The 1109571-nt window shown below is 38.6% G+C and overlaps 4 protein-coding genes and 3 pseudogenes across 8 annotated transcripts; 1 reads left to right on the top strand and 6 right to left on the bottom strand.

Annotated features, from left to right (window-relative positions):
• Window positions 1–6841: 6841 nt before the first annotated feature.
• DYNLT5 (dynein light chain Tctex-type family member 5) lies at window positions 6842–39110 on the bottom strand. The gene is made up of 5 exons (XM_043575203.1): window positions 37755–39110; window positions 35659–35780; window positions 16517–16608; window positions 8819–8943; window positions 6842–7943 (listed from the first exon to the last, which is right to left on the bottom strand). Exons 2-5 carry the CDS (start codon window positions 35775–35777, stop codon window positions 7740–7742), a joined length of 540 nt encoding a protein of 179 aa, XP_043431138.1. The 5' UTR covers window positions 35778–35780; window positions 37755–39110; the 3' UTR covers window positions 6842–7739.
• A 2893-nt stretch (window positions 39111–42003) lies between these two features.
• Window positions 42004–246513, bottom strand: SGIP1 (SH3GL interacting endocytic adaptor 1). Its single transcript, XM_043575202.1, is given in 27 exon segments — window positions 42004–47118; window positions 48232–48396; window positions 48974–49038; window positions 50222–50424; window positions 54633–54724; window positions 54727–54764; window positions 59074–59229; window positions 67568–67679; window positions 95149–95208; window positions 101715–101841; window positions 102815–102942; window positions 109552–110052; window positions 112111–112185; window positions 115431–115523; window positions 118829–118914; window positions 120220–120271; window positions 121213–121237; window positions 124405–124416; window positions 129528–129539; window positions 143511–143686; window positions 144419–144473; window positions 148839–148895; window positions 152783–152854; window positions 154678–154761; window positions 155764–155788; window positions 160559–160622; window positions 246271–246513. Coding segments are annotated over 27 exon segments (2568 nt in total). The 5' UTR covers window positions 246281–246513; the 3' UTR covers window positions 42004–47095.
• On the top strand, window positions 66668–66794 carry LOC122482177 (annotated as a pseudogene).
• Window positions 246514–336959: 90446 nt separating the features above from the next.
• On the bottom strand, window positions 336960–337064 carry LOC122482408 (annotated as a pseudogene).
• A 49439-nt stretch (window positions 337065–386503) lies between these two features.
• PDE4B (phosphodiesterase 4B) lies at window positions 386504–914583 on the bottom strand. Of its 4 annotated transcripts, none has more exons than XM_043575198.1 (17): window positions 914460–914583; window positions 817229–817341; window positions 810273–810511; window positions 512154–512348; window positions 503295–503331; window positions 503102–503172; window positions 492724–492776; window positions 428264–428376; window positions 405015–405108; window positions 398783–398961; window positions 397421–397519; window positions 397121–397285; window positions 395193–395292; window positions 392913–393067; window positions 392679–392801; window positions 391792–391974; window positions 386504–388823 (listed from the first exon to the last, which is right to left on the bottom strand). In XM_043575198.1, exons 2-17 carry the CDS (start codon window positions 817268–817270, stop codon window positions 388458–388460), a joined length of 2214 nt encoding a protein of 737 aa, XP_043431133.1. In that variant the 5' UTR covers window positions 817271–817341; window positions 914460–914583; the 3' UTR covers window positions 386504–388457. The 4 variants fall into 4 exon arrangements, with proteins under 4 accessions (XP_043431133.1, XP_043431132.1, XP_043431134.1 ...); XM_043575197.1 differs by lacking the exon at window positions 914460–914583 and adding an exon at window positions 913879–913992; XM_043575199.1 differs by lacking the exons at window positions 810273–810511; window positions 817229–817341; window positions 914460–914583 and adding an exon at window positions 747967–748428.
• A 106105-nt stretch (window positions 914584–1020688) lies between these two features.
• LEPR (leptin receptor) lies at window positions 1020689–1108128 on the bottom strand. 2 transcript variants are annotated; one of them, XM_043575195.1, is made up of 20 exons: window positions 1107344–1108128; window positions 1106961–1107005; window positions 1091207–1091265; window positions 1086493–1086822; window positions 1083594–1083717; window positions 1066238–1066446; window positions 1061494–1061639; window positions 1059337–1059481; window positions 1052380–1052670; window positions 1052105–1052222; window positions 1049236–1049435; window positions 1047278–1047426; window positions 1045871–1046030; window positions 1045669–1045751; window positions 1044281–1044497; window positions 1041947–1042129; window positions 1040437–1040532; window positions 1038736–1038841; window positions 1037489–1037564; window positions 1020689–1023174 (listed from the first exon to the last, which is right to left on the bottom strand). In XM_043575195.1, the coding sequence occupies exons 3-20, from the start codon at window positions 1091244–1091246 to the stop codon at window positions 1022347–1022349; spliced, it is 3501 nt and encodes a 1166-aa protein (XP_043431130.1). In that variant the 5' UTR covers window positions 1091247–1091265; window positions 1106961–1107005; window positions 1107344–1108128; the 3' UTR covers window positions 1020689–1022346. The 2 variants fall into 2 exon arrangements, with proteins under 2 accessions (XP_043431130.1, XP_043431131.1); XM_043575196.1 differs by lacking the exon at window positions 1020689–1023174 and adding an exon at window positions 1023938–1026438 and having other exon boundaries at window positions 1107344–1108118.
• On the bottom strand, window positions 1065875–1066005 carry LOC122482180 (annotated as a pseudogene).
• Window positions 1108129–1109571: the final 1443 nt, after the last annotated feature.

The raw sequence follows: 1109571 nt of genomic DNA, 5'->3' as shown, positions 1-1109571 counted from the left end.
TGCCACTTTTATTTGCCACTGTGAATGAGAAATTTCCCCCATGTTCGTTTCTAAATCTTACTGTGGTACAAAGAAAAATCTTGATTTTTGTACATTCATCTTTTCTCCAGAGCCTTGTCCAGTTATTTTATTAAATTTAATGGCTGCTTTGCTAGTTTATCTTGGGCTTTCTAGGTATACAATATTATCATCTGGTAATAAAAAGGTAATATTATCTCTTCCAATATTTATTGCTTCATATTCTTCATGCAGCAATGCTTTATTGAGATTAATGCCAGGCATTGTTGTGGATTCTATGGATACAACTGTGAATAAAACAGATGAATAAAGTGTATATTCTAGTGGAAGGCAGACATAAACAATAGAAATATTAAATAATGACTGATGCTGAGGAGAAAAGAAAGTATGGGAGGGGGATAGGAAGGTTTGGTGGTGGAGTGGATTTGAGACAAGGTGGCTAGGGAGAGCCTTACAGGGAGGGGAACCACTCAAGAATTCTCAACAACAGTGATGATAGTAAGCATCTCTTTCATGTTCCTAATTTTAATGGAAATGGCTTTAACATTTCAGTACTCAGTATGATGTTTGCTGTTTAAAATATTTTTAAAAATAAATAGTGAAGCAATAGTCTTTACATTATATATGTATATATATTATTGGCCATCTTAAGAGTGTTATTCTATTATATATTGCTTAAGAATTTATTTTGTTATAAGCAGCTTCTCGATTTTATCAAATACCTATTTAACTTCATCATATATTTTTCTCTTTTGTTAAAATGAAGAATTACTTTGATAGTCTTCCTTATGTTGAGATTTCTCTGCATCCTCAGAATAAATCTGATTATGGTGTAATATTCTTTACTTTGATATGTTGTATATCAGAAGAACTGAATGTGTTTTTTTTATTTATTTGTGGCTTTTATTTGTTAATTCAATCTGATAAGAAAATGAAGCAAATTCATGTTTAATGAGTGACATGATATACTTGATTATATTCCATATAATCTAGTATTTATTTTAATATTTTTGTTTGCATTTCTCACTTATTAATTTAGAAATGTTATTGTCTTTTTCTATGTCATTGCTGGTTACTTTCCACTTTCTGCTAGATATATTAAAATCTCAACTTCCTTATTATGATTCTAATTCTCTTCCTCCACTAAGATGAACCCTTTAGAACATAGGTGGTCAAACTATGGCCCATGGGCCAAATATCCCCTATCATCTGATTTTGTATGGCTTACGTACTAGAAGGGTTTTTACTTTGAAAATAGTTGGAAAAAAGTCAAAAGAAGAGTAACTTCATGATATATGAGAAATATAGAAAATTAAACTTTCAGTTACACAAATAAAGTTTTATTGGAACACAGCACACTTACATGGTTATTTACTGTCCATGGCTGCGTTTGTGTTTCCATGGCAGAGTTAAGTAGTCAAGAGAGAGACCATATGGTCTACAAAGCTGAAAATATTTACTATCTGGCCCCTTATTGTTTTCTGACCTATGCTTAAGGACATTTCCTAAGTGTCTAATTTTCTCAGGTTGACCCAACTCTCTAGAGTGAGTCCTTAGAAGACTTTTATTTATGTTTTTGAACAAGGATGCAAGTAAGCAACTTAGCTGTATTTTTAATTTTTTAGCTCTCCTACCAAAGTAAAGTTCTTGTTATAGAATAAATTTTCTTTAAAAAATATAAAGATAATGTATTTTTATAATTAACTACCAACATACAGTTTATTTTTCTCTGAAATGAAATAACGGCTAAGCTTAATATTTCTCATATGAACTTTAAAAATGATTTCCAGCACCCCCTGCACAAATCAGGCTGGATATTCTGTTCTTTTGGTATTTAGATGATCCACCCTCATGGTTTGTGGGAAGCAACAATTTTCCTTTTATGACTACAAATGTAAAGTGAAACTTAGTGTTTCCCATACTGGTTATACTGGTTCCTTGCCTTGCTAAGTAGGGAAATAGCCTAGTGGGTGGGTGGAGAACCACAAGTTTCAAGTTGTGTCCTGCACTAGGGGGAAGAAAAAGTTGTGTACTGTAGTTAAACTGTGATGAAAGCTACCGAGGAGAAATTACAGGAAACTTTAATCAGATACTTAACATATTTAAGCCTCAATAAACCTTATAGTCATGTTCTAGTATGTGTTCACGCATGTGTAGAATAGAAGAGAACATATGAGATCAAATGGACACTAAGACAGGAAAAAACAAGTAGCAATAAGCAAAAACATTAAAAGAAACCAAGTAAGTACTGAAGTGGAGGCAAGACATCTGATTGGAAGCAGTATAAAAATAGGCAGAGATTAGCAAAAAGAGGTTAATTTGGAGATAAATAGGGTTTCATAATAAATGTGGACTTGAGGAAAAATTACTTGTCAAAGATCTAGCAGTAGATGATTAAAACTTTGAACAGAAAGAAAAAACATCAGGTAATCTACGGTATGACATTATGGGGTGAGCCGAAATTGCTAAAACATATGCGCAATTCTTTAGGAAAACAGGATCTGTAGGAAGAAATTGGATGTCCACAATAAAGGTCTATGATAGGCCAGACATGTTATGGATACTTTTCTTCTAAGTCTTCAAGGCAAGAACACGAGCAGTGGTCATTGGCCACAGATCAATAATAAGTAGTGATCATTATTATAATCATTTCTACCTTTGAAAAAACTGAGGCCCAGGTCACTGGCCACTTTGCCCAAAGTCACACAAGCTAAAAAAGGCTGGAAGCAAAAATGACTATTTGTCAAGTCTGTGCTTAAAAAACAAAATAACAAAAAAAAACCCGAGCCTCCAAACAAAAACAACTATACCACATTGCTGCTGAAAAGAAATGAATTCAGAACAGAGCTGAGGTGGAATGTGGCCAGAGTAATGTGTGGCCAATTTGGCCTGGAGAACCAATTCCGCTGTTAGTGAAAGCATCATGGCGGTGAGGATGGGAACAGACTGCAGGAGGGAAAAGCAGAGTAGCAGAGAAAATCAGAAGTGGTGGGTGTATACCACTTCCTTAAGAACTGAGAGAGCAAAAAAGCATAGTAAATTATCCGTAACTATTTAATATTTAGTTTTCTTAATGTGTTTTTTGATAATATCTAGAAAGACAGGGCAAGCAATGGTCCCAAGGCAAGTGTTCATTTTCTAAAATGCTAGATTTAAAAGTTCTAATTTCTCAACTGTTGGTTTTTTTTTTAATTTAATGTTTATTTATTTTTGAGACAGAGAGAGACACAGCATGAGCAGGGAAGGGGCAGAGAGAGAGAGGGAGACACAGAATGTGAAGCAGGCTCCAGGCTCTGAGCTGTTAGCACAGAGCCCGACACAGGGCTTGAACTCACGAACTGTGAGATCATGACCTGAGCCGAAGTCGGACGCTTAACCGACTGAGCCACCCAGGCACCCCTCAACTGTTGTGTTTTAAATAACCCTCTATACTGGATAATTCCCAACAGTTTTAAAAAATCAGTGAGCTGGGTAGCGCTTAATTTCCCAGCGCGTAATCTATTGGACTCTGTTGCAAGGGCCTCCTATTATATTTTCTTTAAAGTCATCCTATTAACAATGACAACAGACAACAGCACTGACACTTCCATTCAATATGCTGATGTGTTTTTGAGAGAACCTTTTATTTTTTATGATGTCTGACAACAGAGATGGATCATTTAGATTTAAAAGTAGAAAAAGAAAGGCATCATTTAATTTTGGTGTTGGGGGAAATTTTCCCTGCTGATTCTGGGGGGAGGGTTTCCTGCTGACATTCCCAGAGTTAACTGAATTTTCAGTAATTTGCTATTAGTACTCACTATACTTGCTGCTGCTAATGAATATTTCATAAAGCAGGAGGAAGATGTTAGGTTTCAATCTGGATGACTGCCAAGTCTAAACCTCTCACCTTGATGTAGCTCAGCCCCAGTCCCACTTTTTCAGCTGCCTCAGGCTTTTTCCATCCTAACGTCCCATTATTAACTTAAATTCAACAAGTACAAAATCAAGGTTAGCATTTTAGTTCTCAAATTCTTCCTTGCTGACTTCTTTATTTTTGCTCACAGGACCATCGGTTTAGTTGCCAGATTCAAACTTTCAACTCCAATCATCGGACTTACTATTGATTGAGGACTTCCCATCTGTTAAGCACTTAGCAAACATGTATTTTCGCTCGTTTTTAGCAAGCTAAAACAAGCTCGTTTTAGGCTGCACCTCCAAGCTTTTCCCTTAGAGTCAGTGTTCAGCCTCCTGGGGCCGGCTCTTAGGCTGTCAGCTCCCCACCGCCTGCCTCACTCCAAACTCTGTGAGGCAGATACTGACTGGTGTTATTGCTTTGCTTTAAGGTGGGGAAGTTTCGGCTTAAGTCAGGTTAGTCATTTATTCAAGGTCACTTAACTAGTGACTAGAACAGCAGGACTCAGACCTGAGACTGCAAACGGCTAGAGCTGTTTTATTGTGTTGCCTGAGAGCCACTTCTGACTCCTCTTTCCAACCTTTGCCTGGTCATGAAGACTTTGCCCTCTGCCCCTCTGCCCTTTGTTCTTAAAAGGTTCCGGACAACTGTCCTCTCCTTTCCATTTCACACTGTTCAGCCTCTCACTACCTCTCCCTTCTTCTAAGTAGTCTTCCTGCTCTTTACTGACACATTCGTCTTCCTAAAGAATCACTCCATATATACCATGAGCTGAATGAAAAGACTTCGATGACTACCCATGGCCTGAGTGTGGCTTTCTTGCCCAGACATTAATGTTACTATCCATGGACCCTTCCAGTGTTAGTTATAACCACTTATCTTCATCAATACTGTGGGGTTTTGTTTTGTTTTGTTTTGATCCAGTCTAGACTTCTTCCTGTAGTCTGAACTCCTCTGTCTATTGAACTTCTACTTAGCAACTTCATAATCTAGGTAAGTGCTACTTCCTTTATGAAGCCTTCCCTGATACCCTTAAACAGATAAAGATATTCTGGACTTTTCTTATGAAAACATATTCTAGCCTGTTCTGTGGTCACTTCCCAGTTCCTCTAGAGTCGAATTGTGTGTTACTATTATCTCTGTTGTTGGTGGTTAGGTGGCACAGTGCAATCAGTGCATGTGATTCCTGCTTGAAAAGTTAAGATGTGTTCAATTTTATTGATAGGTGCTGTCAGGATATGTGGTCCATAGACTCAAGATGTTTTCAGTCTAGTAAGGAAAACAAAACTATTATTCACAAATTAGCTAGAGAATAATCAGGAGTCCAACTATGAGAGATAAAAGAAGAGAGAGAACAGGAAGGAAGGAATGGATGGAGAAGGATTTAGAGAAAAGCCAAGACCCAAGTCTGATGCTGAAAAGTAAAGAGAGTTGCTTTAAGTGGGGGACGGGGCATTCTGGGTAGGGAAAAGCAGGAGTGAAGACTCCACGGTAGGGGTACAGATCTGGGAAGAAGGATGTCACTTTTAGAACACCTATAGGAAAGGCAAAATACTAGGAAAGTTCAGGGTGTTTCAAAGTGAAACAATTCCCTCAAATTTACAGTGTCATTTCTTTAAAATAAAGTTTTAGGGGTGCCTGGGTGGTTCAGTCGGCTGAACATCCCATTCTTGATTCAGCTCAGGCCATGATCCCAGGGTTCTGGGATGGAGCCCCATGTCAGGCTCCATTTTGAGCATGGTGCCTGCTTAAGATTCTCTCTCTCTGCCCCTCTCCCTGGCTCGTGCTGTCTCTCTCTCTAAAAAAAAAAAAAAAAAAAAGGGTAAGGTATACAATGTGTTGACCTGATACGTTTATATTTCACAATATGATTACCACCACGGTGTTAGCTAATACCTCCCTCAAAACTTTCTATCATAAAGCTTTCTATGATAACCAGTATTCCTCCAAGTTAGTTGCAATTAGCGAGTTTTTACTGTATATTCTTATGCTACCATATAATTGCTAGAATTCATCACTGACTGTCTGAATTACAGTACATGGCAGTATGTGGGTAAACTGCTTCCTTTTTTGCTTTTTAACTACCATCATGTTTTAAGGTTTTGATTTCTAACACAGCCTAGGACAGATGGTAAGAAATTATCTCATGGATGAGACTTCAGAACTCTAAAAAAAATAAAGCCATTTTTGTAATGGACTTTCTATGTCCTAAAGAATTTTCTTCATTCCAATTTACTCATGCAAAATTGCAGTATGATTGCCCCTGCTATCATTCCAAGAGGGGAGATGTTCACAAATGTGTAATGAAAATATTCAGTCCATTTACTTACTGTACTTATGATCTGATCCATATTCAAAACTGGCCTAGGGAGGTTGGCAAATATTGGTTGTAGTGAATTATTACATAGTCCTATTCCCACTAAGGCCCTAACAGAAAAAATAATGAAAATTCACCAATTCATAATGAAAAGTTACCTTAAAAGCCAGAACAAGCAGAAGGAAAGGGATTTCAAAAGTTACATTTTTTTCTTTTTTTTAGTACAGGTTGTTTTTGAGAAAAATAAGACATCAATACATTTTAAAAGTATAAAGCATTAACTGTTTTCTCATCTGTTAAATTCTTTTTGATATGAATTACACATCATTTTTTCCTTAGAACTATAGCGTTGCTAATTTTCTCCACATGTGTACAATTTTTCTTTGACCTTTAACAAATGTCCTCCGGGCAGTTCACTTACCATCCAGGAACAACGCCTCAGCATCATTTCATATGCACACAAAGGGTTGAAAGCTCCGTAAAAATAAATGATCCATGATACAAGCCACATTAACCAGCAGAATAATAAGCTATTTCAGCCCTGTAAATTTTAATACCATCCATTCAAACCTGCACTGGGTCACTTTAGCATTAAATTCATAGGAACAAAATAGTAAATATACATGTTTTATTTGTTAAGCTACCAGCTATATATTTTGTGTAAAAGTTTGTTAGCCCAGGAAAATCAATTCAAAGGCACATCAGGCAGTGTATATTTAAAAGCAGTGTCTCTTTCCAATACATGATTTTAAGTGTTACAGATACATTTACTATTAAACATCATGTATATTTAATACGACGAGGTCTACTTCAGTGCCCTAAAAAGCCTTTGTTCACTTTACAGTTTCCATTATTGAAGAGCCAACATTCAGCTCTCCCACAATTTTGTAAAGTGCAGGCAACCCACAAGAGCTTCCAATTTTAGCGAGCAGCCCTGTGGGACAACAGTAATTGTTATGAAATCATTAATTCTACCTCAGCAGTTTCAACTGTCAGGTACATGTAACAATAATTGCAGTTAATGAATGCTGCTCAATTTATTAAGTACAAAATGAAAACCAGTATTCTTTTACATGCAGCATTGAGACACATTAACATTTATCATTTGTGTATACCATGTTGAATATTCTTCTGTCGTTTATTGGTCAGGGTATACAGCCATATTTTTTAGACTTGTCTTCATTAAAAAACAATGCAGGAAATTTTAACTGTCTATTTAAAGAGTAATTAAAGTAATTAGTACCAAAGTAATATTAAAAAAGAATCCATGTCTATGAAAAATGATCCAGTGGAACCAAAACTTAGTTCTTCTTTTGGATAAACAAGAGTTTTTCTTGCACCACACTTCCCTCCCTCAGTTCTTAGCAGAGCATGAAAAAGTCCAAAAATGCCAGTTGTTTGAAATATTACTGTTGTTTTCTCAAAATTTTGAGCAGGGAAGCTTTTGTGTACAAAGATACAGCTTATTTTGTAATTTAAAAAAGTAAGAACTACATTTCTTATTCTCAATCACTCAAAGTAAACAGCATAGACACTTGCAAGTGCAAAGAGAGAAGAATTTCTGAAAACATAAGATGAAAAGGTATCACTTTTAGGATCCCAGAGGCATCTGCTTCCAATAAAAATGTTCTGACTATTCAGTTGTCCAATGTGAACAATCACAATTAGCTTATACCGTGGAATCATCAGGTCCTTGACCTGGGCTTTAATAACCTAGAAATTAAAAGAACAAAAAAAAAGGTCCTCCCTTAGCCACATTGAAACTTAGAAGTCTTAATCTTTGTCAAAAATCTGGTGGATTTAAGAAAGTCACATGATGTATTGTAGATATTTTCAGTAATTGTTGTGGAAACTTAACTATGATTTTCTTCAAGCACTGTTCTCATGAGATAGGACATTTAGAGACAAAATTATAGCACCAGCAATATATCTACATTTTCTAAGTCTCATGGAAAAATTGTAATTCAGAGAACAGGATTTAAAGGATTTATTACATTCTTTGAAAATCTATGTTAAGATGGCTTCCTTTCAAAGAATATTGGCATTAGAGTTCTACCACCGTGTTTATGTCCAATTAAGGGATCATACATCTGGAGTCTCCTGTAATATGACTATTCATGGATGTTTATTAAAGAGTTTGTTTTAAAGAAGAAATTAAAGAAAACCTAATGGAGGGCAACCACTTTAGTTGATAAAAACAGAAATGTATTTAAAGGTTGCAGCATCTGTATTTGACGGCACTCAAAACAATTATCTTGAAGAAGAGAAAATGATCATTAAAATATTGTATCTTTGAAAAAAATGGTATCTTTGACAATAAAAATTTTAATAAATGGGACAGTTGTATCCATTTTTTAAACAAAATACATGCAAAAATGATACACATAATGGTTGTTTTAAGGCAAAGGCTTTTTACACACACATACACACACACATACATGGAATATAACCTAAGAAATATTTTCATAAGATATACATAAGCATTTTTACTGCTACTGCAAATTAATTGCCTTCATCAAAAAGTAGGGTGTTGTCCTTTTAGCAATATTCTAATTAAAGTTAACACTTCAGGCAAATCACATATATACCTCAGAAATTGTTTTAGTCATCTGTCTACAGAGCTCTGGCTCATACTGTTCTTCTTGTAGATACTTAGTTAACACATCTTTCAAAATGTGATTGACAATGACCACAGGAAAATGTTTGGTAGGACCTGAAAATACAGATGAAATTTCTTGAGTAATTTCAAATGACATCGTCCCCCCCCCCCCACCCCAGTAGGCTAATCAAAAGAGTACTGGATCATGGGGAAACCTTTAATCTTCTGAGTGGCCTCTATTTAAGGAAAAAAGTGGTCCTAATTAGGTTTCCAGTCAGGGTCTCTGGCAGAGGACCAGAAGACAACACACTCTTACCAAAGTGTGTGCCACGCATTTACCAGACTACCTGAAGAGTGTACTCAATACCACCGAGGTTTGATATTGAAACGATCCTCCTCGCCAGTGCCAGCTCCCACAATTAATGACTTATTTTAAAGTCTCAACATCTTTCTAACTGACCCCCACCCCCCAGCTCTTATATCTCCCCCTCCAATCTATGTATACCACACTACAACTGGAGGGGTCACTCTAAAACCCAGATCTGGCCATGATATTTCCCTTAGCAAAGTCTAAGGTCTAGCACCTACAGCCCCTTCATTCTCCATCACAGCTCTCTATGTCGATGCCTCCAGCCTCATGGACTTCATCTGTCTTGTACGGGATGCTTGTGTACATTCTTAAAAAGAAGAGCATCTTCCTCATCTTGTTCATCTGAGAAATATCCACTCATGCTTCAAGGCCAGCTCAAGTGGTTTTCTTCTCCAGAAAGCCTTCCTCCCCTCCTCAGGTAAAAAAAAATCATCCCTTTCTTCTCTGTACTCCCAATGCTCTGGGTCCCCACTGATCCTAATCTACCTGATAATAGCTCAAACATTTCTGCCTTTCTCGCCAGTGAAACGGTAAGCTAGATTATATGTTATCCTCCTCAGAGTCTAATACAATGCTAAAGGCATACAAAATGTTTAATGTATGATTTCTGAATTTAACTACAAGTAAACATTGTATAGGTAATAATCATAGTACAGATAATAACTACTTTTATTGAACTTTTTCTACATGTCATGTACTGTAATAGGTCTATATTTATTACCTTATATAATCTTCCAATAAATCATTGAGGTGACCCCTACTGTTATCTCCATTTCACAGATGGTAATGCAGAGGTTTAAATACAATGAGTAACTTGCCCAGAATCACACAGTGGCAGAGCTGGGATGTACTTACTTTATCTGACTTGAGAGCTTATATTCTTTTGTTTAAGTTTCTTTTATTCATTTTGAGAGAGAGAGGGAATGGAGGAAGGGGAGAGAGAGAGGGAGAGAGAGGGAGAGAGAGAGAATCCCAAGCAAGCTCTGCACTGTCAGAGCAGAGCCTGATGCAGAGCTCAGACTCAGAAACTGCAAGATGGTGACCTGAGCCGAAATAAAGAGTCAGACGCTTAACCGACTGCGCCACCCAGGCGCCCCAAGAGCTTATATTCTTAATGACATTTAGTCCACATTCACAGCAAAAGCCTCAGACAGACTTTCTTTATCCTGTATCCCAGGAATCTTCCCTGTACGTCCTGGGAATATTAACCTCATCATCCCTCTGTCATTGTACAACATGTACATGTGCCCAGAGCCTGGTGTAGAGTGGCTCAATCACTATCTGCTGTACTGATATGGATAAAGGAATGAGGTCAATAATTAAATTCAGTTGTATTTTAATAGTCATCAATATGTCTTAAGTGTATTTATTTATTTATTTGGCTCCCACTTGGGGCCTGAACTCATGACCCTGAGATCAAGACCTGAGCTGAAATCAAGCATTGGATGCTTAACCGACTGACCCACCGAAGTGCCCTGTAAGTGTTTATTTTTAATGACGGTATCAGGGTCTAAAGAAATATATAGCACACTAAAATAAGGACAATTCCAGGAGTATTTAATGAAGAGACTCCTTGGGAAATTCTGAGCAGGATGTCAGAACAAAGGACAGTGCAGTATCCCTTGCTAGTGAAACTGAGGGTACTATCCTCAACCCACCCCAGTCTTAGGAATCTGAGAAGGGAACTCTTGATCCCAGAAGAGGCACATGGAGAGGGCTCCCTGGAGAGCAGCTATGCCCTTCCATTGGTGGATACAAACAGCCTGAGATGAACTCACAGTAGGCCATGGGGAATTAAACATTCTAGCTCACACTCCTCCCTCCCTCCTACTTCCTGCTGAAGTTTCCCATTGGCCAAACCTAACTGGAAGGTTACAGCCCATGCCTATTGTTGAGTTAGGTCAGCCTCCTGAGGCTCAATAAGTTGTATCTTTATTTTGATGATTATATAGGAATTGTTCAATTAAATCAGCATGGAGAATGGATCTGGATAGGTAAAAGGGAGACACATCTGATACAATGAGTATAATTAACCCCAATATTTAGTCAACAGGAATCTATCTTCTACAGGACAGAGACAAGCAGTTGTAAACACAGAGGCATATAGGTTTGTAACTTCAGGTTGGTCCTGAGTGTTCCTACTTCATGGGGTCAGAGATAGGGCACCAACCCCGGTGGGCAAGTTCCTAAATACCTACAAGCCTCCGGGTTGTCTTCCTGTGGATCTCTTATTTTATTTTTTTTAATTAAAAAAATTTTTAATGTTTATTTACTTTTGAGAGACAGAGAGAGAGAGAGAGAGAGAGAGAGAGAACATGAGCAGGGGAGGGGCAGAGAGAGAGGGAGACAGAATCTGAAGCAGGCTCCAGGCTCTGAGCTGTCAGCACAGAGCCGGATGCAGGTCTTGAACTCACGAACGGCAAGATCATGATCTGAGCCGAAGTCAGAGGCTTAACAACTGAACCATCCAGGTGCCCCCTTCCTGTGGATCTTTTAGATTTCCACTTGCATTCTATAGAGAAATGAGTCTAAATTTGAGGGTGATTTCCCCTTTCTATTTAAGAAATTTTAAAAAATGATACTACTGGCTTGGACTAAATTAAATAGATTATGTACATTCGAGATATACCTTTCTGTTTTTCACTCCCTCCTACCAAGCACACATATTGTATGTACCTTAACCTACATAATTCACACAGAACTTAATTTGGCTGCATATTACAGTAACTTGTACACATTGTTCCCTTCAGCAAATAAATTCCCTCAATGCAGATATTTGTCTGTCTAGTACTCCTCCCTGTCATTTGGGAACAGCATCTCCCCTCCTGGGAAGATGAGAGCTTTCCAATTCTAACCAAGATGTTTCTTTAGGATCTACCATGACCTCCTTTGAGCTGAAGTTCAGGTTATGGTTGATTGGCTCAGGAGTGGCACTTGTCCTAAGCCAGGCCAATTAGAATCCTTTCTCAGAATTTTGATTTTAAACTTGAAATAGGGGGTAAAAAGTCAGCCTCTTTCTGGTGATAAAAGTTATGACATGTGATCCTTAGGTACTGTGGAAGGCCATGATTCTCATCATGGAGAGGAAGCCAGGCCATAGTGAGAGGAGGAGGCCCACACCTAGTTAGTTCTGGGAAGACAGAATCCTGGTGGCACTTGAGTCTCTGTTTCCGGCTCTTACTGTCCAACTGTACCAATGTCCCTTCTGCATTTGGCTTTGTTTTCCTTGTTTTAAAATCTCATTAACCAGATTCTATTTTGAAAATATTTGCAGATATCATCATGTACTTTTTTTCTCACTTGTTCTGTGACCTCTTCCTTCCTGTGCAGCCAGAATCATCTTTTGCCTTGCTTAGGCTGGGATGCTGAGATGCAAAGAGAGAGAAAGAGTGGATGTTTAATTTTTGACTTCCCAAATAAGCTCCTGAATCTACTTTCAGAGTCAACTAATGGGAATGGCAAAGCTTTTATTCTTTTTCTTTACTTTACTTTATTTTTCTTTCTTTTTTTTTGAGTGATTATTTTTTTAGGGGGAAAAAGCAAATGTTTTAATGTTTTTAAAAATAAAAAAGCAAAGACCTGAAGAAGGGTTGGGATGAAAAAAAAGAAAGGAAAGGAAAAGGAAAAGGAAAAAGAAAAGGACGAAAGGAAAGGAAGGAAGGAAAGAAAGAAAGAAAGAAAAAGAAAGAAAGAAAAAGAAAAAGACTTGTCACAAAAATAGAATTAAGATAGAATAGATACAAATTTGGTTATTTAATATGTGTGTCAGCTTCTCCAAGTTGAGATAATAATAAGAATCACCACATACTGTTTTTTGTTATGATTAAATGAAGTAAAATATTTTAAATGCTTAGAAAAGTGCCTGCCATGCACAACCCCCCCTCCCCACTATGTATTTATTATTGTTAGTGTGGTTGTTATGGTTGCTACCTCATTTTGAGGGAGGAGATGGGGATTGTTCTTGCTGAGAAGGCACCAAGATCAGCGAGGGTGCAAGTAGGGAGGCAGTAAGACCTCCACAGTTAGGAAGGACCCTAAGGGGTGGAGTGAAGTCAGGGTGAAGAGCTTGACAGTTTCTGTCCATGAGAGCATCTGATGACAGGGCCTGATTATCCCATGGATGCTCGGCTCCAGTGATGTCTCCCTCTCTCTCCATCTTCAGGTTCTACTTTTCATTATGTTGACTACCTTCTCAGGCAGGCTGTCTCAGTGTGGCAGCAAAGATAGCCACCCATAGGTCTTGTCTGACCTGCTTACAGTCATTGTTTTTAATTTCTTTTTTAATGTTTATTTATTTTTGAGAGAGAGAGGGAGACACAGAATCCAAAGCAAGGTCCAGGCTCTGAGCTGTCAACACAGAGCCCAAATGCGGGGCTCGAATCCATGAGCTGTGAGATCGTGACCTGAGCCGAAGTTGGATGCTCAACTGACTGAGCCACCCAGGCACCCCTACAGTCAGTGTTTTTAAAGAATCAGATACTTCTTTTTTTTTTTTTTTTCAACGTTTATTTATTTTTGGGACAGAGAGAGACAGAGCATGAACGGGGGAGGGGCAGAGAGAGGGAGACACAGAATCGGAAACAGGCTCCAGGCTCCCAGCCATCAGCCCAGAGCCCGACGCGGGGCTTGAACTCACGGACCGCGAGATCGTGACCTGGCTGAAGTCGGACGCTTAACCGACTGCGCCACCCAGGCGCCCCATGAATCTGATACTTCTTTAACCATTGCTCCAGAAAAAAGTCCTGTGAAGAACTCATTCCATAATTAATATGCAATTAGATTACAGGTCACAGAAGGCCTTTCTTCTTAGTGATTTAAGTAAAGCCCTAGGCTCAGTTGCTTTGAGAAACAAGAACGCAATGAATAAAGAAGCAATTTAAATGCGTTCCTCCACTTAATTCTCACAACATCCCCATAAGGTGTGGACTATTATCCTTTTTTGCAGGTAAAGAAACTAAGATTTTGAGGATGGTGAATTCCTTGCTCAAACATCATTTAGGAATTGGCAAGATTAGTATTCAAATTCAGACACAGTGGATCCACATCTTGTATTTTTTTTTCTATACTCATGTTTTATCAATTAATTAATGAGAAAATGTAAATGGTGTTTTATTACAAGAAATATATTTTGATTTTTCCATTCCCTTTTTGCTTTCATTAATTATACTTATGTTTCATCTCATTCTGGCTATAATTACTCCCTCAAGGGAAGATAAACACACTAAACATTTAAAATATGTTTAGATGAGGGGCGCCTGGGTGGCTCAGTCGGTTAAGCCTCTGACTTTACCTCAGGTCATGATCTCACAGTTTGTGAGTTCAAGCCCTACATTGGGCTCTGTGCTGACAGCTCAGAGCTTGGAGTCTGCTTTGGATTCTGTTTCTGTCTCTCTGCCTCTCCCCCACTCACGTGTGTGTGCTCTTTCTTTCTCTCTCAAATATAAATAAATATTTTTTAAAACTTATAAAAAAAATAAAATAGATGATACAAATATTGTTGGATCGAATGAGAAAAATTAGACACAACAATGCTGGTGATTGACAGTTCCCCCCCTCCCCCCACTCTTTTGGGAAGTATTGCATTGTAGATATGAGGAAATCTTTACCAGAGGTCCAAAGAGTACCTTTCAGATGCAAAATAAACCCAGAAACAAGTAGAAGTGGAAATACATTTTTGTTTGAATATGAACAAGATGGTTAGTTGAATGCTTAAGAAATAGATTGTCAAACATAAAAGACTTTAATCACAAAGGAATAATTCACATGACTTTTTGTAAGAAAATATGGGAAATACTTTATACTAAGATATTTCTTTTCTTTTTCTTTTTTTAAATATACTAAGGTGTTTCTAATATTACTTTTCTAACTTGGTTCAACACTCAGTACATCTAAAATACGTAAGATTATTTACTCTGTTTATTTGAGGATATAAGTTATGAAAACATATCCTTATGAAGAAGAAACAAAGGGCTTCATATTTTAACTCCTTTATCTTGTCAAAATCTGATTCAAAACCCTTTCAACATGCAGAACCCAAAGTGCTAGGCATCGAACAGTTAAGATCTCTTAGTTATAAGTGGAGGAAAGCCTGACCCAAACATAGTTCATTTAATGAAAAGTCTAAAAGCAGATAGCTGGATTTAGGACTCTAGTAATGACATTGGGATTTGATTCTCTCACGCTCTCAGGAGTCATATGTTGGGGACAAGATGGCAAAAGCCCTACCTCTTTCAGGTTTCAGAATCTAATCTGCTTCTTCAACAGCCCAAATAACACTTTCTGAGCTGAATCCCAAAGGCTTAGATTGGCTTGACCAAGCAAAGGGTCATATGCTATCTCAGAATCAGTCACTACTGTATCTCTAAAGCTAGTGTCAGCTTCAGCAGAATGTTACGGACCCAAAGTGTAATGATGGCAGTGGTGAGGCTTCCCCAAAGGAAACTGGGTAAGGTTACCAGAAGGGATGGCAGGAATATTAGTTGTCTACCCCAGGCACTGTGAAAATACCAGTAGGCTGACTAATTATGGAGCCTTGTAATCCACGTAGTCTTGGGGATTACCCTAGAAAACTGGCTACAAGGCCTAATGAAATGCACTGATGGTCTGTAATTTTCCTGAAGTTAACTGGCTGCAGATAGAACCACTGTGGCCCAGAGAGTCCTTCTTTTGGTCATTGGTAAGTCTCTATGGAATCTCTATATAGCAGTAATTATATAAAGTGGGCAGATAATAGTGGGCAGGTACACATTTAGAGAAAACAAGCTGGTCTATGAGAAAACATGAATGGGAAAATGTATTCACTGTGGACTGCGTCTGGGAGTATGGGGGCAGGTGCAAAGATCTTTGTTTTCAAAGACCCAAAACCTCAGTGGAAAGGGATAAACACCTCTGTCAATGGGGGACCAGGAATCATTTGCTTCTGCTTTGAAGGCTTTTTTCTCCACTTATCAACAACATTGGTTGGGTTGCTGGATAAAACTTGAATGCATACCTCTTTCACTTAACTCAAGTATATATAAAATAACTCCACAGGATAACCCAGAAATGCCCAGAAATGAACTTCTTAATTCAGTAATACACAAGACACATCAGCGCTGCCCAGTGAATTGCTTGGTATTTAGGAAACACTGATAAAGAAAATTAAGCAATGGGTGTTGGTCCCATTTTGCAGAGGAAGAAATTACAACACATCAAATCACTTAATTAAGACCCCTTATATTGTGCTAATAATGAAGATGATGCCATGTTATCAGATATTATTTTAAGTAAATAATGAGATTATAAGTTTAAAATAGGAATGAGTGTAAAATAACACACCTAGTTGATAGGTGTTTTCCATCTGAACTGTAAGGCGAGAAGCATCATCCCGCTGGCTAGGTTCATCCATATAAGACACAGTACTCATGGAGCTAAAAGCAAGGAAGAAAACAAATTTCAATAGTTAATAATAATAATAATAATAATAATAATAACAAGAAAACACATTGTTGCTTTCAGCAAAAATGTTACCAAGGTAAAGCTTCCCTAAGAACATTTCAAGCAAGTCACAGGTAAATATCCCAGTGACACATTTAAAGTCAAAAACATTTCAGAGATGGAAACATTAACGCATAGAGAAGTTACTTGGAGCAGGTCTCAATATAGCGGTTAAAGCCCAGTGCAGTCCAGTGAAACCCAAGGCATCGGACTACTCACAAAGTATTCATGGATTGGTCTGTGTGGTAATGGAGTACCTGTTTCAAAAGCCATTTCAATGGCATGTCTACCACAATGCAGAGACTCTCTCCTCAAAGTGGCCAAAATTAACAAAAGGGACTGAGGAATACAGGAGGAAGCTTAAAATGTTGGGAAACAACTATATATATACATGGGATAATATACTTTATAAAAGTTTAGTAATACGTACCACACAAAATCCCTTTAGTAGAAAAAAGAAAAACAAGAAACTCACCCACATGGTGAGAGAAACCACAATTCACCCAAACTATTGTAAATCATAAGCATCAACCACCCTTTTCAACATTAAGAAAGGGTTTTGGCTTGGTTACCAAGGCAATATAAGCTTATCCAGGTGCTGAACTGGAGATCCAAGCAAAGAGGAGTCCCTAATGTCCCTCTAGCACCACTTAATTTAGCTTAGTTCAGAGAAAATCCAGTTGTCACTAATGGCAGTCTCAGATCTACCCCCAATTCTCTCCACCTGTGAAAATGGAAGTTAAAACAGATGTCTCTTCAAAGGAGATACTACAATAGTGTGTGTGTGTGTGTGTGTGTGTGTGCGTGCGCGCGCATGCGCGTGCGGTTATGTGTGTTTTCAGACTGACCAGTTTTCTTTTTTTTTTTTTTTTTTTTTTTAATTTTTTTTTTCCAACGTTTATTTATTTTTGGGACAGAGAGAGACAGAGCATGAACGGGGGAGGGGCAGAGAGAGAGGGAGACACAGAATCGGAAACAGGCTCCAGGCTCTGAGCCAGCAGCCCAGAGCCCGACGCGGGGCTCGAACTCACGGACCGCGAGATCGTGACCTGGCTGAAGTCGGACGCTTAACCGACTGCGCCACCCAGGCGCCCCATAGACTGACCAGTTTTCTAAGCAGACTATGTTTTTGCCTTAATTAAATGACAGATATTTGTTTTTAATCTTTTGGGTTTTTTTTTTCTCTGCAAGAAGACTAAAATACTTAGTTCTCGGCTATTTGGAATTAGTAAACTTTTTGCAAATGATATTTAAAAAATGTTTTTTATGTTTTTATTAATTATTTTTGAGACACAGAGAGACAGAGCATGAGCACGGGAGGAGCAGAGAGAGAGGGAGACACAGAATCCAAAGTAGGCTCCAGGCTCTGAGCCGTGAGCACAGAGTCCGACCCAGGACTCAAACTCACCGACTGTGAGATCATGACCTGAGCTGAAGTCGGACACTCAACCGACTGACCCACCCAGGCGCCCCCTTTTTAAAAAAAATTTTTTTAATGTTTTTGTTATTTATTTTTGAGCCAAAGTACAAATGATATTTTAAGAAAATCACAGATAATCTACTTAAAAATCCTTTAATACGATTTATGCAATAAATTAAGGTTTACTCACCCATCACGAGAAAACAATGCAAGTAATTATGGCTGTGTTTTCATGATAGATTTCTGGATTAGCGATTTAGTTCTCATTCTTGTAACACCTGCTTTCCTCAGTTTTCTGCTGCCCTTTGAAGTAGCAACCAACCTGCTTGGCCACATTGTCTGCAGGTGTTGTGGGCAGTACCCACAGAAGCTGATTGCTTCTGCTCAGAAAACCCCATGTTGCAAAAGCCCCCTGATTCTAAGATAAAGCAGCCTGTCCCATTATTATATGTGCTAGTTTTCACTTTGCAAATCATTTTCCATCAATTATCTTGTTTTACCTTCACAACTGCCTTTAAGTTAGTCAAAGAGTTCTTATTCTACCCATTTCAGAGATAAAGGGAACAAGGCAAAGGGCTTAATGCCATAGATATAGAAAAGGCAGACTTAGGTTTCAAATATCCTATTTGAGTCCCAGTGACAAAGTCTCACATATGATCATATCAGACAGAATGAAAATAGGGGGAGGGACTACTTGAAATAATTAATGACTGCATTTGAAACTTGCATAAATATACAGCAAGTGTTAATAAAAACCCAATTTCTTTTCTACTAACACCATATTGAAAACTCATAGAAAGAGAGGTAGTGTTGGTTCAAAATTTAAATTCACGTGTTAGAAGTCTCAGACAAAAAAAAGCAAATAAGGATTTTTACAAAGAGTCTTCACTATTGCTTTGTTCCTAGTTATGGAAAAATTGACAATCAGTGCAATACTATTTATCAGTATGAAATTGGAAAGTGTCGTAAGGGCAGTTTAAAAAACCCACTGGCTGAAGATAGGTATGCAAGCAGAAGGTTTTGGAGACTGGCTTTTTAAATCTTACCAAAGGTGATTTCATTTCGTGCCTTCTTCATTTCCACAGTAATCATGTAAATGGTAAAAAGTTCAAAACATAAAAAAGTGTAAAGATTAAAGTAAAATTACACAAAAAATTACTAACCCCAGTGGTTCTCTAACAACTGTTAACATTACAAAAATCTCTTCCGACACGACTTTGCATATGGGAGCATATGATAGATGCTTGGCTTTTTTTTTTCCCGCTCAAAATGTATCATGGATAAATTTCTATGCTGACAAATAGTAATATACATCAATATTTTAAATATCATGACAGTACTTAATATATGAACATGCTGCATTTTATTTACCCATTTGTTCTCCTGGCCATCTAGGCTGTTTCTACAAACATATTTGTTTTCTTTAAACCACTATTCTTTTGAAAAATTATTATTATAAGAAGCATTAGATATACTGATACAAATTGTTAAATTTTTTTTAATGTTTATTCATTTTTGAGAGAGAGAGAGAGAGAGAGGCAGAGCATAAGTGGGGGAGAGGCAGAGAGAGAGGGAAACACAGAATCTGAAGCAGGCTCCAGGCTCTGAGCTGTCAGCACAGAGCCCAACACACAGCTCGAACCCATGAACCGTGAGATCATGGCCAGAGCCGAAGTCTGATGCTTAATCAACTGAGCCACCCAGGAGCCCCTATACTGATATAAATTCTAACTGATATAGAGTTTGCTCCTTAAAAGTAGGATGTTGCAAGTACTGGAGGACCAAACTTGGAGTTAGTTTTGGGGAGGAGATAGGACTTTGGGGAGGGAGGTTTCAAATATTTTATTGTAACCTGGCATTCTTTCTCATGCAGAAGGAAAATATTTGGTTTGTTGGTTGCTTTTTGTACCTTAGAAGGTTGACCATGTATCCACTAAAATTGTAACTCATGGAAAATTACAGAAAAATTTTACTTGTTACTTAAAAAAAGCCTCTGTATATGGTATTTTTTGAAACTGAGATCTGCTTGTTCCTACATTAAAATGAGATGAGTTGGAAAAAGGAAGAGAGAAAAGAAAAGAATGAGCTGAACAGAAAAAAAAAAACATTTATTCCTTGAAAAAAGACAGAAGGAAGAGATAAAACATATAAAATTCTTGCAATAGGGGTAACTAACACTAAACCAGAATGTGGGTTTAGTAAGTTTTTGGAAATAAAAGAGATTCTATATTTGAGAATGGCAAATGACCAGTATCAGTTCAGAATACTGACTTGGAAAATATGTAGTACATATTTTCTATTGATAAACAGCTTTACTCAAGCCCTTTGAAATTTTTAAAGACAAAAATGTGAGGTGCTAAAAAATTTTTTTATAATTTTAATTGCCAATGCTGTATACACAGCACAAGACATTTATTGGGTGGGTATATGTCACAATATTACAATCAGATGTGTTTCTGTTGTCCATGACCAGACTTTCCCTACTTTGTAATAATAATCCTTCCAGATAGATACATGATCTCATTGCAAAGGGAAGACTATAGTTGATTTCATTTTGTGAATGTGAAAAATGCTTTTGCTGTCTATGTGTTTCATCAGTTTGTTGCCATTTATGAAGGAAAAGGACTCAATTGGCAAAATGTATCCAATAGAGTTGTCAAGCTATAGGAAGGAAGGTAGATTAAAAGTAAATGCAGGAAAACTGAAAGTCTGGCAGAAACTACTGGTGAAAACATGGAACAAATCAAGTAATGTTATTCTAGGAGAAGAGTAACAATTTGTAAAGTTTCAGTAATACTTGGAATCATATATACTACTGCTGAGGACAGATGTGGCATTAACCTGGATGCAGAAATAGCTGCATGAAATTGGTCCACAAAAACAAAAGGAACCCTCCTATATTGTACTTGATTGACACTGGAAACATCCATGCCAAGCCAACAGTCTGTGTTCTGATTATGCAGAAAAGAGGCAAAAAGAAAATTAGCTAAGACGTTGGAATATATTTACTGTTTCATGAAATTCAGTTTTCCTGAAAACATCTTACAAAGGTACTTGCTACTCACTCCTTGAATTACACAGAATAAATACAAAGCGTGTATTGAAGAGACTGAAGTAATTTCAATTAAGTCTCATCAAAATCAATACTATGTAATTATTATTAAGAATTCATTTCCAGACATTTTCACTGCCATTATTACTTAGATGTTTTGAAGCTACAGGAAGAGATAATATGTGAATGTATAACTGGTCTTGGAGCCATTAATTTAGTAGATTAAAAATGTCAGAATATCATCTCTCTCTTCTATTTGTAACCGTGAAATAGCTGGAACTACCATATTTTGAACGGTATTGTTTAGGCGTGATTTTGTTTTTGTTGTTTTTCTCCCCCTAAACCTGTTATTAAAGTTATGTGCTGCCTCCCAGTGGAGATATTTCAGAACACACAGAGAAAAAGAAGGCTTCCTGTATACATTATTTCAGGGTATACAATTTGGACATTTGTTCTTTTGTTTGTTTTTTTTTTCCTCATTCTTTCAACAAATATTTATTGCTCACAGTGGGCAGGCTGGCAACACAAAGAAAAATCCTATTCCCTGTGCTCAAGAAACAAGATATTGAAAACAAGATGAAATATGCATAAAGGCTCACTTGGTTGGGAACTTTCTGCCTCAAAATGTCTAAAGGATGTTTTTATGAATGTCATGTGTAAGAGAAAAAGCATACCAACTCTTCCCCTATCAGTAGAAGGTGGAAGTTGTCTGGTAAGGTAATTTAATTTTGTGGTCAGTTTATAGCAAGTTTGCTGGATTTTTATGTACCTTTGAGATATTTTATTCACATTATTGGCCCCATCTTACTAGCCAAAGGAAGGTTATAATAGAAAGGTCAAGATTTTCATAATTTTGAAATTTTGAAATTTCATAATTTTCATACATTTTAATAAGTGAAAGAGGAGAGAAATGGTATGTGTTCTTGTAGGATACATTTTTTTAAGAGTAGGAATGATCCTGAAGGACAAAAAATAAACCACACAACCTGCGAAACGTCAAGCTCTGATGTGATTGAAGATAATCCGGAAAAGGTGTCTGACAAAATAGAATAATTTTGAGTGTGTGGACAGAAAATCAGAGTGTCTGAGGCCCACTAAACTAATGCTTACTCAAGAGAAGGTGAGGTTAAAGTCAAAGACAGCTGATGAAAATTCTGTTGCAGCTCCTGGATGAATGGATAGATTCAAAGTCACATTACCCTTGGCAATCATCACTCAGGTGAGGCTGAGGGTTTGGGTGCCATGGTTACTGCTACAGTACTATGGAGATCATGAAGGAGGACTGTGGTCTATCTCAACAGATTTTCAACACAAATTAAAGTATTATTTCTTTATTTTTCTCTTAAGGTTTGTTTGATTATTTATTTAGAGAGCATGAGTGGGAGTGGCAGAGAGCGAGGCAGACAGAGGATCTGAAGCGGGCTCCACACTGACAGCGGTGAGCACCGTGTGGGGCTTGAACTCATGAACCTGTGAAATCATGACCTGAGCCGAAGTCAGCTGATCAATCGACTAAGCCAACTAGGCACCCCTTTTCTTTTCTTTCTTTCTTTCTTTCTTTCTTTCTTTCTTTCTTTCTTTCTTTCTTTTTTTCTACAAATGCACAATGGAATGTTTCAGTAAGGAGGTAAACGCATGACTTGTTTTAAAAATTTGAAAATTTAAGAATTTTTATTTGCTGTAAATGTATCTTATGTCTACAAGATGAAAGTCCTTAGTCACCTAAACACGTATGTGGATCTGTGAGCCTAACCTATCTGTGAGCAAAAGAACCTGCGTTCAGGAATTAGTATACTGCAACAATTGTTCATTCAAATGTTAAAAAAAATATTTATTGAGTTGGTGTTATGTTCCAGGCACTATTCTAGGTTCTTAGGATACAAAAATGAAACACATGAACAAGATCTCTGCCCTCATGGAACTTAGTGAGAAGGGACAGAGAGTAGACAATAAAATACAAAACTAGTAAATGATGTACTATGTTAGAAAGTGATAAAAGCTACAGGGGAACGAAAAAAAATGCTTAGTTAAGGGGCCTTGAAAGTAGACGGAAGAGAGGGTGCTGTTTGCAATTTTAAATAGAACAGTCAAGATAGGCTTCCATTAGCAAAGGATTGAAGGAGGTGAGGAAAGGAGCCGGGTGGATATCTGGGGGAAGTGTGTCAGGGAGAGAGAAAAGTATATGCACAGGGTTTGAGACAGGAGGCTGCCTGGTATTTCTGAAGAAGTGCATAAAGGTCAGAGTAGCTGAAGTGGAGGGAGCAAGCAGGAGGGTGGAAAACGAGGTTACAAAGGTTTAGGCAGCTAGATCATGTAGAGCTTTGTGCACCATTGTAAAACCATGGCTTTTACTCTGATCAAGCAGGAGCCTATAGAGAGTTTTGAGCAGAGGAACAGCAAGATCCACTTTATATTTTACAATGATCACTCCAACTGCTATTTTGAGAATAGGCTGTAGGCTGGCATGTGTAAAAACAGGGAGGCCAGTCAGGAAGCTTGTATAGTAATCCAAGTGAGAGATGACTGTAACTTCTATGGACTAAACTGTGTCTCTCCAAAATTCATATGTGGAAGACTTAATAGCCCCCCGCCTCCCCACATGCCTGTATTGGAGATACTGCCTTTAAGGAGGTTATTAAGGTTAAGTGAGGTCATAAGGGCTCTGGGTCAAAAATATTGGAGTTCTTACATAAGAGGAAGAGACACCAGGGTTCTCTCTCCACCATGTGAAGAAGCAGAGAAAAGGTATCTCTCTACAAGCCAGGAAGAGGTCAGTCACAAGAACCTGACCATGCTAGCATCCCAAGTTCAGACTTGCAGGCTCCAGAACTGTGAAAAAAAATCCTGTTGTTTAAGCTGCCTGATCCATGGTATTTTGTTATGGCAGCTTGAGTCGACTAACACAGTGACTCAGACTGAGATGGTAGTGGTGGGGGGTAGTGGTCAGTAGTTGGGTTCTGTATATATCTTCAAAGTTGATTCAACAGAATTTCCTGTGAATGGGAAGGGGGACATTTAGATAAAGAATTAAGTTGTGAGGATGCTGAGTTTGAGGCGGTTACCATGTACTAACGTGAAAGGTCAATAGGCAGTTAGATATATGAGCCTGGGGTTTGGGAGACACGTTTAGGGCTGGAGATATAAATTTGGGCATATAGCACCATGTCTCAGTGACTATCCTGGAGGAGATTCCTGGGGGGATAACTGCAGAATAAGAGAAGAGGGCAAAGGACTGCTCTCTGAGGCATCCAACATTAAGAAACTTAGAAGTGCAGGGAGCAGGAAGACTGACAAGGTGGCCCCATCAGGTAGAAAGAAAACAGGAGAGTGTGTGTTCTGAAGCCAAGTGAAGAAATTTTTCCAGGGGAAAGGTATGATCACTGGACAGCCTCAAATATTGAGAGGTCAAGTAAGATGAGGACTGACCACTGACTGGATCAGTAACGTGAGAGTCATTATGATCTTGACAAAAGCACTACCACAAGCCCAGGGACAGCCTGTTTTGTTCACCGTGGTATCTTTAGCACCTAGCACAATGCCATGACCCAGGTACCAAGAATGTGTTTAATGAATACACAAAATGACTCTTTGGTCATTATTATTCTCATTTTATAGGTGATATATTAAGACTCAAAGAATATTAAATAGTAGCTGGTTAAGCAGATCTGGGACTCAAACACAGGCCTCATTTGATTCCAAAGTTCTATGTGATAACAATAGTTAATACTCGTTCTGTTTTTAGATGTGCCAAGAACCATTCTAGGTGTTTCCATATATTGTTTTAAATTCTCACCACACCCCAAAGCAACAATTACCATTTTTAACCCATTTTATAGAAGAAGAAGCTGAGGAAAAGAGGGTTTAATAACTTATGCAAGACCAGCACCTTAAGTGTTCAAGCTGGAACTTGACCCCAGCCAGTCTGTGTAGAACAGATCTCTGAGCCACTCCATTTTCCTCTGTGGTTATGCTGCTACTATTCCATTCACTCCTTTAGAAATACTGCACTAGTTAGCCAGGGATGCCATGACAAAGCCTCACAGACTAGGTGCTTGAACCACAGGAATTTATCATCTCAGTTCTGAGAACAAGGCGTTAGCTGGACTGGTTCCTTCTAAAGGCCATGGAAGGAAGGGTCTATTCCAGGATTCTGTCCTTGGCTTGTAGATAGCCATCTTCACATCCTCTCCCCCTACATGTATCTGTGTCCAAATTTTCTTTTCGTAGAAGGATACCAGTCATATTGGATTACAACATATCCTAATGAACACATTTAAATTTAACTACCTCTTTTGGGGCGTCTGGGTGGCTCAGTCAGTTAAGCGTCCAACTTTGGTTCAGGTCATGATCTTGTGATTCATGAGTTTGAGCCCTGCATCGGGTTCTGTGCTGACAGCTCGGAGCCTGGAGCCTGCTTCAGATTCTGTGTCTCCCTCTCTCTCTGCCCCTCCCCTGTTTGTGCTCCATCTCTCTCACTCTCTCTCTCTCTCTCTCAAAAATAAACATTAAAAAAATAAATTTAACTACTTCTTTAAAGACACAGTTGCCAAATAAGGTCACATTTGAAGCACTGGAGATGAGGACTTCAACATATGTGTTCGGCAGGGATCGGGCAGTTGGTGTGGGGAGCACACAATTCAGCCCATATAACAAATACAAACACTGTCATGTTGTCTCTAAATTCTAAGGTCACAGAACTACAGATTCTTTGCCCTGTCATCTGGGAGTTGTGATAATTTGGCAAGTCACTTTACCATGCCAAGTGTTGGTCTCCTCAAAGCATGGGAGAATAAGGTATGCACATACTTATTTTTTCTCAATACTGTTAGTTTTATTTGCTGAACGGATATTTGCTTTTATTCTTATTTGCCCAGCAAATACCAACATTTGGTTATCAGTCTCCCTCCTTATATTTTGCGATTCAGATGGATGCAAATGGTATCTTGTTTTAATTTGCATTTTTCTCATGCTAAGGGAGTTCAAGCATCTCTTTATATTCTGTTTTTTGAGTGTCTCTTCATATTCTGCTTAGCCATTTGGGCTTAGCTTCTGCAAACTGCTATTTATCTCCTCTATTTTTTTATTGTCAATGTGCATGATTTAAAAAAAACACGTATCTTCTGCTGGCCTATTAACTATGTCTATTATATTTTTTATTGAACAGATATACTAAGTTTTATTGTAGTTATGTTTATCAAGTTTTTTTTATAGTTTTGTTTTTCATTTTGGAATCTTATTTAAGAAATCTTTTCCTACCCACAGAACACAAAGATATTCTCCTATACTTTCTTCTTTTCACTTTCTAGATTTCCACATTTCAGTCTTCCATGTAGAATCCACTATGTAAATGGTATAAGGGAAGAATCCACCTCATTTTCCTTCCTCTACTGAGCCAGTTTTCTCCCAACACAATCTATCAAAAAATCCATAATTTCCTCACTGCTCATACATGATGCTTCCATATATTCATGGGTCTATTTCTGAATTCTCTATGTGTTCCACTGGTCTGTTTCTCTGTCTATGCACCTATCTCTCTATTCCTGCATTTATTATCATTTTTACTTACTACAACTTTGTGGTGTATCTTAATACTGGATCACATTCCCAGGGCAGTTTTGACAAAGGTGCCAGTGAAGGATGTACAAAGATGTTCCACATGGCATGTGAAAGCCAACCTGGACGCTCATCCATAGAGGAATGGGTACAAACATATGTGATGGATACATATTAAGAACTACTATGCTGCAGTAAGAAGCAAAGAGCTACCACAGTTACATGTGTAAATTTAAAAAATAAAATGTTGAATGACATATATGAAATTTAGAAAACAAAATGAGGTTTATAGCGCAACACCATTTATGTAAGTCAAAATCTTTGGTAAGTGTTTGTTTTGTATTCTTTTATAAGGTGGTCAGTCAGGTGTGGCACAAAAGGAGACAGAGGAAAACACAGTTTACTATACTCACAGGTCCTAGAGACCAGAGACATGCCGTGCCGTGCCACCAGAGTGTCAAGATGCAGAGGACAGAAGCAGGGAAGAGACAGGGCTAGACCCTTTATTGGGGTTTCAGAGGGAAAGGCAAAACTGGGCATGGAAAGCAGTTCAAGACTGGCTAGTCTGAATAATTTCGATGGGCTCTAAGCTATAGAAGGATCCCTAGTTGCCTGGTACTTGGCTCTAGGCTGATTAAGGCAGAGGAATACTGAATGCTGGATGTCAGGGGTCAGATAGCGGGGAGCTGGCTCTGGGTTGAATAGTTCGCATGTATGTCTAAGGCATGTTCCCTGCTGAGACCTTGGCTATCTTTAAGAATTGGTTAGACCTGAGAAGGGCAGTGTCTCCCCAGTCAGAAAGGTTTTTTTTTTTTTTTTTCAACATTTATTTTTGGGACAGAGAGAGACAGAGCATGAACGGGGGAGGGGCAGAGAGAGAGGGAGACACAGAATCGGAAACAGGCTCCAGGCTCCCAGCCATCAGCCCAGAGCCTGACGCGGGGCTCGAACTCCCGGACCGCGAGATCGTGACCTGGCTGAAGTCGGACGCTTAACCGACTGCGCCACTCAGGCGCCCCCAGAAAGGTTTTTTAAAATGTCAAACTATCATGGGGTGCCTGGGTGGCTCAGTCTGTTAAGCGTCCAACTCTTGATTTCTGCTCAGGTCATGATCTCACGGTTCATGGGTTCAAGCCACTTGTTGGGCTCTAAACTGACAGTGCAAGCCTTCTTGGAATTCTGTCTCTTTTCTCTCTCTCTCTGCCCTTTCCCTGCTCTCTCTTTCTCTCAAAATAAATATTTAAATGTCAAAACATCATAATACACAGAAATTAAATACATATATATATATATATATATAATACAATACTTAGATATGTATATTTTTGTAGCATATGTAGTGATGTGTGTACTATGGGTGCCTTTTTAGAGTTGAGAATGAAGTGTGGATGGGGAAGAAGGGGGACAATCAGGTAAACACCAGGGGTCTCGCCCACATTGGTGATGACAATGTGCTATGGAATGAGGAATATTTTCAACTCAACTCTGCTCCTGAGAGAAATAAGATAATAAATGAGATAACTGGAGATCATAAAAGTATCTTCTCTAGTTAACCCACAGGATTTTCATGAGAATCATATGGGTATTGTATGTGAAGCAGTTTAATAATCTATCAAGTACAATGTAATATTAGTTTTTATTGTAGTTTAATTTAGGAATATGAACACTTCTGTTTTCTCAAGCTTCTCTCTCTTTGGAGGGGGAGAGCTATATCTCATTCAGGTCTTTTGGGGGGCTTTAACTTTATTTAGATGGCAACAGCACTTACCAAAATCAGGAAACCGGTCGGGCAACATCATTTTTAACTGCACATAAGCAACTCATAGTAGTACAGGTGGAAATTGTAGAATAAATTCATCACACTTAAAATTACTTGTTCACCACCTATCCCACCAGATTGTAAACTCCATGAGAGCCAGGATTATTGCTGGCTCCAGGATTATTGGGCTCACTATGCTGGGTTCACCACCCAGCATAGTGCCTAGAATGTACTCATTTGTCAATAAATATTCATTTCCAGTGAAGTAATCAATGCAGCATTTTCCATTTTTTCAGAAAAACAAATTACCTGGTGGCCTTTCAGTTTACTTGAAAAATGACCTTCTCCAGAGTAGAACCCTACAGTTGGTTACCGTTATATGCCTAACATGTGGCACAATAATTGGCACGGAGTAGAAGCCCAGTAAACCTTGAATAAATGAATAAGTGGAAGGACATAGTGTGGCCTAATGGGTGTTAGATGCCACCAGTGGGTTTAAGCAGAGAGCTGTGAGAGCCATACTCAAAGTCCTTGTAACATGACATCACTGTAATTTTGGTTTGAGACAAAAGAAAGACTTTTTAGTCCCCAGCTTTAGGCTGACCTACTAGTCCAACTACCGGCCTCAGAGAAAATAATCCTGGCTATCATGTCACATTATCCTGGGAAAGTAACTTAACCTCAGGCTTCTGTTTCCATTTTAAAAACACGAGAGTTGCCCATCTGTTCAAATACTGTTTGAAGACTGCCAAAGGCTGAACTTCTAACAAGAAAGATGTCATTGTCAATACCTGCTCTTAACCACGGATGGGAAACAGAAGGTTCAGGTGAATGAATAGAAGAGTTTCATTAATGTAAGTTACACATAGATAGCCAATTTTCAGAGAATGAGAATACCTGCCTGTACACAAAAGCCCATTTTGCCACTTGCTAATTCCGTAGCTTTGGAACCTCAACATTTCTAAGCACCTGTTGCTTCATTTGTAAAATGGGGATGATAATAATATTTATCTTATGAAGCAGGGTTGGCTAACAGTCCTGTAAAATGCCATTTAACAAATATTTTGGCTCCGTGGTTCTGATGGTATCTATCACAACTACTCCACTCTATAGTGTGAAAGCAGCCAGAGACAACACCTACATGGAGAGGCGTGGCTGTGTTCCAATAAAAGTTTATTTGTGGATACTGAAATTTGTACTTTTAATAATTTTCACATGATAAAAAATATTATTAATTTTTTTTCAATCATGTATAAACCATACTTCGCTGGGGAACCATACAAAACCAAGTGGTAGGTTGGACCTGGTGCTTGGGCCATAGTTTGTCACCTACTGCTGCAGAGATTCTGTGAGACTTAAACGTTAGCTATTTATCAGCCTCATTACTATTTATTATTTAAATGAAAAAACAAACAAGATTCAAAATTACAGGTGCAGTATGATGTCAACTATATAGGTATACAAAGAAGTTGTGCCAACATGCTAGCAGTTATGATGTTGGGAGAGTAAGAGTCAGCCTAAGATGTTTCTTCTTTTAAAAATAAAACAGGGATGTTTGTGTGGCTCAGTTAGCTAAGCATCTGACTATTGATTTAGGCTCAGGTCATGGTCTCGTGGTTCATGGGATTGAGGCCTGCACTGGGCTCTGTGCTGACAGTGCGAGGCCTGCTTGGAATTCTCTCCCTCTCTCTCTCTCTTTGCCCCTCCCCTGCTCTCTCTCTCTCTCTCTCTCTCAAAAATAAATAAATATTAGAAGAATAAAAATAAAACATAAAAATTGCATTACAAAGAAACATAATTTAAGTAAAAAGATCCAGCCCTAAAAACAGTTAACAATCCCCAAAGGCAAGGGAATTAAAAGCAAAAATGAACTACTGGGACCTTATGAAGATAAAAAGCTTCTGCACAGCAAAGGAAACAGCCATCAAAACTAAAAGGCAACCAACGGAATGGGAAAAGATATTTGTAAATGACGTGTCAGACAAAGGGCTAGTATCCAAAATCTATAAAGAGCTCACCAAACTCCACACCCGAAAAACAAATAACCCAGTGAAGAAATGGGCAGAAAACATGAATAGACACTTCTCTAAAGAAGACATCCGGATGGCCAACGGGCACATGAAAAGATGCTCAACGTCGCTCCTCATCAGGGATATACAAATCAAAACCGCACTCAGATATCACCTCACGCCGGTCAGAGTGGCCAAAATCAACAAATCAGGAGACTATAGATGCTGCAGAGGATGTGGAGAAACGGGAACCCTCTTGCACTGTTGGTGGGAATGCAAATTGGTGCAGCCACTCTGGAAAACAGTGTGGAGAGTCTAAAAATAGACCTACCCTATGACCCAGCAATAGCACTGCTAGGAATTTACCCAAGGGATACAGGAGTACTGATGCATAGGGGCACTTGTACCCCAATGTTTATAGCAGCACTTTCAACAATAGCCAAATTATGGAAAGAGCCTAAATGTCCATCAACCGATGAATGGATAAAGAAATTGTGGTTTATATACACAATGGAGTACTACGTGGTGATGAGAAAGAACGAAATATGGCCCTTTGTAGCAATGTGGATGGAACTGGAGAGTGTGATGCTAAGTGAAATAAGCCATACAGAGAAAGACAGATACCATATGTTTTCACTCTTATGTGGATTCTGAGAAACTTAACAGAAACCCATGGGGGAGGGGAAGGAAAAAAAAAAGAGGTTAGAGTGGGAGAGAGCCAAAACATAAGAGACTCTTAAAGCTGAGAACAAACTGAAGGTTGATGGGGGGGGTGGGAGGGAGGGGAGGGTGGGGGATGGGTATTGAGGAGGGCACCTTTTGGGATGAGCACTGGGTGTTGTATGGAAACCAATTTGACAATAAATTTCATATATTGAAAAAAAAATAAAATAAATGGATTAAAAAAAACAAAAAACAATAATTATAGTGAACATAAATTCAATCTTCCTTTCACAATTCAGAAGGCACTTCAGATATCCATTATGCCCAAAGATCAATGGTAAGAATTAGTTACTACTGTAAAAGACTGTAGACAGAGAAACCAAGAATGGGAGGCTGAATCTATACTGATCTTACATCACACCCAAGAAGCAGCTTTCCAAGTAGGTCTACTTCCTACTCTTCTTTGCCCTCCTTATCAGTGTGTTTACTGCTATAAAGGCAAATAAGCCCATAATCTAACAAGAGCAAGAGACAAGAAAACAGCCAAATCCAGTAGCATGTAGAAGAGAAAAGCAACAGGAGCAGAAAGGAAGAACATCCAACTCAACCCAATCACTGGAAGTGGAAGTGGTTGTAGTTGAGTCGTTAGAGAGAGCTTCCTGGAAAGATGAAGGTGGAGCTAACTCCTCGAGGAGGAGGAGAAGGAAGCCAGAGTGTAAGAAGAGCATTTCAGACAAGGGCACCCCATGGGAAAGCAACATGTGACAATGGCTGGAAGCAAGACAGAGCACTGAAGGATTATAAATGTGGAAGTTGAGTATGACTGGAGAGTAGGATGCAAGCAGGATAGTGGAGAACACAGTGCTAGACAAGCAGGCAGGGTCTGTGGATCCTATATACCTTACTCATGATTTAGGACTGTACCCTAGTCATTAAATCATTTCTTGACCTGTAAGCCTCAGTTATTTGATGGTAAAATGGTGAGAATAAGATCTACCTGGTGGGATTAATGCTGGGGAGATTAAATGAGGTAATGTACATAAAAAATGAGCATATTTCAGGGTAGGCTTTATACTACTGAAATCAGTTTAATCAAAAATTGTTTTTAAATAACTTTCAAATGAAAGGTATGTGCTTTCCCATAAAACTGCAAATTCAGGGGCGCCTGGGTGGCGCAGTCGGTTAAGCGTCCGACTTCAACCAGGTCACGATCTTGCGGTCCATGAGTTCGAGCCCCGCGTCAGGCTCTGGGCTGATGGCTCAGAGCCTGGAGCCTGTTTCCGATTCTGTGTCTCCCTCTCTCTCTGCCCCTCCCCCGTTCATGCTCTGTCTCTCTCTGTCCCAAAAATAAATAAACGTTGAAAAAAAAATTTAAAAAAAACTGCAAATTCAAAACAATGTCTTCATTTGATAGCCACTGAGCTTTCGAATTTTTCTAGTACGTGAAGACGCATTTTGTAAAGGAAAATCACTTGCAGTCTGGCCTCAGTGAGTAAATAGGAGTTAGAGCACAGGATGCAGCCTCCCAAATGGCCTCTGCATTTGCAAAGGTATTTGGAAGCTGGTCATTTGACTTTTAAGGAAAAAGTATTAAAGTAGAGGATCCTTCCTGAATGTTTTGAGAGTTCAAATTTCTAACTTTGAAATACATCAATAAAGTTATCAATTAAATGATAGCTAGTGAAAAATCTACCCTAATGTGTTGGTAATATGATTTCTGTATTTTTGTTACTTTTGATTTGTATTTATATTTCATCAATTAAAAAAGAATGCTCTCTCTCTAGGGGCACCTGGGTGGCTTGGTCAGTTAAGCAACGGGCTCTTGATTTTGACTCAGGTCATGATCTCAGTGTTTGTGAGCTCCAGCCCTTTGTGGGGCTCTGTGCTGACAGCTCGGAGTCTGGAGCCTGCTTGGAATTCTCTCACCTTCTCTCTCTCCTCCTCCCCCACTCATGTGCAGGTTCCCCCCCCCCCCTAAATAAATAAATAAATAAACTTAGAAAAGAGCGCTCCCTAATTATTTAAATTTGGCCATGTTCTGATTCTATATGACTTTCTAATTTTCCTTGAAAGGGAAGATGTAAATGAAAAAGATGCAAATAGGAATGACAGTTTCGTCTTCAGATAAGAGCAGGTTTTTTTTTTTAATTGCAGAAACATGATTTATGTTAGACTATTATAAATATTTTCTTTTTGTTAAAGGCTTATTTATTTTTGAGAGTGAGAGAGTAGGGTTGGAGCAGAGAGAGAGGGAGACACAGAATCCGAAGCAGGCTCCAGACTCTGAGCTGTCAGCACAGAGCCCGACGCAGGGCTTGAACTCACAAGCCGCGAGATCATGACCTGGGCCAAAGTTGAATGTTCAACTGACTGAGCCACCCAGGTGCCCTATATTATAAATATTTTCTTGAAAAAAGTTGAATTTAAGCTAACTTATTTTAAAATAATTTTATAAAGAACTCTTACACTAACCATAGGAGATTCTTTTTTTTTCTTCAATATATGAAATTTATTGTCAAATTGGTTTCCATACAACACCCAGTGCTCATCCCAAAAAGTGCCCTCCTCAATACCCATCACCCACCCTCCCCTCCCTCCCACCCCCCATCAACCCTCAGTTTGTTCTCAGTTTTTAACAGTCTCTTATGCTTTGGCTCTCTCCCACTCTAACCTCTTTTTTTTTTTCCCCTTCCCCTCCCCCATGGGTTTCTGTTAAGTTTCTCAGGATCCACATAAGAGTGAAACCATATGGTATCTGTCTTTCTCTGTATGGCTTATTTCACTTAGCATCACACTCTCCAGTTCCATCCACGTTGCTACAAAAGGCCATATTTCATTTTTTCTCATTGCCATGTAATATTCCATTGTGTATATAAACCACAATTTCTTTATCCATTCATCAGTTGATGGACATTTAGGCTCTTTCCATAATTTGGCTATTGTTGAGAGTGCTGCTATAAACATTGGGGTAAAAGTGCCCCTATGCATCAGTACTCCTGTATCCCTTGGGTAAATTCCCAGCAGTGCTATTGGTGGGTCATAGGGTAGGTCTATTTTTAATTTTCTGAGGAACCTCCACACTGCTTTCCAGAGCGGCTGCACCAGTTTGCATTCCCACCAACAGTGCAAGAGGGTTCCCGTTTCTCCATATCCTCTCCAGCATCTATAGTCTCTAACCATAGGAGATTCTTAAAGATAGAGAACAAACTGAGGGCTATGAAGGGAAGCGGGTGGGGGATGGGCTAGATGGGTGATGGCTAGATGGCATTAAGGAGGGCACTTGTTTATGATGAGCACTGGGTGTTGTATGTAAGTGATGAATCACTGAATTCTATTTCTCAAACCAATATTGCACTCTATAGTAACTAACTAGAACATAAATACAAATTTGAAAAGAACAAAAACCTCTTACACTTAAATTGGGACTAGCAGCCAAAAGGGCTTAGGGTCAGAAGCAAAAGTTGTTGAAGTTAATTTTTCCCCCAGCTTTACTTCTGACATTAGGTGAGATTGCTACTCCATTACATCTCCTATCTGTGAAAAAGGCTGTATTTGTAATCCACAAACATCAGGGTTGGAAAGCAGACTTTTAAATAAGTACATTAATACACTCTGAAAGTGGAAAGATTTGATTTCAGAATTATAATGCAAATCTATTCCAGGTTTTCTGGTTTCTGCTCCACAGAACACACCAGCTCTTGCTGCCCAAACCATGGTGATTTCTATACCACATCCTCCAATCCCACAGAAATCGTTAAGAAAGAAAGTCTATTATATAAATTCATTGACCTCTGCGTCAGATAACTTGCTTTGTTTTCTTCCGAATGGCAGTCAAAAAGAAATGCCATGCAAGTATTAAAAATTAATTAATCTTTTTAAGAGAGCAAATGCAATATGCATCAAGAGCCAAAAAAATGTACTTATTACCCTTTGACCCACTAATCATACTTCTGGAAAGAAAACAAGCAGAAACTTATTATATAGTGAAAAAGAAAAAAAAGTGGAAACAGACTTAAAATGCCCAAGAATTGGGGCATGGCTAACTAGCCCAGAATTATAAACAGACAAAGTATTATGCAGCCATTTAAAGGGAAACTATTGAAAATACATCATGAAATTTGTATAAAACAATGATAAATGCATTATATATATGTATATATACCCTATATAGAGAGAGATTGTAAAATGCAAAATCTATTCATTGATATGATATTGAGGAGAAGAATTTAAGAGACATGTAAGATGCAGCTTATCCACATCGCATATGGCATTTCTTTTGAGTAGATGATTTTTTGGGGGTGCTCCTTGAAATAATAAAAAGATGCTGCCGGAATCAACATATCACTTAGATTTTCTCACTCTCGTTTTCTTTCTTTTGTAAAATATAGCCCCAAAAGGTGACCCGAATGTTGTACTTGCCCATTTTCTCCCTTTTTATGTCCCAGAGTAATTTGTTTCTTCTGATAAGCATTATAAATCGGTTTACTCAATAATCAAACTTAGGTTATTAGACATTCAGTTACTCACTTTTTGGTGCACCTGTGAAGTTCTTTCTGCCAGAATTCTCGACCACTTAGAGAAGACATACTTCCCCTTTTCTTCACAGAATGAGCCATTCTGTCTTTAGCAATGTCTGACATCATCATAGCCTATGGAAAGCAACCTTTGTAAAATAGCAGATGGAAGATCCGAAAACATTTTAGTTAGTATAACACAGAAACTCATTCTAGATTAAAAAACACAGAATAGGGGCACCTTGGTGGCTCAGTCGGTTAAGCATCCGACTTTGGCTCAGGTCATGATCTCGTGGTCCGTGAGTTCGAGCCCCGCATCAGGCTCTGTGCTGACAGCTCAGAGCCTGGAACCTGTTTCAGATTCTGTGTCTCCCTCTCTCTCTGACCCTCCCCCATTCATGCTGTCTCTCCCTGTCTCAAAAATAAATAAACATTAAAAAAAATTTGAAAAACTACAAAAAACACAAAATAGTCTTCTACAATTTTTGAATGGCGACGTGCACTTTCCTTGAGAGTAATGAGTACATGTTGTTATTCTGATCAGTATAGTTGGAAATATGATAACTCCTCTAACTTTTATCTATGCAATAGTATAATTCACATAAGCAGATATTAAGCTTCAGCTAAATGCTTAATAGCAGAAGAGGTTAAGTCACTGAGAAATGATAGCCTTGTGTGGAAGAAAGATATTATTCCACGTCAGGAAGCAATATTTTTTATTGCCTCCCCCCAAATTAATCCTGATAAAAGTTGGCTAATTAGTATGTGTTGCTGTTGCTAGTACTTTAAAAATTAAAATTGTCTTCCCCAAAGGGTATTTTTTTTTCAAGCCAAAGAGATTTACTTTGTAAACAGCACACAGAACTTAACCTTAAGCAAAGTATTTTATTAGAAAACCTACTTCCTTTTCTCAAATGCTTGTCAAAAAGCTGCCAGTAGGAATGGATTCCCAGAATTTAGACTGTAGGTCTACTGCTCTATTGCCTACATAGAAATTTATAGTCATTTTAAATTATTTTATAATCTGTAAATCTGAGAGCCCGAATAAGGAGACACTGTCCTAGACACTAGAAAGATCTAAAACAGAGTCCCTGCTTTCAAGGAGCTGGCAGTTGAACGGGTAGGGCAGACAAGTATACAATCTAAAAACCTCAGCGTGATCAGTGGCAGAGTAGAGAGGCAAAGGGCACACAGATTTGGCAGAGGTATTGTGTGCTGGAAGGGAGGCAGTGAGGGGTGTGTGTGTGATTGTGTGCCTGTGTGAGTGTGTGCATGAGCATGAGCATCCCTCTGTGAGTGTGTGCCTGTGCATGTATCTGTGGGTGTGTGCCTGTGTGGGCATGAGTGTGTGAGGCTGTGTGTATGAGTATCGGTGTACATGGGTGTAAGTGTGTGCCTGTGTGTACCCGTGTGTGCCCCTGTGTGTATGAGCTATTGATTATCTGTGCACCCAAGTGAGTGTGTGCCTGTGTGTCTGTGTGTGAGCCTTTGTGTGCTCTGTGTCTGTGTACTGACTGTGGGTGTGAGTCTTGTGTGTGTGTGGTGTGTGAGTGTGGGCATCTGTGTATGCTTGTGTGTATAAGTGTCTGTGTGTATGTCTGTGTATATGAGTATGAGTGCCTACATGTGCCTATGCGTGTGGTAGGGCACACTGAACCTCATTAAGCGGGTCATTCAGGTTCTGATCCAAAGTGACACAGATAGACCTTGGTCTGCTCACTCGTTTCCAGAGTTGGAATCTAGAGGTCCCCAGGGGTGTGGCCGCCCAGTGTTGCGGGGCCTCAGGAAGACTGCAGAGGTCTCATCGCTCTCACGGAGCAGACCAAGCTGGCCAGCTCTGTACTAGGCATCACCCTAAAGCTCAGACATGCAGGAGGTCCGAAGGGGGAGAGGGGTGGATGGGGTGGGGACGAAAGGCCAAGACTTACTTCCAGTGATTTGGGGCCACTTTCTCCCATTTGTCGTGGGGAGGAGGAGTGGGCTTCAGGGAGGCCAAGGCCAGCGCAGACAGGCCATTTCTTACCACAGGGCCCTCCCTCCTCGGCAACCCTCCCACCTGCTGTATCTTCTCCGCTCCCACCCCCAGGCGCGCGGAGAGTGAGCGCTTACCCACAGCAGCGCTGGAGCCGCGGCTCCGCCAGGGGCCTCCTGGACCTCCCTCTCCTCCACTGCGGGAGCCTGCGGCGCACGGCGAGGCTGCCGCCGCCCGCGTCTCCCTCCGCCCGCGGCCGCCCGCGGCCGCCCGCGCACTCCCCGTGTGCTCCGCGCCCGGTCTCCAGGGTGACTTCCTCAAACAGACTCCTCTGCACGCCCGGGGAGGGCCATAGTAGCTGCGTGGTCCTCTGAGCTGCCCTAAGGATTAAGGATCTCATCGTCTCTGCCCAGCGGAGGACGCCCTGAGCCCGTTTGTGCCCCGGGGTGGCTGTGAGCTGGAGGGAACCGGTTCATCCTACGGCGAGGTCCTCTGGGACCCAAGCAGCAGCCCACGGAGCCCTCATCCAGGTCCCTTTTCCCTGAACGCCAGGGGCAGGAGTGCGGTTTCCTGGGGCAGGAAATCTGAGGCACAAAGAGAAAGTAGAGCCCCCCTTCGCTTTCCCAGATCCCTGAGGCTCCAAGGTACAGATACGCCATCAGAGGGATAATTTGTTGAGAGCTAATATTTACCAGATACTTGGAAGACGACTTCCGTTTTATTTAGTTGTCCCAACAACTCTGTCAAGGGAAGGTTGTTAACCTTTTACAGATAGAGAAAATTGAGATTCTGAGATCTTAAATAACATGTTCAGGGCCGTGCAGCGTATGGATTTATCTCCTGTGCCTTGCAAATACGGCTCCTTCACTTTCCTTAACAATTCTCTTCCCAACCTCTTAAAGTTTAAGAAGCTTTGAAATGGAGGCTGTTTGGGCTTGAGGACCCACCTGCTGTATCTAATAGGCCCTTCGTCCTTAATTTCCTTAATAAGTAACTCCAGGCTCCTTCCCTCAACCCAAAGCAAACAAACCAAACCCTTGAAAGAACCTTACATAGTGCAGAATCACTGGAGATAGAAATAAAATAATGCCTCTAAGTCACTAGCTTGGCACATGTCCCTTGATTGAGTGCTCAGTGCAGTCAGCATTAGCTTACAATAGCAATACACTGGGATAACCGTAGAGCCAGAGAAAGATCAGTAAAGTGTTCTGGTTCCATCCCAATCCCTATTCATAGACAAATAAGAACAGGAAAGGATTGTTTATTGAGTGTCTACTATATAGTAGGCAGGAACTATTAGGTGACTGATAAAGATTATCTCATTTAAACTGTTCGTTAGCCCCATGATAAAGGGACATTAACTCCTTTTTTTTTTTTTTTTTTTTTTTTTTTTTAAGATAAGAATGAAGAATCATTGAGTAGCATGCTCAAGCCTGTAGTTAAATCACGGAGCTGGATTTGTCCAACTCTAAAGCTTTTGCACTGTGCCAAAACTTTCGCCCGCTTTGCCCACCCTAAACATGCGACAGCACTTTCCAGAAATATGATAAAATTTTAAGCAGCTGCTGATAAAAGAGGTTCACAACTCAATTTATTTTTAGAGTTTTCATTTATTTTTCAGAAAAAAAAAATCACATGTAAATAACAACTTACTCAGATATTTCATCTTGATCTCATGTATAATTAAACTTTGTTCTGAAACGGGAACCCTTGTTGCAGTAATGTGTCATGATAAATAATTGCATATTCAGGATTTGTGAAATGGGTGATCGGGAAAATTATGACAGAAAAAACATTTGTAAAAATCATTATTTACAAAAAAAATGATATCCACACCTTTTCTAACTCATAAGGCAAGTAACGTTAAAATGTTCTCATGATTATCTTCAATAAATCAGTACTACACATTCACGTCACCATTGCTCAACAGCGAGCTTTGCTGCAGCCAGCCCTTGCTTCTTTTGCTGTTGCTCTTCTTGAGCACAGCGCAGAAGCAGTAAAGCTTTCATCATAGACAAAGCAGTAACGGCTATGGGAATAAAAGTACTCTCTGTTGAATTACAACACGTAGGAAAAAGAGCCAGGCATCAACTTTTTAACAAGATTTAAAAAATATACTTGAGTATTTTAATCCACAATGTCTTTTATAAATATTTTATGCTCAAGGAATTTTGTGAAATTATATACTCCGTACAGGTCATAAAGAAATTCAGCTTACTGTTGCTATGAAGATCATGGGGGGAATTCTAAATAAAGGCTACCACCAACTGAAATTCAAGTATATATGAACAGCATTTTCCTTAAGAAAGACAAATGACTGAATTTTATTACATTTAGAAACACAGGAAAATTTATCTGACATTCTTTTCCTAATCTCTCTTATTGTTAAAGTAAAAAAAAATGGATGACACTTAGTAGGCATGAACATTAAAATCTGATCATTTCATTCATAGATTTTTTTCCTACGGAAAGTGAAAAATTAAAAAAAAATTGTATATTGAAACCCAACAATATTCAAACAGTTAAAAAAAAGCCAGCTCTATAAATGACTGCTTAGCCTGTAGTGAAGCTCTACTCATAGATAAGATTAGCATATCATCATACCAACACTTGGCTTTTTCCAGAAAATGTATTCAACAGCAATTTTCCAACTCTCTTAAATTGAGAGAGAAACAGTTCAGACAGGAGCCAATCTCTTTCATGCACATCCATTTAACAAAGCAAGAATTCAATACTGACCTGCAAAACCAATACAGCTATAAGAATTATCATCCTATCACCTCTCACAAGGAAAAGAAAACAATCTGGCTTTGGACCTTGGGACAGTGATCCCAGCGATAGTTATTTGGTGTATTATTTAAAATAGTTTAAAGTAATCATGTATGTATGAATAACACTAAGCATTAGTTTTGCCAAAAAAAGACAAAAGGTGGAGAAAATGTCACTGAAGTAATATACAGCTGAACAAATGAGATGGAATTAACATTCACATGATACACTCATTCGATGGAATATTTTAAAATGATAAATGGCTTGTCATCTATCAAGCTAATTCACAAACTCTGAATGAATTAAAAATTGAGCTATATTTAGAGAGGTGTAAAGTGATTTCAGCTTTATTCTGAATCGGTTTGTCCAGGAATTTTTTTAAAGGAATTTTGCTGATTTTGAGTAAAAACAATTGATTTGCAAAATAAAGCATAGCAAAAAAAGAACTGTAAAATGCTTATTAATAGAGTGCCCAGTTCTGCAAAATCCTTGCTAAATAATGTATCCCTCTCATTTAAAAAAATGTTTTTACATAGTTTCTAACAAGATTATGTAAAAATGCTGTCAGTGTTTGAGATACCATGATTCAATTTCTTAAAGCTGTTTAATAAAATATTATCAAAGGTTGTCCATTAGCAGTAATTCCACTCTGTAAAGAATTTGGATTGTTTTCAACAGATGGCAGCCTGATGTGCTGGTCATTAGTACAGACCTTAAACATGATACTTAAAAAATTAATATACTAAAACAACTTCATTGTTTTATTTTGAATATTTTAGGGGATAAAGTTAAATTCACTAAGATATACTAATGAAACTTAAAATAAATACTAATTGATTTGAAATGGTAGGGATTTTTCAAAGACCCAGAAGCATCCTTTCAAAACATTCCTGGTTGTATTATTTGCAGTCCTTGAAGGATATGTTAGCTGGTGTTAAAAAGAAAACTTTTCTCAAGTTTCTTCAAGGTGTGTTTGGGAAAAAAAAAGTGTTTTTGTGATTTAATAACTTTCTTAAGCTTCATTAAAACACTGACCTTTATTATCAATGTCCGAGGGGTGGGGACTATGGCATAGGATCATGTATTCGCAGGCCACTGTGAACATTTGTCAGAACCAGTAGACCGGGACACAATTTGGAAAATACTGGAATATAGGTGAATGCAGTAGAAGTTTCCATTACTTATTTTTCTTTCAGTTTCAAGTGACACATAAAAATATATTTGCTTCTCATTGAAACATCTGTTCTTATAAGCTTAAAGATGTACTTAGAACAAGCAATCTACTATCCTAGGGATAGAAGGAGACAATCAAAAATACTATAAGTCAAAGGAAAAATAACTTTAGAAGTTATACGTGGAGAATAAATTATACTTATGGTGAATGTCAATAAGGAGGTGCCTTTCTCTCACAAGAACACTCGTTGAAGATAGAAATCAGATATTAAACATGAGGGATAATGAAGAGGTATGACCATGATCACCTTAATAGACCCGAAAATTTGACATTCCTTCCAGAAGAATATTTCAGTTTGAATTAGATATTAAAATTGCAACTCTAGCCTACAGAAGACGACAGAACATCAAAGCAATGACATAAAGAAAAGCTAGTGGGTTTTCGTTTGTTGTTGTTTGTTTTTTGATATTTGGAGATTTAAATATAGGACTCCTACCTCATTTTTCCTCCATACACTCCATGCACAAAATATAATGTAATGGCGTCCATGTTTAATTCATGAGTGAGAGAATGGCATTTAGATGCTGTTTGCTAAATGGGAAAAAAAAAAACCCACAAAAGAAGCAGGAAAATCCAATAAAGCCTCAAGACAGAAGTGCACATAGTAAAAGGTAGTGGGGAGGGGGGGGATCATCGGAACACTCTTTAATCAATGTAACATAGATTAATTTGTCCATTTGTATCAACAATTTAATTTGACTTATTTCAAGGAAACATCATTTTTACTTATATTAACTTTTGAAGCAATATTTAGCGATCACCCACCTTTTGATATCATAACAAAATTATACTTGCATTGAAAAAAATTGCTGGTCAAAAAACCATGTAGCAAAATGAATATATTTAAACTGAATGGGATTTTGCTGAATGCACAATCTAAGGAAAAAGAAGGCTTAAAAAAATAGCAAACTCCACAACTCATCTTCTTAGTAGATATCTGCACATTTTACTGTGTCATTCAAATTTAATTGACAGCGTGGTTATTTCGGAAAAAAAAAATAAAGGAAAAATAAAAATGATTGGTGCAACTCCTATAGAATGACACCAGTCCATGCTTATACAGCATCTAGTTCAAAGACCTACAAAATAAATAGGGTCAACTCACAAGTTACATATCTGTCTGTCACTTGCAAGGAGGAAGACATTTATTAGGACTTTGTATTTGCAATGAGTGAGAACTTGCGGTCTCCCTACAGTTTCTCTTAGTCTTTTAAGACATTGATGAAAAGGACAGAAATATGAAAATGAGAGAATGAATTTCAAGCCACTTTGACACAGAGATAGCATAACAGGAGAACTCTAAGCAACGCTAGAAAAAGCCCTGAATCTTTTTTTTTTTTTTTTTTAAGATTGGAGAAAGTTAAATGGACTGAGTGAAAAAATAAGCTCACTAGAAAAGTGGTATTTGACTTACAGTTAATGCCTAAAATCTGATAAAATGTCATAACTAAGAAGGACCTCAGAGACCTATTAGGGCAGTGATTCTCAAAATTTGGGTGCTTGTCAAAATACATATTACTAAATAGTATCCCTAGAGATTTATTCATTCAATGTAAACTTATTGATGTGCTACTATCTTCTAAGCTCTGGGGATGTGGTGGTGACTGAGCCAAAATCATTGTCCTTTAAATGAATGTTAACGCAAACAGTCCAAAAGTCATAATTTGAGAAACATACTCTTTTCCAACAATTTTGCTATTAGAATTACCCATATTTTGATACTAATTTTTCATAGCACCTTTTAACCTTGGGATTCAAATGGAATATGTAGAATTTATTTCCCAGAATGAACAAGCAAAACTGGCCAGCGGCTCCCTCTGCAGTCAAGATAACTGGGTTACTTCCAGCTTCTGTGTCACTTTGGGCAAATTAATTAATCTAAGCCTCAATGTCATCATTTGTAAAATAGGAATTAAAAAGAGTACCTACAACATTTGTGTTGATATAAGGATTAAATGAGCTAATATCTATATTGACTGGTATATGGTAAGCACTCCAGTAAGTATAAATTTTTATTATACATCAGTCAATCACTGTGATTGTACAAGTTTTCTTATGAACCCCCCCCCCCCCCAAGTGGATCCATCTGAGTCTAGTAGAATCATGGAACTTCAGAGGTGGGAAAAATTTTATAGATTGTTGATACGTTATGATGGTGTTGAAATAGTGTTGGTTGGGGGGGGGCACAGATTTAAACTGCTGAAGGAACTCATTCATGGCTTTGAACTGTTTTGTCTAACAGAATTCCATGTGCAACTTTAGTAGAAAAAAGTCCTGCTGTTAAGAAAAGCTTGAAAATCACTGGCAATCCCAATCCTTCATTCTAAGGATGAAAAACTGAGAAGGGTAGTGATTTGTCCAACATCACACAGCAGGAGTTAGTGGTAGAGTTAATGTAGTTACCAGGCTTCTTTAAAGAAGATTTAGAAATGACAATGTGTAAAATTATTGCCTCAAACACTTTGCAGATTAAGATTGAGTAAAAATACATAAAAACAAAAATAAAGCATCTCTATTTACTGAAAACCATTTGAAATGTCGACATTCTTTCTCTATAGGTTAAATATGTTCCCAAATACCATACAGTGACTTTTCAGTTTGGCTGTAAGTGTAGAGAAGAACAGAGCTCTAAAAATAATTAAAAATTTAATTCTTAGGAATTATAAATTCCAACTATGGTAAAATTCAGACTAATTCTTAATAAGAATTTATTTTAAAAATATCAAGAAAATATGGAATTTATTTTAAAAAGAAAAACATACTTTCCATGTTGTCAAAATAAAGCAATATCATTCATACTTTCTATCTTGTTAGAACAGAAACTTTTAAAATCATAAATCTCAGGAAATGGTGTTCTGGTTAATGAGAACTCTTGCTTTTTATTTTAACCCCTGGTATTGAAAATATTACTATATACTTGCCCATTTTGTTTAATTTTAGGAATTGATAATGAACCTGACTTAATGTTGTTGTTGTTTTTTTTCAATAGCAGAGACTCTTGCATTGTCTAGGATTATTTTTCGTAATGTGAATTCCGATTGTACAGTACTATAGATACAGGTATAACAGGTATAAACTATAAGTTTGAAAAAAAGCCCACCAGAATCTAAATCCCTGATATGAGTTTATTGTGTTATTCTTTGACCTATTTTCTGAAAGGAGAAGGGATGTATTCTCTAATGAGGTTCTGGTTATTGAAAGTTTAATGATTATGAAGCCAATGACTTCCATTCTGTTTCACAAAGCCTAATTAAGGGATCATAAGAGATCTCCATAGTTTCAAATTTAGTTCCTGGAAACATTTGAATAATGTTAGAAATTATTGTAATCTATGTTTTAAATTATATTTTTTACAATATCAACAAAATTACTCTGAAAAAAAACCCTTGTGCTTAATTACTAATTCACGCTAGAACTATATAAAATAAAATATAAAGAGCAAGACATAAGAACCAGTAATATTTACACATTTTTAATATGCTTTGTACTAATAATATTCAATATGTTTTCTCATGAATTACTTAAAAACGCATTTTTATATTTGTATGTTGGATAATTCTCAATTATCTTACCTACAACTATCTGCTTATTCTCCATTGGTTTCAGTGTTTGAAGTTTTCCCTATGTTTTATGGGAGTGAAAAGTTTGCATTTTCTATTTTGGTTTCAAAATCAAATTGAGTATCTTTACTTAAAATGAGTATATTAATAATTTGTTAAAAAAACTTCGATACCAGACTATTTGGGGAGCCAACTGAGAGTGTTTGGATAGTAGGAATTCTTCTGAGGTGAAACAGACCTTCTTGAACATTCTCTTGGTAGCAAGCATTGATTGAGAAGTACAAATATTAATTTAAAAAGTTCCACTATAAACAATTGCCAGTCACAATCTCTTTTTAAAAGTAAGACTTACAAAATTTAATTTGATTCTAAAATTTAAAGGGCTAACGATTCTTTGTCAAATATAAGTGAATGTAAAACTTAACAACTAATGGTAAATATAACAGCTTAATAATTACAGTTATTTAACAGTATAACTTAGAATAAGAATTGGTTCATGTTTAAAGAAAGCTCTATGACTTAAAGGGAGTTTTATATTTTCAGATGGTAGAGGAGGGAGGTTTTACAACTGTGACCCACCCCTGAAGAAGTGCTTCTCCATTCTGAATCCCCCCAGTGTGAGGCCAGACTGAGTAATTACAGTTTTAATCACACCTTGCAACAATGAAATCATGACATAAATTTTTGATAACTCTCTTCCTGGTTCCCTAAGAGTGGCAACGATTTATAGTTAGTTACATATGATGAATCTTAGCCAAAAGGAAATTTATTGTACAATAATGTGGATAGAATCTCATAATCTCATTTATAAAGCTTTTTTTTTTTCCCTTCCCAAATGATATAAATGATGATGATTAAAATTTTCCTTCTGGACTTAAATAGGGAACTAAATTTTTTTTTTCTGAGATTTCAATCTTAGTGTTTTGATTCCTGTAGGTAAAGAGAAAGATATGTGACCATTCTCCATGCTAGATGGGAGCGACTCTGTTCAGAGTAATTGTGCAAAAGCTGTTAACCAGTTCACCTATGGAAAGTTTTGAAATTTTAAAATCACAATTTTGGCTTTAGTCTGATATTATTCAGCAAATCTCCACATTTGCTAAACTGTAGAGAGAGGGGGGCAAGGTCAAGACTTGAACATCTTCTCTACTCTTGGTTAGAATTTCATATACTTAAACTTTAAATATGAATTGCTTTCCCTTTTTACACAAGTTATAAAAATAAGAGGTCCTGTTTACACAGTTTGCATTTTTATGAAATTTGCAGTTTGAAAAAAAAGCTTTTTAAAAAGTGGTAATTAATGCTTTTCTTGAATATGCTGTAACTTTAGAATTTTTTTTTCTGAAATAGTTTCTGAATTTAACCCACTAAATATTTGAAGATAGAATTTTTATTTAGCACTAGAGTAAAACATACTAAGGATTGAAGAAAAGGAAGTTTTTTTTTTCCTGGTTCCACTTAATTTTCTTTGTATGTGGCACCCCCTTTATGACAGCTATCAATATTATATTTAAATTTTATATATTGACAAAATGCAATCTACCTCTGTAAGCATTGTGCCATTCAACAGTACTACTATTAAATTTACATACCACAGTTGAAATTACATCCATTTCAGGAATGGTAAAATGCTAAAACTCAAGTGTCTAACGGCCTTACTGGAATGAGTACAATTTACAAATACAATAATTACATTTTAAAACCATTAACAATATTACACCTAGAAGTAAATACTGTAAGACTGGTCACCATGGTATTGTGTGAGGGAAATCATTGCTGAAAATCACTGACATTTCCAGCAGATATATCCCGAGTGCAGATTTTGGTTTGTTTTCATCAAACCAAAATTAAAACCTGTTTCTCATACAACAGTTCTCCATTATATGAATCCTCCAAATCCTTGCATATGATTTTATTAGTTATCTGCCAAGTATTTTCCTGCAAAACAAAACAACATATCAACAGGTTACCTTCCATAACGTGATTATTATATGGGGGCAACATTTTTATTCTTCCTGCCCTACCACTAGAAGCTAATCGCTGCATCTTGAGGAGAGCAATACTAGTATCAAATATGTGCAATTTTTTAAGTTTTCAATTTCCCAACCCAGCAAGTTGTCTTTTCACATTTCCGTGAATGAATCCTTTGCAGAGGTTTAGGTTTTAGGATAGGGTGGAGGATTTGTTCCCGGATGTGGGAACCCAACTTGTTACAGGAATAGTAACCATATAACCTGGGTCATTTTTGACAGTGAAAGGGCTATAACTGATAATTACACGAGTATAGCAGGCATAAAAACCAGCAAGTCATTGATATCTTGTTATCCCAGCAAGTCATGGATAAGTATAATCATCCTAGTACTGGGGACTCCTTTGCCAACCAACTATTATATATGCCAAAAACCTGTCTCACGGCCATTGCAGCTCATGGGCAACCATTGCTGATACCTGGCCTAGATTCTTTAAGGGTACTTATATTAAAGTGAAAGATAGATCTTCTCAGATCTCAGCTATGCCTAAAAAGTCTAAAACCTATGAAGTCCTGTTAGAGAAAAAGTTTTCAGTTAAGAGGTAAATTCAAAGGCAAATAGCATTTATTTTGTTTGCCCATATATATACATTTTTTTGTTTGCCCATATATATATATTTTTTGTTTGCCCATATATATATATATATGTATATGTATATACATATATATATACATATACATATATATATATATATATATATATATGTAAAAGTAGGATTTACTCCATTAACCGTAGTGTATACATGTATATAATGGGAATGACTGGTCATCCCTGCATAAGAAACAGAACCAGAGGCATGATAAATAGTCAGGGCCTTTCTAATTTCTGATTTCCAGTTTATTATCCCATTTTTACCTCATTCTATAATTGGTTTGCTTTCTAACTGGGATGAGAAATGGGGATTGGGAGTGGGGAAGAGGAAAAGAAAGAAGATGAGCAAATCAGACACCATTCCTTCTTAAGAAAGAGTAGCTACGGCAACACTATATTTGCAAATGAAACTCACGGGATACCCACTTACCTGCAGCAAATCTTTTCTTGATAAGTGAAAACCGATACCCTGCTCCAACAAGTTCAATGTCACAACCAGAAAGGGTGCTTCCTTCACTTGTGAACTGCACAACCAATGGGGAAGGTTTGCTTGGGCCTTCAGATAACTGAAATCTTGCCAATAAAGAACCCACCCCTAAGAAAAGAGTATCATTACAAGATAACAGTCAACACAACATGATGGATATAGTTTGGGAAATTGTATTCAAAAGTTAACATACACAATCTAACTTCCTAGACAATAGTATATGTTTCAGTGACAAAATGGTAATGAATGAAATTAATCATGAAATATTATAAGGAACTCCTTTTTGCACACTGATGAAAGTGTAACTCAGCCAAATGGTACTCCAAAATTTGGGAGCATGATACTTGGAAGGCAATGTATTTTCCAAGCTATGATTAGTATCACAAGAAAGTAAGAAATACCTAAACTAGCAGAGAGTTGAGATCTGATACAAAATGAAAACATGTCTCATGAAAAGCTCTTCTCTGAAGAATAGTCTGTTTGATGTGGGGGTGGGCAGAAAAGGGGAAGTAGAGGATTCATGCAGGAATTATTTGCTTTTATTGGTTGAAATAAGTATATACCAAAGTGAAGTGAAATATTTTGCTTGTTTTCAATCTAAGTGTATTTTTGCTAATAGTTTTCTAATACCTGAAAGTTATTTCAGCCTTAAATATTAATTAAAATAAGCCTACAATGACATTACCTCCATTTTCTGACTTCTGAGAAATATCAGGAATCTTCCACAATATTCTCTGTTGTTCAGCATTCCTAAAAATAAAATAGGTAAAAGGCTTTTGCATAGGCAAAGGTTTTTGTCTAATGGATGCCATATTTTTTCTAGATAGTGCTAACTTAAAAAAATGAATCTTGAAAATGTTAACTACAATTTATGCTTTATCTATCTACCTACGTACCTATCTATGCATCCATCCATCCATCCATGCATCCATCTATCCATCCATCTATAATTCTCTCTTTTTTCTGTTCCTTATTGTAACTAGCCACAACACTGTCAGATAGGAAAACATGTAGAAGACAGGCAGTTATTTGACACAGCTACTGAAAACACAGATGAGAAATGTTAACCAATTAATCCAGATAACTTAAGTTGGAGCTATCATATGGCTGACTTTCTTTTTAATGTTCTCCTTTTTGCTTCTAAGAATCACATGGAAAAACTAGAGTAATTTTTTCTAAGAGAACAAGTTCTTTTTAACAACTGTTATCGGTACGCAGTGTCTATTCAGTATCTGTTCCCATACCTTCTCTAGTGGTGTCTTTTTATAGCTCAGAAGGCTATAAAACAAAACCCTACATTTCTTAGACACCCTTGTAGTTAGGGTCCTAGATGCATGTTAGGGTCTACCAATTACATGCACTGCTTGAGATTTGGAGGATAGAAGGGAGGCAGAGGCCATTCTCCTGCCACTTTCGTGGCTGTTTTCTGCTGGCCAGTAACCCAGCTGAGATGTGGGGGTCTTCTAACAAAGTGCTCCATACAGCCCAGGCTCCAGTTCTGTGAGTGTTGAGAAGTAGTTAAGGCAGTGCCGGTAGGAACTTTCTTATCCTTGGATCCACATGGCAGCAGTGAGTTCTTGAATTCAATGGCTCCATGAGCAGCTTCCTGGTATCTATGCTTCTTGGTTGTGGCTGAGGTAGCAGCTTCCCTGGCAGGCCAGTTCTGCAGTGTTCTGGGAAACATTCTTGGAGATCCAGCCTAAAGCTTATTCCTCTAGCACTTCCACCATCGTGTGAGCATCTGAATCCCTGTGTTAAATCATTTTCTGCTTAAAATAACAGAACAGAATGGTTGCTGTTTCCTGCTCTGAACCCTGACACATAGGCCTGCTGTGATCTCCTCCTGTAGGAAACACAAATGCTAAGAAGTCTGTGATCCCTTTGCCCAGAAAGAGCCCATTGATAAAGAGGAAGGGGACTGGGGTCTCCTTACCAGACTGCTGGTGGGAGAACGGCTTGGAGCTTGGTTACCCCTCCATCTATGGGGACCAGGAACTGCACGTTGTTGAGGGCCACCGCAGTTGTCATTGCATCCGTATTGTATTTGTAATCTATGCGCAGGTCAGTGCTTGCCGGCTCACACCGCCAGTTCACTGCCAGGTTCAGGGGTGTGGACTGAATGCCCTGGGCAGACACCTTGCCAAACGATAGCAAAGAGAATATTTAAGACTCGACCACTAATCTGAGACAAAGCTAGAAGCTCTGACTATCTCCCATGGGAATACTCTTAGCTATAAAATGTCACAATGTTGTCAGTGCTGTTTACAAATGAGCCCTCAATAAATTATCACTGTGAAGGGTGCCCTGTGAAAGAGAGATGGGTGCTACAGGTAAATTGTTATAGGTTAAAAACATAAAATCTCCATAGCACTTTAGAGTTTACAATGCACTTTAGGTCAGTTAGGGAGGTGTTTAGGAGCTGGTTAGGAGCTGAGGCCAAGGAGTTAGTCTTGGATCTGAGTTCTGACTGTTACTTACAAGCGGATCTTGGACCAGTCACTAAACCTCTCTGAGCCTTAGTTATTTCTTCATCTGCCAAAGGGGAATTATAATAATAATATCCACCCCTAGAGTTGTCAGGAAAATCGAAGATATTTTATGTGAAACAGTCAGCATAGTGCCTAGCACTTAGTAAAAGCATTAGTGTTTTCACACAGATTACCTGCTGATACTCTCGTACTTTCTCTTCACAACATACCAGCCAGTTAGACAAAGCAGATTATTATTATTCCTTTGGGATCTGCCAGAGTGAGGACTTGAACCCAGGTCCTCTAATTAGAATGGGTACATTCTACCGTCTCCTGCCAATTCTAGCTAGAATCAACGATGAATTTGACCAAGGAAAAGCCACATTTGCAGAATCAACAATATTGTCTTATCTGAAGACAAAAATACCAACTTGATTTCTGGGTCCACAGTGAGTTCACAATGTTATTATGTCTCGATTGTTCACTGTGATGGTACTCTAGGAGACTTCTTTAACCAGCACACATACATATACTGCAGGGTCTGTGTGGGTGACGTCTATGCCCTTGCAGTCGTTTTTGTTTTTAAGTTTATTTAGAGAGAGAGAGAGTGTGCGTGTGTGAGCTGGTGTGGGGCAGAGAGAGGGAGGCAGAGAATCCCAAGCAGAGCCCAACATGGGGCTGTCTCACTAACAGTGAGATCATGACCTGAACCTAAATCAAAAATTGGACGCTAAACCAACTGAGCCACCCAGGCGTTCCATGCCCTTCCAGTTTTTTTGTGTGGAGTATGAGTTTTGCCAATTTTAAAGACTATAAACAGCTGGCTATTGGCCTAGCGTTGCTCACACATAGGGACACCATGGGGAAGGGGCCTGAGGGCAGGTTGAGCTCAGAAGGCAGCAGTGGTTGCTACAGAAACAAGCCCAGATATGGGTTCTTTTATAAAATGACAGACATGGCTTTCAATGACAACTTTAGTTAGATAACTATTATAAGTTTTTATACTTGAAATATTTTTAGCAGCACAAGCCTCTGCAAATGAACTATGCTTTGAAAATGTGTTATATAAGGTAAATCAAAAGCACAGCAGACTGACCCTTCCCTGCCTGTTTCTGCCCTCTAACTCAGTGGTAGTTCTTGACTTCACAGTGGCTCCTCTACCCAGTGACAAGTGCTTTTTGAATTTGTACAGGTGTGTTTTTGATTGGATGCTCCTGGTGGCCAAAAAATAAACATGCTGAGATTTTAAGGCAATCCCACAACATGCTTGCTGTGATTCCCACCCAATTCCTTGGATGGTTGGAAAACAGTATGACCACAACTAAACAACAAATGGGATTCCTCAGAGCTCACTTTAAAACAAAACAGCAGGCCTAGGGCTACTTATATTTTACAAATACTTTGAAATATATTAGGCTATTAATCCCTCACAACAACCTATAAAACATCTAGGTACGACTGTTATTCAGCATAGTGTTGGAAGTCCTCAGAAATCAGACAACACAAAGAAATAAAAAGCATCCAAATCAGCAAGGAGGAAGTCAAACTCTCACTCTTCACAGATGACATGATACTCTATGTGGAAAACTCAAAGACTCCATGAATAGCCTGCTAGAACTGATCCATGAATTCAGCAAAATCGCAGAATATAAAATCAACATACAGAAACTGCATTTCTATATGCCAGTAATGAAGCAGCAGAAAGAAATCAATTTACAATTGCACCAAAAACAATAAGATACCTAGGAATACACCTAACCAAAGAGGTGAAAAATCTATACACTGAAAACTATAGAAAGCTTATGAAAGAAAATGAAGAAGATGCACAAAAAAAGTGGAAAAACATTCCATGCTCATGGATCGGAAGAACAAATATTGTTAAAATGTCTACACCACCCAAAGCAATCTACATATTCAGTGCAATTCCTATCAAAATAACACCAGCATTCTTCACAGAATGCTTCACCAGCATTCTTCACAGAAAAAAAAATTGTATGGCACCAGAAAAGACCCCAAATAGCCAAAGCAATCCTGAAAAAGAAAACCAAAGTTGGAAGCATCACAGTTCTGGACCTCAAGCTGTATTACAAAGCTGTAATCATCAAGACAGTATGGTACTGGCACAAAAAACAGACACTCAGATCAATGGATCAGAATAGAGGGCCCAGAAATGGACCCACAAACATATGGCCAACTAATCTTTGACAAATCAGGAAAGAATATCCAATGGAATAAAGACAGTCCTCAGACTGGGACCTCATCAAAATAAAAAGCTTCTGCACAGCAAAGGAAACAATCAGCAAAACTAAAAAACAACCGAGAGAATGGGAGAAGATATTTGCAAATGACATATCAGATAAAGGGTTAGTATCCAAAATCTTTAAAGAACTTACCAAACTCAACACCCAAAAAACAAATAATCCAGTGAAGAAATAGGCAAAAGACATGAATAGACACTTTTCCAAAGAAGACATCCAGATGACTAACCAACACATGAAAAGATGCTCAACATCACTCATCAGGGAAATACAAATCAAAACCACAATGAGATACCCCCTCACACCTGTCAAAATGACTAAAAGTAACAACTCAGGCAACAACAGATGTTGGCAAGGATGCAGAGAAAGAGGAACCCTTTTGCATTGCTGGTGGGAATGCAAACTGGTACAGCCACTCTGGAAAACAGTATGGAGGTTCCTCAAAAAATTAAAAATAGAACTACCCTATGACCCAGCAATTGCACTACTAGTTATTACCCAAAAGATATAAGAGTGCTGTTTCAAAGGGGCACATGCACCCAGTGTTTATAACAGCGCTATCGACAATAGCCAAATTATGGAAAGAGCCCAAATGTCCATCGATGGATGAATGGGTAAAGAAGATGTGGTGTATATATATATATATATATACACACACACACACACACACACACACACACACATATATATATATATATATACATAAAATGGAATATTACTTGGTGATCAAAAAGAATGAAATCTTACCATTTGCAACAACGTGGATGGAACTAGAGGGTATTATGCTAAGCGAAATTAGTCAGTCAGAGAAAGACAAATACCATATAACTTCATTCATACGTGAAATTTAAGATACGAAACAGAGGAACATAAGGGAAGGGAAGGAAAAAGAATATAAAAACAGAAGGGAGATTAACCATAAGAGACTCTTAAATACAGAGAACAAACTGAGGTTTGCTGGAGGGGTTTTGGGTGGGGGGGATGGGCTAAATGGGTAAAGGGCATTAAGGACGACACTTGTTGGGATGAGCACTGGGTGGTAAGTGTAAGTGACGAATCACTAAATTCTCCTCTTGAAATCATTATTGCACCATATTTTAGCTAACTTAGATGTAAATAAAAATAAATAAATTAATTAATAAATAAATAAATTAATTAAAAAAAATCTAGGTAGGAATCACTATTATCCTTATTTGCAGATGAGGAAACAGGGGTTCAGGGAAATTAAGTGTCTAAAGTCAGTGGCCAGTAGGAAGCTGACTTAATTCCAGAATTCAGTTTCTTGCCTACACTTTAATACTTTATACCCACCTCATGTTGCAGTAGGTGAGTTCTGTCTGCTTTCTAGGTTCACTTAATGACAAATAGGATGGAGACTTAAAAGAAAAATCCCTCAGGCTTTAAAATTCATAGGATTCAATCTCAATTATTGAAATTTCTTGCAACTTCATTTTTATAATCTCCAAGTAGCCTTTTAAGCTTCTATTTTCTTATAAATTATAGCTTTTAAGTTAGATTAAAAGGAATGTTATTTTCTTTTCTTTTATTTAATGTTAGGCACATTAGACTACACAATTATAATGTGGAAGAGACACCCTGACTGTATGAATAGGCTTACCTGATACTTGAGCATGTCCACGTTATAATATGTAGCCTGGGGTTTTTGTTCCGACACTTTCTTTAAGTGAGTCATCAAATTTGGCATGTTTACCAGAATTCCTTGGTATTGGCATCATTTTGAGTGTTATCGCTATTCAGTTGGGAAAAAAAATTGTTGAGTCGCATCTTGTGACAAATATTATCCATTCAAAGAAGCATCTTAGCAAAGTGTCATCTGATTTCTATATCCATCTATGACAATCTATAGAGATCATACTACTAACAGTACTATAGCTTTAGTACAACTGCAGTTCTGAATGGTATTATGTTAAGAGATTAATACACATAAGGAAGTATGATTGTATTGCTACGAATTTCAGTGAGTGCCCAAAAATATCAACCAATCCTGATGATAACTGGTTGCTTTAAAGAGTGAATTATTTATTAACCCAAACTTAATAGCTCTTTCTACATAACCACAGTTTCCTCTGAATTAGTCAGTTAATGCAACCAAGGAGCTGGGTACATTGATTTTTTTTTTTAATTGACGTGAACAGTAGTTTCTCAGAAATTACTGAGTTAAATATTTGCCCAAATGTAAACACAGTCTTTATCTCCAACTGAGGAGAAAAATGTGATCCTAAAACTACCATGGTATTTTATCTGAGAGCATTCAGATCAGAAAATAGTCACTGCACTTACAAGATGGTCTTGGAATTTAAATGATAATAATCATGGTAGTTACAATAAAGAAATGTAGTCGTGATGAATTCAGGAATTTGGTATTCTTTTTTTTTTTTTTAATGTTTATTCAGTTTTGAGAGACAGAGAGCAAGAAAGGGTGGGGCAGAGAGAGAGGGAGACACAGAATCCGAAGCAGGCTCCAGGCTCCGAGTTGTCAGCACAGAGCCCGACGCGGGGCCCGAACTCACAAGCTGTGAGATCATGACCTGAGCCAAAGTCAGTTGCCCAACTGACTGAGCCACCCAGGTGCCCCAGGAATTTGGTATTCTTAAAGATTTGTTAGCTTTGCTCAGGTGTCTCTCTATTCGTCAGTCACCCAATGTATCTTGAAAATGCTTGTCTCAATGACAAATGGAATCAGTCAAGAGTGTAAGCAGCCTCTGTTCACTTTCACATAATAAGGAAACTGAGGGCCCAAGTAATTCAGTAACCTGACATACAACTCACTTACTGAATGGAAATTAGAGGTTAAGAAGACAGAAGGATGACAGTAATAAAGTGATGAAGGCAGGCCAGAAGTAAGTTGGTATGATCCAGCCTCCAAAAGTCAAACAAATTAAGAGAATGAGTCAAAAAAACATCAGGGCTTTAAAACTGCTACTGATCTGTTAGGAGGGAGTGGCTGTGGGGGGCTCAGTCTCAGCATGACCCATGTGAATTCTGCTGGGCCCTGGTATAGGTTGTTGAGGACAAAACAAAGCTCTACAACTGTGGGCATGTAGGATGTGGATGGAAAAGATTCCCGGCCCCTGAGACATTGCCCCTGGGTAAGCTGAGCTAAGGATGCTGATGAGGGCTGTCTAAACTTGTATTACCTAAGAGCATCCAAGTTACCCAGAGGCTGGAGATAAGAGTGATAGAGAGTCAGTGAAATTAAGTGATTTGCTTATGGGTAACAGCTAATAAGAACAGTCAGGATTCCAGCCCAGGTCAGTATACTGTAGGTCATACTTTCCCACTGTACCAAAATAGAGGTACAGAATGAATATCCAGTAACATGTCATTAATTTGTACTAAGCAGATCTGAATAGTTGGGAAAATTTCAATGACACTATTTTTTTACAGAAATGTATTTTCTAAGTTTAATAACAAATTAAGCTAAGTCATATATCTACGATAATTCCTCAGAGAACTTGCTTTAATAAATATTCAAGAAAGCTTTGTCAATCAGATAGAGATGCCAGTTACTTGGAGAGGCGATTCTTGAATGCTCAAGAAGTCTTGAGAATTCTTTAGTCTTATGATTGGCTTCACGGTTGTTCCCGAATATTCTTTACAAGCAAACCCCTTTCATAATGGGAAAGTAGAAGTAAACTTCAATTTGGTCCCTGTCAATCAATGGGTTGCAAACCCAAAGGTGTTCAGGTGCCGAGCTGCGAACCTAAATGAAGTCTTTCAGAACACATAAATGAGAGAATTGGCTGGTCTAAGGCAATAGATGTTAAAAGGCTTGTACTGTGATCGAGAAAAATACTCGCGTATGTTGCCTTTTAAAAACTAGGGCTGGTAGTAGTGATGTTAGAGCAGTCCCGTATAACAAACCCACATAAGCTACATGGCCATGAGTTACCAATCATAGCCCTGACACAATAATCAAATATTTAGAATTTATAAGGTCCAAATGAGTATTTTTTATTCTTGTTTTAGCAGATAATAATAGTAAGGTAAGGGTCTATATAATATTGTGTCAGGCAAAAACATACTCAGGGTGTTATTTAATTCAATTCCTAGGACTGATATATTAATATAAGTATAAAACTCTTGCATATATGATTAAAAACCTGGCCACATAATGGCCTAAAAATGCAACAAAAACTGTAACACCCACACTCGTCTTATTAACAAACAAACCAGTGAGATGATGGCACCTAACTCCTAATTTCAGACGGAGGAACCTTGACAAATAAAATTAACTGGCTCAATGTGAACGTCAAAAACAGAGAGGGAGAGTGAAATAACAAGCTTCTGATTTCCAGTCTTGATTGCTTTACGTTTATTTTTCATTTAATGCGTGACCATATATTTCCACACTTTTAAACCTGGAATCAAGTTTGCCAGTTAAACCATCACAAGGACCAAAGAGGAGGAGGTGATCTTGGTAGTCACCTGACAGATCTGTGACTGTTTTGTCACCACTGAGTGAACAAGTCTCAGTGAAGAAAGCAACGATGTTGGTCCTTAAATTCCAAATACCGACAACCTTTAGCTATTTCTACATAAATACCCAGCTTGACTAAATTCTTTAAATGATAGTTGAGTTGTTCATTCATTGAACGAATGTTAGTTAAGTCCTTACTAGATGCCAGGTGTAGTGGAAGGTACAGACGATGTGGTGGTGGTGAACTAAGAGATGTGTTCCGTTCTCTCATGGATTTTACAGTCTAGTGGGGGAGATGGATGAATGAAGAAACACAAACAGATAGATATATAATTATTAATTCTAGCAAGAGCAACAAGGGAAAGAAAAGGATACCTTGAGAGGGAATAACAAGAGGGCATATTTGGTTCAAGAATGGGGGTTGGGGGTGGAAGAGGAGTGGAATGGTCCAGGGAGACAAGGCAGAGCTGAAATCTGAAGAGTGAGTCAGGGTCAGGTGAAGAGGGACAGAAATAGTATCAGAGGCGGAGGAAACAAGCACACAAATCCCAGTCTGTTCTTAAGCCTGGCAAGCCTGGCTGGAGCTACCAGCATTCTGAGGCAGGACGGTGGGAAATGGTAACAGAGAGGCAGGCAAGGGTAGACGACTCTAGGTCTCAAAGGCAGTGGTAACAAGTTTGCATTCAGGTACAGACGCAATGCAAAGCCACTTGAGGATTATACGTGAGGATGGCCTGATTCACCTCACAGAAAGTGACTCAGCTGTTGTGTAAAAAATGCAGTAAGGGGGCAAGCTTGGATGCAGGAAGAGAAGAAGGAAAGCATTTTCAGTGGTCCAGGAAAATGACAGTGGTCACTTGGACAGGGAGGTCACAGTAAAGAGAAAAAAATGGCCACTTTAGAGAGAGATTTTTGAGTAAAATATCAGGACTCAATGATAAGAAGCTGTCAAGAATGACAGTTTTTTGTCTCATTCATTGCTGGTAATTAACTTGTATAGTTGATCATTTTTAATAGCTCCATACACGTGTATGTTTGTGTGAACCCACATGCATGTAGGTATGATAGGTCCATGTTCAGATTTAACAGTTAGAAAATGTGAATAGAATATTTATATAAACAAATTCACATTAGCTTCTTTGAATACATGTACAGTTCCATTAAAACAATCACCATTACTGAAAAATTATGTATTTCACGAAAAAGACTTTCAAGCTCATGTGAAGACGAGCTCACAGTTCAAATATCATTTGACTTTAAAAGATGCTAAGACAACAAATGGATTTTAGTCCTTTTATTGGGCTCATTTCCCACTCTCCTCATCCATTGTTTACTGATGGCAATGAATAAACAAACTGTCACTGATACAGCTTTTATTACTCTAAATGTCTCTTCAGCCCCTTGAGATGGTTGGCCGTTAGAATACATATAAGCATCTACACACGATTATACACAAAAGATTTTTACAGGTAGAAAACTTCTGGGTTGAATCTACAAACATATCTGAGTAGTGGTAATTTCTCTACCATGCTATTTTCTTGCTAAGGTATATCCTTCATCTAAGTATCCAGTGCTAAGCGACACACATCTCTAAAAAATTTGTGCAAAATATATTTACCAGCAGAGAAGTTGGGGATTTGGCAGGACGTGTTCTAACCTGCTGAAATTTATCACCCGAAAAGTCAGAGCAGCTGGCGATGGATTGTTGGCAAAGTGTCTGGTGATGCCGGCAGGAAAAGACAACACCATCTCTCCAGTAATCTTCACGATACATCTGGCATATCAAAACACATGAGAGGAAAGAGAGAGAGGAAGCCCAGGTCAATAAGCTGTGAATCAAAACAGTTGGGAAAAAGAAATGATTTATGTAACAATAGTACAATAGCAGGAGAGACACAAGGTAAGCTCTTAAACAATTCTGCTGTCAACTACTAAATCATTTCCAAGACCTGAGAATGCAAGGTTTGTGTTAACACTTATCCCAAAAAGTCGCCATCTGTTGAATGTGCTTTTGAACTGTAAGAAAAATGCAGCCTTTCTCTTTCTGTAGAAATGTCTATCTGTTCACCTCACAATAGAACCACCTATTTTGGTGGTTATTTTGGTCTCTGATTTCTGAATCTTTGGCAACATATTTGAAGATAATAAAATCAAACGCACAACATTATCACACTATTGACTGGGTCTTATTTTAGTTCTCAGTAACATGATTGATGTCTTGAATATGTTCTTTTCTGTACTGAAGAGGTAAACTCCTTGCTTCCATTTAACTATATATTTATCCCATGTCTATTCGGTTGAAACTGTAAAAATCAGTCATACAAGTTAGCACCATAAGATAATAATTTGAAAGGAAGATTAACTGTTTTTTTTTAAAGTGCTTTGCTGAGGCACAACTGACATACAATAAATGGCACTCGTTTATAGTGTAACCTTCCATAATTTTTTATATATTTTATCCCTGTGAAGCCCTCATGCAATCAAGTTAAGGAAAATACCCAGGACCCCTAAGAGTTGCCTCACACATTTCTGTGATCCCTCTCTGCTGCTTTTCTCCTTATCCCTAAGCAATTGCTAACATAGCTTTCTGACACTGCTATTAGTTTGCACATTCTAGAATTTCATGTAAACAGAATCATAAAGTATGTAATTTTTTCATCTGGCTTCTTCCACTCTGTAATTAGAGATTCATCTATGTAGTGTATGCATCAATAGTTCATGACTTTTTATTGCTGTGTAGCATATGGCTAGCCCACAGGGGTTTTGTTTTGTTTTTTTTTTTTTTAATCCATTAATTTGTTGAAAAACATTTGGACTCTTTCCAGTTTATAAGTATTACAAATAAAGCTGTGGTGAATATGTTTGTACAAGTCTTTGTATGGACATATGCTCTCATATCTCTTGGCAAATAAATGTAGGAAGAGAATCACTGGATCACACTGAAATCAAGTAGCATTAATCCACCAACTTTGTTCTTTTTCAAAATTGTTTTTGCTTCTGTAGCCCCTTTGCACTTCAGTATGAAATTTAAAATCATGGTGTCGATTTCCATATAAAATCAATGTAGTTCCAATTCACCCTTTATTGCCTGCACTGAGAAAATTATTGAGCCCTTTGTATATACTTTTTCTTTGCCCGCAGGCACTATGTTAAATTTTGTCAGTAGAGGGCGCTAAAAAGACATTGCAGGGAAAAGAGATTTTTCCTTCCCCGTTCCCGGGTACTTGCTAGGCTGGCTTCCACAGTACTTAGGGCATACCCGGTGCCAGGCTCTTGCAGTGCCAGAAGCTTGTGTGTGGGACCTCTGCAGAGCATGTGGCATCCCCAGTGTGTGGGTACTGCAGCCCATGTGGCTTTGATAGTGCCTGGTGGTACAGGCAGCTTCCCCAGCATCTGGCCCCTGTAGTGCATGTGTCTGGGCTGCCCCAGTGCCCAGATCCTGCAATGTAGGTGGGTTCTCTGGCTCCAGTCTCCTGTCACGTGCACACCTTCCTTCTCCACAGCCAGCTTCTGCAGTGCATGGTGACCTGCAGTACCCACCACGTGGCCATTAGCTTCCTCTGCCACCCCCAAGTCAGTTTGCTGTGGAGTATGCCTCGGTGAGACACCTCCTCGTAAACAGCTGGGAGTGTGCTGGGCTTCCCCCGTATCATGTCTGAAAACACTTAAGGAAGAAAGCTAGGCATTCATATGGCACACCTCACCTCTCAGGGGTCACTGTCCTTTACCTGAGATCCAGGGTCTGGCAAATCATTGTTCACATGTTTTGTCCACTTTCAAGGCATTTTCAGGTAAAGAGATAAATCGGTCCCTGTTACGACACTTTGGCCAGAAGCAGAAACCTCAAAAGGATTATTCTTCTTTAGGAAACAGTAAATATTTAAACTGAGTGAACTTCTTTACGACTTCCCTTTACATCTGGATAACTTACCCTTGTACTAGTTCTATAACTTTAAGTTCAGGACTGTACTTTCTAGGGAAAATGAGATTAATAGATGGAAACTCTGCTCAACATCTGAGCACAGGGAGCGCCATTTGCCCTGTAGTCATTTTGTATGTTGTGTAACTGTGATTGTTGAGACACACGTGTCTCAGGGGAGATGGCCTTTGGTGCATAGTTAAAATAGCTTATGGGAAGAATTGCTACAGCCTCTTATGTATAAGGCCAGGTTGAGGTGAAGGGTGGAGGCAGGCAGGAAAGCTTCCTAAGGTAGCCATGTTCCCCCTCTCTCCCCTCATTCAGATATGGTCATCCATAACCCTGCATTGCTCTGGATGAAAATTTTGGTTTCTGGCAGTTTGCACGTCCATCTCTTCTGGAGAGTACTGTCGATTCCCCACTTTGGATATCAGGTCTGCTGTCTTCCCTTTCTGCATTTCAGCTACATAAACCTTGCATTAATTACTGGGGCTGAGCCCAGACTTCCCCTTAAGCTGAGTCTATTCTCAATGCTTTTCAACATGTGGATGTGCAGAATACTATTTCACGACTTCAGAAGAAAACAATAATTAGTCAGAGCATTTGTTAAATCAGAGTTCAGTACCTACTGTCCCTCAGTACATTGTTGTCAGCAGCAGTGGCTGAAATGTTTTTCAATTGGTAAGGGATCTGCTCAGTGACTTTTCCAGGTTGCTCAAAATGAGGTGTAAGTGGTGTCTTGGTGAGGGATAAAGTTTCTCTTTTGAAAGCCAGTCAGCGAGGGGAGGCAGTGGCATTATTTAGTCAATAAACATTTATTGACTCCTAATCATGTAATGTTTGTTTGTTTGTTTGTTTGTTTTGAGTGGGGAGGCCATTTAAAAATCAGCAAAACAGCCCCGTCTTCAAAGGGCTCATGGTGTCGCGTGGCTGATGAAAGAAGTAGTGAATATAAACCAGTGTAAGAAGCACCAAGCTTCAAGGGGCGCCTGGGTGGCTCAGTCGGTTGAGACCGACTTTGGCTCTTGTCATCATCTCGCAGTTCCTGAGCTTGAGCCCAGTGTTGGGTTCTGTGCTGACAGCTCGGAGCCTGGAGCCTGCTTGGGATTCTGTGTCTCCCTCTCTCTCTGACCCTTCCCCACTCATGCTCTGTCTCTCTCTCTCTGTCAAAAATAAATAAACATTAAAAAAAATTAAAAAAAAAAGAAGCACCAAGCTTCTTCATGTATATTACATTTCTGTACTGCATGTCAACTGTCACAGATTTATAATTTATTTGCTGATTTAGTGATTCATCCATTCAGAACTTTACTGACTTATTAATTCATCCAGTATCTATTTCCAGATCTGAAATTTTCTACACAAAATGAATATTTTCAACCCATACTCACTAAAGGAAAATATTTGTTTAACTTTAACGACTCTTCTTATCAGTATGCAATGTGGCGACATTACACATGAGCTTGAATTATGGAAATCGAAAATACTGCAATATGGAAATATTAACAAACTCATGTTATGAACAAAATTCGAAATCATGAGAATCCCCACAAATGAAACATTTGTCAAGAATGGCAAAATTTCAAGGTCACCTGGCTAAGTGACTTCTAAACTGGGTTCTCCCTATTGCCACAGGCAGTACCAAGTTAGCCATCCAACAGAAATGCTGGCCAATTTTGGTTAGGAAGTGTGTGAGTTTGACATATGTGAGGTCATAAGAAGTACAAGGCTCACATAAACATGACTTTCATGCACTGCTTTGATAACCAAGCCCACAGTCTCCTCTGTGCATGTGCAGCTGTCTGCCCTTTCATTGGTTTGGGTACTAGGCAAACTCCTTTCCATGTTTCAAGACTCGGTTCAAAGGCAGACCTTTCTGAAGCCTTCCTTCATAGTTTGTTTATTCGGCCTTCCTTAGTTTTTCCTGTATAGGTTCCTTGGATAGATGTACGGATTTTTTTAAAACAGTTTTGTAGGTTTTTTTACACATATCTTACTCATGATTATAAAGCGAGCGCTATGTCTTGGGGGCAAATTACACAGAATCTAGTGCAGAGTAGGAACTCAATAAAATGTTAAAATAAATTCATACCTTAACATTATCCATATAGAGAGTGTCTATGCAGTGTACCAGCTATTATGTAGTGCCCTAGAATGGGCAGGGAGAAACAGGACAGACGTGGTCTTCACCCAAACTTCCAGTTTAAGTGGGGAGGCAGACACTTAGATAAATAATTGAAATATGATGATAAGAGAAGGAGAGCACATAACACAGAAACATGTTTATTTCCAGGGGAATAAAGACTTAACCCCTTGTGCCTGGGTTGTTCAAATAGGAGTAGATAATGGGAGATGTATTTCCCCGGCCAACAGCAGAAGTCAAGGAGTTCTCTGCCTATGAGCGACCGAGAAAGACCCGGGTATCAAAATGCCTATTACAGGTGTTCTGAATACTCCAAGAAAGAGTATAACTATACTCAAATGGATCATATATCATACTATATAATAATTAAAGTGGTAGATTTCTGTTTCCAATATATGGTCTGAAAGCAAATGGGGAAGGCTTTGGGTCCAGGATGAGAAGGAACCACAGGCAAAAGCAAGTCCACATGCCTTTTCTGTAGCATTTCTCTATGTGGTGCTGTGTTTGACTTCCTCCTCCTCCTCCCCTGCTCACCCCAGGATAGAAGTTTTGAACTTGGGTTGTTTCTTTGAAAGTGAATAACAAAGGAGCAGCAATTAAAATGATTCACTGCCTGGAGCTAAAATTAAATTTAGAAGGATGTCATTTCATGATCTGTTCATAAATTTCGGATCTCATAATTTCAATGAAATTATTGAATCTCCCATCTATCAATAATGCAATATATACAGCAACTACTTATGGCAATATAATTGAAAACAGACTCAGTATATGCAATTGTTGAAGAGTCAAAGACTCAGTTAATTTGGAAGGACATAAGAAAAACACTAATATTGCTTTGGCTCAAGCGCCACATCACTGGAATGCCAAGGTCATGGATACCAGCATCACAGGTGCACACCTGCCCACATACGTGCTCTAGCGTGCTGGGCAAATTGAAACAGGATGAAGAATCCAGCTGGTATAGGCACAGACCTACAAAGTGACTGGTAGGTTACTACACCACTCCTTAGGATTTAAGGAAGATTATTAAAAGCTTCTTAGCCCCCCTTGCACCATAACTACACTTCCTCTACAATGGACTTTGTATTATATGTATGCACAAGTCTTATTTTCCAAATCAACTGTCTTCATCACCAATATAACCCCTGTCTAGTACAATGGCAGGCACATAGCAGCCATTCTGTAAGTACTAGGGGAGCCATTCAACTCAACTTATTCAACAATTGTGCCAGATCCTGCTTTAGGTGTTGAGGATATAAGAATGAAGAAAATGCTCAAAGTCCCGTTTCTCATTCTGGTGGGGGAAGAGACAGACAGTGGACACTGAAAACATGCAGCACGTTAATTAGAGAGAAGGACAATGGGGGACGGGGGGAAGAAAGTGAGGTTGGTTGGGAGAAAGAGCTGACAGTGGGTAGGAAGAAATGTTGCTATTTGCATAGGGTGGACAGAGAAGGGCTCTGATAAATCTGCTGAAGAATTCTGAAAGAGGTGTGGGGGCAATCACCCAGGAAGCTGGAGAAGATTTTACCCAGGCTGAAAGGGCAACAAATGCTGAGACCCTTAGATGCAGACGAGGTTGGCCAAATGGCAGAGAACAGCCATAAACCCAGTGTGGGTAGAGTGGAGTGAGTAAGAATGCCAGTGATGGAGACAAGATCAAAGAGGTGGTAGCTGAAATGGGGGAAGGGTCCCAAAGGACAGATAATGTAGAGCCTCATAGACTATTCTAAAGCATTAGGGTTTTGCTTTGAACAAGACAGGAGGGGTTTGAGCAGAGGAGTGATATTTTGACAACAGATTTTAGGGGGCAAAAATGGAAGTTCTCCCACCACCAATTAGGTCTCTCTGAATAAATTAATGAATGAAAGCCAATGAGTAAGCAGACAAAAGAGAATTCATTCTTGGGTGATTCCCAGTGTTTTTCATGCTGGTATAGACATCTCTCCTGACTACTTTTTAGTCTTTCTTATTCTTTTAAAGGTATGTTTTTCCCACTTTTCTCAAGTCTGATGAGCCTGAGCTTTCTAAGGTATAGGTAGGTCAGTCAATAATAAGTATAATCCTTAGAACTGGTATTACAGAAAGTTATACAAACCGTTCAAAGAAGAGTCTACAGAAATACAAGTATGTGTATATGAAGTATGTATACAACTTAAGCACATGGTGCTTAAGTGCTCTAACAGTTCAAATGCATACTCTGTAAGAGTAGTTTTTAATTCCTATTGATATATGGATGTGGCAAATTACCATCCTGCTTTGAAGATGAAGGAGAGAAGACATGGGGGAAACCAGAGTGCTACAGGCTGAATATTTGTGTTCTTCCAAAATGTATATACTGAAATCTGATCTCCAATATGACGGTGCTTGTTGGGAGGTGATTAGGTCACGAGGGTAGAGCCCTCATAAATGAGATCAGTGCCTTTATAAAAGCGACCCCGAAGAGCTCCCTAGCTTCCCTCCCCCACCCCCATTTAAGGTTACTATGAATCAGGACGCCGCTGGCTCTGGTCAGATACTGAATCTGTTAGAGCCTTGATCTTGGGAAGTCTTGGGGACTTCCCAGCCCCAAGAACTATGAGAAATAGGCTTCTGTGGTTCAGAAGCCGCTCAGTCCATGGTATTCTGTTATAGCATCCCAAATGGACTAAAACACCAGAGTCCATAGTGTTTGTTTTTCTACAATAGTCTGGGCCTAGAAGAAAATCTAAATGTTGTTGAAAAGGACATAACATTTAGGGAAGTTGATAGATCCCGCTGGCTAGATAGAACACCTAAGGTAGAGTTACTAATCATGTTGCCCAGCATAATATTGTTAGATTTAGACTTAAAAAAAAAAAAACTAGTGTTTCTGAAGTGTAAAGAGGAATCACAATTACTCATATAAATTCCCACTTAAAATATATGTGGAGATCCAAGTTTTCATTATACTTAATTATCGCTGTTTCAAAATTTTTCATAAATAGTCTAGGGTCATGTGTTAACATTTATTATTTTTCTAATTCTTATTTCCATGGATACTAAGGTTTTGTAAGTCCTGGTCCTTATAAGTAAAAAATAAAAAGCAATTCTTTCCTCACTTAGATTTATTTGTCCTTTGTTTACCCATCACATTCAGACCTGGAATTGTGTTAGTGATACACTTGAATCGCTTCTCGGCCTTTTGGCTAAGATCAAGTGTAGTGATACACTTGAAAGCCAGTTTGACTTTGGTCTTTTGTTTTCAGTATAGACTAATAATCACTCTTAATTTTTTTTTGGATCATAAACCTTTTTGTGAAATTGATGGATGCTGTAGATCCTCTCTATGAACAAACGCACTATGCACACACATAAGATAAATGGTATAATTTTCAGGGAATCCATAAACTTCCTGAACTCTATCTATGGAACTCCTTATAGAAAGGCAAAATATTTAACCATATTATATATGCATTCGGGTCAAGTCCACCTTCAATATGTACTGAAATAAGTGAAATCAGGCTCATGGAATTACAGGGTAGAGTGCTGCATTTTTCTCAAGAGTTTACTTTGCCGTGATTATAATTTTTTTGGCCAATTTCTCCTTACTTCGTATAGATAACATATAACCTGTCTTCTTACTAATCTCTGTGTTATGAACACACCCATGTGTTTTGTTCCAGGTTCTCATTCCAATGCACCACGTTTCAGCTTATATGTGAATGATTCAGATCCATTACAAACTAAGACAATAAAGACATGATCTAGACATTTACTTTTGTGTGATAATAAGTGTTTTCACTGTCTACGTGGTTGGGTTAGGATTGTCTATAACTTGCATTCAAAACTGAACCAGAGATTTCTGGATAGTAAGATAATAGATTATTGGTCCTTTGGCACATTTTTTAAAAAGCAATGAATTAATATTTCTAATTAAATTTTCTCCTCCATTCTAGGTATGCTGTTATTGTTAACCAATTTCTTTTTCTTGGTTTTAGGATAAGGAATGAAATAGTTATAACTAGGGTGTCCCCCACTGAATGGGATAGAGTTTGGAGAATCCAGTGGACCAAGCCCCAGGCTTACTTGCTTGGATCTGCTCCTTTGAAGTAGGCATTGACTGTTTCTGTAAATGCCGCTGCAACGGGGAGGGTGTCCTGGGCTCCCATGGTCAGGGGGCTGGGTCCCCTGGAAGAACCTGCATGAAATGGAAAACTTTCATTTATTATGGACATAGGAGACATATTAATATGTGTGGAACTAAAAGTCCATTGAAGGATAAAAGGATGAAATCTATTACTGAAAACACATAATGTGCTAGGAACCATGTGTGTATATTTAACATAGAGCTCAAGTATTTAAAAGGAAATATTTGGCTGGTTTACAAACAAACACACTTGAAATTAATTCAATTGTGTATTTTTCTACAGAAAAAAATCCAAGCAGAAAATAAAGTCAGAGGGGATTTTCAGTGTTTTAAATAAAGCGTAAGGCAGTATTTGAATGACAGTTTGTACAGCAGGTTAGTTACTAAAGAAAACTTACTAGCTTCTTATTTGAGCATTTACCCTACACAAATGCCCACACACTCAAAACTTCTTGCGTTTCTTTATTTTAAAGAGACAAATGGCCATGGAGTATCATGTTACACATTGTCCTTTCCTGGGTTATTTCTGTTTTGAAATGCCCAATTAACTTCAGATCAAGTAGGCTCAAGTTTACATGTCCAAAAACATACATGCCATAAGGTACACCTTGACTTAACACAGACACACAAATGCATCAATTTGCACTATAAACAGTCACAGTGCTACTCATGTTTATTGAGGACCTGCTATATACCATGTGCTGTGCTAGATACCTTACAAGAATCCCACAAAAGCCCTTTAGGATAGCCATTATGATTTCCATTGTATAGAAGAGAAAATTAAAGCTCAAAGCGATAAGGGACTTGCCCAAAGTAACAGTTAAGTGGCAAACCTAAAATTCAAACCTAGATTTGCTGTCCTATAAAGCTCATGTTTTCCCCCATTATACCATATAGTTTGTCTAAAGGAAGCATTTTCTTTTATGGTTTTGATAGAACTTGAGGTTTCTGAAAGGAGCAAAATTTAACATTGTTGTTTTTGCTGTTTGCTGTCTAGGCATGGTACTGAACAGTAAAGTTTTCGTAATGACAAAGTATTTAATTGTGTTGGCGATCATTGCTTCTCCTTCTTATCAAACAAAACACATTTATTCTTCCCCACCCTAAAGCAGATTACATATTATGCTTTTTTTCTTTTACCTTCAGTAACTTCTGTAATCTTCTCTGGCTATTAAAAAATCTACCCTTTGGGGCGCCTGGTTGAGCATCGGACTTCAGCTCAGGTCATGATCTCACAGTTCTTGAGTTCAAGCTCCACATTGGGCTGGCTGCTGTCCGTGCAGAGGCCACCTTGGATCCTCTGTCCCCCCCCGTCTCTCTCTCCCCACCCCCTCTCATGCTGTCTCTAAAAAATTAATAAACGTTAAAAAAAACCCTACCCTTTGTGTATCTTCCTCCTCAATAAAGTTTTCTCTGGCAATTCTCATTCATGCAAGTCTCTTCTTGTGCTATCTTCCCTTGGCTTTCTGTATCTTGGACTTGGTAATTGATCAACAAACATGTGCTTACTATTTACTATGTATATGACATTATGGTAGGTTCTGGGGATTCAAAGTCAAATTACATATAATCTTTGTCCTCAAGGAGTTACAGTTCAGTGGGCTAATATTATCATCAACAATATTCACTACCAGCATTACCTCCATCACCGTTATTTGTTGCATACTTACTATGTGTTTTACATATATTCTCTAGGTAAATGTACAAAGCAAGTGGAAAGGTCAGGGAGGGTTTCATTGAAAAAGTGATGTTGGAACTGAAGTTTGACAGTGAATACGATCTCACGAAGGTGAGAAAGAAGAAGGCCCAGCATATACATATGTGTGGAACTGAGCAAACATATAGCATTTTGAGAAACCACAGGAAGTATGGCACTGTTTGCATGTGAGTGGGTGTGAATGCAGTGGGTATTGAAAGGGGAGACAAGGGAGGAAATGAGGTTTGGGCAGAGGTTAGAAATTAGGTCATGAAAAGCTTTGTTTATTTAGGAAAATTTGTTGATTTTATAGGTGATTTATAGGCATTGAAATCATAATCACTTTTTGAGAATTTAATACAAAACTATGGATGCTTCTCAAAGCAGAGTGCACCCATATACAGCGTTTATATAATTTGAAATAGCCCTTGGGAGTCCTGAAACAGACGTTAAGAACACTGTCTCTAAAAGATGGGAGGCCTCTGAAGTATTTGAACTAGGAAAAAAAAAAGAAATAGGGGGGCTATGATGGGGATTGAGTGTCCATTGCTCCAGTGATAGAGAGGCAGATAATTCAGGGACAGAAGCAAAAATGTAGGTGAAGAGACTTCTTAGAAAGAAAACGATAACATTGGCAAGCAATGCAGATGTTAGCAGATAAAGGGAATGTCGTAGACATAATGTTTTTCAGTTTTGCAAGGCATTTAATAGTTTTCCATGCTATTCTTGTGAATAAAATTGTGAAAGTTGGGTGGATAATACTCTTGCCAAGTGAACTGGTTAGTAGATGAGTCACAATATTCAGTGAGCATGAATCAGTGGTTTTATACCTGTTGCAAAGGAAATCTCTAGTGGAATATCCCAGAGTTCTCTCCTTAGTCTGGGCTCTTCAGTGCCTCTGATAAAACTGGGAGATGCTCAGAAATGACACAGTATAGTGCCTAAGAGCATGAGATTTGGCAATAGACATACTTGGGATTGAATCTTATTTCTCATACTTGTTATTTATATGACCTTTGACAGGGATAATATAATGACACCCACTTTGTAAGCCCATCAGAGGATAAAATGAAGTAAAACATTTAACACAGTGCTTGATACATAGTAAGCCCTCAATAATGATTAGCAATTTTTATGATTATTAAAATTTAAGATAATACAGAGGTTGTCTTGAATAATGACAGTCATTGAAGGTGCTAAAAATGATCTTTTGGAATATTGGGCTGAAACTGAGAAGAAAACTATCAGCAAAAACAAATGTGGAATTCTTATATATCAAGGTTAAAATTAATCAAACAATTATGGTTTGTGGAAAGACGACGTGAAAAAAATATTTGGGGGATGGAGTTGATCATCAATTGTCTATTGCTGGCTGGGCTTTAAACAGGTCACCGACTGGACTACATCAGTGGGTGGGTTACAGATGGATCCCTAGAAAGGATGGCTTTACTGCTTTTTGTTTGAGTGCCTAGTTTTAAAGCTCACCAGATGGTAATCAGGTCACTTATCCACAAGCTGAAGACCAAGCTCTTCAGCATAATGGTGTACAATGCCATCTGGGGTACTATGGTCTGAATGTTTGTGTCCCGCCCCCCCCCCCAAATTCATAAGTTGAAAATCTAATGCCCAACGTGATGATATTAGGAGGTGGGGCCTTCGGCAGGTGCTACAGTCATGAGGGCGGAGCACTAGTGATTGGGATTCAGGCCCTTATAAAAGAGGCCCCAGAGTGCTAGCTTCTCCCTTCCACCACATGAGGACACAGCGAGACTGGAAATCTGCAACCCGGAAGAGGGCTCTCTAGAGGACCCAGCCACTGACATCCTGATCTTGAACTTATAAACTTCCAGAACGCTGTGAAATAAATATATATTGTTTATAAGCCACCTGGTCTGTGATAATTTGTTACAGCAGTCAAAATATACTAAGACATGCAGTCTGACCCATGCCTATCCTTCATGACCCACCTACCCCCATTCCCTCCGGAAATCCTATATTCAAGCTATGTTTCCTATGGGCACTATAGCCCCTATTTATATTTAATCTATAAGGACAGAAGAAAACATCAAAACTTTACAAAGAACCCTTTTACCTCAAAGGATCCAAAGTTTACAATTCTAGGTTTTTCGCATCCTGATACATTGCAGTTAATGCCATTTTTGTTACTTTTTCCATTTATTTCATAATTTTCCTTATTTCTATCTGTTCTCCACACCATTTTTGACAAGTTTGTATTATTCTATGGTCTCCAAATGTTGGGCCATTTCTAGGTAGCAGTTATTCTAAATCCATCTTTGTATAAATTGGTCTTCTTTTCCTTTTTAATTATTTCCATAAGATATATAAGTTTTATTACCGCAAGGTGGATGACCAAAACATAAGGCAGATAATTTTTTTATTCCTAACAATGTCAGATTATTGCACATAAAGTTTATACTCAATGAAAATGCTATTAATAAAGAACAAAAGCTTCTGTTCCCCTTCAGTAACTGTGACAGTACCTGTTAACATGATTATTGGAAAACTGGACTAAAACAAGGAGAGTCTAAGATGGTGAGAAATTTAAGCCTCATGGCTTAAGAGGACTAAGACAGGCCTAGAAACTATTTTCAAAGATCTCACATAATATAATCAGACAGTGACTCAAGGGACCAGCATTCATGGCCATGGTTCTACAATTTAGCAGCTTTGTGGTCTTGGGAAAATCAATTTACTTTTGGTTTTCTCAATCATAAAATGAAGGCAATAGACCAAAGAGTCTCTGTTTCAGGATTCTGTGATTTTAGGTTGTTTATAGGCACTTAATTTTCTTTAACTGTAGGAACAATTTTCTAACACAAAGATAAGCTTCTTTGAAAACAGTATACCTTCACTGAAGGTTTGAGCGGATCTGTGAAACATTTACCGACCCTCCACTACGTGCAAAATAGTGGTGGGAATGCAAATACGGAAACTTTCAGGAAATAAGATAAACATTTGGAAAATCGAATAACAGTAACATATGCAAGTGAGAGCTTAATAGTTCAGGTGATGGTACTATGAGATTACTTCACTGTGAAATTAATTGCTAAGTGAGCAGTACAGGGAGGCTGTTCTGCGATTTAACAAGAGGAAACTTCAGCTCTGGAGTCATGTACACTTGGGTGTGAATTCTGGCTGCTTCACTTACAATCTGTATGACTAGGGGCAAGCTATTTAATCTGTAACTCTGTTTCTCCTCTTTAAAATAGAACAGATAATGGTAGTATCTATGTTGAAGGCTCATGGTGAACATCAAATGGAATAATATTTGTGGAGTCCTTAGCATAGTGTGCACTTGAAAAACATGCTATTGTTGTTATTGTTGTTGTTATTTTTTTCTGGGTGAACTTTCCAAGGTTGTTGAATTAGAGTTGGTTCTTTGAAGCTGAGTAGTTATTTAGGCAGAAAACAGAGAAAGATGATATCACAAATGGTATTCTTCACTGAGCACGGAGATAGACTAGTAATTTTAGGTTTCTTCTATCACTAAGATTCTGTTATCATAAGAACAATGAATTCTGTGCATGCATACTTAGTTTTCTTGCAGATCACACAGGTGGCTATTATATATGTGAAAGTTGCTTGATATGATGCTTGGACCATTAGGACATAAAAGCTGGTTGAATGCATGTTTTCTTTCATTCGTTCAAATGTGAATCCCTGTAATAATTAAGCACCCTGCTAAGTGCTGAGTGTTATGACCCTCCCTTCATGGAGCTTGTAGTATGGACATAAGTGAAAGATAAAAGGCACTATATGAAGTTAGAGAACAGTTTAATATTATAATTATTATGCTACTGTTAATGATTATTTTTAAAGAATTCAAGGTAAAGACAGTATTTATTATGTATATCTTTCAACATAATAAAATGTCAAACACTAAGATGGCTTTTTTTCTTTATACACTGAAGAGATGAACAAGTTCCATATAATTATCTCTGTTTCACTAGCTCAAGTCACCCTGCTAGAAAGCAGTACAGCTAAAATTCGATTCTAGGTCCTGACTCTAACAAAACCAGTCGTAGTAACAAAGAAAACATCTGTACTTCTTATTGCATACCAAGAACTATTCAAGGAGCTTTACTTATATTAACTCTTTATTTTGATAACATCCCCATAAGGCAACCATCATTATTGTCCTCGTTTTATAGATGAGAATTTTGAGATTCTGAGCCACGCAGTAGCCTTGTCCACAGTTACCCAGTTAGTAAGCAGTATGAACAAAAGAGATGCAAACCTAGGATTGACTGACTCTGGATCCCACATTCTTACCTACTCTGTTCTGACAGCCAGAAGTCAGAACAAAATTATGTTAGGCACTTGATGGCGAATCTGTGGTGTCCCCACTAGCTGTCCCACTAGCTGTGGATTTCTGACAAAATAGAAATTCTAGAGTCTCGGAAAGCAATTGGCATGCACACTTGGGGAGTTATGAGAACTGGAAAAAGGCACATAAGGGTCAGTATGTGGTAATATTTTCTCAAAGACAGTCTTCTATGACTCTCATTACCAAGCAACATCACACACACACACACACACACACACAAACACACACACAAAACCTAAGGCTAAAAAAGAATTAAATCCTCACAACGATATGATATCTTTAAAAGGTCATTAATTTGGTGAAGCATTTCCTGAACAGTCAATTGCAATATGAGTGTAAGTGTGGAGTATAGATTGTATATGTAAACATATGAAAGGAGGAAGGGGGAGAGAGAGAGACAGATTTTTAAGAAAGATACAAAAAAAAAAAAAGCAAGGAAAAGAGGAAGCAAACTACTCGGGTATAGAAATTGAGCACAAGAAGGCAAACTTTACAAATAAATGAATGCTTGCGTGCCGGGTTGACAGCTGTCTGGTCCCACACTGCTACCAGTCAGTCGTTGGTGTGGAGGTGAAGCATGTAATCAAGGTATGCCCAAAGCAAACCTGAGCAGGGGCTCACTTCCCTTTTCTGTACCCTCTTCTTCATTTTGTGTACAGTGTTTTCCACTTTGCAATATTGAAAGAAGTTTTTTTCACATCAAAACCTGCTCATGAAGAGGACTTTATTTTCAGTTGTTTTAAATGTAATATGAATTTATGTCAAAGTAGTGCTTCCCGAGTGGTGTTTGTAGCATTTGTCTCTATGTGCTCAATAAATGGTAGTAACTACTGTTTACTGTGTCCTCACTTTGTGCCAAAATCGTGTGATGCTTCACTTGGACTATCTCCTTTCATTCACACAACTGCCTCAGCAGATAGGGGCTATCTTTAACAACCCTTTCTTACCAAGGAAGAGTTGGGAACTTAAGTAACTAGCTCAAATTCAGAGAGCAGGTAACCTATATTTTCAGTCCTGCTGCTTTGCTGTTACAGTGAACAATCTAGGACTGTCAGAGGGTGTGGCATTCAGTCCTGACTGTGCTGCTTAGTTCATATCTGACCTTGGGCAGGTCAGTTATTCCAGCTGAATCTCCATTAAACCAGAACACTGATATTGGTGCTAGCAACCTCATCCGACTGTAGAGAGGGCTTGCACTCGTAAAAGCCCAGGCGTCAGAAGAACAACAAGCTTTACCTTCTGTTCATCTGGGGTAGGAAACAGTCGCTCTGAAGGCACAACTTGAAGCATCAACAGCAGGAGAGGGCGGTCTTGTTTGTTTGAAGACCCTTCTACCCTTGCAGTCTAGCAACCCAAATAACTGCTCATTCCTCCAGGCCTGCTGTAGGCAGGAGGGAAATGAGCCTTATGTATGTCCACAAGCAGGAATGCTGGAGATGGAACCAACAGATGGAAGGAACAGAAAGTCTCAGAACACATAAATGAAGATGGAAGAAATTCCAAGAGTTCTATAAAGTAGTGGGAGCTGGGTTAGCTTTTTTTTTTTTAAGTGGTTCATATTAGTTAGCATTAATAAAAAGATAATTATATTTAATTCTATGATAATTTAATAAAAAGACAATTATATTCAATTCTATGATAATTTGCAGATGATATCCAATGTGGTGTAGTCATAGAGACAAAGAATGTTGGAATCAGATTGAAATACATTTGAATCCTGACCTTACTGTGTGACCTTGAGCAAATTCCTTAACCTTTCTGACATCCAGCTTCATCATTTTGTGAAATGGAGATGGTACCTCCTACAGATGTTGCGATAATTTAATATGATGATGTAGAATGTCCTTGTTATCTAAGGATAGTCAGTATCAGAAAAAAAATCACTTAAACATGAATGTATTTATGCGGTTCCTAAAATTTCATAGTGTGTAGTGATAAAAGGCTTGACTGGGACTCAAACTGTCATAGACTAAATTTGTGAAAAAAAATCTCTTAACACAGTAATTACTGAGTTCTTAAAATTACTTGTGTAATTACTTAACACAAATAATTACTGAGTTCTTAAAATGAACAAAAATTATTTGTGTTGGTATTTTAAGAAAACGGTTCACTTTTCTGATAAAATTGCATGAGAGATTTACATACCAATCTAGGTTCAGATTCAGCTTTGATTCATGATCATAACGTGAGCTGTTATTGCAGAGGTAATTGAGAGTTTTATAAAATTTCTAAGGGCCTCTCCATGTCTTGATTTTTTTTGAAGTGCGTATGATGTAAGCTTTCTTTTCTTCTTTACTTATTAATAGTTTTATTTTTGCTAAACCCTCAACTGACAATGACTTTGAGTATAACCTAAAGATCTTTACACCATTGCTTTCATTGACTTTATAGAATCCTGTATTTATCCTACGATCGTCAATCCCACTTTTCAACAAATGTGCACTGTATTTGCACTGGATGTCTATTGTTTGTAAGATCAGACATTTATGGAGAAACTGATTGACTGCATTTATATAGTGAATAGGGATGCATGCTATAGATGCCAGTGTTCATTTATGAAAATTGATGTTAGAATTTGGACTAATGTTATAAATAAATACTTTCATGTCATATTGGTCTTCACTTTCCTACAAAATCCAATAACTGCAAAGATGCCAATAATCAGACTTTGGTGAAGAGTTTTCTGCACATAATGAATGCTCAGTAAATGATAGCCATTACATGAACAACAAGGAAAAATCTGCCTGGCAGTCACAATATATAATACATTGTTTCAGGCTCTCCTCAACACTGCATGCATGTAACACACCAGAGATGATAAAGAGATTACAACTTCTTAGTCAGTAGAAAGAATTGTATCCAGAGAGCTTAACTTGAGAAGGTAACTTGTGCTCTTGTGACCTTGTGAATCTTAGCTGAAGTGATGATTAACAAAGCAATGTTACTTTTTCAAAAAAATTTAGGATGGGTTTGTAAGAAAAGGAGTCAAAAGAAAGTTATTACATAAAAAATGTTCTATTTTTTTCTTCTGTACATCTTTGAGTGTTACAATTTTACATAAAGTAGTTGGTTTAAATTATATGAAATAAATATGTGTATATTGTACATATGCATATATACATATACAAATATGCAAGTATATGCAAATAAATATTTGTATGTTGGTTTAAATTATATGAACTATATGTATGTTGTATATATGTTTGTGTGTATGCTGCACTCTATACATTAATTATTTTGTATATTTTTGGTATATTTGTATGTTTTTGTCTATTTTAGAATTTTTGGTAGCCTAATAAACGCTCTAGCCTAATCTAATAAATAATAATGCTGGCATGAGAGCTAAATTGAGCATACACTTTTGTTCTAGGGACTTTGCTAAATGTTTTACATGTATTACCTTACGTGAACCCTCACACCTTTAAGGGAAAAAAACACAGATTATTATCACTATTTTATAGATGATAAAACCAGAGGCTTCTAAAAGTTGTTTCCCCAGTTGCTACTTGGGTTTCTCATATCCCGAGATAAATAGCATCAACTTACTTGCTGTGTGCCAATAAAAAGGAAAAAGGGCAAACCTTATAAAAAAAAGGCATCAGTATTACTGAGTACCTGCCCTGAGCTAAACACTGTCTTTTATGCTTTACACATAGCACATCATTTAATTACCACCAGAATCCTGTGCCAAATAGACATTACCACCTATTACATATCAAGAAAGCGAGTCTGAAAAAAGAGTCATTTGCCCATATTCTCAGACAGTAGATGGGGGAGTCAGGATACAAGTGTAAGTCCACTTAACTTCATGCTTCTTCCATAGAAGGAGCCTCAGAGGCCTAGTCTTGCCTCACAGTGGCATTGTGTGAATTGTATCTGTTACATGCTTTTCAGTGTGCAAGACATTTCCTTTATGAAAATGAGGAACACACTTAAGAAAGTCAGCTTGCACAGAGAAGTATTAAGGATACTGAATTCTGGGTGTGTAAATGGGATTAGAATTATTTTCAGTCTTTCCCCTTGTAAGTCCCTGTTCACCTGCCCAGATATATAAATCAATGCTGAGGTGTATTTCCTACTTTTCAAATTCCACTCAGTCCAGAAACATGATCAGTTGACATTTTTGTCATGTTTTATAGAGAATGTTCTTCAAATTGGGTCTTTGCTTACAGTTCCCAAACCATCATCCAACATTAATGCCATCTTTCACTAACTTCCTAAAATGATATTTTTTACTCAGAAAATAAAAATATTATACTTTGTATTCATCATCAAAGTTACATCAACCATATCCAACACAAGGACTATAGTTAAATATGGACACAAGGTGGGAGACAAAGCCATAATGAAAATGTTTTCAGTATGAGGACTCGCCTGACCAAATCTTAGACAATTTCATACAGACATTACTAAGATTTTGTTTGACCCCACAAGGCTGAGCCAGCTACAGCATGGTATACAAAGAACATGAATAATGATATCAAGAGCTAATTTATATAGAGCACTTAAGTGTGATGGCCACTGTGCTGGATACTTTATATGCATTTTGTCTTCTAGTCTCAAACAGTTTTTTGAGGTACAATCCAACATTATGTACATTTTACCATTGAAGGAATCGAATCTTAGAAAATTACATAATCTGCTCAAGGAACTTGCTCTACAGTAAGTAGAAGTGCTGGGACTGAAAATCAGATCTAACTTCAACTGCATTCTTTTTTTCCCTAATTTTATTTTAGAGAGAGAGAGAGAGAGCAGGGGAGAGGGGCAGAGGGAAAGAAAGAGAGAGAGAATCCAAAGCAGACTCTACGCTCAGCATGGTGCCTGACGTGGAGCTCAATACCGCAATCTTGAGATCATGACCTGAGCCAAAATCAAGAGTCCGAAGCTTAACCGATTGAGCCACCCAGATGCCCCCAATTGCATTCTTAAACCCTACCTTATATTATCAATGTTTGCCCATTCATGTTAGTGAACTTTGCTCCAAGATCCAGCTGGGTGCACAGCATGCATCCTCAGTGGGGTAGTACCACCCCAAAGGGTATGGAAATTGGCTTTTAGGGGAAGGCAAAAAAATCTTACCTTTTTATGTATAAAGCACATGGATACACATAGAGTACACATCCAGATGTATAGTACATCTGTGATATTAAAATTCTACTGAGGAGCAATTAGGGGAAAACAAAAATCTAACATGACTCCCTGGGTAAGAGGAGGGGATAATGAAAAGAAGCTTGAGCTCCACTGGTTTCCAGTTTTAAAAGAGCCATGGACGTGAATGTCCTTGTACACCTCATCATCTCTCTTGGGAAAAACTTAAAGCACCAGTTTTGCTAAACGATAATAGTTTCTTTCTTCAAACTTATGCTGAGTAAATAATATCTGCAGTGCCAGAATGATCGTGATTTAGTCAAGATACTTGGAAAAATATCTAGAAAGAACCTTACATACAAAGGAAGAATATACAGGAAAGAAAGGCTGGAGCACTCGGTCAAGCCCGGAGAGGTATTCTTCCATGAACAACATGAGCAGTCCCTGAGCTGAGGCAGGGAGGAGGTGAATATAGTCGGCGGATTTGATATAGTCAGAGAAGGTGGAGCGAGCCTGGCTCAGGCTTCAAACCAAACAGGAGCAAGGCGAGAATACGATGGTAGGGGATGGCGACACAGGTCCAAGACACCAAGAGAATGAGCAAGGAGTCTATTAAGGAATGGGAAGAGTTAGAGGTTCCAAAAAAGACATTCGAGCACGTTTGGGTAGAGGGAGTACATTTTCCTGTGCAAAGTCCGGTGTGTCTTTTTAGAGAAGTGGTGGCTAGTGTATGGCCTGGGAGTTGACAACATGAGCGTTTAGCCTGCGAGAGTCTTTCTCAAGTACAAGCAGGAAACATGACGATTTTTAAACAGGAACAGGACATTCATCAAAAAACCATAAGTGGCTAAAAAAAATACGAAAAGCTCAGCCTCACTAGTTACCAAAGAAATGCAACAGGAAGAGATAAATTTTTACCCTTTCAGATTAGAAAAGATCTAAACCAACACTTGGTGAGATAGGCACTGCAAAATCATGTTAATGGAAGTAAAAATTGGCATAACCTTTCTAGAAGGCCACTTGACAATGTGTACCACGAGCTTTTAAAAGCTGCACAATTTTGGGGTGCCTGGGTGGCTCAGTCAGTTAAGTGTCCAACTTCAGCTCAGGTCACGATCTCATGGCTCATGAGTTTGGGCCCTGCGTCGGGCTCTGTGCTGACAGCTCAAAGCCTGGAGCCTGCTCCGGATTCTGCATTGTGTGTCTCTCTCTCTGCCCTTTCCCTGCTCATGCTCTGTCTCTCTCTGTGTCTCAAAAATAAATAAACATTAAAAAAAAAGTTTAAAAGCTGAACAATTTTAGCCCATAATTCCAATTTTAAGAATCTATTCTAGAGGCGCCTGGGTAGCTCAGTTAGTTGGGCATCTGACTTCAGCTCAGGTCATGATCTCACAGTTGGTGAGTTTGAGCCCCGTGTCGGGCTCTGTGCTGACAGCTCGGAGCCTGGAGCCTGCTTCGGATTCTGTGTCTCCTCTCTCTGCCCCTCTCCTGTTCATGCTCTGTATCTCTCTGTCTCTCAATAATATATAAACGTTACAAAAAAAAAAGAATCTATTCTTTTTTCTCTCTGAAAATATCTTCAGGCCAAAGAATTATATGCAAAGATGTCATTGCATATGGGAAAACATGGAGCAATTTAAACGCCTAATAATTGAAGTGTAATAAATCGTGATTCATGACAATGAAATGTTACGCAGATGTTAACAAGTTTTCAGTAATTAAAATGGAGCAGAAAACAGTCACATATCACATTTTCCCAATTAGGCTGGAAAAAGGGAAAATATTGATATAACTGTGTTGATAAGGGCATGGAAAAATTGTTAATCATAATGGTGGTATGAATTTTTGGAGACACATTTGGCAGTAATGTAGTAAATATGTTTAAAATGTGCATACCCTTTAACATTGCAATTCCATTTTTAGCAATTTATCTTTAGGATAAATTAAGACAAGTAATGAGGATATAGGTTTAAGGCTGCTCATTGCACCATTTTACATAATAGCAATAAAAAGGTAAAAACCTAAATATCCCTTCACAGAAGATAAGTACATGTATATAATACTATGGAACAATTAGCATGGTTATACAGATGTATATGTACATATACATGTATATATATGCGCACATACATGTATATACACACACACACATTCTGCATATGGTAAAATGCAACTGAAATGGCTACCATTGGGGCGCCTGGGTGGCTCGGTCGGTTAAGTGTCTTGACTTTGGCTCAGGTCACCATCTTGCGGTTCATGATTTTTATAGTTCTAGGCTCTTTTTTCCCCTTCAGCTTTATTGAAGTATAATTGAGAAATAAAATTATAATAAATTTAAAGTGTACATCATGATGATTTGATACACATATATATTGTGAAGGGATTCCTTCCATCTGGTTAATTAACACATCCATTGCCTTACATTTTTGTGTGTGTGAGAACATTTAAGTTCTTTTATAAAAAGTTTTTTTTAAATATTTATTTTTGAGAGAGAGAGAGAGAGAGAGAGAGAGAGAGAGAGAACAAGCAGGGGAGGGGCAGAGAGAGAGGGAGACACAGAATCCGAAGCAGGCTCCAGGCTCTGAGCTGTCAGCACGGAACCTAATGCAGGGCTCAAACCCACCTGCTGCGAGATCAGGACCCGAGCCAAAGTCAGACACGTAACTGAGTGGCCCAGCTGCCCCACTATGAGCTGTTTTAAAATACATATTAAGAGGAGCTCCTGGGTGGGTCAGTCAGTTAAATGTCTGACTTTGGCTCTCTCGGGTCATGATCTCATGGTTCGTGAGTTCAAACTCCACATCAGATTCTTTGCTGTCAGAGCAGAGTCTGCTTTGGATCCTCTGCTTGCTCTCTCGCAAAAATAAACATTAAAATAGTAAAATACATTTTAATAGCATGGTGGACATTATCATATACTAAAATAAAAGGATGCATAATTATGAAAATATACACTATACATGCAGACACACACACACACACAGTCACATCACATGAAAAACTTTGGAAATGAAATACACCAATGGTAACAAGGGTTACCTATGATTATTAGACTTATTTTCTTTATATTTTTCCAATTTTCTAAATTTTCTAAAAAGAGGCTGCATTACTTTGATATTGTGGCAAAAAATATGAACAGAAATTGGAAGTTAGATCTCAAATATCACTGGGGTTTCTACATTTCTCCGTTATTTATTTCTTGAATAGTTCTTGTTCTTACACTCTGAAAATGGATGCTGGTAATTTTGAACACTACTAAAAGTTATTCCCCTAGAAGGCTGATATTTATGAATGGAGAGGCATGAAAAATATTATTGTAATCTGACTGTCTGAAAGCCTGTAATTTGAACTGCCAGTATCATGGGGAATGGCCGTGAGCAGAGTCCAAAAAAGGCAAAATCTAAGGAAAGGAGTAATCAACATTAAATAACTCATGATTCCTCTTCCCAGGCTCATGCTTAACAATGACAATGGCAGCTCTTGAAAGTCACCAACACATCCTTGAAAAATTAATGTCACCCTTGCTCCTTTGTGACACTTCTCCAGAATAACCTTTTGTGTTCTCAGAGGCGTATTTCAAGCCTCTAAATCAGATTGTACGAGAAGGCATGCAGTAATTATTTTGAATATGAAACCAAGAAACACAATTGTAAATAGCACACACTGTGTGAATGTGTGCCAGCAGGAAAAGAAACCCAAGGCCAAATTTACTCATGTCCTGGTGACTGAATACAGCATAGCCAGAAGAAGTGGAACAAGTCCATGAAAACTCCTGTCTGCTAACAGTCCATGCTCTAGCAGAAATTATTACCACATGCATGTTGCAAAATAGCTGAAGACAAAAAAGGGTGGGAATCTTAAGGGCAACAGCTTCTCTTAAAGCTTTGCCTTAAATGCCTTATCTTGATGAGTCCAAATCAATCTCTGAGTTAATAAATGCAGTAATGAGTGCAAAATTCTTAGCACATATTAAATATTCATTAATGCCAATTATTATTTTAGGAAATGATTACATATGTATAGTACTTTATAGTTTACAAAGGCCTTTCACAAATAACTAAAATCTCTTATGGCTATTTGTGGTGCTTATTAAATATATTCATTCCACACACATGAAATAGCTTAGAAATAGGAGATTCTCTTGGGGCACCTGGGTGACTCATTTAGTTGGGTGTCCGACTCTTGATCTGGGCTCAGGTCATGATCCCAGGAATGTGGGATTGAGCCCCACGTTGGGCTCCATGCTAAGCATGGGGCCTGCTTGAGATTCTTTCTCTCTCTCTCTCTCTCTCTCTCTCTCCACCCCCCTCCCCGCTTTTTGCCCCTCTCCCCGCTTGTACTTGCTCTCTCATGCTCTCCTAAAAAAAAAAAAAAGAAAAAGAAGAAATGGGAGATTCTCTGGAGTCTTGACATGACCTCTTTGAACCACTTCTTCATTCAATATGCCAGCTTTCCTCTCTGAAGGGGTGGTCAGGGGTTATCCTCTGTCTGGGGTAGCCAGAGTCCAGAGTACAATGGTATGGGCAGCCTTAATTTATGGATAGCTCTTCTTATAGGACACATAATAATAACGAAAAGAAAGCTCTGCAACTCTGCAAAGGTAAAGCAGTCCCCCTGGCGATTCTCAGCTTCTCCATTCTCTTCTCAGGGAATTTGAAATTCCTTGTCAAATATGCTGAAATGCCATGATTTACAAATCCTTTCATAAAAGAGACGGTAACAGATTTTCTTCCCACATCTCCCATCAGCATTAACACAGCACCCTGAGGAGTGTATCACCAGGCAGATCATTAGTCTCAACAAGTCAGGTTTAATGATAGGCTCTGGAGGAAGCAGGGGGTGTATAGCAGGGAGGATGATGCATTCTGCTTCCAAATCATTCTCTTCTTCCATAAGCAGTGGGGGAAAGATTGCTCCTTGTCCCTGCTGACAAGGAGGGAGGCCATGTCAAGTTGCCACATGTTTTGTGTGGAAGGAGACTAGAGTGCTACAATCCAATCTTCTCCAAAGCAGACAAAAACTAAACAAAACACAGCCATGTTACAAGCAAGGGAAGTATGAAGTTGGAGAATAGTGCTAATAGCTAATGGTTATTGAGTGCTTCGCATGCACTGACCTCAGTACTTGACAATTTAATCTTGACAACAATCTTATGCACTAGATGCCATTGTTACTCCAATTTCCATAGGAGGAAACTTGAGACTTAGAGGGGTTGAGTAAGTTACCTATAACTGAGGCTAATGCCAGAGCCAATGTGGGGATGTGCATATGTGCACACACACATTTGCCTCTCTCTCCATATATATGTGTATATACATTCTCTCTCTCTCTTTATATATATATACATACATATATATGTATGTATATGTATATACATATGTATGTATATGTATGTATATATACATATACATATATATGTATATATACATATACATGTATATGTATATATGTATATATACACATATACATGTATATATATGTATATATACACATATACATGTATATGTATATATATGTATATGTATATATACACATATACATGTATATGTGTATATATACACATATATATAACATATATTTTCTTTATTTGTGTGCGTGTGTGTGTGCGTGTGCGTGTGTACATGTGTATGTGCTGAAAGCAAATGGATATAAGTCAATTGGAGACTTTTTTACTATTCTCAATATCTAGAATAATACCCAATATACCTTTAGGTTAACATTTCTACATTACATAAGATTTTATATCAGAACTCTAACTCAGCAACATTTTATATCTCTTCAAAGCAGACTCTATGTAGACTTTCATCTTTTCTTTTGGAAGCTCTCCCTAACTTCTAGGCCAGGCTAGGTCTCCATCAGGTGCCTCCAAAATACCTATCTCCCAGATATAACAATCTCTGCACATTATTGTAGCTACTTGTTTAATGTCTGACTTCCATGCTCCATGAAGATATAAACCTGTCTTTCTTGTTCACTACTGTAAACTTAATGCCTTTCATGGTACCATGTACATAGTAGGGACTCAGTAAACACTTGCTGATTGAATAAACATAGTCATAACAATATCTGTTCCTCTAGCAATATTATCAAGGCCTTATTCCACAAATCTGTTCACTCTTTTCCCTATCACATACCTACCTATTGCAGAATTAGTACATAGAGAAAACCATAGCATTTTGCTATCCATCCATCATGATCAATTTTGTATATATATGTGTATATAAACATCTGAAGACAGTCCTGACTCCTGCTAAAGAGTATTAACTATGAGCACATCTAGGCATGTACATATTGGAGCTACCATGAAGAGTATTTCAAGTCAAACTCACATGACAGATATGTCTATATGTGTATTATGGGCATAGGTAGGGAACATTACACTATTTTGCAAGAGTTCCTACTATAGAGTTCCTACTATATGGAAGAAGAAAAATGAAGTATCCTACAAAAAAATTCTCTTTCTATTCAAAAACAAAGAAATTCAAAATTTATTATTCAATTATTTTAAAGGCTTATACAAGTCATTACATTGTTTTTGATGTATACAACAAATACTGAAAGTATCCTTCATCTCATATTATGTTCACTTTTGAGTGTTCACATCTGTGTGTCAGAAGGAAGAAAAAGGATGTAAAGATAAAAGATTGTAAGACAGATGAGAAGGACACATACCCAAAGAGGACAAAGGCTTTGAAGGGAAGCAGTTAGGGAAAGGAGGCAGTGCATCAGCTCTATGTTGACTTGTATTTGCAACAACAGCTATCTGAAAGTTGGTAGTTTCCCTCTAGGCTTGATGTCTTCAATTTTCCTGATATTTAGGTTAACAGTCATGTGCAACTGGGTCAGCCAGTTAGGCATTCTCTTGAGTGTGAACAACTGAGAGACAAAAGATAAGCAAAAGATCTAGGCATGTAATATATTCTACAAAAACATATCCACTGAATACCATGCATTAAAAATTAATGGAGCACCTGGGTGGCTCAGTCATCTAACCATATAACTTCAGCTCAGGTCATGATCTCACAGTCTGTGAGTTCGAGCCCCATGTTGGGCTCTGTGCTGACAGCTTGGAGCCTGGAGCCTGCTTTGGATTCTGTGTCTCCCTCTCTCTCTGCCCCTCCCTCGCTCACACTCCTTCTCTCTCTCTCTCTCTCAAAAATAGATATTAAAAAAATTAAAATATAGTGTTTGTGTGGCTATTTAAAGAAAGGATACAACAGAGAAAGTTCTAAATCACTATGCATTCTTTTTCCAATATGGCTTCTGAATGCAGGTGTACCCCAAGGTTAAACCCTTGCCTCCATGGATTCAGCCCTTATCTCTAAGCAAATGACTCCCAAAGTTCCACAGTCTGTTTACTCCTTAACTCATCTACATGGAACGTGTGGGCCTTAAAGTTGAGAAGTCCCAAAAGCAACTCATTTTTTTCTAACCAAATCCTAGTACTCTTGGAGACCCCTTTCTCCTGGCTTACAATAGCACCCCTCTCTCCATGTCTCAGGATGGAAGTTTTCACTCCTTTCCACAACCTAGTAGATTTCAAATGATTTACTTTAATTGAAGTAATTCAATTGACAGACAATTCTGTCTGTCCCTACTACTCTTGAACTACTTCAGTAAATCCCCAAATTTCTCCTTGCCTCTAATCCTAAAAGTCAACGATGATCATACCACCGTCCTCTCCCATAAAATTCTCAAAAGTTTCACCTTGCATAGGGATTGTATTCAAATTTTTCTCAGTATATAAAGTCTTTTAGAATATGATCTCTACCTATTTTTCAAGATATTTAAAAAAAATTTTTTTTTCAACGTTTTTATTTATTTTTGGGACAGAGAGAGACAGAGCATGAACGGGGGAGGGGCAGAGAGAGAGGGAGACACAGAATCAGAAGCAGGCTCCAGGCTCTGAGCCATCAGCCCAGAGCCTGACGCGGGGCTCGAACTCCCGGACCGCGAGATCGTGACCTGGCTGAAGTCGGACGCTTAACCGACTGTGCCACCCAGGCGCCCCTTTTCAAGATATTTTTAAAAACATTCCTCTCCTCTCCCAGCATTTACCAGTTCTGAATATAATCTAGACATCGCTCACCCAAATGTCTTTGCTCAAATCACTTCTTCAAGTTGGGATACTCTTAGCTGTCTGAAGCTCTTTCCCTTAACATCAGCCAGCTCAAGTCTCTCTGCTTCCAGAAGTTATTCCAGATTCTTCCTGATTAGAAGTCTATCCATTATTCATACATTTCCAGCACTTTTTTATATACTATTACAGCATTTGCTGTAGTATGCCTTTTATAAGGAAGTGCCTTGTTCCTCTATTTCTTGTGAATTTCTAGAAGGCAGAAACCATATAGCTTTACCTCCATCACTCCTGCATAGGGGCTTGGAGTTACGAGGAACTCATGGAAAGCTCATTAACCACTGAAGGAGGAATGCATGAGTGAATATTCTTTACCTTTTCTATTCTATTCATCGTTGACCTTAGTTCCTTTTTGTTGCTCAAGGGAACAATTTAACTTATGCTTTAGGTTTGAAAATTGTCTACATAGGGCAACTCTTCTTTCTGCAGCTTTGTGCTGACCTCATTAGTTCTCTATTTGGTAACCCCAGTCAGATGGGAAATGCCATCATACAATCTACTTCTGTGCCCAGGCATGTGTAATTCAAACTCTGGGTTCATCTCCTTTGCTGGGGAGTAAAAAATCTTCAGTCTTGAGCAAATCAAGGCAATCTAACATTTACACATTTTAAAGTTATTGAATTATCCATTTTCTTTTGGGTGAGGGACATTTTCAGAAACATCTATGTATTTAGGACTGTTATGGCCATAAGAGAAGAAAATACACCATCAGTGAGTCTGATGGAGATACAAGAGAAACCTCCCAGACTTGGTCACACCACACACCCACAGGGTTACTTTGGAGACCGGGAGAATAGTAGACACAAGAAACAAAGTTATCTTGGGTACAGAACTTTTTTGGCCCCTTTCCTTAACTCTCCTCATTCAGTTTGAATGCAAACTCAAAGTATGAATAATAAGAACTTTTCAGAGCTATCAAACCATAAGAAGATATGGAGGAACCTTACATACATACTACTAAGTGAAAGAAGTCAATCTGAAAAGGCTACATATCATATAATTCCAATTATATAACATTCTGGAAAAGCAAAAACTGTAGAGACAGCAAAAAGATCAGTGGTTGCCAGGGGTTGAGGGCCAGGGGAGAGATGAACAGAGGGTTTTTAGGGTAGTGAAAATACTCTGAATATTATAATGGTGGATATACATCATTATACAATTGTCCAAATCCATAGGATATAAAATACCAAGAATGAATCCTAATCTAAACTATGGTCTTTGAATGATTATGATGTATGATGTATGGAGTGTAGGTTCATCAGGTGTAAAAAATGAACCACTTTGGTGGAGGATGTTGATAACGGGAAGCTGTGCATGATGGGGGCAGGGTGCATATGGAAAACTTCTATACTTTCCTCTAAATTTTACTGTGAATATAAAACTGCTCTAAAACATAAAGTCTTAATAAAAACAAAATAAAACCAAAAACCTTTCACGTTATATAGTACATTCAAACAACAAAAAAAATCTATCTTACTTGATTTTCCTGTCTTGCAAAGTGGTTATTATAAAACAGAGGCTCAGAGGCATTAAATTCTCAAGGTTACATGGTTATTGGTCAGTCAAGATTTGAAAATTATAGTAGTTGGGAACATTGGTTTTGTAACTCAACACTTAACTCGCTCTGAACCAATTCACTCACTTACTAGCTGTGTTATCTTGTGAAAGTGACCTAAAATCTTAGGGACTCTGTTTACTCATCTGTAAAGTGTAACAATGGTGCCCACATCATACAGTTACTGTGTGGGTTTACATGAGCGTATGGATACTGAGTAATTAGCCCAAGATGTGGTCCATGATAAGGCCTTATCAGCGATACAGCATCAGAAGTATTGGCATCAGCAACAGCACCCTGGATATGCCGAATCCAAATAAAATGATCTTTTCACTAGCTAGGTACCCCTTGCTTGGTGACTCAAAATAGAAGATACCACCTACTCTTATGCTGTCTCACAACTATTTAAATGGATAGAATTCTGATATAATTCTGTACATTCATGTCCTCTCTAACAACCTGTTCAATTTGGCCTGGACATCAGGGCAAAAACAGGGAACATTTCGCTGACCACGATATTAAGAAATATATATTTGGTCTTTTGTTCCAGTTCCTGGCAATAGAGCTCCTAAACTCCCCGTAATTTCTTGAGTAATAAGGGTGAGAGGGGGAGTCTTTTGTTATTCCAAATAAGCCTCCTTCAGCCATACTTGAGTTTATACTAATGAGGAGACTCTTGGAGGATGGGGCTCCTTGCCAGAGAGAAACAATCATGTAATTAGATGATTGGAACTTTCTGTCCCATCCCCCAACCTCTGGAGAGAGGAGAGAGCCTGGAGATAGACTTACTCACCAATGATCAATCATGCCTATGCAAACAGCCTCCATCAAACTCCTGAACAATGAGGTTTGGAGATCTTCCAGTTGGATAAACACATCAAGGTACTAGAAGGGTGGCATACTCAGAGAGGGCCTGGAAGCTCCATGCCCCTTCCCAGACCTTGCCCTATCTATGTCTTTCATCTGGCTGTTCCTGAGTCATATCCTTTATAATCAACTGGTAATAGAATGTAAAGCTCAGCTCTGTGAGCTGTTCTGACAAATTACTAAACCCAGGTTGGGGGTTTGTAAGAACCTTCAATTTATAGCTGGGCAGTCAGAAGCACAGGTGACAACCTGGGACTTGAGATTGGCATCTGAAGTCAGAAGCGGGAAACTCATTTTTTATGAAGAAGCAACGTGAATTCTGAAACCCTCAGCAGATCTGCCGGGTGGAATATTTTTATGGTTCAGCTTTACTTGGATGTTAACAAGTTAGGCTATTTAAAAAAGCTCTCTGTGTCCTTCAGTTATTAACTGAAAGGATTTCACATTTTTTATTTACCACAGAGTTTACATACAGACATTAAGAATAGCTAGGGAGTGTGATTGTAATATTTTTCAGGAAGATGGTCTTGCATCACTGCTTCTCATGTTTCTATGTATTTTCTCTTTAAAAAAAACATTTTTTTTAACATTTATTTATTTTTGAGACAGAGAGAAAGCATGAACAAGGAAGGGTCAGAGAAAGAGGGAGACACAGAATCTGAAACAGGCTCCAGGCTCTGAGCTGTCAGCACAGAGCCCGACTCGGGGCTCGAACCCACGGACCGCGAGATCATGACCTGAGCCGAAGTCGGATGCTTAACCGACTGAGCCACCAAGCGCCCCTCTATGTATTTTCTCTTAACCTGGTTGTACTTAACACTGTACTTAACACTGTGGTTTGCAGAGTTGGGTGCTCAATAACTTCACCACGTTGTTGACTGAAAAGGGCCTACACTGAGGTAGGGACAATTAGTGGCCACTTCCCACTTGGCGAATATTGTAAATTTAGCAAAACAGTTGCTTCCCAGAAAACTGGTCACACCTTCCAATTTTTCTTTCCCTAGTGACTCTCAGATGAATAAATTAATATCCTTCCGGCCACACGTGAAACATGTGGCATGTTTGCTTCTTGCAGGATGTTATTTCCTTACCTATGTCAGGGTAAGGAAAGTTGAGTGGTCCATCTCTATGACTGCATCATAGCAATGATCAAGTAGGGATATTTAAGACCCTACTGAAGGAAGTCAGAAGTTTAAAATGTCCAAAAGTTTATTCTTTTCACATAGACAACATAATTCCAAAGAGGCAGGTGTAGCTGCTGTTGGATTATTGGAACCATTCCAGAAACTTATTTTTCCTCCATGGGGTCTAGAAAAGAACTTGAATGTAGGCTAGTGCTAGTGCACTATGAATGGGGTGGACACGAGACCAGGAGTCTCAGTGAAGTCAAAGATAAGGTATAATCAGGAGACTGGAGAGCTGGAAGGTTAGGAGATTTGGGGAAACCCACCAGAACCACTGACCTCAAGAGACTGTTGTTTATAAGACTGAATGAAGTCATGTGTGCAGAGCATCATCTTAGGTCTCCAGCTAGGCCACCTGGGTTTAAATTCCTACTGTGCCTCTTTCTGGCTGAGTGATCCTGTGAAAGTTATTTATATTCTCTGAATCTCAATTTCTTCATCAGTGAAGGGTCCAGATGAAGTCACATAATAGTGGGACATACTTTGCACGTGGTGAGCACTGAGATATTATTTATTATTACTCATTACTTTTATTACTTCAGGTTCCCCTATTTTATTTTTCTCTGTAGAACTTACTACCATCTCCGTGGTGCATATTTTCCTTGTTTATCTTTTTATTTTGGACTGTCCACATCAGAATGTAAGCTTCATGGTGACAGGGATATTTTTCTGTTTTGCTTCCTACTGGGGAGTGCTTACACAGTACTAGCACATAGCACTACTCGATACATATTTGTCAAATGAAAAAAAAATCACTGCCTCAATGCAGCACTTGGTGTACAGAAAGGGTGACTAACTGTTGGTAATTATGAGGTATACAACGTGATACTTGCCAGTGGGGACCATTGACAAGATGTAGCCAGAGGTGTGGATTACTGAGTGGTGTGAAGAGAAAGTCTGTTGGAGCTGCAGAAGTCAAAGAGACCCTAAAGCCAGGGTCTTGGATGGGTCACACACATCAATCTTTGTCACAGGATAAAGTTAGTGAGCAAGGTGAAGAAGAGGGTGAAAAGGAGCTCCAGCATCTCTAAGCCTGCAGTTAAGGAATATTCTGCAGCTAGTGGACAGCAGTAAGGAGCAGTAGGAGGTAGAATTATCAGGTGGCTCTGGAAGTGGCAAGAAGGTATTGGGAGAATTGAAACACCGCCTCTAGTCCCATGACATATGGCCCACAGAGGACTGGAGCACTTTCTGTGAAGAGTGCTACAGAAGTGATGGTCCCTGGAGAGAGCTGGGATTCAGTTAAGGAAACAGGTGGGCGAAGTTGGCAGACAGCCTGCGAATGTAGAGGAGGGTGTTGCTAAGGATGTGACATTCCCGGAGGCGTGATAGGGGTAAGAGCAATAATGGGAGCACAGAACTTTCTAGAGATGAGTGTGCAAGAGCCTCCATGCACAGAGGATGGAGATGATATTCAGACACAAGGACACTTGAGAATGGTTGCAAGGGTTTTTCTTGTTTCTTTTTTTTTCATGACCAGATACAAGATGATTTTGTAGTTAAGTAAGCTAATCAAGGAAAGGGACAGCACATTTCTGGAAACATCTTGATGTTAAAATGCTCTACGGAATTGTTCAAATACCTAATAGTCACATCTTCTACTTGTCATGGAAATATCTTTCCCTTCCTTCCGTCTCAGAAGAATACTTGAAAACTTCAATAGGATATACTCTTGGATGAATTAATTTAAAAAGTCACTACCTTTTGTACACTTTACTTTTTTTTTTTAAAGCCCAACTTTAATAGGTTAAGATTTTAGTGAAATTGTTTGTAAAAGTGAAACACTAAGAAAAGCTTTGGAACTCTTGTGAGTTAGAACCATTGTTTTAACACTTTTCTATATTTCTTGTTAAATCAAATTTGGAAGTATGAAGCATAGCATGTTTACCTCCAAATAAATTCATAAGCCAATGCTCATTAGTTGGTTGGTTGGTCAGTGGCTCAAACACTTACTAAGTACAATGCCTAGAGCACTATAAGAACAAATTAATGAATGAGACCAGCTAAGGTTTTGAACACTATTTAGATGCCAATAAATAATAATTTGAAAGCTATTTAGAACAGATGGATATTTTGAGCTGGGAATCTTTTTTCTTCTTCTGTATTCCCTGAATGAAGAATTGAAGAAAATGATAATATGAATAAACAAATATGGGTAAAAATCAGGGTGCCCTAGAAGAATATGCTAGAAGTGCTACTCAATAAAACATGTTGAATGACAGTCCGTTGGGGTAGGGGCACTATTCTCAATGCAATTTAACATGTCATCATTTCTGTGTTATTTATCATCAGAGTGGAAAATTAAAAAAATCCTTCCACGTTGCACTAGCTAAAAATACCTGAGACTACTATGCATGAATGGTGAAAACAAACCTTTTCCATTCTTAAGACATGGCCATTCTTGCTCAGGTGGTCAAGTGTCATGTTTAGTTTCTCCTAAGTCCCGAAGTTCATTTTAATGTACTTTGTCTGCATAAACATTTCTTAATGAGATAAGCAGGGACATATATTTGTGATAAGGCTGCTCCTATAGTCCCTTGGGAAGCCTTTTCTATACTTCCTTGACTTGAGCAAAGTCCAGCATGAAGGTAACACAGCACTAGAGATTCTGATTTATTTCTATTTAAACTCCTTGTGGGGCACCTGGGTGGCTCAGTTGGTTAAGTGTCTGACTTTGATTCAGGTCATGAGCTCACTGTTCATGGGTTCAAACCCTGCATCAGGCTCTGTGCTGACACACAGAGTCTGGAGCCTGCTTTGGATTATCTCCCACTCTTTCTGTCCCCCCAATCATGCTGTTCTCCCTTTGTCTCTGAAAAATGAATAAACGTTTAAGAAAAAAAAAACTTCTTGCATGACTCTCTTGGTCCAAATTAAGATGCTTAAGAAATTCAGATCTTACTAATTAGAATGGCAATGTTACCAACTTTAGATACCTAATATTATATTTTATCTTATACTACATATTATTATTATATTTTCCTGAAATGGAAAAAAGATGTAGTTCACATTATGTTATTCTACACAGTTATTAATACTTATATTTATTTGATAATACATATTTTAAAAAGAAACCAACAGCCTAAAATTGTCTTTAGATGGGTATCTCCAAAGAAGTCTCTTTCTCTTTCTATTTAAAGAAACCCAAACTTAAACACAAACAAATGAGCCAATAGATACTTTAAAACCAAAATAAATGGAAACAACAAACACGTCCACATTGTTTTTTACTGAGCCCCAAATACTTGAGGGTAGGCAGTAGTGTATTGTTTAGTTTCTTGGTTAAAACAGGGTAAACTACAGTTTCTGCTGTGGCCAAACTGAACCAGAGATAGGCCTTTTACATATGCAGGTATTTGCTGTACTTTGGGATTACCAATTTATTCAACTGTAGCTTTTCCTTTTGAGATGTGCTGATCAGTAAAAAGACACCTGGGCACGTTTTAGTTCCATCTAACCCAAAGAGAAAGTTTAGAAGGTCCTAAGTTGTGGATTTTGCATTATTACAAAAGTAATACCTGCGGAGATGAAGGCTTCTGACATCATGTGGGAAACATGAATCATCCCCGAAAACAACCTTGGCTTGACAATAGCTAGGCCTCTGGTATCTTCTGAGTCCTCTTTAGCATATGAAAGTCCTTTGGGAAGCCTCCATTTTGTCTTTACCTCCCTTAACTCACTCATCACAGCCCCAGTACAGCTCTTTCCGGCCACAGGTCCTGTCCCTGTGCTTTAATAAAATCACCTTTTGCAATCAATCAATCAATCAATCAACCAAATGGTAGAAAGTAGGGGTTTAAGTGATAAATATTTATGGGTAAGAGGGCCCACAAATTAAATTACTTAAACTTTCCCCACAATTAGCTTAAGTAGGACTTTTTATCAAATGCTTGGCCTGTTAAAATGATTCAGAATTTAAATATAAAACAGAAGATTGCTCATCTTTAATTCAGAATAAAAAAGTATCCAACACAGAGGTTAAATATCTGACATTATATTTATATATATTCTCCTTAAACTTCTAAAATGGCGGGTCCAGTGACAGTTATCCACCTTACTGCAGCCATGTCCGGTGCAATTTCAGAAGATGCAAACAGAACTTACGAAGACACCCCTTTTTGTTCTTTTCCTCATTTTTCTGATCTCCCATGCAGCATTCCTTGTCATAAGAACATGTATACGTACTTATGTTTTACATTAATGGATATTGCATCAGAAACGTGAATTGTCCAAAACAAAATTAAAAGCCAGTTCCAACCCAAAATATCCTTACATTTGTTGTATTGCATTTGCAAAAGAGTAAGGAAAGGGCCCTGGTTGACAGAGTTAAGTTCCTTGTCCAAAAAAGGTGTTGTTTTTTGTTTTGTTTTGTTTTGTTTTTTAATTTAACACAAGTAACCAATATTAACTGCAAATCAGCTTGTTTTTTTTAATGTGTTTTTTTTTAGTATGAAAAATGGAAGATCCCATACAAACCAAATTCATGTTGTATTTTCTTTAGTGTTTAATAGTTTCCAAGTAGCCATAGCATTTGTACACAGAAAGTGGGACCAGGTCTTTTGAAGAGAACTGGGATTTGGAAATGCAGGTGGGAAAAAAGGATGAGGGGTATAAATTAGAATCTGGTATGCTATGTACTACTTACCTTCAAAAGTCAAATAAAACTTTCCTCTGTCAAACCAAACGAGGGAAGGCTGTTCATTCTCTGTATGGCCAGGAGTTGAAGCGGGATGGGAAAGGTTAAGGAGAGGGAGAGAGAAGGACACAGTATGAGTTACAGGTCATTAATCTCACTATGGGGGAGGGCAGAGGCACTGCATGCCATTAGCGTGCAGGAAAAAGGGAAGGCTGGCAATCTATGTTTCGTTTTGTTTTTAGTTCAGGAAACAGAAAGCAAAAGCAAAGCTATGGAGGCCTAAAGGGATGGGCATGTGTTGTTGGTAGCTTGATACTTGGTGCTTGAGCGCATGGAGCAGAAGTCTTCCTGGCCATGCAGGGGCGTCAGCATATTTTAACTGCACTAGTTTGGGCAAACTGTCATTCAGCAATTGCTGTATCCATTTCATCTTCAATGTCATCCCCTTCTATATTTGCAAAAAGATAAACTCGGAGTTATGGGTTATATCAAACTTAGCTTAGGTTTTAAATGACAACAGCATTGCATATCAATTTAAAGTTCATGGAAGAAGTCACATATCTTCCGTCCCCTCCCCTGGAATCACCTTAGGCATCCAGACACAAAACACCCTTTACCTATGTACCAAAGAGAAAACAGGATTACTAACGGTGCTCTATTATATTTTAAATTAAAAAGCAGTCACTGGACATGTAATTCTGAGCAGTTAAATTATTCCTTCCTTTGTAAATTCACAAAGCAATAGCATCTCACCTTTTTCAAACCTTTTGAGAAACTGTCATGCAACCTGCTGCTTTTTAATATGTTCACTCAAAAAAAAATTTCAGTGGCATGATTTCCATGATGAACAATAAATAGGGTGCATCTGAGAGGCACCAGACACTCATGAGATGAGTAGCATGTCCATGAAGTTTATAGCAGTCAGATGGTATAATGGCTTGGATTTTTAAAGTCTAGATATCTAGAGATCACTTGGCTAGCACCATACCTGCCAGCGTTTCACAGCGCCTTTCAAACGAGGGCAGTTTGTCATAAAAAACATCATCTTCTGACACTACGAACCAAAGAAATATAAAGGAATGGAAAACAAAAACACAAATAAAAATCCCAAATGAAATCAAGCAGTACACTTCACGGATTGAAACAAGAATGATATTAATGGAAAAAGGAAACAAAACCTAATATACTGGGATAATGATAGGGTATAAAAAGGTGATGTGTTTATTTCATGATGGCTCTATGAGAAAAAATTAAAATTTTGAAAATGCCAGATTTCAGCATCTGTGAGTTTGGCTGAAGTCAGCTCTGTGGAAGAAATCACGTCCCCACCTTTTCAGGGAGTTGTTAAAGGCACTATCATTAATAATTGACTCGTGTAAGTGTATTTCACTCAGGCACAGTTCTCAAGTGGCCAGACATATGTCCATCAACAGAACCGCTTGGCAGAGTGCGGACAGCTCAACAAGATCACTCGGGATATGCCTTCCCCCTGCCCCAGTGGGAAAGAGTAAGCTTTCAATGAGACCATAAAAAAGGCAACATTATAAATCTGAGGTTGCTGAATGAAGTATCCCATTTCAAACTCATTGGTATCCAAATTCAGTTTGCCTTGCACCTGTCTTTAGTAGTTATGGCCTGTTAATTTTGGACAACATTACTGTAATTCCGTCTTTGGCTATGGTATCCAGTTATGGCCAAATGTCTTTGTGAATTGATCACAACAGTTGCTCTGAACCCCAAATCGTTCCAGATCTTTGCACATAATCTCCTTTCTCCCCAACTAACAAATGTAGGTAATTGGAGTTCTATGCTATGTGATCAAAAAAAGAACTCAGTTCCATAGTTCTTAAGAGTATTATTACAATTTCAATAAAAAAATGAATAAAATCTGTACAAAGACCAATAAGGGAGAATCCCCCCTATAATGTAGGGAAGATAAGGTCTATAAACAATGTTTCTTGGAAAAATATTCTACTGGCTTGCCTTCCAGACTTAGGAAGTAAAGTGGGGAAAATACTTCTTTGGCATTTTTTAAGGTTCTAGGATATCACCTGCCAATCAGTTTTTAATTATAGAGGTGGCTTCCTTGGTGGGTAGAACAAGTTAATGCAATGTCTGTAACATCTGTAGGAGAGGAGGAGAGGAACAGGACAAATGGAACTGGCACTAAGAAGGACCCTCCATAATCTGTCCAGAAACTAGGAAGCAAAACAGTTATGCTGGCAGTAACTGAACGTTACAATACTCTTTCATACCTGTTAGTGCGAAATGATGGAGGATATTGCTTTCTTTTGAAGAACTAATTTCGTATTTACAATCTCCTCAAAATGAGGAGCCTGCATCATGATGAGCACGGAGTAATGTATAGAATTGTTGAATCAGTATATTATACACCTGCCACTAAGGTAACACTGTATGTTAACTAGACTAGAATTAAAATTAAAAACTTAAAAAAAAATAGAAGGCAAACTTCACACACTAGAACAAACAAACAAGCAAACAAACAAAAAACCAAAAAACACCACTGCAAACACCAAAATGAGGAGCCTCAAATACTGCCATTTGTTTTTTCAGCTGAAGTTACGAAACAGCGTTGAATAACACGCTCACAATTTTTTTTTATGGCGGTTGGACATTGAGGGCTTAGAAGAAAACTTCATAACTAAATTGGGGAACTTAAAAGATGGGTTATTGGATAGTTCTGTGCTTGCCTTAAATACTTCAAGTGAAGTATAGAAGGAAAAATTTCCTTAAGAACTAGCCATGGAAATTGCCTCAAATTGATCTGGGATGGGGAAGCCAGATGTACAGGTTTTTCCAAAACAAATAGTAGAAAGAAAAAAAAAGACTAAAATTAAATGTGGAAATTTTTAATTGAGATCGGGAATATCCATCTCCAAAGGATTTTCTGTGCAATACAAGCATTTTTAGACGAATGTTTATCCAATTCAGAATTGCCACCCAGCTTGGAGACAAAGGCTTACAGGAAATACTGTATGATTTAGATGCTATGACTAATATTTCAGTACTGAATACAAATCACTTTTGCTCAAAGTTCTTCACCAAATGAGATATCAAAATCTACCTGATACTTCCTTTGGTGCCTGTAAATGGTTACTTTTCATTCATTCAGATGTGGGAGGTGGGGTTAGAGATGCAATTGAAAATGCATAATTAACAGCGAAGGAATATAATTAAGAGTGAATTTAACAATGAAAAATTTGTCTTTATGGTAGTCTTATTGTACTGGGGTACCAAAGAAATATTTTGCAAACATATAAACAAACAAACAAACAAACAAACCCTTATCACCCATAGAAAAAAGAAAAAAGTAATAAAAATGGATATTTAAATTAGAGATAGCTCTGTTTATCTTTAAATGTCTAGGAGTTTGTTTCTTAGAACAATTTTAAACATTTTCCCTATTCCCATAATATTAGCAGGATTTTTCCCCAAACTCAAATAGTGAGTGAAGGGGTATGAGTTTTCCTTGTGCAAAAGGGGTTTCTTATATATTTCATTGATTCTGATATGTGCACTTTTCACATTTTAACATTTCTGAAATTGGGATGGGTCTTAAAATTAACGTGGTAAGAAGGCATTGCATCTTAGCTCACTTGACAGTTTTCCCTTCCTTTTTAGTCATATATAAAATAACAGTGCATCTTCTGATAGAAAGTGTCTTAAAGTCAGTGATATACAGTTCCAGAGGGGTTCTTCGTTATTTGAGTGTGGCAGTGCACACAAAGTCCTATTTTCAGGTGTGGCATCAGATTTACGACTTTGTAATCACAGCTTTCATGAAAGATTTTATGTCTAAAGTCTTTGGGGGCTGCATTTGTACAGGAATTGTGTGGGAAAATTAGGTTGGTCTTAAAAATTTAGTCCTTGAATTACGTTAAACTTTGCCATAAGCAACTACAAATAAATATGCACAAAGTTTCCACCACACTTGCCCCAGTTTGGGCTCAAATGTCATAGGAAATGTCAAAAAAGTATTATGTGGTAGGAGGGAAATGTTGAGCCACCAATCTCAAAAATTTGCTGCTGAAATTCTTTATTCCCCCCAATGCCATTTGACTACCTAAAGTTGACATTCCAAGTCAGTCATGAATAGTTGGCCCTTTTGTGCTGAACGACCAAAGCACATTCTCTCCAGAAAGAGATAAACAGCAATACACAGAAGCTGTCGGTTAGTCATTTGACAACGTATTTACTTCAGAGAGAAGTGGCTGTCAGGTGACCCACAGCAACAGGAAGTAAAGAATAGGAGAGTGAGGAAGACGAAAACCAAATAAAAATAACAGAACCAAATGAATTAAGTCAGAATGCTCCTCAGCAATGAAGCAATATGAGTATCCTCTCAGGTGGCTTAATTTTTTTTTTTTAACCCCTGTGTCATTCATCTTGAAAGAATGCATACTAGATGTGCTAAGAATCAAAGTCACTGGCCAGGATTTGAGATTTCCACAGCAGGGTGTATAAAAACACATGGTGTAAAACATGGGCACAGTTCAAATTCTCTGTGTGTAATTTTCTCTATGAATCTCAGTGAGTTTAAAGAGTATGTTAATCAGCCATCTGAGGTCACTTCAGGTCAGCTTTCTGAGTGACGGTTTCTTCTTCTTACTTTCTTCTCTGACCAACCAGGAAAATCACATGGGGTAGGTGGAAGAAATGATCTTGAGAAAAAACCAAAACAATGCCCCAAATAAAACAAAAACAAAAACAAAAACAAAAACAAAAACCAGAGGAGTGGTGAAATGGCTGTAGCAATCAAGAATATTAGAGAGTGTTCAAAAACACGGGGTGTGGGGCGCCTGGGTGGCGCAGTCGGTTAAGCGTCCGACTTCAGCCAGGTCACGATCTCACGGTCCGTGAGTTCGAGCCCCGCGTCAGGCTCTGGGCTGATGATGGCTCAGAGCCTGGAGCCTGTTTCCGATTCTGTGTCTCCCTCTCTCTCTGCCCCTCCCCCGTTCATGCTCTGTCTCTCTCTGTCCCAAAAATAAATAAACGTTGAAAAAAAAAAAATTAAAAAAAAAAAAAAACACGGGGTGTGCCTGGGTGGCTCAGTCGATTAAACGTTGGGCTCTTGATTTCTGCTCAGGTCATGATCTCAGGGTTTGTGAGACTGAGCCTCATGTCAGGCTCCTCACTGACAGGGTGGAGCCTGCTTGGGATTCTCTCTCTCTCTCTCTCTCTCTCTCTGCCCCTCCCTCTCTAGTGCTCATGCTCTCTCTCTCTCTCTCTCTCTCTCAAAATAAGTAAATAAACGTTAAAAAAAAATAAGATTGAGACATTACAGAAAAAACAAACAAAAGCCCTAGAGAGAACTGACCTACTGGGCATCTTAAAATAGGAAGCCCCAAATTACCTCATTTGATGATGCAGAGAAAGAATAGACTAGGCTATGTAAATAATGTTAAATATCGGTCTATTAATGAATCTTACAAAATTGGATAGCTGGCTATATTTTTATCAAATTTGAAGGCTTCTTTTGGGGTGGCATGATTGAAAATATAGAACAAATGATACAGTTGAAATTCTCTTTGGAGACCCTATGAGGCACACCCTGCGAAAACAGGTTCTCCAGAAGAGCTTCAGGCTTTGATTCAACTACTTCTCACATGGGCAGCTCTGTAGTGTGTTCCTCTTTGGTAAATAATAGCAGGAATTCATTTAGCTTTGGATTAATGATTCTCCCAAGCAATGCAGGATGGGCTGGCTGGTTTATGATATGGAAGGCTTGGAGGGGAGTTCAGACAATAAAGGAAGACAATGGGAAAAAATGGAACGGGAGAGCCCCAGGTCGAGACACCATGCGAACATGAGACAGCAGCAGCTTATGGAAGATGGGTAATGAGGTATAGAAAGAGATCAGCATTGGGATGAGGGAAGATGCTCCAGGCAAAATGAAGCATTTAAACCTGGGAAAACCATCCAGCTGAGAAGCCATTCTCAACTCTTGACTTTCATCACACCATAAGGAAAGAGGCACAAAGGCATTTACTGAAAATGCCAGCAATGACTTATTTCTCGGGGAAAATTGACCACACATCACTGAAAAGCACTAGAAAAAAATGTCAAAAAGTCTGTTCAAGTCCCACAATGCCAACACTTAAACCATCTGTCAACAAAAGGACAACCAAAAATGATCAAGAAATGAAAGTTTCAAGAAAATAGAAGATCTAAATTTTTGTGATTTCTGATGTGGTACACGATTGGCACTTAAATATTCCTCCTCAAAGGAGAATGTTTTCATTATAAGAAATAATATATCAATTACAGGACCTTATTTGACGATTTCTTCTTTATTTTTATGAATAACTCTGTATGGAATAGCATAAGAGAATTCCTGCAAAATATAGGTGTTAATGTTCTTTTATTTGTTTATCTGCTTAAAGCATTTTGCCTCCTTTGCTGAGAAGGTGCTTTTAAAAGAAGAGTCAGCTGATAGTAGCGGAACACAGAGCAAAATAATTTCAACCAGAAATATAGGGCCTTGAGGTTTTCAGATCATAAAAAAGAGCCAGTCAAAACAACAAACGGATTAAAAGAGAGGAGATAATTTTTACCAACTGTGGGAGTGGTGGCTGCACTCAGGGAATTGGTGGACGATATTGAAGAAGTACTTTCAGCTCGGGCAAGGGGTGCTATCGGAGGAGGACTGGAAGAATGTATGGGAGGGCTAAAAGGTCTGGGCTGCAGGAAAAAGAAAAGAGATGGAAAATTAGACACACAGGTGGTAGCACTTTTGTTCCATGTTTTTGACATCTCCCGGCACCAGATACGACAACTCAGGTTCTTACAAGAGTACAGGTGACACCATTTTTGTCTTGAAATTGATTATATCCATACAAGAGCTTATGGATGGAGCTGGAGGAACCATGAGACATGGTGTGCTACACTCAGCAGGTATATCAGGCTTAGAGAAGCTGCAAACTGTGATGTGGTCAGTGATGTTTCAGGACTGTGAACATACATGCCCTCAGGGACTAAGCAGGTAACCTCATGTGAGAGCTTATACCCATTTAAGGATATTTACATACAATGTACTAAACTATGCTAGCTAAACCAAATATTGTGGACATCACCAGTTTGTGACTCCTGTGTGTGTGGATATCAAAGAAATTGACCTCTTCCAGAAATCTCTTAATCATTCACACAGAATGTTTTCTACCTCTTCAGCCTTAAAACACAATGCAAGAAACACCTGGAACAAATTTATCAGGCTACCGCCCTCGTATGTATTCACATGGTGTGCCTAACACGAATAAGTTCTCTTAGTCTAGGGATGGAAACCAGGACCTACCTACCCTCTTTTAGAGTCTTCTGAAAACAGATAAGTAGGGTGAAAAGAAACACCTCCCTTTTTAAAGGATTTAGCACAATTGAGCATTCCTATCTTAATTTGCATCAAACCCACTGTAGAAGAACTGACAGCCCCAGCTTCCAATTCCTACCGTTTTAGACCTTGACGTGAAAGATGGTAGTGATTTGGGGAGGGTTGAAATGTACACCCATCCTACAGTGACTGCCTTTCAGACGCCATCTGTCAGGGCCATTTGTACCAGTGATCTGCGGCCGTTGAGATGGCCTGTGTTAAGGTATTTTGGCTTCTGTTTGTCATTCTCACCCTGAGTCTCTGAGCAAGCCAGGGCAGAAGGGAACATACCACATCTCCAACTCCAGGTTTTCCTGGAGGTAGCTTTGGCCGAGATGGAGGCCGGGGAGGAGGCGGTGGAGGGGTGGTGCTACTGCAAGGAACCAAGGGAGTGGCTGGTCGAGCAGGGGATGATGCACCTGAAAGACAAGCGGGTATTACAAATGGCTGGAAACACACATGGCCAAGAGCTGTCATCATGTGACTCCCCTTCCCCATCCCCACAATGCCAGTCCCAGATACTTTTCTTCACCTTACCAGTTAGTACACCCAACACTCTAGCATCTAGCGGTGTTTTTTTTTTTTAACAAAGAAAAAAAAAATCACTCAGAACTATAATTGATGGTAGAAGCTGAAGCTTATTGCCTTTTGTTGTCATGTGACACCCAGTGAAAGGTAAATCCTTTTATTACTCTCTGTGATGGAAAATATGCTTGAAGACCCTTTTAGCTGGGTGGTGAGTACCTTTTATTTTGACCACATGCACACTGAACTTAGAATAAATTCTCTTGTTTTTGCATATTCAGGATTTATGTCCAAGGTGAAAATGGAGGTTAGACCTTGAAGGAAGGTGAACGATTTTTCTACATTATATATATATGCATATATATTTTTTAAAAACATGTATAGGAGAATTCTCCTTTTTACTGTGCATCAAAATATGAGTGTGAGCTTTAATAAATGTAAGTAAACCCTTGATGGCGAGCAAAGGACAGCATAGAAGAAAGTAAATGAGATGTGGCACAAGTATGTTGCATTTAGCATCTTAATAACAGAAACACATTGAATTTAGAGGATTGCGTTTTTTGAAGGAGGCTATTTTGGAATCTGTTCTATGTAGAGTTTGCCCGTGATGATTTTTGTGGTGATTTTTAAAAGGGCCTCTTGGATTTACTTTTCTGGCTGTCAATGACAAGCAGGAGAAATGCAGAAGACACACAGAGGCATGCACACTAATCAGCACACCGGTAGGGTCTCTAGATTCAGGGCTCTGTCTATCTTTAGCCAGATGTCTGGGATATGTGGATAGACTATTTGGCTAAACACCTTAAGAAATTCAGATCAATATTCCAAATAGTTCTTGTTCAGAAAAGTTCCAACTACTCTAGAGGGTTGTCACTTTGGTTGCAAGCACAGATATCAGCTGGTTCCAATAAACTTCTAAGAAACCCTGCCTCGGGAAAATAACCGCACAGGGGTGCCTGGGTGGCTCAATCAGTTAAGCATCAGACCGGCTCAGATCATGATTTCGTGAGTTCGAGCCCCACGTCGTGCTCTGCGCTGACAGCTCGGAGGCTGAAGCCTGCTTCCAATTCTGTGTCTCCATCTCTCTCTGCTCCTCCTCTGCTCACACACACACACACACACACACTCTCTCTCTCAAAAATAAGTAAACATTTTTTTAAAAAGGAAAATAGCTGCTTACTCCTGTCCTCCCGTCCTACATGCCACAAAACGATGCTCTCTGGAGAATCCTAGATCAGCAAGATGCTGATCTCCATCTACAGATTTTGAGATTGTCAGAGAACTTTGACACTGAACAGCAGAGTGTGTTGTGTTTCTTTCTATTTTATAACATTCTTATTCTTAGTGTGAAACCCTACTAAAATTATTGCCACCTCTATGCCTACTTCTACTGACTCTCCACCTTTACCACTTTTTACTGTATTCTTACTTCTTATTTTATGAGGCCAAGATCTATGCTAGATACTTTACATGCATTGTCTTATCCCCATACTAAGTTTGGCAGGAAGGTATTGTAGTTATCCTAATCAGAGCTAAAGCTCAGAGATATTCAGTAACTTGCTCAGTCACACAGCTCAGATGGTCTACTTAACTCCAAAGCCCAAGCTCTTAAATGCAATGTCTTGCAGCTTGAGGTGGATTGTGGAATCCCATATTTTGCATAAAGCCCGCTCTTATGTTTGCATCGACAGATTGCACACATCTCTCTCAACATAAATATTTTTAGTCTTTGGCTAATCTGTTTTTGAATAAAAAAAATAAGATGTGCTCTGACAGGTTCCACTACAAACTTTTCTTTTAACTTAATAGATTCACACCCAGGATGTTTTCAGGAAACAGAAGTGACAGCAAAGAGATGAAAAGTAAACCATTAAACAACAAAGTCTTTGTGAGGAAGTTTCATGGGGCTTTTTCTAGGTTCTGTTTCACTGGAAAACCATGCCATAGGAATGGTTGAAAATATCTATCCATGGTCTATCTATTCTGTTTCCAAGTAATAGTCTTCTGAATCCAGCTCAGGAAAAAGTCAGCTGCTTATCCTTCTTCTACATGTTCCAGGAGGGAAAGTTTTAAAAACCACTATCACTACTGCTTGGGAGAGTAATATGGGCGCTGTCATCAAGGCAGTGTGGCATAATGAAAAAAAAAAAAAAAAAAAAAAAACAACTGGACAAACTCAGTTGCTCCAAGTTCTGACCCCTGTCTGCCTCTTATCAGCTGTGGGATATTAACTTCTCTGACCCTCAGCTTCCTATTTAAAAAAAATTATATGCCTCTACCTTACGAGGTAATTGTAACAAACAAAATGGAAAACGCATGTAAGTGTTTAGTAAACTGTAAAATGCTACACAAATAAATGGGACTAGATCATACAGATACAACTAAAAGCCAAGAAAAAAGTGGCTAGTAGTTGACTGGTCTCCTTTTCCTTTCACTTTTTCCTAACTGAATTGACTTGATTGGCTTGTTATGCAGTTGGATAGACACTGAGGCAGTGTTTATGAAGCAAAATCCTCTGGACAGAACCCTGAGGTTCAGCACAGGGTCTTCAGCACTTGAGGGGTATTTCATAAGTGAACTAAGGTTTCCCATGCTTTTGTGAGGTTGCACAACTGTTCGTATTCTAAGAATGTAGAAGGCTGTACATCTCTATCCTTATCCTATGATCTGGAATTATATTTTCATTCATTCTTCAAGCATTTATTCATTCCCAACAGTAGCACTGGAAAAAACTGGGTATCACGATTTTAAGTTTAACTTTAAAAATCACGTGTATGTTATTTGAGTTTTGTGAGTTCAAAAAAGTTAGCAACCAATGACTTGCTCTGAATCCATTGCTGCTTCAACTTGAAGTTCTAGCATAGTGTCTTTGGTAGCCCCTTGGAAACCACATAACTATTGATTCAACTTTCATCTCTCTTTGTTGGCTAGCGGCTTCCCTATTTAGACTCTGCCACTCTAAAAAGACTTGTAGTTAGGAAATATATTTGTTCAATTCAACCCCAGGTAGCTCACACTCATTTGTGTGTGTGTGTGTGTGTGTGTGTGTGTGTGTAACATCTTTTAATATTGTCTTCGTTTCTCAAGTTGGAGAATGTTGCACTGAACATTCTATCTTTACTAACATCTCTCCTTCCCTAGTCTTTAAACTTGCTGCAGGCCAGTAAAACTCTTTCTCCCTCCTATCTCCTGGCATATAACCCACAAGAAACCAGAAATGGCCTTTGCCAAGAGAATCATCATCTCCATTCCAATAAAGCAAAGATCTGGCCAAACTAGGTATTTATAACTTTGCCATAAGGAAATTGGACTTCTTAAAGCAAATTCTTAACTTCGAACAGTTTTTCAACATCAGGTAAAGCAACTGATTGACAAGGCTGTGAGTACTGTCTAACTTGGTCAGTGACCAAGTGAATAAAATTTCAAAAGTGAGCATAATGACACCCAGTTAAATATAGTTTGAGACATACAAGAAAAGCTAGTCTCATCAGGCTAAGAATTATAAAAAGGAGGTCTTGAGAAGCATTGCTAATCTTTAAAACATGTGTCCCTCTCTCATTGTGTTCATCTCTCATTGTGTTCGTCGTAAAATTACATTTCTGCTAGTCTGTGTATATTCCATCAATAAAACATTACATGGCAAATAAACTAGGAATTAATTATGGAGATAATGGTGCAAAGTTTTATTTATTCATGAGCTTCATTGATCGAGTTCAATCTTCCACTTAAAAATTCAATCTTTTAATACCAGCAAAGTATAGTTTTTTTTCCAGTTCAATCATTAAGAATCAATAGTCTTTGGGGCACCTGGGTGGCTCAGTCAGTTAAGGGTCTGACTCTTGATTTTGGCTCAGGTCATGAACTCATGGTTTGTGAATCTGAGCCTCATGTCGGGCTCTACATTAACAGCACAGAGCCTGCTTGGGATTCTCTCCCCCTCTCCCCTGCCATGGGCTCTCTCTCTCTCTCTCTCTCTCTCTCTCTGTCTCAAAATAAATGAATAAACATTTAAAAAAAGAATCAATAGTCTTTACTGGTAACACCTGAAAATAATTTCAAATAAGGGTATGGCAGCTAAACATAAAGATGACAACCAAATTCTCAAAGATTTCAGAAAGAAAGCTAAGGCTCCCTTCTGCAGTCATTAGGTCAGTGGTCAATTCAATTAAACATCTTCCAGAGTCTTGTGGAAGGGGATGGAAGAAGCGGATGAACAACAAAACTGCCTTGACCTCCCTTTCCCCAACTAAACATGACCATTCTGAGGACACTACAGTGGCCTACCACTGGAATGAGGGGGTTATTCCTCTAGAAGTCTTTTCAGAAGACTGAGAGCCTCACCCTGGAAACAGAGTACCATAGAAGACCCTGGAAACACACCCCTCTTTGACATTAGGCAGCCAGCTTCTTTGGGTTTGAAATCTGAACTGAAGGCTTTACCTAGGGTCTCTTTATTACCTTTACAGATAAGCAAGGAGGCTTATATCCCAAAAATGGTCTAAAAAAGCATCAGAGGATGGAAGTGGGTACTCTAACAATCTAGAAAGGTAGAGGGGAGAACAGAGAAGTGGGTTTTGGAAGAAAACTTTTGGTAATCTTGTTGATGACACAGTGCAGTATAGGTGGGTGTCAGTGGTCAAGTAAGTTTGGGATATTTTGTAACTAAACCCTAAAAGAGTGCCCGGAGAGCACAGTGATTAAGAACACAGGTTCAGAATCAGACAGACCTGAGCATGACTGAATATCCCAAGTCTATCACCTGTAGCTGTGTAAACCTGGGAAAACTACTTGACATCTCTGAGCCTCAGTTTTCCCATCTGTAAAATAGGGGAAATAAGAGCATTTATCACATGGGGTTGTATGGATGAAATGATGTGCATAAAGCATTAAGATGATACCCAGGAGAAGAAACTATAGCTGTCATTATTGGCAAAATAAAGGCTATCAGAAGTCCTATAGTAAATAAAACTCTGCTGATTTTGTTTTAACATAATGTTCCTGAAACTTGTTTGTGTGCCGGATCGTTTTCCTTTTTTATTGGAGGAAGGCACATGGGCACACGTAATGATACAAAACATCGATATAAAACCTGTACCACCTGTGTGTGGTACAGGTGAATCTCCAGCCCTCTCCTTGATCAGCTTGGATGCTTAAAGCACAGGAATTTTCACACATAAAGCAAGCACTGAACTACTCCATTAAAAGAGGCAGCAGTGACTACTGATTTTTAGAATAGAGACAAATGCCTCTCCTTCCTGTCTCTTACTAGATCTAAATAGCATACACTTGGTCACCTCTTCCAGAGCAAACGTAAAACAAAAAGCACACGGCACCCCCGAGAAGGTGCCCAAATTGAACCCACAGGCACAGAAGGGAAGCGCCAAAGGGTCTTGCCAGACAAATGTGAGCACCAGTAGAATAAAAACTATGGAAAAAGATACGTTAGAAAATCTTGATCTTTCTTCGGTTTGCATGGCAGGTGTTCCCATCCTATGAAGCTTCAAATAAAGAAATCCAAAATACCAGATTCAATATCAACATTCGCATATAGAGTCCCAAGTGTACATTTCTGATAGACTTTTCCATCACCTGTCATGATACTTAAAGTTGACTTCATAGGCTGATGAGCTTCTCAAAATCAAATCAGAGAATAATTTGTCTTCAGTGGCAGCTTGATTAACTTGTGGATGCAGTAAGGTATATTCTTTTTGCTGTCCCCTAAAATCTCCTTTTCAAACCCTACTTCTTTTTTTCTGAAGTAATTAGAAGGATTACTCTAATTGCTAATGGCTCTCCCCTACAAAAAAAGAAAGAAAGGAAAAAGAAAAAAAGTAGAAGAAGAAAGAATACATTCACCTACCAAAATTAGGACCCTTGGGGGAAAAAGTATAAATTTTCAGTTATAAGATGAATAAAGTCTGAGGATCTAATGTATACCCACCTAACCCCTAAAAAGGTAAATATGTGACATGTGATGTGTTAGTTAACTTGATGGGAGGAAGCCTTTCAATATATATATATATATATATATATAGTCACACTGTACACTTTAAGTATCTTACAATTTTGTCAATTATACTCAATAAAGCTGAAAACAAAGCAAAACAAACTAAAAAATGAAACCCTTCATACAGGCATCTGACAGGGAAATTATACACTTAACATGAAACACACTGGCTATGAAATCTGTCTTTCTAGAACTTTCCCGAATCCCAAATGATGGCACAGCAGCTTCCCTTACAAAACATACACTTTCTATCTGCAGGGTGGAAAGCAGGACACTCCTAAGGGCTAGGAGCGCAGGGCAGAACACATCCACAGACTCGTACTATGACAGCATTCAGTGCACTAGGACATGCCATGGGGCCACAGAACACCCACACCAAAGGAGGGATGGCTGAAGCTCTAAAGCCAACTGCCAGGCAGGAGGAGGGTGTTGCTCACACTGCAGCAGGCATGGCCATTCCCGGTCACATGAAGCACACTCAAACAGTAAGACATACCACTGGTGGTCCCCGTACCACTGCCCGAGCCAGGTCCAGGGGATGAAACCACAGTCCTGTAGGTGGGTGGTGGTGGGGGAGGTGGGGTTGCTCTCTGTCCCAACCCAAAATCTTTGGGAGATGAGATTGTTTCTAAGTAATCATCTTTAATGAAGGTCTGCTCAGCGATTTTCTTCTGGACTTCTTCTAAATTGAGCGGCGATGGTACATTGCGAGGAGGACCAGGGGGTCCTGAGGGGCCTGGGGGGCCCGGAGGGCCCGGGGGGCCTGGAGCTGGGGAGTCAGATGGGTTGTCTGATGCAGCTGGTGGGGACACCACCTTTTCCCTTGGAGTCAACTCTGGAGTAACATGTTCCGGGGACGTATCAGAAAAATGGACCCACTTTTCTTCAGCATTAACAGCAACAGACTTGGGGGACAACACTGGGCCAAAAATGCTGTCCAAGTCATTGATTGATGGTAGTTTTTCAATTTTGACCTCTGTGGCTGACTGGTCATTTCCTGTGGTTAAAGTAGTTGATTTTTAACTTTAATTAACTTTGTGAATATTATTTGTATGGGGTGGGGGTGGGAGGGGTGAGGCAAAGAATAGTAAATAGATTGCCTTGTGAGGTTAAAAATAACTAGACCAGAGCTGAAGGGGAGGAGAGAGTTCCCTGTCTCCATAATGTGAGAATTATCATTTTATGTTGTTATTTTACCCTTTTTGCTGGGTGACCCCAGTTAGCTATTTTTACCACCATTGAAAGCGTTGAGCATGCTCCCGCTCTCAAAGGCTGCTCACAAGAGTGCAAAGTGTGATCATTTTGAAAAGGCTGCACTTTGAGAAGGTTCACAGAGTACAGCCTCTGAAACTGCATTCCAAAAGGGAGGTCCCTTCTGAAAGTCTGGCCTACTGAAATATAGACAACACAGTAGAAAAATAATTGATAGCTGAAAATCACCTTCATATTTGACAAAGACTGTCTACTTGAGCATATTAAAATGTTTAGTGAAACTAATAATATGTTAGTTTAAAAAATATCATAATTAGCTAAATACACCAGAAACAGTACTACGATTATTTAAAGGACTATCCCCACATATATATTTACAAACACACACATATACACCCCACATACAACACACACAGGTTATTGAGAAGACATTTACTACTTATTAGAACTATCACATATATACTTATTTAATAGGGAGGAAAATTGCAAAAACTTCTTTATAATTTCTTTTCTCATCAAGTTCAACCTGTTAACTTCGTAGGCATAACTGTGAAGTACATGAACCAGAAAAGTCTCTGGCCTAAACATTAGCATCAGCTATTCTTTTTAATTCTTACCAGTAATAAAAGGAAAAAAAAATGAAAACTATCTTCTGCAGCCTGACAAGGAATGCTTGGTCAAAACAGCAATGTGAGGAAGTGCACTTTTTAAAAACTATTGAAATTAGAAACTGTTCCCTGAATAATTGTGGGGCATGAGCAGAAGCAACTTAACCTTTAAAGAACACTTTGGCTCTACGAACTGGCTTAGTACTTCCATATTTCGTGTTTGAAAAGAATTAACCTTCAAGGTTCCCAGGCCACAGATAAATGGGGTAGCAGTTTGCATATCCCACAATATTTATAATTTTGTCGCTGGTAGAGTTATTTGCCTCTAATATATTTATGGTAATACAAGGAATCAAAATGATTTGAACTTGGAAACACCCTTACCTATGATACTCTGGATGACTTTTTGTTGGATTTTAATCAGTATAAATTTCAAAAATGACTATGCCTTGCACTTGGTCTTATTGATGAATACCTACTCTGTAGCTCTCAAGCTCACCAGGCTGCATATATAGCGAAGGATGAAACTTCAATAGAATTCCAAAGGTGATAAAAACCATATTCTAAGGGTCCAGACACATAAAATAGCAATGACTGCTTTGGACTTGCTAGTCCAATAATAGATTATAAGTAGTATTGATTTTAATAGAAGGTAAAATGTGCCTTAGAAATATCTGTCTAAAGGCATGTGGCAATTCCTTGCCATATTTCATTATCCTTACACATCTCTTTGCCATGGGATAATATGGATTACTGGGAAAAAAAATTCCCCACCTCCCAAGCTTACCCATATGCTGCACATCCTGGGAGCCATCCTATGTCTTTGTAGACTAGACATAGTTTTAATTTGTAGTTTTAATTCTAGGAAAAAAAATGATCAGTTCTTGGGACAATGCGAATTGTGCCTTGAGATTCTGAATCTGTAAATCATTAAAATGAGATCCAATGAAGTGAAATGCCAATTAAACAAGGACGTTTGCTATTGAGATTGTTTTCTTTCACTTCACATGTAAACGTGGCTCTCATTCAACAAAATGACACAGAGGGAAAATCAGTTGAGAAAGAGAACCATTTTGTGAAACCTGAGAGTGATACTTTAAGTAAGTGGGAATGGAAGGAACACTGAATGTGACATTTTCACACTTTGTGTCTATAGCTTCTGACACATCCATGTTGAGGTCCGGGGCCACGGCTGGTGGCCGTATCACCCCAGAACAGGAAAAACAGAAGCTTACCTGGTGCAACTGTTAGCGGGGAACCTGTTCGGGGCGGGGTGGCCGGTACATTTTTGGGAGGCAGTGGTGGAGGTGCTGCAAAGACACAGGAAGTCAGGCGTTATTGATGATTTTCTCCCTAAATTACACAGTATTCTGCAGGTCAGCAGGATGTGCGCTTTCATTCACATTCCTGCTGTTGGAAATGTTACCACCATTAATGGTCTACAGATTTCTAAGTTCAGAGCTAAGAAACTGAAGCAGGACCCCTTCAGATTCTTCCATTTTATGCTAATAAGAATTTGTCAAAAGAATGTCAGATAATGACAATGTCTTCATTTTATTTATTCATTCCTTTCTTGGACGAACTTCACGCACTAACAAAGTTCTGTATCCTGTACTAGGAACTAGGGGCAAAGGGCTAAATAAAAGAAGCCTCTGTCCTCAAGGAATTTATGAATGAATGGATGAATATCATGTTAACAGATGATTACAATCCAGGGGTGGTCGAGGAAATGAGAATTATCTTGGTGGAAGCTCAGATGAGGGGTTTTTTAATGTAGTCAAGATAGTATTGCCTAAGTTGAGTCTGGAAAGATTTCTCAAAGTCATATATCTTAGGGGCGCCTCGGTGGCTCAGTTGGTTAAGTGCCCAACTCTTGATTTTGGCTCAGGTCATGATCTCACAGTTGTGAGATCAGACTCTACTGTTTAACATTCTCTCTCTTCTCCCTCTTCCTCTGCCCCTCTCTCCCCTCCAAAAAAAGTCACACATCTTAAATTTTAATATATTTTTGAATGTCTGAAGCAATATGATTTGGAGCAAGGAAGAATACATAGATTCCCTTGGTAAAAATTATGGCTAAACAAAACCCTTCAGATAGAAAAAGTATTGTATTACTGCCCCAACGCAGAGATTCAACCTTCTGAACTAGACTTGTCATTTTGCGGGCAAAGTTAGGGATTACTATTTCAACAGGTACTTTTTTTGTCTTATTCTTTCTTTCTTTTTAAAAAATGTTTATTTTTGGAAGAAAGAGAATGCAAGCAGGGGAGGGGCAAAGATCGGGGGTGGGGGGTGGGGGATGGGTTACAGAGAATCGCTGACAGCTTCGACGCTGAAAAAGCATACCCGAACTCACAGGTCCTGAGATCACGACCTGAGTCAAGGTCTGACGCTCAACCGACTGAGCCACCCAGGAGCTCCTTACTCTTTCTTTAAATGTATGGTTTCCTGTCACCTGCTACATTTAGTAGATTCAAAGAGTTCACACTAATCTCATAAACCAGTGAATCTGAATGTGGCCCAATCTTTCATAACCTAAAAGCAGAGTGGGTCAGCTGGGCCCTGGCTGGAGAGCTCTTACAGTATCCTCTCCCTGCCTGCATTAAAAAGAGCCCCTCTGTGTCACTCCACCCTCACTTGACTTCATTTAATTTCAGAAAGCATCCCATCTTTCTATACACCAGGCATGGCTGACAGCTACCATCCTAAAGCCCAGAAATACCTGGTTCCTAATCTTAGTTATGAGCTTCTGAAAACTACACCTCAAATGGATCGTGTTTTTCTACAGAAGCTGAGAGTCCATCAGGGGCTCTGTTTTTGATTAAGGTTCTCCGCAAAAATTGAGATCATCATCAATAAAAATACACAAAATACCATAAGAGCCTAATAATGTAAAATAGCAAATTTATGCTGCAACCATGAAATGAGCAAACTTATGCAATACATCTCGATTATACAATAGCCTTTGCTGTGCTAAGTGTAACCACAGCACATAAAACTCATAAAACTCTAAAATGTCAATAGTTGGTCTTAAAATCAATACATTATCTACATAAACATTTCATTTATGGACCTTCTTGGCATCTAGGAAAGGTTTTCTAGGAATAATCTGGATGGCTCAGTTTCTAAAGAAAGCTTTTCAAGGAAGTTAGAGCTTTTTCACTGGCTTTGTTTCCCAGTAGCAGAGAGAAACATTCAAAATCACACCACTGGGGTTCAAATTCTCTCAAAAACACATCTTTGAAAGTTTAGACGTTTAAAATAGTTATTGGTGATGCTGTTTTTCCTATCCTGTTTTATGAGGGAAATACCTTTGGAAGGACTGGATCACCTGGTTTCATAGCACTAGTCCCAGTAAACAACCTCTGGGACTTTGATCAGGAATCTCCTCGGTTAATTCCTACGATTATTTTTAAGACCCATAATGCAGAGCCCTGGGAAGGCTGAACTGGTAAAGTATTAATTGGTGTATATATAGTATTAATTTCCCACAAAGGAAAAATATTCTCTGCATCCCATCTCACCACCAAACATCTTTTTCTGAGACCCAATTTTCTTCCTAGAGTCATTTAAAAATTTTTTTTTTTTAACGTTTATTTTATTTTATTTTTGGGACAGAGAGAGACAGAGCATCTTCCTAGAGTCATTTTAAGGAGTACTTTCCACAAGCACATATGCTATGGGAAGTTTACTGAAATGAGAACTCAAGAAATCCATCAAGTGGGTGGCTTGACCGAATGAACAATCCATTCAGGCCAAATAGCTCAACCCACCACAGGTGAAGGGCTATCAGCATCTTCAGGAGAGGGTGGGGGGTAGGGGGCATGCTGAGATAGCATCGCTGATGGCCCTGCTTTAAGACAAGTTTGCCCTGACCTCCTATCTCAGCTTCCCACCAAATAGCATCATTTCTCTTGCTCTCCATTATCCCTCTTTCTTCTCAATGTGTCCTTTCTGTTCTATGTATCCTCCTTGTCCTGTAGGACTAGCAGAGACTATCTGACTTGTTCACTTCTGTGTTGTGTGATAGTCCAGTACCTGGAGCATGGTAGATTCTCTAGCTTACTTGCTTCTCTCTCTTCTGTATGCATGGTGAATGAATGAATGAACAAGCCTATAGGATGTCAGAAGAGGCTGTGATTCAAAGTTAATAATTTTATTATATTATTCCTGCCTTGACAAACTGCCCTAGACCCCTTTACCTCTAAAGCCTATTAGAATAACCTCTTTTCTAGGGCGCCTGGGTGGCTCAGTTAAGCATCTGACTCTTGATATTGGCTCAGGTCATGATCTCAGAGTTGTGGAATTGAGCCCCATGTCAGTTTGCACTGAGCATGGAGCCTGCTTGGGATTCTTCCCCACTCCCCCCCTCCCCAACTCATTCTTTCTCTCTCTCTCTCTCTCTCTCAAAATAAACTTAAAAAAAGAATAACATCTTTTCTTAATATTATACAATCCAAGTGTTGCTTATGTACTTTCTAAGAGTTGCTTAATTTCACTATGCAGACAGTAAAATGAGTCACTTATTTTTCCAGACAGAGCAGACACAACTTACTTCCAGTGGGAAAAGGCCTTGTTAACTTTGGCGACTCGATGCTTGGATTAATTGGTTGGCCTGAACCCCATATCTCAGGCTGATCTAAAAGAACTGGAAACATAAAAAGAAAATTTCCCAGGGTGAGTCCAAAAAAGAAACATTCCTGGATTTTAGAACTTAAAATGTCAGTTTAAAGATGAGCTTCACAAAATTATCTCCCTCTTGTCTTAGTCCTAGCAAAGTAATTTAGAAGTGTGCTGGTTCTCATTCTTTTCAAGCAAAGAATGGAAATGGCAGTGGTGTGTGTGTGTGTGTGTGTGTGTGTGTGTGTGTCTGTGTGTCTGTGCGTCTGTGTGTGTGTGTGTGTGTCTGTGTCTGTGTGTGGTGATGGTGAGGGTGTCTGTGTGTGCACACATAGCTAAATAAAATCTTTCAAAATACAGTATCTGCATTTTCTTCCTGGTTGGTCACTTAAGGACATTCTGAATGTTAGTACATGTACTGGCTCTGTTTTGGGCACCCATTTGAAGATCCAGGCATTAATCCCATCCATGCATGTTCATTTCAAGTTGGTTTATTTAAAGTTTGGTATGAATATGCTTCAAAAATGAAAATGCCTGGGTTCTGTAGAGTGGTTCATATCTTTAAAGGATAGTACAGGGTCTTTAAATAAACCTTTTACGGCATCCTAAAGAGAAATGAAATTACCCTAAAAATGTTTGGTAAATATCTTGAGAGAACCAACAAAATAAAGAGGGGCTTCAACACCTAAAGTAAACCAGGGAAATTAGGTATTGGGCCTAACGACACTGAACCTAACGTAGCTTCCATTTCTTCTATCTTCTTGTTTCGATTTTTTTTATTGCTATGGTAACAATGTAAACAAGTAGGTTTTCTCCATACATATCATTTGCCAGGATCTATGGAAGTACTGCTTGTAATTCATTATGTGGTAAAACACAGGCTGGGCGGTTAGTGGGCTATGAATTTGAATCCAGCCTCTAAGACTGTAGGAACATGGGCCAGTCATTTCACCTCTGAGCTTCCCTTCCTTCTGTGTAGAGATAGTAAGAGCAATCCAAGAGTTACTAAAAGGATCACAAGAGATAATACATACAAATAAAACGTACACAAAATGCATGTAGCACACTTATCCCAAGGCCAGAATATTATTAAATATTCTAATCCTTACAACACCAGCCTGTGGTTGATTAGTGCCATTTTCAGTAGAAGAAGTAAAGACTAAAGGGATTAAATAACGTGCCCAAGAGCTACCTATTGGTAGCTGAGAGGGGCTGAGATCTGATCCTGGGCATGCATACATGACTCCAAAATACAAATTTTGCCCCCAGGCCTTATAAGTTAGTGACGGAAGAATCAATGAAATGCAGTGAGAGTGCGTAGATATGAAAGGTTAAGTGCAGATATTGGAAGAGCAAGTGTGCGTGGGCAAATGCTGGAATTTTATAGAACTTTGGGGGATGAAACCACCTCAAGAAAAAGCAAGCCAGGCTCATGGACAAGGTCAGGTGTCTCTCCTCTCCACCACAAACACAAAGATGGTCTTGGTTATATTTTGCTTTAATATGAAAGCAAACATTCCCCAAAGATGTGGAGTAGCATTTTTTCCCCATGGATGTGATGGGGGACACCACCTCAGTTTTCAAAGAACTGTTTTCTAGGGGCGCCTGGGAGGCTCAGTCAGTTCAGCATCAGACTCTTGATTTCAGCTCGGGTCATGATCTCACGGTTCATGAGATCAAGCTCCATGCTGGGCTCTGCACTGACAGCACAGAGTCTGCTTGGGATTTTCTCTTTCCCTCTCTCTCTACTCCTTCCCCACACTCTCTCTCTCTCAAAATAAATAAACTTTTTTAAAAAAAGAACTGCTTTCTATTTTGTAAATCAGGTTTCCATACAGTTAGGGGATTCCTTTAATAGGTAGATTCAGATGCAACAAATCAAATCCCACCTTTAGTCACTATACAATTATGTCATTAAAAGGAAAAGTGATCATAGCTGAGTTAATAAGACAACTGATAACCCATCGCAAGGCCACCTTTATTTAGGGATTTTAAGTTGTAGACATTTAAATCCCTAAAGGCGTATTTAGGGATGTTCCTTATACATTTTCCTAACTGTATCATTGAAAAATATTTTGATGTGGTTGACTGCTAGCGGTCTTCCAGTATCTATTCTCCATTTCTTCTATAGTTAAGAAGTTCTAGCTGGCCGTATGGCACTAAATTCTTTCTGATTGGCTCTAGTTAAAGTGATGCCTGTCTCTTCCAGATTTTGCTCACGAGAATTGGCAGCGAATTCCACTGGTCCTCCCTGTCCCCCGCCCCCTCTCCACTTTACTCTCACTGGGGGATGATGAGAGCTGGAGCAGCTCCCGTGGACCCAGACATGAAGACCATGTACTGAGAACAGCAGACCCACCCTACCATCCCTGTACTGTTTACTTTGAGATTGTTAACATAAGACAGAAATAAAATTCTATATTGTTTAGCTCCCTGCAATTTGGAGTCTCTTTGTTACTATAGTTTAGTTTACTCATTATGCTTTCAAGTCCTGTTGTCCTCAACAGTTAAATTTTATTTCTTTGCCCAACGGTATAAAAAATAACATTTTATTATACATATACAACAGTGCTTTTAAATCAAATGATGTTTTTTAATAAAAACATCCCATATTACCAAACACAGACACTGGAGATGCATGCATTGTATGTAAATACATTTCAGGAATAGATTAGATCCCTTTAATAAAGAGTTTCATTTATGTCAGCAAGGTATACATTATTTACAACCATCCAAAAAAGATGGTTAATTTTAAAAAGTTAAATATCTAATTCTAGGAATAAATGTTTAATGGGTAAACCCAATAAAAATGGATGAGTTGATAATTTTTTCCACAACATTTTGCTTGTAAGTTGCTCAATGAATCAAGGTCATTCCTGGGTCTTGAGCCTGCAAACAAGTCTGGTGAGCAGTCCAACTGACACCTCCAGTGACAAGGTGGAGAAGAGAGTAAATGTGGTCAGAGAGGCTAGATCACAGTGACAGTGACTGTGACAGGGAGTTTAAGGTCTTGGTCCACAACGATAACTGTTTGGACCCCAGGGCACTTATTCCCTGACTTATTCCCAGTGATTTGTATAGATTTGCAGTAATTCTTACTGACCACTTTTGAGGAGTGAACTTGTTAACTATTTGATATTTCTGGAAGCAAGGTTTCAAATCCTAAAATACTAGAGGTTTGCAAATGAAACTCTTATCCTCATAGCACACCTGGATCAGAACTTCTCTTTCACATGAGGATCTGATGGTACATGGATCAAGACACATGCCTTTCCTCTAGGTAAGTTATACTTCAATGAAAAGAAAAATCTAAGAGACACACGTTTTGCCTACCTTCTGTCTTCTGTTCATCAAAAGCTGATTCTAATGGAGGACCAAAGAGGGGAGCAAGGGCCGTAGTGTCATCTGGAGGCTTTTTGCTAAATTATACCCATTAAAACAAAACATAGAGAAAGGGGATATTAATGCTAAAAATATATACAAGCTTTCAAATATTTTTCATGGTAAGGCAGATATATGTGTGCGTATTTGGGTACATACATATGCATGTACGCAAGCTCCCATGGGGCCAGAAAGTATATGTAAGAATGTCAGATGTACTATGGATGAGAGGATTGGTAGGAGATAAGATCCCTAGTTCTCATTGAGGGACCAACATAATGGTCCATTAGAAATAAGTTGAGAAACTCTTTCAAGTCATCAAGACTCTCTATACTTAGAAGAGATAGTATGAGAGATAACAGTTTATTGCAAAGCATTTAGTTTCTTCAGATCTCAAATACCATTTATATTTGTCTGCATCACATCCCTGTATTGTAGCTAATGCAGTTTGTGATTAGTGAAAGTCAGTCATAGGTAGGTTAAGTGAAAGGCACCCAGGAAGTTTGTGTTTGAAGAAGAAACTAGGTCTACTATTTTCTAATTTCCATACTCTCTCTCCAATCAACACTCACAAAGACTAGTTATAACCTCCTAATACCTTAAATAGAGCACATCTCAGAAAAAGAAGGACATTGAGAACTCAAGGGGAAGGGTGGAAATACGTTAAATTGTTATCCTTTCTCCTAATTATTACTTAAAATGATTATTAACAAAAGGCTGCAAAATCTTCATTTCTTCCCAGACTCTATTTCCCTCACTGATCCTGATGAGTTCTGTGTGTGCAATGGGAGTGAGAGGGGACGGGGTAGGGGGTCAGGAGGAGGGAAAATGAAAAGAATCCAGCTTTTAAATAGAAATAGTAGTCTTTTTGGAAAACAGTGCCCATTTGTACAATACTTAACTCAAAGAATAGACAATACAAAATACAGCATTTTGCCAAAACCAAAAAGGCAGAACAGATTCTTTTGGTATATGACAGGTGGAATGTATCATGAAATTGAAGCCAACTAAACACGCTATTCTTCATAGGGAGATATAATCATATGTCAGATCAGCATTCCAAACATCAAAAGATCTGTTCATACAGACTTCCACTTTTGCATTAGTGAGGGGTCTGCACATTCTGATAGTCACTTTGGATGACTATACAGTTCTTCTGTAAGTGTCTGCCTCAGGCTGCACTTGTGAGAAACGATAATACCCTTGAATCATGCTATGGACTCACACATAAAAGCAGGCCCTTTATTAATACAAGTTGAAAGCTGAGCCTAAAGGAGATCTGCTTGATTGTTAACAATGTGTGATACCTTATATAAAACACAACTAATGTCTTCCATGCTCACCTCGTAAGTTCTGGAGTTGGTGTGGAACGCCTGGGTCTTGCCACTTCTTCACCTGATGTACAGGACAAAGAAACTTGGTAGGCATATTTTTACTATTCCTTTCTTATACATCTTATGAGCTATGTTTGGAAACACTTAGAGATTTACGTCCCACCAATAAGCAACTCAATATGAAAATTTTGCAAAACAAACCCTCTACCCAGGCAATGCAACAGCCACATATCAGACATATGTAGTAGCATTTTATCTGGCATTTGCAAAACCTAATTAACCAAGGAATTACCATGATAAGCTGTCAAACAGAAGAGCTGTATACTGCAGAGTTTAGCTGAGTAGCCTACCATTCTTCAAATGTCTGCCACCTTGAGCAGTCCTGCTTCCCAATTACTGTAAGAGAATACTAAGCCAGGCCATATGTACATAGTACAGGAATCCAGCATTCTTTGCCTGTTCTTTTCTTGAAATGCCAAGAAAATGTTGTATCTTTAACTAGCAGCCCTGAATTTAGAATTCCCTAGAATATGCTATATGCCGCAGAGGAAAATCATGCCCTGCATATATTATAACCTGTATCATATCACTTTGGGTGACTAAAATTTTTATATCAGATAACATTATGAATGGGTAAGTTGCATCTGCCTTCGATTCCTTCCGTCCCTCTCCTCTCCCCACCCCCACCAACAAACACACACTTAATTAAATCCATTTCTAAAGTCAGATGATACAGCAAGAGTTGACAAATATCGGAAGAAGGTAGCAATGCTTTTCCCAAACCATATTCATTTTCAGAATTTAAATATTAATTATTCAGGACCCACCAGGCCCCTTTATCATTACAAGATTTCTTTGCTGCAAAAGTAAAACATTTGTACACCTTAAAAATCAAGCCCAAGAGTGTATAATTGAAATGTATACATATTTATGCTCCAAGATCCAAGGAACTATTTCTTCTTTTAAATTTTACTCTATTTCTGGTAGCTAGGATATACTTACTGGATAAGTTCCTTTTAATTGCACCCTAGAATTAGAAATAGACACTATAAGGTTTAAGACCACATATATGTTATGTACAATATGTATATTTCTGTCATTGCAATTAAACTGAATTCAGAAATGCAGATGGGGAAAAATGAAATTTTTCTCAGAATTGCATTCAAGTTGGAAATTGTAGACACACACATATAAATCAGTTTTTAATTTTACTCAAGGTTTATAGAGAGAAAGGAAGGGTAAATCATAAGTCTTCTGAACCAGAAAAACCCCTTACCTGGGTAGACTTGGTAAATTAAGCAAATATTGAATAGCTCAATTAAAAAAACAACCTTGAAGCCTATCAGACAAATAAATCCAAGTTTCGCATATGTTTGGTGTTTGAAAATTATAGAATGTATTGGGAGTATTGTCTGCTTTTATTAAGGTGGGGGAGGTCCATAAGTTGTTGGTAAAAAGTCATTAGTTTACTAATGTAATTTTTAAAGATATAAGTGGCAAATGTTACAGGGAAGGAAAACTTGGAGGCATTGCCACTGAATGGGCTGTTTTCATCAGGGAGCCAAGGAATTTCATTCTCCTCAACCGCCCTTCCCACCTCAATTTCTTTCACTTGTCTGCCATAGGGCCCACCAATTCACCAACTGAAAGTCATTCCTTCAGCTCCAGGCATTGTGGTACAATAGGAATGCAAACAGCCCTGGTAAGAATTATTGGAGAAGGTATGGTCTAGTTTTTAGAATACCCTCGCAGAAACTTATAACAGAAACATTGATTACATAAAAAGTTTGATTCAAAACTGCTGTGAAAGATTCTTAGCCTGGGGTGCTACCAGAAAAGTAGAGCCCTGGAAAGGTGGTATCATGGGCTTGGAAGGGCCTGCCTTAGGAGAATGAGGGGGACAGAGTGGGGGTGGGAAAGTGCAAGTATAGGAAAGTATTCCAAAGGGTATGACCATGTGTTTGGTGGCTGGTCACAGATACGTTCTCTTCTCTCAAATGGTAACATGAACAACTCAGGATCAGATGTAGGGCCTTTATAACAGATCCAGCAGAAACTTCTTACCTTCTTTCCTAAGGATTTCTCAGAATTTTCTGTCTCATTTTGAACTCATTTATGATACAGGAGCAGTTTCAATCTGAGCAAGATTTTACTAGATGTTTTCTAACGAATGGCTCAATCTTTCACTCTGCATTTCCTGGCTTGTCTTGCCTAATAATACAATCTGTGTGTATGTGCCATTACGGAGAATTATTCCATTGTTAGTAAAGATTTTTGAAATAGAGATTAACTTTATTTACTTTAGTAAATGAGCATTTTAAGTTAATATGTCTGATTAAGTTAATGTTTTTTTTTAATTAATAAACATTTAAATTAAATACGGTCATTTAAATCAGCTACAATCATTATGGGAGTTTGGATACAAATTGGTTTTCGGAAAATAAGACTCTGTAGACAAAAACAATAAGAGAACAAATTGTTTAAATGGAATTAAAATGTTGTTCTAGGTTTTGGAGCCTCAGAGAGTCAGGTTTTTATGGGTCTGAAGTAAAGATGCCCAGGGTCTACTTCCTAGTAGTCGATCACGAGGTTGGCATTGAAGGAACAGAATTCTCCTAGAATTCTGAGACCTGAAACCCAAGAGACAGGGGACTCCTGAGGCTGTATCGAGGACCTTTTGGTCTCTCTATCCTACCTCTTCCATTAAAAATGTAATACTCATGAAACCAAACAAGGTACAAAGCTTCTTTTGTATTCGTTGGTTCTCGGTGTATCAATTCGTTACTAGACGTTCATTGTTGAGAGGCAGTAAACAAGAAGCCCCTTTAACATTTTTATTAAATACTCCTCATAAGTGAACCATCACCAGTTAAGTGCAAGCAAGATACGGCAGAGATGGGCAAGAAGACTCGGTTGTATAGAAATTAGGAAGAATAATATCAATTTAGAAAGGAACAGATATTCGAATGATCAGCAGCAACAGAAAAGAAAGTCCCATTGTCAGCTGGATCCCGCATACAGCTCTTTGATGGCCTTGAAGTTGCAGCATGGCAATCTAGAGCAAGGTTAAGGCTATGTCGATCACACAAACCACATTCAGGAGAAAGCCCATTGAGTTAAAAACTCTTCTCCTTCCCAAGTGACCACATTTTCCTCTTTTTAATGATTGTCCTTACATGTAGGCTGTGAATAAATCGCCTTCATTTTTAATTAGTTAATTCCCTCTTTTTCCTTAAAAAAAAAAAAGAGTAACTTGTCATAATCTCAGATGTCACCTAACTGCTGGGTAGGAATCAGCCACACCTGAATAGCAGTCCCTGGAGGTGTTATCTTTGATCATCAGCTATGTGATTTAAACAGAGAACTACCAGCTTGTCAGCTGGGCCAGAGGATTGGCCCCAAATAATAACCAATTGATCAAATTGGCATGTGCTCACAGAGGGGATTTCAGAGGGCACTGTTTTCAGTTCCATTTCCTCTCTCAAGGCAGATGGGGGTCATTTCAAACAAAACAAGGACCCTACTTTTTGTTACTTTAAATTCATCGTACATTTCAATCTGAGAAAAATGACTGATTTTTCACTTTGAACAACGCAAACTAATACTGATTTGTCTTCAGTGATGAAATACAGACTTATGTGATAACCTAGGAGTATTGACCTGAAAACATGTCTCTTCCTCCCACGATGGAAATTATGATTATATATTATTAGGTATCAGTGTATACTGACCAACATAGATTATAGACCAGGACTTACTTCAAATTCAGGGTTAAAAACAATGTGGCTTAAAAATTGTTTCCTTACTTTCTTCATAGCTTTCTTATTCTTTATTATCACTTTGCTGTAAACTTCTATGGTGCTTTTTGGCCAGTCTCCAGGCCTTGCATACACACACATCCATACCCACGCCTGCACACACACACACACACACGCACGTACACACACATTTTTCAAATTTAGCACTAGGGTTGGGATACTTATGTATTAATTTAGTTTGTTATGGAAAAGTGCTCTGATAATCTTAAAATATCTTGACACTTATATGATCAGTGGCTTCCAACCAATAAATATGATTCATCTGCTTCATTCATTTTGGGTCATCATAAATTTAATGGAAGCCAAACCTGGCCACCTCGCCTTGGCAACAATTTTCTCTATACATGTTTAAGGTAAAAATGTTGAGAGTTCTTACCGGGCTGCGCCTCTGTGATCAGCAAAAAGGAAGAGAGAACAGATACCTAGTCAGAGAATGATGGATCAGTCAACAGGCTTGGGTAACAGAAGATTTCATAAACAGCCAACCAAACATACACTCCAAGTAATCAGGCCAAAGAAAGACAGGCAGTCATCATGCCTGTGGCTTATTTAAACCATGAAGAGGTTTTGGAGAACCTTACAGAGAAGCTATCTGTGATATATAATAGCTTTGTTAATGGGGTGTACTATTTCAGTGAAGTGTACGAAAGAAAAAAGACAGAAACATACAAGACAATTTCACTGACAGCTTTTAATGTTTTGTCATAAGGAGTTTCTCTCCAGATTATTTGGGGAGGAGGTTTTAGAGACTAGGTACTACAGAGAAAAGTGTTTCCCACACAACAGGGTGTTAGCAAACACCATAGATGTAATGTATTTCCCATGTGATTTGCACTAAATTGGAGCCTCCCCACATCAGACAGTAGGATTAGAAAGACCTCTTGTTTGCCTGGCTCTTCTCTTTGATATCCTATGGAATGAGTGTTGGTGAGGACTTTTTTTTTTTAAGTGTCCGTTCTTGGCCTGGTGATTTGGGCAGTCTCTACCAACGGGTAGGAATGTGACGGAAAAGATGAGGAGCCCCTCACAAGCACAGATGGCAGTAAGGAAAACTGTCCAGCATCAGTAGAACAACGGTGGACCAGATGTTGTCTGTAAGAACACAACCAGCAGACATACGTCTTCTCTCCTTCACTTCTCAAACCTGGTTTATGGCTGCTATCAATTTACCCCAACAAACTCTGATTACTCTCCCTCTTTAGGGTTTTTCCACAGGAACAATAGTGACTGTGATGTGAGTAGGGAAAGAGGTTTTTCTCAGAGTTTTGGTTTCAAAATATGGGCTACCCCATGAAGTTACTGGAGGTTATCTGTGACCTAGTATTGCCCAAATCCCCAAATCCAGGCCAGAAGTGCAGACACGTAAGTATCCAGAAGGTTGCTCAGATGAAGAGGATGGTTCTACTCTCTGGAGGGTGGACAGGAAACAAGCCTCTAGCGTTTGATACCTGGGAGGCCTCCATGGATATCTGGTTCAACTGCCTTTTTGAAAAAGAGGGGAAAGTGAGGCTCTGAGACACACAGCTAGTAAATGGGTAGAGCCGGAGACAGAGTTTAGGTCTCTGGTCTCATTCTTACTTTACATCGTCGGAGGGCTCCTAAAACAGAGGACCATGAATGCTTACTTCCTGTCTTGAATGTTTTGTGACAAAACTCATCACTTTGAACATGGTTACTCTAGTCATTTTTACTTATAATATTTGAGACTTTCTCATATGCCTTACGTTCCAGGTTCTGCTCCATATTTTTCTCACCTTTCTTATAAATTTGTCTATATGCGTGTACATAATTTACATAAAATCAAAAAGTCCCCTTATGAATATGTATTTCTAGGCTTAAATTCTTTTAGTGACTAATTCATACTGTGTTTTGAGAGGAATTCACTAATGAAAATTTAGATTTTATAATTCTTTTAATGACCAGACTAAAATTCTTCTCTAAGAAAAAATGTGGGAATATATGATTTTAGCTTCAATTTCATGGCAAGCAATTCACTTTTAAAGGTAGCATAAACTACAGCAAGAGGAGATTAAAAGTGACACAAATTTCCCTAAGATGAAATTATGAAAAGAAATGTAAAAATAAAATGCAGATTGTACCCATACAGAGGCAGAGCCTTACATACAAAGAAACTTTATTCATTTAAGATTATAGAGAACACTTTTCAAAATAATTTCAATTACATTAATCTCCCCAAATTAAGTCATATCTTAATTTCCAATGAGTGAAAAACCTGTATTTTTAATCAACAGTTCCTGCTCGTATTTTTTTTTTCTAACAAAAGACATCATAAGATAGCATTTCAGAAGGTCTGCTTGCAAAATGCCTTCATCTGGGAAAAGCTGTTCAAGTTCATGCAGTCACAAGCTTATCATCCAGAATCGAGAAGACCCAGCTAGAAGCTGTGGACAGGTCAGACCCAGAAAGCCTCACAGTCCATACTTAAGAGCTATTTGAAACCTTCAAAAGAAAAATATTCTACACGTCAGATTGAAGGGCTTCATATATGTTAATTGTCACCATTAAGGTGCATAACGCAGCTGTATACTGGTTCTGCTGAACAACAATTCTGACAGCAAAATGTGTATGAGCCAGGAGAGAAGGGCCTCTGTTAAAAGTTTTATTTTACTCTTCCTCATTTCCCAAGAACGTTGAAGCCTTTAGCCTTCTACCATTGCTCTACCAATATATGGAATTAGCTTCAAAGGTGGAAGGAAACTCATTCGTGTCTGGTCTCGATAGATTCTATAAGCTGAACACTATGCGTTGAGCAGCCAACTCAGATGGGTGCAGGGCAAGGAGCGGGGTGCTGTCTGTAAGGGCACGTGTCTTTTACAAAGCTTTGGTGAACTCGCCACTAATCGGGTGCACCCACGCCTGCCCTGCAAAAATGTGGGCCTACTGCTGCCAGATCTTCAGAGAAGCGGCACATCCGGATTTTTTTTTTTTAATTTCAAACATCCTGGCTTTTAAATGTGAGCTAAAGTTGTTTTTAACTACACAAGCAAACAAAACACTTATTCCGTTGTTCAGAACCTGCAGGTGGCCAATTTGTCACTGATTGCAGGCTTCGGGGTCTCAAAAAATAAGCTCTCAGTAGATTTTATCTACTGTTCTTATTACTTCACCTGATAACTCAAACAGGGACTTTGCAATTGGTCTATTCATTTTCTGAACAGTTTTCCTTTGTTCCTATTTAAATATTAATTACTCAATTCCTAGATTTCTCTTGATCTTCTGACACATTCTGGAGAAGGTTTTGGAAACATTTTATTATTCCCTCTACTTTTCTGAAAAGAGATAGTTCTGACTTTGTACTTGAGGCTATTTTCAAAGTGGGCATACACTAATAATTTGTGATTTGGTCACTAGAATGAAGACTTTGGTTAGAACATGTTGTATTTCTAAAATGCATATAGTTTGCAACATGAATATGCTTTCCTAAAATAATGTTTCAGCCTGTGTCCTCACAGTTTCCACAGTGTCCTTATTCCACACTAGCTTTGCTTTGTTATTTTTTGCACAAAAGGATTAATTTAAATTCAGCCTACTAGGATACCTTAGTCGTAGCCAATGCGAGTGTTTTAAGATATTTATAAAAAGAAGTAACCAAACACAATATGTCTTGCTCATCAAAATCACTAAATCAGCCTCAGTTTTTGAAGCTTTACAACGTCCTCATTTGCTAAATTCAGTGCTCTGTGGAACCAGAGGAAAATGCGTGAAAAGCTACAAAGCACCAAACAAATATTTTTATACAGGCTAGTCACAGCAAATTCAGTGATTCATGTTAGAGCATTTTCTAGGAAAGAATTAGAATATGTGATCATTATGCTTATTATTTTGATTCCAGCCAATATTCTTACTTGCTTTTAAATGCTTATGGTGAAGGCCAGCTATCGGGCAAACACTTCTCCCCCACCCCCACCCCTTGTAGGTGTTTGTGTATATTTAAATTTATTCCACTGAATACCTATCATATCCAATAGGACTTGGTTGAGATGATCTTCTGAATCTCCATTTGGGAAGAGAAACAAACAGCCTGCTGGATGTCATTAAGACTGGACCAGATTGAGCAATCCATAAGATGGGCATTTCCAAAGGAAAATGAGGCAAGGAAATGGGAGGGGGATTCACCCTTAGAAACAAACAGCTCACAATGAAAAGGGTTACTTGGCTATGAGGGTTAATGGCTATGAGGACAATAGGATGGAACTCAATGAGGAACAGGGCATTTTTAAGGCACCCCAGGTCAACTTCAGGCCACATGATTCAGTAACATTTGAAGTGGCCAAATTTAGACAATTCAGAGAAAGACTCAAGGTCAAGAATAAGCACAACCGGCAAAATGTAAAGAAAGGCTACTAAAGCATACCAACAAAATTGTATGCCACAAAGGATGTGATACATACTTGACTCTCAATTACTCAGAGGTGGGCCATTCATCTTAGTATGAGCCATAGTGATAATAACAAGTGCTTATTTTATTTTTAGAAACGAGAAGACATTGGGTGCGTATTTTGATAAATTGTAATATTTTGATCTCCTTTTTTGTTCTTCCGTGTCTTCCACTTCTCCTCCCTCCTATCACCCGGACTTCCCACAAGTGTGGTACCCTGCAGATGGTATGGAGACTGCCAGGATGGGGGCAAAGGACAGGATGACATGTTACAGCACTTATTGCAGTGTCCACTTAGGTGAGGTAAGTACAACCAACCACCAGCCCCTTCTCGGTGCTCATTAACATGGAAACAGCATTTCCATATTTTCTAGTCAGCCATGTATCAGCATCCTGAGAACGTGTTCCCAATACACCAGGCAACTGAGAAGAGAACGGTGAATTTTTTTTTTTTTTTTAGTGGCTCTGTTTCATTGTTGTCCTAAAATAAACAATGATGTAGGTACATCATAGCAGATTTTTGCTGCCACTAAAAATCACCCACTGATACTAAAAAGGACTGTGGAAGAGTTGTTTTGCACTTTATAAAGATCCTCTTTTTTCGTTTCTGACAACTCCAGAAGGGGACATTTTTCTGATTAGATGAAAAATAAAATAAAAAAGACCCTTTCCTAGGCCAGCTTCAGAAGCCTTCATTCACGGATGCTATCATGTTGTGCATTAAACAAGAAATTAACTTAACAAAGTGTTTGCCTAGCTTATGGTATGTATGTGTAGCCTGACTAATCCAAGCAGAAGCTGCAATAAATAACACTTAATACCTAAAATATTTGATCACATGCCTGGTTTTGAGGCAGACACAGATCTTTACAAAATTACCCTGTGGCCCTTAATAACAGGCTTGTAAAATCACTTAGCAACCAACTTCCTTTACTCTGCACGGGGCATAATTAAGCCTTGTCCTCGTTCACAAAGGTTTGTTTTTAAAATTCAAAATCTTGTTTAGGTGTTAAACACAGTCAATCATTGGATATGCAGATGATGAAAGTGAACAGAATAAATAACGTTCGGCCAAAATGTGGAAAGGACTTATTCCTTACCGGACTTTTCCTCTAAAAAGCGTAGCATGAGGAGGAAAAAGAAGAGAAAAATGAGAGAAGTGAAAAGTATTTTCAAGAAGAAGCAGGTCAAGCCTCAGAACAACCTCACTTAAAGCAGCTCTCAAGGAATTGCTCTTCTAATGGTTTCCCCTGGGTGTGTGACACAGTCATTCCTATGCCACTGGCTCTGGCTTGAAGAACGGAAGAATGTGGCACCCCAAAATATGCTACTTTGGTATATTGATCACTGTGAACTGCAAGCATTTGAAAACGGTAAATGCAGGGAGATGCTTTCTCTGAACAACCCTCATCTGTCTAAAGATAAAGCCTCCAAAAGAATTGTCATCAATCCCCTTCCCAGGGGTGTTATCAATCAGGAAGGATTGACTCATACCATGGAGAGGAAACCAGAGGTGGATCCCACAACCTGACAACTTTGTCACAAACTATTCTTTCCGTCTATTCTTGTAAGAGCTCTTTTACCTTTCCTAAAGATCAGACACTCTCCCTTCAGAGGCCTACATCCCCTCCCCTAATTCAGAATTCTAAAGCCACCTCTTTGACTTACTTATTTTTCCTGGGTGTCTCCCATGGATACAGGAAGTCTCCCATGTATACACTTGTTAATAGACTTTGTTTTTCTCTTATTAACCTGTCTTTTTGTTAGAGTCCCAGCTGAAAGCCTATGTGGGTAGAGATAAAGTTTTGTCTTCCCTGTAAGTTCCAGCTGTAGAGGGCATTGGTGTGGCCTTCATTTGAGCACATTGTAACCTCTCTTTTGAATGCTTTTATCAAATAGCTTTTATCAAATAGATGTGTGCCTTGAAGATAGAAAATTATGCTTTGTGATTTGGAAGATGACATAATTGCAATGCAGCTGAGCATGGTCATAAAACTAATACATGAGATTATCCAGAAACTCCAGTTTTGTCAGGGAACCCAGTACCCATCATCTTCTCTCAAGATACCCTGGCTAGAATCACCAGTTCTTTCATCCCATATTTTATGTCTCCCCACTCCCCACGGACATTAGCAAATTACTTTCCTGGTGAGTGGTTGCTGGCCCCTCAGAATGCTCTTTTATTTCCTGGGCAACTGTCTTGGTGAGGGCCTCATGTCTGGCTGACGGTAGAGCTCCACTGGCCTTGTATACGCACTTCCTGGCTGATGGTCCTATTTCCAGTTTTATCTCCTAAATTCATCCTCTGCTCTACCTCCAGAATTATTTTTCAAAATAGTGAATATATTACTCTGCCCTTCAAAAACCTCCCAATCATGCAAAAATTAGAACGCATGCTCCATTCTACGTCAGTTAGGCCTTTACGATGGGCTCCAATTTACCCTCACATCTTCACCTTCCACCGCTGTTCTGCATGAAGCTCACACTTAATCTTGGAGGCTCCTGGTCATCTGAATGTTCGCTCCACTCACACACTTCCCTGCCTTCTGCTCAGGCTGCCTCTGTAGACTTCAAGGCCTTCTCCTTCTCCCTCAATTACAATTTTACTTATTCTTTAAGGTCAGGACCTTTTCTTCCATTGAGGCTTTCTCCAATGTTCCCTGTCAAAATCAGTTGTTCCCTTCTCTGGTTTGATCACAACACATTCCTTTTGTTCAAAAGAACAAACTCATGTTGAAGGTTTTTCTGCTTGCCTGGCATTTATTAGCCTCAGAAAAACCAAGGTACGCATTGCTAGCATATTTTTTGCAGTTTTTATTTTGTCCTGTTTTATTTAGGTGTCTCCACTCGATTATTAACTCACAGTAATGGTCATGAGTGGACTCTCTCTGGTCCCAAACATAGTGCTAGGCACACAGGAGGCATTCACACATGTTTAGGAATTCCCTTTCTACGGGCCATTAAAACACTATAAAATGCATAGTATCTTTTAAAATACAGAAAGATGAACTGGTCTCTGAAATAAAGCTGAATTGTATATGCCCCAAGGGATGTGACCCTCTTTGTAATGGTTCCTTCACCAGCTCCTATAAATGTTTCACTTAGCTCCTACTTAACTCTTGGTCTCTCTGCTATTAGTGACCCCAGGGTCGAATACATATTACAAAGGCTCCCAGGAAGTAGCACAGCTTTGTACAAACATTAGTATAGAGCTGTGTGATCAGATCTTGGGGCAGGGGTGGAGAATGTTCTCTCATAGCCAAAAACTAATGCTGCAGAATAACTGAGGGTCAAGATAGGTGCTGACATTCTTGGTGCTTTTGGTCCCAGACCCTTGGTAAGTAGCACAAAGAAATGAAAGTTATTAAGGTCCATGTTCTCAACCTACAAATAAAAAGAAATTCTTGGGTTAAAATCAAATAGCTTTAAAGGAGTTGTCATGGAAGGAGGAGCAGGAGCTTTTGTATATTTAAATCAGCTTAACCCCTTATTCTCTGGATGCTTTTGAGCAGGCTGTACTGCATCTCAATTCCGTAAGGCAGGGATGTAGATTTGTTGCGGAATTGTAGGAATTTGTTGTGGAATAGTTGTAGGAATGTTATGAGAATTAAAAGATGTGGATGATATTGAGCTAATGTTTACTGAGAACCTTTACCTTTACCTTGGTGTCCTTGTTATTTCTAATTTAGCAGTGAGGACAAGGAGGCTTAGATAAATTCCAAGGCCACACAGTTACTAAGGAGCAGAGCTGGGTCTGGTTCCCAGCTTACCTACCTCCCCAGACCCTGGTTGGGGTGGGTCTATGGCACAGACCAAGTCCCCTAAACTGATTAACCCATTCTCAGGGCCTTATCAGCATTGGGATCTAGAAACAATACAGGTAAAGGCTCACAGATCGAACATCCTGGAAAATAATCTTGGGTCTTTCCAAGACCCAAAGAAAACTTTCCAAAGAAAACAGTTAAATAATACACCGGGGCTATCTATCAGAGCAGGTCTCAGGGAATGAGCTTTTCAGAACGTGAACTTGTGTTTCTAGGTATGGTTTCAGATCTTGGAATTAAACTGATTGTAAGGTAAATTTCTCGGCCTTTTCCTAGAATTAAATGTATTGAATTAGAATCACAAATGATAAGGACTCTCCCCCACCCCCGCCCCACCACCGCACACCTTCCCAATCCAGACTTCATGATGATTAAACCATTTTTATTCAATATGTTGTTTGTTTTAATTGTTAGCAGTTCCAACACCTAGGCTATGAGCTCTGGCTTAAGGACTTCTTCAGAATGTCACACGAATAAACAAAGGGAAAAAAACCCTATAAGACAATTCTCCTTTGGGGAAAACAAAGATATTAATGAGCTCATAGCATCAGAGTTGATTTTTCATTGTAGAAACGCTACTAAGAGAACTGGAAAAGAGATGTATACCCCTGGGTGCACTTGTACAGAGAAACTGAGTGAATTTTTGGACTGGTCAAAACATATACCTAAAATACAATCAATGAATCATCTCTCATGCAGGGATTGTCCTGTGCTGTGGCTTGAGAAAGAATAATTCTCTGATTTGCAAGCCTTGTTGAAAGGCAGCTCACCCTTACCCTAAACCACTTTCTAGTGCAAGGAGTCATTCAAGTTAGGTCTTGTTGAGGCCTACATTTCTGTGCAAGGGGCTCAAAAGCAACAACATTTGCAACTGAACTTAGTTTAAGACCCAGAGCTGAAGCAAACAGAGGTGAATGAAGAAAGTACACAGCAGAGTTTAGTGATCCTCACACAGAGGTTTTGTGCTCTAAATACATCCTTGCACACTTAACAAGGAACCAGCTGCCATGGGAATTTGGGGCACCAAGTTTCATAAGAGTGGAACCAAGACACGAAAAAACCAAGTCTAACCTGTAAGCTTCTTCAGTCTGCAGCCGTTTAACCTTAAAAATAAGATGGCTGTATTTTGGATCTTTATATTTAACAAATGAGATTTCATTATAAATATAACCAGTTCTTATCAGTTATGTATGACAGAAATTGAAAAAAGATAGTTCATTTAGATATTTATTGGGTTCCTAATAAAGACAAGACACTACTCTAGGTATATTGCTGAACAAAACAATAGGAACAATGGACAAAATGCTCCAATAAGCTTATTCTGGGGGCCAGAGGAAGGAGATAGGCAATAAATAATAAACATAATAAAGAAGCAAACTATCTTGGACTTCAGGAGATGCCAAATGCAATTTTTAAAAGTAGAGCAAATAAAGAGGTTTGGGAATGCCAGTGTAGAGAGTTTTATAATTTTTCAATAAGGTAGTCAGGGTAGGCCATTGAGAATGTGACTCTAACAAACTCCTGAGCCTGAGAGGGACGTCACACTGTGGCCATTTGGAGGAAGGAGGCTCAGCCAGGGAGCCAGGTTAGAGTGGAATGAAAAGGAAGAGTGGCAGGTGGTACCCTGCAGGTTGGGGGTGTCCCCACCATGATGGTCTTGAAGGCCACTGCAGAGATTTTGGATTTGTTCTGTTCCAATGCAGCGTATGGCCGTTACTTAGCAGGAATTCTCTGGTGTGGGGGTTTAGTAACTGTTGGTTGCCGAGAAGAGCCATAGCTGAGACAGATGAAGCAATCTCAGAAAATGCCTGGATGTGACATATGCTGTCATTTTCATTACTCTTTGGAAGCTGATTTTGATTCCCTAAGTATCAAGTTAAAAAAATAAAACAGAGATGGGTTTCCAATAGGTTAGGAAGTGGAAAGGAGTTTGTACTGGGCAAAACAGAGTGAGGCCAGTGCATCTTGCCTTCCGTGTCTGTTGGCTGCTTCAGGATAAGAGTTCAGATGGGCTCACTGGCCCTGTACCACTGCTGTGCTGGTAGCCGATTCCAGTGATGGTTCCTACCTTCCATGGGCAGTGAGGGGCTGTGTGTTAGACAGAAAGAAATCTCACCTATACTATATTCTGTTCATTATGAAATTTCCCCCAGTCGCCGAAGAAACATTTTCTGACATAATGAATTTGAGTGATTCATACTCTAAGAGTTTTTTTTTTTCCTAAAACAATTAAAAAGTACATCTATTGCTGTAGATTATTTCAGGCACTAAAAAAAAATTCTCCTTCAAGGGACTTTTTTCTTATATTGTTATACTTATTTTTATACTGTGATTTGTACACTTACAGAAACTTCTTAGTACAAAAATAAATATAATAGTATAAAAAAGAGAAGACAGTATGTACCACTAGGTGACTGAAACCTGAGGCTTTAGTTTGGAGAACAGGGGTGCCTGGGTGGCTCAGTTGGTTAAGGGTCCAACTTCGGCTCAGGTCCCGATTTCACAGTTCATGAGTTCGAGCCCTGTGTCAGGTTCTGTGCTGACGGCTCCAAGTCTAGAGCCTTCTCAGAATCTGTGTCTCCCTCTCTTTCCCTGCCCCTCCCCCCTCACACTCTGTCCCTGTCTCAAAAATAAATAAACATAAAAAAAAAATAGGTAAGAGACAGACATCTCACTGGATATGCGGGTTCAGGGGAAGAGAATTATGACAAAATACTGGCACTCAGAAAAGAAGAACATGTTAAGTTAAACTTTAAAAAAAGAACTTGCACACTGTAAGAGAAGAAAGAGAGTTATTGTTCGTATTATTCATCCATCCAATATTGCAGGAAAATGGGTGAATTGCAAGGGGAAAGATCAAAGAAATGGAGAGCCATAAATCTGCTCTCCTTCTAAAATGTGAGGGATGTACATTGCATTTTGTCATAGCAAAATACCAAGCTCCATTTCATTTCCCACAGTGAAGAACATCCATCCATCCACCCAAGTATTTTCTAAGTACCTCCTACGTATCACTCAATGTTGTAGGTCTTGAGGGAAAATGTTGTAGGTCTTGAGGGAAGGCTCCACCCATGGGCTAAAAACCTGAGGGTCTGGGTTCTTACTGAATCAATCATAAAATATACTGTTACAAACTTATTTTCCAAATCGATTGCTTCATTACAGAGCCTGATCTACTCCCTTTAGGTCCATCAGGTAATAAAAATAGTTTTACATTCAAACTGTATACCAGAAGGACGAACACAACCAAGGCAGAAGAACATAATGATATAAAAATTAGCCTTTTATGGGGCACCTGGGTGGCTCAGTCGGTTAAGCGTCCAACTTCAGCTCAGGTCATGATCTCACGGTCCGTGAGTTCGAGCCCCGTGTCGGGCTCTGTGCTGACAACTCAGAGCCCCTGGAGCCTGCTTCTGATTCTGTGTCTCCCTCTCTCCCTGACCCTCCCCCGTTCATGCTCTGTCTCTCTCTGTCTCAAAAATAAATAAACATTAAAAAAAAATTAGCCTATTTGATGATAATTAGCACTGTAATTAAGAGCATGCAATTCAGGAATTTCCTGCCTCTGGTTGAGGACATATTCATATTTTTATGTGTCAAAATTGTGGCTATATTGTTTCACTTAGATTTTAAGCTGGTAGCAGAAATTGAGGATGTTAGGCCTCTAATCCTGGTGATCATGTTTCTGAAACCGCCCTCCCCAATCAGATCTAGTTGTCTGAGATACAACAAGATGGAAGAATCTGGAGTTATGCAAGGAAATTCTAATTCTTACCCTCACAACATGGAGCAAAAGACCATGTGGTCAGAGGGCCCAACCAACATTAATTGGCAAAATAATGACGAAGGCAATCCAGATTGAATTCATATTCTGCCCATTTTCTAGAAGATAAAAATATCCAACACACAGATTTCTTCTTCCCAGCACAGGATGGGCACGAAAAGTATGGAAAAATGATATTTTTATTTTAACGGTCGGAAAATGGAAGCAACAGAGAATTCCCTAAAAAAAATCAGTAATAAAGAACAATAAATCTCAGGTATGAAACTAATTCTTCTGCAGTCCATGGCTTATTAGAGTGTAGGAAAGAGAACAATATGTTTTGAAAAAGGAAGGTCCTACCCATTTCATCATCTATCCTTCTCGGTAAGGCCAAAAAAAAAAAAAAAAGAGTGACATCCTATGTGTCAACTGGATGATTTTGGTCAGGGTGCCTGCAGCTCTGTCTGGGATCTGGTCACAGTGTTTGCTCAGTATTTGCAATGGGGTGTGGTAGCTTATATATCTGGTCTAGATCCAACTGATTCCCCTGTGAAGCTCTCCTTAAAGAGTAGAACCCAAGCTCACCCTCTTCCCTTCTACCAGCTGCACTTGAGGTCTGTGCTGAGCACTTAGCATCAGAATGCACTCCTTAGCCTCCCCTTGCACCCTGCAGCAATCTTACTGGGAGCGAATGGCAGTGTGTAGGAGACTGGAGCTCTCCTCCCCCACTGATGACTCTTTGTTTTTACTGACTCGATGGGGTGCTGAACCTTCTGCCAAAGTGAGGACAGGAAAGGGGGTGGTGTTACCAAGCAGCGGCAAATTCATGGATTTCACTCACTGGCAGGCTAATTTGGGGGTGGCAGGGTGGGTGGGCCACCTGGAATAGGCAAACAGCACCAGACTTTCTCCAGTTCAAAGCTATCACCCTCTCCCCATATTTTTTGATTAAATAACTCTGTTATGGATTGCAAAGCACCAGGAATCAGCTTAAACTAATAACTCCTTCTGAATGCCATGCCATATTCTTTAGTTCCTTATAGCACTGAATCTTATAGGGGAAGGGGAGAAGGCACCAACATATATGCCAGGTGAGGTCAACACCTGCTCCTACATCATTTTGCATGCCTGTGCTGGGTTAACAATTGGTTTGATATTTGGATATCAGCCCTCTTCTCCTTGACTTTGCTCAAGTCCTCCCTCTCTATTTTTATATTCTTTCTCACTCTTGCAAATGTCTTAAAGAAAAGTGGAGATGAAAAGGGAACTGATACTTATAGACCCCCCTCCTGGGAGACAGGCACCTAAATGGGCATAATCTCTTGTTCTCTTCACATTAGTCCTGCAAGAGGATGGATATTCTTGTTCCCATCTTATAGATTTGGGGTCTGAAGCTCCATGTTAAGCAACTTGCCCATGGACACTGATAATAAGATACAGACTCAAAAGCCTGTGTTCTTCCTACTCAACCAATGTGCTTTAAGGAAATGTTCTCTTTCTTGGTCTCCTTGCTATAACCCCAAACTGCCCCTAAAACAGAAAGCTTTCCACAGAAGCTCTTGAGTCAGAATACACAGTAGAGTATTCACCCTTAGAGGGATTTAAAGATAATGGAATTATAGACTCTTACTCTGTATATGAAAATAACCTACTGTGTTTTTAACTTGGCAGAAAGGAGGCAGACGCTGAAGGTCAAGTTCTGGTCCTCAGACTTTCAGCAGCGTCTCTATCTTTCTGAGTTAATTTCTTCGGTAAAATGTGATGATCACCACCTCTCTGCCTGCTTAGTAGTGTGGCTGCTCATTCCATCTTTCTGATTATGACAGCATATATAAACTGTAAACTATTATTATAAAACTTCAACATAAAAAATGCTGACTGATTAGGAGAACTGAAAAATGTGAGCCATATAAAAACGAGGTGTCATTCCTTAACATTTAAAACAAAGGTGCCTGAAGTCTTCATATAAAATGAGAGACTTTTAATAAACTAGAAATCACACATGACACAGCAGTACGGCTGCCTGAATTGTCAGCTCAGCCTTGCTCTCTTGTCACACGGAATGGCCAGGAGGTACTGTAGAAGGTATGTCCGTGGATCGAGGGGGAAGAAAGCTTGGGAGGTGGGCTTCTGAGTTGGGATCAAGAGCCCTGAAGGGCTCATCAAAGTGATAGCCTTCAGAGTGATGGTTTGTGGGTACTCAGAAGTTGTATGCAAAATGTTTTTGATGAGCTAATGAACTTTGAATTTTTCCCCTGGAAAGAGAGCCAATAGCTTTCATCAAAAGTAGTATAACATAGTGGGTAAGAGTTCTGAATCAGAATCAGATCTTCTGGGTTTAAATCCTAGGAACTTTGCTTATTAGCTGTGACATCGTGGGTGAACTTAATTAATACTTCCATGCCTCAATTTTCTCATCTGTAAAATGTGGGTAGCAATAGTACTTAGTTCATAGAGTTGCTATGAGGATAAATGAATTAATATGTGTGAAGCATCTGACACACAGCACTCAAATTTTCACAGCTGCCACCACCACCACCATCAGCATCATGACTTTTCAAAGTGGTCTTAGAGGATGTTGACAGGTATTCGCCATGAATACTCTTGTTGTTCTGATTAATAATAGGTATGATTTACTAAGGTTCTTAGCTTGCCCCTATCACAGAACTGACTGATGTAGCAGTATGAAGATTATTCACCTCAGTCAAACTCAGGACAACTCTGAAGGGACAGCCTAACACTGTAGAGTTCCCATAGGGTCAGCTCAGGGTGCTGTTGGGCATGCAATACAGCTTAACTTCCCCTTCTACCCACCTTACCCCATAGGAGTTGAGCCCAAGGTCACTCCTTAATAAATAAGTTGCACAGTAAACTTGGAGTTGGAAAAGGAGATGGTTTGTCCTTTGTTAATCCTCTAAACAGCACAGCTACAATCAAGGACAAAAGTTACACAGAGATAGCATTCGGGCTTACTAATTTCTTTCAATAATGAAACAGCCTGCCTCAAAAAAGCAGTGTACTTTGCAAGACAGAAGAAGCACTATTACTATTGAAAGGGTCAGTATCAACCAAACAAGTTGGTATTTTAGTGAAATTTCTTTCTGTTTATCTGCTCCTGGCTAGCATGTTGCATAGCATCACTCATATTTAGAATTTAGTGATTAGAAATTTTTACAAGGAAACTTCCTGGGTTCAGTAGAATCTGGGAATAATTTGAAGGTAAATGGGGAAAAAAATCCATTTCCTAATGAACTCTCAGAAGTAATCTGAGATTATTTAAGATACAGTGGCAGAAATTGTCAATGCCCACCACTGTCCATTTACTCCTTTGTCTTTACCTAACAGAACCCTGCCAAAGACTACATTTCCCAGACTCCCTTTTAGCTAATGTGGCCATGGGACTAAATTATGGCTAGTGGTAGTGATGTTTGCAGACTCTGAGTGAAATCTTTAAAGGAAACCACGTGCCTTTTACTTTCTCTTTCCTTCATCCCAAGGTGGGAACATGGAGACGATTGATGGTGGGTGGTAAGGCAGCAGTAGCCTCAGAAAGGTGAACAACAGTTTCTGGGTTCTTGAATAACCTCTGGACTCGGACTCAATTACCCATCTGAGGTGCCTACCAGTTTTGACTTTTACATGGGAGAAAAGTAAACCACTTATTTTGTTTAAGCCATTACTATTTTGGTCTGTGTTAAAGCAGCTGTACCAATAACTTGTACAGATACCAAATCAACAACTAAAATCTAAGTGCTGTTCATTCTTTACCCAATCAGCATAGTATCAGGAGACTACACTATGAAAAGAATAGAAATGAACATACTTGCCTGTGAGTTAACACTTACATCACCCCCTCCTTTTTTGGTGCTCTGCCTTATCCTGGCCCACATTATATTTTACTTCTGTACAAAAATCAAGGGCCAAGGCAAGATCCGGACTGAAATTATGTTTATTTGTCTATATGGTAGGATTTTTGCCAGCAATTAATACCCCAATTTTCTATGCTGCTGATGCTTTGTTTTGGGGATGAGTAATTTTCAGATAGGTTTATATTATATATATACATAGATGTATGCATTCATTCATTCAACCATCCATCCATCCATCCATTCATTCATTTATTGAGTAATTTGACCATGTAGTGTGTACAGGGAGCTATTCAAATAAAATGAGAAGCAATTCATGATAAGAGATATCAAATGGGTTAAAATTCATTGATACATATTCACAGATGGCTGAGCAGAACAAGTGAAACATAACTTAATCTTAAAATTCTTTAAAAGAAATAGAAATGAGAAATCCAACATAAGGCATTGTTAGGAATCACTTGCCATTTAGAATTTCCTCTATTTCTATTAGAGTAATGATTGACGCTTTTGTAGCATAAGAACCATAACCAATGTGAAATATACTGATATATTATTAACTAGTGTAGACTCTATTTCTCTTTTTGCACCTGAATTAAGTGTAGACATATAAATGTCTGATTGCTTGGTTGGAAACATCTAAAGTTGCAAAAGGATCTGCCATTTTTATCATGGCACTAACTGGATTTCAGAAGTTTTTTCTAGTTATCTTGTACCGGAGATAACATACTGCATATGCCATTTATGAAATAAATGGGGTACACGTGGGTTATCTAGAAGAGGTTACAGATTCTAAAACCAAGAATATATTCTCAGTTACAATCTCTCTTTTCACTTATGTATATCCAGAAACACCCTTACCTTTCCCTAAAGTAGCAACAACAGCTCATTCCCCTACATTAAATATCAAAAATCACAAATATTGGGGAATCTTCATAATGGGCAGAGCCAAGTTCCCACATCAGAAGGACCCTGGGGGTCCAGGGGATGGTGGTGGTAGGGGGATCTGAGAGTCCCTTAATTCATGGTGTTGCTGGTATGCAGAAACAGCCTAACCTTGTAATTACTTTCTCTGAGTGCTCCCATCTACATTTCCCACTACCTTCCCTAACCAGAGTTTTAACCACATCATGTCAAGATATTACCATGAAAATAGGTGCTGAGAAGAGCTCAGAATAAACCACTCTTCTTGCTGCACCATCAGTAACACAGCTAGTTGGAGGAATATCTGCTAGATGACCCGGCAAACATATTCTTTTTGATAGAGGGGATTTCATCTTTCCTGAATGCAACTAGCTTTTGGCCAAATATATGCTGTATGTCTGCAACAGTTTTAGTAAGTTCTCTTTTCTTTCTTTTTCCTTTTTTTTTTTTTTAAGTTTCTTTCACATAAATCTGTTCATTTAATCCCATGACCTTGTCTTCTTACACTTACCCCTAGGTAGCTTCCAAATGCCCACTAAGTGTGTTAGACCCTATGGAAAGGTGGATATAAACTGGTTTCAGGAGCTTAGGTAAATTTTAAGTTCATTTAAAACAACAGTTCAGTAAGTGAAAAATGATTTGAAAGATGTCAACTGAAAAGTCAAAATGTATGCATTTAAAATGCCCCTCTTACTAGAAATCACTGGTATTGCAGCCCTAATTGTGGGTTTTAAATCTGTACTTTCCATTGCAGAGGGAAAGAAAGCACATATATTTCATGGCTCCTGTTTTCAGGGAGACATCTTAAAATAGCAAGTGCGTATATGATTAAAAATCACCTGAAATATCATTTCCTGTGGTTGATTATTATTAACAATCATTTTATTCATCACTAACAGCAGTGATAAAGGCCATTATAAGCACTAAGCACTAAGGAAGGCATCATTATAGATTTTATTCATCCCAGGCAGGCAAATACTTATTCTCAGAAGATAGATGATTACAACTTCTCTAGAAAGTTTTGTTGGGGCGCCTGGGTGGCGCAGTCGGTTAAGCGTCCAACTTCAGCCAGGTCATGATCTCGCGGTCCGTGAGTTCGAGCCCCGCATCAGGCTCTGGGCTGATGGCTCAGAGCCTGGAGCCTGTTTTCGATTCTATGTCTCCCTCTCTCTCTGCCCCTCCCCCGTTCATGCTCTGTCTCTCTCTGTCCCAAAAATAAATAAACGTTGGAAAAAAAAAATTAAAAAAAAAAAAGAAAGTTTTGTTGAGTTTTTTAAAAGCACCTCAAAAATGGTTCAGAATTTATTAACTACCTCTGTCAGGGGGTTGCTGTAGGAAGATCAGATCTTTCTGAAGAAGATGCCAAGAACATATTAGCTGCTAGTTTGAGAACCTTCATCTGTTCCTTACATCTATTTTTAGAAAACAGTTGTAGCATTTAGCAAACACCACTGAGAAAATACTGTACATGTTGGAACCCAGAATTCAGCAACTATAGAAATCTAGTAGGTGGGAACTGGGGGAAAGGAGAACAAATTGTAGAAAAATACCAATTTGAATAACGTAAGTAAGGTCTGCCTATATTTTAGGTGCCTGAAAGATGAGAGTATTTAAAACATTTTGATAATAAGATATAAGGAAGATTATGGGCTTTAATATCTTTATTTTTTTATGTTATTTTTTTTTTCAATATATGAAATTTATTGTCAAATTGGATTCCATACAACACCCAGTGCTCATCCCAAAAGGGGTTTTAATATCTTTAGATTATGATCTGTGACATTAGATTAATGTTTCTTTTGGGAGCAGAGCAATGGAAATGTTGTTGTTGTTGTTTTTAAAGAAAAATAATTTCCTTAGTTTTCTTCCCATGAGTTTCTAGGTGTTATATCATAAAAAAAAGACACTATGATGTATTTTTAAAAATCACTGTTAGGGGGCGCCTGGGTGGCTCAGTCGGTTAAGCGTCCGACTTCGGCTCAGGTCATGATCTCACGGTCCGTGAGTTTGAGCCCCGTGTCGGGCTCTGTGCTGACAGCTCAGAGCCTGGAGCCTGCTTCGGATTCTGTGTCTCCCTCTCTCCCTGACCCTCCCCCGTTCATGCTCTGTTTCTCTCTGTCTCAAAAATAAATAAACATTAAAAAAAATTAAAAAAAAATCACTGTTAGTAGGGGCACCTGGGTGGCTCAGTCGTTTAAGCGTCTGACTCTAGATTTCCGTTCAGGTCATGATCTCACAGTTTGTGAGTTTGAGTCCTGCATCTGGCTCCAAACTGGCAGTGTGGAGGCTGCTTGGGATTCTCTCTCTCTTCCTCTTTCTGCCCCTCCCCAGCTCTCTAAGTAAATAAACTTAAAAAAAAATCACTGTTAGTAAATATGTAAACCTCATATTATTCTTAATTGCTTCAGAAGTAACTCTGAATAATCTTTTTGTTATTTTTCCTTCTTTTTCAAATGCTTGCAGGAATGTAAGCCAAAAAGAAATGTGGTCCCATGTATTTTTGCCATTTTGCAAAGCACAAAAACAATTATAAAATGAGCATAGCTTTCTAAAACAGAAGGAGCTGTTTAAGGTTTACATAAAATTCATAAAAGGGTGACCACATGCCAGCGTCCGGTTTAAGGGGTTTCTGATCTATTTAGCACGTATGGGCGGAACACAGCTCTCTGTCCAACCTCATCAAAACTTGGCATAAACACCACTCACCACTGGTGATGGGGAAAGTGCAATGTTGCCGATCGATGCCTTCAGCTCATCCACGGTCACAGCACTCTTAAGAATGTCTTTAGATTGTAATGGCTTAATCTTGATATTAAATTTCTTGTGTGATTCTTCTTCCTCTTCCGATTCACTCGAAGAATAAAAGTGCTTTCCTTTGGTAGGTAGAACACAGTTAAAGATACAGAACTCTTTTTTCTACTGGGAAGCAATGATAAGTATAAGACAAGAGTGACTGCATATAGAGGCAGCAAAGGTATCCTTAGATGGCAGGAAATCAAAGCAAAATACACGGATAAATAAAAGAGCAGATTAGGAAAGGGTTCAAATTTATTTACCTTTCCTTGGAACATGATTAAGAATGGTGAATTTCTAGGAGCAGTAGTATAAGGTCCTACATTTTTGCTGCAGGTGGCCATTTGTTATGTCCCACTCAGTACAAACACAGACAGGCCCACGGGAGCTTTCCTGTCTAAGGAGAAAGGAAGGCCACTCTTGGGATGATTTGTGATGAGTTTCCAGTACTTTAGGGACGCTCTGCCCAGAGATGGTTTGTGGGGAGAGCACAGGTAAGAGCTATTTTCTAGTCACGATAAATGACATGGTCATATCAGGTTTTAGCAGACAACCCGGTACCCAGAATTTACACAATCTTTCCTCAGCACATTTTTCTCTTTCTCCTCTCTCTCTTTTCTATGAATAGATCAAGGCAAAATGCCTGCTTGTTAGTGATCAGGCTGTTCTCTGCTGTTTATTCATTTCTGATATTAGGGATAACAGGACTCAGGAAGTTTGGACTATTTCTTATTTCATCACCTTTTCAAAAATCTGAATTTATATACAGTCTTCTTACAGAAAATAAAGATTAAAATAAAAATAAAATAAAGAAAGGATATAGCCGGGTTCCTCGGGTCTGATGCTATAGCCTTCTTCATCCAGCTCAGGGGAGTTCTATAAAATAGAAGCACACATTAAGCATTTATTATCCTGACAAAAATCAAGGAATTATTAATTTTCCTTCTAGAGCTTTCTACTTAAAGATATAGACAGATCTTTTATTTTAACCTTTGGAAGTGAATGCCAAGCAGTGTATGCTTAGATATTTATTCAAGGTTACTCGGAGAGTCTTTCTATCAGAAAAATAAACTAGGAATCAACTGTCAATGAAAGGAAACATTCAAAGAGCATTTATCATGCATTTCTTATAGGCCAAGGACTGTGCTAAGCAATATAGGGGAATACAAAATGCAAATTATTTTTCCTCTGGAAAATTGAAAAGTATTTTGGTAGGCAAAACATTTTAAAAAGATATAAAATACAAAACATCAGGCGCCTGGGAGGCTCAGTTGGTTGAGTGTCCGACTTTAGCTCAGGTCATGATCTCACGGTTCGTGGGTTCAAGCCCCACATTGCGCTCTGTGCTGATAGTCTGGAGCCTTCTTTGGATTCTGTGTCTCCCTCTCTTTCTGCCCCTCCCCCACTCATGCTCTGTCTCTCTCTCTCTCTCTCTTAAAAATTTTTAAAAAATTAAAAAAAAATCATTGATAGGGGTTTGAAGGAAAAGGAAATTAGTGAAGTCCTGCCTTTCAGGAGAGATGGAGAGGGTGAAGGGGGGCGGGGTGGCGGTGGTAAGGGAGAGGCTGTAAGGAAGAGACACCAAGGCAGGAATGGATAGTATGGTTCAGATGGGGAAAGAGAGAGGCAACAACAAAGATGACTGACTGCAAAGGAAGCTGCACAGTGGGAGAACATAGGAAATAAGACCATGGATGGCAACGTTCTGGAGGAAGAGTTCAAACTTCATATGGTTGCTGCAGCTTCTCAGGGTAGAAAGTAGCATCTTAAGGTGTTTTGGAAGCATGCTTCAGGAATAGACTGTGGGCAGAAGAGACTGGAGAAAGGAAAGTTCATTCAAAAACTTGTATCAATCAGGGAAGATGTGCTAAGAATATGGACCAAGTTGTTGTTGGTGGGAAGTGATTAATCTTAGTTCTTTGTAACATCTGGCATAGGAAAAAAAAGGAGAGGGAAGGTTCAAGGAGACTCCAAGATTTCTACTGTCAAATCCTCAGGGACTGCTGGTATTTCTGACTGAACTAATTGTAACAGCAGGCAACTAACATTTTTAAAGAAAGGAAAGGTAAAAGAGAATTTGCATGACTGGAATTAGTATTATTATCTTTGGGTTCCTATTATATGGTAAGTACTGTGACTCCCATTTTATTTCATTAAACCTTCATTAACAATCCGATGTGGAAAGAATTATCCCATTCACTGAGGAGGAAACCAAGAGAAATGAGATGCCATTTTGCAAGAAAACACACCCCAGCGAATGGCAGACCTTTGCCTGGACTCCAGATATGTGAGACTACACCCTTATGCCCTAGAGATGAGGGTGAAGCCATTCAAGGGTGGCTCTTTTAAAGTTGTGGTTAGAGGCCTGGATGTGAGAAAGGACAGAGTTGGAGAGAGAGATTTTGGAGTCACTGAAGTGATAAAAGTGCCATGACCATAGAGAGAAAGAAAGCCTGAATGCTATGGAAAAAAGCCACCATTTAAAAAAAAAAATTTTTTTTAACATTTATTTATTTTTGAGACAGAGAGAGACAGAGCATGAACGGGGGAGGGTCAGAGAAGGGAGACACAGAATCCGAAACAGGCTCCAGGCTCTGAGCTGTCAGCACAGAGGCCGACGCGGGGCTCGAACTCACGGACCGCGAGATCATAACCTGAGCCGAAGTCAGCCGCTTAACTGACTGAGCCAGCCAGGCGCCCCAAAAAGCCACCATTTATTGAGCATTTATTGTTTCTCTCTTGCCCTTCTTCAGTACCTGAGGTTATTTATTTTTTTTTAATTCAAGTGTACTGAGGTCACTTCCCTGATAAAAACCTGACCCTGGCTTCTCACTGCACTTGGAATGAAAGCCCAGGGCCACTGTGCAGCTCACAGCCCTGTCTGACCTGGCTCCAGGTCTGAGATTCCCTTCCCAGATCCTCCTCAGCTGCAAGGCCTTCATTCTATTGTTAACTTTTATGGTTTGAATACGTAAGCTCTTTCCCATTTCAGGGTCCTCATAAATGCCATTCTCTCTGCTTGGAATTCTCTTCAATGTTCAGTCAGTTAACCCCTACTATACTTAAGGGCTCTGCTTAAGGGTCACATCCTCCATGGGGCCTTCCTTACTCTCCCCTCTCTCTGCCCAAAGCAAGATGACCTAATCTCTTAAGAATAAAACCTTTCTTATTACTTCGAGAAAGTGATGTCTAATGTATAATCACAACGACAATTCCTATGTGACCTGATTAGTTTTCAGGACTAAACAAATTTGAGGGAAATTATGCTCCATTTAAGCATTCACAATGTTGACCAGGGATAGCGCTAGAGTGTAAGGCTTAGAGGGGGTAATATTACTTTGATGAGTAATTTGGTATTTTTACTGTCATACTTCTTGTTTGCTTACAACATCCTATTTTTGTGTATTAAAGAATCCTACAAAATATAGTAGAGGTCTTTCTCGGTAAAGAAGAATTAACTCTGGGGAAAAGAAAGCATATTTTCTTAATATTTAGTAGCTTCCTTTATAACATTATTTGTGAACAATTTGGATTTAGGGTAACAGAGGGATCGGCATAGATTTTAGGGACTTGAACTGCTAAAAATATCTAAAAGATCCCAATCCCGGGAAACAGATATGAGAGAACCAGGTGATGAGGTTGGCAGAGTGACACGTTTTAGACTGGAGGAGTGGGAAACATCAAGAATGTAACCTGCTGGGGCAGCTGGGTGGCTCAGTCAGTTGGGCATCTGAATCTTGATTTCGGCTCAGGTCATGATCTCACAGTTCCTGAGATTGAGCCCTGATTCGATTCTCTCTCTCCCCCTTTCTCTTTGCCCCTGTCCCACTCACTCTCTCTCTCTTTCTCTCTCTCTCAAGATAAAGTAATAAACCTGAAAAAATAATTTAACCTGCTCAGCTTTAGTTTTCTTTTCTATAAAAGGCAAATAATAAAATGCAAAAAGCATTTGCTTTTTAAGGCTGTGAGGATTCCACGGCATTTAATATTATGACTGACAAATAGGGAATATTCAATAAGTGGTGGTATTATTTACTGTACAAATAAAGTTATTATCAACAAATATGCAAAAGCTTTAACATTAAAATTAGCTTTTATGCAAGGGGAGGTTCGGTCAAGACAGTCATCTAAAGGACATACATGCAAAAGCATTTTGTAGGGATTGTGAATTTAGGTACCTACTGTATAATAGAAATGATCTTTGATGTGCATATGATTTACATGTTTTATATGATTAGAAATCCAAGAATCACTGTGGCTGTCCTGTTGTGGTTGGTGAAGTGGGTGTTGATGTAAATCAGTTTCCAGGGGAATCAGGTGGAGAGTTTAGGTGTCAGCTGAGAGTCACCCTCACTCATTGAAAAGCAACAAGTGATTGTCACTTGACCTGGGAAAAGTCTGTACCACGAGGTTCCGGGAATTGTTTTGTGCTGTGGTCTGAATGTTTGTGCTCCCCTCAAATTTATACGTTGAAATCTTAACCCCAAAATGATGGTGTTAGGAAGCGGGGCTTTTTAGAGGTGACTGGGTCCTGAGGGAGGAGCCATCATCATTGGGATTAGTGCCCTTACAAAGGAGATCCCAGGAGGTTACAGCTACAAGGTGCCATGTACAAACCAGAAAATGGGCCCTCGACCAGACACACCAGAAACCGAATCTGCCAGCACTATGACCGTGAACTTCTCAGCCTACACAACTGTTAGAAATAAATTTTTGTTGTTTAGAAGTCACTAAGTTTATGGTATTTTTGTTATAGCAGCCTGAATGGACTAAGACACTATGAGACCAAACCCCAGAGGTTAACTGATTGACTTGATTCTCAAAGCTGCTTAGAAATAGAACCAGGACTGCAACATTTGGACTTAATATTTAAAAAGGCATTTTTTTTTAAACACATATCATAGGCTAGGCAGGAACTAAAATAATCTGCAAATAATGAGCTCATTGAATCCTTTCAACGATGTTATAACGTAACTACTGACTTCATTTCTGTTGGTCAGGAAATAACTATCCCAAAGCCACACACAGAGGATCAATCTGTGGAGGGGCTAGGTCATGAACCCAGTCTAACAGACCCTAGGGCTCTGAAACTCTGTAACCACCCGAAGCATGCCAGGCACTGCCTAATGAGATGGAGAATGTTTCACTTATTTCTATGTCTTATTATAAACATAAGAACGCCTCAACTCATTTTCAAATTGTGAAATACTTAATAAAGAAAAACAATGTTCTGATACTCACGTATCTTTCCCAATCAATTTCTGCATAAAAGCCATTTGGTGCCCCGTTACTTTTCTTCTGCAATAAATTTGAAAATAAATTTAGAAGAGAAACATTTGAATAAGAGACAAGGAACAAAGAACACTTAACTCTTATCTGTATTTAGCAAGAGCTATCAAAATCCAGCACTGGAAAGACAAATTAGAGCAGCCTATTAAGCAACCACACTGGTGTAACTGAATGGTAAATTGAGCTGCCATGACACTGCATAAAAGAGCTTACATACTTATTTCACAAAAGACTGTAAGATACCTAAGCATAGGAATGGTAACAGTTAGCTGTTCAAATTTTATTGGTTACTAAAAAATTAGAAGCACCTACAGTATAATTTAATCCTCTATACCTTCAGGGGATATAATCAGATATATATATGGAAACATTTTGACTGCCATGTTGTTCTCATATACAATTAGTTCCAACATACCTAAAGAGTATCTCTCCAAGTCATTAACTAATCTTCCTTTAGCTTTTCTAACACTGACTCAACTTTTCCCTAACCACCCCCTTGATAGAATGTAAGGGGAATCAACTCCAAGTTAATTCAGTTCCTAGGTATTAAAAATAGTTTTGTTATTCTTTCCAAGTGGCTTTTCTTATCAAATTATTAAAATAGAATCCAAGGATTGATCGTGGATGTCTGTCATCCGTGTGTTCTACGGCTTCATGAGCATACGTCATTGCAAGATGACTGGATATCAGCCATTACTCTTTGGATTCTTTTCAAGTTCTATTTTAGCACCTAAACAATCATGATATATGGCCACAAGCATTTGAGTAAGGCTGTGGCATCATACAAACAGAAATTTCTACGATTCCCTACTTTCTGGGAGCAAAGGACAAAAACACAAATCAGGTTGGTAAGGGAGGGTCCATTCAACAACATTCCTGTGTTTAGCACATAAAACAATGGTATGTCACCAAGAATTAGCAGAACTCAGAACAGCACATATCAAATAGTGAAGCATGCGGCTTGAGGACAGGACTTCTAATTTTACAATCACAGATAAAATCCACTTGAACTACAACATTGAACAGCTAACATCTAATTTGACAAATAGGTAGGAGAAGGAAGTTTTCATGTATGCATATCACTAGAAAAGCAAATTAGAGGTAACCTAGTAACCATTGTCATTGATTACTGAATGCTGGACTGGGCATTCTAAGAACTAGCCTAGTTTATAGCTAGAGTGAATAGTGGGTAAGGCATAATAGATAGTGTCCATGCCCTCTTTCTTCCTCTTCTTATACACCACCACTGCACTAGAATGCACAAATACAAGAACTCTGCCATGCTTCCAGCACCCAGGAACATTGATTCCGTGACCCTCTTTTTCTTTGTTTTGCTCCTGACAAAGATTATATACTTTGTCAGACTACACCATTTTAACCTTTTCACAGAATTGCCTTCATTGAATTAGTGCTTCAGCAATACTCTCCCTACTTTGAACAAAGGGCATTTTTAAAACCTGCCACATCATCCTTGTACCTGTATGAGTTATGGAGTTAAGGACAAGGTCCATTGCATAATGTGCCATCTAATAATAATAAAAAAAAAAAACCTCTCCCATGGAGAATGGATATGGTTCCTATTTTCTTTTTGTCATATTTACTCTCTTTTGTAATTCATACTTTACCAATCTATTTCCATATGAATTCTTTGCAAAATTCTCCAAATTCCTTTTAACAAACATCGTAATAAATTCAATATACAGATTTAGTTTATAATAATGAGAAATCAAATGAACTATGTTGTTCCAAAGAATTAAACTCATGAATTTTGTGATCACTATAGTATTACTATTAACATAAAGTTTGCTTCTGAAACAATTCTTTTTTTTTTTTTTTTTTTTTAATTTTTTTTTTCAACGTTTATTTATTTTTGGGACAGAGAGAGACAGAGCATGAACGAGGGAGGGGCAGAGAGAGAGGGAGACACAGAATCGGAAACAGGCTCCAGGCTCTGAGCCATCAGCCCAGAGCCCGACGCGGGGCTCGAACTCACGGACCGCGAGATCGTGACCTGGCTGAAGTCGGACGCTTAACCGACTGCGCCACCCAGGCGCCCCTGAAACAATTCTTAAATACAAAAGATTGTTATCTAAAAATCAAAAAGGTTAGGTAAATTACTGAGTTCAAACTTCTAGCTTGCTTCCATAGTAGTCTCATCTCCATACTCAAAGCCCTTTACAACCAAGATAGCTTATGTGTTCAGCTAAATAAATAAATGTGTGTGTGTGTGTGTGTGTGTGTGTGTGTGTCTTTCTTGAGAACATATATTCAACATTATGGATAAAAAGTTCCTGATTTTTCGGGATCTGGGCTGAGTGAAAAAATTCCCAGTTTCCATGGAAACCAATATAGAAGACTAAAAGGAGAGAAAGCAAAATCTATAAAAAGAAATGTCTTTTAAACTAGGAATCTTTTTAACACAAATACCAAACACAAACAACAAATCATAAACAATACACTTAGAGGCAGCTTTTCAGCACACAAGCACACACAAACATGGCTTTATCAGAGGAATTGGCAATTTGGCCTCACTCATGCTAGCGGATTATTATGAACATATTTGGCTTCACAAGTGGAAATGATCGAGTTTAAGTTTGGCTGGAGCCTGGCTGAATTGTTTTTGGCCAAACCCCAAGAAAAAAGCAATTCTCCTGGTTATACCACCAAAGCAAGGTACAGCTTATAGTAGTAATAGGGAAGGTAATGGCTCTTTTGATTTTTGATCGGAAAACATTGAAGAAGCAAGAAAGAATATAAGTAGGAAGATATCATTTAAAAACTAGGCCTCATAGTAAAAGCAATATCAGATATTGGCTAACATATAAATAGTGATTTTTCTCTTGGAGTTGGAGTTATGTATTCTTTTACTTCTTTCTTTTCTAAAATTCTACAATTAGCATAAGTCAACTTTTCTCACTTGAATATATGACTGTTACTTAAAGATAATTGAGGCTCATATTAATATTAGTCATGCTTTAATAGGTATTTTACTTTGGTCAGGCTTATTATCTGCTCTCAGATACTATGATGGGCTAAATCAATAAATGCAGTAACAGTTGTGTTCAATTATACATTCATCAAATTTCTCAATTTCTACTGTGAATGCTTCTCTTTTCCAAGGTCAGCTCATGGCCATGTAGTGTTCCTTAGACATGAAGTATTAAAGACACCTGGTATTCTACTTAAAAATTATCTTCTTGCCACCGAGGCAAGACTTGACTCACTTTGTAAATAATCCCATAGAACAGTACTGTTCAATAGAATTATCGGTGAAGATGAAAATATTCTATATGTGGACTGTCCAATATGGTAGCCACCAGCCACAATTAGCTATGGAGTACCTGAAATGTGGCAGGTGCTACTGAGGAACTGAATTTTGAATAAGCATATGTACCTACTGTACTGGACAAGACGGTAATAGTTGCTGTATAGTCTGGGCCTGGATCAGCATCCCTGACTCACCATCGTTTGGCCAAGTATATTCGTTGCCACAAGCCAAGGCCCTGCTGACTTCATGATGTTACTAAGATAGTGTTTATCCTAACAAATGACTACTCAAGTTGTATGGTGATGTTTATATTATAGCCAAAGCTTTCTTATAGACAGCATATTATTTTACAAGTTTGAATCCCTGTCCTTTGTCTAAGACAAAGGAAACACATGTCCTTTAAACCCGATTACTCTTTAAAAAGTATATTCAGACATCAGTATATCAGGTCTATGTGGTTGATTTAAAAATTGGCCTTGGATATTCAAGAATAATTTAGAAATAGCTAAGAAAGTTTTTCTTAGATTGGTTAAATAAATGCCACTGTTTTTTCCAAATTTCAAATTGGGATTTTACTCACTGTTTCTACAACCCCTTGGAAATTTTAAACTAAAATCTGTTTCCTTACCGAAACTTTTTTTCCTCCTTCACGCGCACACTCTGCTTTGTTATTGTAGGGTGGTTCATGTGGGCTGGGCTGCTGGAATTGATTGTTTTCATGTAGAAAAAAGTTGTTAAAGGATCTGTTTGTTCTTTAAGACACATATAAAGAATCACATGGAGTCAGCAAACATACCATAGAAGAAACAATTTCTAGGCCAAATCGTAGGGCCTACCAATCTCGGCAGGGTTCCTTAAGCAAGGAGTGGACTTTGGGGCCCATAATGAGGCTCTATTCAGCAGGCCAGTGTAGCTAGGCCAGGAGAAGAAGGGGGAAGGAGGAAGACGCATCCCAGGCACTAGGGATTACGTGGATCTGGGCCTCATTCAGCCAGAACTTAATTTACAGGTAGAGAACAGACACTGGGACACACCAAAGAGACTAAATAAAAATGGTTATATTTCCAATAGGAGTCCAGTAAGTCGAGCTCTACCGTATATCCCTCCTTTTCAAAGCTTTCCTGAAGGTTGTCGATACATACAGCATGAACTGCTGACAGCTTCAAATCTGGGCCCTTTCCTGCACACGCGTTCAGGATGAGCAGAGATCTCACAGCAATGGCTGTGATTCCCTGTGCCCCTGGCCTGTGTGGATGGAAATCTAAACTGCTCAGGAAAATGTTTTGAGCACACCCTGCACAAAGGTGAGTTGGTCTCTGGGTTAGAATGCATTGTCACTCGCAGCTGCCTGAAGTCTCAGACATCATGCCAGACAGCTCTGCTGGAGGGACATTCACCAGTGGGGAGCGAGGCAAGCCCACCTTCACACCTGCAGCCTTGCCATGAAGCCTCTGTAGACTAACCCTCAAAAGTGCGGTCACCAGAGATGGGCCTCATTAAGTTTTGAGAAACTGAAATTAAATAGGCATCAGTACATTGAACTTATCGCATAGCCATTTATAAGCATTAAGGGGGTGCACCACTACCTGTGGTTTGCAGAACCACATTAGTGAAACCATGGAGTTCAACTTCAGATACCCAGGAGACAATAATTTGGAAGCTAAATCAGCCAGGTAAAAGATAAAAGTGTGCCTGGGTCCACAGACACAAGGGATTAAAGAAATCAGCCTGGGTTTGAAAGAAAATTGAGATCGCTAAGGACTGAATGCAGGCAGAAACTTGACTTCCTATAGCATTGATATGATAAGGAGTTCTCAAAATTTGGTGACCACAGTGAGTGAGGAATATCTGGGGAGTCCTTCCAAACGGTAAAACTAGCAGCTGGCTAATAAATGCCAATTACCTAGGAAGCTGCATTTACTTAGAATGTGGCCTTTTTCAAACAGGTCTGCCTTACTTCCTGAGAAGTCAAAATTAAACAATTCCTCTTTCCTAAAATCACGACCAGTGATATTTATGGCATTTCCAATTAGGGAACAAGGAGGGTGCCACTGCCGATAGATAAATATATGACTTGGATTGGTGGCAGAGAGAGAGATCTCAGGGAGCTCAGCTATGAAGCCCTGACTTAGGGTACACGAATCCACAGAATCACGGCTGGGCTCTTTAATGCAGCACATGCTCATCATTGCCAGCTGCATGCCAGGGCTGCACCGACATGCCAGGGCTGCGGTTCTACCAGAGATTTAAACTGGTGGTCCCTAGAAGAGCAGAGAACACTGAGGTAGCAATGGGGTAGGGAGTGAGGAGGTGGTGGAGGGCAGGAGGAGCAGGGCGTTAGAGAAAAAGGGACAAGACTGAGGTAGAGGGAGAGAAGCAGGAAACAGCAGTCTAGCCTAAGAGCAGCAGGAACAGAAAGCAGAGAATAGCTAACAGAGCCTTGCCGAGGTCAGAATGGAGACAAGAGAACCCAGGGAGGGGACCAAGACAGAAGCAGAGAGAAGACACAGAAGCAGAGAGTACCTGAGACAGAGTTAACGAGAGGGCTCTGAGCCAGAAGCAAGAGGTGAGGAGAAGCTGAGTCTTCTGGGTCTTTTTTTTCCCCTGCTGAATAGAGCCTTGATTATAGTGTTACCCAATGTCTGGTCAATTTATGTCTATTTTCTTAACATTTCATGGCGAGAACTACATGAATGCAAAAGGGACCCCAAAGCTAAGAACCTTGAGTCAAGTATGGAAGAAAAAACTTCTGCTATAGCTGCAATTAACACCTCAATTTGAGTATAATATTATGAAGGGTGATTTTTTAAAAAATATTTTTAACCACCAGATTTATTTTAGTTCCCACTCCAGCCCAATGAGCCTAATGTGAGTCCATTTTTTTTTCAGTAACAGCTGTTCTTTTGAACCTTCTGAATAGGCGTCTGATTTAGATTCAAAGGAAGTCATTTTAGAAGTTGGTACAGACTCCCGTAAGCTCAACTCAGATAAATCCAAGCCCATGTGCCATAGACTTCTTTAAAAAAGCAAGAAATCTGGTGGCCAGCAAGAAGTCAGAGTTACTGTTAAACCTAAACCCAGTGGACACATTTTCCTCCTTCAGGCTGTAAATTCAGGCGTAAGTGGTTTCAAGACCATTCCCTACTTAGGAATTTAATATAGAAAATGTATCTGCAACTCAACTAAAGGGGAAAACCTTCTTTCAATTTTATTGGATCTGAGCTCCATTATGACTTTGTGGCCTCTGTTGGAGAAAAACATTCTCACATAATGAGCTATTATATCATTAAATTGGAAATGAAATAACAGTTAATGGTAGCAGCCCCTGCAGGAACTGTCTGGCTTTTGACCCACCATATTGTTGAGGTTTGCTCGCCTACTCTGGGGCAGGATTTTAGGTGAATGCAATAAATAAGTTTAACTTGACCAAGACTGCATTTATATGTCCCATGCAATTACTACAGAAAATTACAACAGTGAGAGGTCTGAAAAGTCATTTAAGCTATTTTTTCCCTACAGGAAAAAAAAAGAAATGGGGCTTTAAGAAATTCAAACATTGTATATATATTGAAATGCAAACCTACTGAAAATGGTCATTTAAATACTTACAATTCCATCTCTATCTGGTGAACCTCTGTAACAAAAAGAAATGGGTAGCTATTAGGAAAATGAATCATTCTTGCTACATAGACTAACATACAACAATAAGAATTGCAGACCACCTCTCTCCCCCTTTCCTGTGTTCCCACCCCAGTGAACCTGGCTAATGAAAATGAAATCAAAACAAATTAGTCGAATGATATTTGAGCGTGGGATGTGTGCCTGTGTGTGGGGGAGGAGGCAGATTCTCATTAAAAGCTGTTGTCCAAAAGGTACATGTTGCTATTGCGGTGTCTTGGTTCACTTTTGAGAGGGGAGTTTATTAAGAGTCTGTCCCACTCAGCTGGCTCCATTTAAACTACCACAAGGAATGTAAACTGACTTGCCCTCTCTCATCTTCTCCCCTGTGACTGGTCTTGAATCTCTCCCTATAGAAAGGAACTCCTATGGTATTTCTCTCTTTACTTTGAGAATCTGTATTTTCTTCTATATTTATATTCCTACTTCTCCTTTGATTTCAGGAGAGCAGGAAATGGAGGACAATGTTTGCTAAATGGCCCCCTTGATGACCTAAGGCCAAGAGAGTTCATCATCCAGGGTGACACTGTGTTGCAGTGCCTAGCAGTGAAGGTTCCAGAGTAGGATGAACCTGGGTGTCCAGACTCCACCACTCATTAGTTCTGTGACCTTGAATACATTACTTAATCTCTCAAAGTCTGTTTAAATAAAATAAAGTATATAAAGAACTTGTAATTAGTTCCTGGCCCATACTAACTAGTCAAAACTGTTCATTTGTTATGTTTTTTTTTTTTCTCTTTCATGGTGTCTCATCACTGAGAACACAAAACTGACCATTTGCAGCCATGTTAGACTTCAAAGCAAGTACTATTATTGTTCCTTTGGGAAACTGAACTGGAGGAGCCAGAGGAAGGGAGAAATAAAAGGGTAGTCACTGTGACTTTATAACTTCCTATTTTAGTTCACTCTGTAAAGAGCTAGAAAAATGTTATTCTATTAACACGGAGGCCAGAGTTATGCTTAGATGAGGACCTGCATTGTTTGGAAGGTAAACTTAATAAGTGCTTGAGGTGGACTCTGAAGTCTTTCGGAGTTTGGTGTGTTTGGAACTGTTCTTTAGGAGGTGGGACCAAGTAACAACATTCCTTATTGATTCATGGGGTGGGGAGGAGGAGAGAGGAGAGGAAGGGAGGGAGAGAGGGGGAGAGAAATGCAGAGAGTTAGGAGCACATCTTCTGGGCTCCATGATGGGATTTCCTTTTCCTGCTAACACCCCCTTCAAATTCAGCAAGATATTCCATTTAGATTATAAAACACTTGATGGGAGCACATCATTTTTCGTAAGCAGTTCTGTGTCTGTGGGGATGCAGAGGTAAATCAGCGATACATGGACTAGATGCAGAAAGGACCCAGATATTGAAAGACCCATGGGAGTTGACAGAAATCTTGGGGTCTTTGAACCTGGCTATGGGAATTAGTTGGTTCAAAGAAATTTTATGTAAAACAAAGTACAGGAAGATAAAAGCTGATAAAAGTTATAATTCACTGAATGAATACTGAGTGTTTATAGCCAGGCACTAGGCTAGAATCAGAGGATAGAAATAATGAAGAAGTCATGCTCATGGTAAAAAGAATGAGACACAAGAGTAAATCCAGGGGGTTACCAAGGTTAACAATAAGCCAAGGTTGGACAGAAAGCATAGAGGAAAGGTAGTGCCCTACATTCATCAAAGCAAACTTCCTTTTTCAGATTTATATACCACAAAAAATAAGCATTTCTTACCAGGATAGCAAACCTGTACTGAAGGAACTGAGAGAGAGATGATTGTGTCACCTTTAGGGTAGGATATATCCAAAGGTACTGATCCTCACGGGGATGTCTTTGGGGGCAGCACATTACAGATATGAAGACAAGGCTCTGCAGATAGGCCTGGCTGTGGTGTTGCCCACTATTGGTCCAGGTACAAGGGTATATCAATAGGCGATCTAAACGAGAGGCTGCTTGATCTCATGCATATTGCAGCTATAGGGGTGGCATTTCCCTGTAATTGGACATAGCGGCATAGTGTCCTATCCTGCCTCTGTCTTAACCATTGACGGAATGGAGGCTGTGTCTCCTAGTCTGGTGGCTGTAAGCATGGCAGTGAAGACCACTGGCTGTAGTGCCAGACTGCCTGGATTCAGTCAACATAGATTCCTAACTGCATAACCTTGGGCAAGTTCTTTGAGCCTTTTGTGTCTCAGTTTCCTCATTTACTAAATAGCTATGAAAATGGCATATACCTCATAGGCCTATTAAAGGATTCAATGAAGTGAAGAAAGTGAAGAGCCTGGAATAGTGTCTCGAATATAGTAAACACTCATGAAATGTTATCTAGAATAAAGTTTTTATACAATCTGACCTAGGATGGTGAGTGGAGAGATGTTTGCTAACATCTCAGTCTCAGATGTTAGAGCATGTGTTATCAATATCAATGCATTTTCTAACCCCCTCTTATGAAGTTTTATACATATATTTTTAGTAATTTTATTTTCTTTTTAGCAGAGAACCCATTATATTTACTGACTTCTATTTGAAAACTAATCATCTACCATGGGCCTTTGTCGCTATTTTAAGAAGTGTCAGTTCCCTTTTGCAGCTACTGCCTTTTCTCTTACTCCGCTACAGGTCTTGATTAAAATTTTGCCCACCTAGTCTTTTTCTTCTGGGTGACAGATGATGGGCATTTGATTTGGACTAGAATTCTGGCTCCAACTCTTATTTCCAGATAGCCTTCAGAGAGTTACTTAATCCCTTTTGGCACTGATTTCTCATTTCTAAAATTGAGATATTATTTCTAACCTTATTGAATCGCCGTGAGGATTAAAAAGGATATCAGTGCATACAAAAATACCCTGCACAGGGCCTGCCACTTAGCACAGGCTCTCTCTTTTCCTCTATCAGCCACTGTAATGATGATCAAATCAGGAAGCTCTGGTCCCGACCCCACTCTCTGTCTAAGGAGGTTCAATCAGCTATAGTTGGAGCTGGTCGGCTACTGGAGCAGGTTGCTTGGCAACACTCATGGAGTTGTGACAGTCCTGAAAACAGTTTGCATCAACAAGGTTTCAATGATTGCAGACGAACATAAGCATTACCTAACACTGAAGGGACAGTAAATTGCCAGAACAACTTCCCAGCCTTTTGCAAGAATGATGCATGACCCAATTCGAGAGCAGGGGTTCGTGAAAAGCAAAGGTTTATACTAAACAGCATGTCCTTCAACTATCACTGCTGGTAGAATAAGTTTATGGCTGGGGTGCCTGGGTGGCTCAGTCAGTTAAGCCTCCGACTTTGGCTCAGGTCATGATCTCACGGTTCGTGGGTTCAAGCCCTGTGTCGGGTTCTGTGCAACAGCTCAGAGCCTGGAGCCTGCTTCGGATTCTGTGTCTCCCTCTCTGTCTCTGCCCCTCCCCTACTCATGCTCTGTCTCTCTCTCTCTCAAAAATAAATAAAACATTAAAAAAATTTAAAAAAAGAAAAACTTGCAAGACTCGAGTGAATGTCATTTCCCTGAAATAATTATTTACCAAAAGAAAAAGCATACAGAAAAGGTAACAACCAGAGATTTTAACAAGCGATATCTACACACACACACGCAAATTGCTTCCTCCCCTTAGAAAACTTTTTACACTATCTGGTTTAAAAGGCTTCAAGGCTTCAAGGTTGCCCATTCCTAAGGAAGGAAGCCCAGACACCTCACCCTAGCCCTTAAAGCCCTTCCTATCTGGGCCTGGTCTCCTTTCCAGCCTTGCCTCCCATTACCACCTTTACCTGCAGCCGTCACATAGACAAACTGTCCTAGCTATCTTGTCCTGAATGCCTACCGGACTTTTCCATCTCTCTCCCTTGGCTGTCATTGTTCCCTTGGCATGAGATGCATGTCCTCACCTACTTGAAGTCCAAACTCAAGGTTTCTGCCTCTCTGAGGCTTCACTGATCATCTGTCCAAACATGAGTTTTCCCACCCTCAAATTTCCATGAAATTTCATTTTTAACTGCTCATAAGGAACTGATCACATATTAATTTGTATTAGTAAGAGTAAGAGTAGCATCCACTGCCATTTACTGAGCATTTACTAAGCACTAGCTACCATAGGAGGCATTTCTTTTTTTTTTTCAACGTTTTTTTTTTTATTTTTTTTTATTTTTGGGACAGAGAGAGACAGAGCATGAACGGGGGAGGGGCAGAGAGAGAGGGAGACACAGAATCGGAAACAGGCTCCAGGCTCCAAGCCATCAGCCCAGAGCCTGACGCAGGGCTCGAACTCACGGACCGCGAGATCGTGACCTGGCTGAAGTCGGACGCTTAATCGACTGCGCCACCCAGGCGCCCCTAAAATTTTTTTTTTCAACTTTTTTTTTTTATTCGTATAGGAGGCATTTCAACTATGTTATCTCATTTTGTTATATGGAAGATATTTCTTTGGTATGGTAGATATTTTATCCCATGATTTATACATTCTTGGAGGACAAGGACACAGTGCAGCGCTCATACTGTGCTAAAATTTATGCATGATAAAAATATATGGGATGAAAAGCTAAAGGTGAGCAGTAAATGTAGCCCTCTTTGGTTTCACCTGTATCCAAACAACTGTTGATTTTCCCATTTTGTAACTTTCAGGGATTCTAGCCAAATAAAGGGTTTAACGGGTGCTTCATTCTGCCGTGCAGCTGACCACACCACATGGCCACATGTGGTCCCTCAGCTGCAGCTGAGCCGCTGTGCTGTCCCAAAGTACATACGTCGAATCAGTGTCCTTTTCTTTCTTCCGTATTCCAAAGGCCTTCCTTGTACGTTTTTTCAATCCTGTGGAAAAAACAACAAAGGGTCAAGGAGATCGAATTCCTCTTTGAACACTCCTAGCAACATTCAAGTACACGGTATCAGGGCTCCAACTCATGAACTGTGAGATCATTACCTGAGCCAAAGTCAGAAGCTTAACCGACTGAGCTACCTGGGTGCCCCCAAGTGAACGAAATTTTTGAAGTTGCAACACACCAGTTAACTTCGAACATTTAAAAAGCAGTGAAAGTTTATGTAAGTATCTGTGTGTGCACGTGGACATGATTCATTATTATTTTCAACAGATGTTTATCAAAGACCCAGCACTGTAAGTTCTTAGCTCTCTGAACAATCTAAGAATATAAAGAATGCAAAGGAGATCCGGGCTAGATATAGAAAAGATTGCAAGCTTCTCTTAGATTATTGTTATTCATCACTAAATAGGTCCTTGGTCAAGAAACCATATCACAGATTTATATAAACAGCAATTTTTGGGTGAGACATATCCTGAGAGTAGGACCATTCCAAGGCACAGATTACATGAACAAGAGAGCTACACTGACAGAACACATCTTTGTCTCCCATAGTCCCATCTCATCTTTTTCTAATTCTTCAATTCTGTGGATTATTAACCATTCTCTGAACATACCCCAACATCTGTACTCCAGTATCTCTTTCTTCTATAAGTGGTTCTTATCTCTGGTTGAGGTGCTTTTCCTATTCGGATATTTAGAATTTCAACCACCTATCAAGGCCCAGACAAATGCCACCTTCTCTGTGAGGGCTTCTCAGCCCTAGAGGTATAAGAAACTGACTATTCTGTGCCCCTCCCCCCACCCCCAACCCCTAATGTTGCTCTTAGATATATTTTTATTTATCAAATTGTTTCACTTAGTTCCTATGTCAGTTTCCCTCACAGGCTGTGAGCTTTTCTACGACACAGACCAAGGATTCCTTCTGTATGTTGCCTACACCTGGTATAGGTACCAGATAAGATTTGTTGATTTAAAATATCTTCCAGGAAGCATCATTCAGGAAGTATTGGGGTAAGAAGGCTCCTTTCTTCCATCCTGGAGAAACCAAGCCCAATCTTGGTTCTTCCATTCCTATCCTGTCAAGGCTCTGTCTGGGATTCTTATCTCCTACATGGTCCATAGTTACATATATGGCTCATGTTTCTTAGTGAGTATTATTCAGATATACTAGATGCCTATATATTTCAAAGTCTTAGACTTGTTATTGGTGGTTTGGAAAGTCTTCTTGACAAATTGGAGCTGGAAAAGTCACTGAATTTCAGGATTTGTTTGGCACTAACAGGTGGAACAAAGGGAAAAACATTGACAGAATCAGAGATTTGATGACACCTTCTTCCAAAACATGTGAGTCAGCCCAAACCGCTCAGCTTACGTGAGTCATTCATTATCTGGCTCTTAGGATTCTACTCATATGTGATCCCCAAAATGTCTCTGTTCAGTCTAATTTTGCATTTTAATAGTCATTCCATTTAAGGTGTTTAGGTCTTTAAAATGTCAATGTTTGTTTAAAAAAAAATGTCTTCCCACATTAAGCTCTTCATTACTCTTCACATGAGTTTATAGGAAAGCTCACTGACATTTAAAACTACCCACCCATAATATTTAGGAACACCTTCCCCCATTAATTTTTATTTATTAATTTTTTTAATTTTAAAGAGAGAGAGAGAGTGCGTGTCAGTGGGGAGAGGGGAAGAGGGTGAGAGAGATTCTCCGCACTTTGTATGGAGCCTGACATGGGGCTCCATCCCATGATGCTGAAATCATGACCCGAGCTGAAATCAACAGTGGGATGCTCAACTGACTGAGCCACCCAGGCACCCTCATTTTTAATTTTAATCGTTAAAAACTTTCTTGCTTCTTACCTCTAATTGCCTTATCCTCTTATAGGGAAAAAATATCATAATAACAATCATCATTTTCTTCTTGGGTCCAGGCCTCTTAATTGGCTTTTCCATGCTTCTAATTCAGGTTTGGGGTCACAGTAAATGCTGTATTTTACCAATCACTGCTGGTTTTTATAGGACTTTAAAATAAATGCTATTATTATTTTATGTTTTCAAATCATTTTATTTTTTATAAATTGACTATAAGAGACAGCATGTTCCACCAAACAGAACAGAAAATACACATAAATTCCAATAATTCTTGTATTAAATTGGTAAGAGAACAGGCAATAGTAGTTTTCCATAGATTCTGTCCTGTTATGACCACCAAATTTGGACAATAGCCAATATGAACTAAGTCACAAACACCATGAATTGTCCATCTTCCAGTGAAAAGTGCAAAGGATCAGGATTCAGGGGACAGAGTTCATTTCCAGCATCATTTTAAATTGTGTAGCTTAATACAAGTTCTATCTCTTTGTGTTTCAATCTCTGTCTATAACAAATAAGCCAATAATAAGGGAAGAAAGAATTTGCACACATTCACAAAATGCTATGCCAATCTGTAATTTTCATTTCACTGAAAGTTGCATTTCCCACATCTAGAATACTTTTCTATATACGGAATACATACGGGAATACACCAAATATGTGACATTCCAGAAAAACAGAACTAACCAAATTGTCAAATAAGAGAAAGCATTGGAAACATTTTTCCCCCTCGAGAAGTGGAAAGGTTGGAGAAATTTAGGAAAGTAGGAAGGCAACTCTGAAAGACTAAAGCAAACAGTTATGAAACGTAGAAGTTATTTGTATCTTAACAGCTCTTTGAGAAGACCCAGGAAGAAACAATCATACCAACTGTGTTAAAAGCGAATGTACAGGTGTGGTCACACGTTTCAGAGTTCATTAAAAAAATATTCAAATAAATTTTTTAAAAGGGAGTAATGATTTTCCACTTCTGACTCCAGAACTTCATGACAATTTTAAAGTCAATTTCTGTAATTGTTTTTAGGTTGGGTCATGAATATTTGTCAATTATTCTTTACCAGAAATGGGAGGGAAAAACATCACTTGTTTTTTTTTTTTTAAATTTTTTTAATTTTTAATTTTTTTTAATTTATTATTTTTTTTTTCAACATTTATTTATTTTTGGGACAGAGAGAGACAGAGCATGAACGGGGGAGGGGCAGAGAGAGAGGGAGACACAGAATCGGAAACAGGCTCCAGGCTCCGAGCCATCAGCCCAGAGCCTGACGCGGGGCTCGAACTCACGGACCGCGAGATCGTGACCTGGCTGAAGTCGGATGCTTAACCGACTGCGCCACCCAGGCGCCCCCATCACTTGTTTTTTAAGAAATGAAGTAACTATTCCTTTGTCAATATCAAAACAAAGAGATATTAAGGGAAAGAATTTTGTTGTCTTGATGATCTTGGGCTAGAACGATTCTCCTCCAAGCTGTGGAGGTGAGAACATCCTCCAGTGTGCATCCAGAACTGCAGCCTTGGGTCAGCCACACAGGAAGTCTGGCCTGTGCCTCTAGCTCCTCTCCACTTAATTTAGATTCTTTTAGTTTCCTTTGGTACTACCAGAGGAGCTAGTCAAGTCTGGGAATAACAATGAAATTAAAAATAGACTGATTTTTTAACAGGGTGGGAAAGCTCATTTCAAAATAGGTGATCCTGGATATGATGTTACAAGGTAATAACATAAAGCAAAGAGTACAGAAATTGACAACAGTGATAACATAAGAAAAATATAGAATAAGAAGTTTCATCAGTGTAATATTATTAGTTATCGTTACTGAGGCCTTACCTATAAGCCAGGCACCAGTTGCTTTACATCTGTTGTCTCATGTAGGTGCAAAAGTAGGAGGTGTTTTCTTCTCAAATAACTGCCTAAGTTAGGTTTCATTATCATCATTTCCAGGGAGGAAATTCGAGGCTCCCTTACCTCTATTGCTCCCCAAATGTTGAAGTTCTTCAGGATTTTGTCCTAGGGTCCTCTATACCCTCTCCCTGGGGCAAACCCACATGGTTTCACTTGCCATCTGTACATAGATGAACCCTGAATCTATAGGTCAGGCCCAGTAATATCTCATGAGCTTCTAAATATACAGTACTTCTCATAGTCAGGCTTTTCTAAATTGACAAGAGATTTCTTCAAAAGCCTTTAATCTCCACTTATTTTTTCTTTAATTTTTTTTAACGTTTATTTATTTTTGAGACAGAGAGAGAGCATGAATGGGGGAGGGTCAGAGAGAGAGGGAGACACAGAATCTGAAACAGGCCCCAGGCTCTGAGCGGTCAGCACAGAGCCCGACGCGGGGCTCGAACTCACAGACCGCGAGATCATGACCTGAGCCGAAGTCGGACACTTAACCGACTGAGCCACCCAGGCGCCCTTAAGCTCCACTTATTATATATATGCAATTAAACCTATAAAGGTACACCTGATCATTTAGTTACAATTATTTTCTGAATAAAATTCTCCTCGAAATGGTTCTCACGGTGACAGATGGTACCTATACTTATTGAGGTAAACATTGCACAATATATAGAATTGTCAAATCATTATGTTTGTACCTGAAACTAACATAACACTTTATATCAACTATACTTCAATAATAAAAATTTTTATAATGAAATTGTTCTCTATCAATAGATAAATGGATAAACAACATTTAGTATACTCATATGTAAAATATATTTCTTGTGAAAGGTCCAAAAAGTTGGAGAGTCTTTTTTTTTTAACTTAAGAAAATATCTTTTAAGTTTAAAACGCAAATTGTGTTTACTAGTGTTGTTCTCTGAAACTTCCCTGAGATAATTTTTAAAAAAAGTCAAATTACCTTGGAACTTCCTGGTTTTAAGAGTATACAACTCTGCAGGTGAAGAAGAAATAGTAGAGCAGAACATAATGACCTTTACCCATTTTTTTTCTCCTGAGTACAACTGTTCTATAAAAACTCATTAAGCAAATGCTAAATTCTGAATATGAGCCTTTAAATGTTACACTGAAAACAGAATTGTTCAGAGGGAAATTCCAAAAAGAAACATTTGGACTCTATATTAATTTTAGATCAAACATCAAAATCTGATAGTCAAAAGAACCTACAGGGTTTTTGCTTGGTTTTATGTCTTCTGTTTTATTTTTAAAAATCCCATTTGAAATTTTGTTCTCCTTAGAAATGAAGACTGATTCTGTAGATGGACAAGTTGAGGTAATCATCCTGGAATTGAGTCCAGAAAGAGAAACTGAGGTGTGAACATCCTCTAGGCAGGAGCTGAGACCCAGACACGCAGAAGACACTGTTGGCCTTAACCAGAGATGCCGTCCTCCCATAGAGGAGTCTAAGTGGAGAGTCCTGCCAGTTACATCCTCCTTTCTATCCTTGTCCAGAATTCCTGCCATTCCACTGCTAGCTGTAGGACAACAAGGAGAATCCACATGTAAAATGGTCACTGTCCTATTAGCACATTGGCAGGAACTGGTTTATCACAGGAGCTAATGTAAAGGGGCTGAGATGGGGAGAGATGTAGGGATGCAGTAGAGAGGAGAAGAGCCAAAGACAAAGCCAGGTTCTACTGCTGGGGGAGAGAGGGCCCTGCTGGGGTTGGGGGGGGGGCATATTCTGTGTATTTGATTGTTGAGAGACAGAGCTCCTTTGAAGGTATTGTTTTTTGATTACTTTCTTTACTCATTTCACCATCTTGCTTACACATTGCTTTCACTAATAGCTCTTCATTGTGGTGTTAAAGCCTTCATATAAGCGTATTGCCTATGAAATTGTTGAAAAGGCAGTACTTTTGGAGATCATCTTCCTGGGGTATATTTGGTTCTTCCACTTCCTATCTTTCCCAAAACAGTGCTTTGGAGCAGAGCTTGGACAATGCAAGGCCAGGGCACAAAGCTGGGTCTAGAGAGACCTACTGGTGTGGAAAAAAAAAAAAAGGAGCATGAGGAGGAGAGATGGCAGTGAACTGTTTAGGGTCAGTCAGTATGCAAAATACAGTTCTTAGAGGGACACAAATCATTCCCTCATGTATCTCGCCCAAAGCATGAAGATACCAGTTCCCAGAAACACAAGCAGGAGACCTGGTGGGAAGGAGCAGAATGCATGGCCCTCTTTGGAATCCAAAGATTTGGGATCAAATCCCAATTTGACCCATTGGTCGCTGTCATTTGCAGCAAAGAGAATCTAAGAGGCATTATGTTACTTTTAATATAAGATTAATGTCCTCACAGGGCATGAGGTTTGGAGGGATAATCCCAGTTTTTCTCTTTGCAATCACTAAGAGCAAAGGGAGGTACCTCTTATTCACTGAGCACCTCGTATGTGCCAGGCACTGTGCTAAGCACTTCACACAGACTAACCCTTTCAATGAGCTCAGAAGGTATCACCAACCCCCTATCTTATGAATTAAGAAACAGACTCCAAGGGATTAAGTTCTTCTAAGATCACTAAACAAACAAGCGATAAAACCAAGATTTGAAACAGTTCTGTCTGACTCCAAAACCAAGCAACTTTTTACGGGGTGGTCATGATGCTTCTTGTAGTACCCAGAGCAATGCATGGGACATGGTGGACACACCATCCATATCTGTTTAACAAGTAAAAAAAAAAAATGGCCAAAGTTTTTATAATGGTTAAAACAAAAACTAACGACTTTTTCTGATCTTTGCAATCTACAATTCCATGGATGTTCAGGTTTTTGATACGCATTTGTGCAAACGAAAGTATTAGGGAAGAAGGAGCCCCGAACAGCACAGGATGGAACTATCTGAATGAATGCATAAGCGTTAGAGCAGAGAATGGAAATGCAGGGTGAGTGGCGTGCTAAGGCCTCACCACATTTTTAGGTGAATAATGTGTATAAGAGCACATCAAAAAGCTCAAGTTAGCCCAAAACACATATCATAGTGAAAAACGAACGGAAGTAAATTATTAAGTACTTACGATGGTTTAGGGAATGTATCAGGAAGTTCTTTATCTTACCCCAGTACAACCTCATATGATGGGAGCTATTATCTTATTGATTCTACACCGTGGAATATGAGGAGTAACTGGTACCAGAACACACAGCTAGTAGCTGACAGACCACATTTCAGAGTCCCTTCTGCCTGACTCCAGAGTCCATGTTCCTCACGTGTCTGGATATCTCTTTGTCAGTCATCACAATTCATTTTGCTCTCTTATTAAAAAACAAACAAACAAAAACCAACTAGATTTTTTTTTAATTGAAAGACCTTTTTAGGAAAATTAAGATGCACATTTCTTACATATGAAGACTGTATTTTGCATGTTTAAATCTTTGTATGCTGCCCAGGGAACATAAGGACACCTAATAAATGTTTGCAAAATCTATTCTTTGTGTAATAATGTAAATTTTCAGCTTGAGCCTTCAGCTTGGAGGGTTACTCAGAGGTGAATCACATGTAATGGAATTATTTATTTTCTGCAGGAACCCAGGCCAAGCACTTGGTCTCAGTAATATAAAACAGACAAATTTAATTGTCCTGGGCATAATGCCGCATATTGACAGTAACTCTAGACTGTCAATACCTATTCATTATGATGGTCGCTGTATTTCTGTCAGGAAAGATTAAGATTCTTTGCATATCAGCTCTTCCTCTAAGTTTTAAATATAGGTACTATAATCCAATTCAGATTCTTTGTCAGAGGGTCTTACAGAACAATGTAAGATAGGTGAAGACAGAGTTCAGCCCTTCCCATGGTTTTTTATGTTTATGATTTTCAGTACTTAGACTACTGCATAAGATACGGGAACTGCTTAATAAAGGAAAGTTCAGTGTCAGGCAGTACTTGGTACATGGTAGTCACTCAGCAAATGTTTGCTGGTTGCTCTATATATTTGCAATTCTCATCAAAATTGTCCAAAATTGATGGGCATGTGCCCTTTGGTCTGAATGTTTTACCTTCATTCTTATGTGACTCAAAGGAAATTCAGTTGTTCTTTGTACTTAATAGGCACAAAGATGGTACCCGATCATTCTGAGGGGAGCCTACGGGGAGAAATGTGCATCCTGATGATGTCCTCCATTAGTATTGGACTGCGAAAGGATGTGAGATGGATGGCACCTTGACATTCAGATTTGATACGTGAGAGTTCATGTTCATGCACTAAAATGGAGATTGCTAGAAGGCAATTCAGAACTTCAAGGAGTTAAAAACAGTGATGACTTTTTTTTTAAAAAGAAATATTTGACATTTGGTGACACGGAAGAAAATGTTAAAGAGAAGATGGTCATGGAACGGATTTGCCACAAAAGGACTTAGTGTCTGCTATGCTATTATTAATGTAATGAAGGAGCTGAGTAGAATTAGGAGGAATTTTAAGCAGATGAACAACTTCTGTTAAGATTTAAGCAGAAAGATCCATGGGAAGAGTATGCAGTTGTAATGAAAGTAAGGAGGGTTGAGCTCTGAAAGACTTGGATTCGAATGTCGTGTATTCTATGTCCTGGGGCAAGTAACTTAACCTCTGAGTCTCAGTTTTCTCAGCTGTTCATCATAAAAGCTTTGGGTAAAGTTTAAATAGGTATAAAAGTCCTGTATAACACCTACATTATATTGTGCACCACTATATGCAGATTTCTCTTGCTTTTCTTGCAGTTTTGATAGTTACAAAGCATTTGGGAATCAGTTATTTCAGCTGATTACATAAAAGCAACTAAATGCCTGATTTGTAGATCTATTCTTCTAGAAATAAAAATACATCAAAAATTGGTAATAATCAAATTTTCAAAATCTTGAGCTTTCTTGGATTACAGTTTTAATAGAGAAACCAAACTTGGTCTCAATAAATTTAATCTGGTAACATCTATCACAACAGGTAAGTGGGGATTAGAAGATTCACAGTCTTTTCAGGAAATAGTAGCATAAAAATACAGCATTGATGAAGACTTTACTATGTGCAAGTCTATTACGAACTTAATCAGCTGGTCTTCCCAGTGTGATTTGAGAATAAGCCAATGTCACCTCTACTTGGATTAGTGGTATATTGAATTTGGAGTTTCTTGCTTCCATTGTGATGAGGAGACACACATGCTTTGCTTGGAAAACAACACTTCAAACACAAAATTAATTTGACCTGTTCAATGAGAACCTTGTTCTATAAAATGGCTTCCCTCTTATTCCCCCTTCCTCTCTCTCATTCTCTCTTCCCACATACACTGACTCTCTTCTCTCCCCCCCATCTCCAGTCCCTCCCCTGCCTGACACTGACATGTAAGATTAAATTAAAGTTAATGATCCTGTTCAGATGGACTCTGGTCTTGAGGCATAAACAGAAAAATTCACTGAATCACAATTCACCAAATTTCATTTCCAAAACACTCCATTTTCAACAAGGGAATACATCCCAAAGAAAGCAAACTGGACAGTAACAAAAATCCTTTTCATGTGCCCTTGTCTTTTTATATTTCATCCAGAGAGGAAAGAGCAAGAATTTTGGTAAAACCTCTAACTTGTTACTACATGTGCCATTTAGTGCTCTGAGTTAAATTTGTCAAAGGTGAATTGAAAAAGAAAGCTGGAACACATTCTGCATAGAATTCTCGTGGTTTAATTCTAACCTACTAGGGAGAGGCACAGAGGTGGACAAGGGGAAAGGAGATTTACATGGCACTGCAGAGCCAACCCACCACAGGCCATTAACCAACTTCACTTACTAAGAGCCCATGAAGCCTACTTCCAAAATAGAATAGAAATGGTCTGAAAACTTAAAAATATATAAAGAAGGAGATATTTTTAAAAAATAAGATCAGTCATCAGATAAACATGCACAAAAAATACAAGTCTCAAAAGGGAACTAAATAGAGAATTTAGCTCTACGTTCTTTTGAGAGGTCTCAAAGGCCTCTGGGATGTATGTAGATGGATCCCACTTACAAGGGTCATAAAGATCATGATTATCCATGTATTTATTCACCTGCCCTCCATCCATCCATCCTTCTGTAGCCATGCTTTGGCTATAAATCCTAACAGATAACAAAATTCATTGACATGAAATTATTCCTGTGGGATAATATAAATCTATCAAATTGCAATGAAAATTTGATCCCCTTTTGTCTATTCTCATTGGAGGCAGAAAATATCAAGTTAATGCTCTTGGGAAATTAACCCTTGGTAGGCTTGCAGAATTATCAAGCAATCCCCTCCGCATGGCTAAATGGTCATACTTATAAATCTTATATGCTACGGGGCGCCTGGGTGGCGCAGTCGGTTAAGCATCCAACTTCAGCCAGGTCACGATCTTGCGGTCCGTGAGTTCGAGCCCCGCGTCAGGCTCTGGGCTGATGGCTCGGAGCCTGGAGCCTGTTTCCGATTCTGTGTCTCCCTCTCTCTCTGCCCCTCCCCCGTTCATGCTCTGTCTCTCTGTGTCCCCCCCAAAAAATAAATAAACGTTGAAAAAAAAATTAAAAAAAATAATAAATCTTATATGCTAAACATTCAAATTGATGTTTGTTATTCTACTAATGATTCTTTGGTTCTAGATCCTCATTCTTACCTACCAAGGTCAGAATGGCAATTTTTCCATATTGGTCAGTATTCTCTTTACCAATATTCCAGTAATGGCCAGGGATACAACCCTAGCCTTTTATTCAGTGCTTAGAGTCGTGCAAGTTCCAGACTATTTGTGATCACTATCAGAAGACCTCCTCATCTTCTCACTCAGTGGTTGATAGAATAGGAACCTGCTGAATATCTGTCATGTGCCAGAGATTCTTCTGGTCTAGGGATACTGTATCTAATATTACCCTTGAATAATGTGAGATCACAGATCAGTTACTAAGTAACCCTAAAACACCTACCTTCAATTAAGTAGCTGCCACCCACTTTAACTGTTTATTTTTTCATCAGTATGACATGTATGCATAATTTTGTGGTGTTTGGAGTGAAGAGTGACATAAGATGAGGAAGTGCAAGGCCATATCATTCAAGTTCTTGAAGGTCAAGTTAGAGACTTTAGATTTTAAGAGCAACAGGCAGACATTCAAAGTGTTTGAGGGGCGACTGGGTGGCTCAGTCGGTGAAGCGTCTGACTTTGGCTCAGGTCATGATCTCACAGCTCATGAGCTTGAGCCCTGCGTCTGACTCTGTGCTGATGGCTCCGAGTCTGGAGCCTGTTTTGAATTCTGTGCCCCCCTCTCTCTCTGCCCGTCCCCACTCTCACTCTATCTCGCTCTCAAAAATAATATTTAAAAAATTTAAAAAAAGAAGGTATTCAAGAAGGAAAGTAACATCATCTATTACCTTGTTCCAGAAAGCTCCAAAAGTAATTAAATTGTTTAATGTCACTATGATATGCTAAATAAATGACATGAGTCTCTTCTACATCATCAAGAGATAAAATTACACTGTTCTTTTGCCAAAAGTACTATGCTACACTAGTTATTTGAAAACTAACATTTGAGTTAGGTTCTGTATAGAAACTCTGACCAAAGTATTTAAATTTCCTGAATTCCTGAACATTTCTTACCACTTCAGAGTTTACCATTTGTGACAGTATATAAATATATCACTTTTGATAATCCTAATTGAGATTCAGCCTAATTAAGAGCCTTCTGTTGAAACCTCCATACTTCCTGAACTCAAACCCCTCACAGAGTTGTGCTACATTTGCAGTCAGTCCCGAAACCAGACTGTAGATTTACCACTAACCAGATATGTGATGTTGAAAAAAAAGATCAATCTCTCCAGAACTCAGCTTCCTGACCTGTAAACTACCTGCTTCCCATGATTATTGTCTTCAACGAGAAAATGACTTAGATATGTAAATTAAATGCTACCCAAGCAGAAAGCACTATCATTATTTATTTGTGTGATTATTTTTATCATCTTAATTGGGGGTTGAAAAACAGTAAACTGTGGTAGTATATATCATCTAAAAGTAAAGTATCCAATCCAGTGAAAATAGTAAGGTTCTTCTCTTTCCTTGTTAATATGAAAAGGGAAGGAGGGGCGCCTGGGTGGCGCAGTCGGTTAAGCGTCCGACTTCAGCCAGGTCACGATCTCGCGGTCCGTGAGTTCGAGCCCCGCGTCGGGCTCTGGGCTGATGGCTCGGAGCCTGGAGCCTGTTTCCGATTCTGTGTCTCCCTCTCTCTCTGCCCCTCCCCCGTTCATGCTCTGTCTCTCTCTGTCCCAAAATAAATAAACATTGAAAAAAAAAATTTAAAAAAAAAAAAAAAAAAGAAAAGGGAAGGAAAATGCATTTCCCTTCACAAACCTTCTAGTATATTTTCTGGTTTCTTCTGTTGGATATGTTAACTGTAAGATTCTATAAAATCTTGCCTACTTTTCACCAGTCTTACAAGATAATGACAAATGTTCACATGAAGCATGGGTAATCGAAAGATGATCTTCCTCCCAAGCCAGTTTCTTTTTCAGGGGGTTTCTCTCCAAGTAAAATGGTACCATCATCCCCCAAGATGCTTCATCTAGAAACCTAAGAAGCACCTTGCACTCCTCCTTTCCCTTGTTCTCCATAGCCAATCCATCAGGGAGTGCTATTAGCTCAATTTCATATATATGAATCCTTCTTGATATATATCAAATGTGTCTATCTATATCTATATCTATATCTATACCTATATCTGTATCTGTATCTGTATCTGTATCTGTATCTATATCTATATATCTCCAATCTGTTCACCTAGGCTCCTTCCATCTCATAAAGCTGTCACCTTTAAGACATGGTCTTTAAGATTGCTGTGGAAGAGTATGAGAAAGGTATCTCAGATACTTTACCACCTCAGCCAGGAAAGAGATAGTCCTGCTTCTATGCCACTGGCCAGAATAGCATGGCTTGTATACCAAATAGTCTCACCTAGATGTAAGAGATGCTGAAAAACAGTCCACGTCTGTGAAGCCACGCCCCAGCAAAAGCTTTGCACTCTGGCAAGGGAACTTGGTTCTTTGGAAGTCAGCTGTCTCTTTCAATCCCTGCATGGATGTAAGATGCTATCACTTCTCTGCAGCTCTAGTCCCGCATAACTAACCGGTTCTGCCACTAGCTACTTGTGCTAATTTGAATAAATTTACACCTCTCTTAACCTCAATATGCTCATCCATAAAATGGATCTTATGTCATAGGATTGCTATGAAACCTAAATAAATCATGCTTAACAAATAATGTTCTTAGCAAAATCAATGGCTTGTCACATCATTATTTTCTAAAAATTGAGTCTGAATATAAAACCGATCCCAGGTTAAATTCTTAAAATTTTTTGGATGAATAAAAATCTATGGTATGGTTTGCTGAATTACTTTTTCCCCCCTAAAGGTAATGGTTGAAGAAGGCTTTGAGGTTTTTAATCAACTTCCAAATCATAATTTAAGCCAATTTTTATTTTTGTTTGTTCTTGGAAGGGGGTTTTAATCAGTTTCCATTAAAGGACAAAAAAGAGGAAATAACACAGCACAACTGACAGGTAATTAAGTCACAGAATAGCAGAGTGGACATCAATATTTGGTTTGGTACTGGATCAGCAAAACTAAAGCCCTGAGAGTTTAAAGCAATAGGCCCACAGCCACACAGAGAATTATAGAGGGGACTGGACTCCAACTTTCATGCTTTACTTCAGCTCAAATATGTGTGTATGATATATAGACCAATATAAAAATATAAATATGTGTACTTATATATGTAGAGAGAGAGAGAACACAAAACTACATAACCATCTTCTCTAGTACTCTAAATTACCACGTAGCTTTATGTTTGAATATGTTTTTGTTTCCACTTCTATGATAAATATAACTCATTACTTTCTAAATGTCTAGAATAGTGTCATGAACCCCTATTTGGCTGAACGGCACTGCCCTAGCAATCTGAATCACATTTCCAATGACGCCAATACTTTTTTAGCTGAGATCTGGCTTAGCATTTTGATTAAATTTTCTGTTAAGTACTCTAAAAAGACTTTTCACTTTATGAGACTATAACCTCAAAGACAAGGAAAGTAAAAGGTGACTTTAATAATAGAAAACAAAACAAAACAGAAAAAAAAGTCATTAGAAATGGTATCTGTAGAAATGCCAAGATACAAATGCTGAATCTGAATTAAGCTAATTATGTGGTACCTTTCACAAATGTATTTTGTTCTTCCTGGAACAGTCACATTTATAACAGAATCTACACACTTAATTTAAAATTTTGCCAGCACCCTAGTCAGGCTGCCCCAGATATTTCTCCTTTGAAACTCCCTTGAAAACCAAGGCTAGGGGCGCCTGGGTGGCTCAGTCGGTTAAGCGTCTGACTTCAGCTCAGGTCATGATCTCACGGTCCGTGAGTTCAAGCCCCGCATTGGGCTCTGTGCTGACCGCTCAGAGCCTGGAGCCTGTTTCCGATTCTGTGTCTCCCTCTCTCTCTGCCCCTCCCCCGTTCATGCTCTGTCTCTCTCTGTCTCAAAAATAAATAAATGTTAAAAAAATTTTTTTTTAAAAAAAGAAAACCAAGGCTAGCTCTCGTTTTTTTTCTTTCTTTTTTATGGCCACGTAAACACATGCACACACCTTCTCGCCTCAGCCACTTGGTCTAAGTACAGCCCACCTCAGTGATTTCAGTGGAATTCAATCTGCTCTGAAGTCATCAGAAGACAGAACTCCCTACTTCGTGTGGCATTTAGGACCAGGTCTTTCATAGTTCTCCAGTTTTATCTGTCATCATTACTCTTTGAACACTGTGCTCTGCAACCAAACATTCTCCTCATTCGCTAAACAAGTATATTCATGACCTACGTGTTAGCCTCTGTTTGGAGGTCTATCTCTTTGGACGACCGTTTCTTCAAACTATACCCACAGAAACCCACCCATCCTCAGGCTGGCTCAGAAGTGCCCACCTATGTCTGTACCAAGTTTTCCTACAGAACTGAATTTTTCCCCCTTGGGTTCTTCCAAACTTCACTTACGACTTCATTATAGAACTTACCAAATTTTTGCCTCCTATTACAGTTTACATTATCTTTGTTCTCTTAGACTTTAAACTGCTTGAGAACGGGACCCACTTCTTATTCATCTTGTGCCCCATCTGTGGACCTAATTCAGTGCCACATACACAGCAGATAGTCAGTGAACATTCACTGAATTGAAAAAAAAGCTTCCAAGCCAGGCAAAGACTTGAGTGCTAAAAATGACCTTCTCCATCATTATTTGGTATAAGCAACTGAACAAGGAGTTTTCAGGTTAAGACTTTTTCCATCACTGAGAAAAGAACCTCCACTAAATACTCACTTGCAAATCTTTACTTATCTGAGGGCATGAATCATAGATACAGCCAAAGTCCTAAAAAATACAGCAAAGTAAATGAAGAAGTAGAAGCAAAGGTGAAAGAAGGTGTCACACTTGGATATGTATGCACAAATAAAGTGTACTCGCACTTGTGTATATAACACAGAAGAGACCCTCAGACTCTCCCTCAGTGCCTGTTCCCTCTTGTTTTAAGGACAGATAGAACATCCTTCTTGATCTCCTTTTCCAGACCAGAAGAGCAGCAGCCAAATAGATGAGTCAAAGAGGCAAAGTTAAAGATAGGTAGTTAGGGCAACTGCCAAAGACGAAAAGATGCATCACACTGTCTGGAGAAGGAAAGGGCTTTTATCTTGGGGCCACCGGCCCAATGAACAGTGCCTGATGGCTTTGTTGAAGTAGAGCATGGGGCATTAATTGGAATTCTAAAAATGATACATAGAAAAAGCACTTTTTTAAAAAAAATTTTTTTTTTAACGTTTATTTATTTTTGAGACAGAGAGAGATAGAGCATGAGCAGGGGAGGGTCAGAGAGAGAGGGAGACACAGAATCTGAAACGGGCTCCAGGCTCTGAGCCGTCAGCACAGAGCCCGACGCGGGGCTCGAACTCACGGACCGTGAGATCATGACCTGAGCCGAAGTCGGCCGCTTAACCGACTGAGCCACCCAGGCGCCCCTAGAAAAAGCACTTTTAAAGTTGTCTCAAGTCGATGCAAGAATGTTACCTTCACCATCAAAAAATAGATTCAGTTATGTTTGGTCTTTGCGTAAGAAACAGAAGCAATGAAAGAATATTGATTTTTAAGAATATATTTTACATATATATTAAAGACATATATTAAATATATTAATATATGTCTATAATCTACATTAACAGAATAGATTAAAACCTAACTTTTTATATTTCCAAAATGTAATATACATTACATTTTACATATATTATACATAGAAATACATTATTTTTTTAGAAAATTAAATTCTGTGGAAGAAGGCTAGCTAGAATTTGTTAAATGCCATCATGTAATTTTCATGGATTATCTCATTAGAACTCACAGCCCCACACTGTTATGTGGGTATAACCATCCCCGCTTTGCAGATGAGGCACACCTCTCAGAGAAGCACCACAGATTTCCAACATGGTAGAGATAGTAAATGATGGGTCAGGGGTCAAATTCAGGCTTGTCGGAACCCAAGGCCCAGGCTCTCGACCCATGTATACATGTCTGCTGGGAGGCTGAGTGGAGAGCAGTTGGTGCACACTGTGCCCCGACCATGCACTTGCTAAACTAGCTCATGAGACCCAGTGATCTTGTGCTTCCCTAGTCTCCTCTCCCAGCGCTCCTGGGAGTGTCTGTTCTATATGGTCTGCTCCATTCTATCACTATCAGTATTACAGAAAAATAAGTTTGTAGTCAGGAAAGCAAAGAGCAATATACAACTAAGTCAGTGGTTTGCATGTGGGATGAAATACTCCCTTTGCCAAACAAGTCCTAACCTTTTGAGTTGGCCTCATCTCTGAAGAAATTAAAGAGGTGGATCAGGCATCTTTATGACAGAGTGTCCCCTGGTTAGGAGGGGGTGGGGTGCTGGGGGCTTCACTCTAGGCCTTTTAGGGCTCCCCTGTGATAGAATAGAGTCAGCCACACAATCAAAAGGCAAGAGGGGAATGAATACCATTTCTATCTCTGAATTACTGGTTTTCATTTTAGCACTAGAGACAGTGACTTCAGCTTCTTTGCTTCAAATACTCTCAACCATCAATCGCTAGCAAACTCCTTCCCTCCCACCACTACCACTATGGTGCATTGTCTATCACTCAGCTATGCCCAATGGTAGGTCATGCCTGAAACAGCTTGCTGCTTCACAGCTGCCTAAGGGTGCTCTCCAGTATAGAGCAGGTTTTATTTATAAGTAATGCATTGAGATTGCTGGGCTACCTGGCCTTTGGGTGTGATAAAACTCCAAGCCTTGGTTCCTTATCCTCAAGGAACTCATTGTTTGAAATGACCAGTTGATATTTTGTCTTTTGAAATACGAGAGAATGATGGAGAAAGTTCGTGGTTAGGAGAAGAGTGTTATAAATTCAAGCATGTTTTATCATCAATTAAAACTCTGGAATATGTTTGAGTTCTGTTGAGAAACTGATGTAGTAAAAGTCCCATTACAAGATAGTATAGGTCATAGAAATAATGCATAGAAACAATGCGTGAAAAACAATCTTGTTTTCATCAGGGTGAATGTTTTAGGATTCCAGGAAAAACATACTCATGAAAATGTCCTAACTATAACAAGAAATGTCTGTTAGTATGTAGCAGTAGCTCTTAACTTCTTTTTGATCACAGACTTCATTGAGAATCTAATCAAAGCTATAGATCCTCTCCCCATAAAATACTGGCATGCACATATATCTACCAACCTGTGTGTAGGGAATTTATAGACTGCCTAAATGTATCACAGACCCAAGTTAAGTCCCTTACTATGTAGGAACTCAATTATTTTCTTGCATTAATGTGTAACGATAGTGTATAATAAATGATCTTGGCTGAGGCAACCCAGCTATGCCAAGCATTGTGGTGAATCTTTGTCAGATGTTAAATGAGTTATTTAACACTTTAGAAGGAATCAGAGCCTGAGTCAGGCTTAGAATTCATAGTGTTTGTCCTTGGACCCGTGATGATGGATGTCCTAAATTACAGTCAATCAGCCGAGCCCTCTGTTATGTCTCCCTGATGGAGCCTCCCTATTTTTCTTCTGGCTGCTCTAGTCATCCATCTGTTTCTGTTACGAACAGCTCCAGTGCTTTTTTAGACCCACAGCTTTTAAAACTGGGTAGAGGAGGAAAATAAAAACCCATTTACTTTAGGAGCAGAAATAGAAACTAAAGAACTTGGTCATTAGCAGTAATAAGCAAAGAAAAAATAGAGTCCTACTGTGTGCTAATTACAATGGTAAGCCCTCTCACATGTCTCATGTCACTGAATCCATAAATTCATCCTGCTGGGTAGATGTCATTCATCCATTATTTTACAGGTAGCCAGAGGCTCAAAGAGATTATATGACTTGTGTAAGACCCCCTGGTTAATCAATTACACTAATATTTAAATATATTTGTGTCTGGGGCGCCTGGGTGGCTCAGTTGGTTAAGCATCCGACTTCAGCTCAGGTCATGATCTCACGGCTCGTGAGTTCGAGCCCCGCGTAGGGCTCTGTGCTGACAGCTCAGAGCCTGGAGCCTGTTTCAGATTCTGTATCTCCCTCTCTCTCTGACCCTCCCCTGTTCATGCTCTGTCTCTCTCTGTCTCAAAAGTAAATAAACGTTAGGGGCGCCTGGGTGGCGCAGTCGGTTAAGCCTCCGACTTCAGCCAGGTCACGATCTCGCAGTCCGTGAGTTCGAGCCCCGCGTCGGGCTCTGGGCTGATGGCTCAGAGCCTGGAGCCTGTTTCCGATTCTGTGTCTCCCTCTCTCTCTGCCCCTCCCCCGTTCATGCTCTGTCTCTCTCTGTCCCAAAAATAAATAAACGTTGAAAAAAAATTTTTTTTAAAAAGTAAATAAACGTTAAAAAACTTTTTTTTAATTAAAATAAATAAATAAATAAATAAATATATTTGTGTCTGACTCCAAGTCTAGTATTTTTTTCCTACTGTATAATGCTTTTAAAATACTTATTTAAAAATGAGATCTAACTCCACGCTTCCAGTCTCTTAAAATTCCCTATGTCTGAGAGACTTCAAAGCTTCCCCAGATGAAAAGATATGCATGGAGGAGAAAAGACGCCCTGCACCTCCTAGAATACTCAGGTGGATTCCAACACTAAGGTCACATGGTCTTGGCTGAGCCACAAAGCAATTGAAACCTTACCTGGAGAACTGGGCTTCCTTCCAGGAGCATTCAGACTCATGCTGCCTTTTCTTTCAAGATGTGGCTAATTGAGCCACAGAGACAATCAGTGGTATCAGGCAGTAACGAGGAAACTTTGTATCCTGTTTCCATTCACCCTTAGACACCAAATTAGCTTTCACCTATATTTTCTTCTAGATCAAAAATAAAAGCCCTAATGAACTATCATGGCAAGAATATCAGCTTGTGTTGGCCCATACAGGGGTCATGAGTTATTGCTTGGCTGTATTTGTTAAGAGCTCCGCGACACACTGACATAGTAGTTTTGTGGTCTCTAGACTGATTGCCTCCCCACGCATCTCAATAAGACACAGTCTGTTATAACGACCACGGTACCAGTCTCCTGAAATGAATTTCAAGCATCCAGGTTGAAAACACAGCCACATGACAGTCCGTTAGGGACATTTTTAGAAGCGTCACATCTCTTCAGCCTTCTTTGACTTTCCATTTCCCTTCTTTGCGTCTTCAGCTTCCCATTTCTGTGTCTTCTTTCATTTCTCTACCTCTTGGGCAAGGTAACTGAGCAGCCAGTCCAAGGACCTGTGTATCCAGAAAACCCTGCCCACGGGGCTCTCTCCACCTGGGGAGCCACTGCCATAGAGCAATTGCCTAGTCAGGTAAGAAAGCCTTTAATATCTGCCCACATGACGAATTCCAAAGTCATGCTCAGAACTGACCCTGGCTTCTCCCTTAGTAACTGCCTCCAGCAACCTGAAAACTTTTGGCAGATGTTTACTGGTCACCCGCTACATGCTGTAAATTTTTCTACGTATTGGGGTACAGAATTAATAAGATAGAGCTTCTGCCTTTGAGGAGCACTGCTGAGTGGTATGAGAGATTCACAAATATATGATTGCAGCATAGCATGATATTAGGGTCCACTTATGTGCAGCAGTTAGAGTCCACTAGAGCACAGAGGAAAGGCACCCACCCTAACCTGGGGATTCGGAGAGGAGTCTCATCTGACATGCATAATCTGAGTCCCAAAAGATAAGTAAGAGTCTGGTGAGAGCAAAAAAAGTGAGATTAACATTCCAGACCAAGGAAACCACACAAACATGGTCACAAAAGCATGAAATGGATGATATGTATGGAGAAATAAAAGCTACTTGCTATTTGTTAGTCACACTAAGTAAGAAGGAGACGATGATAGGAGATGGGGCTAAAAAGATAGGTAAGGATCAGGTCATAGGATGCCCACATGTTACACTAAGTGACTTGGAATTTGTTCTGTAGGTTATTAGGAAGCAAATGTAGGCTTCTAGCAAAGTATTTACATGGTTAGATTTGCACGCAGTGGGGAAGATGGGTTAAGTGGCAAAGACTAGAAGCAGGAGACCAGTTTAGAGACCATCATAACAATCTAGCCCAGACAGATAATGGGGGCCTAAAACTGGCAATAGAAACAGAGAGTGGACCAAAAGTTATTTAGGAGACAGAGTAGGGAAAGTGTAGTGAATGATAGATGTTGGATTGAGGAGTGGGAAGAACTCAAGATGACTCATCGTTAGAAGTAAGGGGCTACAGGTTGACCAGGGAAGACTCGACTGTCTCAGATTACACAAACCAGCTAACCCTTTGCTAATCCAATGCAATAATTCACATCTTTTATAGTTACAGAGTAGTGACAGTTTTATGAATTAGATATTCATCACAATACATATTTTGCCAAGTGTCCTATGAAGAAAATATTTTGCCACAGCTGAGGAGATGGGTCTAGGGAAAGTTAAATGGACTTGGTCAGAATCACATAACAAAGCAGACTCAGGTTTACGTCAAAAACCTAGAAAATGATCTTTCTTTTTAAGGCATACTGTATAAAATTATCCATATTTCACGCTTTTGACTGTTTTGGAAATTTCACATGGTTCTTCCGTGGAGAAATCTCGTTGTCTGAGACCTCCATGACAGAAATGCAGCCTTCCACTTGACTCTTCATGTCAGAATCTTTGTTTCTGTATTCTAGTGGTTTTCCTACACGGACCTTTCTGCCATATTATGAGCTAAAATTCAGATCTGGCTAATTAATTCAAGGAGTAAGCTTTATAGTCTTGGTAACTTTGATGTGTGGAAAAGCGGCTTCTTTTTTTTCCTAGAACTTTTTCTTCTCAGACATTTCATTGTACTTAGCTAACCTTAGAGATATTTTCCCAGGGACAGATTCTAGCTATCTCACTAGGTTCCTATGAAGGTCAGATAAGATAATACATGTAAAGGGGACTCATAAACTATAGACTGCTGTCTGACACATATTACTGCATTGTTATTTTCTGGTCAGTAATGTAATAAAAAGGAGGAGGATGAAAAACTTTAATTTCCTTCAGACTCTGTCTGATTCTTAGTATGTTCCCCACATCAGCACATTCCAGCATTCATCTGTGGTTCACGCAGCTCGGTGTTAATTATATCTAGTTACAGAAAAGTTTTAAAAAATACTCCAGAACCACTTTTCTTATCAGCTATTGGGGGACAGCTGGGAAGCAACGGCTCAGATATAGGTCTATCAGAAGTAATGTCAGCCATCCTGAGTACTGTTCTCTATTTCATTTTTCTGTCCTTCCTCGATCGTACCTTAAATATTTCACCTAAAAAGATTAGGCTTTCCTACCCTGAAAATCTGTATCAAGCATTTAATAAAGGGTCTCTCAATGTGTTCTGCAGCCCAGTTGGTGTGGCCTGTGTGATTAGTTCTTCTCATTCTTTTTCCAGCACAGCTTTACACTTCAGATGCTCTAACAGAAGCCAGACAAGCAAATATTCTAATTCTAGTCCTTTAGTTTCAGTTCTAAAGTTGTCCTAATGGTATCTCAAACCACTGAGAAAGCATTGATTGCTTATTTTTAAAATGGAAATTTAACTCTTCTGGGCCTCTAACCAAGACAGTCTCCGAATTCACTGACCCATAAAAGTGTGGGGTTTGATATATAAATGCTACACGAATGCAATTTAAAAGAATTTTCTTAATGTTTATTTATTTTTGAGACAGAGAGAGACAGAGCATGAGGGGGGAGGGGCAGAGAGAGAGGGAGACACAGAATCCGAAGCAGGTTCCAGGCTCTCAGCTGGCAGCACAGAGCCCGACGCGGGGCTCAAACTCATGGACCGTGAGATCATGACCTGAGCTGAAGTCAGACGCTTAACCGACTGAGCCACCCAGGCACCCCTCGAATGCAATTTTATATATAAATCCCACTATATGTCCTATATTAGGAAATAAAGATCTACACTTGAGAAACGCCATGAAAGAACTAAAAGAAAGCAGTTTGTTGTTGTTGTTGTTCACAAATAGACTGCATAACCTTTAATATCCTCTTCTCAAAGACTGAACACTTCCAGTCCCTTCTCTTTTTCCAAGACTAACCACTGTCAAATAGCATTAGCTTGATATTTTTCATGTATTTTAAGACTGATTCATTTAGGCTTCACTTATAAAATAGAAGATGAGGGGTGCCTGGGTCGCTTAGTCGTTTGAGCATCTGACTTCAGCTCAGGTCATGATCTCACTGTTGGTAAGTTTGAGCCCCGCATCAGGCTCTGTGCTGACAGCTCAGCACACTTCTAAATTTTTAACACTTCTAAAATATTAGGTGAAACATTTTTTTTAAGTTCTAGAAAATTTCTGCTGTTATCACAAACAAAATATTTAAAGTTAGTTTTTTAATGTTTATTTATTTTTGAAAGAGAGAGAGAGACAGAGTGTGAGTGGGAGAGAGTTAGAGAGAGAGAGAAAGACACAGAATCCAAAGCAGGCTCCAGGCTCCGAGCTGTCAGCACAGAGCCTCATGCAGGACTCGAACTCACAAACCATGAGATTGTGACCTGAGACGAAGTCAGACCCTTCAGTAACTGAGCTTCCCAGGCGCCCCTAAAATTATTTTAAAAATAAGAATCTTTTTACATACTCAGTTATAATTAATAATTTTCAAGGTAAGCATAGAAAAACATGCAATTAGGAAAATAACTTTAAGCTACTTGCTTTCTGTTGTTCTACGCTTGGAAATTTGGGTATATCTATTATTCTCAGCCTAAACATTGCAATTGAATCTGGAATTTCAAAATTCATAAAAGCATTGCTAATTTGCCCAGACTGGTAGGAAAAGCTAGAAGACCTTCATATTGGTACCCTGCACCTGTAAGGCTTTGACTGTTTTGGGGGCTTTTACACACACTATTTCATTTATTCCCCATAACAACCATTGCAGAAAGACAGACTATGTGATTGTTCTCTGGAGGAAGAATCCAGGGTTCATAAAGCCCAAATCAGAGGTTTCCTGTCATGGTCACACATGTGGATCATGCAGGGAGCTTTTAAAATGTTCACATTCCCACGTTTCACTCATGACAGTGTTCATAACTCTGGGGTTGAGACCCAAGAATTTATACAAACGTTTCCTAGGTGGTTCTGATGTAGCCAGTATCTTACTTGGGCACTGAGTAGCTTGGGTCACATGAACAAAATCTAGGGGTGCTGAAATCCTACGGCAAGTTTCTTTCTACTACCCCAATCTTACACCCTTCCTATTTATTTGGACTCATAAGTGTACCCTCTAGTAGAAAATCCATGCAGTCTAGGATGCTAAGAGTCTGGCTTCTCCAGACCATGGGTTCTCAGCTCAATCATCTCCTCTCTGTTCCCCTGACACCAGGAGTGTCTGTGCGTAGTAAAGGAATTATACAGAGGCGCTTGAGACACTGCATTTCTACAGAGAAAGGAAGGGTCTATGCACTGATTAAATACAATGCTTTATTATCTGACTATTATAAAGAAAGGATTTCTACCTCAGAATGGAAGCTGAACTAGATCAGGATTTTTCAAACTGCACACAATCACTCATTAGTGGGTCAGGAAATCAATTTATTGGGTTTTGACAAGCATTTTAAAAATGAAATGGAATAGAAAATAGGGTGCTACTCCTATAGGAAGGATAGGTTATTATGTTTTTTGTAAAATACTTTCCTTTAAACTGTGTATGTATATGTGTATGCCCAGATCCAATGTAACATTTTTTGCTAACTAGGGGGTCAGTATAAAAAAATTTTTTGGGGCGCCTGGGTGGCGCAGTCGGTTAAGCGTCCGACTTCAGCCAGGTCACGATCTCGCGGTCCGGGAGTTCGAGCCCCGCGTCGGGCTCTGGGCTGATGGCTCGGAGCCTGGAGCCTGTTTCCGATTCTGTGTCTCCCTCTCTCTCTGCCCCTCCCCCGTTCATGCTCTGTCTCTCTCTATCCCAAAAATAAATAAACGTTGAAAAAAAAAATTTAAAAAAAAAAAAAATAAAAAAAAAAAATAAAAAAAAAAAAATAAAAAAAAAAAATTTTTTAAAACACTGGATTAGATCATTTAGTTTCCTTTCAATTATAGACTTTAGAAGTCTGTTTTCATACATACATACATGATCAAAAAATAATCCCCGCCAAAAACTGGCAAAAGCAGTGGAAAGAAAAATACATATGAGTTTTATTAAAGAAGTACAAAGTTGCTTTTAGTAGAATCTTTATATTTCTTTTGAGCAGGGCCAACATTTGTATTTGTGAAAGTCAAGCATTCCCTTTATGTTCATACTGAGGAGACTTGCACTGGTAGGCAAAGGTTGGAGCCCTAAATCATCACAAATTGTCAATGATGAGAGTCTAAGTGAATAAGCTTTTACCATACAAATAGTGTTTGCTATATTCTCTCCCAGGAGGTCAGGTACTATAGAGGAGGTTTAGAAAGTCATACCATGTAAATAATTCCTGCTTAGAAGAAGAAGGAGGAAGAGGAGGAGGAGGAGAGGAAGGAGAAGAGGAAGAGGGAGGTGAGTTGAGGAGGAGAAGGAGAAAGAGAAGAAAGAGAAGAAGGAGGAGGAGGAAGGGGGAGGAGGAGGAGGAGAAGAAGAAGAAAGAAAAGAAATGGAAAAGGAAAAGAAATGAAAACAACAAATACCAGAAAATGTCAGTGGTATTAACAATTAATATGACAGTTCAGTTCAGTTCAGTTCAGGAAGCATTTAGTGAGGACCAGTCCTTATTTCCTGGGCTTGGCAAGGCAAAGAGAGACGTGCAAGGACATACTGACATTTCTCCCACTGAACTGTATTTAGAGGTGTCCCTCCAGCATCCCCCCGTACCCAGGTTTTCCAGGGTAGGGGTGGTGGTAGTGGTAGATTCAGTACAAGTTACTGAGGGGAAAAACAGGCGGGAAGGGGGGTACACACAGGCAGAGTTGGACAGCGTGAAGACGGCAGTGAGAAATGGCATGGTGCATGTGGGAGCCTAAAAGCAATGCGGAGCAACTGGAATACCAAATAAATCAGGAAAATGAGGCTGAAAGAAATGGCTAAGGTTATGACAAGTTTTATATCATTTATTAAATAGTTCAGACTTCATACAGGAGACAATGGGAAACCACCAAAGGGTTTTAAGCAGGTATTGACATCATCAGATGTGTTGCTTGGTAGAAAACTCTAGTGACCATGTAGGCAAGACTAAAGGCCTGACAACTAAATGGAAAGGACTTTGCAGTGATCCAAGCGAGAGAGGATGATGCCCATGATAGTTGAAATGGAGAAGAAGGGATAAAATAAAAATGAAAAATTAAAAGCTAAAATTAGCAAGATCTTACCATTGAACAGAGGCAGAGGATGGACTTATAATCTATTTTAACTAATTAGGATACATAATGATGCCATGTATTGTGCTGTGGATACAGATAAACAGGAGAATAAGTAAGCGTAATGGGGAGTTCATAAACATGTTAACTTTAAGATGCCAGAGACAGATGCAAATGGGAACATCCAGTTGGCATTTGGGTAAACTGCTCTGAAATTCAGGGATACGAAGTACTCCAACCCTCAGGGTGGATCAGAGCTCATCCTTAAATGAGTAGCTGTTAGTCCTGTTAGTAGCTGTTAGTCCTGAGCTGTTAGTCTCATAACAACCCTATGAGATAAACAATACAGCCCTTATTTAAGAAGGGGAAAAGCTGAGACCCAGAGAGGTTAAAAAAACCTGTCCAAGTTCTCACAGTAAGTGGCAGAGCAGAGTTCCAACCAAAGTCTGACTTCCAAACCTATACTCTTTCCTCTATGCTATGATGCTTCTTGAGAATGGAGTCAATGTAAAATCTGAACCCTGGGGGAAATTGATATTTGGAATGTTGGAAATGTGGCAGTGGCCAGCTGGATTTCTTAATATAACACGTGAAACATTTTCTGCAATAAGGTGCAAGAAGGGAGCTAGCTCTTAGAGACCACATACTCTATGTCGGGTATTGTACTCTATATAAGATTAAATAATCTCAGATAATCCTGACCACTACCAAATAGTTAATTATTATCAGCCTTTTACAGACGAGAAAATTTAGAGGAATTAAAAAGCTCAATGAAAGAAGAAAGACATGGATAGGTGATACTTGCACTTTCCACTTTCTGCCTTACCTTGTGGCCTTCTAGCAGAGACATCAGTGAAGGTACCAGAACCAGTCATGTAGAGTGGTCACTATGTCTAACAAGACATAGCCTTGAGCAAGTTCACAGTGAATTTGATTCATATGGCTTAAAAAAAAATACTTTCAATAACATTTAAATTTTCTCACAGATTTACTCTAAAATGCAACTTCCGGTAAGACCCTGGTATAAATCCAGTCCAGTTATTCCTGTTCTTTTCAGTGACAGGAGGACTTCATAGTTATCTCCACAAGGGGCAGCAGGATCCTGGAGTAGGTCTTCCTGTTTTGGGTTTCTTACCTATTCCAAGCTATTCTCCACACTTTTGGCAGAGTGGTTCTTCATATCTGCGAATCTCATCATGCCATGCCCCTGCCTACACCCTGTCAGTTCTTTTCCTCATAAACCCATATTCCTGAATGTCATGACTATTCATCATGACAATCTCCTCTACTCACTAGCTCTACCTCCTGATGCCCTCCTGTGACATTCCACAGCCCACTTATACTCAAATACTCACATCTCCTAATGACATGCCATTTCAGCCTCTGGTTGCTGAGCACACTCTTCTTTCTGCTTTGACTTCCTTTTCTCAACATGCTCATCCAGCAAAACGCCTCCTCCAGCTTCTGCATAAAACTCAGCCATCGCCTTCTCTGTAAAGGTTGCCTTGCAAGCATCACCTAGACAGAACTGGTTGCTCTTCTCCTTGCCACAGCCATCAGAACTTGTGAATGCCTTATTATTACAACTGTCTTATCAATAAAGCTTTATCATTACAACTACTTCATGACTATGACTTCATTTTCATGACTTCCATTTATAAGGGGGGGGGTGCTCTATGCTTGCTCCCCCTTTGCATCTCCAGTTTCTAGCAGAATGATTGGCAAATAATATACATTCAAGAAATATCTGAACAAATGAAGACGATTCAAATCAAAAAAAGATGAAGTCTTAGATGCAAAGTTTTGTCTGGATGTGAGTCATAATCACACATCTTTGTAATAAATCTTTTTAGACAATTAAATTTCTAAAAGTTTATTGAAATAAACCCAAAGTAGAAAGAACTGAATGTTTATCATGCTGTTCATAAAGCTGCATGTTAAATGCCACTGAACAAAAACAAAGCAAAAGCTCACCAAAGCTCTGGGAAGCTGTGTTTTAAAATACCCATTACATGGGCGCCTGGGTGTTTCAGTTGGTTAAGCGTCTGACTCGATTTTGACTCAGATCATGATCTCATGGTTTGTGGGATCAGCTCCATGTGGGTTGAGATTCTCTCTCTCCCCTTCTCTCTGCCTCTCCCCTGCACATGCACATGTGCTCCCTCTCTCTCTCAAAATAAATAAATAAATAAATAAATAAATAAATAAATAAATAGTAAAATACCCACAATAATAGAGGCCAATGTGTCACGTCTTATAAAGGTTCTATCAGCATTCATTGGGGCTTGGATTTTAATATTGGCTGCCCCTCTGGCTTAACAAGATGGTATCAGGATTGTTTCTGTGAGGACTGATGGGAAAATCCAGACTCTCTTCAGTGTTAAATTGGAGCTCACCAGGCTGAAAATAGATCCCAAGTGTCCGATTCCCTGAAACACAGGATCAGCCATTTAGCTACAGGAAACCCGAGGAGAGGACAATGCCTTCTGAAAAGCCTCAAGGTCTCCTTGGTTACAGGAGCCGAAAGTTGTTTTAATATTATTTTAGCATTTATTCAAACTGAACAAAAATCCTCACCCCACAAGACGTACATTTTGCTCACAAACTCAAAAACCAAGAGGGGGTAGCAATTAAAACAGCACAAATACTCTTGTAATTAAATAAGATACGTAGAATGGAAGCCCACCTCTTTATATAGTAAATTTAAACGTGAAAGAAAGAAGACAAACGAGGATTTGGAAAGAAAGCATGGCTTTGTAAAAAATGTCCCAGGAGGGGAATCAGGACACCAGGATTTTTTTTCAGGTCTGCCTCCAATTTGCTACGCATTTTTAGGCAGGTCATTAAGACCCTGTAGCCCCAGTCACTTACCAGCGGTTTAGACTCGGACAGATCACCAAAACTCTGTACGTCTCAATTTCTTCTGGCTTAAAATTAAGCTGACTATACCTACCTTATGGGATTTCATGAGGAATAAATGAGGTAGCATGGATGAAACATGGTCCTCAGTGTCCCAAAGCAGAGGTTCCCAAACTTAACTTGATGTCTAAGTAATATTTGCACACAATGGAAATATCTAACAGCTCCATTCATTAAGTTGTTAGGTACAAATAACTTAATGAGTATTTTCTCGTCCTTAACAATTGAGTAATTTTATGAAAAAAAACACACATAAATTGAAATTAAAAAATAACAATTTTATTGTACTTGTGAATAACTACAATTACTTCCTAATGAGATGCGTGTGTTGGGATCTGCACAGAATACTGCCTCCTTCATTTCGTCTTCCACAATGATTTACATGCTATACTTGCTTACCATCTAAAACCAGGTCTGCAAAGATAGTCATCCGAAGGAACATAGCATGGTATAAGGTTAAAAGTGTGAGATACGTTAAGTTCGTTCAGTGTCTGACATATATTACTGTCTTTCCCATGAAAATTTAAAGTGTATCTAGTACCCTGGGGCATCTTGGCACACAGTTTGGAAACTACGCCCCTAGCGCATAGTAGGTGCTCAAGAGGGATCTCAACTAGATAAATTATCTCTTTCTAAACAGTTCTACAAATAGGTTTTTTTTTTTTATTGCTTTTCTTATACTAGTCTGGACATAGTTTATGTAAAGAAAATAAATTTAAATCACCTGTTTTCTCCTTTCTTCTGAATTGAAAGGCATCTTTATTACCAAAAGTCACTGGTGTCAGTATCTAGATACTAATAATCTTTGGCACTGAAGGTTGCCAATATGTATTAATCATTGCAAAAAGGGGCAAATGTATTTAAAAATATGTACATGTCCAAGAGAATTTACTTTCCCCTCCACTGGCCAGTTGTGATCTTTTTCTGCTTGAACTGTAAAGGAATTAAAATCTGTTCACAATTTGCCAGCTGCATATGGCACTACTTTTTAAGGAATGTTGTATTTAAATACAAAAACACTCAATTGGGGGAATTTTTATTTATGAAAGATAAAAGGCATTTGAGCAAGTATGTGAATCACATTGAGAGGAGGTGACGCTAGGGGAGGAAAAAATGTTAATGTGTGTATATATACATATATATATACATATATACATATACATATGTATACATATGTATATACATACATATATATACATACATATATACATATACATATATTTGGCATGGACAGGGAATAGAGTACACTAGAAAAATCCCATATGCCAGAAAAATCCCATATTCTGGGAAGGAGAATTAGGACCTAAATGTTGACTCTGGGGCTCCATCTTGTGTCACTGGCAACTTACTGTTAATGGCTGTCTGAAGTGTTGTGTTAAGAAGGATTCTGAGGAAAAATTCAAGCTCTTCAAAAAGCAAAGTGCCACGATCCACTAGTGACGTATGCCATCGACTTAGGAGCAGAGACTGTCAGTCTACATGATGCATGTTTGTCACTTGTGGCCAAAATATACAGAACTCCAGAACATTCTCCCTCTCCCATTTTTATGGAAAAAGAGCCAGATTGCATTTTTGCTTATTTATTTTACTGTTTTGTATTAAAAATAGAAAATAAAATAAATAACTATAAACTAATATCCTCTCAAGTTTTAAATAAAGTTCTCAGGCTAACAGAATGTTAGACTAACAACTTTCTGCTATAGTATCAGTGATTCAGGTCAAGTAAGGGAACAAATACATCTTTGAGAATAGTTCCCAAAGTAGCAATATTAGGAAATAGTAAGAACACAGACACGTTAGGTGGCTGAAACACCTGAACATCATTCTCTCCTACTATTTTAAAGAAACAATTCTTGGCGCACCTGGGTGGCTCAGTTAGTTGAGCATCCGACTCTTGATTTCTGCTCAGGTCATGATCCTGGAGTTGTGGGATCAAGTCCTGTGTCTGCTTCTGGGCTGAGCATGGAGCCTGCTTAAGATTCTCTCTCTCTCTCCCTCTCCCCTGCCCGATCTCTCTCTCTCTCTCTCTCTCTCTCTCTCTCTCTCTCTCTCTGTCTCTCAAATAAAAAAAGAAAAGAAACAATTCTCTTTACCTGATACCTAATCCCTATAAGATGCAGTTGCAATTCCCAAAATCTCGTTCCAGATCTTTAAAAAATCTTTTGAGATAATTGAAGATTCACATGTAGTTGTAAGAAATAATAAAGAACCATTTCTCATTTCAATGGCAAATCTTGTATGACTATAGTCCAAGATCACAACCAGGAAATTGGCATGGATATAATTCACCCAACCATTCAGATGTCACCAGACTTACATGCATTGTGTGTGTGTGTGTGTGTGTGTGTGTGTGTTGTGTATGTACGTATTTTTAAATACAGTTTTATAACGTATGTAGCTTCTTGTGACTGCCAAAACAGTTAAACTACAGAACAGTTCTATTACAAGGACTCCTTGTACTACTTTTTTTTTTTTTTTGGCTTAAATAACAGAAATTTATTTTCTCACAGTTCTGGAAGCTAGAAGTCCAAGATTAAGGCTTAGGCAGGGTTGATTTCTTCTGAAACCTCCCTTCTTGTACTATTCTTTAACAGACACAACCACCTCCTTCTCTGTCCTCTTCCTAACTTCTGACAACCATCGATCTCTTTTCCACTCTATAATTTTTTCATTTTAAAAATGTGATATAAATGCAACTATACAGTACGCAACCTTTTGAGACTGGCTTTTGCAATGTAATATAATTCCTCTGAGACCCATCCTGTTTGTTGTATGTATCACTAGTTCATTCTTTTTTTTTAATGTTTATTTATTTTGAGAGAGAGAGGGAGGGATAGAAAGAGAAAGAGAGAGGGAGAGAGAGAATCCCAAGCAGGTTTCACACTGCCATCACAGAGCCCGACGTGGGGCTTGAACTCATGAAACCATGAGATCATGACCTGAGCCGAAACCGAGAGTTCACACTTAACCGACCAGGTCACCCAGGTGCCCCTCTAGTTCATTCTTTTTTTATTGAGTCATAATATGGATTCCATGGAGTGGTTTAACCATTCACCCCTATAGTAAATTTCATGACTAGTTCAAGAAATCCAATGACTGAAAATGCCAACGTACAAACCCTGATATGCATAATACCTGACAGTGGAACTCAGGAGCCCACCAAACTTCTATCTTTATCCTCTCATGTTTTTTGAGATTATGGAAGGTATCTGGGAGGCACCATAAGATGTCTTAGCAAGGTGAAGATCTGATTAATGGAAACAGCACACAGTGATGAGAAATAATGTGTTTTAAGCTAAAAGTGGGGTCAGGTGACTTCATTGTGGCTTATTCCCAGGATGGCATTTCACTTCCAGTAAAAATTATGAGCTATCAGAAGTGGCTGCCTGGAGGGCTGTGATGATGATTCAGAGGATGAGTCCAGGCTCAGCAGAAGCAGAAACCCGCTGGTTCCTGCCATCTGCCCCAGATATTGGTGGTGGTATTGCCACACCTGTGCCAGTTGTTTGTCTGTAGTGGTGTTAGAGTTTAAAGAAAGATCAAAAACCCACATGAAATAAGTAAAAACAATGTTTAGAAAATCAAATCTGGTTAGTATGTCTCTGGCATTGTTCAGGGAAGAAGCTCCCAGCAAACAGGGCGTCACTGGAAAATTTATCTCTGTAGTTGGAAAGGATGGCTCAAGCCAGGAATCCCTTCATTACAGTCCCCTGCCTCCTTTTTATTCCAACTCTACCCACATCAATAAAGTAGTTCATTCTGAGAGAGAAAACAGTGACCAAAGGAGCTAAAAGTTCTCTGTTCCCCTACTATTTGAGTGTTTGGTAAGTGACAAGCAGGGTGCTAATACATTTTATATACACTATGTCATTAATTCGCACCCAATCTTATGAAGTTGGGTCCTATTATTATCTCCATTCACAGATGAGACCTGAGGTTAAAGGCTAGGAAAAGGAAGCCCTTGGTGTCTGCCTCCACTGCCTTTCCTTCCCTTTAGCCTTTCTTTCTCATTATAAATTAATAAACTGGAGTTACGTTTAATACATAAATCTCTTGTGAGTCTGGGCTGCATGATCATTCCCACATTCCTGGGGCTTGCTCACCTGTGGGCACTGGCAAAATCAAGTGCCTATATCCCCAAATGTTAAAGACTAGATCTGGGAAATGGAGACAGACTTGTGTTTTTTGAAGCCACTTTGTTTAGTCTTGAGAAAGCCTTCCTAAGCCACATCCTTCTTTATCATGCTAACAAACCACAACACAGCTCTCATCATAAATGATAGGAATCTGAGAAAAAAATGGCTGTGATTATATTTCAGCACCTGCAAGGTGAGAAATGATGTTAATAATAACAGGTCTGGGGCGCCTGGCTGACTCAATTAATTAAGCGTCTGACTCTTGGTTTTGGCTCAGGTTTTGACCTCACACGGTTCGTGAGTTCAAGCCCCATATCGGGCTCCACATTGATAGTGGGGAGCCTACTTGGGATTCTCTCTCCCTATGTCTCTGCCCCTTCCCCACTCGCACTCTCTCTCAAAATAAATAAATAAACTTAAAAAATAATAATAATAACAGATCTAATAGATTGGGACACATTTCCCCATGAAACCTACAAGGAAGTAGAAGGAAATAATTTTTAGGACTAAATAAGTATTAGGAATTTAACGGGTAAAACCGTTACATTTAAAAAAACAAAAAGTATTTCTATTTTTTTCTTTCACATATGTTATTTATTCCCACTAGAGCATCCCATGAATACCCTTCATTCTCACTTCTACATTTGGTAGATATAGCAGTATTTTAAATTTCTAAATTTATACTCACATTGCACTTTATAATGTTAAGTTGTGAAGAAGAAAAACACATTCTTGTTATTAGGTAATCATGAATGCAATTCTTTTATTTCCCCTCCCATGATATCATTCATGAGGAAACTTATAAAGCTTATCAGAATATTTGTTTTATTCTCTAATTTTAGAATATTATTAGTGGGACACCTGGGTGGCTCAGTCAGTTGAGCGTCCGACTTTGGCTCAGGTCATGATCTCACGACTTGTGAATTCAAGCCCCACATCGGGCTCTGTGCTGACAGCTCAGAGCCTGGAGCTTGCTTCGGATTCTGTGTCTCCCTCTCTCTCTGCCCCTCCCCTCACTCATGCACTGTCTCTCGGAAATAAATAAACACTAAAAAAACTTTAAGAATATTATTAGATACTCTTTAAATTATGTGGGTATCTCTTAACTTTATTTAGAAGACAAGGAAACAAAAGCATATGAGATTTAAAAAATAATTGGCAAGTTATATGGCAAATGAGGAGCAGAACTGAGTCCTATTTGTGATCTCAAGTGAAATTAACTGAGTCTTATAACTCACACCAATATTCTGCTTTCCTAAATAACTAGAAGACAATCTTATAAGGGAACCATGGACCTAACCAGTCACACATAGTAGTAAGTGCTGTGAGCCAACAGATTCCTCCAACCCATGTTAAAATGAACAGGACTGTGGAACAAGAGAAACTCTCATCCAGTGCTGGTGGCAATGCAAAATGGTACAGCCAATAGAGCAGTTTCCTACAAAGACATTCTTACCTAGCAATTGAGCTCGTTGGTATTTGCCCAAAGGAGGTGAAAACTTAATGTTCACACAAAAACCTATACGTGGATGTTTATAGCAGCTTTACTCATAATTGCCAAAACCTGGAGACAACCAAGATGTCTTCAGTAGGTGAGTGGAAAAATAAACCAGGACACCTCCAGATAATGGAATATTACTCAGTGCTAAAAATAAATGAGCTATCCAACTATGAAGATATGGAGGAAATTCAAATGCATATTACTAAATGAAAGAAGCCAACCTGAAAAGGCTGCACACTGTACGATCCCAAATACATGACATTTTGGAAAAGGCAAAACTATGGAGACAGTACAAAGATCAGTGGTTGTCAGGGTTAAGCAGAAAGGGACAGATGAATAGGTGGAACACAAAAGATTTGTAGGGCTATGGAACTATTCTGTATGATACCACAATGGTGGATACATGTCATTAAATATTTGTCCAAACCCATAGAATGCACAACACAAAGAGTGAACCCCAGTGTCAAGTATGGAATTTGGCTGATAATGATGTGTCAATGTAGGTTCATCAATTGTAACAAATGTACCACTAGATAATGGAGGCGGTTGATAGTGGAAGAGGCTATCTGTGTAGGGGGGCAGGGAGGATACAAGACTCTCTGTGCTTTCCACTCAATTTTGGGGCAAACCTAAAATATGCCCTATTAAGAGAAAAAAAAGTAAACAGACTGGCAAAAGAGGCTTTATCAAAATGGGGGTCAAGAAGAATGTGTCCATCACCTAGACGTGATCATTCTTACAGACTTATGCTGAGCCTAAGAATCATATTCTTGGCCAAAATGAGGTACAATTATCGAGACAATTGTATTGTTTAGCAATTGGGTGAAGATTTCTGGTAAGGAGGAATCTGGCATTGTTTGGAAATGGCTTGATAATATGCCCTAGGATTTTGGTACCAAATCCAAACGGTAGAGAGGGACTGTAGGATAGACAGAAGTGTCAAAGACTCCTTTCCCCTGCCTCTGAAATGGTATGGTCCATGCTCAACTTTAGACAAAAACCAAAGAACACAGAAGACTTCAAGTTTATTGTGAGTGCATCATATTAAAATATCTCCATCTCCCCTAAAAAATATTTAGGGGAGGGAAATGCTTCACTAACGCAGAAGCATTGATGAGAGTGGACTTTCTGTTGGGGCAGACCAAAAAGGAGGACAAGGGGGGGGGGGCACTGACAGAAATAGAATGTCTTTCTTATTTTAAAAAACTCAGATATACAGAAAACATACTTAAAACCCAGTAATTCAGAAGAAAATTACTTTCTAATGTGTCTTCCCACTTTACAGAGATTTACTCCAGGACACTGTTAATCCAACAGATGTTGATAGAGTCCAATTATTCCTGGGAACACACAAGGAGGATAATATTTGTTTTTTATCTTCAGACAGATCAGGATTACCCAAAAGTCCACCTATATATTTGCTTAGGGCACCAAAATGAGAAAAAAAATTTAAAGAATGACATTTCCCAGAATGAGTACAGAGATTTTTGAAATTTTCTAGACTTTCCTATGCTTATTTGACTAATAAGGTCATTTTTATTTTGAGTTAGACGTGCTTGTGGAGAGGATGCCAAAATCTTTTAGTACCTAGGGTCTCTTGAAACTTAATCTAATTTCTGTTCTCAAGGAATTAAAAAACTTGATGGGGAGGTAAAAACACACCCATAATAAAAGGAGAATACACAACATTCTATCATCATGTGGCAAACTGTGTGTTTCTGTCTACAAACAGAATCCAAATTTTATGAGACCTTAGACAATAATTTTATAGAAGAGACAAGACTTAATCAAGGCCAATAGAACTGGGTAGGACCTTGATATTCAGAAGGAGGTGTGCAATTTTATAGCCATGGCAAGTTTAAACATCCAGCCATTCCCATGACTTCTGAAGATGATTCCTTTTAAAAGTCTTCACTAAAAGATAATGTTTTCAAAATATGTGGCCAAACACCTCACTTGTTGAGTCTTCAGGGCTTAGGATCATTAGACATAAAGGGATGGAGCATTGGGAGTGTGTTTTTTGGGTTTTCACCACAGGTACCCTTTGGAAGCTCAATGATGGGGAGGCAAAAGGTCCCATCATAAGCTCAGAGGTCCTGGGAAAACCCGTCTTCATGGAATTCATGGACTGGAAAGGCTGACAGTTTGAATTTGCTTTTAGGACGCATGACCTTCTAGTCCAGTGTTTAGGGAATTTGTTTTGTTTTGTTTTAAAAAAAGAAGAGACATGGGGGTTGATGACTGGGGAAATTTTTGTGCCCAGATGATTTAAGGAAACAAAGTCTAAAATAGGCAGGTCTTAGCTCCTTCAGCAAACATTAAATTAATTCATTCCATTTCCTTCCAGTCATGAGAAATCCCTGAGCCTTTCACCTTTTCTTTATTCTTACTCCCATTAAAAAAAAAAAAAAGTTACGGTGTACATATTAGGAAACTAAGTGAAGAAAATTAATGATGACATATTTAGATGCTAAACAGAACATAAGGTGTGATTTCATATTGATCAAAGCAGACCTGTGTATTATTGTTGGGGAAAAAATTAATAAGGTAAGGGTTCTGCTGCTGTTTCTTGTGTTAGGTAGAAGGATTTTTCTTTTCTTACCACATTTTTATCAAATTTTACTCTTTTAAGGGCCAGAATCACAGAGGGAGTATATTCCTCTTATTTTAAAAACTCAGAGGACACTTAATAATAAAGGTGTTTTGGTTAGTTTTAAGAAAATGTTCAACTCAGAATCTATTGCTAATGGTCTACAAAGACTAAAACACAAAATAAATGTGAAATCAAAAGGGAGGTAAGAATGCAAAATGAGAATGGGACATTGTGAATGTTAACTGCACCGTCAACGTCATGCAGAGCTTTCTAGAGATCATAGGCTTAAAATGAAATGTGAAATACAGGAAGGAAGATCCACTAGAAACGGTGAAAAATTAACTCTCTTCAATTAATTCTTATTTCTTTTCTTTTACAGTAAAAATCAAATTACCATATATTATTAGGCTGAATATATCTCTGCCTCGGATCCTTTGGCCTCAGATATTGAGAAACCCTGCATATTAATGAATCTGTCCTTCACAGTACATCAAAACACCATTGCCTCACTTCCTCTCCAACAGTTCAGTGAAGGAGGGGAGGTTCTAAAATTTTCACCTTTTACAGTTGAAGACATTGAGGGTGAGAGAAGGCAAGTATCTTCTAAGAGACCGACAGTGAGTCAGGGGCAACTTGGGGTATAAATAAACAACAGTCTTTGCCTATTATTTATTTATTTTTATTTATTTTGAGAGAGCAAGCGAGCGAGCACAGGGGAGGGGTAGTGAGAGGAAGAGAGAGAATCCCAAGCAGACTCCATGCTGACAGTGCAGAGCCTGATGTGGGGCTTGAACCCACAAACTGCAAGATCATGACTGGAGCTGATACCAAGAGTCAGACGCTTAACCAACTGAGCCACCCAAGTGTGCCTCCTTGCCTATTATTTTAATATTGCTCTCTAATGCTTCAAGGGGAAGACACCACTAATCTCTGCTTGGTGGGAAATAAAAGGCCTTAACCAAGATGTAAACAAAATGCAGTGAGACAGTATAAGGGTGCACCTAATGAGTGGGTAGTTAGGCTCAGAGAATTATGATTATATGTGTTTTTTTTAATTTGTATTTACATTGAGAGAGATATAGAGAGCAAGTGGGGAGAGGTAGAGAGAGAGACGGAATACCAAGCAGACTCCGTGCTATCAGAGTAGAGCTTGATGTGGAGCTCGAACTCATGAACTGTGAGGTCATGATCTGAGCCAAAATCAAGAGTCGGATGCTTAACTGACTGAGCCACCCTGGCACCCTGCTTCACAAACTCAGGAACTTGGATTTTTATTTATTAAAATAGAAGCACCATCAACTTTTGCAAAGGTGAAACTCAGCCTCTAGGCAAATAGACAGTCCTAAGGGTTGACAAACTGTAGGATGCATATGAACAAACAAAGGAGCTTACTTACTCAATACGGTTACTGGGACCCATTCCACGACATGCAGCAGAAGGGGTTTAATCAGAATTTATAATTCCCACTTCAGAGGATTCCAGTGCAAGTAATTCAGGGACCACACTTTGAGAATATTCCCAACTTTTCTACTGCTGTCTGGAGCTGGTGGCTCATTTCCTGTTCAAATCCAGCTTTGTCAGAACTGCTCGGACTTTTCTGACATACGATTATAGCTGGGTGTCTTATTTGAGAAGTCATATATAATTTGAGGTGCTTATAGGCATATCTGTGTCACCTTCTTCTTGACACATAATTTTAAGGCAAAATGTAAAAAGCCATGTGTAATTCACATATTTACAACTCAATTGATATGAAACACATAACAGACTTAATGTGTTATTTTATAAATATGTATAAGATAAAATCATTCCTTAATCTATATATTTTTCACAAATCTGAATTTAAATTTCCTTTGGTTTAAAGTAACATGTACTCATAGGTTAATAGTCTTTCTAGCATAGTACAACTGATTGTCACTTTGTTAAAGTAAACAAAGTCCCAAGGATTTAAGAATGAAATGTGGGGGTTAACTTATCTTACCATAATCTTAGATTATTCAAGGTCGGTCATCTTTTTGGCTTATTTTATGCATGGATAGCTCTATTGCTTCCTATGTCTTTGGCTAGAAAGAGTTAACTGCTTTTCCACTGACATAAATTAGCAAAGCCCTTTACAAAAAAGAAAAAAATCATGTTCAGTCTGTGAAGTGTGTTTTCTCCTCGTTTAATCAAAACCAGAGGTAAATGTCTTTCCCCAGATCTTCCAGAGAACAATGACTCTCCATTCATATTTGTAGTCATGGGACCTGACCCGTTTTCATACAGAGTATCCCTGGAAGGGATGCTGAACAGTAAAGTCCTTCTATCTTCACTTGCCAGTTCATTTGACCACTTCCCCTGAGAAAAAATACCTCAGAGCAAAGCCATTCGTTTTCAAAGGCAACATTACACAATAAGTGATGTTTTATATTATCCATCCTGTTACTATTTTAGTCCATTTATTCTCATTCAGAATTTATGAGCCTTTTTAAAATCAAGATGACTTTCCCCAGATTTCTAGATGACCCACGACCTCCTTTACCAGCCCCATGAACAGGCAGTGTGGAAGGAGAGCTGAGCAGACTTGGGGAGACACAGATTCCAATCCTGTCTTCACTGCTAACATGACAGGCTCTTTCCTTTCTGGGAAGTGAGAGATTCAGAAGTCATCATTTTCCTCTCTGAACCATGGTTCAATGTTTCTCCTTTTCTTTTTGTACAATTCTGATGCTATAGTAGTTAGTGACCTAATCTTATTCCTAATAAGATACCCATTAGTGGAAATTAGTGGAAATGCTGTAGCTCTTTAAGGTACACATTGGTCACCAGGTCCCACATCAACTGTTACAAGTATGCCACACACAGAATGAGAAGTTGTCCCTTGTGAGCTCATGCAGACCCTCAAGTGGGATGTGGGCAGCTGACACTTTGTAAGGTAAATTAGATGACAGTACAGAAGCATTGGCCGGATTATAATCTACCTGCTTATTTCTAATTAATATCCTGTGCCTCTCTTCATTTGCTGAAGTAAGATTTGATAAAAGTCTCCAGTCTTCTTTTTTAAATAATAAAATGTTAATTGTGTCAGTACCAAACTTATATTTGATGCCATGTATTATTCTTTCGTTTTCAGCAGGGAACACAAAACTCCACTATTATACATTTTAAATTTAAAAGAATTCATGGACCCTAACACATGAATTATTTTTATAGAAATCAATGTTAATCATAGTTTTTAATCTATTCTTTGAATCAAGAACAGCGGGACCTACTGGAAAATACCTTGTTGAAAGCTATTATGTGCAACTAAAAAGCAATAAAAACTATACATATATATTTTAATGTTTATTTATTTTTGAGCTCGAGAGAGAGAGAGAGAGAGAGACAGAGTGTGAGGGAAAGAGGGGTAGAGAGAGACGGAGACACAGAATCCGAAGCAGGCTCCAGGCTCTGAGCTGTCAGCACAGGGCCTGACGTGGGACTCAAACCCAGGAACTGCGAGATCATGACCTGAGCCAAAGTCCTACACTTAACCAACTGAGCCACCCAGGCTCCCCTAAAAACTGTATTTTATAATAATAACCATAACAATAGCTAACATTAAGCTTTTACTATTTATAAGGCAGTATTTTAAGTGTTTTATGGATATATATAATTAAATCCTCTCATTGACATGAGGAAATAACATATTATCATCCTCATTTATAAACAAGAAATAGAAATGTTAAGAACTTTTCCAAGGACGCACAACTAGTGACTGTTGAAGCTAGAAATGAAAAATACACAGTCTGATTCTAGAGTCTTGACTACTATATTACCTTGCCTTAAATGAATGAATTGGTAATTTAAACAGAGTGGGCTTTATTAGTCTAAAATAGTGAGCCTTTGTCATTTACTCTCATATCTCAGAGTATTTCAGTACAGTGAGAAGGTCTCAAGTTTTGCCATCAATAGAACAAGTAACTATGGCAAGAAAACCTTAAAGAATAAAATTCCTCCATTTTTCATATTTATATAATATTTCATATATATAATATAAAATATAATATATACTTTATATATTTTTCATATATATATATTTTAAGACTTAGGTATCTAGGCTAGCTTTTTTATAGGTCACAGCCTTAAGATCACAAAAAATGTACCAAGTACTATACTGGTATTGAAGACATAGTAAAAAAAAAAATTCTTGCTGTATATGGAGAGATAGATGATGGACAAATAAATAATACATCTTGTGCCCAGTGGAGAGAAGTATTCTTGATAGGAAAAAGCAGATTCAGGTGGTAGGTATTTGAGACAGTGTTTGTAACCTCAAATGTGGTATGTTCAAATTATGCGGTATGCTCAAGAAAGGCATCTCTGGTTAGGCGATATCTGAGCAGAGACCTAAAGGAAGTAAGGGAATGTACCATGTGGTTATCAGAGAAGGAGAGTTCCAGACTGGAGAAAAGCAAGGGCAAAGATCCAGGGGCAGCTAAAGACTTGAAGGTACAGGAAACAGTAAGGATCTTAATGTGGAAGAGAAGGGCAGAAGAGGAAGTGAGAGAGATAGTGGGACTCTAGGTTACATAGGGGCTCAGGAACAATTGTTCAAGTTTGGGTCTTTTGTTGAGAGAGATGGAGAGCCATTTAATTGTCCTAAAGAACTGTGGCATGATCTGCTTTACATTGTAAAGAGATTGCCCTCACTGTCATGTAGATAATAGATAGAAATGGGGCTAAGATGAAAATGGAGAAGATAATTAAGAGGCTATTAAAATAAGCCATCTGAGAGTAGACCAGGGGTTATACCAGGGTAAAAGGTTTGGAAATGGTAAGAAGTGATTGTATTGGGGATATATTCTGACAGGAGAAACAGGATAGTTGGTTGATTGGATGCGGTATGTGAGAAACAAAGAAGAATCAGGAGGACTCAAACTTTTTGGTTAAAGCAACTTCAAGAACAAGATTGGTATTTATTTACTAAGATTGGTATTGGAAAGAAGGGAGAATGGTGGGTTGTATTTTGGTGGGGCTGTCACCAAGAAAGAAAAAAAAAAGGTTTTGAAGGAAAACATAACACTTGAACAGAATCTTGAGTAGATCTTATAAAATTAGGGGAGGTCCTCCAGGGATCATAGGCAAGGATGATTCTTATTTTCATCAAAATGGATAACATGAGGGGCGCCTGGGTGGCTCAGTTGGTTGAGTGTCCGACTTCGGCTCAGGTCATGTTCTCGCAGTGTGTGAGTTCGAGCCCCGCGTCGGGCTCTGTGCTGACAGCTCAGAGCCTGGAGCCTGATTCAGATTCTGTGTCTCCCTCTCTCTCTGCCCCTTCTCTGTTCATGCTCTGTCTCTCTCTGTCTCAAAAATAAATAAAAACATTTAAAAAAAAATGGATAACATGAGCCAAGGCAAAAGTAGATAAGAAAGTTAGAATGTTGTGAGAACCACAAGTGATCTGTTTGGACCAGAACGGGGAGCGTAAGACTAGGGAAGCCGGCAGGGCCCAAATAATAAAGAGCCTTCCACATGTGCTCTTTGTTCTACAGCTACTTTGCTACATGGGCAGAATCGAAAACCATGGTCTCAGTGGATATCTTTAAATTTCTTGTCCTGTGAAGTCAGCCTTCTTCCATAATTCCAAATAGAATTCATTTTCTAATCCTATATAGCTGCCCTAATCCCATATATGTCTTTCTCTATTCTGTGAAATGTCTACATCTGTCCCTATCATTTTACAGAACCTTACACAGACGTCTGATATTGGGCACCCCTATGTCCACCATCTTATGCCAATTATCTTCCTGGTGTCTTCAGAGACACTAACATAAAGGGCTGGGCTAAGTGAAAAATGGCTAAAGCTGAGTACATGTAGCCTTGACAAAGAGGATGTTGGGTACTGACATAGTGGGAAAACAGGACAGAAATGGTTTCTCCTCACTTTAATTTCTTGAAAGAGAGTCAAAACAAATGACAAAAATTAAACTCGGTTCATCCTGACAGTAAGGATGGAACCCCAAGATGGACAAAAGTGAGACCACACTCTGGAATACTTAAACAGGAAGGGAAAAAAGTTTTGCTCTTTTTCTTTCAGCAGATTTTTATCCAGATAACCTGAAAAACAAATGGTTACCGATGTGTCTTTGGAATATCAGTGGTATTTTACTTGTAGATGACCTTAAAATCCTCTCCTCTTGTTCTTCTAGATATTTGTTTCACCATGATCAGATTCCTCGGGCCACTGAGTAAGTTTGTGGAGTAAAGGGAAGGGGAAATTTGAATCTGGGCTTGGTCAGGACTTTGGGTTTCTAGGCAGTTGAGTTAATGTCTTTGCCTCAGTATCCATTAAAAAATAGAATAAAAATAATGGCTTTACCTACTTTATAGAAAGAATAGGGTATATGAAAGCACTTTATAAAATGCTTCACCAATGGTAAAGTACTTTAAACATGTAAATTACATATTTCATAACATAATTAAAGTTTCTGAGTTATTTTTTCCTATGTCTAATCTTCCTGAGCAGCTTACAAACTCACAATGGGCAGGACCCAATCTTTTCACCTCAGTGGTTCCCATGTCAGTTGTTCATTAGTCCCATTTGGGAAACTTTTTTTTTCTTTTTTAGAGAGAGAATGAGAGAGAGAGAGAGAGAGAGAGAGAGAGAGAGAGAGCATGTGAAAGTGGGGAGAGGGCCAGAGGGAGGGATGGAGAGAATCCCAAGTAGTCTTCAAGCTCAGCATGGAGAACAACACAGGATTCAATCCTACAACTCTGGGATCATGACCTGAGCTGAAATCAAGAGTTGAACGCTCAACTGACTGAGTCACTCACACAGGTGCCTTTTGAGAGCTTTTTAAAGGTATACATTTCCAGCACCTGACCCACCCCAGATATCCTGACTCAGAATCTCCAGGGTTGAGTTCAGGCATAAAAGCTCCCATGTGACTCAGGCTAGGTGCCAGACTGGGGAACTATTCTTACATGGCACTGGATATTCCCCATCCCCAGTAATGCCAAGTTTCAAGACATAGTAGGAACTTATATTTGATAATAGAGAAAGATTAAAATAAAATGTCTCTGCAAGAGGTAAGGTTTTGAAAATGTCACACTAATTTATAAATGACAATGTGGTATTTTGATTAGAACATGTGTTAATAGGAGAATGATTCCAAGAAACCAATCTTGAAGCTAAAAATGATCATCTGGTTTTGAATCTTGACTTCACATAAGAAGGAAAAATGCAAAAGTTATAAAGAAAATAAAAATGTAACCTAGGATCGAGCCTCCTGCCATGGTGTCCTTCTTATTCCTCTTTTTCTCTCTGGGTATACAACATGAATACACACACACACACACACACACACACACACACACACACACGGCTGGATTAGTATCACTTTTCTAGGCTGCTAAGTAAATTAGCTCATCAGATTCAAATTATTCATCATTTGAGTACTTGCTATGTTCAAAGCCTCATTTTATGTAGAAAAACAAGTCTCTGGAATCTTGCTTTGAGACAGAAATAAGACAAGTACACCTGTCACTGTAATACAAATAAATGAAGGTAACACCTCCAGTTAAGATAGCCCCATGACCTCTCTCTGTATACTTCACTTGTGACCATTGTCCCATGTAGTCAGAATCAGAAGCCAGGAGGGATAAAGTTAATTAATTGATTTAAGCATCAGAGTTAGAATGGATTAAAAGTAGAGAATGGTTATCAAATCAAAAAACAAGTATATTAAAAGAAATTGTTCAGGGTTAGTCTATGAATAGCAAACGTTCTTCAGGGGGTCCCTTTACATGAAGAGGCCCTTCAATACTTCACCAGATTACTCAAGGAGACTCATAGGTATGATTCTCTGCTATAAGCACATGCTATGCGCTGAGAGGAGAAGGAAGTCCAGAAGAGAGACCAAGAAGGGCCTTCATGGAGGAATTCATATTTGGAATGGACTTTGAAAAATGGCAAAACACATTTGATTAGCAGAGATGGGAGAAGGGCAGTTCCAGTGACAGCTTGGGCTTTCTGTGGGAGAAAACCCCTACAGTATAGCAGTTCGGTAGTTATTTAAGACACTCGAGTGTGACCCAAGTAACTGGCAGTTGCCCTTCTCAAAAAAGAAAATGGAGCTCTCTCAGCTCTGACGGCTGCAGCTGCACTCCAAGCACCAGGCAGAACCCAGCTGATGCTGCAGCCTGAGCAGGCAGTAGCTCGGCCTGGGGAGGAGGTGGGAGGGAAAATAAAACAATCACTCTTTCTGTCTAGTTTGCAATCGCTGAAGAATAATTCCCAGATCCTGAACTTCAGATGACACAAGGCTAATGTGAAGGCATATTCTTTCAAGAACAGTTTGGCATATGGCCACTACCCATTCCTACCTACTCTGAGAAGAGGGCTGAGAAAAAAGGAAAGGACAGGAAGAGGGGAAGAAAAGAAAACCACAAATAGTTTCAAAAAATTTGAATAGATGGATTTTTTGGAGCAAAACTGGTGAAGATAGAAGAGGCTACTCCAGGAGATCTCAGGGTGTACAATAGAGGTTGGTGTGGAAATAGAAATAGCTCTCAATTCCTGAGTGCTTACCATTCTATTGGGTTCACGATCCCTTCAGATCCTTTCCACTACCTATACTCTCATCTCCATCTTGTAGATGAAGACACAGACTTGCAAAAGTAAATAACTTGCACAGATTCATAAAGCTTTTTAGTGGCTGAATCTAAAAAAGCAGGAACCCAGGTTACTGACTCCAGAAACCCAGGCTCCGAACCCCACATTGTAATGAGATTAACCACCTCGGTTCAGCAACGGGAAGCTACTTGGTTACAATTATTTCAGTTTGCCTAATTTACACAGGTTTTCTCATTCTTCCTCATCTTTAGTGATTTGAAAATTGATACATACTTCATCAGCACCTTCTTTTCAAGAAAATGCTAATGCTAACACAGTAACTCTTTCCTTGTTAACAATAACTTAAAATGTATTCATCTTTTATGACTCCAGAAGGACCCAATCCCCGGTCCTATTCTCCATATTGTTACTATCAATTCTCTTATTATTTATTTATTTATTTATTTATTTATTTTTAATTTTTTTTTTCAACGTTTATTTATTTTTTTGGGGACAGAGAGAGACAGAACATGAACGGGGGAGGGGCAGACAGAGAGGGAGACACAGAATCGGAAACAGGCTCCAGGCTCTGAGCTATCAGCCCAGAGCCTGACGCGGGGCTCGAACTCACGGACCGCGAGATCGTGACCTGGCTGAAGTCGGACGCTTAACCGACTGCGCCACCCAGGCGCCCTATTTATTTATTTCCAGTATAATTAATGCACAGTGTTATATTAGTTTCAAGTGTATGTCAGTTCTCATTTTTTGACCACTTGCAGTAATATAAAAATAAATATTGGCCTACTTTGGATCTCTGCACCTTCATTTCGGCTCCAGTGCCCACATGTTCCTAGGAAGAAAAGTCCTAGAAACAAAATGAATTGCACATTGCTCCTGGTGTGATGCTAAAACTGTCACTGGCAAGGGAAGCGTGGATCTGTTTGGAGCATGAGTAACCGATAACAAAGGCAAACTCTGTCTCTAGTTGTCTTTCCAAGACGCCCAGCTGACGAGTGGTTTCTATTTAAGCTTTAAATATACAAAATGTTTTATTTACTTTGAAGTTTATCCGAATCTAACCATGGATAGAACATAAAGCCCCTGATGCAATTGTATCATGGAGTACATATGCACGGGCATGAAGAATCCCATTTATACAGTGTCAGAAATGAAGAGACACTGGCCCAGTCTTCCATTTTTAATTGCTGAAAACTGAAGCCTGAAGTGTTGGCATGACTTACGTAACGACCCACATTGAGACAAGTGCAGGATGTCGACACACATGGGTTTGATAGAATAGACATTTACTAAATTTGTGCTATTGCTACTTGGGTCCAGTTTTGAGGCTTTTTGACTGTTATTTTTAAGTGGCTCTATTCTAAAACCACAGCAAGTAGAGAAAATTTTGAGGCGTGTCTACAAATAAATGTAAGACCAACTTGAATACAGGAATGAGAAAGTTGGCCAAATGACATAGGATGTTTTTTTTTAATTCTTAAAAAATAACTTTGTTTTTTTCATTTTACTTATTTATTTTCTTAAGCAGGCTCTATGCCCAATGTGGGGCTTGAACTCATGACCCTGAGATCAAGAGTCACATGCTCTACTGACTGAGCCTGCCAGGTGCCCGAAAGAACATGCCACCCCAAAAATATTTGGCATATTGATTGGGTTAAGCTGAAGGTACTTGAGGAACAGTAGATGCAAGAAGGGCTCTCTGAACTCTCCCTTTCTACCTAAAAGTAAGTCATAAAATTTCCCACGAGAAAGGGGCCCTCCCTTTACTAGAAAGAGAAGAATGTTCTTATCACCAGAGAATGACAGTCAATGCCAAAATGGACCTATGCAAACAAACCTACTCAGATAACCCTGATCCTCCATTAGTTGCCCCCATATATTTCCTAGTCACTGTCCCACAATTTACTGCCCCAGCTCAAGCTGCTTTGTCTGGTCACATGCCCACAGTCTATTCACCTTTTTGTGTAAAAAGATATATAAGCTATTGGGCCTAACAGCTTCTTTGGGTCTTCATTTTCCTTCTGAAGACTCCTGTGTGCAGATAAAAATACTAAACAAATTTGCTTGCTGTTTTCCTATTAATCTCTCTGATGTCAGTTTAATTCTTAGGCCAACCATAGAACCTAGGGGATAGAAAGAAGTTTTTCCTCCTCTACAGACTATAGTTAGGACCGTAGGCTGTTGTATCACTATCAATCTTATGGGAAACTCACACATGAACTAGTATAAGCCCTCCCATCTTCTTTACAAGATTACCTAAATTTCTGGAATATCCTTCAATTTTATCACCATGAATCCCAGATAGACACAAGCTTTCTAAGCCGAAGGTGAAAAAATCACATCATGTGGTCAGTGTGTCTCATCCATATTTTGACAAAGTATAAGGTTAAATGTATTTTAGAATGGAAGGGCATTTAAAAATAATCAAGTAGCACCATAGCTTCATGAAAGAAAATAATATTTTAATACCCAAAAGATCAGAATGACATAATCTTCAGCTAAACTTATTGAACAAGAAGGTTGGCAACCTTAAATAAAACACACACACAACATTGCTTAATTTTTTTTTAGTTTTTTTAATGTTTATTTATTTTTGAGACAGAGAGAGAGAGAGAGAGAGAGAGAGAGAGAGAGAGAGACAGACAGATCATGAGTGGGGGAGGGGCAGAGATAGAGAAGGAAACACAGAATCTGAAACAGGCCCAGGCTCTGAGCTGTGAGCACAGAGCCTGATGCAGGGCTCAAACTTGGGAACCAGGAATGGTGAGAACATGACTTGAGCTGAAGTCAGACACTTAACTGACTGAGCTACCCAGGCGCCCCACCACATTGCTTAATTTTGATCACTCCATTACGGACCAAGAGCAATCAACATACTGGCATTTGAAAACCATAGCTATATGCAATGGAGAGTCACTTCATGTTCTAAAAAGGGGAGTAACAAGAATAGATTTGATAAAGACTATGGATTAAGGAGCAACGGGACAGATTGAAAACTCTCCATGTGCTGCATATAGAGCAAACCACACTCTCCTTCGCTTTAAGGGATTAAAAACAATCTAATTATTCTCATAGATATATACTATATGTGCCTAGTTAAGGATTGACAATGTATAGGATAGCAAATTATATTAGGTGATGAGTAAAACGTGATGAACAAGGAGAAAGAAGAGGATGGATAGGACTGTGAACAGTGGGGAAACCAGAGCAGAAACTGGATAGACTTTTGCCAAACCAGTTTCCTCTTCTTCCTGGACATATAACTATGGTACATTTTCAAGAATACATTTACAGTTAGGTGTGCCATTCAATACAATGGAACTTAAGTGCAAGTGATACTGGCACTCACAAGCTGAGAGAGCAAAGAAATGGATGTACTTCTTTCCATTCCCTTTCCCTATTGAATGCAGAGGACTCTGAGGCATAGCGATGGGCAGAGATAGAAGGTGGAAAAAAACCTGGGTCTCTGAGTGAATGCATGGGAGGCTCCTCACCTATCAGGAATACTTGAATTGGACTGTTACGTAAATGAGAAGGCAAACAAATTTGCTGGTGTGAAACCACAATAATGCTTGAGTTTATTTGTTACATTAGTCAGCATTACCCTAAACATATGACACCCAATTCTCATGCCTAAGCTTTAAAGAAAAATAACAGCTTTATTGAGATTCATTTTATATACCCTACCTTTACAAGTCAGTGGTTTTTAGTATGTTCACTGAGTTGCAGCCATCACTGGCATTGAATTCTGGAACATTCTGATCATTCCACAAAGAAACCCATTTGCAGCCTCTCCCCATTTCTTAACACCCCCCCCCCACCCTGTCCCGGCCACCAGCCATAGACAACTACTCATCCTTTTTTACATTTTTATAGATTTTCCTATTCTGGATATTTCCTATTAATGGAATAACATAATATATGATCTTTTGTGACTAGCTCCTTTCACATGGTACATCATTTTTAAGGTTCATTCATGTAGTATGTACCAGTACTCCATTCTTTTTTGTCACCGAATAGCATTCTATTGTATGGATATACCATATTGTACTTGTCAATGACTCATGACCAATCTTTTATTATCTCTGCTGTAGGCTCTTTAAACCCTATCACACCATAATAAGGAGGAGATTCAGGGGTGCCTGGGTGGCTAAGTTGATTGAGCATCCTTTGACTCTTGACTTTTGGCTCAGGTCATGATCCCTGGGTTGTAGGATTGAGCCACGTGTAGGGCTTTGTGGTGAGTGTGGAGCCTGCTTGGAATTCTCTCTCTCTCTCTCTCTCTCTCTCTCTCTTTTCTCTCTCTCTCTCTCTCTCTCTCTCTCTCTCTCTCTGTGCCTCATTCCCTTGCTCATGCTCTCTCTCTCTCTTTCTAAAATAAAAAAATTAATTTTAAAAAAGTGGAGATTCATTTATCTAGAGAATGCACACACACATTCAAACTCTGGTAGGTAGATTACAACTATCAACATTTTACCAAAAAAATGATTATTTGATTTTAAATCACTCAGAAAATTGGAAACTCCTTTCAGAGTAATAATATACCAAGTCCTCAAGAGTAAGAAAAAGAAAAAGAAAGAAAAGAAAAACAAGAGGAAAGCATAGTTTCTCAAGAGTTTTAAGGAAACTCTTTTTAACTCAAGAGTTTTAAGAAAAAAATAATGCACTGTAACCAAACAGCCTGGCAGCAGCCTCCATCAGGATATATCTTGAGGAGGAACCCAAAGAACTAAACCTAATGTCAACACAAAGCAATTAAGTAGAAATGAAGTATTGCTGGGTCAGGGGAAAAAGTTCATTAAAGGAATCAAGTCTCAGTGTTTTTCTAAAGATAAATCCCAGCTAGTCTAAAAATCATTAAATCTTAATGACAGAATCAATTTGTTGGTGGTGTTTACAAATGAAATATTAACATATTTCTGTAGCCTGGAAATTGAGAACTGTGATTGCCTTTCCATATTAGAGAAGTTAAATTTCTGAGGAGATTTACAAGGCTGCAAGAAAGAAAAGTGCTCTTTCTATATTTGCTCTCTTCAGGCCATCAGGAGGACATTCACAAAGAAAGGACTGACTTTGTGTGAGTTGCATTTGTTTGATAGACACTTGTCAAGCATCCCTTGTTTCCTGGACACAGTGGTGGAACCAAGGATATAGAGATACAGAGACACTGGTTTGGTGATTACAACAGAACATAGTAAGACCTGTAAGAGAGCCATGGGTAAAGGGGAAGCTTGGAGAGAATGGCTAATTCTAACTAAACTCCTTGTCTCAATGGAAAATATATTGTGATGGGTCTTGAGGGATGAGCACATTTGCTCCGTGAGGAGAGCAAGGAAATTCTGGACAGTGGTAATGGGAGGCACAAAGATTTGGGAGTCATGAAAGGGCGTGGCAGATTTAGGAAAAAGGGATTTATTCAAGGTAGAATTATGGAGAATGGAAAAGTAGCTTAGAAACTAGTTTAGGGTCAGTCTATAAAGGGACATATATGGCAAGCTCACGTGTTTAGGTTTTGTTCTTTAGCCAGCAGGGGATTAGCTTTTTTTTTTTAATAAAGAGGTACATGGTTGGGCTAGTTTAAAATTTTTACTGTAAAAACAAATATACACAAAAGAATAATATAAAAATAACCATATATATATATATATATATATATATATATATATATATCAGCCGCTCAACAATTATCAACATTTTACCACTTTTTCCTCATTTTATTTAAATGAAGGATTTTAGAGCAAACCTCTCACCTGATTTCATTCTACCCCTGAAACTCTACATATGGGTATGTTCTTATCTAACCATGATGCATTTCACATCTAACTAAATTAATAACATTGTATTGACATCACTTAACCACTCGTGGACTGAAATGTCCTCAATTATTTCATAAATACCTTTTTTACTGTAGGTTTGCTCAAATGAAGATCCCAATTAATTTCCCATGTTGCACTGAGTTGTAATGATTCTTAAAAATCTTAACTTACAGCTCTTCCTATTCATCCCACCCTCTTATTATTCCTATCCCATTGACTTACTAAAGAAACTTGGTATAATGTCCTCGAGTCCAATCCACATATTTCATTTATTATTTGTTTCTTTGTTGGTATAATTTAACTTTTATTTTTTACTTTTTTTAATGTTTATTTTATTTTGGAGAAGGACAGAGTATGAGCAGGGGAGGGGCAGAGAGAGAGGGAGGCACAGAAGCAGGCTCCAGGCCCTGAGCTGTCAGCACAGAGCCCGACATGGGGGCTCGAACTCACGAACTGTGAGATCACGCATGACCTGAGCTGAAGTTGGATGCTCCACCAGCTGAGCCACCTGGCTGCCCCTAATTTAACTTTTTCTTATATTTTTCCCACTTCATACAACTGGTAGTTTAAAAAGCCTAAAGATTCAGCTTCAATTTTTCTAAGGCAAGACTACTTCACAGGTTGTATTGTACACTTTACATTGCATCCCATTGAGAGGCACTTAATATCTGGTTGCTGCACTCACAGGGATGCTAGGAAAATCAGGCATTACAGCACTACAGGAACAATGAAGTGGGTGTGACCTAAGTCAGGAACAATAGATAAACAGAGACAATATCACATTCAAGAAATAATTCTGGAGTGGAATTATTGGAAGATTGGAAATTTACTCCAAGTTTAAATGGGGGTAAGAGATGGAGCAGGTGAGCAAATGGTGGGGACAAAAGAACATAAGTTCCATGACAGCAAACAATTACGTATGTTGCCTAATTCTTAGCACCATGCTTGAATAGTTATTTGAAAAATATTTGTTAAATACAAGTATGAATGGATGGGTGGATAGATGGGTGGAGAGATAGTGTGGAAACTTCTAAAATAGAAGCTAATTAGATGTTCACACTATTACTGATAGCTGGGGAGAAAATTTGAAATATCCTTCAAATTTGACTTTACTTTAAGATATTTCTCTATTGATCATTAATACCTCTGGAAAATGCTTAACGTTGTAAAGTATATTTCAAATTATATAGCCCAGGGATGTAAAGAAATACCTAAATAAATATAAATATATTTCTCAGAATATATATAGGGATTATAGAAATATAGGGACGAATTTTGGGTTTTTTTAGCCTCAAATTACATAGAAGTTTCAGAAAGTTTCTAGGATGCTGGTAATGTAAGAATTCAGCCATATCCACTGAGCAGCATTTCACATGGTAAAGTCAGGAGCATTAAAAGTAATAACAAATTATCAAAGCCAAAATCTTTTTTTTTTAAAGATCAATAAAATCAATAAGCCTCTAGCCAGGCTAACTAAGAAAAAAAAAAGAGATGATACAAAATTACATACATCAAAAATGAAAGAGGGGATGTTATCACAGATCCCATTGACATTAAAAGGGTAATAAAGAAACATTAGGCCAACAAATTTGATAATATATATGAAATGTACCAATTCTTTAAAAGGCATAATCTACCTAACTTCATACCAAAATGAATAGGAAATCTGAAAAGACCTATATCTATTAAAGAACTTGAATAAATAATTAGTAACCTGTCAAAACAACATCAGGCTCAGACGTGTATACGGGCAAATTCCACTAAACCTTCAAGGAAGAAATTATACCAATTCTGTAAAATTCTTCCAGAAGAAAGATGTAGAGGGAATACTTCCTAACTCAGTCTATAAGGCCAGCATTACCCTACTGCCAAAACCAGACAAAGATATTACATGGAAAGAAAACTAAAGATCAGTATCTCTTATGAACACAGACACAACAATCCTTAACAAAATACTAACAAACTGAGCCGCACACTATATACAAAGGATTAAACACCACAACCAAGTAGTGTTTAATGCCAGGATTTATCCCAGGAATGCGAGGCTGGTTCAACGTTCAAAAACCAATTAACGTAATCACACCAACGGCTAAAGAAGAAATATCCCATGATCATATAAGCGGATGAAGAAAAATATTTGACAAAAGTCAATAGACATTGATGATAAAACTTAGCAAACTAAGACTAGAGGGGAAATTCCTCAACTTAATAAGGCACATCACGAAAACCCTACAACTCATTTTACATTTACTGATGAGAAACTCAAAGCTTTCCCACTAAGATCAGGAACAAGACAAGAGTGCCTTCTGCCACTACTGCTTTTGCATCCTGATTCGGCCAGTTTGGATAATTTGTCCATCCCTGATGCAATCGCTGTAGTTATTTTATCTTCTGATTGGCTAGGTCTGTGCCACATGCACTCATCCATATAGAGGGGTGGCTGGATCCCAAAGGAAATTTTGGATACCACTACCATAAAAAGAGGAAATGCATTCCAGGAAGGTAAAAACAATAAAATATTCTCTGGTTTGTACTACGCTTTCATAGTCATCCTGATTTCATTACTATCCCCGCTTCATAGATAAAAAAAACTAAAACCCACTGAGGGGCACCTGTGTGGCTCAGTTGGTTGAGCGTCCACTTTGGCTCAGGTCGTGATCTCACGGTTTGTGGGTTCGAGTCCCGCATGTGGCTCTGTGTTGACAGCTCAGAGCCTGGAGGTATTTTGGATTCTGTGTGTCCCTATCTCTCTGCCCCTCTCCAGCTCTCTCTCTCTCTCTCTCTCTCTCTCTCAATCTCTCTCTCAAAAATATAAAAACATTAAAAAAAATTTTTTTTAAGCCCACTGAGTAGTGGTCAGGACTAAAACTTGGTTCTCTTCTTTCTCAGCCTGGTGTTATTCCACTGGACTAGACTGCTCTGCATAGTAGGAAATCCATTATTCCAAAAATGAATAAAAGAACACTTCCCCAGAAACTGTTTTTTTTTTCTTGCTGGCTAAAATAAAAGATTTTGGAATAAAATATAAAAGTTACTCTTTGCAAATTATCAGTTGTTAGTCCAAATGTCTCTGAAATCAAAGTGATGAATGGAATAAGAGTCAGCTCCTAGGAAAGTTGATGGCCCAAAAGGACAAAACTTGCTTATTAGTCACATTGATCTTAAAAAGATTCCACAATTCAAATAGCAAAGTAGCTGGCAGAGTGTGCTGAGGTGCGTTGCTTACCATAAGGAAAATCACCCTAGTGCCCTTTCCATTATAAGATTTACATAGTTACTGGTTTAAATTTCAATATATTCTAGCTGAATGGTTAATTTCCCCCAATAAAAGGAAGACATTAAAATGAATACATCTTTCACTCGGTGTAATGAGTGGTCTGTGTTGAACTTAACTGAAACCATAACAACCTAGAAAAATTTACTTGAATAAAATTTGCTTTTTAAGAAAATCAGCTGGCAAATGGGAATGAGATGAATATTTAAAATTCAGACTAGACGGTTCCATTTTGCTACCTCTTGCTCTTTGCCTTCTCTTAGAAGCACCACACGGTCTAACTAACAACGTTTTTCTTAATGGACTAGATTTTATAATCCACAGCGGGGAAGACCATTCCTGTTGTGCTCATGGGCTGGCATGCACACAAAGGTTAGCAGAGGGGAGGTAAATAAAGTGTGTTGAATAAATGAGTAAGCAAATGATTTATGTAGCTTTCTTAGAGCAATGAGTCTTCCAGTTTTGGGATTCCACCATGACATACTTTGTTTTGTAGAACTCTAAACCCAAATTTCAGAGAGTCCTTTCTACTGTAACCCCCATTTCAGAAAGATCTCCCTTTCTTCAGAGCTGTCGTATATTTTCTGCTCATGCCCCCTCACTTGGAATTTATTTACTGCCTTGTCATTTTCATGTATATATTTTATTTTCCTCAGACTGCAAGTTTCTTAATGTCAGAAACCTAGGTTTATCCTCTTTAAATCCCTCACAACCTAATACAGCCCTTAAATTCCTAAGTTTGAATTTCCACTTGTTTCTGATAACCTAAACAGTTTTTGGAAAGATATACCCAAGGGAAATATAGTCCAATGTTTAAACATAAATAAAAACCAGGCCACTGAAAATAAGTCCATGTAAATAGAAGGAAAGGATAAATTCTTTTGGAGTTAATGAGATAATTACATTTGGGCAAGAAATTTGGTTCCAGTGTTCTAGCACAAAAGAAAAAGGGAAACACTCTAATTACATGCCAATGGCTATGCAGTGGCAGAAAGCTTTCCCCCTTGAAATTAAATGACTATAGAAATTTGTCAGGGGCCATTGCAAAAGAAAGCAAATGTGCATTGGAGTCAGGTGGTCCTGGTTTTATACCTCATTTTCTGCCCTTTCCTAATTGTGTGGCTTGGGGCAAGGCGTTTCACCTCTCCAGCTCTGTTTCTTCATTTTGGAAAATGAGGACTTTGGTAACTACAACCCCCACAGAACTATTGTAAAGAGTATTGCAATTAAGCCAGTTTCTTCTTCTCCTTCTCCTTCTCCCTCCCCCTCCCCCCCTCCCTCTTTCTTCTTCCTCCTCCCCTTCTTCTCCTTGTTCTTGTTCTCGTCCCTCTCCCCTCCTCCTCCCCCTCCTCCTCTTCCTTCTTCTTCTTCTTCTTCTTCTTCTTCTTCTTCTTCTTCTTCTTCTTCCTCTCTTTCTCCTCCTCCTCCTCATCATCGTAGCAGTAGTAGTAATAGTCAATACTATTGCATGCTTACTGTACCAGGCCCTATGCCAAGGGCTCCATGTGTCACATCTCATTTCCCTTTCATCCTCTCCTTCTGAGGGAGGTGACTAAAGTATCAGGATGAAGTAACTGACCCAAGGTCCCATAGCTATCAGACTGTGTGACTCTCCTGTGGGCCTTCAATCAAAGTTAATCCCCTTTTCCTTGCCTGGCCTGGTGAATATCTCCCACCATCAACACTTTTACAAAAAGAATAACTGGTGGCATGATTTCTTACATATATCATTTCCTCAAGACTACAGGGCATCTTTGGACCATGTTTGGACCAATATAAAGAGGAAATGGCGGATGACATAGAAATCTCAAATCTCTCAAGAATTCCACTGAATAATCTTTTGTGTGTTTCTGTGCATCATTTCAGATCAGTCAAGTCAAACCACAGCTTCCTCTGTCTCACTGAATTTTCCCTGGTTATTGCACACAGTGACATATTGCCCATCCAGCCTCATCCCTTTACTCTCCAGCAGAAGTCGAGAGCATTTACCATGCAAGTGAGATACAGGGAGTCAATGAACTGAGATTGAAGAGGCCTGAGTTCAAGTTCAGACATATCACTCACTAGCCACAGGACCTTGGGAGGGTTACTCTAACACCTAACTTGTCACTGGACAAGCTTAGTACTTACCTAATTGCTTCTTTGGAGACCTGTCTCAGGGACTGTGACTCCAGGGTAAGGAGGAGATTAGAATGTTCTCAGCCCCTAACTTAAATCTGGGTGGTTCCAGTTTTGTTGAGTTTTATTTACTGGGTGTTGACTTTAATTTGGTTTTAAAAAGAGCTCTGACCAATTGAAGTAGATGATTGTTAATGGTCCTGGCTTAACAATCTGTGAATGCACGTCCATCCCAGGATGTACTGACTGCCTTAGGTGGGAGCTTTGTTTTACAGTTTATTTCTAGTCAGAGGTACAGCAGGTTTACTAAGAGAAGTTAATGGAGAGACTTTCCTCCTTCTCTTGGCTAACTTCTGAGAAGTAAAATATTTCAAATGATATTCATTCTCTGAAACCAGCCAATAAATGGCCACAGGAAGGCCCTGGTTGCAAGTGAGACCAGATGAACTGGGAAATTATTTACTGTTTCCAGCAAATTAGCTGGAGGAAAAAAAAGAACCCTTTTTCCCCTTTAGCACTGTGGGGAGGAAGTAAACAAAACATTCCATCCGATGTGATTCAGAATTTCCCAGATGCTAAGCCAGTCAGCCCACTGGAGAGTTCTAAATCACTAGGACTTTCCCAAAGCATCCTCAAAGTACAGAATCATCTCGTGTGAAAGAGACAGGGACAGAGTGAACTGCCCTCCAGGCTTGCAGTCAGAGGATCTGGTTGTGGTCTTTTCTATGCCCCTCTTTGTTTAGAACTGAGCACGTCACTTTCCTAGCTGGACTTGGGGTTCCAAATCTGTTAAAGGAAGATTCTAGACTAGATATGTGTTACTAAAGTCCATTCTTGCTACATCATACCGTGTTCCTTCAAATAACCTAGGAGTCAGCAAAATGAACAACCGTGAGTCCTCTGGCCTATGCAACACCTCTCAGGATTGAACAGAAATGCCTCAAGCCCTAACTCCGTAGACCGTGATATAACCACTTACCCCCTATCAGTACCTCCAAGGTTTACTGAGTGGGTCACATTCCTCTCAGGCATATCTTGTTCTGGATGGTCTTTTTACACTGAATTCTTGATGTTGTATTTTTCCTTTCATGGCTGATTTTTATATTTCTCTGTACTTTATACTGATATCTCAGGACAATGCCTCCCCCCCAACTTTTTTTTTTCCAATTTCCTCTAAGTATCACATATTAGAGAGGAGTGGGTAATAGACTTTAACAACAACAACAATGAATAGGGAATAACAAAGAAAGGGTTACAGAAAGCAGGTCACTTAAAACTGAATTTTAAATATTTCTATTCTTAAAAGTCACACGTCATGACTGTCACAGAGAACCCTACACCTGCCAAATCTCCTTATCTCCCTCAGCCCCTCACTCCTTGTTCCTTTCCATGTCCCCTCCAGGGAAATTCCTAGATACTTCAGATTTGTCCAGCTTCATTTTGTAGAGCAGTTCAGTTCTCTCTCTTTTCTATTGATGCTCCTCTGCCATGCCCTGGGACTAGTCTTGCACATCTACAAAGAGGAAACATATATTTTTCTAATTGATCTCTGTACTTCAAGTTTCCTCATCTGGAAAATGAGAAAAATCATATTTCTGTGGGTTACTGTGAGGCTTTAATGAGATGATGCCTACTTGGTACCCAAAATAGTGCCTGGTGCATGGTAGGTCCTCAATTAATGTTAACTATTATTAGTTATTGGTGTTTACAGTACTACATAATCTTGTAGGTCTGTTTTGAGGATTAGAGACAAAGCGTGTAATACAGGGCCTGTCTCATGGAAGGCATGTAAAAACATCAAAATGTGTTAATACTTACAGAGTGCTTACTCTATGCCAAGCACTCTTCTATTTATGCACATTTAATAATCACAACCAAGAGAGAGAGCTGTTTTTCTTATCCTCACTTCACAGATGAGGAACCTAACGCATAAAGAGGTTAAGTAACTTGTCTCAGGCCACACAGTTACTTAGTGACTCAAGCAACTGGGTTTCAGAGTCTGTGTTTTTACCCAGCACGTTGCTCTGCCTTTTTTTTTTATTAGCAGCATTCATTAATAAATGAGGACCCAAGGTTCACTCAATGCATTCTCTAACCATAGCAATTCATATCAAGAAACAAATTCTTCTAACATACTTTTAAAAGTAGTTTCTGAGGGTGCCTGGGTGGCTCAGTCATTAAACGTCTGACACTTGGTTTTGGCTCAGGTCATGATCTCACAATTTGTGAGATTGAGTCCCACGTCAGGCTCTGTGCTGACAGTTCAGAGCCTGCTTGGGATTCTCTCTCACCCTCTCTCTCTGCCCCTCCCCAGCTCCTGTTCTCTCTCTCAAAATAAATAAGCTTTTTAAAAAAGTAGTTTTTGGTAGTTCATTACATCTTCCAGGAATGTTTTCAAGAAGTGTGGTTGCTTTTTAATTGCTCACTGTAAAATTTATAGTGTCTGCACAGAGTAACTATGCTGCACAATGCTGGTAAAACCATGAGCTTATTTGAAATGCAGAATCTCAAGCCCCCACCCTGACCTACTGCATCAGAACATGCATTTTTGACAAGATTGGTAGGTGTTTCCTGTCCACATTAAAGTTGGAGAAGCATTATCCCATGATACTTGAGTTCTGGAAGAGAAGCAGGACAAAAGGGCCCATAAATATGGTTCCCCAGGCATTTCTTGAGGAGCTTTCCAGGGTCAGCTTGCCTCCCCTTTCCCTTGTTTCTAGCTGGAGGGAAGGGTCCGAAAGTCATTTACATGTGCCAGCCCCTCTCCCAGTTGCCTTCTCTAAAGATTCTTCTCTTTGACTCTTTGAAACTAAACTGCGACGCTTACATTGAGGATTCTAGGACTATTCCCCTGAAGCCCAGGTGACACGGGATGCTTCTCCCTGATACTGTCTGCCCTAGAGGGCTTTGTATTAAACAACTGGAGGCACACTTCACTAACAACCATTGCTTGTGATTTCCACTTGGGGCAAGGAAAGCTGAATTGGGAGGGTAGACCAACCTGTAGCTGCCACGATAACATACTGTGTATACTAGGTATTCAGGCAGAACCTGGGACTCGATGTGTGGGGCCTGGTGCAAAATGAGAATGCAAGGTCCCTAACTCAAGAATTATTAAGAATTATAAGAATTACATTGAGAATGTTTTTCATTTGTGAGAGAGAGAGAGAGAGAAAGAGAGGCACAGAGAGAGGGAGACAGAGGATCCAAAGCTTGCTCTGAGCTGATGGTAGCAAGCCTGATGCGGGGCTCGAACTCACGAACCGTGCGATCATGACCTAAGCCATGATTCAGGTGCCCCAAGAATTTTTTTTTAAATGTTTAATGTTTATTTACTTTTGAGAGAGACACAGATCATGAGCAGGGGAGGGGCAGAGAGAGAAGGGGAGACACAGAATCTGAAACAGGCTCTAGGCTCTGAGCTGACAGCAGAGAGCCCAATGTGGGGCTCGAACTCATGAGCTGTGAGTTCATGACCTGAGCCAAAGTCAGATGCTCAACCGACTGAGCCACCCAGGCACCCCAATGGCATCCCAAGAATTATTCAGAATTTTAGGAAAGTAATAGTAGAGCGCTACACCAAGGGCAGGGCCCTTTTAAGCCTTATGCAACCGTACACATTAAGCCAGCCCTGCTCTCAGGATAAAAATGAACAGAAGAGAAATGGATGCAATTGTCTCTACTTTCAGAAAACTTTTTCCATTGAAGAGAAATTGTCATTGCAACAGGTCCAAGATTCGTTCATGGTGAATAAGACTTGAGAAAACCATTCCTACTAAATATCATTTATTCATTTCTTAATTCAAATCAAGACACGTTGCTAGTTTCCTTGGATACAAATTTAAAAAAGAAAAGACATTCTCCCTTCCTAATGGGTCTCACACTTTAGTGGGAAAACTAACATGAAAATGGGCCTATAATCTGGTTGTTAGAATAGAATACTCCAAAAAATATTAAGTATTTGAAACTGAATGACAAATCCATAAAATCTGGTTTTTACAGACTAGTAAAGTTCTCCTCTTAGCAAAAGTTATTTTTGTGTGTGGCAAACTTTTTACATGAAGCCAAGAAGAAGCAGGTTGTTCTAAGGTATAACAAGTAGAGGTCCCTTCTGGTTGAGGGATGAGGCACATCATTGTGCCTACATGGGAATGTTGTCTATTGTGTACGTACCTATTTTCCTCATGCATGAAATCTGGCCCCGATTCATTTTTTCTTCTCTATATCCTCCCAAAATATCTGTTCCAGTCTCACTGCCAGAAGTGGGGAGACCAAATAAAGTGACCCATTTTCCTGATGTGTTTGGAGAATGCTTGGCAATGTCTAAGAGACTCAAACTTGTGCAGAGCAGGGAATGGAGAAATCTGTATTTAAAATCAAGCTCAAATGAAAGACAGAAAAAAGACAGAGGCAACTTATTTCAGACCTTTCAAATCCCAGTAAGTGAGCAATTTTCGCATCTTTGAATACCAAATCCAATTAACCTTTTGTAGATGATTCTCATGCAGGCTGAACTTGGCCAGGGCAGTTGATTGATTAGCAATGTTGGCCACGAGTTTTGAGTGGGAAAATTCCAAAATCCTTATGTTACAACCATTTTTACAAAAAATTAAAGCTATTTCACTGACTCAGATGTAGAGTTTACCCTTGACACTTGGAAGAGAATTGCCAAATTATAATTCTTACCTGAGAGAATAACAAATCACACTGAGATGTCAATGTTGGACCCACAATTAGGTCTACTCTCTAATTGACCCCCACCTAAACCCCTGTATCTCTAAGTGGGTGATTCATATTCACACCTTAGGAAACCTACAAATTACTCCTTATTATGAACCGAAAATGTTTTATATGAATAATGGAAACCTGAATGTTAAACTTGTAAATATCAAGATACTACTCTAATATTTTGTCAAGCATGGACCCAGAAAACGTAATTTAACCAAGTTGACATTCTCTTAAATAACTGGAATTCACATGATCAAGATTAGGCTTTTCTGAGAAAAGGCTTTCAAGTATAGCACAAATACTAAGCTTGAAAGACGAATGGGGAACAGTTTGAGACATCTTGTGTTGCAGATCATTTTATCCATGATGGATGCACTCACCCTCTAAAAACATTTTCTGATCTGCACGCTCATTTGAACAGGGTCCAGTTGGCATCAGAAGTAGGGCATCTTGAACAAATCATCCCATGACTTCTGGGTGGGTGAGGGGGAGCTCTGGAGCCTTGGTTTCAAAGGGTACCAGTGACACATATCCAATGCCATGCTTTGCAAGGAAGCTGGGCACACAGCCTGCCTTCCTCCATCTCCATTGCAAGCCTGGAAGCAAGCCTGTCTATGCTTTTGTGAATTTGAACCTACATCAGGTTGAGCCAACTCAATCAGTGGGGAAATACAAATGCCCACTTCATTTTTATTCAGCTGATTAGAGGCTTGCAGCGCAGAGCTTCCTAGGACAGCATGCCAGAGAAGCTCCAGGAAGTAGAGCTTCCTTAAAGAAGGCATATTCTGTCGTTAGCCATGTGGCATTTCAGAGGGCCCAAGAAGACCCCTCAGAGGAAAAAGAGGACCTCCAGCTAGGACAAGGTTGTTATCATTTATATTTAATGCCAAAATACTAGAATATATCTATTTATAAACAGCTAGGAGAGCATCTTACTGGGGATTATGAATAAATGAGAGCTAAATCTAAAGGGCTACCCATTCCTAGTAAAGTAACACCCACTGTGTTCCATTGACTATAAAGTCTGATTTAAGAGGTTTTTTTTTTTTCATTCTTGAGGTTAGCCTAATAATATGTTCAATATTTTCCTATGATTTGCAATGGTGTGAGAGGTAGCACATGGTATAATGCTGACAATTATACACCCTGTAGCCAGAATCCTTGAATCTGAAACCTGATTTAACCATGTTCTAGCTTTATCTTAGGTAAGTTACTTAACCTCTCTGGACGTCAGTTTTCTTATCAGTAAAATAGGGATAATGTAGCACCTACCTCACAATGCTGTTGTAATGGTTCAGTGAGTAAAGCACCGACAGATAGATAGATTGATAGACAGATAGACAGGACAGGGCCTGACAGTGACACATAGGAAGGACTTCCTGCTCCTCCAGTCCATAAGAGAAATGGCTAAGGCCAGGATTTGGTCAATTCAAAAATCTCCTTTGATTTCTTCATTTTATTCTTCCTTTAGTATGAAACAATGCAACCCTGAAACTATAACACTCCAGAGATGCTAAATTAGTATCACTGGGTCTTTAAAAATCCTGACATAAATGTAAGAAGAAGCAATCAAGGATACCTTTATGAGAGGGAATCATACATTAATTCAGCAAATATTTACTATTTGCTCATTATGTGCCTGGCATCAAGCTTATGCTCAGAATATGTTCTTGATGAACAAGAGTGACAGGGCCCTTTTTTTGTACTTGGGCTGGACCTTGAAGGACTTCAAAGAATTCACTGAAGAGAGTTGCAGAAAACAGCCTTGGCAAAGGTTCAGAGATAAGATAAAGATGGTGGACACGGAAGAACAGAAAGTTGATTTTGTGCAGTTTCTGCTTACGGAGGCCTAGAGAACCTGATGCTGCAAACAACAGAGGAGGAACAATTGAGGTTTTGGACAAGAGCAAACAGTGAACAAGCATATATACATAAGGAGGACATATATGAAGGACTGGGAGAGAAATTGGGTACAGCCTGGGAATGTGGACAACTTGAAATCTATTTCAGGATTCCAGAAGTGAAATAAGTTCCAGATTCACCATAGCGGATGGTGGAAATAGAAAGACGAACACAGAGAGTCATTTTAGAATCAGAACTGACACTGGGGTGCCTGGATGGCTCAGTTGGCTAAGCATCCAACTTCAGCTCAGGTCACAATCTCACAGTTAGTGGGTTTGAGTCCCACATCAGGCTCTGGGCTGACAGTGCAGAGCCTGCTTTGGATCCTCTCTCTCCCAATCTCTCTGCCCCTCCTGCACTCGCTCACTCTCTCTCTCTCCAAAAATAAATAAACATTAAAAAATAAAATCAGAACTGATAGGACTTGATGACTGAAAGTAGGAGATAAAGCACAAAAAGGAATAAAGAGTGATCTCATGTCCTCCCAAGCAGCTGAGATAATTAAACCATTAACACAGCTCAAGACATAGAGTCCCTAAGATTACTTGGTTTAAAGATAATCAATTTTATAGACTGATTTGATCGATGAAGAGTATCTTAATCAAAATAGCACATTAAAAATTAGTAGCAAAACTGGAATGAAATTTCTAACCTAGTGCCTCTTTCTACCATACACCAAGGTAAAGGTCACAGCCTCGTATATGAAATATAGGCAGACTCAAATTTGAATTCTCTGCACAAGTTATAGGGCCTTCTTCTGTATGAGCGCTGAAGAAAGTATCTAATCTCACAAGATTGTAAAAAGCAAAGCAAAAGATATTTAACTCAGTGGAGCTCAATTGCTGTTGGGTTCCCTCTCCTCTCCCCTCAACTCCAACCTGTTAAGATTCTGCAGAGCATTTTTCCTTCTGAAATTGCATAAACTTATGGATCAAGGCAACACCCATTCAACAACCACCAGAAGGGAATTCCTGAAGCTCTCGGATTCTGTAGAGGATTTGCTCAGGAGTAATAGAACAAAGTGTGTTTGGTCAATACGGGAGACACGGTAATGGGAGCTGGAATGCAGTAATAGACAGAGTCTCAGACAGTCGCAGCCTAAACCAAGCAGCAGTGAGCAAATGAGGCCAGTTCACACACCTCTGGATGGACACTCAGAGGGTGTCTAAGCTCAGAGGTTGATCCAGAGTGTCAAAATGTCAGAGCTGAAAGGGAACTCCAAATCATCCTGCAGAATCCTCTTGGTTTACAGATAAGGACACTGAGGTCAGAAGAAGGTAGTACAGGAAAGAAGGTCTACAACAAAGTGAAGGGAGCAGGATGGCGGGTGGTGAAAAGCACGTACAGTAGAACCAGGTAGATCTCAGTCAAATTACTTAACTTCTCTCAGCCTCATTGTTGATGACCTTATTTTTAAAATGGAAAAAATAATACCATCTAAGAGGAGCCAGTGATTATCAAATGAAACGCTTTACGAAAAGCACTGGGCACAGCTGGCTCTGAGGGTCATTTGGAATTCATCTTTACAGGCACTCCTCCCCACCTGCACACGAAGTTGTCATATGTGCTCTGGTGCACATCTGTTGTGGGGCAAGTGATCAGAAAGCCATTATCCCCCAGCTTTCTGCCCAACCCCTAAGACCACAAGGCCAGGTCAACCACGCCCCAAACCCCAAATGTGAAGCTATTGCCCACACCCTCCTGCGTTGTAAATACGGGTGGCAGGGACCTGGAGAGACAGGAATTGCAAGAGTTAAAAGTAAAACAAAACTTGGCTGATGTTTTGGTCTCTGAGGCCCCAGTGGCAGTTGGCCAACTTGTGTTGTGGCCAAAGAGAACTTGAAAATGAAGGAATGGGAAGCATCTTAAAGGGAGAACTCATTTTGTTTTCTTCCTGGGGGAAGGGTTTTCCTTGTGTGGTTGAAGGCACTTCTCCCTCAAACAAATGGTGGGATTTCCTCACATAAAGTACCTGTCAGCATGCAAATGTAAAAACAACCCCCACCCCCCAAAAAAAGGTTAGATGAGCAATTGCTATGTGCCAGGCACTAAGCTAAGCACTTCATATGTGACCGCTTATTCATTCTTCATAATAAATCTGAGATAGGTATTATTATTAGAATATTGATTTTAAAACTGAGAAGGACCTGAGCCAAGACTGTACAGCTAGTAAGTGAGGGGGTCAGGACTTGACCCAAGTGGTCTGGGGCTCAAGAGGCTGCCTGCCACCTCATTGATGGCTACTCTACTGCTACCTAATCTGACTGAATGAGGGGAGCATGAGGAGCAGAGACCACAGAACAGGAACACAGAAAGCGGCGGCACAGCGCAAACCACACGAGAGAACACAAGGAGAAACGAGGAAAGAGAGAAGAGGAGGCAGTGTCACGGTGCAAAATCGCACGCCGCGCAGAAAAGGACACAGCGGAGGCTCCCAGAGTAGGACAGCACTGAAGGCTATGTTGCTAAGTGAGTTCACCGAAGTCAGTAAAGGCTCTTAACAAGACAGAGCCAGTCAAAAAGGCGTACTCGAGAGCTCAGACGGGGTGAGGAGTGGTGATAAAGAGGTCCCATGTGAAGTCTCTGGCTTCTCCTGACAATGGACAAGAGCCTCACCAGCCCAGCTGCCCCGGACAGGCCCACAGTGGTGACTGGCAGTCACTAAACACAGTGGTTCAGAGATTATAGGATCGGGGCTCGGTGGTTCCACCCTGTTCTGTCACTTCCTCCTTGTGCACGTAACCTTGGGCCTCATTTTCCTTATTTATCAAATGGGACTAAGAATAACCTTCACAGGGTTATAGTGAGACATAAGTGGTATGCCATTCTATACAGCCCCTCACTCAGAGCCTGGCATACTCTTCTGTTATACATAGTAATAATAATGACTACGATTACTACCCCCTCAGGTGACCGTGGCCCACTTTTCTATGAGCCCGTTTTGCCCTCAGAGAATCTACAGAGTCGTGGACTTTTGTACACTTTAGATACATATGCCTCATATAGAGAGTTCATCTGTACTGTTGGTTTGCCTGCTTTGACGAAAGAACTTGGGATGAAAACAAGAAACACAAGGTGCAGGTAAAAAGGCAATACCTAAGGGCTGTACTTGTATTTACTGCAAAATAAATAGTATAAAGGCTCTATTTCGAGTTTATAAATAAACTTGGAGAGGATCTGCATATTTTCACACGTTTCTAAAATATGCATTTTCTTATAGTTATTGAGGCCTGAGCAGCTGTTAGTAATATTACAATCAAAAGCAGTGTTATGTCTGAACTACAACGAAGCCATTAATATGGAACCACACAGTCAAAATGACTTTATTTCTCATATGAAACAAAGGTCAGCTGATGACTGAATTGCCTCTGAAATGCTATAAAATAAAAATTCTGTGATAACTGAAACTAGGAGGTGTGCTCAATAGATTGTTAAGCAAGAAGAGGAAATAGATTTCTCAGTCTAGCATGGGAGAAGTGCATTAAGTGCTGAAGAGAGCATTGCAAGTTTCTCTGAAATATACGACACAGTTTATTAAAGTTTGCTTTAACATACAACGCCATAGAAACCTATAAAGAGTGAGAAACTATAAGCCAATTGGATTACAAAATAATCCAAACAAAGGCATTCTGGATAATAGTTTTGTTACTTCTATAATTATCTACTCATGTTCTTTATTAGCTGGAACTTTGTATGTGAGGTATTACAGATGTTTGATAGTATTACAAGAACTGGACAGGCATCTCCTCAAATTTAGTATTTGTGTGGTGAGAAGAGATAGATGAGCATGCCATCACAGTATTACTTATTGCAAACTTTCAATTGTTGTGGTGCAGGTGACGTCACTGTTTTGCCCCTACCTGGGAATATCTTCAATCTAATTTCTCAAAGGTAAAATTTGAGACAGTATTATTTAGTGGTTCACGACATAAGTTTGAGAGTCAGAGAGATCAGTGCACAAGTCCTAAATATTTGGGCAAGTCATAAACTCTCCGATTCTCCGTTCTCTCATTGACATAATGGAGATAATGACCATGCTAGTAACCTCATAGAATTATTGCAAATGAGACAAACGCCTACGGAGAATTTAAGAACAGTTTCCAGCACATAGCAGGATTTCAAGAAATGGTAGCTGTTTTTACGTTAATAAATCTGAGCCCTCCTTGAACACTTCTTCCTCCTGGGGAGGGAAGTAGTTACACCTACTTGTTAAGTGAAATTATTTTGGCGTGGGGCACCTGACTTGCTCAGTCAGTTGAGTGTCTGACTTCCGCTCAGGTGATGATCTCATGGTTCGTGAATTCAAACCCCGCACTGGGCTCACTGCTGTCAGCGCAGAGGCTGCTTTAGATTCTCTAGCCCCCCCTCCTTCTGTCCCTCCCCCACTCATGCTCTCTCTCTCTCTCTCAAAAATAAATAAACCTTTAAAAAATAAATAAATAAACCTTTAAAAAAAGAGAGAAATTATGGCACATTTCAGGGAGAATGTTATTCTCAGAATTTCTTATTATACAACATCCAGAGACCTAGGGTTGATCTGGGGCAGCCATCTTTTGGTAAGTTCTAGGGCAGCTACCTGGAGAACAGGAAGAACTAAACTCAGTTATGAGAAACTCCAGTTGAAGAGGCGATTTAGAGGTAATGACCCTGAAGAGCTATTCACCTCACCAATCAGCTGGGAAAGTCAAGAGTTTACCACGAACAGATGTTTGTATCACATATGCACCCGCAACATCAAAATTTAAAAAGCATATTTTCACAAGCTTTGGTATGGAGAAATGGAAAAGTCTGAAGATTATTATGGTCTTGCCTCTAGGTTAATGATGAATTAAAAAAACTGGAAAACTGGGGTGTCTGGGTGGCTCAGTCAGTTAAGCGTCTGACTTCGGCTCAGGTCATGATCTTGCAGTTTGTGGGTTCGAGCCCCACTTTGGGCTCTGTGCTGACAGCCTCCCTCTCTCTGCCCCTCCCCACTCATGCACACTTTCTCTCTCTCTCTCAAAAATAAACATTAAAAATTAAAAAAAAAAAGACTGTAGGGGTGGCTGGGTGGCTCGGTTGCTTACACGTCCGACTTCCATTCAGGTCACAATCTCATGGTTCGTGGGTTCGAGCCCCACGTCGGGATCTGTGCTGACAGCTCACAGCCTGGAGCCTGCTTTGAATTCTGCGTATGTGTGTCTCTCTCTCTGCCCCTCTCTCTCTCTCAAAAATAAATAAGCATTAAAAAAAATTTTTTTTAAAAGACTGTAAAACTAACAGGAAGAAAAATCCTTCAGGGTCATAATTCAACCAGAACAGGTGCTTATACTGCAGAGTGGTTGTAGCAATGGGCTCTTTAAAGGGCTTCAAGAGAAAGGGAGGCACTCTCTTTTCTTTCAGAAAGTTTTCTTAAAGAGTCCTCCTTCAGAAGCATAACATAACAACATAGCAGTTGCCACATTGGGATTTGGTTGGTATTCATGTAGGAGATAGAGCATCAAGATTAGGAGCTTTCTAAGGAATGTGGGGGACTCAAGGATGGATGGTATCCAAGATATGAGTGGCCAGCCCCAGAAACTACTCAGATACCAGGTCAAAAACGAAGTAAGCTGGCAAGAGTCAGGGAGCACAGATGTAGAACAGTTCTAGGCAACTAACCAAGAACACAGTCAACAGACCTTTTTGGAGCACCATGTAACAAATAATGGGAAAGCTCACTGCATCCAATATATACAAGCATGGGGTGTGTGTAATATCAACAGTGGCCACAGTGACGATAACGATAACGATAACAATAGCTATGATCAACTGAACACAAAGGACATACAGTAGTCCCCTCTCATCCATGGGGCATACCTCCCCAAATCCCCAAGTGGATGCCTGAAACTACAGATAGTACCGAAGAAACCTGTAATTACTGTTTTCCATACATATACATACCTATGATAAATTTTAATTTATAAAGTAGGCACAGTAAGAGATTGGCAACAATAAAAATAGAGCAAATGTAAGAACATGCTATAATAAAAGCCACGTGAATGTGGTCTCTCTCTCAAAATATCTTACTGCACAATACTCACTCTTCTTGTGATGATGTGAGATGATAAAACGTCTACGTGACGACGAAGCGAGGTGAGTGATGTAAGCTCTGTAGGCTCTGTAACGTAGCGTTAGGCTACTACTGACATTCTGAAGGTCAGAAGGCAGATCATCTGTTGACTGTTTGACCGTGGGTAACTAAAACCACCAAAAGCAAACCCACAGCAAAGGGGGAACTGCCATATGTTAAAAGCAAAGTGTCGTATGATGCTTGCAACAATTCTAACTTACCCTTACCTTATCAGGTTAGGTCCCATATTTAAAAAGCTCTTTGAGGGGCGCCTGAGTGGTGCAGTCGGTTAAGCATCCGACTTCAGCCAGGTCACGATCTCGCGGTCCGTGAGTTCGAGCCCCGCGTCAGGCTCTGGGCTGATGGCTCAGAGCCTGGAGCCTGTTTCCGATTCTGTGTCTCCCTCTCTCTCTGCCCCTCCCCCGTTCATGCTCTGTCTCTCTCTGTCCCAAAAATAAATAAACGTTGAAAAAAAAATTTTTTAAAAAGCTCTTTGAGAGTCTGATTCAGTGCTTCCTTTATAGCATTTTGCTCATTTATAGTCATTTATTTATCTGTATTAATTTAATGTCTTTGTCACTATTCTGTAGGGTCCACAAGACCTGTGTTCATGTTTACTTACCATATGCACTGAACACCTAACACCTAGCACAATGTTTGGAGCCTTAATAAATACTTGCTGAAAATCTTGTAAATTCATGATAGATTAAAAAGCTAAGAAAGAAAGAAACAATCAACAAACACAACCTGAAACTCAGGTTTGCCCAAATGCAAACAGCCAGTAAGTTGCAGAGGCAGGACTTAAACCCAGGTCTGTTTTGATTTCTAAGCCTGAACACTTATCTCCTATATTGTAGAGGTAATTTGAAAAGAAAAACAGAGTCTTTAGTATAAAGAAGAATGGAACAGGAACAAGTCCCACCTACAGGAATCTTCATATATTTTCCTCTGGGTTACGAATACATTTCAGAGAATAGATTAAGCCCCTGGAGGTAGGAGGAGGGGAGCTTCGTTATGAGAGACAGTAGGGGTCTCTTTCAATGGAATTTAGCGAGGACACAGGTTTTAATCGAAAAATTTGTGGAGAAAAATGGAACACGGAGAGGTCAACCTCTGTCAACAGCAAGATCTCTTACGTACTTCTATCTTTTCCATCTGGCTTAGAGGGAAAGAGCTTCAGTGATGAAAGTCAGCCTAATAAACTGGCTGATTCAGTATCAAAATGACTATCGAATAATTGAAGTGCTTCAAAGCCATTTAAAAACAAGTACATGAGAAAAAAAGCACATGATATATTCTAAGATTTTCATCGTTTTTACCTGTCATCATGCCTCTGAAAAAATCTAACATCAGAACCATTTGGGTTAGAAACAGAGTTCATTCAATAGCTCAATTAAACCATCCCCTGAGCCCTCAGACCTCAGCAGTGACAGTGCTGAGTGGCTTAGGGGAAGGGCACCACAATCCCTTTCAATCTCTCTTAGCTTTCCAGAAAATTAACATAACAATTAAATAAAGTCAGAGTAGTTATTACTCAAACACAGATTCAAGACAACCTCCTCTCAAAACAACATTAAAAAAAAAAAAAAAAAAAAACCAGAAGGCCATCTGTAGCTATTCAAGTCCATCCAACATCCAAAGTAATTGTTTAAAGATGCAAATGGAAATATGACTTCTCCTTAAACCCCTCCAGTGGCTTTCCATTGCTTCCCAACCAATTCCAGATCCATCTCCATTGCCCACACAGCCCTGCTTGATCTGAATCTTGCCTTCCTTCTCTCCTGCTTCCCTCCCCTCCCTTCACTGGTCTCCAGCCACATTAGCTTTTCTTTTGTTCCTTGAGCTTTACCAAGTTCCAGGCAGTTTTTTGGCCCCAGCAGTTCTCACTCCTGAAATACTCTGCTCCCAGATCTTCTCACGTCACCTTGTGAAGAAGGGTTAGCTTACATGCCTTCCTTGACCACCTAAAACAGCTTTCACCACGACTCCCACTCTTTTCATGATTCTGTCTTTTTTTTTTTCATTGATTTTACCACCATCTGAAATTATCTTGTTTATTCATTTGGTTTGTGAGTCTTGTTTCCTCAGAGTCGGATGCAATCTCCAGGAGAGCAAGGGTTCTAGGTGTTTTGCTCACTTGTATCTCACATCTAGAACCATGGCTAGCTCACAGCATTTCACTGCCACTGAAAAACTTCCTCTGTATCTTAGCCAAAATTCATCAAGGCAGCAAAAATCTCTACTCTTCAATCTGCCAGCGTGAAGTGGGTTGCCACAAAGATAGAAGATGGCGGAAAACACAAGAAATCCAGATTACATAATTTGATCTGGCAATTAGATTGCACGGATTAGACCTTGCTGAGATTATATACAGAACTATATTTGGTTTTGCAACTAGGCCAAGATAGATTTCATTCGAACACACTTTAAAATGCATTTTAAATTGTTCCACTGCATATTCATTATTAGAAACATTATTTTTACCCGGTTTCACAAAATTCTATGTAGCTTTACCCATTCAAATAAATAATTCATCAAATGAGGAAAGGTGTGCATTCCTAGTATCCAGGAATGAAGAAAATCATTTGTATGCGTGAAGGGTGGAAGTTACTGAGAGAACAGTTAACTGTAGTGGGGATACATCCAGAAAGCCTTGTAATAAGAGCTGGGCATTTGAAAACTGGTTAGCACCTTCAAACTTATTTAACCTAATGTGAATTTGAAAACAGTTTCCAAGATACTCAACATAACAACAGCCCTAATATTACTTTATATTTACATGTAAATTTACTGCTTTTAAAAGTACTTTCACATATATTTTGTGCTTTGATATTTACAACCAAGTGAGAAAGGCAGGGAAACTCACTTGCGATCCCACAGATGGGAAAATAGAAGAGATGGGGACTTGCCTGAAATATACAGCCAGGACTTTCAAAGAGGACATAAAAAAATCAATTCCTACCCACCTGGTAAATTTTTGGCCTCATCCTCATAGCTAATAAAGAACGGTGCCAGGAGATGTTAGAATTTTTTGAATTAAAATCAATTTCTCTTTCTACTACTTTGCTTTCTCTCCCCAGTGTTAAATGACTTGTCCAAAGTCACTCAGTTGGCTGGAGCAGTGTCAGGACTAGAACCTAATGCAGAACTCCTACCACCTCACAGGGCTATCTTATTAAATGAAAATGAAGAATTCACGACACACCACATGACTCATGAATATGAGCCATTCTAGCTCAATATACACATCAAGCTCCAGCTAACAGTCTAAATGTCTGACAACAGGGAAATCATAACATAAATTGTGATGCAATGGCATATTCCACAACCGGTAAAAATAATGCTTTTGGAGACTACTTCAGGGGGATGATAATGATAGCTAACGTTTCTTGACTGAGCGTTTACTCCGTGCCAAATACTGTTCTTTATGTATATTATATACCACATATATATTATATGTTATAAAAATAATAATAACTATGTACAATATATTAAGTTCATCTAATCTTATCATAGCCTTTCCAGATAGGGATTATCTCATACAGGAGAAGAAACTGAAGCACAAAGCGCGTAAATGAGATGCCTAAACTGACACAGTTGGCAAGCGTACAGAGGTCAAGGGTTGCAGCCAGGAAGTTTGCTTCCAGATCCTACACTCTTTTTTTTTAAAAATTTTTTTTTCAACTTTTTTTTTTAATTTATTTTTGGGACAGAGAGAGACAGAGCATGAACGGGGGAGGGGCAGAGAGAGAGGGAGACACAGAATCGGAAACAGGCTCCAGGCTCCGAGCCATCAGCCCAGAGCCTGACTGCGGGGCTCGAACTCACGGACCGTGAGATCGTGACCTGGCTGAAGTCGGACACTTAACCGACTGCGCCACCCAGGCGCCCCTAGATCCTACACTCTTAACAAATATACACACTGCCTAGGACAGTGGTTATAATCTAATGTCAATTGTGAAAGCTGTGTCTGTCTGTGTGTATATATATACACATGTATGTGTATACATGTACAGGTCAAATTGGGTTCTATGACATAAATATTGGTTTTGCATGTAAAGCTATTAAGAGCTAGCATTCATTGAGTGCTTACTTAATAAGCCAGGTAAATGCCAAGTGAAGTCCATATGTTATCTTATTTAATTTCCCCACGTCTTATGAGGAAGGTGTTATTTCACCCTCTTGACCGCTAATATCGCTGAGGCTTTAAGAGCCTCAGATTGTCCCCAAAGTCCATGTTCTACACTCGCCAAACTGCGGTTCATTATTCGATAATAATGCGATAATCGGTCATTTCAATTTCTTCTTTGTTATCTTCCTATTTTCTGAGTTTTCTACAATGAAACCTGGTCTCTCTCAAAATGAAAGCAAAACAATTAAAGCAGTCATGCAGATTGTGTGAGATACTAGATCAACTGCTTGCTCCTGAACCAGAATGTGGCTCTCCACCAGAGTGACCCTACACAGCAGATGGGTGCCCTGGGGAGAGGTGGGGGCTCACAGTCCTGGGGACTGCCTGGCATCCAGGAACCATACTGGTGCCTTCAATGTTCCCAACCGAGTAACATTTCATACATCTTTACTATGGGCCAAATATTGCATATTTCCCCCCAAAATGTGATCCCTCAATAGCATTTATGCATTCACTGGATTTTTATTGAGCACTTACACATGCCACACATTAAGAATACAAAATTGAGGGGCGCCTGGGTGGCGCAGTCGGTTAAGCGTCCGACTTCAGCCAGGACTGTGGCTGATCTCACGGTCCGTGAGTTTGAGCCCCGCGTCGGGCTCTGGGCCGATGGCTCAGAGCCTGGAGCCTGTTTCGATTCTGTGTCTCCCTCTCTCTCTGCCCCTCCCCCGTTCATGCTCTGTCTCTCTCTGTCCCCAAAATAAATAAACGTTGAAAAAAAAATTAAAAAAAAAAAGAATACAAAATTGAATGAGACACAGTCCTTGCTCTGGAGGAGTCCTTGGTTCTTGGGGGAGGAACAAACAAGGTAGGTATATAACAGAAAATAGCAGCTAAGATTTATTGAGAGCTTAACACTTTACCTCAAGACTGCAGCATCAACCCCTACCTGCCAGTCTGATCTATGGATTCTAGACTTGCAATGCCAGTCCCCAAAATCAAGTGTACCAGTCCCTTAAAAATATCTTTCTCCCTCTGTCTCTGTCTCTCTCTTTCCTTCTCCCTCTCCCTCTCCCTCACCCTTTCCGTTTCTCCTTCTGACTCTCTCTTTCTTGCTTTCCCTCTCCCTCTTAACCTATTGGTCCTGTATCTCTGGAGAACTCACTGGCTATAAATGCCCTTTCTGGTTTAATCCTTATGACCTCATGTGCTCAAATTACCCATCAGAAAGTTAATTGTTATTATCACTTCCATTTTCTAGATGAGGAAGCAGGTGCATTAGCTTCCCAAGGTCACATACATGAGGTTTCACCTAGGTCATTCTTACTCCAAAGCCAGTGCTCTTAAACCTTCTGATATGTGGCTTTGAGGGGCAAGAACCAAGAGCTAACTGAGCTCAGGGAGCACCTCACTCTCAATGTGGGGGAATGTGTGAGGCTTCATTGAAGAGGGGCACTTCTGTCTGACCTTGAGTGATCAGAACAGACTGCGACCTTGCAGAAAAGGGAAAGAAGAGCATATACAAGGGAAAGAGAAGGACAAGGAGCTCCCCGTCTGGCTGGCACAGTGGGATATGAGCAGATAAAGCAGCCTGTGTATGAAAGTGTTATGCCGCACACCAGGGCATTTGCACTTCGTCTTAGAAGCATGGGAATAATCAAAGGCAAGTGGGGGAAAGTGATGTCTTTGATGGCTGTGAGAAGCATGGATTGGAAGCACCAAAGTCTGATCAGGGGTGGTAGCAGAGGATGAAAGGGAGAGAGCCAAGATCTTTTAGGAATGATAATCCACAGCTCTAAAGGGCCTACTGTTGTGAGGCAAGCAGGAAGGAGAAATCAGGAGTGAATCCAAACACTGACTGTGGCTTAGCAACCTGGTAGTCACAGTTCTTTGAATTGGAGGAACAAAGAGGCTAAGAAAAACTTGCTGATTAGAGTCTATAGAACAGGAGTAGCGTCCTACCTGTTATAGGGCTTGCAGACCATTTTCTACCACTGCTACCATACCTAGTGCTATGAGCAATTTATCACATGTCATTTTTCAGTGATACACTAAGGGCATCTGTAAAGGCTGACTGCACAGCGAGACCACCTACATTCCTGTTTTAGTCATTGTTTTTCGACTTTGGGAAACTGCCCATGGTAGGGAAAGCAGTGTGATATCATCTCATGTGCCAATTCCAAACAACTGGCAGGGGCAGCCCAGTATATGATGTTGAGATAGACACTGAGATAGATGTTGAGATAGAAAAAAATGGATGAGGGGTGCCTGGGTGGCTCAGCTGGTTAAGCGTCCGACTTCGGCTCAGGTCATGATCTCGAGGTTTGTGAGTTCAAGCCCCGCGTCAGGCTCTGTGCTGATGGCTCAGAGCCTGGAGCCTATTTCAGATTCTGTGTCTCCCTCTCTCTCTGACCCTCCCCTGTTCATGCTCTGTCTCTCTCTGTCTCAAAAATAAATAAACGTTAAAAAAAATTTTTTTAGAAAGAAAAAAATGGATGAGATTGGTTGTGATGTCTTCCACGGTCAAGAAAGGGGTAGCGTAGCCCGTGGACATCGAGAATCGAGGATGATATAGAATATGCTAGTAATTAACAGTATGGTGAAGAGAGGAGAGAAATCTGTAGGCCTATCTGCAAAAGAGGATGCAGCGATAATCTACTTGAGAAGTAAAACAGCAAGCAGGAATACCTAGCCCCTGAATGCTAAGAAACCACATGTAATAATGAATCTGAGAGAGAATGATCTGAGAAAATAACTGGCATATGCACCACACTTCTGCAGATGTTTTCGTATTTATTATCTCATTTGATCTTCACAATGACCCTACGAGGTAGGGAGCCGGCATTATTCCCACCTTACAAATGGGGATGCAGAGGCCAAAGCAGTTCCAGAACTCACTCAAGGTCATAGAACTAGTCAGGAGATCCAGCCCCTTCAAGTCCTGGTTCTTCCCTCGACACAGCGCTGACTCATTGACATCAGATGCGTGAGACATGGAAGCACAGGAGAGAGCTATAAATGGCCACATTGTGTGTGTACTCAGGAGAGCGGTGGACCCTGGGGACACATTCATTTGTGTGTCTTTGGGCAGTCACCCAACCAGTCTCAGCACCTTTGAATGTGAAAGACACCATGGGTTCCAAGTCTTTGTCTATTCACATTTTTGGAATCATTACTAAAAAAAAAAAAAAAAAAAAAAAAAAATCAACTTTGACGTGTCCTCTTACGGAGAGAATAAAAATCCTTGGGTAAGTTATTTCATTTGGTTTTGGTTTCCTCAGCTGTAAAATGAGGTTGGACTAGATTGGTTAATCTTCAATGGCAGCACACACCATCATGTTTTCCTGATAACGGTCAAGGCTTTCACAGAGTGTCAGTGAACACCGAACTGTCCTTCTCAGGGAGAAAGGGCTTTTGTTCATAGCGGGAGCCAAGCTTTTTGATAAAACGTTGTGTAGAAGGTAAGCTGTGAAAGTTTAGAGTCTGCTGGCTGGTTGATATCACATTTCCCTCCTCATCATAAAATTCTGGAAAACCAGTGAGGGTCACTGAAAGGAGCCCACTGGGATGAAACACTTCTGTGTTAGGTGACCTTCTTCAAGCTGATGGCTGATCTGAATGATCATAACCTGCTGATAAAATTACTCTGCTTAGTACTGAAGAAGGCTTTTGAAATACTGTGTCCAATCTAGTCAATCTGTTGTTTGCTTGTCAGCCAGAGACCCAGGCCAAACAATTTCAGGTGTGAGCAGGTAAGAGTCAAGCATAGTAAATAAATGCTGGTTCTGCCACTTGGTAAGATGGTCACCTTAAGCAAGTCACTTAATATCATTGGGCTCTACTTTCTTCCTATTTGAAATAAGGGTGGTAATACCTATTCTTCCTACCACACAGGGATGATGTGAGAATAAAAAGCATATGTACAACAGTGTGTGACAACATTGTACTGGACCCTAAGCTTCTGAGGACAGAGACGACAGCTGCCTTTTTTTCACCTGTCATATTCATAGTGCCTAGAATACCTGAAACTAAGAAAAAAGCTCCTGATTTATCTGCTGAATAAATGAAGCATTTTGGAAAGTTTGAAGTGTATGCAAATGTCATATAATCTTATGACAATGTCCTAAGTGAGCACAATATTTTACTCATTATACTGTTTGTTAAAGATATGTACCATGAGTCACTCTGCATGGTTCTTTTTAAAAATCCTAAAATACTAGTCTCGATTAAAAGAAGGAGTTGATATGAACAAAAAATACAAATGATGGTCTTTTGTATATAGTGAACTGATTTGTGATTTCTGAACTGATATGTGATTTTGATTCCGGGGTCACCCTTGTCATGGGACCATTTCTCTTGCGTGGAAACGTTCAAGCCTGAAGTTGGAGCTGAACACTCAGCTCTAACTCTGGGCTTGGAACCATGAGCTAAGGTAAGAGCATGATATTCACCCATTTACTTTAATATGTGGAAAGAATGAGTCCAAGAAGCACCACAAAACCAGTGTCAGAATGCCAGGCTTCTGAATTCCTACCTGTCACTAGACACATGGATAACACAGGCTCATGGTGACTAACGCAGAAGGAAGCAGGCCTTACTACCACTGAAGATTCACGAGTGTCTACTTACATATATTTCCCCTAAGTCCCTCTCTTGAACATCTCCCTCCCTATCCTTGCTGGTCTGCCCATATTCTGAGGCCTTTGCACATGCTCTTCCTCCTTCCACATTGGATTGCTCCTCCAAGTAATTAAATGGCTGCTCACTGCCTCTGCTCCTTCAAGTCTGTGCTTATATGGCTTCTCCGTGAGGCCATCCATTACCACCTTATTTACGATAGCAACCCTCTCCACCCCACTCCTTCCACTACTTCCTCCATCCCCTTCCTCCACTCCATTCTTCTCCAAAGTTCTTATCCCCATCAAATGTACTCTGTGTTTCATTTTATTTCCTATCTCTCCCGCACTAAAAGGAAGGTCCACATAGGCAGGACTTTGTATCTATTGTTCACTATTGAACCTCTAGCATGTGGAACAGGGCCGAACACCTAGTATGCATTCATTAATTCATGCGATTTCTGATGAGCACACGGCAAGTAGTTCTACGCTAGGGGCTATAGAAAAGGGTTGCATAACTGCACTTTTCTCTTCCAGTACCTTAAAGGTGCAAGACCAACTTGTGGCATACGTGCGAGGAGCAGCATCCAACAAAGGAGGAGGAGTATCCAACAAAAGGAAGATAGTAATACATTTCAATTATTTTGTGTTAGGGACAAGTATATTTTGAGATGGGAGGAAAAGGGGTCGATCATTCAGTGTAAACCTTGGAGACAGTAAGAATGGAGACTCCAAACCATTCAATGAATGCCAGAAACTCTTAGAGCTAGAAGTTCTAGAGGTAGGCAGATCAATTCTCTTATTTTGTTTGCAAGCAAACAGAACCCCAGGAAGTTACAGTAACCTTTTCAAGGCACACAGCCAAGCAGTCACAACACTTAAGACTCAAACCCATGTGTGACTTCTGGGTCCATGTTCTTTCTACAAAAAAAATCCACTGCACAAATTCAACGACCACATTGAGTTTCCAAGAGTAATGAATTCTCTGATCAGGGATAATTTGGCATTTGAAAAACCTCATATACCATAAGACAGTGCCACTGCTTGCACAAATATATCATACAACATTACACTCATTTATATTCATTTATTTATTTAAAAATACTTTGCCAAATTCCAAGTCAAACTCTAGCTCCAGGAGCCAGGATTTTCAGATTTGGTCATAAACCAGAGAAAAGCAAAGACTGCCCAGGAAGAGAAAGATGGGGTGGAAGAATGAAAGAGGAGAACGAAAAGGCAGAAATAAAGGAGAGCAGAAGGGAGAGAGAGAAGGAAAAACATGTACAGCATATTGACAACAGTGATCCTGGGAACTTCTTTGAATGGCTGTGCTATAACTTGCCTCTTTGTATTATAAAATCATTTCTTTGGAGCTAATCGCCAAAATAATTCAAGCTCATGCATATATTGTCAAATGGACTATTTCTTTTCTTTTGCTTCTCAAAATGTATTATCTGTATCTCACAATATCCTACTTCATAATACATTGCTTTTTCTCATTTCATGTTGCTTCTCCAGCAAGAAAACAAGTTTGAGCATTTATTTTTCTTATATCCACTATAATGTACCAAATAATACCTTACAATGTACCATATGAAGTCACTGGAGTCATTTATATCTGGTTTTACTCATTTATCCAATAAATAAACACACCAAGTGTCCACTGTGTGTCAAGAACCAAAGATAAGGAGGTGAATATGATAGACCAGATTCCTGCCCTTGCGGAGCTTAGCTCTGAGAAATTCAGCCCATACACCATTAAATAATGATGAATCATAAATACATCTCTGAGGGGAGAGGGTAGACTGGGATGTACTCAGTGGCCCAGGTTGTGTGTTTGAGAGCTTGGGATGACAAGATGGTAGGGAAGCCCTCCTGAGAAGGTGGCAGTTTTGCTAGGACCACAAGAAAATCTGTCACTCCATGAACTGGCAAAATAGTGTCCTAGGCAGAGCAAAAGCCCTGAGGCAGGAAAGCATTTTTTCTAAACACTCCGAGAGTGGCAGTAAGGCATGCAATGAGCTTGGAGAGGCACAGTGGGCCAGAGTGTGCAGTCTCCAGTATGCAATGAATTTTAACAGAAATGAGAAGATAGAGGAGTTTTTCTCAACAAGGAAGTGACATGATATATGATATTTAAATAAAGATTCTAAGTATCTTTGTGACATTCTGTGGATCACTTAAATGGCATATATGTTCCGAGAAAGGTGACTGACCCCTCTCCAAGTCTAAAGCTCCATCCCCAGGAGCCCTGTCCCTCTAAGCAAACCATTCTGTGCCCACAGAAATATTTGGTAGTCAGCAGAGAAATCGGTTAGACCCAGCCCCTCTGCCACACACCCACTTTCTCCTTAAGGGGATCCTGCCCCCAGTTCCTGTCTACCTCCTTATTCAGTTCATTATCCTCAGGGACTTTTTCAGACACGTGAGCCCAAATCCGTTATAATCCCTTAAGCATTTTCTCCCTTTCAACTCCTGTACCATCATCTCTCCCTTTATTAACTCCATTTGTGAGTTTCCATAATGAAATTAATCACAGTTCAACAGCAGTATATATGATAAAGTTGAATTGAGAAAAAGTAAACCACAAGTATGGAAGTAAAATTGAAGATCATTGAAAATCCAGTTTCATAAGTCTCTAAAACTTCTGAAAATATACCTAAAAACTACCTTCAAATTCTCTCTCCATCTCATTGTCCTCTAATTAGACCTTCCTTTTTACAAATAGCAACATTTAAAATTGAAAACACGTTTAATTCCATGGTTCTCTTCTGGCTACTTACTGCAGTATCAGTACTCTTCTTCACACATTTCATTGCAAATATTTAGTATTTCAACTAGCTAATGGGTCAATAGCCTTTGAAGGACCAGTGTGGGAATCTCATCATCATATATATCATTATCCCTATGGGAAAATTTGTTTCAAGTGAGCAATTCATAAACAAACTTTCAGGAACATAAAAGCTGTGAGCTGGTGACTTCCTGCAATTTGTTTATTTGAAACATGGATAACGTATGGGTCAAATCCAACAGAAAGATTTACCCAGTCTTCTAGAATGGTTTAGCTAAGATAATTGTTTTAAAGCTGCATATTCTTTGTAGAGATTTAAAGTTGATCCCTGGAGTTGTATGGGAACTTATGCATACAAGAAGGCTGTTTCTAACACCGAACCTTGAGGAAGAGAGAAATTACATGAACGATAGTCCATGTATTAGAATCTCATATGCATGCTTAAGATTTTCCAAAATAACTTCACTATTTCTGGGAAATTAAGAGAATTCCCTTTAAAACTTCTTAGCTAACTAGAAAATGAATAGTTCCAGCTTGAAAATGTTTTGTTCCTTTTTGATCACATCAAAGAATTTTCCAAATAAATAAAACTCTATTTCTAGACGGAGAAAAAAAAAAATCTTTACTATTATAAGGTTCATTGCAACAACAGAAGCTCAATTAATCTACAATTGTTCAAAATTGTCTAAACAATAATTTTGGAGATAAAAGGCAATAATGAGGAATTAAAAGGCATGGTCCTGTGAGTATTCATATTTAAAAAAAAGAGAGACAGAATATGCCACAAAAGAAATCAAGTCCTAGTTTTCAATTAGGTTACGATGCCCATCTTGATACAAATTTTAAAATGGTTCCTATTGAAATGTTATGAGGGGTCAAAAATATGAGCTTTGTTGTTAAATGAACTTGGGTCCAGAAAACTCTCATCTCTATTTATGAGAATTCAGGAAAAATGTGTATTATGTTTTCTGAGGTAAACACGCTGGGGGCAAAACAGCCAGGTGATGATGCTGGTTCATTGTTTTTCCTCTACAATTCAAGGAGGCAAAATATATATTAGATATAGATATAGATCTAAATATAGATATAGATATAGATAGATAGATATAGATAGATATAGATATAGATATGACATAATAAAGGAATCTCATTCATTTTATACCATCTATTAGGCCTTGAATTGATTTAAAAAACACAAACTTGGGTTCAAATTCCATTCTGCCATTTTTCTGCCTCAAAATATTATTTTTTATTTTTCCAATTTAGAAAAAGAATACCAAAACTACTGCATGCAGAATACACTTATTCACAGGTTATTGTGAATAGTAAATATAATAAAATTTATTAAATCAATTATATCCAGTAAGCCATTAACAATATGCTTGTTAATCTCAAAAATTGTTATACAGGATGAAACCACTGGTGCCCAAACATTTATCCTTCCAGTACAGTACCTAAGAACCTGACCATGGAACTAAAAACAAGTACTTTTGGTGCAGTTCTTCAAGACAAGGGACAACTTCCCAGGCTGCCCTACAAGTAAACAGACTTCCTAAGAAACCCTGACTTAGCTTCACTTATCTTGGAAGGGGTAGCTAAAATGGCATTTTCAAACTTTAATAATAATATGTGAAAACAACAGAATCCTTGATGAGCTGCCCAAACCACATAGACCGCATTGTAAGCTTAACCCATGCATGTGCCTTTAAGCAAATAACTCCCTTTGCTCACCCTCCTTCCCTTCACATTCATACCATGGAAGGCTCCATATCACGTGGCATACTTTAGGAAAGACACAACTCAATACCAACCACTGCCGAAAAATAAAGACTGCAGGAATCAATGAATCAAATATAAAATTAAAATGCATGTTTTTAAATAAAAATATTTGAAAGGAATCATGGGGCCACAAACTACTGGTAACATGTTGGAGGCCCCTGCAGAATTATTTCACTACCTTATATGACATTAGTATCACTGTGGAGGTAGTAATGTTCCTCATCTATGACCAGAATTTCTAATAGGCATTGGATGAATGGAGCTCATATCTTGTTCCATCAAAACAAGAACACAAACCTAAACTATGAGCCATTCTGAAGACTATTTGTTTACTCCTGTTTTACACAAAGTAGAGAAGTGGCTTTGAAAAGTTGCCATGGCCATGCTTTCCTGAGCAGCAGACTAACAGACTCTGGTGAATATAGAAATATATATACATACACAATGTAAATGTAGGGTCTCTCCCTTTCTTAATAATTAGTGTTGATAATGTAGTGTTAATAATGTAGTGTTGACGACTACATGTGTGTAACTCTGTGTGTGTGTGTGTGTGTGTGTGTGTGTATGACATGTACTAGTCGAGGAGAGACACAATTTTAACTATCTTAATGTTGGGTGACACATTCTCAGAGCCCACTGATGTTTCAGCAGAGGGCTTCCATGACAGGATTTAGGGTGACTTTAGGGGGTTCCTTATCTTTCCAAGGTTATCGTGATAGATGGAACAACCTAACTTCCTCTAGGGGTGAATTAATGGATATGGTAACTGCTATGCCACGTCTTCAGAATAAGAGCTATTTGGAGGTGAAATTCTGGGATGCAGTATCAGAAACATGCATATATTGCCAAAAAGACTGGCAACTAAGTGGAAATGCTATTGCCGGGCAAATTGATTTCTGGTTAAGATTCCTACCTGCCTTTCTAAGGTCAGGAACCATTAAGATAATAAGTCTTGAAAAGCATTTAAGTAGGAACCGTGGGTAGATACAAATTATTAGTTTCATGTAAATTTTGAAGCCAATGGGAACACTTGTCCATTTCCTTTTGCAGGGATCTGATGGAAGGGATCCATAGTGTCACCTCTAATTCACAACAGTGCTAAGATAACATCCTTCATTAGATCAATCTGGCAAACCCAGAGCAATAGTGCTAATTCAGCTCCTACACATGTCTTTGTTACAGTTCTCATTTCAGTTTCAGCAGCTCAGATAAGCTTATCATAGGGCTTTGAACTGACATTCTGGGATGGCAAAATAGACAATATTTCCAGGAGAGTCATTAACGAGCATCAATAAATACGACTTCCTTCAAAAAGGACGCTTGAACTCCATAGTTTGCAAAGCAAGAAGTAAAAATGAATGATCTTCCACTCTCATGTGTAAGATTCAAACCTAATCAGAATGTATGCAGATTTCTTTTTAAGAGATACTGCAACTGAAATTTAGCTGGAGAAATACAGTACCTCTGTAGACAAGATTTGTTTTTGTTTTTGTTTTTTTTTCTGAAGAGGGTAATCCACCTGAGTTTAAATTGAAAAGTGTATCAGTAATACACTTTCTGTTCGTCTTGTCTTGTTATTCAAAGATTAAATTCATTTTGAATTAATGAAAATGATTTAATCTTAGAGCATTAGTAATCTCAGTTTATTTAGACCAGTATTTTAAAGAACTAGCTTGAGACCAGGCTCCATAATAAAACGATACCCAATCTCTCTTTTAAAGCTATTTTCTAAAATTTGTGGGCCATGACTGTAGAATTCTTCACTCCCCAAAATTACATTAACAATTTTTGACGTGATAACAGAGGGAGCAAAAAGAATTCATTTCTGCCAAATTAGTGCAGGCTACACGACTGCTTTTTGAAACCATCCTCCTCTTATTCCATTTTGGTAAATTTCTAAGGAATGTTTAAAATCTGTAGGACAGACCTTGGCTTTAAGAGGTGGCCTCTCTGCCATTTTCATGGCTGATTTGAGACCCATTATGCACTCGATTCTGCATTGTGAAATCCAGGCTGGGGACAAATTTCTGCCTGTCATCTTAGGAAAGGCCAGGAGTTTTGCACCATCCTGTAGTGTGAAAACAAAATCAAAGCCGGGGTAGGGCTGCCTGCTTCTTTCTTAATCAGCTTGGTGCTTTTTTGAGGCAATCTTGGCTGTCACTATCTCAGGCTTGGAAGGGTAATTTATCAGAACAAAATATAGTTTAAACAACATCTCCCCAGGGAAAGTTCCTTCTTATACTCAGTATTGAATGCAGAAAGGTAATCAGTAAGTAATCATTTGGAGCTTGGCTAAGAATCATTGCATGGAATGCATTTAGGAAGCACAAAATTCTTTTTTTTAACCTGATAACACCCTGGACCCAGGGCTAAGAGGCGCAGATACTTTCCTCATATTGCTCATTCTGTTGCAATGGCATCCCCATATAACTATAGTTTATGGACCAAATTTGCTGCACCTCTCACCCCAACAATAAGATGTAAATTGCAGAGATAAAAATATCTTACAAAAATTAAGAAAAAAATTTTTAAACAGTTCACTGAAAATGACAGCATGGATAACTCAGTCAATGACCTCTCCTATCTAATGTCAATTTCAGAAAACAAGTTTCCATTGTAAATGTTTAATCAGTGTAGTCCCAGGAACCCAGAGCAGAAAACCTTATCTTCTCTCCCAACTTATTTGCTCTGCAAGCTCTTTCTTAGCTCTATCTCAGCTCCCTGGATGCACGTTAGTTTTTTTTGTTTTGTTTTGTTTTGTTTTGTTTTGTTTTGTTTCCTCTCAAAAGAGCTGGGAGCTCTGTAGGTTCTGAGCTAAACAGAAGCCTTGTGGTTTGATTCCATTAGTCTGAGCCCTGGTCCGCTGCAAGCAAACTGCAGCATTTCTGCTTGCAAATCCTGGCAACCAGGTTCTAGACCAGCCACCGACACAGGCTGCACGCATTCCTCAACGCTGTTCTGCCCAAACCTTGCCTGAAGCCAGTCAACCACAGCAGAAAGCATCCTACCTTCCATCATGGTGGCAGAATTGCATTCCTTAATTTCCAAGGAGTCTGAAAAACACAGGAGGATACGATTCCAGGTCCCAGCTAAGTCCTCACGACGCTGCTGCCGAGAGGTCTGCTCCGTCCACTGCTGAAGCCAAATGAGACAAATGTTAACCCCAGAGATAGGCCATGGATGCTGCTGGTGCTGCTTCACCTACAGGCTCCCAGGAAGATGCTGCGAGAGAAAGGGAGAGGAACAGCAAGCCGGCCGAGCTGCACCGCCTGCGCTGCCTCGGCCAATCCCTTCAGCTCTGGACCGCGTCACATGGTAGCCAGCCTGCATCTCCTGACACAATACCCCGGGAGAGCACACAGAACCTATTTTCCGTCCCTATTCCCCTCCACCCCCACCCCTCCCGCTTGGCACCCAACGCACAGCCCCTTCCCCACCTGGTGACGCACTTCCCCGCCCCTCTTCTTCGTCTTCTTAAGCCTATTGCAGCGGCTGGGTACCCGAGATTAATTATCAGACGCTGCCACCTTAACGGGGACTCGGGCATGAAAGGAGCACCTAAGTGGCTCTCTGCGGAGGGGATTTTTTTTTTTTAAGAAAAACTTAATTCCCTGCAGTCTGATGTCTTAGCTGCACACTTTTAAGCTTCCATCCCCGTCTCCTTTTGCCCTGAAGGAATTCCACATTTTCAAATGTTAATGTCTGTGGCCTCCGCACACGTCCGTGAGTCAGTCTCTCTCTCTCTCTCTCTCTCTCTCTCTCTCTCTCTCCAACCCCCCGCCTCTCTCTGTCTCTTTCAAGAGAGAAAAATCAATCCGGCTGACGTCACATTATAAGCAATTATCCCCAAAAGGATGATGCAGAAGAAATTTCATCCCAGCTGCCTTCAACAGAGCCAGGGAATTAATCGCGCATGACATGCCCAAGGGCTGGAAACTGTCATTAAAACAAAGAAACAAAAGAACCCACCCGAGTGGGGCTCTGGAATCAAACTGGCAACGCTTGAGATAATTTCTGGGGCGGGAGGCGGGAGAGAGGGCAGCAGGCCGGGCGGCCGGGCCCGCGCCCGACGGAAGACAGCTGTGCACGCCGCTTGTTCCAGAGGCAACCGGGGCGCGCCGCCGGCCGGGACCCGACCCCGCGGCGCCGCCGCTCGGCTTTCCAGTCCCCGCTCCGGGCCCGCCGCGCGCCTCCCCGAGGCCCCGCGCGCGGGCGCCGCCTCCTTCCCCAGGTGGAGCGGGGCCGTGCCGCCAACTGCAGGCCCAGTAATAAGCCAACTTTCTTCTAAAGGACACCGTTTTTCGCCCCGCGCCTCCGGCATCTGTAACCGCCTTCAAGCCCATTCGTTCGCCCCGGTGGAAATCCGGAGGGAAGCAGCGGTTGCCGGCTTCTGGCCGGATGGGTGGGTGGAGCCCAGGGTTTTGCAGCTTCCAGGGATGGGATCTGGGTGCCTGCGGGCTGCTGCCTAAGTGGGAAGGGTTATGGCACCCGGGCTGCTTTGGCTGAGAATCTGTCACCTGACTAGTCCCCAGGGACCCCGGGAGCCTTTCCGAAGGCCTCGGGCCCTGGGGGCCGGCGATCTTCGGTTCCCTTCTAGTAGGCTCTGACAGCTAAGGAAGAAGCAGGCGGCGGCACGTGGGAGGGAGGAGTAGGAGGAGGGGAGTTCAGAAGAAAGGGAAGAGCGTCTGTAGAACTCTAGGGGACAACAGCAGAAGTGGTTATTTCTCCAATCTAGCACCAGGATTGGGAGAAAAGCCATAACATCACAGAGCAATGTGCATCAGATGAAATAACTTTAAGAAGTAAGATCACCACATGATCAATGTTGAGTCTCTGATGCTACTGTTAATCATTTATGTCATAAACATACCCACGAACTTTTAATATTCCTTAGCCCTTGACATAGTCTAGTTCTTTCTACCAGAGCAAATACGAGGTATTGCTGGCTAAGAACTACAAAAAGAAATATAACTCAAAAAGCTGAGTGGAAGGCATATGAACAGTTAAAACAAACAAACAAAAAACCAAAAACTCAATTCCATAGCAACTTAGAAGTTTTTAAAAACTCATTATTCTCCCTAAGAACAGATATTTCAATGGCCTTGAAATTTCAGAATGACACTCTCCAGGGAGGTACAAATACTTGTACCCTTTTCATTATATCTATGCGGCCATCGAATTTTGAAAGGGAAAAGAATTATGCAGTAAAACCTGTATTGAGGAAAACTTACACTGTTCTGAAAACTACAGGAAAAAGATTCATTGGTGTATGTGCATTTAGCCAACTTTTTTGTGGTGGTTAAGAACATGATAAATACTGCCATCAAACAGACTAGGATCAAGTTCTGTCTCAGCCACTCAATGAGCTCTGTGACCCTGTACAAGTTATGTAACTCTCTGTGCCTCACAGTTTCCTTATCTGTGAAGTGGAGATAAAAATAACACCAAGTTCTTAGGGTTATAAATAGCAGTAATAACAAACCTTTATTAATTGCTTACTATGTGCAAACACTATTCTAAATACCTTGCCAGTAAATTACTTAGCATTGTGTCTGGAGTATAATAAACCCCTCATGTTAGCGTTTTGATATTTAGTGTTACTACCACCAAAGGGCTGCCAGAGTCATCAGAGAAGTTTGTAGCTGAGAGTTACACTACATGCACAGAGAACAACTTAGTGGTAGACTGGGTGCTGCATCCAGGGGTGTAACATGTTGGAGCGTTCTGAGGTTCCGAGGGACAGGTGAGTAGAAGAGAGATTTAAATCAAAGGAGGTTAGGGAAGGTCCACTTACAGAGGTGGAAGTTTAGAGTTCAGAAAAAAAATGGACTGGACTTGGCATGGCAATTCTAAATAAAATAGGGAGTTTTAAATAAGAAAAATGGCTCAGATAAAATCTGGAGGTAAGTGCAAGCACTGAGGTGTGCGGATTATTGTCAGAGAAATAGGGGACCAAGAGAACCAGAGAAACCCAGGCTGCCTGCTTCCTCTCATCCAGTGTACATTTTGCCGTGTATTAGAGCAAACTTCTCAGCTACACTTGGTATGGACACATATCAGTTTTGTTTTAGGCATAGAACACAGCTAGGTAGAGACAGAAAGACAGTTCAAAGATTTTTTCAGTCAGTGGGGTGTGTACAGGAAAAAGAAGTGTCCAGATAGGATTGTCAGAGAAGGACCAAGAAGGGGATGTGAAGTTAAAGGTGGTAAGACTAGTCACAATCTTGGTTAAACTTTGTGTGAGTTTATTACCAACTTTAAGTACCAACTGCTAATTACCAACTATAAGAACACCTGATGAACAAAGTTCTGCTTCAAATAAATAATTGCTCAAGTATGTTATATTATATTAAACACACATCTTTACAGCCTGATGATTCAAGACCTACTTCAAAAAACTTCTGGAGAAGGGCTCTAATTGACCTGACTTGGCTCATTGTTTACCCTTTGGACCAATCAATGGGACCAGGTTGGTGACTTATGCTGGACCCATTCAAACCAAAATGGGTTTACATTGAAATTCATCACATGTCCACCACACCGTGACTAAACATGGGGAGGTGGTAGACAAATTTCTATGACAAACAACCCTTAATAGTATGAACCCTTTATATAATTGGAGGGGTAGAAAAGACATTGTCAGAGAAAGAAGGAGCACCATTACCAGAATCACTGTGGGGAGAGCAACTGAAACAAAAGCTGTCCACAATAGGCTTACTCAGTTCACCTAAGATAAAACTTACAAAAGGATTCATGATCCAGAGGGACTCAGAATGCCACACTAATCCCATCCAGCATACTTGAGAGGTTCTTCGTATATCCTCACTCACTGCATCCTGAGAAAACCTGCAGACCCCATAGTCATTCTCCTCTCTGTGGGAGAGACGGGGAAGGGGGAAGCGGACCTTACTTCTTGGCCCTCCAAATACGAGACATGCCCTGGTATGCTAGCCACTCACCGGTCTATCCCTGCCCAGACCTCCTGGAGTACAGAAGGAATGTGCATCAGCTAGGAGTGTTGCTTAATTTGGACCTACATGGATAAAGACAAGCGATAAAGGCTGAGTGCATGAGAAGTCAGCGGCTTCAAAAGAGAAAGAAAGTAAACAATTACAACACACTAAAGCAGCGGAAGCACCCCGAGGAAATGTAGAAAACGGGAAAAAGCATTTAAAAACCCTATTTTTTTTTGCTTTTGCTATAATTTTCAGGATGTAGTAACAATAAATAAGATCAGAGTGCTATGGTAAAAGAGCAGACTGAGGGCCAGAACGAGTGCATGAACGTAGTAAAAACATTCTCATTAAAAATGTTTGGATGCTACAGCTATAATCAGTGATATAATGGACACTGCCCAGCAACAATATGCTTGAAGCACAGACCCACGGCAACAAAAACTGGCCCAGGCCAGAGGAATTCTTTTCCTCTTTGAAGAATCAGTTAACCCACATGCAACTTGAACAGCACAAGAAACTAGAGAAAGAGAAAACGCTCCAAAATTCACTTTATGAATTATAAAACCTGGTAAGACTATAGTCCAATCTGATTCCTGAATATCATGCAAAGATTTTAAATAAAATAGCAGCACACAACATCCAGCTTGTCAAAAAAAATTATATATATATATATACATATATATATACACACACACACGTATATGTATATCATAAGTTAGACTATTCTAGGAGTAAAAAAAATAGTTCAACATTTAAAAAATCTATAAATAACATTCACAATATTAAGTTACTAAAAAGAAAATTATATCATCTCCACAGTTGCTGAAGAGATAGCTGATAAATTTTAATTTATATCATTCATTAAATAAATAAAAACCTTGGGACACCTGGGTGACTAAGTTGGTTAAGCATCTGGCTCTTGATTTCAGCTCAGGTCATGATCTCATGGTTTGTGGATTTGAGCCCCCTGTCTAGCTCTGTACTGCCAGTGCAGAAACTGCTTAGATGCCTGTCTCCCTCTCTCTCTGCCCCTCCCCTGCTCATTCTCTCTCTCTCTCTCCCTTTCTTTCTCTCTCTCTCCTTCTCTCTCAAAATAAACATTTTAAAAATAAATAAAATAAGACAAAATAAAAACCTTATTAACAACAAAAGAAATAAAAACTTCTTTAGGATGATAAAATACACAAATGTCTTCCCCAGATCTTTCCTCTTGTTAAATGGAGACACAATGAAAAAAAAACTATTAAAACTAGGAATAAGACTTAAGTGTTTTTTACCATCGTTATGTAATATTGAGTCCTGTTATTTGGATGCTAGCTAAAAAAATTAGGAAGAAAAATATATAAAATTGTGTCAGAAACAGTGATAATGCATTTATCATACCATTTTCTCTATCTGGATACAGATATCTTCTATCTGAAGACTGTATCTGTTGGCTTTTCTTGCACCTGGGTGAAGGTATATGACTAAATTAAGGCAATGGAATTTTCCAGCCCTAGTCTTTGCAAACATCCTACACATACTCCTTACCTCTTTATGCCTTCCAAATGATAGACAGCTACTTGATCTATATTGGACTTTGAATGTACAAGAAATAAACCTTCATTTTGTCAATCTTTATAAAATTTATATACAATGTGTACATTAATATTTGCATATGTTTACATGTTGCATCTATAGCCTTAATGAATGATATAATAAAAATGCATATTGTTTAGAAGAGCTAGAGGAAGAGTAATCTAAACAGAGGAAAGTGTAGAGGCCATCCAAAGGGAAAGCACTATGTATGTTCTAGAATCTAGAATTGCATTATCTAGTCACTAGCCACATGTGGTTATTTAGCACTTAAAATCTGCCTAGTCTGAATTGAGATGTGATGTAAGTGTCAAAATGCACACCAGACTTCAAAGAGAGTACAAAACAAAGAGAATATAAAATATCTCATTAATAATTTTTATATTGATTTTATGTTGAAATAATATTTTATATGTATATTTGATTAAATAAAATGTGCTCTTGAAAAGTTTAAATTATATATGTGGTTCACATTTAGAGCTCACATATTTCCATTGGACAGTGCTGTTCTAGAGACTGACAGGAAACCAACCAAATAAACACCGTGGGCAAGGGGCATGGGTTACCATTGAGGGTTATGTGCTAATGGTATTTATCACCACCACATTCACATTCATTCATTTCTTCATCCAACAAACATATGTTAAGAATTGTCTCTGCTCAGGGACTTTTAGGCTTTGGGACATAAAGATGAAAAAGTCACAATCCTTTCAAGAAGCTTATTGCACAGGGGAGGAAGCAGATGAGAAAACCAAGAATTAAACACAGATTTATAAATGTTCTGAGGTAAGACAACACAAAAGAGGAACAGCTAGGGTAGAGAGGAGGCAAAGCTTGTGAGAAGAGATATTGCTTGAGTTGCTCTTTCAAGGGAAAGTAAGATGCTCTGACAGACCCATCCTTATCCAGCCCTACCTCCATCCTTATCTCTCCCCAACCTCAATTCCCCCCCCACTCAGTAGCCCTTTCAGCATTCTGGATTTCCTCTTGTATGGTCAATAAAAATGCCTATAGTCAAACTTTACCATCTGCTTGCCTAACCCCAATCCTGGTTTTCCTTTAATGGCTTATTTTGGCTTTCCTCTGCATCTACTCTACAGGAGGCCATCTCCCTCTCCCATATCCTACCCTTCATCCCCAACTCACTAGGTGAAGAGCATTTTCTTAGTTCCCCATTTCAGCCTCTGTGTCAATCATTTGCTGCCATTACCACAATATCTTTTAGAATCCATCCTGCTTACTTTTTTCCATTTTAGTTGTTTCTCTTTTGACCAACCCTAAACCAACTCCAGGTTACACTTTTCTCTATGACTTCAGCAACTGTATCATAGTCCTCTTTACCTCACCACCTGTCCTCATTATCCATGACTTCAGCATCCCTGCCATGATCCAACATACCTACTTCACAGTTACTTGACTTTCTTAATGCCAATGACCTTCATTTCCATTAAGTCTTAGGCACTAAAAGTATAGCCACATTTTGGACTTCATCTTTGTTTATCTCCAATGTTTCACACTGTATATTTCTTTGGCTTCTGAACTATTTATCCGCCCTTCACCATCCTCCCCATATCATACATATGCCTTATCACATCCTGAATCTACATTTGCTTCTTATTGTGATTCCTAGGGCTGAGACCTTCCTTATTCATTTCTCATAGCCTTGGGAGTAAAATCTGTGTTTATGTGTGGTAAAGTGGGTGGGGGGATCCTTGAAAGCAATCCCTCCTTCACAACATAATACTGCCTCATTTTGCTCTAGCCATTCTCTTCTTGCACTTACCTAATCTGAAATGCCTACTTTTATTTCTATAAATGCCATGCTTTTTTCAAGGTCAAACTCAAATCCTCTCCAGGAAATCAAGCACATGGATCTTTCATTCTCTTAACTCCTACTGCATGTGGCATATCAGCTTCTGACTATATAGCTTACCATCTCCTAATTATTTTGTGTCTATTAATTATTACCGAAAGAAAGTCTATGAGAAAGTATACCTTCTATTTCTTTGATTTTTCCTGCAACGGATAACACAATGCTGGATGCATATTTGGTGTTCAAAAATTATTTGATAAACAAATATATCATTTTTTATGAGAGAGGTCTGGGAATATCCCAGTAGGACCATAAACCCAGAAAATTACCTCTCAGATGAGGTCCAAAAGCCAAACCTGGTTAGTGGGGTTGTTATTAGAGCAACCAGAAACAAAAACCACAGGGCACTGTGATAATAGCTGAGTTTATTAGGCATTTCATAGTATTCTATATTTGATTGAGCATTCTATAGGTAGTCCATTAGGTAATTGTGGCCATTATTTCAAGTAATTTCCCCAAACCTGATTTAGGTATTCTAGTCCTAATTTACAGATGAGAAAATAGAGCTCAGAAGTAGTCAATAACTTGTGCAAGAAAACAGGAAGTATCAGAACTGGGATTTGAACTCACCTCTGTCTGACTCTAAAGCTCATGACTTAACCTTGGAATTACAGGATTGTAAATTTGCTTGAGAACATTAATTGTTATTTTGGGGATTCAATATTCCTCCTTTGTTATGGTAACACCACTCCCCTTTTTGGGGGAGAAAGTCCCTTCCTCTCCCTACTACACTCTGCCATGAAGAAGAAATGGTTTCTGTCATCTCCTGGCATGGCTATACCTCCTCATACACAATGTTTGGTCAAGGGAGACATACCTGGCCAAAGCCGAGCAAATAATGCCTTAGAATTAGGCATTATTACCCAATTAGAATTCTTTCCTTAGGGTCAAGAGACCCAACGTGTCAGTGAGGAGACTTTTCCTGTTAGGTACACAAGCTGTAAGAATGTAAACCTGGAGCCATGGTAGCCATGTCCTTCACCTGGACAAAGCATGTGTGTAGGAGGGAATGCAACTGACAAGGAGAGAGAGGGAGAAAGAGCCAGCCCTCTGGGCTTGGGAGCACCTCCACCTTTTTTTTTCTGTCTGCTGTTGCTTCTGACCTTCCTACAGTTGGATAACTTCCCCATTTTGCTCAAGCAAACTCAGGTTGGCTATTTGTCACTTGCAAAGAAGTCTAAATGAAGCTTTTTTCTAAGATCATTGGCCAAAATAAGAATCAGTATGTCAACTTTGTTCAAAGACATGGATGGAATAAAACCAATGAACCTTTTAAGAATCAAGCCCAAATGAAGCCTCTGCATCTTATGGAGTTTTTCACTGGTATTCATCACCTCCTACAAACTAAATAAATCATGTGCTAGACCAAAGGAAGGAATCAAAAGGAAATAAATACATTTGAATATGTAATATGTCATATTAGCCAAGGACCTAAAGTCATATAGAATCTATTCACAGAACACCCAAAACCATAAAATATCTATGAATAAATCTAACCAAAGATGTGAAAAATCTATACACTGAAAACTACAGAAAGCTTATGAAAGAAATTGAAGAAGACACAAAAAAAATGGAAAAAGACTCCACGCTCCTGGATAGGAAGAACAAATATTGTTAAAATGTTGAGACTACCCAAAGCAATCTATATATTCAATGCAGTCCCTATCAAAATAATACCAGCATTCTTCACACAGTTAGAACAAATAATCCTAAAATTGGTATGGAACCAGAAAAGACCCCAAATACCCATAGCAATCTTGAAAAAGAAAACCAAAGCAGGAGGCATCACAATCCCAAACTTCAAGCTATACTACAAAGCAGTAATCATCAAGGCAATATGGTTGCACAAAAACAGAAACTCAGATCAATGGAACAGAATAGAGAACCCAGAAATGGACCACAACCATATGGCCAACTAATCTTTGACAAAGCAGGAAAGAATATCAATGGAATAAAGACAGTCTCTTCAGCAAGCAGTGCTGGGAAAACTGGACAGTGACATGCAGAATGAACCTGGACCACTTTCTTACACCATACACAAAAATAAACTCAAAATGGATAAAAGACCTAAACATAAGACAGGAAGCCACAAAAATCCTAGAGGAGAAAACAGGCAACAACCTCTTTGACCTCAGCCACAGCAACTTCTTACGTGACATGTCTCTGGAGGCAAGGGAAACAAAAGCAAAAATGAACTACTGGGACCTCATCAAAATAAAAATCTTCTGCACAGCGAAGGAAACAATCAACAAAACTAAAAGGCAACTGGCAGAACGGGAGAAGATATTTGCAAACGACATATCAGGTAAAGGGTTAGTATCCAAAATCTATAAAGAACTTATCAAACTCAACACCCAAAAACCAAATAATCCAGTGAAGAATTGGGCAAAAGACATGAATAGACACTTTTCCAAAGAAGACATCCAGATGGCCAACTGACACATGAAAGAAATGCTCAACATCACTCATCAGAGAAATACAAATCAAAACCACAATGAGATACCACCTTACACCTGTCAGAATGGCTAACATTAACAACTCAGGCAACAAAAGATGTTGGCAAGAATGCGGAAAAAGAGGATCTCTTTTGTATTGCTGGTGGGAATTCAAGCTGGTGCAACTGCTCTGGAAAACAGTATGGAGTTTCCTCAAAAAACTAAAAATAGAACTACCCTACGACCCAGCAATTGCACTACCCGGTATTTATCCACGGGATACAGGTATGCTGTTTCGAAGGGACACATGCACCCTCATATTTATAGCAGCACTATCAACAATAGCCAAAGTATGGAAAGAGCCCAAATGTCCATCGATGGATGAATGGATAAAGAAGATGTGGTATATATATATATATATATATATATATATATATACACACACACACACACACACACACACACACACAATGGAGTATTACTCTGCAATAAAAAAGAATGAAATCTTGTCATTTGAAACTACATGGATGGAACTAGAGGGCATTATGCTAAGCAAAATTAGTCAGTCAGAGGAAGACAAATATCATATGAATTCACTCATATGAAGACTTTAAGACAGAGAACAGATGAATATAAGGGAAGGGAAGCAAAACTAATATAAAAACAGGGAGGGGGACGAAACATAAGAGACTCTTAAATATGTAGAACAAACAAAGGGTTACTGGAGGGGTGGTGGGAGGAGGGATGGACTAAATGGGTAAGGGGCATTAAAGAAACTACTCCTGAAAAAAAAAAAAGGAATCTATTCACAGAAGAAGAGCCTTGACTCTTGGTAGACTTAATTTCACCAGGATGATGTGTTGAGGTTTAGATTAGGCCAGAATTGGTCTTTAACAGTAAATCAGAGAGGCACACCCCCCACTAATTATTTGACTATAAAAAAAAAGAAGCTTTCTCACTCTGCATTTTCCTTTCGAAAATATAATTGCATGAGCTTAACTTCCTAACTGGGTTTAACTGGGGATCAATGTCAAGCAGCAAGCTCTAAAATGTAAATAATTCATTGGTTCACCTTGTGATTTCCATAGCTACCAAGGACTTTAGCACCCTGACCTCTAGGAGAGAGGGGTGAAGGCTTCGACTGAAGCTTTATTTAGCAAATCCTTTTCACTTAAAACCCATAAGCTACTTGTCCCTGTCAGCAAGTGTCCAGAAGGTGCCTTGTCAACAGAAGCCATCCGAGGGGAGCACAGCTAGGAGCCAGCAGAAGTGGGAGGATCCTGGGGAACTTCTGCTGCAATTAAGCCTATCCCGTGAAGTGAATTGAAAACTGCTCTTATTTTCCAGCTGGAAGTAAATAACATGTGTATGACTCACCTTCTATTTTATGATGTGCATGTATGAGTGTGTGGTATGCATCATATATATATATATATATATATACACACACACACACGTGCATGCATACATGCACGTGTGTTTATCAGTTGAAATTGGGCAGTGTTTTCACACAGTCCATAATCCAATAAAAAGTGTTGCATTTCCAATTGCTTCCTGTGGGTTCTGTGATTATTGTCCAATCCAATTCATCACAGAATCTACCATCAGTATACTCAAGTAGTACGACCAAATATTTTTGAAGGCTGCTAATTTAAATGGATCAATGTGTGCCCAAGCTGTAATATTAACCATTCATATTTAAAGTTTGGGAGTTGCTTATGCAATTTTTTTTTTAAATCATTGTTCCCCTGTTCAGTCACTTCACCGGAAATAGGTCATGGTGTAATGTTTTTACCATTAAAAAGGACAAGTTACAAAGTTCTCTAAATCTTAATTGCTTTTATAGTTGACAGTTTAGCCAAATTATTATACCCATAAAATGGAATAAGAAAAGGGTCTTGCAAAATAAATCATTTCAGTTTCAGTGTTGCTTGATAAATAGTAATAGGAATATAAATTCTATTAAATGAGAAACTCTGCACTATAAATTAGATACACAGGGTGGACCTGACCAATGGATTTGAGATGGGGAATATATTTGCTTTGTGAAAGACAAGTAATATAGTGGTTATTAATTTCATTATGGTATTAGCTGGTTATAATCTAGCACATTAATTAAATATTGTGGATTATACGCTTTGCCCTAGTTTTAGTTCTGATCTATAACAACCTAGGTTCATTTATATCCCTATTTTAGGCCACGCCTTTTTCAATTCCTCTGAAACAGCATCATTGATACCTTTTGTCTGCACCTGCAACTGCACTTCTTGTGAATCTTCTCTGACAAAAGCTCAAGAGAATGTTATTAATTGCACTCATTCCTACCAGCAGGGGAAGCCTACAATTACTTATATTTTCAGCGTGGTTATCAGTGTGCTTTGGATGAGTTCTGGATGCCTGAATGCTCTCTACCATTTTATTGTGGTCCATATCCCTGATTTTCCTTTACATTTCCTGCTTATTCTTCACAAGACCTGCTTGTCAGGGATTCTGATGCTTTTTCTAGTTTTACCAAACAGAATTGGTATCCAATTTCCACTTGCCATTTTACATCACTGAACATCACTGTTACAGAGGCCACAAGCTGAATATAAAACAGCAATAGATGATCACTCCCTGCATGTCTGAGTTTGTTCAAGACAGTTGTGATACTTCGAATGTTAATGGGTATAATTGGGTTTAAAAATGAAGACAGTGTTTACACAAATGTAGAAAGAGCTGGGGAAGCATCAGTCTTGATGATCAAGGCTGGAGAATCAAGAAATAGGCACAAATGTCAGACTGAAGCAAAGGAGCAGGGAAGGGAAGTTTTCACACTTCTGCGATTGCTGGCTGAGGAAGACACCTGGAAGCGCACCACAAGGGATTGCAAGGACTTTCCCAAAACTCATTTGCTTTGCATCTACCTTCTAAATCGCAAGAAAGTTGTTCTCACTGGAAAGTTATAATCCAGAACCATATAGGGAAGGAGATTTTAGGAAACATGTTTTCCAGGCTCAAAAGGGGGGATGTCAAGATGCTACTACATTGACAACAACCTAGCAGTGTCAACTCCTTCGGAAATTTGACATCTAGGCCCATGTCTTTTTATCACATTTAACCCCCAATTATAGAATAAAATAACATCATGCTTATAATTAGAACTATGCAAACATCGGGGCACTTGGGTGGCTCAGTCAGTCGAGCGTCCGACTTCGGCTCATGTCATGATCTCGGGTCTGTGGGTTCAAACCCCACATCAAGCTGTGTGCGGAGAGCTCAGAGCCTGGAGCCTGCTTCCGATTCTGTGTCTCCCTCTCTTTCTGCCCCTCCCCGCTCATGCTCTGTCTCTCTCTCTGTCTCTGAAAAATGAATAAACCTTAAAAAAAATTAAAAAAACAAACTATGCAACCATCTTTTAACAACCAAAGACCAACTAGCAATCTTCCCCAAAAGGAGACTTAAGTCCCATATGTCATTTTGACTATCCCGAGATTATGTCTAATCATCTTAAACCGAGTTACATTTATCTCTTTGAAATCCTATAATTTAATATTGAAATAGACAGGTAACTATGATTAAAATAACTAATATGACAATGAAGAAAGGAAAAAGAAACAAATCATTCATTCACTTATGTAAATATAAATAAGTCAAGGCAATAAAGAAAATGAGTATAATCACTACAATTATTATTTCTACAAGTAGTAATTTGGCCATAATTGCTATTTATATGTTTCTTATCCTACTAAACTTCCCTTAGTCTGTTTGTCTACACTAAGTGACTCAGTTCATTGTGGTTCTTTGCCCAGTGGAGCAAATCCTCTTGGAGGATCTCTGTCATTAGCACTCCTATCTGCGTTGGCTTTCTATAGATCCCCATTATCTTTTGCTGCAGAACATAGGAGGACTAAGAGATACCCTGTAGGATATTCTGGGTTCCAGTCATACCAGCTTTACTCCCATTTTGTAGCGGCAGCCCAATTTCCCCTTTTTAACTGGAATGAATTACCCCAACAATTATAGTAACACCCTACTTTGTTGTTGGTTCAGCGGTATAAGGTGCTTATAATGGCCAGATGGCAGTTACAGCTTCTAATTAATAATAATTATTGTGTGTCCCCTGATTCTAAGAATTAAGATCTTAAAAGCAGCAAGCCCAAGTGGTAATAATGGAAATGGAAACTTGCTAGTGGATCATTAAAAGTAGTGATGAGAGGAGCCAGTTCCTTCTTGTGGTTCTTAAGTCCATGCATTCTGGCTATGGGTGAAATAACATTATATACTGGTTGCTGATTCAGAGCATATACAGTATCCCGAGGACATTTCCCCAGCCTTGCAAAGTTGGTCAAGCAGCTACAGGCCTATATCTTAAAATGGCAATGCCACTGTTACATTAGATCAGCTGCTTCAGGGTAACGGGAGACATGATGAGACAAGTGGATTCTGAATTCTGAGGGCATGAGCCTATAGCCATATTGCATTCACTGCAAAATTGTTTCCTTGGCTAAGAGCAATGCCTGTGTGGAATTACCTGATGGTGAATGAAGCATTCTGTAAGTCCACAGATAGTGGGGCTAGTAGAAGCATTGCAGACAGGGAAGGCAAATCTACATACAGAATAAATGTTTGTGTTGGTAAGAACAAATCGCTGCCACTAGGCAGCTGGGTGGCCCTCCCAGGAAATGGCTCTATAGGGAGGGAATCAGTACTGATCTTTGCTTTGGCAGATTGGTCACTCAGTAGAAGCAATAGCCAACAGCCTTGAAGAGTGCACACGGTCTTCATCCCTGTTGCTATAGACATTTTGATCATAAGCAAATTGGGCAAGAAAAGATGTGGCTGGAGAGAGACTGACTGACATTCACACGTGGAGTTATATTGTCCATCTGATTATTGAAAGTCCCCTCTACTATGGTAGCCCTCCAGTGGCCATTTACTTAAGGGTACAAATATCCTTATATTCAATGTCAATTTGGAGAATTCAAACCACTTACCTCTTCTCCAGACCTCCTTGTAAACAATTTTGCAATTTTATGTTTTTCAATTCTATCACCATCTAACAAAACCGTTAGCCACTGCCCATAAAACAGTAAAGATCTATGTCTCTGCCTATAGTTCTAAGAAAAAATTGAAAGTAAAGCACAGTGCTCAACATTCTTTGTACTGGGAAGATTTCTCTTCACTATCATTCTTTAGGGTCACTCCTGAGTGATGAGCAATGTTGCAGCTACCCACTTAATATCCACCAGGCTCTAATGTAGATCATTTGTGAACAAGCTTTGTTTTTGTCAATGAACTGGTCATAGGGGACTCACCATGAAGCTAAAGGTGCTGACTGAGGACAAGAAGTCTGGCAATAGGAGTGGGACTGGTAGAAGTCTCAGTAATTACTATCCAAATTGCTTCTGCTTTCAAGACCTGCTTGAGCTCTATCTTGTTTATGCCACTTCTGCTTGATGATGAAGCACTGTTGGACTTACCCAGATTTATAACTTGGTGAGCCAGGCGACACACATTTTATGAGAAAAGCTTCTCTCTTTATGAGAGTGTATTTTGTTTGGTGGCCCGTATCAAACAATCACTCTCAAAGATTTCTCTCAATATATCTGTGTCTTTCACTTACATCTCTTCCCCTTCTCTATTAACTGGATGAAATGTACAAATATCTGAATAACTACGGGATATAGCTTATTAGGAAAGAACTTGCAATTGTCCAATACATGGATGTTGTTGATCATTTTTTTGTGTGTGTGAGTTCCCCGCCTGGCTTGCCCCTGCTTGCTGGGCACAGGTCCTTCTGGAGAAGGCAGGTGTGGATGCCAGACACACATCCCTCGCTCAGGAATAGCCCGAGGGCCTGGTCTTATCATCAGACTTCTCAGACAGCTGCTTCTGAAAGGTGGGACTCAATGGGGCTGGGACTCTGTGGATTCTGTGAATCCAGAGCCAGTGGGTCCAGTCTAATTCCCTATGGAAAAAAAAAAGTCTCTTCCAGGACCCAGGAGCAAGCCAAAAGCTATTTCTCAAAAGGAAAATAGTGATCTTCAGAAGACAACATAACTTTACTCCAAAATTCAAAAGGCCTGTACTGTTATTTATCTCTAGGGAACTGCCAATGAGTCTATATAGCATTCATATCTGTTACAGACACCTCCCCGCCATTGAACTTGCAGGGTTATGTGGCCCAAATGGAAGAGCAGCTTGAACAGCAAGCAGCGTGGACTTGTCGCATAGCTTTCGCTTGCTCTGTTTCCTACTCAAAACTGTCATTATTAAGAGATTACTCAGTAAATTCATGGATCAAAGCAGAATTCCTAAATGAAGTACCGATTGCCTCAAAATCCAAAGAGGCACCCTAGGTGTTGTATCTTGTTCTTAGTGATTGGAGCCACTTACTTTTCACTTTATATAGGTACTATCTCAATATATCCCAGATAACAGAATTCCTAGAAATTTCACTGAGGTTTCAGGCTCTGAATTTTGTGGACCCACCTTCTGACACGTATAGATTTTATTAAGGTGTTCAAGGATATTAGCTACTTCCTGCTTAGCAGTTCCAGTGAGCCTTATATCATCAGAGCAGTAGACCAGAATAGTGTTCTACAGAATAGCTAGACAATCAAGGTCCTTGAGGCCTGAAGTATTACAGAGGCGTGAGGTAAGGCAACCTAGTGAAAGTGTATCGCTACTCGCTCTATAGGAAAGAAAACTTCTGGTTGTGTTTACCTACAAGTGTAGAAAAAAAAGCATCTATCAGATCAATGGCTGTATACCAGGTATCAGGAGCTGTGTCGATTTGTTCCAGTAAAAACTCACATGTGGTCAATAGCTTCAACTAAAGTCACACTCTTAAGTTTTTTCATCTGCACCAGCCAAGTAGTAAGTAGAATGGGTAGATTGGTAGGAACCAATATGCTTCCATGCTTCAAGTCTTGAATGCAACATTACTTTGGATTTATTATTTTTGTAGAGAGAGGCCTTTCCTACCATAATAGCCATCAGTCCACAGATCAAGGAACTAATATGAGAAGTCTGTATGTGCCTAGTTGAGCTATGCATTCGGAATTAGGTAAACAGTGAGAGGCTTGGAGACCTAATGGCCTTATAAAAACACATGAGCTGAAACTCCATTAACCAACCACCCAGGCTCCATAAGTCGTATTTAGACCATTGGAGCACAGTGACATATGAGTCTACAGGAATGAACGTCAGTTCAAAGTAATTTCTATTAATTCCTGGAAAGTGTGTCTATTTCCATTTCTTTCAGTATGTAGTCACTCTGATAAATGGACACAAGTTCCTTTGGGAAAGGTTGGGAGGCAGATTTATAGACAATATTCATAAGCATAGCAGATCCTTTACTTAAAGTGACCTAATGTATTACTAGTTTCCTATGGCTGCTGTAATAAATTACCACAAATGTAGTGGTTTAAAACAACAGAAATACAGGGGCGCCTGGGTGGCGCAGTCGGTTGAGCGTCCGACTTCAGCCAGGTCACGATCTCGCGGTCCGTGAGTTCGAGCCCCGCGTCGGGCTCTGGGCTGATGGCTCAGAGCCTGGAGCCTGTTTCCGATTCTGTGTCTCCCTCTCTCTCTGCCCCTCCCCCGTTCATGCTCTGTCTCTCTCTGTCCCAAAAATAAATAAACGTTGAAAAAAAAATTTTTAAAAAAAACCAAAAAAAAACAACAACAGATATACAAATTTATTACCTTAACAGTTTTGGAGATTAGAAGTCCAAATGTGGGTCTCACTGGACTAACATTAAGGTTTTTGTAGGGTTGTATTCCTTTTGAGAGGTTCTAGGGGACAATATATTTTCTTATCTTTTCCAGATTCGACTTGCTTTTTCCAGAGGCTACCGGCACTGCTCATTATCCCCTCATATCTTCAAAATCAGCAGTGATCAGTAGACTCTTCCTCACAATGCCATCTCTTCAGTTCTGACTCTTCTGCTTCAAGTCTGGGAATTTTCTGAAGACACATGACCATCTATTGTATTGATTCATGTCAGGTCTCTGTCACCAATGAGGTTTGTTTTTTTTCACTTCGCTTATATGAATGAAGAAGGTGGTTCATTGTGGTGCAAGGGACCCCATGATAAATTAGCCACCACCGAAGATTTCTACAGGCCAAATGATTCTGGTTACTTCTTGGATCCCATAACTCAGGGATTTCAATACCCATTGAATTCAGATCCTATTTCCATGGCAGCCTTTCATACTTCATTTGCAGACAATTGCCACTACAGAGCCTTTTAAGGATGCTGATAGTGCCTTAATCAATGTATTTCTCAAAGCCTTGTTGAAGATGTGTACTCTAAACCCTCCAGGTGATATAGCTAGCAGGTTGGTAAGCAGGCCATTCATAATAAATCTACTCCAGCATTCTTATCTCTATAAACCTTTGGATACCTTCCTCTGTAGCAATGGCTCTCAACTGGAGCCAATTTTGCTCCCTCAGGGTACATTTGACAGTATCTAGAGATGTTTTTAATTGACATAAATTGGGAGAGGTACTAACAAGCATCTAGTAGGTAATGTCTAGAGATACTGCTAAGCATTCTATAATCTGCAGGCTCCTTCAACCCCCAACAAAGAATTACCTGACTCCAAATGTCAATAGGGCCAAAATTGAAAAACCCTGCTCTAGAGTATACCGAGGGAGTTCTGATATCTTAGCTTCATTATAATTATAGACCACTAACGGGTCTAGATTTCAGACAATCCATCTAGAAACTGTTAGAGTCATTCTCAGCTGGTTGAACTAGTACATTGAATTCAAAATCTCTAGTTGACGCAACCATATTAATAAATTCAGTCCAATTCAATATTATATTCTTTCCCACCCTGGTATAATGACCTTGAAATTCCTTCTTTAAAAAATCATTATTTGTATCCTTTTACCAACCTCTCCCCATTCCCCCCACCTCCTAGTCCTTGAAACCACTTTTCTACGCTGTGTTTCTATGAGTTTGACTTGAAAAAAAATTAGATTCTACATATAAATGATACAAGTTGGTATTTGTCTTTGTCTGGCTTATTTCACTTAGCATAATGCTCTCAAGATCCAGCCATTTTGTAGCAAATGGCAAGATTTTTTATTTTCTCATGGCTTAATAATATTCCAGTGTACATACACCACATCTTCTTTATCTGTTCATCTGTTGATGGACACTTAGATTGTACTCACGTCTTGGCTATCGTTAATGATGTTGTAATGACATGGGCATACAGATAACCTATGATATCTCTGTTTTCATTTCCTTTGGATATATACCCAGAAGTGAGAATATTGGATCATACGGTAGTTCTATTTTTAATTTTTTGAGGAAACTCCATATTGTTTTCCATAGGTGCCGCACAATTTACATTCTCACCAACAGTGCACAAGGGTTTCCTTCTTCCACATCCTCAATAACGCTTGCTATTTTTTGTATTTTTGATAATAGCTATTCTAAGGTGTGAAGTGATAGCTCACTGTGACTTTGAATTTTCCTGACGATTAGTGACATTGAGCATCTTTTTATGTGCCTGTTGGCCATAATTTGTATGGCTTTTTAGGAAGAGCGTATTTTTATTTATTTAAAAAAAATTTTTTTAATGTTTATTTATTTTTGAGACAGAGAGAGACAGAGCATGAGCAGGGAACAGAATCTGGAACAGGCTCCAGGCTCTGAGCAGTCAGCACAGAGCCCGACGCGGGGCTCGAACTCACGGACAGCAAGATCATGACCTGAGCCGAAGTCAGACGCTTAACCGACTGAGCCACCCAGGCGCCCTGGAAAAGTGTATTTTTAAATTGGATTTGTTTTTGTTTGTTTGTTTGTTTGTTTGTTTGTTTTGTCCTTGAGCTGTATGAGTTCTTTATATTTTTTGGATATTAACCCTTTATCAGATATATAATTTGAAAATATTTTCTCCCATTCCATAGGTTATATTTTCTTTTTGTTGATGCCTTCCTTTGCTGTGTAGAAACTTTTTAGTTTGATGTGGTCCCACTTATTTTTACTTTTGTTGCCTCTCTTAAGATCTCTTCTCATCCATATTTTTCAAGTTTCTGCTGATATAATTGGTAGGAGTTTATACTCAATGCCTGTCCATCTGGATTATACTGTGTATTGAGTCATGTAACAGGTCTAGTATCAATAAAGGTGATGGGGGTTGCTCTTAAGGATCAGCATTTACCTACAAGAAATCTGTCTCTGGAGTGGTCCTTACAGGTTCCGTAGGCAAGAAGAGTCTAACCCTCTTACACAGGGAAGGAAAGTCTGCTTTTATTGGCAAGAGAGGCTCAGGGGAATTTGGAAGTTCTAGGTCCTTAGCTTGATTAAAATCTACCAGATATTCTCAGCCCAATTTTTAGGGTCCTGTTCTTTCCCAATCAATGCCTTAAATTTAACATGAGAAAGAAAAAAGAAAAAACTCTTGGATTTTGTTGTCAGAAACTTCAACTGTGAGGCTACAGGAGATGAGTTCCCTTCGGGGTAGTCATAGAAGTTTTCTTATTATTTATCTAGCCTTAAGCAGTCATTTTAGAGGCCTAAATATATCTCTCCCATCCTAAATTCTCCGTTATATTTAGAAGCAACCAGCCCATCTAACAGTTACAATGCACTTATTTCCATTATAATGTTGTACTGCAGAAGCTCATAGCCTTGACTTCTATCAGTATTTGACTCCAGGTAACTACAGTGATAATTTAAGTAACTTGTTTTGCTACTGCTTGCCATTAACTGCCATTGACTCACTACCACTAAAAATGAAGGTTATTAATATGTTTTAATCTAATCAGGTTAGAGAATCAATGCAACACTCCCATTCACAAGTTTCTGTGACCCTAAGACTACATTTAATAACAAAAGTTGCATTCGTTTTGGCTTGGTCAGGAAAACAGAGCTTTAACAAGTATAATGAAATGAATTACTTGAATATAGAAATTAGAGCTTACAAATAAGAAGGATCTGGGGGAGCTGGGATATCTGCTAGTCTGAGGCTGGATGATGGGAGAAAGTTTCACTGTGACATCAACAAAAGCCCTAGACTAGAGAACAGAAACTGCCAGTTTGGAGAAGTCTGCAACCACTGCAACTTAAAAGTAAGAGCTTTGGAAGATGGTTTGGAAGGCTGCCACTTATGACTGCCATGATATTGCAATTATAATAGCTTATCCTTCACTTCTGCTTTTCAAATCTCATGCAAGTTCTTCCATTGGCAAATCCTAACCCAGAAATTTACAGATGAGGGAATTCTGGGTAATGTAGTCCTTAGCCTTAAAAGGGACTAGAGGTGATGCTAACAAGTGGACAACAAACAGCATACTCGCCAGTTTTACAACTACTCGTGAATCTCCCACTTTGCCACCTATAATAAGCCCAGTGTTTCAGTTCTTGTTTGTTTTACCTCAATCTGCTTTTGAATACCCTCCCTAGCATTGATGAATCAACTTCCAAAAGTAACAGCTCAGAATTCGATTCAAAGATCCGTTTTAACTTTGCTTTTCAGAACATTACACTGGGTTGGGGGAATCATGTTTCTGGACTGAACCAGGTGGTTTATGTGTTCGAACTTGAGTTTGGCTTTGTTAATCCTTTGGGATTTTGGAAACCAAGCCTCTATGGCAGCTGTAGGTAGAAGCCATTCTAAGCCTCCTGAGGTCTGTGATTCCATCACCTTAATTTTAGCTCAAACATCATATCCTTAGCAAAATTTAGCCTGACTTCCCATCCACCTAAACCACCCTGTCAGATCAGATCGACTTCATTCGCATAGCAGCACTTTGTACTTCTCTATAGCACTTACCATAGAATGTACTTACACATTTGTGCAATTATTTAATAATTCTAACTCCCCCTAAGCTGTAAGTCTCAGGAGGACAGAGACTATGACTGTTTTGTTTACCACTACACCCCTTTGCTTACCATTATATCACAGTGCCTGATACATAATAGGTGCTCAGTAAATATTTGATGAATGTATCAACTGATAGCACCATGCCATCCTTTGCAAAGGTGACAACAAGATGTAAAGAAAAGAGTGCTAATAGACCATCAAGAGAGCTCCGTTCTAGCTCTTCCTCACTTGCTGCCTTGTCAGATGACGTTGGGCAGGTGAATTAAACTTGCTGAATTTCAGTTGACTCATCTGAGGAGTGAAGCACTTGATCTGGAGGGGAAGTCCACTTCAGTTCTGAGTCTATAACTTACCTGTATGAACAAACTTCATACACAGAATTTTCTTAAAATAGGAACTGCTGTCACCCACCTACAATGAATATGGGGGGTGTGGAAGATGGGGGATACTGAGATGACTCCCAAATTTTTAGCTTGGGTGACCAGTATTATTTCTATAAACAATAACAATCAAAGTCTATAACATGAGACAGGGATCTTTCTTTGGAGTCAGGATTCACAATATCTTCCTTATTTTTATGCATTTTCATTAATTTTGGTCATTCTTATTGGACTGTACTCAAACTACCATTTTTCTTGGAAGGTAGCAGCATGTCTTAGTGGCAAATGCATGGGCTTCATAATGCATCATATAGATCTAATTTTTAATCCTCATTTATTTGCTTGTCATTTGATCTTAATGAAATAACTTCACCTCTGTGAGCCACAGATTTCTCTTCTATAAAATGAACCTAAGAAGAACCACCCTATAAAATTCTTTTAAGGATGAAATCAGATAATCTTTGTGAACATCCAAGCCCAGTTACTAGAATAAAGGAGGCATTCAAGAAACTGAATTGAGATTAAAAATGAGGAAATTGAGGCACCAGGGAAATTTTGTGTGCATGTATGTTGCCTAAGCTCCCACAACTGAATCACCTATTTCTCATATCTGCCTGGACTTCGTATATGTCACCATCCTGTGAAATAGTAAGATAATAAATGATGAAGGAGGCTAATTCAGAAATGAATCCATGTGAATAAAAAGAGTAGGCACAGGCTTGGCATAAACAGTTCTCAGTATCTGAAAGGACATTGAGCTCTTTGATTTTTATTCCTTTAATCTTTAATGTTAATTTTGGAACTGCACTGAGCACAATAAACACAGGTTTCTACTATCAGACTTCCAAAAGTTAATTCAAAATACAATACAATTTTTAATTAACCGAAATGCTCAGAGAAGAGAAGAATTTTAGTTAACTGAGAAAGAAGTTCAAAACAATTTTTCCACCCACCCTTGTACTTGAACACTTTTCAAGGAGAAAGTTTTAAAATTTTCTAGCCATAGTCTATAAAATATGTACATTCTTGGGAATTTTTTTTTGTTGTCTTAGAATCTAATGATACCTGTGTTATCATTGATTATCAATGATTCATTTAACCTACATACGTTTTTCTAAGTGCTCACTTTAACAGAAATTGCTAGATGCTAGGAATACAAACACAAAAGATATAATTTCTTTCCTCAACATTCTTAGTCTAGTGTCATAAAGACTTGTAACTAAACATAACTCAGAAGTGAATGTTTCTGTCATTATTGTAGTTATTTAATTATAAAATCTTTCCTTTTAAAAATATAAAGCAAGTTAGGTTTCAAGGGTTATTTCTGATTCTGTTTGTTCATAATTGTAAAATGTTGAAAGAGGTTTTCACCTGTATTTCCTTGATGCAGTTCTAACCAAATTGAAATGTGATTTGTTCATTCACAGATGAAAACCAAGTTCAAATTTTTCCAGGTTTGAATTGGTGGATGTTGTCTCAGAGAACTTTTTCCAAAAAAGGTCAGTTTCATTAACATTAAAAATTAGCACGGGTTGTTGAGCACCACCCCACCCCAAAGCCCACGTGCACATGCGGAGGTGCACACACACACACACACACACACACACACACACTGATGGTCTTCAGGGCAGCCATAGAACATCCCAGTGCTTGCTTGTTTCCTCATCACTGCTTTGATGGTTATAGAGTCCAATAAGCATTGAACCATTGCATGTTCAAGAGCTGCGCTAAGACTTTCAACAGCATTTTCACCTTGCTTAGTCTTTAGTCATTTAACCAATCTTGAACCTCTTCCTGAGTAAATATTAGACTAGTGGGTTTCCAGCATGAATGCTAATTCCCTAGCCATGCCCTCAGAAGGTTATCCATTTTCCTCATAACCTTTCATTGTATCTTATCACATACTGCCTGTGACAACTACGGGAAGATAGGACAATGATTTGGTAGCATTAAGGACATATTTGAGGTTCCTGGTCAGCATTTTAAGATGACCTCTGTCAACATGGTTGAATGTTTTCCCTTAGGCACCTCCAGCTGAGATGCAGATGTGAAATAGTGGAGAAATACTGGATTGCCAGCACTGTGGTTTTGCCTGCAGGTAAGATGAAGTGAGCAATGGGCAAGGGACTTGACAGATGCAAGCGACTATAAATATTCACCCTGGAACTTTAAGCCACAAAGAAAGAAAAGAAGAGAATGAAGTATAAGGTATAGTGGAAAGGTAGAATGATCAATTGATTAGAGAAGTGAAGCAATTGATCTGGGGGGGAAGTCCACTTCAGTTCTGAGTCTATAACTTATTTGTATGAACAAACCTTGTATGTTAGAGGTGCCTTGAAGAGCCAAAAGATCGTTGGAACCAGTAGTCAGGTAAAGAGAATAAGCTGGAAAGAAGAGAGGTGATGATCAGAGGAGATTAAGGCTTGGTTGCAGATAACAATCTTGATAAGGTCTACAGTTTGACTTGGGGAGTGTGGAGGCAGAGGTAGGGTGGATGTAAGATCACTGAGAGAAAGACATTAAGCATATGACCAGCCCTGCTGTGAAAGCATCATACATGCATAATATGGAAATTACTAAGAGTTAAGATTTAAGTGTATGGACAGCATGAGAGTGAGCCAGGAACTGAAATCACCAAAAAATGTAAAGGTGGGCGATAACGTGGGAGCCAATAGATAACAGCCCCAATTCCACTTGCTCGAGTAGTATTACAAAAAAACCTCAAAACTGAGCACAGAGACCAATAAACACACTTCAGTTCTGAAGTCTTAGGCCAGTGAAGCATTAGAACCATGTATTAAATCAAGTCCTTTGATATTTTTTACCTGATATACAATTCACTTTTTAATTTTTTTATTTTATTATTATTTTTTGATGTTTTTATTTATTTTTGAGACAGAGGGAAACAGAGCATGAGCAGGGGAGGGGCAGAGAGAGAGGGAGACACAGAATCTGAAACAGACTCCAGGCTCTGAGCTGTCAGCACAGAGCCCGACGTGGGGCTCGAACTCACAGACTATGAGATCATGACCTGAGCCAATGTCGGACGCTTAACCGACTGAGTCACCCAGGCGCCCCAACAATTCACTTTTTTAAAAAAGATTTGGATTAGCTATAAAAACCAGAATTCATCTCATAAAAGTCCAGGTTTCCATTTTCTCCTGATGAATGGAAAGTTTTATCAATATTGGGCTCACTGACACACAGTAATAATAAACTGGAGCTGACTGATGACTGCCTAGTTAGACAGGACACACCTTCTCCAATTTGCCATGGTCCCCACCACTCCCTTGTGCCACACCTGACATCTTTTATCTATCTGTCTATCTACCTATCTATCTATCTATCTATCTATCTATGCAGCATCTATCTAGAGAGAAAGAATGCTTGTGAATGGGGGAGGGGTGGAGAGAGGGGGAGAGAGAGAATCCCAAGCAGTCTTTGTGCTGTCAGTGCAGAGCATGACGCAGGGCTCTATCCCACAAACTGCAAGATCATAACCTGAACTGAAATCAAGAGTCAGATGCTCAACCTACTGAGCCACTCAGGCACCCGTCCTGTTATTTATATGTCTCACCTACTGGCATTTGGGTTTTCAGCTCTGTGTTAAATTACTAGACAATATTTTGACCAAATGACTGCACAAGATTGCTAAAGCTACTTTGAAAAGTGAAGATAGATATATTTCCTTCCAAGATCTGAGAGATCTTGACATTAAGTCAGTTTGACATTAAGTCAGTTTGACATTAAGATATTTTATCATGTTGCCCCATCAGTTAATACTCAATCAATTATACTTATTGAACATAAAATAGAATTCATTTCCTAAAGCATAAGTCATTTCAAATTATATTCTAAATATATTTTTTGTTTCATAGAAATAAAAATTAATAGCTCAAAAATTGCATTGAGGCTTATACATTCAACCTTCTTGATTCATCAGAAGGGAAAGGAAGCACAAGGTGTTAACACATTCAAGGTTAAGCAACCATACTGAGTGACATAACTGGAATTTAAATTGTTGTCTTTACTCCCCAAAATTAAATTTAAAGATTATAATTTCTTCGGTTTGGGTTCTTTGGAAATACTTTTATTGTAAAATATGGCAAACACAGAAGCTTACAGAGTTTAATATATTAGTATATATGTACTTATTACCCACCTATATTGAAATGCAAATGTCTTTATATCTGGTAGTGAAATATAGAGTTGAAGCTCTTCCCTCACATTCTCCAAAATTCTCATCACTTCCCTCCTTCCTCAGAGATAACCATTATAACAAATTTGGTATTTTTCATTTAGGATCGTCTTCAAAAGTAGTTACATTAAGGGTGTCTGGGTGGCTCAGTTGGTTAAGAGTCCAACTTCAGCTCAGGTCATGATCTCATGGTTCATGAGTTTGAGCCCCGCGTCAGGCTCTGTGCTGACAGCTCGGAGCCTGGAGCCTGCTTCGGATTCTGTGTCTCCTTCTCTCTGCCCATCTCCCACTTGTGCTCTGTCTCTCTCTGTCTCTCAAAAATAAACAAATAAATGTAAGAAAATGTTTTTTAGGTAATTACATTTATGGAGAGTTTTATTCTTATTAAGATGTGTGAACCTACAATGGCTAAACGGAGAGTGCAAATAGATTGATTTACACACCAAAATCACCTTAGGAAAGGAAACAGAGCTATCTTACATCCTCTCAGGGAATTCTGAATTGAAACTCAAGGTCATCCATAAGAGACTCAATGGTTTCATATTAAGAACTAAATCCTGTTTTTCCAAGAGTAAAACTAGAGAGAGCTGTTTCTAGGCAGAGCCAGCTTCATGGACAGGCAACATGTGCAATCACACAGAGCCTCCATAGCTCAAAGGGTCCCATGCTTGGTTTACTGTTCTACTATTGCTGTCTTGAAATTCTGGTTAATTTTAAACAAGAGGTCCCACATTTTCATTCTGCACTAGGTTCTGCCAATTATGTAGCTGGAGTTAGTTCCAAGACCAAGTGGCAGCTGAACTGAACGTTCCATCCCAGCAAATGCAGTGATCTTGGAGAGACTGGGGGACAACGACTGCCAAATTCACTTTGACCTCAGGGGGGCGCTGTTCCACCTTTAATATTCAGTCTTAGTCTTGGATGTAGACTACTTACCTTCATTCTCTAATGGGCAGCAAAATATAAAACCAGGGATATTTAAGTAGGATTTTAAAGGATGAGTTACTTCAAAAGGGAAATGGACATGGAAATACAAAGATAAGAATTACAACCATTTGTTGAGCTTACCTTGAGCCAAATGCTATGCTAAGCACAGGAAATGCCGTATTTCTTTTATCCGTATGCTATGATATAGATGTTATTATCTCCACTTTACAGGTGAAAAAATGAAGACCAGACAGTTTACGTACCTTCTCAAGGGCAAATAGCTAGTAAGAAGAAGAATTCGAATCGGAACCCTGTTCTGTCTGCCTCTAGAGAGCTCTTGTTTGTTATAATCTAGGAGTAAAAATTCCAGAAAAAACAAAAACAAAAATAAGTAACACAGTTGTTTTTAAAGGATTTTTTAAAGGACTCCCCATGCTTTAAATCATGTCATTCTAATAACTCAAGAAGGATTTGCCATAGTGCATTATGTACTTTCTGAGTTCATTCCACTAATCAGATGCAAAACTCTGTATTATTGTCCAATTCCAATAATTACACATTTCAAAATTTGTAGAATGCAGTCCTGTGAATATTTGTGCCCCCCATTCATATGTTAAAATATAACCCCCAAATTGATGGTATTAGGAGGTGGGATCTTCGAGGGGCTCCACTTCATGAATGGGATTTGTGCCCCTCATAGAGCTGCACAGGAAACTTCTCTTGTACCTTCTGTTATGGGAGGACACTGTGAGAAGATAGCTGTCAGTGAGGAAGCACTCTCCCCAGACATGGAAACACCTAGTGCTGTTTGATCTTGGGCATTTGTCCCAGACTCCAGAACTGTGAGAAAGAAGTTTGCTGTTTATAAGCTACCCAGTTTCAGGCATTTTTGTTATAGCAGCCTGAACGGACTAAGCCACAGAAGAGTCCAGATTTCAAATATACTGTTCCATTTTCTTCTGAAGTTTTCTTATGCTTCCCAGGCAATGAGTTTTGATTTGGGGCTCTGAAAACACTGTCACTGAAATTGAGACATAGTTATAGGCTAGTACCTTTTAACCCAAATCACCACCAACTCACTTTTATAAACAGAACTTTGGGGTACTGCAAGCCATATATTCCTCTTGGCTACCTATAAATACCTAACTGTAGGGTGGGGAAATTACTTATGGTAATTAAAAAATGCAACTCAATAAAACTAACACCTGTATAGAAGACACATACACATTTCCTAGCAGCGGGTTATATATTTTTTTTTAATTTTTTTTTTAACATTTATTTATTTTTGAGACAGAGAGAGACACAGCATGAACGGGGGAGGGTCAGAGAGAGGGAGACACAGAATCTGAAACAGGCTCCAGGCTCTGAGCTGTCAGCACAGAGCCCGACGCGGGGCTCGAACTCACGGACCGCAAGATCATGACCTGAGACAAGATTGGATGCTTAATCAACTGAGCCACCCAGATGCCCCTATTAATTGGTTTTCTAACATTTTAAACTCTGAATAGCTGGGATAAATATAATACAGATATTACATATTCATTTTGTTATATATTACTGGATGTGGTTTGTTGAATCTGTCTATTGTATCCTCGTTTATTTAATCTGTTGCTCTCTTGCTTTAGAATCTCTTTGATTCTACTTTCTCAGGGCTTATTCTCTTCTAGTAATTCTAATTTCTTAAGTACAATGCTTGGCTTAGGGAATGTTAAGCCTTCCCTCTTTTTCTTTTCTTTTTTTTTTTTAAATGTTCTTTTAATGTTTATTTTTGAGAAAGACAGAACAGGAATGGTGGCGGGGGTTGGAGGGCAGAGAGAGAGGGAGACACAGAATCCAAAGCAGGCTCCATGCTCTGAGCTGTCAGCACAGAACCTGATTCAGAGCTTGAACTCACCAACCACAAGATCATGACCTAAGCTGTAGTCAGATGCTTAGCCAACTGAGCCACCCAGGGGCCCCTGTCTTTTTATTTTCTAATATTACCATTTATGGTATAAAATTCCTTCAAATACTGCTTTAGCTAGACATCTCAAGTTTCATTATCTTTTATTTTTTACATGCAGTTTTATATATTTTCTATTTTCCATAATAAACTCTCTTTTGATCCATGAGTTATTTACAGACAAATGTTCAAAATCAATAGCAAAAAGATGACTAAAAATGAACTCATCTGCTGTGATGCAATCTATGAAATTTCTTCTAAATCTTCTAAATTTCTTCTAAAATCTCTAAATATCTTTAGCTCTGTCTTAATCTTCTATTCAGCCAATGTATTGAGTTCTCATTTCAATTATTATATTTTTCACTTCTAAAAGTTTTGTTTTCTTTTCCACATCTTTCTGGTCTAACTTTGATACTCTTATTGGTTCTTTAAGCATATTAAGCCTGCTTTTAAAATATCTATTTGTTAATTTTTATATGTAAATCTTACTGGGTCTAGGATGCCTAAGTGGTTCAGCCAGTTAAGTGTCCCACTCTTGGTCTCAGCTCAGGTCTTGAGTTCAAGCCCCGCATTGGGCTCCACACTGGGCATTTTTTTTTAAAAGAATCATTTAATTTTCTATTTTTTTTTAAATCTTGGGGGACTCAGTCGGTTAAGCTTCTGACTTCGGCTCAGGTCATGATCTCAGTCTGTGAGTTTGAGCCCTGCGTCGGGTTCTGTGCTGACAGCTTGGAGCCTGGAGCCTGCTTCAGATTCTGTGTCTCCCTCTCTCTGCTCCTCCCCTGTTGCTCTCTCTCTCTCTCTCTCTCAAAAATAAATAAACATTTAAAAAAATTAAAAAAAAATCTTACTGGTTCTAATTCTACCGGTTGTTTCTGTTGCATTTTGCTTCACACGTTTTTGGTTTCTGACTGTGAACTCATGTGACTGAAAATATAATATATATATGTATATGTATTATTTATATATATATTTTTTAATTTTTTTATGTTTATTTATTTCTGAGACAGAGAGAGACAGAGCACGAGAGGGGGAGGGGCAGAGAGAGAGGGAGACACAGAATCGGAAGCAGGCTCCAGGCTCTGAGCTGTCAGCACAGAGCCCGACGTGGGGCTAGAACTCACAAACCATGAGATCATGACCTGAGCCAAAATCTGTCACTCAACCGACTGAGCCATCCAGGTGCCCCTATTTTTTTTTTTTTAAGACTGAATTTAATGTGATCTCTCCTAAAAGAAGATCCACTTATGCTCTGTCAGGTATCTGTCAGACATTACCAACATAGGATTACTTTCAACTAAATTTTAAATCGAGTTTAAATTTTATTTCAAGTTGTCAGGCTTTGTCAAGTTGTCACTTCACAAAGAAGTGTGAGTTTCGTGCCCAAAGTTACAGCGACTGTGGGCCTGTGTTGAGAATTCTCTGGGGAGATTTATTTTCTTTTTACCTTTTCACTCACAGTCAATGCTGAGAAGGCAAGTATTTTCACTGTCTCCCTTTACGGGGTATTTCACCCTCCTCACCTAATCATCCCGGAAGGATATCAGTTTCTAGGCCCCTGCTTGAAAACATGATTCTGGACCACCTTCCAATTTACTCAGCTCCCGGGAATGGTCTTTGTGGCCCAGTTGAAGCATTAATGCCCAAACTCTTGGCCACCAGAATCAAATACTTTCAAGACACTGCTACTCCAGAGGTACCTGACCTTGCTGATTTCCCTCTTCCTTATCATTTCTGGGCTGCAGTTTCTAGACCTTATTTTGTTCTAGCGCAACGACACCTGTAAAATACTTCCATCAAGTGCTTTTTTGATGTGATATACCAGAAACTTTTCTCCAGCTTAACAATTTGTCAGAAGTGGAAATCTGGGAATCAGCTTTAATAGGGAGGAAACTCTGGCAAGGACACAAACTACTTCATTTATGCATGTACCTTTGTGGTGTTAATAAAGAAACCTCAGTGTAATAATTGGCGAAGGAAACAAAGAGCATTGGTCAGTGAAGTCAACAACTGAGGATAGATTGTCCAGGACAGTCCCTCTTTATACTTCATGGTCCAGGTTTATTATTTCTCCATTTACTTTAATTGAATACGTCTCCATTTCACTGTCAAAAGAGTTCCTGTTTGGATGACAAGCTGTGGTCATCCTTACTAAGGAAAAGTTTTTTTGTGGTCTTTCATGTGAGAGATTTATCTGTTGCATTTTCTTGTCATTCAGTGTAAAGAGAGACAAACAGTCTTTCAGTCAAATTTTTCTACAACATAGTCAACCTTTACCATTTGAAATGTAAGCGTCTATATTTTTATGGAAGTTGTCCCTCTGAGAAAAAAATAAAAGTAATTATGGGAAATGATATATTATAGCTAGAGAAGGAGATAATTATTGCTAATAAAGTGACTTGTTTTTTTAATAATTTGGATGTAACAGAAATTACAGTGAAATTGCTGTTTTATTTACTGTATTATAAAGTATTTAAGATATATAGAAAGTATAAATTTAAGATATATAAAAGATATAAATCTAGTACAAAAAGCTTAATTTTATTTATATATTATTACTCAAAGCGTTGGGATTTCTGTGTTACCTATCCGCCAAGCCATACTCAGAAATACTGTTTCAAATTTCATCTTGATAATTCTGATTTCTTTAAAAAAAAATTTTTTTTTTAACCTCACATGTGTGTTACCATTAGCAATCGTTTTCATTTTAATTTGATATCAGGGGCATCTCATTACATTTTTTTTTGCAACTTAATTTTTTAATCTAATTTTTGTGGTTGTAAGAAGAATCATGTTTACTTGTAGTGCTTTAATTCATTTATTGTCACTAGTAAATAGAATCCACTGTGGTTAAATCATGTAATCATTTTCCTGGAGGTGGATATTTGGGCTTTTTTCAGTTATTTATTATTACAAAAAAGTGCTTCTCTGAACATTCTTCTACATGTTTCTGTGTGCCCATTAAAATGCATTCAAGGTATATACAACAAAGAGTTGAAATACTGGATTATGGGGTATGCTTCTTTTCTTCTTCTTCTTTTTTTTAACTTTTAAGTTTATGTATTTATTTTGAGAGAGAGAGGGAGAATCCCAGCACAGAGCCTGATGCGGGTTCGATCTCACGAACCGTGAGATCATGACCTGAGCCAAATCAAAAGTCAAATGCCTAACAGACGGAGCCACCCAGGCACCCCGGGGTATGCTTACTTTCAACTTTACCCTAATAACCTCAATTTTTACTTAATTACCCTTTAAAAGCCCTGTCTTCACATACAGTCACAATCTGAGGTACTGGGGGTTAAGACTTCACTACATGAATTCTAAGGAGACATGAGCCTGTAACATCAAATTCCGTGGAAAACCTTTTAGGATTTTATGTTTTATTTCTTCATAGAACAATTTGTATATGTGCTGCCGAAGCGAGCACTTCATAGAACAATTTGGAGGAGAATTGACATCTTAAAAGTTTTCCAATTCAGGAGCATTTATTTCTGTCTTTAGAGTCTTTCAATAAAATTTTATAATTTTCTGCATAAAAATCTTACATGTATTTGTTAAATTCATGTAGTGTTCTCATATTTTTACTGGCTATTATGAAATATGCCTTTTAAAAATGTTTATTTCCTGCATTTTTTCTGGTCTTCAAATTGTGTGTGCGTGTGTGTGTGTGTGTGTGTGTGTGTATGTGTGTTTATATTCTTTCCCCACCTAGATCTAAGCTCCTTCTGAAAGGGCGGGCCTACGCCGGCCAACTCCATCTTGTTCTGTGTCCTTCACCTAGACCACGCCTCCTCCCCTTGAGTAACCTCCCTGCTCACCCGTTCCAACTTCCTGATCAAAACAAGCCCAGCGACCTGCGTAACAGGACTCCGACCCTTCCCCAGCCAATCAGCTGAGGCCACAGCCATTACCTCACCAACTGCCCCTAGACCCCTATAAAACCTTTGTGCTTTTGAAACTCGCTCTCTCTCTCCAACGTATCTCAACCGCTGCGTCGGTGCAGGTAGGGGATTGAGCTCGAGCTAGCTCGAATAAAGGCTCTTTTGCTTTTGCATCGGACTCGGCTCCCTGGTGGTCTTTGGGGATCACGAATTCTGGGCATAACATTTGGGGGCTCGGCCCGGGATCCCCAAGACCCTCGAGGGACCCCCGACCCGGAGAGCCTGACTGGCCACGGTTAGTGTCTGTCTGTTTGTTCTGTCTTTTCTGTGTGAGCTCATTTCTGGAATTCTGGTAGTGCCCGACGCGGTCTAAGTGGACGCACTGGAGGACCACGGGCCGGGAGTTTCGGAAGACGTTCCGATTCTCCCTTCTGGAGGGATGTGGAATCCCCTCATCGGTTTTGGAGGGACGTGGAATCCCCTCAAATGTCTAAGCTAGCTCTCAGTTTTGCTTCCATGGAGTTGGAAGACTTTCTAGGGGCCCTCTGTTTGTCTGTTTTTGTGTTTCTCTGTTTTGTTCTGTGGACTTACTGGACAGACGTTTATGGGACAGACTCAAGACTACTCCTCTAAGTATTATGATTGATCACTTTAAGGATGTGAGGGGAAGAGCTAACAACCTCAGTGTGGAAGTCCGAAAGGGTTGGTGGCAGTTTTTTTGTTCTAGCGAGTGGCCAACTTTCAATGTTGAATGGCCACCAGAGGGGACCTTCGACCTCCCTACCATCCACTGAGTCAGGAGTATCATCTCTCGGCCTAAGACGGGCCATCTCGATCGGCTCCCTTACATCATCACTTGGCTGGACCTTGTAGAAGACCCACCCTCTTGGCTTAAGCCCTTCCTAGCCCCGCTCCCTCCAGAGCCAAAACCCATTCTTGCTTTGCAGGGGACAAAGAAGAAGAAAAGTCTTACCCAGCCTTCAGCACCCCTCTACCCTTACAGGGGGGTACTGAAGAAGAATTAATTTTTCCTCCCCTGTATAACCCCTCTAGGATGCCGGAAGAACACCACCCACCTCCCCCTCCAGGGGAGGCAGATGCTGTTCCAAGAGCAGGAGGCAGAAACGCTCCAGTGGGAAGCCCGCCCTTTACCAGACAAAGGGCTCAGAGGGAGCAATCCGCCTCCGCCGCCGACTCCACTATTCTGCCCCTGCGAGCCACCAGACCCCCAGACGCGGAGGGGAATCAGCCCCATCACTATTGGCCTTTCGCCACTAGTGACCTCTACAATTGGAAAGTTCAGAATCCTAAGTTTTCCGAGAAACCAGCAGGGCTTATTGATTTATTAGACTCTGTTCTTTTTATCCATCAGCCCACGTGGGACGATTGCCAGCAGCTTTTGCAGGTCCTGTTCACGACTGAAGAAAGAGAAAGAATCCTCAATGGGGGCCAAAAACTAGTTCCGGGCGCAGACGGGAATCCCACCACCAACCAGGCTCAGATAGATGCCTTCAACACGGCAGAAGGTAAGGAGAGGCTCCAGGTCTACCGCCAGACTCTAATGGGGGGTCTCTGAATGGCTGCTAGAAAGCCAACCAATTTGGTCAAGGTAGGAAATGTACAACAGGGAAAAGATGAATCTCCGGCTGCCTTTTTAGAACGGATCATGGAGGCATTCCATACCGATACCCCCATGGATCCAGAGGCTCCGGAAAGCAAGGCAGCTGTTATCATGGCCTTTGTAAACCAATCAGCCATACACATTAGGAGAAAATTACAGAAAATAGATAGACTAGGAGAAAAAAGTCTGCAGGACTTACTGGTGGTAGCCGAAAAGGTATATAATAACTGGGAGCCTCCTGAGGACAAGCAGACTCACGCCATGGCAGCTGCCAGCAGTAAGCAGACTCGAGACCTGGCCAGAATACTACTAGCTATCACTGCTGACTTCCCCGAGGAACGAGGGAAAACATTTAAACGGGATGAAAAAGAAGAAACTGCCTTTAATCAGTTAAAAAAGGCCCTCCTAAGTGCCCCAGCCCTGGGCCTACCAGACATTACGAAGCCCTTCCACCTCTTTGTAGATGAACATAAGGGAATAGCAAAGGGGTTCTAACTCAAGCCTTAGGCCCCTGGAACCGCCCAGTGGCTTACCTGTCTAAGAAACTAGACCCAGTGGCTGCTGGCTGGCCGCCATGCCTAAGAATTATTGCAGCGACAGCACTCCTAGTCAAGGATGCAGACAAACTGACCCTAGGACAGGAGATCTGGATCACGACCCCACACGCCATTGAAGGGGTCCTGAAACAGCCTCCGGATAGATGGATGAGCAATACACATATGACTTATTGCCAGAACCTCCTACTCAACCCTCCACGAGTGCGGTTCCACCCCAGTGCAGCCCTCAATCCTGCAACCCTGCTGCCCATCCCTGACCTAGGTGCTCCACTACATGACTGTGCAGGAATCCTGGAACAAGTACGTGGATTCCGGACGGACCTGACTGACCGGCCCCTCCCTGATGCCAAGGCTACTTGGTTCACTGATGGCAGCAGCTTTGTGCGAGACGGACACAGGTATGCGGGTGCAGTGGTGGTCACTGAAACGGACACCGTATGGGCGGAGGCTCTACCCTCCGGAACGTCAGCCCAGCGAGCAGAGCTCATAACCCTCACCAAGGTGCTGATGCTGGGAGCTGGAAAACGGCTTAATATCTAGACAGACAGCCGTTATGCATTTGCCACAGCTCATATTCATGGGGCAATTTATCAGGAGAGGGGGTTACTGATGGCAGAAGGACGGACTATAAAAAATAAGCAGGAGATACTTAACCTGCCTACGGCCTTATGGCTTCCTGCCAAGCTAGCCATCATCCACTGCCAAGGGCACCAAAAAGCTGATAACCCAGTAGCTAGAGGTAATCGAAAGGCTGACCAGGCAGACAAGGCAGTAGCCCTTACTTCAGTCCCTACCATGACCATACAACTACCGGACCCGGGAGACCCAGTTTTACCAGCCCAGCCCAAATACTCCCAGGAGGAGTTACAGCGGATCAAGAAACTCCCCATGGCCCAGGAGATAAAGGGATGGTGGTATACACCTAACAAGGAGCTCGTGCTGCCAGACTGGCTCGGAGTCTCAACATTAGAGCACATGCATCGGTCTACTCACATGGGGGCCCGAAAATTAAAAGACTTAAACCGACATGCCGGAATCAAGATTCACCAACAGGACACCAAAATAGAGCAAGTTGTATCTGCCTGCAAGACCTGCCAACTCACCAACGCGAGAGCCACATCAAATAAAAAAGGAACCAGGCTCAGAGGCACCAGACTGGGAGCCCAATGGGAAGTCGACTTCACTGAAGTCAAACCAGGAAAGTATGGTTATAAATATCTTTTAGTATTTACAGACACCTTCTCTGGCTGGGTGGAGGCATATCCAACCAAGCATGAAACGGCTCAGACGGTGGCTAAGAAGCTACTAGAAGACATCTTACCCAGGTATGGTTTTCCTGCCATGGTAGGATCAGACAATGGACCAGCTTTTATCTCGCAGGTAACACAGGCAGTAGCCAAGGCAGTGGGGGCAAACTGGAAATTACATTGTGCTTATAGGCCCCAGAGCTCAGGACAGGTAGAAAGAATGAATAGAACCCTAAAAGAGACCCTTACCAAATTAACCATGGAGACTGGCGGGGACTGGGTGACTCTCCTACTGTACGCCCTTTACCGGGTTAGAAACACTCCTTACACTCTGGGTTTTACTCCCTAGGAGATCATGTTTGGCAGGCCACCCCGTTATTCCCAGCCTTCGAGCTGAACTTATTGCTGAGTTTAAAGATCAAGAACTTTTTCTTTCCTTGAGAGGGCTCCAGAGGGCGCACGAGGACATTTGGCCGCACCTCCGTGCCATCTACGAGGCTGGCCCGACCCCGACACCTCATCACTACAGGCCAGGAGACTGGGTCTACGTCAAGAGGCACCACCGAGAGACCCTCGAGCCGCGCTGGAAGGGACCCTACATCGTGGTGTTGACAACCCCCACCGCTCTCAAAGTAGACGACATCGCGACCTGGGTCCATCACACCCACGTTCGGCCAGCGGACCCCTCCTCGATCCAGAAGGACTTCTTCATGCGATGGGCCATCAGTCGGGACCAACACAACCCGCTGAAGCTCAAGCTACAGCGCATTTGACCCACCTAATATTGGTAACTCTGTTAACTCTGCTTGTCATTGCTCATGCTGCCGGGAGTCCCCACGCCCCCCAAAACATCACCTGGCAGATCATAGACACCAGCTCGGGGACAATACTTAATCAGACCTCCCAGAGCCACCCCAGGGACACTTGCTTCCCAGAACTTTGCGAAACCTCCAAACTCTGTTCCCTTGTCGCTATAAATGCAGCCGGTCCCATGATTGGGTCCCTAAGCTACATGACAAGGGGGGAATGAAAGGGCGGGCCTACGCCGGCCAACTCCATCTTGTTCTGTGTCCTTCACCTAGACCACGCCTCCTCCCCTTGAGTAACCTCCCCGCTCACCCGTTCCAACTTCCTGATCAAAACAAGCCCAGCGACCTGCGTAACAGGACTCCGACCCTTCCCCAGCCAATCAGCTGAGGCCACAGCCATTACCTCACCAACTGCCCCTAGACCCCTATAAAACCTTTGTGCTTTTGAAACTCGCTCTCTCTCTCCGACGTATCTCAACCGCTGCGTCGGTGCAGGTAGGGGATTGAGCTCGAGCTAGCTCAAATAAAGGCTCTTTGCTTTTGCATCGGACTCAGCTCCCTGGTGGTCTTTGGGGATCACGAATTCTGGGCATAACACTTCTGTGAAATTATAAAAATCTCACACTGATTTCTGGTAGTTGATCCAATGATCAAATGATCTAAGTCATGAATAATCTGTGAGTGCTATGGCACTATTTTGATAATAAATGTTGATATTTAGTGAGTGTTTAATATATTCTAGATATTGTTTTAAGTATTTGCACACATTATTTCTAATACCCGCAAACAGTCCTATGAAAGAGGTACAATTACTATTTATCCCCATTTTGCAGATGAAGAAACTGAGGCCTACAAAGATTTTTTTTATATATATAAGATATATATATGTATATCTTAGGAAAAAGGTGAAGGTTGCATTAATAAGTTAATTTGTCCTGAATTGCCTAATATTTCCTCTATTCTCACTTTACCCCATTATATAATGGGTGTGATTTTATAAGAAGGAACTGAAATGTGAAGACTGTGTTATTCTGTGCTGTGAACAGGATGTTCGGTAAAATCTGATTAAAAGAATATTTTTCTTGACTAGGCTTGGGCTGCTGTATTGCTCTTTCTTTGGTGATCAACCAGATTAGTCTTTTGCATATTTTTAATTATTCCTGCATCTTAAAAGATTATAAACTCTACAAGAGCAAAGGGCTGTTAATGAAGTACCACACAAAGAGCAATGTTTGCTTGCTACAAAGTAGCTACCCCTATAGCTCATAGGCACAGACCCGAATCCAGGCTCTCTCTTCAGGTTTCCTCCTGGTTCCAGGCCTGCTTCCTTCTGGCGGGAGGCACTTTCCTCTGCAAACTTGACTGCTACTGGGAAACCCCTAATTATCCTCAACATTTACATGTCTCAGAGTACACACAGTTACCAACCAGAGATAAGATCTCCACCAGAAAGAGAAAGATGTTTTTCAAACAATTTAAAAGGTGACCATTTGAACGCTACTGAAATTGACATCTTTCTGAGATAGTTAACCAGGGGAATAATTGTTCCATTTGTGTGAAACTCTACTCTTCTACATAAATGTGGTTCTGTTCAGAATTCTATCTTAATTACTTTTATTCATGAAAACAGTTCATTGATCACTTCATGTTTCCTTAAAAGAAAAATATTTTAACACTTCAAAAATTTTCCGTAACCATAGATCTTTATTATATTTTTTCTTGATCAAGTTATCATTATACTTGTTAGCATAAGAACAATTTGTTAACCCCTTACCTCAAATCCTAAAATTCAAAAAATAATTTGAAACTTGGAAAAGTGAAAACACTTTTCTAAATTAGTAACAAACTGGGGCGCCTGGGTGGCTCAGTCGGTTAAGTGTCCAACTCCGGCTCAGGTCATGATCTGGCGGTTTGTGAGTTCAAGCCCCACGTCGGGCTCTGTGTTGACAGCTCAGAGCCTAGAGCCTGTTTCAGATTCTGTGTCTCCCTCTCTCTCTCTGACCCTCCCCCATTCATGCTCTGTCTCTCTCTGTCTCAAAAATAAATAAACGTTAAAAAAAATTTAAAAAAAATAAATTAGTAACAAACATTTGGCTAGTAAAACTGTCTAAAATTGATATAGTACAGGGATAGTCTGACAAACATCCAAAAATGTATTACACGTTTTGATAAGTATGAAACATTAGAATTCCATTGGCACTGAATTTCTTAGTAAGAAGGATAGTGACTTTTTAAAAAGTTAGCTTTAAAAATCCATGAGTAAATATTAATTTTTGCTAGAATGAGTCAAGGGTAAGCATCAACTCTATTGCTTTTGCGGTTGTTTTTAAACACTCAGGTTCTAAGTCTTTCATATAAATTTAAGTAGATGGAAGTGGAAGATGTTTTGTTACAGAAATGTTACCAAGTTCATGGAATTTTTTATGTGTCTATGTTAGTAGTCAGCTTACAATTTAAGTTCTCTTTCAATGTCTTTTACTAGCTGTGCAAACAAGGAATATGGGACCCATCGAACTTGCAGTAGAGTTTTTCTACCCACTCATGAGAGATATTCACATTCTGCATATCAACACTAATGTTTCAAATTGTTCCCTTTTGTGGTACCTTGAAGTTGTTTACAACCTAAGGAATTTCCCATAGCAATTTAGAATGAGTGTGATGTTTGGCTATTTTCTGGAAAGTAGAGAAAGGGATTTTCTAGCCAAAGGTGCTTTTTCAGGGACATCAACTTTAGGAGAGAGTATGAATGGAAGTTAGGTATCTGGAAATGGATTCTCTAAAAACTATGCTTGGCATGTTTTGATTATCCACAGGAGTACATAAACCCTGCAGAACATTGCTACAAGCAACAAGGAACCACCGATTACACTGATCAGAGTAGTATTATGTTCAGGTTTGAGTTTTCGAAAGATCACTCTGGCTTTGGAGAAGAGAGATCAATAGGCAGGTGGTGAAATGCAGTGGCTAAAGGAGTAAAGCTGAGGCCACTCAGACCATGCCAGCCACAGAAGGAAATGGGAGTTAGGGAACGTGCTGTCAAATTCTACAAGGGGTGGCTCAGAACTACAGACTGGTATTATTGACTCATGATTTCCTTGATGTGTTATATTTACCCACACCCTGGGAACTGTGTAAGAACTCCAGGGAACAATGGAACAAATTTCATATATATTTGAAATTACCTTGAGAGTTTGGTTTTTTTAGAGTAGAGTTTTCAGTAATCTCAATTTAAAAACAAAATACCAAGAAATGATGAATCATTTCCTGGAGTTGTGTATGTTTTAGAAACTAGTAAACCAGATCAACTACTACTCCTGTAAAGAAATTATTTTGGATAAACTGGCCTGGGCAATATGCTTTGAACTTATTCTACCGAAATACTTTGCATTCTTTAAAGATGATCTCATATCTGATCTGATTTCTGAAAATTTCTCAAATGGAGCCAACTTAAAGCCATTTCCATTTTGTACTGAATTGTTTACAATTAATTTCTAATACCCTATGTTTGCCCATTTTTCCCCATATTGTCTTGAGACCTCTGTTCGGAGGTTATAATAAATTATTGTTAATTATAGACACTAAGTAGTCAGTTCTACCAAGTTTATATCTTGTAAAACCCATGAGATTTTAAGTTAGAAGTAATATGAGCTTCTGGAGATGGGACCTGAGTCTAAAGCTTCTCTGAGCCTTCCAGAGGGTCCAATGCAATGTTATACAGAGCAGGCTCAGTAAATACTTGTCACCTGATGAAATTATTCCTCTTGGGTAGTAGCATCCTTCTCTTCGTGACCATTTAGAGAGGCTATCTTCTTACTCCAAGTTTTTTTTTTTTTAATCATTAGTTTCGTGTTTTAGTAAAATAGTTGAGCGATCAAGTAAACAAGAAGAGAAATGAAGGTGACAGCAAGGTCATCTTTACTTATAAGGCTCATTTTTTAGGCACTTTCCTTCAATCCCATTATTACAGGGTTTCAGTACCATGTCAACTTTACTCTTTGGTTTAAGATTGATCTGAGACTTAAATGTCCAGGGATGAAAAGAGATACAGGAAGAGAGTATGTATTTAACTCCTATTATGCAAGAGATGACTTATATGTGCTGTCCTATCACACCAGTAATCTCTCGGGCAAGGTTGGAGGGACAAAAAGCTAAGAATAAGGTATCTGCTCTCAGCAATCCTTGAAGGTCCTTCCTCCTCCTCAGGGATTTTCAAATCCCAGATACCTTCAAGAAACCCAGGCCATGGACACTCATCTAAGCTTCCATATGGAGATGTTTTATAAAAACATCCAGAATCAGATCGAGGGAGTGAACAACTTGCCCTGCTTTCCTGTAGATCACTCAAACTATCAAATTCTTTCCAGTATCAGAGAGAAGGAAACAGCAATAATAGGAGCACTGAAAACATCCAGCTCACGTCGTCAGTTAGTTGAGATCTCAGGCCTGCTTCACAGAAAAAAAACTACAGTAACATCCCAGTCTCTGGGGCCAGGGGGAATGGCTTCCCATATAGGTAGACTCCAATAATGAATTGCAAAATAAGTGTGGGCCTGTATCTAGAGAAAGATTGTGTAAGGCCAAGGCACTCTAGCTTTGGGAACTGATGATCTCTGTGCGTCCACTTGAGTCATGGCTTCTTGAAATCTAGGTGAGCATAGTTTTAGACCAAGATCTATACTGCTAGAGAAGCATGAGGAAGGGGGAAGAATACTACTAGACATTTTTGAAAGGTCAAATTTGAATCTTGATTTTGTGACATTGACTTTGAGCTAGGCACTTAAGCTCTCTGGAGCTAAACATCCTTTTCTGCAAAAAAAAAAAAAAAAAAAAAAAAAAAAGGAATAATGATACCCACCCTGATTACACCACAGAACCATCATGAGGATCAAATTTATTCCATCAATTTTAAGCAAATATTTACCACATACTTTCTATGTGTCAGGCACTCTGCTACATGCTGGGATAAACTGGTGAGCACAGATGTGTTTCGTGGCCTTGTGTAGCTTCAGGCTAACACAAGGTTCTTCAACCTCAACACCATTGATCTTTTGTACTAAATAATGTTTTGTTTTGGGAGGCTATCCTGCACATATCCTGTAGCAGCATCTCTACCCTCTAGATGATGGTAATGTCACTGCTCCCTCTCATGACAACCAAAAAATGTTTCCAGACATTGCCAAATCTCCCTGGGGAGGCATAATTATCCTCAGTTGAGGACCACTGATCTGATGGAAAACAGGTGGCTTCTGAGAAAGGGAAAACAGTTTTATTTTCCTTCTCCTACTGGATGTTAATTGGGAAGCATCTCCTGGTGGCAGCCATCTTATGACCAAAAGGAGAACCGACTGATGCTTTAAGTGGCAGAATGGAAGGATGGGAATAGCTTGGCACCCTGGAAACATAGTATAGACTTAATCCCTGGAGTTGGCCCTAGCTCTGATCCTCTGGACTTGCTGTTAAGTGAGACAGTGCATTTCCAAATCATTTAAGCAACGGTTTCTGTTGCTTATAGCTAAAAGAATCCTAGCTCATATGACCTTACTTTATCTCTTCTCATGTATCATATATAAAATCAGTATCCTTATTCATCCTTTGTTTTGTAATAAGGATAAAAAATTCATATAATATCTTGCCCATTGTTGGACATACTGAGTGTATTTAATCAAGTCACCAGTATCATTACAATGCTTATCACTTATCACTTAGCCACCTAAGACACTCAGCTTCATTTATGCATGTTTCTGTTTCATGCTGCTCCTTAATATGTGCTTCAAATGCTAATTTTTATCAGATATTTCCTTGGAGAATGTTCCTTTAAACATACTTTGCAACTTGCCAGTCACTATTATATGTTAACCCAATAACCATTTAAACCTATAGCATTTTTGGTAACCTCGCTATTCTCACCTCTCTCCATGTCTCACTTCTCTTCAGATTGCATGCCTCGCCTATAGCGGAAGGGAGGATTATTGTGCTCCTCTCCCTTTGGTGCAAAGAGTTACATGCTAGGAGAGACATGAGATTAAAACTGGATCTCCAGTTAGGAAGGAACATGAACATTATGACCCTCCCAGTGATGCAGTGTTAAATGTCCTTCTTACCTACACTGTAGTAGCCAGTCAGGAGGTTTGTGGTCCCTACACAAACGAACTGGTGCCCACCTCATCCAGCTTTCCTTTCCTTCCTGATCACAAAGGAACACACTCTGTGCCCTTCCAGTCAGGGGGAGCTGTGTGACTAATCTGGGCAGTTGTCTGAACAAAAGTGACATGGGTTATTCCTGCACAGCAACATCTGAGAGTGGGCATGAGCTCTGCAAGTTCTCTCTTTTGTAACTTCGGAAGCTATTTTTTCCAGATGGTGTAGCCACAAAATGGAAGGAGTCTGGACCCTGTTCGAAAGGGAACAGCCACAGAGAGCTGTCTGATCTGAAGGAGACTTTGTGAGTGACAATAAACTAGTATGTGTAAGACCACTAGGGTCTGGGCTTATTTGTTACCAAAACATAGCCAATCCTATTCAAATACGAGGTATTCCTAATTGTCTGTTTCTTGTCACATGTCCTGTGGTTATACTAAATCACTTTTTATTTCAGATAAAAATCTCTTTTATCTTGAATCATCTGGGAAGGAGGTGTTCCACATTAGTAAATTTTCCAAATACCCAAGTGGAACCAGTATGTTGAACAAACTACTTGTGATCATCTTCCCCCCTTGCCTGAATAAAAATTGGGAAGGTCTCACACATATTTTTTGTTCAATCTTAGAAAACACACAGTGTTACAGTTATGTTAAGTTTCAAGCACATTTTCAATTCAGTATTTGGGATACTTTGTGTATGATTTTAATCAAAAATTTAAACCCACATTTTGTTCTCTCCCCCAGTTGGGTCTGCTTTGAACTGGAGCTCACAGCAGGAATGGGACATTTGGATTTCTCCTTCTCCTGTCCCTTCCCATCTGGTCTTCACATGCTACCTTCCCATATGGCAAAGGGTGGTGAGGTGAGATAAAGTGATGGGAAAGTTTTTACTTGGCTATAGAGCTTTATGTGCTAATGACCCTGGAAGATGATTAAATTGGTAGCTCTGGATGGGCATAAAAGATAATTAAGGGTGACTTTCTCTTAAAGTGCTTTTGTGAGCTCTATGAAGGTGCTATGCTAATTCTACTCTTTTCCATTACTTTTGACTTAGGCAGATGCATCATTATTCTCAAAGGCAAGACTTGTGATTACTTTCTCGGTTCCCAGGTATCTTCTTGCTCATCTGGGTCACTCTATTGAATAGGACCCAAGAAGCCTCCACACTGATATGGTCTGTGTGACTCACACATGGTCCACAGGAAACATGCCTATATTGTTTGCCCTGTCAGACTCTGGAATAAAGGCTGATCTCCCTGTGACCGTGACCCCGGCTCTGGGTCCCTAAACTAATCAGTCAACCTCTTCCTCGCTTTCTACATAGCCTACAGTCTGCTTCTGCTTTCTTAGACACCAGTCTTCTCCCTGGTACCTCCCAACTGCAGACGACACACAGAATCTCTCCAAGTGGTCCTCTTGAAGCTCACTTCACTAGGACAGGAGTTGAGAAGATTTTAACTTCACTTCTCCAAAGCGGGTCAAGTAGACACAGCAAAGCAAATGCACTCCTCAAAGACATCTCCTTTCCCTTTTTTTTTTTTTCTTAATCCAGCCCCACTTTTATTTTTGATCTGACTGAGGAGTTTAAGAGACGTGGACTATTTTCTCAGGGTTATTTTCTTTATAAATCTGATTTCTGAGAATATGAACAAGGGGAAGAGTTATGTCTCCGGCTCATTTTGATATCCCAACAGGTACAGTATGAGTGCCTCAACTGATACTAAGACAACACCTTGTCACATGAAACTTAACTTTTTAAAACAATGGATTCCTTTTTATTCTAATGATTTCTCAGTGACATATATTTTAAATGTGCTACATACTTTGCCTGTAGGCTTAATTATTTGTAGATAACTGAAGAGTTGTATTATGTATATTAGTTATTATATTCATGCCTAAAAATCCATGCTTTTGGGGTGTACTGCTGTATATAAATGTGCTTATTTCTATATCAAATGGTCCCAAATGACTATGCTTTAATAGTAATGTCACATGAAGAAGTTAAAGAAATTGGAGTATTTAGATTGAAGAAAATAAGACATATGAGATATATGAAATTATTCTTTTTTTTTTTTTTTTTTTTTTTAAATTTTTTTCAACGTTTATTTATTTTTGGGACAGAGAGAGACAGAGCATGAACGGGGGAGGGGCAGAGAGAGAGGGAGACACAGAATCGGAAACAGGCTCCAGGCTCTGAGCCATCAGCCCAGAGCCCGACGCGGGGCTCGAACTCACGGACCGCGAGATCGTGACCTGGCTGAAGTCGGACGCTTAACCGACTGCGCCACCCAGGCGCCCCTGAAATTATTCTTTAAACATGTGAAGGGCTATCTTGTGAATGAGGGATTTTAATTATTTTATATTGTCGGGGGAAGAACTAGAAACAATCTATGTGGAATTTTGGCTCAAGATGAGAATGAACTTTCTGATGAATAAAACTGTGGCTTCCAAGGGCTAGTCATTTACAAAACCCTATTTCTCCTTGTCCTGGGCAGAAAGTTAGATGCATTTCCCAAGCTTGTTTGCAGTTAGTATGTCCATGTGATTGAATTCTGACCAATGGAATGTGACATTTGCTGCTTTCAGGTCTGCTCCATAAATAACTTCCTTGCACAACCCTCCATGCTCTTTCTCCTTCCACTGGTTTTATGTGGATGATACTGGAAGCCTCAGAAGCTACATGCCAGAGATGAAAGGAGATGGTGCCCTGAATCAGTGCCTGGAGGGAGCCTGCTACCAATCAGGTAACCTGTTTTGGACTTGACTTGGCTAGATTTATTTGACTTGATTATCTGTTACAGATACTAGCCCTGCCCTAACTAGTATAAGAACCATTCTGGAAATGGAAAGGACTCCATTGGGAAGCACCTCATTCTCTGTAACTAAGGTATTTCCTTCTGCAAAGATGCCTTAGAAGGAATTAACATTTGCACAATAGTTGAATTACATATTCTCCCGAGTTTCTCTCTAATCCTGAGCTTTTCATTATTTCATTCGCTCAAAGATTTTTCTAACTTACTACGCTCTCAGACATTCATTTGAGAGTTGAAAGCATATTTTCCTTTAACAGTCCCTGAATGTCTCTTCTAATTTGCTGTTTTGAAAATGCTCTGAATATTTTAGACAACCAAACTTGGTAGCTCTGGGCTTAAAATAATGATCACTATGAGAAAAACAGGGTATGAATTGTATAGAGAGAATGATTTTCATTTTTCAATATATTCCTATTCATATGCAAGGAAAAAAAGATTAGAATGAAATACACAAAATAGCAAAAGTGGTTATTTTGTGTGTTGGCATTGCTGTTGGTGTTTAATTTTCTTCTTTAAATTTTTCTGTATTCTATTTTATTTAAGCCAGAGAGAGAGAGAGAGAGAGAGAGAAGAAAAAAGAGAAAGAAAGACAAAGAGAACAATTTTCCCTTGAGTAATCTAAAAAAACCAAATAACTATTAAGGTTACTTTAAAAATTAAAAATAAGCACATCTTAAACTAGGACCTGTGAGGTTGATGTATGCCATAGGAATGGGACTTTGATTTGCACATTTTGTCATACCCATGATCTCCAGACAATCAGACTCTGTCATCAGCAGTTCAGGTGACTGACCACATGCCCTCCAGCTAAGTGATGCTGCTTTACTGTGCACACATTTCAATTTTATTTATACCCATCATCCAGCCTCCATTTCTCATTGCTCTATAAAAAGGAAAAGCAAGAAAGAAACTGCATTTATAGTTAATATTAGAGATGTTTACCTCATTCTTTATGGCTCATTTCATTAACTGATTATTTATACAGTTTATATACCACTATTGTGACTCTGTGGAAATCTTTGATTGGAGAAATTATTCACAATTTCAGGCCTTAAATGAATGCCTTTTGTGATAAAGAACTGGATAGGGTATTATTTCATATTCCCCATAGAATTATAATTGGATAACTCTCATTATAGCTGTCCTGCGTTTTATTACTCTCTGAGTCCCAGTTTACCTTTCAATTACTCTTCAATTTGTTTTCCCCCTGAAATCTTCAACTATCATTTCACAAAGTTATAAGAGAAGGATGTTTCTCTGATGTATTTTATTTCTTGCCTTAAGAAATTTTTTCTTGCCTTAAGAAATTTCTTGCCTCAGAAACTACCTTGTTTTCTCGTAATTGGAGTTGACCACTATGAGATAATAGAAAATATATATATATTGGTCTCTGCCCCCGGTTCCTGCACAGGGCTCCCAAAACCCTTATAAATTCCTAAGTGATAAGAGCACAAGGAACAACTTTTGTTCTAATGAGGCGGCTCTGGGTGGGCTCCTGGATGGCCCCCAGGTGGGGACTGGTCACCAGAAAGACCAAGCCAGGATTGGAAGCTTAGAACTTTCAGTCCCACATCTTCTCCTCCAGAGAAGGGAGAGGGGTTGGGGATGGAATTAATAATTGATCCTGCCTTCGTAATTGAGCCTCCATAAAATCCCCATAGTATGGGGTTTGGAGAGCTTCCAGGCTGGTGAAAATATCCACACTGGGAGGGTGATGGCCCCCAGTTCCACGGGACAAACATTCCTGTGCTCAGGACACTCCCAGACTTCATGCCATGTATCTCTTCATCTGGCTGTTCATCTGTGTCCTTTATCATGCCCTTTGATCAACCGGTTAAAGGTAAGTAAGTGTTGCCCTGAGTTCTGTGAGCCACTCTGGCAAATTAATCAAAAATGAGGATGGGGTTGAAGGAACCTCTGATTCATAGCTAGTGGGTGATAATGTGGGCTTGGAACTGGCATCTGAAGTGTATGTGGAGAGAGGGGCAATCTTAGTCTTATGAGACGGAACCCTTAACTTGTGTGATTTGACATTCTCCCCAGAAGATAGTGTCAGAATTAGGTTAAATTGTAAGATACCGAGCTGGTGTCACAGAGAATTGCTTGGTGTGGGGGAAAAGCCTCTACGCATTTCATGTCAGAAGGGACGTGTCCTGGGTGAGAAGTAAAGGAGACACAGGGATACAGACCCACAGGAGGATGGGACTGGGTTTTTCCCTCTACAGAAGGTAGAAAAGTGAGGTTTTTCCTTTTCAACCTCTGATCTAGGTGGAGATGATAAGTGACTTGATTGTATGACTCAGATCTTCCAAGCTGCTTTGAGAAATAGTTTTTAAAAATGGCTTTTATGTGAGAGGAAGGGCAGAACCGTACAGCCAGAATCAAGAGGCTAGAAGGGGAACAGAGTAAAACCTAGAAACTGGTCTTAAAGGGTTGATGTAAGAATAAAGCAATAGAGAAGCATAGCAGAAGGAAAAGGGTTTAAAAATGTATTCTGCTCTTGAAGTATAAACTTGCATTTTTTGTCCTTTAATAGAAATTATTTTATTGACATTTGGGTTTTAATGTCAATATTAAAACAGTAATGTGAATTTTACATTCTACCACAGGAAACTATTGATAATCTCTGGAAAAATCTTTAACCTTTCATTTCAGATATTAATTTTGGTCACTTCTATTTACCTCTTATCAAGCCATTTATGAAATGCTCTAATTATCTTTGTCCCCTTTCATTTCTTTATTGTTTCCTGTCTGGTTGAATTTTACTTTCTACTCTAACCCTCTGGTTAACTTAAGTTAAGTAAGTAACTTAAAAAACCCACATAGTTGTTTCTACTTTAAAATATTTAATTTTTACATAGCATTTCTCTTACTTATATTTTTAAAAATTGTAAGTATTTTCTTATTTGGTCCTCATATTTTCTATAAAATGGAATTGCTATTACCATTCTCATTACAAAAAGAAAAGAACTGAGTTCAGAGAAGTTAAGTTAACTTGACCATGGTCACATAGGTAGTAGGTGGCATACTAGGGCTATGACAAGGACTGTGGGACCCTAGCTCTCATTGAGAGAGGAATCCCAGAAAAGATTGTGTTCAGGGATAGATACACATGCAAGACAGATATTTTTTTTTCTCATTCTTTCTAAAGACTTTATAAATGTCAGATTGAAGTGGAGAGAACCAGGGAAGTGGAATGTAATGAATCAGCCCTAGCTTTTGCCTTCAAAGGACTACCCATAGTTTAGTTGAAAGACAATCTACTTTAATAGTTGGGTTTTAGGTTGGATGTGTTATGAGGAGGGAGAAGGTAAGAATGCCCATCTTCCTGGAGGAAGTGATGTCTGATCTCTGATATGAAAAATGAGCAGAAGTGGTAATGGGACAGCTGGGGAGAGGAAGCCACCAGCCCCAAAGGCAGAGTCATGGGAAGGCTGGATCTAATAGAAGAAGAGCTCTCCAGGGAGAGAAACTGGGATTGTGAAGGCAATAATTTGGAGCCAGTTCAGGAAGGGTCCTGGAGATAAGGGACGGGGAGTTTGGGTTTTGCCCTGGGGACAATTAGAAGTCCTCAGAAGTTTTAAAGCTGCTGCCTTCAAGTGACTAACTGAGCTACTGCATATCTAGGAAAGACACAGCTTTATCATAATTGATACACTTTGTTAAGAAACAGTTATGATTGTTGTGTCTTTATTCATGTATTTTTTTTGGATTATTCTCTTCTGGTTAGTCTACCAGAAGATAGTTATCAATCCTGGCAGGTGCTTTCAAGTTGATTCATCCATCTGACAGCCAAAGTTTCCCCAGAGTACCTCCAACTTATCTGAGTTCTGGGTCCTTCTCAGATTTTGGCCCACTTAGAAATTTGGGCATCCTTATCTCTGATCTTGAGCTCTTCTGAGACTGTTGGTCTCTAAATGTGGGAGGGGAATTGGAGAGAAAAGCTGAGCAGCAAGGTCCACAAATGCCACCTGAACCAAAGTCACCAAGTGAGTGAATCCTGGCCTCAGCTGCATTCACGTGGCCATTAGAGTGTCCATGTTTAGAAATCAGAAAAGACTTGAGACGTGATGTTTTTTATTGCAATTGTTACCTCATTTTGTCTTCATATTATCTGTGAAATATAATTGTTACTATTCTCACAATAAAAATGAAAAAACTGAGATTCAGAGAAGGCCCCTGGTGACCAGCTCAGCTCATATATGGCCAAGTTGGCTCTGTTAGCTTGTTTCCTTGTTGTGCCTGCTCCAGATTCCTGAGAATCCTGAAGAACAAACATAGTCTGAATGACATTTCACTGCTCTGATCTTTCTCTTCCTCTTCTCACTGTGGTGCAGTAGTTAATGGGATTCAGGCCAAAAGGAAGTGGGAGGAAAGGAAGGAGTCACAATGGGATCCACGCCTAAGCGTTAACTGTGGTATTCTGAGAGCAAAACAGAGGGTATGTTGAAAACCTTAGACTACGAGCCTGATTCTTATGGGAATTTTGATGTCTCCAAATATATTAGTGATTCATCACTGAAATATTACAAAAGAGAACAGAAATGTCCCTTGTGACTACGAAGTTTGAGATGCCCTCATCTCTGCTTCCCTAAAGTCAAGTATTTCATAAGCACGATCTAAGTCAAATAGCACAATTTTATTCATTCTACCTTGAAGAGGAAAAAAAAAATCAAAAACTCAAAAAGGCTGCAAAATCAGGTCAAGTTCATATTAGAGCAAGACTAAGGTGGAGGCAGACATAATTTAGTTAAGTTTCAATTCACCTGGGCATAAACTCTTATACAATAGTATTCCCTGTGTTCTGTTTCCCCCTCCCACCCATCCTTCCTAACTCCCTGCAGCATAAACCTCTATGTCTAAAGAATTTTTTTTTTTAATTTTTTTTTTCAACGTTTATTTATTTTTTGGGGGACAGAGAGAGACAGAGCATGAACGGGGGAGGGGCAGAGAGAGAGGGAGACACAGAATCGGAAACAGGCTCCAGGCTCTGAGCCATCAGCCCAGAGCCTGACGCGGGGCTCGAACTCACAGACCGCGAGATCGTGACCTGGCTGAAGTCGGACGCTTAACCGACTGCGCCACCCAGGCGCCCCTAAAGAATTTTTAAAAATGCATTTTAGCCAGGTATTCCATGTTTTGCCCCTAATTTAGCTTTTCAACTCTTATTAAATACTCACTTTTATTCCACACTGCACCAGTCAAACTGATTACTTTCTGAGCCCTGGACATCATGGACATCATCTCCACACCTTTCCAAGCAATGTTCCTTCCCCCCTTGAAGCCCTTTCCAGGCTCCTCCAGTTTCCAAAGGCCCTTTGATTCAACAACTCACCTCTATGCCCAGCCACTTGAGAAGCATTCCCCCATCTCTGCTTCTCCCACTCCATAACATTTTTTTTCTGTTTTAGGTCCTTTGCTACCATTATGGAGGCTATCTTTTGTTTTGTCCATCCAGGATGCCTATCCTGAGACTGGCTGCACCCACTTCTTGGTTCCTTCTCCAACACCTACTCTGTTTCTTTTTCTGTGGCAATTCCTATGTTCCTGGTCATAGTTGGCTGGTTCTAGATGGAGCTCCTATTTCCAGCTGCAAGTTTAAAATTAGAGTCTTGCTTAAGAATTTTTCAACTATAATTGAGAAAAAAAACTAAGCTTTCTCTTTCAGTGGCCAAAATTGTAAGGTATCACTGTTGGTGGGCTATGGCTTATGTCCATAGAGAACAGGACTACCTAAGTTGATGAGTGAGAAACACAGGTTTGAGAAGAGAGAGTAGGTCCAGACAGCATCCATGTCCTGGTTCCTGTGGTTTCTGAGTTAAACATTCCTTGCATTCCATGACCAATTTGCCAGTTATTTACCTGTTGTCTCTCAGCTCCATCCTGCCTTTCTGTATTCTGCAAACTGCATTTCCCATAACCCTTTCCCAGCTGGCTTCTTTTTCACTTATAGACAACAATAGAGGGAGAGAAGGAGACCCAAAGAGAAGGGCAGGGGGTTCCTTTCTGTTTTCTGGCTGTTATTATCAGTGTCTTCCCAGCAGTGGCAGTTGGCTATCAGTTGCTGACTCATCCCCACCGCTCAGAGGAACCAATAGTAGCTGGGGTGCAAACAGCTCCTTCCTCAAAAGTCTGAGCATTAGGTTCACAGAGCCACTTCTCTGAGATCCACAGTTCTGGAAGCTTACCCCTTTTGTTTTGTGCCCCAGCCAAGGGAGGTCTCCTTCCTGCAGTTACCATCTATGTGTTAGCTCAGGGTTCCTTTTTTGTCCTTTCAGCCTTCCAGCATCCATGAAACTATTTCCTATAGATGATTCTCTCTGATAACTCATTGGGATTTCTGTTTTTTTCTGGCTGATACATTAAAAAACTCCTTTTTTGTCTAAGGTAGTTTAATTGTTTATTTATTTTGAGATAGAGAGAGAGAAAGCAGGGGGGTGGCAATAAGAGAGGGGTATGGAGGATCTGAAGCAAAAGATCATGACCTGAGCCAAAGTCACACACTTGACTGACTGAGCCACCTAGGCGCCGCTGTCTAAGGTAGTTCAACCTGGGGTTCTGTTTCTTGCTATCAGGTTACTCCTGACCAATGCAAGCATGCTTCATGGTTATTAATTAGAAGAGCAGCCACCATGTACTGAATGTTTACTGTATGCAAGGTGCTGTGTCACTACTTTATATGGATACTTTTATTTAATACATTCATCATTATTAAATAAGCATATTGACAAGAAGCATGTTTCAGTGTTCATCTCTTACCCCTAACTACTCCCTGAACACACACACACACACACACACACACACACACACGCCTACATGCTGTGTCCCCAAGGCCCCTGCAGGCATATAAGCCCTTTTTTCTCTTCCTGTATCAGCACCAGATAGGCAGACTTCATGCCGGTTGTCAAGGAGCTAGTTTATTCCTGATACCGAAGGGAAAAGGGCCTCTGCATGCCTGCCAGAATGAAGTCCATCTGATACATGAGTGATGTTGCCAAAAGTGCAGGACCAGCCATGCAAGTACTCTCTGTGGTCCCTCCAATAGCCTGGGAACTGTGGAAGGCAAATTTGGCACAAGGGGCATTGGACTTTGAATATATTGAGTTCATTGTTTTCCAGAAACTTATTTTTAAAGCCAAGCCTTACAAAGAAACTTAAGTCAGGGACAGCAGCCTTGACCTCATCTAACATGTTAAAAGCCCAACTCTCTCATCTGGAGAACTTCTTAGAGACAGGAGACAACTAGAGTCCAGGAATGACAACAGAATAGGTCCAGTATGGGGTCATCCTCTGGGCACCAGAACGTTCTGCCTTCATTCCTGATTCTAATAAAGTGAACTCACTGTGCTATTTCCTTATTTTTCAATTAAGTGAAGCTTAGCTAGGGAAAGGGTGTGATTTAACGATAAGTTTGGAGATAATCTGGCAGGGACCAATAATAATATGATGAAGGACCAAGTCGATAGGTTTCGTTGCACATCTGGGGAAATTGTAGCAGAGTTAAGATTGGTTAACTTATTTAAGACTACACAATTAAGAACTGAGCTTTGAAATTATTTCACTCAAACCTCATACTTTTAACCATAATATCTTACTGTCTTGTCTCTTTCAGAATATGAACAATACAGAGAGAGAGAGAGAGAGATAGAATCCCAAGAAACCTCCACACTGTCTGTGTAGAGCCTGATGCAGGGTTCAAACCCATGAACCATGATATGACATGAGCTGAAACCACTGATTGAGCCACCCAAGTGCCCCTCTATACTCCATTTTTGGCAGGAAACTTTAAAAGAAATTAACTAAATAGATGCATTCAAAGATGGTCCCATTGGAGCACCTGGGTAGCTCAGTAAGTTGAGCATCTGACTCTTGATTTTGGCTTGGGTCATGATCCCAAAGTCATGGGTTCAAGCCCTGTGTTGGGGTGCATGCTAAGTGTGGAGCCTGCTTAAGATTCTCTCTCTCTCTCTCTCTCTCTCTCTCTCTCTCTCTGTCTCTCTCTGTCTGCCTCTCACCCTTGCTCACATGTTTTCTCTCTCTAAAAAATAAATAAAAAATAAAATAAAGAAACAAAGATAGACCCCTTGACAGTTGAGATGCAGTTTGCACCTCTGAATTCCTCAGTTTCCTTGACTTGCTCAACTAGATCTCATGCCACCACTGTTAGGCAAGTTTGCCTAGTTCCTGTCAGTCCTGGTTAGGGCCACAGTCATGTTAACAATTTTTGCTTCCATCCATAAAAATTAATTAAAATACTATATTGACCATTTGTTGACTACATGCCACATATTGAACTATGAACTAAAATAGTATTTCCTGTAATCTTCTTGATAAGGTCCACGAGTTAGGCATTATCTCATTATACAAATGGGGAAACTGAGGTTCAAATAGGTGAATTAATTTATGTCCCAAAGCCCCATAGCTGGGCAGCTGCAAAGCCAGGATTTAGAGATAATGCTTTTAATCTCCAAATCACTGTCCTTATCTAGTGCACCAAAGGTAGATGGACTTTGGTGCCACAGACTCAGCCTTGGTGCACTGAATTAACCCTGAGTGCCTAATATATTCCAAGTATTTCCCTTCAACACTCCCGTGGCTGCCCCAGTCCATAGAACTCCAAGGTTCGTTGCCTTGCTTCTCTGCGTAGCCCTCTCGTTATATCCAGGGACAGCTTACTAGCTAGGTCCAATATGCAACTCCGATTTGGCATGTTCCCCTATAGCAACTCCCAGGGACATACTCAATCCCTCTGATGAGAATTCTGATTCTCGTACTTGTCAAAATCACATCCAAACTTGCTCAGTCTGTTAACATTGCGCATGATAACCTTCTCTAGGCTCCATAGATGACCTGGTTTTCCCTCGTCCTGTCCTAATGACCATGCCTGCCATCTTTTCTACAAAGGTTTTATCATGTGGTGTGGTCTAATTCCCTTGAAAATTGATAACATTTTTCCAGAGTTTAGCTCAAAAGCTGCTTTGGCAGAAGTTGCCTACATCATTATTTTCATTTCTCTCTTCCAGCGTTATGATTGAACTTTTGTATTAACAATTGTTCATGTAAGAACTTAGCAAAGTAGCCATTTCTGACTGCAGTGCACTTGGAGATATAGCTTTGTGTGATGGTGCAATATCTGATTCCAGGTGGATAATCTAATAGAGGTCAGTTGGCTACCTGAAAGAATTGGAAAGCTTGTAGGCAGACATTCTAGGTAAATAAACTACCTCACTTCCCTTATCTCCGTTTCTTCTGCACATTCTCATGCTCCACTCAGGCAAATTTACTCAACATTCCCTTTGTATCATCATCTTAATCAGCCTTGAAGACTTCTTCCATCACACTCTTGGCCCAGAACAATTCAATTCATTCATTTCTTATGTGATAATCTCCTGAATGTGATTGTCTCCTGAATTATCCACAAAACTCCATCAGACAAATTGAAAGCGAAGTTACAATTATCTCTGAACTCTATCATTTTCTAAACCAGCAACTACCTTTTCTCTCTCCTGTCTTACTACCTTACAAACACTTTTATCAGCAAACAGCAGCTATCAAGATTTCTTTAATGCATCAGGTTACATCTTCAGTTACAAACTAATAAGAAGTTAAAAAAGATAATGTGCATTTTAATAAAAATATCACAAGCAGAATTAATTTGATTTATAATCTATTTTAGATTTCAGTGATTACGGCCCACAGGGACCTTAAGAATTAAGTAGTTGGTAATTAACATTAAGCTGAGTGACCAAAGAACTGGATTGGATATCAAAAGGACAGAGTTTCAGTTCTGTCTCTTCCACTAGTCCTCTATAATGGCTGACAATTCTTTTCATATTTTTGGATTCCCTGAAAATACAGAAATTTGGACCACATGGTATTCTAGGTTCTGAAATCTTTCATGGTTACAGCATTTACAAACCCACTTTAATATTTTATTAAGAAACAAATGTTAACTTATTTAGGTTAGATGAATCACTGGGACAGATTTGGGCTGATTTACCAGCCACCCTTCACCACTGAAAGATTCTCCTTCTGGTTCCAAACTGGAAGACTCTGGGTTTTATTTTTACTAAGAAAGGAAACTTTTCATTTATGTATTTGACCTTCATTCATTTAAATAGAGTACTACATGCTAGGCATCAGGGTAGGAACCAGAGATGCAAGAGGGAGTAGCACAGAGGAGCTCAGAATATAGAAACAAGCATTAGCCAAATAGTCAAACAATAAATACAATTACACAATGCAGTAAGTGCTATTGTAGCTCTGGTGTAACAGGTTCCCTCACCCACCTACTTTATCTGCTGTGATGCTCCTTACTCTACTATGTGGTAGAGGACAAATGTGTCTGTGTGTGTGTGTGTGTGTGTGTGTGTGTGTGTGTGTGTGTGTGAAGGGGCCCCAGTCTTTATCTTAGCTAATATCTTTGCCTGGACATGAAAGGGTTTTCGTAGCCCGGGTTTTGATATCTTACATAAAATGGCAAGGTACAAGTTGTCACTCTGAGTGAGATGGATTGCATTTTCTGCTTTCAAATTACTCTCTATATCAATACATTACAAATTACCTAAGAGCAAGCACTCCTCATCAAAGTAAATATTTTCTTCTAAGATAACTGATATCCTTATGGGTTATGGGAATAACACATTTATCCCATTAACATAACTTTTTACCTTACTCCTTACAAAATAATAATTCTGTCAGGATACTGTCAAAATGTCTGACCTCTTCCTAAACCAATTTATACGATAAGGCCGATTTTATTAGCTTGGAAAGTCTGTGTCTGGACCAGATGGGCCTGATATAAAATATTCTTTTTGATCATATCATCTCTCCCAAGCTAGAAGAATAAAACCAGATGTGTGGAGAAGTTCAGTTCAGTCATTCATTCAATTAAACTATGAAAGAATATAAAACTGAGGTATCCAACTTTATCCAGAGGCCTTGATTATGGGCATTACTAATAAGGAATGACATCAAAAATCTAAAGACCATCTCACTGAAAGAGGATCTAAAGGCCCCACCAGGAAACACTCAAACCTAATGATTCAAGTCAATGTCGACCATTAGTTGGTTTGATTCTATTGGTTCATTCAGTTATTCATGCAAATGTACACAGCTTTATTTACCATGTATACAATACGATGCCAAAGACAGAAATGCTCTTTATCTAATTTATAATCTAGTTGAGCCTTTTATCTACCACAAGCATACAAACAATATTTATTAGCTACGATAGCCAAAAGGTATATTTTTCTTCTTATAACCTAATGCTTCTGCACTAACAGTGTAAAAGATTTGTGTTATTCGGTGTTGGTTGAACATTTCTTTGACTACCGCTTTTCTTTCTTGATTATTGAGAACATAGAGAAAAATGATTTTCTAGGTTGTTGCTGTCTCTCTCTTGTGTGGGAGAAAAGGATTCAATATGTACCCTGGGAACCCATTAAAGTAAAAAGCATTCTTGAAAAGTGCAGTCAGAGGAATAAACTAAATATCTTAGCATATGATGACCCATTCTGGAATTTGTGGTTCTATTATTCTTATGGCCTGGTTTCAATAACTGGGGTGTTCATGGAAATGGCATCAGATGAAGGCCACTGTACATCTCAGCACAGATGCTGGCAAAATTTCTACCAAGCATAACTCAGCTCTATAACTAATTGAACAAAAGTAACACAGGGTTGAGTAGCTTGTAATTTCCTGTAGAAGTCTGTAATGTTGGGACTTGAGATCTAACTCAGTGGCATTTGACTTCGTGTTAATAGTGTTTCCTTTTAATGGGATAAATCTTAAGTGTTGTTGGCTTAGTTTTTGAGGGTTTCTTGAGTGTTCTCAAGCCTTGCAGAGTGGTGCTCAGAAAATCTGTCCTTAGTGTCGGGGGATCCTGATGAAAAGCTAATAAACTTCGACTACATTCATTGAAACTTAATACCTTCTGTATCAAGTTGAAAACAGACTACAAGTGGAGTATTGTGTCCTGCTCTGAGTGCTGCACTACAACAGTGACACTGGCAACTATAAAATATAAGGTGCAAGAAGTGCCACCTGGGAAGTAGCCCAGGAGGAAAGTTTTACAAGGACTAGTTAAAAAGAATACTGGATGTTTTCTCTGAAGAAATGAAGACTCACGGTTGGGGAAGATAGGGAAAAGTTAAGGAATTAGCTTGTTTAGGTTTGTTCCAAAAGACTCCATAAAGACTCGGTGGAAATTTCTGGTAGGCAAATTGGCAGGTCAAAAATTAGGAAGAAAATACAGAGCTACTCACATATAGAAAGAGCTATGTCTCAAAACAGAATCCACCCCAGACGATGGTATTCCAGATGACTATAGGGACCTGACTCCCTGGAGTGTGTAAGGGAGAATCCTGTGATTGAAGGAAGTAAATCTGATTTAGATACAAAAGGCTAAGTTCTTGGAGTTGGGCACACCTGTGTTTGTAGATCAGCTCCATAATTTCTTGACTATAAATTTGAGTAAAGAATTACCTTATCTGAACCCAAATCCTGCCATCTTAAAAACAGAGGTTAACACCTTCCTCAACATTATTTGTTTTGTTTTGAATAAATAAGACTCTGTTTGTCAATGGCCTATTGAAATGCTTGACACATAGGAGGCAGTTCTCTGAGTAACTTGTAGGGGTTCCTTCTAGTTTTCAGAATCCCAAATTCTAAGAATGATTCTGGGAGTGTATCACATTTTTTGCTAGTTACCTTGTCCTGTGCTAACTCTATCTTTTCTGACACATATTGTGATCCTGCCTAAATATGTTATTTATTGGCTTGGGGTAAGTACCCTGTGGTCAAACCTGTGACCAGAGGTTCTGAAATGAATGTGAGATTACTCAGGTGATAGTATTTTAATCATAAAATCATGAGTTAAGTGAATTTGAGATGGTATGTTTTACACTGCCTTTAGAACTTGGGGAAAAAATTCACCACACTTTACTGTGTATTGGGATATCAATCAGGGTTTGTGCTTTGGCTTTAGTATACAGTAGCTCTATAAACTCTGTTGACCTCAGACTCCTACTCATTGAAACAAGGATATTGGTTAGATAATCTTTAAAGAACCCCCTTATCTATAGAAATCACAGGATTTTACTATCTAGGCAGCTCTGTCAATATTTTTCTAGAATGGGAAGTGAGGATAACACCTTAGAGAATGCAATTTGAATTCCAAACAACTCTATTATGGCAAAGAAGTAGGAAGAAAGCAGTGGGAAAATGTTCATTGCAAACTAATATGGAGGAAAGTAAACGGTACTAATTCAAGGTAAGAAAAATACCAAATTTAGATTATACAAGAGGCCTCAAGTATACATGAGTCAGGAAGTTAATAAAGATTAATGAAAAGAGATACACAAGGTATCATGGAAGATCCAAATCTTGTAAGAGACAGTCAAGAAAGCTTTTCAAGATCTCTTCTTAATAGAGGAGGAGTTTGTCAGGCTGGGAGAGAAGGAGTTAGGGCTCAGGCCCAAGTGAGTGTGGGGGGACACTTGGTACTTGGGGAGCAGCAAGTGGGTCCAGTATACCAAGAGTTCCAGGTGTGTATTAAAGAGTAGCAAGCTGGGGCGCCTTGGGTGGCTCAGTCGGTTGAGCGTCTGACTTCGGGTCAGGTCATGATCTTGCGGTCCATGAGTTCGAGCCCCACATGGGGCTCTGTGCTGACAGCTCAGAGCCTGGAGCCTGTTTCGGATTCTGTGTCTCCCTCTCTCTGCCCCTCCCCCACTCATGCTCTGTCTTTCTCTCTCTCTGTCAAAAATAAATAAACTTTAAAAAAAAAGAGTAGTAAGATATGAAGACATGAAGTCAAAGAAAGTGAGCATTTCTGAGCTAGTGTTGTGAATAGGAGCTTGGGCATATCACCTTTATCACCCTCATTTTTCTCAAAAAAAAAATGTTCATGGGTGTGTAATTATGTAGGCGGCATACTACGGCACAAGAAGAACTAACCAGCTCCCGTATTTCTTTCCTACCATACTTCCACGAACATTTATTGTGCATTCGCACCAGGGTAGCCCTTGCAGGACATGCGGCAGATGTTCAGGTCCTCGCTCTAGACAGCAGAACATCTCTTGTCTATGCAACTCCATGATTTGAGAAACCCAAACTTTGTTCCATTCCCCATTCTCCCAGGCCTCCCCCTGCTCGGGCTCCCTGATTCAGCAGGCAGCCCAGGTTACGTCCAAAAACCTTTGTTGGTGCCATCCACAGGGATCTCGGGTATCTGCAGGGCAGGCTGCTTCACTCTGGTACCTTTCTCAGCCCTGCTATGTTCCAGTTCTCCATTCCTCTGTGTTCATGGTGATAAAGGGACAGATTCATAAACTGCCAGCCAAGCAGATTTCTAAATGGGGATTAAATTCAGGTCTCTCCTCATTGCAGGCACCCCTAATCTTTAGGAACTAGTTTACCAGGGTCTCCTGAGCTCTGAAGCAACTGGCCACTCCTCCTGCACAGGCGACAGTGAGGAAGGAAACAGGCACTCTTTGCAAACTGTACTTTCCAAAAGGTTCACTCCCTCCTCCCCTTCTTGGTTCTTCTTGTAACAACTAGAGTTTGGGCAGTTTTGGTGCCTCCCACTGAGTCCCTCACATAAACTTCTGAAGGCTCATTGTTTTTAAAATGTGTCATACTTTATAGTGTCTTGTCCTAAAGTTTGGACCTTAAGTGCCCACTTCTTACATTGTTTAAAAAATGACCTAGTGCCCAGAACTGACCTTTTAGGCACTGAAGTTTAGAAAATTAGGACACAGGTCAGAAGATTCCTATCTAATTGTTTAATGAAAGACCTGAGTACCAAAGACATGAATGAAGGGGTTGGTCCAGGATCACATATTTGCTACTAGATACTAAAACTGTATGAGTTAAGATGCTTCTGGTTACAAGAGGGGCGCCTAGTTGAGCGTCCAGCTTTGTCTCAGGTCATGATCTCGCAGTTTGTGGGTTGGAGCCCCGCGTCGGGCTCTGTGCTGACAGCTCAGAGCCTGGAGCCTGCTTTGGATTCTGTGTCTCCTTCTCTCTGTTCCTCTCCTGCTCATGCTCTGTCTGTCTGTCTCTCTCAAAAATAAATAAAGATTTTAAAAACTAATTTAAAAAAAAGAGATGCTTCTGGTTACAAGAAACTCTGACTCTGAGTTGTGTTAAACAATAACAGGATGCGTTATATTATATATTATATAACAAAAAGTCCAGAAGTGGAACAGCCTGAAAGCAGAGCAGAGTCAAGAGCTCTTGACTCTTACTCTGCTCCTCGCTCTGCTTTGCCCTTGTCCCAGGTGTCAGCCTTGGGTTGGGCTTGCATCCCATGTGCTCCCAACATGTAACTGTGGCAAAAAGAATTCTTTGTTCTTGTCTAACCAGCAAAAGAGATTCTTTCCTCCAAATGTAAAATGGACATTCTTCTCTGTAATCTGACTGAGCCAAATTGATCATATGCTCAATCCTGTACCAATATAGTCACAAAGAAATGCCTGTGCACTGATTTGCTTAAACCTGGGTCCCTGAATAAACCACTGGTTCAGGGTAGAATTACTATGCTTGGTTTAATTATTAGGATCCATTTATGGAGTGCGGTAAGTTAAGCTATTTCTCTCTCTTTCTCTCTCTCTTTCTCTCGGGGCTGGATCCCACAACCTTGGAATCATGACCTGAACTGAAATCAAGAGTTGGATGCTCAACCCACTGAGCCACCCAGGTGCCCCAAGTTAAACTATTTTAAAGTCACAAATATGACTGTCAGGGAGTGGTGAGGGGTGGTTATCTAAACAAAATTAGGAAGGAGGAAGGAAGGAATGGATACTGCCTAAGCAGCAAACAGTATAAACTGCAGGAACCTAGGGACCCCCTTATGTTCCAGTCCTGCTTTGATTGACTGACATAGAGGAAGAAAGATAAAGAACTCTAGAACAATCTAATACTTAAAAGAGTACCACATTCAGAATAGACATTGTGTGATCCTTCCTATGAATAATGATGCTGAGATAGTCCAAACAGAAAAAATAGCTAAGGAGAGGGCAACAATTTTATTCTGCCAAGACAAGGCCATCTGCTATGACATCACAGGTAGACACAGCAGCACATTTTATCTTGTGAGGTTGCCAAGGCAACATAGTCTGACTGTGACAGCAGGTTAAGGTGGCAGCACAGAAACTGACATTTTCTAAGATTTATTTTTTATTGTGAAAAACAATTTAGACTAAAACACAACATACTGTTGGAGAATATTTTAGATTCCTGGGGGTAGGTTAGCCAGACAAAAGGTAATTAATTGCTGTTGATCGATATATTTTGGATATTCTTTGATGACTTACAATGATCAATAAATCCCAATGGTTGGAGTCTGAGAAGGCTCATAGATGATGGGTCTCATTGCTTTGTTTAACTGCTTCTTTTTCTAATTCTTTTTGAATTTTTAAGTATTTTTATCAATAAGGTATGTTTGTGCAGATAAGGCTTTTTTCCCTCTTAATTTATTTCTCAACCAACTTTTGTTCTATTGCAGCTATCTGATGAGACTCTTTTCAATACTTTTTTGCACCTGCATTCCACAGTGTCTATCACAAAGCTAAACAAATAGATGGCATTGAATCATACCTATTGGTGAACTACTCTTTCTTCATGCTTAGTTTCCTTTAAAATTTGTATTCCACCACCAATTTTCTAAGTTAGTTTCCCTTATTTGCTTCTTTTTGGTTGAGATTTGTCCAAAATGAATAATGCGTTGAAAATGAAGTTTATAGGGGCGCCTGGGTGGCTCAGTCAGTTAAGCATCCAACTTCGGCTCAGGTTATGATCTCACGGTTCACAGGTTCAAACCCTGCACCGAGCTCTGTGCTGACCGCTCAGAGCCTGGAACCTGCTCTGGATTCTGTGTCGCCCTCTCTCTCTGCCCCTCCTCAGCTCATACTCTGTCTCTCTCTCTTTAGACATTTTAATGTCTAAATAAGACATTAAAAAAATAAAATGAAGTTTACAAAACAGCATGAATCTCATTAAAGAAATACAACTACATTATCTGTTTACCAGCCTGAGATATAATTTGTATACCTCTTTTGTCTTTTCAATTAATGACTGAAACTCTCAAATACTCTTACAAGTGGCAGAGTCCAGTGTCTCCTTAAGGCTTCAAAATTGATGGTGCAAGAAACACAGGACTTTCTCATTCATTAATTAATTCATAGAAAAAAATGTTATGGAGTGACCATTATATGCCAGGTACAGGTGCTAGAGACACAACAGTGGACGAATTCTATTTTCAGATACTCTTAGAGAGAACTAGGAAACTTACGTCCACAAGAATTGATGCTCTGATCATTTCCATATGGTTTACTGCTGAACATTCATTCCATACCATTGGATTGAAACTTGTCCACCATGAAGTGATACTTTCTCATGTCCAGATTCTTACTCAGTGTTGAATTAGCACCTTACCCTGAAGTTCAGAGTTATTATACCTTAGTTCAAATTTATAGCCATTTTCTCCAAAGCTTATAATTGAGGCAGGAGAAAATAAGTCTTGAATGAGTTGTTTTTGTGTGAAATGATTTCTTTATTTTTTTTAAGTGGTCAAACTTTTTATACGTTGCTCTTACACCGCACAACAGAAGATTCCAGGAAACCCAACAAAATACTAACTTTTCTTGCCTTTTCTTTTTTTTTTTTAAGTTTATTTTTTATTTTGAGAAGAGAGCACAAGTGGGGTAGGGATGGAGAGAGAGAATCCCAAATGGGCTCTGTGCTGTCACCGCAGAGCCTGATGTGGGGCTAGAACCCACAAACCATGAGCTCATGACCGAAGCTGAGATCAAGAGTTGGACGTTTAACCAACTGAGCCACCCAGGTGCCCCAATCCTAACTTTCCTTGAGAGCCTGAACAGGGGAGAAGGCGCTACTATGGAAAAAAGCACAAAATTCCTTCCTGACCCTTCTCCTTTATCCTTAAAGCATTTAAGCTGTCAGTGGAAGTGCAGCAAACCCTCTTGCCCCTCCCCACCCCAGGGCATAGGTTAAGTTTCATTTCAGCTGGGAAAAAGGAAAAAGGAAAAAGAAAAAGCCATATGACTAGACGAGGGTCAGAAAACTGTATGAGACCATTTGAGGTCTCCTACTTTGGTGGAAGGGCAAGATCACCAAGCAAGCTCCAACTGAGACCCTTGGATGTAGGGCCTGCCTAAGAATGAAGCAAAAGAAGGGTAAAAAAGAGTATCCTTATTACCCCACTACCACTACCATGCCAGCAACCAACAAGGAACAAGCAATGGCAGTCTACTGCTGAGTGAAAGGCACGAGTATTAGAGAGACAACTTCTCTGATACGTAGGTACACAGCGAAGGCCTAAAGCTGAGGGTAGAGCAGCAGCGTTGATAAAACTATCTGGTAAGCCAACTCTTACCATAAGCACAAGGTAATATCAGAAGGATTAAACTGGTGAGGCCCTGAAGCAAGAACAAAACTGAAACCAGCTGGATTTCTGACCTTATTTACTTAAACACCAGCAGAAGATGCAGTATTCCTGTTTGCAGGCATAAAAAATATTGACCTCACTCTCTACTATTCTACATACCACATCGAGCATGCAAAAAAAATACAACTACTGTCAGGAGAGAAAGCAATTAATAGAACCAGACCCAGAGACTGCTCAGTTATTGAAATTATTAGACATCAATTTAACAATTAATCTATGAAAAAAGAAAAGATGGACAACATACACAAACAGTTGAGGAATATCACCAACCCAGAGAATTGAAACTGAAAAGGGATGCCAAATAGAAATGCTTGAAAAAAAAAATGGGTAACAGAGATGAAAAACAGCTTTAGTGGACCCATCAAGAGAATCAGGACAGCTGAGGAAAGAATCAGTAAACAAAAGCCAAGAGAATTCTTTTTAGCAGACTTGTACCATAAGAAATGCTAAAGACAACTCTTCAGGCAAAAGGAAGATGCTATCCGGGAGAAAGTTTGATGCACACAGAAATGAAGAACTTTGGGAATGGTGAAAATAAACACAAATATAAAAGTTTTTTTTTTTTTTTAATTTTTTTTTTTCAACGTTTATTTATTTTTGGGACAGAGAGAGACAGAGCATGAACGGGGGAGGGGCAGAGAGAGAGGGAGACACAGAATCGGAAACAGGCTCCAGGCTCCGAGCCATCAGCCCAGAGCCCGACGCGGGGCTCGAACTCACGGACCGCGAGATCGTGACCTGGCTGAAGTCGGACGCCCAACCGACTGTGCCACCCAGGCGCCCCTAAAAGTTTTCTTTTTATTTCTAATCACTCTAAAAAATAATTGGCTGCCCAAAGTAAAATTAATAGTGATGCCTCACGGCACATGTAAAAGGAAAATGTATGGCAGCAACAATATCAAATATGGGAGGGAAGAATAGAGCATGTGCCATGAGGTTCTTAAATAATATTGAAGTAGTATAATATTCTTTTAGGGAAACATGCCTTATTAATGATAAATATTGTAAATCTTGGAACAACCACCAAAAATAAAATTGTTTAAAAAGATTTGTGAATAATGGGCCACATGTGGAGATAATATTCAGTATTGAAATATACTCAATCCAAAACAAGTGGGAAAAATAGGAGCAAAGAATGCATGGAACAAGTTGAAATCAGTAAATAAAATCGTAGGTTTTAACCAAACACATATCAATAGTCTAAGCATATCAGCTAAAATTGATGATCAGATTGGATAAGAGAGCAACTCGACTGTATGCTATCTATAAAAAACTAATTTTAAATACAGGTTAAAAGTAAAAAAAAATGAAAAATAGATTTATTATAAAAACACTAATCAAAAGAAAGCGAGAGAAGATAAATAGCAGATAAAGTGAACTTTAGAACAAGAAATATTACCAGGGATGATGACAGACATTATTACATAATGATAAAGAGGTCAATTTATCAAGAAGACATAGCAATCCTAAATGCATACGAACATAACAATGGGGCTTTCAAAACGCCTGAAGCAAAAACTCATAACAAATGAAGAAATTGACGAATCCACAATTGCAGTTGGTGACTTCAATATTTCTATCCCAGTAATTGATGAAACAAATAGACTTTAAATATCAGTGAGGATAGAGAAGATACAAACAACACTATCAACAAGCCTGACCTAACTGACATTAACAGAACTCTCCTTCCAACAAGAGTAGAATGCACATTATTTTCAAGTGCATTTGGAAGTGTACCACAGTAGAGCACTTTCTATAAAATTGTGTATCCTTAAAAGAAACTTGAATTTTAATGAATTTAAAATAATTTAAATCATGCAAAACATGTTATCATTCAGAAATTGAACTAGTAATGAACAGAAAAATACCTAGAAAATCTTGAAAAATTTGGAAATTAAACAACACAGTTCTAAGTAACCCATGGCTCAAAGATCAAGACCCAGTGGAAATTAGAAAATATTTTTAGGGGCGCCTGGGAGGCTCAGGTGGTTAAGCATCTGACACATGAGTTGGCTCAGGTCATGATCTCAAGGTTCATGAGTTCGAGCCCCACATCAGGCTCTGCGCTGACAGTGTGGAGCCTGCTTGGGATGCTCTCTCTCTTTGCCCCTCCCCTGCTCTCTCTCTCTCAAGATAAATAAATAAGCTTTAAAAAATGTTTTTAAAAAAGAAAATATTTTTAAACAAATGAAAATAAAACACAATGTATACAATGTGTTCAATGTAGCTAAGCAGTAATTGAAAGGAAACTGCTAGAAATAAATGTTTTGTAGACAAGAATTATCTCTAATCAACAAGCTAAGTTCTATCTTAAGAAACTAGAAAAAGAGCATATTAAACCAAAAAGGAAAGAAGGAATTAATCATGATCTGTATAAATGGAATATAAAATAGAATAACAGCAGAGAAAAATTAATAAAATCAAAAGCTGTTTGTCTAAAAATCAGTAAAACTGATGCATATCCAGTAAATCTGATCAGAAAGGGAAGTCATAAGTTACCAGTATTGGAAGTGAGAACAGTGATGTCACTACACATCCTACAGATTGTGTAGATATTGAAAATTATCAATTTTACATACAGATACTGAAAATTATTAAGGGAATATGTGAGTAACTTTATGTCAATAAAGTAGTTGCCATGGGCTGAGTATTTTAGGGGAGAGTTTGGCTGGGTGTTTTCAGGGCCTGACTATGAAATGGTGGGATGAAGAAATTCTTGTGATCGATGGAGCCCTTCTATACCTTGGTTGCTGTGGTTGAGCAACTGGATGTGTTTGTCAAAACTCACAGGGCTGTACATTACAAGAGTTCGCTTTTATTCAGTGTAAAGTCATTAGTTTCTTCAGTTTAAATTACTTCATCATCATGAGGCGCCTGGGTGACTCAACTGATTAAGCATCCAACTCTTGATCCCAGTTCAGGTCTTGATCTCAGGGTCGTGAGTTCAAGCCCTGCACTGGACTCTATACTGACCTCTGTGCTGGACATGAAGTCTACTTAAAAAAAAAAAAAAAAGACAGATTCATCATCATTTTTTCTCAATCATTCTCTACATGTGTAATAGCTGTATCTAACTTTTGGGCTTCTTATCCTCTTGTTTTTAATTTGCGTAGATTAGAAAACTTATTAGATGTCAAAACTTTTAGTTATTAAAAATTCTTGCCATGGAGATTGGAGAGGACTACATAGAAATGACAACTATGTGCAGTGTATAACCTTGAATTAGATCTGGAACAGAAAAGGACATTATTGGGAACTGGTAAAAATTACAAAATGGAAAAATAGTCTCAAACATAGGATTTTTCATTTAAATATGTTTCTTAAACTAACAAATATATGTAATCCAAATGAGAACAAGATGAAAAATAAAAAAATAAAACGACTTTGCGTCGATGCAGCTGAAGAAAATCCCACCAACACCCACCATTGGCCATCTCCCAAGTGGACTTGTTTGTTGAAGCAAAGGACGTAAGACAGGAGTGATGTGCTGCTCGTGAGTGTTTGCAGCTGCCCTTGTCTCTCCCAGCTTTTGACTCTGGGGTGTGTGAAATTTACTGTTCAATAAGAGGGGAAGCTCAGATCTACTCCACGCAATGATAGAAGATGACAGGCCCATGCCTCATCTAAACCTTGTCACAGACATCTTTTTTTAAATGTTTATTGGTTTTGAGAGAGAGAGAGAGGAAGCATGAGCTGGGCAGAGAGGGAGAGAGAGTATCCTAAGCAGGCCCCACGCTGTCATCACAGAGCCCAACAGGGGACTCAATCCCTGAAATATGACCTAAGCTGAAATCGAGAGTCAGACACCTAACCGACAGAGCCACCCAGGCACCCCCAACTTTGTCACAGACATCTTAATGAAGCCTTTTGTGCGCCAATGGCAAAGAATCCAAAATTAAGAAATCCATGATTTATAATATTTTACTTTTAAGTTTTGTTTATGATAACTCTTTATTGTGAATGAAATGTTTTCTCTCTTTCTTTTATTAATTTATTTATTGTTTAATTTACATCCAAGCTAGTTAGCGTATGGTGCAACAATGATTTCAGGTGAAATGTTTTCTCGTGACATAACTGTCGGTGACTTCCTGGGCATGTCCAGACTTGCTCATGAATTTCTAGGATTAACTCCCACATTCCATTTGCAATCCTCTTGTGTTCATCACACAATTTGGCATTCACCTCCTTTTTTACATACAACATTTGAGACTTCTTTTTGGAGATTATCCCACAAAATTTTCTCGAATCTCTTTGTCTCTGTGTTCTTGGTGTCCCTCAATCTTCTGCTGGAATTTCTATATAGTTAGGAGGAGTTCGTACTTTTTTGTTGTTGTTGTTTTTAAGGAAAACAAGCTTCCCTGAGTGTTTCTTTAGTATGTCAATCAATCCACGGTGGAAAGAAGTCGCTGGCATCCCCTCCCCTCCTAATGAATACAATAAAAAGTACGTGTATCCCTGAATTGCAAAAATTTAATCTAGAATTCTTCATTTGGAAACAAAGTGAACGTTCAAAAGAACCTAATATTGTTCTTTTATGATTTTGATAAATTCTTTGTCTATATTCCTGTAAGAAAGTGACTACAAAATAAGGGAAACTCGTTGGTAGTTGAAGAAATTTTTCTTCACATTGTGGGTTTAGAGGACACTACTCCCCACTCATAGTTCACCCAAATTAATGGCTTTTCTAAGGCTATGTGCATATATCAGGTAAGAATTTTCAAGTCATATCCTTAGAACTGTCCTTTTTCCCCTTAGAACTAAACATGGTTTCTTTCTTCAGAACAACTACTCCATCGGTAATGAAATACAATGTTGCCAATTCAGAGTAAAATTTGACATCTTGGATGTTCTTAGGGGAAATGCTATCCCTTTAAAATTTTTCCTCAATCTTTTTTACTCTAACATGGCATCTAGGTTTCCAGGGGCCCTCAGAGCCTGTTGACCGTACATAATAGGGGAATTGTCCTGGTCCCCAGGTATTCCGAGCTTGTCTATCTTCCAGTGTCACATCCACAATCCTCTTGGCTATACCAGAAACATCTTTTGCTCTCAGTGCTCCATTGGTGAGTGAAGGAGCTGAGTTCACCTCTGGCCCATCAGCCTGGGTGCCTCACACACCATGACCATGGTGTTGTGACAACTCCACATGTGTGTGCTCCCTATCTCCCAGGGCAGAGGGGAAATAGAGCACACACTTCCCCTCGTCAAAAACCTTCTGATTTCTCTGAGTGCACTATCATCCCCTACATCCGTCATCTTGAAGTTAAAGGGAGAAGGGCTATCAGTGCTACTTTTCAAATCTCCTCACCGGTTTGTCTCTTCAATTCCTTAGAACACTCTCTTCTCAACTTGGAGGTATTTGGTATCTCCTCAGGCTCTGTGCTTACTTATTTTGTGTATGAGACAGGAGATGGGGAACACAATAAGACAGAGAAAAATGACTAGAAAAATATTTGCAGAAATCTGTAGTTTCTTCCAGGACCTCAGCTTTTCTTAAAAAATAAAAAATCTTAATTTTTAGAAGAGTTTTAGGTTCACAGGTGAATTAAGCAAAAGGTACGCGGGTTACCCACAGACAGCACGGGTATGCCTCCCCATTATCATCATGCAACAGAGGGCACATTTTTTATGATTGATGAACCTCCATTGACTATAAGTATTCAAATAAATTGAACTGAAGTCCATACCTCACCGTAGGGCTCATTCTTGGTGTACTTTCTATGGGTTGACCTAATGCACATGTATCCAGTATTATAGCACCACACAGAGTGGTTTCACTGTCCTAAAGGTCCTTTGTGCTCCTCCTTTTTATCTCTTTTTTTTCCCAACCGCTGGCAACCCCTGGTCTTTTTACCATCTCCATAGTCTCACCTTGTAGTTGGAATCATACAGCATATAACCTTTTATGACTTTTTTACTTAGTAACAAACACTATTCTAAAAGATTCACCTACGTTTCACTGATGCTAAGATGCTTTGTTTATAAAACACATTATTATTTTATGAGCCACTATGAAAAAGTATGCTAATTAAATATGAACATGGCTTTCTTTCACTTTGAGTTTTCATTTTATACTTAGCAAAGATGGCACTTATGTTAATGCATTTAAAAAATCAGAGATCACAAACATTCACATATAAAAAGGAAACTATAAGAAAAAGAAGTTATTTAACATATTTCTAAAACTTATTTACATTTGGAGACTGTCTATTCTCAATAAGTTTTGGGAGTGCTTGACTTTAGGATTCTAGTTCCAAGCTTTTCTTTCAAGCCACTGACACCCATTCTCCAGTTTTGATACTGGAGTTTCTTGGAATCTGACTATAAAGTGCCACCTGGAACGTTTTCCAATAGGTAGGATTCAGGTTGCATCCTAAAATGGTCCTTAATGGGGGTGCCTGGGTGGCTCGGTCGGTTAGGCATCCGACTTCAGCTCTGCTCATGATCCCATCATGGTACTTGTGTTCAAGACCCATGTCAGGCTCTGTGCTGACAGTTCAGAGCCTGGAGCCTGCTTTGAATTCTGTGTATCCCTCTCTTTCTGCCTTCCCCTGCTCACACTTTGTCTCTCTCTCTCAAAAATTAACATTAAAAAAAATTTTTTTAAATCGTCTTTAATGACTTGTGTCCTGAAACATGGAGCAATTGCAAGTATCCTGTTGTGTCACCTGGAACAGTGATAGTCCTAACTGGGGAGCAATTACCTTATCAGGACTGCTGCGTGGACATCGGCAGGGGGAAGCCCCATTCTTCGTAAGAACATCCTGATTCTGAGATGCTTAACTGCGAAAAAGAAGGTCTTAGAATCAGTGACATACAGGTAAACCACTTAATCCTCACAACACTCTGAGGCAACTACTGTTAGTATCTCTGTTTCATGGATAAAGGAACCTATCTCAGTCAGCTCAGGATGCTATGACAGATTACTAAAGACTGGGTGGCCAATGAACAAGTTGACTCCTTATAGTTCTGGAGGCTGAAAATCTGAGTTTGGGGGTCAGCAGGGTAAGGTTCTTATGAGAACCCTCCTCCAAGTTGCAGACTGCCAACATTTCCTTGTGTCATCACATAGTGGTAAAATAGCTAGAAAGCTGCCTGTGATCTCCTTTTTTTTTCCTAATGTTTATTTATTTTTGAGAGAGGGAGAGACAGTATGTGAGCGGAGAGGGGCAGAGAGAGAGAGGGAGACACAGAATCCATAGCAGGCTCCAGGCTCTGAGCTGTCAGCACAGAGCCCAATGCGGGTGGAACTCACAAACCCTGAGATCACAACCTGAGCTGAAGTCAAAGCTCAACTGACTGAGCCACCCAAGCACCTCCCTGTGGTCTCCTTTATAAGAACACTAATCCCATGTAGGAGGCCTTCACCCTTATGACCTAATTACCTCTCAAAGCTTTTATCTCCTAATACCATCATACTGATGGTAAGGATTCCAACATAGGAATTTTGGATGGACACAAACATTCAGTCCATATGAAAATCCAAGATACAAAAATTTCCAGAAACGTTTTCAAGGTCACACAGTACCAAGCAGTCTGGCTCTGTTGTGCCTCACTACATGGTTCCCCTCCTTACTTCCTCATGTCTGTGATCCAGGGTCTCCTCCCCAGAGAGGTCTTTCCTGACCACCTGAACTAAAGTAAAGTAGCCTTCCTCATCATCTTGTGTGTTCTCAGTCTACTTTCTCCACAGCACATACCGTGACCAGACATTACAGTAGATGGTCCTCAGCTTGTTTATTGTCAACCTTCCTGTCGAGATTGTAAATTCCATCTGAGCAGGAAACCTGATTGTTGTATCCCAATCGTCTATAACAGTGCCTGGCACATAGTAGACATTTAGTAATTATGTGTTGAATAAATTGAAAATGTAGATGCAAAGATGTCAACCATGCATCTTTCTTTTCTATGAGACACAGTGGGACCTTTTCAACGTTGGAATATGTGTCATTGTAAATAGGACTTCGTTTCATGATCGGTGGTGTCCCCTCTGATGACTCATCATGTAGAGGTAGTGTAAATGAAGTGGCAAAGACTAGAGATTGTAACAGCCTCCTGCCTGGACTTGAATCCTGGCTCTAGTCCTTACTAGCTATGTGATCTTGAGCAAGTTCCTGAATGCCTTTATACTTCAATTTCATAGCCTTTAACTTGGCAATAGAAACAGTAAGGATTAAGTGAGTTAACACATTTAAAATACATTTAAGAAAAAAATAAATAAAAATTAAAACACAAATAAAACGCTTTTAACAGTGTCTAGCACATGTTAAATGTGATGTAGATGTTACCTATTATTACTATTACCACTTAGCCACGCAGTGCTCTTATAAGAGAACATTAGACTAGGTTTTTTAAGTTCTTTTAAAATATTTTAGTGTCGGGGCGCCTGGGTGGCGCAGTCGGTTAAGCGTCCGACTTCAGCCAGGTCACGATCTCGCGGCCCGTGAGTTCGAGCCCCGCGTCGGGCTCTGGGCTGATGGCTCAGAGCCTGGAGCCTGTTCCCGATACTGTGTCTCCCTCTCTCTCTGCCCCTCCCCCGTTCATGCTCTGTCTCTCTCTGTCCCAAAAATAAATAAATGTTGAAAAAAAAATTAAAAAAAAATATTTTAGTGTCGGTAATTATTTATTCATATATTTATTTTGGGAGTGATTTGTCCTCTAAGAGCCAGAGTATCCCATTGTCTATTTCTACATATTTTAGAGGAAGGACAGGACTGGTAACAGTGCCCAGGGCAGATATAGACTCAGATGACCGGCACATGGGGATTTACATTATTTGTTGTTATCATTATGCTAATGATTCACTTTGTAAAAACAAAAAGAAAAACAATAGCCTAGCCCTTCTAGGGAAAATCAGGCCATTCAAAATGCACTTAATTTTACAATGGATTTGAGACAGAGTTCTTGGATATGACTCCAAAAGCACAGGCCATAAAAAAGAATAGATAAATTGCTCTCTGTTAAAATTCAAAACTATTGTGTGTTAAAAGATACCATTAACAGTGAAGGCAACATACAGAATTGTGAGAAAGCACTTGTAAGTCATATATTTGATAAAGGGTTACTGTCCAGAATATAGAAGGAACTCCTACAGCTCGGTGACAACAAAAACAAACAGCCCAATTAAAAAATGGGCAAAAGACTTGAACAGACATCTCTCCAAAGAAGATATGCAAATAGCCAATAGACACATAAAAAAGATGCCTAGCATCGTTAATCACTAGGGAAATGCAAATTATAACTGCAATGAAACACCACTTCACACCCCTTAGGATGGCTATTCTGAAAACAAAACAATAATAAACAAAAAACAGAACATAACCAAGGTTGGAAAGAATGTGGAGAAATTGAATTGAAACCTTCTGCGCATTGGCATTGATGGTGGGAACGTAAAATGGTGCAGCTGCTACAGAAGATGGTGTGGTGGTTCCTCAAAAAAATCAAACCTAGGGGCGCCTGGGTGGCGCAGTCGGTTAAGCGTCCGACTTCAGCCAGGTCACGATCTCGCGGTCCGTGAGTTCGAGCCCCGCGTCAGGCTCTGGGCTGATGGCTCGGAGCCTGGAGCCTGTTTCTGATTCTGTGTCTCCCTCTCTCTCTGCCCCTCCCCCGTTCATGCTCTGTCTCTCTCTGTCCCCAAAATAAATAAACATTGAAAAAAAAAATTAAAAAAAAAAAAATCAAACCTAGAATCATGGTATGATCCAGCAATGCCACTTATAGGTTTATGCTCAAAAGGACTGAAAGCAGGGCCTCAAGCAGATATTTGCACAGTAATATTCAGAGCAACATGATTCACAGTAGCCAAAACATAGAAATAACCTTTAGAGGAAAACTATTTTTCTTCTCTACTTTAAAAACCTCTGACACCAGATGGATGGGAGGATGGACAGATTTTCCCACATCAAACATTTCTCCAATACTCAGAAGACACTGACTGGGTGTCCTACAAATGTGATGAGGGAGCATAAGGCAAGTTTAGGGCAAAGCACCAGCTAACAACAGTTCCCCACCCACAGGTGGGATATGTGTGACCTTCCTTAGACACTCCTAGCTGCCCAAGAACAAAGGAAAGGGAAAAACAAATGGTTAACTGATAGAGATCACAGCCATGCAGGACCTGAGTCTCCATCAGGTTACAAATGTCTAAGTAAATTACAAGAAAGAGGCAATCTTATCAACAGCTTAATCTCCAGAAACCTATAGACTCAGTTTCCTGGAGCCCCAACATTACCCTCCCTTCCATAGTGATGTGGGAAACAAAGACAAGAAGGAAATGGTAGGTATAGTTAAATTTCTTTATAATCTGCAGCCCATTTATGATAGGAAACGATAGGATTCAGTAGGCAGAGAGGGAAATATTAGGACCTGAGTTCCCTGGGTGGGGAAAAACACATATTTTGGAACAATGCTGGGAGTGTCTGACCACAGCAAACCCCCTCAGGCGTAAGGTCCCTCTTAAGCATGTAATAGACACCACCTACTCCCCTTCAGGTCTCCCTCAGGAATTTGACAAAAGATCTAACTGAAAATAAGTAGACCATAAAACGTATGACCCACAAGGATGATATGGCCATAGATCCCCCCTCATATGATGGAATCTAGCCAATCAGGAATGAACAACCCAGCACCTAGAGTATCCAGCCAGTAAGGGTAGAGCCTGAGAAGGAAGGAGGGGGAAAGGAAGGGAGGGCTGACCAGAACCTTATAAAACAAGGACCCTTGCCTACTGTTGCTGTCATTCACTTTTGAATGCTCCCACTCTGTAAAGAGAGCTTTCCTACTATTCTTCCTTTCTAATCTTTAAAAAAAAATTTTTTAAACATTTATTTATTTTTGAGAGACAGAGAGAGAGAGAGCACAAGCAGGGGAGGAGCAGAGAGAGAGGGAGACACAGAAGCCAAAGCAGGCTCCAGACTGCGCTGTGAGCACAGAGCTCGACGCGGGGCCCAAACTCACGGACCACGAGAGCATGACCTGAGCCAAAGTCAGCCGCTTAAACAACTGCGCCAGCCCGGCCCCCCCCCCCCCTTCTAATCTTATACTCTAATAAACTTCTGCCTGCTGCTCATTTTGTGCCCACCTCTTCATTCTTCGAAGCGGTGAGATAATGAATCCCGGTTTTTGAGGTAAAAAAAAATCCTGCAACGTTGACAAATACTTGTGGCAAATACAAAGTATAACAGTTCTCCAGGAACTCCTTCCCTAGAGGGAAGACAACCTTAGCTTGACTACAATAAGGCCTCCAGTGTCTGATGCGTCCTCTATAGCATATGAAAGTCCTTTTGGAGGACTCCCTTTTGCCTTTACCTTCCCCAACTCCAACTCCAACTCTGTGGCATAGAATCAGTCAGTGCAGCTCTTTCTGCCCACAGGTCCTATCCCCTGCTTTAATAAAATAACCTTTTTGCACCAAAGACGTCTCAAGGATTCTTTCTTGTCTGTCAGTTCTGTCCCCTTCCCACCCCCCCCCACGCCCAAACCCCAACAAATGCAACTTAGCTCTGACACTATCTACCTGAAGACAGCATCAGATCCCACAGTTTAAGGGCTCAGTCCCATAAGACAACCCTTACTTCAGACATCAGTCACAAGCCTAGGCTGTCATCTGCATATCTGACCTACCAGCTCTAAATTGGGGTTCCCATCACGCCCTCCTTGGGTTCAGTAATTTGGTAGAATGGCTCATGGAACTTAGGGGAACATTTACTTACGTTTGCTGACCTACTAAAAAGGCGTACAACCCAGAAACGGCCAGATGGAGGAGATGCATAGGACAAATATAGAGCGAGGGGTGCAGGGCTTCTATGCCCTCTCTGGGCTCACCCCTCAACCCAGCACCTTGATGTATTCACTAACCTAGCAGCTCTTCAAATCTCAATGTTCAAGAGTTACTCTAGGTTTTTAACCTCCACGCCGCTTTACCTGCGGTGGACAGGTGGGGCTGAAAGTTTCAATCTTCTAATCACCTGTTTTTCTGGTCACCGGGCCCATCCTGATGCTCTCTAGGGTCTCCACCTGAAATCATCTTATTAGCATCAACTTGCTGGGACTTTGGAGTGGTGGTGGTTTGGAGCTGACAGCTTGAGACATCTTTGGTGCAAAAAGCTGATTTTATTAAAGCACAGATGGGGGGCAGGGACCTGTGGGCTGAAAGAGCTGTAGTGGGGTTGGGAAGACTGATTATATACTATGGAGTTGGGGGAGGTAAAGGAAAAAAGAAAGCCTCCAAAAGGACTTTGAGTCTCTGCTAAAGAGAACTCATAAGATGCCTGGGGCCTTGCTATTGTCAAGCTAAGGTTGTTTTCCTCTAGTAAGGTATTAACATTGAGACAGTGGGGAGTTCCCTGAGAAATGTTATACTTTGTATTTGCCTCAAGTATTTGTCAATGGTCTGCAGGGTATAAAGAAATTTAACTATACCTAACATTTCCTTTTTGTCTTTGTTCCCCACATCACTATGGATGGACGGTGATGTTGGAGCTCCAGGTAACTGAATCTGTAGGTTTCTGGAGATTAAGCTGTTGATAAGATTGCCTTTTTCTTGTAATTTACTAAGACATTTGTAACCTGATGGAGACTCAGGTCCTGCAAGGCTGTGATCTCTATCAGTTAACCATTTGTTTTCTTTCCTTTCCTTTGTTCTTGGGCAGCTAGGAGTGCCTGAGGAATATCACACTTACCCCACCTGGAGGGGTGGGGGTTGTTAGCTGGTGCTTTGCCCTAAACTTGCCTTATGCTCCCTCATCAGTATCTTCAGTTCTGTTCCACTTAGCCACTGAGATGTGTGTGTGTACTTGAAATCTACAAATTTTATTTAGTTCTTTCTAAAACTTGCCTTATTATTTTTTTATATCCTTGTTTTCTTTTCCTATTTTTATTTCCTCTGTTATTTCCTTTAACCTTTACATGTGACTATCATATATTTCAATCAGCTCATGCCAATATATGAAGTCTTTGGGGAGGGAGTCTAAGTCTTTCATTATTGTTTCTGCTGTCTGTTGCTTTTTCCTTGTGCGTTTTGTGGACTTTTTAAACTTGTGGACTATATTTCCTTCAATGACATCTGGGAGAATCCCAGACACCTATGATGGGCACGTTGATTGCAACAACATGAATATTGACTTCCAGGCAACCTCATTTATAGCTCCTTCCTCTGCTCATTTACTTAGTTGTTACTATTACTATTTAATTCTTAGACCCTCAGAAAATTCCTCACTCTAGTAAGTGCAATAATGCAATAAAACTGTGTCTACTGTGTTGGTCTGACTCACCATCTAATTATATTTTATACGGAGGGCCCTTTAGAGTAACTAGTGGGCCCTATTGGCAGAAATTAAAATCCAAGTCTTTCTTTGGTTAGTGAACTTTTCAGGTTTTTAAGAGTTTGGGTTGTCTGAAGCTCTAAAATATTTTTCATACATCCTCCAGCAGGATAACACAACTGATTACCCATGTCCAATCATTCCAGACTTTATTTTTCTACTGAAAGAAATGGAGGTCAGAGGAAGCAAATGCCTTGTCCAAGCTACTTCTGCAACTGAGAGACAAACAAACAAAAAGGTTTAATACTGATCACTGGAACCAAAAAACTTTTCAGCTTTACCCAATGGTCTGTGGATGAGACTCAGAAAAAACCGAAAATGGCAAAGTAAGAGCTCAGCTAGCAACAGACTGCTTGGCCTGTATACAAGTAATCCAGGATGTCCAGCAAAGACGCCTTCCCTCATTGGAAGTATAAACCGTAGTTATTTCCAACTGGGGTCTGATCAGCACTCAGAAGGTGGAGTCATGAGAAACCAGAAGGAAGAAAATTTTGCCGATTGATCAGATCCTTTTTGAGTCCTAGTCATATTATAGTCTGTGGGGAGGAAGTCATGGAGATTTTTCAAGATATCATGGGAATGACCCAAATCTAAATGCCTTACTCAAGACTCAAGAAAGTATATACATTTGCATTCCCGGATTAACAACAACTGGGTAGTAGTATTCTAGGGGAGACTTTGCAAAAGTCTTGCTTCCCCCAAAATGCCCACATCAGGACTTTGGAGTTCAAAAGATCTGTGTTTTCTAGGCTCTGAGCCAGCTGACATCACTTTGGCCCCTAGACTAAGAAGTAAGGAAGATCTATCCTAAACTCCTGTCCTAGAGGCCTGACTCACCTTTTTGGTGGTGAAGACAGCAAATTAGGGATACCTATAAGAGCAACATGTACAAATCTTTCTGAAATCAGTGTATAGATTTTTGTGAATAACAGTTGCTATGTTCCCAGTGTCTAGTATAAAGCTTGACATATCAGAGGCTCTCAAATTAAAACTTGTTGACTTTTTTTTTTTTAAATGATTGGACCCTGTTTTTGAGTTTTAGTGGCAATATTGCTTTGTGCCACTGGATGGTGCTATTAAACCACTCTCACATGCACACTCTCAACCCGATTTTGATGTTTTCCAGCCTTCAAGCAGAAAGTATCTTTCATTTCTCCGCTTTCAAACCATCTCAGTTTGGACATCACGTGGACTTTTTCCCCCTTGAAAAGAGCTGGAAACATTTCTGACTCATTCTTTTTTTTTAAAGACTTTATTTTTTAGAGCAGCTTTAGCTTCACAGCAAAATTAAGAGGAAGATACAGATTTCCCATACACTGCCTGCTGTCATACATGCGCATCCTCCCACCCCGTTATCAACATCACCCACCAGAATGGCATGTTTGCTATAATAGATGAATCTGCACATCCTTCTCATGCAAAGGCCACAGTTTACACGAGGATTCATTCTTGGTATTGTGCATTCTATGGGTTTGGTCAAAGGTACAGTGATATGTATCCATTCTTAGAGTATCATACACAGTATTTTCACTGCCCCCAAATCCTCTGCATTCTGCCTATTCATCTCTCCCTCTGATTCTTTCTTGAAAACAGTGATTATTCCAGTAGCACTTCTAAAATTGGATCCCACAGCTCAGACATCCAGGAGACAGACACATCTGTGGAACATTTTGTTGTTTTTGTCAGGAGTGGCATTGTCGACTAGTTAATAGAAAGAAAGGAAACCAGGAATTCAAGTACCCACTGTCCTCTTGTTTATCAATGACCTAAGGATTCTTCAGAGATGCCTCCAGCTGCAAAGAAGGGGTGTGTGTGTGTGTGTGTGTGTGTGCGCGCGCGTGCACCTATGCGCTTGTGCACACAGTTGGTGGTTGGGGGATGTGCAAAAGAGGTATGAGAGCAGGACTATCTCTTCCCACATTATTGACCAGACTAGCTCCATGTCGGGGATAGAGGTAGGAAATATATGCTTTTGTTTTGTTTTGTTTTGTTTTGTTTGTTTGCTTGTTTCTAAGAATATTACCCTCTGTTAAAAGAAGGCTCAATTATCTCAATGGCCCTTCTAGTCCTAATATGCTATGTTCTAAGTTCTTCAGTTTTCTTGGTTGAATATTTCACCTTGGTCTATCCAAGAAGACCAAGAGGATGTGGAGGATTAGCTTGAAGCGGTGCCATGCAGGTCTGAATTTATCCTTAGAGACCTCCTTTCATTGCTACCTCCTTACTGTCACCTGAGCTCTGGCTGCCTGGCTCAAACAAGCCACAACCAGGACGTGTTTGGAAAAGGTGTGGAGAGGCACAGAGCTTTTCCCAACTTCTTATAGTGAGCTTGAGGAAGTACATAGGTAGAAACTGAAGGCCAACGCTCTCAAACAAGAACACATCAACCCATGGCAGACTGAGCAAGAGGTGGGAACAAAGTGTGCAGAAAGAAGAGGGTCACAGAGGTGGGCAGGTGAGATGGCAATGTGAACCAGTTCCACAAGTGAGTTTTGAGTGTCTACTCTGTGCTGGGCTCTAAGGATACAGAAATGAATGCAAGGAGATGTCAGGAGATTGGAGGCAGATACATAAATGTAGAGCTATCAGGCCATATTTAAGTGCTTTGAGAGTGGATGGAACAGGGGACTAGGGCAATTCAGAGAAAGAGCAAATCTAGAGGAGTTGATGCCCAAACTGAATCTCCATTGCCCCAGGCATCATTGCTACAATTATTCTTGATTAAAAGGTTTTCATTGGAGGTTGTTTTTTTAATCAGACTTCTTTATATCTTTGATGGTTGACTTCATACAAGTATATAGTATTAATAGCTACTCTTCATTAAGTTCTAAGCATAGTTCTAAAGCCCTTTACGTATAATTCCACATTTAATCTTCACAGCAATCCTGTAAGATAGGCAGGTATTAAGACCCTTATGGTGAAAAGTTTTTGTGGAAAATTTCAAGCCCATAGAAAAGTTTTCTGACATCAGGAGTACACTGAAGCAAATTTCAGATATCATGTCGTTTCTGAACATAGCTCAGTATGTTAATCTAGAAGATAAGGATACTTCAAAAAACATAACCACAAGTCTGCTTCTAGTTAAGATGGAGGAACAGGAACTCGATTTACCCTCCTGCCTGACATAACATGAAGGAAGGAAGGAAGGAAGGGAGAGAGGAAGAGAGAAAAAGACAAAATATACGAAATGATGTTTTTCAAGACATGGACATCAGGCAGTGAAGGACAATCAGATCATTTGCCCCTTCCTCTCCCCTCCTCTCCCCTTCCCTCAGCATATTGCCTCCAGAGAGAGTTCAGGTGAAGCGCAGAGAAGGAGGAACACAAAGAAACACTGAGCAGGCTTTTTGCAGAAGTAATTTGACTGTAAAGTTCAAATGGAAATGCAAATGACTTAGAACAGTCAAAACAACTTTGAAAAAGAAGAGCTAGTTTGAAGGAGCAGTACCATGTGATTTCAACACTTATGACAAAGTAACAATAATGAAAAAAGTATCATATTGGCATCAGGATATGCAAATAGATCATTGGATTGGATTGGAGGGTCCAGAAACAGACCACATGTTTATGACAACTGTTTTTTTTTTTAATTTTTTTTCAACGTTTTTAATTTATTTTTGGGACAGAGAGAGACAGAGCATGAACGGGGGAGGGGCAGAGAGAGAGGGAGACACAGAATCGAAAATAGGCTCCAGGCTCTGAGCCATCAGCCCAGAGCCTGAAGCGGGGCTTGAACTCCCGGACCGCGAGATCTTGACCTGGCTGAAGTCGGACGCTTAACCGACTGCACCACCCAGGCGCCCCTATGACAACTGTTTTCTGATGAAGGTACAAATGAAATCAACAGAGACAGGACAAACTTTTCAACAAATAGCACTGGAACAATTAAATATCTATATGCAAAAAAATGAAGTTGTACAATATACAAAAAATAACTCAAAATGGATCGCAGATCTAAATTTAAAATCTAAAACTACACTACTCCTAAACCTCTAAAATGTAGGAAACTTATAAGACCTCGAATTAGCCAAAAATTTCATAGACGTGACATCAAAAACACAATCCACAAAATTAAAAATGGACAATTTGGACTTCATCAAATTTTAAAACGTGCACTCTTTTAAAATTTCTGTTAAGAGGGAGTTGCGGCAAGATGGCGGCTTAGGAGGACGCTGGGCTCACCGCACGTCCTGCTGATCACTTAGATTCCATCTACACCTGCCTAAATAACCCAGAAAACCGCCAGAGGATTAGCAGAACAGAGTCGCCGGAGCCAAACGCAGACGAGAGGCCCACAGAAGAGGGTAGGAAGGGCGGCGAGGCGGTGCGCGCTCCACGGACTGGCGGGAGGGAGCCGGGGCGGAGGGGCGGCTCGCCGGCCAAGCAGAGCCCCCGAGTCGGGCTTGCAAAAGCGGAGGGGCCGGGCGGACTGTGTTCCAACAGCAAGCGCGACTTAGCGTCTGGGAGGTCAGAAATTAACAGCTCTGCTCGGAAAGCGGGAAGGCTGGAGGACAAAGGGAGGGAGAGCTGCTGAGCCCCCTGACAACAGAGCTCAGTTTGGTGGGGAACAAAGGCGCTCGCCAGCGCCATTTCCCCCGCCCATCCCCCAGCCGAAATCCCAAAGGGAACCGGTTCCTGCCAGGGAACTTGCTCGCTCCGCGCAAACACCCAACTCTGCGCTTCTGCGGAGCCAAACCTCCGGCAGCGGATCTGACTCCCTCCCGCTGCCACAGGGCCCCTCCTGAAGTGGATCACCTAAGGAGAAGCGATCTAAGCCTGCCCCTCCTGCCCCCGAGCACCTTGCCTACCCACCCCAGCTAATACGCCAGATCCCCAGCATCACAAGCCTGGCAGGGTGCAAGTAGCCCAGACGAGCCACACCACCCCACAGTGAATCCCGCCCCTAGGAGAGGGGAAGAGAAGGCACACACCAGTCTGACTGTGGCCCCAGCGGTGGGCTGGGGGCAGACATCAGGTCTGACTGCGGCCCCGCCCACCAACTCCAGGTATACACCACAGCACAGGGGAAGTGCCCTGCAGGTCCTCACCACGCCAGGGACTATCCAAAATGACCAAGCGGAAGAACTCCCCTCAGAAGAATCTCCAGGAAATAACAACAGCTAATGAGCTGATCAAAAAGGATTTAAATAATATAACAGAAAGTGAATTTAGAATAATAGTCATAAAATTAATCGCTGGGCTTGAAAACAGTATACAGGACAGCAGAGAATCTCTTGCTACAGAGATCAAGGGACTAAGGAACAGTCACGAGGAGCTGAAAAACGCTTTAAACGAAATGCATAACAAAATGGAAACCACCACAGCTCGGCTTGAAGAGGCAGAGGAGAGAATAGGTGAACTAGAAGATAAAGTTATGGAAAAAGAGGAAGCTGAGAAAAAGAGAGATAAAAAAATCCAGGAGTATGAGGGGAAAATTAGAGAATTAAGTGATACACTAAAAAGAAATAATATACGCATAATTGGTATCCCAGAGGAGGAAGAGAGAGGGAAAGGTGCTGAAGGGGTACTTGAAGAAATAATAGCTGAGAACTTCCCTGAACTGGGGAAGGAAAAAGGCATTGAAATCCAAGAGGCACAGAGAACTCCCTTCAGACGTAACTTGAATCGATCTTCTGCACGACATATCATAGTGAAACTGGCAAAATACAAGGATAAAGAGAAAATTCTGAAAGCAGCAAGGGGTAAACGTGCCCTCACATATAAAGGGAGACCTATAAGACTCGTGACTGATCTCTCTTTTGAAACTTGGCAGGCCAGAAAGAATTGGCAAGAGATTTTCAGGGTGCTAGACAGAAAAAATATGCAGCCAAGAATCCTTTATCCAGCAAGTCTGTCATTTAGAATAGAAGGAGAGATAAAGGTCTTCCCAAACAAACAAAAACTGAAGGAATTTGTCACCACTAAACCAGCCCTACAAGAGATCCTAAGGGGGACCCTGTGAGACAAAGTCCCAGAGACATCACTATAAGCATAAAACATACAGACATCACAATGACTCTAAACCCGTATCTTTCTATAATAACACTGAATGTAAATGGATTAAATGCGCCAACCAAAAGACATAGGGTATCAGAATGGATAAAAAAACAAGACCCATCTATTTGCTGTCTACAAGAGACTCATTTTAGACCTGAGGACACCTTTAGATTGAGAGTGAGGGGATGGAGAACTATTTATCATGCGACTGGAAGCCAAAAGAAAGCTGGAGTAGCCATACTTATATCAGACAAACTAGACTTTAAATTAAAGGCTGTAACAAGAGATGAAGAAGGACATTATATAATAGTTACAGGGTCTATCCATCAGGAAGAGCTAACAATTATCAATGTCTATGCACCGAATACCGGAGCCCCCAAATATATAAAACAATTACTCATAAACATAAGCAACCTTATTGATAAGAATGTGGTAATTGCAGGGGACTTTAATACACCACTTACAGAAATGGATAGATCATCTAGACACACGGTCAATAAAGAAACAAGGGCCCTGAATGAGACATTGGATGAGATGGACTTGACAGATATATTTAGAACTCTGCATCCCAAAGCAACAGAATATACTTTCTTCTCGAGTGCACATGGAACATTCTCCAAGATAGATCATATACTGGGTCACAAAACAGCCCTTCATAAGTTTACAAGAATTGAAATTATACCATGCTTACTTTCAGACCACAATGCTATGAAGCTTGAAATCAACCACAGGAAAAAGTCTGGAAAACCTCCAAAAGCATGGAGGTTAAAGAACACCCTACTAACGAATGAGTGGGTCAACCAGGCAATTAGAGAAGAAATTAAAAAATATATGGAAACAAACGAAAATGAAAATACAACAATCCAAACGCTTTGGGACGCAGCAAAGGCAGTCCTGAGAGGAAAATACATTGCAATCCAGGCCTATCTCAAGAAACAAGAAAAATCCCAAATACAAAATCTAACAGCACACCTAAAGGAACTAGAAGCAGAACAGCAAAGGCAGCCTAAGCCCAGCAGAAGAAGAGAAATAATAAAGATCAGAGCAGAAATAAACAATATAGAAACTAAAAAAACTGTAGAGCAGATCAACGAAACCAAGAGTTGGTTTTTTGAAAAAATAAACAAAATTGACAAACCTCTAGCCAGGCTTCTCAAAAAGAAAAGGGAGATGACCCAAATAGATAAAATCATGAATGAAAATGGAATTATTACAACCAATCCCTCAGAGATACAAACAATTATCAGGGAATACTATGAAAACTTATATGCCAACAAATTGGACAACCTGGAAGAAATGGACGAATTCCTGAACACCCACACGCTTCCAAAACTCAATCAGGAGGAAATAGAAAGCTTGAACAGACCCATAACCAGCGAAGAAATTGAATCGGTTATCAAAAATCTCCCAACAAATAAGAGTCCAGGACCAGATGGCTTCCCAGGGGAGTTCTACCAGACGTTTAAAGCAGAGATAATACCTATCCTTCTCAAGCTATTCCAAGAAATAGAAAGGGAAGGAAAACTTCCAGACTCATTCTATGAAGCCAGTATTACTTTGATTCCTAAACCAGACAGAGACCCAGTAAAAAAAGAGAACTACAGGCCAATATCCCTGATGAATATGGATGCAAAAATTCTCAATAAGATACTAGCAAATCGAATTCAACGGCATATAAAAAGAATTATTCACCATGATCAAGTGGGATTCATTCCTGGGATGCAGGGCTGGTTCAACATTCGCAAATCAATCAACGTGATACATCACATTAACAAAAAAAGAGAGAAGAACCATATGATCCTGTCAATCGATGCAGAAAAGGCCTTCGACAAAATCCAGCACCCTTTCTTAATAAAAACCCTTGAGAAAGTCGGGATAGAAGGAACATACTTAAAGATCATAAAAGCCATTTATGAAAAGCCCACAGCTAACATCATCCTCAACGGGGAAAAACTGAGAGCTTTTTCCCTGAGATCAGGAACACGACAAGGATGCCCACTCTCACCGCTGCTGTTTAACATAGTGCTGGAAGTTCTAGCATCAGCAATCAGACAACAAAAGGAAATCAAAGGCATCAAAATTGGCAAAGATGAAGTCAAGCTTTCGCTTTTTGCAGATGACATGATATTATACATGGAAAATCCGATAGACTCCACCAAAAGTCTGCTAGAACTGATACAGGAATTCAGCAAAGTTGCAGGATACAAAATCAATGTACAGAAATCAGTTGCATTCTTATACACTAACAATGAAGCAACAGAAAGACAAATAAAGAAACTGATCCCATTCACAATTGCACCAAGAAGCATAAAATACCTAGGAATAAATCTAACCAAAGATGTAAAGGATCTGTATGCTGAAAACTATAGAAAGCTTCTGAAGGAAATTGAAGAAGATTTAAAGAAATGGAAAGACATTCCCTGCTCATGGATTGGAAAAATAAATATTGTCAAAATGTCAATACTACCCAAAGCTATCTACACATTCAATGCAATCCCAATCAAAATTGCACCAGCATTCTTCTCGAAACTAGAACAAGCAATCCTAAAATTCATATGGAACCACAAAAGGCCCCGAATAGCCAAAGGAATTTTGAAGAAGAAGACCAAAGCAGGAGGCATCACAATCCCAGACTTTAGCCTCTACTACAAAGCTGTCATCATCAAGACAGCATGGTATTGGCACCAAAACAGACACATAGACCAATGGAATAGAATAGAAACCCCAGAACTAGACCCACAAACGTATGGCCAACTCATCTTTGACAAAGCAGGAAAGAACATCCAATGGAAAAAAGACAGCCTCTTTAACAAATGGTGCTGGGAGAACTGGACAGCAACATGCAGAAGGTTGAAACTAGACCACTTTCTCACACCATTCACAAAAATAAACTCAAAATGGATAAAGGACCTAAATGTGAGACAGGAAACCATCAAAACCTTAGAGGAGAAAGCAGGAAAAGACCTCTCTGACCTCAGCCGTAGCAATCTCTTACTCGACACATCCCCAAAGGCAAGGGAATTAAAAGCAAAAGTGAATTACTGGGACCTTATGAAGATAAAAAGCTTCTGCACAGCAAAGGAAACAACCAACAAAACTAAAAGGCAACCAACGGAATGGGAAAAGATATTCGCAAATGACATATCGGACAAAGGGCTAGTATCCAAAATCTATAAAGAGCTCACCAAACTCCACACCCGAAAAACAAATAACCCAGTGAAGAAATGGGCAGAAAACATGAATAGACACTTCTCTAAAGAAGACATCCGGATGGCCAACAGGCACATGAAAAGATGTTCAGCGTCGCTCCTTATCAGGGAAATACAAATCAAAACCACACTCAGGTATCACCTCACGCCAGTCAGAGTGGCCAAAATGAACAAATCAGGAGACTATAGATGCTGGAGAGGATGTGGAGAAACGGGAACCCTCTTGCACTGTTGGTGGGAATGCAAATTGGTGCAGCCGCTCTGGAAAGCAGTGTGGAGGTTCCTCAGAAAATTAAAAATAGACCTACCCTATGACCCAGCAATAGCACTGCTAGGAATTTATCCAAGGGATACAGGAGCACTGATGCATAGGGCCACTTGTACCCCAATGTTCATAGCAGCACTCTCAACAATAGCCAAATTATGGAAAGAGCCTAAATGTCCATCAACTGATGAATGGATAAAGAAATTGTGGTTTATATACACAATGGAATATTACATGGCAATGAGAAAAAATGAAATATGGCCTTTTGTAGCAACGTGGATGGAACTGGAGAGTGTGATGCTAAGTGAAATAAGCCATACAGAGAAAGACAGATACCATATGGTCTCACTCTTATGTGGATCCTGAGAAACTTAACAGGAACCCATGGGGGAGGGGAAGGAAAAAAAAAAAAAAAGAGGTTAGAATGGGAGAGAGCCAAAGCCTAAGAGACTGTTACAAACTGAGAACAAACTGAGGGTTGATGGGGGGTGGGAGGGAGGAGAGGGTGGGTGATGGGTATTGAGGAGGGCACCTTTTGGGATGAGCACTGGGTGTTGTATGGAAACCAATTTGTCAATAAATTTCAGAAAAAAAAAAAAAAAAAAAATAAATAAAATAAAATTTCTGTTAAGAAAGTGAAAAGACAAACTGCAGCCTAACAGAAAATGTTCGCAGATCATATATCTGATAGATGTGAGTTTATTTATACGTAACGATTGATTATATATATACACACACTTATATGTATTTGAGACACTTGACTGTATGTATGTATGTATGTATGGAAGATAATAACCATTAGGTAATGCAAATTAAAACCACAGTGTGTTTGGGCGGCTGGGTGTCTCAGTTGGCTGAGTGGCCGACTCTTGATCTTGACTCAGGTTATGGTCTCCTGCTTTGTGAGTTTGAATCTTGCATGGGACTTTGCACTGATGGTGTGGAGCCTGCTTGAGATTCTCTCCCTCTCTGCCCCTCCTGCATGTATTATCTCTCTCTCTTTCAAAGTAAATAAACAAACTTAAGAAAGAAATAAAACCACAGTGTGATATCACTTCCAATATTTATGTATTTATTTAGAGAGTGAGAAAGAGAATCTTAAGTAGGCTCCACACCCAGCACAGAGCCTGACATGGGGCTCCATCACTCGACCTGACTATGAGATCGTGACCTGAGCCGAAATCAAGAGTTGGAGGCTTATGCTTAACCAACTGAGCCACCCAGGTGCCCCTACCGCTTCCAATCCATTATACTGGCTAAAAGTAGAAAAACTAGACAACACTAAATGTTGGTAATGATATATAGCTTTAACTAGTGTGAAACCAGGAGGCAGTTCTCTAAACACATTTCCAATTGCCTTGCTTTGCCAATACTACCCAAGCATTTTGGCTAAAGACACATACTTAATTAAGGAAACAAAATCTGAGGCAAATGCAATAAAATGAGGCTTAAGAATGTAGTCATTTGCCTTCTGAGTTGAGGACATTGAACACTTAGGGACCTTAAAAGATTTGAGAGCCTTGAGGGTCATAATGCACACTGAGGTCCAGTGGTCTCCAAAATATGGACAACGAATTAGGGGTTTACTAATTAAGTCACCCTGAGATGCCTCATGAAAGAAGGTAGAAAAGGAGGTCTCTAAACTGGAATATGCATCAGTAGGACACATTTTCTTTGCTGGACTGACAGTCTCCCATCATGAGTTGAAGTATGTTGTTGCAACTCAACTATCTACTGAGAATAGGAGGGAAATTACAGTAGGAGTGATAGTTGTTGCATTGTGGTGAAATATGTTGTCCATCTAGTGAGCATGACCTAGCAGTGTGAGAAAAAAACTCAAGCAGTTTTTCTAAACAAGCAGGACAATAAGTGAAGTATTAAAAAAAATAACCAAAAAACACATTAAATTATGCTCCTGCTTTTGATCGATAACATAACACTACAAACTAGGGTGGTAAACAATGAGTATTTTAAGCTGCAATTTTAAGTCAGAGAAACAAATATTTGAGATTCAAATTATGGAACAGAGAATGGGAAATTTTTAATCATTTTGGACCTAGCCCCTGTGCCCTGGTGCCCTTCCGCTTCCTCCTTGGTCAAAACTGTGGGGTTGTCTTTAACAGTCTCTTTAGCCACCTGGTGCCTTAATTTTCTCATCTGCAAAATAAAGACAAATATTATTGTCTCAAAGAGCATAATAGAGGCCTAACATATGTTCCTTAAGTGAATGAAAGGATTGGTTTCTCCAACTCTTGAGTGCTATCATGGGTCACACCAGTGACCTTAATCTTCCAGGGACTCTAAACCCTAGAGAAGGATGTAAACTATTTCCTGACTCCAACTGTAAAAACCAACTTCCTCATTTCAGTAGAAATGACACCCTTAGCAACAAGCCAATACCATAAAGTGTGCATGTCCTAATACCAATATATTTTTCAAAATTTCAGTGCTTTTTCTTTTGTTTTAAGTTGGAAAGAATCTCAGCAGCCTTTGGGCTGCTACCGCTCTTTTACATATAAGCTCAGTGAAGCCCCAGAGAACGGAATGACTTACTTACATTTACCTAGCAGAGACAGTGGGCCTGTTGAGCTTTCTTCCAGCCAAGAGCAAGAATTAATACGATTGTCCACATTCAATGAAATCCCAGTATAAATAAAAGAATCTAATGCTACACTAAATCTACTCTTGGTACCAGGTGGCAGATGTGAATGTGTTGTAAATATTGACTGAACGGGTGGCAGGGGCCGTTTTGATCAAGAAGTATGACTGTCCCGACAGTTTTAATCCTTCATCTCTTGAATCACCCTAAAGTGCTAAAAATTCAACAGGGAGGGTGCATCAAAGAGGGAAGACGTGGAAGGTTTTAGTCCTGGAGGTAGGGTATTCGTAATAAAACACAGGATGACTTCAACTTCCAAAGAAATTACAAGTGGGAGCAATGAGGATTGGGGTGGCTTAAAAAACTGCTCAGTGCAAACCTCTGCCTATCAGATGACCCATCCCAACAGAGCCAGTCCCAGGGAGGCCTAGAGTAGGGAGGGGAGAGTTGCTGACAAATAAGATAGGTCATAGTCCAGTGGAACAAAAAAGTTGATTTCAGAATATGGAACTTGAAAACAAGTAAAGAGGGAAAGAAAGGAAGATACTCACCTAGGGGTGCTGATGTTGTCATAGAAGTAATACACCTACTGCTTGGAAATATATACCATCTCAAGCAACTATCCGGAGCTTGATTTCCTGTAAGCATACAGGAAGTCTTGCCCCACGTTTTACCTGCCTACTGGGTCTACCATTATATTAAACTGATAAGAACAGATACTACACTTGATCTTAGCCAAAAGGCCGAGAAGCGATGGGTCTACTATTATAAATGTGCTTAGGAGGTTAGAGCTGGCCATTCCTAGCCATACCCACTACTGCCACATACTATCCTCAAGAACAGTCATAATTCAGACTCACAGAACTTTAGAGTGAGAGGGACCCTAGAATAGGACTTCTATCCTTGGCACTATTGACATGTTGGGTCCAATAACGCTATGGGGGACTATCCTGTGCGCTAGAGGATGTTTTTAGCGGCTTCCTCAGCCGCTGTTCACTAGTTGCCGGTAAGCAGCTCCCCACTGGCGAGAAACAAATATGTTTGCCAGACATTGTCAGATGTTCCCTGGGTGGCAGAATCACCTCAGCTGAGAACTACTACCCTAGACAACTGTATCCAGCTTTCTCACATCTCACACCCATAGAAAATGAAAATATTTGAGTAGGACAATGAGTAAATGAGATGGGATCTGGAAATAGCTAAATAAACCTTGGTGAAAAAAATGTATTATGCTTTATAAATTTACAGGAAACATAAAATACAAAATATTTAGGGAATGTTAAATATTAAATGTATAGAAGATTCTGAATAAAATTCAAAAATTTAAATGAGAAATTTGAACATACTTTTACTGACATAGCTTTTTACCAACAAATTATGCTCAATGTGGCTATTATATGCAGCTCTGTTCAAGCCATTTTAATGATGACCACTTCAAATCCTTGGCAATCTCTATCGGTAAGAAACTTCATTTGTGCAAGTAGATGATAAAAATGTTAAAACCATTGTTTATCGTCACTTGAAGATTTGTAGTTTCTGGAATTAAAGACACCTACTAGCCTTTTTTCTTTTCTTATGCTGACAAATCAGCGTTTAAATCTCTTTATGAGAAAGCAAAAATATTTCAGATTCACACTTCTACATATCTTGTGTTGCAAAATAGTAATGAGAGGCTAATTAAATGCATTGCACATGTACTGGAAGAGTGGTTGTCCTGCAACTAACACGGAAACCCCTAAATGGGCTTCTTGTCTGTCAGCAACAGAAGGACAAGAGAATCTGATGAATGTAAAGACAGAGATTCTGGGCTATCATTTATTGCTGGGCAGACCAGAAAGCCCCACCGTATACTCCCCACCAATCCGTCCCCAACTGGCTGCATCTTGGGCTGGGCGGGCTCCAATCCCTGGGCACTTGGCAATAAGCTCCTTAGTGGTCCTCAGATTCTATCTAGGATGGTTAGTGGTTTGCTCTGAAGCTGGCTGCTGAGATGCCCAGGCCATCCAACACTTTTTTGGCTGCACACAGGGCATCATAGAACAACACATGGTACATTTGGCTCACCGTGTCTCCTCTGGGAACCATGGGGGTGGCCTTTGAAATCTTGCTCAGATGACTCCCCCAAGGAACCTGTGATAGACTTCTCTTGGTTAGAGGCACCTGGTCCCAGAACCTCAGTGACTCCAAATCCCACAGAGCATTCCGAGTGTTGAGAGACTCCATAATTTAGAGCATACTTAGAACCCATTGGTGGCACGCTGTTGTAATATGGCACATAGGTTGGAAAACTCTGCCTTAGAGAATTCTTCCTTGTCCTAGTTTGAGGACGTGGTGGCCCAGAGAGCGGTATGACTCGTCCCACATCCCACACTAAGTTAATAACAGAGCTGGAACCGGAACTTAATTCTACTGGCTCCTGGCACCACAACCACGCAGATCCTTCATTGCTTTTCCTTATTTTTTCTCCCCCTCTCTTCCTTCCTCCCACTGACTCATTCACCACAAATGCTTCATGTGCCTAGCCTACCAGTCACAAACATTGGCTTGTACCGTAGGGAAGGCAGCATTTCTTAAACTTTGGTCTAAGGATTTAAGAGTTTCTTAAACTTTGCTGTGCGTAAGAATAAAATTGTAACAATAAGTGTATTTTACTACTGTATCTTTGTGAAGAAAGTTGAAGCGAGGAGAGGAAAGGGTGAAGATTTGCAGTAGGAAGCATGAGGCAGTATTTCCACTATACTTCATCTAATTGCTTTGGCTGAGTCTAATGCTGAACACTAGAGCTTTGTGACTTCTAAGAAGACACAGTGACCCAAAGGCTACAAATATTTATGAGTTAAAAGTAACAGATTAGTTTATCTGATGCAAGTCCAAATATCTGCTGAGGCTTCCCTTGTTTTGGGCAACCTGATTAGACATACTTGTGTTAGATCCCCTACCCTCTGTCCCCAGAAAAAATGAGGTGGGTAGTGGACGAACAAGACAGAGAGAATGTGGTAATGGCTGCCTTTCTGAATGTAGGGTGTGGAGGGGTTGGAGCACCTCTTAACAGTTATGGCCCTAGGAAGCCAATGAGAGAGTACATAATGTCAGCCCAGAAATGGGCTCATAAACATATTTTCACCCTGAATTAATCCTTTTCTTCTCAAAATCCTTTTACATAATTCTTATGCATGTATGTGTGTGTCATTTTACATTGTTATACACCTGTTGTATGTACGGTGGATGGGAATGATGGCTACCATTTTACTACATGAAAAGAGTAGATGAAGAATCCCTGGCACCCACAACAAATACTGTGATATAAATATAAATACTTAATTATTTAATAAATATTTAATTAATTATTTGTAATAATTTATATAAATATAAATACATATATACACACATATATATTTGAGCTTCATAAAAGCATTAATAGAAAGGTACAGTTGATATTTTTTTAATATTTATTTGTTTCTTTGATTTGAGTACAGCTGGTACACAATGTTACATTAATTTTAGGTGTGCCATGTAGTGATGTAACAAGTTTATGCTGTATGCTATTTTTGCCACAAATGTAGCTGCCGTCTGTCTTGATACATCATTATTACAATATCATTTGACCATATTTCCTATGCTATGCGTTTTATTCTGTGACTTATTCAATCCATAACTGGAAACCTGTATCTCCCACTCCTGTTCATCTGTTTTGCCCATCCCTGCAAGCACCCCTCTCCTCTTTGGAAACCATTAGTTTGTTCTCTGTCTTTATGGGTCTAATTCTGCTTTTTGTTTGTTCTTGTTTTTATATTCCACTTCGGAGTGGAATAATACAGTATTTGTCTTTCTCAGTCTTACTTATTTCACTTAGCATAATATTCTCTAAATCCATCCATGTTGTCTCAAATGGCGGGAGTCCATCCTTTTTTATGGCTGCATAATATTCCTGTGTGTGTGGGTGTGTGTGTGTGTGTGTGTGTGTGCATACATACCACATCTTCTTTATCCATTCATCTTTTGATGGACATTTTGAGGAAATGAATATGCTGTGTAGCTTTGAACAGATTATTTTTCTCTCCGAGTTTCTGGGTTTAACAATTTTTTTTAATGTTTATTTATTTACTTTTGAGAGAGAACCAGTTGGGGAGAGACACAGAGAGAGAGGGAGACACAGAATCTGAAGCAGGCTCCAGGCTCTGGGCTGTCAGCACCAAGCCTGGCACAGGGATTGAACTCATCAACCGTGAGATCTAACCTGAGCCGAAGACACATGCCTAACCGACTGAGCCACCCAGGTGACCCTCTGGGTTTTTTTTTTTTTTTAACCTATAAAATAGGGGGATTGGCATAGTCAATCTCATGATAACAATATATCATAATTAGCCCAAATTCTACAGCTAGAAAAGGACTTTAACCCAGATCCTCTTTCTCCAAATTCAGTGTAAGTCTTCCAAATCACATGTCTTATCAAAGAAGCTGACACTCAGAACAGCTAAGCAAAGTCCTCCCAGTCTTGCTCTATCTAGGGTAATAAGTCAAGAAACACTGCACTGCTGTCCCTCCGAGAGCCAGGATCAGCTGTGTGGATGAACATCCCCCATCTGTGTGTTAGGGCTGCTCTGAGGAGGTCATCTGGCCCTGGCTATTCCCATGAACCTGCATGCTCAGAGTCTGAGAGTCAGGCCCTGGTGAGAGCACGGACAGCAGCAGTAGCCTGCCTGCAGGATGGCCCTCCGGGCCACAGCAGGCAGACATCAGTTTGCTGGAACTTTAAGCCAATCACATCTGCATCCATTAGATTTTAGTTCCAGTTTTTTCTGCCTCGCTGCTTTGAAAGTGAGGAAGCAGTGCCTTCCTTGCAACACCCAGCCGTCAGATACCAATCTTGGGTGGCATGGCGGAACAAGTCAAGCCTGTGCGTTAGGAGCCCTCATCCTAGTTCCAGATAGCTATGTAGCCTTAGGGAAGTTATGTGACCTCTTTGAACCCCAGTTTCCCCCTCTCGAAAGCAAATACAGTTGGTCAAATAATCTCTAAGGCAGGTATTCTCAAACTTGTAACAGGCATGAAGAATCACTTGGGAAGCTTATTGAAATGCATAATGGTAGGGTTCCTGATCCCAGTGATTCTGATCCAGCAAGTTGAAATAGGACCCAGGGATCTGAATTATGTCTTAGAGAGAGAGAGAGAGGGAGAGAGAGAGAGCTTGAGTGGGGGAGAGAGGCAGAGGAAGAGAGAGAGAAAGAGAGAGAGAATCTCAAGCAGGCTCCGTGCTCAGGGCAGAGCCCAGTGTAGGGCTCCATCCCACAACCTTGGCATCATGACCTGAGCTGAAATCAAGAGTGGGACACTCAACCAACTGAGCCACCCAAGTGCCCCAGGAATCCAAATTTTTAATAACCTAAGTGATTCTGCTAGAGGTAGTCTGTCAGCACTTTCAGAAATAATGCAGGGCTGAGGGAACTTCCGACTCATGCTGTGTGGATTATCCGTCTCCCACCATAGTTAGCGAATAACTAAGTGCTGGTAATTACTCAGGCAAAATGTATGCTTCATTCACCTCTTCCTTTCAATCCCACCACAATGCCAATTTTATGTCAGGATGATGGCAATGGCTTCTGATTTGACTTCTTGCCTCCATTATTCTACCCTTTATGCTCTCCCATTACAGTCTGCTTATATGCCTAAAATCTTCTCCTCAGAGCCCTGCAGTAGCTGCTAGGTGTCTATAGAATGAAAAATCCAAACTCCTTGATCTAGCAATGATGTCCAAATTCTTATCTTCTATGCATCCTTCATAAGAACTTCCTGCAGGCAGAGTTTGGCTGTTTGAGGTCTCCTGAATGAGCATGTGTCTTTACCACCATGCCCTTTGTTCATATCTGGTCTGCTTTATGACACTCTCCCTGTGACATGTCTGTACCCACTGCCTAAATTCGATTCATATTTTGAAGCTGAGCTTTAATTATTTTTTAACGTTTATTTATTATTGAGAGACAGAGAGAGACAGAGCATGAGCATGGGAGGGGCAGAGAGAGAGGGAGACACAGAATCCGAAGCAGGATCCAGGTTCTGAGCCATCAGCACAGGGCTTGACACAGGGCTTGAACCCACAAACCGCAAGATCATGACCTGTGCGGAAATCAGGCACTCAACCGACTGAGCCACCCAGGCGCCCTGAAGCCGAGCTTTAAAGTTTACCTTCTTTATGATGTCTTTTCTGACCAGCCCTCTTTGACTGTGAGCTCTTCTTTATTCTTGTAACTCTAGCCCAATACCACAAAATGACCACTTAACTTTTCTGTCTACACTGTGTGTTTATCTCCGTATCTTCACCTCGAGCACAGTGGTGTCTGTTAGTGGTTATGCATTTCTGTGTTCTCCGAAAGCTTCGCACAGAGAAGTATCAGATTTACTGCACAATCTTTTCTCACAGAAAGCCTTAACTAGTTAAGCAACAAAACTAGTATGTACTTGAATGAGGTAATCAGCTCCTGACATTTTTCTCTGTTTGCAAAATAGAAGAACCAAAACAGGATACTCCTCATCCCAGGATGTTACAAGAAACCGTTTTTAAAAATGAAAAATTGTTGACTAAAAAGCTGAATGAATAGGTGCACCTGCCTGCTTAGATTAAGAATACTTCCTCTAAGTAATAAGCCTTTTTCCCTCTGTGAAGGATTTCCTGACATCCCCAGACATGCTTGCTGTTGTTGATAATAATGGCACGTATTGAAGGTTGCAAAGAATCAGACACTCTTAAATACTTCTTATGTGATTTTATGTGAATTTCACAACCACTCTATTAGTGATTATTGACTATTTTATAGGCGAGGCAATTGAAGCATAAGAGATTAAATAATTTAGCAAAATTCACCAGCTATGTCAGAACCGGAACTTGCACCTAGGTCAGTCTCATCCCCAAGCTTAGGCATGTAGTCATTACATTATCCTGCCAACCTAACATCCCACTGACCTCACATCACAAAGCCTGTCAGTTGTTGCTTACAGGCTAGTCATCTGGGGAGACTGTAAATTCCTTGAAGGGAGCTGCGTCCTTAATATCTGACACATAATAGGTGCTCAGTGAAAGCTGAATGAATGCAGACTTGAAGAGAATTTAAGAATGAGACAGAGCCTACAATATGTCCCAGGCAAGGTGATCATGGCAAGTGTTAATAAGCAGCATCGACAGCGTGAGAGGCAGAAGAGACCCTCTAGCTGCTGTCGGGAAAGGCTGTGTGGAGAGGGTTACCTTTGAGATAATAATGGTCCCTTACCTGAGGGCCGCTTCCTTGATACCTTTGACCCGGACAAGACCTTGATCAATAATATGGTATACACAACATAGGGTCCTAAGCCACTTAATAATTTAGATGATCTGTGTGTCACTTGGGTCCTTCGTTGCAAACACAGAGCTTACCTTAGCCAGTTTAAGCAGAAAAGAAATTTACTAAGGACATTAAGGAACTCAGAGAATCTCCAGGAGAGCCAGAGACTCAGGGTTAGGGGCTATTCAACTAGAAACAGCACCTCAAACCTCTTGTGGACAAAGTGTTCACACCACTGCCACTAATGGAAGCAACTACCTTGGCTTACAGTACCCCAGACTGAGAATGTCTGAATCTCAGCCAGTGCTGTAGCCCAGAGTTGGAGACTCCAGCCACTCTTTTTGTTAATAAGACGGTGTTCATCGGATGCCTGAATCAGCACATTGGTCTCTTCCCAATCAAAGAGAATGAAGTTGCTGGGGAAGCACAGTTCTAAGGACTGACATCTGGGCTTCGTGAAAGGCTGGGAAAGAAGGCTTCGGGCTTCTAACTTGGCACAGTGGAATTCAAAACGTAAGCCATTCTAAATGTAGTAAGCTAGTTCAAAAGATGCTGAGGGGTTCCATGAAGTAGAACAGGTGTTAATATATTATAACAGCAATGGTAGCGGAAACTTACTGAGCATTTACTAGGTGCCAGACATTTTACGTACATCCTGTTTCTTCCCTGCAAAAGTTGCACAGCTGATGATACTCAGACTGAGGATACTTTTCCACACAGGTGGCTACTTGGCCCAGGAGAGGTTACCTTTTAAGGCCATACACGAAAGGTGTTGAATTCTATACCAGATTAGATTAGTGGCACCTGCTACTCCTCTGAACTTCCTCTATCATAAAACTCTTTTTGTTTTATTGTTCTTAAATATTCAATGCCTGCCTTTCTGGCTAAGTGCCATGAGTGTAACAGGCCTGCCTGTCTTGTTCACTGTTGTATCCCCAGCATCTGTTATATTTATTCATTCAGTTAGCAGGCATTCAAGGCCCACTGTGTGTCGGGCACATTCAAATGTTCACTCAACAAAAATGTTTTGAAAAAAAGAATTAATGTTTATTGTTTTTTTGAGAGACAGAGAGACAGAATGAGAGCAGGGGAGGAGAAGAGACAGAGGGAGATGCAGAATCTGAAGCAGGCTCCAGGCTCTGAGCTGTGAGCACAAAGCCTGAGATGGGGCTTGAACCCATGAACCGTGAGATCATGACCTCAGCCAAAGTTGGACGCTTAACCGACTGAACTACCCAGGCAACCCTCAACAACAATGTTTTGAATTTGTCTAATGTGCCAAGCACTGTTCACTAGGTGCTGGGAGTGTTGTGAGAACAAGGCAGGCAAGACCCTGTCTCAGGGAATTTATATTCTGCCTGAGGGAGATAGACAATCAAAAAATAAACAAGTATATAAAACAACTCAACATAATAAATGCTATGAGGGAAAATAAAGCAAAAGAGGGGATAAAGAGTAATGGGACGGGATGATAAGGAAGGCCTCTTTGAGGAAAAGGCATTTGATACTCCAGAATGAAGGAGAGAATGACCCTCGTGAAGATCTGGAGAACCATGCTCAGGTGGTGGGAATAGAGAGTGCAGAGGCCCTAGGAGGTAATGAACTTGGCCTGTTCTGGGAACAAGGTTCTATATAGTAAGGCTCTACAGAGCACAATGAATAAAGGGGAGAGTCAATGATGAGTTTGGATAGTCAGGGCCAGGTCACATACAGCCTTGCAGGCACTTCCTGATAGGAAATTTTGGTTTTATTCAATACAAGAGCAGCACTAGAGGGTTACGAGCAAGAAAGTACCATGATCTGACTTGGTTTTAACTAGATTACTGCAGAGAATGTGTGGGAATCAGCCTGGGAGTGGGGCTAGATTCAAAACAGGGAGATTGGGAGAAAAACCCAGACTTCGTGGTACTTTGGATTTGGACACTGAAAGGCTTATCAGACATCTGAGTGGGAATGGATATTCAGAGGCATTGGATATATAAGTTGGGATTCCGGGGCAGAGGTCAGAAAAAGATGCACAAGCTTGGAAGATGTGAGTCTACAGGCGACGTTTCTTTTCTTTTTTTTTTTCTTTAATTTTTTTTTAATGTTTATTTATTTTTGAGAGAGAGAGAGAGAGAGAGGGAGAGAGAGAGAATGAGTAGGGCAGGGGCAGAGAGAGAGGGAGACACAGAATCCAAAGCAGGCTCCAGGCTCTGAGCTGTCAGCACACAGCCCGATGCGTTGCTCAAACCTGCAAACTCAAAACCCTCATGACCTGAGCCTAAGTTGGAAGCTTAACCCACTGAGTCACCCAGGAGCCCCACAGATGATGTTTCAAGTCTTGAGACTAGATAGGATTCCCTAAATTAAAGCTCAAGAAACACTTGCTAAGTATTAAATCGATATTTAGGGATAGAGATCAGGCAGAAACATAGGTCTAACTCAAAGCCCTTGGGCAATGCTTTTTCTGAAATTCAGGACAGGGGAGGGGAAACAACTTTACTGAAGGAGAGAGAGAGAGAGAGAGGGAGAGGGAGGGAGACGGATAGAGGGATAGAGACACTGAGGGAAAAGGAGTAGAAAGAGCAGTGCCAGATGGAGCAAAACACGTAGAAGGGAGAGGACGGCAGGGGAGTGGGGAAAAGAGGGCAAGAGCCTACAGTTCTGCCTGGGACTCCTTTAATCTTCCATTTCTGCACTTACAATCACCCTCTCTGCTCATTGAATGCTTTCTTTAGTCTTGTTGACTACATTTTCTAAAATTATTCATGGCACTCACTTTATAAATACTCTTGGGAGCAATTTATTTTTATTTGGTATCAGAAATAGCTATCTTTTCTTGAGAAATTTAAAACAAATCCTGAGAAATCTAGGAACCCCATAACTAACTGGGCTTCTTTTCATGTGTTGATACTGGGAAGCTCAGAGCCTCGTGAGTGGTATTTTTGTATGACCCTCATTCCAGCTCTATTTTGTGCCCCAATCATGTCTGTCTTTTTTTATTTATATGTTCTTCTTGTCTAAATTTCTTTGCTGTCTTTAAATATCCCTGACAGCTATACGAACTGCTATATGGAGCAAGGCAAGAAATAACGGACACATTCGGCATCTTAAAGAACCTTCGTTTCAAATCGTCTGTTCCATTGCCATGATAGTGAGTTCACCTGTCAGACATGTGTCTCAACTTCTGGTAGAGAAATTATGTCGCTCAGATCCATCAAGAGACTGTGCCCCAAGTTTCTGCTTTGTTTTCCTTCTTCCAGAGGAGGGAGAAAATGAACTCGTTTTTCCCTCCAAGCACCCTATGAATGAGGAGTAGTAACTATTTATACCTGAAACAAAAGAAACCCAGATGTTGCCAACACACTTATCACCTCCTCAGCCAGATCTAGGCTAATTCAACTTTATCTGGAAAAAAGCCAATGCAGTTGTTTGCTTTTAGCTTTGCAACAGGGATCCCAGCTTGATAGTTTAAGCTGTACTTGTCCTAGGATACAGTTCCAAACACACATGGAGGGCAGGTGTTTGGGGCCTCCAGTGGTCTGTTCACATGAAGGAACACTGCCTGAGCCAGAGTCGGCTCCAATCTGGAATGGAGAGGTCATCATGCTCCAGAAGCAAAGTGATACCATGGAGTCTTTGGCACCGGTCATGACAGAAGACATCACTGCTACAAGGATGGAAAACAGGACAATGGGGACGCCTGAGTGGCACAGTCGGTTAAGCATCAGACTCTTCATTTCGGCTCAGGTCATGATCTCATGGTTTGTGAGATTGAGCCCTGCTTTGGGCCCTGTGCTGAGTGTGGAGCCTGCGTGGGATTCTCTCTCCCTCTCTCTCTCTCTCTCCCCAACTCACTCTCTTTCTCTCGCTCTCAAAATAAATGTAAAAACATTTTAAAAAATCTTTTTTTTTTTTTTTAAGGAGGACAATGGCAGCCAAGAGTGCTACATAAGAGCGCCACTTCCTGGGGTCTCCCAGAATGAGCAGAGAGGAGTACGAGATGGCCAGAATTACTGCAACAGCAGGTAGGAGAAGAGCCCAAGAAATACTGTTTTGATACAGGATTACTGAGCCCCAAGCTGATTTGGCCCAGAGAAATTCTAGTTAAAGGCTATTTTTAGAAAGGGCTGAACTATTAATGGCTTAGAGAATGTTTATCTAAATCTACTTGTGTTAGCTTCCATAAACACTAAAGTAAATTTCCTTATAATGCAAAGGAAGACTTTATGAACTCATTGTTGGGAACGATTAAGTGTATATGGGAGAAGGGAGATGTATTTCCAGTCATTGGTCAATCATCTGTGAACACTTATCAAGAACTGATTACCAACTTCCTCTGTGCTTGGGGTAGATTTACTTAGAAAAAGGCCGTTGTCACAGAAACTGCAGGCAGCTACAATCCCCTTTGAACACAAATGAAGAGTGAAAGCCCTGTGACCAAACTGCTGTCCCTAGACAAGAAGCCTAGAGGCTTCAAGACTATTCTAATACTAGGATTTGGTTTTGTGCATGACTCTCCCACTCTAGTTCTGAAATGTGTTGTGAAATCAGGGCCCTTCTGATAAAGGAGAAGATAATGGCTCAGGCAGGTGACACATCCTTCAAGGTCTACTGCCTTTTTGGAGCATACAAATCTGCTCTTGTCTTACATTTGCCTTGGCCTGGTGTCTATAATAGAGAGAGCAAAGGCATAAGGGGAGAGGACATCTGATACATCAGAGGGACCAGGGTGAGTTGATTGCATAGTACTTCTCTGTTTGGTTTGCACTCATAATATAAACAGGTCCAGAATCTTAAAGATGGGTGGCAGAGACTAAGGACAACAGGCTTGCCTTTCCCTTAAAGTACCTGCCCTCTCAAATTCCAGGGCCACTATTTACTGATTCTTTGACATTAGACAAATCCCTCAAGACTTCAGAGCCTCAGACGCCTCCTGTGTTAAATGGGGATATTAGTTATTAGATCACACAGTTATTTGAAGAACAAATGAGAAACTACATGTGAAAAGTTTTTGTTTTTGTTTTCTTTCAAATATTAGGAATTCATTGTACCTTTATGTAGTTTCATGGCAAGAGGTTAGTGTCCAATTCAGGGCTATACTGCATTTATTGAGCTCCGTGGGCTCAGATTCTGGCATAGCGCCTGGTTTACTGTAGGGTTTAGTAAATGTTTGTTGTTGAAGAAATGAGACAAGGTTGCAATTGCTTTGCCTGGAATCTCTTTGATATTTGATTCCAAGAATTGGAAAGGAAGTCTTGAGGTCACCTGGTCTACGCCTCTGTCTCTGGTCATACAAGAGAGGCAGTTTGGTATAGAATGAAAGCTGTTCCAAGGACATGAGTGTCCGTGCACCATACAGATGTTTAATAGGGTTTGTGGTAGAAGCTCCAATAGGATACAAATTTGGCCCACCTATAGATAAAGCGGCTTTAAAAATTTTTTTTTAATGTTTATTTAGTTTTGAGAGAGAGAGACAGAGCATGAGTGGGGGAGGGGCAGGGAGCGAGGGAGACACAGAATCCGAAGCAAGTTCCAGGCTCTGAGCGGTCAGCCCACGAACCACGAGATCATGACCTCAATGAAACTGGACGCTTAACCGACTGAGCCACCCAGGCACCCCCAAAGCAGGCTTTTTAAAATTGCGCAAACACCGTAATGTCCATCTTGATGGAGTTTGAAGTCGGGTTTGTGAGCGAACGGTTAAGAAATAATTCTTGGCTGTGGTGCAAAAAAAGGTGATTTTATGAAAGCACGGGGACAGGACCCCGGGGGCAGAAAGAGCTACACTGGGGTTGTGTGGAGCAACTGATTATATACTTTTAAGTTTGTGGAGGTATAGATGGTGCAGGTCTCCAAGGAATTTCTGGATGCTGAAAGCAGGGTCTCACACGACCCTGAAGATTTAGCTATTGTCAAGAGAAGGTTGCTTTTAGTTTTTAAGGAAGTGTAAACATTAAGGCATTAAGGGAGCCATAAACGTCTTGGGGAGTGTTATACACTGCAGGTCCCTGACATCTGTCATTGGGCTACAGGCTGTAAGGGAATTGAATTTAAATTACATTTTTCTTGCCTTTGTTTCCCTCACCGCACGTCCTCTAAAATAATTCCACTATCCTTATCTTACTGTTGGTTTATGGGACAATGTCTCTAGAAGACTTCTACTGAAAATACAAATATACTTTCAAAGAATGGTAGCTTACAAAATCATGCATAAATTCTTAAACAGCAGACAGCAGAGCCTTTCAGGACAGGAGTCTTTCGGGTGGGAGGGAGTGGGATTGAGGGTGGAGTAGATTTGGGGTTATTTCTCTTGGAGCATGAATCAGCTGGCATGCTTTGGTGAGTCCCACACAAACTGAGGGCAGTGCAAAAGCACTGGGGAGAGGAGGACTCAGAAAGTGAAGGGTGGGGAAAGGGCAAAACAGATAAAGGGAATTAAGAGATCCAAGTTTCCAGTTATAAAATGAATAAAGTCATGGAGATGAAAAGTACAGCATAAAGAATATGGTCAATGATATTGTAAGAACATTGTATGGTGACAGATGGTGACTATACTTATCATAGTGAGCACTGAATAATGCATAGAATTGTCAAAACTAAACGTTGTAAACCGAAAGCTAATATAATATCATATGTTAACTGTACTTCAATTTAAAAAAAAGATCAAAAGGAGGTGTGGGATGGGCACCTGTAAGGCACATGTGGCAAATACCTCCATTCTGACTGATTTTTAAGGTAATTAAAAATTTCAAAGCACGGTTACCTTACATTTCTTATGTAGCTCTCATGACAACTGAAGTGGTCAGAGAGCATCATCACCATCATTTCACAGTTTCAGGTGAGGACAGTGAGGCCCAGGGAGGTCAGCTGGTCCCTTTAACATCACTCAGATACTACGTACAAAGAGCGGTGCTGGAGTTTATTTCCTTTCACTCCTGATTGGGTATTCTTTATTAAATTCCGCTGCCTCTGAAATGAAGATAAGACTAGCAGTCCTCTCACATGACGGTGTCACTGTGTAGTAACAGAATTGTTACTAAATAACGCTGTGGCAGCGTGCTAAATAACAGAAATATTTTGTCCTTTATTACTGCTGGTACCTTACAGATGTGGGACCGGGGAGGTGGCGGTGGAGGGCGCAAGTAATGTGCCGGCCCTCCTGCAGCCTCATGGGAGATGGAACATGGACTCCATCAGTCTGGGTGCGCTCAGAACTCTTGCACTAAAGACTCTCTGGGTTGGAAGGATCTTAAAGGTAGTTTGGCATAACCATCCATTTAATCCTTCTCCACTGTCCCCCTAAATGGTTCTCTGTGGGTTTGCCTTACAGAAAAATCAGTCTCCGCATCTCTATGGGCAGTCTCCTCCATATTAGGGCAGTTCTCATGGTTGTAGTACCAAAGGGAGAGATTTTATTCTTTCAGCAGCAGCAGATATAAGAACATTTCATAGGAAAACACTTTGCTAGCCTCAACTGAGGCCACGCTAAGCCTCTCAAGTTGTGGGAGTTGGCTGGTGCCACTTTAGTGAAAAGGACCGGGGGATTGCATAAGAGAGGATGAGTTGTTACTCTCTGCTTGGCGAATGAGTGATCATAGGGGGGAAAGGAGGGAGGAAAATTGAGTAAAATGGTGGCATGCTGTGTGCTTCTTTGGGTATCTCCTCCTTATCCCCCCCCCCCCCCCACACACACACAAATTCTGCAAAGTCGATAAAACCCTAAAATATGTGTTTGGATTTTTATGGAAATCGTTAAAAAAGGTTGCCCTGGGGATACTCCCAAAGGAATAGAGACAGTTCTCCTATTCAGGGGAGCTGCCCATATGACCCCAATGCCCAGAGAACTGGTAAATGACTCTGGGAGTAAGGCTCTCCTAGATGACCAATGGGAGGTTGTGCAAGCTCTCGTTAGCTCTCAAAATCCAGGAAGGCCTCAGCTGATGCTGGTGTCACAGTTAGAAGGAGACTTTCTCCAAATCCTTGCACCCATGATTTTCCTTTCAGCTGGATTGTTCCAAGTAGAGAAGAGGCAAATTAGTTCAGTTGACTCCTGACATGCAAAGGAGATACTTGTTGAGACTTTCTCAAGTCCTCACTTTCACGAATATTACCACAGCTCAAGATCTCCTATACAATGATCTGTAAAATGAGCATAATAATATCTCAACAGGGCTCTTTATGAGGATTATGTGAAATCATGTATTAAATGGAGATAAAACTCCATAGAGAATCTGATGTCTTGCTTTTCACAGTGTTATCCAAATTTGTGACCAGTGAAATTTAAATATGGTGGCATAACATGGTCTTTGGAGGGTAGCTTCAAAATAACTGAACCGTCACGTATAAACATCTCCAGTGCCAAGATTCATGTATGTCAAGCAACGTATTCAAAGTATCTTCCATATTCCCTGGGTTTTAAACCCTCAGGTCTTGGCATGTCAGCCATCAGTTTCACACTTAAAAAGATGAATGATCCAGGGGCATCTGCGTGGCTCAGTTGGTTCAGCATCCAACTTCAGCTCAGGTTATGATCTCACGGTTCATGAGTTCGAGCCCCACATCGGGCTATGTGCTGACAGTGTGGAGACTGGAGCCTGCTTCAGATTCTGTGTCTACCTCTCTCTCTGCCCCTCCCCAGTCGAGTTCTGTCTCTGTCTCTGTCTGTGTCTCTGTCTCTCTCTCTCAAATAAACATTAAAAAAATTTAAAAACAACAGGAGGAATGATTCAGAATAATGGTGCCACTTTTTTTTTTCTGCCAGCTTTTTCTTCCAGCTAATAATGACCTCATCTCTGAAGTCTAATTCCCTCTTCCTACTAATTACTATTCAGGAGCAGGTGGTAACCACAATTACATCCCCACACCTTGCGTCTGATGTCATCTGCAGAGCTAAAATGGAATGTCTAATGGTAGCTGCAGTCATGTTGAGGAGCAAGGGAAGGGCTGGGATAAGAGATCAGAGCTTGGCTGGATGCCAGGTGTGTGAGCAAAGATCATCTTGTTTTTGTCTTCTGGGAGATTTGTGAGAGGTAAGAACTTCTTTGAATAGAGAACATGAATTTTAACAGTAGAGAGAATGAGTGAGATTGGGATCACAAATGATTTGGGGACTGACAGGATGGTCACAATCACATTGTAAGCATCCATGGGTGAGCCAGAACTTTGTGTCTGCACGTTTATACCATCTACGTGAGCCCCTGACCTCCCAGCAAGGGATGATTGACTCTCCTTGGAAAGTGACCAGCTTGGGACCCCCAGCCTGTGAAGATAAGACAGGGGAAGTGGTGACAAGAGGGGAGAGGCTGACAAATTGCATTCCCAGGATGATCAGAGAGGATTACGGCTCAGGAATGTTATTTCTTGCAGGAAAGACGTGGCATTATCTCAGAACCATCTGGTGGCAGCGGGAACAAGAAGGGGGAAGGAGGCTATGAGCAGTCGTCACGTAGCCATGTCTTACTGTTTGCAGACGCCCACGATCAAGCTACTTCCTGACAGAAGTGGGTCAACTAACAGCCTTGGCTCAGGAAAGAATAGAGCTTCAAGGAATAAGAAAGCGGCCCTGCAGAGGCTGTGGGATTCCTCCAGCAGGACAACTTAGAGACACTACCCAAAGCTTCCTGTAGTGTGGGCAAAGTCTCCAGGCCCAGGGAGAGAGGGCAGGGTGCCCTTGGTCTTCCAGGGTGAGACTGATCTGAACTCAGGTGGGCTGATCCTCTAGGAACCTCAGTGTAAGGTGACATTTGTGGTCACCCAGGTGACTCAGGTTGTGGTCAACAAGGTTTCAGTCCGGCCTGCATATGCCTTTTGTTTGCCCCACATCCGTGATTACAAAATGGTTGGATTAGTTCCCAACTCTAAAGTAACAAGGTATTTCATATAAAATGCAGGTTTCTGGCTGCTCTTGGAGAATGAGAAATCTGGCAGCCCAGGCCCCAAGTTTTCACATAGCAACATTTGGCTGGAGTTGAGTAGCCGCTGGCCACAGAAGCGAGGGAGTAACTCTCCACTCCGGCATGTTCCCCACCCATTCACTTCATTCCAAACCCCTGTAGGCATTTGTATTTGTGACTCCTGCTCTAAAATGCAACATCAGTGAAGGCAAGGGATGGGAGCATTCGTCCCTAATGGAGCTTTGTCCCCAGCACGCGTCTGCACAGTGCTGGGCAATGCACAGGTATTTGATGTGTATTTATGTAATAACAGATAGTGAATTAAGACATCCCTGTTAAAATAAGCAGATCTGCATTTAAATCCAGGCCATGTGGTCTTGGGTGAGAAACTGAACTTTCTAAGCCTCTGTTTTCCTCATTTATAAATTAGGGACATAAATACCGACCTCCTTGGCCAGTCCAAGAAAAAATGTGAAATGCTTAGCATGAGGCTATCACATGGTCAGCACCCAATAAATATTTGCTAAATGGCTGAAACAATGTTTAGTCACATGACTTGACCCATGGGCCTCCTTCGTTGGATAACGTAGAAATTCGTTTCATTAAGAATGCATGGGAATTTCAATGGGCAAGAATCTCAAATGATGACCAAAATAGCAGTTCCTGTGAGGGTGAGGGATTGCTGGGCAGAAAAGATAACTTGTCCCTCAATTTCATTGTTGATGATTACAGCAGCAACACGATTTGCAGCAAAAGGGGGGAAGCTGCTGGGTGAATTATAGGGGTGGGGTGGGGGTTGCAAACACAGGCTTCGAATATCGACAGGTCTGTCATACGCGCCAGGAGCTTTGTTAAGCAACTATATACGTGCGAGACCTTGGTTTCCTCCATTAGAAAACGAAAGCAATAATACCCATTATATAGGGTTTCACCTGATTAGCTCACGTAAGAATCCATGTAACATGCTAAACACATCGGCTGGCACATGGGAGATGCTCAGCAAATGATTTATTTATTGGTATGAAAGAGAGACACTGTGACATTTACAGTCCTGAGCGCTGTATTTATTCCACCACCTTGCTGTGTGACCCAGGGTCATCTACCTCCCTTCCCCTGGACTCTGTTTCCTGTAGTGTGAGAGAGTTAGCTTGTGTGGTGGATGCTGTGGAGTGCCACCCAAACCCCCCTCCAGAACAAAGGCACTCAGTAACCCCAGTGGCTGGGAGTATTGGCCACAGACAGCTCATGGCTGACTTCCTTTTGGAGAATTACTCTCAGCCAAAGGTAACTGCCTTATCCAAGGTTACACACTCTTTCCCGGGGGCGGGCAGGGTTGCTCAAAGGTACAAAATACAGAGAGGCTAATTTAGGACATCTCTGAAAGGCTTTCCAGCTTCAGAGTGCCCACGTGGGATCAGCTGAAGCCTCTGTTCCACTGTGAATCCACCTCTCCCTCTGTCCAGTCCTGTTTCTCTCATTCCCTTAAAGAGGCTGTTCCCAGAACACTCTCCAAGAAACATCTGGGTACAAATCTGCCTCACAGAGCCTGTTTCCAGGTAACCTGACCAATGGCCGTTTGAGTGATTTCACTTAGTTTCTCTGAGCTCAACATTTTTTGGCTTGCTCTGTCTGAATTAGGTTACAAGAGACTGGGATATGTTGCAGAAGAAGATCAAGGTTATATCTGCCTGTGAAACCCTCAACATAGAGTCTAGAGAATTCCTTATGAGGTTCTTAAGAATAATGTGGGAGTAAGGCAAATATTTCCCGGAAGGGCATGAGGTTTCAAGTAAGTGGCTGACCTCATCTTGTGCAGCCCATGTGGGGTTTTGGAACTGAAGGCACACCTAGTGCATCTCTGTCAGAGAGATCAGATAGACCTCTCAAGGGTCTACAGAGAAACATGAAAGGAAATTCCTGCTTCAAGCCTAGAGGATTGATCATGGTTTCTTCCACAAAATGCCACGTGTAGGTTCTTCTAGAACTGCACCAGACGGGTCTTGCTGGCAGGAGGTACAGATTTTGGTGGATGCCGCCTCCCTTCCAGAGAGAGGAGGTTGTGAAAATCAGCTGGGGTGGGAGAGCCAGGACAGTCCAGCAGGACTACCAGTCGCTGTCAGTTGTCTCCCTAATGGCAGGCATTTCTATGCCAGGAGTGGTGAAGGGAGCCTGTTATTTTTTCTGCAGAAGAGCAGGCACCTTGGCCAATGCAGGATGACCCCAGCTGTCCTTTCAGTACCCAAAACAGGAGAGTGTGCTCAGCCCCTCCAAGAAAAGTGTATGCAAAAGGAGCCCCAGCTGCATCTGGTGTTTGCACATAGTGTCCCTAGAGACCCAGTGCTCAGCGTCACATGAGTCCTCTGTGTGCTTCGGAAGCAAAGGTGCGGAGCCAGGATGCTAAATTTGTCCTTCGCAAAGTCTCCCACAAGAAGGAAAACTCCCTGAGTCAAGTCCTGGGAGGCCAGGGGATGGGGATGGTTTTAGGGTCAGAGCAAATGAGTGGAGGAGAAGGAGGCTGTTCCTGTAAGGCCGGATACAGAATATCTGCCAGAGATTCCTGGGGTGTCGAAAGGAGTTAAGGACATGTCATTGCATCAGAAAACGGACTCTTCCTTGGGCATGCTCTGTAACTCCTTGGAACGTTTATTTCCCCTTCTGTAAAACAGGGAAGATAGTAAGAGTTTTGGCTTCATGGGTTGCTGTGTAGTCTCAGCAAGGTCACATATCTAGAGGACTTAGCTCGGGCCCTGACCCTCAGCATGCACTCACTCCCTAAGCAACTGCAGTCTTTAACCCCTATTCTCCAAGGTGGCTAGAGCTCAGAGGGGCAGGTAGAGGAGTCTGGGCTCTGAGTACTTATATGTCAAGTGTCCACCAGGAGTCAGCTAAGGAGACCCTGTAACTCAGACGTGGGATTGCTTTGGCATCCTGACTGGGTCATCCTCTTGCATTTAAAATCTGAATTACTATCACCAATAGAAATGTGTTATCTTTCCCTTTCAATATTCCAATTTCTACTGGCTCCTCTTGATTCCTGTGGGCATCTAGTTTAAGTGGGCAGAAGGAACCAGAAGCATTGTTTTTCTCCATTGTTGATACTATTATTACAACTAACTTGATTTGTTGAGTGCCTACTATGTATCATCTCATTTTTTGTGTCTTTTTAAAAAAAAAAATGTTTTTAGCATTTATCTTTGAGAGAGAGAGAGACAGAGTGTGAGTGGAGGAGGGGAAGGGAGAGAGGGAGACACACAGTCCAAAGCAGATTCCAGGCTCTGAGCTGTCAGCACAGAGCTCAACGTGGGGCTCGAACCCACACACTGTGAGATCATGACCTGAGCCCAAGTCAGATGTTTAACTGACTGAGCCACCCAGGTGTCCCTGTGTGCCTTTTTTAAAAAGTGAGCTCTATGCCCAATGTGGGGCTTGACTCATGACCCTGAGATCAAGAGTCATGCTCTACTGACCAAGCCAGCCAGATGCTCCTCATCTCACTTTTTAATTACAATCTTGATATATTCCTAACATGCTATAACATATACTTCTTATCACAATACACTCATTTTATGGGTAAGAAGTGAAGGGGGAAAAGAGAAACAACACCACAAACTCTTAGGTCATTACTGTGTGAGGTGGTGTTCCATCTCATTTGATCCCCAGGCTCACTAGTGAGTGAGGCAACTTCCTCACACGGATTGAAATTCCCATGGAAAGGGGATGCTGGAACAGAAGAAGAAAAATGGGGTAGAAACAATGTGGGAGCAAATAAAACTTGTTCATGAGTACACATGGGACCCTATCTGGGGATTCCCAATCACTGGAGCACACTCTCCAGGACCTAGAGGTACTTTATTGACAAGTGGAGGCAAGAGCTAGTCATGACATATATTAGAGAGTCCTTCTGAATTGTCTTCTTGTCAAAGGTTTTGTGTTTTGTTATAAAACACCTTCAATGTCCTTCTCCATATCTCTGGGCCAGGATTTTCCTATGCCAATCCAAACAAACTTCCATTCCTGTCACTTAACGATCTCCTTGACGTAGGAGCTCACCTCTTTAATTAAATCTTTCGGTCCACGTACAGGGCTGTGAAAGGAAATCTGATCCTTAGTGTGATCTCAGGGATGACAGCAGGTAATCTGGCATTGCCTGTGAGAATCCAGAAGGACCTCTTTGTGAACATTTCTTAGTTGCATCCTTGGGGCTTTCCAGAGCCAGAACTCCCTACTAATGTGTTCCATTTCTGTGGGATAAGCCAGGACCTTCTTAGATTTCTCTTGCTCTGGAGAGGGCCCTACATACAGGAATTACCTGCCTGCCTGTCATTTCCATTTTTCCTTTCTCCCTCCCTCTCCTCCCCTTCCTCTTCCTCCCCCTCCCTTTCTCCTTCTCCTTCTTATTCCCCTCCTTCTCCCCCTCCCCCCTCCTCCTCCTCTCCTCCTCCTCCTTCTCCTCTTCCTTCTTCTCCTTCTCCTTCTCCTTCTAACAAACTTATCTCCAAGTCCTGCCTTTACCACTTTCTAAGTGCCCTTGGGCAAATTAACCTCTCTTAACCTCAGTTTCTAAAATGCGTGGAGTGATTTCTAGCACCACTTTAAATTTAACACTAATACCTAGGGTAGTAACTAAGAGCTTGAGCACTGGAGTTAGTAAGACTGGGTTTGAATCTCCTTTGCCACTTACTTCATGGCCTTGACCTAGAAAGGTGCACTTTCCTTGGGGCTCAGTTTTTCCAACATGGAGATAGTATTGAACTCATAGGGGAAGAGGATTGCATGTGCTAACTCACTGAGCACACATACCTTGCGCTGATTCTGCTCCAAGCTCTTCATGTCTGTGAACTCACTGAACTCACATAATATCTCCGTAACAAGACTTTTTTTTTTGGTCTGCTCATTTTTCTGACTTACTGAAGGTTTTGATTTGCTTATTTTAAACTTAATTCTGTCACTTCCTATTTTTGATTTATCAGCAACTGCCATGCAGGCAGTTTCTCTATGTTCATTCAATATAGGCCTCAAAAATATATTGTAAAGGCTATGATCAAAAACAGAACAGTAAGAAAATAGTGCTAAATCTTTGTACATTAGAACACGTGGAGGCCTCTGAAATATACAAATGACTGATGTCCACACCAGACAAATGAAATCTGAATCTCTGAGGGTAGGGCCAGATACTCATGTGTTTTAAAAGTTCCCCTGTTTATTCTAACAGTTGGCCAACACTGAGAACCACAGCCCTACGTCAGGAGTTTAAGGATACTTGTATAGACTGATAAGCCCTGAATGACTGTGGGTAAGGAGGTTATCAACCACGACTCTGTCTTATCATTGTACCCACCCTTCTGCAATTAACCTAGATGTCAAATTTCCCTCTGAATTTGGAAAACATTTTTAGCATGTTCCTGATCAGGCTGCTCCAATAACCCTATCAGACAAGTGCTGGTTGCCATTGAGAACTATTTTCATGCCTAAATGTTTAGAAAAAAGTGCTCTGGGGCTTTCCCCAAATTATCAGCATGGGTTTATCTTTTCTGAAATTCAGCTTTTTGAAAATGAGGAAGTTTTGCCTGCTGTCAGTTTCCTCGAACTTTACTCCATCCTTGTCAGAGATTATTTTTAAAAAAGCAGCTCCCTCGTCATACCTGTGAGCTTTCTCAACCCTGTGGGTTATAGTTAACACTGTATTTGGAGACTCGAGGTTCACTAAAAAATCTTTATGCTCCTTTTCTAGTCCTCATCTATTTTAGGTTCTATTCATGTGTCAGAAGTTATTCATCCCATAGATGCTTGTTGAATATCAATTCTGTGCCTGGCACTGTGCCAGAAGCACTATCACATGTACGAACCCCGAGAGGTTCACGAAGCTGGCACCCGAGAGGTGCTAGAAGCTCGCTCAGACCCTCTCTTCATGTTCAACATCCCAACCCTCTGACCCTCTCAGTGTATTTGAGTCACCCCATGAGTTCCATCCTGCCTTTTTGCAGGCCTCCTGGGGGGACAGTCTCAAAATTCACTGCAGTGTCTAATGTCTGGTCCATCTTGGTGCCTCAGCTTACGTCCTCTTACACTATTGAGGTGAACGGGCTGGGAGCCCTTGTATCAAACCTGGTGAATGAATGCTGAACACAAACCAGCCCGCTTGGCCATTTCCATAAACGTCTACTGCACAGTTTTCATTCCGGAAGCCATTGTGTCTTCTCCAGAACCTTGTTCTGTGCCCTGGAAGCATGATTCAACATAGCCTGCATCTGGGCCACCACGTAGGGCCCACGTGGGGGCCTCCCTGCGCTAAGTTTTAACAGTATACAAAAAACAGGTCACAAATCTGTTGTGAAAAGGTGAAGGAAATTGGCCTATTTTTTCCTTTGTATTCACTCTAAGGTCTTTGCAGTTTTTATTATTCCACGACTATACTTCCAAATTCCCTTTACATACAAAGACAGTTTATTATCATGGAGTCCATACTGTGCTGGATTCTTTACCATTTTAATTCCTAGAATGCTCACAAACCCCTTGAAGGCAGATACTGTTAGGTCTGTTGTACAACCTAGGAAGCTGAGATTCTGAGTTATTAAATAAACTAAGTTCCAACAGAAAGCAAGCTGTGATCCAAACCCGGGTGAATCTGGTGCCTGAGCCAGTGTGTTTCATGCGGTCTCAGTGAGAACAGCCAGCTCCAGCCCATCCCAGGCCTACATCACTAATGGATAATGGTACTTATTCCCACTGGATCTAGATACACCCACAAAGTCCTCAGCACATTATTCCCATGGCCACTAATTACCCTTCAGAATTGGCAGGCAAGTCGCAGACTATTTGTCATCCCCTCATGATATGATGGATACTGTTGTAGTAAGCCATATCTTAATTTTTACAGCATTTATCAAAAATCTTACTTTTTCAACTAAATCCCTTTCCGTTCTCTTAGAACAAAGACAGATTCTCTATACTCACCAGTGTTCTATAGACTCTGGTTCCTTCCTATTTTAAAACTTCAGTTTGAATCTCGTTCTCCCCTCTTTCTCTGTCCCCTAGACACAGTGGGAGCCTTTTTGTTCCTTAGATAGTTGATGCTCTCTTCTCCCTGAGGGCCTTGGCACATGATGTTTCTTCTCTCTGTAATATTTATCCTCTCCTTCCTTACCTGGGTAACTTCTCTTCTTCCTTTATACCTTTGCATGTTGTGTCTTGAGCTCCAGTTAGATCACATCAGACGCCCATCATTACCTTTTGATATTATAGAACTTTCTTTCATGGAACTTATCATGGTTTGTGAATGTGCATTCTTGTGTCAACTTTGAATCAATTCTATCAGTTCTCCCTTTATCTTCATAGCCCTAGTGACTGGCACAAAGTGGACAGACAAAAACCAACCAAATAAATACAGACCAATGTCTTGAAATTTCAAACCAGTACAGAAGTCCCCTGCATTGCCAGTTTCCTTTGTGCTTTGTGTATTTAAAATAAGCAATCCTAATAAATGTGCAGAGGACCTATCAGGAAATACTTCGTTTGTAAAATGAGGCAACACCAGTCTGGTGGCAACTCCCGTTCCCTGACTGGCCCCAGGTCTCATGCATGCACCCACATGCTCCTCACTGGGTTGCTCTGTCTCCACCCTGAGGCACTGGGCAGAGTGATCAAGGAGAAAGTGGAATTGTTGGAGTCAGGCCGGGATTGAGTGCCAGCTCCAATAATCTGTAGCTGTGCAAGCTCTGTCATGTGGCTTAACTTCTCTATTCCTCAATGGTCACATCTGTAAAATCCCTCACTCACAGGATTGCTGTGTAGTTATAAGTGGATAAATGAATCGGAAGCACCTACCTAGCAAGGAGACTGGCTTATTGTAGAGGAATTCTTCTTTCCCCCAGGGTACAGTACATACCTGGTAAAAAAACAACAGTGTGTTTCTTCGATTAAATTATGTGATTAGTGTAGCTGACATTATGTCATGGCACATGGTTCTAAACATCCTGCCCCCTGACTTAACCCATTTAAACTCACAAGAGCCCTTAAAAGCAAGTACTGGTGTTATTAACCTCATTTTTCATATGAGGAAACTGAGGTTCCAAGAGATCAAGTAACTTTCCAAGGTCACACAGCTAATCATTAATAGGCTGGGATTTAAACCCAAACAGTTGGTTCAGGATACCAACTCTTGGCTGGAGAATTAATGAGAAATCATAGGCAGTGGAAAGATCTTTGGCTTTGGAAAGAAAAAATTGCCCAGTTTCACTATTTGCTGGACAAGTCAGTTCTTTCTTTTCTGAAATGGGGATAACTCCCCCTGCCTCCAGGGTGAGAGCCAAAGCAGATAACAAATGTAAAACCCCTGTACATTCTGAGCATAAGACAAATGTTGGCTCTTTCCTCTCATGAAAGTCAGGCTGGGCAACTTCTCTTTCTTTTATAAAAGTGAAACCTTTGAGTTATCTTGCCAATAACCTGGGCACAGTCAAGAGAACTTTGGCACTGGAGTTCTAGAGTTTCTCGGATAAAACTTGTTGACAATGAACCCACACAAAGCTGGAAACTCCCAGAGGGATAACTGCACAGGTTCTGACCAGGCACAGATTTCCCCTGAATTCTACAGTGTTTCAACACAGCTGAGGCTGTTCGAGAGCAAAGCTCAAGGTTCCGGAAAAGCAGAGCCCAGCATGGGGGAGGAGAACTCTTTCTTTGAATGGGAAGGAGTCTTGGTGATTGAGTTAGCAAATTGGGCTCCAGCCACGCTACCCCTGCCCTTCCAAAGAACATCATGAATGTCTCTCTAGGAACCTCCTCTATACAGCATCAGCCAGAATGGTGGTTTTCAAAAGAAAAAAAAATTTCTGACATTGGTCCTTTGATTGTCAGAGATGCCTTGCTCTGTAAAGGCGAAGGATCTGCCCAAGGTGGCCTCAGGACAGACGCTGAGCACTCTGAGCCCTACTGAAGGGGTTTGAGTCTGCAGAGTGCCTCAGTCTCATCCATGAAAGAAAGAAAATAATGGCTTGATCTCCCGTGGTATATTGCAGTGGAATAATAAATGTTCAGAGCTTAGGAAGGGGCCCAGTCCTTTGTAAGCACTTAGTAAATGTGAGTTGTCGTTGTGATATTACAGCAGTTAAAGCATTTCCCCTAGATCATTCAGCAAAAAAAGTAAATAAACTGGAATTGGAACTAAAATCTCAGAGAATCAATCGCAAGCCCAGCCCTTTCTATCATATCTGGCTTGTCTGAGTCTCAGTTTCCTACTTTGTATAGGAAAAAGGTTGAGGGGCGCCTGGGTGGCTCAGTCGGTTAAGCATCTGACTTCGGCTCAGGTCATATCTCACGGTTCTGGAGTTCGAGCCCTGCCTCAGGCTCTGTGCTGACAGTTCCGAGCCTGGAGCCTCCTTCAGATTCTGTGTCTCCTTCTTGTTCTGCCCCTCCCCTTCTCATGCTCTCTCTCTCTTTCTCTCTCTCTCTCTCTCTCTCTCTTTCGCAGAAATAAATAAACATCAAAACAATTTTAATAATAATAAAAAAAGGTTGAGCCATTTCAGAGTGTTGTAGGATTGTAGTCTGAAAAAGACTCCCCCAACTCCACCCCACCACCCACTCTGTGATCTGACCTCATTAAAATTGTCCCCAGGCCTTCATCCCCTTGGGCTCTTTGTACCCTGACAAGCTTCCTCCAGCCCCAGAAAATCCCCATGGGATAGACACACACACACACACACACACACACACACGCGCGCGCGTGTGCTTTTCTAAAAATCAGTGTTTTCCCCTGAGTTCCCATGTCTTGCCGGGCAGCGGGCAGTGGACTCTGGGAGAGGTGTCTGTCTAAAGGGTGCCCGTGACCTGCAGCAGCCCTGATTCCAGGGATGGCACATCTGGCTGTGTGTGTCCTGGCCTGGGTCAGCACGGCCAGTCAAATGAGGGCCGTGTTCCAGGTCTGTGTGACTGAGGGGAGAAGAGCCCCGTTTCCATGGCAGCAGGTGTGTAGGGGCGGGCCGCATGAGGCTTGCCCCGATTTGGGTTGGGGAAGACAGCACAGGCTGGTGGGACAGACAGGAATTCTGGAGGTAAACAGAATTCTTTTTCTGCAAGTCAGTTTAGCATCTTACACAAGCGGCATAACTTCTCTGAGTTACAACTTATCTACCGGTGAGAGATCTTAATGCCCTCCTGGGGGCCCTGGGGAAGACTAAGAGGGTGATTAGAGTAAAGCATGAAGCAGAGACTCAATAAGTAGCTGTTTACTTACCCTTTTCCTCACTCTTTTAATATAAATGCAAATAATGGATTTGGGTTCCAGGTAGATGAAAAGAGGAAGAAAAGTTAACAGTGATACTTCAGTGGTATTTATGCTGTATGCAATATATCAGTTTTTCTTCTTGTAATCCTGTGAGGTAGGGACTGCTATTATCCCCATTTTACAGGTGAGAAAACAGAGTCTTGGCAAGGCTAAGGACCTTGCCCATCACCACTAGGAAGTGGTGGAGTGGGACGTGGATGAGTGGGCTCATCTCCTAAACTCAGCTACCGCCACCCACAAACTGAGCTGGTGGTTCTCGGTCCAGCAGCTGGGGACCAGGCCTCCTTTCATCGTTTCTGGGAGCTTTTTGGTCACAACCGAAGTCTCATCTCAGCAACGTTCTGCCACTTCCTTTCTGGGGTTAGCTTCAGTTCAGCCTCAGCGTCACCCTTTCTTCTGAAACAGTAGATCTCCTGTCAGCAGTCCACTCTCAGTCACATGAGAGGAAATGTGCAGTGAGGGCAGGAAGTGTGGTCCCGGCGATCCAGATGCTCCTACTGAGGTCTGGGCCTGGGCCTGGGGACATCTGAGGAATCTGGCTATCGTTCCATTGAGGGCACGCTTCCAATTCTCTGCTGGGCCGGTTTGCCCCCATCTTGTCAGTCATTGCTCATCCTCTGTCAGGGTCTGGGCCTTGCTTTGCTCATTTCCTACTCCTTCTTTTCCATGGCCCACCCTGCTCTTGATTTCCCACAACCCTCCTCCACACAGCCTTCAAGGCTTTTCGCAGTCCAGCCACATTGGATGCCATCGCTTCCGGCCCCCAGGCATCCCATGCTGCTGAACTTCTCGTCATGCACGTCAAAACTTTAGGCCTTCCTCCATGCACTTCTCTGTTTGTTAAGCCTTCACATTTCTGCCCTCTGTAGGCAAACTCCACGTCCATCAAGACCACAGCCACCACACGGTATGACTCTGCCATGCACATTGTAGTTTACGGAAATGACACCACCACCTCTGCTCACAACATAAACTTTTGTATGAAAGGCACCTATATTAGGGCAGGAGTGGAGGGCCGTGGTATATTTGGATGTGAGATGGGTAGAATTCCCAGGTTCCCTTAGTCCCTTCAATCCTTAAATATGTATGGAGCCTTCCAGGTTCTGGGCAGAGGAATTCAGAATCTGCTCAAGGACCTGGGCAGCTGAGGGTTGCTGACTTGGGCAGCACATCCTCCATTCTCTGGTCTTAAGCAGAAATGGCCAGAGCTTAAGACGAGTGGGAGAGTTGCCACTGGCTCTCCATGTCCCCAAGAGTACCGCGGGCTGGTAGCTCCTTTTGCATGACAGCAGAGGGATCCTCTGAAATAGTCCGGGGTTTGGAGACACATCTATTGTGTGTCTAATTTACTACTTACAAATTAACACTTGGCCTTTCTAATCAGCTAGCTTTCCGGGTCCTTGGTTTCTTTTTCTGAAACACAAAGGAATTGGCTCAGTTTCTTGCTAGTGCTCTTTCAAAGGTTGACATCCTATGAGCTGGGGATCACATCTCTTAAGCATATTCTTTTTTTTTCTTTTTACTGATTAAAAAATCATGTATTCTAATGGTGGAATACATGGGAAAGTGTAATACAGAAGCCAGTCAAAAGTGTTTATGCCTCAGAAAAACCTCATATTAATGTTTTGGTGTTATTCTTTTTTTTTTTTTATAGTGTGCGTTTGTGTGTTTATGTGTTTGTTTGTTTTTAGATATTTATTACATAGTTTTCAATAAATGTAAATATACAAAATATAGTAGCATACATAATTAAATATTATTTAAAAACATTATTTTAATGGCATCATAAAATCCCACCATTTGTTTTTATGTTATTGGACGTTGAGACTGTTTTAAGCTTTTTTGCCAATCTAAATAGTATTATAATGAATATCCTATCTATAAATCTGTGCGAATAGTTAAATCATTTCCTTCCTCAATTTCACTTAACTATAAGGTTACTAAATTAAAGAATTATGGGCACCTGGGTGGCTCAGTTGCTTGAGCGTCTGACTCTTGATTTCCGCTCAGGTCATGATCTCACAGTCTTGGGATGGAGGGTTGCATCAGGCTCTGCACTGAGTGTAGAACCTGCTTGGGATTCTCTTTTCCTCTCTCTCTCTCTCTTTCTCTCTCTCTGCCCCTCCCCTGATCATGCTCTCTCTTTTTCTCAAAATAAGAAAAATAAAATGAAAAGAATTGGAATTATGGTTAGGCTGTTGCTACATAGTACCCAAATCCCTTTCAGAAGCGCTGTATTCGCTGGTGCTTCTCCCAGAAGGGAGTATGAGACAATGTGACTATGAATTTCACTGGAGACTCGGTATTAGGTCGGATCATTTATTTATTTATTTATTTAAAGTTTATTTATTTTGAGAGAGACAGAGAGAGTGAGCAGGGAGGGCAGAGAAAGAGAGGGAGAGAATCTCAAGGAGGCTCCCCACTGCTAGTGGGAACTCAATCCCATGAACCATGAGACGATGACCTGAGCCAAAATCGAGAGTCAGGTGCTTAACCAACTGAGCCACCCAGGAGTCCCTAGGTTTGACCTTTGAAAATAATTTTCTCAACTTAAGAAATGGTGTCTCTATGTTAATTCTATCTGCACATCTTTCATTACTTGTAAGGCTAATATTTTTCACATAATGAGTGGCCATTTTGATTTCTTTTCAGAATAAGCTCTCTATTACGAGCTTCACTCATTGTTTGTTTTGGAGTATCTGTCTCCTCTTTCTCATACTGATTTTTGAGGATGCTTTATTTGTAGAATCAAAATCAACCCTTATTGATCTTTGGGAAGCCTATCATTATCTTCTTTGCTTTTCATATATGTGGCATATATTTTCTACATTTATTGTTTCCTTTACCTTGGTTTATGGTGAGCTTTAACACGTGTTTTAATATTTACAAAGAAAAACGGATCAATCTTTTCTTTGAAGTTTTTCTTTGTTTTATGCTTAGAAAACTTATCTCCACCTAGAGATAAGATAGTTTCCCATAATTTTTTATAATTCATTTCTACCTTTAACTCTATAACCAAGTTACATTTAATTCATATATAATAAAAATGGGAATCTATTTTTGTCTAATAACAAATACCTCTAGGTTTGAACACTATTAGTTAAGACTGCTTTTTAATAACTATTTGATATGATATATATGATACATACATTAAAGATCTTTATATAAGGAGTTCAGTTTCTAGGCTTTCTGTTATATCTGTCCATCTTCCTAACCTGTAACACTGTCCTGTGTCTTATTACAGTTTTACAATAATTTTAATTACCTGGAAGTTCACATTATCCATAATTTGTTCTTTAGCTTTCACTGTTTTTAGATGAATTTTACAGTCAGTTTGTTAAATTCCCCCACAAAACTACCATTAATTCATTTTTGAAATTACATTAAGTTCATATGTGAATTCAAGGTTAATTTATATTATTACGATACTGAGTCTTTCCACCCAGGAATACAGCGTGTATTGCCACCTCATAAAGTCTACCTCTATGCCCTTGACTCCTTTTTTCTTACAGTTCTTGCCTGTTTTTGCTTGTTTGTTTCTATGTAATTAAAATATTTTTGCTATGTATTTTAAATTATTTTGTAATGTGATCATATTTCTCATTACACTTTCTCACCAGTTATTATTTCATGCTGACTATTTAGCATTAAATAATCAGTTAATACTATTGATTTAGTGTTTGGTGATAGCATACAAATCAAATGTATGTAGCATTTCTTTCTTTAGTGGTGCTAGCAGGAAGGAAATACGCTTTCATTCTTGTTCCGAAGCTCCATCCACCCACCATGCAGGACATCTTCATTCCTACACTTACTGAGTACCTCCACTCGCTCTGTGCTGTGCTTGGCAGTGGGGCCCAGCAACTTTCACCTCATACTCACCTTCCAGAGTTTGTCCTTCCCAGTCCTCTGCCCCCCTTCAGCCACAGTGAGAGGTTGGTGCGTGTATTAATAACACTTTCTGGCAGCCTCATGATGCTTACTTGGAGGCTTCCCAGAACTGGCAGCATGGGCTTCCATTTTAATTAGCTTCTCAGGAGGTGTTTGCACAATTCATAAGACAAATAAACCTGCTTTGGAAGCGGGAAGCCCAGTGCATAGAAGGCCTGGTCTCCTGAGTAAAGCTCCCTGGAGCAATGTTTCTGGGAAGGGTGATTGAAATTGTGACAGGGAATATGGTTGATTTGGCTCAATTCATCCTTACTATGGATCAGAGGCTAGGGCTATTGCTGGAAATGAGTGGCATGCTAAGTCATATTGGAGACCTAAAAGGAAACAAAATTAAGAGTACTGATCTTGCTTTTATTTAAAAAGTATTTTTAAAGTATTCGCTTCCTGCATTAATTTTGACTTTTTGAAATATTTCATTAAAATATTACTTACTTTTATTATTTAGTATCATTAATTCATTATTTATTTACATGACTGGGGTTTTTTTTGACATCCCCTTAAACTTTGCACCTGAGCCGATTGCCTATTTCTCCTCACCCTAGTCCTGACCCTGTTGCAAATGCCTCTGTCATGAGTTGAATTGTGGCCCCCAAAAGATAGGCCTACCTTCTAGCACTCAGAATCTGTGAGTGTGACCTTACATGAATAAAGCGTTCTTGCAGATATAATTAAGGATCTCGAGATGAGAGTTTATCAGGGTGGGCTCGAAATCAACTGACAGATGTCCTTGGAAAAGGAGACCACACAGACACACAGAAGAGACGTCCGTGTGAAAACGGAGGCAGAGACACAACCAGCAGCCAAGTAATGACCAGAAGCTGGAAGAACCACCAGAAAGCAAGGAGGAGTCTTCCTTAGAGCCTTTGGGAGGAGCACAGTTTTGCCCAACACTTGACTTCAGAACTGACATCCAGAAGGTGAAAGAATCAGTTTCTGTTGTTACAAGCCACTCGTTTGTGATCCTTGCTCTGGCAGCCCTTGGACACTGTTAAACCTCAAAGGCACGTGTGTTGGTAAGAAGTTTGTAAGCCAGACTGAAGACAGACCTCAACCCCCAGGTCCCAGCTGGAGAAGCTGCAGGTGTTCCAAAGTGTGTAGAGAGAAATACAGGCACAACATAAAAAGCTAAAGACAGCTGCTGGTGGGTTAAATGTACACCTGTGTGTGTGTGTGTGTGTGTGTAAATTTTTATTGATTTATCAAATATTTGAGAACTTTCTATTTGCCAACCCCAGTGTGTGGTTCGCAAACACACGGGCCCATGCTTGCCAAGCACAGACGTGATGATTTAAATTAAATCTTAAAAGACAGAACTACATTGTGAAGCAACTGTAGAATTCGAATCAGCTTTTCCCAGAATACTTGCCATGTTTCTCCCATCTCTCAAGGAAACCCAGCAAGAGCTCTCTGTGATTTCATAACACCCTCTGTTTTCTGCTAGTGTGGGACTTTCCACACTGTGCAGTAATGGTGCATTCTTACCTGCCTCCCCCGCCATTAACTGTGGGCTCCATAAAGTCAAAGATTGTCTTTTCAAATCTCTATTTATCTCTCTCTCTCTTTCTATATACCTGCTTTTTAGAATAGACCATGAATGAGATTTTGAGGAAAACAATCAAGGCACCCATTATTGGATATGTCCAGTAAGACCACAAAAATTTTAACTTAGAAGATTTTTTAAAAAGTTGATACAATATCAACTTAATTTTTTTTTATTTTGGCGAGAAGGGGCAGAGAGAGAGAGAAAGAGAGAGAATTTCAAGCAGGTTTGCACGCTCAGCACAGAGCCTGACATGGGGCTAGATTCCATGACCCTGGGATCACGACCTGAGCAGAAATCAAGAGTCAGATGTTCAACCAACTGAGCCACCCAGGCACCCCACTTAGAAGACTGTAACAATCAGAAGTACCCAGAAAACAACAACAACAAAACCAAATAAACAAAAAAGGGAGGGTAGTGCGTGTAGTGGCTAAATTTGCAGACACTAGGTTGAACTCCTGGGTGTGTTTCCCATCTCTATTCTGTATTAGCTTGTCCACTAGTTCTTCTAGAATATCAGACTCATAAAAGTATCTGCCTCAATGGGCTATAGTATGGCTTCATGGATTATTTTATGTAAAGCTTCAATACATTTTAGTTATTATTACTATTAATTGAATATAAAACTTTAAGCAGGGTAGTATCTTTATGCATCCTCCGAAATACATTGGTAACAAAATGTACTTCTGAAGAAAGGAAGGAGTTGTTGATATAAAAGGAATTGTTACTTTTAAGCTGAATAAGTGTTAAAGGTTTGCTGCCCAAAATGATGACATTGGTTTTATACTGATTCATCTGAAGATGTTCTTTTTTATACACATGTATGACAAAAGGTCTTCTAATAACATGCTTCTATTTCTTCACTTTCAATATTCAACAATTTCTATAGTTGTCATTCATTTTACTTTCTCATGTCCTATAAGCTCCATGCTACATTATTTTCATTTTTGCTTAAAGAGTCAGTTATCTTTTAAAAAGATTTTTTTTTTCAACGTTTATTTATTTTTGGGACAGAGAGAGACAGAGCATGAATGGGGGAGGGGCAGAGAGAGAGGGAGACACAGAATCGGAAACAGGCTCCAGGCTCCGAGCCTCGGCACAGAGCCCGACGCGGGGCTCGAACTCACGGACCGCGAGATCGTGACCTGGCTGAAGTCGGACGCTTAACCGACTGCGCCACCCAGGCGCCCCTAAAAAGATTTTTTAATAAGAAAAAAGTGTACATTTAATGGTATAGTTACCATTTCTTGGGTTCTTTATTTCTTGGAATAGATCCAAGTTTCCTTTTGGTTTCCTTTCTCTTTTGCTGGAGGGTTTCCTTTTACATTTCTTGTAATGGGAGGCCATTGGCCATGCATTCTGTCACTTTTTGTATGTTCAGAAAAACCCTTGTTTCTCCATTTTTGAAAGGTATTTTCATTTGGTATACAATTCTTGGTTAACAGTTTTTTCTTTTAGTATTTTAAAGATGTTGTTCCATTGCCTTCTTGCTTCCATTATTTCTGACAAGAAATCTGTTGCCATATTTAATCTTTATTCTTCTGTACATTACCTGATTCCCTGCTTCACCCTCACCACTCCCTTGGCTGCTTTTAAGATTATTTATTTATTTATTTATTTTATTTGAGAGAGAGTGAGGAGGGAGAGGGGCAGAGGGAGAGAGAGAGAATCTCGAGCAGGCTCCATGCTCAGCTTGGAGCCCAACATGGGGCTCAATACCACAACCCTGGTATCATGACCCGAGCTAAAATCAAGAGTCAGCCACTCAACTGGCTGAACCACCCAGGAGCCTCTTAAGATTTTTTTTTTATCACTGGCTTTAAGCAATTTGATTATGATGTCCTTTGTATAGTTTTCTTCAAGTTTCTTGTTCTTGGACTTCATTGAGCTTCTTAAAATTTAGAAGGTTTTTTGGAGAGTTTACAGCTATCATCAAATTTGAAAATTTCCCAGCATTTATTTTTAAAAATATTTTAATAAACCCCTCTCCCTCCCTCAAGGGCTCTAATTACACATTATTAGCTCCCTTGAGTTTGCTCCAAAAGACAACGATGACTGGTTCATTTTTTCTTGTTTTTTTAAATTGTTCGTTTTTTCCTGTTTTTTTTTTTAATTCTTCTTTCTTTATGTTTCATTTTGAATACTTTCCATCACTATATCTTTAAGTTCACTAATATTTTGTTTTGTAATGTCTAATCTGTTATTAATCCCATGTACTGTATTTTTATATCTTTCTTATCTTTATTTAACAGTTCAAACATTTAGGATACAGCTCCAACTGTATTCCTATCTCCTAATTCCAACATTTCTATCAGTTTGGGGTCAGTTTTATTTGACTGATTTTTCTTTTAATTATGGGTCATATTCTCTTATTTCCATGCCTGGTAAATTAGATGTCATACATTTTGAATCTTGCCTTGTTCGGTGCTAAATGAAATGTACTCCTAGAAATATTCCCAAGATTTATTCTGTGATGTACTTGAGTTACTTGGAAACAGTTCAATCCTTTTGGTCTTGCTTTTAAGATTTATTAGGTGAGGCTATAGCAGTGCTTAGTCTGGGCTAATGATTCCTTACCTAAGGCAGTGTTTCCTGAGTTCTCTAATACCCCATGAATCATAAGGGTGGTAGATACAGTCACTTTTTCTAGATCTATAAGAGCACAAGACACTGTTATCTCATCTGTTCTAGTAATTATTACCCTTGTCTTGGGTTGTTTTCTCATTGGTATGGGCTGATCAGTACTCTACCACATCCTTGAAGGGTGCTTTCTGCACCCTCTGGAGTTTTCTCTCTGTGCTGCTCTCTGTTTTCTGGAGCTCCATCCTGAGGACTTTGGCCACCTTGTTCCCCTCTGACACTCAGGTCTTTCTCTTCAACTCAGGGAGTCAGTCGAGCTCTGCTTGGGTTACTGTTCTCTATGCCATAGCTTGGAAATTCTCTCAAGAAAGTATGTTCGGTTCACCTTATTTATTTCCTGCTTCTCAGAGATCACTTTCCTTTGTTGACTAATGTTTAGTGTCTTGAAAACCATCATATCCTATTTTGTCAGGTTTTATTGTTTCTTTTGGTTATTTTAGACAGGATGGTAAACCCAGTTCCTATTACTTCTTATTAACTGGAAGTCTGAGACTGTCTTTTCAATTTTCATATGTCCCAGCCCCTGCTAAAATCTGATTCAGAATCTGTATTTTAGAAAAGCAAGGTATTCTGATGGATACTCCCAGTTATAAATCAGAGGACTACATCTTTGTTACTCAAAGTATAGTCCATATACTAGCAGCATCAACACCAACTGCTTGATAAAACTGCAGAATTTCAGGTTTCAGTTAAGACTAATTCAGAAGCTACATTTTAATAAACTCACCTATTGATTTGCATGTACATTAAAGTTTGAGAAGTGCCCAACTGGCTAATTTTATTTATTTATTTATTTTCATGTTTATTTATTTTTGAGAGAGAGAGAGAGAGGCAGAGAGAGAGGGAGGTAGAGGATCCCAAGTGAATAGAGGATCTTGCTGTGCTGACAGCAGTGAGCCCAATGAGGGGCTTGAACTCATGAACCACGAGATCTGATTATTTATGATCTCTCTATATGGTTTATATATATATATATATATTTTTTTTTTTTTTACCAATCTATACTAAGAGGCTAGACAGTGCTTGGCATATGTCAAGCACTCAGTAAATAGCTTTTGATTGACTAACAGACTGAAAAGTTAGATGCACTGTCAAAGCAGGTATTTATATGTCTCCGAGAAGGACAATTTAGACACAGAGAGCTCAAAAGGGGAAGAATAATTTGACTCAGATGAGATGGCTCAGACTACCTAAGAAACATTAGTATTCACAAGAATTTGATAAAGGAGGGGTCTCAGAGAGTTGTCTCAAGTGAACATTATTTATAATTGAGGAAGCCACTAAGGGAACTGCAATTCCATGTAATTACAACCAAAGAGGAAGAACATGTTGAGGAAACAACAGGTGATTTTGGAGAAAGTGATCATGCCAAACCCAAATTTAAAACTGCTGAGGAAACAAGTCTTAGGGCAGAGGCTTTACATATAAAAAGCATTTAACAGGGGTGTGCAGACCTCAGTTTGAGTCTCTGGTTCTCTGCTGTGGAATGACTCAAGGCAATTTTCTAGTCTTCTCCGGACCTCTATATTTAATTTTTTAATGTTTATTTATTTTGAGGAAGAGAGAGAAAGAGAGGAGAGGGAAGAGAGAGAGGGAGAGAGAGAGAGAATCCCAAGCAGGCTCCATGATCAGCATGGAGCCTGACATGGGGTTCAATCTCACGACCACGAGATCATGACCTAAGCTGAAATCAAGAGCTGGATGCTTAACCCACTGAGCCACCCAGGCGCCCCTAGAACTCTATCTTTAACCTAGAATTGGTGGAGATGATTATGATGGTGATTATGGGCAGTGGTGTTGCTGTTGGAGCTGGTGGCATCTAATTTGCATCCCGAGGAGTCTTTGTGGTAATCAAATGCAGTGATGCCTTTGAATGGATACATAATGTCTATAAAGTCCTACACAAATGACCGTTAGTCCTGGATCTTAGGGAGGAAATGAGAAAAACTTGTGTGGCTGCACAAAGATATGCTCTGAAGAGCTCAGGTTGTAAAATAATAGGTGTAAAAACAGTAGGAAGAGGAATGACTTTCCCAGAAAGAATACAAAAGTTTGTGACCATAAGAAAAGAGTCAGGAAGGCCACTTGATGCATGTGAGTATATGCTTAGTAAAAAAAAACAATGAAAATAAGCTAGGTGAAAAATTGCTGAGGATAATTGAGTATTCAAAGCTCTGATGAAAATCAAGCCAAACAAAACACACACACACACATACACACACGAAGAAAAAAAGAAAAAAAAAATCAAGGAAGTACAGGACAGTCTTCTGGCCGATAGTGTAGAGCCAATAGTGTAGAAATAACAATTTACAGGGAAAGTGTAGCCTGATAATTGTCACTTCCTATAATCTCTTTCTTTCCTATCTTCCCATCTTTCTATCTTCTCAGGGAGAATAAATTTCAGGCCAAGGAGAAGAGAGGGAGGACAAATAGCTTTCACATTATAAAAGGGAGAAAAACAGTCAAATAGAAACTCCCAACAGCCAGCCTCCCATCTCATGCTTGAATTTCGCCCTTGGCATCAAGCCCCAACAAGTAAAAGTTTTAAGCAACCAACTCTACTATCTGAGGATTTACTGTATCTTTAATCAGATTATTTAATCTTTGCACAAGAACAGTTAGGAAATCTAGTTTGTCTAAATGCTGAATCCAAGCAAATCTTCCCATACCTTTCATTTCCTTGGGTCCCACCCTTAGTTTAATTAAGAACAAACTAATTTTCTTTTCACATAAAAATTATTTACACATTCAAAGATTGCTACCATTTCCCTTCTCCACGTTGAGTTCTCACTTCTTCAGGCTTAGCACTCTTATTTTCCTATAACAGTTGAATGGTTGAATTTCTTTAGTATCATCTGAAAGTGTTTTAATTTAATTTTAACCAAATGTTCTTTTTGGTTAAAAGAAATGGCGAGCGAGAAAGGGCCAGTGTTGTTTTGTTAAAAGAAAATCAGAGAGATCAGGAGAAATTCTTTGAACTTTGAAATTTACTGAACTCACAAATCCACTTAGACCTGTTCCTCCCCTTTTCTGGTATATTGGAGAATGTGACCTTCCTTAACACTAATTCCCCTGTCGGTTCTGTGGACCACACTTCTGCCTTCCCAGGAAGACATTATCAGTGATTGCCCAATCTTGCTTCCCTCACTTTCTCTCAACTTTCCTCTTCATAACTGAGCTTCTTTTCTGCTCTTACTGCCTCCATTTTTCACCTCCCCTTTACTCTATTCATTGAGAATAGGCTATTGGGCCATCACTTCACTGGAAATGATCTCAGTTCACCAGTAATATCCATATTTCTAACTAAAATAAATATTTTTCACTTTTAATTTTACTTCTCTCAGCAGGATTCAATGTCATGGAACACTTCTTTCTTAAAACATTTTCCTCCTTTAGCCCTCTTAGACACCAGATTCTCTTGGTACACTCCTAGTTCCTTCAGTTGTCTTTCTCAATCTCCTTTATAGGCCTATCCTTTCTATATTCTTTCATTAGATAACAGAGACCCTCAAGGGTTAATCCTACCCCCAACCCTCTTTTCTCACTACATAGTGTCTGCATAGGACATCCCTTGGCTTTAAGTACCATGCATATGATCTATGGATACCTCCCAGTCCAGGTTTCTTTGCCTTCGAGACTGTCATATTCAACCATCTCCTTCACATCTGCTTGAATGTCACAAAGACATCTAAAAATCAATGTACTCCAAATTGGAATCGTGTTCCCTCCCCCCCCCCCCCCCCGACCAGATAGTACTTCCCTGGTGTCCCTTTTTTTTTTCTCCAAAAATTGACTTCACTACTTTCCACTTATATAAGCCAAACACTTGGGATTTATTCTTTAGTCTTTTTTCCTTCTCTAAATCATCCATCACCAAGATCTATAAATGTAACACCTAAATAACTCCACGTTCCATGCATTTCTCTCCATCTTCACAGTCCCATCTTAGTTCTTATCATTTTGGCCAGACTACTGCAACCACCTGCTAACCTGTCTTCCACATTTTTATCATCCTCTCGAGATCTGCCCTCCACACCATAATTAGAATCATCTTTCCAAATTCCAAGTCTGAACATATCACTTTCCTGCTTAAAATGTTTTGTGGATTCTCATTGTGTAAGAGCAAAATCCTTAAAATTCCCGGTGAGATATGGCCTGTGCCTGCCTCAGCAGCTTTGTTTCTTATTACTTCACTATATCTAGCCAAACCGGCCTCCTTTCAGAAGCCCCCTAGACTCTCTGCCCCCTCCTGCTGCAGGACTTGGGCACAAGTTGTTTTTGTAGTCATAAAATGCTTCCCTCTCTCTATCCTCATAAATTGTCGGAAGCAATTTATTCTAATTATTCTCATGTAACTCTATTTACATCCTTTGGAAAACTTCTATCAGTTCCTAAGAAAACATTCGCTTTTTAAAAGTTGAATTAACATCTGTCTCTAGCTGCAATTTTATTTAAAGAGTAGGGCTTTTCTCTGTTTGCCTATCTCTGTATCCCCAATGTCTAGTAGAGTACCTGGCCCACAGTATGTACTCAGTAAATGCTTGTGGAATACATGAATAAATGGATGGGCTTCAATAATGCCCTTTCATAGCTCTATGTGTTCTTTTTGCGTGTTCTTCCTTCCTCCTGGAATATAGCCGTCCCTACTTTTCCTCCCCTGATCCTTTTGGTCTGTTGACTGCTCTTATATCCTTGAAGACTCAACCTTGAATACTCATCCTTGTCTCTCTAAGAGAAATGGCCCCTATTATTCTCCTCCAAAAAAGAGTTGGCTGCTCCCATTTTTGTGTTCTTCATGCATATCTCTACTTTAGCACTTCTTACAATGTTTGAATATTTTATTGCACATCTGTTTTCCTATATCCTCCAGTACATAAGGAGCAAGAACAGTGTCTGAAAAATATTAGGGAATCAATGCATGTTTGCTGAATTAATCAGTGGTAGGTGCTGATGAACCATTATTTGAAATAGTAGATAATTTCCCCTGTCCTCCTTAACTGTTCTATTGACTTCCTTTCTGAAACTGTAAATTTGGTAGAAGAGGACAGTTTTCTTCAGCTAGAATGAGATGAGCCCTTACCCAAGAGTACACAAGTACCATGTTCTTCTGCCAGACTTGCCAAACAAAGCAAAGAGGTGTTAGGAGAGCATCTCTGTTCTTTAAGTGGCTTCATGTTTCCAGGTGCATTGTATTGAAAGGACATACCAGTGTGTTTTTGACTCATAATTGGTGATCTTTGGGAAATCAGAGAGAACATAAAATATGTTATAAATCTGGGGGTGTGTGATAGACAAATATCCCAATCATTAGAAATAATGATAGAATCCAGTAGTACAGATGGTCAAGCATGACATCAATTGCACAAGAAATTCTAGAACAGATTATTAAGGTATGGTTTATAGGTCATTTGAAAGAGAAATTCTCCAAGATCTAGTCATGCTATATAGTTTCTGTCAGTTAGGGTTAGTAGATCCTACCAAAGAAGCAAGTGCTGTATACTTGAAATGTCTCAATTTCAGAAAAGCTTTTGATCACATTTTCTTAATATGTTTGTGCATGTAGGTGAATTTATAGTTTATGAGCAAAGGTGAATTTTTACCTGACTCACTGCCATTGCCCATGGAAAACTGACAATTGAATTAATGCTGATCTGGAAGGCTGCTGGTGACTGAATGCATTTCTATTTCTTGTCCTGTCCTATTTAATATTTTGCTGACAATGTAAGTGAAAATATAGAATACATGATAAAGATTTTGATCACAAATCCTGAGAGTGTCAAAGCTAATGAATTATCAGAATCGTAATTTAAAATTGTTTTTCGGCTAAAAACAATGTTAGTTTTAGAATTGAAATGAACAGTATAAAGATTTTTTCTCACACATATATTATCTCATTTTATCATTATATATAGTAGGATATTAATATTACTCTCTTATTGCATGCCTGAATGTACCAGACTCTTTGCATAAGTTATGTCACTTAGTCTTTCTAAATAATCAGTTGATATGGGTATCATTCCTCCATTTTACAGAAGAGAAAACTAAAAAGCCGACAAGTATCTTCTCTAAGGTCTTAAAGGTAGTGTTGCAGCTGAGATTTACACACAGATCAGTCTGACACCCAAACTAAAAATGTTCTTCCCTATACTCCACTGTTTTTTCAGATGAAATGTATTAGTAAAGTGTAAATGCTGCACTTAGTTGAAGAAACTCAATTCTATAAGCACAGAATGGGGGAGAAGTGGTTTCACAGTGGCTTGTGTGAAAAGGTGTGAAGCGTTTGTTTGCCTGTAAGCACCTTATGAATCATCAGGGTGAGTCACTGACTTCTCCCCAAATGAACACAATCTTGGGCTATGGAACAGTGCTCAGAACAAAGAAAGGCCAGAGTCATACTGTGCTCTACCATGACTGAAATATGGTTCTTGCTTCTGGAACACTCATCCTAAGAAAACACTGTCAATGTGAGTGAGCTCAGAATAATTTGACAAGAATGATAAATTTAAGTCATATGAAATATGGTCGAAGGAACTACAATGTAGAAAGCATGCTACCTCTAGCTGTATAGAGTTAATATCTGTTCATAAGTACTGCAGGCCAGGCACTAATCTGAAAGTTTTCAGCCACAATTCATTTAATCCTCACAAGAAGTGTTGACATAGGTATTGTTATTATCACTTCTGTTTTATAGATAAGGAAATGGAGGCACAGAGGTTATGTTATCTTTCCCAGGGTGATGTAGTCACAAACTCTGAGTGTTTGGCTCTTATTTTCAATTGAAACAAGAAATTAGAAGAGGAATTATATACAAAAGCACACCAGAAAGACTGCTCTAGAAGACACAATTGGATACCGTCTCACAAACCTAACAGTTTACAACATCTCAAAAGAATATGCTGAGCTCTCTATCAGTAGAAGCTTTCAGTCACACATATTTTTGAAGAATCTGCTGCATTGAAGGAGGATGGGCTATTATGACTTAACATGTTTCCTTCCATTTCCGTGAGCACATCAGTGTCAGCATGACCCCATATTGGTGGGGTGGAGTGAGAGCCCTTATCCCCTGAAATCTTGAGGTGTATGTAAAAAATCTAGATTAATTGGAACTTAATTTACAGAACCCTAAATTAATCAAAAGGCATTGCTGCATTATGCTTTTCAAAGACAGAAGGTGACTTTTAAAATATATTTATTTATTTATTTATTTTGAGAGAGAGAAAGCTAGGGAGAAAGAGTGTGCATGTGAGCTGGGGAGGGAGAGAGAGAGAGAAAAGAATCCCAAGCAGGCTTTGTGCTCTCAGCACAGAGCCCAGTGTGGGACTGGATCTCAAGAACCATGAGATCATGACCTGAACCAATATCAAGATCCAGGTGCTTAACTGAGCCACCCAGGCACCCCAGAAGGGACTTTATAAAAGTATTTTAACTTTCAATTATTCTTCCGTCCATAAGAACATACGTGCTGACAATAAAGATTTATAGAGTACCTACTATATGTAATGCTATATCTGATTCCAACTTTAGCTGTCTATTGCTCATTCCATCTAATTATGACAAAATTTAGACTCAAAAAATTTAAGCGACTTGCCCAAATTCCCACAATTAGGCAGGGGCAGAACAAGGTCTATAATACAAAATTATCAAATCTTGCTTTCCCCAGCATGTGACAGGCACACATCCCCAAATATTCCTTTCCCAAGAGAATAAAGTAGACAGATACAGTTCACAAGTAATTTCAATAACAAGGTTTTCTTTCTTGTTTCTTAGGTCATTTCATCACTGGACACTCCTTTCACGTAGGGCAAGAAGAGCGCTGTTGGTGTTGAGGAACACGAAGATTAAAAAAGAAACAAAATGGGGTGCCTGGATGCCTCAGTCAGTTAAGCTTCCGACTTAGGCTCGGGTCACGACCTCACAGCTTGTGAGTTTGAGCCTCGGGTTGGGCTCTGTGCTGACAGCTCAGAGCCTGGAGCCTCCTTCAGATTCTGTGTCTCCCTCTCTCTCTGCTCCTTCCCCACTTACACTCTGTCTGTGTCTCTCTTGAAATAAATAAGCATTAAAAAAAAGAAGAAGAAGAAAAGAAAAGAAACAAAATGAAAAACAGTGTCCTAGCTTGGAGGGGCTCAGTGTTGAGTAGGGAGACAGATCTGGAAACAGTGAGAATGGATCTGGAATCCAGTGAGAGAAACTAAGAGTCAGCTTTCCTGGAATGTACATTTTTCTCATCTTCTTATTATTAACTGGGGTCTTGGTGTAATCAATATCTAGATTTATTCAACAGATCTTTGAGTGTCAACTCTTGTGCCAGGCCTGGTGCTAGGCACTGTGGAAACAGAGAACAAAGCACTGACATGGTCCCTGCCCTCACATCGGTTACTGTTGCTTAGTCTTGGGCACTCTGGCCTGGTTCTTCTTGAGATCTACATGTAAGAAGCTAGAGACATGTGGAACCACATCTTACTTGGGAGTTAGGTTAAAAGTCGATGGAAAAGATAAAAATGGAATATACACAAAATTACTATTGAAAATAGCTATACCGGACATGACATACTGTATCTCAAAGCATCCAGAAAGGACACTTTTGTTCTTCCCCCTGTGTTGTAGTAGACCACTTTTTATTTGCTTTTATTTGTGGTTTCCACTCATACTCATTCCAGAGCCTGCATTCAGGACACTGAACTACAAAGACGTGTGAGAGCTGCTTAGGGTAAAGCAGGAGATGCAAAGAGCGTTCTGAGGCAACAAAAGGGCCTGGTAGAATTGTCCTACCAAAGACATGAGAGGAGTTCATAAAGAGATGGGGTAAAATTTGAGGGAAGGAAAGAAAACAGGACTTAAGATCACTACCCAAGAGCCCAAGTCCTAGCCACTCACTTGAGCCAGAGAGCAATGCTCAAGCATCAGTGCAAATTAGGCGCAAGGACAAGGTTGGGGCCATAAGGAAACACCTGAGCTTTGCCTTATCCTCACTTACTCTCAGAAAGTTTGTGAGACCTACCATTTTGGGGGGTGAAGAGATATGAGATGGAGAAAGATTCTCACATCTGAATTTCTCTTGGGAGAGCAATGTATATAATGCCCAAAGAACATATTGAGAAGCTCTTTGGTTTTGAAGGGAGATTCCTCCAAATCATGCCCCATCAACAAAAGATGAATGCTAACAGTGGTGCAACAGCCAGGAAAAATAACTGCTTTTGCTCCTGAGAGGGAGTTTCAGTGGGTTAAAGGACAGAGTGGAAGGAGAAGAGGGAATGAGGCAGCTGGACAGTCCAGAAAGCAGTGTGTTGTTGAGCGTGCCCTTCCCAGACCCAACTGCTGTTTCTATAAAATTCTGTAAAATCACAAAATTCTTGGTATGGGCATACTTCTCGAGGAAACTTGTGAAGTGGCCATATTTTGGGTCAGGATTGATTTGGGGTGAAACAGTCCACATGGATAAGTTAAATAGGGAGCCTATTCACTGATAACTTTAGGACTTTAATGACCTCTTCCCTGAACTTCAGACTCATACACCTAATTGCCTCCACAGCATCTCCACGTGGATAACCAAAAAGCACCTCCAACCCACCAAAATCTGTTCCCCTTCTAATGTTCCTCATTGCAGGAAATGTTCCCACCATTAACTGGATTGCCCAGGCTACAGCTTTGGGATCTTTCTCACTCCTTTTCCTGGACTTCCATTTTCAAATCCATCAGCAAGTCCTGTTGGCTCTGCCTTGAAAATATATCCCGTCTTCCAAGTCTCAACCACTCCTACCATGGCTAATCTTATCAAGTTCCTGACACTTCAGAGGATGATAGCAGTAGCCCTCTAATGGGTCTCAGTAAGTTTTTAGAAATACAGATCTGATCCTATCAATCCCATGCTCAAAACCTTCCGAGGACTTTGAGAGGTCCTTATAAGAGCCTAACACTTCTCTGTGACCTGGCTGCCAATTTTATTTCCTACTCTTCTCCCTTTCCTGGCCTTCTTGCTGTTCTTTGAAGTTGACAGGCACACTTTGTATTTGCTGTACCCTGGTCTGTGCCATTAACAAGGCGTGAGGCTGGGATTCCAACCTGGGCTGTGGAACTCCAGAGCCATTGTTCTCAAACCACTGTCACTTACCCACCCTGTGGCAACATATCACACAACCTGATACTGTAGTATTTCTCTTCTTGTTTCTTTGGGTTTTCCTGCCTCACTAAAAAATACAAACTTTCTAAGGGCAGGAATTTTGTGTATTTTGCTCATCACACAGTATCTGGCACATAATTTGCACTTTATCAATATTTGTGGAAAGAATGAAGCCTTAGCTGATATCTGAGTATAATGGCTGACACTGCTTTATGCATCGTTCACTAGTCTTTACAGAAACCTCACAAAAGGGTTATTATTATTTTCCTCATTTTAATGAGGAAGGAACTATGGCTTAAAGAGGTTAAGTGTTTGTCCCAGGTTACACAGCTAGGAAGGGGAAGAGCAGGGATTTGAACTGGGATCTGTTCACCTTCAGAGCCTAAGCTTTTAACCCCTGGGCTACGTTTTTCCTACTACCCCAAGGTCCTGTTTTCTCTTCTCCATGTGCATCTAACTACACCAAGGAAATAATTAATAATTAAGTAATTAATACGTTTGAAGAACTCAAAAAGACCTTAAGAAAACAAAAATGCCTTGGTATAAACCATTAAACAGTTTTTTTAGCATTAAACTTTTTATAGCTAGGTAGTACCTGTTCAGACATGTAGTCTCTTCCTCTGATTTTAGAGAGAAGTTTGAGGTGCAGAGAAGTTGAATGGGTGTCTAAGGCTCCCAAACCCCATGATGTTGCCAAAAGACAAGTAAGAAATTAGGAAAACTTCTGGTGAGTGACTGTGTGTTATGGGCTGAATTATATCCCCCCCTCAGATTTACATGTTGGAGTCCTAACCCCCAGTACCTCAGAATGTGACTTTATTTGGAAACAGGGTCGTTCTAGATATAATGAGTTAAAATGAAGTCATATCAGAGTAGGGCGGGCCCTTAACCCATTATGACTGGTGTCCTTATAAAAAGGGGGAATTTGGGTGCAGGCACATAAACACAGAGAACGCCATGTAAACATGAAGGCCGAGATTAGGGTGCAGCATCTACAAGCCAAGAATGTCAGATTCCCCCAGTTACTAGAAGTGAGGGAAGAGGCATACACAGATTGTCTTTCATAGCTCTCAGAATGAATTGACCCTGACACCACCATAACCTTGGACTTCTAGCCTGCAGAACTGTGAGACAACAAATTTCCATTGTTTAAGACCCCTGGTTTGCAGTACTTGTTTACTGAGGCTCTACAACATTAATACACTGATCTCAGGCGGGTCACTGGCCATCTCTAAGCCTCAGTTTCTTTATTTATAAAAGTAAAGGGGTAGACCAGATGATCTCTGAGGAAATTATATGGCTTTATCATTCCAGGACTCAGAAACCAACACCTTATTTTTTGGTTTGAAAAGCATGAGGTTGCATTTTACCCTTGCATAAAACCATTTGATTCAGTACAGTTTGACAAAAGCATATTTGTTTCAGATATTGGATTGGATGCTGGAAATTTAACAGGGAATAAGCTCCAGCTTTTGACTTCATTGAGTTACAGTCTTTTGGAAAAGAGAAAAACTTGACTTTAGTAGCATTAGGTTTTCATGATTATAACATTTCAGATTTTTATGTATATCAACTCATGTAATTCTTGCATAACCCACTATAATCTAGGTATTATTCTTTATTTTATAGACGATAAAGCTAAGGCATGGGAGGGTTAAGTGACTTGCTCAAGGTTACACAGCTAATTACACAGGTAAAGCACAGGATGTTCTAGGAGCTTCTGCATTCCAAGAGTCCTTATTCCAACCTTAGGGATCAAAGAAGCTTCCTGTAGGAGGGCACCTGATGTGAATCTTGAAGAATGTGGGAGATAACCAGCTTGATGAATCCTTTTTAAGGGGTACAGGATGCATTAATGTTGGGTTTATAAAGGGAATTTGCTAGCCTTCCTGCCTTACCTTGATTTCACGGGTTTTAAGGCTCATGATCATTGATTTGATCAATAACTAAGACATGCACTCAGAGAAGTAGCAATGGAATGGTGGGAAAGTCCTGGAATTATTACCCCCCACCTGACAAATGAATAATCCCCATTTTACTGAAACCCAGAGAATAGGTGACTTGTCTAAGATTGTGTGGCTAGTAAATGGAGGAGTTAGGATTTAAACCCAGGCCACTTGCCTCCAGAATCCATGAAATAAACCACCCTTTTTCACTTGAACTCCATTAGGCTTCCTTCAGTGGACTGAGAATTTCCATGACTTCCAACACATGTCACAATAAGCCTGTGGGAGAATACCAAGGGAAGGCCACGCTGTGGAACTCTGACAGTTTCTGACTCTATATATTGGCCTACACATTTTGGTAAGTACTAAGGTATCACCCTCAGCCTTGGCAAAGATGCCATAGTAATTTCTGCTTCGCAGTTGCTCCCTGCAATCAGGAACACTGATATGCCATCATAGATAAGAGAATGGTTACATTTATTATCTATGTTCTAGAACCAGATGATTAACTTTCTTTTAGATTTATCTTCATTGTGGTTTTCCTGAGAACATAATTATGATTTTGTGTTCCGCACGGCAGATGGTGAGCAACATAGCCGACTGCAAGCTCCTGGAACGTAAAGCTCTGTGTTACTCATCTCTGATGCCTGGTCTCATCTATGTACCTGACCTGGCATCTGGCCATGGTGGATGCACAGTATCTGAAGATAGTTGCAGTCAAAGAAAGTTGCTATGGCCTGGATGTTTGTGTCTGCCCCTCCCCCCAAATTTATCTGTTGAAATCCTAACTCCCAAAGATGATGGTATTAGGAGGTGAGGACTTTGGGAGGTGCTTAAGTCATGAGGGTGGGGCCCATGGATGGGATTAGTGCCCTTATGATAATAAAAGGGTCCAGAGAGATCTGTAGCCCTCTCTATCAAGTGAGGACACAGCAAGAAGGTAGCGGCTATGATGCAGGAAGGGGGCCCTTCCCAGAACCTAACTATGCTGGCACCTTGATCTTGGACCAGCCTCCAGAACTGTGAGAAATAAACTTCTGTTGTTCATCCACCCAGTCTGTGGTGCTTTATTATAGCACCTTGAACAGACTCACAAAAAGCTTTAGCCACAAGCATGGCCCTCTCTTCAGGAGCAGTGGCTCTCTACTTAGATTGCATATTATGATTACCTGGGAGAATCAGAAAAATCTGGTGCCCAAGCTGTACTCAAGACCAGTTCAAACAGAATCTGGGAGTGTGGGTGAGGCCCAAACATTAATAGTAAAAAAAAAAAAAAAAAAAAAAAAAGTATTCCCCAAGTAATTCTCATTTACAGCAAGGATTAAAACCCATTTCTCTGTAGAAAACATGCCTGTGCATATTTATAAATATTTATAGCTATAAACATTATAAAAGTCACACCTGTGACTATGCTAACCTATTCACTTTGTCACTTAATCTGTAAGAGCTCAGAGATGATGGCGATGGAATCAGAAATCAGGGATGGTAGCTAAATGCTATGCACATTAGCTCTGCAACCTGGCAGACTGGTTCTGCAATGTTGCGTGTCTTGTCTTTGTAAATAAATTCACTAATTTCAGGTTATTGAGTGGAATGCTTCTAGACAGATCCATTTACTTGTTCACAAGCCAGTTCCCTGTGGTTAAAATATTATGCGTTATCCACTGATTCCTATTTGTGGCCTTCCTTACCATACACACACACACACACACACACACTTCTTAGGATAAATTTTTTTAATGTTTATTTATTTTTGAAAGATGGGTGGGGGCATGACAAGGGGAGGGGCAGAGAGAGAAGGAGACACAGAATCCGAAGCAGGCTCCAGGCTCTGAGCTGTTAGCACAGAGCTGGACACAGGGCTTAACCCACAAGCCATGAGATCATGACCTAAGCCGAAGTCAGACGCTTAACCAACTGAGCCACCCAGGCATCCCAGGGTAAAATTTTTTTAAAGCTGATTTTAAAATTTCAACAAAGTGTTTACGTATTTTTGCCTATGCTATTTATATAGCTCTTTCCATAAAGAAAAACATAACCATATGACCAATAGGAGACTCCATGAATGGTCAAAAAGACCACTGAGAGTCAACCAGTACTCTGTCAATGGTGCTTGAAGATGACTCTTTGGACCTCAGATTCTTCGTCAAATGAATCAGTGGGACCATCTGATGACATGAAGCTAATGTTCTCTGGTTCCATGATTCATTTTTCTGGAGGACCCAGCCAAGCTGGAGAGTCCCTTTATTCATCTAGTGGATTAAACTCTTCAGATTCTTAAAGTGGTTTTGTTTGTTTTCTTTACCACCTCCCTTCCCGCATCATTGAGCTGCATGGATATTTGCTAAGAAAACGTGAAACGTTCCAAGCTAGGGGACTTTTTGGACACAGATTCTGAAACTTCAGTTGCGGGGTTGGCCAGGCAAAGTAGTTGGTTTTCTTCGTGGGGTATGGTGGGAGAGAAGAGAAAAAAAGATCTGCTTTTAATAGGTCAGAACTAACCACAAAATAATTGGGCCTATAGTCTAATCTAATCATGCTTTTGTTTATTCACTTTCATATAAAAGTCTCTTACGAATGCATTTGAGCACAATATATAATAATAATAATACTATTATAACATACATTGTGAGAAACTTTTGAAAACAATAAAATGTCCACCTGAAATAATGCAGTGTTCATAGACATACAAACCCATCGGTCATGCACGTTTGTGCCATTTCTTTAACTAGTGAGTTACAATGCTGAACTGAAAGCATGAAATATATTTTACACACGGAGACTGAAGTCAGTATGAGGCCGAACAAGTGTTATCGGAAGCTTCACATTTGCATAATTTACTACATCAGTTCACATTTTATTATAAAATTCACATTGTTTTATTGTGTTTTTTTTGTAATTAATGGGAACATGACATTCCTGCTTAATGGCAGGCAAGAGGCTTTCAAAGTCAGTAGTTTGGGAACACTCAGAAGAACCACCTGCGAGCAAATGTAGTGTTACTGTTTAAACCAAAGCCACAATTATAGTAGAACCCAGTTATAACCCAATTCATGCATACACAGATTTGGATAGAACATGGGTGAAAACTACATCCCATTGCCCCCTACCCCTATCAAACTATACAAAAGTAAAAGCTCAGTATAAACCATTTAGTATCTAATGTGAGAATCCTGTTTCCAAAACTGGTTCACAAAGGGGTTGTGCAGTATTAGCAACTCAGATGGGGAAGAGGGCAGACCTTCTGAATAAAAGCCCACGAATGTCCTCACTGGGGAAGGGGTCGTATGTCTCTCTTAAGCGATGTCCAGGTTATATAATACACAATACAAAAACGTGACAAGAAAAGTCGCAACTCTTAGGCAGAGTTTTCTACACAAATGTAACACCACCATTGGCAGGCAATGTTAGATATATAAATTAATAACTTACAAAACATTACATTATATACATTAAGTAATAAATATACTGTTATAAACAGAAATGGAGGTGTTAGCGCAGAAGGCAGTGCAAGAGAAAGACGGCAGCATCCAATTGAAAACAGGGTAACTGGGTGGAGACTAATGGGGGGAGGGGATAGGATGGGGACCGTGCAGCACCCAGCGGCCCAGGGGTTCAGGACACAACATGGTGCGCTGCCTAATGGAGCTGAATTTTACACAGACTGTTACTGTGAACAACACAATTACCCTTTCCTACCTCTTAGTTTGCTCACTTTATTCTGTTTGCAGCACAAGAAGTGAAGTTCTAAGAGGAGAAAAAATACTGCTGTAAGCAGGCAAACAGAGATAAGTTATACGGGCAACCGTCAAGCTGGATGGGACAATAAGGGAAGGAAGTAGAATGTGGTTAGAAGCGTGTCCTTTCTATTTGCAAAAGTAACTGTAGGAAAGTGAAAGATATTGCCCAAGAAAGAAGGAAGACCATTTGCTTTCCTTTTTTTTTTTTTTTTCCCAGAAAGAGTCAAAAAAGTTTATGTCCACTTTGAACGCTTATCTGTGTAGAAGTTGATACTAAACCCTAGGTATTCAACAGGCATTTTAAAGACGTGAAAATGTTTTACAAAAAAGGCACACAGGTTGGCAGACAAGGGGACAGGTGAGCAGATTTATAAATGAAGTTATTAATCAGTCAGTTCAGTCACTAGAGGGGACAGATTCCCAAAACTTAGTGCAGAAAAATCTCTCAGTTTTGTGTCTTCTATTTTCAAGCCATTTACTCAGGATCTGATCTTGGCCTCCAGTACCAGATAAAGCTTCAGCTCTCCACTAAGCTTGCAGGCAAGGCAAGTCAGCCGTGGAATTTTCTGAACTGCTATCTGCTTCATGGTCTCGCATTCTGGCTCCAAACTCAAGTAACTGGGAAGGCCACATGGCCCTTGTCCCGTGCAGGCCCAGGCCCCCGTGATGGGCTGGCCCTACCATACAGCTGGCATGCTTGTCAAAGGTGGAATGTTCATCTCCACACGGAGAAGGCAATTATGTGTCGATAGGGGACTTGTCTTCTGTCACAATGTCTACATCAGTCCCTCCTAGTGAATCCCTATGTTCAGGATCAATCACGCAAAGTGTCTTTGTGCTGCTGAAATAGTCGTGACCCTCTCCCTCTTTTTCAGGGCCTTCGGAATCCTCCTCTTCAAGGGTCAGTTCAAATTGAAACTTCTCCATCAGACCCTGACAGTCTCTGTTCTGCTCGTCCAGTGGTGGGGAGGGACTCTGCGGTATCATGCTCTGATACCAGTTTCTATTATCTTCTAACGTGTCCAGAATGTCCTGGGCATCAGGCTGCACCAGATCTGCCCAGGTCTCCCAGAGTGGATGGACAATGTAGTCAATGAAACCAACCTGGAAGAAAATAAAGTTACACCCCAGTTATTGTGATGGACTCTTGAAAACCTAACAAACTATCCTGGTTTCTAGGTAAAGAAAGAGCCACAACAACCCAAGGGGGATCAATAATAATGGATTCTGTATTTCAGTATATACTACATGATACACCCTCCCCTGGATCTAATATCCAAGTTATCGCTCTTAAGTCCACAGAGGAAGTACTGTTACCCGCAGTTTACAAAGGAGGAAACTAACACTCATTGAGATGAAATATCTTGTCAGAGATCACAGAGCCTGGAGGAGCTGGAACTTAGCTTAAGCAGTGGAGCTGGAACTTAGGCCCAGTTTTGTCTGATCCCAGAGCCTGTGTTCGTCTCACTATAACTGACTACTTTTCCTTTCACGTGTGCCAGATAAGAAGTCTGGATGTAACCCTGACTGGGAATGACTTTGTCACTACTTGGATTCTGTGAGTCATTCCACAAAGAAGGAAGCTCCAGGTCTAATGAGTTCTGACTCGACATTCTTTTCCTGATAAATTTAAAATATGCCGCTATTCCAAAAGGAAGGGGAGACAGCCCCTGACTACTCTGAAATTTCTCAGAGTGGAAGGCTCTTGTTTGTAGACGAGTATGGTAAAACATCTGAAGATACTTCAAGACCCTAAACAAACAAAGATCCCCTCTGTGGACAAGTCTGCAATTGTCTTAGATCCCACAGGGTATAGTCACTTCCATCAGGAGAAAGGAGGGAAAATAAAAACAATTAAGCAGTTCCTTTGCTAGTGTTCCTGTGAATAAATATGAGGCTATGGCTCTGTTATGGTTTACACAGGGGCTATGCATCCTGCATGAGCTGGCTCAGTGGCCTTATGCTGACCTCTCCATTGTCGGACAAACAGGAAACACTGGGGGTGGGGGCAGGTTGTGAGAAAGAATAGGCACAAGTTGAATGAGGGAATGGAATTCCCCTGTCCTGGTCTGGGGAACTGGAGAGATGTTGGGTCCAGATTCCGAGGTAAATGAGCAAGAGCAACTTCTACGTGCCCATGGGACATGATATAGCTATCTTTCCACACTACTGGAAACCTTTCCTTTAACAGCATTCTGTTTTTTGGTAAATCATCTCATAGATCAAAGTTCCTATGTGACTCTTTTGTATCTATATGTACCTATTATTTATATCTATCAACTTTTATCTATCTATCTATCTATCTATCTACCTATCTATCATTATCTATCATCTATCTATCGACCTATCTCCTCCTTCTCCCTGGTGCTTCCCTAATCTTAACACAACTCACACCAAAGTTGGGATATCTCTGATCTGCATTAGTTACGTGAACTTGTGTGCAGATGATTCAGTTATTTCTCTTGCTTCCACTCACTCCCTTTTCCTCCCTTTTACTTCATTATTTGTATTTAATGAATTTTAGAGACTATTTTCAAGGTGTTTTCCAGGGACCTGAAAAAATAAGCTCAAGGCAATGGAGAAAATGGAATCAGCTAAATGCAGTGCGGTCATTTCCTTTCTTCATTTGTTTTGCTTCTGCTAAATGATTGGCACTTTTTTTGAAAGCTAGCTTCTAGCCACTTATTTCCTAGGCCCTGGGTCAGAGAGAGCTCTACAAATCCTAAGAGCACCTAGTCAAGGGCTTTATTGCCAGACTACTCAGACAATGCTTGCTAGAGCTCATCTGCGGGAAACACCAGAGTGGGCCTTGATGTCATGGCAACAGGGAGACTTGTCTACAGTGATGGAGAGTAAAGAGCTCTGGGTGGAGGGTAGCTGGGTCACTAAAGAGCTGGTGAAATGAGCCAGGGGACAGCTTCTCCACCTGATACACTGGGAAAATAGCTGCTCTATCTCACAAAGCTGTTTGGAGGTTCAAATAGGGCCACGTAGGGGGAAATGTGTAGAAAATCACATAGAACACCATAAAAATATAAAACACCACTGTTGATAATAAACAGGCATTATTTTAGTTAATTAATTCATTATTCTAATTAAGGCTTTAGGGGATTTGAATTGGCCCTGATAAGTTAATATTACCGTGCATTTTTAGAGTATATTAGCCTTTTAGAGCACGTTCACAGATATTAAACTCATTTGATTGGGTTTCTTTAAGAAACAGCAAAATAATAATTACAAGGGAACTCTGCATCGATATTACAAGTATGTGTAAATTGGGGGGTGGCAGGTAGTGGAGAAAGAGGATACACACTAACAAAAAGCCCTCCTAATGTTTTTGTGATAAAGACCTTGAATAGCCTATAGACCTATTCTCAATCATGACTACCTTGCTCAGGTCATTTGTTGCTCTGTAAAACACAACATTTCAGCAGGTCCTGAAGCCTTTGTGGGGATATCGATACTTCTAGTGCTATATACTCTGCAGCTAGAGGTATCTGAGGTATTTCTGCATCCTCTAGACTCCAGCATATTGTCCCTATTCCTCAGCACATAGGGAATCTGTAGCTCTAGACATGATCAGAAGATGTCAACATGTTCTCAGATGTGGAGAAGCAACCTTGGAAGGGGACACAGGACAGGGCGTCGACTGTGAGGTGGAGGAGGTGTGTGGAATGAAATCCACACTTGGCAGTGCACTTGATTATGGAGGGGCAGCAGATCCAGGGTGGGGGAAGCAAGGATGAAGGGTAGAGCTCTTGGATAAGGATAGGGGTAAGAGAAATCTGGAGAGATGGGTGTGGGGAGGTAGTAGCTCTGAGTAGCTCTGAGTTCAGGTCATAGACAACTCCCTAAACTGCTTGAGGATACACAGACCACACTTTGACGGGTTTCTGAGGACTGCTTTGTATCCACCCTGTGAAACTGAGTATAATGGAGAAGGCAAATGAGTCACGAGTAAAATGGAACTAAATGGGTAGTTGCTTCCTTATAGCTTCAGGAATTTGATAGAACCTTCCAGTTCTACAATCTGCAGAGCTCACAGAAACTTCGAAAATTGCATATTAGATACCTGGGATTTTTCCACAGAAGCTGTGTGCTTATCACACATTGGGCTAATCTCCATTCCCCTCTCCCGCTCTTTGTCTCCCTGCTGGAAGAACTCCTCCATGATGCGGTCTGTCCACTGCCGATATAATTCCAAGGACTTGGTGGGGTTGCTTAGGTCTGCACAGTGTACCATGTTGCGAAGGACCTGAAATCATCAAGTTTTAGAAATCCTGGAAAATCAGGTGTAAATACTACCAGAACATCTCGTTCCTCTTGTACTAGTACACTTGGTACCCAACCCAAGAACACTGTAGTTGCCTTATAATTGTGGTGAGTACACCAAAAAAGCAGTCCTACAATGGTGCTGGCCAGACTTGGTTATTTACCATCACAGGAGTCCCGAAAGGGAAAATGTGTGTCTTCTCAGACTGATAGTCATTGAATGTAAAAACTGGAAGGGACATTAGAGGTCAAATGCTGCCATCATTTCCCTTCCCCAGTTTGGAAAAAATGCGAAGAATTACTCAAAAGTAGATGTCTTCATATTTTCCACTTGTGGAAAGAGACCAGCTGATGGCAGTTTGTATAATCAAAACAGACCTAACAATCTTCAAGTCAATGGGATTTATATCCAAACACGAGCTTTTGGGCCCAGCAGTCACGTATCCCCTATTACAAATGAATTTTGCCATTTATTTTTAGAACTAAGAAATTCAATAAATAGCGTTATGTTTTTCTTCATAATTAGAGGATACGCTTGAATGTCCATTTTCCTTGTTCTTAAAGTAAGTCCAAGTTGCAATAATAACCAGATATGCGACTAACTGAACTGACGTTTGGTTTCATTTTTTAATTGTTTAATTTAGTTTGGTTTGGCTTTGTGTTAAATCAAAGGCTTTCATCAAATACCTGTATACGATCCGTGTAGTTGTCCAGGAGAAGAACACCTGAACTTGTAACTTTCTTTGTTTCCACCATTGTTTTCAGGTCTGCCAGCAGGCTCATATGTTTGGACATATCAGTTGCTAACACCTAGGGTAGAAATAAAATGAAACTCTCAATAAATTCAGTTCATTGAAGAGAATGGAGTTTCTTGTCCTTGGCAGGGAAAAGTAAGTGAGGGATGTAGAAAGGAAGTCTTACCATGTCGATAACCATTTTCCTGAGTGTCTGGCGTTGCTTCTTGGTGAGATTCTGGAAGATATCACAGTGTTCTTCTTGCAGCAGTTTGAAACCCACGGCAAGGTGATGGTTTTCCAACACAGATTCATCATTATACATCAAAGCAAGTTCTGAATCTAATAAACAAGGAAAAAGGATGACTTAAGAACAAAGGGGTATAATTCCAATGTTGGCATTACTTCAGTGTGAAATCAGATTTAGTTTTCTCCAAATGTTAGGAACCAAGATTCACATGTCATTTCTCATCAGAGACACAGTTTCCTCCTCCAAAAGGTAGTAGCCCGTTCCCAAGCAAATCATGCTTGTCATAGATACTGGTGCGTAAGCTTTCTCTTTGACTAAAATTCATGGTATTTTAAAATTCTTTTTCTCCTTCTTCACTCCAGATGAAGAATTCAACATTAGGTAAGGGCATGTTTTATCTCAGTTTGTAGTTTCCTTTATGTCTTCACACACTTTTTTGCTTTGGAAAAGAATAAACTGAAAATGCTACTAAACTTTATCAAATGCATTAGGATTTTCAAACTATCTCACTTTCTTATAGGTTCCCCAGTTCTGTCAATTGTGAGTTTTTGATTTTCAAAGATGTTAATAGTGTGAGTGTGGAATTTTGTTTTATCCAAATAATTTAGCTTTTTTGGAACTTTCTACAAACATGGTAACAAAACATTAATAATTTTTAAGAACAATTTTGATGTCAGATTTTCTGTCCTCTGGCCCTATATCTCAGAAATGGCAAGATCTGCATACCTAAACTACAGCTTCCAGCCTGCCTTTCATGCAGAAGAGTCATAGACATCTTTCATTAGGCAGAGACCTGGTCTGCACTGGAGAATATGGTCAACAAATTCTGAAAGGAACATTTTCTCTTAATAAAGAATAATAGCCAAGTGATGGCAATAGGTTCCTAATTGCAGATGTGGTCACTCATATACCATTGCTTTAACTGTGTGCTTTGCCTTACAGTCTCAGAATGGACGGTAGGATATATGAGGTCATTTTAGCATTTCTGCCCTGTTCACCCTGTGATCAATCCCAGATCTGCAAACTGGCTTTGTGGGCTCTAGTGTTGTAGGTGGCTGTAACAGAAAGACCACTTTTCTGTGTGAAGCTAACTGGCCCGTATATGGTTTGATTTGTGACACCACATTATGCCAGCTGATACAATCCAGCAGCCAAGTAGTTGCCCAAAGTTTATATTCTTTCAGTAGAAGAACAAGGTTAAATAAGGAATCTACCCTACACCTAGATTATCCAGATATTCTGATAAAGTAGGACAGAAACTCTTACATGGTAAGTAGCTCAAACATTCCTATAAAACCATCAACACTTGATGTTAATTATGACCACAACTAGATAACCAATATTCTCAGAAGAAAAAGTACTTGCATTTTTAGCATTTAGAAACAGTGCGCTAGCTGAGAAAATTCATGGATTTTATTTTATTTTTTAAGATTTATTTATTTTGAGAGAGGGTTCAAGCATGAGCAGGGGAGGGGCAGAGACAGAGGGAGAGAGAATCCCAAGCATGCACTGCACTGTCAGCACAGAGCCCTACGTGGGGCTCGATCTCATGAACCATGAGATCATGACCTGAGCTGAAATCAAGAGTTGGACACTTAACCGACCAATCCACCCAAGTGCCCCAAATTTCATGGATTTTCACTGCCATGGATACTAAGTATTTGCAGCATGACAAAAGCACTGAGTACAGCTTGAGGTCCTAAGGCTGGACCAGCCTTAAATGTCACTGGGGTCATCTTCACTACTACAAACCAAGCATTCCAGTGCTTCCTTTTAGTTTTATTTCTGTTTAGAGGTTCCCATGCTCAGACACAATATTTGGGCCTGCTTCCTCAGTAGAGAGGGACGCTAGTGGGTCACCATATTCTATGTGAGAGCCCTGCATAACACTGAAAATCATTATCACATTATCCCCAAGCCTTTCCTTGTCCTTACTGAATAATTCCACATCTGTTACTCTTTCCTCACGTATTGTATTTTCCAAATGTTGAGTACTTTTTATGGCTCCCCTCTGACCCTTTCCAAGTTCTCCACACAGCTCAAAAATTGTGTTGCCGGACTGGACACAGTACCCAGGAAAGGTCTGACTGGCTTGAGTGGAATGGAGGATTACCTCATTATTACCCTTATTGTCATCCATAATGAAAACATTAGGGGGAAAAATGAAGCAATGAATCATACAATCATCTCAAGTGACTATTCTAGTAGTGAACTCACTTGTGTTGATGAGAAACTGGTTGGAGACTCCAGGGTGATCAACATCATGGATAGCAGCTGCAAAAATGGCGGCCAGAATTTCCAAATCTGTGAAGACAGCCTGCAGAGCGAAACGAGCACATTTAACTCCGTATCCCATTGGCCTGTATCCTGCTTATTCAGCTTCATATTAAAGTATGCATTTCACTCTTGCTGGGAGAAGGACTCTCTGCTGATTTATGTAAGGTCTCAATACATTAAATAAATGTAGATTCTATCCATCATCATGTGAAAGGAAAAATGGCTGAAGCCCATACCCACATCAAGCCTGTAGGAAGGCCTTAGCACCATGCTTCAGATGGGGTCTGATGTTTGTTTCTTGGATAAGTGGTAGGGCAGAATGGTGCTTATGTAACACAAGCACACAGAAGTCAAAGAAGCAAGTCAGACTGGCTCTGCTCTGACATATAACAACCTTCATGTTTTCAGGCTCAGTAACTTACAGAAGAAAGGCTAAATTCTAAACTCATAAGATTGGCAATAAGTTATTTCCCAAAGCTAAATTTGTAGTGAGATCAGATGCTTTCATATGTTCACTCATTCTTCCATCCGTTCCTTCGATTCTTATCCAGTAATTGTTTACTACGGGCAAGATCTGAGAACATTTTAAGAAGTAAAACTGAATGCCCCACTGCTCTACTCCTTCATGCCATGTTTTGAAGCCTCCTCCGCCCTGACTTGTACACAATAATTTAAACCTACTATTTGTGCAGGTATATATTCCTTCTGACTAAATGGTCTTGCTCTGGCTGAAATATCTTTCCTCATCCTCTGTGATTACTTAAATCTTCTGATCCTGCAAATGCCAGCTCAGCTTCCACCTCTTCCATGAAGACTAATTGCTCAAAGACCCACTGAGCTCTTCCTTCTCTAAACATGTGTGGTCCCTGTGGTCAATTTCTGGCTACACAATAGGTATCCTATCAATAACAGTGGGTAGTTGATAAACCGTGTTGGCCCACTCTATAATCTTATAATTTATATAGAACATAAAAATAATACTGGTTCTCTCCTTTAGGGGATAAAACAATCTTAGCTCTATGTCACTTCCCCAAGTTTTCTTGGATTTCTTTTCTCAGGAAATATGGAACCCAAGCAATAGACTTGTAGTCAGTTTAATCTTTCTTGACCTTCCAAACCGAATCTGTCAAGGTAGGTAGGGCTGGACAGGGGTTGGCAAGTCCCCTCCTGCATTGAGCCTGCACAGTTTAGAGGTATCTGACTACCATTGCTGTTTGTCAAGGAAGATCATGGCCTGCTAGGCACATTGCTGCTAATGTTGGGGTATGAAAATGCATTAATCTACGAAGAAAGGAGCCACAGCCACTGTCTAGCAAGATGTCTAGCAAAAGGGAACACTGGTTCAGCATTATTAAATCCTTACTTCTAGATATTCAGTTACTTTTTCTTCAAAAAGCTCATAGAATTGCCTTTATGAATTCTTAGGAGGATAAGTCTGTGGATGCTTATACCTAACAGGAACAAGGTAGGACATTTTATATTATGTTTCTGTGTTATCTCTCACAGTGCTTGGGCTGGTGTGGGCAATTCAGATCAGTACATGCATATTGGGGATATACTACATACTAGATGATGAACTGGACACTTATCAGATACTGGAGATACAATAAAAAATAAAGCACCCTGTTAATTGCTTAACAATTAAATAATTTTTCAGTTGTGAGAGATGTAAAGAGAGGGTTATGCTGATATTGGGAAGCAGAGTAGAAATGCCTTTCGTTGTTATTAGTAACCCAATTAATAGATGTTATACATAATAAAGAACCAGTTCAAGCAGGTGCAATTATTTCTGTAAATATATTACATGTTGGATAGCTTGTATTTTAAAGAGGATGGACAGTTATGCAAAACAGATCACAACTACTCACATCTAATGCTGGCGTAGAAAGAAGAACATGGGTTGACTGGGCTACATCAGCAGCATGTAGGCTGTTATGATACGCCACATCAGAATGGTAATGGTCTTCTAAAGTCATCATGTAGGTTACAAATGTATCAGATGAGATTTTGAATGTCTTTAGGAGGTCTCTTTCCTATGTAGTAAAATGGATTAGAAAATAAATAAGTGGATGTCCAAAAATGAAGAAAAGTCAAAGTAAACTGGGATGGAAAAAAAATTATTAAGAGCCATCTAATTGAATAAGCAATACTCTCTCCTTTTTACTCACCTGGAATATGGCATACATGATGCATGTGAGGGGCCTATTGTGTGAATATCCAGCCACATTGAAGATGTTAAGGCCCCATTTGTTCAGATCTTCCAGCTCCTATAATCAAAATTAGAGGAATTTAGGAATAAGTACCGTTTTATCAGCATATGTCATTATTTTTATTTAGTTTTTGAACAATGGTTGGCTAAGTCTTTAGAGTGTCTATTTAGAGTATTCTAGTTGCATGAAGATTTGAAGATGGAATGGCCTAGGAGGTTGGGTGCCCTCTACATTTTAGTTACATGTTTCTGTATATTTTTTCAGAAAAAGGACAGTGTGTGTCTAATTTACAGATTTAGTTGTTGACCTGTTTTTGCCACATCAGTCCTCAACCAAGCTGTATTCAGAGGTAGCTGCAAGTGGCTAGAAGTCCCTCTGGCTCCATTTCCCTGTCTCTCCTCTTCACTGATCATTGGCCCATTGTGTAACAGCTAAAAAACGATCTCAGGGGAACTGCTTTGCCCTTTGGTTATTATCACAAAGGGCCAGGTACAGGAGAGTCAGCGGCTAGAATGTGCAGAAGTTAACCCGGCTTTAATGTAAAAGGTCATGAAAAACGCCAACCATGGATTATTCCATTTTAGAGCTCTTGGGCTACACATAGACCTGGGAGAAACATTATTCAGTCCTGTGTTGTGGGATTATTCCAAGATTATGATTAAAGGAGTAATTTATTCCATTCTGAATTCTTGCCCGGAATAAGGGATCCAGGCTCTCCCTAGGGGCTTGCCCCAATGTGAGATCAACCTTGCTGTAATGGTATCTCTCAGAAAGTCTCACTGAATGTCTGTTTGCTCACAGCAAGGTCATCACCTAGTGTCACAAGGCCAAGATGAGCTTGGGGTCACCTTAGGCGCCCCACTGGGGGACGGGTGAATTCTTTCTGTGCCTTCCTCCACAGTGGGGTTTGGGCTCTGAGTCAGTGCTATCAATCTTTCTCATTTCTTCTCTGGCTCTACCAATCAGTGCAGATTCTTCAACTAGTCCTTGGCATATAGTCCTGGATCGGTCCTCTGGGACGATTCAATCCTGTCTGCGGCCTCCCTACAGATTCTCCCTGTGTGTCTTAGGTAGGATTCTCATTCATGAGGAACTTCCATTTACAAATCCAGCTCAGAATTAAAAAAATAAAAGGTCCTTTGTTGTAGAAAAAGGGTCTTGAATTAGGTGCCCAGTAATGGACAAAGAGGCCACACCAGCCTTCTTATCACCCAATTTAATAACAAAGCCAACATGATCACTGCTATTTTCTAGTAGATAGTTTTGGGCAGCCGCCTGCTGGAGAGCAGAGAACTACATACACCCCCAGCTCATGCATACCTTGGCCAGATGATCTTCATTTTCTGTGTTGACTCCAAAGCGTGAGATGCTTGTATTGTTTAAGCTTGAACTGTGCATCAGTTTTTTCACTCCGCTTATCTGCGTCATGAGCTGTTGCTTTTTCTTTTTCTCTCTGTCCTTCTGGGTGGGTGATGGAATCTCCACATCATTCTGCTTGTCTGCAACAAAGGGAAACAGTTTTCAGCCCACGTGTGCCAATGAGAACCCACTGCAATATGCGAAATAACTTCTAATGTCCTGTAATGGATTTTACATCTTATAAAGGACTGCCATACATTATCTCACTTGATCTCCAGGACAATCCGTCCGGTGGATGGGGAAAATAGGAGAATTTTTTCCTCCATTTTATTGCTAAGAAATAAATTGAGCAGTGGCGGAGGCAGGACTCAATCCCATACCTTCTATTTGTAGTGTAATTTAGAATTATACTTCTATATTTTCAAGGGAGGTCATCAATATTTATATGTCAATTTTTTAAGTAAATAACTTACATGTTTGTATAATAGAAAAGGTTCATGCAGCCAAACTCAGGTGCCTAAAAACTTTATGTTCTGCTCATTTGATCATATTTGTATTAATTTTTTTAATTTAAAAAACCCACACAACTTTAACTGGATATGACATCATTTCAGTGTAGATGAGCAGTATATAAGTGAGGTAAACAAATGGTTTATAATCTTCAAATAAATACGTTAAACATTGGCTTATTACACCACCATTTGAGGTTTAGAGGAAAACTATATCAGTTTTATTTCATGCTTTATTTGTATTCGTTCTACTAATTAATAATAAACAATGCCTCTCGTTTATAACAGACATTAGATTTATTAAAATATTGATGCTTGTTAAATATTTATGCTGACCTCATTTAATCATTAAAAAAAAATTCTGCTACAACAAGGTAATAGCAGAGGAAGGATTAGCGACGAAAACATCTACCTTCCTATAGAGGTTCTTTCCTCTATTTCATGCTATTAAAAGTATCAGCAACCGAATATTCCATTGCACTTCACAGGGGCGTTTGTCCTGAGTACTCCCAAAAAATGCACAAATTCTTTCAGGCCACAGGGATGCTCGTGTGTGCACTGAGGCAGTAATTTATTAAATTGCTTCAACAGCTACTTCATTGAACTAAATGACACCCTGTGGCTGAAAGAGTTAATGCAGCTTTCCCAAGGTCCTGCATCCATCTCTGCTTGTTACAGTAAAAATGAGGACAAAGACAACTTCTCTATTTGAAAATGACATGGTTCCAGATGGCATGCTGGGACCCAGACTATTTGCTTTCAACTCTTGCAAGATGATGGCATAGTCACATGTTTTCCCCAGAGTCCTCTGCCTGCTTCCAGGGCCCCGTGGACAACTCATCAAAGCAAAGCAAGCACAGGGAGGCAGAAGCAGTGCCATGGACACATCAACACCGGGAGCAGAGGTATTCTCTGTCCCTAGTGTCCCCTTATTATCTTCAGGTGCCAGAAGCTCCTAGACTCATCTGTCTATGACTTTGGCCTAGGCAAGAATTTTAGTGGTCATTTCAGTTGGTTTAGGGGTTTCCAACCTGGTTCAGCATCAGAAGCACCCAGGGAACTTTAGAAAAATATGAGCCCCACCCAGTCCTACTGAATTAGTATTTTTAAAAAGGCTTCCTAAGTGACACTGACGATCAGAGCCAGGTTTGGGAACCAATAATAATCCCACACCCTCACTTTTCAGATGAAGTCAGCAATCTGCCCAAGCTCAAAGGGCAATTTATTCAACAGATATTTATTTTGCAATTACTCAGTTCCAGACACAGTGACTTAATAGCATACATGGAACCCAGGCCCTGAGGTTCCTGTTACAAATTTCTTTCTGGTCTCACAATCTCTGGCAAAAAACCCACTATATATCATATTATTCTTTAAAAAAAATTTTTTTTCAACGTTTATTTATTTTGGGCACAGAGAGAGACAGAGCATGAACGGGGGAAGGGCAGAGAGAGAGGGAGACACAGAATCAGAAACAGGCTCTGAGCCATCAGCCCAGAGCCCGACGCGGGGCGTGAACTCACGGACCGCGAGACCGTGACCTGGCTGAAGTCGGACGCTTAACCGACTGCGCCACCCAGGCGCCCCTATATCATATTATTCTTGACATTACTTTTCTCTCTGTCACTTCACTCCTAATAATTACTACTTCTTGTAGAACGAAAAGCCACAATAGCCCGTGCCTTTCCCGACGACAGTGCTTTGCCATTCCTCATGTCTGATTAAAGAGACTGTTAGATTCCCCTATGCTGCTGTAGATGTAAAAAGCTCTAGTGGGACCAGCAGCTTTCCCCTGTGTTAACTAAAGATTCCTTGCAGCAGCCAGTAATTGAGCTGAACCACTACTGTGTCTGGACCATTAAAATAAAGAAGAAAGTCATTATTCACAGATAGCACCAAGTTGACACTAATGGGTATTTCCCTGTACAGGCACTGGGACAACTGACAGGCTTCCCTATTCCTATTCTGAATTCCTCTGTTAAAAGCTTAGCCGGTGTAATGTAGAAATAACCTGAAACACAGACTTAAAGAATCGCCATAAACACAGTGAATTTACACTTACAGAACAGTTAAAATACAGTGGAGAAATAGCAGATAAGCATAAAACAAATAAAAAAAAAACAACAGATGCAAAAAATGGTCATGTCAAAACTCTGCTAATGGCATAACTGGAGGTGTTTTTCTTATTAGAGCACAGCATTTAATCATGCAAAATTTCTAAATTCTTTTCCTTGCATTGTTGAAATTCCATGTTCTACTCTTTGAGACACAGTAGGGGATTTAAAAGAATGACTTTTCTCTGTTTGTAAAAATATTTACTAAATTATAATATCATATCTAGATATCTTGCTTTACCTATGCTTCCTCCCTGTAGGTCCTGCTTCACTTCCTCTCACTTCTCCAAGCAACCTGGAGCTCATGATCCTATAAGCATCAGTAAGTGCCTGGTTGGTAAATGGACTTTTGCTGCCTTCCAACTCCTCCATCTAGACACCATCCTTTAGATGGAAACAGCACAAGTTTCACAGACCACTGGAGTAAGGGATCCCCTCCTTCCCAGATGATGCATTTTAACATTCAAGGACTCTTACTGTAATAATGCTCTTTAATTTTAAAGCGCTAAGGTCTTCTCATATTTTCCTAAGATGGTTGCCGTGCTCTGATAAGACCCGCTTATATTACTTGGAACTGTTAATAAACATATTTTATTTTTTAGGTCCAACAATCTTGATTCCTACAGACTTTTCTCCAAAAGAATATACCTATTATGTAAATGCCCTTAAATGTGATGGTCTGAGTTCCTAACAGCCTTCTTTCCTAGTTAAAGCAGTGACAGGGTATTTAGGTCTGGGAGTCAAGAGGGCAAAGCCTTAGCTCTGGCTCAGGAACAGAATAGCCAGGTAATCTTGACTAGGTTCCTTTGCCCTTCTGAGCCCGCTTTCTCTCTAGTAAAATGGGGGAATTGGACGACAAGGCCATGAGGGTCTTTTGCGGATCTGACAGTTTACAAAGAAAGATGCATTCATGCTTCTTCTCCAGGGACATTCACCCACAAGACAGGATTCAGAGTTCCATGTCTTGCATTTGCAGTTTGGAAGCAAGTCTGGTTTGTTTGTTTGCTTTTCGGGATTGTCAAATTGCAAGCCTACAGTCTATTACAGAGAATCCAGACTGCCAGGTATGTCTTAACAAAACTGAAAGACTCAGTCTGTAGCACAGTCCTGGAATGGTAGAGTTGGAAGGGATCTGGATGCCATCTATTCCAGTGCTCCCATTGTAAGATGAGGCAAATAATGTATCTTTGTTTATATAACTGATTTTTTTTCTACCTATATTTTCCCAAGAATATTTAAAATTTTAATCTGTCTGGTCTGTTTGATCAGGTCTACTTTGAGCGCACGCACACACACACACACACACACACACCTTCCTAAGGCTGAGTCTATAAGAATTGAGATTCTAACACCTTCCCCAACAACTTGTTCTTGATAATTTAATTTTTTGGACTAATGAGAAGCCAAAAATTGGTTTTCCTCAACAGATGTGCCAAATGGCAAATGAAATATTCAAGAGAGAGTTGACCTTTGCCTGTTCTTGAGACACACAATGTTGATCCTGAGAGCTCATCTTTAATATCTTATCAGCTTTCTCACTTAATAGCCTACGATGATAAGAAAGATTAGTATGCTAAACAATTCTTGCCTTCCTTGGCAAGCTGATGGTGAAAGGGACTACAAGTGTAAGACAGCTGCCTCTGCACAGTCTCGGATGACAAAGGGCTCATGCCGCCTTACTCCAGTCCTGAGAGTCTCTTCTGGGAAGACAGATAAGCCCTGGCATTCTATTTTTTTTTTGAAGTTTTTTAATGTTTATTTATTTTTGGGAGAGAGGGAGACAGAGACAGAGCGTGAGCGGGGGAGGGACAGAGAGAGAGGGAGACACAGACACAGAATCCGAAGCAGGCTGCAGCCTCTGAGCTGTCAGCACAGAGACAGACCGACACAGGGCTCGAACTCACAAACCATGAGATCATGACTTGAGCCGAAGTCGGATGCTTAACCAACTGAGCCACCCAGGCACCCCAGCTTTGGCATTTTAAAATGCAATGTTTATGAGCACAAAAATGAGTTCTTGCACTAATCAAGATTTTCTTCTTCTCTCCCATAGTCATTAACCTGGAGAATTGGTTTTCCTCAACGTACAGTCCCTGTACGACTGTAATTGGGTGTTGCACAGAGCAGAGCACATTTGAAATGGACAGTGGAGGATGACTGTCTTCAAAGGAATGAAGGGGGTTAATGCATAAGAAAAGGATCAGTATATATAACTGAACTTTGTGTTCAGTTAGATGCTAGGTCTCCTTGGAGCTGGGATATATGAAAATTCTTCTCCTTTGTTCCTTGACCAAAGTGCTGTAACTGCAGCTGGAGAGAACCAGGTGCCGAAGGCACCCACATACTGGAAACAGTTGGAAAAGCACTTGTTAATTGTGCCTCTGCCTGTCCGCTGCAGAGCACTGCCTTGAGCTCTGCACTGGGCTGATCAGAGATTGATTGGCTGACAGCAGAAACTGCTCTGGCATTAGAGAAACAGGACTGGGTTTTTTTGTTTCTGTTTTTTTTTTTTTTTTTTTAAAATAAAACCAGAAGAGGTGTGTGTTTCCATGAGGCCCCAAAGCAAATGTTCATGGATTTAATGATGTGTAGCTATGCCAAAAAGAAGTGAGGTGTGATGTTCAGCTGTAAGAATGGGTCATTTCCCTGCATAGTGGAGTTCGGTAAAGGAGCATAATTCAGCAGTATTTGAAAGTCAACAGAATCAGAATCTAGATGCTACCCATTTACCTTGAAGGACAGATTCGCCTATCCCACATATCTTTATTAAAGAAAAAAATAATCCAAATACGGTCACTATATCACTATACAATAGAATGGCTTTAAACATGAGCTCAGAAATCCCTAGTATCACACAGGATGCCTGACAGTAGTTGAGGATCTTTGATGCAAATCTTTTCTGTCAGTGTCATGAGTTAAATACCAGCAATGTGACAACAGAGCACAATAGATCAAACATCAGATTGGGAAGATAAGGATGCAGCTTGCAGAAAGCCAAATCTTTCAGAGATGTGAACATTCTTTTCTTCCCATTTATCTTTATGAAATAACTCAGCAAAGCAACAGTCAAATTATTTCCAAAGCTTATTCCTCTGGGCCAAATCACCACACAGTTATTCTCCAACCACATCTCTTACAAACCACCTAAGAGGAAGTCTTTTGCTCAAAGCCCACTTATAGGCAGAATTTAAAGAATACCATGTCAAAAGAGCCAATAGGGTGGCCCCTCAGATTTAGATGACTGAACACCCGCCCCCACCCTACCTTTCAGATGTCTTGGCCATGATGGAAGGGGGTGGGTGGATAAGGGGTGACCTGAGGTTCACAGAAATACAATTAGCCTATAATAACCTTCTGTCTTTGATGGGTATTTTCAATCTTTTCTTCTCTTTGTAACATCTTTCTGCTAGTTTTTTTTAACCTTAAATGTTGTCCTTAGTTCTTACTGAAAATGGCTTTTTCTGTAACTTCACCCCATTCCAGACTCACACAGGGATGTCACTGATGGGTTGCAGAGATTAATACTGAAAAATCTCAATTATGAAACAGGTTTCCCAGTTAATATCTTACCTAAGAAAGTATTTGAAATGTATTCAGAAACCTGGTTCCCTGATCGGCTCATCTCTGAGAGGTGTGTCAGCTCCCGGTTCAGCATTCTCTTGAACTGTATGTGAAGAAGAAAAATGTGTTAACCACCTAAAAAAATAGCAAATGATCACTTCAGATATTTTCAACTTTACTAAGAACCAAGAGATTGGAGGAGCAGGTATTATTAAATAAATGATACTGTTTCTGCAAAGTACAAAGCCTCCTTAATGTGAAATTATTCCAACGTCACCTTAGGGAAAAGAGGTTTTCTTAAGATTTGTTAGAATTAACATCTGATTTCTTTTGAAGACGCAAATGTAGGAAAAGGGATTTTAATAGAAGTCATGATAATTTCACTTGAAAATGTAACAACTTTTAAAATATATTTATTGGAAATTAACTCGAAAATACCATGTGAGAGGAGATATATGTAAAAAGTTTAGGAGAAAACTGAGGAAAAAAAGATGCATCCTTTACAAACAGAGCTGCATAAAGAGAATAGAATTAAAATACAGCACAGTCTATTTACATACAATGTAATATAACATGCTGTTATTTTACACTAAGCAGCCTCAGTGGGCTCAGTGACAACACAAATGAAATCATTACAGATGTTTGCTACTTCACAGAAAGCGTACAGATGTAAATGTTTCACATTCTATCAAAGACACATAACAGAATCAAATTAACCCACCTTGATGTAACCCCAAGATACAGATAACAAATAGTTTGCCTCAGGCATTTTGGAAAGCTCTCCTCGCCACAATCCACAAATCCCTTGGAAAGAATTCACTGTTCTGAGAGAGCAGTCCCGAGAAAGGATGGGGAAAGCCTTGCAGGTTCAGTGGTAAAATAATCAAAGCTTATAAAAGACAAAGTCTCCAAAATTTAGGGCATTTCCTAATCCAAACAAAGCCCATCTTCACACTCCATTCTTACAAGAAGCCTACGCTCGCTGCTTCTTTCCTGGCAGAGAGAGTAATGAAATCAGGAATTGCACGAAGGAGCAAGAGCCTGTCTAAATGTATTCAGCTGGCTGGTTTGCAGCCCTTATGAATTATGAATAGTCCTGGTGGCCGAAGGGGTTTCCACTCTAGATTAGTCCTGCTCAGCTGAACTCTGCAAGGAAGGAGCAATTCTTCTTTCCTGTGGGGTTGCCAGACTGGGAAACACAGCCATCTTTTAAAAAGGAGAAGATTAAAATGGAGGAAGCCCCATGAATATTTAAGTAAATCCGAAGTCCCTACCCTCCCCCATTTCAACTAGGTGTTCTTAACCCTCTCTCCACTGCAGAGACCGCCCTCTCTGCACTCAGCCACTCTAACGTTTTCAAAGTGATCGTGCATTGGATTCATTTACTTCCTAAACATTTTTTTAAAACTGAGAACAGGTTAGAACTGTGGCTGTCTTCAGACTAGGCTTTCAGAACACAAGTACTTTTTTAAAAGCTAGCTTTTTGGAGGATTTTTTGCACACCAACAGTGTGTGCCGATGTATTTAGCCTTCTTTCACAATCAAACAAATAGGAATAGAATTAACGCACTTCATTTAAAAAATCATTTGCAGAATGCCATTTTCTCCACTGCATCAGCTCACTAATATGCATATTAGATTGCATTCGACAAATGAATTAAACACATTTCACCTTTTCAATCTAGGATCTGGAATGTGTTAGGAAACGTAAGCTATCATTTGCTGCAGGCATGGTGAATTTTTTTGGGTTATGAATGACTATGCTGTTTTGGTATTTTAGTGCTAAACATCTTTTAATTCATGTTAGAAATATCTAGGAGTTAAATTAATTTTCATTTCATTCTAGCAATCTAGGACATGTTGAGAAAGTCATTCCCTTCCTGTAGACTCTCTCAATCTCTCTCTCTCCTTCCCTCCCTCCCTCCTCCTCCCCCTTTCCCGTGTCAGCATTAGACAGCACAGGCTAGAGGAAAGTCTAAGACCAGAGCCTTAATGCAGTGAGCTTCCCAGGCCCATCCCACCCCCCTTCTTCTCCCTCCTCTCTGTTACCCCACCCTTGGACTCCCAGAAGTTCAAGTACAGCATGTTAAAGCAATAGCAAAGCACCATGGCAACAGCCCCCACACGCAATTGGCTCTCTTTCCTGTGAGGCATTCTCCTTTCAAATGAGCATCCTGCACCAACAATGGCTTCACTTCAAGCATCCAAGCCCCTGTCATGCCACTGCCTGTGCCCAGGAGACCCAGCCTTTCTAGCTGAAGGCAACGCAGCTTAGCATTGTTGCCTCCCGGCCCACCGCACTCCGCTTTGTCCTCAAAGAGGTTCTGGGGAGCCCTGCTTGCGAATGTGTGTTTTCCCACGATACAATATGTTAGTAACAATAACCAGGGATCCCTGGGTCAATGGTCTCAGCCAGTGTATTTTAGCTACTGAACCTCTATGCAATTTTGAACGCCAGGTGAATTGTGTAAGTTCTAAGCTATTTATTTTTTTAAGACATACCTGCTTGGTCATCATGGCCTCTCATTTTTACTTCTCAAAAGTCAGGCACTTACACTAAAGACTTAGAAGCTGGAAAAGGCTGGATTCTATGCTCTGATAAAGCAGCTAAGTTCTGGCAAAGGAGGAAACTTAACTTGAAGCACTGTAAAAATATCTTGAAAAAAAAGCACATAGACAGATGATTCCTTTAACTATATCTCTGCATAAGACTTAGCCAAATGTAACATTCAAACACCCCATCCTCAGTTTGGTTCCTTTGGCCTGTGAAATACTTAGGAAGATTTTAGAGTCAATCACATTTGTACTAGATCAAACAAAACCATTTTATCATGTATTAGATAAATATTTATTGAACATCTAAAACATACCAGGCAAAGCATTAAAGATAGAGCAGTAAAAAAAAAAAAAAAAAGGGAGGGGGAAACCCCTTTTAATGCTTTTAATGAACTTCTATCCTAGTAGAAATAGTCAGATGAAGTAAGGCATGTGAGTTAACCACAACAGTTAACAGTCTGGACAGAGAGGGGCTGGTTCTTTATTAGTCATATTGGCTCCTTAGCTCAGAATATAGAAGCAGGTAGAAATTCAATAATAAAAGTCTCAGAAGGGAAAAACTTTTCTCCTTCCTCTCTTTCTTTGACCTTCCATTGCCACAAAATCCTGTTGGGATATACTGTCATTCAGGCTCAGTGTGGGGGCAGGGAAGTGCCTCTCAGCTACAGGGCTGAGAATAAGCCAAACTCTTCACCTTTCCTGTATTGCTTAGGGAAGGAATAAGCTACAGAAGAAGTGAGAGATGAATATCACCTCCCTCCTTCTCATGCTTACAGATGGCCAACGCCACCAAAAACAAAGTCGTCCTGAGGTAACCATAAAACACATTAACCCGATGAAGTACGCAAATGGAGGTCATGCCGGGTCAGAAGCTGACCCAGTCCTAAAATGTTGCTTAGCAACAACCTGTGGTTTTCCTCCTCCATAAGGGAGGGCCCAACCACACTGACTAAGGCGATCATCGCTCTCATCAAAAAGCATTTATGACGAGCCCACTTATGTTGAGCTCTGTATAAACTAAGAAAGGCAGACCTGGCCTTCAAGGAGCAGACAGGGCTATCTTTTACATTCTAATAAGGTAGAGGACAATTAGAATGGTTTGTGCTGGCCTGTGTGATGAAACACACCGAGGAGTGGAGCGGGATATGAACTGTGCTTGAGATACGCAGGCCGAGGAGACAGTTGGAGAATTTGGCTTAGTTGGGTTTTCAGGGTCAGACTCCCATATGAAGGCTATTTCTGTTGAGCCAGAGACAGCCACAATGTAGTACACAAATCTTTTCATTCTTAGCTCTCTTAACACTCCTGTGAAGTCACTTCACCTCTCATACATAAAATGAAAATGATGCATGGTTTTCGGCCCTCAGCCTTTCAATCTGAACCTGTCATGATTCTACGATAAGTTCTGTGGCAGCCTCCCACAGTCTGGACACGATACTTACCAGCAACTGATATTTCCCAGAAAATAAAACTCTCTCAACACTACTGAGAAAAACAACCCAAATTGGAAATGCTTCAGTCTGTAAGAATAAGTCACCAGCAACAGAAAAGAAGCGTTTCTCATGCCTCCAGAGTTTGATACTCTAAGACTCTTGGAATCTCCCTGTCTACTTAGCAAGTTGTGTGTTCCGCCCAGAGAGGAAGGTAAAACAGCTCTACTGAGTGAAACTGTGTCCCAAGCAGTTACAGGATTGAAAGGGAATGGACATTATTTACTTTGTCAAATGCAGTAGAGAAATCCACAAACAGGAGTGCACTATGTCAAAGATAAATGTGTCTTTACTACCTAATGTACACAGATCCTATTTTTCTGTTAAGAATCTGCCTTCACAAGAAAACCCTGTTAAAGCCTACCTAGAAATAATGTCCCCAGAGGAAATGGCCAGAGCCCCTTTTGAGCACAAGCAGTTTGTGAATGGACCCTTAGTAACACAAATTCCTCCAAGGCCTCCTAAAGCTTACGCCCAACACTAGATTTGCGAACACCGCTAGAAATTGCAATTATTTTTTGAAAATGGAAAAAGATATTATTCTCTGTAAGTGATTTAATCTTGCTTGCCTAGGATATATCTTCTTTATAAAATCATAGGTGAATGTTTTCAAATAGGCTACCTTTCAGAGTGGGAAGTTATTTAAAATACATAATAGCAAAAGCTGAAATTCAATTACACTTGATAGGAACATTTTGTTTTATGAGTTTAATTTTTGATTTCACTTCAATGCTACATACGGAGGTTATTTTCCTATGAGCCATTTTTTTTGTGGAATGATGGAACACTTGATCACTTTTCTATATTTTTCACGAGTGTTCTGGTTTGAGCTTTGTGCAGAGATCCACAGGCAACCTAGGAGCTCTCTTGGTAAAGAGTTTTTAGTTACACTAATTGCACAGGAGGCTTAATGTAGAAGGATCTCAGAGACTCACCCCAGTTCTAAAACTTGGTGGTTTTATGTTTGTAAGACATAAATTTGGAAGAGTAAGAACACCAGGGGCTAGTATCAAGCACATGGAGGAGCTACTTTTAAGACTAATCTGGGCTTGTGAGGGGGGGTGGGGGTGACCTGAGTTTCACTGAGGAGTGAATCTTTAGTGATCCAATCTATCTTCAGCCTATCAAAAACTAGGTAAACAAGCACCTTCCTCTTATTGATAACCTCACGCTGAAGTCTGAAGGTGAAAACTGTGTGGATTAAAAAAAAAAAAGAAGAAAAAAAGAAAAAAAAAGAGCCAAAGAGAGGAAGACTGCTCCAGCAGTTCCCCTGTGGGTGGCCGTCTACGCAGGAGCCCATCTGTGAGACAGGCGCCTTATTGTGTGGGACCTTCCTGTTTTTGCAGTATGAAACAACTACCAAAGTCATTAAAGTCACAATGACTTTATTAGGGACTAAATTTTGACTCACATTTTACACTCTGTTAGTCACAACTTAATCAGAATTCCCGGGCATCAGGAAAGCAAGGGGGCTGAAAATTCCTCCTCAGAATGCTAGCGGTGGTAGAGGAAGTTGCAACCGCAGCACACAGTTCAGTGAAATGTGCAAGTAAGGAGGGCTCCGGTCTCTGTGCAAGATAAACTGAGTTTTGGTGGGGGGGCTCAGGTTGTTTTCAGTGATGGACACAGTTTCTTTAGTTATAAAATGGCTACCTTCTAGGAGCCATTTTATTTCAACATTGCTTTTTTCATACCCCTAATTTTATATGCAAAGAAGACCCAAAGAAGTGAAGAAATCTAATTTCTAAGCACCTATACTGTCCTTTACCAAATCTGATGTAAACAAAAGGCAGGGATATAGCGTACTTTCTGTGGAACCCTTTATCAAACTCACAATTTCCACAGTTCTTAACATTTCAGATTATCTGACAGTAAGCATCTCATCTCCTGTCTCCTTTTTTATCTTTCCCTCTCTATCATCCGTTTGAAACGTGATGTCACAGTTTCTTTAATGACCTGTCTGTCTTATTTGAGAGGCAAATGGAATTGAACTGAGTGAATAGGTAATAGGGTTCAGGATGGAAGAACATGCCATTCATTGTCCACTAACATCTACTAAAATAGAAACTACAGTTCCATGGTGGGCCATCCCAGAAGACAAGCGCTGCCGTGCCAATATTCTGGAGCAAACCCTCAGTCCACCAGGGGATAACGTTAGGTCATTCTAACTGTCCCTGTGCCACATCAGAAAGAAATTCATCTAAACATACTAGAATTGAGTGATTCTCTTCTTCACTGCCCAGGGGTGTAGTAAACCATACAAATATGTAATGAAAAACAAGCATGAACATCTCTAGGATATTCTGCAACAAAACATTGGCATTTATCATGAAGCTAAAATTGAATAAATTCTACTTGCTGGTTAAAGGACAAGTATCTGCTCCAGTGACATTTAAAATAAAAAAAAATTTTTTTTAAGTTTCTTTATTTTTGACAGAGACAGAGTGTGAGCATGAGCTGGGGAGGGGCAGAGAGAGAGAGAGGGAGACAGAGAATCTGAAGCAGGCTCCAGGCTCCAAGCTGTCAGCACAGAGGCCAACGTGGCGGGGCTCAAACTCACGAACTGTGAGATCATGACCTGGGCCGAAGTCGGACGCTTAACCGACTGAGCCACCCAGGCGCCCCTGCTCCAGTGACATTTTAAAAGAAGGACAAACCATTAGTGCTTTCATACATTGAATTGACAAAAACTCAATGAGAATTTAAATACAACACTTTACAACTTGACAGCAGGTCTTGAACGGCCCTCAAAATTATTAAGTGTTTCTTCCTATTTATTCTTTTTGCTGCTGTCCGTTTTTCCTGGAATTTCTGAAAACATTTTAAGAGGAGATATGGTATACACTATTGCGACACTAAAAAATGGACCTCTTCTATACCCAAAGTAATTCCCATAAGAATGTTTACAGAAATTTCTCATGACTTAACATTCTCTTAATTCTTAAAGCTGCTGCAGTGACACAATTAAATAGACAAAAGACACTATTAAAGACATATTTAAATTTTAGGTAAACATTTTTTTTTTTTAGTATAAGTGTGTTCTAGATATCGCAGGTCCCAAATATCCCATAAAGAGACTGGATTTCAAAATCATATACCCTGTCAGGTGTAGAGGTATTGTATATTTTTAGATAATTTAAAATGTTCAAACTTGTTCTTTTTGACAGAGGTCTTTCCTTCTGGTAAGAAACACAGCAACACTGCATCTGTTATTGGAGCTTCACAATTGCCTTTTATATATTTGACCCTTACCTTTTAATCTGGCTAATAATGGAAACAGACCAAAAAAAAAGAGGTACTTTGGCAAATTTGGGCGTTGGCCTGACAAAAGATAGCAAAGGCCTTTCTTTAACAGATGACAAAAATCCTTGCAGCAACTAAGAAAAATCAAGGAATCAAAGTACACTATTTAGTTACCCTTTTGTTTTTGCATTTAAGCTGTCTACAATTTTTTTTCTCTGCCTAATGGCTAATATTTAACCTCAAGCTTCTAAAGCAAGTTCTAAGGCCATGGGAGCGTTAATGTGATTCCAAAGCAGATGACTAAGGTTTCTGTTGAACCATTTCACAGCAAGAAGTTCTATAACTTACTATACTTTTAAAATTAGAAAACTTACCATAGGTCACCATCCAGTCTAGTGTCCTCTACTGACTAGCAGAAAACAGGACCTTCATATCTGACTTGAAAGCCAGTGACACAGAACAGGAAAATTACCCCCCAAACATCTGCTTTCTTTTTATAACTCCGTAAGTATTGGTCATGATTCTCTTTAAGAATTGATACCCAATTTTACTGGACCATCTCCTGGCTTGTTTAAAATTCTGCACTATGTATAATCTTATTAGAATTCCCAATATTTTTGCAGCTACAAAAATCTACCCTAGCTGGTTTTTGAGATTACTCCTCTAATCCTTTAAATACATCATGTGGCATATATTGTGTTTTAAATTAATTATATTGATTTCAGCTAACTATGGTCACATACCCTTTGAGATAAAAGACAATGTGATGCTTCAAAGTCTGCTGTGGAAGTCATTACTTCTGGGTTAACAACTTCCCAGGGCTGGTATAGGCCTCCAGTCTGGAAATTTCCAGGATCACCTCTAGGGACCATTGAATAAATAAAAGAAATCCATGGGCTACACAGACACATCATTTTATTCCCTGAATAAATTATCAGGTTTGGCATTTTGGTAATCCCTACGATAGACTCTGCATTTGCAAACTGAGAAGAATGTGCCACAGGTGGGAGACTTGAACATAGTTTTGAACTATATAAAGGATAAAAACGGTGGTCATAAACTAATTTTATTCTATAAAAATTTTTATCACACATTTCATTTTCTTATTATTAGCTACCACAATTTAAAAGCGATGGATGAGTGCTTTGCACAACAGTGCACCCCCAAAGATATAGTTTGCCGCTTCATGGAAGGCTTATAAAAGTAGTCTCAGAGTTGGATGTGTAGGTCATACACACGATGTAGAGGGGGTTCTGATTATAGCTGGCCTTACCAGGGGGTCTAACAGCATAAACAGGCCTCTAACAGCAAACTCAACATCTTACTAGCATGCCATACAATCAGCTGAGCATCCAGCTGAGTCTGGAAATAAAATCCCAGTCTGAGAAACGTGGCAAGTCACTGAGTCAGAGGCTAAGTTTTTCCAACTTAAAAATGGAAGGTTAGAAATTAAACATAAAGCGATTGGCAAAGTGTCTGCAGCACTTGTACTTGATTCCACAGGGTTTATACTTGAAGTTGATGTTTTGTTTCTCAGTTTTGTCTCTGAATTTTAAAAGAATCTGAGCTTATGGGACGTTCTTCGCATGGGTTTGCACTTGGGCGGAGCTTTCAGCCGGCTCTGCGGCATCTCAACCCTTCTCTTGTTGTTGACAGAGGCTGGTGTAATTAACTACACAATTCCCACAACACGCTACTGCAGGTGTGATGCAGTGCTATGTCATATTGATTACATGACACACGAGTTACTCATAGAAGTTCTGGCTCTCTGGGTGACACTTCGATTATTCACCAGTCTAAGGAGTGTAAACCAGAATTGCCAGAAAGATAGATGAAGCCTGTCAAATGAAACTAACTCAAAATGGCCTTGTGTTAAAACTGTAGCTTTAAAAAATACATATATATATTCTGAGATGTCCTGCTGTGGCCAACTCTATCCATTCATGATTCCATGACGTAGCCAATTTCCTCAAATTAAGTTTGGAACTGTTCAAATACTGACAAAAACCACGAATGGCCACAAGTTGCCTCGCGTAATGATAACGGCACCAAATATTCATTTTGCTCAGATTGCCACAGTGGAGGTCAGTCTAGTAACATATCTGAATTAATTGAATATGTGGCTGGGATAGCAGTGAGAGCAGTATCAGCAATATGTCAGAAAACACAACCAGACGATGACAGAATGACTAAGCTGCTATACTCCAGACACAACAGATATGTGGAGAGGCTGAGTTTCAGACACAACACGTGTTCATAGATATGTTCAGAGCTGCACATGCATTGCCTGTCTCCGAAGGGCTTAGATTCTTGGCCACAGGATGTAGCCTTTTCAAGAGAAAGGTAGACCAAATACCCCAACACCGAGCCAAATAACAGCCAAGGTGTGCGTCATATTTCTGTTCACAAAGAAATAGCATTTGGCCCTGATGACTTTGTTCTCTGTTGTCTGACTTTGAGTTTGGGAGAAGGCTTGGGGGCAAGAGTTTGCTGCATCTGAGGGTACTTTGAAGAGTCACTGTAAACCAGATTGGGTGTGGGGGGGTTCTCATTCAGCTGAACAATTAGCAAAATGAATTGGGCATGGCAAGCAACACCGTGTTTGTGCAACAGGAAACAGGATGGCTGGGTTCTAATGGATTTGCCGCTAACAACATACGTGCTTCTGGACAAATTAGATTAAGTTTCTGAGCCTCATGCAAATGATATTTGTTTGAATGCCTACCATGTGCCTAGAGCCATTTTAAATCCTGGAACTACAATAGTGAACAAGGTAGACACAATTCATGTCACCAAAAACCTTATAGTCTAAGGGAGGAGAGGAGTAAAAGCTAAGTTCCACAACAAAAACTAAAAATCATAAACTGTGATAACAAATTGTAAAACCAACAAGGTACTGAGTTCAGATAATTAGAGAAGTTCTCTCCAAAGAAATAACATCTACATCTATGCTGAGGTCTAAAAAACAAGAAGGGACCTTGACTGAGTTCTAGCTTTAAAAGTCTATGATTACATAGACTTGGTTTTGTTACCAAGCCATATAAGAATATAATAAATTACCCTGTGGATTTCCCTTTAATTTTTATTTTGTAATTTATTTTTTTTAATGTTTATTTATTTTTGAAAAAGAGAGAGACAGAGTATGAGTATGGGAGGAGCAGAGAGAGAGGGAGACACAGAATCTGAAGCAGGCTCCAGGCTCTGAGCTGTCAGCACAGAGCCCGATGCGGGGCTCTAACCCATGATCCATGAGATCATGACCTGACCCGAAGTTGGACGCTTAACTGACGGAGCCACCCAGGCGCCCCTCCTTTAATTTGTATTTTTAAATCATCTGGCTTTGGAGCAAAAAGAAAAAGATTTGATTCTAGGCATCACCGGTTAGTAGCTGAAGGGCTTGGACAAATCAGTGACAAATCAGTCTTGCACCCTGCTTTCACACCGAAGTGAGGATATATGAATGCTTTCCTCCTGGTGAGCATCAGAATACGATAACATGGAGAGCTCTGTGTAAGCGGGAAAGCACTCTTCAGGTATGTCTCCTTACCTTGCTACCTTGGATCTGGCAACACAAAAATAACAAAGAGCTATACACTTGGAGAAAGTGGCCCTTTATTTAATGCTCTATCCTGGTACCATAGGGAACTTTGAGAGCAAATATGCTTTTAAGTGAAGGAATGGACCTAAAAAATCCCCACAAAATGCCCCTTAACTAATGTTTCCTCAGGCAGAATCAGAGTTCTCTGGGCAAGCAGTCCTGGATCTCAGGGCTAGATCTGAAAAGCAGTGATCAAAACAGAAAAATCTTTCCTGACTTCTTCTTGACTAACATCTCCTCTTCCTTTTTTTTTTTTTTTTCTTTTTTTTATGAGGAAGGTAGTCAGTCCCCTATCCCCATCGGACAGATGAGGAAAGGAAGGCTGGGGCAGAATGAGCAGTGGCCCAGGTCACGCATCTAGCTGAGGTTGGAATGGAACTCTAAGAGTGGGAGGTATGCAGGCAGTAGGGAGCAGGATGGAGATCTTCCAGAGAGGGGCAGGGGTCTGTGCTGCCCTTTTTTTTCTGGGCACTGGAGATCAAACCATTCTCCCAAACCCTGCCTTTCAACAGTCTGCCAGAGTTCAGCATCAGATGACTTTCTTGTTTGCTTGACTTTGGCTAACATTGAAATCAACCTCCATCCTCGTGAGTGGGGTGGGGGGATGGGAGCACTGGGAATATGCCGGGGTGGGGGGCAGGGAGGGAAGAGTTGGCCAGAGAGCCAACAGTGTGCTTGGTACAATCTAGTGCTGTTGAACCTCAAAGGCATCTCCTGCTGTGAGTGTCCCTGGGCAGCCCCTCTTCTCTCCAGCCCTGGTCCTCACCCGCCATCCACAATCTCATCCAGCACCAGGAAGGCTCCGTCCACGTTCTCCAGCATGTATGAGAAAGAGTTCCTATTTTACTTATTTTAACCCAATATATTATCTTACTTTAAAGAAAAAGAACCCATTCCTACCCAGGGGCTCATGTTTTTATTTATTTTTGGCAAGACTCTCTTATTTTAGGATTTACTAAAGGCTCTAAAAGCTCTTTCTTGAAAAGCAATATATGGTTTTCTAAGTTTGAAAATTTTTCTATGCCCCACCGACAATGCAGCATTAGACAATGACCTTATTTTAATACCTTAAACATATAGGAGAGAGAATTAACAAAACAGTGTTTTTAATTATTGTAATCAAAATTAGATAAATTTTTGAAATTAAATCATACTGATTTAGAAATATTTAAAAAGTGTTACAATACAGCAAGGAAAAATTCAACGGCACCTCACCCTGTCGCAAACATAAATAGTGTACTGGACCTGTCCAAGAAAAACACACCTATCAGTAAATGCAGATATATTTAAGTCATTCTGACTCAATTACAGAAGGTAACCGGCAGTAGCAGTCAAATGATTAGGGGCTGTGGCAGGACAGGCACTATGCCCTTTCACCTGGGTACATGGGTAGGTTCTGGCTGATTCAACTGACCTGTCTGGGCGGTGAGTAGGACATCTAGAGTAGGAGCTGGAGGACAATCATTCGTGATTTAGCTGCGTCCCTAGCTTCTCACAATCAATTGGGCTTGTAGGAGTATACTGGAAATTCATATTACCAATAGATAGTCTAAGTATGTTCCATTAATTTAAATTTTTTGAAAATATGAAAAAAAATTTCATTTTGAATATACTGTGCCGACTAGTGATGTCATTACCTGTCCTCATATCTATTTTTTTTATTTTTTTTAACGTTTTTTATTTATTTTTGAGACAGAGACAGAGCATGAAGGGGGGAGGGGCAGAGAGAGAAGGAGACACAGAATCGGAAGCAGGCTCCAGGCTCTGAGCCATCAGCCCAGAGCCTGACGCGGGGCTCGAACTCACAGACCGCAAGGTCGTGACCTGAGCTGAAGTCGGACGCTTAACCGACTGCGCCACCCGGGCGCCCCCCTCATATCTATTAAAAGTCCTCATGTCAACAAGTTTCTTAAATGACCAAATCAAGAAGAATTTTGGGGAGAGCTTTTTAAAACAAGATAAACCCTAAATCGACTACCACCAATGAACAAAAGTCTTCATTAGTTTTTCCTCTTTTCTCCTAACCATTAAACAGAAATAGAGCTATGTCTCTTTGATACGTTTTAGTCCTACTACCATAAGCATAGATGGAGTCTCAAAAAATTCAAAACATGATTGTAGGCCTCAAGAGCCTGCAATCTGGGTAAACATAAATAAAGCCTCAGAGAACTAAAATATTAACTACGATATTAACCAATAAGTTAGTAAGAGAATGATTTAAAAAACTCTGATCAAACCGATTTGGGCCAGGTTTCAAAAATGAAAGCCGCAAAGTGTGGCATGTCAGGAGTAGGCTCTTAGTATAGGCCTGATGATGTATTTGAGCCAAAGGGAAGTCTTCAAAGCAATAGAATACCAAGAGAAGGATAAAGGTGCGTATCTCTTCATTCTCAAGTTCTCATAAAACTCTTATTTGTATTCTTTTTTTTTCTAATTTTTTTTAACGTTTATTTATTTTTGAGACAGAGAGAGACAGAGCATGAACAGGGGAAGGTCAGAGAGAGGGAGACACAGAATCCGAAACAGGCTCCAGGCTCTGAGCGGTCAGCACAGAGCCTGACATGGGGCTCGAACTCACGGACCGCAAGATCATGGCCTGAGCTGAAGTTGGACACTTAGCCGACTGAGCCACCTAGGCGCCCCCCTTTTTTTAAATTTTTTTTTAACGTTTATTTTTATTTGTATTCTTAAGCCAGGTTTTCAATAGATGTTCTGATATCAAGTGTAGAGAGGAAGTTGGAAGTCCAGTTTCGATCAATAGGACCTACTTAAAACTTGAGTATCATTTCAATTATGTGAGGATAAAAATGGTAATCCTGTCCGCCTTTGTAAAATGAGATATTTTTCTGATAGTAAATAAATACATACATATACATATACACACACATATATACACACAAACATATATAGGTATATACATTGATAATATATACATACAATTTTTAAAGTTTAGTTATTTATTTTGAGAGAGAAGGAGACAGAGAACAAAAGGGGGAGGGGCAGAGAGAAAGACAGAGAGAGAGAGAAAAAATCCCAAGCAGGTTCTTCATTGTCAGCGCAGAGCCTGATGCGGGGCTCGAACTCACAAACTGAGATCGTGACCAGAGCCGAAGTCAGACACGTAACCTACAGAGCCACCCAGGCACCCCACATATATATATATATATATATATATATATTTTTTTTTTTTTTTTAATTCAGAAATTAAAACAGCAAAAAGTGAAAAAAAATGCCAAGGGCACTTAAAGTAACTCATTTCAAATACTTCCTGCTAGACTTTGAGCACACAATTTTCAGGAATACTAATTTAGTTCTCTTTACTTGAAGTGATTAAGACATGTATAGCTTTTACTCAAGAAAGGTAATGAGAAGGGCAATGAGAAGGTTAAAGATCAGTGGAAATGATAGAGGGAATGTCCCCCGTCTTAACTGCAATCAGCCTTTTGCTGAAGATGAACAGCAAACTGGATTTGTAATCAGACCTGTATTTTACTACCTTAATCTTCCATTAATTAACCTTACGACTCTGGAGAAGTCATGTCATAATGAAATTACCTTTCATTTAGATTGTGTTTTATATTTGCAAAGATCTGGAGTATATTAGATTATTTAGTCCTCATCTCTAAAATGAAGTCTTCAAAATCAATGATACCTTAGGTTCTCTTTTAGGCTTAAAGTTCTGGGATTTTGTTTAATGCAACCATGTGTGACTATAACTGGAAAGAATATATTTCAATGTTTTTTTGGCTTGATTTATCAACTTTCATACTGATCAAAGTCATTAAATAGTTGCCAAATTACCACTTCACCTTGCCCTGTCTAATCAGCTTTGGCACACAGCCTATTTGGTTGAGTTGGAAAGATATTTTTATTCGATGATGACTTCTCTTCTACTGTTTTCTTTCCAAAACAACTCATTAAAATTTACCTCTTCAGATAGCAAATGACAAAACTCTCATCCTAAATCTAAATTTTTTAAATTCATTTAATCACTTTTACGACCTGGTATCTGTACTCAAAGTTCATCTTTACAACTGCTGAAGGTTATAGCATTATGCACTATGCTGTTAGCAAAGAGTGAAGGAAACTTGGCCATTTAAAGTTTTAAAGGTATACTTTCAAGGTTGCCATACATTGAACCACTAAAAAATATAAAACGGTAAAATTGAGCCATGAAGATGAAATTTATTTTCAATACGTTCACTAAACTTCAGTCTCTGAAGGCTTTAGGTTTCAGAAGTGGTATATTTTTTAAGTTGCAAGTAATTAGCAGAAGGAAACACAGGACTGATGAGCAGAAATGCATGATTTATAGACTTTAAACTCTGCTCCATAAAAAGAAAAAGACTATCGGGTATTTCTTAAAGAGAAAAAGATTATCAGGCACTTCCCAAAACAGAAACAAAAGAAACAGAAGTTTTACTGTCTTCTTCATTTCTAAATAACTTAACAGTCCTTTCTTTGTGGAAACACTTGGCTACTTTAAAGTAAATCAAACAAAGGAAGTTACAGTAAAATTTCCAGGAGACTAAACAGTTTGGCACCAGTTGAGGGAAACATCACGTACAAATGGGCAAGTCAGAGAGGGGCTGACAGGTTCCTGAAAAATGCTAAGTGGAGAGATGTGCTGGGATGCACATCCACTATTGGCATAGTGCCTTCAAGAGCGTGAAATCTATTGACTGTGGCACAAGTCTGCCCGAGTATCTTTGGTTTGGCAAGTCCTGGCTTCCAGAATGCTGATGGATCTCCATTTGCTGAGCACACTCTTACTTAGACGTAAAGTGTTTTGGAAAAATAGCACAAGAGTAAGCTCCACCCCTGGCTTTTCTTTCATAGATAATAATGGCACTGATTTTGGAAGTTTTTCAGATTGGAACACATTCTATCTAAAAGAAGAAAAAAAAAGACATGGAAGAAGTATAAAAAGTGTGAAATAGACATTTATTCCGTTAATATATGTAATTCCATTTTTCAAAACTAGTGTTCTGGATTTATATGTGATACTCTAAATATAGTTATCTGATTTGTTTTTCATATGGAATGAAAGGCTCCCCTAAAATGATGTATTTATCAGATATTGATAATATAGTGCTGTCTTATCAGCTAGCCTGAGGTGCAACAGGCAAAGGTAATGTGCCCTCACTTCATTTCTGCTTTATTTTTAAGGATTTGATCATGTGGGGACTTTCAAATGAATTAGCAGAAAGACTGGGGTACATGGATTGGAACTCAATGAAGGAAATGGTTCTGTAAATATCAGTGCAGAAATATTTAAGTTAAGCAAAATAGATTAAAAATCAAACTTATTTCAAAGCACTACACTTTCAAAATCTTTCATTTGTTAAGTTTTCAAAGAGTAAAACTTAGAACACGCAATACACTCTCAATAATGATATGGTTGATAATGGTGTTTGGAGCTGACAGCCAAGAAAGAATTCTTGAGATGTCTTCAGCGCAGAAAGGTGGTTTTATTAAAGCATGGGGACAGGACCCATGGGCAGAAAGAGCTGCACTGGGGTTGTGAAGAGTGACGGATTGTATACTTTTAGGCTGGGAGGCGGGTAGCGATAGTTAAGTCTCTTAAGGTATTTTGGAAGCAAGGTTTCCAGGACCTTGAGGGGCTAGCTGCTGTTAGGGAAAGGTCACTTATCACTACTGAGTAAAAACTCAGTCATGAGACCCTTCAGATGTATATCAATGGGCCATAAGCTTGGAGTATGATAGCCAACATATATTCTGGGGGATAGAGATAAAGGAAGTTTCCAAAGGAATTTTTATATGTTTAAGTAGACTTACAGGATATTGGGGATTGGGCTAAGACTGCCTTTGCCCTTAGCAAAGTGTCATCATTGAGGCAGCTGAACTCCTCCTAGAGGATGCCATCTGCCTGTCTCAAGGACTTGTCAACGGGCTGTAAGTTGTAAGGAAACTTAATTTTTTTTCCTTCTGCCTTAGTTTCACACATCAAATAATACGGCTTAGAAATGTCCCTATATTAATTATTGCTACTGAAGCAATGCTCTTCTGTTTCATGGTCTTAGGGCATATGCTAGAAAAGATGTAATATATGATGAAATTGCCCCAATTAAATTTGAATGATGTTTTTTTAAAAAAAGAATAGCCTCTCTCCATTTTCTTTTTATGTTGTGGGGTGAATAAAAAGGGAATTTGGGGGTAGGTTGTCTTTTAAACAAAATTTCACTGTCTTCTCTTAGGCCATGATGGAGAATTTTGGAAACAAATAGATCCTGAATTTAGTAAACTGGTCCACAATAGGCATCAGATTAGTTTAATACGGTTATTCACATTTTTGATGAGTGCTTTACAACCATTTTCTATAACTATGGTTATTCTCCTCCCTCTTCTATGTTAAAAGACACTATTTCCCAGCCAGGAAGATTGAGTTTAAGATTATTAAGGGCTGGTCTGGAGGCCTAGAGGATGGAATCTGCAGACTAGGATTTTGACCTAGACCTAAACAAGCAATGATGTCCAGAGTTAGAAGAATAAGACATCCCAGAAATGACAAAATTTCCTTGTGAGGGTTATTAAATACTTCTATATGTCTATATTTATCTGTCCCATTGGGATCAATGACGGTGAGTCAGATGGCCCCGAGTGTGAATCCTGCTCTCTTCTTTACCCTAGGCAATTTAATTCAACTCTTTAAATCTCACTTTACTGTAAAATCAAGATGATAATATATCTATTCCAAAGGGCTGCTGAGAGTATTAATGACAGAATGTCAGTAAGGAGCGTAGCACATGTCTGCACACATACACTTGTAAAAGGAGTTTGGTTGTCTATTACTGCCCCAACAACAAACACAAAAGCTGCAGGAGACCATGGAAATAGCCTTCTCCAACTGTTTTGTTTTGTAGATAAAGAAAAGCAAGGTTTCAAAATGATTTGACTGTTTGAGATAATGTCCCTCAATGGAGGCATAGCTAGAACTCAAACTCATGGCTTGTACCTGTAAGCTCTCTTCCCTTTGCTGCCTCCAGTTCTATATACATCTGGGAGGAAAGTGAGAAAAGTTGGATGGAAAATATTCGAGTGCCCCACTTGGCCGTCAGAACTGATTTTCATTCTAGTCTGCCCTCTAATCCGGGTCAACTCTGGCATTCATGAGGCCACATACGTAAGTTTAAATAGATAAAGATACAATTCGAGCTACCTCCAATACTCCCACCTCGACAGACACCCCTTCCTAGCAGCATGGAAGGCCAGCATGTAATGTGCATTCCTGGTTATAGCAGTGCAGGGGGCACCTAGCTCCTGGCCCACGCCCTGTCCCATTTCTTCTCCACGGAACCCATGTGCAAGCTTTTGTGCACCCTCTGCCACAGCCTGCATGTTCAAGTTCCTCCCACATACCTCTTCCAAGCCGGACTGCTGCCTCTTGGCTACTCCTTGGGCAGGATATGTTTCCTGCAACATATCCAGGAAAGAGGCCTGTACAGGCCCTGGAAGTGGGTTCAGAGCCATTGGGTAGAGAACATACGGGGCCCATTGGATGCAGTGTAGTCTGGATCAGGAAGCACAGCTGCCCGTTAGCCCGCCTGCCTTCTCACCTCCTGGAGCAGAGCGTAGCGGGAGGAAGACCAGGCTAGGGCCCTCTTAAAGCAAAGGGTCCTGGGAAAGGACCCCTCTTGCCCTAAGCGTGGCAATGCTGTAGTCCTATCATTTAACTTTGGGCAAAAGTGGAATTAATCCCCTTCAGTAATTGGTCACCTGCCTATCACCTTCCTGACCGAGCTCTAAGGTGAACCTGTTGACCAACACAATCTATTTCCTTTATGGTTCTTCTGGATCCAACATGTCTCATATTTATCAATTTTTCAGTTAAATAGAAAAAAGGACTCACCCAATTACAGGGCAACCAGCCTATCATGATCACATTCCAGTAGCATGCAGCTTGGATCCCAGGTGGCTCCAAGCTGGTGGAATCAATATGAGTTTATTCTCTCCCACCCAAGAGCACAGGCAATTATTTGCCTTTACAAAGGTTCAGTAGTTCAGTACTCTGGTATGGACACACCTGAAGAACCGGAAAAATAAACCTGCACAGCCAGAAGGACTCACTTCCCCTGTGATGCTATCTGCAGTTGTCTCCATGAGGCCTTCAGAGAAAAAAGACCTTCTATCTCCCATTCCTATCTTACAGATTTCCTTAGCAAACACTGACTGAAGTGCTGGGTCCTGCTCCTTCATTCTAAAGAGACTACTAGTATTAAGGAGCACGGCTCTTTTCAACAATGAAACATCTATTTTCACCTTTGACCTACACATAAAACAGCCCTGGGGGGCCAAGCTAGCCAAGAAAGAAAAGGATAATGGAGATGTTTGTGGGGAAGTTAGGAGAGCAATAAGTTGTTTGAATATAGCTCCTTGCTAAATACCACAGCATGTTCATCTTTTGAAAAACATTCAACATGCTGGGTATAAATGACCCGTCTGAAAACTTTCACCCGAAAAGTTTAGGCGAGAGACTCCACTTCTCAGTCAAAGCTCCCTTTCCTTGTCATTCACAGCTACGCCTGACTGGGATTGTTTTGTGCAGGTCCTTCCTCAGCTACTGTTGTTGCAACTCTGTACTTTTCTGACTGAGTCTGTCAGGAAGGAGACAGGAAATTCTAGTCACCCGCACAGCAGCTGTGCCATTCCTCCTATCCTCCTCCAATGACGTCGGTTGGCTTTGGTGACACGAGGTCAGGAACTGAGCCACAGTGAAGGTCAGGAAGATAGGTCAGTGTTTATGCCGTTGTTGGGCTGGGGATCCTGCTGAGGCTATTTGCTTTCTTCCTTGCTATACTGTTTCTCTTTCCGTTCCTCTTTTTACACGGCACAGCCAAAGCATCCTGTTTTCAAAACATCTGACTGTTTTGCCACTGAGGAACTCATGCTCTGATGCATTTCGCTGAAGTGTATGACAATTCTTCTAATTCAAGAGGTGATAAGAGTTGAAACAAAAATTAATGAACAAGTCTAAGAAGCCAATCTGTTGTTAGAGACAACAGCTCTAACATGTCTAACTGAACCTGGGCTGCTGGCAGAAGGTTTCCTTGACATTCTTTTCATCTTGAAAAACAATGTCATTGCCTCATAAAACTGCTTCATTTATTTCATCTTGTCATTTTTGGGAAAAATAACCTACCGTATTATCCCACCTGGCTGCGTCTTTCTCTGTAATTCTGGAATTCCATTTGACCTGGGGCCAGTATTAAAGGATGAGGGAAATTGGGGCCAAGGAGAAGTCTATGTTTCTAGAAGTCACAGAAACAGTTCCTTGTCTAACAGGCTCTGAAGCACACTTGGGAAAGCCAGTTATAATCTTTGATGTCACAATTTTCTTCAAAATATAAAAGGGTGAAGAAAAAAACAATAAACACACAACCCTACCCAGATGGGTAAATATGAAAGACTGCTTCCTTTTTCTCTACTAGACACAGTCAATGCTCAACCATTTGCGTGTTCCCAGACACCCCCAACATAAAACACTGGTTTTCCCATCACCACTGTTGAGTCGGTAAAAACTCAGTAATCGCTTAGCTGATCAGAACTAAGGACCCATAATTTTTGCAAAGATGTAGTAAATGCTATCAACAAGTTATCGTTTATTAATTATTACTACACATCAGGTGCCTTGCTGAAGGTTTCAGATGCATTATCTCATTAAATCTTTACAGTAACCCAGTAAGGTAGGGTACCACTTTTACACTTTGTACCTGTTTTACAGATGAGAAAATTCAGTCTTAGAACAGTTAAGTAAGTTAGCCAAGGTCAAGTAGCTAGTCAATGATAGAGACAGGATTTGAACTATGATCTTTTGACTCCAAAGCCTATGCTTTTCACATACTTCCCTGTATAGAACATCTTCAGACTCACTTCCAAGTCTATCAACTCAGAGATTTGCCAAGACTGCCAAAAATGACCAGATACAACTACAGAGGCGTGATAATGATAACGATGATGATGACTGTATTTTTAAACAGTGACTTGGATGGAATGTTCAAATAATTTCAACCACATTTAAAAATAAATGTGGAATTTTATTTTTACCACAAATAATTCAATTCCCAGAAAATGGATACAGATCAATTTCTTTTTGGTGGCCACAAAATATTATTATTATATTATATTATATTATATTATATTATATTATATGTGCCACAGATTAAGCCTTACCTGAAACAATTATCTGGCTAATCAAGATTCTGGGGGGAAAAAGGTCACTGAGTGAATAGAAAGAGAAGGAGATCTTTTTACAAATGAAATTGACTTTGGCTGTCAGCTGAGCATTATTCATCTACTGGATAATTGCTTTGCCTTACAACCTCTCCACTGCACATATCAAAAATAGGTGAAACTGCATGCCTTGTCCTTAAGCTAACTGTGTCAGCATTAAGGTTTAGCCCTTTCTTTAGGGTTAGCTCTATTCAGCTTTCATTGCTTCCTGCACAGGATACCATAAAGGAGGAGCGGAAGCCTTAAACGATTGGAATTCTCACTGGGACCCACACAGTCTTTGGTCTTAGAGCCTTATTGACCATTACACTGATTAGGAACAATTTGTAAATACATTTGTAAAATAATGTGTCATTTCAGGACTCCAGACACAGACCTGGTTAGAATTTATAAGGCATCAACACTCCAAATGAAAAATAAGGACAATTTGCAGTTTCTCAATGTATACTCTTTCTGTTCCCTGGAGTTAGTTGTCTACTTTATCTTAGTAACTCAAGAAGAAAGTTCAGCATGTTTTTTATGGTGAAAGCTGCTAAAAAACTACCCCTAAATATTGGACCTACATCTTGTATGGGCATCAATGCTCACAACATGCAGTGAACAAAGGATCTGTTAATGCTCCGAAGCAGGCTAAAGCATGTGTGAAAATCTTCCTACTTGGAGTCCAGTGTGCTTTAGAGAAGTTACGCAGTTAAGCCCTCCTCGTGGGGAAGCAGTTGGTCAAGTTTACAACAGCCTGGAAAATACCGGAATTTAGTTTTCAGTTGAGAACTTCAGAAAAAAGTCAGTAAATAGTTAAATCTCAAAAGTTTTCTTTTGTTTTTCCAACTTGAATCTGAACTACAATTTGACAAAGAGACTTATTTTATTTTTTGCCCTTTCATTAACCAAGAAACAAGAGTTAAGAAGAATCTATCCCCACACTCCCAGGCCCCTTCAAGACCTCCTAAGGACACAGGGCTCCAAGCACTCAGATCCCTCGAGCAGGAGTCAGTAAGCCTTGATAGGAAGGTGATACTTATAACGTCAGAAAGAGGGAGGAGGGACACACATTCACCAGGGAACCTCAGGGCTGGAAAGGGCATGTTGGCAGGTGTGGAGCAAAATCTCTTCCCAGTACCAGAACCGTAAGATAGTAAGACAATTCTTCAGGCTAAGATGATTGGGGATTCTTAAGATATACACTTATAAACGTATAGTGTTAAAGCTTTCCACAAAAACCAATGACAATAAATATATACATACATACACACACATCATATATATTTATAAAGTTAACATTCTCCAAGGGGGGGGGGAACAAACAAACAAACAGCAACAACTCTCACTACATAAATTAGCACTCTAAATCCAGGTGTTAATTAAACAAATGATACAATGACAGATAATTAAAACTCTTCAACACTAAATTTTGTCTGGGGATTGTAAGTAAAACTATTTCTTCGTAGTATGGGTGGAACTTAATCTCAAATAAGTCCACTTTGAAAAGCAGCAAACTTTTAAAAAAGAACTTTCTTTTTTGGGAGACAGAGTATTTTCTTTCTTTCTTTCTTTCTTTCTTTCTTTCTTTCTCTCTTCTTGTTAATCTTAGGTCATGCCAGCATCACAAAAGAAATGTTAGGGAATCCCAGAATGTCCTTCTGAGAAGAATTTCAGAATTAATAGAACTTCAGGGAGAACCATTCTCTCCATTGATACATGGAGATCGCATTATTTTCTTGTTCAAAAAAAATATGTCTAACACCTGGTTGCAATGCAGCGTGTTACCATTTTACCCTATGAATTCATTCAGATTTTATCTTCCTGACAGCGGTTTTTCTTTTTTAAAGGATTTTCATTTGTACAGTTAATAAGCACCTCTCCCCTTAAACAAATTCCAAACTACATCACTAACAAAGAAGTTTGGTTTCTGGGCATGAAAGCGGATGGAGGATTTTTAACTTTTGCTGCAGCATCAAGGCACCAGAAAAGTGTGGCACTTGGGGACAGAACCCTCCGAGGCAGGCTCGGCAAACCCGTTCTCACGCCGCGTCCTCGGATGCACCCCAGGCTGCAGGCAGAGGCCGGGGGGAGCCCAGGGGACGCCGGGGAGCTTGAGTGAATAAACGGTCACCCCTTACCTTGTTAGAAGCCATCTCACTGACAGAGCGGTAGGTCTGGATGGTCTCTAGCTGGTCTAAGCACCAGTCCAATTCCTCCAGCGTTTCCATTGCTAATTTTTGATAAGATTCTTCTGCAAACAAACACACAGGCATGTAGTTAGGCTGGAGCGGCTGCAGGCTGTCCATAGCCGAGTCCCCGCCGCCGCCGCTGATTCCGGAGCTACTGAAGGTGGCCCCGTGCTCCTTCATTATTTGCGCGCTGACTCCTTCCTTCCAGCTCTCTCCACCAGGAGAACAAATCACCGCGGTGCTCTGCCTGGGGTGGCTGGTGCCAAGTTTTCACCACCATCCCCCCCCCTCACCCCCCGCTTGGATGAGGTGTCCCTGGTCTACCAAGAAACTTCCTCCGAGGAAGAAGGCGGGGAAACATCTCTTAGAGACTCATCTGCATACATGTGTCCTAAAACTAAAGGCAGAAGCAGTGAGTTTTCTCAGGCTCTCTCTGCCTTAGTCATCCCGGGGCTCTTCACGGTGCGTGATGTCATTTCTGAGGGTTTGCAGTCTGGAGGAGAAATGAGGAAAGCATTTTCTCATTTGCTTTTCTTCTAAATGAAACATTTGGGCGCGGGGCTGGGGGAGGGGGTGCCGCTGACAGTGACTTTGGAAGTCTAGGCAGTCATTCATTCAGGGGGATATGCACATGTTGGAGACTTGTAATTCAGCACACATTGACCCGCACTAGCAAGAGGTGTAGGCTACTCTCCCCTCTTCTGAATCTCTCCTTTAAGATGAGGTTTCTCTGATAAGACTTCTGTCTAAGAGAAACTGGAGTTTTACGGGAACACGTTTATTGGCCTGGAGTCTCAGCTCTTGTTATACTAAACAAAGCTAAAACTCTCTTCTGCCACTGCCAGGGTCACAGGGAAATTCTGAACCGGACTTTCAGGTGGAGCCAGATGTGAACACTGCAGATTTTCACTTTGATTAAAGCCAGGGGCTGTGCTTTGTGGTGGTGGGACTCTAGACATTCTGGAAATATTTCTCAGTAGTCCATTAAAAAATGTTGTCTTCAAGATCATACTTTTGCTGGATAATAAAGATCTTTCTGAATGTTCAAAACATGTTCTTCCATACCCAAGAGTCTAATATTCAACATTATTGACTTAAGCACTCTATGTTAATAAACACGGAATTGACTTTATAAATGCTAGATGAATTAATGATGCAACAGTTCTAAAAGTCAGCCAGACTCTCCTGCATACATGACTGGTTTTGAGGGGAACAGCATTCGTTAATTCTATCAAGCTTTCTGGAAAGTGGGCACACAACAGGTGCTAATAAAATTTAAAAATCTTGTGTGGACTTCTATTACAGAAAAGATTACACACATTCCTGTCAAATTTAGAATATATTTTTCATATGTTCATACAGAAATCCAAGGGAGACCACATAGCCTCTTACTGTTACTTGAATAATTCTGTGTGTGTGAGACATTCACACTAAGTAGGAAGCAGAAAAGAGAATGAGTAAAAGAGTGATTCCAATGGACTAGAATCGCTTGACCACAGACGCACATTTCAAAGAATAGATCTTTCATTTATTCCTCAAATACACAGACGCTAGGATAACGAGGGGTTAAAATTCAATATCCTGTATGTCATACTTAAAAAGCCACAAAACCATTGGAGGTGACTTCCTCTATTTTTTTCACACTCCGCAAAAATGTGCAGACAAGAACTGAGGCGTTTTTAGTAAAACTCATTTCAAGCCAGACTTACACATCCCTTCCCTCCTTTCCCCTTCAATTTTGTTATGCTGCTTCCACAGGCAGAAGCTCCTCACTTACTGTCTAGGGTGTCCAACACACCCCTTGTCTCCTCTATTTCCTTCCAGAGGATCACTTCTTCCAACGAAGCTTTCCCTGAAGTGCCAGAACCCCCCCCATCCTCTTTCCCAGCCTCTTATCAGAGACAAGGTCCAACCATTTCCCAGTTACTTGGGCCTTACTACCATCATGTCTTCCATATCGCAACTTGTGGTTCAGAGCCTTTGGAATTGGCCAATATGCCACATGACCATGAGATGATCTATCACATTTCTCCTTCATGAAGAGGGAAAAAAGGGATCCAATTTCCACTCTGGGCTGACAAAGGAAATACAATAATCGTAACAGCAGAAGGACTAGGAAGAAGGAGGACTCTTCAAAGACCCAGCAGTAAAGGGTTACCTCCACAGCTCATTCACTATTACCCAGAACAAGCACATCTGAGCTCCTAGACTTAGTACAGTCGTGAGATCCCAGTGACTGGCCAATGGATATGATAGGCCCTTACTCTACTGCCCTTTCTTATTCTGGTCAGCTACAATATTTTTAAGTGAGAACTTTTGTGAAGTTAGTGTTGTAGTTAGTGAGAATTTGCTCCTTTCCAGACTGTTAATCTATAGTTAAAACTTGGTTTGTGTCTCATTCTGGACCCTTTTTATCACAGTAACTAACGCAGGCTGCACAGATGTCAGAGTGGGCTAAGTATATGGGCATCAACCCCCTGCTACTTCTGGGGAAAGCCAAAGGAAAGGACCAGTGATGCTCAGGACTGGCTTCCACACTATAACTTCTGATTCTAGCACTGGATCCAGTGCGTGGTACCTACCGGATACTCAGTAAGTACTCAGAGGAATGCCCAAGCAGCCTGCAACTGTCTAGAGATTTGGATATCTAGAGACTGAATGGTGCATCTGCAGTCCTGTGGGAAGAGCAACAGCTTTGGAGTGAGACTCACACATTTAGAGTTTCTCTTCTGCTGTTTCCTATGTGATCCTGGACCTCAATTTCCTACATCTTAAAATAAAGATGAGAATATTTACCTCTTAGTTCTTAGCAGATTATCAATGCATCGGAACACAACTATTAATGGTAATCAAAGTAACCCAAAGGCCTGGCATTTGGGAATAGGGAAGAATAGGAAGGGAGAGAGAGGAATTGCAAACTCCACAAAGGGTTTTACGGTCAGGATCAGCGACATAATTTTCAGGGTCCAGTGCAAAATGAAATTGCAGACCCTCTTATTCAAACAGCAGGAAAAGTGCTGTTGAAGGTAATAAAAGCATGAAGTTTTTTTTTTTTCTTCTGGAGTCTCTCTCTCTGAGCTGTCATGGTAGTACTTTGTTTTTTGTCTTCTGTTTAAAAAAACCTTTTATTTTAAAATAACCCTAGATTTAGGGAAAAGTTGCAAAGCTAATGTAGAGAGTTTCCACATACCACACATTTATATTTCTCTATTGTTAGCATCTTACGTTATTATGGCACATTTATCACAATTAATGAATGGCATGGTGTTTTTTATTTACTCTGTAATATTGTGTTTCCTTGGGCATGAGGATACTATGAGGAGAGTGCAGACCCTCACAGGATTCCAGGCCCTACATCCTGTGACTTAGGGCAAGACAGAGCTCACAAGTCGCTGGGGTACCCCTATCTGCCAGCTGCCAAACTGATGTGCTGTGCCCCAGACAGGGGCAGGCTCTGGGGAAGTCAGACACTTCCTTTCCCCACAGTACCAATGCCCCACTCCACAGCAGACAGGTGGCCCCTAAGGGCATTACAAGGTCTGCACTGGGGCATACTAGATACCCAGGGCAGGGGTGGGCAAGAGGCTCGCCCCACCAAGACATGGCGTCTGTCTACCATGGTATAGCCATGCCAGCCCAGGCCAGGGATGGCTGCTACCATGTCCCATCTGAGACTTTGCAAGGCACACGTGCCCAACTCAGACCCTCTCTGCACATGCACCTAGGCCCCCTCTGGGAATGGGTGTCAAGGGGAGGGATGCTGGATGAGTCCTGGGGTGCCAGGGGTCAGGGAAATAGTGGGCTGAGAATAAGTCTAGGGGAGGCAAACAAGTGACAGAAAGAAGGTGGGACAGCACATGAGCCAAGGCTCTAAGTCACTGGAGTATACTCCATTTCCCCATCAGACTTCATTTACAAAACACAAGATCAAAAATAAAATTATCATGAGTTTCCAGGCAGCAACTATGGGGCCCTGCTGGATGTGGGGCTCTATGCCTCTTGCCCAGGTTGCATGCCCACGAAGTTGGTCATTTCCTGTCTTGCAAAAATGGCTCGGAGAAGGAACAATGCTTAATACCACAGAAGCAAGTCTCAAGGGGATAAGAGCAGGTGATGGGACCATGTATGATCATGGGGTTGACCTTATTTATCAAAAATTTCCAAAGGGAAGAGGAGCAGGGAGAACCAACCTCCTGTTCTTCCCTTCTTTCCCTCTTTCCCTCTAATAAGAGAGGCAAAGGGAGATTCACTTTCTCTTACAGGTCTGGTAGGTATTACATTCGACCCTGAGAAACAGGAAGAGAGAATGAGTAAATAATTATAGCCAATATTAATCTGGTAATAATATGTGGCATTCATAAAGCCCTCTTCTCAAAAGAGTTCCAGGCACAGTACTCATTTATCCTTGCAACATGTCAGTGATAGCCACTGGAGAGGTATGATTATCTCTAAATTACCTTAAGGCACAAGCCAAGAAGTCAGAGGTTAAATTACTAGAGCAAGATTCCTGGCAAGACCATTTCTTGGTCTGTGAAATAGATTCAGCTCCACGCTGAAAATGCGTGGATTCCTGGAAATGCTGATTTAAAGTGGAATCTTACCGTTGGATATTTTCTATTTAAAATTGTGTAATTGCCTTCTTAAATGTGGTCACTTCTTGAGTCTCCTCTTCCCTTTTCTGATGTACCTAACGCAGTCATTAGCTCACAGAGGCTGTGCAATATTTACTCAGGAGACCTGGTATGGTTCTGGTCCTTTATCTTGCTTCAGTGGCTGACATGAGGCAAGTTACGCAAGATTGCTGAGACTAAATTTCTTTATCCGGAGAATGAGGGTAAAGATACTTACCCTATTCTCACAGGGGAGGTAGAATAGGAGGATACAGACAAACCAGACTGTAAACCTTTAAGTATGATGCATATTTGATAAATATCACATTTATTATTACAGATGGGATATAGGTGCACTAGAGAAAATTAGAAAATTATGGAGAAACAAAAATTTGAAATGATAAAAATGTCACATTTTTACTAAGCTCACTCTTATTAATCCTTTTGTGCATATATGTTCATGCATGTTTGTGGTGATCACACTATACAAACCGTTAACATTCATTTTTTTCAGTAATGATCTTCCCTTTTCTGTTTTAGTAATTTCCCAATTCAGCTAATATCTAGCCTACACTCTAATTTCCCCAGTTTTTTTTTCACACAAATCTAGTAGAAATGTGTGTGTGTGTGTGTGTGTGTGGAGAGAGAGAGAGAGAGAGAGAGAGAGATGGGTGTTGGAAAAGACAGACCCAGAAGTCTGAGAAATCTCAGCGTGGCCACAAAGAGCTGGCTCCTCATAGCTGGAAAATATGGAAATAGATTTTAACAGTAATGAAGTAATGAAGTCAGTGGCCCAGCTGGTAACAAACCTCAGGTACGCTAAAGGTTAGCTCCACACTCAGTGCAGTAAAGTATTATTACCTCACTGGTCTCTGGAAAAAGTAGACAGGGGCCATTTACACAACTATATCATTTAAACTTTGAAACCCTAAGTCCTATCACTCTTAACAGAGATGAGAAGTTGGCAAGTGAAAACATCACATTCCAGCCCAAATATAAATTTTCTATAAACAGCATCTCAATGCAATTTTTTATTGAGGTACGAATGACATACAAAAGAGCTGTGCATATGTAATGTGTACATCTTGATGAGTTTGAAGATAAGCATACACCTGTGAAACTGTCACCATAAACAACATCATTAATTTAACCATCACCTCTCAAAGTTTCCTCCCTCTGTGTGTGTGTGTGACGAGAATATTTAACAGAAGGCCTACCTTCTTAACAAATGTTTAAGTATATGATACATTATTAACTATATGCACCATGCTATCCAGTCGTCTTTAGGACTTACTTACTTTGCATATCTTAAACTATGCACCTTTCTACGAACATCTTCCCAATCCCCTTTTCCTCAGCCCATGGTAACTACCATTCTACTCTCAGCTTTTAAGTTTTTTACTATGTTAGATTCCTGATATAAGGGATCATTCTAAATGCAATTTTAAGATAGCTCCGTATGTATCAGAAACATATCCATCAAGGGGCACCTGGGTGGCACAGTGGGTTAAGTGTCCGACTTCGGCTCAGGTCATGATCTCACGGTTCGTGAATCTGAACCCTGCGTTGGGCTCTCTGCTGTCAGTATAGAGCCCGCTTTGGATCCTCTAGGCCCACCTCTCTTTCTCTCTGCCCCTCCCCCACTCGTTCTCTCTCTCTCTCTCTCTCTCTCTGTACCTCAAAATAAATAAATAAACTTAAAAAAATGCAACATATCCATCAAGTCATTCCACTTTCCACTCAAAGAAAGCACATAGAAAAGAAATGTAAATAATCTTTTATTTAGCAGTGTCACACAATCAAACTCTTCCCAGTAGAGAAGGTGGTAGTTATTCATAAGGTTATGTAGTGGTTAAACCAATTAGAACAACCGCCACATGTAACAACAGGGATGGACCTAATAAACATAAATGTCAACCAAAAGAAACCAGATATTGCAAAGCACATAAAAATGGGATTCAATCTAAATAATGTTCAAAAGCGGCAAAAGTGAATCTATGATATTAGAAGTCCAGATATTACTTACTGTGGAGGGCTAGTGACTGGAAGGGACTTAAGGACAGGCTCCTATGGGGCTGGTAATGGCCCATTTCTTGCTTTGACTACTCATTACCTGAGTGTGTCCACTTCATGACAATTCACTGACTCCTATTCTTTTTATTTGTACACTGTTCTCCATCTTTCTGATTTCCTTATGCATGCTTTCTACAGATAATCCCCATCTAGGGAAGCCCATTTACAAAAACAAAGAACAGGATTTCTAAAAAAACAAAAGCAAAAACAAAAAACAAAAACCCACCACATTTCCTTTCCTTTTGTTCAACATAACTTGAATATATCTGAAAAACAGCCCCCCAAATAGGTTAGTTTTATATTGCATAGACCAGGATGCTCCTACTACCTCAAAACCCAGTGGAACCCATTGGAGTCTGACTCAGATGTTTATAAATCTTGACTTTGCCACTCATTCACTAGGCGTGTAACCTTAGACAAGGTGAGCAGCCTGTGCCTCTGTTTCTTTACCTGTGAAACAGGAAGACGGCATAAACTAGCTGTGAGAATGAATGGAAACGACATATGCCAAGTGTTCGGTATAGTGCTTGGCACATGTCAGGAAATTTCTTTTGCCTCCCCACCCCCTCCCAGAGTGTCGCTCCCACTGTATGACCTCAGACAGGAGCTGCCTCTTGGCTAGGTTAGAGTTTAGTGGTGTTCACTTCTAAATGTAGACCTGGCCTGATATATCATTCTGCTTTCACCAAATCTGACACACCAGGTCAGTGGACTTTCAGAAGTAGAGAATTGTACAAGAAAACTGTTTGTTCCTTTATTCATTCCACAAAATTCCATCGAGAGTCTAGTACATGCCCAGCATGATGCTAGGTGCTGGGGTTTACAACAATGAACAAGACATGGTCCACTGCATTGAATAACTGTATAAGAAACACCTTTCCCATTCTCCAAAATGTTAGTCTGTGCAACCGGGTGCCTTAGCAGCTTCCTCCCCTCCCCTGCCCCCGCCCCAAATTTATACAGTGCCTTGGTGAAAATTAGAAAAATGTGCCCTCTCTTGGCAGACGTAGCCCTAGGACAGAAAGGTTGGGAAGTGACGCATGGGATGAATTGATGAGCTCTCTTCATCACTTGGCTGAGTACCTTTGATCAGTACCCAAACTACACAATGACCTTATGCAATGGCCGGGTGGCACATGGATGTGGGGGCAAGCTAGCATGAAGCTTTCTCCTGTATTACTGGGCGTGCTCTGTAAAAGCAGAGCACAGAACTGAGTCACAGCAAAAATCCACACTTCACCTCAAAACAAAGCAAACCCTTGACATTGAAAGGAAAGTATCCTCAGACCTTCCCTAGCTCTTAATTTGTGAATACCATAATAACTTAAATAGCATTAAATAGGCCTCTACAAAATAACTTAAAATTTTAACTTGATAGACTAATTATTACCTTTAAATACAGTTTTTGTTTTTGTAGACAAAACTTCTAAAGCAAGGGCTCCACAGGGAAAAAAATATGAAAGAAGTCGTTCATCAGGAAAACTAAGAGACCACTCTTCTGATCCTTGGAAGTGAGAAGTGTGTATTAATTGGATTCTCTGTATTCAGCTTATGACTCTAGCTTTATCCACAAGCTTCTAGCCCTGTAGATGTCCTCTCTAGGTTCTTTGTGCCTTGATGTTAGCAGGCTTATTTCATTCCTCTGTTGCTCCTCACAGTGTAATAAGTGTTTGTTAAAATGCAAAATAGTTTCATACATATGGAAATCAGCCTCTCTTTATTTCAAGGTAGCAGGCTGGGGCTATTGGCCTGTTTATTTAGTGGCCTTGGTTATGATTTTTTTCCTCCTTACATTAGCAATACTTTTCATTGTATGTTTTTATGTCCGAAGGTATTTATTTTCTTTTGATGAATACTTGTAAATGAAATGTACCTGTTAGAGTGCAAGATTTCAAGAAGGCATGTTGCTTTAACCTGGAGTAAAGCATTCTTAGGACAAATCACCAAAACTGGAGGACATTTCTACATTCTGTAACAGAGTGCTTCCAAAGGCAGTTTGTAAGCCCTATGTGGCCTTTCTCTAGGCAGGATTCTGTTAATGTGTCTTTATAAATATGGAACTTTGCAATTGCACATGACAGGGATTTCACTGTGGGTGGATTCATGAAGAAGAGGTTCACTGCCCTCAAGAGAAATAACAGTGAAAAGTAGGTCATTTTGATGCTGATTTCTTTAGCAAACTCCTCTAAGACTGCAAGTTAAAAAAAAAAACCTCCTATCACAACTAGATTTTATACATATACCTTGATAGTTTACCAAGTGCTTTCATCCCTTGCAAATCATAGTTTTCCTTGAAAAATAAATCCCATGAGATAGAAATTATTCTGTATTATAATTATTAAACTTTTTCCATTATGCATGTGAGGATATAGAGGCTTGGAGGCGTCCAATGATTTGCTTAAAGCCATCCTATGACAGAGAGAGAGAGAGATAGAGATTGAGAGGAAGGAAGGAGGGAGAGGGAAGAGGGGCAGCCAGCAGGGAAGGAGAAAACCTAAGTTCTCTGATTCTAAATTCCATGGTATTTTTTTGCTAAGCTATGGGGCCTGTTATAAACAAATGATCCAACTTTTGCTTTCACCCAGGTGGGCTTAGACAAAACTATGTTTCTGAGATGCCAGCCTCAAGCTCCATTCCCTTCTGCCCTACCTCTCACTCTTCCAATGTCCTTCCCCTCCCAGAAACCTGTTCTTCAGAAGAACTCTGAGTTTGGCGTTTACTTACTAATGAGAATCTGTACTCGTGTAGACAATAGCACCTACCAGCAATGTGAGAGTGCTCAAGGAACTCCATTACCCATCTGTGTAAGTGTTAAAGAACAGTGACACAAGGCAGTGATTAGAGACGGAGGTAAGTTGCTATCCTAATAGCAACACTATTTAGTTGCTATTTAGTTGCTACACTAAATATATGCAAGAGATATTTATGAAGGATATACAGTAGTGGTTAAAAGCTTGGTATCTGGAACCAGACCACCTGGGTTCATACAGTAAAGTTAAAGTCTCTTAGCTTCTCCATGCCTTAGTTTCCTCACCATGTAATGAGAATAATATGTATTTGTATAATGGATTATAGTCTTTAATTAGTAAAATAAATGTAAAATGCTTAGGATAGTATGTGGTGTATTATAAGGACAGATAAATATTTAATTAGCAGGTTTTTAAAAAATGTCTTATTTGAGTATAGTTGACAAACAGGGTTACATTAGTTTCAGGTGTACAACATAATGATTCTACTTCTCTATAGGCTATGTTACATTCATCACAAGGATAGCTACTGGCTATCACCATACCATGCTTTTATAGTATCATTGACAACATTCCCTATGCTGTGCCTTTTATTCTTGTGACTTATTCATTGTATAACTGGAAGCCTGTATCTCTCACTCCCCTTCACCCATTGTGGCCATTCTCCTCCTGCCCCACCCCACCCCCCACCTCCTACAACCATCAGTTTGTTCTCTATATTTACAGGTCTGATTCTGCTTTTTGTTCGTTTGTGTATTCATTTGGTCTTTTAGATCCCACATATGAGTGACATCATACAGTATTTATCTTTCTCAGTCTGACTTATTTCATTTAGCACAATACCTTCTAGATCCATTTATGTTGTTGCAAATGCATGACTGCATCAATTTTTATGGCTACATTTTAAATATATACACACACATACATACACACACACTGATATATATATATATATATATACACACACCATATTGATATGTACACATACACATATACTATATGCATACATTATCATATATGTATACCTATATACATACAAGTATATATATATATACATACATACATACATACATATACACACATACCTATACACACACCATATTAATGAGTAGATTTTCTGCATGCCTATTCTTTCATAGACTCAGCTTGAAACTCTAAGGATATAGTGGTAAATTTTATAGACACTGCTTTCGCTTATTTGAAGACTATATTCTGGCAGAAATAGACAATTATGCAAGAACTTATTTAATTACAATTGGGAGAGAAGCTAGTAAGAAGTGTAGAGTGTCCTAAGAATTTAGTGCAGGGATAACAGGAGACCAGAAAGTCTGAGAAGCAGAGATGTGACAGAGGGAGTTCAGGGAAGGTGTACCTCAAAAAGTTATGAGATTCAAAGGAATAAGAATTAGGTACAAAGGAAAGAGAACATTCTAGGCAGGAGGAACATCAGGTTGTGCTCAAAGAACCAAGAGCAGTACATGTGGCAGGCACACACAGAGAGAAAAAGACTAGTATGTAGTTTAGATTAGGTCAAACAGAACCAAGGAAGGCCACGGAGGGGACTTTGGACTTTGTTCTGGAAGCAGTGGGAAATCTTTCTGGAGCCTTATCAAAGGAGTGGCTTTGCCAAATCTGCATTTTAAAAAGATCACTGTACCTACAATTTGAAGAATAAACCTAAAGGCAGGAAGGAGGTCAGTTAAATTGTATTTAAAAGCCCAGGATCTGCAGGAAGACAAATACAGGTTTGACTTCTGGCTCTGCCATTTATTTCATTAGCAATGTGAACCTGGACAAGCTACTTCACTTCTCTGTAAGACTTAATTTCCTCATCTTTCCCACAGGGATGTATATTTTCCCCACCAGATTGTATGGGGATTAAACAAAATATCCATATCAAAGCACTTACTGCAGTACCCAGCACCTAGTAAAGTATTCATTTGCCAGCAGCACTTTTATTGATTTTCTTGCAGTAACCTATGCAGGAGGTGGTGGTGGTTAGAATGACATGGCAGTGAAGATGGGGCCAGGTAAATGGGTTTGAGATGCTCATGAGTTGAAATCAGATAGCCTTTAGGAGGGTGGTATTTGGTTGGTGACCAAAACTCCCGGTCACTTTGGCTTTTCAGGTCCAGAATGTAATTTTTTGTCAGTGTGATTTGACTTCATTCTACTTATACTAGTCCAATGCCCAAGAACACGTTGAGAAGTCAGGGACCAATCAATTTATAGAGAGTAATAACTTATGGGAAGTTTCTCATGTCTTATGGTCATTCCACATTGCTCTACATGGGAGACCAATTTCATAATCATAAGATTCATAATCATAGGAATCATAATCATAAGATTGCTTGGTAAGCATGAAATCAGAGCAGGGGAGTTAGCTGGATGATTAGGCTGCTTCCTCAAGCCTGATATACTCAGTTCCACTACTATGGGAGACTGTAGTTGTTTCTCAAGTATTTCCATTGGTCGGAAGTGCCCTTCTCAACTTTGTTCACCTGGCTAATTTTTACTTATCTTTTAGGATTCAGCCTAGAGTCATCTCCCCTACAAAGCTTTCTAAATATTTTAACATTGGATTAAGGTCCCTTCCCATTATTTCCAACTGACCATATTTCATTTAAATTATTTCTCTTGGTTTATCTCACCCATCGGATAACCTTCTTGAGAGAAGGGAGCCTATCTTCTTGCCTGGTCTCTTATGCTGCACAGCATTTATTATCTAGTAGAAGCCCAAGAAATATTATTTGCACTGCTGACTTGCCCAATATATCAGTAGATGGGATATCAATTAACCAAAAGGAATGGGGTCTTTGCTACTAGACAGTATTGGAGAAACTATGTCAGGAATTCTTGTTCTTGGTTCTTTTTTTACTAGTCATCAAACAAACCACCTTATTTTTGCTGATTTATTCAATGTTACCACAATTAATGGGCTCTCCATTTCTTTTGCATTCATATCTTGATTAGATTTCTAGGCTGGCTAGGTTTTTGTTTGTTTTTGTTGTTTGTTTGTTTGTTTGTTTTAAGTAGGCCCCAAGCCCAAAATGGTGCTTGAACTCATGACCCTGAGATCAAGAGTCACATGCTGTATGGGCTGAACCAACCAGGTGCCCCTAGATGGCTAGTTTTAATATTGGGGACATTCAGTCTGTCAAGGGGACTTCTGCAAAAAATCACATGTAGAATTTGTTATTCGACTCTCATTCAAGAACTGTATTTAGGCACCTTACTGCAGGCCTCTGTGCACCAAGCAATACTAGAATCCCAAATATTTTGACAACTGTCATAAGAAAGATACAAGTAAAGTTCAGAGACAGTACAGATAGATCTTAAAGACATGGGAGAAAGGGAGATCAAGAGAGATTTGGAGGCCAGGTAAAGAAGAATGGATGGAATTTTGGGAGATGAAGAAAACAAACAAGGTAAGGCAATAAACAGCATGGACAAAGGTATAAAATTAGATGCATGCCACACCATTTAGTTCTATTTGAGGATATCCAATCTACCAGTCCTATTTGGTTAGAATGCTGGGTTTTAGTAAGGGAGTAGAGTGGAATAAATTTGCAAAAGTAGGGTGGTCAGGGCAATCTTGAAGAAGTTTTTATGCTAGACTAAGGTATCTGATTTTACTCGATAGGCAATGAAGAGTTATTGAAAATTGTTCAACAGAAGAATGGCATACACGAAGTGGTTTTTAAATATCTTAACACTGTTTTACAGTTTTGCAATGCTTTGCAGTTATAAATTTCTTTCATATATATAATAAGTTATGAGAGAGGTATTATTGTCTCTGTCTTATAGAGGAAGAGACTGATGTCCAGGAAGTTTTAGTATCTCACTCCAGATCCCATAAGTGGTAAATGCAGAACCTATAGACTTGAATCTAGGCTTTCTGACTCCAAGTTCAGTGTTCTTGCCATGAAAATGATGCTTATAAGAAAATTAATTATTGATCTGATAGCAGTAAATCATAAGAATTATAAGATGAGGTAAAGAATAAGTTCTTGATAAATTATTAGTATTGGGATTATTATTTGCAGGAAAAGTTAGGAGTTAAGAAGAAACGGGGCCCCAAATTCAGGTGTTATCGGAGGGAGTGGAAGGGTTATTTATACCTAAACTTTACCTTTACTTGTAGAATGGAAGTTGTCAAAGGAATTTCAAGAGTCAATGGAGAGTAGAAGCAAAGGGTCTTGCCATTAGGAGTAAACATGGTAGGTGGATTAGAAATTTCCCTGCCTCTGAAAACATTATTAGCCCAAATCTCTTTCAACTAACTGTTGGAAAGCCCCGTTCACCTGGTGTTCTCTTGGGTGATGTTTCAGATCACATGGGACCTTGGGAACTTTACCATGGGAGAATGGCACTGCATTTGACAGTCAAGTTTTACAGAGAGCAGAAAGCTTACTCCATATAGCCTTTTCCAGCTGACAAAGTACTTTCGAGTTTGCTCATTTTCTGCAAACAAAGCCATGAAAGTAATCTCCATATTTACAAATGAAAAAATTGAAGCTCATCAAGGTAAGGGGCCTTGCTTTAGGATCTGGAATTTCTGCATTGTCTAATATGGTAGTTACTAGCCATTAAGTTACTGAGCATTAAGATTGTGGCTAGTCTGATGTGATACGTTGTGGCTAGTTAGTGTGTATGTGTAACATACAAACTGGATTTTACAGACTTGTCTGGAAAAAAATGATGTAAATAAATTTTCATATTTGGTTACATGTTGAAATTATAATATTTTAGATATTATGTAAAGTACATTATTAAAACTAATTGCATCTTTCTTTTTGTGTGTTTGGTAGAAAATTTAAAACTACCTATGGGGCTTGCATTCTATTTCTATTGGACAGCTCTGTTATAGATCATAACCTATAGACAGGGCTTGAACACCCCAACATTCATAATTCCACAGATGCTTGTCTTAAAAGAGATAGTAATAATGATAATGATTGTAGTTAATATTCATTGAGTACCAGTCACACTTTCTGAGCACTTTACATTCATGAACTAATTTTATCTTCATCAAAATTTCATGACCTGAGAATTATTTTATATATAATAGATCATTTTATTTTACAGATGAGAAACACAGAAATTCAGTAACTTTTCCAGGGTCACAGATTTAGTAGAGCCAGAATTCAGACTTAGGCAGTTTACCTCTGGTGCCATTAGGAATGCCTCAGTGGCTGCCTTTGTTTGCTAAGTCCCAAAGGAGACATTTGGATGGTCTTCATTTTAATCTACCGTAAATCAGGCAGTGTATGAGAGACTTTGTATATTATCTCACTTAATTTTTGCAACAATCCCATTCAGTAGTTATTATTTCTATTTTACAGGTGGGTAAACTGAGGCTCCAGAGGTTACACAGTTTGCCCAAAGTCACACTAGATACATACTAGAAATCAGTTTCTAATCCAGCCTGAATTTAAAGCTGATACTTGATCACTATGCCAGTTTCCTGAAGGTGATTCCCAGGCTAAACCTTGAAATACTGACATAGTCTGTCTCCAGAGCGGGCTTTGGGAAATTGTGTTCTTTTTAGAATTGGTCCAGATGACTGGCATCCTCAGCCAGGTTTGGTGCTAACCACTCTATCTGAGTCTTCCATTTTCAATATATTTTTTTTTCCTATAAGTCGTTCCAGCTCAGACTCTCCTGGGATCTGATGGGAAAATTTTTTTTAAAAATTTTTTAGTGTATTTTTTAAAATGTTTTTAAATATTTATTTTTGAGAGAGAGAGAGCATGCACGAGAGAGAGCACAAATGGGGGAGGGGCAGGCTCCAGGCTCTGAGCTGTCAGCACAGAGGCTAACGTGGGGCTCAAACTCACAGTGAGATCATGACCTGAGCTGAAGTTGGACGCTTAAAAAGTTTTAGAGAGAAAGAAAGAGAAAAAAGAAAAGAAAAGGGAAGGGAAGGGAAGGAAAAAGAAAAGAAAAGAAAAAAGAAAAGAAAAGAAAAGGAGAGGAAAGGAAAGGGGAGAAAGAAAGGGGAGAGGGGAAGGGAGGACAGGAGAGGGGAGGAGACAAGTGAAAACAGTATTTCCCTAAGGCAACCTTCAGTAGGGCTGACCATTCATTTCAGCAGGTCCCTGCTTCTTTCAAATCTGATTATCATCTACCCCCAAATGCGGGCTGCAATGATTTAATTAAGCGGAGATAATCATAGATTTCAGAGATAAAACAGCTGGTCCTCCTGAAGACATTCTTAGAAATATCTAAGCAGCCCAGGGCTATGTCTGAAATGAGATGAACAGGAATGTGAGGAGTGCAAGGGTGGGGGGAGGGGCGGTGGGAGGAAGGACTACAGCCAGAGAGGAGCTCTCCAGGTGATTTATGGAGTTCTGGAAGTGAATGAAGGCACACAACGAATAAAGTCAAGCAGCTCTTTTTGGGATGGATTTTGTGTGTGTGTGTGTGTGTGTGTGTGGTAGGAAAGGTTAACAGTATGCTTTTTGCAGGTAGACAAGCTGTTGTTTTATGTGACAGATTCAGAACTTCTAACTAGCATGCATCAAAATATAAAATTAGGTCCCAGGTCTCATGGCAACACAAACTGACACAGTAGTGAACCAGAGTTGGAAGAGAATATAGAAGAAAGAAGTCAATGCTGTATGTCACAGATAGCTTGGCTTCCTTTGGCCAACTTCTCCTGATTTAGCAGTATTTCCGTTCCTCCCCTAATTTCCTCTGGTTTGTGAACTACGTCACTTCACTGAACTCAACTCCAGACTTTAGAAAAACAAAATTTTGTATTTCAGCAATGGTTGTCTTGGCATTTCTACCTCCGAAGAATTTCACTTAATTCTAACTTTTCCTTTCTACCTTTGAAAGATGGTAGCTAAATGCTCTGCTTACTCTTTCTCTGCTTCTCCTTTTCTAATGCAGTATAATGCAGTGTCTGTTTAACTGTGATTAAAGATGTCAGTGTTTGGTTTAAACCAATATTTACTAGTGAAATCCCGCCAATATAAATGTGCAGGCAAGGTAGAAAATATTGGCTTGAACCAATATCCCCCTGAACACACACATACAGACAAGGACTAGAAATGTTTTGTGTGTTGCTTCTGACATTCTGGCCTTTTCTCTAGCTTCACACGTATATCAACCTAACACTGGTTCAGAGCGATCTTAACACTAGAATAATCTGGATGATAGATTCCAATTGTGATTTTGTTTAAAGTTGTTTCTTACTAGCCAAGGTTTGTTGTTTGATTTATTTCTTTTTTTGTGTTTGTATGGTAGTTCTTCTGCACTTATCACACAATGCCATGACATCTAGCTTAAAAAGTTTCCTTGAATTATGAGAATTTGTATTATTTGAAATAGTAGTAGAGCATAGAATAATGATCTTTTAAAAAGTAGATTACACAACAAAGCTTATTGTGGCATCATACAGTAGGTGCTTTGAGATTAAGTCAGTCTTGTTGAGTGATGGCTTTAATTTAGCAAATATTTACTGAATTGAATTTATTCACTGACTGAATTTATTGAATGAATGAATTACTGCTACACTTTGAATGAATTTCAAATAGTTGTAGTTTGGATTAGAAATTATTTTTCTGAAACTGAATCACCCAGGCAGCCAGCAGACAGAAGGCCCCAGCTGGCACCTGGCAGCCTCAGGAGAACTGGAGAGGGTGGAGAGTGAGTGAGTTTTACATGGCCCAGGCTCAGGACCAAGCCCTCAGTGAAAACTTTGAATTGCAGTTCCCATACCGCATTTCCTCTTACGAAGGGAGGGCTGGGTCTGAGATGAGGAAGGCGGAATGACTCATTTACAAAAAAGGCCACTGAAATTTGCTAATGGCAAGCCCTGAACACTGCCTGGCAAACAGTGGGATCTTAATAAATACTTGCCTTATATACAGGCAAAATAAATACAATAGCCTACATAATATATGGGGTTGAGGGTGGAATGTTCCAATTAGGAGTTGGAAGCAAGAGCAATTCTATGTCTAATAGTGACAAAATCTCTTTTGCTACTTTCTCTAACTCCAAATGCTCAAGAGCCTGTGCACCAAAAACTGAAGGACCATGGGAAGGACAGACAAGAAGGATAATGTTAATTACAGCAACAACGAATTGAGAATTACATGAATAAACTGTCTCTAATCTTCAAAACAACCTTATGAGGTAGATTGCATTATCATTAATGTATAGAAGACAGAACAGGTAGGAAAGGAAATGGGAAATGAGGCTAGAAAGGTGGCCTGGACATCTGGACTTAGTGGTGGGCCTGAGTGGGGAGTACAAAGAAGTAAAAGACACAGTCATTGGCATCCTCAAGGAATGTGTAGTCTGGGAGGGGAGCAGGGAGGCACAGATGAAGAATGAAAACAGCAAGGGGACACTGTGGGCTGTGCTTCGGATCACTGGAAAAGAACTAGGAGCCGTAAAGATGTGCTATGCTATGAACAAAATAGGTGCTTTAATAAATGTTTGTGGAAGTGCACTGAACTTAACTGAATTAAGAGCCAGGTAAAGGTAATCATAGAAGGAAAGACATGGAATCCATAACGAAATACAAAGCAGGGGGAGGTAAGTTTTACTGAGCAGACGGTGTTGAAGAAAAACGGTTCGTCAGAGTGAGACCAATGATGAAGCGAAGCGGAGACGTCTGAACTGCTGGAGATGCTTGAACAGGGGAGTGGCATGAGAAAAGATGGGATTTAAGACAATTAGGCAAGCAGGAGTATGTCAGATGGTTCTCAATGGAAAGTAGCTAGAGTTAGGGACCCCAGGAAGACCCTAGGGTAGTGATTTAAGTTGAGAACAAAGCAGGCTAGAATAGATGATGACAACAGAATGGAAGAAAAGAGTTAAATTCCAAGTAATTCCTGGAAGAAAAAAAGATGTATCTTCATAAGAGATGGTTTATAGAGGACTAGGGAGAGGAAGGTGTCCAAAATCGTCACCAAGGTTTCTAGCCCTACAGGGGTACATAACATTCAACCACTGACAGATGTGAGGGATTTGGAGGAGGGAGAGGGAGAAACATGTTAATTTGGGCCACATTGAGTTTGGTGTGATTCCCATACGGTTACAAGGATTTGGGGTAAACCTCCAGTAAATGGTCAGAGCTCTAGGCATGGATTGTTGCAAGGATTATAGGCTAGGGATTGTGAGCACATACTACTTGGACATGACTCTTGAGGGCATGTGTCTGCCTTCTAATTAGTTCCTGGAGGAAGGTCAATGACAAATTCATAATCCCCCCAGATTATCTCACCAACTCCTTATTGTCCTCTACTCCCTCCACCCCCACTTCCTTAGTCCTCAGTTGCCATACAGTCAAAGCAAAGCTATGAGTGATATATGTCTTGGATGATTTCCAGCTCTGCAGGGCACAAACCTAATGCAGGAGATATCTCTATCTGCAGCATAGCCAAGGAACTAGGCCAAATTCTCTATGGTGGAGAGAACCATTAGGGCTGGAGGGGTCTTAGAGAACCAACTGCTTGGTTCCTAAGCAATGAGACTGAGACCAGAAGAAGAGAAGTGACATCTCCAAGATAATACAGCCTCCATATATAACAGTAGAGGCCAATTCTGAAGTTTTATAGAACCTGTTGTTATTGCCACTGTACCTCATCTCTGGCTGGCATAATTAAAAGTACTATTGAATCAGAGTAATATTTATTGGATACATAATACATGCCAGTCCCTATGCTAGGCACAGGGGATACCAAGAAAGGTAGATATTGCAGTTATTGCCACCAAGGCACTTATAATCCAGAAAGACTGTTTTGAGAATAGGAGTAATTACTTCTCCTTGGGTAGGGGTGTTGGGAAAGGCTTCCTGGAGAAAGTTATGCCTTGGGAGGGTTTTAAAGGATGAATAGGAGCTTGCCTGACAGGAGACATAAAAAGAAGGTAAATGTATTCTAAGCAAAAGGACCAGCACGTATCAAAGTAAGAAGATAACACACCATAGTGCTTGGAGTTACTACAAGGGTTCAGTAGTTTTATGGCATTGAAGGTAGAGGAGAAGTGGGCAGAGCACTGCTAGGAATTTAAAAAGCATGTGTATGGAGGGTAGGGGAGTAGAAAACATGAATAAAATATCCAGAAGTTCCCTGAGTGATGTTCTGTAGAGGTATAGGCACAATCAGAGATAGATGGAGTGCTACAGAGAAAGGTCGGTAAACTTTTTTTTTTAATGTTTATTTATTCTGAGAGAGAGAGAGAAAGAGAGCATGAGTGGGGGGAGGGGAGAGACGAGAGAGAGAGAGAGAGAGAGAGAGAGAGAGAGAGAGAGAAGAGAGAATACCAACAGGTTCCGAGCTGGCAGCATGTGAGGTTGGGGGGGGGGGTGTGGTGCTTGATCCCACGAAATGCAAGAACATGACCTGAGCCAAAATCAGGAGTCAGATTCTTAGACGATTGAGCCCCCAAGGTGTCCCTCAATAAACTTTCTAAAAAGGCCAGACAGTAACGCTTTTAGGTTTTTCGGCCATATGGTCTCTGTGACAAATAGTCAACTCTGCTGTTTAAGCATGAAAGCAGCCACAGTCAACACATAAACAAATGCACGTGGCTGGGTTCCAATAAAACTTTATTTGCCAAAACAAGTGGCTGGCCGTGGGCCGTATTTGTCAAACATTGCTATAGAGATGTCCTGACATCTTAAGTCACCCTCAATACTTGTGGTAAACAGAGCGATGGCCTCTCAACGATGTGTCCATGCTAATCCTTGCAACCTATGAATATATTATGTCACATGACAAAGGAGAATTAATGTAGCAGATGAGAATAAGGTTGCTTATGAGCTAACCTTAAAATAAACAGTGTTTTGGATTATTTCCATAGACCCAGTGTATAAAGGTCTTTGTGGAAGACATGTGTCCACGTCAGAGTGATGGAATGTAAAAAAGATTCAACCAGCCATTGCTGGCTTTGAGTATGAAATAGGGCCAAGGGCCAAGGAATCCAGGCAGCCTCTAGAAGCTGGAAAAGGCAAGAAAATGGATTTTCCTCTCGAAACTCCAGAAAGGAACTGGCCTTGCCAAAACCTTGATTTGTGTCGTTTTAAGCCACAAAGTTTTTGCCATTTGTTACAACAGCAATAGGAAACTAATACAATACGCACATGAGCTAAACCTTCTAAACGCTGTGGAGACAGTCGAGCCCCCAGAGTTGAGAATGTAGGTTTAATATCCATTTAAACACCTCATTTAGATGAAAAGGGTAGGTTAAGGAAATCTGGGTTTGGATGTGGGGAAATGAGGCAATGCTTTCAGGGAGTGTCTATCATAAGAAGCTGCTTTTATACTGGTTCCCCGATGGAGTATAAGAGGCGTTGAAACAACATTTCTCCTTATTTGTGTGTCTCTAGGGGCTCCCAGACCTTCACACTCGGGGATTTATACCAAAGGAAAGAGAACTCTGTGCGTGAGGGTGAAGATGAAAGTCCCGGAGCGGGTCCCCATCTGAGGTGCTCAGAGTGGGGAAGTGGCCTGCCAGACATCAGCCCCTGACTTTCTATTCCGCTGGCATCCAGCCACCCTCTGCCCTGCTGCTGTGCCACTGTACCATTTACGTCATGGGGAATACAGCTTGCTGCTTTAAAATGTGTGTTATGAGGGAAATGAGAACATGACGCTGGTGACATTTCACAAAGGGGGCAGCATTCCACAGGCGAGCTTGGGCAAGCCTGGCATGCATGTGCTGCCAGGGGTCACTTCAGAGACCACAGCCGCTGGGCACTCACTGAGCTAGGTGGATTGAGGTCAAGGGCCCCTGCCCAAAAGCTCTCTCCAAATGCTTGCCATGGTTGGGGGCGGAAGCCACGGGTCTAACCTCCCTTCCATGCTGTAAACATCTTGAAGGCAGAGACCTCCTCACAGCCGCTGACACAGTGCCTGCTACACCACAGACAGGCACCCCTGCACGGTGGCTAATTATTAAGTGACACCAAGAAGACAGAGAAGGCAGATCTGTCATAACAAGGATGGGATTCTTATAACACATTCAGAAAGTCCGTTTTAATTTACAAAATATTCTGACATACATTGTCTCCAATTATCCTCCTAAGGATGCTATGAAGTGAGTATTAGGCAACCCATTTTGCTGATAAAGAGAATGTGTTTTACACTCATTAAGTGACTCGTTTAACAGTCCACAGCTAGCAACCGGGAAAGCTGGGCCTGAACCCAGGTCTTTGGTTTCTTCGGTTGGAGCTCAGCCACATCCCACAAGGGTTCCTCCCTCCTTCCTTCCCTTCTCTTTCTCCTTCCCTTCTGGAAACACTGAGTATCTATCATGTAGCAGACAACACCGTCCAAGGTCCCACAGAAACAAAACTAACCAAGACAAGGTTCTGTACCTGAAGAGGATTGTAGTTTAGCGGGGGGCGGGGGGGGCAGACACGTCAATGTGCAAATTGAGATACAATCTAAGACATTTATTGAGGGCTCTATGTGCTAGACACTATCCAAAGGACCTCACACAGCTAATGTTTAACATCCTATGAGGCAGGTATCACCTTCCCCATTTTATGCAGACGGAGAGTCACTGAGTGTCTTGTCAAGTTGCAGCCAGGATCTTCACACTCTGTTGATTCCAGATCTCACTCTTAGCCATTATTCTGTGCTATGCCAACAGAAGCACTGGCACAGAGCTCTGCACTGGGGTAGTGAGAGAGCCTAGGAAAGATGGATTGGCTGCCTGGCAGAATTAGAGAAGGAAGCTTTCCACAGGAAGTGGGCATTCACATATATTGTAGCATACAGAAATGAACCAGGTCATTTAAAGATGATCTTTAAGCTGATCCCCAGTTCCAAAAACTGAATATGAGAAATAAGTCCCCCAGAAATGTGGTTGTATTTAAAAATATTTTTCAGGGGCGCCTGGGTGGCTCAGTTGGTTAAGTGGCTGTCTTCGGCTCAGGTCATGATCTCGCGGTCCGTGAGTTCGAGCCCCGCGTCGGGCTCTGTGCTGACCGCTCAGAGCCTGGAGCCTGTTTCGGATTCTGTGTCTCCCTCTCTCTGACCCTCCCCCATTCATGCTCTGTCTCTCTCTGTCTCAAAAATAAATAAACGTTAAAAAAAATTAAAAAAAAATATTTTTCAGGGTGACTCTTAGCTACAAAGCATTGTCCAGGGGATTCCAAATGGAATCAGATTCAAGCTCAACTCTTAAAGAGATAATCCTGCATTTGCACTGAAAGGGTGAGGTGAAGCCACCTCCCAAGGGCAGTGTGGGACAGAAGCAAGTGTTCTGAACCGAGAGTGGGAGATCTGAGTTCTTGCTCCAGGTTTATCACTCATTCCACCCCCACCCAAGACAAGCCCCTCAGCCTCTCTGAGCTCCATTTCTTCAACTGTGAAATGCAAGTGTTGGAAGAGGTGATGTCTAGGGGTCTCTTTTAGCTCTGATGTACTATTATTTAAAGACTCATCAAGGAAGTACAGGGAAAGGGCTTATCTGGGAGAGTGGACTGGGAAGGGAAAGAATAGTTCACCACATTGGAAGCCCTCCTGCCCAAGGTGCCTTTGATACCTGAATCCCACGGGTGCCCAGCAGTCACATGATTCGAGCTGCCAGGATCCCAGGCCTGCTCTCTGCTCTCAGCTTGGCAAGGGTTCTCCTAAACAAAGAAACCATGAAATAGGTACCCAAGAGGTCAATGTTTGTTAGATCTCTTGCACGTCAACAGCACTAAGTGGCTGCTTGAATTTTTGGGATACTATTGTTATTGTTGTTGTTACAGAATTATAGTAACAAACACGCTTTACTGGGAGCATTCTATACAGAAGGGGCCAAGAGGAGTGCTTTCTTACAATGATCTATTCCTCTTGGCAAATGTAAGGTGTGTTCTTATTGCTACTCTACGAATGAATCTGTGGCTCAAGAAGGTTAAATAATTTGCCTGTATTCTCATCCAGGACTGTCTAACTTCAAAGGCACAGTTCTTCATCCTCCTGCTAAATTTTTACAACCTGTGATGCCTCAAATCTGGGTACTCTACTTCACTTTCACCAGCAACGAGCAACTGAAAAGGATATACACCCACTAAGCATCATATCATACTTACCTTACAATCTGCAAAGTACTTTCTCATATGTCACCTCATCTGATTCTCATAGCAGGTGGAGAGTTAGAGCATTATCTCTATTTTATAGAAGAAGAAACTGGGTCTCAAGGGAGACTGAGTAATTTGGAGCTTTCTTAAACCCACTTGCCATACCAATCACATACTTGTCGAAATTTCTGATGACTCTGGTATGTTATTTTTCAGAACATTATGTCTTGTGTTTTCAAGTTTTCAAATAGTTATTTATATTTGCCTCACTGAGTGGTTAACATAGGGCCTTCCCAGAGAGATATTATTAAATGGCAGTTAGTATTTCCTTAAATCTTCTTCCAGAACTAGGTGTACATAATTTCCAAATAACTAAGAATAGTTCAGGGAATCCTAAAGTTTCAAACCCTCATAATGATATAATTTCATTCTTTCAAAATACCAGCACATTCATTAAATCTCATCCTCTTCACTGAGTTGACAATGTATACGTAAATCACATAGACCATCTTGAAGTCTCTTTTCTGATTATAAGAATGTATATAGTGGTATAGAGTAGCTCATGGGGAACGTCCTTAACAAATCTTCTATAAACTAGATCTAAATGCAATTTTAACACCGTTTTGTATATATCAGAAACAAATCGATCAAGTCTCCCCCACTTCCTACCCAAGGAAAGCATATTGAAAAGAAATGTAAATAATCTCTTGTTTATGCACTTCCCATAATGAGACTCTCTTCCCACTAGAGAAGGGGGTAGCTATGTATTTGCAAGGTTGCGTGCTGGTTAAATCAATCAAAACAATTGCCATAGACAACAACAGGAATGTATCTCATAAATGTAAATATTGAGCAAAAGATACCAGGTATTAAAAAATATATAATAGGATCCAATTTATGTAAAATGCAAAAGAGGCAAAACCAAATCAATATGAGAAATCAAGACAGTGGTTACCTTGGGGGGTGTGGCTGGAAAAGGACTTGAGGGGACCCTCTACCGGGTTGTCAGCGATCTATTTCTTGGTCTCGGTACTGGTTATATGGGTGTGTTCATTTTATGAAAACTCACTGACTGCTACACTTAGGATTTGTGCACTTTCATCTCTGCATGTTGTCCTTCAATAAAACTTTCTGGAAAAATATCAATGAGCTCTAACTTTTCGGGCCTCGATATGTATAACTAGCATCATGATTCTTCTGTCCCTTCTGTTTCGCTTTGTTGCTTATCGTTGGGAAGTGTTCCACCTCTAATTCTGAAATTCCTCGACTAACTTCAACTGTCCTATTTTCTTCATGGCTCCTGGAGGCAATGGCCAGCATGGTTTGAAGAAGAAAATGTTCTGCCATTTACAATTGTGTGTCTTTGAGCAAGTTGCTTGTCCAGTGTGACTTTGAGAATCTCTTCCTGTAAGACTGTGGTAATAATGGGTACTTCATAAGGTTATGATTACCGCCATGAGAATTTAATGAAATAATGTGTGCAAATGCCAGCAGAAAGCCTGGCATAAAGGTACTCTAGGAAACATGACTTTTGCCCTTAATTCCTCCCCACATTGCCCAGTCTGCTTGGCTCTTTATCTAACATGAATTCCATCAACAGCGATATATAAAACAGGGACTCTCACCACTACCTGGGAACTCCTGGGAAATCCCCATTGTCCATATTTCCTCTTCTGCTGCCATAGATGAAAGCATCAGGTTAAGTTAATTACATCCACCCTGTACACAGGACTCTAACCCCAGCAAGGCCCTACGTGCAGTTTTATCATCACAATACTGATACCCCACAGTTGTTACACTGAAAACATTCCCACTTCCGTCCTCTCACTTTTACCCTGCCTGACCGAGACGATAAAGGTCAATTTGAACTCCATCACCCCTCATGCCTCTGAAGGCCTTTCTGTCTATCTTTCGGTCTACCTGTCTGCCTCTCCTTGTTTTATGCTCCCCCCATTTCCTCTAGTACTTTTCAGGACCATGCTAACCTCCATTATACCCGCACTCGTTTATACCTTTAACTTCTTGTTCTCCAGGACCTTTACCGCTTCTATCTACATGCATTCATGTTTCACCCAGCCAACAATGTAAAAGATATTCTGTGGGCCCTGTTTCAGCAATGTCCCATTTTTCTCATACTATCACCATCCAGAGAAACAGTTTTAAATTGTTTTCACTTTCACCACTCCTGCACTCCTTCAGGGTTTATAATCTTGATTCTGCTCCCTCCATGGCAACTGCTTTTTCTCTCTCTTTCTCTCAAATTCCAAGGGCCTCCTAAATGTAAAATTTAGTGGACACTTCACAGTATCCATTGCCATCTACCACATTTGACTTAGCAACTCTAATTTGGCAATCTTGTTTGTTTTCACATCCTTAAAATCTTTCAATATTAATTTTCATTTTGATGGTTCCCATATTGTTGGCCCTCATCTCTTACTGAAGTGCCCCATCTATATTTCCAACTGACCACTGTGTCTTATCACATGATTGTTCTGCTTCTATAAACCCAGACACATCATAAGATAGATCATCTAATGGAAGAAACACTGTTCAGGGAAAATAAGGCATCTGATTTCCGAAACTAGCTCTTCTACTAACTTGCTGAGTGATCGTGGGCAAGTCATTTATTTACTGTCAGTACTTTTTATTCTATGTGAAGTAAAGGGATTGGGCATAGTTACGACTCTTATAGCTATGAAATTCCATAATGCTGTATTTAAAAAGATAAAGCCACTGTCTTCGTCTTTTCACCTACAATCCACCTTTTTCCCTGACCTCCATATTTTTATTGGTGGTACCACCATTCCCCCAGTCATCTAAACTTCAAATCTCAGCTTTATCTTTATGCCTCTACCTTTTCTCCATTTCTACAACCCACCAGTTAGCAGGCTTGGTGGGTTCTTTCTCAGAAATACCTCTAGCATCCAGTCCATCTTTCTGTCACTATACATTATAGTCCAGCCCTCATTTAACCGACCAGGACATTTGCAGTCACTTTCTTATGGATCTCCATGTGTTGTACCACCAAAAGACTGATTTTCTTCACATGTGCCTCTTATTACATTGAGTGCCAACTAAAAAATCTTTAATGAGCCCCATGACTTATCAAATACATCTGAATACTTGGATTTAACGTTCAGGGTTCTACATAGCCCAGGTCTAACATCACATACTCTTCTCCTTTACTTATTCTTTGCTGCAAACGCAGAGATGGATTTGCTCCCCAAACAAGTCTTGTTATTATCACCACCTTCTCCTCGTGTGTCTGTTTTCTCTGCCTGGACGATGATCCTTATCCCCTTTATTGAAGTCTTTACTATCCATCAAAACCCAAGTCAGATGTTAACTTCCACTTGAAGTCTTCCTCGATTCTCCCACTGTAGGCCATCTCTCCCTACTCAAAATACCAGTGCCACTGCATTCCTCTGCAGTGACCCTTTGTATTCTAAGCTGATTTAAAATGACTTAAATATGCTCATTTTCCCTATTATCTGGATGGCAGAGGCCATGTCCTCTTTGTACCCAGAATACTACTTCTATTACAGGCTTGCAATAGTAACGAATTACAAGAATGAATTAAGTATTAATGGACTTAGTGTATAATTACATAAATAAATAGATAAATAAATAAATTAATAAACAAAATTCACATAGAACATACCTTTAATGAGTTGTTGAGGAGACAAAGTGCTACCCACCAAGACAATTAAAAAGCAATAAATATAAGATTTTCTAAAATATCAACACCAAATTAAATTGCTTCTGCTTTAGATTCAGATTTTATTCTAGTTCAGCTCCAAGTAACTGGATGACATTAGACACAAATCACTCTGGGTCACTTTTTCCTATGAGTAAAATATAGAGTTGTCAGATTTAGCAAAAAATAAAGAATCCAGTTAAATTTAAATTTCAGATAAATTATATATATATAGTTAGTTCTTATACTATGATTAGTCCTTATACTATTTGGTTCTTATGCTATATTTAGTTCTTATACTATATTCTTATTGTATAGTCTTATACTGTAATTAGTCCTTATATTAAAAAATTATTTACCTGAAATTCAAATTTAATTGAGTATCTTATATTTTATCTGGCAATCCTGAATGAGGGAACTGCTCTTAATCATGCCCTAGGTTTTCTACTACAACTTTCTATGTTCAGTGGCATTATCAGAGAAAAGAAAGATGAATGTGCTGTTCCCTTGGCTCATAATTATTTTCCCCTAGATTTCTACAGATTTTAGATCAACTATAGGTTCCCTAAACCCTTCCTGACTCTCTTAAGTAAGTAGCACCTTTTAATCCTTCCATCTGCCTTCTCCAGTCACTCCTTTTCCCATTAGCTTGTTTCGTTTTCATTATTTGAAAACATCTTCACTCTTGTGGGCATGTGTTCATTGTCTGTCTCTCTTGTCACTAGAACAAAATCTTCAGAGGGAAGGACCTTTACTGTCTTGTTCATTGCTGTATCCCCAGCACCTACAGCAATGCCTGGCACATGAAACACTTAAATAACCAAAAATACTGTAAGTGTTAAAAATGAATTTTTGACCAATAAGGGCTAAGGGAATCCAAAGAAACAGAGCTGGGTATGGGAAGCTTCTTGGAGGAAATGATATGTTAGTAGTGTCATAAAGCAGTAGTTTGGGAGGAGGATGGGAATTGCCTGAATAAGCTTAGGACCATTTTCAGGTTATACATGTCCCTACTTCCACCTCCCAACCCCCACTATTGGAATTTAGGGTGGGAGATGAATACCGTTAATATCAAATTCTTCCCAGATGATTCTGACATGACCCCTGTATCCACATTTCAGAATATCTGCCATAAAGAATGGGTAGGATTTGGTTAAGCAGAAAGCATTAAGAATGGCGTTATTGGTACAGAAAATGTGAGTTGAGCACAGAGAAGAAAAAGTATCAGGGGGTAGGAAAGCACTGCCCAGATTAGAACAGAATTGAGGAGTCTGTGCTCCAGACTGCAGGCAATAGAGAACAAAGGAGGGATTTTTCAGAAGGAAACAAAATCATAAAAATGAGAATTCGTAGCTATAATGTACACCTGGGTCAGGAAACTATGGAGTGCCAAACACAACTCACTGCCTATTTTTGTAAATAATGTTTTATTGGGACACAGCCATGCCCATCTGTTTACTATTGCCGATGACCACTTTTGCTAAAAGTTCAGTACAGTACCTGTAATCCTCACCCCTTGTCAAGTTCTGCATGCCCTTTAAGATTTTGCCATTGCAGAAATGGTCTCACTGCCAAGATTCGACTAATTCATTTTTTATGCTGATGGCATTCATTACATTCATTAATTCCTAAATACTTCAGAGGGTTTTGTATATATAGGCACTAGGTTAAGCACTGGGTTTCATATTTAGATGACATGTGAGTCCTAAGCCTTGCTTTTCATCTATCATATTTATCATATTCTACCTATATGCTGTTCTGATAACATATATCAGTGGTATTGTAGGGACTTGTAAGCTGGCACAAAATAGGAAGATTGTTATAAGTGACCACATAGCAAGCTCAAGTCTCTTTCCAGAAACTGCTATCTGACAGTTAGAGGGCTGGCACGAAGCTTGGTTCCCAGCAATAGTACGGGACACATACGCAGGCTGGGTGTCATGAGTAAATCTTCCAGTAACTCCAAAAATATCAGCTCTTACCTCTTTGCCCATATAGCTACACAAACACTAATCTCCAACCTTATCACACTGCTTGTCCTCTTTCAACTCTAAGTCTTCTGGGAATGACCTAACATTTTAGGCAAATGGCTAGAGTTTCATTTCCTAAGAGCCTCCTTCTGGGAACAGCACTATATCCTAGATGGTTTTAAAAGAGCTTCCAATCTTCTCCAAATAGTGTTCAGGGTAATGTGGAAGCAAAATTCCCTTTTGGCTGCAGTAGATCATGCAACATTTATTCAAGAAATATTTATCCAGACAGTTTATCATGCTAAGAGTTGGGGAAGAAATAGCCGAAACAGCCACTGAATGACTTGTAAATAACTAGTCTCAGTGCCCAGGCAGAATCATATTTCAATATAGGCAATTTAATTACGGTGGTAAGGACTGAGGGGTCATAATTACTGGGAGCCAAGAAAACCTATTGGATGGTCACCTAACAAAGTCTTGGGGACTTCTTGAAGCATGTAGTAAAGCAGTGATAAAAACGGGGGAGGGGAGGCAGAGGCAGAGAAGTTTTAAAGGCCCTGAAGGAGAATAATATTGGAGTCCTGTGTTACCAGTATGTTATAATCCGTTGCTGATTATCTGAGTATAGCTAAAACGCTTTAAGGTAGATTCTAATCGCTCTCTGGTGTGTTGCAAAAGGAAGCAAGGGCTTGGATTTTATTCTACTTTTTATATTACCATTAACCTTTTTTTGTGAATTCTGGCCATCACTTCACCTTTTAGCATATCAATTTTCTGATTTGTCAAATGGGGCTAAAAATACCACCTGCCCTCCTAGGGCTTTGCAGGGATCCAATGACACAATATGTGGGAAAGTGCTCTGCAATCTCTAAAATGCAAGGGATTATTATTCTAATTCCTGCCACCACCCAGGCCACTCCCTGTTTCCACCTTCCACTGCCCATCCAGATTTGCTCAGCAAGTGGAAGCTCATTTTAATGCCATCTTCCTGACAATAAATCAAATAAGATGATCAAGAGCCAGAAGCTAGTTTTTAGATTCTCCTACACTACACAATATGATAGCCCATGTCGTGGTCACAGATCACAGTAGGATGACCATTAGGGAAACTTTCCAAACTGAGCAACCTGTAATGCTTTTTGTTTTCCTTGCTCATTTGATAAATGTGGAAACTGGTGCAGGGAAATGTCTCATGCATGCCACCTGACTAGGGAGTGGTACTGAGAAGGTCTGGTTTGTTTGTTTCACCTCCCTTCTGCGAAGCCATTGGGTCCCTTTTTTCCACCTGGGTCAGGCCTTTCTCAAATCCTCCAGAAACCAGTGCAGAAACAACGCAGTACAATCTGCAAACGGTTTAGCTTTCCCCATTTTCATTCAGTGAGGCTGTGTTCTAATCCCTCTCTGCTTCTAGGCTGACTGTAAGTGACTAGTACAATCCTCTGCAGTTTAGGAAGCTAATGGCCACTTTCCAGCAAAGTTAATCAGCTGGATGAGCAAGCTTCAGAAAGAGCTTTCTCTACAGTTGTAAAAGCCCAGTGAACATGTTACTTGTATTTCTACCATCACAAAGTCATTCCTTAGGAGAAGTTCAGCAGTAATCCCTGCAAGGAAAAGGTCCTAGGAACTTACATGGATAGAAAAACCAAACCTGTCATTTGGGAAAGGAATTTACGCCAGGGGGAAGAAAGGGTTATAGAATAGATTTGTGACCTAGTTTCAGGTAGTATTTAAAACGAACTTTAATGTTTTTATTTCATGGTTTTATTCTATCAAGAGGTCACACTTCATGAGTTTGCAAAAATTTCTTTCTCTAATCTCTGCTTTGTTTTTATAAACTATGGGCAGGCAATCTGTTATAGATAAAAATGAAACAAAACAAAACAAAAACCAAAAGAGCACTGTCCTAATAGCAAGAAGAATGGGATTCAGTCATGGTTTTATCAGTCACTAGTGTTGAGGGTCTTGGCACGTCACTAAACCTCTCTGGGACTGAGGCTCAGCTTCCTCCTCTGTGACACAGAGATAATATTATGAGTTCTTTTACCTCAGGATCAACTGAGGCAAAGAATGACAGCCCCAAGAAGAATGTGAAAGTGACTGACTCAGTCCCCCATAGGCCAAAGGTCTTATGGGGCTGGGAATGCAGCAGGCCCTCAGGAAATACTTGCCAGTCAATAGCAGAAGCTGTAGGATGGGTTCTCAAAACAATGGCAAAAGAGTGTTCTTAAATCATTAAAAATTACCAATTGACAAAACTCTGCTTATTCACTACTGGTATTCTGGAGTGTGGCAGTCATGTGAGGCCTAGAATATATTTGTACCTTCTACTGTGGTCCATTCATGAGCAAACACACACTTTTCTGTGTTTCAGAGAATCACACCCCAAGCACACCTATGCACACATAGACACACAAGCATATGTGTCCATATGGACTCCCTTTCACTGAGGTGAAAATGGAGCCTATTAGTAGTATTACTAGATTGATCTTCAGAGCTCACCCATTAAATACTGTTTATCAATAACACCATATTTGGTTGAGGCACCCCTGTCAGAAAGCTAGAAGACCAAAGAATAGGCTGTTTATGAAGAATATATTTGGATACTAGAAATGGAGCTGTACATGACCAATTGTGATTGTCCAATCCATCCAGGGTGGAGAGATTGTCCTGGCATAAAGTCACCTTCCAGACAGAACCCAGACCTGGGAAATCAAAAACACAAAGCAGGGTAAAGTGCAGGGTCTGTGTCCTAATTCACCTTTGTAGTCACAGCTACTCACACACGGTAGGCATCCAGTAAATGTTTGATGAATGTATTAATAAGTGAGTGAGGAATGGAAGGGGTTCTGGACTCAAGTTGGGGGATGTGGATTCCATTCCAGCCCACACGCTATCATCAGCTCTGTGAGCATAAGGAAGTCATTCCAAATCTGCCCCTCACCTGTGAAATGAGAGGGTGAGATAAATACGGCTCATGATCAATAAAGAGCAATGAATTAGCTGATTTATTAACTAAGAGATGGTGCTACATACTATAGGCTCCTGCTGGGCAAGGAGAAGTGAGTCCAACTGGAAGTGATGTTCCAGGCTGCAGCAAGGAACACAATCTGAGTGCTGACCGGGCCCCAGAACTAAATGGATAATATTCCTTTCTATGGTCAGTATTTCAGGAAGTCTCATGAAGAGAAGGACTCAAATTACCAGGACATAAATTTATCTAAGAAAAATATTGGCTTTAATCAGCCACTTTACTTATTGAAGGATAAACCTATCAACTCTGAGAATGAAACAGGACCCTTGAAAGTCTTCTCACGTGGAGATAGAAGCAAGAACACTGGAGAGAAACAATCTTTCTGGATGCCTGAGTTTGTGCAATAGAACAAATGTCTCCAATATGCATTTAGTTTTAATATTCACGCCTTTATGAGTTTATATCATAGCATGTTATTTTTCTTGTAATATTATCATTCTGTAATCAAATTTATTATTATTAAAAATATTATAGGAATGGCTACCATGAACATATTACTTTCTTCTTCACTAAATGTTTTCAGATCCATATAAAAGACATTTCAGGCTTTAGTGATGCCCCCACAGGAACCATTTAGGGTAGAAGATGGAGAAGATGATGTCTCAGATACCACTGTGTGGAACCTCTCCTCAATTTGTCAGGGGATTCTTGGAAGGTGGAAATCTATATGATGTCAAGTGCAACATTCACCTGAACAGCCACATACAGGTTTAACTGGGAGTATTCTTGGATTGTATGGTCAGTGGAGACAGCATGAGTTTTAAAGGCATGGGTTCACATCTAAACTCTGCCTCCTAGAGTTGAGTGACTTTGGACAGGTGACTAAAAAAAAAATTTTTTTTTTATGGGCAGGAGTTTACTTATGTTTAAAATGTATTTAATAACCTTCCCCAAGGTTTCAGTGTGAGGATGTAAAAGATTGTGAAGGACCTAGCACATAGTGGGTGTTCTATAAATATTCATCCTTGTTTCTCCAGAAAGCTCTGCTCTTCTGTGGTCTCCTCTGTCCCTCATCGCTGAATCAACTAAGTGAGACATATTAGTCAGCCAGACAAGGTTCTCCTTTTAATTCCACTTACCAAAACATCTTCTCTTTCCCCCAAAGTATATTCCTCCTCTTATTTTCCAAACTGTTAGTGAAGAGCCTCACCAGCCTGATATGACTATAGTGACTCAGGGGTAATCCTCAGTTTGAGAACAATAGTCTTTTAATATATTGTTCTGTTGAAGAATTTAATAAGAAATTAAATTAGTATAGGATCATAGGATGTACATTCTTTTTAATATATGCTCTCTTAGTATATATCTGAGGAATTTATAAGGACTACACTTTGAAATGATACCGTAATTCATTCACAAATGAGTAAGCGCTTCTGGCAGACTTTTACATATAAGAGAGTAGGTAATAATACGACAACACTGTTCCTACCATGTGAAATATAAAGCAAGCAACCATAATGGCTAATAATCTTGATCATTTAATACTACTATCTAAAAGATTCTGCAGCAAATATTATAATAAAGTGGATTTTGAATAAATGCATAAGGAAGTGAAGGCTAGGTGAGTACGTTCTTAATAAGAATTCTCTTGATTTGGACGAATTATAATAAGGAAGCAATGTGATCGTTTTATGTGTCCCGGTTTGTGGAAAAGTTTGAGAATTGCTTTTTAAAATTTGTTTCTTTGTTCTGCTTCCTGGTAGAAATGAGAGAAGCCTGTAAGCTGATGAAATTCGGAAAACCTTAAAACAATACCTTTATTATGTGGCACAAGAAGTTGCTTACAAAAGTACTGAAAATGGGAAAGGCCTACGATGAAACCTTGGAATACAAACATCCATTCATGAAATGGGAAGCAGCGAAGGACATTAGGTAATAATGAATTTTCCATCCTTATGGATCTTACACAAGATCTTTGTAGAGGAAGGGAGAGAAACAACTCTAGGAACACTGAGAAATGCAGTCATTTTCCCCAAGCCCTTGAATCAGAATCTGTGTGAGTCTATCTAATGTGTAGTGAGTGATGATATGGCTCACGGATGTATAACAAGAGAACGAGAAAAGGGAAGAAGCAAGAGTCAAATACCCATATGTGACAACTCAAAAACAGAACTGAGGAACCTCCACAAAATCAACTGGGAAATGGTTAAACTTAATTCTAACCTAACAGCATGAAATACAACATTCTTTAGGAAGAACAATGTTTCAACATGCACTTTGAGTCCTTGAATGTCAGGGTCTGGAAGTATCACCTCACAGTATCACCTAACTTCTGATTAAAGATGTTATAAGAAATTATTATGTAGATCATGCATATTCTAAGAAATCTTATATTAAACTTGATAAGAATTCACATGAAGAGCTGCTATAAATTATTGAGGGCCTATTAGGACAAAATATTCATTGATACAAGTATGTGTCAGCCACTCTTCTAAATCCATGAAAATGAATCAAAGTGACAAATATTCCTGCCCTCCTGGAGCTTATTCCATTATTTAATATCTACACAATCCTAACAACAGCCATAGATGTCAGTACTCCTATTTTATAGTTGAAGAAATTGAGATTTTAAAAAATCAAAGAACTTACCTAAAGTCACAGAGCTAGTAACTCATGTGCCAGCATTCAAATCCAGCTCTGTGAAACTCCAAAGCCCAATTTTTTAACCTACTTTGCTATATTATCTTCGATAAGCAACAGAAAATGGGTTCTAATGCGGATCAACACATCTACTGCAACCCAGATGCGTATTCTCCGTAAAGATATACTTTCTTTTTTTTTCAATATATGAAATTTATTGTCAAATTGGTTTCCATACAACACCCAGTGCTCATCCCAAAAGGTGCCCTCCTCAATACCTATCACCCACCCTCCCCTCCCTCCCACCCCCCATCAACCCTCAGTTTGTTCTCAGTTTTTAAGAGTCTCTTATGCTTTGGCTCTCTCCCACTCAAACCTCTTTTTTTTTTCTTCCCCTCCCCCATGGGTTTCTGTTAAGTTTCTCAGGATCCACATAAGAGTGAAACCATATGGTATCTGTCTTTCTCTGTATGGCTTATTTCACTTAGCATCACACTCTCCAGTTCCATCCATGTTGCTACAAAGGGCCATATTTCATTCTTTCTCATTGCCACGTAGTACTCCATTGTGTATATAAACCACAATTTCTTTATCCATTCATCAGTTGATAGAAATTTAGGCTCTTTACATAATTTGGCTATTGTTGAGAGTGCTGCTATAAACATTGGGGTACAAGTAAAGATATACTTTCTTATTTTCAGTAACCACACTACAACTTACCAAGGAGGCAGCTACTTGGTACCAAGTGCCTACCAACAGGCAGGCTCTCATTCATCCAAAAAGTATTAATCAGATATGTGTCAAACCTTAGAACACTTCCTACAGATATAAATAAGAGAAAACTTTGCTTTCAAAGAGTCCAGAGGGGAAGAAGAATGTATAAATGGATCCTCATAACAGAGCATGAAAAGGCAGAGAAAAAGATAAGCCCAGGATGCTCAGGAGAGTACAGAAAAACAGGTCAACGTAGACTGAGGGGAAGGAATGTTGACCTCTTCAGCTGAGTCTTGGGCAGCAGGAGTGAACTTGATGAAGAAAGGGGAGGTGGAGTGAGAAAATGGTAAAGTGCTTGGAGTAGAGAGGGAGAATGACATGTGCAGGGATGTGAAAAACAGCATGGTTTTCGAGAAAATGCAAGCATTTCAGCATAAGGTGAAGTGAAAATTGGCTGTACTGTATTTGAGCAATGTATGTGTTTAGGGATGGTTGCACACAGGAACATACCTAGATTTCCAATAGTGAGTTATAAAATCTATTTTATGGATCTTGGCCAGTATTTACTTAAAACAACAACAGAATAGAATAGAATAGAATAGAATAGAATAGAAAATATCAGGTATAACATATGTAGTAAGGTGTTGTTTTATAAAACACACACACATGTTGTGGTGTATAATGTATGTCTTACTATGAGTCATGAACCAAAAAGCTTGAAAAGCACTGATCTAGTCTGTACCTTCCAATGGGCAGACTGTCCCCTTTGGACTTTCTCAATAGGGCTCCCTTGGGGGACCTACTATCTATCTATTCCTGTCAGGAGACAAAGAGAGGTCGCTTGGAACAAACCTGTCCCAGTTTCTTAAAGATTTTTCCATATTCCAAAGTCCATGATCTAATTCTAAATCTCAAGTGGCTATACAGATAAACTCCAATGACCAGGGCTATTTCTGAAAAGCAATTAAGATTTCCATTTTGCAGAAGTGAGACAAAATATGCACACAAAACGAAGCTTCAAATGACTCCAGGAAAGTTTGGGACCAGTAAAAAGTTCTCTGACCCAGCTATGTTTTCCACCAAATGAATCATACAGGTACAGAGCCAATGCATGTGAGTCACAAAACACACCCTGTGTCGTATCTCTGCCTTCTTTTCCTTGACACAGGGATTTTCCCTAAAAATTCTTTTTGAATTTTTTTTCTAAGTCAGTCTATTTCTTGCCAATTTCTCTGCTCTTTGATTTTTTCCTTTATGGTGTTTAATCTTGGTTCTCATCTCTTTTGTCTGATCATTCCAAATCCATAAAAAAGTTTATATACAAAGAAAATCCATATAAAACATGACTTTAAAATAAAATAACTTAAGTTACTGTGTCTTTTAAATTTATTACTCATCTGATTGCAAAGCACAAGACTCAAAGAGAAAGTTAACAGAAGTAGTTTAATAAATACCTCCTAACTAAATTATCTGGTTAATTTAGGCTATTAAGATGGTGGAGTTGATACAAACAAGTCAAAAATTCACGTGGGCCTAAGTTAATTAGATTATTGGTCAATATCAGGAGACTTAACCAGAAATTGTGTTTTGTGTGTCAGCATACATATTTGTCTATGAATCAACAATCAGAAGTCAATGTTGGATATGACTGATCACCTCTCAAGCCTAATGATTTATCCTTTTTAAAAAATATATCTCTCTTCTCTCAGCTATAAAAACACTAATTTTTATTGGGAGGAGTGGTTGTAGAATCATAGACTTCTTGAACTTGAAAACAAGCTTAGAGATGATCTGGTCCAGAGTTTCTCAATCAATTTTGTAAGTTTGCGAACATAAAAATATCACATGCTTGGTCCTCATGCAGATTCAAATGGCCCCTTGGTTTTTATATCTCTACTGGCTAAAAAGAATTTTTCAAGCTTTATTTTCTGTGGTTCCTGAAGATATTTTTCTTATATTTTTAAGTGAAAAATATAATGTTGAATATGCTTTATTAAACTATGTATAAGATTTGGGACTTACTGATATAGTCCAACTCTCCATTTTACAGACCAGGAGAATGAACCCCAAAGATGGTAAATAATTTCACTCCAGGCTCAGTCTTCCATAGACCTGGTGCAGTACATACAAAGCACAAAGCAAGGTCTGGTAAATATCCAATTCAACCATCTTTAAAATGACCATGCAGGAAAAGAGTGAGCAAGGAAGTGAATGACAAGAAATAATTCACTGAGTTATAATCTCATGGCTAACATTTCCTGGGGAGTGTGATTTTCCAGGAGACTTCAGATTTTGTCCTTAATTTCTGTCACATTCTAGTCACTCTGCCAACAGCCTCATAGCAAATAGCTGCTGCACGTGAGGGGACACTTGTCTAAGCAAGTGGTGTAAAAACAAATGCTGCTTTGTTTAGAGCAACTCAATGCTCTTCCCTCCCTCCCTGCTTAACCTCAAGGACCTCAAAAAAGGTCATTTTGTGAAGTTCTGGTGTGTATATGAGTAAACTTGAATCATCATATGTCACAATCAGAACCACTAAGCGAAATGCCATGAACCAGCTTACCATGTCATCCCCAAATAGGTTATTATGGCAGGCGTGCTGGGTCACCAGGATACTCTGACTGGGCTTGTTTTTCATCTTACCCCCAGGGAGCTCTGGACCATTGCAAACATTTATAGCTAAAGCCATTGGAAAAATATCTTCAATTCATTAGAAAGGACAAAATGACAACTGAAGTATTTATTTCACTTTTTAAATTATGTAGAATTAAAGTATCTGTGAGAGTCTCAGGCACAGATCAGCTCTAAGAAAGCAGAATGAAGGGGGATGTAGAGTTGGTTAGCTGAGTAATTTAGACACTTAATAAGGAGAGAAAAGAGTATTTTATATAGGGGAGATATTTGAATTATAAATGTTCCCTGATTAGAGTGATCAAGATGATGGGATACTTGTTAACTTCCCAGCTCATTCCATTTAGTAACCACAGCTACCATTTAATGAGCATCCAATACCTGGCAGGCATGCACTTGGTGCTTAATGTGCATTTTTCTGTCATTCTTGCAATAACCATACAAAGTCAGGTTTATTAACTTCATCTTTCAAACTGGTAAGGAGGGAGGCTATGATTCGTATCCACTGTTATCTGTCTCCAGATGATGATTTGGCTTTCAAAGCCTCTAGTGTCACTCTAAATCCCCATTTTGCCTTTTGGTAGCTATGTGACCTTGGGCTAGTTACTTAACCTCTTTCCATCTCATTTTCTTTACTCAAAATAGGGTTCATGATAGTCTCTGCCTAAGAATTTATTATATGTGAAATAGGCACATAAAGCACTTAGGTGGCACAGATTAAGCATTCAACCTGCTTCTGGCTTTTGTCATTATTGTACCGATAGCTTATTATCAGTAGATTCACAAATAACCTGGACAGTTGAGATGTCCAGATACTGAGACTAAACTTTTCTTACTGACCTCAATGATCTGAGAATTTGTGTGAATTTTTAATTGAGAAATCTCAATTCGTAATTACATGGTGGGAAAAGACCAGGTCATTGCCAGGGCTTAGGTCCAAGAAGCTCAGTTTATGCTGTGTCACATGTGGTTCCACGTTTGACTTCAGGGTAAATTGCTTTAACATAGGTCAATGGGCTTCCAAAAACTAACAGCCCTAAACTCTTCTCTTTAACAGGCTGGTTGCTCTGAAGAGAGGGAAATATGAATAAAATCCATAAATTCTGCAGTTACTCCCAGTGGATTCGTCCTTCATTTTGAGAACGTGGGGGAATAGAAACCAGTCTCAATTTAGTTCAAAATTTGTGTTTTCTGAGTAAAACTTTATAGAATGGTAGCAACATACGATAGCATACTGAGATGCACAACAGTTTGATCTGGCATGGATGCTCACTGATTTGTCACTATAATGTACTTGTAAAAAGAGCCTGGATTCCGTGAGTTAGAAATCTGGAATCAACTTTTGGTTTCTCTACTTGTTAGCTTCCTGATCTTAGAAAAATTATTGAATCTCCTTAAAGTTCAGTTTTCCTATCTGTAATATGTACCTTATAAGGCTATCTACCTCACTGTGTTGTTTTAAAGATTAAGGGAGATATTGCATAAGAAAGGCACTTAGCCCAGAGCCTGATCAAAGAATAAGTACTTAATAAATGTTAGCTACTGCTACTTGTCAACCTAAAGCTTTCTGTGTCAAGTAAAGATTTTGCACCCCCTCTCTATTCATGAGATCTTGGCAATGGGGAGAGCATTGGTGATCTCTCAGACAGAGGAGATGCCCTTGTCTTTGACAGAAACCTGGCAAGCTGTCAGGTATTAGCAAGACAAGAGAATTGAGCTTAGACCTCTTTTAGGTATAAAGCTCAAACTTGGCTAGTCAATTTCTATCATCATCCTTCTTTCATGGAGGCCATGATTTCTCCTTCTGAGCTGGGGCATGAAGGGTAGCAGGGTAGGAGGAGGGCTCCTTGTGGCCACATCTCCAAAGAAGCTTCAAAAACATTTACAAAATGCTAGGATGTTAGTAGGGGATGCTAGTATACTTTATTACTCCTGGCATTGGAAATTACTCCTGCTTCCAAACTAAGTATCAAGTGAGGCTACTAAAGCATGATCACGGAATGCTGTAGAAGACCCATTTGGATTTTGCATTAGATTTACTTTTTATTCATGGTTTCAAATCTCAAATAAACTCTCAATACTGCCTGGAAGTTGCACTGAGAACTTTCTGTGACACTATGTTCTATATTCTCTCTTTTCAAATATCCCATTTGCCTCCCCCTCCACAATTTAAACTATCAGATGAGAAAGAACTCTCAGTTCTTTTAAATGTTTATTTTGAGAGAGAGAGAGAGAGACAGAGAGAGAAAGAGAGAGCAGGGGCAGGGGTGGGGAGGACAAGTGAGGAAGGGGTAGAGAGAGAGGGAGAGAAAGAATCCCAAGCAGGCTCCACAGGCTCAGCACAGAGCCCAATGCAGGGGACGATTTCATGACCATGAGATCATGACCTGAGCCGAAATCAAGAGTCAGATTCATGGGGCATCTGGGTGACTTAGTTGGTTGAGCATCTGATTCTTGATTTTGGCTCAGGTCATGATCTCACAGTTCATGAGTTTGAGCCCCACATCAGGTTCTGTGCTGGTGGATTCTCTCTCTCTTCTCTCTCTCTCTCTCTGTGCCCCTCCCCTGCTCTCCCTCTCTCTATCAAAACAAATTAATTAAAAAATTTTAAAAAGTCAGATGCTTAACCTACTGAGCCACCCAGGTGCCCCAGAACTCTCAGTTTTGACTGTGTGTACAAACTGATCTCATGAGATTATTATGAGGATGAAATGAGTGAATAAATGAAAATTACTTAGAGCATTATCTCGTACATAGTAAACTCTCAGTAAATATTAGGTGTCTTGATAATTATTATTACCTGTGCCTAAAGTCATCCTCTTGTACCTGAAAAGGTGTCTCTGCTCCTGCCAGAGGCCAAGTCCTCAAACTGATTTCTGAATCCCACTGTCCTTTACTTCCTCTCGGATTATTTCTTTGATTATTTCCCTTCTCCCTCCATCAGTAACTTCTCCTTCTCTCTGGATTTTTTTTCATCAACATAAAAATATGCTTTACTATCCTTCAGTGTTCATCCCACTCTGAATCTGGCTGTTATCCTTAAAAGTCCTATAAATCTGTTCTCAAGATCATGAGTGAATTCTGTTCTCAACTTTTTTTACCCTCAACTTACTTTCACACAGCTGATGGCCATCCTTCTCAAAACAGTGCCCTCTCCAAGGTTTTGTAAGACCACACTCCAGGGTTTCCTCTTACCTCTCTGATCATTCCATCTCAGTCTTTTTCCCAATTCCATCCTTCTCTACTCAGTATTTAAATGCTGTCTCTTTCCATGGACATGGTCCTGGACTTTCATTCTCCCTCTACTTGCTCACTCATACCCATGGATTTATTCACAAAGCATATGCTCAAACTCCAAGTTTAGATCCCTAGCCTAACCTGTTTTATGTTCTATATCATATCTTCTCTAGGATTCAGTGCTTAAAACAATGTTAAACATTAATAGCTCAAACCAAATGCTTGATTTCTTTCCCATCCCACCTTCCAAAATTTCCTCTTTTAATCTTATCCATTTTAATCAGTGGCACCAAGATGCATGCAGTGGCTCAAGTCAGAAGCCTGGGTTTCATTCTTGACTCTTTTCTTTCTCTGAATGTTTCTACCTTCACCCCTCCCCATCTAGCCCATTAGCAAGTCCTGTCTATTCCATATCTGAAATATATATCCAATGCCCACTTCTCTCCATCCCTGCTTCTCTACCATCTAAACAAAGCAAGCATCACCTTTTACTTGGTCTGCTTCAATGTTCTCCTTGATTCCACTTTCCAATCCAATTTGTCATCCACATTGATGTCTAAGTGAGCCTTAAAATGTTTCATAACATTTTCCCCTCCATTTTCCCATTTTTCAGAGGCTTCCTAATTTGCTTTAATATAGTCCTAACTCTTCACTAGAGCCTACAAGGCCCTGCAGGATCTGGTCCCTGCCCCTTACTAACCCCATTTTGTACTGTTCTCCCCTAGCTCACTTCACTCTATAGCCACACCGCCTTCCTCAACTACATCAAATTCAATACATTCTCCCTTCTTTAAACATTCTGCTTCTCTGTCTGGACTAGCCCCCCTTTTCCTTCTCAGCTTTCTGGCTTCAGGTGAAATGTCACCTCCCTAGAGGGACATTCTCTCATTTTCCCATGTCAACAACTGCCTTTCTCTCCCATTATGCCTTTCCCTCTGTGCCCTCTAAATATCCTTCGAAGCACTTATCAACATTTGATTATTTTGTTTTTGTTTTTTTTCTCCCTCCTGGTCCAAAAGAGAAGAAAGGTCCATTTTTAGTTTATTCACCACTACCTAACAAAATGCCTGATACATAGTGTAATCTATGTAAAACTTCTCAATAAATGGGTGAATAAATAAGAGGTCATTCAAGTATTAATTGAAGCAGTTGAAACCATAGCACTGAAACAGAACTTTGGCCACCTCCGTTAAAGAGCTGGACCATGACAAATTATTCCCTCAGAGAGTGGTGCCAAGTCCTGTTGATAATGGAGCATCTCGTGACTATAACTGGATCTTTCCTTCCCCCAGCTTATGCAAATTATATGCTTCCTCTGTGAACTCCTTACCCTTATTTAATCCCTAACCAAGACCCAACTTTAACTTTCTATCCTTGATGAAACCTCTCCCTATATATCTAGCCCATAGGTCTTCATGATCTTCAGAAAAACCTATAGTTCTCATTAATATTTATATTCCATGTTGTGCATTTTTTATGAGCCAAGCACTGGCTTAGGAAATGAGGATCAAACATAAAGTTCTTTGAACTGACATGGATTCAGCATCTTTTATAGGGTTATGTTAGGCATTTTATAAGATTAGTTAGCACTCATTATAATTATATAATTATTCTTGGCACTCACTAGTTCTCACTGCAAACCCATTTTCTATTTATCCTCTATGTATTTTTATTTAACAAATATTTTTAGAGCACACACTGTGTACCAGGCCTCAGTTTAGGGACCATACAAATAAAAATTCATTTAATCCTCATAATAAACCAAACCTAAAGGATAGGTAGTATTATTATCCTTATATGATACTTTGGGAAACTGAGGCAATGACACGTTATTTGCCTGAAACCACAGAACAAATAAGTGGCAGGCCAGAGTTTGGGCCCTGGCGGGAAGCTCCAGGGTCTGCACTCTCCATCATCATTTGAGGCCACCTCTCAACTCCTATCAGTAGGTATGATTACTCCTTTTTCCAGGGGGAACTCTGGACTCTCAGGTTAACTTTGCTAGGGTTACATGGGTAATTCATGTATTCAACATGGAATACTTATAGAGATCCTACTAAGCGTTAGGCACTATGCAAAGTCCTGCAATACACCATGTTTAAATAGACTTGTTCCTTAGGGAGTTTACAATTCAGTTGATACGCAGCCAACGCGGGATCTAGATTTAAGGGTTTCTGCCTCCAAGACCTGTGACCTTTCCATGATCCTATTCTCCTAGTGTTTGATCAAATTGTTTGGGTTCTGAGAGGAACTCTCAAAGAACACGTGTTGGACTTGGGGCAGCTCTGAAAGGCTTACGTGAGGAGGAAACCACCACTCATCACTTACTGCTATTTAAATGGTGAAATGTTTCATGTTTAAATATCATCCCCATCCTCACTCACTGCAATCTCCTTGATGATCGGGACTCTGACTTAACATTGCTCACAGTGTTTGGGACAGTGCTACACACGTAGTACTCAATCAAGGGATCTTGAATGAGCTGTGACTGGTTGAGTTCTTACAACAATGAACAAAGCTGGCAGTCTTACTTTTGCTATGTGTAAGATTTCTTCAAGTTTATTCAAACTTGAACACTTAATTACCATGGCAGACATACACTCGCTTTTCCTGGCTCTCTGGGGACTGTGACTCAAAGAATGAATGCCATAAAACCAGGAGGTGTTCTGAATATCCTCCTTCCCACATGCCCTAAGTCCTATGCGCTTCCAGATTCAATATTGTCCTCCCCAGGGAACCTCACAGCCCCATCCACTGCCACCAGGCCCTCTGGAACGGGGAGTCCTGCCTTTGTGACCACAAATTGTCTCATGTTTATGTTGCCAAAATAGGCGAACTGAATTCCCACATTTCTTTCACTACTGCAATGGGAAGTACCAGGACCCCAGTCCTAGGAAATGATGAAAAACCAACCCAGATGTATACAGAGCAAACACTGCTGTTTGCCACGCTGTCTTGTTTGTTTTGGAGGAAAGTGGATTTATTAAAAATAAAATTTCGCCATGTAGCAGGCACATCTGGGTTACAACGTATCAGTCATTGAAAGTAACTCAGGAAAAACCCCATTAAGTCACCTAGTCCTGCCTCTGCCAAGGCTGTAGGCTATGTTTCTGTCTGTTGAGTCTTCCCAGCTTTTCAAAATAAAAGATGAGAGATGTGAAGAGCGATGTCTCACCTGTGATTCTGAATTACCATTAACAATGGTGCTCATGACGGCAAAATGGAAAATAAAACATACAAAAAAATCTCAACTCCTCAAAGTTTCAATTCATAAACCTGAGTAGGCTGTTGCCCCAAATTTACACAGTAAGAAAACGGACTAGTCAACTTTGATTCGCAGGAGCACGTGGCATCTTCTGTGGAGACTCATGGGCAGAGGGGGAAAAAATAAAACCCTACACTTATTTATTTAACACTTATTTATTTAACCTTCTGGCTGGGCTGGGTTGTTGGATTTGGTTTTACATCCTGAATTACAAAATTTATGATGGGAACGTGTGTCAGCTGTTTACTGAAGGAAAGAAAGACTTTTGTTCTTTGTCTTCTCTCATAATAGAGCCAAGCGTCCCACTTGGTTGTTTAGAAAAGCTAAGATATGTGAAAAGTAAGAGGACATCCCTAGCTGGGCTTCCTTTTCTACATCATCTGGTCTTTCCTCCTGAGAGTACCCTGCCTGGACAAGATGCTGGAGCCTCCTGCCTGGACCACTGGAATAGCCTTTACTCTGTCTCTCAGACCATCAGACCAACAGCTGCCAAAATCAGAATCAGTTAAGATTTTCTGAGAGCCAATCACATGCATGCTCTGTTAATGATGTGATCAAATATGTATCCCTTGCTTAATTTATTTGTCACAACCACTTTGTAACATAAGGAAGGGGATGGTATGGACCGTAGCCAATGGCATGGGCTCAAAAGCAGGCAGAAAGGGTTTCCAATCCTAGCTCTACTACATCCCCCTACCCACCTTTATTGAGATATAATTGACATATAACATTATGCAAGTTTAAGGTATACAATGTGACGAGTGACACACGTGTATATTGTGAAAGGCTTACCACAGTAAGGTTAGTTAATACATCCATTGCTCTACTACTCTTCCCTGGAGGCTTTGGGAATGTTTTATCTTTGTCTGCAATGTGCTAATAAGAACAGAACCTCCTTTATAGTGTTCTTTCTGTTTTTCAAATAACTTTAGTGAGGCTTATTTTGCATAAATATACTTCACCTTTTCAAGTGTAAAATTAAATGATTTTTTGCAGATTTACTAACTCAGGCAACTGTCACCATAAATCAGCTTAAAAACATTTTCATCACTCCAGTATGATCCTTCATGTACCTTTACTATTAAGCCTGTCTCCAGCCTCTACCCCACTTTTTGTCTTTATATCTTGCTTTTCCTGGATATTTCATGTAAATAAAATACAAATGATGGTATCATACTCTACATGGTATCTCATGTCTGGCTCCTCTCACTGAGAAGAATAGTTTGACATTCATCCATATCATACATAGCATGTCTTCTTAGTTTGTTCCTTTTCACTGTTGAATAATATTGCATTGCATGGATATAGCATCTTTTGTCTATCCATTCACCAGGCAATGGAGAGCTAGGTTGTTTCCACTTCTTGGCCATTATATGTTGCCAAGAAGACTTCGGTTCAAGACTTGGTGCCAATATACATCTTCAGTTTTCTTGTGTTGACACCTAAGAGTGGAGGTGGTGGTAGACCATATGGTAAACTTATGTTTAGTGTCTTAAGAACTCACAGAATTGTCTGAAGCTTAAACGTTACACAGAAATGGCCTTGCCCAATGCCCTTGGGAAGGATGATCAATGAAAATTGCTGTTGTGGTTGTTGCCGCTACTCTCCTGGGGAAGCTTCTATGTGCTTACTGTGTGGATGAAGAGGCTAAAATAAAGCTCAGAAAGGGTTACCAACTCACTCAAGACCACACAGCGAATTGATGGGCAAACTGGAGTTCTCTTTCATGTTTTCTGACTGCGAGCCTGGAACTGTCTCCTGCCACCATAGCTGATACTATACCAAGTGTATCTTGAGGAGCACAGCTCTACTGATGCACTCCCCTGCGGAACAAATACCGGTGAGTCCTCACTGCACATGAAATAAAATCTTGATTTGTGTATTAGGTATACACAGCCTCCTATTTTCCCACTGATCTTTCCTGCCTAATTTCCCACTACACACCCACTCTATCCTCCCTTCACGAATCCCCCAGGATGACGTTCAATCCAAAAACTCAGCCCACACGTGTTAGGCCCCTCCACCTTTGTTGGAGCATGATGCAAGTTCCTGAATAGTATTTCTCACTTTTGTCTTATGAACTCTTACCTATCCTTCATGACAGAGTTCAAGCCATCCCTCCTATACCTTCCTACTTCCTCAACCTACTGACTTTGGTTAAAATTAACCTGTATTTTCCTAGTACACTTAGTTATAATAGGTACTCAACGAACACACTGACTTAAGCTGAAATGACTGAAAAAGAGAGGAAAAAACCCCCCAAAACCTCAGCTGTGTAATGAATGACCTAGCTATGAGAAGTACTAATTTTTTAAGAATTCAACAAAAGCTCATTTGTAAAATTCCCATGTATAGCAACACAGTGTTGTTACCTAGGGTGGAATCCTGTTCCTCACCACCTGCCCTCCTCTGTGTATCTAGAGCACTGTATCTGTGCTTTAGCACGAACTTCTTATCACACTGTATTGTATATTCACTTATATCTGTCTACCCCAAGACTGTGAGCTCCTCCAGAGAGGAAACTGTGTCTTATCCATTTCTGTATACCCATTGCCCAGCACAGTGCCTGATTCATGCAATGGTGAGTACGCACTCGGTGCTGAATGAATGAATGAGAGGGTTAGTGAATGAGAGAATAAGCTGCCATCTCTGTCTGACACAGATAACCCATTAAAAGTAGGTAATACTCTTTTGTCTGACATCAGAGTTCTAAAAGAGGCTTCTTCTTTAAAAAAGATTCTAATCGTCCCATTGGCCTACTATTAATTCCACTTCCTCCAGATGGCTCACCTGAATAAGTCAATTAAGTATATATGTAGAACATTTTCTTCCCAGTTCCTTCCTTTAACTCTTTCTAAGCAAAGGCCACCCACAAAAAAAGAGGAATGAAGAGAAATATTTTGCAAATTATCTAAGCTCTAAAACCTGGTGACTTTTCCTAAGTAAGTTGTCAGACTCTAACAAGGATCCAAAAGAGGGCTTTGCACATAGTACAGGTACTGTAACTAGTTGAATAATTGGATCCAATAAACATTTATCACATGTCAGTAAACAAGACCCTGTTGGAACCTTCTAAGACTCCTGGCATAAAGGAGCTAATAAACCTATACAGTTGTAACAATAACAACTATGTATTTAGTCATTCCTCTATGACTGGCACTATTTCAAGTGTTCCATATGAAACAACTCATTTAATTTTCATAATAACTCTAAGAGCAAGGTATTCAAGATGAGACAATGAGGATGAAGAACCTGAGGTTTAGAGAAGGGTTAAAAAATAATTAGCCTAATAAGTAGTAGAACTGGGACCCAGGCAGTCTGGCCCCAGAAAGTCGCCATGAGAATGCTTCTAAGCTGAGATGAGGGGTTATGTCCCCTTTATTTCTGTTTCCCCAGCACTCATAACCACTCAATGACTATGTGCTACTGCACTGTGCCAACCACAATGCTGACAGGGATTAGGACAAACATAAAGGTACGCAGTGTTATGCAAGAATAATATGGCTTAATGTCAGGGCAGGGAGAGGTGGAAGAGGCACAGGTTTGGGTGCCAGACCAGAGAACTGGACTTGAACTCCAGATTCCCCAGTAACTAGCTTAGGGGCTATTTCTTCTCTGACAAAAAATTATCCACCCCAACACCCACACACTACCATTTCTGGGCCAAGGGCCATTTTAGAAATTTGAAGGGTCTGTAAGACTTGACTCTAGACTCAAAGATTCAAAGTAATTCAAAATAAAGATGACTAAGACTGAGGTTAAAAGATTTACCCCAGGTCACACATCTGGTTGGTACTGGTACTAAAATTTAGTTTCCTGAGTTCCAGTCCAGTGCTCTTTCGTTTAAGTCACAGAGTTTCATTTGAGGTAAGGAAGTTGAACAAAACACCATCAGAAGCAAATTATTCAAAACGGGACTTTCCAGAGCCAGTCTGGAATTGGACAGCTGCCTCCTTGTGTTCAAGAGAGGCACACCCCAGTTTCACCACAGACCTGAAATCTAACTCTCTCTCCTTGTGACGTCAGAGACTAGGGTATCTTTTAAGCAGTGAGTAATGCTCTGGAGATAAGTCTCCCACTGCTCTATGTCCTAAAAATTCTCCCTTGCCTTCTTTCGCTGACTGGATGTCCTACTCAATACCCAAAAGAAATACCTTTCGGTGAAGAGGTCTTATTCCCAGAAGACAAAAATATACTATATCACCTCCCTGTTGGCTCAGTTATTTCCCTGAAGGGAAATAAGGGCTTGAAGCCCCTTTTTTTCTAAATTCTCTATAGTTCTAGGACCTGGAGAAAAAGTAGATTAAATGTAGCACAGGAAAAGGAAGGCGTCATCCAGAGAATGCAGAGTATGATTGGAGAAGCAGGTGTAAACATCATCTCCAGGGGGTATGTACCTTGAAGACAGGTACCTGTGTGGGCCTCCCCTATAGCACTAGGACTCACTTGATCCCACAGAGGACTAGTGCCAAGTCTCTTTGGAGCCAAACAAGCCAGGGTTCAAATTCTAGCTCTTTCACTTACCACCTGGTGTCTTTATATTAGTAGCTACCCTCATTGGGGATGGTTTCATTGATTTAAAAAGTGAGATAATAATGGCTTCATTAAGGGTTGCTGATGAAGAAAAGATCTCATACTTAGCAGGGGTTTACTATTACATTAACACTTCTCCCCCATGCTTTGGAGATAAAACAAGTGTTTTAGAGTGAATTCTTTGGAAACAAAGAAAAGACTTTGGGGACAGTATAGTGTTGCAACTGATTTGTCAAAGCACTGTTCTATTGTATACACTCATAAAGCAGGGGAAAGCTCAGAATTGTCTGAGTCTGCCCTTCTTCTGAATAAGAGACTCCCATGCTAAACTTTCTACACCTATCTAGATGTGCTCTTCCAGAAGGGCACGCAGAATAAACCAATTCCTAGGGAAACACATTCCATTTTCTGCCAATTTTCTATTGGGCTAAATGGTTTGCTGAGGCAAAAACTGTCTCTCCTATAAATTCTACCCACTGTAACCTACCTTCGCCCTTTGCCCTAGCAACACAGAATGGTGAAAAGGGAATGTTTCTCCAACAGTGTTCCCTCTAAAAATTGGAGTGACTCCTCTCCACAGAAACTTGAGGAGTAGGAGGTAATAAGCAATCACACCAACAAAATTAGAAAATGAAATAGGAGAGCACATTCCATCGCTGCAGAGAAAAGAGGAGGGAGAGATAAGTGTTTCTACAACTTGAGTAAACCAGTGACTCAAGATCAGGAGAAAGGCAAGACTTGCGGGAAAAGAACCAGCTGAGGTGCCAGTTCCTTAAATGCCAGAAAGTATCCACAGTCAGTTCAGGTTAGTTATTTGCTGAGAGCAATTCTTTATCAAAAGGTAAATGGGAGCGAAGAGGAAACTGCACCCTGAAGGCAGGATCACAGGTCTGAGATGTTCCAGACCAGAGGTGGTTACAGGAGCTACGTGGCTTACGGTTGAAGTACCTGGGGATCCCACCAAGATGCAGAAATACAGAGGTGAGAGCAGAAGCTTGGAACTGTGGCAAACACAGGGCTATGTGGTCTGCACAGGGGCTGGAAGCCTCATGCCTGAAGGTGTGCCTTCTCAGTGACAGGGGCACAAGATGCAGAGACAGCAAGGGCAGAAGGAGATTTTGGAATTCATGTTTGAGAGAGCAGGAGTCTCAAGGATGACCTGGAGACTAGGGCTGACATTCCAATTTCTTAATTGTGGAAGAGGCTATGAATGTTTCAGGCCCCCTTCTGTGGAAACAAGTACTCTACACAAAGAGGACTCCCACTTCACTCTGAGATATTTCCGGCCAAATTAACCTCTTTTTGAGATATTTCTCCCAATTGGGTTTACCATAACAGGTTGTGGTCTCCAGACATGGGGCACAGAATGACTGGCATTCTTGTGGAGCTGAAGTCCAAGATTTTCTTTTCTCTCACAGCTGCTTAGTAGAGCGAATGGCGAGACATTATGTGGAGCCTCTGCGGTGGCACCAACATTTAGTAGGTGTGTCGTCACTGCTGGGGGCTGTTGGGGGGTTCAAAATACAAACACTGTGCACTTGTGGTCTTTCAAACTGTCACATGGTTTTCGAAACAATTCTGTGAACTGGGAGGAATGGTTACCTTACTGTGTTTTGAAGTGAAGTATCAACTAGTCAGAAGGAATATAAAGATTTTTAGTTTCCTGAATCTTATTTTTTTTTATTTGCATAGAGTTGGGCATGATTCTGGTCTGATACCCAGGATAGGCTTCTTTATTTGCTGGTTGCTCCTTTTTGAGGATTTATGTGTCAACTTGGCTAGCCAATAGTACCTAGTATTAACACAATACTGATCTAGGTGTTGTGAAGATATTTGGTAGATGTGGGTCTGATATACAATCAGTGGATTTTAAGTAAAAATGGTTACCTTTGGGGCGCCTGGGTGGCTTGGTCAGTTAAGCATCCGACTTTGGCTCAGGTCATGATCTCATGGTCCGTGAGTTTGAGCCCCGCGTCAGGCTCTGTGCTGACCACTCAGAGCCTGGAGCCTGTTTCAGATTCTGTGTCTCCCTCTCTCTCTCCCCCTCCCCTGTTCATGCTCTGTCTCAAAAATAAATAAACGTTAAAAAAAATTTAAAAAAAAAGAGAAAAAAAAAGTGGTTACCTTTGATAATGTTGGTGGGACTCACCCAATCACTTGAAGTTCTAAGAGCAAAACAGGTTTCTCAGAAAAGAACAGATTCTGCCTCAAGACTGCAGAATTAACTCCTGCTTGGGTTTCCATTCTGCTCTATGGAATTCAAATTAGCCAGCCCCCACAATCACAAGAGCCAAATCCTTGTGTGTGTGTGTGTGTGTGTGTGTGTGTGTGTGTTTGTGTGTGTGTGTGTATATTCTCATACCGGTTCTATTTCTTTGGAGAATCATGAGTGATATGGTCAATATCCTTAGGTAGCTTTTTCTCTATAATCTTATTTCCATATGGTGCAAACTCAGGATCAGATTCTGAGTTTTAGTCAAGTTAGTACTTCCCTTCCCTTCCTACTTGGTAGCAGGCCACAACACAAATGTTTTCACTTAAGGAATACAAAAAAGCCTAAACAAATGGATGAACATATGCCGATGGCATAAAGAACTATGACGCCTTTAAAAATCAATGCAGGACATGCATATTCCAATACAATACATAGAGAGTGGGCAATTACTACAAAAAGGCAAGACTAATTGTAGGAGGCTTTCCATAAGTAAGTTTTTGAGTCAGATTAAGAGGCCTACAGAGAAGGTGGTTTGGAAGTGTGAGGGGCATGGAGCAAACAGCAAATCAGAGGGAACCCTAGAAATGATCTGCAGGTAAAGAGAGATAGACTGCTTAAATTTGCAATAAGAGATGAAGAAATAATGGAAAACACTACATAATGGATAATGGCACACTACAGATCTGAAGGATCACTGTTTGTCAGGACAGGTACTCTCCTTGGAGATGTAGAGCAGTTTTCGCCACTGAATGTCCAAGACTTCCCAGCTGTACAAACCCACAAGAAGTCTCTCCCAAGGCTATGCATCACACTGAAGGTATAGGTTTGCTTCAAGGAACTGAGCCTCTGTTAACAGTGCAGGGACGAAAAGGAAGTCACAGGGTTGTGCTCTTGGTCAGAGGGACTGTCCTCCAAAGCCCACAAATGGAGAACTCTGGAGGTTTCACCTTTGCTTTCCAGAGAGATAGTCATGTAGCCTAAGAGAATGCAACCCAATTTTCTTTGTGTGCAGATGGCAATCCAGATAGGCAGCAGAGATCTTGAAACATAGTTTTGTCCCATGGACGTTGATTCAAGTTCCCCAAAGCTGGACAACCGGGCAGCTGCAGTCATTCAGTTTCTCTAACCCCATAAGCAAATTCCTCCTTATCAGATCTACCCCTGACTCAAGGAAGTCCATTTTTCCATGATTAGGTCAGCAATATTTCTCTTCTTCTTCTTTTTTTTTATCCACACATTGCTAATATATATTTTTATTCAGCATTTGTTTAACAAAGTTATTGAAATGAACATCAACCTGTACATTTCATATACCACAGAGGTGTTTCTTTGGGAAATTGCTATAGATATAGTAGTATGATTACTACATTACTGGAGGTTGAATATTATTTTTTTTCTTTTTTTAAGTTTAATTTAATTTAATTTTTTTTTTAATTTACATCCAAATTAGTTAGCATATAGTGCAACAATGATTTCAGGAGTAGATTCCTTAATGCCCCTTACCCATTTAGCCCATCCCCCCTCCCACAACCCCTCCCATAACCCTCAGTTTGTTCTCCATATTTATGAGTCTCTTCTGTTTTGTCCCCCTCCCTGTCCCCATATTATTTTTGTTTCCCTTCCTGTATGTTCATCTGTTTTGTCTCTTAAACTATTCATATAAGTGAAGTCATATGATTTGTGTCTTTCTCTGACTAATTTCACTTAGCATAATACCCTCCAGTTCCATCCACATAGTTGCAAATGGCAAGATTTCATTCTTTTGGATTGCTGAGTAATACTCCATTGTATATATATATATATATATATATATATATACCACATCTTCTTTATCCATTCATCCATTGGTGGACATTTGGGCTCTTTCCATACTTTGGCTATTGTTGATAGTGCTGCTAAAAGCATGGGGGTGCATGTGTCCCTTAGAAACAGCACACCTGTATCCCTTGGATAAATGCCTAGTAGTGCAATTTCTGGGTCGTAGGGTAGTTCTATTTCTAGTTTTTTGAGGAACCTCCATACTGTTTTCCAGAGTGGCTGCACCAGCTTGCATTCCCATCTCTTCTTTTACTTACAGTTCATTGTACTACCTCTCTTTCATTGTTCACTCTTTTCAATGTTTTTCAATAAATATTTTTTCAGCACCTGCCCTGTGCCAGGCACTGAGTACAAAATCTAAAGGTATAAGTAATCAAGAAAATAGGCAGTTACAATACATTAAAAATATCAATATTTATTTAATACCTTCTGTGTGCCGCATTGTGCTAAATCCTTTACATATGTTAATTTAGCTCCCACAGTAATTTTTGCTGAAGGTCCTATTGTTGCCCTCATTGTACATAGGAGGAAATAAAGGCTCAGAGATGTTGAATTACTTGTCTATACTCGTACAGAAAGAAAGGAACAGAACCACAATTAAACTCAGCCAATCTGGATCCGGAGCTTGCCTGCCTAGCCATGAAGGTAGATGGAAGGGGCAGGTGCTGAGGAAGGCACCAGAGAAAGCACACGTACCGGGGTGGGGGGGGGGCACACAGGGGGTACCAGCAACCCAGATTTGCATCTCAGGGAAAAGTGCTGTGTTTGAAATTCAAATCAGATCATGTCAATCTTTTCAAAATTCCTTAACGGCACCCCATGTAATTTAGTATAAGATCTACACGTTTCACCGTGGCCTACAAATGCTCTGCTCGACTGGCCTCTCTCAGCTTCTTTGGTCTTGACCCTCACTGCCACCCTGTCGATCCAGATCTCAGTCTGTGGCACCTTTGAGGTATTAGTTACTGTCTCTGCCCACCCAGCTCCCGCTCAATGTGTAGGTCTCAAGTTCAAGATTATTCACAAAGGCCTTCCCTGTTTCCTAATTTACATTAATCCCAATAACTAGTGATAATAATAATTAGAGCAAACATTAACTAATACTGGATGCCAGACAGTATTCTAAATGCTTTACACATAATAGCTTATTTAGATATTACAACAATCCTAATGGTAGGTAGTAGTATTATTCCCATTTTTACAGGTGAGACAATATTATAGTATTCTGTACTTTTCTTCACTATAGTGATCAAACATGTAATCATGTGTTTATTTAATTAATATTTCCTGGGCTGTAAGGTCCACAAGGTCAGGCTCTAAATTCATTCTCTTCCCCATTACTATATCTCCAGGGTCTAACACGATGTTTCTTATACGGTAGGCATCAGATAAACATTTACAAAATAAATTAATAAATGAATAATGGACATGTATGAGACATTTCTCTCAAGACTTGCACATTTTTATTACAATAAAACAGATAGATAACAAAGGAATTAAAGGAGATTATTTCATAGTAATTATTAAAGCTGTAGATAGTTCAGTATATTTGTTTGCTCTCTTGTTGTGAAATCCTCACCATCCCCCTTTCCGTCAGTTACAACTTCCGAGGTTGACAATGGGGTGGGGGCAGGGACAGCGTGGTCTAGACTAGAGGAAAGAGCATGTGTTTTCAAGAAATACAGATCTAGGTTTCAGTTCCGATTTTGTCACTGACTAACTATGTGGTCTTGAGTAGACCCCATGTATTCCCTGAGCCTCCTTTTCTAAACCTGTAAAATCAGACAATAATCTGCAGAACACTTCACTTCTGAGAATTAGGTAAGATAATGTACGCAGAGGGCCTAGCCCAGTGCCTGGCACATAAGAGGAGTTGAATAACTGCTACCTCCTTTCCTCTCCTGCCATCAGAGGCAGGCAGGTGGGATTTGCAAATTACACAGTTTGCTAGGCAGGTAGTATTAACCAGACTACACTCTGGAAATTTGAAGTCACAGCATAGCTGAGGGCATAGGGGCAACACTGCATTATCTGACCTGGCTGCCTCCATGGATAATTGCGATGGCCCCAACTCACACCATGGACACAGCCAAAGAAGAGGTAGAAAAAGTATACAAAACTCCGAGGGGTGACTTTTGGTACTTGTCAACAGCTCCGGTTGGGAGCAAGTCAAGACAATAAACTAAGAAAAAAGATCCAGTGAGTTCTCTCGCCTGTTCTCTGTTTCAGGGGGACAGTCCCTGCTTTGTTTCTCTTCTCTTGGGTGAAAGACTTCACTGAAATGCTCCTGGATTCCGAGAATAGCGCTAAAGGCAACTCCATAAAGTGCTGGCCAGCGGATGATCAGAAGCAAGCAAGCAGAATTCACCCTGCCCCCAGGATCATGTGGTCTTGAGGATGCAGGCCGGAGAAAACAGAGAAGTTAGAAGATCCTCTTCCTGCCTCCTTTGTTTCCCAACATCCATGTTCATTCTGCTCTAGGCCAACCCTGACCTCCTTCTTACCTACCTCCTCCCACCCCCGGTAAAGAGAAGAGAAAGGGGTATAGGGGGTACGAGGGGTCTTCCCATTCTCAGAAGTAACTGAGACAGGGCAGAAGAGTCTTTCCAAAAAGAGTCAAAGCCCTCCCCTAGCTGGACTCTGCCAGGAGGTTTAGTTTTCTCGCCAAAGGGAAGCTCCTGTTGGTGTTCTCTGCTGAACGCCCTGGGCTGAAAAGCCTGTGCCTGTCCAGGTGTGCACCAAGCCCTGAATATTGTATTTAAATACAACTGTAATGAGTGTACAGCTGCAATTAATCGATCTTACAAAGTGAAGTCCTCCCCGGCTTCATTATAGCAAGAGAAAAGTCTCAGTTAGCTAAGATCCAGTTTATCAGAATCCCAGCTGACCATTCTCTGCAATCTGTTAAGAGAAAGAGCCACTCTCATATAGTGGCTACCATCGGCTCCAAATCTATTTCCAGATTAGCAGGTTTTTATGGTTTTAAGGGAAACAAATCTTAAACTTCAAAGAAAGCTTGCTTCTAGACTGTATTCCTATAGGAAGGAAGTAGATCGGAACCTTTGAGACAGATCTGAACAAGGCTTTCTGTTTTGGTTCCCTACTTAGGCCAGCAGGCCTGGGCTCTTAGCTGTGACATGCTGACGGCCTGCTATGTGCCCAGTGCTATGGGAAACATGTTGCATAACATATTTCATAAAATGATACTACTATTGACACTTGTCAGGAGCTATGCTAAGTGCTTTTTGTATGTTTACACGTTTAATCCTTACAACCAACATACAAGGTATGTAAAATTTCCATCCCAACTTTGGAGACGGGGCGATTGGGACATGGAGAGGTTAAGTAATTGGTCCCAAGGTCACACACTAATGCAGCTGGGATTCGCAAGGGGCAGCTTGGTTCTGGAGTCTTCACTTTTAACCACTACACACATAGCTTTTGTCATTTAGCCCTCATAGCAATCTTACAAGATAGAATATTAATATACCCACTTTCCAGACAAGAATGCTGAGTCTTAGAGAAATAACTTGTCTAAAGTATTGACCCAGGGATTCCCAGCCCAATTCAATTCAATATACTAATTGAATACCTGCTTTGTGCCAGGCACTGTGCTAGGCACCAAGTGTATACAACACAGAGTCACAGGCCAGTCACATTTAGTTGTTTTTTTAAATTGTATTTAACCCTGCCACTTCTTCCTGAAGTAATGGATAATAAAGAGCTTACTTTAAGGGGAGAAAAGTCACACGTAGTCAAGATTAGTCAGGAATGTCAGCATTGTGTAAATGCCCAAGAGCTAGAAGATATTTAGACAAGCCAAATATGAGATTTCTAGTCCTTTCTGATTCAGGCATGAGCATATACTCATTCGTATTTGTTTATTCCATAAATATTTATTGAGCATTTACTATGCTCTGGGTCACATTTTATAAGTTGGGGATATATAAAAAAAAGGTTAGTACTTGAACTTGGGACAGTCTTAGTTTAAAAAGGAATCAAATCAAATAAATAAATACAGCAGAATATGACATGAACAGCAAATGAGATTTTGAGATAATAATTAAGATAATAACTGGCAGTAATTTTGGATGAGTTTCAGGGAGCACATACAGAAGATGGTACATATGCTGAATCTTGAAGGAAAGAGGATGTACTTTCCAGATGGAAATGGGTAAAAGAATTAGTATTTACTAAGCATGTACTATACATCAGGGTCTGGTTTGAGACTATGTATTTAGTTTAATTCTGACTCCAGAATCCAAGAATCAGCGAGTGGGAAGAAGTTGTTCACCTGACAATGTAAGAGTATCCCTGAGCTGAATATGTGAGTAATATTTTTGGGAAAAGGCAGCCCAGACAGAAGGAGTGTATGTACAAAGGTAGAAAGGCAAGAAAAGCCTGGCATATTTGAGGGATAGTATGTTCAGGGCACCTCAGCCATCAGCTGTGCATGAGGGCAGGGGTTAAAGTAAAAGATGAGGACAGAGAAGGAATTAGCAGCAAATTATGGAGGAATTGGTAAGAAGTGGGGATCCACTTGAAGGCAAAGCATAGCCAACTAAGGAAATAATTTAAGACTGGTTTTAGAAGAATAGTTCTAGTACCAGAATGGAGGGTGGGTTGCAGTGAGGGGAAAGAGTGAGGGGAAGGACTGAGGACAATAAACTAAGTGGGAGGACCGCCATCGCGGTTTAGGTATGGGAGGATGAAGCACTGAACTAAGGAAGAGGGGGGTGGGGAAGATAGGAGGGGGCATGATTACAGAAAAGGCTGCAAGCAGTGGCTGTCAGAGGTGAAGACAGAGATAAAGGATAGATGGTGAAGCCATTATTCAAAGCCAGGAATAGAGAATAAGGAGCAATGGTGGAGGGGGGATGGAGCTGGGCCTCCCGATTTACCTCCCAAGTTACCAGGAGTGGTCAGATGTCTGGCATTTAGATGCATACTAACTGATAAGCAAGTAGGGCAGTGCTAGAGTAAGGAAGCATGGGTGGGGGGGGGTTGGGTTGTGAGGGAGACAGGTGCTAAAGCCAACATGGTGGATTCGGAGGACCAGACCTGAAGAAAGCTGTCTGCTCTAGGTGGCTCCCTGACTCTGAGCCTATGAGGCAGAAGAGTCCAGGTGTGAGGTGAATCTTTGGCTCTGACAACCGGGACTGTCCAGGTAAATAGAGCTGTCAAAAATACCCAGAAGGAGACAGATGTTTCCTGAAGGGCTCTCTCCCACACGCCTGGGAGCTGCATGACCAGGGTTGAGGTAGGCAGCAGCTGGGGTTTGGGAGGACACAGGCACGTGGGCAGCCTCCTGTCTCCTGCGGCGGCTCTGCAGATGAGGCAGCTGAGAGAAGTGAATCTTTCTTCCTAGCCTCCTCCTCCACCCTTTGCTTAGGAGCCCCAGCCCGCAGCACAGTGCAGGCTGCATAAAGGTTGATTCATAAATGGACGGCTGTAGCTAGAAGCCGCAAAGAAGTGGCAGAGAGGACAAAACTGAGCGTGCGTGTATATGTGTGTGTGTTCAGAAGAAACTGTTTATTCAGGGAACTATATATCAGACCCAGCCTTACTGGCGGACAATAGTGGTTTGCCCGGACAATTTATGCCACCAAATAAACACCAAGATGGGCTGTGTACAGCTAAAGGTGAGACATGTTTGCAAAAGTTGCGTGCCACCCTTTATTTATGGTCTAAATTACAGGAGATGCTTTCGCACACAAAACACGGAGGCCACAATATCTGGGCATCGCCTGAGCCTACTGTAACCAAAGAGAAAGAAAGGCCGGAACTAAAATGGAAAAGAAAAAAATAAACTGTGTTTGGAGATAGGTCTGCTACAGTATAAACTTCTCCCTTTCTCTGGCTTACTGCTATAGCAAAACCTGATGGTTGTCTTTGTAAAAAACGTGTCTGTATCTAGGTCCCTGGCAGTGATTTGCCTCTGGGAGGGCCAGCAATCTATTTAATGACTCCATTGACGTCAATAGCATAACTGAAATACTTACTAACATGCATGATTCCAACTTTCAGGGGTGGGTGGGTGGATGGTGTTTCTCAGCAGTACAAAAACATGAAGTGGAGTCATCCCGGAACGAACTCAAGTCTTTAGGCCGCAAGTGAGAGATTAGATGTTGCAGGTTTCATTGGTTCCATTTAATACGAAGAAATGGTCACACTAAATTTAGAAATTAATTTTGAACTGGTGAAATAGCCATTAATGGGCAGGGCTTTATTTTTGGCAATGTTTGCTCAAGGGTAACATTTTAACTCTTCACACTTTAGTTGACTTGTCAATGTTTTTGCAACTACCCACACTTAATTTTAGACATATATGAAATAATTGCAGATCAATATAAATAGCTCAATGTTGATGCTCTGGGGGTAAATGTTCAGAAGAGGACTATTTTAGACAAAAGCAGTTCTTATAAAACAACCATCTGGGGAATTATTCCCAGAATTACTGGGGTTTTTCTAGTGCATTTGCCCTATCACTTTGTATGCAGGCTGCTTAAACACTCCAGGTGAGTCATTAAGGCAATTATCCCAATAATTCAGGCCACAGGAGAATCAGAACACTAATGAAAAAATTATCTGACATTTCTATTTTTTCTCTTTTTATTTTCCTTTCTTTTTTCCTCTTCTCCTTCTTCTTTTCTCTCTCCCTCTCCCTCTCTCTCTCTCTCTCTCTCTCTCTCTTCCTCTCTCTCTCTCTCTCTCTTTTTTTTTTTTTTGTTATCCGCCCGCCTCCCCCAATCTCTCCTTTATCTTGGGTGGCCACAGCCTTTGGTAACACAATTGATTTTATTCGTATTTGTCCCTAAGTGTTGTAATCCTGTTCCAGAGTTCTTGCTTAATGTAGAAACCAAGCAAATGTCCTGCTTATGCCAGGCTTCATTTCCAGTCATCTGACACAGGCCGGCTCTCAGGCCACTGCTGTGGTTCTCAGAGAGAGAGAGCCCTTTACTCGAGCACACACAGTTGGTCTCTCATCCTAAGCCCTGGCAGCCCTGGCAAAGAATGAGAACTCAATCAATGTCATGACTTTTTGAAATTCTTAGAATCCAAGACAACTCTCTGAGCCCCTTGTCCACTCCTCAAGCAGACCCTGCATCTGGCACACCCCCATGAACCTTCCGGGGGATATTTACAATCAAGCACAGATATGGGAGGAACTCATACTGAGAAAAGGCTTCTTAGCAGAAATACCCTTCTTCTGTTTTATCAACTAGTAAAGACTCATTTCCTGCCCCAGAATGGCCTGGACACATAATAGAAGAAAGGGATCCCCATGAGCACTGAAAAAAATTAATTAAGTCTGTTTTTCACTTAGGCCAACCTATTTCAGACATACCAGAAAGTCCTGTAATATCACATCTTATTTCTCCACATACAGGCATTTCTTGAAAAACATCTAATTGGCTGGTGTTGAAAACCACCATCAACCAAGGCTATGGAGACCCAGGCTGGGAAAGGCTCTGGGTCTGCAGCAGTCTGGCTTGAAGTCCTCAGGCAATTTTCTAGTCATGCTGTCATTTCCAAAGACCCATGGGTCTGGGGGGGAAGTTGTTCTTCATATCATCCAATCTATTATATTGGCAATGCTCTTGCTCAACATGTTTGTTGCTAAATTTTAGAAGATTAATATAGAATATCCCACCTTACACATCAATTTGACTGCTAAAATGTTGTATATATGATATATATTAAAGGTCAGTCACATTTATATGAATCGGAGGTGCTGGCCATTAAAAGGAATACTTGTCTAATCCTTTTATAAAGCAAAGAGTCATTTGGTAAAGGCAGTGAACACTTGATGATTTATCCTTTCAGGGAATTCTTTCCACGACATATCTGTACTCACTATTGAAATGCATGCAAAACCAAGGGATAGGATGGTTGGAAAAAGTGAGACAATTATCCTACACACACATGCACACACACAGTCACCCACCCACCCACTCATGCACATGCATACACACACACACACACACACACGCATTGATTTTCCTCAATTATCTGATTTTTTTCAGTTGAAATAGTTTTGAGGCCTGAAATCCTGAAAATTACTTCCAGTTTCCATGTTGAATGTATACAGATGATAGAACCCTGCTTTGTTTTGGAGTGCTCTTTCTTCTAATTTTTCTCCCTTTCTGTTCCAATCCTCATGCATCATGTAGAAAAAGCCTAGAATTCCTGCTTGTGAAAAAGTAAAACATGATCAAAATTAAGATGTTTGCCTGACTTTATAGCATTAGCATTTTCAACACCCCCAGCAGGATTTAGTGCATCTTTCTCCTTAAATCGGGAGTATATCATTTCTATGCTGCTATACTTTCTGGATTTTAAATTCTCAATACTTTACCAAATGCCAACTTTTTGTATTTAACTCTTTTTGTCAAAACCCGTATGACCACACAAATATATATGTACATATATATACTGTTACAAAGTGTGTTTCAAAACCTTTTTAATTCCAGTGGAATAACTGATGTTTTTTAATAGTAAAAAAAAAACCACAGTTCAATATTTTTCATACTCATAGAGATAAAAATATTGATTCATAACTAAAATTTAATTTATGAACATTTTTCTTAAAGTAAACCCCACATACTTATGCAATACTGACCACATCAAGATTTACTGTCTTCCTAGTAGGTGAAAATAGCTATGTTAATGAGTTTTGAACAATCAGGGGATGAATAAGGCACAGCACCTGACTTCAAAGCGCTCCATTGCAGGAGATCCATAAGCCATGAATTAGAACACAATCTAGAATGGAATTGTTGCCATAGTGCAAAAAAAAAAAAAAAAAAAAAAAAAGGAGCAATTACGCTGATTTAAAAAAAAATATTGGGATGTCTTTGCAGAGGAGGGAAATTCGTGTTGCATCATGAGAACTGAAAAGAATGACCTTGTTTTGACAGTGAAAATAAAGGTACAGAAGACTAAGTGATTTGCTTTTATGTCCTCCATGAATTATTTCAGTCAGTGATCAATTTGTAAGACCCAATGCACCAATTTAGCCACGAGTTCTGACAATTATCTTTTTGAAATGAATTGCATTTCCTTCATTTAGATGTATGGAAAAAAAAAACCTCTTAAAAGTATTTGGTTTTTTCTCTTTCTCTCTCTGTCTCTCTCTCTTATACCTTGCTCTTTGTACAAGAATAGTCAGGCTTTCCTAACAAATTAGATTGCTGCTAAATCTGTTTAAATGATCGTGGGTTTCTTGTATCTTTTATCTTAGATCTCAATTGAAATACATGAGCCCAACTTGAGTTGATGATAAATGAAAACCTGATCTTATTATCATGAAAAATCATCTTTGAAAGCACTGCTTCAGCCTTCAATTCGGTTTGCTCGGAGCCACTTACTTTTCATTCCCTTTTAAACTTTCTATTTAAACACACCTCTTTGTCACACGCTGATAAATATTAAAATACCAGGAAAAATCTGCCTGACTTATTTAAGCTGATAATAAGAACAAAACACAGGATGTGTGTATCCTCCTTCCTCTTCTGACTGGGCTTAAGCGTTAAGGAGATTTTGAAACCTGTAATTACGTAATAATTGGTATCGCTACATTCTCTTCCCGATGAAAAGCCAGAATTTTTGTAGTTTGCCACAAAGACAGACAAAAACAAATTGCCTAAGTGGTATTGTTATTTCTTTGCTCCATTGTTTTAAAGAATTTAGCCAAAGAATCTCTAGCTGCCGAGCTGTAGTCACTGTGCCAAAAATCACAAAATGATCTTTCCAGCAACATCTCTAGCTAATGAGCTAATTTATAGAGCCATAAATATCACAGATTCTCTGAATGTGTGTCAGTATTTATTACAAAAAAAAAAAAAAGAAAACAGTTTAAATATTCGAATTGCTGTCAAAGACTTTGGAGCGAATTTGGCGAACAGAAATATGAGCAAAGGTGTCTCACTGGTAGGCTAATATGATGAAATGATAAAGGAGTTTCAAAACCACCTCCTTTGATCACTGACTACGTAACACCAGTTATATGGTAAAACCCTCTATGGAGTTTCCTTTTATCAAACTTCTAAAGGAAATGGTACATCAGCACAGCAGGTTTTTGAAGCCCCTGGACAGAGCACTATTTTCTTCTCTCCATTTCATACCATGGGGCTCTAGAGGCAAATTTACCTTTACTTAATATCTTCCTTTCACTTTTATTCTTGTTCTCAGTCTTTTTCTAATAAAAATAGGTTTAAAGGTGTGTAATATAAATACTTCAGAAGCCAAGGAGTCAATGGAACCTATGCTTTTGTTCCTTTCTTTAGAAGGTGGGCTTCTGTATTATGTCCGTTATTCACGTGGCTGTGATGCCAGCCAGAGACACTACATGCAAGGAAGGAAGATGGTTAAGTATAAAGCAAAGGGAATACCGAAGCTGGAAACAGAGAAGTGTACCAGGCAGTGCTGTTTGGTGTCAGGCAATCTCAATAGAGCTCAACTTACTCGTTTCTCCTGTGGTTTTACTCAGGCCTACCGCTATGCTAGTGGGGGTAGATTCAAGGGGGAAACTCCATTTTGGACTTGGAAACAATGCCACATAACTGGTTGCATCTTTTGTCACATACAGTTTATGTTCAATCCATCTCCCTGGTGTTCCTTCAGGGTAGCCCCTCCCCTACACAGTTTTCAACTCTGCATGGAAAGCATATGCACAGCACTGAAAGATGAGAGGTTAGGTTTCTTAAACACACACACACACACACACACACACACACATCTGAGGAACAAAGTTGGATGACATCCAAGGGAAATGATTTGTGACCTGGAACAGCCTTTGGTTTCACACCTGGAAAGGATGTAGACTCAAGTGGGACCTATAGTTGACGCTAAGAGGAAAACCACTAATATGCTCTGTGGGGCCAACCAGGGGGCCCCTGACGGTCTTTGAAGTTAGCTCTCCTGAGCACACCGGGGCCAGCAAGCTGAGGTCGCTTTGCAGTGTCAATGCAGCTCTGCCTTCTGTCTCTCTCCTGGGGTGCAGCAATACCACACATCCATCGCACCCTGAAAGCCTAGGCCTGCACATGATGGGACAATTGTTTAATACTGCTTTTCATTTGGTTTTACAGGGAAAGAAGTAAAACTCTACTATGTCTTTGAAAAAAGTCACCGAGAGACTTTGGAGGACCCTGATATGCAAGTAAGTGCCATCATTCTAAAACAGCTGCTGAACAAATGACACATGTTATGATTCTGAAACACGGACTTAGGCCTCATGATGGTGCTTACCTTGCAGGTTTACTCTGGAGACAGGTGGCTGACTAGCAGCAGCTGGGGACCTCCTGTGGAGACAGAAAAGAAGGCCTGAGTCTTTGTGTCACTATCACCCCCATGTTCCCCTCCCCCCCACACCCCCGTACCTCACCCCAGCCCATGATCACTGAGGAGTTTCCCAGGTCATAATGAGCTATCAAATGACATCATGCTGTCTCCGGAAGGCAGGCTCCTGTAACACTGGTGGATGACTGCAATTCTCTGACATCCAGATGGCCCGGAATTTCCCCACGCACAGCCTCCTGGATGCTCCAACTCTTCGGGAAGGAAGTCGTTTACTCCAGGTCCCTAACCAGCCCCTCTGTTTTAAGTTTAACAGTTCCAAAAGGCCCTCAGACAATAGGCTTGCTCAGGAATAACACCAAATGTCAGAGTGGATCCCAATTCCTTTGGTAGTGTGGTAGAAAGTTATGCCAGACAAAGGGGTCCTGAGAGACCAATCAGTCTGGGCCTCCCTTTTGCACTTCAGGAAACTGAGACCCAGAGATGTGAAGTCAGTCGCCAAAAGACACAGAACAGGAATCCAGGTTGCTTAACATAAGGAGTGGTCTTTCACAGAGGAACAGGGCATTATTCTACATTGTAACAAGCCTGCTGATGTTAAGAGTCCAATGAAAGGAGCAAACAAACTTGTGCTCCAGGAGTACTGGGGCTCCTCCTTTTCTTTTTTGTTTTTCTTCCTTGTTTATTTCTCAACCCTACCGCCCAATTTTGCTGGTCTTACCAACCTTTTCATGCTTTGCAGAACTTCTACCCAGTGCATTACAGAAGAGCCTGCCCAAATAGTATAGAGCAGTAGCCCTCACACTTTAGGTCATCAGAAATCACCTAGAGGGCTTACCAAGACCCCCACTGAACCCAACCCCCAGGATCTTTGAGCAAATTGGCCTGGGATGAGCTGGAGAGTGTGCATTTCTAAAAGATCACTCATGGCACTGATGCTGCCAGTCCGGGGGGCCCATTTTCAGAACTGTTAGAATAGAGGGATGTCTGGCCCACTAAAGAGCAATAGCATATTAGCAACAAGCAAGGGAGTGGGACTCTAGGCCAGTCAGTGGTTCTCAAGCATAGATGAGCAATGTTCTCACTTGGGGAGCTATTAAAAATATGATTCCCTTTCCCATCCCTGGAGAGTCTATTTCAGCATATCTGGGATGAGGCCTGAGAATCTGTATTTTTTACATAAATCTAGGAATTCTGATCTACAACCAAGTTTGGGGAGGAAGCCAAATTATAAATGACAGAGAATAGCCCGCAAAGATATTGTTAAGAAAGGGTCTCCCCACCGGTATGGCCACAAGTTTTCTTTCTAGCTTCTTAAGAGCACCAGATCCATCCGTGATCTATTAGGGGTCATCTAGCTTCCAGGTAGCATACGTGACGTGACAGCTGCAGAGTCTAATGGGAAGGATTCATGTTTACCAAACATTTACTGGCTAGGTCATCCTAGGCAAGGTACTTTTAAACCCTCTGTGTCATTGCCATCCAATGATTACTTTTTTTCTGCTAGACATCATGCTAGGTACTTCTTAGCTTCCACTGAGAATATAATCATCTCATTTTAAGGATAAGAAAACTGAAGCAGAGTAGTTAAGAGGTTAAGAAACATGCTGGAGCATACATGGTTTGTAATTGACATGGTTGAGATTCAAAGCTGTCTTTCTGAATCCAAAGTGCATTCTCTTTCCACTATTTCATCTGCTGATAACACCTGCAGTAATACTGAGGGCTGTTTTTCAGGAAAAGTAAGAGATAAAATTCCAAACTCCTTAGCTGAGCATTCAAAGTCCTCTGCTCTTTGGCCTCAACATACTTTCCCCAGCTTATCTGTCAGAATTCCTCCCTGACATTTCATCTCAAACCATTGACTGGCTGTTGGATCTCACGTATCTTGTACTTCTCCTTAGCAGCACTTTAAAATTGTAATTAAAACAGGCAGTAATTAGTGTTCAGTATAGAGCTCCTTAGTTTAAATATAAAATTTATGCAGGCAGGGAACAACTTGTTTACTACAGGATCCCTGGAACCCAGGATGGCCCTTCATATGCTAAGCCCTCAGCAAATACTTATTGAAACAAAGAATGAAAAAAGGAAGGAAGGAAGGAAGGGAGGAAGGAAGGAAGGAAGGAAGGAAGAAAAGAAGGAAGGAAGGAAGGAAGGAAGGAAGGAAGGAAGGAAGGAAGGGAGGGAGGAAGGGAGGCAGGGAGGGAAGAAGGAAGGAAGGGAGGCAGGGGGAGAGGGAGGGAGGGAAGAAGGAAGGAAGGAAGGAGGGAAGGAAGGAAGGAAGGAAAGAAGGAAGGAAGGAAAGAAGGAACTTGTACTTTGACAAGGCCAGACTTGATCGCTTATTTTTCCTTGAACAGGTCCTATTCCTTTCTTGATATTGCTCAGGCTATTCCTCTGAAAAGGAAACTCTCCCACACAAATTCACACATGTAAATATCACCTACCTTTCTATGATATTGTAATTTATGATAAGAAATACATATCTATGCTTGCTTATTTATTTATTTATTTATTTATTTTAGAGAGAGAGTGTGCGTGCAAGTGGGAGAGGAGCAGAGGGAGAATGAGAATCTTAATCAGGCTCCACACTGAGGAGAGAGAATCTTTTTTTTTTTTTTTTTTTTTTTTTTGAGGAGAGAGAATCTTAAGCTTTTTAAGCAGGCTCCACACTCAGCATGGAGCGTGCCTCAGGGCTCAATCCCAGAACTGTGAGATCATGCCCTGAGCTGAAATCAAGAGTCGAACACTCAACCAACTGAGCTACCTAGGCGCTGCTGCAAGAAATCTGTATTTGATCTTTGTCTTCATTCCTATTACAAGATCCTAAAACTCTAAGAATTTTGTAAGTGAAGAGAGATATAAAAAGTGTCCTGTGTTATGTTAATGAGGAGACTTATGGAAAGTCTCTAGGTAACCTAAGGATGGGGGCTAATTGCCAGGGGAACCAACCACATGATTAGAGGGTTGACACTTTCAGCCCTCCTCAGACCTCTGGGGAGACGAGAGGAGCTGGAGACTGAGTTCAGTCACCAGCAGCCAATGATTTAATCAATCGTGGCTATGTAATGAAGCCTCCATAAAAACCCAAAAGGACTAGGTTTGGAGTGTTTCCTTGCATTCCAGGTTGGTGAATGCAAGGAGACTGGGGAAAGGGGCACCTTCCAAGAAATGGAAGACTTGCTGCCCTTTCCCACATACCTTGCCCTATGCCTCTCTTCCATTTGGCTCTTACTGAATTATATATCCTTTTATAATAAACCAGTATTCTAGTAAGTAAAATATCTCTCTGAGTTCTGTGAGCCAGTCTAGCAAACTGGCTAGAGGGGTCATGGGAACCTCTGATCCGTAGTCGGCGGGTCAGAGGTACAGGTAGCAAACTGGACTTGCAACCCGTGTCTGAAGTGGCGAGTCGTCTTACAGGACTGAGCCCTCAGCCTGTGGGATCTGATGCTATCTCCAAGTAGACAGGTCAGAATTGAATTGAACTGTAAGGCACTCAGCTGATGTTAAGGAAAACTTGCTTGGATGTGGGGGGGGGGAAATCCACACATTGGAATCGGTGTCAGAATCAAAACTTCAAAGGTCAAATGCCATCTTCTGTGAAGGATGTCATCATGTTAGCTAAAATTGACTCCTCTTCTAATATCCCGTGGTGCCTTGTTTGTACCTTTAAGGTTATTTCCTCATGTTACGACTCATATGGGCGCATATTATCCCCACCACAAATCTGTGACCCATTGAGGGGAGGATTCAGTGCCGACTCCTTTCCATATAGCCTCTGTAGGACCCACCAACCTGCCACACAAATAGTGGGAACTCCATAAATATTGGTGAACTGTCAATTGAATGAACCATTGATGTAAAAATCATCTGAGGAGCCAAATACCATGAGAATGTTTTATCTGGTTTCCTTTTCCTCTACAGTTTTGGTTCTACCTACTACCCACAGTTGCACAAACACAGCATACACTTGTGTCACTGGGCCTCTGCATATGTTTTGCTCAGCTTTATATGCTTTTCCTTCTTTTTCAGTGGCAAACTCCTTCCCCTGTACTAGGAATCCCCTCAGGTATCACTTCCTCAGCTAAGCCTTCCCCAGTGGGAGTAGTCACTGTCTATGCTACCTACGGTTTGCTACATTTGCCCCATCATGACGCTGTTCAGACTGTATCTCACTTCCTATTTTCTTGTCTATCTCACCTGCAAGAGATTTAAGCAAAGACTGAATCTCATTCATCTTTGTCACCTTGGAATTGGCAAAATATTTGCTATGATATAGGTATTCAATATGTATTCATTGGATTAATAACATGTCTTTAATGATTTCACTTTGCCTGTCTTCCTGAGTTCCAAGGGTGGCTGTTGTGAAAGGAGACATTGAACTAGGAGACCCTAAATGTTTGGGGATCTCTTTCTTTTTTAGTTTTTCTAATGCTTATTCATTTTTGAGAGACAGAGAGAGATAGAGTGTGAGTGGGGGAGAGGCAGAGAGAGGGGGAGACACAGAATCCGAAGCAGGCTCTAGGCTCTGAGCTGTCAGCACAGAGCCCGACGCGGGGCTCAAACCCACAGACCATGAGATCATGACCTGAGCTGAAGTCAGATGCTCAACCAACTGAGCCACCCAGTCACCCCAGGAGTCTTTGCTTTCTTAACAGGCTACTCACAGCACCCAATTCTCCCAATGTCTTCTTGAAAATGACATAAATTATATAAATTCCCTTGTCCCAGGAGTTCATTTTGAAAATAAGGCTCTTATTTAGAGTTGTTAATCCAGATAAGCATCTGTGTGTGCAAGCTTTGCAAAGGCAAGAACCACGTTTATTTGGTTTACCACTTATTCCCAAGATCCGGTATAATGAAGAGGCTCAACACAAACTAAACGAGTGAATGACTTCTGGAAGCTGCATTATTACTTACAGGGCATGAGAGTGCCAATTAGAAAACTGTCATGAGTGCCAGAAGAAAATGCCATTGGTTGCCCAGTTTCCAGTGGTTCCTAACTTATAGAAGAATCCTAAGTTATGTGCCTGGATTAAAGATGGTGATATTAATAGGGAGGATAATTTGGCCACAGCAGTTAATAATATTTTACAGCCCTGAATAGTACAGTGGAGAAAGAACTGGACTATGAATCAGAAGACAGGAATCCTAATCCTGGCTCTGGCACCTTCTAAATATATAGCCCTCGGCAACTCACTGAACCTCTCAGTTTCTTCCTCACTTGGGGAAGGCAGGAGGCAAATAACATTTACTGCTAATTTACAGTGTGCCAGCTCCTGTGTGAGGGTTTTACATATATTTCCTCACTTACTCTGAGGAAATTTGGCTGGGTTCTTTCCCCTCTGAATGCTCGAGATTTTATTATTCTCAGCTAATTTAAATCCCATGCCAAAGGACATAAAGCAATGAAAGATATACAATGAAAACAAAATTAAATGGCTATTAATTCTTTCTCAAAGATTACATACATGTCGATTGAATTATGCCTTGGAAGAATGTTGATACAGAGATGTTACATGATTTCCTGATAGCCACTGGTGATTTCTGTGATGTTAGTGACACAGTTGAATGATGGGGAACACCGTTTTGCTTCTAGCTGCGATATTCCCTGGTTATCAGACTGACGAATGGTGGGCGTTCTCATTCATGTGATTTCTCCATCAGCTGAAGCCAGTAAATGCTTTAGGGATGCTTATCTGAATTAACAGGTCTAAATGAAAGCCATATTTGCAAAATTAACTCCTGGGACTAAAGAAATAATAGCTTTTAATTTGAAGCCAAGAAATACAGGCCCAATCAAGCATCTCTCAATGGAACATTTCACGGAAGTGCAAGGAAATCACCTCAACAGAAACTGAGATTTTCACCCTTTGGGTGGTAAAGCTCAGGCAGACAATGAACTATTTTTCAGTAGAGCAAAGAGCCAAAAGATAAAGGAAATCTTGACTTAAGAGAAGTATAGTTCTATGTGGGAGTTCCTTTTTATATAATAAACCACACTATCCAGATGTCTCAAGAAAACCATTCCAAGGACAGAATTCTTGCTTAAATGTTACATTTAAGCCAAGGAGTGGCACCCTGGAACCCAAGGCAAATGTCCCAGAAAGCCACTTATGAGTTCCATGCATCTTGTAGTTTCAGTTGTTAAGATAAGTGACTATGTGGGGAAAATGCTGTCAGTTTGTTGGATCCATTCCTGGCAGGTACTGTTGTCCTCAGTTTTCTTTATTTGAGTGTACTGACTATCTAGGAATACAATGGGTTCATTAAGTGAACCCCCTAAGCGGCTTCATTTGTAGTTAAAACCCATCATTGAGTTCTCAGCCTCCCAGGGAAGCTCTAATAGAACATATGCCCTGCCTTGAACTTCTGTTACGTGGTGTTGGTTTCAAGAAAATGCTTGGGTGGGGTGCCTGGGTGGCTCAGTCGGTTAAACATCTGACTCTAGATCTCAGCTCAGGTCTTGATCTCAGGGTTGTGAGCTGGAGCCCTGTGTTGGGCTCTGTGCTGGGTGTGGAGCCTACTTAAAAGAGGAAAGGAAAGGAAAGGAAAGGAAAGGAAAGGAAAGGAAAGGAAAGGAAGGGAGGGGAGGGGAGGGGAGGGGAGGGGAGGGGAGGGGAGGGGAGAGGAGAGGAGAGGAGAGGAGGGGAGGGGAGGGGAGAGGAGAGGAGAGGAGAGGAGAGGAGAGGAGAGAAGAGAAGAGAAGAGAAGAGAAGAGAAGAGAAGAGAAAACAAAAGAAAATGCTTGGAATCAATGAGGATCAACTCTACAAATGTGGGTGGGGATGGATCTGAGAAAGATCATCAGATACAACTATCCTACTGACGGAGATTTATTCTGTTTGGTGAGTGTGGTTTGGTTTGGACGATGCAAAGGGCCATGATTTGGAGAGTGGTCCTCAGCCACAGTGTGAGAATGGACTCTGGGTCAGCTCTGTATATAGCAGTTATGGTCTTAGGGTCCTCTAGTTCTTGAAGGTTTATGTGGCTCAAAACCCTCAAGGCTGTGGAAAGACCTGATTCCCAAGGAAGTAGCTTCAGCTGACATAGCCTATTAATCAGCACAGTTAGGCTGAATGTTCCCATACTTACAGAAAAAGAATATCCAAGTTTCTTGCTAACAAATGGTAACTGAAAACAACCCCCACTCTCGCCCTGGAGCTATGCAGTGCAGTGACCTTGAGTCCCGCTAAACCACAGAAGCCTTTGAAATGTATCCTTATTAATCTTTCCTCTCCAGTTCCCACCTCCATCATCTCTGTCCAGGGCTTCACTCCTAATATCTTAATTCCTGAAAACACTCCTAGCTCATGTCTCTGCCTTCGGGCTCTCTGACCTTCATCTATTCCCTAAGTTCTGCCTAAATGACTGTTAAAAATATTCAGCAATTTCTTCCCATAACCAAGAAAATGTATTTAGTGTAGTGAATGCAAAAATGTGAGGTAACAGAAATAGAATATATTGGTCTCTGCCTCTAATTCCTGGCACAGAGCTGCTAAAACTCTTATAATTTCCTAAGTGATTAGAGCAACAGGAACATCTTGTGTTCCAATGACGCGACTCTAGGTAAGCTCCTGGGAGGGGATGGTCACCAGAAAGACCAAGCCGGGATTAGGGGCTTGAAATTTTCAGCCCTACCTCTCACCCTCCAGAGAGGGGAAAAGGGCTAAAACCAGAGTTATCATTGACCATGTGTATGTGATGAAGACTGCATAAAATGTCAGTAGCACAGGGTTCAGAGAGCTTCCAGGCTGGCAAACATATTCACCCTGAGAGGGTGATGCCCCCCATTTCCACAGGAACAGAAGCTCCTGTGTTTGGGACCCTCTCAGACCTCATGCTATGTTTTTCTTATCTGGCTGTTCATCTGTGTCCTTTATCATGTCTCTTAATCAACTGGTAAAGGTAAGTATTTCTCTGAGTTCTGTGAGCCACCCTGGCAAATTCTTTGAACCTGAGGAGGGACTCCTTGGAACCTCTGATCTGTAGGAAGTAAGTCAGAAGCACCTGAGCTGTGACTGACATCTGAAGTGGGAAGCAGCCTTGTGGGACTGAGCCTTTAATCTGGGATCTGACGGGATCTCCAGGTAGATAGTGTCAGAATGGAGTTAAATTGTAGGACACCCAGCTGGTGTTGGAGACTTGCTTGTTGTTGGGGGGGGGGTGGGGGGGCGGGGGTGGAACCTCCACATATTTGGTGACCAAAGTATCAGAAATAAAGTGATTTCTCAGTAGTAAAGAAGACTCACAGGGAAGAAAAACACAGGAAGAACTGGGTTTTTCCCTACACAGGAAAGACAACAACTGTTTTTCCTTATAAAGAATGCTGCAGTGAGAGTTAGGATGCCAGGTTTCAAGTCTGACTCTGTTCTTCACCAGAACTGGTGTCTTCTTGTGCAAGTCATTTAATCTCCCTAAGCTTTGTCTCCTTGTCTACAGAGTCAGAGGCAACAATACCTGTCATAAACAGCATTTATGATGATTATCACTGAGATAATGGATGCGAAAACTCCGAAGTGTTACACTGCCTGGATTCAGCAAGAGAAATGTAGCTATCAATTATAATAGCTCACATTTATGGAGCACCTATGATGTGCTAGGTGCCATTATAAATGTTCTACAAATGTCAACTCATTTAATTCTCAGAGCAACCTTATTTTATAGATTGGGAAACTGAGATACAGAGAAATTGTGCCCAAGTCACATAGTTGTCAAGTGGTAGGATTGGGTATGAGGCCAATATGTATGGCCCCAGAGGTCATATTCTGCAAAGAAAAAAAAATGTGGGGAAAAGGGAGGGATCCCTTCTGAAAATATAATTTTCCAAATAATCTATGGTCTTTTTCCAACAATTATTTATTTGGAAATTTATACATGGGATGCATATTTATGGAGCAAATACTATGTGTCAGGCATTTTGCTAAATCTTAGAAATTCAAGGAAAAGTAAGTGTAATTCTGGAAGGACCTCAAGGGACACACAATCTAGTGGTGGGCAGAGACCCATGAACAGTGTGATAAGGTTGGGAGAGTGCTCTGGGACCACTGAGGGGCACTCAGCCAGGCTTGGTGGGGTCAGGGGAAGCATACTGGTGACAGTGATAGTAGAGATGAGCTATAAAAGACAAGTAGGATTTAGCTAGGCAATCACTGGCCGGTAGAGAGAGACTTTTGAGGAAGAGAGAATAGTAAATCCACAATTAGGATGGAAAATAGAACATGCGGGGAGCAACCAGACCATAGTCGTTGGAATGTGATTCCATGTGGCCAGAGACTTGGTCTGATTGTTCACCACCAGATGCTCTGGCACTTCCTATTTAAATGGCAGCCCTGAAAGGGCAGAAAACTTGTCTGTTTGGGTCACTATTATATCACCAGTTCCTGGTAAAAGGTAGTGCTCAAATAAATATTTGTCAAAAACATACATGTATGCATGGAGGCATAGCACGTGCCAAAAAATACTTCTTGGGTGAGTTATTTAATAAGTGAACAAACAGGGATACACCTGCAAAAGAGGCTGGGCAAGTCTCTAGCTTTCATGTCTACTGCATCAAATATAAACCCAATCAACTATCAATCAAACTAACTTGAGTTGGATCATGAGGTACCTTGGGTGTCATTCCACAATTGTTGATTCTGGGACCTTCTGAGCCCTGTGATGATCTTTTAAAACACTGGATAGGACCTGCATAATACTTAGATTCATAGATTGAAATGGTTTTGGAGGAGAAAGTTATGCAGGAATATCAAGTTCAAACCCTTCATTATAAAGATGAGGAGACCAAGGTTCAGCAATAAACTGACCAAGGTCATATAGCTATTTGGGGGCAGAGGAGAAGACAATCCCACTCTTATTCATCAAGTTGCATGAACCTATTTATATATTATCAAAAACAAAAGGCAACTTGGACTTGAATATTTTGGTACCTTTAATCTTGAATCTGAATTTCTGAATTCATTAATAGATATTCCAAAAGAAATTTAATAGAATTTACATCTGTTATGAATAAGTATTCATACTTCCCAAAGCAGTAAGTATAAATGTCAAAAAAAATCCTCATCTCCACCTTTCATTTGTTGAACTCTTACTGTCTACTAAGTGTGAAGGGCACAAAGATTAAGAAGATCCAGACTAATTCTCACATCTTACCAGTTCTAAAATACTATGATGTTCCATCCTATTTTCAAATTTCATCATGTATCCTAACTTAGTTTGGAGGGCTAATTTCCATGCAATGTTTTTTTTTTTTTCCTTTTTGTTTTTAGTGCTGTTCAATGTTTTTGCCTTTATGGAAGGCATAACTCCACAAAAAGTCCATGCTTACTTGTTGGATGCTCCATGAAGGTTTGTCAGTACAGTAAAATTGTTTCTCACACTTCGCAAGCTGGCAAGGACCTATAAGGACAATGATCAGGATGGTTAGGAACAAAAGGAGATGAATGGGCAGGTTCAGAGGCCACACATAGAAACTACCCAGAGAGACACGGAGAGCAAGCCAGGGCCAGCACGATACATACCTGGGCAAAAGGTGTTACAATCAAGTCATCGCCGTGTCTGGTGAAAAGAGAGAAAAGAAACATTTAAAAGTGCATTTGAATTATAACACATAAGCTGTAATATTAAACTTGATCAGTGTTAGCAACACAAGTGTTACGTAAGTCCATCTACCTGGGTATAAGGCAGGACTTATCTAGGCATAAATGGGGACCTTAGGTACTTGAAAGAAAAAAAAATACCTAGGTTCATGGCTCCTGGGCTTACAGGGACACATGAAAGCACTTGCAAATAAGCATATATCCTCAGGGTACATTCCCATTTAATAGCAGACCCACAGTACTGTAATTCAAAGCGACTTGGTTGCCAGAGGTAGGAAATTCAAAGGGAAGGCTGCTAACCAGCACACACAGAGTTGGAAAAAATGGCACAACAGTCTGGATAAAGGTTAACTTTGGATTTCCTGGCTTTTGCTGATTTGAGCCACAGCCTTAATGCCATTTAAACACAGATTTCTGTCTGGGAATCCCATTACTTTTTGTTTCTAATATAACTTTTTTTCTTAAAGTACCCAAGGAAAATCTTTTAATGGGAGTGTACAGGATGAACCTACCATATCATATTATCATATTATCATTATCAAAGTTGCTCACTTTGTCCCAAAGATCTGATTAAGCTCTACCTAGTTATGTAAATCTGTACTTAGGAAGAGTCTAAAGCATGTTTTCACAAATGCACTCTCTCTTTAGCACAAGCTTTGATTAATTTGCTTAAGTCCACATTCAGCAAGTTCTCCATAAAATCATTAGAAGACACATTGTTGTTAGTTGTAGACACAGAATCAGGCCAATCTGTTATCACAGTGTGAATCCTAACAGCTGCGCAGAAGTTGGTTGACAATGAGCTTCCTTCAATGTCTGATCTCTGTCCTCATAATCCTCATACAAACATGGCACCTTATTTGTTAATAACGTGAATGCAACCAATGACTATTAAGCACCAGCCACATATCAGGAATTCTATGAGGCCTAAAGATGCAGAGTTGAACAACACATACATCCACGTGGGCCTCTTCTCCAACACAGGCTTTTACTTTGGGGTCTTATTTAACATAATACTTTGCTTTCTACTGTTGTCTTTAGTTAGAAGTCCCCCTTCAAGTCATTCTAGTCAAGTTCTTATGCATCTACTTTGTACAGTGACTACTAAAAGAATACTGACAAGAGAGAACATTCTTTGCATGGTTACCATATGTTACACCCTGTGCTAAGCACTTTATGTACATAATCTCATTTAATTCTTGTAACAAGGCTTGAGGCAGGTACTCTTTGTTTAATTTAATTTTTTATTTTAGAGAGAGAGAGCTAGTGCATGAGCAGGTGAGTGGGGTAGGGGAAGAGAGACAGAGAAAGAGATTGAGAATCTTAAGCAGGCTCCATGATTAGTGCAGAGCTGTCGTGGGACTCAATCCCATGACCCTGGGATCATGATATCCTAAATCAAGGTTCAGATGCTCAACTAACTATGCCACCCAGGTGCCCTGAGGCAGGTACTCTCAATGTTCCCATTTTGAAGATGATATCAAGGCTTGGAGAGGTTAAGCCACTGCTTAACTAACACATAGTAATTGGAGTAGCTAAGAAAGTTTGATTCCAAAAGATCTGTGCTTTTAACTATTATGTTACCTATTTTATGATGATCCTACATAGTTGACAGATTGAATTAAACAGAATCCATGACCTCTTCAAATTAAAACATAGCAGGGGAGACAGAAATAGATAAATACAGAATGAGAACTATAAACATTTAATGGGGAAACTTAATGGGGTGCAAAGGAGAGGTAATAATTACAGTTCAGAGGAAGTAGGACAGGCTTGATCAAATGAGTGGTTTTGAGACACACTTTGAAGGGCAGGCTTCAAAAAGCATGGATGGTAGATGTCACCAAGGAGGGAAATATCAGGAACAACGGTATTAAAATGGGAAAGTACTGAACACATTGACTGAGATTCTTGGTGACTGTTTGAGCAGTGTTGAGAACGTTTACTACAGACATATTTGGAGGATAAGGTTAGAAGGTCCCCACCCATCTTATGGATGGTATGGACCATAGTTGTGGAGGCGGTGCTTGACTCAGAAGGAAGAAAGGAGCTAGTGAAGGTTTTTAGTGAGATAGGCAAACAGAAAAGTGCTTTAGAAAGTAAAAATGCTGTAGACACCAAGAGATGGATTGGTGAGAGGACCAAGTCAGGAAGAATAGCTAGGGGGATATTGCAGTCATTCAAATGAGAAGAAATGGGTGAGGCAGAGGAAGAAACAGGGAAAGACAATCTGAAGAGACCCTAAGTGTCTTGCCAAGGACTCAGCATTTAATTGGATAAGGGTCATAAAGAAATACTATTTTCCATTTAAAAAATGGGTACGTGGGAAAATAGTGAAGTCATGAGCAGAAATGGGAAAGTAAGGAGAAGCTGGGGGAAGAGATATGTCACTTTCTCCCATGCTGAATTGTAAGATCCTCATTGATATCCCAAGGGAGACATCAAGCAGGAGGATTAAAAAACGGGAATTAGAGCTATACATTTCAGAGTTACCTACAACTGTGGGGAAAGTTACAATGGCAGAGCGGCTTCTGGAGTGGGGAAATATAGAAAGAGGGAGCCCACGGAAGAACTTCAGAGTTCTTGCAGAGAAGCCAAAGGAAACAGAAGAAAGAGTTAAAAGAGGATCAGTTGTGATAAATGCAGGGTGGTGAACTGTAACAAGAACTGCCCCTTCCCAAGCCATTTTCTTGAGATGAACTTTACGTGGGTGAAATATCTTGCTATTTGTTCAGATTTCTGCTGTGAAGTTTATATTGTTCATAAGGCATTGGGGTGAGTTGGGCATAAGGTAATGGAGTTAAGAGTTAAGTAGGTCATCCAAAGCTCCTGGATTTCTGGAGTCTAAATACCCAATACAAGCTAAATATATAAACAAATCTCATACATATGAAGCACCTAAAGCTGATGAATTATTGCATGAATGGAAAGTTACTACAATGGTACAAAGTAATGATTAAAGGGAGGTAAGCATTATGAAACTTTTGTAGTTCAGGAAAGCAGAAAATTCGGAAGCAAGAGATGGACTTCCAGATCCATAGCATTGGTTCTCTGAAAGGATTTGAACAGTAAAAGCTAATGATATACGTCAGATAATAGCTGCTAGAGGAAAGGATCAGACAATTTACAGATCATTTATAGCCAGTATAGGAAAGAAACAAAACAAAATTCCTATCTGAGTACAGCCAGATTATTTATGAAATGATTCCAAAATTTTAAATCATAATCTTACATATTAACAATTAGAATAAGACGGCATGGAGAAAATAAAACATTTGATTAATTATGAAAACTGATGCACTTAGTTTTCCAAACTGCTAGAGAGGGCAATGCCAGATATTCAGAACCATGGCATGAGCAACATCTAGTGACAAACCCAGCACATTACAGTTTTGTAGAATAATCAGTGATGAGAGCTCTGTGGGTCTTTGAATGAGGGTAGGTCTGCATTGAACAATGAAATGGTTTTCTAAAAAGCAAAAATGCTACTTTCTTCTGCTATAGCCTCTGGACTCTATTAATTTTGTCTTTCTCAGTTTCATACCTACATATAGTATTTTACTTATACTTTTCTTGTAACACTGATTTTAGTCTGTCTTATAGACAGACCTATACTATTGTAGTCAAGAGCACAGATTTGGAAGCAAGACAACATTGGTTTGTTTCTGAGTTTCACAATTACTAACTATGAGGCATTAGGCAACCTCTCTAAGCCCCAGTTTCTTTATCTGTAAAGTGGGGTGTTGTAAGAATTAAGTGAGTTATTATTCATGTACAACTCTTACAACAATGCTTGGCACATAAAAGCATTTACTCATTTATAGTTATTCTTATTAGTAGTAGGTATCATTATTATTTTAAGTAAAGAATTGCATGTCTATCCTCCCAGCTGGTGAGAACGTTTCTGGAAGACTCATCTCTACCCCTACTGCAGTCAAGAGAACTAATATCATGCTTTACAGTTTACAAAGCATTTTCACATACATCATTTCATGTGATAAGAGAATGTTCTTGACTGTAAAAAAAATGGTGCAACCACCTATCTTGGTGGTCAAGCCTGAAACCTCCCTCCACAGTCAACCACCAACCCCTGTTGATGCTAACTTACAAATATTTATTATTGCCCACTGGATCCACTCTAATGTAGATCCTCACCCTCTATTATGTGGATTACCGAAGCAGTCTTCCATTTGGCTCTTGGACACTAGTCTTTAGGTTTGTCTACTGTCCAAACCACTCTTCGCTGTAATCAGAGCTATCTTTCAAAAACATTCGTTGGATTATGTATTTTCTTGCTTAAAAGCCTTTATTAGTAGCTCCCCACTGATTGTCTTCAGCTTTATAAAGACCAACTCCTTAACACAGGCCGTTCATGATGAGGTTCCTGCTTACTTTTCTAGCCTTGCCTTTCACCACTTCCTCATCTACTCACATTCTCTGCTTCAGCTGTGCTGAGCTGTGCTTCTCCACAATGTTCCTGACAACTAGACAGTAGTTAGTGCGTGGACCTTCTTCCTGCATACCCTTCTGCCTGGCTAACTCTTCTAGCTTCTTTGTAACCACTCAAAGTGGGCTACTCGCCTGCCCAGCCAGATCTTTCAAAGTCCTGTGCATACCTTTTCTATGATTGCTTTATTCAAAGATATTAAACTGCTTTATACACTTACAAATCTTTCAGTTCCCTTGAAAACATAGAAAATGTCTTATTGGTTAGCAAAGTGCCTAAATTGAAAAGTTTTTGTTAAAAGAAAGATTGAACATGATCCTCATAACAGCGGGAAAGGTAGGCAGAGTAGAGTTTAATATCATTATTTTAATTTTGCATCCTCATTTTGAGTCTATGTACTAAATATCCATATGGTTTAATCATCTACACTCCCTGTATTTAAACCTTGGTTCCCCATTTATTAGGTAGGTTACTTAACCTCTCTAAGCATCAATGTCTTCATCTTTAAGACAAGAAAATTAGAGTTCCCATAAGTTAAGGTTATGGGAATTCAATGAGTTGAAGTATGTAAAGTACTGTAAATAGTGCATAGCACATAGGAAATGCACTTTAATTTCATGTGCACTTTTATTTACAGATAATTTGGACACCGTAAAAGAGATTCAATGCCAAAGCCATGGTACTAGTAGGTGTGATGGCGGTATATCTAACTCAAGTCTCAAAGACCACTTACATTGCAACTTTTTTTGGTAGTTCATCAATAAATTGGTCTTAAATTTAAGAGATCTGTTATTAATGCTTTTCTTCTTCAGTCTTAGGTCTCATTTCCCTTGAGAGCTCTCTCTAGAGAACACTTAGTTCTCGCACAAATGGCGGCTTTAAAAAGCTCTTTGCCAATATACGGCTTTGCAAATGGGGTAACCAAATGAAGGAAATAAGGATCTTCCTTCCCTGTGAATTTGCAGGTGGATTATCAAAACTCCGGCCTGTCCAGGGTGGTTCCTGCCATAGTTCTGGATAACATAACTGGCCTCACCAGTTTCCAGTACTTTATGTTCCCATTGGGAAATCAGTACCTTGGCGTACAAAGGCATTGCGTTAGAGATGACTACAACACAGGAGCAAAAGAGAAGCCAGTAGATTATTGCCACATCTAGGGAAACATCTGAAATTTCCTCTTGGGACCCAATGATGGTCTTGTTTTCTTTACTAGAAAGGCTTATTTCAATCTGTCTTTTGTTGCTAAAAGTTAAAGCCACTTGTAATTTTCCACTTACATTTTTACTTTTAATCCTTATCTTCTCACTCACTCTCCCTGCCTATATTTCCTCTTACTCTTCCGAAAGCATTCAGAAGAGAAATTAAAAACAAAACAAAAACAAAAACAGTGTTGCCTCTACTATTAGGGTTTAATCCAGAGGAATTATGCAGGTTTTCCAACTCTTACATAAAACCATGACTGCTGTGTGCTGAATATGAGGAGCTCCTGAGCAGGGGACATTCCAGAGCCCCCACCTAATGGCCTTCACATTAAGACTCTAGACCTGTCTTTGCCCTTCTTTTCCTCGGCTCTACGGGTAGAAGGCAGGAAAAGCAGCGAGAGGCTTGGGGGTTGCTATTCTCTATTTGTTTCAATTCACTCTGAAGAGTAATAATCAGGTAAAATACCTTTGAAGGCATGACTTCAATTTATCTCAAGCTACATGTGTGAAACTGGATTTTCCAACATGGTCCCAGTAAACTGAAATCCCAGAAAAACCGGGGCATTATTCAAGCTCCACTTCTTGTAATGAGAAATATAAATTCTTAAACTGACAAATATATAAAAGTGTTACTGTAATGTTGAAATATCTCCAAAAAAAAAAATTGTGCCATTTTATTCACTCAAGACTTTCCTATATTCTATAATCAGTATCTTCGATAGGGTGATATTATGTTGCCAACAGTGTTTTCTTGGGAAGAGCTGTTCTTTATTATGAAAGTGTGTCCTTCCTCCATTTTTTTCTTTTAATTTTAAGAAGTCCTTTTCTTTAAAAAAATGAGAATGATGGGGCGCCTGGGTGGCTCAGTAGGTTGAGCGACGGACTTCAGCTCAGGTCATGATCTCACGGTTTGTGAGTTCGAGCCCAGCATCCGACTCTGTGCTGACAGCTCAGAGACTGGAGCCTGCTTCAGATTCTGTGTCTCCCTCTCTCCCTGCCCCTCCCCACTCATGCTCTGTTTCTCTCTGTCTCAGAAATAAATAAACATTAAAAAAAAATTTTAAAAATGAGAATGATACTAGGTAACTTACACATATAATTCTTATTTTTCTGAATTTAAAGTTGGCAACATTGTGTAGGTTTTGAGTTAGGGGGAAAATTTTGCTGGTTGGTAAAACTGAAAAGAAGGTACACCATGAATATTAGGGACCCTGAATACAGAATCATTCGAAATTAGATCTCTCTTTTTACAGCTGAAGACTGAGTTGGATGGTAATCTTTCAGGTCTCTTCAAGTTCAAAATTTTCATAACCTGTGACTCTTAAAACATCATCAGAGTTTAATCTGAAATTTGGTTGGAACCTTCTGAAAAGCCTCTGAATGACCCTGAGACTCATCATGCTGTTTGGCAAGAGTTTGGGGAACTGTTAGCTGCCTTCCAAAGCTAGTCTTTCACCTGTGAAACATCATGTGAATGAAGCTCTATTTAGTTTCAGCTCCCCCCATTTCCTATGTTCTCCCCCTAGGAAGTCTAGATAGGTGTTTCTCTTGGTAAAAGAGACAATGCCAGGTATATTCACCGTCAAGCTCCCATGCAAATCTTGGTCAGAAACACCCTCGGTTCTACATGACTTGCAACAAAGTGGTTACCTCTCCTCTGGCCTCAGGCACCTTGACTCTGCACTCCTCTGTTTTCTACCTGATAGTTGAGATTCTGCTTTGCAGTTTGAAGAACATAGGCAAATAAGTCTAAGAGGTTTGAATATGGTCAGTCTTAGCTACATTGCAGGATAGAGCATGGCATATGGTTAGTCAGGGATGGGCACACTTTTCTGTCTCTCTGAGTCTCAGTTTCATTATCTATAGAGTGGAGATAATAGTGGTACCTACCTGACAGAATTGTTGTGAAGATTAAAAGGAGTCACACATGCCAATGCAGCTGGTCCCACGCTAAGTGCTCATTAAATGTTTCCTTCCACTCTGTAGCACAGTTATGTGGGTGTTCCTCTTATCTTTCTTATTAAACGTAACCTCCCTGGGAGCATGCAACCTTTCTGAGAATATCTGTTTTTAATTCATCTGTGATTATTCCACTGTTTTGTTAACCTTGTATCCCCAGAGCCTGGCACACTGCATGGCACATAGGAAAAATTCAGGAAGTATTTGTCAAATGAATGAAGAAATGAATTTTGGCCTGCCCACTGATTAAGACATTTTAGGGAAGGGGTGCTTATATTAGAATTTACCGGCAGAAATGCCCTGGGGAATCCGTTCTTACTGGTAGCTTTAAGATGTCCCCTGCCCCTTTCATAAGAGAGTGACCCTTTTTAGTTTCTTTTTCAAAAGCAGAAGAGAGCCCAGTGGAAATTTCCAGGCTGGAGACTTTAGGGAGCTACCAATATTTTTATAACATACAATGTTAAAAACAATTGTACGTGTGCCCAGAAACCTTTTAAAGCATGAATACCAGCATCCAACCTTATTTGGTTTCAGAAATTTAATAAACGAGTAATACAACCCAGTCATTGTTCCTTAAAAATTAGAGATCTACAATTAATAGCAGCAAAACAAAAACATCAGCTGTGTCTAATAGGGTGGTGGAGTGTGTCATGTCTCACCGAGGAGCCAGGCAACAAGTGGGCATTGAGTTAAGGTTCCAGAGAAGGGACAAAGACATGTGGCTGGATGACAGCTCATTAAATGTCACCAAGCAGAGACTACTGAGAGAGGAGGCATGTCACCAACTACCGTTTTTCTTTTTGCCGTAGCCTCATGCAACCATGTTGCGGAAAGTTCTAGTATGATTTGCAAAAAAAGTGTTAAGGTTCTCAACTCATAAATGATTCAGCGGTTCAGGAAATGAACGCTGAATGACAATTAAAAAAGTATCAATAACAGATGAAATCTGCACACTGTGTCTGAGATTTTTAATACCCTTGGAGACCCCAGATACGTATTTCTCATGCTGTAGAGCACTAATGTCTTTAAGGGTCATTACCATCACCTCGGCTCACATTCATTTTTCTCCTCCCTCCTTCCCACGGGTTAAAGGGGAACAGTTGTTGTTGCTGCTGTGACAGGTTAGAGATGAGGTAAGTGTGAGATTAGAAGCCACATAGAGCTCGTACTTACTGCTCGCTTGGAAGTGAAGAGTTTCTTGACATCGCCTTCGGTGACAAATCATAGTCGCTATCTGATCGGTAGAGAAAGGACTCTCTCCGCTGGCTGTGCCCGGGAAAGGTGGCATGGAGCACCAACCCAGAGGAAGAGCTGGCCTGGGGGTCCAGTGGGCTCCGACCTGGGGAAGGGCCATTTTCCACATCAAAGCTTAAGAGAAAACAAAAAACTCTGGTCACATAACCATGGAGGAGGGCATCTGACATACACAGACATGAAGAACTAGTGTGTGCCAGGCACTTGACATAAAATTCCACACTTTATGCACAATTTTAATCTTCCAAACAGCTCTGAGTTGCAGTCATTATTATTCTCATTTTGTATGAGGGAAACAGTCCCACAGAAGCCCAGTCATCAGTAAATAATAAAGGCAGGATTTGAAGCCTAATGCAAAGCCCCATGGCCTTTCAGCGGCAAGAACAACTTTGACAAATTCAGAATAGGAGCCAACCATGAAATAACTTGGTGATAATAAGCAACTTCAGAGACCTCATCTAACACAGCTCTAGGTGTCAGACACGAAACTATCACTTAAATGAGTCTTCCTAGCTGGGAGACTTCTTTGTGCCATAAATAAACATCATGGTCTATTAAGGATACAATATGCATATTTCTCAATGTTTCAGGAACAAAGTGCTATCCTGAAAATATTCACTGGCTGATTAGACGGGAGGCCCAGTCTGAGACTTAATAGTCACATGCAAGTTTAACCACAGAAAATGATTTAATTAATCTGATAATGCCAATTACCCTCTGGGGCTGCAGAGCTTTATGTCTTGAGGAGGATATGGCCAGTGGCTCCAGTATAGGAGAGCCCTTAAGGTTTCTGATCAGTCTGCTCCCCCTACCTTCAGGAAGGTACCCTGAAGCCCAGAATTAGTTGAACAAGCTCTGATCAATGAACATACAGACGGGAGCAGTAGAGATTACGTCTCTTGTTTTCTCTCCCCCTCTCTTGGTATTACCATAGGTACTGTGTCCTTCCCATGCTCTCCATCATCCCCTATTCATTTTCCCTGGAAGCACTACCTTTAGCCTCAAAGTGACAGTAACGCTCTCGCCTACCATTTCTCTAGACCACTCACTGGTCTCCAGTTAAAGCTCTGCAGAGAGGTATTGAAGAAGGTGTGAGGCTGAGAATGTTCTTTCTTCCGAGTTAGACTACAGTAGTGGGCTTCCTTTATATTCATCCAGCTGCCATAATTTATTTCTACACTCATGGTCCTTTTTTTTTCCTTTTTTACTAGTTCTTACAATCTGCTCTCTTGGGGTGAGGTTTATATTTCTTTAGTTTATAAATTGCTTTCTGATCTATTATCCCACTTACCTCTCATAACAACTCTGGGAAGGATATAGTATGACCGCATCCTACATTTGAGGAAAATGAGGCTTAGAGAGATTTTAAATATTTGCTCAAGGTCACATGCTAGTACCTTGTAGAGCAAGTTACCGGAAGACCAAGTCTTCCAACTCTTTCTCTACAACCCCAGACCTCTCTTATCACAGAGTATCAGAATGGCTTGCTGGCTGGCTGAGTGCAATTTTTCTTCTGGATTCAAACAAAATTTGTGTTTGGTATGTAGACAGTCAGATGATGAGCAACCTTAGCTGTTATCTTGAATGGAGACAGGAGAGCAGCAAATTACCCTGAAGCTATAGGTTTCCTTGAAACTGGAAAGAAGAAATAACAGAATGCAGGGTTATAATGCTTCCCTGGAGACCATTCTGAGAAGCTGCTTTTAGCCAACCTACAAACTCCAGGTGTCTGATAAGAAGCAGCAGGTGAGAATCTCTGGTTAAAAGGACAAGAAAGGGCCATAACAACCCAATATGTATTTGGACTTTCAAGGCACCTGTGCGTGGATTTTCACAGCAGGATGATGGTCTGGGATGGGGCTGCCTTTCAAAGACTGCAGGCAAGCAGGCAGGTGGGCAATCACTCACACACGCCAGCTTGTTTCTCTGTCTGCCTATAAGTAGAGCTGTGTTGTAAGCCAACTACATCACAGCGAGTGAAAATCTAATGAAAGCTGACTTGCAAACTTTCCTTGGGTGAGATCTATACTAGTTGTTGGGCAGAATAACAACAACAACAACAAACCCAAAAAAACCAAAACCAAAACCAAAACAAACAAAAAAACACTCCTTTGTGGATAAGGGCTCCTTTGTGCCACCCAGATCCTGTGGAATGGGCAGGTCCTGATGATTCCTCTGAACTGTTCTTAAGGACAAAGAGGGGAGTTATAGACGGGACTACATAAAGCTTAAGAGTGGGCATGAGCTTTGAAGTTTCATGTATATTCACGTTATTCATTTGGGATGTATCTGTTCAGCCTTGATGCATATGAAAACATTAAAATGCTTTTGAAACACTTGGCAGCCAGCCATTGCCCCAGGCCCTCCAGAATTTGTTGGTCTCCCCGGTGATCCAGTAACTAAAAGGTTGGTGTCTGGAACAGCTCTGAGGTCTCTAGCTTTTAGCACTATGGCCTGTACCCATTTAATTGGTCAGTGTCCATGCAGTACCAGTCATTAAACATTATGACTGTGTGTTCCTGTGCTAAAACATTAGACAGGCACCATGTACATGTGACTACCAAACTCTTAGAACTTTTTCCATTGAGGGTTTCTGCCAGGGCTCACTCTGCCCTATTTTCTTCTGGAGGCATTCCTAGTGGGCAGAAAGTTTAAGTCAAGGCATTACCCTTACAGTGTATGTCACAAGGCATTCTGTCCCCAGTTAGTATCCAAGAAGACTGGTCTTACTAGGTAAGCAGGGACTAGACGCAGATACCCAAACTCTCTCCATGATGCTCTCTTTTGGTTTTGTTTTGTTTCTGTCTTTATTCTTTACCCTGCCCAAACTCTATAAACTCATAGAAGAGCCTGCTGGAATTCAGAAGAAGCCAGGGAAGAATTCTCTGGTGCAAAGAAGCAGTCTCAGGGAGACAAACGGCCTTTCATATTCCCTGAGGCACTGTTTCAAAGCAACCAACACAGATGTACAACTTAGGAACAAACATGAATCACCAACCAGACACCAGTCCCAGTCACAGCAAAATTAGCGGGCAGACATCACAATACATCCCGCAGATCCAGGGTGGGAGGAGGGGTGTGGGCAAGGAGAAGACTGAGGACAGACTTAACAAGCAAAATGAATAGACCACACAAACTGAAACACAATTAGGGAGAAAATAGAATCTAAAATATCAGAAACAAACACATAAATGGAAGAATTAATTTAGGATGAATTATTTAGGATAATTTTTTTTTGTCTTAAGCCTTAAGCAGGACACACATTTCACCTTTAGGCTTCTTAATATTAAAAAATCATTATAACAGTAGTGTAAGCATATTATATAAAGCATAGACACTAGAGGGAAAAATACGACTTTTATTAGTAGTTTAGTATGTTTCCTTCTGAATATTATTCCTGTAGGCTTGGATGATTTTTTTTACAAGTATTTTTCATGTACTGCACAGTTTCTGGAATTATCATTTTCCATGCCCTGGAACTTGATGGTTCACCCAGAAGCTGTGCCATACTCTCCTATGCATTTTCCCTACTGTTGGCCATTGTACTTAAGATCTCAAATAACATTGTAGTTGATATCTTTGACCTTATAGCTACTTTAGTATTCACACGAGGTCACTCAGAAGTTTCAGACAGATTAAGTGAGTTTCTGAATATTTCACTGAACCTCCCTTGAAGGGACTGCCCATATCCAGGACACGGACTGAAAGAGTATTGCCTTTTTTCTAGGACCAGAGACGATCCCAGAACTGCTCTCTCATGTCCAGGATTCTCTGTGTTTCCTCCCTCATGACCTGCTTGTTTCTCCCTGACTTGGCTGATCACCCTGGACTGAATCAATTGCTTGTTGTCTAAGTCTGAATATTTTAACAACTTTCTCCTCCTTGGTAGTTAGACTTCTCGGCTTCTTGAGCCGGACTGATGGTAGCAGATGACACTGTGGGTATAAAGTGGTGCTCCCTGAAACTGGGGGGCCCTTCTCACCACTGTCTCCGATAAGTCGCTATCTCCCAAATTCAGCTCATGGCACCTCCTCCGGCAAGTTTTCTCTGACAGTGAGGCCCCAGTTTGATGTAAACACCTGTTCCTCCTCTGTGCTCTCCTAGACTCCTTTACTGCAGTACTTGATCACAGCACTTGTAGATCTCTACTTAATTCTTTCGTTATTTAGCTGATTCCCAATAGATTCTTATTTCCCAGAAAGAAGGGACCCAATATTACTCACTTTTGTATCCCAGGCTCTGCATCAGAGCCTTGTAAATAATAGATCCTCAAAAGATGTCGGCTGAACCAATTAAAGAACACTGCAATTTAGTGTGAAATGTTTCTCCCTTCCCTTCCCGCTTCCTGCCTCCTCACTCTCATCTCCATTCCCACCAACATGGGTTTTTGATGTTTCTTTCCAAAGAGTCTATACAGATGTGTATAGACTTAATTGATAAGTCTTGTAAGGCAATGATATAAGAATAAAATTAAATAAAAGGAAGTAATAAAATAAAGTAAAATGAAATGAAATGAAATGAAATGAAATAAAATAAAATAAAATAAAATAAAATAAAATAAAACACACTTCTATGTTCTCCCGGAACAAAACAATCTTACATAGAAAAATACCTGCCTTAGATATTTGAGATGATGACATCTTCACACAAACCCTATAATAGGAAAAGCTCTCCCATGCCAGTTTCTGTTTGCCATCTTCTCATCTCCTTCTTTTTAATAAAAGCAAGACTCTTTTCTCTGCCCTGCACTTTCTCTGATGGCGGTTTCATTCCCTGGGAATGCATGCAAAACCAGGCCCAAGCTGGTGCAGAAAGGGAGCCAGCAGATGGCAGAAGACAGCTGCAGCTTCCTCAGGCTGCACCTCCCAGCCTCCAACAGCAGCAGGTGGGGCTGCTTGCCAGTCTCCGAGGGAGAATGTGACTGAGGCCTTACTCATAAGCCTGGGAGGAAAAATCAGGGATAAAGAACAGAACCGCAAGGTCTACATGAAACCTTTTATTAAACTAAGAGAAGCTCTACTTCCAAGAATTCAAGCTAAGCCAGGTGATTGCAGAATTGCCTGCAATTGTTCCCAGGGTGGTTGTTTCCTGTCCCCCCAATTACTGCGCATACCCCAATTTCTGTTACAGAAATTCACGAAACAACATCCAACAAATAATTCATTTCGGAATCAGAGGAGACTTTTCTCTTTCCGCTCAGTCCTTCTCGAGTTGAGTCTCTGGCTTATTGTGATAAATAGCCCCACTGTAAAGATGGCGAGCTCTCTAAAAAAGGTTTAAATTTACAGGTCAGCACAGTAGCTCACCACCATTTGGGGAGAGTGCCCCACTGTCTCAATTTTGTGTTCCTTCCTTCCTTCTTTCCTTCCTTCCCTCCCACCTTCCTTCCTTTCAAGTTTATTTATTTTGAGAGAGAGAGAGGCAGAGAGAGAGAGAGAGAGAGAGAGAGAGAGAGTATCCCAAGCAGGCTCTGTGCTGTAAGTGAGGAGCCCAATGTGGGGCTTGAACTTCCAATACACGAGATCATGACTTGAGCTGAAATCAAGAGCCAGACACTTAACCGACGGAGCCACCCGGGCGACCCTTTGCATTTCTTTCTTAAAAATTTACTCACTGAATATCTCATACATCACTGAATTTTTATAACTCCAGAAGGCGAATTCTCTTCTTCTCATTTCAAAGAGGAGAAAATGGAGGCTCCAAAACGTGAAACTTCTTTTGAAAAATTCTAAAATGTGATCTCCTTTAATTACACTGTACAGTTTGTGCCCAGGGGTCTCTCTTCCTATGTCCCCATGACCCTTCTTGATCCCAGAATCTACCACACTGGATTGTATTCCTCCGTTTACTTATTTCTTCCACATCACCAGACTGTGACCTTGAAGCAGGGACTAAGCCTCATTTCTTTTGTATTCCTGTTGCCTATAACTGAGTTTCACACCAGAAGGCATATAACCAGTGAATGAATGGGAGGATCTCACCGTTTATGTTTCTCCTCTGACAAAAAGCTTGTTCTATCTGGATTAAAACCTCTGGCAGGTGAAGACTTCTGAGAAATCCCTCAGTGGAGTTAATTGGTTCCTCTTTACCCATATTCGCACCCCCCCTCCCCCCACCTCCCGACATGATCCCTGGAACTCCATCCCAGGAGTTTTGTCTTTTGAAAACTTTTGTGTCTAGGTTTGTGTATGTATAGATGGTGGTAGTTTATCTTTGAGAAAATGCCATGTTTCTTCAAAGTTCTGTTGGAAAATATTTCCATCAATTGTACTCAGAAATTAGCATCTTCAAATGCTTGCTTATAGTTTCAATAAAAATAAACATACTTAGGTTAGCCATCACCTCAGTGTGATATCTGGTCCCTGTAGATGGGCAAGGTGCATGGGGGCATCCATTTTTACCCACAGTGACAGTGACCCACCTTTATACAATTAATGGTGGCAGGATGCCAGTCCTAGATTTTTAAAAAAATTTTAAAGTTTATTTATTTATTTGGAGAGAGAGAGGCACATGTAGGGGAGAGACAGAGAGAGAGGGAGAGAGAGAGAATCCCAAACAGGTTTCACACTGTCAGTGCAGAGCCCAATATGGGGCTCAAACTCACGAACCGTGAAATTATGACCTGAGCCAAAATTAAGAGTCAGAGGCATAACCAACTGAGTTATCCAGTTGCCCCTGCCATCCTAATTAAAAAAAAATTTTTTTTAATGTTATTCATTTTTGGAGAGAGAGAGAGAGAGAGAGAGAGAGAGAGAACGCGTGCGCAAGTCGGGGAGGGGCAGAGAGAGAAGGAGACACAGAATCTGAAGCAGGTTCTAGGTTCCGAGTTGTCAGCACAGAGCCCGATGTGGGACTCAAACTCACGAACTGTCAGATCATGACCTGAACTGAATTTGGACACTTAACCAACTGAGCCACCCAGGTGCCCCATGCAGTCCTAATTTTTAATGAAGGACTTAACTGTGCAAAATCACAGCCAGCGTGATGCAGAGCCCATGTCCTAGCTGCAGGTAGGCAGACCTCCTCTGGCCATAGTTACAGGAGAATATTGCAGCTCTTCCCTGAGAAGCCAGTGCCAAAGTCTGTGACTTCCCTCCCATAGAGTAGGAAGGAGAACTATGATATTCAGCTCATCTGAATTCTAGAAGCGGCTTCCCACTGCCTTCTTTTCTTCCTAGGGGCTTTGAAAATTACATTCATGGCAATAATCCAAAATTGCTTTCCCCACAGAGAGGTTTAACCAGAGGTAGCAGTAATGCTGAAGAGCTCTGGGATTCTGGAGATCTGGCTTCCAGTTCCGGCTCTGTGAGGAAACAACTGGAATTAAACGGAGACTCCCCATGTCCTGACCTCCACACCATAGTCTTTCTCCCCTGAGGTGAATGAAGACAAGAATGAGTAGAAGATCTCTGAGGCACGTCTGAGATTAGACATCTTACAGACATTTTGGAGATGGAAGAAAGACTGGTTCTCAAGTGAAGCTTGATGTGATTTTATATTGTTAATGACCATTCATTCATTCATTCAATGCCTACTATAAAATAAGGTACTGTTCTAGGCCTGAGAATGCTGCAATGTACAGGACAGACAAGGTCCTTGTGGGGAGGTAGCGACAATAAATAAATCAAGTAAGGTAATATCAGATAGTGATAACTGCTATGATGAAAATAAAACATAACAGTGTGGGAGACAAAGATATGGAGAAGAGTGTTTCTTTAGTTTGGGTGGTCAGCAGACCCACTCTACAAGCCACAAAGGTGGTCTCCTGCTCTACACCAGGGCACGACCCCATCTTTCCCACATGGTGTCACTTGAGTTGAGATCTTATGGAGGTATTGGGAAAGTCTATCCTTGGATTCTTTCTGATCTCCATTTCTGTCCCCTTTTTAGCCAGAGAATTCAGCCAGATGATACTTGTGTTTGAATTTGGTGCCATTTATTAAGCTAGTGAATTAATTTTCTTCATCCCTGTGCCATTTCTGAGCTGAGTTAGTTGCTCCATTATCTCATAGGGCTATACTTGTCTTAATATCTATGTATCTTCACCATAGCACTTGTCTGGCCTAATTGTTAGAGTCTGCCTCCAAACTGCTGTGTTCCTCAAGAACACAGAACATATTTTTCTACTTTTTCACCTCATTGCTAACGGCCATGTCTGTCAGAGTAGGGGTACTTAATAAATTTCTGATGGATATGCCAATGAAGGAATGAATGATTTGGGACCAAGGAGATTTTACCAGCTCTCCTTGATACCCATCATAGATAGCACAGATATACTTCTCCATCAAGAAGTGATGTGCATGGTGTGGGGACACCAAACTGTCTTCTGCTCTCTTCTGACCCCTAAAGCTAGCTGACCCCTAAAAAGTCAGTCTAACTGACCCCTAAAAGCTAGCTCCATAAAGAAGAAATGGGTTTGCTACCAAATGTCACCTGCAGAGAGGGCTGAAATACCTTACATAGGGTACTGAGCCCAAGAAGAAGGCAAAGGGTCCTATTTGGTAGCAGTCACCCCTATCACTTGGTGTTGACAGTGTCAGAAATAGCAGTGCCAAGAATATTCCTCTTAATGTTTTTTGTTTGTTTGTTTTTGTTTTGTTTTGTTTTGTTTTTTGTAGAAAGCTTTAATATTGCTGAGGAAAGTTGCAACTTCTTTCTTTTAGTTGTTGTTTGAGATCCTTTCTTGGGTCATAAATGTTTCGCCAAAGAAATGCATAAACAAAAAAAGTAATACCAATGCTTCATTTTTTAAATGAGATTATAAGATGGGGTCACTTAAAAAAAAGCCTTTCTTTTCAAAAGCTAGGGAGAGTATTGTAATGTGACCCTTTAATAACTTCACATTGGGTTTTTTCTGTGTTATATGATTCAATGCACAAGGAAAACAAGATCACTCCTATCTCATAATTATAAGAACATGATTTCTAACAAGTTTGCAAAGTGTTCTGTCAATATATTTCCAGGTAAAAAAATGATTTTCAGAAACGTTAATGTTATAAGGTAAGTATGTGTTTCTTTCTGTGTCCTAATCATGGCTGAAATTTCACAAACCTACTCTCAGATTTTCATCCACTTAAATCTCATAAGGGTTAGGACAACTCTTAGCAGTAATGGTCACTTTCTATAGGGCAGTGATTCTCAGGAAAGGTAGGGGTCTCCCAAATGAGAACAATTTTGTGCGGGAATGTATTTTGTATGTGGACTGTATAAAGGGGGTTGAGGGGTACCAAGATTGAGAACTTACTACTCTGTATTGCTGCTGCTTTAAGTTGCATTTGGGGTATACAAATTTCCTAATAGCTCAGTATTTTCCAGCCTCCATTTTCCATCTTTTCTAAAAGATTATCATAAAAGATATTCACATAGTCTCTTAACTGGATATAAATACTCCCATTTATACATTTGGTAGCCCTACCCAAAATAAAATCTGTTAATTAAATTATTTATTTAAAAATATTATGTCAGCTTCCAGTGGCTCGAAGGCAACTGAAATTCCCTTCAAGAGAAATGATCCTGATCTGGAAAAACCAGTTCTTACCCAACCAGTGATGGCTTCCAGAAATTGTTGCTTTCTTTAATAAGTTCTCAGATACCATCTGGAAATCAGTTCTAGAATTCTGCTTGATATCTATAGCTAAGATAGTGTAGATAAATGGTCACTTAGCTCATTGATATATACTCCAGTGATGGGGGACATGTTAATCCCATGAAATAGTGAATTTCACTTTTGGAATGATTCAATCATTTACGGCTTAGGCCAGAAAACTTGAATTAATTTTAATCTTTAGCCCAAACCTCCCCCACCCCCATCCACTTACTCAACCAATCTCCCTCACTGTGCTAAATGGACCTGCCATCTACTCAGTTGAATCATCCACAATTTACCTCCTTCTTCAAATCCCCTTCATCTTTTTCAGTTGGCCAAGGAGGTCTACCCATCCTATATCAAAACTATACACTTTAGTTTTGCTGGTACCATGGTTTAAGTGCATTAAAATCTCACTTAAACTAGAATAGCCACCCTATGAATATCCGTGCTTCCACTTTTGCCCAATCCTCCAAATTCTGCTCCATATAACAGGAAGGGCAATCTCTTAACATAAAAATCAAATCATGTCATTGCCTTTAGAATAAAATCCAACCTCCTTACGATGGATTCCAAGTCCCTATATAATCTAGTCCTTGCCACCATGCATGTGTGTGTGTTTTGTTCACTGGCATATTTTCTTTGCTTTGAACACTCCCTGGCTCACAGAAAGTACTGAATAAATATTTGTTAAATTGATAAATAAATGCTGGTCTCTCTGCTTGTTCTCTCCTCTCTTCTTTGCATGGTTGTCTTCTCATTCTTTAAGCCTTGGATTAAGTTAGCTACTAAAAAATTTTCCTTCCCCAGCCCATTATTTGTTAGGGCCCCTTTTCTTCATAGCACCTATCACAACTTTTTGCTCTACCTATTTGTATGCTCATTATTTTTAAATTGTCTTCCTCTCTCATAAAACTTTAAGGTCTAGGAGGGTTGTCTGTTGTATTTACCAATGCATTAACTAGTACCTGGCACTGGGCCTGAGACATATTGCTAGTTCAGAACTAATGTCTGTTCCATAGATTAATGAATGAATAACTGAGTGTATAGTATATTAAACACTAACAATCATCTCAGTGATTCATAGCAGACTCATCATTTTGTTATTTAAAAATATATATTTCTTTATAAGAAGAAGAGCCCATTTGTTGACTTCCTATCATAGGGACAGCTCCCACACTACTCCTAAGGAAGCTCAAATTTTAAATTTCGATAAAGGTAAAAACTTGTTATGGCATTTCTTGCAATTATTACTCTGGGCTTATTTCAGAAAATTAGACTAGTTTTCAGATCAAGTTTGACCTTTCAGGAAGTCATTGACCTTTCAGGAAGAACTACAAGGAGTTGTTGAGGTCTGCATGGAGGCTGCATGCCCAGTTCTAGGCATGTGAAATGCCATTACTTAATTCTTTAAGAACTGCATATTTTTAAAAATAATTTATATTCTCTTGAGAACAAGTAGGCTATATATCTCCTTTCTGGTGGAGGTATGGGGGTGGAAGGAATGGCAGATTGGTTTGCTGTATACTCAAATAATAATCACAAAATTGGAAATCACTGCCTCAGCCTCCAGTCTACTGAGCACTTAATAACATTTACATCAGTTAACATCTGGCCTCTAAATGTTATCAGTCTTAAACACTGCATCTGCAGACAGCCTGGCATTTGAATTTTAAAAATGTTCTTTTAGGAAGGAAGGAGGGGTGAGAGAAGGGGGGATAAGAGAAAGGAAAATCAGAAAAATGTGATCCCAGAATGGTTTCTTTTTGACTCGGGCGGTAAAGCTAAGAAAAGTTACACGTTCTTTCCTCATAGGTATTGAGCACTTACAATGTGCCAGGCCACATACTCAGTGTTGGGTATATACTAACTCATTTCATTGCTAGGGTCACTCTGTGGGGAAGTTGTTCCTCTGATTCTACGGATGTGACAACTGAAGTTCAAAGGGTTTAAATAATTTGCTGAGGATCACTGAGCTATTAAATAGTGGATCTTGGATTTAAACTTGGAAACCCAGTTTGATTGTATCCATTAACAGATCAATCGACTCACCCACATCAGTAAACATCTGCTCGGTCTTTCCTCTTGTTAACATAGATAAATTTTCATGATTTCATCTGAAGCCAAACCTTCTGTTGTGAGCCCTATTCACAGACTGTGCTACTGCATCATCATTTTCCATTTTGCATATCAGCAAACAATGAAAATGTAAAAAATTTCATATAAAACAAACCAATCCACAAACAAAAAATAACAACCAAAAAGACTTCCACCAGACATATGAAAACAGAAAGAATTCATCAGCAGCATACCTGAAGGATAAGAAATGTTAAAGGAAATCCTTCGGGCAGAAGGAAAATGATACCAGATAGAAATCAGTATTTCACAAAGGAATAAAGCGTGTTTTTTTTTGCTTCCTTTAAAAATCTTTTCCAAATACAATTGACTGAAGATAAGAAATAAGAAATAATAACCATGTATTGTGAGGCTTATAATGTACATAGAAGTAAACCATATGACAATGACAAGAGTACAAAGGCAAAGAAGGAAGAATGAAAGTATATTGTGGGAAGGTTCTTATACTATATGTGAAGTGGTATAATATTGCTTGAAGGTAGACTGGGATAAACTAAAGATTTATACTAGAAACACTAACGTAGCCATTAAAATAAAAAAAAAAACATGAAGAACTTTACCTAAGGAAATACAAAAGGAAGCATAAAACACTTATCCAAAACAGCAGAAAAAGAGAAAAAAGCATATAATGAACAGATAGGATAAATAGAAAACAAATAGCAACATGGTAAATATAAACCTAACCATGTTAATAATCTCTTTAAATGTAAATAGTCTAAACATCGCAATTAAAAGGCAGATGACCTAACGGTATGCTGCCTGTAACAAACCACTGTAAATATAAAAACACAAGTTAAAGAACAGGGAGTGGAAATATGCATACCATATAACACTAATCAAAAGAAATCTAGAATGGCTATGTTAATATAAGAACAAGTAGATTTCAGAACAAAGATTATTATTAGGAATAGAGGGTAATTTCATAATGATAAAGGAGACAATTATAAAGAAGACATAACAATTCTAACAATTTATGAAGCAGAATTTTAAAATACATGAACCAAAAAACAAAAAGAAAAGCAAAAGAGGACAAATAGAATAATCAAGAAGTATAGTCTTGTTAACTGATTGAACCAATAGAAACCCAATAAGGATATAGAAAACTTGAACAACACTATCAATTTGACATAACTGACATTGATACAACACCACACAGAACAACAGCTGACTACACATTGTTTTCAAGTGTACATAGAACACTTACCAAAACAGACAATATTCTAGGCCATAAAACAAGTGTCAGTAAGTTTAAAAAAAATCCAAGCCATAAAAAGTATGTTCTCTGATCAGAGTGGAGTTAAATTAGGAATCAATAACAGAGAGATCTCTAGTAAAGCTCTAAGTATTTGAAACTAAACATTCTAAATAAATCATGGGTCAAAGGAAAAAATCAAAGGAGAAATTCGAATTTTGACTAACTGAAAATATTACATATCAGAATCTGTGGGATATAAGCTAAAGCAGTACTTAGAGGTAAATCTGTAGCACTAAATGCCTTTATTAGAAAAGAATAAAATAAATAACCTCACTTTCTAGATTCAATTAGAGAAATAAAAGCAAATAAAACCCAAAGTAAGCATAAGGGGAAAAAGGATAAGAATGGAAATATTATAGAGGAAGAGAGAGAGAATCAATGAAGACAAAACAGGTTCTTTGTGTAAATATGACAAACTTCTAGTCAAATTTACCAGGAAAAAAAAGAGAAGATGCAAGTTAAGAATATCAGGCATGAAAAAGGAGACATCAGTACAGATTGTAAAGATATAATAAAGATAATAAGGAACTATTATGAGCAACTTTATGCCAATAAATTCTACAACTTAGATGAAATGGATAAATTCCTTGAAAAACAAAAACTACTAAAACTCACTGAAGAAGAAAGAAATAACATGAAGAGGCCTATACCTATTACAGAAGTTGAATGTTTTTAAAATTTAAACCATTTCACACACACACACACACACACACACACACACACACAAAACCCTGCAAGCCCAGATGGCTTTTCTGGTGAATACTGCCAAAAATTTAAAGAAGAAATAATACTAATTCTACACACCCCTTCAGAAAGTTGAAAAGGAAGGAATACTTCCCAACTAATTGTTTCAAGTGGGCATATTTCTGATATCAAAATCAAAGACAACTCAAGAAAAGAAAACATACAGATCACTTCCCCCATAAATACACATGAAAAAGCTCTTAACAGAATTATAGTAAATCTAATCCAATAATATATAAAGTGGTTGACACATGATGATTGAGTGGGGGTTATTCGAGGAATATAAGGCCGTTATAACACTCAAAAGACAATCAAGGTAATTTCCCATATTAATAATAATAATAACCAAGATCATCTCAGTGGGTGCAGAGAAAAACATTTGACAAAATCCAATATCCATTCCTGGTAAAAAGTTCTAGAAAACTAGCAATAGTGGGGACATCTCTCAACCAGGTAAAGGGCATCTATGAAAAAGCTAACATCTAACATCACACTTAAGAGTGAAACACTGAGTTATTTCCCCTTAAAAGTAGGAAAAAAGTAAGAATGTCTGTTCTCACCACTCCAAGTGAACGTTTTACTGGAAGTTCTTAGTGCAGTAGGCAATACATATATCTATATCTATATCCATATCTATATCTATATCTATATCTATCTATATCTACACTAAAAAGGAAAAAGTAAAATTATCTCTATTCATAGGTGATATGCCTGTCTACGTAGATTCACTGCAGCTTTGTTATCCTAAAAAATGGAAACAACCCAAATGTAACAGGTGAATAGGAACACAAGTTGTAGCCCATTCCTGCAATGGAATACCATTTAGCAATAAAAAAGAACAAACTATCAATACCTGCAACAATATGGATTAATCTCAAACTAATTATTCTGGGTAAAAGGAGGTAGATCAAAAGAGTACTTATTGTATGGCTCCGTTTATCTAAAATACTAGAAAATAAAACTATAGTGACAGCTCATCAGTGATTTTGTGGGGATGAAGGGCAGTACCAGGAGGGTTGGGAGGAACTGCAAAAAGAAACTTTTGGGTTTGATGGATATGAATTATCTTAGAGGTAGCAATGATTTCATGGGTGTATATGTGTCCAATTTTACACTTTAAAAAGTAAACTTTTTGCATGCTATTTGTACCTAAATAAAGATTTTTTTAAAAATGGACTTGTGATTACTCCATGCTGTCCTCCACTTATTGCTTAATTTTTCTTTTTCTTTTTCTTTTTTTTTTTCTTTTGCAGTCTTTTAAAAGCAAAATTCTTCAAGAAGTTGTCTTCACTTGCTGTCTCCACTTCCTTAACATCTATGTTCTTCTCAGCACGGTATAATTAGGATTTGGTTTACAGTACTTCATAGGAAATCCCTTTTGTTGAGATCATTAGGATCCTACGTCTTGCCCAAACTAACAATCAATTCTTACTCACCATCTTTCTCAAAATGTCATGAGCATTTGACATGTTTATCCTTCTCTTATTCTGACTTTTAAAAAAAATTTTCATTCATTTTATTTTTTGTATCATTTCCAGCACATAATTATAAAATAACGAGGTTAACACATGCCCATGTGCGAACAAGTGAGAATGTGGCCCCACCATATTTCAGGCACTGAGCATCGCCACAGTTGTCCACTTTGATCAGTGTTTAATATATGTGGGATGTACAGGCATCCAGAAGTTCAGAGTGTAAACATGGTTTCATGTTAGCAATAGGCATAAGATACTCTGGTCCTAAGTGCTTTCTGTAAGTTGTTTCATCCTGAAGGTTAGCACACATGCAGTGTCATCACTGAAAAGCAGATCCTTGTTTGAGGATTCAAACAACTGGAATATCTTGTATTCAAACCCATTTCTTCCAAAGAGCTCCTGTTGGTTGAAGAGAATTCTGTGAACAAAATCTGCCTTACGTTTCCTTGAGATCACAGCATGATTTACAGGAGTGCTGATGCATAGGGGCACATGTACCCCAATGTTTACAGCGGCACTTTCAACAATAGCCAAATTCTGGAAAGAGCCTAAATGTCCATCAACTATTGAATGGATAAAGAAGATGTGGTTTATATATACAACAGAATACTACTTGGTAATGAGAAAGATGAAATCTGGCCATTTGCAGCAACATGGATGGAACTGGAGGATATTATGCTATGTGAAATAAGCCAGGCAGAGAAAGACAGACACCATATGTTTTCACTCATATATGGATCTTGAGAAGCTCAACAGAAGATCATGGGGGAGGGGAAGGGGAAAAAAAAAGTTACAGAGAGGGAGGGAGGCAAACCATAAGAGACTCTTGAGGACTGAGAACAAACGAAGGATAGATGGGGGCTGAGGGAGAGGGGAAAGTGGGTGATGGGCAGGGAGGAGGGCATTTGTTGGGATCAGCACTGGGTGTTGTATGGAAACCAATTTGACAATAAATTATATTTAAAAAAGAAAGCTGACTAGATCTCTGGATGTGAAAAGACTCCTTCAAAATCATATCTTCCATGCTGACTATTTTGACTTTCAGGATATTACCTTCCCTGGTTTTCTTCCTATTTCATTGGCCCGCCTAGGTCCTTCATCTGTCTCCAAATTCTACATGTTGGAGAATCCTGGGACTCAGCTCTCAACCTTGTTTTCTTTATATTATTCAGGTGATTCTAGGTGATTTTATCATTGCATTTATCATGGTATAAAATACTATCTCTTCACCAATGACTCCCTTGACTCCCTAATGTGTTTAAAATGATGACAACTACAGGAAGAATATGATGAGTGGTTAAGAGGCTCATAATCTAGACAAAACTGGAAATCTCAAGAACAGCAAAGGCAGTTTAAAGGGCAAAGGCCTGAAAATGTGGGAGAGATGCCAGGTGCTGCCGGAGAGGCTCTCAGACTGTGTTTTCCAGTGCATTCAAAACACTGTCTGCACTGCTTTTGTACATCACTGCCCTCAGCTCTGGTGGTAATTTTATGTAAAATGCATCCAATTTCTATAAAACTACTTAGCATTGATTTTGCATCTGAAGAGTTTCAGAAACGTCACCATTCCAAAAATAAATGGTATCATGATTCTATTAGAGCTCAAGGAAAGTCTCCAGGCTTTACTATTCTTTGCCATTATTTTTAGAAATTAAATCTTCCTTTAATCTAAGCCCAATGTCTCTGAGCAGGTCACAGCTTGCTCTTCATCAGAGTAGACAGCCCTCCTTTGCATTCCCTAAAGGTGGGGCCAGTCAATCTTGGGGGATGGACTCACCATTACAGAATCCTTAGGGACCTATGAGGTTCTTTTACCTCACACTTGGCCTTCACATGGAGGATGAAAACCCTAAATCACTATGACAGGCTTTAGCTTTTCTTTCCAGAGCAATCTTTACAGAAGAGGTATATATATATATATATATATATATATATATATATATATATAGCATGGGCGTTTTGAAGTGAACAGAGAAGTCCTTTTTAACCAATGTGAATTCTTTATCTTCTTCAGATATCAATTCTTATTCATGATCTTGTTATTTTGGAAAGAGCATTGTTCCTTTACAAATTCATCTTTTCAATAACAGAAACAATGACTGCCTCCAAATATAAGTAGTCGAGGAAACCCAATTGCAAAGTAGTGTCTTCCTTTCAATTGCTTTTCCTACAACCCTGTCTTTTGACTGACTCACTCACAGTGAAACAAGTCACTGGAAGGGCCGATTTATTTGCTAGAGGTGTCCCGTGAAGATTTCATCTCAGTTCTGTCAATAATCCCATTTCCTCATTTTATCTTTTCACAACCAATTCTTTCAACATGGATTTCCTCTTTAATAATCCAATTATCTTAACTTACTGGTAAATTACCCAGTCTAACCAAAACATCAGATTCAGTAATCAAAAGGACAGAGGGCTCTTCAAACGGTGTTTCTGACTCACATATTTCTGACTCACAGATGGATGTACTATGTTCTGTGCCACCTCAATAATATGGCATTACTTGGACAAATAAAAAACACAACCTTATGCAGCCTGTTCTTACATATTTTCCTCTCAATTTTATAAATGAGTCACTTAACTTCAATATTCTTCAAATATTTTTCTTTATTTTATTTTATTCTGAAATGTGACCGTTCTACTCTAAACAAGGAAGCCACAAAACTCATTCCATTTTTCATACAGGTTTTACAATTTTACAAATATACAATTTCCATGCCACTTTGACTATTTTAATGGAAATAACAGATGCTTAAGGTCATTTTTTATTGAATATAAACGGGAGCAACTCTTATTCTATTGGGAAAATTGAGTTTGGGGATAGTTGATATTTTGTTTTGTCTATTTATAGGCTAACAGTTCTGATGTACCAACTACAAATCTCATTGCTATTTTGAAAAAATATATATAACAGAAAAGGACACAAAACCCTCAAATCTCCCTGAACAACTCCTGCAGTAGGATTATTGTGTCTTCTTGGAACTCAAGCACTTTTCAAACTTCTCTCTCTCTCTCTTTTTAATTTGCAGCATAAAACACAAAGTGTAATTTTACTCTCGTGTGGCAAAACCTCTAATGCATCACTACTACAGACAGAAAAAAAGTTCATTCTCCTCTGTCTGATAGTCAAGGTCCTAATGGTATGATTTGAGCTTGACTTTCTAAGCATATGCGCTAAGATCTCTGATTTATGCTCTAACCAAGCTAAAATATACACTATCCCAGAGCTAAACTTCCTTCACTTTTGCTTATGGTCGTCCTATTTCCTATATTATCTTTCCATCTTGAATATCCTTTCTAACATTTCCACCAATATAAATCCATGTGTGAGCAAGGGATAGGTGGGGGGTGGAAAGCACCAGAATTAGGGAGAACTTGGCAACTCTACTGGGAGAGCGACTGTCCAGATATTGTTAAGCTGCCCTATGTGGTCAGCCCCATTAAGAAATACTTAGAGTGACTCAAGGGTTCCTATAGAGAGAGGGAAAAGATTGCCCTGGAAAACATCTAGTTAGAAGCAGTTTAATGTAATGGATCAGGCAGAGGCTTTGGAATGAGGCAGACCTGGGTCTGAAGAGAAACTCTGTCATTTGCCAACTAAAGGGCCTTGGATTTAACCACCCGAAGCCTTAGTTTCCTCGTGTGTAAAATAGTGATAGAGGAGAAAGGTAAAAGCTTGCTATAAGGATGAAATTAAATAATATGTGTAAAGATTTAGTGCAGCCCTACAATTCACTAGTCATGTCAGCACAGGACAAGGGCAATAGAACAGAAATGGCCGTATGGTTTATCCAGACAGAGGGCCAGAGATTTCACCTGCCCTCATTCCTTAAATGTAATTCTCCAAGATCTGTAGATCTCATAGCTGACCCAAAAGTTCTTGTGTGGCCTGGGAAGTTGCTCAAGTATGGAGTAGGAATTCCCCTAGGTCTGTGTAGGAGTGGTGGCCAACCTGTAAGAGAGGCTCTGGGCCCTCTCCTAGGCCCAAAGCCAGGAGGCTGAATGGAGTCTTGGAAGAAAAGCAACTCAGGAAGAGCCAAATTGTGTGTGGCAGGCAGCACTGGCTGCCCCAGAGGCTCACACAACTTTTGCCTCCTACTCTGTTTTGAAGATAAGAGTGTCCAACTGACACAGTTTGGGCCGGCCAATAACATGTAGATGGAAGTCTCTAGAGAAGGTGTTCCTTCCCAAATCTTAGGTCAGACACATGAAATTTCCATTTTTGTAGGTTAAAAATAGTTGAAAGTCAGGTATTTCAACCCATAGAAGACAAGCCTTACTCTCTAAGAGAACTCTTTATCCTTTGCTCCTTTACTGTTTCCTCTTTATTTTTCCGCCTGGAGCTGGGGACTCAATGCACAATGAGTAGCAATCTTATGGCTTTGAGGAGAAGGACCACAGTGGCAGAAGAAGAAGATAAAAGGATCCTGAATGTCAGGACACCAGTGAGTGACATGAAGCCCTGGACTACCTGCCCTCGAAATTCTTGTTGTACAAGATAAACACAGCCCTAAGGGTTTAGCCACTGTGGTAGGGTATCTCATTTGCAGCTAGAAAAATGCTAAATGATGCCATGTTGCTGAGTTAGCAAGCAGAGGATGGGTGGACCTTTGCTGAGTGAAAGAACTAACTCCAGAGAAATTGGCTTCAGGCTGTATAGCTCCTTTGAGGATGACCAGCACATCTGGAGTAGAAACAAACCTTATGCTGCCTTGGAGGCCACATAGTAGGAAGCCTTTCCAGGAAAAGACAAGAAGGAAAAAGACAGGAAGGGGAGCACAGGGAAGGAAGGGAAAGTTAAAGGGGAAAAAGAACATAGTACTAGGGAAGCTGCAATTCTAAACAGCTGGTCAGGTTAGCAAAGTAACTTTCTGAGGGAATTTCTGAGACATTTGAGCGTCACGCTAAGGAAACAGGAAGCAAAAAGTTCCTATAGCAATAGGCTAGTATGACTGGACCAAAGTGAGTGAGGGACAGAGGAGGAGAGATGAGGCAGGGGGCCATTTGGTAGGAGGCTTCTGTAAAGCATGTGTGACAAAGACCTGAACCAATGAGGGCTGTGAGGCTTTCTACATGTGCAGTTAGGATGCCTAAGATGCAATCATCTGAGGTGATGAAGCCAGTGGAAAGATCGGGTTCTGGGTCTGGGGGTGAAGATTAAATCATGCTAAGTTTGAGATGATAGACATCAAAGAAGGGATGTAATGTGGCAGGCTGGATATAAGAATCTGGATTTCCGGAGAGAGAGACACATTTCACTTCATATGAATGCTTCCTAGATTGATAAGTCAGAGGTGATCTGTGCAGATGTGCACATTTTTAAAAAAGTGAAAAATAAATTTGTTTTCATCCATCTGTTCTCAGTCTTCTTCCTGTACATTGATACTTAGCCGATAGGGTTGATGTGGGGCGTTTGGTGAAGGTTAGGTGAAATAATGTATACAATGGGCATATCTCAGTACAGATACTCAATAAATAATGCCAAATCTATATTGTGTACTTATATTTTTCTAGAGATTTCATTAAGCACTATGCATAAATCAACTTATTTAATTTTTACAATTAATTGATAGAGTATATAATATTGTAACCTCATTTTGTACCCATGATACTATGGTTTAGACAACTTTAGGAATCTTGCTCAAGGTCACAGAGCTGGTAAGCAGAAAAACCTAGCTTCATACAAAGATCTTTTTGCTCGTGAACCACATTCTTAATCTACATACTATAGCAGAGTTGCAAATTCAGAAGGCCTCAGGGGTAATGTAAATTTATGCAGTGACTCCTATATCCAATACCTACTCATAATTTACACATGGAGTCTAATAAACATCTTAGACTCAATGTGACCAAAACAGAATTTTTATTTTTCTATGTTCCTCCTTTAGCCCTTCAGTTTTCCATATCAATTAATGGCATTGTTCATCTGCCTAGTTGCTTAAGCCAAAAACCCAGAAACTGTCCTTTATTTCTCTCTTCTCCTCATCTGATGCATCCAACGTCAGCAAAGCCTGATGGCTCTATTTCCAAAATTTGTCCCATATTTGTATATTCTGTTTATATTTACAGTTCCCACCATCATTTCAAACTACCATTATCTGTTATCTGTATTTTTTCAGTAGTCACTGATCTTCTTGTTTCCAATCTCAGCTCCTACAATATTTTACCCACAGTAACCAGAATAAACTTAAAAAAAAAAAACAAAGACAAAAACCAACAGATCATGCTTTAAAATCTTCTATAGCTGTTCATCACGTTTAGATAAAATCCAACATCCTTCCTACAGCCTATAAGATTCTCCCCAATCTGCTCTCTGCTACCTCATTTTAAACCAATCTCCCTCTTGCTCATTACATTTTATTTTTTTAATGTTTACTTATTTTGAGGGAGGCAGTGCATGCATGCCTGCTGGGGCAGAGAGAGAGGGGAACAGAGGATCCAAGGCTCGAACTCATAAACTGTGAGATCATGACCTGAGCCAAAGTCAGATGCTTAACTGACTGCGCCACCCAGGTGCCCCTTGCTCATTATATTTTAGTGGCACTGACCTTCTTTTTCCTTTAATGAAGCAACTCTTCCTGCCACAGGGTCTTGCACTTGGTGCTGACTCTGCTTACCATCCTCTGTCCCTGGTCTTCCTGGTCTATTCAACCTATATTATCACCTCCTACCTCAAACACCACATACCACATCATTTTATTCTATTACTTCATTATTTCCTTATCATTATTTGAAATTTCCTTACTAATTTACTTGTTTGCTCATGTTTATGAGTCTCTCTCCACTAGAAGGCAGGCTTCATGAGGTCTGAGCTCTTGCCATATCTTGTTCCCTGCTGTATCTCCACGGCCTATGGCAGTGTCTGACACGCAGACAAATGTCAGCAAAGATTTGTTAAATAAAATTGGTTGAATATAAGGTAATGGGGAGTAATTGGTGAGGTCTTGGTGAACTAGATGCATCCTCAATTTAAAGAAATTTAAATTTAAAATCCTTTAAAATACCTTGATGGCCAAACCAAAAGGTCTGTTAGAACTTACAATCCCTGCTCTCTACCACTTTACCTGCTGACCCACCCCCACTAATTCCATAAGGTTGAAGATCTGAAAACCCACAAAGAGAATGACACTGAATTTCAGTATGCAAATGGGCAACTTCTTCCCAGGAAAATATTTTTTCCCTAGATCTGTAGCAATTTCCCCAACAGAAGAAATCATCCAGCCACATAGTTTTTCTTTAAATACGACAATGAATGAGTTACTTTCCCTTAGTGGGGAATTTATTGATGGGAAATGTTACAAATCTATGAAAAAAAATTGTTTTCAAACAAAAATAAGGGACTGAAACCTCTAATCACCGGGAAAATGAAATAAAACTGGAGACTCTTGAGTATGAATTTATGTAAGCTAAACAGAGGGTGATTTTTTAAGAGATTTCCTAGCTAGGCTAAGCATCAAATAGACCTTTTCTGGTCGCCAGACCCAAATATTCAGGTTTATAGTTTTTAAAACCTGTGTCAAGATGAATCCTGTCTGGAGCTGTACATTTCACTCAAGGTCTCCCATTATTAAAAAAAATTGTTTTTACACTTATTTATTTTTCAGAGACAGAGAGAGACAGAGCATGAGCAGGGGAGGGTCAGAGAGAGAGGGAGACACAGAATCCGAAGCAGGCTCCAGGCTCTGAGCTGTCAGCACAGAGCCCCACGTGGGGCTCGAACTCACAGACTGTGACATCATGACCTGAGCTGAAGTCAGACACCCTACTGACTGAGCCACCCAGGCGCCCCTTTAAATTTTTGTTGTTGTTTTTTTAAATCCTTATTTATTTTTGAGAGAGAGACAGAGTGGGAGCAGGGGAGGAGCAGAGAGAGAGGGAGACACAGAATCAGAAGCAGGCTCCAGGCTCCGAGGTGTCAGCACAGAGCCCGATGCGGGGCTTGGACCCACAAACCGCGAGATCATGACCTGAGCCAAAGTCGGACGCTTAACCGACTGAGCCACCCAGGTGCCCCAAGGTCTGCCATTATTAAATGTGAGAGTGGAAAAATATTTAAACTAACGTTAAGAATGCAGTAGTTCTTATGCTATGTACTGAGTAGAGTAAGATGAGGATTGATGATGCACCATAGGTTTGGAAAAAGGGAGAATACCAATGATGTGGTTTCTGTCTGAGGGCAATTGACAAAGCTTGATTGAAGTGGGGTGAGGTAAGAATGAAGTGAGAAAATAAAGGCAAATTCTAAAGAATTTTGCTGTGAAGGGGAGAACAGATATGAAACAGTAATTGGAGGGGGCATGTGGAGTCCATTTGGCTTCTTTACTATCATTCTTGAGTGCTTGAGAAAGGGAGAAAATGGTGACCAAGGTGAAGAAGGAATGATACAGGCACAAAGTCCTGGAGGAAGCAAAACAGGATGGGGCTCAGGGTACAGTGGAGAGGCCAGAGTTTGAGAAGTTAGAGGAATTAGTTCTCCTGTGATTTCTTCCATTTTCTCAGTAAGAGTGAGATACATGAACATGTGTTTGTAGGTTTCAGGAGAGATGACCTGGCATGAAATAGTTGTTTTAAGAGAACAGGAGAGTGAACCGACCTGAAACATGCAGTAAAAATTGTGGAGTAATACTGACAACTCATATGAGATTTGCAGTCATTAACTTAGAATGAGCTCAAGGAGCATGGTTGAGTATTTTTCTCCGATCATGTCCAGCTGCTCTTGTGCTGAGGCTGAGCAGATGAAGAGTTGGTCTAACTGGTTCCAAAATACTGCCACTGAGTAGGGCGGACACCTAAGTGTATTTATAAGGGAGTGGTTTGAGTGTAAACCCTGAAATCTAAGTTGGGTAAGGAAAGAAAGGGGGAACATGTGGGAAAGGGGTCAAGGTAGGGAAAGGACAGTGAAAAGGTGGTAGAATCAGTGAATTGGAAGACATACGGGGTACAAATGTAAGCAGCAAGAAACAGAAAAAAGAGCTCAAAAGATGGGTAGCAAGAGTCTGACAGTAGGATACTTAACATCAAGATTTCAGAAATGATTCCATCATTGGTAACTGAAAGGTCTAGGATAAACATGGGAGAGAAGATGCTTAGTAGTTGGCATGGAACAAAAGATCATTCAAAGTGATAGCAAGTAACCATGAGATGGAGTACTGAATGGATCATCTACATGGATGTGGAAGTGATCCCAAATGATGACACAGTTTTGTAGTGGAGAGAAAGGGTGAGTCAGATGCTGCAGTATTCAGTGAATTAAAGAAAGTGACCCAGAAGTGGGTGGATGACTACACCCAGGGGAGGTAGTGGGTGGTATAGTTTGATTGCACGTACTTCAAAGGAGCCAGGTTTTTGCAAGGAAGGGTAATCAAAATGGTCCCTAAGCAGCAATGAAAAGTAAGGATGACATCTCCTCTATCTCGAGGTCCTACAGTGCATAGATTATGAGAGGGGAAAAAAAGGTTGTTCTCTCTTGAGGCCAATGCAAGGGTAGCTCAGTGAGCCAGGGGCCAGCTACAGCAATGAAAGGGAACAATCAGTTGAGAGACTGGGAATGCAGGAAATCTTGACGATACCTAGCCCAGGAGTTCCAGCAGCATCATGAAAAGGTTAGGGGAGATTAGTTTATATTAAGGCTATATCGGGCCATTTGGATATAAATGTCAGGGTGATTATAGGAGGCTTGGACTTCTAGGGGTAACTGAGGGAAACAGGAATGTAAGAAAGATGACAGAAATGGGGATGGAGGGTGGAACGGTCAGAGAGAGGAAAGGAGAAAATATTTTGGACCTTAAGTTCCTGAAGGATCTTATCTGTTTGAATATCAAATCACATAATAGGAGAGACAAGGAGGAAAGAACATAATATATATAATAAGGAGACTTGGGCTTGCATTTGATTCTGTCACTTAATTGCCACATGACTTGAGAGAATTTATATAATACATTTAATCCTAAATTATCTAATCTATAAAAGTTATATTACTGCATATCTCAGAGTGTTGAGGCAAAGATTAATTGGATAATATGTTTTATATTTTTTAAATCTTTTTTTTTAATGTTTATTTATTTTAGAGACGGAGAGATACAGCACAAGCTGGGGAGGGGCAGAGAGAGCAGGAGACAGAATCTGAAGCAGGCTGCAGGCTCTGAGCTGTCAGCACAGGGCCTGACGTGGGGCTCAAATCCATGAACCATGAGATTATGACCTGGGCCAAGGTCGGACACTTAACTGACTGAGCCACCCAGGCGCCCCTACATTTATACATATATAAATCCACACAATGGATTTATTTTTGTTTGTTTGCCAAATACGCATTTCCCACTTTTAAAAATATGTCAGTATGCCCTAACATGATTTTGTCTTCTCCATTAGATAAAGTCAGGTCACATAACAAGCAATAAGAGGTCCTGCATAACCCAAAGAGGAGCCTCATGCAAACCTGGCTGAGCATGCCCCATCCTCGGTTGGAACTTAAATTTCCCTTACAGGGACAAAGAAGTTAAGAATGGCTAGAGTTCCTTTCCTTCCTAGTGGAGTGGTCTTAATCAGATGGTTCTGGTTGGGAGGCCTTTCTGGAGGATCCGGCTCCTTCTCCAAGGCTGTCTTGATTCTTGTCTATTCCGGGGGTGAGGCTTCCAACAATTTAGGGGCTCCTGATATCCTTTTCAATAAATTCCCATTTGCTTACATTGGTCAAAATCAATATCTGTGGTAAGCAACCAAAGACTCTTAATTGATATATAAATGCAGGTTATATAAATGTCGTTATTGCTACTGCTACTACTAATAGTGGTGAAAACGTGTATCTGTTTTCCACTCCAGACAGAAATAGCCAAGGCTTAACTGGAAAAATAAATGAAGGTACCGACTTCATGTCATTCCCTGGAGCCCTGGCAACATTTTCAACCTATGCTCCTTCAAGGGACTATCAATTCCAATCGATGTTATTACCCATCTCCAGAAAGCTCACGGCAGAAATTTTAAGACACCTTTCTAAAGCTCTAAATTTGCCAAACCAGTCACAGTAAATCCAAGACTATGCCATTAAATAACTGTAGCACAGGGAAAGGCAGTTTAAGAATGTGAGTGGGGAAAAATAAATCACAGATAAAAAGATAAATTAGCAACCTGAAAGAGCAATGACTCAAAAAAAAGAGCATGCATTCTAATTTATAATGTAAAAGGCTCTGCTGTCATCATCCATCGTAGCCTGCACTCAGCGTACAAGGCTATTTTGCAATTTCAATAATCAGTTTTGATAACTAATATCCACATTAAAAGCTCCTCAACTTCATATTGCATTAAGGGGATGCTAATGTGTCAGGCTCCTGAATGTCTCCCACTTTATCCCTTGGAATTTACGAAGAGACAATTTGGAAACTTTAAATGTTTTTTTCTCTCTAATGGAAGTGAGACGAGGCTAAGAGAAAAGTACCTGAACAAAGATGTACTGAATATTAATCTAGAGCTATAATGCTTTGAAGTAGAAGGGGATCAAAGAACATTCTTATTATCTGCTACTCTGCTCTTTTCTTCCTATGGTAACTAAAACATCCAATCTTGTGAGATTTTTAGCTGCTTAGCCTGAGATCACCTCCAAGTTTCCAGACATTTCCTGATCTACCCACTTTATTCCTTTTAGTCAAATGGAAATATGACCATTAAGGAGAAGAAACAGCAGTAATCATTGAGTGAGAAGTGTGGCTAGTGAGTTAACTCTGCCTCCTTCCTTTGCGCTTTCCAGACACTTGAGAAAGAGATAAAGACTTTCACAATGGAAGTCCTGGGACAACTCCCAAATTCCATCCATGGAAGCCAGTAAATTCCTGCCCTAATGGCTATGTGGTTGGACTTCGTGAGGATACTTTCTCTCTCATGGCAGTTGAGATCTCAGCTGACCCTGACTGGGAGTACCCTAGTCCCCTCCTTGTCTTCCATCTGGTAGTTAGGAGCTACTGGTTTAGGTGCACACCTACACTTCCCATGCACTAGATAGAATATCACTATCTATTTGCACCCAATAGCCTTACAAAGTGTTTGGAGGTTGTTACCCTTAGTGTTTTCCCTGCCATTAATTTCTCCCCTATCAATCCATCTGATATAATAATGTTGTCAGCGTAATCTTTCTATAATCTATTTCTAAGTCACTCCCTTCCTCAACATCCTTCCCATTGCCGATGTCTTCTCATTGCTGATGTCTTCCCATTGCCTATCGGAATCCTCATTATCCAATAAAAGTTCTCAGTGATCTAGTCTCAAACAACTTTTCCAACAGTAGGTTTTTTGTGCGTGTTTTTTCTTTTTCAACCTTAACCAGCAACTACACAGAACTTCTCCAATCCCATGTGTACAATTCAGTTTCCTGCCTCTGCATTTTGCCAGTTATTCCATTGCTTGGAAAGCACTTTTTCTACCATCCCTCAATCCCAGTCATTATGCAAGGTTTTTTTCAGGTGCTGCCTCCAGAAAGTTTTCTCATAACACTCAAATATATTCTGTGATTTTTATGCATAATACCCTCTGAATTAGTTTAAGACACATTCAATAAACAACCACTAATGTATACAGTATTATTCATAACACTTAGGGTTTAGATAGTTACCATTAAGAAATCCACTGTATAATTGGAGAAGGGAGTATAAAGAGTTAACAATCTAATTTTACTCAGCAAATATGATTGCTGTTCTTATTTGATTTCAGGCACACACAAAGCTGTATTTTCTAGAAGTTCAAATGCAATTTCTCTCTTAATTTTTTTTCTTATCTGGGTCACAGTAGAAGCAATACAATCCATTTTCTGTCTAGAGTTGGAAACACACTTTCAATTTTATAGCCTCATCATTGGTTGCATTTTGGGAAAAAATGTTCCACTAAAATTTGAGAATGAGGGTATAATTTAGAAATAGAAGACCAATAAAATAGAATCATACAGAATAGACTCTCATAAAAAATCCAGTGATTTCACAAATTACCTAAAACCCCATAACTTGAGTAATTATAAACATCCTTTTTTTGTTATCTTCTGGAAATTATACCTAGTATGTTTCCATTAATTGCTATTGAAAACATGGCCAGAACCCCTCATTCTTTTCTTGTGTTTACATTGTGCAAGGAGATCCAATTGGATTGGATCTTAGAAATCAGGAGTGACCCAGTAGTTGTCCACCTGTACTCCTTGGAATCTCTGAGGGTGAACCTAAGTGGGGTTGGGATCCAGAAATATACTTAACAGCACTCCAGGGGTCTTCTCTCGAGGCTTCATCCAGAGAATTGCAATTTTACTAACTTTAAGTTTCTAAGTAGACTCTTACTTTTCTAAGGCTGCTATGGTTAAAAACAATAAGTTTGAAACCACTAAACTAACCCATTTCTTTTATTGTCCAATGAAAAAAACTGAAGCTCAGGTATTTAATGGGTCTTGCTCAAGATCATGCAAAGAGTGAGTCAGAAATGTACTCAACAACTTAATGTCCATTCCCTCATTTCAAAATACTTTCCAAAGATGTCTACAGAAACAATTAATGGATGGATAGGTGGCTGGATGCATGGATACAGGGATGGATGGATAAATGACTGAGTGAACTGTGTAAATGCATGCATGTTATGACCATTTGGTCCAGTTGCATCCATGCTGAAGCACATCTATGGCGCATGGTAAGGAAATGGATTGGTCATCAGAGGCTTTAGGTGCAAATCTCAGCTCTGCCATTTATTGGTTATGAAAACGTGGGAACGTGGGAAAATTTAGCCTCTTTCAGCTGTAGTTTTTTAATCTGCAAAATGGAGTTAATAATATATTTCCATTATGGTTATAGTAAGAAGTCAATGATATAGTGTTCAGAAGATCCCAGGTGCAGTTTCAGTACCAGAAATGTTAGTAGATAATAAGTAATAATTGCATGACAAAACCCAGGCCTTGACAGAGAAACAATTTTTTTTAACTAAATAGTATTTTAATAAGAAATGCAAAACTAAAAAAAACAATAAATCAAACCATATAAACACCCCAAATAGCAAATAGATTATTCTCCATTTCCTTCCTCTAGTCCATTTGCTAGCCTGTGATCTCTGAGGCTGACCCCTAGTTTCCTTTTTCTTCTGACTTTGGTTGAATTCAGCCAATAGGAGACACCAAAAGGAGACAGGTAGGCAGGAGGAGAAAGATGTCAGTGCATTTCTTCTCTTGCACCTTCCTGTGTGGTACTGCAGTTCTGCTGGTGGCTGCAGATTACACTGGGCCAATCTTGTTTCTTTCTCTTGCTCCTTCAGGGGTCTTAGGTTACTACCACCAGCAACCACTTCCCCCTGTTGCCTGTCCTTGGGCATCTCAACATCCTGTATGTTGGTTCCGTTAACTCTGCCTACACTTCTGTAAATAAACTTTTATCAAATTTCATTCATAGTCCCAGCTGGATGTGCCTTGTATTCCCTACCAAGACCATGACTGCTACACTGTTGGGGCAAGCATTTAATGATGAAATTAAATAGCCTCACAAGGCTGTCAAAAATGAATAAGGTTGAACTGATACAGTGGATTAAATGTGGGCACCAGTGACACTCATGGGCAAGCCCCTGGAGAGGGTAAACTGAGATGTTTGCAAACCGTTGCATTCCTCCTGCTCTATGTAATGACCTACCTTATTTTTCATGTGGAAAGCATAAATTTGGAGCAAATGAAGCAGGTGGGATGGTATGGAAAAAAAAACAATTTAAGTTCAAGGCCTTATTCAGTCTCAAAAGCAAAGGAATTTGTAGCTGGGGCTGGATCTAAGGCCATGACTTTTCCTCACTTCATCTTTCTGTACAGAGGTAATGAGGCTGAGGTTAAGAACATGCTGTCCAGAGAGTTATACTCAAATCCAGAAAGAACCAGGCAAATTAATGACTTTGCTACCTCTAAGACTTAACTTCTCCTCCACATAGCCTCCTCTTTCCTGTGGCTGAAATGAATTGTTTCAGTATCCCTTTTCCTTTCTTCTCTTGAACACCAAGAACTAACTAGTTGGGAAATGAGCATGTCCCAACTACATAGTTAGTAGTTGACTATGCTTTGAGACAATTTCACAGATATCGTAAGAAAGTAGGTTCATAGCCAAATTGCATTGCTCTCCTTAATAATCCAATACATGCTCTTGTTAAAAATAACATATTGTATTTAAAGACTAATTTGTGAGATGTATGAGAACCGAATCCATGAAATAATGCTGGAGATTCGGCCATTTAGTTGAATATTCACAGACAAATACTGTGGTACCATTTATAGCACTAGTGTAATGAATTTATTGCAAAATGTCAACTTTATTGAGGATAAACTAAGAATTTTTTTTCTAATTAGTTTCTTCAAATATACTTTTTGAATTTACCTTTGCTGTGACACTTTAATAACATCCTAGGTAAACCCGATAGCTTTGCAGTTTTAGAAGTATAATCCATGCCACTTTAAAACTCTACTCTCATATCAAATGTCATGTTTTCTACTTGCTCATCACTGGCTTAGACATTTGCCATTTGCTCTTTCACCCCTCCTCTCAGCCCACACCTTATGAGATGGGGTGCAGAGCCTGGTTCTGTGTCTTCACCTCTCTTTTCAAGGCCTAGCTCCTCTGGGGTTAAGGGAGATGCCAGAAAGAATAGGAGAAGCAGAGAGATCCTTAGGTAACTGGTCACTTATTGGGTCAGAGGAGCTCTTCCTGGTCTCCCTGTGGCTCATGCTGATAAGCTGGTCCCCATTTGGATGCACTGCCTGGTTTTCCTGGGATATGTTCAGCTGCAATCCAATCCCCTGTCTCTGAAGACTAATGCAGAGAAAAGCCATTATGTTGCTCTTAGGCCTCAAAGGAATCTATGCCGTTGTGCAGCTTTAGGTAGAACATTTTGTCACCAGCAGTAACCTGGCCAGCTTATTGCTCCTACCACTCTTGGAGCTCCCATGTTAGCCTTCTTCATGTGCTGTCACAGAGCTACTGGGGCATTCTTTTTCCTCTTTCTAGTAGAGCTGGATAGAAACAAGGCATTCTAACACTCAGCCCAGGGTTCTTTGCAGTGTGTCATTGCTAGCATTCTCATCTCCTTCTTGGCATTTCCCAGTCTCAGAACTTTGTCCCATGTACCATCCTAGAAAAATCATGTTCGTCACTGACTGTCAAAACTGTTGCCTCTAGAGTGAAACTATTTGCTGCTACTTGCTCAAACTATAACCTTTCCATGGACAAGGTTTCTATGACTGAAATCTGTTGAGAGAGATCTCTGAGGCCTTTTGTCTGCATCTTTATATACTGACTGTGCTGAGCCTTCTACCTCCTGGGCTCTGTCTGCCTATCAAAACACCCCATCATCTCTTACTAAACTTCCTTCACCTGCCATAGCAGGTTTCTGTTGCCTGTCACTGGAGTCTAGACTTCCTGCTTTTATCCTTATCCACTACTGTTCACTTTTTAACCTCTACCCATGACAGTACTGGTTTTATTCTAGTAGGTGTGCCTATTGTCTCCTCCTGACCTTCCCATAGTTGAGATTATTTTGGATCCTGAATTTGTCATAATGAATCATAGGTATTTATCAAAACTTGAAATAATATCTTCTAATTTGTTAATGGGTTTTGGAACTATCCAGACCTGAGCTAGAATCTTGGTTCTACTTGTAACTTGGAGTGAATAACCTTTCTGATTATAGATTCTGGATCTGCAAAACTTAATGAACATGATGCTCAGATTAAGCAAGGCATATTTCTTTGGATCTAAAACACTGTTGGTTTTAAGACACATTTACGAAATATTAAAATTTAAGAGAAATGAACAAATTAGAATTGATCCAATAACGTATGTTCAATGCATCAGCCCAATACCTGCACAAGAATAAGTGCCCAGTAGATAGGTATTCATTTCCCCTCCCTGTCTCTGTGACCTCCCTTCACTCTACTGTCCCTTTTCTCTTCGAAAATCACTCTGAGTTACAAAACAACACCAGAAGGGAAAGTAGGGAATGAATAAAAAGATCTCAGGATTATTTTGATTTTTCTTTTTGCCAAAACAGAGGCTTTTTTTTCCACTTAAAGTCTAAATATAGTAGTGATCCCAGAAGTACAGTTTTCTGGAGAAAATGGTTATTCTGCTTTTGGAGCTAGGGAACATTTCATAGACCAGGAATAAAAGAAAGTTTTTCACTTAAGACAAAAGGGATGTTGCTTAACTTTCATCATATTATGCCCAAGATCATAGTATGTCTCTTGCCACAGGTATTTTTAGGGTGACATTTCGATTCTTAATACAGAAATACTATTTTTGAATAGTAGGCATCTGTATGGCTGGCAGAAAGGCCTGTGAAAATAATAAGGACTAGATGACAGGGAAACCTTTGGTCATGATAATTAGTTCAAACTTTTCTCTTGAAATTGATGGGGGGGGCATGGAACAATTTTAATAGATATGAATGAGATAATCATATTTGCATTTCCAAAGAAATCATTCAAGGCAATGTGATGAAGAACTGAATGAATGAATGAATGAATGAAAGTAGAGGTACTCTAAATCTGCACTGGAGCCAAAACTACAAAGGATCTTGGGTTTCCAAGTCACATGGTGGAGGAGCAATGCAGCAGAAGCAAATTAACACAGGGAAGTCCCGCATACATGTTTGCCCCATCAAGCAGGAAGAAGGAAAAAAAATTGGTTTTGCTATGTAAAGTTATTTATTGCTTACAAACTCAAGTTCAAAGAATAGACTCTAAAAGGAAAAAAGCATAATCTATGCTAAGTCAGACTGAGATACTCAGTAAACCATATGATCTTGCAATAATAATGTTTACAGTACTTAGTTAAAATTCCTACTAAAACATAAATGCCACAGGTATGTAGCAAGGACCTAGGGATTAAGATAGCCCATGGAACACCTGGATTTCAGGCCCAGGTACCAAGAATCTTATCTGCAGACTCAATAGGCATCTTTGGGTAAATATCAAAAGAGATTTTAGGACTCATGATTTCTCTGGAAGAAAATACCTGGGAAGACGTTCCCTGGAAGGGAACTCTCTGAATCACTCTGAATAAGAAAAAAAGTCAGGGTATCTTCATCTTCTCTTGGGTTACTTATGTTTGGTGGATAAGATTGTGCCACTGAATATCATATAGTTCAGCCTCCAAGAGCTTTCTACAGCTTCCTCAGAAAGGAGATTTCCTTTAGAAAGTTAGTGATGTACACTGAAAGAGTGTCCATTGAATAGAGGCTAATTAATTGCAGAGTCTCTAGGGCTGAAATAAAGGGGAAGAGCCAATTAAGAACCGTGCTGATTTAATTAAACATCCATGTCTGGAAACCAAAGCTTGACTGATATATCATTGAGAAAGAAGAACAAAGCTTCAGATCCCTCCATAGACTTTGGAGGCAATATACACCATATTATTGTGTTTTCTCTAGACTCACTGACTAGTTAACTTGAAAGCATCTAGCATTAAGTAGGGTCCAGAACAAGAGAAAGCCTTTCTGCTGTGCTGTGCCACATGCATACCGCTCTGGTAGTTGCTCCTTATTGAGCTTACCCAATCATGCTCTAAGTGTTGGTGTAGGTTAGGAAGCTATATGGAACCTACAGCATCTCTCAGAAAGCATATCATGATGGAGGTCTCCAGGATTTGGGTCAACTCAACAAACACTGGGAGCCTAATATGGGCCAGGAACTGTTTTAGATGCTTGTAGTACATCAGTGAACACAAAAGGATTGACATCAAAGGGTTTACATTCCAATGGGGAGAGGAGATAATCAAAATAGAAAATAATAAATAAGTAAATTTTATAGTATGTTACAAAGTGGTAAGTGCTAAATAAAGTACTAGCACTAGGAGTAAATCAAGTACTAGTACTAGGAGTAAATAAAATAGAGCAAGATGATGAGGATTAGGAGGTGGGGTGGGGTTTGCTGAGAATTTGAGATTAATGCAAAGGCTTGAGGGAGGTAAGGTAGTTAGCCATGTGGATATGGAGATGGGGAGATTTCAGACAAAGGCAACAGCCAGAAGAGGTTTTGAGACAGGAGTGCGCATAGATGGTATGTTTGAGAACAGCATGAAAACCTATTTGGCTGAGAGAATAGAGTGAGAAGGAAAGTAGAAATTAGAGAAGAAGAATTCAGAGAAGTAATAGAGGGCCAGATCAAATAGGGCTTTTACTTGGGTTATGAGAGAAAGAAGATTCAGTGATGGCTCCATACAAAGGTTTGGGACCAACTTTAAGCAGATTCTATGACATTAATATTGAGGGAATCCAAGGAATTTTCTGGAATACTTTCTGATACCCATGTCTAGTGGTAGAAGGCAAGAAAATTTCTGTCAGCACTATGCATTCAGTACTTCAAGGATTAGATCAATCAAGAGTAAAGGTTTGAGTCCCCCACTTTGGGTAAAAATACCAACTATCTGAGGTAAAGGCTGAAGGCTTATCAGGTAACTTTGTATGGCCTGTGGAACAATATTATCTTTTGCCATGCACTAAGGAACATCATAAAATTGTGATGACATCTTCTGAAGCTGTCTTTTATTTTTTTTAATTTTTAATGTTTATTTATTTTTGAGACAGAGAGAGACAGAGCATGAACCGGAGGGGGGGGGCAGGCGGGTGGGCAGAGAGAGAGGGAGACACAGAATCCGAAGCAGGCTCCAGGCCCTGACCTTTAGCAAAGAGCCTAATGCGGGGCTTGAACTCACTAGCTGTGAGATCATCACCTGAGCCAAAGTTGGACGCTCAACCGACTGAGCCACCCAGGTGCCCCTGAAGCTGTCTTTTAAGGATAAACAAACCTGGTCTGCTGCTTTGTACTAGTTGTGAAACCTTGGACAAGTTACTTAGCTCTCCTAAACTGTAGTTTATTTCTTTATAAATCAGGGCTCCTTAAAGTACCTACTTGAAAAGGTTGCTGAAAGTATTAACTGAGATGCTGCATGGCATAGCACTTAGTAGAATCTTATTTTATTATTAATAAACCAGACTCATTTACTCCAAGGTACAGCATTACTATTTCATTGGCCTCAGAGCATGGATAATTCATCTATGGGCAGGATGGGAGGAGGAATTGAGTACAGATGCTAGTAACAGGGAGTCTTTGGAAGCCTTTTCCTATTGCTTCAGTTCACTTAGTGAATTGAAAGGATCATCAGCTGAGAGCGGGGATGGCTGAAAATGTAATGAGGGTTTGAGGAGAGGTGAAGGTGTGAAATACTCTCCTGCAATTTTTGGAGAGTGAATGGACTTGGAATGTATAGTATGGTTGCCTGGAGAAAAGTTATGCCTTTTATACAAGTAAGAAGTTGCACCTGGCTAGTGTCTGACTATGAGAGGAAACTAAATCTATTAACCATGTAATATCATGTTTACACCACATGGGATTCAGGTGACTATGTGGCCCAGAATGTCCATCATGAATGGTGTATCTCATCTTCCTAGTCTTAACATCAGGGATGCCCTGTCCTGTTGTGCTCTGCCACGAGAAGAAAGTGCTCAAGCAAGTCGTGATGTCTCAATTAGAAGGCAAGAGCTTTTGGCCCAACACTTGTAGGATGCCTGCTTCTACTTTCTACTTCTCCGGAACCCATATCAAGGGCCTCACTGAACATTTCTTAGGAGCAGCCTTCTGATAGCCACCAGGAAATGGAGTAACTAAATACAGTCATATATCAGGAATGGAAACAAAGGGTCTAGGTCAGGAGCTGTGACCTATAGACTGGTTTTGTATGTGACCTTGGTTGTGGTCCTGGCAACTGCCTAGCTTTCCCTGGTCTTCCTATTTGCCAAACTTTGTTCTGTAGGTTCCTGGCGATTGCATGAATTGCCTTATATCCTTTCCATAAATTCATCTACCTTTTAAGGGATCTTTTTAAGGGTTTCAGAAGCTTAGAATTAAGAAGCCTGATTAATAGATACAGTGATGAATATTGTGTGAAGTGAAATGATCACTGACCCTAAAAGCAACATAATCAATCAGAAAGACGTACTGCAATACAAATGGGAGTTAGTGTAAATGCATCATCAAATACCTCAGAGAAAAATGCTTACACTAAGCATGAGTTTCAGAAATTGGCTGGAGTCCATGTTATGCTCATGAGATCAGGTTTGTATGAAGAACAATTAGAATATCCTTTAGGACAAATGCAAAGTTCAGGAAACGTTTGGGGATAATGTTGCCCCTGAGCCAAAAAAAAACAAAAACAAAAAAACTGGATGTGAATGTTCTTAGCAGCCTGATTCATAATAGCCTCAAACTAGAAACAACCACATATCCATCAGCAGACAAATGGAAAAACAAACACATATAACAATATAATAGAGTACTATTCAGTAATACAAAAGAATGAACTACTGATATTAGCAACCACGTGTGAATCTCAAAAATCATTATGCCAAGTGAAAAAAGCAGATTCAAAAGAGTATATATACCACACAATTCCTTTTACATGAGGTTTTATTTTTTTTATTTTTTTCAATATGTGAAATTTATTGTCCAATTGGTTTCCATACAACACCCAGTGCTCATCCCAAAAGGTGCCCTCCTCAGTACCCATCACCCACCCCCCCCTCCCTCCCACACCCCATCAACCCTCAGTTTGTTCTCAGTTTTTAAGAGTCTCTTATGCTTTGGCTCTCTTCCACTCTAACCTCTTTTTTTTTTCTTCCCCTCCTCCATGGGTTTCTGTTAAGTTTCTCAGGATCCACATAAGAGTGAAACCATATGGTATCTGTCTTTCTCTGTATGGCTTATTTCACTTAGCATAACACTCTCCAGTTCCATCCACGTTGCTACAAAGGGCCATATTTCATTCTTTCTCATTGCCACGTGGTATACATGAGGTTTTAGACTTGGCAAAACTAATCTGTACTGACAGCAATCACATCAATGGTAGCCTAGGCAAAGGTGGTGGGGAAGACTACAAAAGGGCACAAAGCAATTTACTAGATGGAAATGTTGTACAGCTTGAGACTGGTGGTGGTCATTTCAAATACCATCCAAAACGTCACACTTAAGAATGTGCATGTCATTGTATGTAAATTATATCTCAATAAAGTTGATTTTAAAGTTACACGTGGCCAGATACAAATGTATGGTAACATGAGCTCTGACTTAATAATCAGAGTAATTAGGAATCAAACACTTTGGAATCAAACAGCTGAATCTGAATCTAAGACATCCCATTCATCTATTACCTAGGTAATCTTGAATAAATGACTACAGATATTAGAAAATTTGTACCCTCATGTATTTTATAGTGAGGACTAAAGGAGAAACTGCCTAATATATAGTCAAAACTCAAGAAACAATGGCCTCAATAAGCAACTGATAAGGATTCATGGTGCTTGGAGTAATCTTACACAAAAATTTCTGAGCAGAACAGATGTTAGCAACTCTTTTCATGTAGATTACTATGGGACATCATAGATTGCATTTCCATGCCCATAAAACATACATGAAAAGAGGTCTAAAGCTTATGAGATGGTCTGACCTAAGACTAAGGATTCATATCTGACATACCTATTGAGTATAATTCTAATAGTAGACTCTGAAGGTATATAGGGTTGGGGCATTTCGTTTGGAATCAATACAGTCCTGGTCTGCTGTTATTTACTAGTTAAGGACTTTGGGCATACAAGTTCCTTTCCAAAGCTTCAGATTTTCATCTGTAAATGGGAGTATATAAAATACCCCAGGGGTCCCTGGGTAGCTCAGTTTGTTAAGCGTCCAACTTCGGCTCAGGTCATGATCTCACGATCTGTGAGTTTGAGTCCTGCATCAGGCTCTGTGCTCACAGATGAGTCTGGATCCTGCTTCAGATTCTGTGTCTCCCTCTCTCTCTCTATTCCTCCCCAAATCATGCTCTGTCTCTCGCTTTCAAAAACAAAATAAACATAAACAATTTAAAAAAATACCTCAAAGCATTGCTATGAGAATTAAATGAAACAATACAAAGAATTTACACAGTATTATTTCTTAATTACTATATCAATATGTTTCCTACATTTATTTAACTGACTCATCCATTATGGTACATTACTTACTTGTAATAGCTTTCCTCTAAACAAAATATAGAGTAAGTCTTGCTTTGTAATGTTTTAATGACTTTGGAGGCACCAGAAAGTATGTTGTAGGAAATTAATAGTTTCATTGTATGGCTCCAGTTATAACAATAAGCTTACTATGTTAAAGCATATTGTGGGTTCACCATACCTACAACCACAAAGAAATGGGAATCCTCTGAAGAGGAAGATTATCAGAGTTTCTCTTTTTAAAAATCTCCTTTAATGTTTATTTATTTTTGACACACACACACACACACACACACACACACACACAGAAGACAAGCAGGGGAGGGGCAGAGAGAGAGGGAGACACAGAATCCAAAGCAGGCTTCAGGCTCTGAGCTATCAGCACAGAGTCCAATGTGGGGCTCAAACTCATGAACTGTGAGATCATGACCTGAGCCAAAGTCAGACACTTACTGACTGAGCCACCCAGGTGCCCCTATCAGAGCTCCTCCTTACAATTATCTTAGGAATCATCCTAGAAGAATCTTTAAGAGGTTAAGCACTTATTAACAACTTGCATAGATACTTCTATCTCTGGAACTGGCAGGTGCTAGCTAGAATAGCTTGCTAGAAGTAGGTGCTACCTAACCATAAATTCTTTCAGGATTAATTCATCTTTCTATCCCTAGCACCTGGCACATGTATACACCCAACAGTTGTTAGTTGGGTGGGATGGGGAGGGGAGAGTAAAAGCAAGCAGTATCAACAACAGCTTATATAAGAGAACGTGTGCTTGTCCTCAAGGCTCCTTTCAGAGAAAATTATGGGAATGATTAGTAACGATTTATGAACAATGGCCCAAAAATGACAGGAAATATTGAAAAAGGCACACCTAGAGAGCAAGGAACCTTAGCAACATAGGCTACTTCATTTATAGAGGAAGCAGTTATAAACAGTGGAAAAACACACCATGTGATTGTGAAAATAAGAGGTTTCCCTTAGGATATAGTTAAAATTAGTCTAGGTAATTGAACCATACAAAAGGTAAAGAAGTCACATTTTAACACCCAAGAAGCTACACTACTAATTGGTAAAATCAAATATGAAGAGGATAAATAAACTGAGATCAAACTTTATCGTTCTTTATGCAATTCTGAAGACTTAATTTCAGGATACAAAAGTACTCAAAGAGTATTTTGTAATTACAAACCAATAAGAAAATCCATCCAGGAGGAATAATTATATAATTTCTGCATGGCTTCATTGTGCTAGGCCTAGAGAACGGGAATAAATAGATTCCTCTATCATTATGACTGCTGTAGGCAGTGACTCACCATTACAAGTGGGACCGCATCCTAGAATAGTTTTTTGTCCCTTTGTGTATCATATAAGAAATTAAGCAGACTATCTTTCCCAGTAACTTAAAAAAAAATTTAGAAACCCCAAAATCTGATTTAGTTTTGGAGACTTTTGCCAGTTAACAAGATCAGCAATAGAGTTAAGCCATTATTAAAAATATAAGAATTTTCTGTTTTGAAATGCTTTTTGTTTGCCTTAAATTGTTTATCTTCACTGGTGGAAAATTAATTTATATCTTCAGTGACCTGTAGTTTCATAAATATTTATAGTATCAAAATGCCATGTGTGTAAATAATTGGGATTCAGTTTCTAAATTCTTGAGACTAACACTATAAATTGCATTAAGAAACATTTCACTTTCTCTAATCCTGCTGAGTTTTAACCAATGAATATTATAACAACCTCATTATCATCTGCATATTATTAGCAATAAGTGATGGCACTCAAAGGCAAAAAAATCAACAGATAACAAGGAAGCAACATGACTATAAAAAAGTTACTCTAAAAACAAAAATAAAAATCCTTAATCTTTTAACCCTCCATCTATCTCAATGTGAATTGAGAATTGGTAAATTTTTGCCTGATAAGTTATGTTTATTTACTCAGTTCCATTACATTTTCCGCCCAGGTTTGTAGCTGGAAAAAGAAAAATGTAGGATTTCCTTTCAGTACAAACCTTGGTAACCTTTCACCAAAAAACAGGCTCAGTCTTGAATGTCTTGCCTGAGGAAGACAAATAAGAAAAGAGTGAAGGGCAGCGGGAAAGGGGTGAGTGGCGATATAACGAGTCCATCTTAAGATGCAAAATCTTGCTTGTGTTTTTACCCTACAACCCACCTTCAGCTTAACTTACATGTTCTAAACTCATATGCTAGGCATTCAAAGACAAATGTAACCAGATCCTAGGTTGGAGGACCACATTGTCTCTGCAATTCCACACATGATTATATAAGGTCCATACTCTGCCATGTGGGAAAATGGTGACCTGGGTAGACTCTAGCTATACTTGGGTCTACCTGGGTCAGATCTCACTTCTGTCACTTTACGAGTGTCTTTACCTGTGGCAGACTCCTAACAAGCATACTCCTGAATCAAGATAACTCCTGGCAAAATGAATGAAGGCTGTTATAATAAGTGATCCACATATCCTAGTATCATTCATTATTATCCCACCTAAAGGACTTTTTTTAATAGAAAGGATTATAGAATGCTTGGTACACCTACGATGCCAATGCCTATCTCCTCCTTCCTGCTGCTCCCTCCGTCTTCCTTTTCAGGGTTACCAGATCACCTCCATTCTTTCATTACTGGATTCTATCTGGGATAGGATGCTGGAGGGTGGAGCTGGGCTGCATCGTCTCCAGAGTTTCTGCCTGTGCTGCAGGCCAAACTGCCTCCTGGTGTTGACCACTCAGGGACATGGAAATAGAAGTCCTCTGAGAAATCAATGGAACCTATCCCTTGGATTTCACACCTTGGATTTCATGCCTATAGAGTCTATTACAAGTTTCCTTGAAGGAAACTGGATTGGAAAGAGAAAGAAAAAGAGGCCACTGACAGAACATACCCATGTGTGAGGATGCCTGGTAGTACAGGCCATGGTGAGGAACAGGAGAGGTTCTAGGGGGAAAATGTGCCTAACCATTTGGAAGCCATACTATTGTCCCCACCCCTGACCCCACTAGTGTCCTGGATGAGTTTACAAACTCCTGATTCCTGCCATGTTGCTTCCACTCTCTTCCTCACCTTCTCCCTTTACCCCTATAATCACTGTGAGTGTCTAGAAGGGCCTGGAGCAGGAGGACAGATATTACTGTGTAAAGGACTGCCTTGATGAACAATTGAACAGAATCTGAATGCAGAAAAATACCAGCAAAGGCAGCGGGGTATGGACTCAAAGGAATATGGTAAGCAATCTGACGAGAAAGGACCATTTACTAGTCTTATGACTTTTCTGTTTCTTTTTTTTATATGTAAAATAGGGAAATTCATAATAATACCATGTTTCAAAGCAGCTGTGATGATCAAATGGAATTTCTATCAAAGTATATTGTAACCAGTGGCACTCTGTAAACAGATTACTAAATATTATTCCACAGCAAGAGTGAACAAGATTATATAAAGATCTTAACAATAACATAGCAGGGGCACCTGGGTGGCTTGTCGGCTAAGCATCTGACTCTTGATTTCAGCTCAAGTCACGATCTCAATGGTTTATAAGTTCAAGCCCCGCATGGGGATCTGCGCTGATAGCGTGGAGCCTGCTTGGGATTCTCCCTCTCTCTACCCTTCTCCCTCTTGCGCTCTGTCTCTCTCTAAATAAATAAATTAAACACACACACAAAAGCCCACAATAATATAGAAGTTGATACATGCTACCTATTGTATTTGTTATTATTAATAAAATCAAACCATGAGTGAGTGCTAATGATGAAATATTAATTGGAAAAACCAAGATTAAAAATCTAATAAACAGAACGATCTTAACGTTAAAACAGTATATAAGCTTAAGGGGGAAACCGCAAGAAAGTATATCAAGATGTTATCAGTAATTACCTCTAAGTGGAGGAATTATAGGTTTAAAAGGGAGAGTTATTGGAATGTTTGCTCAGTATCCTTTATTTGAGGGTTCGCCCCTGCTTCCCAGTCCATTTAGGTGCAGTGAAAGCAACTATGTTCTGTCATCAGACTACCTAAACCTCACCTGGGCTGTATGTGATTGGGCCAAGGATGGGCTATGTAAGTTGGGCCCATGAGTCTCCTTCTAAAGAGTCTGAGTATGAAAGGGAGAGGGAGTATGATGAGGAAGCTCTCTATGAACTGAAGCATTAAATTCTAAAACTTGGGAGCTTTGTGCCCATGTTTTCTGTCACATGGGCTGGAAAAGACTGGATTACCAAGGACTGTTAAGAACACAGCAGAAGTTCAGAGAGGAGCAGAGAGGGGACACAGTAAATCCCAATGATCTTTGAAATTTTGGAAACACCTACATTCCTATCACAGTTTTTCTAAGATACCTGCCTCATTATCTCTCCAATACATGCCCCTTTTGGCTTTACCTAGCTTGACTATAGTTTCTGAGTGTTTTACCAAATACAAAGAGATTTTTAAAATGCTGTTATTACCAGAAAAAACATATTTAAAAAATAGCTGTGGGTGTGCCTAGGTGGCTCAGTTGGTTAAGCAACTGACTCTTGATTTTGGCTCAGGTCATGATCTCACCGTTTGTGGGTTTGAGCCCCCTGTCAGGCTCTGTGCTGACGGTGAAGGACCTGCTTGGGATTCTCTCTTTGCCTCTAAATAAATAAATAAATAAATAAATAAATATTTAAAAAATAGCTGTGTACAGGGGGCACCTGGGTGGCTCAGTTGGTTGAGTGTCTGACTTAGGCTCAGGTCATGATTTCATGGCTCGTGAGTTCGAGCCCCACGTTGGGCTCTATGTTGACAGCTCAGAGCCTGAAGTCTGCTTCGGATTCTGTGTGTGTGTCTCTCTCTGCCCCTCCCTCGCTCATGCTCTCTCTCTCTCTCTCAAGAATAAATAAAATAAAAAAAAATAGCTGTGTACACGATGAATAAACATAAAGGTGAGATGTAGAACTATAACACCAGGTATTTTGCAATCACTCAGAAGAATGGATTTTTATTTGAAAAAAAAATTTTTTTAATGTTTATTTATTTTTGACAGAGAGAGAGAGAGAGAGAGAGAGCATGAGCAGGGGAGGGGCAGACAGGGAGGGAAACAGAATCAGAAGTAGGCTCCAGGCTCCGAGCTTCTAGCACAGAGCCCGACACAGGGCTTGAACTCACAGACCTGATCATGACCTGAGCCGAAGTCGGACGCTCAACCAACTGGGCCACCCAGGGGCCCCAGAAGAATGGATTTTTAAATCAGGCTTAATAAATGATCTCCACATCCAGGACTCAATAGGAAGGGGATGTGGAACTCACTGGAGAGTATTAGTCACTTGGTTTGCTCTTAACTCTCCAGATTCAAATTAACATTAGTAACATTAATAGCTTATTAATACAAAGCCTCAGCCTACTTGGTCTCCACTGGCATTCTTCTTGCAACTGAGTACTTACTTGTAGCAGTCATGAACTCTGTCCAAAAAAGCTCTTTGCAAAGAAAGTACTAAAAGCAGTGTGATTTCTTTGGCCTGATCTCTTTATTCCATTCAGGCATACTAACTTGCCAACTCAACAGAAATCTGTTCCTTCCTATTGCAGTGAAACAGCTGTAAATTTTGAACAGAAATATATAGCGGTAGGGGCTTCCTTTTCTTTCTCAAATTATAACAAATGCACTTTAAATGCTCTCAGAATAAATCCCATGTTGTTAGGGACTCTACATTTTATAATGTATTTCTTGTTCACCTGACCCTTAAGTTTAAAATTAATTTATTTTTTATTTTGATCTTTTGAGAGAAAAAAATGAATTTATACAAAATATAGATTCTGAGTCCCAGATAGGGGATTTTGAAGAAACCACTGCTCTTTGGGTTTTGTATTTGCCCTCATCAGAAGAGGAAAACATCAAAGGTGGTTCTTTGTTTTAGTTTCAATGGCATATCTGTAGACTACCTCATTTCAGTTTTAACTGAGAAATACCATTCCTGAATATTCTGCTTAATAAAGCAATAACTATGATGTGTGTCTCTGGATGATTTTTTTCTTACTTTCTCTAACAATAGAAAAGACTGCCACTAGCTATGAGATATTAACATCTATAAGTTATTTTGGGTTTTTTTTGGTTGGGAGAGTTACTTGATTTATCATCTGTTATGGCCAAGATTACACCTCTAGGCCAGGCACACAATCAGACACAGTCCCTTTCCAAGTGCAGAGCATGCAGAAAAAAATAAAAATACAAGCTTCTCTAATATATTTATTCCAAATAAAGAGATCTAATTTAGGCCATAAGTGGGAGAATCACAAATATCTATGCTTTTCCAGCTCCATAATAATTAGATTACTAAGAGTGATATTCCTATTTGGTAAATTCAACAGATGCTGCAGTGCCACAAAGAGGTCCAGATGTCACCCTCTGAAATCTGACTTAGCAAAGTAAATTATGTGTATGATTTCAGATTTCTATGGTTTGTATTCGCTTTTTGTTGTTCTCTTTATCTTGAACTCTTGCTTAGTGTTCTTTTGTTGTTGTTCTTTCTACTTTTCCATTTAGCGATGAACTTTGTCAACAATCAAGACAACATGATTTTCATCTAAAAAAGGAATGTAGATGGGGCACCTGGGTGGCTGCGTTGATTAAGCGTCGAACTCTTGATTTTGGCTCAGGTCATGATCTCAGTCTGTGTGTTCAAGCCCTGTGTCAGGCTCTTTGCTGGAAGCATGGAGCCTGCTTGGGACTCTGTCTCCCTCTCTCTCTGCCCCTCCCCTGCTTGCTCTCTGTCTCTCAAAATAAATAAAAATAAACTTTTACAAAATAAAAAATAAATGTATAGATAAAAACTTAAGAAAAAATTTAAAAATTAAGCACCTGGGTGGCTCAGGTGGTTAAGCGTCCAACTCTTGGGTTTAGCTCAGGTCATGATCTCATGGTTTGTGAGTTCGAGCCCAAAGTCAGGCTCTGTGCTGACAGTGCAGAGCCTGCTTGGGATTCTTTCTCTCTGTCTCTCTCTCTCTCTTTCTCTCTGTCTCTCTCTCTCACACACATACATACAAAATAAATAAACATTTAAAGAAAACCATTGCCTGTATTATTTAGAATTAGTCCATGTCATATGTTACAAAATTAATTATTTCTTTAAAATATTCTAGAGTCAAGGCATCTGGGTGGCTCAGTCGGTTGAGTGTCCAACTCTTGATTTCAGCTCAGGTCATAATCTCATGGTTTATAAATTCAAGCCCCGTGTGGGGCTCTGCGCTGGCAGCACAAAGCCTGCTTTGGATTCTCTCTCTCCCTGTCTCTCTGCCATTCCTGCTCTCTCTCTTTCACTCTCTCAAAAACAAATAAATAAACTTAAAAAAAAATTAAAAAGGAATGTGAGGGGGCAAAGTGCCTCCAGAATCTTCTTGTGTTCATAATGGGGCAGTGGACATTCTCCCTTCAGAGATATGCTGTCCTGAGGTCCATAGCACCATGCAGAAATCCTTCACATCTGAAGTTCTGAGGGCAAAACAGAACAGGGCCCTCAACTCTTTAAGACTCTAGGCAGTATCTCTTTGAGTAACAATGTAACAATGCCTGAATCTCAATACTGTAGACTTGTTGATGCAGGAAGGCTTTGGATATCATTCTCTCATTTTAAAGATGGAGCAATTAAGGTCCAGAAAAGAAAAGTAACTTACCTGAGGTCACCTAATTTGTAAAAGGGTTGGCTCTAAACCTAGGACTCCTGATTCTTGTTCCAGATTTTTTCCCCAAGCTATTTGGCCTTGGCAGGCTGTCATCAGTTTTCACTTTTAAAGATACAATTTTTTTTAATGCAGTTCCTCAAAGAGAAACACACTCTCAGAGTTTTACAGTTTTGTGTCATTATCAAGTGGTCAATATCACTCTTGGAAAGAAATTCAACAAAATGTTTTATCAAAGAGTTTCGATCACTTCTTGTAAGGGTCTCTTAAGTCCATTGGACATACTAGTTTTGTAAACCATTTTAACTAGCCTATTCTTACTGAAGGTGGAGGAGGTAAGAAGCCAACAGTGCCAGGAGTCTTAGGAGCTGGGTAACATATTTTTCATTTTACAGAAAAGAAAATTAAAGTTAGAGGGGCTGAATGACTTGCCGAAGTATCTACTTGTATGGCAAACCTAAGATCTTTGAATTACTTTGATTTCAAAGCTCATGTTCCTTGAGTCAAATATTTGTAAATCAAGTACAAAGCCAGGGAAGGGTGCTCTTTGGGAAGATCAACTATTACTTACAAACACTCCTTTTTACGTCTCTGACATAAAAATTTTCCCTGTATTACTCCTCTGGCCCTTTGACAATGTTCCCCATGGAAGAAGGTCAAGTACTTAAAAAGACTCCTTTTAGTCATGTTGTTAATAAATAAAGCAATGTTATCTAAACCTTTGGGTGCTTTTATCAGTCAAGGTATCACTGATTTTCTCTCCCACATGGGGAAATGCCCACAAGGTCATGGAAGCTCCGGAAAAATGTAAATTTTTCAGAGTAGATCTGCTCTCCTGGTGCCAGGGTGACTTTTGATGGGCTCTGGGAGGTCACCTTAGTCATATTTGAGTTCATTTCTCTTTCTCAGATTGCTCACCAGAAAAGATTAAGCATTAACTCCAAGCAGTTAAGCTCTGTGTTATTGATTATTCATTTTAGGAACCTCAAACTTCCAGAAAAATTTTTTACGATATATTCAACAAAAGGATAACAAAAATGTTGCTGTAAAGATGACTGCAAATCAAAATTTGGTTTTTTTTTTTTAATCCAGTATTAGTACTGACTCTTTAAAAATTAACAGTAGTGACTCATAGTTACATAGAGTTCAGTAGTTGACCAAATATTTTCATATATATAATATCATTTAATTCTTACAAGTAACCCTTCAGTAAAATTCAAACATTAAGTGACTATTAATCTTTGTTATTAATTGGGCTTGACTCTAGAGATACAAAAATAAACAAAAATGGTTCTTTCTCATCCTCAAGGAATCTGTCATTTTTACTATTATCATACGTAACATAGTAGGTAAGTAAAGCTCATATATTAGAATATAGTTGTTCATTGAGTCCAGTTATATCCAGGGTTGAAACTGAAATTGTTTTGATACCAAAACTTATTCTTGTCTTACTACACGGAGCTTCTGTTCAGCCTGAAAGTAGAAATTTAAAGGAAAGTGATCACTTTTTAAAAATTATCTCCCCTAATTTATTAGCTTTTAGTTTATGATTTTTGTTCATTTACGATTTTAAAGGCAATGTGCACCCTTATAATCACTCATACTGTTAATATAATGCTTTCCATTTATACTTTTCAAAAGAAAAATTTTCACCACATGTTCGCTTAAAGAGAAACAGAATCCAAGTTGTCATGTTCATGTAAGACATTCAACTTTGCGATTCACAAGGTACAATAGCTAACTAACTACGTATGCTATATTTATGAACCTGGGACTCATAACTGAGAAGATGAAGACTTGAGGAGAGTTCTGACATGCAAAAGCAAGGTGATTAAAGGGTTAAGCAAAAAGAAATTATGAAGAAAGATTCGAAGAATTTGGCTTTAGGATGCGAGCTGACTCACGTCTTGATAACAATCTTCATGTACATGAGGGGTTATTATACCAGCTGTTTTTTACCGCTGAGGATGGAAGAAAAGGAATTGAAACTGCAGCCCTAGGGATTTAGGATAGGTATGAAAAATGATTTGCCGACAGGTGAGATTGTCAGTTACTAGAATAAGATACCAAGGGAAGTTGTGGAATCTCCCTTAAAAAAAAAACAAACCGGGGCGCCTGGGTGGCGCAGTCGGTTAAGCGTCCGACTTCAGCCAGGTCACGATCTCGCGGTCCGTGAGTTCGAGCCCCGCGTGGGGCTCTGGGCTGATGGCTCAGAGCCTGGAGCTTGTTTCCTATTCTGTGTCTCCCTCTCTCTCTGCTCCTCCCCCGTTCATGCTCTGTCTCTCTCTGTCCCCAAAATAAATAAACGTTGAAAAAAAAAATTAAAAAAAAAAACAAAACAAACAAACAAAAAATATTTCTAATCTCTAGAGTTCAAATATGACATGGCTCCAGGCAGAAAGATGGACTAGATAACTTCCTAAGGTTCCCTTCAGCTCAACAATTCTATCACTGTGATGATCTCAGCTACCAAAAGTATCCTGTCATGGTGAAAGCCAGATTGATGCTAAAATTCATAGTTGTCTTTTAGAAATCATAACCTCAATTTATGGTTTTCCTCCAAATGTCAGCTAGAATCAACTTAAAGGTGACCTGATCAATATCCCTAAAGGTTAAAAGGCCAAATGTAGGATATTGCTAATATTTCAAAAACTGTTGTCCCTCTTACTCATTAAGTTTCATTTTAAAAGTTTATTTACTTATTTTGAGAGAAAGAGTGTGTGTGTGAGAGAAAGAGAGAGAGAGAGAGAGAGAGAGAGAGAGAGAGAGAGAGAGAAGGCAGGGGAGGGGCAGAGAGAGGGAAAGACAGAATCATGAACTGTGAGATCATGACCTGAGCTGAGATTAAGAGTCATACATTTAACTGAGCCACTCAGGCACTCCTCATTAAGTTTCGTTTTAATCCCAAACCAAGAGAACCCAGTAAAGATTGTCAATATAAAGCTCTGAGATGGTAATATCTCCCTACAATTACCCTGACACGCTTTCTCTCACCAAATTAAGTTGCTTTAGGATTTCAGAGGTTGATCAGAAGCAAATCAAGATAGCAGAGGGATAGGAAGGTATGTGATACAATGAACTCAAGATATCATTCCATCCAGCTCATTTACTTGACAACCAAGAAATACGTTCATGATACTTAAGGAATTATGCAAGATCATACAGCTTAGTAAAATACAAAGCTGAGATAAAAATTTGGCTCCCTACACAATAGTGACTATTTTTCATGTCAAAGAACCAAACCAAAGGCAAGTTAAAAAAATGTTTCAAAATATATCCAGATGCTTAGAAGACTAGACAAACAACCTGAAATTCCTTGCTTGTGGCAATATCTGACTCTTCTGTCCATACTATAATAAAATCAAGTATTTTATTACATGGACAGACATGTATAATAGTCATTTCATTAATATGTGGTTACCATATGTGGTGAGGTTACCGTAAACAAATAAAATGCATACCTTTTCTAATGGGTTTGTTACATACTAATTGCCAATTTCCTATAATAGTTAAAAGTAGGTTTTAGAGGCAAAAAATTTGTTAACTTGATTTTACCCACTTTTATTTTATTTTTTTTCAACTTTTTTTTTTGGGGGGGGGGACAGAGAGAGACAGAGCATGAACGGGGGAGGGGCAGAGTGAGAGGGAGACACAGAATCGGAAACAGGCTCCAGGCTCTGAGCCATCAGCCCAGAGCCTGACGCGGGGCTCGAACTCCCGGACCGCGAGATCGTGACCTGGCTGAAGTCGGACGCTTAACCGACTGTGCCACCCAGGCGCCCCAATTTTACCCACTTTTATATCTATGTGACTTTGGGAAAGTTACTTAACCTTTTCATTTCCCCACCTGCAAAATGAAAGTAATATTATTTACCTAGATTGACTGAGATATTATTATATGTTAAATACTTCACATAGGCCTGCCAAACATAAGTGCTCAGTAAACTATAAATGCTGCTATTATTATTATTATTATTATTATTATTATTTATTCCCATAAAGTTACCCTAAAAGATGATGAGAAGTAAAACCTTTCTATTGGGCCTAAAAAATAAAAAAAGCTCTTTCTTAGGAAAATAAAACTTTCTCTCCAAAGCCATGAAATCCTCATTTCCATTGTCAAAAGAAAGTTCAGTTGAACTGACACTTTCTGCATTTCCTGGGGACCTAATATATGCCAGAAGCTCTACTAAGTGTTGTGGGTACAAAGATGGAAGAAAGATTCATGGCTTCAAGGATTTCAGGGTCCAGAATTGAAAGAAACATATAAACAAATAAATATAATGTGATGTGACACAAAAAGCAGTAAAGACAGTACAATGAGAGGAGGGAGGAGAATGAGAAGGGGTGGTAGGTGGAATTTAGAATCGCCGTCAGGAAATCCGATCAGATAAACAGAAGGGGTTTGAAGACGGCAGTGTAGGAAGACAATGAGCTCACCTTCTTCCATGAGCACAACAGATTTACAGCTATACACGGGACAATTTTCTTCTGAAAAGGCCCTAGAACTAGATAAATTACACAACAAAAGACAAAAGAGATGCAGTGAGAAGGGATAGGAGAAGCAGAGATGTGGCCTTGCCCAGAACCCTGCCCCAAATGTAGTGACTGTATAATTGGGAGGGATCCCCCCAAATGTGGAATTCCCCTTAAGAAGTAAAGGCATTGTGTCCCACATCAGGCACCCCAGCCCTTCAGGCAGGCACTGGAAAGATGAGCCACCTAAATGTCTTGTTTTGGAAACCAATGGGGATTAAGAGAAGAAGAATCATAGAACTACAAGGAAAGGAGGCCCTACTCTTAAAAAACTCATGTGCGAACCCAATTACCCTGAGATCCAGTATAGAAGGAACAGATTGAAAGCATCTAGACCTTAAGTGAGGGAGACACACTAATTTTAAAGCAGTTACCAGAAAGACAGGAACTTGAGGAACTTTATCTGAAAACAGAAGTGCTGGCAGACACCATCTTTGCAATCTCATCAAACTTACTGGTAATGAAATTGATGGATACTGTTTTTGGTACCCTCCCTCTATCTTGCTAGCACCAGAGGTTGCTCTGCCTACTCCCCTTAGTGACCCCCCAAACTGGGCTAGGCAAGTGCCCTACACCCTGCCTACCCCACATAGCACTCACACTGCAAAGGGCCAGATGAGTGCCCTGAGCCTTGCCCAACCTATGCAATGACTGAACTGCAACTGGCCAGACATGTGCCTTAAATCCCACCCATGGCACTCAGAGACAAAGCTGCAACTGGGAGGGACACACAGCTTGAACTCTGCTCTCCCTGTGCAAGCCAGCCAGGGGAGTGCCCCAAGCTACCCCTCTCCAGTAGTATGCTCAGCCCTACCACACCCTGCAGGCACATGCAGCCTACACAAGGGATGCCTAGAGAGTGCCTGGCCCTGGTACCAGAGGAGATTGTACTTCTGGGCCACACAAAACAGTTCATACATAAGACTACTTTTTCAAGACTGAGGGGGGTAGCGTTTTGCGTGTTACAATAGACAAAATGAGAAGATAGAGGAATATGTTCCAAGCCATGGACAAGGCAAATCCTCAGAAAAAGACCTTAATGAAATGGAACTAAGCAACCTACCTGATAAAGAGTTACAAGTAATGGTCCTAAAGATGCTCACCAATCTTGGAAAAAAATGGATGAACACAGCAAGAACTTCAACAAAGAGACAGAAAATAAAAAGTACCAAACAGAAGTCATAACTGAAGTGAAAAATACAGTAGAGGGGTTCAACAGCAGAATGGAGAAATAGAAGCACAAATCAGTGAGTTGGAAGACAAAGCAATGGAAAACACCCAAACATAAAGCAAAATGAAAAAAAAAAACAATTAAAAGAAGTGAGGATACCTTGAGTGACCTCTGAGACAGTATCAAGTGGAATAACCTTTTTATGATAGGGGTCCCAGAAGGAGGAAAAAGAGAGAGAACGGGCCAGAAAAATTATTTGAAGAAATAATAGCTGACAACTTCCCTAATCTGGAAAAGGAAACAGGCATCCAGGCCCAGGAAGCACAGTGACAATAAAGTGAACTCAAAGAGAAACACACCTAGACACATTATAATTTAAAGTATAAATATTAAGGTTAAAGAAATAATCTTAAAAGGTACCGTGAGAAGAGCCTCATGTTATGTATAAGGGAAACCCCAAGAGGCTATAATCAGACTTGTTAGCAGATAGGCCAGAAGGGAGTGGCAAGACACACACAAAGTGCTGAAGGGGAAAAAGTGCCAACCAAGAATCCTCTACCCAGCAAGGTTATCATTCAGAATTGAAGGAGAGATTAAGAATTTTTCAGGTAAACAGGAGCTAAAGGAATTTATCACCACAAACCAGCATTACAAGAAATGTTAAAGGGACTTTTCTAAGCTAAAAAGAAAAGGTACCAATTAATGATAGGAAAATATACATATGTAAATATCTCACCAGAAAAGGTAGATAAATCATAAAGGTAGCAGATAAACCACTTACAAAGTAAGTACAAAGAACAAAAGACCAAAGGAGTAAAATCAATTTAAAATACTATAATTAGTTAAGGGATACATAAAGTAAAAAGATGTAAAATGTGTCATAAAAATACAAAATATGTATGGGGGTTGAATATAAAGCTTTGGAATGTGTTCAAAATTAAGTGGCTATCAAATTAGGGAGGCTGTTATATACATAAGATGTTATATGTGAACCTCATAGTAATCACAAAGTAAAAAACTTACAGCAAATACACAAAACAAAAAGAGAAAGAAATCTAAATATAACAATAAAGAAAACAATCAAACCACAAGAGAAGAGCAAAACAGAATAAAGGAGCAAAGAGGAACTACAAAAAAAGCTAGAAAAGAATAAACAAAATGGCAATAGGTACACACCTATCAAAAATTACTTTAAACGTAGGGGCGCCTGGGTGGCGCAGTCGGTTAAGCGTCCGACTTCAGCCAGGTCACGATCTCGCACTCCGTGAGTTCGAGCCCCGCGTCAGGCTCTGGGCTGATGGCTCAGAGCCTGGAGCCTGTTTCCGATTCTGTGTCTCCCTCTCTCTCTGCCCCTCCCCCGTTCATGCTCTGTCTCTCTCTATCCCAAAAATAAATAAAAAACGTTGAAAAAAAAAATTAAAAAAAAATTACTTTAAATGTAAACAGACTACATGCTCCAATCAAAAGATATAGGGTGGCTGAATGGATTAAAAAATAACAAGACCCTTCTATATGCTGCCCACAAACTTCAAACTTAAATACACCCACAGAATGAAAGTGAAAGGATGAAAAAAGACGTACCATACAAATGGAAATGAAAAGACAGCTGGGTTGGCAATACTTAGACAAAATAGACTTTAAAACAAAGACTGAAACAAAAAACAAAGAAAGGCATTTATATAATAATAAAGGGATCAATCCAACAGATGTCACAAATAACATTTGTAAGCATCAATACATTCAGCATAGAAGCACCTAAATATAAAAGGAAATATTATCACAAATAAAGGGGAAAATAGACAGCAATACAATGATAGTAGGGAACTTCAATACCCCACTAACTTGAATCTACCTATCTACCTATCTATCCATCTATATTTCTATATCTTAATAGAAATATTCTATTTCTATATATTAATAGATATATTCTATCCCAAGACAGCAGAATAAACATTCTTTCCAAGTGCACATAGAACACTCTTCAGGATAGATCACGTGTTAGGCCACAAAACAAGTCTCCATAAATTTAAGAAGCCTGAAATCACATGAAACATCCTTTCTGACCACAATGGTATGAAAGTAGAAATTAATTATAAATGGAAAAAAATAAAAAACACAAACATGTGGAGACTAAACAATACGTTATTAAATAACCAATGAGTTGATAAAGAAATCAAAGAGGAAATAAAGAAATACCTTTAGACAAATGAAAATGTAAACACAATGAACCGAAATCTCTGAATACAGCAAAAGCAATTTTAAGAGGGTAGTTCACAGCTGTACAGGTTTACTTCAAAAAATAAGAAAAATCTCAAATACAATCTAACTTTACATTTGAAGGACCTAGAAAAGAAGAACAAATTCCAAAGTTAGCAGAAGGAAGGAAACAGAGATCACAGAGGAAATAAATGAAATAAAAACTAAAAAAAAAGAATGTAATCCTCAATGTGAAAAAAAAGCAGGGTAAATCATGGATTTTGTTCACATTTGCAAAGACTATATATAAAATTATATATTATAGATTTATTATACAAATATTATATATGTTATAAGTAATAATTGCCTTGGAACATCTGCTCTAACTGAAGGAGAGCTAGAAATAGAAGAATTGTTCCAAGATATTTCAATACATGGATGAAATTACAGTACAAAAGAAAAAAAAACAAAATAAAAGAAAATAATCAATGAAACTAAAAGCTGGCTCCTTGAAAATATAAACAAAGTCAGCAAAATCTTTAACTAGACTCATCTGAAAGAAGAGAGAGACCAAATAAATAAAATCAGAAATGAAAGAGGAGAACTTCCAACTGATACCACAGAAATACAAAGGATCATACAATACATGAACAATTATATGCCATAAAATTAGACAACCTAGAAAAAAAGGATAAATTCCTTGAAACACAATCTTTCAGGACTGAATAAAGAAGACGTAGAGGATCTGAATAGGCTGACTACTAATAATTAAAATGAATTAAGAAACAAACAAACAAACACTAGCAAACAAAAGTCCAGGTCCAGATGGCTTCACAGGTGAATTCTACCTAACATTTAAAAAGAATGGTTATCCTTCTCCAATTGTTCTAAAAACTTGAGGAAGAAGAAGTATTTCCAAACTCATTTTATGAGGCCAACATTACTCTGATACCAAAACCAGATGACACTACAAACAATAAAATTATATACCAATATCCCAGATGAACACAGATGCAAAAACCCTCAACAAAATATTAGGAAACCAAGTTCAACAATACATTAAAAGTATCAAATGGACTTGATAGATATACAAAACATAACCAAGTGTGATTCATTCCAGGGATGCAAGGATATTTTATCATCCACAAATCAATCAATGTGATACGCCATTAACAAAATGAAAGATAAAAATCATATGATGATCTCAATACATGCAGAAAAAGCATTTAACAAAATTCAACATATACTAATGATAAAAACTGGGGCGCCTGGGTGGCTCGGTTGGTTGGGTGTCCGACTTTGGCTCAGATCATGATCTACGGCTTGTGAGTTTGAGCCCCACGTCGGGCTCTGTGCTGACAGCTCAGAGCCCGGAGCCTGCTTCAGATTCTGTGTCTCCCTCTCTGTCTCTGACCCTCCCCTGCTCGTGCTCTGTCTCTCTCTGTCTCAAAAATAAATAAACATTTAAAAAGAAAAAAACTTTAAACAAAAGGGTATGGAGGGAATATACCTCAATATAATAAAAGCCACCTATGACAAATCCACAACTGACATCATACTCAATGGTAAAAAGCTGAAAAATGTTTCTCTAAGATCAGAAACCAGATGAGGATGCCCACTCTCACTACTTTACAAATGAAATAGTATCGGAAGTACTAGCCATATAGCAGTTAGGCAAGAAAGAATAAAAGACATCCAGCTTGGAAAGGAAGAAGTAAAACTGTCACTATTGGGGATGACATAATACTATAAATAGAAAAACTCCACCAAAAAACTACTAAGTTAATAAAAAAATTCAGGAAAGTTACAGGATACAAAATTACTATACAAAAATCTGTTGCACTTCTGAACACTAATAACGAACTATCAGAAAGAAAAATTAAGAAAACAATCACATAAAAAAGTATGATATACCTAGGAATAAATTTCACGAAGCGGGTGAAAGATGTGTACTCTGTAAACTATACAACATTTATTAAGAAACTGAAGAAGACACAACTGAATGAAAAGATATACAGTGCTCATGGATTGGAAGAATTAATTTTTTTTTTTGAGAGAAAGAGGGAGTGAGAGAAACTAAATAAGCACGAGTGGGGGAGGGGCAGAGAGAGAGGGAGAGAGAGAATCCAAAGCAGGCTCTGCACTGTCAGCACAGAGCCTGATGTGGGACTCAATCTCATCATGAACCATGAGATCATGACGTAGGCTGAAACTAAGAGTCAGACACTTAACCAACTGGGCCACCCAGGTGCCGTGGAAGAATTAATATTATTAAAATGCCCATACTACCCAAAGCAATCTACAGATTGAAGGCAACCCCTATCAAAATACCAATCGCATTTTTCACATAAATAAAACAAATAATCCTAAAGTCTGTATGGAAGACAAAAGACTCTGCCCAGCCAAAGCAATTTTGAGAAAGCAGAATAGTGCTGAATATATCACTCTCCCTGATTTCAAACTATACTACAAAGCCACAGTAATTAAAACAGTATGGCATTGGCACAAAAATGGACACATAGATCAATGGAACAGAACAGAGAACCCCAAAATAAACTCACATTTATATGGTCAATTAATCTATGACAAAGAAAGCAAGAACACAAAATGGAGAGAAGATAGTCTCTTCAATAAATGTCTCTGGGACAATTGGACAGCTACATGCAAAAGAATGAAACTGGATCACTTTCTTATACCATACACAAAAATAAGCTCAAAAAAGGACTTAAATTTGAGACTTGAAACCATAAAACTCCTAGAAGAAAATAGGCAGTAAGCTCTTTGACATAAGTCTTTGCAATACTGTTTTAGATATGTTTCCTCAGGCAAGGACAACAAAAGCAAAATATACAAATGAAACTGTATAGAACTATAGAACTTTTCTACCATGAAGGAAAGTATCAACAAAACAAAAAGGCAACCCATTGAATGGAAAAAGATACTTGCAAATGACATATCCACTAAGGAGTTGATTTCCAAGATATACAAAAACCTGTACAACTCAATAACGAACAAAATAAAAAACTTTAAACAAATAAACAACCGGAGTAAAAAACAGGCAGAAAACATGAATAGACATTTTTCCTAAGAAGACATACAGATGGCCAACAGACACATGAAAAGATGCTCAACATCACACATCATTAGGGAAATGCAAATCAAAACCACAATAAGATACCATTTCACAAATGTTAGAATGACTTATTAAAAAAGGTAAGAAATGACAAGCGTTAGTGACCATGTGGAGCAAAGTGAATCTTCATGCACTGTTGGTGAGAGGGTAAATTGGTGCAGCCACTATGGAAAACAGTATGGAGGTTCCTCAAAAAATTAAAAACAGAACTACTATATGATACAGCAATTCCACTTTTGAATATTTATTCAAAGAAGACAAAAACACTAATTTAAAAAGATGTATGTACCACTATGTTCACTGTAGCATTACTTACAGTAGCCAAGATGTAGAAGCAGCCTAAGTGTCCATCAATAGATGAATGGATAAAGAAGATGAGGGGTGTGTGTGTGTGTGTGTGTGTGTGTGTGTGTAATATCACTCAGCCATAAAAAAAAATGAAGTCTTGACATTTGTGACAACATAGATGGACCTAGGGGCTATTGGATTAAGTGACATAAGTCAGACAGAGAAAGACAAATAGTGTATGATTTCATTTATATGTAGAATCCAAAAAATAAAACAAATGATCAAACAAAACAAAATAGAAACAGACTTACAGTTCCAGAGAATAAATTGGTTGTTGCCAAAAGGGAGGGGGTTAGAGGGATGGAAAAAATAGGTAAAGGGGATTAAGAGGTACAAACTTCCAGTTATAAAATAAATAAGTCACAGGGATGTAATGTACAGCATAGGGAATATAGTCAATAATATTGTAATAACTTCATATGGTGACAGATAGTAATTAGACCTATTGTGGTGAACATTTTTGTAATGTATAAAAATATTGATCACTATGTTGTATACCTGAAACTAAGATAACATTGTGTTCAAATGTAATTCAATAAATATTTAAAAACATAAAACACTTGATAAACAAATTAATAAAAGGAAGGAAAATTTGATTACCTCAGCTGAGTCTAAATTCTAAGGAACTAGATGATGGAGGTTCATGATCACTAAACAGTTTTTTTTAACTGAAATTTTATAGGTAAAAAGAGGTTACTGATCAAATTCGTCACTTAACTATCTAACCCTCATTCAGTTACACAGAAAGGATCACAAAAGAAAAGAAATAGTCCTTGATAGAGAGAGAACCATTTTAGCCACCATACCTGGCACACGCACACACACATCGATAACCATTTGCTGAATAAGCCTTTTTCAGTAAATCTGTATTTTGTTGGGGGTAATTATCAAGGTAAGAAGGAAATTTTAGTACCATCTTATTTTTATTAACACAACTCCTCAAAGGTAAATTATCCAGGTGGACGTTCTCAGTTCTCCACTTCAGCTTTCACATGGATTCTCATTCTTTTTTTTTTTTTTTTAATTTTTTTTTTCAACGTTTATTTATTTTTGGGACAGAGAGAGACAGAGCATGAACGGGCGAGGGGCAGAGAGAGAGGGAGACACAGAATCGGAAACAGGCTCCAGGCTCTGAGCCATCAGCCCAGAGCCTGACGCGGGGCTCGAACTCACGGACCGCGAGATCGTGACCTGGCTGAAGTCGGATGCTTAACCGACTGCGCCACCCAGGCGCCCCTGGATTCTCATTCTTAACTTGACAAAAGGCAGACCATTAAAGGGTCGTTATCGTTATCAATATCCTCAGGGTTTCTAATGACTTGATAATAATCTATGTGGCTAACACTGTTTGAATGGGTCATAAGATTCTTAACGTCTGCTAATTTTTAAATATACACGGGAACTTAATAATGCTCATTAGCATTATAAATAAGTTCTGAGACTTTTGGAGATATAGGAAAACCTACCTATACTCTGTGTAATAAATCACATATAAATAACCTCAGGGAAGATGATTCGATGTTTAAACTGTTAAATACTTAAGATGACATATGTTCCAAAATGTATTGATACATAAGCCTGCGTTGAATCCTTCCCCAGGAAGAACTGGCACCCTAGACATTAGTTTTAGTAGCTCCTCACACAATACCTAATACCATTTCTTGTAATGTGTACTACATTTGAATATTAGCAGAAATCACAGAAGCAAGAAGATGAAAAGATTACATGGTAAAGTAAGTTCCAAACAACATTCTTTTGAAGTAACTTTCCTGAGATTATTTGAAAACACATAATGAATACAAACATATTTTGACTCTTTGCTTTAAAATAAAATAAGGGGCGCCTGGGTGGCTCAGTCGGTTAAGGCGTCCGACTTCGGCTCAGGTCACCATCTCGCGGTTCCTGGGTTTGGGCCCCATGTCGGGCTCTGTGCTGACAACTCAGAGCCTGGAGCCTGTTTTGGATTCTGTCTGCCCTTCCCCTGCGCGCGCGCGCGCGCTCGCGCTCTCTCTCAAAAAAAAAAAAAAAATTAAAAAAAATTTTTTAAATAAAATAAAAATACACTAAAAAAGCCATTCACAACCACAAATGGTAATACATATGTAGCACTTGATGCTTTGCCAAACATATTTCCATACCTCATTGTATCTGAGCTAGATGGTATCCCTGTGAAGTGTTATCATAATGCCTGAAGAAGTCTAACTTTGTAGACTAAGTGCACTTTTAGCTGTCAAGCAGAGAAATTTCCAAGTCAGCACCAGCTCTTCTTCTTCCATTCATTCAGCACGACCTGTTACTAAGTGCTGTTAGTTCTGACCCCATAGTACTTGGTGAATTTGTTCCCTCCTTTCCGTTTCCTCCTCTACAGAACGAAAGACCAAAGAAGCAGGGAGTTTATCAATCTGCTATTGGTATATTCGAATACCTAGAATAGTACCTGACAAGGTAGAGTGTGCTCAGCAAATACTTTCAAACAAATGAATGAATTCCCATAGTCCCACATTATCCTATTTCTTCAAATCTCCTTCCCCCTCAATTTTTAGGGAACCTCCTACTTGGCATTATGAGCCAGATTTTCTATTCTCTCGTGTACCCTACACGTGGCTGCTTAACTGATTACACACTAAAGCACAGATTTAAAGGTTTTACTCCCTAGATTAAAGCATTTACACTTCTTTTTATTATTACAAACTCCTCACCCTGGCATTTAAAGTCTTCCATGGTGGCCTTCACTGACCTGTCACCAGATCCCAGCCTTCAGTTTCAAAATAAGATTTTGTATCATTCCTGTCACCCCTCAGACGATTCTTGGCTATTTGGCTCTGTTCGTGCAGGTCCCTTGGCCCACAATGGCCCTAGCTACCATAGTTACCTATTGAAATACCACCCGTCCTTTAGTGTTTATGCGAAATGCTACTTCATTCAAGATGCACTAGTCAGATGCCATCACTTTGTCTGATGCAACTCTCTTACTCTGTTTTGTAATACAGTTACATGGAGACCCACGTCTTCTCAGTACGGCAAGCTCCCTAAGGCCAACAACTATGTTTTACATAGCTTTTACTCTAAAGCACCTACCACATGTAATAAATGGTCAATACAAATCTGCTAAGTTGAAATTATTCCAAAAGGTAAGTCATAGGATCAAAAAGTCCTTGAGCATATGGTGAAGAAAACAGAGGATGGCTGCAGAGTTCCAGAATTGGGGTTCGAATCTGACTGAGCTCTGCTTTTGACAAGATGAGTAACTCAGGCAAGATTTTTATTTTTCCTTTCAGCCTGCCTGAAGCTTGATTTCTTCTTTTATAAAATGATGCCACTTGTATTATCTACTGTCCAGGGTTACCGGTCAGTCTTAAATGGAACAATGGAAGCGATGATGTTTGTAAACTTTAAAGTGTTATTCCGTTATTTTCTAATTGTATGCCATGGAACTTGCTGGTTAAATAAGAAATGAAAGCCATCTGGTAACCGTGAGTCCTTTCCTGCCATAACTAGTTGGAGAATGAGGAAGGGGTATGATTAAGAAGGGAAAAGGAGAGCATTCTCCTTCTGCCAGTGGTCCAGTCGCCTAGTATGTGGAAAATCAGCATTTGAACATCTTTTAACATTAATACTCAGCCAAGTCACTAAACTTCTCTGACAGCATTTAGAAAAAAAATTCCTTATGATAAATTATGTTGAGGTTTACAGTTTATCGTATATTTAATGTATTAAGCTGACAAAGCAGCTTTTAAAAAATCGCAGAGGTTTGGTATTCCTCCTCTGCTTCCTCCTGGGTATTTTCTCTTTGCTAAATTCATTAAAAAACAAAAAACAAAAAACAGAAAACATGAGAAATTACTTCCTTGGAAAAAACTGTAATTCTACCGTGTGATCATATCATTGTCTATGGATGCCTCTCATTTGAAACTCAACACAAAAGGCTGTCTATGAAGAGAGAAGAGGAGGAAATGGTGTCTGGAACTGGCTGGGTGGTTAGAGTAGTCCTGCCTCCAGAGAAAGCCAATCCCCACACCACTTTCTGCTTCAGACATCCCTGATCTTAGCGACAAGCTGGATGCAGGTTACGCTATGCGAGAACCCTGGACAAATGTGGTTCATTGTGATAGAATCTGATTTTAGAAGGGCTTGCGCAATTCACATTCCTTGTCAGAGGCTTTCCCACATTTCTGGATAGCTGATGCCATTTAAAAAAAATTTTTAAGTGCAGGGAAGGAGAAAACATCTGCCCATTATCAGGGAAAATATAACAGCTACCTCTTCAGAGTGAGGGCTGGGTTATGAATCAGTGTTTTTCTGTTTCTTCATTTCATTTATGTGCAGGTTTACTAGACACTCTGGACTGGTTTGAAACCTCCCAATGACGTCAATGGGGCAGAGAAATCCGAGCAGCGGAGACAGCTGCATTGCACCATGTCTACTGAGGTTTTATTCTTTTCTCCCAGGGTGACATCGGAGACAGATATTATCAATCAAGCCCTCCTGGCTCAGCACCAAATCAAAAGCACTTTATCATTCAAAGCAGTAAAAGCTGCAATTAGACGATCTGCTCAGCTTTTTTCCCTAGGAATATCTTGTTCATGGCAATTAATAATGCAATTAAAACTTAACTAAAATACTGCTTACTAAAATATTTAATTTAAATATGGGTGTTATATCCTTTATTGTTGCAATTGCCAAATTATTAAAGTTCACTTTCTATATATATTTTATATTAAAAATTCAAAACAATCAAATTACTGAAACACTAATAAAAACCAAGTGATAAAATTCAACCAGTTTCCAAGAAATGTCCAAATGTCCAGGAAAAAATATATAGGTACATATGTAGCAAAGCTGTACTATCATTTGGAAAACAACAAACAACAACAATAACAAAACTCCTGTGACAACTGACAGGCAGGAAAACAGTTCTCTGTGAATTAACATTTCTTCTAACAACACTGAAAATAAAACCAAAAAGAAGAAAGCAGAGCCGACTGCTTTTTTTTGTTTGTTAAGCACAACATATTATTTACTGACTTTTCAAGCATCTCTTCTTAGGAATAGTCTTACTTGCCTGAGTATATAATAGCATATTGAAATCTGAAAAAAATACAGCACTTAATCTAATTATACAGTTTTAAAGAAAAGGTCTCTGCTCTGTCTCTTCTCTTCTCTCTTTCTCTCTCTCTCTTAAGGGGGAGACTTTAAACTTCTAAAAATTCCCAGGGCTAATCATAACAAATCTAATAAACATCCTTGAAACAGGTTTTGTTTTCAAAGTTACCTAGGAGAGCTAGGCATAGAACAATCTCACCAGAGGAGAGAATATGAAGAATACTATCTTCCCTCTCCTTGCCTTCTAGAGTGTTTGTTGGCAAACAATCCCAGTGATAAAATTAGCGTAAAGTGGCATAGAGAGAAACTGGGGGTAAAAATAAAGGAGAAAATACCAACATCAATCGCAAGGTTATGTAGCCAAACTGGACAGGATCCAAAGCCATTTAGTCTAGAAAATCAAACTGGCCAAGAACAAGACATGGAGAAAACAATACTCTTTAGCAATTGTCGATTATACAGAAAGCATCACCGTCCACTCTATGTTATTACATCAGGTAATATTATATATGATGCATATTGCTGTAACTTGATAACAGCGCCAAAAATAGGAAAAGCCATGATGCAGGAGACTTACTGTTTCAATGAGGAATAAACAAAAGAACCAGAAGTTTAGGTTAGCTAGAATAACAAACATCTTGCCAATCAGCCATGTTTACCCAAGCTTGGATATTGAACATGCTCTTTATTACTTGAACTTAAACAATAAGCTTTTCTTTTTCCTACCCTCTTCCATTCATTTAGCTGTGAAACAGACAATAAATCATAGCTAAAGCTACCAAATATCTTATACCATTATATGCAAAGCTGCACTTCCTAACTGATCCAGCCCTAAAGTTTCTCCAACCACTGGATCCTTCTTCCCTTTATCCATTCCCTTTGTTCAGCATAATGGTAATAATATGTTGATTTGTATTCCAGCTCCCAGCAAAAACAGGTACATGTCCTTGCATGACTCCAAATCTGCAAAGTGATAATGAAATAAAATGACACGTGAACAAACACCTTATAGACTTATAGATACTCTAAATGTCATAGATATTATTTTAGATGCTTGCTTAAAAATACTTTGGTGCCAAGTACTATGCTAGGCAGTGGGAACACGCATACATATGCACACACACATAAATAATATGAAACCCACAGAGTAAACCAAGCCAGCAACTTGAGAATCATTCCTCCCTCCCACATCTAATCATCACTACCAGTACCAGCAAAGTAAGGCCCTTTCAAAGCTGTGGGAAATCTGTCTTACCCTGCCACTCATCTGCCAAACCTTGCCATAAATGTCATAAGCAAGAAAATAACAGCTCAGATAGTTACCCAGCCCAGAGGATGCTACCTCTTTTACTTTTCTTGAGTTGTTTTCCTCTTTATCTGACCAGAGATGACCTAATTCATGTCATCATCACTTCTTTCCTAGATTATTCCAAAAACCTAACCAGTTCCCTTGCTTTGAGCTTTACCTATAAGATCACACTTTTAAATGATAAGTCTGGCCATGCCATTCTCTACTTAAAAGCCTTCATGACTTCTCAAAGCTTTTATGAAAAAAGTCTGTTCCTCAGCAATGTCACAACAGATCCTATACGATAGGTGGTTTGACTACCTTTCTAACTTTATCTTCTTTTTTTTTTTTTCAACGTTTATTTTATTTTTGGGACAGAGAGAGACAGAGCATGAATGGGGGAGGGGCAGAGAGAGAGGGAGACACAGAATCAGAAACAGGCTCTAGGCTCTGAGCCATCAGCCCAGAGCCTGACGCGGGGCTCGAACTCACAGACCGCGAGATCGTGACCTGGCTGAAGTCGGCCGCTTAACCGACTGCGCCACCCAGGCGCCCCGAATTTATTTTTTTTTAACATTTATTTATTTTTGAGACAGAGAGCGACAGAGCATGAACGGGGTAGGGGCAGAGAGAGAGGGAGACACAGAATCGGAAGCAGGATCCAGGCTCTGAGCCGTCAGCCCAGAGCCCGACGCGGGGCTCGAACTCACGGACCGCGAGATCGTGACCTGAGCTGAAGTCGGACGCTTAACCGACTGAGCCACCCAGGCGCCCCACTAACTTTATCTTCTTGATGTGACCGTAAGTACCCACTCAAATCATTTTCCCAAACTTTCTCTACTGTCTACATTTTCATAGGTTTTCTGCCCTTTTCCCCCACCTTTACCTTACAATTCCCACTAACCCATGCTTTTATTATTATAGGCAATTGTAGTATATGTATCACACTCATGTCTGTCTGCTTCATCCCTACTTGAGTGTGACCTCCTGAAGAGTAATGGCTACGTGTGGTTCACTTCTATTTCAGAATGGCATGCTGTTTTTGAAAATGACAAAGGAATCAGTGAACTGAGTATCTATGATTTCAGTTGATCTACCAAAGAGATTTTAGAATCCTTTCTGTGGGACAAGGATACATCTTCAGAGGCCCTCTTAGGCAGTTAGGCCCCATTTTCTTCTCCCCTAGACTTGTTTCAATGAGGAAATAGGCGCTGGATTCTGGAGACATGAGAAAGGATACTACAAGTTCCAGAATCGGGGTTAAATAGAGATATTTAAAATCCACCCATTATGAGGGTTCTCAGTTCTTCTAAGGAGTGTACAGCAGACCATTTCAATCCAAAAACTGTAGTGAAGCCAGAGGTAAGAGCTTACATCAACCCATGCGGGAAGTTAATTAATCATTTATTGACAACTACACTTGTCCAAATGACCTGAGCATCCTGGACTGTTTATTCATTCATTCAACAAATATCGATTGACAACTGTGTCATCCTAGACATTGCAAATGTAATGGTGAACAAACAGGTTAGCTTGCACTTAGATTTTTTTTTTTCTTCTAATACATGTTTGGTAGGGAGCAGCCCTTTTTGTCAAAGGGTAGATCTCATTCTCCATGCCATACCACTGGATCTTTTTCATGGAATTCCTGTTCCTGTGTGTCATCAATTGTATTCTATGTTCCAACTCATCTCATGTAGTCCCATTATCTGATGTAACACAGAGGATCAAAGAATCACTGCTCTCTAAGCATGCACAGCATCTAGATAGTGTAGCATTGGCCATTCACAATGTGATGGTGCCGTGATGTTAACAAAGAAGTATCTGAGTGAGTTTCCTGGTAACATTGGCAAACACTAATGAATCAGTGGCTCTGAATTAATCAAGGCAGTGAAAGGTGAAGGTGGATTTTTTCTGACAGATGATTGTTATGCAGAGACCAGATATTCAGCATATATGCTTCATTATCCAAATGTGATTTTAAGGTCTTTAGGAGGTCTTTCCCTTATTTACATCGGTTAAAGCACACAGTACACCTTACATGGTGTCTTCTTGTTCACAGTATGAGTGCCATAAACAATTTGTGGACTATTGCTATTGTAAGCAATCAAAATACTTTTAGTCAAGAGCACCAAATATTTCTAAGTAAGCTAAAAAATTAGTATCATTTTTCCATTTATAAGGCCACAAAAGAATTTCAACATATTCATTAAATAAAATTTAAGTATTTTAAAACTTTATTAGTCATTAGCAGTCAAGAAATCAGTATTTACACAATTGGCTTTGTCATGTGGTATGAAGAGCAAGAGTTTAGAATCCTAAAGACCCCAATTTGTATGCAGAAATCTGCTCTGTATTTGTTCCATAAAAATGGGGAAAATGATAGCACTTAAGCCTCAGTTTCTAGTCCATAATATAGGGATTATAGTACTTATCTGACAGGTTGTTATGAAGAATAAATTAGTGTGTACAAAGTACTTAAACTGGCACAGAGTAGATACTTAATATTTTTACATGATATATTTTTATCTATTTTGAGTTTTTTTGATGGGAAGAGGAAAATTGTTGCATGGTAATTTCAGAATATGTCAACAGTCATGAGCTTTTTCAAGTAATATATAAGGGAATAAGAGGTACGTATATAATCTCTTCCTTTTCACTGTGTTTTTCTATTTATATATATATATATATATATATATATATATATATATATTTAGCAATAGTAGGCATTGTGATGAGACTTCACAGAATTTTTAAGTGTAAACTATAGTTCCAATTCCAGGACTTGTCCTTTTTTTCTTAGAAAGTGATTTTTCACTATGTGACTGAATGTTTTGTATTTTGCAGCAACCTATTACCTTACCAAAGCCTGTGATAAATCTTCCAAATCTTTGTTTATTGAGCCATTATGCACTCCACCTTTAAGAACACCCTTAGGGTATTCCTGTTGCTTACTTGAAATCAACCCCCCCCCCCCCCCCCGCCAGGGTCTATACTAAATGTCCTTGAATGGAGTTTCTTAAAACATCATAACCTAAATATTTATTATCTTGTTTCAACATGCAATGGAACACAAGCCTAACTTTGATTTATTCCTGCCTGCAGCTTATGACATTTATGCCATTTCTCGATGGCAAAAGACCTTTCAAGGCTTTGAAACTTTGCTGCTGTCAGTATAAAGGCTACAGATAGACTCTTAGTTTTAAAATAAAATTTCTCCTTTAGGTCAGGTATTCTCAAGGGGGTAAGAGGATCAAAGGCCAATGCTTGTTCAATGTCATTTTTCCAAAATCACTTGAACTAGTGGAGATGCTTAAGTCCCAAGTTACACAACACAAGATTTCAGGCACGCATGTGTGCTTGCACACACATACACACAGACAAACACACATATTCTTTTAATAAATATTTATTGAACTTTTACTATGTGCCAAACACTCTTCTAACCATTTTGAATTTAACCATTAACCAAACAGACAAAATGTCCAGCCCTCATGAAGTTCACATTCCAGCTTGGGGAAGGGATGATATGGAAGGAGTGGGGTCAGCAAATAAACAATACACACAAGCCATAGGATAGAGTTTATCTTTCCCTCGACCAGCGATGGCCATTTCTGTCTCTATTCCTTTGCATTTGCTTTTGTCTCTATCTGGAATGTTTCCTTTGTTATCCTGACAGATCAAAGTCAAATGTCACCTTCCTCTGTGAAGCCTATGCTAGCTCTTCTTGGGGACTTAAGGAGTTTTTTGCATAGCTCTTTCATGGTATTTCTCAAATTGTCTTCCAATTGACATGTGTCTGTCTCTCTCACTGGAGGACAAGTTCCTCTTAGGCAGGAACATAGTAAGGACTAATTCTTAGTAAGTATTGTATCACCAGGGCCATCAAATACAGAGCATACTAGAGTAGTACCCTCAATGAATATTCAGTTAAAAATGAAAACAGTTTTTGTCTTTCTCAGTATGACTTATTTCATTTAATGTAATACCCTCGAGATAGATTCATGTACCTCAAATGGCACAGTCGTATCCTTTTTATGGTTGTATAATATTCTATTATATATATCTCTATATAGATATAGATATAGATATAGATATAGATATAGATATAGATATATATACCACTTCTTGTTTATCCATTCATCTGTTGATAGACACATAGGTTGCTTTTATATCTTGGCTATTATAAATAAATGCTGCAATAAACATAGGAATGTATACATCTTTACAAATTCATGTTTTTGTTTTCTTTGGGTAAATAATCAATAGTGGAATTATTGGATCATATAGTATTTTTACTTTTTTTTTTTTTTTTGAGAAACTTCCATACTATTTTCCACAATGGCTACACCAATTTACATCCCCATTAACAGTGCATGAGGGTTCTTTTTTTTCTTTTTTCTTTTTTTTTATTATTTTTGGGACAGAGAGAGACAGAGCATGAACGGGGGAGGGGCAGAGAGAGAGGGAGACACAGAATCGGAAACAGGCTCCAGGCTCCGAGCCATCCGCCCAGAGCCCGACGCGGGGCTCGAACTCACAGACCGCGAGATCGTGACCTGGCTGAAGTCGGACGCTTAACCGATTGCGCCACCCAGGCGCCCCAAGGGTTCTTTATTCTCCATATCCCCACCAAAACTTGTTATTTTTTATCCTTTTGATTTTAACAGGTATAAGGTGATATCTCACTGTGGTTTTGATTTGCATTTCCCTGATAATGAGTGATGTTAAGCATCTTTTCGTGTATCTATTTGGCCACCTGTATGTCTTCTTTGGAAAACATGTCTATTTGGGTGTCCACTATATTCAAAAAGAAGAATGAATGCAGTTTATTTTATCAGAAAGAAAAGAAAGATTAATTGTGAGGTTAGCTATGATTAGGATGTTTCTTTGCATACCATCCATACCAAAGTTTGGAGAATATATAAATTTAAGAAAAATATTCCTAGAAATAGAACTATTTTATGTAAAATACAATAATAACATTGTTTTAGTAAAAGCTAATTTAGTAGGCCTGGTAACTCAAAAGCTAACTTTTAATTAATTGATGCAAATATTCTCAGTAAAAATATTAATTTATGACTTGATTATCTTTTAAAATGCTTAAATTAATCTGTGCTATAATCATTTCGATAATTTGATGAGTATAGTTACGATGTTTATTTTCTTCAATCTTCTAATTAATAGAAGAAAATTAAATTGCTGTGTTACTTTAAGAAGGAAGCCTTAGCCATCAGACTAACTTACTGTGATTGGCACAATAAAGCTTATTTACTACAGGGAGCTGACATTTAAAGGAAGTAATATTCCAAGAATGGAAGTTCCTGCAGCTTTTAGACAGTGTCTACACCCCATTGCAGGCTGACACCCGTGGTTCTGTCTCTGGGGCACTGTCAGGTCATTATCCATCAGATTAGCTGTCTGCTTCTTTGCCAGTGACCTCCAATCTTCAAATTTTTCTTCCGTCTTCAGATTGGTAAACGTTGCCTTTGTTCATTCAACTATGCAAGGAAAGATAAAGCTGCCTTTTTACAGAGAGGAAAGTCTTAGGAGCAAGCTAACATCCCTCCCTGTGATCAACTCTCGGTAATTTTAGGTCTTCTACCGATCTGATAACTGCACCTGCGTTTAAGAAACTTATACTACTAAGTACTACGTAGCTTTTAATATTGAATAAGAATATGTGTTCCTTCTTGGTCTTTTCTTTCCTGGAAACAAAAAACACAAACAAACTAACTGCCTGATTTTTCAAGAAAATAATTTCATGAGAAAAGTTTTATTTTTCTGCTCTAAATTTGGGGCAAGTGCAATCAGACTTTTTTTTGCACACCCCAGACACCTAGCTTCATGCTGAGCACCGCAAATACATGATGATTGATAGATTACTCTGACTTAGAAGTGTGTGTTGTGCTTGAACAGGCTGTATGCAGTTTCTTCAAATAGCATAGGAAGGAAGAAGTAATACAATTTTTCAAATATTACATACAATTTTCTTCATCAAAGTAGGCTCACAGGCATTCACTCATACTGCTTGTTCCACAGCTAAAGTCTCAAGGGAAGGATAATGTTTACAGCACAGAAAAAACACAAATGCATTTTTGAAAGTTTGAGAGTTTATATTCCAGCTAAATAAAATAGTCATTAAACGAAATGAGGGTGTTTTTTGGGTTTTTTTGTTTTGTTTTGTTTTCTGTACCTATCAGTGACTATCAACAAAAGATGATGTATTTGAATTTTTGTGATATTCAAATTTTACTGGTTTTTATCTTCATCACAGGGACCTGATCTGGGGCATACTTTTTTCTCATGTTGGCTTTGGTAATTAATACAAAAGACCTTCTTTGAGCTAAAAAATTATCCTTTACAACATAATTACACACAGGATTGGAACTTAATGGTTGTCAAAATTAGCTCTTGAACAGTTTGAACATTAGCTTCTATGCAGTGTTTAACAGTGACAAATACTCTCTACAAGTCTCTGTAGATTGTAAATTATTATTTCGAAGAACAAGCAAGTATTTGCTGATTTCTGGAAATACTTACAAATCTGTAATATAGCTTCTAATATGATTGCCATGGAGGCCAACATGGTTTTAGGTTAAGCCCATAATCCCACCTACTAAACACACTAACTATAGGTATGTCCTGCTTTAGGGAATCGTGTTGCATAAATATATATAAAACAAATACACTGGGAAGTAATTTTAAAAATAATTCTTCTCGGGATGTCTGGGTGGCTCAGTCAGTTAAGCGTCAGACTTCAGCTCAGGCCATGATCTTGCGGTTCATGAGTTTGAGCCCTGCATCAGGATCTGTGCTGACAGCTCAGAGCCTAGAGCCTGCTTCAGATTCTGTCTCTCTCTCTCTCTGCCCCTTCGCTACTCTTGCTCTGTGTATCTCTCTCTCTTTCTCTCAAAAATAAATAATCATTAAAAAAATTTTTTAAGTAAAAATAACAATTCTTCTTATGGCTAAAGATTTCTCCCAGGGTTCCTTAAAAGTTAGTTTCCCTAATGCACTTAAGGGATTGTTTACATATAATTAATTGACATTGATGTAATTGAAAATGTAGAGCACAATTTTATTTTCTCACCTGAATTTACTGTTAGCTGTAGTTCAATAAGAAAAAAAGATATAGATAAGGTAATTTAAAAAAAATGTGTAACTCAGGGGTGCCTCTGTGGCTCAGTTGGTTAAACATTGGACTGCTGATATTGGCTCAGGTCATTATCTCGAAGTTGTGGGATTGAACCCCATGTCTAGCTTGGAGCTCAGTGTGGAGCCTGCTTGGGGTTTCTTTCTCTCTCTCTCTGCCCCTTCCCCACTCATTCTCTCTTTCTCTCTCTCTCTCTCTCTCTCTCTCTCTCTCTCTCTCAAAATAAATAAATAAACTTAAAGTATGTAAGTCAAGAGGTCAATTGGAAAAAAGATAAGTTTGCACTTAACTCTTAAGAAGTTATATAAAAAGAGATAAATCTTTATCATGTAGAGGGCTTATAAAGATACTCTAGGCATGTTTCTAAGATTTTAGCCTGTTGAACCTTGAAAATATTTTACCACTTAAAATTCAACAGTCTAGTTATGAAGTTCCATCTTAATCATTGCAAATTCCCATTGAAGAGTTGACTGAGCCACAGGAACACCTCAAAGATTAGAGATAAACACAAATAGACTCTTCTAGGTTTAGTAGCACTTGCCTGAATTTTTCCCTCTAAAAATAGTATACAACTCTACCTTTTGGGAAGCCTCCAGTTTCTGCCTCCAGACTGGCGCAACCACACAATGGCTTTTATCTTCCCTATTTTTCAGACTCTTAATGGTCTCTCAATAGTTTTCAGGATAAAGTTATTGCTACTATGAGGCCTTATCCAGCCCTGTCTGTCTTCACTGCTGGTCTCAAGCAATCACTTCCCTTATGATTTGAAACAGCCAGTTTTCCTCAAAGTGAGTCATGTTAAGCTGTGTCATGCCTGGAAGGTCTTTCTTCTGATTCTCTATCTAGTTATGGCCTACTAATCCATCAGAATTATAGCTATGGGTCTCCTCATTTATGCCCCAGTCTGGTAAAGATGTATCCAAAGCAGGCTGTGTACACATACATTATTGTTTTAACACGGTGATTTTTATAATCCTTGATTTATTTGTGGGTTTACTCTGATGGTTACACAACTTTGGATCCCAGAAGTCTAGCACAGTACCTAGTACTAGTAAGTGCTGAATAAATGTATGTTGAATTTCAACAGTTCAGTGGGATTTTTTTAAAGAGTTGATTTGAACAGCATATCATTATTTTTTTAAAAAATCTGGATTTTCAACAAAATAGTAACTGACGTATAAATAACCTAAAGGTGATGAGATGAGGAGTTAAAGAGGCTAATTTTGTTAATTCTTTGGACCAGACATTGTGCTAAGTACTTTTACATCTCATTTAAATATCACCATCAGACACCTCACATCTATTACTTTTCATATTTCATACTTAATATGAACTTAGTATTTATGGAGTGATTCATATGGGCTAGAAACTATGTAGGGTGATTCACATCACATTAATTTTCATAGTATTTCAAGGGAGGCATTATAACTTCATTTACAAACAAGAAAATTAGCACTCAGACCTGATAAGGCCAGACAGTTGGTAAACAATGAAGCTGGGGTTTTCACCCACACTGATCTGGTCCTCTAGGCAGTGTTTGCTTCATTGAAACATCACATCGCCCAAACTGTTTTCTAGAGGTCCATGAAGATATTAATAGGTATTTCACTCCCCCAAAGGTTTAATGGTTAGATAAGTTTAAATTACTTTTTCCCTTTTAAAATATATCCTCTTTGTAGAAATTCACAATGACATCAGTTGTACATCACAGCTCTGAAACAATCAGGAAATCTGCTAAACTAACCAAGTGTTTTCCAGCTTTAAGAAACCGTCTGCTTTTTATTTCTTCACGAGCCACTAAAGTTCTACCCCATGACTGCCTTCAATTAAAGTTACATTAAAATGTGATAAAAAGGGGTTCTTTTTTTGACCCAATTCTCTCTTGAATTTCATTTTTGATGGAAGAATAAAAATTCTAAGTTCCTTTTCTTTTCATGTCCTTCATATTGTCAACTAATCCTAGAAAAAATGTAATCAGGAAAAACTGTAGTCTGATTATTGAGAACTGATTATGCTCAAAATTAAGAGTAAGAGTACTTTGCTTTTCTGATTTTACTCATCAACATCAAGTGTTTGTTGAATGAACTGTCAGAAGCTTGTGTTAGGCAAAAACAATTATGCCAGCCATAATTTCTGCCTTCTAAAAGCGCTGGCATTCAGAGCAATTATAAAGTTAATTAATCCTCAAACAAGCAATGCTTATGTTTAAAATGTATGCTCATATTCCTGTTTTGATGCATATATAAATCTGGGACTATGAGGTGACACATGGGAAATCAGTGTAAAATCATACAAATCATTGTTTGGCTTTAGTTTATGTCACCCACTGTCTCTCACCTACCCATAATTCCATGTTCCTTACTGTCCTAACTCTCAAAATGAAGACACAGTTCATAGACAATAGAAATATATAAAAAAGTATTTACATGTCTCTCAGAGATCTGAAAAACAAGATTTGAAAAGATACTCAACTATTCACTAAGCACATAAAATATATATTCAAGGGTGGTTAAAAAAATCTTTACAATTTATAGTAACAGCTCATTACCTTATATTCCTTTTTTGTAAATGTCTAATAATAGAAAAGCTTTTCAAAAATAGTCTTATATGAGTTGAAGAAAAACTTCAAATCAAGGAAAATAAATATTATTCATAAATTTTATCCTGGCCTGAGGAAACAATTTATTCTTACAGAAAGCTCCACTCAATTTATTATTTACTCTTATAATTTAAAAAAAGATAATATAAAGAACTTTTAATATATGGATATATTCAAGTATTTTTCCTAAAATCATATAATTTTACAAAGCATAACATTTTCCCCTTGTCTTTTTACATATTTTTAATTTCTCATTCTTCAGTAATTTAAAATACGAAACCATGTCCCAGCCTTATCCCTGAACCATCAGGTAAAGTTTGTTTTTCAAGGTATTAACAAGACCTACCATATCCACGAATGTCGCCGGGGAAGAAGCAAATCACTAACATGCAACATCCTGGAGAGCTGGTGCACTATCAATATCCCACCACTTGGGAACTTAGTTTATTTTCATTAATTTCCCTGTGTTCTTGCTGCCACATAGTTATTGCTTAGCTCTTTGTCCTTTTATTTTTCTTTCCAAAGGCATGCCACTTCCCATTGCAGAGTAGATATCATTTTCAGTACGAATACAAATGACTTAGCAATCAACATGTAAGCATCCAACTGGAACATCATCAGTAGTTTCCTTTAGCTATCAAATGAGAAAATCGATTTGCAGTCAAATCTGAATGATAGCTCCCATGAGGTGTGTAGCATTTCTTCCAATTTACCTCAGAAAAGGAAAGAATTTGAGTTTAAAATTATTGAAAAATCTCCCTTTAAACAGTATCCTCTGTTTTCTCTTTCATTTTGCATTTTCTTCTCCATGCCTGGTGATATGACAACATGTTTTCAGGTTTTCTTGTAACTGAAATACTGATAAGATTAATCAAATAAAATTCTCTCTCTTTCTACCTTTTGCATTGCATTTGGAGCTATCAAGCCTCCGGTCTGACTTGTTCTGCATTGTTTAGTCCATTCAGAGCATGATGAAAGAACACCTAACACTCAGGGTCAGATTTCCTGAATGACATATGTTAGACCACAACAAAGGAGAAAACCCTGGAGAGATTATAAGTCCTTTTCATCGCATGAGATTACAGAGTACAGAAAATGTCTATGTTACACAAAGAAATAACAGTGTGACTGGAATAATGAATTCAACTTTGCCCAGGTTTGGGACCAACATCCTTGCCTGCTCTAAGCTTGCTGGTTGTGTATTAAACTTCTACCTCTGGCCCAGGAAGACTGGCCTCTAAGCAGATACAATAGCCCCTGAAGGCCACTGGGATCATCATTAACACAGCACAGCAGTAACAGGTTCAAAGATCCTCAGATCCCTGAAGAACTAAAGGCATCTCCCAGCGTGACAAATTATACTCCAAAGACATTCAACAGCGAGGACAAGGGTCTCAGCGTTCTGAATCTCTGAGTAGAATGTGATCATTGCTACAGCTCTCACTGACAAACACTGGTTTGCATCAAATGAGAAGACATGTCTGAATGGCTTCCCTTTATCTCTTGTTTGAGAACTTAGTCTTATTTATCACCCTTTTATAATGATGTATTTTAATTGAATCTGTACTCCTAGAAGGGATACCTGGTTTCTTTATTTCAGATTTGCCTTCACATTTCAACCTCCAAAACCTCACCATGTTTCAGAGAAGCTGACCTTAGGACAGGACTCATTTTATGCAATGGTAGCAACAGGTATAAACAAATATACAGGTACGTAGACAATCAAAACTTAGATATGAAAACCAGTTTTTTAATTGCAATTCCTCTTGTGTCTTTGTCCTTCTACAGTCTATTTTAAAAACAGCAGCCAGAGTAATTCTTTAAAAACCTAACTCAAGCTACCTCATTCATTGGGTGAACATCTAATTGGTCCCCATTTCATTCATAGTAAGAGCCAAAGTCCTTACAATACCCTATGAGGCCTTAGATATAATCTCCATCATCTCCCTGACCCCACTGCTCATTAGGCACCCCCTTCCCCACTATTTAAGTTGTACTGGCCCTTTGCTCTTTCTAGAACATTCCAGGCATGCTTTTGCCTCTGGAATTTCTCAGTGGGTATTCTCTTTGCTTAAAATGCTCTTCCCTAGTTTGCTCCATGGCTTGCTCCCACATGTAAGTCACAACTCAAATGTCACCTTGTTATTGAAGCCTGCCAGGTTCACCCAGACCCTACCCTAGCACTCACTTTTCCTTGCTTGATTATTTTTCTGTACAGCATTTATCTCCTTTTAGCATATATAATTTATTTATTGTGTGTATGAACTATGTCCTCCCACTAGCATGTAACTCCAGGAGAAAAAAGATTCCTGTATTTTTCCCACTGCTTTATTATGGCTGTCTACTCTAATGCCAAGCATGAAGTAGGTGTTCAATAAATCTTTATTGAAAAATTAATTAATTAATAAAAACACATGCCAGTCCATATGCTTATAGCTAACAAGAAAGAAGATAGTTGCCCTGGTTTATAATTCGATAAGAGTACTTTTCATAAGAATAATATTTTGTGCCAGGGGGAATGTTTAAGTAAGTCTCCTGTAGGAAAAGGCTTTATTTCCTCTTGTGGTTTATAGAGCAATATAATCACTGACAAGGACTAAACTTCTCAGAGAAGAGAGAGGCATTAGTGAATATGGTTCATTTAATCCAAGCAGGCAACATGATGACTTTTGGGAATGCTAATAAAGAATCTAAAAGATTATGAAGGAAATATAAAATTAGCAAAGACTATCTGGGAAGACTCGATAAGGAGAATTTCTAAAGATGGCATGTGAGTAACTCACCCACTATGCTTTTAGTCTTGGAAACTGAAAAGGAGGCAGGCACCTTATGTTATTTTTCAATTCCATAGGATTATCAAAAAGTTTAAGTTTATTTTTTGTTATATAACTGCTTTATAGAGATCTAATTCATATGTTATAAAATTCAGCTTTACAAAGTATCTAATTCAATAGTTTTCACTATACTCCCACTTGTGCAAACTTCACCACTACTTAATTTTTTTTAACATTTTAATCACCCCCAAAAGAAACTCCATCTTCATTTACCCCTCCACTAGCCCATGAAAACCACGAATATACCTTTGTTTCTGTGGATTTGCCTATTCTGAACATTTCATAGAAATGGAATCATATGATATGTGCCTTCTTTCATCCGACATTAAGTTTTCAAGGTTCATTCATGTTGCAGCATGTATCAGTACTCCATTCCTTTCTATTGCCAAATTATATTCCATTTCATGGATCTGTAACATTTTTTATGTTGATTGTCATTTGATTTGTTTCCACTTTTTGGCTATTAATATATGAATAATGTTCCTATACAAGTTTTTGTGTGGATGTATGTTTTCAATACACCTAGGAGTGAACTTTCTGGGTTATATGGTAACCCCATGTGTTACCTTTCGAGCATCTGTCAAACTGTTTCCAAAGGGGTTGCACGATTTTACAAAATTATCAACAATGAATGAGCAGGTTCCAATTTGTCTATATCCTATCCAACATTTGTTATTGTCTGTCTTTTACATTATAGTCATCTTAGTGGGTATGAAGTGGTATCTCATTGTGGTTTTGATTTGCATTTCCCAAATGACTAATGATGGGGAGCATATTTTCATGTGGTTATTGGCCATCTGTATGTTTTCTTTGGAGAAATGTCCAGTCAAAATCTTTCCCCATTTTTAATTGGATTCTTTGGCTTTTTATTGTTGTAAGAGTTCTTTACATATACTGAATATAAAGTCCTTTTTTCAGATATACACTTTGCAAATACTTTCTCCCATTCCAATAGCTGCCTTGTCACTTTTTACTGGTGTCTATGGAAGCACAAATTTTTTTGCTCTCAATGAAACCCCAAAATATAGTTAATAAAATATAGTGGTAGTGAAGGGATTCAAATGTAAGTTAAAGAAACTAAGGCTGAGACACAGCTTGTTCAACATCACTAATCTAAAAAATCCCAGAATCAGAGCCCAAACCTATGTCCTCGGACTCTGTATTTCATGTGTAGTGTGCCTTACTGCCTATAACAGATACTGTGGGTCTTTTCATGAGAACTGAACTACTGCTAAGAGAAATTCCTCCAGATGGGAAAAAAAGATTATACATACAACATACATTACCTGTAAGATAATGTCTGCAAAATGGTTCTTGTTTGGATTTCTATTAAAGTATGCATGGCTGATGGAGTGAATCCTGGCTTTCAGCTGAGAAGGCTGGGCAACATCAGGAAATAAACGGAAGGAAAACGATGCCAGGGACTTACATACTTATGGACAAATACATCTCAGGATTTGTTCCTAAAGCTCATGAAGAGGAAAAACAACAGGGAATAAATGATACCTGAGAGCACAAAGACGCATAAGCTGTCTATCAACAGCTAACAGCATGAAAGACACCAAACAACTTCCCGTGAGCAGTCTGTTTCATTTAGTAATAAGTCACGCACCAGTGCCAAGTAGAAACCTTCCACAGGCTGGTGCTGAAAATCTGGTGTGATGGGCAGCTAGACAGCCTTAAGCACTTAAACAATGCAGCCCTTATTTTATTTCACTACATTTTAACCTTGCTAGTCTTAAATGACATTTTAAAAATTATTTTGCTCAAACACTAATTCAAAAAAATATATGTACCTCTATGTTAATTTCAGCATTATTTACAATTGCCAAATTATGAAAACAGCCCAAGTGTCTGTTCATCTATTCATCAACAGATTAATAGATAAAGAAGATGAGGTATATATATGTACACACACACACACACACACACACACACACACACACTGCACTGGAATATTATTCAGCTATAAAAAATGAAGTCTTGTCATTTGCAACAACATGGATGGAGCTAGAGAGTCAGTCAGAGAAAGACAAAAAATACTATATGATTTCATTCATATGTGGAATTTAAGAAGCAAAACAAATGATCAAAGGAAAAATAAAAGGAAGAGACAAACCAAGAAACATACTCTTAATTATGGAGAACAAATTGATGGTTACCAGAGGGGAAGTGGGTGGGGAGATGGGTGAAACAGGTGAAGGGGATTAAAGAGTGGCACTTATCAGGATGAGCACTGAGTTAATGTATAGAATTGTTGAAGCAATATATTGTATATGTGAAACCAATATAACACTGTATGTTAACTATATTGGAATTAAAATTTTAAAAAACAATACAAAAAATAAAGTAAAAATTATTTTGCTCAAGAAAATTTTTACATGCTAAAATGTGAACTAAGTGGCTAAAGTACTTTATAATACATGTACCTCTGAATAAAATCCTATGGGCTTAAGAATTTGAAAAGTTATTTCCAAATCATCTCCCTACATAAATATTTCTTATATATAAAAAAATCAGAATCTGTACTTTCTGGCTTAGAAATAATAGAAGCAGTAATAATGATTAACAGTAGTATAAAGCAATAATTACTATTACTTATTACTGTTATTATTGACAATAATGATAATAATAGTAGTATTATTATTAAAATAACAGTGATAAGAGATTAATAATAGTACTAATAATTACCTTTATAGTACTTTGGAGTTTCCAAAGTGCTTTCACATATATCATTGCATTTAATCCCCATCACAATCTTCTGGGAAAAGTATCCCTATACCCATTTTATAAATAAAGGAACTGAAGTCCAGATATAGTCTCAACAATTGATTATATATCAGATACTATGCCAGATATTGCTACCCATGCATTATTATCCAACATTCCCAACACTATTTGAGGAAGGTATTGTTAATTCCATGCTGCAGATGAGTTTCTAGGAGAATTGCCCAATCCTATAGCTAGTAGGAAGCAGTGAAGGAATTTGAGCATAGTTCTTTGCAGTCTAAGATAATGCTCTTCTAGTAAGAAACCATAGTTCCTCAGATAAAGTTTATAAATAAAACGGTGTTTGACAAAAAGTCTTCATAGTGGTTACACAAGTGGGAAGTTGTATTTTGCTTCTGAGCCTCAGAAGGAAAAACAATAATGACAATAGAAATAGTTCTATTGAATAGAACTATTGAATAGTTCTATTGAATACATTCATTGAATACTCACTGTATCTCAAACATTGAGTTAAGTAAGCACTTTTTTTTAATGTTTATTTATTTTTGACAGAGAGAGAGAGAGAGAGAGAGAGCATGAGCAGGGGAGGGGCAGAGAGAGAGGGAGACACAGAATCTGAAGCAGGCTCCAGGCTCTGAGCTGTCAGCACAGAGCCTGATACAGGGCTCAAACTCACAGACTGCGAGATCATGACCTGAGCCAAAGTCAGACGCTCAACCGACTGAGCCACCCAGGTGCCCTGAACTAAGTAAGCACTTTGAATGTATTGTCATTTAATCCTATGACAATCCTATATTACTATCTCAATTCAGGATATTGAAAACTAAAACTAAGAGAAGTTCAGTAAACTACCCATGACCATAATATGGCTAATTAAGTTCAAGTCACACTGAATTGGGTCTTCTGTTTTTTGTAGACAGAACCACAATAGACAATCCATTAATCTGTTATCCTAATGACTGATAATCTTTAATTCATTCTTTCAGCTTATCTAAGGTCTGATACCACTTCATCCACATACTTAACCAGAAACCAGCATAGATTGGGCAACAAGCTGAGTCTGCAATCATGGGACAGAGAGAAGCTAGCTGGTTTACCCAAGATCTGATGCATACTTTAACAAAGTTTACCAGCTCTTTTAGATACTTGTCCCAGATATTAACAGAGTATAAAACAGCCTCTATCCCTTTCCTGGAAACCATAGACCACTAGATTCTATGGGGGATTAAAGGGTCATGAGAATGGCAGAGCAAAATAGGCAAGCCCGTGAACCTTACTGCCAAAGAACCTTGCAAAACCACAGCTTGTCCTGTGTATTAGTTTTCAATTAGGCATTAAGTAAGGAGGCAGAAAATCCCTGGAGCCTCAAGGCACCTCAGAACTGACCCACTTTGTACTATAAAAGTTTGGAACTTCTAAAGACCCTCATACATAAATACTGAATAGAGTACTTTTTTTTTCAATTGTCAAAAGCTTTTGGGTTAAAACTAGAGCCATTTCTGCACCACAGGCATCCCAAGCCAGCTGGGTGAGCACTCTGCCTAACCCCTACCCTATGCTGCAGCAGCAGCCCTGCCACAACTGGCAGCCACACACAGCCCACACAAGGGACACCCCTTACATGCCTGGATCTGGTAGCCAGTGGGAATTAAACTTCTGGGCCCCATGGGTCATCTCCTACACAAGTCCGCTCCTTCAAGACTGAAAGAGGTAGTAGTTTCATTTTCATAAAAACACAGAGAATCAAGAAGAATGAGGAGAAGAGGAATATGTTCTAAACAAAAGAACAAGATAAAACCTCGGAGGGAAATAAAAAACTTAATGAAATAGTCTACCTGATAGAGTTCAAAGTAATGGTCATAGAGATGCTTACCAAACTTGGGAGAAGTATGGATAAATACAGAGAAAACTTCAACAAAGAGACAAGAAAGTATCAAACAGAAGTCACAGAGCTAAAGAATACAATAAGTAAACAAACAAACAAACAAGATACACTAGAGGGCTTCAACAGTAGAATGGATGAAGTAGGAGAATGGATCAGTGAGCTGGAAGACAAAGCATTGGAGCTCACCTACAGAAAGAAGCAAAACAAAACGAGAATTTTAAAAAATAAATACACCTCAAGGGATATATAGGACAGCATCAAATAGAATAACATCTGCATTATAGGATTTCCAGAAAGAGAAGAGAGAGAGAAATTTATTTGAAGAAATAATGGTTGATAAATGTAGCATAATCTGGTAAAGAAAATGGACATCCAGGTCCAGTAAGGCCAGAAAGTTCTAAAATAGATGAATTCAAAGAGATCCATACCAATAAACATTATAATTAAAACAACAAAAGTTAAAGATAAAGAGAGAATATTAAAAGCAGCAAGAGAAAAGCAATGTGTTGTGTACAGAGAAAATGCCATAAGACCATCAAATTTTAAAGAAATTTGGGCCACCTGGCTTAGTCAGTTAAGCATCCAACTCTTAATTTCCGCTCAGGCCATGATCTCCCAATTCATGAGATTGAGCCCTGCATCCAGCTCTGCACTGATGGCACAGAGCCTGCTTGGGTTTCTCTCTCTTCCTCTCCCTCTGCCCCTCCCCCACTCTCTCTCTGTCTCTCTCATAATAAATAAACCTAAAAAAAGCAGAAACTTTGTAGGCCAGAAGAAAGTGGCATAACATATTCAAAGTCACTCTGAAAGGCAAAAATTTCCAGTGAATAATGTTGTGCCCAGCCATGCCATCATTCAGAATGGAAGGAGAGAAAAAGAGTTTCCCAGATAAGTAAAAGCTAAGAGTTCATCAGTACTAAATCAGCATTATAGCAAATATTAGAGGGAATTCTTTAAGCTGAAAAGAAATGACAAAAATTAAAAACAAACAAAAAAACGTATGACAGTTAAGATCTTACTAGAAAAGATAATATACAGTAAAGGTAGTGGGTTAATCACTTACAAAGCTAACAAAGACTAAAAGACAAAAGCAGTAAAGTTAACTACTTAACTAAAAGTATAATAATTATTTAATGGATACACAAAATTTTTAAAAAATGTAGAATGTGGCATCAAAACATAAAACATAGGAAGGAGATAAAAATTTAGAGTTTGGGAATGGGTTCAAACTAAAGCTGTTATCAACTTATATACATAGGAAAATATATGTGAACATCACAGTAATCACAAAGCAAAAGCTTATAGCAAATACACAGAAGAAAATGAGAAAAAAATCTAAACATAACATTAAAGAAATTATTAAACCAAAAAGAAAGTGAGAAAAAGATGAAAGAAACAGAGAATAACCACAAAACAGCCAGAAAACAGTAAAAAAAGATGGCAATACATACATACCTATCAATAATTACTTTAAATGTAAATGGACTAAATTCCACAATCAACAGACAGAATGGCTAAAAGGATTTAAAAAACAACAACAGTGACAACAACAACAATAACAACAAGACTCATCTGTATGCTGCCTACAAGAGAGTCACTTCAGAAGTAAGGACACACAGACTGAAAGTGAAGAGGCAGAAAAAAATATTGCATGCAAATGGAAACAAAAAGAAAGCTGGTTAGCTATACTCATATCAAACAAAATAGACCTTAAAACAAAAACTGTAATAAAAGACAAGGAAAGGCATTATATATTGATAAAAGAGTCAAGCCAGCAAAAAGACATAACATTTGTAAATATCTATGTACCCAATACAGAAACACCTAAATATACAAAGCAAATATTAACATACCTAAAGGGAGAAATTGACAGCAATACAACAATAGTAGGGGACTGTATTATCTTACTTACTTCCATGGATAGATCATCCAGACAGAAAATCAATAAGGAAATCTTGGCTTTAAATGACACATTATACCAGATGGACTTCACAGACATATACAGCACCTTCCATCCAAAAGCAGAAGAATATACATTTTTCTCAGGTATACATAGAACATTCTCCAGGATAAATTACACAGTTGGCCATAAAACAAGTCTCAATAAATTCAAGAAGAATGGAATGATATTAAGTATCTTTTCCAACCACAATGGTATGAAACTAGAAATCAATAACAAGAAAACTGGAAAAAACTAAAAAATGTGAAATTAAACAACATGCTACTGAACAACCAATGGTGATCAATTAAATGAGAAATCACAAAAAAATCAAATGATAAATTAAAAAGTACCTAGAGACAAATAAAAACAAAAATATGACATACCAAAATCTATGGAATTACAGCAAAAGCAGTTTTAAGAGTGAAGTTTATAGCAATACAGGCCTACCCCAAGAAATAAGAAAAATCCCAAATAAATAATCTAACTTTATACCTAGAGGAACTAGAAAAAGAAAGCTAATGTTAGTAGAAGGAAGAGAATAATAAATATCAGAGCATAAATACATTAAATACAGACTAAAAAGACAATAGAAAAGATCAATGAAACTAAAAGCTGGTTCCTTGAAAATAAAAATTAGAAATGCTTAGCAAGAAAAAAAGAGAGGGCTCAAGTAAATAAAGTCAGGAACAAAAGAGAAGTTACAACTGAATAGAAAATACAGAAATACAAAGGATTAGAAGAGACTGCTATGAACAATATACACCAAAAAATCAGACAACCTAAAGTAAATGGATAAATTCCAAAAAACATACAATCTTTCAAGACAGAATTGTGAAGAAATAGAAAATTTGAATAAATCAATTACTAGTAAAGAGATTGACTCAGTAATCAAATACCACCCAACATACAAAATTCCAGGACCAGACAGATTCACTGGTAAATTCTATCAAAATTCAAAGATTTAATATCTATACTTTTCAAATTCTACCAAAAATTTGAAGAGGAGGGAATGCTTTCAAACCCCTTTTACAAGGCCAGTATCACACTGATATCAAAACCAGATAAGGATACCATACACACAGAGAAAATTAAAACTAGAGTCATTTGATGAATACCTGCTTGACACTGGTAAGTACCCACACTGGAAGTGATGAGTGTCAAGGGATTTATATAGCTTCTTATTTAATACTCATACGAAGCTTGTAATTTTGAAACCCTTAACTCTATTGTAAAGATAATAGAACCAAAGATCCAAGAGATTAAGTTACGCTCAAGGTCACAAAACTAGTGGGTGAACTTGGATTCTAGCCCAGATATGTTTGGCTCTGAAGCCCTTGCTCTTTGCACTATCCAAAGCCTGAGTAGAATATCAGTCCCACCACTTATTAGTATTTTCATCTTCACATGCAAGCTATAATAGAGCTGCTATAATCATGAAAGATAAATAGGTAAAATATAAACAACAAAACTACCGATTTCATGTGTTGGTTTGGTAGATAATTTACATAGGTCATTTGCATAAAAACACCAGGCAAACAATAAAACACGATTTAATTTTTTTTTTAAATAATTGAAGCTTCTGGGGAAAGGAAATTCTAAAAATACGAATTGGAAAAAAATTAAAAGATGAATTGATTATTTTGTTCAAATAATTGAGTGTTAAAACAGAAATGCATTCAAAGTAAGATTATCTTGGTACTTTACACTTGGGCAAGTACCAAAAGGCTTCCATAAGGGACAATTTCTCAGCACTCAGTCTAAGAACACATTCCAAAGGAAACAAAGGCCAGTCTGTGTGTATGTGTGTGTGTGTTTCTGTTCAGGTTTGCATGCCTGTGCCTGTTTGTACATGTCAGTGTTGAAATGAGCTTTATTGTACTGAGTTTATCTCACATTGTGATCATCTGTAGAGCTCCAGATGTTCTGTAGGAGTTGTTGAGCACCTAATTTGAATGCCAAAGGAAAGGTGCTTATAGCATATTTCCAAAATAATGTGTTTCCAAAATTTGGAAGTGTACACTATAATTTTCAAGGAGAAAAATAAGATTTTTTTTCATCTCTCAGGAGATTGCTTGTTTCTGGATATTTTTTAATTCCTTCCTGACAGTGCACACATGTCCTGCGGGATAGAACCCTGATTTGTAAATAATAACATATTGATGTTCTGACAGAGCCACTCTGGAGTTATTTTCGTGGGGCTGGAAGCCAACTTGGCTCTTGATCATGAAATCTAATGGAGGTGCCTCCTCTTGATGGCTCTTTGTTTTTGTATTTAAATAAATCTTAGAGGCACAGACATATAATTAGATCTTCAGAGGCACTAAGAATCAATTTGACTTCAGAAAAATTTCAATGAAAAAAAATATATCTTGGAGGTCATTGAGTCCAACTTGGTCATTTTACAAAGAAACTTAACCAGATGCTTGTGTAGAGTCACTTGAGTAGCTAGAATTTTTTTTTTTCTATAACTACATTAGATACTTGTCTCCATTAAAACACAAACAAATACAACAAGAATAACAACAAAAAGCCTGAGCAGGCTGTGTCACATGTTTAACTACTTGCTGAGTGCTAAGTCCTTTAGAGGGGTGGAAGGAAGTGGTAGACAGAACAGGGTTTGGTAGAAACCCACAGACCTGAATTCAAGTTTCATTTAGCCACCTAACAGGTAACAAGTAATTTAATTTCTCCATACTTTGCAGTTTATGTCTATAAAATAGAGATAAATATACTGTGCTATTTAAGATTCCTGTAATTGCAAGGCCCAAATATCCAATTAAAATAGACATAAGTAAAAAAGATTAAAATACTGGCTCATACAATGAAGCCTTTGAAATGACTGAAAAAGTAGAGATAGTGCCAACTTCAAAGAAGCCTAAACAGACTCAAATGCCTCTGTTTCTGGTGTCACTCTATTCTTCTTTGTATGTCAAGTAACTTCTCTAAGTTCAGCTCCTCCTAGTGGAATATGGTCATAGGCCACAACATACAGGCTTATGATTAGAAGGAAGAACACTTTCCTCTTTAGCATTCACTGTAAAAATCCTGGGTACTGTAAAAATCCTGTGTAAGAACTTTAATGGAGTCTTTTTTGGCCACATCGTAACACCTCTGGCCAGCAGGTGGGGAACTATATGCAAGGATCTTATTAAAATATCCAGTGTTTGATGAGAAGAGGTATTTTCCAGAAGAAGGAGGCCACCCTAGATAGACAAAACTACAAATGTCTACTCAGGAATGTAAAAATCACATAACAAAACAGACTTAAAATGTTGCGTGCATAGCGAGTGCACAACAAATGGCAGCTGCCCTATCCTACTGTAAATCTTCTTGAACTAATTTTAAAAGTCTGCCTGGCAAGTGTGGGTGAAACAATGAACTCCTGGGTGACAAAGACAGGGAAAGTGAATGTTTTTAAAGTAATCTCTCCAGGAGAAAAGAGAACATAATCCCAGTGTGCCAGGGCCTGAGAAACCAGGAAGGACCTTCAAGACAATTCAAATCTGTTTCCAAGATTATTTTTTATGTTTATTTATTTATTTTTGAGAAAGAGAGAGAGGGAGAAAGCAGGGGAGGGCATAGAGAGAGAGAGACAGGGAATTGAAGCAGGCTCCAGGCTCCTACCTGTCAGTGCAGAGCCCGACGCGGGGCTCTAACTCACAAACTGTGAGATCATGACCTGAGCTGAAGTTGAACACCTAACGGATTGAGCCACCCAGGTGCCCCTGAGTCCAAGATTCTATTATCCATGACACTTTATATGGGGAATAATTGTTTTTCCTCTGCTGCTCTTTTAGTTTCACTGGGTTGAAATGTAAAAACCTATTAGTTCTGATTTTTTAGAGTGGTGTTCCTTTGCCAATCTTGGCTCTGTGCCTAAATCTACACAATGGAGTATTAGTGTGAGATGAGTCTGATCCAATGGAATGGTGTTCATGTCTGTAGCACAAGCCCATACCCCCACCAACCCAAACTGCAATTACCCAACGGCTCTAATATGATGTATCTCCATTTATCTAGAAGAATCTGAAATCAAGATTCTCAAAATGTTTCTTCAGCGTATTATGGAGATATCAAAAATATGGAAAGATGATCACTTTTACTTTGCCTTTGGATCATGGAAAAGACCATTCACCCTCTGGTCAAAAGACATATTACATCTCATTCTTTCATTCAACAAACATTTGTTGGGCAATAATAATACAACACTCCTGAACTTATATTCTAGTGAAGAAAAGAGGGACCAAAAAGAAAGAAGCAAATATAATATATGGACAGGTGAAGTGAGTAAAGAAAAAAAAAGTGGGTTAAGGTACAAAAAGATATCGGATGGGTGGGAGAGGTTTTGCCTTTGAGTAGAATCAGAAGGAATTGAGGGAGTGAATCATGGGAAAATGTGGTACAAGAATAACTGAGACAGGACCAGTAAATGCAAATATCCTAAGGTAGAAATAAACTTGGACACATGATCTAGGTCATGTAGACCTTATAGGTTCCAGAAGAGACTTTAAGTTTTAATTAGAATGAGAAAGGAATCCCACTGGACAGTATTACACTTAAGAGAACTACTTCCGTTGCTCCATGGAAGACAACTACAAAAGGGGAAAGAAAGAATAGCCCAGATAAAAAGGTATTCCAGAAGTTGAGGCTGGTGATAATGGTGGCTTTGCCTAGATTGGTAAAGGTAAAAGTAGTAATAAGTAGTCATAGTCCAGGTATATTTGGAAGATAGAACTTCCAGATAGAACAGGACTTGATGATGATGAAATGCTGAGCCTGAGGAAAGAGAGGCACTAAGGATGACATCTAGGTTTCTGGTGAGGGCACCTCATTGAGTCTAGCACAATTTCCCAGAAAGGGGAATGCTGGCAATAGAGCAGGATTTCCCAGCAGTCTGCTTTAGGAATGTAAGCCTGAGATGCCTATCTGAAGAGAGTTAGGAAGATTCTTGGATATCCTAGTTTGGAGCTGAAGGGTGAGAATTGGATTGAAGATACAAATGTGGGAGTCATCGATTTGCAGATAATATTGAAAAAAGCAGGGTCTGGTTGGGAATGAGTACAGAGAAAGATGAGAGGCAAAAACTGAGGAGTGGGACACTTAGAAGTCTGGAGGAGGAGAAGCCAGACTGGAGTGAAGTAGTTGAAAAACTAGTGGAAAGAACTGTGTCTGAAGCCAAATGAAGAAAAATGTTTCAAGGAGAAGGGACTGAATAGACAAGGTCCCTAATTACCTTGATAAAAGCAATTTTCAGTGGAGCTGTGGGGATGAAAACCAGATCTGAGTTAAGAGAGGGAAGGATGTCAGATGAAAAAGTAGAGACAGTGAACATAGTTTTTGGGCTTTGTTGTAAAAGAAAAAAACAAGGTTTGTTTCTGATGGGGAACATGATGTCTAGCGAGAGAATTTTAAGGATGGAGAATTATAGAATGTTTGCACACTGAAGACAATGGTCCAATGGGGATTGATAATTAAAGTTTAAATAGTATAATGAATGTGTGTTTTGTAAATTAGAAAATGCTACACAAGTTTCAGGTGTTTAATAATTTGATCTAAATGAACATTTACAGTCTAACCTTTCATAACCCATATCTCATGAAACATTGCACTATGTCCCTTTTATAAATATTTATGATGACATCATAAACACTCTCCTGACTACTTCTTGTTTGTGTTCAACTCATAAGACTTGCTTTGTTTGTAACAATAATAGCTATTGAGTTTGAAAAAGGATGAAATTGTTCATGTACCAATGAACTCACCCTTTTAGTTTCCTTTCACTCACTCATTCCTATTGGATCTGAAGCCAGATTAAAACACAAATGCCATGTTTTAATCTACTCTAACAAGAACATATCAAATGCTTACTACAAAGAGGGCCATCATAGGTTTTGTGAGATTCACATTTTAGTAGATTAATATCATTTAGATATTAAATCTTATCAACTTGTCTCTTAAGTTCATCTTCACTTCATCCCATACTTTGCATTTCTACTGATTCTGCCATGTACAAAGACAAGGACACGAAATAGTATAACGTAGTTCATGAATGATATTGGCTTTATCAAAGCTTAAAGTATAAGAAATTGAGCAGGGGCAGGAAATAAAGCTAAAGTAGGCAATAAATATCCTCATAATAATTTGGAAGATAAATGTTATTAATGATTTTAAGCAGGAAATATGATGGTTTGATTTGTGTCTCAAAAAGATTATTTTTTTGAATTGGATTAAGATTATTTGTAATTGGTGGATTAAGAGTAAGAAGTCGGGCGCCTGGGTGGCTCAGTCAGTTAAGGGACCTGACTTTGGCTCAGGTCATGATCTCACAGTTCATGGGTTCGAGCCCTGCATTGGGCTCTGTGCAGGGAGCCTGGAGCCTGCCTCAGATTCTGTGTCTCCCTCTCTCTGCCCTCCCCCATTCATGTTTGCACGCTCTCTTTCTTTCTCTCAAAAAAAAAAAAAAACATTAAAAAGAAAAGAGTGATAAGAAGTAAAGATATCAGGAGCTTTATTTATCCACTTATTCAACATTTTGAGTCCCTACAGGATGCCAGGAATTGTGCCAGATTCTAGGGATACCACTAGGAGAAGACATAACTTTGCCCTAGTGGTGATAACTATATTACATATGCATTATAATATAAGTGTATAAATAAGATATGATATAAATGCATATTATAATATAAATAAATAATAAATAACCTAGTGGTAATAACTGACAGACAGATACCTACAATATATGACCAACTCTTGGTTATATTAGGAAAAATTAACCAATCTGTGGATCAACCCTGCTAAAAATTAATTTGAAAAATACATTTGTAGAAAATGTAAATTACTATGAACCAGAGGATATATATTTGGAGCCATATATTTTGAATCGGAACAGTTATGAGGTAGTGGAGGTTTGGGGCAGCCATGATGGGTCACGTGAAATTGTGAGAGAGTAGAAATTATAAGTAAGCAGAAGACATGAGAAAAGAAAAGAGACATGTAGGGCAGGAGAAGCAAGAGGAAAATGGAGCAACTGTACAGAAAGGGACATCATCAGAAAGAGAGAGTTAATGAGAAAGAAACAGGTAGTGGACTCAAAGGGCATCTTGTTTTCAGCTCCATCTGAATAACTGATTTCAGCTCCACCTAGATGCATCTTGAAAACTCCAGCACTAGACGAATCTAGAAAACTTGTCTCAGTCTGTATTCATGCAGCCACAGGGACTTGGGAAAACCACTTTTTTGGCTATCTCTACTAGCTTATTCTTTGAGCAAATGCAAAGGAAGAGTGGATGAGCCAGACATGAGAAAATGTTTGTGTTCTCAGTTCATGCAGAAATAAAAGATAGTGTGAAAGCATTTTTGCTTTTATAAATTAAGCATGTGTAGCCACCTCTATATCACAGATGCTTCCAGAAAAACTCCTTCCAGCTAACAGTACTTCAGGTTATGTATTGTAGAACAAAAGAAAAGAGTGTGTTTAATTCACAAGGTATTTTACCCATGAATGAAATCAAAAAGTGGACAAGAACAAAGAGCAGGATCAAGGATGGCTCCAGGGGCGAATTGGTTTCCCAAAGGCCCCTTTTCTTCCACCTCCCCACTCTCTACCCTTCAATTCTCTTTCATCAAGCCTGCCCCCTAGATGTGTGCCAGGCTCATTCTATCAAAGAACCACCTAGTCATTCCAGGAACCCTATAGGGTATCCCACTATTAGTTTGGCATTGTGCTAGATGTTGGGGCCACAGAAATTAAAAAAAAAAATCTTTATTCCCTTAAAAGTTTAGTCTAGTAGGAACTCAGGCAAATAAAATAGACAAGCAAACAATAGAGAACAAAAAATTTTATGCTGTAACAGGAACAGAGTGCAGTGGGGACCCAAAGAAAAAAACTCTAACTCCTCTGTGTGGAGCAAGTCTTATAAGGAGGGCAATTTAGTTGTCTTGAGGAGGAGATGATACAGAAGAAGAAAGGGAAAGGCATTGCGTATCTCTTTAGCAATTACTTCTAGGTACATTTGCAGATAAGATAATTCTGGACCCAAATGAATGGATTCCCAATGGTGGCATATCAGACATTATGGCATCTTAGTAACAGAGATAATTTTGGATCAGTTGAACTCTCTGATGCCCCTCAAAACTCACCACATACAGCACTCCTTTACAGGTTTTATGAAGACAGAGCTTTCTAGCCCACTACAAGCTGGCTGTCCAATGCCTGTAAGTAGAATTATTAAGGTGAGGACATGAAGAGGGGAAAGTTCTACTTCTATGGCAGAAATTAATTTAGTTTAACAAATACTTATGGGCATCAAACGTTTACTTATTTGCCTTCCTCACTGGACTATGAACTCTCAGAGTACAGACACTTGTGTAACTAATCTTTATATGCCTAGGCAGCTAGCATAGGACCTGGCACAGAGTAGGTATAAAGATTGGTGCATGAATGAAAGTTCTACACCCTGGAACATAGAAATTAAAACAAAAACAAAACAGAAAACAAAAAAGCATAAAGTTCTCGACTCCCTCAAGCACAGAGAAGGGGAGATGGTCACCATGAATACATTTAGAATAATGCAAAGCACAGCAAGGTGACTATGCTGCCAGGAAATCTGCTGGGGGCTCAAGAGAGGAAGAGATGATATCTAAATAGGAAGGCAGCCAAGATTTAGGAAGGCAAATGGCATTTGCATAGGGTTCAAGGGAGAAGACAAGGAATCTGACAGCTGGGAAAAGGAAGGGGAAAGACTCTAGAGTGGGGATAGGGGAACCAGCAAAAGCACAAAAGGCAAGAACGTGCAGGACACTTCCAGAACATGATTAGCAGACTGTGCGGGGCATGAGTAGGTATGGCAAGTTGAAAAGTGGTAGAGAGGGGCAGGTGCTATGTGACAAAGGACCTTGTGATTATTAGTTTTATGTATCAAATTGATTAGGCTATAGTATTTGATATTTAGTCAAATACCAATCTATGTGTCCCCGGGAAGGCATTCTGTTGACTAAAGTCAACAAGAAGTTGACTTTAAGTAAGGATTACTCTCAATAATGTGGGTTGGGCCTCATCCATTCAGTTGAAGGCCTTAAGAAATAGGTTTCCCAGAAAAGATGACACCTGCTTGATTTTCCAGTCTGCTGTTTAAGACTTATGACTGCAACAACAATTCCAGCCTTAGTTTCTAGTCTGTCAGCCTGCCCTACAAATTTTAGACTTGCTAACCCCCAAAGTCATGTGAGCCAATTCCTTAAAATCAATCTTGTGTGTGTGTGTGTGTGTGTGTGTGTGTGTGTGTGTACTGTTTCTCTGGAGAACCCTGACTGTTGAAAGTCAACATTAAAAAGCACAGATCTTGCTTGGGTGGTGGTGACATATTGCTGTTACAGACAGTGCTGCCACTCTACCTGCTTACCTTTGTCTTGTGACAGAAGGACAGTACAGAGGAACAATATAGAAAATGTGCTCCTCCCTTTGAGGACCCCACAGTGCTACTGACTTTCCCATATGCCAAGGCATTTAAATAAACAGCTCTGGGGATGGCTTGCAGATACAGAAAACAACGTGTCATTGAAAAGCTTCTAAAATGGATTTCCCCTCCCTAGTATCAAGCAGTGCTGTTGTGATCACCAGAATCCCCAAACACAGTTCTGTTACACCAGAAATATTCAAGTGTAATTATGTTTCAAAACACAGCAGAATTGTTTTGTATTTTCAAAAAGAAATGTCATCCAAATAGGTTTTTATCTTTTCTATTTTTTACAGTTACTTTGAGGCTTTTATGGTGCCTTTTACTGAAGGGTTCAAAATGTGCTGCTGATATTATAATATTAATTTGTCATTCAGCTGAGTTAACTTCAATGAGCATTTATCAGTGTCACACCAGGTGTTGTGAGAAGCACAGAGAACTATAAAAACATCTCAATGATACAAAATGCTGGGGGGGGGGGAACTCATTGAGGATAGCTGGGTTTATCTATTAATTCAACAAATATTTATTGAGTGTCTACTATGTGACAGGCACTTTGCTAGACTTGGGATAAAGAGATGAATCAAATATGGTTTCTGCCATGAAAGCATTTATAGCACACAAGAGAAGCAAATCTTTAAAAAAGTATCCATATTTGTTAGATGTTTTTCACTGATATTTTATTTAGGGACATATAAAAGTCTTTATTGTGAAGGTGACATTGAATTGAGTTTTTAACAAATAGATGTTTGTCAGTTACACAAAACTGAGGCAGGGAAGGAACAGGGATGAATCAAGACATAGTTAATTCTTGGGAATGGGAGCCTCATGAACAGTTATGAAGTGAGATGGGCTTTGTTTCTGGGAAACTGAACATAATGGTTAATTGAGATTATGGTATACACTTAACATAGCACTTGGGAGAGAATAACTATTATTATCATTAGTTCATCATAAATGAGGCTTATAGTGTGACAGAAGTTATGTCAAGAGATGAATGAAGCTGGAGAGGTTAATCAAGTTCCATACTAGGAAGAGTCAGGAACTAAGCTAAGATTATTTATTTACTTATTTTTATTTGAGTATAGTTGACACACAATGTTTCATTAATTTCAGATGTACAACATAGCGATTAGAGAAGTTTGTATATTGTGCTATGTTCACCACAGTGCAGCTTACCATCTATCCCTACACATCACTATTAATACAACATCATTGACTGTATTCCCTATGCTATGTCTTTTGCTGTGACTTATTGTTTTCTTTAAGTTTTTATTTATTTTGAGAGAGAGGGGGAGACACAGTGAGCAAGTATGGGGAGGAGCAGAGAGATAGGGAGAGAGAGAATCCCATGTAGGCTCTGTGCTGTCAGCACAAAGCCCAATGTAGGTCTCAATCTCACAAACCATGAGATCATGACCCAAGCCAAAACCAAGCATCAGATGCTTAACCAATTGAGCCACCCAGGTGCCCCCCCCACCTTATTTGATTCATTTCATATTCTATTCATTCATTCCATAACTGGAATCCTGTATCTCCCTCTCCCCTTCACCCATTTTTCCTATTCCCCAACCCTCCTCCTCTCCGGTAACCATCAATTTGTACTCTGTATACATAGTGCTGATTCTGCTCTTTGTTTATTCATTTGTTTTTTGTTTCTTAGATTCTATGTATAAGTATATGGTATTTGTCTTTCTCCATCTGACTTATTTTACTTAGCATAATACCCTCTAGGTCCACCCATATTGTCTCAAATGGCACAATATGACCCTTTTTATGGCTGTGTAACATTCCATTGTGTGCATGTTTGTGTATATATAACATCTTCCTTATCCATCCATCTACTGAAGGATACTTAGGTTGCTCCCATCTGGGCTATTGTAAATAATGCTGCAATAAGCATAGGGATGCATACATCTTCTTTAATTAATGTTACTGTTTTCTTTGGGTAAATACCCAATAGTGGAATTATTGGATCATACAGTACTTCTATTTTTTATTTTTTGAGGGAATGTAATACTGTTTTCTACAGTGGCTGTTCCAATAACATTCTCACCAACAGTGGGATTTTCTCTCTCTCTCTCTCTCTCTCTCTCTCTCTCTCTCTCTCTTGCTCTCTGCCCCTCCCCTATGCTTGCTCAGTCTCTGTCCCCGTCTCTCTCTCAAAATAAATAAAAACTTTAAAAAAGGAATAAGTCACCGGAGTAAAAGACAGCATAGGGAATATAGTCAATGATGTTATAATAGTGATGTGTGGGGACAGATAGTAGCTACACTTGTGGTGAACACAGCATAATGTATAAACTTCTCTAATCACTATGTTGATACTAATGCAACATTGTGTATCAACTATACTAAACCAATGTAACATTGTGCGTCAACTATACTCAAATAAAAATAAGTAAATACATAATTTTAGCTTAGTTCATGACTCTTCCTAGTGTGCAACTCCACATCCTCATCAACAATTGTTATTTCTTATTATTTTGACATTAGCCATTCTAACAGGTGTAAGGTAATATCTTATTGTAGTTTTGATTTGCATTTCCCCAATGAACGATGTTGAGCATGTTTTCAGGCGTCTGTTGGCCATCTATATATCTTCTTTGGAAAAAATGTCTATTTAGGTTCTCTGCCCATTTTTAAATTAGAGTATTTGTGGCTTTTTGGTGTTGAGTTGTAGAAGTTCTTTATATATTTGGGATATTAAGCCTTTATCAGATACATCATTTGTGAATATCTTTTCCAATTCAGTATATTGCCTTTTTGTTTTATAAATGTTTTCCTTTGCTTTGCAAAAGGTTTTTATTTTGATGTACTTCCAAAAGTTTATTTTTGCTTTAGTTTTCCTTGCCTTAGAAGACATATATAGAAAAATGTTGCTATGGTCGATGTCAGAGAAATTACTGCCTGTGTGTTCTCTTCTAGGATTTTTATGGTTTCAGGTCTCACATTTAGGTCTTTAATCCATTTTGACCTTATTTTTATGTATGATGTTAAAAAGTGGTCCAGTTTCATTCTTATACATGTAGTCATCCAGTTTTTCCAGCACCATTTACTTAAGGAGATTAAATTTTAACATGAAGGCAATGGGGAGTCACTTCAGCTCCAGCTTGCTTGGTTTTCTAACTGCATTTGAAAAACCAGTCAAATCCCATTACATCTTACACTTCTGTCTGCCTATAAATCCCTTGATCCCCAAAGCAAAGTCCAGGGACAGTTGGCTTCATTGGTAAATTCCACCAGACATTTAAAGAATTAACACAAATCTTTATCAAACCCTTCCAGAGGAAGGAGGAGGAGGAGGAAGGGGAAAAGGAGGAAGAGGAAAAGAAAGGAGAAGGAGGAGAAGGAGAAGGAGAAGAACGAGAAGAAGAAACTGTTTCCAACTCATTCTATGAAGCCAGTACTACCCTGATTCTAAAACCACCCAAAGACATCACAAGAAAAAAATAATAATAAATGCCAATGTCTCTCATGGATATAGATGTAAAAATCCTCAACAAAATACTAGAAAATTGAATCCAGCAACATATAAAAAGCATTAGACATCATGACCAAGTGGAATTTAACCCAGGAATCCAAGATAGGCTTAACATCCAAAAATCCACTAATATAATATGTGTTACTCATAAAACGAAGGTTGAAATCCAAGTGACCACCTCAGTAGACACAGTAAAAGCATATGACAAATTCTAACACCCTTTCATGATACAAATACTCAGTGAATTAGGAAGAGAAGGAAACTTCATCAATCTTTGAAAAACCCACAGCTACCATCATATTTAACAAATGCTTTCACATTTATGACCAGGAAAACACAAGGATGTCTACTCTTGCCAACTCTGTTCAACATTATACTGGAGGTTCTAGCCAGTATACTTACGAAAGAAAAAGAAATAAAAGGGATTTTGATTGGAAAGGAAGAACTATTTCTATTTAGTGATGACATAATCTTGTAAATAGAATATGTTTTTTTAAGTATGACACTATTTTTTTTAATGTTCTTATTATTTGTTTGAGAGAGAGACAGAGAGAATGAGTGGGGGAGGAGCAGAGAGAGAGAGAGAGAGACAGAGAAATGAAAGCAGGCTCCATGCTCTGAGCTGTCAACATAGAGCCGGACGTGGGGCTTGAATCCACGAACTGCGAGATCATGACCTGAGCCACAGATGGACACTAAACTGACTGTGCTACCCAGGTGCCCCTGTAAATAGAAGTTCTTAAGGAATCCACTAGAAAACTATTGGAGCTAATAAATGAATTCAGCAAGATTGCATGATACAAGATCAATATATAAAAATTAACTGTAATTCTATGCCTTAACAATGAAATTAAGTAAACAATTACATTTACAATAGCATCAAAAAGAATAGAACATTTAGGAATAAATTTGATCAAGTGCTATGGCCTGAATGTTTGTGTCCTCCCCAAAGTCATATGTTGATAACTCTAATCCCCAAATGTAATGCCTTTTAGTAAATAAACCTTTGGGAGATACATGATTCATGAGGGTAGATTCCTCATGAATGAAATTAGTGCCTTATGAATGAAGCTGCAGAGAGACCTGTAGACTTTCCACCACAGGAGGACACAGTGAGCAGGTACATGCTATGAACCAGAAAGTGGGCCTTCACCAGAAGGTGACCATGCTGATGCCTTGAACTTGGACTTCTAAGTCGCCAGAACTGTGAGCAACAAATTCTGTTGTTTATACACTACCCAGTTGGTGGGATTTTGTTATAGCAGCCCAAATTGTCTAAGTTACCAAGGAAGCATAAGATTTCTACACTAAAAATTACAGAATATTGCTGAAATGAAAAATAACTAATTAAATAAAGGGAGATACATCTCATGTTTATTGGTTGGAAGAGCTAATATTGTTAAGATAATGATACTCCCTAATGTGCTCTACAGATCCAATGCAATCCCTTTATAAAAACACCAATGTCCTTCCTCCCCCAACCTGCTGAACAGAAATAGAAAAGCTGATCTTAAAATTCATACAGGATTACAAGGGATTCCATGGGGAGGGTGATGTAAATTCTTACATGTGTGTGAATGTATTCATTTAATGATACAAATATGATATCCATCCCCAAAAGAGGAGAAAACATGTTTATTCTCATTTCTATTGTCTTTTTGCAAGACTTGGTAGGGTTATGTTGGTACAATGCAAATAATTATAGCCTCAAATGATAGAGTAATACCAAATCATTAGACACCTGTCAGGACAGAGTTCCTACTACAAGTCAGGCTTTCTCATTCTAGTTTCTCTTCCTGAGTGATTTAAAGCATTTCCACATGGAACTTAAGAACCAGAATAAAGTAGGTAAGAAATGCCCTCCTGGAAGCACTCTATTACTGCCATCTATAATTTGCTCATTCATCCTGAAGTCTGACTGAATCCAAACTGACAGAAGATTTACCAGATTTAGAAAATAGTTTTTACTCTGAACAAGGCATTTGAACCAGAAAAGACAATGTTATATGTGTGGATTGTTTTTCCTTTTCCTTGAAACTATTTGGTTATCGAGAGGAAAGTGCCAAAGTGGGCCTGTGGACAATATCTTGTGTCACGGACGGTGCATAAGTTCCCTCTCCAAATTCTCCCATGGGCTAACAGTGTTATTTTAGGCAAGTCAACACGCAACCTCAGTTCCATCTTCCGCAAAATGGCTGGATTTCCCAACTTACAGGACTGTTGGCAGGGCCAAAAATGATAGTTATGGTTGATTAATAACAAATATTTAATGAAGATCTACTTTGGACTGCGACAATGGGAACACGAAGAATATAAAGATGCTCTAACTCAAAGAGGCTCACAGTCTAGTGTGCAAGCAAGCACTTTCTAAAGTATGATATATTGATCAAATATAGATGTTATTATTTCCCTTCTACGTGTATTGTTCCTTCCCACACAAATTGGCTCATTTGTGCTTCTTAGGCTGTCCACCTATTTTGAGGCCACTGGCGAGTTCATTAGTGTAGCCATACACAGACCATAAAAAGCATGGACTCACAAATCAAAACAGGTTGAATTTCCAGGTCCTGAAGTTGCACACAGCTCCTCACCAAAGAAGTCACCATTTGTGTATATCTATCTATTTTAGTGTATACTGGGTGCAAAAAAGTACAGGATTTTAAACACAGTGAATTTTTCAGGAGTATTAATTTTCTGCTATTGCAAGCATTTTATTTATTGTGGGGTGTGGTTTTTTTTGGTATAAAATCATTCATTTTAAAGTTGCTGGTCCAATAAATAAGCTGAATCAACATGGATGTTGTAAGCAATTGAAAACATGATTTCCATATTAGACTTATGCTAGAATAGAGGCAAAATTTACATGAAATTTTAATACATGACCTTGAGTCTCTAGGGAGAGCAAGCAGATTCCCAAAGTGTATAATGCTAAGCTAGGCACATTTCAGGTATGGATTGTGTGTTGGGGGGGCAGGGGTGTTGTTTATTGCACAATGTCAGGGCCACCATTCACATAGACTGATTTGAACAGTGTCCTGGGAGTTGCACACAGTGGTAATTCTGTTTAGCTGCTCATCCAAGGAAAAAGTCTTGGTACACTAAATCCATAAAAATCATGCTGCCCAGGATATGGCCCTTTCCTAAATTTCTTTCAGGCTGAGTAGTTTGGGGTTTTTTGTTTTGTTTTGCTTTTTGTTTTTGTTTTTGTGTGTGTGTGTGGCCTAACGTATGACCTATCCTAAAGACTGTCCCAGATGCCCTTGGAAATAATGTGTATTCTGCTATTTTTCGATGGAATGTTCTGTATATATCTCTTAGGTGGATCTGGTCTAAGAAGTCATTCCAAGATTGTTGATTTTCTCTCTGGATGATCTTTCCACTAATTTACGTGGAGTCTTACCTTCCCCTATTACTATTGTATCACTGTCAATTTCTTCCTTTATATCTGCTAATATTTGTTTTGTGTATTTAGGTGTGTCTGTGTTAGATTCCTAGATATTTACAACTGTTATAATCTCTTATTTGACTGAGGCTTTTATCATTATGTAACGTCCTTTATCTCTTGCTATGGTCTTTGTCTTAATATCTATTTTGTCTGAGAGAAGTATTGCTACCCTGGCTTTTTTTTTTTTTTTGGTGTTTCCATTTGCATGGAATACCTTTTTGCACTCTTTCACCTTTAGTTTGTATGTGTCTGTAGGTCTGAAGTGAGTCTCTACAGACAGCATACAGATAGGTCTTATTTATTTATTTATCTAGTTAGTCACCCCATGTCTTTTGATTGGAACAGTTGGTCCATTTACATTTTTTTATTCTCATTTTTTTAATTTGAGTATAGTTGACAAACAATGTTATGTTAGTTTCATTTGTACAACCTAGTGAATCAACAGTTTATACATTATGCTATGTTCACTACAAGTGTAGTTACCATCTGTCACCATACAACACTATTATAATATCACTGACTATATTCCTTACGCTATACCTTTATTCCCATGATGTATTCATTGTATAATTGGAAGCACTGCCCTTTACTCATTTTGCCTATCCCCCTACCTCCTCTCTGGCAACCATCAATTTGTTCTCTATATTTAAAAGTCTGATTCTGCTTTTTGTTTAATTTTTTGTTTCTATCTTTTTTTTTTGCTATTGTTGTTTTTTAGATTCTGCATATGAGTGAAAGCATATGGTATCTGTCTTTCTCCATCTGACTTATTTCATTTAGCATAGCACCCTCTAGGTCCATCCATGTTGTCATAAATGGCATGATCTCATTCAGAATGAGTAGTTTTAATATATCTGTGTTATTTTGCTGTGAGCAAAAAAGAAGGATAAGAATATCTGATGGCAGGTGTTAGAAGCTACTTCCAGAATTGGGGGCGGGGTGGGGGGCGCAGACTGGTTGACCTGTCAAATGTTTATCTACCCTTGGTGACTTTTGTGAAACAAAACAAATTTTATAGTCACATAGCAGTCACGATTTTCAAAGCATACACACAAAATCTTAATAATAGCAGGGATCATTACTCAACGTCACAGAACTGATACTATCACTCTGTGGAAATAATTAGGAGAAAAACAATTTTCTGTATCTGTCTAGAAAAGCACAACAATCCACTGTGGGAAGCAAAGTAGCAATGAAACAGCTAGAAAGGCACCATCTACATTTTATCTCAGCCCACATTTATTAAAGGGCAAGCAATAATAAGGCATAAAAGCTTTTGTGGAAATCATTTGCCATCATCTGAAGACCACAGGACTGCTACTTAAATAAAAGACTTAGAAACAACTTCCAAAATTCCCTGAGACTAAAGACCTCAAAAGACACTGCATTCATCCTACAAAGATGATGATGAGGTGCACTTTTTCCCATGAAAGGCCCAACTTTTAACTTTTGTAGTTTATGAGAGCTAACAGCACCTCAGGGTATGGTTATACACCTGGGCTCTCTTATCCTATTGTACTAGCCTTGCTCATTGTACTCCTCCAGTTATACTCTCTACAAGATTCTCATGGAGTCTGATACTGTCAAAACTATTTGGCTTCCTAGTAATTAACCTTCCATGTACTTTCTACAGCTCTCTTAGGTACTAGTTCTGGAAACTGCTACCTGCCTATTTTCCTTTTGTATGCACAGGCTCTGAGGACTTTGAGGGCAAGCAATGTGCTACTCTACTTTGTTTCTTATCACCTGCGGTGTCTGACACATAGTAGGTGATCAAAATGTTTGCTGAATATCTGGAAAGGAATGCATCAATGCTCAAATTAAATGTTTATTTTAGGATCTAGCAGTCAAATTGTAAAGCATTATCAAGGGCTTAAAGAGGTTATATTTCAAATACCGGTCCATTCTACTACCTTAAAAGTTAGATATTTGTTGGAGTGCAGTGGTTTTGAAAAGTAGAGATGGGAGCCTCTGGAACTCCACCAAAGCAGAGTAGCCATCCATAACTATCCTGGAATAACTAGTGGCATTTATATGTTTTCCAAGAAGGTCTATCTTCAGCTTCCTAATTTATTTTCCTTTAGAAAGACACTGTGTGTTACCTTAACTCAAAATCACCAGTGATAAAGCACCATGGCCCCTCTTCTTATATCACTAATATATCGGTAGCCGATTCAAACTCCAAATTGTTGGTGTAACTGAAAGATAGTAATTTATTCTATATTTGAATGTCAGAAATTTTTAAAACAATCACGTTTTCGAATTCAGACTATTTATGACTAACTTTGACACCATCATTTTCATTATAAGGTGCTTCCTGAGAGGCCATATCATATGCTTCTTTTTGTATTCCTGGAACCAACACAATGCCAGATTCATAGCAATACACAATAAGTATTTATTTGATTGACGTATGGATGGATGTTCTAAGAAAGCACAATGGTTCAACAGAAAAAAAGGGGAGAGACAGAGAAGGAGGGAGGAAGGAGGGGAGAGAAAACCAGAACCCTTTGCAAAGTATTGACTTAAAAAATCAGAGAAGTTTCCTTGTCTCCATCCTCAGGATTCTTAGGGCTTCTAAGTCCTGTCAGAATCACTCTTGCTTATTTGGTCAACTATTTTCGCTTTTCCCCACAAGCCATCTTTGCCAGTTAGGACTGAATTTAGCTGCATTAGTAGAAGCCTGGCCGTAGTGGCTTACACAAATAAGTTTATTTTTCTCCAATAACAAAGACACTGGGGTAGGCAGCCCAGAGCTACTGTTTGAGAACCAGGCTCTTCTTCCTGCTCTATCATCTTCAGTGCAAGACTTCTGTCATCCTGATGATGAGATGGTTTTGCATCAATATGAGTTGAGTAAAAGAAGGGCACAAAGAAATATGAAAAAGACAGATTTCTGTTGTGTCTATCCCTGTCTAAGGAGCCTTCTAGAATACCATCTGAGCTGCTTATGCTTATACCTCAATGGCCCAAACCAAGTTACGTTGATATCCCTGGCTACAAAGGAATTCTAGGAAGGTCATGATTTTATGTAGATATTTTGCCTTCCAAATTAGGATTAGGGCCCTGTTCCTAGGGAGAAAGAGGAGCATGGATACCAGTTGGACACCTAGCAGTGTCTGGTATACTACCACCCATCCTAAAAGTACCCTGGCTAGCAATGTTGAGGGTCTTCTGATTGCACTCCCCCACTCCATTCTACCAGTCCCATTAGTCTCACCTCCCTTCTTTGCTCCTCAATGCCTTGATCATAGTCAGATTGTTTCCCTGGATTCCAATCTAATAATGTCTGATCTTAACCTACTATTCTCATTTCCCCCTTCTCTGCCTGTTGATATCTTTCCTATTTGTTGAAGCTCCCCTCAAAAGTTAGCTACTCGGTGAAACCTCTCTAATTCGCCTGATCAAAATAAATCAGCATTTTGGTGTACTAACAGCTTAAGATATATTAGGATATAGTTAATTATCAATAGATATGTTGCCCTCTTTAGAAGGCAAACTCTTGAGGATAAGGGCTATGTCTTATCTTTTACTGTATCTCAGTGTCTAGCAAAAAGGATAGGACCTCAGTAAATATCTTTTGTACTGATGAGATGTTCTTGATTTTTCAAGCATTCTCTATGCTATTTATTCTAATCCACTATATGATTCCTGTATTCATATTCTCACACTATATCTTCTGCCTTTTATCAATGCCTATTGGAGCACAGACTCAAAGCAGGATGTGAACTGAACTGTTCTCTGCCCAAGCTTATTCTTCAACTAATCCACCCATTCCTTGAGGCTGGGAAGAGAGATTTCTTTAGAGATCCTTCCCAGTGGCCAGTGTATTGAAGGCAGTCTTCAAATGTTCTTTCCTTCTAGCCCCTCTCTGGACTGAAGGCTATATACGTATGTATATATACACGCACACACACACACACACACACAGACACATACACACACACACACACACACACATTACCAGATGTGGACAGATGTCAACAGGGGACTGAAACACAGACATTACAATATCATTAAATCAGAATATGATACTGGCACTTCAGATGGAATATAAAGCTTGGCCTACAATGCAAATATTGTGTGTATAAAACTAGCAGTAACTACAGTAACTTCATTATATTTCCTATTTGTTTGTGGAGTTTTCCACTCACACATACAAAAATTAGTCCAGAGATTGTTTTCCTCTTAACAGTAGGGTTATTTTTAAAGCAGGTGTTCTTGTAAATGAACTCTATTGTGCTTGCTTTCTATGCCTATTTCCTGTTAAAAAAAAAAAAACTGCATGTGCGCACATGTGCTTGTGTACACACACACACACACACACACACACACACACACTGTCAGCGTGTTGGCATACTGCAATGAAATTCTAGTTCTCCTATGGTTTTCTTTATTAGAAAACATTTTCACAGTGAACTCTTGGCAAAGGACTGTAGCTTTTCTAATTTTGGAGAGAGCCCAGTGAAGCACCTGTAAACTGGCTGAGGCACCACCCTTTACAGACTTTCTTAGAGGTTACATAGAATTGTTTCCACTCCCCTGCTGTTTTCATGATGCCTCAGGTACAGAATACATGGTGCTGCTTTCCTAGTTCAAGCAAGAACTGACCAGGGAGGAAAGTCCACTGGCCACATGTGGCACTAGTACCTAAGATTGGCTGGGGAAGGGTTGCCCTAAACACAAGTGCTCTAAGAGTTCTTCAAGCCCTGCCTCTCAGAGGCCAGAAAGGATTATACACCCTACCATGACTTCTCCCAGAAGAAGGGAGATGATCCCCACTCCTTGCTCCTAAGAGACCCAGAGCTGGAAAACAGAAACCAGTGGTGAAAAGTTATATATTCCAGGGCAAATCACAGAGACATTCTGAGATGCTTCCTCAATCTCTCTTCTTTTTTTTTTTTGTTTTTGTTTTTTGGGTTTTTTTTTTTTTTTGCTAACTTACTCTCCTTTCCTTTACAACCTATCCTTCACCAAAGTGGAGGATTCATCTAATCTGAAAAGACACCAAAAATACCAAAACCTGAATAAACAAATTACTTCTAAAGACTCGTTCACTAAAATAAAGTCATCTCCAGGAATCCTTGCTCAATTCTTTCTGTCCTAGTTTAGAGTAGGTTTCTTTCCTATGTATTCCCAAAGTTTCTTCACATGCTGGCTGCTAGCGCAGCATTGACCACAATATGCTGTTCCACGTTTCTCTCAACCAGAATTCTGAGAGCTCTTGAGACCAGATCCTGTGTCTTAAGAACCTTAGCATTCTCAGTGTTCAGGTCACTGCAGGAAACACAGTAGGAGCTCAATAAACATTTAATGAATAAGTGAAGAGTAAATTTCCTAAGCTACAGCTCATACATACACACATATATTTACATAGATACACATAAATGCATATGTATATACATACTTACATACAAACTTACATATATATTTAGCTCTGATTAGACTGACATACTAGACAACCAAACACTAGTAAAACTCTGCATCTACCAAAGAACAGCATATGTGAAACCACTGTATCCAGACAGAGACCTAAATCGTTAATACGATGTTTTTAAATATAACTCACAAGCTTCAAAACAGAGCTCTGAAATGTAAGTGGGTGGAAGAAGTGGGGAAACCAACTGCCACCAAGCTAATTTTCAAGAGAGCAAAATGTATGTGGAATTATATTTGAAATAGTAGAGCAAGAGCAATCTGTGATCCGCCTACTCCTCCCAAAGAAAATGTATCCTTCATATATAGCAGACTTAACTACAACTTTAACAAGCACACATATCACAGCTAAGCACTGCCATAAATTAAATACCCTCTTGTACTCAAATATATCCACAGTCCCTGAAAGTCATGAGAACTTTTCAAGACGGATATTTTTAAAGTTGGACAAAATAAACATAAGGATTCCTATAAACACAACAAAAACATGACTGATTTCTGCATTTCTGTATGATAAAACAATGCCATTTTTACTTTCTACTTCTTTGTATAGTACAACTTGAGATGTTTGAAAGTTTTTGCAATTTTTTTCTTATATGATTAAAGAATCTTCAGCTCTTTTGACATTTAAATTATATCTGATGCTGCTTATGCAATGATGTGTCATTCTTTGCATTTAATTTGTAGTTGTAAAAGTTGCATTGAGTCCTGTGTTTCTTAGTTCTCTATTTTTAAATCTGAGAATCTCTGCTGACCTTTCCCCCCCATCTCTGGCCCTCTTTGAGGCAATTTCATCAAGTGGATGGATGGCCTTTCTGGGTTTGCAAGATAGGTACTGCATAGGAGGTGATGCCAGTTGGGGCAAATTACATGTTAACAAACTACTTTTCACCTTTCACATCATTTTTGTCTGATTGAGGACAGTTTAAAATGAGTATTAAGAACAGATATAAAGAGGAAAAAGAAGTACCTCTTTTCAAGGGGTGTTTACCACTCCATCTGTTCCATATATTTATCTGTGCACCTATAAATTTTCCTAGGAGAGGTTATGTTTTATTTGCTTTGATCTGCTTCAGTCACTAGCTTGGTGTCTTCTGTCAAATGTAGTAAGATCGCTGCTGTGATCACTATCATGACAGCTATCCTTTACTAAGCACCTTATACCGTCCAAGACTGGTCCTGTGCTTAGTATATATACAATGGGATGCCTGATGAAAAGTTTCTTCCACAGATCATATATACCTCTTCTCTAACTAGAACTGGACAGACAGCAGCTAGCTAGCCCTGTAGCACATATGTATTCTTGCAGAAACAGTCACTTCAGTGACTGTTCTGAATAAAGCCCCATTATCCCGGGAGGGAAAGAATAGTAGGCATAAGGACCTCCAAAGATGTCCACATCCTAATCCTCCAAAATCCATGAATATGTTACATTAAAAGGTAAAAGGGACTTTGTAGATATAGTTAAGATTTTAGGACTTAAGATAGGAAGATGATCTTGGATTATCCTAGTGGACCCAATCTAATCACGAGTCATTAAAAGTAGAGAACATTTCTTCTATTGGAGGCAGAAGAGAGATGAAGCAGAAGTCAGGAAGATCTGCAGTGTGAAAAAGATGAGCCTTTTCTGATTTAAGAATGAAGGGGAACAATGTGACAAGCATTCGGGCAGCCTCAAGTGGCTGACAGGGACTCCTAGCTGGCTTCCAGCAAAAAAACAAGGACCATGGTCCCACAGTCACAAGGAACTGAATTATGTCAAGAATGTGAATGAACTTGGAAGCCATTTGATCCCCAGAGCCCTCGGGAAGGAAGACGGCCATGCTGACACACTGACTTTGACTTGTGAAGTTCTGAGTGGCAGACCCACTAGGGCCATGCTGCCCACAGACTTCTGATTTACAGAACTCAGAAATAACAAATAGTTGTTGTTCTAAGCCACTTGCAGTAATCTGTTATGCTAGCAATAAAAAACTAATACAGATGTTGTACTCAGATCTTTGGGATCCAATACAAGCTGTCCCTCCCAATACACCTTTCATATTTGGATAAATTAGGGATAAAGCCAGTAAATTTTTAAAGAGCTTCCTTTGAAGTAAAAAGAAGCAAGGCCCTCATCCACTTACTTTTTTGCAGTGCAATGCTATTATAATTTATCACAGTGGGTTGAGAAGGTAAGTTAGAACACCTAAGCTAGGTTAGTTAACAATAAAGTTCCCAAAGGGAAATTCACCTGAAAGAAGAGAGGCTAGCCTGATGATTTGGGTTTAATATAAGAGTCTAAGGGTTTATATAAATGCGCATTAAAAATAGTCTACTTGGGTTGACTACTCCTCTTTGATCAATTAAATTCAACAAACACCTGTTAATTCCTAAATTTTAGTAAAATGTGTGCCAGTGTAGATATAGAGGTGAGTAAGCTATGGTCTGTGATTCAAGAATTCTGGCAACACCAGCATGGAACATAATGATCAAAGATACAATGAATATTTGCTGGCTGGCTGGCTGGGTGTGAATCTTCTGCTTTGTCTAAAACCCAGCTCTTGCTTTCTTCATTCTTTATGAAATATAGTATGGATATAATTTTGATGGAACCTCAGAGAGTTGCTGCCTGTTCTGAAGCTCTGTCTATTCTTCTCTTTTTTTCAAGATTTTATTTTTTAAGTAATCTCTACACCCAGGGTGGGGCTTGAACTCACAACCCTAAGATCAAGAGTTGCTTGTCCTACCAAACTTACTTCTGTCTGATTTGTGAGTCAAACCATTCTAATCCTACCTGCCAGGTAACTGAGTTCATGCTGAGCTCTTAGATTTCTGATTGCCTAGGCCAGTCATTTTGCAAGTCACCATACCCTGTATTGTTGCTTGTTTTATTACATCTTCCTGTTATTGATTGCTTTATTCGCTAAAGCCAACTTTGTTTTCCTTTTGTTTTCCCAAAAGAAAATAAGTCCCTTAAGAGCAGTATCTATGTACACTGTAATGGATAAAACTGGGTTCTGGATCTAGACTAGTCTGGCTTTGTCACTTAATATCTGTGTGACCCAATGTAAGTTAGTTAACCTCACTGGTTTCATTGCCTATAATATGGAAATAATAAGAGTTCTCCACTTTCACTGGGTTTTTCTGAGGACTATAGTCATTTACACATGTAAAGTACTTAGAGTAGTTCCTGGAACATAGTAAGTACTCTTAAATATTAGCTGAATACTTGGTTTCCTAGCATAGCACCTATCACAAGTTATGGTAGAAGATATAAGATACTCAGTAAATAATTGTTAAAGTTTAGCCATCAAAAGGAGACAGAAAAGGTGGTAAAAGGTGAAAAAGTTTACCCCTTGTACTTTGGTAAACATAAAATGCACAAATCTCTTAAGACTCTCAAGTGCCTAACAACCTGGAGACTCCTGACAGAGTCCACACTCTGACATTAGCCACCTGGGTGACCTCAAGACAAGTCACTGAAGTGTTCTGAATCACTGTTTCCACTTCTCTATGTTAGGCATAATAATACCCTCCATTCAACTGAATCTTTCTAATTTCTAAATGAGTGGATTAGAATAAGTGACTCAGATCCTGATTCATCACATTCAGCAAAATAGCCTAACCCCCTACCATCAGTGAGAATACTAAAGCCATCATGTATGATCTCCTTCAACTTTCTGCCACCATGAACAAAAAACATCCAAATGTAAGCTTATGTAACTCCCCTCCTTTCTCAGAGAATTAGATACTCCTCCTTCTAATCAGCCTTAATGTCTTAGCTATGATCTTGAGCTCCTTCTTTCCCATACCCCATGAGGTTATGAAAATGCCTACAAGAGGAATAATCAGCTTTAAACATCTGCCATCAGTTATCCTCTCTCTTTCCTGTGTCTTCAAATCATCCCTCACTAATGCCTGCATTCCCTCAGCCTGTGACTGTGTGTATGTTTTTCCCATTCCAAAATCTCTACCTTGACCCTGTATCTAACATCCGCACTGTCCTCTTTCATCTGGACTTCTCAAAGCCTTCAATGTTTGCTTTCTTTAACTGGATTTACTTGCTGAGGTAATGATTGATCTTCTAATTACTAAATCTGATATTTTCTTATGCTAGTCCTTATCTAATTGCATGTATCCAATATGGTGATTGTGCCCTCCTTCTTATAACTCCCTACTCTGTAATTTCTGTGACTCCTACTCTTGTAGTTCTTTTTTGACTTCATACCCTTGCTTTTGTCTCTCTACTTCTCTGACTCTGTTCACTTTCTGAATGATTTTTTCCCTCAGAAATCTGTCCCGATTCTATTTATCTTCTCTTGTGATCATTCTGGCTTGGGGGGAGAGGTCTCATCATTTCCATTAAAACTTCTAATGAAATGATTCATACATTTTTGAAGCAAGATCTAAAAATGGGGTTCATTCTATCTTGGTTTTCATTGAGACCCCAAGATAACAGATATCAAGTAGTCCATGCACCAGAATAAGGTGCTATAGTACCAGAGCAGATCTGGAAGTGCAAAGCGTATGTTAGATTAGAGTTATACTAATATATTTCCATAAAGAGGTGCTATAGAGGTAAGGGTGGGGAGAGGCCAGAAGCAATCAACCAAAGGAGACACATTATTAACATGGAGGGAGCTGTGGTTAATATAGCTCAGTATATAATTCTTCAATGAGCCCACAAAACTGCCCAAAGGAGAAAGAACCACCTTGAAACATCTGAAACAACCAGAACTCGATACCATATTACATTGGTACCAGAAGAGAGACCTTTCTTGACCCTTACTTTTCTCCCTCATCCCATGTGTTGCATGCCCAAAGTGTGGGAGGGCAGAAGCTTTAACTTAAAATGGCAATTTGAAATTTCAACTGCTATATTTTAATTACTAAAATGAGACTCTTTGGGGAACTAAAAGAGACCAAAAGGCTCTATTATTATTGTATTTCAAGTTGTATTTATTAAGTATAATGAATACATCTATATTTCTTGCTCAGATTCTTCTTTGAGCTTCATATTCTTGATCCTAATATCCAATCTATACATCTTCACCTGGAAGATGCCTTAAATTACACCTGCTCCAAACTAAACTCATCCTTGCCTAAACTTGCTTCTATCTTTGTATTTTTTCTTAATCATTGGCATCAACTATCATTGATTTCCATATTTAAGTCAATATCCCCCACAGCAAAATCAACCTCCAAGCATTGGTCTTTTCTTTACACTCTATTCTTAATGCCATTGAGTTAATTCAGGTCTTTGTCATTTCTCCCCCTGGACTACTGGACTACCTTGTCTCTCTGACTGTTGTCTTTTTTTTTTCTTTGAGAGAGAGAGAGAGAGAGAAGGAGCAGAGGGAAAGGGAGAGAGAATCTTAAGCAGTCTTCACACCAAGTGCAGTGCCCAATATGGGGCTTGATCTCATGATTGTGAGATCATGACCTGAGCTAAATCAAGAGTCAGACACTTAACTGATTGAGCCACCCAGGCACCCCGTGACTGTGGTCTTGATATCTCAAATCTACTACTGACCCAGTAAAAACCCTTCATTGGGGTTATTTAAAATTAAAATCTGGGGCGCCTGGGTGGCTCAGTCGGTTGAGCGTCCGACTTCAGCTCAGGTCACGATCTCATGGTCCGTGAGTTCGAGCCCCGCGTCGGGCTCTGGGCTGTTGGCTCAGAACCTGGAGCCTGCTTCCGATTCTGTGTCTCCCTCTCTCTCTGCCCCTCCCCCGTTCATGCTCTGTCTCTCTCTGTCTAAAAAATAAACGTTAAAAAAAATTTTTTTTTAAATAAAATTAAAATCTGATGGCAAGAGATCCTTCAGTGATTTCCCCCCTACCAAAGAATTAAGCCTGAACCCCTTATCAGAGTAATCTGGACTTTAACTCCATCCCCATTTTCTTTTTTTTTTTTTTTTAATTTTTTTTTATCGTTTTTTTTTATTTTTGAGACAGAGAGAGACAGAGCATGAACGGGGGAGGGGCAGAGAGAGAAGGAGACACAGAATCGGAAGCAGGCTCCAGGCTCTGAGCCATCAGCCCAGAGCCCGACGCAGGGCTCGAACTCACAGAGCGCGAGATCGTGACCTGGCTGAAGTCGGACGCTTAACCGACTGCGCCACCCAGGCGCCCCCCCATCCCCATTTTCATCTCTAGCTATAAGTTGCTTCAAATTGTATTAATAATTGAAATTGTATTAATACTGTTTCAGCACTATTAATATGTATGGATCCTCTGCTTCCATCACCATACACCAATGTCTGGGTGTTTGCTGCTTCATTGTCAATTATAATTCTATTATTGGTACGTTGGAATGTCTTTCTTACCTCTCTCCTCCTCATACCATCAAATTCTTCTTGATCCTATATGAAGTTCAGTTAAGATATCAACTCATTCATTAGGACAATTCTAGCACTACTCCCCTATGTACACACTATGTAGTTATGCATGAGATGACATAGTTCTATCTCTACAGAGAGTGCTTTCCACTGTGCCTTTATGTCTCTCTTTCTTCTTGATTAGTCTATATTGCTGAATGGAAGTGATTATATTTTACTTATCTATATAGCTCCAAAGCAAAGTTTTTGGCACATGACAAACATGTAACAAACATTTTTGGAAGAAAGCATGAGCTTGTATAAAGCTGGTATTTTACAAACCTCTTTTCATCATATTATTTCATTTGAACCTCAGAAGAAAATTATGAAATAGCTTTTTTAATTTCTATTTTGCAAATAGGAAAACTGAGCCTTAGATGGCATAAGCAACCTGCTGACCACCACCGAGTGAATTATGTGTAGCAAGGGATATGCATCTGTTGTCTCCTGGGTCCGGGATCCATGTTTAGCCTACTGAACCACACAGTCACCTTTAATTGCTGAAACCTAAATGTATATGTGAAATAAGCCATGCGGTTCTGATAATGTTAACAGGAGTTTCCTCTAGCCCTGAAGCACCAAACAGAGAAGAATCAAACTGCAGTAAAAACTAAAAAAGGGCCAGCGCTGTTTGAGTGTGGAAAGAAGAGGTAAAGGGCCATGGTACCTTTAAGAGCTATGCTATTTTATATACCACTTGCATCTTAGTGCATCCTATTATTAAATAGAGAAGTTTTTAAACTACCACATATTTGCATTGGCTTATCCAAACCAACTCCACAGTGCCAACTCTGTAACTCTCTGCATAAAACACAATGTTTCTCAGGCTGAATCAGATTATATTTTCTCAGGAAGCCAGCATGGTTCTGGCAGGACAAGAAAACTGTTCTTTTGGTTTCGACATATTCATTTGGATCTCTATCTCAACTTTGAAAAGATTTCCACTCCCTAGTGGCAGATTTAGATTTAGGAGTCTTTTCTCCCCCCAGTTTTGTTTATATGATATTTGAGATAACCTAAGCTTTTCTCTCCCTGCCTTTTCCCATTCCCTTGCCTTCCATTAATGTAAGAGGTAGGCTTTGAGCTCATTGCCCCAATGAAGAAAGGGGAAAAAGCAGAAAGCTTTTAGTACAGTAGATAATGGGAACATAGAGAGAGGCCTCCATACCAGCTACCAACTTGCTTCAACACTTCCTTCCCCTGAGCTAGGTTCCGGAGAATAGAGACGTCCTGGGCTCTGATCACCAATAACACCATCAGGAAGGTGGCAAAGCCCCAGGAGAGATAGGGCTCCTCAGAGCTTCTAGGCAGACAGAATCAGAGGAAGCCTTGGTTAAGATTCCTGAGTCCCAAGTATGGCAAGGAAGCACTAGAATGCTGCCATACCTAAGTAAACTATGAGAATAGGAACAGCAGGCTTCTTCTCATGGTTGTCAGCCTACAGGTCCAATAACCAGCAACAAGGTTGCCCCATAGTCATACTTGGCAGTATGGCCAGGAGTTGTGACTCATCCTTGAGGGTGAGAACCTCAGGAAGACCTGAGCTTGAACTTCAACCAGGTAAGTAGAGTAGGTCTCAGAGACAGAAGTTAAGATGTGTAAAAAGTAAAAGTTAAGAGTGAGTAAAAGTGAAGGAAGTAGTATTTATTGCATTTCCAAGCTTATGAACTGAGATTCATAAATAAACAATAATAAGAATATACAGTGGGATTTCTTCAGATACCTGATAGCGAAATCCAAAGCTGCCTCTATTGTATGGGAGGTTGGTAGGATCATCCGGGCCTTACACTGTTGTGGGGCATTGCATTGTGAAGAAAATGTGAACAGCACCACAGGAGAACAGAGGAAACCTCCCCACTTCTGTGTCTGAGTCCTTATTGCCAAGTTTCCTCGGGCTCCCACCAAGTTCTTCTTATTCACATTAAACAAAATCACAAGACTGCAATATCAGACGAGATTGTTGGGACCCCTTGCCTTTAATGCCTACACTCTAAGCAAGTAACTTGGAGGCTAGCTGTATCAACTCTGGTATCCAGCGGCCACCTCAGTGGAACAGATTTTCTGAACAAAGTATTTTCCATGATATGCTGCTGTTGCCTCTGAGCTGTATCTGAATCTCACTAGTCCTCAAAAAGCCTGTTAAATGAGTTGGATAACATTGGTCTTCTCCAGTGCTTTGGTCCTGAATCATTGCTAAAGCAAAGAAGAGCATGAAATGCAAACACATACACTCCATAAATATACCGTATCATCCAAGGCTGCTCTCTAAGGTTGCCCTAAGTGATCTGGAGACAACACAGTCTGCCTGTGGTATGGGATTTCAAGGCAATGGGAAAAATAGGGAAGAAATAAGAATGAAACATTCTAGTCTTACAGACTCAGCAGCTTTTCACTTCCAACTCCCTTTGAAGCTAAATGGACAATAAAACAATTCTTTTTCTTGTTAAGAAAGGTTAGAGTTTATTTCTAGGCCTTTCTAGCACCAAAAAAAGCAACATCAGAGAAACGCCAGTATATTTGCATCCCTTTTTCATTCAGCCCTATACTCTACATCTGTCTCTATCACAAATATGGAGCACCCACCCTGTGTCAGGCACTGCACGTGAGCCAACCAATCCTAAATATAGCCGTTCAAACTAAGTCATATCTCTTTTACAAAAGAGGGTAACTGGGACTCAGAGGATAACCTTTGGATAGAAAGAAACAGCTGGAATTTGAACTGAGACCTGTCTGAAACATGGTACCTTTAGCACATGATACTAACACATGGGTGGCTATTGAACATACTCACATTTTTCAGGGACATGCTGAGTCAGAACAATCTTACAAAAATACAGGTAAGGTCAGGCCATTCCATTGCTTAAGACCTGCCAATGAATTCTCATCATACTCAGAATAAAATGGAAATTCTTTCATGATTTACAAGTGATCTGGCCCTTGGCCAACTTTAAAGCCACTTCTACACTCTCCCCGTCATTTCCTCTACTCCAGCCATCCTGTCCTTTTTTCTTGTTTTTCAAAGTTCTCCTCCTTCCCCCTCATAGGGTTCTGTGTTGGTCTGTTGCCTGAATGTTTTTTTCACAGATTCTGAATTGGCTAATGCCTCACTGTTCAGATGTCAGCTCACAGAGTGGTGTTTACATACCTGTTTACTTACGTGTTGACTGTTTGCATACCTCTGGTGTAAGGTAAGGGAATGTGACAGGTACCATATCTTTCATTCATTGTTCTAGCTCCATTGCTTAGAACAATGTCTGGTACACAGTAGGTGCTTAGTAGTTATTTATTAACTGAATTAAATTTGTTATTACTAGAAAAGTTAGCAATGTTAAATCACCATCCTTTCACTGCTTATCTATATATATTTGGCATTCACAAAATATCGAAGGTTAACATTGGCATGAAGTGACTTTGTCATTTTCATTGGCAACAAAAATATTGTTTAATATGAACGCTAACTTTCTCTCATAGCCACAGCTATTCTAGATTCAGACTCTGTTTTCTATTACTAATAGGCATTTTTCTTTTAACATGATTTCCCATAAATATGTTAGGCTGTTTATATATAGTTCTTTATTTTGATTATTTAATTTTTTATTACATACTGAAAATAATAAGGTTAAATAAGTATCTGCTAAGTGGAATTGACTTCTTAACAAGATCCCAATAAAACAAATGGTGTAAATGTATGTTTCCAGTCGGCAATACTTGTATCAAGTTTCATCCATCCACTAGCTCCTACTTGTTCGTGCTAATGGTGACATTTTGACATATCTATCCCGCCCTTAGAATTAGCTATGTACAACCCTTTTGATCAATTCTGAGAGCATCGGACCACCAATCTGGGGCTGAGAAATTAAAGTGACCTGGCAAGGGCTTATTTCCAACCTTAAGTCCCATTTCTTTTTTTTTTTTTTAATTTTTTTTCAACGTTTATTTATTTTTGGGACAGAGAGAGACAGAGCATGAACGGGGGAGGGGCAGAGAGAGAGGGAGACACAGAATCAGAAACAGGCTCCAGGCTCTGAGCCATCAGCCCAGAGCCTGACGCGGGGCTCGAACTCATGGACCGCGAGATCGTGACCTGGCTGAAGTCGGACGCTTAACCGACTGCACAACCCAGGCGCCCCTGAAGTCCCATTTCTAATTGCTGCCTTTTATGACACCATGACATTTGGACATGGCATCCTGACTCCACCACATATTGGCTGTGTGGCCTTCTGTGATGTAATTAAAAACAACAACAACAACAACAAAGTTTCCATGACCCCAGACCCCTTATTTATAAAATGGATATCCAGGAAATAGATTCTGAGTCTTCAAGACTTGGTTCAGGAGGTTTGTCAGCCAATGTTTTTGCAAACATCACATCTCTGAGGGATGAGGGAAATGGGAACGGGCAGAGCAGGTGAACGGTGATGCTGTCCTAACAGAGGTCTCAGCCAAACCTACTGATGTTCTGGAGCTATGGTGGTCCTTCAGTGATGTCTCCAATCTCCACTGAGCCTTTATAACCCATGTATATCAGTTACTGGATTCAAGGGGGTGTAGGACCCTAGGCTAGGTGGCTGTCTTTTGTTGAGAGTGATTCTTGATAGGGAGTTGGGCAAGAGTCTTCCATTGCTAACATTTGCGGGCAGCTTAAGAATGAATGCTCAGTCCTTAAGAGGCGTCTGGGTGGTGCCCCTCAGCATCCATCACATGGACTTAATCATATTTCTTTGCCAAATGTCACGTGTTATCAAATGAGATCAAGAAAGCATCTAGCCTAGTCCCTGGCACTTAGCACTCCATAATAATTTTCTTCACATGAACGAATGAAAGAAAAAAGAACAAATGTTTTATTGATGCCACATTTTGGTGTTGGTATCTGCTATTTCCTGTATGTCACTGTCTGTCACATGAGTCTCTCTTTCACAAAATATATGACTATACTGACTAAACTTTTTAGAGAGACTCTACTGGGTCTACATTTCACAAACTAATCAATTTTCCCATCTTCTTTGATTGACCAGCTATACTTTAGAGTTATGGAAAGGACCAGACTAAATGGGTTGACTTAGAAGTCACATGTTGGACCTCTGAAGACAAATTTTGGGAGATTAGACTGACTGGAATCTGATCTTTCACTGAATTAAAAAAAAAAATCACTTCCAATTTTTAGACTCTAGGGTTACCCTAGAAAGGTGATATTTTCTAATTATGTCATATTAGCTGGCCTATGCATGAGATTCACTGGAAACAAGGCAAATGTAATACATCTCCCAAATCAAGAGAAAAACATATGATATGGTTACTGCTTTTTGCAATGTGAGAATTCATACTCTTTATGGAATAGTTTCATACTTTAAAGAAATTCTTTCAACAAATATACTTTTTACATATATTAATTAACAACCTTATTAGATAAACATTTCCTTCCCCATTTATAGAGAGGTTTAAGTGACCTGTTTAGTTGCAGATTTAGTAAGGGATAGAGCTACGCCTTCTCATTTTGATTGTTATGTCATTGGCACCCACTGTATTACCACAATGATTTTGTTTTCCACTTCAAAATTTTATCTTCTTACTGTACAATTATTTCATTCCATTATCACAAATTTTATGTTTATTATATACCAGGTCTACACAGTGGACCCAAAGGCAAGCACTCACATGGGTAAAGACCAACTATTAAAAGAGATGCAAGAGATACATCAGAACGAAAAAAGCCTCAGACTTTTGTGAGCTGAGTCTACTTCCTGCGGTTTCCTTATTTGTTAGTTATTCAATCACTAGAATATGCAAAGCCAGGCTATTTATATGGTTTTCAGATTTCTTAAAAAGAAGCAGTCACTTCCAACTTCAAATAAATGCCAATAAAGAGTGAAGTTCTTTTTCAGCCCTCAGGGTGACAAATATCATCCTTAGAACAGGCTGTTTCTTCTCAAGTGAACATCCTGAATACATGCTACTTAGACTCCAATATAAACATAATCTAATGGCCAGGGGAAAATCACGTTCTCCTGGAATTGTACATTTTATGACCCTAATAAGGTGATGACAATGGTTCTGTTGTTAATTTTTTTTGAAATCCAATCCAATCACAATTAGACTAATGCAGGACAATTTTAGAGGGAACAAAAATAAAATAATGTGCTCCTTTGGAAAAAAATCTCCAATGAGAGCTATCTCATGACACAGTATCTCCCTGGAGACTGGTTATGGAATTTTCTTGCAGAAAACATTTTATATGATGAAAATGGAGTACATTTGTTTCCTTGGAAACAAACCCTTTCACCTTTGTTGCACTGAATTTTGAGCAAAGAAAATTTAGTAATTAGACCCAGAATCTACCCATTTTAAGCTAGTGGAATTTTCAAACACATGATATTATTAGAAATAATGTGCAGTAAAACCCACTTAGCTCAGTTGTGGTCAAACAAATAAACCTTTATATGACTTAGAAGTACAGACATCTGGCATTCTAAACACTGAAGTAGAATTACCTAAGAACTCTTACACTTGAATGGCTTAGAAAATCCCCCAATTAAAATCACCATCTGACTAAAATAATCTCAGTCACAAAAAAGCAAGAAAGGCATAAACTAAGTAATAACAATATTAGTTATTAGAAAGTTTCATGATGTGAAAGTCAATACTGTGACTATTGGCCAGTAGTTTCAAATCAGTAACATCTGGGATAGAAAATATTTTCTTTTCTCTTCTTTTCTTTTCCTTTTTATTAAACAAGCCAATATTTACTTTTAATGATCGTGTTGAGTGTTTATAGGAGTCAGGGGGTCAGGGGGCAAGGTGAAGTTGGCTCCCTCCTGTATTGTTGATGGACATGTTAAGCCGCACAGCCATTCCAAAAAGTAATGTGGGAAATAAGAAAATATTCTCTATAGGAAAACAAATTCTTTCCTAAAGAGGAGTCTTACAGCCCTATGTTTTTTTACATCCCAGAATCAACCTCTAGAATATTCTTGAGAAGTCACATGCCTTCTTCTTTTGTATTATGCATGGTAGCCCCTTTTGTCCCTGCTTTCTCTTTCCACACTCAGCTTCAGTTACCCAAGATCAACTGTCCTCCAGAAATGATGTCAGAAGGTCAATAGTAGCCTTGAATAGCTATGTCACCATGCCTATGTCATAACCTCATTTAATCTCATCATGTAGGCATTTTATCGTCTCACATCATCACAAGAGAAAGGTCAGTACAGTACAAGATAGTTTGACAGGAGAGAGAGACTGCATTCGTATAACTTTTATTACAGTATATTGTTATAAGTGTCCCATTCTATTATTAGTTATTAATGTTAATTTCTTACTGGGCCTAATCTGTACATTAAACTTCATCATAGGTGTGTGGGTAGAGGAAAAAATAGTATATAGGGTTTGGTATTATCTGTGGTTTCACGCATCCACTGGGGTTTTTGGTACTATCTTCAATGGATAAAGCGGGGGCTACTGTGCTCTTTGCAGAGTAACGATCAAAACATTGGTGAAGCAGGTTAAGACAGGTGAGGGCTAATTCTGACATTCTACAGGCTCGGAATTACTTCGGTAAAAACAATCATATACTTCAATTAAATTCTATATTTTAACTCCTATACTTCCTTCAAATGCTAGAATAAAAATGTTACAGAAATGCATCCATTTTTTTTTCTGTTTCATATTTTTCCTTAAAAATACTGTGGATAAGCTTTGAACATTTCATTCTGTCTTTGAAGTTCAAATCACTTCTAACTGTCCCTAATGCATACAGATAATTGCCTTTTTAAGCTTTTATTTTTAAATAAGTTTAAACTTAACAGCAAAGTGGAAGAAATAGTAGTAGAGTATACCCTTCATTCCTCACTTAGTTTCCCTAAAGTTAATGTCTTGCATAGCCATACTACACTTACCTAAACAAGACATGAACATGGGATAATATTATTAATTAAACTGGAGTCTTTACTTATGCTTTACCAGTTTTTCCACCGATGCTCATTTTTCTATTCCACGATGCAACCCAGTATTTCACATTACATTTAGTTTTAAAATGTCTTTACGCATCTTCAACCTATGATGGTTCCTCCTTCTTTCTTTATCTTCCACAACCTTGATACATTGAAAGAGTACTAATTAGCTATGTTGTAAAATGTCCCTCAGAAGTGATGTACCCTTTGAGCATATAAGAGGGTTCATGATTTCCATGTAACTTATTACCAATCATATTCAACTTAGTCATTGGTTGACATTGAATTTGCTGGGTTTCTCCACTATAAAATTACTATTTTTGTCTGTGTAATAAGGATCTTGGCGGTAGGTACTTTAGCACTATAGAAATACCTGTTCTTTTTCAAACCCAGTAGTTTTAGCATTCAATGGTGGATCTTGCCTGCAATTCTTACTGCTACATTCTAAAGGTAACTTTCTGCTTCTCTCACTGCTTCTACAATTATTAATTGGAATTCCTCTGTAAGAAGGAGTTGTAAGGACATTTTTGTTTTTGTTTCCTCAGTTTGAAAATAATGATCATTTCACTGTTTTGTCCTAGATCTTCTAAAACATTTGTAACTTTTAGAAAATCAAAACTGTTATATTAATAAGGCAGGGTAGGGATAGAGAATGTCCTCATAGGCCAAGAAAGTTAAAATTTAACCAGAAAAAAAGAAAGAAGAAAGCAAGAAAGCAATAAAGAAAGAAAGAAGAGAAAGAGAAGAAAAGAAAAGAAAAGAAAAGAAAAGAAAAGAAAAGAAAAGAAAAGAAAAGAAAAGAAATTCCATAAAGCAAATACTATAGGGAAAACTACCACTGAACCAATTTATTTGTATTTGTTATTAGTAAGAACACAGGCATATTAGAAATGTACCAAGTCTTGATTATTCAATTATGTATTCAATGAATGGCTGACATTTTGCTAGGTGAGGAAGTGACCTTTATTCATGATCCAACTCAAATATCTCATGTCAAAACACTTTCTGACTTACTCTCTAGAGTTATTATTCACCCCTTTTTATTGTCTGTTAATGGGTACCTCTGATATTTGCTACTCTGTTACTTTTAGACATCCTCTCCCTCTCCCTCTCCTTCTCCCTCTCCTCTTCCCCCTCCCCTCCAAGATTGCAAGCTCCATGAAATCAGCCATCTCATCCCATTTACCCTCACATCTCCATCACTTAACACAGTGTTAACATAATACATATGAGTCTTTAAATTAATGTTTAATAAATTATTAACAGAGGAATGGATGGATAAATAGAGAGGTGGATAGATGGATGGGTAAGTCAGAGTACCTACCTTCAGGGAGCACAATCCAGTAAAGATTGGAATTCTTATAGTCAAAATATGGGGGACAAGATATAGAAAGAGTTTGGCTCAGTTATTAAAAAGTCACGCAGCTATAGCAAAATCATTTGCCTTTCTGGGTTTCAGTTTCTCCATCAAATTATTTCTGAAGTCACTTTCAACAATTATATATTCCATCACTTTAACATCTATTTGGATATTGCTAAATATGAGCACTCCTTTCAAAGTGTCCAACTGAATAAAATTTGATAAGCAAGTACATGTATTCTAACACCAGAACTTTTCTATTTTACCCAAATTGAATCAGTGCAAAATGAGATCCTTTTTCATATTACTGTCAATCTGCTAGCTCTTCAGAACTAACCAAAGAGAATGATCATTTTCCATTTCAAGCTATGGCAAAAGCAAGCACATTTTTTGGTGTCTTCCCAGCACCACTGGAATTACATTTATGCATTATGCTAGCCTTGCTTCACACATGCTGATGTTGTTAAGTACATCACCTCTCATGGGACAAATCCATAATCTGAAAAATAAAATTAAATGCTTAATGGCACCACACAGATTTCTTTCTGCGTACAACAGTTTTCTTTAAACTTGCTAATGAAAACGATATCTTGCATTTGCTTTGTATTTTATATTTCAAAGGGCTTTCACATTCCTCACCTTGTATAAGGGAACATTTTTAAACTCTCATGAGCTGAATAGAAGTTATATGTTATCATTATTGTGATATCATTGTCATTATTTACATGTTTTAATGGATGAATAGGCTCAAGAACCCCATCAGGTGAGGTAAACAAGAAGGGCAAGAATCATTATCCAAGTGTACCAGTTACGTAACAAAGCCACAGACAGGACAAAGGATCTCTCATAACCATAAGCACTGTGACTTCTGGGCATTTTAAAAGGTATTTTGCTCTTGGCCTAAAGGCATTCACAATTTAAGAGACTGTACATAAAGACAACTAATTATTTTCATTTGATAAATTAACAGTGAGAGGAGGGCGCAAATGTCTGTGGTGATTACTTAATTGCAACATTTACCAGTTAAAAGAATGAGAATGACATAAAGACTTTGAAAAAAAGAAGAAGGGGTAGGGAGAGAAGAAAGGAGTAAGAGGTAGGGAGTGAGGAAGGGAGGGAGGGTCCCTTCCCATTCATATCCCATCTCTAGAGACACTTGAAAAGTCAAATTGAGAAATTATAATTCTAATATCCTAAAATGCTGACGAACATAAATGTTACATAGCAAGTTACACAGATATACACAGATATACAAAGGTGCTGTGGAGGAAGAGCCTTCAAAATGGTGTCGAGAATATTACATTTGTACACTTTCTGATCAAACATATTAGGATCTCAGTTATCATATATGTTGAAATCATGGTTATCTGAGGCTTAAATTGTATTGTTTTCTCTTGTTAAAGTCATTATCCTAACAAAAATTATCAGAGATCCATTGTTTGACCTATCAAGGAGAATGTGCTTACTTGTATGTGGAAATATATTGACCTTTTCAAATGTCAAGGTATGATAGGCTGGATGTTCCCAGTAAAGGGAAAAAGGAAAAGAAAAATAGGTAAATGGTCAAACCATGGAAAGATCTCTTGATTTAAAAAAATCCCCCCAAAAGAAGACCCCTTCAGCTCTTACATATAAAACAAGTCATATCCCAGATAACTTTCTCTATTTCAATAAAAGAATATAAGAATGTATCTATAATATGCCTACTTTCTTCTAAAAGTGATTTAAGGGCTATGTTTGTAAAATTAACCCACTTATCAGTTCGCTTCCCAAGTGTCTTCATTATATGGAACGAGGTTGTAGATTCTACATGTTATTTCATAATAACATTTGATTTTAATGAAAAGAAATCTCTTAGGTCTGAAATGAAACAAGAAACAGTAAGATTTATTTCTCTCCATATTTTTTTGAGAGAGAGAGAGAGAGAGAGAGTAGGGGAGGGATAGAGAGGGACAGAAACAGAGAGAGAGAGAGAGAGAGAGAGAGAGAATCTTAAGCAGCCTCCATGCCCAGCACAGAGCCCTAAACAGGGTTTCATCTCATGATTGTGAGATCATGACCTGAGCCATAGTTAAGAGTCATATGCTTAATCAACTGAGCCACTCAGGTGTCCCTTCTCCATATTTTTAAAAGAACCCATCTTCAATGAGGACAATAACAGTAGTGATAATAGCTAATATTTCCTGAGTACTTAACATGTGCCAGCCACTGTTCTAAGTGTTTTGCATGTATTACCAAAACCCTATCAAGTGAATATTATTATTACTACCTCATTTTGTAGATGAGAACACTGAGGATCAAAGAAGTTAGATAGATATCTCAAGGTTTCACAACCAGTCAGTAGTACTACTAAGATTATAATACAGGTCATGTGACTCCAAAGGCATTGCTCTTCACCTCTACATTACCTTACAAAGGTAGGAAGAAAGCAGGGAGGGAGAAAGGAGGAAGAAGGGAGGGAAAGAAGAAAGGAGAAAAAAAAGGAGGGCTGGGAGCACGAAAGGGAAATAGAAAAGGAATGTGAAAGGAAATAATTATCTAACTCACGTTTCAAAATGGCAGATTAGCTCTCTCAATGGACAGCTGCGACACCCAGCTTATAGGACACTGAGAATACTTTTGTGAAAGTGAAGGATGCTAACTAACATGCTCATGTTAGAAAGTTGGGGGAGGGGAAGCGGTAGCAGAAATAAGAATGCTGGATTGCTTCTTTAGAACTGCCTACCAAGAACTGGCTTGGACTACTTTCCCTGAAAACTGCTACTAATTAGGGAATGAAAAACATAAATGGGAATTTTCCACTATGAAACTTAATTAGATGCAAACATTAAGTGGACGGTTTTTCCCTTTTGAGCAACAAAAGTTAAGGCACAGCCTTCTTGTCTAATTCTTAGTTATAGTCAAAGAATCAATGTAGCTCCTTTAAGAGACTCACTGCTGCCTAATCTCCATAGGCCTGCTGTTGATGTTGCATTACATGGTTTCAAATTCTCCTCTCTAGTTTATTCCTCGTAACTTCCCTTAGTTCCATCAAACTGAACTACTTGTTATTTCTTAAATGACCAGATGTTTACCTACCCAAATGCCCAGTTTTCTTCATGTTTGACCAAATCCTACATTCTTCCAAGTCCCAGCTAAAATGCCTCCCCTCACTACAAAATTTCCCTCCTGTGGTCCCAGTTAGAAGTGCTCTTTCCTTCCTCTGAATTCTTGTCTAACTTTGCATTTGTCTTTACACTTTTCAGTTTATTTTTTAATGTCTTACATGCACGATGCAATATCTTACTTCCTCGGGGTAGACCGTAACTCCCCTGAGGCAGCACCACTATCTGGTCTATCTATTGACCTCATAGTACTTAAAAGACTGATTTTTAGATAATGAACAAAGAGATTATTAAATGAATATTTGTTTAATTGCCACAATACACATAGCACCATCAGGGCATATACAAAATAATTACAGGGCATATACACATGTAGATACATAATGTATAACATATGGGGCATCTACAATGACTTAAACTAAACTCTATACTTCCAGAGAAAATAGAAAGAAAATGGAGTTCTCGTAACAATGTCCACAGAAGCCCCAAAGTCAAATACCTGTAGGGGCCATGGAGGCAGCATTTAGGACAGAAGCCAGAACTGGGCCTGGTTTAGGAACAGTAGGAAGGATGGAGAAAGGCAAATGGAAAGTGCATACCCCTTCCCTTGCACTGGAAGTGAGATGGAAATACCTTATTACTGTATGGGAATGCTGACCTACTGTGCCAGAAATTCTGATTTTGATGTGAAATCCGACAGTGTTTATATCCTCGTAACGAGTCATTATGATTATTTTGTGTTTTTAATTTTAATAAAACATTGTGCAGTCAATAAAACCATTTGTGGGCTGAATCCAGGCTGTGATCACCAGCTTAGGATATTAGACCTGAAATTTTCAGGCAGGTGTGATGGAAATAATGGAGGTCAGAGATCTACGACTTCTTTCTGAGACACACTTTTCTCTAATTCTTGTCATCACTACTAGGGTTAAGGGAAGAGGTACTTAAAGTTAACTTCCCCAAGAGATTAAAGAAGAGTGAGATGCCCCCCGGCCATGGCATTCTGGGTGATTTAAACTGAAAAATTTATTGTCTCAGGTCTGGAGACTAGAAGTCCAAAATCAAGGTGGGTTCTTTCTGAGGGCTCTGTGAGAGCATCTGTTCTATGCCCTTCTCCTAGCTTCTGGTAGCCTCAGATGTTCCTTGGTTTATAGATGGCATCCTCAATGGGTCTTCATGTTGTCTCCCTTCTATGCATCTGTCTCCGCGCTCAAATTTCTCTTTTTGCAGAGATACAGTTATACGCGATTAGGAGCCACTCTAATGACTGTATCTTAACTTAATCATTTGCAAAGACCCTATTTCCAAATTCATAGGTCCTGGGGATTAGAACATCAACATCTTCTGGGGGAACACAGTTCAACCCGTAACGGCGATACTGTGCACAACCCAGGGCTTCCTGCAGAGCTTTATCCACTCCTTGGAAATTCCCGCAGAAACTTATGCCAGGAAGAGAGAAATGAGAGTTGTGGCAGTAGCATCAGTTAAAGAGCAGCACCCAGGAACACAGAATAGCTTTTCTATGCTGGTTGATGGGGAATGCCAGAAACAATATTATTTCTCCTGAGAAATAGGTAAATCTATTTCCTTCCTCTCTATAATCTAAGGACACAGTCAGCTACCTTTACATGCTGCCACATGCACAAGCAGCTGATCTATGTGTCCTGCTCCAGACCAATGGTTTTAAGGGCAAGATCCTCCCTGCTGTTACAGGACTAAATGCACCAATGCCCTCTGTGTACAGTGGCACACTAGCCAAAACCACACTGAGTTTCCGCAAATACATGAGCTACATGGTGGAAAGATCTTGTACAATCATCTCTTACAATGAACTCCTGATCTTTCCACTCCCCTATTTTCTTCTCAAACACCTTTAGAATGAGACCAAAATAGAAATTGTCCAGAACCCAGCTAGGCTGCCCAGCTGAGCACACCGAGACAACATGCATCTTAAATGAGACTCCACTGTTTCTCTGAGGCCCTTAAGGATGTGAACCCTTGAAAAGCCCAATTCATCTCTCTGGATGAACCATGCTACTTGTAAAATGATGGAAGTGAAGAAGGTTATGTATATAAAGATGAAGAAGGTGGGGCTTCTGGGTGGCTCAATTGGTTAAGCATCTGAATTTTGATTTCAGCTCAGGTTATGATCCGCTCAGGTCATGATCTCACAGTTCTGGGTCTGAGCCCTGAGTCAGCTCTGGGATATCAGCTTGGGACTCTCTCTCTCTCCCTCTCTCTCTCTGCCCTTCCCAGTTCACATCTCTCTCTGACTGTCTAAAAATAAATAAATAAACATTTAAAAAAAGATGAAGAAGGTTATACACGAAAAGGAAACAGCATTAGCTGTTCTTATGAGAATCCAGGAAGGCTTTACCAAAAAGGTGACATTTGCACAGGTTTTGAAAAAATTGGTGAGGAATTCGCCAAGAAACAAAGAGAGAATGAACATCCCAGGCACACACAAAAAAGTGTGCAGAAGTAGAAAGAAAAAATATGGCACATTAGAAACAAGTGAGGAATGTATCCACTCAATTCTTAAATGCCACAAACTCTAAGACAATTCATCAGTGTAATAGATGTAACAACAGTTTTGTTGCATTTTTGTTAGAGCACTAACACATCATCTGCACATGTAAATTTTCATACATATCTTCTTTTCAGTGATGGTTGTATATGAAGAAGAAAAATGTCCCAGAATCATGGAAAAACTAGATGATGTGACAATTCCTTCCAGTTCTCACATTTTATTTTTATTTATTTATTTTTTTTTATAAATTTTTTTTCAACGTTTTTTATTTATTTTTGGGACAGAGAGAGACAGAGCATGAACGGGGGAGGGGCAGAGAGAGAGGGAGACACAGAATCGGAAACAGGCTCCAGGCTCTGAGCCATCAGCCCAGAGCCTGACGCGGGGCTCTAACGCACGGACCGCGAGATCATGACCTGGCTGAAGTCGGACGCTTAACCGACTGCGCCACCCAGGCGCCCCCAGTTCTCACATTTTATAAACCACTGGGCTGCCAGGGTCCCAGAAACTAACTCAGTTTATCAGATGAAAATGGAACACATACTCACAAATGGATTAAGCTCTATGCTGAGGACTATGGGGGAACAGAGCAATAATTTAGAAGTAGTTGCAGCCTTGGAAACTTTTTTAAAAGCTTGGTAAATTTCACATGCGTTAATATCACACATCTTCAAATATGTATACTTAATCTGCTAATTTTTCTTCATTCAAGTACAACCTTATATCTGCCAGTATTAAATGCTGCCTTGCCAGATATTCCATAATTATAGTCTGTGCAGATCTTCTGTGCTCTTGAGTTTTCTAATGAAATTGCTTTAAATCAGCATTACAATAGAGTCATTATTCATAAACAGTTGTAAAAAGGGTCAGGAGGAATTTCTCATTAACACTCAAGTACTGGGGTCCATGAATTTGATTTCAGAAGTTAAGAAAATCTCTACACTATCATCAGTTTTTGTTTGTTTTTAATTAATAAGAGCTTTCTTGTGAAGACAAAGAGATTGAATGCAGCTATGTGCATAATTACATCTACTTATCTAAGCTGCAGCTTGCATTTAAACAATTTTACTGAATGTCTGTTTTACTTTATCCACAAGTGTTTATCTTCTTTTCCTCCTTCTACAGTTTTAAAATAAAAATCGAATTTTTAAAATTCTGGTAAGTACACAATGATGAAGGGGGGAGGGGTCTGTCATCAGCACCTGAGAAAGACTAAAGCTGGATTAAAAGGGGTAAATGATGAGGTAGGGCAGAGAAAGACAGACTTAGGCTAGTGACATCCTGGAGGCTTCAGGTGAAAAGGGAATCAGAATGAGCCCTCAGTTGGAAAACTGGAAAAATAGTCTAAAGTCTTTATATAGACTTCCAGATATTTACACCCCCATCCCAGTCCTCAGGCAAAAAAAAAAAAAAAAAAAAAAAAAAAAAAGAGGAAGAGGAAGAGCTCCTCTAAAGAACCTACTAAATTGTATGGTAAAACTTCCAAGATATGCGTGTAGTGGGGGGGACTGAAAACAAGTCCAGCACAAAATGCCCGGTTCAGTGTCCTGTCCGCTTACAATGTCTGAATATCCTAAAACTAGACCTACCCTCACAGACAGAGCTCCAAACCAACTTTTTCGTGGACTCATCGTTGAATCTGAATGGACAATCAGGAATCATTAGACATTTGAGGTAAGCCTAAAATATGAGAAAGATCCAGAAAAAGAAACAAAATAGAGATAATTTGACAAAGCTTTCAATATCTGAGTATGCCCATGTAAGTGAACATAAACCTTAATGAATTCCTTCAGTGGAAAAGGAGGTATAAAGGAACTGCTCTTCTAATGTTTGTTCTCTCTCTCCAAATTTCCTATCTTTTGTACAATTGATGAGCATTCTATAGGCTATGCTTCAGGAGCCCTAGAACTCTTGTCTAATGCAAACAAGGAAATGTAACAGACACAGAATGTTGCCAATGCTAGCGACTATAAAGTAAGGCATTATATCTAAAGAAAGGAGAGTTTGGCATAAAATCATAGAAACACAGGAGTCAGAGAAGTAGTTTGGCATCCTTAATTTAGGATATCCAGGGGACATTTTCAGAAAGTGCTAAAATATAACGCTGAATCTGTAAGACCCCACAATTTGAGCAAAAGAGTGTTGTCATTAGTTGTCATGCCTGGGACATTTCAGCAGGATTCTCTACACCTTAAGCAAAATATGCCAACATTCAACTCTGCTCAGATCAGCCTTCTAGAGCAATGATTTGATAAATAAGTCTGCCCAGCTAATTAAAAAGGAGGAAGAGATATTCATCTAGTGGATTTGCCCAATGGAAACTCCCCATAGTTCCAGCATGCTATGTTCTATAATCAGAAAATTTTATGATTGCCTAAGGCGTTATCAATTTCCTAGGGTCTGATTAACTCCTAGGCAGGGTTAAAATCAAATTTTTGACCTCAACGCTTGATGAATTCATAAGAACAATGCCATTCTGGATTAGTCTGGCTGGGTAGCTCCTTGACTGGCAATAATACTCTATATTTAATATACATTTCTCTAAATCAGTGTTTTCCAATTTTGACTTCACATCATTAGGATTATCTGGGGAGCTATTAAAAAAATTGTGATGTCTGGGCCAATTCCAGATATTCAGATTTTTCTGATCTGTAGTGGGACCTGGGCATTCATATGTTTTAAGCATTTCCCACATGATCCAAAAGTAGGCAAGGGAAGGAAGGGAACTACTGCTCTGAACTAAATTACTGTAGGTCAGGAGTTCAAAACAATACTGGGCACCAACAACTCGGTATGAATCACATCATCTTTTCCGAGTGTCAATACTATCTTACTGATGTTTCTATATACCCATTTTTGCTCCATGATCAGATGATTTCAACAAGGGGAGATTATGGGAGAAAGACTGTTACTTAACAGATAAAATACTTTCTCAATGCCTGAAACATCTCAAGAATAAATGCAACCACAAACTCCCTAACCTTGGAAGGCTTTGAGATTAAACAAGATTCAGTATTTTCTGTGGGCTATTGTATGCAAGGACATTAAAAAATGAGTTAGACGTAGTCTCTGTAGGCAGGGATTTTTTAATCTAAACTTCTCATTCTCTAATCTAAGAATCTAAGCTTCTCATTTTCATCTATACATCATCTATACATCCCATTTATACATCAATTATTTTATTTTTATTGGCCTAATAATAAAATTCAGAACCAGATATTAGTAGTTCTGCCTTTTCCTGGCTTTCATTTTTATTAACAAATCTATCTTATTATCTTATTTTATATCTACATTTTATTGGCTTTAAAACCTTAGGCAACTTAAATACTATAAACCTTAGTTTTCTCATCTTTAAGAAACGTTTTTGAGAGTAGAAGTGCTTACCCTCGAAAGATTCTTGTAAGCATTAAATAAAGTTGGCATATGATGCACTTAGCACAGCACCTGACACAAAGTGCCCAATAAATGTTTATTATGTATTGACTCTCAAAACAATGTATTCAATGCATAATTTACTCTTTTCTTCCCACTATTATTAGAGTTTAAAGAAACTAAGGTATTTATAAGAATTGCTCTAATGCACTGACAAGAATTCTATTGATAGTGCATGAAGTGAATACATTTTTGTATTTTTAAAAAGAGATATGAAGAAGAAACACTTAACAAATGGAATTTAAACTCACTGTTAATTTAGTTACAAGTGCTGCCTAGATAGACATCCAACATACATTTTACAATCAGCTGTTTCATTTTCTTCTTCACATGTGGGCTCTTCATTCTCTTAGAGCAGCTGTGTAATTCAATGATTAGAATTATCTTATTATGGACTAGCACAGTGAATATAAAACACATATATGAAAATAACAGGATCTTGTATTAGGAAATGATTATAACATAGAGCAGCAATAGCAATTTTGTATTCCCTTGTCCTGATGAAACCCATTTTTGTTTTATAAATCATTAGATATTTTCCAACTCTGCAAAATAATGTAAATTGATGTTTTCCCTCACAAAATGCTAGTTAAAGTAAAATTTTGATGGCAATTATAATTGTAAATTGATCACAAGCTTTGAAATATCATATGCAAATAAAGCAGCTCAAAGCATAGGACATCTGGAACACCACGGCAGTGCAACTCCAAGGTTTTTTCTCCAGTGCAAAATGTTCTAGTTGGGTAAACAGATTAACCTTTTTGCATGCTATTCGCACATCTGATCCAAATCCATGGGGGAAAGCACCTTTCAGTGCTTGAGAATTCTAAATGAGAATCCCAATTTTGTCTCAAAAACAAACAAAAAAGAAACCTGACCACTTCAGACGCTAACACCAATCACTGAAGACAAACCCCAATACCGCTTGGGGCAGCACCAGATTTGGAAGACCCAGTTTTCAGCTCTGTTCTGCTGTGTACTTGCTGTGTTATGCTGGGAAACTCACCACATTTCTCTGAGTCTCTGTTTGCTCCTTTCTAAAGTGAGGAGGACACCACCTCCTTCATAGGGGTACTAGGGAGGTATTATTCACCGTCATGAAGCTCTTGGTAAGCTAAAAAAAACCACTCCAGAATGATTGAATATGAAAAAGTATGGATGCATTGATGATAGAAGTATGGGAGGAAAACACACACAACAGCAGAGACAAAGGGAAACTGAATCTGTACAATAATCAGGCAGTATACATGGCAGGGGCATGGCCCAGTTAGGGGTTGTCCTCTCCTCTTCATTTACAACTGTCATCTTGGCCATGGTGATCATGAGACACATATGAGGATGTATGTAAACCATCTGGCTCATGGTAGACATCCAGTAGGTCTTTGCTTATCCACTTGCAAGTACTAACCCATGACTCATTTTTTTTTTTTTTTTGCTATCTGTACTTATATGGTTATTTAATTAGCTCAATATACATTCACCAAATGTTCCATTTTCAGGAAAAGATATAATTCTGCCCTCCTTAAGGTTTGGGGTGAGAGAGATAGACACTCAATAAATAACGTCTCCAAATATATCATTATTAATTATAATAAATGCTCTGAATAAAAAGTACTAAAAGAAAACAACACAAGAACATCCAACTTTGAGAAGTTTGGGATGATTTCTACCTCTTTATTACTACTTTGATTTTTCAATTATGCCTCCCTTTTCTCTACAAGTAAACTTAAGGTCTTAAGTATGTATATGTATATGTGAGTCATACACACACACACACACACACACACAGAGTAAGTATGGATCTTAATGACCACATGGCTTGTGGATCCACTGCTGGTGAGAAAGCTGAAATCAAGCAGGGGACAGTGCCCTTCGTCTCTAAGCCTCATTCTGCATGCAATCATACCTGCAAACATTTCTGTGACATAAACAAGGCCCCAGACTATAATGAGTGTGACTAATCAACATCTGTCAGACACCAACAATTATACTCACTTGGGACTGAAAAGGCAAAGAAACATGATTTAAGATCATGTTTTGAAAACCCTTCATGGCAATAGAAAAAAAAATAGCTATAATTAAAAAGAAAAAAGCAGCTCACTAGGATAGATGTTCCAGCAGCTGCTTGTATTTGCTGGTTCCAGGGTGCTGGCTCTCCTCTGCTTGCTCCCTCCACAGGCACTCTCCACCTACCCCCCCACCCCCGCCCCTGTTCTCCTTCATGCTGCAAAAGGCTGCCCTGATGAATTAAGTCACTTGGCTCTGTTGCCCCAACTTCTCTTTGTGTTCAGCCAATGGAGAGTAGAAGCAGGTCAGGAGAGGCATTTATTCCCTAGGCCTCCATCCTGAGAGGTCACCATGGACCAACTGAGAGGTTCATCTCTTTAGGTGGCTGTCTCTGCTTATCCTCACATGTAACTGGCTCCCTCGCCTCTCTCTCAAGGCTTAGGGACATTAAAAGTACCACTGTCTCTAATATGGGCAACTGAAGTATCCTTGGTGGCTTCCTTTATATATGTTTATAAATAAATCTTTTTATAAATCCTCTCAAATTATCTTAATTTGAGAGCACTATCTCTTTCCTACATTCCTATATTCCTATGAATATCTATATCTATCTATACACCGATATAGATAATAGATGTAGATATAGTTATAGAAATAGATATAGATATAGATATAGATATAGAAATATATCTCCATGGAATTTTACATTAGAGAATAATTCACACATATTGATGTACCACTTCAGTTTTTAGATGAGGACAGGGGAAGTTGTTTGCTGAGAGTGAAAAAAATAGTGGCAAAACCAGTATCTGAGGGTGTTTTTTATCAACTTAGACTATGCTCGAAGGCAAGTGGTTCTCAGAGTGTGTTCCCTAGACCAGCTGCTACAGCATCACGAGGCACTCAGGCAATGTATTAGAAAGCAAACCTACCGAATCAGAAACTCTAGGGTAGGACCCAGCAATCTGTATTTAATAACCCCTCTAGGTAGGTGATTCTGATGCATATTAAAGTTTGAAAATCACTGTTTTATGGTGCCAGTTTAATATCAAACATATGAGATAAGGGAAATCTCATTAATTTAGACTACTATGGAAGAAATTTCATTTGAATGCAAAGCCTAAGCTAAATAATAGTCTTTTTAAAAACCCAGATACACCAATGTACATAGCAGCATGATTTATAATAGCCAAAAGGGAGAAAGAACTTGAGTGTCCATCAGCAGATGAATGGATAAACAATATGTGATATATACATACAACAAAATATTATGCCTTAAAAAAGAGTAAAATTCTAACACATACTACACTGTGGATGAAACCTGAAGACATTATGCTAAGTGAACTAAACCAGGCACAAAAGGATAAATATTGCATGATTCCATTTTTTTTAATTTTTATTTATTTATTTTTTAAATATGAAATTTATTGTCAAATTGGTTTCCATACAACACCCAGTGCTCATCCCAAAAGGTGCCCTCCTCAATACCCATCACCCACCCTCCCCTCCCTCCCACCCCCCCCTCAACCCTCAGTTTGTTCTCAGTTTTTAAGAGTCTCTTATGCTTTGGCTCCCTCCCTCTCTAACCTTTTTTTTCCTTCCCCTCCCCCATGGACTTCTGTTAAGTTTCTCAGGATCCACATAAGAGTGAAACCATATGGTATCTGTCTTTCTCTGTATGACTTATTTCACTTAGCGTAACACTCTCCAGTTCCATCCACGTTGCTACAAAAGGCCAGATTTCATTCTTTCTCATTGCCATGTAGTATTCCATTGTGTATATAAACCACAATTTCTTTATCCATTCGTCAGTTGATGGACATTTAGGCTCTTTCCATAATTTGGATATTGTTGAAAGTGCTGCTATAAACATTGGGGTACAACATTGGGAAATGCATGATTCCATTTATAAGACATACCTAGAGTAGTCAAATGCACAGAGACAGAAAGAAGGATGGTGGTTGCCAGGAGATGGAGGGAGGGGAGAAGGTGTGCCGAGTTTCAGTTTGTGAAGATGAAAATGTTCTAGAGAATGATGGGGGTGGTTGCACCACAGTGTAAATATACTGAATGCCACTGAATTAACTGTACACTTAAAAATGGTTAAAATGGTAACTTTTATGTTACGTATATTTTGCCATAATAAAAACAGAAACAATTCTTTTAAAACACATAAAATAAGTGCTGGAAAACTATTTCAAACTTTATATCATTACCATATATGGTTTTTCTTAGTGAATGTTGCTGCTCTGGTTTTCTCATGTTGATGAGAACGTGAAATGCCTTAAATCTGAGCAAAGAAGTATTATTTCATCATTTATTTATAAATACTTTGCTAAAGTTGATAAAAGCACTTTATCAGATAGGTTAATCCTCATGATAACTTGTGTTTTTTTTTCTCTTATTCCATAGGTGTTATAAGTTAAGCTTCAGCCCTGCCCAACTTGGTCATATTAACTAGCTCATAACCTATCTAACTCCGCTTATCCCAAACCTCCAAATTTCCTAGCTAGTTACTAAAAAGATAGGATAACAGTAGGTGCAAGTGTTAGTGGTAGTAGTAGTAGTTATCATCACAGTGGTAGTTGTAGTAAAAATAGCTGATATTTAAACTGAGTGCTTCAGACCAGAATGGGAGCATTCAGGGTGGTATGGCCGGAGACTTACTGAGTGCTTACTACATATTAGAACATTGTTTTGATTGCTTTGTGTGGGGCGCCTGGGTGGCGCAGTCGGTTAAGCGTCCGACTTCAGCCAGGTCACGATCTCGCGCTCCGTGAGTTCGAGCCCCGCATCAGGCTCTGGGCTGATGGCTCAGAGCCTGGAGCCTGTTTCCGATTCTGTGTCTCCCTCTCTCTCTGCCCCTCCCCCGTTCATGCTCTGTCTCTCTCTGTCCCCAAAATAAATAAACGTTGAAAAAAAAAAATTTGATTGCTTTGTGTGTATTCACTTACTTATTTCTCCAACAACTAACTACATGAGGTAGATACTAATATTACCATATAAGCCCCTGAGAGGTTAAGTAATATTCCCACGTTTACCCAACTGGTTATTGTGGATGCAAGATAAGAATACAGATGGTTTGACTTCAGAGTCTACACTTTTAGCCGTTAGGCATTACTACTCACCCAAGCCCCTTATTAATTTCTGCCATATGTTTGGCACTCACCATAGGCCACGAAGTATGCTGCGTGTTTAATCAAACTTTATATCAGAAAGTCATACTGAAGAGTTGGAGACACAATTTGTGAAATCTGTTCATGCACTGCCCTTGCTCACTTTTTCTCAGGGTGGGTGCTGCAGTCAGGTATACACACTGGAAGTGTGTTTTAGTTTAGTTAAAGCTGCTTAAGTTAGGGGCAGGGAGGCTCCCCAAGGTCCTCCAAACACCTCCCTTCACACTTTTCCATACTTAAAATTTGACAGAAGTTACTCTTTTGACTGTGTCCATTGGTTACTATTATCTCACACTCTCATCAATTTCTGCTCTTTATTGAAAATGTAGGTTTAAATAACGATTTGAAAAATCAGAATCGTCTTCATCAGCATTGATCTGCATTTATGAGCACTTTCAAACGTTTTGCTAGAACAGTCAAGTTTTTAAGTGAACCAGACCCAGCAGTAGTCCTGAAAACTTAGAGTAAGGATAACTTTGCAGTTGAAAAGTGTTGACAATGAGTGACTTGATCTTTCTGCCATCAGACAATCAGAAAATCTCTTGTCTAAGAGTACTCCGCAGAAATTAACTAAGTGACTTGTGCATCCTTTTAGAAAGAGTCCCACAGATTTGATCCTTGATACTAATACAAATACCTATTGCAAAGATCTTAGCAATATCAATATAGCCATCTAACTTCACCTACAGAACTATTGTTATGCCTAAGGAATTATCCCATCATCACCAATTACCTGTGTATTCTTACATACGATTTGCAAAGAAATTATGAAACAAAAAGAATTTCAAGAAGTTGGTCTGTTTTAGATATATCTCCACCAGGATTGTCTAAAACAGAGTTTCACTAACTCTATGTCCTAATTACAATGCATTAATTACCTTATCTGTTAATGCCAGGTACAATGAACTAGTGAGGGATATTGAAATAAGTTGATTATTTTAGTCAACACAGATTTCATTTCTCCATCCACCATCTGCACATCGGACAAAACACTGGTGGGAGGGGGGATAACTGATGAGAAGATTAATGGAATGGAACCAATGGTGTGGGAAGAGTCTTTCTATATGACCAATGGTTTGACTTAAATTCGGTCAAATTCAGACAAGCTATGTTCATTGGAAGATGATATGAAACCATTTGTTTGTTTTGTCTTTTGAATCAAATAATTTAAAACAACTCCATGAGTAGAACTGAATATTTTGGATACTATGCTCAATAAATACAAACATATATCAACACCATAATATCATTAATAGAAGACATTAAAATGAATGTGTATATTTTTTAAAAAATTCAAATGAAAGGTCTGAACTTTATTTTCACCATAAGGGTTGAGATGTGTTGCTGCTGTTGTTGTTTTATTGACATTTATTTCATAGCAACAAGAGCTGCAAAAAAGCTTTTATTGTCTTGGGTTGACGCTTTTACAACTGAGATTGATCATATTCACCTGGAAGCTTAGAATGGATTTTGTATTCTACAGTATCCAATTTGTCTTCAGAAAGACTTGCTTTACCTATCTCATTAAAGGTTTAGAATCATGAAAGCTCCTAAGGGGAAAAACACTAGCAAATAACTTGGTGTTCTGCCTGGAAATGAATACATGTGCATGATAGTATACCATCTTCGGAGACAAAGACTATAACAAATAAAAAATCTTTTTGGTATCACTCTGGACTTACCAGGAAAAGTCTCATGGGAAGGCAGGTATTTTTTGCTGTTTTCTAAGTGATTCAAACAGCTGAAAACTTTAAGTGCTATATGTGTGTGTGTGTGTGTGTGTGTGTATGAACTTAAATCCAACTTGGTTAACATATAGTGTAATAATGATTTCAGGAGTAGAATTTAGTGAAACATCACTTACATGTAACACCCAGTGCTCATCCCAACAAGTGTCTTCCTTAATGCCCATCACCCATTTAGCCCATCCCCCTACCCAACAGGCCTCCAGCAACCCTCATTTTGTTCTCTGTATTTAACAGTTTCTTATGGTTTGCCTTTCTCTCTGTTTTTATCTTATTTTTCCTTCCCTTCCCCTATGTTCATCTGTTTTCTTTCTTAAATTCCACATATGAGTGAAATCATATTTGTCTTCCTCTGACTTATTTTCCTTAGCATAATACATTCTAGTTCTATCCACGTTGTTGCAAATGGCAATATTTCATTGCTTTTTGATTGCTGTATTTATATATAAATATATGGATATACACCACATCTTTTTTATCCATTTATCAGTTGATGGACAGTATTTCCATAATTTGACTATAAATTTGGCTATAGTTGATAATACTGCTATAAACATTGGGGTGTATGTGCCCCTTCAAATTTTAATATCACTGTAAACCATAATCTCAAATAGAGGGAAATGGGTGTTAATAACCCAAGTTTATTACTGTGATGTTCTCATTTCAAGTATACATTAAAAGTAATGAATGACAGCTATTGGTCTTAATTTAATTTAAGAGCAATGTTGGTATGTAATGTGTTGGTATGTTTTTACGCATTCAGAGTGAGATAGGACTTCCCATTTCCTGGAAAGTAATGGAACATATGCTTTAGTATACGCAGATTTTATAATGAAAAGTGAATTTCACTCAGAGGCCACATGGAAACCTAAAATGTTCTCATAGATTGCACAGGAGAAAAATATCTATATAGCTGATTCATTGTGTTTAATGGCAACAATACCAACACAATGTTAGGGAATTATATTGTTTATTTATGTGTATTTATAGGCTTGTTTTTCAACTTTAGTTTTAACGTCATAATGAAAACTACAAGTATAGAGTAGAACCTTAACTAGATTTTACCATGATCTTCACTAGAAAAGCCAAGCCTCCTTCCACAGCTTAATTAGCCTAAATTGATGTCTATAGTCTATCACTATCAATATGTATGGAAAAATACTTCACCAACAGAGGAACTTTAAGGACATTTTCCCAGACACATGCTGGCCTCATTTCAGGAGCTTAAGACACAAAATAGGAATCAGGACAAGACCAGGAAATCTAATGAAAGAAGAAAAAAACCAAAATCTTTTATTAAAGCTCCAGCCTTTTGGAGAAATACATCCAGCATCAGCTCTGTCTCGGGTCCTTGAGCTTCCTGAGGGTCTCAAGAAGGAGGAAGTGACACGAAGGAGCCTGCTAAGGCAGGATCTCTCTTACTCCATGATGCTCAGTGGTATCAACAACTCACTTTAACCTTTCTATGAAGAGTCATGGTGATGCTTTAGCAGCAGGTGCCAATTTTTAACAAAATCAACAACTTGTAAATATGTGTACAATGCACTCCAACAATGAAACTGAATAACCTGAGGGAAGCAAAGTGATTTTATTCTATTGCTAATAACAAACCTACATGTATCAGCTTTAGAAAATATTTTCATAAAGAACCATAAAGATCCTTCCTTTTATATAATTAATTTCCTGAAAGGTAAACTGTGGTGTATTTTCTGGCAAATATACTTCTAAAAGTATTGAAACAATACTTAAGGCATGATCTCTAAAGAATGTGGATCCAGTAAATTTGGTGTGCTGTCAACTGGACAGAGGTTTCTGATTTCCACTCCTGGCCACATTAACTCTGTGACTTGCAGAAAGTCATTTTCTGACTCAGGAAAGTAAAGGGAAGACGTGATCTAAATGATCTTATAGATCCCTTCTGTTTTTGTTTTGTTTTGATTATAAAAGATATCTGTTTGCTTTATTTTACTGAACCATATTAAATAAATATGCAAGCCAAATCAAATTTTAGAAAAGAGATCTACTTTGCAGGAATTCTAGCAGAAGTCCTTTATAAGGATGTGACAGTAACCTTAGGTGTTTTTCTCATAAGTTGAAGATGTCTGATTAAAAGGCCCTAATGTAAGCTTCTAAAACATCAAAGACTTAATACAACAATACTGCTCACTTCACGAGCAATACTCACAGCAAAATTAATCCCATTATTTCCCATGTGCTGCTAGGATGATAATTTCTAATATACAGAATTTAGTCTCTTTGGGAGTAGTTACATTTTCATAAAATTCAAAATAAATAACAGTTAGACCATTTATTCTCCCTGAAAGTATGACATAATTCCATATTCAAAACAGAGTAATAGCACAATGCAGAAAACTTTCTAATAAACGAAAAACCTTAAAAGATCTTAGTATGTAACACTACTGGGGTCTATCTCAATTAACTGTTAGAATCAAAGTATTAAAAATTCAAAAGCTTAGAGTTTAGCCACAGAAAGGTGACAGCAAAGGTTTCTGGCATCTTGTTTCAGCAATAATGCCTATTTGGGAGGTACAATTAAAACCTATACCTATAATATCCTTTATACAAACAACAGGAAGTTTGGAAACTGTATTCTGAATGAGTTCTAATACAGCTGACCAGCAGTGGGAACTTCTAGCTACAAATAGTTCAGGCTAAACTTAAAATAGCCATAATCAGATTAATAGAGATTTCATTTTTTATTCATTTACTGGTTGATTAAACAAATACCTATTTAACAAATTGATTAAGCAAATATTTATTAAACTTGTACTAAGCACAGTTTTAGGACCTATAAATACTGCGGTGAATACGCCAAAGTTCTCATAGAACTTACTTTGAAGTGAGGAAGAGAGGGAAATAAACGTATAAATACATAACATCAGGTGGTAACAAGAGCAAAGAAGAATCAGAAAGCCAGGTAAGAAAATAAAGAGTAAAGAGGTAGTTCCGTTTTCGAAATATGAGCAGCAAAGACTTCATCTTTGATGAAGTGACATTTAAGCAAGGACTTAAATGAAACAAAGAGCAAGACAGGAGATTCTCTGGGTGAGGTGTGTTGCAAGCAGAAGGAACACTCCAAGTGCAGAAAGCACTCTGTTCCGATAACATCAACACAGAACAGAGTTCTAGAGTGATTGTTTCATAAAAACAGAGACCACATCCCTTAATTTATTTTCCATAACCCACCACCTTTTGTGCATTGTAGGTACCAATATGTGCTTGGCACTGAGATAAGTTGACTTTAATAAATCCCTGCCTCCTCGTTTACCTATTCAAGAAAGGAGGAAAATATATGTTTCACTAGCTTTCGTCTATCAGCAATGGACTTCTATTTTATCAGGGTTTACTGAATGCTGTGTCCAGCATCATAAAGATAGAAAAATATTTTATTCTTTATTTTAAAATGTATATTATGCTATTAAAATTGTAATAACATAAAGGAACAACAAATTTGAAATGAGTTAAAACTACAAAAGTACATTAAATTACATACTTCAATTTATTCTTTCATCTTGTTCAAGACTTTCACCAGGCCAAATACAAAAGATCTGAAAATCAGATTTAGTTCAGAGCTTTTGGGCAACCAAGGAGGTAAAAAAGTAATGGAAGGTGTACTATGGTACTTCAAGTTTCACTGTGTGTGTGTGTGTGTGTGTGTGTGTGTGTATGTTTCAAATGAAGGTACAATATGTTTTTATACAACCTTAATGAAAACTATAAGCACAATATCAAAATACAGCCGAGTGAAGCCATTTATGGGAGAGTTCAAGGAAAATACTTTTAATGCTCTAACTTGATATAAAAATGGAGCCTTAAAATTTAGAAACAAGCATGTTCATTATAATCTGTAGACTGCCTTTCTTGACTATTCATACGTTAATATCCATAATTGTGTTTTTCTTGGAACCTAGAGAGCAAAAATTCAAATAACCTCTTGAAGAATCACTAGGAGGGCTGACATTTTGAACTGGTGATGGAAAGGAAGAACTCAGGCTACATATGCAACATGTGCAGGTTTAAAAGCTATTTGATTTCAAGGCTAAAGTGTTTGGACTTCTGCTTCTAGCCATGACAGAATAATGAATGAATCCTTCCACCTCAAACCACTAGAAAACTGGACAAAATATGAAACAATGGACTGTGGTTCTTAGAGAAGATAAAATAAATGGAGCAAGTCCAATGAAAGTGAAGCGTACAGCCTGAGAATAGCTGCCAGGCTGCAGTTCAGAGAGGGGAACCCAGATAAAAGCCCAAGACTCCCAATGAGTTGAGAAGAAAGAGAACAGAGTTTAGGGAGGCCAAAGGGGTAAAAAATACAAAATAGAGCACCAGAGATAAGTGAGCTGCACAGAGAGAGTACTCCTGGGCTCTGCCGAGGGATCCCCTTGAGTCTGGCTGAATATAAATACACAATTGTATGAGAAGAAACTACCCAAGCCTGAAAAGAAGTCTCAATCTGAACAATTCCCAGAGCTTACAAAGAACTAACCACAGTGCATGTTTCCACCAGCCAGTGTGATTATATGGATAATCAATAAGAGGTATCATACAGTTATCACAATAGCAATGAAGACTGCGAGACTAAGGGCTACTCTGAACTCACCGTAGCAAAGTTTAAAAGCAAGCTTCAAAAAACTCAAACTGATTCCACGAAGCCTGTGCCAGAACAAAGTGCATCACTACTTAAGGTATACGAAAATCCAGCAGTAGAGGAGCTTGGGTGGCTCAGTCGGTTGAGCATCTGACTCTTTATTTCAGCTTATATCATGATCCCAAGGTTGTGGGATCAAGCCCCACAGGGCCTTGTGCTAAGTATGGAGGCTGCTTAAGATTCTCTCTCTCTCTCTCTCTCTCTCTCTCTCTCTCTCTCTCTCTCTCCCCCCTCTGCTCACGCACTCTCTCTCTCAAAATAAATAGATAAATGTATAAAATTGAAAATAAATAACGATAAAAATAAATAAATAATCAATCCAGCAGTAAACAACATAAAATCCAAAATGTCCAGCATCAATAAAAAAATAAACAAATAAAAGAAAATAAAATCAATAAATGGGAAAAATCAATCAATAAAAACAGACCCAGAAATGACAGGGATAATGGCATTTGCAGAGAAGGATCCTTTTTTAAAAACCACTATAAAAATGCTCCATTTTTTCAAGAATATAAGGAAAACATGAATATAAAGAAGAAAATATGTCAGCTAAATCCAAGAGCCAATTAAAAATTTAAAGACGGAAACTACAGTACCTGAAATGAAAGAAATATAATGCATCATATTGTCAGCAGATTAAACACTGCAAAAGAAAAATATAACTGAACTTGAAGGCATAAAAGTAGAAACTACCATATCCAATATATTTAATTGACTCTTTACTCTTTCAACCCAATTAGAAGATAGAGAACATTCAAAAATGGGCAAAACGGGCCACCTAAGAGGCTCAGTAAGTTAAGGGTCCTACTTCAGCTCAGGTCATGATTTTGTGGTTCATGAATTCAAGCCCCACATGAGACACTCTGCTGTCAGCACAGAACCAGCTTTGGATCCTCTCTCCTCCTCTCTCTCTGTCCCTACCCTTCTCACATGCTTACTCTCTCTCTCTCTCTCAAAATAAATAAATAAACTTTTTAAAAATGGTCAAAATACTTAGATGATACATTTCATCAAAGAAGAAATATGAATGGTCAATAAGCACATGAAAAGATCCTCAACATCATTAGTCATAAGGAAAATATAAACTAAAATCACAATGAGATACCACAGACATTTACTTGAATGGCTAAAATTTAAAGAGTGACAATATCAGGTTGATGAAAATGTGGAATATCTGGTACTATCACAGTGCTAGCAGGAATATAAAGTGTTACCACCACTTTGCCAAACAGCTTAGCAGTATCTTCTAGAGTCGAATGTATACTTATCATACGCTATGCAGTAATCTCAGCCTACAGTATTTACCCAATAGAAAGAAAAACATGTATATGTAAAGACTTGTACTCATATGTTCATAGCATCTTTATTACAATAGTAAAACCACAGAAACAACCAAAATGTCCATCAGCTGAGAAGTAGATAAAAACTTGTGGAATACCCACTCATAAATACAATCCTACAATTAAAAAGAAAACCACTGATTCATAACCAACATGGATATATTTCAAAAGCATTATGTTAAATAAAAGAAACCAGATACAAAAGACTATCCACTGCATAATTTCATTTATTTGATGTTCTAGAAAAGGCAAAACTACAGTGACAGAAAGAATATAAGTGATTGCCAATCAATGGGGGAAGGAGATTAACTGTAAGGGACAGGAGGAAAGATTTTAGGGGTGATGGTAATGTTCTGTGTAAGCAATGTCCAACAGAAGTATGGTGCCAGGTACATGTGCAATTTAAATATTTTACTACCCAAATTCAAAAAGTAAAAGGAAATGAGTAAAATTAATTTTAATAATGTGTTCTCTTTAATTCGATAAATCTAAACATTTCACAATATATAATAAACACATATTGTTTTTGAGATACTTAAGTTTTTTTCATATAAAACCTTTGAAATCCAGTGTGTATTTTACTTAAACCATGACTTAATTAGGACTAGTCACATTTCAAGTGATCAGTCACCACAGGTGGCTTGTGGCTACCATTTTGGACAAAGTAGTTCCATATCATGAGTGTGGTGATTACACAACTCCGTTCACTTGTCAGAACTCATTGAATCATACACTTAAATTTGGTACAACTTATTGTATGTAAAACAAAAGTTGAAGTAGTTGATTTGTGGGTTTGCTCACATCAGAGATCTTTCTTCCCACACTGGAAGGTGAAGCTCCAAAATACAGAATACAGAAACAACCAACAAGAAACAGATCTCTGCATGAGGATTTTATAATCTAAGTGGGAGAGCAAGAGTAATATATATTATATTACACAGATTTCCATGACATTATATGTAATGTACAAGTAGCATGGTTCAAACTTCATGTTCAGTAAATTAGTTTGAGGAAGTAATACCACAGATTCTGAAGTGGAATAACAAGAAATATAAAGGTTATTTTTTATGAATCTTGTCACTACTGATCCTTTGTGTGATTCAGTGCCAGAAATACAGTAATCAGGAAACCTAATTTGTATCTTGGATATTCCATTACTAGTGCTGTAATATAATTTCTCTGACCTTAGTCGCCTCTTTGGAATAATAATAATTGCTCCATTTTTAATTACTTCACATATACTCAGTACTGTGTCAGGCACTTTACATCATTCCTTTCTCTGTACAACATAATTTAGCAAGTATGATTAACCACGTTTTATAGATAAGCAAACTAAGACTTAGAGAAGTTAATTAACTTGCTCAAGATTTCAAGCTAGTAAGTACAAAACTGAATTTAAATAAAGGTTCTTCTACCTAAAAAGGACTATGTGCATTCTACTGGACAGCATTCTCTCCCAAGGTGAAGTTTAAATGGAGATAGTCACGCAATATTCTTCAAGGATTGATAATGCTCTGTAACAGGATAATGATTAAGAACTCAAATGCTAGGGTTATAGGTGATAAGGCTGAAATTCTACCTGTGCTTCTTGAGGGTGTTATCTCAGAAAACTTACTAAAACACCAGTCTCCATTTCTTCATACTGTCTAGTATTCAGTGGTTAAATGCAGATTCTGGAGTCAGACTGCCTAGGTTGAATGCTTAGTAGCTGTGTAATCTTGGTGATATTCCTGAACTCCTATGTTCCCCCGTATTCCCCATCTTAAAACAGAGATGATAATAACTTTGGCAAAAGTTGTGAAGACAAAATATGTTCACATGATTAAAGCATTCAGAACTGTGACTGGTTCTACAAGTATTGTTAGCTATTCTCATTGTGTTTTCAGCAGACTTTAGAGATCACTTTCAATCACAACATTCTGGAGTTTTCACAATTTATAAAATATTGTATGCCAATAGAGAGCCATCTTCCCTCTGAGTCCATTCTTTGCCTTAATAATTCTAAAATGATTCTCAAAGTTTATAAGCTAAGAGGGGTTTTAGTTTTTAGAAGATTAAACCCTAATGCTGAAAATAAATTGCTTTCAATACAATTGTTAAAACTAAAAGAAGCCAGATTTGGATTTAGATGGTTTCTGGGTAGAGACTCCGTAGTCACTGGGTAAGTGATAAATCTTTGAAAGTCTCTTCTGTTACATAAGGACTATAAACTCAGTTTATTAGCTTAAAAAGTCATTAACCATTAAGTTCTTATAAAATCTTATTTGCAGCCCTTCTTCCAACCTGTCAAGCATGCTGTTTCTCTCAGAGTCTTTGTGTTTTCTGTTCTCTTTGCCTTGAATTGTCTTCCTCCATAAAGCACTCCTTAGCTTTCCGTGGGTTTCTATCAGAGGTCACTTCCTCAGAAACTCCTTCCTTGACCACCTTTCACTGCTCTCATACATTTGTTTTACTTCATGTCATTTCCTACTCTCTATGAATTATAATTCATTAGATTATGGGTTTCCCATGATGTCAAGGATGTTATTCAATGGAGTATTCACAATACCTGGAACCACACCTAGCATATAGTACAAATTCAATTTAAAAAATCATTGAATGTATGAATGAGGGTCAGGGGTTCAGATGACCTTGGTCCCTTCTAGTTCTGAATGTTTGACTCTATGATATGAAGGGCATAAAGGTAAACTGTGTTGTTACTCTCCCTCTTAGTATCAAACTAAATACAACAAATTACAAATACATCAATTTCAAAATGATTGCTCAACATGCAATTTTAAGGATAATTCAGTAAAGTTGCTTGAAAAATAAATATAGAAATAAATGGTTGTATTAAAAAATAGTTAAAGAAGGAATTGAGTTCTGCTAAATTAGGCTTAGTGTTGCCTGTTTTCTAGAGGCCTCAGTTAAGCAAGATTGGGGTATGTCTTTGCTTCCCTAATTGTTGTCAGCCACTATATACAGGGCATCTTGATATCAAGACTCTGACCCAAACGACAGCACAGAAGAGTGGAAAAATGAATTATTATACTGGAAAAAAAAAAAGCACAGCTTTTAGAACCCAAGAAAGTTCTCAATTCTAATCCCTGCCTCACTATTATCATGTTGTCCAGGGTATGTTATTTATAGTCCCTACTCCTTGATTTCTTATTAATATAAAAAAGAGGGAAAATAATACCCACTTTGATATGCAGTTATTAGAACTAAACGAAATTATGTACATAAAGCATCTGCTATAAAAATCATCTTCAGTACATGCTGTTTTCTATCCCCTCCTCTATTGCTCTATTCTTTGACTGGCTCTGAGCCTCTGGCCTCCAGTCTTCCTGCCTGGATTATTGAAGCTGCTGTTTTCAATTTTCTCTAAATTGGACCCCTAGTCCACTAGCACAGTCTGTCCAAATGCCATCACACCACTAGCCATATCTTGTAGCTACTCAACTGTCTTATAACCTCAAAATTCACCTTCAGACCAAGGTCTTAAGTGAGTTTTAAAATACATTTATTGGGGCACCTGAGTAGCTGAGTCAGTTGAGTGTCCAACTTTGGCTCAGGTCATGATCTCGCAGTTCAGGGGTTCGAGGCCCGCATTGGGCTCTGCGCTGACAGCTCAGAGCCTGGAGTCTGCTTTGGATTCTGTGTCTCCCTCTCTCTCTTTGCCAGGCCCCTGCTTGTGCTCTCCATCTCTCTCTCAAAAATAAATAAATAAACATTAAAAAATAAAATAAAATACATTTATTAGTATAAATATTAAAGTGCAACTATGTGCAATGGTTCCAAACTTCTAGATTGCTGCTCCTACCTGCTGAACATGCAAGGGACCCTTCTGAACCCTCTGATACATCTTCTGGTTCTGTGCTCACTTCTGCTTCCTGAAATTCAGTCTCACTGGACTCCCTCGGGCTTCTCTTGTCACAGGTCCTATGCACATGCTTTTTTGTCTATGCTATTCCCCACCCACACTTATCTTTTCTTTTGTCATGCCTACTCCACCCCTACCTCAAATGTAACTTCCTCTAAGAAACTGTCCCTGATCACCCCATCCCCACATCAGAACAGGTTTCCTTGTTAAACTCATGGCATTATGCACCTTGTCTTTACAACAGTTACAATTATATTACAGTTATAATTCTACTTTTGTTTGGACTATCAGTTAATTTATAATTCCCAGTAATTTTATTCGTCTAGTTCTTTGGGGCAGAAATCATGTTTAATTTTATTCACCATTTTACTCTGAGCATTTAGCACATTGCCTGGGATATAGTAGGTCCATAATGAATATTTGAAGATATAAATGAATAGCATGAAAAGAAATATACTCTGACTCAAATTTTAAAATTCTTACGCACAGAATTCATTATATTTTTCTTTTTTTAAATTTTTTTAAATGTTTATTTATTTTTGAGAGAGAGAGAGACAGAATTCCAGTGGGGGAGGGTCAGAGAGAAGGAGACACAGAATCTGAAGCAGGCGCCAGGCTCTGAGCTGTCAGCACAGAGCCCAATGCAGGGCTCAAACCCACGAACTGTGAGATCATGACCTGAGCGAAGTTGGGTGCTAACCAACTGAGCCACCCAGGTGCCCATTCTTTTTCAATGTTCATTATTCTAGCCTGGTGATCCACACACAAAATCTTGATTTCCACCAGAAAAATGACTCTCCTCACATATCTGCATTGACTCTGGTCATTCATTAATTCAAGTTTTCCTATTTACTACAAGTTGTGTTCTAGAATAGGCATTGAAGATGCACAGATGAATAATCTATGTGACACAAATTCGAATCGTGCATGCTTCTATTTCCATCTTCTCTTGACATATTATGGATTTTAATTTTTTTCAATGGTTATTTATTTTTGAGACAGAGAGTGTGAGCAGAGGAGGGGCAGAGGGAGAGGGACACACAGAATCCAAAGCAGGCTCCAGGCCCTGAACTGTCAGCACAGAGCCCAAGACGGGGCTTGAACTCACAAACCATGAGATCATAACCTGAGCCAAGTCAGATGCTTAACCAACTGAGCCACCCAGGTGCCTCAGCATATTATGGATTTTAGATATATCACCAGAGAATACAGCTACTCAATGGAGTTCTTCTTTGGAAATGAATATAGAAAGGAAAAAAACAATTCAATAGGTAAAAGTAGTGAATGCTAATCATGTTGCACTGGAAATTTACTGGTCAGTATAAGTTTCCAGATTTTTAATGGACTCCCACCAGCATCCCTTCATGTTGCCATCCATCTAAGCCTCTAAAATACACTGAATTAGTAAAAACAAGATCGTATTTTTGGGTCTTACTCCTGAGCAACCACAACTGTACTGATTCCATAAATGACCCCTCATGCAATTATAAAAACATGACTAAGTTTCATGTGCTCCATATGTCTACAGACAATAGTCAGAAGAGATACGAAGAGTACCCCAATTTCAAGGAAAAAAATTAGGATCAGGCATAGTACAAAAACAATGAAAAAGAATATGTAACCTAACATGTGATTTTACTTTGCAATCTCCACATAATTATCTGTTAGAGTTATTAATGCCCACAGAGAGAGAGTTCTTCATTATAGACAGAGACATTCAGCAAGCAGTAACCTGAATTTTTTGGAAACTCATTCTTTAGAAGGAGGGTTTTCTTCTGCGCTTTTGAAGTTGCCCACAAGAGTTATGTCGTTGCTTATAACCAAGGAAACCACAGGAAACTTGGTTGCTAGGAAACCACTGAATTGTCTCCATGAAGATCACCACAGTAGGCTTGGCTTGAATAGAACAGATGCTAGGAAAATAAAATTAGGAAGTTACAGTTACTTTTTTTTAAACCTAGGATGCCTCTTTAATTGCCAGTTAAATCCTTCCACCTAAGAGAAACTATTTGTCATTTCTGAAAGGCCATTACACAGGTAGAACAGGGGGCCACGACAGGGTGCTGCCTGAGGCGGCAGGAAAGGGGCACTGGAGAGTGTGTAAGTCTGAGCCTCCAATGCACACATTCTTCTTTTTCCCAATTAACTTAGCTACCTAGGGAAGGGGTGTGGTGACAGCTACTGAGAGATAGATTATTTTTAAAAACATATACTTGTAATTGTTTTCAGGCCTATGACTTCCAACATTCTCTAATATGCTTTATGCTGAATAGAAGTCTGTGCCTCCTTCCTGAATTTTAACTTTTTTTCAATTATTAATTCATCATATCAGTGTATATAAATTTCATAATGTCAGTCAGATTTTGTCCTCAAAGGCATTGGTAAACTTGTGGCAATATGTTCATTTGGTAATTGAACTGTGATGATACCGAATACGAGAACAAAGAAATGTCTAAACTTGGTCTAGCTTCTGAATCATCCAACGTAAGTTCCTTCTTTTAAAATAGGATGATCCAAAGTTCTCTTCAAATATCATACTTATTTTCTTATGACCTGTCCTGCTCTCCATAGTACATTACGTATTTATGAATCTATCTAAACCTGTTTAGACACTAAGTGCATTTCCAGCCTCTACCATTCCTGGAAGAAAAAGGCTTTATAGCCTGATCACACCATCATAGGAAATGATAACTTCCTTTTATAGGTCTCAAATCTAATTCTCAGGGTAATTCTTCTCTCTTTTATTCTAGAACTACATTTCCCTTATTTACATTCTTGTCTTTCTCCAGTTCTGCTATGTCTGTTTGTCAAGGTCACTTTGTCTCAAAGTTCCCATCTCTTCCACAATACCTATTTTTGTTTTCCAAAAGGAAGTTATGAGATAACTCCTATCATCCCTTATTCCATTTTCTAAGAGCTAAATTTATTAGCCACATAAATCAAGGGTGTATTATATGCTTCTCCAAACAGATTTAGAATTTTCAGTTGATACTCAAATGGATAAAAATCGTCTATAAACTTTATCATGTGAGCAATAGTCTTGTGGGACCAATGGAGAGTTTTAAATAAATGGTACAGTATAAGCTGATAATCAGATCATGATAGATAACTCTATGATGTCAGAGTGATATAAGTTTTGGTGTATGATTACACAGGAAGTAAACAGAATAGTTAAGAAACTATTTGTGTGTTTCAGAACACACACAACAATAATCTTGTCAGAGTTGGGGTGGAATCCTAAATTACCAAATAGTTTACAAATATTCAAGAATCCTAAGTGATTATCGCAGATGCAGTCTTAGCCAGGTGACTGGCATAGTGCAACCCCGTTTGTAATGGCACTTGTGAGAAGAGCTCTGTATCTTCATGGACAAGATGAAAAATTGGGGGCTACTGCAAGGTGAATCGTTGGTTCAACACTATCTAAAGACCAGTCCATTAATAAATAGCGTATCTGTGAGATCTATTTTGGCATGACTACCTAGTTATGTGCTTGGCCTTATCCTATTTCCCTTTTGTAGCAACTGCTCAGATAAACATATAGATAACATGTTCAAGAAACCCGAGTACAACACAAATCTGAAAGGGTATTATAAAATCAATATACTAAAAATGAGTAACTGTCCACAAATATAATCATAGCTGCAAATTTGTGAACGGCTACTACTTATAAGGTACTCTGTACCCTTTGTCTCTAATCCCCACAGAGCTCTAGCAAACCAGTATCATTATTCCCATTCCAAACAAGAAGAAGTTGGTACTCAGAGATGTTGTGCAACTTGCCTAGAATTAGTTAATTTGTGACAGAGCCCAGGCTTGAGCCCATGTCTGGTTAGCTCTTTGCCAGTCAGACTGGCTGGTTTATGCTTTGAGAATAACAAGCTCAGTGGCTTATTGCAGGAAATTTTATTACTCACTCACACTCCATAAGTGGGTCATATGGGGGACTCTACTTATTACAGTCACTCAGGAACCTTAGCTCATGAGGGCTTCTGTCTCCTATCTGCAGAGGCAGAAGAGGGGTGGGGTGTGGTGATTTGCAAACTCACTCTCAAAGCTTCTGCATAGGAATGATATGGTCCATCTATCTACTTACATTTCAACAGCTAGAAACTAGTGACATAGCTAAATCTCCAGGGAGCCAAAGGACACAATTCCACTGCTCCAGGCAGAAGAGGGGACCAGAAGCATCTGTGAAAAGCCCCAAGTGATTACCAGGCCCCCTCAGTCCAAGTTGTTTCCACTTCACCTTGTTGAATACTCAATAGGATGACACTGAAAAATGATAAATGGATGGGCCTCTACTTCATTTGGTAGGAAAGAATGCCAGAATACAAGTACAACATAGAGTAGATCTTGCACAGCAACAGAAAATGTAAAAATACTCAATTAGAGTGGAACCTCTAAAGGATCCATCTATGTAATGAAGCAGCATGAATAGGTTTATTACTAGCATTAAGAGTCATGATTCAGACACACCAATAAGTCCCCGCACTTCCAGATCCATGTCTCCTGTCAAAATCTCCTTCCTGGGCTCCAGACCTCTTCATCTAACTAAACACTAGACATCTCCACTTGGGTATCCAGAGGTACACAGAACTCCTCATGCCAAAACTGAACTTCTTGTCCTTAAAATATAGCTAAGGAACCTTCTCCTCACATATCTGCATTGACACAGCACCAGCCACAGTACCTCAAGTTAGAAACCTTAGACCTACATTCTCTCCCTCTCCTCTGCTTCAAACAGCCATCTACCAAGTTCATCTGATCTCTGGGCAGCAAAGTCTCTCCATCCCAAGGGCCTCAGCCCAAGTCCTAGATCCCTTCAGCTACCTTCAAACTGTTGCCACAACCTCTTAACTGATCTCCCTGCTTCCAGTCTAGCCCACTCCATACACTTCTGCATCTTTTCCTCAGATGAATCTTTCTAAGATGCTGCTTAAAATACACTCTCCCTACTGAAAAGCCATTGACTGCCCTTCCAGTACTAGAAAGGGAAAGTTCAAGTTCCAACTGTGTGGAACATAAGACCATTTGCAATTTGCATTCTACATCTCTGGCTTCATCTCTTGCCCTCTTACTCCCACTGTCATGGGCACAGACCAACCAGCTCTTCCCTTACCACACCAAACACTGCTCTTCACAGCTCTTTGCCCTTGAACGTGCATGTCTCTTTCCCTGGCATGAGCACCTATCTTCACAGTCTGGTGAATTTCCATTCAAGTTTTTATGATCCAACTCAAATATCACTTTTCCCAATTACACTTCTCTCTTCAAATACCTCTATTATTATCCTTATCACACTGTGTTGAATTTATTTTTTTTACAAGTCTATCTCCTCTATAGACTACATGCTGTGGTAGGAATTAATTGTCCTAGAACTTATCATGGGCCCTCAAGTTTTGGAAGAATTAGGATGGAGATAAGCTGGAGAATAAAATGCTAATTGGATGGAACTAACGGTACAGTTTGCAAAAAGCAAACTTGGGTTTAAATGTGCAGAAACTAAGTAAATTTGTGAAAATTCACTGACAAAATAAAAAATTAAGACATAAAAACTAAAGTGTGATTATTAGCAGTATTAATAAGTAGAATGTTATTGGCTTGTTCACTCATTAGAATTCTCTAATGATTAATAATATAATAAAATAAACGAGAGTTTGGGATTATCAGGAAGGACAAGAATGGTTCTGAAGGCAGATCAGAATGAACTACTAACCTTGGTTAGGTGACTCCAAAACTGTGGACAGTTTGCTATACTGCACCTACCAAATCCTTTATGAAAATCTCAGCAAAGAGACAAAATACTAACATCACACCTGACTGCATGCTCTTTGAAGAATTTTAAATTAGCACAAAGGAAAGTGTTTCCCTTGAGAGCTATTTTGGCATTTTTTACCTACTCACAGCAACTGGTATATGAGACCAAAGCAACATGCTTTTAATAAAACACTCCATAAATGCGGGAGGGGTGTGTTTCATTACCCTGGTGATAATTCTGCTTCCCCACCCCCATCAGAGAAGAGAGGCATTGAACCCCACTGAGCTGTGAAAATAGGCTTAATGAATCCCTATAGTGAGAATAGCATTAGCTGTGGGATTGCATAGATTCCCCATTGCCAAAGTCTGGGTAGCATTTCATTATGGAAGTTGCCTGATTGCTTTGGTTCAAGTCTTTTCCCGAATTCCTTTCATTCTCTATTTAAAATCACTACAACAAGCAAATGAAACAATAACACAACAAGCAGCAGTGTGGGTTGAGCTCCATTACCAACGACAGCTGCACAAAATTGTAGTCAAAACACCTTTTTTTAGGCTAACACAAACAAAGCTTGTCATGATTCCCCATAACCTATGAAGACTGTGGGGAAAGTGCGCGGCATGCCCTGAATCTTTGTGCTCATGCCATCCAGAATCCAGGAGAAGTCTCCAGAATCAGAGTGCCCAGCCATTCCACTAATTATGGCAACCTATCGTTCTATTTTCATCTGCTGCCAAGTTATTATTTCCCTAGCTGCATTTAGAGCCACTCTAGATTTCCCTTCTCCCAAAATAAAACTTCTTAGATGCTCTTAGAGCTGCTTCATATGAAGGTAAATGGCAGGATATGCTGCTAGCTCATATTAAAATTTCCCATTCATTAAATCTGTACCTTCTCCTGTTATTAACAGGGCTTCTAAATTTCCCTGTCTGTACTTCTCTCATAAAAATCTTTTTAAATTCAGTGACTTGCTCCAAACCAGTTAATCATTCTATGTTTCATAAAAAATTTAATGGTATCTAATCCTCTAAGTCCTACTCAAATTCTTCTGGCTAATGTCACCTCCAAATCAGCCTGAGAGCAGATACTTATACCTGAAACCCACAGGTTCTGACCCACTTTGTCCCTAATTCAGTGGTCCCCAAATTTTAGTCTACATGACAATCACTTGAGATTATAAAACATGCAGGTGCCCAAGATCTATCCCAAATAAATGACTCAGTAGGTCCTGGATGGATCTGGATGGGTCACAGGAATGTGCATGCTCACAAGCACCTCCAGGTGATTATGTTCCACATACTGAGAATGACTGATGATGCCATGAGAACAAAGCCTCGGCACAGGTATACTGTCAGCCTCATCCTCACATTTGGTGTGTCCTGCCTAAACAAATCAGCACAACCTTAAATCCATCCAGATAATCCCACATTCTCCACCATTCCTGCCCTAACTCTCTGCACATGGTGGTGTTAGCCCTGGTTTCTTGATTTGTACATCTGCTTCCAGCCAAAACAAAAACTGTACCTAGAATCTCAGCCCAATTTGCTGGGACTTTGACACTCCACCAAGGGAGTGCCAGGGAGAATCCCCTCCACTCAATTCCCAATCACAACCTGAGTTTCTACCAAAACCCAGACAAAGCCCCCGGAATAACAAAGAGACTGGCACCTATCTAAAAGAAAAAGACTAAAAGCAGATGAAGTCTACCATATCTTATCCCTATGGATGCATGCTATCCCTCAACTTCTGTATCTGAGCCTCCAGACATCTGGAATACTCATCTGGACCAGTGCCTTCTCTGAGTACTCATCTGGTCCAATAATTCATCTGAGGAATCAAGGTCCTCAGCCCCTCTACTAGATGAGTTTGTGAAGTCAAAACCACAACATTTGCTCTGCTCCCTACCTGAGAAATTGTTCTTACTGTATCTCACTTTGTTGCTATGATGTCATTGGATAGACTCAGGGTCATTATAAAGAAAGATTCCTATGAAACCCTATTGTTGAAAGGGCGGGCCTACGCCAGCCGACTCCATCTTGTTCTGTGTCCTTCACCTTGACCACACCTCCTCCCCTCGACTCCATCTTGTTCTGTGTCCTTCACCTTGACCACACCTCCTCCCCTCGACTCCATCTTGTTCTGTGTCCTTCACCTTGACCACACCCCCTCCCCTCGACTCCATCTTGTTCTGTGTCCTTCACCTTGACCACACCTCCTCCCCTTGACTCCATCTTGTTCTGTGTCCTTCACCTTGACCACACCTCCTCCCCTTGAGTAAACCCTCCCTCACCTGCCGGACCCTTCCCCAGGACCCCGCCCCAGCCAATCAGCTGAGGCCACAGCCATTACCTCACCAACTGCCCCCAGGCCCCAATAAAACCTTTGTCCTTTTGAAACTCGGGCTCTTTCCCTGGTATCTCACCGCTGCGTCGTCGGTGCAGGTAGGGGATTGAGCTCGAGCTAGCTCAAATAAAGGCTCTTTGCTTTTGCATCGGACTCGGCTCCCTGGTGGTCTTTGGGGATCACGAATTCTGGGCATAACATTGTAACTATCATAATGATGCTGGAAAGGATGTTGTTCACTAATTTACCCGATTTCCTCTTAAGAACCCTTGGGGGGAAATTCCTGTCTGGTCTTGATACCAAAAATAGAGTTACTGCTCATGAGCAATTGATTTGTTCCTTAACTCATGGACACTGAATTTTACAAGAGGGAAGGCTTCTATTCTTGCTTTTGACTGCTAATAAGCAGAGTCTACCTCTAGTATTATGTTTCAAGTCACATTCCCAGCAACAACATCCCCCATGTTTATTTTTCTATTTCCTTTAATCCCAATCCTCTCTTGTTATATTTCTCATATCTCTCATAAACTATCTTAACTTTTTTAAAGAGCTGAATCAAGGTTTACTTGTGACTCCATCCTATCTTGCCTATCTGTACCTAAGATAATAAGATAACTCCAAAGCTGAGGATGGGAAGTGATCCTATCAAATAGCAAGTATCACACACCCACTGGTGCTTAGAAAAACTGAAACTCTTCTTATGAAGTAATACAGAGTGCTTGCCCATGAGGTGCCTACAATATCACTGGGGAAAAAAGACTCATACAAAGAGAAAAATAAAACACACTACAAGGGTAAAGGTTAAAAACAAGGTGGCAGAGATTGTTAATACTGCAAGAGTTCAAAGATGAAGGGAATCAATGAAGGCAAGAAGAATTAGATGTTTTCCAAAAGAGATAAAACTTGAACTAGCACGTAGATCACGGAGAGAATTTAAGGTTTTAGATTGACAAAATGAGGATAAAGATACTCTGGACCAAATCATATATGGAATATGGCATACAGCATGCACAGTGTGGCACACAGTACTGTGTGGTGTAGAGGCCCAGTGAAAAGAGAAGAAAGTTGAGGTGAGAGAGACAGGAGTTCGAATCCTGTCTTAACATAGGCAAATTCTTTAAGTTGATTCCTTAACCTCCCAGAATGCTTTTCCTCATTGGTAAATCAGAAGAATGATGTCTACAGAGTCTCACTTGTATAAACATTAGAGATAAACTGTGTAAAACAGCTATACAAAACCTATTACATCTTCAGCACTCAAAAGTTAGCCATCCTTATGGCAATGGTGACAAGTCTGGAGGGGGGGGGGGGTGGGGGGGTGGGAAGGAGGGGTTATTACCTCCAGGATGCAGAGTCCATCATTCTACAGCAGCTGCTACATCCTGAGAAGTGGAAGCATGATTAGAGAGTTGGGGACAAATGGTGGGTGGTCCTGTAAGTTAGCAAATAACTTTGGACTTTATAGAGGAACGAATGAGCTATTTAGAGTTACTGAACAGGGCAGTGACATGATGAAAGCAGTGTTTAAAGAAGATTAATGTGGTCATGGAGGAAGAGAATGAACAAGAAAATACTACAGGCGTGGACACTAACTAGAAGGCTGTTGTGGTGATAGGCACAAAGTGACAAAGTACAGGATGCAGAGGACTGCAAAAGGGAGGCTTGGAAACACTTTAAAGAAAATGTTTTGTTGCTTTCTTTGGAGAGGATTTTGTGACTGACTGTACAGGGGAAACGAATGAGTCAAAGGTCAGGTCTAATCACAGTAATTCTTCTACTAATTGCCTGTTGTTTGTCTTTATTTCCCACTAGATTTTGAACTCCATAAGGGAAAACAACATTTCTATCTTGCTCACCCATGCCTAGCATAGTATTTCAAACATAGAAGATATTCATAATATTTTAAAATGTTTTTCATTAATGAATTCATGAGTGAAATTTATTCATAGAAAATAAATGGAATGAATGAATAAATAAATAACATTACTGACTGCCACCAATAAAAAGTAGTGAAGATTCACTGAGCCCCTTTTTTTTCCTTTAACTAGGCTCTATGACCAGAGTGGAGCCTAACATGGGGCTTAAACTCATGACATTGAGATAAAGACCTGACTGAGTCACCCAGGAGCCCCCATTGAGCACTTTCTACTGAGCATTTTGTAAGGCTTTACATGAATTCTCTTATTTCAATTCTAATAAAATCCCTATACAGCAGGTACTGTTGTTATCTCCATTTAAAATGAGACACAGCAAGTTTAGGCAATTTACCCAAGGTTACTTAACTAGAAAATGACAGAGCCAGGACTCAAAGTTATGTCTTCCAGGGGTGCCTGGGTGGCTCAGTCAGTTAAGCCCACGATTCTTGATTTCAGCTCAGCATCTCATGGTTTGTGGAATCAAGCCCCACATCAGGCTCTCGGGCTCCAGCATGGAGCCAGCAGGGAGCCAGCAGAAAAGACAGTGCAGATCCTGCTTGGGATTCTCTGTCTCCCTCCCCCACCCCAACCCCCCATACATGTGTATGTGCAGTCTCTCAAAATAAGTAAGCATAAAAATAAATAACATAAACAAACTTATGCCTTCTGATGCCAAAGCCTGTGCACCTTCTCCAGAAGGTGGGAATGGGCCTTGGAAAAAGAGAAAGTCCTATCAAAAGACAAACAGAAGTAATGGAAGCCAGTTCACTTTTATCTACATTGCACTTCATAAACATCTACTCTTCATATTAGTTCCACAAGGAGATATTTACTCGGGTTTAAATTGACCACCTACAGTGCATAAGCAAGGTCCCTAAAAAGAAAAAAGGAGGCACTTTGTTCTCAAGGACAGGAACATTGAGTAGGGGAGAATAGATGTGAAGTAAAATAAGCCAGAAGATAACAAAGTCAGACTGCAAGGCTGCACTGCAGTGTGCAAGGAAGATAAGACACACGTTACTAAGTGGTAGGACTTGGGGAGTGGGAGTGGATGCCATCGTGTTCCTCTGCTCCAATGCTTCTCTAATTTTATTTTCTCACTTCTTTCCACATAGACACTTTCACTCCTACTTCTGTTATAAGTCTGTATCAAATACATTAACCCATTGCAAGATTTTTTGACAAAAATCCCCCTTTCCAGGCATCTGATGACACTTGCGAATAAACGACTTATGAAGTGAGCACATTTTAGCAGGCAACTCCAGAGTATTTGCAGACACACACACACACACACACACACACACACACTGCCTATTTCAATCCCATGTACAATGTTTCTGTAGTAAACAATTTCAACTGAATTAAGAATTTCTCAGTTACTACATTAGAACTAGTTCTATGAAGTATTTTAGGTATCTCTACACTGTAAGAAGAACCATCGTAGACCAAATGTACACAGAGGCAACATTTATAGAGATGAATCTAAGGCAATAAACATTACCCAGTTTCTCAGAAAGATAGAGCAAAGTCCTCAATCCCCCCAAATAAAGACATTTACAATGGGAATACTTAAAAATATGTACTATATGGTTTTCTGTCACCTTAATGACAGTATGCTAAATATGTAATTTATCTTTAGAGTACAGATTTAGTTGCACATTAGAATCAACTGGAGAGCTTTTAAAAATACCAATTCCCTGGGCCCCACCCTACCTGAATTAAATTAGAATCTCTGAAGGTTGGGCCAAGAACATCAGACTCTTTGCTAAATGACTCAGATGATTATAATGTGTAACCAGGATTGAGAACCACTACTTTAGATTATGACTCAGAGACACCTTTATGAATCTCAGTTATTTCTGCATTCACAGCCCAGAGCTGTAGGAACTGATAGAGAAGAAGAATCAATGGCATTCTAGGCTGATTTAGCTTGCCCAAACTCTTGTTCTCTGACAGTGAACAGGTCGATATCCCAGTATTACAGAGTCCTCACTGTGTGACAGGTGCATTCCCCCTGTGTATACTTCTCCATACACAGTGCTTGGTTTCTGCTGAAAAGAACAGACTTTTTATCCAACGCTAATCACCGAGGGCAAACTTTTGCAACATCGACCGACCAGTGGCAGTATATTTGACCCTCAAGTCTTCTGTTCACCATCTCAGTGTTCATTCTGGTTACTCAGCAGCTGACTCCACATTGTTAAAGTATGAAGGGTTATGGCTCACACTGTTTACAGGGCCTGAGCCAATCTACAAACAGGAAAGTTCCAGAAGCTGGTCCCTAGATAATGCCAGAGACTATTATTTCTTAAACGCTTGCTAAATGCTAGGCTAGAGAAAGGGCTTTTCACAACATTATTGAATAGGATGGTCACCAGAACCCTAGGAGTATTTTCTTCAGGGTCCTGTCATTAAACCAAAACCAAGCTAGATATGTCAAATCAAGGGGGTTTACTTACAGGGAATTTGTTACACAGATATTAGATGATTAAAAGAGAAATAAGGATGCTGAGGTAACCCAGGTCTTAATAACTGCAAGAAGCAGCTAACAGTCCTCAGGCTGGAAGAAAAGGGAAGATACAGGGGTTAACAGAACTTATAAACTCAGAGGAAGAGCCCTCACGCAGTTGGTGCTCAGTGAGCTGAAGGGGGATGACTGGTACCAGTATAATAGGAGCAAAAATCTGGAGACACCCCTGAGATGCGCTGTTGAAAAGATGCTGACAGGATCTGAAAACAGAAAAGTGGTCTTTTCTTCCCACCTCCCACCTTTCAGTCTCCTACCAGCGTCTCCCATTGGCAGAGCTAAGTGGGAGCCAGCTAATAAATAAGTTTGAGAAGTGTGGTCCACAGAGTTCTATCTCAGCATTGCAGAATGGTATAAAAGGGGAAAGGCTTTGAGATGAAGGATTTTGAGATTCCCTGATTTATAGAGGCATGGGAAAAGACTAAGTAACTTGCCCAAGGTTACACACCTAGCAAGTAAATATCAGACTCCAACCTGTTACCACACCTATGCTTCTAACTCCTGAGCAACTTCCATTGGGTACAGACTTAAGACTTTCAAACCATAAAATAACCCCATTCCTTAATGAGAGTTAACATTCACTGAGCATTTTCCATACATGGACTAAACCTTTTACATGGATTACTTTATGCAATTATCACAATAGTATTATGAGGTGGGTACTATATTATTATTATCGTCGATGGCATTATAACATGGTGATCGGAATCATGGGCTGTGGGCTCTGGACTTTCAAGTACCTGGATTCAAATCCCATCATTACCCCTATTAGTCTAATATAACCTGGGTAGTGACTTAACTGTTTTTTTAATGCTTCCGTTCTCTCACATATAAAATGAGTTTATCAATAATACTTAGCTAAAACAGTTGTAGAAATCATTAAATCACAGAATTATATAAATGAGATATTATATTACATACTGAGCAAGCATTCAGTATATACCAGCTACAGTTGTTATCCTCATTTTGCAGGTGAGAACGGTTAAGCTTTAAAAGGTAAAATAATTCTCCTAAAAGTGAGACAGCAAGTTTATAAGTGACACAAGCACCATATTTGGACCCCAGATCCCATTTCCTTAGTTGCTATAGTTTAATCTATCCTATAAAATCCACAGGGATAATTTCTAATCCTCATACAAGGATGCAGTAATAATTATAAACACTTTCATAACATTTGGTTTGTGCTGGACATTATTTAAGCACTTTACATATCTTAGCTCATTCAATCCTCACAGCTCCACAAGGTAGGTATATTGTTATTGCCAGTTTACAGATTAGGAGATGAAGACAGTACGATGTTAAGTAATTTACTGGAGGATGTATTGATAGTAAATGGTAGGACTAAACTTCTAACACTCTACAGAAAGATAGGTGCCATTAACCCCCATCTATCAATGAGGAAACTGATGCTCCAAGAGCTGACCAGTTCAAGATCAAGCAGCCAGTGAACTGAACAGAAATGCAACAAATCCTTGGAAGGCTACCACCATGGCCCCACACTTTCCACTAGTTCATGTTGCTACCAAGTCCTCTACCAAAAAGTGACGTTTCCTTTAGAGTCATCAATGAGATTTAATGAGTCTAATGTTTACCAAACTGAATTTTGTTGCAATTTTATGAGGGAAGTGTAGCTTACAGCATATAGGTGGGATATAGAATATTAGCTTTGTATGATTCTCAGGCCAAGGCTAGTGGGACTTAACATCCAAGTGAAGGGCATCTAATCCTGAAGTTTTTCAATGAAATTGAGAATGTTGATAATAAAAAAGACATATTGTATACAAATTAATCTCAATCTATGCCAGTATTGGAAGTTTCCCCCCTTAAAGACTAAACAGTGACAGTCATGAAGAAAAACAAGAAATAACAGATTGAAACTGAGTTTCCTCACATGGAAGGGAAAGACCATGGAGGAAACCCTTCAGGACATTCAAAAGCAATGAGTCAGAAAGACCATGATGAAAAAGGGAAGATTCAGAAGGTCTGCGCTAAGACTAAAGGTAATATAGGAGATCTCTTTCTCCTGATACATTCTGATAAGTAGTAAGAAATCCCAACAGACGTGCCTGTAACACACACAGTGACTTTCTCAATGCTACCTGTAAGATAGGGCTTCTCTGTTAGCTCCTAGGGGTACTTAGGTAAAGACATGCCCCCCACCCCCGCCCATGCACGCGCGCGCGCACGCACACACACACACACACACACACACACACACACACACACACGCACTTTGTTTTATGTATTTCCCATTATAGGTTAGATTTCCTATAATTTTTATTACAAATTCAGGCTATTTCAACAATATCTACACACCAAAACTTTTGTCAGTGTTTTTAAGAATTACACAGGTTTCTCCACTATCTGAAACAAGAGCATTCCCATGAAACCTTTTATAAGCCGAAATGGCATGAAGTGAAGCAGCAAATTAATTCATATGGAAAAATTTTTTGGCATTCCCAGAACCATAAAATAAGTTCTCTTAGGCTTTCCTGATACCTTCAGACACACCTTGCTAATGGACTCACAAAATAAATTAAGATAAAGCACAGATACAAAGCTGTAGCGGCTTGATGCTGAGATGCTGAGGGTAGTTCCAGGGACGGAAGTTGGTGGGGCCACTTTGGCTGCTCTGAGTACTTACTGCCTCTATACCAGCTTGCTGCAAAACATACCCAGAATGCTATGACTCTGAGGATTTGGTTAGTAACACTGACACAATTTTCCTGTGTGAGCTGGAATAACTTTCTCACTTGGGAAAGGAAAACACAATGGCAAAGAAACATGCAAATGTCACAGGCTGGGCAACAGCTCTCATTACTCTCAGAGATGTGCCAATGAAACAAAATCCTAAAGAGCAATTTGTTTAATATTGCCACCTGGGCCTCTCTTACACAGTTGCAGACCTAGGATTTTGCAGGACTACATATTATAGGAGCATCTGGGGACAGAATGGGCCCTTGCTGAAACAAAAAGCATTGCTCAAATTGGAGATTAGTAAACACACAAAAAAATAGCACATCATTTAAACTGTCCAACAGGTATTAAAATTATTTTCTTTAAAAACTTGTTAGTCCCTTTTTCTATACTTATTTCTTTGAAAAAGGGCTTCCACCTTATAATTGGAAAGACTTCTTCATAATATAATAAATTTTGTTTTTAATAGTGTTCACACATACTTCACTTAATATTCTCATTCTCAATTCTGTCTCATTGCTCATAACAGCACTTCATTATATTATACAAAATATTGTTTCCTCCTCACCATTTAGCATCTTCAAATAATATCAAAGAACCATTAACTCTCCCTTTAGTTTCTGCTCAGTCAAGCTGTGTGTAATTAGCTCCTTTAATCTTTTCTCTAAATAACTCTAACTTTCTCCACTCTCTTAAACAGTTTGTGGTACATTCTCTGAAGTTTCTTTAATTTGCTGGCTTTTGATGAGCTGCATTACATGTGGCTTTGCAGGTACACCACACAAACTATGTGCAATACACTTGATTACTCACCCTGCAGAAATCCATGGGAATTTAGAGCACCATGGGTCTAGAAGATATATATCACATGTAACCTGCAGGCCACCAGGTATATAAAGCAACAGAGATAAAAGGTCATAATCCCCAAGCTCCCTCAAGTCACCAACAAGGGCAACTGTATAACTGTGACTCAATCAGCAGGAGTTTTTACCCAAAACGGTTATATTTTAACCATGCCCCAGAGTCCTCTAGGAAAGCTTCATATGGGATTGAGAGTGAGCAAGGGAAAAGGTAAGGAGACAGATACAGAAAGGTACAGACAATTCTGAGACAATGAGAGAGACTGCTCCAAGAACACGTTTTAATTTTTAATTCCGTTTAAAACAAATCAACACTCACTAAATGAGAAAGATGCATAGGCTATCTAATTGCAAAATTCATCATATTTTTTTAATCACCAGATCTATCTGATCTAAATGTATCTGAGGTCAAGCTCCTAGGAGACAGAAATGGTAAGTACCTAGTAGAGGCTCTAAAACTGAAACACTTCTGGAATGAACAGGTGAATTCATGGGTGGGTGGGTTGATTCTTTTTCCTTCCCTTACTGCCCACTCCCCTCCCCAAAGCTACAAATGACCCACACTTTAAGAGAATATAAATGGTTTTTTTTATCAAAGTTATAAAATGATTCTACGCCTGACAGAACCCCATTACATGGTTTTCATAAGAGCTCTTATGTGCGGCTGGGGTACAAAAAATAAGGACTAAAATCTAAGACAAAATGTAAAGTACACTTTAATGATGGGGGGGATGCCACAATTTTGTACAAAATAAATAACAAAGTAGGTTAGAAAAGGAAGAAAGAACTGATTTTGAGTGGATTCCAGGGAAGAAGTCGATGCTGCCTCGGTGGAGAGGGGTAAGGGGAAGGAACATACAGGGGATGGGAGCACAGGCTGGTGGTTAAGGAAACAAATTGGCAGCAGTCTGAATCCCAATTCTGCAGCTTGCTAGCCAGGTAACCTTACACAATTTACTAATCTACTACTCAGTTTCCTCTTTGCCAAAATGGGCTTAATAATAATAGTCAACTGTGCTGAAAGCTCATTGTGTGTCAAACAAAACATAAATGCTTTAAATGAATTAACTCATTTAGTCCTCACAAAATCCAGGAGCTAGATATCACGAAGAGAGAGAATTCATATAAATTGCTTAGCACAGTACAGAGCACATGGTGAAATTAGCACAAGTCAGTCATGACTATCATTTCATCAGTATCACCATTTTGAAGGTAATTAAAATAGGGACATGGAGGTATGTTATTTGACTATGATAACACAAATCATAATGGGCAGAGGCAGGATTTGAATCAGAAAGTCTATCTCTAGAGAGCAAGCAACTAACTTCTTCATAGTGTGGCCCTTATTAATAAACTAATAGCTATGGCATGTGCCTGATACTGTCCCAAGCACATTGAAAGCCTTAAGTATTCATGATTGTTCTTACTATTACAGAGTATATCCAAGAATTATATCCAAGTATATAATACATCCAAGCATATCCAAGAATTACAGTCTGAGACAGGTACAACTCATTCATTCACTTAACGGAAATTTAGAGAATATCTACATATGCTTGACACTGGACACAGTCCTGGGGTCATAAATGTAAACAAAATACAGTTCCTTCCCATAAGTTGTTTGTAATATATACAAAAGAGGTCAAATTCATAAATAAATAACTGAAGTACTCTGAGAAAGGCTCTAGGGAAATGAGGATAAGGAAATCGCACCTATCTCATTGAATTATCCAGAGAATTAAGCTGACATATGTTAAGTGTTTCGACTAGTTTCTGGAACACAGTATAAATGCACTAGTTACTGTTGACTTTATTGTTATTATGCTGTAAGGGGTGGCAGACTCATAAAGAGAAAAAAAGAGCAGAAGTAGTAAATTGACAGCCTATGAGCCAAATCCAACTGCCAGTTTTGTTTTGCTTGGCCCACACAGTGTGTATTTTTGTTATTTCTGGTTGCTTTTTCTTTAATGTGAATGAATTGGCAACATTTACAAATTAGAAAATCAGATAAAAATCTAGATTTCTGGTGTCTCTTGAAAAATCAAGCTCTGGAAGCACATTTCTGCCTGGCAAACGTTAGCAAAAGCCAGGGTTTAACCAGTTCAAAATCCTGGATGTCCCCATTCCTTTGTAGAGCGTAGAGACCAACTTGGAAGCAGCAGACACAGGGCCCCCATTGCACAACATTCTTGTAAAAAGGGAATGATATGGGCTGTTGGCCTGAGGACATGTAGAAATTCTCCTCTAGGTCAATACATTTCCTACTAATTTATTTACAGAATTTTGGTCACGATTATGAATGGATATTTTTCTCATTTTTGTGTCTAAGTGGATATTGCTAAATCTCTAAAGAGATGAAAATAAAGGCATTAACAACCTTTCCTGATTTCACAAACTCTAGGCAAGCCAGAGAATGTAAAACCTGAAGTTTCACGTAAAAAAGAAAACGTGGCTCCCAAATCAGTTAAGGAATTGTCAAACGACCCAGAAATTCCACTCCTAGGTAAATATACAAACAATTGTAAACAGCTTTTTAAACAAAAAACTTGTACAAAAATGTTCATAGCATCACTATTCACAATAACCCAAAGGTGGACACAACCCAAATGTCCATCAGCCAATGGATAGACAAAATGTGGTATATCCATGTAATGCAATATTCAGCCATAAAAAGAAATAAAGTACTGATACATACTACAAAATAGATGAACCTTCAAAAATTGTGCAGAGTAAAGAAGCCAGACAGAAAAGGCCACTTACTGGGATTCCATTTAAATGAAAAACCCTGAATAGTCACATTCATACAGAAGACAGAAATAGAAAGCAGGTTAGTGCACATAGGGGCTAGAGAAGGTGGGACATAAGGAGTGACTACTTTAATGAATATAGTTTCCTCTTAGGGTGATGAAAAGGTTCTGGAACCAGATGACATGATAGTTGCAAAACACTGGGAATGTACTAAATGCCTCTTGCATTTTACACTTTAAAGTGGTTAAAATGGTAAATATTACATGTATTTTACCACAATTTTTAAGAAGGCATCGTTCACAGGACTTAGGTTCTCAAAGTGCAGGGGATTTGTTCTCTTTTGTCAACATACCTTTGTTTAGTAAGCTTCTTTTAAGTAAGTGGATGGCTTAATCAACGCTATACGAATAAATATCAGATGATTATCAAGTGAAAGAAAGCATGCCCTGATTGCTCCTCACTAAAGACAGATGCCGTTGACACTAATAATATTTTCTGACAAAGAAAACATGTGGGTATGTTTGCCATTATAAATGTACAAATTAATTCATTAAACCAAGGAACTTTCAACTCCTCTTCAGAGAACATAAAATTGAGCAATCGCACCTCCAGAACCTTTCCTGACACAGGCAGTGAGTCTGAAATAGGCACTTATGTCTGCCTAAAAACCAGGTACTGTTGGTCTAGCCTCACACTTACAGGGCCCACCACATAAAAGCAATGCTGAGAGGCTCTGCTCCCAGCCTTGACTTTTCCCAAAGGCCACTGCACTCAGCATTAAAGCCCTCTCTGTATTTCAAGATAGCTCTCCTATACCTTGTGTCTACTTTTTCCCATACTAATGATCTCTATGTCTTTTGATTCTTTCCTTCTATGCTATGGTTTCTATATGATTGAGCAACCTCTACACCCTTCCTGGAATGCTCTCTGGTTTGTTAACGTCCTCACAGACAACATCAAAAACAAGGCTCAATGTTCCAAATGTGGTCCACAAGGGTGCCCAGAGAAGGATTTCCAGAGTTCTGAACCTATGTCTATTAATAATATTGATTATTAATATTTAATTTGGGGAAATGCATGTTATTTGGTCTCCTATCGGGTTTGTTGCCAACTAAAACATAGAGTTGGCTATATTTTTTTTTTCTCAAACAGCATGAAGGAGACACAGTCACATCATTACATGCCACAGAAAGGACAGGAGGTAAGAATGGCGTGAGTGGGTCTGGAGAGGCTGGAGAAGGAGAGTGTTATGAGCTGGTTATATGGACCAGGTTTCCTAAGTCTCCTACCACTGGGCTTTCCATCTCTTCAATAATCATGCGTGTCAACATAAAGCATTGGATATAGTATTGAGGCTTTACTGTCCAGGCACTGTTCTAAAACCCTAGCCAGCACCACCTCATTGAATTTTTGCCATAATGCCATGAAATAGGTTTCAAGAAATAAAGTCATGGCCCAAGATGGTGTGGACAGTTTGTGGCAAAGCCCTTACTCAAACACCCTGACTCCACAGGCCTTGCTCTAACTATTGTAAATAAAGACACAAAGAGATGCCATAAATGAGTTCAGTGTGCTGGGCATACTAATTCTTCCTGTCAGGGTTGGTCCTGTTATACCTGACACAGACAATCATTAGATGTGGAGGACCCACCCATCAAACCACAGCAGGACTAGCCTCAAATCATTGGATAGTGGCAAATATTTTCTTACAAGGCAATGGCTATGTTGTCTGAAAAAGTCTAAGCAGTAGGAATCATTTATGTCAGAGAAGTAGGATTTTGTTTATTTGTTTGACAATCCATTTTATTTCACCTTCATCTCTATCAGTCCTACCCTGGTTCTACAAATGTACATTAAATGTCCTTGCTCTGTGCTCTCATTTTATGATATCAATTTGTTATATTCCATTTGTTTGTCTTTCTTCTCTGCAAAATTGCAGAATTTCAAGTAGAGGGACCATATATGATGTGTCTTGGCTTTCCTAGAACCTACCAGGGTACCTAGACTAGAACAGATACTCAGGAGATACATATTCCATGTAGTTCATCTATTGAACTTCAGCCTGTTCTTTTCTTTCTAAGTAGAAGAACAAAACATTCTAGTGAGTTGACCGTTTGGGGGCCATTTTGAAAGGTGACATTACATAAGCATAACATCCTCAAAACTGCCATGTTCCCTCTCTAAAAAGGAAAGCTTCAGTATCTAGCCACTTAACAGTCTGGAGAGTTACTTGGTTGTTCTCTCCAAAGAAATGTTAAATCTATAATGAAAATTAGTAAAACCATTTCAGTGGTAATTTTTTTTTAAAGAAATCCCAATGAAGTGTCCATGCAATGAAATTAAAAAAGTGTTAGCATTGAGTAGAGATAATAAAAGTCTTAATAAGGTAATTAGAGAAGAAGCCATGTCTGGCCCCTTCACTTGGCAGTGGTGTGGATATATATAACTTTTTGGAGGAAGGTTAATCCTATTTAGATATGTATACACCACTCTCATATTTCATTGTTCTCTCATTGATTCTTAAGCATTCTCCACAATATTCATCAACCTCCAGAATTTTTATTATAGGAGAAGCACCCAGTGACAGATTTGTCTTGAAGCTTCATTTACATGAGCAGTCTATCTGTGTATGTTTTTTTGTGGTGGCTTTGGGGTAGCTTAATAGAGATGAGGGTATAGACTAAAGTCTACACAAGCCATGTCTTGAAGATGTACTGGTGCTAGGGAGGGAACACTAACTGACAAAGAGGAGACACAGCCTTGTATACATCAGTGTTCTTTCTTTATCCCTCAGTGTTTTCCCTTTTAAAATGAAAGAGATGGATAAGTTCACCTCTAAGTCCCTCCTAACTATAAAGTTGTATGATCTTAAGAAAAGAATAGGGCTTTTTAAATGCTCATGGTGTCTGAAAAATCAGCATTCCATCTTTTCCTAAGGCTACAGATAACACATAACCTTATAGTATCTAAAGATGATTTTCTGTAACGTATTTTTTGAGATACAAAAGATCAGTAATGATAGAGGGCCATCCATAAGAGGTCTAACTGCTCTCCTTCTGGCATACTAAACTCTGAATGCCAAAGAAGATGACAAGAGGTGGCAGTCAGGAAAAAGCAATTCTCAAAAAGCAAATTTAATCTAAGTGTGACATTTAAGATATATCAGTATCTGTTAGGAAATCATGTATTCTCTGGAAGCTCTTTACGTTCCAGTTTTATAGGACTGAAAAGGTGAGGGATCACCTTAGAATATATTATCTAAAGTGCTCAGCAAAGGGAACCTTAAAATTGAATCCTACAACTATACAGGTAACAGTGAAGTTTAATACCCTGCTTTATTAATCCAAATCTCTACAAGTTGCACTTTTACAAACATGCACATTTTTCAATCATCTCATTTCTATCTATTCCTCAACCACAAATATATTGTCCAAAATAGAAACTTCCTCATGTTTTCATAGCAATTTGACAGCTAAAATAACCAAAGTAAACTAAACCTAAAATGGATCTCAAAACTCAGGTTGTAAAAATTTGTTTTGAGAAAAAGTAAGCCTGTTTTAATTGCATCACAATATTTGAAGTAGTCTTCTCTTGATATTCGCAGGGTATTTTATGCTACTAATCAATGCAAATTAAAAGCAACAATTTAAATTTCATTGACTAAATTGTCATTATCAACATCACTTTATACCTTAAAGAAAATAGTAAATTAGGGGCGCCTGGGTGGCTCAGTGGGTTAAGCATCCGACTTCACCTCAGGTTATGATCTTGCCGTGAGTTCAAGCCCCACGTGGGGCTCTGTGCTGACAGCTCAGAGCCTGAAGCTTGTTTCAGATTCTGTGTCTCCCTTTCTCTGACCCTCCCCCGTTCATGCTCTGTCTCTGTCTCAAAAATAAATAAACGTTAAAAATAAATAAATAAATAAATAAATAAATAAATAAATAAATAAAATAGTAAATTAAAAAGACATGTTCATAAAATGCTTCTAAAGCTTTAACATAAAAAATATGTCATATTTTTAAGTTCATTTATTATTTTGAGAGAGAGAGAGAGAGAGAAACAGAAGGGGAGGGGCAGAGGGGGGAGGGGGACAGAGGATCCCAAACAGGCTCTGTACTGACAGCAGAGTCAGATGTGAACTTGAACTCATGAACCGTGGTATCATGACCTGAGCCAAAGTCAGACGCTTAACTGCCTGAGCCACCCAGGCACCCCAATATGTCATATTTTTAAAAGGAATTTATAATCACTAAAGAAATTATGTATTATAGAATTAAAATGTAAGAATATTCCTTATATTTCTGTGAATATAACTTACTAAGATAGAAAAAAATGTTAAATCTTAAGGAATATTGAAAATAAATTAGAGGGGCGCCTGGGTGGCGCAGTCGGTTAAGCGTCTGGCTTCAGCCAGGTCATGATCTCGTGGTCGGCGAGTTCGAGCCCCGCGTCGGGCTCTGGGCTGATGGCTCAGAGCCTGGAGCCTGTTTCCGATTCTGTGTCTCCCTCTCTCTCTGCCCCTCCCCCATTCATGCTCTGTCTCTCTCTGTCCCAAAAATAAATAAACGTTGAAAAAATAAATAAATAAATTAGAAACCAAGATGTAGCAATTTTAAATTAATCAAATATTTAGTTAAAAGAAATAAGGAACTCTTCAAGTGCATTTCTCTGAATGTACATGTTTCCATGGCAACTATCTCTTTCCTTCTCTGCTTCCAAATATCCTCATCAATCAATATTTTATGATAATTGTTTCCATGGAAATTCGAACTTGTCTACTTTTTCCCTAGCCTAAATCGCTACCTTCCCAAAAGGTGAGCCAAAAATACCTAATTTTTCAGCAAAGATAAATTTAGAACAGCCAGCACTTTGGGGACAAATTATTTTTAAATGGTTTATTGTCATTTTGTGTTTTTCTTTACCACCTTTCATTGCCCCCAGCCTCCTACTCCATCTACTCTCACTGGCACCTTTCCATATAATGACACATTCTTTTTCTCCAGCTTGTAAATCTGCTCTTTCCACCCTCAGAGCCTTTCTTCCCTGAAGTTATAGACTATTTATAGTAACAAGAACACTCATCTATTCCAACTACAAACCTCTTCCTCCTAAAAAATGTATATAGACATATTAATAAATCTAGTTAACACATTTATTGAGTGCTTGCCCTGTTATGGTATAGGCATTGAACAGTTCAATTCACCTGTCCCCAAAGAGCTCACAATCTTGTAAAGATATATGGACATGAAATGGATACTTTCAGATAACAAGTGTACAGAAACACTGTATACCCTAATCAAGATTTTGCAGTTTGGCTAAATAAACACAGAAATATCACACACACACACACACACACACACACACACACAGACACACACACACACACACACAAATACAAGCATAAAGAAGGATGGGATAAATATTATAACATAGATTTGAACAAAGAATTAAAGAGAAAGTAACACTAATTTTTAATAATCATAAATATACAGACAGAATTCTACCCAAAATGGTTTAAATGAGAAAATATAATGAAGAGGCTATTTACAAAGTTAATATTTAGCTTTCTCCTGGAAGTTTTTTTCTGGTTTGTCCACTAAAATGAGTATTAACTTAGGTGTTACTCTTTATAACCCATGACACTCTGTTATATATCTATGATAGTATTTATCATACTCAATTTTAGAGATTTTTTTTTTCTGGGTCCTTACTAAACTTGTGATCTGGGAGACCAGGGAGTATGGCCATCTCATCTCCATATCGCTAGTATCCAAATGTAGTATGTATTCAATAAATACATGGCCTCTACTAAAATGACAGAATCATAAATTATTAGGGATATAATGTTTAGGAATTAGTATAATGCAAAGCTAACTGTAGCAAATGTTAAAAGTAGAAGTACAAAAATGTGCTATGGGAGAGCTGAGAGTAGGAATTAATCCTATGATAATCAAGAAAATTGTCTTAGTGGATGATGACAATTTGAGTGGTCCTTTGAAGTTTGGTTAGGATTTCATCATACAAAGGATGATATTTCAGATCATCCTGGATACCCAGAAGGATATTTCAGACTGGAGGGAACATAATGAGTAGAGCAGCATGGAAGCAGAAAAGAAATAGAGCATGCTTGGAAAAAGATATGCTTTGACTAGATGTCAAAGACATAATAATAGGAATAAGGTTGGAAAAGTCTATTGGAACTCTGGCTCAGAGTTTGTTGATAAACTTCAATACCCAAATTAAAATAGACAAAAGGGAACCTTGTAAGGACAGAGCAGGGAGTTACCACAGCCACCAAACAGAAAGAGCCCTTCTCCTGAAATCATTCTTAGAAAGCCTCCTGTATGATCTACCCACTGTTTGCCAAACAATTCTTACTTCATTTGTCAGTTAGATATCCATTTGGTCCTGGCACCCATCTATACAATCAAAAGCTTTATTCGTTACTTATGTCATATAAAATAATGGAATTCTTCCAATCCAAGACTTTGTGAAGATAACACAAAATTTAATTCAAAGTGATTTAGTCCCACTGTGGGGTGAAATCTATCCACAGTTAACCTGACAGTGCATTGGGTGTATACCTACCTACTACAAACAGTAAGTAATGTACTTGTAATTCTGGTATTAAAAAATTGGTCAAACAACGGGAAATAGTTATGTCATGATGTCATCATTCTGGATTTTCCTTTTCTGTGATCCTGTATTGGTCTTCTTGAGTGTCCCCTCATATTCTACATCCTATTTCAGTCTATATTATAATGGTTTTATATAAAAGTATGGGTTGTATTAAGGATTATGTTTAAATAGGAATTTTTCCATATTTCCATCTGCAATTTTTTACTGTATTAATTAAAGAGCAAAGCACATATTATATTATTACTTCAATCCAGAGATGTAACTTATTATAAGACACAGAATTAATTTAATAACCACCCCCCCACCACCGGGGGGGAATAGGACATTAATCTCAATTGTAAGATCAATTGCAAATTCAGAAATGTTAAAACATAAATTTTGAAAGGGTGAGTTGAATGTGCTTTGAATTAAAAAAATATGATAAGTCATTGCTTTCAAAATCTTCACCAACTCTGCTTTAATAGTTCTAACGTTAGTCAAATCTAATAGCTGGTACACAAATCTTCAAAGAGGTCTCTTCTCTTTAAATGCTTTCTCTGCAAAATGCTTGCTGACTCTTACCCTGTTTCTCTGGGAATAGCTTCACTGGTTTTGAGTTGTATTTCTGCTCTGTGCTATTCTTTCAGTGAGAATTCTCTGAGGTGTGTTGTACTCCCGACTTTTTAGAGGGACAAGAACAATTATAGGACAACCAAAAGGCACTAACTTTTGGTTGTTGACTCTTACATGTTCCCTGGCTTTAGCAATTTAATTTTTTTGTATAAATATTACAAAATAAAAACAATAGCTAAAATGTATCAAACTTTATACACTGAGAAAAAATTATATATATATATATATATATACATATATATATATATATATATTTGTTTTCCTGCTAAATCTCTACAATAATCTTATAAAGTTCTATTATATTCTGTAAGAGTATACTTGATACTTAGATCAAGTAGCATGCCTAAAATCATTCATCTAGTTAAGTCTGAACCAGAATTCATGGGGCGCCTGGGTGGCTCAGTCAGTTAAGTGTCCATCTCTTGGTTTCAGCTCATGTCATAATCTCACAGTTTCATGAGCTCAAGTCCTGCATTGGGCTCAGAACCTGCTTGGGATTCTATATCTCCCTCTCCCTCTGCCCCTCCCCTACTTGCACTGTCTCTGTCTCTCTCAAAATAAATAAATAAACTTAAAAAAAAGTCTGAGCCAAAATTCATATTTAAGCCCACAGAACTCCAAAACCAACATTCTTAAATACTGGGCTTCAAGCGCTATGTCCTAAGATTAGTTGGCTAGGGGAGTGAATAAGATGTAAGATATAGGCATTGAAAAGCAGAAATGGAAATGAAGCTATAACTTTGTAGTCAGAATGAAGAAAGGGAAATGGTATTTATGTACATAATTATATTCTGCAGCTTTTAAGGAATGTATATACCCACCTGGAGTTTTCTAATTTTATTTACATTTTTCTGAGTGTTGACACATCACATCTACATTAACATTTCAACAAAGTTAGTGCCAAAACCTGTGGTAGTTAAATTTAAAGGCAAAATCAGTTTTGTTTACTGAACAGAAATACTACCTACCAATCATTCCCTACTTAATCTGGAAATAATTTATCTTTGAACACTGAGGAACTTTGTATAAAAATATTACTCACCATTCTACAAGGCCTGAAGGCAAGCTTTTTCTTTTCATGTAATTAATGATACAAAAGTAAATATAGATGATACATGCTTGAAAACAGTAGATTAAAAGCATGTTACAGCAGAATAGTTCTTATGACAAAAGTTAATTCAATGTGTTCAGTACATATCTCTTTCTAATTTCCGCTATATCTACATGACTCCAAGGTGGATAGTTAACTTAGGAAATGAAAGAGGGGTGATCTCATTACTAAGCTCAACAAAATTAATTAAGAATATGGGAACAACCATCACAGAAATTGAAAATTAAGTTTTTGATAAGGATTATATGAGTAAATAAATGATCAAATTACTTATGCATATTCCATTTTTTATACACGAATTACTTACACATTTTGATTTCTTTCATTCTCATTTTGTTGCTAGAAGGAAGAACAAGGGCACCCAAAAGAAGACAGGATGAGCCATTCAGTATAATAATAACTAGATGAAATGTTCCCAAGGTAAAAGCTATTATTAACATGCATATACACCTGAAGGTGACACAAAAAAATCACTAAAGATTTTTGTGATTCCCTGAGTGACCAGGGAAAGTTCATACTTCTGATTCTTTCTTCTGTACAGGAGGAGGTTGGACTAGATCACTCGATGACCTCTAAAGTCTCCTCCATCACTAACATTCTGTATTATATTGTGTAATCACACCACAGAGAAGGTTGAAGAAATATAACACAGCTCCTACATTCAAATCTCAAAATAGACTTCCTGAAAAAGGAAGAGCCACATCAAAAATGATACCCAGTACTCAGATAATGTTTTTTTAATTGTTTTATTTTGCTTTCCTTTGATTACAAATCCTAGATCATAAGCTATTTCCCAACCCAAGTTACTCTAAATTGAAATTACACCCATCATGTAGATTATTCACCAACTCTAAAGCATACATATTTTTTTCACATTTTAATACTTCTGAAATCAGATGTTACTTAAAATTGATGACAGCTTGTATTCAATGTCATATGGTAATAGTCACTCAATAAATATTTTGCTCCATGAATGAATGAATGAATGAATGAAATAATAAGATTCATGTAAACTAAGAAATTGATTTTAGTCTTTAATTTCAAGAAATCATTAAGACATAAGGCAACTATAGAGTTCCATACAGGCAGTAGCAAAAACAGACTTCAGAGTCTGAAAAAAATGACCATGAGAACAGAATCAATGAGATCACTATTGGTAAGTGGTCTAGGGAGGAAGCTCTACTTGACTTCCATTTGGATTTAACCAATGGTAACACCAGCAAGAAATTGGAGGTCAGAAGAGACACACGTCATGGACATTTCTTTTGTGCTGCTCTCTCTTCTCTTCTCTTCTCTTCTCTTCTCTTCTCTTCTCTTCTCTCTCTCTTCTTTTTTTTTTTTCCATGACCTTCCATTCACAGCATTAATGAGTGGCTGTTCCCTTCAGCTTCAACTCATAGCCCCATTAACAGTATTTTACATCTTGCCCCTTCAGACCTAGGCTTCTCACTATTGTTAATCTCTTGGTGAGACACCAAGAGCACACTAGTGGGCACCTGGACGACAACCCCTTATCCTCCTTACGTTGTAGACTTAGCAGCTGATTGGATCTATTACCAAGGGAGTGAATTTTTCTCAGGACTCAAGGTTTTCAGAGTTGGGAAAGCAACCACAAGAATAAGGGGCATGAAGACAGCTTGGTGTCTCAGGGAGTGCAACGTCATAGCCAGTGTATAGGAACCAGGCTCCAGATACTCCTAGATTCATACACCTAAGAAACCAGCCAGATGGTTGTAGGTCAGACGCTCCTGGCTCCCAGACTTTTATAACTCAACATACATCACTGGGACACCTCAAAAAATAAGATATTTTTCTCCCAGTCATCAGAACGCAAAACTGCTAGAAAACTGGCTGGCATCACCAGTTCCTGAAGGTCCACCACCTTGCTTTCCTAGGGGCTTTGTTATTAGAACCTAAGATAGTAGATGTTGGTACTCCACTCAACGCAAGGTTCCTGTGACGTTCTTTGCATACTTAACATTTAAATGTTGAAGGCAGAAACCCATGGTCTTAATATTTGTTTAATTTGTTGCAATTTCTGTGTGAGAACAAGACCCTTTTCTTCATTCACGCTCATTCACACAACTACCCAATTGTTTCTTTTATTTTTGAGTATGTTTCTTTTATTCTTGAGTATGTAATATGCACTGAAACTATACTAGAAGGTACATCAGTAGATTCGGTGTAGGTTGGGTGCCTAGCTTTAAGGAATTCAGGTTTTTGTGTGAAGGTACACAAACTGTACAACTGAGGATATGTCACATAGGAGAGATGTGAATTGGATATGCAGACGATGGGAGTAGCTCCTGGAAGCTAATACCTCCTGGAATATATTAAGGACAACTTCAAGAAGCTCAGTTAGATTTCAAATATGAATAGGCTCTCTCTGGTGTAAAGTGGAGAAGAGCATGTCACTCTGCTGGCACAGCAGTTGCAAAGGCTTAAAGGCAGAAAAGAATATCTTTTGCTTGTATCTTCAGTCTCTAACTCCTTACTTCAAGACAACACTCATCACCTCTGAGAATCATGTTAGTTCAGAGAGATGGGTGGCAGCACTCTTCAGGGAAGGCTGTCTCCCTTTCTCTACTAAAAAAAATAACTGAAGATTTTTCTATACAAATGAATACCAGCTGCATGACCCAATTGTTAGAATAAAGAATCTCTCCTCAATATTTCTAAGATGATTGAATTTAATTTAAAAAAATTAGGGGCACCTGGGTGGCTCAGTCGGTTAAGCGGCCGACTTTGGCTCAGGTCATGATCTCGTAGTTTGTGAGTTCGAGCCCCGCATCGGGCTCTGTGCTGACAGCTCAGAGCCTGGAGCCTGCTTCAGATTCTGTGTCTCCCTCTCTCTCTGACCCTCCCCCGTTCATGCTCTGTCTCTCTCTGTCTCAAAAATAAATAAACATTAAAAAAATTAAATAAAATAGTTCCTTAATTTTTAAAAATAGAGGATTAAAATGTATAAATGGTGAGCTATGATCAGTTATGAAATGAATCAAACATAAGTACAGAAGTTTGAAACATAGGTGCCTATTTTAATTCAAGCTTCAAGAATACTTCTATAATACTCTTCTCACTTATATGCATTCTTACACTTTTTTCATGAGTGGAAGAAGCAGAGGTGGACAAAAAACTACTGGAGCAAGAACCTGTACCCAGAGAACTATGCCATCCATTATGTGGTCTCAGTAGAAAGCCTAAAATTGTTAATTCATCTATTATTCTCAGCCCTTCCTTAAAGTTATTGGAGAGCTTGGCATATTGTCTAAGGACATTTTAGCAGGTCTATATTCTTAAAAATAATTTTAAGCACATGGGGAGAAAATGAATTTTTCTATTTGAGATAATTAGAAAGGAATAAGAGAACATGCAAGGGACTTGATCTGGAGAAAAGAAAACATGTATTTTTAAAATCATCTTTAGCACCACACTTTGTAACTCCATAGCAAGTCAGGTTAACTTTTTTAACTGCTCCTATCAAAAATTCTAGAAGCCATTTATATAAATAGAGCTATTAATGAATATTATATCATCCCCAATTCCAAGACCATTTATAAAAACACCATCCTTAACCATTTGTGCAGGTTAAAGGGTTTAACAATATCAATAACCAATTTTCACTGACCTAATCATTTCCAAGTTTTGCAAGGGGTTACCTCAACTCATTATATTTGTTAGATTACAAATTTAAATCCTTTGTGCACAAACTGTTATTGTATATTCAGCTGAATTTTGATCACTCTATAAAATTATATTTTGTTACAACTGTGTGGCAAATTTTTATACTAAAATATTTCGTATCTTCCATCAGGAATGATCTTCCCTTTCACTCTTTGCTTGGTTAGGTCTTATTCATCATCCTCATGATCAGGGAAGCCTTGCCCAGATTTCTCTGATTTGATCTGATCCCCAGTTTACACATTCTCACAGCACTGCACATCTTCTTGGTACTTGCCATAGATGCAATTTTACATCAGTTTAAAATATGATTTGATTAATGTCTGTCAGCTCCAGTAAGATAAAGACTATTTTTCTCACTACCACATATCCAGTGATGAATGCATAAATGAAACATCTGTTAGGTAAAATGTTAAGCAGGGTAGATCATGCAATTGGGTTTCAAGGAGGATACAGGGTTTTGCTATTAGGAGTTAGTAATAAGCTGGCAACAACAACAAAAATCACAAATTTGGAGAACCCCAGAGTTTTGATTGCTCATATATAACAGAACATGGTCAGGACAGTACAGGGTTGTTCACAAAGTTGACCAGGGCACTGTAACTGGGGATATTCTTGCAGACACTGTAAGCTATCATCCTACTGTGATGCTCAGTGGTTTAGAGTGGTTTTTAGTTTTCTGGTGTCCCAATTGTGTTGCCCAAACTTATAGCTCTGGAGAGTATACTAGAAACATTAAAAAAGACTTGACAACTACTTCTCTAAGTCCTAATATCCCCACTAAGAAAAATGAAGAGATTAGAAAAGACTACTGCTTCCCAGTGTTGGCAACATATTGCAATTACCTGGGGAGTTGTCAAAAAATAACTAGAGCCTAGGAACCACTTCAGTCTAATTTTAAAAATCCTTGAGTATGGGGCTTAGATCCTGATTTTTTTAAAAATTTCCAGCAGTTCCAAAGGATAACCAGAGTTGAGAACCACTGAGATCAATAATTTTCACCTTCTCTTGTTACTCTAACATTCTCCATCTTTACAGTTTTGTGAGGGTTTTAAGCTTGATGTCTTTCAAATCCTCACTGTGCAAAACCACTAGGACACGAAATAAATGCTGTATACTATGAGGCAGCTGTGTGCAAATACACTTCATGAGGTCTTAGCTGATCAACGTTTTAATAAGGTCAGAGTACAGACTAGCTGTGCATACAAAACTACCATCCACCAGGCTATGCTATACGTGGGACGGCTGCAGAAAACACCTATACTCTTCCGTCATCTCTTATCAAAAGGGCTCCTGCCTGGAATATGAAGATCCATACTAATAAACATATTCTTTATTGCACCGAAGTGGGTAATACAAATAGTCAACAGCTTTAAGTACACAAGTGAATTTCATTTGGATTTGCAACGAATGATGGCAGTCCGGATACTGAATTTTTTTTCCCAGAAATCTATTAACATAAACCAATCACTGCTTTTCATAGAATCTTAATATTGAAAGGTCTTTGAGAGTTAGCTTATCTACTACCCTACCTAATTGCTAGCTAAGGTTGAAATTCCATTCTAGCATACCGCACAGACAGTTTTCTATACTCTACTTAAATATGTCACCATGGTGAACCTGACCTCCAAGTGCCACCAATTTGACTGTTATCTCTATTTGTTAGGAGGCTCCTTTGTAAACTTAAAAGAAATCCCCCTCATCTTTAACATCATCTGTTTTTCCTAGTGCACCTGAAGTCACACAAAACAAGTCTAATTTCCTACAGTGTCTGAAAACACTTTAAATTCTTGGAGAGCTATACAGAATCTCTAAGTTGTCTCCCCCAGTGAGTCTCCCAAAGCTGCCTTCTGTAAACTCTCCATGATACTGATACATAGGATGCCTTCATTATTTCAGTGCTGTAGTTATCACAGTTCCCATGATTAGCACCCAATAGTTTATCTATAGAGTAGAAAATTGCATTTTGTAAAGAAACCCAGAGCATCTCCTGCTTCTCATTTTTTACCAAGATATTATAGTGTTTGCATTTGCATGCTTGGACAAAATTATCCCCTTTGCATGGCTCAGAAACTAGAACATAAGCAATTTTTAAGTGCTAAAATGGCTAAAGTATTCAACATTTTGCAAACAATATGAATAAGCAACCCCCTACCCACTACCACCATCTCTGCTCCTAAAAAAAGCAAAGACCCATTTGGAGAACTAAGTGTGACCATTTTTAAATTGCTTCTGTATAAACATCACTGTTATGTCCCTCTCCCTGGAGATAATTAAGAATCTCTAAAACAGATGTTCATAAGCAGTAAGAGGATATTGAAAATCTCTCCCCCTCTTACTAATACAGAACTCATGGTTTCCTCTTGTGTAATAGCTTAAATAAAATAATAAGATTCAGATTACATGGTAATAATGTTATCTTTTATCAATTCCCCACAATGAGTATAGCTTACAGCACTGCAACAAAACCTTGAAAAAAAAAGAAAAATCTTAGAGGCTTAGAGGCTTAGAAACTTTATGATTCAACCTCCTCTCACTGCACCCACTTTATAGATGATTCTGCTATCTCCATCCTTTTATTCGTGAAACTAAGTCTTTACACTTAGTGGGAGTAAGTCTGAACTCAATCCAGGAGACATCAGGTTTGTCCTTTAGAAAGCATAAGCCTTGGATAACCACTTTCCAAAGCTCTAATAACAGAATTTCAATGCAATATTGCAAATCAATTTCAGTCACTATCATCTCTAAAATGATGTGAAATCAGAGTATTTACTCCAGCCCACCCAGTTCTCTCCTCTCCATTTAAATACGGTTAAAATCTGTCACTCTCACATTTTCCTAGGTTCACATTTCTGACTATAAATCCCACCTAATTTTTATCTGGTGAATAAATTTGTTCATTCTCATTTTCAAGGTATGGGTTCCAGAATTTCCTGAAAAAAGACAAAGAATCTAGTATAGCTGTTAGAATATACTACCTACTTCTCTATCTCCCACTTTGTTCACCATTTTGATGGTACATCAATTACGTTCTAATCTTTCTCTGATGTCTATTGTATCTATTAATCTCTCCCTTAATAAGAAAGCTACCCCTCTGACAAGCCAAAAGAAGGAAAAGGTCAAGCAGAAGCAGCTTCACAATGCAAAAGACACTGACCTCACACTTGGTATTTAAGAATCCAAACATGGCTTCCTATATTTTCCTACAACTGGAAAAATGGATTTAATCATCTAAAGCAGCATTGTCCAATACAACACATTGTTGTATTGTGAGGCACAAAAGCAAAACACATATGTACTTGTAAATTTTCTAGCAGCCACATTTAAACAAGTTTTAAAAAAGGTAAAATTAACTTCAATATTTTACTTAGCCGAATATATCCAAAACAATATCATTTCAATATATCAATATAAAATTTATTATGAGATTTTTTACATTCTATTTTCTTTTGAACTATGTCTTCAAAATCTAGCATATATTTTATATTTATATCACACCTCAATTTAGAATAGCCATATTCTGGGGTGCCTTGGTGGCTCAGTCAGTTGAGCATCTGACTTTGGCTCAGGTAATGATCTCATGGTTCATGGATTTGATCCCGGCGTCAGGCTCTGTGCTGACAGCTCAGAGCCTGGAGTTTGCTTCACTTTCTGTGTGTGTGTGTCTCTCTCTCTCTGCCCCTCCCCCACGTGCGCGCTCACGCGTGTGTGTGTGTGTGTGTGTGTGTGTGTGTGCTCGCGCTCTCTCTCTCTCAAAAATAAATTAACAGTAAAATTTTTTTTTGTAATTTAGAAGAGCCATATCCTAAGTATTCACTAGTCACATAGATGGTTAGTGACTACCATATTGGAAAGCACAGAGAGAGTGCCACATCATTTTGAATGTTCGTTCAGGGGGAAAAAGGTTACTATATAATATATTTTAAAAATAGGGAGAATTTTTATAGCATATGGAAATATTTGGAATATTTTCAGGTCCTATGTATTTTTCTTCTAATATTTTTGCATAACACCTAAAAAGTTAGAAATAGTAGGCAAGAACATTGGAAAAAGTCTTATGTCCAGGAGTCCTACAAAATTTAGTCCTGAAGCTTCAGAACACAGTGATAAATGAAGCTATATTGAGAACCACAAGACATAATTTATTGGATACAGTCTCTCCTGAACTGTTGGCATTCATGAAGCATGCTATGCCATGGTAGTAAAGAGTTAATTTTGGCAGATCTGTCATTCATAATTTAGTTTTCACAGACCAACTTACTTAAAAACTGTTTCTAAAGCCTGAGTTGGATTCCAAATGTGTGTCTAGACTTGGAATTCTCTTTGGGCTTTTTCCTTGCTCATTGCCACTTTGGCAAAAAAATATTTCAGATTCTCAGGGGTTCCACTGTAAGAGGTTATCTTAAAAACAATGTGATAAAGCCAAAGAAAATGAGCTGTCTCCTAATTCCACCTTATATTGAGAAACCTTAAAATACATGAGTATATAGACATTAGCTTCCAAAAGGCTTCTGTCCTGCTTATGTCATCATAGTGCCAAGACAATCCTGAGCAGAAACCAAGGAAAAAAGGGTCCTCATCCTCAAGAAAAGTGCAATCTAAAAGGGCAAACTATCTGGCAGAATCTGTCATGACTAATGTGATAATGCAGGAAGAATAGGGAACGTGGCTATTATTCTTACAGCATCTCCAGCACTTAGCAAAGTTCCCACTATATATCAAGTATCCTGTAAATATTTGTCGCATGGAAGAAATAGCCCCTCTATGTATGTTCATGGTGCAGCAAACTGAAGATTCCTATAATCAAATTTGCCTTGGATAGGGGATGGTAGTTTAAGCAGATATACTAAAAGATCATGGTAGAGGTGAATACGTATAAATTTAAAACTACGAAAACATATTTATTTCCCTCAATGTAATATGAAATGTGTACACAGTTGTATTTACCTTTCATTGCTGCCATAACAAATTGACACAAATTTACTGGCTTAAACTAACACAATTTATTATCTTAAAGTTCTGGAGATCAGAAGTCTGACACAAGTCTCATTGGGTTAAAATCAGAGGTGCTGGCAGGGATGTGTTCCTTTCTGGGGGCTCTAAGTTAGAACCCATTTGCTAATCTTTTCCATCTTCTAGATGCTTCCTGTATTCCTCAATTCAAGATCACCTTCTTCCTGTGGTAAAGCTCCTCCCTAAGGAATGTGGTGGAGGCCTCTTCAGAACAAAGGAAGGCAACTTGGCCCAATCAACTCCTATACATGTATGAGTAGCTCTGACATGACTCTGTAACTTGGACTGTGTCCAATTAGACTATATGTCACCATATATGAGAGACGAAGCAGAAATTGCATAAAAGGCCATACCCCGCTATGCTCAGGGCTCAGTTTTTTTTGGTAGGAACCCACTGAACCCATGCCAGCATGACAAATAAAGTTGCTTCCTAGACAGAAAAGCCTCGGTGTCCCATCTCCCTGTGCGAGAATCCTGCTACACTCCATCTTCAAAGCTAACACTATTGTTTCATTCCGACTATTCTTCTGTAGTCACATCTCTGACCACAACCAGGAAAGGCAGGAAAGGTTCTCTAATTTTAAAGGTCATGTGATTAGATCAGGCCCACTTGGATGGATAATCCAGGATAAGCTCTCCATCTCAAGATCCATATCCTTAATCATTTCTACAAAGTCCCTCTAACCATGTGAAGTAACATAGTCACAGGTTCCACAGAATACAGCATAGACATCCATGGACATCTTTGAAGAGGTCATTACTTCACCTACCACAATGACAAAGGTGAATGGCAAAACTATATATATAGTCAATCCCCTTGCTTTTCCTGTGTCTAGATGTTTCCTGAACTCTTTGGCTTATAGTCATCTTCCTCTATCTTCAAAGCCATCAACACTGCATCTCTCTGACCTTTGATCTATGGCCACATGCCTTTCTGACCACAGCCACAGAGGCTATATTTACACCTCTCTCACATTCATTCATTCTCTCTCTCTCTAATAGATCAAGGATCTAAAAAGAAAAAAAAAGAAAGAAATTGCACTCAAATAGCAATTTAAATTAAAATGGAAAGTTCCACTTAATTCCCCCTCGCTGCTTCTTACTGCCTTCAGAGGTCCCATCACCTGAAACATACAATATTACAGAAGATCCCAGGGGACTCCTGGGACTTCAACTCAGGTCATGATCTCCCAGTCCATGAGTTGGAGCCCTGCCTTGGGCTCTGTGCTGACAGCTTCCAGCCCAGAGCCTGCTTCAGATTTTGTGTCTCCCTCTCTCTCTGCCCCTCCCCTGATCACTCTCTTCCTATTTCTCTCTCTCTCTGTCTCTCTCTCTCAAAAGTAAATAAACATTAAAAAATAATTAAAAAAAAGATGTTCCCAGAAAAAATATTCAATAGCAGAGATAAAGTATCATATACACACTTGATTATAAGATACACCTAAATAATCAACTTGTAACCATCCTGTGCAAAATATAGTTAGAATCATTTTTGCCCTTATTATTGTATCCTAGAGGAAGTATAGACAAAAAAAGATACATATATTTGTTTACAAAAAGCAGTAGCTAGCTCTGTTGAAATATAAATGAGCTATATTGAACAATTAAACATTTTTGATATTTACCTTTTTGTGAACAAAATATTCAACCACAAATTCCCTGTCAACCTGTCAATAATCTAACATATTTAAATGGAAATTCTTTCAGAGTTTGCTGTAACCATTTATTTTATATCTCAAAATTTCATCTACTGCCCATGTTCAGATTTCTAACACATCATTTTACATAAAAAGTATGCTTTAAAAAATAAAAATACCTGTTTTTCTCAAATATTTACTACAGAGGCTTGGGGGAGAGCAATTACTAATGTGGGAAACAAAGGCAGAAGGAAATGGCAGATAGAACAAAATTTCCTTCTAACCGGCAGCCCATTGACAAATACTTGAGGCCGGGAGAGTAAAATATTTCTCCAGGAACTTCTTACAGTCTTAATGCTAATGCTTTGCTAGAGGGTAAAACAACCTTAGCTTGACAATAGCTAGGCCTCCACTCTCCGGGGAGTCTTCTTTAACATATGAAAGTCCCTTTGGAAATTTCTCTTGACTTTACCTCCCCCAACTCCCAAAGTATATCATCAGTCTCTCTTCAAGGATCCAGGACAGCTCTTTCTGCCAGGGGTCCTGTCCTGTGCTTTAATAAAATCACCTTTTTGTACCAAAGATGTCTTCAAGAATTCTTTCTTGGCCGTCAGTTCCGTATCCCCATCACTCCAAAACCTCATCACCTACATAAACCTCAATCTGGCAAGAAAAAAAAAAGGCATACCTGTAGAGGGAAAGAATGCAATGTGTTTAAAAATAGTTTCTTATCACTAACCTAGAGTACTAACCGCAGCCATCCCTTCTATCTACTTGTTTTCTCATCAGGGTATTAAAAGAAGAATAAAATCAGTTGTTTCTAATGCACTTTTATCCATGAACAGAATGATAATTCTTTAAAGCTAATAACAGCTATTATGTGCCAGGTACGAAACTGGCTACATTATTAATAAATACTTCATCTATTTTTATCCTCACAATGACTCTATGAAATAGATACTGAAAGCCCAAAGAGACCTGAAACTCAGAGAAGGTAAGTGCTAGCCCTAAGTTACTCTTTGGTAAGTGTTTACAATGTGTGCTCTTTACAGTACTAAACCAACCTCCAAGATAATTAATCACTGTGAGCCTCCAGGCATTTATGAAACCCTACCTTCCAACACAGAGACTATAAAAATCGGTTAATTAAGACAGTTAGTGGTTAAGCTACTTATGGTTAAGGTCATGCAATTAGAAAAGCTAATTTAATATTCCTTAGTTTCTAGACAGTAACCTCGCCTCAAAATTAAAATTGTTCTAAGCAAAATCAAAAATCACGTCCATCTAAATTGTCTGCACTACTCAAAACTCAGCTCAATTAATATCTTTCCTACAAAGGTGTCCATGACAACACCAGTCTAAATCAATTTCTCTCTTCTCTCAAATTCTAAGGTAGTTTTATTGGTACTATATTATAGAGAGATGCCACAAAACTGACTAAGGAGGTAGAGGGGTGGAAGAGGAGGAACAGGGAAATAATAACACTTAAAGAAGAAGGAACCTGAGGAGGAAGCATGGCCGAAGAGAAAGCTGAGAGGCACCTGCAGCTATCGAACATACACATTACACATTCCAGAACTGTGCGGGAAAGTAGAGTAGAAGTAGGGTACATATGAAAAAAGTGTCATTCAGCCGTGACCCATGAGGGAGGGGCAAATGAGGCATAAATTTATATTACAAGTCCTAGTGACATATGGGAAATAAGGAATAGGCTTGGGAGAAGCCAAAGTATAAGAAAAATAAATGGCCAGCTGTCACACGACATGAAGCCAATTAAGAATCAGAACATAAGATCTACTCTCTTGACAACTTTTTTATTGTATAATACAATACTGTTAACTATAGATACTATGTTGTACAGCAGATATCTGGTACTTCTTATAAAATGAAGATACAAGGAAACTTTAGGAGGTGGTGGACTGCCTTGACTGTAGTGATGGTTTCACAAGTGTACGCATATGTCCAGACTCATCAAAATATGTACATTAAATATGTGCTGTTTTTATATATTAATTATATCTCAATAAAGCTGTTAAAATAAAAGAATAATAACAAGTATGAGGCCTTAGCATATAATTACCTTTCCAAACATATTACAAGTTAGCAAATCATGATCACCTTGGTGATTTACCTTGTACCAAAACACAAACCATGGCCATGTGATGGAAACACAAAAGTCAGGCTTCAGAGTCACAAAGAGGAGGGTTCAAAGGCTGAATTCACCGCGTTCTACCTGAGGGACCCTAGAGTCAAGTGCTTAAGAGTGCAGGTAATTGAGTAGACAGCCTGGATCTAGTGGGACCAATTGTTCCAGTTTGCCTGGAACTATTGTGCTTTTAACACTGAAAGTCTCCTGTCCTGGGAAACCCCCCAGTCCTGGGGAGCTCACCCTACCTAGTTGAATCCGCTCCCACCCTTCACCCACCAGGGGACACTAGCCATGTTACCTCATCTCTTCTGTGTCTTAACTTTTCTCACACATAAAATGCCAGTGATAATAATAGGGCTTACTTTAAGGGAGTCATTCTAAGAAATAAGTAATTAGTATACATAAAGCTCTTAGAGCATGTCTGAGACATAATAAACAGCAAGTACAAGTAGTCATCATAACTTAAATTTGATGAACCTTAGATTTCTTATCCAAAAATAAAGATGATAATATCTATTTCATAGTGTTACTGTGAGGTTTTAAATGAGATTATTATATAATTCCCTTCTCTAGTGTCTGAATATAATAATAAGCATATGCTATTTATTCAACAAACATCTAACTATATAAGTGAAAGTATTCCATAGAATGCTAGATAGTTATGAAAATATTATGAAAGCCTTAGAGGAAAGATAAACTGATCTCAACTAGTTAGATATAAATAGATAAAAATACAGAACAAATCCAGGTCATACCTTCTGGAACATATTTAGCAGTAAGTGCAATGTCTTTCCATATTGCAAAGCCTAAAACGGTCTCTGAAATAATACATTTTTCTAGATTGCAATACCCTGAATGGTATTTTGTTGATTCTAATTCCTAAGAAATACTGACTGCAATTCTCATGGGTTCATTGGAGGAAGGTATAAATGTACAGTCCTGGGGGCACCTGGGTGGCTCAGTAGGTTAAGTGTCTGACTTCGGTTCAGGTCATGATCTCGCAGTTCATGAGTTTGAGCCCCGCGTCAGGCTCTGTGCTGACAGTTCGGAGGCTGGAGCCTGCTTCGGATTCTGTGTCTCCCTCTCTCTCTGCCCCTCCCCTGCTCATGCTCTGTCTCTCTCTGGCTCAAAAATAAATAAAACATTAAATGTGCAGTCCCTCTGGACTGGCTAATATTGATTTCATCTTGGAGAACTGCTTAGTGCCATGGGGTTCATGAAGCACCCACCATATTGATCAATTGTAAGCACGATCACAAGTTGACAGAATTACAAGAGCTATATGTGCCCTTTGTATACTTCCCTACACACACCACAGTCCTAATTACTACTCTAAAAGGATTTACAGTTCTGGAAAACAGCTGTGGCTTAGGGATATGAAGAAAGAAACTGGGTTGAAGAAACAAAAGAGAAAAGAAAGATGAAAAAGTTGTCTCTGAACATGAGGAGTTAAGGAATTAGTAAACCTGACTTGCGTTCTAACCTCTAGTATGACAGCATGACCTCAAGTAAGTCCTTTCACCCCTGGACTCCAGCTTTCTCATCTATGTAAGTGGGCTTAATGAGATCTGTAGGTCTCCTTAAACCCTATAAATATAATTAGGCATTTCCTCAAAATTCTTAGATTCTGCATATAAAACCAGAGCAAATTGAAATTTTGCAAGTATTTCTTCTTTGTAAATTGTTAAAGAATATAAAATAGATAACTTGATGGTATTTATGCATTTGAAAACTGACTTTTTAACTTTATGCACATAAATTTATCCATGTGGGAATTTGCATGCAATGGAGAGAAATTTTTGATGCCAGTTGGGTTCTCCAGAAATCAGGCTCTAAAATGGAGTTCGGTACGTATGATGTTGAGTTTGGGGTTCAACACCTGTGGAGGGAGGGGAAAGAAGGAGAATTGGCAGAAGAAGAATCTGAGCTATAATGCAGGGCACCTCCACTGCTTTGGCCAACCCCCCAGGACATCAGAGTTATTCCACTTTGGGCCCAAATGGCAGGACCTTTATATCTCCAGCCTCCATCAGCCATGAAAGTGGGCTGCTGTGGGAATGGCATGATTTTGGATGAGGAGGAAGGAGCCGAGACAGGTCTTTCTTGGAAAGGTATCTGGATGACATATCACCATGTCCACTGCTGTACATGAATGATATTAATCTATAGGTGAACACATCTAGAAAACATATCAAATTTTATAAAAATATCAACTTTGTATTCTATTCATGACATGAAGAGATAAGTAAAATACTATTGTACTTTGGAAATTTGTCTGAGTTAACAAATGAATGAAACTATTAAAGCTAATATAATCTTTCTGAAGGTCAAAAGTAACATGTTAATAGCATTTTTTCATACTCTTGGCTAATTAATATCCAGTTACATATTTTCTATGTGTATAATAAATGTTTTCTATCTCTACCCACAGACTTCAAACATGAACAAGTCATTTGTCTTTTGTAGAGAGAGGGATGAGGGAAAAAAAGATCTTTTACTCTTCATTCTCAAATGCTCAGATGAATGATTTATATCCCAAGTTGCATTTCCTCATGTTTTCACTAATTAGAAATGTTCAGAACATGGACTGGAATTTGAATTTGGTTCTTTCATGTACTAACCCAGTGTACGTTTTCTTGGCCCTATTAAGTCCATATGCTATATAATTTAAGGATATGGCTTTTCAAGTAGTAAGGCTTTACAATACAAGAACAACACTATTCCCAGGGTCTATAGAATGTTGTGAATCTCACGCATTCACAAGGAAGGAAGGAAAAGTTAAATAAAATATCATTATGTATATATGTATGCACTTACATAAAATTGCTACATATATGTAGAAAAATCAATTTTATTGATTTTATCAATTTATTGATTTTACATTACCCATTACATTCTCTTAGTATTCATTAAATTCTCAGAGTCAAGTCAAGAAGCCACTGCTTTGTTTCCCAAACGTTCCAAATTCTATTTTCACTAAATGATGTCATTAATGTCATGGTTACAACAATACTGCCCAGAGCCTCGTTCCTGCTGGCCACTGACACAATAGATTATTTGAGCAGCTGAGTCGTTAGTAACAAACAATATACTTTCTACTGATCTTGAATTAAATGTATATTTCCAATTAAGCATAAGATTTATGCAAACAAATCTTGAAGTTGCTCGGTGTTCTATTAAGTGACAATGAATATCCTGTGTTTTTTAATTTGTTGAGGACACATCTGTCTCCACAAGGCTGTATGACAAAGCAGTGAATAAAAATAAAAAATAAAAATAAATTTAAAAAAATCATAGGCAAATGTCTTTTGTTGCCTGTTCTTGAAAACTGCCTCCTTTTCAAGTTTTACTACTAGGAGTATTTTAAATTATAGTTTTATTTGTTTATGCATATTTTTCACATTGCTTTTCTGTAACTCTCAGCATCAGAATGGAAACCTTAAATATGTTTTTCCCTCCGTAAGGCAGAAAGTAACTCAGGGTTCAATTTGTATTTCCGCAAAAGAGACATGAAGGGAATGTCAAGGAGACACACAACAATGAAATAGGAAGAGCTAAGAAACGCTCAAGTTAAACTCTTGACATCACTGGTATCCAGACCCACCCCAATGCCTTCCTTGTTTTATACTTACAGGGAGACCCATACCACATCGCAAATGAGCCTGAGTCAAGTCCTGTAACTCTAATTTCCTTCAATATGCCCTTGGAGGATTATTTAGAAACTCCATACTTATGTGATCCAGTTTTAGAACACAGGCTAACACACTAATGTTAATACAAATCAGCTACATTTTAATTACATGCATTTTTATTTTTTTAAATATGAAATGGAGGACTCCTTGGAAAAACCTCCAAAAATATTTCAGTGTTCTTACTCAGAAATTCTCTTCAGCATCTTCTCATTATTTAGTGAGAAATCCCGAGATGGTCTTTTTGCTACTCAAACATAGTACTCCTATTTTAAAGCCTGTCAGCTGACAATACAAACACAGATGCCAAACTCCCACCCTTGTCCCTCTTCCAACAACCAGGCACTGGAAATGTATAAAACTCATGAGGTTGACTAACATGACAGTTGTAAATTCTGGGACTTGTAGATTTTCCCATTCATATTAACTGCAAGGGATTTCAGACATCCTTTAGAGAAAAGCCCCAATTTTACATTTGAGGAAACTGAGGCAAAGAGTGGTTAAGTGACTTGTTCATGATCAGGCTTCAGGTTCACAGCAAAACTCGGAAGAGAACCTAATCTCCTTATCCTAAGTTGATGCTCTTTCCTCTCTCAGAATAACAAGTAACTGATTTTTGAAAAATTAATTTGAACAAGAAATGAATCTAGTAAAAGCTCCACTGTTCAGGAGGCAAATCAATTACTGTGGCAACTATAGTGGACAGATTGAAGAAGGATCTAGAGCTAATTAGGTGGGACATTTTCTCCCTTCCCCCCAAACACAGTAACTTAAAAATTAAGGAGTCTACACTTACTCCATCACTGATTTACTGGTATGTGAAAAGTGGATTTCCTGAGGGTCTTCTCACATATCAAGTGAAGAGGAAGCTACCTCAAACAACCTCAGCCAAAAAATGTTTAGACATTTTCAAACATGTTATCAGGTTTAAAATGTTTGAGAATGAAGAGCCCTGGGCTGTGAATCAGAAAACTACCCCAGTGTCACTGCAGCTCTTTGACTCCTTGTGCTCTTGAGCAAGTTAACTCTACTTGGCTTTACCTTCCGCAACTACAAAATAAAGGAGCCAGACTAGACAATCATACCATTCCTTTTATCACCAAACATTCATGAATCATGATTTATTTCTCCCTGACTCTTTTATTTGATAAGTCATACTGAACATGATGGTTACACCCTCCAGGTAATTATTAAAAAACATACTGAATACCATATTCATATTGTTCTACTCTCCCAAATTGGATAATGTCTGGTCAAGATTGTTCACCACCATCCCCAAATCATTAAGAGGGTACACTCATGGGAACTTGCATTATTGACTACAGAAAAGATTGTTCTTTGTTATGTGGGAGGATGGAGGTGCTGATTATTCCTGAGCTGTCAGGAAACAGCTCGTCTAGAAAGAAGCCTTGGAGTCTGGGGGTGGCTCAAAAGGAAAAGTTTACTCATAAATACAAATGATGCCTGGGTAAGGTATTTTAGTGATCAAAAGCCAAGGAAAGTGATAATGGAAGTCACCTAAACTTTTTGTCCAGAAAATGGTGCTAGAGGAACAGTAATGAGGGAACCATGAGCTGCCTGTGTTAATGGGCAAGTTGCGGGGATGCAATGAATAAAAGAAGAAACTGGAAGCAAGTCTGAAAATGGCAATGGTCTGCCAAGGACATCTCCAGTCACGATCCAAAGAACAGAACTGATGTGTAGATCTTATGGAAATGATTCATCTGTCACTTAGCCCGTTAATCCTACTTACAACCAAAGGTGGCCATCGCCAGTATTAACAAATGCTAAATAAACAAGCAACACTTCCCTTGGCAGGGCAGGGCAACTGATGTTGGGAGTGGAATTTATTTAATTGGCATTTACAATCTGCCTCTTCAAAGGACCTGAACTTATACCACCCAAAGTAAGTGAGGCCAAAGTCTTAGTATAGTAGATTACAGCCCTAGTCAATGAAAGCCCACAGTAATAACAGCATTTCCCTGATCTCAAACAGAAAAGTTATTGTTCAATCATCTTCAGAATCCATCCCTATACCACTTGAGGTTATAGGTTTAGGGCATGAAAATCTACTTGGAAATTTCTGCTACCTCTAAGATATTTAATTCAGTACAACATTTATTGGGTACCACAAATTTTCTCAAAACACCCACATGGAACAGTTTAGGAAAATGCTGGGCTGGAGTTCAGCTTACCTGGCACAGTGGCTAGAAATAAAGTTTGGAAATCAAACTACTCAGTTGTACAGGGACTTCTAGGCCATTCTAAGGAAAACTATGTTTCCTTCTCTTTGGAAAACAAAAATAGCAAATACCTATATAATGCCTTTTCATTATGTGCCAGACATTGCTTCTAAAATCTTTACATCTATTGACATCTATAATCTACTCAACAGTAAGGTAGGTATTGTTATCCCCATTTAACAGATGATGAAACCAAGACATGGAGAGGTTAAGTACAACCAATAAGCAATGAAGCTAGCGGTCCAACGAATTCAGTCTGGCTCCAGGGCCCTTACATTTAATCTGTCTCAAAGCAGAGACAGAAAGATTCATAAATTCCACATTTCACCAAATCTTGCCACATTTATCATTGGAATGATCAATTGTCTCATAAATATAAACAAGGAGTTAATGCTGTAAGGTTAAAAAACTGCTATTCACCAAATAAAGCAACTGACAAAATTCTCTTCTTACTTTTGCCATCTTGTTTCTGCTTATAGATCTCAAGTTGGCTTTAAAAAAAGAACCCTAAAATTCAGATAAATTTATCTGCATTGACTCATTATAGGTTTCAAGCTTTTGGTTCTTAAAGACCCACCCCAGTCCACTCTATGAGAATATTGTAGGTTGTTTTATTCAGCAAGGTACAAAAAGAATAAAGACTGGAGAGGGATTGTATTCCTTTCTGAAGCAATGTTACAAAATATTTTGTTATTGCCTATCCTTCCTCACCCCTCACTATTAATAATTATAAACATTACTATATTCTTAAGACCCAAAACATAATTCCTCAGAATTCAGAATCTTGATTTAGAAATTGAAAATATTTTGTGCAGGTAAGAAAAAAAAAAAAAGAATGGTTTATATCTATGCTGATTATTCACCAGTCATGATTTCTCTGCCACCAAGAACAAAAGATTCTGGGATGTATCCTACCTCTATTGATTCTCTTAACACGCTGGTTTCACCTGTCATCTCTTTGTGTAGGGAGATATTTAAAATGGGTACAGACAGTTTGGGGACATGGCTAAAGGGAAGTTTAGGTGGTGATACATTTTGTTTGTGCTTCATGAGATATATTTCTCTGTGAATTTGGTGAGGTTTTTGCCATTTTCTTAAAATGTGTTACTATGGGCTTTCTTTTCTAATTTTAAGTAAATATTTACTTTCATACCTCATTTTGCATTCATAATATTGCATATTAATTTCAAAAATTGTGTAAGTTTCAGACCCCACAAAACTTGGATTTGTCCTGGCTTCTCCATGTAAACATTTAGAACTTATCAGACTTGATCAGATATTTCTCTAAGTTGTCCCCTTCCCCACTGCTATCATCATAGACTTAGTCCCAGTCTTCATTATATCTAGGTTTGATTATATGTTATCACTTCATAATCATTTTTCTGGCCTCCAGTTTTGCCCATTTCAAGTGTCTCTTCACACTGCTGCTAGTGAATAATTTAGCTAAAATTAAAACATGCCAGAAGCACCCCTATCGTGTACAAAATCAAGTCTGGTTCTGCAACATGGCTCTCAGCAGTAGTGACCTGTTCTCACTCTAACCCTGCCCTCCTTCTACTCACCATTTCTCTCACCTCTATGCTCACCTCAATGCTCTCTCATTTCTATGCTCAATTTCATGGCATGGACTTCCTTCAGCACAGTATCTATCTCCATGTTTCTTGTCCCACTGTCTGTCATGCCCATTCCTGTTTTCTTAGACTCCCATCCATTCACTTTTCAAGACTCATTTTACAAGAACGTCTTTTCTTTGAGTCTTGTATCTCCCTACAATAGTCCACACATATTATACTTTCTGCCTCTGGCCTTACCTTAACACGAGCATCTTGGGTGTTGAGCCTGTGTGTTAGCTCCTTTGTGTGTGCAGCACCTAAAAGAGTACCTCCCACGTGGTAGGACCTTTATCCATGCTTACTGGAATTCTGGCTACATACTTGAATACAATTAGGAGGCATGTGTTAGGAAAATATTTTGGTGGGAAAAATCTGTGATAGGAATCATTTCAGTAAAACATGCTAGGAGGAGTTATTTGAGGGATCTTAGGAATTTGATCACACCTCTATCTTTGAGTTAACAGTGCCTTCTTTTTGGGAAACAGTGTCATCTCTGGGAAACTGGAAGAGTTAGATTAGGCTTCAAAACAGAAGAAACAAAAATTTAGCAACCAAGTACTATTTTGAAATTCTGAATTGAAGGGAGCAAATTAAAGGAGATGAAATATTGGTCTGGAAAGAGTCTTAAGTCCTTCGTTAAAAGTCTACCTTCCGACATACATCATACACTGGGCAGGATGCTTCACGCATACCATGTGGTTGGAATCAGAATGCAAATACACATATGCAAATACACAATATGTCAAATACACATATTGGTTGATTATTCCAGGTGTAGGGCACTTAAAAATACATCCTTATTACAAGGAAATGGGTAACTTAGTGTTTTTGTGTTTGTTTGGGTTTTTTTTTTTTATGGATTTAGAGTGTGAGTAGGGGAGAGAGGCAGAGGGAAAGAGAATTTTAAGCAGGATCCACCCTCAGCGAGGAGCCATATACGGGGCTCAATCCCACAGCCCTAAAATCATGACCTGAGCCAAAATCAAAAGTCAAACATTTAACCAACCAAGCTACCCAAGCACCCCCATGTTTTTATTTTCTAAAGTGAAGAAAGTTGCCCAAGTTTATATTTCATAAAAGTTACATGAGTGGCAGTTAACAGAATAATTCAATAGCTGATATATATAATGATGACTAAGATTCAAAGAAAGATAAAATTTCACTCAGAACATAATAAGGCAGGGTAATTTGGAATTTTTTAAATAGAGGTCTTTATTCAAAAATCTAAAAATAATGTCTTTCCCTCATAGAGTTAATATTCAATTTCAGTTATATGGTATATTTCATATACATCTCACAACTATAAAAGAAACAATGCAATTTTGCTGAATGTGAGTTTTGACTTCAATAAAATACTATAAATTATAAAATATAGTCAAATATAATTGGCATAACACACCAATTTTCTTCAGATTCCTTTCTTTGCACACTGTGAGTCCACATATTTTTATCTAATTGAAAATACAGCCAACCTTTCAAACGTGTACTGAAAAAATATTGAACTTATAATCTCTCTTAGGCAATCCAAACAATCTATAGGATCCCTAAAGGAGAAGACAGAAACACTGCTGAGTCATCACATAGGTCCTTATTTTTTTATCTTTTAAAACAAGTCTTTTCATTTCACAACAGATATTCATCTTTGTGAAAACTTGCTCAAAGGAGTAATCAAAATTTTTTAGTCGTGTGAGACTTTTACAATATTTTCTTAAAAGTTTTATTGTCAATATTTTAAGAATAGATCAACCCACTTTAACCATTTTAAAATCCATACTAACAAGAGATAAATTATAAACTTCTCAAAATGAAGTATGGTATGTTGGAAAGAGGTTGAAATGCACCTAAGAATCAACCCTGGATCTGCCCCCCTTCTCAGCTGTGTTACGTTTGAAAACACACTACATCTCTGCCAGTTTCTTCAGAAGCTAAAATGGGGTTAAAACAATTCCTAACCCACAGAGTTGGTGAGAAAATTAGATGAGAAAACACAAGTAAGAAGCTTAGCATGATGTTTAGCTGACCCTCAATGATTCTCAATGCCTTCCTAGAACCCAGTGAAAGAGAGATTTTTTCAATTTTGAGACTACATCCTTAGTCCCTGCCAATTATCATCCCTAACTGCCTGTAATTTACAAGGTTCAACCACATTTTCTCATTTGCCTCTAGACTATTGCAAAACTATTGCGTGATCCATGTTTCACTACAGAACACAATTTTGTTCCCTGTTTGGTTTGGGTTCTATTTGGCCTCTTTCCTGATTTTTTGGTGAACCAGTTCCAATTGCTCCTGAACTTTGAAAAGGAGATTAAGCTGGATTTCCTCCTTTTACTGACATTAGAAATCAGTTTTCATAAGTCTGATTGGTCCTGTTGGTCTTTAGGAAAGAAATCTAGTTACTCAGGGGAAAAGAAATCCTCACGGTCCAAGGCTACTGGAACAGAGACCCCTGAAATAGAAGCTGCTCACAGGTGATACAATAGGACAGTTTAGTTCCTATGTTTCCCTTAAGCTTCCATATGGAAGTTATATAAGTTGAAACCACTAAACGAGTTCAATGAAACCCAAACTGCTGAGTTTTGCACTGTTTGAAAGAGGCTTTCTGTTTCCTAACCAGCATGAGCTTGGGAAATTTTCCATTTACTTGGAGAGCTGTCATGTAAGCCGTTCAACCAGTTTTGCTCAAAGATCAACACAGGCTAACTGAAAAATAGTGGAACAGATCCAATTAGTTGACTTCTCCTTTTCAACTTATTTTACAACTGCTTTCTATGGTCAAATTCAAAGGAATTTTCTTTAGTTTCCTTCCTTTATTCGAAAAGTTCTAGAGAGCTATTGTAAAAGACTGTGGGCTCAGAATTATTTTGATTCTAGAAGCACTAACACATGTAGATACTCCGTAGGCATTAAAACACACAGTAGGCACACAGACCCATCTGCCCCCCTCTTCCTTTGTGAGGCCTCTTCAAGCTCAATGCATAGCCCTAAACTCAAAAGTACATCAGACTTTTTGCAATCCCATGTTCATGAAAAGCACACATGAATTTCTCACACTAAGAAAATAGTTGACATAAAAGATTACATCGTAAAGAACTGTATCACTGGTAGAGTACAGTTTCGATTTGATCCACTATTTACTGGGCTCACACTACTGATGCTGCTTGGAAATTTCATTGGCATAGGACAGTCCAATATTAAAAAAAAATTTTTAATGTTTACTTACTTTTTAGGAGAGAGACAGAGTGCTTGGCTATTGTAAATAATGCTGCAATAAACATAGGGGTGCATATACCACTTCAATTTAGTGTTTTCGTATTCTTTGGGTAAATACCCAGTAGTGTGATTACTGGATAGTAGGGAAGTTCTATTTTTAATTTTTTGAAGAAACTCTATACTATCTTCCACAGTGGCTCCACCAGTCTGCATTCCCAGCAGTGCATGAGAGTTCCTTTTTCTCCATATCCTCTTCAACACTTATTTCTTGAGGTTTTGATTTTAGCCCTTCTGTTAGGTATGAGGTGATATCTCACTGTGGATTTGACTTGCATTTCTCTGATGAGTGAGGTTGAACATTTTTTCATGTGTCTGTTGGCCATCTGTATGTCTTCTTTGGAGAAATGTCTGTCTTTGTCTTCTGCCCATTGTTAATTGGATTATTTTTGTAAGACGCTATTAATAACTATAATCACCATCCAAGCTATTTTTATATTAACAATTATATCTACTTTTGATAATACAAATAAGTCTTTTCAATAAAAATAATCTTTCTCTAACAGATCAAAAATTGTTCAATGCCAGTGAAGTATCTTATTAAATATGCATTGACTCAAAAACCCCTGCAACATACTGCCTGAACAACACTGAGGAAATAAAGAAAAGAGAAATGGTACTTTACTGAGCACTTGCTATGTCCTGGGTACTGGGCTGATTGCTTTCCTTTCATTACCTCTTTCAAATCTATTAACAACAATTCAGACTACCTGACATTACCAGCCTGTTACAGATGAGGAAAAGGGGGCTCAAGAGATTAAGTGACTTCACAAGCTCTCAGGGCTATTAAGTGAAGGATTTAGAATTTGAATTCAAGTTTGTTGTATTATACAATTTTGTTTAGTTTTCTTTTGTTTTTCAGCTCTGGTTGTGCCTTCTACTCCATTCTAACTTATTCTGGTCCTCAAATTCAGTAAGTAAATCTCTCATTCAAAATGTATTTCAGGGGTACCTGGGTGGCTCAATGGGTTAAGCATCAGACTTGACTCAAGTCATGATCTCACAGTTCGTGGGTTCGAGCCCCACATCTGGCTCTCTGCTCTCAGCATGGAGCCTGCTTTAGATCCTCTGCCCCACCCCATCTCTGCCCCTCCCCTGCTCACACTCTCTCTCTCTCAAAAATAAACATTAAAAAAAATGTATTTGAGACACATGAGAAGAATTACTGCCATTATATATATAGTAATGAACTGGCACACTAAGATATACTCAATATACACTTTCTTCAGATAAACAAACATTTTTATCTATTAATGTTAAAATATATTATGACTTAAGTACCAGTGGTCTTCCTTTCTTTGGAAAATGTGAAGAAAACACACCTTATGTAGTTTTTGGAATTTTAGCTATTTAAATTTAGAGTTAGGGGCACCTGGGTGGTTCAGTCGGCTAAGCATCCAACTTGGGCTCAAGTCATGATCTCACAGTCTGTGAGTTTGAGCCCCGCATCTGGCTCTGAGCTGACAGCTCAGAGCCTGGAGCCTGCTTCAGATTCGGTGTTTCCCTCTCTCTCTGCCCCTCCCCCACTCGTGCTCTGTCTCTCTCTCTGTCTCTCAAAAACAGATAAACGTCAAAAAAAATTTTTTTTAATTTAGAGTTATATGACTCACTCTAATATCTACACAAATAATTTTAATATTTATTTGAGTTGCAGGTTATCTGGGGAAAAAAATCACCAGAAGTTGGTTGAAAAGGAATTAGTACATGAGTAGTGACTTCCATGTATGACATTTCCTTTGAAAATGGCTAATCACGGGCACCTGGGCAGGTTGGTTGAGCGTCTGACTTCAGCTCAGGTCATGATCTTGTGGTTTGTGAGTTCAAACCCCAGGTCAGGCTCTGTGCTGACAGCTCAGAGCCTGCATCCTGCTTCAGATTCTGTGTCCCCCTTTCTCTCTGCTGCTCCCCCTCTCATATTGTCTCCATCTCTGTCTCTCTCTCAAAAATAAAAATAAACATTAAAAAAAAAGAAAATGGCTAATCAAACTTATACATCTTTCTAAACTTTTGTACTAAAAATAAAATTGATGACCTTGTTTTCTTCAAGGTAAGTAACTCCTTTAAAAACATTATTTAACATTTACATATTATATACCATTATGCAAAACTCTTGAAATTCATATATTCATTTATTCTTTCAACCTACTGGTTACCTACTGAGTCAGACACTATGTTGAATCATATGTTAGGTGCTATATATATGCAAAAACATGATTTCTCCCCTCAAGTTACTCATGACCCAGGAAGAGGAGGGCAGGAAAAAGACACGTTTTATGTTGTGATAAATGCTATTATAAAGTACAGAAATCTAGCTGAAGTGCATAAGAGAGACAGCTAACTAACTTCACTTTGCAGTTAGCCATGGTTCTTATAGGATACTGAGCCCTGGGTCTTGAGATTTCCAAAGGATAAAACAAATGTAGAAGTATCTTAAAATGTTCATAACATTGGGTACAGCATAGGCGAAGACAACATACTGTAGAAGCTGTAAGTAGTTGTATATAGCTGGGTCTCAAGTTTTGAAAAAAAGAAAGAAGGAAAGAAAGACTGGTAAGGTGTAAAGACAAAAATGCACCTTTATGTTTACTGTAGCATTATTTATAATAGCCAAAACATAGAAGCAAACTAAGTCCATCAGTAGATGAGTGAATAAAGAAAAAATATATATATGTGATGGAATATTACACAGCCATAAAAAAGATGAGGCCATGCCATTTGAGGCAACATGGAAGGACCTAGTGGGTATTATGCTATCATTAAGTCAGATTGAGAAAGATAAATACCATATAACTATACTCATAAATAGAATCTTTAAAAAAATGTATACACAAACAAAAAGCAAAATCAGAACTATAAATACAGAAAACAAACTGACGGTTGTCAGAAGGGAGTAGAGCGTGGGGTGGGCAAAATGGATGAAGGGGAGACAGAGACACAGGCCTCCAGTTACGGAATGAGTAAGTCACAGGAATAAAAAGCAGAGTGTAAAGAATATAGTCAATGGTATTGTAATAGGGATGTAATGGAACCAGATGGTAGGTATACTTAATGGTGGGCATAGCATTATGTATAAACTTGTCAAATCACCAAGTTGTACACTTGAAACTAATGTAACATTGTGTGTCAACTACACACAAATAAAAAGAAAAAAGAGAAAAAAAAGAAAGACAAAAAGCTCCAGACGCTACACTAACAATTGTTGGTTTTGCATGATGATGTGCAACAAACCAATATTAAGGGGCAGTGTCAATGCAAAGATAGTGGTCATTTGATTACCAGGGACATGTGGGAACACTTTTGTACATCTGTAAGTACTGGGTGGTAAAAAATTTGAGAAGGCCAACTACTAAAATTGCATCATTTTAAACAATATTCACTAAATTAGAGGTAAGCCAGCTGGTTATCTTTGGGACATCATGCTCTCTAAGTTACTTTGCTTAGCACATTTGTCCAAGAAATAAGTAGCTACCACCACCCCCAGTCCTTCTGTTTACAACACAGTGTTAATATGGGTCAGTTTTAGAGAAGGAATTATTCTATTCAACGAAAAATCATTTGAGGATACTCTCAGCTCTCACCCACTTCCAATCTTACCAATTCCAGAAAAGATGGGCTGAAAGATTTCAAAGAAGATGGAGCCATTACATCAAGAAGGTCAGGCACATAAGATTTTAAGCAAAATTATCCAGTAGATGAGGTATGGTTTTGTCTTCCCTACTTCCTCTTATAGCCTTCTTCTCCTTCCTCTTTCCCAATGCTCTCATCTCAGGGTTGACTCCCAAATGGCTCCTACATGACAACACCCAAGATTCTCCCTAAAAATGGGCCCAAACTGCAAATCCCTTCTTAACCTTTATTCTGTGTCATCAAAAATTTTATTTCCTGAATAAAGGTACTGATTTAAAACTGCATCATAAGGGGCACCTGGGTGGCTCAGTTAAGCAACTGACTTTGGCTCAGGCCATGATCTCACGGTTCCTGGGTTTGAGCCCCACGCATCAGGCTCTGTACTGACAGCTCAGAGCCTGGAGCCTGCTTCAGATTCTGTGTCTCCCTCTCTCTCTCTGTTCCTCCCCTGCTTGTTCTCTGTCTGTCTCTGTCTCTCAAAAAGAAATAAACATTAAAAAAATTTTTTTAAACTGCATCCATAAAAGTCTCAGACATTACAGAATTACATTTCTGTGCTATACTAGAAAATCCACCTGTTTTTATTCACAGCCGTTCATCAAACCCTTACTTACACGTTCTTTCTTTTCCAACACCCTGTACCTGATCACATTCTTCTTATTAAAAATACAACCCAAAACAAAAAACTTTTTCCCTCTCGGTGCCTGGTTTATCAAGAGAAGTGTCACCTGCCATTTTAATCTCCTAATGCAGCAAAGAATTGTAACATCCAGCCTACTCCCTCTACATAGTCTTTCTCCCTGGGAGTGGGAAGAAACATGCCTTTGTGTCTCCAGCTCCCTTCATCCTGCTGGCTAAGGAAGGCGAGAGAATTAGGCATCACTTCAGAAACTCTGAAGTTCCTCTACAGAGAACAGAGTTTTTGTTTCTCCATTCCATGACAGTGAGGGCCTGGGTGTTCTGGGTAACTTCTACTAAAAGGTTTGTGCGTTAGGAGTTAGGTATAGACAAAACCAATGTCAAAGAGTACCCTTCCTGACAATACAAAAGTCATCCTGACTGAAAATTCAGGCTGAAAGGTAGACAGAGTCTTAGGAACAGCCAGTATTCAAAGGGTGCAACTATCTTTCCTAATAGGAGGACCCACCCCATCATCCATCCCAAAAGGCTCCTTTGTTTACTGACAAAAAGAGGGGAATGCAGAATCCCAGCTTCAACCTGCTAACCCCCATTCTTAAAGGGGCAGCATCTAAAATCAGTCTTTCCTCTCAAATGCTCACCAAAATTAACTAAAAAGCATGAATTAAGTCATTTATGGAAAGCAATAGCTATTTATGCCTATTTAAAACTGTAGAACTATAATATCATAAAAAATATATCAAAACAGTAGCCACTATGTATTATGTACCAATTATGAAATGCTTCATAGATATAATTTCTAACCCTGCTATAAACTCCTGAGGACATGAGAAATTATTCACCATTTTCAGATTCAGAGGCTGAGACTCTGTAACTAAATGACTTCTTGGGGTTATACCTAGGTGAGGCCAACAAGATTAAAATCCATATTTATTTGGCTTCAGAGTATATTTTCTGATGATAGATAGATACAGGGAAAGGGGGGGGGAAGAAGAGGAAGGGGAGAGAGAGAAAGAGAGACAAAGAGAGGCAGAGAAACAGAGACAGAGAGAAAAGAGTGAACAATGTCTTTGGGGACCTCTGAAACCAGCCACTAAAAATGGAAAAACAAAACATGTTTTGATGTATGTCACACAGTAAATAAATATACTGTTAGATAATTCAATTACCACTCATCCTCTGTGAGTTGCAAAGTAACAAATCTTTCTGCTTTGGACATGAAACTGATTTCAACAAGAAAAGTATTGGCTCTTTCCAAATTCCAAAGTATTCTACTTAAAGACATACTAAGAAGATAAGTAGTAAAACAGGCTACACGTGGAAAATATAGAAAATGCTTCATTATTTAGTCACTGAGCTAATCAATACCAGTATCCACTGTGTGTCCACCATGCTCCAAACTCGGCCATAGATGCCCATGTAAAATAAGTAACAACACCCCCAGCCCATGGGAAGTTAACAGTCTTATTCAGGGAACAAAACATAAATAATTTTCATAGAGTGTATGCTAACAGAGGTAGAAATAGAATTCTGTGGGGTTCTGGGGGAGTAGCTATAACTCCTCCTGAGGGAAGAGGGGGAGATTTCACTGAATATATGATTTTAGAGATACACACAACTCAACTTCATTTTTTAAAAACACAGGAGTGAAAAAGTTGTCACAAAACTGAAAACACATACAGGATATTTTTCACATGGACATTAAGCTATCTTGACTCATGACCTTGTTACTCCATGCTTGCTTATATAAGCTATCTTCCATGTGGCCTTATTTATATTTAGTTTGTTCCTACCCCAATCATTCAACATTCTGTCACCATCAGATTGTTAAAGCAATGCGTTCACCAGTTTACCCCCTGCTCAAGAGTTGCTAAACAATCTCAACTATTTCCTGTCTCCAAAACACCAATAAAATACAAGATTCCACCTAAAATTCCACAACTTCACTTCCTATTTCCAATGCTTATGACCACCTCAGATGTCTTGCAGACATCTTCCTTTCTTCCATATTTTCAACCACTCCTTATGTACTGAGTTGACAATCTTAAAGCAAAATGAAAAGAATTTTCCCTTCACTCTGCTTTTGATTTTAGGGTCAACATCACTTCATTCTGGAAATTTCTGATCCCATACTCTATATTTCAATACCCCCAAGCTATACGCTTTTATGACTTCAAGTTAGTTCCCTATAAAAACATATGACATGGCTTCTTACTAAATTCTTGTGTAAGTGTTCAGTTAATGCCTGTATGAGAATATGCTTTATGCTGTATGTTTTCATTTCCCACTGAAATTGTGACGCTTTGTACAATAACTGGCACAGGGAAGAGCAACAAGATGATTTTTTTAAAGATGCAACTGACTGAGTAAATGAATCCTGCCCACTGCACACATCTTGCTCTAGCTGTGCATCATACCAACATGTACCAATTTTACTCCACCACCTAAAGCTCCCTCACTCCTGCAGATCTGAGCTCCTGGAAGAATCTCCCCAATTCTTCTGTAACCAAACTGTGCAAATCCTTCAAAGTTCTGGAAAAGTTGTATAAAGTCCCTTATTTCATTAATCTCTTCTTTCTGATTTACCATATAATTGGCACTTAAGTTGAATAACAATAAAAGAGGAGCTTCTGTATGTTTTATCTCCTTTTCAGCAACATTTTTCTAATTCATAATTGTTTACCCAATGATGAAAATATCCCCTATAAACAATGTTTACTGCAACCCAAAGTTTAAAAGTATTTTTTAACAATCCTTAATTAAACTAAAATTTCTGGGACGCCTGAGTGGCTCAGTCAGTTGAGTGTCCAACTTCAGCTCAGGTCATGATCTCATGGTCTGTGAGTTCGAGCTCCTCATTGGGCTCTGTCCTGACAGCTCAGAGCCAGGAGCCTGCTTCAGATTCTGTGTCTCCTCTGTCTCTGCCCCTCCCTCATTCACCCTCTGTCTCCCTCTGTCTCTCAAAAATGAATAAAGGTTAAAAAAATTTACAAACTAAAATTTCTATTTTAGTTTAGCACACTTTTCAATTGACACCAGGCATGATCCAAACTACATATACTAAAAGTATAGTGGAAGGAAGTAGGAAGACTAAGAGGCAAAGAGGGCCCCAAAAGACTCTGATAGACTGATAAGTTCCTCTCTACGGGAGATAAGATACCAGAGAGGAAGAGGGAGATAGGATGGTAACCTGATAGTGGAAAGGTTTAAGTAATCTCCCCTCCTCAATTCTATCAAGTGGAGGGGGAGTGGATGCTGTATAGCAGATGGAAATGACGACACCAGTCCAGATGAGGGGCTTCCTGAGACACAGTGAATGGTAACATGAAAACTTTAGGATGAGACAGGAAAAGCTAGAGTAGACCATGCTGACCAGAGGTAGACATGAAAAGGAAATATGGTCACTTCCAAGACTCAGAACTTGCAACATGAATTCCTAGAAAGACTAAGGATCTGGACTGAAAAGCAAGGGTCTTCCAAAGCATAGAGGGACAAAGAACAAAGGCTGTGAATTCAATGTGTTTACAGGCTGAGGTTTGTACAGAATTGTTCAGTTGTCCAATTGTCCAGACACAATTCTCCCCTTTGCTACCGTTTTTCATGTTTGGTATATGTTACAGAGAATAGTTTCTGTAGTTAAGCCAATTTATGAAATTTTGTGGCATAAAACCAGAGGAACAGACAACCCAGGAATAACACCCATGACACCGTGTATAAATTATATTTATTGTCTAATAAATTAAAATAACAGCTTAAATTAAAGTAGATTATTCTTTTTCTACTGAAAAACTTTGACCTAGAATCCAAAGGAGGAGTTGATTACACAGCAAAAAAAAAGTCCTTCTCTCTCATTTGACACACGAAATTTAAAGTTTTCAACCAACTTACTATTTAAGGAAAAACTAGAGGTTGTAAGTCTTTATGGAGTAACTACAGTTAATATTTTCAACATATAATTCCACATCCATGGGATGTACAGATCAGAGTTACATGCATGCAAAATACTTTGAGAAAAAAAGGAGAAAAGAGAAAAGGCTCACTCATAAAGCAGTAGGAAGAAATACAGTAACAGTAAAAGAGATAGAGGGAAAGATCAGGAAAACAGAGGACTCAGTGGGACATGAAAAAGAAAGTCATGGGATGACAGAGGAGCACAGAAAGATGAAGATTAGGAGAGAATTCTGAGAAGCTGAGGGCAGGGTGGGGATAGTACTGGGACCTGTGTCACTGGATTAGTCAGGCTGACATTCATTGGAGCAGGTGATATACAAAATCATCACCCATTGTTTCTATCTCTTTGAAATGTTAATTAGGCAAAAGTCTAATACAAATAGCTAGTTCAAAAAGCACAAGATGATTTGAATGGAAAGCTTAAGGCAAAATTAAAAAAAAAACTACCTTCAGCCTCTTTCTTGTTCCTCTTACTTTTTCAGCTTTGGTGCTTTTGTCTTCTCTTGTTTGGCACAACCACCTGCTCTCTGGCATCTTTCCTAAGCTACCCTTGCTTTCAGCTAGCTGGTAACATATCCCAGCTAAGGTTCTAACTAAAAGTATACTCTCCAAAATACTACTTTCCAGAGGTGTGTATATTTTTATGAAGAGACCTCTAGGGCACCTGGGTGGCTCAGTCAGTTAAGCGTCCAACTCAGGTTCAGGTCATGATTTCACGGTTCGTGGGTTCGAGCCCCACATCAGGCTCTGTGCTGACAGCTCAGAGCCTAGAGCCTGCTTTGGATTCCATTTTCCTCTTTCTCTGCCCCTCCCCTGCTCACGCTCTGTCTCTCTCTCTCTCTCAAAAATACATAAACATTAAAAAATCTCATTAAAAAAAAGAAAAGACCTCTAATACATTCAATAAATTGAAGAATAGTGTGTAGTATGCCTGGGAGTTAGTGGTGAATAGGCACTACCCTTCTGAAGCTCAGTGCAGCTCTCAAAGAAGCCAGTTAGTAGCATGGCAGGATGAACAAGGAGAGCCTGAGTCAGGAACCAGGTGTGAGGGACCATGAGAAGCAAGATGTTTTGGAGCATGCAAAAAGAGTGGGGATAAGGTGCTCACTGCTCCACACTATCCATGTTGTCTTATAGGATGCCTTCTCCCAGACAGTTCTCATCCGATGCTTCTGCTGAAAAGTTTAGTTGCATAGTAGTGAGATTAAAGTGACATCTAGGGATAGAATGCACAGTACCTTGCAGATAGCCACCACCTCTTAGGCTGTGGTACCCATTTTATGTTTTACTTTATAGGGAAAACAACAGTGTTTGACAGAGAGCAGAATCAAGGAAGAAGAGAAGGAAGGGAAGGAGGGAAAGCAGAAAGGAAAATGAAAGTTTTATTAAGAATTAAATAAGTGATACTATGGCATATAAACCTCTACTTTAGGGATCTACCCCAAATGGGATAGTCTATTTGCACATGGAAAAATTAAGTTTGCCATCTTGCCCTCATGAAATTATGTTAACTTTGTATATACCATCCAAGAAAATTAGATAGTATCCTAAGAATTTTCACCAGTTCAGTACCTTAAAGGATACTTTACAATTTATATTCCAGGTGGGATATATGTCTTTACCCAAATCTTAGAGTTGAAAAAAAGCATAAACTATAGTGTCTCAGGATTATAATTTGAAACATTCAAGCCTCTCATCAAGAAAGCCATAATTACTGTGAGTAGCATTATCTCCACCACTTCATTATACTGCCAACACGGTATCACTGTCTTAGAAAAGATTATTAAACATCGACACCAGTAATATGTGCCTAACACTTTATAGGTATTACTTTAATTCTCAGAACACTTTTATGAGGTGGGCACCATTTTATTCCCATTTTTACTGGGAAGGAAATGTCTTTAGAGAAACTGTACTACTTGCTCAGGGTAACAAGGCTGATATGGTCATGGTTTAAATCCAGATCTGGTTTGTCTAAGCCCTGGGGCAGAGCTACATTCTGAGTATTTTAGCATCTATGTCAATATATTTCAAATTCTGTTCAATGAAAGCCCCAGGTGTTTCAGGAGCTACCTCTGGGGCCAACACAGAGGGATGAATGGTTTAAGAGAACCATGGAGTAAAAGTCCTTCTTAAATGCAAACCAAGCAGCTCTGCTTAAACGTATTTTACAAGTGTAAGTCCAAATTATAATGTACCTTGAAGAAGTAGTTCTATGGCTAACAGAAAGAAAAAAAAAACTTTAAGAACTACTGATCCAGATTTTCAAAACTTGCCTTTTTTTCCATGATACACTTAAATTATTAAAGAGCTGTGAGCACCAGAACCATATGGGGTTCATCAAGAACTAAAGAGGAAGGAAAAACACCATTCCACCTCCACATTAATAGAAAATGAACCTTACAGGCAGCTGATCAATAATTAAAAATGAAAACAAGTGATCTCTAACTTACTTGCAGGCTACAGCCCAATTCTGAAATAATACATGCACACACATACACACACATAAATATATGGGTCACTGAAGTATTTCATTTTTATTTTATATTATCAATTCCAAAAATTTGTAAATTTAAAAAACATGAATGTGATTTTATATTTTGGATGAACTCCACCAAATTTTCACCAATGGCAAAGAGCTTTACTACTGGCTAAATCATGTTTATTGACTATGTATCAATTTCCATCCTTGACCATGTCTCTCTTTGCCCCCTCTTGCTCTCAGGGAACGTCAGGGAAGAGTAAAGAAGAAGAGATATTGACTCTTATTTCATTACTCCCTGGGGAAAAAGTGTTACACCATCACCTACAGCCCCCTAATCAACTATGTTAATCTATTTATTTTAAATACCTGGAAATGCAGTATTTGACATCAGAGGCTGAGATTTAAATACCAATTTTGTCACTACACTTGACTATGTTACTTAACCCCTTTGAGTTCCCTGAAATTAGGGTTAATAATTTCTATGGGGCAACAAAAAGGATGTTAGTTGAAAGTACTTTTGTATATCAAGCAAATATCATTTATCCTTGTGATCACAGATGAGAAATTAGAAACTAGTTATTTCAAAGTTAACATCATAAAATCAAAATATCCTAAATTTAACACTTAAAATATTTCATGATTTTATGTCTAGGTGCTGGAGAACTGATTTCATTACGTTGTGATGATTATAATTAAGAAGAAATTTTGTCCATAGTGATGATTATAGTAACATGACTTGTAATCAATGTTATAAAAAGTAAAAGTATCATTCATAAATACTTTTTATGGATCAATACTGGGGTTGTCTTAGGTTAAAAAAGAAGAGTCAATACATTCTTCATCTTTTATCTTCAACTCTAAAATATTTTTAACAATGATAGGTTGAGGAAATGTTTGCTCTAAAATATTTGTAATATGGGGCACTTGGGCCGTTCAGTTGGCTCAGCATCTGACTCAACTTTGGCTCCAGTCATGATCTCATGGTCATGAGATCAAGCCCTGCATTAGGCTCTGCATTGAGCATGAAGCCTGATTAAGATTTTCTCTCTCCCTCTCTCTCTCTGCCCCTCTCCTCTGCTTGCACGTGCATTCTCTCTGTCTCAAAATTTTTTTTTAAGAAATAAAACACTTGTAATATAAGTGATATTTATCTCAAAATGTTTCTACTCAAACTCTATTGTATTAAATTACATTCTACCAGCCTAGAGCAATCTTCTTATCTAATCCTGTATTTTTAAAGTCTACTGGGTTATAACACTAAAAAGGAAAGTGCATAAAGCTTGCAGGGAAAATAAAGACCACAAATTTGAATGTACATTTTCACAGTAACACTAGTGCACAAACTGATAGTATAACTCAAAGCAAATCTTGGTTTGCAGTTGGGAAAAGGAAAAAGCAATTTACTCACCATATATCGTGTAATAGTCCTTTACAGGCATATGTCATGACATTATAGGGTGAAGTGTACATCCATCTTCAGAAGCCCATTTGCCCAACCCACTTAGCTGTTTTCTTTGTTGAAGTGAAGAACATGGATTTATGTTAAGAGGATATACTCTCATCTGTTTTTCTTTGTGGCCTAAGTCTGAAATGCTGCTTATGGAAATTGGAATGGAGTTTCTGGCAATAAAAGTAACAGCTAATATTTTATTGAGTACATACTATATGCCCAGGCACTATGCTGAGTGCTTTATGTGGGTATCAATAATAGCAAACAAGGAGTAGTTATTAAGTGCGGGTCAGGGTCCTAAGCACTTGTTTATATATATATATATATATATATATATATATATATATATATATATATATATAATTTTACAATTTATAACAACCTTATGAATTAAGTGCTATTATTAATCCCATTTTACAGATCAGGAAATACTTCTTCCCTGGTATCACAGCTAGCAGAACCAGGATGTGTACCCAAACTGCCTGATTCCAAAACCTAAGAGCTTAATCTCAAAGGCTATCCTGCCATTCTATGGACCGCTCCTAAGTAGGGGTACATGGGGATAATAGAGGACATGAAACACAATGTTAGCGAGATCTAGAAAGGAACCATCAACAGTATCAAGTCTAAGCTCTATTCTGAGTGAGACTGATATTTATTCAGAGTCCAAAGCCAGATTGGGCCAAAGCAGAAAGTATAGAGGGATGGCCATGAGTCCTAATCATATGCATGGCATGTGTATGTTAAACTCTTGAGAAAAAAATTGTCTGATATTTCAAAGGCATTTCCTAGGTTTATTAAAAACCAACCTTGCATTTACAATTTCATCTATCAGGCAATATTTACCAAGTGTCATTGATACTTAAAATTATTTTTCAGAGTTTTAAGCTTAACTAAGAAGGACAGTGAAAACAAACGTTTCATTGACCAGAAAAAAAATGTATATTATTAAATGTTTATATTCTGAGACATATATATGCCTCAAAAATGCTTCTTCAAAATTGAAGACAAAAGTAAAATTACTAAAATCCATTTACCATCCTAAGGTTGACACTTAATACTATAAAATTTTCCAGAATTCATGGTGAAACTAAAAGCATCAAACCTCTGTGGTTGGTAGAAGACCTAAGTGTTTACAGTACCTAAGTAGATAGGACAATTTGCTTGGTGGATATTGCAAACAGAGAATCAATAAGAGTGTGGTAGCCAATTCATTGTAAAATGGGAAAAAGAGGTCAAGTTTAAAGTTTGCAGTCTGGGAGATTTATAGGATACGGAATCAATGAACAGAATTAGGAAACTCATGGGAGCAAGCATCTATCTAGGGAGAAATGAGTGCAGTTTCAAGCTTGTTAAATTTGTAGTGTGGTAAACCAAACTGGCATATCAGATAGTAGGGAAAAAAGAGTAGAAATGTATTATTTTCTTTTTTCTTCATTCTACTTAAATTTGTCTCTATACAATTGTGTTCTTCTAAAATATCTATCTTTAATAAGGTCCCAGATTTCTACTATATGTGGTACACCAAATGGGTTATTAGCCCTCTAAGAAATCCAGATTTTAGCTTATTTGGCAATGTCAAATACCTATTCCTCTTTATGTACTGCTATAGTGGTTTTTCACCCCACCTCCCACGGTACTTCTATATGAAAAGTAAGGCTTTCTCATAAATTATTTGTTTTTCAGACATTACTTCTTTCATAATCCTCCTTGAAGTACCCTACCTCCCTTAATATTATCTCAAAGCCTATTTTTTTAAAATTTAGTGAGCTCTAATATGTTTTTGAGCCAAATTCTAAATGTTGCCATATTGCAATCACTTGAGTCCAATTAAAAAGAATAAAGATGTAATAGACAATTAAAATGCTGGTTTTCTCCAGAGGCTATATATTTGAATAGGTAATAAAGCTATAAATCTTTACCCTCTATCATGTGGTCTTCAAAGTGGGGTGTATATGGCACTTTTTTGAGATATAAGGATAAACATGTATGTTTGCATAAAATATTCTAAAATATGCCTATTTAGTATACATGCATGATACTTTAGTTCAGCATTTCATATTTGTAATTTTAATATGTACTTAAAATAAATATGTACCTGTTAGATTTGCCTGAATGTTTTATACTGATAGCGTATACAATAAAAAATATTACATCACCACTCTAGAGGATATTAGGATATCAGTATGCTATTCTCTTATAAAGGAATACACCAAATTTACTTATACAGTTAACACTTGAACAACACAGGTTTGAACTGTGCCAGTCAACTTATACGTGGATGTTTTACAGTACAGTACTATAAATGTATTTTCTTTTCCTTACAGTTTTCTTAACAATATTTTCTTTTCTCTGGATTACTCTATTGTAAGAATACAGTATATAATGCATATAGCATGCAAAATATGTGTAATCCATTGTTTATGTTATCAGTAAGGTTGTTGTTCAACAGTAGGTTATTAGTATTTAAGTTTGGGGGGAGTCAAAAGTTATATGCGGGTTTTCAACCACATGAGGTGTTGGCACCCCTAAACCCCACATGGTTCAAGGGTCAACTATACACCCAAGAGTTTATCCACTATTTGACAGTGAAAGAGAGAAAACATTAGCATTTATTCATCTACCCATCCATCTACTGATACAAGAAACATTTCTTAAAAATCTGTCTTCTTACTGAGGGTAAACATCATATCCTTATTCGTAACTTTATCATTTGTAAGTCAAAAAAAATTCCTTGCACGTATTATGTGCCTAGTTAATTTTGTTGAATAAATGTAGGAACTGATCTCATTGGTATAGCTTCCCTAGCAAGAAATTGGAACAATAGATTTAAAGCCATGTAATCAGATAGTAGCTTAAATGCAAGACCTTTTTAAGTGTTAAAGCTAGTTAACAGTGGAATGAATAAGTGCCTTGGGTAGGAAGCTTCTCATCTTTTAAACTGTTCACACAGAGCCTGATGACCAGGTGCCAGAGATGTGACACAGTGCAAGTGGCTACCTGATTGGGTAAGGAGTAAATGAGTCAGCCTCTGAAGTATTTCCAAGTCCAATATATTGTGACGCTGGATTTATATTTTTTAGAGACATTTTGAAAATGCTGGGGAAAGAGCTGGTTGAATACTATTAACAATGATATATTATTTGTACCCATTATTGATTATTTTTATACCTTCTAAAGCTCTGTAAATACAAGCAATTTTACTCCACATTAATGGAGAATACTTGTATGGAGAGTCTCTCAGAGTAAAGAATCCAAAAGTCAAGAGGCTGGCAAAAGTATGAGCAGTAGTTAGTAGGCAGCACAAGAGCAAAAATAAATAAATAAATAAATAAATAATAAACTCAGGCTGAAATAATCTACAGAAGTAATGATCAAAATATGTATAAGTGAGATCTTTCTGCATACAGAGTTTTTTTTCCTTTACTTTATAGGTATTTCTTCCTGAGGTCAATTTTCCAGTTAAGCAAACGCAAAACATACACTTAGGAAGCACTAATACAAGAAACAGAAAATAGGAACTCCGATCAGGAGACAAATCTCTACAATACTGCCCTCATTAGCCCTACCCAACACTGTTCCTTTATTCCAAAGACTTTATCTCCAAAGCATCATTATTAAGTTTATACTCTACCTCTTTGTTCTTTCACTACATAACTGGTAATTATTCCAATGTTGGTTCATGCTTGCAGGTTTCTTTTCTCCCTCAGGTGGATTATAGGCTATTTAAAGAAAGACTTTGTCTTCTAATTAACTTCCCCCCAAATCAATGGAATGTTAAAAATGGTTAACATTTTCTCCACTTGAAATTCCGTCTCCCTTCTCCCAAATTGTCTGAACCCTTTCATTACTACAGAGCCAACTATTGTGTGGAGTCTTTCATAGGTTGTATAGTCCTTAGTAACAACTTCTTTTCTGCACTCTTCTAGTGTTTATTGTGCCTACCACTAATGGGAGCAAAACACATGCCACCATGCTCTTAGCGACACTTCTTCAGTTTGAGCCAAAAAGATGATCCTTCTCCTGGAGAGAAAGCGTGATAACACTTTGAACCCCTGATAAGTTTATTTGTCTTACGCAGTACATAAGTAACTTTGAGGAACCAAAATGTATTGCCCATGATCTAGTGTGAGGGCCAAAATGTTTTAGTCAGAAAATGATATCCTGACCACTCTGTTTAATCATATCAAATTGGAGTAAAGCTGCATTAGCTATATTTTAGTCTTACCATAATGACAGAACTAATCAGGTAGGCCTTCGGCTAGAAAGACAAAAGGCCTCAGTAAAATCTTACACAAAATCAAAGCTAGAGGTTATTGAGAGCTCTCCAAGGTACCGAAGGAATATAACCACTTGGCATACCCACTCAATGGCAAGAATTCTGTTTCTCAGTGTTCTTCAAGAGATACTTATTTACTTATTTCTATACTTTTTTATTTACTTGTTTATTTATGACTTCCACAATTATCATTTCAGACACCTACTTTAATTTGAATCTTACAGTACCTAACTAACTGCATCTATTATTCTGACCTAATTATGACATGTCCTTGAAACTAGCCTAGCTAGCTACACTGTTGACCAGCAACAAAATTTCTGGGCCAAATTTAAAATAGGAATTTTTTTAGAAGTTGAATTTCTCCAAAATTAATGAAAACTCTTGAAAGAGATATTGTGCCACTGTGTATCAATAAATGCTTATTGATAATGACCAATTTTTCTTTGACTTCTATGTACACAGTTTAGTGCAGGCCTTGTCATGAGTGACCACTCAGGGAAGTCTTGTTGGCTGACTGACCTAAACTGAAGAATACAAACCTGGAGCTTGAGTGATGCCTGCAAATGAACCAGAGAAGCGCACTTAGATCCTATATCTCTCTGTGTATATTGTCTATTTAACTAGCCCTCCAAACCAGATCTGGACAGACTTCCAGCTTAGATTTAGGTTAGTGCTATACAGTAGAATAAAATTAAAAAAAAAAAAAAAGAGTATGGCTATATGTGTAAATATCTAATTGTGTTTCTGGATACAAAAGAACTCCCATAGAAAACTGGTTTGCAAAGGACTGAACAAAGGTTGTGATATATTAAACATAATTTTCTAAAAAGTATTTGCTGGACCATCCCATAAATTTATGAGACATTTAAATAACTCTAGGTGAACTATAAACTTATTCTAAAATTTTCTTTTTAAATAAATTGCTTCAGTTCCTTAATTAATTATTTCTAGGCTAAGAAAAGCACTAATACATTAACTTGTTATTGCAACAATATCAAAATAAAATATTCAGCAGACTACTAGCCCCAGGCAATGCCACTGAAAGCTTGCATCAGTATAACCAGGTCATCAAAACTATATGTCATTGTATCAGAACGCATTTGAATATAAAAATAGTCAGAACTCCTACCATTAATTTAAGAATTACTCCAAAAAACAGCAAAAAGATTTTAAATGGTGTTTTAATTTATAGATATTTTCATTGTTATAAAATATGAAATTATCTAATTGTTACATCCTATAAAATTTTATTCTCAGATCATAGTCTATGTCACAAAACCTTTTAATTATTACTATATAAATTTGTATTTTCCTTAGCATATAGTTATATATATATATATATATATATACACATATATGTATATGTATATAATTTTCCACCAATTTAAAATTATGTTCCACTGACATTTTTATAAAACAGTATCATTTGAGTCCGATAATGTTACTTATTTCCAAATCCTACCCTTAAGTTGAATTATTTTGAAGACTCTCTAAGATGTTGATTGTTACTATAAAGCAGTTTCTAGGTGCTCATATATTTTTGATAAGGGGTATTAGAATATTAACCTCATTTTGGAAATGTCTTCTGAGATTTCTGTGTCCGTATAAGCAAAGTAAAGCACAAAACTGACATATTAAATCTTAAAACCTATTCAGTCAGAGTCTACTGTATTATAAAAGTCAAAACCACATACTCTTTAGGCAAAAATCTTTGTCTTACTTTCACTAAAACAGCTAAATATATCCTGTTACAAGAGTATCAGTAAAACAAGAAGCAACTTTCACCTTGAAGATTCTATGATCTGTGGAGAAATATATAAAAAATAGCCAGCTACCCAGATGCCAATCTGAAGTGGTTTTAAAATACAACTGGAATAGGGGCGCCTGGGTGGCGCAGTCGGTTACGCGTCCGACTTCAGCCAGGTCACGATCTCGCGGTCCATGAGTTCGAGCCCCGCGTCAGGCTCTGGGCTGATGGCTCAGAGCCTGGAGCCTGTTTCCGATTCTGTGTCTCCCTCTCTCTCTGCCCCTCCCCCGTTCATGCTCTGTCTCTCTCTGTCCCAAAAATAAATAAACGTTGAAAAAAAAATTAAAAAAAAAATACAACTGGAATAAATCGGTTAACTCTGATTTCCACATGCAACTTGATATATAACTGGTGAAATATAAATGGCTCTTAGAAAGCACTCTTGGATAGAAATTTTCTTAAATAGCACTAATAGTGGGTTATCTCCATTAAGCATTTCTGAACTTCACAAGCAGTAAGAGGGAATAATCAGTATTTGCTCTCCTCTGAGCTTCTAAACTCAAGAAATGGATAGTATAGACAGAACTTTACCAGGAAAAAATGACTTCTTTTATAATTTCCTAAAGGGTTCTCTGGTTCTTAAAGTCATAAGTGAAACTTTAAATTAAACAAGAAAATCTACAGAAATACTGGAGACATTTTGCTATTTCCACAATACTGACTATGCGTGAAGAGATTAATTGAATTAGCAAGACCATCTGATCCCATATGCAATTTTTGGCCACAGAAAATCAGTTGTCTATTACCAACACTGAATATATGTAGAATAAATTCAAATACTATTAGTTTACAGAAATGCTAAATTACTATCCTGATTATGGTAATCACATATTACATGTTGACCTTTTTTTAGGTAGTTTTTATTCTTAGGCACATCAATATTGAACAAATTGTAGGCTAAGTGTAGTGAATATGATCCTTTTTTCTAGACTTATTTTAATACTTCATTAATTGATATGTAAATTGATAAATTAATTCAGTATATAAAGCCTTTTATATGGCCAGCACAATGAAAGATGTTGATTCTCCAAAGATGATACATTTCCTGCTCTCAAATCTTTGCTCTCATATTCAACAGTCTGAGAGAAGATGCCAAGTCTCTAAACCCCCAAATATCAAAGCAGTGTTTGTATAGGTACAATCTAAATTCCTGAGAACCACCCTCCAGCCTTCTTGAAGCCAATGCTCCCTACTCTGGCTAGTCCTGTTCCCCATCCCATCCTCACCCCATTTGCATTTTTTTTCTTGCCAGAACACCCAACAGAGTTTACACTCCTCTCCTTCAATAGCTGTCCTATGTATTTTGCCCCTTGGAATATCTCAACACCTCCTTCTGCTCAAGCTTGGCTTGGCATTGAAAGCAAGCTGCATTACTGTGCAGCCATTTATTTCTGACCCAAAAGCAATCACCAAAGTCCTTTTGGTTGTGTTTTACCACTAGAAAATTAGAAGAAATATGAAAATATGAAATATGGGAAGTTTAGAGAATATACAAAATTATTATTTCATTACTTCTTATGATACTCTGTGTTTCCAATTTCTCATGTATGGCATCTCTTGGCTAAAACATTTCATCATGTTTCTTTTTAGATGCTCTTTGCCTTTTTCCTCTCAGTGACTGGATTATACTTCACAATTGTGCCTAAAAAATTATTTGTGCAATTTAATCTCTAATATCTGTACTTTTCCCTCCTCTAAAGGAAGTTACATTGGAGAGGCATTACAGTGTGAATGTACTGAACACTACTGAACTGTATACTTAGAAATACTTAACATGGTAAATTTTATGTTATGTGTATCTTACTACAATCAAATGAAAAAAAAACTGTATCAGTATAGAGCAATGAATGAGATGAAGACAATTCTCTTAGATTTGAAAATCCAAAACCCTGAGCATCATCTTAGGAGGAGCAGAGTCTTCCATATGTGTTATCCTTAAACACTAGGACCTACTGGCATTTCTGAATGAAGAGCACCCTCTCCACTGGCTATCACTGTGATTTGCCTTTGCTTCGACCTATTTCAAGTATTTCATTATTAATTAAACAGTTAGGTAAACAAACACTTATTGACTGTCAACTGTAAGTCAAGCATAGTGCTGGGGAAGTTACAGAGAGTGTGCAATTCAATTTTGGCAAAGTAATAATAGATTTTTGGAAATTGGCAGCTGAACATAACCAATCATAACATAGTTTAGTAGTTGAAGAACATGGACTTGGGCCTGACCACCAAAGTTTCAATTCTGGTTCTGTCACTTGCTAGCTGTGATCCTTTTGCTTTTTTTTTTTTTTTTTGCCTCACTTTCCTCATCCTTAAAGTAGGGATACCAACAGTACTTTATTCATAAAGTTGCTTTGAGGATTAATTGATTTAATATTTATGAAGATGTTAGAGCATTACATGGCATATTGTATCGGCTAAACATGTACTGAGCACCTAACTAAATGGAAAAGACCCTGCTAGAAGTTATGGACATTTGCTTGAATTGTGTCCTAGAACCTACTATTTAACATGGCTTGTTTGCCTATTTCAAGAAAACATTCAAGTCCTTGAAAATATCCCCTCCATCTGTGATGACTGAGAACAGATTGTTTAATGAAGAGGAAATATGATGACTGAGAAGTTTCCTTGTACCGGACTCACAGTGTGGTAACTTCTCCTACCCTAGCAGCTTCAAACTGTGCAGAAGGAAGTGAGGAGCATGCTTGTTGTCATGGTACACACACTACAATTGTTTCCAGAGAGAAATGCACCATTAAAATCAAGTGTTATTCTTAGGTTTTAAAAAAGGAAAAAAAAAAGCTCAAAAAAAATCCAAAGTTAAAAAAGTATCTGCTCTATCAAACTGGAGTCATGGATAGAATTATAATGATGCTCTCTGAGCAGGAACCTGAGCTGCATTACAAATGTGAAATCTTTTATGAGGACCAGATGGAAACATTAAATGTCTAAAGAATTTGAGAACATGTTAAAAATGAAAATCCCAATCCAAACACAATAACTATGTCTGCTGTGTGCTACTGCAAAACCAGAAAATATTTAGGACATAAACTCCTTAAAAGATTGTCTTTCATTGAAAGGTAAACAACACTTAAGAGATCCCAAATGGTGAAAACTGTGATAAAAAATCTTGCGTGGAAGTTCAAAACACAGGACTTGGACCAGAGCAAACAGTGATGATAGAACCGCTGATATTTGTCATTATTACAATATGAAAAAGAAAACAATTATAAATTCTAGATCTCAATCAACAATGAGTTCCTTAACTGAGTCCCTAGAAGGAAGAGGTTGTAATTATTATAACCTAGAAAACCATATATAAATTCTGTGTTTATATCAAAAACCAAGATTTGGGTTGTCTTTCATTTCACTAATTTCTGTTGTATATCTTTTCACATTTTAGAAATATCCTAATTGTTTGACAAATGGTATGTGTGCAGATTTCCTCATACACTGTAATTTCAGATGCAGTATTATTATATCACCTCCTGACTGTATATATCCCAATGGTAAACAGGGACACAAATAAGTTTGTCTCATGTGCAATAAAAATACAGATACCTTAGAGAAAAAAAATTAAGAAATTCAGTTCAATAGCCACTTATCAGTTACCATGCAATGCGAGTAAGATTAAACTTACTGTGGTGATTATTTCACAGTATATACACATATAAAATCATTATGTTGTATACCTTAAACTTATACAATGTTACATGTCAATTACATAACAATAAAACTGGAAATAAAATCATTTCCCAAAAAAATAAAAGAAACAGCACTTGGCTTCAAAGAGATTAGTCTAATATAATGACTCCAAATATTTTTCCTTCCACATAATGCCCTATCAGTAACATTAATAACTGCAATACTCTCTCCTGAAAATACTCATGTTGCTGTTGCTAATTGCCTGGTTATAGCAAAGGGGGAAATATAGTCATGGTTTATACTCCTGTAAAATTCCCATTGCACTTACTCTATGAACATCATTCCCACTCCCATTCATGATATATTTGTGACATAGTAAGAACCACTGTTGTAGTGTGAGTCAAATAAACTTACTTCCAATTAAAAAATAAATTTTCACTTATTACTATCCTATAATGCTGAAGATTGATCCAGCTTTCTGCTCTTAGAAATATAGCTAAAGCACTCACCAGTTTATACATATAATTTTATATATGTATATGTATATAATCTTTCATGGAATGGTGAGGCTGATTATAGCATTACATGATGTCAAAGTCTTGTAGGAAGAAAACAGAAGAAAGTCAAAGAGGTGGAAATTTAGGAAGTCATTGAGATATGATGGAGGGTTAAGGTACATTATAGAGGGTTAACATGAAGATGTAAAATGAAGTATTAAATGTGAAAGGAAAGAAAAATAATATCTACTTAATGCCTATTATGTATCATATTATCTGACAACCTTCAGAAAAATAAAATAAAATTGATGGCATAGTGGGTATAATGGGAAGAACAGACTTGATTTAGTTCTTTCCCTAAGATCACACAACTAGTTAACAATGCAATCAGATTTTATATTAATCTATTGTTAAATTTTAAAAATATTTGGGGGGGTTTTGTTATGTTTATGTTTTTATTTGAGAGAGAGAGAGAGAGAGAGAGAGAGAGAGTGGAAGAGGGGGCAGAGGGAGAAAGAGACAGAATCCCAAGCAGGGTCCATGTTCTCAGCGCAGAGCCTGACATAGGACTCGAACCCACAACCCCAGGATGATGACCTGAGCTGAAATCAAGAGTCCAACGCTCAACTGACTGAGCTCCTAGGGGCTCCAAATTTTAATAGTATTTTTAAAATTTACTTTTGCAGATAAAATTGCTTCTTTGGTGGGAGATATTGACTTTTACTATTTTATCTATCACCTCATATTTTAAATTATCTGTCCACATTTCTCACATTCAACTTGGAGGCGCAATGCTTAAAACTGAAATACTCAGAGTCTGCTCCATTCGTTCATTCATTCATTCATTTATTCATTCAACAAATACATATTAATTGTTTATCATGTGCTCATTTGGTTTATAGGTTTAGGAGATTTAGCAAGATAGATGGATAGATAGATAGGTAGATAGATAGATAGATAGATACGACATGGGCATGAACATAGATATGGATGTGTACATCAGGTGTGGATAAGAACCACAGAGATATCAAAGCAGAAAAAAGCCAAAATATGGAGTGTTATTTTATATAAATGGTCAGTGAATTCCTCTCCAATTAGATGAGTTTAAGCAATGACCTGAATGAAGGAAGAAAGTGGGCCATACAGATATCTTGGGGGAAATTCTATTTTGATAATATAAAAAGGCACAGACCTTGATGGGGATATTGCTTATATTTTGTTTGAGGCCCAGAAAATAGACAAGTGTGGCTGGAATGGTGTGAGGGGAAGGAACAGAGTTTGAGAAACAATAGTTTGAAAACAATAGGGCCTTACAGATACGGTACAAATAAGTCAACCCATACTCTGGAGGACTCTGAATAGATACATGGCACAAATGCTCACTTGTTATAAAGAATCACAATGGCAACTGTGTGGGGAATACACTGCAAAGATGGAAGGGTGAAGATCAGGTAAGAGGTTAATTTAACAACCCAATGAGATCATCAGAACAGTGGCAGTGGTGGTAAAGAGAAGGGGTCAGATTCTGGATACATTGCGAAAGCAGAGCTGATAGAATTTGCTGAAGCAGTGGAATATGAAATGACCAAGAAAAGCAGGAGTCATGGAAGACTTCAAGGTTTCTGACCTGAGCAATTAGACTAATGGAATTGAATTTTACCAAGAAAGAGAATAAATTACAACAAAGTGAGAAGGGGGTGACAAAAATCATGTTAGTTTTAGATGTGTCAAGATATAGCAGTCAAGATGGCTGTTGGATAGGTATATAGATCTGGACTTCAGAGAAGTCTGGCTAGAGATATAAATTTGGGAATCATCAGAATAGGGATATTATGAATAGAGCTATGGCATGTTCATAGACAAGTAGATATAATCTAATAGGATGGAAAATTGGTGACAGAGCAGGGGCAGGTGCAGGAACAAAGCCATTGATGGTAAGGGAGATACAGTGCACAGTGGAGGGGTTGGCTTCAACCAAGTACACAGAGAATGGATCCATAGAAACAGGAAGAAGGCAGGAAACATGGGCACATAACAGATGGGAGCTAAATGTGGTGAATAAACGAAAGGTTTGCAAATACAACTACATGCCTGGGACATTCGCTCATCATCTATGTCTCATGACTTGTGGGGGGGATTAGAAATGCCCTTTTGTCCCCCAAAATACTTCCCTTTGCTTCTGCTCTCTAGTGTGCAAAATTCTCCAAGCAGAAATTAATTCTTCTGGTTTAATGTTTATTTCCATAACATGAAATAACACAAAAACCCCGTGAGTCAATCATGCTTAAATGAGAATGGATGTGTCAAGTCCTCACTGTAAGAAAGCTTTTAATGAGGAGACATGAGGGTATGAGAACTCTGAGTGTTTTCCCATAGGTGTTTGCAGTTGGAAGTTGAGAAGGAGGTGGAATGGAGGAATGCCACCAAATCTATGGAACTTGTCCATATAAACACTGTGTAACTCCAAATCGGAACAAAAGGGGTACTTGGTTCACTCCTTTATAGCCAGGTACCTAGCAGTGGTCAGTTGATCTCTGAGTCTGTTTTCTCATCGGTAAATGGAGATAAGGATTAGATGATATAATATGTATGTTGTATAATTTTTTATGTAAAAATTTTTTTTAAATCCTGCTACCTTATTTCCTTCTCTCTTGGAGCATATTTCCTGCTTGTTCACACTAGCAGACTACTTGCTGGTATACCACTTCCCAAGTATAGCTCACTACTGATTAATGGTTGAAAAAAAAATAAGTCATCATAACAGGGGAAAATTCAAGGCTCACAGACATTTGGAAAGAAGACAGCACCATTGCTCTGTCAACCTTGAGTTTCAAAATCAGATTGGTAACACTTGGTAGCAGTGAGAGAGCATTATATTTTATTCTTATATCCTTTCAACATTTATATCTATCAAATAAAGTTATTGTACATGCCAATTGATTATGTACTCTCCTTGGTTAGATTAAAGCTCCTTAATGGTAAAGTGTTATCATGTTTACTTTATCCAACAATAAACATTTGTTGATAAGAATGGATACAAAAGTGAAATGCAAGGCACACATCAGAACTAATTCCGTAAGTGATGTCTATTTGGTTTTTAGCCATTGAAAAAGCACTGACCTATATAAATACAACAATGCTTTAAGAAACTCTAAATACAAACATCTAAATTATCAGAGTACCAAGTACTTGGCAAAAACATTTTTAGGGTTCACCTAAAATACACAATTCATTAATGCATCTTAAAGCTGAGTCACATTTTAAAAAAATCTTTTATGCATAGAACTTCTTAGAAGCTTTTTTTCTTCTGGATGTCTGTGCCAAGTCACTTTGCAGAAAACCAAAGCACTCTGTAGCCACTTGTATTCAATATTGATACTGGAATGCATAAGGTAAGGATGGTAGAGCAGGTAATTCTTAATTCCATTTGACAAAAAAGCTACCAGCAGCAAATATACAGTGTATGTGCTCATAGGTCATCTGGAATACAGCTGGCATTAAAACTCAAATCCTCTGAATCCCAAGCAAGTACTGTGTTGATAAAGATAGCTCTTTCATAATATTAGGCTCTGCAAACCTTTATTCAGATGAAGCAGTTGCTTAATTTAGTCTACAATTCCCAGACAGGGTCCCAAAAATCTTATTTTATCAATTTAGACACAACCAGAACCTTGGCATGATTCTTGTGAAGCCCCAAATTATTTTACTTTATTTTGCATTAGCACAAAGCTTTGAGTTTATTTGGGTAGCTGATTTTTCAACTACATACGAATTCACTTGAATAGAAACACGTGTCTTAAAGATATAACCTTTTACTGCCTTTCAATTGCTAGGAGACAGAACCAACCCGATCAATGATCATGTGAGAAGGAAGTCTGTGTCAAAGGGAAAACAGTAACCTTTATTTCTGTTTTCAGCCCTAAATATTCTTAGAAATGACCAAGATATAATGAGCAATTTGATTTAAATGCTGCATAGCCATCTGGATAAAGACTAAATACAACTTTCACTGAATATTGGTTATAAGAGCTTTCTACTATCTTTCTGCAGGAAGCATGAAGGTGATGTAACGACCCATGGGGGCAGATAAGATCCAAAGTTACCATTTAGTCTGGCCCCTGTCTCCATTACAGTCTTTCACATAAGTGGTCCCACTGAGCAGAAACTCCTCTCCTTTTCATGAAATAAAATGTCTGTGGAACAATGTTTGTGGTATTTAATAATGTTTACTAACAGTATGCTCTTTACATACAACCCAAATGCAACTGCAGCATGTGAGCCACTCACTTTATTTTGCACTCAGAAATAGTTTATCATTACTTTCTGTCCTATAATCTTATCTTTGATCTTCTTCCAGCAAATAGGTTCCAGTTTGTTGCATTTTTCAACAATTCTAGTTAATTTTATAAATATCATACATGAATAGGGAAAGAATTGTTTTATTTCTACTTTACTGATGAGGAATTTGAGGTTCCAAAGGTTAAATGGCTACCTCTGCCCCACTCACAAAACAAAACAAAACAAAAAAAAAACAGTTTGTAAGTGGTGGCGCCAGGATGCATGTCTAGATTCTTTGACTCTAGATCCTAAACTCTTTTCCCAATGCTTCTCATGAATAAACTTCCTTATATAAACAAATAACTAGGAGGTTAGATTCTACTGACTGGGGAAAACAACTTCACTGACATTCTGGTCCTTTGAAAAGAACATGTTTTCTATTTAGTAGAAATATATTTAAATTAACTTAGAGAAATAGTATTTCACTGGCAGCCAGTTTCACTAATGGAGACAAGCATGGAATTCAAGAAGGTAACTGAAATCCTAAAGAATACAGATCATTTTATGGACAAAGCCCTTTGCAGTTGTCTTTGTGAAGAATGAAAGCAATTAGACCCCATAACACATGGTGATTTCTTTTTCATTTTAAATTTTACCTTACTATGGAAAGAATAGTTAATATGAGCTTTAAGATAAGGAACAATCCTAGGAAACGAAGTATCCCATGAAACTAAATGGTGTGAAAAGAAAGAATATGCACAGCAGTTGTTTAATAAACACTTATTTAATTAAACCATGTCATATAAAATATGTAAGTAATTTACATTATTATCTATAGGGTACAAGTTTTTATATGGAATCTTAAGCTATGGATGCATTAGTGAATTGATGTCTGCTGATTACCTGTCATTGGCTAGGGATTGTGCTAAGCACTGTGCACACATTAATTTAATTTTCATAGGGGCCTCATGAGATGCAAGTAGCATTTTTCTAATTTTGCAGATGCAGAAAGAGGAACCAAGCTAAGTTCAATGGTTTGTCCAAAACCTAGTGTCTGGTAGAAGTTGGGAGTTGGGATTCAAATGCTGTGCTCTGCACCAGACCACCCAGTTTCCTATAGTCCCTGTGTTGTTTTGGTAAACATTAGCATGTTAGAGACACAACTCTAACTCCTGAGCGAGTGCAGATCTGGCAGAGCAAGCTGACAGGTGAAGAGAAAGGCCATAGTTATCCCTATGAAATTAAAATTTGCATCTGGATTTCAAGGGTAAAATCTCTGGAGGAAGTCATGAGCCGCTGAGATACCAACAAGAGAGATTGGATCCCTTATCTTTTTTTTTTTTTTTTTTTTGGTCAACCTCTCATTGGGAAACAAATAGTCCTGATGGTGAGAGAGAGGTTTCCTGTATAAACTGCAGAGGTAATTGCGGCCCAAATAAGCCACAGAAGCACTCTCAGGACTTCTGTACCGTAAGAAACAGACTGAGCTTATTAATTTGTAGAGGAATAGAAAGGGTAGCAGGGAGACATTTTGAGATAAGTGAGTTTTTGATGACACTGGAATTTTTCCAAGACATTTGTTCACTGAATCCTATAGTGGCTTTTTATATGTGGGATCTTGAAATAAACAAAGCATCTTCTTATGCTTGTTTTTTTGTTTTGTTTTGTTTTGCCTTTGCTTTTGAGCTAATTGGTGCAAGTAGATGGAATTACTTCAATATGGTTCTCTTCCTCTCTCCTTCACACAGTGGACGGTAACAAATAGCTTTTCAAAATATACTGGTGATAGCAGCCAAACAAGGCCATAAAGTTTCTTAGAGGGTGTAAGCTGTTCACACTGGGTCTTCTGATATGCATATCAGTATAATTACGCACGGTTCACTAGAATGTGATTATCACATGATAATAAATAAATGATATTTTGTTTCTTCAGTATATGGAATGGTCACACTGTGGATATTGTAAAATTATTTCTTTATAAATTCACATTCATTTTGATTCTCAAATTGGCACAGTCCATACCCAGTGATGCTTTTCAAATAATGAAAAATAATTTCTGCCTTACCAACCAAGGCTGACAATAATGTGAATGTTTGTGTATGCTTAGAGATTTAAAAAGATATTTAATTAAACAGTAGTATCTATTATGTCATTTATAATGCATGAAATACTGTGTTAAGTATTTTAATACATTATCTTAGAAGATAAATAGCTAGTGGACCAGATAGATATGTTTTGTTTTTGTTTTTATTTTGTTTTGAGGGAGAGACAGAGACAGAGAGACACAGAGAGAGCTTAAGCAGGAAAGGGGCAGAGAGAGAGGGGGAGAGAGAGACAGAGAGAGAGAGACAGAGAGAGAGAGACAGAGAGAGAGAGAATCCCAAGCAGGCTCCTCACTGTCAGCACAGAGCCCAACACGGGGCTGAATCCCATGAAACATGAGATCATTACCTAAGCCAAGATCAAGAGTTGGGTGCTTAACCAACTGAGCCACCCAGGCACTCCCAGATAGATATCTTTTTAAATTAAATTAACATTCAAAAATATTTAAACATAAGGCTATTTTCTCCATTTTGCAAATGAAGGAACTGGAGTCCAAGACAATTAATGATCTAAAATTTCAATAGCCAGTCAAGAAAAAATACTGAAACCAACTGGCTTTCTCAACTCCAGACAATGTAATATAAAGTGAGGATTATTAGTAAAAAATAAAATTCAATATAACATCAAGACTATACAATGACAGAACCTCTGGTGCAGTATATAATGACATTATATACCATTCTAATATTACAAGTTTTATAGTTTTAGAAAAGAAATAACATCTCTTCTTAGGGAAAGAAGATTTAAATGTTATAGACATCCATTCTCTTAGAAACTGTTTTAAGCACCTACAACCAACAATTTATCATTAGGAAAAGTCATAACTATTACAGATGCCTCTAACCCTTCACCATAACTGTTTTAATAGTTTAGTTTTAAAAATGCGGACACAAATTTATTTACAACTTGTCAATATGCTAGTACACTATTAAGAATTAAACTCAGGGGCACCTGGGTGGCTCAGTTGGTTGAGCGTCTGACTTCAGCTCAGGTTACGATCTCACAGTTTGTTAGTTCAAGCCCCATGTCCGGCTCTGTGCTGACAGCTCAGGGCCTGGAGCCTGCTTTGGATTCTGTGTCTCCCTCTCTCTCTGTTCCTCCCCTGCTCACACTGTTTCTCTCCCAAAAATAAATAAAGATTAAAAAAAATAAAAAGAATTAAACTCAAATTGTGATATGGGAACATGCTCATGGAATAGAAATATAATCCCATACTTTAAAAATAAATATGAGTCTCTTTTTGATCCCCAAACTACTGTTCTCCATGTAAATGTGCTCTCTTCAAACTAAAGGAAACACACACATTGTGTTAGATATGAAGAAAGAAACAGAGACAGAGTAAATGTAGACAAACACTACTAATTAGTAAGTCCAGGTAAAGGATGTTCATTGTGCTACTTTTTCAACTTTTTGAAATTTTAAGTCTTCACTCTCACTGAACTCTCCTTGTCCCAGATACTTCCAACCTCTTCATTTGTCCTGCTGCCATTCCTGCACATTTTAGATGAATATAATTTTAATGTTATAAATTGTCTGCAGAGGGGCGACTGAATGGCTCAGTCAGCTGAGCATCCAACTTTGGCTCAGGTCATGATCTCGTGATTTGTGAGTTCAAGCCCCACATCAGTCTTTGTGCTGACAGCTCAGAACCTAGAGCCTGTGTCTCCTTCTCTCTCTGTCCCTCTCCTGTTTGCACTCTGTCTGTCTCTCCCTCAAAAATAAACATTAAAAAAATTTAGGGGTTCCTGGGTGTCTCAGTTGGTTGAGCATCTGACTCTTGATTTCAGCTCAGGTCATGAACTCATGATTCTAAGTTCAAGCCTCTCATTGGGCTCTGCACTGACAATGCAGAGCCTTCTTGGGATTCTCTTCTCCCCTCTCTCTCTCTGCCTCTCTGTCTCTCTCTCAAAAGTAAGTAAATAAACATTAAAAAAATTTTTTAATAAATAAATAATAAATTGCAGAATTCTACAACTTTATCAAGCACAGATACATAGAAACTTTTTCTCTCTCCACTCGTTTATCTCTTAAACTGGGGGTTTTCAAGTACTTGGATATTATGGAATCTATGCGAGACTCCTCCAAAGTTCTCTAAGCTTACAGTCATCCATATTGTTTTGTTCACCCGGGACTAAGAAAAAGATCATCAGTGCCCTATTTTTCAAGGACTACCCAAAATGGTGCCTAGAACACTGATGTTCCAGAATGTGCAGTTTGAAAACAGTTTTCTTGAAGCCATACTACCCCTCACCCTTTATTTCTAATTTGTGTAACTCCCAGTAAGCCTGAGCTGTGCAGGGTAAAGGTAAGGAAGAGGAGGACAAGTGGGTCTGTCAGGGGTGCATGCCATGTTACAGATGTTCTGTTCCGTGAAAGGTCTAGAGCCACAGTCATTTTAATTTTTTTAATGTTTATTTTTGAGAGAGAGAGAGATACAGAGCATGAGCAGGGGACAGGCAGAGAGAGAGGGAGACACAGAATCCAAAACAGGCTCCAAGCTCTGACTATCAGCACAAAGCCTGACATGGGGCTCGAACTCACAAGCCATGAGATCATGACCTCAGCTGAAGTCAGAAGCTCAACCGACTAAGCCACCCAGGCACCAACCAAGGCAGTCATTCTTCTCCCTCACAGAAAAAATGCATAAGTTCTAGCAAGAAGCAATCTGAGATGGTCAACAAATTACTTTCTTTTTTTAAGCTTAAAGTACACAATGAGATTGAAACATATCTGTGTCAGACAAATTACTAGGAGAGACAGAGGTCTCAACCTCGAAGTACAGAAACATTGAGACAGCACCAAGTGAAAATTTTCACTCCTGCTGATGTCTTTTCTAAAGTACAAGGGTTGTTAATTCACAATTTCCACACTCTGCAAGTCATGGACTCTTACTTCCAAATTCCCTGTGGGGAAATCCTATAAAGAACTCAAATTGCCGTAGCTCTCGCTGGTGTCAATATTTTAAATGTTGCATCAGTGGAAAGACATAGATAATTAAACATTCTAAGATATAACATGCACACATTTTAAAGACCAAATAACAAGTAGATTCCTCTGTGTGACACTTCTACCCAGTTAACAAGAGATATGTAGAGCTTTCCTGAGCTGGAGCACCAACTGTGCTAGTTGATGCATGAAGAATAACCAAATAAATAATTGTACAGTGCTGTGGACAAATATTGACTTTATAGCACTACAGACTAGGTGGTATGATTTGTACAAAGTGGTTTAATTAAATAGGCTACCATGTAAAACACTTAGCCTCTAGTGAGATGTTGTAATTAAACCAGTGTCTGCAATATCATAGAGAAAAGAAAGAAAGAAAGAAAGAAAAAAAGAAAGAAAGAAAAGAAAAGAAAAGAGAAAAGAAAAGAAAAGAAAAAAGAAAAGAGCCAGTTAAAGTAGCTGTACTGGCAGAAAAGAAACACAACTATTTAAAGATGGATGGAGTAGGAATAAGGGTGCTTGTAGAATAAGTATGAACTAAGCTTCCTTTTCTCTTCCCTCATATCAGGCCGGAAGGAAAGATCCTCTAAGAATAAAGAGCAAGAAACAGGAACCATAGTCATTCTTTCTTTTATTTTTCCAACAAATATTAAGTGCCAGCCTTTCTTGTAGGTGCCTGGGTTGTGGTAAACAAGACAAAATCCCTGCCCTCATGTAATTTAGAAAGGTTGGCAGATAACAGAAAAAAAAAACCAATATAACAAACAAGCATGTCTTTTCAGTTGAGTATTTTCAGGTAATGATAACTACCAAGAAGAAAAATAAAGCAGAGTAAGGGACTAGAAGGTAAAGGGTGCTGTTTTTTAGATAGAGGGGTCAGGGAAGCCTTCTTTAGCAAGTGATAAGAAGCCTGCATGGAAGTGAGAGAGTGGCCCAAGTCAACATCTAAGGTACTAGTCTTGCAGGCAGAGAGAACACCAAGTGCAAAGGCCCAGGAGTGCAAACATGCGAGGTTTGTTGAAGAACAAACAGGAGACTAGCATGGTGGGAGAGAATAGGAGATGAGGTCACAGGTAGCCTGGAGCCAGATAAGGCAGAGCCTTGTAAACTATGGTAAACATGTTGGATTCTTTCCTGAGAATCATTTAAATGCCTCAATCATAAAGTTACTGGTGTCTTCACAGCGATGTTAGAGAAGAAAGCATCTATAAACAACAGCCAAGGAGAAAAACTGGGAGACCACAAAGAGGGAAGAACGGGAAAAGAAAGTAAATGGGATTTCACAAAGGGGGATAAACTTTAGCAGTTGGGCAGCAGACATGCTTGCCAAACCACCTTCCAGCATGTGTCTTAGGGGCCGTCATCATTACTTTACAAAGCCTGTTTACAGGAAGTATTTTAAAAATCCAATATATTGAAGACTGGTGGACACTAAAAGGCCAGGAAAACACCATTTATAGACTTGCATTACCGAGAAAATGCTTGCTCTGATTAAAGCAATAGACTCAGGCTATGAGGCATAGATTTCCACTGGCGTTCAGTTCAGTCTGTAAACTAAGATAATTTCTGTCAAAAAAAAAAAAATCCTCCAGGACTGTACACAAAACACAACACAAAGCACCTCTAGCAAATGAGGAATGAGCACTAGGGTTTTCCCCAGAGGCACCCCAAGCACGTTTGCAGTGATTGTTTGATGCATTTGGGGACAGTGCACATCAGCTAATACTATGCATAGCATCATGGTATAGGTGATAAATGTAAGGGGAGACCAAATTTACATATGTTCCCCCCATGTTCCATAAACAGTAATTTGTTAAGCCATAAAAAATTTCATAAGCACAGTTTTCAATGTTATGGGATATATACAATAATTAGAAGTCATTAGTCTCAAATGTACATTCTCCTTTTTCCCTTTGCTTCTAATCTCCTCATCTGCCAAGCCATTCTCCACAATGCCTGCCAATCTCTTACCAAAGTAAAAAGCTATTTATGGCAATCCCCTCCTCACCACCTTGCAGTGGCTCCCCACTGATGCTGCAATAAAGCCCCAAGTCTTGTTCATGATACTGGAATCTCTAAAGTATGCCTCCAATCTACAGGCACAGTCTTACTTCCGATCTTTGCCATCTTACATCTTATGCTTTGACTTCAGTGAACTTTGCTCACTTTCCCCCGTGCTCTGCGTCAAATCCCAGCTCAGCTCCTTATTTGCTGTGTAACCCTTGGAAAATTGCTTATCCTGTGCATCACTTCTTTTCCTATAAACTGGAAACAATAATACTGTATAATTCATAACTAATGGGCTCTTCATGGGACTAAATAAATAAATATATATATAGAATAATGTCAGATACAGTGCAGGTGCTTAATAAATGTGAGCTTTTATTACTGTTAAGGGTTAATGGAATTTCCCTATTATTACTATTTCTCTGACCAACAGAATGGCCTTCCTGGCCACTCTTCTGCTGGAAAACCGCTACTCACTTTTCAAGACCCCATGCAAATGTCATCTCTTCTCTAAACCTTTCCTAACACACTGATTCACTTTCTAGAGGTCTTTATTTCTTCTGTGCTCTCATGACAAATTGGGGCATCGTTGTTCAATAGCATTATTTACACACCACTGATTAATTAATAATGCGTAAGTTTGTTTTCCAGGCAGTATACGAGTTCTTTGAAGGCAAGGGCTATCTTTCTCATTTTGTGTCTCCTAAACCCAGAGTAGAGCCTGGAGCACAGTAGTCTCTCAACAAATGTTTTGTTCAATCAGTAAATATATAAAGACATAGCTATTTCTCAAAATTTATCCAATATAGCTAGCAAATAGTTCAAGTAAATTGAAGAATAATATAAGACAAAGATATAGTAAGTTTAGCTAAGAACCTAGGCCTAAATTGCATAAATTGTGTCTACAATTTAGAGGAAGGTCAACCATATACTATATTCATTGTTCTATTTTTACTCTTCCCCAGTCATTTCAGCTTTGTCTTATCAGGTATAAGCTCCTTTAGAGCATGAGCTATGTTTTTTAGTACATTTGCACAACTATTAGGCACAAGAGTATACATTCCGTGAACCTTTGTTAAAATTAGGAAAGATTTCCAAGTTATAGGTAGAACTAAATGGGGGAAAGGGACAAAAACACAAGTCTTTTTTTCTGATACTAACTCTAATGGAAAGAATATTGCTCCCTGGGCAGGCACATTCCACAGGCAAGCAAGGACAGATGGACAGAATGCAGTGCTCACCAATACACTTGTTCTTCAAGAAGAGAGCGTAGGGATAGGTGTATGGTGAGCACAGGGTGTAGTGAAGGCCATCACCAGTAACCTTATTCAGAGGATCACTCTGCTGATGATGATGGAGGAGAACCAGTGACTGAGGTTAGAACATCAGCAAAGGAATGAAGGTTGAAGAAGCTGGATACTATGGCAAGGGCCAGTCAGGAAAAAAGCACTGCAGGAGCCAAGTAGAAGAAGATTATGCCTCAGAAGCTGTCACTCTTTGTGGTTAGGGATAAATAATACGCTTACCGGGGCGCCTGGGTGGCTCAGTCACTTAAGCGTCTGACTTTGGCTCAGCTCAGGTCATGATCTCACAGCTTGTGACTTCCAGCCTCACATTGGGCTCTGTGCTGACAGCTCGGAGCCTGGAGCCTGCTTCAGATTCTGTGTCTCCCTCTCTCTCTCTCTCTCTCTCTCTGCCCCTCCCCCACTCACATTCTGTCTCTCTCTCTCTCAAAAAATAAATCAACATTTTAAAAAATTAAAAAAAAATAATATGCTGACCTAAGGACTCTGGCATTAATTTTCCAACTCCATACACATTTTGTTGACACTCTGCAATGTAAGATATGTTTTTTATCCATATTTTCTCATATCATCTAACAGTGAGTATAGTATCTATTACTGGGTTTCAAAATTTGGAAATTTGGGATGGTGATTCAGAGTTAAATTAATGGCTGATGGAGTAAAAATACATGGAATAAGCTAAAGCAATTCAGAACATTTTTAAAAAATATTTGCAACATGTAATCTTGAAAAGAACATGAATTTAGAGTATTCTTATACTCCAAATGAAACTTAAGTGAGATACTATATATGAACATTCTAGTAAAGAATTTAAAATATAGCAGGTGTTGGAATCTACATAGATTGAACCAAAAGTTTTTCTCACTCACAGCAGTACTCAATTCTATATGTTGAGAGTATAAAAAAAAAAAAAAGAAAAGAAAAACTTGGGACCAGTTAATAATGACTTTTGGATTCATGTGGTTCTTATAAGCCTTTTCTTAGTATTCACTGAGGACCAAAAACCAGATTACAAATATTATATGTTATATACAGATTGATCATCCAGAAGAATTTTCTAGTACCTGGACTATGAAACAGTGAGATTGTGTACTAAATGAGATTATAGAATTATCTCTCCAAAGTCATAAAAAATAGGCAGATTTCCAAATGCCAAAGATGGAGTAATTGTGGTCTGCCCAAGGGTAAAAGGAAGCAGTGAGATAATCACTCAAATTCCTTCCAGATTTAGGATTGTTTGAATATTCTGATTAGTGACAACACACTGAATATCTACTTTTGTCTTCAGATATTTTAAAAATAATCCCAGAGTCAGTATTTCACAAGTGCTTCTTAAATCTTCTGCCATTAGCCCACACTTCAGAATTTGGGTTTTCAAAACCAGAGCTACATGTTCATCTGAGTGAAATATGAAATCTACAAATAACTAAAGATAAAAAAAAATTGTTCAGTGAGTTTAGACATAAACTGTATCTTCTGCATTGTTTAGCTTCATCATGAAAATTACTTTAATTTCAATGCTGGAATCAAAACAATCCAGTCTTCTTAAAAGAAGCCTACTGTCTACTGTAAAGTAATAACATGTTTTTAGAGACTTCTAAGTGCATATCTTGGAATTTCTAACTTAAATGCATGGCTTGGAAAATACCAATTGTTGATCGTGAAAGGATAGTTACATCTCATCATGACAAAGGGGCAAAAATAAAGTACTTGTGCTCTAATTTACTCATGTTCCTATTATATATGATGCTAGAAAAACACATAATTTTTAAGATGAGTGAAAAAGTCATTCAAATACATATGTGTATATTTTATAAAAAGACATTTTCATGGAATGTTTCATGCAAATAAATTTGAAAAATATTAAACATACACTCAAATTAAACAATAGAAATAAATGCATTTATGGCTTAATCAGGACCTGAAAACAAACTGATATAACTTTACTAAGAATGGTAAGAAGGGGAGTATGTGAGTTGAGGGAGATAAAGGGTGAAAATGAATCACGGTCATAACTCAAGTCATTTTATAAGTTTGGTGACTAATGGATTCTTTAAACTATATTATGGTACATTATAACCAATTCATGTGTTTTGTGGGGTTTTTTTGACAATCTGTAGAAATTTTTGCTTTACCTCAGCTAGAAGAAGATCACTCTAATAGCATGTTACCTTAGATATCATTTAATTACTCTTTTTGTAGCTCATTGCAAGAAAATTTGTACAATGCATGAGTGAAACTGGCTTTTTAATCACTTTAAAATTTGGATTCTTTTGAAAAGAAAAAAATCCAATATTTATAGCTCATGTTCCTAGCACATCAAAAATCTATTCTAAGTAAAAAGAAAGGTCACATTATTATATTCAGAAACTCTACAGTAAGGAAAATATTACCAAAGTCTTATGAAGATTTACCATTATCTGAAAATTAGCTTACTAAAATTAAATGTCCTTCTTCTCAAAATACTGGTTTAATATTAACACAAGTAGTAAAACAGATAAGCCTATTGGTTAATTGTACATTTTCCATCTCTGTTCTTTTTATGAGAACTAATTATACCCACATCCCTTCTCCTATCCAGTTATACTACTTAGCAAACTATATGAAAATACATACACATTAGGAGTGGAGTAAACCACGAGAGAAAGGCGTTCTTCAGTATACACTTATATATAAATCTTCTCTTTATACAAATGCTACCATTGGTAGGTTTTTAAAAACTAATCACGTGCATTCTACGTATGAGACTATAATTAAGATTTAATTCATCAAAAAGATGACCAGGAAAATTCTTCAATAGAGCAATTATATGAACAACAGTCCGTTCTCAGTAAACAAAAACAACCATACCATTTTAACTAGGTAAAGTATCTTTTGGCTCACCATGTGGTACCTATCAAAGGCAAGCTACATATTTCTAGGGGTAAGTTGAATTTGCCAATGCACTGTGCAGTAGATGAGACAAACATTTCAGATGAGTGGAAACCAGAATTTAAGTAAATACTAATGTGCAAACCCAGATATCCAGATATCCTCAGTTTATAATGTTGGTTGGCAACCTAATATGCAGTCACACAATCACTGTGTTAGAATTGCCTTTAAGAGGTACCAGCTCCCTTTATTGCTATGGTCCCTATTAAATAAAAACTATCCAGATACCCCATTTTGAAGGGTCTCTCAATCTGAAAGAAAATACATCCTCCAGAGAAATCAGAAATGCCCCAGTTTTGGTGCTTAAAGTTTATTTAATTTCTACTGTGCTTTATTAACATTTCATTATCATACTGGTTTAAGGAATTACCCCATTGTATGTAACACATACATTAAAGGTGGCAGACTCAGTGCAATTTTTACAGAAAGTTCTTGAATGTACTTACTTGGCATTCCTAAGTAAACTGGGGATTTATTTATTATTGCCTATAATTCTGAAGTTACTACTTTTTTTACAAGAGGCTCTTCAAGATAATAGCAATTTGAATCTAAATAAGACTAATTAACCATGTAATTTCAGAAGTGGGAATTTAGTTCTCCTTTTCTTTAAGCCAATAAATCAAAATCGCACTAGTTTCTACACAACATACATGGCAATGCAATAATTAAGTTTGACTTTATATTACACATTGCCATAAGAAATAAATCAGAACTAAAATTCAACCATTTGTCTCGTACCAAAAATACGCAATTAAAACATATCAACAACAGCCACCAAACATACCGAAAGAAGTCAGCTATCACCTCAACAGAGATTAAACAAAACATTGAATGTTAAAAACTCCTTCAGTATTTAATTTACCTAGAATCGGCTAGGTATACTTTGGTGAGCAGTAACTTTAAAGACTCCCTACAGTTAAAGGCTCATTTTATCTGGAAACAGCTTGGCAGCACAATGATAATTTAATATACAGTGCACTATGTATTCTATGTATTCTTCAGCAGACCCGCTCTCCATTCGTTTCACACTTGTGGTATGCATTATGAACAAAATTCAAATGTTCGTTTTCTACATTTCTGAATCACTGCCGCTACTGAAAAGCACCACAGAAACCTCCAAGTCCCGTCTTACCATGTATGAGCCACAGTAAAACGCCGACGTTGCCGGATGCTTTTATTCACCAGCAACTTTCTGAAAAAGCATGGTGAGTTCCTTGGTGAACTGCGTGGAGAAATTTTAGGAGATGTAGGTCTGTTTCCCGGTAATCTTGGAAGCTCCAGTTCTAAGTGCATTTGCTCCTTGAAAGTCTTTATGCAAACCTCAGATTCAGAAGCAGTAAGTTCTTTTGAAGACTCTCTTGCTGTCATGTCTTATATGGAGCGCTGGCTTTCACCACCCAAAACAAAAACCTCAAACATAGCAGAGACACAGCTGCAGGTTAGGAGGCTGATGAGTCTGCAAACTGTTTTCCAGTTTAATTTCGGAAGCTGCGGCTCCAGTGTTTGAGCTGCTTAGAGCAAGAGCAGCATACTCGAAGAATGGTAACTCAGGCTGTCACAAGGAGCTTTATCAGCCTGGCTTCGCCTCTGAAAATGCGCCAAAGTGCTTCCTATGTCAGTAGCCTCCTTGTGGATGAGGCTTGTCTGCCAGCGACACACTGACACTCACTGAATTCATTCAGCTGAATATATCAACTCATGAAATATTCATAAGGGCTTCTGATAAATCCTTTACATGTATTTTTTAATCTTATCAAAGGAGCTGCACTCACTAATGGATAGTCGGCAAAACCTTGTTTTGTTTGCACAAAAAGCAGAACTAGAGCCTGTCCAACACATGAGATGTTTCAAGTCTTCATTCAGAATTATCTTGCCCTATAATGCACACAACACTAACTCCACCTACCAGATGCTTATTGGCCTAGGATTATTTAAATAATCGCACTCTGTTTCCCCCTCAACAACACCCTCCATCGCTCAGATTTTCATCAGATTTGTACAGCTACTGTTCTCATCACAGTGAAAACATTAAATCAGGGACTGTCAAAAGCCTTGCTAAAACAGCCCCCCAAATTCCATTTCTGAATGAAAAAGCTGATTTGTTGAAGTTTTTTTCCCCCTTCCCTTCTCCAGAAGATCCAAAACAGCATCTATATAAAAAATGTCAGCTCACAGGAAAACATTGGATTTGGTTCATTCCCCTGAGGAATTTAAAGGCTAATCTTTATTCCAATAAACATTACCCTCATTCTTCTGTTTAAGCTCTTTGTTCAAGGGCTAGCCACAGCAGCCACTCTGTTAGTTAGAAGCAAAGTCACTTCTGAAAGCCAAAACTTCACAGAACAGAAAGGGAGGTAACAACAGGGAAGAATGAAAGCTGCTGGGAAAAGTGCAGAGTCCAAAGTCAAGCATTGCATGTGTGTGTGTGTGTGTGTGTGTGTGTGTGTGTGTGCGCATGCACGCGCAGGTGGCTATGTAAGACAGTGTGTGTGTGTGTGTGTGTGTGTGTGTGTGTGTGTGTGTGTGCTTTGTTCACAAGGGCATACAAATGAGATATATGGACAGGGGAATCCAAACAAGTGTCTCAAGTACCAAAGCAGATCATTGTAACCTGAAATTTCATTAGAAATACACTGGAAAGCAGGTTTGATACTTTAAAAGGCACATGGAAGGGAAAAGAATATGGTGGTGCTTGAAGTGTACAGATGTTATGAAAAGTCTGTACCAGCCATGACTGCCACCAGGGCCAGCCTGAGCTCATAAAAATTTGACAAAGCAAAACTAAGGCTAGTCAGTGAGAGTGACAGTTAAGGAATGATTCACAGGAAGACTTCAGTGAATAAAGGAGAATAGTTTTCCTCTAAGGTGTGAGGACTTCCACCTTTAAAAAATCATTCACATACGTCATATACTCTGACTGAATACCTAAAGGACTGAAAAAGAGCAGATGATGACCTAGGGAAAAATAAACCCCATGCCAGCCTTTGGGGGAAGTGGGTCAAACCTAATAGAAAGGACTTAAACTCCTAGTTTACAGGTACTATCTTGGAAAGATATTGATATTGCAGTAACACCCTAAAAATACATCATGAACAAAAGCAAAGTTAGGGAATTTCAGAGTTGGAAAAAATCTCAGTGATCACCTTATTCAGCTTCTCATTTCAAAGACAGAGAAACAGTCCCAGAAAACTTCAGTAACTTGTCCCAAGTCACATTGATAGTTGACATTAGAGCTAAAAATAAAACCCAAGCTTTCTGATTCCCAGTTGACACTCTTTAACTGTATGAAACTAAGAAGTCAAAAGAGTCATTTTGTCCAGCCAGGTCCTCATACATCTTCTTTATATATTTGAGTATGTCTTAATATCATGTGAGGAAATATTGTCACTGGTACCTATTATTTACCACATTATGAAAACAAAGCTAGGACTTTCCTCCAACAATAATATGATTTAAAACTGAAACATGAGAATATGTGATCCTGCCAATATTCAGAGTGTTTCATTTGCAAAAAAAAAAAAAAAAAAAAAAGCACTTTGAAGTTACCAAGGTCTTTCTCATAATCACTTTTTAAGGTTGCCAAAATATAGTAAGCATTTCAGGGAATTTTTTTCTTCTAAATTATGGTAAATTTCTTAACTTGGATTTAGCTGTAGGTAAACTGGGGTTCAGATAAGGAAATGTTGACATATGCTTACCTAAAGCAACATAATGATGCAACTGTAATTATTTTCCAATTCTTATCGGCAATTTATGTGACATTATGTGACATTTCACATTACTCTTCATTTTGCCTACTATGACAAGCCAATGTCCCAGTTAAATAAATTTTGAGAATCATCCTAAGAAATAAAATTCTCAAAGATAAAGTCTGTTAACTCTACCTACTCTAGATAACATTTAGTAATACTAAAGACAGTTAATTGAGATACAAAACTTAAAAGATAACGAGACTATTTTAAAGTCTGAATTAGTTACCCTAGAGGAAAGGAAATGTATATCTACAGGTAAATTCATGAAAGTTTGTTTCTAGAGTCAAAATGCCAAAGAAAATCTCAACACCGTGTTAAATATTGAAGTCAAAGATGAATCTAGAAAGTAGGAAACGGTAGGTGTTATCTAAGAAAAAGTACACAAAAGCACAGTAAAAGCAGATAACACCCTGCTATATTTTAGCAAAGAATATACTGTTCTGAGAGAGACAGTCAAAAGAACTGGAGGAAAAAAAACAAGAATAAAGCAAACAGTTATGTGCCCTTCTAAGAGGCTAGGAAGGAGCCAAAGTCAAAACCTTCCTATCTACATGCCATGCTTAGCTAACCCTTGGCACCCCAAAAAGAGAGATGAGTAATTCTGAGTCAATTTATTAGCGTACAGATAGTTGCCCTTGGGAATTACTTGAGAATTCCAATTAGAGCTATGTCTCAATTTGAAATAATGAAATTCCTAGTGTCCACATACTGTTAAAGTGATATGAATCAAGAATCTATCATAATAAAATATCATTGAAGGATCTGAATAGCATTACATGGTCAAAATAATAATGTATTATATGTATTATTTACAAATATTACGGACAAATAAACAATACTTTGAGTTTTTATCAAATTAAAATGGAAAGCAAATTAATTACAACCAAACAAAATTATAAACTTGTAGTACAAGTATTATAACATTGTTAAAATGTATTTTAAAAGTTATACTTTGTAATCAAATTATTGTAAATGAAAATAATTACCTTCTTTTCGTATCCAACACCTTTCAGACTTTAAAAGTTTACTTGGAATAAATTTTCTCTGACCTGAGTGACCAAGTTTTAACTAACTGCTATTATAAAACTAAAGTATTTTAAAGGCATAAAACCAGATTCTATGCAGTAACATTATGTATAACAATGTTGAAAACAAAACAAAACAAATATGGCTAAACATTTACCATGAATACAAAGCTGGATATTTGAGAAGACAGAATGTATCTGGAAGTTTCTTTATGAAGAGAAATAGATTTAAGACCACCAATATTAACAGAGTTAAATTGTTGTTGATTATATCTCTAGATTATTACCCAGTGCTCTTTTTCTAAAACAACATACAATCTGAGCACAGCCATGAGGCTCTACTCAATTAAATATGGACAAGCTCTTCTTTCAGCCAGACAAGGTAAGACATGAATACAGAACACCAAGAAACACCAAGAGCCTCTTTCAACAGAATGCCCTACTCACCACAGATGGCAATTTGTCCCAATTTCTCCATTTCAGAAATTTCTCTATTTGAAGAAATAGAACTAGACTTATTCCAACATGGCTGAGGAAAATATGCCATTCAGTTGAATGGAAATAGTTGTTTGGCCATCTAAAAGAGGAACAGTTAACTGACCATTCTTTAAGAATTAAGGGATGATAGGGAAGTAGCTCACATTTATTGCATACCTGTGGTATCAGACATTGTTGTAAGCATTTCAATAAATTATTTCAATGTTTCCTCATTATAAACTTATCAAACAAGTAGTACTGAGATCTCTGTTGGACTTCCTGATGGTATTAACCTCTGAGGTACTTAAGGGCTGAGCTGAGCCTTGTTCATTTCTAGAATATGGAAGAGTCTGGTACAGAGTTGATACCCAATAAACATTTCTAGACTGAATGCACATTATTTTGCTCATTTTCAGATGAGATCATCGAGACACAAAATTGCATACTTTTTAAGGAGTTGACCCTACACCACAGTTTTTATAACAGAGGAACCTAATGAGACAGAAGAGGGAATGCAAGCTCCCACAGTAGTCTCGTCTTGTCACTAAAGTACTAAATGTCCTTGAGTCTGAAATCATCTAGCATGTTATCTTTTAAAAATTTTTTTTCAACGTTTTATTTATTTTTGGGACAGAGAGAGACAGAGCATGAACGGGGGAGGGGCAGAGAGAGAGGGAGACACAGAATCAGAAACAGGCTCCAGGCTCTGAGCCATCAGCCCAGAGCCCGACGCGGGGCTCGAACTCACGGACCGTGAGATCGTGACCTGGCTGAAGTTGGACGCTTAACCGACTGCGCCACTCAGGTGCCCCTAGCATGTTATCTTTATAAGATGATATGAATGCTTCACTTTTACCCATATGACACTATTTAATTCCTCAACATTACTAAAATAGTGCTCCCAAAAGATCAGCTTTAACCTGTGCCACCTCCAATGTCACCTAAATCCTAGAGAGGGAAGCTCATACCCTCATTACTTGAGCATGGTATCACATGGTTCATATAGATGGTCCCATTCAAGAAAGAAAAGCCCTCCAATGACTCCTCATTACACTCAGTAAAAGTGAAGGTCCACACAATGGCCTAGAAGACCCTAAGTGTCCCCATGCTCATCTCAGTACCTCTCTGATTTCATGTTCTTATGCATTCCCTCTGGCTCTCTCTGCTCCAGCTTCACTGGCCTCATTTCCGTTCACTGAACCTGTTGTGGAAGTTTCCTCTTCCCCAGGATATCTGCATGATTTGTTCCCTTATCTCCTTCTAGGGTTTGCCCAAATAACACTTTCTTGATGAAGTAAGTCTTCCTTCATCATCCTGTTTAAAACTGCAATCTCTCCCATTCTGCATCACTTTCCTTCATGTATCTGTCAGCATATAATATAGTATATATTTCTTATTTACGTGTTCGTCATTATTTGCTCCCCCTAGAATTTATGTTTCATGAAAGCAAGAGCTTTGTTTTGTTCACCAGTGTAACCCTGGAACAGTACTGGCTATGTAGTAGATATTTAAATAAATATCTGTTTGATGAATAGATGAATGATCTCCTCGGTGCAGAATAAGACAAGGGAGGGGGGTAGCAGGCAAAACTGGGATAAATGACCTCTCTCAAAGGAGAGCAAGAGCTACAGTGGTATTAAGCCATAACCCTTCCACAATTTTGTGTATTATTTTATGTCATTTTCCCAGCCTAAACGTGTTCAATGTCTCTACTTTCTTTGCCAAGAATACTGTCTCATCCATTAAGGGTAAATTCACATGAAAACTCTTCACTGAAATCCTTCTCAGCTTCCACAGGCAGAGTCCACCATTTCATCCCATCTGCCTGCCACCAGCACTGGATTCATCTTCAGAATGTCTCAGAGGATATCGTAGTACATATTATTGTCTGTCTCCTGGAGTAACCTATGAGCACTCCAAGGACATAAACCATTTTGCTCATTTCTTTATGTCCACAGTCTGACATTGCTCTGATTAATATTTGTTGATCAAAACTATGAATAGAAAATGAATATGGTGCCCCATATCATGCCCTCCTGTCATGCTCAGATTATTCTTCCTGTTTGACAGCTAGTCCGGGCAATATCCTAACTTCCTGAGCTTACGAAGGTTTCCAGAATGAGCTGCTTAAATCATAGCAGTTTGGCTGTGTTTCCCAATTTAAGTAGCATTTCTTCATTCTTTAAAAAAAATATCACAATTATCATTATTACTATTATTAGCGTTCACATTCTTACTGCAGTGCAAAAGCAGAACAGCCATGTGTTACACTGCCTTTTCATTCGGTGGTATACAGGCAGGACAGACTTGTAGGCCCTCTCCTCATGGTGCTTTCTAGGTTGGGCAGAGTAATTAGGTGCTTCTTTCACAAACCACATCCTGTGAAGGCAGACTGCATAGGCAAAAATACTAAGGAAGCTCCTCGCTTTGTTACGTAGGTCATTGTTAACATCAAGATATATTAGCAAAGATGAGTCAGATACCTAAATGCAAGGAAAGAAACTATTCCCATGGTAGGTGTTTTAAAATCTGCATTAAATGAAGGTATTCCAGTTCCCAAAGATAATACTAACCTGTCAGCAAATTACCTAAAAGGGTGATTTCAAATGAATAGAATATTAGGGACATATATGTTTAAAACAAAGGCATGTTTGGGAAAACCTTTCTCTAAATGATCTTGTATATTTTTATTATTTCTACTCTGTCAGCAGTCTTCTGTAAAATATGCTTTAAAATGGTATGGTATTAATCTACAGCTAAAAATTTTAAATGTAAATAATTATCTGTGTAAGAGCAATTAACTATGATACCACAGAGATCATAGAAAGTGTATAGCAGACATGAAAACTAAGTCAAATTCACTCCATTGCTCTTAAAAAGAGACTAATATTCAGGGATCCATTTCATGCTTCCATATATATTTGCAAGGATTTAACAGAAACAATATTTTCCTAAATTAGTGATATAACAGGATGAGTCTAAAAAGGGTACTGAGTACATATGAACATGGAAAATTCTTTCAAAATAGTGAATTAGATCATCATGATTGGCTCATTTAATTTCAAGTTTGTTTATTCACAACATATTCTGTTAATTCAAAATCTGTTCATATTAGAAATTTTTAAAAATTCAGTAACATTAATAATGATAATGATTTTGATTTATAATGAAGAAAATGGAATTTTATCTATCAAGACTGCATGTGAAGTTCTATTATTAAGAGGTAACTCAAATTTAATTTCCTATAAATATTTCATAGCATTGAAGCACTGCAATATTAGCATATGTAAAATCCAAGAGTGGAGACATTTTTTATGCATGCATGCCAAACTCTGTAGCAAAGACTTTTAAATAGAATGTATATTTTTATAAAGCTCCCTTGGTTACTTTTTGTCTCTCTTGTTTTCTTTTTAAATTTATCATACAATAAGATTGACCTTTTTGGAGATGGTGTTCTATGAAATGAAATGCATGTCTGGATTCATGTAACTCTACCATAATCAGGATAGAGAACAGTTCTATCAACCCAAAAACTCTCTTGTGCTGTGCCTTTATAGTCACATCTTCTTTCCACTCCTGATTCCTGGTGATCCCTAATCTATCCTCCATCACTGTAATTTTGTGTTTTCAGTAATCTTATAGATATGGGATCACAAAGTACTTCACATCTTGAGACTAGCTTCTTTCACTCAGTGCAATGTCTTTGACATTTAGACAATGTTACATTTATTAACAGTTCATTCCATTTTACTGCCATATAGTTTTCTGTTGTATGGATGTACAAGAGTTTCTTTTTTATCCATTCACCCCTGAAGAAACATTTGTGCCACTTCTAGTTCAAGACAATTATGAATAGAAACGTAATAAACACCATGCACAGGTTTTTCTGTAAATATATATATATGTCATTCCTCTAAGGTAAGTACCAAGGATTGGCATTGCTGGGCCATATGCTAAGTGTATGTTCATCTTTATAACAAAAGGTCAAATTGTTTTCCAGAATGGTCGAAATCATTTTGCATTTCTATCAGCACTATGTGAGAGTTCCCTGTTGCTCCACAGACTTGTCATCACTTTGTCTTTTGTGTATTTCAGCCCTCCTAATAAATGTGTAGTATGTATCTCATACTGCTTGGTTTACAGTTCCCTATTGGCTAATGTTGATCATGTTTCCATGTGCTTATCTGCCATCAGCTTCTTAAGTACAGTGTCTGTTCAGGATTCTCACCCATTTTCAATTTAGATTGTTTCTTTTCTAACAATTGAGACTTCTTCCCCAATCTTCCCACTAATGTTTACTTTTCAGAGTTCTCAAACAGCTGATCTATGCATTCTGTCCAGGACTTAAAGCTATATTTAGAGGTAGAAACAGAATGGAGCATGATGACTCCCATCTTACCTGGAAACAGAACCTTTAACAGAATAGTATCAGTTACAAAATCTGAAAGTTTCAAATTGGTTTTACAGTTTATAACACTTTTACATTATCAACACTCTTCTTGAAGCCTTTAATGTTTCCATTCTTGCCTTAGCCATTCCTTTACATCTGTGGGACTTACATATGGGCCATCAGAGTGACTTCCTAAAACTCACTCTTGTTGTAATTAGTCCTCAATGCCACTACTGAGGGCAGGCGTGCTATCACTGAGGAACAGCAGATTTGATGCATTTTGTGGCTAGTTAAAAAGAAGCCCTTCTAGAAATGGATTCTAGGTGACTTCCAATCTCTCTTATCCTGACCATTTTCCCAAACAAGTTTCCTTTTTCCACTGTGGCATCATGAATACTTCTGAAAGAAATCTCATCGTTTCACTCCTTCTTCCTTATTTCTTTCTATACTAATTCACACATGCCTCAAAGATATACTTACTGGGGAGCCTGGGTGGCTCAATTGGTTAAGCATCTGACTTTGGTTCAGGTCATGATCTCACGGTTTGTGAGTTTGAGCCTCACACTGGGCTCTGTGCTGTCACCGAGATCCTCTTTGTCCCTCTCTCTGCCCCTCTCCTGTTTATTCTCTCTTTCTCTCAAAATAAATAAATAAGCTTAAAAGAAATTTTTAAGATATACTTATTGAGTAGGTACTATGTGCCAAAAATTCGATTTCCTATTATCTTTGGTAAGCCTGTATTATTGCTTGAAGTTTTGATATTTGTTATTCAACATAAAATCATAATTCTAAAAGCTTTATGTAATGTTTATTTTATCTGTGACTTGATAAATTTTCCAATCACTTTCAATTAACTTTTGTTTATTTTGCATTTAGCAAATCTTTATTCTGTACATACATAATAAGTCTTCATTGGCATGATGATGTATTATCTGAAAAAGTTTCAGCATCAGTCTTATAACTGCTTTCTTATATGTACACACCTTACAAAAAACTCTATGCTCTTAGAGAGTAAAAATCATAATATATTTTCTTTATTGAGTGGTTAATATTTTTATTTCAAAAAATCAGGATATTGTATATAACACTTTCTGAAAAGTAAGACATTATAATTGAATGAACTACTCTATGGGTGTTTTTTAAATTAAAATGTATTTATTTGACACTAAATTTTGTGTGAAGTCAAAACTAAAAAATTCATAAATATTCAAATTGTTCATGTATTAACTACTTTATCCCAAACTCTTGCACACAATATGCAAAATGCTTTGTGCATGATAAGTGAATGTGTAAAAACCCAAGAATATGAATCAACAGTATGCACTTAATTACTGGTATTAGTTCAGTGTCAACTATGAGTCAGGCACTGTGCTAGTCTAAGGAAAACTGCAATGAATAAGCGAGATTCCCATCCATCCTCATGGTAATTATATGCTACTTATAGTCTAATGGTACAATTATCACAGGTCAATTCTAATCATAATTCTAAACTTATCTGCCTCCTTATTCACTTGCTCTCCTTTGAAAGGAGATCAAAACCAGGTTTTCTTCTATTTTCCTCAGTATTTGGGTTCCTCTCCATTTCATAGATTATCCTCATCCAGGCTGTCATACAAGATAAATACGGAGACATTCTTTGTCCAGAGTTTCTATAGTTTTTTTTTCCATAGTATATCCTGTTAGTCCCTATTCCTTGCTCATAGCTCAACTTATGATTTTTTTAAATACCAAAGGAATGTAGATGCCCATCCAGTGACACATACCAACCAATGCAAACAAACAAACAACAAACAGAACCTCTTGCTTCATTTCTCTGAATTCTAACTGGGACATAGGGGATTTCTGTCATTTTTTTTTAAATTGATTTTTTAATGCTTTTTATTTTTGAGAGAGAGAGAGAGAGCATGAGTAAGGGAGGGGCAGAGAGAGAGGGAGACACAGAATCTGAAGCAGATTCCAGGTTCTGAGCTGTCAGCACAGAGCCCGATGCAGGGCTTGAACTCATGAACCATGAGATCATGACCTGAGCCAAAGTTGGCCACTTAACCAACTGAGCTACCCAGGCACCCTTGTCCAGTTTTTAAAGTAAATGGTAAGTGGTTTTTCTTCCTTTGATTCACCAAAGTCTGACTCCCAATAATGTCCTCCAGTTGGTTCTAGTTCTGGGACCTGGGATTACAATGAGTAAGTCACATGATAGACTTTCAAAGATCTATCCTCTAATACTTTTATATCTTAAATAACTACAGCTCTTTCAAGTACCCTTTACCAAACACAGATTAGATAGTTTTTTGTAATAATCAGGCTGAACCACTGACATACATAATAGTAATGGGAGAGAGTGTACTGGTTTGCTGTAACTGCCATAACAAATACCACAGATTAATCAACAGATACTTATTATATCACAGTACGGGCAATCAGAAGTCCCAAGCAAGCTGTCAGCAGAGCTGACTCCTTCTGAGGGTTGTGAAAGAAGGATCTGTTCTAGGCCATTCTCCTTGGCTCATAGATGGCCATCTTCTCCCTTTATCTCATCACATCATCTTCCCTCTATGCATGTCTGTGTCCACTTTTCTTCCCCTTTTATAAGAACACCAATCCTATTGGATTAGGGTCCATTTTAATGACCTCATTTTAACTTGATTACTTCTGTAAAGATCCTATCTCCAAATAAGGTCACATTCTAAAGTTATGGGGGTTAGGACTTCAACATATTAATATAGGAGGGCCCCAATTCAACCATAACATTCTACCTTCTGACTGCTCAAAATTTATGTCCTTCTCACACGCAAAATACATTTTAATTGTACCCAAAATTTCTTATCATTCAAACATCAACTCTGAGTCCAAACCTCATTTAAATCATCCAAGTCAGTTATGGGTGAAACTGAGGGCAAGATTCATCATGGGACAAAGTTCCTCTCCATCTGTGAAACTATGAAACCAGAAAACAACAGAGGTAGAACAGGTACAAGATAGACATTTCCATTCCAAAAGGGATAAACTGAATGGCAGAAAGGGTCATGGGTCTCAAGTAAGTCTGAAACCTACTAGGACAAATTCCATTAGAATTTGAAACTTGAAAATGATCTTCTTTGGCTCAGTGCTTTGTCCTCTGGGCCCTCAGCCCTGAGCAATGGGGGCCCTGCCCTCCAGGACTGAGGAAGTGGTTCACCTTCCGAAACTAAAGAAGAGGCCCCCTTCTGACACCAAGATGGAAATGGTCCCACTTTCCTGGGCTTATGCCTTCTGGGCTTATAGTGCCAGTAGTAGCCACTGGCCTCTGAATTGCCTTTAAGGTCGTTCTTCACTTTTCTTGAAGGATTACACATGTTTGCAACTGGATAGATCTATCAGCCCATTTCCTACCTGTGGAATCTCAGAAGTCTGATAGCCTTCCTTCATCTTATTCACTCCACCTTTGTCTCCCTTCAATTCCAACTGGCAGTGTTTCTGTTATTACAGATTTTTTCAAAAAGCTGGGGGGGGGGTGGTCTCCCATGCAATTCACAGGGGTCTAAGCCGTCAGACAAGAGAGTCCACCACAGTTCTTTCCCAGATAACCACAACTCTATTCCTGACTTTTGCTAAGTGATTCATTGGATCCATGAGTAACATGGTTGGTTGTCCAGCAAACCCTTGACGTTCTCTCTAGAACACATTTTTTTTCCTTTCTTGTTTTTTTTTTGTTTTTGTTTGTTTGGTTGTTTCAATATGAATAGGCTGAGAATTGTCCAAGTCTTCAAGTCCTGGTTCCTTTTTACTTAACAATTCCTCCTTTAATTTATCTTTCTCCTCTTGGATTTTACTATAAGCAGAAAGGAGAAACCAAGCTGTGCCTTCAACATTTTGTTTAGAAATCTAAGTCCAAGTGTGTCATTTACAATTTCTACTTTCTACCCACAAAAAAACTAGAACATAATTCAGCCAAGTTCTTTGTCACTTTATAACAAGGATCACCTTTCCTCCAGGGTCCACTAATGTGTTCTTCATTTCCACCTGAGACCTCAACAGAGGTCCCGTTAACATTCGCATTTTTACCAAGTATCCTCAAAGCAATCTAATCCCTACCTACAACTCTTCCAGTCCTCACCCACAACTCAATTCCAAAGCCACTTCCACATTTTTAAGTGTTTGTTACAATAGCACCCCATTTCCTGGTACCAAAACCTGTATTAATCTGATAGGGCTGCTGTAAGGAAGGACCACAGACCGGATGGTTAAACATAAATTCACTGCCTCACAGTTTTGGAGGCTAGAAGTACAAAACCAAGGTGTTGGCAAACTTGGTTCCTTCTGAGGGTTGTTAAGGAAGGATGTTTTACAGGCATCTCTTGAGGGAGTGAAAGGCAGAAGGAGAAAGAAAGAGCAACTTGGGGGGGTAAGATAAAATAACTGATATTTATTGAGAATTTACTATGTACTAAACATCTTTGCACATATTATCATTACTTATAAAACTCATAATAGCCCTTTGAAGTATATTCTACCCTTTACAAATACACAAACTGAATTACAAAAAGGTGAGATGAATTACCCAACATCATCCAGTTAGTAAGGATTTGAACCCAAAGTCACTGACTTCAGAACTCCTGCTCTTATCTGTTATACTGCATTGCAAAAGGAAAATGAGAAGGAAACACATGGATATTCCCTAAATATAAAAAAATCCACTGTATAAAAACCTATTAACTTTAATTATGTTGTATCCTGAAACTAGAACTGCTTCCCTAAAAACGTCATATTTCAAGACAATAGAAAATCATTTGAATATGCAATAAAAATTATTAGTTTCCCCTAGGCTAACTTCACTAATGAGCTATTTTTAAAATAGTTTTGTCTGAATGTGCTCTTATTAGTTTTAAGTCAATTTTGAAAGGAAAAATATTGGCTGGATGGGCCTTGGCTTGTTCATTCATTTGCCACTCAAAATTAGAATTTATTTGACTTTCACATGCTGTTAAAAACTAGAATTTTTCTTATTTACCTCCTTTTGTTTCTGATAAGTATTAAAGACAGAAATATTCTCCTATGATTCTATTTATAACCTGTTTCAGCTTCTAGTAGACAATCCTGAAACTTAACCTTTTGGGACTCCAGGGTTAACAGCTTCATTCTCTTGGATTTCATGACTATGAACAATGTTTTACTATGAAATCCATACTGAGTTTCAAGTTCTGGGTTTGGATTTTAAGCTATTTCATTTGTGCTACATTAGCTACAACCAATCTTTTAATTTTATTTTGGCAATTTAGAAATTTTAGAAGTGAGCGATCAAATTCTTAATGATACCACTTTTGTTTAATCTCTTTAAATTTTTCTCTTCTTTGGAATGCAGGTCCACTTTTAACAGATACTCTAAGATGCCACTTCACACCAGCCCCCAAAGTAATATGTAGGGACTCTTTCATTCCATTTTCCAATCTGTGCTAACAGCACTTCTTGGTTCAGTTTTCTGGATTTCCGGACACAGTTTGGGTTACAGTAGCCACTAAAATTCATGGACACTGCTTGCCGTACATAGAAGCCAAAGAAAATTCCATCTTCAGAAAAACATAAATTCAAAGTGAAGCATATTGAGAACATAAATGAGATTCAAATAAAAAGAAAAGGAACACCCTTCCCCCTTTGTAGCAGGTGACTTATACTCTAAAATCACAGCCTATGGTTATGGCTGTAGATTCCATTGGATTATTTTTTACAGCTAAGGCAATGTGCCTCTTAAGGCAGAGATCCAAATTTCTGAATCGTGACGGCAACAGCTGAAGACTAAAGATAGACGGTCAAAATAGCATTTTCTGTACATTTTCAGTTGTTAAAAAACCAGTTACAGTACATTATGTATGAAGTACATTGTTTTAATCCTGTGATGGCTCCACTGGAGCCATAAATGTGTCAAGATTTATGACAGAAAATATTATTTCCTGCCTTCATTATATATACATCTTTAAAATGGTGATGGCTCCTTTTCTTAATATAATATTTTCAAATGTATTTTATATAGGTGCTTACAATCCTTATGAACAAACCATTCCTGTTTCAAATAAATGGCCCATTACATGGCTAAGCACACTCACCTCAGGAGCTATTTGCTTCTACCTCTGCCTGAAAAGCCTCTGCTCTAGATCTTTCTATGGTTCCCTCCATATCTCCTCAGACATACGCTCATACATCTTCTCCTCAGAGAGGCTTTTCCTACTCAGCCTCCGTAACACAGTACCCCCATCCTCCCTCTCCCTGGCTGCTTTGTTCTGACATCTTCCATTGCTCTCTGACGTTGTTGGTTGTCTGTCCCTACCACTAGAACGAAAGTCCCATGAGGACAGAGACCTTCAGTTTTATTTACCACATGACACCAACACCTAAAACAGTGTCTTGTATGTCGTAGGTGTTTAATACATGTCTGCTTAATAAAGGCCACTTAATTAAACAGTAAGAGCATTTATCGGTGCTCTCATCAATTTCCATCTGTCCCCTTGTCAGTCACCTCATCCAGGTCCTTAAGCCAATTCAGTCTTACAGCCCTGAAAAGAGATGCTGAAAGACATGTGCAGAATGACCGACCAAAGGCAAGGATGAGACTTGTCTTGAATTCTCCACTATTAACGGCCTTTGAGTCCTACCACTGCTGGGGCACCAATGAAAGTCTAACCTTCCATATTCAGAGAAATATCTCAATTATCTATTGCTTAGCCCAAACACTTCTTGCTAGACAGAAGGCAAAGCAGAAGTGAACTTGCGACCTTCCCAGTGGAGTTACTGCACCACCACCCAGCAGGATTCGTTCTTTCAGACAGCACAATGGTAACACTGTGTACAGAGGCACCATTCACAGGAGACACAGGAGCTCGGCCAAAGGCAGGAAGGCAATCTGTATTGAATACTATATGCCGAGAGGGCTTTCTTTTCACTTCAAAATGAGAAGCAAGCAATTTGGGGGATGGTAACTGTCCAAGTAGCTTTACATGTCCACTAGGTAGAAAGATCCAGGATGTGAATCACTTCTTTTCTGGAGCATGGTTCCAATAAGGAGTTTTATTTTGGTAAAGTAATAGAAATGTTCTTTGAACTTGATATTCAAGTTTGTCACAGCTCAATAAACATTGGAGGAAGATGATGATGATGATGATGATGATAAAAAGTAGCAAAATGTTTCAAATACAACTGAGTTAGACGACCAAAATATTTACTAAAGGCATAATGGTTAATGGGACTTTGATGGATACCTATTAAAAATCCAGATGTTGGGCACATGGGTGGCTCAGTCAGTTAAGCGTCCAACTCTAGATCTTGGCTCAGGTCACGATCACATCGTTTGTGAGACTGGGATTCACTCTCTCCTTCTCTTTGCCTCTCTCTGCCTCTCTCTGTCTCTCAAAATAAACAAACTTTAAAAAAAATCCAGAAGTTTATAAAGGAATGAGATGCCAAGGTGAGAGACCCTTAAATCTGTATAAAATTCTAAATAACTCAGTATTCAAAACACTGAGCTTTTTTCCAAGGAGATTTTTGGTAAGCATAGTAATTCTCCTTTCAATTCTAAGCTATCATTTATATTGTCCAGAAATGCTGCATTATAATTAAGAACTATTTTGCCATAGATAACATTACATTTCCTAAACAGTACTCTTGGTGTTTTTTCATTAAGATTACTAAGCACAAAAATACAGCAATACATATACATAAAAAAATCTGTATATGAAAATACTTATGTGGAAACAAATTAAACTGCTGGTAAATTGAAGAGCAATCAAGTAGGAGAATGACCTAAGAGAATGAATTATTTATCAGGAGTCTGTGTCTTGAGATCTAACATAAGCCAGCTTCTTCATCATCATAGGGCAATTCATTTAAGCCTTCTGTTTCCCAGTTCCTCGCCTATAAGATGCAAATGTTCATACCTAGTATTTTGCAAGGTAATTCATGTAAATTAGCAAAGTACAATTTAAAATTTAAACAGCATTGCATGTGCAATGCAATCTGGTAGGTACATACATTTGGATAGTATACTCCCTGGTAGGATTTAAAAAGTGTTATAGACATTATCATATTCATCTGTCAGTATTCCCTGTAAGGAGGGAAATTCCAACCTCAGTGTGGCTCCTCAGCTTTTGTGCACAGTTCCCTGCTAGGTTACCTTTTGTCCACTTTCCCAAATTTAAATAAAGTAAAACTTCCTCCTGAAGGCCTATGGCAAGATTTTCAAAGCAAAGCGCAAACATAGTAAGAATAACATGAACTTGGTTTCTGTTGATTAGTATATGTAACATTTCTTGGAAGAAAGACCAAGAACAATATATCACTGTCTCTATTTCCCTCTAGTAACCAGAATAAGGCTAGATCTAATTGGTTGGTTGGGTTTTTTTTTTCCATTACAAAGTACAAAAACACGCATAAAGGGAATAAACATTTGTTGAGGGATTATTTGTACTAAATGCTTGAGATATTATCTCATGTAATGCTTAAAATAATTCCATGATGTAGGTTTTCATATACAGAAAATTTCATAGATAAAAATTTGAGTCTTGGATAGCTTAAGAAATTTACTCAGGGGTACCTGGGTGGCTCAGTCGGTTAAGCGCCCAACTTTGGCTCAGGTCATGATCTCGCAGTTCATGAGTTTGAGCCCTGCGTCAGGCTCTGTGCTGACAGCTCAGAGCTTGAAGCCTGCTCCGGATTCTGTGCCTCCCTCTCTCTGCCCCTTTCCAGCTCATGCTGTCTATCCATCTCTCTCTGTGTCAAAAATAAATAAACATTTAAAAAACCTTTTTTTTTAAAAAAAAAAAAAAGAAATTTACTCAAAGTCAGAGCACTAACAATGATGCCCCTGAGGCTTTTCTGTCAATTATTCTTCGTTCTTTTCATTATACTACTCTTCTCCAAGTGTGTCATTCCATAATTGGCACCACCAGCATCACTTTGGGTTATTTCCCAAAGTGTATTCTGGACCTGTTTTTAAAGACTGCTACCTACTGAATCAGAAATCCTTAGGGTGGGACCCAGCAATGTGCCTTCATAAGTTTTCAACTGCTTGTGATGCACACTGAAGTTTGTAAACCATTGCATTCCACCATGTTTTTAGAGTTGATCTCATGGAATTCTAGCATATAATGAAACCAAAAGTAAAAAGGGGCAAAATTATATAGTTAGTAGGTCAAATTTCCTAAATATACATTTACTGAGTTAGGTAAATCTGCCTTCAGCTAAGATAGTGAGTGTGGCATTCTCAAATCCAGAAATGCTTAGGTCAGAATGACAAACAGGTGTCATTATCTCAGGTGTCAAGTCAAATCGATTTGGTTGTAACTGCCTGAAACACCAAGATGAGATAAGGAGGTTTATAAGGCTGCATTCAGTGAGAAAGAAGGCCACAATCAATTAGTAATATCTGCCATGGGTCGGGGAAAAGGGAATGGCAGCACTCAACCAGTGTAGAGTGATCAACTGTGAGCTCCTCTAATTATGCTAATGACTGAATACAGTACTTCCTGTAGAAGGAGCCAGCTTAAAGATAGAATTTTAGAGATTGGGGGCCCACTGGAAATAATAGTGAGAACTTAATATAGAATTGAAGCAATTAATGATAATTACAAGCACAGTCTTGTTTTTTTAATTTTTTTTTTCATTTTATTTATTTTTAGAGACAGCACAGTGGGAGAGAGGTGCAGAGAGAGAGAAAAAGAGAAAATCTCAAGCAGGCTACATGCTTAGCACAGAGCCCAATACAGGGCTCAACCCCACGACACCAGGATCATGACCTGAGCCAAAATCAAGAGTCAGATGCTTAACCGACTGAGCCACCCAGGTGCCCCAAGCACAGTCTTATTTTTTGTAGTTGGACACAGTACTCACTGATAATGGTTCTCAAGAACATCTTTGAGCTTATTAAAAGTATTCTATTGGAACATTAAATGCATATTGCTGAATGAAAGAAGCCAGTCTGAAAAAGCCACATACGATACGATTCCAACTTTAGAAAAGGCAAAACTATGGAGAAAATAAAAAGATCAGTGTGGGGAGAGATGGACAGGCAGAAGATCAAAGATATTTAGGGCAGTGAAAATACTCCAATAGTATAATTATGGATATATGGCACATTACATTTGTCCAAACCCACAGAATGTACCAAGACTACAGACTTTTGGAGGGCAATTAGTATACATCAATGCAAGTTTGTCCTTGGTAAAAATGTACTTCTCTGGTAAGTAATATTAATGATGGAGAAGGCTATGCATGTGTGAGGGCAGGGGCATATGGGAAATCTCTCTACTTTCCTTTCAATTTTATTGTAAACCTAAAATTATTCTTTAAAACTTAAGTCTTTGAATAACATAAAAAGTATTCTCTTGCATCTATCTCTAAGTAGAGATTGGGAGGGAGGGCAATGATGATATAGACTTTCCATCTTTGTGACATAAAGATTATTCCAGCACTACATTTCTGCCCCATCCAGGTTTTGCATTGTTCTGTGTGTTCTATGGATTGTTTCAGATTTGTCTGATGTGTGAATGTATCTGCCTCCCCATCTAAATGACATCTAAACTGTGACAAGCTACTTCAGACAGAGATCTTATTTTGTTTCTTTGTGTCCCTCCCACAATATCTTCCTGCAATCTTCTGTTCATAATAGAACTTCAATATTCATCACAAAATAAGCCAACAATAAAAAAATAGCTACTAAGTGTCTACTGTATTCTAGTAGCTTTGCAGATATTACAGTAATTTTACAATATATATTTTTATCTCCTGTTGTATGCTAACAGAAACTCATGTTCTAAGAAATAAGACTCAAAACTGGAAAACCAGTAATTCTTGAAGGCTTTATTCAGACCCAGTGCTGTCTCACACCAAAATTTTTTCTCCAACTACAATATCTTCACTAAAATCCAATTATTCTATAAAATAGAGTATGTATTTATTATTTGATACATAAATATACATATATAAATATAAAAATAGTCACTGCATTTGAAGACCTACTTTAGTAAACACAGATTCATTCATAATTACCTATGAATTGAAGCATTTCTCTGTCACCCATACACTTTCAGCTTACTTCTGTGGAAATGGACTATATTAAGGAATAATTCTGTGCGGCTTTCCAGTTAATGACAAAAGGGGCTTGGCTCTGGAGATGACATTTTTTCCAATATTGTCATTAGCTAATACTCAACGTTAGCTAGCCCTGGGTTTTCCTGGAAAAATAAGAGGGATAGATTTTTCAGCCAAAGGGACACTTTGCTCCTAGAACTTTCCCTAAATGCAATCAAAATAACGTACAAGACAAAATATTCGCTAGAGTAGAAATTCTCTAGGGCAACAATCTGTCACATTCAACTTGATGCATGACACAACGTAGGCATTCAATAAATGTTTGATCCTAAAGAAGTTAAAAAGAAGAGAGTGTGTTATTTTCTCCTCTCTTTACTTAAAAGGTAAGAGGACTAATAAGTTATGATTCATATAAATAAGGGGGGGGGAAATGAAAATACTGTCCAGAAATGGCTGTGTAAATAACAGATAGTAAATCAGAGCTTATCAGATAGGATGTGATCCCTTATGCCTTTCCCTTTACTTCTACTACTTTTGGTAAATAAAAGACCTTCAGGTGATTCTGTCTCATCCAATTCCACAGAATACCAGTGGAAGAATATCCTCATTCTTTGGCCAGAGCCAGTTTTGATCCCAGACAGACTGATCTCGAAAATGACCATTCGTCCCTTCTTCAGGGAAATATTTAGGCTTGCCACGGCTCTTCTTAAGTACATTCTAGATCTATAAAACATTGTAGAAAAAAATAACCCTAAGGCCCAAAAAGCAGAGATACGTGGATTTCGTGAGAACTCAAGATCTGTAATAACCAACCGCATAATCACAATGACAAAAAAACTCTGTGTGTAACTTAGCGAGATATGGTACTGTGGAGAACAATACAAACGTACCCAGCAGGCCATTTGAAGGAATCATCTCTGGCCTTTGGGGAGACTGACCATCTAAACAGCAAAATGATTTGTAAGACAACTGGAATCTGACTTATAATGTATGTGTCAAAACAGACCTGTATGTGAACGTGTAAGTGCATAAGTGCTTGGAAACTTAAAAATCAAACAAATCAGGTTAAAGGCAACAGAAAATCCAACAAATGTGTACTAATAACATTTTTTAAAGTTTTATTGTTTGTTTTGTTTTGTTCTGTTTTGTTTTGTGTACCAGAGTCTCTCCCTAGCCTGGCTAGAAAGAATAGCGTGATTTTGTAACAGGAGAAGCAACGGTGGTGGATATTTCTTAGTAACACAGATAATGGCTTTCATATTCACAAGATATGAGACAAGGCATTTAAAAGTCCAGAGGAAGAAGGGATTGTAATCTACTTTGTTTCATTATTGATTGTGATGCTCATTTCCAAAACCTCTCAAATTATGTGTTGTTATAGCTACAGGAATTTAGCAAAACACCTGCTCAGGCATTTCTGGAGATGATTATTTAGAGTTAGTCAATTCTGGCACTAATCATTCTCCCTCGTTTTTCTCTTGGTTTGCCAAAAACAGCTGCTAACCGCATCCTCTCTGAACACTGTCAGGGCCTATCATATTCCACTTTTAAAATAATTGGAATAAATGTCATTCTCAACACTTTCATTTCACTTCAACTACATATCATTCTCCCAACTCTGCCAATGGCTACATGTGTGCCATCAACTCTCTCCTTTATTTGCTGATGGGTTCTTCCATGTAAGTCAGTCACATAAGGCTCTGCATGAAATGACTCCCTTAGAAATCTCCCCAGGATACCTACTACTATCTATTAATAGAAATGCCTAAATAAGTACCCAGCACCACATAGATTTTCATAGCTGAGGAAGGCAATAGCTGCTATTAACATGTCCGCTGCTTTCTAACAAATGCATTGGTACTTGAAAGAAAATTTAATGGAGATGTTTTATGTAGAAAAAGCACTCAAATTATTAAAGGACCAGCTGCCATTTCCTATGCACATAGTCATAATATTATAAATTAAAGTACAAGAATTAGTCACCTATATCAATTGCCAAGAATCTCGTCACTGGAGAATTAAGCAGATGAAGCCAAGATTTAGGTTCTGTGTGCCTATAGGTCTCACTATTTCTAGTTTCTCCCCCTCCATCTCCCACTACAATACCTTATCTTCCTGAACATATCGACCTGGCCATGACATACTCTTGCTTTATCAGTCTCAAGATCCCAGGCACATGAGAGATAAATTCCAATCCCTTTAGCTAATGCTTCCCTTTTCTTATCCTAAAAAAGTAATATATTCTTCTGTGGCAAACCCAAGCCAAGACCCTGTTCTGCCTGGCCCAGGGCTTTCTTTCAGCCTCATTTCCTGCCAACGCTCCTCAAACACTCCTCGTAGCCATGTACTCAGTCCTCCAGCTGCACGTTTTCACACTTCCATGCATTTAATCACTCCTGCTGCTTGTTATGCTTGTAATGTTCTTCTCCCTCCTCTCCCCCAAGAAAATTCCACTCAGAACCCCAGTAATCACTTGATTACCCTACTCTTGTAAGATTTCACTGACACCTCCGGGTTGATTTCCCACAGCCTCTGGGTATTTCCATTGTCCTCAATAGGTAACTTTACCATAACACTTATTATGTTATGTACTTGTTAATTATATATTAACATATCTATTTTTCTTAGTTGGCTTTGAATTCCATGAGAATATGGTCAGTGTCTCAACGATCTTTATACTCGAAATCTCTACCAAGGCGTAAGGCCCACATTCAACAGATAGTAACTTTGGGCTGGTTAAATGAATAAAGTATGGATCCCAGAATATTTAACAGCAACATATCATACCAGTATCTCCAGTCAATAATCCTCTAAATGCATGTATCGCTCTTCTGCAAAGCCTCACAGGAAAGAGCAGAGTCCAGCCCCTACCACTGAACATATATTCCAAAGTGCATGTCCCATTGTTAAATTTGTATTGCCAGCTTCATATAAAAGAACAGAACCTTTATGACCCTTAGAGCACAGCTAACTTACATAAAAGTTATTTGTTACTCCTCACAAATTTTTAGTGATATCCATACAGTTAAATCAGTTTGAATGCCTGCTACAGTGAAGAGTACAATAAAGATTTGTTGAATAAGTAAATAAATAAATAAACAAAATTGTTAATGCATATAAAAATAATGCCTTAGGGGCACCTTGGTACCTCAGTCAGATGCTCAGGTCATGATCCCAGGGTCATGGGATCAAGCCTGCATGCATCAGGCTCCATGCTGACCATGTTTAAGATTCTCTTTCTCACCCTGTCCCCCTCTCCCCTACTGATGCTCTGTGTCTCTTAAAAAAAAAAAGGATGCTTTAGTTTGAAGATGTAAAGTAAAAGGCATTCATACACTGTTTACTTTACCTAAGAAAGTTAAATAATGAAATGAACCTTCAAGATTAATATTTCGAAGTCTTGTGAGTCTAAAATGGTTTCTGACAAAGTCCTCTCTGTTCTGGCTCAGACGTGCATTAAGATGAAAAATTAGTATGCACTAGAAGAGTACTATCAAACAATAATACTGAAATAGCAATTCAAAGCAAACTATAAAAGGATCTAATGAAAACAAAGGAGAAAAGGAGAATTAAAGAAAAAAATCTCTACTATAACCTAAACTTATTTCTTTTTTAATGTTTTTGAAAATCACAGTAATAAAGTGATTGATACTTATGGGCAAAAGTGTAGAAATATATCACTGCAAATGTCATAAATCTAAATTTTGAAGATGTTGATAAAATTTCAGTAATGTATAATATAATGCAGTAGATCTTTTCAAGAAAGATGGTGTTTATATATATATTATATTTATATATATATTTTTTATATTTTATATATATATAAAGAATATATATATATATATATATATATATATATATATTTTAGAGAGAGAGAGAATAGGGGAGGGGAAGAGAGAGATTCCCAAGCAGGCTCTGCACTGTCGGGGCTCTGATGTGGGGCTCGAACTCACGAACTATAAGATCATGACCTCAGCCGAAGTTGGACACTTAACCGACTGAGCCACCCAGGCACCCCTTGATATACTTTAAAAATGGTTTCTCAACTAAACAAGTGGCTAGGATAGCCAACAGTTAATTGATTCCCTAGCAAATTAAGAGAGCTAATGCCTGAAAACAGGCCTTTCATGCTGTGTATGGCAGCAATTAGTGTTACTCATCAAGTATCCCAGGTGTCTTCCTCTTAGGCAGATGGTAAGATAGCAATTTCCGGCCCACTTGTGAGACTCTGCAGCATGTGATTAATTATGACCAATGGGTTTGTAACTGGATGTAACTAAACTAGTTATTGCCAGGGTGAGACCTTCCAGAGCTCTCTTAGTCCTCCTGCACTTCTCATGAAGGTGTCTGAGATGGTGGCTGCTCTCAGCCTTCTGAGTCCCAGAAGGATTACAATCTAATTACATCTAGTTCATCAGTTTCCAAGATGAATGTGTAGTGTGAGCAAGAAAAAAATCTATAGTGTTTTAGCCTCTGAGAGTTTGGAGTTTCCTGTTATAACAGCATAACCAGCCTATCCTGACTTACTCTGAGAAAGTGAGGTATTTCCTGGGTAAAACCAGGTGGAATATTTTAGTACATCCACAATTAGGTCAAAGTAATAAAGATGTGTATGCTGTGCCCAAATGTGACTATGATTATTTTAGTATACTTGCTCCCATTTTATTCAAGTGTAGAGATGATCTGCATCAAGAAAAAATTTATAGTAAAAGAAAAATGTAGGTTGGGTCATAATTACATGACAATATGCCTTCACTGTAAGTCACTAAAACATTCCTTCTAATCGTTAGTTTACTCTAATACACTGAAAATATGACCACTTATAAAATACAATTTATAAACTGCATTTTAAACATACGTCTACATTGTAACATGAAGTATATTCTTTATGTCACTAAAAAGCTAAAAACACTACATTTGTCACTGTTCTGGTCTGTTCAAACAATTAACAAGGCAATCTTTCTAAATTTGTCTCATCAAAGAGAGCCCTCTGATAATAAACAATTTCCCAATAAGAATAACTTATTACTACAAGATCATATTTTAAACAATGAGGAAAAAATTTTTATTTTTTTTTTCAACGTTTATTTATTTTTGGGACAGAGAGAGACAGAGCATGAACGGGGGAGGGGTAGAGAGAGAGGGAGACACAGACGCGGAAACAGGCTCCAGGCTCTGAGCCATTACCCCAGAGCCTGACGCGGGGCTCGAACTCCCGGACCGCGAGATCGTGACCTGGCTGAAGTTGGACGCTCAACCGACTGCGCCACCCAGGCGCCCCGAGGAAAAAAATTTTAAATGTACTCGGTCACGTAGGAGGACACACAACTCCCTCACTGGAAGGAAGGACCCCAAGGCCAGGGACTGTGTGTGTGCTGTTTGCAGACCTACCCTGTATGACATAGCACAATGCCTGACACACAGAGAAGACATTCAATAAGCATCTGTGGAAAACATTAATAAATACATGAGCTTTAGCAATGGGGAGAGAAAGGGGGGAAAAAGTGTTAAAATTTTAGGAACTTAAATGTTAAAGAAGCTCCCTTTCAAGTTAATCGAGTCCAATCCCCTTTAATAAACAGGTACATGGAGCCACAAAGAGAAGTCATACATTGACCTAATAAAAGAGTTGGGATTATAAGCCAAGTGACTGGTCTTTGACAAATATGTTGTCCTTCACACCATTCTATTCAACAGTACAGATTGGAGACTTCTAGATAAGCACATTTTCAAGCTTTAGCAAGTATGCATACTTTGGGGGAGTGCCTATTATGTGTCAGGCAGTATGCTGACTACTTGAATAAGATATGATGTTTGCTTTATAGAAATGTATGCATGGTTACCTTGATCCAATAATTGGGAACTGTCATGGTTGACAATGTTTATATTCCAACTTAATTTTTCCCCCGTCAGATAAACTGTTAAAGAATGTTGTCTTGGATTTATGGGAAATAAAGATAGCCATTTCTAAGTAAAAAAAGCTGACAAGATTCCTGGAAATGATCCTCACTGTTTAACATTTAAATCTATAAAAGTATCTAATGTGGTTTGCTCCATATAAAATATATTTAATTTTTATTTCAAGGATGCCATCTTTCTGTACTGGATTTACTTTGACAACAATATGTGCTTTGTAACCCTTTGAGAATAGGATCCTGCACCAATTTCACTGAAGTTTGTAACCACAGACTAGGCAAAGCTGAATTCTAATTAATAGTACAGTAAAAGCTTTGTTCTCCTTGCTCAGTGGGGGAATGAGATGCCTTAACTCTTTAAGTAGGAATCATTTCATGTTATCCAAGGTGTTCTCATTCTTCTAGATTACTTTTGCTCCCTTTTCTAAAACCTAACCCTAAACAAAAGGGCAGGAATTTAGTGAATTATTCAGATGTCTCTGCTCCATAAGTTCAGCACATACGGATGCCTCCTTTGATCGTTAATTGTGTATTATTATCCCCATCAAAATCCAGAAAACTTACTGAGAATAACTTCTCTTTTAACTAACATAGTCAAGTATGTTCAAGGGAGTAAAACAGAACACAATGAACAATGTAAATAGGAAATGAAGCAATATTACTTGAATCATTCAATCCAGGTATAAGCACCTGCTAATAGGTCATGTTGGTATATATATTTTTCTAATCACACAATACACAACACACACACACACACACACACACACCACTCACACACACACATATGTAAATGTTACAAAGTTTTGTAGCTGTTTTTCACTACTTACTAATATATTCTGAAAATCTTTCCACAGCAGCAAATATTGTCTAAAACATGGTTTTAAATGGTCTGATAGCAATCAGAAATTAAATCAAGATCATTGATTAGATATGTAGAATTTTTACTCCTTTTTAGAATTTTAAGCAATGCTTTCACAAACACCTTTATGTATACTACTCTATGAATATCTATTTAGACTCGTGTCATTTTGCGTCAGCAAGGACATTAATGGACACATTGTGGGCACATAGAATTTTGTGGTGAATTGGTTGTCACACTATGATTTATAAGGGTTAATTTCTCTTGTCATAACTAAAAGTACCAAGAGTGGTCAATCTTGATCGTCTTGATTCTAATGCATGTCTACTGAAAGCTGACACTTAGCGTCTTTAGTTACAAGTGTGACTTCGTACCTTAATTTTTATAGTACTTTGGAATAATTTCCCTTGGAAAAACTGTTATTATTTAACCATTTTATTGGTCAGCACATAAACTGGGAAGCCTTTTTAAAATAAAAAACTATTTAAGCAATTCACTTAAAAAGGACACTGGTTGTAAAGGTATAGGCATTTTGCTTGATTCACTTTAGCTGGGAACTGCTGGAAAAGACTGTATGTGTGTGTTTATGAGCACACATGTGTGGAAGAAATTCTGGCCCAGTAAATGTGCAATATCAATCACTTAACATTAATACATTTAGGATTTTCAGAAGAAATGTCTTCCAGTCTTATCTCTGTTCAAAAACAAGGAAATGTGCTTATAGAAAACTGGTAGAAACTGAATTCTTCTATTTCACCAATCTCTAAGAATGTATAAAAGACCTTTACATGTAAGTAAAAATAGGGCTAAAAGGAAGGAAAAAAGAAAAGAAAAATCTAGATTCCAGGTGAGAATGTATTTTGCGCAATTCAGGCTTAACTAATAGGTTCAGGTGATCAGTTTATTTCTACGACAGGTTGGAAGATTCCGGTTTGGAGGAAGGTAAAGATTGTGTTATTTGAAGAATAAGAATCAGTATGGCGGCACTTGCCTCAGGGCAATGTGAACAAGCCAAGGAGAAGCATTGATCAGGCAGTACCCATGTGGCCACAGGGTAAGACCATCCCATAACTGAATTCATAAACTTCATTTTCTGCTTATGGCTACAGTTTGACAGGGAATGGTGTGTTCACAACAATCAGATCTCTGTGAGAATGTCAGCGCCTGGGTCTCAAAATCCCCTGAGAGGCTGTGTTTGCTGTCACAAAGGTGCTTTCCCACTGCTGGCAGGCAAACTGTAAACCACAGCTGGGTAATCTTCCTGCGGGGGAGCCAATGAGTGACACCCGAAGCACTAATTAAGCAGTTGTTTATTGACTATGGTACATCCCTCACTGTGCTGGGCACACGGGAAAGGAACAAGGAAGCTTCAGACAAGGAGCTCCAATGGACGGCAGAGTTCCACTGCCTACAGTTGGGAGTCCAAATGCACTACTGTTCTAATCAGCACTTTGGGGGTTGCAAAGATCACCTATGCTCAAAACCCTAAGTACAAATAAAAGGGTGGGGACCTGGGGGCAAGAGTATTTTAGGGAGGGCAGAATGCATCGAGGGTGTGCTGGAATTGGAGAAAGCGGACTGCTAGATATTCAGGAGTTTTTCAAACTGGTTGATAACACATTGGGAGTTTAGAGTCAGCCATGCTGGGAGTATTTACACCACAGATACTGGAAAACTTCACAAATCAAATCTTGGTCTCTCATTGTTGTTGTCATTGTTATCTTCTGGAGAGCAAGTTGTCAAACATGTCCTACCACAACTGCATACATCCTAGTTTATGCCTGTAATTTTCCTTTCTATGCCTGCAATTATTTACAGAGCCCACTTTTACTCTCTAAAGTATGCCAGTTTGAATAATAAACTATATGATCCCGGGGCACCTGGGTGGCTCAGTCGGTTAAGCGTCTGACTTCGGCCCAGGTCATGAATCTCACAGTTCGTGGGTTCGAGCCCCGTGTTGGGCTCTGTGCTGACTGATTGGAGCCTGGAGCCTGCTTCAGATTCTGTGTCTCCCTCTCTCTCTGCCCCTCCCCTGCTCACACTTGCTCTCTCTCTGTCAAAAATAAGAATAAAAAATAAAACTTAAAAAAAACTTATGATCCCCCTAATTTTAGGATACAGAGATCTCTGGGATTCAGGACAGGAAACAGACCTACCACGGGAGGCCTAAAGAACTGGGGACTGTAAATGCAGCTGAAACAGAGGGGCAATGGTCTCTGGTTCTTTTTCTCAGAGACCACATGATGTTCCATCTTTGCTCATCTCTACACTTCATTTTTCTCCTTCCAAAGACACTCCCTACGCAGTTTTGACATGGCCTCAAATAACTTCCCGAGCCTTTCAGTTTGGATAACCTCCCTATTTCAGGGCCATCTATGGAGTAGCAATAGTCTTGGTATCCTTGCCTCAAAGTCTTAAAGGAGAGAATCCGATGCAGCCAACTCATCTGTTTGGGGCAAGTCACACAACTCGTATGTCCCTAGTAAGAGAGATCCTGCTGCATTGAGTTGGGGCTCCCTCTAATTAATTCTATTTAATAGTACAGTAAACCAGCCATACTAACCAGCCATGGCTAAGAGGTGTCCTATGTCACAGCAGCAGACCCTCTCTAGCACTTGTGGGCACAAGAACATATCTATTACACTTAGTGTTACAGATTCTGCAGCCTCATTTAACTGTTTGCCATTTCCTGCAGAGACCATGCCCTTCCAACCCTTCATACCTTTGTTTCTGCCAGAAGATTCTCCACTCCCCCCCCCCAACTCCTGCTCCCTTAAGGAACTCATCCTCATCCTCCACTGCACATGTCACATGGCATCCCCTCTTGTTTTGTAGCTTTCCACAACCCCTCCTACATCATTATGTATTTTCCTCTCATTCATTTTCCCATTGAATTACCCTGCAGCCTGCACTTTCAAACACAACAAAGTCTCACCAACTTACTAGATATGATACCTCAGGAACGCTATTTAGATTCTTTGACTAATAGGAGATTATATTTATTCGGTAGGGTTGTAAGGTCTAAGACACAGCAAATGGAAAGAATTAATTGTTACCATTATCCTTAGTATGGGCACCTTTAAGAGAGGAGTCATAAGATCCTAATATTATAATAGATATTATCTCCCAAAAAGATAATGAATTATGGAGGAAAACCATTGGTTTGCATGGTTTGCCTGGTCTCCTTGCTGTGTCTCAAACATAATAATAAGCATACTTCCACCTTTCAAGGCATTTCACTTTCTGTCTTCTCTGCCAAGAAAACACTTTTCCTAGATGGATTTATTGCTCATTCCTTTATTTAATTCCAGTTTTTGCTCAGTTTTCACCCTCTCAAAGAATGCTTTTAAGCCAATTCCACCTAAAATGGCAACCACCATTAACCTCTAAGCCTTTACCAAGCTTTATTTTTCTTCTTTATCCTTCTTCTCTTTCTTGTATTATTAGCAAACATTCCGTGTGTGTGAGTTTACTGTCACCCTTACAAATATAAACTCCAGGGGTAAATGAGTTCATTTTGTTCACTGCTAAATATCTAGTGCCTAGAACACAGTGTACATTTTTAAATGAATGAATGTTTTCCTAGTATGTATTAGGTGCTCAATAAATGTTTATTGATCTGAACTAAGATAAGTACAAAAGTATAGGCATGCATCAAGTGGAAGCTGAGTTCAGAGAAGGGAGCCATTATGAGCACATATTTTTACAGAGCTTCATGGTTTATACAGCATGATCACACGCATCTTTTTTCTTACTCTTAAACTTCAAGCTTTCTAGAGACACCCAGTGGCCTCAATGGGCACTGCTTAGAATTGCAGATGGCTCTGAGTCAGAGCCTGGTCGCCTTGCCACAAAGCAGTGTGAATTTTAAAAATATGGCCATTATTTATTGAGTGTGTGTGTGTGTGTGTGTGTGTGTGTGTGTGTTTTCAGAAGGAGGAGAAGGGGAAGGAGAGGAAGAAGAAAATATATATTTCCAATTGTGTACGTCTCAGTCTGAGTCCAAAGGCACAAAACCAGCAGCACTGATATCCAAGGGCAGGAAGAGATGTCACAGCTCAGAGAAGAAATTCACCTTTCTTCCGCCTTTTGTTCTATTCAGGCCTTCAAAAAATTGAATGATGGACGCTACACTGGGGACGGTGATCTTATTTCCTCAGTCTACTGGTCCAAATGATAATCTCTCCCAGAAATACCTTACAGACTCACAAAAAATAGTATGTTACCAGCTATCTGAACATCCCTTAGCCCAGTCAAGTTGACACATGAAATTAACCATCACAGTAGATGAGACTAAATCAAACATATGAAGTGGATGGGAAAGGGAATAAAGAAGTTTGAATATCAAGTCAAATTCCTTTTTTTTTTTTTTTGGTTGCATCACTGAATTCACTCTTTTTCACTGTTGACAGCAGGGCAATGTGAAGTAGCGGGAAAAGCCTGCGTTCAGCAGCCAGCACTGCCATGTATGACCTTCATGAGCTCAGGGGTGAATCACTTAACTCAATAAAGCTTCTACTTCCCTTTAGAACAATGAGAATTAAAAAAACTCTACTTTATTTAAGTAGATTAAGTATTAAGAATAATAAGCTAAGCAAATAAAGAATCTAAGCAATAATAGGCAACCAAAAATGGTACTTTTTCTTATTATTACTGCTACTACCACTACTATTAATATTGCCCTCCCACTCCCCAACTTCAAGGGCACTCATTTGTATGGACTTGCCTAGAGAACTTGGTATCAATTCTACTCTCTTGCAGACATGTTGTGTCAAATCTGACAGGAAGTTCACCTGCTCTGTGGGTTACTCATTCTTTATGTCAAACAGGCCTATCTCCTGGTATATTCTATCTACCTTCCAGAAAGATGATTGAAAATTCCATTTAAGTGAATTCAGATTTCTAGAAAATTACCACAGGTAAGCACTACAAAACACAATAGTACCTAACCTTCTTTTCAGAAATGGGTGATTGGGGGTTTTTTGTTGATTTTTTTAAACTTTATTTATTTTGAGAGGGAGAGAGAGTACGTGAGTGCAAGCAGAGGAGGGGCAGAGAGTGAGGGAGAAACAGAATCCCAAGCAGGCTCCGTGCTGTCAGCATGGAGCCCGATATGAGTCTCAATCTAACCAACCAAGAGATCATGACCTGAGCACATATCAAGAGTCAGGTGCTTAACCCTGGCAGCCCCCGAATTGGGTGATTGTTATGGAATCAGAAACAATGAAGCAAATATAAAGTGTATAAAATTTACATCAATGCCCATCAAAGGGGATTGATTTCAAAACTAGCATTAAAATGAATGTGATGTGATGATAAATAGCCTGGGTCTACCTTTATGCAATTCTCAAATGATTCTCTATTTGAAAGAGGTGCACTGTGTATTCAGACCTACATAAAGTGTAGCAGTATTAGGCCTACAGGAAATGAACGGTGCAGCAATGCTGCCCCCTTGTGTTGGAAAATAAAACATATGAAAATATTTTACCTCTGCTTGCCTGGGAGGGACAGAATGGACTCAAATTTTAGGGGATTATTTACATATACTCCATAATTCTTCGCTCATACATAGTTATAAAATTAAATATTTCAATAAAAATTTATAGAAGAGCATGGTTGCAACTGAGGGTGAGACTCCATAAATAAAAGGCATTTGGTATATAAATTGCCACTTGAGTCTACCTTCCTTTCCAGTTTATACATCTTCCTCTACACCTGAGACAAACATACTGTGACCTTTTATCAGTCACACATTTGGCAAGAAAGAGACTGAAACCATCTCCCATACACCATCAAATATACAGGTACATTTTGTTCCTTAGTGATTGGTTGGGATAACTCAACAAGGGATAGAATGTGTGGGGCCTGGGGTACTAGGTGGCATTGTGGCACGAATTCCAACCCCATCACAACTCTTTTCTCCAGGTGATCTTTTATTCCACAAAACTAAATGCCTAGAATTTAACAAGTTCATGCCTATGTATCTTATTCATTTGCTTTGAAAAAATAATTTTTTTGAGAGAGAGCAAGTGTGCATGCATGTGAACAGAGGAGGGACAGAGGGAGAGGGAGAGAATCTTAACCAGGTTCCATACTCACCACAGAGCCCAACACAGGGCTCGATCTCACAACCATGAGATCACGACTTGAGCCCAGACCAAGAGTCAGACACTTAACCAACTGAGCCACCCAGGCGCCCTTCATTTGTTTTGAAGGCAATTCTACTGATGACAGTTACAGAGAAGAGGCTAAAAGCAAGAATAAAAAGCTGCTTGAGTGAGAGAAGGCAAGTGTAGTCATTTCCTAGTGATGCCATAACAAAGTACCACAAGCCAGGTAACCCAAATCAGGGATGTATTCTCCACAGTTCTGGAAGCTACAAGTCTGAATCATGATATCTTCAGGGCCATCTCCCTCTCAGAATCTGGGTGAATTACTTCTTTGCTTCTTCCTAGCTTCTGACGGTGGCCATAGATCCGTGGCATTCCTTGGCTTGCAGCTCCCTCATTCCCATATCTGTCTGTCATCACAAGGCATTCCTCCCCTTGTTTGTGTCTTCACGTGGCATTTTCCTCTTCTAAGGACCCAAGTCACCCTACTCCAGTAGGGCAGCATCTTGATTACATCTGCAAAGACCCTATTTCCAAATATAGTCACATTCATGGATACGGGGAGTTGGGATTTCAACATATCTTTTGTGACACACAATTCAACCCACAACAGCAAGGAAAACACTCTCTTGATACTCTTATGAGGGAGGATTCATTCCATTTTTTTCCTGACTCTTTCTGGTAGTTAATCTTAGTGTTCACAGAGCAGCAATCCAAATGATGATAGGGAAATAAAAACACATGATGGAAGAAAACTGTCAAAGGGGACACCCTAGTTAACTCAGGCTGCCATAACAAAATACCACAGACTGTGTGGTTTAAACACATTTTTTTTCTCATGGTACTGGGATTGGAAGCCCAAGATGAGAGTGCCAGCATAGCTGGGTTCTGGTGATGGTTCTCTTCTTGGCTTAGAGAAGGCCACCTTCTTGCTGTATCCTCACATAGCCTTACCTCAGTGTGGGCATCTGGACAGAAAAATCTCTCTCTCTTCCTCTTCTTGTAAGGTTACTAATCCCATCATGAGGGCCTCACCCTCATAATCTAATCTAACCCTAATTACCTCCGAGAGGTCCTTTCTCTAAATACAGCCACACTGGGCATTGGGGCTTCAACACATGGATTTTAGGGTGTACAGCTCAGTCCACAGCAAGAAAAGAGTAATCTAGAGGAAGGACAAGTCTGCTTTAAAACAAAACAAAACAAAGAGTCTTATTTTCCTTCGGTCTGGTTATTCACTACACTATACCTTAGGACAATCCTGAAAATTTTTGCAAGAATTTGGACTTCCTTGTCAGAGCTTATCCTGGACCCTTGGTCACTTTGAGATGACTAATGAGGTAAATTATGACTGAAGGAATCTGGGTCCTCCACCAAGGTGCCAAGAAAATAAAACTGAAGACGATGAGCATACAGACATCACTGGGAAGCTGAATTCTCGGGTTTTCTATTTCAAAGGCAAAACTATGTAAAACCAGAATTAACTATTCAGAACATATTGACAAGAGATCATCCGATCTCCTCAAGGACACATTGACCAGCCCAGAGATGGATGCTATGTAAAATTGATACTGACAAGACCACACATTCTACTCCATGGTTTAGAGCTCTCATGTCCTTCACTACGCTGTTGTTCACATGTGCTCCTAACCTTTTCTCTGCAAAAGATATTTTTGATGACTTTCTTCCATAGCATGCATGTTTTAAGAGAGTTTGGGTATCATTCTTAAAAATAGTAACAGTTAATATCTGAATGAATACTGTATACCAAGTATGAAGCTGAGAAATCATAATTCACTCATTTAGCATTCACAGAGCTCCTATGATTTTCACAGGGGACACAAAGGATGTTTAAGGAACTTATCCAAGGCATCACCATTGGTAAATCACAGAGCTCAGATATGAACCCAGCAAATCTGATTCCAGAACCCACTGGGTTAACCTCACTAATTCTATTTTTTCACATTGTAACTACTGTAGTGATATTTATTAATTACTTTTTAAAGCAAATTTCCAGTATACATAATCCCTGTCATCAATATTTTCTCAATGAGGAAAGAAGTCCAGATGGTTTAAGAATCCTGCCTAAGGCCATACAACATAGGAAATAAAGGCTGGATTCCATCCCACATCTTACAGATTTCTAAGGGCCATGTTCATCTTTTTATACCAAACTTTGTACCCAGGGCCAGCTAGATTATTTTTTTTAATTTTTTAAATTTTTTAAATCTTTTTTTATTAACATTTATTTATTTTTTGAGAGTCAGAGAGACAGAGTACCAGCAGGGGAGGTACAGAGAGAGGGAGACACAGAATCAGAAGCAGGCTCCAGGCTCTGAGCTGTCAGCACAGAGCCCGATGCGGGGCTCGAACCCACAAACCGTGAGATTATGCCCCAAGCCGAAGTTGGTTGCTTAACCAACTGAGCCACCCAGGTGCCCCCAGCTACATTATTTTTGAGGCCCATTAAAAAATGAAAATATGGGATTCCTTGTTCAAAAATGATTATGGGTTTCAAGGCAGCACAGCATTAAAGCAAGAGTTGGGCCCTTCCAAATGTGGGACTCTATACCAATCCCATGCTCATGAAGCTGGCTCTGAATGTACCTCCATGTCAACTAGTAATGAGGGTGTTACAGAAAACAAACAAGCAGAATATACTAAATTTCTTTGTTATAATGCATTTGGCTATCTTCTCCATACTCTTCATTTTATGGGCACAGCTCCCAACTATCTGAAGAAACTTGCTTGGAGTGTTCAAAGAAAGAACAATAACAACAAATACAGCAAAAAGGCAAAAAGGGAACAAAGAACTAAAGGCTGGTAAGTGCATTAGTCTCGAAGGCACAGAACCATAGATTACTTGAGTAACAGAACTTACAGAAGAATTAAAGATCAGAGTTCAATTCCCTTCAGTTGGAGGTAAGAAGAGGCCACAAAGTGAGTTGGTGATGTCTGGTGAATTATTTCAACCCCAGGGTCTTGATTTTTCATTGTAGAAAGATATAAATTTAGATTATTTCTAAATGGCCCCCAGGACATAAATTCATGACATGTTTAAGTATGTACTCTTTGGAGGGGAAAAAAGCCATTTAAATTCTTTTTTTTTTTTAAACAAGACTGTTTTGCATCAATTTTCCCCAAGAAAACATGTAACAAATGATACTAATACAACTGAACATCTATATACAAAAAAAAAATGAATCTTAGACTTTACACCCTTCACAAAAATTAACTCAAAATGGATTAAAGACCTAGATGTAAAATGCAAAACTATATAACTCTTAGAAGATAACATAGGAGAATATGTGCATTACTGAGTGGGGTGATGGCTTTTTAGATAGAACACCAAAGACAAAATCCATGAAAAAAAATTGTTGAGCCGAACCTCATTAAAATTAAAATTTCCTGCTCTGAAAAAGACGATGTCAAGAGAACTAGACAAGAAGCCATGGACTGGTAGAAAATATTTGCAACAGATACCTGGTAAAGGACTATTATCCAAAATATACAAAGAATTCTTAATACTCAACAATAAGAAAATAACCCAATTTAAAAATGGGCCCGGACTTCAAGCTGTATTACAAAGCTTATAATCATCAAGACAGTATGGTACTGGCACAAAACACAGACACTCAGATCAATGGAACAGAATAGAGAACCCAGAAATTGACCCACTAATGTACGGCTGACTAATATTTGACAAAGCAGGAAAAAATATCCAATGGAATAAAGAGAGTCTCTTCAGCAAATGGTGCTGGGAAAACTGGACAGCGACATGCAGAACAATGAACCTGGACCTTGTACACCATACACAAAAACTCAAAATGGATGAAAGACCTAAATGTAAGACAGGAAGCCATCAAAATCCTTGAGGAGAAAGCAAGCAAAAACTTCTTTGATTTTGGCCACAGCAACTTCTTACTCAACACATCTCCAGAGGCAATCGAAACAAAAGACGCAGAAATTAACTACTGGGACCTCCTCAAAATAAAAAGCTTCTGCACAGTGAAGGAAACAATCAGCAAAACTAAAAGGCAACCGACAGACTGGGAGAAGATATTTGCAAATGACATATCAGATAAAGGGTTAGTATCCAAAATCCATAAAGAACTTATCAAACTCAACACCCCCCCCAAAAAATAATCCAGTGAGGAAATGCACAAAAGACAGGAATAAACACTTTTCCAAAGAAGACATCCAGATGGCCAACCGACACATGAAAAAATGCTCAACTTCACTCATCATCAGGGAAATACAATTCAAAACCACAATGAGATTCTGACTCATACCTGTCAGAATGGCTAACATTAACAACTCAGGCAACAACAGATGTTGGTGAGGATGCGGAGAAAGAGGATCTTTTTTTGCATTGTTGGTGGGAATGCAAGCTGGTGCAGCCACTCTGGGAAAGTATGGAGGTTCATCAAAAAACTAAAAATAGAACTACCCTACGACCCAGCAATTGCACTACTAGGCATTTATCCACGGCATATAGGTGTGCTGTTTCAAAGGGACACATGCACCCCCATGTTTATAGCAGCACTATCAACAATAGCCGAAGTATGGAAAGAGCCCAAATGCCCATCGATGGATGAATGGATAAAGAAGATGTGGTATATATATGCAGTGGAGTATTACTCGGCAATCAAAAAGAATGAAGTCTTGCCATTTGCAACTATGTGGATGGAACTGGAGGGTATTATGCTAAGAGAAATTAGTCAGCTAGAGAAAGACAAATATCATATAATTTCATTCATATGTGGAATTTAAGAAACACAACAGATGAACATAGGGAAGGGAAGGAAAAATAAGATAAAAACAGGGAAGCAAACCGTAAGAGACTCTTAATTCAGAGAACAAACTGAGGGTTGCTAGACAGGAGGTGGTGGGGAGAGGGGAAAATGGGTGATGGGCATTAAGAAGGGCACTTGTTGGGGTGAGCACTGGGTGTTATATGTAAGTGATGAATCACTGGTTTCTACTCCTGAAACCAATACTACACTGCATGTTAATTAACTTGAATTTAAATAAATAAATTTTAAATTTTAAAAAGGTGCCATTCTGATGAGTGACATTGATAATGGGCAGGCTATGTATGCATGTGGGGGGCACAGGGTATATGGGAAATCTCTATACCTCCATCTCAATTCGGTTATAAACCTAAAACTGCTCTGAAAATAGTCCTAAATGGCAAATTTCAAAAATTTTGAAAAATTGCTCAAAATTAGTAGTTATGTAAATTCATTTGTAGTTATGTAAACGCAAATTAAACCCACAATGTGATACCATTACATACCAACTAGATGGGCAAAGATAAAGAAGTCTGACACTATCAAGGGTCAGATAGTGTACAAATAGGAACTTCTTTACACCGCTGGTAGGTGTGTACCTTTTCAGCCACTTTGAAAAATTATTTGGTGTTTCCTATTCCTAGTAAGTTGGATGTGTGCATACCCTCTAAGCCAGTACTGCCACCAATGCATTTCTCCTAGAGAAAATCTTCCACAAATGCACCAGGGAGACATTACCATAGCATTCACAGCAACAGAAACAAAAGTAGCAAGTTTAATTCAAGCTCCATTCATTTTATCTAATTTATTGTTCAGGTAATCACAAACATTTTACTGAAGTCTCTATGTCACTGTTAAGTCACCAGAGAATCACACAGGAGGAAATCTGCAGAAACTCAAGAACTACAATCTATATCTCTTTCTACATCTACAAATAAAGGAGCATTTCTATGTGATGTGATACTCTGTGTGTATATGTGTGTCTCTGCAGACATATATGTGTGTGTTTTAAGTAAAATGGTTCTGAGAATATGGAGGAAGGAAGGACGGAGTGAACAGTGAACGATTCTGCTTGAAAAGGAGGAGGGTTGGTGGAAAATCTTGAGAGAGAAAACAAACAGTAAGGTGCTATCGCTGCTAGTTAAACCTACACCTTTTGTTTCCTGAATTAAAACCATTTGCCCAAGAAACTAAAAATACTGCTCTTTAAAATGTGCTGAGTTAAATATTCTCAGGCCTTAAAATATACCCTCGTAGTCAGAATGAAACTTTGGCAATTACAGCTGCTCTCTCAGACCCGCTACACATCGTTTAGAAGTACTGCTTCAGGTTAAATATCAGGAAGAAATTGCTGACAGTACGGAACAGCCCATATCTGAATCAACTGTTGAAGAAAACTGTGGAATCATCTCAGGATTCCTCTTAAAATATCCCAGCAGGTAATCAGTCTGGAACCTAAAGACATATGAGTGACTTCTGAATGTCACGCCCATAACTTATGATTCTATATTTGCTGAATTCAAATGGTGGTAGATTTCTTTTTTAAAATCAATAACTTTCTTATTGTTCCATTTAATTTAGTTAAAAATTATTTGTTCAACTCCTAACATATTCCAGGCACTCTGTAGGTCTCAGAAATGCATAAATGAGTAAGATACTCCCTGTCCTCAAAGGCCAATAGGAAACTAGCATATAATCCAGTAGATGACTAAACCATGTGCTATTTGTAACAGGACAATTATGTTTATAAAGTTCAAAGGATATGGAGAGGCCTCCCCTAAAGAAGCAAAATATGAACTGGTTTTGAGTGACAAAAGGTATGTTAGTTAAGATACTACACAATTAAATAAGAGAAGGAAGTACAAATACTACTCTTAAGGAAACAGCCTGGAGTACCAGAATGAGCTTTGTGAGAAGCCCACCTGGACTTGAATCCTCAGTCTCACTGTTATTAATACAAGCTTGAGCAACTTACTTAATTTCTTCAATACGTGTGTGCGTGTGTGTGCGTGTGTGTGTGTGTGTGTGTGTGTGTGTGTGTGTTTGCGTCAGCCTGCATAGAAGCACCATGTGGCTCATTACGTCATTCTGCAGTAACGGATTCTGAGTTTGTTGCTATCATCAATTTTTGCAGGCAATAGGAAGAAGGCTCATTTTTGTGGGTAGAGAATAGAATATCCCCTAAAAGGGTGGATGTTCCCCCACCAAGTACCATGCTTCACTTTAAAGGGTATTTCATAAACACTATGGCCCAGAGAAGCACTTCCCTACATTTCTTGTCCTAGTCCTCAAGATAAAAGGTCATCGTGTCTTTGGGCAACTGGGTGGCTCAGTCGGTTAAGCATCCGACTTCAGCTCAGGTCATGTTCTTGCAGTTCGTGAGGTCGAGCCCTGCGTTGGGCTCTGTGCTGTCAGCTCAGAGCCTGGAACTTGCTTTGGATTCTGTGTCTCCTTCTCTCTCTACCCCTTGTCCTCTCTCTCTCTCTCTCTCTCTCTCTCTCTCTCACACACACACACACACACACACACACACTATCTCTCTCTCAAAAATAAATAAACATTAAAAAAAAGTCATTGTGTCTTAATACTTGAAGGTTTACAGGCTGTGACTGACATTGAGACAGACATAGCTTCAGAGTATGGGGAAGGATTTAGGTTAAAAATAAAAAAGACAAATTACTTAAATACATCCTCTCATACAGAATGAATGCATAGAGTCTCTTATAAAGATCATTTTCCAGCCCCGCCAAACATCCATTTTCTTATATCCCTCTGTGTTGCGGCTCACGATTCTCAGGGTACTCACAACTGGTACAATATTTTCAATAGCTGCACATGGAAACTATGGAATATTTTGCAATATTAAACAATCTGTATTAACAATAAGTGTGTATATATGGAAACCTAGATATAAAAGCATTAAGTGTGATACAGATTTTTTTCACATGGCAACTAGATAGACAATGAACTCTAAGATTTTTAACTTTTGTTTCCATAAAATATTTAATAAAATTCTCAAAAATATTAAATATATTTTCACTTTATTTAAGTAATTTGAAATATTACTGAAGATAGGTCTATGCTACCAGTACTAAATAATTGACAAGACAAAAGTTTTCAAATCAGAATTTTGGTCAGAATTCCAGAAGCATTCTTAGTGCCCCAGACAGCTGGCACATGGTTTGAATCTGTTACTAGAAGACACAGTCACACTGGGCTGTTAATGACAACTGTCTATAAACAATTCAAATATTCAAATAACACACAAAACTGTACAGGTTGGCTCAAAATAAAACATCTTAATAAGACATATCAAATTTATCCTGAAAACCACTCTTGGCACATGTTGGGAATTCCAATTAAATGCTATTTTAAAAAGAAAACTTTATTTAAACATGATAAAGGATGCATACGAAGAAATCAGCAAAACAACAGAATACCCTCAAATAGGAACACATCATGATATTTGGTGAAATTGTAGTTAACTTTAAGTTTAGAATAATCCATCTTTATTTAGTATGAATTGTTGCTTGTTAGCAACAATCTAGCAAGAGCTTTAACCAGAACACAAACACAGATATAGGTTTGGCCATTTCATCTTTCAAAGAATAAAAAGCATTTTTAAATTTCTTAAAAAAATTTTTTTCCAAATTAAGATAAACTGTATGTGAAACATGCAACAAAGTGGTATGCCAATAAAATACTAAAATATTAGAAAAAGAAAATAAAAATACAACAAATATATAACATATGTAACATATAACAATGAAGGAGAAGATTTGTGTACAAATAAGCCTGAGACTATATTCTGGCCACACTAGGTATTCCTATCATTTTAATTGGAGTGAAAGGTTTGAACAAGTTATGCATCATACTTCTGTTTTTTACGATTTCTTTTAATATCCCAGGATTGAAAAGATTAGAAAGAAAAGAATTTAAGTAAAACTCTATGCATCTAGAAATTGCTTTATCAATGTCAGAAACCACATCCATATAAGAAAGCACATCCATTAAATTAAATATTTGGATTTTTTTTCACAAGATGATAATAGTTTATCATATGTTATCTCCTTAAAAATGTATAAACATAATACATAGTTAATAGTTTTTTTCTAAATGTAAGTATTCTTTAAGAGTTTTAATGACAATTCAGTTGCTATTGCCCCATAGAGACAAATTCGTCCAAATTGTAAGATAACTTACAAGAACTCAAGAAAGGTGGCCCAAGTTAGCAATCCTGTCTATGAAAAACAAGTTCTCTGAACAATGTTATACATAATTATACTGAAATAATGACAAGAAAAATAAATGAAATGGAATAAAAATAATTAAGGAAGGATATCTCCATTTTATCATTCATTTAAATATCACTGGATCATTCACAGAACATTCACTGTGAAAATAATCATTAAATTCAATCATCATTGATATTTTGCCAATCTGCAGTCTTATAAATGCATACGTGCATTTTTTTTTTTATTTCACAGTTACAAAGGCAGAAGGGTTATTGTTTCCTTAATGCTGTTATAAAAATTATCACAAACTTAGGGGCTTAAAACAACACAAATGTATTACCTGAACAATTCAGAAGTTCAGAAGTCCAAAATGGGTCAGCCAGGCTGCATTCTATCTGAAGATTCCAGAAGAGAATCTATGTCCTTGCTTTTTCTCTCATCTACTGGCTGCCTGCATGCCTCGCTCCTGGTACTGAACCACTCCAACTTCTTCTGCTTGTTGTCACATCTCCTCGGACTCTACTGCCTCCCTCTCACAAGGACCCTAGGACCCTTGTGATTACATTTGACCAGATTATCCAGGATAATCTCCCTATCTCAAGGTCTTTAACTTAATCACATCTGCAAAGTCCCTTTACCATGTAAGGTAACATATTCACAGGTTCCAGGGATTGTGGGGGCTGTTATCCTGCCTATACAGAGGATAAAACATTTTTTAGCTTGCTCTGTAAATTATAACTATAAATATATGTTGTGTGGGCCTTTTAATTTGTACTCTTGCTCCAAGCCCTGTAAATGGTGGGGATGGGCCTGATGTTTCCCAAAAGCAATAGCCTGAATAATAGGAGGGTGCTGAGACCGTGAAATCGAATTTGGACTATAGGACTCAGACCAGGAAGATAGAATCTCTGCATTTCTTTTGGCCTAGACTCCAAGGACCCTAGACAGGCTTAGGGGTGCTTCTGAATTCCAAGGGTAAAAACGTTCCATGCCCTGTGGAAGTGGGCTGAGAGCTCATTGCTGAGATCCATTGCAAATGGGGCTGGGGTACTGATGATGAGTTAGCAAAATATAATTTATTACCATTTATTGAATGCCTTGTATGGGTCTTTGGGTTAGCAAAGCAGGTGCTTTGCTAACTGCTTTCCCTTCATCATCTCACTTAATTTTTACAACAGCTTTAAAAGGTAGGTATTATTATTATCATTTAACAGATGTAGAGCCTTAATACCAACATGATTAAGTAACAAGCTGGATTCAAAGTCTAGTTTGACTATAAAACTAGTGCTTTTAACCACTATAACACATTTCCATATTTTATGAATCATTGTATCTAATTATATTTTACTCTAGAAATTCATTTTCCTTTTATTATGGACAAACCATTTGGAAAGTTAGTTTAAGTGTTCCAAATGTGCCATGGCAATTAAGGATTTATTAGGCTTGAGTGTTAAATGGGGGACCACTCTCTGAGGCCAGAAAAAGGGTATCAAAGGTGATTAGTAAGAGACTCCCTCAGAGAGTGAGACTCTCCAACTTCAGCAGGCCTCAGAATTACCAGAAAGGTTTATTAAAACATAGATTGTGGGCCTCATACCCAGAGTTGCTAATTTAACAGGACTGAGTTGGAGCCAATAATTTTCATTTCAACAAACTCTTTAGGGACACTAATACCCTAGCTTGGCAACCACACTTTGAGGATGGTGTCCTAAGGAAAGGAGTTCCCTTGAGGAAGGAGAATCCCAGTAGACAAGAGGGGAGCCCACAGGTTTCTGTCATAGTTTTCCCCACAGGGAGATGCACCCTCTGTTGCCAAATCTTGGAATATCAGAATTTGTTTCCTACAGAGGGGATTCAAAGAATTATGGGTAAGATTTTGATACCTAAGGAGGAGAAAATAAAAAGGGAATTGCAACAAGTGGGAGGAAGGATCTCATACCAGAACACGGGATTTACGTATGGGGTGAAATACGATACAACATGAAGGAAACTTTAGTGCAGACTTTGGAGGGGCTAATTTAAAGCAACCATAATACCTGATTTTTAGGTGGATTTTCAGTGTTCAAAGGACTATAGACTGCATCACCATTTTTCTGGTGTTTATGAAGCACAGGCTACTTATTCCAGTGTTCTCAGAGCTTTGGGGGAATAAAGAAGAACAGGATGGTCCTAATCATATCTTGCTTTTTGTCAACTGGGAAGACAATGACTTATTTCCAGACCCTTCAAGAACACTGAAGCCCTGAGCTCAAATTATACTTTTCTTTTCTTTTTTCTTTTCTTTTATATTTTCTTTTCTCTCTTCTTTCTTTCTTTTCTTTTCTTTTCTTTCTTTCTTTCTTTCTTTCTTTCTTTCTTTCTTTCTTTCTTTTCCTGGAAAAAAACATAAATTCCCAAACTCATACTAAAAAAATAGGAAATTAAAATATCATTCTCAGTCATTGGTACCCGACTTTTGGATTATCCTTTTCCTCTTTTCCTTCTTAACTTTTTGTCTCCTTTTCAGAAATAGTGTATACTAGTATAGCCACATTTTCACTTGCACATGGAAAGCAAAAAGGCCATTCCAAATGGGAAAATGTATCTGAAAGAACTTATTTTCATAATCTCTCACTCCAATCATTATATAGTAAAAATAAAGGTAAAAAGGGGAGAGAAAAATTGATGAAATAAACCAAGGTCACAGTGGGAAATAATATTCCCAATTTCAGTTCTGTTTCTAAGAGTTGACAGCAGACCAGGAAGGGAGATCTCATTTGCAAGAGGGTCCCTAGTCAAAGCTGGTGAATTAAAACACTTGGGTTTTATAATCAGTGGGGGTTGAGTATAATTCCACTTAAAAGAAGGGAAAATAAATACAACCTTCCTACCCAAGCCTACAGCAGATTTCCAGACAGTTTAAAGAAATACATTTTTGACCTTGGATGTAGAATAACTCAACAAATTTGCTGATCATTGCAGTTTATGATAGCTCTACATTGTTGTGGTGGATGCTCTTGATGTCTGCCCATATCCTCTCCTTTGGCTGGTATATCCCTGTCCCATTTGTCATGATTGTTGGAGATTACAATACAGAGTATTGCCCTGGATCAAGTGCAAGCACCTTGCTTGAGAGGCTACACCTCTTCCCACCCCTAACTGGGGTTTAGTTGGCTAATGATCTGCTGGCATGGAATACAAAGGGCCACCTGCTTGACCCAATGTGAGACTAGCTTTGTCACATCATTTGTGCCCTAGAGTATCTTGTGGGATCAGACTGCAGCTAGTCTCTACTGTGATCACATTCATGCTTGCCATTTTCTCCCTGTCCTATTCTGTTTCCCTCACTTCCCTTCTCTTGAGAGCACATTCCCAATAAGTCACTTAAACAAGAATCCTTATCTCAGACTTGTTCCAAGGAACCCAATCTAAGACAGTTGACACCAGAAGTGTTCCCAGGGACAGGACTTAATTGTTAGCAGAGCCTCAGGAAAGGTTGAATCCCAGCCTAGGCAAGTCTCTTGCACAAACTCAGGGCCTTAAAAGGAAAGGAATGGGACCCTAACACTTGGAAGGAGTTATCTGTATAGACACAGTTAAACTTCTCAAATCCTGAGTCCTCAAATTCTGAGTTCTATGGGTCTGACGAAATGGCCAGCCCCCCTCCCCCTTATCAGAAGACAGAACTAGATACACACACACATGCTTGAAATTCTACAAAGACCTCAAATGAGGCAAGTGCCCTAGAAGGTATTCCTTGTCCTTTTCATGATTTATACTACCACCTCTCTTGGCTCATAATTAGAGTCAAATCTCAGCATAACCTGATTCAGAAAGTGCTGAGCCAGCTGAAGCAAAAGAAACAGACTATGCCTAAAAAGATCCCAAGCTGGATATGCTACCATCAGGAAACAGGAATAGTTCCTGGTTGCTAGGTCAAGAGGAAACAGGATATAAAGCTGGATTAGGGAGAGTTGTCAATATGGTGGTGATACAAGATTTCATACCCTAGAAAAGGTCCTGGTGTCAGTTGTAATAGGCTGTTGGAATGGCCCTGAATACTTGAAAAAAGCAAAGGCCTATATTAAACAAAATAGAGAAGCCACAATTGCTGTATCAAGGTATGGAGGAAGGGTTTCAAAACTCAGAGAAGCATGCATAAAGTCCACTCTAGAAGATAAAGAACCCTGTGGCTGACCATGTTCCTTGGGGAGGAACAGAAGACATTCCCTATATCAAGGCAGAGAGGTTTGAGACACATCACATCATTCAATAGACTGGGAATAGCGACAGGAGATACAAGTTAGTACTGCATTCCCTAATAGCACTGGGAATGACAGAATCCAAGAATAGCAGAGGTCAGGTGGCAGCATATACCCCTTAGAAAGAAGGTGGACAGAATTACTAGAAACTGTTACAAGTTCAGAATGAGTCAGCAACACCTGACCCACAGAAATTTATGGAAATGGCTCATAAAACATTTCATCCCTAGCAGCAAGACAGGTAGGCAGCCAAAAAAGGTGTATACATATACATACACATATACATACATATACACACACATACTGCAGTGGGGATCAAGAATGCATGAGCAAAAGTTTGAGGTCAGCCACCCCCAATGAAGAGCTATGTTCATATGCCCAGTTCTCTGACCCAGAACATACCAGCTAAAGAAAAAAAATCCCGTAACACCACAGATAGCTCTGTGGATTACTCAGGTCTTTCAAAACTATTGAATACAGATCAAACTGAAAGCCAAAGACCCCAAATACCATCATGATCTTCCCATTAAGAGTAGAGGTATGTGGAAGTCAGCAAAGAAAATGAGTCCCAACCATGTCTTACAGTGGGTACTGATGGTCATTTCCCTGGTTTCCAAACATGGAATTGGAATGAATATACTTAGCAATTGGCAGAAATCTAACTTCATTCCCTGAATGTTGTTGTAGGAAGGCCATGAGGAAGATCCCGAAAGTATTCCTACCCTCCCTCCAGGAGGATAATATTTTTTAAAAAATATTTGTATCTGTATAATAATCTGTATTAGTTTCCTATGTCTGCTATAATAAAGTACCACAAACTGAGTGGTTTTAAACAGCAGAAATTTATTCTCTCAGATTTCTGAAGGCTAGAAGTCTGAAACCAAGATGTCAGTAGGGCTATTCTCCCTCCAAAGCCTCTAAGGGCTTCCAGGTACCCCAGCTCTGGCAGCCCCCAGGCATTCCTTGGCTTGTGGCAAAATAACTCCAATCTCTGCCTTCTTCCATCTTCTCTCTACGTATCTTCCCTGTGTATCTGTATCTGTGTCTAAATTTCCCTCTTCCTATAAAGATACCTGTCATATTAAATTAAGGGCCCACCCTCCTCAAGTATGACCTCATCTTAACTAATTACATGTGCAATGACCCTATTTCAAAATAAGGTCACATTCACAGGTGCAAGAGATTAGGATTCAATACATCTTTTGGAGGATATAATTCAATCAATAACACCATCTCAAAGGCATGGCAAAAACCAGTGCCACCCTCAAAATCTTAAAGGATATAGGAGTGGTGGTGGTCCCAAATAGGGCCCTATTAAGATACTAGTCTTGTCCCTATGGAAACTAAATAATCTACAGAAGATTATAATAGACTACCACAAGTTAACCAAGCGTTCACCTCAATTGCAGCTGCTTTACCAGATGTGGTATATTTACCAGAGCAGATTAATAACCTTGACTACTCGATATGTCACTATTTAACTGACAAATGTTTTCTTTTTCATTCTTATTAAGGAAGAAGAATGAGAAGAAGCTCACATTCACATGGACAGACAACAGTGCATTTACAGTCTTGCCCCAGGGCTATGTCAATTCTCTTGCTCTCTGTTATCATATTGTCAGAAGAACCTTCAGTCATCTGAACATTCTACAGATCATCACACTGGCCAACTATATTGATGATGTCATGTCAGTCATACCGAATGAGCAGGAAGTAGCAAGTGTGCTGGACATTCATGTTCCAGATGGAGACAAAACCCAGAAAGATTTAGGACCCTGCCACACAGGTAAAGTTTATAGGGGTCCAGTGTTCTAAGCATCCTAGAATATTCAAAAGTAAGACTTAAGTTATTATTTTGCAACTCCTAACACTAAACAAGAATCAGAATGCTTGACAGTCTTCTTTAGGTCTGAGAGGCAGGATATAACAAACACACTTGAAAATACTGCTATAACCATTTGTCAGATGATTTAGAAAGCTGTTAGCCTTGAGTGGAGCCAGAGCAAGGAAAGGTTCTGCATAAGGTCCAGGATTATTGCTTGGTCCACATCATTCATAGTACTAGACTTACTTGTGTTGGCAAAATATATTATGTATAGTACATATTTGTAGGATTCTAGAGAAAGGCTATGACATCTGTGGTGGAAAAGTAAAAACTACTGACAAACAATTCCTAGCATGACATTTGGCCTCAGTAAAAACAGGATCAAAACATTGGACCCCAAGGGATATTCAGTGGCCAGAGCCTCTATCACTGGTTGGATATGGTGATGTGCTAGAGACGGTTTATACCAGCACAGCTCTCCCCAAGTCCACATTCTGTGACATCATTTTGGCAGCTTGAAATCAGCCATGGTGGGAATATTTATACCACAAAACAGCAAATGCTACAAACCAGGGTGGTATTTTTCAGAGATGATTATTTTGAACATTTCCCAGCATACCAGTGATGCTAACAGACCCAACAAATCATAAGGTCAGGTGACCCCAGCAGAAATCCACCATAATATGGATGTGACACAACTGGGATCAAATTTGAGTAGGTTCAGAGAGTATAAGAGAACTGGGCAAATATATGTCCCTAGTTCTCATGTCATCTGCCACTGCTGCAGCAATGCTTCTCCCTTATTTCATACCTATGTACTCATGGAGGGTTTTCTGTGACCTGTTGATGAGGAAGGGAAAAGTCTAATATTTATAGATGACTGGGGTCCAGTATGTGGGTGTAAGCAAAAATAAATTGCTTTTGCACTGCAGAGTAGTCCTGAAAAATAGCAATTAGGGAAAAAAAGAGAAGTGGCCTGGCATTGGGATATATGGTCTAATGACTTGGCTGACTGGTCAGGACCCTGGGACAAGCATGATTTGAAAACTAGGTATAAGAAGGTCTGAGTAAGATGCATGTGATGGGCTTATGGGAGTGGGCACCAAGCATGGAGACTGTCCCGTGGCATGTTCATGCCAAGCAGAGAATCCACTGCAGAATAAACTTTACGAACATCAAGGATGACTTGGCCAGTAAATGTCAGCCAGTCTCTGTACTTGGCCGCCCTGAAGACTCATCAGTGGTACAGAGTAGCTAGAGTGGTAGAGATGGAGAATATGAATGGACCTAACAGCATAATGGACTCCACTTCTTGAAAGCTTATCTAGCAACTACAGCTCCTTAATATTGGGCCTGCCAGCAACAGAGAGCAATGCAGAGGTCATCCCTCAAGGAGACCAATCTGCCACTTGGTAGCAAATTGATTACATAGGAAGCTCTTCACTCAGGAAAAAGCTGTATTTAATCTAGTCATGTCAAACATACATCCTTGGTCTGGGCTTACCTTTCTCACCCACAAGATCTCAGCTAGCCCACTACCCAAGGATTCAAAGTGTATGAGGACCAAACTGGAATCACATATAATATCAACTTGGACTAAGGGATCACTTTACAGCAAAGGAGAAATGGTGGAGGGGAAATAACCGAGGGGTACACTGATCCTACTACCACCATAGCATCTAGGAGTTCCATTATAAAGGAATGTAATGGACTCAAAGTTGCAACTGAAGTGACATTGTGGAGAGACACCACTGTAAGATGAGACATTATCCTTTAGGATGAGGTATACACTTTAAACCAATCACAGTTACATGGTTATATAGCTGCAGGTAGGAGAATATATGTGTCAGGGAACCAAGTGTAGAAGTAGAAGTGGCCTTGTTCACCATTACTCTGTGACTTGTTTGGGGTATTTGTGCTTCCTAGCTCCATTAGTTAACAATAGCTTTACATTCTCTTGATGATTAGAGTCCATTAACCCTGTCAATATGGCAACTTCTTTTTTTTGCTTACTGGTCTACTGGCAAAAGGAAATCAAAGTGACCAGATAGCAGCTATAGCTTTAAGTATAGTAGTACTCTTAATGTGTTTCCTCGTAGGAGTGTCCCCCATTTTGGAACCTTGACCACTATACTCATAGAGCCGAAAGTAGAGTAATAGGAAATCATCAATTCAAAACTCAGTTCACACTCCTTGCCCTTATTTTATCTGACTTATCTGCAGCATGAAAACCTTAACTGCTCAACTTTTCCTAACTCAGGTCTCCTTATTCCTGTATTGTGAGGGCTGCTCATGTTCCATTGTCTTCATTCATTCTTTGTCTTCCCCCTCCTTTCAGATGTGGTCCTTTTCTCATTCTAGAAACTCCTTTGGGGATTACATTTCCCTATCTATAAAAAATTCAACTATCATTTTATCTCTCAAGACTTACAAATCTATATTTCTACACCTAATCTTGCTCTTGAGCTAGACTAGTATTTTCCATTGCTTGACAATGCCCCAAAGGCATCATTTTTAAAAATAAATATATTCCTCCTATACTCTCAATCTTGGAAAATAATATGGAAACAAATATTTCAGAAATGAGTGATCCAATGAATGACTGGAAGAGCATCAATAAAGGTAATAAAAAGTATCCTAGAACCATAATTCTTGACATCTGAAAAATCTTAGAACTTATTGGACCTTCACCTAAAAATGCACATACTCAAACAAAATGTATCTGGAGGTTACTACTACCTAAATGGGGAACTCAAATTCCCCACATATTTTGGTTCCAAAATATATATTCAACCTGTAGTTAACCAATACACATTCCATGATAATAACATGTTTGTTAAAGGAACTAGTCCTGGCCAAAATGCTCTAAATAAATACTGGGAAAGCTGACACACATCTAGAAGCTACAGGACAAGCCAAATTTGACCCTAATACAGAGAGTCATGCTAAGGAAAAAGATGTATTGGCCTGTACTTGCTGCTTAAAAGGAATGCTGTTTCAGGATCAAGGAAAAAAGTGGCAAGTGGCCTGGACAAATAGCACAGCTTTATAAAAATGGATAAAAATTTAATAGATAGTTAACCTACTAGAGTACAAACATGGGAAACAGCACGCATTCTGACCAAAGAGAGACTGTTAAGTATGTTCCTCTAAATGGAATCAGAAGTATCTAAAGGACTATGGCCTAGGGTATTGGTAGCAAAAGTACAAGGAATACAATTCTTAAATGGAGAACATAGTTTGCTTAGGTGCTTACTAACTGCCAACTCCCTATGCATAACAAAAAGCAAACATATCCAAATAGTACAATTAGTCAGAATTGGAAATGTGTAACAATTAACTAGAATTTTACAGATTAAGGGAAAAAGGTATCACTTAAACATAAGGTCTACTGGCAACCTTAATCAGTGCAATTTTATAGTATGAATATATGAATTCATGAATAGATGAATACATGAATATATGATTATGCTGATAAGAGACTTGAAATCAGAACTTACTGAGATCTGACCCTTAAATTAATACTCCAATCCATGACAATTTGTTATGTAGGCAAGGGATACTTCTGCTGGGAAGTTAATTCTAACTGACATTCTGTAATGATCTTAGCTTAATTCATAATGTAAATACTATTTGGTATAATAATGAAGTCATTAGTAAAAATAATTTGATTTTTTTAAAAGTATCATAACAAAAGATAGTCTCTTCAGCAAATGGTGTTGGGAAAACTGGACAGTGACATAGAAAAAAAATGTACCTGGACCACTTTCTTACACCATACACAAAAATAAACTCAAAATGCATGAAAGACCTAAACGTAAGACAGGAAGACATCAAAATTGTTGAGGAGAAAGCAGGCTAAAACCTCTTTGACCTCAGCTGTAGCAACTTCTTACTCAACATGTTTCTGGAGGCAAGGGAAACAAAACCAAAAATGAACTATTGGGACCTCATCAAGATTAAAAAAACCTTCTTCACAGTGAAGGAAACAATCAGCAAAACTAAAAGGCAACTAACAGATTAGGAGAAGATATTTGCAAATAACATATCAGATAAAGGGTTAGTATCCAAAATCTATAAAGAACTTATCAAACTCAACACCCCCCCCCCAAAAATAATCCAGTGAGGAAATGGGCAAAGACAGAATAATGCTTCTCCAAAGAAGACACCCAGACGGCTAACAAACACATGAAAAAATGCTCAACTTCACTCATCATCAGGGAAATACAAATTAAAACCACAATGAGATACCACCTCAAACCAGTCAAAATGGCTAAAATTAACAACTCAGGCAACAACAGATGTTGGTGAGGATGCAGAGAAAGAGGATCTCTTTTGCACTTCTGCTGGGAATGCAAACTGGTACAGCTACTCTGGAAAACAGTATGGAGGTTCCTCAAAAAATTAAAAATAGAACTACCCTGCAGCCCAGCAACTACTAGGTACATACCCAAGGGATACAGGTGGGCTGTTTTGAAGGGGCACACAGACCTTAATGTTTATAGCAGCACTATCAACAATAGTCAAAATATGGAAAGAGCTCAAATGTCCATCGACAGATGAATGGATAAAGATGTGGTATATATATAAATGGAGTATTACTCAGCAACCAAGAAGAATGACATCTTGCTATTTGCAACAACGTGGATGGAACTAGAGGGTATTATGCTAAGCGAAATTAGTCAGAGAAAGACAAATATCATATGACTTCATTCATATGTGGAATTTAAGATACAAAACAGATGAACATAAGGAAAGGGAAACAAAAATAATACAAAAACAGGGAGGGGTACTAAGTAGAAGAGACTCTTAAATACAGACAACAAACTGAGGGTTGCTGTAGGGGCTGTTGTGGGGAGGATAGGCTAAATGGGTAAGGAGCATTAAAGAAGATGCTTGTTGAGGTGAGCACTGGGTTATATATAGGGGATGAATCACTGGAAACTACTGAAATCATTATTGCACTATATACTAACTTGGATATAAATTAAAAATAAACAAATAAGGAAAGAAAGAAAGAAAGAAAGAAAGAAAGAAAGAAAGAAAGAAAGAAAGAAAGAAAGAAAAACTATCATAACATTGATATCAATGATCAAGTATATTGGGAAATTAAATTAAAACTCCCAAATGTTGTTCTTCCAATGGAAACTGGTTGGCCAGAGGAGGAACTAGATTTACCTGACAACCAATTAATCTTTATATTAAATTAACCTATTGACACGTTACATGAAATTCATATTTTGGTGATGAAAAAAAGGAAAAGGGTTGATGAACATGCACATGATTCCAAACATATCTGTGCTGGATATTGGAAAACTGAACTATTTAAAGCAATATCTAGACCCTGTTGGATGAAACAAATAATTAATATCCTAGTATTTGTATTTTTTTAATGTTTATTTATTTTTGAGAGACAGCATGTGAGCAGGGGAGAGGCGGAGGGGGGTGGACAGAGGATCTGAAGCAGGCTCAGTCCTGTCAGCACAGAGCCTGATGAGGAGCTTGAACTCTGAACTGTGAGATCATGACCTGAGCTGAAGTGGGATACTTAACCAACTGAGCCACCCAGGAGCCCCTAGTATTTGTATTTTTGCTTTTGTTGTTGTTCTGTAAATGGTGCAAAAGATTCAGGAAAAGGAATGATGATGAGCAGTGTATAATTAAGAAGGGGTACGTGTGTAACACGAAGTTATACTACAGCTGAGCTGGAAGAGTTCCTTGCTCATCCCAGGGACAACTGGAAGCCAGGTACTGATTCTCGGTCAAAATAACAATGACTAGGTTAATGATATATAATGTACTATTTACAGTGTAACACTCCCCTGATGGCACCCAGGGCCAGCCTCTTTGATGGCTCACCATTGCTGTAATCAATTAAAGAGCCTGGTTCGGCTATGGGACCAATGGCCCATAAGAGATCCCTTGGAAATTTTTGCCAGAATTCTCCTGAAATAAAACAGGTGGTTTGATTTACCCCCTAAAAATCGTTCCCCAGGTGTTTCCAGTTTCAACAAATGGGGCACCACTGTTGACCCAGCTGCTCAAGCAAAAAGGACAGCATTGGGGCTTGACTCCTCCGTTTCCCAGACTTCGACATGCATTCCATAGCAAGCCCTCTCAGTCTCCTAAACAACACAAATTCTTTCACTTCTCTCCATCTACTCTGGCATCACCCTGTTCTGGATCACCTTTCTGCAATAGTCTCTGCTTCCACTACAATTCATTATTGTACCCATTACCTATATACCCATTTCCAAAACACCACATTTGGAAAGTCAGTTCATGTCACATTTTTGTTTAAAACATTGTAATAGCTTCCCATTGCTCTCAAAATACGATAAAGTTCCTTACTATTGCCCATAAATGTCCAGGCGATCTAGCTGCTCCCTGTCTCCCAAATCCCAGTCTTACTCTTCTTCCCCCTTGCCTTTTGTGCTCTAGCCACACTGGCCTCCTTTCTCCTATTCAAATACACTGGGCCCTTTCCCACCTCAGGGCATTTATATTTTTAGTCCTTCTGCCTATAAAGCACACACACACCCACACACACACACCCACATACTTTTCGCAAATCGCCTGGTTTTTATCATTTGGGTATCAATCAAACATTGTCTCTTCTTAGTGGTCTTCCTAACTACCTCAGCTAAAGTATCATTCCTTTGCTCAGTAGCTCACAGTTACTCTATCACATCACCCTGTTTGCTTCCTTCATCATGTGTTTTCAGTCTATAGTTTTCTGTTATTACAATCACTACTGTAATCAGCTTGTACTTCGACAGACTCATGTCTTTATCTATGAATTAACCAATTTATTTGAGATAAGATTAATAAGTACAACAGATAGTAAGATGACATAATGAAGTACATCAGATGAGAAGAAGACATAGTGAAGAGATATTCATCTGCCAGTCTCCCGTTCATCACACTGGCTGGCACACCCAAGTGTAAATTCCTTGCACAGGTGGGTCTCTTGTCTGAGGAGCAAGCGAATGACTAGCTTGGGCATTCTGTAAACCTCTTCCTTACATGCAAAGTATTTTGAATAATACTATTATTCTAATAATAGTATTTGGATAATACTATTATTAGAATAATAGTAGATACTAATAGAATAATAATATTTTGAATAATAATAAAGTATGTTAAGCTTAACAGATTCAGCTATATATAACTTACTTATCTATTTTATTTATATTTTTATTATATTTTTTATTTTTTTATATATTTTTTTAACGTTTATTTATTTTTGAGACAGAGAGAGACAGAGCATGAACAGGGGAGGGTCAGAGAGAGGGAGACACAGAATCCGAAACAGGCTCCAGGCTCCGAGCTGTCAGCACAGAGCCCGACGGGGGGATCGAACTCACGGACGGCGAGATCATGACCTGAGCCGAAGTCGGCCGCTCAACCGCCTGAGCCACCCAGGCACCCCTCTATTTTATTTATATTTTTAGATGACTGCTTTGTGGGATTCATGATCTGGGCATCCCCTTTATGCTTAACCTCAACTATAATCATCTGTTTCTCCCAGTATTACTTACAAAACAGGTTCAGCTACTATAGCAGACAGAAACCCAAAACCACAACAGAATTTTATTCTGCTTCACATTAGTCTGGTGTGGAAGCTTCCAGGAAGTTGTCACATGCTCAGGGCCCTTTTGTTTTGCTGCTCCATCAGCCCTGTGGTTTTACCTGGGCCACGCAGTGCAAGAAATCCCACCACTGCATACCCATTCTGACCTAGTAGCAAAGGGGACAGTGGAAGGAGAAGGATGCCTCTTTATTTTAAGGGCATGTTCTGGCCAGAACCTAGGTTCTACCTAGACTAAGAGAAACCTGCAAGAAAGTCTGAAAGGTACAGTCTATTTCCTGGGTAGCCATGTGCTCGGTTATAACTCTGGACTTTTCTTACAGTTGGAGAGAAGGAAAAATGGATATTAGGGAGTTCTCTCTCACACACCCATTAGAATGCAAACTTCATTAAAATAGAATTTCTCTGCCCTTTTTCACCTTATATCCCACCTCCTAGAACAGTACCTAGTACATTTTGTCCTCCTCTTGTGGTAAGGTCCCCTCCCTAAGAAATGAAAAACAAAACAAAACAAAACAAAAAAACCCTCAAGGCAACCAGGCTACACGCATACATGACAAGATCCCTCATGACCTTGTAACATGAGACCACTTAATCAGACTGCATGTTTGTGTGTTACCATATACGGGACACAAAGAAATAGGAAATGTAAAAAAAACTATGCCATGTGGCATTTGGGGCTCAGTTTGGTATGAACCCAACCGAGCTGTGCCGGCATGAATAAAGTTGCTTCCTGGAAAGAAAAGTCTCGATGTCATGACTCTCTGTGCGAGAATCCTGCTACACTCTGACCATTTTCCTTGCCTTTGTTCTGACTCAGCCATCATCACCATTCACTTGGACATAAGCAGTGTCCTTCTAAATTACTTTTCTGTCTCCATTCCAATCTATCTTCCACACCGCCATTGAAGTTAACTGTTGAAAATAGAAACATTCTTCTTTTATTTCATTTCTGAAAGCCATTCAATAGCTTGCCAATATCCTCAGGATAATGGACCAGCAGAGCCTTCAAGGGCCTTGACAACCACATCTCAGCACACTCACCCTGTTCTCCAGCCAAATAAAGCTGAATATAGTTCCTTCAACATCCCATCCTCTTTTGCACTTTTATGTCTCTACACACATACTGTTCAAACCAGAAAAAACAGCCATTCACTCTTCTCCATTCCCACAGTAAGTTGTACATATTACCTCTGACATTATTTTGTGATTTTTAAATTTACATCTTCCTCTATTATGAGGCTATAACCACTAAAGGGAAGGGCAGAGACCATGTCTTGTTTCTCTTTCAGTTCTTGGCCATGAGTTAATCACAATACTTTTTTGTTGCTGTCTGAAATGACAACAAGTTTGAAGGAATAAAACACCATTACCTTGTATAAAACTAAGAAACCTGTTTTATCTGGGTACCTAGTATCCCCTGCTGGAAGCTGGGCTCCTTCTGCCCAGGAGTTTATGGATATCAGGCTGAATAACACATAGGAATAACATCTAAGAAATAAAGTTTACTATTCACATAGTAAACAGCGAAAGAATTCCCCAAGGAGAAGACCTCAGGTTCTATCTAAAGAGAAACAAAGTTTAGAAGGAGGTGGAAAGTGATATAGCGTTTTATTACGGTTAAGGAGGTGGTTCCATATTTTCTTCTCTTTCCTAGATGTGAGACAAAGGGGAGAGGTAGGGAATTGAAAGCTGTCAGCCATCAAACTTCAAAATCAATTCTTTCTGTATTATGACACCTTTTATTCCAATGATTATACTTTATTTGAAAGCATTTTTGTTTTTGCTTTACCTTAAGAAATAATGCCCACCTCACAGGGTTGTTGTGGAATTAAATTTAAATAAAAGAGGAGACGGAAAGGACATTGTATACTATGGTGTATCATAGTGAGAATACTATCTATTCTGTAAAGCCATACACAAATTATCATAATCCTAGAGACTAGATCCTAAGTACTTGCTACATAAAGCCTGCACTTCCTATATTCCAATATAATTTTGACCTGACTGATAAAATATATATGCAATGAAGTGTGGAGGGATGATGCTTGAGTTTGTATACCATTGTCCATTATCTCACATACCTGCCATGGGGACCCAAGGGAAGGGGGCTTTGTGTATTGCTGACATGTAGATTGCAGTGCTCAATGCACAAGTCACAAACACAGTTTCTGTAGTCAAAGTATTTGAGTGGGTGGTAAAACCTAGTGGGAGCTAAACAGATATGTGTGTCGTCAACTTCCCATCCTCATACCACCTTTTGTTGAATCTATGGCATTTGCATGCAGCATCTGTGGGCACTTTGATCTCTAAAATGGGGCTTTAGGATCTATACTGGAGAAGCAGCTCAAAAATATAAAATATTTTTATAGAAAACCTCATCAGACTGTAAACTTGTGGCACAGAGTAGGAACAATAAAGCACATCCTGTGTTTCTGAGTCACCACCTCAGCAGACTGACCACTTTCCCCCTCTGTGATAACGAGAACACTTGAAATGGCTTCCAGTCCTCCACACAGCAACAGGGAAATGGCACCACTCTCCCCAGTGGAGGTAAAAGTTGGGACAGTGAACATTAAGGATATTACACCTAAGTTAATAGATTCCCAATAGAATCATCCTGTTCACAACTGAAACATTTAGAGAAGCAAAGCACAGCCCTCAGGCAGACAGAGATGGGAGACAAGCAAACTGATATTTATAATCTTCTTTGAGAGCATGACAAAGGAGAATCCAGGCCTTCTTAAGAAAAAGTGTGCCATGAGGAAAACCCTCAAACAAGAATCCTTGACTTTTTCATCTCGCAGCTTCTTCCTATCCAACTGAAAATTCACTTGACAATATTTCCATTGCATCATTAAGATATGAGCATTCTTTTTTCTTTTCTTTCTTTTTTTTTTTTTTTGAGAGAGAGAGCGAGAACACAAACAAGCACATGCTAGCAAGGGGAGGGGCAGACGAAGAGAAAGAGAGAGAGAATCTTAACCAGTCTCCATGCCCAAGGTGGGGCTCAACGCAGCGCTTGATGTAGGGCTTGATCTCACAACTGTGAGATCATGACCTGAGCCAAAATCAAGAGTCAGACACTTAACTGACTGAGCCACCCAGGCACTCCAAGATGTGAGCATTCTTAAAGCAGTACTATTATCTAATACCTGGGAATTCAATTGCTCCACAGGTCAGTTGGCGTGGCACAGAAAAAAGAAATACCACCAAATAAAAATTCATGCTTGGTGATCTGGAACTATGTATACCTTTGGTTGAAAGGAAAGTGGAAGGACCACTGCCCTTATATTCAGCAAATGACCTAACCTCCTACTTCATTGAGAAAATCTAGGCCAGAATTCTCAAAATGTGGACCCCAGGTCAGTTCCAGAAGTTTCATCTGGGAACGTGTTAGAACTATGTATTCTAAGCCCTATCCCAGACTCTCAGCTCTAGGTTGGGGTCCAGCAATCTGTTTTTCAATAAGCCTTCAAGGGGTTTCTGATGCACTCTAATATTTGATAAACATTGATGGTAGAGATCTTTGGAAAAGAAGTTCTCTTAATTCTCTTCTTGTAATTTCCAATATATTCATTCTTTTCTGCCTTGGATTTACACATTTCAAAAGAAGAGATTTCTAATCTTGTCTGAAACTCATCTTTCCCCCTGTACCTTCCTTAGTATATTCAATACCAACTTTGCCCATCTCTCTTATCTTCAATGTCTCCCCATCTACTGGTTCCTTCCATTCAGCATAGGTAAGTCTCCACATTACAGCACTTCTCCTTCATTGAATCTTCTCCAATCAGCTTCCATTCTCTCTTTCCTCACTAATGAAAATATTGAGAGTAATATTTTATTGCTATCCTTTCTTCCTCGGCTCTAATTTATGATTTTTTAAAGTGTAAATCACACATGTTATCTTTAATTTTCATCACAACTCTGAAAACTAGGTATTATCTTTCCATTGTGTGTCCATTTGGGTTTCTGTGGGATGAAGAACCTTATCCAAAAGGTAATAGGATGCAAGTTCACTCAGTTGGACACAGGTCATTTATAATTTGTTCTTTCTCTATGGTAAATCAAACCACTGTCTTTATATTCCAGGCCTTTTGCCTGCAATGATGGCCAAGTTCTGTCATCAATGTGCTGTCTCCAAACAACAGCTAAATTTATATCAGGGTTTTTCTTTTTAACCTTATATACACTTGGCACTACCTTTCATTTGCATCACTCAAATTCCTTCACTGGCTTTAAAAATCTAATCTCTAGCACATGGCCCCTTATCTATGGCACATTTAGCACAACAACCAGGAGCTCAAGAGAAGTTTCACCCAGATGTAACTGTCAAAGCAATACCAGAGTAGGAGTCATGTCCTAGAGATCTTTTTTAAGTCTAGGTCAGGAGTCATCAAACTGACTGGCAAGCCAAATCTAGCCTGCTACCTGTTTGTATAAATTGTTACTGGAACACGGCTACATTTATTCATCATGCATTATCTATGGCTACCTTCACACTATAACAGTAGTGTTGAATAGTCATGAAAAAGACTGCAAGGCCCACAAAGCCAAAAATATTAGCTGACCTTTCACCAAAAGTTTTCTCACCCCTGGTTTAGACATGGATATTGATTCCATATTCTCAGTGCTCTAAGTGGTAAATATAATTCTTTCCCACACATGGTCAGAGGCTGCATCCCTGACATCTGTGAACTTGCATCAAGTTGATGACAATGATAGTTGGAGCTCGACTTCCTCACTTCTTTTTTTTTTTTAATTTTTTTAACGTTTATTTATTTTTGAGACAGAGAGAGACAGAGCATGAACGGGGGAGGGGCAGAGAGAGAGGGAGACACAGAATCAGAAGCAGGCTCCAGGCTCTGAGCCATCAGCCCAGAGCCCGACGCGGGGCTCGAACTCCTGGACCTCGAGATCGTGACCTGGCTGAAGTCGGACGCTTAACCAACTGAGCCACCCAGGCGCCCCTCGACTTCCTCACTTCTAATCAAATGTCTTTCAATCAGATTCCTCAGCCAGCAATTCTACCAGTGGGCAACTATGCATGTTCCAGTGAAAGCCTTTTTAAGGAATATATAGCAATGCTTTTATACCCACAGTTAAAAATAAATGTAGAGTCAATGACTGATACTCTCTCATATATTAAAAAGTATCCAGGTAATTGAAATGAAATACATGTTATGAATGAATTACTTAATATGTAATGTTACTGATTGCACAACACAAACTCCCTGGATAATGGCTAAATCTTCCGCTTCACTCTAAATTACTGGTACCCTGCATGAGGCTGCTGATAACTTAAGACATGGTTTCTAGTTTTCAAAAGGGTTTACTGGATAATATTCAAGGGGACAGAAACTAACATTTGTTGATAACCTAACATGTGCTTTTTACTAAGGTAGGTATCTTACAGAGGCTACTATATTTAATCCTCACAATAGCCTATGAGGTGAGTATTATTACTGTCGCTGTACAAACTAATACACTCAACTGACAGAGATAGACAATCATGTCCCAAATGTCAGGCAGGATTTGATACTTCTATGGGAAGGACAATTCCACAACTTTCAAGGTGTCCTTGAGTTAGATAAACTCAAAATTTACAAGGTACATTTTATCCAGATTGTTATCCTATAAAGTATGTCATCAACACCTGCCAAAACCAGATCCATGCTGTGCCAGTCATCACCCCCTTAGGTGCTGGATTGTGAGGAATTTACTTCTGGGAAAGAGTCTGGGATGCTAGAAGGGGCAATCAGAGAACTCAGGAAAGCATACATTTACCAACTGGTATGAAAGCATTTCAAAATTGTAACAACTGGTACAACTGTACCAGTGCCAACTTGCTGAAAAATAAATCTGTGGAATTCTTTACAACTCCAAATCTGCAATTCTGCAGAAGCATAACCAAGACTAATTACATGAGCTATGCGATTGAGTAAGCGATCCGGGAGTGATATGCCCATTTTAGTTCTCAATGATTGGCTATGACAATTCTAATGTTAATTCAGCTCAACAGAAGATGGTAAGTCAGTGCGTCACAAATTTTTAACCCGCTCTCCCTATGGTATGTTACCATGCTTCTCTATCTATCACATTCAGACTGTCTGACGAACCATTTCATGCCAGTAACTATAATGGCTGGAGTCCCAGTGATCTAATTCTTAGTGTATTTGAGAACCAGCAACTAAAAAATGCCCTGCATTAGTCAATGGGTACATACTGGGCTACGCATCAGCACTATGGAAGCTCACCAAGTGGCAAGGGTATATGGCACAGCATAAAAACCAGATTTTAATGATGCAATATTAGTCCTTCTCCTTGATAAATGATTTAAACAAAAAGTACACCATATTTTTAAAATTTAAAATTACATAAAATATAGAGAAAACACTTTTCATTGTAATGATAAAACCCCATGTTATGTAAGCAGGCCATGCTTGGAAAATATTTGAAAATTATGTAGAGGAAAATATGAAAAAAAACAAAATGCTAATTATTAAATGTATGATGAAACACACATCTGAAGCAGCATCACCGTGCAATTTTAACCACAATTATAAGATTATATGTACTTGATTAACTTTTCAGCCCTAGATTCAGATAGCCTCATTTACAAATAGAGACTCTGCAAAATAGCCCAAGCATCTATCTCTCAGAGTATAATTTTCATTCCTCTTTTGATTTATAATGAAGTGTTCTATTTCATACATAATCACAAACTGAGGTTAGTAAAACGGTATAATAATAAAAAGAAACTAGGAATAATTATATGTAGAGCAGAGCATAAAAATATCTCCTGTCATATATACATACATAATTCCCTTAGGTACTCTGATATGATTTTGCTTTTCTAAATGGAAACATATTGATGCACACTGAACAGTTATTTAAAAAAACTGATCATAGGCAGTAATTTTGTTTTCCCTTGACATTAATAAAAATGTATCTCATTCCTCCCTTGATAGGCTCCTTCCAATCTTAACAGGTTGGAAATCTCTCCACTGTGTAAAGGGCCTCATCTTGCTACCCAAAGGAAAACAAATTCTCAAAACGTCAACAGGCTCAGTTACTTCACAAATACCCAACATTTTAATAGCAGGAGATTATGTTGGAATAATCAGAAAATAAAACTTAGAACTGACATTTAATTTTGAGACTACTCACCCCTCCTGGCTTACGGTTGTAATAGCGATGCTTGGGAGTGTCGTCAAAGGTAGCGTGGTAGGTCTGGAAATGCCATCTCCCTCGGGAGTCCTTGCCCTCTCACTCTGTCTTTGGGACAGGGGCGGTAACTGTAAGTTTCCTGAGCAACACCTTCTCCCTCTCCAGAGGTCGATCCCAAGTGTGTTACTAGAAGAACTGTAGGATTTACTCAAGCTACATTCAAGATAATCTTTCACATTCTGAAGGAACCACAGGGAGAGAAAAAAGAAGAAAAAGAGAATGAAATTCAAATGTCTAAAATGATGCACAGTGGAGTGAAATAACAACCTAAATGATCCAGCTGTCACTCATAAAGTCCTGGTTCGTGATCTCACAATCAGAATCTAACACTCACATTAAAAGCTTAAGAGAAAACAAGAAGTAGGCAGGCTGGCTAACTTTCAACTTTTGGAATAAACTATCAGTTGCACATTCTTGGTGATTTTTAGGACAGTAGGTAATATTTACCAGTTATAGCATGTGGATCAGAGGGGTTTCTATCTTCTTTCTCTCTCTTAAATTTTTATTTCTTTTTTCCTTTCTTTCTCATTTTATTTTAACTTGCTAAAATGAAACCTATCATTGAATATATATTGGAAATCAATGTTACCATTCTGCAACACAGGAGAAAACCACATTAGCTAAGGCATACTCTTTCTTGCTTAGGGTTTTAAAGTAAAAATATTTTCTATTTCAGGACAGAAACATCTTGATAATTATGGAGAACTGACTTATTCCTGTTCCCATAAAAGATTTTCTCAGAGTTGAGATTTCTTTTTCTTTCTTTCCTTTTGTCTTTCTTTCCTTTCTTTCTTTCTTTCTTTCTTTTTTTTTTTTTTTTTGGTAAAATTATGTAAGAGCTCAGAGAAAGAAGAGTGTACTTTATCCAGCCCTGAACTGAACTGCATGTGTTCAGTACGTGCCCTAATGCTGACATAAATGAAGTACTTGTGAGAAGATAAAGACATTGTGCTGTAACCACTGATAAGAGTTATTCGTCCTCCCTACATCTCTTGGTGACTGTAGGTCCTGGCACTGTTGGGAGTAGGAGCCCCAAATGAGCTACTCCCTGATGTATCATTCATACCAGCTCAAAGACAGAAAATGTCATAGCAATGCAAATACCCATTGATAGCAACTTGGAGCTCAAAAGCTGCAACCATCACTCTCTTATCTTAACATGGAATAATGGAGTCCTATCACCAGACCAAGGTGTCTCACCTGAACATCATTCTGTGGCCCTAAAAAGACAGGTTGTTCCCTGCTAGCCTTTCAGAATAGAGTTAGGAAAACCCAGGAATATATCTCCAAAGGCTTAAACAAACAAAAGTTCTTTATCTCCCATTCCACTCATCCCTATCCTAGTTCATACAAGAACAACTAACTTGAGTTTCAAGGTCTATATTGATTCGTGCAACAAATATTTGTTGCATACCCATTATAGTTTTACACTGAGCTACTTAAGAAGGATACAACAGCAAATGGAAGCATAGTATCTATGCTCACAGAAACCTATATTCTAGTGATTTATGCTTATCTGATCCACACAAAACCACCTTTTGATGAAGGAAATTTGGGTATGAATAGGTCTGACAGTTTTCAGGGGCCCCACCCTCTACTTGAAATGGGATACCACCCCCATTTTCTTGTGCTTGACAGGAATACCACTTATTTAAAATTTAGTATGACCCCAATTCAACAAGAAGACAAAATATAATTTTCCAGAGTTTAAAATATTCTGGGATGTGGTCAGCATTTCACTATTTACTAACCAGTTATGTTAAATTCATTGTAGGCCTAGCACTTAGTGTAGTTACTGTGTGTGTGTGTGTGTGTGTGTGTGTGTGTGTGTGTGTGTATGTTTTACAAATTAGAGGCTGAGGGGAAAGCTTGGTATATATAAGGTTTTGTTTGTTTGTTTTTTTTTTTTCCTGAAAAGGCATAAAGATAAGTTCCTGAAACAGAATACACAAAGTCTTCCTGAAAAGACTCAAGAACAAACTAAAAGCCAGAACTCCTGACTATAAATCAGTCTTATTCCAAATATTCATGTAAAGAAAGTACTGGTTATCTGGAAGCAAGTCATAAGTATATACATTACCTGCTATGCAAGGGCATTTGTACCAGAGAACAGAAATAAGGACATTGTTTAGTTAAACCACCAACCACTAGAGTCTCCTAATAAAGTTATTGGATAGTTTTCCCTTTTAGAAAAGGAAAAGTATTTTCAACTAGGTTTAATTGTAGTAAATGAACTAAATGGGTGCTTGTTTTGTACTTGTTATTTGAAAGGTAACAAAGTCATACCTACCACAAAATGTATCCCACACTGACTTGCTAACAGGCTCAAATTTATGAATTTGAAGTCATTCCTTGAGTTAAAATAATTTGTTTTAAAAGACCCCAGTTAATGTGAAAATGCATTGCCACAAAAGAACATAATGGAGTGGCTTTTTAGAAATAACTTAAAATTGTGGGAACATTAATTAATATTGTTTTATATAAGTGACGAATCATGGGACTATACCCCCAAAACCAAGAACACACTGTATATACACTGTATATTAAATAACTTGACAATAAATCATATATATATAAATTTTTAATTAAAAAATTAAAAAAATTAATATTTTTTATAAACACTCATTAACCCATGTAGAGTTACTCCAACTCTACATTTACACTCATAATCTATATAGTAATCCCCCCAAATTGCCAATGTCCTCAAGGGAAAAATCTAATTCAGTCAGTTCTCAATTACTGAATTTGAGATCTTAGATTTATATTCCTATTTTAACTAGCATGATTCTGGCTGACTACACCACTCCTCAGATCAAAGATTTGGGGGAAAGAAACATTAATTTGAATGTTACTTCTGGAAATTACACATTTTTAAATGCATCATACTACCCTAAATTCACCCTATATCTCTACAACTCCAAGGGGAATCACCCAGTTTGGGATTATCCTCATGCTCCTGGATAATCACAACTTAAGGAGTTCCAGTCCCATGTAGGGCTCTTAGGATTCCCTGTCTCCCTCTCTTTCTCTGCCCCCTCCCCCACTCATGCTCTGTCTCTCTCAAAATAAATAATGTGTAAAAGAAAGAAAAAACTAACCAAGTTAGCAACACTGAAATGTCCAATTGAGGAATATCAGTTCCTAGGTAGTTACAACTTTGTTGCTGCTGCTGTTGTTTTATTTTGGCTTTGCTAGTCTATCCCAAGACATTTTTGGAGATTGCTCCAATTTTGGAATTCTTCTGATTAAACTCCTGGTGAGGAAATGGGATTAGGTACCTCCAAGGACTTCTAGTGAGCTTGGGTACAATTCACTTTGGACCATAGGCCAGAGTTTTTCAAACCTTATGAAACAAGAAATGGAAAGAAAGTATGGGAAGTAACAAGTGACACTCAGTGACCCTATGAAAACTAAATGTCATGATGCTCCATGACACGATAACAAAAGTATTTTTTCTTTGAAAAATGTATTTTAATCGCAGGCAATCACCATCACTTATGAGTAGTTTGCCCAGAGGTAAATAATATATTTTATATGTAAAATCAGCCCCTCTCTCTTTCTGTGTATGTGTGTGTGTGTGTGTGTGTGTGTGTGTGTGTGTGTCACATATTTCCTGGTTCTTCTTTCCTACCTCTTATCCATTTTCCCCTTTTCCCCTCTTCCCTAAACCAGCAACTCCCACCTATGTGAGCTATTCTTAATCCCTTTATTAATAATTAATTGCTCATGTTTAGTACCTGAACAGCATTAATTTATTCCTCACTTCTGATACTTAGTTCCCAAACACAAAGTACTTAATGCATACTGTTCCTGTGTCATTCATCATATAAAGTCTCCTATTAAAGTTATTTGTGTACTGTAATTATACAAACACAATAGTCATGGTTATGCATTTGCTTATTCTGACAGAGACAAACATAGTATTTTACATGCAGTAAAGACCTTTGCACATGTTGTTCCCTTTACCAGAAATGTTCTTCCCTCTGATCTTCAGAGGGCTCACACCTTCACAGCCTACATGGCCTCTCTGTCCGTACATCATCTTCTCCCATTATTCCTCCATAAACATTCTATTCTCACCATCCAAGCATTCTTTGCCTGCTGACCAACTTCACTTTTCTGTATAGCTCTTAACAGAGTTGAGATTATTTTATAATCTATCCATTGATTTCTCCACGCCTCTCTGGAATATAAGCTTCAAAGGGACATTAACACTATGCTCTTGAACCTAACAAGTGTTTGGCAGATAACAGGTGCTAAATTAAATGACTATTTAAATCACTAAATAAATGTTTGCTGAATTAAAATAAATAAAAATATGATAAAATATTTTTGACTTAAGGGTGAAAACTTATTTCAAGAGTGTGGTATATAAAATGTAAACTGCGAAGTTGTTCTTGTTGTGAGGGAAGGAATAGTGTGTGTTAACATTCAGGATAAGCTTTGTACTCGAAGAGTCGAGGCACATAGTGAAAAGTGCCAGGTCATCACTGTCCACTAGAAATAAGGTACAAGCCACAAATGGGAGCCAAGTGTATAATTTTAAATTTTCTAGTAGCCACATTAAAAAAGTAAAAAAGAAGCAGGTGCAATCACTTTTTTTTAGTATAGTTGACATATAATGTTACATTATTTTCAGATGCAGGTGAAATTACTTTTAATAGTATACTTTACTTAAACTAGTATACCCTGAATATCATTTCAAAATTTAATCTATATAAAAAATTATTAATGAATTTTTTACATTCTTTTATATTTATACTATTATATATTCAAAATCCAAGATCTATTGTTACACTTATAGCACATTGCCATTCAGACTGGTGCTTAAGAGTCATATGTGGCTAGTGCATGTTGGACACTGCAAATTAGGTAATAATTATCCACTCTGGTAGGTTTAATATTCTTTGAATGTGCTTTTCTTTTTTGCACGTTCTTGTATGCAACAATCTCCATCTTTTGTCTTTTGACTGTGGCAACCGACTGCCTCAAGGGAGGATTGGGATTATTACTGTAAGGAAAGAATCATTGTCCATCTTTTATAGACAGAATGCATTGCTTTGTTTTATTCTTCCAAAAAATAGAATCTTGGAGCACACAGTATACAAATGGTATTAAAAGACAATCCCAAGGTGGGTTTTTTTTTGTGTGTTTTTATTTGTTTTTAAGAAAAATGATTTCTGAACTCCCAAAGTGTCCGTTTAGATGTCCAGAGTAGAGCATGGAAGTCTGAACATCACTTTTTACCATGGGTACTGAGAACTTAGAATATGAGTTAAGGGAAGTTCCCTTGTAGTCAAGGAGCAGAGAAGGGGGAAATAAAGAAAGGAAATATTATCACAGGTCATGAAACTAGAACACTAACCAAGAGTAGAAATTGCAATGGCGAAAAGGTATGTTTTGGTGGGCAAGAGTCTTACAGCACAGCTAAGTCTCCTTCTGCACCTGTGGGTCCAAGAAGTTCCCACAAGCACCTACAGGGACACAGAAAGAAGCTGAGAATTAGCTTCTGCTTGCCTGCTATGGGATTTGCTTCAACATGTGGCAAAGGGACCAGAAGTCCATGGGGTAAGCAGCCCCAAGGTAAGTGTAGGACAGAAAGCAAAGCTTTTAAACAAACAGAGTCCCCGCTGAGAGGAGTTCACGCAGTGGGGGAGAAGGTCAAACTCACAGTGCACTTAGAAGGTATACTGCTCATGCTGAAAGCAGTCATCACTTCATACACCTGTCACATGCTTAATCAGCAATGGACCAAGGACAGAGACTTGACACCCAAGACCTGGGAAAATGAGCTGTTCCTCAACTGAACAATAGTGGATGTTAGTGGAAAGGGGACCATACAAGACAAGGACAATACCGCACATCTTTTACCATAATGTTAATTAATGCTAAGTCCCTTTGCCCAATGCCATGGGCAAGGGAAGAAGTAAGAATGGGGAGAAATCCTGAAAGATAGGGCATTTAACCAAAAGACAGACTTTTACAGTAATTGGCAGATTCAAGTTCCTTCCAGCCCGTCCCCCATCTGTTGAAACAGGAGCTTAACCACAAGATGAGGTATTACAGAAAGCAAGGAAAAATACTTTTTTTTCCTACCCCGCCTCTTTTCCTTCTGCACATCATATCAGTCGGCATATGATTTTTAACTCAATTACAATCAGAAACTGAGTAAAACCTGGACAATTAAAGTCACACTAACAGGAGACTGGGCAATTGAAAGCAAAGGAGATAATTAATCTCAGCCGCCCATGATGCAAAGTTATGAAATGATAAGTTTACAGACTTCTTCAGATAACCTGGAGCAGGGTTTCTGAAAGAATGAATGTATCTAGTCACCCTGGGATCTTGTTAAAATACGGTCTGATTTGTTGGTCTAAGATGTGGCTTAAAACTCTGCATTTCTAATAAACACCCAGGCAATGCTAATGCCACTGCTCTGAGGATCACATTTGAGTAGCCAAGATCTACAGGATGCGTACATCACAGGCTTCTTACAAGCAGTTGTCAAAGACCCCACCATAGGAGGTGACTCTCAAAGATTAGCTGTGCCTGAGTAATGATGGGTAAGAAAGTCATCAGGAAACTGATCATGCAAGCAGTGTAGAAAGAGGAGTTTGCAAGAGTTGGAATGTAGGCATCCATCAGAGATTGGGGGTTTTGTGCATTCAACCATGAATCTGAGCCCATCTCCAAGCTGCAGAGAGGGCAGTGTTCCTGTTGTCTACTTTGCAGAATTCTGGGACCAGGTGCTGGCAATGCCTGGGTCACAGGAATAATTAGTGACAAAGTGGTGCTATTAAACAGCCTAGCCTGCCCTTTGAATAAAATTATAGACTGACTTCATTGAGCAGACAAAAAGTGAACAGAATCGAGCAACTCTGACTTTTAGAACTTACATCATCAGCCGTCACTGCCATCACACTCCTGCTTTTCTTCATTATAGAGGTGAAAAATATCCCCTCTTAGAATGTCTCTTATCCGGCACAGTTTTGCTGACAATTTTTAAGACCTACAGGGAAAAAAAAGAGATACACACACAAAAAAAGAGCTCAGTACCCTTAGTTGAATACAAATACGTGGCTTATTTGTATTCTCCAAACTAACTTTTGAGTGTATATAATGTATGTGTATAAGTAAATATCATAATTTTCCAAGCCAATTAATCTGAAATGTGGAAAAAGAGGTTCACAAAATACAAAAATCCAAGAAATCAGTGCAAAGCTTCTCAGAAGGAGAGAAAAGAATAGAGGGTAACACTTAGGCTACCAAATAATCCATGATCATTAAGAATATAGAAATAATATGTGTTTGTGAAGGGCTTTATACTTTCTCATACAATGTTTCATTTAACCTCCATAACAATCTGTGGGATTATTTTCATTTTTTTCCTAATGAGGGAACAAATGATCAGAAAAATAATTGAGCCAAGGTAACACAGCTTAAAACATGGCAGATTTAGAATTTAAGGAACATAAGGCTTTGATATTATGGTCAAAAAAAGAAAAGGAAAGAAAAACAAACCAATACAGAAAATATACATGACAAAAAAATATCTTAATTCCAATTTTACCATCAGTTTAAACCTCTCATATTTATAAACACATAAGCAAGTATTTACCACAGAAAATTTTAGCAATGGATAGTTAGAGCTACAAGTCCCTGGTTTAAATCACACAAACCTGGCCATTTGGAAGAAGAAACACTGTAGTTTATGATATTTGTTTTGTGTAGATCATTAAGCCACTTCAGAAACAAAGAACCTCAATAACATTATCAAAATTTAAGGGTACACCCTGGTTTTGTAACTCCAAAGAAAAACTAACCTCTCATTTTGAAAACCCAGTCTTTCAAAAAAGGCCCCAATTTAAAGTTCAGGCATTCAAAAGTCTATAAGAGAATATAAAGAATTCTGTTTGCAGAAATAAACTGGAAAAGATACACTATAGAAATCATTGAATCCAAGAAGCATTAGTCCATATGGTGGTCTTTCAAAATCTTGGTAAAAAAAAAATGTCCCGCATCATTGCTGACTTCAAGAAGCTCCTACATTTTTTCACTCTGTACATTTAAACTCTTAATACATGCCTGATTGAAAAGTCTGCTTCTCGAACATGAAGATATATATAGATTAAGAGCGTGATGGAATTGTAGCTATGTGACTAGGAATACTAAGTAGTGGCATTGTACCATCACCCAGGAAACCAGGGTTGAATTTCTAACACATAATTTGACTATATTATGCAGAAGTCGGCAGCAGAAGTGACAGAGTGGATAAGAGAGTGGGGGAAGGAGAAACTTTGCCTTTGTAAGTGTTCTGGGAGAGAATCCCATAGGTTTTTTAGGGGGTTGATTCAATATGCCAAGGAAAAGAATTTCCTCACATACACCAAGGAATTATTGCAGTTATTGAACTTATAGAATGCTGGCCAAACAGGAGTAGCCAGAATTTAGAGCTTTTACTCAAAGGTTCCTTGACACATAACAAAAGTAGACAAATAACAAACATATTTTATCACAGAGTGATCTTTAATCTCAAGTGCTTCTATAAGGTAGAATCCGGAAAAAATAAAAGCTTATACTCCTAAGTTTAAAAAAAAAGCAAGATTCAAGATTTAAGTTTTATATTCAGGATACAGAATTAGATGTACCCAATGATTATAATTCTGTAAAAATAAAAGCATAGAAAAATACTAAAGTAAAGCTGTGTAAAATGGTAACAGTAGACATCATGGAAGGGTTATAAGGTTTTTCTTTCCTTTCCATATTTCCCAAATTTTTTGTGGTGTATTATTTTATGATCCAAAAATTGATTTTATACATATTTTATATATTATATATAGTATATATTATAATATGCACTATATAATAATATATGTCATATATATTAACATATGTATTTTATATATACACATAAAATAAGAACCCACAAAATACATAAGAATATTAACTTATTTTTAAAGTTATTTTATTTCTACAAAACTTACTGTGCCATATATTTGGGGGGACACCTTGTGGGGAGGTAAAGGATATCTACTTATCTGTGATGAAGAAACTAAGAAACAGTGATAGGCTAGGATCTGTTAAGTCTTAGGCTGTAGGTAGTTGATAAATTACGTGGTCTCTTAAATATCTATTTGGAAAGTGTCAACTGAATTTTCACAGTTAACAAAATAACATGCAGTATCATGTCATATCATGGTGCAAAATGAAACACACATGACTGTAAGTTTAGCATCTGGACTGTCAAGATGCAAATGTTATTTGCAGTCAATTTCAAAACAAAATCATAATTAGTAGAGTGTGGGTCTGGAAAGAAAATAAGAATACCAAAGTGATCTCTAACAAATTGCTTCACATACTAAATCAGTAGGAAAAATCTATGAAGCAAAATTTACTTTCTATCCTACATCCATTTTGCTTGGTAGGAATTGCACTTGAAAATAGGTGCAAATGGAGTAGAAATCTCCAGGCTATCTTCAGCAGGCAGGGACAATGATCAAGTTTCCCCAGCAAAAATGAAGACCTTAACTATACCTCCTCAGACTTGTGCAAAGTATGACAGAATCCAAATGAAGCTAAATGTGTACTTAGGTTGCTTCCATATCTTGGCTATTCTAAATAAAGCTGCAATAGGGGCACCTGGGTGACTCAGTTGGTTAAGTGTCTAACTCGATTTCATCTCAGCTCAAGATTTTGTGGTTCGTTGAGTTTGAGCCCCGCATTGGGCTCTATGCCTGCTTGGGATTCTCTCTCTCCCACTCTCTTTGCCCCTTCCCTGCTTGCTCTCTCTCTCTCTCTCAAAATAAATAAATAAACATTTTAAAAAATAATAATGCTGTAATAAACATAGGGTCCACTGATAGACAAATGAATAAGGAAGATGTGGTGTATATAGATGATAGAATATTATGCAGCCATTTAAAAAAGGGTTAGATCTTGCCATTCGCAACAACATGGACGGACCTGGAGGGTATTATGCTAAGTGAGATAAGTCACACTGAGAAAGACAAAGCCATATGATTTCACTCTTGTATGGAATCTAAAAAACAAAACAAATGAATAAAAAAACAAGTAGAATTAGATCTATAAGTACAGAGAACAAACCAACGGTTGCCCAAGAGAAGGAGGGTGCAGGAATGGGTAAAACGGGTGAAGGGGAGTGGGAGATATAGGATTTCAGGTATGAAATGAATAAGTCATGGGAACAAAGACACAGCATAGACTATATAGTCAATGATATTATAATAGCATTGTATGTGTGACAGCTACACTTATAGTGAGATAGCATAACATACAGAGAAGTTGAATTACTATGTTGTACACATGAAGCTAATGTAACATCGTGTATCAACTATACTCAAATAAAATAATGATTTTTAAAAAATGAAGTTCAGGGATACCTGGGTGGTTCAGTCAGTTGAGCATCCAACTCTTGATTTCGGCTCAGGTCATGATCCCAGCGTCATGGGATCAAACCCACTCTGGGCTCTGCACTGAGGATGGAGCCTGCTTAAGATTCTCTCTCTCTCCCTCTGCTCCTCTCCCCCACTGGCTCTCTCTCTCTAAAATAAATCTAATAAAGAAATGGAAAGGAAGGAAGGAAGGAAGCTCAAAGCAAATATGGCCCTCAAAACTTCTACTTTGAAAGGAAAAATTTACACATATTAAATGTGTACTTAGTACATAGTAGTTGTTCAAAAATATTTGTAAAGCTAATAAATCAAAGAATATAATTGAACGCTAAAGTCATACGTGTAAATAAAACTCTTCTTTGAAATAAAGAAATAGTTGGTGTTGGGTTTCAGGGAAGGCTTTGGGAAGGAAATGAGGATTCTTTTTAGCCTTAAATAATAAGTAGAATTTGTTAATTCTGGGGATAATTAAGAACAACATGGTGTGCAAAAATATGGAAAGGAATTTAGTATACTAAGGGTGTGAAAGATGCCATGCTAAGGAAATTTATGACAGGAAGAAAAACAAAATGTTCCAGGGTAACATCAGTAGATCATCTGGCAAGCAAGAGTACTTTTAAGAGGTCTAAGCCATGGAAATAAATTTATATTTTATGACACTTTGAGTGTGAGAGCTTATTGGATACATTTATGTGCCTCTAACTGAGAGGATGACCTGGTTAGGAAAAAGCAGGATCTCAAGTTACAAGGCAGTTTTCCAAATGTTATATATTAAAAATATTTTACTTTTATATTCAGAAATAAAACACAATATCTGTTATATAAAACAAGAAAAACTAGAAGAGAGATGTTTTCTGGATACTCTTCATTTTCCAATCGAGATTCACCCCTCCACCTTTTCCATCCTGTGCTCTTGGAGGCTGGTGCTCTGGGACTATTGTCCATGGGCTCTCTAGCCCTCTGGCTCCCGGGTGTGTTCAGCCAATGGGAAGCAGAGGCAGTAGATGGGAGGCAAGAAGAAAGAGGGATTTCTCCTGCTGGCTATGGCGTAGCAGTGGCTACAGTCTTCTACCCTACGTCACAGCTCTGTAGGCACCTGTCTTCTAAGTTCCCTTGGTTCCATTAACTACTATTTCCACTTGACCTTCAGATGTAGGACTGTGGCTAGCCTTGTGGTGCTTCATCCTTGCCTGTCTGCTTATTCTCAGCCCTGACGACATAGTAAATAGTATGTAAATAGTACCTCCATTAAATAGATCTCTCTTTCATCCCATTGAAAGTGCAATCTATTTCCTGCTAGGACCCTGACAACAGATTTGATCCAAAAACTTTACAAAGCTAGAGGGCAATTTTAAAATATGCCTCCTCAGTGCCTAGTACAGTGATGAACACAAAGCAAGTTCTCAATAAATAATTGCTCAAAGAATGAATGAGTAAATGGGAGTTCTAAAATGGCTTTATGGGGCCGCCTGGGTGGCTCGGTCAGTTAAGCGGCCGACTTCAGCTCAGGTCATGATCTCGCGGTCCGTGAGTTTGAGCCCTGCGTCGGGCTCTGTGCTGACAGCTCAGAGCCTGAAGCCTGTTTCAGATTCTGTGTCTACCTCTCTCTGACCCTCCCCTATTCATGCTCTGTCTCTCCCTGTCTCAAAAATTAATAAAACGTTTAAAAAAATGTTTTTAAATAATAAAATGGCTTTATGGCTTTTAGAAAGGTCAGCAGGCATTATCTCAAGTGGCTTTTGTGGGGCAGAAATACTTTTATGTCATTACTCTTTTTTTTTAAGTTTATGTTTATTTATTTTGAGAGAGAGAGAGAGAGAGAGAACAAGCAGGGGAGGGGCAGAGAGAGAGGGAAACAGAATCCAAGCAGGCTCCACACTGTCAGCACAGAGCCCAATGTGGGGCTTGAACACATGAACTGTGAAATCATGACCTGAGCCGAAACCAAGAGTCAGATGTTTAACAGACTGAGTCACCCAGGCACTCCTGGCATCACTCTTTGATGGTAATAGTGATTCTATTTGGGAGATCTGAGAAATGTTGTAATATGTTAATATTATATTATTTTATAGTATTATAGTATTATTATATAATAGCACATAATATAATTTAACACATTATGTATAATATATATTTTATACCCGGGCACCTGGATGGCTCAGGTCATGATCTCACAGCTCCTGGGTTCAAGCCCCATGTCAGGCTCTGTGCTGACAGCTCGGAGCCTGGATCCTGCTTCGGATCTGTGTCTCCCTCTCTCTCTGCCCCTAACCCACTTGCATTCTGTCTCTGTCTTTCTCAAATGTAAATAAACATTTTTTCTAATTTTAAAAATAATATTTATTTTATACAATTATATGTAATATATATAATAAATTTTATACATTATATATTATATAATACAAATTACATATTATATATATACACACACACACACAATACATATATATAGGAGAATAGGGGTTGTACAAACCATTTTATTGCTGATTGTTAGTGTCAGTTGCCTTTCATTTAGGCTCACATAGATTGAGAAGCTATGCCAGTTTAAGCAAATACATGATTTCAAATATGTCTCATAAGAGCAGCCAACCAAATGAGATGGGCACAAGAATAATGACAGGTGAGGAAATCAAGTCTTGGAACAGCAATGAAGTAGGCCCAAAGTCACACTCATGTTGGTTCAGACCAGAAAATTTTGCTTCTAAAACCAAGCCTTAACCTATCCCTATGCAGCTGATTGGGTCTTATTCACATCTTTTCAAGGTAGACATGAATGAAATGATTTTTATTTCATTTCTGATGATGGAAATACAAGTTAAGTTGATCAGTTTTCTGGAACCATGCTCCCTGATCATGTAAGGACAAAAAGAAATACTTTTTAAAAGATACTGAAGTTTTCGGCGCCTGGGTGGTGCAGTCGGTTAAGCGTCCGACTTCAGCCAGGTCACGATCTCGCGGTCCGGGAGTTCGAGCCCCGCGTCGGGCTCTGGGCTGACAGCTCAGAGCCTGGAGCCTGTTTCCGATTCTGTGTCTCCCTCTCTCTCTGCCCCTCCCCCATTCATGCTCTGTCTCTCTCTGTCCCAAAAATAAATAAACGTTGAAAAAAAATTAAAAAAAAAAAGATACTGAAGTTTTTAACTGCCTCCAATTTAAGGCAAATGTAGATAAGAAGTCAAGTTCTCTTAATTTGAGATTACTCTTCCATTACCCATTATTCTTCCTACCAATGAGTAGGAAAGGTCCTACTCATTAAGTTTGTTCTCAATACATAGAATACCATATGTTTTATTAAAACAAAATATTTCTAAGAATTTCTAAGGTGATGAGTAAGTATGATGACTATAAATTCCACTTCTGGCACATTTTAATAGATTTCCTATGGTTTTTGTATTTTACCACCTAAAAGATGCTTTTAAACATATACTATTCTTTCATAACATTCTCTTATGTTCAAGATTACAGTGTTCATATAATTTCACCTTTCCTTCTTTCTCCTTTCTCCACAGAGATTTGCAAGCTAAAATGAGGAGAAGGACGCTGGCCGCTATAGCACTAGTGTGAATTTCTCTTTTCATAGGTTATAGCTATTGATACTAGTAATCCCTTGCTGATAAAAATTTCAATGAATAATGGTAATCACTCTAAAAGCCTACATCATGGATACATGCTAGGCCAAACCATGAAGAAATGAGAAAAATAAGAGTAAACTTTAGACTTTTTAAGCAAGCTTTTTTTTCCAATTTAAAGATTGCCCTTTATGCTGAGATGTTGTTCAAAAAGTTTGGTTTTGATTTCTGTGTAACTGATTCATTGAACATTCTGAACTCAGTAGAGCCCAGATACATCATGGTTTTAATTTTTCTCTAACCACTGCTTTCCATCTGCAATGTCACATCCATTTCTTCTTCCTTAACATCAGTTCAGACTGAGTCCATTATTGCAACTCATAACTGCTTTAAATCACATCTCCTTCTCCTTTCCTTGCTCAATGGCCAGGCCCTGTGGAGCCACTTCAGTGGCCAGTGTTTAGGAATTGGAGTGTGAAGATGGAATGGTCTACTCTTTTATTCCTCTTCCCTCCCCGCTCTTTAGGTTCCAATTTCTTTCACATTGCAGCAGAGAAGAATTAATTAAAAGGAGCAAAAGTCTTTTTACTTAGCAGAGCATTTAGTTATAGTCTGTCATTGCACTCAAGTGCTGAATGAAGTACTGACAAGATGGCTAAGGCCACAGTGCACTTGATCCAGAATAAGCTCCAGCATCCTTGTGGCTCCAAATGGTGAGGGCATAGGGTGCTCTGCTGCGATCTCTTCCTCCTGCCCAGCTGTCTCTCCCCATTTCTCTTTCTCTCTTGCTCAAGAAGTCACATAGAGCAGATCAGAATGTATTCTGCATAAGTGACCAATGGAGAAATGAGATACTACGTCAGTCACTTATTAATGTCTTTCAGCCCCAAGCCAATCATTCTAAAAATCTGTTCTGTAATGCTGGGGCTGAGACTTTGCAAACTACATTTACACATTCTCTTCACAGCTGGCTTCCTTTAAGTGCTGACAATGGGAGTCACTAGTAGGAGGATGGAAGAGAATTGGAGAAAAGAGACTTTCTTCCTCATTCCAAGAGTAGAGACTACTTTGGCACTCCCTTCTGGCAGACCCAGAACCACTGGCACAATACCCCCCATCAAATATCTACTCACTCTTCAGAGTGACACCTTGGTGGTTCTAGCTCCTATGGGAGTGAACCCTCTTTTGCATGCCTAGATCTCATAACACCATTTCCCCCCTTGACTAGGAATGGAGGCTGCTTCACTATTCTTTGGGTTACCTGGCTGACCCCTTTTGTTCATCATCCAATACTTGTGTAATCAGTTTCTTGTATTAAATCCCTTTTGTTTTGTTTTTCTAATTAGAATCTAAGGGATACAGAAGCTAAGCTTCCTTTTATGGAAGATATCCCTGATTTCTACAAGTAGTTTTTCATCTTCAGTAGGCCAATAACACTTCTCCAAAACTTCTCCGCATCCATCCTTTCCCCACCCAGACTGGTTATATGAGCACTGGGAGGTTGTTGGAGTAATGGTAGGTATCAGAACCCATCTGCTACCTGTCTCAAGGAGTTGACTGACCACTTTTGTATATAGTTCTCCATAGAGAATGTCAAATATTTTGATGGCTTTAGTCCTCTATTTTGGATTATAGTTGCCATTTGTAGATTAACAGTAAAAGCACTACTCATCATTCTTTCAGATGTTAAAATTTCTTTCCATGAAATGATGATAATGTAATAGGGCAAAAGCATTTATTTCTTTTGTTTCTCAATGGCCTCACCTAAGAAAAATTAAACTTTGGCAACTCTATCAGTCTCCTAATTCTTTGAAATTTTTACTGACTCATAAAGTACAAATATCTAAGATCCTTTGTACTAAACCAATTAGTGTTTGAATTTTTAAAAATAACCAGCATAAAGTCTAGCATCTAATGTAGTATGCATTTGGGGAAGAAATGCTGGACAAAGAGGAGTCTGAATTGTTATCTCCTTCCAGACACCCATAACCACCTCACTATAGTAATCCACTGTGAAAATTAATAAAGGGAAACCTCAGTAAAAAGGAGCTAGGAGGCCAAAGTGGGAACATATCACTCAAATGTCAATTATAGGAAGATTGTCAATTATAGACTCTAACAGAAGAATTATTACCAAGAAAGAATCATTAATTACAAGTTCCCATAGGGAAAGATGTGCATTTCATCTCCTATAAGAAACTGGCTACCCCTGCAACTCATCCAGTGAGAAACAGCCTTAACTCCTGCTTTTCTCCAATGGACTTGCATTTAAAACAACCCCTCCCAACTTCCTCCTTTGTCTCCATAAAATAACATTCCTCTCCCTTGTTTGAGTTGCTTATGGTTTTGCCATAGCTTGCATGTCCTGAATTGCAGTTCTCTGCTGTTTCCAAATTTTTGCAGATAAAATAGCTTTTAATTTTAAGGTTAACACTGCCTAGCTCTGGGCCTTTGATGTCTTCAATCATCAAGAGGTTGCATTATAATTATCCATAAACTTTATGAATCTAATGAAATTCTAGGAAACTAGTGGAAGAAAACAAAACCTATAAAAATAAATTCTCTAGAGTCAACAAATAGATTAAAATTTCCAGAATTCATACATAAAGAATAAAGTATACATACATACATTAAGTATAAAACTAATCTCTTGAGTCTGTATCTACTGGTCTCATCACACTTTCAGAAACTTAGGACTACTGCACTCAATTACAATTGCTTTTGGATTTGACTATAGGGAAGATAAACAGAGGAGACAATGTGCCTCCTCTTAAAAATTGTTGTAGTGGGATGAAAATAATGGAGAGCAGACAAATTTGAGAAAAAAAATGTGTATGTAATAAGAAAAGACATTTTCCATGTAAAACTTCTTAAGACATAAGCACCCAACAGTTAGACATAAGCATTTCTGGGAGAGAAAATCAGTTTGTTTAAATAGGCAGAAAGCATCAAGGACTTTTGAGATAAAAATTAGAAAGTATTAGGAATTAATATGAACTTAAATCATTAGCTTAACCTGAGAGAATAATAAGTAACAAAGAGATAATGGAATTCTTTTAATAGTCATCAGACTGCAAAGTAGCTAGGCTAAATGCTGCCCTGAGTAAAATGTGTCTCCTGAACAACCATTTAAAATCAACTTCTACTATAAAATGTGTTCTTGGTAAATTACTAATAGGATACAAACTTGAAATCAGTACACATGTTGACAGAAAAGAAAAAATTCTTAGTGTACAATTTGTTTGGATGAATGTTATTAATTTCCCACACTAACAGAACAGAGAGAAAGTGACAAACTATTCCCATGTTTCTACTTATATAAATAATGCCTTAATGGTCTTCCACAAGATGACGGCGTAGGAAGATCCTGAACTCCTCCTCGCCCAGGCGTACATAAATCAACAACTACATATGGATCATATGCTTCTGAAAAATACCTAAAATCTAGATGCACCGTTTCTTCACAACAAAGGATAAAAAGACCATCCCCACAGCGTGAGGGTCTAGCTTCCAAATAGCCTGAAACTAGGAGCTAAATGACTTCCTTGACTTTAAAGGGTCCACGGTCTTGTCTTCAGAAGGATGAATAAATGATTCCTCATTCTACAATACCTACGGTGTCCTTGGTATGTGTTAGGTTCACAGCACAGTGGGTTCATTAGGTGAACAAATGAGTGAAGGTCACCTCTACAGGCAAAAATTATAAGGAGAGCTTCACAGAGGAGGTAACAGTTCTTTTATAAGTACTATAACTAAAGAACAAAGAAAGGAGCCTTACTCCTCTCCCTCTATCTATTCTCCAAACTCATCTTCTAAAAATCCAGAATTCCTTATATTACTTTCCTGATCTACATTCTTCATGGCTTCTTGTTACATTTAGGATAATCCAAAACCCTAATATTACATACAAGTCCCTACAGATCTGGTCTTTTCTTTGCCTTTTCAGCCTCACCTTCTTATGTTGGCTTCCACTGGCTTCCCTACGTAATCCCGTATCACTGTGCCCTTGATCTCATTTTTCTTTAGCCAAATTGCATTTGGGGTTTATCCAACACGCCTCCCTTGCCTCAGGACTTTTTCTGCACTGTAACACTTCTTCAGTTTTGCCTGGCTAACTCATTCCTCAGACTTCAGCTTAAATATCTTTTTCCCAGAAAAGCTTTTACTGACTTACCCCGCTTGTCACAAGGTCTTGCCATGTCATTACTTTTTTCTTATTCACGGTATTTATCGTAATTATATATTTATTTTTAAGGATGCACAGTTTTGTACCACTCAGAAGCTCACAGTGAATATTGTTAGTCATTACATTCCCTGCGTCGAACAATACTTACTAAAAAATGTTTGAATAAAATATATATGCCCTATGCTTCTCCCTAAAACACTAGAAGTATGACAATCCAAAAGCAGAAGATAGGAGGCAGCAAGAGATAGAACCAGAATGCCTGGCAAACTACCAATATCACCTAACAAATAACCAATATTGATAGAATATATATTCTTACTCAGAGGTCAGGGATCCAGATCTCGGTGGGCATATGTGTAAGAATACTAATAGCTTTGTGGTAAGCACTATTCTATAGTCCCTGAATATATTACCGCATATAATCCTCACAACTAGTTTTGTCTCCATTGCACAGGTTAAGAATTCTGAAGCATTGAAAGGGTAAATGACTCGTCCAAGCACACTCATGTAGGAAAGGACAGAGACAAGATTCACACGCAGCCCTGTGCCTGCAGAGTTCATGCAATTAACCATTATCCTCCACTGTCTCTTGAAAGAGGCAAACAAGCATTGTTTCTCAAAGAACAAGAGCAAATGAAGATGAGTCAGGACCATGATACAGAGGATAAGTAGGAATAAAAGTAGAATTTCAGGACAAGAAAGGAACCAGATAATTTTTTAAATAATGAAGAAAAAAAAGATTCTATTGTTTTCAGAACATATGGAGCCTATGAAAAGCTACTCTTTTATGTAATCTCATACAGATTTAAAATAAATTGGAAAACTTAGACTATGTGTATAAAACATAACTAAAAAGGCATACTAATTTGCGTCTGTTTTCTCTTACACTTGAACAAGAATTCACAAGTATTTTCTTTTTCTGAGTTGTCTTTGCTTCAATATCTAAAATTATTTTAAGTTAATACAGAAGACGCTTGATTTTCATTCACAAGGGCTACATCCCCAGGCTTTTAAAAATTGTCCAGCAATATAATGCTTTTCAAACATGTCTCATGGGACATGTGGGAGATAGACAGGATTTTGATCAATGTCTTCTTTTTAGGCCCAAAGATCCCAGACACCAATCATCAATTTACTTGTTTTCTTTACTTGGGGAGAAGACTGAAATCATAAAGTGCAACAGTTCATTATTATTTTGAGCAAAAAAGCACACAGAACTTCTGTGTGCTCCTTTCTCAGAAATATAAATACTACATCATTATAGACTTCCTATGAGGAAAGTCCAAAAAATGAGGAATCTTACCAGTACCTCAAATGAATTAATGATATTACACTTGCTGATTTTACTGAATTAATTGGGTATTAATTCTGCCAACGATTACTGCCCACTTAGAAGCAGACACCCAATTCAGAGCCAATCTGTCCCGAACCCCCTAAGAGGTCAGGGATCCAGATCTCGGAGGGCATATGAAAATCTCACAAGCAGAAGGCTGAAACTAATTTGGTGACACCAGAGTGCTGTGTAATACTGTTTTGATATAGCAGAAAAGAACATAAGGAAACATGTGTTATTGGTCTCCAAGTATCTTTATATTCAGAAACTGTAATTTCCTTGTTTATATTTAAATTATTTTTTTAATTTTTATTTATTTATTTTGGGAGAGAAAGAGAGAGCATGAGCAGGGAAGGGGCAGAGAGAGGGAGAGAGAGAGAATCCCAAGCAGGCTCCGTGCTGTTAGCACAGAGCCTGACATGGGGCTCAATCCCACTAACCCTGAGATCATGACCTGAGCCAAATCAAGAGTTGGACACTCAACCAACTGAGCCACCCAGATGCCCATCTTGTTTATTTTTAAAGATGTAGAATTAGGCCTCACCCTAAGAATGGACTCACTCATGAATTTGAAAAACATTTGGCACATCTGACATATAAGAGGTCAGAGAACAGAAGAAGCAGGAATTAGAGGACAAAGACGCTTTACAGCCACAAAATCTCAATTTTTATCTATTTCACATTCTGAGGCTCTTTGAAGATTTTATTTGACAAGATGTTCTACCCCTTAAAAAGAAAAGCTTGAAAACCACTACAGTATTCCCTATGATACTCCCATAAAATGCCTTAGAATAGTGTTTTCCAAACTTTATTCAAGTACCATCTTTGTAACTTTTGCCATGTGTGATTCTCTAAACTTGCAGATGAAATAAAGAGCCCTATAAATACTGACTTGGCATTCACTTAGTGAGTAGCATAACTCATATTAAAATTCCAGTAATCTAGATTTGGTCCACAGTCTGTTTCACTATGATGCCTTCTTGTGTTGCCTCTAAATTGAAGGCTTTTGTTTTGTTTTGTTTTGTTTTTGTACTGTTTTTGGCAAAAACTTATTCATACATTAGAGAGCATGCTAACATACACACACACACACACACACACATACACAATGCTTCAGCACCAAGCAACTTATTTATGAATTCATATATTCATGTACTCAGGCATTCATATATGCATTCATTAATACAACAGTCATTCACTGAGCACTGCTAAGGGTACTGAGAATACACAGATGAAAAGGCAAGACCTCTGTCCTCAAAGATTGCAGAGCCTAAGTAGAGTAGAGTGAGAATGGACAGTTCATATAACTAATTATATTACAGAGGTACTTACAATGCACAGCAGCAGCACACAGGAAGGTTACAGAATTCTGTCTAGAAAGACAAGAAAAGACTTCACAGAGAAGGTAAACTTGAACCACACTCTAACACAGGAAGTAAAATTTTACCATAAGGGTAAAGGAAAACATAATTCCAAACAAAACAAGATGTTCTCTCACTGATCTTTAGCCACCAATAAGATTAGCCACCAATAAGAGCCCTATTAGTGGCTAGGAGATCCTTAATAAGTCATTTGGTCCTTCCAATCTTACGCTTCTATTGATGAAAAACAATTATTTGCTATATATATTCCTATATGGCTGCAATCATATATGATCAATATTTACATTTTTTTAATGTTTATCCATTTTTGAGAGACAGAGAGAGACAGAGCGTGAGTGGGAGATGGGCAAAGAGAAGGAGACACAGAATTTGAAGCAGATTCCAGGCTCCGAGCTATCAGCACAGAGCCCAACACGGGGCTCGAACTCACGAACCACGAGATCATAACCTGAGCTGACGTCAAACACTTAACCAACTGAGCCACTCAGGTGCCCCTCAATCTTTTAAAAGGTTAAAATGTTGCATCCTTTTGGATGACATAAGCAGTATATTTCTGGTATTAGTGACAGGCATTTACAGATTCTCCAGTATAAACTATATCTAATGCATCCCAGTTGTTATATAAAGGAAAGCTCTCTGAAAGTGAATTAAAAAAACTCTAGGTTGAGATTCCAACTCTGTGGTATATTTATAAAAACAGGCAAAATACTTCCTATCTCACAGGGCTATTGTGAGGACTAAATGAAATAGTGAGTGGTGCCTGGAAGGGGCTTGTACATAGCAGGTCTTCATTAAATGATTTGTTGAATCACAATCCCATCAAAATACTTCCATTAAGTCTCTCTCCACCTTACCACAAAGATGCCCACTTTTAACCTCCTTCCTTTAAAAAAACATAACTAAAATAACACGACCTTATATAATTCTGCTTTAGAGCTATTTATGTCTGAATTTTCTTATTACCAAGAGAACATAACAACTGCTTCACTGGGCAAAGACAGTCTCCAGGGATCTGAGCATGGGGTCAAGATGATTCTGACAAGGTAAACATAATCATCACAAAACGATAATCTTAACATGAGGAAACAATATAATGTCTGAAATGCCATTAATCCCAAATCCTCTATAATCCATTTATGTATGATTAGAATAACAAATTCTGATTAATTATTATCTAACTGTTAATATAATATAGAACGCTTTCCCTCTATAATTAGTGAAAGAGAAGCAATATTTATTTCTCTCTTTTATCTTAAAGCTAAATAACATCTGGGTCACAAAAAGTCTTTTGGCCTTATCTGTACTTTACAGATTGTCACTATAAATGTGTCATTGTCCTAACAACAGCCAATCCAGATTAAAAAGTTTCATGGTTGTTCTATTAACTGTGTTGTAGAAATTATCCATATACAAGGGGCGCCTGGCTGGCTCAGTCAGTTGGGCGTCTGACTTCGGCTCAGGTCATGATCTCACAGCTCGTGAGTTCAAGCCCCGTATCAGGCTCTGTGCTGACAGCTCAGAGCCTGGAGCCTGCCTTGGATTCTGTGTCTCCCTCTCTCTCTCTACCCCTCCTCTGCTGATGCTCTGTCTCTGTCTCAAAAATAAATAAACATTTAAAAAAATTAGAAATGATACTTATATAAAACACACACATATCATGGGAATGTAGATCCAATTTTTATAAAAACGTGAACAGACTTCAAAACACAATGCAAAGTTTACACAGGTCTTCCCATTTACTTCTTAGCGAAATATTATTGATGATTTGAGGTAGTATTATTATTTTATTTTTTATCCTTGCCTGGATGATAATAAAACAAAAACCATTATCATTGTTAAGCTTATTAAATCTAAGACTATACTAAGTAAGACTGAATAGAGAGAAAAGTAGAGAAAAGTACCTCAGAGTCCATAATTTCTATCTGCAAGTTTTCCTGTTCCATTAGTTTTTAAGTGTCTTATAGGAAATGAGACAATGGTCTCAAGCCTAGATCTTATGAGACAACCATTCATTTATTTAGAGAAAAGAAAATTTTTTAAAGAAAAGAAGAGGTATAAATCTAGTATTTGACAGGCACTGCTAACAACAGAAGGCACCCAATACGGCTGCCAAAGAGCTCACCTTCTAGGGCACTGCACTGCTGAGTGGGCAGTTAATGAGCATTATGCATTATGTACAGAAGAAACTCCTGGAAGGAACTGAATAGCACAAGTAAGAGGGCCTTGGTTTTATACCAGTGCATGGTTTGGAAGAATGAATAGACTTCACCAAAGAAAAACAGTTGGAAAATTAATCCAGCTAGAAGAAACATCACAGAGACATTCGGCATTACGGTATATTTGGTGAACTATATCTAGTCGGTATGGCTCCAAAGAATAGGATCTATAGGATGAAGAGTAGTAGAAAATACAACTGGGAAGATGTGTAAGATGCAGAACACGTTGGCATTTTAATGTAATGCTAAATGGTATGGACTTTATTCCACATAGAATGAAAGTAGATGTTTTTGAAGAATTATAAGCAGGGGATCAAAATGTTCAACTCTGCACTCTAGAAAATGTCTTCTTGACCCAATAAGAAAGTAATTTGAAGGGAATAGGATCTTGAAAGAAGGAGAGTAACAAGACCAAAGGATTTCTCAAAAATATTAGGAAGAAACTAAGAGACAACAAGGGACAGAAACCAAGGGTGTAAGAAGCTTTAAAGAGGAGGCACAATAGACATGGTCTTATGATACAGAGAGGTCAAGAAAAATAAGGACTGAGCAGTGATTATTAAGCAGAAAAATTAGGTGGCCATTAGCGAGCTTTGAAAAGAAGAGTCTCCAGAAAGTTACAGAGGTACAAGCTTGGTTTGAGGAGGCTACAGGATGAAATTAATATCTTTAGAGACCCTAAGTACTAAAAAGATTAGAGTATATTCCCATGTACAATTCAAAATAAAAACAGCAATGCAGAGATTGCTCAGCTAGATTAGCTGAGAAGAAATAAAGTCTAAAAGAAATCATTCAAATACCAAACCCTATGACAAAAGGAAAATTTCTTTTATTCCTAAAACAAAGTCCTGACTCCACCCTCATATAAACCTCCAACAAATAACCAGCCAGGAAGAACTCACTTCACTCAGAGATGAACATGAATCACAAAAAAAAGAACACAACATCTATGCAAGGAAGGAAGGAAGGAAGGAAGCAAGGAAGCAAGGCAGGGAGGGAGGAGAGAGGGAGGATGGAAGAAAGGAAGGTCAAGGAACACCACTAGAGAAATACTATCATGAGACTAGATACAAATTTTAATCAAGTACATTGCTATTAAATTGTGTGTGTGTGTGTGTGTGTGTGTGTGTGTGTGTGTGTGTGTGTTTAGAGAGAGAGAAAGATGACTTCTATAAAATAAGATCATCTAGAAAAAACACAGTTGAGAGAACAGTACTTAATACATGGCAGTAGAGACTCAATAAATATCTGTCAAATGAATGACTATTATAAAACGACAAAAGAAGATAAAGCATGAATGTGTCAATTGGCCAAGTTTAGTAAAGAAATGGAATCACAAAGTAAAAACATAGAAGTAAAAGCCAAACTGCAAGCAGCAAAAGGGAAAACTGATGATGCTAGAAACATATTAGGAATCAGACTTACATAAAGCAAGCATTTGGAAATGAACAGTTTAAAGGGATTATAGAAACGATAAATAAGGAAAATGGGCAACACAGAACTACTATCTTTGAAAAAGAAAGGAAAAATGGAAAAGCATTAATATAAAGGGCAAATATCCAAAGGTATAATTTAAGTCAATTTTCCAGAAATAAAAGAATACTGATAAGGAATGAAAACACATAGTCTGGTCCAGCAAAGAGTAATCCATAATGACCATATCTTAGTGAAGTCAATAGATTCAAAAATGAAAAATTATAGGGCACCTGGGTGGCTCAGTTGGTTGGGTGTCCAACTCTTGATTTTGGCTCAAGTCATGATCCCAGCGTCATGAGATCAAGCCCTGCGTCAGGCTCCACACTGAGCATGGAACCTGCTTAAGATTCTCTCTCTCCCTCCCCCCAGATTCCAGTAAAGAAATTAAGTCACCAATAAAATTTTTAAACAATAATTTCTATCACTAAATGTATTTATGAGTTTCATATATGTGCAATTACATAGTATGTTCTCTTGTGTCTAGCTTCTTTTGTACAGCTTAATGTCACTGAGTTCCATCTGTTTTGTCACATCTATCAACAGTTTTTTCTTTTTAGTGTGAGAAATATCCCATTTATAAATATATCAAAACTCATTTATCCTTTCTCCTACTGATAGACAATTGAGTTAACATTTGGGGGCATTATAAATATCATTGCTAGAAATATTTTGTACAAGTTTTTGTGACTTCAAATGTGTTTACTTCTTGGGGCACCTGGGTGGCTCAGTCAGTTAAGCATCCAATTTCAGCTCAGGTCATGATCTCACAGTTAATGAGTTCAAACCCCAAGTAAGGCTAATAAGCACACAGCCTGCTTCGGATCCTCTGTCTCCCTCTCTCTCTCTCTCTGCCCCTCCCCTGCTTTCTCTCTCTCTCTCTCTCAAAAGTAAACTTTATATATATATATATATATATATATATATATATATATATATGTTTATTTATATATAAATTTATAAATATATATATTTATAATTACTATTTATATATATAAATTTACATTTATATATGTCTGTGTGTGTGTGTGTTTATTTCTCTGAGGAATTACTTAAGAGTGAAATTTCTGAATATAATCACAGTACATTTAAATTTAAAAGAAACCACCAAGCAGTTTTCCATAGTGATTTTACTATGTTATATGCCAACCAGCAATATATGAGAATTCCAGTAGCAAATTCTCACCAGCATTTGGTATTGTCAGGTTTTTTTTAACTTTTGACATTTTATAAAGTATAAAATGGTATCAAATTATGGTTTCAGTTTACATTTCCCTGACAATAGTAATGTTGAGAACCATGTCATGTATTATTTTGTCTTTGATGTTTTATGAACTGTCTCATCAAGCATATTAAACATTTTTAATCAAGGTGTTTGTATTTTCATTACTAATTTTTATAAGCATTTCCTAATATTGATACAAGTTCTTTGCTAGATACAGTTCCTCCAGTTTGTGACTTGCCTATTCAGTTTATTCAAAGTGTTTTGTGAGAAGTTTTTAATACTGATAAAGTCAAATTATCAATTTTCCCCATTTACATTCAATCTTTACCTACCTAAAAAGCACAAAGGGCTTTCTCTATTCTATTGTACTATTTTCCTATTCTTCTAGAAGTTTTATAATCTTATCCTTTTGTTGAGTACTATGGTCTATATGAAATTAATGCTTATGTTCTAGCACCATTGTAAAAATCAGCATACCTGAAGTAAAAAAGAGCATATTAAAAGTCACAAACTTTAAGCTGACTAGTGTAAAGTTCTATAACATCACCACAATCAAGATATAAGATATTTCCATCACCCCAAAGAGTTCTCTCTTGTCTTTCTGCAATAAATCCTTTCTCTCTCAACTAGTTCCTGGCCACCACTGACCTGCTTGTCATTATAATTTTGTCTTTTCTAAAACTTACTATGAATAAAATAATATAGCATGCAGTCTTTCACATATGGAGTCTTTTACTCAGCATAATGCTTTTGAGAATAATGCCATGTTACCATGTGTATGAACAGTTTTATTGTTATCTCTGAGTGGTTTTCCATGGAATGAATCCACCACAATTTATCCATTAACTAGCTGATAAACATTTGGGTTGTTTGGGGGTTTGGTGACTATGAATGAAACTAAAACAAACATCCAAGTATAAAACAATATTTGTAAGAACACATGTTTTCCTTTGTCTTGGGGTTAATACCTAGGACTGGGATAACTGAGTCATTTGGTAAGTGTATAACTACATAAGAAATTCCCAAGTTGTTTACCAAAATGGCTGACATATTTTGTATTCTCCATAGCAGTGTATAAGAGTTCCAGATGCTCTATATTCTTGCCAAAACTTCCTATTGTCAGGATTTTGTTTCTGGTTTTCTTATTCTAGCCATTTTAGTGGGAGTGTCATGGTATCTTATTACAGTTTTGATTTATATTTCCCTAATAACTGATAAAGTGGAGCATCTTTTCATGTGTTTATTTTCCATTCATATAACTTTTTTTGTGATTTGGTCAAATCTTATAACTTTATCTGGTTGTTTTCCCCCTTACTGGTGTGTAGGAGTTATTTATATATTCTAAAAACAAATTCTACACATGATATATGCTTTGCAAATATTTCCTCCAAGGCTGAGGCATGTAGTTTTATTTTCTGAATAGTGTCTTTTAAAGAGCAAAGCTTTTTAACTTTGATGTTCTCCAATTTATTTATTTTATGTTGTGGGTTTTTGTGTGTGTTCTAAGAAATCTTTGCTTAGCCTCTGGTCACACAGATTATTCTCTTATCATTTCTCCTAAAAACTGTATATATTTAAATTTTATATGTAGCTCCAAGTTCCAATATGAGGTTTTTTAAATATATGGCAGGAGTTAGGGTCCAGATTATTTTTCCCACATGTATGTTAAAATATTCAGCATTAATTGTTAAAAATATTATATTTTCCCTCACTGAGTTAATAAGGCACTGTAATCTAAAAATTGCTTGAGCATATATATATTGCATGGAATATTTCTGGACTATTACATTCCATTGGTCTTTAGTATTTATCCCTATACCACGCTGTCTTAAAATCACTTAGTTTAAATTCTCTATTTTTCTTTATCAAAATTGTTTAGCTCTTCAAAGAACCTTCTCAATCTAAATTTCAATATATATCAGGAAATACCTATAGCTCTATTTTTAAGTGAAAATTTTGAATGAAAGATAGCCATGAATTTCTAAAAGTTCCAAAGACTGATGAAAAGAATAGTGCAGAAAGGAGATTCCTTCTAAAGAATGATCCCACACACCTTCCTTCCACAACCATTGTCCAACATTAATTCATCCCTTCCTCCTTGAGGAATTATAGTAAACCTTCTTTACATTGCATTGTACATACAAACTATTTTTATCATGTTATTATTGTGAGATTGTTTTCAATGGATACTTTCTTAATTTAGGAAAATTGTTGAATACCATGGGATAGGATGAAACTAATCATATTCTCTCCATGAAAATTAATGAAAGTATTTTCTCACTAAGGCCTTTTCACTAATCAGAAGGACTTTAAAGAGCAAATTAATTAAGCAAGGGAGTAGTGTATTATTCTGTATCTTGCCATAATGATATTGAGTAGCTTATTCACAACATGGTTCCCCTGTAAGAGCCTATTTTAAATACAATATTTAATTATTGTATGATACTTAACTCCTAGTCTATGCTACTAACTTTGTTCATATATTTATTATAGGGAGTTGTTTTTAATTCATTGTTTTTTATTAGAGTAAATAGTTTACTTTTCAACACTATATTATTCATTCCACTAACTACAATTTTACCCCTCAGTACTGTCTGAGGGATGCATTTGAACTACTGAAATGGAGGTAGCATATGGAGGCAATGTCTTTGTGAAATTTAGTTCTACAGAAAAAGAGGCAAGAGAATAAAATCTATAGAGAGAAAAAGCAACAGATGATGAATAAAGATATCTGTTGTTGTTCCAAATAGGAATAGACTTGAATAAGTCTGTGAAAAGGGGAGAGCAGGTACAAAGGGAGAGGTTGAAGGCAAAAGGATAATGATGAAGTAGAAAGGCACTGAGATCTATGGCACAGGTAGACGATTAGCCGTAGACAGAGGCGTGGGCCAGGGTTAGGATGGGTGCAGGTGCAGATACTTTTCTAACTGGTGACAAGGTTAAGCAAAGAGGGTTTATATATAATATTGGCAATTTTCTTTTAAAAATTCCTGTCTGAGGGTACCTGGGTGGCTCAGTCGGTTAAGTGTCCAACTTCGGCTCAGATCATGATCTCATGGCTTGTGAGTTTGAGCCCCGTATAGGGCTCTGTGCTGAAAGCTCAGAGTCTGGAGCATGCTTCAGATTCTGTGTCTCCCTCTCTCTCTGCCCCTCCCTTGCTTGGGTGCGTGCTCTCTCTCTCCCTCTCTCTCTCTCTCTCAAATAAAAAATAAACATTAAAAAAATATTTTTAACTACTGTCTGATATTACGGAGCTGGAGGCATCATGACTTGCCAGGGTCAAGTAAATATTGAGTGAAAGGCATAAATAGGCTTTCAGGCATGTTTTATTTGGTGTTTCCCTTTAATAGTAAAACAAGATCCTAGCCTATTTAAATAAGGTCACTCAACCTAAAATAGTTACTTATTTATGGTGGTCTCTGTCAAGATGTTTAAGTCACGTGCTCTTAATTTATATACTATCACTATTACAAGCATCTCTAATTTGTAGAAAGTTGTGAAACAGAAAACCTCAGTTCCAGTCTGTTTTAATTATGATGGTCTTAAGCAAGTAAGATATTTCCACAGGCTTCAGTTTCTTCACAAACAAAATGAAGGGATTATGGAAGATAATTGCTGCCCTTCCAGCTCTAGAATTCTATGATTTTACGGCTTTGTTAGGTTTTAAAAGGGAATTGCTGTTATAAGAGTTTCCCTTATATCAAAGCACAAGTAGATAAATGGATATTAAATATAAAGCACCTGCAGACAAGATTTAACAATGGGCTTTTACTTCTGAAAAGAGCAGTTTTAAGGAAGATTATCAGACCATAGATGATATCATGGGCCATCTGAAGCTGTATCCAATCCATTAATAACTCCTAGAACAACAGTTTGACCTCTAAAATACACTTATTTCATTTTCTACAGTGAGAAGTAAAAATAATATGTTCTTCTTTTTTTAAGTTTATTTATTTATTTTGGGGGAGAGGAGCAGACAAAGATGGGGACAGAGAGAATCCCAAGCAGGTTCCACAATGTCAGTGCAGAGTTCAATGCAGGGCTAGAACTCACAAACTGTGAGATCATGACCTGAGCCAAAATCAAAAGTCAGAGGCTTAACCAACTGAGCCACCCAGGTGCCCCCCAAAATAATATGTTCTTTTTTAATATTTATCATGCAATCCATCAAAACAATTTAGACAGATGTCAACTATTTGTACATGCCACTCTGGAAATTCTGCCATGACCTTCACTAAATGAAAAAGTATTTCAAAAAGAAAAAACATTTCAGCCTTAAATCCACTAAAATACCAAAATATTAAACAAATGAAATAACTAAGATTAATTGCATTGATGCACACCCACTCAACATTGCTTATGTAATTCAGACTTTTGTTACTGAACCAAGAAAGGGGTGTTTTCTAAAATGAGCTCAACCAGATAGGATTGGCCAGTTCCTTTACTGGGACACACAGAAGATGATACACCAAAGAAGCATAATTATACTATATCCTTATGACAGCTGTAATAACTACTAAGGAAGGAAAAGTGACTAACCGTTACTGTATTTCAATCAGCTGATAATTATTTACTTTAATATAATAAATAAACAAATCAACAAATAAATGACATAGGTTCTCTTCTCAGGGAACATTTAGCAATACTCAACAGTAACAAACTTAAGAACATCTTTCACACAAAGCACTTACTGATGTCTTATTATATGCCAGATACCATTCTAAGTACTTGATCTCCTTTAATTTACTTGAAAAACAGATGCATATACTCCATGCTATGTTCCTTCAAGATGTTTGCATACACTTCTTTATTTTGCTTGTCCATTCTCCTCCATAAATCTAAAGTCTTTAAAATCAGTTTAAACTCTTTCTCTCTCTCTATGCCTCTCTCATCTCTGATTATAGCATATTCCAATTATTCTTTAACTGGTCAACATTGCTTTGTCTCCAAAACTAGAGTACATTGAGACTGAAAATATTTTATTTCAATCTGTTGTAATGTCTAGTTTGTTAACTGATTAAGTTGGCTTGGATGCCCAAGTGACCCCAGTAAGAAAAGTAGTACTAAGTATATTTGCATCTGCCATGGTGTCTAATTTACCAACTGATCTAATTTGAGAATTCTCAAGTTTCCAGGGTAAGAAAAGTTTTGGTTTTAACTATATTAAAATAAACATACAACTTGATGTACTCAAACACATATATTCACACATTCAATCATACATGAATAGACATAGAAATAGTCTTTCCATGCATATGCAAAGCAAGATAAGGTAAATGAATTATCTTTACATTTTTGGGTTTCATTTAAGTAGAGAAGTTGAACCTAAATTTGAAAAATAAGCAAAAATGATGTTGGATTTTGCCAGTCAGGAGGAAAATAAATTCATGAAGATTTAAATTACAGAATTCCCCAAGTCATTATAAGACTTACAGTTCCAGCAATTCTAAATTCCTCATATTCTTAATGGCACAAGTAGGATTTTTTAAGTTTATAGATTAGTTGTTTAAGTTGGAGAAAGCTGAACTTTAAAACTGTTGGGTTTGCCAAATGAATAACTATTCAACTTTGGCATGATTCAGTTTAGGGATATGTTTGCACTTTGGTAGGATTCTAAATCCACTGGAGGCTCTGCAATAGGAAGGAATATGCTCATAGCAGTAGTCATGTACTCTACTCTGTAGCACAGAATTGTAGGTTTTTCATGAAGATGTCTGCTAAACACAATGACTCCAAATGAAATGGAACTTCTGAGTAAAGGCACATTGTAGCCCATATGTTAATGCAACGTGTCTGTTCTCAAGTTCCCCCACTAAATCAGCAACCACACAATAGGAGGCTGCTGGAGTGTTCTAGGAAGACTGTTCCCGTCTCTCCCCCCAGCCAACTCTCAGTCAGATGCTGAGTTATCTGGCACCTCATTAAAAGGACAAATATTTTCCAGCAGCAGCATGTGCCTTCCTTGGCTTCAATTCCAAACATGCTTGGTATTATGGAGCATTTTATTTTTCAAAAAAGATTTATGATTTTATTCATATTTTTTCATAGCACTTGGCTTTGAGTTACCCACAGTATAGATACTGAAGCGTGAAAAGCAGAGAATTAATAATATAGTTTGCATAACATTTTACATTTTACAAAGCACACGCACACAGGAGTCTCAGCTAACTCTCTTAACCCCGTAAAGTACATAATTTCTAGTTCCATTTTACCCATGAGCAAATGAGGCTCAGAAAGGACAAATGGTTTGTCCAAGGTCAGAAAATTAACAATGTGATGCAAAACAAGGTTTCAAGTTAAGACCTTAATTACAAGTTCAGTGCTCTTTCTACTCTTATGGTCTAAATTAGTCCATTTGTATCTTAGAGGAATTTTGATCTTCAATGTTCTCTTTTAAAATTCAAACACTCCTATAATCTGTTGCATTACTGGATTAGTTTTCTTGTACAACTTTTTTGAAAAACATTGCATGTATGTATGTATATACCATAGAGCATATAGAAACATTAAAAATGTCATCATTCATCCATGAGGTGATCCTTTCATATATTCATTTTTTCAAATAATTTTTTCAAATAATTATCAATCAACAAGAAAATATAATTTAATATCCCTTGTTTAACCTACCTTATGTTATAAACCCTTCACTATGTGGCTATTCAATTTTAATAGTGGTTATTGACAGCATAACATGCCATTATATCTTCATCATAATTTATTTAATATTTACATATTATTAAACATTGAGATTATATCCAAGTTTCTGTTAGAGACTATGCTATTGACCAAAAAATCCTACCCTTCTAGGGAAAGACTGATCATTCAGTAGCCATGGTAATAAGTAGTTACCCAGATAAATTTAAACTTATTTAATTGGTCAATGACAACTCACCTCAATAACCAAGTTTCTGAAAGTCAGCCAATTAAAGACACCTCGGGATTCTGAAATTCACCCAAGTGGAAACGGCTTCACTTCAGTGATCACACTTTTGAAAGTCAGCCCATCAGCTGACTGATTGGTAACCATGCTTCTATAACAAAGGGTCAACCAATCATTAAACAGTGTTTTAGGCACCCAAATCCTTAAACTCCATGCTTCCCCAAATCTTACAAAATCAGATTCATGCTTTGCTCAGGAAGGTCTATGCCTAAAAAGCAAAACTCTCCCTTGCTTAAAAAAGTAAGAAATTCACAGCACCTGGGAGGCTCAGTCGGTTCAACATTGGACTCTTGGTTTCAGCTCAGGGTTCATGGGGTCGACACCTACATCTGGCTCTGCCCTGGTGGTGTGGAGCCTGCTCGGGATTCTCTCTCTCTCTGCCCCTCCCACTCTCCCTCCCTCTCTCTCTCAAAAATAAATAAACTTTTAAAAAAAGTAAGAAGTTCAATATTTTGTTTCAGATATTGAGTGATAGTCTCTTCTGTAAACAAAGATGATAATTTGTGCATATGGCTTTGTTCTTCTTTTTAATTGTGTAAGAATCTGTTCTCGGGAAAGTGATTGTTAGGCCAAGTAGCATAATGCTGTATAATGTCATGCTATTTTTCTCAAGAGTTATTTTTATTAACAATGCCGTCAGCGGTGTATAAATATATCTGTGCCACAACTTCAACAATGCTGGATATTATATTTTTAAATGTTTGCTGACTTAGGTAGGCATAAATTGGTAGTTTAGGTAGCTTTAATTAGTATTTTTAGATCATTTTTCTTCAAGAGCTCACACTGACATAAGAGTATGAGAAGACCATAACAGATCCCAAGAAGATGAACTGGGAAGGTGCAAAAACAAAGCTATGTCCACTGTGGGTCCTGTTGGTAAGTACAGGCCAGAGAAGTCAATCTTTAACAAGGATTGGCAGCACACATGCTTTTTTAAGAATGAGTGCGGTAAATTGGACTCTGAAGCAAATGCTGAGGCTGACATCAGCATCCCAGATAATTATTAGGGAGCACTCTCAGCATCCATATATGTGCAAGTGAGGACAAAGAAACAGGTGTGGCAGGGAAAGATCTGAGCTTCAGTGCAGTCCCAAAAGAGGCTTCAAATAATCCTATGGCTATCTCATGCTGGGTCCCAAGGACCAAACTCTTCATTCCCTGCACATTGATCTGTCGCTGGGCACACACTGCTCCAAGAAGGAGACAGGACCTTCGTGAGGGCAACTGACTGAGGGCAATTCCTGAGAACATAGAAAGCCATTCATCAGTCCTGAAGGAGGGGTCTGCAGGGTATAGCCCAGCATCCACAACACAGACAATGTACCCAAAGGGTTTAATTTAAGAGCATTTAATGAAGGGACATTTTACAGAGCTATAGACAGGATTAATAAAACTGGTAAGGAACGGTGAAGCATCCAAGGACTAGCAACAGTGGGCGTTGCTATACCCCTAGGCTCAGTGAGGCACAGGAAGGGTACAGTGCTACTGAAACCTGAAAGAGCTGCAGTCAAGATTGAGGCAAAGGGACACAACCTCTGCCAAAACTGTGATCTGGGAGGAAGAGGGGTGATAAATACATCAACTGCAACCACTCTCTTCACCTTTCCTCTCCTCTTCTACTACTACCTCCAATAGACCAAAATCAGTGGGAATCCAAAGGGCAAGAGAGGACCAATAATGGGTGCTCAGCCTCTCCAGGAGGTCAGCCTCCTGGAGCACAGAGAAGAGCAGACAATAGATCTGGAGGAGCGGAGCAGAACCTGAATAGGCAAAGAAATATTTTTTGCTACTCAAAAGATTTACATTGTATCGATGGCCACCTAGTCAGGCCTGGCCTGACATACTTTGGCACTAATCTTGAATGGTCACTAGTCAAAAGTCAGCAGAGGTATTCACAGTAGCTGACATCGCTGGAGGGAGACTCCTGTCCAGGAATTAAAGGGAAATTCAAGCAGCATAGCTCAAGCAATTGTCCAGATTATTTTTTCCCCAGCCAGGCCTAAAATCTAGTCAGCAAAGGTACGGAAGAGTAAAGAGCCAGACACATCTGCATCACATTCTTCTGTCTTAGCAATCATGATGCATATGAATATTCAGGAAAGCAGCAATACTAATGCTTTGGGAAAGCAAGCGAACTGCATTTTTTCCTTCTGTAATTCCATTTCAGAGTGCTTATATCAGACCAGGAATAGCATTAACCCTATGCTGATGTGTGCAAGCAATGAGAAGAAGATGGATGCTACTCGCTTTCAATAATCCAGGGAGTAAACAGTCCTTAATCCTGGTTAGGCATCGATCATCTTCAAATATGTAAGTGACATTGGGCTAAAGGGCAATCGATCATTCTCTTTGCATTTTCTTTCATATCCCTTATACTCCAGCTAGAAGGGCCCAGTCACTGTACCTGATAAACAAGTCCCTTTAAATCTTTCAGTACTTCTATTCACACTTTCCCTGTGCCTGAATGCCTAACTAACTGGGTTCCAGACAATCTCCTTTCAACACCCAGCTCAAATCACATTTTTCTCTATAACTTTTCACCTTCCTGCTTCCTCTAGTCCCAATTAAATCTTTTCTCATCTGCTTTTCTATAACACTCTTTTTTTTTTTAAGTTTTTTAATCTTTATTTATTTATTTTATTTTTTTTTTAATTTTTTTTTCAACGTTTATTTATTTTTGGGACAGAGAGAGACAGAGCATGAACGGGGGAGGGGCAGAGAGAGAGGGAGACACAGAATCGGAAACAGGCTCCAGGCTCTGAGCTGTCATGTCAGCACAGAGCCTAACGTAGGGCTTGAACTCACAAACCGCGAGATCATGACCCGAGCCCAAGTCTGACACTTAACCAACTGAACCACCGAGGCACCCCTCTATAACACTCTTTATACATACTTTATATTATTTATGTTTTGTATATGTTATTTATTTGTGAACTTGTCTCTTCCCCTACTAAGTTGTTGTTTTTATTTATCTTTGAATCACATTCATCTAGCAGTTACTTAACGTTTGCAAACAAATGAATGACCAAGTACAATTTCATGATACTTTGGAAATATCGGGGGGGGGGGGGGGCGGGGAAGCAGCATATACTTGTGCCTGCTACACAGTAGGTATGTGTTAGTTCTGGACCTGTTTGTCCTGAGATCTACTCCTCACCATTCTTCTGGTCTGGGCTGTTTCTGGGGTATTGAACTTTGAATATTGCATTCCCAGGAACCCCTGACAGATGGCTTCTGGCTGGGTTCAGCCTATGGCAACATTCATGGGAGACTGCTGGGCAAGAGGAAGGGAAAAACAATGGTATCACCTATGTGAGCCTCAGTTTCTCTTCACTTCTAAAATGAGAATACATGAAGATAAGTATATAAGGAGTTCACATAATACCCAGCACATAATAACCCATCAATAAATTATTCTCATTATTTATTTTCTAAATATTTTTCATATTGACTTCATAATTTTTGAAAACTCTGCTAATTGCATTAACTTGAAAATGTCACACATGAACAGACTTTCAGGCTATCATTCATTCCCAACCATCAAAATATTTACAATTGTATGAATACAGATAACAATGATTAATAATTCTATATATGTACACTGTTATAAACTATAAAAATTTATTAATGAACCGCTTTAAGATCATATATTTTGTGAATCCTGATCACCCATAATTGAAATAATTTACTGTGGAGAACCCTGAAGAATTTGGCCTATGCACTGACACTAATATAAAAAGATTTAAAGAAAAGAATATATCCATTTTATTTTTCTAGTTTACTTTTTTAAGCTTTTGTATTTATTTTGAGAGAGAGGGAGAGAAAAGGGAAGGGGGAGAGCGAGAGAATCCCAAACAGGCTCTGCACTGTCAACACAGAGCTTGATGTGGGGCTCAAATTCACGAACACCTAGATCCTGACCTGAGCTGAGACCAAGAGTCAGATGCTTAACCGACTGAGCCACCGAGGCACCCCATATTTTTCTAATTTAATAAATCTCAATCTAAGAAAAAATTTTTGTGTACATGTAATATATATGTGTATGTATGTGCAATATATATGTAATTATTAATATTTGTCTTAATCATTTGGCAAAACACTAAGTATTTTTCCATTGTGTGCTGTGATATTCATAAGAAATTTACTATCCTAAACAACAAACACTAACAACTTCTTAGAGACCATGTTTTAGTTAACCAGATTTTTGTAAGGATTGATGGCATTAATTAAAGAAATGTTTATGATTAACAAAACTTATACTGTGTATGTACTGGTTAATGGAGGAGAGATCTAGGGGAAAAAACAATAATGAAATAATTATTAAGTGATTTAAGTTAAAGATGGAGGTTTAGGATATATAACAAAACTTTTCATCTATATTATTCTCTAAATCCTAAGACATTCGTCCTGCACTTCCACTTTATATAATTTTCGAACTACTTTGACTATATATGAAAATAAATAAACTGCAGTAGAATGAAGGTCAAAATATAGGAGCGTCTGGGTAGCTCAGCCGGTTAAGTGTCCTACTCTTGATTTTGGCTCAGGTCATGATCTTGTGGTTGTGAAATCAAGCCCCACATCAGACTCCACGCTGAGCATGGAACCTGCTTGGGATTCTCTCCCTCCCTCTTTCTGCCCCTCCTCTGCTCATACTCTCTCTTTCTCTCTCTCTCTCAAAAATTAAAAATAAAAATAAAATATAATAAAATATAAAGAAAAAATTAATTTACATAGAATATTCTTAAATAAAATATGGAGAAGAAAAATAATCAGAATTTGGCAAAAATCCCTAGCTCTGTAATGAAGTATCATGTCAAGCCCCAGCACATATATATAGAACTCAATACTTCTACAAAATACAGGTCTTGGATATTAATCTGAAAAGAAATCCCAATAACAAAAGAGAATTATTCATTTTCATATATTCAATTAAAAGAGTTCTTTTATATTAAATTCATAATTAATTCCCAAAATATTTTCAATGTCTTTTACATTTTTCAGAAGAACAATTAAGGAAAGTTTTGTGATGACCTTCATGCTAATTGCTTCATACAACATAATTCATTTTAGAAGAGAAATGCTTTAAACTGATCGTTAAAAAACTGGTTTCGCATCTCTCATCTCACCCCTTATAATATACACATCACACTCTACCCTATTAATCTTCATTTTCTTTTTTAGATCATTCTAATGCTTAAAAACCCTCAATGACCCCTTACCTCATAAAGCTCAAACTTTGTGCCTGGCTTTCTGGGACGTAATTCCCAACCTTTCTTGCCAGTCATCTTTGCTGCCTCCAGCCAACTGATCTACCTATCTTATAGCCCTAGTTTCTATCTTAATGCCCCTGCCATCCCCCTTCCCTTGAAGGGGAGCACCCCGTGCCCCCCTGCCCACCCACCCACACACACATTCACATGCAATTTCAAAAACCCAGCAGAACCTCCTCTCTTCCCTGCCAGCATGAAAAGGACTTCCCTCTCAGAATTTTCGGTGTATTTTCACCTGCATCTTATACCATCTACCCAGAGCCCCGCATTTTCTACTTGGAATTTTTATTTTCCCATCTCCCCTTTTTAAATGTGAGCTCCAGGAAAGCAGAGGATTTTTACCAGCACCAGTACTTGGCACATAGTAGGCCCTCAATAAAGATTTTTGAATGAATGCATATTTGTACATGAAGATGTGAATCCAGATGCCAAGTTTGCAGATGTTTGAGCAAATCATTTAATTTCAAAAAAAAAAAAAAAACTTTCAAGATATCTTGTCTAAAAAGTGGGGAAAACTAACATTTGTATTCCTTCCTCACGGGATGGTGTCAAGATCACATGAGATGCTATATGTGAAAAGAATTTTCTTTACTTGACATGCAATACAAATACTTATATTGTACTTTCTTATATCCTTCCACAATGCTTAATATACAGTGCTTTGCCCACAGTGCTTTGCATACAGTAAGTATTCAATGAAGCATGTTGATTGAAGGTGGAGAAAAGTTCCACACCCATTAACACTGCCATTCTGCCTTCCTTTGAAAACGTTGATAGCTAAATAGCTGCTTTTTTCTCTTCTCTAGATACACAGCAAACTGAGATTTACTTCCTCAATCTATTGAGTGCAAAGGATTACAAAGCTGCTGTGGTTCAGAATTGTTAATAACTCTTTGATCTAAGTACTAAGTAAGGTACAGTTAAACACCACTGTTCTTTGTTTATTTCCCATTGCTGCAGTGAACCGAGCATCAGCTAAAGCACGGACCTTACTGAGAGGTATCATCTGCTCAAGATTACATTTTAAGACCATACATTATTTGAGGCCAGAATCTCTTTACTGTGTTTCATTACTTGTCATTAATTATTAACAATTATTCAATAAACTGTACATTCAATTTCATTACTCACATAACCATTTTTCTGAAAATAATTTCAGTCCTAAATAATTTGGTGCGTAAGCAGCAATTACTTTTTAAATTCACATTTTCTGAAATAAGGCTCAATTTGGCACATATAAATTTGAAAAAAATGAATTTGATAAGCAATAAGGAAGTGAATGGATAATAACTTATAAATTACTTATGTAGGTTTTTCTCATAAAATTACCCATGAAGCCAAAACAGTAACCATTAAGAGAACATTTTTTAACTTCATCTATTCTTTTTTAAAAAGCATATTTGTATCCTATTCTTAGCACAATACTCAGGTTTGCACACACATACACACACACACACACACCTCTCCATCTTAAATTGTATTCAAGAATGGAAAGTCATATTCAGAGCTCAGGCAAAATTGATTAATAGATTAAACAGACCTCTAGAGATAGGATTTCAGATGTTATATTTCTTGGTAAGGTTTATTACAGGGTTTTTTTGTTTTTTTTTTTTTTTTTTTTTTTCAACGTTTTTATTTTTTATTTTTGGGACAGAGAGAGACAAAGCATGAACGGGGGAGGGGCAGAGAGAGAGGGAGACACAGAATCGGAAACAGGCTCCAGGCTCCGAGCCATCAGCCCAGAGCCTGACGCGGGGCTCGAACTCATGGTCCGTGAGATCGTGACCTGGCTGAAGTCGGCCGCTTAACCGACTGCGCCACCCAGGCGCCCCATTATTACAGGGTTTTTATTGGTACTTATTATGGAACTGTCACACAATTCAGCCAGGCTGACTGTCACAAGGAAGGAGGCAAAAGAGTAGCCCACAGAATGTCTGGTCAGATGATGAAAGACTGTTAACTGGTGCCTTAGTATCAACCCTGCAGCCAAACTTAAAGTCCTCCCTTTATATGTGGTATCTAGTTAGAATTAAAAATAAAGCCCAAATACTAATGAGCTATGTGCCAGGAATTATGCCTACTATTCTACATCAATTCTAATAAGGCTGTGAAATAATTTTATTTCTATTTTACAGATTAGAAAACAGAGACTTTGAGAAGTTAAAAAACCTGACCTGGGTCCCCAAGCTAGTAAAGGGATCTAATACTAGAACTTCTATGTTTAACCACCATGCTTTGAATTAGTTAGCAGTTAAACTAACAGACCAGTTCATATTAGAACAAAGAGGAACTGTGTTTCAGCAGAGGATGAATCATCAATGCGAAAACTTTATATTCTAATTTTCACCAGCAGGCTGTGGTCCAGCACCCCCAGACTAGGGCCAAGTCTGACCTTAGTTATGGGGAGATTTAAAGTATACTCAAAAGAGATCAAATTAGCCTGCCATGTGAAGAGTACTGACTCTAGGTCTACCCTTTTTGCCAAGCTTCTGTCTTCTCCTTTGTAGCAAATTTCGACCTTGAACTCAAAGCTGGCAGCTAGGTCCCTGCCATTGCCCCCTGTTCCTAGGTCTAAATATTCTGCCCAGGATCTCAATGTTGATCACATCCTAGGGCTGCAGGGCTGTCATTGCACATCAGGCTCATAGCATGTTTCTTCCTCTAATTTGGGATCTCCTGACCCACATATTCTCTTTCTTACCCACCTGACTATACCTGGACCTACCCAGGTCACAATACATTGCCATCTATCACCATGCTCTCTGATAGTCTTTCATGGGACTAAATTAAGCAAGGATTGGCTTAGCCACACTCATATGGTGACAATAAGATACTTTACTTAGTCTGATCTACATGGGAAAATGAAAATGTAGTCCCTCTCCTCTCACTAAGGACTTTAGCTATTGATGATTTGATAAATTAACTAGTGTATTATAACTTTTTTGGTGATTTTCTTTTTAGTCTCAGAGTTTTACAGAGGGATGCCATCCATGAACCCAGATGAAAATTTATTAATTTTTTTCAAATTAACTGAGTTAATGAGTTTGCTGTGTTCTAAGTAGAAAGTAATTTTTCACCCCTCTATTCTTTAAAATTTTTGTCTTTTCTTTCTTTCTTTCTTTCTTTCTTTCTTTCTTTCTTTCTTTCTTTTTTTTTTTTTTTTTGACTAGTGGTCAGGGAAGTGAAGGGCTTAGTAAAGGACTATTGAGAAATTGTATCCTTTGATAAAATAACTTGGTGCTCAATAAACAGTAGAAAGTGCTATTATGAGCATTCCAGAACATAATTTGAAGACAAAATAATATCTAAGAGCATGAATATTTTGGTTCTGGAGACATGACTAGGATATGTAAACCTTTTATATATTTCTGGGCCTACCTCTGAAATTTACTCAGCTTGGAGAAGAATATTAATGCATAAAGAATCAATCCTCTTGGGAAATAATTCTATTTCAGTGGTCAAAAACTTCTTGGATATTTTAAATCTTAGCATAATACTGCATAAATGGAGAAAGTGAGCATTGAATGAAAAAAACATCTAGTCTAAAATTAATCTTATGACATATGTGAGCTGTCTTAGTTCTCAAATCCTTCCCACAACCATACTCACATTTCACCATCTCTAATGAAAGCAGTCAAAGCTATGGAGATAATGCCTAACGCTCTAATTGCCTTTATGGGAGCATTTCCCTGAGATGATGAAAAAAATCACTAGGTATAAGTACGTTAAAATAAGCTAGAACTTTGTCTTTCAGATTAAGAGACACAGAAATCCACATTTTTTAAAAATATGTGATAAAGGCAGGTAATTGGTGGGGCTCTATTCCAGCACTCTTGTGACTAAAACTTAAAACAAATAAATTAATAGACATATCATCTCAGAAATTATAAGAAGTAAATTTCAGTCAGCTATTGGCAAATGTACAGAAACCATGCAGCTTCCCTCTCAGAAATAAAGTTCCAACATTTTTTAATGTACTTCCTATTGTTGGAAACGGACAACTGATACTTCAGGAAAACATTATGTTTGTTACTCTCAGTTGTTCACAAATTAATTCTATGACATTCTGTAAGCGCCTGAACGCTTTGTACTTCCAATGTTCATGCACACTCAATGGTCCACAAATTAATTCTATGACATTCTGTAAACTCCTGAACTCTTTGTACTTACAATGCGCATGCGTGCTCTGTAGTTCACAAATTAATTCTATGACATTCTGAAAGATCCCGAACTCTTTGCCCTCACAACGCACATGCGCTCGCAAACACCCGCTCCCCGCCGGCCGACACACACCCTTGCTGTTTTATTCTCAGAAATGCTGCAACTAACATTAGTTCAAAATCCCAAACTTTAAACAGTACATTTATTGAGTCCCTTCCCTGTGACAAAAGTTCTTGAGTTATATAAGTTATATTTAATACTCCCAAGCATGTGTAGGGTGGCTACCATTATCTTCATTTTACAAATATGAAAACAAGGGCACAGAAAGGTTAGCTTTGCACAAGATAACACTTTTGGGATTTGAATCCATGTAAATGGCACATATTGTACCAAAGTATGAAGAGATTTAACTGCATTATCTACCTATACTTCCAAAGCTATCTCATTATACTCTTATCTAAAATTTATGAGGGCTGGACATCTGCCAAGATTCAGACTGAATTTCCCATTTGGACTTGATCTGTGAATGTCTGATCCTATTCCACTCCTCATCCCTGACACAGATTATCTGTATTCACCATGTTTCTTCTTTGTTGGACTAGTGCCTGTTCACCTGCTGAATCCCTATCACATAGTATGTGCTTAATATTTGTTCAATGAATGAATAACTAAATTAGAATTCTATTGCTGACCCCAGCTACCTGCAAAAGGAAGGATCATTGGAAAGAAAATGTTAACCCAACTTTGTATGTCATCCTTCAAAACTCAGCCTAATTTTCACATTCTGTGAAGTCTTCTCTTGCAGTGTTGTCCAAAACTCCCTCTGTTCCTTGTGCATTCTTATACTAACATAGTGTTTAACAATCTCCTACTGGAAAACAGGATTCCCAGAACCTGGAACACAGTAGGATACTCAACTATGGGTAAATTAATGGGAGGTAATAATGATAAAAATGCCTATATTTCATCACAGGCCACAGCAGTTGGTGAATTATATGAGAGACAGAATAAGGTTGGGCCAGGGGGAGTCCAAGGAGCCATCTGGAACCTTAAAAATTAGAAAGTTTCCATAAAGCAGAGGTCATAGATGTCAAATTTAGCACCGAGGACAAACAGACTGAGCATTAAGAAAAGAATAGGGGAATAAGAACCATGTTTCACATATTTGCCTCTTTACCTCCAGGACCTAGCCCTGAGTCAGACATTTGTTAGCCACTCATTAAATGTTTATTAAATGACCACTGAGTGAGTTCACTGGTGACTTCTGTAATATCAGTGTCAGTGGAATTTGCAAGGTAAGATTCAGTGGAGAAATAAAGGGATTTTTTATAAAGAACAGATGGTGAGGCAAAGTAAGTATTTCCCCACTAGGAAATCAAGTATGTGCTAGTTGACAGACTGGCACCTACTCCTTTCTGAAGTGTGGGTCTCAGAAAAAAAGACACTGACCACTCCGAACAGTGGTACAGGCCACAGAAAAGAGTTCCTAAGAAGAGAAGAGAAGAAGTCAGACCTATGGCTTTCCAAGAATCTTTAGGTCATGACACATATAACAAAGTATAATACCTGCCTAATATATTTCAGCTAATGCTGGAAGTCCTAGTCCAGGAGGTTAGATGGTCTAGCCACTCCAAGAGCTAAAGCAAACCTATAATCCATTCTCGTCTCGCATGGTGGGAAGCTTTGGTTTGGTAAAACATCAAGAGAGTGGCCAATCTGTCAGACAGAGCTTTTTAAGTGCAAGACACAAATATATTACAAAGTTAAAAAGAAAAGACTTTTGAAATTATCTGCTATAGTATATTGCTAAGGAGCCACAATATTTGAACAGAACTGCAATGATTTATACTAGATGTCTAAGATTTTAAAATCTCTTTTGGCCTTCCTTCATCTTGTACTAGGAAAAACACTTTCTCTAGAGTTTATAGCCCATCCTCTGGCCCTTATAGTCTCATTTAAACATCTTTCTGCTCTTTCAGTGGATTTAAAAAAAAAATATTAGAAACTCCAATATTTCACAGTAGAGAAAGAATACTATAATGAACCTCGGTCATCCAGCTTCAAAAATTATTAACTCATGACCAACCTATGCTTCCATCTATACTTCATTTTATTTCCTCACCCCAGACGTCATATTATTTTACCTGTAAATATTCCATTATGCATCATCAAAATTCAGATTCTTTTTTTAATGACAATACAATTGTCACATCTAACAATTTGTAATTAATAACAATTGCTTAATATAATCGCTGTTATGTTCATATTTTCTAAAATTCTTATAATTTTTATAGTTTGACTGAAGATCCTAATATAACCCATATATTGTAATCAGCTAAAGGGTTAATATGTCTCTGAAAATCTTTAATCTATTTTTTTTATTCTGTTCTTTGTTAAAGGCATTTCTTCAGTAGGATTTCTTCCCACGGACCAGAATACGCTGATTGTATTCCCGTAGTGGCATTTAACATGTTCCTGTGCTGTACTGAAAGGAAGTAGGTAGTCACACCTAGAGGTTGTTATGATGGAGGTCTTATTGTTATTGGTGGTTTTTACCTGATTTGACCATATTTTGAGATTCATTCCTTGTCAGCTAGTTTTGTTACAGAATGTCTGTAGGTTTAAAACCTTGCTATCCAGTTGCTTTTTTGGTAATTTTAATGGTGAATTCAGGAAAAAAAATTTTAAAGTTTATTTATTTTTGACAGAGAGACAGAGCACAAGTGGGGGAGGGGCAGAGAGAGAAGGATCCGAAGCAGGCTCCAGGCTCTGAGCTGTCAGCACAGAACGCAACGCATGGCTCAGACTCACAGACTGTGAGATCATGACCTGAGCTCAAGTAGGACGCTTAACCAATTGAGCCACCCAGGTGCCCCAGGAAAATTTTAAAACTACCCATCATCACTATCATGTTCTAAAAATACTTCTTCATATTGACTTTTTTTATTTAAAATTTCAAGAGAAATTACTTTAGTCCTTTTTTTTTAGTATGCTGACGATTCTCTTATCTCAGATTTGCTCTAACTTACATGATATATGAAATATGAATGCACCGTATAGGAAGAGCATGCTCAGGGATTCTTGGTGTTGGCTTAACTTATTTTCATTGTAATTTTACTTATATTTGTGGAACATTAAAAAGGAATGAAATCCTTTGCATATTGCTCCCACATAACCATAAAAAATAAAGCAAATTTACAAAATAAATGAATGAAAAAAAACTGTTGGGGTTTGAGAAGCTCAATAATGATTAATTCCTCTCCCTCTCAAGATGAGAACTAATCTTGGGGCACCTGGGTGGCGCAGTCGGTTAAGCGTCCGACTTCAGCCAGGTCACGATCTCACGGTCCGTGAGTTCGAGCCCCACATCAGGCTCTGGGCTGATGGCTCGGAGCCTGGAGCCTGTTTCCGATTCTGTGTCTCCCTCTCTCTCTGCCCCTCCCCTGTTCATGCTCTGTCTCTCTCTGTCCCAAAAATAAATAAAAACATTGAAAAAAAAATTAAAAAAAAAAAGATGAGAACTAATCAAGAAAAAAGACAGACAGCTGGAGACCAAAATATTATCTTTCAGACTGATAAGGCTATTCCCTGCCCTATCCCTTCAAGTTCAACCCTTGTCCAAACTTTCCAACTGATTCGTAGAAAATCTGGGTCTCCAGAACAGCCACAATCTATGGTGGATCAGTGGTTATCATCCTCCAACCAGGTAACTCACTTCTCTTCCGTGGACAAGAATGATGTTTGGAGCAAGATGTCAGGAGTGTTTCTCTAATGGGTATCTATCTACACAGAACAGAAAAAAGAAGAGTGGAGAAATTTCCTCTAACCAAAATTACAAAACTATTACCAATTTAACTACATAAATTTAATATGATATGTAATGTTTTCCCAAAACTGAGCTGCCAACAGTGAGCAAACTAGTGGAAAGCTGTATTTATCTACAGTATGTATGTGTTTTATGTCAGTTACTACTGGTTTGAGTACTATTGTTTTGAGCATATTTTGACAACTGATTTTTATTATTTTCCCTTTTTATTTTTTTAAAGTTTATTTATTTACTTTGAGAGTGACAGGGAGAATGCAAGCAGGAGAGGAGCAGAGAGACAGAGAGAGAGAATCCCAAGCAGGCTCCACTCTGTCAGCACAGAGCCCACACGGCTCCATCCCAGGAACCATGAGATCATGACCTGCACTGAAGTCAAGAGTTGGATGTTTATCTGACTGAGCCATCCAAGTGCCCCTATTTTCTCTTTTTAATAAAAAACTCATTTTGACAACCAATTGGTCATTTTTTGTGACAACATATTAGTACACCAAAATGCAATACCAATGTTGTTAAAATACTGCTTGTGAATATATCTTAATTGAAATGCAAAACAAAAAATAAATAAATAAATAAATACTGCAATTTGGACAAAGATAGAATCTACTCAATCACCCAGTATATTCACAAGCAAGATAAACATGGTTTGGTACATATTCTTTGTATTTAAGATCCCTGTACCAGCAATCTGTGATGATTAAATCTTCCCAACTCTTCTCAACTCAAACTAAAGCAAAAATTTTGCATTAATCATTGTGATGTCAATTGACTCAGTGTGTTCCAATGTAAATGTAAACTCAACAGAAATTGGGCATCCAGATGATCTAGAACTTTTTATGTCAATTACTTCATATCATCAAATAGAAATCTAAACATCCTCCCTTATACTTATGGAGAGCCAAAGATAAATTCTCAAAGATTTAGGTATCTATAGATGAGAAATATTGTACAGAGAAGGGAAATACACAAATATCTGAGGTAGAATACATGGATGCCAAAATATGACAGTATAGTAAATAATCAAATCCTGAAACAGCTCCAGAAAAAACTAAGAATTCACATACTACCAAACATATATCTCTGAAACAGGAGCAAAAGCTTCCTTCTTCCTGTCTCTCTTGATAATGGTCTACTACAGAATGGGGATTAAGTTATAGGAAGGAGGCTGAAGAAAACAAAGATAGGGACATTTACAAAATCCTTTCTAAAGTCACTGAATCCCTCCAGGGACATCACAGAGTCTAATGGCATACTGTTCATGGGCCATCATGATATCTAGAAGTTTGTTCCCTTTTCTAGAGGATGAACTGGTCTCTTTTTCCTAGAGGTCAGTCTGTGACTCTAAAGGACCACAGTTACAACACTGTGATGATAAGAATATAAATTATCTTCGTAAATGTTCCAGACCAGAAATCAGAGCTTAACTGCAAATCCTGTCTTTCACTTACCCTGTTAAGAGGCTGCTTAGCAAACAAAATCAGGGCCACAAGAATAGTCCTTTACCATTTTGTGATAAATTCTCTTTCCTTCTCTTAACAAATTGCTAAGTTTTTAAATGTTAAAATGACCAACCCTAGTATGTGATTTGCTAACCAGGTGATGCAGGCACCAAAAAAAAAGAGAATGCTATATACATACTGGGGGAAAAAGAAGAATGAAAAAACCATGAAATGAAGCTTAAATGTTACACCTTAATGCTATTAAACTTTTAATTTCTGTATACAACATTTAATCAACATTGTCACATTTTATCCAATATAAGGAAATGTTTTTAAGTAAATGTAATCCCCAACATGTCATCAAGCTATATTTCAAAAATGTTTGCAAATCAATTACTTGGAACTTGCAGCCAGATAGCCTCACAGCTGCTTTGAACTTGGATACACTTTCTCATACAAAAAAGATTATAAATCATGTAGTTACAATGATATTATTAGAATTACCGTTCAGCTACATACGAATAAAATAGGTTTTTGTGGGTTAGCCTGTACACCTAACCACCATTTATTACAAGAAGGTGGCAAGGAATAAACACTGATTATATGAATTCAAACACTCACAGCTGAACTGAACTCATTTTTAACACTTTCAAAGAGGTTATCGGTGGCTACAATGAGCTACCCTGGAACTTAAATTAATGTTGCCAGCTGAGAATGAAATCTTTGGAAAGAAATCACAAACAACAAAATTAGTTCTCAGTAGGAGTAACCAGTGCAAAAGATATACACCTGAGTCTATTTGGGAACCTCTCAGTCCAAGCAAAATAACTGGTTTGCAAAACCAGGAAAATACATCTAAACACAAAAGAAAGCTCTATGTTAGTCATACGTATTATGTAACCTGCCTGCAAAAAGAGGATATGGCAACAGGGGGGTCTGTGTGACATCTAAAAAATGGAGTGGGGGATCATAGATCAAGAACCTTCAAGTTTTTATACAACATTTTCATGGGCAAAGAAATACCGAGTCTGGAAGGCACAAGTATCTGGTCACTAAAATAACTGACTTCAAATATTTATTTATTTCACAAATATCTCTGAGTGTGTACAATGTTCCCAATGATCTTTAGGCAACAGACATAGTCTAGCGATTAAAACAGACAAAAGCTATATTCTAGGTGGACAGGAAGAAAATAAACAAAAAAATTGATAAAATATTTGGCTATGTTGTATGATAACCAATCACACTGAAAAAAAATAGTAAAAATGGGAAGAATAATGAAGAGAGAAAGGGGTATAATTTTCAATAGTTTGATCAGGGAAGACATAACAAGAAGGTGACTGCTCAAGGTGAGCAAAGCAATGCAAATAGTTGATGCAAAAAACAAAAACAAAAAACAAAGAGAACAGAAATGCTAAGGCCCTGAGGTGGAAACATGCCTGGTGCATTTGAGACACAGCATTCTGTGTTTGGAACGCACTGCAGGATGAGAAAAGATAAGCAAGTGAGGCTAGTCTATGTAGGGCCTTGCAGACTATTCTAAGGAAATTGTTTTTACCTTAGGTGAGATGGGAAATCATTACAGAGGATTAATATGATCTGACTTACATTTTAACAGCATTACTTTAGGTACTATGTCAACATTAAACTGGGGGCAGTGGTGTGTGCAGGCTGTAACAGACAAAGCATAGAAAACAGGTAGGAAGCTACAATATTCCAGGCACAAAATATGGTGCCACACATCCTTTGGTGACAAGCAGGGTGGCAATGAAAATGCTGACAAGATGTTGGACTATTCTGATGGTAGAACTGACAGAAGTTCCTGAAAGACTGAGTGGTACGGAAGAAAAGATGACAAACCCAGAATGACCCCAAGATGTGTGGCATGACCCACTGGCAAGGCAGGGGTGCATTTAACTGAGGTGGGGCAACTTGGGAGGAGTATATCTGTGGTACTGACAGTGTTATCGAGACTCTTCTGTGGCTGAGGTGAACCCCTTAAGAAATCTCCATCTCCCTGTACATTGATTCTCTGCTCACCAGGTCAGCTCTCAATGAATACTGCAATCTACCCAATGGTTTTAGGGAAAGAGTACCCAGGATAACAAATAGGAGCATTTGAGTCATGGGAAGGTTTCTCTTCTGTCACCTTAAAGAGGTTGTTCCATTTACTGCTGGCTTAAGAAGACTAATTATACCACCTTTGTTTCTCTATAATGTAATGTAAAGTCTTGTTTTCTCTGGCTGCTTTTAAGTAATTATCCTCATCACTAGTTTTTGGTAATTTAATTATTATATAAGTGATTGTTCTTGGGTCTATCCTTGTATATATCTTTTAACTAAGCTGAATTCATTATTAAAATCATAACAACAAAAATTCCAAACCCAGATAGCTTCTCTGAGGAATTCTGTCAAATATTTAAGTAAAATATTATACCAATGCTACCTAAACTTCTTTAGACATTTGAAGATGAAGGAACTCTTCCCAATGTATTTTATGAGGTCAACATAACCCTCATGCCTTAGCCAGACAAAGTAAAGATAAGAAAACTACAAATCAATATCCTTCATGAATATAGATACCAAAAACTGAAGAAATTTTTGGAAATAGAATCCAGCACTGTATAAAAAGGGGTACTACACCAAAACCAAGAAGATTTATCTCAAGAAGAATAAGTTGGTTTCACATTCAAAAATCAATGTAATTTACCACATTAATATAATAAAATACACATTATGTTTTTAATAGATGCCAAAAAAGATTTCCTAATTTAAAAAGTCCTAAAAATCTCATAAAACTAGCAATAGAAGACATGTCTATCAAAAACTCCTTCTAACATCATACTTAATGATGAAAGAATGAATGTTTTTCTCCTAGTATTGGGTAAAAAGGATAAGGATTCCAATCTCACCAGTTATATTCAACACTATAGTAGTAATCCTAGCCATTGAAGGCAAGAAAAGGAAATGAAGGCAAACAGACAAGAAAGAACAAAATTCCTAAATAATTTAGAAAAGCAGCTTCTAGAGCAAATAAGTTACTTTAATAAGGTTTCAAGACTTAATGCCAATATGAAAAATTCAAGTTTATTTCTACACGCTAGCAACAAATAGTTCCTGGAAAATAAATTTTTCAATACTACTTAAAATGACATCTAAAACCATGAATTATGTATAAATAAACTTAACAATTTATGTGTAGATGTGTACTATGAAAACTACAAAGCATTGTGGACAGAAATTAAAGACCTAACTATATGGAGAAATATACCATTTTAATGGATCCTAAGATCAAAATTGTTCAGATATAAGTTCTTCCCAAATTTATCTACAGAATCAACACAAGCCCAATTAAAATCTCAGCAAACTCCTTTGTAGACTCTGACAATATAATTCTAAAACATATACGGGAATACAAAAAAAAAAAAAACACATTAGAATAGCAAAAACAATTTTGAAAAAAAATACAAGTAGAGAACTTACACTGTTGGGCTGCAAATTTTAACATAAAGCTACTGTACTCAAGACACAAAGAGGGGCACCTGAGTGGCTCAGTTAGTTAAGCATCCTATTCTTGATTTCAGTTAAGGTCATGATCTCACCAACTGTGAGATCGAGCCTACATAGGACTCTGCACTGAGAGCATGGAGGCTGCTTGGGATTCTCTCTCTCCCTCTCTCTCTCTCTCTCTCTCTGTCCCTCCCTCATGCTCATTCTCTCTCTCTCTCAAAATAAATAAACAAACTTAAAAAAAAGACACAAGGATAAAACATGTATTAATGGAACAGATCAGACAAGCTAGAAACAGACCAGGCATATGTGATCTATTGATTTTTGACAAAGTGCTCAAGGTAATTCAAGGGAAGAAAGAAAGTCCTTTCAACTAATGGTGCCAGAACAACTGAGTGCTCATACAGATTCAGATTCATATCCATATAAGCCTCAATCCTTATCTTACCCTATACAGAAAAATTAATGTGAAATGGATCATATACTTAAATGTAAAAACTATCTAAAGCTTATACAATCAAACAGAGGAAAAAATATTTGCTACCTAGGCAAAGATTTGGTAGATTGGACAGAAAATTACTAACTACAAAGAAAAACTGTTGATTTAGACTTCATCAAATTTTAAAAGTTCTGCTCTTTGAAACATATCATTAATAATATGCCAAACAAGACACATACTGGGATAAAATGTTCATAAAATATATATCTGACAATGGATAATCCAGAATATATTTATTTACATACATCTATGTATATGCCGTGTGTGTATGTACGTGCATATGTATACAAGGATACCTACACACACTCTTTTAACTTGTTTATAAAAAGACAATCTAATTTTTTTAATGAACAAAATATTTCAACAGACACTTATCAACAAAAGATATTCAAATGGCCAAAAAGAAAACAAAAAGGCTATCACATCATTCACCATCAGAGAAATGTTAATTAAAACCAAAATATATACCATCTCAAATTCACTACAATAGCTAAAAGTGAAAAGACCAAGTGTTAGTGATGGTGTGGAACATCTGAAAAACTCATACATTGCTGACCGTGGGAATGTAAATGGTACAAACACGCTGGAAAAGTTAGCAGTTTCTTATACAGTTAAACATACAGTAGTAACATGTGATTCAATAAGTTCACATATATGTATTTACCAAGTGTACCCGTTATCAGCTTATTGACTCTCAGTTCCATATCTACATTTCATTGCTTGCTATATTATAATGGAACTAAATCCTATAAGTATTTCTCTTTTGCCAGATGGTACAATGGTAAGCTTCAGAAAGAAAGAAAGGCTTTCTCTTTCTGGTTCTGGTGTCCATCTCCCATCAGGTTCTTCGGTGCACACAGTTTTTTCTTGCAGTACCCAGTGGTCAAAGCATATGGCACCTTCCCGTGGGCAGCTTCACTTAGATTCCATCTGGTGGCTTTGTAATAGAATGTCCCTGTCAGGGCACCTCACTTGAATAGCTTCTCTCCCAGACTCACAGAGTAATGTCCCCACCAGTGCCACCTGCTAAGCACCTTCCCTTAAACAGCTTTCCCTGGAACCCAGGAAGAAGTATCACTGATAAGGCAACTCCACTTGACTAGCTTCTCTTGGCACTCCCTATGGAGAGCCACTGTGTGCCTCTTCTCCTCTGGGTAAATAATTTCTTCCCTCGGTACCCTGGACAGTAATTTCCCAGTGAGTACAGACAGCTAGGCACCAGCCCTTGGACAGCTTCCCTGCCCCACTCCAGGTATCTTTGCAGTGAGTTCCAGAGTATAGCACCCCATCTGTGGACACTTCTCTCCCTCTCCAGCACTTGTGAAGGCAGATATCCAGTGAGTCCTGTTGGTTAGGCACCTCATGGAAATTCTCCACTCTCCACTGAGGCATGGCCATACCCTTTCAACTGAGTCCTGAACCTCAGCTCAGGAAAGGGAATGGCCTCCTCCTTGGGTATTCTATCTCAGTTCTAGGGGCAGTGGCTCTTCCATATTGTGCCAATCTTGTATTCTTTAGAATTCTCTCTACCTCTTAATAGCCAGTTCCCCATTATCTTATTAATCCTCTAACAATAATCTCCTATTAATAATTACCTTCTATTTAATTGTATTATTAAACTTTTCAGCTAAATTTACTCTGTTCAAATTATTGTGTGGTTTCTCTCTCTTGACTGAGCCCTGACTAATATGCCAAGAGAAATAAAACCTTACACCCCTAAATATTCAGAATAATTTCACTCATAATACCTAAAAGATGGCACCAACTCAAATATTTATCAACAGGTAAGTGGTTGAATGATTGGTAGTATGTCAGTAAAATAAAATCTTGTCAACAACAAAAATGAATGAACTACTGATAGGTGAAACAACATAAATGAATCTTGGGAACATTTTGTTGAACAACAGAAGCCACCTACACAAGAGTATATACTACAATTCCATTTATATGAAGCTTTGAAAGAAAATTTAATCTCTAGTGAGAGAAAGCATATCAGTGGTTGCCTGAGGCTGACAGTAAGGCATGAGAAGTGACTACAACTTTGTACAAGGGACTCTTAGGGAGAATGGAAAGCTCTACATGGTAATTGTGGCTGACGGCTGACAGTTGTACACATTTTTCAAAATTCACCACTCTGTACATTTCAAATGAGTCCATTTTCTTGTTTAAAAGCTAGATCTCAGTTGATTTAAAACTTAATGAATTCATAAAATTGATTAATACATTAGTCCTGGTTCATTAAATTCGGTGAAGTTGTTCCCCTGAACTTACTCAACTCTCATTATATTGACAAAACTGTGTTTTCAGGTATTCAAAGCCAATGACTTGACACTGAATGATGATGTCATACCGAAGAGGTTCCACCTTTTAAACTTTCCTTTGATACTACCTCTTTCTGAGTTCTCAATATGCTACAACCATATGAAGATGGGAATGACTATAAAGAAGGGACAGTGAATGTAGTTATGTCACACACCAGCTATTGAGAAGTGCAGAAAAGCATGGCAACTCACTACATCCCCACACTTTCGAGATGCCCATTCTGCTATAGTCAGACAGCGATTGAGAGACATCCAGGAAGGAGGGAGGCTAAGAGAAGAACCCATGGTTGACAAAATACGTTTTTTTTTTTTAACAAAATCATAAGTTTCTTCCTCTCCTAGTTAAAAACATTCAATAGCATCATAACCCTTCCTAAACTAAAATAATTTGAAGCTCTTCAACCTAGCATTCAAGGCCATCCACAAATGTGCCAACTTTTTCTCCTTTCTGCAACTTGGTCATTATCTCCCTATGTTACAACCAAACTAGACTATTTCTTTGTGTCAAACGTGTCCTATAATTTTTCACCATCATGCTCAGCTTAGCCCTACAAAATCCCAGTCTTTCCCTATATCCATGTGTTGAAATATGGAATATTTCATATTGCAATGTGAAACCAGTTACTCTACAAGATAACTTTTTCCTTATTCTTTCATTTTGCCCACCTTTCCCCAAACCCAAAGAGCTTAACCTCAAAAGAATAAAGTGGAAATGGTATCTCCGAGGCAGCCCATGCCTTGCCCCTATAATAAAGTCAGGGATATGCCTCTAGCCCATTCTGTAGGGGGAGGAAGCTTTGATTCACATATGACAGTGAAGTTTTAAACTAGACTAAACTAAGTTTTAATAACTGAAAATGGCAAGAAAGCTATAGAATCTATCCAAGGTGTTGCTAAAGGATACTAACAGGGGATTCACACAGCAGGGTTAAAATTTTGGACTTGAAAAAACAAAAGCATTTCATATTTATGCTGCAATGAATGTATATCCCTCAACAAACCATTCTGGCAAGCTGTCTTTACAATGTGGAAATAAAGTGTGTCATGTTAGTTCACTTCTGAAAACTGCCAAAGCTGTTTTGCTGGATGTTATGTTGGATGCTGGAATATTATCCAGAGGAGAAATTGTCTGAAATAGCAATTAAAAGCAATTTGTCATGACATGGAAACCCAGAGCACACAAATGCTAGGTAGAGAGTCCGCCCCCTTAGACAGCCGGGGGTGAGTGACTCCACTGTGGTTACAACTCAACAGCTGGGGACTGTCCAGTATTATGGTTATCACTTCATGTGTCAAACTACACCCCACTGAAGTGATACAAACTTCAATAAAATTACTCCTACACAGAACTGCTTTACAAATCACTTTCACCTAAGAATTCCTTAATAATTTTTTAATGAAAACAACTGGACCATTCATCTGCTTATGATTTCTGGAAAGCTGCCCAACGGGTCACAGCATCTTACTCATGAGCCAAAAAGCAAAATAAAATTCCTGTGTTTTCCCCCTGCTACTTTTCATCTCCCTCTTGTAGTTGCATCTCTTTCAACTACTCATTAAAGAAAGCAGCCTGGGGGGCACCTGGATGGCTCAATCAGTTAAGCATCTGACTTTGCCTCAGGTCATGATCTCCTGGTTTGTGAGTTTGAGCCCTGCCTCCAGCTCTGCTTACAGTTCAGAGCCTGGAGCCTGCTTCCAATTCTGTGTCTCCCACTATCTCTGCCCCACCCCTGCTCATGCTTTGTCTCTCTCTCTCTCTCTCTCTCTCTCTCTCTCTCTCTCTCTCTCACTCAAACGTAAACATTAAAAAAAAATTTTTTTTTTATTTAAGTAGTCTTGGGACAACACTCTTGTAGTAAAAGAGATTACAAGAAACCCAATTTACTTTTTCTTTTGTTTTGTTTCAATTTTTTTTGAATTTCAAATCCAACACAAAATAAGCTCATCAACCATTTTAGGCTGCCAAGTTAATAGTAATGAGTAAACTAGTTTAACTGGAAAGCTTCCACTTGCCTAAGAGGATGCAATGGTCTTAAAGATTCCAGCTCTGAGAACATTTCTTCTACGTTTAGACCTCTCATCAAGGCAATGCCATACATACACTCCCATGTGTGCTACCTTTATTTCTCTTCAAAAAAAAAAAAAGTATTTATATTTGGATCACTTGGCTAAATTGTAGACTACCTGAAAGCAGAGAAAATATTTTCTTTCTCAATTTTGTTATTCCCAACAGCAAGCCTACAGCACCAACACAATCATTAGTATCCAATAAACGCTCTCATACTATTGACTGCTTTTGCTGTCTTGCCCACAGGGCTAAGTCCACATGTATAAAGCAATTTATGAATGCCAGATGTCAGGTACTGCAGATGAACTAAGTATTATGATTATATAGTGAAGCCATGTGGATAAGAAATGTTTGAGATAAAAGCAATCAGAAGGCACTTTTTTTCCCCTCAAGATCAAACAGAAGGTAAAAAGCAGGAAAAAATAACCTCAACTACCTGAAACTTAAAAAGAGAATCTAACTAACCATCTACTCCTATAAGCCTTGTATGGCAACTTGGTTACCAGAATTGTCTATAATTGTCTTATTCCCACTTATGTCACATTCTAGAAACCAGCAAGTCATATTCAATTTCACCAAGCAAGCATATGTAGAGATATGCTATTTTTAGAATAATTATATTTAACTGAAAGAAAATTTTAAGTTACATCTTCAAAAAATATGTATCTTTATCCTTTAAAAAATTGGAAGAATAATGTGTTTGGGTACAAAAGTTCTTATTTGCAAATATAAGGGAAAAAGCAGAGTTTGAAAAAATATACCCTTTCAATATCTATGGATTTAAAAATAATCCAATAAAGTGATTAAATGCATGGATTTTCGTATAAACTTTTATTTTTCAGGTGAAGAAACTCAGGTTTAGACATACTACCAAACATGCCCCAAGTCAGAGTGTTAGGAAGTGGAAAAGCTGACAGCCCAAAACATATCTCATGCTTAGCAGTTAACATGGGTGCCTCTCTTGGTCACAAATGGCTTTAGTTGTGGGAAATTTTTACAGGCCCTCTTAATAGCTATACCTTGGGAAGGTAAGGCAAAATTTCCCATATAGGGATTAGAGTATCTAGCCTCCAAAGAGTAAAACCAAATGATAGAGGAGAAATCAGCAAATGAATCTTGAAATCTTCCCTTGAAAATCCCCTCAAGGGATTTTCTTGAGATCTTCCTAAGGGGTCTGAGTATGTTTCTATAGTGTGTAGGAAGCTGAGATTTCTCGTTCTTGCTGGTGACTGTACCTGGCGTCTAAGTCTCATATCACCTCTTCTCTTCATAATCAATCAGTGTATCTCAGGGACTTCAGAATAAATTCACAGCTCCATAGCATGACAGATAAGGTCCTTTAACAAATGGCCGGATCTAAATCTCCAGTCTCATCTTTCCCTTCTCCCTTAACCACATGCATACTAGAGACCTAATAATTTCCCCAACAATCACGCACTTTCAAATATCCATGCCTATACACATATAATGCTCTCTGTCTGGAACCCCTACTCCATTTCCTTACCTGTCTGGCATAAGTTGCCAAGAAAATTTTGACGGCGAGCTCTTTGAGGGCACATATTTATTCTTCTCTGCTTCTATTCTCAGTATTTTTCACAATGCTTGGCATGGAGTATTCATTATTTATTCAGCAGATATTTACTGAGCACATACCAAGTGCTAGGCACCACACTAAGCTTAGAATAACATGTCACATAAACTTGACTCCTGACTTTAAGGAATTTACAATCCAGTAAAACTCAATATTTGCTAGATTAAATCATATTCTTTATTATAGTTTGCTTAAAGAGTCCCACTTATAAGCCTCCATGCATGGTGGTCCCTATGCCTGGAATGTCCAACCCCTTCCTTCACATTTACCCAAATTCAATTTGTCCTTCAAAGTCCAGCCCATATTCCATGCTCCTAGCTTTACAAGGCTGGTCCCATCCACACTGACCTCAATAAGAATTAAACTCACTACCATCTTTCCTTCCTCAAACAATTTATCCTTCTAAGTTTCTTATCTCTGCCAACGGCAACAGCCTCCTCCCAAAGACCCAGGAGCAAAAACGCTGACTCATTTCTGCCTTCACTCATTCCCACATCTCATCAGCTGTCAAAGTCTGACCCTTCTGCATTTGCAATGCCACAGAAATTTGTTCCCTCCTTTTTGTTCCCAATGTGTTTACCTCTGTCTAGCCTCTCATTAATTCTTGCCAGTTTATTGCTATACCAGGTGCCTTTCTTTGGCCTTCTCCACACTTCAATTCATTCCAGGTTAAGCTTCAGAGAGTATAGTTCCATATATTTTCCTCCTATTCACAAATCCATAATACTTCCCTCACTCCTTCAAGGATAAGGTTCAGACTCTTCCCTTGACCCTGGTTTACATTTCCAACCTTTGTTCTTGCTGCTCCTTTATATATACCCTGTGCTCCGGTAAACTCAAAGATGTGCCATGCTGCAAATATGCCCTTAGCCAACGTCTTTACTTCTGCCACTGCCTCTCTGCTCACCTCCTCTGTATTAATTCCACGACAATCAGATTTCTACAAAGCCTTTTTTCTACTGTTCCCCATACTCTCCTCCTTTTACATAACAGAGAACTATCCTTCAGAAGCTGCATGGCACTTCATAACAAATTATGATGCAATATGTTTCATCTTATGTTTTAGCTATTTGTACAGTTATTGTACCACTCAATTAGACTTGAAATCACTGAGAGTGACCTTATGAGTCAGCTTAGCATGACTGTTCTGTTTTCCCATGCACCATTTTCACATCTGAATGAAAAAAACTGGATCACAACACTATAATTATTTGTTTCTGTATCTATTTCCTACACTACAATAATCCTTAATGTTGAATGACCATACATTATTTATTAGTGTGTTTTTTTGCTGGCACATGGTCAGTGCTCAATAAATGTGTCTTGCGTAAATGAATTAACACAACACGTTGAGAATGTGTCCTTAACATATCAGTTAGAATTAGTAATCTATTTTACTTATAGCCAGGGTCATCTTAAATATAGCTTCCCTCTAATTTTCCATGGTGTAAGATTCATCTCCATGACTACACTGAAATGAAAGATTAGGTTGATTTAGTTTTCCTAATTAGATAATGGGTTCTTTGGAGAAAGATATTGCTATACCCTTCATTATTCCCCTTTGTTACAACAGTTCACAATATATAATGGTTCTCTATAAATGTTCATTAGCTGCTTGATGGATTAATGATTTGGTAAGGGTACAAACATAAGAGGGTTTCTCTTATGTAGCAACGAGCTGAAAGGTTTATTTCCTAACTTCAATCTACTGAATAAAAATTTTTACATGATACACTACACACTTGTTAAAAGTAAAGCAAACTCTAGAGATAATTTAGACCAGAAATTAAACTCAGTGGGTGAGGGAATATAGATTCCTGAGAATCTATTGAAGTTTGGATCCTCTGCAAGTAAATGTATATTCTCAACATCTATATATCATTTTGCATACCATAGAAAGTCATTCCAGGCTTCCCTTAAGGTCATCTGTGACTTCAAGTTAAAAATCTTTCTTTGGCATTCTTGTTAAAAGATGAAAAATCTCAGGTTCAAAGATGGTAGGCTACATACCTAACGTCACACAGTTACCCTACCTGCAGACTCCTATTCTCTCCACTATCCTAAGTGTTAAAATAAATACAAAATGTCTAGCACCATAAACTCTAAGTGCAATGTTATTATTTAAATACTGTTAAATAATTTACATCCTAGCAAATCCAAGAGACCCTACACCTGTGTTTTCTTCCAATGACAAAATTTTGAGAAGCCCAAACATAAGTCAACTTAATGATTCCAAGATTTTTAGTTTTTCACTCTTGCCACAAATATTCAGTTCATATATTGACTACTTTTTATGTGTTGAGCTCTGTGCTAGGTGCTAAAAGTACACAGATAAATAATACGCATACAAGGAACAAAGCTAGCCACTTCAACTGTCCTTGGAAACAAGAAGTTTGTCTCATTCATCCAGTGCCCAGCACTGGAACTGATAACTAATAAGTACTCCTAAGGTATTTGTTTAAAACAATATAGAAGGTAATGCATGCCCTTAAAATGTTCATGTTCTCTGGAAATTATTTTTTACTATTTCTATTTTCCCAGACTGAATCATCAATCTGTTGCTTTGTTTAGTTTTTTTCTAACATTGCTAATGCTTACAACATCAAAATATTCTGAACACAAAACAACTGAACTTTTAAGAGGTTATAATAAAAGTGTAACTATTCATTAAAAAATCAGGGCAATGTTTTAATGTCCTAAGAAAATCAGTCTTTTTAAATTGAATTAATTGGTATTTTTTGCATCAAGTTTAAAAAGTATAACTATGTGTTTTTCTTTCTAAACATATATTCTTTTAAATCAATTATTTTAAAGTGTGCTACATTGAATATAGATTCTTGGTCTAATCTACATTTATTTTGAGGAATTTACATTTACTTACTTCTACTACAAATTTTCCATCATTCCCATAGTTTTAAATACATATAAATACATATTTATATGTATTTAAATATATACTTACCTGCAAATATATAAATATAGTTATATATATTAAATATATATTAAGTATATATTTATATATTAAATATATATTTATATATATTTAAACCAAAACCTGACCATATTTGCTGGGAATAATATAACTAATAATTCTTTTTTATTGAAAATAGGGTTGTTTTTCAGATAATTCATTGTTAGTATATAGAAACTCTACTGTTGGGGGTGCCTGGGAGGCTCAGTCAGTTGAGCATCAGACTTCGGCCAGGATCATGATTTCACAGTTTGTGAGTTTGAAGCCCCTATGGGGCTCTGTGCTGACAGCTCAGAACCTGGAGCCTGCTTTGGATTCTGTGTCTCCCTCTCTCTCTGCTCCTCCCCCACTCACACTCTCTCTCTCTCTCTCTCAAAAATAAATAAACATTTAAAAAAATTATTAGAAACTCTGCTGCTAATTTTGTGTCCTGAAACTTCACTGAATTTGTCAGTTAGATCTAACAATTTTCTGGTAGAATATTTAGGACTTTCTATGTATGAAGTCACATCATCTGCAAACAGAGACAATGTTACTTCTTTCTTTTTCAATTCTGACATCTTTTATATCGTTTTCTTTCCTGATTGTTAGACTTTATTCAGTTTTAAGGACATGGATGGATTTCATAGTTTAGCTTTCTATTAACTTCAATAATCATCTCTTTTTTCATTTATTATAATATACACATACATTACCTTCATTTTGCTTAACTGGTTTATTTTTTAGATATAAATCACAGGAAAAAATGCATCCAACAAAAGAACTCGGACCTAATCTTGGAGAAATTGAAGGCTAAAAGTATAGAGATTTTAGTGTAGGGACTTTAACTTCAGCTGTTATTTCCAAATCCTAGAGAATAGAGCACAATTCCATATTCTACATATGCAGACTACACAAGCTTCCAGTTACAACTAGTGTTCAGAAATAAATCATTGCCCCTCATGCAACCTTTTTAAGTTCTTCATCCAATACAATGAAATTATACAAAGCATCTGTTAGCTTCAAGGTCTTGTTTGGGTTCCACAAAAACAGTTCTTGTCCTTGTCATTTTTAAGCAACAGAAAACCAAAAGCTTATCAATCAGTACGGATGATTAACATTAGAGGAGCTTTTCCAAACATGCAAGAAAAAGGGGAATTTTTTTCCTGCCTTTCTTATTCAAGGAAGAACAAGGAAAAGAAATACAATCAGAGTAAACTCTTTGCTAGATCAATCACTAGCACACTCTGTTCCTGCAAACAAAGAAATGGAAAAGAAAATAATTTGCAATAATCTAGAGGAAGAAGAAAAGAATCTGTGGGACCAAAATGTAAAATGTATGAGCAAAATTATTTCTAAGTGGGACACCTTATTAAATCTTGGAAGTGTATGTTTCTGCTATAGCTTTTATTTCTATATGATCTCGAATGTGATCCTCCACAGCCAGGAGAAGTCAGTAACATCTCTTGTCATTATGCACACTTTTTATGATCTAGAACACAAAATGCAAAAATGTCAGTGAAATAGCTTGCCTCTTTTGAAATAACAATGTCAATTCGTAGGCACTTTAAATACAAATTACGTACAGAGGCTTTACTGGCTAGAGATGCATTTCTATTTTGAACAGAAAAATCAAGAGGAAAAATACTCAACTAACTATGCATATCTCATATAGCAATGAAAAAAAAAAGGTATTTTATTTTTATGATGATATTTTATTTCTAAAGGGGAGAAAAGACAGCACAAAAACAAACTACATTAGATGCTTCAAACAAAATCATATCTCAGCAAGGTTGCCCATCAGCTTTCCCTTACGGTCTGGGCCCAAGGCTATTGCAACAGCTGGCACATCAGAGATAGCATCTTTATCCCTAGGAACCACATTTGAGAAACACTTGTTCAGAAGCTGCCCATTTGGATGTGATAAGCACTTTGTCCTTTACGTGAATGAGTCTTTTATGCAGTCTACAAAGAAAAATGCTAATTGTTTTATTCTTTATGTATTTATATCTAGGATACCTATCATGGGGCAGCTTAATGACAAAGATCTGGTGCTGGCTGATATATTCATCTTACAAAAGTATGCAATGAACATTTTCAGCAATTGACCTCTACTATTATGATCAAATTATACTAAGAAAATATGGTGGGAAAATAAGAGGAAGTATTTTCCCTGAGTTCTGGAATCCTCTTGTAGTATCAGCAGGTTTTTTTTGTTTGTTTGGTTTTGGTTTTTTTTACTGCTTTGGGCCCCACAAAGATTGTAAACAAAGCAAACAGTCTTTCTTATAAAAAGGGAGAACAGAGAAAGGATGGTCAAGCATGCTCCTTTACTTCCAGCAAGGCCCACAATCTTTCTCTCTACCACAGACAACCCTTTAGGCATCATGGTCTAAAATATACAGTAAGAGAAAAATAATCTTTTGGATAACCATGGAGATGGAAATGGAGAAAGAGAGCAATAGAGATAGAATATAAAAGAGATGAAAACAAAAATTTGAAGAGAACAGTGGAAGTATTTAGATTATCCAGTGTAAGCATAGAATGGGAGAGCAATAAGAAGCTTTAGTGATCATCTGGCCCAACCACTTCCCTTACACCTAAGGAAAATGAGACCCAAGAAGGTTAACTGTCTAGTGGAAGGATTATTGGCTACTAAACAACAGAACTTAGCCCCTGTTAGTGACCCAACCGTCAAGTGTTACATATCTTACATGGGGAAAATGTTCAGCAATATCAAAGGAATATAAGAATGAGGCAAATAACCTGACAGATTTGAGCTGAGTCTAAGACATCAGGACGTGATGGGGATGGTGGGGAGCTGGAGAGCATATGACCCACCTAAAGAGGTTAGGAATACTTAACTCAAGAAGATTTCTGCCTTATGGCAATACAGGTCTGGTGTTACTGGATATACTGAAATTTTCAAAAGAAGTCAGAAATCCAGATTTTTAGTGGAAATCCCTTGATATTGTTGGAAACTACTTCGAGTTCTGTAACTCCCACACCAACCTAATATATCTGCAGCCCAGGCACTGCCTACAATTGTTAGCTCATGAACCCTGGTCAATAGCAGTCCAAATATGACTTAAGATAACCAATAGATTTCGGTCTGGGGAACTTCTCACTGACACCTCTTTCAGATGGCAGGTGTGATTTGCCTTCATTTTCTCTTGCTCAGCCTTCCCTGAGGGCCACCTAACTGGGCAGCCTTCTCTGGACTGACAGACAATTCACTGCACAGTCTTATCTTCTTTGGGTTTGCTGAAATTGAGTTTTGGGGATTAATGTTCTTCTGAGTTACAATCTTATATCTTATCTCTTTGCCCCATAACTCAGCACTCTTGCTTGCAAAAGCACTTGCATCAAACATATCAAGGGAAGAAAACATGTCAGATTTTCTTCAGGAGCTTGTAAATGGCGCAGGGATTGCGTTGGGAAGCTCTCTTTGGAGAACAGGGAGAAATAATTCCTGTTTGCAAACTGAATGCTATTAAATGCTTTCTCCTATGTACTGCCCATATAAAATAGCCAACGCAGGTACAGCAAAAAAAAAACAAAAACAAAAACAGAAAGCAATTTCACTCATGGTTCCCAGTTTCTCTCATCTTGCTTAATTCCTGCTGGCCCTGACATTAGTCAGTCATTAATTAATTCAATAAATAAATATTTATTGAGCACTGACTGACAACACTGAACATAACAATGTGTGTATCCTGATGGAGCTTAAATTCTAGAGACAGAGAAAGATACAGGTGCACACAGTGGCATGCTGGTAAATGTAATAAGCAGCTCTCCAGAGAAAAGAGTCTGACTTGTAATGTTTAATGATTTCTGTGGTATAAATACTCCCACCAAGGATAATTTCAAGCTTCCAACATGACATCAGTGAATAGAAAGCTAGGAAAGATGTTCATTAGCACATCATTGCATGTTTCCACCATACAGATATGATAGATGTAAATAACCTAAAGAGCATAGATAGGAGCTTCTATATGTACAGATACTTATTACTTACATATTACTTATTATATATACTTATATATTATATACTTCCACCAATGTATACATTTTCACAATAATGTATATCTTGGCATCAGTTAACAGCAGGCTAGATCATGTAGTAGAAACAAGTGATCCCCAAAGTCTAAGTCATTTGATATGACAAAAGTTTCTCACTTATGCAAATGTACTCCAAGTCTAGCTGACACTGCACATTTTTGCTTGCTTTCATTCATCATAGAAAATCACAAGGCTACATGTAGCTTCAAGGAAGAATCAGAAAGGAACATACTTCCTGTGCTAGGAAGGAGTGGAATTGAAAATATTATTGAGTAGCACTGATGTCTACCCTAATCTACTCATCTGGCTATGTACTATTTATACCCACTTAGTAACTTCAACCAGGAATATACACAACTTTAAAAGCACCACATACAATGAGAAAGAATGAAATCTGGCCTTTTGTAGCAACGTGGATGGAACTGGAGAGTGTTATGCTAAGTGAAATAAGTCATAAAGAGAAAGACAGATACCATATGTTTTCACTCTTATGTGGATCCTGAGAAACTTAACAGAAGACCAATGGGGGAGGGGAAGAAAAAAGAAAGAGATTAGAGAGGGAGGGAGCCAAAACATAAGAGACTCTTAAATACTGAGAACAAACTGAGGGTTGATGGGGGGGTGGGGGAGAGGGGAAAGTGGGTGATGGGCAATGAGGAGGGCACCTGTTGGGATGAGCACTGGGTGTTGTATGGAAACCAATTTGACAATAAATTTCATATTTAAAAATAACTAAATAAATAAATAAATGGAAAAAATAAATAAATAAAAGCGCCACATAAAATTCTGATATTTATCACTACCTTCACTTTTATTCCCTATTGAAAACCACTAATTGAAGAAGAAGAAGAAGAAGAAGAAGAAGAAGAAGAAGAAGAAGAAGAAATAATACCTTTCCACCACTTCTAATTTTGACTTTTAACAATTCCAAAGAGGTTGTCAGTGACTACAGTGAGTGGAAGTTAATGTTGCCATCTAAGAATGAAACTTTCAGAAAGGAAACCACAAATGGCAAAATTAGTTCTCAGTGGAAATAGCCCACTCCAAAATATGTCTACCTGAGTCTATTTGTGAACTTCCAACTCCAAGAAAAATAACTAGTGTGCAAAGCCAGGAAAATATGTCTGAATACAAAAGAAAGAAAAAAGCAGTAATGTACACTTCTTCAGCTTTATTCTTGTTGTAAGGGTGAGAATGATGCTCTTTCTAGGTCTCTGCATTTCCAACCTGAAACCAAAAGTCACCCTCACACTTACTACACAGAGAAAATGCTAGAATGCTAGAATATTTTCATCTTCTTTCTCTCTCTCCCTCTTGATATTTATGTTAAGTACTCTCAGCTGTTTACCTCTATTTTGGGGGTAGCAGAAGCTTCTTAACCTTATGTTCCAGAATAACGCTATAGAAAAAGGGTTGGTAAACTATAGTCCATGGACAGAATCCAACCTACAACTTGTTTTTGTATGACCCATGAGCTAAGAATGGCTTTTACACTTTATTGAAAGGGGTTATAAAAACAAAGAAAAATATGCAACAGTGACCACGTGTGGCTTGCAAGACCTAAATTATTTACTATCTTGACCTGAATTTTCAGAAACAGTCTGCCTATGCCTGCTCTAGAATTAAAAGCCCCATATTTTCTGGATATCTATGGCTGAAGTTCAATGATTCCATTAAACTTCATCAGGAAGTTAGAAAACATGAACAAAAAAATAACAACTTATACTACCAAGGTTATTTTTCAAGTAAGTATCACAAAAATTTACGGGTAAACCTAACTCATATAAGGAAATTTTCCAAAGTAAGAATTCTCATGAATTTCTAGGATTTGTAGACTTGGAAGAAAAGTTGTCCTGAAAGTGAAGAATTTGTTAAAACTCCCTAAAGGGGCAAAATTAGCAATTCCTCTGTAACTCAGGCATTCATCCACATAGATGAGAACAGAATATTTTATGGCAGCCCAGATGTAAAATATGATGAAATTTTCATATGAGTCATATTTCCATGAAGATAATAATATCATCACCATAAAAGTATTCACAATCAGAGCCAGAAAGATGTAATGTATAAAAAGAATGAGTAAGAAGTTGTTATCTCAGGGAAAGAAAAGTAAGGGAGAGTCTCTTGAAGCTCATTTCAGGACAGACACCAGAAAAGTCACCAACAGGTTGTTGAAATTATAGACAGAAAGATGGATGGATGGATGATGGATGGATGGATGATAGATAGATAGATAGATAGATAGATGCTTTCAAGAAGATCATACAGAGAATTACACAGGGATGACTCTTTCAATGTGTGATTCTATCAGTTAGGATACATTCAGCTTCAAATTATATAAAATCCAATCAATAAATGCAACAAATTATTTACTTATGCCTATGTGTGGAGGTGGCGTTTCCAGAGTTCATTTTATTGCTCAACAGGATCATGGACCAGCAGCCTCCTTCCATCCTTATGCTCCTCTACTTCAGTGTGGTGGCTTTTTTTCCTTGTAGCCACAGATGACTACTACAGTTTCATAGATATATAATATCACCTCAGCAATATCCCGAGAGAGAGAGAGAGAGAGAGAGAGAGAGAAAGAAAGGGAAGGGACAATGCCAATAACCTGTCTTCATATGCACATCCTTTTCATTGGTAAACAAATTATCTTTCTCAGAAGGTCCTCAACAGTCTTTCTCTTAAGTCTCTTTGGCCAGAACAGAGTCACATGTAGGTATCTGGCTTTTCAACTTCTAACATAAGCAGATAGGAGATAAAAGGAGAAAAGGTTACCAGCCAATCACATCTGCTACAGGTTTAAATAATATTGGGGGATTCCATTAAAGAAAACAGCCACATTCTTCCATTGTCGCTATGAAAGATAGGCTGGGTTTAATGGACCCGTGGTAACAAAGTACCTATCTTGATGATATGAGGTATAACTAAGGAATCTTATTCAACTGGGCTTCCAAAAACTGATCCTTCTTATTGCTTGCATACCAGCCCAACCCAGAGACCTGAGGAAACAGCAACAAAGTCAACATTCAAGATCACTAGAAGGACAATCTACCAAGAAGCATTTACTGTAAAGTAAGACTATAAAAATGACAAACGACATGAATGGGTTTACACAAGAGGATCTATTGGTGTGTGAAATAAATATATATGCAATATTCTTGTTTTATATATACATAGAGATGGAGATGGAGATGGAGAGAGAGAGAGAGAGAGATTTCAGTGATGATATCATCTCTAAAAATATTTTTGGAACATTCAGGTGGAAATGACTTTAGGGACAATTTATAAATCACCTAAGACATTTAGTCTTATTCTTTATATTTCTACATCATTAATCTTTCAATCATTTTTGCATACAGAGCCCTGTCAGTATCTTTTGTAAGTAACACTGACCATTTATTTAAAAAGTTTAATCACCAGATTTAATTCCTAGTAAACTTTAACTGCTCTCTTAAGATAAACTCTCATTAAAGTATTCACTGTTTCCCATCACTAAGAATTTTTTTCAAAGTATCTTTGGTCTTAGAGCTACAGTTTATTGTGTAATCTTAAATATGTCTGCTTAAACAATATCAACAATTAAGCCCATGGTCTTCTTTTATCTCCACATGAAGCACGTGAAAGATACTCTCATTAGGAAAAAGCACACACATAACTCAGAAGACAGTTCACGGCCATGAGGAGTTGACTGGCTTAACAGAAAGAGAAATTAAATTCTGAGACTTGGATTCTATCTTCACACCATGGTTTCATTTATTCACAAAATATCACTGTCTTCTCGTATATAAAAGACACTGAGATGGAAATGGAAAAGTGAAGGATTGTACCTTCATGGTTCACTGCCTGGTAAAGACAACTATAACACCAGGTAGAAAGTGGCAAGTAGGGGTGCCGGAGTGGCTCAGTTAAGCGTCCAACTTCAGCTGAGGTCATGATCTCACAGTTCATGAGTTTGAGCTCCACATCAGGCTCTGTGCAGACAGCTCAGAGCCTGGAGCATACTTCAGATTCTGTGTCTCCCTCTCTCTCTGCCCTTCCCTGCTCGCTCTCTCTCTCTCTCTCTCTCTCTCTCTCTCTCTCTTTCTCTCTCTCTCTCAAAAATAAATAAATATTTTTAAAATTTTTTTTAAGAAAGTGGTAAGTAGAAGGGTGCCTGGGTGGCTCAATTAGTTGAGCATCCAACTCTTGATTTCAGGTCAGGTCATGATTTCACAGTTGTGGGATCAAGCCCCACATGGGGCTCTGCACTGAGGATGGAGCCTGCTTAAGATTCTTTCCCTCCCTCTCTCTCTCTCTGCCCTTCCCCCTACTTACAAACTCTCTCTCTCTCTCTCTCTCTCTCTCTCTCTCTCTCTCTCTTTCAAATAAAATAAAATAAAATAAAATAAAATAAAATAAAATAAAATAAAAGTGGTAAGTAGAATAATGGAAATATAAACAATTACCAAAGGTTACAACAGAAGAGTGCATGGGTCATCGGACATGGAAGGAAGAAACTATGGTATTCATATTGAGATTAACAAGATACGAGGATGCACAGAAGTAAAAGGTATGTGATAAAACTAGAAGGACTCAACATTAGAGATGTAGGAAGATATTAATCAAAATGGTGTCAAGAGTTCAGACTTTATTTACAGGAATGAGAAGTCAGCCATATTTTTCCCAAGGGAGTTAGATTCTCAGTCAGAACTGGGTTCCAGGAGAAGAACCTGGCCAGATAAATGGACAGTGGAGAGACTGGAGGCTCAGAGACCAGAGAAAAGAGTACTGCAAACAGACGAGCTGTGCCAAAGTGATGGGAGCCTGAACAAGTACAGACACAGTAGGAACAATGAGGAAGAGTCAGCAGGGTGAGACATAAAGGCAGTTACTCTTACCCGTGCTTCTTTCAGAATTACCTGTGGAATTTTAAAAACTCCAGCAAAAGAGAGGAATAAATTATGCAGAAGAGAAAGCAAAAATGGTAAATATACATAAGAAAAGATGCTCGCCCTCATTAGTTGTCAGGAAAATGCAAATTAAAATCATTGTGAGCTGCCACTTTACATCCTTCAGTATGAAAACAAAACACAAAAACAAAAACTTGGACATTAATAAGTGAAGAGAGAGACACAGAACCACACAAATTCTCAAGCACAACTGGGAGTGAATGGATACAACCACCATGGGGAAAAAAAACATGGCATTATTTTGAAAAGCTGGAAATGTAAATGTGAAGATAGAATCCAGCAATTCCATTCCTAGGTATATGCCCTAAAGATGTTTAATGTGGACGAGCCACAGCAGTAGGCTAGTAGGTACCAACATGGATGAATCTCAAATCCATAAAGGAGAATAAAAAAGGCAAGTCACAGAATACATGCAGTATGACAATATTTTCATAAAGTTTAAACAAAATCTGACCATTTACTGTTTAGGATGACATATCTGTAAGAAAATTATAATGAAATCTAAGAGAAAGAGAAATATAATATTCATAATAGAAAGGAAGAAGAAGGAACCATTACTGACAATGTTTTTTTTTAAACTGGTTTTAACTAAAAGTCATTTTATTATATCTATGCCTTGTTTTTATATATTATATTGGATTTATTCTTCAAAATCTATGAAACTTACACAGTACAAAATATGGGTACTGATAGCCTAACATATCCAGGAACAGGTTTCAGGAGTGGTATTTTTCAAATACCTCACTCAAGGTGACTCTCACGCATGCCAGGAATGAAAACCATTGTGTTAGGATGCAAAAACTAGCAGAAGATCCACAATTTTACGTTATGAGATAGGATTATAAAATGACATTCAATATTGAGCTTCTGTTCCCAAAAAGAGGAACAGGTACCATTAACCAATATAGAGACTTTCAGAACCAAAATAGAGACTGGATTAGGGAGAAGAACTATGGACAAGATAAATTTAAGGTTCAAGAAGGACCAAGACCTCTTGTTGAGGGTAACTGGATAAAGCAGTTAATCATTCAGTTAATTTTCATTGCATGGAGAACTTTTATCTGTTTGAAGACCAGGACTGGGGAAAGTAGATTTCTTTAGAAGGTAGCTTCTAGCCCCCATGAACTATTATATAGAATTTTTGCTACCTTCCAGGAAAATCTGGCAAAAGAACTTGCTAAATTGCTTTAAAATTAAATAATTTGTTAATAAATTATAACAGGATCAGACCCTCCCAAACCTCCGACCTTTTTACCAAGGGGTATCCTTGTGCTTCTCTGCATTGGAAGGGACAGCTCTTGCTATGGCAATTACTCTCCTGCTTCCTTAAGAATAAAAGAGCTGCTGTTCATTTTTTTAATGTTTATTTATTTTTGAGAGAGAGAAAGAGAGAGAGAGAGAGACAGAGTGTGAGCCTGGGGAGGGCAGAGACAGAGAGAGGGAGACCCAGAACCTGAAGCAGGCTCCAAGCTCTGAGCTGTCAGCACAGAGCCTGGCTCGAGCCCATAAGCTGTGAGATCATGACCCGAGTCAAAGTCAGAAGCTTAACTGACTGAGCCACCCAGGTGCCCCCAAAGAGCTGCTGTTCATAAATGACACACCACTTTACACTTTCCAGGGGCAGAATAAGCTGTGTTCCCTGTGCTTGAGCAAGCTGTGGTCGCGTTGGAGTCATCATTTAGAGACAGAGTGCTCTGTCTCCAGTTCTACACTCATCTGTCCTCAATAGGTTCACACAAGCAGTAGGATTTGCAAAGTATGGCCAGAGTATTGGAAATTCTCTATTCAGCTTCCAAGTAGCCAAATGGTGTATGGGGCTGTGGGGAAAGAAATTTCCCCTACTGGGGGACCTCCATGCATCACTGTTCACCCTGACTTATCTTACAGGGAAATCAGGAAATTTCCAAAAGTAAATCAGTGCTGATTTACAATCAAATTGACTTTCTAACCTCCCTTATCTTGCTCTTTCCTAAGAGCTAAAAGTGGATGAGTGAGTAATTATCACTGTATAACTATTTCAATTAGTGCATCATTGGAGCTACCATTGATTGCCAATATTCCACATGTATTATTATAATAAATGTATTACACTTATTATAATAAAATGTCAAGGTAAATATTTTTATCCCCAGTTTGTAGATGAAGAAAGTAGAAATCAAAGAGATTAATTAATTTTCCCATGGCTTCACTGTTATCAAAGAGCAGAGATTGAATTAAAATCTAAATCCAAGGGGTTAAAAAAATTTTTAAACAACCTAGATTTACCTTACTTAAAACCTGTGCTCTTCCTCTACGTTAAGATCTCCTCTTGAGGGACCTCTCAATGCCCACACTGAATGTCTTGTACTAATACACATTTCTGACCACACACAATCTAATCTCATAAATGAGAAAGCAATGACTCCATGAATCTTTATGATTTCATATTTTACTGCAACCACAAAATGAGTTTACTAAAATTTCAAAAAGTGCCTAACTGACAACGTTTAAAATTCCAACACTTTTTTGTGTAGTGGATTATTGAGATTGGTTTTAGTTAGTCAAGGAGATCAACATGGTTATTCAGGATTAGAATCTATTCTTCATTCTTAAAGATGTGTGTATCTGATAAATGGAGAACCAGACCACCTGATCGTCCTGAGGAAAAACTCTCTGTACCTCTAATACAGGATCTTGACATACTCCCACCCATTGTCTCAATCTCAGAATGCCCTGAAAGATAAATATTGTCACTGTTTTGCCTTTTAAAATCTAACCAAATCTGAAAATATTCACTTATTTGCTCCTTCGGCTCCACTGAAGTATCTGACATTAAAAACCTTTCTAACCAAATCTTAGTCTTCTTTCCAGTCAGTTCCTTGCTATGTTTGATGCTACCCTTACTCTTTTCCTTCTGAATTTTTTTTAAGAGAGAGAGAGTGTACAAGCAGGGGAGAGGAGCAGAGGGAGAAACAGACAGAATCTTAAGCAGGCTCCACACTCAGTGCAGAGCCCAACATGGGGTTCATTCCCACAACCCTGGGATCATGACCTAAGCCAAAATTGAGAGTTGGACGTTTAAATGATTGAGCCTCCCTGTGAATTTTTTTTCTTAACTTTATTTCTCAGAAATTATTCATTTCTGGCCTTGTTCTACTTCTGGGGTCATTCTTTCTCTAACTTCTTTAATTGTGACTGCAAATATACTATTTACAGAATAGTGAAAAAACAAAGCAAATGCAAGACAAAGTGAGCAGAGAGATATTAGAGAAAGGGATATTAGTAAGCACCCAGGACTGAGTAATAAAAACGGCAGAGTCATTCAGAATGGGCTCTCAATTTACACTAATCAGATCACAGGCATACCTACTGGTTTTCTTACATTCAATCATTCAGTCACCACATACTGAACTCTACAATGTACCAGCCACAGCAACAGGTGCTGAATAGGTAAACAAAACATTTTTTGGCAGATTATGTTCTCATTTGCCAAATATTTCATTTTTTCTATGTGGGGAGCCATCCTTAGAGGGGGTTTAGGTATACCCATCCTGTTGTACTTAGAGGAGTGGTCACATGATTTGCTTTGGCCAATGAAACATAGATAGAAGTTCAAAACCCATCACTTGTGGTTCCCTGTCCCTGTTCCTCCTGGTGTGACAAATGGCAGTGTTCCAGATAAAGGCTGTTCTGTCAGCAGATAACAACACAATAAATATCCATCTCTAAGCTTCAATTTCTTTACCTGTATAATAACATCCACCTCATACGAGTGCTACAGAGAACTTAAAAAGACAATGTATATAAAGTTCCTAGCTTTATCCATGTAAATATTAAAACATCTGTTATATAACAAGATCTTAGCTAGCTGAGGAAAACATTGTTCTGGCCTTTGAGTATTTCCCAATATTTACAGGTAAGACACTCAAATAGCCAAAAACCATTACAGTTCTTTACTGTGGTGCTGGGAACACAGAAAAAAAACTGATTGGTCTGCCAGGTTAAACTGAGCTCGTTAAAAGAAAAACAGATGTTTTCTCCAAAGAAAGTGACAGTAGCAAGAATCAAAGAAGGAAGAGGAAAAAGCATAAAAAAACAAAGCAAAAGCATGAAAAAATGATCATAGTACCCCAGGAAAATTATAAGTAATTTAAGAAAGGAAAAGAACAGGATACAAACAAGGAAAGAAGCAAGACACCAGGGAAGGCATTTAGACAGAGTCCTGAAGGGGAACCCCCGAGTGTGCCAGGCCTGGAGCTTGGTTCTATGACACAGGAAGCTACTGAAGAATTTTAAACAGGGAAATAATTACAGCCAGATCTGCATTCTAGAAACATCTCCCAGAGGCACTGTTGAGGGTGGAAGAGGCTAGAGCACAGAATAGTTAGAAGGCTGCTGAGGCATTCTAAAAGGGATATGATGGGAACAAAATCCATGGCAGTGACAGTTAAGCAATGAATTCAGCTTTAATTTTCGGTAAATAAAGAAGAAGAGGCTCTATATTTTTACTTAACAAGAGAAATCTCACAAGCTTACCTGGAGAAATATCTTCCTAAAGTATTAATCTTTAAAAACAATAGTGGATCCGGGGCGCCTGGGTGGCTCAGTCGGTTAAGTGTCTGATTTCAGCTCAGGTCATGATCTCATGGTTTGTGGGCCCAAACCCCACATCCGGCTCTGTGATGACAGCTCAGAGCCTGGAGCCTGCTTCGGATTCTGTCTCCCTCTCTCTACCCCTCCCCAACTCATGCTGTCTCACTCTATCAAAAATAAATAAGTGTTAAAAGAAAATTTTTTTAAAAAACAACAGTGGATCCTTATAAACTGTAAATTAAGTAACACAAGGAATATCATTTTCAATTATGATTTTGCAAAACTCACATTTTGGGGCTCCTGGGTGGCTCAACTAGTTAAGGTCTAACTCTTGGTTTCAGCTCAGGCCATGATCTCACAGTTCATGAGCTCAAGCTCTGCATCAGGCTCTGTGTTAACAGTAGGGAGCCTGCTTGGGATTCTCTCTCTCTCTCTCTCTCTCTCTCTCTCTCTCTCTCTGTCCCTCCTCCTCTCTCCCTCTCTCTCTCAAAAAAATCTTTGCAAAAGCCATATTTTTATAATATATATTATGTGAGATTATAAATTATACTTGTTGAAAATACAAGCAAGACTAAATATGTCACTCTCATACATCACCAATCCCACTACCAAATGATCATTTTTAGTGTATATTAATTTTTAGTGTATTTTCTTTTAGCTCTTTTTGCTTGTTCATATATGTATAAAATACAAACTCAGTTCTATTTTTTAAGCAAAAGTTTATATAGAATCTGGCCACCATGTCAGTAAGAGTTGCAATAATGAAGGAGGCGGGGGGGGGGGGGCTCGGGTTTAACATATCACAATTGGAAAAGAATAAAACCAATTCATATGTACACTCCAGTGAGTTAGTAAATCTCAATAAACCAAACACCCACTGATACACACACATAAACTTTCAATTATTAGAACAGTCTCTCACTTTGATATTTAAGGCTCAGTCCTTTCATCTTAAAATTTCAACCTTAATCTGAACTCAAATCTCTTCTATTCCCCTACCACCAGTGAAAGCTAGATTCATGTTGACTCTTGAAAACTGTGATAATAAGGTGAGGCTTTCTGACACAACAGTCCCCTCCTCTAGAGGCTAATTCCTCTGAAGGAGGGGAGAGAACAGAGATAAACCTCTCCTAATTTAACTGGGAGAGATTGGAATCCTTCTCATGATTGTCCTCCTAGTTATTGTTTCTCTGATTACTAATGACACAGGGCCGTAGATGCCTTCCATGTGGCAGGAATCTCAACAACACCCATTTCATTGGACTTCTCTTCCCAAACACTGCACTCCCCAAAAGACAACCATCTCTGCAGGATATGTAGTAACTTTGGTTTTCAGCTTTGGACCTTAGCTGCACATCCAGAAAACAAGAATGATCTCACTTGATATCCTGTTTTATGAATATGTTTGTGAATATGCTTGTATTTGTTTTGCTACAACAGTATTTTGCCAATTATAATTTATAATTATATAAATTATATAAATTTATATATATAAATTATATAATTATATAAATTACATAAAACATTTCATCAAAAAAGGCTGCTTACAAAACCAGGATCATACACCCAGTATTATATCTCACTTTTATCTAATTAACACTATATCATACGCATTTTTCTAATTCACTAAATACTCTTCAGAAAATACTTTTTATGGCTTTACTCATAAGTAGTACAATATTCTCATATTAGACAGTTATGTTGCCTCTCATTTATGTCCCTAATAAATATTGTTGTGATTAACATTTTTGCTTATTAATCATTGAGAAAATCTTTATTACTGCTTTAGTTTTTATCCTAACTATGAAATCAAGTATAAACCTTTATGGTTATTGACACAACTTGATGATTTTGGAAAATTGTACCAATTTATTTTTTTGCCCACTATTTAAAACATCCTTTCACTATAAATTTTTTAATACTACCTATCTTTCCTTCTGAAACCTTTTCGGAATTATCAATTAGTAACAGAAAACAACAGTACCTTCTTGTTTTAAATTGCATTGGTTTGATTACTATGGACAATTGATGTATTTCCAAGTGTTTGTTAACTATCAAGATTTTGGATAATTAATTACACCCTCATCCTCCCCATCTACACACACTCACACACTACACACATGGTCTTTGTGTCTCTCTTTCATACACACACACACACATTATATTAAAAATCACTAAAAATTGAAGCAGGAGGCACACTCACAAAAAAAAAAACTCTTAATGTTCAGGCTGATCAGATAAGAACACTTAATTTTCAGTAACAACTAGATGTCCCAAGATTCTTCTAAAATTAAAACATAAGCAGCACAGGTGCATCCAAAGAAAAGAGAAAATAGAAAAAGAGCTGAGCCATGCGTGTGTGATATTTTTCCCCCAAATTCTTAAAATTAGGTAAGTCAATGCTCCCTCAGAGTGAGAAATGGGGAAATTAGCCAAGGTGATTCTCTAGCTGAAGTCCTCCTAGGTGGAAACATGAGGCAGGAGAACAGAAAGTCTGTTTCTTACATAAGCCATGCATAGAAATTATTTTACTGATTGCCTTTATGTTCTTGACTCATTTCAGGGGATTAGTATCTTTACTAATGCTAATGCATTTTATTGACTGACTTACAATGCATTTTATTTAATAAGGACATGTCTTTGTCATATACACATCATATGTTTTTCTCACTTGAATTTAATTTTTAGCTTATAATTTTAGTAAACAGAAACTCTTAATTAAATATTTGGTATCTCAATGAACCAAAACTTATTTTCACATAAATTTAGATTTATGGAAAATCTGCAAAGATTATACGGAGTTCCCATATACACTCCACTCATTTTCCCACTAATATCCTTTTACTGTTCCAGGATCCAATCCAGGATGCCATATTGCATTTAATCTCAGTTTGACTTTTAATTTTGGTTGCACTTATTTTTTATTTAATTTATGGAGCCAAGAATATTCAATTTCTTCTCTCAAACTGACCAATCATTTGAGATATAATCATTGTGTTCTCCAGTGACTTGAAACACCAACTTGATGTTATAAATTACTTTCAAATTGATAGTTTCTTAAATTAAATTCCTACAAAAGCAGAGATGCAATATTTAATTTTGGCTTTCAAAGCATAAAATGTGTTTGCTCAAGAATGTGTGTTGAATGAAGAATGAATGAATACATATATTCTGGGAAATGTGACAATTTCAACATAGCCATGCACTTTCTGATAACATAGAACAGCCAAACTATTCCAAAACTAGGTATTTACCCATAACAAATGAAAACATATGTCCACACAAAGACTTTCTTAAAAATGTTTGTAGCTGGTGTATTTGTAATAGCCCCTAGCAGGAACAACCTAAATGCCAACAGATAAATGGATAAATAAATTGTGGTATATCCATACAACAGTAAAAAAGGAAAGGCATTAGATTGAGGGGGGGGGAGACAAAAAAGTGAATACTGTATGATTTCATTTGTATAAAATTCTAAACATATAAACTAAGCTATAGTGAAAGAAAGGAGATGGGTGGTTACCATGGGTTGAGGTAGAGGGAAGAATGACCTGCAAAGCAGCATGAGGAAAATATCTTGATTGTTGTGGTGGTTTCACAAGTGAATACATTTGTCAAAAATCACCAAATATTAGACTTTAAATGAATGTAACTTATTTTACCTAAGTAATACCTCAATGAAGTTGTTTTTAAAATGCAAAAGGTGCACAAAACAATCCATCTGTTACAGGAATACATATTACAATTAATATTTTTTTCAATTGATTGCATCTCTATAAATTTCAGTTTGCATGCATTCTCTACATCATATACACACATACATATATATTTACACACACAAATATACATAAGATATGATAGTGTGCTTTAAATAAATTTAGTTGTAGAGATAAGGGATATTTAAAGACTACCCATCTAGCAAACTAGGAAAAAAGAGTGATTTGTCTCTTGAGCTGTTTCTGTCAACCAGCAGCTGTCTCAAGCAAGGTTTTGGCAAGCAATGTGCTTTAGCCAATTCACAACTGAATTTTCTGTTAAGTGCCCAGAGTGCCCTAGTCCTTCTGTTCACCTGGCTCTCTACTCTGGGTATTGCCCAGAGCTCAAAACTTGGCCTTCTGCATTGTTCTGTCTTTATTCTAAACCTTTGCTTAGAGCTCAAATACACCCAGGCTTCTAATATCATTGGGATGCTGAAAAACAACAAATCCATGCCCTGATCTATCATCTGTTTCCCTTTGCCACACCCCTGCCACTTGTTGAACACAGTTTTCCGAAGTCCTTTTCCAACTCATATTCAATATTTCTAATCACATATTTTCCCAAACTAATTCTCTTTCATGGTCTTGTACTGCCAAGTAATGTGTGTATATACATATATGTGTGTGTGTATTTATACACACACACATATACATATATACATACATATGCACATATATACATATACATACATGTATATACAAATGTGTACATTATACATACATACACATACATAGACACATGCATATATACATATATATGTGTGTGTATATATATATACATATATATACACACACACACACTGTGAAGTTATCTTCAATTCATTTTCCTCTTTTACTTTAAGAATGACCATTCCTGCCAATTTGCCTCTCAAGTCTTAAATTACTGTCTGTGGCAATGATTCCTTGAAACTCCAGAGGACCCTCTCCTTAAAAAAAAATTCAGTACACGACATTTTTCATACAGTTTTGCATATGACTTTCAGGGAGCACCACAACCCCTGCCAACCAAAAACACATAGATCTCTACATTGTTCGCTTCTAAAATCTGGTTTCTCTGATGAGGCTCTTTCTTGAGAGTTCTGGGACCACTTTCCAAGTACTTTCCAGATAGCTATTATTTGATGTTGCACAAATATCTCAAACCCTGGATGTTCAAAACCCAATGTGCCATCTCCCCATCCCCAAAGGCAACTTTTTCTTGTTCCTTTTATTAATGACTGGCAATACCATCCCCCAATTAATCAAAACATTCATCTGAATATTATTAACTTCTTTCTCCCCACACCCCACACATCTATATGGTAATCACGATGGCCCTACATAACTGCTTAAGGGTGTGAACATTGTTTCATCTGCCAAGGTGGTAAGTGTATTTCTAACAGCTGGCCCACATATATACTCAAGTCATTTCTGTATGAATATAAAACAAGTGATTCATTCCTTTTCACTTTGGTAGCCAATACTCCCAATTATCAGTACCTCGTTGTTGGCTTCCTTCAGGAACCTTAAAACTCTCTCCTTGTTCCCGGTCCCTTTCCAGTGCTACCACCTCCCACCATGTCTTAAAATGGATTTAACTCTTCCCTCACCAGCCCCCTACAGAAACTTCAGTGGCCTTATCTTCACTCTTAAGAGTTTCTACTCCAGGGGCAGCTTTTCCAGGGTCAGTGGGGTCTTTAGAAAGCATTTGATAGTGACACAGAAAATGAAAAGACTGGAGAATACTGTTAAAGATTTTACACTCTCCCACCCCACCCTCAGTCCTGTTATTTGCTTCTCAACCTGTATGCCACTGTAAATAATTTTGTAAGGAGGCTGCGTTACTCATCCCCTGAATCCCCTCCATGAGAGCCATGCAGGTCCTGGAACCAAGAACAGCATTATCTATGTATCTCAATGTTCCCTACAAATATTAACATTCCCAAAGTATGCCAAAATATGAAGAAAAAAAACCATTTGAAAGACCCTCAAGAGTCTAAAAACAATGACTTTGCATCATGACAGTCTCCTGCTGATGGAATTCATTGCCACCAATCGATAGTTGAAGCCTAAATGATTATGGCCTATTACATTTGGAAGGGAAAGTTGACTTAGGGCCAGGGGGAGCAGCAGAAGGTGAGAAATGCTACCTCTGAGCAGTCAAAGGGCACAGAGTGTCGTCACCTGAGGAAGAGGTCCAATGGGGAAACTAAATTAAGTCAGTAACTCAGTTGAAAGAAGACCCCGGGGAACCTAGGAAAGGAAACCTCCAAGCAGAAGCTGAAAGCCAGGAGCAGAACCCAAATATGAGTCAGAGGAAATGTGGCAAAAGGTCAGACCTTAGGGAAGGAAACAGAAGATGCCAAACCAGCAGAAGGCCAAGGGCTGAGATCAGGAATGAGTCAATTCAGCTGTTGTTGAGGCCAAAAGAAGGCTCTCCTTTGAGCTACCAAGAGGGTTAATAATTCTTTACTGAAGTGAAACAAGCTAGACTTAATTCTTCATTGAAACCTAAATAATTAGTACATTATTTTAGTCTGTGTAATAGTCCTGTTTTTTGATTAGCCTTATATTTTCCCTATACTATCCCCATTTTTTTCTGAATTTTTTTTATTTTATGCAATTTTTTTTAATGTGAATGCAACAGCGGCTTTCAAGTTGTTCCAGGTAGACAAAACATTTTTTCTAACTTGATTGAGATGTAAGTACACGGGATGGTCTCATTATAAAGGGAAAAGTGATACCATTTTATTACCATAAATATGATGATTATTTGTATTACTAACAGCTACCATTTACTAAATTTTTTAACCTTATGTCATGTCCTTTGGCGGATGACAGTTATTCCTCACAATATCTACAAGAGGAAATGTTAGTTCCAAACAATGAGGAAACCAAACCTAAAAGAGGTCAAAATTTTTCTCAGGCGCCTAGAACTAATAAATGGCAAGGATAAGATTTAAACCTGTGATACATCTGACTCCAAACTCTGTTATTAATTACCACACTAAGCTAAATTTTATTTAAAAGATCCTTATTTAAATATGACTCACATAAAATGGGTCATTTGTTAAATGAACATCTGTCAAAGCACTATGATATTAAGTACTCTTCTCAGTGCCCCTGAGCAAAAGAAAATTAACCATCTGACATAGCCCAAGCCTTCCAGAACTTTCAAGTTAAGGTTGAGGACACAGTCCATGAACTAAAACTAAAATTAGTCCAAAGATATATGTAAGCCTTGAATTTGAGTCCTGGAGAGGCCATTGCCCAGAAATGTGACTCTGAGTGAGTTACTCTTCCTGTGTGAAATGGAGGTCATAAGGGCATGAGCCTTACACGGGGCTCTGTAACAGACCAGCGTTGTCAACCTTAGGCGATTTCTTCCCCGCCAAAGGATATTTGGCAATGCCTAGAGGCATTTTTAGTTGTCACAACTGGGGAGAGGGGGAAGAGTGCCACTGGAAGAAGGCAAGGATGCTGCTACACATCCTATAATGCATAGGACAAGGCCTCTTCCCAACAACAAGGAATTGTCTGGCCTAAAATGTCAATAATATTGAGGTTGAGAAACCCTAATGAAATAAGAACATGTCATAGGCCCTTGATATTAGCCCTTATTACATTTACATGGAAAGGTGGTACTGGAACCGAGGGTTGACGGAGGGAGGTGGGTGGGAGATGAGCTAGATGGGTGATGGGGATTAAGGAGGGCGCTTGTGATGAGCACTGGGTGTTGTATGTAAGTGACGAATCACTGGATTCTGCCTCTGAAACCAGTATTGCACTGTATATCGACTAATTTTAAATTAAATTTTAAATTTAAAAAAAGGTGGTACTGTATGTACTTAAGTTGCAAAATGATTAATTAAAAAATAATTGTAAAAAAGTAAGAATTTGAAAACATAACCCTTAAAGACAAAGACTTTCAAGGCCAGGCAGTAGGTAAGAGCATAGGCTTTTAGTGTCAGATGGGCATGGTTTGACTCCCAGCTTTATGTGATGTCGAACAAATTACTCAGACTATGAACCTCTTGGTTTTCTCATCTTGAAAATAAAAATAAATGTACCTACTTCTCATTTATTTTTGATGAAGATTCAATGAGATAATTTATGCACTTAGAGTACAATAAAACTCTCAATAAGTATTTTTAAAATTCTGGCATATCAAGTCTTATTGCAGGACCCAGAAAAAGTATAGACTTTGGACTGGTGAAAAGAAAAAAAAAATCACCTCTTGTTATACAAACCTAAGGAATTACTTAAATCTGGTTGAGACTTATTGGTTTCATCTTCAAATTAAGTATAATAATGCCTTTATCACAAGTTTATAGTAAGAATTAAATGGGAGAGCATTTTAAAGCATTGAGTAAGGTGCCTGACACATGGGGAGTACTCAATAAATATTAGTTACCGGCCCTCACAAAGAGAAAATACAAGGTTTTTATAAAGGTGCCAGGGTTGAAATAAATAGTAAAAATTGCCTTTGTTACAGCAGAAAATCCAGACTGAGGAGGATGGGAATACTCCGTAATTTATAAACACTCCACCTTGGAGCAGCCCTCTAACTGTATCTGAAAGGGAAGTTATATATGCATCTCTCTCTCACCACCCACCAGCTTTCAACAAGCATCCTTCTTTGGGCCTAGGAATGTCACTATGACTTATCGAGGCTGAAAGAGAGTACAGCTCTTGGCTGCAGTTACTGGAAGAATAAAAATTGAATTCTTCAATGACAAATTTAACTGCATTTTCTGAGCTCCAAAAAGATCCACAGGGGTAACTATTCATAAATGAGCTAAGCGCAAGGCATGATGTATTAGGAGATATTTGCCATTCTGCCTCTAAAAAATGATCACTAATGGGGTTTATGACCATCCCTGAAAATGTCTGCCAGGCAGTAGTAACACCTGAAATGAAATTACTTATTCAGTTATTGACTACCAAGCCAAGGCAGATTATCTAAAAATATAAGAATGCTATTGCAGAAAACAGTTTAAATTTCAATGAAAATAAGAAAATAACTATAAACCATCCAATTCCAAGGTATTAATGTTAAGGCCTTTTTAAAATGTCTTGTACTATGTGCTTAAGATTATTTCACAGTCAAATGAAGGCAGTGTTTAGGTATCATTTACTCCAATATTTCAAGCATGAAAGACATGTCCATATAGAAGTTAAATAAAAATATAACACATAAAACTTAGCTAGTCTAAAGGGCTTAATGAGTGCATTTTCCATTTGAAATTACACATTTGCTGCCATTTGGCAAAGTTGATTATCTTATGGCAAGTCTACAGGGTGTCTTTGATGCAGTTTCTGAATTCATTTTCCATTTTTATATGCCAAATATCTACCCACATACCACACAACATGTTCGAAAACAATTTTACTTTCTGTTATAACCCATACACTTTCCAATGGCCTGACCTGTCCAAAATTGAGCTACTTCCTCCTTCCCTTTCCAGGAAAAAGCGAGTAACAACAGAATACTGGAAGCATTCACCTGGTTCTGTGTCCTTTTAAACACAAATCAGCCACAACTAAAAAGGTTCTCGCTAATATCAACTACAGGACACGTTATACACACCAGAAATACAAACTTGTATATTGCTTGCATACATTTCCAATGTCATTCAATGCTATTCCCTTTCCTAAAATATGACATTGGTCAGGTCTCCCCATACCGGTACTCCAAAAATGTCAAGAGGTCCTCCACTGCCCTTAAGATAAAGGATATCCTCCTTAAACTCGCATTCCAGACACTCTCAAAGTTCACAGCGTGTCCTCAGCCCACTTTGCAAACATGTCCTCCCCTCCTCTACTATGTAGACAATTGTCCAGAATTCAACCATTGCCTCACTTTACCTTATTCTGTTTGCCTTCAAATGTTTGTGTTCTTCCACCTCCTTGATGAACCCTCTCTTTGCCCTCCATGGACTCAAAGCCCACACTTACACCTGCCCTATTTATTGGCCCAAGGCCACCCAAGACTTGGGATCCCAGATGAGGATTATACAGTCTGGAGGGCTGGATGCGCACAGACACCATGATCAAAGTACCAAAACTGTACTACCTGGAAGGCATCCAGACACTTATGGAAGGCAATGAAAAGGATCTCTGTGAAGGTCAAAGAGTTGAAGACAGAGTTATCTAGACCTTCTGAGAATCCAGAGCAGTAACTACTCATCCCCTGCCAGAAACCTTCTACTGACGTCAATCAAAAAACTGCCCAGCTGCCCTTCTCACACTCACCCTACTTGGGCAGCTTCTTTCTGTCTTACAGGAAACCACACCACATTAAAATGTTCTTCAGGCTCCCTAGTAATCAAAGAAAATGAATCAAAAACAACAAAGAAATCATTTTCCCCTCCTCACATTCACAAAAGACCGACAAAACCCAGAATCAGAGGGATGTGAGAAAATGATCACTCTGATACATAGTTGTGGAAGTGTAAATTGGGGTATAACCTTTCTGAAAGGCAATTTGATGGCATAAAGCCTTCAAAATGTGTATATTCCCTAACTCAACAAATTACAGACATTTATATTTAGATGTTTATTAAAGCATTGTTTAAATGCAAGAATCAAAATGGAAGCAATTTAATGTTCAACATTGGAGAAAGGATTAAATATAGTACAGTGTTATTTATTATGAATGCAGCCATTCATAAAGATACTAGAAACCTATAGTCTTACTCAATTTTGGCCAAATATATTCAGTTATAGAATAGCACTTACAATATGAATGTGAATCTATACAGAGGGACCGATGGAAAAATATTTCCCACTGCTTTTAGGCATGGTTCCCTGATGCACCTGCAAAAGGGTGCCTGAGCATAAACGTGGTACTTCTTATGTTTTGATCACCACCCAGTTCAGGTGAGTCTGCTGGCACATGTGCTACTGTTAGAGGTAAAAGATCTCCAGGGATTCTTACCATTTCCTGTTGAGAAAATTCCAGTCCTTCCTTACTTTACAATTAGGCACACAGGAGAAGAGCCAGACTGTATCTCTCTATCTGTACTAAAATAAATTGTATAACAATATGTAAGATGTGAAAACTGGATTTAAAAAGATAAGAAATTTTTACAGGATTGATTCAGATGGTTCCATATCTAAATACCATGCACATTTCCACACTCTTATAGCTCTGAAGTCAGATACATCTTACAACTGATAATATCCTAGCCTTGTTCTCAGTGAGGCAGTCGTTGTTGTGACCTGAACTTTCATGAAAACTTGCAGAATGAATACTGGTTTGGTTGGAAGAAAACCCAAGAAACAACAATGGAACACTGTTGTAACATCTAGAAATCATATGTTTGTGAGGAAGCGATAAGAACAATGGAGAATCCAGCAATGTTAACCTTCCTCTAGCAGGAATCACAAAGCAGGCTCACTCTACATGATTGCTAAGCATCTTTTCAGGGTCGGCACTATTGCTGGGACACAAAGTGGATGAATACAGACTGTAATGACTCGGAGTTCAAAAGGGATTCAGAAGAGATGAGTAAGTTTTCTGAATAACTTACCCAATTTATTTTAGTGCATATTCTTTTCTTACTTTTTTAAAAATGTTTATTGATTTTTGAGAGACAGAGACAGAGCGTGAATGTGGGAGGGGCAAAGAGAGAGGGAGACACAGAATCAGAAGCAGGCTCCAGGCTCTGAGCTGTCAGCACAGAGCTACACACAGGGCTCGAACTCATGAACTGCAAAAATCATGATCTGAGCTGAAGTCAGACACTTAACTGCCTGAGCCACCTAGGCGCCCAGTAGGTATTCTTTTTTATGCATTCACAGAATGCCCCATGTTAGGCTCTGTGCTTACAGCTCAGAGCCAGGAGACTGCTTCAGATTCTGTGTCTCCCTCTCTCTCTTTGCCCCTCCCCAGCTCACTTTCTCTCTGTCTCTCTCAAAAATAAATAAACATGAAATTTTTTTTAAAAAATTGATAAAATTAATAATACAAGAATAATTTCTAGAAAGTGCCCAGAAAGAAAAATCCATTGAGTTCCCACACACCATTAATTAGATATAACGTACACCATGGCACATCATCTTGAAATTTTAAAGTTCCCAGGATAATAAGATGATGCTAAAACCTTCAAATTAGAAAAAAAAATCACTGGGGCGCCTGGGTGGCGCAGTCGGTTAAGCGTCCGACTTCAGCCAGGTCACGATCTCGCAGTCCGTGAGTTCGAGCCCCGCATCAGGCTCTGGGCTGATGGCTCGGAGCCTGGAGCCTGTTTCTGATTCTGTGTCTCCCTCTCTCTCTGCCCCTCCCCCGTTCATGCTCTGTCTCTCTCTGTCCCAAAAATAAATTAAAAAACGTTGAAAAAAAATTAAAAAAAAAAGAAAAGAAAAAAAAATCACATTTGAAGGATAAAGATCAGAATAGCAGCAGACTTCTCAATGGCTAAAACTATAGCAAAACAATGAAACATGCCATTAAAATGCTGAAGGCTAATGACTACCAACAAGAATTCTACATCCAGAAAAACTATCTACCAGGTGTAAAACAGAATAAAAACTTTCTCAGATATAAAACATCTCAAAGTTTTTACCTTCAACACACTCTACCTTAGGAAGATATTGGAGGACGTGCTCCACCCATCAAAACAAAAGACTAAATCAAGAAAGAGCAAGAGCTATAGAAATCAGGAAACAAGGGATCCAACATAAGAAAGAGGTAAAAAAAAAAATCTGCAGAATGATGGCCCCACAGATACGATTAACTGCCCACCAAAGCCCACTTCTCTGGACACACAGGAAAAACATGATTTCAGCCTCTCCTGCCACTAGGTTTGGCCACAAGACAGAGTTCTCAACTAAGATATGTAAGTGGGAGGGATGTAAGCCGTACCCAGCACTCCCTCTGTGCTCTGACTGAATGTAGTGGACCATGATAACTTTGGAACTCGTGTACTGAAAACAGTACTGCGTCTAACCAGGGTCTATGAGTGACTTCAGGAAGCAGAGCAGCACCCTAACCCACTCACCCAAAACAGGTCAAAACTCCCACCAACACCCACCCCAGCTCACCCAGAACAGCTCAGCAATCTGGCACGAAGGAGACATATACTTCTGTTGTGTTTGAAAGGTTATAGACTTGGGGGCCACTTGTTACCTCAGCCTACAGTGACCCTGATTTAAATGGGAAAGGAAGATTCCAAAATTACAACAGTGAGCAAATGTATGCACAGCTTGAGGCTGCATGCGGCTAGTAAAAGGATGAGATGTATAGGCTGTCTGATTAAATATATTTAGAAAATATTTACAATTTAGATGCAGTGTTTGAGGGTGAAATAGTGACAGACACTTTAAAAACTCTGAAAAATAAAATAATTGAAACAGTTATGAAACAGGAAGAAAATAAAAACATTCATAAGGAAATATAATCATAGGATGCCAAAGGACTCAGCTGTGAGTGATAGTTACTGTCTCAGCAATTTGAAAATAAACTGAGGAAGCAAAGTAGGTGAGTGTGTGTGTGTGTGTGTGTGTGTGTGTGTGTGTGCGTGCGCGCACGTGCGCATGTGCGTGTGTCTGTCAAAATGCATAGCAGGAAACAATTATGCAAAGAATCAAACTAGAAAGCAAGAAATAGCAGCATAGGCATCTTGTTTTCACAAAATGGAGGCAAACATGAAGAAACAGTGAACTATTTCAAAGTAATGCCTCTAGAAAGTAGGAACCAGAGAGGAGGAAGGGCACAACAGACGACCACTGCTTTTAAATGACATATCAAACTGTAAATTTGCAGTTTGATAAATTTGTCAACATGTGTTGCATTCTTGAATGGACAAAAATATCAAATTTGTTTGCTTTGGGCTAAATTGTAACTTCTCAGAATGGTTAACACTTGTTATCTCACATTTAGTTGGAAGCTCTAATTGGCTGTCTTATATGTTTCTGGTTACTTCAAAAAGACATCATTATAGAAATAGTTTGGTAGACAAAATATTTCAAAACAAAGGAGTCAGAGGGGAGAAAATAAAAATGGCTGTGAAACTATGACTTAGTCTGAGCTCCTCGCTTTCCAGATAAGGAAACTGTAAGTCTTCTAGGAACCTGCCATCTTCTTCAACAAAAGTAAACCCCAAGCTTTTAAGGTGTGCAGTGAGGAAGAGCCTCCATCTCAAAAATGGCAGCTGGACCTCTAGCAGTACTTGGAAGCCACATCTCCTCAGTCCCCACCATGATCTGCATCATATCTCTAAGGAATTTCCTACTCTCCAGTAATTGTTCTCATTATTACTACAGCACAGGTTTGGGCTAGAGGGAACTCTTCCCACCTACAGTTCTTGCTGAAATTTGACCTTCCTCTTTGTTTTCAGAAGACAGCTAAGACACTAAGACTTTCAAAAGACTTGAAGGGAGAGAAATCTGATAATCAGATTTACAAAGTATGGTATGCTTTCCCTAACTGGTCAACTCAGTTCCATTTTAGCTACTGTCTCAGCATAAACCACCAGTGAGCTCACACCTAAGCCTTATTTTCAACAAATCACCCAAGAGAATAAGGTGCAAAAAGAAACAAAGCTTCCCTCTTTGTACCCACTTCCAGACCAGCTTTCATATGCCAGATTCATGGCTGAACACCCATCACCATAGGACTGATGTGAAGGAAAGGCAGGAGTCTTTCCACAGAGATGTGACTTTTCCCCATAACCTCAACTGGCCAACTTAAGCACCATAAGTCTAGAATGCCTGAAGAGGAGAAAGAAATAGCTCCAAGGATGTTGTTTTGCACAAAGCAACTGAATAACTCTCCCAGTTATACAGATAAATTAGTGGCAAACCTGAGACATGAACCTTGCCCCCTGGCTCAAAGTTAAAGGTTCTTATCACCATATAATGCGATTCGCTTTTATGGTGACTAGCACATAGAAAGCATGTCAGTGAAGTTAGAAAATAAGGAACAACTTTCTGTCTCATATTATCTTTAAAGGAATAAAAACCTGTGGCCAAAGGGATAACAAAAAACCTTTACTGAAGACATCACAAAATTCTTTTTGGAAGATTTATATGAGTCAAGCAGAACCTCATTATTTTCAAGATATAGCCATTGGAAGCTCAATTCTAGGTTTTAATCAGAGCTCACATTTTAATCAGAGCTTTCTCATTTCCCTAACACTTAAGAGACCCAAAGGACTTTTTGTATTCATGTAAAATCTATGACTGTATTGCATTACTCAATAAATCGCCTCTCTTTGAAACTCTATACATTCTCTCCTCACATTGAAGTTTACCTTTGATATTTTAATGCAACAACGTAAGAATGTGTTGCTGTATTTCTCTCCTTTGGAAAAAACTGACATTGAGGATCATACTAAAAATGCCTAGTTATGATACTCACTTTTGGAAATGCTCACCCATCATCTTATTTACACATTAACAATACTATTTATAGAATTTATATAACACCTTCTTTCAGAGCAAAAAAAAATGCACTTCACATCCATTATTTCATTTATCTTTGTACTATCCCTCTGAAATGTGGTGAGAACAGTTGCCTCACCTTATTTTAATGGAAAAAATTTAACAGAAAAGATCCATTATCCTTCTTGATGTGGATAAACAGCTTCTAAGTAGAGTGCCTACACCAACTGGAGAATAAACCTTCAATTACAGGATATTTCTGTCAATATCCGAATAAGAACAACAAAGCAGAATTTCTGGAATTCGGCCAATTTTGTCCTTTTTAAAATAAATATCTGCTCTTGGTATTATTCATTTATGTCATTAAAATTTTTCGGACAAAAAACCCCCAAAATATATAAATGCAAATTTAAACAAAAAATAAACCATAGTATTTCATGAATGACTGCAGTAGTATATAATATTGTCACTAATTTCTTAGAATTTCACACTTATAGATGTCATTATTCATTATAGAAAAAAATTAAAACTTTTTGCCCATGGTTAGCTTAATACCAATGACCATTAAGATATACTTTGAATTTAGGATACCTGGGTGGCTCAGTCGGTTAAGCGTCCAACTTCAGCTCAGGTCATGATCTCCCGGTTTGTGATCTCCACATTGGGCTTTGTGCTGACAGCTCAGCCTGGAGCCTACTTCAGATCCTATGTCTCCCTCTTTCTCTGCCCCTCCCCCACTCATGCTTTGTCTTTCTCTCTCTCAAAAATAAATAAACTTTAAAAAGAAAAGATATACTTTGAGTTTTACATGTCAGTCAGCTATCTTGACACAAAGTGGCCACTGATACAAAACTTTAAATGACTGTACCTGCTAGATATGTGAGGCAAATAATAATTAATAACTGGTTTTAAACTGTTACAATTCAATAGATTTCCAGATTGTACTTATTATGATATTATTATATGATTGTACTTATTATGATATAATACTACAAACAGAACTTTTAAAGCCGAGAAATATTCTTCATGTAATGACAATGTTGGTTGCCTACCCAACATCCATTCTCCCCGTCTTCCTTACTATAATAGAATCCTGATGTTTGGAGAGAGGTACCAAGTTTCTCTTATTTCTTTTTAGCAAGATTTAACATACATTTATTCTTAATATGTGGAACATATAAAGATTTTTATACTGAGTAAATGATATTCATTAAGCCAGAGGAAAAGGAGGAATTCACATCATTTTTAAAACTACATTATTTTGAAATACAAATGTGGATTTTCATCACCGAAAAACCTTTGAAATTGTGTTTCTTCCTTTTAGTTGTATTTTTCTCCTTTTTTTAATCAGTACTGGTAACCATTTTCTAAATCAATCCATACACAACCATTTCCACACCTTGAGTCATGAAGCAAATTGTGATCTCCCAAAATAGAGCATGACTTTATACATACAGAAACCTGTACATTACCTTCTTTTTTGTTTATTTTTGTTTTTATTTTTTGTATTTTTCTTTTTTTATGAAAAAAGCCCACCTCTATTTCTTAGACTTCCCTATAGTTGGCAGGGGAGGGGGGTGGCACTAACACAGTTCTGGCCAATAAGATATTAGTAGAAGTCTACCAGATGCATCTTCCTGGGAGCTATCACTTTCCTTATAAAAAAGGACTGATAGCTGGTGTATGCCCTGCCTTTTTTCTAGCCCCTTCTTCCTGCCTACGATCCAGATGCTGTTCCTGGATGTTCACTAACTGGCTTTCCACCAAGAAAAGGAAAGCTATACACTATTGATAGTAGAGCCAAAAGCAAAAAGGAGCCGAAGCCCTTAATAACCCTCTTCTGCAGTTGCCCCAGTCTTAGACTGTCTCCTTCCAGGTATCTTATTTCATGTAAAACAAACAAAACAAAAAACAAAAAAACAAAAAAAAACAAAAAAAACCCATCTACACAAAACAAACAACAACAACAAAAACTCCTTACCTGTAGTATTACATGTCAAATTTTCAGTTGCTCTCAAATGAATGCAATTCTAACTGAAAAAACAACACAAATATATTCTAACTGGATCCTCCTTTTTCTCTCATTATATGGCTTATATGCAAAAATTAATTCTCTGCACTCGAAGCAGGTAAATCCAAACGGACAGTGTGCAAATGCTATGTCAGACCAAAAAAAAAAAAAAATCCTCCATTTTCTACTTCCACATACTGCAAATGGCCATTCTTCTTTAATCTTTAAAGTCCTTCTTTTAAGGTATTTTTCAGTCATGTGAAAGTGTGAGGTCAGAAGGAATCTGCTAGAAACAACCTTAGACTAAACAGTAAAGCAGGCAACCCACTCTGCTATACATTTTCGTCTATAAACCAAATGAGGAAAACATTTTTTCAAGACTCATTGGTATTCTTCAGCTGTATCCCCATCTTACCAAAGATTACAGCAAAGTGGGAGGTGTGACTCACAGAAATAGTTTTTCTGATATAAACTTCACCCATTGAATAAAATTTGAAATATTCTCTAAGCATACAAGAGACAGAGTCCTATGCTATTCTTCGTGCTATGAACAATAAAATAAAATTTTACGAATTATCCAAAATTTTCACACCCTAGCTTCCTCGGAATGAGAATATTTGTACAAACTAGCTTAAATGTTGCAGTCCGACATTAGTAATTACAGAGAGCTATAAATACTAATTTTATCCTTCAAAAAATGCAAAATGCAAAGTCATAATAATTACATATTCAGTTGGGAATGTGTTTGGCTCAGAGTAACAGAAAACCTAATAAATATTAGAAGACACGAAGGTTTTATTTTTTCTCATGGAATAATAAGGCTGGAGGTAGGCAGTGCAGACCTGATAGATCTACTCTAACATATCACCAAGGATCCAAGCTACATCTACTTTTCTGCTTCATCATCCTAAGTGTCTGGTTTTATTCCTCATGTTTGTAAGAGGGTGCTCACCTCAGAGCATCCATGCTCTTCCAAGAAAGAAGGGATAAGGGTCAAGGGCAAGAACCTTCCCCTTGAGCAGCTTTCCCAAGAAGGGAAGCATTCCCCAGAAATCTCCATCTAATCTTTGTAATATGGGCCACTCCTAGCTTCAAGGGAGGCTGACGAGTTGAATGATTTGCCTTCCAACTTGTATAGCATAGGAAGAGAAAAGAGAAAAGGGGTAAGTGATGCTGAAGGAGCAAACCACAGTATCACTGCACCTCTAGACCAACTAAATCTAACGTCATCCACACTGGCATCATCACTACTGCCATTGTTACTATCAGCATTAAAGTGTTTATTCCCCCAAATTGTGCTGCAGTGTACCCATATAGTTAGGTAGCCCTAACCCAACCATGACCTCCCTAATACAAATTTCTGATCATATCAAGGTATTATAATAATTTCAAACTTAAAAATTAGTTCCCTGGAAAGCTTTCTTATGACTAATACTTAATTACATAGGCCTATCAAAAAATTCCCCTAATGTCAAATAATAACTACTAAAGTTTCACTAAATCATAATGCTACAAAGACTCTTAGAGATTATTCGATGGCTTATTTTATACCATAAGGCTCACACAGGGGATGTCATCTACCCACTTAGTGGCACAGCAGAAATGGAACTTAGGACTTGGGGTTCTCAGTCTTCAATTATTCAATTACTAAAGAGCAACCCTGAAAACAAAATTCCTTTCAAATTTTTAAAATATATAAAAGCACAAAAAAATAAAAACTGTCGTATTATTTCTTTTTGTACAATCTCCCCATTTTTATGCACTGAAATTTTTCACTCTAGTTATACATCATGACACTTCAAATCATTTCAGAATCTTATTTCTTATCTAGGTAGTTGCACTAGTCACAGAGAAATATATAGGAGCTTCTTTTTTTTTAATTTTTTTTTCAACGTTTTTATTTATTTTTGGGACAGAGAGAGACAGAGCATGAACGGGGGAGGGGCAGAGAGAGAGGGAGACACAGAATCAGAAACAGGCTCCAGGCTCCGAGCCATCAGCCCAGAGCCTGACGCGGGGCTTGAACTCACGGACCGCGAGATCGTGACCTGGCTGAAGTCAGACGCTTAACCGACTGCGCCACCCAGGCGCCCCGGAGCTTCTTTTAAGTATACACATAAACAGTTTCCTTAAAAATAATTTCAGCTTAACAATTTAACAAATGCTGGCCTTACTCGCTCACTGAATGCAGAGACATTTCTCATTCTATGCTCTTAAATTATTTTGATCCATTCTGTAAGAAAAACATGGATGTGGTTTTCTTCTCACCCCCAAAAAGTCCCCCATAAATACATCAAATGGCACTATAAGCTTTCTTCTTTCAATCCCTAAGATTTGATGTGGGTGAAATTTAGTATACATGACCACTAGAGCAGACTTAGTAGAGAAAAGGAGAAATATCTCCAAAGGGCAATGTTTGTCCATACAGTAAGAGGGTAACAGCAGACAGGAGCAGAGGACGGATCTCTCCCAGAAACCTTGAGGTAAGTGTATGTACGTGTAGCAGGGAGGAGAAGGCAAGTATTGTGGGCTGGGTTGACTGTATTTCCCACTGTCTGTTTTAACACCTGCTGGTCTTGTTATATCCTTCTCACCTACTGGCTCTCTAGAACCTGCAGGAAAACAAATTCCTCCGGGGCGCCTGGGTGGCGCAGTCGGTTAAGCGTCCGACTTCAGCCAGGTCACGATCTCGCAGTCCGTGAGTTCGAGCCCCGTGTCAGGCTCTGGGCTGATGGCTCAGAGCCTGGAGCCTGTTTCCGATTCTGTGTCTCCCTCTCTCTCTGCCCCTCCCCCGTTCATGCTCTGTCTCTCTCTGTCCCAAAAATAAATAAAAACGTTGAAAAAAAATTAAAAAAAAATTCCTCAGCACTGTGCCTAGGACAACTGTTAGGATACACAAGCTTTTAAGGGTGAGTCTGACTATAAAATAAGGCATTATCCCTATGTCATTTTCCCCAGCAAAGACCATCCACAGATATCACATGGTACAAACAAGACAAAAAACATAGTATCTAGTGTCTTCCATAGGAGTTCACAAACCTTCAATATTGCATGCAAATTTTTGAGTTTGTGTTCATTTTTCTGGATAGTTGGTCCGTATGTTCATCACATTTTCAAACATGCCTATTTTTTAAAGAGAGTATCATCATGCCATCACAACTTATTTGAGAGATCTTCCTCCTTATTAGAAAAGGGAATGAGAAATCATGTTTCAATATATAATTTTAATTTTCTTCTTAAGTCTTCTAAAAAGAAAGTGATTCAAATTTCTTAAAGAAAACAAAATTAGGAAAGGCTAAGAATTCAGAATAAATAAGCCCCGCCATTATGGAATTGAAGGAACATAGGTTCCCTTATGGCTTTTGAAGGTATTGGTTTTCTTAAATATAAAACAATATGGTTGGAATAGGTTATCTCTAAGTTCACTTTCAGTTCTGAAAATGACAGTATTCTATGAGTCAGCACTGTGGCATAAAGCAGGACAGCCAAAGACAGAATCCTGGTATCTTGTCCTTAATCCACTCTAAATATCACCAAGTTGCTTGTGCAAATAATGTCATTTATTTTCTCTACGGTTTAAAGCATCCACCTGATAAAGGATCTTTTTAGTATTTCTCAGAGATGGCAAGAGATAAAAGGTGCTAATTTTTTTTCAAATGCGATAAAACAACTTGGAGAAAAATGTTCAATACAGAAAACATCACATATATAGATTTTTGTCTTAGATCCCACTAATAGCATTGAGTTAACATTTAATTATCCTATTACAGTAACATTAATTAACCTAATGTGACTTTAATTTAAGAAAATTTAAGGGGAGGCTTAGACTATGTCTCCCGCACGAATACATATTACAGGAAAACACAGTCAAATGAGTATTTTCAACTACATTAGCAGATAACATGGCTGATGAGTCAACCCGGTATTTTTAAAAGGCATATACGCCTGATCTACACAAGATGGCAGGTACCTACTTCTCCTGGCCTCTTCCCCCTTAGCACAACTATAAACACTGAAAAATAACACAAAAGGCAATCAAAGAAGGACTCAAAACAGTGAAAAGAGGAGGTGGGCTGGTTAGTGACCCCCGAGCCACGGAACAGCAGAGCAGTAGGATGCCTTAGGACTCTCGACCCCACAGCAGGTTACTGGGGCCCGAAGTCTCCCAACCCCAACCTGGCGGTGGATGATATAGGTGGGCTCTTTCCTCCCTTGTATGTAACTGGGGTCCAGCCAACAGCACCAGATGGCCTCACAGCACTGGCAGGGGGAATCCCGCGGCAACAAGCTCCAGACACAAGTGTGTTTTTTATCCCTGCAGGCCGAAAAATCCCTTCCTTTACCTAGAGGCACCACCAGCAGGCCTGGCCTGGGAGGTTCCTTCCACCACCCTCTGGTGGTATTAGCAGGGTTCAGTAGGAGCCCAGAAGCACCTGACAAATCAAACAGACTAAAACAGCCAACAAAGCCCCTAGAAAGCAAATGGTCATTGAAACCACAGCCCACAAAAGTAATCCAGGACCTGTGTGCTAAATCTAAACAGGATGACTATTAAAATGTAAAATTTAAATAAGACCCAAGCTTCCTAATATAGTAGCCAAAATGTCCAGGATATAATCATGACTTGAATGAGAAAAGTCAATCAACTGACACTAACACTAAAGTGAATCAGCTGTTATAAGTATCTGGTAAGAATTTTAAACTATCAATTATAAAAATACTCCAAGACGTAAATTCAGATCCTCTGGAAATAAATGAAAAAGAAAACAGAAAATTTCAGCAAAAGTGTTATGAGTTCTTAAAAGAACTGGCAATTATAGAACAAAAATACAATAACCAAAATAAGACATTCACTGGCTCAATAGTAGAGGTGACAGAAGATAGAATCAGTGAATTTGAGAACAGCTCAATAGAATTTATCCAATCTGAAGAACAGAGAGAAAGGAAAAAGAGAAGCAAAAGGGGAAAGGGGAAGAGGATGGAGGTGGAGGGGGAGAAGAGGGAAGAGGGGGAAGAGAGGGAGGAAAGGGAGAAGGAGGAGAAGGTGGAGAAGGAGGAGAAGAAGGAAGAGGAGGAGGAGTAGAAAGGTAGATGAACAGGGTCTCAGAGCCCTATGGGACAATAAGAAAAGCTACAGCATTCCTAGAGGACGAGAAGGAAATGAGAAACACATTGGGACTGAAAGAATATTGGGGGTAGGGGGTGCTAGAAAACTTCCCAAATTTGGTGAAAGACAAAAGCAGATCAAGTTAAGAGGCTGATCAAATCCTGAACAGAACAAACCCAAAGAAATCCATACCAAGACACATCACAACTAAACTTCTAAAAACTAAACATAAAGAAAAAATCATAAAACCAGCCAGAGAAAAATAGCTTATTGCCTTTAGTGGGGCATCAATCCAAATGACAATGATTTTCTTATCAGAAACCAGAGAGGCCTAAACGAGGGGAACATTTTTCAAGGGCTGAAAGAAAAGAACTGTCAACCACAAATTCTTCCCTAGTATGAGTTGTCTAAATTATTCCACATTCAATGATTGAAACAAAACATATAACACTACCTTATATTCAAAACAACAGCATTTAAAAAGAAGAGTGAGTAAAGAGACATAAATATATATATAGGAATAGCCAATGCCACCAGTGGGAAAACTATACAGAGATACATTCAAAAACATTATAAATAAATTAGATTCCTATAAAAAGTTCAAGTAACCACAGGAAGGCAAGAAAAGAGAAATAAAGGAATAAGAAGCAGAAGAAACAAATAGAAAACATAATAAAATGGCATACAAACTCTAACACAATGCTGAAAACTGGATCACTCATACATTGCTGGTAGGAAGGTAAAACAGTACATCCACTCTGGAAAATAGTTTGGCAATTTCTTATCAAAATGAACATGCAATTATCATAAGGCTCAACATTCACACCCTTGGGCATTTATCCCAGAGAAATGAAAACTTACATTCACACAGAACCCATACACAAACATTCATAGCGGCTTTAGTCATAATAGCCCCAAACTGCAAACAGTGCAAATGTCCTTCCATGGATGAACGGATAAACAGCTGTGGTATATCCATAGCATAGAATATTGCTCAGCAATAAAAAGAAATGAATTATTCATAACACAACAACTCAGATGAATCTCTGGGGAATTGTAGTGAGAAAAGAAACAATCTTTAAGGCCATATTATCTATGATTCCATTTATGTACCATTTTTGAAATGATAAAATTATAGAGATGGAGAACAGATTGGTGGTTGATAGGGGTTAGAAATGGGGCCAGGGAGTGAGAGGGAGGCAGGTGTAATTCTTTTTTTTTAAGTTTTTTTTTATTTTATTTATTTATTTTGTGAGGGAATACAAGCAAGGTCAAGGCAGAGAGAGAGAGGAAAGAGAGAATCCCAAGCAGGGATCATGACTTGAGCCAAAATCAAGAGATCGACACTTAACCAACTGAGCCACCCAGGTGCCCTACAGGCATAGTTCTAAAAAGGGCAGCATAAAGTATTTGGTGGTGATGAGAATGTTCTGTGTCTTGACTGTGGTGGTGGATTCATGAACCTCCACACATGATAAAACTGCATAGAACTAAACACACACACACACACACACAAGTATAACACTGGTGAAATCTGAGTATGATCTGTAGATTCCATGAATGCCAATTTCTTGGTTGTGTTATTATATCATAGTTTTTCAAAATGCTACTACTGGGAAAAACCTAGTGAAGGACACACAGGATCTCCCTATATTATTTCCTACAACTACATGTAAATCTATAACTACCTCCAAATTTAAAATTAAATTTTAAAAACAGGGTGGAAGTTGCAGAGAAGCAGGTTTTTCGTGTAGTCTCAAAGTAAGAAAAACAAAACAGGAGAAATCTAGTAGATATCTCCTTTCAAGTAATCTTAGTAATGGGACAAACAGGTGATGCAACAGGAAGAACACAGCACCCAAGTAGGAATATTCTTAACAAAAACCTTTAACCTGAATCTAATCAAGTGAGTAAACTGGTAGGCAAATCCAGGCTGTGGGACAATCTGTAAGACATCTTTTTTGGACAGGGGGGCATCTGGCTGGCTCAGTCAGCTAAGCGTCCTACTCTCGATGTTGGCTCAAGTCATGATGTCAACATTCATGGATTAAGTCCTGTATTAGGCTCTGCACTGACAGTGCGGAGCCTGCTTGGGATTCTCTCTCCCTCTCCCTATGCCCCTCCCCTGTCTCTTTCAAACTGAATAAATAAGCATTAAAAAAAGACATCTTCCTTGGGCTCAACACAAATGTTAATGTAGGAAGGAAGGAAGGAAGGAAGGAACTAGTATAATTAAGTTTTTAAAAATAGTGTCAATCGATCGTGGGGAAAAAAAGAAAAGAGTTGAAGAGTCAATTCTCAAAGTGGATACAGTCACAAACAGATGTCTTATTCCACTAGCATGGCTGGTTGCGTTAATGGAGACCAAATTCCTTTCTGCTACAAACATAGATACTTAGATTTTTTAAAAGACCAGGATAACTTAAATAGGTTAAATAGTTAGACTTGAAGAGACAAAAAAAAAGGTATTCTTTAGATATCAGAACAGAAACAAATAGCAGAATAGTAAGGTGGCACTACAGCAATCCAAACTGATACAGAACTTAGACACAGGCATTAATGCCAAGAGGCTAGAGATTTCATATGTGTCTAAGGACAGGTAACTTGGTTTGGGGCCCATGAGAGGAAAGTAACTGGAGCAAGACCTTTGCATAAAGAACTCTAAAGACATTGAGTCCTTAGTTTGAGGACTAGAAGCCTGGCCTGGGAAGTATGAAGAAAATCTGTCTCTTTCTGGGACTCTGGATAGAAGGGAAAAAAGTATTTTTGGATTAAATCCCTAAACCCACACATACACAGTTTGAATTTACATTACCTGCATGGCACAGGAATCTCAAGCCAGGAAATTAACATAAAAGCTGATGCTATGGATGTTAACTAGACTTAACATGATAATCATTTTGCAATACATACAAATATCGAATCATTATGTTGTACACCTGAAAATATAATGTTATATGTCAATTATACTTCAATAATTTTTTTTTAAAGTTAACCCTAGGGATGCCTGAGTGGCTCAGTCAGTTAAGCATCCAACTTTGATTTTCGCTCAGGTCATGATCTCACGGTTTATGAGTTGGAGCCCCTCATCAGCCTCTCTGCTGTCAGTGTAGAGTCCACTTAGGATCCTCTGTCCCCCTCTCTCTCTGCCCCTCCTCCATTCACACACAGGTGCACTCCCCCTCTCTCTCAAAAATAAACACTAAAAAAATTTTAATAAAAAAGTTAAAAAAATTAAAACCTGACCCTAGACCAGGAAAACCCCGGGGCTATTCTTTAGAAACAAACACAATATCACTCTACATGAAAACATTCAAAAACTGGGAAAAATAAAACTACTATGGAAACAACCAAAAGTAAAAACCTGGCTGAAAATGAACTCATAATCCCAATAACAAACCGTACAAGGAAAAGATCTATTTATAGTTGATATATAGTTTTGGAAGAACCAGCAGAAGAATTTCAAGTAAGAGAACAATTTGAGACTATAAAATAGTACAGCTATGACTATTAAACAGATAAAATAAGGACAAAATTCATAATAAAATGATAGAAACCCTAGGGAAAAAATCAGTGGATATAAAAAAGCATCAATTAGCACTTCTAGAAAAGAAACAATAAAGCATAGCTCAATGGAGTTACAACTTAAAAGATAAGGCACTAGTGAAGAATTGGTTGGCTGGAAAACAGTCCTGAACGATTCCCCAAATGCCTCTTAAAAATAGTTCCTAAGTGGAAAAAAAAATACCAAGGTAATAGACATGAGGAATAAACCAAGAAGGTCCAAGATATGTGTAATAAGAATTCCAGAGGAAAGAATAGAGAGAATAGAGGCAAGATACATGATGAGATATGCCACAAATTTATAATAATCTGAGAAATATAAGAATTGTCTGATTAAATAATAAGAAAACCCAAGGAGAAAAAGTAAAACAAACCCACACCTGGGCACATCATGATGAAACTGCAGAACACCAAAGACAAAAAGGAATCTTAAAAGCAACCAAGAAACAATCTCTCATCATTAACAACAGAGGCTGGAAGACGGTATCTTCAAAGTGGTAAGAAAAAGAATTGTCAACTTAGAATTCTGCTCCCAGATAATCTATTATTCAAGTGTTAGGATAAAATACAGTTTCAAACAAACAAAATACATGAAGAGATATTTATCACTTGCAGATACTTGCCAAAGAACTACTTCCGTAAGAGGACTTTGAATCCAGAAAGAAGGGATGCAAGAAACAACAGTAAGCACAGAAAATGTGGGTAAATTCAAATAAACATGGACTATGAAAACAATCCCACAAAAGAAGAACTAATTACATAAAATGACACAGTGCATGTGAAAAAAATGTGGTGGTGAAATATGTGCTACAAAATATTATGAAATACAGGGCATGATCAGAATTATAACATTGTAAGGCCCTTATATTACTCATGAAAAGAGCAGATATTTTAATTAATTTCATCTGCTAACACAAAATCTGAATGTGAAAAACAAAACATACCTACTAAAGGAATAGAAATGAGATATATAATGTTGAAATCAATAGATGGAAAAGAGAATAAAGAAACTGTAAATCCAATAAAAGGAAAGAATGATAAAACCAGGAGGAACAGAAGGGTGACAGGGTCAGAGAAATGTCCTATAATGAGAAGTGGCAGTACCTTTTAAAAGAGAAAAGATTAAAACTGGCAAAATGAATGTGCACACAGACGTTATTACAGGTTGGCTTCCCCAAGGAAGCCCACTCGGCGATACAGTTGAGCATGAAATCTTATTAAGGACTGCCTTGCTATCCACAACTGAGAATGGGGAAGGAAGCAGAAATGGGAAATGTCAACCTGCAAGGCAAGTCCCATAGGGAGTCCCAGAGCTGGAATGTTCAGAGTTATCTGGAGTAGGGCTGAGATGGCCAGGCCTTCTCCCACATGGATCAGCCACTGGGTGTGAGCTGCCCTGGAAAGGGGAGTGAGACGGGACAAAGACACTTTCTACACCACAGGCTATCTCCTTCAAGGGCCCTTGAAGGCCATCTGCTGACAGGAGTCTCAGAAGCTGGGGCAACAAGCTCTTCACTGAAGGAAGATTTGACACATCATATTATCTGCCATATTACCATAAGGTGACTGCAACAACCAGTGCTCAAAGGAACCCATTTGTCACGTAATCAACAACATCTTCACACCTTCTACAAACTCTGTTCCTCAGATTTTTATGTCATAATAGTAATGAAAGATAAGTCCAAATTACTAACCCCTAAATCTGTCTAACTCAAGACTGCATCCTGTACCTCTTGCTCCCTAACCAAAGTCAGCCACATAAGATCTTAAGAGCAACACGGGACTCTTTATTCCTTCATAATTTTAAATCTTCAGCTTATCAACAAAAATGAAAATATCATTTCTGTGTCTAATATTTTTATGAAACATGCATCCTTACTTGTGCCTACCACTATGATTAAATACCTATCCCTAGACAGTCAAAGGACTCCAAGATCAGAAAACCATATATGATTGATTTCTTATTCTTCAAACCAAAACCAACTCTATTCAAAAGAAATTAGCAGGCCCAGGTGGGTACCCTCTAGAGAAATTTAAGATAATTCATCTTTGTCAAATACGTCAAATCAGATATTAAAGCAGATCAGCTGAGAAAAAAAACTAAAAGAAGACAAAATGCAAAATTGCTTAGTTCACAATTGCGAAAAGGAATATAGAGAGATGATACATATATAGATAGCCTCAATGTGTCAATCGTGCCATCTCAACAATTCCAATCTTTAACAATTTTACTTATTTTTTTTTTGTAATTGCATTCTGTTGTTTACAAAGAAAAAGAACAGGAACAGCCAGCAAGTACATTATTAGCCAAGTCCTACAATATTGATTTGAAGACTTGATCAGACCACTGTGATGCCAAAGGCACATGTTGACATTAAGGGGGTTTCTCAGTTGGGATATCAGAGGATAGATGAGGTATCCTCAGAGGGAAGTGTGGCTGAATTTTCTTTTACCTGAAGTGAAATCATTTGCCCTATCTACCTTCTTGTCAATTCATGGCCAGATATACTCCAGACCTCTCCCTATACCTCAGGTCTAGGTGAAAACACTTTGAAGTCCCCCAATTGTTTTTGTTTTTATAAAAATTATTGGCATAACTACCCGCTTTTAGTGAAAGGAAAGAGGGCTGAGTGGATGATCTACTAAAAAAAAATCAGTACTTTTTCTTTTAATTTAATGTGCCTTTTACTCTTGCAGTGTAGCCCAGGGTTTTCAAGTAGCTGGAAATCTCTGAATTTAAAAGATGGATGTGATTCAAAGAACAGTTATAGCTCATACAGATCTAAGACACAGAATGCATAGATTTACCATTTCTGTTTAATAGCACCAAATACATGTGATGTAAACATAATGTAAATGTAATGTAATTTTAGGTGAAAGTCTCAAAGTATTTCTTAAAAATTACCCCAGACGTGTGTATATCATATATGTATATTATACTATATAGCACACATTATATGTTATTTATATACAAATATTTTCATCTTGAAAATGAACCACAATGTAATTAAGAGCTATTCCTCTGTGCTCTCTTCTTTATACTTGCTTCAAAGCTGTTGGCTACAGTGGGTTTGTATTTTGTTTGAAGTATGGCACATGGAAGCGGGGGTGGTCTGTGAAAAGGGGAAGGAAGGAAGCAAAAGAGGAACATGGAAGAGGAGGGATGGCAGGAAGGAAGGGGAGGAGAACCCTACACACACACACACACACACACACACACACACACACACACTTGTAGCTCAGAAAGGGCCAGGCCCTGAACACATCCCAGCACCCCTCCCCAGACAAGAGATAGGGCTTCCCAAAAGTTGCTGACAGAGCCTTCGTTATGCTGTGCCTTAGGCGCGCCCCACCTGGCTCCCCAGCCACCAGGACGCACAGGACCATCCTGGGGCCGCAACCCAGCAAACTCTTGGGTACTTCGGTCTCCCTCCCGCGCCCGCCGCCCGCAATCACTGGGCATCGCGCGCCAATCCACCCACTCCCGGGCAAATCCTTCTGCCTTTCTCCTTCCTCCCTTAGCCGCCTCTCCTGCCTAAGGGTTTGCCAAGAGGTTCAAGGGCGGAGGCAGAGGCAGAGAAGGAGGGAGCGAAGAAGAAGGGCCGGTTGGCGGATTTCCTACTAGGGGCACCAACGTCGCCGTCAAGGCGACCACCCTGGTGCGGCCCCATACTCCCTCGCCCCCCATCAACCCACAGCACCCCACACTCTCCATTTCGGCTCCTCTGTGTGAGGAAGTAAGAGAAGGAGGAAAATAAACCCGCAGCCTCCTGGGCAGCCCTTACCTCAGGCTGCCCTCTCAGAAGCCGCCCTCCTGCTGGCTGAGGCGCCGCTGGTGCACCGCCGCGGCTCCGCCCGGCTCGGCTCTTGCGTGCAGTGCGCTCCCCGGGGCACGAGAGGCGGCGGGAGACGCTCGCGCGCGGCTCGCGTGCAACCCGGCCAGCGGTGTGGAGCCCGCAGCTGCCGTGGCGAGTCCGGGAGCCCTGGAAAGGGGCGCACCAGTCGAGGACGGCTGCGGAACGCGCGCGTGGAGCCGCCGGGCATGAAGACCCCGGCCGGGGCGGTGCAGACTGCCGCGACGCGCCCGAGCTCCGGTCTCCTCCGCTGGCCCCCCCAAACCCCCTCTCTGTACCCCCACTACCCCCCACCGGGAGACAGCTCGCCGGTGGCACTTGTTCTGCCGCGCTGCGCTCTTCCGCCCGGTGCGGGGAATAACAATGTGATCTTACTGCACGGACTAGATGCTATGTAGTAGGTTGTAACTGCTGCGGCCACCACCTGTCAATTCCAAGGTGCAAGGCACACTGTCCCCAGAGGGCTGGCCTCTCCCTGATTCCCTACCCGCTTCTTTTCCTCCTCCACCTACCTCGCCGACCTCCCGCAGTACTCTGCCGCACGATACTAAGGGAGTTTTGCAAAATAACCCTCACTCCCAGCCAGGAGCTCACGGCATCTCTCTTTCCACCAGAGCTGAAGGATTACGCACAGCCCTGCGTGCCTAACCAAAGCCGGATGCCGAAAATCCTGGTTTGAACCCCACACTAGCCACCCCCCCCCCCGCCCCCATTCATAATCCCAGCGGCCGTCTGCCACTACACACCCTCCCCCTGCCTCCCGCGCTCGCTGCGATTCGCCGTCCCTGGAACGTGTCAGTCATTCGCTCTTCATCTGCCATGAATACAGTACTAGAAGCTCCGCAGCCACGGGTTGCACAAAAGGGGATGGGGAGAAGAGCACTCAGCTGGAGGGGCCGGGGGAAGCCAGGGACGAATTACGCGGAAGGAGCCGGTGTGAAGGTGAGAACCCGCTGCTCTCCTGTTGCACAAAGGAGCTCCAGAGTGGATAAGCACAGTGCCACTGAACCAGTGGGTCAGCTCACCTCCAAGGAGGTGCTCTGCAAAGACCCCTGGGAGTGGGTCCCACAACTTGGGCATTTGTAATGGCCAATCAGCAGGCCCCCACTTGGAAGCCTGACTTCCCCAGCTTGGAAGAGTGCAGATGGATGGAGGCCTGCGAGTTGGGTTGGCGGGGGGGGGGGGGGGGGGGGGGGGGGGGGGGGGGGGGGGGGGGGGGGGGGGGGGGGGGACAGGGGGTAGGGAGAGCCAGGTGTCAGAAAACATAGATTTGCTTTTCTCCAGTTGTCCAGCTCTTTCAGTCGGAGAAAGAGAGAAGAAAGCTGGTGAGGGAAAGAGAAGGCAGACAGGGATATGGTAACTTTGCACATTGAACTATTATAACTAGCCAGAAACCAGAAAAGACTTTAATGGATAAAAATGGCCTATTTCACAATTTATTCCAAAGAACATTGTGGCACACCCATTTTGCACTAAGCACAATACACTGTGCCAGATGCTGGAGTACAGACATGATCAGGGCCACAGTCCCTGCACCCAGGGTGCTCACCGCCTAGTGGGAGAAGCTACTAGGAAAGCCCAAAACGGACAATACAAGTACTACACATGGGAGCACACACCAATTACACCAGTGGAAGGAATTTTCTCTAGTTGGAGGGGAAATGGGTCAGGGAATTTGATCCCTTCTGAACTGTATAATAAAAGGCAAATAGGAGTTTGCCAAAGAAGTAACAGTAACCTTCTGTTATTCATACATTAACCCAACCAGCTTCACATACCTACACAAAAAGTCATACCTGAGAGCTTGTCAATATAGGAACTTAATGGACTCCTGCCCTGCACTGTTATCCCTGGGTGGTTTTTGGAGGAAACACTTTCAAATACTAGCCCTTGGAGTGTAGAACACCCAGTGCTCACAGCTGAAATGCTGCCTTCTTGGACCTGTTGGTTTATGTTCTATACCATCCACTCATCTGTTAGCTTGAAATTAAGCCCAAAGCCAAAATTAATAATAGTGAGGCAATGAGCATCTGGAGGGAAGCCAATAAATCTTGCAATGCAGTCATGGTTCTTGTCACAGTCTTTGTCTCTAAAACGATGACAATATAATCTCTTTTTCCTGAACTACAGTGAGGATTAATTAGTCAGACTTATTAAATAGAAAGAGACCATTGCCCGAATAGAGTGTGGGATGGGAAACTAAATTGTGATTCGATCTGGGAAAAAAAGAACCAGTTTGAGTGACATGCTCCCCCTGCGAATATTAGAACTTTGAAAGGTATTGATGATTACTAAAGCACCCAATGTTGTTACCTCATCTTCAGAAAAACATGTCCAAAGGGTCCTCATTGCAAATAAGAATTAAACGGACTCCCGTATGAAGATGATGTCATCAATTTAAACATCCTTCCCACTTCTCCCTAGAAATCATGTATAAACTAACAAAGAGAATGGAAAAATTGTTAAATGCCATTTTCAGCAGCCCTATACAGATTTTACTCACAAACTCCAAAGTCCTTGTAGAGGGTGCTAAAAGTAGCTACATTTGAGCCGAAGTCATATGTAAAAGGCCTAGGGAGAGTAAAGGGAACCAAAAGTAAGGACATCAGAAAGTACCAGCAAAAACACGTTTCCTGAAAATAACGGGCTCACCATAAAATGCAAAAACAGCCACGTCTCTTAAACAAGAAAGCAAGAGCAGAACAGGTAAGGCAGAAGAGGCACAAAGAGATGGGGAGAAGAAGCACAAAGGCACCTCCCTGCTAGAGATTCCAGGGAACCCACCAGCATCAAGTCTCAGGGGCAGCAAAACTATAATCCTTGAGGATGACGTAATCACTGTGAGATACAGAAGACCTATTCCTTGCCTGTAAGGACTGGGGAGCACAGAGCTGTTGGCAGTCTCCTGAACCAAATTCACTTCAGAGACTTAGAAGGGGTGAGTCTACAGAAAAGCCATAATTACTGGAAGCAGACTGCTTTTGAGTAAGCAATAAAAGCGAATCTGTAATCTATTGTTGCATGACAAATCACCCAAAACAATGGTTTAAGAGTTACCAATTATTTGCCTACAATTGAGTAAAGTGACAAATGGGGATGGGTTGAACTGGATTGGCTTATTTCTGCTTTATTTCCATCTCACTCAACAGGTCTCACTCACATATTTGGGCCTCACACAGGATAGACTGAGCACCTGGGGCATCTTTCCAGGGGGCTACCTCAGGCTTTTTCATGTGGAGTTGGAATAGTTCTCAGCAGTAAGAGAGAGGGCACATTCCAATATTCACACTCCTTTTAAGTTTCTGCCTGTGTCATGTTTGCTAATGTCCCATTGGCTAAAGTAAGTCATCTAGCTAAGTCTAGAGTCAACGTAAGGGGGATTGAAAGGGCGGACCTATGCTGGCCGACTCCATCTTGTTCTGTGTCCTCCACCTTGAGTGACTATGTGCCCGACATGGCCCCTTTCTGGGAAAATCGCAGAAACCTCAGACCACGCCTCCTCCCCTTGAGTAACCTCCCGCTTACCCATTCAAACTTCCTGATCAAAACACACCCTGCGACCTGCCTAAGGGGACCCCGACCCTTCCCCAGCCAATCAGCCGAGGCCACAACCCTTCCCCAGCCAATCGGCTAAGGCCGCAGCCGTTACTCACCAACTGCCCCTAGACCCCTATAAAACCTTTGTGCTTTTGAAACTCACTGGCTCTCTCCAGCGTCTCATCGCTGCCTCGGTGCAGGTAGGGGATTGAGCTCGAGCTAGCTCAAATAAAGGCTCTTTGCTTTTGCATCGGACTCAGCTCCCTGGTGGTCTTTGGGGATCGCGAATTCTGGGCATAACAGGATTTCACAAGGGCATGTGTGTGGGGAGGTGTCAGACCGTCATTCGTATGACAATCTGCCACAGAAAGTAAGCTTTTTGATTGAGAGAACAGGAAAACTACCTTGAACCTACCATGTCAGGGGCTTTCTACAAAGACTGGCCAGAAAAATATAATTGATTCCGGAGTGAGTAGTGATAAAGAAGAAACTGGCACAAAGAGAATACAAAGATACTATAAGAAAGATCCTGAAAAGGAGCATCAAAATTACCAAAAAATGTGGGGAAAAGTTGCCACAGAGCCATTGAAAATTGTGACTTTTCAAGTTATTTTTCATGTATTTTGCAATGAATAAACAAAACTCCATTAAAAATAGATACTTGCATTTGCTATTGCCAGGCACTATTCTAACTTCATTGCAGATTTGAATTGAATAGATTCTCAAAACAACTCCATGAATGACTCATCATTTTTATTCCCATTATCTATATATGAAAAGAACTAAAGTACATAAAAGTTAAAGAATTTGTTTAAGTGCCTTGGGTGGTTCAGTTGGTTAAGCACCTTACTCTTGATTTCAGCTCAGGTCATGATCTCATGGTTACTGAGATCAAGCCCCATGTGGGGCTCTGAGCTGCTTGGGATTCTCTCTCTTCCTCTCTCTCTCTCTCTCTGCCCTTCCCCTGCTTGCATGTGCATGCTTTCTCTCTCCAAATAAATAAATAAACTTTATTTTTTTTAATTTTTTAGTGTTTATTTTTGAGAGAGAAAGAGAGACAGAGCATGAGCAGGGAAGGGGCAGAGAGAGAGGGAAACACAGAATCTGAAGGAGGCTCCAGGCTCCACCAAGCTGTCAGCACAGAGCCTGACGCAGGGCTCAAACTCACAAACTGAGATCATGACCTGAGCCGAGTCGGTTGCTTAACTGACTAAGCCACCCAGGTGCCCCTCCAAATAAACAAATAAGCTTAAAAAAAATCACACAGCTACTCAGAGAGGAGCCAGTATTTAAACCCATTCAGTGTTTCTCCAGTGTCTGTCTCTTATTCATGAAGCTATACTGAATGAAATATATTTCCCTAAATGAAATATATTTACCATTAGGTTAATGAGGCAATGTATTCTATTAGGCAATGTGACAAAGCACAAATGAAGAAACTCAAGAAAGGGATGGGGATGAAGTGAGCTGATATACATCAGATATGAAAGAGAGAAACGAACCAAACCATGACAGAAACGAAGACAATATTGGAAGAAACACAGAGGGGAATAAGCACTGTGGATGAGTAAGAGACAGCAAAGACCCATATGAGAAAAATGGCCAAAATAAAATGAAAACAAAGAGAAATATACTTTTAAGCATTGTGTGGAAATGATAATGATAGATGAAATACAACGCACAGCCAGCATACCTATAGTTGGAGTCTCTGAAGAAGAAAACCTTAGCAATGAGACAGCAAATACTTGCAAACAAAATTAAGAAAGAACTTCTCTGAAATTAAAACAAAAGTCTTGAATCTCCATACGGAAAGTAAATGCCATGTACTACAGAAAACTGATTCATAATGTTCAAGCAAAAACATATGCAAATTATTGAAATTTGAATATAAAGAAAATCTTTGAAGCCAAAAAGCAAAAAGATCAAGATTTGTGTAAAGAAAAATAAGTTCAACTTCACTTCAGTCTTCTCCAAAGCGAAGTCAATGGAAAAAAAACACGACATTCTCAAGGAAATAAAGTATGATCTAAGTATTTTATATCAACCAAGTCATCCGTCAAGTATAAAGACCATTTAAAGACACTTAAAACTTTAAAAATCAAAGACTATTCTTTCTTTCTGAGGAATCTACTAGAATAAATGTGGGGAAACTTTCTCATGATGAACAATGAATATACTTATGTTCTAAAATTAGACCATTAAAATATGCGTGAATGCTATAGACTTTGAAAATGTAGGGATGATGCAAAACACAAGTATTCAGAAGAGAAAGGAAAAAGTTGGTGGTGATTAGAGCAAGTTCACTGACTGACTCATCTATAACTGCTGAGGTTGAAAATGTAATTTAAAGCTGACATAGTAGTACACTAAATGTGTATAACAATGCAAAGATAAACACTAGGAAATTTAATTTTTTAAACAAAATATAATAATGCAGAGTCAAAAGAATAAGATGCATGCCATGTTATCATTGCTTGTAACTAATAATGTCTAAAATAATAGAAAATTATGAATATAATATGAAGACTTAATTATAAAGGTAGCCACTAGAAAGTGAATACATACCTTAATGCACACCTTTGTAAAAAGAGGAAGCATAAACACATGCATACACACACACACACACACACACACACACACACGTATCTAAGAATCGACATAAATATTTCCAAATCAATACATACTTCAAGTTATTTTTTAAAAGGATCTTCAAATTGGGGCACCTGGTGACTACGCTGGTTAAGCAACCAACTTTTAATTTTGGTTCATGATCTTAGGGTTCAGAGATTGAGTCCTGGATTTGGCTCTGCACTTACAGGGTAGAGCCTGCTTGGGATTCTCTCCCCTCTCTCTCTGCCCTCCCCCTGCTCACGCACGAATGTGTGCGCACACTATCACTCAAAATAAGTAAATAAACATTTAAAAAATAAATAAAATAAATAAAAGGATCTTCAAATTGCATTAAAAGCAAACCTGATACTGTAGACAGATATGTAAAAAAGAATGGTTCATAACAAAAAGAAAATCAAAGTTTTACCTGAAATAATGTCCCATCCTCCCACACAAACACATAAAGGAATAATAATAAAAAAGCAAAAGTCTGACCTTAATTTTAGGCAAGTTGGATTCAGGACAAATAAGTATTGTATGAAACAAGAATGTCACTTTATAACACAAAAAGTAAAATTCACAATGAAGATGTGGAAGTTATGAATATCTATGATCTAAATGCCTCATAGCAACAACTTATATAAGCAGACATTGCAGGAGATAGAAAAACATATAGAAAGGAGATCATAATATAGAAGAAGTTTACTCATCTCTCTTGATCTAAATATGGATATATCAGGTGTTGTGCCTCAAAAGTGGAGATTGTGTGTCTTTCAAAGGTTAAGAGCATATTCATGAAATATGAAATATCAAGCCATGAAGAAAACTTCAATAAAATCTAAAAATAAGGAATCATGGACATTCTGTAATCACAACATAATAAAACTAGAAATTAATAGACAAATCATAAAAATAAACATCTCTGAACCTGGAAATAAACATAAAACCTCTCTTAAGTACTCTTATGAACAAAAATTGTAGAATTTCTGGAAAATAATGACAAATGAAAACACTACTTATCAGAATTTTGTAACACAGCATTAGCTGAAATAATTAAATAAGCACCAACTCAAAAAGATAGAAAAACACTATTAAATAGAGGGAAAACAAGGGCACCTGGGTGGCTCAGTCAGTTGAGCATCCACCTTTGGCTCAGGTCATGATCTTGTGGTTCGTGAATTTGAGCCCCACGTCGGGCTCTGCCCTGATAGTGCAGAGCTTGGAGCCTGCTTCACATTCTGTGTCTCTCTCTGCCCCTCCTCTACTTGTGCTCTCTGTCTCTTTCAAAAATAAATAAATAAACATATTTTTAAAAATTTTAAATAGAGGGAAAACAGAAGAAAAAAACCTGTAGTCTAGAAGAAATAAATAAGCTAAGAAAGGAAAGTGAGGAGAATTAATATATAACTCCAAAAGCAGGTTTTTTTGAAATTATGAAAATAAGATATTTAAAATAATCATTAAATTTATCAAGAAAAAATATGTAAATCCAAAAAATAAGAAAGGATAAAGGGTTAAAACATAGAAATAGAGAATTTTGAAATAATCCTAAAAACTACTTTAACATACTATAATATGCCTCCATCATACTTTCATTTTTGTTCCCCTTAAGAATAAAATTAAATTTTTCCCTGGTAAGAGAAATTAAATTTTAAGGAATAAGATCTGTGGAGAGGGTGGAGATTTGGCATTTGTAATATCAAAGATATACTGCTCCATTGTGAATGCATGTTACACATAGAAAAATACATTTGAAAACCTGGGTAAAACGAGTACTTTTAGTGGAAAATATAATTAACCTAAACTGTCCCTAGAGGACATAGAAAATCTGAACAGAAGCAATTGTGAAAATTGTCAGTCCCCCATCTTCCTCTAATGAATTACCAAGACAATATGATCTTCACAGGGAAATTTTACCAGATATGTGAAGAGTAGATAACCACCATGAGGTTATCACCACATACCAGTGAGAATGGCTAGTATCAAAAAGACAGGAAATAACAAGAATTGGTGAGGATGTGGCAAAAAGGGAAGCCTTGTGCACTGTTAGTAGGAATGTAAATTGATGTAACCATGATGAAAAATGGTGTACAAATTCCTCAGAAAATTAAAAATAGAAATCACATAAAACTCAGTAATTCCACTTCTGGATATTTCCCAAAAGAAAACAAAAACACTAATTCAAAAAGATAGATGTATGCCTATATTTATTGCAGCATTATTTACAATAGCCAAGACATGGAAGCAACCTCTAAGTATCCATTGATAGAAGAATGGATAAATAAGAAGTGATATATATATATATACACATATATACACATATATACACACACATATATATATGTATATACACACATACACACACACACATATATGTGTGTGTATATATATATATACACACATATATGTATTTATATGTATATACATACATACACACAATAAAATATCACTCAACTATAGGAATAAAATCTTACCATTTATAACAACATAGATGGACCTAGAGGATATTAAGCTAAGTGAAATAAATCAGACAATAAAAACAAATACCATATGGTTTCATTTACACGTAGAATCTAAAAACAAAAAACAAACGAAAAACAACAACAACAACAAAAATATAGAAGTGGACTCATAAATACAGAGAATAAACTGGTGGTTGCCAGAAGGAAGGTAGGTTGGGGAATGGACGAAACAGGGAAGGGGATTGAGAGCTACATTAACTTCCACTTCTAAAATAAACAAGTCACAAGAATAAAAAGTATAGCATAAGGGATATAGTCAAGTTAAAAAGGAGATAATCATTATGATATCTAAGTTATAAAAAGCATAAAAAGAATATTTCCCATTAAATTTTATAAAGAAAATGACACAAATTAAATCTAACAAAGTTTGAATTTAAAGGAAACATAAAGGTCCATCTTATAAATTCAGAATCCAAGAATGTAAGAATAATTCAACATTAGTAAAATTATTCAGATAAATAATTATATGGAGCAAAAAACATAGGGTTATTTCTAGAGACATTGAAAAGGTATTTGAAAAATTCAATAGCCATTCTTGATTTTTTTTTTAATTCTCAGTTATCTAGGAATATATGAATACTTCTTTAATAGGACAATACATCTATGTCAGCCTGAAAGCCATGTTTAAAGATCAGACATTAAAGGAATTCCTACTAAAGTAAGGGAAAAGATCATGATGCATTACAATCATTTTTAAACATTATTCTAGTGTTATAAGTCAGTGAAAAAAGAAAGAAATTAAAGATATAAACATTGGAATTTAAATAAAACTTTAAAAAAGGTAGAAATAGATTTTTAAAAAATAACCTTGGGATGCAGGACAAAAAAAAGATATATACATTGGAATTAGGCTGTAAAATTGTCACTATTTGTAGAAAATCTAAGAGTATATCTGGAAATACTATGCAAACTTATTTGTTGCAACATTGTCTGAAATAATAAGATTGGAAACAACTCAAATGCTTTTTAACGTACATACAGCTATACAATGGGATCCTACTATGCAGATATAAAAAATAAGAGAAAGTGTACTACTATGAAAATTTTCCAAGATGTGTCATTAGGTTAAAAAAAATAGTAGGTTACGTATAAGTAACAAAAGGTTAAAAGTAGGAATATATATTTAAGTAACAAAGGGATAAAAGTGAGAATATATATTTGTCTTAATTGAATATGCATCTTAAAAATCTCTGAAAGGATACTCAACAAAAAAATAAAAGTGGTTACCTCTGGGAGTGGGATGGGATCTGAGACATGGGTAACCAGCTTTTCACTTTAATACTATTTGATTTGAAAATCATAATTATTAGCTATTTAAGTATTAAATTAAATTAATTTAAAAGTCATTAGGCATAATGTGAATGATGTGTTTTTATCTGCCATCCTCTCTTTAACGGTGGAAAAAAATGTGCCATGCCACAGAACAAGAATAGTACTGCACGTAATTTCTTTTTATGAAAAGGTCAAACTAATTTCCACGTGCACGGTATAATCATGTTAGCAGGCATGATTCATGTGGTTATTTCAGGTACATAATCTTCCTTTTTTTATTAATTAATCATATATTCAAGTGTCAAAAGGAATGGCAACTTCTAAGGAAATGTATTTACCCATAGCCCTGTGTAAATACTCTTTTATATTAGACTTTAGGCCAAGCCTGGCTGACTTCGAAAGCATGAAGTTGAACCTAGCTATTTAATGAACCTGCAGCATCTACAAATTCAACCCTGCTGTTTTCTAACCTCAGTCCTTAGGTGGAAACCGAGAATCATCCACTGATCATGTCAGCCTAAGGAAGACATCAGCTCATCTCACAGAAGGTCATCTGGCAAAAATTTAAAGTCAGGGTCCTTGTCAGTACTTGAAGAAAAGGGTCATGTGTGGTCGGGGAAATTGCAGACTTGCCCTGGTTTCACCTCTGTGACCCATTGTTTGGAAGAGTGGGTGTAAACAGACAGTGACCTATTTCGAAGTGAATACACAGCTTGAAGGCAATTCAAATCTTCATGTTTCCCTCTACAACCTACCTCATAAATAAACTTCAGTTCTTGTTAGTATTCTAAGGCACTAATGTAGATTATGACCTATAAAGTTTGAAAGTCCACTAATTTCATCTACAAGACCCAGAACAGTAGGTGTGTTACTAAAGTTGACAGTTTTTACTACACTGGGATATACAGTAGTTTCCTGGCAGTAGAAGTTGCCAAGTTTTTATACAGCCTTGAGTATGTGGTTATTCATAATATGTACAATAATATGTACTCCAGAGAAATGTTGGAAGATTGAATGGGAAAATACACATAAAGCACTTGGCATAAATTGGAGTCATTCACTTATTTCCAAACTAGTGAACAGAATCAATTTGCTTTGCCATAATGAAACCAACTCAATCCTCCTATCTTTAACATAGCAATTAAGCCATTATTTAAGAATTTGGAGAATTCTGAATATGATTTTAAACTACCAGTCCGACATTGACTTGAAACTTGCATTTTCTTACCATTTTCATGAGAATTATAGTAATGAATGTTTACCGAATGATTTGGGGTAGTAACTTCTAGTCTGGACACAAGCACTATTAATCCTACAAATGACAAACAGTGGTGTGACAAGTATCAATCTGAATGTAGCATAGTTAGCTCCAGTGAACTCATTTATACATCATTGTGTTAACTCTGCAGGCACAAAAGGACAGAAAACATCCTCATTTCTAATGGTAGTATTGAAAAGTAAGCCATAAAAAAAAGAAAAGCTTATTTAATGATCAATATTATAAAAGAAGACTTTGCTTCATGTTCACTCATTCAATCAACATTCCTCAAGCATAAAATGACTAGTCCCATGTCCCATGAACAATGCTGAGTACCCAGAATCTAGTGTTGAATAGGATCAGCACCAAGACTGCCAGTGGCTATCAAGTGTCACAGTTGGCTTCTGACTAGCTCAAAACAGAATCTACCCAGGGACCTTCAGCTGAGCATCTGGATTTTGCTGACGTTTCTAGAGAAAGCAAGCTATAATCTGGCTGTCGTGGCTTAGAGTTAAGATGCCGATGTTCACGTTCAATTGTGAATTAAGACATGGCAAAAAAAGAGTCCATCTTTCCGGTTATTGGGCCCTGGTTTTCTGAAGCTACATGGTGACTTTCTCAGCTTGCTTGAGCTGCCATAACAAAATAGTATAGACTGAGTGACCTCAATAACAGGTGTTTATTTCTCACAGTTCTAGAGACTTGAAAGTCCAAGATCAAGATGCCTGCAGGGTTGGTATGTGGTGAGAGCTCTCTCTTGGGTTGTAGGTGGCTGCTTCTGGGTGTGTCATCACTGGGTCCTGAGTGCGTGGGGAGTGGGGATGGAGAGAGAGAGAGAGAGAGGGAAGAAGGCTCTCTAGCCTTTTCTAATCAGAGTATTAATCCCTTCATGAAGGCCCCACCCTCATGACCTCATCTAACCTAATTAGTTCTCAAAGCCCTCATCTCAAACACCATCACACTGGGGTCCTATGGCTTCAAAACATGAATTTGGGGTAGAGGGCATCACAGTTCAGTCCATAGCAGTGACCTAGGACAAGAAGCAGTGGAGTAGCTTCCACCAGGCAGAAAGATTAGGCCCATGATACTCCCCAACATATTAACCCATATGCTCAACACACTAACTGCTGCTTCAGGAATTTGTAACTCATCAATATATAGCTGGTATATAAAGCCATAATTCTAGATAAATTCACCTATGCAATGAATTTAGATAGCAAAAAGAAAAGGTTTAAGTTCTATATCCCAGAGAACACCAATACCTAAAATTCATGGAGATGACCAGCAATAAAGCCTGAAAATTGGTGTCCAGAGAGCTAGAGAGAGAACCAAGAGAGGAAGTGATAGTCCTAAAGCAAGGGAATAAAGTGTTCAAAGAAAGTGAGCACTCCCAATCAGGTCAAATGCTGGTTTCATTCAAATAATACAAGAACTGAAAACTGAACACAGTTTTTGTCAATGTGGAGATCACTAATGCCTTTTAGAATAGTCAGAGTTGGGGAGAGGAACTTGAATAAGATGGATTCAAGAAAGGATAGAAGAGGGCAGAAGAAACGATACAATGATTTTAGGCAGGTCTTCCGAGGACATTTCTGTACACAGGAACTAAAGAATGAGGCAGTAGCCAGAGAGGCAATTTTATTACAACATTTTTGTGTGCTCTCTGGTAATAATTCACTAGCCTGTAAAAACTGATGAAGCACCAGGGGGACACTTGTAGGAGCAATATCATGGAGGAGAAAACCAGGAATGAGACACTTTGTATCAGTGGAGGGAGACTTAGCTGGGAACAAGGACAATTCATCCATTCAACTGGGAGTGAAGTTATAGTCTATGGATAGAGTTACAAGTAGCTAGGAAGATGTAGTGATGGCATCAAGTGGAAGTATTATAAATACGCCCATTTTCTCAATAAAAACAGGGGATCCAGAGGCACCTGGGTAGCTCAGGTGGTTAAATGTCTGACATCAGCTCATGGCTTGTGAGTTTGAGCCCCACATCAGGCTCTCTTCTCTCAGCACAGAGCCCATCTCAGATCCTCTGTCTCCCTCTTTCTCTGTCCCATCCCCACTCTCAAAAATAAATAAACATTAAAAACAAAATAAATAAATAAATAACTCTAAAAACAAACAAACAAAACAGGGGATTCAGGGTCATCAGCACATGGTGAAAAGAAGGCCTAAGTATTGGAGGTTTGGAGCAAGAGAGAGAAAGAAATAGTTATCTAAAAGACTGGAGAGTGAATTAACTAGGAGTAAAAATATAATGGGTCTGTCTCCACAAGGACTGCCTTGACATTAACAGTCATCTATGTAAAGTGAGAACAGTCAGGATCATTGTGCATTTTTCTTCAGGCACATTTCAGCTGCCCAGATGCAGGCACAAAGAGCTGATGTGGGACTAAATCAAAATTCAGTTTTACCAAGTCAATAGAAAGATCGATAGTGTAAATCAGGGAGTAATTCTAACAATTATCAATGGAATCCAAGCTGGCAAAGAGGGAAGAAATAACATAAAGTGTAAAAGATAGCAAATGGTGTGAAATTAAAAAACAAAAAAAAAACATGTATTGGAGATGAAACATTTCGGAAAAGGAGAAACTGAATCCTAGAAAGGAAACATAACTTGCCAAAATCAATCTGAAATAGAGATTAGGCAAAATATACAATTGGCTCTTGAACAGCATTGTTTGAACTGTGCAGGTCCCACTTACATGTGGATTTTTTTCAGAAACTATTGCCAACATTTTTGCACATTGAAAGAAAAAATGTCCTTTTAGTTTGGTGAACACCTTGAAGATAGGAACTGTGTTTATTGGAGGCTGATTAGCATAGTAGAAAACTATTGAAGAGGAAAAGCTTTAAAGTCAGACAGATTTGGGATGAAAACTGTTTTGCCATTTACTAGCTGTGTGAATTTGGAGATTCAATTTCCTTACCTATAAAAGAATGAAAATACTTCCCACATAGACTATGGTGAGAATAATGGGTAATAGAAGCAAAGTCTCTAGGGTATTAAATAGCACACTTTTAACAATTTTACTATTATTGCTATTCTTGCTAGTTGTATCCTTAAAACAATTAGTCAAGTGCCTTAAAAGACCACAGTAAGGGCCCATTCCACTTAGCAATATGACATATTGCTCTACCAGATATCTGTCCATAATTTCTATTATCATTACCAGTGTGAATGTACAGTTTTCAAAAGATTAGAAAAAATTTGTATTCTCATACAAATATAAAATAAGCATGTGTCAAATATTTTTATTTAATTCCATTAATAAGGGAACTGGTCAAAACAATCTATAAATTAATCTCTGTTCCTACCAAGTTGCAAAATAGTCTGGTCAAGATAAGGTTGAGCCCAACACTATACTGAACATACACCAAGACATCTCTTCTAGCAGTTTCCAAATCGGGGGTAAGTTTTCTTAAAAAAATTTTTTAACGTTTATCTATTTTTGAGACAGACAGAGAGCATGAACGGGGGAGGGTCAGAGAGAGGGAGACACAGAATCTGAAACAGGCTCCAGGCTCTGAGCTGTCAGCACAGAGCCCAACGCGCGGCTCGAACTCATAGACCGCGAGATCATGACCTGAGCTGAAGTCGGACGCTCAACTGACTGAGCCACCCAGGCGCCCCAAATCGGGGATAATTTTTCTAACAGTCTCTCCCCTTTGGGGATTTTAAATAATCTGCAAATAACATGCATGATCACAAAATAGCTGGGCTCATTAACTTTGGTCTGATCACTAACGTAGGTACAACGAGCACATCCATAACTGCGTGGCCTCCTCAAGTTTACCCTGCCAACCCAGAGCTGCACAGCACTGAACAGCTGCTAATACAAGATACTTGACTTCTGTCTGGGATTTTGATAAGGAATCTTGGATTGAATTTTTTCAAGTCTTCTATTATTGGCCCTTCTATCCTGAGACTAGGAAACCAAGACCAAGATAATCTCTCTCTCCAAATTTTCTCTGCCATACCTCTAAATTGGGGATAATACATCTTTGTTGGAGGTCTTCAAAATTTGCTAAGAAGTAGCCTGCCTCAGAGTATCCTTTTTTATCACCTATGGGACTGCAATCCTTTCATCCAAATACCAACCCGGTTTTCTTAAGAGGCCTATCTACACACTGGATTCACACATAAGATTGATCCTTGTTCCTTATTAGTGGGATTATCATACCTGATAAAATGAGATTTGTCAAGCATGGCATTGCACGCATGGCCTTGGTTGCATAATTGATTTGTTCAACCATATGCTGATAGAAAAGAGCACAGGTTATTATTGAATATATAAATAGTACAAAGTAAGAAGACTTAGTAAAAGATTTGTTTCTGAATTCCAAGGGGTTAGTGAGAATCAAATGCTATTTTTAAAAGTTTCATTTCTGGGGCATCTGGGTGGCTCAGTCAGTTGGGCATCCAACTCTTGATTTAGGCTTAGGTCATGATCCCAGGGTCATGGGATTGAGCCCCACATTGGGTTCCATGCTCAGCATGGAGCCTGCTTAAGATTCTCTCTCTCTCTCTCTCTCTCTCTCTCTCTCTCCATCTGCTCCTCTCCCCACTTGTGCTCTTTCTCTAAAATTAAAAAAAAATTAAGAATAAATGTTTCATTTCTGTTTATAAAAGCATAGTCAACCTAATGGGTTAGAAACAGACTACAAGGAGAGAAAAAGGACTTCCTCATATATATACATTAAAAGAATAGAAAGTTAAAGGTAATATCAACAATAATCAAAACGAACACCAATTTCATTTCCCTCTTCAAACCTATAGTATTAATCTGGATGTTGTGTCAGCAGTCAGCTTTGGGAAGTAGACCGACTTCCACACTGGAAAAAGTCCTGAAGATGTTGACTCAGTCTGAGAATTATCAAACTAAAATAAGCTTGGGGGCCCACACCCAAGAGCTTATTTTTTGACATACCAGTTATTCAGAGTACCTAACACAATCCTTTCTGCAAGACTCTCAGTCTGTCTATACATGTTGAAGATACATTCTGTAGCCTGATATTTATATAGTAGAATCTTTAAGCAAGTATCAAAAGAAAGCAAAAACCTATTTGAGAAGGAGACTGAGTAATTGTAGTTATTTTAATCCAATAACCAATAATATCAGAATGGAGGAGAGGAAATTTTTCTATTGATGTGCAGTACATTACTATTTCCTAAGAGGCTATCAATGCTTCCCTTAAAAGTAAGAACATATCATGGATCACAAAAGTAATCAAAAATCTTCAGGGCCTTCCCATAAAGTGTACAATTTGTGAAATATCTCTATGGATATCTATGGATATCATGTTTTCTGTACAAACAACCTAAGAAAGACTGGGCATGTTTCTGATTTGACAGTTCTTCCCAGGCAACTCTTAAAAAAGCATTAAACTAACTAAGAAATATGGAGCATATCAAACAAACAATTATTTTAGCACTCTTATTTTTATAAGACACAATAAGAAACTTTAAAAAATTTCCAGGGGCTTTATGGGAAAACCCAAAACTAATTTCAGGTGTAAAAAATATCCTAAAACTTTTCTTATTTTTTTTTTCTGAACTTAGAATCCAATGTTGAGAAGGAAAAAGCAACAAAACAAAACAGTAGAAAGATGTAGTTGTTTGGTTAAGATTGAATCATGAGTGACCGAAATGAGTAAAGGTGGTCAAAAGGTACAAACTTCCAGTTACAAAATAAATAACTCACTCTGGTTTTGTCATTTACTCTGCCTTTCCATGTTCTAAAACATGAACTTTTACGATAGACAAAAGTACTCTCATTAAGCCTTAAAAAACAAAATCATATGCCCAGTTGTATTTCTCCTAAGATACCCTCGACCACCCAAAATTAAGTAAGATAGCCCCAACCACTTAAAAATTAAGTAACTTTTAATTAAAGTAGCAGCTTCTGTTTTACAGAGCCAACCAAAAGGTAGGAATTGGTAACAGTCTATCATTCACAAGGCTCTTAGGTAACAAGCAAATCCCATGAATACACATAGTTCAATAATTACAGACACACACATCTGTTTTTTGATCCCTTTCATGTCTTCTTAAAGAAACTAAAATGATCATGTTCATTAACATAACTCAAAGATATATCCACTCTATGGAGTATATAAAAATAAGAAGCAAAAGTTTATCAACTTAAAATTATGCTCAGTAATCAATGTTTTAGCATTCCACCTTAATTATGAATTATCCAACTATTCAAAGATTATTCAAAAATAACTCAGTTTGACATTAATGCAAGTATTTAAGTTCCTAAAGATCTCGGACATTGCAAGTAAGCTGACGTACTGTAAAACATGATTATTGCTATAAGAATGTTGGAATTATGATTCAATTCGGCTAGAAAAATGTGCATTATTAACAATAGTAAATAAAATGTAGGACTGATGTTAACTTATTTGATCAGAAAACCAATAAATGAAGTTTTAAAAATTTAGTTTGACTAGTCTTTTCATGAGAAAACAAACCCAAACCTTTCTTTTATTTTAAGCTGTGCTTACTTCATACTCATAATGATTCATTCAAGGAAAAGACAAAAAGTTATTGCTTTTTAAATGAAAATCACTAAATCAGTCTCATTTGTCTAAATAGTCATTATAATTATGTAAACTAAGATTCCTATCCAAAAGTTATTCTAAGCTAGCAGCTTATGTAAGAAGGATTCTTTTTTTCCTTAAGGGTCTAGCATATTTATAATTGTTTAAGTTTGGTTTCTTTTTATTTGCAAATTTGGCAACTGTTCTATTTTATAAGCACTTATCTCATCAAATGAATCAGAACAAAGTTCCTGTAATTTAGGAGACAATAATCTATTAACACTTTTCACAGTTAGGAAAGTACTTTGCTGCTCACAGGCATACAGAAACATGGAATTTTTGGCTTATTTTACAACTCAGTCACAGGTCAGATGTAAACATAAAAATCCAAAAGTTCACTGTTTAGATCTCATGCAACTATTTTTCTTCCTGGTGGGCATGAAATTCTTACCTGATTTGAGCTCACAAAAAGATGCAAACAAAAAAGGCTAACAAACTAGATTCTGGTTTCTCTTCCAACAGACAATAGATCTCCATCAGTCCCTTGCAGCAATCACCAAACAGTCAGATCATAAAGCCAAACACAGAGTTTGAAGTGATACCCGCAGGGAATAATTTACCAGCAATGACAGAACTGAAGCGGGGGTAGAGGGGAATGAGAAATGAAACCAGATGGAAAAAAACTAGAGAGTAAGAAAAGCTCAAGTTGTCTTATTACTTGGAATTCACTGAGGGAGCCAAGAAACAAATGTATCTGGGCTTAGTAGCCCATGAGGTATACCCCTCTGGCAACACAATTTACTCCTTTCTGTCAGGTCAGTTTTATTGGACACTTTGGTAGATGAACTGCCAAATTGTTAAAGTCTAATTCTCAAAAGATTAAAAATCATGACATCATACAAGTACACAACACATATGTCAAAGATTTTATTTAACTCATTAAATAATGAGAAAGATATTGAAGATATTAAAACAGACCCAAGAACGTTTTAGGAGCAAGATATAAATGGGGAGTTTAATCAAAGAATGTCGGGATAAGATAGCTGGCTAACATACAAAAGTGTTTAATGTCTTCCAAGGCAATAAGTTGTAAGCTTTACTGTATCTGTTTTACCAAACTCAATAACTTAACTTCTGCCCCCACTGAGTTGTTCAGTACCTAGACAATATTAAAAAAACAACCATTTCTACCCTGAAGAAACACCCAGTAGGCTCTTTTGCCTTTTTTCAAGTTTTAGGTAATTTATAATCCATTTTCTATTTTGATAGTTTCCCCTTTTCCCTGGCCTAAAATTAATAAGCATACTAATTTTTTCTTGATCTAGACTCAGCCTTTGAGTTTTGTGATTTTTCATCTTGACTCTCTCTCCAGGAACTGGATTTCCATCCCCCAATCCCAGGCCCATACCTTCATGTGAGGTCAGAGGTTCGGGCCAAGCTGGATGAGATCTTTCAGCCCCATTTTTTTTTCCTCTTGGTCTTAGCTCCAACTAGGGGGCAGCAATGGCAGTAAATGGAGACTCTTATTTAAGTAAGGAGCTAAAAGTGGGGCAGCGTCCAATATGCACACTAATAATACATCAAGAAGAAAATCAACTGCATATGAGAGGAAGAATGCAGAAAGGGCAGGACTTTTCAATTATTTACAATTTCAGGACTTAGAAACAGGACACCCCATGAGAAAAGTCAGGGTTATCTAACATGAAGCACAAGGCATTTCTATTCTCATGTACCTGGAATCTATCTCCTCAACTTTTTCTCTGGCCCACACACCAACGTATGGCCTTTCTTCTGGGAAATATCTAAGCTGTCTCTAATGTACTTATGCTTATTTTTTTTTACCCAGTTAATTTTTAAGTATAGTGATTGACTATGCTCAATTCTCCAGGTGTAGGTATTCAGAGCTTAATGATGAACACCCTAGAGTATGTCGGGTAGGCACTTGCCCATCTTTTAGTTATTCTGCAAAGTAATGACATCTTGGAGAAATGAGCTGGAACAACTCTGTAAGATTAAAATCTTATTATAATAAACCATTGGGAGCATGAATGTACGGTGGTAATACATTTTCAAATTCCTTGTAACTATTGTCAGAAACAGTTTAGAGATTATTAACATGGAAAGAACATTAAAAATATAATTTGTTTCTCATATCTTATTGCCCTAGTTTATATTCTGTGTTTTGCTAAGCTTGGGTGATCTGTGACTTTTGTTTGCAGTCAGTAAAATACTTCCCTCTCTTGGAGATTAGCGCAGTCAAAAAGGCTTTGGAGAAAATGATCTTACCAGTGTTTCCATGAATTTGTTTCAAGGACCTTTATGAGGAGTTATTTAAGAAATGGTCTTGTAAGGTTAGGGTCAGAGCATGATAGGGAAGAGAAAAAAGAAAAGAGAGGTGTATTTTTTAATATTTCCTAGGTGATTCCAATATTTTTATATGGTTTCCTGCTGAGAACAGCCACTGGTAAGTGTTTGAAATGATGACTGTGGAACAGATGAATTAGGTGTGCAATTTAAGGAGTAGATCTACAAAAACCAATGTAAAAAACAACCCTGGAAACACAGATAGCCAATGGGACAATTGAAGACAGGTAAAACGATGATTAGTGGGTTCAGAAATCAAGACTCCTAGTCTCGTCTCTGCTCTCAGGAGAAGATATTGGTAAGGTTTTTTTCTTCCTTTATGATGTATCAGGTTTTTCGGTGGGAAAAGCAAGATCATTTTATGATGCCTTTCAGAATTTATTTGTAAGAATTCCTGTTTTAAAAGGAAGTTGAAGCTTCTGATTCCCTTGTGGTTGGGTTTTACAAAGAAGTACACTGCTTTGGTAACAGATGCATTCACACAATTAAGATCCCCATCTTCAGATAATGAGCCACTGCTAAGATACCTTTTAATTTTTCATCAGCTGTTTATCGAGCATTCTTGGTATTTGAAAGCAATTAATTCCCAATGAATGCCTAGATGATTTATATGTATGCTACCCAACCTTTTTCAGAGTTTCGAAATAGTAATATAGTAATGTCTCCATTTCTGTTTAAAAAGGGTAAGCTTTCACAGCATGATGGCAAGATGATTTTGAGTATGTGGTACTGAATGTTATTGCATGAAATGAAAAAGAAAAAAAGTGGCTGAGTGCAAAATGAATGAGACAGAAAGCTACACAGAATGTAGCTCATAACATGTGTAGCACACGAGCAGATCGCAGTCTGAGTACAAATAACAAGCAAATCAAAAGGGGAAACACTTCGTTAATCCATAGAGCTTTCTTCAGATTTTTTGAGGTTAGAGAGCATATATATATATATATATTCCTCTATAATAATAATAAATCCTTTTCTGAAGGATGACTTGAGTAGGTTTCCCACTTTGGGAAGAAAGAAAAACCAGGCTGATGCCAAGGTGGTGGTGTTTGGGAGGCAGTGTGATGTCATGGAGAGAGTTCAGGGTAGAAATGCAAAGACATAGGCACTGTTATCACTGGGTGTCTTTGGCTCAAATATGGAATTTCTCTTCAGCTTAGTTTCCTCTTCTCTCTGAGGAATAAAATGGTTTCTTGTGTATTTCACATCATTTTTCAGGGCTCAAGAGAGAAAATCCACATGATAACAAACTGTAAAGCGCCACGTTCTAATTTGCTATATAAATATGAGGGACACAAGGAATTGCAAGAAGAAGGGATCAAAAGATTCTCTGATCAAAACACATCTCTCAAAGAGCCCAATTATAACTTTTCAGTGTTATTTTCTTTCCTGAATTGCTTTGAAACTTTGGAACACAACCTATTAGTTCCTGGGATTATCAGTAGTCCTTTCAGGGCATTGTTAAGTGCTTTTGTCAGTTGCCTATTTGGGAACCATGCTCCAATAAAGATTAATGTTGTTTCCTTTGTGGCAGTCTCTGCTTTAAGGAGCTGGACCACGTGAGAGTCAAGTGTTTCTCTGGCCAGGCTACACGGACAGATCCAGCCGCTGGAAGAGCAGCAAGGTCATGCTCTGGGTGTATTAACACTTAAAGCAGTGTTCCCAATTGGACAATGAAACAAGATAGTCATTTTCTTGCCAAGATGTAACTGCTCCTTTTAAAATGGACACAGTGATTCACTCAAGTGACTTATGCATAGGGTTTACAATCTCACCAGTGTTCAAGTGCCAGCCTCATCAAACTTATTACCATGTTTACCTCTGTCTGTAAAATGGGGGTGGCAGTCAGGCCACCTTGAAGAGACCTGACTGAAGAAAGAGAGCCGGTAGACTCAATGTAAGTGTTGTATAGGGCAGGCTCAGGAGTAAATCACATCACTTCTACCAAGACTTCTGCCACTGCCTCCTGGACTAAGCCACCATCATTCAAGTTCACTTGAACTATTGTAAATAGCCTCCTACATGATCTCCTGGCTTTCAGCCTACTTCTCTGTCTATATTCTTTTCTTCATACAAGTATCTGAATGAGCAATAAAATATGTCAGATAATATTGTAGCAGGTAATGTCTTACTGCCAACTATCCATTTAAGAACCTAGTCATTGAAGGCTGTGTAATCAATTAAAGATTGTTGTTCCAGGTGACTCAAACACTCCAATGGCTTCCTCCTCATTCAGAATTAAATCCAGTTTCTTACCTTACTCCTTACCTTACCCCTCCTGGCTATCTCACTCCTTCAAGGAAAACTACCACCTAACTTCTAGCGTCAGAGATTCAACCCTGTTATTTTTTTTTTCCCACTGAGTTTCTGGTATTTATAAATCAAGAACCCTGCATTTCTTCATCCTTTGAGAAATCAGATTTGGCAACCCTGGGTGAGCGCTCCAGTGACCTGCTGAAACAGGAGTAGCTGTCCCTTAGGGAGAACTGCCTCAGGCTCCCTTTGTTTTGTCACCTGCCTGCTCCACCTGCTTGCAACGCTTACCTTTTGCCATCTCTTGATTTCAATTTCAACGTCTTGTACTTTCGTCCACCCCAAGCCTTTGCATAACAAGGTGATAGTAGATAAACAAGTAAATAAAGAGGAAATAGAAAGTATAAAAAATAGTATTTAAAAAATAATACATATATGCTTGGATAACAAGTAATTCAGTGCATGCGTGTTAACAATGTTAACTGTAACAGAAACCATTTGAAAATTAAGAGGAACCTTTTTTAAGGATTTCAAACAAATTTGACTTTCAGTATAACTGCACCTAATCTAAAGTATTTAAACACAGCTTATCAGAGCCTCTATTTGTCATCAACTTTTGAGTTTATTGTTGGGACCACATAAACCTATAAAGCCCGGACAACCTGTTAGAGATCCCTTAAACATGGCCACAGTTGCATTTAAGCAACTAGAGCTAAAGAAAAATGTCATTAATTCTTTTAAAACAGAAATAAAATGAAATTATCAACTCAGAGGCCATTGCAGACCCTTGTCTCACTATTTATACAGAAAGGAATTTACTACATTTGAGAATCATATCTGTTTATTATGTCTGAGTCTTAGATATAAACACAAAATAGCCCTGAAGTTTATAAAAGTAACCATAATCTGTATGTAGTAAGATAAACAAGACTTGTTTGTGTATTTCCCCAAAATTTTCATGTATATTAGCTTGTAAGGAGTAAATAAATTGCAATAATCAATGGGTTTCTACCTTAGTTGATTGGAAGATCCAGACCTATTAAAGACCAAGAATTAACAAGTCAGGTGTGAATGCTTGAATTCTAGGCTAATGCGTGGGGTGGGAAGAGTTCCCATTTCCTTTCTTTAAGTTTTTACTGTCCTTTTAGACCAGCCTTTTGTCTAAGAAGGGTTCAGTCAAAAGACAAAAGCCACACAGTAATTTAAACAGGGAAATCTTAGCATGAAGAATGATTATGCACATGAGAGTAATTAGAATGGTAGAAGGAGAACTCCAAAGGATATTGAATCCGAGAGAGAATACTCAAGGAAGGACAATCTTGGAAGTGTGGCTGAAGAAAATGATGGATGGTTGAGAAGTTCACTGGGTTGCACAGTTCAGTCTCCAGGAAAGCAGAAACAACCTGTTAAAGACTAATAACCAACTAGGATGGGAGGGAGGCAAGCTGAGGTTGGAAGCGGATATGCAGAGGGAGTGAGATCACAGAGGGAAACACTGTGCATGTGAGACACAGAGCACATGATGTCTGCTACTGAAGGCCATGGAAAGCAAACCTCCAGTAACAGTCAATCCAAGGCTGATGGACAGGCACACAGAGAAGAGAGGTGCCAATGTGGATGCTTCTGGAACTGGGAGCTGGAAAGGTCTACATCTTTGGGAGCCTAGTGCAGTTTTATGCATGGTTTGGGCTGCAGCAGCTCCAGGCAGCTGCACAGGACAAAAGTCAAGGATGGTCAGCTTGATGGAGCCTTCAGTATACGTTCCCATGAGGTTGAGGAGAAGATACAGGGAGCAGTGATCTGGGATGTGTGAGGCTCCTGGCCTTGCCACTGCTGCCCATCCAGTGCTGTGAGAACAGAAACAACTTACTTGACCATTCTAAGCCTCTACTTCCCTATTTGTCAATCAGCATAATGGTGTCCACCTCATGAGATTATAGTGAGGATTAAATGATTTATCACATGTAACAGGCTTAGTATGATAATAACACATAATCAGTGATCATTATATATTTTCCCATTTCTACCCTTGATTTACCATCAGTATGATATTGAGAAGTTATTCATTCAGTAAATACCACTGTTTCTAAGTACTGTCAGTGGTGTTGAATCCCTCCCCTAGCGACTTCCTCCTTCAAGCCCCAGGTTATCATCCATAAAAGTGATGTGCTATTAAAATAATAATTCCAACTTCAAAGGGTTGTTCTGACAATTTAAATGAATTAATGGGTGGGAAATATCTTTATTCCTGGATTACCAATGAAGCCATAAGCATGTACAAGGAAAATATGTTTTCTTTAGCTTTAGAATAGGAGATTGGTGAAGGCTTTACTTAAGTCCCATTTTCAGCAAAAGAGGTTAAAAATTGGCAGTGAAGGGGCACCTGGTGGCTCAGTGGGTTAAGTGTCTGACTTCAGCTCAGGTCATCCTCACAGTTTGTGGCTTCAACCCCGGCAATGGGCTCTGTGCTGACAGCACAGAGCCTGGAGCCTGTTTTGGTTTCTGCTCTGCCGCTCCCCCATTCATGCGCTATCTCTCTCTCTCTCTCTCTCTCTCTCTCTAAGGTGAATAAATGTTTTAAAAATTTTTCAAAATTGGCAGTGAAAACATTCTAACATGGAATTCTACACTTTTTAAATTTTTCTGAAGTGAACCTGATTCAACTTATATAGAACAATTGCATGTTCTTTTACTAAAAAGGACAGTAAGATTCACATCACTTTATCACAGAGAAAATAGATTTATATCATTATCTAGCAGTGGCTTTTACATCAAGTACTCCTGTTACCTGATTGCAAGGGAGTATAGTTACAGATTAACAATTCTCAAAATGAAAATTAATTTAATTTTCATTGTTTGGTCTCTGTTTCCTAAAGTTCTATTGAACAGACTCCCCTACTCATTTAACACATTTGCACATTTTATAAAGGTTTGTCCGAAGGATGTAAGGATGTAGGGTTATGCATATTCCAAAATATTTAAAAGAAAAAAATGGAATAGAACTCATTATTTTTAAAATTCTGACATATACAAAGAAACAAAAGTAAAAGACCATCGTCCCCTATCGAACTGTTGTATTCATCTCATTTCAGTAGATTAAATTAACATCTACTGAGTGCTTACTATGTATGTGTCAGGCATTATGTGAGATTCTGGATTTGTCTCAGGTCTCATGGAAGCTACAATTCCACCAGAGAAAGACTTTAAACAAATAATTAACTAATTGTCCTTATGTTAACTGTGAGAAAAGAGAAATGCCAGTACTGCAAATATGTATAATAGGGAGATCCTAACCAGTCTTGGGGGTCAAGTAAATACTTAAGGTATTAGCTGAGTCTTGGGGACCAATGAAAGCTGGTTAAACATTTGAAAATTTGTTTGGGCTATTTTATCTCTTCATTTTTAAATTGCCCATATTCTTTATACTTTTAACTGAAATTGCATCTGCTTTTAAACAGATATGTATTCATTTTAGATTTTTTTTTTCCCTCATGGCATGTCTCAGCACACTAGTGAAATGCTGTTTTTGCAATGGTTATTTTTACATAGCATTGTACCCTTTTCCTCTTCTCCCCACCTCATATTCTAGTAACAGATCCTACCTCCCTGACCCCAGGGATGGGCAGATACCATGAAAAAGGTAATACTGTATCCAACAACCTGGTCCAAAGTTAGGCACATCCTCAGCACACGTAGAATCCTTGCAATTAACTGAAGCTGGTCGGGAAAAGTTTGCTTTCTACTCCAGAAATAAATCTGTAAGGATTCTAGCCCAGAGATCCTTCTGGCTGTCATTGTATGCTTGTAGGAATAGGTAGCTTGGGGGAACAAAATTAATATGCAGAGTGAAATAGAGAAAAGATATTAAGATGGAAATGGAGGAAAGAGTGCTAGAGTGAGGGCAAAGAAAAGGAAGAGACGAAGAAGATGGCAATCAAGTCCCTGCATGCAGTTACCCCTGAGGCCAGGCCAAAGGTCCAGCCAGCCTGGCCCTGTTATTAAGTGAGCCAGGGGGGTCCAGACAAATCAATCTTATGAGGATTTGAACACCCATTAGCGACGAGCAGAGTGCCTTGTTGAATATATCAGCAACATTTTCTTATTTTAGAACCTAACACATAGTAGGAACGAAATAGCTATTTGTTGAATGAATGATTCAAGGAACAAAATTGTTAAAATGGTATTCAGAAAACACAGAGTTTAATTGTTGTTGATGTTATTTTGGTTTGGTTTGGGTTTTTGCAACACTGAAAAGTCCTAAACCGGCGTCTGGATAGCTTCAGGAAAGCTAGACAAGAGCTGGCTCAGAAACTGCAAGTGCATCAAAGCTGTGACTTAATTTGATTTTCAAAGATGAGATATGTTTGAACTTACATTTATTTAATAAGTGTCCTATCATAATGTTTCTTCTGGAAGCCTTCTTCCTGGTGGTTTCTTTTTTTTTCCATTCCAGGTATTGATGTATTAGTAAATTCCATTAGCCCCTCTTCCTGTTGGGTGAGCCGGCTACTAAGGGGCGCCATGAGAAGAAGAAACAGAAGAAGCCGTCATTCCCCTCATGCCTGGGAATGAATTTTTGCTGCTCTCTGTGATCAGTCATCATTATAAATGAAGAATATCCATACAAATATAAAAGAGGAGGAAGACAAATAATAGGGTGTCCTCTACTACATGGTTAAAAACTGAGGTATAAGGAGTAAGTGGAGTCAATAGAAATGAGTAGGCAGAAATAAAATTTTACCACTTTTAAATTAGAAGGAGTCAACTTTCACCTGTATTTCTTATTAATGTTCAGCCCGCCAAATTCTATTAGGACATAAAACACTATAAAACAGATGGGAAAACATACCTTTTTACATTGAAATACAAACTTGCACTTAGCTTTACTTCAATGTTAAAATAATAATAAACCAGAGGGAAAAAATGTGAAGTTACTCCCTAAGTCTTACAGTCTATGATGCCACCACAAAACGGGTAGGGCAAAGGCAGTTTCCTTTGAGAAACACTTTCCTATCTATTAGCTTACTTTATCTCCATATATAGTTTGATGGGGAAGTCATAACGCCTTGAATCCAAAAGTTTACTGTGCATTTGGACAAGTCACTCAACTTGAAACATGTTTCTTCTCTAAAATGAGGCGAGTAAGGGGCGCCTGGGTGGCTCAGTCGGTTCAGTGTCCCACTTCGGCTCAGGTCATGACCTGTCAGTGATTTTATACCGGCTCTGTGCTGACAGCTCAGAGCCTGGAGCCTGCTTGGGACTCTGTGTCTCCCTCTCTCTCTGCCCCTCCCCGCTCATGCTCTGTCTCTATCTCTCAAAAATAATAAAAACGTTAAAATGAGGGGAGTAATGCCTGCACATTGGACATGTTAAGAAAATGAGGAGCAATGGGTAACTTGCCTAAAGTAATACCAAATGACTGGCAGATGTAGAAGCTAGAACTCAGTTCTTTTGTCTTTTTAGGATTCCTTGAAGGATATGGTAAAACACTGCTACTGTTACATATGTATATAAACAATTTGGGGGAAATTGTTTATATATTCTGTAGAATTTTTTTTGTAAAGTTTATTGATGTATTTTGAGAGAGAGAGTGAAAGCGAGTGGGGGAGGGGCAGAGAGACGCAAAGAGAGAATCCCAAGCCGGCTCCACACTGTCAGCCTGAGGAGCCAATGCAGGGCTCAATCTCATGAACAGTGAGATCGTGACCCAAGCTGCAATCAAGAGTTGGACACTCAACCAACTGAGTCACCCAGGCACCCCTATTCTGTAGAATTTTTTAAAGAAATAATTATTTAATTTTGTAACAATTTTGTTTGGGCTAATTATAAATAATACAGGCAATTTTTTAATGTTTATTCTTTTATTTTTGAGAGAGAGAGAGAGGCAGAGAGAGAGGGAGACAGAGAATCCCAAGCAGGCTCTGCACTGTCAGCACAGAGCTCGAAGTGGGGCTTGAACTCAGGAACTATGAGATCATGACCTGAGCTGAAACCAAGAGTCAGACGCTTAACCAACTGAGCCACCCAGGCACCCCAGGCAATGTTTTAAAGTGCATAATAACATATCCAGGCCACGTGGACCTACTCATTGGGAAGAACATAACAGCCAACATCTTTGGAGCATATGCATAGGAACAGATTGAAGAGAAGAACATTTGCTTTGTCTATAAGCATGTCGGCCAAAAGCCCAAAGTTGAAAACAGTAGACAATGAGTACACCTATATTCTGTAGAAGGAGGGAAACACTGCCAGATACTCCTGAAGGTGTCTAGCTTCAACAATCTTTGAGAGATCTTTTAAAACAGTGTCATTCATTCTAGATTGATTTCCCTTATTTATCAATATTCAGATTAAATTCTTTATTTTTTTTTAATTTTTTTTCAACGTTTTTTTATTTATTTTTGGGACAGAGAGAGACAGAGCATGAATGGGGGAGGGGCAGAGAGAGAGGGAGACACAGAATCGGAAACAGGCTCCAGGCTCTGAGCCGTCAGCCCAGAGCCTGACGCGGGGCTCGAACTCACGGACCGCGAGATCGTGACCTGGCTGAAGTCGGACGCTTAACCGACTGCACCACCCAGGCGCCCCCAGATTAAATTCTTTAATTTATTTCAGATTTTTTTTCTATTAACTTTTAAGATCTTTCCTGCCTCTTGGAATTTCTACTTCAAAAACGCCAAGTATAATTATGCTTTATCATCTTTTTTAATCTATAATTATCTCTAAAATTGCTTTATACTCATCATCTTTTTTCTCTTCATTCAGTATGATCATTTCAACCCTTTCCTCCACATCAGTGATTTGAATATGAGTCATGTATATTCTGTCCTTAGTGTTTCCCATTTATTCATTACAAGATGATGTTATTTTGGTGGCATATTTTTTTCTCCTCTCTGCAATTTCCTATGTTGTCTTATCCTATTGACTTATCAGAACTCTCATTTTACCAAATTTGTACTTGTATTAATCCTTATATAGCAGGAAATGACCACAAGCATTTGCCTTTTGACCCTTGAGTAATATTTTTTACACTGTCCATTTCCCATTTTTCTTTTTCACATTATGTTTCATTCTTTCACACTTTTATAGGTTGTTTGCATAGTTGCCATGCAATTTTTTCATATATATCCAATGTTAATATTGCCTACTCTGAATATCTGTTTTATTTCCTCTGATATCCTATTGAGAAATTCCCTAAAATGGGAAGATACCAACCTAGGTGTAGTGCAGTTTCTGTAAGAGGAACTTAGCTATGTTTTCTCTTATGACATTTTGTTAATTCTCTCTTATTATTTACTTGACTGGAAGGGGTGTATTCTATGCGGTGGGTGTATCTTCAGGCCTTTCATTGTTACCACCATTTAACACAGAGCACCTGTCAGAGTCAGTCCATGCTGGTAGTAAACTTTGCCCATTTACCCTCTCCTCAAAGCTGCTTCTATTCCATCTATTCTACGTACACACAAAAAAAAGGAAAATAAAAGACCAGAATTTGATTGACTCATTTTCTTTCTCTAGAACTGATGTTGTGGAGTTAAGCCCGTATCAGGAGCCAACAAAACAAGGATGGGGCTTCTTTCTTTCCATGACTACATAAAGTGTAAAATTTTGTCATATAGCATTGCCCCCTTTCCCCTGTTAGATTTCTTACGATTATTTTGTTGTTGTTGTTTTTGCGTGTTTTTGTTTGACTACTTTTCTTCTCCTTTAGTTAGGTAACAGAGAGGGAAATTATGTGATCCATCCGCACTCCATCATTTTTACCCAGATGTTATTAGTGAAAACTGAAACTATACTACACTCATGTTTTTATATTTCATTCATTCAAAATCTATTCGTGCAAAATCTATTTATGCAACATCTACTTTGTGCTGAGCATTGCAGCTATCCTCCCACAAGCCAGAGGAGAGAAAGGGTTCCAGGATGCAAAAATTGCTTGCTCTCTTTCTCCAACCTGTCTAAGCAATTTTAGTCAGTACTTTTTCATTTTATCACCTTGGCAACTCATAAACTTTTCAAACTCCCTAATTATACCTACCCCCAACCTTGCATACACTACCAACCATGAGTGCTTCTCTCTCGCTCTCTCTCTCCCTCCATCTCTCTCTCTCTCTCTCTCTCTCTCTCTCTCCCCCCTCCAAAAGCTCTGACAAAAGTGGAAAGATTTCTGTACCAGAAACCAAGGCTGTTGCTACTCAACAACTGTATGACCAAAACCATAAATAACAACAAAAGTAACTGGTATAAGTCTCAGAGATGCAGACTGATATCCACATGTGGGTTCTAAGAAAACAGGCCACAAAGAAACCCTACTTTACTAACTTAGCAGGTGTAAGGGAACAAAATTTTCCAAATTTTTCTTTTCCAAAATGCATCTTTTTGGTATGTGGATTATTTTAGGCTGATTATTTTTAAGAAACAGAAGGCTCAGGAAGAACTTTTGACCTTCTCCCTCAACTGCCTAAAAGAACTTAGATAGAGGATCTGCTCTGGAAAGGGAGCTATCACCAAAAATAACTACACTAATATGCACTAGTTGTAATATGCACTAGTCATGGTAGACAAGGAGGAACTTAGCAAGGTCTGTTTTTGAAAATTTCTCCCTATGCCCTGTTGTTTCCTTATGGCCCAGCAAACATTTGCTTACCAAATATTTCCTTTTTTTCATCTCCATGTGAATTGTCTTCCTTCCCTTTGAAGTCCCAGACCCCTACCTCCTTCTTCTTAGTTCTAGATGGCATATAAGCTTCAATTGCCTGACTGCCTGTGGGCCTCAGATTCTTTTAGAGCACCTGCACATACATAAGTTTTATTTTCTTTTGTTAATCAGTCTCATGCCAATTTAATTCTTAGACCAGCCAAAAGAATCTTGAAGAGTAGAGAAAAGGTTTTCCTCCCTAAAATAGGTATCTGAAATATATTTATCCCCAGGATCTTCAGCTTTGAGAGCAGCCCCTTCAGCCTTTGCAAACATCCAGGGAGAGAAACCAGAAGTGGCTGAGATCATGGACTTTGTTATCCCGTAAAGGCCTAGTCTACCCTGAGTATTTAGTCGGGGAGGGATAATAAGACCATTAGTTTTTTTTTTCTGCTTCGGCAAAGGGGATTGTCAAGACTGAGTGTGATTGGCAATTTCTTCAATTCTTACTGAGCAGATCTGGGGATCTTATCAGGGATACAAATATCTGCACAATAATACCCCACTGTTACTAAAGTGTTCCTTTGCAGAAAGTATAGCCTGTTATAGTCCGATGCCTAAATCACATGTTACGATGAGCCCCACACCCCACATCAAAAGATTGCTTTATAGGTTAAACTTTAGATCGCTTTATATGTGTGTGTTATAGTTTAAATGTATGTTAAACTTCTTGGTTTGACACTTTTGATGGTGTCTTACATTTTATGGGATTATAACTAAGCAAGTATGGAAACTGATGTGTTTATGTATCTAATAATGTGCTACAGCAGAGACTCTCCTAGATGCTATAATTTAGGAATAAGTTAATATTAAGGAATGTGACATGTTTTTTTTATTTTTTAAATGTAAGTCAGCCAACTATAATGCCTTTCTTAGATACATTATTAAAATAACCAAGAGAAGATTGTGTAAAGGATCTAGGGTTTCTCAGACTCCATGATCTGAAATTTAGTTCAAGATTCAAAAACTTAACTACAGGTTGGAAATATAAAACATTGGGCTGTTGACACACTAAATTACTAAAACTTCTATGTATATGATTATGGTAATTATCTATTGTTGCCCAGTATCTATGCTTTCTTCTCCCGGTAAATAAAAATCTTGATTTTCCAAAGGAAAAAAAAAATCTCTTTCCCTGCTTTCTACCCAAGCTCATGGATGAAACATTTAAATACATCCTAAATGCAATCAGCATAACACATCTGTTGGACACATTCAGTGCTTGGTTCTTGAAAGATGAAGAGATAGTCCCAACTAAGAACATTTATACCAGCTATCTGATCCTTCTTCTACAAGGTCTAGATGTAGGGCCAGCACAGTCAGGGATGTTATAGGAAATTTCTTTTATAGAAATCCATAGGAGTTTGAAGTAGAGGAAAACTTGAGTGGAAAGCTGAGAAAAAGACCAAGACATTAAACTAATGTGTGGAAACTGAAGAGGTTACAAAACATGAAACCCTACCAGACTATTGCAGTTGAAATATATATGTAAGAATCAAAGAGCCAAAAAAGTAATAGGTTAAGCAGGTACCAGAAAGAGGGCTGTTTTTTAGGCTAGGTTTTGGATCCTTTTGCAGCATTATGGTTAGACAGGTCAGGTACATTTAAATGCAAACACCAGGTATCCATTGTTATACAATAATACCCTGACCATAAAATATCTGTAGGTCTGAAATGTGCATTCACAGATCGTTGTATATCCGATCATAATGCTGTCAGATACTATGATCTTAAGCTTTTTACACAATATAACAGGAATCACAGGAAATGAAGGTCTGGGAATTTGAAAGTTCCTGGAAAGCATCTGTACAATGATTCCCAGAAAGCATTGCAGAGGAGAACTGCAGTGGTTTATGATTTAGTAACATAGACATTCTGTAAAAAATTTGGGAGAAACTAAAATGCTGTTAATTGTAATATTGAGCCCCTGTCCCTAATACGACAGGTTCAAACTCAGCCAGGAGCAAAAGAGAAGAATGGGAAACTTCTTTACCAAAAACAAAGCAACAGCTTCAGAATCACAGCTCTGCTGAATGCCCTCGTTTTTAAACTGTATTTTTAATGGCCAGAGGCACAAGGAACATCAGCTGCTTAAGAGCCACTCCTTCTCTTCAGAACTCAGCTGCCAGGGACTGTAATTCCCAGCAGTACCTGAACAGGTATCCCAGCAACGTTACCTCCCCTTGACTAATTACAGGCCAGTAGGGTTTCTCATCCCTTTATTTCCTTCCTTCTTCTCATCAGTTACCTTATTTCTTTTCTCTCTTTAGACGCTCCTCCAACTGGGCCCCCAATTATCTCTCTAAATCTTGAATTTTCTGCATCTTGATTCCTCTTCAGAGGGCTTTCTCACATCCTCTTATATCAGAGTTCATCTTCTTGTACTTCTAATGTGCCGATTGTTGTACAATGAGTTCCATTCTTATCTGTCTTTTGGAATAATCCACGTTTTCTCTTATTCTTTTATCTTTTTGGGTTTTTTTTCAGTTTTATTGAGAAATAATGTACATATATCACTGTATAGCTTTTAAAAGTACAACATGGTGGTTTGATTATATATATATATATATATATATATATATATATATATATATTGTGTGTGTGTGTGTGTGAAATGATTACCTCAATAGGTTCAGCTAACATCCATCTTCTCATATAAATACAATTTAAAAAAGGAGAAAGAAAGAAAAAGTAAAGAAAAAAATTCTCTTTGCAATGAGAACACTTAGGATTAACTCTCTTAATAATGTTCCTATATATCATACAACAGTATTAGCTATAGTCATCATGTTGTACATTATATTCCTAGTGCTTAATTATCTTATAACTGGAATTTGTACCTTTTTTTTTATTTGAAAGAGAGAGAATGTGACAGGGAGAGGGGAAGAGGGGAATAGAGAGAGAGAGAGAGAGAGAGAGAGAGAGAGAAAGAGTCTTAAGCAGGCTCCACGCTAAGCTTGGAGCCTGACACAGGGCTCAGTCCCATGACCCTGGGATCATGACCCAAACAGAAATCAAGAGTCAGTTGCTCAACCAACAGAGTCACCCAAACACCCCAGGAATTTGTACCTTTTGACCACATTCCTCCAATTTCCCCTCCCCCCACCACCCTCTACCTCTGGGATCCACAAGTCTGATCTCTTTGAGTTTAGTGGTGGACTTGGGGTTGTTTTTAGATTCCATATATAAGTGAGATCTTGTCTTTCTCTGACTTATTTCACTTAGCAAAATGACTTCAAGTTCCATCCATGTTGTCTTATAGCTGAATAATATTCCATTGCAATGGAATATATATGTACCACAATGTTTTTATCCGTTCATCCATCAGCACTTTGGTTATTTCTATGTCTTGGCTATTGTAAGTAATGCTGCTATGAGCATGGGGGTGCAGATATTTCTCAGGTTAGTTTTTTCATTTCCTTTGGCTATATTCCCAGAAGTGGAATTGCTGGATCATATGGTCGTTCTATTTTTAATTTTTTGAGGATCCTCCACACTGTTTTCAATAGTAACTGTACCAATTTACAATCTAACCAGCAGTGCACAAAGGTCCACTTTTCTCCACAATCACACCAGCATGTGCTATCTAAGGTGATATCTCATTTTGCTTTTTTTATTTCCCTAATGACTAGTGATGTTGAGCATCTTTTCATGTACATGTTGGTCTTTCATATGTTTTTTCTGAAGAGAAGGTCCTTTATTCTTTATTCAGGTCTTTTGCCCATTTTTAAATTAGCTCATTTTTTTGCCATTGAGTTTATGAGTTTTTAATATATTTTGGATATTAACCACTGACCAGATATATGGTTTGCAAATATTTTTTCTGTTCCACAGATTGTCTTTTCACTTTGTTGATGATATCTTTCATTGTGCAAAAGCTTTTTACTTTGATGTGATCCCACTTATTATTTTATTGCTTGTGCTTTAGATATCATATCCAAAAAATCATTGCCAATTCCATGTCAAGGAGCCTTATTCCTATGTGTCCTTCTAGGATTTTCATAGTTTTAGGTCTTACATTTAAGTCTTTACTCTAATTTTTGTGAATTGTGTAAGATATGGGTCCAGCTTCATTCTTTTACATGTGAATATCCAATTATTCCAGCACCATTTTTTCAAGGGACTGTCTTTTCTCCATTGAGTATTCTTGGTTTCCTTGTCAAATATTAGTTGACTGTATATGCTTGGGTTTATTTCTGGGCTCTTGATTCTGTTCCATCGGTCTATGTGTCTGTTTTTATGCCCGTACTATACTGTTTTGATGACTACAGGTTTATAGTGTTGAAATTAGGATGTATAATGCGTGCTCCTGTTTCATTTTTCTTTCTCAAGATTTCTTTGGCTATTCTGAGTCTTTTGTGGTTCCATTTAAACTCTAGGAGTGCTTTTTCTACTTCTGTAAAACATGCCATTGGAATCTTGTTAGGAATTGCACTGAATCCATGGCTTTTGGTAGTACTGATATTTCAACAATATTAATTCTTCCAACCCCTGAACACAGGGTACCTTTTTATTTCTTTGAGTCTTCTTCAATTTCCTTCATCAAAGTCAGTCATTTGAAGAGCTATGAGGAAAACATTATAAACAAAGTATAGCAAGTGCAAAGACCACAAGGCAGGAATGTTGGGTTCTTGAAGAAAAATAAAGGAGGTCAATGTGGCTGGAGCACAGTGATCTCATGGGAGAGTGGGAGAGATGGGATCATATGAGGAGGCCAGGTGGAAACTATTAGGGCAAGGTAAGAAACCAAAAGGACCTTGCTTTCATATTCTTTTCCATCTTCAGATCCTATGTGGTTCTCGGACTGTGGAATACCATGGTATTAAAATGCACATAAAGTCAGAGTGTAGTAGAAGGCCCACATAAGAATGCCAACTTTTTTTTTTTATCAAGTAAGCACTTTAAGAAAAAAGAACTACCACCATTCACTATCATTATCATCTCATTTATTTAAAAGTGTGTTTTAATACTAATGAAGTAAAAACTAGGAAAAACATCATGTCAGAATTTCTTATCAGATTTTTTTAATGAGAATGACTTAAAAACTCACTGGATTATCCTTTTTCTTATTTCTTAGACCAGTAAATGACACATGTCCTTGGGCCAGAGTTTTTGAAATACCCTTGTACTTCTGTTTATGTTTCTATTTCATTTTCCTCTATAATTATTTTCCATTTTAAATTCTGAAACGTCTTCATTTTCTTTTAAATCCGTTTTTTCAATGTACTCATCAAAGAATAGTCTCCCACTTAAACCCCAAGTTTAAGAAAATAATTCTTAAAGTGAAAGAAATCTAACTCTTAGATTATTGGATGAATGTTTCTAATTTAGACAACCATATCTTTGGGAATGGGCTCTGATTTCTTACACATTATACTTTCCTATAATGTTTTATTAGTCAGCATTCTCCCAAAAAAAACAGAACCAATAAAATATTAAGATTTATTATAAGGTGTTTGCATGATTACATGCAGGCAAAGAAGTTCCACAAACAGCCATCTGCCCTTGAAACTGAGCAAAACCAAAGGTAGGGTTTGAAGGCCTGAGAGTCAGAGAGCCAAAAGAATAGATTCTGGTCTGAGGCCTGAGAACCAGGAGCACCAAGGGCAGGAAAAGATCAATGTGCCAACCCAACAGGCAGGGAGAGAATTGAACCTTCCTCTGCTTTTTTCTTCTATTCAGGCCTTCAAAGCATGGGAGGGTGCCTACCCACATTGGGGAGGGCAATCTGCTTTACTCATCCCATGGATTCAAATGCTAATTTCTCACACCCAGATATAATGTTTAACCAGCTACTTGTGCATCTCAAAGCCCAGTCAAGTTGACTTCTAAAATTAACCATCATGAATGCATATGCAGTGGTATGGTAAACATCCCCTACTTTGCCTTCCATAACCCTACTACTGGCTTTTGTGGAAACAAGCTTTAATCCCTTTGTCAGTTAGCTGTGATGGGATACAATCAGTTATGCCTGACCCCAAAAGGGGTCTTTCATGGGATATAGGATGTACCTTGGAGCTTCTCTCAGGTAGAAGATACATTAAATACCAGAAAACGTTCCTTAAAACTTCTATTTTATAAAATGAAACTATGCTTGACAAAATGCTTGGATTTTTTTTAATGTATTTATTTTTGAGAGAGAGTGTATGAGAGAGCAGCATGGGGGCAGAAAGAGAGGGAAACAGAGGATCCAAAATGGGCTCTGCACTGACAGCAGAGAGCCTGATGCAGAGATCGCACTCACAAACCATGAAAGCAAACCTGATTTCATTAAGTCAGACACTTAATCAATTGAGCCACCCAGGAGCCCCAAAATACTTGGATTTTTAACACACTTTAGTCTCACAATTTTCTGATTATCTCCTCTTAAACAATAATTTAAATCCCTAATTAGCAATTGACAAATAATCTCATTATTTTTAATGAGAAAAAGTCCATAAAATAAAAATATCATAATAATATTTTGAAAATAATATATAAGCTTTAATTCCTAATTAACTGAAAGTACTAGTATTCAGTGAAGTGTCATAAACTTCATATTTCTTCATTAATGCTTCAGATCCCAAACTAAAATACTGAATATTTATATGAAAAGAAAAACTCATGGCCATTGAAACTGTTGTGATGTCATTCTTGATTGCAAGTCATTATGTGTACTGGGTCATGCTCTACAAACACTGATTTAAAAACTAAACAGCAAAAGAATTTTTAGCTCAATGATTCAAAGAAAACATGGTAAGAAAATAAATCCATGTATTCCACATACTCCTTTACTGAAATACTTGAGAATACTATTTTAAGAAAGTTTTAACAAAAGTAATCTTTGAAAAAAGAATGTAGTCATTTTAAATGGTTCCAGATTTAATATAGCATAGGTAATAATTATTATCTAGTACACCCAGAAGACTGGGTTTATGTCTGATTCTGCCACTTCATTTATGTGACCTTAGACAAGCCACTTAAATTCTCGAATCCTCTTTTTAAAGAAATGATCCTAACCAAACTTCTTCATAGTGTTGTTGTAAGGACCCAATGAGATCATTTATGATACACTTTGTAAACTTAATCAAATGTTGTCTTAATTAGTATATGAATTGTTCTTATCTTTTTTTTTTCATGTTAATTAATTTATTTATTTAGAGAGAGAGCATGAGCAGAGGAGGGGCAGAGAGAGGAGGAGAGGATTCCAAGCAGGCTCTGCACTGTCAGCACAGAGCCCACTGGGAGGGCTTGATCCCATGAACCGCGAATCATGACCTGAGCTGAAATCAAGAGCTGGACACTCAACTGACTGAGCCGCTCAGACGCCTCTATTCTTATCTCTTTTATATATCTATAATACAAATTTTCTTTCTTCCTTTTTGTTCCTTCGAAAGATTTAATGCTGGGCAAAGCCATCCATCCCATTCTCCTAGATTGGTCTTCAAACTGGAATGCACATTTCTCTGAGAGCACAGGAACATTCCAAATGTGCATGGTTATTCATGGCTGCAAAGGCATCAGCTTCCAGCTCCTCTCTTTCTATTCGTGCCCTATCCTGGCATCATAGAGTTCTTATTTCCCACGTCCTTTTTCGCAGTAGCCTTTCTCTTATTTAAAAAAAAAAAATTAAGTCTATGCCCCTCATCCATCCAGAATCTTACCATAATATACTGCATCAGAGTGTAAACACTTGGAACTAAATAAAGAAATATTTGAAAATATTACTTTAGGGAAAGATTTCCTTAATGCTTAATCAAGGCACCATAGGTTTATAAGATGAGATGACATACGTAAGCTGTCTAGCACTAGATTTGGCTCTTTCAGTGTTAATTCTTTTTTCTTAATTCATGTTTCAAAACCCTCCCCACTTAATCGAAACATTGAATAAATGCTTTAGAGGAGTAGGGATTTGGTGTATGACCACACTTAACCATTTGAAAATAAATACATATTACTTATAATAAAGTTACCATCCATTGAGAGCATATTTTGTCTCAGGCTCACTAGTTTTTGTAAATGATCTTTCATCCTGCACAGTTCTGCAAGGTAGGTATTATAATCGCTGGAATTTTAGAAGATACAAGTTCATATAAATAACAAAAGCAGGACATGAACGCAGTTCTTTTTGGCCCATGGTACATTCATTCATTTTAATTAGAATTTTTTCTTTCTTACATTTAAAAACTCTTTTAAACATGAACATAATTATTAACTAGTATTCTACGAAAATAAAGGTTTTTATAATATAATTATAAATTTGGGTTATTAATTGCTACATCTAATGTCTATATTTTATGTTACTTTTTTATTTAAAAAATTTTTTTAATGTTTACTTATTTTTGAGAGACAGAGATAGAACACAGCAGAGGAGGAGCAGAGAGAGGGGGAGACACAGAATCTGAAGCAGGCTCCAGGCTCTGATCTGTCAGCACAGAGCCCGACGCGGGGCTCAAACTCACAAACCGCGAGATCATGACCCAAGCTGAAGTCCGATGCTTAACTGACTGAGCCACTCTGATGCCCCTAATGTCTATATTTTAATAACATTTTTAAACTTATCTTAATAATACATAATGTAGACAACTTAGAAAATCAGAAGCAAAAAAGGAGCAATATGTCCTATCACCCAAAACAACTACTGTCAATATTTTCATACGTGTTCTACCAATACTTTTTTACTCAAGCTTATGAGATTTATAAGTGCATTGCAAAGTTGGTATCATATTGCATATACTATTCTGTAGCACATTTAAAAAATTTATCAATATATAGCAAACTTTCTTATGCCACTAATACTCTTCTGTATGATTTTTAATATCTTTGTATCATACACAAATATATTTTTCTTAATTATACTACCTAGTTGGACATTTGTTTTTTCTAGTTTTGCTATCATAAATAATACTATGCTAAACATTCATATGTACATATTTTGTCTATTTCTCTGATTGTTTTCTAAGCATGAATGCTTAGAGACGCGTGCCAGCAAAAGGCAAAGCCTTTGTTAAGTTGTGAAAGTGCCCACCAGAAAGATGATTAGCTTTATACTGCCCCTAGCAGTGTATGTGAGTTCTCCTTTCCCTTTACCCTTGCTTCTGGAATTTTTGAGACATGCAAGATTCCGAAAAAATGAAGAAGAAAACATCAGTTTAATTACTGATAAAAAATGAATTTGAAGACAATGCTTTAGATTTGCTGTCAAACTGGCTTGTGACCTCTAAGCCAGCCCAACTTATGGGTTCCATCCCTGGGCTAGGTATACTTCACATGCTTCCCCCTGGGGTCCACCTGCCCAGTAAACAGATCACATGGAAGATTATAGGCAGGCAGATTATGGCAGGCAGGCCTTCTAAGAATTGGAATTGAGAAAGAATTTTGACAAGCATGTTTAGTTTCTTCTCCAGAGCTCTCAGCTCACTCTATCTCCCAGAAGAAGCAATGGAGGGTGAGAGACGGCTGAGAAGAGAGAGGCCAGAGGTATTAGTCTAGCTGCAATCCCTCCATGTGTAAACAGGAGTCAAAACAAATGGAGGCTCTTCCCAAATGTTTGCCAATACTCTGCACTGAACTGTTTAGCCTTAAAAAATAATTTTCGGAGTTGCGGCAAGATGGCGGCTTAGGAGGACGCTGGGCTCACCGCACGTCCTGCTGATCACTTAGATTCCATCTACACCTGCCTAAATAACCCAGAAAACCGCCAGAGGATTAGCAGAACAGAGTCGCCGGAGCCAAACGCAGACGAGAGGCCCACGGAAGAGGGTAGGAAGGGCGGCGAGGCGGTGCGCGCTCCACGGACTGGCGGGAGGGAGCCGGGGCGGAGGGGCGGCTCGCCGGCCAAGCAGAGCCCCTGAGTCTGGCTTGCAAAAGCGGAGGGGCCTGACGGACTGTGTTCCGACAGCAAGCGCGACTTAGCGTCTGGGAGGTCATAAGTTAACAGCTCTGCTCAGAAAGCGGGAAGGCTGGAGGACAAAGGGAGGGAGAGCTGCTGAGCCCCCGGACAACAGAGCTCAGTTTGGTGGGGAACAAAGGCGCTCGCCAGCGCCATCTCCTCCGCCCATCCCCCAGCCGAAATCCCAAAGGGAACCGGTTCCTGCCAGGGAACTTGCTCGCTCCGCCCAAACACCCAACGCTGTGCTTCTGCAGAGCCAAACCTCTGGCAGCGGATCTGACTCCCTCCCACTGCCACAGGGCCCCTCCTGAAGTGGATCACCTAAGGAGAAGCGATCTAAGCCTGCCCCTCCTGCCCCCGTGCACCTTGCCTACCCACCCCAGCTAATACGCCAGATCCCCAGCATCACAAGCCTGGCAGGGTGCAAGTAGCCCAGACGAGCCACACCACCTCACAGTGAATCCCACCCCTAGGAGAGGGGAAGAGAAGGCACACACCAGTCAGACTGTGGCCCCAGCGGTGGGCTGGGGGCAGACATCAGGTCTGACTGCGGCCCCGCCCACCAACTCCAGTTATACACCACAGCACAGGGGAAGTGCCCTGCAGGTCCTCACCACGCCAGGGACTATCCAAAATGACCAAGCGGAAGAATTCCCCTCAGAAGAATCTCCAGGAAATAACAACAGCTAATGAGCTGATCAAAAAGGACTTAAATAACATAACAGAAAGTGAATTTAGAATAATAGTCATAAAATTAATCGCTGGGCTTGAAAACAGTATACAGGACAGCAGAGAATCTCTTGCTACAGAGATCAAGGGACTAAGGAACAGTCACGAGGAGCTGAAAAACGCTTTAAACGAAATGCATAACAAAATGGAAACCACCACAGCTCGGCTTGAAGAGGCAGAGGAGAGAATAGGTGAACTAGAAGATAAAGTTATGGAAAAAGAGGAAGCTGAGAAAAAGAGAGATAAAAAAATCCAGGAGTATGAGGGGAAAATTAGAGAATTAAGTGATACACTAAAAAGAAATAATATACGCATAATTGGTATCCCAGAGGAGGAAGAGAGAGGGAAAGGTGCTGAAGGGGTACTTGAAGAAATAATAGCTGAGAACTTCCCTGAACTGGGGAAGGAAGAAGGCATTGAAATCCAAGAGGCACAGAGAACTCCCTTCAGATGTAACTTGAATCGATCTTCTGCACGACATATCATAGTGAAACTGGCAAAATACAAGGATAAAGAGAAAATTCTGAAAGCAGCAAGGGGTAAACGTGCCCTCACATATAAAGGGAGACCTATAAGACTCGTGACTGATCTCTCTTTTGAAACTTGGCAGGCCAGAAAGAATTGGCACGAGATTTTCAGGGTGCTAGACAGAAAAAATATGCAGCCGAGAATCCTTTATCCAGCAAGTCTGTCATTTAGAATAGAAGGAGAGATAAAGGTCTTCCCAAACAAACAAAAACTGAAGGAATTTGTCACCACTAAACCAACCCTACAAGAGATCCTAAGGGGGACCCTGTGAGACAAAGTCCCAGAGACATCACTATAAGCATAAAACATACAGACATCACAATGACTCTAAACCCGTATCTTTCTATAATAACACTGAATGTAAATGGATTAAATGCGCCAACCAAAAGACATAGGGTATCAGAATGGATAAAAAAACAAGACCCATCTATTTGCTGTCTGCAAGAGACTCATTTTAGACCTGAGGACACCTTTAGATTGAGAGTGAGGGGATGGAGAACTATTTATCATGCGACTGGAAGCCAAAAGAAAGCTGGAGTAGCCATACTTATATCAGACAAACTAGACTTTAAATTAAAGGCTGTAACAAGAGATGAAGAAGGACATTATATAATAGTTACAGGGTCTATCCATCAGGAAGAGCTAACAATTATAAATGTCTATGCACCGAATACCGGAGCCCCCAATACATAAAACAATTACTCATAAACATAAGCAACCTTATTGATAAGAATGTGGTAATTGCAGGGGACTTTAATACACCACTTACAGAAATGGATAGATCATCTAGACACATGGTCAATAAAGAAACAAGGGCCCTGAATGAGACATTGGATCAGATGGACTTGACAGATATATTTAGAACTCTGCATCCCAAAGCAACAGAATATACTTTCTTCTCGAGTGCTCATGGAACATTCTCCAAGATAGATCATATACTGGGTCACAAAACAGCCCTTCATAAGTTTACAAGAATTGAAATTATACCATGCTTACTTTCAGACCACAATGCCATGAAGCTTGAAATCAACCACAGAAAAAAGTCTGGAAAACCTCCAAAAGCATGGAGGTTAAAGAACACCCTACTAATGAATGAGTGGGTCAACCAGGCAATTAGAGAAGAAATTAAAAAATATATGGAAACAAACGAAAATGAAAATACAACAATCCAAACGCTTTGGGACGCAGCAAAGGCAGTCCTGAGAGGAAAATACATTGCAATACAGGCCTATCTCAAGAAACAAGAAAAATCCCAAATACAAAATCTAACAGCACACCTAAAGGAACTAGAAGCAGAACAGCAAAGGCAGCCTAAGCCCAGCAGAAGAAGAGAAATAATAAAGATCAGAGCAGAAATAAACAATATAGAAACTAAAAAAACTGTAGAGCAGATCAACGAAACCAAGAGTTGGTTTTTTGAAAAAATAAACAAAATTGACAAACCTCTAGCCAGGCTTCTCAAAAAGAAAAGGGAGATGACCCAAATAGATAAAATCATGAATGAAAATGGAATTATTACAACCAATCCCTCAGAGATACAAACAATTATCAGGGAATACTATGAAAACTTATATGCCAACAAATTGGACAACCTGGAAGAAATGGACAAATTCCTGAACACCCACACTCTTCCAAAACTCAATCAGGAGGAAATAGAAAGCTTGAACAGACCCATAACCAGCGAAGAAATTGAATCGGTTATCAAAAATCTCCCAACAAATAAGAGTCCAGGACCAGATGGCTTCCCAGGGGAGTTCTACCAGACGTTTAAAGCAGAGATAATACCTATCCTTCTCAAGCTATTCCAAGAAATAGAAAGGGAAGGAAAACTTCCAGACTCATTCTATGAAGCCAGTATTACTTTGATTCCTAAACCAGACAGAGACCCAGTCAAAAAAGAGAACTACAGGCCAATATCCCTGATGAATATGGATGCAAAAATTCTCAATAAGATACTAGCAAATCGAATTCAACGGCATATCAAAAGAATTATTCACCATGATCAAGTGGGATTCATTCCTGGGATGCAGGGCTGGTTCAACATTCGCAAATCAATCAACGTGATACATCACATTAACAAAAAAAGAGAGAAGAACCATATGATCCTGTCAATCGATGCAGAAAAGGCCTTCGACAAAATCCAGCACCCTTTCTTAATAAAAACCCTTGAGAAAGTCGGGATAGAAGGAACATACTTAAAGATCATAAAAGCCATTTATGAAAAGCCCACAGCTAACATCATCCTCAACGGGGAAAAACTGAAAGCTTTTTCCCTGAGATCAGGAACACGACAGGGATGCCCACTCTCACCGCTGCTATTTAACATAGTGCTGGAAGTTCTAGCATCAGCAATCAGACAACAAAAGGAAATCAAAGGCATCAAAATTGGCAAAGATGAAGTCAAGCTTTTGCTTTTTGCAGATGACATGATATTATACATGGAAAATCCGATAGACTCCACCGAAAGTCTGCTAGAACTGATACAGGAATTCAGCAAAGTTGCAGGATACAAAATCAATGTACAGAAATCAGTTGCATTCTTATACACTAACAATGAAGCAACAGAAAGACAAATAAAGAAACTGATCCCATTCACAATTGCACCAAGAAGCATAAAATACCTAGGAATAAATCTAACCAAAGATGTAAAGGATCTGTATGCTGAAAACTATAGAAAGCATCTGAAGGAAATTGAAGAAGATTTAAAGAAATGGAAAGACATTCCCTGCTCATGGATTGGAAAAATAAATATTGTCAAAATGTCAATACTACCCAAAGCTATCTACACATTCAATGCAATCCCAATCAAAATTGCACCAGCATTCTTCTCGAAACTAGAACAAGCAATCCTAAAATTCATATGGAACCACAAAAGGCCCCGAATAGCCAAAGGAATTTTGAAGAAGACCAAAGCAGGAGGCATCACAATCCCAGACTTTAGCCTCTACTACAAAGCTGTCATCATCAAGACAGCATGGTATTGGCACCAAAACAGACACATAGACCAATGGAATAGAATAGAAACCCCAGAACTAGACCCACAAACGTATGGCCAACTCATCTTTGACAAAGCAGGAAAGAACATCCAGTGGAAAAAAGACAGCCTCTTTAACAAATGGTGCTGGGAGAACTGGACAGCAACATGCAGAAGGTTGAAACTAGACCACTTTCTCACACCATTCACAAAAATAAACTCAAAATGGATAAAGGACCTAAATGTGAGACAGGAAACCATCAAAACCTTAGAGGAGAAAGCAGGAAAAGACCTCTCTGACCTCAGCCGTAGCAATCTCTTACTCGACACATCCCCAAAGGCAAGGGAATTAAAAGCAAAAGTGAATTACTGGGACCTTATGAAGATAAAAAGCTTCTGCACAGCAAAGGAAACAACCAACAAAACTAAAAGGCAACCAACGGAATGGGAAAAGATATTCGCAAATGACATATCGGACAAAGGGCTAGTATCCAAAATCTATAAAGAGCTCACCAAACTCCACACCCAAAAAACAAATAACCCAGTGAAGAAATGGGCAGAAAACATGAATAGACACTTCTCTCAAGAAGACATCCGGATGGCCAACAGGCACATGAAAAGATGTTCAGCGTCGCTCCTTATCAGGGAAATACAAATCAAAACCACACTCAGGTATCACCTCACGCCAGTCAGAGTGGCCAAAATGAACAAATCAGGAGACTATAGATGCTGGAGAGGATGTGGAGAAACGGGAACACTCTTGCACTGTTGGTGGGAATGCAAATTGGTGCAGCCGCTCTGGAAAGCAGTGTGGAGGTTCCTCAGAAAATTAAAAATAGACCTACCCTATGACCCAGCAATAGCACTGCTAGGAATTTATCCAAGGGATACAGGAGCACTGATGCATAGGGCCACTTGTACCCCAATGTTCATAGCAGCACTCTCAACAATAGCCAAAGTATGGAAAGAGCCTAAATGTCCATCAACTGATGAATGGATAAAGAAATTGTGGTTTATATACACAATGGAATATTACGTGGCAATGAGAAAAAATGAAATATGGCCTTTTGTAGCAACGTGGATGGAACTGGAGAGTGTGATGCTAAGTGAAATAAGCCATACAGAGAAAGACAGATACCATATGGTTTCACTCTTATGAGGATCCTGAGAAACTCAACAGGAACCCATGGGGGAGGGGAAGGAAAAAAAAAAAAAAGAGGTTAGAATGGGAGAGAGCCAAAGCATAAGAGACTGTTAAAAACTGAGAATAAACTGAGGGTTGATGGGGGGTGGGAGGGAGGAGAGGGTGGGTGATGGGTATTGAGGAGGGCACCTTTTGGGATGAGCACTGGGTGTTGTATGGAAACCAATTTGTCAATAAATTTCAGAAAAAAAAAATAAAAAAAAATAATTTTCTATTTTGATAGGGAAAATAAGAGTCTCATTTTAATGCACAACTTTGATGACTAGAAGACTGAATTTGTTTATTCTTTTGTGAATTTCCTCTTCATGAGTTTTGAATATGCCTATTGGAGAGTCATCTTCTGATGTTGATTTATAATACCTGATATGGTATTTTATATATATATATGTATATGTATATATATAGAAATGGTATTTGCTATATCCATTACCAAAAAATTTAATTTGCCTTTTGCCTCTTATTTTTTTATAGAGGGTTTTATTTCTTTAAATATATATTTTTAAATATATATTAATATATTTAATATATATTAATATATATAATAAATATGTGTGTATTATGCATATGTATATAAACATATGTGTGTGTGTGTGTACACACACACACACACACACACACACACCATTTTTTAACTTACAAAGTAAAATCTCAGTAACTTCCTAACTTAGAGATAACAACTGGTAAGATGTTGTTGTATATTCTTCCAGTCTTGATAGATGGATAGATAGATGACTGGGTAGAACCGGTTACATAGAAACAAGCATACACATCTCATTTTATGAAAGTTGGATCGCATTTGCCATTTTGTAGCCTATGCACGTGCCTTACTATTCTTACAGATTCATCCTTATGCATGTGTCCAGTTTCTTTGGTAGGATGTATTTATAGAATGTTTATCTTTTTGATGTAAGGTAGTGAACTCATGTTTATTATAATTTTGAACAGAGTAAACTGTTAATTACATGCGTAGCCACAATAAGGTAAAGTTGAGAGATATTTTCTACAGATGTTAAATTTATACAAGTATAGGCAGCAATAACTGTGGTGCACTTACTCTGTCTGGTACATGATAGGTCTGCTTTGATATCTATCATGATATTCACATTAATTTCAAGACATGAAAAAATATGAGAAAATATGTATTTTGGAAACAAAGAACTTTGGATATTAAGGCTGTTTATTGTGAATTAAAATGTGGAAAGGCACGTACTTTCTCATTGTTCATTTCAATGCATTCTTATCTATTCTTGCCTTTTTTTCTTTCTAGATCAGTGACTGGCAATCATCTTCTGTACATGGTGAATATTTTAGGATTTACAGGCCTTATCATTTCCGTCACATTACTCAACTCTGCCATTGTAGAATAAAAGGCACTCTAGACCATATGTAAACAAATGGATATGGCTGTGTTCCAATAAAACTTTATTTACAAACACAATATCAGGCTAAATTTGGCCCATGGTCCCCAGCATAGAGACCCTGTTCTTTTGTTTGTTTGTATTTGTTTTAATATAATTTATTGTCAAGTTAGCTAACATACTGTGTATACAGTGTGCTCTTGCTTCAGCAGAGTCCCATGATTCATCGCTTACATACAACACCCAGTGCTCATCCCTACAAGTGCCCTCTTCAATGACCATCACCCAACTTCCCCTCTCCCCCAGCCCCTCCCCCATCAACCTTCAGTTTGTTCCCTTTATTTAAGAGTCTCGTATGTTTTGCCTCCCTCTCTGTTTGAAACTATTTTTCCCCTTCCCTTCCACCGTAGTCTTCTGTTAAGTTTCTCAAATTCCACATGAGTGAAAACATGGTATCTGTCTTTCTCTGACTGACTTATTTCACTTAGCATAATACCCCCCAGTTCCAGCCATGTTATTGCAAATGGCTATTCATTCATCAGTCAATGGACATTTGGACTCTTTCCATAATTTGGCTGTTGTTGATAGCACTGCTATAAACATTGGAGTACATGTGCCCCTGTGGATCAGCACTCCTATATCCTTTGGATAAATTCCTAGTAGTGCTATTATGGGGCCATAGGGTAATCCTATTTTTAATTTTTTGAGGAACCTTCACACTGTTTTCCAGAGTGGCTGCACCAGTTTGCATTCCCACCGGCACTGCAAGAGGGTTATCGTTTTTCTATGTCCTCGCCAGCATCTGTAGTTTCCTGATTTGTTCATTTTGACCAGTGTGAGGTGGTATCTCAGTGTGGCTTTGATTTGTATTTCTCTGATGATGAGTGACATTGAGCATATTTTCATGTGTCTGTTGGCCATTTGGATGTCTTCTTTGGAAAAGTGTCTATTCATGTCTTCTGCCCATTTCTTCACTGGATTATTTGCTTTCGGGTATTGAGTTTGGTAAGTTCTTTATAGATTTTGGATACTAACTCTTTATCCAATATGTCATTTGCAAATATATTCTCCCATTCCATTGGTTGCATTTAGTTTTGTTGACTGTTTCCTTTGCAGTGCAGAAACTTTTTATCTTGATGAGGTCCCAATAGTTCATTTTTGCTTTTATTTCCCTTGCCTTCAGAGACATGTCGAGCAAGAAACTGAAGCAGCTGAGGTCAAAGAGGTTGTTGCCTGTATTTTCCTCTAGGGTTTTGATGCTTTCCTGTCTCACATTTAGGTCTTTCATCCATTTGGGGTTTATTTTAGTGTATGGTGTAAGAAAAGTGGTCCAGTTTCATTCTTCTGCATGTTGGTGTCCAGTTCCCCCAGCACCATTTGCTAAAGAGACTTTTTTCCATTGAATACTCTTTCCTGCTTTGTCGAAGATTAGTTGGCCATACATTTGTGGGTCCAATTCTGGGTTCTCTATTCTATTCCATTGGTCTATGTGTCTGTTTTTGTGCCAATACCATATTGTCTTGATGATTACAGCTTTGTAGTAGAGGCTAAAGTCCAGGATTGTGATGCCTCCAGTTTAGTTTTCTTTTTCAGCATTACTTTGGCTATTTGGGGTCTTTGTGGTTCCATGAAAATTTTAGGATTGTTTGTTCTAGCTCTGAGAAGAATGCCAGTGCAATTTTGATTAGGATTGCATTGAATGTGTAGATTCCTTTGGGGAATATTGACATTTTAACAATATCTGTTCTTCCAATCCATGAGCATGGAATCCATTTCTTTGTGTCTTCTTCAATTTCCTTCATAAGTTTTCTACAGTTTTCAGCATACAGATCTTTTACCTCTTTGGTTAAGTTTATTCCTAGGTATTGTATGGATCTCGGTGCAATTGTAAATGGGATCCATTTCTTGATGTCTCTTTGTATTGCTTCACTATTGTTATATAGAAAAGCACTGATTTCTGTACATTGATTTTATATCCTGCAACTTTGCTGAATTCATGTATTGGTTCTAGCAGCTTTTTGGTGCAGCCTTTTGGGTTTTCCCATGTCATCAAAAAGTGAAAGTTTTACAAACTGAGCATTGATGGGGGGTGGGAGGGAGGGGAGGGGAGGTGATGGGTATTGAAGAGGGCATCTTTTGGGATGAGCACTGGGTGTTGTATGGAAACCAATTTGACAAATTTCATATATTAAAAAAAAGTGAAAGTTTTATTTCTTCTTTGCCACTTTGGATACTTTTGATTTAATTTTGTTGTCTTATAGCAGAGGCTAGGAGTTGCGACACTATGTTAAACAACAGCGGTGAGAGTGGATATCCCTGTCATGTTCCCGGTCTAAGGGGAAAGCTCTCACTTTTTCTCCATTAAGGATGATATTAGCTGTGGGTTTTTCATATATGGCTTTTATGATGTTAGGCTATGTTCTTTCTATTCCAACTTTCTTCAGAGTTTTTATTAAGAAAGGATGCTATATTTTGTCAAATGCTTTTTCTGTATCTATTGACAGGATCATATAGTTCTTGTCCTTTCTTCTGTTAACGTGTTGTATCATGTGGATTGATTTGTGAATATTGAACCAGCCCTGCAACTCAGGAATGAGCTCCACTTGATCATGGTGAATAATTCTTTCAATATATTGTTGAATTTGATTTGCTAGTATCTTATTGAGAATTTTTGCATCCGGAATGTTCATCAGGAATATTGGCCTATAATTCTCCTTTTTAGTGGGGGCAGACCTCTGTTCTAGATGAACATTGGAATCATTTTGTTTTGGGGAAATTTTATTGGAATTCCATCAACTGTTAAATTAATCTAAGGTTGACATTTTTATAATAATGCCACTTCCCATCTTGAAGCAAAATATGTCACTAAATTGATTTAAATTTCTTTTATGTCCCTTAGCAAATTTATATATATATATATATTTTACTACACAAATTGTTTCTTGAATACGTCATTATAGTGCACATTTCAGGGATCAGGATCTCCATTCTTTAATCTCAGAATACAGCTACAGTTTATTTATCCATTCACCTACTGAAGGACATCTTGGTTACTTCCAAGTTTTAGCAATTATGAATAAAGTAGCCATAAACATCCTTGTGCAGATTTTTGTGTGACATAAGCTTTTAACCATTTGGGCTTATCCTGTCCTTTGGGCTAACCCTTTGGAGCATGATTACTGGATTGTATAGTAAGTAGTGTAGTAAGAAAATGCCAAACTGTCATCCAAAGTGGCTGTACCATTTTGTATTCCCACCAGCAATATATGAGAGTTCCTGTTGCTCCACATCCTCCCCAGCATTTGGTGTTTTCAGTGTTCCAGATTTTGACCAGTCTAATAGATATGTACTGGTGTCTCATGTTTAATTTGCATTTCCTGATGATATATGATATGGAGCATCTTTTCAGATACTTATTTGCCTTCTGTATACCTTCCTTGGTAAGTTGTCTATTAAGGTCTTTGACCCATTTCTTAATCTAGTTGTTTTCTCATTGTTGCGTTTTAGGAGTTCTTTGTGTGCTTGGATAACTATCCTTTATTAGATACTTGCTTCCAACATTTTTTCCCAGTCTGTGGCCTGGGACATTCTCATTCTCTTGACACTGTGGATGGTGTCTTTGGCACAATATATTAAAAGGCCTCACCATATCCAAAGTCATCTAGTTTTTCTCCAATGTTATCTTCTAGGAATTTTATAGTTTGTGTTTTACATTTAAGTCTGTGATCCATTTTGAGTTAATTTTCGTGAAAGATGTAAAGTCTGTGTCTAGATTCATTTTTTTTTTGCATGTGGATGTCCTACTGTTCCAGCACCATTTGTTGAAGAGACTATCTTTGCTCCATTGTGTTACCTTTGCTCCTTTCTCAAAGATCAGTTGACTATTGTTTATGAGGATCTATTTCTGAGCTGTCTATTCTTTTCCATTGACCTACTTGTCTCTTCTTTTGCCAATACTGCATTGTTTTGACTACTATAGCTTTATAGTGAGTCTGGAAGAAGTAGAGTAATGTCAGTTTTCCAACTTTGTTCTTCTGCTTTAATATTATGCTGGTTATTCTGGGTTAGTTCAAGTATTTTACACACAGAATTTAGGTATTAATAACTGCTCTCTCTTACTGGCTGAGGGTTCAGATCAACTGGAAAAAGAAAGCAAAGAGAGTGAGAGCATAGAGGGAAGAGGGTGACAGATTTGATAAACATATTCTGAGAAGCCAGTTTGGCCTTAATGCATTAGCTCTCTCCCTTGCCCTCTTAACAGAGACTTGCTAATGATTTTCCATTTATTCCTACAAATACTTTCTCCCTTTCATGGTTTATAGCTAAGCGATAATGTGAGCACATTTCTCTTTTTGGCATGCAGAACATAGTTAGGGCATCCCTTTTTATTACTGGTCTCCATCTTGAACTGCAAAGACCAACACATTTCACTGAGCCTGAGACAATCACATTAGTTACTAACGTTGTGTCATTTTCTCCTTTAGATAAAAGATGGTATGTTTGGAGCTTTTCCATTTCCATAAAGTTTCCTTGGAAACATTTGCCTTGCAGAAGAATACATTTGCATTGCAGATGAAAGAGTTTGGCATAGGGGTCATTCTGGAGGGTTTGGCTGAAATTAAATGAAATGAACCTACCATGTGCCCATGTTAATTACACATAACCAATATTTTCTATTGTAGGAGAGAAAGATACAAAAATAAAAGACCAACTTTCTCTAATTCAATTAAAAGAACGTATGATAGAATTCAAAATCTATGGGTAGTAGATGAATTATTGGGGACAGATATTTATTCACAGCCTAGGAAACTTAATTGTACTCTTTCACACAAAATATATACTCTGCTGTGTCCTTTTACCTAACCCTCTTGCCTTAAGTATTTTAGGAATTCTGTGTTGCACACACAGAACCATACAATCAACAGGTGATCAATATTCATTGAAAAGAAGATTCTAGTTTTGTTTTTCCATTAGCAGTAAGCTATATTTCCCTCTTATACCCATCTGTATTCAATATCGGGTGGATATATTTTCTCCTTCTTTTTATATTTCTTGCTTCTGGATTATAGAAAACCTCTTCTAATGGCTGTCTTCTTTTTAAATGTTCATATTTATTATGGAAAAATTAGAAAATACATGTAGAAAAAAGGGATGAGTCATTCCAAACTCCACTGCTCAGTGATAACCACTTTTAAAATGGTGGTTCTTGGAGCACTTAGCTGGTTCAGTGAGTCAAGCGTCAGACTTTGGCTTAGGTCATGATCTTGCTGTTCTGGAGTTCGAGCCCCATGTCAGGCTCTGTGTTGACAGCCCAGAACCTGGAGCCTGTTTTGGATTCTGTGTCTCCCCCTCTCTCTCTGCCTCTCCCCCCTCGCACTCTCTCTCTCGCTCTCTCTCTCTCTCTCTCTCAAAAATAATCATTAAAACAAATTTTGTAATGGTGGTTCTTCCTGACCTATATATCTTATACATAAATATATAAAATGTAAAACAAACATGGAATTTGATCCTATATATTTCTCTGTATCTGCTTTTGTTTGAACATTTTCTGTATTAATCAATACAAACTCATATCCTAATTTTAAAGAATTCCATAAAATTCCATATGTATACACGATAATTTAGTAAAAGCTTTATTGTTGAACATTAAGATTGCTTAACATATAAAAATGCTTTTGAAAAAATATTCTTGCCTGTTGTTTTTCGATTAGAATAGATTTCTAGAAAAAATTACTGGATTTAAGAGTATGTAATTTTTAAGGCTGTTAATACATTTTGTCAGGTTATCCTTCAGAAAGGTTGTAAGGATTAAATTTCCACCTGAATTATGTTAAAGCACCTACTTTACCACACCTCATCAAAACCAAGTATTTAAATACTTTTGCTAATTTCCTTTTAAAGGGCGTCTTTTTATTTTTGAGTGGTTGATATGGCTTTTAAAAAAGACTAAGGAAAGATCATTATCACTTTGAGAATCCCAAAAGGATTATTGGTTATTCCCCAGTTACTAAGGCATCATGGAGCTCCACCTTAAATCTATACCCTTATTAATATAAATCCATGTTCCTAATTATTCTTGTAGTTAAATGTACTTCGTACAAATCGCCTGTTTTCAGCAAAGCCACTATTAAACCTCAGAATGTTATTCATTTCGAATCTTGTAGCTATCAATCTAAAAAGCTTTTAAGTAAGTCCTAAGGCTGAATATTGGCATCTTTTCCCAGTGGCTTAATAAAATACGCAACAGAGAAAATAGGCTTAAATTGAGCTGCCAGTTTAAGACTTGGGACTTCTGCCATTTTCTGACTGAGATTTGACCCAGCTATTTTTTTACTTCTAATTGCTTCTATCTAGGTGATTCTTCAAAATAAAGAGATTGCAGGACATTTTTGTTTAGCTGAATACCCAGCTCCTTGATATGGTGGTGGTGATAATAATAATAATAATAATAATAATAATAATAATAATAATAATTTAAAATGAGATCCTTTTTATCTGTTTTGACTAATGTAGCATATAACAAATGTCTACCTGCACATACAGCCTATAACAGGGTTGAGAGAGGGGATATAGAGATGGAATGATTTATAAAGAGATTTCTTTGAAAATAGCTTTGCTGTGATACCCCAATCTATACTCCCAAAATGAGAGGATTTACTTCAGTAACCTTTAGCTTATGGAGGGAGCATGCACTGGCTTCTCTGAGAGCTTTAGATTGCTCTCTAAAGCTGGATCACACTAAGGAATGTTGCCTTGACCCTCATGAGAGAAAGCTAAAGCAGTCTGCAGATAAAGGTTAAAAGTTGCTGCATTGCAATGGGTCAGCATTTCCAGATTGTCAGAGCAAGGGATGAGTATCTACTCCCTGTGGTCTCTATATGAGCCAGACAGGAAAGGTGGCCATATTAAGTTAAGTCCTGGATCCCTGTTAAGTCCTGTCTAGAGGAGTATCTAGGAGGGTGAAGAACTCCTATGAGAAAAATCTTCTGGAGAAATAGCTGGAAAACTAGGGGCTGGGGGTGGCATGGTAGGTTACCGGGTGACAAGACAAAGGCAAAGCATAGCCTGCATCAAGGTTGCTATACTGAAAGGCCACAGAAGCCCCCACAAAAGTGAGTCCACTTGAAATACCAAGCTCTTGAAACCATCTGGTCAAGGTCAGAAATAGAAGCTAGCTCACTGGGGAGGAAATAAACAGAAAGCAGCTTCCCTGGGAGCTGGTGGCTCATCAACTAAGGGAAGTCCAACCTTTCAATTAATATGTAAGGAGAAATTGATGTTTGGGGCTGGACATTTTAAACTTATGAATCCAGATTGATTTGAAACAAAGAGAATTGTCTATTGTGGCCTGACAGAGACAGTTTTATCCAGGAGAAGAACAATATTTCCTCCCTGAAAAAAATATTTAAGGGAACAACAGCAGACAACGATAGCTAGCTAACACACACATATATACAGGGCTTTGTACAATGGCAGCCACTATTCCAAACACTTTACCACTATTAACTCTTGTGATCCTCACAATATCCCAGGAATCAAGCATTATTTTCATCTTTATTTAACATTTTAGGAGCCTGAAGCACAAAGAGTTTAATTTGACAAAAGTCACACAGCTAGTAAGCAGCAGAGACAGGATCAGATAGTTATCAATCTGATTCCAGAGTCCAAGCTCCAAAGTTGGATGTATCCATTAAAAATTATAAAGCATAAATATCTGAAAATCTTCATGGATGGATGTGGAGGGAAAAAATAACTCTGGGCGCTTTAGGAATAATAACCAATCTATCCAATTCTATAGCACATAGCATAACAAGATATCACCAGTTGCCTGGGGGCTCTTACCTTCTAGTAATAATTTGGGTAGCAAAGATCACCTTTCCCAGATGAGGCTGAAGTTTTTTTAAGGGTAGAGAAAATGTTGTGATATTTTTTTCCAAAATGTTACATATGCTGGACCATAATAAACATCTGTGAATGATGGAATTGCTAGATCACATGGTAGTTCTATTTTTAATTTTTTGAGGAACCTCCATACTGTTTTGCACAGCAACTGCACCATTTTACATTCCCACCAACAGTGTACAAAGGTTCTAATTCTCTACATCCTTGCCAACACTCACCTTAAAAAAAAAAATAGCCATCCTAACAGGTGTGAGATGATACCTCATTGTGGCTTTGATTTGCATTTCTGTGATGATTAGTGATGGTGAGTACCCTTTCATATGCTTATTGGCCACCTGTATGTCTTCTTTGATATCTGCACTCCCACATTCATTACAGCATTATTCACAGTAGTCAAGATATGGAGAAAACCTAAATGCCCATCAATGGATGAATGAATAAAGAAAATGTATATATACAGATATAGATGTATGGATATCATATCCATACATCCAAAGATATTAATAAATATATATGGATACAGATATAGATGTATATATATATATGTATATATATTATTTAGCCTTAAAAAAAAAAAGAAATCCTGCCATATGCAATTCCTGTTCAAATGGATAAACCTGGAAGACATTATGCTAAGTGAAATAAGCCAGTCACAGAAAGGCAAATACTGCATGATTCCACTTATACAGGTACTTCTAATAGTCAAACTCATAGAAATAGAGAGTACATGGTGGTTGTCAAAGGCCAGGAGCATGGAGAAATGGGGATTTGTTGTTCAATAGATATAAAGTTTTAGTTACACAAGGTAAGTTCTAGATATCTGCTATACAACGTAGTGCCTAGAGTTGACAATAATGTATTGTTCATTTAAAATTTTTTAAAATTTTTATTAAGAGGGTAGATCTTAGGAGTGTCTGGGGTGACTGGGTAGCTCAGTCAGTTTCACGCCCACTCTTGGTTGCAGCTCATGTCATGGTCTCACAGTTTGTGGATTTGAGCCCCGCATTGGGCTTTGCACTGCTTGGGATTCTCTCTCTCTCCCTCTCTCTCTGTCCCTCCCCTGCTCATGCTTTTTCTCCCTCTCTCTCTCAAAATAAATAAATAAACATTTTTTTAAAAAGGGGGGGGTAGATCTTACATGTTAAGCATACCTACCACCAGGAAAAAAGGGGAAGAGGAGTGCAAGAGGAATGTTTTGGAGGAGATGGAATGTTTGTTACCTTGACTGTGGTGATGGTTTCACAGGTATGTGCAATGTCCAAACTATCAAATTGTATACATTAAATATGTACAAGTTTTTTGTATATAAATTATACTTTAAGAAAGCTTTTAAGGGGCATCTGGCTAGCTCAGTCGGTAGAGCATGTGACTCTTGGTCCCGGGGTTGTAAGTTCAAGGCCCATGTTGGGTAAGGAGATTACATAAAAATAAAATCTTTTAAAAAAAAGAAAGCTGTTAAAAAATTAAAATTAAAACTAAAATAATAAAAATTAACAAGGGGGCACCTGGGAGCTCAGTCAGTTAGGCATCTGACTTCAGCTCAGGTCACAATCTTGCAGTTGTGAGTTTGAGCCCCATGTCAGGCTCTGTGCTAACAACATAGAACCTGGAGTCTGCTTTGGATTCTGAGTCTCCCTCCCTCTTCACCCCCTCCCTCACTCATGCTCTATCTCTCAAAAATAAACATTACAATTTTTTTGAATAAATAAAATAATACAAATTAAAAAAAACAAAAAAAACGGCAATCCTTTTCCTGCCACTGATTCAAGCTTGTTTCAAGATAGGTTTCCAATGAAGTATGAACGTAGGCTGGATCTGATGCTACTGAAATGTGCCTTGCTTTTTCCATATTTGCTATTGCTACCTGGGAATTAATATTGACCAGGGTAATGAGAAGGAGTCAACAATTACTAGTATCTATTATACACCAGATAATTTCATGGTAGGTTATCTTATGGAATTCTCATGAGAAAGATAATTAAGAGGTAATTGCCATTACCTCCATTTGGCATCTTTAATAATAACTCTCATTTGTTAAGCACTTCCCCTATACTAGGCACCATTTTAATTCTTAAATTAATTCAGTGATTCCTGCAATAACTTTATAAATTATTACTTATCCCATTTTACAGATGGGAAACTGGAACAGTAAGAAGTTAAAAAAGTTTTCCCCCTAATTTCGCCACTAAGGGATGGCAGAATGAACATTTGAACCCAAGCAGTCTACAGCAAAACCCATTCAAGTGTTCAGCCACTCACTTCCTCATAGTGAAGTGAACTGGGAGTCTGGGTGCAATGGACTGAATGTTTACATCCCTCCCCCCATTCATATGTTGAAATCTTATGTCCAAAGTGATGGTGTTAGGTGGAGGGGCCTCTGGGAGGTGCTTAGGTCATGAAAGTGGAGCCCTCAGGAGTGGGATTAGTGTTGTTATCAAACAGACCCACATTGCTCCCCAGCCCCTTCTGGCACATGAGGGTACAGCAGAAAGACAAGCCATCTAGGAAGTAGGTTCCCACCAGACACCAAATCTGCCAGCACCTTGCTCTTGGACTTCTTAGCCTCCAAAACTGTGAGAAATAAATTTCTGTTCTTTATAAGCCACCCAATTTATGGTATTTTGCTGTATCAGCCCTAACAGACTAAGACACAAAGTGTTAAAGTGACATCTAAAAATCCCAATAAAGGACAAAGACTAGATCCAAAATCTAGGCTCTTGGACTTGCATGCTTTCCTGCACACTCTCTTCCTGATCTAAAGGAGTCACCCTACTCTCCCCTCCCCCAAAAGGACATATGGCTTTACCCCTAGGTGTCATATTTGGGACTTTCAAAATCTTGGGTATTATAAGCACGCACTCATCTGGTTATCTTCTCCCTGTGCATGTATGACTCAGAGATACTAGAACTTAATTAAAAAAATCTCTACTGTTCCTAATTTTAACTATAAGAGAGAGCTTATTAGTGTTCTGGCAAAGGATATTCAGGAGCAAAATTTCACTTCTAGTTTTAATCACCATCTGCCTAGCAGACTTTTAGAATGTGAACTTTGACCCCTTCTGCTGATTAGCAGTTGTTTCTGCTGATTGTCATGTTAGATTGGGTTGGTTGTTGGACATATAGTGTTTCCAGTCTCTCTTCATTATATTATTGGCTCGACTTTTCCTTCAAGGCTCAGTTCAAGTCCTGCCTCCTTTGTGAGAAGTCTCAGTGATTTCTCCTTCTCTGAATTTCTATATGGCTTTGTCTATTCCTCTTACCTGGTGTCTTGTGTATAAGCTACCTTGAATCAGACCTATCATTTCATACTTGAGCCTTGCCTTAACAATATCCTCTTCATATCTCCTGAGGCCATGTACCCTTACCTGTGGGACTAGTCCAGAGGGAAAAGAATCTAGCACTGGGTAGAGTGGCATCATGGAACTCAACTACATAGCAGGTTCTGAGAGATGGCCAAGACTCTCCCTCACAATGCCCAAAGGGAAGAGTTGATGTCCAAAATATTTACTTGGCAGAATAGACTTCCAACCAATCAGAATGGATACCAGCTGCTAAAACTTACCAGTGTGTAATGACTGAATATTCTCCTTGCCTAAACGGATACTAGTTATGGCATAGTACTTAGGAATATGAGCTCCAGAATTAGATGGACTGAATTGAATCATGCTGCTGTTTAATTTTAGGAAAATTTTCTTTGTCTATATATACTCCATCTTCCCATCTTTAAAAAGAATATGATAGTACTTTCTTCATAGGGTTGTTACGAAGATTAAATATGCTAGAATAGGTATCTAGAATATTTAGAATTATAACAAGCACATAAAAGCTCAGCAACTATTGATTATTAATGTCAATTTCTCTCAGCTACAGGGTCCAATCTATGCAGTCTATTAGGAGGCACCAAGCAGAGGTGAAACTTTCAGTCAGATTGTCTGCCCATCACTATCCATTGGTTGACCACTGTTGAAGCAAAACCCCCACTGGTCAGTAATAGAGGGGCATACTCTCAGGCACAAGAATGAGACTGGGAGATCTAAGCATGAAAGCATCTCGTTCTGAAGTTTCTTTCAAGTACAACAGATGCTGGGGTTACAGCAACAAGATTTATTCCAGGATCCACCCACTGGTGAGGATATGACATGTGGCAAAGCCATCCAACACAAGCTAAGGGACTGGGTAGGGTGCTGATCTACAGGCTGATGGTCATTGGTGTCAATAGCTAGGCAGAGCTAGAGAAACAAGAACCTTCCTGAATCCTCTACAAAACTGGGGCACTCACAAGGATAGTGTTAATGATAATAATGTTGTTGAAAAAGTCATTTAGTTACTCATCCCATTGAAACATTTTCTGAGACCTTACTCTGACTGAGGTACTCTGCTTTACAATGGGAATTCAACAGCAAACAAGAGAGACATGGTCTAGCAGGCCCAGATGAATTCCATGCCATATTCCGAATTTATCAACGTTAAAAATTTGTACTGACAATGCAGAAAGGCAAATAGTCTTTACTTCAGTAGGGAGCTTCTAGCTTCCACAGATTTGTTTGGCTGGTATCCTAGAAATCAGGGTGAGAAACATTTCCATCATAAATTTCACAATCTGACCCCAAAGCTCTCAACCCAAAGCAGTACCTAATATTCTAGCACTTCTAAATTCAAATCATAAGAGCAGCTTGTTTAAAAAAGTAAAAATGAAAAAGCTCTTACTCCTTGAGAATGCTAGTAATGTGGGGCCGATGTGATGTGCAAAGTTTGAACAGAAATACCCATCTTAGCACATTTCATTTTTTCTCTTAGAAGGATAACTGTGTACTGAAACCATTCTTTTCTCTAGGGTGAATGCTTAGAAAATCAACATGCTATGCCCCTAGAAAGAAAAGCTTCGTCCTTTTCTTTGGCTTTTCTTGTCCTTTTTGGTGAGAAAACATGCTTTTTAATAAGGTGGTCGAGGAAGAAGCATATAATCTGCCTCTCTAGATTCTAGTTTTACAAATGGAGCCAGAGGGCTCGGACACAAAGCAGATGAAGGACCCCAGGGCTCCAAGCCAGTGGTAATTTCAAGAGGCAGCACAGCACCCACCATTTCAATTTCATGAAATTGAATTTGCCCACAGTGATAGAGGCTTTGGAAATAGAGAACCCCAGATCCACACTGCTCAACACACACACACACACACACACACACACACACACACACACATGCTTTTGCTCTTAACCCTTTGATCAGTGGGTGAAAGACTCACACCTAATTGAAAATTTTTTTCCTCATCTAGGCTCCTAATGAGCTGATCATCTTTCTCACTTGAAGGAGTAAATGTCATCGTTTTCATAGCATTGGGTAGAAAATGGCTTCCCAGCAGGTGTGTGGTAGCTCAGCTTAAAACACAGCTGGTATTACATTCAAGAAGATGAAACTGAGAAAAAGAGTTTCATTTCCAGCCTTAATCAGTGGCTCTCTGCAGCACCCAGGTCAGCAGGCAGTCTGTGTTCTGCACTTGTCTTCTCTCTCACTTGAAGGAAAATGGAAGGTGGTAATGAGAGGAGAAGGAAGGCAGCCTGCAGGTGATCAGTGACCCAGCCATTCTGGGACCATCTTTTCCCTTTATCACCTGCCAAACACACATGTGCTTTGCTTTTTCTAATCCTAACTCTGTGAGCTTCCCTAGAGTTGAACCCTGGCAACAGATGTGCTGAAAGTTTAAAAATCCATTCTAAATGTCATGGTGCCCCAAGCAAAATAGTTGTTCTAGAAACATTAGGTGATGATCATAAGGATGGAGATGGGAACATGAGAAAATCCAAGCTCACAATATCCCAATTGTATTTACATTTGAATATTAAATATCTATTGAGTGACTATAGGACAGACACAGAAGGTCTTCACAAAAGTGAGTAAAGAACAGTCAGAGTCTCTGCCCCGTGGAGTTTACATTTGAATGGAAGAGACAGAAAATAAATCAAATAAACATAATCTTGCAGCAGTAATCAATGCTAACAAGGGGAAGTTCAAGGTGCCATCAGACGGAATTTTAGAAGAATCTGATCTAGACTAATGGGTCCGGGGGATCATTTCTAAGGACAATTGACCTGAGATCTAAGGGATAAAGAGGAATTATTGGGGGTATAGGATGGAGGGAAGAAGAAAGTGAATTTCCAACAAAGGAAACAGCATGAGCAGATTCCTGTGGAGGGAAGGGGCAGGTGAGAACTAAGGAAGCCAGCACAGCTAGAGTGGCTGGACGGCTGGGGGCCAGGTGGCCATGGTGGGAGGTGAGGCGGAAAGGGCTTTTGTATCCTATGTTAAGGATTTGGACTCCATCCTAGAAGCAACAAAAAAAGATTAAAGATTGTTTTAGGAGGATGAAGGGGGAAATGTTTTGCATTTTGAAGTGTTTTCTCTAGTTGCTGCAATTAAAAAGGATTAGAAAGGGCCAAGTTATTGAAAGAGGCCAGGGAAAATAGATGGTGGCTTGAATGAGTGCTGGCAATGAAGATGGAGAAAACCAAATAGTGCTTGATGTATTTAAGAAGTAATCGGTACATTGTTTTGGTTATTCACAACTCAAATCAGATTATCATTTTTCACTCATTAATTAATTACACAAACATATCTGAAATGCCTTCTATGTGCTAGACTGTGGAAGTACAATGAATAAAGATACAGTTCTAACTAGAAAGCATTGCAAGGGTTGATTTAGCAGAGCAGTCATGAGAGTGGGCATTGGGGTCAGATGGAATAGTTTGAATGCTGACCATGCTTCTAACCAGCCCTGTCACCTTGGGCAACTCAAAGACTTTGAGCCACTTTTTTTTCTGAGCCACTTTTATAAATGGATGTAGATGGCACCTACTTTACAGGATCATCTTGAGGATGAAAAGAGATGATGCATGTCTAATACAATGATTGCATTAGAAAGTTTTTAATAAATGGCAGCTATTTTCCTAGTTCACCAAACAACAGAGATATCAAAGATTCATCAAAGTTGGTTTATTTGCAAATGCAACCCTCATTTAAAGGAAATGTGATCAGAGGGACTTAAGATGGAGGAGGAGCATGGAGACCCTGAGCTTGTCTCATCCCTGAAATGCAGCTAGATCAGCACCAAACCATTTTTGAACACCTAGGAAATTGATCTGAGGATTAAGACAACAATCTGCATAACTGGAGCCACAGAACTCTGCAGGTATGCAGTGCAGAGAAGTAAACTGAGGAAGACAAAAGCCACAGAGGGTATGGAGCTATTTTTGTAAAAATAGGACAGAGAAAGAGAAAGGGGGAGAGTGGGGTGCATCAGGAGTGCAAGAAAAGCACTCTCCCAAAAGTAGCTGGAGAGAAAGAGTGAAAACACTGGCAGGGTGTTGAACAAGAAATTTGTCCCCTAAAACCACTGATGGGAAGAAAGAGGATGGTTTCAATACCACCAGGATTCTTTAAACAAAGGAATAACAACTCTGAAGTTTTGGAGCCCTGTGCCTGGCAGTGCTCTGGTGAGGAAGCAGAGCAAATCCCCAGGAGCAGGCAGCGGGGTCTGAGGAGTCCATGTGCCACATGGGAAGAAGCGGTTCTCCTGCTTGGAGTGCACTGGGTAGATGGTAGTGCTTGGAGTGCACTGGTAGATGCAGATGGTCTCCCCATAGGCAAAGCTCCCAGCGGACCCCAGAGAGCAGCCACGTTTGCTGGTATTGGGACAAAGATGCCAGAATGCTATAAAACCTGGTACTGGCTGTGTGTGTCTTGTGGTTTGCCATAATCTCTGAACCTCTGCCTCTGCATGATTGTATGAACGTTTTCTGGGGCAAGCTGGCACCTTGCCATTGCTCAGTGAGACCCTCCTCCAGAGAGGCAGCATGGGTCCAAGCCACAGGGGTCTCTGAAGGGTGGAGTTTTGAAACACAACCCAACTGAGATAAAACTGTGGAGGGAGGTGCCACCTGGCAGGTGGACAGCTTGGACATGGACAGGGTAGAGGCAGGAGTGGACAGAGGCCTGAGTCAAAGGAGAGGTGTTTGATCGCAGATCAGTGTGAGTACCAAGTTCCTGTGCCAGAGACTAGGGAACTGGATGAAGCCACTTCCATCACTCCTGCACACGTGCATGCATGCCACACTGATCCACCGCAGTAAGCTAAGTAGTGCTACCTAGTGAAGAATGGAGCCGCCCTTACACCAAGCCCCGCCCAACTGTGCCTTCTAAGCACATCTCACTCAACCTGCTTAGTGTATGGACTATAGAAGGCTTCATAGTTTCAGTTCTAGGGGAAACTAGATGTAACTTCATTCAGGTTTCATTCTGTTTGCTGATTCATTTGTTTGTTTTCCTTGCTTCTGTTTTTGCTTAATAGTTTTTTTCTTTTATTTTCTTCCTCATTCTTGGATACAGAAAGAGAAATTTTTACTTTTATTTTTACATCCTTTTCTTTATTTTTTATTTTTAAAAAAATTTTATTCTATTTTATTTTATTCTACTTTATTATATAATTTTTTTAATTTTTAAATTTTATTCTTACATTTTTTTCCTTCTTTCCCTTTTTTCTCTATTCTGTCAAGATTTTTAACAAGCAGACCAAAACACACCTAGGATCTAGATTTCTTTATTTGAGTTTTTGTTTTGTTTTTAATTTTTTTTTTTTTTTAATTTTTTTTTCAAAGTTTATTCATTTTTGGGACAGAGAGAGAGGCAGAACATGAACAGGGGAGGGGCAGAGAGAGAGGGAGACACAGAATCGGAAACAGGCTCCAGGCTCTGAGCCATCAGCCCAGAGCCCGACGCGGGGCTCGAACTCACAGACCGCGAGATCGTGACCTGGCTGAAGTCGGACGCTTAACCGACTGCGCCACCCAGGCGCCCCTTGTTTTTAATTTTTTAATTTTAATTTTATTAATTTTTTTCTTCCTCCAAAATGACAAAACAAAGGAATTCACCCCAAAAGAAAGACAGGAAGAAATGACAGCCAGGGGCTTAAGCAAGATATCTGAACTAAAGCATATGATGAAAAAAGCATAGAATCCCTTTCTGTGTAGATAAAAGAAATAGATCTAGTCAGGATGAAATTAAAAATGCTATAACTAAGATGCAATCTCAAATGGCTGCTACAACAGCAAGGATGGGTGAAGCAGAACAGTGAATCAGCAATTTAGAAGATAAAATTATGGAGAATGATAAAGCAGAAAAGAGAAGGAAACTAAGGCAAAAGATCACCACACAAGACTTAGAGAACTCAGTGACTTATTAAAAAGGAATAACATCCAAATCATAGGAGTCCCAGAAGATGAAGAGAGGAAAAAAAGGGGCAGAAGGTTTATGTGAGCAAATTATAGTGGAAAACTTTCTTAATGTTGGGAAAGACACAGATATCAAAATCCAAGAAACACAGAGGAGTCTCATTAGATTCAACAAAAACTGACCATCACCAAGGTATATCACAGACAAATTCACAAAATAGACAAGGAAAGAATTATGAAAGCAGGAAGGGGGAAAAAAAGTCCTTAACCTATAAGGGAAGACAGATCAGGTTCACAGCAGACCTATGCAGAGAAACTTGGCAGGCCAGAAAGGAGTGGCAAGATATATTCAATGTGCTGAGTCAGAAAAATATGCAGCCAAGAATACTTTATCCAGCAAGTCTGGAGAGATAGAGTTTCCTAGACAAAACAACAACAACAACAACAAACTAAAGGAGTTCGTGACCACTAAACCAGCCCTGCAAGAAATTTTAAGGGGACACTTTGTGTGGAGAAAAGACAAAACAAAACAAAAAAAGACCATAAGTAACAAAGACTAGAAAGGACCAAAGAACATCATGAGAAACACCAACAGACAATACAATGGCACTAAATTCATATCTTTCAGTACTCACTATAAATGTCAATGGACTAAATGCTCCAATCTAAAGACATAGGGTATCAGAATGGATGAGAAAACAAGAGCCATCTATATGCTGCATACAAGAGACTCATTTTAGACCTTGAGATGCCTTGATATTGAAAGTAAGGGGATGGAGAACAATCTATCATGCTAATGGTTGCCAAAAGAAAATTGGAGTAGCCATATTTATATCAGACAAACTAGATTTTAAAATAAAGACTGTAATAAGAGATGAATAAGGGCATTATATCATAATTGAGGGGTCTATCCACCAAGAAGATCTAACAATTGTAAACATTTTTGCTCCCAATGTGGAAGAACCCAAATATATAAATCAAATAATCACAAACATAAAGAAACTCATTGAAAATAATACCATAATAGTAAGTGACTTCAACACCCCACTTACAACAATGGACAGATCATCTATGCAGAAAATCAACAAGGAAACAATGGCTTTGAATGAAACACTGGACCGGATGGACTTAACATATATTCAAAACATTTCATCCTAAAGCAGCAGAATACACATTCATCTCAAGTGCACATGGACATTCTCCAGAATAGATAACATACTGGGTCATAAATCAGCCCTTAACAAGTACAAAAATACTGAGATCATACATTGCATATTTTCAGACCACAAAACTATGGTCTGAAAATAAACCACAATAAAATTTGGAAAGACCATGAATACTTGGAGATTAAAGAACATCCTACTAAAGAATGAATGGGTTAACCAAGAAATTAAAGATGAAATTAAAAAGTACATGAAAGCCAAAGAAAATGAAAACATGACAGCCCAAAACCTCTGGAATGCAACAAAGGAGGTGGTCATAGGAGGGAAGTATATAGCAATCCATGCCTTCCTATAGAAGTAAGAAAGATCTCAAATACACAACCTAACCTTCAGAATAGCAAACAAAGCCCCAAACCAGCAGAAGATAGAAAATAATAAAGATTGGAGCAGAAATCAATGATTTCAAACAAAAAAACAAAAACAAAAACAAAAAAAACTGAACAGTAGAACAGATCAATGAAATCAGGGGGTGGTTCCTTGAAAGAATTAGCAAAACTGATAACCCCCCAGCCAGAATAATCAAACAGAAAAAGGAAAGGACCCAAATAAATAAAATCAAGAATGAAAGAGGAGAGATCACAACCTACACCACAGAAATACAAACAATACTAAGAGAATATTGGGGCGCCTGGGTGGTGCAGTCGGTTAAGCGTCCGACTTCAGCCAGGTCACGATCTCACGGTCCGTGGGTTCGAGCCCCGCGTCGGGCTCTGGGCTGATGGCTCAGAGCCTGGAGCCTGTTTCCGATTCTGTGTCTCCCTCGCTCTCTGCCCCTCCCCCGTTCATGCTCTGTCTCGCTCTGTCCCAAAAATAAATAAAACACGTTGAAAAAAAAATTTTTTAAAAAGAGAATACTATGACCAATTATATGCCAACAAATTGGGCAACCTGGAAGAAATGGACACATTCTTAGAAACATATAAACTACCAAAACTGAAATAGGAAGAAATAGAAAATTTCAACAGACCCATAACCAGTAACAAAATTGAATAAGTAATCAAAAATCACCCAACAAACAAGTGTCTAGGACCGGATGGCTTTCCAGGAGAATTCTACCAAACATTTGAAGAAGAGTTAACACTTATTCTTTTGAAGCTGTTCCAAAAAAAATAGAAATGGAAGGAAAACTTCCAAACTCATTCTCTGAAGCCAGCATTACCTTGATTCTAAAACCAGACAAAGACTCCACTAAAAAGGAGAACTACAGATCAATTTCCCTGATGAGCATGGATGCAAAAATTCTCAACAAGATACTAGTGAACCAGAGCCAACAATACATTAGAAGAATTATTCACCACGATCAGGTGGGATTTATTCCTGGGACACAGCGCTGGTTCAATATCTGAAAATCAATCAATGTGATACATCACGTTAATAAAAGAAAGAATAAGAACCACATGATCCTCTCAATAGATGCAGAAAAAGCATTTGACAAAATACAGCATCTTGTCTTTATAAAAACTCTCAAGAAAGTAGGGATAGAAGGATCATACCTCAAGATCATAAAGGCCATATGTGAAAGACCTACCACTAATATCATCCTCAATGGGGAAAAACCGAGAGCTTTCCCCCTAAGGTCAGGAAAACAACAAGGATGTCCACTCTTACCACTGTTATTCAACATAGTGTCCTAGCCTCAGCAATCAGACAACACAAAGAAATAAAAGGCATCCAATCAGCAAGGAGAAAGTCAAATTTTCACTCTTCGCAGATGAAATGATACTCTACGTGTCATATCCAATGATGGGTATGGGTATGGGTATGGGTATGGGTAATGAAATGATATTCTACGTGTCATACCCAATGATGGGTAAAATCATACCCATATGATGGGTACCCATCACACCCAAAAGACTCCACCAAAAAACTGCTAGAACTTATCCATGAATTCAGCAAAGTTGAAAGATATAAAATCAATGCACAGAAATTGATTGCATTTCTATATACCAATAATGAAGTAGCGGAAAGAGAAATCAAAGAATCGATCCCATTTACAATTGCACCAAAACCCATAAAATACCTAGGAATAAACCTAACCAAAGAGGGGAAAAATCTATACGCTGAAAACTACAGAAAGCTTATGAAAGAAATTGAAGAAGATACAAACAAAACAAACAAACAAACAAACAAAAAAACAGAAAAGCATTCCATGCTCCTGGATTGGAAGAACAAATATTGTTAAAATGTCTATACTACTGAAAGCAATCTACATATTCAATGCAATCCCCATCAAAATAACACCAGCATTCTTCACAGAGCTAGAAGAAACAATCCTAAAATCTGTATGGAACCACAAAAGACCCCAAATAGCCAAAGCAATCCTGAAAAAGAAAACCAAACCTGGAGGCATCACAATCCTGGACTTTAAGTTGTGTTACAAACCTGTAATCATCAAGACAGTATGGTACTGGCACAAAAACAGATACTCAGATCAATGGAACAGAATAGAGAACCCAGAAATGGACCCAGAAATGTATGGTCAACTAATCTTTGACAAAGCAAGAAAGAATATCCAAGTTTGTCTTTCAGCAAAACTCGACAGTGACATGCAGAAGAATGAACCTGGACCACTTTCTTACACCATACACAAAAATAAACTCAAAATGGATGAAAGACCTAAATGTAAGACAGGAAGCCATTAAAATGCTAGAGGAGAAAAAGGCAACAACCCCTTTGACCTCAGCCACAACAACTTCTTACTTGACATGTCTCTGGAGGCAATGGAAATAAAAGCAAAAATGAACTATTGGGACCTCATCAAGATAAAAAGCTTCTGAATGGCAAAGGAAACAATCAGCAAAACTAAAAGGCAACCAACAGAATAGGAGAAGATATTTGCAAATGACATATCAGATAAAAGGTCAGTATCCAAAATCTATAAAGAACTTACCAAACTTAACACCTGAAAAATAATCCAGTGAAGACATGATAGACACTTTTCCAAGGAAGACATCCACATGGCTAACAAACACATGAAAAAATGCTGAACATCACTCATCATCCGCGAACTCCAAATGAGATACCACCTCACAGCTGTCAGAATGGCTAAAATTAACAACTCAGGTAACAACAGATGTTGGCAAGGATGTGGAGAAAAAGGAACTCTTTTGCACTGCTGGTGGGAATGCAAACTTGTGCAGCCACTCTAGAAAACAGTATGAAGATTCCTCAAAAAATTAAAAATAGAACTACCCTACGACCCAGCAATTATACTACTAGGTATTTACTCAAAGGATACAAAACTGCTGATTCAAAGGAGCACATGCACTCCAATGTTTAGAGCGGCACTATAGACAATAGCCAAAGTATGGAAAGAGCCTTAATGTCCATCAACTGATGAGTGGATAAAGAAAGTGTGGTATATATATACAATAGAATATTACTCAGCAATCAAAAAGAATGAAATCTTGCCATTTGCAACAATGTGGATGGAACTAGAGTGTCTTATCCTAAGAGAAATAAGTCAGTCAAAGAAAAATATATGATTTCACTCACATGTTGAATTTAAGATACAACACAGATGAATATAGGGGAAGAGAAGCAAAAATAATATAAAAACAAGGAGGGGGGCAAAACATAAGAGACACTTAAATCCAGAGAATAAACTGAGGGTTGCTGGTGGGATGCTGGGTGGGGGGTGAGAGCTGAAAGGGTGAGGGACAATAAGAAGGACACTTGTGGGGATGAGCACATAGTGTAATATTTAAGTGATAAATCACTAAATTCTATCCTAAAATTATTATTACACTGTATGTTAACTTATGTGGACTTAAATTTTAAAAAATTAAAAATTAATTAATTAATTAAAATAAATTAAAATGTTAAAAAAAATCCAGTTGGGATTTTAATAGGGATCATGTAGAATCTGAAGATTAATTTGGGAAATACTGTGATCTTAACAATATTAAACCTTCTAACCCATGGACATGGGTTGACTTTCTACAAATATAGATCTTTCCTATATTTCAATAAGGATTTGTAATTTTCAGTGTACAAGTGTTGCATTTCTTTTATTAAATTTGTAACTATTTTAGGGGCTCATGGGTGGCTCAGTCAGTTAAGCATCCAACTTTGGCTTAGGTCATTATCTCACAGTTCGTGGGTTCAAGCCCCGCATCAGGCTCTGTGCTGACAGCATGGAGCCTGGAACCTTCTTCGGATTCTGTGTCTCTCTCTCTCTCTCTCTCTCTCTCTCTCTCTCTGCCCCTCCCCTGCTCATGTTCTGTCTCTGTCTCTCAAAAATAAATAGACATTAAAAAATTATAACTATTTCAATTTTTAGGCTATTGTAAATAGAACTGCTTTACATTCATTTTGAGAATGTCATAGCTGGTGTGTAGAACTCAAAATGATTTTTGTACATTGAATTTATGTCTTATGGTCTTTTAGAAGTGTTTTATTAGGTTTTTTAGTGGATTTACCCTGGGATTTTCTTTATACATGATCACACCATCTGCAAACAGACACAGGTTTGCTTCTTGCTTTTTAGTTTATATGCCTTATATTTCTTTGCCTTGCCTAATAAATCTGGTTAAAATGTACAGTCCAAAAGTGGTGAAAATAAAATAAAATACAAAAAATAAAAAATAAAGGCTATATGATGGGATGTCTAGGTGGCTCAGTCAACTGTGTCTGACTCTTGATTTCAGCTCAGGTATGATCCCAGGATTGTGAGATCAAGCCCCACGTTGGGCTCTGCATAGGGTATTGAGCCTGTTTATGATTCTCTCTCTCTCCCTCTGTCCCTCCCTCCCACTCTCTCTAAAAGAAAAAAAATATATATTAAATTTCAGAATAAATAATACTAATTTTGAAAACAGTTTAAAAATTCTTGGAGCAGCACAACTGCCTATATTTGCTGTAAGAATATTTATCAGGCAAAGAAGTTCTTTGAAGTCTAAAGTTAAAAAAAAAACTCTTTAGCCAGAAACAAAAGCAAAAATAAACTATTGGGACTACACCAAAATAAAAAAGCTTTTGCACAGCAAATAACACCACCAACAAAACAAGAAAGGCAACCTACTGAATTGGAGAAGATATTTGCAAATGATATATCCAATAAGGGACTGATATCCAAAATACATAAAGAACTTCTAAACTCAACACCAAAATATATAAGAATACGAATAACAATAATGTTATTTAAAAATGGGCAGAGGCCAGGGGCGCCTGGGTGGCGCAGTCGGTTAAGCGTCCGACTTCAGCCAGGTCACGATCTCGCGGTCCGTGAGTTCGAGCCCCGCGTCAGGCTCTGGACTGATGGCTCAGAGCCTGGAGCCTGTTTCCGATTCTGTGTCTCCCTCTCTCTCTGCCCCTCCCCCATTCATGCTCTGTCTCTCTCTGTCCCAAAAATAAATAAACGTTAAAAAAAAAAAATGGGCAGAGGCCATTTTTGACATTCTTCCAAAGAAGACATATAGATGGCCAACAGACACATGAAAAAAATGCTCAACATCACCCATCATCAGGGAAATGCAAATCAAAACCACAATTAGATACCACCTTACACATGTCAGAATGGCTAGAATCAAACATACAAGAAATAACAAATGTTGGCCAAAATGTGGAGAAAAAGGAACCCTGTGCACTGTTGATAGGAATGTAAATGGGTGAAACCACTATGGAAAACAGTACGGAGATTCTCAAAAACTAAAACATAGAATTACCTTACGATCAGTAATTCCATTTTTAGATATCTGCCCAAAGAAAACAAAAACAGTAATTTGAGAAGATATATGCACCCTTACGTTTACTGCAGTATTATTTACAATAGCCAAGATACGGACACAGACCAAGTATCTATTGATAGATGAATAAAGAAGATGTGGTGGGGCACCTGGATGGCTCAGTTGGTTAAGCGTCTGACTTTGGCTCAGGTCATGATCACAGTTTGTGGGTTCAAGCCCTGTGTTGGGCTCTGTGCTGACAGCTCAGAGCCTGGAGCCTGCTTTGGATTCTGTGTCTTCCTCTCTCTGCCCCTCCCCTGCTCATGCTTTGTCTCTCTCAAAAATAAATAAGCATTAAAAAAATTTTTTTAAAAAGGTGATATACATAGACAACGAATGAGATCTTGTCATTTGCAGCAACGTAGCTGGATCTAGAGGGTATATGCTAAGTGAAATAAGTCAGCCAGAGAAAGATACTCATATCATTTCACTCATATGTGGAAGTTAAGAAGCAAAACAAATGAACAAAGGAAAAAAGAGACAAACCAAAAAAAAAGAGATTCTTCAATACAGAGAATAATTGATGGTTGTCAGAGGGGAGGTCGGTCGGGGAATGGGTGAAGTTGATAAGGGGGATTAATAGTACATGTACCATAATAACACTGAGTAATGTAGAAAATCACTATCATCATTTGAAAATAAAACAAAAACCTCTTCAGCCAATAAAACCCATATAGAAGAAAGTCTTCCAAAGGGAACATTTATTATGTTAATTCCATATTATGTAACTTTCGTTTTCCCTTCCCTTATTTTAATGACTGATTTTGGAGTTAGTATGGTATGAAATGGTATCTCAGAAACAGATTGGAAATGTTAACATTGATCCTGTAGGAGATAAGGGCTCTATTCACAGAGGCACACTTGTGACCACCATCCAGAAGTGAATTCAGTCAGTGGCTTTCAAACCGTTCTCAGATCCTAATATTTCTTCAGAGGTGTCTCAGGGCTGCTGCCAGGCTGGAAGAAGCCAGGAATTCCGTGAATGAATACAACAAGCTCACTTCCATGCCCAGCTGCATCTGTTTTACATGTTAGCCTTCGGTACAAATTTCACTTGATTAAAAAAAAAAAAGCCTGCCGCATTTTAAAAAATATGGAGAACTGAGGGCTACTGGAGGGGTTGTGGGAGGGTGGATGGGCTAAATGGATAAGGGGCATTAAGGAATGTATCTACTCCTGAAATCATTGTTTCACTGTATGCTAACTAATTTGGGTGTAAATTTTAAAAAATAAAAAATAAAATTAGAAAAAAAAAGTTTGAAATTCACCAAACTAGGATTTCTGCCAAACAGCGGAGAGTAGGCTATCATTTGTATGGCCCCAGAGTCTAGACACAGGTATTTTTCCTCTCTAAATCCATTCTCTATTCTTTTCATTATTATTCCTCTGTTTCTTCCCCTTCTTTTTCCTTTCTCCTTCTTCCTCTCCCCTTCCTTCCATTTCTCCTTTATCACAATAAAACATTTAGTTCAACGCTTGGTAAGTCTCACTGGTGATTTTATATATGCAATAAACATTTACCTCTGAAGGTGTTGGATTTTGTTGTTGGTGTCCTCGAGACGCTCACGGTGCAGGACAGCACAGAGTGCACAGAAGCAAACCAGCAATGCAACCCGTCGTGGTAAGAGACGGTGCAGGCAGAGGGCAGGTGAGCTGGGACGTTTACAGCATGAGTTCTAGAGTCAGACTGCTTCGTTCCTAACATTCTTATTCAACCATTTGCAGCTGTGTGATCTTGGCAAGCTGCTTCATCCCTTGGCTTCTACTGAGGTTTAAGACAGAAAGAGAACAGGCCTCAAATGGAATCACTTGTGCTAAGCCCACATCACCAAACTGAGATTTTATATCTACCTTAATTACCCTTTCAACCTCTCCCAGGAGGGGCATCTTATACCAATCAATCTTGAATTACCTGGTCTGTACTAGTGAGGTCATCTGTGTGCTCCAAAGCAAGGCTGTGGTGGAAAGTAAATAAGTCAATACACACAAAAATCTTCAAATAGTGCTTATTAGCCTGTGGTAAGCGCTAAACGAGTGTGCATTTGTGTCTTTTTAGTCCAAGATATTTTAAATGCAGAGGGGTCTGAGCAAAGAATTTGGGAATCAGTGATATTTAAGCCGAGTTTTTGTTCATTTGTTTGTTTTGTTTTTTATTTTAGAGGGGCAGGGGGCGAGGCAGAGGCAGAGGAAGAGGGAGAGAGAATCTGAAGCAGGCTCCATGCTCAGCCCAGAGCCCAACCCCAAGACCCTGAGATCACCACCTGAACCGAAATCAAGAGTTGGAAGCTGACTGAGCCCCCACAGGCGCCCCAAGCTGAGTTTTAAATAATAACAAAATGTTCCAAAATGGAACGTGCAAGCCTAGCTAAGAGAGTCTCTTTTAAAGTAGGGCTGGGAAACCATTAAGGCAGGAGCGGTTTCTGAACTTTTGCCAACTGCAAGCTCTCAGCCTAGACTCAACTCCCTTGTCACCAGGACACCTGAATCACTCCCATTGTTCACTTTTTTTTAAAGGAGGCAAAACACAGATGGTAGCTACACTTGCAGTGAGCATAGTGTAATATATAGGCTTTCAACTCTTCTGTTGTACACCTGAAACTGAAGTAACATTGTGGGTCAACTACAGTTTGTTTTTTAAATGGAGCCAACCCTATTTGACAAGTTTCAATCCCTCATTTGCCTCTTAACCCAGTAAACCCCAGTTAACCTAGTCTCAATCCGTGTTTTGCGTAGAGGACCTAAATGAGAACTGCTCTTTATAACTCTGCTCCCTGTTTGACTTCCTCGGAAGACAATTCACATTTCTACCTGAATCTGTGTCTCCCAAATTGCAATTCTAATTGTCCAAATAAATGCTTAATTTTTCAGTAAATTCCTGTTTGCTTAATTTTTCAGTAAATTCCTTCTAGGTCAATATAGTGACCAGGAAATTATCTCAGAAAATTAACTGACTGCCCCGGTGGCTCAGTTAAGCGTCCAGCTTCGGCTCAGGTCATGATCTTGAGGCTCATGGGTTCAAGACCTGCATGCAGCTCTGTGTTGACAGCTCAGAGCCCAAAGCCTCCTTCAGATTCTGTGTCTCCCCCTTTCTCTGCCTTTCCCCCACTCGGTCTCTCTCTCTCTCTTTCTCAAAAATAAATAAACATTAAAAAAATAAACTCATTATGAATATTTCTCCATGTCATTATTCTTCTACAACACATTTGTAATAGCTACATAACATTCCGTTTCAAATTGTAAATAGCGTGTTTTTTAATCCATTTTTAGCACATTTTAATTATTTCCTTTGAATAATTTCCCAGAATTGGAGTTCTCAAGTTAAAGAGTATGGCCATTTTAAGTCTGTTGATATGTATGCACAGTCAAGATACCTCTAGGAAAGATAATGTTACAAATAGGGAACTTGCTGAGTGTCCTTTTTCATTATAACGCAGGCACTTGCTGGGGGATATGCATCTATCTGACAGGAAGGAAATCTTATGGCTGAGGCCTAAATGCATACCTACCTGTGGACACAGCAATTCATCCCATGTCCAGAGGAAAAGATAAGACAAAAGCCAGGAGGCAAAGAAAATGACACAAATGTTTTGTGTCATTTCTGCTCATAGAATTTTTTAGAAAAGGATATTCCTTCTATTTAGCAAATTAACCCCCCCCAGCCCATCCCCATTAATAAGTACAATACTGTCTGCCTTATTCCTGTCCATTTTTCACTCCCATTGAGATTGTATGTATGAGAGTGAACTTCCACCTTTGCCATCAGGTAAGTCTCAGAACTAAACTTAGCTTTTTCGATATACAGACCATTTTAGCAGCATAGGGTGAATATTCAGTGAAGACCCACTGAAGGTTAAAGGGATGGAGAAGATCTGATATTCGTTAAGAATCCACTATGGGCCAGAGATTTCCTGCATAGATCAGTTCATCTCCCAGTTACTATCTAGATCATTATCATAATTATCACCAATTTAAAATAAGGATTAAGTGACTTAAGTGATCCGGCTGCAAATAACTGGCAGAGCAGAGCTCATCCCACACTCTGCTAGACCCCAAGGCCCATCCTGTTAGCCCCGCCTGGAGACGAGGCTGGGGGTGCGGGGGGGGGGGATACCCCAAATGTGAATTCCACACAAGCTTCTAGCACATTCTTCAGGGAAATTCAGTCTTTTTCCATTGTTCCTTGGGATAGACAGTCTGAATTGAATGCATCTTCATGGTATCATTTGACATCTTCCTCTACACTCTGTAATTCTTGGTTACCTGATGTTAAATCTAGAGCAGAAGTCAGCAAAATGTAGCCTTTGGGCCAGCTGCCTATTTTTGCAAATTATCTTTTTTTTTTTTTTTTGGAATACAGCCAGTCTCATTTGTTTATGTATTACTATGACTGCTACAACAGCAGAATTGAGTAGTTATGACAAAGCTCATATTGCCTCTAAAGCTGAAAATATTTACTCTCTGACTCTTCAAGAAAAAATTATCAACCCCTGATCTTAAGGCTTGAACAAATTCAATGAGTTCTCTGAGTTCCAAACATACTCCTTCATATTGCCCATTATTGCATTGCAGCAATACTACCACCTCACAGTCATCAGGGCCCAATATATCAAACAATAAAGTAATTCCTTTATTTGCTGAATAGGTTATATGCATGAGGAGCCCCAAGTGGCCAGGTGGTAGTTTCCAACTCAGAAAAACTATGCGGAGGCATGCCTAGGAAGAGGCAATCCCATTCGCATGGGAACCAGGATCCCTAACATAACAGAACTCAAGGTTATGAGGACAGAAAGCATAGACACCCCACCTAAGTCACTGGAAGTGATGAGGTCAAACGTCCTTCTGTCTATTGCTTCCTGGATCCACCTATCATAACTATTGAGGACAAAGAACCATATTGGTCATTGATTTGCTTAGCACATCCTGAGTGACAATGCACCACTGGTGAATGGTGCTCTCCCAGGACTAGTGCTTTTGCTAAGCCTTCAAAAGCCCGTTCCAGTACTACTGGGACACCTGCTTTCAGTGGTAGGGCAACAGTATGAATCTTGTGGTCATGTGCCCACTGTTGCATTTTCTTTGCAACAATTTGGTCCCTTCGTCTGAAGCAATATCAAATCAGATATTTTATCAGCTGTTGTATCAATAGGTCATAAACCCTAAGATGGTGATGCTGACAGAGATACCACAAGTGACATGGTCAAATCTCTACTTGGAGCAGGTATCAATTCTCATAAGGACAAATTGCTCCCCACTCCATGTTAGAAGGTGTCCAATGTAAACACTTCACAAAGTAGATGCCTGGTAAAGGTCACTGAGGTGACACAGAGCCCCATGGTCAGAAGCACCCACGATCCATTTGATGCTCTGCTGTCTTGGAATTCTTAATAATTTCTGAACATGGGGTCCTACATTTCCATTTTGCACTGGGCCTCACAAACTATGTAGCCACTTCTATGGAGAGAAGAAGTCCATGCCACTGGCTTCAAAAATATCAGCTATTCTTGTAAAAATGGCCCAAATGTTCATGGTCCCACTGCATAAGCACTGATATGGTTGAGCATAGATGCTGGCTTGACATCCATGAGATGAGTCATTCCATCCTCCTGCTAATTCCAGTCCTCTTCTGATAGGTATTAAAACTGGACAGGAACCGGATATCCTTCCACAGAAAGCCCTCTAGCATTCAAAGTCACCTTTCATCAAAGAGTTTCTAATAGCTTTGAATTCAACAGGGAAGAGGTCAACTTCCGTCCTTTTGTTTCCAGGCCATTCAGTGACACCTATTGACCTCCACCCTAGAGACCAGTCATGTGCCTTCTGAGAGGCAGCCATGGCCAAGTTTCAAAACTCCTATTATGCCTTCCCTCAAGGCCATGGGCACAAGATTACTTACCATTTACGTTAGTAAAAGAAACTACCCAACCCCCCAAGTGACTCTTCCCAAAGCAATATCTGCTCCTAATGATGCCTTCCATTTACACCTCCAGACATTAAACCTGAAAGCTTTTCAATGGCAACTTTTCTTGCTTTAAAAAAACACAGACAAAAACAAGGAAGTGCCCTCACCTGGAGGCATTCCACTTTACCATCTTTACAAGATTGTAAAGGGTATGATAAGCTACTTTAGGCAGTTTGTACTTTATTCTAAAGGTGGAATGGTAGGGGTGGGAGGGGGGCTGGGTGGCTCAGTAAGTTGAGTGTCCAACTTTTGATTTTGGCTCAGGTCATGACCTCAGAGTTTGTGGGTTCATGGGTTTTCAGCCCGACGTCTGGCTCTGTGCTGACAACATGGAGCCTGCTTGGGATGCATTCTCTCCCTCTTTTTCTGCCCCTACCCTGTGCTCTCTCTCTCTCTCTCTCTCTCTCTCTCTCTCTCAATAAATAAATAAACTTAAAAAACATAAAAAATAAAGGTAGGATTGAAACTTGAGAATTTTAATTAGAAGAAAGACTCTGCTTAGATTTTTTACGTGGGGGAAAATTATTCTAACTGCTGTGTGGAAATTGGATTTTAAAATAGCATAATTGGAAGCTAAGATGTCTGTAAGAAGGTTGTTGGAAGTTATGGTAGGTAGGACACACAAGAGTAGAGACCAAGATGATAGAAGTAAGTGAATTGAGGAAAGAGATTTAATCTACAGGACTTATTTGTATATGGGACATGAAAGAGAAGCAGGCACCAGAATAGAAATAGACACCCAGGTTTTTGATTTGGATAACTGGACAAACTCAAATTAGCCACTCACACTAGGAACACGGGGGAGAGAAGGGCTAGTAGGAGAAACAGATAATGATCCACTTAGTTGGGTTTGGGGGATGCAGGAGGGCTTTCTAGCCATGCTCTAGATTGAAACCAGAGCCCCACCATCATAATACAGGCTATCTATCGCTAACTGGAGGGACATCCAACTAGACATTCCAGAGAGCAGTTGAATAAATGGGTCTGGAACCCAAGAGCAATGTCTAGGCTGAAGATAGGAATGTGTAAGTTATCAGAAGATAGATACTAACTGAGGCTGTGACAGATGGATAAGCTATTCTGGGGAAAATGTGTAGATTGAAGAAATAAAATGGCCACTATCAAGGCCTTAGCAAACATCAGGATAAAGGAAGAAGTCTTCATAAAAGGCTGAGAAAGAGTGGCTACAAAGGTAGGAGGCATCCATGAACGTTTAACATTACAAAAGACAAGGGGCGCCTGGGTGGCGCAGCAGTCGGTTAAGCGTCCGACTTCAGCCAGGTCACGATCTCACGGTCCGTGAGTTCGAGCCCCGCTTCGGGCTCTGGGCTGATGGCCCAGAGCCTGGAGCCTGTTTCCTATTCTGTGTCTCCCTCTCTCTCTGCCCCTCCCCCGTTCATGCTCTGTCTCGCTCTGTCCCAGAAATAAATAAAAAAACGTTGAAAAAAAAAATTAAAAAGAAAAAAACAACATTACAAAAGACAAGAGGGTATAATGTTTAAAGGAAGGAGAAGTCAACAGAGTTAAATATTACCAAACAATGAAAGAAAGTCCGATCTGCAGCAAGGAGTCAGTTTCCTGCCTAAAGGCCTTCGAAGACTTACCTTTCCCAACAGAGAAATATTCATAAGCACGGGTAACAGTCGGTATCTGCTCAGGGACACAGAGGACACATTAAATATTTTAAAGAGAAGGCATTTGATGCTGGGGATTGGTGACATAAGTGTGGGAAGGCTTCAGGAGCAAAAAGGGAATGTGGCCACCTCTAGAGAATAAGAACTGCAGGGAGCAAACCTTACTGCCAGGAAGGAGGGACCTGAAGGAAAAAGATGGTATTTCCAGAACTAAAGAGCTGGGAATTCAGGCTTCTTGAAGGAAGCTCTGGAAAGCTGGCACTCAGATCACTGAGGGAGAAGGGTCCAGCAGAGGTTTGGATTATCAAGGGATTTTCAGGCGCATCTGGTGAAGGATCATGGGGTGGCTGGTTCCCTGATTGCCAGCAGAGTTGCCAGCCAGCTGCTGCCGGCAACCAAGGGGCATTGAAAGTGGAGCCAACTACAGAAACATGGACCCGCATAGGGAAACAGGGAGGAAATCCACTTTCTCCTTCTCCCACCTCTCCAGCCTCTTTCTACTGCCTCCCAATGGCAAAACCTAACAGAAAAGCAGCTGGCAAAGGAGTCCAGAAAATGCAATTTGCAAAGTCCCGTGCCCAGCACCACAGATCATGTAGAAGAGGCTAGATTTGTTGCGGACAGATAACAGATATTTAAAAAACAGCCCTCATGGCATACAAGACACTGTATAATCTGCATCCACAAAACAATGTAGCTCGAGGTGGAAAATGCAGATGTACCATTTACCAGCTATGCAAACAAGAGCCAGTTACATGCATCTAAGCTTCTATTTGCTCTTCCACAAAATGGAAATACAATAGTTCATCTCTCCTGTGACACTACATAGATGATCCTGAGAAACCTCATGTTCTACCAAAGTCACACACTAAAGATAAAAGGACTGAAGGGAAATTTAAAATTGGGCAGGTCTCTCCAAAGCTGTGAAGCATGGCAACCAGAGAACGAACAAAAACAAATAATTGGAATCTCAGGAGGTAAGTCAGACGCTCAAGGCAGGTCATTCAGTACACGTGAAGGCTGCTTCCGGGGATGTTGTTAAAACATAAAATTACAGAGCAGAGATACTATCCTATAAGAGCGAAGAAAATGGAGACAAAAGTGGAGCTCTGAGCCAGAGGAACTCAGAATGTAAACCGAGAGGGACATGTACCTGTCATGAGCCAGGAGCCTGTGCAAGCTGGGCTCTCTGGAGAGGGAGCCCAGGGGCAGGCTCTCAGTTTTAATTTTCTTAAAATAGAATAGTAGGGGACCCAGCCTAAGCGATAGTTGAGCTGAAGGCTTTCTCATCTCCTGCTGAAAATTCTAATTTTACTCCTACTCTTCCAATTCCCTTTTCCCGGCATGGAAATCGTGTTTCAACCAACCCAACTTCATTATACTGAAATCATTTCCCTATTTTTCCAATCATGCGTGGGTTAATTGGCGTTACAGTAACCCATATTATAACAAAACAAACTATACCAATATTCAGGGTTTTGTAAAAAAGTAAATAGGACAGCCTGCGGAAAGTGTTGAGCAGAATACAGAGCCCCTAGGATGATGGTAGCATTGGTGCTGTTGTTCTTATGCCCCCAGCATCTCCTTCAACTGCTTTCTCTCAGGCAAACTAAGCTCCAGCCAGCCTAGACTACTTGTAGTAGCACCTGCCAGTTCTGCACGTCTACGTGGCTAAATGTCCACCCATCCCCCACTGGCCATCTGCAGCCCAAGTGGGCTGGCTGACTCCCATTTGCTGATGCTCTCTAGCCTGGACTTGTACAGAGCTTTGGGCATGGCTCTCTTGCGCACTTACTACACTGCAGGCTGCCTCTTGAACAAGATCTGGAGTGGCTGGAGAACAGGCACCGTGTCTCACACAGCTCTCTAGCCCCAAGAAAACAAGAGGCAAATCTGCTGATGGCAAATTTTGGCTAGGTTACCAGGAGGGGAGGAGCAGGTGATAAGCCTGGGATGAGATTGTGGGGGGGCCTTACATGCCCACCTCTGGAATTCAGATTTTATTTGGTCAATGCTGGATTACTTGTGAATGCTTTTAGCAGGAAGAACCGAAACTAGCCCTCAGATTGATGAAAAAGGTATCTCTGAGCCAGATGAATGAGCCAAGGGAAGACTAGGGGGTCAAAACAGCTTAGGAGCCTAGTGCTGTGGGATGAGCAGAGGCAACAGACAGAGCAGGGAAGCTACAGGGGGAAGGAGAGAAGGTAGACCCAGAGATAGAATCTTCAGGACTGGACACTTGTTTAGAGGGGAAGAAGAGTCAAAAGTAACTCCCAGGGGGTGCCTGCGTGGCTCACTTGTTAAGCGTCAGACTCTTGGTTTCAGCTCAGGTCATGATCTTGTGGTTTCATGCGGTCAAGCCCCATGTCAGACTCTGTGCTAGCAGCAGGGAGCCTGCTTGGGATTCTCTGTCTCCCTCTCTCTTTGTCCCTTCCCCACTTGCTTGCTGTCTCGCTCTCTCTCTTTCTCTCTCAAAATAAATAAATAAACTTTAAAAAAGGGGAACTCCCATATTTTATGCTTAAGTTTCTAGGATGATGTCCCTGTTTTCAAAAAGGGTGGCAGAGAAGTATCCGCTGGGAGTGGGGAGAAGTTGAGTTTGATTTCACTTAGGTGGTGTTTCAGTTGCTAATGGGGAGAGCCTAGATTTTAGCTCCTCTCAGCTCAAGTTAAACTGTACAGGTTAATAAGTCTTAAATGTTGACATCCAGGGGCACCTGGGTGGCTCAGTCAGTGAAGTGTAGGACTCTTGGTTTCTGCACAGGTCATGATCACATGGTTGGTGAGATCCAGCCTTGAGTGGGGCTCTGTGCTGACAGTGTGGAGCCTGCTTGGGATTCTGTTTCTCTCCCTCTCTCTCTGCCCCTCCCCTGCTTGTGCACTCTCTCTCTCAAAATAAATAAACTTTAAAAAATGTTGATATACACAAGCCTCTCCAGTGGTAAAAAAAAAAAAAGTCCTTGTCCCCCCCCTTAATACTTGAACAGACACAGGTTTTCCCCACTATCTGAAAGTAGAGAGTTCCTATGAAAACCTTTCTATGGCATAAAGCAAAGAAGCAATTACCATTAATTTTTATGAAAGCAGTTTTGAGCTCTCCCAGACCCGAAAAATAACCTCTCATAGGCTTTTCGGATACATCAGGAAACATCTTGCCAAGAAACGCACAGAATCAATGGAGATAAAGCACAGATGCTCACAGACACAGTTCAAAGCTATGGCGGCTTGACATGGAGATTCCAAGTGTAGTTCCTAGGGAAGGCGCTGGGTGGCGCCACTCTCCCCGCTGTGCACACTGCCTCCATTCAGGCTGGTTGCCAAATACACCCTGAAGGCTATTTTCATTTTTCACTTTTTTTTTGTTTTTCATAGAAGCAAAAATCCTCTTTGGATTTCCCTCGGCTTTCAAAAACAGATACTAACACTGGTCTTTCATAAAAGTGAAGTGGCATAACGCAGACTTTTGAAAAGTGGGGGACACCTGTAACGTCTGTTTCTAGCCACTTACTTGAGATCATTTCTCACGGCAATGGAAAAAGAGGTTGGAGTGAGGGCGGGGCAATTACGACGGGGGAGGAGGACTAGGGAGAGAGGTAGTGGCAGGAGATCGTGGGTGAGGCCGGAATGAGAACAGGTAGGGACATGAGGACAGTGCCAGATCTCTAGACTCCAGAGACAGCAACATGCCAGCCCAGCCAAGCTAGCGATGGCATTAGGGAGGCCAAAGAGTTCTGCCCCTGTCTCCAGACTGCTGATGTGGGTTGCATTACTGAAACACAGCTGCCCTTTTCTGCCCTCTCATCTCCTGCCTGGGACACCCACATCCATCCTACCCACAGCAAAAAAGTCCCAGGAATGTAGGTCTCTGCTTAGGGAACTTTTTTTAGTTAAAAAATATTACACCAGTAATAAATATTCCCTATAGAAAAATATTCTCATCACCCTCAGACAAATATTGTTTGATATTTGGTCTTTTACCAGAAATTTTATATTCTTGGCATATGTGTGAATATATGTATTCCCCAGATTCCGGGTGAAAAGACGATGGGCAGTGTTCTAAAGTCGTTAATGGATAGTGTCCATTAACCATTTCCCTAACTGTTCCTTGAACAATATGGAGTCTAAGTCTGAGAACCCTGCTGACTTCGACGACCCACCTAGCTGAGGCCCTGGTATAACCAGGTCAGCTGCTTGTAGACTCTCTAGTGGTACACACACCCCAAATGAGGGGACTTTCTCTTGAGTAAGTCCATGGGCAGAGTTTTAGCCAATGGAGTCCTAGTTTTAGCCAGTAAGAAGGCCCCAAATCCTTGGGACGATTTCAGGCTCTCAGTATGTTCCAAATGGGTGGACTGCAGGGAACAAGCATTTTGCAGGGGACTGGGGTGGCTGGGGGTGGTAAGACGGGGGGCGGGGGGGGGGGGAGGTTTGGTGAAGGAGAAGAAGGAAAAAAAGTTAAAAAGTCTCATTTGAAAAATGCCCACAGGCGACAGTCAGGCACAGCTGCACCCCCCATTGAATCATTCACTTCCTTTATTGTTTTTAAAGTTTATTTATTTGGGGGAGAGAGAGAGAGAGAGAGAGCGCCCACTGTGAGCAAGGGAGGGGCGGAGAGAGAGAGGAGAGAGAGAATTCCAAGCAATCTCTGCCTGCTGTCAGCACAAAGCCAGATGTGGGGCTCGAATCCACTAACCATGAGATCATGACCTGAGCTGAAATTAAGAGCGGGACTCAGCCGACTGAGCCACCCAGGCACCTCATCCATCTCCCTTATATCAGAGGTTTCAAGGACCCAGGGGAGAGGCCTCCCTGCCTGCATCCTGTTGGTGGGCTGGAACTTGAGACTCTGAGGCAGAGGTCCTTTACTCAGAACTTTTCTGAAACACCTGAAGAAACGGACAAGCCAAGGGTCTAAAACAAGCTCCTTCAGAAGAACTGCAGGGGACGCTGCAGTCACCCTGCTGGCCTGAGCTCGCAGAGTGAGCTGAGCAACGACAGTGTGAAGCTACTTTTTGCCTTGCCACAGACGACCAGCAGGGGGCAGCAGAGCACAACGCAAATCGGGACCAGCCCAGGACGGTTTCCTAAACCCTTGGAGATTTGGAATCCAAGGATCCTCTGTCCTCACCCACAGCCATTCCAGTTTTCACATCCCAGTTAGGAGAGCTTTCCTATGAGAAGCACACTATTTGATAAGCTGCTTTCGATATTTATATGCCTTTAGGCCCGATTCCTTTCCTTACTCAGCCACTTACTAGTCCTGACTTGTTGGAAAATTTACTAAGCCCCCATTTCCTCGCTGGGGTTATTAACCATTATGAGGATTAAAATAAGAGGACGGTGTTAAGTCACCAGCCAACACTGGCCATAGGAAAGTCCTCAGTAAATGCCAGCGATCTTGCCCCATCCAAGACAACATAAAGTGGGATGAATAAAGAGGTCATCTATTATAAGGAGGTGTGTCATTTCAAATGTTTAAAAGAGAGAATGACTCTCAAGCCAAAGTTTTTTTGTTGTTAATTTATTTTTAACTCCCAAAGCAGTGTCAACACTTCTTTGTCCTAAACATTTCCCTCAAAAATTTTGTTCAGTGTCATTAGGTGAAAATTTACCAAAGACCTACTAGGTACCAGGCACTATCATAGATACTTGAGGTACAAATATAAGTAAAACACTTGATTTGTTAATATTTCCTTGAAGATATTGTGTCTCTATTTATGTTTGTGGTTTTCTTTCCTGTAGTAGCTTTGTCTGGTTTTGATATTAGGGCGTTTTAGCCTTTTAATATGAGTTAGGAAGTATTTTCTCCTCTCTTTATTCTGGAAGAGATTGTGCAGAATTGGTACTATCTCTTCCTTTAAGCTTTGTAGAATTCACCAATGAAAACCTCTGGGCCTAGAGGGGCTTTTTTTTGTGGGAAGATTTTTAAGAACAAATTCAATTTATTTAATAGATATAGAACTAGTCAGTTAAGTATTTCTTTCTTACTAAACTTTAGCTATTTGTGTCTTTCAAAGAATTGATCAAGTTTATGAAGTCTCCAAATTTTGATTGTGTGCTACTCTGAGCTTTTGAACAGACAGCACAATGGGCAGAAAATAATACCTAGAAATTGGCTGCCTTTGAAATGCACCTGGCTTAAGATGTGGTAAGGAGAATTGTGATTCTGAGATTTTTTTTCCCTTGATAATACTGTTTATTGTCCATTGACCAAGTCATCACTCAAGAATGACACAAAGCATGAGAGACATACACAGTTGCTTGTCAATGTTCAACAGCTCTTACGTGTTTGCAGCACAGGAAAGTCACAGACTTCATATTCCAGCAAAAACACATTGCCCAAAAATTAAAAACAAAACAAAACAAAACAACAACACAAAAACAAAAACAAGCAAAAACAAACACAATCAAACAAAGCTTTAAATTATGGCAACAAGTCTGATATTTCCTAGTACTTATCAAGCAAAGATTTGGAAATAACTACAATGTAAACTTCATTTTCAATATTTTGAGTTGCATGCATGAAGACAAGAATGGCTTCTGGCAATTCCATATGTATTTGTTTGGGGAGGGAAATAATGGATTTACTTTGTTTCAGGCACTGTCCTAGGCATCAAGGATATATCATTGAGAGAACAATACCATGCCCTCCTAAAGCTTAAAAGCTTATATGGTAGTGAAATATACAAACAAGAAAGTAAGCAAAATAAACATTAATATAACTTTAGTTAGAGAATAGGGTTTTTTTAATGAAAAGAAAGAAAATGACCTGAAAAGTCACAACTTTAGAATAGTTTGGTCTTGAACGGTCTCTGAGGTGAGGAAATTAATTCAAGCAGAGCCCTGCCTGAAGTGAGTCAGGGACCCATGCAAACATGGGGAGAACAACATTTATAGTTGACAGGTGCTAAGTGAAAACCAGACTGCCATGTTCTGAGAATCTGACTTTACCATGTTCTTATCCAGGTTAATGTATTTGACCTCTTGACAAGGATTTTGGTGTGTACTTCTTTGTATATGGGTTTTCTTTAGCTTTGTTCTCTTTTTAGTGCAGCTCATTTATATATCTACACATTCCTGCCAAGTTGGAAGAAATGTAGTTTTATTTCTACAAAAACACCAAACTTATGAATCTCTACTTTTTTCAGCTGAGAGGAAACTAAAAAAATCTCTATGCTTCCTTATCTATTCTTTCCCTCTTTTCCCACACTTCTCTTTGCAGAAAGCTAACCTGTATGGACTGTATCAACAGGGTTCCATGCCTTCTTTCCCTGGTTGGGTTTGACTAATTGAACCTCTTGGAGGAAAGTGGAGTGAGGGGAGGGGAACAACATAGAGGTAGTTTTCCCTTTGGTTCTCTCCCTGTCTAGAGCTGAAAGGCCTCCAGCTTTCTGTGTCCCTCAACTTCAGTTGAGCTCACTGCTTCTCTCAGAGTGGCTCTTTCTTTTATTATGTTCTCTGGCGGGAGCTCAGTGCACTCATCTTTTGGGGCCCAGGGGTGGTAGCAGTTTGGCTGTTACTTCCTTGACATCCTTCTGAAAAAAGAGAGTCCAAAGTCTTAGAGAAATAGGTAAGCTGGAATGGATCTATTATGTGCAACCTGCTCAACCATCTTTGTCATACCTTCCTCTAAAGACCGGAGGATACTCCTTCACCAGTTAAAAAATGTCTACCTGAGGCGGAGGAGCCAAGATGGAGGAACATCATGGAAGTTTTTTGTGTGTCTCTCATCCATGAAATACAGTGAGACCAACACTAAACCATCCTGCACACCTAGAAAACTGATTTGAGGATGAACACGACAATCTGCACAACCTGAACCACAGAATTCAGCAGGTTAGTGGCACGGAGAGGTGAACTTGGGGAGTGAGAAGCCACAGCAGGTAGGGAGCTGCTTTTGCTGGTAGAGAGAGGACAGAGACAGCGGGGTGGGGAGGGAGGATACGGGAAAAGCACCCCTCCCCAAAAGCAGCTGGAGAGAAAGTGGAAAATTGGAAACAGCCACAGGGACTAAACTAAAAAAGGAGAAAGAAGAAAGGAGAAAGGCGAGGGTTTAAATTCCATTAAGACTGTAAACAGGGGGAGCACAGAGTCTGAAACTCCGCAGCTCAGCTCGATACCTGGTGGTGCTCTGGTGGGAAGGGCGAATCCCCAGGAGCAGAGTGGGGTCCTGGAGTTTCTCAGGACACATGGGAAAAGTGGTTCCACTGGTGGAAGTACATTTGGTAGAGACTGTTGAAGCCACCTGGTCCCAGCAGACCCCAGAAAATGGCCACATTCGCTGGTGCTGGAACAAGGTTGTTAAGGGTGAAGCCTGGTGCCAGATGTGTGTTGTGATCTTCCATAATCCCTGAAACACTGTTGCTACAGTATCTCGCAAACTTTTTCTGGGGCGGGCTGGCACCTGGCCACAGTCTTGGGACACCAGCAGCAGCAGGGCCCTGTGAACTTTCCTGGGTGTGGCCAGCATTCAGCCATTGCTCAGTGAGACCCTCCGCAGAGGGGCGGAACGGGTCAAAGCCGCATTCCTTCAGAAGTAAGGGGCCGGAGAAAACAGCCACATCTGAGACAAAACTTGGGAGAGAGGTACTACCTGGGACTTGGTCATGGACAGTGAAAAAGCGGGGAGTGGACAAAAGCTGAAGACAGAGGACGGCTGCGCGATTGCTAATCGGGGAGAACAGAGTTCCGATACTAGAGACTGGGTAGCTGGGTGATGCCATTTTCACCGCTTCTACACATGTGCATATGCACCTACCAGTGCTGCAACAATCCACCTCAGTAGGCTAGCAGCGCCATCTAGTGGAGAGCGGAACCATTACATGGAGTCCCGCCCAACTGGGCCAACCTCGCTCTTCAAGAACACAAGTCTCACTGCCTGCTTAGTTTATGGACTATAAAGCGCTTCATAGTCTGATTTCTAGGGGAAAACAAAGTAATTTCAGTCATATTTGAAACTGTTACCAGGTCCATCTGTTGAATTTTCTTTTCTTTTTTTTCCCCTCTTTTTCACTTCTTTTTCTTGAATACAGAAAGGGAAAAATTCAGTTTTATTTTCAATTTTTATTAAAAATATTTTTCTTCAATTTTTTTACTATATTTTTTACTTTTGTGTAAATTTTTTCAAATTCTATTTTACTTCCATCATTTTATTTTAGTCTACTACAGTGTATTCACTTTTTCAAATTTTCAAATGATTCCCTTCCTTTTTTTCTTTTTTCTCTTTTCATTTCTTTTTTCTTGACTGCAGTAAGAGAAAAAATTCATTTTCATTTTTAATTTTTATTAAAAATATTTTTCTTTAATTTTTTTCTACTATATTCTTTACTTTTGTGTAAATTTTTCAAATTCTATTTTACTTCCATCATTTCACTTTAGTCTACTTCAGTGGAGTAAATTCTCAACTAATTTGAGAATTACTAAATTACTAAATTCTCAAACGATTTCCTTTTTTTTCCCCACCTTTTTTCTCTAATCTGTCAAACCACTTTCAACACCCAGACCAAAACACACCTAGGATCTAGCATCATTTATTCGATTTTATGTGTGTGTGTTTTTAATTTTCTAATTTTAATATTTTTTTAATTTTAATTTTTCTACCTCATTAATTCCTTTTCTCCCTTCAAAATGACAAAATGAAGGAATTTACCCCAAAAGAAAGAGCAGGAAGAAACGACAGCCAGGGGTTTAACCAACACAGATACAAGCAAGATGTCTGAACCACAATTTAGAATCACGATAATAAGAATACTAGTTGGAGTCAAAAACAGACTAAAATCCCTTTCTGTGGAGATAAAAGAAGTAAAAACTAGTCAGAATGAAATAAAAAAATGCTATAACTGACCTGCAATCATGGATGGATGCTGTGGCAACAAGGATGGATGAGGCAGAACAGAGAATCAGCAATATAGAGGACAAACTTATGGAGAATAATGAAGCAGAAAAAAAGAGGGAGATTAAGGCAAAAGAGCATGATTTAAGAATTAGAGAAATCAGTGACTCATTAAAAAGGAACATCAGAATCATAGGGGTCCCAGAGTAGGAAGAGAGAGAAATAGGGGTAGAAGGGTTATGTGAGCAAATCATAGCAGAAAACTTTCCTAACCTGGGGAAAGACACAGACATCAAAATCCAGAAAGCACAGAGGACTCCCATTAGATTCAACAAAAACCGACCATCAACAGGGCACATCATAGTCAAATTCACAAAATACTCAGGCAAGGAGAGAACCATGAAAGCAGCAATGGAAAAAAGGTCCCTAACCTACAAGGGAAGACAGATCAGGTTTGCAGCAGACCTATCCACAGAAACTTGGCAGGCCAGAAAGGAGTGGCAGGATATATTCAATGTGCTGAATCAGAAAAATATGCAGCCAAGAATTCTTTATCCAGCAAGGCTGTCATTCAAAATGGAAGGAGAGATAAAAAGTTTCCCAGACAAACAAAAATTAAAGGAGTTTGCGACCACTAAACTAGCCCTGCAAGAAATTTTAAGGGGGACTCTCTGAGGGGAGAAAAGATGAAAATATAAACACATACATACATACATACCGAAAGAAACAAAGATTAGAAAGGACCAGAGAACACAACCAGACACTCCAACTCTACAAGCATTATAATGGCAATAAATTCATATCTTTCAGTATTCACTCTAAACGTCACTGGAATCAATGCTCCAATTAAAAGACACAGGGTAACAGAATGGATAAGAAAACAAGATCTATCTATATGCTGTTTACAAGAGACTCACTTTAGACCTAAAGACACCTTCGGATATACAGTAAGGGGATGGAGAACCATCTATCATGCTAATGGTCAACAAAAGAAAGCCAGAGTAGCCATACTTATATCAGTCAATCTAGACTTTAAAATAAAGACTGTATCAGGAGATGCAGAAGGGCGTTATATCATAATCAAGGGGTCTATCCACCAGGAAGACCTAACAGTTGTAAACATTGATGCACCAAATGTGAAAGCACCCAAATATATAAATAAATTAATCACAAACAAAGAAACTCTTCATTAGTAATACCATAATAGTAGGAGACTTCAACACCCCACTCACAACAACAGACAGATCATCTAATCAAAAAATCAACAAGGAAACATGGATTTTAATGACACACTGGACCAGATGGACTTAACAGATATATTCAGAACATTTCATCCTAAAGCAGCAGAAAATACATTCTTCTCCAGTGCACATGGAACGTTCTCCAGATAGACCATATACTGGGACACAAATCAGCCTTGAGCAAGTACAAAAAGATCAAGATCATACTGTGCATATTTTCAGACCACAACGCTATGAAACTCGAAATCAACCACAAGAAAAAATTTGGAAAGGTAACAAATACTTGGAGACTGAAGAACATCCTACTAAAGAATGAATGGGCTAACCAAGCAGTTAAAGAGGAAATTAAAAAGTATATGGAAGTCAATGAAAATGATAACACCACAACCCAAAACCTCTAGGACGCAGCAAAGGCAGTCCTAAGAGGAAAGTATATAGCAATCCAGGCCTTCCTAAAGAAAAAAGAAAGATCTCAATTACACAACCTAACCTTAAGCCTTAAAGAGCTGGAAAAAGAACAGCAAATAAAAGCCAAACCAGCAGAAGACAGGAAATAATAAAGATTAGAGCAGAAATTAGTGCTATTGAAACCAAAAAAAAAAAACAAAACAGTAGAACAGATCAATGAAACCAGAAGCTGGTTCTTTGAAAGAACTAACAAAATTGATAAGCCACTAGCCAGTTTGATCAAAAAGAAAAAGGAAAGGACCCAAACAAATAAAGTCAAGAATGAAAGAGGAGAGATCACAACAAACACAGCAGAAATAAAAATAATAAGAGAATAGTATGAGCAATTATATGCCAATAAAATGGGCAATCTGGAAGAAATTGACAAATTCCTAGAAACATACACTACCAAAACTGAAACAGGAAGAAGTAGAAAATTTGAACAGACCCATAACCAGTAAGGAAATCGAATTAGTAATCAAAAATCTCCCAAAACCAAGAGTCCAGGGCCAGATGACTTTCCAGGGGAATTCTACCAAACATTTAAGGAAGAGTTAACACCTATTCTCTTGAAAGTGTTCCAAATGATAGATATGGAAGGAAAACTTCCAAACTCTTTCTATGAAGCCATGGTTTTGATTCCAAAACCAGACAGAGACCCCACTAAAAAGGAGAACTATAGACCAACTTCCCTGATGAACATGGATGCAACAATCTTCAACAAGATATTAGCCAACTGGATCCAACAATACATTAAAAAAATTATTTACCACGACCAAGTGGGATTTGTTCCTGGGATGCAGGGCTGGTTCAGTATCCACAGCACAATTGACATGATTCATCACATCAATAAAAGAAAAGACAAGAACCATATGATCCTCTCAATAGATGCAGAGAAAGCATTTGACGAAATACAGCATGCTTTCTTGATAAAAACACTCAATAAAGTAGTGATAGAAGGATCATACCTCGAGATCATAAAAGGCACACATGAAACACCCAATGCTAATATCATCTTCAATGGGGAAAAACTGAGAGCTTTCCCCCTAAGGTCAGGAACAAGACAGGGATGTCCATTCTCACCACTGTTATTCAACATAGTATTGGAAGTCTTATCCTCTGCAATCAGACAACACAAAGAAATAAAAGGCATCCAAATCTGCCAGGAGGAGGTCAAACTTTCACTCTTCACAGATGACATGATACTCTGTATGGAAAACCCAAAAGATTCCACCAAAAAACTGCTAGAATTGATTCATGAATTCAGCAAAGTTGCAGAATATAAAATCAATGCACAGAAATCAATTGCATTCCAACAATGAAGCAACAGAAAGAGAAATCAAGGAATCGATCCCATTTACAGTTGCACCAAAACCCATAAGACACCTAGAAATAAATATAACCAAAGAGGTGAAAAATCTATACACTGAAAACTATAGAAAGCTTATGAAAGAAATTGAAGAAGACACAAAAAAATGGAAAAAGATTCCATGCTCCTGGATAGGAAGAACAAATATTGTTAAAATGTCAATACTACCCAAAGCAATCTACGTATTCAGTGCAATCTCTATCAAAATAACACCAGCATTCTTCACAGAGCCAGAACAAATAATCCTAAAATTTGTATGGAACCAGAAAAGACCTCGAATAACCAAAGCAATCTTGAAAAAGAAAACCTAAGCAGAAGGCATTACAATCCCGGACTTCAAGCTGTACGACAAGGCTGTAATCATCAGGACAGTATGGTACTGGCACAAGAACAGACACTTAGATCAATGGAACAGAATAGAGAACCCAGAAATGGACCCACAAACATATGGCCAACTAATCTTTGACAAAGCAGGAAAGAATATCCAATGCAATAAAGACAGTCTCTTCAGCAAGTGGTGCTGGGAAAACTGGACAGCAACATGCAGAACAATGAACCTGGACCACTTTCTTACACCATACACAAAAATAAACTCAAAATGGATGAAAGACCTAAATGTAAGACAGGAAGCCATCAAAATCCTCGAGGAGAAAGCGAGCAAAAACCTCTTTGGTCTTAGCCACAGCAACTTCTTACTCAACACGTCTCCAGAGGCAAGGGAACAAAAGCAAAAATGAACTATTGGGACTTCATCAAAATAAAAAGCTTCTACACAGTGAAGGAAACAATCAGCAAAACTAAAAGGCAAGCAACAGAATGGGAGAAGATTTTACAAACGACGTATCAGATAAAGGGTTAGTATCCAAAATCTATAAAGAACTTATCAAACACAACACCCAAAAATAAATAATTCAGTGAAGAAATGGGTAAAAGACATGAATAGACATTTGTCCAAAGAAGACAGCCAGATGGCCAACCGACACATGAAAAAATGCTCAACATCATTCATCATCAGGGAAATACAAATCAAAACCACAATGAGATTCTGACTCACACCTGTCAGAATGGCTAATATTCACAACTCAGGCAACAACCTCATGGAGGTTCCTCAAAAAACTAAAAATAGAACTACCCTACAACCCAGCAATTGCACTACTAGGCATTTACCCGTGGGATACAGGTGTGCTGTTTTGAAGGGGCACATGTACCCCCATGTTTATAGCAGCACTATCAACAATAGCCAAAGTATGGAAAGAGCCCAAGTGTCCATTGATGGATGAGTGGATAAAGAAGTTGTGGTATATATATACAATGGAGTATTACTCGGCAATCAAAAAGAATGAAACCTTGTCATTTGCAACTAGATGGATGGAATTGGAGGGTATTATGCTAAGTGAAATTAGTCAGAAAAAGACAAAAATCATATGACTTCACTCATATGAGGACTTAAAGAGCCAAAACAGATGAACATAAGGGAAGGGAAACAAAAAGAATATAAAAACAGGGAGGGGGACAAAAGAGAAGAGACTCATAAATATGGAGAACAAACTGAGGGTTACTGGAGGGGTTGTGGGAGGGGGGATGGGCTAAATGGGTAAGGGGCACTAAGGAATCTACTCCTGAAATCATTGTTGCACTATATGCTAACTAATTTGGATATAAGTTATAAAACAAAAACAAAAACAAAAAAAACCACTGTCTTCCTCAAGGGGCACCTGCATCTGGAAGAGCTGTGGTGACTGTTTTCTGAGGCTGAGGCTGGAAATGACCGTACAGTATGATGCAATGGAATTGGGTTCCTGATTTACCCACATGCTTACTAATTTATTTGATGAAGGATACTGGCGTGGGAGGGGCTAGATGATGGCACTTAAGAATCAGTGGTAAGGTGGCACAAATAAGGAAGGTAGGAAAGACAGGAAGTTAATCAGAGTGTTTAAAAGTAGCCTTAAACTAGCAAAAGAAAGAAGATAGATAGGAAAATAAAGAACAAAAGAATAAAGATTAAAGCATGAGAATCAATATCTTTTTTCATTGAATTTGGGAGGAAAGCTGTCTACATTTTGTGCAGTCATCTACTTGGTTTGAAGGACTTGGGTGGGAGCTGTCACCCTTCTGGGAGACCATCAGTTTCTAGAGGATAAGAACCCTCAGCTTGAGATCTGGTAGGAGTACCCACTGCAGCTCCCAGGTGGTTAATAGTGGCATTTATCTTTGCAATTGTCCTGAGATGGTGGAGGAGCTCCAAGGGCTTCCCCTTGGCCTTTCCAACCATAATGGCCCCCACTCCTTGGGACAGAAAACAAACATGGTGATTCTGACAGTTACAAACAAAGTCTATTTTCACTATATAGTCTGGGACTGGGTAAAGAAGCACAAGATAAATCTGAGGCTCAGGCCAAGACTCCACCTCTCAGTGATCTCCATAAACTCTATCTTGTGAGACACAGGGGTGTTTCTGATCTCTGGGAATCAGTGTAAATTCAGACCCAGTATATAATCATCCCTGGAAGAACTGGGAATTTCCCTGTCCCCATTGCACCATTAATTTGATAAATGGCTACAGTTGTTCTCAGTTGGGAGTCTTTGGTTCGGCAAACTGACTTAGTTCTAGGAACTTGGTAAGAAGCTGTGAATCTCTACAGTGGGTCCTCATGTCTTCTCAGCAAACCCCCAATTTTCTTCCTATATATGTCAAGCAACACCTTACGAGCTTGTCCATCTACTTCATTTTTAGAGGCCCTGGGATCAGTTATCCACGACTCCAGAACACTGTGGTTAGAACGATCTGGCAATTCTATATTCCCTATCAAGTTAGCAGGTATGATACCACAGAAGAGGAAAGAATATTTTTGGTTAAAGATCTGAGGATGAGCTCATTCTTAGGCTAGAACATGAGAAATGCCTGAGGATTATTAGAGGTCCCACTATTTGGGTTTATTGATTTCTAGGGAGAGGTTATGAATTTGTGATAAGGATTAAGGTTTACATTGTGATGTCTATATCAACAAAATATTTGCAAAGTTATCCTTTCACAGAGAAATTTCTCCTTGTGAGTTAGTCAACATCTTTATTATTGTCTGATACAGTCAGTTTACCCACATGCTTACTAATTTATTTGATGAATCTCACTCTGTCCTGCGTTCCATTTCTTTCTTATCAGTATCATACGGTGGTTCCTCCAGTGAAGGTCTATGCATGGTAAACGCTAAGTACATTGTTATTTTCTCTCATGACACTACAGATATTATTCTATTCTGGTTTCCACTCTAGCTTGTCTCTGTCATTCTTTTATAGATTGTTATTTTTTCTCTGGTTTCTTTTAATATCTTTTCTTTGTGTTCATAGTTTGGAAGCTTCATCAGATGTCTGGGTAAGGATTTAGTTTTATTAACAATTAGGGCCTGTGGTTCCTGCATCTTAAAATTCATGTTTTGCATTTCCCAACCATGATGCATGAGCACCTACCTTAGCCAAGTCCTAGGGAATCGACACCGTGTACAGGCGAGTTCGTCTAGAGAGCTGATGCATACCCTAGCTATGATAAAGCAGACAACACAAACCTATAAAAACACCGTCCTGACCTGATTCAAACCAGGTCATCCAAAGCTAAATTTCAGCTTCCACTAGCATCTTGCCATTACTACAGAGCCAAAGGCTACATTTTGCAATGTGTACATTCCTTGGCATATGCCTCCCAAAAGATGTTACTCCTTAAGTACATTTCACAGGTAATTGATCCTAATTTGTTAGCTATTTTAAACAGGATTAACATTACATATTTATAAGGGATTTTTACTTTATAAAACTAATTTTCTCATGTGTAATGCATTAGAGTCATATATTTTTCTGGCTTTAGGTGTATATATTTCTGACCACGTTAAGGGTGACACAGCTGACCCACATCTCTTATACCCCCAGGTACCCTCTGGCATGAATCTCTTCCTTCTAGGCCTGATATTTCTCCCTAAAACTTTTCTCTCTCTTCTACTGCGCTGTAGTCCCCACAGCCATAGCACCTCTGTTAATCTCCTTATTCTCCAGCACTCTTGGCCTATACATCTGGCTGAGCTATTGACTCCAGCTGTAAATCTCAACTGGGAGCAGTTTGTTTGCCAAGACTTTATGACCAGAGAATGCAGCACAGACATTGTTGTACCAGGCAGTGCTGGGCACATTTTGCTGACTTTGCTGCAAGGAAAAACGAGGGAACTGGAAGCTGTTGATTTGCTACAAGAACTCCAGTGGGTCAGTTGCCCTGGAGAAAATAATTAACATTTTTCACCTTGGGTGCCCTCTACTGCAGATGTATCACATCCCAGTTCAGGAAGAATAACCACCTCCCATGAACCTCTCATCCACTCATCCACTTCACCAAGATTTCATTTCCTTACAGCATTTTTCTACTTGAATGGCCTCATTTATGAAATAGGAATCATCCCTTCCTCAGATGTTTTGACAACACTGGGAAGTTTGAAGGCTGTAATGATGTTGTATGTCAGGGGTCTGGGGATGCTGTAGAGCACACGGCACTCAGGAGGACCTTCTACCTGAAGTTCCCTCCCACTCCCATCCCAGGGAAGAGGCAACAGGTAATTGTTTCCATGGTGAGAGACAGTGACAAGAACCACAGACATCTAAGCATAAAGACCGTACAATAGTAGTGCTGGAAATTACTGAAACTAATTACTCTCTTCTTCTGTTGTCTAGACTGGGGAATGCAGAGAAGCGCTTGAATCTACACCTATTCAGAAACAGAGATGCCACAAGAGGCAGCCTGAGTGGGGTTGGGACAGAAATAATGAAGTTACCATCGTCTGGCACTGCCTCAGGCTCCGACTGACACCCAGCTCCAGCTCCAATCTCGAGTGGAAGTACTTATCCAGATAGGTAGGTGCTTGTGGATCATGGAATATGGACTATGAAGAGGGGCTGGAATATGAAGAGGGGCCGACCTGGAGCCCAGGCCCTCAGTCTAAGGCAATTAAGAGTGATTTTTTTTAAGTAAACCTAAAGTATCCTCATCTGTTTTGTGAAATAACATCAGTTCTGCAGAGGTGAAAAATTTCACACTCAGTTGCAACCAACTCAAAGTGGTGAGTAGGGAAGATTCTAGCACATAAAAATTTCTTGAGTTTGGGAGATTTGTGGTAGGTTTGAAATAGTAAGGTTGATAAAGTGTCTCTCTTGCAGCTTCATTGTTCCCAGAATATTGGGAAACACACCACAGGAAATCTAGCTGGGTAAGGTTATTTTCTGAAAATAAATACTTATTTTCTTAAAATGGCATAAATATTCTTTGAAACCAAAAGAGCTTCTCTTACTCAGAAATATGCAACATATTAAGGTATAAGACGGGGTCTAAGACTGAATAAAGTACAACCCGAAGGTATCTGCATACTTAAAGCAGAAAGTGGGTAGACTAGATATTCTCAGACAGATATCCCACTGCAAAACAGCTACGGTACAATAAAAAATTAATGAAATCTTCAAGGCCAAAAGTCTTGGACATAGATTGAAAAAATTCTTGAAACCAGAAAGACATGAAAACCAAAATTTGGATAATAAATTCAGAAAATAAAAATATAGAACACCCAGGTAAATTTGAGTTTCAAGGGAAAAAAATACATATTTGGAGGGGACATGTTCATACTAAAAAAAACTTTCATTATTTATCTGAAAATTGAATATAACTAAGTGGTCTGAATTTTATCTGACAACCCTATCCCAGGGCCAAATGGTTAATGCTTATATGGCACTGGGAAATGAGGCTCTGTCATTGCAAACAATGGGAGCTAATCTGAGAGCTTCAGGAAAAAACTAGGACCCTCTTTCTGTCCAAGGAAACCAACATAAAAATTTGCCTGTCTTTCTTACATCTCTAGGTAAAGGAAAAAAATATGTAGCTCTAATAAGTCTCTTCATGAGAGATATGGAACTAGAATTCAAATTTGTATTTACAGTGTGGTGAATGAAACTGTAAGTTGAGAAACTAAAGTTCTAAAAGATTGGTAGTACCCTGATGCCAGGCAGAAGAATATGCAACCCACTCTAAGGAAAGGATCCTTAACTCAGATCTCTTAAAGATTCCAAAAATGAACTACAGCCAACTGATTCCATAATTAAAAACCCACAATTTAAAAAATATATATACAAGAGTAAACAAGTCACTATGAGTTAGAGCTAGCAGAGATAATCAATTTAGAAGAACTAGGACTTCATTTTTTTTTCAACTAGGATTTCAAATGTTGGCATTATCAGTTACAGAATATAAGACAATTACTAATAAGTTACATTAAAAATAGATGTTGAGATTTTTAAAAATTTTTTTGATGTTTATTCATTTTTGAGAGAGAGAGACAGAGAGACAGAGAGAGAGAGAGAGAGAGAACAGGGCAGGGGCAGAGAGAGAGGGAGACACAGAATCTGAAGCAGGTTCCAGGCTCTGAGCTGTCAGCACAGAGCCCAAAGCGGGGCTCAACCCCACGAACTGTGAAATCATGACCTGAGTCAAAGTCAGGCACTTAACCAACTGAACCACCCAGGTGCCTCAATAAAACTAACTCACTAACTAACTAACATTGACAAAATATAATGAAAATGACTAAAAATTAATAACTCAGGCAACAACAGATGTTGGCAAGGATGTGGAGAAAGAGGAACCCTTTGGCACTGCTGGTGGGAATGCAAACTGGTGCAGCCACTCTGGAAAACAGTATGGAAGTTCCTCAAAAAATTAAAAATAGAACTACCCTAGGACACAGCAATTGTATTAATATGTATTTACCCAAAGGATACAAAAATGCTGATTTGAAGGGGCACATGCACCCCAGTGTTTATAACAGAACTATTAATAGCCAAAGAATGAGAGGAGCCCAAATGTCCATCAACTGATGAATGGATAAGGAAGATGTGTTATGTATATACAATGGAATATTACTCAGCAATCAAAAAGAATGAAATATTGCCATTTGCAACAACATGGATGGAACTAGAGTGTATTATGTTAAGCAAAATAAGTCAGAGAAAGACAAATATCATATGATTTCACTCATATGTGGAATTCAAGAACAAAACAGATGAACATAGGGGAAGGGAAGCAAAAATAAGATAAAAACAGAGAGGGAGACAAACCACAAGAGACTCTTGAATACAGAGAACAAACTGAGGGTTGCTGCTGGGGTGTTGGGGGGGGGGGATGGCTTAAATGGGTGATGGCTGATAGGCATTAAGGAGGGTACCTGCTGGGATGAGCACTGGGTGTAATACATAGGTGATGAATCACTAAATTATATTCCTGAAATCATTATTTCACTCTATGTTAACTTGGATTTCAATTTTTAAAAATGACTAGAAGACTTGAAGAAGAATTCCTCAAATTAAAAAAATAATGTCATTGAAATTTGCAACTCAATAACCATTTGGTAAGGCTAGGCTACTCTAACAAAAACACCCAACAATAGTTCAGTGTCTTAAAGGAGACACGCTGATTTTCTTCTCACATAATAGTCTAGGGGAACATTTGAGGGACACATTAAACTCCACTTCATTTGGCCATTCAGGGACACAGTTTCCTGCTTCATTATCCTCTACATCCTTATTTTCATCTACATTTTGGGGAGTGGGTGATCATGGGTTCCAGCTAGTCAGAAGGGAGAAGAGAGAACAGAGGAGGTATGACTAGATCTTACATTTCCATCCTGGAAGTGGTATACATCTTATCCAGTCATGTTACATGGACCAGAACTTTGACATAAGTATGCCCCTTTGCAATCTACCCTCTCACCTCTCCCAACCCACCCACTCCAGGCAAACACTGATCTACTTTCTCTAACATTACTTTGAATTTCCTCGAATTTTAAATACATAAAATCATTTGGTAAGTACTCTTTTCCTTTTTTGGTCTGGCTTTTTTCATTCAGTAAAATTATGCTGAGATTCACCCATGTTACTGTGTATATTACAGATGAAGTATTTTAACTGTATTTCACAAATTTTGATAGGCAGCTCAATGCTGCTTTAAGAACCAAACATTTTCCATTTTCCCCTCTGCCCTCCCCAGCATATTGGCTTGGTTTTCTCATCTCTGTGGTTCTGATACTGTCATCTGCTGTTCCAGCTGACTTTCGCTAATGGGGTCTGTGTCCTTGTGTAAGTGACTTTGTCAATAGCCATATGTTCCCTGGAATTTTGATGTCCTCTGGGTCTAGGTTGAAGGTGGATTTACCCAGAGACTATTCATAGTTGCTTCCGTGATGTACCTTAAAGCCTCAACCAATCTGGGGCTCTTGAAAGTAAATATTCTGTTTCTTTTTCTGGACCACAGAAGTGGTATAGATTCCAGCCCAAAATCCATGTGAATGAAAATCTGAGGATAAAAATCTGAGTGGATACAAACTTGAGAGTATGTAGCTTTTTTTTTCCTTTTTATCTTTTCAATTTGGTCAGAATCAATGGCTGAGATAGGAATATAAGCCTTCTCTGCAGGGCATGATTTTACTTCTGAGGTCTTCTATTTATGAAAGGTCTCCCCACTCTTTTTCTTCTGACATGTTTCCCTCTCAAAACTAGGCTATAGGTCATGGAGATCAGTTGACTCCAATGTTAGCATACTCCTCTGTACTTTACCTATTATTCCTTCAATGCAACCATACATTAAAATGATTTTTTTAATCTAGTGATTTTTTTTGGATATGCTATAATAGGGTAGATTTCTCATCTAGTGTATTGCTGGATAAAGAAAGCTTTTAGGTTACTTTTGAGGAATAGATACATATATGCAAATAATAGCTATTTGCTAATAGATAGTTGTTTTCAGATGTTGCAGTGGGAGAATTAAAGCAGTATCTTCATGTTCTTTAAAGTGCACCATCATTTCCAGATGTTCTATACCTGAACAAATTTGATAACCACTGGTACATTAAAGAGATAAAAGCAACAGTGACAAATATTGTCAGAGGGCTAGTCCTTTATATGATAACCATATATTTTGTTTGTCAAAACTAGGACACTTATAAGAGTGAAAGGGGTCATTATATATATATATATATATATATATATATATATATATATATATGTGTGTGTGTGTGTGTGTGTGTGTAAAGGAAGACTTGGACAGGTACAGTGGGATGCAAAATCACCCTACTTATAACCCCACATCTAAAGCATGAAGTTTAGAGCATCTACACATTACTATTTCACAGTATCAAAGGCATATTCTTGGAAGAATTTAACACTGCAGGTATGATATGAATTATTTCTATTATTTAGGAAGATACAAGTAACAGTTTCCTCCCAAAGTTTTTAAATTGACAGGCAATGTTGGGCATCTAAATACCATTGTAATAATACTTTTCAATACTTTTAACTACAGTTGAAATGCCAACAGGATTATTTTTTTACAAAAGCTTAATGACACAAAAATTGCTCAGGAAAGAATATCAATGAAATATAATGAGCAGGGCTGAGGAATCCAGCCCTCCAGATATTAAAACATATTGAGTAGCTGATGGTAATTAATAAACTTGGTACCAGATGAAAACAGATTGAATAGTCAATGAAAAAGAATAGGAAGCCCAGAAATAAACACAAATATACTTGAGAATTAATAAATGATAAGTGTGATGGGGCACCTGGGTGGCTCAGTTGGTTAAGCATCCAACTTCGGCTTAGGTTAATATCTTGCAGTTCATAAGTTTGAGCCCCATGTCGGGCTCTGTGCTGACAGTTCAGAGCCTGGAGCCTGCTTTGCATTCTGTGTCTCCCTGTGTCTCTGCCCCTCCCCCACTCATATCAAATAAACGTTGAAAAAAAATTTTAAATTATGAATGATAAATGTGACATTTTATGTGTGCGGGGGGGGGGGAGGGCGGGGGGGGGGGGAAGATTGTTCTCCCAGAACCAAATTGTGTTGTGACAACTGAGTAGCCCCTTGGGAAAAATAAAAGCTAGATAATCATTCCATTCCTTATACCAGAATTAATTCCAAATAAGTTAAAAACATTCATCCCCAAATAACAGCACAGAATACCAGAAAAAGTAGTTATTAAGCAGTCAGAGTTGATCCACAGGACAAGAAACTTCTTTAGGATGAAGGGAAATTATCCCAGATGGAAGCACAGAGATGCAAGAAGGAATAGACTGCACTACAAAGGGCAAATTTGAAAGACTATTTACTGCTATAAGCAACAATACAACAACACTTTAGATGTTTATGAAATACATGGAAATAAGATATATGACAAAAATAGCAAAAATGGCAAGAGAGGGATTAGTTAAATATTACTTAAAACCGTCACATATTACAGAAGCACAAACTGAAACCACGAGAAACCGTTATACAACCATCAGAATGGCTAACATTCAAAGGCTGACACTATCAGTGTTGAAACAGCAGGACCCTTCTACATTACCGATGGCAGTGTAAGTTAGTTCAACCATTACTTTACAGTATCTATTAAAGATAAATTAGGACCTAGCCTGCATTCAGCAATTTTACTCCTGGGTAAATTACTCAAGGGGAAATGTGTAAAAAGTCACGAAAGGCTTGTGTACTTTACAGTATATAAGCTGTATCTCAATTAAGAAAAACTAAGATCACATATGTAAAAAATAATTACAAGAAATCAACAAAATGATAATAATTCAATAAGGAATAGGCAAAGAATATGAAAGTAGAGAAAACCGAATGGCTTATAATGTGAAAATATGCTCAACTTCATTCAAGATGAAATTAACACATCAAAAAGATACTCAGACAATTTGAGTTGATTTCTTACACTTGCAACCAATAGTCCTGACAAGTAGATTTGCAAAACTATGCCAAGGCAATTATATACACAAATGTTCACTTCAGCATTGCACATAAAAAAAAAATAGTAAAAAAAAAACAAAACAAAACACAAATGTTTGCCAATTGTACACTGTTTACATAAATCATTGTACTTTGATACAGAGGGACAGTATTAAACCACTGCAAATAATGAAGTAGGTATATGTGGGTTTATATGGAAATATCACCAAGATATATTAAGGGAAAGGGGTAATTTTATGACAGCAAGCGAAATACAATTGCAACTCTATAAATTTTTCAAAAGATATGTGACTAATAATAACAGGACATTTGGGGGAATAGGAACTGAGGGTTGGGAGGGGAGAGACACTTATACTTTTTATCTTATAGTTCTCTGTACTGTTTGAAATTTTTCCAGTGTGTATTTTGTTCTATTCACATTTTAAAATCAGAAAGCAGGAAATAGAATGTATCTGAATACTAGCCCTCAAAGTGGTTAGAAATTCAAATTGCTTGAAGTCTAAATGACAAATATTCACAGATCACTAAATCAAGATTTCTTAAGGAAATAAAGAATCGAAACAAAGAGCTCTTTATGTTTAAAATGAGTAATTTGTTATCACAAGTGGCTATGATGCCAGGAAAAATCTGGTGTGGGGTGATGTATTGAGTAGATACCAGAGACGGTAACAATAAAGGGATATACTTGCATCTAAAATGTTTTCAAACCCCTTTCAAAGCCAAGGCATTATATAAGTATTTTGAAGATATAAAGGCTAACAATGTATAAAAATTTTATATTAACTATTGACATAAACTACAAAGATTACTTCTTTATATTTTCAAATCTTTACTAAAAGCAATCATACAATAGATGAAGTAATTCTAAAATAACTTAAATTCATAATAACTCTATTTGGACTTTCCATTTCTTAAAATTCTGACATCGTTCATGACTTATAATGATAAAAAAAATGAAAATATTCACAGTCGTAAATTATCTTCCTTCTTTATGACTTTAGGAACATAAAGGAGAATTAGACTAATTACATTTTATAAAATGATTCTCAACACTTACAACATTTATTAAAGTACCAATGGTGACTAAAAGAAAGTAGTAACTGATACCAACTTTAATGACACGTTTTTATTTATTTTTTTTTTTAATTTTTTTTCAACGTTTATTTATTTTTGGGACAGAGAGAGACAGAGCATGAACGGGGGAGGGGCAGAGAGAGAGGGAGACACCGAATCGGAAACAGGCTCCAGGCTCTGAGCCATCAGCCCAGAGCCCGACGCGGGGCTGGAACTCACGGACCGCGAGATTGTGACCTGGCTGAAGTCGGACGCTTAACCCACTGCGCCACCGAGGCGCCCCAATGACACGTTTTTAAAGTACAATATCTGCAATCTAGGTATTTCACTACAAAATTAGATACTTTCCAAATTCTTTCTCAGTTCCAGGGAATGACCATTATTTAAAATATCCTGTCAAGGGCCTCACAAAATTGAATTTAATGCCAAACATCTGAAGTGTAGTTAATTTTGAAAAATAGACATCTTCAGCAGCTTTCCAAAATAAATACTGATCGATAAACTTTGTATAAAAATAATTTGTGCAATATAAACACCCATGGAAACCATTTTTGATGCTCATACAAGCAACAAGTAACATGACTCAGTTCTAATGAAGACCTTTGTATTCTAAATTGCCCCCCCCCAACATTGTGACTGCGTGCAGGCGTGCTTTACTGTTTTAATTTAGTTGTGCGAGATAAGGCAAAACTACTGACTTCTCTAGTTTCCTTTTGTAAATGCTTCTTCACATTTTCTTTGGTGACTATGTTTGCATTTTTTTCCTCAAACGCAGTTTTTCATAATAGAGTGGACAATTTTGTGTTTTACATCTGACAGTGTGGTTTCTCAATAATAATCACTTTAGAAGAGTCCTTAACTATCAAGATGACCTCAAAAGATGAACAGTGGAGCACATTTCTTTTTAAAACTACAGGAAGGAATTTGGAAAGAGGTCTTTTTCCATCCATGTCTAGGTGACATATGGTTGCAGCATGTCTTGATCCATTTAGCACGTTGTCCAACCCCACGTGGTCCCCATGGGCACAGCTCTGATGGCCTAGCCTGTATCCCGTGCCAACCAAAGTAGTTTTGGAATCTGGCATCAGTTTGTGAAGGAAGTTTCTCTTCTCTCAGCATTTGTGTAGTCAAAGTGAATATTTCTAAGGGAATGTGACCATATGTTTGATATTTGGAAAGAGGGAGTTGGTTTTATTGGAAAGGGAAGAGAGAAGATAAACGCAGCTCATGCTCGGTGCCATAAAACCTTATTATAGGTCCAGAATCACCCACTGGTTTGCAAATTTCATCCAAGTCCTCTTACCACTTGAGACGAGGCTTAAACATAAAAGAATATCTGTTCCTATTCCTCTTGTCCATATGTAGCCCATCTCCAAATGGGAACACAGGGCTCCGTGGGAGGCCCCTGCTGTTACTGATAACCACATCTTGATTTTTCTTCTTTGTTTTAGGGGGTTTAACATAGGAAACGTATAATCTCATTAGCCCTGACAAGTGATTTGTCTTATGTTGAACCTTGAGGCCATATCCCAAATTATTAACTTCTGAATTTCTTTTCATCAAGTTCAGATTTAGAGAGACTGGTAACTTGTGTTGCAATTCAAGGCCTTAAGAGAAATACTCCAAATTCCAGATTTATCCTAAGTTTAAAAGTGCAAATCCATATTTCAGCTCTTCTCTCCCTTAAAAAAAATTTTTAAGGAATCTTTGGAAAGAAATGGAAAATATCAGACCATCCTGAAGTATAAAATGTTCTAAATTTACCTATATTTTTATTAAAACCCACTACTTAATGACAGATAATTTTCATAAAGACCCAATAATGTATAGTGATTTATGCAGTGAAACAAACTTTCAAAAGTGAAAATCAGAGCCCTAACACACTGACAACAGATAGGATCTAAATCTATATATACCAATAGGCCAAACTCTACCATTCAGCCCTCTCCATGAAAACAACTCCCTTGGCATTTCACTACTTGAGAGGTTTTCATTTGTTTTTGGAACTGTGCACCGGGATATCAATGATCTCGTTAATATATTGTTACTAAATTCCTTTAACTCAGACCTGCAGCACTACACTGGTGCTGGGACTTCTGAATTCACTGCCACATACACATAGCACGGTGAAATCATAGGCTGTTTGGAACATCTGTCACTTTCTCTTCCCCATAGTCATATAGTCATGGGTCCCAGGCCACAGGAGAATGTTGTGTCTCAGTGGACATGCTCATTGTTTAATCTCTAACTTTATGCAGAATGGAGCAAAATGTAATTCTTCTATACTGTATCCTCAATACAACTTCTATATTCTATGAGCAGCATTAAAAATAATGATCAATTTTGCCAGAACTTCCATACATGCAATAATTTCTTTCTGTTTCTGAATCTGTAAACCACTTAAAACATCAGTGAAAAAATGTATTCTCTCAATTTATCTTTGTATAGAACTAAGGCTTTCATACCACACTCAAAATTCAGTGAGTTGATGTGAGCCCTCTACCATTCTCTTGTGAGTCACCTATCTATTGATGAGTATGTGAGATCCTGAGATATCTCAACAATCCTTATGGCATGAAACAACTTTATTGATTTCTAATTGGCAAATGATCATGAAGTGTGAAAAAAAATACCTGTTGTTTGGGCCCTGAGATCTTTGTCACTGTCTAGAACTTCTCATTTCATATGGCCACAACTAGAATAGAGATGGAGTGTAGGATTTTATCTAGGGTAACAGTAAAATCAGCAGGATCCTCTCTCAGGCCAAGTATGAAACTGGTGATGCTTAGCAATCTAATAGGCATATTTCTGAGTACTAAGGTATGTATTTTGATTATACTGATCATCTTGACTTGATTTATTGACACTCAACATCTATCTCTGCAGGTTTCTTGATTAGTTTGTTGCTCAAAATGCTGTCTCGGAGTTTTCTTGCCATACCAAAAACTGAAACAAACAAGAAATATTAAAGTCTTTAAAGGCAAAAACAACATCTGTGTGATTCTCACTTCATTTTCACCCAGGATTATATATCCACTTAACAAATTTTATCTGCTTGTGGGTCATTTTTTTAATGGACGGCAACGTAAGGTATAGGTTTAAAACATAATCACTAGCATTAAAAGATCTGAGTTTAAATCTGGATTCTGGTTCCATTATACACTAACTCTGTGTCCTTGGGAAAATTACTTAATCTTCTAATCTTTAATAAGGGTGTTATAGTAGTACATGTCTCATACAATTATTTTAATAATTGATTGAGATAAAATATGGAAAGCTTTAACACAGTGGGTGGTTATATGAAAGAGAAGTGAGAAAGAAAACAGCGTACAAGCAAGTTGGAATCAGGGAAGACAATAATTCCAGAGTGATATACAGTAGCATTTAGTCATCTAACTGTATCAGAAAGCAACCACTGCAACATCTTTTATAGGGAAGCGTTAAGACACACATTATGTTTTCAAAATGCTTTTGTTGTCATCAAAATACTGTTTGTATTCTAGTATTTCCATTCTGATAGGTAGTATCATTGCATGGTTATATTCGATACATAAAGATCAGCTTACTTGTCAGTCTTCAGAAGTACATCCCCCAGGCCAGACCTAAATCTGCAACATTTAGCAGACTGCCTACCACAGAGTAAGTGCTCAAGGCAAGTTTGTTAAATTGCAAAATCTTAAAATCATGCAGTCAAGTGGCACAAATACAAATATATCACATACTTCAAAAATGTACGAGGATGCCTCTTATGTATAGACGTGTGTGTGTGTGTGTGTGCGCGCGCACGTGCGAATCAGTTGAAAACAAAGACAACTCAAGATAAAACAACCATACCTTTGAAACAAGTTACATCCCACAGTGTCTTTCAAACTTAGGTATAATCGAGAAGATTAGCTCTTTCTACACAGGTCTAATGTTCGCCAAAGATGGTATTTGTTGGGTTCATTTCTAGCTAGAAACAAGCCATTGGAGATCTTCCTAGTGTAGCTTGTTAATGAAATCATTAGAAGAGTCAGTCTACATTGCCAGGCTCTTGAAGACTTTCTCTCATTTTTTGTCAATATTACTGAGCAATGACAGATACCTTTAATTTGGAAACACTCACTTTCAAGTTTGACTCTGACAGTTTTGCTTCCTCTCCCATATCCACAACCATGGTGGACTGTATTACATACACTTCATATGATTCACTGTAACATACATCTGAGATGTTTCTTGAATGAAATTAAACAGTTAGGTCACACATTGTGTTTTCCATCATCTTCCGAGTCTGAGTAGAACAAGTCTGAAACTGAGGCATGTAAGATACAAAAGTCTTCTGACCATTAGTTCCTAAACTGAAATGATTTTCTACAAGTTGTGAGCAAGTGTCCTGGAGGATTCTGATGTCAGTGAGTAAACAATGGGCTGGGAACGGACACAACACTTGTGACTCGTCAGTCAAAAACACACCACTCTCTCTTTTTTTGATTGAGGTGACCCCTAAATAATAGACAGACCTCTCACCATTATTTTCTTCAGGGAAATTTCCCTCAGGTTTCAAAAATTCATCCAATCCTTCTGAGAACAGAAGGTGTGGTGAAATTATATTGGGATGCTGATCTGATAATATAAAAAATGCCTGGGTTTCTATCTCCCATGAGCTGTTAGAGAAAGAATCCTTGGACAGAGAATTTTTGCTAGAGAAGCATTTGCTGACTGAACTGTTTATAAGCCCTTGCTCTTCATCAATGTCACTTGATTTAGAGCTGCTGAGTAGGGTAGCATATCTAACAGAGGGCTGTCTCCTGTTTTCATCCTCATAGGTTACCACGCTGCTCTCAAGCTCAGAGAAGTCAGCACTGTTGTGCTGGTCACTGATACAAATAGAACCCTTTTCAAGATCCGGAGTTGCCAAAAGTAGAGAGACCAGAGTTGTTGGCATCATGTCATCTTTATTTTTCCATGTTGTGTCAACACTGACATCTTCTGAAATGGCTTCAGGCTCCAAAAGAAGAGGACCAAATATCACTGATTCTGTATGCTTGACAAAAAGATGCTCAAACGTTTCTGGCTAAAAGAAAAGACACATTTTAACGCTCAATTGTATTATTAGTAGTATTTTTCTTCACTACGACATCATTGCAGAAACGAAAGTGTAAAAGGTTTACTACCAAAGGACATAAGTCAAGCACACATTAACTAGTTTTGGACTGAAACGGATATGTCAAAAATCATAAGGGAGAGACATATAAATTAGTGTTTAAAGTGGGATGAGATAGACTTTGGTTTGAGTCCTTCCACTTCTATGACCATGGACAAGTACATTAACTTCTTTGTCTTTTGGTTTCTTCATCTGTAAAAATGTGTTCTATCAATATTTACTTCCTGGCATTGCAGTGAGGAATAAATTAGAGAGGGTCTGAAAGTGCTTAGGTCTCAATAAAGATTGGTTGCTGCATATCTTCTGAAGAATTCCTCATGTTTTACAGCAAATTAGGCTTCCACAAACTGAAAAATTTAAACCTCAAATGAAAAAGTAATTGAAATAAAATCAAATGAACAAACCCTCTAGTCCAAAGGTAATTAGAGTATCTACGCCATGACATAAGACATGATGTAAAGGCGAACTATTTGTGACTGTTGAGACTAATCTGCCTTACATGATACTGAAAATCTACTTAAGATTACCAGAAGACAGGAACTAACACCAATTTGTTGAAAACAATGATGGTAAAAGAGATGATCACAGACTCTTAAGTCACCATTCCTTATAGATAACTTCACACAAAAATACACACGGAACATGTGGAATGAAGACAAAGACACAAAACAAATGCACATCGTATCTTTTATAAGAATGCTGGTTACATCACAACAAAAAAATCCTGCCAAGCAGCTACAAATCAAGAATCTGTGTGTAAAAAGCTCAACTCATACAATGTAAACATATTGAAAAATAAGTGCAAAATAAAGAACACTGTGGACACATCACATTGAAAAATTAACACAACTAAAGGACGTGCTACTGAAAATGTGTTCAATTTGTGAAACATACATATGATTGACCTTTTGAATTTTACAATTTTTTTTTATTTTTTTTTATTTAAAAAAATTTTTTTTAATGTTTATTTTTGAGGGAGACAGAGACAGAGTGTGAGCAGGGGAGGGGCAGAGAGAGAGGGAGACACAGAATCCAAAACAGGCTGCAGGCTCTGAGCTGTCAGCGCAGAGCCCGATGTGGGCCTTGAACTCACGAACTGTGAGATCATGACCCAAGCCGAAGTCGGACGCCCAACCGACTAAGCCACCCAGGTGCCCCTGAATTTTACAATTTTTAAACTACCAGAATGAATTCAAATTTATTCCCTGAAATAACAGTATCCCCAACTATTCTTCATAATGGCAAATATATTTCATATAAAAACATAATTCATTAGCACAGTTCTAAATTCTTAAATGAAATATATTTGTGATTATAACCATAAAGAATAAATATACCAAATGCTAAATATGATAAAAAATGGAATACATTTATATAGATATTAAAATCCTACATAATGACAAATATCATGTTAACACAACCTTCTCTGTTATTTATGAACGTAATATATGAAAACTGTTCCTATGCCTTTTTTTCTGACAGAAATTTATCATTAGTTTTATGATTTGCTTCAAATATTTATTTTCTCATATTGTTTTTTCTTAAACTTGCTACTCTGTGTGTCTTGAATTTCTTAAAATTTAAATGAACCTAGAAAATAAGATCACCAAATAAAGGAATTACATGCTATCAACATGAAAACAAAAAATACACACAAATAGCCAATAGCACGCAGACTCATATATGTTCTTCAGATGATGGCTCTGGCATATTTCATGTCCTCTAAAACCTTATAACTGGTAACTAATTATTGGTACCAAATAATTTACATGTCTTCAAATGCATCCAGATGGAAGATAATTAATAAGAAATCACATACCCATATATTATTGAGGTATATTTCATCAATGGGTCACAAACATTTATTAAAAGTATGTTCATTACAAAATCGTAATCATTATATGCACCTAATTTTTAAAGATTTTAGAACAGTCTGGGAACATATTAAGTATGTATTCAGCTGGTAGGAATTAAAAAATATTCTTTCATAATTTCACACTTTAATTTTACATTCTAATGATACCTATTCAAAGTCAATGAAGGGGAAAAGGACACATTGCTCCTCATTTTTAGTGTCTTTTTTGGTAACCAAATAAAACTCTGAGTGAAATCTAAATGTTAGTGATCTGTCTTTACCTAAATCTGAATATTATTTAGGTTCATCAAACAGAGGCTTTGGTTTATTTTGAATGTGAGCAACATAACACACTTAGTATGCTAGCATCATAGAAACAGCAAGGGTCTTTTTTCCAGGGAGAAATGTCCTACCCTTGCCATGAACTTGTTGGAAAAGCTCCCTTTTTGCATCACTGTGTACTTCTATGCCTGCCAGAAGCTTTGGGTGGTTCAGTGTAAATAAATTTAAGAAGGAATTTCCAAAGAGGCTGAATTGGAGAATGATGTGTTTTCTCATCTGGTCAGTCTGACCTGGATATGTCAGGTCATCCTGATACAAACTGTAACTTCCATTGGCCTGTGACCAGCACAAGCCCTAACTTCTGGCTTTCTTTGAACTGAAACAGAAGTTAGCACATAAGCCATTTGCAAGGATACCAACGATAGAAATCCCCAGATTGACCAAAGTTAGGCATAAAAGCTATAAGACATTCAAAACAACACCCAAGTGGGTCAGTTTATAAGCTCAGATGTCTAGAGAAGAATATAAAATGGAAAATTTGGGATGTGAAAATATTAGCTAAATAGTTTTACTGTATTTTATAATTAGATTCATTGTGTTTGCAAAGTTATGTGTCAGAAGTTGTAGCTTTCATCTAGTTACATCACTGTCTACTACATATCTGATAATATCTAATAGACCCATGGGAAGAGCAACAGTCATAGTTTTTAACATTTTATGACCACCATACAAATGATAAATCAAAAGCCAGACACCATGAATATTATTTGTTAAACTTCATGTGACCTGAAAAGTAAGCATATATTCAAAATGCAGTGGACTGAGACCTACATCTTGACCCCAAATTTACCCTTCTATTTAAGTTCTAAATCAGCATCATCCACTATATGTTAGTTCTCAATAGTTCAACCAAATATTTTTTTAGATTTGTCTCCCCTTCTTCAAAATGTAAAAATCTTCTAATACTCTACAGAATGTTGGGAAGAATTGGGTTCATCAGTTGTGATCATGATTAAGCTTCAAAGAATATCCATTCTCTGTTTAGATAAAATAAAATAAGAAAGCAAAACAAAAAATCAGAAAGCAAAAGATAAAATATTTCAAAAACATTTTCTCTCAGGCATGGCTTCTGGACTATCAATTCTTCTGTGATACTACAGTAATGTACCTTTTCAGGAAAGAGTAAAATTTTGAACTAAGGTAGCCTTTTCTATTTCCGTAAAGCATGCCTTAATATCACACTCTAAGAACAGTCTTGGTGACCCCAGAAAAGGAAAAACTATACAATAATAACAGAATAAGGAGAAAGAACAAAGAGCTGGAAAGATAAATAGGCGGGGAGAGTGAGGAGCAGGAGAAGTATTAGCTTGAAACAAGAAAGAGTAAAAGAGTAGAGGAGTAAAAACAAAAGTTCAAAAATTAAGAGAAAGAAGAGCTGAAATAATGGACCATTATCATGATTTTTCTAATCTAGGAAATCTAATCTAATCTAGAGGGAAAAAAAATCTAAGAAACCATCTGGTCCATGAGTCTCCCTTTTTTTTTTTTTTTATAAACAAATTGGCTGGGGCTTAAAGTTACAGAGCTAATTAGAGCAGAGTGAGGACCCCAACTTAGTTCTTTATTTTCTTCCAGTCTAACAAACTTTCTATAAAACAATGGAAAAATGAAAAGAGATGCTAACTGCAAACAGGCAGGAAAACATGTTATTTGTTTTGCTTTTTCTACTTGCTGTGTTAGATTTCAGCCGATTAATTCAGTCTCTCCTCTGGCTACTTATAATTCATGGGCATATAACAAATATGAAGAACAGGAAAGTAAACAAAACTGAAATCATATTTTAGGGGAGTGAGATAGGTATTTCTAAGCCCAGTAACGTGTACTCCTAAATAGAACTTCCAACTCAAAACCACACCAGCTCTACCCACTTCTGCAAGACCAATTTCAGAGTTGCTCTGCCTCAGATCTGTGAGGCTGGTATTCTGGGAAGCTGCAGGTCTTTGAGCTTCTGCTTTGGAGGCCTAGAGCAGACTGAGGAATCTTGGATAGTCTTTGAATCACAAGGGAAAATCTATTTGGCTTTAGCTTTCTCACTTCTAAAGTAAGTTGTTAACTGGAGTACACTCTTGTGAAGAAGACAACAAAGAAGCGGGGTTAGATCCCCCTCCACCCAAAAAAATTACAGATGATTTAGATTTAGAGGAAGAAAATGATAGATTAGGCAACACTGCTAAAGAGAAAGGTAAATAACCAAATTGGTTACAGTCTTTTAAACACTATGAAATTTGCATTAGAAGAAAAAGCAAGTCTATTGCGTCATTGTATTTTCCTACAAGAATTCAACTTTTGTTTAAGATTCTGATTTATATATTTATTTCTATTTTATTTCTATTTTATTTCTATTTTATTTATTTTTTAATTTTTTTTTCAACATTTATTTATTTTGGGGACAGAGAGAGACAGAGCATGAACAGGGGAGGGGCAGAGAGAGAGGGAGACACAGAATCAGAAACAGGCTCCAGGCTCCGAGCCATCAGCCCAGAGCCTGACGCGGGGCTCAAAATCATGGACCGCGAGATCGTGACCTGGCTGAAGTCGGACGCTTAACCGACTGCGCCACCCAGGCGCCCCTCTATTTTATTTTTAATTTGTTTTTAAGATTCTGACTTTTAAAGTATGAAAAGAAATGGTGTAGCACAGTATTCTGGTTCAAGATGGCAGGTTGAACACATTTCTCTCTCATCTTTGTAGAACTCTGTCACAATAAAAGTACACAAACAACAAATATATACCCACAACACAGAAGATAACCTGAGAAGGCAAGAGGGAATAAGATTTTGAATTCACTTCTAAAAGATGGAAAACAACCAGAAGAGTATAGACCAACGAGGATGAGCAAAGAAAGCTACAAACCAAAGTATCTCCAGAGCAGGCTGTGGCTGAAGAGAAAGCCAGTTTGCCCAGTTGAATCCAGTTGAGATGGTGAGTGACGAAATGGCAGGTAAAAGTAGGTAAATGAGTGAGTTGAGTGAAGAAATGAGTGAAGAAATGGCAGGTAAAAGAAGATATGAAGGAATGGGGCTCTTCCAGTTCTCTGTTGTACATGGAAGAGCCTTTATATTAGAACTACCTTCCACACCCAAATTGAGGTTTTGTTTTCAAAAGCAACTAAGGAGGTCTCCTGGGAGTTACTAAGCAGCTGTGGGGTAGTAGCGACTGTGAGTACATTTTTTCCTCAGCTAGCCAGAGCCCTATCTACCCACCCAGAGCAACAATCCCTGCCTATACACATTGGGCTCCCAATCAGCTCATCTACAGTTTCATTCTAAAGCATTAAAGGAAACCAAATAATTACTAGATATTTAGGGAAAGTCTGAGATTAAAAAAAAAGAAAAGCCAACATAAATAAGAAGAAAATAGAATCCTGGCAGAAAGGGAATTCAGGGAAAAAGGAAAAAAGAATTTTTCAAACAAACAATGATCCTTAAAATGGTCCTTCTAGTAAGATTTAAGAAAATATCATATATAAAACCAGAACAAAATACTCTGAAAAAAAAAAGCTTGCAAATTTACAAATGTAATAGTAAATAAAAGTTCAACAGAAACACTAGAAGAATAGAATATGGCAAGGTCTCAATGTAAAACAAAACACAACAAAAGAACATATTAAAGTGATAAGAAATATAGAAGATCTATGCAAAGGGCTGAACATCTAACAAATACATATTCTAGAAAGAGAAAACAAAAGAAACAGGAAGAGAGGAAATCACAAAGAAATAATATAATTTCTTAGATAAGACAGAAGGCATGGAATTGAAAGTGTCTTCAAATGGTGACCAAGTTAAATGAAAAAGAACCTCCCAAGATCCATCGCTGAAATTTTAGAACACACAAATGGAGAGAATTTTTAAATGCAAGAAAACTGCAAGTAACCAGTGAGGAGTAAAAATTAGAATGGCATCTGAGTTCTCAGAAGCAATGCTGAGTGCTAGATGATGAGACAGGAATTGCTTCAAAGTTGAATTGGAAAGGTTTGTCCAATCTGGAAATGGCTACTCCACCAAACTAACGATCAATGAAGGCACAATGAAAAGAATTTCAGGCATGAAGAGACTCTGACTTAGCACATAACATTTCTTAGGAGGTTACTTAAGGATGTAGTTAATCAAGAAAGAGGAAGGAAACGAACTTAGGAAGCAGCAATCACTAGAAACCAGTTAAGGAAAAATTCTGGGTGATGGCTCGTAGAAATTATAGAAAACACCTCATCAGGACTGAAGTAGGAGGATATAGGGTTTCCTGGGCAGAGTACACTGGGAAAAGGTGTCCAGTGAAGAAGTTTGTATAATAGCAGCACACAGACATTCAAAAACACTTTGAAAGAAGCTATTAGCAGGCACCTGGGTGGCTCAGTCGGTTAAGCATCTGACTTTGGCTCAGGTCATGATCTCACCATTCATGAGTTCAAGCCCCGTGCTGGGCTCTGTGCTGACAGCTCAGAGCCTGGAGCCTGCTTCAGATTCTGTGTCTCCCTCTCTGTCCCTCCCCTGCTCACCCTCTGTCTCTGTCTCTCAAAAATAAACATTACATTTTTATAAAGGCAATTAGAAACACTAGAAAAAGCAACAACAACCCCATAAAAACTAAAAACGAAGTCAACTAAAATTTGGCACAATTCTGACCAACAGGTGAAATATTTCTAATATTTTTTAAAAAAACATTCTCCTGTGACATTGGAACTACCAAGAAATGTCATCACGTATATTACTTGTTCTTCAAGGAACAGTGTTTACATACCCATAGCCACCTAAATGCAGTTTACTGACTTTGTGTTTTTTACAATGATTATAGGACAAAACATGCTATCAATCCTGACTTAAAGCGAAGAGTTCTATTTACATAGACTGGGAGGTGGAGAGAGAAGGCAAGAGTGCTAATGTCTTTCTTTAACAATAAAGCTCCCTAGAAGGGGAGCTCCTACAAGTGGCCTCTATTGATGGAAATAAATGGAATTTAAAAAGATTCTTCTGAGGTTGCAGAGTAATTACTGACAAAAATGGGGAAAAGGCGACAACACAGTATGTCGTAGGAGCGTGGGGAAAGGAGAATGGAAGGAAAAGTATGTGTATCAATAAATATTCATTATAGCCAGAAACCAATTGATCATGTCTACATTCCGTAGTGGTGTAAGCATATTATTTTTAGAAATATAAAGGTGACTTGCCAGAAAAGTTAAAAGCAAACCAGTTTAAAGTAACGGTATTTGGAAAGCAAGACTAAGGGTAGGTAGGGATGGAGGAGGATACTCTACTTTGCAACAAATGCTCTTCCATACTATTTCACTATTAAACCATGCACATTGATCACATGCTCATGCAAAAACTTATCTTTTTAAATAATGGGACATATACATCCCCAGAGAACAAAGAGATATTAACAACCATGTTTACAGCAGCATTGTTTGTAATGAATAGAAAAAGTTTGCAAACAACTTAAATATCCATAGGGGGAATGGACATATGAATTATGATATATTTATAGGATGGAATACAATCAGCCAGTCCACAAAGCTGAACTCCGTTAATGGCATCAACATGGAACGATATCAAAAAACAATGCTTAGAACAAAAATAATTTTTGAATGACATGGAAGGCATGATAACATTAATTAATTAATGCCAAAAGTATTATTGTTCATTGGTCATGGATACACATATACAGATACAGTAAAGTACAAAAGCACAAACTAGACAAATACATACTATATCCTTGAAAGTCGGTGCCCCTAAAAAGGGAAGGAGGGACCAAAACGAATGAGAGGAATAAGCAGGACAAACTTCATCTTAACTTTTATCAATAAAAAAATATGAGGCAAATATGGATTTTTGATTAATTATAAACAAAAGGGAATGAGAATGATAGCTTAAAAAATGGAAGAGATTACTTTTAGGGAATATTTTAGAAACCAGGTTGGATATCTAAAGAATTACAAGTATAGATTACTTTCATAAAAACCAATGCTCAAAGTAATCTGAATGTGAAGAACAAATTAAGGAAAATATTTCACGTAAAAAATTATCTCCTTAAAAAAAATACTGTCATTGTTTTTAACAACAATGGACTACCACAGTATGTTTGCTTTGCAACACGTTGTGGGTTTTTTGTTTGTTGTTTCCTTTTGTTTTAGAATTGGATATATCACCCTTTGCTTATCCATTCAGCATTTGATGGATATTAAAAAATATGGCTTGTTGCCACATTTTGGCCATTATAAACAATGTTGTTATGAACATTCATGTATAAATCTCCATGTAAATACATGATTTCATTTCTATTGGATACATACCTAGCAGTGGAATTATTGGGTCATATGGTAACTCTATGTTGAACCGTTAAGACCATTTTCCAAAAGGGCTGCATCATTTTTTTTAAGTGTATTTATTTACTTCAAGAAAAAGAGAGCATGAGCAGGGGGAGGGGCAGACAGAGAGAGAAAGAGAGAATCCCAAGCAGGCTCTGTGCTGTTAGCACAGAAAGGGCTGCATCAGTTTACTTTCCCACTGGCAGTGTATGAGTTCTAATTTCTCCATGTTCTCACCAACACTTATCATCTTTTTGATTATAGCCATTCTAGCCAGTGTAAAGTGGTATCTTGTGTTTTTGGATTGTATTTCCCCAATAGTTAATAATGTTGAACATATATGCATTAGTGCTTATTTTTCACTTATATGTCTTCTTTGCAAAAATGTGTATTCAGGGGCTCCTGGGTGGCTCAGTTAAGCGTCCGACTTTGGCTCAGGTCATGATCTCACAGTTCGTGAGTTCGAGCCCTGCATCAGGCTCTGTGCTGACAGCTCGGAGTCTGGAGCCTACTTTGGATTCTGTGTCTACCTCTCTCTCTACCCCTTGCCCACTCACATCTGTCTCAAAAATTAACATTTAAAAATATTTTTAAATGTCTATTCAGATTTTTACCCATTTTTAGAATTTTGTTAAAATATATATAAGATTTATTACCATTTCAATTATTTTTAGGTGTACAATTAATGGCACTAGTTAAATTAAGTAATACATTTGTTAATATGGAACTGATGGCAAGGGTAGCAGTTTGAGTCCAATGGACTGGGGTTTAACGAAGGTTTATACAAGTACAGGATAGATGATCAAGACAAGCCACTGAACCACTCTGAGACTCAGTATGGTCATCATAAAATTTAAGACGGTTAGGCCTATGAGAATTAAATAAAATAAAATATGAAAGTGAAGAGCCAATAGTAAATTTGCCGTACCGTTTTTAGAAATTAGTATGAATTACACTATATTATTTTTCCCTATTAGACTAAAAACTATTATTTTTAGTTATTTAGGAGATAAAGTAGAAAATGAGATTTTTCTTAAGTTATTGAATTTTAGAAGATTAAATGTTTACCATTAGTAAAATCCTTTGAAATTATATTCTTCACTCTTCAAATATCGCCATTATATTCCAAAAATTCCTTTATTCCTGATTATGTTTTCTGTGTACCTATTAATCCCTAGAAATAAATTATGCATCTTAAGGACTAGTTGTGCTCAAATAATATCTTATAAGATTATATAAAGTCAAATATCTGCAGAGGGGGGAAAAATCGGTCTTACAAATAAGGATATTCACACCCACTTTAAGTATCCTAAAAATTCTTCACATTTCTTTATTTTACCAGAACATAGGAAATTTTAGTGGTATTTCAGTCTCCTTGTATATAATGTCTGTCAGATGATCTGCTGCAGCTTTGTGCTCATTTTCATCATGTCCATGTGAGACAGGGGAGCACATAGTCTACAAATATTTACTGACCCGACCTCTACCCATCAAGTGGTTCCTTTGCACACACCATTTTCTGGAAAGGAAAAGACATTTGCTGCAGGCTCAAACTGCATTTGCTGAGATGGGCCTGATCACTTCCCTGCTCTGGTAAACACTTAGAAACCATTTTCATGGTGGTGCATAGGGAAGATTTCAGAGCTTCACATGTTGAAGACAGAATATTTTAGCTTCCCTTAAAGAGACAGTGAGATGGTTATTCTCTGCATTCATATATACTTGTATAGTGAAGCTTTAAAATTTTTGCTTATATAGGTATTTAGTTTTTCTGACCAAAAAAAAAAAAAGCTCATATTAAAAGAAAGAACCCTTCATATTTAATTAAATATTACACTGTAATTAAAAACTACACTGTCTTTTAATCTCCCTATTTTCAGTTTGTGAATGTGCTATGATCCTTTCTACCTCAGGGCTTTATATTTGCAGGTGGCTTTGCCTGGGCTCTACCCCTCCACCACAAAATCTATTTAATGACTACGCATCTTCCAGAGCTTAGCTCAATTGTCGCTTTCCTATCTTCACCCTCTCGTCCCCATCCATCCCACACACTAAGTTCAGCACAATGGATCCTTTTCTTTAACATAATGTTGTTTATAATTATCAGTATATCATATAGATCATATATATATTATTACTATTTTCATTATCATTGATTAATGCTTATCTTCCCCACTAGACCATTCGCTCCAGGAGTTTCTGTTTTCTGGTCATTACAACCTGAAGATATTGCATAGTGACTAACACAGAATAGGTATTCAATAAATAGCCCATGAGTGAATGAGTGAAATTAATGAATTTTAAAATGAATCAACTATTTTGGAGATGGTAAAGAAGACAAGTTCTTTCTATTCTGCTTTCCACCCAGCCACTCCTTTATGATCTATCTTATTTCCCAGATACTAAGGAAAATCTCTTAAAAGTTTGTTTTCCAAGATCCAAGCAATATCCTAGACTTACATATAAATACTCACTATGTGCTTATTGAATGAATGAATGAACGACAAATAAATATATATGGCTGAAATATCACTATAGCTACAAAAATGTTACTATATGAATTTACAATGGAAGACAGAGGAGAGGAATAAATATTTTACAAATTAAAAAAATATCATGACTTCTGTTTAATGAAAGGGGAGTAAGGGCTTACAGCAAGTAAGTGCATAGCTGAGAGAGGTATGGGGCTAGATGGACTCAAAACAAAGTGAAGTTTCTATAAAGAGAATGATCATCTTTAAAACTAGTGCTACCTGGTCTGAAGATAAGACAGTGTCATAGACCAATGGAATAGAATAGAGACTCCAGAACTGGACCCACAAAAGTATGGCCAACTATTCTTTGACAAAGCAGGAAAGAGTATCCAATGGGAAAAAGACAGTCTCTTTAACAAATGGTGCTGGGAGAACTGGACAGCAACATGTAGAAGAATGAAACTAGACCACTTTCTTACACCATTCACAAAAATAAACTCAAAATGGATGAAGGACCTGAATGTGAGACAGGAAGCCATCACAACCCTAGAGGAGAAAGCAGGAAAAACCTCTCTGACCTCAGCCAACAGGCACATGAAAAGATGTTCAATGTCACTCCTCATCAAGGAAATACAAATCAAAACCACACTGAGATACCACCTCATGCCAGAGAGACTAAAATGAACAAATCAGGAGACTATAGATGCTGGCAAGGATGTGGAGAAACAGGAACCCTCTTGCACTGCTGGTGGGAATGCAAACTGGTGCAGCTGCTCTGGAAAACAGTGTGGAGGTTCCTCAAAAAATTAAAAATAGATCTACCCTATGACCCAGCAATAGCACTGCTAGGAATTTATCCAAGGGATACAGGAGTGCTGATGCACAGGGGCACTTGTACCCCAATATTTATAGCAGCACTTTCAACAATAGCCAAATTATGGGAAGAGCCGAAATGTCCATCAACTGAAAAATGGATAAAGAAGATGTGGTTTATATATACAATGGAATACTACTTGGCAATGAGAAAGAATGAAATCTGGCCATTTGCAGCAACGTGAACAGAACCAGAGGGTATTATACTAAGTGAAATAAGTCAGGCAGAGAAAGACAAATACCATATGTTTTCACTCATATGTGGATCCTGGGAAACTTAACAGAAGACCATGGGGGAGGGGAAGGGGAAAAAAATTACAGAGAGGGAGGGAGGCAAAACATAAGAGATTCTTAAATACTGAGAACAAACTGAGGGTTGATGGCGGGTGGGGGAGAGGGGAAAGTGGGTGATGGGCATTGAGGAGGGCATCTGTTGGGATGAGCACTGAGTGTTGTATGGAAACCAATTTGACAATAAATTATATTTAATATAAAAAGACTGTAATTTCTGCTGAAAGATTACACAATTTAATTGTTTGCACTGTTATATCTACAATATTACATATTTGTCCATTTGTTTCATCGATAAGCTGTAGAGCAGTGTTTTTCTAACCTGAAGTCATAGGCCATTAGTATGTGAAATCAACGTTCTGGGTTGCAGTCAGTATTTTTAAAACAAAAGAATTTTGAAAATAGCACTGCATATAATAAAATCACTTTGACATCTTTTTTCAGTTTTGCATATCTATGTCTATGCATGTACTGGGCTGCAAGGTAAGGCGTATTTCTTACTGTGGGTCATGGTAAAAAAAAAAAAAAAATTGAAAGCCACCGCTAGAGAGAAAAAGAACTAATGGAGCAGGCTCCACTGTGAGACAAATAGGCAAGCCAAGCCAGGTTCTAAAATAAATCACCTAATCACTATGTGCTTCAGGTTTTTTCTTCTATAAAATGGAGATAATGATACTTACCCCACAGTGTAACTGAAAGAATAATAATTTAAAACATCTAAATATGTAAAATAATGATAACTAATAGTTATTGAAACTTAACTATGTTACAAGTACCATCTTCTTCAATCCCCAAAACAATCTTATGATGTAAGTTCTATTAAACTTCATTTTACAGGAAACGAAACTGAGATGCTGCAGATTGAAGCATATACGACTATGTCTCAGTGATTTGCACATATATAAGCAGACACTCTTATGAATTACCAGCAATGCTTTACTGAATCTTCACTTTCATACTTCACATGCAGCAGGAAGTCAGTCAATATTTGTGAGGGGTAAAATACTCCCCAGGAATTCAGAGAACTTTTCACAAAAATTAAACAGTAGAATGCTCTGGGAACTTAGAGGGGGAGAAATTCTGAACTACTTTTGTTACAGGAAGGTTTGGGGAAAGGGGCCTAGAAGGGCAAGGTCTTCACTGACATGGTGGGGCTGTAGAGGTAAAGGGAACAGTAAAGGCATGACCAAGGCCCAGGGACAGAAGAGATAGGTTATGTAAGTTGATAACAGATTGTAGACAGAAGTCATTGAGTGCTAGCTTAAAGGGACTGTACTTTATCTTGTAGCTAAAAGGAAACCAGTGAAGACTTTTCAACAGTGACTAATAATAAAGATGCAATCATTGAGACTGCTTAATAACCTCCATATGACTGATATTTAAAACAGCATGTTGATATTTGGACATGAAAACTGAATTCTATTTTCTCAATTTTATGGGTGGAAAACCAACCTGGCTTCAAGGGAAACTACAAGAACTAATGAAATATTAGTTAAACACTAGAGGTTTCTAAGAAATACTATCATAGATGTAAGTACAAATTATTTTATTGTAGCTAATTCATAAAGTACTTTAGCTTGAAAAAAAACCAATGTACTTAAATGTAAGTTTTATTATGGTAATTATATTTTTCAGGTTGTGGTGTTTGAGGCCACAATTATTTTTATAGTTTTTAATTGATTTAAATAATTATGGAAATAATTACAGGGATTAAAAATACTGATTCCAGCTTTTACCTAAAGACAATCAATTTATACCAAAAAAGTATATCCAAATATCTGTTCTTCATCAGATTGAACTCTTAATATTCTAATATTTATTTCATTATATACTGTGATACAGATATATATTTAATGCCCACATGATAAACTACCTACTGAATTTTGTTTCATGCTGGTTTTAAATCTCTGCATCTTGCTATTCTTAAAAATATGTAATTAAAGAGAACCCATATTTAAATGAATACAATAAGACTTAAACCGTACCCTTAAAATATTTTAAACCTTAATAATGTTTGAAGCTATATAAGGCATATAGCATTTAAATGCAATCTTATATATTTTGGGTTAAAAAAATTAAAAAAGGGACCTTCTGAAAATTAAGTCCTTGTGCCCAGGAACAGTTCTTGGGGTTTGGAACATCTTCCCAAAACATCTTTTTCATTCTGCAAAGGATAAATAACAAAACATTCATACTGAAAATGTTCACAGTTAATGAGTCCACAAACTAGAAATTAATCAGCTATGTCTCAGTAGGGCTTGATTCATTTCAGATACTATCCCATGAAGATTTCCACAACAGTCTGTCTAGATCAAATCTAATAACCAGTATAATAATAAAAATAGCCAACACTATTTGAAAGCTCTATGCCAGGCACTGTGCTGAACACTTGGCATGGATTTTTTTTGGAGAAAATAATATATTAAAAGTGGCCATCGATTGAATTTCAGAAACAATTCCACTTGATATGGCCTCATCAGCTCACTTGACTGAAAGATATATTCAGATTCTAAAAACCTCCTGTCCCTCTTGTCTGCTATAAGACAAAAGTTTCTGTAGAGATTTGGCATGTGTGAAATAATATCATTGGTCTGGACCTCTCAGCACACAGTGATGGGGCACCCACAGAACCACAAGAAATTCAAGGTTATTTGCCAAACAAGGCTATTTGCCAAACTGGGGAGCCGTGCAGTGCTGATTTTTAAAAATGAACTGTCCACTCCAGGTAAATCTTCATCACTAAAAGTCCTCAACCCAAAATCTACAACTCTAAAAGTCATTTTTGCTGTATCTGAGAACATACTGCTTAGGATATCCTGTTATAAGCCTGTTATTTCCTGAATGTATTTACATTTTAAAAATGAATTTCTGGGGTGCCTGGGTGGCTCAGTCATTTAAGCGTCCAAATTCAGCTCAGGTCATGATCTCACAGTTTGTAAGTTTGAGCCCTGCATTGGGCTCTCCACTCTCAATGTAGAACCTGCTTCAGATCTTTGATCCTCTATTTCCCTCTCTCTCTGCCCATCTCCTGCTCGTGTACACTCTCCCTCTCTGTCTCTCAAAAATAAAGATTAAAAAATAATAATAAATAAATAGATAGATAGATAGATAAATAAATAAATAATGAATTTCTTCCATGATGTTTATGTGGTACTAGCAAAACAGAATGTGGTTTCCTGAAAACAGGCCTTTTCTTTTTAGGCTATCTTAATTGTATACTGAATACACATAAACATATCTAGCATACTTTAATGTTTCTGATTTGGGGTTTAAATTAAGGTTTAAATATTCTCAAGGGCTTTTTTCATAAAGATTTTTCACATCAAATACATTACCTTTGGTGTGATATTAATAATGTTCCAAGCAATAAGATTGAAGAGGAAATAATTATTGGCACAATTACATATAGACCTGCATCATTCTGGCGTTTTTCAATATCATCTGAAAAAGACATACAATTCACACAATTCGGAAGCTTGAGAAAATAATGACATCTTTCTGTATCAATAATTACAATAGACTTTTTTTCTGATTTTATCATAAATCTGTATTACTTTAAAGATATAAAAATAAGAAAAAGATAAACTATAATTATGGTCACATTAATAAAATTATTATTTTGTTCAGAATTATGTTTACTGTAATTTAGCAAAACATTTTTTCAAAATTATTTCTTTGCCAATTCCATTTGATCACCTTAGGTTATATAAGTCAAAGTACCAATTAAAGTTCTGATGACTCTGTCTCAGCATCTGCTTCTAGAGAAGCCTACTTACAACACCTGCCAATGTCTACCTTGTTCACTACGCACATTGACCTTGCTTTTCTTGAGCTACCAAATATACTTGCTCTTCAGAAACTTTTCACTTGCTAACCTTTGCCTGAAATGTCTTCTTTTGTACTTGTAGGTCTTGACTTAAATGTCATCTGCGCAGAGAAAAAGACCAATTCTGGGCATCCTAACTAAAGCAGCACTTTTTTAAAAATGTTTATTTATTTTTGAGAAAGAGAGAGAGAATGCGTGAGCAGGGAAGGGACAGAGAGACAGGGAGACAGAGGATCCGAACTGGGCTCTGCGCTGACAGCAGAGAACCCTACACAGAGCGCACACTCACAAGCCATGAGAACATGACCTCAGCTGAAGCCAGACGCTTACCCTACTGAGACCCCCCCCCCCGCAACAAGGAGCCCCTAAAGAACCACACTTTAACTCATCTTACTTTTATTTTGCTTCATGGCACTCACTTCTATCTGCTGTTATATTATACATGATTTGTTTACTGTCATTCCCATTAGAGCACTGGGGTTTAAGCTCCATGAGTACAGAGACTGATGTTTACTGTTCAATCCCCAGTTCTTGTGCCCAACATGTATTTGTCAAATAATGAATGAATTTTTATAATTATTTTAATTCTGAAACCAGGCAAAATATTTCTCTCTTCAACTTCATCATTAGGTTGCTTCGATTTGAAGACAATGTGAACAGTAATAGCAAAATCAAAATGTTAATACTCCAACCATGGTAAGATGAATCAGAAATTTAAGAGGAACAGTGAATTTATTTCTATAACTACCTTTCTAGTTTTATTTTTAGGGAACAAAATGTTTCCTTTAAAAGACTGATTAAAATTTAAAGGCTCATAAGTATATACCCCCAAACATATTACTTGGGGTAGATACATTTATATGAATTGTACAGAAAAGTCCTATTTTTCCAAGTAGTCTTTCTGATGATGTATTTTATTGTACAGCTGCATATCTCCCTTTATTTTGTTTCCATTAACTTTTTATCCAATTTGAGACTGAAAAATGTAATTTCCAATACGAGAATACAATACCATGCTTGGCTGTTTTCCTTCTTACTACCACCAGGGAACCATACACTCCTACTGCAATCACTCCCTGACACATCTATGTAAGACTCTGGACTCTTCCATGACTTCATCAAAAAGAATATAATCAGATGGCAATATAACTGCTAACTGAGCAGGAAACCACACATCTGTGTAAAAAGAAACCAAAAGGAAAAAATTTACCTGGGGTAAAACTATTAATTATCTTCGGTTTCCCCACTCCTTCCATAAATACTGGGTAAAGACTGAACTGATACTTCTCGATGGGGATAAAATGATCTGAGGAGAAAAATTTATTGAAGGGTCATTCCCACTGAATTAATATTAATGACTAAAACTTATATAAAAAAATTTTAGGTGACTCTCCTATATTTCCACACCTAGAAATTTAGTTATTTATGGATCAAAACTGATGACTAAGCAAGTTTCAAAAATAACCTAAGCATTCCAAATTCTCCCAGTAATGACAATACTTTGTAACTAATTTTTGAAAATATTACCCAGAGACAGAAGATTGTAATTTTCAAAGGCACGTTCCAATGATTACCAATTTGTTCAAGCTCATAGGATATGAGCTTCCAGTTTCCCTTTCTAGGACAATATGCCCTACCTCCTCTCCCATATCCCCAAAGCTAGCCACATTCCTCTTTCATATGCATTTAGTTTACTTAGTTTCCCTATTCAAGGCAGCTGTGAGACTAAAATCTTATGAAATGCAAAGTAGGGGCAGGGACCAGGAGTCCCCTTGCTTATCCAGCCCCCCACCCCGTCCCCCATCAAGGGAACAACGATCTGTATAACAAAGCTCAAAACAAATCTATCAGTGATGTATCATTTTTACAAATGTGATAATATATAAATATTCCACAAGGGATCAATCTCTTTGAAGCTAAATTATATATTCCCATAATTTAAATAAAAGCACAGAAAATAATCATCTGGACCACAGTGGTAATGAACTGAATTTAGTTCTCTATCAATCGTTTCTATGTGCCCTGATGCTAGGGTCTTTGGAATGCAACTGAAGTATAAGTCTCTGGAGTGATACTGTATTGTCGGATCATGGTAATCATTAGCTTCCCTACTTCAACCTTACTCAGACTTGGAGATACTGTATTATGCAGTTTAATCACCTCCTGGGGCAACTGGTCTACTCTGGGGAGTTTATATTGCCTACATCACCAAGTCCTACATTTTTAGACCTTCAGTCTGGCATTCCCACTCTCCACTAGTGGTATTATATGTTGGTACACATATTTGGGAAAACAATTTGGTGGTAGATAGTAAAAGCCATTAAAAAAATAGTCTAGAAAAAAAAAGGTAAAGCTAGAAGCAACATAAATGTTCTCAAAAAAATAAATGGTTTAAGTAGACTTTAGAATAAGATGCTATATGATCATTAAAAATATGGTTAAAAGGATTGGGGAGAAAAGAGAAACATGTTTGTGATATATCAAAGGAACAAATCAGAAAAAAAGTTGATAGATGATATGATTACAACTGTGTAAAATATTTTAAAAGGATCAAATGAAATAGAATTGAATGTTTATGATAAAGGGATAGAATTATATGTAGTAAGATGGCAGTATCATCTATATTTTTTAAGTTTTCATTAACTGGCTATGTTATTTGAACTAATAATCACTCTCCTACTACTCCATAAGAGAAACTTATTAAAGTACAGCAAACTTACCATGAATATAATACTTCTTAACGGATGAAGGGATTCTAAGCCATTTAGTTTCACTGTCTTCATTAAGAATTTTCCACTCAGTAATAAAATACATCAGAGAGTAATCACTGGGTGATAATTTCCAGGAAAGAAACACACAACTGCTGTTTAAAGGATAAGCACTGAGTGACTGCACGGTATTTACTGAGGGGAAAAGAAGGAAATTTGTTTTTAAATTCAAAATTAATGTAAAAAATCAAATACCCTCAAGGCACATATAACCTATTAGACAAAAGGAGAAGGAAGAGAAGGCTGACATTTATATAAATAAATATAATACAATTATTTTTGTACCACAGAGTCATGTATGCAGAAAGATGTGGGAATATATGCTATTGAGGAGAAACCAAAAACGGGATTTTGGATAGAGTCAAGGAAGTTGCTCGCCACTGGAATACTGCCCAAGCTTATTAATCATCCCCTCTACTTCTCTCCAAACTCTTCTCTCCTGCTGATGGAGTTGTGCTTTCAAAGAACAAATCTGATCATTTAACACCCTCCTCACAGAGTCTCACTTAAAAGCCTCCACTGGAGGGGTGCCTGGGTAGCTCAGTGAGTTGAGCATCCGACTCTTGATCTCAGCTCAGGTCTTGATCTCAGGGTTGTGAGTTCAAGCCCCACAATGGACTCTGTGCTGGGCATGAAGCCTACTTAAAAAAAAAAAGCCTCCACTGTATTTCCATATGTGAGGATAAAATTCCTTCATGTCCTCTCCTATGCCACAAGGACTTTCGGTCAGCCTCTTCCTCTCTCAAGAGCCAATGCTCTTTTGGGGAAGTTTCATTCCTATACTGCTTGCTTAAGAAAGCCTCTCTAATCCTCAATACCAAGTCAGGTTCCTATTTTATTTTCTTTTATAAAATTATATTCCTCTCCTGGGAACATTTATCCCAGTTTGTAAATAAGCATCAACTTGTATGATTATTTGATTATTTGTTAATTAAATAATCAAAAAGTTGATTTGGCTCTGTGGATACTGAGACCATTTATAGTTTTTCTCACATTGGAGTTCCCACCACCTAACACAGTGCAGCATTCAATAAATATTTCTAGAACATCTTGATGGAAAATATTTTTAGTGTAAAACATTGTGTAGATGCTATGGAACTTACAAGAAGCTTACACTATACGTACAAAACTAATCATTAATATAAGGCAAGATATAAAATACCTTAAGAAAGGTAGGAAGCACCCCAATTTAGGACATACCTAATCAAAGCAATAAGCAAAGACTTCATGGAAAAGATTAGTAGAGATACAAGAGATTTGAATTTTCCATTAAAAAGTTACACGTTGAATATGTAATGCAGATTGGAAACTCCTATTAAAGGCAGTTCTCAATTCTCTAATCAAATATATCAAAATTAATTAAAGAAGGTTCATCACTTTTTTTAAAAGGGTATTTATTTATTTTGAGAGAGAGCATGGAAGAGGAGCAGAGAGAGAGGAAGAGAGAGAGAATCCCAGGCCCCATGCTGTCAGAGTGGAGCCTGATATAGGGCTTGAACTCATGAACTGTGAGCCAAAACAAAGAGTTGGATGCTTAACTGACTGAGCCACCACAGAGCCCCAGTTCGTCACTTGTATTAAATGAAGAACAGGGGTGCCTGGGTGGCTCAGTCGGTTAAGCAGCCGACTTTGGCTCAGGTCATGATCTCACGGTCTGTGAGTTCGAGCCCCGCGTTGGGCTCTGTGCTGACAGCTCAGAGCCTGGAGCCTGTTTCAGATTCTGTGTCTCCCTCTCTCTGACCCTCCCCCATTCATGCTCTGTCTCTCTCTGTCTCAAAAATAAATAAAAATGTTAAAAAAATTTTTTTTAATGAAGAACAGATTAATTTTCCAGTCTGAACAATTACTTGCATCCATATGTCATACTATTACATATGTATGTAATAAATATAATACACACATGTACCTGTACTTACTTTTACACACACACACACACACACACACACACACACACACACACACACACAGAGGCAGGGAGAGAGAGATTAATTCACGTACAACTTGCATTGATCCAAAAGGTTTAGGTATTAGATTTACTAGAATATTCTCATTTATCATAATATTATTTCAACATGGTTCTACCACATGAAAACCCAAGGACCATATTACATAACCAGGGTACAACCTGCTTTGCTGTTTTTCAGAAAAGAAGAAATTAAAGACAGGAGACAGACTTACAGATTCAGGGAACTGCAGGCTTCTTGGAAGATCATTTAGAATGGGAGGAGTTTGTAAAAATTAAATATTGAAAGGGGCACAGGTTTACCACCCTGTACCCTTTCTTACCTTTGCTCATAGGCCATGAGAATGTTAAATTAAAATTCACAAAAGAAGCACCAATTGAATTGACAGCCAGAACTGTAACAGAATGTGCTTGCTCTGTCCACAGGAAAGTGAATTGAGTGTGATTTCCCACATCTTCTGACCATGTTCCATTGCGGGAAGTATGATGTTTTACCACATATTTTCTTACACTACACAATGAGTCATTTTTCATCAGAGGCTGTAGTAAACATGAAAATTGATTAGTTTAAGGGCTCCCGTGCTTTTTATATCAACCAAGCTCATGAACTCTTCTTATACGTTTCCCACTGGGAGGCAGGGGCAGATCAGGGCAAGCCCTGTCTAGTTCAAGGCTGAAGTATGGGGAGGTGAGGTAGGAGAGGGCTGGTGTCTGACAGAGACACAATGAAGTCATCGGGATGGGTATACAGCACAGGAAACTTATTTTTTTCCTTAAGACTCAGGGAATAAATCATTTAAGTATAATTAATTATGATACAATTAGGACACTTTTCTACTGAGAAGTTTCACACTAATTTTAGAGAAAAGAAAGACTGGCAGAGAGTCAAGAGTTTCCTCATCTGAAAAACCAACAACGAGTAACCATCTGGTTCTGTAAAGCAACAACAAGAAAGAGCTGAAAAGATATTAATCATCATTTATGTTAACCCCAGTGTCATTTGTTATCTCTTCTTCTCTTAATCGTTGCTAATTCAAGTAACGGAGGCTATCAGAACCATGTATACGGCATCCCAGAATTTCTGCCCGATCATTTAAAAAAAATCATACCAGATCACTGATGATTCCATGTAAAATATATATCTAGCCCAATTCTGTTCTTCCATTCTACAGAGCATTAACAATACACCCCACTTCCTCCATTACTGCCACCTGTTTCAAATAAGATTCAGTGCTGCCAATGCCTTACAAACCCATCGAAAACGACTCTATACAGTTGACTGGAAGTGTTTCTCCATATATTTTTTTTTTGTCATCGAGATTCCTCAAAATCAGAAATAACAGAAAAAAAATAAACACCAACACATACACATGTATGCCTGCGGGGTGTGGAACAATCTGGGTAGGTGGGGAGTAGAATTTTATCAGATATCATCTAGTCCAGCTCTACATTTATACAGATGAGAAAACTGAGGCTGAAGCATCTAAGCAACTTTGCCAAAATAATGCTGACCTAGCTGTAATATACTCAGCTGAGAACAGAATGAAGTTCCCTAACTCCATGCCAGCACATTGTAGCTCTCTGCAATCACATCTCAAAACTGAAATGAAATATTGGACTGCAGAGCCTAAAAAATGACAGGATTATGAACAATGAAGTCTTTCATAAGTATAAAAATAAAATTTAAGGGTAATATAAAAAGCAGGAATACCTTCCAAAGTAAAGTAACATTTCTCTCTTTTTTAGTGGTGTCTTCATTAATTATTCTCCAAACTTCAGGTCCTCTGGTAGGAACTGCAGAAGGACAAGGAGCCCAAGTTGTACATGTGCTCTCAGAAGGAATAATTTTTAGTCCTATTGGAAACGCACATTCTCGTGCATTTTTAAGACACATTTACAAAATCTCTACAGACCTTTTATATCTGTGACAACTGTGTAGGCTGGACTACTCCAATTGCTCCAATATCCCAGCCCATCCAGCCTCTTGCAGCGCACCTGAACAGCATAGACAGCACACAGATCTGGCACCAGGACGCTGGCAGAATTGGATTTTGCATCACGCACCTCATACATCTGTAAAATAAACTCAAGCATTAGAGTAATCATTACCAACACCTATGTAGCTAAAAGGGCCCTGAAGTGCATTCTATTTAAAACCTTAATACTATTCCAAAATTAACAGAGGGCTGACTTTGTGTTTTCTGGCTATAGAAATATGTGACTTGGATCTTGAGCTCCTTCAAGTGAAGGATTATCTTAGTCATCTGTGGTCTCCTTCTCAGGCCAAGATTTGGACTGACCTATTTGCAACCTCACTCTCAGCTGTTCTCAACTCTATTACTAATCTCTGTCCACTAATCCTCTACCCACAGAAATTCTTAATAATTTTAACTGAGTGGTTACATAGTGATATCTCTGATAGTCTCTTCGATAAGATGGTAAACTGTCACATTCCTTTCTGCTAAAATCATGATGATCTAAAGGCATAATTAGGGTTCCTAATATTCCTGGGTCTTTGCCAGCTGCCATCTGAAAACTGATGTGGCCTGTCACCATATGCACACTTGCCACTACGGGTGTGGTTTTAGTTGTTTGGTAAAAGCAGCTTCTTCCAAAATGTGTCCCACTGAACATAAGTGTACTAAGGAATATTAGATGTTAAAGGAAAAAGAGTTCCTTGGTAAATTGAGTTTGAGAAACACAGAATAAAATAAAGTCACAAATATTACTTTGATGCAGGACCTCTCTAAACCTTTAATATGTAACCCAGTGCAGTTCTGTACTAGGAACACACAGTGCTACAGGGGTTCCTACATTTATTCATCCATGCAATCTTTTTTCAAGGAATATTTCAATATTCTGTCAAACTCATTTTGGGAAATGATGGGTTACAGGAAATGTCATAACTTTAAAGGGTTAGACCTAGGGGTGCCTGGGTGGCTCAGTCAGTTAAGTGCCCAACTTCAGCTCAGGTCATGATCACATGGTTCATGAGTTTGAGCCCCACATTGGGCTCTCTGCTGCCAGCGCAGAGCCTGCTTCAGATCCTCTGCCCCTTCTCTCTCTCTCTGACCTTCCACCACTCATTCTCTCTCTGTCTCTGTCTCTGTCTCTCTATCTCTCTCAAAAATAAACATGAAAACAATTCTTTTAAAAAGGGTTAAACCTATAGAAATATCTACTTAATAAAAACAGCTACAGAATACAGGAAGATGTACATTTGTGCCAATAAAATAAATCTTATGCAATAAAATTCTTAAACACTTATAAGAAATAACATTTAGTGAGGCAAGCTGAAGACATTTCTAGGTAAAATGTACCTTCCACTGTACTTCTTTTCCACTTAAGCCGTAGCGAATCTGGAATTTAAGATTATTCTCTGGAAAGACTGGCTTTTCCCAAGATATTTTCAATAATCCAATTTTTACAGTAATTTCCACTTTCACACTGGATGGAGGCAGTGGTTTCACTAGAAAATTTAAAAATAGTACTGTATAACAGTAATTTAAACAGTGAGAATATTTTTAAAACATTATCATGAGTTATAATCTTTTATACTCTATAAAGCAGTATCTCCTTCTCAAAGGAGATTAAAAAAAAATAGTACAAGTCAATGTGCAAACTCAGCATATTTGGGAACTAAAAGTCCCAACATCCCAGCCCAGTAATATGAACTCTGAAGCTCTGCACTTATAATACCTTAAGACTGTTGATGACCAAAACCTCTAAACCTTTTCATTTCTAATGTTTCTCATGCTTATCCAATTCTTCATATATGAAGAATACATTCTTGACCAACAGTAAGAAGACATACATTTCAACTCCTGAAAAGTTAATTCCTCCTCAGAAAAGGAAGTATGAATATGTGAGAGATGCTAAGACATTCAATCTGTGACCTTACTTGACTGAATCATATGGATATCATATGGATATATTCCATGAATATCTAGTTTGCAGAAAGGATACTTTGAAGTACAAGAGTTTGCATGATCCCTACAACATGCACAGTGAGGAGGAAGGAGAAGCTTTCCACATTTTATGGGTGATAAACTAGTCACAGGGCACTTACATGTCTAGCCCATGTTTACAAAGCTAGTAACACATGGAACTGGCATTTGGATCCTAAAGTTGAATCTCCACCTTGTTTTCTAGTACTAAGTAGGCAGTATAAGCCTAACTTAAACTTCTTATTTTAGTACTGAAAAGAATAACATCAAAGGTTGTTCTGATAACACAGAGAACTGAATTCATAGCGTCATATATTACATGTGAAGTTATTAATGTGCGTGTTTGTGGGGTAGAGAGTGGTAGGAGGGTTCCATGCTATTCCAAGATACTTAGTACCAGAGAAGTACTCCTTACAGTAAAATCCCTTTAAGTGGAACCAAACTAAATAGTATGTGTGTATGCATGTGCGTGTGTGTGCACATGCGCGCACGTGGGGGAGGAAATCAATTAATTGGGACTCTATGGTAATAAAAAAAACCCTAAATATTATGATTTTATCATACATTTAACAAAATACAGGTTTTAATTCAGATGTGTACTAATTATTTGAAAATATAACGAATCAAATACTGATTTTTGCATAATTTCCCAACAAAATAGTATATAGGACCAAAGATATTCTTTTACCTCTATTGCATAATCATAAATAGGTCATTTCTCAAAGATTTTGCAGCAATATTGGAGGAATATATTATACTTTTCAATATATTCTTTCAATATATTCTTAATCCTTTGTAATCAGTGGATCTTTTTTAAGCGTATTTTAAAATGTCATGATGGATATCTTCTTTATCTATTTTTTTCTTGTTCAGTGTAGTCATTTTGAATCTTTCGGTAGCCTACACAGCCTCACGAATTAAACTCTCTGGTTATGACTACTCAGATTACAAAATCCATCACAATACCCAAATTAAATTTCTAAATTAAAAACACCAAATGTTTTCATAAGTACATTGGGAGAAAAACAAAGCAGTGCATTATTTACAATAATATTACTGCTACATTTTATTACCAATGACCAATATAACTTATCAAATTATATGCTGAAAGTATTCCTATTACAAAAACATTGTGCTATAAGTAACTTAAAAAAATAAAAACAGTAAAACTTTGTAAGGTTGATTGTCTTTTCAATTCCACTAAAAACACACACAAAATTTTGTTTAAAAATAGTGTTATCTGAAAATGGTAAAACACAACAATTACCATGAATCAACCTGAATCCAAATCTGCTAATAAAAATGAAGACACACAACACAGTTTGACATACCCACAGAATCAGGAACAACACACGTTGGTGGAGAGTCAAGTGAACCCAAAGAGTGATTGATTCTAATCCACATTGTATAGCCGGACAATAGAAAGATTGGCTGAAATACGCATTCATAAAAACCATCTCTCTGCAAATGGCAATCTTTAGATTCAGATATGGGATGAATAGATGGAACATCAGAGCAGTAAAGGCTGCTCCTTAAAAGATACGAGAACACTCAGTTAATATACAACATTGATGAAAACGGTAAGATATATGAGAGAATGCCATAGATTTTATTCCACTTAAAATAGATGTTCTTATTGGAAATGCATTTTTGATTTCCCCACTGTATCACAATTTTATGTATTTCCATAAAAATGACAACAAACCTTATTAAATATTTTATTAGATACTAAGTGGAAATGCAAATAAAATAATTGGTATTCCTTCTCTATGGATCCAAGTAGAGATAGAACCTACGACACTGAAAGTTAATATTATATTTAAGTGATTATCATTTTAAAAGTATAGATCACAAGTAGTATTGGAGCATTCCTGAGATGGGAAGGAAGATAAATACCTTACACTTTAAATATGGATTAAATTCCACCAGAAACTGAAGACATAACTTATGATAGTAAATTATAGCTTAATTGACAATGTCCTAGTATTTTCCAGTTTGGAGCATTACAATGAAAACAATACCGATCTTTGATTTATATCTGAATCATATAGTTAAATATATAACGCATTTTCTCGGAGAAGAAAATTAAGAAAGCAATTTTTATAACTGTGTCCCCAATCAACACTCTACCTCAGAACATACGAAGCATTTTTCCTTTTCTTTGAAATAGCCCTTCTGCCACTAGTTGCTCTGAACATGGTATTTAAGTGGTTAAATTAGCATTTTCTGTTTCCATAAAAATGGAGTAAGGAGGTTACAAGAAAATGAAAAACCTATATTCTTATGTTTCTCGTTCTATTTTTTGTGACATTTTCCTGCCTGTCTCCTCAAAATTACAATCATTGGGGTGTCTGTGTGTGAATGAGTGCTAGTGGGGAGAGGGGAGAGATGAGAACAAGGCATGGGGAGTCATCTGCGGTAAAAAGAACCGTGACCACGTACAGAAACACAGTAATGCTCCATTTGGAATGCAAAGGTTATATCTTTGTCATCATGACAGCAATAGCCATTTACTGAATATCTACCAGGAGAAATTCTATCACTTAACTATAATTAAATGGAATTTATCATTAATTCTCACAGAAACCTTGTAAGTCTTATTATTCACTCCATTTTACAGACAAGGAAATCGAGGCTTAGAGAGGTTTAAAAAACTCGCCACAGTACATGCAGGAGTTTCATGCTCTTCTGTAAATATTAGCGATTTAATTGAGGTACAGAGCTTATGTGATGATCATCCACAAACACCTTTTTTAATGTGAAAATGTTATGGAAGGAACGTGAAGACAGATTATAGAAGTAAAATGGCATCCCATGAACATTCTATTGATTTTAAAATGCTACTATCAAGTAAGATGAAGCCAGCTATTATTCCCATGTAAGAAATGTAGAAATTGCCCCATTTTTCTACCACTACATAAGAATAGACTGGTCATGGGGTGCCTGGGTGGCTCAGTCAGTTGAGCGCCTGACTTTGGCTCAGGTCATGATCTCCCGGTACAAGAGTTTGAGCCCCATGTCCAGCTCTGTGCTGACAGCTCAGAGCCTGGAGCCTGTTTCAGATTCCTTGTCTCCCTGTCTCTCTACTCCTCCCCTGCTCACACTCTGTCTCTCTCTCCCAAAAATATAAAACATTAAAAAAAAATTTTTTTTAAAGAATAGGCTAGTCACTTTAGGGACAGAATTCAGATCACAGTATTTGAGGAAGGGGATTTGTTTTTCACGTAGAAAATTTAGATTTTAAGAATAAATGAGTGGGGTACCTGGGTGGCTGAGTTGGCTAAGCGTCTGACTTCAGCTCAGGTCATGATCTCACAGCTCGTGAGTTCAAGCCCCGTGTCAAGCTCTGTGCTGACAGCTCAGAGCCTGGAGCCTGCTTCGGATTCTGTCTCTCACTCTCTCACTCTCTCTCTCTCTGCCCCTCCCCGGCTCATGCTCTGTCTCTCTCTGTCTCAAAAATAAAAATAAAAACATTAAAAAAAAAAAGAATAAATGAGGACAAGGGATACAAACTCGAAGGCCCCAGTATGAACACAAATTGAGACAGGGTGTTTGAGAGCAGTATATATCACTGAAAACTACTAAAAGAGATTATAAAAATAAAAATGTATCTACCTCCTCCTAATCAAGAGTTCTATTACTTCAGATGATACTACAGGAAGATGATGTCTTGGAATCATTTCAAAACAGGGAAGCACAAAAATAAACAAGCATAAATTACTCTTTATCATAACACTTCACTCCTTATTAAGCGTTTCTTTCCTAATCTTTCCTACTTCTGAAAGCATTCATATTATCTCTTAGAATCTTTGTGCAACAACCTCTGACTTTTTTCCAAGATATTTATCTTTAGCAAATGATACTGGACCTCTATAATCATGGATATTCTCCTCTGGCCAGTTCTCTAAGTCAAACTAAAATGTACAGAAGCCAATTCTTCCTGGATTTCGTTCAATAATTAAAAGGCAATTATGGAAAATTAATTATCAGAAAAATAATTTGAGGTAAAAACAAGTTATATTTTTTCTATCAATGTAAATTTTTTCAAAAATCACCTAATCCCTCAACAATTTCCTAAGTATATAGTACCTTCCTCTATTAGGAAGAACGTCTACTAGACTACTGTTCTGATGATATTTCTATAAAAAGTTTTATCTCACCATATCCACAGAATAATAACACAGCAAAAATAATACATACCTATGATACCTCAACTGCAAAGTACTTCCCACGAGTGATTGGATTGCATTGGTTGACCATCTGCAAGTCATTTGAGTTAAGTACCCATCAGTTTCACATGATATATTGATATTGACATCTATTTAAAACACATTAAAATATTAATACAAAGCAAAATCACCACAAATTTTTTAATGAAAATAAAACTTCCTTACATTATCAATGGGACTCTAATATAGGGTCCATAATAAAAATCTGTCTGTGGAAGGAAATGAAGAGAAGTTCAGTATTCTTACCAATCACATATAATTCAGCATAGCGATGGTGGCATTCATGCTCATTGCAGCAGTATATTGCATCGTAGGTAAACTTCCCTCGAGGTTTGGTTGCCTTCAAACTGCGAAAAGTAACTTTGCTAACATGGTCACCCACGACATGATACTGGCTTTGAGGAATTTTCTCAGCTAAATTCATCCACCAAATAATCTTTTTTGAGGAAACAAGCTTGTTTTCATTTTTATAAATGCAGTGAAAAGAAACGTTAGACCCGACACTTGTCAGAATTTTAGGTGGAAAGTATATGACATCTGCAATAAGAGAAGAAAGGGAGGATATCAGATGAAGAACAAAAACATCCTGTATGGAATTTATGCTACACAGAGAAGATTCACAATGCAATCAGGATCACAATGCCAAAAATAAAATGAGTGCACTAAGAGACTGTATAACTTGTACTGCCTGCTTACGTACAATTCTGTAGTATCCAGGCATTCCCATTTCCAAATCACTTGAACTTCCAAAAATGTCTCAGTATTTTCTTTAAAAAAATTATTTTAATGTTTTATTTATTTTTGACAGAGAGAGAGAGAGAGACAGACAGACAGACAGAGCATGAGTGGGGGAGAGCCAGAGAAACACAGAATCTGAAGCAGGTTCCAGGCTCTGAGCTGTCAGCACAGAGCCCAACGTGGGGCTTGAACTTATGGACTGTTGAGATCTTGACTTGAGCCAAAGTCGGACACTCAACCAACTGAGCCACCCAGGCGCCCCTGTCTCAGTATTTTCTAAACATAGAAACTTATTACAAAGTGTATTTAGTGAGTAATTGTCACTTGCTAATTGACAGGCAGAAAATCAATTTAAATGAAATATAACCTAATTCCACAATGACATGTTTTCATCAGACTGTGCCTTATGAATCAGTGAAACCTAGGCTGAGTTCTTGAATCAAATCACTGTAAAGGCAAAATTCTGAAGAATAAATGGTGGTTGCTATTGTCTCATTTGGATATATGAAAATTTCAATCAGCAGGTAAAGCTGAAAAATAAGCTTTAAATAAGAGAACTGGTTAGGGACAGGGCACCTGGGTGGCTAAGTTGGTTAAGCATCCAACTTTGGCTCAGGTCATGATCTCATGGTTTGTGAGTTCGGGCCCCACATCTGACTCTATGCTGACAGCTCAGAGCCTGGAGCCTGCTTCAGATTCTGTGTCTCTTTCTTTCTCTCTCTCTCTCTCTCTCTCTCTCTCTCTCTCTGCACCTCCCCTGCTCGCTGTCTCTCACTCTCAAAAATAAATAAACATTAAAAAATAAATAAATAAATAAATAAATAAAGAGAACTAGTTAGGGAATGTAAAATCAACAATGCCCCAATGCACCAAAACAGGTAAACCTTAAATACTGGTCTGTAATGTTTTAAAGTTATTTAATGCCAGTATGCTGTGGTTTAGGATAAGAGGAGCCAATATTTTTCTAAAATATTATTTTTTAATGCCTCTACACTATTCCATACTACTTTTTTGGTCCCCTATTGTTGGAAACAATATACTTTTATTTTTAAGAAAATAATCTATTGTTTACATAATGTTTATATATTTTTATTTTTAATAAAATTATTATTTAATAAAACAATCTATATTTTTAATTAGAAACAACAAAAGTGTTTACATAAGAAGAAATCATTTCTGCCACAGTGCATTACAAAAACAGTATATTTCAGTTGTACAATTCACAATAAGACATTTTCTTCTGAGAGAATATGAATATGTTTCTATTCATATCATCTGGATTACCCCCCAAAACAAAAACGAAAACCTTCATTGATTTTTATTATTTTATATCATCTGGATTACCCCCCAAAAACAAAAATGAAAAACTTCATTGATTTTTATATTTAAGTTTTTTCTTTTTTGCAATAGCAGGCTAAACTCCATGGTCTTTGTATTTAGAATCCATACAAAACATTTGTATTTTGTACGTTTGCAGTCAAGCATAAACAAGAAAAAAATTAGTAGCATGAAATCACTAGACAGAAGACAGTCCATTAGATTTTTAACCCTAGCCTAGGATGGCACTCAAGCTTCGTTAGTACATTACTTACTGCACGCAAGTACCTAGCACAGATCTGAAAAATCATTAACCTATTTTCAATATGCTCCACATGTCATTACTGAATGGCTTCAAAACTTTAAGAGTAATTTATTTTTTTAAAGAGTGCACATTAGATTTCAAAAGCTAAGCTGAATCTTTTATGTTTAAAGATAATGAAAAACTCAAACCATTTCACTTCAAAATTGAATGCCTCAGTAAGGCTTAATCAAGAAATGCAGTTAAAGTCATAGTATTTTGGCATGATTAAATACTAAGATATTAGCTTAAAATAAGAAAATCAGGTTATTAAAAACCAGATGATGTGTAAAGTTTACATTGAATATACAGAAATTGATATGAAGTAAATGAATATTAAATTTTTAAAATAATATAAATATATATTTTATTCTCATGTAAGATACTCCACAACATTTAATTTGTAAAACGAGAAAATAATAATTTTCTTCTGATGACCAGGTACCAATACTTTTTGTAAGGTCTAAAATAATGAATTTCATTAAAAGAGGAAAATCTTTTGATAAATATTAGTGAATTACCTACATGAACATAAATCACGAATCAAAACATTATAGTTAAAGTTATTTTACAATGTGTTTATTATAGCTCCAGAAAATAGATTTTTAAATTTTCAAAGCAGACTTCCTATTTTCCTTTGAGGGGAAAATATTTTCTCTAGCACATTATAAGCACTGCCAAGTATGAAATGAAGAAATTATCTGTTTCTCCTCTTCTTCGGCAGCACAAGAATGTAATTAAGAAAGGTACTACAAGAATGAGCACTTCTAAACTTATTTTAAGTGTGTGGCATAACTCAACTGCAACGTTGTTAGCCTTCCTAAGTTCTGCGAGGGTCCTGGGTTTTCTTCTCAAAGTCCAAGGTCTCCCAATAGCTACAAAGAAAGAACCTAGCCAATTCATTTTCAAAAAATCTGTAAGAATTCCTTGATTAGAAATGGTCAATGCTTCATTAACTGTGTACTTGGTAGGTACAGCTTTAATAAATCAATGACTACAAAATAGTAACTATAAAGGTACTGATAATTAGCATTCTGTTTGCTCCAGCAACAATACATCAGACAACCTCTGTTAAAGAAAGAAAAATCAATAAAATCCAAAGTGTTTGGAAATGATAAAGCAGGTATGCTAACTCCCTCATGCTAAATAAGTTAATGCCTCAAACTTACAGAATACTTCTGTTCGGTGGATGTCATTGTAGCACCTAGCAGTGAGCAACAGAAGATAATCTAATAATATTAAATACCTCGATTTAAGGGAGAAGGATCCAAATCCTTTTACATAAGAATAGGAAGCTCCCGAGTTTGGAGAAACATACTTCACTGCTGCACAGCACTCAAGAACAAGCCTCAAGTGCAGTAAGCACCGTGAGGTGTGGAAAGTGCTGTGAAGGTAAACTCAGCAAAACTAAAACTTGAACAACCTAAGCAACACTGAAACCTCGTTTATCAGGAACCATGAAGGAAATGAGAGGTCCCACTAAAATGCTCGATGTAAGTTTACTGCTTATTAGTTCCCAGTATCAATTTTTAGTGACACCAGAAATCTTGCATAAATATACATCATGCACTTAATCACTGTATTAGTGTGTACAAACATGAGCACTGGGATTGGCCTGCCAGCTCTAGATTGTGCCAACTTTTACAAGTTACTTAACCTCTCTAAATCTCGACTGCTCTGTTTGTAAAAAGGGAGTATCAGGGAGACATAGGTGAATACCCTATCTCACAGGGCATCAAAAGGATAAAATGATAATACATGTAAAGCACTTAGAGCAGTGCTTGAAACACAGGAAGTAGCCTGTAACTGTCGTTACTATGATTATTATTATTATTATTATTATTATTCAGTAGGGAAGTATGAACCTAGTTGTACCTTTGATTTATGATTCAGCACCCATCATTACATCATTACAGAAGATGATACTGTAACACAGAAATATGCTTGGGAGCTACTGAAGTGTGTAGGCTTTTCTCCCCACTCTTGGTGTCCCTAGTCTACTTTCTATTTGGCAAGTTTCTATCTTTCCGTTAATATTTACCTGGTACCACTCACTGGCAACTAAGCCATCCAAGTCTGTTAAACTAGTAAGCTACTTTTATACTTATTGCTAAATCAACAAATTCTGCCCATTGGGGCAGCTGTTTACTCACTGTCTGGCTTTATTTTTAACTTATTTTCAGACATTTCTGTTTGGGATGTCTAAAGTCACTAGAGGGATACACCTGTGGTGAATAAGTAAAAGGATAGGTATTAATTGTAATACTGTTAGAGACTGTACAAGCAAATAAATTGGTAAAGTTTCTTCTCAACAAAACATATCTTTATTACTGTCAGGTACACAAAACACTAAATATATGCAGAGGGAAGGGCATATATATGCCTATGTGTGTGTTTTATAATACATATTAATAAATCTTATAGTATGCACAAAAGCATAAGAATATGGTCCAACATATTCAGAAACCAAACAAATTTAATCCTGCACATAATGACCGTGAACTAAGAAAGTAATAGTAGTATGAAAGGATTTTGCACAATGTAAAGCAGAACTAAGCCTATGTCCATCCAAAGGTCTAAAAAACCTGAACAATCTAAAACAAAATCTTACATGAAATATAACACAAATAACTATCACATCATAATCGATCAAAATGTTCATCTTAGGGGCACCTAGGCGGCTCAGTTGGTTAAGCATCTGACTTAGGCTCAGGTCATGATCTGACGGTTCATGGGTTTGACATGAACTGTGCTGACAGTGGGGAGCCTGGAACCTGCTTCAGACTCTGCATCTCCCTCCCTCTGCCCCTCCCCTGCTCTCACTCTGTCTCTCTTTCTCTCTCATAAATAAATAAATAAATAAATACATACATACATACATACATACATGCATACATACAATTTTATTTTAAAAAATATATTTAAAAAAATAAATATTTAAAAAATTTCATTTTAGTCCCACTAAAAACATAACATTGCTAAGAGCCATTATTCTAAAAAGGCATAAATGTATGAATATTCAAAATGTTGAATATTAGCAAGCTTTAAAAATAACAATGATTCTTTTAGAATTTCCCTCTTCTTCAGAAAGCGCACATTTTCAGATCTAATTAAGAAGTAAAATCATAAAGAAGAAAGCCATTTTTTTCTCAAAGAGAAACGTTTCACCAGAAGGTAGTTAAAGGGGCCACAGGGTCACTCAGAGTAGGTTTCCAGACCACTTCTCTCCTCTTCTACCCACTTCACCCCATCCCACTGTTGTAAAAATTTCCATGGGATAGTCTTTAAAATTTGATTTATAATTCATTCCTTGCTACATAACTCACAGCTGGTCATTAAGTCTTATTAATCAACAATAAATAATTGAAGGTAGAAAAGTTGACCTTCCTTGGAAATAATCCCAAAGCTGAGTTGTCAGCACCATATTTACACACATTGCTCAATAATTATTTGAGGAAAAGTGATGAGAAATTCATGTTTTCTAAATCTGTTCCCACAAGGTTCCTGACTTTCCTAGAGAGAACCAATCCTTCCCGTTGCCTAGCACTTGGTCAGCTCTTCTGACAACCTTGCTCATGCAATGAGTTATGTATCATGTCAACCTCTCACCTTTATTAGATGCTGAGATTTTGAATATCGAGTTGTGGTTTATAAACTATGGTTGCATCTACTATTTACTGAGTGCTTACTAAGGGTCAGGACAAGAAAATATTAAGGGCAGCTTTCCAAATCTGTAACAGTGACCTCACTTATTTGAACTATGCTCAGTAATACAATGAATGTCAATAGAAGTAATACATTGTGAAGCAGGGACTTTTTTTGTTTGATTTTGTTTTTTGTGGGTTTTTTTTTTTTTGCAACTTTGCTGTGTGAGAATCCTCTAATTCAGTGCAGACATTAGGCGAATTGTGCCATTCTATCATATAAAGACATCTCTATTTTTGCAGATGAGGAAAGGAGGCATAGAAAGGTTAAGAAACTTTCCAAATAAGTGGTGGGGCCAGGACTTCTATAAACTTGTCGGACTCCAAAGTCAGTGCTCTTAAACCACTAATGCTACAGACTTTTTGACTAAGCAATGCTTTTTAAATAGTAAGCAATCAATACATGAACTTATTTAGTTAAATGTGTTGACTATCTTCTCAGTGATTTACACAGCACTTGTCTCTATATATCCATAATCAACCTGCATGAGTTTCAGTAGGAATAATTTTGGTCTTTTGATGGATCAGACAACTAGGCAAAGGTCCACAAAGTGTCTTCCTATGGTCACAAGTTAGCATGTGACAGGGTTGCACTATTCTAAGGCTCCCGGGCCCCAACTTCACAAGGTAGTTCTGAATAAATCACAGTTTTTCTGATGTTAAGCTTAACTTTCAAAATATGCAAATTAACAGTGAAAACTCTCAAAAGCAAGTATCTAGAGTGGAAAAAATTATTTTATTATGTTATTATTATGTAAAATATAATAATTAAATAAAATTTGAATATTTGAAATTTATGTCAAATAAACATATCTGACATAAATAAACATATACCTAAATGTAACTTCAAAAAACATCAATAGAGGTAAGGTTCTGAATTTGTATATTTGGAACCTTTCTATCTTTTCTATCTATCTTTTGAGTAAGAAAGAATAATTCAGCAAGACACTACTATGGATGAGTGTAAACTTGGGAACCTTTACACAAGTTTTCATTAACAAATTAACCTGTCAAAATTTAAATAAAACATTAATATTGCATTCCTCCTTGACTGCCACAAAGTTTAAGATGCTTATAACAGGCCAAAGAAAAAATCAGGAAGCATATTCTCCTCTCAGTAGGAGCCACTATTAGCAATCCTACCTTGTGTGGTAAAGATCAGAGGGGCACTCCAGTCACTCCAGAGTCCTGGGCCATCCAGTCTCCTGCCCCTCACTTGAACTTCATATGAAGACCCAGGAAGCACACTGTCTACCAGCAGAGATGTAGCTGAGACAGTCTCATCAGCCTATTAAATATTATTTGAAAACATCAGAGCATCAAGTTGATGTGGAACCTTTATCAAAATTGATGACAAGCAGTCTTAGCAAATTTCAAAGAATTAAAATCTTACAGAATAGTTAGCAGGCCCCAGTGGAATTCATTTGCACATTTGTCAATAAAAGTTTAAAGAGCCCATGAGTCCAAGAAGAAAATCACAGTGACAAGAAATATTTTTACCTGAATAATAATGAATATTGACCTTTCGAAATTTGAGAGACACAGCTGAAGTCAGTGGAGAGCTTTAAGCCACCACTGACATCTCTAATAAACACACACGGTAGGAAACAATGAGCAGGGGTGGACAGAGAATAACAAACATTCCTAGAATAAAACTTCACAGAGAAGGGCACGAATAATTTAAAAACCTGAACTTGATGATAAGCTACAGTGAATCAAAATATAGTTTATACACTAGAGAGCAGAGATCCAAGAGACTTAATTCTGCATAAGACAACCACTACTAAGAACTGCTTAGCAAATGAATTCAGTTTTCCAATGATGTACTCCAAAGCTACTGAACTCCCTGGCCTCTTAAACTGGGAAAGGGTGAAAAGCGCTAGGAATGTATTACACAATAGCAGATCACTTATATTTCAAATTCTATTATCTCCGTTTTATAGATGAGGAAGCTGAAGCCCAGAGAAGCCTTAACTCTGCTTTTCCCACACGTGGCACTAAGGATTCCTTTTCTGCTCTTCATGAAAATAAAGTCTTTAAAAAACTGGCCCAGAGTTAAAAAGACAGTTTTTATATCTAAATTATATAACAATTCATTTCATAAGGGAAAATGCCAAACTCCATGCACAGTCCACGCTCCTTATGACCTCCTTCTTCTCCTCTCCTACTCCTCTCTGATTCATCCACTGCTACTCTTGCTCTCACTCACTCCCCTGGCCTCTAGCTTCTCATCCAGCTTATGGCCTCTGAATTGCTGTTTCCTCTATTTGGAAACGAATTCCCCCATATATCTCCATCACGAACCTCCTTCAAATCCTTGCCCAAATGTCACCTTCTCAATGAGGTCTTCCCCACCTCCACTTAATGCTACAACCTACCATCTCCACCAGCACCCTCAAGCTCCCCCTCTCCAGTTTGTTCTACCACCAAGTGCATCCTGATGCCCGTAGAACAGTTCCTAGCACCTATTAGGTACTCAATAAACACTGAAACGATGCAAAAGGGATTTGACACACTTTACACTACAAATGTATGCACTGCATGTAAAAAAATATGTTGAGCAATAAAAAAAGTAAGTTTGAATTGTAAAATCAGAAAGGATTATGATCATGAATCCAAGTTTCTGTAACTGGACTTTCTATAGCCCTTTAGCCGTGTGTGCGTGCATGCGTGGAGGGAGAGGGAAGAGACGGAGAAAGATGGTAATCTATACATAAACTCTTTTTGGAAGTGGAACTTTCTCTGGGACTAAATTCTGGGAAGAATTTGTCATACCCCTCAATATATAACATGGATCCATACATAAGAGATACTGTGCAACATCAAACAATTTTTCTAAAAGCATTTTACCAAAGATGCAGACATGCTGTTCATATGGTCATTTCCTAGGCTGATATTAAATGAAAGCAAGTATAATATTAAATTACAGCTGGTTCTGCTCCAGAAGAGCCATGTACATTTGGCAAGCAAAGGGCATTTGAGATGGGACTTGGAAAGCGCCGTATCTTCAGTTGCTTCTCGATGTTCCATTTTGTTTACTAAAATATACTTACTGGGGCACCTGAGTGGCTGCCTCCATTAAGTATCAGACTCTTGATCTCGATTCAGGGCATCTTGGCTCAGGGCATGATCTCATGATTTCATGAGTTCGAGCTCTACATCAGGCTCTGTGCTGACAGCACAGAGCCTGCTTGGGACTCTTTCTCTCCTTCTCTCTCTCCCCTTCCCACATTAGATTTGTCTCACTCTCAAAATAAATAAATAAACATTAATTTTTTTTCCAATTTAAACTATACTTACTTTTCTCATATTTGTTGAAGAATTCTCTGAATATTTCACTTGATATTGAAGTTGAAATGGTACCAATGTTGGGCTGGACCAAGAAATTTTTAAATTGCCAGTGTCTGTGATTTCCATATGTAAACCTAATGGTGGATCAGGCTTCACTTAAGGAAAAGAGAATATTTTGAAGTCAAGCAATTTTCATGATAATCATAAAATAAAGTCAAAATGAATTTTTAGCAGATCCTAATCTTTTAACTACTTAAAAGGTAACCTTAAGCAAAGGCTAATTACAGAACCAAAATATTAGGTCTCCTCCTTGTATCTTTCCATAACAATCCACACATCTTCCTTTCCTTCTCCCTAAATGGTAAAAACTGTAAATCAGTAAATGAGGTTGTTTTGATAAACGTGAATTCCTGCTGTAAAAAAGTCTGTTAACTTTATTTAAACTGGCATTCCCCAAACTTCTTTGAAGCTTCTCCCTACCACACTCACCCACTGTTTTAGTGGGTGACAAAGAAAAACAGCATTTTGCAGAGCACTACTTGGAAAATGCATACAGAGTTTTCAGGTAAAACTTCACACAAATATGCATTCAAACTTCAGCAAACCTATTAACTTTGAAATACAGTAATCTAGATGCACCAATTCAAATAACTCACAGCATGCATACTTTACATGCAATAAACATAGCATTAGCAGGCCCTGGCTTGTCACCAGAAATGGGCATAGAGTTTCATAGTCTAACAATGTGTTTAGCTTAGTAAATGATTTGAGTTTGTATGTATACGCATGTGTTTATGTATGAATATGCATTTGTGTATAGATTTTGTGTGTGTGTGTGTGTGTGTGTGTGCGCGTGTGTGTAGTTTTAAGCACACATAACCTTGGGACACCTGGGTGGCTCACTCAGTTAAGCATCTGACTTCAGTTCAGGTCATGATCTCACAGTTTATGAGGTCTAGTCCTGCATCAGGCTCTGTGCTAACAGCTCAGAACCCATCTCCCCTGTCTCTGTTCCTTGCTTGTGTGCTCTCTCTCTCTCCCAAAAACAAATCAACATTAAAAAGAAAAATTAAAAACACATAACCTTTAAATTATTTGTAGAAACAATATAAACATCTTACAATAAAAGACTGGCTAAAGAAATAATGGCTCATCCCTATAAGGGGCTCTATATAGCCATTAAAAATGATAATGGAGAAGAATATTGAACATGTTTAATATTGTTAGTATTGTAAGTTTATTGGGGGTGCCTACGTGGCTCGATCAGTTAAGCGTCTGACTCCTGACTTCAGCTCAGGTCATAATCTCACGGTTTGTGAGTTCGAGCCCTACATCAGGCTCTATACTGACAGCGCAGAGCCTGCTTGTGATTCTTTCTCCCTCTCTCCGTCCCTCCCTATTTGCTCTCTATCTCTCTCTCAAAATAAATAAAAATAAATTTTTAAAAAAGTTTATCAAATAACATCTATACTGGATTCCTGATTTTTTTAATTAACAAAAGAATATTCATAAGTATGTATTAAAATTAGAAAAAATGACAAAATGATGGAAAACAGATAATGAATTTGTCCTTTTTGCACATCTCTTGTGTTTTTAAGATTTTAACTAGCAGAACTTACATACATAGAAATAGTCATTACATTGAAACACTGATTTGCATTTCATTTTCAAGAACTAAAATGGCACATTACTGTTTTTTAACACACTGTATTTTCTTTTCATTTTTTAAAAATGTTTTTATTTATTTTTGAAGGAGAGAGACAGACAGAGCATGAGCAGGGGAGCACCAGAGAGAGAGGGAGACACAGAATCCAAAGCAGGCTCCAGGCTCTGAACTGTCAGCACAGAGCCCGACACGGGGCTTGAACTCACAAACCATGAGATCATGACCTGAGCCAAAGTCAGACACTCAACCAACTGAGCCACCCAGGCGTCCCTTAACACACTGTATTTTCAAGAATTTAGACATAGTTTTTCTCTTTTCCTTGAATCAAAATTAATAAAGTTTTTACTTTATGTGACATATTACAAATTTTAATTATTTTAAAGCAGGGACAGATAAACACTAAAGTCTAGAAACAATAGGTGAAACTCACTGAGTTCTCATGACCAAAAAGAAAACAAAACAAAGCCATCAAACAGAAGAGAAATCATAAAATTATAAACTATTGTACACTTCCTGCCTGTATAGATATATTCCTTAATATTAGAAATCTAAAAATAAATCTTTCCCTGAACCACCTATGTCCCCAGTCTTAGATATACTGCCACCTACCTGCTTCTTTCACAGCAATATCTCTTGGAAGCATTGGCACTACTCAGTCCGCCCACTTTGTGTCCCATCTTCCTAACCAACCTACTCTGATCAGGTCTACCCCCTCACCAATCCACTGAAAGCGCTCTCTCTTATCAAGATCACCACCCTTTTCCAAATCCAGTATCAGCTGTCTGATCCATTTCACTCCACCTCTCAGTGGCATTCCACATATCTGCTCACTGTTCCTGCATGGTTCCAGGCCACCATGTTCTTTTACTCCTCTTTTCCCTCTGACTGCCTCAGTCTTTCCCTCGCTGAACTCTAAGTGGCTGATCTTATTCAATCCCATAAACATCTATACACCAAATACTCCTGTATATATCTCCCTTGAACTCTAGGATCATATGTCCAAATGCCTACTCAGCATCTCTTGGGTATCTATAAGCATCTCAAAATTAATGTGTCACACCTGGTCCTCCCCAAATCTCCCCATCCCAGTACATGGTACCACTATTCACTGGCATGCTCTGGTCCTAGCCTGAGTGTTATCCTTGGCTCTTCTCTTTCCTTCGTACCAAATCCACTAGAAATCTCAGATAACACCATCTCCCAAATAAATTCCAACTATGACCATTTCTTTCTTCTCCATTGCTACATCCCTAAACCAACTAGATCATTCCAATAACCTTCTATCTGAGCCTTCGGATTCCACTCTTGTACCTATCCTTCCTCTTTTCCCCATCAACTTTCTTCTCCACATGCAGAGCAAATTTTAAACATGCACACAGACACACATACCTGACCATATCACTCTCCTGGTTCAAAAGCTTCCAGTGCAATTGGGATAAAATCCAACTCTGTAACTCTGGCCTACGATATGAACCCAATAACTCTCCGACCACATCTCCAGATATTCCCTTACCTCATTCAGCCCAAACATAGAGGCCTTTTCTTTGGTTCCTCCAACTGCCAAGCTCATTCCATCTCAGAGGTTTCACGGGTGCTATTTTTCCTGCATGGAGCACCTTTTGCTCTGGAATTTTACACAGTTTTTTCTCTTTCATTTAGCCCAACTGCTATCTCCCAAAACAGGTCTTCTTTGACCTCCATAGCTAAAATAATAGTCACTACACCTGACACTCTCCATCTCTTACTTCTTTTATGGAACTTAAAATTTTGGGACATTATCATATATGCCCAAGCATACGGAAAGATTTTTTTTTTCTCAAAAATCATTGCTGAAAAAAACCAAAACTCTTTCTAAGTTTCTTATAAAGTCTATCATAGAACTTCATCTTAACTTTTATTTTTTTAAAAAAATATGCAATTCAATTCTGGCTCCAGGTGCTTCTAAAAATCACCTGAGAGAATTAGTTTTAAAAAGAGAACATAACAATATTTTATAAATATTATGTATATTTTTTCCTGTGGTATAATTTCATGATGGAATTGTTCAGGCATCATCATAATTATGTTGTAGAGACCAAAAATATATCCCTAGAAGACAAGTTATTTGAAAGTCCTAATGTTAAAATATGATGTCATATGCATTCATGTATCATATGTCATATGCAAATCTACATATGCAGATGTCATGCTCAGTAACTTAGAAAGAAATGAAGGTGAGGCTATGTGAAAAACCGTGTGAGATGCCTGGAAAAGTGGCTCTTGTGATGTCAAAAACAATGATGCAATGATGCATGTAAGAAGTTTGTATACAATGCTTTCAAGAAATACAAGTGGAAAATAGTAACACTGTTACATTACATATTATATATATGTACATACACAAAACTGGGTTAATAAACACATTAAGTGAACACTTGCCTATCTTATTCACATTTGTAATTATATGTTCAAGTGGATCAAAAGAAACTTTGGGAATCTTTGCACTAAAAATCTGGGCCATAACCTATTACTTGAGTTTTTCTTATAATCAGATTTATACAGCAAATTATTTAGTTGTTTACTTTTTTACTATCCCTGTCTGCTTAATATTGTCTCTGATCTATGAGGCAGAAACTCTGTCTCATTCACCACTGTTTCCCCGGCTCCTAGGTCAGTGGCTGACACACATGAGCCTCTGAGAAATATTTATTGAAGGAAGAAATCCAGGTAAAAAACAAGCTTCTGATTATTTTTGGAAATTATTATCTGATAAGTGAAAACAGGAATAACCAAACGACACGTATCCATTGCACAGATCCAGGATTTAAGAAAAAACGTTTTTACACTTGATCTTAGCCAAAAGGCCGAGAAGCGATAAGAAAAAACATTTTTAAGAAAGAATTTAACAACTTCAGAGATATATATATTGTGATTAAAACATTCTAGAAGCTACTCTTAATAGTTCCTCATACCACATTTACCATCCTTACAGCTCTGGTGAAAGCAAGATAAACTATTGAAAAAAAAAAAAAAACATTTTGTGAGCAATTTTTAACCTGCTTGTGTGACTGATGTTTAGATCTATTATCTCTTTTATACACAACTTACCAACATTTATGGGCTGAACTGACATCATAGGTGACTGAAAAATTACTCCACCAGACGTGATTTTGAAATACATAAAAAGAGTGTGGTTGAGTTTGGCTGTGGGCACAGGCACATGGCATTCACAGCTGTCACGAACACTGCAGTTACACTGAAGAGTCAGAAAACTGCCCTTTTGGGGGACCGGAAGTGACTCTTCTAACACTTCAGGCCTATGTGAAAAAAGAAGAGATAAATATTAGTGTAGATGTGGCATGTACTGGATTTACTAAAAATGTATGACAAAAACATCTGTGCCTCCAGCTTAAAAGGCATCTAGGGAAAAACAAAGGATGCATTATATCAGAGATACAAACATAAGAGTTAAAGCAGGTTAGCCATTAGAAAGAATATCAGCACAGGGGCACTTGGCTGGCTCCATCGGTAGGGCATGTGACTCTGGATCTTGGAATTGTAAGTTCACGCCCCATGTTGGGTATAGAGATGACTTAAAAATAATAAAAAATCTTAAAAGAAATAATACCAGCAACAAGGTACTGAAGCAATAGTGAAGTACCAAAAAGGAAAGAGAAACTGTGATCCTAAAACTCTATATCCAGAGAAAATATCTTTCAAAATAAACATGAAATAAAGGTTTTTTTCAAGCATACCAAAACTGAAAGAATTCGTCACCCATCAGGTGTGTATTATAAAAGCTGCCAAAGAAAATCTATCAGGCAAAAGAAAATGATAGCAGATGGAAGACAGGTTTCACACAAAGAAATGAAAATAACTTTAAAAGGGTATTTACTTGGGAATGCAAGCTGGTGCAGCTGCTCTGGAAAACAGTAGAGAGGTTCCTCAAAAAACTAAAAATAGAACTACCCTATGACCCAGCAATTGCACTACTAGGCATTTATCCATGGGATACAGGAGTGCTGTTTCGAAGGGACACACGCACCCCCATGTTTATAGCAGCACTATCAACAATAGCCAAAGTACGGAAAGAGCCCAAATGTCCATCAATGGATGAATGGATAAAGAAGATGTGGTATATACATACAATGGAGTATTACTCGGCAATCAAAAAGAATGAAATCTTGCCATTTGCAACTACATGGATCGAACTAGAGGGTATTATGCTAAGCGAAATTAGTCAGAGAAAGACAAGTATCATATGACTTCACTCATATGAATACTTTTAGAGACAAAACAGATGAACATAAGGGAAGGGAAACAAAAAGAATATAAAAACAGGAAGGGGGACAAAGCATAAGAGACTCATGAATATGGAGAACAAACAGGGTTACTGGAGGGATTGTGGGAGGGGGGGTGAGCTAAATGGGTAAGGGGCACTAAGGTAATCTACTCCTGAAATCATTGTTGCACTATATGCTAACTAATTTGGATGTAAATTTAAAAAAATTAAAAAAAAAATAATAAATATGGAAAACTGAGGGTTACTGGAGGGGTTGTCGGAGGAGGGATGGGCTAAATGGGTAAGGGGCACTAAGGAATCTACTCCTTAAATCATTGTTTCACTATATGCTAACTAATTTGGATGTAAATTTAAAAAAATAAAAAAATAAAATTAAAAAAATAATGTGGAGAAAGTTAAAATGGGATTTTTGAAAAGCCTATACACATTTATTTTTGTTCTGTACTGAAAATAAAGACAAGGAGAATCCTTTCCAGATCAAGTAATGAAAATTCTCTAGTTTTTAGAGCCTCTACTCCTTTACCATAGTTTTCTAAAAAATTTAATACCTATTTTAGGATCAATACTTTGTCCAAATTAATATAAGGAGGATTCTGGGGGATGAAGTTTAGAATTAGCAAAAATAAGAAGGGTTTATATTTTTCCAAGAAAATAGAAAAAAAAAATCACTGGAAAACAGATTCTTGAATTTTTTCAGTTATTCTAAAATGTCTTGTCTGTGGAAACTATCCAGTTTTCAAAACAACATTATCCTCGGATCTTTGTAACTAGAGCATATTTATTAGATCATGATTTTTTAAAAAAGGGTATTTACTGACTGCTTAAAGCAAAAATAATAACCATGTAGTGTAAGGTTTATAACAGATAGAAGTAAAACATATGACATTGGCTCCAAGCTTGGGAGTGCGGGACATAATGTAAGTATGCAGTTGTAATGTTCTCATGTAAGTATAATATTCCTCGGAGGTACATAAGTTAGACTGTGATGAGTTAAAAACCTGTATTACAAATCCTAAAGCAACCACTAAAATAACAAAACAAGAAGTTATAGCTTTGGAATCACAATGGTCAAGTCAATAGAGTATTAGTATAGAGAAAAATAGATGAATGGAACAGAATAGAGACGAAGACCTATATGGACAACCAGCTTTCTAGAGAGGTACAAAAGCAGGTCTGTGGAGAAGGGTGGTGAGCAATGGGACATCTATACGCAAAACAAAACAGATTTCAATCCCTACTCACACCAGATTCAAAAATTAATTCAAAATGGGTCATCAATTCAAATATAAAATCTAAAGCTATAAAACGTCTAGAAGAGAACACGGGAAAAAAAATTTGTGACCTTGGGTAAGGTAACATGTCCTTAGATGCAACACCAAAAGCATGATCCATAAAAGAACAAATTCAGATTGGACTCTTCTCAAGATTGAAAACTCCTCTGAAAGAAAGACACTATGAAACAACAAAAAGACAAGCCACAGACTGAGAGAATACATTTCCCAATCATCTGTCTAATAAAGCACTTGTCTCCAAAAGATATAAAGATCTCTCAAAACTCAACAATAATAGGGGCTCCTGGGTGGCTCAGTTGGTTAAGCGTCAAACTCTTGGTGTCTGTTCAGGTTATGATCTCACGGTTCGTGGGTTCAAGCCCATGATGGGCTCCACCTGCTGGGGATTCTCTCTCTCTCTCTCTCTCTCCCTCTCTCTCTCTCTCCTTCTCTGCCCCTCCCCTGCTCTCACTCTCTGTGTGTCTCTCTGAAAATAAATAAAATTTAAAAAGGTTAAAAAAAACCTTGCAAATGGGGAGAGAGTATTAATATTTAGACATGATCACTGCCTTCAGAAATCTTGCAGCCCTTTTGGAGGGAAAAACTGTAAGTGATAAATATACAAATTCAGTGCAGGGAAAGCAATGCTTTAGAAACTCTGCTAACTAGCACATACCTGAAAATTCAGATATAAACACAACATGAAAGAAATGGGCCTGAATCGTTCATACATATACCCCTAGTATTAAATGTTGTGAATTATGATAGATTTTCATGTTTCCTGAGGTAGACTTTAGTATTACTTTAGACCTAAAAGAAATCAATCAAGAAACAACATTTCCAGGCCTTTTAAGGTGCAAATCAGTCTATTGGGCGCTGTGTAAGGGATAATCCTATTGTGGGAAGCACACTAAATTAAACTGAGACCTAAAATTAAGTCCTGTTTGCTTATGAGCCATAGTCAGAGAGTTCCTTTTGTGAGCTTTGGTTTCCACAATCAGTAAAACAGAGAAAAATGCCTGCACTACTCACCTTTACAAGGCTATTGTAAGTATTAAAGAGGATAACATAAAAGGATTTTCGAAAACTTTAAAGTGCTATATACTCATAAGATACCATTTTGGGTTTTTTTTAATATGAAATTTACTGTCAAATTGGTTTCCATACAACACCCAGTGCTCATCCCAACAGGTGCCCTCCTCAATGCCCATCACCCACTTTCCCCTCCCTCCCACCCCCCATCAACCCTCAGTTTATTCTCAGTTTTTAAGAGACTCTTATTGTTTCCCTCCTTCCCTCTCTGTCCCCCGTGGTCTTCTGTCAAGTTTCCCAGGATCCACATAAGAGTAAAAACATATGGTATCTGTCTTTCTCTGTATGACTAATTTCACTTAGCATAACACTCTCCAGTTCCATCTACGTTGCTACATAAGGCCATAATTCATTCTTTCTCACTGCCAAGTAGTATTCCATTGTATATATAAACCACATCTTCTTTCTCCATTCATCCACTGATGGACATTTAGGCTCTTTCCATTATTTGGCTATTGTTGCAGGTGCTACTATAAACATTGGGTTGCAAGTGCCCCTATGCATCAGTACTCCTGTATCCCTTGGGTAAATTCCTAGCAGTGCTATTGCTGGGTCATAGGGTAGATCTATTTTTAATTTTTTGAGAAACCTCTACACTGTTTTCTAGAGTGGCTGTACCAGTTTGCATTCCCACAAGCAGTGCAAGAGGGTTCCCGTTTCTCCACATCCTCGCCAGCATCTATAGTCTCCTGAATTGTTCATTTTAGCCACTCTGACTGGCGTGAGGTGATATCTGAGTGTGGTTTTGATTTGTATTTCCCTGATGAGGAGTGACATTGAGCATCTTTTCATGTGCCTATTGGCCATCTGGATGTCTTCCTTAGAGAAGTGTCTATTCATGTCTTCTGCCCATTTCTTCACTGGATTATTTGTTTTTTGGGTGTGGAGTTTGGTGAGTTCTTTATAGATTTTGGATACTAGCCCTTTGTCCAAAATGTCATTTGCAAATATCTTTTCCCATTCCATCGGCTGCCTTTTAGTTTTGTTGATTGTTTCCTTTGCAGTGCAGAAGCTTTTTAATTCATGAGGTCCCAAAAGTTCATTTTTGCTTTTAATTCCCTTGCCTTTGGAGATGTGTCAAGTAAGAAATTGCTATGGCTGAGGTCATAGAGATTTTTTCCTGCTTTCTCCTCTAGGATTTTGATGGTTTCCTGCCTCACATTCAGGTCCTTTATCGATTTTGAATTTATTTTTGTGAATGTTGTAAGAGAGTGGTCTAGTTTCATTCTTCTGCATGTTGCTATCCAGTTCTCCCAGCACCATTGGTTAAAGAGACTGTCTTTTTCCATTGGATATTCTTTCCTGCTTTGTCAAAGATTAGTTGGCCATGCTGTTGTGGGTCCAATTCTGGAGTCTCTATTCTATTCCATCGGTCTATGTGTCTGTTTTTGTGCCAATACCATGCTGTCTTGATGACTACAGCTTTGTAGTAGAGGCTCAAGTCTGGGATTGTGATGCCTCCCGCTTTGGTTTTCTTCTTCAATATTACTTTGGCTATTCGGGGTCTTCTGTGGTTCCATACAAATTTTAGGATTGCTTGTTCTAGCTTCAAGAAGAATGCTGGTGCAATTTTGATTGGGATTGCATTGAATGTGTAGATAGCTTTGGGTAGTATTGACATTTTAACAATATTTGTTCTTCCAATTCATGAGCACGGAATGTTTTTCCATTTCTTTGTATCTTCTTCAATTTCTTCATAAGCTTTCTGTAGTTTTCAGCATACAGATCTTTTACATCTTTGGTTAGGTTTATTCCTAGGCATTTTATGCTTCTTGGTGCAATTGTGAATGGGATCAGTTTCTTTATTTTCTTTCTGTTGTTTCATTATTAGTGTATAAGAATGCAACTGATTTCTATACATTGATTTTGTATCCTGCAACTTTGCTGAATTCATGTATCAGTTCTAGCTGATTTTTGCTGGAGTCTATTGGGTTTTCCATGTAGAGGATCATGTCATCTGCAAAAGTGAAAGCTTGACTTCATCTTTGCCAATTTTGATTCCTTTCATTTCCTTTTGTTGTCTGATTGCTGATGCTAAAACTTCCAAGACTATGTTAAACAACAGCTGTGAGAGTGGACATCCCTGTTGTGTTCCTGATCTCAGGGGGAAAGCTTTCAGTTTTTCCCCATTGAGGATGATGTTAGCTGTGGGCTTTTCATAAATGGCTTTTATGATCTTTAAGTATGTTCCCTCTATCCTGACTTTCTCAAGGGTTTTTATTAAGAAAGGATGCTGAATTTTGTCAAATGCTTTTTCTGCATCGATTGACAGGATCATATGGTTCTTATCTTTTCTTTTATTAACGTGATGTATCACATTGATTGATTTGCAAATGTTGAACCAGCCCTGCATCCCAGAAATGAATCCCACTTGATCATGGTGAATAATTCTTTTTATATGCTGTTGAATTCGATTTGCTAGTATCTTACTGAGAATTTTTGCCTCCATATTCATCAGGGACATTGGCTTGTAGTTCTCTTTTTTTGCTGGGTCTCTGGTTTGGGAATCAAAGTAATGCTGGCTTCATAGAATGAGTCTGGAAGTTTTCCTTCCCTTTCTATTTTTTGGAACAGTTTGAGAAAGATAGGTATTCTATGTCTCATAGAATTCCCCAGGGAAGCCATCTGGTCCTGGACTCTTATTTGTTGGGAGATTTTTGATAACTGATTCAACTTCTTCACTGGTTATGGGTCTGTTCAAATTTTCTATTTCTTCCTGTTTGAGTTTTGGAAGTGTGTGGGTGCTTAGGAATTTGTCCATTTCTTCCAGGTTGTCCAGTTTGTTGGCATATAATTTTTCATAGTATTTCCTGATAATTGCTTGTACTTCTGAGGGATTAGTTATAATAGTTCCATTTTCATTCATGATTTTATCTATTTGGGTCCTCTCCCCTTTCTTTTTGAGAAGCCTGGCTACAGGTTTATCAATTTTGTTTATTTTTTCAAAAAACCAACTCTTGGTTTCATTGACCTGCTCTACTGTTTTTTTTTTAGATTCTATATTGTTTATTTCTGCTCTGATCTTTATTATTTCTCTTCTTCTCCTGGGTTTGGGGTGTCTTTGCTGTTCTGCTTCTATTTCTTTAGATGTGCTGTTAGATTTTGTATTTGGGATTTTTCTTGTTTCTTGAGATAGGCCTGGATTGCAATGTATTTTCCTCTCAGGACTGCCTTCGCTGCATCCCAAAGCGTTTGGATTGCTGTATTTTCATTTTCATTTGTTTCCATATATTTTTTAATTTCTTCTCTAATTGCCTGGTTGACCCATTCATTCTTTAGTAGGGTGTTCTGTAACCTCCATGCTTTTGGAGGTTTTCCAGACTTTTTCCTGTGGTTGATTTCAAGCTTCATAGCATTGTGGTCTGAAAGTATGCATGGTATGATTTCAATTCTTGTATACTTATGAAGGGCTGTTTTGTGACCCAGAATGTGATCTATCTTGGAGAATGTTCCATGTGCACTCGAGAAGAAAGTATATTCTGTTGCTTTGGGATGCAGAGTTCTAAATATATCTGTCAAGTCCATCTGTTCCAATGTATTATTCAGAGCCCTTGTTTCTTTATTGACCATGTGTCTATATGATCTATCCATTTCTGTAAGTGGGGTGTTAAAGTCCCCTGCAATTACCACATTCTTATCAATAAGGTTGCTTATGTTTGTAATTGTTTTAATAATTTGGGGGCTCCCGTATTCGGCGCATAGACATTTATAATTGTTAGCTCTTCCTGATGGATAGACCCTGTAATTATTATATAATGCCCTTCTTCATCTGTTGTTACAGCCTTTAACTTAAAGTCTAGTTTGTCTGATATAAGTATGACACTCCAGCTCTCTTTTGACTTCCAGTGGCATGATAAATAGTTCTCCATCCCCTCACTCTCAATCTGAAGGTGTCCTCAGGTCTAAAATGAGTCTCTTGTAGACAGCAAATAGATGGGTCTTGTTTTTTTCTCCATTCTGATACCCTATGTCTTTTGGTTGGCACATTTAGTCCATTTACGTTCAGTGTTATTATAGAAAGATATGAGTTTAGAGTCATTGTGATGTCTGTATGTTTCATGCTTATAGCAATGTCTCTGGTACTTTGTCTCACAGGATTCCCCCTTAGGATCTCTTGTAGGGCTGGTTTAGTGGTGATGAATTCCTTCAGTTTTTGTTTGTTTGGGAAGACCTTTATCTCTCCTTCTATTCTAAATGACAGATTTGCTGTGTAAAGGATTCTTGGCTGCATATTTTTTCTGTTCATCACATTGAAGATTTCCTGCCATAACTTTTTGGCCTGCCAAGTTTCACTAGTGAGATCCATCACGAGTCTTATCGGTCTCCCTTTATATGTTACAGCACGTTTATCCCTAGCTGCTTTCAGAATTTTCTCTTTATCCTTGTATTTTGCCAGTTTCATTATGATATGTCATGCAGAAGATCGATTCAAGTTACGTCTGAAGGGAGTTCTCTGTGCCTCTTGGATTTCAATGCCTTTTTCCTTCCCCAGATCAGGGAAGTTCTCAGCTATTATTTCTTTAAGTACACCTTCAACACCTTTCCTCTCTCTTCCTCCTCTGGAATACCAATTATGCATAGATTATTTCTCTTTAGTGCATCATTTAGTTCTCTAATTTTCCCCTCATACTCCTGGATTTTTTTATCTCTCTTTTTCTCAGCTTCCTCTTTTTCTCAGCTTCCTCTTTTTCCATAATTTTATCTTCTAGTTCACCTATTCTCTCCTCTGCCTCTTCAATCTGAGCTGTGGTTGTCTCCATTTTATTTTGCAGCTCATTTATAGCATCTTTTAGCTCCTCCGGCTGTTCCTTAGTCCCTTGATCTCTGTAGCAATAGATTCTCTGCTGTCCTCTATACTGTTTTCAAGCCCAGCGATTAATTTTATGACTATTATTCTAAATTCACTTTCTGTTATATTGTTTAAATCCTTTTTGATCAGTTCGTTAGCTGTTGTTATTTCCTGGAGATTCTTTTGAGGGTAATTCTTCCATTTCGTCATTTTGGATAGTCCCTGGAGTGGTGCGGGACTGCAGGGCACTTCCCCTGTGCTGTCTTGAATAACTTGCGTTAGTGGGCGGGGCCACAGTCAGACCTGATGTCTGCCCCCAGCCCACTGCTGGGGCCACAGTCAGACTGGTGTGTACATTCTCTTCCCCTCTCCTAGGGGCGGGATTCACTGTGGGGTGCCGTGGCCTGTCTGGGCTACTTGCACACTGCTAGGCTTGTGGTGCTGGGGATCTGGCATATTAGCTGGGGTGGATCAGCAAGGAGGGGCAGGCTCAGCTCACTTCTCCTTCGGTGATCCGCTTCAGCAGGGGCTCTGCGGCACCGGGAGTGAGTCAGACCCTCCGCTGGAGGGATGGATCCACAGAAGCACAGCGTTGGGTGTTTGTGGGTGTTTGCGCGGTGCAAGCAAGTTCCCTGGCAGGAACTGGTTCCCTTTGGGATTTTGGCTGGGGAATGGGCGAGGGAGATGGTGCTAGAGAGCGCCTTGTTCCCCGCCAAGCTGAGCTCTGTCTTCCGGGGCTCAACAACTCTCCCTCCCGTTGTCCTCCAGCCCTCCCGATCTCCCAGCAGAGCTGTTAGCTTATAACCTTCCAGATGTTAAGTCCCGCTTGCTTCTGAACACACTCTGTCCGGCCCCTCCGCTTTTGCAAGCCAGACTCAGGGGCTCTGCTTGGCCGGCAGGCTGCCCCTCCGCCCCAGGTTCCTTCCCGCCAGTCCGTGGAGCGCGCACTGCCTCTCCACCCTTCCTACCCTCTTCTGTGGGCCTCTCGTCTATGCTTGGCTCCAGAGAATCTGTTCTGCTAGCCTTCTGGTGGTTTTCTGGGTTATTTAGGCAGGTATGGGTGGAATCTAAGTGATCAGCAGGACAATCACTTAGCATCCTCCTACGCCGCCATCTTCCTCCAGCACCTGCTCGCAACAAACGCATTATTTTTTTAAAAAAGCATTTCCATTCAGAAATTTCCCAAACTACCACAACAGATAACCCCATCATGAAACTCTAAAAATCAATCTAAAACTAATTCTCAAAGTGTTCTATACAGGGGTGAGAAAACTACAGCCCACAGGCCAAATAAACTTGTTTTTTGTACAGCTTGTGAACTAAGAATGGTTTCTTACATTTTCAGAAGGTAAAAAAAAAAAAAAGAGGAAGAATGTCCTGTGATACAAGGAAATTGCATAAAATTCAAATTTCAATGTCCATTAACATTCTCAAGTTTATTCATTTATATATTTACTTATGGCTACAAGGTTGTGACAGGGACAGTATGGACCACAAAGTCTAAAATATTTGCTATCTGGGGGTGCTTGGGTGGCTCAGTTGGTTAAGTGTCCAACTTCAGCTCAGGTCATGATCTCACGGTTTGTGAGTTCCAGCCCCACGTTGGGCTCTGTGCTGACAGCTCAGAGCCTGAAGTCTGTTTCAGATTCTGTGGCTCCCTCTCTCCCTGTCCTTCCCCCATTCATGCTCTGTCTGTCTCTGTCTCTCTCTCTCTCTCTCAAAAATAAATAAATATTAAAAAAAATTTGTTTTTAAATATTTGCTATCTGGCCCTTAAAGAAAACATTTTTCAATCCCAGCTATTGGCCAAAAACATTTTGTACTCCTTACTGCTGGGTACTTGAAAGGCAAAGGACACAAAAATAAAGAATCCACATTAAATATATCATCAAATTTCATTATATAGCATATTTACAATTGACATAAAAACAGCTAGAGGATCATGATCTAATTCAACTTTTCAAAGAAAAAGTAAGAAACTGAATAAGAAACTGAGGCTTGGAGACCATACAGACCTGAAACTCATTTGAAGCCTATGCTTACATGCTCACTGCTCACTTCATTGTGCCCAACATATCTTATTATCACAGGAGACATTTCACTGCTACTGTTGCCATTTTATTTAGGGGATTCATAGAGACATCGGTAGCCACAACTAAAAACTTATTATAATCTGAATCGTCTCAATATTTCTATAAATCAGAACTTTAAAGAATTAGAGAATTATTTCAAATTACTTTTTCCATGAGGAAAACATTAGATATTTCTCATATGTGTGAGAGCATAAGCTTTTCAAAGTTTGTGTGAAACCTGGAATACATGAGCCTTGTTATTGTCAAAGCCTTTGTTATTTGTCAAAGTCAGCATAAGAACTTCTTTTACCTTCCAAAAGAAGTTTGAAGTTATTTGTGAACATCAAACAACACTCTAAATTTTGATCATTTTAATGTATAAGGATTAAAATGATGATCAAATTTTTAAAGTAAGAAAGAGATACTTTGGCTTAAAATAACCAAAACTTAATAATTTCTGAACTCCTTGAAAACTTTTTATGCAGCAAAATATCTTATATCTTGCCAGTACACACATAAATTCAGTGCCACTATTTATTTAATCTCTATATGGGAGTAAACTTTACTTAGAAGTGAAAATAGTAAAGAAAAATTTTTTTTCTCAAATTTTACATTTGGCTACTTTGCAAATTTCATCACTTGGGCAATTTTTCTACTCAGAAGTTAGATATACAAATATTTATTACTGAAATTTCATTTCTGGTAGCCACGGTGGTTTACAGAGAACACATTCTGTCCTCTGACCTTCTGTCAAATTATTCATTCCCAGAATTACTTTTCCATGAATGTATTAAAACTTCTCTAAGCAATGATCTCCACTAAGTTACTACAGAAATAGCATCAAATGGTGCCATCCAAGTTCCTGACTGTGACATAAACTGAGAGCAAACTACAGTAGACAAACCAATACATAGGAATTGTTTAAAACAGTATTACTTTTATATATCATTTGAACAGGTCACTTTAAATCTATACAACTTTTACCAAATCTATACAAATTTACCCAAAAAATCTACCTTGCCAATCCCCAAAATTTCAAAGACCAGGTTAGTGTTCCAGACTGGTCTTGTCATCATAATCACCTGGACACTTGTTAACACTACATTCCCAGACCCTCCATGAAGAATTCAGTAGGTCTGGTGCTAAAGAATCTGTTTTCAAGAAGTCATAGATCAGTGGTTCTCAAAGTTTTGTCCCAAACCAGTAGCATCAGTATCACCTGGAACTTGACAGAAATGCAAATAACTGGTTCCACTTTACATCTTGTGAATCAGCTCCAAGTGAGATTAACAGCCTAGATAAATCTCATCAAGGAGACAAGTTTAAGAAGCATTTTGTAAAACATGAAGTATTCTTCAAATGTAAGATAGTGCCAAACAAATGGAAAATCAACAAGGATAAAAGAGACAAAGAAAAAAGAAAAAGAAAAAGAAAAAGAAAAATAAGACTGAAAACAAAAACAAATGAACCTTAATGTATATCAAATTAACAATACAACCATGTGGGTAGAGGGGGAGGGATATCCTAATTAACTTTGGAACACAGTATTTTGACCTTGTAACCCTTCGCCTTAGCACAGGCAAAATGAGTGTAAACAAATACTAGCAACTCTAGTTAGCATGCTTGTTTTTCACAGTGGTATAGGTTACCAATTCCAAAACTACTTTACATGTATTCCACGACTGAGCAAATGGGTTATATATTGTGGGAAATGGAAGCCAGGTTTCTTACTGGTGGAAGAAAGAGAAGAAAGAAGGGCAAGGAAGGGAGAGGGAAGGGGAGAGAAGGAGTGAAGAAAGGAAAAAAGGAAAAGGGAAGACTAGAATGTATCATATGGTTTGGGGCTAAAATGGGAGATATTAGGGGCACCTGGATGGCTCAGTCAGTTAAGCGTCCAACTCTTAGTTTTGGCTCAGGTCATGATCTCAAGGTTCATGAGTTCAAGCCCCACATCCGGCTCTACGCTGAAGGTGAAAAGTCTGCTTGAGATTCTCTCTCTCTCCCTCTCTCTCTCCCCCTACCCCTGCTGATACACTCCCACTCTCTAAATAAATAAATAAACAAACTTTAAAAAGTAATAAAATGGGAAATGTTAGTATGAATACCTACTCTTAATATATGTATATACAGATACAGAAATATAGATTTGTGTATATTATATATAAACCTTGCATATATTGTGTACGTACATACATGTATCCAGTACATACATACACGTATCTGAGAAGGCCCAGATGTTTCAACAATGCCACTCAAGTAACAATGAGCATCTAGCTCCCAGATACTGCTTTGTAAATACCATTCTCCAATAAAAAGGAAGCAGGGCTCCTTGGAGAAATGGCTGACTCCAGTGTTACGGCAAGGAAAGTATAAAATCAACCTGAAACATCCTGTAGCACTAAAGAGTAAGGAAGTCCTCAAAAAAAAAAAAAAAAAAAAAAGGTGGGACACATCAAAATGACACAGGGGCCAGCTTCAATAAGTTCCCAGTGGTCAAATATGGGGCAATTTGACCAATAATATAAAAAATGAAAATAACTGATTATAGCTTATAAAATGAGAATCCATGAGGGGTGCTGGGATGGTTCAATAGACTGAGCATCTAACTTTTGATTTTCACTCAGGTCATGATCTCATAGTCATGAGTTCAAGTCCTATGTTGGGCTCTGCACTGACAGGGCAGAACCTGCTTGGGATTCTCTCCCTCTCTCTCTGCCCCACCCCACTCATGCTTCTCTCTCTCTCTCTCTCTCTCTCTCTCTCTCTCTCTCTCTCAGAATACATACTAAACTTTTTTAAAAATGTGGGAGTGGCTTTAGAACCAGGTGATGCACAGGGGTTAGAAAAATTTGGAGATGTGTGATAAAGAAAGCCTAAATTGTCTTGAATAGACTGTGAGTGGAAATGTGGAGTTTGATGACAGTTCCAGTGAGGGCACAAGAGGAAGTGTGTAGCAGACTGGAAACTGGAGGAAAGAGAATGTAATGTAAAGACAGACAGCTAAGTCACACATCCACAGTTACATGGGAAGCACAGTCTACCTACTGAACTGGGTGATCTGCTGCAGGAAATTTCCAAGCAGGTGTTGAAGGTGCCTCTTGGTTTCCTCTTGCCACAAGAGGAGAGGTACACATTGAGTAAAGGGTGGTTAAACAAAAGAAACCAAGACTTGAGAGCTATGAGATGCCTGGCCTCTCCAGAGGGTAAAGATGTTAACACTAGGAAATGGCTTCTAAGCAAAGACCAGGGCTTAGAGATCTGTGGGCTTTTGTCTAATGGGGTGAACCCCAGTGAGAGCCACAGAAGGCTGTATGGTCTTGTGAGAGAACACAGTAGCAGACACACTGCTAGCTTAGACTGAAAGGATACAAAATGAAATGGACCCATTGGACGTCCAAACTTGTGCTGACAGGAAGCATATGAGAAAACTCCCTGGCTGCAGAGATATGCAGCCTTTCATGAAAAACAACCTCAGAGGACAGAGCCAAGAAACATGGAGAATTAATTATTCCTGAGGTTGAGGTAATAGAGGGAATAAGCCTAAGGTGAGGAGGAGGGGGGATGGTCAAAGAGTGGGATCCTTGAAACTGAACTTATAGACAGAGCATGCTTACCAGTAATGACAAGGTCTACAGTAGGTCCACGAGAATGGGTGAACCAGGTCAGGTGAAAAAACAAGAATAGTGAAAGAAAAGCCTTTAAGAAATTGATGATCATCCATATAGAAGTGGAAATCACCAAGAATGGTGACAGGGTAACAGTAAAGAGACAAGGTAAACTAGGTATTAGCAGTTACAAAAGTCTAAACACCTTGGATGACCCTTACTTATTCTTCCAGTTCAATTTCTCACCATCCCCCAGCTTTACAACCCAACCACACTTAACTTTTCTTGTCCACAATGTCCAGATGTGACTGTGGGACTTTGCAAATGCTCTTCATTCTACCTGGTTCATTCTCTGCCCCCTTGTAACCCAGGCAGATAACTTCTAGTACCTGTATATGTTTTCACAAGTCCTTATGTTTATTACATCACAGCACTTTCAAATTATTATGTTCTCTGTCTTTACTGTTAGCTCCAGAAGGGTGAGAGCTGTGTCTGAGTTGTTCAACATGGTTCCTCACACTGAACTCAGTGGCTGGTGCACACAGTAGGATTTCTCTCCCAGGTCAAAGGTAAAGCGTCGAAAGAAGTAGCCTATTTCTATGGTATCTCTCCTTTGGATTCTTTGACAAACATTAATATCTGAGCTCAAACAATGCTTTCCCTTAAGGGACATATTTATAGGGCTTTAAATCCCTTATAAATGTTAGGTTTTGGTTCCTTTTAAAAACCATTCTTATTTACACATGGAAGCATTTGAAAGATTTCTCTCATGAACTCTAAAGTCTGCAGAAGGGCATTTTGATTAAAAACTCTTCTTACAGTAACCACCTTTATGGGTTTTCTCTTCCACGGAAGTCTTATTCATTAAACTGACCATCTCTTCCTCATGATTTGAGGAGTCTTATTTAAATTATTTAGAGAGGGGGCGCCTGGGTGGCGCAGTCGGTTAGGCGTCCGACTTCAGCCAGGTCACGATCTCGCGGTCTGTGAGTTCGAGCCCCGCGTCAGGCTTTGGGCTGATGGCTCGGAGCCTGGAGCCTGTTTCCGATTCTGTGTCTCCCTCTCTCTCTGCCCCTCCCCCGTTCATGCTCTGTCTCTCTCTGTCCCAAAAATAAATAAACGTTGAAAAAAAAATTAAATTATTTAGAGATACAGTGCCCAGAGATGCAGACAACACAGAATTTAAGGCAGAAACAGCATTGACAATTGGTAAAGTGGATATATTAACCCAATCATACAAAGGAGAAAACAATTAATATGGCAAAAAGGAGTAAGAAAAAAACCCACAATGTTCCTCCAACTGCATGCAATTATGACAAGTTTTCCTGTACTGATATTTTTAGAAAATTGAGTTCAAAATAAAAGCAGGTCAAAAGAATCTGCTAAATTCATCATGTAAGTTGAAAAATCTAGTTAATTTATCATAATTTTCTCATTTTCTGAGTCTGACCCAGAAAAACCATCATGTAATGAACAGACCAATGGTTACCTGGCTGACTGAAGTGAAGTGAAAATTCTCAACTGTAGCTAAGTTACTATGCAATTTTGTAATGTTCCAATATATTCATGTATATTTTTTTCTAAAAATGCAGACCTCAAGACTTAACTATAGTCTATACATAATAGTAAGATTTTGATAATAACAAAATGTAAATACTTGCACATGGTCACAGAGCTCTTAAACCAAGCATGCTGCCCTAGCTTGCTGACAATATCTGAAATTCTCTTGAATGGGCACCCAGTGAGTTTTTGGTCACCATCCAAAATATTTAGGTCATCGTAGGAATGTGCTACATTGCAAAGTAATTCTTTTCTGTGAGCTAAAACCTATTTTGCTCAATAAAACAGGAAATTTTCTGTTCCAAACTTCAAATATATCTTTATCTACCACAGTGCTTCCTTTCTTTCCTCAGTACTCAAGGTTGAGGTGAGCTTCCTTCATTTTAAGACCAACCTTTCACCTGTGCTTTTTTCCTGGAACTTGTTTATTTAAATATTCACACTCTGTTATAGATCTTCAATAGTCCCCCTTCTACTATATCTTCAAACTTTCCCTCCCTGCTGGGTCATTATCTAGAAGCAAGCTCACTCTCTCCTGTCCTTTAAATGCCCACCCTTGGCTGTGCATTACCCATTATTCCTCTGTCCTTCCCACTTTACAATCTCCACTACTTTGGGGGACTCTAGAGGTTTATAGCTCAGTCATTTCTATTTTGCACATTTTTCTAGGTTTCTTGGCTGTCCAGAATTTTGTGCCGCTGAAACACTGGCAGCTAGGGCACCTTTTCACCAATCAGATAGTCCCCTTCAGGATCCTCGCCTTAATGTGAATTGCACAAAGAAGCAAAGGCTAGCAGGGCCTTCTACAGTCATCTAGAATTAGAATTCAGCTGCACAAGTTATCCCCACCTAAGGCTTCCACAACAATCTTGTGTTCCCATGGCTTCATGTGCCTCCCAAACAGACAACAGTAACCACTAAAACTGAAGCCCTATACCTATCTGCCCCAACCACCAGCCTGTGATGCCTCAAAGGCAGAAATCATTACTATCTTTTTTTCTCAGCATCTTTAAGTTTCTTTCTTTTCAAATTATTTTTATTGGGGTAAAATATACATAAAATTTATCATTTTGAGTATACAGTTCAGTGACAGCAGTACATTTACACTGTTGGGTAATATAAATCCAATTCCAGAACTTTTCTCATCTTCCTCAACTGAAACTCTATACTTATTTAAAGAGGACCTCCCATTGCCCCTACCCCTAGTCCCTGGTAACTACTATTCTATTTGACTCATGTTTATATGGACAGTTTCTAGCATGTCGCCCCTCAGTGGTATGATCCCAATAACTGCAGAACTGAAGGAAATGAGTCTCTTTCTCCTTGAGCATCCCACAAAAGGACAAATTAGAAAAAAAATTTAAAGAGCTAAAATTTACAGAGGAATCATATGTATTAACACTGGAATTATTAGAACACTTGAATGATGTGTTAGCTAGAATTCTAAGTGTATGGCTATCTCAAACCACCATCTTGGCTCTCTAGCTAGCACAAATAAATATTGAGCACTTCTATTTTTAAGCGAATAAAATGATCAAATATGAAGGAAAAAATCTACCTGAAAAAGAAACGTGTAACAAGTTTTTCCCCTCCACTCAAATATCTAAGACCCCTGAATTGAGTTCATACTTCTTTCAGAATATATTCCCATAGATACAAAAGGAAATGTAGGGATAGGAGAGTTTTCATAATCCACTTCTGTGTATGGAAGCTCTTGCATTTAAAAGAAATTATGTCCTAGAAATTTCCAAATTAATTTATTTGGCACTTACAGAACATATAAAAGATGGACCTTAAGGTCATAAGCCTTGAAAGGATTCTTAAATAGTGACTCCATATAGCAGATGAATAATTCCAAGTCCTCTTTCATCCAGCACTGTATGTTCCAGTTTGCACCTGAATTAAAAATAAACTACATTAAATCTGAAAAACATTCTGAACAAATCAGTGAAAGAGAAGAACTAAATTAAATTTACCAGTGTTCTGATACAACTTCCACTGCCTATTCTGAGAGAAAAAGAACCGGCTCTAACCAGTGGTATGTATCTGCCCAAGTGATCTAGTCCCTTAGGCCTTCAGTTTCCTTTCTGGTAAAGTAAGAGACCTAAATTCAATTACTGCTTCTCAAACTCTTCTTATTTTTTTAATCTTGAACTACTTAAGTAGGACAAAAGACCTCAAAAGTCACCTAGTTCAGTTCATGCTTGCTTTCTAAGAGAAAAGAAAATATTCAATATCAAGATACGAGCACATGTGGAGCAGTATTTATGTGTCTGCTTTAGCAATAAAAGCAAAGTGATTCACATGTGAACAGTGATTCATGTCTTAAATTCTTGTTATTGTAAATTACAGGCCCCAGATATAACTGATGCAGGCATACTTTCACTGTGCACTGAAAAACTCACCTGGCAATAAATTATTGGCGGGTTGTAATTTAAAAAGCAAGAATAGCAACAATCATAAATAATGGCTCACTTAAGACAACACTAACGTATTCCCCAAACTTGAAGGATTTCTAGCTGGTAGGGATTTTACAACAGTGTTGAACCATTATGAAGTAAACAGCATGCGTGGCAGAATAATCAGCTGAAATCCTTGGTAACCACCACTTAACCTACCGATTTCAGTTACAAAAATTTAAAGTGAGAAGTGACTAGTTATGCAAGATTTATTTATGTGTAAAACTGAAATCTACGGCATCATAGAGACACCTGGGTGGCTCAATCTGTTTGGCTCAGGTCACAATCTCACGGCTTGTGGGCTAGAGGCCCTTGTTGACAGCGAGAAGCCTACTTGGGATTCTCTCTCCCTCCCTCTCTCTCTCTACCCCTCCCTCCCTTGCTTCAACACACACCTGCACGTGCTCCCTCTCTCTCTCTCAAAAATAAATAAAAATTTAAAAAAATCTATAACATCATAATCATTTCTCTTCAAAAGTGAAGAAAGTACTAACATTTTTTTGATCATTTCAAAGCTCATCACAAAGACCCTGCCTTAATAAGTTCATGCTTGGTATATCCATTGAATTGCTGGAATGGCTAGTTAAGTTCCCCTACAAATTAAAAAAAAAATGCTTCAATTAAAATTAAGTGAATGTTATGTGGCGCCTGGCTGGTTCAGCCAATTAAGCATCTGACGTTGGCTCAGGTCATGATCTCACGGCTTGTGGGTTTGAGCCCTGCATTGGGCTCTGTGCTGACAGCTCAGAGTCTGGAGCCTGCTTCGGATTCTGTGTCTCCCCCTCTCTTCCCCTCCCCCACTCACATTCTGTCTCTCTCTCCCTCAAAAATAAATGAACATTAAAAAAATGTTTGATATTAATAAAAAATTAAGTGAATTTTATTAATCAATGGTTATGGACTCCATTGGAGACACTGGGAGTTATTACTACTAACTTGTTTTAAAACTCTGATTTTATTGCATATTTATACTTTGTTCTTAAGCTGATTTCAATAAACCAGAGTGTTTCTTCGATCTAATCAGTGATGCTCAACCAGTGGCAATTTGGCCCTCAGGGGCATCTGGCAATGTTTGGAGACATGTTTTGATTGTCACAACTGGGCAAGGCGCTACTTGTATCTAGGTAGAAGCCAGGGATGTTGCTAAACATCCTACAATGCACAGAACAGCCCCCCCCCCCATACCCAAGAATTGTCAGGCCCAAAATGTTAATAAGGTTGAGGTTGAGAAATTCTGATTAACCCTTAACAGAAGTGCTATATTTATGCTTGCCTTTACTTTCATACTGTAGGTCTCTTTGTATTACTGAGTCAATGGATGCTGTTCTGTTAGCTTTTCCAGAAGGCTTGGAAATAATTTTGTTGTTTAGATTTCCAGATGTAGAATTATTAATTATGCTAACTACATTCAGTGTACATTATACTTGAACAACAAAACCCCCTTGATTTAAAACATGGATTGGCTGCAGAGAGATTCTTTCCTTGAACAAATATTATTCATAAATGCTTTAAAATTTAACTACTTCTGATGTGCCTGGCTAGCTAAGCCTGTAGCACATGCAACACTTGATCTCGGGGTTGTGAGTTCAAGCCCCATGTTGGGTGTAAAGATTACTTTAAAAACTTTTTTTAATCTTAAAAAATTTTTTAACTAATTCAACAGTTGAATGTTTTGAATATTTAATATATTTAACAAAATAAGGGGTGATTTTTCTATTTTAAAGCAAATTTAGTGGTGCCTGGGTGGCTTGGTCAGTTGAGCATCCAACTCTTGGTTTTGGCTTAGGTCATGATCCCAGGGTCATGGGATTGCACCCACATTGGACCCTGGGCTGAGTATGGAGCCTGCTTAAGATTCTCTCTCCCTCTTTCTCTCTCTACCCCTTTCCTCTACACATGCTCTCTCTCTAAAATAAAAAATAATAATAATAAAATAAGGCAAACTTAGAAGATTACAAAAAACTGACTTACAGGTTATAGGTAAGAGTTCCCTCATTACATTTTTCTTTTATTTTTATAACATATGAAATAATTTGGGGCTCATTAGTTTGGTCACATAACGAATCATAATTTTATTACTAATATAAAATGATGATATGTGTTAAGAATCCCATCCATAAGACATCTATTTTATACAAGTTTCAGAAAACGAAAACATTTTGTTTAAAACAGTTAAAATAACATCTAATGCTCACAACATTAAAATACTTACCTATTTGTTGGAAAACTAAAGAATTCACTGTTGCAACAAATGCCTTCCCTTCCATGTCATCTGCATGTACAGAACAGTTTTTATCTTCCTCGCTCCAAAGGCAACAGTGAAAAGTTGTTTTGGAAGATAAATTAGAAAAGTAGGTACTACTTGAATTAAATTTAGCTTCAACAACTGTCTCATAATGTTCATTCACATTTGAAGTGTTCTTTGAGATTCCAGTAGGCAAGAGAAAGTCATAGGTTGTATTTGGTGGCATGCACGACAACTTAAATCTCCAGGGAGTAATTGGGTATGCCAAGTTAAATGCAGTTATCAAATAAATAAATTCTGTCAGGGTATTAAAAAAGACACATAGAAAAATAATTAATCACTTTGACTAAGACATAAATAGGAAGTATCTAGGATTAAACCATGTAGTGCTCAGTAGTATTTAACTTAGTGCCCAATCCATGCCTAATGCACAGCTCTGGGTTTCCATTACACAATGTATTATACATTAGTTCATAGAGATAACTTCACTCTTAGCACCTCTTTTTGGAAATTCATGCTTCATTTTCCTCATGAATCTAGCATTCTATATTTATATTTTAATTAAAAAACTATAGCTCAATATTTCAATTACCTTTTCTAAAAAAATATTCTAATGAACTTCCAGTATAAGAGAGAAATATCTGAATATGCAATTATATAAACAAGTATTAAAGTTCTGTTTTAATATTTTTTAATTTTTTTTAATGTGTATCCATCCATTTTTGAGAGAGACAGAGAGCATGAACGGGGGAGGGACAGAGAGAGGGAGACACAGAATCTGAAGCAAGCTCCAGGCTCTGAGCTGTCAGCACAGAGCCCGACACAGGGCTTGAACTCGCGAATCACAAGATCATGACCTGAGCTGAAATCAGACATTTAATGGACTGAACCACCTAGGCACCCGTTTTAATATTTCTTAAAGAGAATAATACCAAAATGTTAGCACTATGAGTGCTTTTCAAAGAGTTTGCTTTCAACATCAGGACAGCTGGATGATCTCTTCTGCCCATGATCCTCAAATATATGACATCATCGAAGGCATGTCCTTAATGCACTCTCCAAGAATCAATGTACAAAGACAGGAAAATTCCATTGCTGATTAAAGACAATTCTCACCTTTTTAGACATAAAAAAAATTAAGAATAATCATATAATCCCATACTCAAAAACTCTCAAAAGTGGTACTTATTTTTTAGGAATTGTCTGAAAATATAATAATAAATTCTCAATAATTCTTTCTTTTACAAGCTACTCAAATAATACAACAGCTGTGTTGCCTCATATACAAACTAATGCAGAATGAGAATTCTGAGAATTTAGCATGGATTTGAATGGAATGAGAATTTTGAAGAATTAGGGTAAATGTAAAAATGTAAGACAATAGCAATTTTTAAAAAACCAATTCACAAAAACGATGTTTTAAACTATAAAAGTAAAACATGTAAAAATATTTAAGCAATATGTAGGTAACAACTGTTAAAGTTTGGTTTCTAAACTTTTCCATAAAAATAAATTAACATAAAAATGTATCAGATGTAGGGGCACCTGGGTGGCTCCTCAGTTAACCATCCAACTCTTGATTTCAGCTCAGGTCACAATCTCATGAGATCCAGCCCCACTGCTCAAGATTCTCATTCTCTCTCTCTCTCTCTCTCTCTCTCTCTCTCTCTCTCTCTCTCTCTCTCTTCCTCTGCTCCTCCTCCACACTCATACACTCACTCTCTCTCTCTCTCTCAAAATAAAAAAAAATTTAAATGTATCAGATGCAAAAAAAAAGATAAAATAAGAATATATCAGATGCCTAAATTAAGCCAAATATGACTGTGACCCCCTCATTACAATTGTGTTCCTTTGGACTTCAATCTTTCTAATATATGTTTCTGAAATCAGAACATGTTAATAAAAAATAAAATAGGTTATTTCTTTGGTTTTACAAAACCATGAATATTTGTTGGTATTAATTAAAAGCATTATTTTCTAGCTGCATATGGAAGATTCAGTTGGCTGAACTGAAATGAGCCTAAAATCCTCAAAGAAGTCTTTGAAATTTAAAATGTAATAATGAATGTCATAGACATAATGACTGTTGAATCAGCTTAATTAAAAGATGGTTCTATTTTTGCATGCTTGTTTTGCAAATAATATTTCTTTCCCTCCAGATGAACCCTAAACAACAGAAACCAGAATTTATTTCTGAAGGCATATGTTATCATGGTAACAACGTCCCAAGAACTCTTCTGATTCACAAGACTTCATCAAACAAACCTTTTGGAAAGCCAATGTGAAACACGTTGAGTGGAACCTAATAAAAGCTAGAGAATATAAGAGAGAATGAGTATGTTGCTACTTTTAGATAGTCCCTTGTGGCATAGTTGTTTTGTTTTGTTTTGTTTTGAAATCTGTCACCAGTGGGGTTATCCTGGGTATTTGCTGTAAATATACAGATGGAGACAATGAGAAAGAACAGTATGCACAACAAGGAAAACTAGTAGAGAAGCTCATAAGAGTGCCTTCAGTTTGGATTAGCCAAGGAGATGCTCAGAACTCACTGACACATAGCTGGACAGCTTGAGGAGCTCCCAATATGGTTGCCAGATAAAATGTTTTTTTTTTAAATAGCCTGACTTTAATTTTAAAAATGGAACATAACCTAAATTAGATGATTTGGGGTTTTTTTTTAAGTCAGAATATCTCTAGGGTGTGGTCAGAAACAAGTGAGAATAGTATGCTCAAAATTCATTGGCAATATGAGTGACTAATTTCAAAAAGAAGCATACTATTAGTTAAAATCAAGACATTTTAAAAAATCTATAAGCTTTCTCTTGAGGATATTCCTGCAATGGATAGGAGGGAGACTAGTATACATTTAAACTCTGAAAGCATTCTTCTGGTGGTATTCAGGATGGAAATTTTAAAGGTATACACCATCCCTTGGTAATATCCCTTTATAACATTATACTTGTCATTGTCTACTGGAGTTCTAATGTGAAATAACATTTAAAATGGCATGTTCCTTCCATATGAGAATAAATCCATTATTTTGTCATAGTCATATATTTTAAATATTATCACCAAGTTAAACAGCTCCTTGATAGAGAACTAAAGTTTTGACTATCACCTGATATATAGACATTCATAATTTAATAACACTACATTTACTAAATTAAAATTAAAACATTTAAGTGTCACTGTATCTTTTTTCTACACATGCATAAGGGTGTTAGTATGCATACATAAATTTCTGTACCATAAAAAAAACAAAGTTAAAAAGCAAACAATGGGCAGGAATAAAAATTTGCATAATATTAATAAATAGTTACAGGCTTCTGATGATTAAGGTTATGTGTCAACTTGTCTAGGTTCATGGGGTGCTCAGTCATTTGGTCAAACATTATTCTGGGTGTATCTGTGAGGATGTCTGGATGAACTTAACAACTGAATCAGTAAAATGAGTAAAGCAGATTGCCCTCCGTAAGGTAGACAGGCCTCATGATCGATTGGAGACCTGAATAGAGCAAAAAGGCTGAGTTAGAGGGAACTCCTACTGCCTGACTGACATCAGTCTTTTCCTTCCTTTGGACCCAAACTGAAACATCAGCTCTTCTTGCATCTGAAGCCTTCCAGTGTCCAGACTGGAACTTGTATCATCAGTTCTCCTGGGTTTCCACCCTGGCAACTACAGGTCACGGGACTTCTCAACCTCCACAATCTTGTGAGTCAATTCTTATAATAAATCTCTTTCTCTCTATATATAAATCCTACCGGTTCTGTTTCTCTGGAAAACCCTGACTAATACAGTACTAAATATCAATTACATTTTAGAAAATCCTAAAAATCACTAAGACAGAATCCAACCACAAAATGGCCAAAGTGTATGATTTAGAAAATCACATAAGAAATATAAATGGTCCATAAACAGTGCTCAACCTCACAAACAGCCAAATAAATAAAACTGAAATGGGATGCTATGTTTTGCTTATATGACAGAGCAAAAAGACAAAAGAATGATAGTATACATCTTTGACAGAAATGCAATGGGCTGGCGTTCATATATCTGTGGTGGTACCACAAATGCTACAAAGCTTTGTGGAGATTTCACAGTATTCATCAAGTTTTAAAATGTGCATACTATGTAATAGAGAATTCCTCCTTAACAACTAATCAGCAGGAATATTCTTCCAAATATACAAAGATATAGATACAGATATATGGATTTCAATGCAGCATTATTTGCTACAGTAAGAGAAATGTCTATCAATGGGGAATTGGTGAAATAAATTAATAAAGTATATTCATACAGATCATTGTTGTGCAACCATTAAATGAATAAGCATATCAGTAAATACTCAGTAAAAAAATGTTATCATAATAAATTGAAAAACTATTAAGTAGAAAAAAACAAAAAACAATATGTATAGACCAATTCTATTTTTGTAACCATAGATATGGATTGTGTGTGTTTGTATGTGTTATGGTTCTGGAAAGCTACACATCAGGTTATTCCCAGGAGATTGGGAAGTGTTTTTATTTTCACACTTATGCTTTTGTTTGGTTTGTATTTTTAATCATAAGCATGAGAATTCCGAACTGTGGACAGGAAATTCTGCTAGCCAATAAAAGAAACAACATCTCCAACAGCAAAATCTCTTATATACGGACATTTAAAAAGCAGATAACTTACCCCAATGTAACAAAGCCACACAGAATTTTTGACAAATCATCTTACTTCAGAGAGTAGACCTGAAAAACAGTACATCGAAAACAAATACATACACACACACATGCACAAAAACACCTGACATCTATATAAGCTGTCTGGGAAAATATAAAAGGAAAAGGATTATGAACGAGTCTTTAAATTTGATCCTCTATAATACTCTGCATCAATATCAGAGAAGTGTCTCGCATTAAAGTATAGCTACACATTAAAGGTTTACTCCTGTGTACCTATCTTACACAGTTAAAATATAAGCTACATATTCATATACAGCATAATCAAACATTTTTCAATGTTCTTTTATGCCATGACAAATGAGGACAGGCATCAAAGGATAAGACTATATTTTTAATTGAACAAAAGTGTTCATAATGTTAATTAAATATGTACTACCATTAATAGCAGGTTTTTTTATAGCTCAGTTCTTAAATTTCTCTTATTTTCTAAAGCCTTTATCTTTACTATGATACTACAAAGTCAAACAGTTATAGCATAGGTAATCACTGTACATTTGTTTCCAAAAAAAGAGGAGGAAATTTTCCAGTATGTTTTTGGAAACTCCCACCATTTATTTGCAGATAAAGCAATATTCACATTGGAGAGTTATTAGAGTAACTCAAGGAAAGGCTGAGGCTTAATATATCCAAATGATAGGGTGACTTCAAGAGATAAGCTTTCCCATGAAGTCTCCTCATTTTTAAATACATCATGAATGAGATTATTCTTACCAGTATATCATGAATGGTAGCATAATTTTAGTATATTGGGATTCAATTTGTAATGAAACCATAAAGGCTTTTGTTGTTCCAGGGTTTTTTGTTATCTCAAACTGGGGATTCAGTTCACTAAACAAAAGTTAATCTGAGTTTAAAAGTTCTTAATTAGGTGTCAGGAGTCTTGAATGTCAATCTAGACTCTTTGACCAGCTGTAGGACTTGGCACTTCAACACTCTAGACCTCAGGTTCCTCATCTACAAATCCTCCTGATGGATGAGCTCAACAATCCCTTTCAGAGATGCTCATGATTCTGAGAGATTTTATTTTAAAATAGAAATCACAGCTTTACACAAAGATATTTTCAAATATCAAGTAAGAAAGATGTCTCATAAGTCATTACTGACAATTGGTACCATGTGATGAGTAAACAGAAAAACGTACTTGTTTAGTTCACAACTTAATAACTCTCAGGAGGAAAATGGATGAGTATAAACATTTTGTAGTCTGGTCAATTTGTTTTTCAGCCTCTTGTTTTTTCATCAGAAGTTTGGTTCTTTATATACTGACATCACAGTGTGTCTTCAGGATTTCTAAAAATCAGTTTAGTGTTTGGAATCCTCATTATCTAATCATATGATTTTTTTTTTTTTGCTACCTGTTTCTGGTACAACATTTTCTCATAAAATAAACCCAAGAGCAAGTTTTATAATCAGGATGTGTCATAGATACAACATATCATTTAACTAAGTGTTTTGAATGAACTGACTGGTGACAAGTAATTCAGTCCAACAACAGATTTGACTCACTTTTAACTCAACTGATCTGCTGAGTCAAGTGACCAAACAGACCAGGGTTTTTTTTGCTTATATAAGACAAGCATTATTTTCTTTAATGTTCCATGCAAAACACAAACTATTCTGATGGTTTGAATTCTGGTAGTCAGGTTTCACTCTTACATAACAGAGAAATAATCACAGATATGAAAAAGGCATAGATGAAACCTTGAAGAGAGTGTGAAAGGTGGTACCTTACACAGACCCAATGAGACATATATTTAAATGACCGACACTGTACCAGAAATGAATAATAAGGAGATTTGCAAAAATACAAATAATACAGAAAAAAGGAACAGAAGTTTCTAAACTGTGAGAAAAAAAAATCAAGTAAAGGGAAAACTAATGGTAAGGTGGCCAAAATAAGTATAATACACAAAATGCCATTAATTTGAATTCGGTTTTTAAAGATGAGCTATTGGGGCACTTGGGTGGCTCAGCTGGTTAAGTTTCGGACTTCAGCTCAGGTCATGATCTCACTGCTCATGGGTTCAAGCCCCACATCAGGCCCTGTGCTGACAGCTCACAGACTGGAGCCTGCTTGATTCTGTCTCTCTGTCTCTCTGTCTCTCTGTCTCTCTCTCTCTTTCTCTTTCTCTGCCCCTTCCCTGCTTGTGCTCTCTCAAAAATTAAAAAAAAGTTAAAAAAAATTTAAAGATAAGCTACTGATTTCCCTTATGCTTTCTTACGGTCAAATTGGTCAATTACAAATTCAGAGTACTCAAAATAAAACGTAACCAACAGCTTAGGGGAAATGTTTAAATAATCTTAACAGTAAGAACAGAAAGAAATTTTGCCTGAGTAACTTCAAAACAGGTAACATCCTCATGAACACTCTCACAGTACCAGAGTTTCATGTGAACCTCAAAATCCAATAATTTGTCAGCCCCTCCATTGCCAATACCCTATTCTAAGTCACCATTATCTCTTCCCTGGACAGTCGGAAGGGCCTCCTAACTGGTCTCCCTGCTGTTGCCCTTACTCTCCAGTTCAGTCTATTCTCAATGCTGCAGCCAGAGTGGTCTTGTTAACACATAGGTCAGATCATGCCTGTCTTACCCCAAACACGGTCATACTCTCCTTTTCACTCTGCGTTAAAGTCCGAGTCCTGCATAGAACTACAAGGTCCTGGATCTCTACTGCCTCTCTGACCTCATCAACAACTGCTCTTCTCTTTGTTCAAGTCACCTTCTCAGAGGAGCCTTTCCTGATTAGCCCATCTACAATTTCAACCCAGCATGTCATATCTGCTGAATTTTCTTCTTATTATTACTTCGCACTGTCTAATGTGAATATGACTTGTTTTTCTTGTTTATTGTTTAACTCTCCCCACTAGAATATAAACTCCACTAGACCAAGGGATTTTTTTTACTATCCTTTCACCATTATATCCTTCTCACATGGAAGCCTGCCTCTCACATAGTAGGGGCTCTCTATACACTCACTGAATGAGTGAGTGAATGAATGCATGATATGACTCTTTCTTGATATATTCTTAAAAATAGGCTGGTAGCATCATACCAAGAAAATAACAGCAATCTTTAAAAGAGGTGTTCTGTGGACAGCAAAGATGTGATACACACACACACATACACACACACACACACACACACACACGAATATTATACAACCATAAAAAAGGATGAGATCCTGCATTTGTTACAACATGGATGCTAAGTGTAGTAAGTTAAACTGGGAGAGACAAATACCATATGATTTCACTCATGTGGAATCTAAAAAACAAAACAAATGAATACACAAACCAAAAGTAGAATAAGACCTCTAAATACAGAGAACTGATGTTTGCCAGGGGGGAGCTGGGGGGATGGGCAAAATGGGTGAAGGAGAGTGGGAGATATAGGCTTCCAGTTATGGAATGAATATGTCACAGGAATAAAAGTCATAGCATAAGGAATAGAGTTAAGGATATTGTAATAATGTTATATGGTGACAGATGGTAGTTACAGTTGTGGTGAACATAGCATAATGTATAAACTTATTGAATCACTATGTTGTACATCTAAAACTAATGTAATTTTATGTGTCAACTATACTCAAATTAAAAAAAAATTAAAGAGGCATTCTAATAAAAACCATCTTTGAGAACCAGATTTAATTCCAGAGAAAATTTCAGAATGGTGATTCTTAACCATTTTTAAATATGCATCTTGTTGAGAAGTTGGTGAGAGCAAGGTACCAACTGCCAGGAAGAGACACATATATACAAAATTACGCCTATAATATCAGAGGGTTAACAAATTCTCTGAAATTTATTCAAAGCTCCCACATTAAGTCCTGATGTAGCTAAATGAACAGAGTTCACACTCCTCCATCAATCCTCCATAAGTATAGCTCCTATGAATCGAGCCATTGATAGACACCGAATTGTGAGGAGTTTGAGATAATATTGACTAACATTCCCCCTGGAATGTAGTCATTCTATGTTGACAGTTAAAACACTTAAGTGTTTTATTTGAAATCTCCATAAAGTATACAAAGATTCATCCACAGTCTGATCTAAATGATCCCTCCATAATACCTGGATGTGCAGTCAGTAATACAAATTTCATCTTTTTCTATAATTTTTTAATGTTTATTTTTGAGAGAGAGAGAGAAATAGAGACAGTGCGAGTGGGGGAGGGGCAGAGAGAGAGAAGAAGACAGAATCTGAAGCAGGCTCCAGGCTCTGAGCTGTCAGCAAAAAGCCTGATGCAGAGCTACAATTCATGAACCACAAGATCATGACCTGAGCCAAAGTTGTACACTTAACTGACTCATAATACAACAGAGTAAGCATATTATATCACTAACTCTTCAGCTATTACTATCATGGAAAATTCTTTGTGTATTTTTATGTATAAAATTCTACTTAAATATAAAGCAGAATAGTCTCAATTAATGTTTGAATGAGTGGGAAGAAAAAGAAATTATTTACAACTTGCTCTAATGATCTCACCAAGTCTCTAGTTTGTAGAAAAGTTTATGAGTAAGAAAAGCAATTCTGACAATTCTGTTGTCTTGATGAGTAAACTCAATGAATTCCATCTGCCACTAATTCTTGCTTTTACTTTCTGCTAGAGAGGCACCCATCTTTCACTTAAAAAACAACATTTAAGTATTTTGTTTAAATATAAATGAAAAACACTATTTCTTCAAGTGTCAAAATAAATATAGCTTGGTCTAGCTCTACTAACCTTGTTATCTTAGTTCTGTTTACTTTTATTTCTTCACTTAGGACAGAAATTGGTCATGTTATTCCTTCCCATTACGTAGTTGTCAAAGACTTAAATTCTTCTTTAATTTTTATTTATTTATTTGTTCTTATTTTAGAGGGAGAAAGAGAGTATGTGCATGGGGGTACAGGAACAGAGGGGAAGAGAGAGAATCCCAAGCAGGCTCCACACTCAGCATGGAGCTCGATGTGGGGCCCAATCCCACGACCCTAGGATCATGACCTGAGCCAAAACCAAGAGTGAGTCACTGAACCAACTGAGCCACCAGGGGCCCCTGCTCAACTTTTAAAATCAAGCTTAGAAGATCAAAACATAATATAGGAGTGCCTAGGTGGCTCAGTCGGTTAAGCATCCCACTCTTAATTTCAGCTCAGGTCATGACCCCAGGGTCATGGAATTGAGCCCCATGTTGGACTCCTGAGTGTGGAGCCTGCTTGGGATTTTCTCTCTCCTCCTCTGCCCCTCTATCCCCAGCATGCACACGCATGCTCTCTCTCTCTCTCTCTCCACCTCTAAAATTAAAAAATAAAAAAAAAAAACTTTCATCATCTTGGCATAAGCATTTGTCACTTTGAAAACTTAATTTCAAGTGTTTTAATTTCTAATGACTCTAACTGTGTGATCTTGTTGCAAATTAATTCCTTGAAAATGAAGAGGGATGAGCTATGATTCGCAGACTTAAGTGCCATAAAGTCAACAAAGTTCAGTCAGAATAGGCATCTTACCTACAAAGTAATTTTAAAATCTCTATATAAATTAACTCATTTAAATATTAACTAAATATTTGGTAAAATATGTTACCACACAGGGTACTAGAAATATAAAAATAAATAAGAAATCATCATATACTTTAATAAGTAACATTGTTTTATGACCTTTTTACATGTCAAATTTTATAATACCAATATGAATAAAGTACCATGGGACTTCAGATTCAAGACGATAAACTGAATAAACTGATTTTCTTATTCCTGAGATGCCTTTAGAATTACAGAAAGTAAATCATTATCAACCCACTAGAACAGAGAAAATGAGAGGGGACCAGCAGCAAAAAAGAGATTTAAACACATTTCTGGAAGACAAAGAAAAAGTAGAATGATCGAAGTGACTACCTAGGATATTTGGGGAAAGAGCTGTCATCAATGAAGAAACAAATTTATTTAGAAAACTCTGGAGGTGTTCTGAATTGTAAAGGGCAGGATGACGTGGGGCTGAAAGAAGAGAAGGCTTTGGTTTGTAGATGTAATATCTGACTTCTTTATCTCCTTATAAACAATTCACAGCAGCCAAATCTAACTCCTTATAATTGTCAGAGGAGTGGTTTATAAACAAGCAGGGTAGTTTAAATAGAATAAAAAATTATTAAAGATTATTGGGTACCTCACTGAGCCTCAGTGAGATCCAGTAAACCTAATAAAGCATTCAGCCAAGAATCACACCCAAAATCACACGTAAATTGCTCTAGAAAAGACAGCTCTGCCACCACGCCAAGGCATTGCACGTTATTACTGAAATCTCGATGCCTACTACCTCTGAGTTCCTCTGAGGCCATCTGCTCCTCCATATCCCACACTTCTGATCTAAGATCTGGCATGAACACCTCTTATTGATAAAGAATAGTTCACAGTCTGTGTGTAGGCAGCCAGGAAATTTGGGAAAATATGGATTTATAAAGTGAGGAATTCCCCAAACATAGACAAAATACTCAAAGATGACAAATAGCCAAAGGACAAAAACTTGTTCCGTATACTTCTATATGTTAAAGAGCTAAAACGTATAAGTTATTTGAGGATAACTTGGGCTTTTAGTACAGACTTCACACCACACACACAAACTTACATGTTGTGACATTTAGGGGGACAGGCCTTCAGCACAAAAGGTAGCTCCCCACTCAAGTGCTTAAAAGAAAGCCTAACAGTTGACAAACACTGCCCATATGCACAGAATTCACATTTCTCCTACTTCTCTCCTTAACAGTCATGCTGAATGGAGACAGGAAGACATCAGCATCATGGAAAAATTGTGTAAAAAGAAGGAAAGAAAAAATAAAACCTACCACAGGGACCTAGATAAATCAGAACAGAAAAAATAGCTTTAACAAATGTTCGTGAGTGTCTTCAAGGACATTTCAGAAGACCTTGCATCCACAATTTCAAAGATTGTTCTGACAAAGGAATCATCAGAGGAAGAAAGAGCTTAGCTGTGAAAACATTTTTCAATAGAAATCTTAGAAAACACATTTGCATAATTAACTCTTCCCCCAAAAGAAATAAAGAGAAAAAAATGTTTTAAAAAAAGAAAAGTTCAAATGATCCATATCCAGTCAGCAGTATTTCTAGAAAAAGAGAATAAAGAGAAAATGATCAATGAAATAACATGAAAAACTTTTCCAGAGCTGACAAGAGACACAAGTCTTCAAACTGAAGGCAGTGGGGGGGGGGGGGGGGGAGGGGAGGAAAAAAAAAGAAAAGTCCACCAAGTCCAAAGAGAAGGAATAGAAAAATACCCATTGCTAAATATATCACTAAGAAATTGCAAGAGCAAAGAAGATAAGATAGGAAACGTTTCCAGAAAAGAAAAAACCTCTAAAGGTATGAGAAACAGAATGGAAGCAAATGTTTCATACCAAAACAATGAACAGTAGAAGATAATCCAGTAACACCTGATGTAAAATGATTTACAGTGGAAAATGCTATTAGCCCGTCAAGCAAGTATCAGAGAACAGCAAATATATTTTCAATAACACAATGACTTAGAAAATTTATATTCTATAAATCTCTTTCTCAGAAATAATTTTATAACATAGTCCAGCAAAATGAGAAGTAACCAAGAAAAAGGGGTTCAGGGACTAAAGATTCAGGAACTCATGAGTACAGACTTGACAATGACCAGTACAGATAGCAGATGACTCTCGAAAGTAAACAGCCAGAAGGAAGGTGGGAATTGAGACAACTCAATACATCATATGATTCTGAAGCGGCAAAATTTGATTTAAAAAACAAAACAAAACAAAACAAAACAGGGACGCCTGGGTGGCTCTGTCAGTTAAGAATCCAGCTCTTGATTTTGGCTTGGGTCATGATCTGACAGTTCGGGAGTTCAAGCTCCACATCAGGCTCCACGCTACCGGTGTGGAGCCTGCTTGGGGTTTGTTCTTTCTCTCCCTCTCTCTCTCCCCCTGCCCCTCCCCTGCTCTCTCTCAAAAAATAAATAAACTTTAAAAAAAAAAAAAACAGAAACACAGAATAGCACAAGGGGAAAAAAGGAAGTCCTATTTCAAAATTGTAGCCACTAGGCCAAATAAGAATATGAGTTCATGGTCTTCAAAAAGAAGAACGAAATGGATTCCAAAAAAATAAAGAGAATGAATAAAAAACTGAAAAATTAAGGATATAATAAAGTAGGCCCACCTACCTTGTCCCAATAAGAAAAACGTTTATTGGAAAAGGCTTACAAAAAGTCCTGATCTAAATATGAACCAAAATAAAATATGGCATAATTTTCCTTTTTAAAGTAAGCTCTACACCCAATGTGGGGCTTGAACCCACGAATATGAGGTCAAGAGTTGCATGCTCTACCTAGTGAGCCAGCTAGGTGTCTCCAAATGGCATAATTTTGATTAAGAGCTGGAATTAAAGAGTCCATTTGAAAGAAGGAAGAATGGCTTCAACCTTGATTCTAGGAATATTTGCCTTTGGGTAGCTAAGCAGTGATATTAAAATGAAATGAATCCTGGAACGCTTCTTGATTCTGTAGTGAGTAATATTTACGAGGTCATAATAACATTAATGCTATTTATCAATTTTTCAACTGTTTGGCTCAGCCAATACACAAAAACAAAATATTTAATTAATTACAATACTAAACATGAAATATTAACAATATTCTCACTATACAGTTCCAAAACTTGGGTGGCATATTTATATAAGGAGAGATAGTGGGAAGGCTTATGAAATATGAAATATCCCAACCTCATACTGTAGGAAGTCAACAGAAAATGTCTGTAGTGAATAGAACAGAAATAGTGGAGGGAATTACAAATGTAACCAATTAAAACACTCAGAAAATTAATATAAATTATATGTAGGAATGAAGAAAGAAAGAAGGCAAAATTAGTAGGCTAAATTCTCTTCCATGCTGGTGTCTGTTTAAAGTTGATAAATGAAAAGAAAAGAAGTCCCTAAAAGAATATTATTTAGCCCAGCATAGGTAGTCAGAGGTCTAAGAACCAAAACCAGAAATGGATCAAGTTCGTTGTTCTCAAGGTCAGCGCTGGCACAGTGAGGGTAGAGGGGCAGGGGGACTAGAACTTTTTTTTTTATTTCAGTAGGTTTTTGTCACCATGCGCATGGATTATTTTCATGTATAATTATTATTTAGTCCTTTCAATTAAATAGAGGGCTATGAGATTTCAGAGAAAATAGCTACTAACAAAGTCCTAGGGGCCAACAAAAGGTTCACAGAAGTAAATTTTAGTTGAACTCCAACAAATACAAAAGAAGACAGGAGTGTTGTATTTCTTATTTTAAGGTTCACAATATTTTAAAACCTCCGACATCAAAATCTTTGTTAAAATCAATGTCATCTCACAACTACCGATAGCCTAGTAGCAGCTGTGATCTAGTTGTCATTGATTGCCTACAAACTGGGGCGCTTTCCTCCTGACAGACTTGACAATTTTAACCCATCAATATTTCGATCAACAAACTATTTAAAGGCCATTTGAGGAAGGAATAGGAGCCCTGAGCATTGTCTGAAAACCTTATGTTAACATCTTATGGGAAGATCATATAAAGAGCCAGCATAAAATCTGCAAAATGGACCACACTGGTAGAAAATCTAAGAAACAACAGTGAAGCATTGTTTTATAAAGTGCTATATCACAAATACTCTTGATAACCCAGAATATGCTACCGTTTAGAAAAATATTGATATCAACAGCACTGAGTTGAAAAACAATTTTTTAAAAAACCCACCAGAATCTGAATATGAAAAAGAATTCCTTAACCAATTTCTTTGATCTGTACTTTTCTTATGAGAGTGATATGATTTAAACAAAAATCTTTATTTAAATAATTCTAAAAGAGCTCTTCCAGTAGACATAAGACAAAAATTCTAAAGAAAGAGAAAGCATTGTCAAATATATAGGCAGAGTCTTTTCTTTCTTGGACATACAAAAATGGTAGTATATCTTAAAAATCCATGATGTCTAGATTTACAGAATTACAACTATCTAGACAGAGTGGTAATTAGGAGAAATCAGACAGATTACTTCTTGTGTGGAGAAATCATAACCAGTGCCACAGAAGAGGGTCAAGTTGACTGCCCCCTTGAAGAACAGGAAGGCATATGAAACATATTTTAAGTATTAGAAGAAAGATACCCACAGGACCTATGGTCCGTAAAAACAAATAAGCCAAAGAATATCAATCACAGACAATAGGAACTCCTATGTGAGAACTGATTTGCACATTGAGAATCAAAAGACCAAGAAACTGCCTGCCCAGATGACTGTTTCACACAGAAAGAACATTTTTTTACATCCTGCTTGTTCCGTGCAAAAACCTTCTCTCCCCGCAAATCAAATCTGTGACTAGCAGTGCTGTTATTAGACACTCAGCTCACTAGAGATACAGCCAGCTACCTCCTGCATATGTCTAACATGATAGGTATATGTCATAATTCCAAAAGATAGCATCTTAATAATATAGCAACTACAATTACTGGGTGTGTATTATGTATATGTCAGTATGTTTTCTCTCTCTGCTTAGACAGTGTGTGTGTGTGTGTGTGTGTGTGTGTGTGTGTGTATCTATGTGCGCTTATAATTTATTTTCTCTCTCATCTCCTGACTACTGACCAGACTGGTTCAGAAATCTTGTTGGTGCATACAAAAATCTAATTGTTCAATGATCTCATGTTCATAGTTTCTCAATTTTCATAGGTTTAGACACCCAAATAACAGCTGCTAGTTAAAGTAAAATGAGAAAATATAATTCTGAGAAAAAACTAAGTTGTCCTATGCCTTCGCAAAACAAATATTTGGTAGCAGCTGTTCTTAAACATGAGTTCACATTTTTAAAGCCTATTATAATACCAATATAGAAGCTCCTGAAGCTCTATTTATCTCAAATCTTTAGCCACTATCTAGTAAAAACAGATAAAAATGTTTATGTTCCCATAAACCTTAAAGAAATTATTGGCCCCGGAGTAAAGCCTCTCTCTCTCTACCCCCTACTCCTTCTCTTTCTCTTTCTCATTCACCATTATACCCATATGAGTACACATTTATAAGTCTATATTGTTTCTGGATTTCTTCCCATTAATTGGCAAAGACTTTAAGATGAGTAACACAATGCCCCTTAAGAGAGTCTCTAGTTAGGTCATCTTCTTTTGCTAGTCCATAGTACTCTAGTGTGATTCAAATACATGACTCTCATCTTCAGGATCATCCACTCGCCCACCAGGCAGGGGCTTCCCAAGCTCTGTGCACTCCTGGGCAAGTCTCCATGCTGTGCTAGCCAGGGCCACAGCTCACACCCAGTGGAGCAGGTCACTGAGAGACTGCACTAACTGAAAGCAGACTATATTGACTTTGGGGAAGACTTTACTTGGTACCCATAAGCCTACTAAGTTAATAGAAGAATGTGTGACTTGCTGACTTTCATTCAATGAGAATCAATATCCACAAAAATTTCTTATAGTCTACCTTGAACATAGTAAGTGTTCACAGTTCTGAAAAAGATTTTAAACTTCCAAGCCCATGAAACTTAAATTTGACAGTAATTTTCACTACGTATCCATTATTGCTATGTCTAATGAGCTTGGCATGTTGGCAATGTAGATTCAAGGGTCACACTGCTGGTGGAATATAAAAGGATGAAAGCTGCTCTGGCATACAGTTTGGCAGATCTTTAAGTGTTAAACATAGTGTTGCCATATGACTCAGCAATTCCACTCATAGGTATATACCTAAAAGAGATAAAAACATATATTCACATAACAATGTGCACACATATGTTAATAGCAGCATTATTCAAAATAGCCAAAAAGTGGAAACTACCCAAATGTCCACCAACTGATGAATAAACAAAAAGTAGTATACCAATATAATGGAATATTATCTGGCCATAAAAAAGGAATGAAGTACTGACCCATGCTACAGCACAGATGAACACCGGAAACATGCTCAGTGAAAGAATTTGGTCACTAAAGGCCCCATGATTTTATTTACATGAAATATCCAGAATAGACAAATCAGTAAACACGGAAAGTAAATCAGTGATTTTGAGGGATGGGAGGAGGGGGGTTGGAGAGTGAGTGCTAATGGGTACAGAGTTTCTGCGGGGAGTGATAAAAATGTTCCGAAATTAGATAGTAGTGATGGTTGCATAAATCAGTTAATGTATTAAAAACCAGTGAATAGTATCCATAAAAATATGAACATTATGAATGTGAATTACAGTCCAATGGAGATATTATTTTGAAAATCTGTTTTAAGGTCAAGTTTATGTCTATCTGGCATCAATAAACAGACAATGAATGTTTTAAAGATACGGTTTAAAGTAATTTTTTAAATATGTGGTTCCTGTAATAAAGAAGATGTTCAAGAACTCCTAAGAAAAACATCAGACAAAATTTACATTTCTTATATCAGAGAAGACCTATTATACTAGGAGACAGTCATGGATTCTAGGACCAAATATTTAAGAGACATCAATTTTGGAGCACCTGGGTAGCTCAGTTGGTTAAGCCATCCAACTCTTGATTTCGGCTCAGGTCATGATCTCATGGTTCTTTAGAGGAAGCCCTGGGTTGGGCTCCACACTGTCGGCAAGGAGCCTGCTGGGATTCTCTCTCTCTCTGCCCCTCCCCCCCCAAAAGAAATAAACTTAAAAAAACAGTTTTTGCTTTAAAGGGGAATGAAGACATGGCTTAATCTCACAAAGACATAATGCAAGAGAATCCATGAAAGAATGCCTCTTAAGTGAATACAACATTTTTTTTAAGGTAAAACTAAATTTGTGATCAGGAAGAAACAAGCAAGAAGTTTCTAGATGTTGGCATGTTCTCTCACTCATGATAAGGTATTTGCCTTATCATCGTCTGTTGGAATGATGTGCTATATTGTCAACCAGCACATTTTTTATGTACCCCTTCTCTCTATATATGTCATATATATATATATTCAAATGGTTAAAAAATTAAAGATGAATAAGATCACGTGTGTGAAAAGACAACAGATAATATCACCATTGCGTCACAAAAGGTTTAATAAAAAGTATGTGAGAGGAAATATTCCAAATTATAACCAAGCCAAATTTGAATTGAACCTCCAAAAGGTTACATGTACTAGGTCTGTCCAATAGGCAAACATTTGTGCCTTTCTGTTTTAATTAAAAGCGGAATTTGTAAATCACATAAAATCTTAAGAATTAGAGGAGACCATAAGCCCTTTTCTTCATTTTCAACTCCACAGGATATGGTTTTGGGTTTTTCTTTTCTTTTTCGTATGTGTGTTTGGTTCTCAGTATGAAAAAATGCAATACAGTACCTGCCAAGACAAGTCTTTTTTTTTTTTTCTGGATATTTTAGAGTTTTATTTCCAAGGCCCCAGAGAGATTGCTTTTCACAAACAAAAACCATTTGATTATATAATAGTGATCTAAGTGTAAAGACATGACTGGTTTTTTTCTTGGTAAATCCATCACAAAAGATGAACAGTGCTTCGGCCAACCATGGGGACGCTCCCAAGCTGTGAATGAATTGGCTGTAGACCTTAAGCAGTCAGATCCACCTACTGTTTTCCAATAAGCGCCTAGAAGGCAGGGTATTTGAGTTCAACTACTCTCTAGTCATTCAACAACCAATTCACATAACTCTTTGAGCATCTCTCTTAAAGGAGATGATCATCTACTTCACCAGAAAATATGAGGAAGACAAATGCCAGATTGACAGATGATACTTCCAGCCCACAGGGGGAAAAGCAATGAAAATAAGTGGCTGTGTTCATAGAAGAACAGTGTACTTCAAATCCATTCCACTCTCCCAAACTACATGCGCAGCACAGGCTGGGGGGGAACACATTATTTTATTTTACATCAAAGCCGCCAAAAAGAGGCTGAAACACTTTTAAATCTATTCTTCTTTTTTAATTTTTTGTTTTTACATTTATTCATTTTTGAGAGACAGAGTGAGACAGAGCACAAGCAGGGGACGGGCAGAGAGAGAAGGAGACACAGAATCTGAAGCAGGCTCCAGGCTCCCAGCTATCAGCATAGAGCCTGACGCGGGGCTCGAACTCACAAACCATCAGATCATGACCTGAGCCCAAGTCGGATGCACAACCAACTGAGCCACCCAGGCGCCCCCACTTTTAAATCTAACTACTGATGACTGCATCTCCAATAATTTGATATTACAAGCAACAACAAAAGCCCCTCTTTCTCACAGCCTCTGTGCGCTTAAACAGACCAACGGCTGTCTGTTGTTTGTTTTTATCAAAAGTAAATAAAAGGCTCACTGACACTGTAGCACACACTTCTCTGACAACTGTATGTGTGTGTGCGCGCATGCGTGTGTGTGTGTGTGTGTGTGTGTGTGTGTGTGTGTCAATTCCTAATTTCTGGTTTATCTATTTAGTTAACCTTTGCTATTTTCTGGGCTTCATTCCAAGACAACTAAAGTGCATTACTAAAATTGGCATCTCTGCTATTGAGCTTAATTTCAGAGAGGTTCTGAAATGGCCTGAAACCATTTTTTTAATATTCTGCACACAACTTTATGCTAAAAAGTAACAAATGTTGGTCAAGACGAGTAATTGATAGGAAAGGTGCAATTTTGTTTTCCTCCAAAACAATTTTTACTTCCTCCAAATATACTGAAAAGAGAGTTAAGTGCAGTGTTAAGGCCACATGTTTCGGTTGCAGTGTCATAAATATTGCTTTCAAGTTGAACATAATTACTTAGAGTGAGAGATGATCTAAATATTTACATATAAACCATACATTTCTGAACTCTTTTATAAGCCTTTTCCTCTTTTTTTCAAGTTTATTTATTTTGAGAGAGACAGTGAGAGCTCTCTCTCTGAGAGAGGGAGAATCCCACGCAGGCTTGCAGGCAGATCAGTGGGCAGAGCCTGAGGTGGGGCTTGAAACTCATCAAACTGTAACATCATGACCTGAGCTGAAATTAAGTCAGGCGTTAACCAGTTGAGCCACCCAGGCGCCCCAAGCGTTTTTCTCTTGATTTGGGGTGGGAAAACCCTAAAAGCACAAGTCATAAATGCATATAAACAAATGCTCATGAAATTGTGAATCTACTAATGTTTGTGACATGTTAAAGAGTCACAGAATTATACATTTTTAAGTTGGAAAATACCTGAAGTATTTTAAAAGGCCCCTAGAATATTAACTCAACCCTCTAATTTGACAGATGAGGAAAATGAGGCCCAGAGAGGTGAAGCTAACCACAGCTGTCACGGATAATAAATGGCAAATCATGTCAAAATCCAGATAGTCTGACTCTGAAAGAGTATTTGTTTCAATATACCTTAATACGTACAGAAATTCGTGTTAACAGAGGGCATTCCAGGCAGCCCCTCAACAGAAGGAACTCTCAGGCTTAACAGAGCCAGCCGGTTTGCAAACACAAGTTCTAGAAATAGCACCAGCAAAAACCGATTTCTTAGACGGCCTCACCGTACCTGGGGTTCCCAATGATTCCTCAGTTAGGTCTATTTTTCTCACCTCTACGAATCCCTTTAAATAAGTGCTTTGGTCGGGATTGGGTTTATTTTGTTTCGCTTTTTACATTTGCTTGCGGAGAGCGGGAGAGGGGGAAAAAGAGAAGCTGGCATTTAAACCACCCCTGAAGCACAAGTTTGTTCTTTGGGCAGCCAAACCAACAAACCCTTCCCCGAGCCCCAGGGCTTACTGGTTTATGTCGCAGTCCTTTCAGTTTCCAAAGTAGGAAGGAGACCTGGAAAAGAAGTTGGCTGGGTGGCGCTGCCTTTCGGTGGCGCCTGGCAGGTGCGCGCCCACGTGCGGCCGGCGACCGACAGCCGCGCGTCCCTGTCTTCCGCCCGCCCCGGGGCCTCCCGCTCCCCGGCCGGGGGGGGACCCAGAGCTCCTGCCGCCCCTCCCACCGCCCCCGGGCGCAGGCCCCTCCTGGCGCCGCCGGGCTGTCCCCTGACTCCCGGCCCCCAAGTGGCCCGCGGGCTCCCCGCCGGCCACGCGGGCCCCAGCTTCCCGCTCCTCCAGTGTCCGAGAGCGGGAAAGGTGGCAGTAAGGGGTGCAGGAGAGAGAAGCGGGTCCCACCTAGTTGCCGGGGTCCAACCCACACAGAAGGCAGAGATGGCGGCGGCGGGGCTCCGGCCCCTGCGTCGCTCGCGCTGTGCGGGCCGCGCGGACTCTGCGGCGGGGCAGCTCCGAACTCCTCGCCCAAGGTGCCGGACAACTCTCCGGAGGGCGCAGGGCAGCGGAGTGTGGGGAGGAGGGGCCGAGGGGGAGCGCGTGGGGTGGGGAGAAGGGAGGAAAGAGCCCGCGGCCGCCCGCGCGCGCCCCGCGCCCTGGTCCCCAGCTCCGGGTCGGGGGCAGCGGACCCCAGCGCCGAGGGCGGCCGTGCAGGTGACCGGAGCTGCGAAGAGGAACGTTGCTGCGCGTGGCCGTGGGCCTGGGGCTGGAGCAGCGACGAGCTTGAGAAGGAGGACCCCCTGCCTGAGGGAGGCGGAGAGGCGAGGCGATCCCAGCAGGAAGGCGGCGCCGCTGCTACATTTAGCAGTTAGCTGCTGCGCGCCCACCGCAGCCCCAGCTGGGGCTTCTCAGACTCCCGGCTGGGCCTAAGGGGTTCCAGCGGGGTTCCTCCCACTCCCAGACTTGCGGGCCTCTGCTGCATCAGGGGCGCAAAATGCTACAGCAAAGATTGCAATAACTGAGAGGGGTGGGAGAGGAAAGCAAATTGGCAAAGGGCGGAGGTAGTGAGTTTCCTGTCACCAAGTCACCAAGGATGTTCCCGCCAAGCATGTTGGTCATGCCTGTCAGGAAGGCTGAAGAGGGCACTTACGCGTCTGTGTGAGGCTGGACTAAATGACCACTTTACTTCTCTTGCAGTCCTGAAATTTAATGGCGTTCGATGTAGCAAGCAAAAAAACCAAGCAAACAAAATCCGTCCTTGAACAGAATACAGCCCCTAAGTAATAGACATTTCATAAGTCTCCACTCAAAACGTTCACTCCCTAATCTATTTATTAATGCACTTTTATTGAAGGCCTACTATGGGTCAGACAACATGCTACATACAATTATGATGTTCCTTCAACTTGGACTAATGACAGACTATCAAGTGTTCATAACATTACCAGTTATGAGGGGTGATATGAAGGAACCCAACGGGGAGAGAAAGAAAGAATAAAGGGAAGTGGACATACTCTGGATTGGGTGGATGGTTAATTTTCAAAGGTCTCTAGAAATGAACTTGCCTAATACCCTCATAGGAAGATGCATCAGAGACACAGCGAGAAAGTAGCCCAGAGATGGGTAGGGCCAGAAGCAATGTGTCTTGGCTCCTGGCCCAGCCGCTTTATCAACTTGTGAGCTTTGTTAAATGAAACTTGACCCATAGGAATATCCTCTCAGAATCAGTGACACTTTTATGAAGAGCATTTAGATCTCTAGACCACTTGTTGAAGCCACTTCATTCAGAAATTTCCTATTTGTGGGGTGCCTGGGTGGCTCAGTCGGTCGGCTCAGGTCATGATCTCACTGTTGGTGAGTTGGAGCCCCACACTGGGCTCTGTGCTGACAGCTCAGAGCCTGGAGCCTGCTTCAGATTCTCTGTCTCCCTTCTCTACACCTCTCCTGCTCACGTGCTCCCTCTCTCTCTCAAAAGTAAACACTAAAAAATTTTTTTAAAAGAAAAGAAATTTCCTATTTGCACCCTGAATGGACTTTCTGGGGCACTGTGGTTAGAAGCATTAACCTTTGGGTTTTATCAAACCACGAAAAAGAGACAAATGTCTCCATTAGATAGAGACAATAATTGGAGTAGAGATACTGACTTCCCCAAATTATTGTGAAATGAAACAACACAACAGAATCCTTAATTAGATAATCCCTTATGAACTAGCATATTCGTTTCCTAGGGCTGCCTTAACGAACGACCAGACTTAATGCTTAAAGGAAATTTATTCTCTCACTCTTCTGAAGGCCAGAACTCCAAAATCAGGTCCGCACTCCTTCCCAAAAGTCTAGGAGGGAAACTTCCCTTGCCTAGTCCAGCTTCTGGTGGCTCCAGGAATTCATTGGCTTATGGCTGCATCACTCCAATCTCTGCCTCCATCTTTGTATGGCCTTCTCCTCCATGTCTTCTTCTCTTCTGTCTCCTACAAGGACACTTGTCATCAGATTTAGGGACCATTCACATAATCCAGGATGATCTCAGCTCAAGATCCTTATTTAATTACAACTGCAAAGACCCTTTTTCTAAATAAGGTCACATTCACAGGCTCTGAGATTTAGAATGTGGACATACTTTGGGGGGGGGGGAG

Source organism: Prionailurus bengalensis, chromosome C1 (assembly GCF_016509475.1).
Source record: "Prionailurus bengalensis isolate Pbe53 chromosome C1, Fcat_Pben_1.1_paternal_pri, whole genome shotgun sequence".
In the NCBI taxonomy this organism is placed as follows: Eukaryota; Metazoa; Chordata; class Mammalia; order Carnivora; family Felidae; genus Prionailurus; species Prionailurus bengalensis.
This window is presented reverse-complemented; position numbering and strand designations above follow the sequence as displayed.

Excerpts from the sequence above, each read along its gene's own strand:
- LEPR (XM_043575195.1), bottom strand. The coding sequence starts at position 1,091,246 with ATGATTTGTCAAAAATTCTGTGTGGCTTTGTTACATTGGG. Across the intron at positions 1,066,447-1,083,593 it reads GTCCATCTTTTATATGTTCT|GCCTGAAGTGTTAGAAGAGT; the intron begins GTAAGTGCCAAA and ends TTTTTCACATAG. Across the intron at positions 1,052,671-1,059,336 it reads TCTGATCTTTACCACACAAG|ATGTCATATACTTTCCACCT; the intron begins GTAGGATTGCTA and ends CTCTTATTGCAG.
- DYNLT5 (XM_043575203.1), bottom strand. The coding sequence starts at position 35,777 with ATGATGATGTCAGACATTGCTAAAGACAGAATGGCTCATTCTGTGAAG. Across the intron at positions 16,609-35,658 it reads CTTCACAGGTGCACCAAAAA|CTCCATGAGTACTGTGTCTT; the intron begins GTGAGTAACTGA and ends CCTTGCTTTTAG. Across the intron at positions 8,944-16,516 it reads GGAAAACACCTATCAACTAG|GTCCTACCAAACATTTTCCT; the intron begins GTGTGTTATTTT and ends CTGTATTTTCAG.
- PDE4B (XM_043575198.1), bottom strand. The coding sequence starts at position 817,270 with ATGAAGAAAAGCAGGAGTGTGATGGCAGTGACGGCTGATGAT. Across the intron at positions 397,520-398,782 it reads ATGAAGATCATCTGGCCAAG|GAGCTGGAAGATCTGAACAA; the intron begins GTATGCATGAGC and ends TTTTGATTATAG. Across the intron at positions 392,802-392,912 it reads GGAAAATGGTTATCGACATG|GTGTTAGCAACTGATATGTC; the intron begins GTAAGACTTCCT and ends TTTCTACCCTAG.